This window comes from Homo sapiens, chromosome 16 (genome assembly GCF_000001405.40).
Source record: "Homo sapiens chromosome 16, GRCh38.p14 Primary Assembly".
NCBI lineage: Eukaryota > Metazoa > Chordata > Mammalia > Primates > Hominidae > Homo > Homo sapiens.
This window is the reverse complement of record NC_000016.10, coordinates 4,137,496-5,204,569: the sequence shown is the minus strand read 5'-3', so window position 1 is coordinate 5,204,569 and position 1,067,074 is coordinate 4,137,496. Positions and strand designations below refer to the sequence as shown.

General features: G+C 51.8%; 29 protein-coding genes, 11 long non-coding RNA genes, 1 other non-coding gene and 3 pseudogenes across 181 annotated transcripts, besides 174 other annotated features; 26 read left to right on the top strand and 18 right to left on the bottom strand.

Moving 5' to 3' along the window:
• Positions 27,931-28,131: a silencer, noted in NCBI's record as "peak2477 fragment used in MPRA reporter construct". NCBI's record gives its function as "represses an SCP1 promoter by STARR-seq MPRAs in K562 erythroleukemia cells {active_cell/tissue: K562}" and the evidence as "EXISTENCE:reporter gene assay evidence [ECO:0000049][PMID:32103011]".
• Positions 47,744-48,023: an enhancer, noted in NCBI's record as "active region_10351". NCBI's record gives its function as "activates an Ori minimal core promoter by ATAC-STARR-seq in GM12878 lymphoblastoid cells {active_cell/tissue: GM12878}" and the evidence as "EXISTENCE:reporter gene assay evidence [ECO:0000049][PMID:35858748]".
• On the top strand, positions 55,885-93,777 carry ENPP7P14 (ectonucleotide pyrophosphatase/phosphodiesterase 7 pseudogene 14; annotated as a pseudogene).
• Positions 68,339-69,114: an enhancer, noted in NCBI's record as "OCT4-NANOG-H3K27ac-H3K4me1 hESC enhancer chr16:5185457-5186232 (GRCh37/hg19 assembly coordinates)". NCBI's record gives its function as "activates a minimal SCP1, AML or CMV promoter by ChIP-STARR-seq in naive H9 embryonic stem cells {active_cell/tissue: H9 hESC(naive)}" and the evidence as "EXISTENCE:reporter gene assay evidence [ECO:0000049][PMID:30033119]".
• Positions 69,115-69,889: an enhancer, noted in NCBI's record as "OCT4-NANOG-H3K27ac-H3K4me1 hESC enhancer chr16:5184682-5185456 (GRCh37/hg19 assembly coordinates)". NCBI's record gives its function as "activates a minimal SCP1, AML or CMV promoter by ChIP-STARR-seq in naive and primed H9 embryonic stem cells {active_cell/tissue: H9 hESC(naive and primed)}" and the evidence as "EXISTENCE:reporter gene assay evidence [ECO:0000049][PMID:30033119]".
• Positions 80,313-80,812: an enhancer, noted in NCBI's record as "H3K4me1 hESC enhancer chr16:5173759-5174258 (GRCh37/hg19 assembly coordinates)". NCBI's record gives its function as "activates a minimal SCP1, AML or CMV promoter by ChIP-STARR-seq in primed H9 embryonic stem cells {active_cell/tissue: H9 hESC(primed)}" and the evidence as "EXISTENCE:reporter gene assay evidence [ECO:0000049][PMID:30033119]".
• Positions 80,813-81,314: an enhancer, noted in NCBI's record as "H3K4me1 hESC enhancer chr16:5173257-5173758 (GRCh37/hg19 assembly coordinates)". NCBI's record gives its function as "activates a minimal SCP1, AML or CMV promoter by ChIP-STARR-seq in primed H9 embryonic stem cells {active_cell/tissue: H9 hESC(primed)}" and the evidence as "EXISTENCE:reporter gene assay evidence [ECO:0000049][PMID:30033119]".
• LOC107984828 (uncharacterized) lies at positions 86,442-89,290 on the bottom strand. The gene is made up of 2 exons (XR_001752066.1): positions 89,167-89,290; positions 86,442-88,046 (listed from the first exon to the last, which is right to left on the bottom strand). It is a non-coding gene; the product is annotated as an uncharacterized LOC107984828 (long non-coding RNA).
• Positions 105,785-106,324: a silencer, noted in NCBI's record as "silent region_7174". NCBI's record gives its function as "represses an Ori minimal core promoter by ATAC-STARR-seq in GM12878 lymphoblastoid cells {active_cell/tissue: GM12878}" and the evidence as "EXISTENCE:reporter gene assay evidence [ECO:0000049][PMID:35858748]".
• Positions 106,531-107,156: an enhancer, noted in NCBI's record as "H3K27ac hESC enhancer chr16:5147415-5148040 (GRCh37/hg19 assembly coordinates)". NCBI's record gives its function as "activates a minimal SCP1, AML or CMV promoter by ChIP-STARR-seq in naive and primed H9 embryonic stem cells {active_cell/tissue: H9 hESC(naive and primed)}" and the evidence as "EXISTENCE:reporter gene assay evidence [ECO:0000049][PMID:30033119]".
• Positions 106,635-106,764: a silencer, noted in NCBI's record as "silent region_7173". NCBI's record gives its function as "represses an Ori minimal core promoter by ATAC-STARR-seq in GM12878 lymphoblastoid cells {active_cell/tissue: GM12878}" and the evidence as "EXISTENCE:reporter gene assay evidence [ECO:0000049][PMID:35858748]".
• EEF2KMT (eukaryotic elongation factor 2 lysine methyltransferase) lies at positions 106,775-120,286 on the top strand. 6 transcript variants are annotated; one of them, XM_005255158.5, is made up of 9 exons: positions 106,775-106,926; positions 107,217-107,290; positions 109,056-109,118; positions 111,006-111,086; positions 112,675-112,776; positions 114,005-114,138; positions 114,221-114,486; positions 115,314-115,463; positions 118,838-120,286. In XM_005255158.5, the coding sequence occupies exons 5-9, from the start codon at positions 112,735-112,737 to the stop codon at positions 118,936-118,938; spliced, it is 693 nt and encodes a 230-aa protein (XP_005255215.1). In that variant the 5' UTR covers positions 106,775-106,926; positions 107,217-107,290; positions 109,056-109,118; positions 111,006-111,086; positions 112,675-112,734; the 3' UTR covers positions 118,939-120,286. The 6 variants fall into 6 exon arrangements, with proteins under 6 accessions (XP_005255215.1, NP_958802.1, XP_011520706.1 ...); NM_201400.4 differs by lacking the exon at positions 107,217-107,290; XM_011522404.3 differs by lacking the exon at positions 111,006-111,086.
• Positions 106,935-107,094: a silencer, noted in NCBI's record as "silent region_7172". NCBI's record gives its function as "represses an Ori minimal core promoter by ATAC-STARR-seq in GM12878 lymphoblastoid cells {active_cell/tissue: GM12878}" and the evidence as "EXISTENCE:reporter gene assay evidence [ECO:0000049][PMID:35858748]".
• Positions 108,645-109,197: an enhancer, noted in NCBI's record as "H3K4me1 hESC enhancer chr16:5145374-5145926 (GRCh37/hg19 assembly coordinates)". NCBI's record gives its function as "activates a minimal SCP1, AML or CMV promoter by ChIP-STARR-seq in naive H9 embryonic stem cells {active_cell/tissue: H9 hESC(naive)}" and the evidence as "EXISTENCE:reporter gene assay evidence [ECO:0000049][PMID:30033119]".
• Positions 113,812-114,312: an enhancer, noted in NCBI's record as "H3K4me1 hESC enhancer chr16:5140259-5140759 (GRCh37/hg19 assembly coordinates)". NCBI's record gives its function as "activates a minimal SCP1, AML or CMV promoter by ChIP-STARR-seq in naive H9 embryonic stem cells {active_cell/tissue: H9 hESC(naive)}" and the evidence as "EXISTENCE:reporter gene assay evidence [ECO:0000049][PMID:30033119]".
• Positions 114,313-114,813: an enhancer, noted in NCBI's record as "H3K4me1 hESC enhancer chr16:5139758-5140258 (GRCh37/hg19 assembly coordinates)". NCBI's record gives its function as "activates a minimal SCP1, AML or CMV promoter by ChIP-STARR-seq in naive H9 embryonic stem cells {active_cell/tissue: H9 hESC(naive)}" and the evidence as "EXISTENCE:reporter gene assay evidence [ECO:0000049][PMID:30033119]".
• Positions 117,191-132,727, bottom strand: ALG1 (ALG1 chitobiosyldiphosphodolichol beta-mannosyltransferase). Of its 4 annotated transcripts, none has more exons than NM_019109.5 (13): positions 132,513-132,727; positions 131,542-131,619; positions 131,314-131,417; positions 129,034-129,182; positions 127,036-127,125; positions 126,553-126,663; positions 125,692-125,813; positions 125,468-125,506; positions 124,763-124,822; positions 123,514-123,624; positions 121,897-122,011; positions 120,813-120,888; positions 117,191-119,820 (listed from the first exon to the last, which is right to left on the bottom strand). In NM_019109.5, exons 1-13 carry the CDS (start codon positions 132,718-132,720, stop codon positions 119,689-119,691), a joined length of 1,395 nt encoding a protein of 464 aa, NP_061982.3. In that variant the 5' UTR covers positions 132,721-132,727; the 3' UTR covers positions 117,191-119,688. The 4 variants fall into 4 exon arrangements, 3 of the variants coding, with proteins under 3 accessions (NP_061982.3, NP_001317433.1, NP_001425052.1); NM_001330504.2 differs by lacking the exon at positions 132,513-132,727 and adding an exon at positions 132,267-132,322; NM_001438123.1 differs by lacking the exon at positions 125,468-125,506.
• Positions 119,430-120,342: an enhancer, noted in NCBI's record as "H3K27ac-H3K4me1 hESC enhancer chr16:5134229-5135141 (GRCh37/hg19 assembly coordinates)". NCBI's record gives its function as "activates a minimal SCP1, AML or CMV promoter by ChIP-STARR-seq in naive H9 embryonic stem cells {active_cell/tissue: H9 hESC(naive)}" and the evidence as "EXISTENCE:reporter gene assay evidence [ECO:0000049][PMID:30033119]".
• Positions 121,435-121,934: an enhancer, noted in NCBI's record as "H3K4me1 hESC enhancer chr16:5132637-5133136 (GRCh37/hg19 assembly coordinates)". NCBI's record gives its function as "activates a minimal SCP1, AML or CMV promoter by ChIP-STARR-seq in naive H9 embryonic stem cells {active_cell/tissue: H9 hESC(naive)}" and the evidence as "EXISTENCE:reporter gene assay evidence [ECO:0000049][PMID:30033119]".
• Positions 121,935-122,436: an enhancer, noted in NCBI's record as "H3K4me1 hESC enhancer chr16:5132135-5132636 (GRCh37/hg19 assembly coordinates)". NCBI's record gives its function as "activates a minimal SCP1, AML or CMV promoter by ChIP-STARR-seq in naive H9 embryonic stem cells {active_cell/tissue: H9 hESC(naive)}" and the evidence as "EXISTENCE:reporter gene assay evidence [ECO:0000049][PMID:30033119]".
• Positions 132,268-132,327: an enhancer, noted in NCBI's record as "active region_10350". NCBI's record gives its function as "activates an Ori minimal core promoter by ATAC-STARR-seq in GM12878 lymphoblastoid cells {active_cell/tissue: GM12878}" and the evidence as "EXISTENCE:reporter gene assay evidence [ECO:0000049][PMID:35858748]".
• Positions 132,498-132,607: an enhancer, noted in NCBI's record as "active region_10349". NCBI's record gives its function as "activates an Ori minimal core promoter by ATAC-STARR-seq in GM12878 lymphoblastoid cells {active_cell/tissue: GM12878}" and the evidence as "EXISTENCE:reporter gene assay evidence [ECO:0000049][PMID:35858748]".
• Positions 132,638-132,697: an enhancer, noted in NCBI's record as "active region_10348". NCBI's record gives its function as "activates an Ori minimal core promoter by ATAC-STARR-seq in GM12878 lymphoblastoid cells {active_cell/tissue: GM12878}" and the evidence as "EXISTENCE:reporter gene assay evidence [ECO:0000049][PMID:35858748]".
• C16orf89 (chromosome 16 open reading frame 89) lies at positions 138,614-161,798 on the top strand. Of its 6 annotated transcripts, none has more exons than XM_017022974.2 (9): positions 138,614-138,869; positions 141,996-142,145; positions 144,134-144,284; positions 145,960-146,077; positions 148,382-148,517; positions 149,220-149,324; positions 149,859-149,953; positions 156,606-156,692; positions 161,554-161,798. In XM_017022974.2, exons 1-8 carry the CDS (start codon positions 138,662-138,664, stop codon positions 156,666-156,668), a joined length of 1,026 nt encoding a protein of 341 aa, XP_016878463.1. In that variant the 5' UTR covers positions 138,614-138,661; the 3' UTR covers positions 156,669-156,692; positions 161,554-161,798. The 6 variants fall into 6 exon arrangements, with proteins under 6 accessions (XP_016878463.1, XP_016878461.1, XP_005255200.2 ...); XM_017022972.2 differs by lacking the exon at positions 161,554-161,798 and adding an exon at positions 160,092-160,448; XM_005255143.4 differs by lacking the exon at positions 149,859-149,953.
• Positions 144,408-144,702: a silencer, noted in NCBI's record as "tiled region #9075; K562 Repressive non-DNase unmatched - State 21:Repr". NCBI's record gives its function as "represses a minimal TATA promoter and a strong SV40 promoter by Sharpr-MPRA in K562 cells {active_cell/tissue: K562}" and the evidence as "EXISTENCE:reporter gene assay evidence [ECO:0000049][PMID:27701403]".
• NAGPA-AS1 (NAGPA antisense RNA 1) lies at positions 161,599-170,868 on the bottom strand. Its single transcript, NR_038913.1, has 2 exons — positions 170,509-170,868; positions 161,599-162,475 (listed from the first exon to the last, which is right to left on the bottom strand). It is a non-coding gene; the product is annotated as an NAGPA antisense RNA 1 (long non-coding RNA).
• Positions 170,524-170,703: an enhancer, noted in NCBI's record as "active region_10347". NCBI's record gives its function as "activates an Ori minimal core promoter by ATAC-STARR-seq in GM12878 lymphoblastoid cells {active_cell/tissue: GM12878}" and the evidence as "EXISTENCE:reporter gene assay evidence [ECO:0000049][PMID:35858748]".
• Positions 170,635-179,726, top strand: NAGPA (N-acetylglucosamine-1-phosphodiester alpha-N-acetylglucosaminidase). The gene is made up of 10 exons (NM_016256.4): positions 170,635-170,741; positions 170,842-171,297; positions 172,686-172,825; positions 174,077-174,185; positions 175,562-175,690; positions 176,385-176,590; positions 176,677-176,724; positions 177,191-177,292; positions 177,372-177,435; positions 178,885-179,726. Exons 1-10 carry the CDS (start codon positions 170,656-170,658, stop codon positions 179,090-179,092), a joined length of 1,548 nt encoding a protein of 515 aa, NP_057340.2. The 5' UTR covers positions 170,635-170,655; the 3' UTR covers positions 179,093-179,726.
• Positions 170,897-171,398: an enhancer, noted in NCBI's record as "H3K27ac hESC enhancer chr16:5083173-5083674 (GRCh37/hg19 assembly coordinates)". NCBI's record gives its function as "activates a minimal SCP1, AML or CMV promoter by ChIP-STARR-seq in naive H9 embryonic stem cells {active_cell/tissue: H9 hESC(naive)}" and the evidence as "EXISTENCE:reporter gene assay evidence [ECO:0000049][PMID:30033119]".
• Positions 174,924-176,123: an enhancer, noted in NCBI's record as "MED14-independent group 3 enhancer chr16:5078448-5079647 (GRCh37/hg19 assembly coordinates)". NCBI's record gives its function as "activates an origin of replication core promoter dependent on BRD2, BRD4, P300/CBP and CDK7 cofactors, and independent of MED14, by STARR-seq in HCT116 cells {active_cell/tissue: HCT116}" and the evidence as "EXISTENCE:reporter gene assay evidence [ECO:0000049][PMID:35650434]".
• Positions 178,868-179,162: a silencer, noted in NCBI's record as "tiled region #11332; HepG2 Repressive DNase matched - State 12:CtcfO, and K562 Repressive non-DNase unmatched - State 12:CtcfO". NCBI's record gives its function as "represses a minimal TATA promoter and a strong SV40 promoter by Sharpr-MPRA in HepG2 and K562 cells {active_cell/tissue: HepG2 | K562}" and the evidence as "EXISTENCE:reporter gene assay evidence [ECO:0000049][PMID:27701403]".
• On the bottom strand, positions 185,413-246,240 carry SEC14L5 (SEC14 like lipid binding 5). Of its 3 annotated transcripts, none has more exons than XM_024450497.2 (16): positions 246,015-246,240; positions 245,184-245,297; positions 216,864-217,013; positions 216,290-216,421; positions 213,675-213,803; positions 212,540-212,732; positions 208,110-208,222; positions 207,526-207,715; positions 203,827-203,915; positions 203,645-203,715; positions 200,997-201,168; positions 198,522-198,656; positions 197,084-197,218; positions 195,922-196,149; positions 193,297-193,475; positions 185,413-189,711 (listed from the first exon to the last, which is right to left on the bottom strand). In XM_024450497.2, exons 2-16 carry the CDS (start codon positions 245,244-245,246, stop codon positions 189,600-189,602), a joined length of 2,091 nt encoding a protein of 696 aa, XP_024306265.1. In that variant the 5' UTR covers positions 245,247-245,297; positions 246,015-246,240; the 3' UTR covers positions 185,413-189,599. The 3 variants fall into 3 exon arrangements, with proteins under 3 accessions (XP_024306265.1, XP_024306266.1, NP_055507.1); XM_024450498.2 differs by having other exon boundaries at positions 246,096-246,240; NM_014692.2 differs by having other exon boundaries at positions 246,125-246,240.
• Positions 192,887-193,410: an enhancer, noted in NCBI's record as "H3K4me1 hESC enhancer chr16:5061161-5061684 (GRCh37/hg19 assembly coordinates)". NCBI's record gives its function as "activates a minimal SCP1, AML or CMV promoter by ChIP-STARR-seq in primed H9 embryonic stem cells {active_cell/tissue: H9 hESC(primed)}" and the evidence as "EXISTENCE:reporter gene assay evidence [ECO:0000049][PMID:30033119]".
• Positions 193,411-193,934: an enhancer, noted in NCBI's record as "H3K4me1 hESC enhancer chr16:5060637-5061160 (GRCh37/hg19 assembly coordinates)". NCBI's record gives its function as "activates a minimal SCP1, AML or CMV promoter by ChIP-STARR-seq in primed H9 embryonic stem cells {active_cell/tissue: H9 hESC(primed)}" and the evidence as "EXISTENCE:reporter gene assay evidence [ECO:0000049][PMID:30033119]".
• Positions 203,152-203,343: a silencer, noted in NCBI's record as "fragment chr16:5051228-5051419 (GRCh37/hg19 assembly coordinates)". NCBI's record gives its function as "represses an EF-1alpha promoter that drives an FKBP-Casp9 reporter gene in an ReSE screen in K562 erythroleukemia cells {active_cell/tissue: K562}" and the evidence as "EXISTENCE:reporter gene assay evidence [ECO:0000049][PMID:32094911]".
• Positions 234,168-234,462: a silencer, noted in NCBI's record as "tiled region #439; HepG2 Repressive non-DNase unmatched - State 20:ReprD". NCBI's record gives its function as "represses a minimal TATA promoter and a strong SV40 promoter by Sharpr-MPRA in HepG2 cells {active_cell/tissue: HepG2}" and the evidence as "EXISTENCE:reporter gene assay evidence [ECO:0000049][PMID:27701403]".
• Positions 234,563-235,062: an enhancer, noted in NCBI's record as "H3K27ac hESC enhancer chr16:5019509-5020008 (GRCh37/hg19 assembly coordinates)". NCBI's record gives its function as "activates a minimal SCP1, AML or CMV promoter by ChIP-STARR-seq in naive H9 embryonic stem cells {active_cell/tissue: H9 hESC(naive)}" and the evidence as "EXISTENCE:reporter gene assay evidence [ECO:0000049][PMID:30033119]".
• Positions 245,713-246,248: an enhancer, noted in NCBI's record as "H3K4me1 hESC enhancer chr16:5008323-5008858 (GRCh37/hg19 assembly coordinates)". NCBI's record gives its function as "activates a minimal SCP1, AML or CMV promoter by ChIP-STARR-seq in naive H9 embryonic stem cells {active_cell/tissue: H9 hESC(naive)}" and the evidence as "EXISTENCE:reporter gene assay evidence [ECO:0000049][PMID:30033119]".
• Positions 245,713-246,355: a biological region, named in NCBI's record as "H3K4me1 hESC enhancer GRCh37_chr16:5008323-5008858".
• Positions 246,052-246,347: a silencer, noted in NCBI's record as "fragment chr16:5008224-5008519 (GRCh37/hg19 assembly coordinates)". NCBI's record gives its function as "represses an EF-1alpha promoter that drives an FKBP-Casp9 reporter gene in an ReSE screen in phorbol 12-myristate 13-acetate-treated (for megakaryocytic differentiation) K562 erythroleukemia cells {active_cell/tissue: K562(+PMA)}" and the evidence as "EXISTENCE:reporter gene assay evidence [ECO:0000049][PMID:32094911]".
• Positions 246,146-246,355: a silencer, noted in NCBI's record as "silent region_7171". NCBI's record gives its function as "represses an Ori minimal core promoter by ATAC-STARR-seq in GM12878 lymphoblastoid cells {active_cell/tissue: GM12878}" and the evidence as "EXISTENCE:reporter gene assay evidence [ECO:0000049][PMID:35858748]".
• Positions 256,001-256,758: an enhancer, noted in NCBI's record as "H3K27ac-H3K4me1 hESC enhancer chr16:4997813-4998570 (GRCh37/hg19 assembly coordinates)". NCBI's record gives its function as "activates a minimal SCP1, AML or CMV promoter by ChIP-STARR-seq in primed H9 embryonic stem cells {active_cell/tissue: H9 hESC(primed)}" and the evidence as "EXISTENCE:reporter gene assay evidence [ECO:0000049][PMID:30033119]".
• Positions 260,159-260,672: an enhancer, noted in NCBI's record as "H3K27ac-H3K4me1 hESC enhancer chr16:4993899-4994412 (GRCh37/hg19 assembly coordinates)". NCBI's record gives its function as "activates a minimal SCP1, AML or CMV promoter by ChIP-STARR-seq in primed H9 embryonic stem cells {active_cell/tissue: H9 hESC(primed)}" and the evidence as "EXISTENCE:reporter gene assay evidence [ECO:0000049][PMID:30033119]".
• Positions 260,673-261,186: an enhancer, noted in NCBI's record as "H3K27ac-H3K4me1 hESC enhancer chr16:4993385-4993898 (GRCh37/hg19 assembly coordinates)". NCBI's record gives its function as "activates a minimal SCP1, AML or CMV promoter by ChIP-STARR-seq in naive and primed H9 embryonic stem cells {active_cell/tissue: H9 hESC(naive and primed)}" and the evidence as "EXISTENCE:reporter gene assay evidence [ECO:0000049][PMID:30033119]".
• Positions 261,187-261,700: an enhancer, noted in NCBI's record as "H3K27ac-H3K4me1 hESC enhancer chr16:4992871-4993384 (GRCh37/hg19 assembly coordinates)". NCBI's record gives its function as "activates a minimal SCP1, AML or CMV promoter by ChIP-STARR-seq in naive and primed H9 embryonic stem cells {active_cell/tissue: H9 hESC(naive and primed)}" and the evidence as "EXISTENCE:reporter gene assay evidence [ECO:0000049][PMID:30033119]".
• Positions 267,080-267,479: a silencer, noted in NCBI's record as "silent region_7170". NCBI's record gives its function as "represses an Ori minimal core promoter by ATAC-STARR-seq in GM12878 lymphoblastoid cells {active_cell/tissue: GM12878}" and the evidence as "EXISTENCE:reporter gene assay evidence [ECO:0000049][PMID:35858748]".
• On the top strand, positions 267,422-322,063 carry PPL (periplakin). 4 transcript variants are annotated; one of them, NM_002705.5, is made up of 22 exons: positions 267,422-267,586; positions 293,621-293,720; positions 300,530-300,684; positions 302,044-302,164; positions 303,481-303,606; positions 303,699-303,740; positions 305,186-305,347; positions 305,450-305,557; positions 306,800-306,895; positions 308,854-308,976; positions 309,163-309,309; positions 309,952-310,103; positions 310,932-311,029; positions 311,200-311,357; positions 312,357-312,535; positions 312,621-312,759; positions 313,649-313,842; positions 314,236-314,386; positions 315,509-315,592; positions 316,352-316,468; positions 317,343-317,435; positions 318,523-322,063. In NM_002705.5, exons 1-22 carry the CDS (start codon positions 267,525-267,527, stop codon positions 321,184-321,186), a joined length of 5,271 nt encoding a protein of 1,756 aa, NP_002696.4. In that variant the 5' UTR covers positions 267,422-267,524; the 3' UTR covers positions 321,187-322,063. The 4 variants fall into 4 exon arrangements, with proteins under 4 accessions (NP_002696.4, XP_016878864.1, XP_006720965.1 ...); XM_017023375.3 differs by having other exon boundaries at positions 309,904-310,103; XM_006720902.5 differs by having other exon boundaries at positions 267,422-267,773.
• Positions 275,677-276,247: an enhancer, noted in NCBI's record as "H3K27ac-H3K4me1 hESC enhancer chr16:4978324-4978894 (GRCh37/hg19 assembly coordinates)". NCBI's record gives its function as "activates a minimal SCP1, AML or CMV promoter by ChIP-STARR-seq in naive H9 embryonic stem cells {active_cell/tissue: H9 hESC(naive)}" and the evidence as "EXISTENCE:reporter gene assay evidence [ECO:0000049][PMID:30033119]".
• On the bottom strand, positions 278,642-289,507 carry LOC105371064 (uncharacterized). Its single transcript, XR_933028.3, has 4 exons — positions 288,779-289,507; positions 286,167-286,185; positions 281,225-281,397; positions 278,642-278,894 (listed from the first exon to the last, which is right to left on the bottom strand). It is a non-coding gene; the product is annotated as an uncharacterized LOC105371064 (long non-coding RNA).
• Positions 285,573-286,128: an enhancer, noted in NCBI's record as "H3K27ac-H3K4me1 hESC enhancer chr16:4968443-4968998 (GRCh37/hg19 assembly coordinates)". NCBI's record gives its function as "activates a minimal SCP1, AML or CMV promoter by ChIP-STARR-seq in primed H9 embryonic stem cells {active_cell/tissue: H9 hESC(primed)}" and the evidence as "EXISTENCE:reporter gene assay evidence [ECO:0000049][PMID:30033119]".
• On the bottom strand, positions 290,122-309,218 carry LOC124903637 (uncharacterized). 2 transcript variants are annotated; one of them, XR_007064965.1, is made up of 3 exons: positions 307,990-308,854; positions 292,039-292,119; positions 290,122-290,209 (listed from the first exon to the last, which is right to left on the bottom strand). It is a non-coding gene; the product is annotated as an uncharacterized LOC124903637 (long non-coding RNA). The 2 variants fall into 2 exon arrangements; XR_007064966.1 differs by lacking the exon at positions 290,122-290,209 and adding an exon at positions 309,136-309,218 and having other exon boundaries at positions 291,687-292,119; positions 307,990-308,041.
• Positions 308,467-309,312: an enhancer, noted in NCBI's record as "H3K4me1 hESC enhancer chr16:4945259-4946104 (GRCh37/hg19 assembly coordinates)". NCBI's record gives its function as "activates a minimal SCP1, AML or CMV promoter by ChIP-STARR-seq in naive H9 embryonic stem cells {active_cell/tissue: H9 hESC(naive)}" and the evidence as "EXISTENCE:reporter gene assay evidence [ECO:0000049][PMID:30033119]".
• Positions 318,936-319,436: an enhancer, noted in NCBI's record as "H3K4me1 hESC enhancer chr16:4935135-4935635 (GRCh37/hg19 assembly coordinates)". NCBI's record gives its function as "activates a minimal SCP1, AML or CMV promoter by ChIP-STARR-seq in primed H9 embryonic stem cells {active_cell/tissue: H9 hESC(primed)}" and the evidence as "EXISTENCE:reporter gene assay evidence [ECO:0000049][PMID:30033119]".
• Positions 320,195-320,395: a silencer, noted in NCBI's record as "peak2474 fragment used in MPRA reporter construct". NCBI's record gives its function as "represses an SCP1 promoter by STARR-seq MPRAs in K562 erythroleukemia cells {active_cell/tissue: K562}" and the evidence as "EXISTENCE:reporter gene assay evidence [ECO:0000049][PMID:32103011]".
• Positions 322,169-357,089, bottom strand: UBN1 (ubinuclein 1). 17 transcript variants are annotated; one of them, XR_007064874.1, is made up of 19 exons: positions 356,360-357,089; positions 351,404-351,691; positions 346,494-346,580; positions 345,907-346,002; positions 345,411-345,545; positions 344,602-344,705; positions 343,468-343,906; positions 335,667-335,737; positions 334,229-334,358; positions 333,936-334,054; positions 333,598-333,726; positions 333,269-333,415; positions 331,636-331,686; positions 331,497-331,539; positions 329,136-330,359; positions 327,459-327,699; positions 327,096-327,185; positions 326,521-326,631; positions 322,169-324,487 (listed from the first exon to the last, which is right to left on the bottom strand). XR_007064874.1 is itself a non-coding variant. In NM_001079514.3 (18 exons), the coding sequence occupies exons 2-18, from the start codon at positions 351,650-351,652 to the stop codon at positions 324,438-324,440; spliced, it is 3,405 nt and encodes a 1,134-aa protein (NP_001072982.1). In that variant the 5' UTR covers positions 351,653-351,691; positions 356,360-357,089; the 3' UTR covers positions 322,169-324,437.
• Positions 333,587-333,772: a silencer, noted in NCBI's record as "fragment chr16:4920799-4920984 (GRCh37/hg19 assembly coordinates)". NCBI's record gives its function as "represses an EF-1alpha promoter that drives an FKBP-Casp9 reporter gene in an ReSE screen in HepG2 liver carcinoma cells {active_cell/tissue: HepG2}" and the evidence as "EXISTENCE:reporter gene assay evidence [ECO:0000049][PMID:32094911]".
• Positions 344,399-345,598: an enhancer, noted in NCBI's record as "MED14-independent group 3 enhancer chr16:4908973-4910172 (GRCh37/hg19 assembly coordinates)". NCBI's record gives its function as "activates an origin of replication core promoter dependent on BRD2, BRD4, P300/CBP and CDK7 cofactors, and independent of MED14, by STARR-seq in HCT116 cells {active_cell/tissue: HCT116}" and the evidence as "EXISTENCE:reporter gene assay evidence [ECO:0000049][PMID:35650434]".
• Positions 351,501-352,700: an enhancer, noted in NCBI's record as "MED14-independent group 3 enhancer chr16:4901871-4903070 (GRCh37/hg19 assembly coordinates)". NCBI's record gives its function as "activates an origin of replication core promoter dependent on BRD2, BRD4, P300/CBP and CDK7 cofactors, and independent of MED14, by STARR-seq in HCT116 cells {active_cell/tissue: HCT116}" and the evidence as "EXISTENCE:reporter gene assay evidence [ECO:0000049][PMID:35650434]".
• Positions 356,281-357,123: an enhancer, noted in NCBI's record as "H3K27ac hESC enhancer chr16:4897448-4898290 (GRCh37/hg19 assembly coordinates)". NCBI's record gives its function as "activates a minimal SCP1, AML or CMV promoter by ChIP-STARR-seq in primed H9 embryonic stem cells {active_cell/tissue: H9 hESC(primed)}" and the evidence as "EXISTENCE:reporter gene assay evidence [ECO:0000049][PMID:30033119]".
• Positions 356,281-357,228: a biological region, named in NCBI's record as "H3K27ac hESC enhancer GRCh37_chr16:4897448-4898290".
• Positions 356,409-356,498: a silencer, noted in NCBI's record as "silent region_7169". NCBI's record gives its function as "represses an Ori minimal core promoter by ATAC-STARR-seq in GM12878 lymphoblastoid cells {active_cell/tissue: GM12878}" and the evidence as "EXISTENCE:reporter gene assay evidence [ECO:0000049][PMID:35858748]".
• Positions 356,509-357,228: a silencer, noted in NCBI's record as "silent region_7168". NCBI's record gives its function as "represses an Ori minimal core promoter by ATAC-STARR-seq in GM12878 lymphoblastoid cells {active_cell/tissue: GM12878}" and the evidence as "EXISTENCE:reporter gene assay evidence [ECO:0000049][PMID:35858748]".
• GLYR1 (glyoxylate reductase 1 homolog) lies at positions 357,282-401,367 on the top strand. 11 transcript variants are annotated; one of them, NR_136695.2, is made up of 18 exons: positions 357,282-357,342; positions 358,360-358,396; positions 359,417-359,496; positions 360,968-361,166; positions 371,658-371,796; positions 372,349-372,591; positions 380,663-380,749; positions 381,639-381,695; positions 382,973-383,023; positions 383,117-383,190; positions 386,873-386,972; positions 389,923-390,033; positions 390,732-390,833; positions 392,322-392,484; positions 392,768-392,947; positions 393,276-393,400; positions 399,260-400,048; positions 400,422-401,367. NR_136695.2 is itself a non-coding variant. In NM_001308096.2 (16 exons), exons 1-16 carry the CDS (start codon positions 357,305-357,307, stop codon positions 399,332-399,334), a joined length of 1,644 nt encoding a protein of 547 aa, NP_001295025.1. In that variant the 5' UTR covers positions 357,282-357,304; the 3' UTR covers positions 399,335-401,367. The 11 variants fall into 11 exon arrangements, 5 of the variants coding, with proteins under 5 accessions (NP_001295025.1, NP_115958.2, NP_001311025.2 ...); NR_136696.2 differs by lacking the exon at positions 360,968-361,166 and having other exon boundaries at positions 389,941-390,033; NR_136697.2 differs by lacking the exon at positions 360,968-361,166.
• Positions 357,419-357,478: an enhancer, noted in NCBI's record as "active region_10346". NCBI's record gives its function as "activates an Ori minimal core promoter by ATAC-STARR-seq in GM12878 lymphoblastoid cells {active_cell/tissue: GM12878}" and the evidence as "EXISTENCE:reporter gene assay evidence [ECO:0000049][PMID:35858748]".
• Positions 357,779-357,838: an enhancer, noted in NCBI's record as "active region_10345". NCBI's record gives its function as "activates an Ori minimal core promoter by ATAC-STARR-seq in GM12878 lymphoblastoid cells {active_cell/tissue: GM12878}" and the evidence as "EXISTENCE:reporter gene assay evidence [ECO:0000049][PMID:35858748]".
• LOC124903638 (uncharacterized) lies at positions 363,180-365,327 on the top strand. Its single transcript, XR_007064967.1, has 2 exons — positions 363,180-364,318; positions 364,891-365,327. It is a non-coding gene; the product is annotated as an uncharacterized LOC124903638 (long non-coding RNA).
• Positions 399,588-399,882: an enhancer, noted in NCBI's record as "tiled region #4562; K562 Activating DNase matched - State 5:Enh". NCBI's record gives its function as "activates a minimal TATA promoter and a strong SV40 promoter by Sharpr-MPRA in K562 cells {active_cell/tissue: K562}" and the evidence as "EXISTENCE:reporter gene assay evidence [ECO:0000049][PMID:27701403]".
• Positions 401,430-401,641: a silencer, noted in NCBI's record as "fragment chr16:4852930-4853141 (GRCh37/hg19 assembly coordinates)". NCBI's record gives its function as "represses an EF-1alpha promoter that drives an FKBP-Casp9 reporter gene in an ReSE screen in K562 erythroleukemia cells {active_cell/tissue: K562}" and the evidence as "EXISTENCE:reporter gene assay evidence [ECO:0000049][PMID:32094911]".
• Positions 401,430-402,429: a biological region, named in NCBI's record as "H3K27ac hESC enhancer GRCh37_chr16:4852142-4852642".
• Positions 401,534-402,323: a silencer, noted in NCBI's record as "silent region_7167". NCBI's record gives its function as "represses an Ori minimal core promoter by ATAC-STARR-seq in GM12878 lymphoblastoid cells {active_cell/tissue: GM12878}" and the evidence as "EXISTENCE:reporter gene assay evidence [ECO:0000049][PMID:35858748]".
• Positions 401,929-402,429: an enhancer, noted in NCBI's record as "H3K27ac hESC enhancer chr16:4852142-4852642 (GRCh37/hg19 assembly coordinates)". NCBI's record gives its function as "activates a minimal SCP1, AML or CMV promoter by ChIP-STARR-seq in naive H9 embryonic stem cells {active_cell/tissue: H9 hESC(naive)}" and the evidence as "EXISTENCE:reporter gene assay evidence [ECO:0000049][PMID:30033119]".
• Positions 401,937-407,602, top strand: ROGDI (rogdi atypical leucine zipper). Of its 4 annotated transcripts, none has more exons than NM_024589.3 (11): positions 401,937-402,043; positions 402,117-402,188; positions 402,985-403,067; positions 403,249-403,303; positions 403,992-404,072; positions 404,789-404,884; positions 405,903-406,001; positions 406,386-406,499; positions 406,583-406,632; positions 406,730-406,856; positions 407,069-407,602. In NM_024589.3, the coding sequence occupies exons 1-11, from the start codon at positions 401,999-402,001 to the stop codon at positions 407,108-407,110; spliced, it is 864 nt and encodes a 287-aa protein (NP_078865.1). In that variant the 5' UTR covers positions 401,937-401,998; the 3' UTR covers positions 407,111-407,602. The 4 variants fall into 4 exon arrangements, 3 of the variants coding, with proteins under 3 accessions (NP_078865.1, XP_006721010.1, XP_047290592.1); XM_006720947.5 differs by having other exon boundaries at positions 406,709-406,856; NR_046480.2 differs by lacking the exon at positions 403,249-403,303.
• Positions 402,364-402,423: a silencer, noted in NCBI's record as "silent region_7166". NCBI's record gives its function as "represses an Ori minimal core promoter by ATAC-STARR-seq in GM12878 lymphoblastoid cells {active_cell/tissue: GM12878}" and the evidence as "EXISTENCE:reporter gene assay evidence [ECO:0000049][PMID:35858748]".
• Positions 408,079-416,173, bottom strand: SMIM22 (small integral membrane protein 22). 6 transcript variants are annotated; one of them, XM_011522500.3, is made up of 6 exons: positions 415,799-416,173; positions 414,513-414,630; positions 409,494-409,618; positions 408,712-408,855; positions 408,522-408,622; positions 408,079-408,380 (listed from the first exon to the last, which is right to left on the bottom strand). In XM_011522500.3, exons 4-6 carry the CDS (start codon positions 408,833-408,835, stop codon positions 408,339-408,341), a joined length of 267 nt encoding a protein of 88 aa, XP_011520802.1. In that variant the 5' UTR covers positions 408,836-408,855; positions 409,494-409,618; positions 414,513-414,630; positions 415,799-416,173; the 3' UTR covers positions 408,079-408,338. The 6 variants fall into 6 exon arrangements, with proteins under 6 accessions (XP_011520802.1, NP_001240720.1, NP_001240719.1 ...); NM_001253791.1 differs by lacking the exon at positions 414,513-414,630 and having other exon boundaries at positions 415,799-415,841; positions 415,991-416,114; NM_001253790.1 differs by lacking the exon at positions 414,513-414,630 and having other exon boundaries at positions 408,537-408,622.
• On the top strand, positions 412,742-426,964 carry SEPTIN12 (septin 12). Of its 6 annotated transcripts, none has more exons than NM_144605.5 (10): positions 416,225-416,290; positions 416,903-417,090; positions 418,465-418,590; positions 418,682-418,763; positions 420,502-420,639; positions 420,804-420,921; positions 421,013-421,108; positions 424,784-424,880; positions 426,433-426,484; positions 426,572-426,964. In NM_144605.5, the coding sequence occupies exons 2-10, from the start codon at positions 416,925-416,927 to the stop codon at positions 426,771-426,773; spliced, it is 1,077 nt and encodes a 358-aa protein (NP_653206.2). In that variant the 5' UTR covers positions 416,225-416,290; positions 416,903-416,924; the 3' UTR covers positions 426,774-426,964. The 6 variants fall into 6 exon arrangements, with proteins under 6 accessions (XP_016878427.1, NP_653206.2, XP_024305923.1 ...); XM_024450155.2 differs by having other exon boundaries at positions 416,225-416,649; XM_006720846.3 differs by having other exon boundaries at positions 416,225-416,653.
• Positions 436,090-436,169: an enhancer, noted in NCBI's record as "active region_10344". NCBI's record gives its function as "activates an Ori minimal core promoter by ATAC-STARR-seq in GM12878 lymphoblastoid cells {active_cell/tissue: GM12878}" and the evidence as "EXISTENCE:reporter gene assay evidence [ECO:0000049][PMID:35858748]".
• Positions 437,362-437,661: a silencer, noted in NCBI's record as "silent region_7165". NCBI's record gives its function as "represses an Ori minimal core promoter by ATAC-STARR-seq in GM12878 lymphoblastoid cells {active_cell/tissue: GM12878}" and the evidence as "EXISTENCE:reporter gene assay evidence [ECO:0000049][PMID:35858748]".
• ZNF500 (zinc finger protein 500) lies at positions 437,408-460,325 on the top strand. 4 transcript variants are annotated; one of them, XM_011522453.3, is made up of 7 exons: positions 437,408-437,553; positions 438,494-439,005; positions 441,814-441,997; positions 442,235-442,299; positions 443,982-444,078; positions 451,512-452,048; positions 458,354-460,325. In XM_011522453.3, exons 2-7 carry the CDS (start codon positions 438,592-438,594, stop codon positions 458,476-458,478), a joined length of 1,422 nt encoding a protein of 473 aa, XP_011520755.1. In that variant the 5' UTR covers positions 437,408-437,553; positions 438,494-438,591; the 3' UTR covers positions 458,479-460,325. The 4 variants fall into 4 exon arrangements, with proteins under 4 accessions (XP_011520755.1, NP_001290379.1, NP_067678.1 ...); NM_001303450.2 differs by lacking the exon at positions 458,354-460,325 and adding an exon at positions 452,912-453,755; NM_021646.4 differs by lacking the exon at positions 458,354-460,325 and having other exon boundaries at positions 451,512-456,331.
• Positions 455,174-470,033, bottom strand: DNAAF8 (dynein axonemal assembly factor 8). 3 transcript variants are annotated; one of them, NM_139170.3, is made up of 10 exons: positions 469,872-470,033; positions 467,927-468,106; positions 466,624-466,770; positions 463,911-464,417; positions 461,410-461,527; positions 459,559-459,700; positions 458,058-458,195; positions 457,545-457,643; positions 456,936-457,227; positions 455,174-455,845 (listed from the first exon to the last, which is right to left on the bottom strand). In NM_139170.3, the coding sequence occupies exons 2-9, from the start codon at positions 468,053-468,055 to the stop codon at positions 456,945-456,947; spliced, it is 1,563 nt and encodes a 520-aa protein (NP_631909.2). In that variant the 5' UTR covers positions 468,056-468,106; positions 469,872-470,033; the 3' UTR covers positions 455,174-455,845; positions 456,936-456,944. The 3 variants fall into 3 exon arrangements, with proteins under 3 accessions (NP_631909.2, XP_016878464.1, XP_005255201.1); XM_017022975.2 differs by lacking the exon at positions 469,872-470,033 and adding an exon at positions 469,406-469,612; XM_005255144.4 differs by lacking the exon at positions 467,927-468,106.
• Positions 470,174-470,403: a silencer, noted in NCBI's record as "silent region_7164". NCBI's record gives its function as "represses an Ori minimal core promoter by ATAC-STARR-seq in GM12878 lymphoblastoid cells {active_cell/tissue: GM12878}" and the evidence as "EXISTENCE:reporter gene assay evidence [ECO:0000049][PMID:35858748]".
• Positions 470,299-508,059, top strand: ANKS3 (ankyrin repeat and sterile alpha motif domain containing 3). 12 transcript variants are annotated; one of them, NM_133450.4, is made up of 18 exons: positions 470,299-470,632; positions 472,991-473,058; positions 474,419-474,590; positions 477,393-477,591; positions 477,790-477,911; positions 479,739-479,820; positions 490,384-490,519; positions 499,317-499,475; positions 502,328-502,468; positions 503,027-503,136; positions 503,436-503,600; positions 505,394-505,518; positions 505,629-505,770; positions 505,971-506,143; positions 506,508-506,593; positions 507,154-507,237; positions 507,466-507,553; positions 507,674-508,059. In NM_133450.4, the coding sequence occupies exons 3-17, from the start codon at positions 474,421-474,423 to the stop codon at positions 507,540-507,542; spliced, it is 1,971 nt and encodes a 656-aa protein (NP_597707.1). In that variant the 5' UTR covers positions 470,299-470,632; positions 472,991-473,058; positions 474,419-474,420; the 3' UTR covers positions 507,543-507,553; positions 507,674-508,059. The 12 variants fall into 12 exon arrangements, 11 of the variants coding, with proteins under 11 accessions (NP_597707.1, XP_011520675.1, NP_001295018.1 ...); NR_040252.2 differs by lacking the exon at positions 472,991-473,058 and having other exon boundaries at positions 470,299-470,414; positions 477,716-477,911; XM_011522373.2 differs by lacking the exon at positions 472,991-473,058 and having other exon boundaries at positions 470,299-470,414.
• Positions 470,454-470,513: a silencer, noted in NCBI's record as "silent region_7163". NCBI's record gives its function as "represses an Ori minimal core promoter by ATAC-STARR-seq in GM12878 lymphoblastoid cells {active_cell/tissue: GM12878}" and the evidence as "EXISTENCE:reporter gene assay evidence [ECO:0000049][PMID:35858748]".
• Positions 485,318-485,919: an enhancer, noted in NCBI's record as "H3K27ac-H3K4me1 hESC enhancer chr16:4768652-4769253 (GRCh37/hg19 assembly coordinates)". NCBI's record gives its function as "activates a minimal SCP1, AML or CMV promoter by ChIP-STARR-seq in naive and primed H9 embryonic stem cells {active_cell/tissue: H9 hESC(naive and primed)}" and the evidence as "EXISTENCE:reporter gene assay evidence [ECO:0000049][PMID:30033119]".
• Positions 485,318-486,522: a biological region, named in NCBI's record as "H3K27ac-H3K4me1 hESC enhancers GRCh37_chr16:4768049-4768651 and GRCh37_chr16:4768652-4769253".
• Positions 485,768-486,062: a silencer, noted in NCBI's record as "tiled region #8628; K562 Repressive non-DNase unmatched - State 16:ElonW". NCBI's record gives its function as "represses a minimal TATA promoter and a strong SV40 promoter by Sharpr-MPRA in K562 cells {active_cell/tissue: K562}" and the evidence as "EXISTENCE:reporter gene assay evidence [ECO:0000049][PMID:27701403]".
• Positions 485,920-486,522: an enhancer, noted in NCBI's record as "H3K27ac-H3K4me1 hESC enhancer chr16:4768049-4768651 (GRCh37/hg19 assembly coordinates)". NCBI's record gives its function as "activates a minimal SCP1, AML or CMV promoter by ChIP-STARR-seq in naive H9 embryonic stem cells {active_cell/tissue: H9 hESC(naive)}" and the evidence as "EXISTENCE:reporter gene assay evidence [ECO:0000049][PMID:30033119]".
• Positions 489,649-490,288: an enhancer, noted in NCBI's record as "OCT4-H3K4me1 hESC enhancer chr16:4764283-4764922 (GRCh37/hg19 assembly coordinates)". NCBI's record gives its function as "activates a minimal SCP1, AML or CMV promoter by ChIP-STARR-seq in naive and primed H9 embryonic stem cells {active_cell/tissue: H9 hESC(naive and primed)}" and the evidence as "EXISTENCE:reporter gene assay evidence [ECO:0000049][PMID:30033119]".
• Positions 490,289-490,930: an enhancer, noted in NCBI's record as "OCT4-H3K4me1 hESC enhancer chr16:4763641-4764282 (GRCh37/hg19 assembly coordinates)". NCBI's record gives its function as "activates a minimal SCP1, AML or CMV promoter by ChIP-STARR-seq in naive and primed H9 embryonic stem cells {active_cell/tissue: H9 hESC(naive and primed)}" and the evidence as "EXISTENCE:reporter gene assay evidence [ECO:0000049][PMID:30033119]".
• Positions 508,060-508,710: 651 nt separating the features above from the next.
• On the bottom strand, positions 508,711-511,008 carry NUDT16L1 (nudix hydrolase 16 like 1). Of its 7 annotated transcripts, none has more exons than NM_001193452.1 (3): positions 510,691-510,877; positions 510,262-510,592; positions 508,711-509,612 (listed from the first exon to the last, which is right to left on the bottom strand). In NM_001193452.1, exons 1-3 carry the CDS (start codon positions 510,841-510,843, stop codon positions 509,518-509,520), a joined length of 579 nt encoding a protein of 192 aa, NP_001180381.1. In that variant the 5' UTR covers positions 510,844-510,877; the 3' UTR covers positions 508,711-509,517. The 7 variants fall into 7 exon arrangements, with proteins under 7 accessions (NP_001180381.1, NP_115725.1, NP_001357516.1 ...); NM_032349.4 differs by having other exon boundaries at positions 508,726-509,612; positions 510,332-510,592; positions 510,691-511,008; NM_001370587.1 differs by having other exon boundaries at positions 508,726-509,492; positions 510,332-510,592; positions 510,691-510,852.
• Positions 508,978-509,478: an enhancer, noted in NCBI's record as "H3K4me1 hESC enhancer chr16:4745093-4745593 (GRCh37/hg19 assembly coordinates)". NCBI's record gives its function as "activates a minimal SCP1, AML or CMV promoter by ChIP-STARR-seq in naive and primed H9 embryonic stem cells {active_cell/tissue: H9 hESC(naive and primed)}" and the evidence as "EXISTENCE:reporter gene assay evidence [ECO:0000049][PMID:30033119]".
• Positions 510,081-510,588: an enhancer, noted in NCBI's record as "H3K27ac hESC enhancer chr16:4743983-4744490 (GRCh37/hg19 assembly coordinates)". NCBI's record gives its function as "activates a minimal SCP1, AML or CMV promoter by ChIP-STARR-seq in naive H9 embryonic stem cells {active_cell/tissue: H9 hESC(naive)}" and the evidence as "EXISTENCE:reporter gene assay evidence [ECO:0000049][PMID:30033119]".
• Positions 510,081-511,157: a biological region, named in NCBI's record as "hESC enhancers GRCh37_chr16:4743475-4743982 and GRCh37_chr16:4743983-4744490".
• Positions 510,188-510,687: a silencer, noted in NCBI's record as "silent region_7162". NCBI's record gives its function as "represses an Ori minimal core promoter by ATAC-STARR-seq in GM12878 lymphoblastoid cells {active_cell/tissue: GM12878}" and the evidence as "EXISTENCE:reporter gene assay evidence [ECO:0000049][PMID:35858748]".
• Positions 510,589-511,096: an enhancer, noted in NCBI's record as "H3K27ac-H3K4me1 hESC enhancer chr16:4743475-4743982 (GRCh37/hg19 assembly coordinates)". NCBI's record gives its function as "activates a minimal SCP1, AML or CMV promoter by ChIP-STARR-seq in naive H9 embryonic stem cells {active_cell/tissue: H9 hESC(naive)}" and the evidence as "EXISTENCE:reporter gene assay evidence [ECO:0000049][PMID:30033119]".
• Positions 510,798-511,157: a silencer, noted in NCBI's record as "silent region_7161". NCBI's record gives its function as "represses an Ori minimal core promoter by ATAC-STARR-seq in GM12878 lymphoblastoid cells {active_cell/tissue: GM12878}" and the evidence as "EXISTENCE:reporter gene assay evidence [ECO:0000049][PMID:35858748]".
• Positions 511,348-511,437: an enhancer, noted in NCBI's record as "active region_10343". NCBI's record gives its function as "activates an Ori minimal core promoter by ATAC-STARR-seq in GM12878 lymphoblastoid cells {active_cell/tissue: GM12878}" and the evidence as "EXISTENCE:reporter gene assay evidence [ECO:0000049][PMID:35858748]".
• Positions 513,598-579,744, bottom strand: MGRN1 (mahogunin ring finger 1). Of its 5 annotated transcripts, none has more exons than NM_001142290.3 (17): positions 579,522-579,744; positions 554,087-554,205; positions 552,519-552,607; positions 551,746-551,892; positions 547,207-547,324; positions 539,795-539,861; positions 539,419-539,468; positions 536,258-536,305; positions 533,111-533,179; positions 530,913-531,072; positions 526,998-527,107; positions 524,473-524,538; positions 522,794-523,020; positions 521,624-521,747; positions 521,301-521,346; positions 520,638-520,727; positions 513,598-518,311 (listed from the first exon to the last, which is right to left on the bottom strand). In NM_001142290.3, exons 1-17 carry the CDS (start codon positions 579,607-579,609, stop codon positions 518,271-518,273), a joined length of 1,659 nt encoding a protein of 552 aa, NP_001135762.1. In that variant the 5' UTR covers positions 579,610-579,744; the 3' UTR covers positions 513,598-518,270. The 5 variants fall into 5 exon arrangements, 4 of the variants coding, with proteins under 4 accessions (NP_001135762.1, NP_056061.1, NP_001135763.2 ...); NM_015246.4 differs by having other exon boundaries at positions 513,598-515,774; NM_001142291.3 differs by lacking the exon at positions 524,473-524,538.
• Positions 513,820-514,184: a silencer, noted in NCBI's record as "fragment chr16:4740387-4740751 (GRCh37/hg19 assembly coordinates)". NCBI's record gives its function as "represses an EF-1alpha promoter that drives an FKBP-Casp9 reporter gene in an ReSE screen in phorbol 12-myristate 13-acetate-treated (for megakaryocytic differentiation) K562 erythroleukemia cells {active_cell/tissue: K562(+PMA)}" and the evidence as "EXISTENCE:reporter gene assay evidence [ECO:0000049][PMID:32094911]".
• Positions 521,290-521,790: an enhancer, noted in NCBI's record as "H3K4me1 hESC enhancer chr16:4732781-4733281 (GRCh37/hg19 assembly coordinates)". NCBI's record gives its function as "activates a minimal SCP1, AML or CMV promoter by ChIP-STARR-seq in naive H9 embryonic stem cells {active_cell/tissue: H9 hESC(naive)}" and the evidence as "EXISTENCE:reporter gene assay evidence [ECO:0000049][PMID:30033119]".
• Positions 527,707-528,329: an enhancer, noted in NCBI's record as "H3K4me1 hESC enhancer chr16:4726242-4726864 (GRCh37/hg19 assembly coordinates)". NCBI's record gives its function as "activates a minimal SCP1, AML or CMV promoter by ChIP-STARR-seq in primed H9 embryonic stem cells {active_cell/tissue: H9 hESC(primed)}" and the evidence as "EXISTENCE:reporter gene assay evidence [ECO:0000049][PMID:30033119]".
• Positions 530,325-530,912: an enhancer, noted in NCBI's record as "H3K4me1 hESC enhancer chr16:4723659-4724246 (GRCh37/hg19 assembly coordinates)". NCBI's record gives its function as "activates a minimal SCP1, AML or CMV promoter by ChIP-STARR-seq in naive H9 embryonic stem cells {active_cell/tissue: H9 hESC(naive)}" and the evidence as "EXISTENCE:reporter gene assay evidence [ECO:0000049][PMID:30033119]".
• Positions 530,913-531,502: an enhancer, noted in NCBI's record as "H3K4me1 hESC enhancer chr16:4723069-4723658 (GRCh37/hg19 assembly coordinates)". NCBI's record gives its function as "activates a minimal SCP1, AML or CMV promoter by ChIP-STARR-seq in naive H9 embryonic stem cells {active_cell/tissue: H9 hESC(naive)}" and the evidence as "EXISTENCE:reporter gene assay evidence [ECO:0000049][PMID:30033119]".
• Positions 533,180-533,252, bottom strand: MIR6769A (microRNA 6769a). Its single transcript, NR_106827.1, has one exon. It is a non-coding gene; the product is annotated as a microRNA 6769a (primary transcript).
• Positions 543,668-543,962: a silencer, noted in NCBI's record as "tiled region #2432; HepG2 Repressive DNase matched - State 5:Enh, and K562 Repressive non-DNase unmatched - State 18:Pol2". NCBI's record gives its function as "represses a minimal TATA promoter and a strong SV40 promoter by Sharpr-MPRA in HepG2 and K562 cells {active_cell/tissue: HepG2 | K562}" and the evidence as "EXISTENCE:reporter gene assay evidence [ECO:0000049][PMID:27701403]".
• Positions 549,423-549,922: an enhancer, noted in NCBI's record as "H3K4me1 hESC enhancer chr16:4704649-4705148 (GRCh37/hg19 assembly coordinates)". NCBI's record gives its function as "activates a minimal SCP1, AML or CMV promoter by ChIP-STARR-seq in naive and primed H9 embryonic stem cells {active_cell/tissue: H9 hESC(naive and primed)}" and the evidence as "EXISTENCE:reporter gene assay evidence [ECO:0000049][PMID:30033119]".
• Positions 549,923-550,424: an enhancer, noted in NCBI's record as "H3K4me1 hESC enhancer chr16:4704147-4704648 (GRCh37/hg19 assembly coordinates)". NCBI's record gives its function as "activates a minimal SCP1, AML or CMV promoter by ChIP-STARR-seq in primed H9 embryonic stem cells {active_cell/tissue: H9 hESC(primed)}" and the evidence as "EXISTENCE:reporter gene assay evidence [ECO:0000049][PMID:30033119]".
• Positions 556,921-557,420: an enhancer, noted in NCBI's record as "H3K4me1 hESC enhancer chr16:4697151-4697650 (GRCh37/hg19 assembly coordinates)". NCBI's record gives its function as "activates a minimal SCP1, AML or CMV promoter by ChIP-STARR-seq in naive H9 embryonic stem cells {active_cell/tissue: H9 hESC(naive)}" and the evidence as "EXISTENCE:reporter gene assay evidence [ECO:0000049][PMID:30033119]".
• Positions 566,333-567,297: an enhancer, noted in NCBI's record as "H3K27ac-H3K4me1 hESC enhancer chr16:4687274-4688238 (GRCh37/hg19 assembly coordinates)". NCBI's record gives its function as "activates a minimal SCP1, AML or CMV promoter by ChIP-STARR-seq in primed H9 embryonic stem cells {active_cell/tissue: H9 hESC(primed)}" and the evidence as "EXISTENCE:reporter gene assay evidence [ECO:0000049][PMID:30033119]".
• On the top strand, positions 570,689-570,979 carry RN7SL850P (RNA, 7SL, cytoplasmic 850, pseudogene; annotated as a pseudogene).
• Positions 577,896-578,424: an enhancer, noted in NCBI's record as "H3K27ac-H3K4me1 hESC enhancer chr16:4676147-4676675 (GRCh37/hg19 assembly coordinates)". NCBI's record gives its function as "activates a minimal SCP1, AML or CMV promoter by ChIP-STARR-seq in naive H9 embryonic stem cells {active_cell/tissue: H9 hESC(naive)}" and the evidence as "EXISTENCE:reporter gene assay evidence [ECO:0000049][PMID:30033119]".
• Positions 578,955-579,484: an enhancer, noted in NCBI's record as "NANOG-H3K27ac hESC enhancer chr16:4675087-4675616 (GRCh37/hg19 assembly coordinates)". NCBI's record gives its function as "activates a minimal SCP1, AML or CMV promoter by ChIP-STARR-seq in naive H9 embryonic stem cells {active_cell/tissue: H9 hESC(naive)}" and the evidence as "EXISTENCE:reporter gene assay evidence [ECO:0000049][PMID:30033119]".
• Positions 579,253-579,482: a silencer, noted in NCBI's record as "silent region_7160". NCBI's record gives its function as "represses an Ori minimal core promoter by ATAC-STARR-seq in GM12878 lymphoblastoid cells {active_cell/tissue: GM12878}" and the evidence as "EXISTENCE:reporter gene assay evidence [ECO:0000049][PMID:35858748]".
• Positions 579,485-580,015: an enhancer, noted in NCBI's record as "H3K27ac hESC enhancer chr16:4674556-4675086 (GRCh37/hg19 assembly coordinates)". NCBI's record gives its function as "activates a minimal SCP1, AML or CMV promoter by ChIP-STARR-seq in naive H9 embryonic stem cells {active_cell/tissue: H9 hESC(naive)}" and the evidence as "EXISTENCE:reporter gene assay evidence [ECO:0000049][PMID:30033119]".
• Positions 579,485-580,082: a biological region, named in NCBI's record as "H3K27ac hESC enhancer GRCh37_chr16:4674556-4675086".
• Positions 579,668-579,962: an enhancer, noted in NCBI's record as "tiled region #9899; HepG2 Activating DNase matched - State 1:Tss, and K562 Activating DNase unmatched - State 1:Tss". NCBI's record gives its function as "activates a minimal TATA promoter and a strong SV40 promoter by Sharpr-MPRA in HepG2 and K562 cells {active_cell/tissue: HepG2 | K562}" and the evidence as "EXISTENCE:reporter gene assay evidence [ECO:0000049][PMID:27701403]".
• Positions 579,723-579,902: a silencer, noted in NCBI's record as "silent region_7159". NCBI's record gives its function as "represses an Ori minimal core promoter by ATAC-STARR-seq in GM12878 lymphoblastoid cells {active_cell/tissue: GM12878}" and the evidence as "EXISTENCE:reporter gene assay evidence [ECO:0000049][PMID:35858748]".
• Positions 579,973-580,082: an enhancer, noted in NCBI's record as "active region_10342". NCBI's record gives its function as "activates an Ori minimal core promoter by ATAC-STARR-seq in GM12878 lymphoblastoid cells {active_cell/tissue: GM12878}" and the evidence as "EXISTENCE:reporter gene assay evidence [ECO:0000049][PMID:35858748]".
• Positions 587,949-588,178: a silencer, noted in NCBI's record as "silent region_7158". NCBI's record gives its function as "represses an Ori minimal core promoter by ATAC-STARR-seq in GM12878 lymphoblastoid cells {active_cell/tissue: GM12878}" and the evidence as "EXISTENCE:reporter gene assay evidence [ECO:0000049][PMID:35858748]".
• Positions 588,229-588,488: an enhancer, noted in NCBI's record as "active region_10341". NCBI's record gives its function as "activates an Ori minimal core promoter by ATAC-STARR-seq in GM12878 lymphoblastoid cells {active_cell/tissue: GM12878}" and the evidence as "EXISTENCE:reporter gene assay evidence [ECO:0000049][PMID:35858748]".
• Positions 588,229-588,897: a biological region, named in NCBI's record as "NANOG-H3K27ac-H3K4me1 hESC enhancer GRCh37_chr16:4665674-4666245".
• Positions 588,326-588,897: an enhancer, noted in NCBI's record as "NANOG-H3K27ac-H3K4me1 hESC enhancer chr16:4665674-4666245 (GRCh37/hg19 assembly coordinates)". NCBI's record gives its function as "activates a minimal SCP1, AML or CMV promoter by ChIP-STARR-seq in primed H9 embryonic stem cells {active_cell/tissue: H9 hESC(primed)}" and the evidence as "EXISTENCE:reporter gene assay evidence [ECO:0000049][PMID:30033119]".
• Positions 588,898-589,470: an enhancer, noted in NCBI's record as "NANOG-H3K27ac-H3K4me1 hESC enhancer chr16:4665101-4665673 (GRCh37/hg19 assembly coordinates)". NCBI's record gives its function as "activates a minimal SCP1, AML or CMV promoter by ChIP-STARR-seq in primed H9 embryonic stem cells {active_cell/tissue: H9 hESC(primed)}" and the evidence as "EXISTENCE:reporter gene assay evidence [ECO:0000049][PMID:30033119]".
• Positions 589,422-589,661: a silencer, noted in NCBI's record as "silent region_7157". NCBI's record gives its function as "represses an Ori minimal core promoter by ATAC-STARR-seq in GM12878 lymphoblastoid cells {active_cell/tissue: GM12878}" and the evidence as "EXISTENCE:reporter gene assay evidence [ECO:0000049][PMID:35858748]".
• On the top strand, positions 589,682-595,686 carry UBALD1 (UBA like domain containing 1). 3 transcript variants are annotated; one of them, NM_001330467.2, is made up of 3 exons: positions 589,682-589,892; positions 594,015-594,077; positions 594,662-595,686. In NM_001330467.2, the coding sequence occupies exons 1-3, from the start codon at positions 589,773-589,775 to the stop codon at positions 594,935-594,937; spliced, it is 459 nt and encodes a 152-aa protein (NP_001317396.1). In that variant the 5' UTR covers positions 589,682-589,772; the 3' UTR covers positions 594,938-595,686. The 3 variants fall into 3 exon arrangements, with proteins under 3 accessions (NP_001317396.1, NP_660296.1, NP_001397961.1); NM_145253.3 differs by having other exon boundaries at positions 594,587-595,686; NM_001411032.1 differs by having other exon boundaries at positions 589,682-590,077; positions 594,587-595,686.
• Positions 590,002-590,101: a silencer, noted in NCBI's record as "silent region_7156". NCBI's record gives its function as "represses an Ori minimal core promoter by ATAC-STARR-seq in GM12878 lymphoblastoid cells {active_cell/tissue: GM12878}" and the evidence as "EXISTENCE:reporter gene assay evidence [ECO:0000049][PMID:35858748]".
• Positions 590,142-590,251: a silencer, noted in NCBI's record as "silent region_7155". NCBI's record gives its function as "represses an Ori minimal core promoter by ATAC-STARR-seq in GM12878 lymphoblastoid cells {active_cell/tissue: GM12878}" and the evidence as "EXISTENCE:reporter gene assay evidence [ECO:0000049][PMID:35858748]".
• Positions 590,332-590,501: a silencer, noted in NCBI's record as "silent region_7154". NCBI's record gives its function as "represses an Ori minimal core promoter by ATAC-STARR-seq in GM12878 lymphoblastoid cells {active_cell/tissue: GM12878}" and the evidence as "EXISTENCE:reporter gene assay evidence [ECO:0000049][PMID:35858748]".
• Positions 592,833-593,468: an enhancer, noted in NCBI's record as "H3K4me1 hESC enhancer chr16:4661103-4661738 (GRCh37/hg19 assembly coordinates)". NCBI's record gives its function as "activates a minimal SCP1, AML or CMV promoter by ChIP-STARR-seq in naive H9 embryonic stem cells {active_cell/tissue: H9 hESC(naive)}" and the evidence as "EXISTENCE:reporter gene assay evidence [ECO:0000049][PMID:30033119]".
• An 8,125-nt stretch (positions 595,687-603,811) lies between the features above and the next one.
• C16orf96 (chromosome 16 open reading frame 96) lies at positions 603,812-665,969 on the bottom strand. 5 transcript variants are annotated; one of them, NM_001387219.1, is made up of 18 exons: positions 665,782-665,969; positions 664,419-664,491; positions 647,661-648,686; positions 632,905-633,009; positions 629,781-629,861; positions 629,512-629,598; positions 627,935-629,396; positions 625,545-625,630; positions 624,445-624,555; positions 617,457-617,531; positions 616,239-616,403; positions 612,786-612,904; positions 612,203-612,265; positions 611,254-611,346; positions 610,060-610,219; positions 609,767-609,866; positions 605,206-605,286; positions 603,812-604,470 (listed from the first exon to the last, which is right to left on the bottom strand). In NM_001387219.1, the coding sequence occupies exons 3-18, from the start codon at positions 648,078-648,080 to the stop codon at positions 604,253-604,255; spliced, it is 3,426 nt and encodes a 1,141-aa protein (NP_001374148.1). In that variant the 5' UTR covers positions 648,081-648,686; positions 664,419-664,491; positions 665,782-665,969; the 3' UTR covers positions 603,812-604,252. The 5 variants fall into 5 exon arrangements, with proteins under 5 accessions (NP_001374148.1, XP_005255355.1, XP_047290009.1 ...); XM_005255298.4 differs by lacking the exons at positions 664,419-664,491; positions 665,782-665,969 and having other exon boundaries at positions 627,935-628,492; positions 628,553-629,396; positions 647,661-648,230; XM_047434053.1 differs by lacking the exons at positions 647,661-648,686; positions 665,782-665,969 and having other exon boundaries at positions 664,419-664,902.
• Positions 609,699-610,498: an enhancer, noted in NCBI's record as "H3K27ac-H3K4me1 hESC enhancer chr16:4644073-4644872 (GRCh37/hg19 assembly coordinates)". NCBI's record gives its function as "activates a minimal SCP1, AML or CMV promoter by ChIP-STARR-seq in naive H9 embryonic stem cells {active_cell/tissue: H9 hESC(naive)}" and the evidence as "EXISTENCE:reporter gene assay evidence [ECO:0000049][PMID:30033119]".
• Positions 611,301-612,101: an enhancer, noted in NCBI's record as "H3K27ac-H3K4me1 hESC enhancer chr16:4642470-4643270 (GRCh37/hg19 assembly coordinates)". NCBI's record gives its function as "activates a minimal SCP1, AML or CMV promoter by ChIP-STARR-seq in naive H9 embryonic stem cells {active_cell/tissue: H9 hESC(naive)}" and the evidence as "EXISTENCE:reporter gene assay evidence [ECO:0000049][PMID:30033119]".
• Positions 618,919-619,419: an enhancer, noted in NCBI's record as "H3K4me1 hESC enhancer chr16:4635152-4635652 (GRCh37/hg19 assembly coordinates)". NCBI's record gives its function as "activates a minimal SCP1, AML or CMV promoter by ChIP-STARR-seq in primed H9 embryonic stem cells {active_cell/tissue: H9 hESC(primed)}" and the evidence as "EXISTENCE:reporter gene assay evidence [ECO:0000049][PMID:30033119]".
• On the top strand, positions 641,321-641,954 carry SUB1P3 (SUB1 pseudogene 3; annotated as a pseudogene).
• Positions 649,758-650,368: an enhancer, noted in NCBI's record as "H3K27ac-H3K4me1 hESC enhancer chr16:4604203-4604813 (GRCh37/hg19 assembly coordinates)". NCBI's record gives its function as "activates a minimal SCP1, AML or CMV promoter by ChIP-STARR-seq in naive H9 embryonic stem cells {active_cell/tissue: H9 hESC(naive)}" and the evidence as "EXISTENCE:reporter gene assay evidence [ECO:0000049][PMID:30033119]".
• On the top strand, positions 665,797-693,901 carry CDIP1 (cell death inducing p53 target 1). 6 transcript variants are annotated; one of them, XM_047434044.1, is made up of 7 exons: positions 665,797-665,868; positions 680,518-680,670; positions 689,906-689,995; positions 690,426-690,524; positions 690,719-690,874; positions 691,506-691,779; positions 691,887-693,901. In XM_047434044.1, the coding sequence occupies exons 4-7, from the start codon at positions 690,440-690,442 to the stop codon at positions 691,996-691,998; spliced, it is 627 nt and encodes a 208-aa protein (XP_047290000.1). In that variant the 5' UTR covers positions 665,797-665,868; positions 680,518-680,670; positions 689,906-689,995; positions 690,426-690,439; the 3' UTR covers positions 691,999-693,901. The 6 variants fall into 6 exon arrangements, with proteins under 6 accessions (XP_047290000.1, NP_001185985.1, NP_001185984.1 ...); XM_047434043.1 differs by lacking the exon at positions 665,797-665,868 and adding an exon at positions 666,141-666,245; NM_001199056.2 differs by lacking the exon at positions 680,518-680,670 and having other exon boundaries at positions 690,719-690,754; positions 691,623-691,779.
• Positions 665,881-666,170: a silencer, noted in NCBI's record as "silent region_7153". NCBI's record gives its function as "represses an Ori minimal core promoter by ATAC-STARR-seq in GM12878 lymphoblastoid cells {active_cell/tissue: GM12878}" and the evidence as "EXISTENCE:reporter gene assay evidence [ECO:0000049][PMID:35858748]".
• Positions 666,181-666,400: a silencer, noted in NCBI's record as "silent region_7152". NCBI's record gives its function as "represses an Ori minimal core promoter by ATAC-STARR-seq in GM12878 lymphoblastoid cells {active_cell/tissue: GM12878}" and the evidence as "EXISTENCE:reporter gene assay evidence [ECO:0000049][PMID:35858748]".
• Positions 668,457-668,566: an enhancer, noted in NCBI's record as "active region_10340". NCBI's record gives its function as "activates an Ori minimal core promoter by ATAC-STARR-seq in GM12878 lymphoblastoid cells {active_cell/tissue: GM12878}" and the evidence as "EXISTENCE:reporter gene assay evidence [ECO:0000049][PMID:35858748]".
• Positions 674,187-674,838: an enhancer, noted in NCBI's record as "H3K27ac-H3K4me1 hESC enhancer chr16:4579733-4580384 (GRCh37/hg19 assembly coordinates)". NCBI's record gives its function as "activates a minimal SCP1, AML or CMV promoter by ChIP-STARR-seq in primed H9 embryonic stem cells {active_cell/tissue: H9 hESC(primed)}" and the evidence as "EXISTENCE:reporter gene assay evidence [ECO:0000049][PMID:30033119]".
• Positions 674,839-675,491: an enhancer, noted in NCBI's record as "NANOG-H3K27ac-H3K4me1 hESC enhancer chr16:4579080-4579732 (GRCh37/hg19 assembly coordinates)". NCBI's record gives its function as "activates a minimal SCP1, AML or CMV promoter by ChIP-STARR-seq in naive and primed H9 embryonic stem cells {active_cell/tissue: H9 hESC(naive and primed)}" and the evidence as "EXISTENCE:reporter gene assay evidence [ECO:0000049][PMID:30033119]".
• Positions 681,798-682,662: an enhancer, noted in NCBI's record as "H3K27ac-H3K4me1 hESC enhancer chr16:4571909-4572773 (GRCh37/hg19 assembly coordinates)". NCBI's record gives its function as "activates a minimal SCP1, AML or CMV promoter by ChIP-STARR-seq in naive H9 embryonic stem cells {active_cell/tissue: H9 hESC(naive)}" and the evidence as "EXISTENCE:reporter gene assay evidence [ECO:0000049][PMID:30033119]".
• Positions 689,771-690,298: an enhancer, noted in NCBI's record as "H3K4me1 hESC enhancer chr16:4564273-4564800 (GRCh37/hg19 assembly coordinates)". NCBI's record gives its function as "activates a minimal SCP1, AML or CMV promoter by ChIP-STARR-seq in naive H9 embryonic stem cells {active_cell/tissue: H9 hESC(naive)}" and the evidence as "EXISTENCE:reporter gene assay evidence [ECO:0000049][PMID:30033119]".
• Positions 690,299-690,825: an enhancer, noted in NCBI's record as "H3K4me1 hESC enhancer chr16:4563746-4564272 (GRCh37/hg19 assembly coordinates)". NCBI's record gives its function as "activates a minimal SCP1, AML or CMV promoter by ChIP-STARR-seq in naive and primed H9 embryonic stem cells {active_cell/tissue: H9 hESC(naive and primed)}" and the evidence as "EXISTENCE:reporter gene assay evidence [ECO:0000049][PMID:30033119]".
• Positions 690,826-691,353: an enhancer, noted in NCBI's record as "H3K4me1 hESC enhancer chr16:4563218-4563745 (GRCh37/hg19 assembly coordinates)". NCBI's record gives its function as "activates a minimal SCP1, AML or CMV promoter by ChIP-STARR-seq in naive H9 embryonic stem cells {active_cell/tissue: H9 hESC(naive)}" and the evidence as "EXISTENCE:reporter gene assay evidence [ECO:0000049][PMID:30033119]".
• A 321-nt stretch (positions 693,902-694,222) lies between the features above and the next one.
• HMOX2 (heme oxygenase 2) lies at positions 694,223-729,834 on the bottom strand. 11 transcript variants are annotated; one of them, NM_001286270.2, is made up of 8 exons: positions 708,543-708,712; positions 708,304-708,424; positions 701,611-701,826; positions 698,960-699,086; positions 697,558-697,675; positions 696,366-696,857; positions 695,032-695,158; positions 694,223-694,941 (listed from the first exon to the last, which is right to left on the bottom strand). In NM_001286270.2, the coding sequence occupies exons 4-8, from the start codon at positions 699,043-699,045 to the stop codon at positions 694,814-694,816; spliced, it is 951 nt and encodes a 316-aa protein (NP_001273199.1). In that variant the 5' UTR covers positions 699,046-699,086; positions 701,611-701,826; positions 708,304-708,424; positions 708,543-708,712; the 3' UTR covers positions 694,223-694,813. The 11 variants fall into 11 exon arrangements, with proteins under 11 accessions (NP_001273199.1, NP_001120676.1, XP_016878685.1 ...); NM_001127204.2 differs by lacking the exons at positions 701,611-701,826; positions 708,304-708,424; positions 708,543-708,712 and adding exons at positions 720,816-720,933; positions 728,083-728,172; XM_017023196.3 differs by lacking the exons at positions 701,611-701,826; positions 708,304-708,424; positions 708,543-708,712 and adding exons at positions 720,828-720,933; positions 728,083-728,172.
• Positions 703,968-704,262: a silencer, noted in NCBI's record as "tiled region #9698; K562 Repressive non-DNase unmatched - State 19:H4K20". NCBI's record gives its function as "represses a minimal TATA promoter and a strong SV40 promoter by Sharpr-MPRA in K562 cells {active_cell/tissue: K562}" and the evidence as "EXISTENCE:reporter gene assay evidence [ECO:0000049][PMID:27701403]".
• Positions 708,880-725,306, top strand: LOC124903636 (uncharacterized). The gene is made up of 3 exons (XR_007064964.1): positions 708,880-709,288; positions 722,691-722,806; positions 725,009-725,306. It is a non-coding gene; the product is annotated as an uncharacterized LOC124903636 (long non-coding RNA).
• Positions 710,494-710,683: a silencer, noted in NCBI's record as "fragment chr16:4543888-4544077 (GRCh37/hg19 assembly coordinates)". NCBI's record gives its function as "represses an EF-1alpha promoter that drives an FKBP-Casp9 reporter gene in an ReSE screen in K562 erythroleukemia cells {active_cell/tissue: K562}" and the evidence as "EXISTENCE:reporter gene assay evidence [ECO:0000049][PMID:32094911]".
• Positions 727,875-728,376: an enhancer, noted in NCBI's record as "H3K27ac hESC enhancer chr16:4526195-4526696 (GRCh37/hg19 assembly coordinates)". NCBI's record gives its function as "activates a minimal SCP1, AML or CMV promoter by ChIP-STARR-seq in naive H9 embryonic stem cells {active_cell/tissue: H9 hESC(naive)}" and the evidence as "EXISTENCE:reporter gene assay evidence [ECO:0000049][PMID:30033119]".
• On the top strand, positions 728,233-742,876 carry NMRAL1 (NmrA like redox sensor 1). Of its 16 annotated transcripts, none has more exons than NM_001351994.2 (7): positions 728,233-728,333; positions 729,778-730,016; positions 730,404-730,477; positions 735,105-735,343; positions 738,168-738,417; positions 740,720-740,910; positions 742,611-742,876. In NM_001351994.2, the coding sequence occupies exons 3-7, from the start codon at positions 730,438-730,440 to the stop codon at positions 742,788-742,790; spliced, it is 900 nt and encodes a 299-aa protein (NP_001338923.1). In that variant the 5' UTR covers positions 728,233-728,333; positions 729,778-730,016; positions 730,404-730,437; the 3' UTR covers positions 742,791-742,876. The 16 variants fall into 16 exon arrangements, 15 of the variants coding, with proteins under 15 accessions (NP_001338923.1, XP_047290338.1, XP_047290337.1 ...); XM_047434382.1 differs by having other exon boundaries at positions 729,778-730,147; XM_047434381.1 differs by having other exon boundaries at positions 729,778-730,160.
• Positions 738,039-738,540: an enhancer, noted in NCBI's record as "H3K4me1 hESC enhancer chr16:4516031-4516532 (GRCh37/hg19 assembly coordinates)". NCBI's record gives its function as "activates a minimal SCP1, AML or CMV promoter by ChIP-STARR-seq in naive H9 embryonic stem cells {active_cell/tissue: H9 hESC(naive)}" and the evidence as "EXISTENCE:reporter gene assay evidence [ECO:0000049][PMID:30033119]".
• Positions 744,835-745,035: a silencer, noted in NCBI's record as "peak2472 fragment used in MPRA reporter construct". NCBI's record gives its function as "represses an SCP1 promoter by STARR-seq MPRAs in K562 erythroleukemia cells {active_cell/tissue: K562}" and the evidence as "EXISTENCE:reporter gene assay evidence [ECO:0000049][PMID:32103011]".
• On the bottom strand, positions 747,795-778,702 carry DNAJA3 (DnaJ heat shock protein family (Hsp40) member A3). 4 transcript variants are annotated; one of them, NM_005147.6, is made up of 12 exons: positions 778,478-778,702; positions 770,053-770,186; positions 767,085-767,168; positions 762,995-763,195; positions 762,150-762,302; positions 761,406-761,553; positions 759,842-759,906; positions 757,556-757,684; positions 755,722-755,837; positions 754,073-754,170; positions 749,643-749,759; positions 747,795-749,024 (listed from the first exon to the last, which is right to left on the bottom strand). In NM_005147.6, exons 1-11 carry the CDS (start codon positions 778,686-778,688, stop codon positions 749,656-749,658), a joined length of 1,443 nt encoding a protein of 480 aa, NP_005138.3. In that variant the 5' UTR covers positions 778,689-778,702; the 3' UTR covers positions 747,795-749,024; positions 749,643-749,655. The 4 variants fall into 4 exon arrangements, with proteins under 4 accessions (NP_005138.3, NP_001128582.1, NP_001273445.1 ...); NM_001135110.3 differs by lacking the exon at positions 749,643-749,759; XM_047434875.1 differs by lacking the exon at positions 747,795-749,024 and having other exon boundaries at positions 749,642-749,759.
• Positions 747,882-748,852: an enhancer, noted in NCBI's record as "H3K4me1 hESC enhancer chr16:4505719-4506689 (GRCh37/hg19 assembly coordinates)". NCBI's record gives its function as "activates a minimal SCP1, AML or CMV promoter by ChIP-STARR-seq in primed H9 embryonic stem cells {active_cell/tissue: H9 hESC(primed)}" and the evidence as "EXISTENCE:reporter gene assay evidence [ECO:0000049][PMID:30033119]".
• Positions 753,799-754,594: an enhancer, noted in NCBI's record as "H3K27ac-H3K4me1 hESC enhancer chr16:4499977-4500772 (GRCh37/hg19 assembly coordinates)". NCBI's record gives its function as "activates a minimal SCP1, AML or CMV promoter by ChIP-STARR-seq in primed H9 embryonic stem cells {active_cell/tissue: H9 hESC(primed)}" and the evidence as "EXISTENCE:reporter gene assay evidence [ECO:0000049][PMID:30033119]".
• LOC124903635 (uncharacterized) lies at positions 778,781-787,845 on the top strand. 4 transcript variants are annotated; one of them, XR_007064963.1, is made up of 3 exons: positions 778,781-779,092; positions 784,017-784,211; positions 787,609-787,845. It is a non-coding gene; the product is annotated as an uncharacterized LOC124903635 (long non-coding RNA). The 4 variants fall into 4 exon arrangements; XR_007064962.1 differs by having other exon boundaries at positions 784,017-784,098; positions 787,609-787,830; XR_007064960.1 differs by having other exon boundaries at positions 778,781-779,858; positions 784,017-784,098; positions 787,609-787,830.
• Positions 787,974-850,028, top strand: CORO7 (coronin 7). 4 transcript variants are annotated; one of them, NM_001201472.2, is made up of 28 exons: positions 787,974-788,111; positions 791,166-791,262; positions 792,140-792,214; positions 796,373-796,389; positions 796,886-797,069; positions 799,003-799,079; positions 809,231-809,281; positions 815,939-816,025; positions 816,502-816,584; positions 839,025-839,079; positions 839,510-839,567; positions 839,650-839,795; positions 839,881-839,973; positions 840,157-840,294; positions 841,832-841,958; positions 842,410-842,585; positions 843,101-843,209; positions 843,322-843,408; positions 843,485-843,627; positions 844,022-844,126; positions 844,207-844,292; positions 844,949-845,090; positions 845,185-845,274; positions 846,087-846,203; positions 846,467-846,602; positions 847,311-847,402; positions 849,198-849,284; positions 849,407-850,028. In NM_001201472.2, exons 1-28 carry the CDS (start codon positions 788,052-788,054, stop codon positions 849,410-849,412), a joined length of 2,724 nt encoding a protein of 907 aa, NP_001188401.1. In that variant the 5' UTR covers positions 787,974-788,051; the 3' UTR covers positions 849,413-850,028. The 4 variants fall into 4 exon arrangements, with proteins under 4 accessions (NP_001188401.1, NP_078811.3, NP_001188402.1 ...); NM_024535.5 differs by having other exon boundaries at positions 796,319-796,389; NM_001351729.2 differs by lacking the exon at positions 787,974-788,111 and adding an exon at positions 788,673-788,855 and having other exon boundaries at positions 796,319-796,389; positions 796,886-797,008.
• Positions 787,974-864,319, top strand: CORO7-PAM16 (CORO7-PAM16 readthrough). Its single transcript, NM_001201479.2, has 31 exons — positions 787,974-788,111; positions 791,166-791,262; positions 792,140-792,214; positions 796,319-796,389; positions 796,886-797,069; positions 799,003-799,079; positions 809,231-809,281; positions 815,939-816,025; positions 816,502-816,584; positions 839,025-839,079; positions 839,510-839,567; positions 839,650-839,795; positions 839,881-839,973; positions 840,157-840,294; positions 841,832-841,958; positions 842,410-842,585; positions 843,101-843,209; positions 843,322-843,408; positions 843,485-843,627; positions 844,022-844,126; positions 844,207-844,292; positions 844,949-845,090; positions 845,185-845,274; positions 846,087-846,203; positions 846,467-846,602; positions 847,311-847,402; positions 849,198-849,284; positions 861,279-861,363; positions 863,066-863,202; positions 863,585-863,650; positions 864,165-864,319. Exons 1-31 carry the CDS (start codon positions 788,052-788,054, stop codon positions 864,249-864,251), a joined length of 3,147 nt encoding a protein of 1,048 aa, NP_001188408.1. The 5' UTR covers positions 787,974-788,051; the 3' UTR covers positions 864,252-864,319.
• Positions 801,829-802,565: an enhancer, noted in NCBI's record as "H3K4me1 hESC enhancer chr16:4452006-4452742 (GRCh37/hg19 assembly coordinates)". NCBI's record gives its function as "activates a minimal SCP1, AML or CMV promoter by ChIP-STARR-seq in naive H9 embryonic stem cells {active_cell/tissue: H9 hESC(naive)}" and the evidence as "EXISTENCE:reporter gene assay evidence [ECO:0000049][PMID:30033119]".
• Positions 812,801-813,354: an enhancer, noted in NCBI's record as "H3K27ac-H3K4me1 hESC enhancer chr16:4441217-4441770 (GRCh37/hg19 assembly coordinates)". NCBI's record gives its function as "activates a minimal SCP1, AML or CMV promoter by ChIP-STARR-seq in naive H9 embryonic stem cells {active_cell/tissue: H9 hESC(naive)}" and the evidence as "EXISTENCE:reporter gene assay evidence [ECO:0000049][PMID:30033119]".
• Positions 813,355-813,906: an enhancer, noted in NCBI's record as "H3K27ac-H3K4me1 hESC enhancer chr16:4440665-4441216 (GRCh37/hg19 assembly coordinates)". NCBI's record gives its function as "activates a minimal SCP1, AML or CMV promoter by ChIP-STARR-seq in naive H9 embryonic stem cells {active_cell/tissue: H9 hESC(naive)}" and the evidence as "EXISTENCE:reporter gene assay evidence [ECO:0000049][PMID:30033119]".
• Positions 820,302-821,143: an enhancer, noted in NCBI's record as "H3K27ac-H3K4me1 hESC enhancer chr16:4433428-4434269 (GRCh37/hg19 assembly coordinates)". NCBI's record gives its function as "activates a minimal SCP1, AML or CMV promoter by ChIP-STARR-seq in naive H9 embryonic stem cells {active_cell/tissue: H9 hESC(naive)}" and the evidence as "EXISTENCE:reporter gene assay evidence [ECO:0000049][PMID:30033119]".
• On the bottom strand, positions 821,032-832,722 carry VASN (vasorin). Its single transcript, NM_138440.3, has 2 exons — positions 832,577-832,722; positions 821,032-823,701 (listed from the first exon to the last, which is right to left on the bottom strand). Exon 2 carries the CDS (start codon positions 823,690-823,692, stop codon positions 821,671-821,673), a length of 2,022 nt encoding a protein of 673 aa, NP_612449.2. The 5' UTR covers positions 823,693-823,701; positions 832,577-832,722; the 3' UTR covers positions 821,032-821,670.
• Positions 825,131-825,912: an enhancer, noted in NCBI's record as "H3K27ac-H3K4me1 hESC enhancer chr16:4428659-4429440 (GRCh37/hg19 assembly coordinates)". NCBI's record gives its function as "activates a minimal SCP1, AML or CMV promoter by ChIP-STARR-seq in naive H9 embryonic stem cells {active_cell/tissue: H9 hESC(naive)}" and the evidence as "EXISTENCE:reporter gene assay evidence [ECO:0000049][PMID:30033119]".
• Positions 827,473-828,252: an enhancer, noted in NCBI's record as "H3K27ac-H3K4me1 hESC enhancer chr16:4426319-4427098 (GRCh37/hg19 assembly coordinates)". NCBI's record gives its function as "activates a minimal SCP1, AML or CMV promoter by ChIP-STARR-seq in primed H9 embryonic stem cells {active_cell/tissue: H9 hESC(primed)}" and the evidence as "EXISTENCE:reporter gene assay evidence [ECO:0000049][PMID:30033119]".
• Positions 828,253-829,034: an enhancer, noted in NCBI's record as "H3K27ac-H3K4me1 hESC enhancer chr16:4425537-4426318 (GRCh37/hg19 assembly coordinates)". NCBI's record gives its function as "activates a minimal SCP1, AML or CMV promoter by ChIP-STARR-seq in primed H9 embryonic stem cells {active_cell/tissue: H9 hESC(primed)}" and the evidence as "EXISTENCE:reporter gene assay evidence [ECO:0000049][PMID:30033119]".
• Positions 829,128-829,907: an enhancer, noted in NCBI's record as "H3K27ac-H3K4me1 hESC enhancer chr16:4424664-4425443 (GRCh37/hg19 assembly coordinates)". NCBI's record gives its function as "activates a minimal SCP1, AML or CMV promoter by ChIP-STARR-seq in naive H9 embryonic stem cells {active_cell/tissue: H9 hESC(naive)}" and the evidence as "EXISTENCE:reporter gene assay evidence [ECO:0000049][PMID:30033119]".
• Positions 832,515-833,340: an enhancer, noted in NCBI's record as "H3K4me1 hESC enhancer chr16:4421231-4422056 (GRCh37/hg19 assembly coordinates)". NCBI's record gives its function as "activates a minimal SCP1, AML or CMV promoter by ChIP-STARR-seq in naive H9 embryonic stem cells {active_cell/tissue: H9 hESC(naive)}" and the evidence as "EXISTENCE:reporter gene assay evidence [ECO:0000049][PMID:30033119]".
• Positions 834,917-835,416: an enhancer, noted in NCBI's record as "H3K4me1 hESC enhancer chr16:4419155-4419654 (GRCh37/hg19 assembly coordinates)". NCBI's record gives its function as "activates a minimal SCP1, AML or CMV promoter by ChIP-STARR-seq in naive H9 embryonic stem cells {active_cell/tissue: H9 hESC(naive)}" and the evidence as "EXISTENCE:reporter gene assay evidence [ECO:0000049][PMID:30033119]".
• Positions 838,743-839,243: an enhancer, noted in NCBI's record as "H3K4me1 hESC enhancer chr16:4415328-4415828 (GRCh37/hg19 assembly coordinates)". NCBI's record gives its function as "activates a minimal SCP1, AML or CMV promoter by ChIP-STARR-seq in primed H9 embryonic stem cells {active_cell/tissue: H9 hESC(primed)}" and the evidence as "EXISTENCE:reporter gene assay evidence [ECO:0000049][PMID:30033119]".
• On the top strand, positions 853,249-864,319 carry PAM16 (presequence translocase associated motor 16). Its single transcript, NM_016069.11, has 5 exons — positions 853,249-853,338; positions 861,279-861,363; positions 863,066-863,202; positions 863,585-863,650; positions 864,165-864,319. The coding sequence occupies exons 1-5, from the start codon at positions 853,336-853,338 to the stop codon at positions 864,249-864,251; spliced, it is 378 nt and encodes a 125-aa protein (NP_057153.8). The 5' UTR covers positions 853,249-853,335; the 3' UTR covers positions 864,252-864,319.
• Positions 856,721-857,221: an enhancer, noted in NCBI's record as "H3K4me1 hESC enhancer chr16:4397350-4397850 (GRCh37/hg19 assembly coordinates)". NCBI's record gives its function as "activates a minimal SCP1, AML or CMV promoter by ChIP-STARR-seq in naive H9 embryonic stem cells {active_cell/tissue: H9 hESC(naive)}" and the evidence as "EXISTENCE:reporter gene assay evidence [ECO:0000049][PMID:30033119]".
• Positions 859,436-859,636: a silencer, noted in NCBI's record as "peak2471 fragment used in MPRA reporter construct". NCBI's record gives its function as "represses an SCP1 promoter by STARR-seq MPRAs in K562 erythroleukemia cells {active_cell/tissue: K562}" and the evidence as "EXISTENCE:reporter gene assay evidence [ECO:0000049][PMID:32103011]".
• Positions 863,536-864,281: an enhancer, noted in NCBI's record as "H3K4me1 hESC enhancer chr16:4390290-4391035 (GRCh37/hg19 assembly coordinates)". NCBI's record gives its function as "activates a minimal SCP1, AML or CMV promoter by ChIP-STARR-seq in naive H9 embryonic stem cells {active_cell/tissue: H9 hESC(naive)}" and the evidence as "EXISTENCE:reporter gene assay evidence [ECO:0000049][PMID:30033119]".
• Positions 864,282-865,028: an enhancer, noted in NCBI's record as "H3K4me1 hESC enhancer chr16:4389543-4390289 (GRCh37/hg19 assembly coordinates)". NCBI's record gives its function as "activates a minimal SCP1, AML or CMV promoter by ChIP-STARR-seq in primed H9 embryonic stem cells {active_cell/tissue: H9 hESC(primed)}" and the evidence as "EXISTENCE:reporter gene assay evidence [ECO:0000049][PMID:30033119]".
• On the bottom strand, positions 864,975-889,809 carry GLIS2 (GLIS family zinc finger 2). Of its 2 annotated transcripts, NM_001318918.2 has the most exons (8): positions 889,115-889,809; positions 875,401-875,460; positions 872,118-872,355; positions 871,051-871,223; positions 869,593-869,769; positions 869,377-869,510; positions 869,177-869,295; positions 864,975-867,845 (listed from the first exon to the last, which is right to left on the bottom strand). In NM_001318918.2, the coding sequence occupies exons 3-8, from the start codon at positions 872,287-872,289 to the stop codon at positions 867,046-867,048; spliced, it is 1,575 nt and encodes a 524-aa protein (NP_001305847.1). In that variant the 5' UTR covers positions 872,290-872,355; positions 875,401-875,460; positions 889,115-889,809; the 3' UTR covers positions 864,975-867,045. The 2 variants fall into 2 exon arrangements, with proteins under 2 accessions (NP_001305847.1, NP_115964.2); NM_032575.3 differs by lacking the exons at positions 875,401-875,460; positions 889,115-889,809 and adding an exon at positions 888,316-888,503.
• Positions 875,002-876,002: an enhancer, noted in NCBI's record as "H3K27ac-H3K4me1 hESC enhancer chr16:4378569-4379569 (GRCh37/hg19 assembly coordinates)". NCBI's record gives its function as "activates a minimal SCP1, AML or CMV promoter by ChIP-STARR-seq in naive H9 embryonic stem cells {active_cell/tissue: H9 hESC(naive)}" and the evidence as "EXISTENCE:reporter gene assay evidence [ECO:0000049][PMID:30033119]".
• Positions 876,230-879,922, top strand: GLIS2-AS1 (GLIS2 antisense RNA 1). Its single transcript, NR_110901.1, has 4 exons — positions 876,230-876,310; positions 878,076-878,140; positions 879,216-879,300; positions 879,795-879,922. It is a non-coding gene; the product is annotated as a GLIS2 antisense RNA 1 (long non-coding RNA).
• Positions 879,036-879,820: an enhancer, noted in NCBI's record as "H3K4me1 hESC enhancer chr16:4374751-4375535 (GRCh37/hg19 assembly coordinates)". NCBI's record gives its function as "activates a minimal SCP1, AML or CMV promoter by ChIP-STARR-seq in primed H9 embryonic stem cells {active_cell/tissue: H9 hESC(primed)}" and the evidence as "EXISTENCE:reporter gene assay evidence [ECO:0000049][PMID:30033119]".
• Positions 881,392-882,177: an enhancer, noted in NCBI's record as "H3K27ac-H3K4me1 hESC enhancer chr16:4372394-4373179 (GRCh37/hg19 assembly coordinates)". NCBI's record gives its function as "activates a minimal SCP1, AML or CMV promoter by ChIP-STARR-seq in primed H9 embryonic stem cells {active_cell/tissue: H9 hESC(primed)}" and the evidence as "EXISTENCE:reporter gene assay evidence [ECO:0000049][PMID:30033119]".
• Positions 885,941-886,590: an enhancer, noted in NCBI's record as "H3K4me1 hESC enhancer chr16:4367981-4368630 (GRCh37/hg19 assembly coordinates)". NCBI's record gives its function as "activates a minimal SCP1, AML or CMV promoter by ChIP-STARR-seq in naive H9 embryonic stem cells {active_cell/tissue: H9 hESC(naive)}" and the evidence as "EXISTENCE:reporter gene assay evidence [ECO:0000049][PMID:30033119]".
• Positions 886,591-887,241: an enhancer, noted in NCBI's record as "H3K27ac-H3K4me1 hESC enhancer chr16:4367330-4367980 (GRCh37/hg19 assembly coordinates)". NCBI's record gives its function as "activates a minimal SCP1, AML or CMV promoter by ChIP-STARR-seq in naive H9 embryonic stem cells {active_cell/tissue: H9 hESC(naive)}" and the evidence as "EXISTENCE:reporter gene assay evidence [ECO:0000049][PMID:30033119]".
• Positions 889,363-889,875: an enhancer, noted in NCBI's record as "H3K27ac-H3K4me1 hESC enhancer chr16:4364696-4365208 (GRCh37/hg19 assembly coordinates)". NCBI's record gives its function as "activates a minimal SCP1, AML or CMV promoter by ChIP-STARR-seq in primed H9 embryonic stem cells {active_cell/tissue: H9 hESC(primed)}" and the evidence as "EXISTENCE:reporter gene assay evidence [ECO:0000049][PMID:30033119]".
• Positions 889,363-890,388: a biological region, named in NCBI's record as "H3K27ac-H3K4me1 hESC enhancers GRCh37_chr16:4364183-4364695 and GRCh37_chr16:4364696-4365208".
• Positions 889,668-889,962: a silencer, noted in NCBI's record as "tiled region #8077; HepG2 Repressive non-DNase unmatched - State 4:PromP, and K562 Repressive DNase unmatched - State 4:PromP". NCBI's record gives its function as "represses a minimal TATA promoter and a strong SV40 promoter by Sharpr-MPRA in HepG2 and K562 cells {active_cell/tissue: HepG2 | K562}" and the evidence as "EXISTENCE:reporter gene assay evidence [ECO:0000049][PMID:27701403]".
• Positions 889,876-890,388: an enhancer, noted in NCBI's record as "H3K27ac-H3K4me1 hESC enhancer chr16:4364183-4364695 (GRCh37/hg19 assembly coordinates)". NCBI's record gives its function as "activates a minimal SCP1, AML or CMV promoter by ChIP-STARR-seq in primed H9 embryonic stem cells {active_cell/tissue: H9 hESC(primed)}" and the evidence as "EXISTENCE:reporter gene assay evidence [ECO:0000049][PMID:30033119]".
• Positions 891,925-892,156: a silencer, noted in NCBI's record as "fragment chr16:4362415-4362646 (GRCh37/hg19 assembly coordinates)". NCBI's record gives its function as "represses an EF-1alpha promoter that drives an FKBP-Casp9 reporter gene in an ReSE screen in K562 erythroleukemia cells {active_cell/tissue: K562}" and the evidence as "EXISTENCE:reporter gene assay evidence [ECO:0000049][PMID:32094911]".
• Positions 898,747-899,259: an enhancer, noted in NCBI's record as "H3K4me1 hESC enhancer chr16:4355312-4355824 (GRCh37/hg19 assembly coordinates)". NCBI's record gives its function as "activates a minimal SCP1, AML or CMV promoter by ChIP-STARR-seq in primed H9 embryonic stem cells {active_cell/tissue: H9 hESC(primed)}" and the evidence as "EXISTENCE:reporter gene assay evidence [ECO:0000049][PMID:30033119]".
• Positions 905,168-905,462: a silencer, noted in NCBI's record as "tiled region #643; HepG2 Repressive DNase unmatched - State 4:PromP, and K562 Repressive DNase unmatched - State 8:EnhW". NCBI's record gives its function as "represses a minimal TATA promoter and a strong SV40 promoter by Sharpr-MPRA in HepG2 and K562 cells {active_cell/tissue: HepG2 | K562}" and the evidence as "EXISTENCE:reporter gene assay evidence [ECO:0000049][PMID:27701403]".
• Positions 906,962-907,835: an enhancer, noted in NCBI's record as "H3K4me1 hESC enhancer chr16:4346736-4347609 (GRCh37/hg19 assembly coordinates)". NCBI's record gives its function as "activates a minimal SCP1, AML or CMV promoter by ChIP-STARR-seq in primed H9 embryonic stem cells {active_cell/tissue: H9 hESC(primed)}" and the evidence as "EXISTENCE:reporter gene assay evidence [ECO:0000049][PMID:30033119]".
• Positions 909,475-910,134: an enhancer, noted in NCBI's record as "H3K27ac-H3K4me1 hESC enhancer chr16:4344437-4345096 (GRCh37/hg19 assembly coordinates)". NCBI's record gives its function as "activates a minimal SCP1, AML or CMV promoter by ChIP-STARR-seq in primed H9 embryonic stem cells {active_cell/tissue: H9 hESC(primed)}" and the evidence as "EXISTENCE:reporter gene assay evidence [ECO:0000049][PMID:30033119]".
• Positions 913,811-914,429: an enhancer, noted in NCBI's record as "H3K27ac hESC enhancer chr16:4340142-4340760 (GRCh37/hg19 assembly coordinates)". NCBI's record gives its function as "activates a minimal SCP1, AML or CMV promoter by ChIP-STARR-seq in naive H9 embryonic stem cells {active_cell/tissue: H9 hESC(naive)}" and the evidence as "EXISTENCE:reporter gene assay evidence [ECO:0000049][PMID:30033119]".
• Positions 916,029-916,138: an enhancer, noted in NCBI's record as "active region_10339". NCBI's record gives its function as "activates an Ori minimal core promoter by ATAC-STARR-seq in GM12878 lymphoblastoid cells {active_cell/tissue: GM12878}" and the evidence as "EXISTENCE:reporter gene assay evidence [ECO:0000049][PMID:35858748]".
• Positions 916,867-917,366: an enhancer, noted in NCBI's record as "H3K27ac hESC enhancer chr16:4337205-4337704 (GRCh37/hg19 assembly coordinates)". NCBI's record gives its function as "activates a minimal SCP1, AML or CMV promoter by ChIP-STARR-seq in naive H9 embryonic stem cells {active_cell/tissue: H9 hESC(naive)}" and the evidence as "EXISTENCE:reporter gene assay evidence [ECO:0000049][PMID:30033119]".
• Positions 917,367-917,868: an enhancer, noted in NCBI's record as "H3K27ac hESC enhancer chr16:4336703-4337204 (GRCh37/hg19 assembly coordinates)". NCBI's record gives its function as "activates a minimal SCP1, AML or CMV promoter by ChIP-STARR-seq in naive H9 embryonic stem cells {active_cell/tissue: H9 hESC(naive)}" and the evidence as "EXISTENCE:reporter gene assay evidence [ECO:0000049][PMID:30033119]".
• Positions 921,828-922,122: a silencer, noted in NCBI's record as "tiled region #12742; HepG2 Repressive DNase unmatched - State 8:EnhW". NCBI's record gives its function as "represses a minimal TATA promoter and a strong SV40 promoter by Sharpr-MPRA in HepG2 cells {active_cell/tissue: HepG2}" and the evidence as "EXISTENCE:reporter gene assay evidence [ECO:0000049][PMID:27701403]".
• Positions 930,401-931,376: an enhancer, noted in NCBI's record as "H3K27ac hESC enhancer chr16:4323195-4324170 (GRCh37/hg19 assembly coordinates)". NCBI's record gives its function as "activates a minimal SCP1, AML or CMV promoter by ChIP-STARR-seq in primed H9 embryonic stem cells {active_cell/tissue: H9 hESC(primed)}" and the evidence as "EXISTENCE:reporter gene assay evidence [ECO:0000049][PMID:30033119]".
• Positions 930,603-931,252: a silencer, noted in NCBI's record as "silent region_7151". NCBI's record gives its function as "represses an Ori minimal core promoter by ATAC-STARR-seq in GM12878 lymphoblastoid cells {active_cell/tissue: GM12878}" and the evidence as "EXISTENCE:reporter gene assay evidence [ECO:0000049][PMID:35858748]".
• TFAP4 (transcription factor AP-4) lies at positions 931,547-947,384 on the top strand. Of its 4 annotated transcripts, none has more exons than NM_003223.3 (7): positions 931,547-931,912; positions 941,869-942,034; positions 942,148-942,246; positions 942,621-942,791; positions 943,975-944,115; positions 944,325-944,480; positions 946,321-947,384. In NM_003223.3, exons 1-7 carry the CDS (start codon positions 931,824-931,826, stop codon positions 946,513-946,515), a joined length of 1,017 nt encoding a protein of 338 aa, NP_003214.1. In that variant the 5' UTR covers positions 931,547-931,823; the 3' UTR covers positions 946,516-947,384. The 4 variants fall into 4 exon arrangements, with proteins under 4 accessions (NP_003214.1, XP_011520937.1, XP_011520935.1 ...); XM_011522635.4 differs by lacking the exon at positions 931,547-931,912 and adding an exon at positions 936,366-936,522; XM_011522633.4 differs by lacking the exon at positions 931,547-931,912 and adding an exon at positions 937,640-938,118.
• Positions 931,673-931,722: an enhancer, noted in NCBI's record as "active region_10338". NCBI's record gives its function as "activates an Ori minimal core promoter by ATAC-STARR-seq in GM12878 lymphoblastoid cells {active_cell/tissue: GM12878}" and the evidence as "EXISTENCE:reporter gene assay evidence [ECO:0000049][PMID:35858748]".
• Positions 931,973-932,022: a silencer, noted in NCBI's record as "silent region_7150". NCBI's record gives its function as "represses an Ori minimal core promoter by ATAC-STARR-seq in GM12878 lymphoblastoid cells {active_cell/tissue: GM12878}" and the evidence as "EXISTENCE:reporter gene assay evidence [ECO:0000049][PMID:35858748]".
• Positions 932,354-933,330: an enhancer, noted in NCBI's record as "H3K27ac-H3K4me1 hESC enhancer chr16:4321241-4322217 (GRCh37/hg19 assembly coordinates)". NCBI's record gives its function as "activates a minimal SCP1, AML or CMV promoter by ChIP-STARR-seq in naive and primed H9 embryonic stem cells {active_cell/tissue: H9 hESC(naive and primed)}" and the evidence as "EXISTENCE:reporter gene assay evidence [ECO:0000049][PMID:30033119]".
• Positions 932,383-932,542: a silencer, noted in NCBI's record as "silent region_7149". NCBI's record gives its function as "represses an Ori minimal core promoter by ATAC-STARR-seq in GM12878 lymphoblastoid cells {active_cell/tissue: GM12878}" and the evidence as "EXISTENCE:reporter gene assay evidence [ECO:0000049][PMID:35858748]".
• Positions 932,623-932,812: an enhancer, noted in NCBI's record as "active region_10337". NCBI's record gives its function as "activates an Ori minimal core promoter by ATAC-STARR-seq in GM12878 lymphoblastoid cells {active_cell/tissue: GM12878}" and the evidence as "EXISTENCE:reporter gene assay evidence [ECO:0000049][PMID:35858748]".
• On the bottom strand, positions 937,864-940,694 carry LOC124903634 (uncharacterized). The gene is made up of 2 exons (XR_007064959.1): positions 939,688-940,694; positions 937,864-938,879 (listed from the first exon to the last, which is right to left on the bottom strand). It is a non-coding gene; the product is annotated as an uncharacterized LOC124903634 (long non-coding RNA).
• Positions 938,717-939,361: an enhancer, noted in NCBI's record as "H3K4me1 hESC enhancer chr16:4315210-4315854 (GRCh37/hg19 assembly coordinates)". NCBI's record gives its function as "activates a minimal SCP1, AML or CMV promoter by ChIP-STARR-seq in primed H9 embryonic stem cells {active_cell/tissue: H9 hESC(primed)}" and the evidence as "EXISTENCE:reporter gene assay evidence [ECO:0000049][PMID:30033119]".
• Positions 939,362-940,005: an enhancer, noted in NCBI's record as "H3K27ac-H3K4me1 hESC enhancer chr16:4314566-4315209 (GRCh37/hg19 assembly coordinates)". NCBI's record gives its function as "activates a minimal SCP1, AML or CMV promoter by ChIP-STARR-seq in primed H9 embryonic stem cells {active_cell/tissue: H9 hESC(primed)}" and the evidence as "EXISTENCE:reporter gene assay evidence [ECO:0000049][PMID:30033119]".
• Positions 950,513-950,772: a silencer, noted in NCBI's record as "silent region_7148". NCBI's record gives its function as "represses an Ori minimal core promoter by ATAC-STARR-seq in GM12878 lymphoblastoid cells {active_cell/tissue: GM12878}" and the evidence as "EXISTENCE:reporter gene assay evidence [ECO:0000049][PMID:35858748]".
• Positions 950,781-958,745, top strand: LINC01569 (long intergenic non-protein coding RNA 1569). The gene is made up of 3 exons (NR_039999.1): positions 950,781-950,923; positions 952,536-953,248; positions 957,509-958,745. It is a non-coding gene; the product is annotated as a long intergenic non-protein coding RNA 1569 (long non-coding RNA).
• Positions 951,003-951,212: an enhancer, noted in NCBI's record as "active region_10336". NCBI's record gives its function as "activates an Ori minimal core promoter by ATAC-STARR-seq in GM12878 lymphoblastoid cells {active_cell/tissue: GM12878}" and the evidence as "EXISTENCE:reporter gene assay evidence [ECO:0000049][PMID:35858748]".
• Positions 951,277-951,899: an enhancer, noted in NCBI's record as "H3K27ac-H3K4me1 hESC enhancer chr16:4302672-4303294 (GRCh37/hg19 assembly coordinates)". NCBI's record gives its function as "activates a minimal SCP1, AML or CMV promoter by ChIP-STARR-seq in naive H9 embryonic stem cells {active_cell/tissue: H9 hESC(naive)}" and the evidence as "EXISTENCE:reporter gene assay evidence [ECO:0000049][PMID:30033119]".
• Positions 958,746-962,489: 3,744 nt separating the features above from the next.
• SRL (sarcalumenin) lies at positions 962,490-1,015,196 on the top strand. 8 transcript variants are annotated; one of them, NM_001435440.1, is made up of 7 exons: positions 962,490-962,563; positions 996,466-997,617; positions 999,936-1,000,037; positions 1,001,309-1,001,404; positions 1,006,655-1,006,771; positions 1,008,784-1,009,017; positions 1,011,606-1,015,196. In NM_001435440.1, exons 1-7 carry the CDS (start codon positions 962,503-962,505, stop codon positions 1,012,415-1,012,417), a joined length of 2,574 nt encoding a protein of 857 aa, NP_001422369.1. In that variant the 5' UTR covers positions 962,490-962,502; the 3' UTR covers positions 1,012,418-1,015,196. The 8 variants fall into 8 exon arrangements, with proteins under 8 accessions (NP_001422369.1, NP_001310597.1, NP_001310596.1 ...); NM_001323668.1 differs by having other exon boundaries at positions 996,466-997,843; NM_001323667.1 differs by lacking the exon at positions 996,466-997,617 and adding an exon at positions 990,735-990,864.
• Positions 1,020,315-1,020,384: a silencer, noted in NCBI's record as "silent region_7147". NCBI's record gives its function as "represses an Ori minimal core promoter by ATAC-STARR-seq in GM12878 lymphoblastoid cells {active_cell/tissue: GM12878}" and the evidence as "EXISTENCE:reporter gene assay evidence [ECO:0000049][PMID:35858748]".
• Positions 1,020,395-1,021,044: a silencer, noted in NCBI's record as "silent region_7146". NCBI's record gives its function as "represses an Ori minimal core promoter by ATAC-STARR-seq in GM12878 lymphoblastoid cells {active_cell/tissue: GM12878}" and the evidence as "EXISTENCE:reporter gene assay evidence [ECO:0000049][PMID:35858748]".
• Positions 1,020,448-1,020,742: an enhancer, noted in NCBI's record as "tiled region #7928; HepG2 Activating DNase unmatched - State 1:Tss, and K562 Activating DNase unmatched - State 1:Tss". NCBI's record gives its function as "activates a minimal TATA promoter and a strong SV40 promoter by Sharpr-MPRA in HepG2 and K562 cells {active_cell/tissue: HepG2 | K562}" and the evidence as "EXISTENCE:reporter gene assay evidence [ECO:0000049][PMID:27701403]".
• On the top strand, positions 1,020,612-1,024,453 carry LOC105371062 (uncharacterized). Its single transcript, NR_188654.1, has 2 exons — positions 1,020,612-1,021,177; positions 1,024,259-1,024,453. It is a non-coding gene; the product is annotated as an uncharacterized LOC105371062 (long non-coding RNA).
• Positions 1,025,209-1,025,411: a silencer, noted in NCBI's record as "fragment chr16:4229160-4229362 (GRCh37/hg19 assembly coordinates)". NCBI's record gives its function as "represses an EF-1alpha promoter that drives an FKBP-Casp9 reporter gene in an ReSE screen in HepG2 liver carcinoma cells {active_cell/tissue: HepG2}" and the evidence as "EXISTENCE:reporter gene assay evidence [ECO:0000049][PMID:32094911]".
• Positions 1,056,885-1,057,416: an enhancer, noted in NCBI's record as "H3K27ac-H3K4me1 hESC enhancer chr16:4197155-4197686 (GRCh37/hg19 assembly coordinates)". NCBI's record gives its function as "activates a minimal SCP1, AML or CMV promoter by ChIP-STARR-seq in primed H9 embryonic stem cells {active_cell/tissue: H9 hESC(primed)}" and the evidence as "EXISTENCE:reporter gene assay evidence [ECO:0000049][PMID:30033119]".

Here is a 1,067,074-nt window from a genome sequence, read left to right as displayed (position 1 = left end):
GAATAACAGAAGAAATTTCAATGAAACAAGAGATAACCTTTTCATATATTAAATTTTAAAATATGTTTAAATGCTAATATAAAATTTCTCCCCAGGGTGAGGTGAAGCCGATATACTCATACATGGCTTATGATGACGTAAAACATTGCAGCTCTTACAGAAGGCCATCCTGGGCCACGTGCAGTGGTTCATGCCTGTAATCCCAGCACTCTGGGGGACCGAGGCAGGCAGATCACTTGAGGTCAGAAGTTTGAGACCAGCCTGGCCAACATGGTGAAACCCCATCTCTACTAAAAATACCAAAATTATCCGGGCATGGTGGTGGGTGCCTGTCATTCCAGCTACTCAGGAGGCTGAGGCACAAGAATCGCTTGAACCCAGGAAGCAGAGGTTGCAGTGAGTGGAGATCACACAACTGCACTCCAGCCTCAGTGACTGAGGGAGACTGTTTCAGTGGCTCACACCTGTAATCCCAGCACTTTGGGAGGCCGAGGCGGTGGATCACGTGGTCAGGAGATCAAGACCATCCTGGCTCACACGGTGAAACCCCATCTCTACTAAAACTACAAAAAAAATCTGGGCATGGTGGCAGGCACCTGTAGTCCCAGCTATTCGAGAGGCTGAGGCACGAGAATGGCATGAACCTGGGAGGCGGAGCTTGCACTGAGCCAAGATCACACCACTGGACTCCAGCCTGGGCAACAGAGCGAGACTCCGTCTCTAAAAAAAAAAAAAATAGCTCTCGCTCTCCTCTCCCTCTCCCTCTCCCTCTCCCTCTCCCTCTCCCTCTCCCTCTCCCCCTCCCCCTCCCCCTCCCCCTCCCTCTCCCTCTCCCTCCACGGTCTCCTTCTGATGCCGAGCCGAAGCTGGACGGTACTGCTGCCATCTCGGCTCGCTGCAACCTCCCTGCCTGATTCTCCTGCCTCAGCCTGCCGAGTGCTTGCGCACGCCGCCACGCCTGACTGGTTTTCGTTTTTTTTTTTGGTGGAGACGGGGTTTTGCTGTGTTGGCCGGGCTGGTTTCCAGCTCCTAACCGCGAGTGATCCGCCAGCCTCGCCCTCCCGAGGTGCCGGGATTGCAGACGGAGTCTCGTTCACTCACTGCTCAATGGTGCCCAGGCTGGAGTGCAGTGGCGTGATCTCGGCTCGCTACAACCTCCACCTCCCAGCCGCCTGCCTTGGCCCCCCAAAGTGCCGAGATTGCAGCCTCTGCCCAGCCGCCACCCTGTCTGGGAAGTGAGGAGCGTCTCTGCCTGGCCCCCCATCGTCTGGGATATGAGGAGCCTCTCTGCCTGGCTGCCCAGTCTGGAAAGTGAGGAGCGTCTCTGCCCGGCCGCCATCCCATCTAGGAAGGGAGGAGCGTCTCTGCCCGGCCGCCCATCGTCTGAGATGTGGGGAGCACCTCTGCCCCGCCACCCAGTCTGGGATGTGAGGAGCGCCTCTGCTGGGCCGCAACCCTGTCTGGGAGGTGAGGAGCGTCTCTGCCCGGCCGCCCCGTCTGAGAAGTGAGGAAACCCTCTGCCTGGCAACCGCCCCGTCTGAGAAGTGAGGAGCCCCTCCGTCCGGCAGCCACCCCGTCTGGGAAGTGAGGAGCGTCTCCGCCCGGCAGCCACCCCGTCCGGGAGGGAGGTGGGGGGGGCGGTCAGCACCCCGCCCGGCCAGCCGCCCCGTCCGGGAGGTGAGGGGCGCCTCTGCCCGGCCGCCCCTACTGGGAAGTGAGGACCCCTCTGCCCGGCCAGCCGCCCCGTCCGGGAGGGAGGTGGGGGGGGTCAGCCCCCCGCCCGGCCAGCCGCCCAGTCCGGGAGGGAGGTGGGGGGATCAGCCCCCCGCCCGGCCAGCCGCCCCGTCCGGGAGGGAGGTGGGGGGGTCAGCCCCCCGCCCGGCCAGCCGCCCCGTCCGGGAGGGAGGTGGGGGGGTCAGCCCCCCGCCCGGCCAGCCGCCCCGTCCGGGAGGGAGGTGGGGGGGTCAGCCCCCAGCCCGGCCAGCCGCCCCGTCCGGGAGGGAGGTGGGAGGGGTCAGCCCCCCGCCCGGCCAGCCGCCCCGTCCGGGAGGGAGGTGGGGGGATCAGCCCCCCGCCTGGCCAGCCGCCCCGTCCGGGAGGTGAGGGGCGCCTCTGCCCGGCCGCCCCTACTGGGAAGTGAGGACCCCTCTGCCCGGCCAGCCGCCCCGTCCGGGAGGGAGGTGGGGGGGTCAGCCCCCCGCCCGGCCAGCCGCCCTATCCAGGAGGTGAGGGGCGCCTCTGCCCGGCCGCCCCTACTGGGAAGTGAGGAGCCCCTCTGCCCGGCCACGACCCCGTCTGGGAGGTGTGCCCAGCGGCTCATTGGGGATGGGCCATGATGACAATGGCGGTTTTGTGGAATAGAAAGGCGGGAAGGGTGGGGAAAAAATTGAGAAATCGGATGGTTGCCGGGTCTGTGTGGATAGAAGTAGACATGGGAGACTTTTCATTTTGTTCTGTACTAAGAAAAATTCTTCTGCCTTGGGATCCTGTTGATCTGTGACCTTATCCCCAACCCTGTGCTCTCTGAAACATGTGCTGTGTCCACTCAGGGTTCAATGGATTAAGGGCGGTGCAAGATGTGCTTTGTTAAACAGATGCTTGAAGGCAGCATGCTCGTTAAGAGTCATCACCACTCCCTAATCTTAAGTACCCAGGGACACAAACACTGCGGAAGGCCGCAGGGTCCTCTGCCTAGGAAAACCAGAGACCTTTGTTCACTTGTTTATCTGCTGACCTTCCCTCCACTATTGTCCTATGACCCTGCCAAATCCCCCTCTGCGAGAAACACCCAAGAATGATCAATAAAAAAAAAAAAAAAAAAAAAGAAATAATAAATAAATAGATTAAGAAGTCAAAAAAAAAAATACTACTACTACTACTAATAATAATAATTTTGGTTAAAAAGTATTGAGAAATTTTTCATTACTAATTAATTGTTCTCACATTGATCCTTGAAAATTGTTGTGATGCCCTGAATTTTAGTTTCTTTTCTAGAATTTTTATCATTAAAATTTCTGCAAGATAATAGCAAAGAAAATCTGTAGAGTAGATTTTCTAAAAAAATTATATGTATCAGTTTTTGTAGATGACAAGTGTTTCCTCAATTTATATAATACGTCACAGCTCAGTTCTAAATTACATTTCACAGACCAAGTTTTAAACTTGGCCTCCATAAAAGTAGGCAGTTAAAAAAAATTACCTTCATGTTACTTGCTGGACCTGGTAAGTAAAGACATTTATTACTGCATTATTTAAAATAGCAAAACATGGAAGCAATTTATATGTCCAACTATAGGGGAATGGTTGAATAAATGATGGCACATTCATTAAGTTAAACCTAATGCAGTTATGAAAAGTCATAAGTATGAAAGCCAGGGAGAATATGAAAAAAAAGGATAATGCGAAGCAAAAAGAACTGAGAATTATGAGTAGACTTGGACAGTGATTACATCAGATAAACAACAACAAAATTATTTGCAGTGAGATGGAAAGTCTCAATATCTTTCAAATATCTTTAATGGTTTCACATTACTTTTATTTTGTTTTACTTTGAGGTGGAGTCTTGCTCTGTCACCCAGGCTGGAGCGCAGTGGTATGATCTCAGCTCACTGCAACCTCTGCCTCCTGGGTTCAAGCAATGCTCATGCCTCAGTCTCCCGAGTAGCTGGGACTACAGGCACGTGCCACCATGCCAGCTAATTTTTTGTATTTTTAGTACAGATGGGGTTTCACCATGTTAGCCAGGCTGGTCTCAAACTTCTGACTTCAGGTGATTCACCCACCTCAGCCTCCCAAAGTGCTGGGATTACAGGCATGAGCCACCACACTGGTGTCATATTACCTTTAAATAATTTTTTTAGGATACAAGATGACATTGTTTTAATATATAAGTAAAGGAATCACCAGGATGCACTGGGCCTGTCCCTATGAGCACCAAGTTGATATGCACACACCCAAGTGTGAGGCACCTGCTATACACACTGTGTATGTACGTGTGCGTAAAACCTTGAGGAAAATGCCATTTGCCCCATCCATTTTTCCAAAGACGGTTCAAAGACAGTATTTATCACTAAATTCCTCCAAAACCTTAAAACCACATGTGTGCATTTGCACTTGTGAGTCACTGAAATCCACTTTGAGATCATTAGCAACAATGGACAGGGTGGCCCAGCCTGTCATGGCATGGGGACAGGTAGGGATGCTACAGTTGGAAATGGACTGACTCATACTCAGGCTGTCACAGCCTGGTCTCAGCCTGTAGGGCTCATGCTGAGAATGGTACAGGCAGGGGAGCCAGGGACTAGTGTCCAGATGAGACATCAGGCTCCATCACCCATTGGCTGAGTCACCCAGGCAGCAGAGCTCACCTGTCTGCTGGGCCTGTTTCTCTGTCTGCACAGCAAGCATCACAGTCACTATAGTCAAAATGTGTCCTCTAGAATTCATGTGTCAGAAACAATCCCCAATGCAACCATGTTAGGAGGTGGGGCCGAATGGGAGGTGTTGAGGTTGTGAGGGCCTTACCCTCGTGAATGGATTAATGCCATTATAAAAAAGGGCTTGCAGAAGTCGGTTCACTCTCAGATGCTCTTGTCCTCATGTCTTCCGTCATGTGATGATGCAGCAAGAAGGCCCTTGCCAGACACTAGTGCCTCAATCTTGGGCTTCCCAGTTTCCAGAAAAATTTCTGTTTGTTGTATATCACCCAGTCTCAGGTCTTCTGTTACAGCAGCAAAAAAGGGACTAAGACAACAGTCTGCCTATGGACTCCTTGAGAATTAAAGGGAATGCAGGAGGCCCACCTATCCTTGGATCGGGTCCATATGTTCTCAACAAATGGCAATTTCTACTCTGATGGTCTGGAAGGGTGTGACGAGTGGGTTGTTTTTCTTTTTCAAGTGTTCTGTGGTGCTTGTATAGAGCTTGTCATGAAAATTTATAAGGCACAAGTCACCCATTTATCGCACTCTGTGACCTTGGTTAAATTCTGTATCCTCTCTCTGCCTCAATGTTTTCATCTGTAGAATGGGAATGCTGGTGCATGCCCGTGGTGCACAGGTTTGTTGTAAGGCTAAATGAGCTAACTCATGTAGGCATCTAGCACAGAGTCTGGCTCATTCTAAGTACAAAATAAATGCTGCTAACTGTTGGTTTTTGCTAGGGTGTGACTTACAGGATAAGAATAATCAACCTCTGTTCATTTCTATTCAGATGAATTGGCCCTCAGAAGCTGGCTTTCTACAAGGTCCAGCTGGGTCAGGAAAAACAATAACAAGAGCAGCTAAACGCATTGAGTTCCTCTGAAATGTCAGGCACTCCTATGAGTACACAGTGGTTCCCTGCTCAAAGGATGGGGGAACAGAGGATCGGCCTTTGCCCAGCTCTGGCTGAGAGCTCTTGGATGAAGAATAACTGATGCAGAGACATCTCAGCCCTTTGCCCTGACCAGTGCCAAGAGGCCCATTGCCGATGAGAGGGTGACACCTATGACCCGGTTCACAGATCCAGAGCCAGTGAGGAGCTCTTGGAGATCAGGTGAAAGCTAAGCAGAGGCAAGCAGGTCTTGGGGTGATTTTCACTGCAGGTCATAGAAACTGGCTGAAGGTAGCTCATGCCAGCTGAAAAGGATGTTTACTGGATAAACATCAGAGTGTCTCATGAAATCTAAGAATGACAGTAGGGTAACCAACCATCCCAGCTTGCCCAGGACCTTCTCTGTTTTATTCTTGCATTTTAGGAAGCCCCTCAGTCCCAGGCAGACTGAAGCTGTTGGCAGCCCTGGAATCAGGTGCCACAGAGGTGGGACCCCTGTGGGATTCTCGCCACGTCTCTCCTCCCTGCTTCCCTTTGCATGCCTCTTCCCTCTTGCCCCAAGCACCCACCCTTCCCAGCCTCCTCTCACATGCGGTGCAAGGTGGCAGCCCCAGGCTTTGAGCCTTTCCCTTTCCCGCAGGCACTGCCAAGACAGGCTGAGAATCTCTCACCCCTAACACCAGATTTCCAGAGGAGGGAAGCTGATCAGCCAAGCCAGGCCAGATATCCACCCAGATCTTCATCTGCTGTGGCCAAGAGGAGGACCCTATGGTTGGGAACTGGAGCCCCTATTACCTGCTGAACACTGCTCCAGAACATAAGAAATGCTACAAAAAAATGAAACAGAATAAATGGTGTCATAAATTGAATGTTTGTATCCCCATTCCATTTTTTTTTTTTTTGAGATGGAGTCTTGCTCTGTCCCCCAGGTTACAGTGCAGTGGCGTGATAGTGGCTCACTGCAAGCTCCACCTCCCGGGTTTGCACCATTCTCCTGCCTTCAGCCTCCCGATTAGCTAGGACTACAGGCGCCCGCCACCTTGCCTGGCTAATTTTTTGTATATTTAGTAAAGACAGGGTTTCACCGTGTTACCCAGGATGGTCTCGATCTCCTGACCACGTGATCCGCCCGCCTCGGCCTCCCAAAGTGCTAGGACTACAGGCATGAGCCACTGTGCCCGGCCCCCACTCCAATTTTATATGTTGAAATCCTAACCCCAAGGGGATGGTATCAGGAGGTGGAGCCTTTGCAAGGTGATTAGGTCATGAGGGTGGGACCCTCATGAATGGGATTAGTGCACTTGTCAAAGGGACTTGAGAAAGCTGCCTTACCCCTTTCACTACATGAGGGCATGCTGAGAAGGCACCATCTGTGAACCAGGAAGCCAGCCCTCACCAGATACCAAATCAGCTGGTGCCTCGATATTCGAATTTCCAGCCTCTAGAACCATCAGCAATAATCTGTTGTTTCAGCCAGTCAGTGTACGGCATTTTTGTCATAGCAGCCTAAACTGACTAAGACAGAGAGATACAGAAAGATGGGATGGGACAGTCAAGGACAGCCTTCCCGAGGAGGCATATGTTAGTTTCCTATGGCTGCTGTGACAGTTATCATAAACTGGGTGGCTTAAACAATGTACATTTACTTCCTTGTAGTTCTGTAGGCCAGGAATCCAAGATGGGCTAAAATCAAGGTGTTGGCAGGACTCTTTTTCTTCCAAAAGCTCTGGGGGAGAAGCCCTTTCCTTGCCTTTTCCATCTCTTAGAGACCCCCCACATTCCTTGGCTCATGGTCCCTTCCTCCACCTTCAAGCCAGCAGTCATGGGTTGAGTCTTTCTCACATTGCATTTCTCTGATTCTGACTCTTCTGTCTCCCCCTTCCATCTTTTGAAGGTCCTGTGATTACACTGGGCCCACCAGAATAACACTATTTCAAAGTCAGCGGATTAGCAACCTTAATCCATGCACAATATGAATTCTCCTTTGCCAAGCACCATAACATAGCCACGGGTTCCAGAGATTAGGATATGGACATCGTCAGGGGAGAAGGGCATTACGCCACCTACTACAAGGTAATACTTGAACAGAGGCCCTGGGACAAGCCTGCACTGTGAAGGCTGAGTTCAAATACACCTGCCACAGTCCATCTGTGCAAGGGGCAGGGAGGGGAGAGAGAGCACAGAGAACACGGATCATTCTGAGCAGGACGGGCTTCTCCAGAGGTGTCTCCATACAGCTCCATATAGCTTCTTGGCTATGACGGGAGGTGAAATTAACATCTGCCTCTACAGCAAACAGCACATGTCTTACCATATGCCAAGAGGCAAAGCATGAACTCCTTCTGGGGTCCAGTGTCCCAGATGTGGTTCCTAACTCCAGACCCTTCCTAGAAGCCACTGTCAGAGGGTTAACCCTGTGCGGCACTCATGCCCTGAGACAGAGGTGTGCAGGAAGGAGCTGTGGGCAGTGGTTCTCCAAGGGGGGAGGTAAGGAAATAGGGAGATGTGATGGAGAGCAGTGGTTTAGCTGTATCTGTGATGATGTTTCTTAAGAAACCCAAAAAGGTCTGAAGCAAATACTGCACAATTATGTTGCTAATTGGGAGGGTGGGGTCTTTTCTTATTTTCTGCTCATTTTAAAAAATTTTTTAAGAGATGGGGTCTTGCTTTGTTGCCTAGGCTGGTCCTGAACTCCAGGCCTCAGGGGATCCTCCTGCCTTCACCTCTCAAAGTGCTGGGATAATAGGCATGAGCCATCACACCCAGCCAATCCTTTTCTATATGTTTGAAATATTGCACAGTCAAAAAGAAACTAATAAATTACAAGGGAAACAAACTTACAGAAACATCTAAACCTCCTTCAAGGCAACATCCGGTCTGACTTTGACATTACTGAAAAGCTAAAAGCTCACCCCACTGGGAACGCAGCTGAAAACTAGATTCAGAACTCCTCAAAGAAGAGGCTCCCAGGGAGATACCTTATGCGGCTCCACTTATCCTGCTGCAGGTACACCCAGTCCCCAGGGCTCCCACATCTGGCCAAGAGTTAAATTCTAGAAGAGAGGTGAAGTCTGGAGTATCTGGTTTGACATGTGTTTTTAAATTCCGTGGCTGACGCTACAACCAAAGGTTCTGCTCATGTGAAGCACAAAGGGGAGATGAAATGTAGACCCAGAAGGATGACAGCAGCTTCATTGTGCCCCATTGCAGGATGCCAGGCAAACCCAGCTGCCCTGGAATAACGGCACCCTGAGGGAGGCTCTCTGCACCCCTCCACCCACCCTTGTTTCATCCTGGGTTGGAGGGAGCATGGCTGCAGCCCCTATCCCTGTATCAACCCTGGAAAATAACAGAGCCAACCTCTGATCCTTCTTGGACAGCAGAAAAGCTCAAGAACCTTCCCCTCTCACATCTGAAACTCCAAAGTTCATCACAGATTTCAATGTGAATTGGGAATCTTTCAAGGCAGGTATTATCATTCTAGCCTTAAAACTAGTCGTTAGCTTACTCAAGAAATGGTTATTAAGCACCTACCATGTGTTGGGTATGGCTTCATGCACTAAGAATACAGCAGTGAGCCAAAAAGACAAAAATCACAGGTCTCATGGAGCCTGTGGTATAGTTGGAGACAGATGACAAACAAGGAAAACAAGTCAATATATTAACACACGTCAGCCAGGCACAGTGGCCACCTAACACTTTGGGAGGCCAAGACAGGAGGATTGAGTCCCAGGAGTTTGAGACCAGCCTGGGCAACATAGTGAAAACCTATCTTTACAAAAAATTAGCCAGATGTGGTGGCACGCACCTATAATCCGAGCCACTTGGGAGACTGAGAAGGGAGGATCACCTGAGCCCAGGAGGTCAAGGTTACAGTGAGCTATGACCGCAACACTGCGCTTCAATGATAGAATAAGACCTGTCCCAAAAATATATATATACACACATATATTTTAATCTATATATTTAAATCTATTTTTAAATACATAAACATATTAACATATCATTATGTAATGTGTTACTATATAGTTACAGCTAATTAATATATAGTAATGTGTATATACACATATATAACTATACATTAACACATTACATATATATGTTAATTAGTTTGTTATTAGTTATAAGTGCTAAGCGGGGAAAGTAAAGCAAGGAAGGAGAACAGGGGGGCGAGGGGTGGTTTGCAGTCCCAGCTGGGTGGACACTGAAGAAGACCAGACTGGGTGCAGTGGCTCATGCCTGTAATCCCAGCACTTTGAGGGGCAGAAGTAGGAGGACCCCCTGAAGCCAGGCATTCCAGATCAGCCTAGGCAATATAGCAAGACTGTCTCAACAAAACAAAAGGAAAATAAAATAAATAAGTTGAGCATGGCGGCACTCGCTTATAGTCCCAGCAAGTCAGGAGACCAAGATGGGAGGATTGCTTGAGCTTAGGCGTTTGAGGCTGCAGTGAGCTATGATTGTGCCACTGCACTCCAGCCTGGGCAACAGAGTGAGACGTTATCTCAGAAAAAAAAAAAAAAAGAGTGAGACGGGAGCCACTGGTGGCGTCTGAGCACCTGAGTGACATACCCTGACTGCTGCATGAAGAGGAAGCACAGAAACAGGACGCCAGCCAGAGGTGGCTCAATAACCCCTTAGGGTGCAAACAACAGCTAGGATGGGGGCTGAAGGGGGTTAGAATTTTTAGAGTGATTTTTACGTTTTTGCTTTGTCCCTTCACATCCCTGTGCCTCCTTTTTCTCCATGTTGAAATGGAGCATAACATGAGCCACCCCTGGGTGATGGTCTGTGCACACAGCTGCCCACTTCCCTAGGATGTGTTGTTAGATTCCATGACTTACAAAGCAGGTGAGACTCTAACAGGAGGAGCTAAGTCTGGTGACCTTGAAGAGGAGGGCAGCTTATCTTTCCAGGTGATACTGTCATCAATGCTGCATCCTCAGATTCAATAACAGAGAATAAATCCTTTGTCAAGATATGAGTGGTGAAAAAACCACCACCTCCCCCAGAGAGCCCGTCTTCCAAGAAAGCCCATCCATACTCAGATCCTTTTTTATTACTCTTGGAAAGGTGGTGTGAAAATTTGATAAGGCAAGATATCAAAGTTCTGGCGTGTCACAGAGAGCGCTCTCGCTTGCTGATAACGTGCAGATACGGCAAGTCGAAAAGTACTTTTTTATTGCTTTGGGGCTCTCGATTCGTACCAGAGTTCCACAGCTGCTGGCTGAGTCAGCCGGTTCCTAACCATTCAACCTTTCAGAACATCATCTCCGCAAACCTGCAGTGCAGTGCTAATTTCTGAGATTATCCTCTGGGTAAAAAGGAACTGTCTCCTGGTGGCAGGGTGGGGTGGGTCACTACCTCCACAAAAAAGCAAAGAATGGTGGCAAATAGCAGGTGCTCAGGCTCTCCCAAGTGCAGGGTCGCTGTCCCAAGGGAACACAAGTGTTCCAAATGCAACACCCTGGAAAGGATTCTCCTCTTCATTCACTCCTGCCACAAGAATCTCATTCACAGATGCTGCTATGTTTAAAATGTTTAAGTCTCTCCCTTGGAATAAAGGATGTCTGAGTTTTCTTCCTCAAGAGCCAAGGTACTGCTACTGCAAAGAGCCCATGGAGACGTAGATGAAACCCAATACCCATGAGTTGGTTGTTGTCCTTACTGGAGCTGAATGATATGTACACAGCATGCATTGAACGAGTCTCTCTGCTTTTCATATATTCGAAATTTTCTATAATTAAAAAAATATTTAGGCTGGGCGCGGTGGCTCATGCCTGTAATCATAGCACTTTGGGAGGCCAAGGCGGGTGGATCACCTGAGGTCAGCAGTTCGAGACCAGCCTGGCCAATGTGGTGAAACCCCATCTCTACTAAAAATACAAAAATTAGCTAGGTGTGGTGGTGCATTCCTGTAGTCCCAGCTACGTGGAAGGCTGAGGCAGGAGAATCACTTGAACCCGGGAGGCGGAGGTTGCAGTGAGCCGAGATCATGCCACTGCACTCCAGCTTGGGTGACAGAGCGAGACTCCATCTCAAAAAATATATATATATATAAAAAACCACCCTCAGAGCAAGTTGGCAATAGCTAATAAAATGATAAGTGTCAGGCCTCTGAGCCCAAGCTAAACCATCATATCCTCTGTGACCTGCACATATATACATTCAGATGGCCTGAAGCAACTGAAGATCCACAAAAGAAGTGAAAATAGCCTTAACTGATGACATTCCACCACTGTGATTTGTTTCTTCCCCACCCTAACTGATCAATGTACTTTGTAATCTCCCCCACCCTTAAGAAGGTTCTTTGTAATCTCCCCTACCCTTAAGAAGGTTCTTCGTAATTCTCCCCACCCTTGAGAAAGTACTTTGTGAGATCCACCCACTGCCCGCAAAACATTGCTCCTAACTCCCCTGCCTATCCCAAAACCTATAAGAACTAATGATAATCCCCCTACCCTTCGCTGACTCTCTTTTCGGACTCAGCCCACCTGCATCCAGGTAAAATAAACAGCCTTGTTGCTCACACAAAGCCTGTTTGGTGGTCTCTTCACATGGATGTGCATGACAATAAGTGTGCATACCCTTGGACTCAGCAATTCCACTTCTTCAAATTCATCCTGCAGATACACCAGCAAAAGTACCACATGAAGCATTGTTCCTACCACACTCATAAGAGCAAAAGGCTGGAAACAAGCTAAATGTTCAACAAGAGGGGACTGGCTAAGTAAACAATAGCACAGAGGAATCGCGTGTGTGCCGCTGATAAAAGGAAAAGGACATGGCCTGACATGTGACAACCTCCAAGGCAGAGTGAAGTGGGCAGAATCGTGGTCCCCCAAGGAGCTCTGTGTTCCTGTGAATATGTCACCTTATGTGACAAAAGGGACTCTGCAGATGTGATCAAGTCAAGGGTGTTGAGATGAGGACATCACCCTGGATTATCCAGTTTAACCCAATGTAATCACAAGAGTCTCTAAACAGGGAGAAGGATCAGAATCAGAGGGAGACTTGAAGATGTCACCCTACTGGCTTCAAACAGAGAGAAGAGGCCATGAGTCAAGCAATGCAGGCAGCCTGCAGGACTGTAAAAGGCAAGGGAACATCTTGATGTCACAGTGAGACACGTTTTGGACCTCTGGCCTCCAGAACTGTGGGGAAAGAATTAATTTGCATTGTTTTAAGACATTACATTTGTAGTAATTTGTTATTGCAGGAATAAGAAACGAACACATAATTCACTTTGGGAGGCCGAGGTGGGTGGATCACGAGGTCAGGAGATCAAGACCATCCTGGCTAACACAATGAAACCCCATCTCTACTAAAAATACAAAAAATTAGTCAGGCGTGGTGGTAGGCACCTGTAGTCCCAGCTACTCAGGAGGCTGAGGCAGGAGAATGGTGTGAACCCGGGAGGCGGAGCTTGCAGTGAGCCCTGAGATCATGCCACTGCACTCCAGCCTGGGCGACAGAGTGAGAGTCCGTCTCAAAAAAAAAAAAAAGAAACTAATACATAATTTAAAGAGAAAAAGCAGTATGCAAACATCTTTATCAGCTGGGTGTGGTACCTCATGCCTGTAATCCCAGCACTTTGGGAGGCTGAGATGGGAGGACTGACTGACCTCGGGAGGTTGATGCCATGGTGAACTGTTGTATTAGTCTGTTCTCACAATGCAAATAAAGACATACCCGAGACTGGGTAATTCATAAAGGATAGAGGCTTATTGGACTCACAGTTCCACATGGCTGGGGAGGCCTCACAATTGCAGCAGAAGGCAAAAGAGAAGCAAAGACACGTCTTACATGGCAGCAGGCAAGAGAGTTTGTGCAGGGGAACTCATCAGATCTCCTGAGACATATTCACTATCATGAGAACAGTATGGAGGAAACTGCCCCCATGATTCAATCTCCACCTGGCCCCACCCTGGACATGTAGGAATTATTACAATTGAAGGTGAGACTTAGCCAAACCATATCAACTGTGATGGCCTCGCTGCACTTCAGCCTCGGTGACAGAGTGAGACTCTGTCTGAAAGTTTTTTTCTTTTTCTTTTTTTTTCTGAGACAGAGAGTCTCGCCCTGTCACCCAGGCTGGAGTACAATTGAGTGATCTCAGCTCATTGCAACCTCCGCCTCCTGGGTTCAAGCAATTCTCCTGCCTCAGTCTGCTGAATAGCTGGGATAACAGGTGCCCACCACCACGCCCGGCTATTTTTTTGTTTTTTTAGTAGAGATGGGGTTTCACCATGTTGGCCAGGCTGATGGCGAACTCCTGACCTCAGATGATCCACCCACCTTGGCCTCCCAAACTGCTGGGATTACAGGCATGAGTCGCCATGCCCGGCCAAAAGTTTTTTTAAAAAGTGTTTATCATAAGCTATCGTTTACAGAAGATGGATAGATGTAAATACAGATTCAGATGCTGCTACAGATACAGATGTAGACGTACAGATATACTTTATGGAAGGAGACAAGAAACTGGCAACATTGGTGACCTGCAGAGATGAGAGCTGGCGGAGGGAGTAAAGGAGGGTAAGAATGTCTTTTCCAATGTGTACCTCTTTGTATCTTTTGGTTTTTGCATCATGTGAATATACTGGCTAGTGAAAACAGTAAAATTTCAATGACAACATTCCTTCCTCCATTACCATGACATACATATTTTCAAGACTCTTTTATTTAAAATGTATAGGGCTTTGGCCAGACGTGGTGGCTCACGTCTGTAATCCTAGCACTTTGGGAGGTTGAGGCGGGTAGATCACTTGAGGTCAGGAGTTCAAGACCAGCCTGGCCAATATGGTTAAATCCCGTCTCTACTAAAAATACAAAAAGACAAATTAGCTGGGCATGGTGGCAAGCATCTGTAATCCCAGCTACTTGGGAGGCTGAGGCAGCAGAATCACTTGAACCAGGGAGGCGGACGTTGCAGTGAGCCGAGATCATGCCACTGCACTCTAGCCTGGGTCTCAGAGAGAGACTCTGTCTCAAAAAAACCAATGTATAGGGCTGGATGCAGTGGCTCATGCCTGTAATACCAGCACTCTGGCAGGCTGAGGCAGGAGGATCACTTGAGTCCAGGTGTTCAAGATCAGCCTGAACAACAAAGCAAGACCCTCATCTCTACAAAAATCAAAAAATTAGCCAGGTGTGGGCCAGGCACAGTGGCTCACACCTGTAATCCCAGCACTTTGGGAGGCCAAGGCGGGTGGATCACCTGAGGTCAGGAGTTCGAGACCAGCTTGGCCGATATGGTGAAACCCTGTCTCTACTAAAAATACAAAAAATTAGCCAGGCATGGTGGCACATACCTGTAATCCCAGCTAGTCAGGAGGCTGAGACAGGAGAATCACTTGAACCCAGTAGGCAGAGGTTGCAGTGAGCCAAGATCGCACCATTGCACTCCAGCCTGGGTAACAAAGAGCGAAACTCCATCTAAAAAAAAAAAAAAATAGCCAGGTGTGGTGGCATGTACCTGTGGTCCTAGCTACTCAGGACACTGAGGCAGGAGGATCGCTTGAGCCCAGGAGGCCAAGGCTAGAGAGAGCTGTGTTCACACTACTGCATTCCAGCCTGGAGGACACAGCATGACTCTGTCTCAAAAATAATTAATTAATTAATTAAAATAAAATGTCTAAACTGAAGTAGCATGGAAATAGAGTTGTCACTACGACCGCTCTCCAGTGGTTGGACTCCTGGGAAACTTGGGGCACCTGAGAAGAACACACAAAAATGTCTGGAAAACCTTCCTGGATTTCACTGGCTACATGGCATTCACCAGCCCAAAGGGAGTCAGCCAGTGCCCCCTTTCAAGGCAGACTCAGAGAGGAAGTTTCTTCCCATCAATATGGAAGCCTCTCTAGTCTTCTCTGGATTCCACACCCTCACCCAACACATCCCAAAACAGCCAGGAGGAACAGATTCCAACACAGTCTCATTCTGAAGCCTGGTCTGTCCTCTGATCCTCCAAATAGGCCATGGCTAGACTCTTCAACAGTCCTTCTTCTACCTAAAAAAACTCCCAATTATTTCATTTTATGTGTCGGCTAAGGAAGCAGAAGAGGACTAGGACAGCCCCAGGCAAAAATGCTCCCAGACCTAAAGTGATTAGCTTTATGCAAGCCATTATGCAAATTTATGGCCATTTCAAAGCTATTCAGCCTTGAGGAGACCAAGCAGAGAATGGAGAGTAGAATTCAAAAGTTTTTGATTATCCAAGTTCACTCAGATTCTAATTTGAATATTAAAACTCACAGTGATTACTATGTGGCCCATGTACCATCAGACCTTTTAAAGCTTTAGTTACACTTTGCCCAAAATCAGGGATGTAAAGAATTCAAAACACCGAGTATACGAGGAACAAAGGTTGAACTCAATGTCATCAGTCCAGGGGGGTGTTTTCTCACCTTTGGACCGAGAGCACAGCATCAGCCAGGTCTCACCACTTATCTCCAGGATAACCAGGTGAGGCAGCCCAGACCCACCTGAGCTCAAAGGGGGTGAGCCAGGGTCCACATCCAGGCAGCTGAGAACTAGTGAAACTGTTGTGGGATATGATGAGGTTTCTCTTTAAATAGCCTGATCAATCCTTTATTTTTTAATTCCTAGTACCCCCTCCACCCCTTTTTCCTTTTTCTCTTTTTTTCTTCCTTTCTGCCTTGGTTATATGCCTAGACACGCCACAGTACCAGGCGTTATCAGTACCAACTCACATTCCTTTCCTTATTTGGAAAGAAGACTAGCTTTCTAGCTCATTGCAGACACCCCTTCCCCTTTCCCTCTCTCCCTTACGTGCCCACCTTATCTAAAAAAAGTTTAAATGTTTAGCCAACGGGGATTAGTTTAGACTGTACAACCCGACTCCGGCCAATGGGGAAAGGGTACAGAGGCAGGACTTGCGTCAGGAATAAAGGCTCTAGTGCCTCTTTGTTCAGGTGTACTCTCATGGCGACTGGCCAAGGAGAAGCACCCCTTTGCGCAGAAGTAAAATCTCTTTGCTAAAAATCCTTTGAGTGTTCAATTTCCTTAGGATTTTGAACGTTATTACCAACACTATTACAAGAGTTAAGAAGAAATTATTTAGGCAGATAGCGAGGGTAACAAAGTCCTCGGTAAGGTTTCTCTTTTAATAAAAAGCCCCAAAATCATTTTCTTTTTTTTTTTTTTTTTTTTTTTTTGGTATGGAGTCTCGCCCTGTCACCCAGGCTGGAGTGCAGTGGCGCAATCTCCACTGAAAACTCCACCTCCTGGGCTCAAGTGATTCTCCTGCCTCAGCCTCCGGAGTAGCTGCGCTACAGGTGTGTCCCACCACGCCCAGCTAATTTTTGTATTGTTAGTAGAGTCAGGGTTTCACCATGTTGACCAGGCTAGTCTCGAACTCTTGAACTCAGGTGATCCGCCCACCTTGGCCTCCCAAAATGCTGGGATTACTGCCGTGAGCCACCGCCCTCGGCCCCAAAATCATTTTCTTTTCTAACAAACAGCAGCCTGTAAAATCAGGCTGCAGACATAGAAAGGCAACCCAGAAGCTTGTGCAGGTTAATACGGGCAGTTGTGCCAACAGGAAATGGGCTACCTGGGGAGTAAGCATATTCAAAATGGCGGCTCCATCTTCCCTTTTCTTTGTAAACCACGTGTACACAGTAAGGAGCAGGCAACATGGCTCTGGCCTGGCAAAGACCCTATCTACATAATGGTAGATTAGGGTGGGACAGCCAGCTTCCCAAAGTGCTATGTAAATATCACATCTGGTCCAACCAATCTTTGGGTCCTATGTAAATCAGACACCGCCTCCTCAAACCAGTCTATAAAAACCCGTGCTCGGCTGGGCACGGTGGCTCACGCCTGTAATCCCAGCACTTTGGGAGGCCGAGGCGGGTGGATCACGAGGTCAGGAGATGGAGACCATCCTGGCTAACACGGTGAAACCCTGTCTCTACTAAAAAATACAAAAAAAAATTAGCCAGGCTTAGTGGCGGGCACCTGTAGTCCCAGCTACTCAGGAGGCTGAGGCAGGAGAATGGCCTGAACCTGGGAGGCAGAATTTGCAGTGAGCCAAGATCGGGCCACTGCACTCCAGCCTGGGCCACAGAGGGAGACTCCATCTCAAAACAAAAAAACAAAAAAAAATCGTGCCCTTCACCGCAAAACCAGAAATCCCACTAGGGCGCCCCCCTCTCTCTTGCAGGAGATAAGGCTATTCTCCTTTCCTTTTTTTTTCTTTTTCTTTCTTTTTTTTTTTTTTTTTTTTTTTTTTGAGATGGAGTCTCGCTCTGTTGCCCACACCGGAGTGCAGTGGTGCAATCTCGGCCCACTGGAAGCTCCACCTCCTGGGTTCAAGCAATTCTGCCTAAGCCTCTCAAATAGCTGGTGAGAGGTGACAGCGTGCTGGCAGTCCTCACAGCCCTCGCTCGCTCTAGACGCCTCCTCTGCCTGGACTCCCACTTTGGTGGCACTTCAGGAGCCCTTCAGTCCGCCGCTGCACTGTGGGAGCCCCTTTCTGGGCTGGCCAAAGCCGCAGACGGCTCCCTCAGCTAGCCGGGAGGTGTGGAGGGAGAGGCGCAGGTGGGAACCTGGGCTGCCGGGGTGCTTGCCGGCCAGTGTGAGTTCCGGGTGGTTGTGGGCTCGGCGGACCCCGCACTCGGAGCGGCCGGCAGGCCCCACTGGCCCCGGGCAGTGAGGAGCTTAGCACCTGGGCCAGCAGGTGCTGTGCTCAATTTCTCGCCGGACCTTAGCTGCCTTCCCGCGGGGCAGGGCTCCGGACCTGCAGCCCGCCATGCCTGAGCCTCCCCGCCGCCTCCGTGCGCTCCTGTGCTGCCGGAGCCTCCCCAACGAGCGCCACTCCCTGCTCCAGGGCACCCAGTCCCATCGACCACCCAAGGGCTGAGGAGTGCGGATGCATGGCGCGGGACTGGTAGGCAGCTCCACCTGCAGCCCCGGTGCGGGATCCACTGGGTGAAGCCAGCTGGGCTCTTGAGTCTAGTGGGAACTTGGAGAACCTTTATGTCTAGCTAAGGGATTGTAAATACACCAATCAGCACTCTGTCTCTAGCTCAAGGTTTATGAAAACACCAATCAGCACCCTGTGTCTATCTCAGGGTTTGTGAACGCACCAATGGACATGCTGTATCTAGCTACTCTGGTGGGGACTTGGAGAACCTTTATGTCGACACTCTGTATCTAGCTAATCTGGTGGGGACCTGGAGAACCTTTGTGTCTAGCTCAGGGATTGTAAACGCACCAATCAGCACCCTGTCAAAACAGACCACTGGGCTCTACCAATCAGCAGGATGTGGGTGGGGCCAGTTAAGAGAATAAAAGCAGGCTGCCCCAGCTAGCAGTGGCAACTAGCTGGGGTCTCTTTTCACACTGTGGGAGCTTTGTTCTTTCGCTCTTTGCAATAAAACCTGCTGCTGCTCACTCCTTGGGTCCACACTGCCTTTATGAGCTGTAACACTCACCGGAAGGTCTGCAGCTTCGTTCCTGAAGCCAGCGAGACCACGAACCCACCGGGAGAAACGAACAACTCCAGACGCACTGCCTTAAGAGCTGTAACACTCACGGCGAAGGTCTGCAGCTTCACTCCTGAGCCAGCGAGACCACAAACCCACCAGAAGGAAGAATCTCCAAACACATCCGAACATCAGAAGGAACAAACTCCGGACACACCGCCTTTAAGAACTGTGACATTCACCGCGAGCGTTCGCGGCTTCATTCTTGAAGTCAGTGAGACCAAGAACCCACCAATTCTGGACACACTGGGACTACAGGCAAGCGCCACCTTGACCAGATAATTTTTGTATCTTTAGTAGAGACGGGATTTCACCATGTTGGCCAGGATGGTCTTGATCTCTTGACCTTGTGATCCGCCCTCCTTGGCCTCCCAAATTGCTGGGATTACAGTCATGAGGCACCACCCGGCCTCTCTTTTGCCTGTTAAACCTCTGCTCCTCTGCTGGTTGTGGTGGCTCATGCCCGTAATCCTAGCACTCTGGGAGGCTGAGGCAGATGGATCACCTGAGGTCAGAAGTTCAAGACCAGCCCAGCAAAAATGGCAAAATCCTGTCTCTACTAAAAATACAAAAATTAGCCGGGCGTGGTGACCTGCGCCTGTAATCTAGGCTACCTGGGAGGCTGAGGCAGAATCCCCTGAACCCCGGAAGCGGAAGTTTCAGTGAGCCGAAATTGTACCACTGCACTCCAGCATGGGCGACAGAGTGAGACTCAGCTCAAAAACAAAACAAAACAAAAAACCCTCCACCCTTAAACCCACTTCTCGTGTGTCAGTGTTCACAATTTCCTTGGCGTAAGACAACGAACCTTGAGTATTTACCCTGGACAACGACACCCTTCAAAACCGCCTTTGCAAAAATTGTAACAGGAAATTATGGCAGTTAAAGAGATCAGACCTAACAGACTCCATCTTGCTTCTAACCTTTAAGCTGTCTTTGTTCAGTCCTGAGTGTAGGAAGGAATTCAGTTCATAGTTTGACTCTGAAACAAAATTCATAATAGCCCTTTCCCGAAAAGACCCCCTTCTTGCCTGGGGACCAATCTGCCTTTGCAGGACTAACAAATTTGCTACAAGATTAAAAATTAGTTTAGGGGTCATGCAGCCTTTGGCTCCAAGTGTCTCAACTTCCCCAGATTGCTCCTGGCGATAATATCACTATTGTAAAACCTAAGATCAGTGCTTGAGATATTTTGCAGACCCTGCACACTGGATGGATCAGCTGACACCACTCAGACAGGTAATCTGCTTCAAACAGTTCTGCCATCGTGCCCAGGAACAGAAGACAGCACAAAAACCTCACTTCAGCCTCCTATGATTCCATCTCCAACCTGACCAATCAGCACTCCCCACTTCCCAAGCCTTTACCTGCCAAATGATCTTTAAAAACTTTGATCTTCAAATACCTGGGGAGACTGATTTGAAGAATAATAAAACCCCAGTCTCCTGCACAGCTGGCTCTGCATGAATTACTCTTTCACCATTGCAGCTCCCATCTTGATAAATCGGCTCTGTCTAAACAGCGGGCAAGGTAAACCCATTGGGAGGTTACGTTAGGACTCAGGAAAGCACTTGCTGAGCTCTTGCGATCAGCCAGACACACTTCAAAATATGTTGTGTGTGTTAACTAATTTACTCCTCAGAGCCACACTTCGAGAGACAAATTGGGAAACCAAGGCACAACTAATGAGCGGCAGATAAGGGATTCCATCCAGCAATTCGATCCCATTGTCACACCACACCCACTGTGAGATCAGTGTGTGATCCTCTGGAATCACTATGCTTTCCCCTCTAAAGCATAGAAAACTGGAAATTTCTGATTTCTCAGGAAGGACATAGACAAGGAGGTCCATGAATAAGCAAGGGCCTGGCAGGTTGGGATCCAGAGCTTGGGGTAGCAGACAGCCTGGGTTTGACCTTGGACTGGACTGTGTTCCTTGTGTCATTATGGATGATAGGCTCTAAAAATTATTTTTTGTTGTCGTTGTTGGGTTTTTTGTTTTTTTGCTTTGTTTCGTTTTTTTGTTTTTGTTTTTGAGATGGAGTCTTGCTCTGTCGCTCAGGCTGGAGTGCAGTGGTGTGATCTCAGCTCACTGCAACCTCCACCTCCTGGGTTCAAGAGATTCTCCTGCCTCAGCCTGCTGAGTAGCTGGGATTACAGACACGCAACACCACGCTGGCTAATTTTTGTATTTTTAGTAGAGACAGGGTTTCACCATGTTGCCCAGGCTGGTCTCGAACTCGTGAACTCAGGTGATCCACCCACCTTGGCCTCCCAGAGTGCTAGGATTACAGGCATGAGCCACTACACCCGGCCCCAAAATCCTTTCCTTTTCTAACAAAGAGCAGCCTGTCAAATCGAGCTGCAGACATAGAAAGGCAAGCTATGTCAAGTCACCACACCCGGCTAATTTTTGTATTTTTAGTAGAGACGGGATTTCTCTGTCTCTACTAAAATGTGCTATGTAATTAGTACAGATGGGATTTCGCCATGTTGGCCAGGCTTATCTTGAACTCCTAACCTCAAGTGATCCGACTGCCTCAGCCTCCCAAAGTGCTAGGATTACAGGCATGAGCCACCATGCCCAGCCTATATTATTGTTAAGATATTACTCAAATGCCGTACCATTTGACTTCTTAAAGTATACAGCTTGGTGGTTTTTAGTGTATTCACTAAGTTGCACAACTCTCACCGTTATCTAATTTCAGGATATTTCTTTAACCCCAAAAAAGAAATCCCCTCCCCATTAGCAGTCACTTTCTACTCCTTCCCCCAAGTCTCAGGCAACCACTGATCTACTTTCTGTCTCTACGGGTTTGCTTATCCTGAACATTTCACAATAATGGAATCATACAGTATGTCACCTTTCACACCTGCCTTCTCTCTTGAAGACCTTGTGTTTTAAAGATTCATCCATGTTGTAGCATGTGTCAGTATAGTTGTCCCTTGGTATCCCTGGGGGATTGGTTCAAGGACCCTCCTCGGATACCAAAAATCACTGCTCTCAAATCCCTGACATGAAAATGTCACAGTATTTGCATAGAACCTACAAACATCATCCTGTATACTTTAAATGTCTAGATTACTTTGAATACCCAATACAATGTAAGTATTACGTAAATAGTTGTTACACTGTATTGTTTAAGGATTAATGACAAGAAACACAAGTCTGCACATGTTCAGTACAGATGCAAACATTTTTTCCCTGAATATTTTCAGTCCCAAGTTTGGTTGAATCCACAGATGCAGAACCCATGAATATGTGGGGCTGGCTGTCCTTCATTCCTTTTTATGGCCAAATAATATTCCGTTGTATGAATAAGGCCACATTTTGTTTGTCCATTTATCAGTTGATGAACATTTTGAGGTGTCTCTACTTTGGGCTATTATGAATAATGCTGCTATAAACATGGGTACACCAGTTTTTCTGTGGATATAAATTTTCACTTCTCTTGGGTTTACACCTAGGAGTGAAATTATGGGTTATATGGTGACTCCATAGCTAACTTTTTTTTTTTTTTTTTTTTTTTTGAGATAGAGTCTTGCTCCATCACCCAGGCTGGAGTGCAATGGCGCGATCTTGGCTCACTGCAACCTCTGCCTCCCCGGTTCAAGGGATTCTCCAGCTTCATCCTCCTGAGTAGCTGGGATTACACATGCCCACCACCACACCAGCTAATTTTTGTATTTTTAGTTGAGACGGGATTTCACCATGTTGGCCAGGCTGGTCTTAAACTCCTGACCTCAAGTGATCCACCTGCCTCGACCTCCCAAAGTGCTGAGATTACAGATGTGAGCCACCACACCCGACCATGTGGCTAACTTTTTAAGGAACTGCAGGACTGTTTTCCATAGGGGCTGCACTATCTTACATTCCCACCAGTAGTGCATAAGGGTTCTAATTTCTCCATACCCTCGTCAACACTTGTTATTGTCTATATTTTGACTACAGTCATCCTCATGGGCATGAAATGGTATCTTTTTTTAGAATATTCACAAGTGAGAATCTTTTTTTAGAATATTCACAAGTTATGTAACCATTACCACTATCTAATTCCAGAATATTTACTCCCCCTACAAAGAAACCCCATGCCTATTTTAGTCACTCCCCATCCACCCTTTCTGTAGCCCCTGGAAACTGCTGATGTACTTTGGGATGGAAAAGATTCTTTTTTTTTTTTTTTTTTTTTTTTTTTTTTGAGACAAAGTTTCACTCTTGGTACCCACGCTGGAGTGTGCAATGGCGCAATCTCAGCTCATCACAATCTCTGCCTCCCAGGTTCAAGCGATTCTCCTGCCTCAGCCTCCAGAGTAGCAGGGATTACAGGCAGGTGCCACCACGTCCAGCTAATTTTTTTTGTATTTTAGTAGAGATGTGTTTTCTCCATGTTGGTCAGGCTGGTCTCGAACTTCTGACCTCAGGTGATCTGCCCGCCTCAGCCTCCCAAAGTGCTGAGATTACAGGTGTGAGCCACCGTGCCTGGCTGGGAAGGACAAGATTCTTATCTTACCTTCCTCACCTGTGGAGAGGAGCTAATAGTAGTGCCTGCCTCACTAGTCTGGGTGAGAACGAGATGAGATCATGTTTATAAACTTGCAGTGGCACACACTATGCATGTATGTATCTATATATGTTATGTGCTATGTTCGTATGACACACACTGGTACACACTATGTGCTCAGATCTAAATCTAGGCAGGGGGCTTATAGGCACCCCTCCTCTCTACTACTCATCCTCAGGGTTGTGTCAAGAGAGAGCCCAGCTCCCCAGCCATAGCTGAAATATGAGAGTGTGAACCCTGAAAGTCTGAGACAGGTCTCAGTTAATTTAGGAAGTTTATTTTGCCAAGGTCGAGGGTGTATCTGTGCCCGTGGCACAGCCTCAGGAGGTCGTGATGACATGTGCCCAAGGTGGTCAGAGGACAGCTCGGCTTTATACATTTTAGGGAGACATGAGACATCAATCAACATATGTAAAATGAACATTGGTTCATCCAGAAAGACAAGACAACTCGAAGCAAAAAAAATGGGACAACTTGAAGCAGGGTGGGGGGCTTCCAGGTCACAGGTAGGTGACAGATAAACTGTTGCATTCTTTTGAATTTCTGATTAGCCTTTCCAAAGGAGGCAATCAGGTATGCATTTATCTCAGTGAGCAGAGAGATGACTTTGAATAGAGTGGGAAGAAGGTTTGCCCTTAGCAGTTCCCAGCTTGACTTTTCCCTTTACCATAGTGATTTGAGGAGCCCAGTATATTTTCCTTTCACAGGAGATTGGTCCAAACTTTCTCTACTTTCCCAAATAAATGACGATTTTTTTTTTTTTTTGAGTTTCGCTCTGTCGCCCAGGCCGGAGTACAGTGGCACGATCTCAGCTCATGGCAACCTCCACCTCTGGGGTTCAAGCAATTCTCCTGCCTCAGCCCCCTGAGTAGCTGGGACTACAGGTGTGTGCCAATACGCCCGGCTAATTTTTGTATTTTTAGTAGAGATGGGGTTTCGCCATGTTGGCCACGCTGGCCTTGAACTCCTGACCTCAAGTGATCTGCCCGCCTCGGCCTCCCAAAGTGCTGGGATTACAGGCATGAGCTACTGCGCCCAGCCTAAATGACGATTTTTAAAAGAATTCTTTGGGTGAGTAAAAACCCCACTAGGATCCCACGTCCAGCAAAGAGGTTGGATGGGACAGCCTCCAACCAGTCTGATCATGCCACTGTCTTTCTTAAGAGCCTTTGGTGGCTCCCTGTTCTTCAAAGATCAAAATGTTTGCACGATTCTCCACTATCTGGCTTCAGCCTACTTGTACCATTGTTAGAGTAACTCCAGTTAGTCCGGAGAAGGTCCTTTCAACTCAGACATACCTGACTCCTCCTCTCACTGACTGTGTGACCTTGGCAAATCACTTCACCTCTCTGAGCCTGAAGATCCTCATCTGTAAAGTAAGGGCAATCATGGTTCCCTGCAGGGTTGCTGTGGTTATTACATGGGAATACAACTGAAGAGCACCCAGCATAGCTTCTTGAAATACACTAGACCAGCGGTCAAAACAAACTTTTGTATAAAGGCAGGTGCAATGGACTAAATATTTGTATTCCCCCAAAATTCATACATTAAAATCTTGACCTCCATTGTGATGGTATCCAAAGCTGGGGCTTTCAAAAGACAATTTGGGCATAAGGGTGGAGTTCTCATGAATGGCATCAATACCCTTATAAAAGCGACCCCAAAGAGCTTTCTCATCCTCTTCCCACCATGTGAGGGTATGATGAGAAGATGGCGGTCTTTGACCCAGAAGAGGACCATCTCCAGAAACAACCATACTGGCACTCTGATCTCAAACCTTCAGCCTCCAGAACTGTGAGAAACACATTTCTGTTGTTTGTAAGCTCCCCAGTCTACAGTACTTTATTATAGCAGCTCAAACGGACCAAGATAGCCAAATAGTAAATGTTTTGGGCTCTGTGAGCCATAGGGTCTCTGTCATAATTACTAAACATTGTCATTAAAAAGCAACCACAGGTTTGCCAGGGGCAGTGGCTCACACTTGTAATCCCAGCAGTTTGGGAGGCCAAGGTGGGCAGATCACCTGAGGACAGGAGTTTGAGACCAGCCTGGCCAACATGTCAAAACCCCGCCTCTACAATGTTGCAGGAAGTCAGGCACCCTGAAAGGAGGGACTGGCTGGAGCCGCAGCAGAAGAACATAAATTGTGACAATTTCATGGACATTTATCAGTTCCCAAATAATACTCTTATAATTTCTTATGCCTGTGTTACTTTAATCTCTTAATCCTGTTATCTTCGTAAGCTGAGAATGTGTATCACCTCAGGACCACTATTGTAAAAATTGATTGTAAAACGTGTTTGAACAATATGAAATCAGTGCACCTTGAAAAATAACAGAATAACAGTGATTTTCAAGGAAAAAGGGAAGACAAACATAAGGTCTGACTGCCTGTGGTTTCGGGCAGAATACAGCCATATTTTTCTTCTTGCAGAGAGACTATAAATGGACGTGCAAGTAGGAGAGATATCGCTGAATTCTTTCTTCAGCTAGGAATATTAACAATTAATACCCTGGGGAAGGAATGCATTCCTGGGGGAAGGTCTATAAATGGCCACCCGGGAGTGTCTGTCTTATGCAGTTGAGATAAGGACTGAAATACGTCCTCGTCTCCTGCAGTACCCTCAGGCTCACTAGGGTGGTGAAAAATCCCATCCTGGTGAATTTGAAGTCAGACCGGTTCTCTGCTCTCAAGCCCTGTTTTCTGTTGTTTAAGATGTTTGTCAAGACAATATGTGCACAGCTGAACCTAGACCCTCATCAGTAATTCTAATTTTGCCCTTTGCCTTGTGATCTTTATTGGCCTCAGAAGCATGTGATCTTTGTGACCTACTCTCTGTTCGTACATCCCCTCCCTTTTTAAAGTCCTTAATAAAAACCTGCTGGTTTTGCAGCTCAGGTGGGCATCACAGACTTACCAATATATGATGTCACCCCCAGCGGCCCAGCTGCAAAATTCCTCTCTTTGTACTCTTTATTTCTCAGACTGGCTGACACTTAGGGAAAATAGAAAGAACGTACGTTGAAATATTGGGGGCTGGTTCCCCCGATACTACTCAAAGTACCAAAACTAGCTGAGTATGGTGGCGCTTGCCTATAGTCCCAGCTACTGGGAAGGCTGAGGCAGGAGAATCACTTGAATCCAGGAGGCAGAGATTGCAGTGAGCTGAGATTGCTCCTTTGCACAACAGCCTGGGCAAAAAGAGCAAAACTTCCTCACAAAGAAAAAAAAAAAAAAGCAACCACAGGCCATATATAAAGGAATGTGCATGAAAAAAGCAACCATGGGCTGTATATAAAGGAGTGCGCATGGTTGTAGTCCAGTGAAATTTTATTTATAAAAGCAGGTGGTCAGCCAGATTTGGCCTATGGGCTTATTCCTAGGCTACGCAGACTCCTCGCGGTTCCCCTGCACACAACCTTGCACCCCCACACCTCCATGCTAGTCTATAGCTAGCATGACTTGAGTCTATAGCTAGACTCAAGCTAGTCTATCCTCCCAGAACTGCCAGCATGAATATCCTGCCTCATTTATGAAGACTGGCTTGACTTCCCCAGGCTCTGCAAGCTCCCACAGCCTGCAGCTCTATCAGATCATGTCTACACCATCTCATGGGGAGTGGTTCTGATACCAGTGAGCTGTGGAAGGTCCCAAACATGCCAGTATCCAGATTCTTAACACCATTGTGAGAAGGAATTCAAGGATGACTCAGAAAATAGTGAAAGTACAGAGATTTATTGCAAAGCAAAAAGTACACACTCCAGAAAGAGGAGAGCAGGTGCACTCAAGAGAGATGTGCCAAGAGGTTTGGGGTTTCCACCTTTAGGGGTTTCTTTGACCAAGGGGTGGGATATTCATGGAAATTCCTGGAAAAAGGTGGAGATTTCTTGAAAATGTGGTGCCACCCATTTTTATACCACATACAGGTGTTCTTGGGACTGTCATGGTGCTGGTGGGTGTGTGGTTTAAGATGTTAATGCGTGTATCATGAGGTCCTGGGTAAAATCTTGGTTGAATCCAGCACCATGTTGGATCCATTTGGTCTCAGCCAGCTTGGCCCACAACCTGGTTTTCAGGGTCTTAGCCCACAGCCTCTAGTCATGTGAAACTGCTGCCTGGAATTTTCTATTCTCCTGCAACCTCCCTATAGTATTCCTGTCTCAATTTACCATCTTCTCTTCCAAACTGGACAGGGAACCCCTAGATCCTCTGTGTTCCCAGGGCCTAACACCACACCTAGCACATCCCAGGTGATTAATCAATGTTTATGGAAAAAAATCAACAGTAATCTTGCACAGGCAACACAAGGAAGGAATCTCACATGGGATATTGATCAAAGACACCAGGCACAGAAGAGTTCCAACTGGATGATTTCAGTTATGTGGTGCTCAAGATTAGGCAAGATCCATCAGTGAAGACAGAAACCAGAACAGATGGTGACTCCAGGTGGGGAAGGAGCTGTCATCGGGGAAGGGGCCCCAGGGAGCTGTCCGGGTGCTGAAAGGTTCCACATATGGATCTCGGCACTTGTTACATGGGCCTTTTCACACAGGTAACAAAGTACTACAAGCGAGGTGGCTTAAGCCAACAGACATTTATGGTCTCACAGTTCTAGAAGCTAAAAGTCTAAAGTCAAGGAATTGGCAAATGCATGCTCACTCAGATGGCTCTAGGGGAGAAGTTCTTCCTGGCCTTTTCCAGCTTCTGGTGATGTCCAGCAACCCTTAGGTTTTCTGGACTTGCAAATGCATGACCTCTATCTCTGCCTTCATCTTCACAGGGCATTCTCCCTGTGCGTATGACTCTGTCCTACTCTCCTCTTCCTATAAGGACACCAGTTGTATTAAGCCTAGGACCCACCCTAATCCAGTATGATCTCATTTTTTTCTTTTCTTTTTTTTTTTTTTTTTTTTAAAGAGACATGGTCTTGCTCTGTCATCCAGGCTGGAGTGCAGTGGCAAGATCATAGCTCCCTGCAGCCTCAAACTCCTGGGCTCAAGTGATCCTCCTGCCTCAGCCTCTCATGTAGCTGGGACTACAGGTGTGCTTCACCACACCTGGCTAATTTTTTGTAGAGATGGGGTCTCACTTTGTTGCACAGGCTGGTCTCAGGAGATCATCCTAACTTAGCCTCCCAAAGTGCTGGGATTACAAGCATGAGCCACCAAGCTTGGATGACCTCATCTTAACTAATTGTGTCTGCAATGATCCTGTTTTAGAATAAGTCACATTCTGAAGCACTGGGTTAGGACTTCAACATGTTTTGGGGGAACAAATTCCACTCACAACCACAGGTGTATACATAGGTTAAAGAAAACGCCACAAATTGCACCTTTAAGATGAATACATTTTACTGAATAAAGGTTATACCTGAATTAGAAAATAAAACAAAATGGGAGGAAAAAAATAAATAAGCAACAACCAACAAGTTCCTCCTCTTTTCAGCTTCTGAAAGACAGAGCCAGAAATAATTCCCCCCACTTATTGAAGCAGGATAATGCATTTAAAAAAAATTATTTTTCTCTCCATTGCAGCATCAGACACACACTCCTTCCCTCACAAAATCAGCCAGGGCTCCTGGGATCTGCTCTTTCCAGGGGTTGGGGAGAGGCTGGTAGTGAAGCAGCCATGATTTTCGGAGAAAAGCCGCCTCTGAATTAGCAGGACTGGCCAGCTGCTCATTCCCCACCCCCACGTGCCGCTCTTGGCAGACAAGAAGGAATTTTTAAAGACTGATTACACATTCTTTTTTATTGGTGCCATGTTTGTAGTATTTGCTGGCCCCAGCTGGTGCCCCAGTAGGTGATATAAAAAGACATATGAATAATGTATACAACAGCCCAACAGTCATCAGAGAACCTAACTGCCAAAACAGGGACAGCACGGTGGGCTGAGATAGTGGATTACAGGGGGAAGGGATAGAAATGCATATTCCTGCCCAGTTTTGCCTGAAAACTGTGAGCTACCGTCAGCTTGAAGATGAGCAAGTGGGATCTTCACACCACCCTAGAGAAAGCTCCCAACAAGCATGTATGGGGTTTTCAAACATAGCCATCCCACATCCAGAAAGTCCAACCTACCAGAGTATAGGCGTGGATGTACAAATAGTTATGGACCAGGTTGTTCATTTCAGCATTGCTGTAATTGTGCAGTGGGGACAGCAGAGGGATAAAGGATTTAATAGTGTTTCTCTAGAAAGTCTCTCATGGGGAACAAGCCCTCCAAACACTGCCTTGAAATGAGACTGTCCCTGGCATTAGCTGATGCACCTAGGTCTTGAATGATAAACAAGATAATGAGACTTGGCAGTGCAAGGGTTTGAATGTAATGAAATGGAAGAGCATATGGATCATTTGGGATGGACAGGGAAGAGTTGCAGGGCTATTTGTCCATAGGTTATTGAAGCCCCTTCCTCCTGAGCTCTTTCATTCTCTCTCACCTGCCTGTACAGAGGCTGAACAAAAGAGATGCTTGTTTTCCCAGCCTCCCTTGCAGCTAGAGGTGGCCATGTAACCCAGTCTTGACCAATGAGACACAAAGGAAGGACTCCTGGGAAATTCTGGGAAAGATGTCTCCTTCCTCATAGGAATCTCTCTCTCTCTGTCTCTCTCTCTCTCTCTCTCTCACACACACACACACACACACACACACACACACACACACCACCACCAACAACAACAACAACAACAACAAAGACAACAAACACCTTGGCCACCCCCAGCTGCCTTTGGCTGGAGGTGGGTAATGATTCGCTGTTTAGATCTCAGCAGCCATTTTGCAACCATGAAGGAAAAACCAAGAGAATTGTAGAGTCCACAACCCAGAGCCCTGATCCCATGCAGTTAATGAACCAACCCCAGAAACACCACCCACCCTCCAGGCTTCCTGTGGATCATCCCACTCTTCACCCGCTGAGAGTTGGGTTCCCAGTCACTTACAGGTGAATGTACTATAACTTCTCCATGGCCTACAATGTGACTACGTGGCTGCCATAGCTAAACACATTCAGCATCAGAAAAAGGAGAGAAGGCCTAGCCTTTTGCCTGGGGCAACTGGAAGTACCAGGACACTCCCAGTATAGGATAAATAGTGTCCTCCAAAAATCTATGTCCACTTGGTACCTCAGAATGTGGCCTTATTAGAAAACACGGTGTTTGTAGTCCAGGCATGATGGCTCAGACCTGTAATCCCAGCACTTTGGGAGGCCGAGGTGGGCAGATCATGAGGTCAGGAGATCGAGATCATCCTGGCTAACAGGGTGAAACCCTGTCTCTATTAAAAATACAAAAAATTAGCTGGGCGTGGTGGCGGGCGCCTGTAATCCCAGCTACTCAGGAGGCTGAGGCAGGAGAATGGCATGAACCTGGGAGGCAGAGGTTGCAGTGAGCCAAGACCATGCCACTGCACTCCAGCCTGGGTGACAGAGTGAGACTCCGTCTCAAAAAAAAGGAAGAAAACAGGGTCTTTGTAAATGTAATTAGTTAAGGATGGAGATGGGATCATGCTGGATTAGGTGGGTCCTAAGTCCAATGACGAGTATCCTTGTAAGAGACAGAAAGATGACCACAGAGACACAGAGTACAAAGCCATGCCAAGATGGAGGCAGAGGTTGGCATGATGCTGCCCCAAGTCAAGGAATGCCAGTAGCTGGAAGGGGCAAGGAAGCCTCCTCCCCTAGAGCCATCAGTGGGTATATGACCCCACCAACATCTTGACTTCAGACTCCTGGTCTCCAAAACGATGAGAATATATTTCTATTGTTTTAAGCCATCAAGGTGTGGTCATTGTCACAACACCCCTAGGAAAGGAAGTCTTCATTCCAGCCTGTTCTGTGGCCCTTATGCTTGCTGAAACCCTCCTGTAAAACAACTGTACCTCCCTGACCAGACAGTCTGACTTGCCCTCCTTCTGGGGCCTTTCAGGCTGTGGAGATGACCACCCCACCCCAACCCATGGACAGCAAATCCCATCCCCTCCTGCCTGGTGCAGAGACCCATCTCTTTCTTCCCACTGGGTCTGGAAGTGGCAGACAGCAGCAATGAAGCAGGCTTTCATTTCACTCAAGTCTAGATAGTTGGTGTCCTCAGCACAAAGGTCTCCTTGAGGAATAAAAAAAAATCTTAAATTCAGTTCTGGATTTACAGCTAAGAAGTTCCATCTTTACCCATATTAAACACAGCTGGAAAATGGACCATCAGTAGGGAACAGGATAAACAAATTGTGGTCTATTTATCGTGGAACATTATACAATGATTAAAAAGGGATAAGGCACACTAAGATTTGTAAATGCAGTAAGCGATGTTTGGGATTGTCTTCAAAATAATGTAGGAAGGGGTAAACAGATGTGGGTAGGGGAATACAGATCTAGATGAATTAAGTTTGGCCAAGAGTCAACCATTGTTGAAGTTGGGGGGATTCATTATACCATTCTCTCTACTTTTGAATATATTTTTAAGTTTCCACCATAAGGAGTTTTTTTAAATGAGGCAGTTCATATATACTGTCACAGAAAGAGGCCCATAAAAGATGCTGAAGAGAAACAGCAAGTTGAGGAATAATATATTCAGTGTAATCCCATTTGTGTGTGCTGTATTTTTTTTTTTAAGACAGAGTCTTGCTCTTGTCACCTGGGCTGGAGTGCAATGGTGCGATCTCAGCTCACTGCAACCTCCTCCTCCTGGGTTCAGGCGATTCTCCTGCCTCAGCTTCCTGAGTAGCAGGGAATACAGGCACCTGCCACCATGCCCAGCTAATTTTTATATTTTTAGTAGAGACGGGGTTTCTCCATGTTGGCCAGGCTGGTCTCGAACTCCTGACCTCAACTGATCTGCCCATCTCAGCCTCCCAAAGTGCTGGGATTACAGGCATGAACCACCACGCCTGGCCTGACACATGTGTTTTAATTAATATATGAATGTAAGTACAGAGAATAATCTAGAAGACTGTACAACAAACCAAAAGCATGGTTATAAGATTTGGCCTGCTGTTCTTCTCTCCTATCACCATTTCTTATCCACAATACACTTCCCACACTTCCAATCACACATTCCCAGGCCTGTGCATATTAATCACTCAAAAAGTGTTCGCCAGGCACACGTTGGACTTCACTTCTTCCTGCCTACAGAACCCAAGAACTCTCTGCATTTACCAAATGAACAAGTGAGACACTGGACCTAACGAGGCTATGAAGTTATCACCATTCCAGAGTGGTTTATTACTTCTTCTTTTAAAATAGAAATTCTGCTCCTGGCAGAATGGCCTGTAGGCACTAGTGCAACTTTATAATATTAAGGCAATGCAAACAAGATCACAGACTTGAAATTAATCAATGTAAAAACCCTGGAAGGCTTTCCCATCAGGAAAAGTCCAAGAAAAAGGCATTTTGCTGGGACCCAGAGGTCAGCTTACATGGGGCTTTGCTTAGGTCTGGGCCAGCTGGGGATGGGCGGTGGGGCAAGGAGGCTCCATCCAAAAGCATCTCTCTTGGCTGGGGTTCACTTTGCCAAGTTTAGCTGAGATTGTTGTCAAAAGTCTTGTTCACAAGCCAGCCAGGCCTGGAGGTGTGCGCCCTGGCTTAGCATAGAAAGCAGAGGCTAAGAGCTTGGGCATTGGCACCAGCAGACCTAGGTTCTAGTCTTTTTTTTTTTTTTTGGAGACAGAGTCTTGCTCTGTCACCCAGGCTGGAGTGCAGTGTTGTGATCTCAGCTTACTGCAAGTTCCACCTCCCAGGTTCAAGCAATTCTCTGCCTCAGCCTCCTGACTAGCTAGGATTACAGGTACCCACGACCATCACTGGCTAATTTTTGTGTTTTTAGTAGAGATGGGGTTTCACCATCTTGGCCACGCTGGTCTTGAGCTCCTGACCTCATGATCCACCCGCCTCGGCCTCCCAAAGTGCTGGGATTACAGGTGTGAGCCACCACACCCAGCCCCTAGGTTCTAGTCTTTTCTTGGCTCTTAAGCTTGGCCAAGTGTCTTCTGTTCTCCAAGGCTCCCTTTGTAAATCTATACAATGGGGCTGTTGATACTTCCTACATGGCCAGGCTGATGTGAAGACTGAATGAGATGAGCTACAAGGAAGTTAAACATATTATGTCCCAGGAGACCCCTTGAGATCAGGATTTGGGTACAAGTGGACTTGGGAGGGGATCCTAAGAGGCTCCAATGGGGAGAGGAACAGTGAAATAGCAACAGAAGGAAACCAGTACCAAAGGCGGGATGGGGAGGTCTGTGCTCTGGGCGACTGGGGCTCAACCCCACAGGGAAACATTGAGAGATCACATAGAGCATATCTCAGTCCAGGGGCCCCAGATGAAAATGGGGGCTGTTGGCAGAACATGAGTACATGAGTGCACCGTTTTCACGCTGCTGATAAAAACATACCCAAGATTGGGCAATTTACAAAAGATGCGTATAATGGACTTTACAGTTCCACATGGCTGGGGAAGCCTCACAATCATGGCAAAGACAAGGAGGAGCAAGTCATGTCTTACGTGGATGGCAGCAGGCAAAGAGAGAGCTTGTGCAGGGAAACTCCCCTTTATAAAACCATCAGATCTCGTGAGACTTATTCACTATCACGAGAAGAGCACGGGAAAGATCTGGCCCCATGATTCAATTACTTCTCACCAGGTCCCTCCCACAACATGTGGGAATTCAAGATGACATTTGAAGGGGGACACAGCCAAACCATATCAATGAGGAAACATAGGTGATCAGCAAACATCACTGCACTAGGCCATGATCATCATTTAAAATGCCAGCCCGGGCCAGGTGTGTTGGCTCATACCTGTAATCCCAGCTACTTGGAAGGTGGGAGGATTGCTTGAGACCAGGGGTTCAAGAGCAGCCTAGGCAACACAGCAATACCTTTATCTCTGCAAAATGTATAAAAATTAGCCAGGTGTGGTGGGGCATACCTGTAGTCCCAGCTTCTCAGGAGGCTGAGGCAGGAGAGTTGCCTGATCCTAGGAGTTTGAGACTGCAGTGAGCTATGATTGCACCACTGCACTCCAGGCTGGGCAACAGAGCAAGACCCTGTCTCTAAAAGATAAATAAACTAAAATAAAATAAAATATCAACCAGTGGTGCCTGAGAAGCAGGAGTACTTTGTGATATAAATTCAACTAGATTCTATCAACAAGGCAACAACCCAAAGACAGGTGGGATGACCCAGCTAATGGGCAGAAAGGACCCTGTGAGCCACGTCCACAGCAATGACTCCCCACGTTCCTGTGTGTTAAGGTCACCAGGGAGAGTTAATAAAAACACAGGATCCTGGGCCCCAGCTCCAGGGAGTCTAATAAAGCAAGTGCATGGCGGGACCCAGAGAGCTGCATTTTAACATGTTCTCCAAGTGATTTGATGTAGGTGGCCAAAAGATGACATGTTGGAAAACATGGGTCTAACAAAACCCAAGACAATGGTTTTGCAGGTCTTTTGGCAATACTAGGTGGGTAAGAGACACCCTCAGGGAGAGGTTTTGGAACAAGTCAGCATTTAAAATGGGTGTACGTGAACACTCACACACTACACACACATACACACGTAACAATACCAACAAGGAGGGCTTGGAACGCCAGTATGTTTAAACATGAAATAAATGACTGTGCCCCTAAAATACTCCAGAAATCATCCAAGAATAATTCATAAGCTCTACCACCACCACAACCAGCTCCCTACCCGCCCCCCAGCCAAAAAAAGAAAAAAAAACTCTTGAGAATGAGCCAAGGTTAATGAGGCTGGTGGTTATCTGCTGAGTAAGTGCTGGCCATGCAAGTTAAACTGCCTGAAGGTAGATTAAATTTATGGGTTCAATTTTTCCAGGAGTGCAAAGAAAAATGTGCACGAGATGGGAGACCAGATGCCGCGGGCCTGGGTGAGGAGAGATGGCAGGGCTCTACCAGGTGGAGCTTATAATTTGGTGGGGAGAGAGCACCTGGTTCTTCAGAAGCCTTTGTTTCCTTTCAGTCCTTTTCCCACTCCATGCACTGAGCTGAGCCAAAGACTTCAAGAGGAACTTTTCCCAAATCCTTCTGTGCCCTGGAGTGGGGCTCTGTGTTCCCAGCTTCTAAAGGTGAAGGTCAGTGGGGCTCCCAGCTCTCCTTTTTAGCTTCCCCCATCCATCCCCATATACTGGGCAGACAGGCTAGATGCAATCAATGTCAGGACTGGGGAAATTTTCTTCTGATGTGCTTGGAGGTATCACAGATCCTTGGACACCTTGCTGCTTCAAGTGAGGTCCTCAGGCCAGCAGCATCGGCAACTCAGGAGCTTGTTGGAAATGAGGAGGCTGGCTGGGTGTGCTGGCTCACACCTGTAATCCCAGCACTTCGGGAGGTCGATCAGGGCAGATCACGTGAGGTCAGGAGTTCAAGACCAGCCTGGCCACATGGCGAAACCCTGTCTCTACTAAAAATACAAAAATTAGTTGGGCATGGTGGCTCACACCTATAATCCCAGCTAATTACAGGGGAGGCTGAGGCAGGAGAATTGCTTGAACCGGGAGGCAGAGGTTGCAGTCAGCTGAGATCACACCACTGCACTCCAGCCTGGGCGACAGAGTGAGACTCTGTTAAAAAAAAAAAAAAAAAAAAAAAAAAAAGAATGATATAATGGACTTTGGGGACTAGGTGGTGAGTAGAGGTTGGGATGGGGGTGAGGGATAAAAGACTACATACTGGGTACTGCATACACTGCTTGGGTGAAAGGTGCAATAAAATCTCAGAAATCCCCACTAAAGAACTTACCCACGTAGCCAAAAACCCCCTGTACCCCAAACTATTGCAATTTAAATTTTAAAAAATCTCCCTCTTCTTTGCCTTATAAAGGCACCAGTCATCACATTTAGGGCCATCTCAATCCATGAACTTGTTTCATATGAGTATGACCTCATCTTAACTTGAGCCCATCTGCAAAGACCCTATTCCTGAATAAGGTCACATGCATGAGTACAGGGATTAGGACCTGAACATGTGTCTCAGGCGGACATGATTTAATCCACAATATCCCCACCACTCTTACCTCCAGCCTCATTTCTTCCTCTTCTCTCTGCCCCTCGCCCACTGCCCATGCCACAGCCCTAGAAGCTCTACTCTTCCCCCCACTGCCCTCGCAGGGATACAGTTTAGCTCGTATGGGACAGTCTTCTTCCTAGCCCCGTCTGGTTGCTGCTCATCCTTCAGTCTCAGCCCAGCCATCACTTCCCCAGGGAAGCCTCCCCTCCCCCTCCCCCTCCCCCCACTAGGAGGTCCTTGTCTTTTGCCACATCTAGCTCCATACCTTGAAACTGCTTTATTTATTTATTTTTTAAGAGACTGGACCCAAACTCCTGAGCTCAAGTGATCATCCCACCTTAGCCTCCTGAGTAGCTGGGACCTCAGGCAGGCACCTCCATGCCCAGCTGAAATTACCTTTTAAAGCCTCTCTCCCAGCACTGCCGTACATAAACTCTGAGAGGAAAACAACTGTGTCTAATTATGCCCCAGTTTAACTCTGGTGCCTAGCTCTGTGTGGGTACGCAGTGGGCACTCAAACATTTGGTGAATGAATGAACAAATGAGTGAATGCAAGAACAAATGAGCAGAAGAATGAATGCGTGGAAGCGGGAGAGGAAAGAAAGGAGAAAACAGCGTATTTCACACCCGAGATTTATTAGGACGCACACTCCGGCAAGAGATACTCAAAACACAACACAGTCATGGCTTTGATTGTGAAGAACTGTTCAGCTCATTTTATTTCTGCTCATAATCAATACTGCCCAATCTCAATGCCTGCTCCTGTCTCATTAACATTTATCAAGAACACTCAGTGGCACACAGTCTTTTACAACTGTTTACTGACTCTCCATTTCAGTTCTTCTCCCCAGCAGCCCACCAAGCCTTGGGTGAGAACAAAGGGTTCCTTCTCGCCTGTATCCCATTATCTGTGGGTTGACTGACATCATTCCAAACCCAGGCTGGCCAGAGCACCCCCTCCCCTGTTGGAATAAGATTGATTCTAAGAATCCTCAGTAATCAAAACGAATACTCCAGCTTATGCTCTCACGTTAGCCTTTTTGTTGCCGGAGGAGGGCTCTTCTCTGTCCTGCCTGACAGTGATGTACAGACAGGCAGTTGCTTTCCCTTCTGCAGGGCAGATGTTGACAGGTATGGGGAGCAAAGTGTACCTGCAGAATGGAGCTTCATTGCTGAGGGTGTGACCTCCCCAGGTACTTCCTCCACCGCAGTCCCATTAAGAGAGCTGTGGGCATCTGTCACAACCCCTCTGAAAGGAACCTCACAGTGACCCTCTCAGCTCACTCCCTAGGAGGGACCCTGTTATGCTCAAGGCTTTGCTGAAAGGGACCAAGAGACCTCAGGATTAGTGGCTTTGTGTCTCTGGCCGACCTTAACTTCTATCTTGCTTGTTATCAAGTGTACCCAACAGCCCTGTAAATAAGAAGAGGCTATTTTCCCGCACAAGTGCTCGGTAATTTGACTCTTGGCACATCACGGCAACCTCCCTGGGCCTCCTTCTGCAGAGCCGAGACAGCACTCGTTTTGTTTCAAAGAGCCTCTAACAGCTGGCAGATTCTGACAAAAAACATCACCCCTTAAAATTCACTTTCTCCCTAGGGTTGATTTTACTGGAGGTTTGTTTTCCTTTGCCTGCCTGCCTGCATCTGCAGAGCCACTAGAAGAATCATCCTGGGTATTGTTCAGCTACTGTAACTCCCACCACCGACTGCTCACCTATATCTCTGACGGTGGCACCAGGTGATTCCGACTTACAGCTGGTGGGTCTCAAGCTGGCATAGCAGGGGGCCTGCAGGCACTGTATCAGGAGACAAAGAATCCAAACGTCCTGGTCTTACCCTGGTCTTGGCTGATTGCGAAGGCACAGCCCCAACAGAACCACAAAATGGACAAGGTTTGTTTTTTGTTTGTTTGTTTGTTTGTTTTTGAGACAGTCTCGCTCTGTCACCCGGGCTGGAGTGCAGTGGCACGATCTCGGCTAACTACAACCTGTGCCTCCCAGGTTCAAGCAATTCTCCTGCCTCAGCCTCCCAAAGAGCTGGGACTACAGGCGTGAGCCACCACGCCCAGCTAATTTTTGTATTTTTCGTAGAGATGGGGTTTCACCATGTTGGTTGGCCAGGATAGTCTAGATCTCTTGATTTTGTGATCCGCCCACCTCGGCCTCCCAAAGTGCTGGGATTACAGGCGTGAGCCACTGCACCCGGCCCAGAGAACGCTTTTCATACTTGCTTAGCAACCCCCTGCATCCTACCCCAGCACCAGGTGCTCACCACCTGTGGGCTGCGCTCATCCGTGATCATCGGTCCCCAGGCCTGCTGTTCCTCGAGAAAGGAAGTTGTAATGGGCAGAGTTCTAGGACAGCCCCCAAGAGACCCCCTCCCTTGTATCTGCTCCCTGTATCATCTCCTCTTCTTGAGTGTGTCCAGAGCTTGTGATATGGCCAAGGGGAAGGAATTTTGCAAATGTGATTAAGGTCACACTTGCTTTGTTAAGTACATTTGCTCAGCTGACTTTGAGTTCATCCAAAGCAGGATGATCTTAGGTGGGCCAGACCTAATCAGGTGAGCCTTTTAAAGGTGAAGTTTCAGAGATCCAACTCTTAGCCTCCAAGGAGACACAAATGGCCATGCTGTGAGCTGTCTTTGGAGGTGGCAGCTCTAGGAGCTGAGGGCCTTCGTTCAACAATTGCAAGAAATTGAATTCACTCCACAAGCTGAATAAGCTTGGAAGAGAACCCTGAGCATCCAATGAGACCCCAGCTCCAGCTGACACTCTGGTTGCAGTATTGTGACCCTGAATAGAAGACCCAGTTAAACCCCACCCAGACCCTTGGCTCATGAAAACAGATAATAACTGGGTGGTGTTTTAAGCTGCTCAGTTTGCACTGGTAAATCCACCAACAGGAAAGTAATATAGAAGTTAAACGGGCCAGGCGTGGTGGCTCATGCCTGTAATCCGAACACTTTGGGAGGCTAAGGCAGGTGGATCACAAGGTCAAGAGATCGAGACCATCCTACCCAACATAGTGAAACCCTGTCTCTATTAAAAGTACAAAAATTAGCCAGGCGTGGAGGCACACACCTGTAGTCCCAGCTACTCAGGAGGCTGAGGCAGGAGAATCACTTGAACCAAGGAGGTGGAGGTTGCAGTGAGCCAGGACCATGCCACTGCACTCCAACCTGGGCAACAGAGAGAGACTCCATCTCAAAAAAAAAGAAGTAGTTAAACAAACACTTTTGACCACTGATGGAAGTTGCTTTCATTCCCTCTTACTTAATCATCTTTATCTTACCCCTGAAAGAGGGTTGCTTTAACCCCATTTGTAACAAGTGAGCCCAAGGCCCAGGAAAGTGATAGAATTTAGCAAAGTCCATCTTGCTACCTGGTGGCCCCAGCTAGAATTCAGCCCCAGGTCCATATACCTAAACTCATTACAACATCCACTAAAATTGTGCCCCTCTCTCCAAGCCTTCCTCTTTACAAGCCTGTTCCTTCAGGGATAGTTCCCAACCCAGTGTTACAAGGTATTGAACTCTGATTTTGACAAAATATAGTAACTACCCCCAAAAATTAATAACGGTATTTTTGAGCCAGGCACAGTGGCTCATGCCTGTAATCCCAACACTTTGGGAGGCTGAGGTGGGTGGATCATGAGGTCAAGAGATTGAGAGCATCCTGGACAACATGGTGAAACCCCATCTATACTAAAAATACAAAAATTAGCTGGGAGTGGTGGTGGGCGTCTGTAATCCCAGCTACTTGGGAGGCTGAGGCAGGAGAATCACTTGAACCCAAGAGGCGGAGGTTGCAGTGAGCCAAGATCATACCACTGCAGTCCAGCCTGGCAACAGAGCAAGACTCCGTCTCAAAAAAACAAACAAACAAACAAACAAACAAAAAACTATTTTTGAGTCCTTATGTGTCAACCGCTGGGCTATCCCAACACCAATAGATGTTATGATTACGATTATTTTTTCCATTTTATTGATGAGGAAACCGACACATAGAAAGGTAAAGGAACTTGCCAAAGGTGACGGTCACACAGCGAAAGAGCTGTAGAAGCAGCACAGGAATCCCAGCAAACTCACAGCCAAGCTCTGCTTTTCACCTTCACACCATACTGTCCTCAGACTAAAACCCTAACTCTGACCTTCCGAATCAAAAATCATACTCAAGGCTGGGTGCGGCGGCTCACGACTGTCATCTCAGCACTTTGGGAGGCAGAGGCAGGTGGATCACCTGAGGTCAGGAGTTCCAGACAAGCAGGCCAACATGGTGAAACCCCATCTCTTCTAAAAATACAAAACATAGCCAGGCACGGTGGCAGGTGTCTGTAATCCCAGCACTATGGGAGGCTGAGGCATGAAAATCACTTGAACCCAGGAGGCGGAAGCTGCAGGGATCCATGATCATGCCACTGCACTCCAGCCTGGGCAAGAGAGTGAGACTCTGTCTCAAAAAAAAAAAACTGTGCTTAATAATAGCTTGGAAGTGCACATACCTTCTGTGAAGGTTGATAGACTACAATTAGCTTCAAAACACAAATAAGTAGCTGTGTTTAAATGAGGCCTTCTGTGTAATAGCTAGGGAAAATCAATGTAGCTATTCACATTTTGGTTCCCCTTCCAGAAACAGAGAAGTTGCCCGTGACTCTGTGATCCTTTTTGTCCAATGAACCATGAGCAGGAGCAACTTGAGTCACCTTCAGGTGGAAGTGTTAAGAGGCTCTGTGATCCACCACATTCCCTTTCCCCTGAAGTGGTGATCAATGACACATGCAGAGATGGGGCTTTTGTCAGCCTGGATCCCTGAGTGAACACAATGAACAGACCACCCCACAATGCCCTAACACAGCCCAGATATGCAACGTGACCAAGAATAAGCCTCACTGTGGCCAGGCACGGTGGCTCACACCTGTCATCCCAGCACTTTGGGAGGCCAAGGCAGGTGGATCATTTGAGGTCAGGAGTTCAAGACTAGCCTGGCTAACATGGTGAAATCCTTTCTCTACCAAAAGTATAAAAATTAGCCAGAAAATAGTGGCACGGGCCTGTAATCCCAGCTACTCAGGAGGCACGAGAATCACTGAGTCTGGGAGGCAGAGGTTGCAGTGAGCTGAGATTGCGCCACTGCACTGTAGTCTGGGTGACAGAGTGAGACCCTGTCTCAAAAACAAACAAACAAATACCTCACTGCATGAACCCACTGAGATTTGGGGATTGTTGTTACTGCAGCAGAACCCAAATCATCCCGACCGCTAGACTGTCCTAACTAGGGTTTCTTACCAAAAGCAAAGGCATTTTTAAAGTTCATGACATTTAAACCAAAGAGTAAATACCAATATCTGTCACTTTGTCAGGCTAACAAAGTGACAAAGTAACAAAGGCCAAACAAAGCAAATGCCAGAAGTTAAAAGAAACAGATCATTAGGTTAAAAACAGAACTGTGAAAACAGGCACAATTGACTTCATATAGTGATTGCAAAGAACATCAGGCAAGACACAGGTGTGGTCATATCATTTATCACATGCTTAATTGCACATGTTTGCCTAAGAAAAACACAAAGTATTTAAGCTCATCTGTAGTTCAAAGTGCCTATCCGTGTATTTATCCATTCATCCTTATTTATTTATTGAGCAACTCTTTTGTGCCAGGCACTGTGCTGGGTGCTGGTAATGCAATGATGAAGATGGCAGGCACGACTCTGCCCTCCAGGAGTTTCTAGGATATGGAGGGAGACAAACAAAAAATAAGTAAATCCATGAAAGAAGTATTGGTGGAACCTGCCCCCAGTATTTCAACGTATGTTCTTTCTATTTTCCATAAGTGTCAGCCACCTGAGAAATAGACAGTACAAAGAGAGGCATTATACAGCTGGGCCGCTGGGGGTGACATTACATATCGGTAGGACAGTGATGCCCCCTGAGTCTCAGACCAGCAAGTTTTTATTAAGGGTTTCAAAAGGGGAGGGGGTGTAAGAACAGGGAGTAGGTACAAAGATCACATGCTTCCAAGGGCAAAAAGCAGGACTACTAATAAGGGTCCAACAAAGATCACATGCTTCTGAGGGAACAGGACAAAGGGCAAAGGCAGAACTACTGGTAAGGGTCCAGCAAAGATCACAAGGCAAAGGGCAAAAGCAGAAGATAAGGGTCTATGATCAGCGGTGCACGTATTGTCTTGATAAACATCTTAAACAACATAAAACAGGGTTCGAGAGCAGAGAACCAGTCTGACCACAGATTTACCAGGGCGGAGTTTTTCCCCACCCTAGTAAGCCTTTGGGTACTGCAGGAGACCAGGGCGTATCTCAGTCCTTATCTCAACAGCATAAGACAGACATTCCCAGAGCAGCCATTTATAGACCTCTCCCCAGGAATGCATTCCTTTCCCAGGGTATTAACATTAATATTCCTTGCTAGGAAAAGAACTTAGCGATATCTCTCCTACTTGCACGTCTGTTTATAGACTCTCTGCAAGAAGAAACATATGGCTCTTTTTGCCCGACCCTGCAGTCAGTCAGACCTTATGGTTGTCTTCCCTTGTTCCCTAAAAATCGCTGTTATTCTCTTCTTTTTCAAGGTGCACTGATTTCATATTGTTGAAACACGTTTTACAATCAATTTTTAGAGTTAACACAATTATCACAGCCGTCCTGAGGTGATGTACATCCTCAGCTAATAAATATAACAGGATTAAGAGATTAAAGTAAAGACAGGCATAAGAAATTATAAAAGTATTATTTGGGAACTGATAAATGTTCATGAAATCTTCACAATTTATGTTGCTCTGCCGCGGCTCCAGCCAGTCCCTCCATTTGGGGTCCCTGACTTCCTGCAACAAGAAATAATAGAGGTTAAGGTGGAGAAGAGCAAGGAAGTCCACTTTACAAAGCAGTCAGGAAAGAGCTCTCTGTGGAAGCACCATTTTAGCTGAGACCTAAAGGATGGTCTAATTTGGGGAGGTGCAGAGGAAAATCATTCCAGGCTGAAGCAGCAAGTGCAAAGGCCCTGTTGTGGAGAAAGATTTGAAAGTCCAAGAAAACAAAAGAAGGCCAGAGTGGCTGAAATAGAGTAGGCCAAGGGGAGGAGATAGGAGAGGGCTGGAGATGTGGCAGGAACAGGCAGAAGACTCGGGGTCTTGATTTTATTCTATGTGCCATGGGCAGGAAAGGCAGGGATGAGAATCAATGGAAACCTTAAGATCAGTGAAGCTGCCAGGTGGGAAATGGATTGCTGAGCATGGAGGGCAGGTGCAGAGGACCAGTTAAGACCAGTTAGGAGGCTGCTGCTGTAGCCCAGCTGGGATAAGGGTGTCCTAGGCAAAGATAACGACAGTGAAGATAGAGAGAGTGGACAAGTTGGATAAAGTTTAGAATCACAGGACTTGCTGACTGGAGAAGAGGGCAAAAGCAGAGTTAGCACAACACATGAGTTATGACCACCTTGAGCAGCTGAGCAGGGGGTGGTGCCATTTACAGAACAGAGATGGCACAGACAGAGCCCATGGAGAAGGAGGAGGAAAAGGAGAGTTTGGCTTTGGGTTTTTTTAAGACAGGGTCTGGCTCTGTCACCCAGGCTGGAGTGCAGTGGTGTGATCAGAGCTCTTTGCAGCCTCAAACTCCTGGGCTCAAGTGATCCTCCTACCTTAGCCTCCCAAGTAGCAGGACTCCAGATCCTACAGATGCACATCACCATGCCTAGCTAATTTTTTTTTTTTTTTTTTTTTTTTTTTTTGTAGACAGGGAGTCTCACTGTGTTTCCCAGGCTGGCTTCAAACTCCTGGCCTCAAGTAATCCTCCCACCTCGGCCTCTCATACCACTGGGATTACAGCCATCACCTACTCCTCCAAGCCACGAGTTTGGCTTTGGATGTCACAAGGTTGAGGTGTTCATGAGATGACAAGTGGAAAAAACAAGAAAGAAGTTGAGTGTTTAAGACTGCTGCTTGAAGGAGAAGTCTAGCCTCAAGGGAAAAGTTCAGGACTCATCAGCTGAGAAATGGAACTGAAAATTATGCAAATGGATGAGCTCAGCTAGCAAACAAGTCCAGAGAGAGCAGAAAGTCCAGAGAGAGCAGCACTGGGCTATGCACCTGGCCTAATGCTACCCCGCTCCTCGCAATCCCTGTGTTATGCTGGAGAGGGTTCAGCCTCTGGTGAGTTTCACCAAACCCCCACATCTCTTTCTTCTGAGACCTTCTCTAAAATCCTCTCTTTTATACTTAGTGAAAAGGGATTCTCTTTTTCCCATCCAGCTTAAGCAAAAACTTTTGACTATGAGAGGAATGAGGATGCATTTAGTATCTGTTCTGCACGGCTAATTCCATCAAAGATTTCTCATTATTCCTGCCTGGCAGTCTCATTTTCTTCTTTCGCCTCTCAGAGCACAGTCGTAGGCTTAATTACTGACCTTTTCACCCTTCTAACACCAGCGATTTCCCCCATCTCAGTTCTCAGGAAGTTCTGTTCCCAGAATTATCTCCTGAATCCTCACCTGGGGATAGAAATTGTTCTCTGTGGCCGTGTCTTCTCCTCTAATTCTTATCAAAAAACTCAGTGATCTCTGTGCATCAAATATTAAACTCAAGCTTAACAGATCATGCTTCTGGCTTCTCTCTCTCTCTGGCCTGTGGGTTAACAGGTTTGCAACCTTTGCAGAGAAGACTCCAAATTCTCAGGAGGCCAGTTTCCAAGGGTGCTGGTCACTCTTGCTCTCTTTCTCCTGCTCAAAATTCAGCACTAGAGAGTGTTACACCATTGCATCTGCAGAGGAGTTCATCTGACTCTAGGGACTACAGAGGAGGGAGACGGACAAACTAACAGGCATTCAGAAAATGGCTACCACGATGGGGAAGAAAATGAAAGTCAAAACAAATAAGCAATCGTCAAAAAAAAAAAAATCTGGAGGCCAGCTGCAGTGGCTCACACCTGTAATCCCAGCACTTTGGGAGGCAGAGGCAGGTGGATGGCTTGAGATCAGGAGTTCGAGACCAGCCTGGGCAACATAGTGAAATCACATCTCTACTAAAAATACAAAAATTAGCCAGGTGTGGTGGCAGGCGCCTGTAATCCCAGCATTTTGAGAGGCTGAGGTGGGCGGATCACCTGATGTCAGGAGTTGGAGACCAGCCTGGCCAACATGGTGAAACCCTATTTCTATTAAAAAACACAAAAATTAGCCAGGTGTGGTGGCAGATGCCTGTAATCCCAGCTACTTGGGAGGCTGAGACAGGAGAATTGCTTGAACCCAGGGGGCAGAGGTTGCGGCGAGCAAAGATTGCACCACTGCACTCCAGTGTGGGCGACAGTGAGACTTTGTTTCAAAAAAAAAAAAAAAAAGAAAAAAAACACATAGAGATGTCCATCCAGGCTGAAGAGAATATTCCAGAGCAAGGGTTGGGACACTACGGCCCATGGGCCAAATCTGACCTGCTTGCACATGTTTTTGTCAATAAAGTTTTATTGCAACACAGCCATGCCCATTTGCTACATATTGTCTGTGGCTGCTGGATTAGGCTGTTCTCTCATGCTATAAATACCTGAGACTGGGTAATGTATAAAGAAAAGTGGTTTAATTGGCTCACAGTTTTGTAGGTTGTACAGGGAGCATGACACTGACATCGCTGAGCTTCTGTGGAGGCCTCAGGAAACTTACAATCATGGCAGAAGGTGAAGCGGGAGCAAGAGAATGAGGAGGGAGGTGCTACACACTCACAAGCAACCAGATATTGCAAGAACTCACTCACTATTGCAAGGACAGGACCAAAAGCATGATGCTAAGTCATTCATGAGAAATCCACCCCCATGATCAAGTCTCTTCCCACCAGGCCCCACCTCTAACACTGGGGGTTACATTGCAACATCAAATTTGGGCAGGGACACATATTCAAACTATATCAGCTGCTTTCATGCTATGGGTGGCAGAGTTGAGAAACTACTACAAGAGACTGTATGGCCCACGAAGTCTAAAACATTTACTATCTGATGCTTTCAAGAAAAAGTTTACAAACCCTGCTCTTGAAAAGGAAGGGAAGGAAGAGGAGAGGAGTAAGGCAGGAAGGAGCAGAGAGGGACATGGGGCCGTATTCAAACATCTGTTGTTAAGACAGAGAAATTCAATTTATTTGTCATGGCAAAAGTTATCAAACTAGGAGCACTCCATTAAAGTTTCAGGACAAACACTGTGCTGAATATAAGGATGACCCCATCCAACAGGCACATAATCCACTCTAAAAGACTGTCCCGGGGTAGTGAAGATGATGTTGCTGGAAATATCCTTAAATGACATGTGGATGAGCTCCCCCAGAGGCATACATGTTGAGCTAAATACTTTGCTGATGAAGGGTACAAGTTGAAGCGGTTTTGAAAGGCAGAGTGAGGTTCCTCAGAAGGCTGTTGCTACAGAAAGCCAGGAGGAGAAATTACATGGCCAGATAGAGTGGCATGACCATTAGATAAGGGTTTTTTGTTTTTTTGTTTGTTTTTGAGATGGAGTTTTGCTCTTGTTGCCCAGGCTGGAGTGCAATGGCACGATCTCAGCTCACCGCAACCTACACCTCCCAGGTTCAAGCGATTCTCCTGCCTCAGCCCCCCTAGTAGCTGGGATTACAGGCATGTGCCACCACACCTGGCTAATTTTGTATTTTTAGTAGAGACGGGGTTTCTCCATGTTGGTCTGGAACTCCCGACCTCAGGTGATCCGCCCACCTTAGCCTCCCAAAGTGCTGGGATTACAGGCGTGAGCCATCGTGCCCAGCCTGGATGAGGGTCTTTAGCAAAGATGGAAGTTTTGGTACCTTGCAATATAATCTCTTCATTTATGTCCTCCTGAAATCTTTACTAATAGCACATTTTGTCAATGTTTCTGGGGTCGTACTGAGAGGGACTTAAAGGAGATGTGATGTGGCAGCCTTTGACTCAAGGGAGTATCATACTAGCTGACAGAGATCTGGGTACATGCCAGTTGAACCCACCCTTCTGAGGATGTGATAGATCCTGGGAGGCCACTCTGATCCTGCCAACCTTGAGGCCAGATGAGTCTTTGAAAAACACGGTTTGGCTTAACACCAGCACTTAGTCTAATACCCACCATGAATCTTGCTGAACTGAAGCTACACAAATACCTTTTCAAAAGATGTTTTTCATTCCATATCCTTCTTACAAATTCCTAAGGCTCAATGCTGTGTGGAAGATTCTAAGAAAGAAAATAGTTTCCAATCTTTGGGATTCCCCTGAGATGGTCCAATCAGCAAAAAGTTCATTGCCATTTCCATCAAGGACACTGAGAACAAGAGTCTTATCCGGATTGGATCCTGGGAATTGAGAAGCTTCAGCAGGTGGGAAATGCACCCTCCACAGGCTCACACCCTTGTGGGCTATTTCAGTTACCTATTGCACCTAAAATTAGAAACTTTAAACCACCAAAAGTCATTATTGCTCATGACCCTGTGAGTTGCATGGGGAATTCCTGGCTGGTTTAACCTGGGCTCATTTGTGTGGCTACCTGCAGCTGGAGGGCCAGCTGGGCGGAACACCCAGGACAGCCTGACACATGTGCCTGGCAGTTGGTGCTGGCTGTCAGCCGGGGAGCCTTGTTTTCCTCCATGTGGCCCCTCGCCCTCCAGAGCCCCTTTCCAAATGGCACTTTAAGCAGGATAGTCAAGGCTTGCTTGGTGCCAGCATCCAAGAGGGCAAAAATATGGAAACTACGAGAGGGCTCTCAAGGCCTAAGACTATATGAACCTCAAAAATCTGAGGTCTCAGTTAATTCAGAAAGTTTATTTTGCCAAGGTTGAGGATGCACGCCTGTGACACAGCCTCAGGAGGTCCTGACAACATGTGCCTAAGGCGGTAGGGACACAGCTTGGTTTTACACATTTTAGAGAGACATGAGACATCAAACAATATGTGTAAGATGTACATTGGTTCAGTCTGGAAAGGCGGGACAACTCCAGGTGAAGGTGAGACAACTCGAAGCAGGGAGGGGCTTCCAGGTCATAGGTAGTTAAGAGACAAATGGTTGTGTTCTTTTTTTTTTTTTTTTAGCAAGTTTTTAATTTTTGTTATTGTACCTTTTAGTTCTATAATTTTTTTTATTATTATACTTTAAGTTTTAGGGTACACGTGCACATGGTGCAGGTTAGTCACATATATATACATGTGCCATGTTGGTGCGCTGCACCCACTAACTCATCATCTACCATTAGGTATATCTCCCAGTGCTATCCCTCCCCCCTCCCCCCACCCCAAAACAGTCCCCAGAGTGTGATATTCCCCTTCCTGTGTCCATGTGATCTCATTGTTCAATTCCCACCTATGAGTGAGAATATGCGGTGTTTGGTTTTTTGTTCTTGCGATAGTTTACTGAGAATGATGATTTCCAATTTCATCCATGTCCCTACAAAGGACATGAACTCATCATTTTTTATGGCTGCATAGTATTCCATGGTATATAGGTTGTATTCTTTTGAGTTCCTGATTAGCCTCTCCAAATGAGGCAATTAGATATACATTTATCTCAGTGAGCAAAGGGGTGACTTTGAATAGAATGGGAGGTAGGTTTGCCCTGAGCAGTTCCCAGCTTGACTTTTCTCTAGCTTAGTAACTTTTTTTGGGCGGGGAGGGGGTGGCGGGGCAGAGTCTCACTCTGTTGCCCAGGCTGGAGTGCAGTGGTGCGATCTCGGCCTCACTGCAACCTCCACCTCCAGGGTTCAAGCAATTTTCCCTGCCTCAGCCTCCCGAGTAGCTGGGATGACAGGCGCCTGCAACCACGCCTGGCTAATTTTCACATTTTTTAGTAGAGACAAGGTTTCGTCATGTTGGCCAGGCTGGTCTTGAACTCCTGACCTCAGGTGATCTGCCCTCCTCAGCTTCCCAAAGTGCTGGGATTACAGGTGTGAGCCACCAAGCCTGGCCTAGCTTAGTGATCTTGGGGCCCCAAGGTTTATTTTCCTTTCACGGCTAGAAGTTGGTCACTATCACTTTGGCAGCATTCCACTGGCCAAAGCAAGTCATAGGCAGCCCAGATTCATGTAGAGGAATATAAACTCTACCTCTTAAAGAAAAGATTGGTTCAATTACACTGCACGAGCGTTTGCAGAAAGTTGTACCCATCTTTGGAAACTACCACACACACACACACACACACACACACACACACCCCTTTACATGCAACCCTCCCTTGAGGCGCATCTACTTCCAGGCAGAACCTAAACTTGACAGTACTCGACAGAAGAAAAGTAGTGTCCTAAATGCCAGTTCTCTTCTTACTCAACTTCAGCCTCATTATAAGCAGACTCTAACACAGTTTATGTGTCTTGAGAAACATTGTAATTAATCTTTGGAATTTAAGAATTTGAATTCATAGCAGTAGCCTGTGCATAGGAAATATACATATAGTAAGTTTCTCCTTTCTGATAAATCGTGCTGAGGGAACCACAATGTAACTTTTTTTTTTGAGACGGAGTCTCACTCTGTTGCCCAGGCTGGAGTGCAGTGGTGTGATCTCAGCTCACTGCAATCTCCATCTCCTGGGTTCAAGCGATTCTCCCACCTCAGCCTCCTGAGTAACTGGGATTACAGACACGCACCACCATGCCCAGCTAATTTTTGTATTTTCTTTAGTAGAGACAGGGTTTCACCATGTTGGTCAGGTTGGTCTTGAACTCCTGACCTCTGATCTGCCCACCTCGGCCTCCTAAAGTGCTGGGATTATAGGCGTGAGCCACCGGCTCACGTATACTGTAACTGTATATTGAAAGTTTTTTTTTTAATAATTAACAGGTTTAACAGAATGTGTCTCCTAATCTATTCCTTTCACTGCGGACATCTATTGCTTTTTCAGCCTAGCAGCCCTCCCCTCTATGGAGACTCACACTTCCTACTCCAGTCACTTGGCTGTCATGGGGGCTGCCATGTTCTCACATGACTCCACCCCTCTGGCCTCAGTTGATTGGTCCAGGGATGAGCATCTGGCCTAAATTGGCCAATCAGAATTCTTCCCTTGAATATTTTTCCAAACTGGCACTAGACCAAGTTAATCATTCTCTGTGATGACAGGAACTGTGTGTAGTGAGAAATACAGGAGCTTTTGTGGCCACATTTCTTGCCTTATGGAGAAAAGGCTTGAGTAAGAAGAAATTAAGCCAGTATGCAGACAAAGCTAGAAACAGAGATGGAGAGAGAGATCTGATGGTGTCTCCATCCAGAGATGGAGAGAGAGATCTTGTGGTAAGCCCCCTGGTTTTTATCATTCTAGTACATGCTTGCTACTGCATACAACCAAGACTTTCACCTGAGGGCCTTCTCAAAGTTAGGCATGGAGTATGTCAGAAAAGCCACAGAAGCCGGGCGCAGTGGCTCACGCCTGTAATCCCAACACTGGGAGGCCGAGGCAAGTGGATCACGAGGTCAGGAGTTCGAGACCAGCCTGACCAACATGGCAAAACCCCGTCTCTACAAAAAATAAAAAAATTAGCGGGGCAGGGTGGCAGGCGCCTGTAATCCCAGCTACTCAGGAAACTGAGGCAAGAGAATCGTTTGAACCTGGGAGGCAGATGTTGCAGTGAGCCGAGATCATGCCATTGCAGTCCAGCCTGGGTGACAGAGCAAGACTATGTCTCAAAAAAAAAAAAAAAAAAGAAAAAAGAAAAGCCAGAAAGTTGATGCCCTGGGACCACTCCTCAGCCAGTGACAGATGGGAGCCAGGCTATAAATGCTTCAGTATCTTTGCCCCCTGGATGGAACAACTTTGAAATGTATTCCACATCACCTCCCCGAGGTCCCCAGTGGGGTCAAATCCTAGTTGCCTGGAATGGTAAGCTGCTCATTAAAGCCCCCTCTGTGGCCTCCTGCCTTTCCATGAATCAGTTCCTCACTCCCCTTTTGGTGTTCCCTAGAATCATCTCCTAAATAATCCACTTGCAATCCTGTCCCTCTTTCAGGATCTGCTTGGGGTTGGGGTTGGGGAGTGCAGACCAAAACATGATCCCTTTTCCACTCCACACTAGTAAGATGAGTTTCTGTCACTGGCAACCAAGAGTTCTGACTATTACCTCCCTCTGAGATAATTTCTAAAATGTATTTGGGAATTTCCCCACCTCTACCCCACTGCCTATGTCATCAATATGTAGATTTCTTAACAAAGTTTATTGGTATTCTTTGATCAACCTCAAGTTTCACAAAGCACACTGCACTTTCATAAGGGATCCCCATGACTGACAGATCAGCCATTCAAAAGAAGGGAAGTGTCAGAGATGGCTCTGCTAGACTCACGTATTCTTTGGTAGAATCTGGGTCAGGATGGTATGGTTGGGAGATGCTTCTGGAGCTCTGGGACCCACAAGCCTGTGTGTCCCATGGTGGAGTATTAGGACAACTTGAAAACATAGTGGCAGGACGAGGCTTCCTCCCTCCCCTGCAGTCCATCCTCCACCACACCGAACGTGCTCAATAGATATTGGTTAAATGAATAATGGGGCCAGGCATGGTGGCTCACGCCTGTAATCCCACCACTTTGGGAGGCTGAGGCAGGTGGATCACCTGAGGTCAGGAGTTCAAGATCAGCCCGGACAACATGGCAAAACCCCGTCTCTACTAAAAATATAAAAATTAGCCAGGTGTGGTGGTTGGCGCCTGTAATCCCAGCTACTTGGCAGGCTGAGGCAGGAGAATCACTTGAATCTGGGAGGCGGAGTTTACAGTATGCTGAGATGGCACCACTGCACTCCAGCCTGGGCAACAGAGCGAGACTCAAAAAAAAAAAAAAAAAAAAAAAAAAAAGAATAATGGATTTATTCCTTTCAAACTGCAACTCACCAAAAGAAGACCAAGACGCATCACAATGTTGTGGCCACAATCACCACAGTGACGATAATGAATATAATCAACTCTCGAGCCAGCCACGTCCACTAAACCTAGCGGATCACATCTGGTGTTTCACTTTGAGGATGTTTTAGTGGTCATGGTAGATGGTTGCCTGACTGCTGGCTGTTTCTACTGTTTCAGGAATATAGAGATGTGTACGCATGACCCCTAAAATTAATTAGTGTGCAATTCTCAAAGAGCCAAACTCTACCCCAAAAGCTACTGGAAGGAAAAAAAAAAAAAAAGAGAGTTTTAATTCTCAAAGAGACAAACTAGATAGTAAAAGCATTTATGTTCCCTTTGAGAATCTTCCCACCAAGGACTCAAAGTGGTCTCCAGACCAGGGAATGCCTGGGGCCTTGGACATTCCCAATTCTGGTATCACCTCCCATTCTCCTTTAGGTCCAGTTTTCTCAGAGGAGCATACATTGTTCATTGCCACCAAGGGTATCCAAGGACACAAACTGAAGATAATAGTGCTTTATTGTCTCTCAGTCATCTGTCTCTCCCACATGCTGGAAGGAGAGCCAAGTCCAATTTATCCAATTACAAAATAGCAACATTGGCATCATGAGATCAGCTAACAAAACTTTCAGAGGCAATCTATCTTCCTACCAAAAGTAACCAACATCTGTGGAGCACTTACCATGACTAAGGGACAACGTAAGTGGTTTGCATGCTGCATGTGTCAGGATGGACTACGTTATGCTGCAGTAACAAATTAACCCCAGAGTCTCAGCAGCTTAGCAACCAAGGTTGATTTCTTACATACCATGTCCACAATGGGTTGGCTGGGTATGGTGTCCTCCATATGGCCCCTCAAAGACCTAGAATGATGGAAATTCTACCATCTTAATGCAGGGATTCTCCCATAGTTACTGCACCAGGAGATGAGAGAATGAGATAGTTATTCCCAAGCCCTCAAAAGCTGTACACTAGAGGTGATGTCAGTGACTTCCACTTATAGAGCATTGGACCCTGGCATGGATCCATCTAACTATTGGAGATCTGGGGAATACGGGGAGCACATGGAAATCCCATGAGCAGTAACCATTCCTGCCAGCATGCATTATTTCATCTGAACCTCACAACCCCATGGAATATATAACAGAAGCTTGGAGAGTGATCGGACCTGCCCCAAGGCGTCACAGATAATGAGTTGCAGAGCTGACATATGACCCTCGGCCTGGCAGGATTCAAACCACTACGCTGCATACTCATCACAAAATTCTACGAAATTCCTCATACAGCAAAACACCACACCAAGTGAAAAGAAAGCCAAGTTGTGCAAATACACAATAGAACTCCCCTGACACTTCACCTCCTCACCCACCCCACCCCCACCGAAAGAATCTACCCACACAAATAGCTGGAAGAAATTCTCAGGCAATTTCAGCAGGGGAAATGGGGTTATCTCATCTGGGTCTCACATCCGACCTCGTCAAGACAAGACCTTCCCTAAACTTCACCTGAACACCTGGACACACCGTCATGTCTTGCCGCTTCTTGTTACTAGAAATCCAATGATGACATCTTTATACAACGTACAGGTCTTTCTATAAGTGCCAAGATAAATGTCATCCCTGTACCTGCATATCATTCAGAGGTAGGCAAGCTTCTATGTAAAGTGCTAGACAGTAAATATTATCAGCTTTGCAGGACTCATCTGATCTCCATCCTATATTCTTTTTTTGTTTTTGTTTTTGTTTTTTACAATTTTTTTCTTTTTAGTTAGGGTCTAAAAAGAAAATAAAACTTATCCATGGTGTGATATGAACGTTAAATACCTGCTCACTGAACGAAGCAGACATGAAAGGTCATATATTGTACAATTTCATTTATATGCAATGCTCAGACTAAGCCAATCAACAGAGACAGAAAGTAGATGAGAGGTTTCCAGGGGCTGCAGGAGGGGGTATGCAGAGTGACTGCTGAATCGGGTATGAGGCTTCCAATTGAGGTGTTGAAAAAGCTCTGAAACTAGGAAGTAGTGATAATTGCACAACATGATAATTGTACAGAATGTCACTGAATTGTACACTTACAGCTGTACAAAATGGTAAATGTTGCATATATTATACCACAATTTTATTCATTTATTTTAGAGACAGAGTCTCACTCCGTCACCCAGGCTGCAGTGCAATGGCACAATCATAGCTCACTGCTGCCTTTACCACCTGGGCTCAAGCAATCCTCCCACCTAGTCTTCCAAGTAGCTGGGACTACAGGTGAACGCTACCACACCCAGGGTTTTTAATTTTTTTATAGAGTTGCATTCTCAGTATATTGCCCAGACTGGCCCAAACTCCTGGCTTCAAGCGATTCTCTCATCTCAGCCTCCCAAAGTGCTGGGATAACAGATGTAAGCCATCGCGCCAGGCAATTTTTAATTCTTATGCGAAATTTTCAAGTAATAAATTCCTAGGATTAAAAAAATGTTGATCAACATGGGGATTAGAGGAAAAAATAATTTTAAACAAGAGGAAAAATTAAATGAGATGATGTACATGTGTACAGTGCCTGGCCTCATGATCACTGAGTCCACTGCAGTTTTTTTTTTTTTTTTTTTTTTTTTTTGAGACAGGGTCTCACTCTGTCACCCAGGCTGAGTACAGTGGCATAATCACGGCTTACTGCAGCCTCAATCCCCTGGGCTCAAGTGATCCCCCCACCTCAGCCTCTCAAGTAGCTGGGACTACAGGTGCACACAATCACACCTAGCTATTTTTGTTGTTGTTGTATTTTTGGTAGTGACAGGGTCTCACCATGTTGCCCAGGCTGGTCTCGAACTCCTGGGCTCAAACGATCTTCCCACCTCAGCTTCCCAAAGTGCTGGGATTACAGGTGTGAGCCACCGTGCCCATCCTGTTGTAGCCACTTTAATAGTGCTGGTGAACAATAATTTGCTCTCCCTATAAAAACAGGACATACTAAGCCAAGGAAAGCACCAATCTAGTTTGTTCTCCCCAGATCTTCAAAATGTTGGAATTAGTATAAGAGTCCAAAATATTTCACAAGGATTTTTTTTTTTTTTTTTTTTTTTTGAGACGGAGTCTCATTCCGTCGTCCAGGTTGGAGTGCAGTGGCACAATCTCGGCTCACTGCAACCTCCGCCTCCCGGGTTCAAGCAACTCTCCTGCCTCAGCCTCCAGAATAGCTGGGATTACAGATATGTACCACCACGCCCGGCTAATTTTTGCATTTTTAGTAGAGATGGGGTTTCTCCATGCTGGCCAGGCTGGTCTCGAACTCCTGACCTCAAATGATCTACCCGCCTCGGCCTCCCAAAGTGCTGGGATTACAGGTGTAAGCCACCACACCCGGCCAGTTTGATTTTTTATTGTGGTAAAATACATACAAAATCTATTATTTTAGCCATTTTCAAAGGAAAAATTCAGCGGTGTTAAGTGCATCCACCACGTTGTACAGCCATGTCCCCCATCCATCTCCAGAACGCTTTCAACCTGTCCTGCAAATATGCGGCACCTTGCTACACTCCGGGTTGTTTGTCCCACAACAGAGCTGGGCTGAATTATTAATGTGGACTTTTTTCAACAACGGACTAAAGAGGGAGAAGCCCATGAACTCTGAGGAGTGCATGACAGGTGCTCGTGGGATGACAGGGCTCGGGGCCCTCCAGCTGCTGCTGCTGCCACCGCTTGTCCTGCTGGGCGGCCACCCCGTCCCAGGGAGGAAGAGCACTCACGGCTGCTACTGATCTCCTTTGAGGGCTTCCACTGAGACTAGGATCAGGATGTGGACACCCCCAACCTGGATGGTCTGGCTGGGGAGGGCGTCAAGGCCAAGTACCTCATGCCGCCCTTTGTCACGATGACCTCCCCGTCCCACTTCACCGCCATCCCGGGTAAGCACCACTCTGCCCATTTCACCCGATGCCCATCAAAGCCCCAGCGCCCATCATTCCCCGGAATAAGAAGCAAAAGCTCAGTCAGCTCTAGAGAGGCTGAGGCGGCTCCTGCAGCCCAGCGCCATGCCCCAGGAGCAGCACCAGGTCAGAATACACTGTGAGGTGTGGGGGTGCAGGGGTGCAGGGCCGTCACTTGGGCCTCGAGACCCAGCCTGCAGACAGGACCAGGACCGGGGTTGCAGCCACCTGAGGGGTCTCCCTGCTCCCAGGCCCTTCCCCACCAGGACCAGTGGTCTTCTGTAAAAGTAAGTAATTAAAAGAATGTGGCATTTTTTTGAGATGGGGTCTCACTCTGTTGCCCAGGCTGCAGCTCAGTGGCATAATCACAGCTCAGTGGAGCCTCAAACTCCTGGTCTCAAGCAGTCCTCCCTACCTCAGCCTCCCCAGTAGCTGGGGATACACACAAGCCACCATGCCTAATTTTCTCATTTTTTTAGAGATTCGGGAAGGGGATGTCTCACTATGTTGCCTAGGCTGGTTTTGAACTCCTGGGCTCAAGTGATCATCCCACCTCAGTCTCTCAAAGTGCTGAGATTAGAGACATGAGCTACCGTGCCTGGCCTGATCTTTTTTAAAAAAGTAAATAAGGCCGGGCATGGTGGCTCACCCCTGCAATCCCAGCACTTTGGGAGGCCAAGGTGGGTGGATCACCTGAGGTCAGGAGTTCAAGACTAGCCTGGCCAACATGGTGAAACATCGTCTCTCCTAAAAATACAAAAACAAGCTGGGCGTGGTGGCAGACGCCTATAACCCCAGCTACTCAGGAGTCTGAGACAGAAGAATCACTTGAACCCAGGAGGTGGAAGTTGAAGTGAGCCGAGATCGTGCCATTACACTCCAGTTTGGGCAACAGAGCAAGATTCCATCTCAAAAAAAATAAAAATAATTAAAATAGAAAGGTAAATAATTAAAATCACTTCTAAAGAATTGTATAAAAATAATAAAACATTGACATTTACAGAGCTCAGTTAGATGAAGTGACTCATACCCTCCAATGGTGTCCTGGTTCTCTTACATGAGAATTCAAATGTCTTTCTGTGGCCCAGAAGATACCACGCAGCCTGGCCCCTGGCCCATCTTCTGCCAGCCTCTCTCATCTCTCTCCCTCTCCTTCACTTCCCTCCAGATCACAAAGGCCTTTTGCCTGTGCTTTCTGCCCTGCTCTCTCCAGCCCCAGGGCCTTGGCCTGTGCTAGTCCAGTCCCTCCAGCTCACCAGGAGCATGCAGTCCAGTCGGGGAGACAGACACCAGACACCCTAACAGGCACATACATCCCGTGACAACTCAGGAGGCACCAAGGAGGAAAACGAGTTTTCCAGGCACAGACTACAGGGGTAAGTTCGCTTCAAACTAGAGAGGGAGAAAGGGGCTCTCTGAGCATGGGGAAGTTGAGCTGAAAGAGATCTCAGGGGACCAGAGCAAGGAAAAGTGTTCCAGGCAGAGGGAACAGCATGTGTGAGGTCTCTGAAACAAAGACCTGGTCATTTCAGAATCCCAGTGGCCACTAAAATAGAGGGATTCCAACCTAAAAAGGAGGGAGAGGAGGCTGCTGGAAAGCAAAGGACTCTGTGTAAGAATCACACTAGCTTCCGTTCCTCATACACAGACTTGGTGCCAGCACTGTGTAAAGTCCTTCACTTTCATGATCTCTGATACACGGAGATAGCAAAGTCAGTGTCCCATTCTACAGATCGGAAAACTAAGGTTCAGAGATGCTGAACAGGCTGGGCACAGTGGCTCAAGCTTATAATCCCGGCACTTTGGGAGGCCGAGGTGGGCAGATCACCTGAGGTTGGGAGTTCGAGACCAGCCTGGCCAACATGGCAAAACCCTGTCTCTACAAAAAATACAAAAAGTAGCCAGTTGTGGTAGTGCATGCCTGTAATCCCAGTTACATGGGAGGCTGAGACAGGAGAATCGCTTGAACCCAGGAGGTGGAGGTTGCAGTGAGCTGAGATCATGCCAGTGCACTCCAGCCTGGGTGACACAGCGAGACTCTGTGTCAAAAACAACAAAAACAAAAACAGATTCTGAATAACTGACCAGTTGCTCTGCTAGAAGGTAGGGAAGACAGACTTGGAATTGGGGCGTCCCTGGCCACATGGAACTCTTTCTACATTGTTTTCTGAGCCTGGAAGTCCAACCACAGGCCCCCCTCATGCAGTGCACCTCAAACAGAGAAAGGCGAGGCAAGGCAGAGTGCCTGGTGGCATGAGCCTCACTCCATCCACACAGCCACTTCTTCAGGGGTCCAGGAAAGCTTCTGGAACCTTGGAGATTCCAGGCAAATTACAGCTGCGTTCTTCTGGGGAGATGGCTTATCACTTTCATCAGACCCTCAAAGGGGTCCTTGAATCAGAAACTTAAAAAATAGGCTGGGTGCAGTGGCTCACACATGTAATCTCAGCACTCTGGGAGGCCAAAGCGGGCCTATCACCTGAGGTCAGGAGTTCGAGACCAGCCTGGCCAACATGGTGAAACCCCATCTCTACTAAAAGAAATACAAAACTTAGCCAAGTATGGTGGCACACGCCTGTAGTTCCAGCTTCTCAGGAGGCTGAGGCATGACAATCGCTTGAACCCGGGAGGCGGAGACTGCAGTGAGCTGAGATTGTGCCACTGCACTGCAGCCTGGGTGACAGAGTGAGACTATCTTAAAATTAAAAAAAAAAAAAAAAAAAAAAAAAGAATAGAAATTGAAAAAACAAAGCTGAACAACCACTCAGAGGAAGATTTGCTGAGGTAGATTTTTCTACATGCAAACTCTGACAGGCAAGTCATTTGGGGGCTCTTAGTGTCAGGAAGCAGGAGCCAAATATGCCTTTTCTCGAGAAAGGGGAAGCCACTTCCCAGTAGCGTTAACTTCATTACACTTAAAAGATCTCCCGTGGGCAGATCCTGGATGGATCCCTGAAGGCTGAGAATACGATGGGCACAAACTATCATAAAGCGTGCCCACCTTTTATTTATTCCCAGATTTTGATGAGAAGATATAAACAGGGAGAGCACATTTTTAAAATTACAGAATCACCCCACGGCTCTTCTACATTCACTGCCAGGGGCATAGAAATGGGTATGGCTTCAGGCTGGGCGCGGTGGCTTATGCCCATAATCCCAGCACTTTGGGAGGCCGAGGAGGGTGGATCACCTGAGGGTCAGGAGTTCATGACAAGTCTGGCCAAGATGGTGAAACCCCATCTCTACCAAAAATAGAAAATTAGCTGGGCATGATGGCATGCACCTGTAATCCCAGCTACTTGGGAGGCTGAGGCAGGAGATTTGCTTGAACCCAGGAGGTGGAGGTTGCCATGAGCCAAGATTGTGCCATCGGAATCCGGCCTGGGCGACAAGAGCAAAACTCCGACTCAAAAAAAAAAAAGGAAAAGAAAGAAAAGACATGTGTATGGATTCAGTGACGGGTAATTTGGCAAAATCAGATAGTGCACTGGACACAGGGGCCCACACCTATAATCCCAGCACTTTGGGAGGCCAAGGGGAGAGGATCACTTCACCCCAGGAGTTTGAAACCAGCCTGGGCAATATGATGAGACCCCATCTCTACAAAAAATACAAAAATTAGCCAGGCATAGTGGTGCACATCTGTAGTCCCAGCTACCCTGGAGGCTGAGGTGGGAGAACTGTTTGAGCCTGGGAGGTTGAGGCTGCAGTGAGCTGTGATCACACCACTGCACTCTAGCCTGGGTGACAGTGCAAGATCCTGTCTCAAAAAAAAATTCTTTTTTAATGCATGAACTTTCTTATTTGGCGATTCCACTTGTAGGACTTTGTCCTGCTGACATATTTGCTTAGCGGTAAGGGAAGTACATACAAAGCCATTCATTGCCTACAAATAACAAACTGTTGCAACATAAAATCTTTTTGGTTCACTCATTGTGGAAACATGTTCGTGTGCGCCTCTTATTTATAACCAGATATACCATGTATTGAGCTGGGGAACATTTACTCTGCTTCAACATTACAACCGCTTTTTGGCCACAGGTTGTGGTTAATGCCTATAATCCCAGCACTTTGGGAGACCAAGGCAGCAGGATTGCTTGAGCCTAGGAGTTCAAGACCAGCCTGGGCAACATAGCAAGATCCCATCTCTACAAGAAATTAAAATAAAAAGTTAGCCAGGTGTGGTGGTGCACACCCATGGTTCCAGCTACTCAGGAGGCTGAGGTTGGAGAATTGCTTGAGCCCAGGAGGTCAAGGCTGCAGTGGGTTATGATTGTGCCACTGCACTCCAATCTGGGCAATGCAGTGAGACCCTGCCCCCACTTCCAAACCAAGAAATAGGTTTCTTAACCTCAGCACTACTGACATTTGGGGCAGGATCATTCTCTGTTGCATGCGGCTGTTCTGGGCACTGTGGGATGTTACCAGCTTTCCTGCCCTCTACTGACTAGATGGATGCCATTGGCACCCCCGCTCCCATTGTGACAACCAAAAATATCTCCAGACACTGCCAAGTGCCTGCTGGGGGGCAAATTCACCCTCATTTGAGAATCAGTACCTTGAGATAACTATACACCATGATGAACCCAGTACCAGGCTTCAGAAAATGTCTAGCAGGTTCCACAATCAGCTCCCCTTCAATTCTCTAAACACTGATAGCAAGTCAGGCAGGTTCCTTCCTTAAAGGTGAGAAATCACAGGCTGAGGTCACACAGGTGGGGAGAGGCAGGGCAGGATTCCAACTTAGCCCTGGATGGTTCCAGCAACTGGGTGGCCCATCCCTGCCCCTGCCACCCCCCCGCCGCCCTCCTCCAGCCTCAGCCCTCATGTGTCTTTGGTTCTAATTGAGTCATCATTACAAACCCCTATGAATTTCACCCAGCTCCAAGCTTCCAGGCAACAGATATATATCCCGAATATGTTGCTTTAATGAAACAGAGGGCACCCGGGACCCGGCAAAACCACTGGCATTTGTCTTCATGTGGCTGGGCTCAAGCCAACCTCTGGGTGACTCCAGTGTGGAAAGGAATTATCCGTAATAGAAAAAATAATGGATAAAAATTGGTACTGCCAGCACCCAAAGACCTTATCAGATTCCAGGGGGTAGGCTGCACGTAAACTATGATAAAGGGGGCTCCCTCAGCCCAGCCAGTTATTAACTGCAGTTTAAAACAAGGGGGATTGCTGGTGAGGTGGGATGATCCCTGTTTCACATCTGGGCTGCAAAACCATGCACAGGTCCAGTTAGGGTTCAGGTCCAAGAAGCCACGTAGACAGCCCTCCAAGCTGCCTAGACAGGATTCCAAGAGTCCTGGGGGTACCACGAGCTTGGTGGTCCTAAGCAGGAAACAAAGCCGGCAGAGTCCAATCCCCCTGGCACAACAGCCCTTCTGGGAGAGACTCCCTAAGACAGAGAGCTGACTTCACTGCCCAGATTCTCCCTGGGGCACATGGTATCTCTGCAAAGCCAAGCCGGTGGTACCCACCACGTGCCTGCGGAGGTGCACAGTGCAGACATCTCAGACCTCACCTGGGAGGCAGGATGATATGACCCTCATTAGCTTTCCCTGCTGCTGATGAAGGAAAGTCTTCCTGGAGAGTTCTTTGAGAGGGCCGATGCTGTATTCCTCCTTTCACTCGGGGAATACTCTTTGAGCATCTACTTTGGTCCAGGCAGTGGAAATGGTGGCAAACGATAGAACTCATGTGTCTTGGGAATGGTGCCATCTTCCCAGGGCTTGTCCCATGACATGGGGCTCAGGTCCCCTCCACTCTGTGATCCCATAGATCTTTCTGTGAGAATAGCTTCCTTTTCTCTGTAGTTCAGCCCAGGTAGAAGGATTTAAAAGTCCCTTTTGGGAGGATGCTTTCACTGCTTCATTTCCTTTCTCTGAGAGCTGAGGAAATCAGAAGACAAGGGAGATGACATTTGTTGTTGTTTTGTTGTTGTTGTTGTTTTGGAGACAAGGTCTTGCTGTATTGACCAGGCTGGAGTGCAGTGGTGCGATCACAGCTTACCACAGCCTTGACCTTCTGGGCTCAAGCAATCCACCTGCCTCAGCCTCCTGAATAGCTGAAACTACAGGTGTGCACCACCACGCGCAACTAGTTTTTTTTTTTTTTTAGAAATGGGATCTCACTATGTTGATCACGCTGGTCTCAAACCCCTGGACTCAAGTGATCCTTCCGCCTTGGCCTCCCAAAGTGTCAGGATTACAAGTATGAGCCCCCACACCTAGCCAAGACTGTGTTCTTCCTCACCTGGTATCCCCCAAGACTTTCCCAATGTCCCAACTCCTCTGTGGCTCCTGGAAGGAGCTAAGCTTGTGAAGCCCCAGGCCAGGAGGAGTCTCTGTTTTCCTCCAGCACATTCTTTCCTAGAAGCAAGGAGGCTGAGGGTGCCAGCCGTTTGAATGAGGGAAAGGCTCAGGGAGAGAGGATTTTTAAAAACATTGGCTGTTGACTCCAAATATCCTGCTTCATCATCTCTCCATTCCAGAAACTTTCTGCATGCTTCCAAAGGGTGTTCGTTTCTCCTCTAAGTATTTGCCCCCCAGCCCTACCTGCAACAAGGTGGAAGTAGGGCCTCTGCCTGGGATGGTAACTCTCCATTACAAGGCAAGACCTGTCTCTCCTCCAATATCCCCAGGACTGAAGGACTGTGCAAGTCTGCATATTGATCAAGCATCTCCCTTCCTTATCTGAAGGGACTTACTTCCTTCAAGACACTTTTCCTCTTCCCACCAGCTCCATGCCCCCATACAGTCATCTTCCAACCCATCTCTCCCCACCTCCATGCCACACAAGAGGGGCTTGACCACAGCACCTGGAAGTTCCTTAAAATTGAATGGTGTGTCACGCTGGGTGCAGTGGTTCATACCAGTAACCCCAGCACTTTGGGAGGCTGAGGCAGGCAGATCACTTGAGGTCAGGAGTTCAAGACCAGCCTGGCCAACATGGTGAAACTCCATCTCTACTAAAAATACAAAAATTAGCTGGGTGTGGTGGGTGCATGCCTGTAGTCCCAGCTACTTAGGGGGCTGAGGCAAGGGAATCATTTGAACCCGGGAGGCAAAGGTTACAGGGAGCTGAGATTGTGCCATTGCACTCCAGCCTGGGCAATAGAGTGAGACTGTCTCAAAAAAAAAAAAAAGAATGGTGTGATTAGCTTTTGATTTTAAAAAATGGAATGATGTATTCATTTTCTAAGCTGCATAACAAATCAACACAAATTTAGCAGCTTAAAACACCCATCTATTACCTCTCCTTTCCTGTGGGTCAGGAGTCTGGGGGTGCAGCTTTAGCTGCGTCCTCTGCTCAGGTTCTTACAAGGTTGTGATCAAGGAGTCGGCTGGAATTAGTGTCTCATATGAGGCTTGGGGTCTTCTCCCAACCTCACATGGTTGTTGGCAGAATTTATTTCCATGCAACTGTGGAACTCATATGGCTTCTTCAAAACCAGCTAGGCGTGGTGGCTCATGCCTCTAATCCCAGCCCTTTCGGAGGCCGAGACAGGTGGATCACCTGAGGTCAGGATTTTGAGACCAACCTGGCCAATATGGTGAAACCCCGTCTCTACTAAAAATACAAAACTTAGCTAGGCACGATGGCGCATGCCTGTAATCCCAGCTACTTGGGAGGCGGAGGCAGGAAAAACACTTAAACCCAGGAGGCAGAAGTTGAAGTAAGCTGAGATCGTGCCACTGCACTCCAGCCTGGGCAACAGAGTGAGACTCCATCTCAAAAACAAACAAACAAAAAGCAAAAACCAGGAGGAAGGAGTCTGTCTCCTCCAGACCCTCATTGAAGATCTCACCTGAAGATGTCAGGCCCACCCTGAATAATCTCCCTTTTGATTAACTCAAAGCGAACGGATTAGGGGCTTAGTTACATCTGCAAAATCCCTTCAACTTTTCCCTAGGTATAGATTAGAAGCAAGCCACGGGTCCTGCCCACACTCCAGGGGAGAGAATATTACACCTGGCATTTATCCAGGGCAAGAACCTAAGGGGTCATCTCAGAATTCTGCCTTCCAAATAGATCCTCGGTAGAGCTCACATGCCTGGGCGAGCACCAGCCTTTGTTTAAAGGCAACAGAGAATGGTGCCCTGGCTCAGATCTCCAGCAAGCCCCTAGAATGATGGTCCAGTCTCTGAGCCCAGGGCCAAGGCAGCAGGAGCTTTGGGCGCACATGGGGACTGGCTTCCCCTACTTTGAAGTGAGTCATCACATCCGTATTAGACCCTAGCTGTTGCTTAGGCAAAAATGATGATTTAGAAGAAGATGGAGAGAAGAGGAGAGTTAATTTAAAAGTACTTATATTCGGCCGGGCACAGTGGCTCACGCCTGTAATCCCAGCACTTTGGGAGGCTGAGGCAGGTGGATCACGAGGTCAGGAGATCGAGACCATCCTGGCTAACACAGTGAAACCCCATCTCTATCAAAAATACAAAAAATTAGCTGGGCGTGGTGGCAGGCGCCTGTAGTCCCACCTACCCGGGAGGCTGAGGCAGGAGAATGGCATGAACCCGGGAGGTGGAGCTTGCAGTGAGCTGAGATCATGCCACTGCACTCCAGCCTGGGCAACAGAGCGAGACTCCGTCTCAAAAAAAGAAAAAAAAAAGTACGTATATTCATTCCCTAAGGCTGCCACAACCAAGTACCACAAGCTCGGTGACTTGAAACAAGAGAAATTGATTGTCTTGTGGCTCTGGTGGCCAGCAATCTGAAATGGAGGTGCCAGCAGGGCCGCACTACCTCCTGCACTTCTCGGGGAGTCCTGCCTTGCCTCGTCCTAGCTTCCTGTGGTCTCCTGGCAGTCTTCAGTGTTCCTTGGTTTGCAGACACATCAGTCCAATCTTCCGTCCGATCCATGGCCTTCTTCCCTGTGTCTCTGTGACTCGGCATGTCCTCTCCTCTTTTATAAGGACACCAGTCATTGACTTAGGGCCCTGCCTACTCCAGGATGACTTCATCCTAATCAATAGCATCTGCAATAACCCTGTTTCTTTCTTTCTTTCTTTCTTTTTGAGACAGAGTTTCACTCTTGTTGCCCAGGATGGAGTGCAATGGTGCGATCTCGGCTCAATGCAATGTCCACCTCCTGGGTTCAAGGGATTCTCCTGCCTCAGCCTCCCGAGTAGCTGGAATTACAAGTATGCACCACCACACCCAGCTAATTTTGTATTTTTAGTAGAGATGGTGTTTCTCCATGTTGGTCAGGCTGGTTGCTCAAACTCCTGACCTCAGGTGATCCACCTGCCTTGGCCTCCCAAAGTGCTGGGATTATAGGTGTGAGCCACCATGCCCAGCCTGCAATAACTCTATTTCTAAATAAGGTCACATTCTGAGCTACTAGAATTTAGGATTTCAACATCTTTTGAGGAGGACTCAATTTAACCCATAAGAATACTATGTGGGCCATACATTGTACTTCACATCTGTTATCCCAGCACTTTGGGAGGTCGAGGCAGGAGGATCATTGCTCAGGGCCTGGGGGGACACCAGGTGCATAAGAACACAGCGTTGACTGGGTGTGGGGGCTCACACCTGTAAGTCTGGGAAGCTAAGGCAGGGCGATCACTTGAGCCCAAGAGTTTGAGGCCAGCCTGGGTGACATAGTGAGATCTCGTTTCTAAAAAAAAATTTAATTAGCTGGGCATGGTGGTACCCGCCTATAGTCCCAGCTACTCAGGAGGCTGAAGCAGGAGGGTCGCTTGAGTCCAGAAGATCAAGGCTGTGGCGAGCTGTGATTGCACCACTGCACTCCAGCCTGGGCAACAGAGCAAGCCCTGTCTCAAAAAAAAAAAAAAAAAAGTCATCTCCCTTGTCTTCTGATTCCCTGAGCTGTCATAGAAAGGTGAAGCAGTGAAAGCATCCCCCCAAAAGGGACTTTTCAAAACCAGCCTAAGCAACATAGCAAGACCTTGCCTCTAGAAAGTATTTAAATTTGAAGGAAAAAAAAAAAGCAGTACTATGGCACAGAGTTGACAGCTACAGGTGTGGCTACATCCAGGTCCTCAAACTATATCATCAGAATAACCCCTCACTCTCCCCCCACTTTCCATTTTACTTTCTTCAGCATGAACATGAAATTCCCAAGATTGTCTCTCCTTTGGCTAATCTGCTTCTCAGACCCAATCACTGTGGCCAGGGTGGTGGAAGGATATTGACATCCAGGCTGGGACCACATGCCCCAGCCCCAGGTCAGGTTGGGAAGTGGCCAGTCACACAGATGCCGTGGGGAACTAGTGACTCCTCGGTGGAAAATTGGGGACTGTCATTGGAGGAGAGCGATGGAAGAAAGGCTGACACACTGCAATGTATCTCCTGCACCAGCCTGGGCCTCGATGTCTTGAGAACGGCAGTTTGCGATCTGATGACCCAGTACTCAGTCCAGGGCAATCCCAACTCCATCTTGGGCCTGCCCACAGTACATGGACCCCCACTGGATCTGCTGACCACACATGCAAACAGCCACCTCCCAGCCCCACTCTCCGCAGTCCCCCTGAGCCCTGTCAAAATTCCCCTCAGTTCTCACCAAGATTAAAAGCAATTCTGAGGGTGAGCGGCTCATTCTGCTAGTTTAAATCTCTCGGTTCCTTCCCTTTCTAGAACTCGGTACTTAATGCTCTGTCACTGGTAATGACAATGAACATTTTCACAATCTCAGTTTTTATTGCAAAGTGATTGAGGACCAGTTAGAATAAGTTATGCTACAGAAACTAAAGAAATCCCGTCAAGCAAATGGTGTGTAATAGAAAGTCTTAGGGCAGCCGTGTATATTTTCTCCCCCAATGAATCAATTGAAAATGAGAAGCTCTCACCGCCATGTTCTGAGCAGAAGCTATCAAAAGTGTAAGCCATGATATTATAATTTGATGATTTTACATCTTTCAAATGGATATGGCCCAGGGGTGAAAAGTGGATGCTCCGTAACTAGATGATGGTCAAGAGTTATAAAAATGAGGTCCTATCTGTTCAACATTTCTCTTTTCTTGAAAGGATACTCAATGTCCTGCTCAGGGCCTCTAATGGCCAGAAATAAAGTTCCTCCCAGTTCCAGAGCACCCCAGGGCAACCCCAAAACCAGAGCAACTGCTTATAGCCATGTAGACTATATACTGTGCAATTCCTGGGGTGGCATTTTCATAAATATGTGGGTGGCACCTCCTGGAGGTGTGCAATGCACAACTTGCACAAATGGTAAGTCATCGTATCCCAAAGTCCACCAAGAAGGGGTAAACAAAATTCCCATCGATGTTGCCATCAGTCAAGGGTCTGCCTTTTCTTCATGGGACAGCAGCAAAAACAATTTGGCCAAATGTGTTTGGATGATCTCTAAGATGGAATCAGGGTCTCTCACTTTCAGCACGATTGACATTTGGGGCTGGATCATTATTCTGTCTTAGTGGGAGTTGTCGGGGCATTGTAGGATGTTCAGCAGCATCTCTGACCTCTACCCACTAGATGCCAGGAGCACCACCTCCTCCAGCCGCAACAACCAAAACTGTCTCCAGACATGGCCACATGTTCTCTGGGGGGCAAAAGCACCCCCTGGTTGAGAAGCCCTGAAGTAAAGACATAATATGCAGATCACATGTAAGTAAGAGAGCCTAAGGGCCACACAGGTGATGCTGTACCCATGACAAAGACAGAGTCATAAACAGGTTAGAGAGATGGAGAAAGAGAAAGGAAATGAAGTCGCAGCTGCCGAGAGCAACAGATGCCGACTAGATGTTGTTGACAGTCATCTTTAAACTAAGTTAAAAGATGCTGAGAAGCCATCAGCTCCCATCCTGCTCTCCAGGGACGACACTGCTGAAAAAGGCCTGGAGATCAACAAAGCCCCAAACACAAGCGCACTGAGCAAAGAAACCAGAGATTGAGACGAAAAAGACATTCCCTCAAAGACTACTCATTTCCAAGAGGGGAGAAAAAGTGGAGTCACGAAAAACCGTTCAGGCTGGGTAGAGTGACTCACACCTGTAATCCCAGCACTTTGGGATTACTCCCAGGCTGAGGCGGGAAGATTGCTTGAGCTCAGGAGTTCAAGACCAGCCTGGGCAACACAGCGAGACCTTGCCTCTCCAAAAAGTGAAAAAATTAGCCAGGTGTGGTGATACATGCCTGTGGTCTCAGCTACTCAGGAGGCTCAGGTGGGAGGATCACTTGAGCCCAGGAGGTAGAGGCTGCAGTGAGCTGGGATCGCACCACTGCACTCCAGCCTGGGCTGCAGAGTGAGATCCTGTCTCAAAAAAGAAACAAATTAAAGAAAATTAAGGCCGGGAACGGTGGCTCATGCCTGTAATCCCAGCACTTTGGGAGGGTAAGGTGGGCACATCACGAGATCAGGAGATTGAGACCATTCTGGCTAACACGGTGAAACCCCATCTGTACTAAAAATACAAACAATTAGCCGGACATGGTGGTGGGTGCCTATAGTCCCAGCTACTCTGGAGGCTGAGGCAGAAGAATGGAGTGAACTCGGGAGGTGGAGCTTGCACTGAGCCAAGATCACGCCACTGCACTCCAGCCTGGGCAAAAGAGCAAGACTCCATCTCAAAAAAAAAAAAAAAGAAAATTAAAAATTTTTTTGAGACCAAGTCTCACTCTGTCACCCAGGCTGGAGTGTAATGGTGCGATCTCGGCTCACTGCAACCTCCGCCTCCTGGGTTCAAGCGATTCTCATGCCTCAACCTCATGCCTCAACATGACTACAGGCATGTTGTCACCATGCCTGGCTAATTTTTGCATTTTTAGTAGAGATGGGGTTTCGCCATGTTGTCCAGGATGGTCTTGAACTCCTAGGTTCAAGCAATCTACCCACCTCAGCCTCCCAAAATGCTGAGATTACAGGCATGAGCCACCGTGCCCGACCTCTAACTTTTCATTATGAAAATTTCCCATATGCACAAAAAGCGGGGAGAGAATTGCACCATGAACCCCCACGCACCCATCATCCCACTGCGAAAACTTGTCAACATTTCGCCAATCTCATTCCAGTTCCCGCTTTTCTTTTCCTTCTGGCTATTTTACAATATTTTAAAGCAAATTCCAGACATTTCATTTCACCCACATCCATAACACGCCAGGGTGCATTCCTGATGTAAGGATTTTGTTTTGTTTCATAACCCCCATGCCATTGCCACAGTTAATAGAATGAAACTAAGATTCTTGCAGGTGGAGAAAAGATCTAATTACCACCTTAAAGCCTCTCCTACCAGCGCTTCTCAGATCTGAACGTGTATGCAAATCACCTGGGCATCTTGTTAAAATGCAGATTCTGGCCCAGCAGGTCCTCCCGGGTGAGCCCTGGAAGTCTTCAATTCCAAAAGCTCACAGGTGACGCAATGCTGCGAGTCCATGGATCACACAAGAGAAAGGATTGGGTCGGCCCAGCACCCACAGCAACTGGGTGCAAGGTCCTGACTGCTCCTGACTGCAGGGACTTCAGTGAAAGGGGAAGCTGGGGACCATTTGGGAAAGAAGGGACGTTTCTCATACCAGCTCCAGGCCCTGGAGAACTGCCAGGGAATAACAGACACAAGGTCAGCAAAGTCCAACCAACAGCATGAGTGCATTCATATTCCACAACCACTGCAGCCAAGAACCATGAAATGGGTGGCTTCAAACAATGTCTGGGCCGGGTGCCGTGGCTCACACCTAAATAATCTCAGCACTTTGGGAGGCTGAGGTGGGTGGATCACTTGAGGCCAGGAATTCGAGACCAGTCTGGCCAATATGGCAAAACCTTGTCTTTAGTAAAAATACAAAAATCAGTCATGCATGGTGACAGGCACCTGTAGCCCAGCTACTTGGGAGGCTGAGGCAGAGAATGGCTTGAGCCCGGGAGGTGGAGTTTGCAGTGAACCGAAATCGTGCCACTGCACTCCACACTGGGCAACAGAGAAAGGCTCTATCTTAAAAAAAAAAAAAAAAAGAAAAAAAAAAGCCTGGAGGCCAGAAGTACAAAATCAATCAAGTGTCAGCAGGACCATGCTCCTTAAGAGGTTCTAGGGAAGAATCCATTCCTTGCCTCTTCCAGCTTGTAGAAGCTACTAGAATTCCTTGACTTGTGGCTGCATGATACAATCTCTGCCTCTGTGATCACCTTGCCTCCTCCTCTTCTGTCTGGGTGGGTTTCCTCCTCTAGAGGAAGAGTGTCCTTTTTTTTTTTTTTTTTTTTTTTTTGAGATGGAGTTTCGCTCTTGTTGCCCAGGCTGGAGTGCAATAGCATGATCTCAGCTCACTGCAACCTCCTCCTCCTAGGTTCAAGCAACTCTCCTGCCTCAGCCTCCAGAGTAGCTGGGATTGAAGGCATGTGCCACCATGCCCAGCTAATTTTGTGTTTTTAGTAGAGTTGGGGTTTCTCCATGTTGGTCAGGCCGGTCTCGAACTCCTGACCTCAGGTGATCCACCCTCCTCGGCCTCCCAAAGTACTGGGATTACAGGCATGAGCCACTACACCCAGACAAAAGTGTCCTTTTATAAGGACACTTGTCTTTAGATGTACAGCCTACCTAACATACCCCAGGAGAATCTCATCTCAAGGTCCTTAACTTAATTACATCTGCAAAGACCCTTTTTCCAAATAATGCCACCTCCACAGAGTCTAGGCACAAGGATCTGGATATATCTTGTGCGAAGCCACCATTCAGCTGACTACACTAGAAAGAGGAAAAAAAAACGAACTAACAAAAGGCGCAGAAGAAAGAACAGATGCAGCTTGTGTGGCAGTGGCCATCAAGGCAGGCTGGGGTAAAACTGTGTCAACAGAACCCCCAGATGGAACTCAAGTGGGGCCGTCTCCTCCCAGCTACTCACAGAGAACTTTTCCGTTTCTGACAGCAGAGTAAGAGAAGGGGTGGGAAGAGAGATAGCCCATTTTCTGTTGGCCTAATTCCTAAGGAATCGTGCCTCTGCCTTCGGGCCATTCTCAAGTCTTGTTCAAGGATAAAATGATTTATTGATGGCCGTAATTAAAAAGCAATGCCAACAGAAGCAGCGTCAGCATTTTTCATTTGTACTTACACATGAGCGAGAGCAGTTTAGGGAAACGGCTGCCTTCAGGTTCTATTTTCTCCATCTAGAAAAGGGCTGCCTTCGTGGAATCCTGGTCCTGGGGAGAAGCCTCTTTCTATAGCAGGAATTGATACAGTTTTAAATTCTGATTGGTACACGGAGCTACCCGTCCTCATTTTAAGCACTTCTGGTTTGTTTTGGGTTCAGTGGGTGAGCAATGAGGAAAACTCTGGGGAGGAGGATTTGGGGCTAGCGTGGTTTTGATCCCCAGAGGGAGCTGTTTTTCCATCAATGTCTTGACTGTGATTCAGAATGGGCTTCTCCGCTCAAGATGGGGTACTGGGCTGATTTAAGGCAGGTGATTGAGTTGATTTGGTGGCTACTTTTATACTAGCTGGTTAACGAGCTATTTTCTTCATTAGTTTCAGGCATGTGAGCTTAATGAAGAATTGGACCTCCCAAATTACAAGGAAAGTAAAGATATAACTTATATGGCAGGTTCGAAGGAGTTAGTGAACAAACACAGTAGGGCCACAAATTATTGTTAAAGACATGAATGCATGAAAGTGTATCTGTGTCCAAATGGACTCTCTGCAACCATACTGTTCCACCTGAAAATTAGTAGATAGAAATTCAGCAAATGCTTGGACAGGGGATACTCTCAGAAGTATTCTGACTAAATAGCATGGTTTCTTTTCATATCACTAAAGTAATTTCTTCCCAAATTGACTCTGGACTAAATCTTATGATACCTACTTGTTCTGATTGTACTTAGCCACCTGCAGATAAGGTGGGGGCAGTGGTAAGAGGAGCTGTTGAGTGAAATTAAACATTTGTTGAATGCCTACTGAGGATAAACCCTGTGCTTCATGCCAGGGAGATTCCAGAATAAATGAGGCACAGACCTACTCTCAGGAAGCTTTTGCAAACTAATGGAGAAAACACATCTGCAGGCAATGACTTATGGTATAAGAGGAAATGGGGCCAGATGTGGTGACTCACACCTGTAATCCCAGCACTTTGGGAGGCCGAGGTAGGTGGATCAATTGAGGTCAGGAGTTCAAGACCAGCCTGGCCAACATGGTGAAACCCTGTCTCTACTAAAAATACAAAAAAAAAAAAAAATAGCCAGGCTTGATGGTGTGCACGTGCAATCCCAGCTACTTGGGAGGCTGAGGCACAAGAATCACTTAAACCCTGGAGGTGGAGACTGTAGTGAGCCGAGATCCCACCACTGCACTCCAGCCTAGGAGACAGAGCGAGACTCTGTCAAAAAAAACAAAGGAAATAAGATTGGTGTTGAATGGGAAATCTAAGCAGGATGGAATGGCAGGAGAGCGCCCACTTGCCCAGCTCCAATAACAATTTTGACAGCCATGACAATATTGCAGGGATGCCCATTCCTCATGGTATCTGAAGCCCCATGAAGGCATGCATCTGGAGGCTGCTTCAGTCTTGACTTTAAGATCAGGGGATACAAGGAATGATTTTCATCTATCCCAAGCCAATAGTCCAGCCAAAAATCTAGGTCTGAGATGATGAGAAAAAGCAAGTCATGAACCATGTCAGCCATTTCATCATCATCATCATCATCATCATCATCATCAAAAACAAAAGACAGACCTGTAACCATCTTGTGTGCCTGGCTCTCGTGTTAGTTCAAAATATAGAAGCAAATTCTATGGCCAGCGAACAATGACCAAAATAGCTCTCATTACCCTTGTCTGCCACCATGTAAGACGTGCCTTTTGCCTTCCACCATGATTTTGAGGCTTCTTCAGCCACATGGAACTATGAGCCCATTAAACCTCTTTTTCTTTATAATTTACCCAGTTTTGAGTAATAAAATAAACAGTGGTTTGTCCACATCATCAATGAACAATGCTGTCACTTGTTCCAAGTGCATATCATTTAAGAGGTTTGGATAAACAACAACCTAAAATAAATAAGCACTAAGCAAACTCAGGGCTACATAATCCCTGTGGTGAGGTAACTGACAATGGGTACAACGGGGATAGTTTACTGTTAAATCACCTCTATCTACATGTGCCCAAGCAGTGAGACACTTGGTTTTAACCCTAAAAAATCATGGTGCACATTTACTCCTGCCTTCCAACTGGGCTGTAATGTCACCTCCTTAGAGAAGCCCTCTTTTCTGTGCTTCCGCTCTGCTTTTTTTCAGCATTTAGTAGAGCATCAGTCACCATCTGTACCTGGGAACAATGATTGTAAGAAACAGAAACCCATTTGCATGAGCTGGAGGGAAAGGAGCACACCTTATCTCTAACAGGCAAACTCATGGGCATGGGAAACAAATGAGAGGCCATGAGAGAATGGAAACTGCAGTTACAGAAACCAAAATTCCTCTTTCTGACTCTCAGAAGCCCATGGTCTTATTTATTTATTTTTTTATTTTTTTATTTTATTTTTTTTTTTTTGAGACACAGTCTCGCTCTTTCACCCAGGCTGGAGTGCAGTGGTGCAATGATCTCGGCTCACTGCAAGCTCCACCTCCCAGGGTTCATGCCATCCTCCCACCTCAGCCTCCCAAGTAGCTGGGACTATAGGCACCCACCACCACGCCTGGCTAATTTTTTGTATTTTTAGTAGACATGGGGGTTTCACTGTGTGAGCCAGGATGGTCTCGATCTCCTGACTTCGTGATCTGCCCATCTTGGCCTCCCAAAGTGCTGGGATTACAGGCGTGAGCCACCGTGCCCAGCTGCCCCTGGTCTTTCTTAACAGCCCTGTGGACTTTCTTATCTCTGCTTCTCTCACTCACAACCAATTTTCCCTTTTTGCTGGTGGCCCATCATGGCAGCCAGCAGAGCCCACCACCAGCTGATCTGTTAGTAACTGGATGTCTTGGTAGAAGGAGAGGGAGAGAGAGAAAGAAAGAGAGAGACAGGGAGGGAGGGAGAGAGGGAAAGAGAGAGGGGGAGAGAGAGAGAGAGAATTGGGCTTCTGGCCAACCAATTGAGTACAGGGAGGGGGAGAACCATGGCACAAATATGGCGCCAAGACCTGCTTTCCAGCATGGCCAGTGAGTCGGGAAATTGAGGGAAGGTACCTGCAATCACAGCAGACATCTCAGAACACGCTCTCTGTTCTTAGTTCTCTCTCCTGCCTTCTAGATTGTAAATATCACAAGACAATTGAGGATAGTACCTGGCTCAAAATATTTGAGAAAGAGAAAAAGGAAGGGATTGCATCAAACTCTGGACTTCATGGTTTCCTAAATTCACTCTGCAAGTTTTTGGGTTTTTTGTTTGTTTTTGAGACAGAGTCTCACTCTGCTGCCCAGGCTGGAGGGCAATGGCATAATCTTGGCTCACTGCAACTTCCACCACCCAGGTTCAAGCGACTCCCCTGCCTCAGCCTCCTGAGTAGCTGGGATTACAGGCACACACCGCCAAACCAGTTAATTTTTGTATTTTTAGTAGAGATGGGGTTTCACCATATTGGCCAGGCTGGTCTCGAACTCCTGACCTCATGATTCACCCACCTCGGCCTCCCCAAGTGCTGGGATTACAGGCGTGAGCCACCATGCCTGGCCGACTCTGCAAGTATTTAAGAAATGAATGAACATCGGTTCCTGAGAATCAAAAGAAAGGCATTGAATCTCCATTAGGTTTAATCACGGTCAGCAGCTGTGGGGCGTCATGGGTTTGGGATCAGTGGGATGAGGAACAAGCAGGTTCTCCAAACCACCACGCAGGGAGGGGAGGTGTTAACTAGGCCAAAGACAACGGGCGGGATACGTGCCTGGGTTTCAAACAGCTTATGCCAGGCCTAAAAACCAACGCTGAGGCAGTAACTGTGTTAAGCAAATTGATGACACAATGGAGGGGGTCAAAAAGTTTGATATTGCTAAGAAGAATACAAATATTGATCATGCAATATGTTATGGTTATCACACCACCTCCTGCTACACGCCAGGTTTCCTTTACCATGAGATACAAGAGATTTGTGGATCTGACCTAACCCTCCAAATTGTAAGGTCCCTGAGAGTGGGCTCATGACATTCATGTTTTATAAATGTGGCATAAAGCCTCACGCTGGCTGCCATGTGGCCCGATCCCAGTTCGATGCTGCACTCAAAAAACCATCATTCCAGCATCCAAACATACTTAAAGGCAATTGAAATGTTTACCGCCGTCCCTCAAGACAAACACCAAAGAAAAATTATTTTCAAAATGCATAGCAACACTTCTTAAAATCTTATTTTCCCATCTCTTTCTCTCTCTCTACCACATACCCAGGAGTTTCCCAGGAGCAAAACTGTCATAAAGACCCAGGAGCAAAATGATTAATGACTTCACTATAACCGATTCTGATTTAGTTGGTTTAGAGTGGTGTCCGGGCATACGTATTTTTTAAAATCTTGCTGGGCACAGTGGCACACACCTGTAGTCTCAGCTACTCGGGAGGTTGAGGCAGAAGAATCACTTGAGCCCAGGAGTTTGAGTCCAGCCTGGGCAACATAGCAAGACCCTGTCTCTGAAAAAAAAAAAAAAAAAGCAAAAACAAATCTCTCTCAGCTGCAGTCAGGGTTGATAACTAGTTGATCAAATAATTGTGGTAGCCAACCTTCGCAATGGACCTTAATGTTCCCACCTCCTGGTATTATTCATTATGGAATCTGTCTTAGCTAGTCCTCAGTTGGGTCTGGTATCCAGGCCCTGCCTTGAGAGGCTAGTCCCACCTCCTCCCCCACATATGGTTTTACACTTACTTTCAAGACTGATCTAAAAACATAAAATGTCCTTGTTTTGACCTTGTTTCCAATGAAACAACTACTCTAAACACTCATTTAGAATGGTTGGGGAAATTTGAACCCTGGCTAAATATTAGAAGATATTTGCTTCAAAATAACCCAGCTTGGTAATGAGATAATGGTGGCTGAGGCTGGTGATAGGCACAGAGGGGTTCATTATCAAATAGAAACAAGTGGAAAAAACAGAATCTTTTCCATAATAAAGATGTAAGGTAAACACAAAAATGTATTGAGTGCATAAAAAGAATCTATGGTCTCACAGGCATTAGCTCCCACTGGCCATGTTAGGGATAATTTGAACATCAAAAATAAAAGTAACAGCCAGGTGCAGCTGCTGATGCCTGTAATCCCAGCACTTTGGGAGACTGAGGTGGGTGGATCACTTGAGCCCAGGAGTTTGAGACCAGCCTGAGCAACACAGTGAGACCCCATCTCTAAAATAAATAAATATAAATAAAAGTGACTGGAATTCACTGTAGAACATCAACTCTATTTGAGTCTATAAAGATTACTGGCGGAGGGGGGCGATGGGGAGGAGGAGAAAGAGAATATATTTGTGACCTGGATTATTTTCCTTAGTTTTGATAGAATCTTTGGGTCTCCTGGGTCTTCTAGCCCAGTATTTATTTTTATTTTTTATTTATTTATTTATTTATTTTTAGATGGAGTCTCACTCTGTCACCAGACTGGAGTGCAGCAGTGCGATCTCGGTCCACTGCAACTTCCGCCTCCCGGGTTAAAGTGATTGTCCTGTCTCAGCCCCCCGAGTAGCTGGGACTACAGGTACCTGCCACTGCACCTGGCTAATTTTTGTATCTTTTGTAGAGATGGTGTTTCACCATGTTGGGCCAGGCTGGTCTCGAGCTCCTGACCTCAAGTGATCCACCCACCGTGGCATCCCAAAATACAAGGATTACAGGTGTGAGCCACCACACCCTGCCTATTTTCCTTAGTTTTCAGAGAACCTTTGTGTCCCCTGGGTGTTCTAGCCCAGTATATCTCAAACTTTGCTGCACTGAGGACCTTGTTGAAATGCAGGTTCTCATCTGGCAGGCTCAGTCGGCCAGCAAATGTGCATTGCTTTAGGAAGCTCACCCTGAGTAGCAAGTTTCAGTGAGGACCAGGCAGCCCTGCCTGCCCTCTCAGCTGGGCTTAACCCTGGCTCTCGCCCGCCAGAGTTCCTCCCCTCAAAATAGGAGCTATTTTCAAAACGCCTCTTGGAAAAAAGGCCCTGTTTTAAAATTGGGGTGTTTAGGATTGGCCATCTGCTCACCATGGGGTTTTAAGACCTTTGCCCAAACCCCCGCAACCAACTTAGAACTGACATTTTCACTCTTGAAGGGCCCACTCCACACCATGTTAAATTCATTAAAATCAACCCCCATGACAGGCATCTCTCAGGCATCACGCCCTCAGAACGGAGTTGCAGCTGACCACTTGACAATGTTGCAAAGCATTAAACATGCATTCATTTCAGCCTTGCAGTTTTCACATTTAGGAGCCAATTGTCTTAGGTCTAAAGCATTCATGTCCAAGCATTGTTATGGGCCCCAGACACTATGCTTCCCAGCCCTCATGGCCTCTGCAGTGCTGGTTCCTACTGCCCCACCCCTGCGTTCTGGCCGGCCAGCCCACACCACCTCACTGCTCCCCCATTCAACTGTGCCTTAGGTGTGTGGTTTCCAAACTCATCTACATTTTAGGGTCACCTGGGATTTTTTTTAAATCTTCCAAAACCCAGACCACACCCCAGAACAATTAAACCTCAACCTCTGGAATGGGACATAGCATCTGGTTTTTGTTTTTTGTTTTTGAGACAGAGCCTTGCTCTGTTACCCAGGCTGGAGGGCACTGGCACAATCATAGCTCACTACAGCCTCCAACTCCTGGGCTCAAGCAACCCTCCCACTTCAACCTCCAGGGTAGCTGGGATCAGAGGCAGGCACCACTATGCCTGGCTAATTTTTTATTTTTTTATAGAGACAGTATCTCCCTATGTTCTCCAGGCTGGTCTCAAACTCCTGGGCTCAAGTGATCCTCCCGCCTCAGCCTCCCAAATTGCTGGGATCACAGGCGTGAGCCACCACACCTGGCCATCAGCATCTGTATTTTTTGAAGCACAGACGAGTTTGGGAACTACTGCCCTAGACTGAGCTCGGTTTCCTAGCCCTGTCTGACGGTAGGATTCTGCCGGGCTGCTTCTGAAAACAGAGCTCCCCAGGCTCCTTCCCAGGTAATTCTGATTCATTAGGTCTGGGGTGGGCCCTGGAATGTGTATTTTTTACCAGGTCCGTCTGGGTGAATCAGGCTAAAGCCAGTTTGGGATCTGAGACCTTGGAGCTCATTCCCCAGCTTCCCTCCTAACCCAGTTCCCAGCTTGGCCCACCTCACCCAGGCTGTGTCACGTCTGACTTCACAGATTACACCTGAGAGGGAAGCCCCAGCCATCATGATGTGAGAACATTTTACAGTGACGAGGAAATGCCAAATACATTTTAAAACTCATTCAGGATTAGCGTTCACCTTAAACTTGACAGACTCTGAGAACGGGCTGGCCACAGGTTGTGCTGTGCACAACCCTTAGTGCTCATCCGCGACTAATATTTGGATAATTGATTGTTGGAAGCTCAGGAAGCCTCTCTCTCTCTCTCCGAGGGATTGAAGTTAACTTCCTTATTTCTGAGGTAGGGAAGAAAATGAGGATGCCCTGCCTTTTGCTAGACTGAATACTGTCCTCCAAAAATTCACATTCACCAGAAATCCCAGAATGTGACCTTATTAGAAAATAGGGGTGGGGCATGGTGGCTTATGCCTGTAATCTTAGCACTTTGGGAGGCTGAGGCAGGAGGATCACTCGAGGTCGGGAGTTCGAGACCAGCCTGGCTAGCATGGCAAAACCCTGTCTCTACTAAAAACACAAAAATTAGGCATGGTGGTGTGCACCTGTAATCCCAGCTACTTCGGAGGCTGAGGCTGAAGAATCACTTGAACCCAGAAGGCAGAGTTGCAGTGAGCTGAGACTGTGCCACTGAACTCCAGCCTGGGCAACAGAGCAAGACTCCATCTCAAAAAAAAGAAAAGAAAATAGGGTCACTGCAGATCTAATTACAAAGAGGTCATATTGGAATAGCATGGACCTTAAATGGAGTAATAATGGCATCCTCATGGGAAGAGAAGAAGAGACAGAGACACGCAGGGGAGAAGGCCACATGAGAATGAAGGAAGAGAATGGAATGATGTGGCCACAAGCCAAGGATTGCCAGCAACCACCAGAAGCCAGAAGAGGCAAGGAAGGATTCATCCCTAGAGCCTTCAGAGGGAGCACGGCCCTGCCCGTTTCAGACATCAAGCTTCTGGAACTGGAGAGAATGACTTTCTGTTGTCCTGAGCCACCCATTTGGGGAACTTTGTTAGAACAGTCACAGCCAGCTCATGTGCTCCTGAATGCATCTCAGGCATTAATAAGCACTGTCTTGGCCAGGCAGGGTGGCTCACCCCTATAATCCCAGCACTTTGGGAGGCCGAGGTGGGTAGATCACCTGAGGTCAGGAGTTCAAGATCAGCCTGGCCAACATGGAGAAACCCCATCTCTACTAAAAAGACAAAAATTAGCTGGGCGTGGTGTTGCGTGCCTGTAATCCCACCTACTTGGGAGGCTGAGGCAAGAGAATCATTTGAACCCTGGATGCAGAGGTTGCAGTGAGCCGAGATTGCGCCATTGCACTCCAGCCTGGGCAACGAGAGCGAAACTTCATCTCAAAAAAAATAATAACTACTGTCTTGACTGTGGTCATCAAAAATATTTGATTAAGGGTTAGCTAGAAAGCCTGACCCTTTCACAGATGGACAGAAGGGCCAAAAGAAAATAGATTGTTTGAACTGGGGCAAGAAGGATAAGAATCCTATGGAAAAAAAAAAAAGAGGGATTGGTTTAGTGAGTGCTGGGGAGAGGCATTTGTTTTCTTGCTTAAAAAAGAAACACAGGTTGGGTGCGGTGGCTCAAGCCTTAATCCGAGCACTCTGGGAGGCCAAGGTGGGTGGATCACCTAAGGTCAGGAGTTCGAGACCAGCCTGGCCAACACTGTGAAACCCCCATCTCTACTAAGAAGACAAAAAAAAAAAAGAAAGAAAGAAATTATCCAGGCATGGTGGTGGGCGCCTGCAATCCCAGCTACTCGGGAGGCTGAGGCAGAGAATCACTTAAACCGGGGAGGTGGAGGTTGCAGTGAGCCAAGATGGCGTCATTGCACTCCAGCCTAGGCAACAAGAGTGAAACTCTGTCTCAAACAAAAAAAAAGAAAGAAAAAAACCATAGTTTTAAGTCCACTCAGTGGAGTGTCAAAATACATTCCCATTGTGCAGTGCTTTTGGAATCTTTTCTGAACTTCTGTTGCACATGATCTAATTTGATCTTCATAGCAACTCCCTGAGATGGATAGGGCAGGCCTTTCTGAACACCTGTTTTCTAGTTTGCATTAAAAGAACGGAATTGGCTGGGACCAGTGGCTCATGCCTATAATCCCAGCACTTTGTGATACAGAAGGGAAGTGCTTGGAAGGGAAGAATGTGGTCCCTTTAAATGATATGGAAGTGAGGAAGGGAAGTACTGGGTAGAGGAGGGTGTGGTCGCTGGCTAGTGCTCCACCCCAGGGCCTTTGCCCACGGACCTAGGTGAGGACAGGCATTTTTGTTTTCCTGCCCAAATGTTGCATTTCCCAAGACCACCCTGGCTGCCACACCCCCATTCTGCGCCTATAAAAACCCTGAGACCGTAGCAGGCAGACACACAGGCGGCTGGACTTCAAGAGGAGCACATCAGCGGAGGAACACATGTGCGCTGCACGTCAAGAGGAACGCACCAATGGGCACCGGCACACCGCAGGCCACTGACTGGCAGAACAACCCAGAGTTTGGCTGGGACAGTCAGAGAAGAGTCGGGCCACTCGCCCGACTCCAGGGGAAAACCATCTTCCTTCTGGCTCCCCCATCTGCTGAGAGCTACTTCCACTCAATAAAACCTTGCACTCTCATGCTTGTAATCCCAGCACTTTGGGAGGCCGAGGCGGGCGGATCACGAGGTCAGAAGATCGAGACCATCCTGGCTAACACGGTGAAACCCCATCTCTACTAAAAATACAAAAAAATTAGCTGGGCGTGGTGGCGGGTGCCTGTAGTCCCAGCCACTCGGGAGGCTGAGACAGGAGAATGGCGTGAACCTGAGAGGCGGAGCTTGCAGTGAGCTGAGATTGCACTACTTCCGGTACACCAAGGCAAGAACTCCGGGACAAAGAGAGCCTCTGTCCTTGCAATAAGGCGGGGGTCTAATTGAGCTTACTAACACAAGCTACCTACGGATGGTTAAACTAAAAGAGCACCCTGTAACACACGCCCACTGGGGCTTCAACTATAAACATTCACCCCTAGACACTGCCATGGGGCTCCCTGCCTGTCTGTGTGCTCCCCTAGAGGTTTGAGCAGTGGGGCACTGATGAAGTGAACCACACCCCCATCGCATTCCCTTCGAGGGGGACAAGGGAACTTTTCCCATTTTATCTGAGACGCCAAGGCAGGAGGATCACTTGAGCCCACGAGTTTGAGACCAGCCTGTGCAACATAGCAATACCCCATCTCTACAAAAACAAATAAGTAAACAAAAATAAATAAATAAACATTAAAAATTAGCCAGGTGTGGTGGCACACACCTGTAGTCCCAGCTACTCAGGAGGCTGATGTGGAAGGATTGCTTGAGCCCAGGAGGTTGAGGCTGCAGTGAGCCAAGATTGAACCACTGCACTCCAGCCTGGGCGACAGAGTGACACCCTGTTTCAACAACAACAAAAAGAATGGAACAAAATAACTTCTCAAATAGCTAGCAGAGGCAGATCTGGTACTCAAATGCAGGTTTTCCAGGTTTCAATTCTTGTTTCTAGCTGTATTATGGAGAAACATGATCACTAATATATGAAGGAGAGGAGGTTTCAAGTTCTGATGAAAAGATGGTAAAGAGAGGAGTTAGTTGATTACGAGTGACTAGGAATGGGAAGAAAACGCATGACACTACTTAGAGGAAAGAAGAAAAATAAGCATAGAGGTGACAGAGCGCACAGAAAGGACTTGGAAGAAGCGTGTTTGGCCCTGTCTCTGCATTTCTTCCCTTGCATTAGTAACTTCCCTGATGACTTGGATGAATCTTCTCTTCCAGGGCATCCAGTGTTCCCTTTCTGTCCACTTCTCCTTTCCCAGGGCCCATACAGTCTGGGAAAGCATGTTCTGCAGGCTTCTCATATCTTTCCTTCCTTAATCAGCCCCTAGCATCTCTATGTAACCCATATACACCTGGAGTTCCACATGTCCCAGTCTTTGCACTGCAGCGAATTCAAAGAAAGGTGCACTCTAGCTGGGCACAGGGACTCACACCTGTAATCCCAGCACTTTAGGAGGCCGAGGCAGACAGATCACTTGAGCCCAGGAGTTCAAGACCAGGCCTGGCCAACATGGTGAAACCCCATCTCTACTAAAAACACAAAAATTAGCTGGGCTTGATGGTACATGCTCAGTAGTCCCAGCTATTTGGGAGGCTGAGGCAGAAGAATTGCTGGAACCCAGGAGCAGAGGTTGCAGTAAGCTGAGATCACGCCACCACTCTCCAGCAGCCTACGCAACAGAGCAAGGCCCAGTCTCAAAAAAACACAAAGACAAAACTAAACCAAAAAAAAAAAAAAAAACCACACACACACACAAACAAAGGTAGACTCCAATAAGAAAAATTCAGTCAAAAGCAATTCAAATAATTACTCAGTCAACCCAGTTCTATCTCAGTTCTTTATTATATATATAAACTTACTCTGTCTAGATTCCCTAGTTTTGTTTTTCTTTTTTGTTTTCTTTTTTTTTTTTTTTTTTTTTGAGACGGAGTCTCGCTGTCGCCCAGGCTGGAGTGCAGTGGCGCAATCTCGGCTCACTGCAGGCTCTGCCCCCTGGGGTTCACGCCATTCTCCTGCCTCAGCCTCCCGAGTAGCTGGGACTACAGGCGCCCGCCACCTCGCCCGGCTAATTTTTTGTATTTTTTAGTAGAGACGGGGTTTCACCGTGTTAGCCAGGATGGTCTCGATCTCCTGACCTCGTGATCCACCCGCCTCGGCCTCCCAAAGTGCTGGGATTACAGGCGTGAGCCACCGCGCCCGGCCTTTTGTTTTCTTTTGAGACAGGGCCTCACTCTGTCACCCAGGCTGGAGTATAGTGGCATGATCATGGCTCACTGCAGCCTCAACCTCTGGGATGAAGTAGTTGTCCCACGTCAGCCTCCCAAGTAACTGGGACTACGGGTGCACGCCACCATGCTCAGCAACTTTTTGTATTTTTTGTAGAAACGGGGTCTCACTATGTCGGCCAGGCTGGTCTTGAACTCCCGGACTCAAGAAGTCCACCTGCCTCAGCTTCCCAAAGTGCCAAGATCACAAGCATGAGCCACTGCACCTGGCTGATTCCTTAGTTTTCTTTTTCTCTTTGCCCATTGCCTGGATTCCATAAGCAGAAGGAAAACCCGGGGGCTGACTTTGTAGGCAAGACTCTTTCCTCTTCAAAATGTAATTGGTTCAACTGGTACCAAAACTGAAACATGTTTATAACTTAACATCTTTTCTTCCTACCCCTTCAATCTCTTGAGCAATGAGAAAAGGCACTGGGCTCTTTCTTTGTGACACATAGTCTGTGCCCTCAAAGAACCCTGACACCCCGGCAACATCCATTCAAAGAGCTTATCCGTACCTCCCCTCCTTTATCCCCAAGGTTACTGGGTCAGAGCTCACGGAGTCATTCACAACATGATGTTTAACACTGAGACGCTCTGGAAGTGCTCCTTCAAGACTCAGAAGAAGACCCAGTGCTGAGACAGTCGTGTTCTCTCTCTCTCTGGATCACCGCCCAGAGACAAGGACTGCCGGAGACCCTGGCTTCCCCGGCTGCTGCCTCTCATTCCTGCGCCGGTGGGATGAGAGTTCGAAGCTGTGCGACCTTGACCAAGTTACTTACCCTCTCTAAGCATTTGTTTCCCTAAATGTGAAATAGGGATGATGGTGGTGTTTTTTATATATTTCACAGATTTGATAGAAGGATTAAGTGAGAGATGCATCAAAAGCAGTGGGCACAGGGTCAATGCTCAGTGAGCTTTCACTTTTCTTATCAATAGACAGGTCTCCATGAGGACAGAGACTGGCTTCATCTTGACTGCAGCCTCAGGGCTGGCCACAGTGTCCGCACCCAGCAGGACTTCAGTAAATATCTGTTTATACACTAACCACAGACTTAGGCATAAAAGCCCTTTGGAAGAAAGTTGACCATTTCATGCACCTTCAGACTATGAAGAGCAGTGACGACAACTTTAGCTTGAGAGGCTCTCAGTGCCCATTCATCACCACTGTGAAAAGGCAGAAACCAGAGCTGTGTGTTTAACTCCCAGCCCCAAAACCTGTTGGCTTTGCTTTATCACTATGAGCTTCCAATGGCTTCCCTTTAGAATGGGGCCTCTCTCTTCTTCCCCAAGGCACCAGCCTTTGCCCCAGACCTCTCCTTATTACCTGGTTCCTCCTCTCTGTACTCTGAGCCCATGCTGTGCTCGTCAGATAGCACATGGCAGAATACAGCAGCCCAGAATGCAGGCTGCAGAGTTAGATCCCCAGAACAGGATCTCAGCCGGCTCCATCCTTCCTCAGCTGGGTGACCGTGGCCAATGACTTGCTCTCTGTGCCTGAGTTGCTCCATCTGTGAAATGAAGATTGTCACAGTCCCTGCTTCAAAGAGTCACTGGGAGGATTAACTGAGAAAGTGCAGGGAAAGTGCTTGGAAGTAAATGCTCAAAAAAAGTCCATCTGGCCAGGTGCGGTGTCTCATGCCTGTAATCCCAGCACTTCAGGAGACCAAGGCAGGCGGATCACTTGAGGTCAGGAATTCAAGACCAGCCTGGTCAACATGGCAAAACCCCAACTGTACTAAAAATACAAAACTTAGCCAGGCATGGTGGCAGGCACCTGTAATTCCAGCTACTTGGGAGGCTGAGGCATGAGAATCGCTTGAACCTGGGAAGCGGAGGTTGCAGTGAGCCGAGATGGTGCCACTGCACTCCAGCCTGGGCAACAAGAGTGAAACTCTGTCTCAAAAAAAAAAAAAAAAAAAAAAAGTCCATCATTCTTACTAATGGAGGCCAAATCATCTCAGCGCTTCTTTGGCTGATCAGAATGCTCAAAGCCAGGGTTATCCAATAGACCAGAGGTCCCCAGCCCCCAGACCATGGACCAGTAGTGGTCTGTGGCCTGTTAGGAACTGGGCTGCACAGAAGGAGGTGAGCAGCAGGCTAGCGAGTGAAGCTTCATCTGTATTTACAGCTGATCCCCCTGGCTAGTGTTACCACCTAAGCTCTGTCTCCTGTCAGAGCAGCAGTGGCATTAGATTCTAATAGGAGCACCAACCCTATTGTGAACTGCATGTGGAAGGGATCTAGGTTGTGTGCTCCTTATGAGAATCTAATGCCTGATGATCTGTCACTGTCTCCCACCACCCTGAGATGGGATTATCTAGTTGCAGGAAAACAAGCTCAGGGCTCCCACTGATTCTACATTATGGTGAGTTGTATAATGATTTCATTATATATTATAATTTTCATAACAATAGAAATAAAGTACACAATAAATGTAATGTACCTGAATCATCCCGAAACTTCCCCCCAACAAATCCATGGAAACTGGTCCTTGGTGCTAAAAAAAAAAATGGGGACCACTGCAATAGACTATTCAGTCACGGTCCAATCAAACATTCTGCAATGGCGGACTTGCTCTACTCTGCACTGTCCAACAGGGGAGCTGCTAGCCACCCACATGGGCTGTTGAGCCCTTGAAATGTGGCTGGTGAGAATGAAGAGCTGAATTTTCAATTTTCTCTTATTTTAACTAATTTTTTTTTTTTTGAGACAGAGTCTCACTCTATCCCCCAGGCTGGAGTGCAGTGGCACAATCTCGTCTCACTGCAACCTCCATCTCCCAGATTCAAGCAATTCTCCTGCCTCAGCCTCCTGAGTACCTGGGATTACAAGAACCCGCCATCATGCCTGGCTAATTTTTGTATTTTTGTAGAGACGGGATTTCACCATGTTGGCCAGGCTGATCTTGAACTGCTGACCTCAGGTGTTCTGCCCACCTTAGCCTCCCAAAGTGCTGGGATTACAGGCATGAGCCACCACACCCAGCCTTAATTCATTTCTAAATCACAAAATCTAAACAACAAGTGGCTAGGAGCTACCATAGTGTACAAGGCAGCTGTAGAATCACAGGAAATTGTCAATGACCCTGTCCTGCTTCAAGTGGACTTTTCCCCCTCATGGTGACACTCTAGATTCTTTCCTCTTCTCTCACATTTTTTAGATTTTCAGGCTTAGACCATGAAAATAAGTTCTGTCCTTCCAAGAAAATAACGTTCATAACACTTACTGTATACCAGGCTGATTTCAGTGCTTTACATGTATTAATTTACAACAACTCTGAGGCGGGAGCTGTGATTATGCCCATTTAACAGATGAGAAAACTGAGGCAGAAAGCGGTGCTGGAACTTCTCAAAGTCACACAGGTTGCAGGAGGCAGAACCCGGATTTGAACTCACTTTGGGTTCAGCAACTCACAGCTCTCACCTATGACATAATATTACTTCTGTGGTCAAAACACTTAGACCTGGATTTCACAGGAATCTTGTGCTTGTCTGGCTGCTAGGGAGGTTTTCATCATCTTCCTTATCTCACAGTTCAAAACCCAGGGCCTCCATGCTCTTGCTCTGGTGGCCGTTCACTGGCAGGAGGCTTCTGGGAAGGTTCTCCTTTTCTGTCATTTTTCTTATTCGTGGTTTTTTGTCTCATTGGTGTTTATCTGCAAAACTTTGTTTCCTTCTGCTCAATTCATAATCAGAGTGCTTTTCCTCCTGGCTGAACTCATAAGTGTTTATGCAAAAAGAGGTTGGGCACAGAGCCAGGCGACTGACGACACCCGGCTCGTCTGGCAAGTGGATATCAAATTGTTGTATCTTGTTCTGCCATTCGTGGCTCCTGCGGTGGGGCTGGGCCATCTGCCAGCTCTCCAAAGAGCTGGTGGGAAACCGCTGCAATCAGAGCGAACCCACGGCCCGGGTGAGCCCGCCTCGGCACAGCACTCCAGCTGGCCCCCAGTACCTTTGGGGACACATCTGCATTGCCACCAGGGCTGTGGGAGGGCCGCCTGCCTCCTGTCCGTCACAGGGAAAACCTACCCTTGTCCCGCCTCCCTTCCAGGCAGCCTGTGTGGGGATTGCTGCATTCACCTTTAATATGGCTAAAATTTTTCCTTCAATGACAGTAATGCTGCCAGAACCCATCAAGATACCCAGGAACTGATGTGCCTTGGCAGATGATGCTGGAAAGATGGGATTCCCGGCAGCCTTTCCATCCCTTGCTCACAACCCACGAGCATCTCCACCGTCCAGCAGGGCTTCTCTCACGTTCAGGGCAGAAACAGAGAGAGTCCATCTGGAACAGGCTCGGATTTTAAATGACTGTCCCCGATAATTCAACACGATCGATGACTGAGGTATTTCACCAAGTTCAGGAGTCTCAGTTCTCAGAGAGAGGCAGCCAGCCATGACTGCCAGACCTGGGCAAACCATACAAACCAGACGGCAGGTCTCACCCCTCCCCAGAGAGCTCCAGAGAGTATCAAAGAGTGAAACAGCAGAGGGATGGTCTGGGTGGGGTCATCGTGGCTGGCAAGGGTCTGTGACAGCACCTTGTTAGGCTACTCCCAAGAGGAAATTTGGAGAGAGGGTGGGAGGGCAGCTCTCAGTGCAAGCTAAGTCTCCTGGAAAATAACTTTCAAACTTTGGAGGATTGTGAGCAAGATGGGACCAGCAACTTCTTCCTAAAAGAATGTTAATAGCAAGATAACTCATCCAATTATTGGTCCAAGCTAGGTCTTTATTATGCATCGTAAAGGCTCTGAGAATAAAAATGTAACCTCCAAAAGGGCTGCAGGCTTTGAAGAATCTCAGGCAACTCGCTTCCTTCTGCTCAGTGACTCCCCTGGAGCACAGCAAAGCAAGGAAACACTTAGAGCCAAGCTTGAGTTCTGAATTTCAAATACAGGGAGTACATCTCTTTCTACCCAATTGTTCCCTAGGTGAGTAACTAACTCCTTCCCCTTAACTGCACGTACTTCCTACCAAAGCACAAGCACGATGGGCTGTCCATGAGCCTCCCCCAAACACGTGCGCCTTGTGACATAAATTCTGTCACCCAAAGAGACCAGACAAAATGTAAAACCAAAGTGGAGCCTTTCCTTGAATTATAGGTTCTAAAGAGTTTTGGACTCTCTACAAAACCCAAGAGTTAGGAATTGCCTGTAAGAAGCACCAGCCCTTGTTTTAAAGAGGCAATTTAAGAATAATAACCATGCTGATGCCACACTACGCTAAGGGAGAATAATGAACCTAATAAAACTAGCGATTTTCCAATTGCTTTTGCTGCTGGAAACACTGATTATGCTAATTAAAGGGTAGAATAGTAAATACCCACTCTTTTGCATCCAATTAAGTGTTCAGATTATTTCTCAGAAGTGTTTGTTGAAAATAGCACTTCTGATAATCATGGGTCCCAAATAAACAGAGTCAAGTGTGGTGTGGTACATGTGTGAGTGTGTGTGTGCGCGCGCACACATGTGTCTTTCTGGAGCTCATTTTATGGAGATCCCGCATAGCTCCCCAAATTCCTATGAGACCAAATAAGAAAAATCACAGTTTCCTAAGACTACAGCTTGGGATATCTTTGGAAAAGGTGTGTATTGAGAACACAGCATACGGAAACTATTTCACGTTGGCAATATCTGTGATTTAACATTGCAAACATCAGAAATACAACTGTTTCTTCAGAGCCACCTAAGTCCCTCATAATGGCAATATTAGCTTTTTCTCAATAATAAATTAGCCAGTCAAACTATGTTCTACAGCATATTAGAAGTTTCATCCTTCTAGTCAATGTCACATTTCAAGGCAAAGACGATTTATATGTAAGTTAACAAAAGTGCTGTCACTAAAAATTGAGAATTATGTCTAATGCCAATCAGAAATGGAATAAATAAGTATTAGAGGATTTGCAAGTGAAAGCAACCATAGAAATGCTATCATCAGGAAGGAAAATGTATTACCTGCAGATGTTACAGATAAGATGCTAGAACCCAGAAGAGAAAGAATCTCTGTAAATATTTCCATCAAGTTAATCAAGAGTGGCTGGGTACGGTGGCTCATGCCTGTAATCCCAGGACTTTGGGAGGCCAAAGCAGGAAGATCACGAGGTCAGCAGTTCGAGACCAGCCTGGCCAACATGGTGAAACCCTGTCTCTATGAAAAATACAAAAAATTAGCCAGGCGTGGTGGCGTGCACCTGTAATCCCAGCTACCGGGGAGGCTGAGGCAGGAGAATTGCTTTAATCCAGAAGGCAGAGGTTGCAGCAAGCCGAGATCGCACCATTGCACTCCAGCCTGGGTGACAGATCACGGCTCCATTTTGAAAAAAGAAAGAAAGTTAATCAGGAATCACCCACAAAAGGAGATGAGATTCACGCATTCTTTCAACATGCATTCCATCAATAGTGAGCACCTGCTCTGAGCTAGGCCCGTTCTAGGTCCCAGGAAATGGGCAACCAACCAGACATGGCCCCTGATTTGGAGCTCACATTTTAGAGCAGCTAAATGGACAGTAAACAAGTAAGCAAATTAAGATCATCTTAAATTGGGGGAAGTTCTTTAGAGAAGCACTTCCACAAAGCTGAATCGCATCCTAGACTATGACTGCCAGGTGGTAGGGAAGGTAATATCTCACCTGCCTGTGGACAGCAGAGCTTCTGAGGCCTTGCAAAGTATTTACCACGAAGATATCTGTCTTAGGTCAAGTTCCCTAAAAACAGAGCCTGAGGCAGGGATTGAGTGCATGTAATTCATTCAGGAAGAACTCTCAGGAGATAGGAGTAAGGAAAACAGGATATGGCAGGGAAGGAGCTAAGTGAGATGTGGTCTGAGCTGGAGACTGGCTCCAGTCTGATCTCACAGGGAGCTCCAGAGGATGAACTGCACCACCATGTTATCCCAGCCTAAGGTCTTTTGTTCTCCTGTGTCAGCCGGTCCCTGGCCAAGGGCTGCAGACTCTCTCGGGGCCCCAGCAGACTGGAGGAGAAGGAGCATGGTCTGCGGTCTACTGTTTCGTGTACACCCACCCACCTCTTCCCCAGCTGACACTGCTGGAGGAGGAGAGGGAAGAGATGTCATCTCCTCCTATGGCAACCTGTGGGATAGCAATGGCCCTTTTCCTGTTGGGTGTAATCTGCTGCCATCTCTTGCTGTCTGCAGCCTGACACAGAAGGGTGAACGTCACCAGGTTCCACTGACGGCGGTCTTTGTCTCAAACAGCAACCCTAGGACCGCGGCTCCCTTGCAAGATTCAGCCACATCTCATGACTGTCTGCAACACACCCCATGCCTCTGATGGAAGGAACCCAATGCCCCATGCATGCTGCAGCCATTTCTGCCAGACTGGGGTCCCTGATCTCAATTTCCCTCTGTGGTCCCTAACTCTGGGTTCTGCAGACACATTTCAGATCCATCCTTAGTACCTCCCAGGAGGCAGAAGCCAGAGGAAATAATCCTTGCCCCAATGCACCTGACCATGCCACCTCACTGCATGCTCTTTCTCCCTCTCCAGGAAAAATCAAGCTTGTTGAATACTTCCCAATGTGCCCACATGCATTTAGTCTTCACAACCACTTCATGGGGCAGCATTATCATCCCCAAGTTACAGACAAGGAAACTGAGGAGAGCATTTATATAACATGCATCTAACTGGTGGACAAAGGATCTAACCAGGCAGTGCGGCACCAGAGCACACTTTTTTGTTCTTTAGGGAGGTGGGGTCTCTCTCTGTCCCTCAAACTGGAGTGCAGTGGCCTGATCATAGCTCACTGCAGCCTTGAACTCCCGGGCTCCAGCAATCTTCCTGCCTCAGCCTCCCGAGTAGCTGGGACTACAGGCATTCACCACCAACCCAGCTAATTTTTTAAAAACATTTTTCTAGAGATAGCGTCGGATCCCAAACTCCTGACTTCAAGTGATCCTCCTGCCTCAGCCTCCCAAAGTGCTGGGATTACAGTCGTGAGCCCCCGCACCCAGCCCAGAGCACACTTTTTTTTTTTTTTTTGAGACGGAGTCTCACTCTGTCACCCAGGCTGGAGTGCAGTGGCAAGATCTCAGCCCAGAGCACACTTTTAACCACCATATCATTCTGCCTCTGGGTAGGTTAGTCAAGCTCTGTAGCTCATCAGATGTCTGTAGAGAGAAGGAGACATCAGTCTCCCCTTCTTCCAAACACCCCCAAATTTTACAAGTGATTTTCTCAGATCCCTCAGCATCAGGAATGGGGATGAGCAGGGCAGCCTGTCCCCTTCCCAACAGCCCAGCTGATATTCCAAGATTACATCTCATTGGCTCTGACTAGGACATGAGCCCAAAACTGAACCACTTGCTGTAGCCATGGCATGCAGCATCCTCGGTCCTCTGGCCAGGCCAGAGCCACACCCCACCTCTGGATCCTCAGGTTGAGTCAATACATCTTGAACCAGGCGCGGACTGAAGCTCAAGGGGGAGTCAGAGTAATGTGACCCAGCCCAGCAGGTAGTGGGTGCTGAGCAGGCAAGCATTCATCACCCACTGCACACACCAGGGAAGGCTTGTGGTGGCTTAGTCCCACCTGGGGGCAAAGAAAAGAGTGCCTGCTCCATGCCAAAATGTGATGCCCAACACTGTATCTTAAAGCTAGCTGGCTTTGTAATCCCAGCTACTTGGGAGGCTGAGGCAGGAGAATCACTTGAATCCAGGAGGCAGAGGTTGCAGTGAGCCAAGATCACACCATTGCACTCCAGCCTGGGTGAAAAGAGAGAAATTCTGTATCAAAAACAAACAAACAACAACAACAAAAAAAAAAGAACAAAAACAAAAACAAAAAGAAGCTAGCCGGCTTAATCCTCACAAAGATGCCATCTACTTTTTGGCATTCTACAGGTAGAAACACTTAGACACTGGGAAATTTTAAAACTCACCACCAGCTGGGCGCGGTGTCTCACGCCTGTAATCCCAGCACTTTGAGAGGCTGAGGCAGGAGAATTACTTGAACCCAGGAGTTCAGGACCAGCCTGGGCAACAAAGCGAGACCTCATCTCTACAAATATTTAAAAAAAAAAAAATTAGGGCTAGGCACGGTGGCTCACACATGTAATCCCAGCACTTTGGGAGGCGAAGGCAAGTGGATCACTTCATCCCAAGGGTTCGAAACCAGCCTGACCAACAAGACAAAACTCTATCTCAACTAAAAATACAAAACTTAGCTGGGCATAGTGGCACGTGTCTATAATCCCAGCTACTTGGGAGGCTGAGGCATGAGAATTGCTTGAACCCAGGAGTCAGAGGTTGCAGTGAGCTGAGAACATGCCACTGCACTCCAGCCTAGGTGAGAGAGTGACACCGTGTCTCAAAAAAAAAAAATATATATAGGTATGGTGGTACATGCCTGTGGCCCCAGCTACTCAAGAGGCTGAGGTGGGAGGATCGCTTAAGCCCAGGAGTTCAAGGGTGCAATGAGCTATGATTGAACCACTGCACTACTAGATATACACATATATATATGTACATGTATATAGGTATGTCTATATATACACATATATATATATGTATATGTGTGTATATATATGCATATATATATAAAAAACACACATGCACAGATTCACCACAAAAAACTCAGAAATTACCATCTCCCTCTATTCTAAGGAATTATTTTTCATTTTGCCATCTCTGAAGTTGGAATACACCTTACAATCACTGGAATGTCACGGTCTCATTGGCAGCATTTTTCTGCTTAGTAGCCCATAAAATAATAGCACATCTTGTAACTAACAGTGTTGTAGATGCTATGAGATCCTGGGGAAGCCCAGAATCTAACTCCACCCTGTCTGACTCCAAAGACCCCATATTTTCTATGTCTTTGGACTGGGGCACAGATGTAGACAATTGAGCTTTGCTGATTGTGAGAAAGGTATGAGAAATGGCCCTGATGGAATTTTCTTCTTGTATTTGCAGGGGAACAAAGCAGCATCATCCCACTATTCCAGGGGAGGTGCTAAATACGACGGTGAGGCTGTCAAGCGGTCCCTGGTGGAGTCCTACACTCACCCAAACAGCAACGAGACAGAGTGGAGGGAGAACATCGATACCGTCATGAACTGGTTCACCAAGGAAGACTTTGACTTTGTGACTCTGTGCTACAGAGAGCCAGATAACGTGGGACATCGATTCGGGCCAGAGGCAGAGAACAGGAAGTTGATGATTCAGCAAATCGACAGGACCATCGGGTATCTGGTAGGAGCCACAGAGAAGCACAGCCTGCAGAGCACCTCAGTGTCATCATCACATGAGGCCATGGGATGACAACCATGAAGAAGAGACCCAATGTCAACAAGATCCCCTTGTCCTACTACGTCAAGTTCAGGGACCTGGTCAAGTTTGATATTGTGGGCTACGGTGGCTTTGGGATGCCCCTACCCAAACTGGGGCAAGAGGAAGCCCTTTACCAGGCACTGAAGAATGCGCACCGTCACCTCCACGTCTATAAGGAGGAGTTTCCAGAACACTTCCGTCTCGCTAAACATGACCAAGTTCTGCCAATCGTGATGTATGCCAACTCTGGTTACAGTATCAATGGGGTAAGTTCATTCTAAAATGAATAAAGTCACCTTGGATCTAGGAGACAACCATTAGGGAAGGGTGGTTCTGCAAAAATCAAACATAAGTGCACAACCGGGCACGGTGGCTCACGCCTATAATCCCAGCACTTTGGGAGGCTGAGGCAGGTATATCACCTGAGGTCAGGAGTTTGAGACCAGCCTGGCCAACATGGTGAAACCCCATCTCTATTAAAAATACAAAACTTAGCTGGGCGTGGTGGCGTGCATCTGTAGTTCCAGCTACTCTGGAGGCTGAGGCAGGAGAATCGCTTGAACCTGGGAGGCAGAGGTGGCAGTGAGCCAAGATCATGCTACTGCACTCCAGTCTGGGCAACAGAGTGAGACCCTGTCTCAAAAAATATAATATAATAAAACAAAACAAAACAAAATAAAATAAAATAAGTGCACACACTACGAGTTGTAGCCCACAGGGTCCTAAATGTTCCCCACCCCCCGCCCAACCAATGCTGCCCCAAATTACCATTATACAAGATTAATAACCAATTCAACTTGACAAGGCTGATTTAAAAATAAAAATAAGGCTGGCCATGGTGGTTCACACCTGTAATCTCAGTGCTTTGGGAGGCCAAGACAGGAGGATTGCTTAAGGCCAGGAGTTCAAGACCAGCCCGGGCAACACAGGGAGACCCCCATCTCTACAAAAAACAAACAAATAAATAAATAGCCAGACATGGCGATGCATGCCTGTAGTCCCAGCTACTCAGGAGGCTGAGGTGGCAGGATTTCTTGAGCCCAGGAGGTCAAGGCTGCAGTAAGCTGTGATTGCACCACTGCACTCCAGCTTGAGCAACAGAGCAAGGCCCCGTCTCTAAAAAATAAATAAACAATAAAAAATAAACACCAACTTCATTATTCAAAATTGTGCATAGCGCTTCACTAAACATTGAATAGCAGTTCTTTCATTTTGCCTGCCCAACAACCCTATAAAATAGATGCTCTTAGTTCCACCATTCTAAAGAAGAAATTGAAACCTAGAGAGAAGTGACTTGAGATTAAAAATGTAAGGTTGGGCTGGGTGCAGCGGCTCCCACCTGTAATCCCAGCACTTTAGAAGGCTAAGGTAGGTAGATTGCTTGAGCCCAGGAGTTTGAGACCAGCCTAGGCAACACAGTGAAACACCATCTCTACAAAAAATGCAAAAAAAATGTAGCTGGGCGTAGTGGCACGTGCCTGTGGTCCCAGCAACTCAGGAGGCTGAAGTGAGAGAATTGCTTGAGCCCGGGGTGTTGAGGCTGCAGTGAGCCATGATCACGCCACTGTGAGATAGGAGGCAGGACTTGACTTCACAGGCAGGGCTTGGACACCAGACCAAACTGAGGACTAGGTAAAACAGGGCTGGGGCAGAAGCAGCTTTCCATCAGACATGCCCACCAGTGTGCCATGTGAGTTTACTATTGCCATGGCGACACCCGGGAGTTACTGCCCCTTTCCATGGCAATGACCCAATGACTCAAAAGTTACTACCAATTTTCTAGAAATTCCTGCATAAACTGCCCTTTAATCTGCATGCAGTTAAAAGTGGGTATAAACGTGATTGCAAACTCTCTTCCGCTACTCTCTGACTCCAGGGTAGCCCTGCCCTACAGGAGCAGTCACAGGGCTGTAACGCTGCCCCTTCAATAAAGCTGTTTTCTTCTATACCTCCAGCTTGCCCTTGAATTCTTTCCTGGGCAAAGGCAAGAACCCTCATGTGCTATTGAGAGGTGACAGCGTGCTGGCAGCCCTGGAGCTCACTATTGGCACCTCCTCTGCCTGGGCTCCCAATGTGGCAGCACTTGAGGAGCCCTTCAGCCCGCTGCTGTACTGTGGAAGTCCCTTCCTGGGCTGGCTAAGGCTGGAGCCGGCTCCCTCAGCTTGTGGGGAGGTGTAGAGGGAGAGGCGCTGGCGGGAACCGGGGCTGGGCAGGGCGCTTGCGGGCCAGCGCGAGTGCCGGCTGGGCGTGGGCTCCGTGGGCCCCACATTCGGAGCGGCCAGCCGACCCCGCCGGCCCTGGGCAGTGAGGGGCTTAGCACCAGGGCCAGCAGTTGCTGTGCTCGATTTCTCGCCAGGCCTTAGCTGCCTCTCCGCAGGGCAGGGCTGGGGACTTGCAGACCACCATGCCTGAGCCTCCCCCTCACCCACCGTGGGCTCCTGCGCGGCCTGAGCCTCCCCAGTGAGCACCGCCCCCTACTCCACAGCACCCAGTCCCATAGACCACCCAAGGGCTGAGGAGTGCCAGCGCTGGGCGCAGGACTGGCAGGTAGCTCCACCTGTGGCCCCAGGGCGGGATCCACTTGGTGAAGCCAGCTGGGCTCCTGAGTCTGGTGGGGACTTGGAGAACCTTTATGTCTGGCTAAGGGATTGTAAATACACCAATCGGCACTCTGTATCTAGCTCAAGGTTTGTAAACACACCAATCAGCACCCTGTGTCTAGCTCAGGGTTTGTGAATGCACCAATGGACACTCTGTATCTAGCTAATCTAGCAGGGACTTGGAGAACTTTTGTGTCTAGCTCAGGGATTGTAAGCGCACCAATCAGCACCCTGTCAAAACGGACTAATCAGCTCTCTGTAAAACAGACCAATCGGCTCTCTGTAAAATGGACCAATCAGCAGGATGTGGGTGGGGCCAGATAAAAGAATAAAAGCAAGCTGCCCCAGCCAGCAGTGGCAACCCACTGGGGTCCCTTTCCACACTGGAAGCTTTGTTCTTTTGCTCTTCGCAATAAATCTTGCTGCTGCTGACTCTGGGTCCACACTGCCCTTATGAACTGTAACACTCACTGCGAAGGTCTGCAGCTTCACTCCTGAAGCCAGTGAGACTACGAACCCACCAGAAGGAACAAACAACTCCAGACATGCAGCCTTAAGAGCTGTAACACTCAACTTGAAGGTCTGCAGCTTCACTCCTGAAGCCAGCGAGACCAGGAACCCACCAGAAGGAAGAAACTCTGAACACATCCGAGCATCAGAAGGAAAGAACTCCGGACACGCCGCCTTGAAGAGCTGTGACACTCACCGCGAGGGTCCACGGCTTCATTCTTGAAGTCAGTGAGACCAAGAACCCACCAGTTCCGGACACACTAGGCTCCACTTGGGGGCTCCCCTGCCCTGCATCAGCTGAACTCTGGCCTGGGTGGCAGAGAGAGATACCCTATCATTAAAAAAAAGAAAGAAATGTGAGGTTAAGTGCTGCCCCCAAGCCTGCGTGGGTGATCATTATACAGAGTACACAAAGATCACAGAAAAATTCACCACAAAGGCCTCCTGCCACTGGTTCTCATTTGCCCATATCAAAAAATATGCAAGCCTGTTCCTACAAAGACACACACAGATGCTTGTAGCAAAATTATTCATAATTGTCAAAAGGTGGCAACAACACAAATGTCTATCAACAACAGGTGAATGGGCAAACAAGTACAGTCTACCCGTGTGATGGAACATTAATCAGCCAAAATATGGAATGAAGGGCTGATTCATGCTACAACCTGGATACACTTTGAAACCATTAGGCTAAGTGAAAGAAGCCAGACAAATATTAGATGACTCTATTTATATATATATATATATACACACACACACACACATATATATACACACATATATATACACATATATACACATATATATATACACATATATAATATATGCCCAGAATATGAAAATCCAAAGAAACAAAGATTGATGGTTGCCAGGAGCCAGGGGTGGGGATAGTCAGGGGAAATAAGGGGTGACTGCTAATGGATACAGGGTCTCTTCTGGGGTAATTAAAATTTCTAAAACTGATGGTGGTGATGGCTGCACAACTCTGTGAATATATTAAAAACCACTGAATTATACACTTTATTTATTTATTTAGAGACAGGGTCTGGCTCTGTTGCCAGGCTGGAGTGCAGTGGTGCAATCTCAACTCACTGCACCCTCCACCTCCCGGGCTCAAACCATCCTCCCACTTCAGCCTCCTGAGTAGCTGGGACTACAGGCACACCCACCATGCCCAGCTAATTTTTTTGTATTTTTCGCTGAGACAGGGTTTTGCCATGTTGCTCGGGCTCATCTCAAACTCTTGGGTTCAAGCGATCCTCCCACCTCAGCCTCCCAAAGTGCCGGGATTACAAATGTGAACCACCATGCCCGGCCAAATTGTACACTTTAAATGGGTAAATTGTATGATATGTGAATTATATTTCAGTAAGGCTGTTATTAAAAAGCAGCTTTAAGGGCCAGGCATAAAGGCCATGCCTGTAATCCCAGCACTTTCAGAGGCCAAGGCAGGAGGATCACTCGAGCCCAGGAGTTCAAGACCAGCCTAGACAATATGGCAAAACCTGGTCTCTACAAAAAATTTAAAAATTAGGCTTGGCGTGGTGGCTCACGCCTGTAATCCCAGCACTTTGGGAGGCCGAGGTAGGTGGATCACTTGAGGTCAGGAGTTCAAGACCAGCCTGGCCAACATGGTGAAACCCTGTCGCTACTAAAAATATTTTTTAAAAATTAGCCAGGCATGGTGGTGGGTGCCGAGGCTGAGGCAGGAGAATCGCTCGAACCCGAGAGGTGGAGGTTGCAGTGAGCCGAGATTATGCCACTGCACTCCAACCTGTTGGGCGACAGAGCGAAACTCCATTTCAAAAAAAAAAAAAAATTAAAAATTAGCCAGCGGTGGTGGCTCGTGTTTGTAGTCCCAGCTACTCAGGAGGCTAAAGTAGGAGGATTGCTTGAGCCCAGGAGGTTGAGGCTGGAGTGAGCGAAGATTGCAGCACTGCACTCTGGCCTCAGCAACAGAACAGGACCCTGCTTCACAATTTTAAAAACAATTAAAAAACAAGCCTAAAGAAAACACAAAAACCAATGCTAACTGTGAGACATAAATGAGGTGGTCTATATTTTGTTAACTACCAACTAACAATTGATGGCAGAAACAAAGCTTAAATGATGCTATAGCTGGGCACCGTGGCTCACGCCAGTAATCCCAACACTTTGAGAAAGCTGAGGCGGGTGGATCATCTGAGGTCAGGAGTTTGAGACCAGCCCGGTCAACATGGTGAAATCCCGTCTCTACTAAAAATACAAAAATTAGCCAGACGTGGTAGCGGGTGCCTATAATCCCAGCTACTCGGGAAGCTGAGGCACGAGAATCGCTTGAACCCCGGGGGAGCGGAGGTTGCAGTGACCCAAGATCGCACCATTGCACTCCAGCCTGGGCGACACAGCGAAACTCCATCTCAAAAAATAAATAAATAATGAAATAAATGATGCTATAAACCTCATGTGAGGGAAGACTGTCCCAGGTAGAGCTTGAAAAACCCTTGCTGTGAACAGGAGCCAAATGCGATAATTGTGTTTGCAACTTGCTTCATGTTAGCTTGTTGCAACTCCAGAGTGTAACAGGTATGAGAAAACTCATGGGGTTACTGTTTAATGTTGGTGGAAATATTCACATTAAAATACAACAGTTTATCACCTAAGGCATATTTTATCCCTCAAGTGGCCCGGAACCCTGTGATTACTGCACGCCAATCCCACGCCCATAGCTAAGGCCTTGCCAAGGAGAAATTCCACAGTCACCTGGCCTGTTTGTAAACCTGGTTTATGATGTTTTGTAACAGGATATCCTGACAGTAGCATGAGGACATTTAACGAGACAAGAACATTCCCCACTGACCAACCAGATAGTTTGAGGGAACAGGATGCTGTGCTCAGTTTAATCTTCTGCTGAACCGACCATTAGGCAGAAAATCCTTTTGGTCAATGCCTCTCACTGAATCCACTTCTCAGATTCCTGTCCACCTGCCTGCTTTGTAGTGCAGAGTAAAGTGGGCCTTCCTTGACTCTCTTCAGGGACCAATGAGCTTGAGGCCATCATGAAGACATTCTTTTTTTTTTTTTTTTTTTTTTGAGAGAGTCTCGCTCTGTCACCCAGGCTGGGATGCAGTGGTGTGATCTCAGCTCCCCACTGCAACCTCTGCCTGCCAGGTTCAAGTGATTCTCCTGCCTCAGCCTCCTGAGTAGCTGGGATTACAGGCACGCATCACCAGGCCCAGCTAATTTTTCTATTTTTTGTAGAGACAGGGTTTCACCATGTTGGCCATGCTGGTGTCGAACTCCTGACTTCAAGTGATCCACCTGCCTCGGCCTCCCAAAGCGCTGGTATTACAGGTGTGAGCCAACGTGCCTGGCCGTGGGCTTTCATTCTTGATGGACTGCTCCATAGCCGCAGAGACAGTCGGACTGGTTTCTTAACCAGAGCGGAGCAGACAGGCAATTTCTTTATCCACCAGGACAAATATTAGACCAACTCTTCAATGTACAGAGAGCATCACATTTCTTATATGCTAGAATATCTGTTGGTCTAAAATATAAATAAATAGTATTGTAGCCAGCCACAGTGGCTCACACCTATAATTCCAGAGCTTTGTGGGGCTGAGGCAGGAGGTTCACCTGAGGTCAAGAGTTTGAGACCAGCCTGGGCAACATAGCAAAACCGCCCCCACCCCCCACCGCCACCTGCCATCTCTACAAAAATTAAAATAATTAGCTGGGCATAGTAGTGTGGGCCTGCAGTCCCAACTACTTGGGAAGCTGATGTGGGTGGATCGCTTGAGCCCAGGAATTTGAGGCTGCAGTGGGCTATGACTGCATCACTGTACTCCAGCTAGACCTTGTCTCAAAAAAAAAAAAAAGTGTTGCAATTGACATTACTTCATCATTTGAAAAGAGGGACAGACAAGAAAGGTATTTGGCATTTACCAAGCAATTACCCAGAATCCTCATCCCACCCTACACCCACCCTTCCCCTAAAAATGTATGTATATGTTTTTGTACCATAAAAAATACATCTATTTGGCTCTGGAACCAGATTGCTTGGGTTCAATTACCTGATCTAGCATTTGCTCCTGTTGACTCAATGCAAACAAGCTCTGTAACTCATTTTCCCCAGCTGTAAAATGGGGAACGGCAGCCTGGGATAAGCTGCGTCTGACTGTCAGTTACTAATAAGCAGGATATCCCACAAACAGATTTTCAGCGAATTGGCTTTCAGCAAATTGATCATTTGGCAAAGTGGTCATTAGGCAAATGGGTCATTTGGTGAAGAGGTCATTTAGTAAATCGGCTTTCAACGACTTGCCCTATGAGATTTCTCTAGAGTGAGCATTTTCTTGGGTTAAATGTACATTTCATTTCCATAATGAATACTCACTAGCGGCTAGATGGGAAACTTCCCAGGAAACCAGGAGCAGCCAGAAGAGCCTCTTAATAATCAGGCAATTAAAAACCCTCTGGTTTCTTAACAGGAGGGAGGTACAGACGGCATCTGCTCTGCAAGGCGCAGTGATCGGGCTCAGCATTGTCACAGGAGCTCTTGCGGTTCTGTTTGTTGCTAGTGTGACATACACAGCCATTCATCGGAAAAAGGACTGAGTGGTCTTTGGGTCTCCCATAGTTGATCATCATATGTCGTGATAACCCATGACAACTCCTTGCCACATGCCACGGGAGGTCCAGCACTCCAAGAACCCAGCAGCCAGGGCCGGCTTCATAGGCTTGCAACCTGGACAGTCCCACAGGGACACAGAAGAGTCCCCACTGTGGTTTAATAATCTGCCATCACCATCTTCAAATTCTTTATTTTTTAACAAGGGTGGCCAGGGATAGTGGCTCATGCCTGTAATCCTAGCACTTTGGGAGGCCAAGGCAGGCAGATGGCTTGAGCCCAAGAAGTTTGAGACCAGCCTGGGCAACACAGCAAGACCCCATCTCTACAGAAAATACAAAAATTAGCCAAGCGTGTAGTCCCAGCTACTTGGAGGCTGAGATGGGAGAATTACCTGAGCCCAGGGAGGTCGAGGCTGCAGGAGGTGAGATTGTACCACTGTACTCCAGCCTGGATGACACAGCGGATTCTTGTCTAAAAAAAATAACCACAAGGCCGTGCACGGTGGCTCATGCCTGTAACCCCAGCACTTTGGGAGGCTGAGGCAGGCGGATCACTTGAGGTCAGGATTTTGAGACCAGCCGGCCAACATGGTGAAACCCCATCTCTACTAAAATAGAAAAATTAGCTAGACAAGGTGGCGCATGCCTGTAATCCCAGCTACTCAGGAGGCTGAGGCAGGAGAATAGCTTGAACCTGGGAGGAGGAGGTTGCAGAGAGCCAAGGTCGCGCCATTGTACTCCGGCTTGGGGCACAAGAGTGAAACTCCATCTCCAAAAAAAAAAAAAACCACAACACAACAAGGGCCCCGCATGTGACTGAAAACAACAGAAATGTATTGTCTCGCAGGCCTGGATGCCAGAAGCCCAAAATCAAGGTGTCGGCCGGGCTTCGCTTCCTCTGAAATATGTAAGAGAGAATACTTCCTTGCCTCTTCTGGCTTCTGGTGGCCGCTGGTAATGCTTGGTGTTCCTTGTAGATGCATCGCTCCCATCTCTCCTCCCTCATCACATGGCTGCCTTCTCCCTGTGTCTCTGTCTTCACCTGACATTCTCCTCTTTTATTTTTTTGAGATGGAGTTTCCCTCTGTCACCCAGGCTGAAGTGCACTGGCACAATCTTGGCTCACTGTAACCTCCGCCTCCTAGGTTCCGGTGATTCTCCCGCCTCAGCCTCCTGAGTAGCTGGGATTACGGGCGCCCGCCACCACGCAGTGCTAATTTTGTGTTTTTAGTAGAGATGGAGTTTCACCATGTTGGCCAGGCTGGTCTCGAACTCCTGACCTCAAGTGATCCACCCACCTCACCCTCCCAAAGTGTGCTGAGATTACAGGCATGAGCCACCATGCCCGGCCCTCATTCTCTTCTTTTATCAGGACGCCGGTCATTGCATCTGCCTCCTCACCAGCAGCCCCCAATCCAGTACGATTCATCATTACTTGATTACATCTAGAAAGACCCTATTTCCAAATAAGGTCACATTCCTGGGTACGGAGGATTAAGATTTCCAATTTTTTCCCTGACTCAATTTTTTTTGAGTCAGGGCCTCACCCTGTCACCCAGGCTGGAGTACAGTTATGTGATTATAGCTCACTACAGCCTCAAACTCCTGGGCTCAAGGGATCCCTTGACCTCAGCCTTCCAAGTGGCTGAGACTACAGGCGCACACCATCATGCCCAACTAATTTTTTTGGTTTTTTGTGGTTTTTTTGTACAGGTTAGGTCTCACTCTGCTCACTCTGTTGACCAGGCTGGTCTCCTGACCTCAAGTGATCCTCTTGCCTTGGCCTCCCAAAGCACTGAGATTACAGGCGTTATCCCGTGCCTGGCCCTCTTTCTACACCTCAGTCATTGCATCATTAGCCTGAGCTGCGCATATTCCTTATTCTACCCATCCCTGACCAACCTCCTCCTTTAACATAACTTCCACCTCGATATCATGGGGCCTGCTGGGCACTGCAAACAGCCTAAGGAAAGTGGAAACTTTACTTAACCTTCAATTCTATTGCAAAGTCCACATTGAACGTAATTTATATTTGAACTATAAAATTTTCTGTAAGTTGAAACATGACCTATAAAGGTCTCTACACCCTGAAGCAACGTTTTAGAAAGAAATCAATTGGTCCTTTTCTGCAGAAACCATTAACCATAGGAGAGATAAAGGAAAAACTTCAATGGACTGATTGAACTTCCATGCCCATAGCTTAACTTCTAAAAGGCAACCATTCCATACTGTTAAACTGCCTTAGGTTGTTATTACTGTTATTAAAGAGACCCTCAAAGCCGGAAGTTGAATCTCGACTGTAGTTCTTGCACGTACACGCAAACTCTTGCAACTGAAACCAGCTTGTCCTGATGCTGCTCCCCGTAGCAACACCGCCTGGAATTTCACGTTTGTTTTTAAGCATCAGTCCTAATCTTCACTTGCACCCGAACACACCGCACCTGTGACAGCCACGTGACATTAAAAAAATCCCTTCAGTGAGGCCGGGCATGGTGGCTCACGCCTGTAATCCCAGCCCTTTGGGAGGCCAAGGCAGATGGATCATGAGGTCAAGAGATTGAGACCATCCTGACCAACATGGTGAAACCCCGTCTCTACTAAAAATACAAAAATTAGCCGGGCATGGGGACGCGTGCCTGTAGTCCCAGCTACTCCGGAGGCTAAGGCAGGAGAATCGCTTGAGCCCGGGAGGCAGAATTTGCAGAAGCCGAGATCGTGCCGCTGCACTCCAGCCTGGCGACAGAGGGAGACTCTAGACTCTCTGAAACAAAAAAAATCCCTTCAGTGCCTTGATCCTTCCAGATTCAGATCCAAGAGAGATGACATTTGTCCCTCATCTGAACCCGCACACCAAGATAAAGATTTCTTCTGGCCAGGCGCGGTGGTTCACGCCTGTAATCCCAGCACTTTGGGAGACAGAGGCGGGCGGATCACCTGCGGTCAGGAATTTGAGACCAGCCTGGCCAACGTGTTAAAACCCTGTCTCCACTAAAAATACAAAAATGGCCCGGCATGGTGGCTCACGCCTGTAATCCCAGCTACTCGGGAGGCTGAAGCAGGAGAATCGGTTGAACCCGGGAGGTAGAGGTTGCAGTGAGCCGAGATTGCGCCATTGCACTCCAGCCTGGGCAACAAGAGAACGAAACTCCGTCTCAAAAAAAAAAAAAAGAAAAAAAGATTTCTTCTGTGCTCATGGCTCAGCTCTGTGGTCTGCTAGGGTCCTTCCTCAATCTGCTTGCAATCTATGGAATCAGGAAAGACTGAACCAACCTAGATTTATTAATATTTTAGTATAACATAATACAGTGTTACTTATTACAGCATTGACCGTATATGCCCTTTTGCTCCTTGGAGGAAAGGCAATTAATAGCTATTATGTGAGTTAATAAAATAAGCCCAGGATTTATGAGTGTAACTAACTTGTTACCATTGGTTTTCCTTGTCTCCTGCAGGCAGAGAGCTGATCAAAACAGCAAAAGCAAAGCAGTGCCCCTGGCCCAGTTCTGAAGCCAACCTTCCTTAAGCACCCAGACCCATCCCTGGTTAGGACTTGCTGTGGATTATCAGGTGACTCTATCTCAGGATACAGGGACTGAGAGGGTGTATGCAATATCTCAGACCCAGAAACTGTTGATTCTGTCTAAAAACACAGCAATAACCACATCCCACCCTCTTGATTTAAATGAAAGTGTTTGGGGGAATAAAAGATGAACCTTTTTTTTTTTCTTTGTCAGATCTTGAGCTCATTTGGTTCTGGTGGGGAACAACAGCTATGCGAGAACAAGTGTATTCTATTAGAATTAATTCCCCTCTTATTCTCATAGCTGAGCAGGGCTCAAGAGCCTCTCATCTGAAAGAGGTAATAAGATTTAATCTGTCTCCTCATCTACCTTCTGCAAGTATACTTTACAAATTAGCTCTCGGGACTCTTCCAAATGGAGTTTTATGAGGGATTTGCTAAGGTAAACGTTTTAGACTTTGAACACAGTTCAGATTTCAGGGGCAGTACTGAAATCTGAACTGTGTTGCTAACTGCCCTGCCTTTCAACTCAAGACACAATAACTTTGAACTAAATTAATTATATTTTTGTTGTTTTCCACTCTGTCCCCACGTCTATATCACCACCACCCCCAATCCCACCCCGCAGGAGCTAACTCCTCCTTCCTGTCCCTGCAAGATCAAAACTCCTCCTGCAAGCCCCGCTAGCTCTGTCTGCTCGCCTTCGTGGCAGATATCGCTATTGTACTTTTATACTCATTTGTGTGATAAATACTTCAATGTCCACTTCTTCCACGAGCCCCTGAGCCCCTGGAGGGCCTGGACCACACCTAGTTTTTCTCACCGTTACATCTCCCTTGTCAGGTACCTGGTAGGCGCTTAATAAGTATTTGGTGAACGAATGGCTTGTTTGGTGACAGTCCAAAGGCTGGGGGACAGAGGGAAAGCTCCCTCCTTTCGGACCCCAGACGGGTGGCGCTGATGGAGAGGAGGCTTGGATAAGGCCTCCAGGACCGAAGCGCGCACCCGTAGGGCCCCTGCCAAAAAGACCTTCCTGAAGGCGGAGGAACTGCGAGAGTGCCTACGTTGGCCCAAGGCCTGACCCGACGATCCCAGGGACCCTCGCCCTAACCGGCCCCGCCTCCCGGTCCCCAAACCCGGACTCGGCCCCGCCCTAAGCTCCGGATCCTGGGGCCCGCCCCTGGCCCCGCGTCGGCAGACCGTGGCCTCGCTGCTGGGCCTGCCTCAAACCCTCCACAGGTAACGCCTCCCGAACTTGAGCCACATTCCGATCCCCTCCTCAAACCCCTCCCCGTTTCCCACGCCCTGGACCCCTCGCTCCGTCTCGGCCCCGCCCCAAGCCCAGCTAGGTCTCGGCCCCTGAGCCCAGCCCCGACCGGCCTCCCAGTCCCTGGGTCCCTCCCGACACCGGCCCCTCCCTAAGCTCCGCCTCCCAGGGCCCGCCTCCTGAGCGCAGCCCGCAGCCCGGACTCGGCCCCGCCTCCCGGACCCTGGGCCCCTCCCCACGTCGGCCCGTCCTAAGCTCCGCCTCCCAGAGTCCGAGCACCGCCTGGCCATGTGCTACGACATAGTCAACGCCCCGCCCCGGCCCCGCCTCCTGAGCTCTTCTCTGGGTCTGGCCTTAGCGCCGCCCTAAGACCTGTCTCCTGGGCTCTGCTCCGAGTCTCGCCTCCTGAACCCAATGGCGTTTATCCCTGCCCTAATGCCCGCCTCCAGGACTCTTATCCTGCCCCCACGCAAGGCCCCGCCTCCAGGACGCCACCAACCTGGACGCTTCTGAAGCCCAGCTTCCAGGATCGCCCTATCCTGGCCCCGCCCCAGGACCCGCCAACCTGGACTCTACCCAGGACCTGCCCCCTACCCAGGACCTGCCCCAACGACGCTTATCCTGGCCCCACCCCAGGCCCCGCCCTCATAACAATCATCCTGGCCCCGCCCTAGAGTCCGCCCCCACGACGTTCCTCCTGACCCCCGGGGGACCCCCGGGCCCCGCCCCCTCTCTGCCCCCGCTCACTGCCCTGGGCCCGCCCCCTCTTCAGTCCAGGCCGGGCTTCCGCCCGGTCTGCCGGCAACGCTGCGGCCCCGCCCACGTCATGGCGCCCGAGGAGAACGCGGGGACCGAACTCTTGCTGCAGAGTTTCGAGCGCCGCTTCCTGGCGGCACGCACACTGCGCTCCTTCCCCTGGCAGGTGGGCGGCGGGGCGAGCGGAGAGGCCCGCGGGGCTCGCGGGAGTCCAGGGGCAGACGGGACGGGTCTCCGTGCTGAAGCCCCTGGCGCTCCCGCCACGTGAGTTCCTGGGCTCCCGCCGGTCAGGGCCGCGCGACCCGGTCCCCGTCCCTGGGGCCTGGCCAGAGTCGCTCGCACCCCTCCTGCCCCGCGAGCTGGCGGGGGAAGCTGGGGGCGTCTCCACAGCCTTGGGGGGCAGACGCGCGCTCGGTGTGGGGTACAGTTCACGATCATTTTCACGACTTTTTAAAGGCAGTAATCGTTCTGGTCACTGGGACACAGCTGCCCTCGCCCATTCTAAAAAGTCAGCGCCGTCAGGACCGCAGGTAACCACGTCCTCCTGAGCGCGGTGACCGGGTCACAGGCTGTCCCTCGTGCCTCAGTATTCTCATCTGTATGTTGAGCACTGCACAGAATCGGCTCATGCTCTGAGGCTGTCACGCCTGTGATGGAAGAGACAGAGAAGGGGGTGGCCTCTCCTCGCCCTGGGGACCTGCCATTCTCAGCACAGGCCCATGGCAGGCAGCAGCCTCCCTTCTGCCAGCAGAGGGGCTTAATGCACCCGGCCTCATTTGTAATTCATGTGCGGTGAGCTCACTGGGATGAGTGAGTTTGGATATATATTCCTCCCTGGGTCTGCCCCATTTTATGGGGTGTTGCTTAATCATTTGCGTTATTCCATTGACATAAAATATTTGCACTCAGAGATCATTTCTGGTCAAGAGAAATTCGTGCATTTTTAACCCAAAATAGAAACCTTCATAAAAGCATCATAGGTCTCCATTCAGTATTGACTGTAATTGTTCACATGCCCACGCTGAATGCTAACTTGGGCTCACCCTCAACACCCACGAGGTGGGTACTATTATTACCACTCACATTTGACCAGAGGGATTGTTTGATTAGGGTGCAGTAGTTGAGAGTTCAGACCCAGGAGACAGCCTGTCTGCTTCGAATCCTGGCCCAGCCCCTGGCCCTGTGTGACCTTGGGCAAGTGACTGCATCTCTCTGTGCTGTTTTCTTATTAATAAAATGGGGGATATAATGATACCTACCTCTTAGGGTTGTTGTCAGGGTTGAGTACAAAAGCCTGTGGATCAGTGCCTGGCTCATGGTAAATACATGTTGGTGTTAGCTAGTGTTTTTATTCAGTCTCAAAATGTTTAATAAATGCCTTCTGTGAGCCAGGCACCATGGATCAGCAGTACCCATGACAGATGAGGCTCTGCTTGCATGGGAGAGCCAGAGAATAAACAAATAAATAAACAAGAAAAGACCAGATGACAGTGGCTTTAAAGCCAATAAAACAGGGAAATAGTGAATGCGGGAACTGGGAAGAAGAGTCACCAAAGTCAGGGAATCAGGGAAGCCTTCCCCAAAGAGGTGGCATTTGAACTGGGGCCTGAGTGGTGAAGCAGCCAGCCATGGGAAGGGCTTGGGGAACAGGATATGCAAAGGCCCTGTGGTGGAAACAAGCCAGCTGTGGTTGAGGAACAACACCAAGGCAGCCAGTGTGGCTGGAGTGGAGTGAGCAGGGTGGGCCAGGGGTGAGGGAGAACAGGCCAGAGAGAGGGATTAGGACCAGGTCTTGTAGGGCCTTTTATGGCATGGAGGGAGCTCTGAAGCAATGAAGTGCCTTGCCCTGTGTCACATACCAGCCGAGACAGTCTGCCTAACTCGGGAGCCAAGGCTCGCTGCTGGGCTTGAGGCCCCTGTAAGAGGATAATGTAACTCAGGCTGGTATGGGCACATTCTGCATCTCCACTTAGATGGCAAGCCCATCAAACCTTGGTGCCATGGCTGCCCTGGTAATTCCTGGCTGAGCAGTGCAACCAGGGAGCTGGCCCATGACCCGGGTGGCCGCTAAGTAGCCAGGACTAATGTGGCCAAAAGTCAGCCTTCTTCCTGTGACTCATCCAGGTGCACCCTGCGACATCTGAATGTCAGGCTTTCAGCCGCTGTGGCTTCCACTTCCAACTGGCTCCACGTCCCCAGGGAGGGATCACACAGCGCTTTGCCAACACATTCTATTGCGTGTTTAATGTTCCTGTGAATGCGCCCTTGAGATTTCTCTCTTTCCCCTCCACACAGAGCTTAGAAGCAAAGTTAAGAGACTCATCAGATTCTGAGCTGCTGCGGGATATTTTGCACAAGGTAAGAATCCCAGAGTCCCTGGGACTCATGACCCTGCCTCCTGAATCTCTCCAGAAGACCTGAGAGAAGAACTGCAGGTGTGCTTGTACCCTTTAAAAACACCCCTGTTCAAAAAACAAAACCATTGAGTCAGCACTGCAGGTGGGTGTCAGCACCTCTGACAGCTCCAGCGCTTTCGTTTTCTATTTAAGACTTAGACAAAGACTTCAGAATATACAAAAACCTGCAATGAGAGGGGGGAATCTAGGGAATGTTTTTTAAACCATCCACAGCAAAAACAGAGATGACAGGTGCAAAACAGCTTCTAGCATTTGGTTGATGTTCAGAGACTTTCTTTTTTGCTTTCATGAGGCCTGTCCTGCCCACTCCTGTCTCCTCTAGACCTAAATGGGCCCTTGCTTTGCCCAGGGTGGGGTTTGGACTCAAGTGCATCTGCCTGCAGGTGAGAGGCAGGATCACCACCCGGCCCAGCCACAGCCTGACCTTGGCCTTGAGGGCCAAGTGCAGATCACCCTGCATCCTGGGTCTTCACGTTCGAAGGGCCATGAGCCCTTCTGAAAAGACCAAGCAATAGACTCCCTCGCAGAAAGAAGTGCACCAGAAGAATACATTTTCCATACAAACTCAGGAGGCAGATATCCTCCACCCCCACCCACCCAGCCCATCCTAGGAGCCCCGGTGAAGAATTCCTGTGCTAGAGGTGAACCAAGATTATCCATGTGGAAAAGATACAGCCACAGCAGGGAAAACTTTCGGGGCAATACCAGGGCTTCGAGCATGGAGATACCTGAAGTTATCTCGCACCCTGCTCTGAGTTTCACCCTGAGCCTCACTCTCGTAGGTGGTGAAGCATGAAATGTAGGGAGAGCTGCTTTAAAACCCAGCACAAGGCTGGGTGCACTGGCTCACACCTGTAATCCCAGGACTTTGGGAGGCTGAGGTGGACAGATCACCTAAGGTCAGGAGTTCCAGACCAGCCTAGCCAACATGGCAAAAACCCATCTCTACTAAAAATACAAAAATTAGCTGGGCGTGGTGGTACATGCCTATAGTCCCAGCTACTCAGGAGGCTGAGGCAGGAGAATCGCTTGAACCCAGGAGGCAGAGGCTGCAGTGAGCCAAGATCGGGCCACTGCACTCCAGCCTGGGCAACAGGGCGAGACTCTGTGTCAGAATAAATGAAAAACCAGCACCAGCCTGAAGAGCCTGTGTATTGCGTGGGGTACTTTGCTGCCCTTGGGCAGAATCTGCATCCCTCCCAGCCAGCAGGCACTGTGGACCGTCTCCTCCCTCTCCCTCCAGGCTCCTGTTTTCCCGCCGTCCCCACTCCTGCTGCACCAGTCCCTCTGCCCTCCTTTCCAAGTGCCAGGCTGTGGCCACCTCAGAGCTTGCACCAGCTGTTCCCACTGCCTAGAACTTGCTCATCCTGCATTTGGCTTCTCTGGGCTTTAGCTGGAGTGTCACCCGGAGCGTCCCGTCCCCTCCATCCTGTCCCCAGGGACACACACTCCAAGAGAGCAGTTGCCGAGTGGGCCTTCCCGCCTCTTCCATAGAGCCAGACCGTTGGCGACTGTCCTTACTGCAAACCCTGGTTCACACTGGCTCCCCTGGGAGGGAGGCGGTTTGGGCCCACATGCCCTGTGTTCCTGCTCAGAATGGGCGTTAGAAATGCTGCCATAGCCTGTGCCACTGCAGTGGAAGCATTTTTAGGAAACAGCTTATATCTTAAGACAAACTTCAGATGCATGGGGCCAAAACGCTGTGTCCATCTACATCTTTGCTGAGGGATCGGGTAGCCTGGAGTTTGCCCTCTGCTGTGTTGGCTTGAAGCTCATAGGAGACTTAAGACGGGCTCTCGAGCAACCAACGTTCTGTCCTTTGCCGTAGACTGTGAAGCATCCTGTGTGTGTGAAGCACCCGCCGTCCGTCAAATATGCCCGGTGCTTTCTCTCAGAACTCATCAAAAAGGTCAGTTATGGGCAGTGTCCGCCCAGTAGCCGGACAGCATAGCCACCTGCGTGCTGGAGCCCCCGTCCTTCCCAGGCCCTGGGCCTGCTTTGCAAACCCCAGCATGGCAGGGGCCTCCCCAGGCAACTGGCTGCAGCCACATGTGACCCATGGGAGACAGTGCAGGGCGGGAAGAAGGGGAGGCCAGCATCTCTCCCTCACTCTGCCTCCTGGGGTTTCCACGGCAGCTGCTCCTCTGGGGCCCCAGCTCCTAGCATATGGATTCTCATTCCTACCAGGCTGGCCCAGCCCACAGCACTGGAACCCTCACCCGCACCCTCTGTCCTGCCCGCTGAAGGGTTTGGAGTTTCCTGCTCTTGTCCGTCTCTGGGTTGCCCCACAGGCCCCTGTTGGAAGATTTAGCTCTTGCCATACCTTCGGAACTAGTTCCTCTGGTGAATTCTCTGCATTAATCCTGCTGGAATGAGCTCTTTCCTGACTGATAAAGGATGAATTTTATTTTTTACTTATTTATTTATTTTTTTGAGACAGAGTCTCACTGTGTTGCCCAGGCTGGATTACCGTGACACAATCTCGGCTCCCTGAAACCTCTGCCTCCTGGGTTCAAGCAACTGTCATGCCAGCCTCCTAAGAAGCTGGGACTACAGGCACACGCCACCATGCCTGGCTAATTTTTTATTTTTAATAGAGACAGAGTTTCACCATGTTGGCCAGGCTGGTCTCGAACTCCTGACCTCAGGTGATCCGCCTGCCTCGGCCTCCCAAAGTGCTGGGATTACAGGCATGAGCCACCGCACCTGGCCTAGGATGGATTTTAAAGATGCGCCCGAACATGCAGGGTTTGACATGAGGATGTCGAGAGGCCTCCTCAGTAGGCAGTAGCAGACCTGCTGAGTGAAAGAGCCACACTTTTAGCAAATAAACAATCCCCTGCTTCTCCAATACCTGCTTTCTCCCTAGTCCTCCCCAGAAGCATGCATCTGTGGTCACCAGCAGGTCTGCCCTGTGCCACCAGGAGAGGGCAGCAGTCACCCAGTGTACTCTGCTGCTGCCCTGTGAATCATAGGACGGGGCCAGCTGTGGAGAAGCGGCCTGCTGACAGCCACAGCCTGCAGCATGGGCCGCCCTCACACTTCTGCCTGGGCTCACTTAAAAGCACCTTTTGTTTTCCTCCTCTCTGTGTTTGATCCAAACACGGCTCTCTATCATGGTCACCTGGCAACTCTCACGGAATCCTTGTCTCCTGCCCTAGACTACACCTAACCCTACCCTCCCAACACCTCTGGTTCAAGGCCCTCCCATCCAGGTTTCCCTACCAAGTGAATTTTTTTTTTTAGAGACAAGGTCTCTGTTGCCCAGGCTGTCCTCGAACTCCTGGGCTCAAGCAGTCCTCCCATGTCAGCCTCTAGAGTAGCTGGGACTATTCGGCACACACCACCAAGCCCAACGAAGTGAATATTTTATATGGCAGCTGGCCGGTATTATACCATTCCATCGCAAATCTCCCCTCCAAACTTGGTGAAAATCATCTGGCCATTTTTACAGATTAGAACGAAAGCAAACAAGCTCTCACTCTGTCTGCCCCCAGCACGAGGCTGTCCACACAGAGCCTTTGGACGAGCTGTATGAAGCGCTGGCGGAGACCCTGATGGCCAAGGAGTCCACCCAGGGCCACCGGAGCTATTTGCTGGTATGAGAAGGGCACCCTCCTCCCCCTCACAGCCCAGATACCCTTCCTGCACAGACAAAGTGAAAACGTGGGTGTGGGTTCAAATCCTGACTCACCCATTCTACAGTCTTAGACATGAGGTCCGTCAACCTTCTTTAGCCTCAGTTTCCCTGTCTGTAAATCAGGCACTTCAACAACAACAGCATGTCTCGTGGAGTTGTTGGGCACTTATCCAATAGGTGACACACACTACCTGCTTCACAAGGACCTGGTGCCCAGTCCTCAAAGAATACTTGACAGGGCTGGGCGTGGTGGCTCACGCCTGTAATCCCAGCGCTTTGGGAGGCCGAAGTGGTTGCATCTGAGGTCAGGAGTTCGAGACCAACCTGGCCAATATGGTGAAACCCTGTCTCTACTAAAAATACAAAAATCAGGCCGGGCGTGGTGGCTCATGCCTGTAATCCCAGCATTTTGGGAGGCTGAGGCGGGGGGATCACCTGAGGTCAGGAGTTTGAGACCAGCCTGGCCAACATGGTGAAACTCCATCTTTACTAAAAATACAAAAATTAGCGGGGTGTGGTAGTGGGCACCTGTAATCCCAGCTACTAGGGAGGCTGAGGCAGGAGAATCTCTTCAACCCAGGAGGTGGAGGTTGTAGTGAGCCAAGATCATGCTATTGCACTCCAGCCTGGGCAACGAGAGCAAATCTCTGTCTCAAAAAAAAGTACAAAAAGTAGCCGGACATGGTGGCACACGCCTGTATTCGCAGCTACCTGGGCGGCTGAGGCAGGAGAATTGCTTGAACCCAGGAGGCAGAGGTTGCAGTGAGCCAAGATCGTGCCACTGACTCCAGCCTGGGTGACAGAGCTCAAAAAAAAATAAGATAAAACATAGATACAGAAAACCACAAAGGAAAAACAGCATATTGAATCATCACAAGGCAGCCACCCCTTCATAGCCACACCTGTCCCCTGGCCACCACTGACATGTGTTCCATCGCCAGAATTCCGTTGTCTCAGGAAGGTTCGATGAATGGAATCCTGTGTGGCCTGAGATGAGTGTCTTTCACACCGCGTGACACCCTTGAGGCCCGTGAAAGCTGTTGGCATGCCAACAGTTAGCTGCTTCTCATTGCTGAGTGGCGATTGGTCCTGTCATGGTTTATTCAGCCATGTGGTGGGGCTACTTGTCTTCTAAGCCACTTGCCTTCTGATCGCTGGACTGACTCTCTCGCCTTCTCTTGGTGCAGCCCTCGGGAGGCTCGGTCACACTCTCCGAGAGCACGGCCATCATCTCCTACGGTACCACAGGCCTGGTCACATGGGACGCCGCCCTCTACCTTGCAGAATGGGCCATCGAGAACCCGGCAGTCTTCACTAACAGGTGACCTCGGGGCGCAGGGCAGGGCACCGAGGCAGGCTTACCCTGGTGCAGTCGCAGACACGGTCCCCTTTCCTCCCGCCAGGACTGTCCTAGAGCTTGGCAGTGGTGCTGGCCTCACAGGCCTGGCCATCTGCAAGATGTGCCGCCCCCGGGCATACATCTTCAGCGACTGTCACAGCCGGGTCCTTGAGCAGCTCCGAGGGAATGTCCTTCTCAATGGCCTCTCATTAGAGGCAGACATCACTGCCAAGTTAGACAGCCCCAGGGTGACAGTGGCCCAGCTGGACTGGGACGTCGCGACGGTCCATCAGCTCTCTGCCTTCCAGCCAGATGTTGTCATTGCAGCAGGTAATGCCCAGCCCCGGGCACCCTGTGCAGGTGGTGTCCTTGCAGCTCTACCCAGCTCTTGGCTCTGGGAAAAGGGAACAATGGACGCTGTCGGGCATGGACATGATGGGGCTTCCAGAAGAGTTACTCTGGGCCTCCAGGGTGACATCACAGGACAGGGGTGCCTCTTAAGGTGACCTTCAACCCACAGCCCTCTTTTTGGAGACAGGCATACTCCCGTTCCAGTCGTTACCACATGGCTCTGTCCCAGAGCCATGCCCTGTGTCCTTCAGAGACCACAGGAGGAAAACAACCACTTCTGGGACGAAGACAGGGCCCTTGAGAGAAGGTGGTGTTTGGCTGGGCCACCGAAAACCCCTCACCCCTGCCAGCACACTCAGTCCCCTCTCTGGTGGAACAGAGCTCTGCCTGTGGTCCTAGGTCCCAGCCCTGAAACCCACAGGTCCAGCGGTGGCCAGGGACACAAGCCCACCCCTGCAAGCCAGCAGACAAATCAGCAGATGCCTGAAACATGAAGTTCATGGCAGGGTCAGGCTTTGTGTCATTCAAAGCCCTCTAGATAGGCCAAGAACCAGAGCTGGTTTTTTAAGGAACACCAGTGAGTCTGGAGATTTTTTTCTTTTGCTTCGGTCTTTTGCAGCTTTCTCTACTAAGGGTTCTCCTTTTTCACCCAAGTAATTGCCTTTCCATCTAATGGCCCAAATGGTCAAATGGCATCTACTAGTCTCATATGACCGCTGCCTCTCTGGCCTCGCCCTGCTGCTGACGTCAGCATGACCTGGACCTGTCCACTGGTCCCTTTCAGTAACCTGAAGCTTTCACCATAGATGTGCTGTATTGCCCAGAAGCCATCATGTCGCTGGTCGGGGTCCTGCGGAGGCTGGCTGCCTGCCGGGAGCACCAGCGGGCTCCTGAGGTCTACGTGGCCTTTACCGTCCGCAACCCAGAGACGTGCCAGCTGTTCACCACCGAGCTAGGTGAGCCTCCACGCCCACCCGGGCCTGCATGGTCCCTGAGCTGTCCCTGCAGGACGCCAGTGGAAGTGAAAGAACTGGGTGCCGGGGAAAAGCTAGGTTGCCCCACACTCCCACACCATGGGGGGAACTCAGGCAGAGGCCAGTGAGCAGGGTGGGCTTGGGGCGTGGGGGGCTTGCGGCAGGAGGAGGGCAGCTCAGCACAGGGAGGGAGGGTCTGAGCCCAGCAGCCCTACTGTGTGCTTCAGAGCAGGGTTCCCTAAGCCCTTGGGCCTCGGTTTCCTCATCTATAAAATGGAGGTGGCGGGAGGGGCAGTCGGGGTCAGGGCTGGACACAGCTGTGGCCTGCAGGACGCTGGAGCACAGGATGTACAGGCGGATCCACCACGCCACTGTCCTGAGCACCCAGTCGGTGGAAGACGAGCAGGGTGACTGTAGAGAAGGGGAACTGGCCCCATAGTGGGCCAGCAACTGTCCTCAGACCTGACATTTGTCAGCCCCCAGCAACTGTGAGGGTGTGCTGTCACTGTCCCATCTCACCAACAAAGACACTAGGACACACGGAGGCCAAGAGACCCCCGAGCTCCCGCAGACTGCACCCCAGCCACCTGGCTCTCACGCCTCCACACTACACCCAAGCCCCCCAGTGCCACCAGCCTTTGCCCCAGCTCCCCCTGAGCACAGCCCCTCCTGGCAGCCATGTGCACAGATGCACATGCAGCAGCCTCTGCCTGCACACAGAGACACAGACAACCCAGTGCCTGTCCACGTGGGGCAGCCCGTTAACTACAGAGCCAACAAACAAGCCAGCACACGAAGACGTACTGGGTTCCACGACAGAGTCCCCCCACAACCTCGCACAGGAGGCTGGCCGGGCGCAGGGCTCAGGCCTGTCATCCCAGCACTTTAGGAGGCTAAGGCAAGAGGACTACTTGACCCCAGGTGTTCAAGACCAACCTGGGCCACATAGTGGGACCCCATCTTCACAAAACATACAGAAGCTAGCCAGATGTGGTTGCACACGCCTGTAGTCCCAGCTACTCAGGAGGCTGAGGTGGGAGGATGGCTTGAGCCCAGGAGATGGAGGCTGCAGTGAGCCCTGATCTCACCACTGCACTCCAGCCTGGGCAACAGAGCAAGACCCTGTCTCAAAAAAGCAAAGAAATAAAAAATAAAAAAAAAAAAAGGAAGTCTTTCTTCAGATACTTACGTGAAAAAAAACCTGCAATATATTTTAAGTGAAAAAAACAGTGCCAAGCAGCACACATAGTATAAGCCCCCACCCACCTTTTTTTTTTTTTTTTTTTTTGAGACAGAGTCTGGCTTTGTATTGCCCAGGCTGGAGTGCAGTGGTGCCATCTCGGCCCACTGCAACCTCCCACCTCCCAGGTTCAAGCTATCCTCCCATCTCAGCCTCCTGAGTAGCTGGGACTACAGGCACGTGCTACCACACCTGGCTATTTTTTGTATTGTTTGTAGAGTTGAGGTTTCGCCATGTTGGCCAGGCTGGTCTTGAACTCCTGACCTCAAGTGATCTGCCGCCTCAGCCTCCCAAAGTGTTAGGAATACGGGCGTGAGCTACTGCGCCCAACCCCATTTTTGTTTAAAAACTAATAATAATCACCCACACATGGTTATGAGTACCTATATTCCCAACTCCTCAGGAGGCTGACGCGGGAGGATGGCTTAAGCCCAGGAGTTTGTGGCCACCTTGAGCAACATAGCGAGACTTCATCTCAAAACAAAATTTATCACAATAATCATTTTCACATAAGTATACCTATAGGGGAAAACCTAGAATATACATATAGCAGTCTTGTCCAACTTGCGGCCCAACGCAAATCTGTAAACTTTCTTCAAACAGTACGAGGTTTTTTTGTGATTTTTTTTCTTTTAGCTCATCAGGTATTGCTAGTGTTAGTGTATTTTATGCGTGGCCCAAGGCGATTCTTCTTCTTCCAGTGTGGCACAGGGAGGCCAAAAGATTGGACATCCCTGATATACACATTAACAGGTGCCATCCTTGGATGGCAGGATTATAGAGATTTCTACACATTCATGTCTGTACTACTTCATTCTTATAAATACGCATTTTCCACTCGTAACAAAAAACTGTGATTGAAAATCGTCCCGGGTCACAGTGTCTCACGCCTGTAATCCCAACACTGTAAGAGGCTGAGGCTTTGGGAGGCTGAGGTGAGCAGATCACGGGAGGTCGAGTTCAAGACCAGCCTGGCCCACATGGTGAAACCCCATCTCTACTAAAAACACAAAAATTAGCCAGGCGTGGTGGTGCACGCCTATAGTCAAAGCTACTCGGGAGACTGAGGCAGGAGAATCACTTGAACCTGGGAGGCGTTGCAGTGAGCTGAGATTGTGCCACTGCACTCCAGCCTGGGGAACAGAGTAAAACTTCGTCTAAAAACAAATAATAAAAGAGGCTGAGGCAGGAGCATCACTTGAGGCCATGCGTTCAGGACCCCATCTCTACAAAATAAAAAAATTACTGGCATGGTGGCACGCACCTGTCATCCCAGCTACTCAGGAAGTGGGAGGATTGCTAGAGCCCAGGAGTCGAGGCTGTAGTGAGCAATGACTGTGCCACTGCACTCCAGCCTGGGTGACAGAACAAGATCATATCTCAAAACAAAAAAAAAGAATCATTCTGGCTAACGGCTCTTCAGACATCTGTGCTTATGAGAACAGCAGCCCCTTCTAAGCTGTGTGTGTGTGTGGGTGTGTGTGTGGTGCGTGTGGTTTTTTTTTTTTTTTTTTGAGACTTAGTCTCACCCTGTCACTCAGGCTGGAGTGCAGTGGCACAATCTCAGCTCACTGCAACCTCCACCTCCTGGGTTCAAGCAATTCTCCCACCTCAGCCTCCCAAGTAGCTGGGATTACAGGCACTCGCCATCATGCCTGGCTAATTTCTGTATTTTTGTAGAGATGGGATTTCACCATGTTGGCCAGGCTGGTCTCGAACTCCTGACCTCAAGTGATCCGCCCGCCTTGGCCTCCCAAAGTGTTGGGATTACAGGCATGAGCCACTGTGCCCGGCCGCTTTCTAAGCTTTGTGAAGAGTGGGTTGACTATTCAGATCTCTGCTTCTGTCCCGCTGTGCCAAGTGCTGGGGCAGACACAGGCAGAGAGTGGACAGCGGCACGGTGCCTGCTGCTAGCCATTTCTATGCAAAACCAGCTTTCTGGTCCCATCCTGGAGGCCAATTCTAGGCACCTGGGTGGGCCTGGGAACCTGTGAACCAAGTAAACTGACTTGGACACCCCCCTACCCCGCCAGGCCTGTCCTAGCAGCCCCACACAATACCCTCATGTCCTGTCCCCAAACACCGCCATCCTCAAACACATGTGCTCTGTTTCCAGGCCGGGCCGGGATCAGATGGGAAGTGGAACCTCGTCATGAGCAGAAACTGTTTCCCTACGAAGAGCACTTGGAGATGGCAATGCTGAATCTCACCCTGTAGGACTCACACACGACTCCAACGGGATTGTGAGAATCAAGTCACTCTCATGGGAAGAATTTTTATATGGGAAAGCGGATAAAACTTTCATTGGACTGGAATGTTTGGAGAATGTTAATTTCCAAATCAGGAACCACAAACTGCCCTCTAATAAGACATCGGCTATCTAAGCGTGTGGGTGCCCCCTTTCTGCCAGCAGTTCTGGTTCTTAAGAAAATCACCATAAATCAGACATGAAAATTCTGGCTCCAAAAATAGCATTTTCTTTGTGCAAATAAAAACGTGTGTATCAAGTATGATGTTCCCCCAACGTGGACACACTCAGTTCCTCACAAAGCCAAGCCCACTGCAGCTGCCACATCCCTGGGCTTACGGTGCAGCAGGTGCTTTTTTCAAGACAGGAATCAAAATGTTAGGAACACGGCAGAAAGGGGACACCTGGAGACCAAACGCAGGATGAGGAGTTCTGCAGAGGTCACAGGGAAGTCACAGAACAGTAATACGCTAGCAGGGGCATGGGGCGTGAAGAACAGAAGAAGAGAGGAAGCGTTTCCAAGCCTCCAGAGAAGAAATCAAGGCCAACCAAAGCTTCCCGGGTCACAGAACCAATTCTTTTACCAGGCAGTACCACTGCTGTCATTTCAGCTTCTGGCCACTGGGAGGTGCTGCTCGAAAGGGTTTGCCCTGAGACTCCAAGAAGAAGCTGCGGGAAGGACAGCAGGGGTCCTGGGGTTTTAGCCTCTGGCCCAGGAGTTATGTGTCCATAACCAAAGGGAGCACAGTCTGCACCCAGCTCTCATCCCATCGGAGCTGCTGCGACTCCCGCAGGTTCTTCCGGAACTGGTTTAGCTTGCCCGCAGGATCAGGAAAGTTTGAGAAAAGCATCTGCAAAAAAATAAAGAGCAGAGCTTACCTCATTGCCTGTCCCCACCCCATCCCAGGTCACCACCTGGCTGACCCCAGGTCCCCGACCCAACAACAACCCCTCCCAAGTCCCTAACTCCCTCACTTGGACTCGAGACCCTTCACACCCCAGCAGCACTCCGCCTCCAACTTGACATCACAGTTTCTGGAAACTTCCCCGCATGTCCCACTTTCCCACACTTGGTGCCCTGGAGCACCTCCCGGCCTCTACGTGCTGCCCATTCCCCTGTGAGCACCCTCCTCTCGGCCTCTGGCCAACGCAGTCTCACCCATCTGTGGGTAACAAGGGGGTGTCGGTGTTCTTTGCAGCCTTGCTAAACTGTCTGAATCAAGGATCACAAACTACAGCCTGCAGGCCAAATCCAGCCCACAGCCTGTGTTTGTAAATAAAGTTTTATTGGAACAAAGCCACACCCCTTAATCTACAGATGATCTGTGGCTACTTTCACACCCCAACAGAGTACCATGGTTCTGACAGAGACTGGGGAACCCAGTCTAAACGACTTCCGACCTGGACCTTTACTGAAAATCCTGCCAATCATTCTGTTGGCAAGAATGATGTATTACTTTTTGCAATAAGAAACAAGTAACCTTTGCAGAATTCCACCCATCTTTCAAGGCTGGTCCCAGAAGCTCCCTTTGCCCGCCCACCTACGTGATCCTGATCACTTCCTCAACCGCAGCCCGGCCCACCCAGCTCCAGCATCATTTGTGGAGTGTCAGCTCCATAAATCCAGAGGGCAGGTGGGGGTGTGTCTTAACTTTCCCGAGCCTACTGTACCGAAACGGGACAGCAGAGTGGGCCAGCCTCTGTGACCTCTGCTCCCTCCCTAGCTTTTCCGCCAGACCCCACATGGTCCCACCCTGGCTGTGGGAAGCAGGGATCAGGGAGCCTGGCTCGGTGCCAGTCTCCAGAACCCTCCCCACCCTGGCGTGGTGGCAGACGTGGCTACCTGCAGCTGAGCTGCCAGTTCCTCTGAGTCCTCAAAGACCAGGCCATTTTCTTCATGTTTCACCAGCTCATGTAAACTGCAGAGAGAACCAAGGGAGCCTGAGAGCTGCCTGTAGAAGACACCAGACCCCTGGGGTGCCCACCTGGGCTCCCCCACACACCCCATGCTCAAGCCAGGCTGGGGGTTGGAACAGGGGGTGTGGTTTCCGGGAGCTGGTTCTTAGATTTGGCATCTGAAGGGTATAAAGGCCTGGGGGGGTGCACATCAAAATGGCCACACCCATTTGAGGAGGGAGCCTTAAGGGGGGTTTGTACCTTCTGTGCTGGATGCTCTTCAAGGACTGAAGAATTATTTTTGCATGTTTTTCTTAATTCCATGGCCATGGAACAAGTAAAGGCAACGCCCTGGGGACTGGCTCAGCACATAAAAGATGACTTTTCTAGGGCACCAGGTTTGATCCCGACATTCCCTGAGCTCAGCTCACACGAGGGGCTCACATCCCTAAATCCCATCCAGGGGCCGGCTCCTGAGCAGGGGCCAAGGGCTCAACTTGTGCTGGGGCTACTGCTTCTAGAATCTCCTCTAACACTGCCCTTCCAAACACCCGTCTACGCTGGGTGCAGTGAGGCCACAGCATGACACTCATTTAACTGATTCAAACCGACCATGTGAGCTTGGCCAAAAGGGACATGGTGGGAGAGAAAAACAAAGAAAACCATGTAAGCCTGCAGGCAATTCCCACCAATTCTACCCTAGGAGCAAAAGCCCCGAGTGGAGTTCTGGTATTTAAGGTGCTTTTTGTTTTCATATTGGGTTGGTGCAAAAGTAGTTGCCATTTTTAATGGCAAAAACCATGATTACTTTTGTACCAACCTAAATATAACATGAGCTCTAAATGGAAGCAACTACTTCAGTGAGGCTCAGCCCAGCCACAGTAACCGCAGGGCTCCTCCTCATGGCCTCCAGTGTGTGCCGGACTGACCGAGGGGCAGGGCCTCACTGTGGGCAGCTCCCTCTGCACTGCTTCCCCCTCAGCGGTGGATCTGCAAAGCTATCCCCAGAAGGATTTGGGTTCTGCTCCTACCACTTGAAGTTCACAGCACACACAGGCAAACAGCACCCGAACATGTCCACCACCTTCATGGGCAGGTCCAGGCCACTGGAGGACGTGTGCAGACAGACACCCAGGTCCGCCGACCCTGCTAGGCAAGAGGGGTGGGTCAGAGCACTGGTCTCTGCCCTGGGAACACAAATCCTCCCAGCACAGTGAGGCAGCATCCCCCAAGGAGAGTGAAAATCAGATAAGGCCCCCAACAGCCCCAAACACAAGTGGCTTAAGCTGGCCAAGCAGCCACACAGCCTGGCTGGGACATCTGAAAATGTAAGTTGACACTTTTTATACGTAACCACAATTTGGTTTTTTTGTTGTTGTGTTGTTTTGTTTTGAGACAGAGTCTCATTCTGTCACCCAGGCTGGAGTGCAGTGGCACAATCTCAGCTCACTGCAACCTCCACCTCCCAGGTTCACCTCCTGCCTGTAATCCCAGCATTTTGGGAGGCCAAGGCGGGCAGATCACCTGAGGTCAGGAGTTCAAGACCAGCCTGGCCCACATGGTGAAACCCCATCTCTACTAAAAAAAATACAAAATTAGCCAAGCATCGTGGCAGGCGCCTGTAGTCACAGCTACTCGGGAGGCTGAGGCAGGAGAATCGCTTGAACCCGGGAAGGCGGAGGTTGCGTGAGCCAAGATCACACCATTGCACTCCAGCCTGGTCTACAAGAGCGAAACTCCATCTCAAAATGATAATAATAATAAACCACAGCACACCCACCACAAACCAGCTGTCACTGTGAAAATAAAGCCAAATAGCTTAACATTTCTAAAGACTAGCTGGGGCCAGGCGTGATGGGTCACACCTGGAATCCAAGCACTTAGGAAGGCCAAGGCAGGAGGATCACTTGAGGTCAGGAGTTCAAGACCAGCCTGGCCAACATGGTGAAACCCTGTCTCTACTAAAAATACAAAAATAAGCCAGGTGTTGTGGTGGGCTCCTGTAATCCCGTAATCTACTCGGGAGGCTGAGGTGGGAAAATCGCTTGAACCCAGGAGGCAGAGGTTGCATGAACTGAGATCATGCACTCCAGCCTAGGCAACGGAGCGAGACTGTCTAAAACAAAGACTAGGTGGAGAGTCCTGCCAGGAAAAGGCCTTCAGCCTCCAACTGCTCTGCTCACTCGAAGCTGGAAGATGCAGCTCTAGAGACGCATCAGGACCAAGGCACGACTCCCCACTTGGAGAAATCAACGGGGAAAGAGACGGAGGCAAAGGAGAACCATCTCACTGGGAGAGGCGACGCTGTTTGACACATCGTCCCCGTACCTCCCAAAGCCACTGCCCTCCCACACCTGGGCAACAGTGGCCCCAACCCCAGGCCCAGCCCTCCTGCAGGAAGGAAGAGGACTGAATGGAGGGCGTGGCAGGCTGAAAGGACGTGGCCTCCTCAAACCCCTTGGTAAACGGCCCCTGGGGCCACCTGGCAGGGAGGGGCTGGCACACCAGGAAGTAGCCTCCTCCTGGGAGTTCAGCCAGAGCCCAGGTCCCGTCCCCCAGTGGCCTCCAGAGCCACCTTTTCAGAAAAAGTACATCCCGCCCACCCTGTTCCCCCCGCCTCCTCCCTGAGCCTCCTGCTGGCCTCTCACCTAGAAGCAGGGGGTAGTCCTCGGCCTCCAGCCAGGGGGTGCAGACCTGGATGTGCTGGAAGTGCTTCTGGTGGATGAGGCGGCTATAATACTCCCTCAGAGGCCCTTTGCCTTCACAGAGAAGAGCAGACACTGCCATGGACCCATCTCTGTCCCTGCCACGTGGCCCCAGGCCCAAGACACTCCCCCCTAGGAGGGATCCCTTTCCCAGAAGCTCCACCCCTCAGCAGCTCCAGTCAGGCCCCATCCGGGCCCTTCCAGAAGCAACCCAGGAGCCCTGAGACCTGCAGGGGTGTGTGCACCCTGACCCCTGACGCATAGCCTTTCACCTGCAGCCAGCTGGCCTCGGGCTGCAAACATGGCGGGGTAAGCACTGGCCTGGCACCCGACCGCCCACTGGGTGGACCCAGCCTTTTGTCTGTGTTGTGCACAGGGGACACGAGGACTCCTCCTGCCCTGGCACAGCCCCCAGAGCATATGGCGCGGGTTCCAAACCACTCCTGGGAGCCTAGAGGCCAGAGGAGGGAGGAGAGCAGGACCAGCAGCTGGCCCAGACCCGGCCTCTTCCCACACCGCTTCCGCTTTTCTCCCTCCTCACTGAGTCACCTTGAAAGGGCTCAGCAGCAGTAACTGTGGGACAGGGGCTCTTCCGTTTGAAAAATTAAGAGGCTTGGTTAAGGCACCAATGACATGGCCGGGCACAGTGATTTGTGCCTGTAATTCCAGCATATTGGGAGGCCAAGGCGGGTGGATCACCTGAGGTCAGGAGTTCAAGACCAGCCTGGCCAACATGGTGAAACCCTGTCTCTACTAAAAATACAAAAATTAGGCAGTTGTGGTGGGCACCTGTAGTCCCAGCCACTCGGGAGGCTGGGGCATGAGAATTGCTTGAATGTGGGAGGCGGAGGTTGCAGTGAGCCGAGATCGCACCACTGCACTCCAGCCTGGGCGACAGAGACTCTGTCTCAAAAAAAAAAAAAAAAGACACCAATGACGTAACAACAACAAAAAAAAGATGCTTGGAAACTACTGAAAAAGTAGAAAGCTTGGTATCTACAGATTCAAATCTGGGCTCCCTGCCCTGCCTCTGAGCCTCAGTTTCCCCCATGTCAAGCAGTATAAGACCCTATGGCAGAGCTGCAGTGAGGATTAAGGAGACAAGATCATGGGAAGCACAGGGTAAAGGCTGCGTGCCCCTCCCCCTCCGCCATCCCCCAACCAAACAGACACCCAGGGTCCCAGGCAGTACCTGTTATCACACAGACGAGAGAAGGAAGGTTGTGTCCATCAAGAGTCAGTTGTTCAAACTCTGTGTTTAGAAAAAGAAACAATTCTACATGGAATTTCTGATAGAATTTTTTTTTTTTTCTGACAGACTCTCACTCTGTCACCCAGGCTGGAATGCAATGGCGCGATCTCAGCTCACTGCAACCTCTGCCTCCTGGGTTCAAGTAATTCTCGTGCATCAGCCTCCCAAGTAGCTGGGATGACAGGCGCCCACCACCATACCTAGCTAATTTTTGTATTTTTAGTAGAGACAGGTTTCGCCCTGTTGGCCAGGTTGGTCTCGAACTCCTGACCTCAGATGATCTGCCTGCCTCGGCCTCCCAGAGTTCTAGGATTACAGGTTTGAGCCACCATGCCCATTCAGAAAAAAATTTTTAAATAAACAATAGCCAGAGTCACCTGGTCAGGTGGAGAAAGAGCACTGCTCTGGCGGGGAGGCCACCAGCCTGTGTGAGATACTCTCCTGGAGGGGGCATTTCAGCCTGAGGGCCTGGTCACTCAATGACCCAACTGGGGATTCAGGGCGGCCCACTTCCACCACCCCCGCTGTCCCCAGGCTGCCCCACCCAGTGGCCTGGGACAGGAACATGCTGCAGGCCAGGCAAGCAGCTTACAGCTCAGTGGCCCCCGACAAGCCCAGAGCTCCTCACCGCAGCCACACACCTACTTTCTAAAGCTGCCAGCAGGATGGAGAAGTCTTCGTCCTCTATGAGAAGAGAATTGAATGTCAGGGGCCTGTTTCTAGACACCCCTCTTCCAGCTCACAGGCCCTCCCGTTCTCATTGAGACCGTGGCAGGGTGGGAGCATGCAGGACTGGCAGGGGTGAGGAGAACACAGGTTGGCCAGGTGCCCGTCACACCAACCCCAAGTGCCCCAGGGGTCCTGCAGACCTGTCCAGCTCGTGCTGCTGACCAGCAGGGCTGGCCGCTCACGGAGACGCGTCACCAGCCCGCTCCCAGCATCCCGCTCCGTGAAGGCCGACCGCTCCGTGACTGGGTCCTCAGGTTCTGAGCTGAAGGAGCAGAAAAAAAGCCTGTGAGAGGCCATAGAGCAGGCCCGGGACCCAGGAGAGGCATCTCCTGCCGTGGCGAGGCCTGCAGGCTCCCAGAGGTTGGGGTGCCCAGCCACATCAGCAGCACCAGGCCACCCCTGCCATCTGAGGCCTGGGCTTGCTTTCTCTAATATTGTTGCTGGGTGCTAAGGTTACAACAGCAAACAAGACTGACTCATTCCTTTTCTCCACGGGACTTACTGTCTTATCATCCCCTGGACTCAAGATGAGGGTGCAGGGACGCCCTCCCACACCACCCCAGCTTACCCAGGGCACACCTCAGGGTGCGTAGACCTGCACAAAGGTCCCCTCCTTAGCCCCATGAGACACCCCAGGGGACACACAGGTCCACAGATCCTGCCACAGGCCTGGGAAGCCACTGGCAGGAGAGTAAGACAGCGCAGGGGTCCACAAACATTTCTTAAAGGGCCAGAGAGTAAATACTTCAGGCTTTGCGGGCCACAGGTTCTCTGTTGCAAAACGCGATTCTGCTATTGCAGCTCAAAGGCGGCTGTAGACAACTCAGAAGGCAATGAGTGTGTTGTGTCCCAGTGAAACTTGATTTACAAAAGCAGCAGACTGGCCTGTAGCCTTAGTTTGCCAACCCCTGGATGAGTGGGTTCCCAGGTCTGCAGTGAGAAGGGGAGAGGCCAGGGCAGTGGCGAGCAGGAGAGAAGGCAGCTGAGGATGGGAGGCCTACCGGGCCCTGAACGGAGAGTGCATGCTGCCCAGCTTCATGAAGAGCCGGTGCTGCAGGTCCAGAGGTGTCTCTTTAAAGAAAGATGCGGGCTTGTCGTAGACGGTCACAGCCCTGCAATGAAATCATGACGGGGCTATTGGGAGGGCTGAAGAAAGGCCTCAGGAACAGAGGACTCAGAGGCTCCAGGAAAAGAAGGACGCTTGGGGAATCCAAGTCTCAGATGATGACAAGAAGAAGCCTTGCAATTACTTGGGAATGCACAGAGAGACGTCCTAGGACCAAAACTGCCTGGACCCCCTGGCTGGCTAAGAAAGAAACTCTGCCCCCTCCTCCCCCAGCTTCCCCAAACCAAAGACCACCTCCCAGGCCCTCAGTATTTCAAATTGCCCCTCAGCAGGACGGCAGCAGGCAAGGCAGCTCTCACTGCAGCCAATCAGGGGCCCCGCGCCTCTCCCAGGCCGCCGTCATCCCAGGCCATGGTACCTGATGTGCCAGTTATCCGCCAGGTCTTCTCGCATAGCATTGGTAACACACAGGTTCAGGTGGGACAGGCGCCCAAAGAACTTCTCGTACCTGAAAAGAGAGATCAGCAGTCAGCAGAGCCCTAGACAGGCCTCCGCTACCACCACAGCGTGACTCGACATCCCTCAACAGAGAAAAGGCCGCAGAGCTGGGAGAGTTTGAGCTCCCTGAGCCCCAGCTGTGCCAGTGTTCTTTCTTTATGCTGTATATACCCTCCTTTATGTTGTGTCACTTGTTGGCTTAAATACAATCACTTTAAAAGGAAACTGCACTCCAGCCTGGGCAACAAAGCAAGACTCCGTCTCAAATAAATAAATAAATAAATACAAATTTAAAAAAATAAATAGAAGGACACTGTGTATCACTGCCAAAGTGAACATCCTCTCTCTTGCTGTAAAAGGAAGAAATACAGGCCAGGCGCGGTGGCTCATGCCTGTAATCCCAGCACTTTGGGAGGTGGATCGTTTGAGGTCAGGAGTTCGAGACCAGCCTGGCCAACGTGGTGAAACCCTGTCTCTACTAAAAACACAAAAATTAGCCAGGCGTGGTGGTGGGTGCCTATAATCCCAGCTACTCAGGAGGCTGAGGCAGGAGAATTGCTTGAACCCAGAAGGCGGAGGCTGCAGTGAGCCGAGATGGCGCCATTGCACTCCAGTCTGGGACATAGAGTGAGACTGTCTCAAAAAAAAAAAAAAAAAAAAAAGGAAGAAATACAATGAAGGCCTCACTAGCGATCTCAGCCACCCTGTGCTACCACTGCAAAGGCTGTAAGGTCACGGCTTGCTCTCAACGTGGGGCAAAGGGATTCAGTGAGCATTGTACACATTCTCTCCTAACGGAGACTGAGCCCTGATCGCAGGGTAGAGCCGGAACACGGCATGCGCGATTCTGGGTTATTTATCACCGCCAGGGTATCATCGCCTGTTCCTCTCAAGATGCAGAGAAAGCTCGGAAATGGGCTTGCCTGGGATATTTTGGTCCTCACACTTAGCTGTGTGGCAAGAGGCATAATCGTTCTCAGCCTCAGTTTCCTGACTTGTAAAAGGTACACCCTCCTGAGGTGCATAGAGATTGAACAGGGTAAAATACAAAAAGGGCTTGGATGGAGGACTGGCATGCAGCAGGTGCTCACCATTGACCATTCTGCTCCATTTGCTCAACTAAGCTGTTTGCTGCTGCTGTCACCACTGCCAGTGAACAAACTATCAGGGCGAAGGCCACAGCCAGCCAATGGCCCAAGGCCGGAAGTACACGCAGCAGCTGGACATGCACACGGAGGCTGGATGTGCACCTGAAGGCTGGCCGTGCAGAGTATAACAGAGATGTTATAGTTGGGCTCAGAGGACAGCAGATGACCTTCCCAGCTCCACGTCCCACTGCTACCACTGGCCCTTCTTCCCTCCCTGTCACATCAGCTGCAGCAACTGTGGCCCACTTCTCCAGCTACCAACAGCAGCCCTGGGTTTTAATTTGGGGATCTGCCCTCACCCACCCTCTGTCCATGAGATATGGATGCTCCTGAGACCCAGCTCTTCTGCTGGAGCACTTGCCCCCTGGCCTCAACAGGCAGATCAGAGGAAGGCAGGTAACCTACATGAGCCAATCAGAAAGGGCTGCCCTCCCCAATGAGCCTACGTGAGGACAAGAGCTAGGAGAGTTCCGGGAACCACCACCAGAAGGGAGTGTGGAGACAGACGTGAGCTGGGTCCCAGTGACACTGCTGAGCTCGAAACCAACCATTTCCACAGACACTTCCATTTCATGGGCCAAAAAATGTGGTCCTTTGCTGAGGCCTGTTTCTATCATTTGGAACCAGCATTCGGCCTGATTCACCAGCCTCACCCCACCTCCTGCAGAGCCCACAAGGAACCGACTTCCGGAGGCCCACTATGGCCCTTCTTCTCACTCATCCTTGAGTGGTTTAGGGGACGGTATTTTACCCTCTTCCTAGACTCTCACCACTTGGCCAGCAGAACGAGGGGATGGTTGGGGCCATGCACCAGACCCATGATGGAGTAGCCATAGTTGTGCCAGTCAATGACGAGCTTGCTTCCACAAAGGCAGCCCACGAACCAGCAGACAGCAATGCTAGGCAGACCTGGGGGGTTCTAGGAAAGATAGAGACTTGAAGGGGAGGAAACCCAGACCATGCTAGGCAATAAACCCAGTAAAAATAGTCACAACACACATGGTGATGAGTCTGTTATCTTTACAGAGCTCTTGATAATAAGCAGAAGAAAGACCCTCTCCACCACCAAAATAGATGTAAAAAGTCATAAAAGAAACAGAATGGGCCAGGTGCGGTGGCTGATGCCTGTAATCCCAACACTTTGGGAGGCCAAGGCAGGAGGATCATTTGAGCCCAGGAGTTCAAGGCCGGCCTAGGAAACACAGTGAGACCTCATCTCTACAAAAAATTTAAAAATTAGCCAGGTGTGGTGGGACACACCTGCAGCCCCAGCTACTCAGGAGGCTGAGGAGGTAGGATCACTTGAGCCCAGGAGGATGAGGCTGCAGTTAAGCTATGATTGTGCCACTGCACTCCAGCCTGGGCGACAGAGCTAGACTCTGCCTCTAAAACAAACAAACAAAAACCAAACAAACAAACAGAACCAACCTGAAAAGTCCAAGATCATCAATAATCAAGGAGGCAAAAAACAGAACAAAGAGATGGCATTTTTCACCTGTTGGAATGCAAATTCTAAAAAGGTCTAACAACAGCTGGTGATGGTAAGCATGGGGGAGAAGAGGTACCCCCACTCAGCGGGGGCCAAACTGACCCAACCTTACTCTAAAGCTATCCAGTAACATACACATTTTTAAAATGCATCAACTTTGACTACACAATTCCACTGCTGGGAAGTTACCCTAAGAAAGAAACTGGACTTATACAAAAGGCATATGCTCGCTGTGCTTGGAGCCACACTATTTGTAAAAGTAAAAACAAAATCAGGAAGAATCTGAGTATCCATTAACATGAGACTAAATACATGCAGTATAGTACATCACATATTGGAATTCAAGGCTGCCTATTAAAAGAGGAAGGTGTGGGTCACGATGGTTCATGCCTGTAATCCCAGCAATCTGGGAGGCCGAGGCAGGTGGATCACCTGAGGTCAGGAGTTCAAGACCATCCTGGCCAGCATAGCGAAACCCCATCTCTACTAAAAAAAATTACAAAAATTAGCCAGGCATGGTGGCACATGCCTGTAATCCCAGCTACTCAGGAGGCTGAGGCAGGAAAATCACTTGAACACGGGAGGTAGAAGGTGCAGTGAGCCAAGATCGCACCACTGCACTCCAGCCTGAGCAACAGAGACTCCATCTCAGGAAAAATAAAAATAAATAAATAAAAGAGGAAGGTGCTTCTATATATTAAAAATTGATTTAAAAAAAAAAGTATTCTTCCTTCAGCTAGAAAAGAAAGAAAAATTTTTTAAAGAAAAAGTGATCAAGGGAAGGGATTAAAAGTATAACGATAGGCCAGGCGCGGTGGCGCACGCCTGTAATCCCAGCACTTTGGGACGCCGAGGGGGGCGGATTACCTGAGGTCAGGAGTTCGAGAACAGCCTGGCCAACATGGCGTAACCCCATTTCTACTAAAAATACAAAAATTAGCTGGGCGTGGTGGCGGGCACCTGTAATCCCAGCTACTCAGGAGGCTGAGGCAGGAGAATCACTTGAACCCGGCAGGCAGAGGTTGCAGTGAGCCGAGATCACGCCACTGCACTCCAGCCTGGGCGGCAAGAGCGAAACTCTGTCTCAAAAAAATATATGTGTGTTTGTGTGTGCGCGCGTATGCGTGCGTGTGTATACTATAGAACCACACTGACGACCTACGTTCAAATCCTGATTCCACCACTTCCTAGCTGTATGGCGATGGGCTACTTACAGAGCCTTTCTCAGTCTAGGTTTTCTCATCTAAATGAGAACAACCTTAAGAAACAGGTTCTTGTATTACCTACATGCAATATTTCTTAGGGTAACTGTGAGGACTAAATGAGTTAATACATGGAAAACACTTGATACACAGTCAGTACAATGTAAGACTATCTGTAATGACACAGAGAGCATGGATAGGTGCCATAAATAGACACATACCATAGGCTCCTACTCATGTCTTTAAACGCCCATACACACAACACACACACATATGAATATGCAATATAGTACCAATTTGTGCTGGAAAGTAAACTGCTAACATGGCTCTCACAGAGGGAGGCAGAGGCTGATACACACCTGGAGAAAGATATAGGCACCTGGCTCCCTCCACATCAACTTCCACAGCAAGTACATAGCCTGAAGTACAACTTTGACTCCGTACTGGAAAACTCGGGGCCCAACTGCAAGTCAGAAAACACCTGTGACTACCAAAGGAGCGTCTGGCAATCTGCACGGCTTTTCAAACGAACACCCCCTGCCCCCAGCCCATGGATTCAGAGGATTCTGGAGTTGACGGCATCCTACCTGCAAGACTCTGAAGTTCTGTCAACCCCACAATCTGAATTCTGTTGTTCTGCAAGAGCTCATCATGGGGTTTGGAGTCTGAAAAATGAGAATGATCCCTTTAATGTACCAGAAGCAGCAATCTAAAGTCAGATAATCTCCCAACTCAGGCTGAATCACGGACAGTGTTTTGGAAAGTAAGATATTTCAAAACCTCTCTCTGCTCCTCACTAGCCAGAACAGAGAATGCGGCCAATTCTTGTTCAGATTGCTCTAGGAGGCACACAGAGATAGGGCCTGAATCTTACCTACCTTCACTTAACATGATGCCTGGCAAACAGTAGGTGCTCAATTAAACTAATCTAGATTGTCTGGATAGTGGAATTTTCCCACCACAGAGCCATCCCTAGGAAGTCCCACTCTACCCCATCACCCTAGGATAGCAGATTCTAAACAGGGATTAAAGGCAACTAGTGCTGTTCCCACTTCTTCCTGAGATGGGGTTGAGCTACCCTCTCAAGATACCAACGTGGAGAATAATGAGGGAGCAGACACCGCTGCCCTGCACACTGTGGGGAAAAGCTGGACATGAAGAACAAATGAAAACATCTGTCTGCAGAGCTCTGCGTTGAGGGATGAGGAATGAAATATCCTGTCAGCTCAGACATAGCCTGACAAGGGTAGCTGCACAGGGACGTAGCTACCAGCACTAGCCCTGGAGTTCCACGCACCTGGGTTCCACTTACTAGGAGAATTACGTGAGACCACGCAATGGATTCACTTAACACACTTCTGACACGTGGCAAGATTAACGCCGGCTATACCTAGAGACCCACCCAGGAAAGGCTGGGGCAGAACCGCTCGTCTAATCTCGGAGAGCTGCCCAAAGGCGGCGACTAAAGGAGCACTTCCGCCTCGACTCCCCGGGGCGGTTAGAACCGAGGATCAACGGCTGAGAGAGCATCGTCCCTCCCAGACCCTTGGCCACTCACTGCAGAACCCCAGGAGGGTCACCGAGAAGCCGTGCATGGCCAACGACAGCGCGTGGTACTGCATACGGGGGCTGCGGCCCACGTCGCCCAGCACCACCGCTACTACATGCCGGGCCGCCCGCCCCCGGCGCCAGCGCTTCCATCCTCCCAGCAGCAGCAGCGGCAGCAGCAGACACAGCGCCAGCAGGACCAAGCATGAGGCCGCCATCTTGGCTGGCCCGCAGCAGTCACGTGACCGCGCTTCCTCGCGCTGTGCGCAGCCGCAGACCGAGCCTCCGAAGTGGGCCGAGAGGGCGAGAAGTGGACGCGGTTCCCTAACAGGGGCCCGGGGAACCCCCAGGAGCCCCTCGGGGCCAAGAATTAGTAGTAGTAGGACACACGCACATACACCAGATTCCCTACACACCAGTGTATTTCCCCGACTAAAGTAAAGCTGTTACTGTATTGGGATCTAAGAACTCTCTTCAGGATTCAAAGATAATTTCAAAATATAGTGACACAAGAATTTGGATAAATTTCATCCTAACATTGATAAAGGAGCCAGATGCTGACGAGTACGAATTGTAGAGTTCCGTCTATGTAAATAAAAACCAGTCCTCGCTGTTAGAAGTTAGGGGCTGGTGGGTTCTGCTTCTGGATCTGGTGCTGGTAATGTGGGTGTGCTGCATTTGGGGCGGTACCTCAAGCAGCAGATTACCTGCCCATTTTCCAGGGTGTACATCACACTTAATAAAACATTTAAAAGGTAGAGAGGGGGAAGGACAAACAAGGAAGTAAACACCATCATGATTTTGCTTAAGTATCAATGGCTAGAAAGGAAATTTCCACAGTGACCCTCCAATTTCACCTCCCAAAGTAGCCATAGTGAGAGTTTAATGTGTGTCTCTGCGATGGCCTGTATTAGTCCGTTTTCATGCTGCTGATAAAGACATACCCGAGACTGAGCACTTTACATAAGAAAGAGGTTTCATGGACTTACAGGTCCACATGGCTGGGAAGGCCTCACCATCATGGCAGAAGGCAAGGAGGAGCAAGTCACCTCTTACATAGATGGCAGCAGGCAAAAAGAGAGCTTCTGCAGGAAAACTCCTTTTTATAAAACAATCAGGTCTCGTGAGGCTTATTCACTATCACGAGAACGGCACGGGAAACACCTGACCCCATGATTCAGTTACCTCCCACTGGGTCCCTTCCACACAACACATGGGAATTCAAGATGAGATTTGGGTGGGGACACAGCCAAACCGTATCATGACCTTTTTTCTTTGAAAGCGGTCCCTTGCAGAGAAACACCAAGAGCTCACTGGTGATGCTACCCCATTGCCTCCACTTGGGAGCTGCCGCAGAACCTGGAGAGCCACCACCCAGACCGTATTCAACAAACAAACAAGACTCCTCCCCTGATGAGGACCACAGGCAGCACCCACGGGACAGGGTAGCCCACATGGATGTGGCTCCCCAGTGTCCCTGGGCTCAGCTCAGGGCTTGGCACACTTTGCATCTGCTTTTCACAATTGCCCCATCACTCCCTTTCTATGGATTCAGAAGGGACAGCTCACGCCTTAAGCCAGACCTTGAAACCCGAGCTTTCAGAAGGAAAGGAAGGACGAGTAAGTATCTGCAGACAGCAGGGATGGGCATACAAACATGCTGGCAGCGGCATTTATCCTCCAGTTCCCAGCGAGGCCCCTGCCTCCAGGTTGCGTGTGCTGGGGTGGAGGCCTGTGACACATCGCCTGCCCAACTCTGTCGACGCTCTGTAATGGGACAGGTAGGGATCTGGGACCTCAGCCTCAGGACTCCTGGCTTTCCTGCTCCACCTCGGGCGAGTCACTCCCCATCAATTTGCTTTCTTCGTCTGTGAATTAAGGGAGGGGAACTTCAAGTCTTTGAGAGCCTGTCCTGCTCTGATGAGCTAAGAGGATAAAGACTATGGTGATGACAAACCAAAAGTAGATGCCTCCCTCTGGTAGGTGAACCTCCGTCGGGGAGGGAGTTGCCGTGGTGTCTCCTGGAGAGAGGGGACGGAGCCATCCCCAGCAGGGGGGCGGTTTCATAGCTGGGCCAGCCCACCTGTCCGGCTTTCTCACTTGGCATCCATTCCACATGAGATCCAGTCTTTCCAACAATCAAGAGGATATATGGATAAGTCACTCAATCTCCCTTGGAGCCTCAGATTTTGTTCAAGTTGACTGAGCACCCACTTGAGGGGTGATCAAGGATTAACAGAAGTAATGACAATGACAAGCTTCCCCTAGAACCTCTGTTCCCAGTGGTGCTCCCAAGGGGGCAAAAATGGCTCTTGGGGAGCAAAACATCCTTACCCTTTTTATGTATAAAGCACAGATAATGATACAATACACAAGCATGCAGTATATCTGCAGTATTAAAATTTTATGAAGGCTGAAAGCAGTGGCTCATGCCTGTAATCCCAGCACTTTGGGACGCTGAGGCGGAAGGATCACTTGAGCCCAGGAGTTCAAGACCAGCCTGGGCACCATAGTGAAACCCCATCTCTACAAAGAATACCCAAAAAATGGTGGTGGCGTGTGCCTATAGTCCCAGCTACTCGGGAGACTGAGGTGGGAAGATCACCTGAGCCCAGGGAGGTCGAGGCTGCAGTGAACCATGATCATACCACTGCACTCCAGCCTAAGTGACAAAGCGAGACCCTGTCTCAAAAAAATAAACAAGTAAAATAAAATTTCATGGGGCAGTACATAAGGAACCCTCATCTTCTGCCAGTGGGCACGTAAATGGCCCAGCCACTGTGGAAAACAGTCGTATGGTCCCTCATTAGGTTCAACATAGAATTATCACGTGACACAGCAATGGCATTCCCACGTATACACCCAGGAGAATGAAAAACAGGTTTTCGAACAAAAACTTGTAAACAAACATCAGTACTGTCCACAAGAATCAAATCATGGAAACAATCCAGAGGCTCATCAGTGGATGAGTGATGAACAGAATGCGGTCTGTCCACAGCTCCCACAGCCTCCCACCCGAGGTTTCCCAGGTGTCTCCTTGTTTGCTTGTTTGTTTGTTTGTTTTGAGATGGAGTCTCACTCTGTCGTCCAGGCTGGAGTGCAGGGGTGCCGTCTCGGCTCACTGCAACCTCCACCTCCCAGGTTCAAGTGATTCTCCTGCCTCAGCCTCCCTAGTAGCTGGGATTACAGCCCTGCACCATCACGCCTGGCTAAGTTTTGTATGTTTAGTGGAGTCGGGGTTTCACCATGTTGGCCAGGATGGTCTCAAACTCATAACCTCAAGTGATCCGCCCACCTCAGCCTCCCAAAGTGCTGGGATTACAGGTGTGAGCCACCACGCCCTGCTCCAGGTGTCTTGTTTTCATTTTATTTTATTTTATTTTATTTTATTTTATTTTATTTTATTTTATATTTCATTTCATTTCATTTCATTTTATATTTTGAGACAGAGTCTCACTCTGTTACCCAGGCTGCAGTGCAGTGGCCCCATCTCGGCTCACTGCAACCTCTGCCTCCCAGGTTCAAGTGATTCTCTTGCCTCAGCCTCCCAAGTAGCTGGGATTAGAGTTGCGTGCCACCACGCCTGGCTAATTTTTGTATTTTTAGTAAAGACAGGGTTTCACCACGTTGGCCATGTTGGTCTTGAACTCCTGACCTCAAGTGATCTCCCCGCCTCAGCCTCTCAAAGTGCTGGGATTACAGGTATGAGCCACCATGCCCGGCCTAGGTGTCTACTTTTGGTTTGTCATCTCCATAGTCCTCATCCTCTTAAATCATCAGAGCAGGAGGGGCTTCCCCGGGAGATGATATTATTCATCCATAAAAAAGAATAAAGTACTGACATGTGCTACAACACAGATGAACCTTGAAAACATCACGCTGAGTGAGAGAAGCCAGACACAAAAAGCCACGCATTGTATGATTCCATTTATATGAAATATCCACCGTAGGTCAAACCATAGACACAGAAAGTTGATTCATGGTTGGTAGGGGCTGGGGAGGAGGGAATAGGGAGTTTCTGCAAATGGGTATGGGATTTCTTTTCAGGGTGGCAAAAACATTCTGGAGATAGATAGTGATGGCTGCACAACTTTGTGAATATACTAAAAACCACTGTGAAACTGTACACATTTAAAAGGTGAATTTTATGGTATGTGAATAATATCTCAATAAGCCTCTTACTAAAGATTTTTCAGGATTAAAACGTCTAAAAACACTCCGGGGGTAGAAAAAAGAACAATGACGAAATTAAAAGGTGGAGAAGCCCTAACCTAGCATCTGCACATAGGGAGCATCACATACACACTTTAGTGGTGTTCTTTTGATTATTATTACAGATCTGTAATCTGTTTGCTGAAGCCCTTGGGACCAAGTATGTTTCTGAATTCAAAATTGTTGGGATTTTAGAAAGATAATGTGGTGCACATACATACAACAGCCCCAGCAAGGTTTGGGACAGCACCCAGGAAACCAACATTAACATTTCTGCAAGGAAACAGATGCGCATTCACACTGAATGAAACCAATAAGGACGCTAGGTCCTCACTCTCTGCTGTGGTTTGAATGTGTGCCCTAAAGTTCGTATGTTGGAACCTTAATTCTCAATGCAACAGTGTTGAGAGATGGAATCTTTCATGAGGCCTCTGCCCTCATGAATGGATTCATGCTGTTATTGCAAAAGCGTGTACCTGATAAAGGAATGAGTTTAGCTTCTTTCTCTTCTCTCTCTCCAGCTCTCGTGCCCTTCTGCCCTCCACCGTGGGATGATATAGCAAGAAGACCCCCACCAGATGCAACCCCTTGAACCTGGACTTCCCAGCCTCCAGAACTATGAGCCAAATGAATTTCTTTTCTTTATAAATTACTCAGTCTCAGGTATTCTGTTGTAGTAGCACAAAACTAAGACACTGCCCAGTATACCAGCTACATGTGACTATCAAGCCCCTGAAATATGGATAGTCTGAATTGAAATGTGCTTAGCCTGGCATGGTGGCTTACATCTGGAGTGCCAGCTCCTTGGGAGGCTAAAGCGCGAGGGTCCCTTGAGCCTAGGAGCTCGAGACTGCAGTGAACTATGACCACATCACTGCACTCCAGCCTGGGCAACAGAATGAGACCCTGTCTCTTAAAAATAAAATAACAAAATAAAACAATTGTGTTGTGAACATAAACTACTCATCAATTTCAAAGACTTAGTATGACAAAAATAAAAACAAATCATTTCTATATTGATTACAGATGTAATTATAATATTTTAAATAACTGGGTCAAATAAACTAGATCGTTAAAATTAACTTCACCTGCTTATTGCTGCTTTCTTAGATGTGGCTACTAGGAAATTTCGAAATGCACACATGGCTCATCTTTGTAGCTCCAATTCTATTTCAATTGGACGGTGCCCCTTTAAGGAAGTTTGCCTCAGTTCAAGGCAGACGTGCCCTCAAATGAGTTTGTTTCAAATTTATTTAAAACAAAGCCTGGGTGTGGTGGCTCCAGCCTGTAATCCCAGCACTTTGGGAGCCCAAAGAAGGTGGCTCGCTTGAGGCCAGCGGTTCAAGACCAGCCTGATCAACATAGTGAGACCCTGTCTCTATTAAAAAAAGCTACAAAAATTAGGCAACATGGTGGCACATGCCGATTGTCCCAGCTATTCAGGAGGCTGAGGCAAGAGGATCTATTGAGCCCAGGAGGTCAAGGCTACAGTGAGCTGTGATCAAACCACTGCACTCCAGCCTAGGCAAGAGAATGAGACCCTATTTCAAAAAACAAAGAAAAAAAAATTCGTTTTGCTTTCAGAGCTTTTGGATTTCTGGGTTGAATTGCAATTGCTAGATCAAAGATCTAGCCTGTGAGCCTGGAGAATCAGGGCTGAGAAGGACAGGGCGGGCAGCCCTCTCCCCAGCATCCCGTGGACAGCAGGCTCTACGCCCAGGACTGGCCTAACCTCCGCTGCCTAACCGTCATCCCCCTGCAGCCACCCTTCCCAGAGTCCTTTGCCCAGGCCACCCCAGGCTTCTTGGCAGCCCTGCCGGGCCACTTGTCTTCATGTCTGCCAGGGGGAGGTGGGAAGGAGGTGGGAGGAGGGCGTGCAGAGGCAGTCTGGGCTTGGCCAGAGCTCAGGGTGCTGAGCGTGTGACCAGCAGTGAGCAGAGGCCGGCCATGGCCAGCCTGGGGCTGCTGCTCCTGCTCTTACTGACAGCACTGCCACCGCTGTGGTCCTCCTCACTGCCTGGGCTGGACACTGCTGAAAGTAAAGCCACCATTGCAGACCTGATCCTGTCTGCGCTGGAGAGAGCCACCGTCTTCCTAGAACAGAGGCTGCCTGAAATCAACCTGGATGGCATGGTGGGGGTCCGAGTGCTGGAAGGTGAGTGAGCCCCAATTCCTCTGGCTGGACACTGGGAAGCTAGCTCTCAGCTTTGTCCCCTGCCCTGCTCTGTACGCCTGGGACCTGGCAGACTCCTGGCCCCAGTATAGCCTGCCTCGGCTATAAGGAGAGAGGAGGCCAGGGGCTGGATCTTCCTGGCGGCTGTGGCCCAGCTAACTGTTACGCAATTTTTTAGAAGTAGGAAAGATTTAAAGGCAACATGGGAAGGGATTTGGGAATTATCTTTTTCTCAGAATGAAATGATCCATTTGACAGCCCCTCCTCACAACGCCACGAACAAGGGGAGCAGGGAGAGTGCCCCGTTAACAGATATTTGTGGGAAGACCCCTCCCCTTGAATGAGGTGGCTGTGGACAAAACTGAGGACCCTCAAGATCGGGTTCCCACCCCACTTCCTCCACTTGCAGCCAAAGTCTCCTGAAGGTTCTGCAAAAACAGTCAAGTGTTTGTTTAGCTTTGAGAGCTATAAGATCCCCAAGAAGGGGGCTGGAGACAGGCCAAGGTAAACACACACATGCGCACATCATGCACACACACACAAGCACACATGCACGCACGCACACACACATGCACATCACACACACAAGCACGCATGCACGCATGCACACAAGCATATCACACACACACACAAGCACACAGGTGGCTCCCACAGGGCTGGGTGCTTCCTGGGGCGCATGTGATAGCAAAAGCTGTAGTTCACTAAGTATCTGCTCAATGTGGGCACAACCCAGGTGCATTGCATGGGGTACTTCAGTGCCCTCTCCCCGTCATCCCTGAGGTTACACCCATTATTATTATCCTCTTTTAGCAAAGAAGGGAGGGGGTTCTCTTAATCATGACTGGGCAGCATTCACTGGGAAAGCGGCCCCACCTAACAGCCTCAGACCAGGGTCCCCACTCCTTGGCAGCTGCAGTGAGCCCGGCTTCTCCACCCACGCCACATCCCACATCCACTGCCCCTTCTCCTCTCAATAATCTTGCTCCATAACAGATTCCCTAGGAATTCAGTGCTTAATACAACCACACCCGTGAACTGTGCCCAGAAGGGAGCAAAGGCAGTGCCAGTGCCTAGAACAGAGCTTCAGAACTGGACTGCCCAGGTTCAAATCCTGGATCTCCCCCAACTGGCTGCATGGCACTGAGTTAACTGCTCTCGTGGAGTTTTGGTTTCCTCATCCTTCAGCTGCAGCTGGTGGATGGGAGTATCACACGATCATGCACATGTGTCTCATGAGATTGTGTGTATATGTCATCTTACCAGTGGGGCTCAGTACTTGTCAGCCATTACTGTTTCCATCTATCAAAGCATTGAGCATCCTTGACTAGCAGCAACGGCTTCCTCACCTGTGTCTCTCTAAACAATGAGCTCCCAGTGGGCAGGGTCTACGTCCCATTGCAGTGGTCCCCAACCTTTTTGACACCAGGGACTGGTTTTGTGGAAAGCAATTTTTCCATGGACTGAGGTGGAGGGGAGGGTTTCAGGACAATTCACGTGCATTAAATTTATTGTGCACTTTATTTTTTATTTATTATTATTATTATATTATTATTATTTTGAGACGGAGTCTCGCTCTGTCGCCCAGGCTGCAGTGCAGTGGTGCCACCTCAGCTCACTGCAACCTCCACCTCCAGGTTCAAGCGATTCTCCTGCTCAGCCTCCCAAATAGCTGGGACTACAGGTACCCACCACCACGCCCGGCTAATTTTTGTATTTTTGGTAGAGATGAGGTTTTACCATGTTGGCCATGCTGGTCTTGAACTCCTGGACTTAAGTAATCCACCTGCCTCGGCCTCGCAAAGTGCTGGGATTACAGGCGTGAGCCACCGTGCCCAGCCCACTTTCTGTTTATTGTTATTATGTTATAATATATAATTATACAACTCGCCACAATGTAGAATCAGTTGAAGCCCTGAGACTGTTTTCCTGCAAGTAGATAATCCCGTCTGGGGGTGATAGGAGACGGTCTCAGATCATCGGGCATTAGATCCTCATAAGGTGTGTGCAGCCTAGATCCCTCGTATGTGCAATTCACAACAGGGTTCACACTCCTGTGAGAATCGAATGCAGCCACTGATCTGACAGCAGGCGGAGCTCAGGCGGTAGTGACAGCGAATGATGGGGAGTGGCTGTAAATTACAGATGCAGCTTAGCTCGCTCACCCACCACTCACCTCCTGCTGTGCGGCCCCATTCCTAACAGGCCATAGACCAGTAATGGACTGGAGGTTGGGGACCCCTGTCCTATTGGACTTTGTAGACCCGGTGCAATCACAGGAGGAGACACTCTGACACACAGGGAGCCCCTCCCTGTCAGCACTCCCAAGCCTTTACTTCTTCCCTGCGGGTTTGCCCATGGAGGGGGCTGAGCAGAGGGGGCGTGCCAGAGCCGGTCGCCCTGGAGGACTACCTCAGCATCCTTCTTAACCTAGCCCATCCTCCCTAACAAGGTTCCTACCTGACTGCAGCTGCCCCACTTCATCCCTCGCCCTCTCAGCCCTGCGTGAATGCTCTCACTCGGATGTTCTCACTCATGTCTCCCCAATTTCTGGCCACCTCTGGATCTTCACCATTGTCTCCCACCTCAACAAAGCCACTGCTAGCCCACAGGGTACCTCTGTGGGAATTAGAAAAAGGCACTTCCTTCCTGAAGTCACTTGACAGCCATCTGCTGGGAAATTGTCTTACTGCATATACAAACCCATGATCCAAATGTGTGTTGCCCTTGTGCAGTGTACAACCTGCTCAACTGTACACAGTGGTTCTCTACCCTGCAACCTTTCTCTGGCCATCCAACAAGAAAGTATATGAGTCAAGGATTTGAGGATTTGAACCTCAAGTATCAAAGATTTGAACCCAGGCCCGCCTCCAGAAACCAAGCTCTCAGCCACCACCTTCTACTACTCTGACACCCATTCTCATTGCCCAGATCACCCCCATCCTGGCCTCATTTCCAGTCAGCTCAGTAAATCCTTCCCCTCTGAGTGCTGGAGAAGGCAGAGAGGCTCCCAGGAAGCATTAGACTTTGGGGCATTTTTTTTTCTTGTTCCAAGGCAAAAAAAGGTCCCGATTCCAAATAGTTGAATGAATTAACTCTGTTCCCTTCCAGAGCAGCTAAAAAGTGTCCGGGAGAAGTGGGCCCAGGAGCCCCTGCTGCAGCCGCTGAGCCTGCGCGTGGGGATGCTGGGGGAGAAGCTGGAGGCTGCCATCCAGAGATCCCTCCACTACCTCAAGCTGAGTGATCCCAAGTACCTAAGAGGTGAGCACACGCAGGGTGTCCCATTCCCTCAGGAATAGCGCCTATGGGGATATTGACTGAAATAACCCAGCGTGGGCTCTCCTGGGGCAAGGCTGGGCTGGGACAGTCCGTAACCAACTTGGACCTGTCTGCTGAGCAAGCCACAGACGAGCCCTGGGGACGTGCGGTCATCCTTGACTTCAGACTCTGACGGGCTCTCCTACCCACACAGAGGTGTGCAGAGGAAGCAGGGTGTCTTCTCTCAAGCATTCAGCGCACGCACAAGCTGGAGGTCCTGGTCCTAGACTAGAGCGGAGAGGCTGGGCTGTCCCAGAGGGGAGAGTATCCAAAAGGCAATTCAACCCTTTGCACAGCAAACAGTAGTGTCCCATGTCACCAAATTATTTTAATCCACTTCATTAAATGTCAGTAGAAATTCCCGAAGTTGTCCACACACTATTTTTCAAAACAGTGGGGTTTATCTTTCTCATGCCTTATGACCACTGAGAGTCTCTCTCTCCTCACCAGCCCCGAGTGACCCTGCAAAAGGTCCCATCTAATAAGTTTGGCTGAGTTGTTCCTGGATGGCAAGGGCGGGGCACAAATAACCAGTCCATCATGCTGCTCCAACCCTGTCCCCTCTGCTCCCCACTCCCATCAGATGCATGGGGGTGAGCGGGGAGGTAGCCAGGCCACGCTTCATGCTCACACGGCAGTCCAGCCGCAGGGACCATAGCCCATGCTGACCTTTCCAATTTTAAGGTCCCCCACCCTCTCCCAGGCCTGGTCCCTAACACTGTCCCCACCTATGTCATCTTAAAGATATCTATGACTGGGCATCTGTTTAGTTAAGAGCTCCACGTTCTCACCAAACCAAAAGGTCTACCAATATCACCTCCCCACTAATTCCACCTCCCCACTTGTTTTTTTTTTTGGGGGGGTTTTTTTTTTTTTTTTTTTTGAGACAGTGTCTCACTCTGTCTCTCTTTTTTTTTTTTTTTTTTTTTTTTTTTGAGACAGAGTCTCACCCTGTCGCCCAGGCTGGAGTGCAGTGGTGCGATCTCAGCTCACTGCAACCTCTGCAACCTGGGTTCAAGTGATTTTCCTGCTTTAGCCTCTCTCAAGTAGCTGGGACTACAGGCATGCGCCACCACGCCCGGCTTTTTTTTTTTTTTTTTTTTCTTGAGATGGAGTCTTGCTCTGTCACCCAGGCTGGAGTGCAGTGGTGCAATCTCGGCTCACTGCAAGCTCTGTCTCCCGGGTTCATGCTATTCTCCTGCCTCAGCCTCCTGAGTAGCTGGGACTACAGGCACCTGCCACCACACCCAGCTAATTTTTTGTATTTTTAGTAGAGATGGGATTTCACTGTGTTAGCCAGACTGGTCTTGAACTCCTGACCTCAAGTGATTCGCCCGCCTTGGCTTCCGAAAGTGCTGGGATTATAGGCGTGAGCCACCGCTCTTGGCCCTGCCTCTTAAAAAAAAAAAAAAAAAAAAAAAAGGCTGATCATAGCTCACTGCATTCTCCAACTTCTAGACTCAAGCAACCTTCCTGCCTCAGCTGGGACTACAGGTGCACACCACCACACCTGGCTACTTTTTTTATTTTTGTGGAGACAGAGTCTTGCTATGTTGCCTAGGCTGGTCTTGAACGTTGGGCCTCAAGCGATCTTCCTTCCTTAGCCTCCCCAAGTGCTGGGATGACAGGCGTGAGCCCTGCACCTGGGAAACTAAACCTTTTATTTATCTGGGGTTTCCATGGGATGCAGTGGGTTTAGTCAAATCCCGTCCCATCACTGTTCCTATTGATTAGGGGAAAAAATGGTTTTATAAGCAAAAGGAGCTTTCTTGAGTGTTTCAAACCCAATCTGGGACCAGGGGACAGGGCTTAGAGCCCTGAGCTGCACCTGCCAGTGGGCAGGGCTGCAGGAGGAGGTGGGGACACCAGGGTGGCCCACTGCTCCTGGGTCACCCCCACACCCCACCCCATCTATCTGTCCTCTCTGCCAGAGTTCCAGCTGACCCTCCAGCCCGGGTTTTGGAAGCTCCCACATGCCTGGATCCACACTGATGCCTCCTTGGTGTACCCCACGTTCGGGCCCCAGGACTCATTCTCAGAGGAGAGAAGTGACGTGTGCCTGGTGCAGCTGCTGGGAACCGGGTGGGCCCTGCACTTGCCCTATTTGCTGGAAACCCAAACGCACTAGTTCTCAGCTGGTCCTGTCCCGCTCCTCCTTCTCCAAGCCCTAGGGCTGAAGCCAGGGGTTTGTGCAGACACAGGTGCAGCTCCCTGTAGCTGCCGGGTACTGCCCTCTCCTACTCCAGCAGGGTCCCCCTTGCTCCAGCCGCCCGCTGGCCTCCCATGCCACAGCAGGCCTTCCAGCAGCCATGGCTGAACACACCACCTCCAGGCCCCAGGACAAATCCCCAATTCCTCTCCGCAGTTCCAAGTCTCCAGGCCCCTAGAGGCCTCTTTTCAGACTCTCCAAGGCTTCCTCCCACTTCAAAGACTTTGCTCCCCCCACCCCACCCACTCCACCCCCTGGGCCTCAGGAAGTCTGCCCATCCTCCAGGGCTGGCGCCAGCATCCTACCTCCAACCCCATCCTATCTCTGACCCCAGCACATAGCAGACCTCCTGTGAGGGCCTCTCCTGGCACCTCTTATAGCCACAGATGCAATTTACATTTGTATTATGAGCCTGTCCCCATCCCCAGTGAGGATGCAGCTCCAGGAAGACAGGACTGAGCCTAGCTGGGCTCCTCATTTTATCCTGGTGTTTGGTGGGCTTGGAACAAGGCCCCAGGGCAGCCCTAGGTGCAGGGCCCATGGGCAAAGTGGGCAGCCGGTGCCCAGGCCGCATCCTGTCAGCATCCTTCAGAGCAGTGCTTAGGCCAGGACACAGCTGGATTCACGGAGGGGCTGGGCCCCAGCCAAGGACCTCTGCTTTTTAAAAATTTTTATTTATTTTTATTTTTTTGAGACAGAGGCTCACTGTCCCCCAGGCTGGAGTGCAGTGGTGTGTTCTTTCTCGGCTCACTGCAAGCTCCTCCTACCAGGTTCAAGTGATTCTCATGCCTCAGCCTCCTGAGTAGCTGGGATTACAGATGTGCGCCACCATGCCCGGCTAATTTTTGTATTTGTGTGTGTATTTTTTATTTTTACTTTATTTTATTTTATTTTTATTTATTTATTTTGAGATGGAGTCTCGCTCTGTCTCCCAGGCTGGAGTGCAGTGATGCGATCTCAACTCACTGCAACCTCTGCCTCCCGGATTCAAGTGATTCTCAAGTGATTCTCCTGCCTCAGCCTCCCGAGTAGCTGGGATTACAGGCACGTGCCACCACACCCAGCTAATTTTTGTATTTTTTGTAGAGACAGGGTTTCACCATGTTGGCCAGGCTGGTCTCGAACTCCTGACCTCAGGTGACTTGCCTGCCTCAGCCTCCCAAAGTGCTAGAATTATAGGTGTAAGCCACCGCGCCTGGCTGGTGCAGGAGGAATAAGCATGTTGGGCCCAGATTCCAAGTGGTCTGGGTTCAAGTACCCACTGTTCGGGGCTGGAAAAGATGTGATTTGGCCCATGGAGCAATAGGAAGTTTCAGCCTTGGTGGCTTCCTCAACCCCAGAATAGCTCTAGCGTCATCTTTCCTGGGCTAGGGCAGCCAGATTTAGCAAATCAAAATGCAGGACTGCTGTATTGTCTCTGTCAACCCCCATGCCCAGCTGGGTGTCTGGAATCTACTGGGAGTTCCAACAACTACAACTAGGGGGCTGGGAAGACGCAGGGCAGAGTCAGCGCTCCATCCTTAACAGCTTGGAACCACTTTCCCCCAGGACGGACAGCAGCGAGCCCTGCGGCCTCTCAGACCTCTGCAGGAGCCTCATGACCAAGCCCGGCTGCTCAGGCTACTGCCTGTCCCACCAACTGCTCTTCTTCCTCTGGGCCAGAATGGTGAGTGCCCAGGGAGCCCCCGCCGTGCCAGGGGAAGGGGAAGGAAAAAGGAAAAGGGGCAGCCGGACGTGGTGGCTCATGCCTGTAATCCAAGCACTTTGGGAGGCCAAGGCAGGCAGATCACTTGAGGCCAGGAGTTCAAAACCAGCTGGGCCAACATGGTGAAACCCATTCTCTACTAAAAATACAAAAAAAAAATTAGCTGGACGTGGTGGCGTGCACCTGTAATCCCAGCTACAAGAGGAGGCTGAGGCAGGAGAATCACTGGAACCCGGGAGGCGGAGGTTGCAGTGAGTAAGATTGCGCCACTGCACTCCAGCCCAGGCAATGGACTAAGACTCTGCCTCAAAAAAAAAGAAAAAAGAAATAAATGAAAAAGGGCTCATGGCAGTGTAGTTCTGTCTGCTACACACCAGGAAAATAAGCAGAGCTTTGGATTTCTACTTGGGACCTCAGGAGGGAGAAGTAGGGCCCCTATCATACTCCTGCTGTGTAATTGAGCCGATTTGGGATCTGGCATTTGGGATTCTGTTAGGCCAGTGAAACAGATAGCTTTGCCTGCTGAACTGGACTGTAGGGCATCAGAAAAACACAACGAGAGAGAGAAAGAGAGAATAAAAGAGAATCATCAGAAAGAACTCTGTAAACAAAAACAAATGAATGAGGCCGGGCACGGTGGCTCACACCTGTAATCCCAGCACTTTGGGAGGCTGAGGTGGGTGGATCACTTGAGATCAGGAGTTCGAGACCAGCCTGGCCAACATGGTAAAATCCCGTCTCTACTAAAAATACAAAAATTAGTCGGGCATAGTGGCATGCACCTGTAATTCCAGCTACTCGGGAGGCTGAGGCAGGAGAATCGCTTGAACCAGAGAGGCAGAGGCTGTAGTGAGCTGAGATCATGCTACTACATTATATATGCCACTATATATATATATGCCGCTCTCTATATATATACATATAAAAAAATAGAAAAAGAAAAATATATATATGGTGGCATATATATATATATACACACACACCAGTATATATATTTCTTTTCTTTATATATATACTACCATACACACTATATATATATGCCACTATATATATACCACTATATATATACCACTATATATATATCACGATATATATAATCACTATATATACCACTATATATATACACCACTATGTATATATATACCACTATATATATATATACACATATATATATACATATATATATGTATATTTCTTTTCCTTCTTTTTTTTTTTTTGAGATGGAGTCTCACTCTGTTGCCCAGGCTGGAGTGCAGTGGCACGATCTCAGCTCACTGCAACCTCTGCCTCCCGGATTTAAGCAATTCTCTGCCTCAGCCTCCCAAGTAGCTGGGATTACAGGCACGTCCCACTATGCCCAGCTAATTTTTGTATTTTTAGTAGAGATGGGGTTTCACCATGTTGGCCAGGCTGGTCTTGAATTCCGGACCTCGTGATCCACCCGCCTCGGCCTCCCAAAGTGCTGGGGTTAGAGGCATGAGCCACTGTGCCTGGCCATATATATTTCTTCATACAGAAAGGTAGGGTTCATTATCTTCATTCAAAAAACAATGTGATTCAGTGTCCAGAAATCCTTAGCTGAGGAGACACTCTCTGTTTTTGTTCAACAGAATTTAAAAATTATTATTTCTCTGCAAGCTGTGACAGCCCAATATTTTTATAAATACAATAAAAACCATATTACAAGGGAATTATTTTGATCATTAGATTCAGCAGGTGGAAAGTAACTCTGACCACTGCTACAGAAGTGTCTAAAGCCTGCTGTCAACTCTTGTTCTTCTCTCCCAGTGTGGGGAGTCACCAGCCCGGTTCTTGGCCCACACTTTGAGTAGCACTGAAGCTGCCCGCGGGTTCAGGCTCGTTGTACATTGCATTGCCCCCGCGATCGGTCACAGAGCACCTCCTAGTGGCCCAGGCATCACATTGGGCACTTCCCAGCTGTGTCATCCCCCTACGAGAGCCCCTCTGGTGCCGTTTCTAGAGGCCTCGCCCTTTCCTGATAAAAACTCTTGAGGCTCAGAAAGGTTACTTTAGCAAACCAAGTGGTTTGCTCCTAAGTGGCAGAGCTGGATCTCGAACCCAGCAGGCTGGGGGTGTGCATGGGGAAGAAATCCTGCGAAAAGGAGAAAAAGACCTGCCCTAAACACAGCCCTAAACACAGCCCCTTGCAAGACCGTCTCAGAACTGCAAGACTTTCCCATAGCAGGGCGTGTGTCTGTCATCTGTACCACTGACTCCCTTGTCTTTGGGTGTTTGTCTCCCCAGAGGGGGTGCACACAGGGACCACTCCAACAGAGCCAGGACTATATCAACCTCTTCTGCGCCAACATGATGGACTTGAACCGCAGAGCTGAGGCCATCGGATACGCCTACCCTACCCGGGACATCTTCATGGAAAACAGTATGGCCAGCATTCTGCCCCCGGGGCAAAGGAACAGGGTGTCCCCCCACCAACACACACACACACACACACACACACACACACACACACACACACACACACACACACACACACGGAGTTGCCAGATTAAGCAAGTAAAAATACAGAGTGCTCAGTTAAATTTGAACTTCAGATAAGCAATGAATCCATTTTTAGTATAAGTTTATCCCAACTATTTCATGGGATATACTTACACTCAAAAATTATATTCATTGTTTATCGAAAACTCAAATGTAACTGGGCATCCTGTATTTTACCTGCCACTGTGTGACAGTTTCCTGCCCCCAAAGGCTGCCCCAGTGACGGAGCTCTACACAGATGGACCAGGTGACTGGCAGACAGACCCACAAAGCCTTATGGATGAGGCAGACAGGGAGCGCTTGGGAGGCTGCTAGCTGGCTGGGGTGTCCAAACTCCTCCACTGATCCTGACTTTGGAGCAGCCCTGACCAAGGCCCTCAGTGGGAGGCGGGACACAAGCATGGGAGCCCCTAGTTGGTCAGGCAAAGGCTCAAGCTGCCTCCTTCCCTCCTCTGCATTGAACGCCCACCTCCTAAGCCTAACCCAGGCAGATGAAGGCAGGTGGCACCGTGGCAGCCCTGGGGAGTGGGAGGAGGTGGGCCTGGGGGGCAGGCCTGCAGAGGGCCCCCGTCTTTACTTCCAGTCATGTTCTGTGGAATGGGCGGCTTCTCCGACTTCTACAAGCTCCGGTGGCTGGAGGCCATTCTCAGCTGGCAGAAACAGCAGGAAGGATGCTTCGGGGAGCCTGGTGAGCTGCGCTGCTGCCCTGGCTAAGAAGGGGGGCAGTGGGGGTGGGGGTGGCTCTGAGTTTCTAGGCCAGGTGTGGGAACAATGCATTGGTGTTAAGGTTGCCAAGGGATTTGTAACCTACAGGTGCACACACACAGACGTGTACACACAAGGAGAAACGGGCTCGGAGCCTTGGAAGCCAAAATGTGGCAAGACAGGAGGCCGTCTTATTGGAAGGTGTTGGCCCCTACAGCTGCATTAACAAGCCCATTTGTATTGTACTGTTTTTATGCTGATGATAAAGACAAACCCAAGACTGGGTGATTTATAAAGAAAAAGAGGTTTAATGGACTCACAGTTGCACACTGCTGGGGAGGCCTCACAATCATAGTGGAAGGCGAAAGGGACGTCTCACATAGTGGCAGACAAGAGAGAATGAGAAGCAAGCACAAAGGGAAACCCCTTATAAAACCATCAGATCTGTGAGACTTATTCATTACCGTGAGAACGGTATGGGGGAAACGGCCCCCATGATTCAATTACCTCCCACCAGGTCCCTCCCACAGCACATGGAAATTATGGGAGCTACAATTCAAGATGAGACTTGGGTGGGGACACAGCCAAACCACATCAGCATTCATTCAGCAAGTACGTATTGAGCACCCACTAATGTACCAGACACCATCTAGGCTCTAGGGAAAACTAGAGGCCTGAGGAAAAGAAACATAAATCACCTAAACAAACCAAGAAGTGAAATAATTGCACATTCTGATAAGAGCTATAAAGGAGACGACAGGGTGAGGAAGAAGAGAAGTCCAGGAAAGGCTCTCCAGGTGGGTGACTGGGAACAACTACATGGGAGGAGGTGACGTAGCAGAGGGTGGAGAGGCAGAGGACTCAGCCACTTCCCAGCCATGTGACAATGGACAGCTGGTCCCTTTGCAATAAGTCGCTTCACCCCTCTCAGCCTCAATTTCCCTGTCTGAAAATAAATGAGCATAGTAATCCCCACCTTCCTGAGCTGCAAGGAGAGTCAACGTAATACATTTGAAGCCGCATAGCCTGTGCCAGGTACACGGCAGCTCCCAGGAAATGCTAGTGTCCTCATTAGAAGCTTGGGATGCTCCACGAAGCAAAAGCTTTTGAAATAAGATGGTGCGTTTTTAAAAGAGTTTATACGATGAAGATTCTTAGGCCTCCAGATGTATAGCTTCGGCGGGTTGGGGATGGGGCTGTGGAACTTGCATTTTTGGCTTTATTATTATTCTCAATAGACATGTAATAATTGTACATATTTATAGGGTACAGTGTGATATTTCCATACATGTATACAATATGTAATGAGCAGACGCATCACCTCAAACATCTGTCATTTCTTTGTGTTGGGAACATTCCAAATTCGCTCTTCTAGCTATTTGAAAATACACAATAGGCTACGCCTTATAATCCCACCACTTTGGGAGGCCAAGGCAGGCAGATGGCTTGAGCTCAGGAATTAGAAACCGGCCTGGCCAACATGGCAAAACTCCATCTATACCAAAAATATCAAAAACATTAGCCGGGTGTGGTGGCGCACACCTATGGTCCCGGCTACTTGGGAGAATGAGGTGGGAGAATCACTTGAGCCCAGCAGGAGGCCGAGGCTGCAGTGAGCCATGACTGCACCACTGCACTTCAGCCTGGGTGACAAAGCGAGACACTGTCTTTAAAAAAAAAAAAAAAACCACAAATTGTTGTTATTTGCAATCACCCTATAGTGCTATGGAACGGTACCACTTATTCCTCCTCCTGGCTGTACTAGTGCATCCCCTAACCAACCTCTGGTTATCTCCTCTCCCCCATCCCCCTCCCCACCTCTAGTAACCACTATTCAACACTCCACTTCTTTTTTTTTAGAGATGGAGTCTCGCTCTGTCACCCAGGCAGGAGTGCAGTGGCACTATCTTGGCTCAATGCAACCTCCGCCTCCCAGGTACAAGCGATTCTCCTGCCTCAGCCTCCCGAGTAGCTGGGACTACAGGTGCATGCCACCACGCCCAGCTAATTTTTGTATTTTTAGTAGAGAGGGGGTTTCACCATGTTGGCCATGCTGGTCACGAACTCCTGACCTCAAGTGATCCACCCACCTCGGCCTCCCAAAGTGCTGGGATTACAGGCACCCTGCCTCAACACTGCACTTCTATGAGATCAACTTTTTTAGCTTCCACATACGAGGAAGGACATGCAACATTTATCTTTCCATGCCTGGCTTACTTCAATTAGTATAATGTCCTCCAAGTTCATCGATGTTGCTATGAATGAAAGAATTTGGTTATTTTTATGGTGAAATAGTACTTCATTGGGTCTGTGTACCACATTTTCTCTGTCCATTCATCTGCTGATAGAAACTCAGGTTGCTGTATCTTGGCTACTGTGAATAGCGCTGCAATAAACATGGGGGTGCAGATGTCTCTTCAACATACCAATTTCCTTTCCTTTGGATAAATATCCAGTAGTGGGATTGCTGGATCATATGATAGTCCTATTTTTAGCTTTTTGACAAATCTCCATACTGCTTTCCATAATGTCTGTACTAATTTACATTCCCATCAACTGTGTGTAAGAGTTCCCCTTTCTCTTCATCTTTGCCAGCATTTGTTATCTGTTGTCTTTTTTTTTTTTCTTTCTTTCTTTTTAGACAGGGTCTCACTCTGTCACCCAGGCTGGAGTGCAGTGGTGCGATCTCGGCTCACTGCAACCTCTGCCTCCTGGGTTCAAGAGATTCTCCAGCCTCAGCTTCCTGAGTAGCTGAGACTACAGGTGGGAGCCACCAACACCCGGCTAATTTTTGTATTTTTTGTAGAGACAGAGTTTCGCCATGTTGCCCAAGCTGATCCAGAATTCCTGAGCTCAAAGTGATCCACCAGCCACGGCCTCCTAAAGTGCTGAGATTAGAGGCGTGAGCCACTGCGCTTGGCCATTTTTTGTCTTTTTGATAGTAGCCATTTTAACAGGTGTGAGATGCTATCTCATTGTGGTTTGATTTGCGTTTCTCTGATGATTAGGGATAGTGAGCGTTTTTCATAGACCTGTTGGCCATTTGTATGCCTTCTTTTGAGAGATGTCTATGCAGCTCATTTGCCTTTTTTCTTTTCTTTTTCCTTCTTTTTTTTTTTTTTTTTTTTTGAGACAGTCTCGTTCTGTCACCCAGGATGGTGTGCCGTAGCACAGTCTTGCTCACTGCAACCTCCACCTCTCGGGTTCAAGCGATTCTCCTGCCTCAGCCTCCCGAGTAGCTGGGATTACAGCCACCCACCACCATCATGCCCGGCTAATATTTGTATTTTCAGTAGAGACAGGGTTTCTACATGTTGGCCAAGCTGGTCTTGAGCCCCTGGCCTCAAGTGATCTGCCTACCTCGACCTCCCAAAGTCCTGGGATTATAGGCGTCAGCCACCGCACCTGGCCATATTTTGTTTCCTATAGCCTTGAAGCATATTTTGAAGTCCAGTAATGTGATGCTTCCAGCTTTGTTCTTTTTCCTTAGGATTGCTTCACTATTTGGGGTCTTTGGTGGGTCTATACAAATTTTAGGATTTTTTTTTCTATTTCTGTGAAGAATGTCATTGGTATTTTGATTCAATCTGTAGATCACTTCGGTAGCATGGATATTTTTCACAATATTAATTCTTCCAATCCATAAACATGGGATGTCTTTTCATTTTTTGTGTGTTCTCTTCAATTTCTTTCATCAGTGTCTTTTACAGTTTTCCTTGTAGAGATCTTTCACCTCCTTGGTTAAATTTATTCCTGGGTATTTTGGTTTTAGCTCTTATAAATAGGATTACATTCTTGATTTCTTTTTCTGCTAGTTCATTGTAGGTGTATGAAATGCTACTGATTTTTTGTATGTTTATTCTGTATTCTGCAACTTTGTTGAATTCATTTATCAGTTCTAAGAGTTTTTTTGGTGGAGCTTTTAGGGTTTCCTGTCTATCAGATCATGTCATCTGCAAACAGGTACAATTTGACTTCCTCCTTTTTCATTTGGATGCCCTTTTTTGTTTCTCTTGCTTAATTGCTCTGGCTAAGACTTCTAGTATTATGTCAAATAAAAATGGTGAAATTAGGCACTCTTGTGTTGTTCCAGTTCTTACAGGAAAAGCTTTCAACTTTTCCTCACTCAGTGTAATGTTGGCTGTGGGTCTGTCATATATGACCTTTATTATATTGAGGCACATTCCTTCTATACCTAACGTATTGAGAGATTTATCATGAAGGGATGTTAAATTTCATCACATGCATTTTCCTGCATCTATTAAGATGATTATATGATTTTTGTCTTTCATTCTATTGGTGTAATGTATCATATTTATTGATTTGCATATGTTGAACCATCCTTGCATCCCTCCAATAAAGTCCCCTTGTTCATGATGAATGATTTTTTTTAAAATGCAAAACATTCATTACTTACTGGAAGTGGTCAAAGTAGGAAAGCCATGAATGGTTTTTAATGTGTTGCTGGGTTTGGTTTGCTAGTATTTTGTTAAGGATTTTTGCATCTAGGTTCATCAGGGAAATCGGCCTATAGTTTTTTTGTTGTTGCTTTGTCCTTGGCTGGTTTTAGTATTGGGGTAATGCTGAACTTGTAGAATGAGTTGGGAAAATTTTCCTCCTCTTCAATTTTCTGGACGAGACTGAAAAGAATTGGTATTTGTTCTTTAAATATTTGGTAAAATTCAGCAGTGAAGCTGTCAGGTCCTGGGCTTTTTGTTTTGGGGAGACTTTTTATTACACATTCAATCTCATTACTCATAATTGGTCTGTTCAGGTTTTCTATTTCTTCTTGGTTCAATTTCAGTATGTCGTATGTGTCCAGCAATTTATCCATTTCCACTAGGTTTTCTTTTTTTTTTTGGAGACAGAGTCTTGCTCTGTCACCCAAGCTGGAGTGCAGTGGCGCAATCTCAGCTCACTGCAACCTCCACCTCCCGGGTTCAAGTGATTCTCCTGCCTCAGCCTCCCAAGTAGCTGGAATTACAGGCGCCCGCCACCATGCCTGGCTAATTTTTGTATTTTTAGTAAAGACTGAGTTTCATCATATTGACCAGGCTGGTCTCGAACTCCTGACCTCAAGTGATCTGCCCACCTTGGCCTCCCAAAGTGCTGGGATTACAGGCATGAGCCACCACACCCAGCACACTCCACTAGGTTTTCTAATTTGTTGTTTATAATAGTCTCTAATGATCCTTTGTATTTCAGTGGTATCAGCTGTAAAAGTTCCTTTTTCTTTCTGATTTCATTTACTTGAGTCTTTTCTCTTTTTTTCTTAGTCTAGTTAATAATTTATCTGTTGATCTTTTTTAAAAACCAACTTTTTGTTTCATTGATCTTTCCTATTGTTTCTTTAGTCTCTTATTTATTTCTGCTCTGATCTTTACAATTTCTTTCCTTCTACTAATTTGGGGCTTGATTTGGTCTTGCTTTTCTAGTTCCTTGGGATGTATCATTAGTTCGTTATTTGAAATCTTTCTGCTTTTTTGATGTAGGTATTTATTGATGTAAATTTCCCTCTTAATACTGGTTTTGCTATATCCCATAGGTTTTGGCATATTGTGTTTCTATTTTCACTTGTGTTAAGAAATTTTTAAATGTTCATCTTAATTTCTTCATTTGCTCATTGGTCATTCAGGAACATGTTGTTTAATTTCCCTGTATTTGTACAATTTTGAAAGTTCCTCTTGTTATTGATTTCTAGTTTTATTCCATTGTGGTCAAGAAGATACTTGCTATGATTTAAATTCTTTTAAATTTGCTGAGACTTGTTTTTTGGCCTAACATATGGTCTATTTTGGAGACTGTTCCATGTGCTGATGAGAAGAATATATATTCTGCAGCAGTTAGATGAAATGTTCTGTAAATGTCTGTTAGATTCATTTGGTCTTAAGTGCAGTTTAAATTCAGTGTTTCTTTGTTGAGTTTCTGTCTAGATGATCTGTCCAATGCTGAGAGCAAGGTGTTGATGTCTTCAGCTATTATTGTATTGGAGTCTATCTCTCCCTTTATATCTAATAACATTTGCTTTAGGGTTCTCCAGTGTTTAATACATATATTTTTTGAATTGTTATGTCCTCTTGCTAAATTCCTTATCATTATATAATGACCTTCTTTGTCTCTTTTTACAGTTTTTGACTTAAAGTCTGTTTTATCTAAGTATAGCTACTCCTTCTTCCTTCTGGTTTCCATTTATGTGGAAGATCTTTTCTCACTCTTTCACTTTCATTCCATATGTGTCTTTACCAGTGAAGTGAGATTCTTGTAGGCAGCATATAGTTGGGTCGTTTTTTTTCATTCATTCAGCCACTCTATATATCTTTTAAGTGGGGGACTGAATCAATTTGCATTCAAGGTTATTATTGGCTTGTGAGGACTTACTCCTGTCATTTCATTAATTGTTTTCTGGTTATCTTCTATATCCTTTGATTTTTTTTTCTTCCTTTCTTATTGTTATCACTGCTGTTTGGGCTTTTCTCTAGTGATAGTTTTGCTTCTTTTCTCTTTCTTCTTTCTATTTCTCCTCTACCAGTAACTTTTATACTTTTTCATGTTTTCATGATAGTTATTATTGTCTTTTTCTTTTCAGATGTAGGATTCCCTTGAGCACTTCTTGTAAGGCCAGTCTAGTGGTAATGAAATCCCTCAGTTTTTTGCTTATCTTGGAGGGACTTCCATTTTTAACAGGCACCTCCAGTGGTTCTGATGGTGGGTGTTTGGGGAGCCACAGTTTGGAAAACCATCAGTAGATGACAAGTTTAGGCCATGCAAAAGGATCTGCAGACAGGTGCAGGAGGAAACTTCCGGAATAGCCTCAAGTTTCAAGAGAAGACCTAACTTCCTTGAAATGTTATGGGGGCAGGAGGTTTAGTGAGTAACATTTAAAAATTCAGCTTGAGACCAGCTGCAGGGGCTCACACATATAATCCAGTACTTTGGGAGGCCAAGGCTGGAGGGTCACTTGAGCTCAGGAGTTCAAGTCCAGCCTGGGCAACATAGCAAGACCCCATCTCTACCAAAAAAAAATTTTTTTTAAATAGCTGGACATGGTAGTCCATGCCTGTAGTCCGAGCTACTTGGTAGGCTGAGGCAGGAAGGATTCTGTGAGCTTGGGAGTTCGAGGTTGTGGTGAGCTATGATTGCGTTACTGCACCCAGCCTGGCCAATAGAATGAGACCCTGTCTCTACAATAAAAGCAGTAAAAAGAAATAAAAATGTAAAAAATAAAAATCTCTCTTGAGAAGTTCAACTTTTGCTCTTCTCCCAGATGCTGAAGATGAAGAATTATCTAAAGCTATTCAATATCAGCAGCATTTTTCGAGGAGAGTGAAGAGGCGAGAAAAACAATTTCCAGGTAATGAAAATACCCAAGGGAGTTTCTTGACATGAAACTAAGATATCCTAGCAAAACAGAGGCCTGTGTTTATTCTCTGCTATGGAAGAAAAGCACTTGGCATCACCAAAGGGGCACTAATCAGAGGGCCTTCATGTTGAGAGGTGGAAGGGAGGCTGGGGGTCCCTGATGGCCTCCTCTTAGAAAGTGGGGAGATAGCCTGGGCAACATAACAAAACCCTGTCTCTACTAAAAATACAAAACTTAGCTGGGCATGGTGGCACACGCCTGTAGTCCCAGTTACTCGGGAGTCTGAGGCATGAGATTTACTTGAACCCAGGAGGTGGAGGCTTCAGTGAGCTGAGATCGCACCACTGCACTCCAGCCCAGGTGACAGAGCAAGACCCTGTCTCAAAAAAAAAAAAAAGAAAGAAAGAAAGTGGGGAGTCCAAGAGATACTGTCTTTTGTTAAAGGAGCATAAAAGAGAAGTTTCAGTTGTTAAAAATAGCAACAGTAACCCTTCTAAGTCAAGGTCTGGTCAGGAAAATAGAACCTGCGTCAGGAACTTCAACAGAGGGAATTTACTAGAGGAAACTCATCTCAGAGGTGTTGTAAGAGCTGAAAACAGAAAAGGTGGAAAAACCCAGAGATTTTACTGTTGCAGGAAGCCACTACCCTCCCTAGAGCTGGAGAATGGCAGGAGGAGGCAGTGTTAATAGGGCCTGCAGGGGCTGAACAAGGGGGAGACAGAGAGAGGAAGGGAGAAATATTCTGGCTTCTCCCCTCATTCCACCTGCACCTCCTGTTGGTCGAAACCAGTAGGCAAGACATCCTGGGAAATGTAGTTTGGAGGGGTCTGTGTGCTGGAGTTTGGAATAAGGAAAGGCAGAGAAGGGACCCGAAAGCCAATGAATGGGCAAGTGACCAGAACAGTTTTGGTGGCCACACAGCCCAGTGCTCCCAGAGCTGCCCCAGTTTACACCTGTTGTCTTGGAGCCATTATGAATAGTGCCCTCTTTCCTCCAAAGTGTCCTGGTTGCGACAATAAACTGTATGGTCAGTTGGCCAATGTAAAGAAAGTGAGAACAGGATATAAGTATATTGGGATGGGAAGAAAGGCAAGAAATAACGTAGAAGAAAGTCAAGAAATAACGTAGAAGAAAGGGAAGGAGGGGGACACAGGAAGGGAGGAACCAAGAAGAAAGAGAGGACTTTGATTTCAATTTTTCATTAATAAAAAATAAATAGGACAGCCACAGTGGCTCATGCCTGTAATCCTAGCACTTTGGGAGGCTAAGGCGGGTGGAACACCTGAGGTCAGAAGTTTGAGACCAGCCTGGCCAACATGGTGAAACCCCATCTCTACTAAAAATGCAAAAATTAGCCAGGCGTGGTGGTGCATGCCTGTAATCCCGCTACCTGGAAGGCTGAGACAGGAGATCTGCTTGAACCCAGGAGACAGAGGTTGCAGTGAGCTGAGATTGTGCCACTGCACTCCAGCCTGGGTGACAGAGTGAGACTGTGTCTCAAAAATAATTATAATAAAATAAAATAAAATAAAATAAAAAATAAATAAGTGCAGGCAAAAACAGGAAGGGATATGGAATAGCCAGCTCACAGAGTGGATGTCCAACATATGTGGGTATATGATTCCAGTAACTAAACATCTCTCCATCAACCCCACTGTGGCCTCATCATCCACCTACAGGTGGACAGGAGAGAGTGAAAGCAGAAATCCAGTGAGTCAGTTTCGTAGCTGCCACCAAAAGTCACGCAGGAGAAGGGAGAGAAGTTCCCAGGAGACTTCCAGAGGTCCTACCCTAGCTAGGCCTTTATGACACAGAGGGGCTGGGGCTGCCTATGGCTAGGGTGGTAGGGGCCTGCTGTGTACTACCTGGTCAGCTGCCCGTCCCCAGAGCCCAACACGAGGACTGTCCTAGGGACTGGAGCGGAAGCCACAGAAATTCCAGAGCCCAAGGCCTTTCCTGGAACACCTCCAGGTTGACCAGCAGCCTAGAAAACTGCCCAGGAGGGGTGTGCTGATTCTTGCACTTATGACACAAGCCCACGGAGCAGGAGGCAGCTGGTGTAGAGATTAGGAGCACAGGGTTTGAGGTCAGGTTGTGTGGGTTCGAGTCCCGCTTCTGCCTCTAACTTGCTGCGAAAGTCACACAACCTCACTGAGCCTCATTTTCCTCATCTGTAAAATGGGCACCAAACTGTTGGGGGCTAACAACTGATCATCGTGCAAAGCCCTCCCCATTGTATTTGGCATACAGTAGGCCACTGAGAGGCATGAGCTGCCAGGGTTAGTCATTCGGCACCTTGAAATCTGCATTCTCCCTCCCTTCAACGGACCTGGCTGGGGTCCCCTCCCCTTCCCAAAGTCTCTGGGTAGGGAGGAAAGAATTCCTGGCTCCCTTCCACAAGCAGACAGATTGTGAGACTAGAGGCGTGCAGCCCACTTTGAGCTCAAAGAACTAACTACACCTAAGGGTTATTATCTCAGGCAAGTGCTCAGGCCTGAGACTCTGACTCCATGAGCCATGAGGTCACACGGGACCAGGCAGACCAGAGGCAACTAAGAGGAAGGCCACTGGGGTCAGGAAATGAGCTGTGGAGTCACCAGGGCCAGGGGCTCAGCTCGGCTACCCAAGCCTCAGTTTCCCCATCTCAGAAGGTCTTACACAGGACCTGGGACAGGACTCCGGTGCGTGGGTTTATTGAGGTACGTAAGTCAGGGAAGCAGGCTAAGCCAGGCAGGAGCTGGACAGGATGCGGCCTCAGGCCAGATCCCCCCGCAGGGGTGGGAGGGGAATGCCTTGGAGCATAAATTGCACCAGAGTCATCCCCCTGGGCCAAGGTGGCCAGGCTTTTGTATCCCTGTATTGGTAAGTTATTTGGGAGGGACATACCTCCCAGAGAAGGGAGCCCTTAGCAGCTGGCGGAAGAGCACCCGGCCCAGCAAAAGGGGCCTAAGGGAGCACCGAAGCACCCACTCAGCGTCTTGCAAGTTGCCTGGAATGACATCTGAAAAGCACTTTTTTTTTTTTTGAGACAGATTCTCGCTCTGTTGCTCAGGCTGGAGTACAGTGGCGCAATCTCGGCTCACTGCAACCTTTGCCTCCTGGGTTCAAGCAATTCTCTTGCCTCATCCTCCCGAGTAGCTGGGACTACAGGAGCGTGCCACCATACCTGGCTAATTTTTATATTTTTTTAGTAGAGACAGGGTTTCATCATGTTGCTCATGCTGGTCTCGAACTCCTGATCTCAAGAGATCCGCCCACCTCAGGCTCCCAAAGTGTGGGATTATAGGTGTGAGCCACCGCGTCTGGCTGAAAAGCACTTTCAATGAGACTGTGTTGAATAAAGGGCCAAGGTTCTTGCCACCCAGCACTCATGGGGGCTCTCTCCCCTAGATGGCTGCTCCTCCCACAACACAGCCACAGCAGTGGCAGCCCTGGGTGGCTTCCTATACATCCTGGCAGAATACCCCCCAGCAAACAGAGAGCCACACCCATCCACACCGCCACCACCAAGCAGCCGCTGAGACGGACGGTTCCATGCCAGCTGCCTGGAGGAGGAACAGACCCCTTTAGTCCTCATCCCTTAGATCCTGGAGGGCACGGATCACATCCTGGGAAGAAGGCATCTGGAGGATAAGCAAAGCCACCCCGACACCCAATCTTGGAAGCCCTGAGTAGGCAAGGCCAGGGTAGGTGGGGGCCGGGAGGGACCCAGGTGTGAACGGATGAATAAAGTTCAACTGCAACTGACCCAGGGTTGAGTCTTGTTTCTCAGCTTTGAGGACAACCTTGGACAACCTCTTGGTCTGTTTCAACTCTCCAATCCCACTCAACACAAATTCTTTTTTCTTTTTTCCTTTTTTTTTTTTTTTAATTAATAGATGAGGTCCTGCTCTGTCACCTAGGCTCACTGCAGCCTCAAACTCCTGGGCTCAAGCAATCTTCCCATCTCACCTCCTGAGTAGCTGGGACAACAGGTGTATGCCACCATGCCAAGCTAACTTTTAAATTTTTTGTAGAGATGGGATCTCACTACATGGACTTGGCTGGTCTCGAACTCCCGGCCTCAAGTGATCCTCTTGCCTTGTCCTCCCAAAGTGCTGGGATTACAGGCATGAGCCACTGCACCCAGCCACAAATTCTAAAAAGACCCATAAACTGATATCTTAAAGGCTATTTGTTCAGGTACCAAATATAGTATCTTTCCCAGTGGGAGAAGGAAGGGTCTTGGAAAAAATAGTTCAGGTCATGAGCCAGAACTCAACAGATAACCCTGAAAGGCAGCACATACTCATTTTTACATCCTGAGCACAAAACTCTGCTGTATCATTACATTGCATCACATGGCCATCATGTCATTTTACAAAACACAGTATAGCATAGCGGTTGATGGTGTGGTTCTGTGGCCAGGCTGCCTGAATTCAAGTCCTAGCTGTCTGTGTCCTTGAGCAGTCACCAACTTCTCTGGGACTCAGTTTTCTCATCAGTAAAATTGCGATAATAATAACCCCTACCTTGGAAGGGCACAGTGGCCCGCCCCTATAATCCCAGCACTTTGGGAGGCTGAGGTGGGAGGATCGCTTGGATTCAGAAGTTCGAGACCAGCCTGGGCAACATAACGAGACACCTCCCCACCAACCCTCACTGGGTGCAGTAGTGAACACCTGTAGTCCCAGCTACTCGGGAGGCTCACTTGAGGAGGGAGGATCACTTGAGCCCAGGAGTTCAAGGCTGCAGTGAGGTATGATTGCACCACTGCACTCCAGCCTGGGTAACAGAGTGGGAGTCAAAAAAAAAACAAAACCCAGCCCCTACCTCAATGTTACCTCCACTGCTGTGAGTATTGTGTTTCTAGAATACTGGAAATGGTGCCCGTAACATACTAAGTGCCAAGTAAACGTTACCTGCTGCCTCAAGTGATGACGTCCCATTAAGTGGGGGCTCCTCCGGAAGCTGCCAGAAGAGGCCGCTGCCTTGTCATCGGTTCTCTGGTTCCCAGCTTACAGCTCTTCCCTCGAGCTCTGACTCAGTGTGACTATATCTGAATGTGTTCCCTGGAGCTCTGACACTAATTTAGCAATAAAACCTTCTGGGACATTATGATGGGTTCTGGTGCTGTCTGTGGTGCTGATGACAGCCTGCACGCATTGGACTTTGGGGTAGAAAAACCAGCTGAAAACCCGGTCCCGGGGCTGCAAACCTCTTTACACGCATTGTCCTGCTTTGCCTCAAGGTGGAAAATCGCCACGGATCATCCTCATGTGGCAACTCAGTCATATGTGAGCATCCGAATGAAAATATCCTTGGCTGCTTCTGTGCCCAGCTGAGCAGCCCAGGTGGGTGGTGGGGCGCATGGTTCTTCTCGATCTTTCCTTTAGGAGGTAGGTTTCCCTTGACCTGATCCTCTGCTGCGGTCCTCTGAATGCCTTCCCATGATTGCTCTTAACTTGTCAGGCCTCGAGGAACATCCCTGGATTCTGCTGACAAGTTTGACTTGCTATCTGCAAGTTGCTGTTTTCTTGGGGGAACCAAGGGCCAGAATGTCATATCCACCCAGCAGTCTGTGAGCTTTAAGGATTTCTTTCACATTGTCTTGCAAACAAAAGTTTTCCCAAACAGGCACACCATCTTGAGAGAAGTCAGCCGCACATAAACAAATTGGGGGGATTATGCTCCACCTCTGTGCTTCCTGAATTGGGGATGGAGTCCTCACTGGAGCCTGACACTGGTTCATTTCAGAAGGCTTCAGTTACCAAACCAGGGAGAGGGTGAAATGACTGTGGAGGAAAGCGGAGCGTATGAGTCACTTTCAAGGAAAGGCAATCCTTGGCTCATGCCTATAATCCCAGCACTCCTGAACGGTGAGACCATACATTTCTGTGGTTTAAGCCTCCCAGTTGATGGCACCTTGCTACAGCAGCCCCAGAAACTAATGCAGCACCTGCCTCAAGGAGCTGTTCCTAGTCTCAGCAACAAGGTCCCTGCAGCCCAACCACACCCGTGGGGAAGCAGATGACCCGTCCTGATGACCTGGTTCACAGCCTGATCCTCTATTTAAAGGATCGATGTGAAACCGAAAATTAAAAAAAACGTTCTCAAGGTGGGCGGATCTCTTGAGGTCAGAAGTTCAAGACCAGCCTGGCTAACATGGTGAAACCCCATCTCTACTGAAAATACAAAAATTAGCCATGCGTGGTGGCTCTCGCCTGTAATCCCAGCTACTAGGGAAACTGAAGCAGGAGAATCGCTTGCACCTGGGAGGCAGAGACTGCCGTGAGGGAAGATCATGCCACTGCACTCCAGCCTGGGTGACAGAGCAAGACTCCATCTCAAAAAAGCAAAAACAAACAAACACAAAAAGAACTTTCTCAGTGGCATGCCACAGCCCAACTGTAGCCCAAAAACTCCCTGGAATTTATCCACTCAGCACACACATCCAGCCCACATGGAGTTCACGTCCCTTGCAAGGCTCTCCTATCTTTCTGAATACTTTTCCCCTGACATCCACGTGGCTCACACTCCACTTTGCCCCAGTCTCTGCTCAAATGCCCTCTCATATGACCAGGCGCAGTGGCTCATGCCTAGAATCCCAGCACTTTGGGAGACCGAGGTGGGCGGATTGCCTGAGCTCAGGATTCGGAGACCTGCCTGGGCAACATGAGAAAAATCCATCTCCACAAAAAAACACAAAAATCAGCTGGGCATGGTGACCCGTGCCTGTGGTCCCAGCTACTTGGGAGGCTGAGGCAGGAGGATCACTTGAGACTTGGGAGATTGAGGCTGCAGTGAGCTATGATCATGCCATTGCATCCCAGCCTGGGTGACAGTGCGAGAACTTGTCTCAAAAGAAAAAAAGAGGGAACCCTCCAAAGGGCTTGAAACAAAACTCGAGGTCAAGACAAGGAGCACCCACAAATGAGTCAATGGTTCTCCTCGTTGGAGCAGAACAGCTCCTGACAGCCTCCTGTTCAAGTAGCACAGAGAGCAGAAAAACCAGTCACAGGCAGATTGTTTGGAGCGGGTGGGAGGAAGACAGGGAGGAAAGGAGGCTTGGGACTTGGAGTTAAATGAGAGAGGGATGGAAAAGCAGGTTCCCCCGGCACAAACCCCACCTCAGGGCTTCATCAAGGCCTTCTTTCCCTGCCCCCCAAATACACACCCCGAGAGAGAGGCCCTCATTGGTGGAAGCACCCAGCCCACGGTGGCTCTATGTGCCCCTGCCACAATCCTTGGTCAAAAGTGCATTCCTTCCGGCTCCCGGCTCAAGGTATAAAATCCTACTGTAAACAAGTAATTCCATTAAGTCATCATGTTCTTAAAGTTTTTCCTTTTTTTTTTTGAGACAGGATCTGACTCTGTCACCCACGCTGGAGTGCAGTAGCATAATCTCAGATCACTACAACCGCCACCTCCTGGGTTCAAGCGGTTCTCCTGCCTCAGCCTCTTGAGTAGCTAGGATTACAGGCACGTGCCACCACACCCGGCTAATTTTTGTATTTTTAGTAGAGACAGTGTTTCCCCATGTTGGCCAGGCTGGTCTCGAACTCCTGACCTCAGGTGATCCACCCGCCTTGGCGTCCCAAAGAGCCGAGATTATAGGCATGAACCAGCATGCCTGGCCCTTTTTTTTTTTTTTTTTTTTTTAAAGAGACGGGGGTCTTGGTGTGTTGCCCAGGCTGGCCTGGAACTCCTGGGCTCAAGCAATCCTCCTGCCTCTGCTGGGATTACAGCCATGAGCCACCATGCCTGGTTGAAAGTGTTTCCTCTTAAGATGTAAATATACACAGGAAACGGAATGAGTTAAGACTTTCTCCATCATGTAGCTTTAGTGTGAAGGAGTTGTGAGAACAGTATCTGCAGAACTGTTGCTTGGAATGAGGTCTGAGAGAGCAAGAGAGGGCGGGGAAGGGATTGGTGAGAGCTGGGGCGAGTTCAAGCCACCCTTTCATGACTGCTTCCCCACTCCCATCTCTCAGTGGCTAAGCTTCTGCCCCCTCACCCACCAGAGCCAGGAAGACTGACTTGGGCAATGTCCCACCAGTATCCTTGCTTTTTCTGGGTCTTCACCTATTCTCTTTCTTTCTCATTTTTTATTTCCATAGATTTTTGGGGAATAGGTGGTATTTGGTTACGTGAGTGGTGATTTGAGAGATTTTGGTACACCCAGGACCTGAGCAGTATACACTGAAACCAATTTATAGTCTTTTATCCCTCACCTCCTTCCCATTCTTCCCCACCCGAGTTCCCAAATTCCACTGTAACTTTTTTTTTTTTTTTGAGGCTGGAGTGCAGTGGTGGTGCGATCTCGGCTCACCGCAACCTCCGCCTGCTGGGTTCAAGCAATTCTTGTGCCTCAGCCTCCTGAGTAGCTGGAATTACAGGCACGCGCCACCACACCCGGCTAATTTTGGGGGTTTTTTTGTTTGTTTGTTTATTTGAAACAGAGTCTTGCTCTGTCCCCCAGGCTGAAGTGCAGTGGTGCGATCTGGGCTCACTGCAACCTCCGCCTCCCGGCTTCAAGCAATTCTCCTGCCTCAGCCTCCTGAGTAGCTGTGACTACAGGTGCACACCGCCACGCCTGGCTAATTTTTTGTGCTTTAGCAGAGATGGGGTTTCACCGTGCTTCCCAGACTGGTCTCGAACTCCTGAGCTCAGTCAATCCACCCAACTGAGCCTCCCGAAGTGCTGGGATTACAGGTATGTGCCACTGCACCTGGCCTAATTTTTGTATTTTTAATAGACACGGGGTTTCACCATGTTGACCAGGCCAATCTCAAACTCCTGACTTCAGGTGATCCACCCACCTCAGCTTCCCAAAATGCTAGGATTACAAGTGGGAGCCACCGCGCCTGGCCCCATTGTATCATTCTTATGCCTTTGCATCCTCACAGTTTGGCTCCCACTTATGAGTGAGAACGTGTGATGTCTGGTCTCCCATTCCTGAGTCACTTCACTTAGAATAATAGTCTCCAATCCCATCCAGGTGGCTGCGAATGCCATTCATTCATTTCTTTTTATGGCTGAGTAGTATTCCATCATATATATATGATGTTTATCCACTCATTGATTGGCATTTGGGCTGGTTCCACATTTTTGCAATTGCGAATCTGCCCCCACCCCCAATCTGGTTAAATTGGATTTGTCCTTTAAGATTCCCCGTGATTGGCTGGGGGCAGTGGCTCACACCTGTAATCCCAGCACTTTGGGAGGCCGAGGCAGGCAGATCACGAGGTCAAGAGATTGAGACCATCCTGGCCAACCAACATGGTGAAACCCCTTCTCTACTAAAATACAAAAATTAGCCGGGCGTAGTGGCACACACCTGTAGTCCCAGCTACTTGGCAGACTGAGGCAGGAGAATGGCATGAACCTGGGAGGCGGAGCTTGCAGTGAGCTGAGATGGCGCCACTGCACTCCAACCTGGGCGGCAGAGCGAGACTCCGTCTCAAAAAAAAAAAAAGATTCCCCAAGGTTGTCCCTTGTTCTGTGAAGCCTCCTCCCCTCCTCACACCTACTTGCCCATCTCATTCCCTACACTGCTCTGTGGCAGCTCACTCTGGCTTCGTTTGTGTGCTTGTCAACTCTATTTTCAGATTGTGAATGACTTTAGGGCACAGACGATGTCTTGCTCCTCTTCAGGTGCCTGGCTCCTACTATACAGCCTGGAACATAGAAATGTTTAAAAAATATTTGCTGAATTAAATAGAAAAAATGAAGAAAAAGAAAAAAGAGGCACCTGGAGATGTTTTGTCCAGGTCTTAGCTGGTGGAAGGGACCTTGGGCTGTGAGCGTGCTTGAGTCTGGTCTGCCCAGCTGGCAGCCCCCACACCACCCTGCAAGTCCACATGGGATGAGGGGCACCCCTAATGTACCCAACTGGACGTGGGGGCCACCTACCAGACACGCAGCCTATGACAGAATCTCCTGCCCCTCAGAACCTCAACGCCAGTTTCTGGGATGCTGTTAATGCCCTCCCAGCCCTTTACACAACAGATACTATACACAGCACGGACAGAAGAAATTGATCCTTTGACGTTTCCATTTCCTAAGAGTTTTACAAAAATGACTTTCGGGCCGGGCACAGTGGCTCACGCCTATAATCCTAACACTTTGGGAGGCCAACGGGGGTGGATCACTTGAGGTCAGGAGTTCAAGACCAGCCTGGCCAATATGGTGAAACCCTGTGTCTATTAAAAATACAAAAATTAGCCGGGCGTGTTGGCACACCCCGGTAATCCCAGCTACTCAGGAGGCTGAGGCAGGAGAATCGCTTGAACCTGGGAGGCTGAGGTTGCAGTGAGCCAAGATCAGGCCATTTCAATCTACACTCGAGCTTAGGCAACAGAGTGAGACTCCATCTAAAAATAAATAAATAAACTAGCCTGGTGTGGTAGTACACACCTGTAGTCCCAGCTACTCAGGAGGCTGAGGTGGGAGGACTGCTTGAGCCCAAGAAGTCGAGGCTGCAGTGAGCGATGATTGCACCACTGTACTCCAGTCTGGGCAACAGAATGGGATCCTGTCTCTAAATAATAATAGAATTACATAACAAAACTTTTTTGGGTGATAAAAAAAATCCTAAAACTGGATAATGGTGATGCTGGAATATCGCTGTGCATTTACTACAAATCATTGCATTGTACACTTAGGAGAATTTTACAGTATGTAAATTTTATCTTAATAAAGTTTAAAAAAAAACCTTCCAATGGCTTACTATTTCACTTTGGCTGAAATCCATACTCATTTCCCTGGATCCCTGCATGTACGATCTGGCCTTGCCTTGGCCCTCCCACTTCAACCCTGCTCACCACCTCCAACCCCTCCCCCACGGCCCTCCTCTCCCACCAGGTGGCTCTTCCTGCTGCACCTCCCAAGCTGTTTCCCACTTCAGGCTCTGGCCCAGATCTGCACACAGCCGCATCTTTTCTTTCCTTCAATCACAGTCTAAAGGGGCTTGGAGAGGCTTCCCTGCCACACCTGCAACATCCTTCTCTCGCAGTCCTGCCCTTTGCTTCTTGCATTCATCACATAACTGTTTCATGTCTGTTTCCCCTTGAAAAGCTAAGCTCCATGAAGGCAGGGATCAGCTGCAACGGAGCACATACGAGGTGCTCAGCCTGTTGAACACACAAATGATGGTAGAACTCAAATGAGGATGCTAAGAGGGGACAAAAGTATTCCAGGCTGAAGAGCAAAAAAGAAAACCCTTGGCTTCTTAGCAGCTTTGGCTAGAACTGTGGATATGGGCTGCTCTGTTCAAATGCAGAATTTCTGTGGCACCCGTTATGTGCTTAGAAAAACTTGGCAAAGGAGTAGCAAACCTCAAAGTAGGGAGAAAACCAAAGTCAGAACTTGCCAAAGACTGCCTGTTCCTGCAACTCCTAACTGAGGCAGAAAAAAAGAGCGCTTCCGGAGGCAGGGAGTAGGCGTCAGGCCTGGGCTCCTCTGCTGGTTATTTTTAGCAGCCCAATGCAAAGCTCAGAAAGATATACTCCCTTCACATCAATATATTGGTCATTTAAGCCTCTAGGAGGAGCAGTCATTTTGTACATGGTTAAAGTGAACTAGGAGCGTCAGAGCTGTTCCCGGGACCCCTTTGAGGTCCCTGAATTGTATTAGTTTCCAAAAGCAAGGCATCAGCATGGCCATGTTCTCTGTCAAAGCTCAAGAGTCTCTCCCACGCCTCTCTCCTAGCTCTTGGTGGCTGCTAGCCTTCTTTGCATTCTTTGACTTATGACTGCATCAGTCCAATCTCTGCCTGTGTTCATATGAGCTTCTTTCCTCTGTGTGTATTTGTGTCTTTTACAAGAACACCAGTCAGATTGGATTCAGGGCCCACCCTACTCCAGAATGACCTCATCTTAACTAATTACATCTGCAAAGACCCAATTTCCAAACAAGTTCACATTCTGAGGTTCTGGTAAGGACATGAGTTTGGGGGGACACTCTCTAACTGAGTTCACTAACCCTCACCGTGGACTGGCTCAAAGGAGCAGTGGCTCAAAGAGGGGCCTGAGATCAAGCACCAGAAGTGCTGACTGTGGATGAAAAGGGGCTGGCCTGGCCCCTATCTGTGTCCCCCCATACCTGTGGTAGTGAGGGAGAAGGAAAAGAAAAATCCGTTGGGGAAAATTCTGACCTCAGAAGTGGCCTGCCTGAAAAGTCATAGAAACTGGCAAAAATAAAGCAACCTGGGAAAAAACTCAGGCTGGACCTGCACGGAGATAAGCAGACAGGGTCCAGCGCAGAAGCCCTTTGTTCTTTGCATAATTAGCAGGCTCCCGGGAAAAAGTTTCCTCTCCTTTTCAGGCATATACACAGTGGGCTCCATGGAAACCGGCACAGGGAGGAGGGGGCCTTATCTAAAACAAACCCACAGTTACACAAACAAGAGAAGCAGCGATTTGCACTTGCCTAGAGACATACCCACAGCTGCATAACATAAGGGGAGCTGCACAGGCAGTTTTACTGGTAAGAAGTTACTCAGTTACCAGGAGGAGAGCAGTGTCCTATAAAAGTTTTTTGCGGCCAGGCACAGTGGCTCACGCCTGTAATCCCAGCACTTTGGGAGGCGGAAGGAGGCGGATCACCTGAGGTCAGGAGTTTGAAACCAGCCTGGCCAACATGGTAAAATTTCGTCTCTACCCAAAATACAAAAATTAGCAGGGCGCAGTGACGTGTGCCTGTAATCCCAGCTACTCGGGAGGCTGAGGCAGGAGAATCATTTGAACCCAGGAGGCAGAGGTTGTTGAGGTTGCAGTGAGCCAAGATCGCACCATTGCACTCCAGCCTGGGTGACAAGAGCAAAACTCTGTCTTAAAAAAAAAAAAAAAAAAAGCTTTTTGCATTCAGCTGTAACCCGACAATCCACTCGGACTCCCGTCTCCACTTTGGAGAGCTTTCTTCTTTCCCTTATTAAACGTTCGCTCCAACCCCACCCTTGTGTCCACGCTCCTTAGTTTTCTTGGAGGTAGGACAAAGAACCCCGGGACTAGTTCAGACAAGGAGAAACTGCTATATTAAGGTGCACTGGCAAGACCGCAACAGTATCAAGCCAATTAGACTTGCCGTGGCTCCTGGAATGGCCCACGCACTGCACTGGCACCAAGACACCACCCAACCCTGGACACTGCACTGGGACAGGAGGCCTGAAGAGAAGAATCCTCTCAAAGGAAGCTTGAAGTACATGCTACAAAATAAACTGGCTTCTATACTCAGGGCCAGCTTCATGGGCTCACTCAGAAGGTCCCTGGCTTGCTGCAACCATTTGCTCTGACCATCTTGAAATTCTTAATAGTTTTCTGGGTTTTTTAGTAAGTGTCCCCACGTTTTCATTTTGCATTGAGTCACACAAATCATGTAGCTGGGCTGTCTTCAAAAATGTCAAGGTAGTAAAAGACAAAAGGCTGAGGAGCCTTCCAGATGAAGAGATCAAAGAGACATGACAACTAAAAGCAACTCCTGGGTTACAGGGTCAGGGGCGGACAAAAAGGAAAAGAAAAAAAAAGACATTAGAGGGACAATTGAAGGTTAGCTGTGGATGACATCACAGAAATGTCAATGGGAGTTGTCCTAATGATATTTGCCCTGTGGTTAAGAAAATGCCCTTGTTCTTAGGAGATTCATGGCGAGGTATGGGGTAAAGGATCATGACATCTGCAATTTGGTTGCCATTGGTTCAGGAAAAAAAAAAAACAAAGTACAAATGATTGAGTAAATCAGGCAAGCCTAAACCACTGCTAAACATGAATAACAGTTCTACGAGAGTTCTTTATGCTCTCCTTGCAACTTCCTGTAGGTTTGAGATTACCTGGAGATAAAAAGTTAACATCACCAGCACCGCCCGCCAGCCCGCCAGCCGAAAAGAGCGCAGGTAATTCAGTCCGAGCTGAAAGCGGCCACCCTGGGACTTGAGTCACGTGAGGCGAGCCCACATGACCCGAGGCCCCGGTCCAATATGGCGACCTCCACGGGTCGCTGGCTTCTCCTCCGGCTTGCACTATTCGGCTTCCTCTGGGAAGCGTCCGGCGGCCTCGACTCGGGGTGAGTGCAGCTCCCTGGGCCAGCCTGGTTCGGGGGGTCCCCCCTGTCCTCCGAGCTCACGAGGACAGCCCCCTGAGCTCACGGCCGCCCGTCCCCGCAGGGCCTCCCGCGACGACGACTTGCTACTGCCCTATCCACGCGCGCGCGCGCGCCTCCCCCGGGACTGCACACGGGTGCGCGCCGGCAACCGCGAGCACGAGAGTTGGCCTCCGCCTCCCGCGACTCCCGGCGCCGGCGGTCTGGCCGTGCGCACCTTCGTGTCGCACTTCAGGGACCGCGCGGTGGCCGGCCACCTGACGCGGGCCGTTGAGCCCCTGCGCACCTTCTCGGTGCTGGAGCCCGGTGGACCCGGCGGCTGCGCGGCGAGACGACGCGCCACCGTGGAGGAGACGGCGCGGGCGGCCGACTGCCGTGTCGCCCAGAACGGCGGCTTCTTCCGCATGAACTCGGGCGAGTGCCTGGGGAACGTGGTGAGCGACGAGCGGCGGGTGAGCAGCTCCGGGGGGCTGCAGAACGCGCAGTTCGGGATCCGCCGCGACGGGACCCTGGTCACCGGGTGAGGAGGCAGGGAGCCCCGTGCTGTCGAGGGCAGAGGGCCTGAGATTTGGGTTGTAGCCGTGCCTCCGTGTTCAAGTCACTTAACCAAGCTGAGCCCCTGTTTCCTCCTCTGCAGAATGGGGATAGGAATCGCTTCCTTGCAGAGTTTATTCATCATCCAGTATCATTGAGCACTTGCTTGTATCAGGCAATGTGCCGCGCCCCGGTGAGATAGCCGTGAACAACACAGTCTTTGCCTTAACAGCCCTCCCCCATTACTAGAAAAATCAACAAAAGCCGGGTAAATAGCTAACATACATTCTGATTGCTGTGTGTGCAGCAAAGCAACCAACGGGGTGAACCCGTTGTAAATAGTGTTGATTTTAGGGAGGGTGATCTGGAACACGCCTCTCCGAGGTGACCTTTGAGTGGGAACTTGAAGATGAATCACTAAGTGAGCCAAGGTCAGAACTGGAGGAAGAGCGTTTCAGTCCAAAGGAACCCCACGCACAAAGGCTCAGAGGCTCAGGGGGGCTTGTGTGTATGAGGGACTGAAAAAGGAGTGGGGTGTCAGAAACATCAACTCATCAAGACTGATGATTTTTTTTTTTTTGAGACAGAGTCTTGCTCTGTTGCCCAGGATGGAGGGCAGTGGCATGATACCGGCTCACTGCAACCTCTGCCTCCCGGGTTCAAGCGATTCTCCTGCCTCAGCCTCTGGAGTAGCTGGGACTACGGACGTGTGCCACCACGCCCGGCTGATTTTTGTATTTTTAGTAGAGACGGGATGGGGTGGGGAACGGGGGAGTGGGTTCACCATATTGGCCTGGCCGGTCTCGAACTCCTGACCTCAAGTGATCCACCCACCTCAGCCTCCCAAAGTGCTGGGATGACAGGTGTGAGCCACCACGCCCTGGCAAGATTGATGATTTGAATTATTTAAAATTATCTTAAAAATTATTTGAGTCTCAAAAAAAAAGTATTTGTTGATGATAAAGCTTGTTCTGATCCTGAGTGGGACCAGGTGGGAGAGAGCAGTGGAGAAACAAGGAAGCCAATGAAGGGCCGTAACAGGGATCAAGTGGTAGTTGGGCTGGGTATGGCCTGGGGATTGAGGGCCATAGATGGATTTGAGCTCTGTTGGGGGATGGTCATTTCTGTTAAATGAAACAGACTGTTTGCAAAGGCTTGTGGGGATTGTATTGTCAGAACCCTGTCCAGCTTCAGCTCTGACAACAGGGAGATTCCTAGGGCTGTTAAGTTGTCCCAGCTACACTCAGGCCCCAGGAGGTTCCTGGGGCATGAGGGGGAATCTAGCAGCCAGGTTGGGATGGCTAGGGAGAAAGAGCCTGACTATCTGCAGTTGCCCCTGCTGGTGAGTGAGCTTCCCACCTTCCCCGGATCCAGGTACCTGTCTGAGGAGGAGGTGCTGGACACTGAGAACCCATTTGTGCAGCTGCTGAGTGGGGTCGTGTGGCTGATTCGTAATGGAAGCATCTACATCAACGAGAGCCAAGCCACAGAGTGTGACGAGACACAGGAGACAGGTTGGATGGGGAGGCTGTTGGCAACAACCCTCTCGAGAACCAGGACCAGTGGGCTGGGCGGAGCTGTTCTTAAGTCTTTCAACAAGTATTGAGCAGCTACTTTGTGCCCAGCACTATTCTGGGTACTGGGGATTCATGGGGAGGAAGATAGGCTTATATTGAATATATAGGACAAAAAATAGTTATAGAATATGCTGAAAAGAATTGATAAGTGCTCAGAAACAAAAATAAAGTTAGGGGAAAGGGGAGAGATGGGGACCGGAGCTGTGGGTACAGGAAGAGAAAAGTGAAGAGAAAAAAATCTTCATGGACCTGCAACATCGGCGTGGCCCAGGAGCTTGTTTCAAAGCCCCACACCCTCAGACCTGCAGAATCAGAGGCAAGGCCCAAGAGTCTATGTTTTAACGGGCCTCCATGGTGACTCTGACCGACACTCAAGGTTGAGAACCACTGGGATGCAGAATACTGGGATGGGGACAGGATACCATGACCATTTTAGAGTGGGCAGTAAGCTAGGTGTGGTGGCTAACACCTATAATCCCAGCACTTTGGGAGGCCGAGGCGGGAGGATCGGTTGAGCCCAGGAGTTCAAGACCTGCCTGGGCAACATAGTGAGACCTATCTCTACAAAAAAAAAAAATACAAAAATTAGCCAGGCATGGTGGTGTGTGCCTGTAGTCCCAGCTACTTGGGAGGCTGAAGCATGAGAATTGCTTGAACCTGGGAGGTGGAGGTTGCAGTGAGCTGAGATCATGCCACTGCACTCCAGCCCGGGCAACACAGCGAGACTCTTTGTCTCAAAAAAAAAAAAAGAGTGGGCGGTCAAGGAAGGCCTCACTAAGGAGGTGATCTGACAAAGGAGCAAGCTAGAGAAAAGCACAGTTCCCAGCCAGAGGGAACAGGAAGTGCAAAGTGGCTGCAGGGTGGTGAGGGGACACCCAGGAGCTGAGGCAGGAGGAGGAAGAGGCTGGGGAGGGCATGCTGGCTCTTTGGATTTTGTTCTAAGAACAGGGGAAACCATTAGAGGGTCTTCACCTGGAGGCTGGCATAGCTTGGTTTACCTGTAAGAAGAGACCCCCCGGCTGCCCTGGGGAGACTGGGATGTGCAGAGGGGAGGCAGGGAGACGAGCAAGGAGGCTGCTGTGCTTCCCAGGGAGGTACCAGGTAGCTCAGACCAGTGGGAAGTGGAGTTAGGCAAGAAGCAGGAGGCCTCCCAAGGGGCGGTGATCAGCCAGGCTGCTTTTCCTTCAGGTTCCTTTAGCAAATTTGTGAATGTGATATCAGCCAGGACGGCCATTGGCCACGACCGGAAAGGGCAGCTGGTGCTCTTTCATGCAGACGGCCAAACGGAGCAGCGTGGGTGAGTCCTGGGAGCTGAGGCCCCCCGGCCGGGGCTCAGTCCTGCTAGGAGGAACGTTGACCCAATGACAGCCACCCTCTGACTCTACCTGCTTTCTGGGATGTTGACACCTATCTGTCCCCCCTCCCAGGGCCCCCTCACCTTCCCACAGGATGAGGGTTCTGAGATCTTTGCCGATTCCAAGAACTCATCATCTTCAGCTTTAGGCCTCACCTTTCCTGAACCCTAGATAGGATACAAGGAAATGGTCACAAAGTGAGCAGGGAGAAGATCTTGGTTCCAATCCCAGCTTAGCCATCGATGACTTGTCTACCCACCTATGCCGTAGACAAGTCCCTCGGCCTCCCTGAGCCTCATTTCTAGCCCCTGTAAAGAGAGTGTTTTGGTTTGCTCTGGTTGCATAACCAGCACAAATTTAGCAACACTCAGCAGGGAATGTTCTTTTGTTTGTTTGTTTCTTTGAGACAGGGTCTTACTCCGTCGCCCAGGCCAGAGTGCAGTGGTGCAATCTCAGCTCACTGCAACCTCTACCTCTCAGGTTCAGGTGATCCTCCCACCTTAGCCTCCCAGGTAACTGGGATTACGGGCACCCGCCACCACACCCAGCTAATTTTTGTATTTTTAGTAGAGATGGGGTTTCATCATGTTGGCCAGGCTGGTCTCGAACTCCTGACCTCAGGTGATCCATCTACCTCGGCCTTCCAAAGTGCTGGAATTAACAGGCGTGAGTCACCGCACCTGGCTAATTTTTGTATTTTTAGTAGACACAGGGTTTCATCATGTTGGCCAGGCTGGTCAACTTGGAATGTTCTATGTTCAGGGTGTCCCATGGACAAAACCAAGATGCTGGTTAGGCAGGGCTCTTCTCTTATCTGGAAAGAATCCTCTTGTTTAGGTTGTTGGAAGAATCCCCGTCGCCTCCTCAGTTGTGACTGAGGTCTTGGTTTCCCTGCTGGCCGCCATCTGGGGCCTCAGCTCCTTCAAGCTGCCCAGGTTCCTTCCCATGTGTGTCCTCTCCCCCAGTTGTCCGGCCACCCTCTCATCCCCCTCGTATTTCAAATCTCACTTCCTATTCTGTCACCAGCCAGAGAAGGCTCTCTGTGTTGAACACTCCTGTGATTCCAGTGGCTGCACCCAGATCCTCCGGGCCGTTTCCCCTCCCTTAAGGATTCCTATGCCATGTAACAGCACAGGCATGGGTGTGATCTCACGTGTTCACAGCTTCCGGGGGCTAGGATGAGACATGCTTGGGGGCGGGGGCCACTTAGAAATGTGCCTGCACTGTGGGCGTGATGCTCTGCACTGTGGAAGGAAAAGGAGTTAAATGAGAAATGATGGTGGGCGCTGAGCCTGAGCAGCGCCGCTTTGTGCCGCAGCATCAACCTGTGGGAAATGGCGGAGTTCCTGCTGAAACAGGACGTGGTCAACGCCATCAACCTGGATGGGGGTGGCTCTGCCACCTTTGTGCTCAACGGGACCTTGGCCAGTTACCCGTCAGATCACTGGTAAGCACGTGAGAGCCGCCTTCGTGAGGGCTGAAGTCCAGGTCTGCCCCAGCCTGTCTCATTCAGCCAATATTGAGTGCCTGCTATGTGCCAGGCCCCGGGGGTTCAAGAGAGCAGAAATTGCTGCAGTCCCTCCCCCAGGATGCCAGTACTACCCAGGCCTAGGAGCAGGGTCAGTTGGTCAGCAAAGACCTCCCTGAGGATGACAGAATAAGAACTGAGATCTGAAGGAGGTGGTAGCTGGGTGGGGGTGGGAGAGCCTTCCGGGCAGAGGGCACCACATGTGAAAGGCCCAGGGCTGGGAGGGATTGTAGGGAGCGGAGGAACCTATAAAAGACTGGAGAGGGCTGGGCACAGGGGCTCACGCCTGGAATCCCAGTGCTTTGGGAGGCCGAGGTGGGAGGTTCGCTTGGGCCCAGGAGTTTAAGACCAGTGTGGGCAACATAGACCCTGTCTTTATGAAAAAATAAAAAAAAATTAGGCAGGCGTGATGGTGCACACCTTACGGTTACAGCTGCTCAGGAGGCTCGGGTGGAAGGATCGCAATACCTCATCTCAAAAATAGATAGACGCCATCTTGTAGGTAGGTAGGTAGACAGGTGAGAATGGAGAGAGGGGTGGTTGGGGGCAGCCTGGAGGGAGTTGAGGGGCCGTCTGGGGGTGTCCTCTCCTCACACATCACATCCCTCTACAGCCAGGACAACATGTGGCGCTGTCCCCGCCAAGTGTCCACCGTGGTGTGTGTGCACGAACCCCGCTGCCAGCCGCCTGACTGCCACGGCCACGGGACCTGCGTGGACGGGCACTGCCAATGCACCGGGCACTTCTGGCGGGGTCCCGGCTGTGATGAGCTGGACTGTGGCCCCTCTAACTGCAGCCAGCACGGACTGTGCACGGAGAGTGAGTGGGGGTTCTGGGGAGGGGGCTCTGCCCAGCCCTGCCTTGCCCTAGGCCCTCACCTGGCCTCCCCGGTCTTGTCTCGGCAGCCGGCTGCCGCTGTGATGCCGGATGGACCGGGTCCAACTGCAGTGAAGGTAGGAGCTGCCACGCCACTAGCGGATGGGGAGACGGTGGCCCCCGGCAGCCCCCACTGCTCCTCTGCTGCTTCTGTCTCCACCTTCTGGTCTGGGAAATGCTTGCCTCTTGTCTTCTGCCCCGGCCTCACCTGCACATCACTGTGTGACTCCCCTGTGGCTGCTGCGGCCCGTTCCACAAAGGGCTCGGCTAAAACAAGGGTCCCCGGGCTCTGGCTCCAGGGCCCACCTCAAATCCAGCACGGTCTTATCTTGAGATCCTAACTGCAGTGCCTCTGTAGAGATTCTGCTTCCAAATAAGGTCACGTTCAGGGGCTAGTCCAGGGAGGGCAGGGGGTGCTTCACCTTTAGCCCGGCTCTGTACACATGGGCAGGGGCAGGTATCCTGTCCTGTCGAGAAAGGCTCTGACACTGGAGGCCCCAACCTTTCTCCTCCCTCCTCCCTCCTCCCATCTCCTTTCCATAGAGTGTCCCCTTGGCTGGCATGGGCCGGGCTGCCAGAGGCCTTGTAAGTGTGAGCACCATTGTCCCTGTGACCCCAAGACTGGCAACTGCAGCGTCTCCAGAGGTACCTATCCCTCCAAGGGGAGGGGTATGGGCAGACGCTCCTGCTCCGGCCCCTTCAGCCTGTCTCTGGTATGTTACAGTAAAGCAGTGTCTCCAGCCACCTGAAGCCACCCTGAGGGCGGGAGAACTCTCCTTTTTCACCAGGTAGGTGCTTCTGTGGGAGCTGGGGCCAGGGCGGGAGGAATCCCCCTTCTCTCCCGCACCCTTCCCCTGTGAGGTCCATCTCTGCCCTTGTCCCCTGCCAGCTCCCTGCCTTAGAGGAAGCGGGACCAGCTCTCCCCACTGTCTGCTTTGGGGACCCTGGAGCAGAGCCCAGGGCCTTCGAGTGCCCAGCCTCTGTTGTCAGCATCCCCCACTGGAGCTCAGAATGCAAACTGGGCTAGATGAGATCCCAGGGTGGGGGCAGGAGGTTTCCTCATTCTGTCACCCAGGCAGAAGTGCTGTAGTACAGTCAGCTCACTGCGATCCTCCCGCCTCAGCCTCCCAAGTAGCTAGGACGACAGGCACGTGCCCCCATGCCCGGCTAATTTTATTTCTTACTGTTTTTTAGAGATAGGATCTCACTATTTTGCACAGACGAGGTGCACAGTCCTGGGCTCAAGTGATCCTCCCACCTTGGCCTCCCAGCCCCCATGCCCAGCATCCAGCTGTGTTTTATTTGGCTTACATAATTTTTAAAAAGTTAAAATATATCAGCAGCATCTAAAAATCAGTAACATTCACATTTTTTTAAACTTTTTTTTTTGAGACGGGGTCTCACTCTGTTGCCTAGGCTGGAGTGCAGTGGTGCGATCTCAGCTCACCACAACCTCCGCCTCCTGGGTTCAGGCAATTCTCCTGCCTCAGTCTCCTGAGTAGCTGGGATTACAGGTGCCCGGCTAATTTTCATATTTTTAGTAGAGACAGGATTTCGCCATGTTGGCCAGGCTGGTCTTGAACTCCTGACCTCAAGTGATACGCCCGCCTAAGCCTCACAAAGTGCTGGGATTGCAGGCATGAGCACCACGCCCAGCCTTAAAAACCTTTTTAATGGCTTCTCTTAAAATATCAGGCCAGGCGTGGTGGCTCACGCCTGTAATCCTAGCACTTTGGGAGGCCGAGGCAGGTGGATCACTTGAGGTCAGGAGTTCAAGACCAGCCTGGCCAACATGGTGAAACCTGGTCTCTACTGAAAATACGAAAATTAGCCAGGCGTGGTGATTCGAGCCTGTAGTCCCAGCTACTCGGGAGTCCAAGGCAGGGGAATCGTTTGAAGCCAGGAGGCGGAGATTGCAGTGAGCTGAGATCATGCCACTGCACTCCAGCCTGGATGACAGGGCGAGACTCTGTCTCAAAAAAAAAAAAAAAAAATCAGGAGATGGGGCAGCACGGACCTGCATTGTACGTCATGACTGCCTCTGCTGTTCCCTGCACATGTCTTAAATGTTGCCCCATCCCCACCTAGTCCATTTTGCTCATAACATTCCCTGTGTGGTCCCTGGAGGCACCTGATTTAGTGCTATCTATGCCGGGTAGAGGGAAGCCCCTCCAGTGCTACCCAAGCCCTGAGCCCACCCAGCAGTCCCCCACTTGGGGCTTCTCTCCTGTCTGCAGGACCGCCTGGCTAGCCCTCACCCTGGCGCTGGCCTTCCTCCTGCTGATCAGCACTGCAGCAAACCTGTCCTTGCTCCTGTCCAGAGCAGAGAGGAACCGGCGCCTGCATGGGGACTATGCATACCACCCGCTGCAGGAGATGAACGGGGAGCCTCTGGCCGCAGAGAAGGAGCAGCCAGGGGGCGCCCACAACCCCTTCAAGGACTGAAGCCTCAAGCTGCCCGGGGTGGCACGTCGCGAAAGCTTGTTTCCCCACGGTCTGGCTTCTGCAGGGGAAATTTCAAGGCCACTGGCGTGGACCATCTGGGTGTCCTCAGCCCCTGTGGGGCAGCCAAGTTCCTGATAGCACTTGTGCCTCAGCCCCTCACCTGGCCACCTGCCAGGGCACCTGCAACCCTAGCAATACCATGCTCGCTGGAGAGGCTCAGCTGCCTGCTTCTGGCCTGCCTGTGTCTGCTGCCGAGAAGCCCGTGCCCCCGGGAGGGCTGCCGCACTGCCAAAGAGTCTCCCTCCTCCTGGGGAAGGGGCTGCCAACGAACCAGACTCAGTGACCACGTCATGACAGAACAGCACATCCTGGCCAGCACCCCTGGCTGGAGTGGGTTAAAGGGACGAGTCTGCCTTCCTGGCTGTGACACGGGACCCCTTTTCTACAGACCTCATCACTGGATTTGCCAACTAGAATTCGATTTCCTGTCATAGGAAGCTCCTTGGAAGAAGGGATGGGGGGATGAGATCATGTTTACAGACCTGTTTTGTCATCCTGCTGCCAAGAAGTTTTTTAATCACTTGAATAAATTGATATAATAAAAGGAGCCACCAGGTGGTGTGTGGATTCTGAATCATGGACTTAGGTCACTGCTAGGGCTTAGCAGGTGTGGCTTATCCTGAAACAGAAGTCACAACGGCATCCTGGAGCCAAGTCCTGTTCCCTGCTTGTTTAATCCAGTGCTTATCAAACTTTAATATGCCACAGGTCACGAGGAGATCTTGTTAAAATGCAGATTTGGGCCTGGGGTGAGGCCAGCAATTCTGCGTTTCCAACAAGCTCTCTGACGATGCTGATGCTTCAGGTCCCCAGACCACACTTCTTGTCTTTCTTAGAAACAGGGTCTCGCTCTGTTGCCCTGGCTGGAGTGCAATGGCACGATCTCGGCTCACTGCAATTTTGACCTCCTGGGCTCAAGTGATTCTCCCACCTCAGTCTCTCAAGTAGCTGGGACTATAGGCACATGCCACCATGCCCAGCTAATTTTTAAAATTTTTTTTGCAGAGAAGGGGTGTCACTGAGTTGCCCAGGCTGGTCTCAAGCTCCTGGCCTCAAGTCAACCTCCTGCCATGGCCTCCCAAAGTGCTGAGATTACAGGTTCGAGCCACTGCGCCTGGCCCCTGACCATAATTTGAATGACCAGGGCTTAGTTTTTCCTCACAGTATTTTTATAGAATTTAAATTAGTTACCCATGTTTAAAAGTCAAGAGATTTTAAAATAAATAAGGGCGGGGGTGCAGTGGCTCACGCCTGTAATCCCAGCACTTTGGGAGGCTGAGGTGGGCGGATCACCTGAGGTCAGGAGTTCGAGACTAGCCTGGCCAACATGGCAAAACCCCGTCTCTACTAAAAATACAAAACAGGCATGGTGGTGGGAGCCTGTAATCCAGTTACTCAGGAGGCTGAGGCAGGAGAATCGCTTGAACCCGGAAGGTGGAGGTTGCAGTGAACTGAGATCGCACCGCTGCACTCCAGCCTGGGCAACAGAGCAAGACTCCATCTCAAAAAGTCCAGAGATTGACAAAAATTCCAGCTTGCTGGTTTCTCTTTAAAGATCTGGCAGCCCTGGTGGGCGCCTGCACAAGTCACCAGGCCAGCTCAGATTCAGGGAGAAGGGAAACGGGCTCTGCCTCTTAAAAAGGAGCTGCAAAGTCAGGCGCCTTAGAGTCATTCAGGTGTATTCCTAAGAGCAGTTCCCAAGCCTGGCTGCAGATCCTGGAATCTACAGGGATCACTCTCAGTCTGACGCCACGGCCACGATGATGGCCATGATGACCATCCTGAAATGACCCTTGGCCTGAGAACCATGACCTCTGAGGGGACATCTCTGTTGTGCTGGCGGCTAAGTTGGAAAAGTGACAGTCCTGTGCACTGGAATCCAGGCCCAGAGGCAGCAGTACCTGAAGAGGGCCTGTCACAGCAAAGTTAGAGGGGTCCCAGGTCAGGTGACTCAAACATGCCAAGCGGTGTGAGTCCTGTGGCCCCTGGAATTTTTTTTTTTTTTTTTTTTGAGACAGTCTCATTTTGTTCCCCAGGCTGGAGTGCAATGGTGCAACCTCGGCTCACTGCAACCTCTGCCTCCCGGGTTCAAGCGTTTCTCATGCCTCAACCTCCCAAGTAGCTGGGATTTCAGGCATGCACCACCATGCCTGGCTAATTTTTGTATTTTTAGTAGAGGCGGGGTTTCACTATGTTGGCCAGGCTGGTCTCGAACCCTTGGCCTAAAGTGATCCACCCGCCTGGGCCTCCCAAAGTGCTGGGATTACAGGTATGAGCTGCCGCACCCAGCCTGTAATTTCTTTTTAATTTGTCATTGTGTTATTGATTTTCTTTGCCTGCCCGACATCCAGTCTCTCTTCTAGCAACAGCCCTGTCTTAGGCTAGGATTCCCCAGATGCAGAAACTAAGACAAGGAGGTGAGAGCAAGTACTTTATTGGGGAGGCGGCCCCAGGAAGCACTGGTAGAGGACAGGGAGGGAAGGCAGCCTGTGCAGAGTGCAGGAGTGAGCAAGTCTATACTGTAGGCAACAGGGGCTCAATCCTGCTGGGGGCCTCTGGGACAGTTGGTAGAACAGGTCTTGGTTGCACCACACAAGGGCGAGGAAGCTGGGGTATTTATCAGCCAACACCCATTCATCATTGGTTGAGGGCCGCTCCTGGGGGTTGACTCCCTGGCAGTGCCAGTCTGCCCTACCCAGAGACCGAATGTGCCCTGGCAACCACAGGGAGCTGTGGGAAAGTTGCAACATCTTGTGACCTGAAGCCTTCCATGGTAATGAGAGTGCCCGGGGAGGTGGCCACTTCTGCCTCCTGCTCCACGTCCTATCTAAGGTCTGCCGTCCAAAATCTAAATGCCTGAGCCCCAAAATGTGCCTCTCCTGTAACAGTACAAGTGTCACACGTTTTGGGTTGCCGGAGACCCCAAAACCCAGGAGCCCTGGCTGTGAGCCTCTAGCGTGTTGCTATCAGGGTAGTACCTCTCCCCCATTCTCCATCCAGGTGGTTTGGGTGGCACTGTCTTCTCACCCCAAGTTGCAGGTGGGCCTGAGAGATTGGTCCAGAGTTAGGCACCTGCCCCGGGTCAGCCCGTCAGAGCCCATCGTGGAACTTCTGCTGCAGCTGGAAGAAGAAACTCTCTCTGCTGGGACTGTCTAACTTCCAAGGTTAGACACAAGGAGGGCCACAAGGTGGGCCAAGGTGGGCCACAAGGAGGAGGAACGGAAACCAACTCTTCTCCAGTGTGGAGAAGACCTGATCAGAACCAAGAGATGGAGCGGGTGAGCCAGTGTGGAAAACGACTAGACTGAGGGTGTTGGGGTGGGGGTGGGGGGACATGATTTGAATGCCTGGATCCAGCTATACCTGAAGCCAGCCAGATCATTCTTGGACTTCCGAATTACATGAACCCATAAATTCCCATTTTTTGCTTGAGGCAATTTGTATTGGGTTTTGGGGTCTCCGGCAACCCAAACGTGTGACACTTGTATTGTTACAGGAGAGGCACATTTTGGGACTCAGGCATTTAGATTTTGGACGGCAGACCTTAGATAGGACATGGAGCAGGAGGCAGAAGTGTCTGAGATTCCAGTACCAACCTATGGTGCTGGTGGGGACACAAATATACAAGAGCTAAAGTCATCAAACTGCAGGCAAGCCGGCTGGGGATTCATGTGCTCCGATCCCAGCAGCATAAGGGTCCCCTCCCCCACCCACAGTAGTGACTCAAGACCCCCAGGCACAGGCACGGTGGTCTTGGACTGCACACTGAAGTCTCTGCAGCTCAACTGGGAACCCTGAGAGTTCCACATGCTGGGCCATCGCCATGGTGACACGTCTCAGCTTCTGGGGTGCTCTGCACAGAACTTTAGTATTCGGAAAGACCCCAGAAAGGTTCCCATCCTGGCGTCAATGGGTGGGCTTTCAAGGACTCTTTGGGGCCCCAAAACAAATGAAATTCGTGTGTGTGTCCTGAGTTCTCATGGGATTCTCCAAGCAGTCTGTGTCCGGAAAAAAAAAAAAATCCTGGCTTAGAGGTTTCAAATTGTGCTTTTTGCCAGCTTGGGCAACATGGCCCCGCCGCTACAAAAAAATACAAGAATTAGGCATGGTGGCGCACACCTGTGGTTCCAGCTACTTGGGGCTGAGGTGGGAGGGTCGCTTGAGCCCGGCAGGTTGAGGCTACAGTGAACCATGATCATGCCACCGCACTCCAGCCTGGGTGACAGAGTGAGACCCTGTCTCAAAAAAAAATGTGACTTTTGGGGATCCGCATTCCTCCAAAATGCCTTGTTGGGGGCTGGGCACTAAGGGAGGCAGGGAAGTGAGAGGGAGAAGTTGGTAGCCACAGCCTCTGACATCCCTGGAGGCCCTGGGCTCCCTTCCTCCCAGGCCCTACCCCAGCTCCCACTGCAGCTGCTTGCGTCCAACCTGGCTCCGCAGAGGTCCCAGGGGTCTGTGCCCCAAGAACTGATCCCAGAGGCAGCCTCTGGGCCACAGGGAGCCCTGGGCATGTTTTGCTCGCTCTGGGTCCAGGCCCCAGGAGGCCTCCAAGGAAAGCGCTGTGGCTGAGACAGGCATCAGCAGGGCCCCACAGCTCAGGCCTGATCCCAGCTCCCGCCCACCCTCCGGAGCTCCATCTTCCCCCACAGGGCTGTTCTTTCTCGATACCCGCCGCACCCACGAGTCAGCTGGCTGTTCCTTTGAAACCCGCCACCCACAGTTCCAGAGAAATCCACGGAAGAGTCACCGCCCATGAACACACGCAAGTGCAAGCCGCCTCCTCTCCCCTGACGAGCTGTGCTGGGCAGGGCTGGGGAGCAGAAGCTGGGTGGACAGATGGCCCTCGTGCCATCACACAAAACACCACACCTGCTCTGCTCTCACAAATGACAACCCCAGCCACCAGCTCCAAAACGACGAAGGCTTTTCAGAGTCCCAGGATCTGTGTGGCAGCCAGCTCCACTCTCCGTGCCCCAAGAGAGCTCACGGGAAGGACAGGTGGCACCCTGGACAGGGTTCATCACAACCTTCTGACGTCAGGACTGTGGCTGTTTTGGGATGCAGCTCTCCAGGACACCAGGTCTGGCACTTTGGTAAAACCCCAGGGGGAGGGCAGGGCAGCCCAGGAGAGATGGGCACCAGGGATTTTCATATCTGTTTAATGCAGATATAACTGTGTATCTGGTTAGCTATTGTATGCATACATAATAAGTTGAGTAGCATGCCCCAAAATTCATGTCCATCCGGAACCTTAAAATGTGACCTCGCTTGGAAGTAAGATCTTTGCAGGTGGAATTAGTTAAGGATCTCAAGACGTTATACTGGACTTAGGATGGGTCCTAAATCCAATGACTGGCATCCCTACAAGAAGAGGAGACACAGAGAGAGAGGAAGGCCATATGATGATGGAGGCAGAGACTGGAGTGATGCAACCACAAGCCACGAGGTGCCACTAGACACTGGAAGAGGCAAGGAAGGGTCCTCCCCTACAGCCTTCAGAAGGAGCAGGGCCCTACCTCCATGGTGATTCCGGACTTCCAGCCTCCAGAACATTCCTGTTGTTGTTGTTGCTGTTGTTGTTGTTTTGAGACGGAGTCTCACTCTGTCACCCAGGCTGGAGTGCAGTGACATAATCTTGGCTCACTGCAAGCTCCGCCTCCCGGGTTCACGGCATTCTCCTGCCTCAGCCTCCCGAGTAGCTAGGACTACAGGCGCCCGCCACCATGCCCGGCTAATTTTTTGTATTTTTTAGTAGAGACGGGGTTTCACCATGTTAGCCAGATGGTCTCAATCTCCTGACCTTGTGATCCACCCGCCTCGGCCTCCCAAAGTGCTGGGATTACAGGCGTGAGCCACTGCGCCTGGCCTATTTCTGCTTTATATATAAAAATTGTGATCCTCCCTCACACGGCCCAATAACCAATCTTGAGAACCTTAACTAATTACACCTGCAAAAACCTTATTTCCAAATGAGGTCACATTCTAAGGTTCTAGGTGGACATGAATTTGGGGACATGCTATCCAATCCATTACATATGTATACAATATATATGATACACAATTATACCTGCATTAAACAGATATGCAGCCCCTTGGGGGTGATATCACTCCGGTTGCAAATGCTCTAAAGCAAGGGTGTCCAATCTTTTGGCTTCCCTGGACCACATTGGAACAAGAAGAATTGTCTTGGGCCACACATAAAATACACTAATGATAGCTGATGAGCTGAAAAAACAAAGAAAACACACACACAAAAAACCTCAGTATTTTAAGAAAGTTTACGAACTCGTGTTGGAGCACATTCAAAGCAGTCCGGGGCCGCGTGCAGCCTGCAGGCCACAGGCTGAACAAGCTAGCTCTAAAGTCTTTTAAACAACAGCTGGAAAGTTCTTGAACGAGCCCACGGGAAACCTCCAGGGTTTTAGGAAGCTGACGATGCAAGTTTATCCAAATGGAAAACATTTAATGCTGCTGGTTGGAGCAAGTGATCAGGCAAACAAAAAAACCCATCGTGTTTCACTGGCTCAAAGAGACTTTGTTGAAAACAATTATACTATTCTCATTGGACAATAAATTTTACAGCAGGGAGGGGGAATTCCAGAGAGTGCAGGGTAGAAAAAAAGAGTCTCAAACTCTCCATACTTCAACCTCTGGGAAAAAACATTTTCTAACTGCCAAGGGAAATACCACTCAGAATACACTCCCTCAGATGGGTGGACTTACCCAGAAAACACAAGCAGCTTCTTTCTTCTTTTTTTGAGACAGGGTCTTGCTTTGTCACCCAGGATGAAGTACAGGGGTGAGATCATGGCTCACTCCAGCCTTGACCTCCAAGCAATCCTTCTGCCTCAGCCTCCCGAGCAGCTGAGACTATAGGCACGCACCACCACGCCTGGCTCATTTTTTAATTTTTTGTAGAGACAGGGTCTCACTATGTTGCCCAGGCTGGTCTTGAACTCCTGCACTCAAGCGATCAGCCGGCCTCAGCCTCCCAAAGTGTTGGGATTATAGGCATGAGCCACCACGCCCCGCCCACACAAGCAGTTTCTAAAAGAGAAAGACTGCACACCCAACTCAGAGGGCAATAATTCTTGACACCTACTTTTCTCTGGGTGCAATAACGAAAAACAGGGATAGGCGACCTCAGGAAGAAAACGAGTCTTTGGATGCGAAGCATTAAGTAATCAGAATGACCACTGACATTAATGGAGCGCTTTCTGTGTTCTGGGAGCTGTGCTGAAAGCTTTACAGCTACTCCCTCATTTCGTCCCACTACAACCTATTGAGGTAGGCACTGCTATCCTCACTTTACAGATGAGGAAACTGAGGCACAGAGAGGTTAAGTCACCTGGTCAAGGTTACACAGCTAGTGAAAGGAAGGCTGGGGTTTGAGTCCTGGCCTAAATTCAAGGCCCAGGTGCCCAAACACCAACAGTAATGCTGCTTGTGGGTTGCTTCTGTCCTGGTCACAATGGATTAATGAACTAATGATGCAAGAAGCCCAAGCCAAGGCACTTCCAGCCTTTGTGGCTCAGGGGAAATTCAAAAGCCAAAAGCTTGGCAATCCCTTCCTTGGATTATTTTTAATTCCAGTCCTCCCGAAGGCAAGAAGAATGACCTTGATAATGCTTCCACGTGGGTCCCCGAGACCTCCACATGGGAGGAGAGCCGGCCGTAGCAGATGCCACCATGGATACCTGCTGGTTCTGTGGTCCAGCTTCTCTTGTCCATTGGGGGAATGGCCCTCCCCAATCCTGCTGCGGCTTCTGCAGGGAATGTCAATCACGGGACCCTAGTTCCTTGCCAGTGTGGCCCACAGGAATAAGCATGTGACTCGAGCTGGGCCAATCAGAGCCTTCCATGAGATTTGAGATGGAAAAGCATCTCTTAGAGTGTGAATCCTGAAATTATAGGCTTGGGGCTGCTGGCAGCCATCTTTCCCGCCAGGTGGAAGAAAGAATGAGGTCAGCATGCAAAGAGATGCAGAGTCAAGAGGCCTGGGTGCAGTTGAGAGGCCTGAGGACATTAAGCTCCTGGATCCAGCCATATCTGAAGCAGCACCCACCTTCAGCCATCCCTAGTACAGGACCCAGGGAATTTGCTTTGTTGCTTAAGCCAGTTTGGGCTGGTTTTCCCTAGGGAGAGAGCACTCTCAAGAGCAGAACTGAAAGGGCCTGAGGTTCCTCACCCCCACTGTTAAGGGTGGACAGCTGATAGCAGACTCCCCTCCCCCCACCCGCCTCTGGAACAGGCAGTTCCAGCTTCCTTCCGTAAAAGGCTTCTGTGTCCTTCTCTGGGGCTAGACAATAAATGTATAAAGACTGCCAGGGCAGCTTATCCCAGCATACTTGTAGGATAACACCTAGTTTTTAAGAGAAAAGCTAGAAATTCACTTAAAGATAGTTGAAAATATTGCAAGTTGCTCTCAGCAATAAATGCCTGGTGATATGGGAGCAATTAGTTTTGAGAACGTCTCCTTCCAATCAGTCGGTCTCTTATGCACACATGTGCACACACACCTTGACGCAGAGTGCAAAGCAATCTATTTTGTTCAGATACCTGAGAAGCGGACAGAGAGCCAACAGGAAGGTGGGCAAGGCTCTCTCCCAGCAGGAAGAAGGATGTATCTGAAAAGATGACACTTTCTCTCTTCCTTGGGTTTGGGGTTGAGGCTGGCGTAGATATAAGTTTCCTGGCCCTGCATTGCTGAGCCTGCATAAAGATGATTCTTGTGGCCACAAAACCACCCCTTGGCTCAGTTACTGCAGCAGAGATGAGCCCCAACTCTAAGCAAGGCCAGGAGACAAGGGTACCAGCCACTGCTGACAGAGCCATGTCAGTGAGACTCCTGCCACGCAGGTCATGAGGATGTGTAATGTGGGCTGGGCGCAAGTCAATGGGGTAGGGACTGGCGTGGCCACATCCAGGGGTGCAGAGGTGTTGTCTTCATGCAACAATAGTGACCCCATTCTGCTGGTGCTCCCAAATGCCTAAGGGAAGCCAGAAATCCTGATTTCGATGCGAAATGCCTCAATTTTTAAACCATTCTAAAGGCAAAAAAGCAACACTAAAAGCAGGCCAGATCAGGCTTCAAGTTGGTGACCCCTGACTGGCTGCCTTTTGGGGAGTCCAGGAAAGGAAAGGAGAAATGTCCTCAGGCCCCAAGGAGACCCAAGACGCTCCTGTGTAGTAACTAGGGGAACTCATGTCAATATTGAACCTAGTTCCAGAGTCATATCTGCCCCAGGGCAAACACAGCAGCCTCCACTCGCGGGGGGAATCGAGACTCCATGTTGAGACCCTGGATCTAGCCTTACCTGAAGCAAGCCCTCCTGGACTGGCCAGTTCTATGCACCCATGAATGATCATGCTTTTGTGTTGAAGCACCTGGGCATGGGTCTCTGTGGCTTACAACCAAAAACAGTCATAATTAAACAGTTCCCTAGGAGAGAAAGGCATCTCCAGTGGGGTATACAGACAGCCTCAGTCACCCCATCACTGCCTGGAACTTAGCAGAAACCCAGGGCTCTCCCACCCTCTCCAATCAGGGATGGTCAGGCTTAGGCCATGCTGGCCAAGTGCAGGGAACATGGATTTTCACTTCAGGATGTGCTGTTCCCCACAAAGAGCAGCGCCTGTAACTCACTTAACTGCTCACCAAGCACATCTTGATACTGCATAACAGAACGTTATGCAATCAGATGCCAAGGTAAACACCCTTCATTTCTGCCTCCCCAGCATCCTTCCTCCTTCTTCTTAGGGGGGACCCCAGTACTCCTCGAGGCACCCACTAGTGCTTTTGAGAGCAGGTGGTTGGTTCCAGAGATGTGCATGTGATCCAGGCTGGCCAATCACTGCACCTCACTGCAACCCTGGATCACGGTGATTGGTCCAGATTGGGCATGACCCTGCTGGCCAATCAGCATTCTCCAGTGTGCCTGGCAACTGTGATTGGTTCAGGAATTGACCTGGCAATCGCTCCCCCTTCCAGGCTAAGACTCAGCTCTGGGAAGTGGGCTGGAGCCTTTGGGAGGAAGAGGCTCTCTTATGCAGGCAAGCTGCAGGGAGGAGAAGGGCACCTGATAGTGATGGTCCCCTGCATGGCGAAAGCAGAGCAAGAGGTGGACAGAGAGGAGATGGGCCTGGCTGACGTCGCTAAGCCCGGATGTCCCAAAGGTGTGGTATGGTAGACACCTTGGCCTTGGCTTGGTCTTCCTTACACGAAGCCGGAAGGAGATGGTTCTGTCCTTGCAATTTCAAGAGCCCTGACACCACCCACAGGCCAGTTCTGGATCCTTGCCATCCGCTCCAGACACCCCAACTTGGGCAGCATCTAGGCCTGGGGCTCCAGCCCACATGGTCCCAGGCCCTGCAGTTAGCTGGCTTCTCATTCTGGACATTTCTGGACACTGGAGGCGAGCGGGCGGCCCTGAAACACTGGGCCCGGCTATCTGGAGACCAGGGAGCTGCTATGAGACTGGCCGGAGGAGGAGGACGAGGTGGCGGCGCTGAGCTGGGAGAAGCCGCTGGTGCAGGATTCCAGGCTGGACATGGAGCCCCTGGGGAGGAAGGGCGTGGCACACGTTACCCTCTCACAGTGACAAGGCCCTTGGGCTGACACACAGCAGTGGAAAAGCTGTTGATGCTGCAAATCAGGCCCCAGGGCCCCAGGCCGATGCAAAGGGAAAAGCAAGTGACGCCATGAAGAGAAAAGCACTACCGAATTCCCCACACTCCCATCTCCCCAGATGGAGCCCAGCCTGCCACAGACCCATCAGGGGCTCCCCTGGCCTGAGGCCCTTGCATGGCCCTAAGGCCGCCACAGCCCAGGGAGTCCCCGGCCCTGTCTCCAGTCTCACTCCCTCCTTACTCTTTGCACTCAAATTCCATGGTCCTCCTCCTAGCTCTTGCAGTGGCCTTCGTGTGCGCTGAGCCTGAGGCAGAAGCCCATTCTCTCCTCCCCCAGCTGTCTGGTTAACTCCTACTCCAAACCTCAGGGCAGCGCCATCCTCGAGAACTTTCTTTTCTTGTATAGAGACGGGGCTCTCACTATGCTGCCCAGGCTGGTCTCAAACTCCTGGGATCAGGAGATCCTCGTGACTCGGCCTCCCAAAGCACTTGGATTACAGGCGTGAGGCACCATGCCCACCCTCCAAGAACTTCCTGCGATGAACGTGCTGTACACCTGCACAGTCCAACACACCAGCCACTGGCCACATGGGCTGCTCATCACTTGAAATGTGGCCCATGCGACTGAGGCACTGAATTGTTCCTTTTATTTCATTCTCCTTGCTAAGTTAAATTGCTGCAGGTGACTAGCAGCGACCAGATAGGACAGTGCAGCTTTAGGGCCTTGCTACTCAAAGCATGGTCTGGGAACTGGCAGCACCAGCAGTGCCCGGAGCTTGTTAGAGATGCAGAACCTCGCCAGGTGCCATGGCTTACGCCTGTCATCCCAACACTTTGAAAGGCTGAGGCAGGGGGATCGCTTGAGGCCAGGAGTTTGAGACCAGCCTGGGCAAAATAGTGAGACCCCATCTCTACAAAAAATTTTAAAAGTGGCCAGGCACAGTGGCTCATGCCTGTAATCCCAGCCCTTTGGGAGGCCGAAGTGGGTGGATTGCTTGAGGCCAGGAGTTCGACACCAGCCTGGCTAACATGGCGAAACCTGTCTCCACTAAAAATATAAAAATTAGCCAGGGGTGGTGGTACGCACCTGTAATCCCAGCTACTCAGGAGGCTGAGGCATGAGGATTGCTTGAACCCAGGAGGCGGAGGTTGCAGTGAGTAGATATCGTGCCACTGTACTCCAGCCTGGGTGACAGAGTGAAACCCTGTCTCCAAAAAAAAAAAAAAAAAAAAAAAAAGCCAGGCAAGCTAGCCCATGCCTATAGTCCCAGCTACTTGGGAAGCTGAGGTTGGAGGATTGCTTGAGCCCGGGAGTTCAAGGCTACAGTAAGCTAGGATTGCACCACTGCACTCCAGCCTGGGTAACAGAGCGAGACTCTGTCTCCAAAAATAAATAAATAAAAAGACCCCCTGGTGACTTGTGTGACCACCACACTACTTAGATCTCAGTCCAGTGTCACGTTCCATATTACTTCCCCCACCCTCTCTCCCAACCCTAGGCCAGGCCCGTCCTGTGCTCTGGCAAGGCTCTAGGTTACGTCCCTGAGCACCTCCTGGCTGGGTGGCTGATACGGTTTGGCTCTATGGCCCAAGTAAATCTCATCTCAAATTGTAATCCCCAAGTGTTGAGGGAGGGATCTGGTGGGAGGTGATTGGATCATGGGGGCAGTTTCCCCCATGGTCTTCTTGCGATAGTGAATGAGTTCTCATGAGGTCTGATGGTGTAAAAGTGTGTGGCTTCCTCTGCTCTCTCTCTCTCCTGACCCTTTGCCTTCCGCCATGATAGTAAGTTTCCTGAGGCTTCCCCAGTCATGCAGAACCGTGAGTCAATTAAACCTCCTTTCTTTATAAATTACCCAGTCTCAGGTAGGTTTTTTTTTTTTCCTTTTTCTTTTTGAGACAGTCTCGCTCTGTCGCCAAGGCTGAAGTGCAGTGGCGCGATCTCAGCTCACTGCAATCTCCACCTCCTGGGTTCAAGGCATTCTCCTGCTTCAGCCTCCTGAGTAGCTGGGATTATAGGCATGCCCGGCTAATTTTTGTATTTTTAGTAAAGACGGGGTTTCGCCATGTTGGCTAGGCTGGTCTCAAACTCTTGACCACAGATGATCCACCCACCTCGGCTTCCCAAAGTGCTGGGATTACAGGCGTGAGCCACCACACCCGGCCTCAGGTAGTTCTTTCTCACAGTGTGGAAACGGACTAACACAGTGGCCTTGGCCATGGCATCCATCGCTGCCCATAGTTATACTTGGGTGTGAGCCTTTGGTCTCTGCTTCATGATGGCAGACCCTATCTGTGTGGTCCCCCCACGATCCGAGCCACCACCTGCCCCCTGAGGGCGACCAGGAAACAGCCTTTGAACTGATTTTCTCATGAGGCTACAAGAGGACAGGGCAGTAAGGTCCTCTCATGGTGACCACCCTTGACAGGTTGGTGTGCAGCGTCTGGCCCAGCCCACCCCTCTGGCCTCCACATGCCCGGCCTCAGAATCAGCCCTCCCAGAGACAACCTTCCAATGCCTGTGTCTATTCCTCTGTGTCCCCCTGGGCCTCAGCCTGTCGCCTCACACTGAGGACCGATGGCCAAAACATGCAGCTTCACAAAGAGTGAATCGCCAGCCCCCTGACAAACTATGGGACCCCTCCTTGGATAAAGACTCTGCCCCAGTGTTCTTCACTCTGGGTGCCCATGCTCCTGGGATCCTTGGAGCTCCACCTGGAATTTGAGGTCTAGACTCAGCACCTTCCTTGAGCCTTAATTTTACCCCCACGGGAAAGAATTTAAAGCATCATTTTTAGATGAAAACCAGTGCAGATCCATCATGAAGCAGGGTGCAAAATCATAAGTGCTTTTACAGAATGCAAAACCTTGAAGAAACTGCCTGCTCCGCCTCCAGACCTTCTCCTTCATTTCTGCTGTGGCATGCACACCGCATGCCCAGGTGACAGGCAGCTTCCCCCAGCCATCTCATCCTCATGACAAACCCACAAGACTGGGGCTCCAGTGGTTCCCATTTAAGGGATGAAGCACCTGAGGCTCAAAGAGGAAAAGTGATTTGCCCGAGGTCACACAGCAACCAGGAAGTGCTGGAGGTCTTAACCATTACAGTTCCCTGTCTCTCTGAAAGCAACAACTTGGGGAGGGTTGTCTAAAAAGCACCCTTTTAGAATATTCTAAAATATTCCCATGGAATTCTAGGAGTGAGGGGAAGCCCACATGGAAGGGTTTAAGACTCCCCTTCTCCTCCCCTCCAACTGCTCCAAAAAGTTGAGCTTCTGCCCAAGGTTTCATTTGAAGGAAAATCCCTGCTTCGGAAGCAGAGTTAGACGCGCAGAGCTGGGCTCTCCTCACACCCTAGTGCGGGGCTGTGTCACCTGAGAACTCCAACCATACCCATGCTGGGGTCCCACCCCGGGAGAAGCTGACCCAGCTGGGAGACAGGAGGCCAGGCATCTGCATTGTCAATCAGCCCCAGGGTCCTTCCTGCCCAGGACCCCGCTCCGGAGCCCTCCTACCTGAAGTCCTCAGAGGCGAGCACCTCACAGTAGTAGAGAAGTTTGCACTTGGGCCCGGGGCTGTGCAGAGCCGTCAGGACATCGTCCACACCCGGGAGGCTGCAGGCCACGCTGCTGGGGGGGCTGTGCATTTGCCACTGGAGCAGGTAGACGCCGGGCCACCGGGTCACATGGGAGCCCTGAAACACATCAGCCCTGCCCTGAGGCCCTGCGCCCTCCAGAGGACAGGTCAAGGAGGCTGAGCCTTCATGGGCTTCTCATCACCAGGCCTGGAAATTGGGGCTCTTCTCCCTCTGTCCCTTTCTCCAGTCCACCAGCAACTCCTCCTGTCAGGGCCTCTGGAAGCCATCCTTGCTATTATCCCCATATCCCTGGGACCAGAGCCTCCCTCTTAATCTGGGGAGGAGCTGACGCCTGGGGGTGGGGGTGCAACTTCAGGACAACAGAGGTGCTTAAACACCTGGATTTTGTGGGGCTTTTGCTCTGCTGAGTGGGATTTGCAAACCAAGGGGATTAGGAAAGGGATTTGGGCCGGGAGCTCACAGGTGCTTAGAGAGAATTTGTGGAGGGATCAGGGAGAGTGAGAAAGGGAAGTGTTTGTTTTTACAAGAAGAGCCACTTTGGGTTGCTCTGGGTTGAGAAGTTCAGTGGGACCCAGCAGTGGCTGTGAGGGACATGCAGGACGGCCCTCCACCCTCTCCCCACCGGGAACTTCGGTGAGATCGACAGCAACTGCCAGTGCTCGTGGAGCTGGTGCTGCGTGTGTGCATGTGTCATTTCGGGAGTCAGAGAGTGACATTCCACCTGCAATGCCAGCCTCCTGGAGAATGTGGGGATCAACAGGGGCAGCTCATATTCCAGTTACACGTTCAAGTTCTGTTCCAAGACTACAGTTTTGTTTTTTTTTTCTGAGACGGAGTTTCACTCTTTCACTCAGACTAGAGTATAATGGCATGATCTCAGCTCACTGCAACCTCTGCCTCCTAGGTTCAAGCGATTCTCCTGCCTTAGCCTCCCGAGTAGCTGGGATTACAGGCACCCGCCACCACACCTCGCTTTTTTTTTTTTTTTTTTTTTTTTTTTTTGTATTTTTAGTAGAGACGGAGTTTCACCATGTTGGCCAGGCTGGTCTCGAACTCCTGACTTCAGATGATTCACCTGCCTCGGCCTCCCAGAGTGCTGGGATTATAGGCATGAGCCACCGCACCCGGCCCAAGACCTACAGTTTCTTTTGCATCAGTTCTGAAACCACAGTGCACATCAGAAATCTGACTACTGACCTCAGGACCTTAGCACCTCCCCTTCTATCCAAACTAACTTCCAACCCCTCCCCAGCACTCAAGCTACCCTCGTGTCCACCTGCCTTCTCCCTGCGGCTTCAATTTTGTTCTTTCTGTTCCTTCCACCTGGAACATCATCCCCTCTCACCCCCTCCCAGATCCAGCCACAACTCAAGGTCTTCGTCCATACTGAAGCCACTTGAATGTATGCAGGCAACCTGAACTTCAAATTCCAATATGCTCATCCTTCCCCCTGCTTGAGTTAATGCAGTGGGTTGAACAGTGTACCCCCAAAATTCATGTCCAGCCAGAACCTCAGAACGTGACCTTATCTGGAAATAGAGTCTTTGTGGTTAAGGATTTAGGGTGAGGCCAGCCATGGTGGCTCACGCCTCTAATCCCAGCACTTTGGGAGGCTGAAGCAGGAGGATCGCTTGAGCTCAGGCATTCAAGATCATCCTGGGCAACATAGCAAGACCCCATCTCTACAAAAAATACAAAAGTTAGTTGGACATGGTGGCGGGAACCTGTAGTCCCAGCTACTCAGAAGGCTGAGATGGGAGGATCGCTTGAGCCTAGGAGGTAGAGGCTGTAGTGAGCTGTGATCATATCACTACATTCCCAGTCCCGCAAAAGTTTCCTGATCATGGATAGAGTGAGACCCTGTCTCAAAAAAAAACAGGATTTAAGATGGGGCCTAACTGTGATGGCTAGTGTCCTTACAGGAGAGAGGGGAGGGAGATTTGAGACTCAGAAGAGAGACAGACAGAGAAGAAACCCCTTTAAAGACAGAGGCAGAGATTGGGGTGATGCATCTACCCACCAATGACACCCAGGATTGCCAGGAGTTACCTAAGGCTAGGACAGAGGCATAGAATGAACCCCTCCCTACAGCCTTCAGAGGGAGCGTGGCCCTGCCAACACCTTGGTTTTGGACTTGTGAACTCCTGAACTGTGAGACAATAAATTTTTGTTGTTTTAGGCCATGTAGTTTGTGGTAACTCATTACTGCAGCCCCAAGAAACAAATACAGTTGGATCCTGTTAGAAGTCCCATTTCCCAGATGGGGAAACTCAGGTTCCAGACCCTGTGCTCCTCCCCAAGACACCAGCCACCTCTCAGCAGAGCACCCCGTGCTTTCTCGATTTTGCACCGGCTGCCATTGGGCAGGTGAGCACTTCATTACATGAGACCCTGTGTGTCTTTCCTCTGCCCTGTCCTGCAGGGTCCCTGAGGCTGGGGACCAGCAGCCCAGTATGTCCTCCGCTGTATCCCCAGAAGCCTGGCACGCAGTGGACACTCAGTGCTGCTTGGTGAGCGAATGAGTGGTCCAGAAAATGCAAACCTGGATGCTCTCCCCCTCCCGGCAGACAAGGGGAGCCTCCACACGGCTGTAATCCCTGCCCAGGACCCAGCCTTTGTCGATCAGCTGCCCGCTGGCCCTGGTCCCCGGTTCCCGGGCGCCCAGCCTGGGCGCCTGCTTGGTGTGGTACAGGCTGAACACCACGTCCCCTCGCAGGATGTCAAAGTCCCAGGTGATGACCGACTCTCCTTCCAGGATCTCCACGGCCACCTGTGTGGAGACAGGCGAGGTCTGAGAGTCACGGCCGAGAGAGTAGAGCTGGGGTGGGGAACACAGTGGCAGGAGGGGCTGTGGGTGCCCCCTGGGGTCTCCTTTCCCAGGCACACGCTCATTCCTTACAGGAGTGCCCTCCTCTCCTCAGTTTTCTCCTGAGACCTCGCCTGCAACAGATCACTGGCATAAGAATCCTTATCTCGGCCAGGCTTGGTGGCTCATGCCTATAATCCCAACACTTTGGGAGGCCGAGGTGGGTGGATCACTTGAGGTCAGGAGTTCGAGACCAGTCTGGCCAACATGGTGAAACCCCATCTCTACTAAAAATACAAACAAAAAAAAAATAGCCAGGCATGCTGGCTGGCACCTGTAATCCCAGCTACTCGGGAGGCTGAGGCAGAAGAATCACTTGAACCTGGGAGGCAGAAGTTGCAGTGAGCCAACATTGCGCCACTGCACTCCAGCCTTGGTGACAGAGTGAGACTCGGTCTCAAAAAAAAAAAAAAAAAAGAGGCCAGGCGCCGTGGCTCCCGCCTATAATCCCAGAACTTTGGGAGGCCTAGGCGGGCGGATCACCTGACCTCAGGATTTCAAGACCAGCCTGACCAACATGACGAAAACCCGTCTCTACTAAAAATACAAAAATTAGCTGGACGCAGTGGCATATGTCTATAATCCCAGCTACTCGGGAGGCTGAGGCATGAGAATTGCTTGAACCTGGGAGGTGGAGGTTGCAGTGAGCCAAGATTGCACCACTGCACTCCAGCCTGGGCAACAGAGCGAGACTCCATCCCAAAAAAAAAAAAAAAAAGAAAGAAAGAAAGAAAGAAAAGAAAAAAGAATCCTCATCTCAAGCTGTGTTTTGGGGTCACCTGACCTAAGACGACAGACACTCCAGCTCAGCGGGCCCTCCCCGGCCAGGCCCTGGCACCTCGTGGGGGGCTCCGCGGAGCACGCTGGCTGAATGGTAGGTCTCACTCCACTGCCACAGCTGGTCCGTGTGCTCCTGCTCCTCTTCTGTCATGTAGAGGGACTTGGGGACCAGCCCTCCTTCGGGGACATTACACTGCAGGTCAGAGATAAAGGGCAGCAGGTCAGGGCCAGTTGAGGCCTGGCTGGCCTGACCCACAGAAGGGTGATGTGTGACCCCCAAAGCCACTCATAATTGCAACCCCTTACTGAATGGGCTGTGGGCTTCCATGACCCCATTTAATCCCCAGGTCCACCAATGCAGTAGAGACTATTATTCTTCCCGTTTCACAGAGGAAGGAATGGAGGCTCGGGCAAGTCAGGCCACTCGCCCACGATCACACAGCAGAAAGTGAGTGAGCCAGGGCACAAACCCACGTTCGTCACAGCCCCATGCTCATGTCCCTTTACCCCGGTGCCGGACTGACAGCCAGGCTGGGGGGCCTCTCCACACCGCACCCCATAGCAGCTGCCTCTCCCCGTCACAGGCGGGGGTGGAACAGTCACTGCACCGTGCTCATCGAGAGATTTCCCCAAACCAAAGGCACCCTAGATGGCCAGGCCTTGGCAGAACTCCCCCTGCCACCACCAAACAATGATTACCCCCACCCCGTTTCACTTGTAGAAACACTGGGATTAGCAGGACACTGTTCAGTGTCTTTCCATAAGCCACTCTCAGATCTGCAGAACCGTTTGCTAAAAATAAGTCGTGTGTGCCGCACATCACAAACGGAGAGAACAGGCAAGCCTGGAAAAATTCCTAGGAAAAGACTTTTTTAAAATCCAGAAATGACGCAAGCTCACTGTCTGGTATTTCTGTTAGAAACAAAGAGGGCCCGGGCCACTGGGGGCCATATGAGATGACAGAGTTGTGACCTAGGATCACCCCAGCCTGTCATTTCACCCCAGGGGAGGCAATAAAAGGGGCCTGGACACTGCCTCCCTTGAAGGGGGTTCCTGATCGTTTCAGGCTGTGTGGCTGTGGGTTGGAGGCTAGTCCCAGCTCCAGGGTCCAGAGCTGCAGATACATTCGAGTCACCTCCCCTGCAGTGAATGAGCAGGTTAACTCACTGCTGCTTGGCAATGTCTTTGATGGGAATATAGAATGCGTAAGCCTTTGACTGGCCTAATCTTTAGGCTTCCAGAAACTTCTATCTCACTCACTATGTTTGAAGGACCCAGAGTAAGGCCCAACCTCAGAACAGCATCACCTCTCTTTGAAGCAGCTTCTAAAGCAAGCCCTGTGGCTGCTGAGAGCCAGCAAGACCTGCCCTAGGCAGAGTGCACATGCCGCACCCAGCCCCCCTCCACCTCCCAGCCCCACTCCGGGAATCCCAGCCTCCCAGCTAGGCATGCCCCCTCCTCAAGCCCAGGTCTGTCTGTGGACATGGAAGCCTCACCACACTCTCTCCCCCAAGGAAGTCAGGGATCACTTCTCTATCCAGATAGTCCACAAGGCCTCCGGGTCCCTGGTAGTTGCTGCCACTGTAGATGAGGAACTTCCGCCTGGTGTTCTCATTGATGAAGGGGCTGATCTGAAACCAGGACATAAGGCAAGATGGATGGTTTTTTTTTTTTTTTTTTTGAGACGGAGTCTTGCTCAGTCGCCCAGGCTGGAGTGCAGTGGCATGATCTTGGCTCACTGCAAGCTCCACCTCCCGGGTTCACGCCATCCTCCTGCCTCAGCCTCCCGAGTAGCTGGGACTACAGGCACCCACCACCATGCCCGGCTAATTTTTTTTTGTATTTTTAGTACAGACGGGGTTTCACCATGTTAGCCAGGATGGTCTCGATCTCCTGACCTCGTGATCCACCTGCCTCGGCCTCCCAAAGTGCTGGGATTACAGGTGTGAGCCACCACGCCTGACCATGGATGTATTTTTTTATTGAGATATAATTTATACAACATAGAATTAATCATTATAAAGTGCACAGTTCAGTGGCTTTCAGTGCACTCACTAGCTTGTGCAGCCAGCACCTCTACCTAGACATGTTCATCACCCCAGAAGGAAACCCCATTCCCACCCCACCGTCACTTCCCATCTCCCCTCCCCCAACCCAGGGCAACCACCCATCTACACTCTGTCTCTGTGGATTTGCCTATTCTGGGCGTTTCTTTTTTGTTTTTGTTTCGGAGACAGAGTCTCGCTCTGTCTCCCAGGCTTGAGTGCAATGGCGCAATCTTGGCTCACTGCAAGCTGCACCTCCCAGGTTCAAGTGATTCTCCTGCCTCAGCCTCCCAAGTAGCTGGGATTACAGGCTCCCACCACCATGCCTGGCTAATTTTTGTATTTTAATTTTGTACTTTTGTATTTTCACCATGTTGGCCAGGCTGGTCTTGAACTCCTGACCTCAGGTGATCCACCCACCTCGGCCTCTCAAAGTACTGGGATTACAGGCGTGAGCCACCTCGCCCAGCCCTATTCTGCACATTTCATATAAAGGAGATCACACAGTACATGGACTTCCGTGTCTGGCCCCTTTCACTGAGCATCAGGTTTTCGAGGTCCCTCCGTGTTGGAGGATCAGTGCTTCCTTCCTTCTTATGGACGAATGCTATTCCATTACATGGATGGAACAGTATTCCACAGTTTGTTTATTCCAGATGGAATCCATTTTAACACTGAGCTCTAAGCCACATGTTGATAAAGAAGGAAGGAAGTGGGAGAGAGAGAAAGAAGGAAGGAGCCCTTGGCATGGCAGATAACAGGCCAGTTCTACAGGGAATGCCACAAGCCAAGAGATAGGTGAGGAAACTGCAATCCCCCCGTGCAGGGCCCTCTCCTGTCCCCAGCCCCACTGCGCTCTGTGCTGTGCTGGGCCCCAGGAGGCTGAGGCTGACCCCCAGTAGCTCCCTGCCCCCACCCCTGTCCCAGCTTTCCCCAGGATTCTGCAAGGACATTCCCTCCTCTTGGGGGTGGCCAGGCTTACTGCAGTCACTGGTGCTTGGGGTCTCTCCTTCCCCTGCCCACACCTCTGCAAGGAGCCCCTTCAGGACACCCCTCATTTGAACCATCTGGGTGAGGTCCACTTCCAGCCAGGACCCCGGCTGATGTGCTCGCACTCCCAAAACCACCCCAAACAGCAGGTGGACTTAATTTTCCCGGAGATTAGGACAATTCAGGATAAAAAGCTTCAGAAGCAGCTCCTGCCCCCTAGCCTCACCTGAACAGAGCCTTGAAGCACCCACAAAAGCTAGAGAACTTCCTGGCCCCTAAGTCTGTCCCCCACCCTCCCCTGCTACTGAACCCTCCATGGGTCCCTATTGCCCCTGTACATCTTCCAGCCTCCTCAGGTGCTGTCGTCCCTTTTGCTCTTTTTTGCTCAGCCACCCTGGACTGTTTCTTCAGTTCCTCCAAAGCATCAAGCTGGGTCCAGCCTCCAGGCTTTTGCCCACACTATGCAAGTGGCTGGCTGCACCCTTGTTTCAGAGGAGTGTGTGTGTGGGCGTGGGTGTATGTGTGCGCGCACATGGGTGCATGCACGCGTGTACCCACCGGGTTACAATATAGAGTATATTTCAGGTCAGGCGCAGTGGCTCACACCTATAACACAAACACTTTGGGAAGCCAAGGCAAGAGGACCGCTTGAGCCCAGGAATTTGAGACCCACGATAATGGGCATGGGGGTTCTTTTTGGGGCGACAGAAATGTTCTGGGATTGGCTAGTGGTGACAATTGCTTAACTCAGTGAATACAGGAAAGACCACTGGAGTCTATACTTAAAAAGTGTGAGCTTTATGCTATGTGAGTTTCATCTCCAAAAAGTTACTAAATGAAATGAAACAGGAAAAGAGAGCAGAGCTGCTTGCAGACGGAACCCCTCCCATCCCACCCACCCCCAGGGAGAGTCCTGGCCCAGGCTCCAGCTCTTACCAGTGTCCAGAGCACGGGGAAGACTCGGGGGGCTCGCACGATGAGCAGCCGACCCAGGGTCTCTGGGTAATTGTCCTCAACCACCTCAATCATCCGCAGCAGGGCCTTCACCCCCGGCCGCCACAGGTGCCGCATGTTGAGTCCCTCCAGGTCTAGCAGGCAGGTCCAGGAGCTGTGGCAGAAATAGCCCCAGCTCCACCTGGCTCTGCTGCCTCCCAAGGCCACCAACACCCTCCCCACAGGGGATGAACAGGGAGGCTCCGAGAGATAGGGCTGGGAGCAGATGGGGGCTCCTGCCACAGTAGGGAGCCCATGCGATGAAGAGGATCAGACTGTGGACTTCAGGGCTGAGCGCCCAAATTCAAGTCTCACCTGCACCCCTGAGAGCCTTAGGTCAGGGCACAGACCCACTTACTCATAGGACAGTGGCAAAGGTAGTAACAGTCCTCATCTGAAGCAACTGCTGTTAGGATCAAGTGAGATGGTATATACAAAGCTCTCTGCAAGGACGGGCACACCACATGCCCTCAATTATAGCTGGTTATCACAAGTGGCCATTTAGGCCTAGCATTCCATTATTGCAATGCTAAGCGTGTGGGAGTTATTTCTATCCTACTGCTCAAGGTCATCACCAAGGTCTGATTGCAAAAATTCAAAACATTGCAACCTCAGGCATAAATGAGTTAATTGTTGAAAAGATGCTAACTACTAAATAGAGCAGAGGTGCTGAGAGCATGCACTCCACAGTCAGATGGCCAAGGTTCAAATCCCAGTTCTGCCACTTGCTGTGTGATCTTGGTCAAGTCCTGAACCTCTCTGTGCCTCCATTTCATTAGTATTCATTCATTAGGAAAATAACTGTTTGACTGCAGCGGCTGGTGCCCGGGAGCCTCCACCTCCCAGATTTGTTCGCTTAAACCTGCACACACCTCTCCAAAGCATCCCTTCATGACACTCCCTCATTTGAGCCATCTGGGGTGAATTATGCTTCCGGCCAGGACACTAATGGATTGATTCCCACTTCCACCCCAACATACGTGTCCTTAGAAAATCTCTAGAGACCAGCCTGGCCAACATGGTGAAACCCCATCTCTACTAAAAATACAAAAATTAGCCAGGCGTGGTGGCAGGCACCTGTAATCCCAGCTACCTGGGAGGCTGAGGCACGAGAATCACTTGAACCCAGGAGGTGGAGGTTGGAGTGAGCCAAGATTGCACCACTGTACTCCAGCCTGGGCGACAGAACGAGACTCTGTCAAAAAAAAAAAAAAAAAATCTGCAAACAGCAAAGGAACTTTAATTTTCACAAAGATCGGGATATTTGGGGCTGAAAAGCTGAAGCAGCAGCTCCTGCCTGCCCGTGTCTCACAGGGCTGTTTAGGAGGAGGAAATGAATCAAGGTGCTTAGAAGGGCACCTGCTACATAGCAAGTGCAAGATCCGTGTTTGCATTATTTTTAAACCCTTATTATTTTTGAGAATCCATTTGTAAAAGCCACTTTACAGGCTGGGAACAGAGGCTGACGCCTGTAATCCCAACCCTTTGGAAGGCCAAGGTGGGAGGATCACTTCAGCCCAGGAGTTTTAGACCAGCCTGAGCAACAGGGTGAGACCTCATCTCTGCAAAAAAAAAAATTAGCTGGGCAAGGTGGTGCACATTTATAGTCCCCGCTGCTTGGGAGGCTGAGGTGGGAGGACTGCTTGAGCCCAGCAGGTCAAGGCCGCAGTGAGCTGTGATTGCACCACTGCACTCCAGCTTGGGTGACAGAGTGAGAGCCTGTCTCAAAGGAAAAAAAAAAGCCACTTTACAGAAGAGGAAGCTGCTGCTCAGAAAGGTTTGCTGCCTTTGGGGGCGATGCCACCGTAAGTACTGGCTCCGGGAAACAGTTCAGGAACAGAAATGCGGGGGAGTCAGAGGACAGTGGGTTCCTGCAGAGGACACTGGGTTCCTGGATGTGCCATGACAGAGCCAAGGGAGAACTCGTGGTGGAGAGCTGATCTCAAAAAGCAAAGTCAGGCTGTGAGTGGTGGCTCACGCCTGTAATCCCAGCACTTTGGGAGGCCGAGGCAGGCGGATCACGAGGTCAGGAGACCGAGACCATTCTGGCTAACACAGTGAAACCCTGTCTCTACTAAAAATACAAAAAAATTAGTCAGGCGTGGTGGCGGGTGCCTGTAGTCCCAGCTACTCTGGAGGCTGAGGCAGGAGAATCGCTTGAACCCGGAAGGCAGAGCTTGCAGTGAACTGAGATTGCACCGCTGCACTCCAGCCTGGGCGACAGAGCGAGACTCCGTTTCAAAAAAGAAAAAAAAAAAAAAAAAAAGCAAAGTCAAGGAGACTGTTGAGTGGAGTGGGAGGATAAAGTCTTCGAGCTAGAAGCCAGACAGGACCCCAGGTTCAAATCCAGCTCTGTCCTGACCGGCTCACAAGCTTCGATGGGGGCCACCATTCTGAATCTCAGTTTCCCCATGCATAGAAAACGGGGATGCTTACGGGCCCTGCCTCAAGGCCCAGAAGACCACTGTAGAAACTGGGGGAGAATGAAGCCCCTGGCACGCTGCCCAGCCCAGCACATATGCACAGTGGACCCCTCTCCACCCTCCGTCTTTGCTGTTTAGGGGGGATTTGTGCCCAGCCCAGGTGTTTGCCTGATGGGACGGCCCAGCTGCCTTGTGCTCCCCTCACACCGCTTCTGTCCTTCCTCGTTGACGGAGAGAACCTGGAAGGGAGAGACAGTGCTGCTCAACGTCCGCCTCGCTGCTTTACCCCACACAGTCCTTCCCAGGCCCGGCCCCAGGCACGGCGTCCAGGAACGAGGCCCCTGACTCACATGCCGCAGCAGCGCCTCCTCCCCCACGGCCTTCATCAAGCCTTTGGTGTCCATCTGGCCCAGGCGGAGGATGTAGAGGGGGCGGCCATCTTTGTGGATGGGGCCAAGCAGAAAGAAGAGCCCGTTATTTAGAGGACTGCTTCCGAGGGGCAGGTCACAGCTGCAGGTGAGAGCTTCACCTCCTCAGGCTGCAACCCACCAAGGCCCGATCCAGCCTTCACTTACTAACACCCTGCCTGCTTCCAAGAGGGGCTGACGCCCCTTATTGTGAAAGGCAGAAAAACAGAAGTGTTACAATGAGGATAAGGGCCAGCACAGTGGCTCACACCTATTACCCCAGCATTTTGGGGGGCAGAGGCAGGAGGATTGCTTGAACACAGGAGTTTTGAGACCAGCCTGGGCAACATAATGAGACCTCTTCTCTACAAAACATTTTTATTTATGTATTTATTTGAGACAGAGTCTTGCTCTGTCACCCAGGCTGGAGTGCAGTGGTGCGATCTCGGCTCACTGTAACCTCGGCCTCCCAGGTTCAAGCAATTTTCCTGCCTCAGCCTCCCGAGTAGCTGGGATTACAGGCGCCCACCACCGCACCCGGCTAATTTTCGTATTTTTAGTAGAAATGGGGTTTCACCATCTTGGCCAGGCTGGTCTCAAACTCCTGACCTCAGGTGTACACCCACCTCAGCCTCCCAAAGTGTTGGGATCACAGGCATGAGCCACCGCAGCTGGCCCCATAATACTTTTTGTCAACCAATCAATATATAACCTTGTTTTATGTGGTGTTTTTTGTCTGTTGGTTTGTTAGTTGGTTGATTTGTTGGTTTTTGAGACAGAGTCTCACTGTATCACCCAGGCTGGAGTTCAGTGGAGCAATCTCAGCTCACTGCAACCTCTGCCTCCCAGGTTCAAGCGATTCTCACACCTCGGCCTCCCAGGTAGCTGGGACTACCGGCATGCACCACCACGCTTGGCTAATTTTTGGTATTTTTAGTAGAGACAGGGTTTCACAATGTTGGCCAGGCTGGTCTCGAACCCCTGGCCTCAAGTGATCTGCCGCCTCGGCCTTCCAAAATGCTGGGATTACAGACGTGAGCCCACCATGCCTGGCCTCTTTGTTCTTTGAGGCAGGGTTTCACTCTGTCACCCAGGCTGGAGTGCAGTGGCATGATCTCGACTCACTGCAGCCTGAACCTCCCCAGCTTAAACAATCCTCCCACCTCAGCCTCCCAAGTAGCTGGGACCACAGGCATGCAGCACCATGCCCAGATAATTTTTTTGTATTTTTTGTGGAGATGTGGTGGAGGGGGGCGAGCTCACTATGTTGCCCAGGCTGGTCTCGAACTCCTGGGCTTAAGCGATCCTCCAGCTTTGGCTTCCCAGAGAGCTCTGATTACAGGTGTGAGCCACTGCGCCCGGCTTGTGTTTCTGTTTAAGGACACTTGAATGCATATTGCTGATCTGTCAGCATTGAACTCACGGCCAGCAGCCCTGTAGCTGGTGCCTGCCTGAAGCTAGTGGAGCACTTTGGGTGTTTTCTGCATGGAGCACGTGGCCACTTGCTCATCCTTAGGAAAGCTAGGCGCAATTCTGCACTACACGAAGAGGCATTTTAAACAGCAAAGTCACCAAAGAAAAGCCCAAAAATGCAACAATGTGGCATTAAATAGGCCACAAAAAGGACACTCGTTTAGGGTATGAGAACTGAAACAAAAAGGCAGGAGCCGCGTCATTCAACTTCAGCAGACAGCATGCGTGATGGGCGACTCCAATACTTCGCCACTCTGAATATGTCTCAGCATGACTGAAAAAGTTCTGTGAATACTGATTTGGGGGTTACAAGTAAATTTCAGCAATAAGGGGAGTTCATAAATTTGGATTCCATAAATTAGGAAGATTGATCGTTAAGAGAAACCATGCCAGCCGGTTCTTTAGGAGAGTCAAGCGTTTACCCTACTTGATATAGATGAACGTTTATTTTTTTTTTTTTTTTTTTTTTTTTTTTTGAGACGGAGTCTCGCTCTGTCGCCCAGGCTGGAGTGCAGTGGCGGGATCTCGGCTCACTGCAAGCTCCGCCTCCCGGGTTCACGCCATTCTCCTGCCTCAGCCTCCCAAGTAGCTGGGACTACAGGCGCCCGCCACTACGCCCGGCTAATTTTTTGTATTTTTAGTAGAGACGGGGTTTCACCGTTTTAGCCGGGATGGTCTCGATCTCCTGACCTCGTGATCCGCCCGCCTCGGCCTCCCAAAGTGCTGGGATTACAGGCGTGAGCCACCGCGCCCGGCCCTAGATGAACGTTTAGATAAAGGACATTGGAAAGTGTCGTAGGCACAGGCTTCAGTGGCAATTTAACTTAAAAATCCAGAAAAGATATTTGTAATGGGTGGAATCGTGTCCCAAAACTCATATCCATGGGGACATTAAAATGTGACCCATGCCTGGGTGCAGTGGCTCACTCCTGTAATCCCAGCACTTCAGGAGGCCAAGGCGGGCGGATCACTTGAGGTCAGGAGTTCCAAGAACAGCCTGGCCAACATGGTGAAACCCCATCTCTACTAAAAGTACAAAAATTAGCCAAGCATGGTGGTGCACGCCTGTAGTCCCAGCTACTCAGGAGGCTGACGCAGGAGAATCGCTTGAACCTGGCGGGGGGCGGAGTTGCAGTGAGCTGAGATCACACCATTGCACTCCAGCCTGGGTGACAGAGCCAGACTCTGTCTCAAAAAAAAAAAAAAAAAAGAACTAGAGTCTGTGCAGGTGTAATTAGTTAATTAGTTAAGGATCTCAAGATAAAATCACACTGGATTTGGGGTGAGCCCTAAATCCAATCTCCTGGGGTCCTTATGAGAAGAGGCGAGGACACAGAAACACAGAGGGGAAGGCCATGTGAAGAGAGAGGCAGAGACTGGAGTGAAGCTGCCACCAGCCAAGGAACACCTGGGTCCACCAGAAGCTGGAAAAAGCAGGCAAGGATTCTCCCCTAGAACTTTCAGAGGGAGCACGGCCCTGGTGACGCCTTGACTCCAGACTTCTGGCCTCGAGAACTGTGAAAGAACACATTTCTACTGTTTTAAGCCACCAAGATTGTGCCAATTTGCTACAACTGCCCTTGGAAATGCATACAAAATGTATGCACCTGTTACCTTTACGATCACAATTATTGTGAGTAATTGTGGGCTCACTCAGCCCAGTGGAGAAATGTCTCCTCCTCAAGCCCCAAAGCCTTCCAGCTCTGGTTCTTCCTAGCTAGGTTGTCACTTCAAAGCATTTCTAGATGCCTGGAAGAGTCAAAAGGAAAAATAGTAAGATGTTAGCATGAAGCATGGCATTTAAAGGGCATTTGGGCCGGGTGCGGTGGCTCATGCCTGTAATCCCAACACTTTGGGAGTCTAAGGCAGGTAGATCACTTGAGATTAGGAATTTGGGACCAGCCTGGTCAAAATGGCAAAACCTCATCTCTACTAAAAATACAAAAAATTAGCCAGCTGTGGTGGCGGGTGCCTGTAATCCCAGCTGCTGGGGAGGCTGAGGCAGGAGAATTGCTTGAACCCGGGAAGCGGAGATTATGGTGAGCCGAGATGGCACCACTGCACTCCAGCCTGGGTGACAGAGTGAGACCCCATCTCAAAATAATAAATAAAGTGCATTTGGCAGTGACCAAAGTATGCCCTATACATGATGTGGGTGGAGGCACGCACCTATGTCCTGGTAATGCCAGCCCCCTGCATAGAACTCCTCCAGCAGGGCAGGGGGTTGCCAGGTCTGAAGGAGGAGATCCACCTGGTGCTGCTTGCGCCAGCTCAAGGACTGGCGCAGCATTTCCCGGGCCTTGTCCAGGTGGAAGTCATGAGCCCGCAGGAACCGAAGGATGTGCTCATCTTTGGGAATCTGAGAGACAAAGAAGTAAAAAGCCCACAGAACGGTATCCCCTGACCCAGCAGATAAAATTACAGAACCAGCCGGGGCAACATGGTGAGACCCCATCTCTACAAAAAGTACAGAAATTAGCCAGGCGTGGTGGTGTGCGCCTGTAACCCCAGCTACTCAGGAGGCTAGGGCAGGAGAATTGCTTGAACCCAGGAGGCGAAGGTTGCAGTGAGGATCACACCACTGCCTGGGGGACAGAGTGAGACTTTGTCTCACAGAAATAAATGAATAAATAAATAAATAAGCAAGAGATAATGTGTCAGCATTATCATCTCGCCTTTCCTTCCCATGCACGGAGGCTGAGTACCAGTCATTGCCCATTCATCCACTGCTCCAGGGTACCCCCTGCACCCACCTTGCCTTTGTGGGTCTCCTGTAACCAGTGCCGAAGCTGGATCAGGCAGCTCTCCTGCATGGGCGTGAGGTGGCCCAGGCACCTCTCAATGTAGTCCGCATCCAGCTTGTCCCCTTGGAGGAGAAGGGGGAGCTTCAGGACAAGAGGGAGACGCTGCGTCTCTTTACCATGTGGTCTGTGTGCCATTCCTTACTGGCTGCCTCACTGACTCTAAAACGTGGTTCCAAACCAGGCTAAGCCCCCGCCCCAGACAGCAGCCACCGGACTCTGAATGCATTCATTTCTCCAGCCCATGTCCAAGGGGGTTCTGAAAACGCATCATCAGGCAAACCTGGATCTCACTGTGAGATGGGATTTCTCCTCTTTGACCCTGGGAATTGAAGATAATTCCCACCCTCTGGGGATGTTCTAAGGATTCTTAACAATATGGGCTTACACTCACTACCTTCTCAGAAGCCACCTGGTCTCACTGAGCTCTCTCCACACCCCTGTGAGGCAGGCGTCACTATTATCCCCACTTTAGAGAAGATAAAACTGCTGTGAGTGGTGGCTCACGACTGTAATCCCAGGACTTTGGGAGCCCACGGCAGGCAGATCACTTGAAGTCAGGATTTTGGGACCAGCCTGGCCAACATGGTGAAACCCAGTCTCTATTAAAATACAAAAATTAGCCAGGCGTGGTGGCACACACCTGTAATCCCAGCTACTCAGGAGGCTGAGTCAGGAGAATCGCTTGAACCTGGGAGATGGAGGTTGCAGTGAGCCAAGATTGCACCACTGCACTCCAGCCTGGGCAACAGAGTGAGACTCCGTCTTAAAAAAAAAAAAAAAAAAAAGAGAGAGAGAGAGAAGATAAAACTGAGGCCTAGAGAGGTGGAGTAACTCGAATGAGTAAATGCATGTTGTGCACCCAGCACAAAGGAGGTGGCTGATAAACACCAGTTCTCTTTGCTTTGCCCCATCCCCAGGCCCCATTGTGGGGTTTTGACAGACAGCAGCTTTTAACAGAGCCTGGACCTTGCAACACAGCCATGCTCTCTTTAGCAGCCTGGGAACCACAGGGAACATTCCCACTGTGCAGCCTTGTCCCCCACAACTGGGCGGTTGTAGTCGGAATGTTGCCAGTGTGCAGAGGCCAGGCCCCAAGCTTGAGTCCTGTTCCCCCACTCTTAGCCATGAGGGTGGCAGATGCTGGCGTGCAGAGGCCTCGTGGCATCTCAGCAGTGGGCGGAGACGTCACACAAAGCAGCAGCCTCCGTGGGCAGAGCCAGTTCTTTGTAGACAGATGGCTAAATAAGAAAACAGGCTGAATGAACGGCCAGCAGCACCCCCAAAACAGAAAAGCCCACAGTGGGGGGTCACGCCAACTGCTGTGCCAGGAGCCATCTAGGTAAACAGAGGTGGGAGAATGTTGGCAGAGGGCGAATTGTCCAGACCTTGTGTGGTCAGAGGCAGAGATGCTGGAATCAGGGAGGGAGTGAGGATGGGATGAGGGAGAAAAACGAGAGAGGCCGGAGCTCCCAGCATCCTTCCGGCCCCGGGCAGATGTGAAGGCTTTTTCTACTTCTGAGCACAAAGACTCAGTGATTCAGGAGAGGGCAGAAGGGGCATGAGGATGTCCTCTGCCCGCCACCCTGAGTGCCTGTGCTGCTGGCGGACAGCACAGATGGAGAAGGAAGGAGCGACCTGTGCAAAATGGGGAAGGTACAGGGGACCAGGCCACAGAGAGCGTGCACAGGAGGGGGCAGGAGCGGGCGCTGTTATAAAAAAAAAAAAAATGTGCACATACAACAACAGCCAACCAGCACACACAGTCGGTGCAGAATAAATACTTGTTGCATGTAATTTCAGCACTTTGGGAGACCAAGGCAGGAGGATAACTTGAGGTCAGGAGTTCGAGACCAGCATGGCCAACATGGTGAAACCCTGTCTCTACTAAAAATACAAAAATTAGCCGGGAATGATGGTGCACGCCTGTAGTCCCAGCTCCTTGGGAGGCTGAGGCAGGAGAATCGTTTGAACCCAGGAGGCGGAGGTTGCAGTGAGCTGAGATCACACCACTGCACTCCAGCCTGGGTGACAGATAAAAAAAAAAGAAAAAGAATAATACATGTTGTATGAATGAATTTCATTCTCCCTAAACAGAGCCCCAGATGTATTATTAGTTCCATGGCACTGCCACCCAAGTGTGTCAGAGTTAGGGAAGTCCCTGCACGGCAGTGGCCCTAAAGGAAAAACATTATCAACCTGAGTACACATCTTACACATGGCTAGAACTGGATTTGTGGTGTACATACAATTTGTATCCTAGGATTTTTCCTTTTAACATTATATTGTAAACATTTTCCATGTCCATAAAAGCTTGAACTGTGACAAAAGGCTAGTTGCCTTCATATACAAAGAGCTCTTACAAACCAATAAGAAAGCAATGGGCAAATAAGAAAATGGACAAAGGACAAGAACAAGTATGTATTATTAAAAAAAAAAAAAAAAAGGAAAACAGTCACTAAACATGAAAAATCATGCCTGATCTTGCTCATAATGAAAAAACTTGTCACTAATCAACAAGTGACTACTTTTATTCCCTTTCAGAAGTTTGAGATGTTTACTAAGACTTTTGTGGGGAGCTGGAGTGAAGTCAGGAATAGATGCAATTACACATTCAGTGGGAACAATGATTGGTACAACCTCATTGGAAGCCTAATGGTTAAATCTACCAAAATTTTACTTGCATGTAAACTTTGAACCAGCAATTCCACTTTTAAAATGTTATGCTTTGTATATACTTACAGACATTTTAAAAAAATTATTAAGTACTCACATGTACCATGTTGTTTGTATTTTTAAAAACTGAAACGACCTAAATAGGGTTGTTTCCTTCAATAGGGAACTAGCTAAATAGACTAATTCAAAATAATCAAGGCCATGGGCAGTGGCTCACATGTAATTCCAGCACTGTGGGAAGCCAAGGCAGGTGGATCACCTGAGGTCAGGAGTTCAAGACCAGCCTGGTCAACATGGTGAAACCCTGTCTCCACTAAAGATTTAAAAATTAGTCAGGTGTGGTGGCACATGCCTGTAATCCCAGCTACTCAGGAGGCTGAGGCAGGAGAATTGCTTGAAGCCGGGAGGCAGAGGTTGCATTGAGCTGAGATCGTGCCATTGCACTCCAGCCTGGGTGACACAGTGAGACTCCACTTCAAAAATAATTAATTAATTAATTAAAAATAAAATAAAAGTAAAAATAAATTATCTAGACATGGTGGCCTGTGCCTATATAGTCCCAGCTACTCAGGAAGCTGGGGCAGGAGGATCGTTTGAGCCCAGGATTTCAAGGTTACAGAGAGACACGATTGCACCACTGCATACCAAGCTGGGCAACAGAGCAAGACCCTGTCTCTAAATAAATAATTAATATTTATTAATAAATTAGTTATGGTGCAACCACACCATACTATGAAGTATGAAAAGAAGACATAGGCACTGATACAGAAAGTTTTTCAGGCAACATTAGTAAGTGAAAAAAAAGCAAAATATCAAATGGAATGTATATGTTCTCACGTATTCAACATAAGACACACATGTATGTATGCATGTACACACATATGTGTGTGGGTATATATACATTTTATGTGCATATATGCACCTAAACAGCTTCAGGACATAGAAACACAAAACTATTGTTAGCCTTTAGGGAGAGGAAAAGAATCGTACTTCTTACATCTTCCTTACAGTTTGAATTTTTTTCTACCATGATCATGCATTACTCGTATAATTTAAAATAGCAATAGCAATCGTAATAATTAGTAAATTCATAATAATTGCTAAGTTAGTAAATAGTAAAACCAGAGAAAGAGGCAATGTCAAGGCACCAGAGGTTAATTCCTGATCTAGAAATAAATGAGTTTTTGCCGGGTGCAACGGCTTACGCCTGTAATCCCAGCACTTTGGGAGGCCAAGGCAAGCAGATCACTTGAGCTCAGGAGTTTGAGACCAGCCTGACCAACATGGTGAAACCCCATCTCTGCTAAAAATAGAAAAAATTGGCCGGGTGTGGTGGCAGATGCCTGTAATCCCAGCTACTTGGGAGGCTGAGGCAGAAGAATCACTTGAACCCGGGGGGCGGAGGTTGCAGGGAGCCGAGATCGTGCTACTGCGCTCCAGCCTGGGAGACATAGGGGGACTCCGTCTCAAAAAAGAAAAGAAAAGAAAAGAGAAAAGAAAAGAAACAAATGAGTTCTGCTCTTGGACCAGGATGGAGAGAGAGAAAAGCACTCAGTGGAGGCAGGAGGCGGTGTCGTTCCAAGACCCAGACCCATTCCCAGGGGGGACGGCAGGCAATTCTCCCCAACATGCCCCAGGGCCCCCCATGGAGCAAGAGGACCTGCAGCAGCCTCCTAGGGCTGACTGGCCTGGGCTGTACCACCTACCGTCCATACTGACCGCCTCCAGAGCGGGCCCCAGGGTGCTACGGGGCCCGTGGGCCTCCAGGGAGCTGGGGTCCCTCGGTCCAGCCTGGTTGCGGGCATCCTCCTCACGGACTGGGGCAGGCGTCCAGCGCGGAATGTGCGAGGTACCCTGGGAGATGAGCTCATTCAGGTAATGCTCAATCACCTCCTTCCCCTGGAAGCCAGAGAGACCCAAGACACATGAGCACGGGGCAGGATGGAGGGGGGTCACAGGATCACCACAGGGAGTCACCCCCAGCCGGCTCAGGTCCCAGCCCCGACACGTGGCTATTGAGTGGCTGGATGTGTCTGGTCGGGATGGAGAGAAGCTGCGAGTGTCCAACACCCACCTAATTTCCAAGGCTTGGTACGAAACAAAGAATGCAAAATAGCTCAGTAATCAGTTTTTTGGGTTGGGGGTTGTTTTTGTTTTTGTTTATTTTTTTTGAGACAGTGTCTTGCTGTGTTGCCCAGGCTGGAGTGCAGTAGTGTCATCTCAGCGCACTGCAGCCCCAACCTCCCAGGATCAAGAGATCCTCCTGCCTCAGCCTCCTGAGCAGCTGGGACTATAGGCACACACCACCACACCCACCTAATTTTATTTTATTTTATTTTTTTAGAGATGGAGTCCACTATGTTGCCTAGACTGCTCTGAAATTCCTGGGCTCAACTGGGCCTCCAACCTCGGAGAATTAAGTTTTATATTGATAACACATTGTTTAAAAATTTGTTATTAAAGTTAATTTCATCTGTTTCATCACAAGAACGGGTTTTTACTCAGGGATGGATCTGAGGTCTTTAGAGCAAGCAATGATCATTTTATCTAAAAAAAAAAAAAAAAAAAAAAAAAGCACCACAGAATTATCTGTTGTCCAGATAATTCACCACATAAGCCTGGACATCTCATGGTGCCAGAGCGAGGATTAGGGTGCCCCTGTTACAGACCAGTTACTTTCCATCCATTATCTCGTGGTGATTTGGTCATTACTAGAGTACCCATTTAACAGATAACACTGAGCCCAGGAAGGGTAAGGGTCTTGCCAGGGGTCATGCAGCTGTTGATGGCAGAGCAGGTGTGTGCACCTTCCTCCAGTAACTAACGCAACCCACCGCTTACCCTCTTGACGTTGGCGGTGTACTGCTTCATGGCGATCTTCTCCAAGGCATTTTCAAAGCCAAAGAAAGACCGAATGTCCAGTGAGGCAGACTGCTCGAAGCAAGTCCAGTCTTCATTCTCAGGGTGGACCTGAAAGCCAGGCAGGGGTCATGCCAGGGACTCAATGTCGGGGGCACCCTGCCCTCCCCTAGGGCTCTCCCACTGACCTGGGCCCAGGCAGAGCCTGCAGTGGAAAGCAGATCAAGCCTGGCAACCCTGGATGGGGTAGCAGGACCAAGGGGCCCCCACCCAGAGAACGATGCAAAGTTCAAACTGTCAGGGAACAAAAAGCCTTCTCATGAGAAGCCGGGAGAATGTGGGTCTCAAATCTGCAGCCCTGCCCTTTCAATATTATACACATACATAGAAAATTAGTTAGAAATACTTATGTTTAGGTCGGGCATGGCGGCTCACGCCTGTAATCCGAGCACTTTGGGAGCCCAAGGTGGGCGAATCATTTGAGGTCAGGACTTGGAGACGAGCCTGGCCAACATGGTGAAACTCCATCTCTACTAAAAATCCAAAAATTAGCCAGAGATGGTGGTGGGTGCCTGTAATCCCAGCTACTCGGGAGGCTGAGGCAGGAGAATCGCTTGAACCTGGGAGGCGGAGGTTGCAGTGAGCCAAGATCATGCCACTGCACTCCAGCCTGGGTAATAGAGCAAGACTCCATCTCCAAAAAAAAAATAATAAAATAAATACAATTGTTCAGTGTATCATTTATATAATCTATAAATAAATTATATATCAATATTACACATAAAATTTAGATATAGATTTTTTAAATAGTTGTATATTATATGTTATCTATATAAAGATATATTACATATCCTTATATATCAATAAACATTTATAGATCTGTATGTTTGCAAAAAGAAAACTTCATTGGCAGAGCTCCTTTATGGATCCAGACCTAGTCCTCCTCAAACGTCTGTGGGCAGAAACATTACCAAGGAGTCTGTTAAAATATGCAGATTCCTGGGCCTGCCCCTAGACACTTCCAGGTTGGGGCCCAGGAATCTGCATTTCGCAAGCAGCCCCAGGTGCTGCTGACTCAGCTATTGATAGAACTCATTCTGAGAAACACCACACACACTAAGAGGGGTTTCAACAACTGTTGCTTGCCCCTCCCCAGAAGATCTGAACACCCTGAGCCCAAGCTCCTGGAGGACCCAAGAGGAGTTGGAGGCGTAGAAAGAAAAGGCAATGGAGCCGGGTACGGTGGCTCATGTCTGTAATCCCAGCACTTTGGAAGGCCAAGGTGGGTGGATCACTTGAAGCCAGGAGTTTGAGAATAGCCTGGCCAACATGGAGAAACCCTATCTCTACTAAAAATACAAAAATCAGCCGGATGTGGTGGCACATGCCTGTAATCCCACCTACACGGGAATCTGAGGCGTGAGAATCTGAGGCAAGAGAATCCTTTTAACAAGGAGGCGGAGGTTGCAGTGAGCCAAGATTATGCCAGTGCACTCCAGCCTGGGCCACAGAGCGAGACTGTCTCTCAAAAAAACAAACAAAAAAAAAAACAAAACAAACAAACAAACAAAAAAAAAAACACGTACAATGGTCTACCATTGCTATCCTGGAGTTATCATCGTGAAAACGATCCAGCAAGGCAGGATCTGCCAATGTCCCGATTTTACAGATACAGACAGTGTGGCCCAACGTCACTCAGCAAGAAAGTGGCAGAGCTGGGTCCCATCAGTGAATGCCTGCAGGTGCCTCATTCCAGCCTCTAAAGTCATCAAGATCTAGGCCCCATGGCCTCACCTTGGCAGACCTCACTCATGCTGTTCCCACCCCCAAAATGCTGTTCCCAGTCCTCCATGAGCAGCTCCTCTCATCCTTCAGCACTCAGCTTCAGTGCCCCTACCACCTTCTCTGACTCCCACACATCTCCCTGCTGGATCCAGCCTTAGCTGTGACAAATGCACACACACTGATTCCGTTTTGTTCCACTGGAATGGACCCTCCGTGAGGGCAGTGGTCAGGCAGCCTGGTCCACTGCTGGGTGCTCATCACTTGGCAGGGTGCCTGGCACATAGTAGGTGCTCAATCAGTATATACTAGAGAATAATTATGATTATTATTAATTATAGTCAAAGGTAACATTTACGTAGAACTTAATATGTGCCAGGCACTGGTCTAAAGGCGCCACATACTACCTGTGTAGTAGGCATGATTATTAAGCCCATTTCACACGTGAGGAAACTGAGGCATAATTTAATGAAAGAAGGAAGGAAAGGAGGGAGGGGAAAGAGGAGGGAGAGGATAGGGTTGTCAGATTTAACAGATAAAACACAGGATGTCCAGTCACGTTTGAATTTCAAATAAACAACAAATAACATTTGAGTATAAGTATATCCCAAGCAATATTTGAGACATACTAAAAAAATTATGGGTTGTTCATCGGAATGCAAAGGCAACCAAGCATCCTGCATCTTTCTTGACAATGCCCCAGGAGGGAGGGCTTGGCAGAGGCTCAAGGAATGTGGGGACACAGCTCTGGGCACAGGTGGGTGCCGGGCGCAGGTGGGTGCCGGGCGTGGGCGCTGAGGGTGGCCTGGGCTCACCGTGTAGCTGCAGTGCTCGTTCACCACCACGCGGTTGGCGAAGGTCTCATTGTGCGCTTCGATGAGGAGCGTCCTCTCCTTCCAGTTCAAGATGTTTGTCTGCACGAAGACCACGTGCTCAACACCTGCGATCTGCAAGGGAAGGGGCGGGGAGGCGGAGGTGGGTGGGCGGCGTGGAGCACACAGGAATGGAGAGCGAGTCCGGCGGGCCTGCCCCAGTCACCCCCTGCCCTGAGTCCCAGGTCCCTTGCGCCACCGCCCACCCAGCCCGGACCCAGGACACCAACCCCCGACTTCCGCCCTGCCGCCAACCCATCTTCACCACCCAGCTCCGGCCCTGGCCCCGCGAACCCCGCCCAGTTCCCGCTACTCCCCAGCCCAGCCTTCCAGCCCTCGCCCCTCCTGGGCCCTGGTCCCGCCACCCTCATCCTGGAACCTCCATCCAAATATCAACTCACACGCCCCTGCTCCACCTCCTGGACCCCGCCGCCCTGGTCCCCAGCTCCCGCGCCCAGCCCTCCCGCACCTCCGCAACAGGTCCCCTCCTCCGCCCCCCAGCCCCAGGGCCGCCCACCTTCCGCAGCAGCCGCGGGGCGTCCACGCGCAGCCGGCAGCTCCGCTCCACCACGTGCACAGCCCCGTCCGGGCTGCGGGACTCGCGCAAGACCTCGCTGCCCAGGAAGACTGGGATCTGTGGGCACGTGGGGAAACGCTTCTCGTAGGCCTGGGGGCAGAGCGGCAGTGAGCGGCCGTGGTGGGGGGGGCAGAGGGACCCCCCCCCCCAGCGCGACCTCCTTATCTGCTGTGTCACTTATCAGACGGGAAAGGCAGCCCTGGCCACTGGAAGGGGCAGGGATTTTGCCGTCATTACCAACAATCGTTCCACCAGCTAGCACCTGTTAGAGCCCAACACAGCAGAGCCTGGACAATGATTTGGCACATAAGTTTTGCCTCTGCATTTGAGTTTTTGCCCTCAGAAGGAAGCACAGGGACTCTGGGGACATTTTAAAATAAGGTATTTCTCAGGAAAAGCATTTGAGAAAAATCCAACACCCCTTCATGATAAAAAAAAAAAAAAAGATTCAATAAACTAGGAATAGAAGGGCACTTCCTCCGCCTGGTAAAGCCATCTGCTAAAAGCCACAGTTAACATCCCTGGTGAATGAGTGCTTTCCCCTAAAATCAGGAACAAGGTAGCAATGTGCATTCTTCGTGTCTATTCGAGCTTGTGCTAGAGGTTCTAGATAAGTAAAAGAAATAAAAGCCATCCAGTTGGAAAGGAAGAAGTAAAACTATCTGTATTTGCAGATGACATGAACATTTATATAGAAAATCCTAAAGCATCCACACACGTACACACAAAAAGATTAGAACTAATCAATGAGTTCAGCAAGGTTGCAGGATATAAAACCAATATAGAAAAATCAGTTGTATTTCTATGTACTAACAATGAGCAAACTGAAAATAAAATGAAAAAATTCTATTTACAACATCAAAAAGAATAAAATACTTAGGAATATATTCAACAAAAAGAAGTGTAAAATGTATACTCTGAACACTACAAAACATTTGCTGAAAAAAATTAAAGCCCTAAATAAATGGAAAGGCATCCCATATTCATGGAACAGAAGACTTAACATTGTTAAGATGGCAATATTCCCCAACTAGTCTACAGATTCAACACAATATCCACATCCCAGTTGACTTCTTTACAGAAATTGACAAGCTTATCCCAAAATTCATATGGAAATACAACAGACCCAAGATAACCAAAAGCAATCGAAAAAGAGCAAAATTGGAGAACTCATATTTCCTGATTTACTTTAAAAGACGTGGTAGCAGGCCAGGTGTGGTGGCTCACGCATACAATCCCAGCACTTTGGGAGGCCAAGGCAGGTGGATCACCTGAGATCAGGAGTTCAAGACCAGCCTGGCCAACATGGTGAAACCCCATCTCTACTAAAAATACAAAAAGCAGCCGGGCGTGGTGGCAGGTGCCTGTAATCCCAGCTACTTGGGAAGCTGAGGCAGAAGAATCACTTGAAACCAAGAAGCAGAGGTTTCAGTGAGCTGAAATCACACCATTGCACTCCAGTCTGGGCGACAAGAGCGAAACTCTGTCTCAAAAAAAAAAAAAAGAAGAAGAAGAAGACATAACAGCACGTGTTGGTGAGGATGTGGAGAAATTGAAACCCCCAAACCCTGTCATATGAACGTAATACGGTACAACCCCTTTGGAAAATGGCTTGGCAGTTCTTCAAACAGTTAAACATAGAATTACCTTATGATCCAGCAATTCCACTCCTAGGTATATACCCAAGATAAATGAAAACATAAGTCCACACAAAAAAATTATACACAAATATTTATACCAACATCAGGCTATTCAACAATAAAAGAAAAAATAATACAATTTATATAGACTGTGCACATATCTATCTACTCACAATGTAAATATAGGGTGTTTCTATATAATATAATTTTATAAATATAGATAGTATGTATATAAATATATATTGTATCTATAAATATATAGATATATCAGGCTACAGTAATCAAAACAGTGTGATACTGGCATAAGGGGAGACATACAGCTCAGTGGAAAAGAATTTAGCATCCAGAAATAAGCCCTTACGTTTATCACCAACTGATTTTTTACAAAGGTGTCAAGACAATCTGATGAGAAAAGAATAATCTCTTCAGCAAATGGTGCCGGGACAATTGGATATACACATGCAACAGAATGAAGTTGGAGCCGGGCGCGGTGGCTCACGCTTCTAATCCCAGAACCTTGGGGGGCTGAGGCGGGTGGATCACCGAAGGTCAGGAGCTAGAGACCAGCCTGGTCAACATGGTGAAACCCTGTCTCTCCTAAAAATAGAAAAAAATTAGCTGGGCATAGTAGCATGCACCTGTAATCCCAGCTACTCAGGAGGCTGAGGCAGGAGAATCACTTGAACCCAGGAGGCGGAGGTTGCAGTGAGGCGACATTGTGCCATTGCACTCCAGCCTGGGCGACAAGAGCAAAACTCCATCTCAAAAAAATAAACAAATAAAATAATAATAATAATTTTTTAAAAGCATTTTTTAAAAACTACAAAACTCTTAGAAGAAAACATATGAATAAATCTTTATGAACTTGGATTAAGCAATGGTTTTTTACTTATGGCATCAAAAGCACAAACAATAAAAGAAAAAATAAACTGGATATCATCAAATTTTAAAACTTTTGTGTTTCAAAGGATACAAGCAAGAAAGTGAAAAGGTAACCCAGAGAATGGGAGAAAATTTTTGCAAATTATACATACATACATATGTGTACATGTGTGTGTAGAAAATGGGGGATTTGCATCTAGAATGTATAAACGAGTGTTAGAATTCAACAATAAAGAGATGACCCAATTTTAAAATGGCAGAAGATCTCAACAGACATTTCCCCAAGGAAAATATACCAACACAAAAAAGCAAATGAAACTATGTTCAACATCATTAGTCACTAGGGAAATGCAAATCCAAACCACAATGAAATACCACTTCACATCCACTAGGATGACTATAATAACTTTTAAAAGACATAATAATAGCTAGTGCTGGTGAGGATGTGGAGAAATTGAAGCCCCCAAACCCTCCCACGTGTATGTAATATGATACAACCCCTTTGGAAAACAGTGTGGCAGTTCTTCAAACAATTAAACAAAGAGTTACCATATGATCCAGCAATTCCACTCATAGGTATGTACCCAAGAGAAATGAAAACATAAGTCCACACAAAAAAATACACAAATATTTATAGCAACATTATTCGTAATAGGCAAAGTGGAAATAACCCAAATGTCCATCAACGGATGAGGGAATAAATCAGTGGTGGTCTAGCCATAAAATGGAATATTATACAGCCTTAAAAAGGAACAAGGTACTGATTCATGCTACAACATGGATGAACTGTGAAAATATTATGCTGAGTGCAAGTAGCCAATCACAAAATACCATATATTGCATGAATCCTTTTATATGAAATGTTCAGAACGGGCAAATAGAGAGAGACAGAAAGTAGATTAGTGGTTGCCAGGGACCAGGAGTGGTGAGGAAAGAGATGGTGGGGGTGTTGAGGGATGAGGGTTAAGGCAGACAGAGCTTCTTTTCGAGGTAATGAGACTATTCTAAAGCTGATTGCGGTGAAGCTTGCACAATATTATGAATCTACTGAAAGCCACTGAATTATGTGCTGTAAATGAATGAGTTGTATGATATGTGAATTGTATCTCAATAAAACTGTTTCTTTAAAAAAGTGTCTTTCTCTCTCCAAGTGTATGTGTTTATATGTACACATACACACATATGAATCCACATGTATACATATACTATTTATTTATTTATTTATTTATTTATTTATTTATTTATTTGAGACAGAGTTTTGTTCTTGTCACCCAGGGTGGAGTACAATGGCGCGATCTCGGCTCACTGCAACCTCCACCTCCCAGGTTCAAGCGATTCTCCTGCCTTAGCCTCCCAAGTAGCTGGGATTACAGGCACACGCCACTACACCCTGCTAATTTTTGTATTTCTAGTAGAGACGGGGTTTCACCATGTTGGTCAGGTTGGTCTTGAACTCCTGACTTCGGGTGATCCGTCCACCTCGGCCTCCCAAAGTGCTGGGATTACAAGCGTGAGCCACCGCGCCTGGCCACATGTATACATATATTATTTAAGTGTATATATAAATATATATGAATATATGTTAATATAAATATACACAATTTATATAGTGTGCATATATCTTTCTATACACAATGTAAATATAAGGTGTTCTGTATAATATAATTTTATAAACATAGATAGAATATAAATAAATATAGATCATATCTATACATATCTATAAATATATAATGTATATATAAATGTACCCATGTAAATATATTATTTCATATATGGATACATAATATATTCCATATATAAATATATGGGCATGCTGTGAGCAGTGGCTCATGCCTGTAATCCCAACACTTTGGGAAGCCAAGGCAGGCAGATCATTTAAGGTCAGGAGTTTGAGACCAGCCTGGCTAACATGATGAAACCCTGTCTCTACTAAAAAATAACAACAACAACAAAAATTAGCTGGGCATGGTGGCACATGTTTGTAATCACAGCTAGTCAGGAGGCTGAGGCAGGAGAATCGCTTGAACCCAGGAAGCAGAGGTTACAGTAAGCGGAGATCGTGCCACTGAACTCCAGCCTGGGCAACAGAGCCAGGCTCCATCTCAAAATAAAAATAAATATATAAATAAATATATGAGTAGTTTAAGGAGTTTATTTTATATATGAATATATCTATTACATAATTTTTTTTGTATATGTTCATGTAAATATTCAGTAATGTGCTTCCTGTGAGCCATTAGAGGGTCTCACCCTGGCTGACAGCACAGACTCGAGCCCTGCCTGGGTACAAATCCCAGCTCTACCACTTACAAGCTGTGTGACCTTGGGTGGGTTACTTAACCTCTCAGTGCCCTGTTGCACACAGTCGTCCTGAGAACTGAGCAAACTGCTGTGGGTGCTGGAGAAGGGATGGCCAGGATTATTTCCTCCACAGTCTCTCCGTGTGTCTCACACAGGATTTGGCCACGAGCACAGGAGGTTAAGCTGGATTCCATGCCACTGTGCCCTTCACAGGGAAGGGCCCCTCACTGTCCTCGGAGCCAATTCAGGTCAGCCCCAGGCTCTGTGCTGGGGCTGCTTGCTTCTGTGCGGGCGGAGGTCCTCCCAGGCGGGGGTGTAGAGCTGGGTGAAGGTAGCTTGAGGGGCCCCCAAGCCCATGAACCTACGCTCAGGGAGGGCAAGGGTCCGTGCCCAGTTCTAGAAGGGCCAGGGTCAGGGTGGTGGGGGCGTATCCCAGCATCTGTGGCTGACCTTATTCCTTATTCCAGCGGGGTCTGCTCCTAGCGCCTGTCACAGCCCACGTGCCCCGGAATTGGGATCAAGGCAGGCTCCAAAAATAGTGCCGGCATCTGAGGACAGACACCTCCTCCCCCTTCCCTCCTGGCTCCCAGGAAGAGAGGCGGGGGGAGGGGGGGGCCGAGGAAGAAATGGATACATGCCCAGGAGCCCTTGGTGTCACCCCAGGCTGGGCAAGGCCAGCCTGCCTGTCCTCCACCAGGGCCAGGAGGACAGAGCTGCCTCCTGCCATATCTCCATGTCAGTTGCTGCGACAAACACATCAGCGTTGGAATAGGGAGGCCTCGTTCCCCCAGAGAATGCACCATGGGGATCCTGGGGTCTGGACTCAGCGAGCTGGCAAGGAGACCCCCTGAGAACTGTGTCTGCCCTGTAGATCTCAGCCACGCTGGACCCACTTTCAAAGGAAATCATCTCCCCACGGAGGACAGAGAGCAGAGTAAAGCCAGTGGAGGCTGGAGGGGTTCAGACTGCCTGGTTAGAAGTCCAGCTCCACCTCCTTCCAGCGAGGCAAGCCCCTTCCTTTCTCTGGGCCTGTTTCATCATTTGGAAAGTGCGTATATGTCTCATGTACTTGCCCAGAGAGGCTCACTAATTTACCCCAAGTCACACAGCACGGGATGGTGAACCTGGATTTGAATCCCAGTTGGGCCCAGTCCCCACTCCCTCCAAGAACCGTTTGCTCAGCAGCTGGGCTTGTTGTCATGGGCAGCTCAGAAACAGAGCCAGGCACTGTCCCCCCGGGCCAAGCGGTCACATCTTCTCCTCCCTTTTCCACCCTCTGTCCTTCAGAATCCTGCCAGGCAGCGGCCACACCACCCCTGACCTTCTCCCCTTCCTTCTACTGCTCAGTCTCCCTCCTGTTTCCCAAACGAAATGATTTCGGGGGAGGATATACACAGAACAGGCCTTGACGAGACCAGGCGCGGTGGCTCACACCTGTAATCCCAGCACTTTGGGAGGCCGAGGTGGATGGATCATTTGAGGTCAGGAGTTCAAGACCAGCCTGGCCAATATGGTGAAACCCCATCTCTTCTAAAAATACAAAAAAAAAAAAAAAAAAAAAAAAAAAACCAATTAGCTAGACGTGCTGGTGCATGCCTGTAATCCCAGCTACTAGGGAGGCAGAGATTGCAGTGAGTGGAGATCGCACCACTGCACTCCAGCGTGGGCGACAGAGCAAGACTCCATCTCAAATAAATAAATAAAGAAAGAAAGAACGGGCCTTGATGCCGAGAATAAACCTGCACTCTTTATGGTGGTCCTCGGGCCCTGTGTGATCTGCCCTGCCCACCCACCTCCCATCCCAGCCCCCTCATCTGGCTCCAGCCACGCCAGCTTTGCTGCGTTTAGAACAATACATCGACGTGTCCCTGCCATGGGGACTTTGCACTTGCTGTTCCAGATGCTTGGAACGCTGATCAATTTCTTGACAGTGAAGGGGATGGGAGGCATGAGACATGGGGCTTTCTGGAGGGGTAGGAGGCCTGGATTTGGGCCAAGGAGACGCTCAGGCTTCAGGGCCTCATCCATGCTGGTCCTTCTTCCCGGGACACCCTCCCTTCCCCCTCCTAGGCACGACTGCCTCTTCCTCAGTTCTCCTTCCTTTTACCATTTTATTTCTTTGAAAGCGTTTATCGTGCCTTGTAACAGGAGACTTGTGAAGGAGGATCGCCTGCTTTTCCAAAGCACAACCTCATACCTGTGCCGGGCTTGGTCCTCGGCACACCCTTGGCGCTAACAATGCTAACCAGCAAAGAAGAACATAACACGCACTTGGCCCAAAGAGCCTCAAGGAGGGTGTCAGGGAGGGGATAAAGCCACAGACTCAGCACACGCAGCCAGTCAAAGGCCAGAGTTCCTGACTCACTTCCCATCCTAACAAACCTCTTGTTAGAAAGGCCCGGTCTGGAGCCCCCAGATAACAGGCACGGAGGGGAGGCTGGTCTGCTGGGGCATGACTTTCTCTGACTTCGAAAGGAAAGGAAGGTACTTCTCCCAGTATCCAGTGACAGAGCCACATGTTTCGGGGGGACATTCGAGCTGAGGCTCCGTCTGGAAGGCGTCCATCCCAGAGCCAGTTGTCCAGCATCAGAGGACTTTCACGATTGTTGGACACTGTTGTTAAGGACTTTATAAAGTGTTAACTGCCTCGCTTCATCCTTACAATGCCCTGGTGAGATGGGAACTAGCATTTCCCCATTTTACAGATGAGCAAGTTGAGGCTCAGGAAGACAGAGTGACTCGCCCAGCAGCACATGGCCGGGGAGTGGTGGGATTGGCGCATGAGCCTGTCTGACCCAGACGACAACCCTGAATCACTGTGTCCTGCCTCAGAATCTCTGGCTACGTCACAAGCATCGGTGGCTTGGAAATGCTGAGTCCCACTGGCCTGTAACTCGCAAAGCAGGGGACCTGGAGAAGTGAGGATCGGGGTGGGCTGAGGATGGGGCCGGTGGGGCATGAGAAGGAGGTTCACCTCCCTGGATGGCAGAGAAGGGGATGCAGGGAAGGGGATGGAGGGACCTCGGCAGAAACCAACCTCAGGTTCTGTCTGCTGCTTTCAAACCTCATCCTCCTGCTGCAGGGAAAATGACAGGAGCAAGAAAAGCAGCTCCTCCCAGCGCAAGGGCTCTCCAGGGACAATCAATGCCTCATCTCCAGGCCCCGGGAGAACTGCCTTGCCTTCTCCTGGGGTGAATGTTTATAGCGGGTGGCTGGTCAGGCAGAAAACTTTCCTTTAATTTCAGATGACCAAAAGGTGCCGATGAGTACCAAAAGGACACATTTGGACAATTTTCAGCTGCCCAAGCCTAACCATCATTGCAGTAATGGCAATAGCCGAGGCATACACTGGGCTCACTGCATACCGTGTGCTGCTCCTGATGAAGTAGGTAGCGCTCACCCTCCGCATTTGACAGATGGAGAAGCCAAAACTCAGAGAGTTTAAGTCACTTGCCCATAGTCGCACAGCTTGTGAGGGATCAAGCTGCAATTTGACCCCCTTGCAGTCAGACCATGGGGTTGGTGCACTGTGTTGCTTCTAGAACCAAACAGTGCCTTGATCTCTGAAGGACAGCCCAACACTCAAGACACTCCCACACAGGACGGAAGCCTGGTTCATACCCTCAGCTCATACTCAACCCATTTCTGACCCTCCCTGTGCCCTTGTTCCTCAGACAGTCCCCATGCATTTGAAAATGTGTCTGTCTCCCCAGCTTGACCATGGGCACCTCTGAGGGTCCAGCCTCTTTGCCTGAAGATCCCCTTCCTGCATCTGACTTGGAGAAGATATTAAATACACTGGCTGAGGTCGGGTGAAGTGGCTCACACCTGTAATCCTGGCAGGAGGATTGTTTGAGCCCAGGACTTCGAGACCAGCCTGGGCAAAATAGTGAGACCTCATCTCTACATAAAATAAGAAAATTAACCAGGTGCAGTGGCTCACGCCTGTAATCCCAGCACTTTGGGAGGCCAAGGCGGGCAGATCACGAGGTCAAGCGATCGAGACCATCCTGGCTAACGCGGTGAAACCCGTCTCTACTAAAAATACAAAAGATTAGCCGAGCGTGGTGGCAGGCGCCTGTAGTTCCAGCTACTCGGGAGGCTGAGGCAGGAAAATGGCCTGAACCCAGGAGGCGGAGCTTGCAGTGAGCCCAGATTGCACCACTGCACTCCAGCCTGGGTGACAGAGCGAGACTCCATCTCAAAAATAAATACATAAATATTTTTAAAAAAGAAAATTACCCAAGTGTGGTGGCACGTACCTGTAATACCAGCTACTCAGGTGGCTGAGGCAGGAGAATCGCTTGAGCATAGAAGGTCAAGGCTGCAATGAGCTATGATTATGCCACTGCACTCCAGCCTGGGTGGCAGAGCAAGATCTTGTTTCTTTTTTTTCCTTTTTTTTTTGAGACGGAGTCTGACTCTGTCGCCCAGGCTGGAGTTCAGTCGCGGGATCTCGGCTCACTGCAAGCTCCGCCTCCCGGGTTCACGCCATTCTCCTGCCTCAGCCTCCCAAGTTAGCTGGGATTACAGGGGCCCGCCGTTACGCCCGGCAAATTTTTTTTGTATTTTTAATAGAGACGGGGTTTCACCGTTTTAGCCGGGATGGTTTTGATCTCGGGGCCTCGTGATCCGCCCGTCTCGCCCTCCCAAAGTGCTGGGATTACAGGCGTGAGCCACCGCGCCCGGCCAAGATCTTGTTTCTTTAAAAAATAAAATAAAGGCTGTGCACAGTGGCTCACACCTATCCTCCCAGCACTTTGGGAGGCCGAGGCAGGTGGATCACTTGAGGCCAGGAGTTCAAGACAAGCCTGGACAACATAGTGAAACCCTGTCTCTACTAAAAATGCAAAAAATTAGCCAGGCGTGGTGGTGCGCACCTGTAATCCCAGCTACTCGGGAGGCTGAGGCATGAGAATTGCTTGAACCTGAGAGGAGGAGGTGGCAGTGAGCCGAGATCATGCCACTGTACTCCAGCCTGAGCGACAGAGACTCCATCTCAAAAATAATAATAATAAATAAATAAATAAAATAAAAACACTGGCTGAATAAAATTCAAACGCCTGCCAAGTGGAGAGGGACCTTACCTAGAAGGGACCAGGGAGCCCCGGAAGGTTATAGAGCACCTCTCTTCGCAGGATGGTTGTGAGGCCTTCACAGGTCCTGGGCTCTACCCATGTCAATCACATCACACACATTAAAATGCATCCACTTTCCGTGATTTACATATACATGAGCTCATCACAGTTGAGGTCCAGATGACAGCCTGGCATGAAGTTGCCCTTGGTAGGCATTTAATTCAGCATGTGTTCATTTTAACTCTGCAGGTTTCTTTTTCTTTTCTTTTTTTTTCCTTTTTTTTTTTTTTTTTTTTTTTGAGACGGAGTCTCACTCTTTCGCCTAGGCTGGAGTGCAATGGCACGATCTCAGCTCACTGCCGCCTCCGCCTCCTGGGTTCAAACGATTCTCCTGCCTCGGCCTCCCAAGTACCTGGGATTACAGGCACCCACCACCACACCCAACTAATTTTTGTACTTTTAGTAGAGATGGGGTTTCACCATGTTGGCCAGGCTGGTCTCGAACTCCTGACCTCAAGGGATCTGCCTGCCTCAGCCTCCCAAAGTGCTGGGATTACAGGCGTGAGCCACTGCACCTGGGCCTGCAGGTTTCTTTTTGTATTCTGGAATAATTACATTTATTTTCTTTCCTTGTTAAACATTGCTGTGACCTTGAGAAACTGTGGGCCGCAGGCACCCTGCCCTGGGAGAGGCCCTGGCAGAGACCAAACAGGGCCCAGCCCCTGTGCCTTTCATACCTCCCAAGGTCCTACGGGATCAAACAGCTGACGGGACCTTTCTGTGTTGGAAACCAGCTCACACCACTAGTTTTGTCCCTGCCTAAGAGCCTCAGCTGCCGGCTCCTGTCCCTACAGTTGGCTTGACCACCCACAAATGAGACCTGAGCCTCTCCCTGCTAAACAAACACATGGTTTGGTGCTCTCAGGAACACAAGGCCACAGAAGGATTCAGTTACAGCCCTTCTGCCAGGTGGCTGGAGAGGACATCCAAGCCTGCCTGCTCAGAAAAGGAGATGGTCCAAAGCCCAGAGCCCACAGCTGCAGGGCCACAGTGGGGCAGGCAGGGACCAAGCAGGGCTGCCTCTTACGGGTCCCCATCCTGGAAAATCCATATTGACACAATTAGCATCTGGAGATGGGAGGCTGGAGCTAAATAGCCCTGAATTCCCACCCAGACTTGCCCAATTCCAGGCTGGGTAACCCCTCTTTCATTTGTAAAGTGCAATAATCATAGAACCTCCCAACTAGCACTCAGGTGGGCCTATTTTATTGCTTCATACATCACAACTACTGAAATAGGGTCATCAGCCGCTGATATCCCTGAATTTGCAGTGCTTTGCAAAATGCCTAGCACATAGTCCACACTCAATAGACATTTACAGGATGAATGAATGAACAACAGCATAGCACCGCCCTTAAGAGAGTGGGCTCTGGGGCCTGGGTTGGGATCTCTGCTCTGCCTCTCATCAGCTGTGTGAAAAAATCATCAAGCTCTCAGTTCCTTAATTCCTTTGTGTGTAAAAGGGGAAGTAAGAAAAGTAGCTACCTTGCTACTTGTCAGAAGAATAAAGGAGTCAGCTCATGCAATGTGCTTAGAGCAGTGCCTGGCACATGGTTCATTCTACATCACCATTTAAGTAAATTTAAATTTTAAAAATGAGTGAGATTCTGTAAAGTACAAAAAGCTATTTCTGCTAATCACTTGACAGATGATCCCTCCTCCCCTCCTTCCTTCCTTCCTGTTCTTCCTCATCCAAATTCAAAGGAAGCTGGAATGCCACTTACGCCAAAACGTCCAGTAAGAATGCAGAAAGAATATCCAAGCTGCACCAACATCTTCCAGCCCAATGCTCTCCCTTCCCTTTTCTATTCTGCAGGCCTGATTTGGGGGCCTGGCCACTACGCAGCCACTGAGTAAGGTGCCCCCATCGCCTGTCATACTCTTCAGGAGTCTCCCTATCAACCCCTTTCCTTCCCCCTGCAAGTCTAGGGGACCTCAGCACAGATGTGATATCAATCTACTCACCTCCTCCAACTCTTTTTTAAAAAATTGAAATATGGGTATCTACCCAAAGGAAAAGAAGTCATTATGTGAAAAAGACACATACACATGTATGTTTATAGCAGCACAATTCACAATTGCAAAAATATGGAGCCAACCCAAACGCCCATCAACCAATAAGTGGATTTTAGAAACGTGGTATATATACACCACGGAATACTACTCAGCCATAAAAAGGAACAAAATAATGTCTTTTTTTTTTTTTTTTTTTTGAGATGGAGTTTCGCTCTGTCACCCGGGCTGGAGTGCAGTGGCATGATCTCGACTCACTGCAAGCTCTGCCTCCCGGGTTCACGCCATTCTTCTGCCTCAGCCTCCCAAGTAGCTGGGACTACAGGCGCCCACCACCATGCCCAGCTAATTTTTTTGTACTTTTAGTGGAGACGGGGTTTCACCGTGTTAGCCAGGATGGTCTTGATCTCCTGACCTTGTGATCCGCCCACCTCCGCCTCCCAAAGTGCTAGGATTACAGGCGTGACAAAATAATGTCTTTTGCAGCAACTTGGATGGAGCTGGAGGTCATTATTCTAAATGAAGTAACTCAGGAATGGAAAACCAAATATCATATGTTCTCACTTATAAGTGAGAGCTAAGATATGAGGACGCAAGCTGGGCGCGGTAGCTCACACCTCTAATCCCAGGACTTTGGGAGGCTGAGGTGGGCGGATTACTTGAGGTCAGGAGTTTGAGACCAGCCTGGCCAACATGGTGAAACCCCATATTTACTAAAAATACAAAAATTAGCCAGGCATGGTGGCACACACCTGTAATCCCAGCTACTCAGGAGGCTGAGGCAGGAGAATCGCTTGAATACAGGAGGCAGAGGTTGCAGTGAGCCGAGATCACACCACTGTACTCCAGCCTGGGTGACAGAGTGAGACTCCATCTCAAAATATATATATATGAGGATGCAAAGGCATAAGAATGATATAATGGATTTTGGGGACTTGGGAGGGGAAGACTGGGAGGGAGTGAGGAATAAAAGACTACACATTGGGTACAGTGTACACTGCTTGTGTGACAGGTGCACTAAAATTTCAGAAATCACCACTAAAGACCTTATCCATGTTAAAAAAAAAAGCTGTACCCCAAAAACTGTTTAAATAAAAATAAATGTTTTTTTAAAAAATTAAAATATAATTATCATATCATATAGCCCACCCTTTTTAAGTATGCAGGTCAGGCCAGGCACGGTGGCTCACCCTGTAATCCCAGCACTTTGGGAGGTCGAGGTCGGAGAATCGCTTAAGCCCAGGCGTTCAAGACCAGCCTGGGCAACATAGCAAGACCTCATCTCTAAAAATAAAAATAAAAAACTAGGCAGGCATGATGGTGCGTGCCTGTGGTCCCAGCTACTCGGGAGGCTGGGGCGGGAGGATGGCTTGAGATTGCAGTGAGCTATGATCCTGCCACTGCACTCCAGCCTGGGTAACAGAGAGACCCTGTCTCAAAAAATAAAATATAAAGTATGCAGTCCAGTGTGTTTCATTCAGTACATTCATGAACTTAAAACCATCACCAATACCTATTCCAGAATATTTTTATCACCTTCAAAAGAAGCCCTGTATCCTTCAGAAGTCAACCCCATCTCCGCCCCCTCCCCTGCCACCCCAGTCCTAGACAACCACTCATCCGACTCATCTACTTTCTGTGTCTATGTATTCCCTTCTCCGGATAGTTCCAAGAAATGAAGTCATATAAGGCCTGGTGAGGTGGCTTACACCTGTAATCCCAGCACTTTGGGAGGCCTCAGGGGGCAGATCACCTGAGGTGAGGAGTTCAAGACCAGCCTGGTCAACATGGCGAAACCCCATCTCTACTAAAAATACAAAACATTAGCTGGGCATGGTGGCATGCACCTGGAGTCCCAGCTACTCAGGAGGCTGAGGCACAACAGTCGTTTGAACCCGGGAGGTGGAGGTTGCAGTGAGCTGAGATTGCCTCACTGCATTCCAGCCTGAACAGCAGAGCAAGGCTCTGTCTCAAAAAAAAAAAAAAAAAAAAGAGACAGAGAAAAAAGAAATCACATAAGACATGGCCTTCTGCCTCTGACCTCTCTCACTCAGCACAATGTTTTCAGCCCATCTGTGTTGCATCGTGCATCAGTGCTTCCTTCCTTTTCACTTCTGAAGACTGTGCCATGGGGTAGACCCCCCAACTTTTCGTAGGGGTGCTCAACTAGAGCTTGCTGAATGAGTCATCAGCCATCCAATGGCAGCAGTGTCACCCAGCTGATGAAGGGAAGTGGGCCTGGCAGAACCAGGCTGACACTGTTCCGGAAGCCCTGACATGACTGTTGCAGACAATCCATCATTGCAGCTGTACCCAGATGGCCCTGGAGCTGAAAAGCCACTGCTCATCCCAGCAAAGCCAGCCCGGGACACACATGAGATGGAGACACAGGGTCAGAACAGCGTCTGCAGCCAGGGCACCTGGACTCAGTGACAGGACAAGGGCGGCGCGTGGGGGAGGGGCAGAGACACAGCACAGGGTCAACATGTGACCCCAGCTCTGCCACTTGACAGCTGGATGCTCTCAAAGCAACCTCTCTGAGGCTCAGTTTTTCTCAGAAAAAAAGAGGAAAAGGATGCTGACTCATGTATGCCTGTTTTATTCCTTCACACATCACAACTGCTGAAGTAGCATCACCAGCCCCTGACATCCCTGAATTTGCAGTGCTTTGCAAAAATGCCTAGCACATAGTCAACACTCAATAGACATTTACAGGACGAATGAATGAGCAACAGCATAGCACTGCCATTAAGAGTGTGGGCTCTGGAGTTGCTGCAGCAATTAAAGGGACAATGCCAGGTACCACATTGTTGATTTTTTCTTAATGGACAAGAGCAAACCAATGGAGACTTAAAACAGATATTTGTACACAAATGTTCACAGCAGCATCATTTACACAATGATCAAAAGGGGGAAAACACCCACGTGTCCATCAACAGATGAACAGATAAATGAAAGGTGATGGAGTCATACAATGACGTATTCTTCAGCTTTAAAGAGGAGTGAGGCACCTGGCACCTGCCACGACACGGCTGAACCTGGAAGACATTGTGTCCAGTGAAACGAGCCAGAGACAAAAGGACAACTATTGTATGATTCCTTTTCTATGAGGTACCTAGAATGGTCAAATTTGCAGAGACAGCAAATAGAATAGTGGTTAATAGCAGCAGTGGGGAGCAGGGAGTGGAGAGTTAGTGTTTCATGGGTACAGAGTCCGGTTTGGGATGATGAAGGGGTTCTGGAGATGGACAGTGGAGACAGTTGCACAATAACGTGAATGTACTTATGCCACTGAACTGTACACTTAAGATGCTTAAATGGGAAGTTTTATGTTACGTGTATTTCATCACAATAAAAAACTATAGAGTGAAGCCAGGTGCAGTGGCTCACACCTATAATCCCAGCACATTGGGAGGCCAAGGCAAGAGGATCACTTGAAGCCGGGAGTTTGAGACCAGCCTGGGCAACACAGCAAAACCCCTATCTCCACAAAATATTTTAAAATTAGCCAGGTTCGGTGGCACCTATAGTCCCAGCTACTCAGGTAGCTGAGGTGGGAGAATCGCTTGAACCCAGGAGGTTGAGGCTGTAGTGAGCTATAATTGCACCACTGCACTCCAGCCCGGGCAATTAAAAAAAAAAAAAGAATAAGCCACCTCCTAGATGGTCTACAGCCCTATCAGAAGCATTTGTCATGGTTTGGAATAGGACATTATGTCTGCGTTTGTTTGTTTACAGTCTCAATGCCACCGTCTCTATGTAGGTTTCATTTACCACTGAATTCCCTGGTGCCTTGTACAACACCTGGGACATTGTAGACGTTCAGCCAATATTTCTCAAAGGAATGAAAGGAGGAAGGAATGAGTGAATGGCCAGGTGCCAGGGAAATAAAATAGGAAAATGGAACCATCTTTCTATATATCCCTGGGAGATTAAGTCACATAAGTACCGGTCTCCCTAGTCTCAGAGTGAGTGGACCTACATCTACACTCCCAGGGGACATCAGCAGGTGCGCAGCCCAAAGCTCTACCTTCAGAGAGCTAGGTTCTGGAAGATACTTATTGGGCAGGTGAATAAATGAGTAACTCCCCCTCAGTTGTCAGAACAGGGTTTATCCACAGGGATTAAACAATGAATCAGCCATGAACAACAAAGCTGGAGAGGGAGAGTTTTGCCAGTTTTTTTGGTTGTTGTTGTTATTGTTGTTTGTTTTTGAGACAAGGTCTTGCTTTATCACCCAGGCTGGAGTGCAGTGGCAAGATCACGGCTCACTGCAGCCTCGACCTCCTGGCCTCCACTGATCCTCCTGCCTCAGCCTCCCAAGTAGCTGGAATTACAGGCACACATCACCATGCCCAGTTCATATTTTAATTTTTTGTAGAGACAAGGTCTCACTGTGTTGCCGAGGCTGGTCTCTCAAACTCCTAGGCTCAAACAATCCTCTTGCCTTAGCATTCCAAAGTGCTACGATTATAGGCGTAAGCCACCGCCCCTGGCCAGTTTTGCCTGTTTTTAACAAGTTCCCTAACCCATGGCTGCAACAGGACCAAAGTCAGCTAGTTCTTTTTTTTTTTTTTTTTTGGCTCTGTCACCAGGCTGGAGTGCAGTGGTGCAATCTCGGCTCTGTATCCTCCACCTCCCGGTTCAAGCGATTCTCCTGCCTCAGCCCCCCGCGTAGCTGGGACTACAGGCACATACCGTCACGCCCAGCTAATTTTTGTATTTTTAGTAGAGACGGGGTTTCACCATGTTGGCCAGGCTGGTCTCAAAGTCCTGACCTCGTGATCCACCCGCCTCGGCCTCCCAAAGTGCTGGGATTACAGGCACGAGCCACCGCACCCAGCCAGGTCTAGTTCTTACTGGTTCCTACTTCTGCACACTTGGATGTACTTTTGGGCTGGGAAGCCGTGTCCCCTCCACATGAGGACTCACCCTCAGAATGACTGGCCTCTCCGGCACTGGGAGAACGACAGCCCGTGCCACCCATGTGTGCACAAACCCACTGCAGAGTCTCACTCACGTGTCAGGAGCGGGGCCCAGGGACTCCTAGGATCAGCTGGTTCCCCTGATGGCTCCGGGAGGGCGGATGACTTAGCGAGGCCAGCCTAGAGCAGCTTGACATTTACATGGTATGTCAGGATTTTGCGCAGAGGGGAAACACTATTTTAAATTTTCCAAGTGTCTCAGGAATGCCTCCAGACCTCCAACGTCTCTGCTTCCTGGCCCCTGATGACGCTGCCAGCCACTTTCTAACTTGCACTGGGGTCCCATTAAGCTAGTTCACTTCTTTGAGAGACAAGTTCTGCCCCATTGGCCTTTGCATAGGCTAAACCCTGCTTAACATCCCCCACCTCCCCACTCCCTGCTTCCCCGCAACTCTCAGCCTGGCTGGCTCAAATGACCCTCCTATGGCCTCCAGTGGGTCCTTCTTTGTGTTCCTACAATGCCCTGTTTTTCCCCATGATGAATGGTTCTACATGGCATTTGTCTGTCACCCCCTCCCCCAATAGACTATGCTGAGGGCTCGATAAGGGCAGGAACCACATCAAAAGAACCAGATGGGCCAGGTGCAGTGGCTCACGCCTGTGATCCCAACACTTTGAGAGGCAGTCAGTTCACTTGAGCCCAGCAGTTCAAGACCAGCCTGGGCAACATGGTAAAAACCCTTCTATACAAAAGATACAAACATTAGCCTAGCATGGTTGTGTGTGCCTGTAGTCCCAGCTACTTGGGAGGCTGAGGTGGGACAATCGCTTGAGCCTGCAAGGTTGAGGCTGCAGTGAGCTGTGATCGTGCCGCTGCACCCCAGCCTGGGTGACAACCTGAGACCAGTCTCAAAAAAAAAAAAAAAAGGAAAGAAAAAGAACCAGACAAGACAGACACAGTCTTTTCTTCCTGGAGCTTCCCTTAATGAAAAATACCCATATAAACAAGTAAACAAGGAAACAAATGAACAGAATAACAATGCATTTCAAAAAGTACCAGATCAGGCCGGTCACAGTAGCTCACACCTGTAATCTCAGCACTTTGGGAGGCCAAGGTGGGTGGATCACCTGAGGTCAGGAGTTCAAGACCAGCCTGACCAATGTGGTGAAACCCCATCTCTGCTAAAAATGCAAAACTTAGCCGAGCATGGTGGCAGGCACCTGTAATCCCGTCTACTTGGGAAGCTAAGGCAGGAAAATCGCTTGAACCTGGGAGGCGGAGGTTGCCATGCGCGAGATGGCACCATTGCATTCCAGCCTGGGCAACAGAGGAAGACTCTGTCTCAAAAAAAAAAAAGAAAGTACTAGATCAGTGCACATTTGAGCCTCTGACATTGGAGAAAAAAAGAAGTGCTAGGAATCCACCTCGCACAGCCTTCGGCACACAGCAAAAACTCAAAAAATATTTGTGGAATGCACACATGCATGAATGCATAAATAAATGCACACAGAAATGAATGCACGAGGGCCTTACACTTATTTCAGGGCCCTCGGAAATCAGAAGACAACTATGCAGGGCAGTGGATCACCTCTGTTCTCCCAGCGCAAATCAGAGCAGCATTCAAGGTAGAAAACATTGCTTGCCTTAATCTGTTAGCAACAGGATCAGATGACAGGCTCCAGGGAGCTAATTTAAACTCATTTAAATAAGGCCCCGGCCGCTTTGTTAAAACTACCTCCGTAACAGCGAATCCAACTGTAACTGCTTTTGGCCTAAGCCACAATAATTTACCTTCACAGGCTGCTTCTTATTAATAACGCATTGGCTAAATTACAAGCTGTTTAACAATACAACAAGGCCAGGTCTTTAAATATTTTAACATGTAATTGCTGAAGGACAGAACCTTACCTCCGTAACCCTTCCTCCACAGGAAAAGCCTTTTGCTTAGGAAGTTCTACTCCAAGCCATCTTCCTTATTTAGGTTTGCAAAACAGAGATGACCTGACGCTACTGGGCTTTGGAGCCCCACAGGAACACCTGGGCAGTGGCTGGACAAAAGGGGACCAGGTCATTCCTAAAGCCACAGTACTGCTGCTGGTGCACAAATGTTTATGGAAAGTCAAGGCCAGGTACAGTGGCTCACATCTGTGATCCCAGCACTTTGGGAGACCACAGGAGGATGGCTTGAGCCCAGGAATTTCGGACTAGCATGGGCAACATAGGGAGAGCTCACCTCTACAAAAATATTTTTTAAAATTAGCCAGGTGCGGCCGGGCGCCGTGGCCCACGCCTGTAACCCTAACACTTTGGGAGGCCAGGGCAGGCGGATCACCTGAGGTCGGGAGTTCGAGACCAGCCTGACCAATATGGAGAAACCCCGTCTGTGCTAAAAATACAAAATTAGCCTGGCGTGGTGGTGCATGCCTGTAATCCCAGCTACTCGGGAGGCTGAGGTAGAAGAATTGCTTGAACCCGGGAGGCAGAGGTTTCAGTGAGCCGAGATTGCGCCACTGCACTCCAGCCTGGGCAACAAGAGCGAAACTTCGTCTCAAAAAAAAAATTAGCCAGGCGTGGTGGTGAACACCTGTGGTCTCAGCTATTTAGAAGGCTGAGGTGGGAGAATCACTTGACCTCCAGGAGGTCAAGGCTGCAGTGAGCCATGATTGCACCACTGCACTCCAGCTTGAGTAACAGAGCAAGCCCCTGTCTCAAAAAAGAAATATAATAAAATAAAATAGAGAGGGAGAAAGGGAAGGGAAGGAGAGGGGAGGGGAAGGGAGGGGAAGGGGGAGGGGGGGAGGGGAGAGGTGAAGGAAGGAAAGAAGGAAAGGAAGGAAGGAAGGAGGCCAGGTGTGGTCACGCCTGTAATCACAGCACTTTGGGAGGCCGAGGTAGGTGGATCACCTGAGGTCAGGAGTTCAAGTGACCTCAGGGTCACTTGAGGTCAGGAGTTGGAGACCAGCCTGGCCAACATGGTGAAACCCCATCTCTATTAAAAATACAAAAATCAGCCAGGCATGGTGGCGGGCACCTGTAATCCCAGCTACTCAGGAGGCTGAGGTGGGAGAATCGCTTGACCCTGGGAGGTGGAAGTTTCAATGAGCCAAGATTGCACCACTGCACTCTAGTCTGGGCGACAGAGCAACACTCTGTCAAAAAAAAAAAAAAAAAAAAAAAAAAAAAACGAAAGAAAGAAAAGTCAGAGCCAGAATCCGGAAAGTCTGGCTGTGAGCTCTGGCTGTGGGGTCAGATTCCCTGAGTTCAAATCCCAGCTGTGAAATGTAACCCCTAAAATAGATATGTTGAAGTCCTAAGCCCTGGTACCTGTAAATGTGACCTCATTTGGAGAACAGGTCTTTACAAGTAATCAAGTTGAAGCGAGGCCATTGGAGTGTCCTTATAAATCCAATATGACTGGTGTCCTTATAAAAAAACGGAAATCTGGACACAGTGAGTCATTATGTGAGGACTGGAGTTCTGCTGTCCCAAGTCAAGGAACTGTCCGAGGCTGGGAGAGAGGCCAGGAGCAGATCCCCTTCTAGAGCCTCCAGAGGGAGTGTGGGCCTGCCCACACCTTGAATTCAGGCTTCTGGCCTCCAGAACAGTGAGGCAATGAACTTATGTTGTTCTAAGTCACCCGGTTTGTGGCTCTGTGGGACCATAAACACTGGTCACTGAGGGACAGTCTCCTGGACCTTGCTGAGCCTCAATTTCCTCTTCTGCTACAGATCAGGCTGCTATAATGGACCTGCCTCTGAGCTGGCCTAAAGGGCTGGCCACAGGTAGCGCTGAATAAACACTCCCGGGCTTGGCCGGTGTGCCAGGGGCCAGGGCCTGCAGGCTTGGGCTGTATTCTCCCTTGCAGGGTCCCGAAGGGGTAAAGGCATCCTGATGGTAACTGCCTCCGCTGGGACCATGCACTTGGCCCAGACGCCAGCTCAGTAACTTCAGATCCTCCATCCAGCTCTGAAAAATGGTAGAGCTCATAGTTGGGGTGTAAATTGAGGGGCCGAACTGCCTGAAGTTGAGTCCCCACCTGCTACATGTTTGCTTTGGAGCCCTGGATAAGCCTCTCCTTAGTCTCCTCCTCTGTCGAATGGGCTGCCCACAGAACTCATCTCATGGGGTGGCTATGAGGAATTAATAAGTGAATAGACTCAGAGCAGTGTCTGGGGCTGGGCACGGTGGCTCACGCCTGTAATCCCAGCATTTTGGGAGGCTAAGTCGGGTGATTACCTGAGGTCAGGAGTTCCAGACCAGCCTTGCCAACATAATGAAACCCTGTCTCTACTAAAAATACAAAAATTTAGCTGGGCATGGTGGCGGGCACTTGTACTCCCAGCTACTCAGGAGGCTGAGGCAGGAGAATCACTTGAACCCGGGAGGTGAATGTTGCAGTGAGCCGAGACCATGCCACTGCACTCCAGCCTGGGTGACAGAGCAAGACTCCATCTCAAAAAAAAAAAAAAAAAAAAAAAAGAGGCCGGGCGCGGTGGGTCACGCCTGTAATCCCAGCACTTTGGGAGGCAGAGGAGGGCGGATTATGAGGTCAGGAGATTGACACCATCCTGGCTAACACAGTGAAACCCCGTCTCTACTAAAAAATAGAAAAAATTAGCCAGGCATGGTGGCGGAACTTCAGTGCTGTGTATGAGTTTGTTAAATATTTTTAACATTTTTAACATTTTTTTTAATTTTATTTTTTGAGGCAGGGTCTCACTCTGTTGCCCAGGGTGGACTGCAGTAGCAACATCACAGCTCACTGCAGCCTCAATCTCCTGGGCTCAAGTGATCCTCCTGCCTCAGTTTCCCAAGTAGCTGGGACTGCAGGTGTAAACCATCACACCCAGCTAATTGTTTTATTTTTGGTAGAGATGGGGACTCCCTATGTTGCCCAGGCTGGTCTCAAACTCCTCAGCTCAAGCAGTCCTCCTGCTTCGGCCTCCTAAAGTGCTGGGATTACATGCGTGAGCCACCACAACTGGCCTTAAATAAAATTTAAAATAGAATCTTCAAAAACCCATTGAATAACCGGTACCATTCACAATAGAGATTTCTTTTTTTTTTTTTTTTTTTTTTTTTTTTTGAGATGGAGTCTTGCTCTTTTGCCCAGGCTGGAGTGCAGTGGTGCTATCTCGGCTCAGTGCAAGCTCCGCCTCCCGGTTTCACACCATTCTCCTGCCTCAGCCTCCCGAGTAGCTGGGACTACAGGCGCCCGCCACCACACCCGGCTAATTTTTTGTATTTTTAGTAGAGACGCGGTTTCACCGTGTTAGCCAGGATGGTCTCGATCTCCTGACCTCGTGATCCGCCCGCCTCGGCCTCCTAAAGTGCTGGGATTACAGGCGTGAGCCACCGCGCCTGGCCAACAACAGAGATTTATTTGGAAAGAATATGTTCATACAAAAACTTGTGCATAAATATTTATAGCAGCACTATTTATAATAGTCCCCCCAAACTGAAAACAACTTAAATATCCATCAACTAATGAATGATAAAGAAAATGTGGTCTATTCATACACAGTGAAGTATTTATTTAGCCATAAAAACAAGGCAGAATCTATACATGCTAAGATGTGGATGAACCTTAAAAATATTGTACCCTCAGGTGTCTTCTTATCACCAGACACATTCAAGATGTATACGTTAAAGACATATAGCTTTTTATGTGTCAATCACACCTGAATGAGGTAGTTTTAAAAATATATATTATAGTGGCTGGGCACAGTGGCTCACACCTGTAATCCTAGCACTTTGGGAGTCCAAAGTGGGCAGATCACCTGGGGCCAGGAGTTCGAGACCAGCCTGACCAACACGGTGAAACCCCATGTCTACTAAAAATACAAACATTAGCCGGGCGTGGTGGTGCCCATCTGTAATCCCAGCTACTCAGGAGGGTGAGACAGGAGAATCTCTTCAGCCTGGGAGACAAAGGTTGCAGTGAGCCAACATCAGGCCACTGCACCCCAGCTTGGGTGACAGTGAGACCCCGTATCGAAAAAAGAAGAAGAGGTGGGGCACAGTGGCTCACGCCTGTAATCCCAGCATTTTGGGAGGCCGAAGCAGGAAGATCACCTGAGGTCGGGAGTGAAGAAGAAGAATTGGGGAATGTGCTGAGGCCTCGAGCAGAGAGAGAGCCTGTGGGTCTGGTTCTTTTTTTTTTGAGATAGGGTCACACTCTGTCACCCAGGCTGGAGTGCAATGGAGCGAACTCGGCTCCCTGCAACCTGTCTCCCAGGTTCAAGCGATTCTCCTGCCTCAGCCTCCCGACTAGCTGGGATTACAAGCATGCACCACCACACTTAGGTAATTTTGTATTTTTAGGGAAGACGGGGTTTCTCCATGTTGGTCAGGATGGTCTTGATCTCCAAACCTCATGATCCACCTGCCTCGGCCTCCCAAAGTGCTGGGATTACAGGTGTGAGCCACCATGCCCGGCCCTGGTTCTTTACCACCCACTTGAGAAAAGAGACAAATAACCTAGACTCGACTCACAATGGACTGGGCAGAGCATGGCCTTCGGGACTCAGGCGACCTGAGCCACATGGCCTTTGTGTCCTCTATGCAAGGACCTCCACAAAGACACCACCACCCCACACACCTTCTGGGACCCGGGCATTCAAAGGACTGACGGACCCTCTCCAACACTGGATACTCCAGCTGCCTCCATTGTCTTAATTGTTTTTCTCTGTTTACCAAGATAATAAAAGCTCATTGTTTTGAACCCAATGATACGGAATGCTATCAAGAAAGAAAGGAAGGCTGAGCGCAGTGGCTCATGCCTATAATCCCAGCCCTTTGGGAGGCCAGGGTGGGAGGATCACTTGAGCCCAGGAGTTCAAGACCAGGCTGGGCAACATAGTGAGACCTCATTTCTATAAAAGTATTTATAAATTTTTATATAGTAGAATTTAAAAACTAGCCGGGTATGGTGGTGCATGCTTGTACTCCCAGCTAAGGCTGTACTCTGGAGACTAAGGCAGGAGGATGGCTTGAGCCCAGGAGTTCAAGGCTGCAGTGAGCCATGATTGCATCACTGCACTCCAACCTCAGCAACAGGGCGAGACTCTGTCTCAAAAAGAAAGAAAAAAGGGAGCAAAAGCCTGGGCCCAGTGGCTCGCGCCTCTAATCCCAGCACTTTGGGAGGCCAAGGCGGGCGGAACACTTGAGGTCAGGAGTTCAAGACCAGTCTGGCCAGCATGGTGAAACCCCGTCTCTACTAAAAATACAAAAATTAGTCAAGTGTGGTAGCACATGCCTGTAATCTCAGCTACTCAGGGGGCTGAAGCAAGAGAATCACTTGAACCCAGAAGGCGGAGGTTGCAGTCAGCCAAGATCATGCCACTGCACTCCAACCTAGATGACAAAGCGAGCGAGACTCCATCTTAAAAAAAAAATAGTTGGGAGGAGGAAAGATACCCTAGAATCCTTCTCTTTAGAAGCAAAATTCGTGGGAAGGGATTTGGAGAGAAATCTCTGTTTATTTGACTAGATAAATTTTTTAAGTGAGAGTATTAATTTTTAAAAATGTTTAAAGCCAGGTCTAGAAAGGTTACCTCAAAGCACAATTTTGTAATCAATTACTCAAGCCCAATTTCAGTCATTTGTGTCATTGTCAGTGGAGTTTTGAAGAAGCTAGGAGCATTTTGATTCTGAAGTCAGTTTTGTTAAACAGAAAAACTGAAAGGCCAGCTTTTCTGGTCACTCGGATGCAGTGAAAATAGCTGAGTTCATCTGAAACTTCCCCGGCATCTGACCCAATCTGAGGGCAAGTGTTTAACTGCGAAACAAAGACGAACATTAAGCATAGAAAACCCCTTTTGTGCTTCCACAGTGTGCAAGTTACGTTGAGTTATGCAGCTATTTTGGGGACAATAATGTTTTGTAAACAGTCGGCAAAGTGGCTTTGTTGGCAGTGTTGCTGTGGCTTGGGACCATTTCACAGACAAGGACTGTATGGAAGATAGAATGACAGGGTTGTGGCAGTCCCTCTGGAAAATACAAATGACTTAAATTAACGCAGGTACAGATAAGGAAGTTTTTTTTTTTTTTTTTTTTTTGAGACAGAGTTTCACTCTTCCCCCAGGCTGGAGTGCAATGGCACGATCTCGGCTCCCTGCAACCTCCGCCTCCCGGGTTTAAGCGATTCTCCTCTCTCAGCCTCCCGAATAGCTGGGATTACAGGTGCTTGCCACCATACCCAGCTAATTCTTGTATTTTTAGTAGAGACAAGGTTTTACCATGTTGGCCAAGCTCGTCTCGAACTCCTGACCTGAGGTGGTCCGCCCGCCTTAGCCTCCCAAAGTGTTGGGATTACAGGCATGATCCACCATACCTGGCCACAGATAATATAGATTTGAAAGCCTTTTTTTCACTCTACCCACAGGTGTCAGTACCTAGAGACTCAACAGCGAAGGGAGTAAATGGAGCCGTGCCTTCATTTGTGGAACCTGAAGCTTACAAAATATGTTTAACATACCCAATACAGGCAATGCGAGTACATTACTAGTGCTATTCATATAGTTTTTCTGTTGTTTTTGTTTTCTTTTCTTTTTTTCTTTTTCTTTTTTTTTTTTTTTTTGAGACAGAGTCTCGCTCTGTTGCCCAGGCTCGAGTGCAGGACTGTGTGTCCAGTCCTGTCTTATTCTATGAATAAGCACCCAGCCCCCATTTTCTTGATTTGTGAAATGGGGATGACTGTATGCCTATATGCGCCTCATAAGGTTGTCATGAAGATGAAAAGTGATTGTGTGTGTGTGTGTCTGTTTGCCTCGCACAGGGCCCAGTCCTACCAAGTGACAATAAGTGGTCGATAAACATAAATAATCACCCTTAGTTTAAGGCTCTGGCAGCTCACATGTTCTAAGACCCAAGCACTTGTTCATTCATTCATAAGAAGAGAGAAACTGTCCCCACCCTTCTCTGACAGTCCAAGGACCCATGGTTCTCTGCCATGAATCTGAGACACATTAACTATAGGATGGAAAACCATCTACTGCATGTGCTTAATAAATTCCAACTTAATTTGTCACGTTTAGGGTTCTGAAAATATTTACAATCATTGCACTTGAAAATAAGCCATGCCCATGAATATAGCACTTAAGGCTATATGAATAGGGGCCGGATGCAGTGAGTCACCCCTGTAATCCCAGCACTTTGGGAGGCCGAGGCTAGTGGATCACTTGAGGTCAGCAGTTCGAGACCAGCGTGGCCAACGTGATGAAACCCCGTCTATACTGAAAATACAAAAATTACCTGGGCATGGTGGTGTGCATCTGTAATCTCAGCTACTCAGGGGGCTGAGGCACGAGAATGGCTTGAACCTGGGAGGCAGAGGTTGCAGTGAGCCAAGATGGCACCACTGCACTCCAGTCTGGGCAACAGAGTGAGACTCAGTCTGGAAAAAGTAAAAGAAAATGGGGCTCAGAAAAGTTCAGCAACTTTGTTGTTGTTGTTGTTGCTGTTGTTGTTGTTGAGACGGAGTCTCGCTCTGTCACCCATGCTGGAGTGTTGCGGCGCAATCTCGGCTCTCTGCAACGTCTGCCTCCTGGGTTCAAGAGATTCTCCTGCTTCAGCCTCCCGAGTAGATGGGACTACAGGTGCGCGCCACCACGCCCGGCTAATTTTTCTTGTATTTTTAGTTGAGTTGGGGTTTCACCGTGTTACACGGGATTGTCTTGATCTCCTGACCTTGTGATCCACCCACCTCGGCCTCCCAAAGCGCTGGGATTACAGGTGTGAGCCACTGCACCCGGCTTAAGTTCAGCAACTTTCTAAAAACATACAACCAGAGCATGGCAGAGCACAGCAGAACCCTAAAGCATCTGAATTCACGTCCCTGGATCTCTTCACCATCCCCTGGTGTTCCACTCCCATTACGCAGAAGCAAAGTCACTCAGGCACTTGCAAAAACAGTAACGATCATAGCTGGATCTCAGTGAGCATTTGATCTGCGTCAGCCCCGTACCAGGAGCTTTATACACATTGACTCATTTAATCCACAGCATGACACCAGGATTTGGAAGCCAGGAGATTCCCATTGGTGATGGGGAGTGGAGGCTCATGGAGGTGAAGTGACTTGCCCCACAGTCACTCAGCTCGTCAATTGGGGAGCTAGAATATGACCCTAAGCCAGTTCCTGCCTCTTTGCTGTCCTAGAACCATCTGCCTGTAACAGCACAAGGTATGTGGATGATTTTGGTGATGCTTTTAAATCCTCTGTGTGACAATAAACATATACGCATGTAGATTCATAGAATAAGACAGGACTGGACACACAGGCACACACAGCCACCAAGAGATATGAAAGTCCCTGGATAGAAGGCTGGGGTTAAGCAGTCAGTGCTGGGGTGGGACAGATGGGGGTGGATGCTAATGTTTCTTACACTTTCAATACATTAATTTACAAGACTTCGGTGTAATAACAGCGACAGCATATTTTGTGAGCTCCTACTGTGTGCCCGGCACACAGCAAGGAGCACCAAGAACTATCTCATTTACTCCTCCCCGCAACCTTGTAGCATTGTCCCCATGTTACTGAGCAGGGAAGTGAAGTGCTCAGAGGCAGAGGGATGCAGCCAAGAAGGAATTCCACATCCACCTATGTCCAGCTTCTGCCCCCAGGGTGAAAAGACCAGTGATCCTGGGGGCCAAGGATCTGGCAGCCAATTCTAGGCCTCCAACTGACTTGCTGCACAACACAGAGTACATCACAAAGCAAACCTACCCACTCATTCTCTCTCTCGTCCCAGTGTCAGCTTCCTTAAAGGGGAGGGAAGGGGGTCTGTGAGCAGAAGGAGGGCTCTGTGGTCAAATGTGAGGTTCTAGAGTCTCCTTTGTGGGGATCTCAGCCCCGACTCCACCTCTGCGTAGATACAGAACTTAGTGTCATCCCTTCACCTGTCAAAGCCTCAGTTTCATGGAGGTTACATGGGAAAATAACAGCTATCGGGAATTGGAAGAAACATCATCTGTTAAGACAGTGCTGTAAACATTCAATAAACAGCTGTTGTCATTATCACCACCATTCCATTTATCACTGTGATATGCCATTATATGAAATGACAGCAGTGGCTTGGCCCCTGATACCTTTGTTTTCTATCAGGAGAGTCTAAAGTAAGGGAGCAGGTCAGCTTCAACAAGGAGAAGGAAGAAAGACTTTGTGTTTTGGTCACTGGGCCGAGGATAGGATGGTTGGACAGAGAGGTCACTGGATAGAAGTTAAACCCACCAGGTCAGCTGAGTAACTCACTAATTCCTTCTGATCTGGGAGTCTAAGGAGCTCCGTCTTCCTACCGCCATAGCTGATCTCAAGCCCCTCCAACTGTCACATGGGGGCCCAAGAATCAGGAGTCACTCACCGCCATGACCAGCTCAAACGGGTACTTGTAGACTCGGACAGGAGACTGGTATCTTTGCACCATGTTCACGCTGGAGCACCAATGGAGGTCACCAGGCAGGGGTGTGCACAGAGCCTGGGGCGAGGAGTGACTGGTGAGGTTGCAGCTCCCACCTCGGGAAGCAGGGACACCACCCACCAAGTGTAAGGGGCAGCCCCTGGCCCCACCCACACAGCTCCCCAGCCTTCAAATTGAGAAGGCTGATATTCCCCCCAAATTACTCCAGGCCAAGCCCCAACAGCTTCCCTGTCATTAGCCATGGCCCCAGACCACGCTCAGCCTTCCAAGAGCAGTCAGCACCCCCAAACTTTCCTCTACCCCCACCCCTTCACACTGAGGGCCCCCAGAAGCCTTACGGCCACCCACACAGACACACACACATTTGCAATTCTTACACTCCCACGGTTCTATTCACGCATGCACCCCGCAGCTTGCCACAGACTTGCTGGCCTACAGCCCACCCCCGAGTCTCCTTGCACCTGCCCTCCCATTTTCCTCCCAGACACCCTGACATACACACACAGCCTTCACCACATTTCACAGGCACTGTCTCTATCACACACATGTACACACGCAGGTTTCCCTCCCACACGGGACTGCTTTTGCACACGCCTCCAACTTTGCACACACACCCTGAAACACGCACCTGCCCAGCTCCACGCACGCAATTCCCCTGGTGTGCACAGACGTGCACACACGCACACACACCCGTGCGCACATGCACACACACGTACACACACGTAGAGGCAATCGCACACGCATGCACACACAGGTCCCCGCAGCTTTGCTCACCCTCGCCCTCGGGAGCCTTTGGGAATGCAGCCTAGGGGAAGTGCCCTGGAAGCCCGCCTGGCTCGGGAGCTGAGCGCTTACCCGCGCCCGCCTGGCCTGGAGCGCAGTACCTGAGGCGGGGCCCGATCGCGGATCTCTAGCCTGGTGTGTCCCGCCTTGAACACCCTGCGGCCAGGACAGCTGTGGAAGGCCGGAGGGGCGGGAGCGAAACCTGCCGGGCCGAGAGAGCTCCAGGACCCGGGACAGCGGAGATCCTGGCCTGGCCCCGCCCCTGACCTGGTCCCGCCCACGTCCCCGGCCATGGCCCCGCCCAGGTTGGCCCTGCCCCCTAACTGGTCCCGCCCCACTCTGGCCCCGCCCCAGGCGAACTCCCCCTGGTTCTAGCCCCGCCCCTTATTTTTAGATGTCGCTTGTTTGACCACGCCCTCAGCCCAGTCCTTTCTCTAGATTGGTCACACCTCAGGAAGTCCCCTCCCCCTTCACTGGCCCCGCCCTCCAAGGCCCTCAGCCTCGGGGAATGGTAGGCCACAGGACGACCCCGCCCTAATCTAGCTCTGCCTCCAAGCAGACCCTGAGTCCGGGCCGACCCGCCCCGGACCCTGCGTCTGGCCGACAGTACTGTTTACATTTGTAGATAAGCAGAATTTACGCTTTTCTTGCTCAGATTAACCTCGCCCTCGTCCCGCTGCACTTGGGTCTGACTGGCTCCTCCACCTGTCCCCGCCCCACGGCCCGCGCATGCACCTTCGCCCACTCTGCACACCTTCACAGAGCGCCTGCTGGGGGTCAGCCCTGTCCAGGCGCTGGAGAGCCGCCGGTGAGCCACACGCACGAATCCCTGCCCTCGTGGAGTTTATACTACGGTGGGGAGACAGACACTCAATAAATAAGGCAAATATATGATGTGTGAGGTAGTGAAAAACTCTAACGAGAGAAAAATAAGCAGGAAAGGGGCTCAAGGAGCCAGCGGAGAGAAAGGACAATTTAAAACAGGTAAGAGGCCGGGCGCCATGTCTCACGCCTGTAATCCAAACACTTTAGGAGGCGGAAGCGGGAGGACCGCTTGAACCCAGGAGTTGGAGACCACCCTGGGTAACATAGCAAGAACCTATCTCTACAAAAAAATTTTTTTTTAGTTTAGGCAGGGCGCGGTGGCTCACGCCTGTAATCCCAGCACACTGAGAGGCCAAGGCAGGCAGATCAGCTGAGGTCAGGAGTTCGAGAACAGCATGGCCAATATGAGGAAACCCCGTCTCTACTAAAATACAAAATTAGCCGGGCATGGTGGCGTATACCTGTAATCTCAGCTACTCGGGAGGCTGAGGCAGGAGAATCGCTTGAATCAAGGAGGCGGAGGTTGCAGTGAGCCGAGACTGCGCCACTGCACTCCAGCCTGGGCAAGAAGAACAAAGCTCCGTCGCAAAAAAAAAAAAAAAAAATTAGCCAGGCGTGTTGGCACGTGCCTGTGGTCCCAGCTACTCAAGAGGCTGAGGCAGGAGGATCCCTTGAGCCCAGAAGTTCAAAGCTGCAGTGAGCTGTTACCTGGCCACTGCACTCCAGCCTGGGCAACAAAGCAAGACTCGGTCTCAAAATAAATAAGTAAATAAATAAATAAAACAGGGAGTAAGGGGGCCTCCCTTGGGAGAGTGACATTTGTCCATCACTCTCATTTTAACTCACACTTAACCCCTTTCAGCCCTCCCAGGACTCCCAGGGGACCAACCTTGCTCCCAGAAGTCCTGCCTTGCCACTCCTCATCTGTTTAGCCTACAAGACCCAAGAAATTGGCTCTGGACAGTGCTGTCATCCATGTATTCACTCATTCAACATTTACTGAGCACCTACTACGTGCCACCGTGGGGTGAATTCACCCCTTCAAGCAGGGGAAGTCAGAGGTGGCCAGGGAGATGGACAACCCCTGATATATTTCAAGTATGTCACTGCACCCTGTGAAAATCACCTCTCTTCCCTTCCTAGCCTGCATCACATTCTAATATTGCATTTATTCGTTTTATATATCTGTGGGTTCCTGGAGGTCTCTCTCAGGAGACTGTGAGCTCCCTGAGGGCAGGGGCAGTGGCTGCCTTATTCAGCTGCCCGCATGTTGGGAAGGATCTTACTGGGGACCTGGCAGGCAGGCAGCAGGTGCCCAGCAGACTCTTGGCTTAGGTAATCAAGGGCGGAAATGGGACACAAAGTTCCCATCCCTGTCGCAAGGTGGCAGCAAATGATAGCCCATGGCTCCTGGAGTAACACAAGGGTGAGTAGGTGGGGGACATGGGATCCAGGGATGACTGTCCTAACCCGGGCTCATCCAGGAAATGCCCAGCTCTGCCCAGGCATCGCCACAGAGCAAAGTGAACGTTAACACCGTTAGCTGCTGTTACCACCACGAAAGGCGTTAAGTCCGCCTCTCCTGCTGCCCAACATTGAGGGAGGACAATGACTGCGTGGGAGACAGAGGTGTGACAGCCCTGCGGGTACAGAGAGCTCAAAGTGGAAACTGGGGCCTGGAGGGGAGTGAGAACCCCACTCCCTCCTCCTCCAGCCCCAGGGAAGGGAATTAATAACGCCACCAACACTCACTCCAGCTTTTTTTGGGTTTTGGGGTTTTTTTTTTACGTGGAGTCTTGCTCTGTTGCCCAGGCTGGAGTGCAGTGGCGCAGTCTCGGCTCACTACAACCTCCGCCTCCCAGGTTCAAGCAATTCTCCTGCCTCAGCCTCCCGAGTAGCTGGGATTACAGGCGCTTGCCACCACACCTGGCTAATTTTTGTATTTTCAGTAGAGACAGGTTTCATCATGTTGGCCAGGCTGGCCTCAAACTCCTGACCTCAGGTGATCCACCCGCCTCAGCCACCCAAAGTGCTGGGATTACAGACATGAGCCACCACACCTGGCCCAGTTGCCTATTATTACTGTTCTACTAATTATTCCTACCACTTGTTGACACTCCATTGGCGCTTACTATACCTAGCACCATTCTAAAGCTTTACAAACACGAATGCATTTAATCCTCAAAGCAACCCCAGAGCAATGAAAATGTCTTGGAATGTGATAGAGGTGGTGGTTGCACAACGTTGCAAATGCACATGCCACTGAATTGGGGCCACAATATTAAAATGATTAATTTTCTGTTACGTGGCTTTCATCTCAATTAAAAGCCCATATACAGTCAAAACTATTTTAATCCTCATCTTACACGTAGGGAAACTAAGGCACAAGGCACAGAGAGACTGAATAACTTGCCCAAGGCCACACAGCTAGTAAGGAACTCATACCCAGGACTCTCGTTCTCCAATGACTTCTTCTCCTAGAGCTGCAGCTGATGCTCCGGGAAGATGTGATTTCCAAGCCCTGAACTGCAAGATCTCCAGGCACCCTGGCTCCAGGACAAGAAGGCGCTGCAAGGATAGGCTGATTCCCCAGGGGTGCTGGGCATGAACTCAGTCCCAGGGCAGGATCTTTAGCCTCTATCTGCTGCTTCCCACCTGCCCTGCAAGAATGACCCAGCCAATGCTGCCTTTTGTGGAGGTGGGTTTTGGGAACCCCAGAAACCACCTCATGTCTCTGAATGTCTTCCCAGCAGATGGGCCACTGCCAGAGAAGATTCAACCATTAGTGATGCATTTGTTTGAGTAAAACTCTGGACCCCATCCAAAGGCAGATGTTCCTGGAAGGCATCCTGCTGGGAATGTCCTGAGTTGAATGGCTCAGTGTGACATTGAGAATGGGGGTTAAGACCCTGGAATACATAATGGGCCCTGGGATGGCTCTGAAGCTGAAGAAGATGCAGTAAGCAGGGTACGGTCCCCAGCTTAATTTTATTGTGGCAAAATGGTCCGAGCACAGTGGCTCATGCCGGTAATCCCAACAGTTTGGGAGGCCGAGGTGGGCGGATCACCTGAGGTCAGGAGTTCGAGACCAGCCTGGACAACATGGCAAAAACCTGTCTCTACTAAAAATGAAAAAATTAGCCAGGCATGGTAGCGCATGCCTGTAATCCCAGCTACTCAGGAGGCTGAGGTAGGAGAATCACTTGAACCTGGGAGGTGGAGGGTGCAGTGAGCTGAGATCACACAACTGCACTCCAGCCTGGGCAACAGAGTGAGACTCCATCTCAAAAAAAAAAAAAAAAAAGAAAAAAATCAGCTGGGCACGATGGCTCATGCCTGTAATCCCAGCACTTTGGGAGACCGAGGTGGGCAGATCACCTGAGGTTGGGAGTTCGAGGCCAGCCTGATCAACATGAACAAACCTCGTCTCTACTAAAAATACAAAATTAGCTGGGTGTGGTGATGCATGCCTGAAATCCCAGCTACTGGGGAGGCTGAGGCAGGAGGATCGCTTGAACCCGGGAGGCAGAGGTTGCGGTGAGTCAAGATCATGCCATTGCACTCCAGCCTGGGCAACAAGAGAGAAACTCCATCTCAAAAAAAAAAAAAGCACATAACACAAAAGTTACCATTTTAACCATTTCTTAGTGTGCTGCATGCCTGTAATCCCAGCTACTCAGGAGGCTGAGGCAGGAGAATTGCTTGAACCCAGCAGGTGGAGGTTGCAGTGAGCCAAGATCATGTCATTGCACTCCAGCCTGGGTGACAGAGCGAGACTCTATCTCAAAAAAAAAAAATGCACATAACACAAAAGTTACCATTTTAACCATTTCTTAGTGTACAATTCTCTGGCTTTTGGTATATTCACAAGATGCACGTACAGCCAGCACCACTTTCTAGTTTTGGAACATTTTCATCACCCCAAAAGGAAACTCATACCCATGAAGCTGTCACTCCTCCTTCCTCCCTTCCCGCAGCCCCTGGAAACCATCCATCTGTTTATCTGCTTCCTGGGGGACATCTCATTCGTCCCGGGTGGCCTCTACGTTGTGTTGCTTCTTGCCCCTTCTCGAAGCAGAGCCCTGAGGCCTCCTGGATTTGGGAATCTCCAGGGCTATCATGATGGTTGGCAGGGCTGTTACGTACAGGTGTATAGGTTGTAACCTGCACAACTCTGTGGAACAGTCCTGGTCATGGGAGCAGCTTTGACTGAGCAGAGGCTGAGTCTGAGGCAGTCTGACCCAGGGGGCTACACAGCCAGGACCCACCCACCTTGACCCCCAGCCGGGCACCCAAGTCCATTCACTTCACAAAGACTTCTGGGCTCCACCAACTGCTACATGAAGCCCAAAGGAGAGAATGGAACACAGCGGGAGGAGGGTGGCCCAGGGGATGGGAGGGGTGGCCCTGTGGGAGGGGTCAGGTGGCCGGGCACTTGGGGCGGGTACAGGAGTCAGACCAACCTTGATGTGCGTTCTGACCCTGCCACCCCCTAGCTTTGTTGCCTCAATGTCCCCTCTTTTTTTTTTTTTTTTTTTTTTGAGACAGAGTCTCACTCTATCGCCCAGGCTGGAGTGCAATGGCGTGATCTCGGCTCATTGCAAGCTTCGCCTCCCAGGTTCATGCCATTCTCCTCCCTCAGCCTCCCGAGTAGCTGGGACTACAGGCGCCCACCACCACGCCCGGCTAATTTTTTTGTATTTTTAGTAGAGACGGGGTTTCACCGTGTTAGCCACCATGGTCTCGATCTCCCGACCTTGTCATCCACCCGCCTCGGCCTCCCAAAGTGCTGGGATTACAAGCATGAGCCACTGCGCCCAGCCAATGTCCCCTCCTTTTAACATGGGGTAACATGGGCTGTGCACAGTGGCTCACGGCTGTAATCCCAGCACTTTGGGAGGCTGAGGTGGGTGGATCACCTGAGGTCGGGAGTTTGAGACCAGCCTGGCCAACATGGCAAAACCCATCTCTGCTAAAAATACAAAAATTGGCTGGCGTGGTGGCGCACCCCTGTAATCCCAGCTACTCGGGAGGCTGAGGCAGGAGAATTGCTTGAACCCGGATTGTGGAGGTTGCAGTGAGCTGAGATCATGCCACTATACTCCAGCCTGGGCAATAGAGTGAGACTCCATCTCAAAAAAAAAAAAAAATAGGGGTAACATGAAAAATTATTCAGCATTAGAGAGGAATAAAGCACCCACACGCACTACGACTTGGATGAACCTGGAGGACATTATGCTGAACGGGCAAGAACTGAGTGATTCCACATCTGAGTCACCTAGAGGAGCCCAATCCACAGGGACAGAAAGAAGAACGGTGGCGGGGCTAGGGGCTGGGGGGAGGGGCATGGGGAGTTAATTAATGGACACAGAGTTTGGGTTTTAGAAGATGAAAAGAGTTCTGGGCCGGGCACAGTGGCTCGCGCCTGTAATCCCAGCACTTTGGGAGCCCGAGGCGGGCGGATCACGAGGTCAGGAGTTTGAGACCAGGCTGGCCAACATAGTGAAACCCCATTTCTACTAAAAATACAAAAATTAGCCGGCCATGGTGGCACGCACCTGTAATCCCAGATACTCGGGAGGCTGAGGCAGGAGAATCGCTTGAACCCAGGAGGCGGAGGTTATGGTGAGCCAAGATTGCACCACTGCACTCCAGCCTGGGCAACAGAGCGAGACTCTCAAAAAAAAAAAAAAAAAAAAAGGAGTTTTGGAGATGGATGGTGTGATGGTTACACAATAATGTGAATGCCACTGAACTGCACACTGAAAAATGATTAATTAAGATGGGCAATGTTTTATATATATCTTACTGCAATAAAAAAAATAACAGGAGCTGGTCTGAGTGCAGTGGTGTTTACAACTAATTGTCTCAACCCGTTGCAGATGTGTTTGTTTTGTTTTGTTTTGTTTTGTTTTCTCCACTCCCACTGCTTCACCTGATTAGCCTTGTTTTAAAAAATCACATTGAGGCCAGGCACAGTGGCTCACTCCTATAATCTCAGCACTTTGGTAGGCCAAGGTGGGCAGATCATCTGAGGTCAGGAGTTCGAGACCAGCCTGGACAACATGGTGAGACCCTGTCTCTACAAAAAAATACAAAAATTAACCAGGCGTGGTGGCAGGCCCCTATAATCCCAGCTACTCGGATGGCTGAGGTATGAGAATCGCTTGAACCTGGAGGCAGAGGTCGCAATGAGCCGAGATTGTGCCACTGCACTTCAGCTTGGGTGACAGAGTGAAACCCCGTCTCAAAAAAAAAAAAAAATCACATTGGAAACTTTTTTTTTAATGGGGTTAACCATAGTGTTATCCTGAAGGTTGGTGGAAATTGCGTGAGGAAAAGTAATTGCACAGGGACCACCAGAGGACCCGGGTACATGTTTGTAACTGTGCGGGCTTAGAAGGAGGGGCATTTCCCACGGGAATTTAGGGTGAAGGGGAGTGAGGACTTGACGTTGGACATTTGAGGGGGTGGCCAACACAGTATAGGAAGGTGATAACTCTGCCTTTTGGAGATACAGAATTCATTTATTTAAAGTATGCAATTCAGCTGGGTCTGATGGCTCACCTCTATCATCCCCGAACTTTGGGAGGCCGAGCCAGGAGGATTGCTTGAGGCCAGAAGTTCCAGGCTGCAGTGAGCAATGATCACACCACTGCACTCCAGCCTCAGCAGTACAGCAATACCCTTGGCTGGGCACAGGGGATCACACCTGTAATCTCAGCCCTTTGAGAGGCCAAGGAGAGAGGACCAGTTTAGCCCAGGAGTTCAAAACCAGCATGGGCAAAATAGTAAGGCTCCAGTCTCTACAAAAAATTTTAAGGCCGGGTGAGGTGGTTCACGCCTATAATCCCAGCACTTTGGAAGGCCGAGGCAGGCAGATCACAAGGTCAGGAGTTCAAGACCAGCCTGACCAACATAGTGAAACCCCATCTGTACTAAAAATACAAAAAAAATTAGCCGGGCATGGTGGCAGGCACCTGTACTCCCAGCTACTTGGGAGGCTAAGGCAGGAAAATTGCTTGAACCCGGGAGGCAGAGGTTGCAGTGAGCCGAGATCGTGCCACTGCACTCCAGCCTAGGCAACACAGCAAGACTCTGTCTCAAAAAAAAAAAAGTAAAAATAAAAAACAGGGGCCGGGCGTGGTGGCTCATGCCTGTAATCCCAACAGTTTGGGAGGCCGAAGTGGGCAGATCACCTGAGGTCGGGAGTTCAAGACCAGCCTGACCAACATGGAGAAACCCTGTCTCTACTAAAAATACAAAATTAGCCGGGCGTGGTGATGCATGCCTGTAATCCCAGCTACTCAGGAAGGCTGAGGCAGGAGAATCACTTGAACCTGGGAGGCGGAGGTTGCGGTAAGCTGAGATCGCGCCACTGCACTCCAACCTGGGCAACAAGAGCAAAGCTCCATCTCAAAAAAAAAAAAAAAAAAAAAAAAAAAAGGAGAGAGAGAGAGAAAGACCCTGTCAAAAAAAAAAATAAAAAAAAAAAGAGTGCCATCCAGCCGGTTTTGGTAGTTTCAGAGTTGCACAACCATCAGCATGGTCAATTTGAGAGCACTATCATCACCTGTGCCCCTTAGCAGTCACTCGCCACTCCCCTCTCCCCAGCAGCCACAGTCTCCTTTCCATCTCTACGAATTCACCTCTGAACATTTCACAGGCAGGATCGTATAATATGTGCCGTTGTGTATCTGGCTTTTCTTACTGAGCCTAATGTGCTCACGGTCAACCATGCTGAAGCGCATGTCAGGCCTTCACTCCCCTTTTTTTTTTTTTTTTTTTTTTGAGACACAGTCCCACTCTGTCACCCAGGCTGGAGTGCAGAATCGCGATCTCAGCTCACTGCAACCTCCGCCTCCCGGGTTCAAGCGATTCTCCTGCCTCAGCCTCCTGAGTAGCTGGGATTACAGGCGCCCACCACCACACCTGGCTTATTTTTTTGTATCCGTGAGTGGCTTCTGTTGTGGGTTAGATTGCACTGAGTGCCATGATTGGTGAGCAGGGAAAGAGGGTGGGAAGTGCAGGGCAGATTACAATGTAGGGACCAGGTGGGCTGCGCTGAGAAGGTGACTTGGCACAAAGGCTTGGAAGAAGAGCAGGGGGTCCACGTAGAGAGTGGGGCCAAGGGGGCAGCCGATGCAAAGGCCCTGAGGCAGGAGCATACTTGGCGTGTTTGAGTATTGGGGAGGCGGTCAGTGTATCGGGGGTAGAGTTAGTGGGAGGGAAGTGGCGGGGAAGAGAGCAGACTCTGAGGGGAGCCTGAGGGAGGGGGTCTCATGGGTTATCTGGCTCTGATGCTGAGGTACTCAGAGTGTCTGGGAGGTATGGGACAGGGGAGTCTGCTGACTTCACTTTAGCCCTCTGGTTGCTGTGTTGGGAATAGATTGTAGTTGACCACGGTGGAGGAGGGGGAAGGGTGCAGAGAGCACGGAGGAGGAGCCAGGAGGAGGGAGGCCACCAAAGTGACCTCAGGAATCTGGAGGTGAGGGGGTGAGACCCTAGATCTCTTGCCCAGGTAGATGCTGTAGGAATGGAAAGGGAGACCCAGGAGAACCAGGAAGGGGAAGCTGTTCCTAGAGAGCGCATCCGTGGAGCGGATGCAGACAGAGGAACCTGGGGAAAACGACCTCTTGTCATTGGAGCCGGACAGTCCCACCTGAAGGTCAGCTCAGGTCTTCAGGAGCTCTCAGTGTGTGATTCTGACCACCAAGCAGGGGTCAGAACAAGGGACTGGCCGCTGGGGAGGGGCCACAGGCACCAACACCCAAAGCTCAGCCCCATCAACACAGCGACTCCAGGGACCCCCCAGCTCAGTGCCTGAGGCCTCAGCTGCCACCCAGCCCCTCTAGGCTGCCCCTGCCAAGAAGAGGACCAGGGACCCGAGCTGTCCTCTTCTCCATGCCTGGGCCCAGGTGGACCCTGCGACAGCCACCAGATGCACGCTGCTACTTACGTTTGCATTAATTAAATTCTGTAAATATGAATATGCTCTATATTTACATAAATAACAATACACATAAACAATAAAATTAACAATTCAGGCTGGGCGTGGCGGCAGGCGACTGTCATCCCAGCACTGTGGGAGGCTTAGTCCGGAGGATGGCTTGAGCTCGGGAGTTCAAGGCACCCTGGGCAACACAGTGAGAATCTCCCATCTCTACAAAAAATAAATTAATGGATTAAAATGAATTTTTAAAAATTAACAATTCAATTCCTCAGTTGCACTAGTCACATTTCACGTGCTCAGTAGCCACATGTGGCTTGCCGCCTCCATGTATACAGAATATTTCCATTGTCACAGGCAGTTTTATTGGACAAGGCTACACTGAGGTCTCCCCACCCCCAACCAGTGGAGGGGGGCCTTTTGGCTGGGGACAGGGGACAGGATGGTCTGGGTAGCGGGAGGTCAGGGACTCCAGGGCTGAAAGGAGGAGTATTTGCCCAGAGCGGAGTCCTGGGCGTGTGTGGGGATTAAGCCTGAGCTTGTGATTAGAGAATGGCCTGGGAGGCGGCTGATGGGGGCTTGGCTGCCTGGGCCCAGCAGGAATGTTTGAGCTCAGCAGAGAGCGTGAACAAAGAGTGGAGGCAGAGCCAGGCAGGCAGGCAGGTGGAGGACGAGCTCACGGAGACACAGGGCAGCTCCGTTCTGAAGCGGAAATGGCAAAACACGACACCTAATAGCAGGCAGCTTCCTTTTTTCACTTGCTACACCCTCAGCTTCCCTGTGAGGCCCACAGGCCTCCCCGAATTCCTCCCAGACTAGGGCAGTTTTGTAATTTACCACCGCTTCCCCCACTGATGGGCACTTAGGTTATTTCATTTGTAAAAAATGTGGTTATCTGTTTGCTTTTCTGTCCCTCCTCCCTTCCAAGACAGGGGGCCCCCAGGATGTGAGGGATGTATCGTGTTTGCTACTATATCCCCAGAGCCGGGTACACAGTAGGTGCTCAATAAATGGATGAGTGACTTGTGGGAGGTATTGTGGGGGCAAGAGGTCGAGATCCTCCACGGGGGTTGGGGAGGAGCCTGGCTCCTGGGAAATGTCAGTGATGCAGAAAACACGATGAGGGAACCTGACGCCCTGCAAGCTAAGGCCTCCCCTTCCTCACCGGGTCCTCAACCACCCTCAGACTGGAGTCTGGCCACTTTCCTCATAGTGTCCCTGGGCCCCCACCTGACGGTGACTCTGTGCCGACTGCAGACTTTGTCTCCTGGGGCACACAGAAGAGGCGCCATGATCCACCCAAGGGGACCTCAAACTTACATTGTTTGTCCATTCCCACTCCTGTCTCCCACAGCAAGCTCCCTGGGAGCAGGAACCTGAGTCTATTGTACTTGATCTTGAATCCTGAGTGCCTAGAACAGGACTTGTCACGTAGCAGGTGCTTAGTAAATATTTGACAAATGAAGGGATGGATGGATGGATGGATAGATGGATGGATGGATGGATGGAGGAAGGGAGGGAGAGAGGGAAGAATGGAGGGATGAAGATATGGATGGATGGATGCAGGAATGGAGGGATGAAGAGATGGATGGAGGAATGGAGGGATGAAGAGATGGATGGATGGATGGATGGATGGATGGAGGAATGGAGGGATGAAGGGATGAAGAGATGGATGAATGGATGGATGGAGGAAGGAAGGGAGGGAGGGAAGGAGAGATGGAGGGATGGAGAGATGGAGGGATAGATGGATGAATGGATGGATGGATAGATGGATGGATGGAGGGATGGATGGATGGATGGAGGGATGGATGGATGGATGAACAAACCAATGAACCTCTTCTCTTCCATCATAGTTTTAACTTAGGACCTACTAACCCTTTCCTGGTCCTCCCCTAAGGGGACCTTCTCCGGGATCACAACAGTACACTGGTCCTCCCACTCATTCATTTATTCATTCAACAATGACACTGAACACCCACTCTGTTGCCCAGGCTGGAGTGCAGCAGTACAATCTCGGCTCACTGCAACCTCCACCTCCTGGGTTCAAGTGATTCTCCTGCCTCAGCCTCCTGAGTAGCTGGGATTACAGGCACCCGCCACCACGCCTGGCTAATTTTTATATTTTTAGTAGAGACAGGGTTTCGCCATGTTGGCCAAGCTGGTCTCAAACTCCTGACCTCAGGTGATCCAACCTTTTCAGCCTCCCAAAGTGCTGGGATGACAGGCGTGAGCCACCGCGTCCAGCCTAAAATTTTTTAAAATGTGCCCTTTCTTGCATGTTCATCACATCTCAATCAAGCTGGAAGAAAAAGTGCCAGCCTCCAAGCCTGGTACTCAGCACGTGGCCTGGTTTATAGTAAATGCCCAACAAAAGTTACTATTTGCCATGATTCCATGTCTTCCTTTATTGAGACTTTTCAAGACCCTACAGAGCAGGTGTCAGAGTGTCCCCATTTTGCAGATGGGGAAACTGAGGTTAAGAGAGGTGAAGACATTTGCCCAGGGTCACACAGTTAGGAAATAGATCAGTTGAGATTTGACACCTCAGCTCACTGGCTCTTCCCCATGGTACAGAGAAGTTAAGCCACCAGCCCACAGTCCCGCAGCTGGGTGCATGGCAGAGCCAGGGTTCAAACCCAGGTTGGCTTCAAACTAAACCCTAATTTGGCTTTGTGTTCGGCCCCTTGTGGCCTAGTCTGTCCATCACTGAGTCATCCTGGCTTGGGAGGAAACGGGGCCCTGACCTCCTGACCTGGGCTGTCCTCCATCACACCTGGCACCGGCCCCAAAAATGCAGCCCCACCAGTCTGGGCAGTGTGAGGTGAGGTGGGGCAGGGAGGAAGCAGGCTTGGGCGTTGGACAGAAGATGGGAGTTTTGGGGCTGGGTTGGGCAGCCTGTCCTGCCGGGATCCTGAGCCAGCAGAGCCTGTCCGGCCCCACCCAGCCCCTCTTTCTGCCCTGACAGTGTGACTTCCTCACTTGATGTACCCACCCCTGAGAGGCCTAGGGCCAGGCTTGACAAGTGGGATCCAAGATGTGTAGCAGGTTGTGTCAGAAAGTGCCCCGGGGGCTGGGCGCAGTGACTCACTCCTATAATCCCAGCACTTTGGGTGGCAGAGGCAGGAGGATCATTTGAGCCCAGGAGTTTGAGACCAGCCTGGACAACATAGCGAGACCCCAACTCTACAAAAAAGTTTTTTAAATTAGCCAGGCGTGGTGGCGCCCCTGTGGTCCTAGCAACTCAGGAGGCTGAGATGGGAGGATTGCTTGAGCCCAGGAGTCTGAGGCTACAGTGACTTGTGATCATGCCACTGCACTTCAGCCTTGGTGACAGAGCAAGACCCTGTCTCAAAGAGAAGAAGAAAAAGGAATGTGGCCCAGGGTTCAAGATGAAGTGTCTGAAATCCCAAAAACCTGGATCTGCAAGATGGGCTGATGGGCTTTTCATAGTCACGGTGGACCCCAGCCATGGGTGGGGCAGAGTCGAAGAACCCTTTGCTGAGCCCACGGCTAACCCCTCAGTGGCTGGGGAGGGGAAAAACCAGGGTGGCCAGGGGCTCAGAGCAACCGCTATTTAACTACCGGTTGGGAGCTATTTCAATATTTTGATAACACACAGGGCTGTACAGGTGCATTCAGGAGAGAGCCAGGAGGCGGTCATCGGAGCAGCGGCTCCCTGGGCCGGCAGGAGGGCGGGGCTGCCTGGCAGGCAGGGAGAAGTGGCATTCTGCCAGGGGGCCCGGGCGGGTAGGGGCCTGAGGCACATTCTCAGGGGATGACTCAGGGGCAGGCAGAGCATGACTCACCGTAGACCCTCTCCTGCTCCAGCTGCCAGGGCCTGGCCTCCCCTCTGGCCCCAGGAGAACTGTGGGGAGCTCACAGGGCCCCCAGCCCAGAGCTGAGCGTGAGTCAGCCCATGTGGGCTGGAGGGCCAGCACAATTTTCCACTCCTTGAATTGTCCTGTAAGAAAAGTAAACACATGTTACAAAACAGGGGTGAAGCTGGGCCAGCCCCCTCCTGTCCCCTCGGAGCAGGGACAGGAGCAGGGCCTTCATGCCAGGGGCTGTGCACACATCCCTGCCCACCGGCTCTTCCCAATTTTACAGATGGGGAAACTGAGGTCTAGAGAGGTTAAGAGAGCCACCTGCCCAAGGTCACACGGCTAAGGTGTGAGGTGGAGCCAAGTTTCAAACCCAGGTTTCAGGCTGAAACCTGTAAGTGTATCCCGGCTGTGGGCAGACCAGGGCTGGAGTTACTGCAACATCTGTTTCTGTTCACAGCCGTGTTTCTCAGGGTGGCCCCAAACTCACCTGCCTCAGCATCCCACGGAGTAGGTGTTTGTTAAAATGCAGATTCCTGGCTGGGTGCGGTGGCTCACGCCTATAATCCCAGCACTTTGGGAGGCTGAGGCTGGTGGATCATTTGAGGTCAGGAGTTTGATACCAGCCTGGCCAACAGGGTGAAACCCCATCTCTACTAAAAATACAAAAATTAGCCAGGTGTGGTGGTGCATGCCTGTAATCCCAGCTACTCAGGAGGCTGAGGCAGGGGAACTGCTTGAGCTTGGGAGGCGGATGTTGCAGTGAGCCGAGATTGTACCACTGCACTCCAGTTTAGGCAAGAGAGTCAGACCCTGTCTCAAAAAAAATGCAGATTCCTTGGTGGCTCATGCCTGTAATCCCAGCACTTTGGGAGGCTGAGGCAAGAGATTGACTTGAGCCCAGGCATTCAAGACCAGCCTGGGTAACACAGCGAGACCTCATCTCTATAATTAATAAATAAATAAATGCAGATTTCTCGGCCCTGCCAAGACTCACCCAACCGTAATCTCTTCCAGGGAGGGACCCTGGAATCTGCATTTGTAAATGCACCCCAAGTTGGGGTGCATACAGCCACAGATGGGAGAATGGCTGTCTCGGAGAGGGCTCGGGATATATCCCACATGTCCCTCTGTCCCGGGCTGGGCGAATGCTGCCCCTCTTGTTTCAAACTGGTTCACAGGCGAATACCCCAAACACCTCTCCAGCTGCTAGGGCAACAGTGATGGCAAACAAGGAGGGCGGGCGTGAGGAACCCTTCCGAAGTTGGTGGCCTCCCATGAGCTGGCTGCCTGGTCTGGCTGCAGGAACACAGGTTTCAGGGTCGCTGAGGGTGGCCTGGTTGCCAGGGAACAAATGGCCCTGAAGGTGCGAGCAAACTCGAGGAAAGCAAGCACCCTCCCCCACCCCGGCAGGCTGGCCCTCCACCCACGGCAACAGAGGGGATGAGTCACTTGGCAGGAGAGGGCTTCGCGGATCCAAACAAATCCCATCTGCCCAGAGGAGGATGCATGGGGTGAGAACGGATCTCCCACCCCATCCGGCCTGCCCACAAACGTGTGGTGTGTGCACGTGTGTACACATGTGCGCACACACACAGCCATGGGAGCTCCTAGCCCAGCTCCTAGAGAATGGAGAGGGGAGGGATGGTGAAGCGCCACTCAAATTCCTCCCTAAATCTGCTAATTCTACCCGCCACTCCTGGGCCAGGCTCAGCTGAGTCAGCGGGAGACCAGCCCAGCTGCCCCAAGCCCGAGCCCAGGAATTAGAACTCTGAAGAGTGGAGGGAGGCAGAGGTTCAAGAGCTCAGTCCAGGAGCAGGCTGACCCAGGTACCAGCCCAAATGGGCCCTGTGCTTCTCAGGGCCCATTTCCTTCCCTGAAAAGTAAGACAAGAGAGGCCAGGCACCGTGGCCCATGCCTGTATTCCCAGCAGTTTGGAAGGCCAAGGTGGGAGGATCACTTGAGCCCAGGAGTTCTCAACCAGCCTGGGCAACAGCAAGACCCCGTATTTACAAAAAATTTAAAAATTACCCAGGCTTCCTGGTGTGCATCTGTAGTCCCAGCTACTCAAGAGGTCGAGGTGGGAGAATCGCTTGAGTCCAGGAGGTCGAGGCTGCAGTGAACTATGATCACACCACTGCACTGCAGCCTGGGCGACAGAACGAGACCCTGTGTCTTAAAATTAATTAAAGAAAATAAGACAAGGAAGTGGCTACCTCCCAGGCAGGGAGCACTGCCCTGCTTCACCCAGTGGGGGTGGTTGGGCACGTGCCATGGTGCCTGGCACAGAGTCAGCCCTCAATAAACAAGAGGTGACATTACTATTATCAATGCCGTCACTGTTATTCAGCAGCTGAGCTAGAATTCACTGCTGACCTAGAGGTCCCTGATCTGGTTCCCTCCCGCAAACCAACTCTTAACCTTCCTAGGAGTTGTAGGGAAAGGGGATTTGGCAGGTTGGAGAAGCCGAGAGTTTTGACACTGTTTGGAGCTCCTGTAGTCACTTGTGCCCGTCAGTCCCGCAAACACACAGTCTCTAGCTACAGAGAGAATTCCCTCCCCTTCGTTAGGGGCTACCTAACTGCCAGGGGACATACTGAATGCTTAACACACAGCCTTTCACCCTGTGAAGTTGATGCTAGGTTTGCGCCCACTTCCCAGATGAGGAAAACTGAGGCTCAGAGAGGCAAAATGATTTGCCCGTATTCACACAACTGAAAGGGACTGAGCGGGGATTCAAACCGAGATCTGGGCCGGGCGTGGTGGCTCACGCCTGTAATCCCAGCACTTTGGGAAGCCAAGGCGGGCAGATTGCTTGAGGTCAGGAGTTAGAGAGCAGCCTGACCAACATGGCGAAACCACGTCTCTATAAAAAATACAAAAATTAGCCGGGTGTGGTTTCATGCACCTGCGGTCCCAGCTACTTGGGAGGCAGAGGCAGGAGAATCACTTGACTCCAGGAGGTAGAGGTTGCAGTGAGGCGAGTTCGCGCCACTGCACTCTAGCCTGGGTGACAGAGCAAGACTCCATCCATCTCAAAAAAAAAAAAAAAAAAAATGGCCAGGCGCAGTGGCTCACGCCTGTAATCCCCACACTTTGGGAGGCCAAGGCGGTGGATCACTTGAGGTCAGGAGTTCAAAACCAGCCTGACCAACATGGTGAAACCCCATCTCTACTAAAAATACAAAATTAGCTGGGCGTGGTGGCACACACCTGTAATCCCAGCTACTTGGGGGGCTGAGGTAGGAGAATGGCTGGGAGGCGAAGGTTGCAGTGAGCCAAGATCGCGCCACTGCACTCCAGCCTGAGCAACGAGAGTGAAACTCCATCTCAAAAAGAAAAGAAATTCAAACTTCTTTCTTGTCCTTTTTGGGGAGATTCAGCAACGGTTTCTCATGTATCCTTCCAGAAGTTTTTTGTGCATAGACAAGCATGTTACACACCACACACTCTGTCTTTCCCTCTTTCTTTTGCACTTTGCATCTGGCACTCCACTCCATGTTAGTCTACATATGGTCTCCACATCTGCCCCTTTTCCAGCTGCAGGGTCTTCCTGGTGTAGGCAGCCCTGGTTACCGGACCATCCCCCTCCAAATAGGCAGCAGTTTCTTTACAGAGCTTCTCCATTAGCAACTGTGTTGCCAAAAGCATCCCAGGATGCACACTTAGTACAAGGTCAGCAACACTGCTGCAGTGACCATCCTCAAGGCATGCTGAGCCCGGAGTAAGAGCCCACCTGTGGGGAAAGGTATGGGGAACGAGAAAGGAGAGGGTGTCCAGGCATAGGCAGACCAGGGGGCGACAGCAAGGACGCACAAGTTCCCTGGGAACCCCTCTTGGGGTATGGGGAAGGGGTCTGTGTGCTGAGCCAGCTCCATGTTGAGTTCAGGCTTCTGCGGGTGCAAGGTGACTCCCCGCACACCTGTGTTCTGAAACCCCAGCTCCTCTCTAACACCTGCTCCCAATATCAGCTGGCTGGAGGAAGCATCCCTTCGGGGCCCTGAGATCTAGGCAAGGAAGTCACTTTTGGACGAGGGAGGGCATTGTCATGCCCTTACCTGCCAATGAGAAATGCCCACCTGGGGGCGGCACCCGAAACTGAGCCAGGCAGAGCCGAGTTGGGGAAGGACTGGGTTTGCTGGGGAGGTCTGTTCAGGGCTGTCTGCCTGAGCAGCTGGGAGGCTGCACACACTGAGGCCTCAGACCACCCAGGGAAGCTTGTCCAGATTTCAGATTCTTAGGCCCCTCCCTCTTCAGACCCCCCCAATCAGGATGTCAAGGGTCCCAGGGCCCCAGAATATGCCTTTTACAAACTCCTGTAGAGATTCTAAGGTGCAACAATGTTAGAACCACCGCCTCTCCCAGGGTCTTTCTCCCCCATATGTCCCCAGACCCCTTCAAGGAGTTCACAATTTGGCCGGCGCAGGGACTGACGCCTGCAATCCCAGCACTTTGGGAGGCTGACGCAGGTGGATTGCTTGAGCCTGTAGGAGTTCAAGACCACCCTGGGCAACATAGTAAGAGCCCATCTCTACAAAGAATTTTAAAAATTAGCCAGGCGGCCGGGTGCAGTGACTCACACCTGTAATCCCAGAACTTTGGGAGACCAAGGCAGGCAGGTCATCTGAGGTCAAGAGTTTGAGCCGTCTCTACTAAAAATACAAAATTTAGTTGGCCATGGTGGCACGTGCCTGTGATCTCAGCTACTCGGGAGGCTGAGGCAGGAGAATCCCTTGAACCAGGGAGTCGGAGGTTGCAGTGAGCCGAGATTGCACCACTGCACTCCAGCCCGGTGGTAGAGTGAGACTCCTTCTAAAAAAAATAAATTAAAGGCCGGGCGTGGTGGCTCACGCCTGTAATCCTAGCACTTTGGGAGGCCGAGGTGGGTGGATCACAAGTTCAGGAGATCAAGACCATCCTGGCTAACATGGTGAAACCCCGTCTCTCCTAAAAAATACAAAAAATTAGCCAGGCGTTGTGGCGGGCGCCTGTAGTCCCAGCTACTTGGGAGGCTGAGGCAGGATAATGGCATGAACCCAGGAAGCGGAGCTTGCAGTGAGCCGAGATCATGCCACTGCACTCCATCCTGGGCGACAGAGCAAGACTCTGTCTCAAAAAAAATTAAATAATTAATTAATTAATTAAAAAAATTTAAAAAGGCCAGGCACAGTGGCTCACAGCTGTAATCCCAGCACTTTGGGAGGCTGAGGCAGGCAGATCACAAGGTCAGGAGTTCAAGACCAGCTTGGCCAACATGGCAAAACTCTGTCTCTACTAAAAATACAAAAATTAGCAGGGCGTGGTGGCAGCAGGAGAGTTGCTTGAATCCAGGAGGCAGAGGTTGCAGTGAGCCGAGAGTGTGTCATTGCACTCCAGCCTGGGCGACAAGAGCCAGACTGTCAAAAAAAAAATAATAATTAATTAATTTAAAAAAAATTAGCCAGGCATGGTGGTGCACACCTGTGGTCCCAGCTACTTGAGAGGGAGGCTGAGAAGAGACAACGGCTTCCGTCTGGGAGGTCAAGGAAGGCTGCAGTGAGCCATGATCACGCCACTGCACTCCAGCCGGAGCAACACAGCAAGACCCTATCTCCAAAAAAAAAGAAAGAAAAAGAAAAGTTAACGTGTTTTTGTTTTTGTTTTTGTTTTTTGACGAAGTCTCACTCTGTCGCCCAGGCTGGAGTGCAGTGGCACGATCTCAGCTCACTGTGACCTCCCAGGCTGGAGTGCAGTGGCGTGATATGAGCTCACTGCAACCTCCCCTTCCCAGTTTCAAGAGATTCTCCTGCCTCAGCTTCCCAAGTAGCTGGGACTACAGGCAGGCGCCACCACGCCCAGCTAATTTTTTATTTTTAGGAGAGACGGGGTTTCACCATGTTGGTCAGGCTGGTCTTGAACTCCTGACCTCAGGTGATCCCCCTGCCTCGACCTCTCAAAGTACTGGGATTACAGGAGTGAGCCACCGCGCCCATCCAAGTTAACATTTTTAATATGTGTCCCCTGCCCCGGGACCTGAAAGCTCCCAAAGAGAAAGCCCCTTTTGTGTTGTTCTTTTCCCTTTTCTCATCCGTGTACAACAAGCAGAGCCAGGCACACTGAGGCTGTGAGAGTGATGGGAAACATGTGTTGAATGAGTAAATGACTCCACTGAGCAATACATCCTCCCCCAGAAAAATGCACATTTGGACACACACATTTTGAAAGCAACTTTAGGGCTGGGTGCAGTGGCTCACACCTGAAATCCCAGCACTTTGGGAGGCCAAGGTGGGAGGACTGCTTGAGCCCAGGAATTCAAGACCAGCTTGGGCAACACAGCGAGACCCCATCTCTACAAAAAACATATATAAATATAAAGGTTTTAAAAATTAGCCAGGCGTGGTGGTGGACACCTGTGGATCCAGCTACTCGGGAAGCTGAGGTGGGAGGATTGCTTGAGCCCCAAAAGTCAAGGCTGCAGTGAGCTATGATTGTGCCAATGCACTCCAGCCTGGGCAACTGAGTCTCAAAGAAGAAAGAAGAAAGAAAGCAAGAAAGCAAGAAAGGAAAGAGAGAGGAAGGAAAGAAGGAAGGCAGGCAGGCAGGCACAACTTTAGGAGGAATCACACCTCTATTTACGCCTAGTGGTCCATTATTGGAACGTGACGCCTGTGGGAGTTATCTCCTACTGCTCAAGGTCACTGCCAAGGTATGATTTATCAATTCAAAAAATTGCAACCTCAGGCATAAATGGGTTAAGCCCACCCATAGAAGCCCCATTAAGAATAAGGTTGGCTGGGCACGGTGGCTAATATCTGTAATCCCAGCACTTTGGGAGGCTGTAGGCCGGCAGATCACTTGAGCACAGGAGTTCAAGACCAGCCTGGGCAACATGGTGAAACTCTGCCTCTACAAAAATTTTTAAAAATTAGCCAGGTGTGGTGGTGTGTGCCATCCGGGCTTCAGGTCAGATTAGGTTTCTGTCTAAGGGCAGCCTCCTCCACTGGCACACAGTCTGGGCCAGGACATGCTGGCAGAATTGTGCAACGTCGTTGTTCTGAGCCGCAATCGAGCAGCTTTTATGACCAGCTATGAAGCGCTCTTCTAGTGCCAGGGCCTGGAGTTATTGAAGTTTCAAAGGAGTTTTTGTCCACCCGAGATGGCAAGCGGAGAGCAGATTCAGGCCAGGGCACTGCGCTCAGCGCTTTGCGTGCATTACCTGCAGGGACATCCCCACAGGCCTTTCGGATGGGGTGGTGGTTATCACCGTTTGACAAAGAAGTAAACTGTGGCTGGGAGCAGTAAAACACCTTGCCCAGGAGTGTCAGCCAACCTGGGGGTGGCAGGGCTTGAACTCAGGCCGGCGCCCTCGGCAGTTCAGCCCCCTTCCCTCAATTGCCACCATCTGAGTGCAATTCGCTAGCTACTAGGGCACATGAATCCGTGCGGGTCTCTGCCGCACCTGTCTTGCGGGGCCCAGCTGGGTGTCCGCCAAAGCACCAGGAGCGCCGAGTTCCGCGGTAGCGCAGAACCAGGTGAAGGCCTCGGCCAGAGGCGCGCCGGGCCCGAGGAGGGTGGGGCTGCGAGCGCTCGCCCCGGCGGCCTTTGCGCCCCAGTGCCTGCCCGGCCTCCGGAGTCCCCCGGCTGGGGGTGGGCGGCGTCCGGCCAAGACCCAGTGTCCCCACCCCCGCGTCCAAGCCCCGCCCGCGCGGTGGCCCCTCCTCGGGAAGGTAAGCACCACCTTCTCGGGGAGCGGCCCGCAGAGCCAGTGGCCGGCGGGCGCCCCGCCCCCAGCGAGTAGGGACCCGGAGCCACTGCCGCGCCGCAGTCCGGGCTCCCCGCGCCGCCGCTCGCTCACCTGCGCTCCCGCCCGCCCCTCGGTGCGCGCCCGGCCCGCCAGCCGCCGCCGCCCGCACCCCGAGCGCCACCATGAACTCGCTCTTCAGGAAGAGAAACAAAGGCAAATACAGCCCCACTGTGCAGACCCGGAGGTGAGGAGGCGCCCACAGCTCCGCTCCGGGACGCTCTTGCCCCTGTGGGCGCACAGGACCTGGAAGACCTCCCGGGCAGTGTAGGAATGGGGGGTACGGGGGTCCAGGAACCGGGAACTGAACCCGGAGTGCGGGACTCTCGGGAACGCGGGACCGAGGCCACCCTGAAGCTGGGAAGCGCCGCCAGGTGGGAAGGGACTGGCTGGGGTCCCCGAGGGGGAGCATAACACAGGGGACTCCGGGAGCCCAGGGAGCATTGCCTTGAGGGCCTAGGGCACGGGCAGCTGAGCTGGGGGTACAGGGCACCCCCGTGTCCCAGGGTCGCTCTTGCGCAGAGGGTCGCACAGGACCGGGAATAGTCACCTGGATGAGGGGGCGGAGTTTTTGGAGGACCGGGCACTCAAGGCGGGGTCGCTGCGGGCGACCCAGGAAGCTCCGTCCAGGGGGCGCCCTGAGGCAGGGAAACTGAGCTGGCGTCGGGGGGCGCTCTCCAGCGCCTCTGAGACCGCGCAAGTGTTCCTGGCGTCGGGGAGGCGAGGGATGGGTGTCCGGAGGGGGCGGGCCACCCGCCGCTGCACTTCCCGGCACCTGCCACCCTGCGCGCCAGAGCCGCGCCCGGAGGCCCTGGGGGGTGTGGGGTCGGGTCGAGGGGCACAGGGGGAGGCACCCCCTTACCTCCCCACCCTCTGGGTTCTGAGCGGAGGTTGGGCGGCTTCGGGGCCTCCTCTTCGAAGCTCGGTTTCGCAGGGGTGTGGCTCCCTGCCCCCACCCCAGCCCCGAAACTGGCGGCGTCTCTGAGCCGCGGGTTCCCAGGGCGGCCTGGGAGGGGAATGGCATGTCTTGATGTGTTTGCAGGGAGAAGCAGCCCACGTCCCTTTTGATAAGCCTAATGTGTTCACTTAATAACCGGTTTAGGGGAGCCTGGTGGAGATGCTGAGATTGACGGAGGGGGTGGGAATCCAGCCCCTGCCTTATATCCCCACTTCGGAAAATAGAGTGGGGGCTCTGGGCTAGCAAGGACCATTTTGCCAGCTTCTCGGACAAGAGGCTTCAGGCAGGTGAGGGGCCCGCACATTACATGGCTCTCCTGTCTGGGAGTTCTGCCCCCAAGCTGCTCTCACTGGGAGCCCCCACTGTGCCCTCAAGCAGCTCCTCACTTCTTCCCTAGGCAAGGAGAGGCCTCTGGGCCCAGGGCTCCCACTCAACCCCTGCAGTCCGGCCTAGGCCGACCAGTCGGACAGGTGCAGGCGGCGGGGCCCTAGCACGCTGGAGTGCGACACTCCATTCCGGGGCCTTCCAGCCCTTTCAGAAACCCCCCTGCCCTGTGATCCCACCCACCCGTATCTCCGTTTGGGCTCTTTCAAGCTCAGAGGCATTACCCGCCTTTAGAGATTTCCCCACCCCTCCCCTATCTTTCACAACCCCAGAGACTGGGCAGGGCCTGCACACCCCTCCTCCATGGCTGCGTCCAGCTGGCACTCAGACCCAACCAGAGGCCCGTCCAGTCCCTGCACTGTTCCCTGGGGCATTGCACAATTGGATGCTCCGTGCCAGCCGTGGAGAACCGTTCTGTCCTCTCCACCCCAGAGACTAGACCCATCCAGTCCTTCACACATGCAGACACCCACATACCAGTGGTGGGGCCAGGCCTCGCCCCGCCCTCTGCCTCCTCCCAGCCTCCCTCCTTCGTGCAGCTCTCCATCCTGAAGGCCCCAGCTTGGACCTAACAAAAGGTTCTAATGAACCCAGACAAGCTGGGAGGGGTGCGGGCTTTCCCAGAAGCATGAGGATGAAAGGCATCCCATCCTTTATAGCTGCAGGGACTGGGAGGGTCTGGGGTGGCAAAGATTTGGGGTCCTGCCACTCTCTGTATATCTGGCCCAAGGCAGCCACGGTCTGTCCTAGGCTGATAGCCATTGGTCCCAGATCTCCATTTAGACGTCTCTTTCTCCAGGAAGCCCTCCTGATTCTCTCCCCAGCCTGGGGTGCAAGACCATTCCTTTGAGCCTTGCCACCCCAGCACAGAATGAGCACAGCCACAGCCCTGAGCAGATGTCAGATGCCTCCCCGGGTGGTCTCCAAGCCCAGTGCATCCCTCTGCCCCCTCCCCTTAGTGGGGACTAGTTCGCAGACTGGATTGTGGGGTGGGGGTAGCCCTGTACCCCATCCTCTCAAACGCATCTCTTGAACATTGCCTGATGCCCAGCCAGCCCCATAGCAAGTGTCTTGGTGGGGGGGTGGAGGGGACAGACTTGCGGCTCTAGGCTGTGGTCGCTGGTCACAGGGAGTGGATCCCCAAGTTATTCCTTCACTCTGAGTTTTCCAGGGGCCCGCTCCATTGTCTGGGGGAGGACAAAATTGCTGGTGAGATTCAGCATGGGGGGCAGTAGGAGCTCCAGCACTGAGAGCAGAATGCCTCACTGTTGATCCTGGCATCTCCACCCTGGAGCCTCTCGAAGCCTTGTTTTCCCTTTCTGCACAGCACGGGTGGTAATACTGAGTGTCTCATGCATAGGGCTGCTGGGAGGAGCAGTGCTGTAGCACACAGGAGGTGCCCGGATGAGGGTAGCAGCCCTTTCCGAGCCCAGGGGACCCAGGAGCCCCAAGTGGTGACTTTCATACCCAAGGTAGTCAGGCCTTTGGACTACAAAGTGTGGATTAGTGAACGGAACACCCCACCGAGAAAGCCACCCCTTCCAGTTTGTCTGCCTTTTAGCAGCTGAAGCTGGGGAGGGCCGGGACAGGGTGTGAACCCCGTTGCTCCCGTTGCCCGGGTTCCTAATGACAGGTGTGGGAGTTGATGTTCACACCTGAGCTAATGACAGAGTCAGGCCAGATGGTGCAGGTGACCGAGGACAGCCTCCAGCCTAGTAGAGAGGCCCTGGAGGAGACCCGCTGCCACCCTCCTGGCTGTGCGACCTCAGAGGAGCTGCTTGGCTTCTCTGAGCCTGTTTTCTCACCTGTGGGATGGGAATAAGCACGGTGCCTGCCTGGCGATGTTGGCTCAGGATTAAATGAAATAATGCAGGGGAAAGGTTGTGAATGATAAGCGGCCGCAGGTAATAGCATCTGTGACGATTACAGTTATTAAGCAAATGCGGGCAAGCTAGCTGTGGTGTACCCAGGGTTAAACTTGATATCATGGTGGACAGGCTGTGCACTGCACAATTCCATAGGCACTGTTGCTGGGTTTTAGCACGTGGTCGTGGAGGAGACGTGGACAACCTCCCTGCACTTGAGTCGCTGGCAGTCACATCACAGAGATAAGATGGAGTTAAGCTTCAGTACATGTATGGTTACATGAGCGTCGGACTGATGGGGCCAGGCAGGAGCAATGGAGCATAGAGCCGGACAGATGAGGTCTCCACCCTGGCCACTCACATACTTTGTGACAGGCCTCAAGTGAGAGTTGTCACAGTCAGAGCACAGATGCTGGGAGGTGAGGGAGGACTTCACAGAGGAGGCATCTGACCTGTCACGGGGTGGGATGGAGTGGCCAAGACCCAGCTCTGCAGTCAGGCTCAATTCTGCCTCTGCTTGAAAAGAAACATAGCATCCCTGAGCCCCAGCGCTTCTGAATTTGTTGAATGGGATTAATCTTGCCCCTCCACCCAGACCTGGGTCCCAGTAAACACCCAGCAGCCTGGCCTTGCCTAGACGGGTCTTGCAACACTGGGGCCGCCCTGATGGAGCGCTCCTGCATGGGAGGCAGGACCCCAGGCTTTGAGGGGAGAGCTGGCAAAAGGGAAGCATGCTCTACTGGGAGGCACCTGGGGTACCCTGAGCCTCTTAGTGGTTAAGAACACAGTGTTTTATTAGCTGGGCATGGGGGTGGGTGCCTGTAGTCCCAGCTACTCAGGAGGCTGAAGCAGGAGAATCCCTTGAACCTGGGAGGCAGAGGTTGCAGTGAGCTGAGATTGTGCTACTGCACTCCAGCCTGGGTAAAAGAGTGAGACTCTGTCTCAAAAAGAAAAAAAAAAAAGCAAGAACACAGTGTTTGATGCTAGCTGGGCATGAGTTCAGGCCGCAGCTCTGGGTCTCTTAAGCTGTTTGATCTTGGGCAAGTCACTTAATGTCTCCGAGCCTCAGTTTCTTCATCTATGAGGTGGGGTGACAACAGCAACCCCCAGTTGGTGAGGCTGCTGGGTAGATCAAATGAGGGGATGCACATGATGGGTCCAGCCCATGACCTGGTTCAGAGCGAGTGCCCGGCAAATCATAGCAGCCAATACTAGGAAGCACACACTGCTATTAAGAGTCATGACGGGCTGGGCGCGGTAGCTCACGCCTGTAATCCCAGCACTCTGAGAGGGTAAGGCGGACGGATCACTTGAGGTCAGGAGTTCAAGACCAGCCTGGCCAACATGGTGAAATCCCATCTCTACAAAAATAAATATTAAAAATTAGCTGGGTGTGGTGGCGGAAACCTGTAATCCCAGCCAGATACTGGGGAGGCTGAGGCAGGAGAATCACTTGAACCTGGGAGGCAGAGATTGCAGTGAGCCGAGATCACACCACTGCACTCCAGCCTGGGAGACAGAGCGAGACTCCGTCTCAAAAAAAAAAAAAAAAGATTCATGACTGAGCCAAGCCCAGAGCTGACCAGGGAGCTGACTCAAGCAGACACGCACATGCACCCATCGATCAGTGTTGGTAGGAACGCCTGATCGATATGGGAGGGGACCCATGTGGGTAACAGCTTAGAGAGAGCCGCCCCGCCATTTCTCAGGCACATACTGTGAGCCCAGCAAGGCCATGGATGTTACATCTCATTCTGACAGCGGGCCTGCCATGCAGGTGGAAGTGTCCTGTTTCACAGAGGGCTCACATTCACCTTGAGCTCACAGCTCACAAATGGCTGATGCTGGAAGTCCAGGGGGGCCTGGGGAAGCAAATGAGGCCTCCCCACTCGTACCTGGATCTGGCAGCAACTGTGCCTGGGGACTGCTCCAGGCCAAATGGTAGAGTCATTGGTGTTTGTGCTCACTGCCTCTACCCCCAGCAACCCCCTCTACCTCTCTTCTCTCTAGCTTTGCCCCTCCATCCCTTGCCCAGTTCTCTTGGAAGAAGGAATGAGACTGGATAAATTCGATTCAGGACAGAGCTGAGCTTACCTGGAGGAACAGCTGCTAATGGTAGCATTTCAGGCACTGTCGGGCGGATCATGTTGGGAAAGGGTATTTTGGGGGAGAGACTCAGCTCCGTCCACACCCTTTAAGCAATACCCTAAGGGTGTGGTTGGGGGAGGCCCTGGAAGTAGGGGACCTGGGGGAGAAGCTGCTTTAGAGAGCTTCCAAAGCTCCTCGTCTGGGGAAGAGAACCCTGGCTTCCCAGCGTGCAGCTGCTCTCTGCTCCCGGCAGGTCTGTGCCGGTGTTACCGGCACCACCTTGCATCCTCCCAGCCTGCCTGCCCCGGCCTGTCTTGGGAGCGAATGGGGAAACGGCCTCTGGTCTTTGTTCTCCCGGCTTCTGATGGGTTGCTGTGCTGCAGCCTCTGGAGCCCGGGAGGCCACCTGGTGCCCCTTTCTGCCTCCGGGTGGGACAAAGCTCTCTTCAGGTCCCAGCCCTGCCCTTCCCTACCCCAACCTATTTTTTTTAAGTGTTCTTTCTTTATTCTTTAGAGACAGGCTGTCACTGTATCACCCAGATTGGAGTGCAGTGGTGCGATCATAGCTCACTGTAGCCTTGAACTGCTGGGCTCAAGCAATCCTCATGCCTCAGCCTCCCAAGAAGCTGGGACTACAGGTGTGCACACCACCGTGCCCCGCTAATTTTTAATATTTGTAGAGATGGGGTCTCACTATATTGCCCACTCTGGTCCTGAACTCCTGGGCTCAAGTGAGCCTCTTGCCTTAGCCTCCCAAAGCACTGAGATTACAGCCATGAGCCACTGCACGCAGGCCCTTTCCCTTTAAATGGATCCCCACTTCTCCCTGCCTGCAGAGCCAGCAGCCCAGCAGGCCTCCAGTCCCTCTTCACTGTTCCTTCTTCCACTCCAGCGCTCCAGTCCCTTCTCCCCATGGCAGCCAGGGAGCTCCTTACGACATAAATCTGACCATACCTCCAGCTGCTTAACCCCTGCCCCAGACCTCTCTTTGCTCTTAGGCCCTGGGAGCTGGTGCCCTGCACATCAACATGTGCCTGTCACCGTCTTGTTTCCACGCTGTGCCCGGCCACAAGGCCTTTCCCTCTGCCATTCCTGTTGCCCAGAATGCCCCTCCCACCCCTTTTCACTGCTTCTCTTCCACTTCCAGGTTTACCTTCTGTTCCTCAGGGAAGCCTTCCCCAACCTCTCTGCTGGGGTAGATCCACCTATTCTATGGACTCCCCTTCTCCTTGGTAGCTCTTATCTCAGCAGCTATGTGACTCCGGGGTAGCCACATGTGGCTGTGTGGCTGCCTTCCCCCAGACACTGGTGCTACACGCGTGCTGAATGAATGAATGAATGAGAGTAAGCCATGGGGGACTGCTAAGATTCTCCCCTTCCCTCAGCATTTCAAGAGAGCATACATTGCCCTGCGCTTCACACCCCAGGACCAGCAGAGCCCGGAGGTGGGGATGAATGGGGCAGGGGTTCCAGCTAGTGGAAAGGAGTGCGAGGCCTGAGCAGGCTGCCCCCTGCCCTGTCCCCATCCAGTCACCTCCTGCGTGCAGGACGGTGAGCAGAGAGTTGGCTGAGTACACAGCTGGCAGCAATGCGGAGTGATAGTGAGATAAAGGAGGGCCCTGACCCAGCCACACAGGCTTCTTCAGGAGAGGTCCTCCACGCCGAACCCGGGGATCAGTTGGAGATGAGAGGATAAAGAGAGTGCAGTTGACAGAAGGTGACGGGGATGTGTGTATCCACGACCCGAAAAGGCATGACAGTGAGCAAGCAAAGCAAGTTGATGAAGGATGCAAAGATGATGCTTGCATATATACATTTTTAGAAACATACACAGAGCAATTCCACTTACTCTTCCTGAATGCAGATGTGTCTATGTATTGGAAAGCTTAGGGAACCAGGTGCAGTGGTTCGCACTTGTCCTAGCGCTTTGGGAGGCCAAGGCGGGAGGATGACTTGAGGCCAGGAGTTGAAGACGAGCCTGGGCAACATAGTGAGACCCTATTTCTACCAAAAAAAAAAAAAAATTAGCTGGGCATGGTGGTGCATGCCTCTAGTCTTAGCTACTCAGGAGGCTGAGAGGGGAGGATCCCTGAGTCCAGGAATTCAAGGCTGCAGTGAGCTGTGATTGTGCCACTGCACTCCAGCCTGGGCAACAGAGCAAGACCCTGTCTCTAAATAAATAAAATAAAACAGGCTTAGGAAGAACCAGTAAATCTAAAATTCTGCTACTCCTAAGAAGGGGCCTGAAAGGATAATGAACAATAACATTTCTCTTCCTTTTTAGAAAAATCTGCAGCAAAGATGGTACTGTGAAAACATCAACCAAACCGTGGTGGTGGGGACATGCGTGGCTGATTCTTTTCAGTACTTTTCTGCATGTCTGAGTAGATCACGAGTTTTCCAGTTTAGGTGAAGGGTGGAGTAGAGAAGGCGAGCTGGCGTGGGGCACAGCTGGCGGGGGGCACAGCGTGGGAAGAGCCTGCAGGCAAGCCCTGAGTCCTGGGTCTCAGAGTCCAGTCCATAGCAAAATAAAAGGTCTGGGAGAGGAAGAAGAGGGACCTCAGGAAGCAAAGGGGGCCCAGTCCTGGAAGGCAAGCAGGCAGGTTCTGGATGGGGAGACAAAAATGGAGAGTCTCTGCAAGGAAGTGAGAGGGGAGGGGACCAGAACTGGGAAAGGTATGAACACAGAAAGGCCTTGAGGTTGGGTGCTAGCTTAAAACCATCACCCTAAATTATGATTATTACATTGTCTGAGATAAATTCTACCCTCAGCTCTCGTTCCAAGTGAGGCTCAGAGAGTTTGAGTGACTCGCTCCAGGACTCTCGGCAGATCTTTTTTTTTTTTTTTTTTTTTTTTTTTTTTAAGGTAGAGTTTCACTTTTGTTGCCCAGGCTGGAGTGAAGTGACACAATCTCAGCTCACTGCAACCTCTCTGCCTCCTGGGTTCAAGTGATTCTCCTGCCTCAGCCTCCCAAGTAGCTGGGATTACAGGCGCCCACCACCACGCCTGGCTATATTTTGTATTTTTAGTAGAGACGGGGTTTCACCATGTTGGCCAGGCTGGTCGCAAACACCTGACCTCAGGTGATCCACCTGCCTCGGCTTCCTAAAGTGCTGGGATTACAGGCATGAGCCACTGCTCCCAGCCAAATAGAGTTTCTTATCTGAGATTGAAGCAGGGTTGAAGCCCTGTCTCTTCTTTGTGGTACAAACTTGGAATCCTTTCCCACCCTTCGATGGGAAACAAACCATCGCCATGGCGAAGGCAGAGAATTTGAAACCCTAAAAGGTATCAGCCTGAAATCCTAGCCCAGGCAGTGGGGGCAGCAAAAAATTCTGCAAGTTCTATTTCTCCCACAGCCCTGCGGCCTTGCAGGCTCAGCCAGCAGCTCTGGTGTGTTTTATCTTACAAAGCATGACAAAAACCCTCTGCCTAGGAAAGGATGGGCGGGGCGGCCAGGACACCCTGCCAGCCCTCTCAAAGTGTCTGGGTAAGAACTGCTGAGATGGCCGGGCACAGTGGCCCATGCCTGTAATCCCAACACTCTGGGAGGCCTAAGGTCAGGTGTTGGAGACCAGCCTGGCCAACATGGTGAAACCCTGTCCCTACTAAAAATACAAAATATATTTTGTGTTTGAGCCCAAGAGTTGAAGGCTGCAGTGAGTGAAGTGCAGCAATGCACTTCAGCCTGAATAACAGAGCAAGACTCTGTCTCAAAAAATGAAAAAGGAGGCTGGTGCTCTTTCTCCAGTGGTCCTGAACCCAGAGTGACATCCTGATGCCTTGGGGCACCAAAGTTGGCTTGAGCCCTGTTTATCCCCCGAGTCTAGGAATTCAAAGCTGCAGTGAGCTATGAATCCTCCCACCTCAGCCTCCTGAGCAGCCAGGACTAGAGGCATGCACAACCATGCCCAGCTAATTTTATTTATTTATTTATTTTTGGTAGAAATAGGGTCTTGCTGTGTTGCCCTGTCTTCAAGACCTGCCTTGGTGTTACCTGAAGCAGCTTGAACTTCTGTATGTTTGTAAAAGGAGCCCAAAAGCACTCACCTGACACAGAACCCTAGGCCCCATCAGAGGCCTGGAGGCAGGGCGGCCTTCCCTGGGCAGAAACAGATTAGGCCTTAAAAACAGACCTGGAATTACTACACCAGCAACCTTCTCATCTTAGGATATATTTCCACAGGATTAATAGCTGGGTGTGAGGACATTTACTGTCTAATTAGCACAGGAGTTTCTAGTAGTGAGAGAATCAGTCAATTGACCAATCAATCTGGTATTCATTGGGCACATTCTGTGTACTGCTTTCTCACAGGGCTTCCTTCCTATAGAGATCTAGGATTCTTCGGCATCTTGCTTCTTTTAAACCTTGCTGTGGTTCAGTTCCTTGTTCTCATCCCTGGCTGTACATTAGAATCACCTGAGGAGTTTTGAACAGCATGTCAGAGCCCTTTCCAAGACCAGTTAAGTCAAAATCTCCATGGACATGGGTCCAGACATCATTCTTTTGATGTGCAGCTGTTGGGAACCACATAGTTACATGGATTGCCTCGCTCCCTCTTGTCTTTGAGATATATGGACAGTGCTTTCTCTCTTCAGTATCAGTTGCCTGGTATGTCACTCTCCATTCTTTATTCTCAACCTTCCTGTATCATTTAGTTTCAAGTGTGTGTGTCTTATAAAATGGCATATAGCTTGGGGAAGGTGTGTGTTTTGTAATCTCACCGGAGAGTCTTTTATCTTTTAATAGGCAAAATTAACTCATTTACATTTATTGTAATGACTAATGTGTTTGAACCTACTCCACCATAGTGCCCTATTTATCATGCTTTCCCTTTGTTTCCATTTTGCTCTTTTCCTGGTTTTTACTGGATTGAGTATATTTTCATCATTAAAGTTAGATTATAAGGCCTAAATGGAACACAGTGGATGAAAATACCCTGGTGTAAGTGATCTAAAATCTTTGTTTTTGGTTTTTTTTTGTTTTTTTTTTTTTTGAGACAGAGTCTTGCTCTGTTGCCCAGGCTGGAGTGCAGTGGCACAATCTCAGCTCACTGCAAGTTCTGCCTCCCAGGTTCACGCCATTCTCCCGCCTCAGCCTCCCAAGTAGCTGGGACTACAGACGCCTGCCACCACGCCCGGCTATTTTTGTTTTTGTATTTATCGTAGAGATGGGGTTTCACCATGTTAGCCAGGATGGTCTCAATCTCCTGACCTCGTGATCTGCCCGCCTCGGCCTCCCAAAGTGCTGGGATTACAGGCATGAGTCACCGCGCCAAGCCAAATCTTTGTAATTATACCCATTGGGGTGTTTTTCCTTAACCTACCTACTAGCTTACAAGCTTTTGAATAGTTGGGATTTACTCATCTTTTGGGAGAGGGCCTTCTGTTGTCCTTAATTCCAGGCCTTACATAAGCTTGGGGCTCCATAAATAGGTGTGAAATTGAGCAGGTATTTTATAGCATGTGGACAATTCATATCTCTGGGGGCTTGTTAATGGTGAAGGGCCTGTTGCCAGGGCCTGTAAGGGGCAGAGAGATGACAAAGAGTTGGTGGGGTGGGGTCGAAAATTTATTTGGCAATTACTGAATATCTAGAAAGTGCCCAGTTGGGGCTGCAGCAGTTACAAGCATAGACCTCTTACTAACCTATTGACCCTGAGCAAGTGGTCTTCCTGAGGCTCAGTTTCCTCATCTGCAATGGAGCTATGATAGCACGTACCTCAACTAGTTGTTATAAGGATCAGAGATGAAACCTGCTTCCGGTGCTAGGGTAGGGTGTGGGCCAGGAAGGTGCTCACTCAATGGCAGTTGCTTCCGCCTGAAAGGTCTGTTTGGAGGGACAGGCTGGGAGTCCCTTGTGGGGACAACTTAGGAGAATGACTCAGTCTCCGTTTACCATCACTAATCCTTACCCAACCAACCACTGGGATTAATTGTACTGATGAAAATGACAACAAACTGTAAATCACTCTGCTTCCCTGGGTGGTGAATGCCTGGTCCCATCATCCTGTCTCTCCGATGTCTCTTGTCCCTTTGTCTGTAAGGGGTGGGTGTGGATTGATACTGATGTCCCCTTTGTACTGAGAAGGTGGCTTTTTGAAGCCCGTCTTCATGGGTTCGAATCTTGGCACCACCACTTCCCAGCTGTGTAAACTCGGACCAGTTTCTTAACTTCTGTGAGCCTCAGTTATCTTCACCTAGAACACAGAGACATAAGAGTTACCGAATTGCATTAAAACATCTGCTCAGTTCAACACCTATTTATTGAGCCCAGCCCTACGCAAGGTGTGGAATTAAGGTTATAGAAGGGCCCCCAAAAAGGTGAGTAAGTTCTTTTTGTCCAAAAATTTAATAGCCTAATAGGTAGGATTAAGAGCCCCAGTAACACTAAGGGTGGCTACTTCCTAGGGCTATGAGACGTCAATGGGTGATGCACAAAAGGACTGAGCGGTCGCTGGGCACCCAGTAGGTGCCCTCAGTGTTGTTACTATTCATCAGTTATTTCCTGAGTGTCCACGGTGGTTGCCTTTGTGTCAGAGCCAGGGCAGATGTTTCAGGAGCCAGGCAGTGTTTAAAGAAGGTAGGGGCAGAGGGCTACTCGGCACCGGAGGTGCACCTCCCCCAAGCTGGCCCTCCAGGCAGGCAGGACGCCAGAAGAGGATGACCGTGGTGGCAGGAGGCCCAGCCCCTTCTCTGGGCTCTGGGACAGGTGAGGCTGGTTCCAGGGAGGGGTGTACCCTCCTGTGCGTTCCAGACATTCCAGCAGCAATGCAACCCCAATACACACCCACTGAGACAGAATTAACCCCCAGAGGAAGGAACTGCAGATGTGATCAAAGGCCAGTGGCCCTGGCCAGGCAGGGAGTGCTGAGCCTGCAGGGACCTGTGTCCACACATGGGAGGAGAGTGCAGGCTGGGCTGTGAGCCAGCAGGGGACACAGCAGTTCTGGGCGACAGGGACAGCTGGGGTGGAGGTGATGGCAGGAACGTGGCCCCTCCGATGTTGCTAAAGTATGATCTGTTACCGGGGTGGCTGCTCTCGCAGCCTGGAGAAGGGGATGGCTGTGAGCAGGCCAGGTGCCTCCAGCACAGCCCCATGGCCTATGGACAGGGTTGCAGGGGCTCTGGGGACCTGGGGAAGGGTGTCTTGCTGCGGTCTTCGTGCCAGGGTCCTCCACACCCAGGCACCAGGCTCCAGTGGGCACAGTGGGGAGCCCCAGGTTGTTTTGGAGTCAGGCAGCCAGGGAGGGACCCACAGAGGAGACCCTGTCCTGGGGCAGACATCTAATCAGTGAGTGTGGGCAGGAGGAGTCACGGGGTTCAAAGAGAATGAGCATTTATTAGGTGTCCCTGGGTACCAGGCACCGAGTGAGACTGGAAGATGCTCTGAGCGCCCATCAGCTTTCCTACAGCAGAACTGAGAGACTGTGGTCACTGCGGGCTTAGAGCAAAGCAGGTCCGGGTGCCCCAGAATCACCTAGAATCTCGCAGTCCTATTCAGTAATTACTGGCCCCGTGACATGGGCTGTGCACGTATGTCTGTGTGCCAGGGTTTGAAGACTTAGTGTGAAAAAGAGAATGTAAAATATCCGTTAATAATGTTCTGTTGACCACCTGTCAAATTGATCATATTTTGGATATATTAGGTTAAATAAAATAGAAAAAAATTCGCTCATTTCTTCTTACTCTTTTCACGTGGCTACTAGAAAAATGTAAATTCTGTGTGGCTCAGGTTCAGTTTCTGTTGAACAGTGCTGGCCTTGCATACAAAGCAACTTAATACCTGAACTCCTGTGGGAATGTTTTCCAGCTGTTGAGTGTCTTTCTGCTTGTTCCGTGACAAGCAGGCATGATAACCCCATTTATGTTGAAAGAAATTAAGGCTGAGACAGGTGGAGTAATACATGCTGTTATTCCAAAAGCCAGCATAGTTCATTCAGTCTGATGGGCGCTACGGACATGGCAGTGAACAACAGACAAAGAGCCCTGCCCTGGCAAGGCCCCCACCAGTGACACGGAGGAAGAGGATGAAACCCAGTTATCCTAATCATGGTGCGGCCACACCCAAAGCGCTTTCATTTATAAGGGTTATCTCCTTGAATTATCTCAACCCTCTGCAGTGGGATCAATTCCTATCCCTGTCTCAGAGATGAGGAAACTGAGGCACAGAGAGACTAAGGAATCTGCCCGAGCCCACACCTGGGTTAGAGCCACAACACAGGCTACGTTCCCTGCCCTGGCCAGGCTGCCTCAGTTTCCTCCCCTGCAGGCAGGGTAGAAAGAATGGGCCAGTTGGTGCCATGTGACTTGAACAGGTACAGCTGAAGACATCAAGGGTGGCTCTTGAAGCCACCCCCACCCAGGGAGCCCCCTTCCAGGTCGCTGATGGCTGGAAGGTTGCCATTCATGGTGTCCTTGGAGGGTCCACGTCTCTCCTGGGGGCAGGAGGCCGGGAAGCATATCTCCCCAACTCTTAGGTCTTTGTATGATGCAACCAGATCATCCCATCATCCAAACTAAAACTTACCTGTGCTCCCAAATGCTCTCAGAAAAGAGAGTGGGTGGCTGTTGCATTGGGCCAGGTAAGAAGTGGTGACTTTGATCAAGGTGAGGCCAGAGGGGCAGATGGAGGAGGATGCGCAGGAGACGCGTTCCCAGGTAGAACCAGTGGAGGGAGAAGCAGGGACAGGTCTCAGGGATCTGTTGGCATAACCGGGTAGACAGGTCCTCCCCACCCTCCCCTTCTGCAGTTTCCCTTATGCGGACGGAAGAACGTTCTCAGAGCAGTGGGAACACCCTGTACCCTTCAAATCCCCAAACCTACTGACTCTGATCCTTAGCCCAAACCCAAGACAGCTGAAGCGGGCTGTGCGTTTGTCCCCCAGCTAGGCCCAGGGAGTGGGCATCTGGGACGCAGGATCTCCTGTCCTCCCGACACCTCATTACCCATATATGGGCACCAGCCTCTCCTCGCAGATGTTGGAGGAGATGGTTCCAAATTCTGAGGTTAGTTGTGAATTCCACGTGCCCCGGCAAGGCAACATTCACAGGGCAGAAGCAAAGCACGTCTGGGCTTGCACCAGGATCAGCGTGAACAGTGTGGACGGCCGGGGGTCTGCTTTCATCTCCCAGGTGCTGGAGGATTCTAACTTCAGGCCTTGGCTTCTGGCTTTTTGTTTGTTTCTAGGGTTTTTTTGTTTTGTTTTGTTTTGAGATGGAGTCTTGCTCTGTCACCCAGGCTGGAGTGCAGTGGCACAGTCTCGGCTCACTACAACCTCCGCCTCCCAGGCTCAAGCGATTCTCCTGTCTCAGTCTCTCCAGTAGCTAGGATTATAGGTGCCCACCACCATTCCCGGCTAATTTTTGTATTTTTAGTAGAGACAGGGTTTCACTATGTTGGCCAGGCTGGTCTGGAACTCCTGACCTCAGGTGATCTGCCCACCTCAGCCTCCCAAAGTGCTGGGATTACAGGCATGAGCCACCACGCCCAGCTGGCTTCTGGCTTTTATCAGCTCCTTAAAAGGAGCCTAAATCCCTGGATGGTGGACCCAGGTCAAGGCAGAGCCGGGCTCCTCAGAGGCAGCACCCCATATCTGTTCTCTCAGTCACCCCCACCACAGCCCTGTGGCATGCATACTGTGATGACTCTCATTTTACAGCTGGGGAAACTGAGGCTCAGAGAGGCTAAGTAATTTACAGTTTATTAAGAGCAGAGGCAGGATTTGACCCCGGGCTGTCTGGCTTTGGTCTGGGTGCTTAACCACTGGGCCACACTGCCCTTCCAGCTGAAAGAAAGTGCCAGTGGCACCCGCACAAAATTAAAGCAGGAAGAGAGACCCAGGAGGTGGAGAGCGAGGGTCCCCCGAGACACCTGTGTTATCTTTCTCTGCCCACGTGGAGCATCGGTGGTGTGTCAAGGCCAGGGTGCTACCTCTGTCCCAGCTCCTCTCACGGGCATCCCTGCTGGCCCTCTGAGGACTGTGTGCTGTCCTGGCGGCCAGGACAGCACACAGTCCTAGGTTCGAGTCCCAGCTCTCCACTTTGCAGCTGGGCTTACTGAGCCACTGGGTCCTCAGCCTCGAGTTGCCACCTCTAATGCAGGCTGGGGCCAGGCACAGTGGTACACACCTGTAATCCCAGCATTTTGGGAGGCCGAGGCGGGCAGATCACTTGAGGCCAGGAGTTCGAGACCAGCCTGGCCAACACGGTGAAACCCCATCTCTACTAAAAATACAAACATTAGCCGGGCGTGGTGGTGCATGTCTGTAATTCCAGCTGCTCGGGAGGCTGAGGCACGAGAATTGCTTGAACCCAGGAGGCAGAGGTTGCAGTGAGCCAAGATCATGCCACTGCACTCCAGCCTGGGTGACAGAGTGAGACTCAGTCTCAATCAATCAATAAAGCAGGTCGGGCTGTGTCTACTGAGGCTCTGACTCCTGGCGACAGAGCCAGGAGACCTGATGCCATCTGAGGCCCCCAGGCCCCCTCCCTAGTGGTTCCTCTGCTCTGAGTATGTCCTGGGACACAAGAAGATGGCTGTTCAGGCTCAAGCCTGCGGGCTCAGACCCAGGAAGCCCTTGTCTGGTCCCTGGGAGTACCCTCAAACACAGCCCTGGAACTCCGAGGAGGAACCGGGCAGCCTCCTGACCTGCTGGTTCCATTTTTCCTTGCTTGCATCAAGAGCCTCATATGCAGACCAGGCCAAGAAAATGGGGCTCTGTGAGACTGCTCAGGATTGTCCCAGACTCTGGCATCCCCAGCCCAGAAGGAAAAAGCTAGGGAAAAACAGCCTCAGTCGACTCGAGGTGACTCGTAGAGGCTTGCAAAACCCATCTAGCAGGCAGCCCCTGACCCACAGCGTCAACAAGGCTGAGGGGGCTGTTTCTGCTGCCAACCAAGTTCTGGGTCCTCATTCAGGCCCACTGGTGAAACAGCCAGCAAGGCCCGAATTGTATAAACAATGTAAATGAGCCAGGCACAGTGGGCTCATGCCTGTAATCCCTGTACTTTAGGAGGCCAAGTCAGGAGCATCCCTTGAGCTCAGGAGTTTAAGACCAGCCTGGGCAACAGAGAGAGACTCCATGTCTACAAAAAAATTAAAAAATTAGTTGAGGCCGAGTATGGTGGTTGACACCTGTAATTCCAGCACTTTGGGAGGCCGAAGCAGGCAGATCACCTGATCAGGAGTTCAAGACCACCCCGGCTAACATGGCGAAACCCTGTCTCTACTAAAAATACAAAAATTAGCCAGGCATGGTGGCGTGCGCCTGTAATCCCAGCTACTCGGGAGGCTGAGGCAGTAGAATCACTTGAATCCAGAGACGGAGGTTGCAGTGAGCCAAGATTTTGCCACTGCACTGCAGCCTGGACAACAGAGCAAGACTGTTTCAAAATTTTAAAAAGAGTATAAATGATCTCAAGTCTGTTTCAGGGACGCTGCTCTGAACCTCCAGTTCAGTCCTTGAACCACAAAGGTGTCTTTGAAATTTGACCGAGGTGTCCTTTCTTTCTTTCTTTCTTTCTTTCTCTCTCTCTCTCTTTCTTTCTTTCTTTTCTTTCCTTCTTTCCTTCTTTCTTTCTTTCTTTTTTTGAGACAGAGTCTTGTTCTGTTGCCAGACTGGAGTGCAGTGACTCAATCTCAGCTCACTGCAACCTCCACCTCCCAGGTTCAAGCAATTCCCCGGCCTCGGCCTCCCAAGTAGCTGGGACTACAGGTGTGTGCCACCATGCCCAGCTAATTTTTTGTATTTTAGTAGAGACGGAGTTTCACCAGGTTGGCCAGGATGATCTCGATCTCCTGACCTCGTGATCCACCTGCCTCGGCCTCCCAAAGTGCTAGGATTACAGGCGTGAGCCACCGTGCCTGGCCTGACTGAGGTGTTTCTAAAAGTGACCCTGATTACCCCCACCCCACAAATACACTTTTTTTGGTTTTAATTTGAGACAGGGTCTTTCTCCATCTCCCAGGCTGGAATGCAGTGGTGCGATCTCACTCAGCTCACTGCAGCCTTGACCTCCTGGGCTCAAGCGATTCTCCCACCTAAGCTTCTCAAGGAACTGGGACTACAGGTGCACACTACCACATCTGGCTAATTTTTGTATTTTTTGTAGAGACAAGGTCTTCCTATTTGCCCAATTTGGTCTCGAACTCCTAGGCTCAAGAGATGCTCCTGCCTCAGCCTCCCAAAGTGGTGGGATTACAGGTGTGCACTCCTGTGCCTGGGCCCATACATGAACATAACTAGAGAGGATTTCTTGCTCACATTTCACAGATGATGAAACTGAGACTCAGAAATACAGAGTGGCTGGCCAGGCATATTGTGGCTCATACCTGTAATCCTAGCACTTTGGGAGGCCGAGATGGGAGGATCACTTGAGGCCAGGAGTTCGGGACTAGCCTGGTCAACATAGTGAGAAACCATCTCTATTTAAAAATTTGAAGAAAATATAAAAAGATTAAAAAAGAAATACAGTGTAGCTCCTCTGTCACACTGTCACAGGGTCACATTGCTGGTTGGTGCAGTCAGGATCTGAACCCTATCTGACTCCAGACCTGAAGTCTTTCTCCTACACAGGCTGCCCTCCCAAGTGATCCTGGGTAGTGACTTCACGTCCGGGACCTTGGTTTGCTCATCTGGGTAATGAGCAGGTGGGGCTGGATGGCTTCTGAGGCCCCTTCGAGGGCCAGCGGCCACTGCCCTCAGCACGTGTGTCCGTGTTACCCTCTGAGTAAGAAAAGGGAGGGCTGGGCGTGTACCCTCGGCTGTCACTCAGGCCCTTTCCCTTTTCCGGTGTGTGTGTGGGGAGGGGGGATATCTTTGTGTTCCTGGCTCAGGCAGGTGGCTGCTGTCTGTGTCTGCATGGGCAGGACAGGGCTGTGTCTCGGCCTCCATCAGTGGGGCTGATGGCCCAGGGGTGCCACGTCTGGCTGCCCCGATGCGGCTCATTACCGAGATGAAAAGCTGGACCAGCCTAGCCGGTTTCCCAGCACTCCTGGGACCTGTCCCCTTTCCTGCAGGTTCCTGCCCCACCCACATTCCTGCTGGCTTCCTAGCATGGGGCTCCATAGCTCTCCAAGGGGCACACATGGTTGATTCCTGCGGCCAGCTGGATGGTGGGGGGAACACAGGACCGCAAAGCTACAGGGCAAAAACGCTGAGACTGTGCTTCCGGAGGCCTGGATTCGAATCCCAGCTCTGCCTTGCTTGCTGGCAGTGGAACTGTGGCCAAATGATGGAATTTCTTTGTACCTCAATTTCCCCATCTGTAACTGAGTGAATTGCATGGTATATGAATTCCATGCAATTCACTCACTTAAAGTTGTAATCCTCCAACTTTTGAGAATAATGGTACTTACTTAGAGGCTGGTAGGATTGATGAGCTAATATATATGTGACTTGCTTCGCAGTGGGCAGGACAAATAGCTCTCTAGGAGTTAACTAGCATCTTCCAGGCTGCTGGGGGATTACCTGCAGCTGGCCAGCTTCCCTGGAGAATGAGACAAGAGGCAGGACCTGACTCAGGAGAGAAGAAACAAACCCCTGTCATTTCTAAATGGCACTTGCCTTTTTTTTTTTTTTGAAATGGAGTCTTGCTCTGTCGCCCAGGCTGGAGTGTAGTGGTGCAATCTCGGCTCACTGCAACCTCCACCTCCCGGGTTCAAGCAATTCTTCCACCTTAGCCTCCCAAGTAGCTGGGATTACAGGTACCTGCCATCATGCCTGGCTAATTTTTGTGTTTTTAGTAGAGACGAGGTTTCACCATGTTGGCCAGGCTGGTCTTGAACTCCTGACCTCAGGTGATCTGCCCGACTCAGCCTCCCAAAGTGCTGGGATTACAGGCCTGAACCACCATGCCCAGCTGCCTTTTTTGTGTTTTTTTTTTTTGTAGCAGCTTTACTGTGATGTAATTCATATATCATCCAGTTCACTCATTTAAAGTGTTCAGTTCAGTGTTTTTGTTTTTGTTTTGAGACAGGGTCTCACTCTCATTGCCCAGGCTGGAATGCAGTGGCGAAATCTCGGCTCACTGCAGCCTCAACCCCCTGGGCTCAAGTAATCCTCCTACCTCAGCCTCCCGAGTATCCAGGACTACAGGTGTGCATCACCATGCCCAGCTAATTTTTTGTATTTTCAGTAGACATGGGGTTTCACCATGTTGCCCGGGCTGCTCTCAAACTCCTGGTCTCAAGCGATCTGCCCACCTCGGCCTCCCAAAGTGCTGGGATTATAGGTGCGAGCCACCACGCCCAGCCCAGTGGATATTAATATAGTCACAGAGTTGTACAGCCATCCCCACGATTGATTTTAGAACATTTTTATCACCCCAAAAAGAAATCTGATACCCCTTAGCAATCACTGTCCATTTTACATCCTCCTGGGCCATGGCAACCACTCATCCACTTTCTGCTCCTGTAGATTTCTGCATTCTGGACGTTTCTTATCAATGGAATAATATGTGAGCTTTTGTGTCTGGCTTCTCTCACTGAGCATAACATTCTCGAGGTTCCTGAGGCTGTAGCAGCTGTCAGTCCTGCCTTCATTCTTTGGCCGAATAATAGAGATAGACCACGTTTGGTTTATATTTTCATCAGTTGATGAATATTTGAGTTGTTTCCACTAAAAAGTGGAGGCCAAAAGGCTATTATGAATCATGCTGCTGTGATTCATCTATGTACAAGTTTCTGTGCAGGCATAGATTTTTTTGTTTTTTTGTTTTTGTTTTTTTGTTTTTTATTTTCTGAGATGGAGTCTTGCTCCATCACCCAGGCTGGAGTGCAGTGGCGCCATCTCAGCTCATTGCAACCTCCGCCTCCCAGGTTCAAGCGATTCTCTTGTCTCAGCTTCCCGAATAGATGGGATTACAGGCACATACCACCACGCCCAGCTAATTTTTTTGTACTTTTAGTAGAGATGGGGTTTCACCATGTTGGCCAGGCTGGTCTCGAACTCCTGACCTCAGGTGATCCACCTGCCTCGGCCTCCCAAAGTGCTGGGATTGCAGGCGTGAGTCACCGCATCCAGCCCAGACATAGGTTTTCATTTCTCTTGGATAGATATGTAGGGGTGGGCTGGGTGCAGTGGCTCACGCCTGTAATCCTAATATTTTGGGAGGCCGAGGCAGATAGATTGCTTGAGCCCAGGGGTTCAAGACCAGCTGGGGCAACATGGCGAAACCTCCCTCTCTGAAAAAAAAAAAAAATTAGCTGGGCACGGTGCCAGGCGCCTGTAGTCGCAGTTACTCGGAGGCTGAGGTACAAAGATTGCTTGAGACTGGGAGGTCAAGGCTGCAGTGAGCTAAGATTGCACCACTGCAGTCCAGCCTGGGCAACAGAGTGAGACCCTGTCTCAAAAAATAATAAGGCTGGGCGCAATGGCTCACACCTGTAATCCCAGCACTTTGGGAGGCCAAGGCAAGTGCATCACCTGAGGTCAGGAGTTCGAGACCAGCCTGGCCAACATGGCAAAACCCCGTCTCTACTAAAAGTACAAAAGTTAGCCGGGTGTGGTGGCACACACCTGTAATCCTAGCTACTCGGGAGGCTGAGGTAGGAGAATCATTTGAGTCTGGGAAGCGGAGGCTGAGTGAGCCGAGATCATGCCAGTGCACTCCAGCCTGGGCAACAGGGTGAGACCCTGTCTCAAAAAAATAAATAAGTAATAAAAATAAAAAAAATACGTAGGGGTGGACTTGCTGGGTCTTATGGTGACTGCTTAACTTTTTGTGGAATTTCTAGACTGTTTTCCACAACTGTACACCATTTTGCATCCCCACTAGCAAGGCACGAGGGTTCCAATTTCTCCACATTTTTGCCAACACTTGTTATTGTCTTTTTTATTATAGCCATTGTAGTGGATGAAAAGTGGCATCCCGGTGTGGTTTTGGGCTCTTGGCATTTTAAATTAATCTGTGAAGTACCTACTGTGTGCTGGGAGCCCTGTAAGATCGTCACATGGAATTGTTAAGGGCCTAGAGTCCTGGCTCTGCCATCTAATTGCTGGGTGACTTTGGGAGAGTTATTTAACCTCTCTGATCCTCAGTTTCCACACCCATAAACGGGGATAATAATACAATTACCTACCATGCTAACACCCAGCTCTCAGGGTTGTCATGAAGATTGAGTCAGAAACAGTGAGGAGCCTGGCACGTAGAGAGTAAGTATTAGCTCATATTACGATGGTGGAGATTGTTATTGGTGTGATTTTCCTAGCATCCCCATGAGTAACTTCTAGCCCAGTCGATCACATGCCTCTGGAGTGAGATTGCTTGCGGGGAGAATCGCGGTTCACCAGCTGTGTGACCCTGAGCAAGTGCTTTGATGTCTCAGAGTCTTGGTTTCTTCATCCCCTTCTTCAAAGGGGCACACCAACCTCCCCGGGGACTTAGGGCAAGGATGATATTGAGCTGGTGCCTGTGAATATGTCTGAGGTCTGGCAAAGCCCACAGCAAGTGGCAAATGCCCAGGATGCCTTTGTGGTCATCGCCAGAGGACAGATGGAGAAGCGGAGGCTGTACGAGGGTAGGGCACTTGCCTGAGGCTGTCTAAGCAGCAAGCAGCCCAGTGGGCCTTGGGCCTGGCCTGTCTGCTCATAGCTTCCTGCTACCGCTCACAGCTTTGTCCCATCAGGAGTCCAAGGTCCCTGAGGCAGTGGTCATTGCCCCACAACTCCCATGTCCTCTGGGGGGCTTCGGCTGGAACAACAGGCCCAGCCAGGATAGAGTCCAGAAGGTGGCTTTTCTTGCATCTGCCACAATCCATGAAAGGGCTGGTTTGGGAGCTGGCCCTGTGCCTGAGGTGGGACTGGGCCCAAGAGAGACAAAGGCCCCCACTTGAGCCACAGTACAGACCCTAACGATGCACTGCAGAGTCAGGGGTTAAATATTTGGGGTGAGACTCACCGCCTCTAGGTGCAGCTGGCCTGGCAGATGGTCAGTGACTGGGGTGGGAGTGTGGGGGCCCAGAAACTCACATTCTCCATGTGGCCTGCCCAACCAGGAAGTGGGGGGTTAGGGAATGAGGGAGGAGTCGGGTGGACCCCTGACCTGGCTGTTCTAGAAGCCCACCTTATCCCTTCTTACCGAGATCCTCCATCCAAAGCCCCCCACTGCTAAGCCTTCCTGGCCACCCCGCCAAACACTGGCTTTCTCCACTGCAGGACTTGTCAGTGCCTTTGCTGGCTCATGAACATATCAAGGATGGGGTTTTCCTAAGTGCCTTGACCAAGGAAGAATAAGACTTGTAAGAGTTGGGTTCCTGGGACCCCACTTTGGGACAGGCTGCCCCCAGTTGACCTTGCAGAAGGTATGGCTTGGGTCCTGTTCCCTCAAGATCCCCCAGCTCCGGTGTATCCAGGTCTGCCACAAAGCTGGCCCTTAAGCAAGGTGTGGAACCTAGACGGATGGATCCCCAGCATGTTGGCTGCTGCCATTTCTGCCCCCAATGCCCCCAACATCAACAGCACCTGCATTGCTGGTCCATGACTCCGGTAGGTGTCCAGGTACCCTGGGGAACCTGCAAAAATAGTAATAATAATACAGCTTCCTGGGCCCAGCTCTGGAGACCTGGGTTCAGCAGGTCTGGGTTAGTGGCCGGGAATCTGAATTTTTCATGCTAGGCCCCAGAACCTTGATCTGGGGAGCATCACTCGAAAGGGCTGGTGGTCCCCTCTGCCTTGACGGTCAAGAACCCCGCCCTGGCCCACCCCACGGGACGTGCCAGGACCTGCCTCTCTCTATGGCGTGTCCTCATTGGAGCCTTCTGCACAGGAACACCAAATTCTTCCTTTTGCTTTAGCACCCAGCCGACACCACCTCCTCCAGGAAGCCTTCAGTGACCACCGCTGTCCCCACCCAGCCAGTCCAGAGGTTCCCCTGGGCATCCCCAGCCTCCAGGCCTGCCTCAGTCTCGTGACTGTTTCTATAAATACTGATTTCCTCCTGGTCTGTGGGGTGGATCAGGGAGGGAGAGGCTTGTCTTTGTGAGGTGCAGGGCCCGCACACAGCAGGTGCTTAATGAGTGTGAGTAGAAGGCAACTTCTGCGTGCCTAGCCACTCAGGCCCCACTGTGGGTCTTCAGTGGAGACAGGGGAGCTATCATCGCTGGCTAACTGGGTGACAATGGCCAAGTTGGTTTCCCTTTCTTTCTTTGTTTAAAGAAAACAACAGAAGGAGGCTGGGCATGGTGGCTCACACCTGTAATCCCAGCTACTCAAAAGGCTGAGGCAGCCGAATCACTTGACCCCAAGAAGTGGAGGTTGCAGCGAGCCAAGATGATACCACTGCACTTCCAGCCTGGGTGACAGAGTGAGACTCGGTCTCAAAACCACAGAGGCAGAGCTGGGTGATCTCTAAGGCTCCTTGACAACTAAAATCACAAACCTTTGTTCAGACTTATTCTGTGCCCGGCTCTATGCACAGTCCTTTGGTAGTGTAACCTCACTTCCATTCATAACCCCTGCCACCCTGGCCCCGGGAAAGGACTGTTACTCTAGTCCATCGGATTGGGAGACAGAGGCACAGATAGGCAAGGGAGCTGGGCCAAGTCACACAGCCACTAAGTGGCTGATGGGAGCCAAGATCTGAACCCACAGCTAACCCCAGGGCCAAAGTCTTAACTAACTCCCATTAGAGCATTTTCCAGAGTGGTCTGTCTGTGGTTCTGGGGGACGGGGGGCAGTAGACAAATGTGACAGGAGGGGACACAGAGACAGTGAGGGAGAGGGCCAGTCTGCTTTCAAGACTTTTTTTTCTTTTCTTGTTTTTTTTTTTCGAGATGGAGTCTCGCTCTGTTACCCAGGCTGGAGTGCAGTGGTGCAATCTCAGCTCACTGCCACCTCCACCTCCCAGGTTCAAGCAGTTCTCCTGCCTCAGCCTCCCGAGTAGCTGGGACTACAGGCGCATGCCACCACACCTAGCTAATTTTTGTATTTTTAGTAGAGATGGGGTTTCACCATGTTGGCCAGGCTGGTCTCAAACTCCTGATCTCAGGTGATTCGCCCGCCTTGGCCTCCCAAAGTGCTGGGATTACAGGTATGAGCCACCACACCGGGCCTCAAGTCTCTTTCAGGCGCTCTGAGAAGATCAGGAGAAAGGCTGGGCCTGACGCCACCACGGCTGTCACACCTCCTGACTTGTAACAGCGGGCAGCCCAGTGTCACCACGGAACCCAGTGCCACTGCGTTCCCATGAAATTTATTTTGGCAGCTAATTCACTCATGGTGAGGGCTTCTGATTTCTGATTAAAATGGGGAGAGAAGTTACCTTTGTAAACACATTTAACTCTAAAATAAAACGAGTAGGTTGAAAGAAAAATATCAGGTAATTAAAAATAAGACTGCTCACACAAAAGCTTGTTCCCGAACGTTCATAGCAGCGTGATTCTCACGATGGCCCAAAGGTGGAAACGGCCCAGATGGTTGTCAGCTGTTGAATGAATAAGCAAAATGTGAAGTAGCCACGTGATGGAATATTATTCAGCCATAAAAAGAATGAAGTTCTAATAGATGCTGCAATATGCACAAAGCTTGAAAACATTATGCTGAGAGAAGGCAGACGCAAAAGGCCACGTGTTGTGTGATTCTATTTATATGAAATGTCCAGAATAGGCAAATCCATAGAGAGAAAAAGTAAATTCCTGGTTGCCAGGGGCTGGAGCGGGTGGGGAATAGGGAGTGACAGCTTGTGGGTGTGGAGCTTTGGGGTGATAAAAATGTCTGGAATGAGATAGTGGTGATGGTTGCACGATTCTGAATGTGTAGTACTAAAAGCCAGTGACTGTGTATTTTAAACAGGTGAATTTTACGGTATGTGAGTTATCTCCCAATTTTTCAAATATGGTGCGTTTTGCCAACATGGCAAAATAGAAGCATTAGAAGCTGGGTGTGCTGGTGGTGCCAGTGGTCCCAGCTACTCAGGAGGTGGAGGTAGGAGGATTGCTTGAGCTCAGGAGTTCGAGGCTATAGTGAACTATGATCACGCCACTGCACTCCAGTCTGGGTGACAGAGTGAGACCCTATCTCTCACAAAAAAATATGTAGTCGGGGCCTGGTGGCTGACATCTGTAATCCCAGCACTTTGGGAGTCCAAGGTGGACGAATTGCTTGAGCTCAGGAGTTCGAGACCAGCCTGGGTGACATGGTGAAACCCCTTCTCTACCAAAAGAAATGTAAAAGTTATGCAGGAGTGGTGGCATGTGCCTGTAGTCCCAGCTACTTGGGAGGCTGGGCTAGGAGGATTGCTTGAGCCTGGGAGATAGAGGCTGCAGTGAGCCATGACTGTGCCGCTACACCCCAGCCTGGGCAAGAGTGTGAGACTCCGTCTCAATAAAATGAATGAATGAATGAATGAATGAACGAATGAATGAATAAAAATAAAAAATAGAAGCATTAGAGAGAATGATCAAAGTGGAGGCTGGGCGGGCGCGGTGGCTCACGCCTGTAATCCCAGCACTTTGGGAGGCCAAGATAGGTGGATCACTTGAGGTCAGGAGTTCAAGACCAGCCTGGCCAACATGGTGGAACCCCATCTCCACTAAAAATACAAAAATTAGCCAGGCTTGGTGGTGCATGCTTGTAATCTCAGCTACTGGGGAGGCTGAGGCATGAGAATCATTTGAACCCAGGAAGTGGAGGTTGCAGTAAGCTGAGATCACGCCACTGCACTTTAGCCTGGGTGACAGAGCAAGACTCCATCTCAAAAAAAAAAAAAAAAAAAAAAAGGAGGCTGACCGCCTGCCAGGCGCTGCCTTGTCTCTGTGGCTTTAGTGATGTTGCCCTATGGGAACAGCCCAACTACCTCAAAGGCTCTGTGGGCAGCTCCTGCTCAGAGCGTGGGGCCGGGGCCAGCCAGAGGATGGGGTGCTGGTGGGGACATAGCCCCCACCCACCAGGCACCCCGCCCATCTCCCCTCGGCTTCTGCCCGCAGCATCTCTAACAAGGAGCTCTCGGAGCTGATCGAGCAGCTGCAGAAGAATGCCGACCAGGTGGAGAAGAACATCGTGGACACAGAGGCCAAGATGCAGAGTGTGAGTGCCCCCACTCCCACTCCCACCTGGGTGCCCCGTGCTGCCAGCCCTGTTCAGGACCAGGATCTGTTTGGAATCGGTGATTCTCACCCAGGGGTGATTGTGGCCCCGAGGGAACATGCAGAGACATTTTGGTTGTCACTGCTTGGAAGGAAGGTCCTCCTGGCGTCCAGTTGGGGAGGGGAGACAGGGATGCTGCTGAACACCCTACCGTGCACTGTAGGGCAGGGGTGCCAAGGTCAGGAAGCCCTGCTCTGTGAGAGGAACCTGGCCATTGTCGTTAATACTAGTACCTCCCGGATACTAAGTTCCTCCCTCTTCCTGGGCCCTGTGGAAAGCGTCTCCTGCCTGGAGGAGTGCCATGGGGTCAGGCTCTATGGAAACAGCCCAGCCTTGTCCTTGCTGGGTGACCTTGGACAAGTGAGCCATCCCACCTCCCCATGAACGAGATTCTCTCTAAGCAGGCAGGAGTGATGGTTCCCATTTGGCGGGGTGGTTGTAAAGATTAAATGAGATTATGCAGGTATAGGACAGGGCTATTATCGTCAATATCATTCTCACTGCTCATCCTACTGCTGCCAGCACTCAGGGTGCAGGTCTTTCTCCACCTTTTTTGGAGAAGAGAGATAAAATAGCTGGGCAAATCACTTTCCCCTATCTGTGCCTCAGTTTCCCTTTCTGTAACATGGGGATAACAACTGCCCAGTGGACTCAACGGCATGAAGCCTCTGTACCCTGAGGGACTCACGAGCCGCTGGAATGGTCACCTTCTCTTTAAACCTTCCACCAGCGCCAGCCCGGTGCGATTGGGTTGATGCCTGTTTTGTACCCTGGAGCAACTGAGGTTTAGAAGGGGCTGGGATGATGAGTCAGTGACAGAGATGGTGCCAGCATCGGCCTGCAGGTGGAGTTACCAGATTTAGCAAATAAAATATGAGATGCCCAGTTACATTTGAATTTCAGAACACAAATCATGTTTTAGTAGCAGGAAAGCCCATGTGTTATTAGGGAAAGGCTTATGCTAAAACATTATTTATTGTTTATCTGAAAATCAAGTGTAAGTGGTGATCTGTATTTCATCTGGCATCCCTATGCAGGGGCGACTAAGAAGTGGGACCAGGCCAGGTGCGTAATGGCTCACACGGCCGTAATCCCAGTACTTTGGGAGGCCGAGGTGGGTAGATCACTTGAGGTCGGGAGTTTGAGACCAGACTGGCCAATGTGGTGAAACCTCATCTCTACTAAAAATACAACAATTAGCTGGGCGTGGTGGTGCACACCTATAATCCCAGCTACTCAGGAGGCTGAGGCAGGAGAATCGCTTGAACCCGGGAGGCGGAGGTTGCAGTGAGCCAAGATCGTGCCACTGCGCTCCAGCCTGGGCAACAGAGTAAGACTGTCTCAAAAAAAAAAAAAAAAAAAAAAGGTGGGACCAGAGGAGTGGGAGGCTGAGGGTGGGGAGGTCAGGAGGGAGGTCAAGGTCTACCCGGCCAAGCTGCTGTCCCCAGGCCCAGCCATAGGTATCCAACCCCCTTGGCTGCTCCTGATGGCCCAGTTGCCCACCCTCTGAAGGCCTGTCCACAGCAGCCAAGAGACCCAAGCGGGTAGGTGGGCTGGGGTGGGCACAGTCCACGGGGGTGTAGGGGGCAGATAAGTGGAGACTCTGTTCTCTGCCACCAGCTATCCCCTGCAGGGGCCCCAGGAGTGGGCCTTGCCCTGGCCTCCTGCCTGGGGCCCCCGCCTCCATGCCCCCCTGGGCCTCCACCTCCTGCCTCCCTGGCCTCTGCCTGGCCACCCCACACCTGTTCCCTCCCATCAGCTCCCCTTGTCATTTGCAGTTACATCCTCTGCCATCTGAGGCCCCCTGTGGTGGTGGATTTCTTTCCTTCTTAAATGGAAAACATCTTTTGGGGGTGTGTCTCTTTTTTCCTCATAACAAAAATAATATGTGTTCATCACACACATTTCACGATGGATAAACAAGCATAACAAAGTGAATTAAAATCATGAGCCGGGTGCGGTGGCTCGCGCCTGTAATCTCAGCACTTTGGGAGGCCTAGGCAGGCAGATCACCTGAGCCCAGGAGTTTCAGACAAGCCTGAGCAACATGGTGAAACCTCGTCTCTACAAAAAATATGAAAAATTTGCCAGGTGTGGTGGTGTGTGTGCCTGTAATCCCAGCTCCTTGGGAGGCTGAGGTGGGAGGCTCGCTTAAGCCCGGAAGGTTGAGGCTGCAGTGAGCAGAGATGACACCACTGCACTCCAGCCTGGGCAGCAGAGGGACACCCTGCCTCAATCAATCAATCAATCAATAAAGTCAGTCATGTAGAATTCCACCACCAGAGGTATCTACTGACTATTAACATATTGGTGTATATCTGTTTGACCTTTGTGTATGTGTGTGAGAGAGAGAGAGAGAGAGAGAGAAAGAAGGAAGAGGGTTTAACCTTCTCATTTTATTTCCCTGAAGTATTGACTCAAAATAGGTAATTTTGAACCATTTTTATTTTATTTTTTTGCAGAGACAGAGGTCCTTGCTATGTTGTCCAGGCTGGTCTTGAACTCCTGGCCTCAAGCCATCCTCCTGCCTCAGCTTCCCAAAGTGCTGGGATTTACAGGCATGAGCCACTGTGTGCTTGGCCTGAACAATTTTTTCTTTCTTTCTTTCTTTTTTTTTTTTTTTTTTTGGAGACAGTCTCTCACTCTGTTGTCCAGGCTGGAGTGCAGTGGTGCTATCTCGGCTCACTGCAACCTCCACCTCCCGGGTTCAAGTGATTCTTCTGCCTCAGCCTCCCAAGTAGCTGGGACCACAGGCAGGCACCACCACGCCCAGCTAATTTATTTATTTATTTATTTTCAGTAGAGATGGGGTTTCATCACATTGGCCAGGCTGGTCTCAAACTCCTGACCTTGTGATCTGCCCACCTCGGCCTCCCAAAGTGCTGGGATTACAGGTGTGAGCCACTGCACCCGGCCTATTTTTTTAACTTCAACTGAACCCACTTGAAAAAAGAAGCTAGGCTTTGAAGACTACATGGATCACACAATCTTTTTCTTATGTTCTTTTTGCTAAAGATACTACTATTTATTTCATTTCCCAGTTCTGTTGAATTTTCCATTTTTTTTAATTGAGGGGAGATTCACATAACATAAAATTAACCATGTAATGTGTACAAGTCAGTGGCATTTCATACATTCACAATGTTACACAACCATCTCCTCGATCTAGTTCCCAAACATTTCCCTTACCCCAGAGCCAAACCCCACACCCTTAACAGTTACTCCCCACCTCCCCTTTCCCCCTGGCAGCAACTAATCTGCTTTCTCTCTGTGGATTTATTTATTCTGGATATTTCACATAAACAGAATCATACACTGCATCACACATTTATTCAAATGCTAAACATGCAGAAAACCGTACAGCGAACACCCATATCCCACCACCTGATCCTACAAGGAACGTCTGCTGAATTGGCTTTATCATGTATCTGTCCGTGTGTGTGTGTGTGTGTGTGTGTGTGTGTGTGTGTGTGTGTGTGTGAGATTAGATATATCAGTCCCTATAATTTTTTATTTTTATTTTTTATTGAGACAGGGTCTTGCTCTGTCACCCAGGCTGGAGTGCAGTGGCGCAATCACGACTCACTGAAGCCTCAACCTCCTGGGCTCAAGCAATCCTCCCACCTCAACCTCCCAAGTAGCTGGGACTACAGGCGCATGCTACTATGCCTGGCTCATTTTTGTATTTTTTTTTTTTTTTTTTTTTTTTTAGAGATAGGGTCTCACTATATTGCCCGGGCTGGTCTCCAACTCCTGAGCTCAAGCAATCCTCCCGCCTGGGCCTCGCAGAGTGCTGGGATTATAGGCGTGAGCCACTGCACCTGGCCCCTGTGACTTTAAAAAACTTTTTTATCAAGGTATAACTTATATAAACTCTAGAGAAGTGTCTACATTCGCAGACTTCACCTGGGTGAATTTTTGCATCAATAGGTACCCAGATAACCACTGTCTGTGGCAAGATGGGTAACTGTCTAGAAAGCTCCCGGGCCATCTCCCTAGTTGATATCCCTCAGGGGTCAACCCTATGCTGATCTCTCTCACCATCGATCAGTTCTGCCCGACTTTGAACTTTCGAACACTAGCCTCCCTCAGCTAGATGTTCTCTTTCTCTCTCAGCCAGTGTTTTGAGAGAACTTGCATTCCCACCGGGCACCTTCACGAATTAGGCAATGATTAATGGACTTCCTCCTTTTGCAAAATTAATCTTTGATCTGCAGCTCAGGGAAGCTGGTGATAATGGAGTGAATAAAATTCTACTCCAAGCAGGCCGGGCGCGGTGGCTCACGCCTGTAATCCCAGAACTTTGGGAGGCCGAGGCGGGTGGATCACGAGGTCAGGAGATCGAGACCATCCTGGCTAACACGGTGAAACCCCGTCTCTACTAAAAATACAAAAAAATTATCCAGGCATGGTGGTGGGCGCCTGCAGTCCCAGTTACTTGGGAGGCTGAGGCAGGATAATGGTGTGAATCCGGGAGGCAGAGCTTGCAGTGAGCCGAGATCGTGCCACTGCACTCCAGCCTGGGCAACAGAGTGAGACTCCATCTCAAAAATAAAAAAACAAAAAAAATTTAAAAATTCCACTCCAAGTCAAGAAGCTGATGTTTTGTTGTAATTAACGGGCCAGCCTACCCCAGGGTTGGGGGATGCCTGGTTCCATTGGCTTTTTGGATTGGTTGGTTTGAGGTAGGGTCTCGCTCTGTCGCCAAGGCTGGAGTGCAGTGGTGCAATCTTAGCTCATTGCAGCCTTGAACTCCTGGACTCAAATGATTCTCCTGCCCCAGCGTCCTGAGTAGCTAGGACTATAGGTGCATGCCATCACACCCAGCTACCTTTTAAAAATATTTTTTAATAAATGGGGTCTCACTATATTGCCCAGGCTGGTCTTGCACTCCTGGGCTCAAGCCATCCTCCTGCCACAGCCCCCCAAAGTGTTAAGATTACAGATATGAGCCACTGTGCCTGGCCTCCAGCGGCTTTTCGGGACATCAGCCTCATCTCCAACCCCCTGGGGAGTCAGGCCTGTTCACCCTTCAGCCCTTCCAGACTTAGCCAGGCAAAGGCACTCTTGACACATTTTCTTCCTCCAAGAAGAAGCCAAGTCTTTACTTCGTACCAGGCACCACGTCACCCCTGTGTATTTCTCGTTTTTCTTCCTTTTGCTTTTTCTTTTTAAAAAACAACTGTATGGAGACATATTTCACTTAAAAAAGGCTCCCACTGCAAGTGTACAAGTCAATGATTTTGAGTAACTTTAGCAAGGGGCAGAACCACGCCCATGAATCAGTTTCAGAATATTTTCATCCCGTGCAAGATCTCTTGTGCCTATTTACTGTTAATGCCTCTTCCCAGCCCTGCCCCAGGCAACCACTTAAGAGACAGTGACTTTCCATCTCTCTGGACTTGCCTGTTCGGGACACTTCACATCAATGGATCCCACACCATGTGGGCTCTGTCTGGCTTCTTTGCCTTTGAATAACGTCTTCCAGGCTTGTTCAGATGGAGCACGGTCCGTAGTTCCTGCTCTTTGTTGCTAAGTGGTATTTCTCAGTTCACTTCATAAGCGGGTATTTTCCTTATGCCCATTATAGAGATGGGAATGCTGAGACCCAGCTAGGGGAAGGGACCGGCGGCCGGCTCTGAGTGCCCCAGCGTCAGCCAACCTGCACTCATTCCCCTCAGTGACATGTCACTGCCTCCCCTGCGGGACTGGGGATCCCTCAGGGATTCATCCCCAGGACCTAGCATGGTGTAGACTCACAGCCAGACTTCTTGAATATTGACACAGTGAATTAACCCGCTGTGATTAGAAACCTACTGTCCCGGCTGCCATTCATTGCTCTTCCCTAAACGAACAGAAGCCCTGTACTCATCAGCAACCATCGACGGCCCCTTCCAGATATCCCCCCGGCTCTGTTCCTTCTTGCTGGTGCCACCTCGCTGTCACCTGGCTGCTGCCACAGACCACTGCCTGCCCTCCCAGCCCACACCCTTGCTGTCCTCTCTGCAGAGCCCCTGGAGGCATCGCCTTTAAGCACAAATGGAGCTGTGCAGGATCCCTCCTTGCAGCCATTGTGTGTTCTAGCTGCTCACCCTCCCCGCCCCCCGCCTGCCCTGTTTCCTCCCTATCCACAGAGACCTTTTCACTATGGCCCAGTCGTAGCTCGCTCTCTCCTGCCTCAGGACCTTTGCACAGGCTGTTCCTGTGGCTGGAACACTGTCCCTTTCATCCTTTGTTCTTAGCTTGTGTCTCCACCACGAAGAGGCTTCCCTGACCACCAGAGCTGAAGTAGGTCCCCTCGTTCCACCTCTGGAGCATTTCTTTCATAAACACTGACTTGGAGGGACTTGCAGTCACCTCCATGAGGCTCATCCTTTGACTGGCCTTCCTGGTGGCCTTGCAGACTGGGTTGTGAGTGCCAGGCAGGGAGGCCATGTCTCTTCTGTTCACAGCTGTGTCCCAACTCCTTGCATACAGTAGGTACTTGAGCTCTGTTTGCTGAGTGGCTGGAGGACAGGCTGGAGGGGGCATAAGAGAAATACCTGCTTTGCAAAGTGAACTTGAGAAATACCACGTAGCAGCAAAGAGATGGAACTACCGACTGCGCTCCATATGGACAAGCCTGGAAGACGTTATTCAAAGGGAAAGAAGGGGAGCACCCTGCTGACCCCTTTCCTCCCACCCCTCCCATTGCCACCGTGCCCGCTCTCGGCTCCTGTTCATTGTCCCCTCTCTTGTGACCCTCACAGGACCTGGCTCGGCTGCAGGAGGGTCGGCAGCCTGAGCACCGGGACGTGACCCTGCAGAAGGTGTTGGACTCTGAGAAGCTGCTCTATGTGCTAGAGGCGGATGCGGCCATTGCCAAGCACATGAAGCACCCACAGGGGGACATGATCGCCGAGGAGTAGGTCCCTTCTGCTTCTTACCCCAGGGGAGCCATTGGGGGCTATGGGCCAGGGCGGGGGGTCCTGTTCAGCATTTGGGAGCCCGAGTCAGGGGTTATCAAGGGCTAATTAGGTGCCAGGCACGTGCCAAAGGCTTCACATGATCCTTTCTTTTTTTTTTTTTTGAGACGTAGTTTTGCTCTTGTTGCCCAGGCTGGAGTGCAATGGCATGATCTTGGCTCAGCGCAATCTCTGCCTCCCCAGTTCAAGCTATTCTCATGCCTCAGCCTCCCAAGTAGCTGGAATTACAGGCATGCACCACCATGCCCGGCTAATTTTTGTATTTTTAGTAGAGACAGGGTTTCTCCATGTTGGCCAGGCTGGTCTCAAACTCCAGACCTTAGGTGATCCGCCTGCCTCGACCTCCCAAAGTGCTGGGATTACACAAAGTGCTGGGATTACACATGTGAGCCACCGCGCCCAGCCTCACATGATCCTCTTGATGACCCTATTTTGCAGTTGGGGAAATGGAGGCTTAGGGAGTTGATATCCCTTGTTCTGGAGCCACCAGCCTGACCTGTGAGCTTTTGAGCGAGCTCTTCCGCTGCCTGGTGCCCTGTCCCTGGCTTCCTTGGCTCACGACTCCCAGTTCATTTTATCGTGGATGAATCAGCCCCCCTGACTCCTGCCTTGTCCCATGCCCTATCTCCACCCCGGCAAGGGCAGGGCTCTCTCGGTGCCCCACGACCCTTGGCACTTGTCCTTGGCATGGCATGCACCACACTGTGGGCCCTGCTGGATGGCAGACTCCAGAAAACAAGATCTTTCCTGCTTATTCCAGAACTTTCTATCATTCTGGCACATAGTAGGCCCTCAGGAAACTGATGGGGGAAGGAAGGTTGAGGGAAAGTGGGTGGGGCCAGGCACGGTGGCTCACGCCTGTGATCCCAGCACTTCGGGAGGCCGAAGCGGACGGATCACCTGAGGTCAGGAGTTCGAGACCAGCCTGACCAACATGGTGAAACCCCGTCTCTACTGAAAATACAAAATTACCCAGGCGAGGTGGCACATGCCTGTAATCCCAGCTACTCGGGAGGTTGAGGCAGGAGAATTGCTTGAACCTGGGAGGCGGAGGCTGCCATGAGCTGAGATGACGTCACTGTACTCCAGCCTGGGTGACAGAGCAAGACTCTGTCTCAAAAAAAAAAAAAAAGTGCATGGGAGGAGGGGTGAGAGGATGCTGTGATTGTCTGGAACCCAAGGCCATATGGTCACTGTGTCCTTCCAGGACACTGAGGCCGGGGTCTGGGTGGGGGGCCCCTCCTGGGGTGCAGGCAGTGCCAACCAGCCCCACTAAGTGGGAGCCTCTCTCCCATCAGTATCCGCCAGCTGAAGGAGCGTGTGACCAACCTGCGCGGGAAACACAAGCAGATCTACAGGCTGGCGGTGAAGGAAGTGGATCCACAGGTCAACTGGGCGGCACTGGTGGAGGAGAAGCTGGTATGGCCTGGACGGGGCCGCTGGCTCCAGGGTTTCAGCTGGGGAGGGGGCTGTGCGTGTGCAGGGAGAGCCTACCCATGTAATGGGCATCCCGGGTCTTACCAGGGAGACAGTCGTGGTCCTGATGGTTTTCCAGTGTGCCCATGAGAAGAGTGAGGCTCAGAGAAGTGCAGCACGAAGTCAGGGTCACACAGCTCAAGCGGTGGAGATTCGGACTCTGTCCCCTGTCAGCCACACCTCGCTGCTGCTCCTGGGTCCCACTTTCCAACCCTGGCATGTTGGGGTCTTGGTGACATTTTGTGGGCAGGCTGGGGCGGAAGCGGCCAGGCTTCTGGCCTGTCGCTCCCTTTCCTGGGTGCTCACCACAGAGAAGCACACAGCCACTGCAGCTAGGTGTCCCGGGTTCAAGCCTTAGCTTCCCCAGTTTTATTTATTTATTTATTTATTTATTTATTTATTTATTTTTGAGACAAGGTCTCACTCTGTCGCGCAGACTAGAGTGCAGTGGCATGATCATGGCTCACTGCAGCGTCAACTTCCCAGGCTTAGGTGATCCTCCCACCTCAGCCTCCCAAGTAGCTGGAATTACAGGTGCACGCCATCATACCTGGCTAATATTTTGTATTTTTATAGAGACGGGGCTTTGCCACATTGGCCAGGCTGGTCTCAAACTCCTGAGCTTCCCCAGTTTTATTATTTATTTATTTATTTATTTTTGACACAAGGTCTCACTCTGTCTCCCAGGCTGGAATGCAGTGGCATGATCACGGCTCACTGCAGCCTCAACTTCCCAGGCTTAGGTGATCCTCCCACCTCAGCCTCTCAAGTAGCTGGGATTACAGGTGCATGCCACCACACCTGGCTAATTTTTTGTATTTTTGTAGAGATGGGGCTTTGCTACATTGGCCAGGCTGGTCTCAAACTCCTGGGCTCAAGCGATCCGACCCCATTGGCCTCCCAAAGTGCCTGGATGACAGGCATCAGTCACCATGCCTGGCCAGCTTTCCCAATGTTACTGGCGTGACCCTGGGCAGGTGACTGGCCCTCATTCAGCCTCAGCCTCTGTGTCCTCATCTGAGAGATGGGACAGTAACCATGTGGACCCCTGAGGCTCTGTGAGATGAAAGATGATATAGGTCAGTGCTCAGCAAACAGAACCTCAGGGTTGAAGGTGTGGCCAGCATCTCCTTGTGGCTCTGCAGGGCCCCGTGAAAAAGAGAGCACCATCATGCCCACCCCCGAGGCTCCTGGGGTGGCCACACGTCCCCAGCCCTCAGCCCACCCTCTCCTTATTGCTTCTCTGCCCTCCTGGCCAGGACAAGCTGAACAACCAGAGCTTTGGGACTGACCTGCCGCTGGTGGACCACCAAGTGGAGGAGCATAACATCTTCCACAATGAGGTCAAGGCCATCGGGCCCCACCTGGCCAAGGACGGGGACAAGGTGGGGCGTGTGCTGGTGTGGTGGGGACCCAGGGATGGAGGGGGCCGCGCCTGCTTCCTGGCCCTGACCCATGCCCTCGGCTCTGTCCTCAGGAGCAGAACAGCGAACTCCGGGCCAAGTACCAGAAACTGCTGGTGAGGAGCTCCCTGGGGGAAAGGCCTCATGGGGAGAGGAGAGGATGGGAAGCTTGGAGTCGGGGGGACAAGGATGTATTGTTTTAAAAATGACATAGGCAGCTGGGCATGGTGGCTCACGCCTAGCACTTTGGGAGGCAGAGGCAGGAGGATCACTTGAGCCCACGAGTTTGAGACCAACCTGGGCAACATAGTGAGACTCCAGCTCTACAAAACATTTAAAAATTAGCTGGGCTTGGTGGCATGCCTGTGGTCCCAGCTACTTGGGAGGCTGAAGTGGGAGGATCGCTTGAGCCCAGGAGGTGGAGGCTGCAATGAGCTGTGATCGTGCCACTCCACTCCAGCCTGGGAAACAGAGCAAAACCCTGCCTTTAAAAAAAAAAAAAAAAAAAAAAGGCGTGCAGTAAACGTTTCAATCAGGAGAGGGGTTGAGGCGGGAAGAGAGGTGCCCCAGCCTTTTCCTGAGCGGCTGCAAGGTCTGCCCTGGTTGTTCAGGGAAAACCCTAACAGGCCCCAGGGGTACAGCCTGTCCTGCTCATTTCTTTATTATCTGCTGTGTGCCAAGTATGATGCCACTTGCTTTCTATACAAAAGCTTTCCATTTTCCTTCCCAAACCTTTAAAGAATGCATTCTTTTAAAAATTGCATAAGTGTTATGCAAACGCTTCCTTGTTGCCAATGTTTCAGACAGAGAATACAGAGGCAGCATTGTGTCGCTATAAGGAGCCATGCTTCCTCTGCTCCTTAGTGTTAGTGGTGACACCTTGAGCGAGTTACTTAGCCTCCGGGAGCCTCAGTTTCCTCATCTGAGAAATGGAGCTCCTACATGTTCCTGTCTCATAGGGTCGCTTTGAGGATGAAATGAGTCAATGTTGCAGAAGTTCATCAGGCGTGGAGGGCCCCACGTACCAAAATGCAAACATCCCTCCTTTCCCTTGCACACCCGCTTCTCAGACGTACAGTGGTGCTTTCCTTCCAGCCCTCTATAAGACGATCATGATACAGATAAAAGTAGAAGCTATAGTTACTGATATTTGTTGAGCACCAACTATATGCCAGTCTCTGTACGCTGTGAGGTCAGGACTGTCATCTTCCCCATTTACAGATGGGCGAACTAAGCCTTCACAAAAATGTCAGTTCCGTAAGGGTTTTGTGTGTTTCGTTTGCTGTATCCCCAGTGTCTGGAGCCATGTCCAGCATGTAGTAGATGCTCAGTAAACATTTACTGAATGAATGAATGAATGAATGAATGAGTTTCAGGGGTTCAGGTGACTTGTCTAAGGGGGACTGGCCTGGACGTGGCTAAGCTGGGCTTGTCCTCAGGCCACCCATAGCTGGGCTTGTCCTCAGGCCAGCCATAGCTGGGCCCTGCAGGAGGTAGGGAAGGAAGCGAGCAGTGGCAGCGGGCTGAGGACGCAGCCCTTTCCTTGCCCCGGCCCCTTCAGGCAGCATCACAGGCCCGGCAGCAGCACCTGAGTTCGCTGCAGGACTACATGCAGCGCTGCACCAATGAGCTGTACTGGCTGGACCAGCAGGCCAAGGGCCGCATGCAGTACGACTGGAGTGACCGCAACCTCGACTACCCCAGCCGCCGGCGCCAGTATGAGGTGGGTTCTGGGGGCCTGGGGCATCAGGGAGGAGGCAGCCCTGGAAGGAGCACGGGACCGCCAGGCTGGGCACTGAGGCCCCTCCACTGCCCCCCACTGCAGAATTTCATCAACCGGAACCTGGAGGCCAAAGAGGAGAGAATCAACAAACTGCACAGCGAGGGCGACCAGCTGCTGGCGGCCGAGCACCCCGGGAGGAACTCCATTGAGGTTCATGCACCCCGAGACCAGACACCTCCCCCAGGGTGGCTTCTGGTTGGCCGCTGCCTGTGGGCCGCCTGGAGCTCGGGCAGACCCCGGAGCTGGGGGTCCTGCAAGCTGCATCTTGTGTCTGTCTGTCTCTTTCTTGCTGTGTCTGACTCTGCCTCCTCCATTTATCCTGATCCGTTGACACTTCTGCCCTCAGCCCCTGGACTTCTGAAGCCCCTGTGGGGTCTGTATTAGTTTCCTAGAGTTGCTGCAACAAGTTAAAACAAACTTAGTGGCTTTAAACAACAGAAATTCATTCTCTCAGAGGTCTGTGGGCTGTAAGTCTGAAATCAAGGTGTCTTAGGGCCTCATTCCCTCTGGAAGCTCCAGGACATGTGCCTTCCTTGCTCTTCCGGCTTCTGGGGGTTGCCAACAGCCCTTGGCTTGTGGCTGCATCATTCCAGTCCCTTCCTCCGTCTTCACATGGCCTTCTCTCCCCATGTCTCTCTGTATCCTCTCTTCTTATAAGGATATCAGTCAGTGGATTTAGGGCTCACCCTAATTTCAGGATCCTTAACTAATGACATCTGCAAAGATCTTATTCCCAAATAAGGTCGCATTCTTCCCAACCCCCACAATGCCACCAACCCCGCCTGAGATGGAGTTTCGCTGTTGTTGCCCAGGCTGGAGTGCGATGGTGTAATCTTGGCTCACTGCAACCTCCACCTCCCGGGTTCAAGCAATTCTCCTGCCTCAGCCTCCCAAGTAGCTGGGACTACAGGCGCACACCATCATGCCCAGCTAATTTTTGTATTTTTAGTAGAGACAGGGTCTCATCATGTGGGCCAGGCTAGTCTCAAACTCCTGACCTCAGGTGATCCACCCGCCTCGGCCTCCCAAAGTGCTGCGATTACAGGTGTGAGCCACCATGCCTGGCCAGGGTCATGGATTTGGTGGGACACTGTTCGGTCCATGACAGTGCCTTTGTACAGATTTGCCGAAGGCACCACAGCCCCCACTTGCCCTTTGTGCACTGCACAGCCTGGGCATCCGTATGTGGCATCCCTGTTTGGCTCCTTGACGTGACCCCTCTCTCCTCCTCCCACTCCTGAGCAGAAGCTGGCTACCCCTGTGGTAGCCACACCCAGACAGATGCCAGATGCCTCCCTCCCCCGCCATGCCCCAGCCCAATATCCCAGCAGTCCCTCCCTTGGTGTCTGCAGTACCTGCCCAGTGGTGACCGGCCCCTTCTCTTCCTGGCAGGCGCACATGGAGGCTGTGCACGCAGACTGGAAGGAGTACCTGAACCTGCTCATCTGCGAGGAGAGCCACCTCAAGTACATGGAGGACTACCACCAGGTACTTACCTTTCCTGGGAGTCCCCCCAGCACCGGGGGTGCTACTCTCTGAGAGCGCTCAGTGCCTACCTGGCTCATGTGTGGCCTCGTGCTCCTTGGTCCAGGAGCCTTGCGGGGCAGCCATCCCAGGCCCCCAGCACCCATGCTTCTGATGGCGTGTGCAGACATGTCCCAAGCTTGCCGGCCCCTGTCCAACTTCCCTGGGGACCAGGGCCAGAGTCTGATTCCCCAGGTCACATGGGGCCCAGGGTGAGTGTGTAGGGTTTTAATTTTGGTAAAATCTATAATATACATGCAGATACATAAAACAAAATTTGCCTTTTTTTTTTTTTTTTTTTTTTTTGAGAGAGTCTTGCCCTGTCACCCAGGCTGGAGTGCAGTCGTGCCATCTCGGCTCACTACAACCTCCACCTCCTGGGTTCAAGTGATTCTCCTGCCTCAGCCTCCTGAACAGCTGGGATTACAAGTGCCCACCACCACACCCAGCTAATTTTTGTATTTTCAGTAAAGATGGGGTTTCGCCATGTTGGTCAGGCTGGTCTCGAACTCCTGACCTCAGGTGATCCTCCCGCCTCGGCCTCCTAAAGTGTTGGGATTACAGGTGTGAGCCACCACACCCGGCCAGTTTGCATTTTTAAGTGTACAATTCAGTGGCATTCATTGCATTCGCAATGTTATGCAACCATCACCACCATCTACTTGCAAAACTTTCCATCACCCCAAACAGAAACCCTATACCCTGGCTGGGCACGGTAGCTCATGTCTGTAATTCCAGCACTCTGGGAAGCCGAGGCGACTGGATCACCTGAGGTCAGGAGTTCAAGACCAGCCTGGCCAACATGATGAAACCCCATCTCTACTAAAATACAAAAGTTAGCCAGGTGTGGTGGCCCATATCTGTAGTCCCAGATGGGAGGCTGAGGCAGGAGAACTGCTTGAACCCAGGAGGCAGAGGTTGCAGTGAGCTGAGATCGCGCCATTGCACTCCAGCCTGGGCGACAGAGTGAGTCTCCGCCTCAAAAAAAAAAAAAAAAAACAACCCCGTACTCATTAGGCAGTAAGTTTTCCATTCCCACTCCCCCAGCCCCAGGTCACCTTTGGTCTTCTTGCTGTCTCTATGGACTTGCCTGTTCCAGAAGTGTCACACCTAGAACGAATATGAAGAATCAGTGGGATCATGCAATCTCTGCCCTTTTGTGTCTGGCTTCTCTCACTGAGCATCATGTTTTCCGGGTTCATCCGTGTTGTAGCATTTTCAGTGCTTCACCCCTTTTTATGGCTGAATCATATCCTATTGTATGGCTAGACCACTGTGTTTATCCACTCATCTGTGGCTGGACACTTGTCTGTTTCCAGAGGAATGAGAGTTCTTAAGAAGCTGCGGGTAATTCTTAGGATTGAGGTGTCTGGGGAAAGCTGGATGTGGGCGACGCCGTGTCACTCCTCATTCCCTGTCTGAGCCGCACAGTGGGGGCTTCAGGTCCTGTTTATGGCTGCAGCCCAGGTGCTCAGCCCAGGGGATAGCTGACAGTGAACCAAGAGTTGATAGACTGAAGAATGGGCAAGAGAATTTTCGAGAACAAAAAGGGGAGGCTATTATCAAAACCTAGAAAGAAGCTATAGTATTAAGTCTGGATGTTCCTAGTACAGAGAGAGGAACTGAATCAAAGACACCTCAAGACTTACTGATACATCCAAGAAAACATGTCACAGAGGTGGCATCTCATGGATGGGTGGGAAGGGACCTGGCTTTTCCCAGTGAGGCCCCTAAGGAGCCAGCTCAGGGAGGGTGGGGCTGTCTCCACGCAGAGGAGCCTCAGGCTCAGCACAGGGTCCCATGCTGGACTCCAGGTGAACCGGAGGCCCAGCCCCGCCTGAGGGATGAGCTTGAAGCCTCCGACAGAAGCCCAGGTGCTTCTAGTGGTTTCCTGGCTGTAACAGAGCCACCTTCTCCCCTAGTTTCACGAAGACGTGAAGGACGCTCAGGAGCTGCTGCGCAAGGTGGACTCGGACCTGAACCAGAAGTATGGCCCTGACTTCAAGGACCGGTACCAGATTGAGCTGCTGCTGCGGGAGCTGGATGTGAGCGATGGCCCAGGACCCCTGCTGGCCCGGGGGGCGGGGGACCCCTCTACACCATGCCTGCCCTCAGCCCTGTACAGGCCCCTCCACAGCACCCCACCTGCTGAATCCAGCCCCTGCTCTGCGTCCTCCCACCAGGGGGAAGGCTGTTGGTCTCACCTGGGCCCCTGACCCCGTTCTCTCCAGGACCAGGAGAAGGTGCTGGACAAGTATGAGGACGTGGTGCAGGGGCTGCAGAAGCGAGGCCAGCAGGTGGTGCCCCTCAAGTACCGCCGGGAGACTCCGCTCAAGCCCATCCCCGTGGAGGCACTCTGTGACTTTGAGGGGGAGCAGGTGCGTGGGGCCAGCTCCTCTGTTCACATCACTACAAAGTTTTTGGGGTAACATGGTTGGATCCCGGGCCTCAGGCGCCGTTCTCAGGAGCCTGTGCCTGTCTCCGTGGTTGGTGTCACTCTGCCAACCCTTCCCCTGGTGCAGGCCAACTGGCACCCCTATGCCGCCCCCACCTCGGCTGCCCTGGCCTTGTGTTCCACCAGCTTAGCAACCCCAGTCCCTCCTCAGAAGTCCCAGGCCAGGTTCTCATTGGCTCACTGTGAGTCACGTGTCCATCCTACACCAATCACTGTGGCCAGGGAATGCCAGGGTCCACCCTATACCAATGACTGTGGCTGGCGAATGCCAGTCATTGGCCAGGTCCAAGTCACATGTCCATCTGGAGCTTGGGAATGGAGAAGGAGAGACCACAGGGACTGGGAATTGGGAGGGAAGGTTCCCCAAAGGGAAATGGAGGTGGGTTGCTGGGCCGGCAGCCTCAACACATGTGCTTCTCCTGCATGCCCCTCCCCACTCTACGGGGAGGGTCCAAGTGATGAGCCGGGGCTCCCCAGGTCCAAGAGTCGGGGGCTGAGATGGCAACCGGGCTCCCAGGCCCTCAGGCCCTGCCGGGATCCTGACTGTCCAGCCTGCCCCCGCCAGGGCCTGATCTCGCGGGGCTACAGCTACACCCTGCAGAAGAACAACGGGGAGAGCTGGGAGCTCATGGACAGCGCTGGGAACAAGCTGATTGCTCCGGCCGTGTGTTTTGTGATCCCCCCCACAGACCCTGAGGCCCTGGCTCTGGCTGACAGGTACAAGGGCAAAGGCGGGAGTCTGCATGGACCAGTCCCACCCCCAGGGCTTCTCAGGCCCCATTCATAGCCCCGGGGATTTGGACTCAGCCTGTGGGGAGCGCGGGGTCGCTGACACTCTCCATCTGCACCCCCTTGGAAGTTCATGCAGGAGAGGGGCAGATTGTGGGCCAGCTGACTTGCTAAACATGAATGTCTAGCTCTGGGCTTCGTCCTGGCCCCCTCACGAGTTTCTAAGCAGTTTCTAAGGGCCCCTGACTCCCGCACGCACTGCTCCCTGTACTTGCAGACCCCAGCCCCTTGGCTGGAGGACTCAGCTGGGATAAGGGCTGCCTCCTCTTTGCTCCCAGGCACCTTCTTCCACTGCACGCACCGCTTTTTATTAAGTGACTAGCGTATGCGTCAGTCTCATTGGGCCTGGGCTCCTTGAATTTCCTCTCTCCAGGGCCTAGTTAAGTACCTGGTACAAAGTAGGTGCCCAGGAACTCCTTGCTGAATGAGTGGATCATTCAAGGAATGCCTTCATTTATTAAGTATTTATTGAGCACCTACTGTGTATGCTCCCTCAGAAGTAACATCTTGGTGGTGATTATTGGACAGACAATTTTAGGTAGTGAGACTTCCTACGAAAGAGGAGGGAAGGAGGGAGAAGAGCTCTGAGCCCAGGAGCACAGAAAGGCCAGTGCCACAGTGAGCACTTGCTGTCCGCATCTAAGGAGCTGTCAGGCTCCTCTGGGGTGTCTGCCCAGCCAGAGTCCGCAGTCCCGCCTCTGTGGGTGCAGGGGGTGGTGGGCTGCCCAGGTTCCCAGCTCATTTCTGTCCTCACAGCCTGGGCAGCCAGTACCGGAGCGTGCGGCAGAAGGCAGCTGGGAGCAAACGCACGCTGCAGCAGCGGTATGAGGTGCTGAAGACCGAGAATCCCGGAGGTGGGTGCCAGGGCCACTCGCCTGAGGCTCTGGGGGTACCGGGGAGGAGGGGCTGGACCAGGGTCTGTGCTGTGGATGAGACGGCGGGGGGCTGGCTGCCTAGGTCCATCCCTGGGCCTCACACCCCTGGCCCGTTGTCACACCTGCCTGTGTCCTCCCTCCCTCCACAGATGCCTCTGACCTACAGGGGCGGCAGCTGCTGGCTGGCTTGGACAAGGTGGCCAGCGACCTGGACCGGCAGGAGAAGGCCATCACAGGGATCCTGCGGCCACCACTGGAGCAAGGCCGGGCTGTGCAGGACAGTGCCGAGCGGGCCAAGGACCTCAAGGTACCTGCGGGTCAGGAGCACAGGTGGGGCCGGGGGAGCCCTGCACTGGCCCCCTGGGGCCCCTATTTGAGGTCTTTTCCCCATGGAGTCTTGGGATATTCACTGCAGCTGTCTGTCAGGGACAGCCTGCTGCATGTAAAAGGGTCCCAAGTCATGGAGGTGGCAGGGCTGCTGTCATTACCTCCCCAGGAGAAAGAGCTGGCAGGACTTGCATTGTTCCTGCACGGCTTGTCGATCTGACGCCTGGCATGGCACATGGGCTGTGGAATTCCGCAGGACTGGGTCACCGGCTGGCTTGACTGCAAACACGTTAGCGTTTGTATTTATAAACTCCAGGCCTCAGTGTCTTCAGTAGGATGGGTTGGCCCTGCTCACAGGGCAGTGGCGAGGACAGGGTGAGCTGATGCCAGGGGGGACGTGGAGGGGCCACCTCCCCCCACCTCCTTTCCTATACAAAGTCTCCCACATCCTCAAGGCAGCCCTCTGAGGCAGTGAGTAGCACTCCAATTTTACAGAAGAGGATCTGGGATTGGAGAAGTGCCATAGCCCCTGATGGGGCCTCAGAGTGAGAGCCAAGTCAGGGCGAGAGGATGCCGGTCTCGGGTGTAGCCTGACCCCACAAGTCCCTTCCTAAGCTGCTGGGAGTCGTCACACCCCCACCCGTGACTGGGTGGAGTCGTAGTACTCACCTCCCGGGGTTGCCGCAAAGATTAAACAGAAGCGTCCGCGTGCAGTGCTGAGGACAGCACAGGCCCGGCAGCTGCCTGGGTGCTTCTGGTGTCACTAGTCCATTCCACCTCAGCGGTTCCCTGGGATGCTCGTGAAAAATACAGCCCTCAGGCTGGGGTCCAGATGCCGGGTCAGAGCCCCAGAATGTGCCAGGCCTCTCCAGCTGCTTCCACTGTGCCTGATGTGGGAATCTGTGCTCACCCTGGGCACATCCTCAGGGGAAGGGGCTGCCTGGCTGTGTCCAAAACTGAGGGGCCCTGGTTCCCACAGAACATCACCAACGAGCTACTGCGGATTGAACCTGAGAAGACGCGGAGCACGGCTGAGGGCGAAGCCTTCATCCAGGCCCTCCCAGGCAGTGGCACCACACCCCTGCTGAGGACCCGGGTGGAGGACACCAACCGGAAATACGAGCACCTCCTGCAGCTGCTGGACTTGGCCCAGGAGAAGTGGGTGGCAGACAGGCAGCATGGAGGTTGGGGTGGGGTCAGGGGGCCAGGTGGGCATCCCCCGACGCCTGATTGGTGCTCTCAGGGTTGATGTGGCCAACCGCCTGGAGAAGAGCCTGCAGCAGAGCTGGGAGTTGCTGGCCACACACGAGAACCATCTGAATCAGGATGACACAGTGCCTGAGAGCAGCCGTGTCCTGGACAGCAAGGGGCAGGAGCTGGCGGTGAGTCTAGGGCCCAAGTCCTGGGAGTCCTTCTCTGAGCAGGTGAGAGCATCTGGCACATCCACCCGCCCGTCTGGATAGATGAGGACACCAGCATCCAGTCTCCCCAGGTTTGGAATGCCCAAATTGGGAACTGCAAATGGAGGCCCACAGCACAAATCCAAGCTATTCACGGGATCTGTGTGACTTACGGGATTTCGGGTGCCAGCATTTTAAGATCAAATATCTGCAATAGCCAGTGTAGTGGCACATGCCTGTAACACCAGCCATTCAGGAGGCTGGGGCAGGATTGCTTGAGCCTTGGAGTTTAAGTCCAGCCGCCTGGACAACGTTGCAAGACCCTATCTCTTAAAAAAAAAAAAAAAAAAAAAAAAGCATAAAGCACATAACAATCCATGTTCCCAGTATCTCTTGCTGAGCAGAGCTGGCATCCTGGGCTGCAGCTCAGAGGGCAAGTCAGTGGGCAGAGGAGCAGCTGCCTTCTCGGCCTGCTTACCTCGCAGTTGCCACGGGCCCCCTTCCCACACTGCCTGAGCACAGGAAACATTCAAGTCTGTGACCTGAGGCCCCTTATTCACACTCCCATCTCACGACTTGCTTTTGCCACAGCCTCATGACCAGACAGTGGCAGGCTGTTCTCGCGCAGGGCACGAGCTGCCTGCTGCAGGGTTTTTAGAAGTTAGCTTTTCAGGGCTTTGTTCATTGTTAAAAAACAGAAGATGGCAGAAGTGACCCAGGTTTGGGATGTACAGAGCAAGGCTCCGGTCCTTCCTACCTGTGGCCTTGCCCACCCTCCTACAGTCAGTGGCCCAGGGGCTTCAGTGGGTGTCATCGCCTGGCTCTGGGAGCTCTGGCCGTAGCACCGCCGTCTCCTCCTCTGCCCCGCCAGGCCATGGCCTGTGAGTTACAGGCCCAGAAGTCCCTCCTGGGTGAGGTGGAGCAGAACTTGCAGGCGGCCAAGCAGTGCTCGAGCACACTGGCCAGCCGCTTCCAGGAGCACTGTCCGGACCTGGAGCGCCAGGAGGCCGAGGTGCACAAGCTGGGCCAGCGTTTCAACAACCTGCGCCAGCAGGTGGAACGCAGGTGAGGGTGCGGTGGGTGGTGGCCATTTTTGTTTTCTGAGAATGCGATCTAATTCCCTCTAAGCAATGCTTTAGCCGTGTCCCACAGATTTTGCTGTTTTTCTTTTTGGTGAGTTCGTCAGATTCTCTGACGGCCCTGTGGTCTCTCTTTTGAGTCATGCTTACCTGGGTCCTGTAATCCACAATGGGCATCTCTGCAAGTCAATGTATATGGACCCACCTGGTTCTCCACAGTCCAACCTGACGTTCCCTAATGACCACCCACCCTGTGTGGGAGATACTTGGGGTATTTCTGGTTGTTACATTTGGTTGTTTCCCACTTTAAAAAAAAAAATGAGGGCTCGGTGAGGCATCTGTTTGCTGTGGCTGAGGCCTGAACGCTTTGCCTTGACAGGGCGCAGAGCCTACAGAGCGCCAAGGCAGCCTACGAGCACTTCCACCGCGGCCATGACCACGTGCTGCAGTTCCTAGTCAGCATCCCCAGTTACGAGCCCCAGGAGACAGACAGCCTCAGCCAGATGGAGACCAAGCTGAAGAACCAGAAGGTGAGATGGCCGTTTCCGCAGCCCCAGGCACACACTGGCAAGGGAGGGTCAGAGGTCAACAAGCCCCTTTCTGGGGAGCCAAGCCTTTGGGAGGTGGAGCAGGGCAGAGGCCTGCCACAGCTGTGTCCTCCCTGGGCCTCAGCTCAAGCTCCCAACACCCAACCCTCTGAGAACAAGAACCGAGTGTGTCGCTCACCTCTCCCAGCTCAGTGCCCCGCACAGGGCCTGGTGCAGAATGGACACTTGGCGTGGGTTGGCTATGTGAGTGAACAGCTACAGAATGAGGAGCCGCCTTTGTGGGGGAAATCCCATTTTCAAAGTTGGGACTCCTGCCTCCCCCATGCCCAACGCAGTGCCTTGGGGTGAGGGAGGAACACGGGAAGCCAATGGCTGAGATGCAAATCCCGGGTCCACCCCATCAGCCACATCCCCACCTCAGAAGCTTTCCTCACTCATAAGCTGGAGGTCACGATGCTTACCTCCTGGCATCGTTTGAAGATTAAATGAGATAATCTAAGTCAGACAGCAGAACAGTGTCTGGTGGTCCAAATCATCAGTAAACATTTGTTTCCTAGCAGAGATAATGATCTTGGCCCTTCTTCACAGAGCCTTAGAACTGCCTTTTGTGGCTGGGCGCGGTGGCTCACACCTGTAATCCCGGCATTTTGGGAGGCTGAGGCAGGAGGATCACAAGTTCAGGAGTTCAAGACCAGCCTGGCCAACATAATGAAACCAAATCTCTACTAAAAATACAAAAAAAAATTAGCTGGGTATGGTGGCAGGAGCCTGTAGTCCCAGCTACTTGGGAGGCTGAGGCAGGAGAATTGCTTGAACCCAGGAGGCTAAGGCTGCAGTGAGCTGAGATCGCGCCACTGTACTCCAGCCTGGGCGATGCAGTGAGACTGTCTCAAAAAAAAAAAAAAAAAAAAAAAAAAAAAAAAACAACAACAACAAAAAAACTGCCTTTTGCAATGAATAAAAATGTATACAAGGGAGCCATTCATCATACTTTGTGCTAGAGAAGAATAAATTCAGATTCTGAGATTTCCAGCTACTGCATCCATGGTTGCTTTTTTAAATTTTTTTTCTGGTTAGTTTTGATTTTTAAACTCTGTCTTACAGAACCTGCTAGATGAGATAGCAAGTAGGGAGCAGGAAGTACAGAAGATCTGTGCCAATTCCCAGCAGTACCAGCAAGCTGTAAAGGTGAGCCGGGAAACTTCCGCCCAAAGCACAAACAGCAGGGGTCTTATTCCACCGTGCCCTGGTCAGAGAAGCAGCAAGCACCGGCCCTGGCACATGGGGGTGGAGCTGGCCATCCGAGGCACTGCCGGCTGCTGTGCAAACTGGCACAGGCTTTTGGGAAAACAGCATGGTACTAGACATGGAATGCTGTAAAAGGGTTTTATACTCTGAAGCAGTAAACACTTTGGGGGAATTTATCCTTAAGGAAAAAGTACAAAAAAAAAAATGCAGGATAAACAACATTGTTGCAACAGCACTATTTACAATAGCAAAACTAGTACGCTGGAAAGGACTGGTGTCCAGTGGAAGGGGAAAGCTGCGTGAATCAGCACACATCCACCTGATGGATTATAAAGTCAGCAAGCTGGTAAACATGAGAAGAGGTGGTGGCAAGGTGAGACAGGGTTATGGTACGATGTTAAAAGCAGCAGCAGAATGTGAAAATCTCTAGGCATGTAGAAAGGCTGGGAGGGGAATTCAGGGGGCACTTCTTGTCTCATATGTTACTGAGTGATGGAGCTATGTACTGCTGAGATATCAGTAATTCTCAAAACCTCCTGGAAATCACTGCAGGGTGCAGCTGTGAGGAAGACCCACGCAGATTATAAAACCAGCACATGGCACAGGGCAGGTCTGGGTCAGCCTGAAGGGGTACAGGAACATGTCTGTCTCTTCTCAGCTGTTTTAATCTCCCCTCTGCCATGTCTCTCCCTCATGCAGGACTATGAGTTAGAAGCAGAAAAACTAAGGTCTCTTCTCGACTTGGAGAATGGAAGGAGAAGCCACGTGAGCAAGAGAGCCAGGCTCCAATCTCCTGCCACCAAAGTGAAGGAAGAGGTGAGTTCCATGGGCCAGGCGGCCTCGGGACTGAGGTGGAGGCCAAGCTGCCCTGCTCCCCAGGGAGCATGGTGTCACACGCTGGCCTCAGAGATGCACACACAACAGGGAAGCCACTGAGAGCCCTCCTGCATGCAAACAGGTTTGGTAAGAGATGAGGAACTTGTTCTAGGGCAGTGACATCAATATGCCTAGAAAGACAGCAAGGCCGGGCGCAGTGGCTCACACCTGTAATCCTAGCACTTTGGGAGGCCGAGGTGGGAGAACTGCTTGAGCCCAGGGGTTGGAGACCAGCCTGGGCAACAAAGCAGGACCCCATATCTACAAAAATATTAGCCAGGCGTGGTGGTGCAAACCTGTAGTCCCAGCTACTTGGGAGGTTGAGGAGGGAGGATCACTTGGGCCCAGGAGTTCAAGGCTGCAGTGAGCTACAATCACACCATGGCACTTCAGTCTGAGTGAAAGAGATTCTGTCTTTAAGAAATAAAAATTTTTGAAAATGCAGCTGAACAGAAGTGTCAGGGTCAGAACCATGGATCTGGGAAGTTCCTGTTTTGCTCACCTCAGTAAGTACAGTGGAGGGCTGATATTAGTCTCCTGTACACACAAGAGAGAACACTGGTGCTCTAAGAGGCAGAAAGACTTGCTCAAAGTCAGTGTGGCCAAGACCCTGGCCTGGATCTTCTGCCTCGAGATCCATTTTTCTCTCCACCGGTGAGGCTACAGTCTAACTCCAGGCAGGAGTGGGCAAGAGCTATGCCTCTACCCCCAAATTCCACACTTCTCAAGAACCACGTCCACGCTGTCTAGCTCTCTGTTGCTTACCCTGTTGACACCTGTTTGTTGACCGCTCTCCTAATCCTCTTCTCTGCAGGAAGCAGCACTTGCCGCCAAGTTCACTGAAGTTTATGCCATCAACAGACAGAGGCTGCAGAATCTGGAGTTTGCTCTGAATCTCCTCAGACAGGTAACTGATCTTAGTAAGAAATTCTACTTCAGGCTGTTCTAACAGGTGACAAATACAGACTCTGTCTTAGAGAAATGGTTTGTGAATTGATGGAAGTGTCCCCTTGCTAACGTTTCTGGGCAGGGCCAATGCAAAGACTGGCCCGAGCCAATGCTTCTACTGACATGAGAACTTATTCAACTCAGTAAACATCTGCTGAAAGTGAATGCTATTTTCAGCTGGGCATGGTGGCTCACGCTTGTAATCCCAGCACTTTGGGAGGCCGAGGCAGGCGGATCACCTGAGGTCAGGAGTTCGAGACCAGCCTGGCCAACATGGTAAAACTCCGTCTCTACTAAAAATACAAAAATTAGCTGGGCGTCGTGGCGCATGCTTGTAATCCCAGCTACTCAGGAGACTGAGGCAGGAGAATTGCTTGAACCCAGGAGGTGGAGGTTGCAGGGAGCTGAGACTGTGCCACTGCACTCCAGCCTGGGCAACAGAGCGAGACTCTGTCTCAGAAAAAAAGAAAGAAACAAAAGAAAGTGAATGTTATTTTCTGAAGTCCATGATGTTGATGACAGCATTGTTTTTTAATAGCAAGACACTGGAAGCAGTTCACTCTTCATCAGCAATGGGCTAAACTGCGGTCTGTCCAGAGAGCGGAAACAATGCTGCTGGTAAATCCTGAAGCAGCACTCTCTGTGCTGAGCTGGAATGAGCTCTGTAAGTGCAGTGAGCAGCAGGAATACCATTTGTGCAGGAGAGATAAACACATGGTACATACTACAGACAGATATTCTTGTGTGAGCACAGATAGCATCTGCAAGGCTGACAGACACGCCCTAGGACGGGGACCAGAGGTGGGAGACCGTGGTTTCATTTTAAACTCTTCCACAGCTCAAAAATGTTTTACCTGATTAAAAAAAACCCCAAACTAGTTGTTTGATCCTTTTTGAAAGTAACCCTAGAACTCTACAACTAACATGAACTGGCACTGAGGGAGTCCCTTGGGGACCACAGGACAGCCACTCTGACCAGGTGGGGACAGGCCCTACATGTGCTGCCAGAGCCTGGCTTTAACCTTGTCTTGTCTTCTCCATCACAGCAGCCGGAAGTAGAAGTGACCCATGAGACCCTGCAAAGGAATAGGCCGGACTCTGGAGTGGAGGAGGCGTGGAAGATCAGGAAGGAACTGGATGAGGAGACTGAGCGGAGGCGGCAGCTGGAGAACGAGGTCAAGAGCACCCAGGAAGAAATCTGGACCTTGAGGAATCAGGGGCCTCAGGAATCGGTGGTGAGGAAGGAGGTGCTCAAGAAGGTGCCGGATCCCGTGCTGGAGGAGAGCTTCCAGCAGCTGCAGCGGACGCTGGCAGAGGAGCAGCACAAGAACCAGCTGCTGCAGGAGGAGCTGGAGGCACTGCAGCTGCAGCTGCGTGCCCTGGAGCAGGAGACCAGAGACGGGGGGCAGGAGTACGTGGTCAAGGAGGTCCTGCGCATCGAGCCTGACAGGGCCCAGGCGGATGAGGTCTTGCAGCTGCGGGAGGAGCTGGAGGCACTGAGGCGGCAGAAGGGCGCCCGGGAGGCAGAGGTGCTCCTCCTGCAGCAGCGTGTGGCCGCCCTGGCTGAAGAGAAGAGCCGGGCGCAGGAGAAGGTCACAGAGAAAGAGGTGGTGAAACTGCAGAATGACCCCCAGCTGGAGGCAGAGTACCAGCAGCTGCAGGAGGACCACCAGCGCCAGGACCAGCTCAGGGAGAAGCAGGAGGAGGAGCTGAGCTTCCTCCAGGACAAGCTCAAGAGGCTAGAGAAGGAGCGGGCCATGGCCGAGGGCAAGATCACCGTCAAGGAGGTGCTCAAGGTGGAGAAGGACGCGGCCACCGAGAGGGAGGTCAGCGATCTCACCCGCCAATATGAGGACGAGGCTGCCAAGGCTCGCGCTAGCCAGAGGGAGAAGACGGAGCTGCTCCGAAAGATATGGGCCTTGGAGGAGGAGAACGCCAAAGTGGTGGTGCAGGAGAAGGTGCGGGAGATCGTGCGGCCAGACCCCAAGGCGGAAAGTGAAGTGGCGAACCTCCGCCTGGAGCTTGTGGAGCAGGAGCGAAAGTACCGGGGTGCCGAGGAGCAGCTCCGGAGCTACCAGAGTGAGCTGGAGGCCCTCAGGAGGCGAGGCCCCCAGGTGGAAGTCAAAGAGGTGACTAAGGAAGTCATTAAGTACAAGACTGACCCTGAGATGGAGAAGGAGCTTCAGCGGCTCAGGGAGGAGATCGTGGACAAGACCAGACTGATCGAAAGGTGTGATTTAGAGATCTACCAGCTGAAAAAGGAAATCCAGGCCCTGAAAGACACCAAACCCCAGGTCCAGACCAAAGAGGTGGTCCAGGAGATCCTCCAATTCCAAGAAGACCCTCAAACCAAGGAGGAGGTGGCGTCTCTGAGGGCAAAGCTCTCAGAGGAGCAGAAGAAACAAGTGGATCTGGAGAGGGAAAGAGCTTCCCAGGAAGAGCAGATCGCCCGGAAAGAGGAGGAGCTCTCGCGGGTGAAGGAAAGGGTGGTGCAGCAGGAGGTGGTCAGGTATGAGGAGGAGCCAGGCCTGCGGGCCGAGGCGAGCGCCTTTGCCGAGAGCATCGATGTGGAGCTGCGGCAGATTGACAAGCTGCGGGCAGAGCTGCGGCGGCTGCAGCGCCGGCGCACCGAGCTTGAGCGGCAGCTGGAGGAGCTAGAGCGCGAGCGGCAGGCCCGCAGGGAGGCCGAGCGCGAGGTACAGCGGTTGCAGCAGCGGCTGGCAGCGCTGGAGCAGGAAGAAGCTGAGGCCCGTGAGAAGGTAACCCATACGCAGAAGGTGGTGCTGCAGCAGGACCCGCAGCAGGCGCGAGAGCATGCCCTGCTCCGACTCCAGCTGGAAGAAGAGCAGCACCGGCGGCAGCTCCTGGAGGGGGAGCTCGAGACCCTCCGGAGGAAACTGGCTGCACTGGAGAAGGCGGAGGTCAAGGAGAAGGTGGTGCTCTCCGAGAGTGTCCAGGTGGAGAAGGGCGACACCGAGCAAGAGATCCAGAGGCTCAAGAGCAGCCTGGAGGAGGAGAGCCGCAGCAAGCGCGAGCTGGACGTCGAGGTGAGCCGGCTGGAAGCCAGGCTTTCGGAGCTGGAATTCCATAACTCCAAGTCATCCAAGGAACTAGACTTTCTGAGGGAAGAGAACCACAAATTACAGCTGGAGAGGCAAAACCTGCAGCTGGAGACCCGAAGGCTCCAATCGGAAATCAACATGGCAGCGACGGAAACACGAGACCTGCGGAACATGACCGTGGCGGACTCTGGGACCAACCATGACTCCAGACTGTGGTCCCTGGAGAGGGAACTGGATGACCTCAAGAGGCTCTCCAAGGACAAAGACCTCGAGATCGACGAGCTGCAGAAGCGCCTGGGCTCCGTGGCCGTCAAGCGGGAGCAGCGGGAGAACCACCTGCGGCGCTCCATCGTAGTCATCCACCCTGACACAGGCCGCGAGCTGTCCCCGGAGGAAGCCCACCGTGCCGGGCTCATTGACTGGAACATGTTCGTGAAACTCAGAAGCCAGGAGTGCGACTGGGAGGAGATCTCAGTGAAGGGTCCCAATGGGGAGTCCTCAGTGATACACGACAGGAAGTCTGGCAAGAAGTTCTCCATCGAAGAGGCCCTGCAGAGTGGCAGGCTGACCCCTGCTCAGTATGACCGCTATGTCAACAAGGATATGTCCATCCAGGAGCTGGCGGTCTTGGTATCTGGGCAGAAGTAGGCACAGCTCTTGCAACTCTTCGTAACGGCAGACGCTGGCCCTCTCCTACGACGCAGTGACCTCCTTGGTGTCGTCCTCTCCCTTGCCCTGGTGCAGGCCAAGCATTTTATACATACCCTCGCTGCCAGGCTGCTCAGAGTCCCGCCCACATATGAGACAGGCACTGGCTGAAGACAGGCAACTCTCGTCCCAACCATCATTCACCCTGAGTGACGTACTTCATCCTCCAATGACTGGACAACTGCGATGCCTTTTCCTCCCTTTTCCTGTACACTCCCAGCAACAAACTCCTCATGATAACTGCACACAATCTGAAAACCACTGAAGGACAAGCCAACCACAGCAGCCAAGCCCACTCCTTGCAGCATGGGTACTGGTGGCACACCAGACAGTGACACTGCCCCACAAAGGCCTGGGCCCGTGGGGGCTGCTGCCTGGCATGACATCTCTCCAGATTTCTGGCTTAAAACCAACTTTCCATCCGAGAAGCCTCCTCAGTAGTTACTCTGCTCATGAGACAGATCTGGGCTCCAAGCCAGGAAAGGTGAACAGAAACCACAAGTGTCCAGCCCTCGGTGCTGGAGTGGACGTTAATTGTCAGCCACCAGACTGTCCCGGCACCTACAGAGAATGTTTCACAGTTCTGGCATTTAAATCCTTTGATAGTGGATTGTGCTGCTGTTAGCCTTAGTTTCAGTGCTTTACAAGTCTCGCTTATTATCTCACTGGTATTTAGGTATACAAAACAGTTGATTATTCACCACGCCAATATCTGGGTCTCTGTATCTCATGTAGAACATAAGAAAATGGGAACTAATAGGGAAATTTATTTATAGCATGAAAATAAACCTGGTGGCTGGAGTCTGCTTGTACGGTCCACATGTTTCTTCTTTTGCATGCAAGGCTTACTCCCCCGCCCCCCCCCCTTGGCTTTCAGCCAAAATGGATATTCCATCTGTAACAGCTCCTACAGGAAGAACTACTTACTTCCACATGGTAGAAAGAAAAGAGTGAGAAAAAATGTTTTGGAAACCTTGAAACAATTTATTGAATTGCTTTATACAAGATTAACAATCTCCACACCACCCCTAACACCAACATAGTCGCTGCACAAAAGCCACAGCCCCTCTCACACCTAAGAAACGGTCACGCCCGGTAAGTGCTCAGAGACTTTCGCTGCGCCAGGGAAACCCCTGCAGCCCCCAGACCCCGAGGCTGCTCTGCCCCACCCTCTGCTGCGGCCTCGCCTGTAGGTCTGCCTTGCCATGGCTGTTCAGTCATTCGCTCTTTCATTACCACAAATAAAGCATAAACAAGGAAAAGAAATCTCAAACTCCCCATCAAAGAAACGTTTCCCTGAGGCAAGAGGCATCACTAGATTCCTAAAAATGAGGGTATTCTGCTCCAGCTGCACGCGCAATGGTACGTGGGGAGGAGGGAGCACCAAAGGGAAAGGAAGGAGGGCCTGGGACCCGGGTGTTTATGGGCAGAGAAGCCTGGAGAGTCCCTGCTCAGCCTCCACTGCCGGCCTCTGCTTGGCTTTGAGCTCAGCAATACAAATCTCTTCTTTGGCTCTTTTGCTACTACCTAAGACTACTCTGTAAACAAACTGGAAATCCAAGTTGCAAAAAATATATATAACAAAGGGATAAGGAATCCACTTAGCCCAATGTGAAACACGGATTGGTTCTTATGTAAAAAAAGGAGACAGAGCAGAGGCCGGGCCAAAGGGCGGACAGAGGTCTTGCTCCTTGGGAAACCGGGAAGGCCAGCAAACCTCTGAATGAAGGATGAGTTACTGGGCGCTGTACCCTGGGAGTCAGGAGCCAAGAGCGGTCCGTTTTCCCACAGGTGTATGTGCTGAGGACACCGTATACTCTCAACGTGCCTGATCACTTAGCTGGAGCAGTCAGTTCAGACTCACCTTGTGGCACAGACCTCACAAGACAGGCAAGTGCCCTCAAATCCTTGTGAAACAGCCACTGGTTGAGTGGTGACTTAGGAGCTCTGCAGTAACTGTCCTAGTCTCTCTGATCCACTCTCCAAGCTCTTCTGCACATCACCCTTCAGTCGACACATAACCCCACTGCCTGGAGAGCCCCAGGACTTCAAGGCCTATTTCTACCCGGCAGACACTTCACAGAGGCCTGCTTCTGCCGCACTGCCTAAGAATGATTCCTAAGAATACAAACTGGAATGTCTATCTGTGACTTGGGACCCCTGGTATCCTTGACCCTCAGAGAGATGAAGGGCTCTGGGCTCTGCAGTCCACCTCCACGAACTCTGGAAAAACAAAATGGGAGCCCTGGCTATACTGGGACTTGGAATTTGGGGGCCCAGACAACCTTCTAGTCAGGACGGCACAGATAATGATGTGCAAGTGTAAAAAACTCAAAACTGGCTTTCTCTTCAATACAGACATATCTTTAAAAAGGTCTTCGTCTCAGATCCATTCAGAGGGCTGAATGGACATGTGTTGTCGAATTCTGCTCCACCATAAAGGCACTGGAATTATGTCTTCCTATAATATGATGTGTGAAGAACAGTCCCCTTCTATCCAATGCATTTAATGGTAATGATGAAAACTGAGCCCAAAATAGGTGTCTGTAAAAATCCTATCATAATTGTTGAATCTACAAAGGTCTTTTCTCTAAAAGAGCTTCATTGTCATGTTCCGAGGAGAAACTGGCCCCCACAGTGAGCACACCCTAGGTGTTCTTAGTATTTCGCAGGGACAGTGCAGGTCTCCCAGCTGTGGCTCTGGCCTGAGTTTTGTCCGCTTTGAGCACACAGCCTGGGGATGGGGCGGCACTGTGACCATCCAGGGAGCTTACTGCAGCCAGAAGGAGCCCCTGAGCAGTGGGGTGCTCTGAGGTACTCTGACCAAATGCCAGGGGATCAGGCAGATTCACCCACAGGTGTGCCAACTGCTCTGCCACCAGAGCCTGTAAACACTGTGCCTCCCACCACGGCCCAGCGCAAGCCCCAGCCTAGAGCTGCCCCTCTAACAACCGTCTAGCGACAGAGCTGCAAGGCCCAGAGCACGGGGCAGTCTGCACCTCCTGAGCAGCAAGGGCCCGGCTCCCTCCATGGGAGGCACATCAGAAGTGCCGAGAAGCGCTCCGCTGAGAACTCACGCTCCTCCAGAAGAACACCAAGCAGCAGAAAGGGCGCAGTGAGTGTACATCCTGGGAGACCTGCACGTTCTGATTCCACCCAGACCCAAGTGGCAAGCCTTGCCTCTGAAGCGGTCACAATTTCCGTGGTACAGCAGGCCCTTTCCCGTGAAGCTGAGAAGCACCTGGAAAAGAGTAAGAAAAATTAGAACGCAAGTTTTTCATGCTCTCTGATTTCCTTAAGGCAGTAGTAACCAAACTTCAAGGGAGACACCTAAATAGCAAAAGTCCCCAAATGCTGAGTGTTCTAGAGCTCAAACAAGCCATGAGACACCAGCCAGCAGTTATTCGTGTACACTACTCCTGGCCACAGCCTGCAAGCACACTAGCACTGTGAAGGTCGGTGGTCACTCAGCACAGTGTTTCCAGAACAGCAACTCTGCTGTGCAACTTGGGCTACGTCATCTCAGGCTACAATTGCCATCCTGAGGCGAGGCCTGACGATCACACAGAACTCAAGGCAGCAATGATCATTCATTCTCTTACCATCAAAAGACCCTCAGGTCCTGTAAAGACAAATTCAAAGGCACTAGCATTCTCAGTCCACAGAAGAAAGAAAGGAAAGCAACGCAGACACAAGTCACGCAGCTGAAATGCGCAAATAGCTTCTTACTCGCATCTCGTGTCATCCTATAAGCTGAAGTCCATCTAAGGAAGTGAGAGAAGCTCACTTGGATAACCCTGTTTTGGTATAGTTGCTTTTCTGATTGATTTTCTTTTTCCTCGAACTTTTAAACTGATTAAAAAAAATTTTTTTAGAGATGAGGTCTCACTATGTTGCCCAGGCTGGAGTACAGCAGCTATTCACAAGCATGATCACAGCACACTATACCCTCTGATTCCTGGGTTCAAGCAATCCTCCTGCCTCTCAATGCCACCACATCCAGCCTCTGAGAGCCTTAAACAGTTTTAAAAACTGACTCATAATAATGACACATATTTTATGGGGTACATAGTGATGTTTCAACATCTAAAATGTGTAGTGTCACGTTAGAGTTATTAGCATATCCATCATCTCAAACGTTTTTCATCTCCTTTTGCTGGCGACGTTCAATATCCTCCTCCTAACTGAAACTACATACTACTGTTAACTACAGTCACCCTACAGTGGTATAGAACACTAGCACTTATTCTTCCTATTCTGATAGCCTTTTCATACCCAGAGGAAAAATGAAAATATAGCAGAAAGCAATCTTTTGAGACAGGGTCTCACTCTTGCCCAGGCTGGAGTGCAGTAGCATGACCACGGCTCGCTGCAGCCTCGACCTCCTCGGCTCAAGTGATCCTTCTGCCTCAGCTTCCTAAAGAGCTGGGACTACAGGCACATGCCACCACACCTGACTAATTTTTTTCTTTAAATGTAGAGATAGGGTCTTGCCATGTTGCCCAGGCTGGTCTTGAACTCCTGGACTCAGGCAATCCTCCTGCCTTGGCCTCCCAAAGTGCTGGGATTACAGGTGATAGCCACCGCGTCCGGCCTCAATTACTTTGCTTTTCTGAGAGTAACATTCCTGAGAGTAAGCAAAGGCAGGGCAGCCTGACTTTGGAAAGACCCCTGCTCTCACCAAGGTGGCTCTGCAGCCTCTAGTCTGTAGAGAAGTCACTGCACTTTACTTCTCCTCCCAAGGAAAGGAGGAGTCACTAGTGCTATAGGCTTAGCCCCTCAAAGAAGCACAGTTTCCATTGTGGAGATTTACAGATTTAGTCTTGCCCCATATGGCCTCTGGTGTTTACTATAATGCGCCATGGTGCCAGGGAGCCACAGCACATCATGAGGCAGATGTAACTTGGGAGACGTGCAGCACAGAGGGTCCTTACTTCCACCTGGCACCAGTTCGCCAGGGTTACCTCGGCTGGCTTCCATACGAGCGGCTCTCCCCTTATCCAAGTAGCACCCTGGTCATGTCTGAAGCGGGTCTACAGTAGGAACAATGCTAGGTCAAAGCTGAGACACCATGAGACTTCCCATGCCAGAATTCCAGGAGGCGTACCCAAGAATCGCAGACTCGGGATAGGGTGAGGCAGACGCACTCAATGCAAAGGTACCAACCCGGGGCACCTGAGCCCAGTTCTCAGGTGCTACCAGAGCAGCCTCAAGCCTGAGGCTTTTAGAAGTTCCCTATTTCAGAAGATGCTAAGGGGAGCACCGACCACATGCCTGCTGTGCTCCCACAAATCTGTTCTGATGGAGTTTTCACACTTGGACAGATTTAAAGCTGCTCCTCTCAAAGTCTTGCACTGTGGCCTCTGGCTGCTACCTGGATTTTCCCTTTAATGGAAACAAAGTTTAGAGAGCCTTCTGTTAAGCAATCACATCTGACAGTGGAGCAGCTTGCATTCCAAGACCTTGTTGTACCCAATTAGCCCTTGGAGAAGATGCACCATTACCTTCCCTTTTTTTTTTTTTTTAAACTGAAGAGAAAAAAACAAGCCGAGGGTTAGGAACTCCTCCACCGCACACAAAAGCGCACCACCCTGCCCCCCGCAACTTTCCCTGTGATCACACAGGCTGAGGCTGACCTGGCGGCAGCTCCAAGTGGGGACCAGAGGAAACCCCAAGAGTAGAAGTGCGTGTCACCCTGAGTACTGACAAAGCACAGCCTCAAAGGACAAACCAAAACAACAACAGCGTCAAGGCAAAGACACCAAGACCCTTGGCAGCGGCAAAGCACCTAGGGGTGGAGAGGGCAAAGGCACACGGTGCGCGTGGCACACTGACCGTCGGGTGATTACCTGGCAGACTCTGCGGGATATGGGTGGGCACCGCAGCGTGTGGGAGAGGCGCTGCATGGGGCGGGCTGGAGTGCAAGCCAGCCAGAAGACCTGAGAGAAAACAGGAGGGGAGAAAAGAACAAAACACACACATTGAAGACAGGAACAGGAAAGCAGCTCCAGCAGCCAAAAGCCCCCGATAACCTGCCAGGCCAGTCTGGGCACCACACCCAAAGGGGCAGTGGGGGCTTGGCACAGTTCCCGGAGATGTTCCCCACAGTCACACACCAGACTCAAACACAGGAACCAGAGTACACAACAGCAGGACCCCTGGCCACAATCTAGAGGTTCCTGAGTGACCAGAGGCAGCAAAGAAGCACTTACTGTGGCCAAGGCCATGGTGGAAGGACCCGGGGGCAGGGCCTGTGACGATGGCATCCTTGGAGACCCCTGCTTTGGCAGAGGAGTCAGCGCTGAAGGAGAGCACATGGACAGGAATAGGGACAGGGGTTATAATTCCCAAGGAGTTCGAGCTCATGGCCCCAGACAGCTTTGGGCTGCTGGATTTGTAGGGTGAAGCCATCAAAGAGGAGCCGGCCAGCAGCACAGTCCCACTCGCTCCTTTCTAGGGAAGAAACACAGCAAGCGGTAAGAACTCCAGTCCTGTTCGTGGCTCACTCACACCAAACCTGGCAACACAAAGGATCCTCCTTGTGTGTCCACAAAGGAGGACATACACATCCATGTCAGATGGCCCTGGGAGGCACCCTCCGACCCTGCAGCCCCAAAGACAGGATCCAGGACAGTCTTTATGAACCAACATGGAATGGATTCCAGGGAACATAATTTTTTTAAAAGCAGGATATTAAATATGTCTCCTACAGAGGTTGCAGTGAGCTGTGATCGCGCTACTGCAGTCCAGCCTAGGTGACAGAGCCAGACTCTGTCTCAAAAAAAAAAAGCCTCCTTTGTGAAGGGAAAAATGTAATATAGATATCCATAAATGTTCATGGATATTTATATGTGTATATATATTTATATACATACATACACACACATACATATATACCTTTATTTATATTTATTAATCTTTTGTTTAAAAAGAGGAAAATAAACCAGAAACTAAAGAGCTTAGTTACCTTACAGAGGTGGTGGGTGCAGGAAAGGAGGTGAGACCTCCAACAGACCTTTCTATGGTTTTGTCTTTGCAACCACTTCATTTATATATTAGAAAAAGAGGCCGGGTGCAGTGGCTCACACCTGCAATCCCAGCACTTTGGGAGGCCGAGGCGGGCAGATCACGAGGTCAGGAGATCGAGACTATCCTGGCTAACATGGTGAAACTCCATCTCTACTAAAAACACAAAAAATTAGCTGGGCGTGGTGGCGGACGCCTGTAGTCCCAGCTACTCAAGAAGCTGAGGCAGGAGAATGGCGTGAACCCGGGAGGTGGAGCTTGCGCTGAGCCGAGATAGCGCCACTGCACTCCAGCCTTGGTGAAAGAGCAAGACTTCGTCTCAAAAAAAAAAAAAAGAAAAAAAGAAAAGAAAATGCTCACTCCCTCTTCCCGAACCTGCTGTGATTACACACAAGCGAGATGCATTAATTATTGGACTCTGTCCTTCAAAAACCAACAGAATCACTCTTAGAAGGTCCTGCTATTCCTGGTCCATGAACACCTCCACATGACTCAACTGATAGAAGACAGCATTTCCAGCCCCCTTTAGAGAGATGGAGAGGCAAGGGGTCACGGAAGGCAAGGGCTGTTGCTCATTCTGTGCCACACAGACAGCCTCCGAAGAGGCATGGTGCTTGGTGCTGGCCATCCTTTAGGTCCCTCTGCCCTCCTCAGAAGAAGCTTTAGGCCATCCTGGGCTTCCTGTCACCAGAAAAGTGAATACCTGAGAACAGGGAGCCCAGTCTCCCTTCCTACGTCTGAGCCCACTGTTCCTACCTGACCTGTGGTTTTAGATCTCACTCTCCACCCGGGGCAAGGCAAGCAACCTCATCCCCAAGGCCCCTGTGAGTGGGGCAGGGCAGGCTGCTATGACAGATACTCACTGACAAGGAGGTAGACGATGTCACACTACTAACTGCAGAGGGCTTTAGGGACGGCGAGGTCAGCAACTTTGCCACTCCCTGGGTCCCACCACTGGAATCTCCGTTTGGACCGCCTGGAGGGGCTACCAGAGTCAACTTCTGGGAAACAGGCATTTTTTTCCCTGCTGAACTTGGGACGGGTCGGCTGGTGGCCTGTCCCACGGAGGGAGGCTGTATGCCAGGGACCAGGCTCCCAGAAACAGAACTCTGGACTGGTGTTCCTCCCGAGGAAGAGCTGCCAGAAGAAACCCCATGTTTGGAGATTGAGCTGGCAAAGGGATTATTCTTGTAAGATGAGCCTGCAGAGCTGACTGAATGTGGCTTTGCTGGATGGCTCAGGGCAGAAGAGGACGAGGCTGGGGTCTTGTGAGAGCTGCTGCTGGAGGCTGACAGGCCTCCTGAGGTGGCTGGTGCAGAGGGATGGAAGCCCTGGCCTTTGGCCGCTGTCTTCACTAACTGCAGGAGGGAACGATGACACTGTGTGGGAGAAGCCTTTGGGCCTTGGAGCTTATTGGCAAATGGAGATGGGGGCGTGAAGTTTTTCTGCTGCTGAGTGCCGGCATGAAAGACTTTGACCTGGGGGCCAGGCACAGGAACTGCCACTTGGGGCCCGTGAGACGTCCGTGGCAAGCTGTGGTGCTTAGCTTTGGACTGATGTACTTCTGGCAGGCCCTTATTGAGGGGAGCCTGGCAGGACAGCTCTTTGTAGCCAGAACTCTCTGGTTTTTTCTCCTGAGAGGACTGCCCCAGTGCCAGAGCCTGTTCTGCCAGAAAATTGAGGGGTGACTGCAGAGAGCTAGCTGGTGGTGGAGCAGAAGGACTAGGCTTCGCAAAGTTCCTTTTTTCTTCTGTACATAAAACGCCTCCAACTTTTTCTGCAGGTGCTTTTGAGGGTGCAGGCAGTGTGAATTCAGAGTTCCCAGCTGCTCTGCTATTCAATGCAGCCAATTCCTTGGACACGGCTTCCACCGAGGAGGCTGGATTGCGGATCAAGTCTTCATCCAATGAGTCCTCCAGGTTGACAGGAGGAGGGTTAGCAAGGCCGCCCGATGCCTGGGATGGGAGCTCCCTGCTCGAGGCCCCAATACTCAGGCCTCCTGTTTGGTGATCTGAGGGCAAAGCAATGGGGCCACCAATCTGTCCTGATGGGACAGAAACCTTTTTATCAGGCTTCGTAGACGATTCCTAAAGGAAAACAGAAATGTTGATGTTTAGAAAGGTCCAAAGATGCCAACATTGGCCTGTTGTGAGGATACAAACATGTGAACTCGAGTCAAAAAAACTGGGCCTTCCTGTATAATTACAAGACAAGTGGTGGGACAGAGCAGGAGCTGTGCCCGCCTTGACTTTAGATGCCATGACTTCATCACCCCTGGTGAGTATCTGGTTGGCCAGGGCTGGGTTTACCCCGGCATGCTTCGTTGCTAAGTACAAACAAGCCGCCAGGAGAAACTTTCTTCTGTTTTGAAAAGCGTTAAGACTCTCGTGAAGAGATACTCTGCCTACTGGCATTCCCACTGTCTCAGCGCACTCCTAGCTGCAATCAGACCAAGGCATGGCATGAGAATTGCCTTAAAGCAGCTATTTTTCCCTTCTTGATTTTTCCCAGCACCCATCTCCTCAGACTGGGTTCAAAGAAGAGTGAGCTTTTCATGGGAACAGGAATGGGGTCTAATCCTTCACTCCTGCATCCCTGGTGCTTAATACAGTGTGTCTGGGACATTGTGGGAGCTCAACAGATACTTAGGAGTAAATGATTTGCACATCTCATTCTCACGGTCTGCTTAGGGATGGCTAAGGGCACCACACTAAGAACTGGGAAAAATGTTGATAAACAGCAATTTTTACTACATTGAGAGGTTTCTGCAACATCTAAGGTAATTTTCACAGTGTCTATTCTCCAGCCACTATATTGCCCTCCATTTCTGCCTGGTAGCTCAGTAAAGTCGCCTTTTCTTTCTGCTGTGGCTCCAAGCTAAACTGCACTTGGCTAGAGTGTATTTCTTCCATACAAAGATCACAGTGTAACACGTTCACACCTTCAGGGACTACTGACTCCTCAGAGGGCTGCCAAGAAGATCCCACTTAATCCCACATGAACCCCAGGAACTGGGCCAGCTGGGTACTGTTTGTAGAACCAAGGCTAGAGGGGGGTTAAGTGGCTTGGGTCTCTGTCCTGTTATGACTTCAAGAATGTCATCCTGAGCAGCTGTCCCCAGACGAGCAAAGATCAATGAGCTTCCACAGTCACTTGACTGTTTCCAGAGCATAGTTGTAGGGAGATGGGCATAGCTGACATGTGACCCGAGCAAACTGACTCACCTTCACCTTGATTTTAGAAGGGGCCATAACTTTCTTCTTGGCCCTGTTCAAAGGAATGAGCACAGAAAAGTTTAGAGAATATCCAGAGGAGACCAAAAACAACACTTGTCCCGAGATGTGAAAATACCAAGACACTCACAGGATTGAAGTCAGGTGCCCATGGCCTCGTCTGCTCTCCTTAAACAGAGTTCTGAAAGACACAGAACACCAGGCATCTGTACATGCCCCAGAAAGCTGGGACTCTGCTTCCAGAACTTTGCTAGTGTCCCTGGTCCTCAGTAGCTATCCCTCATTAAATGTCAACTGGCCAGGCGCAGTGGCTCACGCCTGTAATCCCAGCACTTTTGGAGGCCAAGGCAGGTGGATCACCTGAGGTCAGGAGTTCGAGACCAGCCTGGCCAACATGGTGAAACCCCGTCTCTACTAAAAATACTAAAATTAGCCAGGCGTGGTGGCGCACGCCTGTAATCCCAGCTACTCGGGAGGCTGAGGCAGGAGATTCGCTCAAACCGGGGAGGCGGAGGTTGCAGTGAGCCGAGATCGTGCCATTGCACTCCAGTCTGGGCAACAGAGTGAGACTTTGTCCCCGCCCCCCCACCATGCCCACCCACCCCCCACACACACAAAAAAAAAGGTCAATGGATTGGGGAGCCAAATTCCTGGTGAGAGGATCTCAATGGGACACACTGGCTGCCCAAAGGCTGAGTCTGGCCTTTACCAAGAAAATGTATGGCTCTGCCTCAAACCTCTCATGGTGATGCTTCCCTAAAGGGCACAGCACTTTCCTTATTGCCTAGTCCCTCCATTCCAGGAATAAAATGTGGAGTGACCCAGCATGTCTTTGTCCAGAGAAACTCAACAAAAACGTTCTTCGTATGAGTCCAGCCTACGTAGAGAGGACAGCAATTTCAAAGGTTCCAAGATCTATCCGCACAACAGATGATTCGAGTCCAATCAAGAAAATCACTCCAGCTAACTTTCTCTGTCCCATGTATGACACAAATACTTCATTCGCAGGAAGTGACTTCGTACAAGGTAGCCTCTGAGATGGAAGCCTGGCACTTAGTTCCAATAAGGAGTCAGCCCTGCTACCTGCAAATGACACTTCTTCAGGAACATCAGGAAAGACCCAAGATGAACCCATCTCTCAAATGCTCATAGCAGCCTGTATGTTAAAACAGGAAGTGTGGCCGGGTGTGGTGGCTCACGCCTGTAATCCCAGCACTTAGGGAGGCCAAGGTGGGCAGATCACAAGGTCAGGAGATTGAGACCATCCTGGCTAACACGGTGAAACCCCATTTCTACTAAAAATACAAAAAATTAGCCGGGCATGGTGGCAGGCACCTGTAGTCCCAGCTACTCGGGAGGTTGAGGCAGGAGAACGGCGTGAACCTGGGAGGTGGAGCTTGCAGTGAGCTGAGATCATACCACTGCACTCCAGCCCAGGCAACAGAGCGAGACTCCATCTCAAAAAAAAAAAAAAAAAAAAAAAAAAAAGGAAAGTGCATATTGAGATGGGAGGCCAAACATCAACTGAAGTGGGACAAAAAATGACAAAAACAAAACCCTGGAGGCAACTTCCCTTCCTCCAGGGAAGATCCAGAAGACCCTTTCCCAGCTACCTGCATGTCCCCCAGTTACTCAGGTGAGATCAGAGTTGAGGCAGCTAGACAGTGACTCCCTGTGAGCAAGGATCCTGTTGGCCTGGCACAAAAGCAGCGTTCAAACGTGTCTTGACTGCACAGATGCCCATCTCAGCACACGGCCCTCACCTGGCCTGCATCCAGCCTTTGGGCCAGAGGGGCTTGACTTCCGCATCCAGAAAGCCCTTCACACAGTCCTCCCAAGCCTGGGCTTTGTTGTTCCTCTCCAGGTCCTGGCTCTCCAGTTTGATCTTCACCACCTGGCACAGTAGCTCCCTGAGAAGGAGGCAGAAATCAGAAACTCCAAACTACTTCAGATGCTGCTCCAAGGTTCCAATCATGTGCTTTCAGCAGCCCTGATGAAAGTAAATGAGCCTAACCTTTGTCAGCAATAGGGGACGTGCTCAGACACTGCCCCACCAACCCTCCAAAGAGGCCAAGTCCCAGTGTGGGCACACCTGATCTCATCATTCCATTGGAACTTCTTCCGAGGTCCCATTATCCTCCTGCCCCCTTTTTCTTCATCTTCTTCCTCATCCGAACAAATCCGGTCCCTCTGCTCCTTGTCTTTCTCCTCTTCCAGCATCCTACGGGGTGAATAGAATTACATGGGGCCCCAAGGTGCTCCTGCCCACCGCCTCTCCCCTCACTCTGCACTACTGGGACTTCACAGAGAAGGAGAAAAGGCCAAAGAAGAGCCAAGAGGCTCCTTGGGAAACGGCAGTACACACCGAGAAACGGGAGGGGAAGAGGCAAGACGGGAGGGTTGCACCTGCAAGCGCCAGGACAAACTTACTTGGCAACCTTTGCCTGCGTGTGTGCCTGGCATTCGTCCTGGTACTTGGCCATCTGCTCTGGCATCGCCCTGCCAATGGCTTCCTTGAGCTTCTGGAGAGGCTCCTTCAGACGGCCCCCCTGCGAAGAGCGGGACACAATTCAAGGCAGGTTTACACATCGCTCTTACGCTCAGGACGCATGATGGGGTGATCACAAGGAGGCAGTGGGGCAGCAGACGCATCATTGCTTAAGACTCAGTCACCCCTCCGCCAGGACCCCAAAGCCAAAGGGCTTCACTCTAGAGTCACCCACCTGTTCATAGAGGTGAAGTTTCCGAGCACGCTTGAGCAGGGCATCCTTGCTGCAGGGCAGGAATGACGCAAGATAGGCATACACCCCAGAGCGGACCTGACTGCTCAGCTCCCGAGTCTGCGCCTCTATGCTGAAGAACAAAACACAGTCACCACCGGCTGCAGCTCACTGCAACTCCTGTCTTCATCAGCTCACCGTACGTGGAGAGGAAAGCTAGGAGCCAACGGCAGTCAAACCCTGTCTTGTTGGTCACACAATGTAACTGAATGCCCAAGGAAACACATCCTCAGCAATCAACAAACAACAACAACTCCCAAGCCTGATGAACATGGCTAGGTAATGTGGGCCAAGGCTCTTAGGTCACAATACCAGGAAAACAGAGCCCAGGAGAACAAGCTCTGAAGCACTAAATTTCATAGAGAAAACATGAAAGCTTTCAAAGTGGAAAGTCATGAGTTACTTGGGGTTCAAAGGAGACACTTCCCGGCAGCATTTCTTTTTTTTCCCCCAGTCCCCACGTTTATCAACCATTATGAGGTCAGGGAAAGCCTCACCCCTCCAGTTTCTCCATCTAGATAAGCAAAAAAATATTTCTCTTCAATGCCTTGAGCTGTCCACATTTGGCACGCTCAAGCAGGTTCCTTGTTGACACAATCCTATCGTCCGCACCAATGCTCAGGTGCTCTCTGCAGCTCACACTTCCTGACCCAAGGGGCCAATCCAGGTCCCGGCCAGGCGAGGCCATGTGGTAGAACACCCACATTTTGACAACTGTTCTTACACACACAAACTCCTCAGCTGTTGAGCAACAAGCTTCCCCTGCCACAAACTGCAACCAGGAGAAAAGCGGCAACACTGCAGGCCAGGCCACAAGGATTCACTTTTCCCAGTCTGGATTTACAAATGTTTGCTCATCTGTTTTTTAACCCGATTCACACAGCGTGGTGTCTCAGAGGCTCAGGCATGTGGGAACAGCATTAGGGATGATGCACGTGGCACTAGGAACAGGAGTGCCAGCGAGCGGAACAGCCAGGGACGCCAAGCAACACCCAAGGCAGAGCAGGCCCGAGGCCACCAGGCTGTCTCTCATTCTTCAGGATTCTCAGAGACAGTCAGGCAACACCTTCTCTCTCTCCTCATCTCATACCTGCCAAGAAATCCTCTTCTAACAGGCCATGATTATCACATGTTATTAATGCCTGCTGCCTAAGATCAAGGAGGTCTATCGCTTCTGGAGACAAGTACTTGGTGTCCCTGTTGTGTTTTGATTTTTAAAAGAAAAATAACAATGAAACCATGTTAATCCAATTCTTCTTTTATCTCCTTGGTGGTCACCTTTATGCAGTTCAATTGTACTCCCACTGTCCCCTAGCTGGCTTGCCCCAAGCTCAGTAATAGCAGAAACAGACAGACAGACAGACAGACAGACGATACTCACTCTAATAGGATTCCATTAATATCCTGGGTGAAGAACTTCTGTCTGCTCTCCCCCTCAGCAGCTCTGGCAGCCTGGTGCACAGCAGACAGTAACAGCCGTTAGTGCACTTTCCCCACATGTCCCTTACGCTCACCCACAGGCACAGGAGTCATCGCTCCATAAAGAGCACCTGTCAATACAGTCACACCGCCACCTTTCCAACTCCACCCTAGTCCCAGGTTAAGTTCGCCTGCGATCAATATTCTCTTTTCAAATGCTGCTGCAGCATCTGTGGGCTGCCAGTTCTTCCTGGGACTTAAAACAGTCACAGAAAAGAAAATCAGAGTCAAAGCCATCACAATGCACTTAGCCAGAGGCCAATAAGGCCAACTAACCCCTGCACCCATACACCATCAACTACACCATTAGTTGGGATTTCCATGTATCTACAGTACAAAAATATTCAAGAACTTCAACCAGTCTATAGGATTTAAAGGCCTTTTTATCTACAAAAATAATAATAATGTGTAGCTCTAACACTTAAGGACATTAAAACTCTTTGACAATTCCTAATCTACTTATGGTATACCACGAGCTCTCTATTAGCCAGACCATGTGAATAATTAACCCACCATATTACCTATTAACACCAGATTATAGGAGTTTCAGTACAGTCTTAGTTTGCTTTCGAAAAGAACACAGTTAACACACACCCTGGATGGCAAGCTCAGAGACCCCTGAAGCAACCACGGCAGGCAGCCACGACACAGCGGGAACACAAAAAAGCAGACCCTGTGGAAGTCTGCATCAGGGTTCTCACACTTGGTTGCATATTGGAATTCCCTGGGCAGCTTGGAGCAACTCAGGCCATTCAAATCACAGTCTCTGGAAAGGAGATTCAGGAATGCACACTCTCAAAAGTGGCCCAAGTACTCTTTCAAAGCAACCCTGGGAACACTGATGTGCAAAAAGGGCTGGGAACCATTCCTCTCAACCCAAGAGCTGCTGGTCTGAAGGCTTTGGGTGAAATAAAATTTCTGAAATCAGACATGATATACAGTAACGACAGCAAACAAGGGTGATAAGGTGACTATCTAGAATGAAGGGATCAACCCCTCTGAAATTGCAGACACTGCTAACCCCTCACCATCATCTCCCCCACTCACCTTCCTCTCACTGCATCCTCTGGGGCCCCTTCCAACCACTCTAACTGCTCCATCTGCCTCCTCCACCAGCTCCTTTCCATAGGCGGACCCCAGGATTCTCACTAGAACCCACTTCTCCCAATAACTTCTTTCCCCCTCAGGGCTTCAAAATAACACAGACAATTGTACACTCAAATCTAAACTAAGCCCTAAATCCTCTCATCTAAGCTCTGGACCAGAATTTCCAGTTATCTCTGAGAAATTTCCCAATTACAGTCAACGCCTGGTATAGGCAGGGGATTGGTTACAGGACCCCCGTATATACCAAAATCCAACTGCACAGTCAGCCCTGAGGAACCTGCCTATACAAAAAGTTAGCCCTCTATACACAGATTTAGCATCCCTCAAATCAACCCACATTTGGTTAGAAAACATCTGCGTGTAAGTGGATCCACGCAGTTAAACCCTGTGTTGTTCAAGGGTCAACTGCACTTCTGTGGATGGATGACCCTCTGGTTTGCAAACTCAACTTACACCAGACCCACTGGCTTCTGCTCTTCCCCTGTGTTCCCCACTTCTAATAATTGCACTCCAACCTTAAGACCGCCACTCCCTTCTTCAGAACCCTTCAGCAGCTCTTTCCAAGCCTGGTATCAAACCCAAACTCCTTCACATGGCATTTGGGGTCCTCCACGATCTGGCCCAGCCATCCACCAACTCGCCCATCTTCAGCTCTGCTCCCTGCCTTCTCTTAGGGCATCTTCCCCAGGAGGCCGGCGAAGCCTGTTGCCTCCAGTCTGCTTCCTATATGCCCCCCAAGAGCCTCTCTTTAACCCCTTAAGTCCGGCTATCTGGCCGTCCACACATCACAAAGCTTACTTCATTCTGCTCTGTACTACAGTCCATTGTCTGCGTATCTATCGGGTCCATTTATGTAACGAGCTCATGAAAGACAAGAATGGAACCTTGGCCCGGCGCGGTGGCTCACACCTGTAATCCTAACACATTGGGAGGCCAAGGTGGGCGGAACACGCGAGCTCAGGAGTTTCAGACCAGCTTGGGCACATGATGAGACCCTGTCTCTACTAAAAATACAAAAAAAAGCTGGGCATGGTGGTGCATGCCTGTGGTCCCAACTACTCTGGAGGCTGAGGTGGCAGGATCACTTGAGCCCTGGGCGTGGAGGTTGCAGTAAGGCAAGATCGTGCCACTGCACTCCAGCCTGGGTGACAGAGCAAGACCCTGTCTTAAAAAATAATAATAAAATAAAATATAGAACTGAGTCTTATTCATCAGTATATTTCCCATGGCTGCCTGTCACATAATATTTACTAAATGTTGACTGAGTGAATGAATCAACAAATGAAGATACTACTGTAAAACGGCACGCCACAGGAAGAAAAGCTTAACACCAAACAACCAAAACTAAGTCAGAAGAAAATGCGCAAAACTCAAGCTTCTACAGATCCCTTGGCTAGGTGAAAGCCCAGAGGGGTGAAATCCACAGACGAATAATGGAAAAAAAGGGCATGACTTTTCACCCAGCCATGTGCCAATTTCTTACACTCTTGGAAACATTCAGAATTCTACCTTAGCACTTGGAAGGTACTAGAATTATATTAGTCTGGGAAAAAATAAAACTGAACTTTTTTTGCTTAAGCTTACACTGCTAGTTTTAAGATCGAGAAGCACCCTTACATTAATTCAAACTAATTAACATGTATTTCACATGCCACACTTTCAGACCCATCTACAGCTTAAACTTCCAATCAAATTTTATCTTATTATTTTTTATTTTTTTATTTTAGTTTAGTTTTTGAGACGGAGTCTTGTTCTGTTGCCCAGGCTGGAGTGCAATGGCGTGATCTCAGCTCACTGCAACCTCCACCTCCCGGGTTCAAGTGATTCTCCTGCCTCAGCCTCCTGAGTAGCTGGGATTACAGGCACCCACCCCCATGTTCGGCTAATTTTTTGTATTTTTAGTAGAGATGGGGTTTCACCATGTTGGCCAGGCTGGTCTCAAACATCTGACCCCAAGTGATCCGCCCGCCTCAGCCACCCAAAATGCTGGGATTACAGGCTGAGCCACCATGCCCAGCATCTTATTTTATTGAGATGGTCTCACTCTGTCACCCATTCTGGAGTGCAGTGACGTGATCGCAGCTCATACAGCCTTGACCTCCCAGGCTCAAATAATCCTCCCGCCTCAGCTTCCCAAGCAGCTGGGACTACAGCTGCACGCAACCACGCCTGACTAATTTTTAGATTTTTTTTTCTCACTCTGTTACCCAGGCTGGTCTGGAACTCCTGGGCTCAGGTGATCCTCCCACCTCGGCCTCCCAAAGTACTGCGATTACAGGCATGAGCCACCGCGCCCTGCCAAATTTTCTGTTTAGATAGCCACTTGTACAATATTTCAGAAGCTTTCTATGTAATCTTTACGCAATCTTTAAAAATATTTTAAATAATATTATGTAATTTTAGAAAGTACTTTTCTGTAAACCTTTTGAATTGCATAGACAATATCTCTGAGGGTCTGGCTTTATACTGAAGAGTCGACTGCGGCATTTTAAAGTAAATCTAATTAAAAGAGCAATTGGATATATATCTGATAGTCTTCCAAAAATAAATGGGGTCCCTCACCCCTAAAAAGAGACACTCTTACCCCAGAAGTTGTGTGAATTAATCAATCCTAAGTTAACTAGTAAATGAGGTTAAACATCCCAATCATGCTGATTTATAAGAGTTCCAACAGCCTTTTAATGAGCTGTTTTATTTATTCTAAGAAAAGTCACCTGTAGCCTTTTAGCACCCAGCTCAAAATCTTATATACTGTATCTGTTTTTGCTGAGTAGGAGAAAATCGGGCATGATTTTTTTTAAAAAGATCAAACAAGTTGTTTTCGTTTTTTTTCCCCCTACGTTATTCTCTTTGGATCCATCTCTCCCTGCACTTCTTGTGATGAGGGGTTCTAATTCTATAGAGGGCAGAGCAGAATGGGTGACATGGGGTCTCTTTGATTCCTGCTCTTAGTATTGTCTCTATGTTATGCTTGACTAAAGAGAACCAAAATAGATCTGGGTTATTTGTCCAGCCCAAGGCTGAGTAGCTGTCAAACTACCTCAAGACAATAACCCAAAGGAGCATCAAACCTGAGCTTTGTCAGCACCTGTACCTGCCAACAACCAAGACAAAAGACACCATCAATGCATATTAACAGAGGGCAGGGTAAGGCCATCAAATCACTGGATTCCCTGGGGCCTATACAAATGTACAATACAAATCAGTAACAAAAAACAGGCTGATGTGAGAATGTAGTGAACGTGGCAGAGGCATCACCAAGGTTCCCTCTCAGAGGACCTCTTTAACATACACAAGTTTTCAAAGACATTTTTTAAAGTTTTAAGTACCATATTTAGTTAGAAGATATATCTAATTTTGCTTCCCAGAGTTTTTTCCCCTAAGGGATCAATACACATGGGATAAGAATCTGCTATGTACTGTGGCAGAATACAAAACAGGAACACAGGCCAGGCGCAGTGGCTCACGCCTGTAATCCCAGCTACTCGGGAGGCTGAGGCACAAGAATCACTTGAACCCAGAAGGCGGAGGTGGATGTTGCAGTGAGCTGAGATTGCACCACTGCACTCCAGCCTGGGTGATGGAGTCAGACTCTGTCTCAAAAAAAAAAAAAAAAAAAAAAAGGCAACAACAACAACAAACCAGGATCACAGATTCCTCCCACAAAGAAATTCTCCTCCCAAAGAGGTGCACCCTAGCTCCCTAATCCTTGGATCTGGGCGGCTCTTGTGATTTGCTCTGACCAAAAGTGTGCTGGAAGTCATGTGATACACATAGCCTCTAAGGCTAGCTCTCAAGGGCCCTGCAGCTTCCACCTTTCCCCTCTTGAGATGTTGCCCTGAGACCACCAAGCCCTGAAGAAGGCAGGATGAAAGGCCAGGAAAGAAAAGCCCTGCCAGCACCTGGCCAACTTGCCAGCTGAATGCAGCCATGAGCGTTGGCCCAGAGTCAGGAGAAACGAACTGCTATGACAAGGCAAATTTTGGGGGGTGTTTTGCAGACAGTGATAGAAACTGATTTGTGTGTCACCTAGGGCCAAGATGTAAAGTCTACCCAATCTTATAATAGAGGGAAAAGGGGGGGAAAATTAGGGGTATAAAAAATAAAGTGAGAAACACGTAACACTGCTAATGTCCCAGTTACATACATCAGGTTTACTTTAAATTTTAAAAATGCGATGTCCATTTCAAGATCTAGGATGGACCCCTTATTAAGGATCCAAATATCAAATATCCACATGTGGCTTTTGGAATCATAAGCAATTTGAGTATACCAGTGCATTCCTTCCCTGGGAAGACTATCTTTCCCAGCAGATTCTCAGTGGGATCAGGGGTCCTGAGCATTTGCACACACATGCAGGGACTCCAAGTGCCCCAAGTGCAGGGCCCTGGTCAGAAGAGCGCACCTGAGGACCCTTCGGAGTAGCATTAAGCATCTTTTTAAAATAAGCCACCTTTTTAATGCAACCATAAAAAGTCATGAGGGCTTTATAATATTACGTAAAAAGGCAGAAAACAGTTATTCACAACTATAATTACAGCTGCATAAAAACATATACACAGAGGCTAGAAAAGAATATCCAACTAGAAATTGTTTTTATATTGGCCGGATGGATAATTTCCATACACCTTCCACCCCATTTTTCAAAGTTTCTTAATGCTGTTATAGGAGAAGGGCAATGTGAAGACTCGAATATCAACTTCACACTTGAATACTGTATTTTCCAACCAGAACATCAGCCTCTCCTGGTCACCAGCTCCCCACTGGGACCCAGGCCCACCTTGACTATGGGATCCTGAACCCTGTGTTTGTTATGCCCAAGAGCTAACTGACACTTGGCAATCACTGAGGAGGGGCAGCTTGCCTAACAAGGTGTTTACTCAGCTCCGCTTTCTTGCACCACAGCCCAACATTGTTTCCGGTTATGTCATTCTGTTGCCACTAAATCTGTCCCCATCTTTCCCAAGAAAGTGAAACAGTAAGTTTTCACACTAGAACACAACCTATGGCACGAGTGGGGACACAGCCAAGAATCTGGTTTTGACTTTTCTCTAACGACCATCTATCGTCACATAGACCTTAAATGATTTAACAAGACTTTCAGAAGCTAAGAAACAATTTGATTACGAACCAGAGGATTAAAAAGAACAAGGAGTAATGTTTGGTTAACATGAATTCTGAGAGCAAATATAGGACAGCAGGCTCAAAAACACCAAGTTCAGATTCAGCTACTTCCACCTCAATGTCATACTAAGAGATACTCCAAACCCCAACATGGTACAATTCACTTAAATCATTACATTCAAATACAATACTTGAATTTCCAATGCTGGACACAAGCTGACAAAGATGAGGTAGAGCTTTGAATAGATACTTTATTTGCTTTGTATATGGTGTTCAAATATTTTTTGGAAGTGAGAAAATCATTTTAGCAGTAGCTGACAATTTACCCTGCCCTAAAACACAAAGGATATTATAGGTAACAATGCTTCTGAAATACTGTAAGAATCACTGATTTAAAACCTACAGCTGTAGATTATGACTGCCACTAGAGCTGCATCACAAGTCCTGATGCTTAAGGTAAAATGTTATTTTAACTTAAAGGTAAATGATATTACAACCAATGATCCATGCCTAGTTTACAGTTAGAAATGTGTTACTTGAACAGACAATTCTCAGTGCTTAATTCCCAATCACTGGAGTAAAACAGCAAGAGCTGCTAGATCCTAAAGGTGGTAATGGTGGTTGGTTTGTTTTTTAATGGAATCTTGCTCTGTGGCCCAGGCTAGAGTGCACTGGCGCAATCTCCACTCACCACAACCTCCGCCTCCTGGGTTCAAGCGATTCTGCTGCCTCAGCCTCCCAAGTAGCCGGGATTACGGCGAGCGCCACCAGGCCCAGCTAATTTTTTGTATTTTTAGTAGAAACAGGGTTTCACCATGTTGGCCAGGCTGGTCTCGAACTCCTGACCTCAGGTGATCCGCCCACCTCGGCCTCCCAAAGTGCTGGGATTACAGGCGTGAGCCACTGCACCCTGCCGATGGTGGGTTTTAATGGGACATGGACAGCATTTAAAATTAAGCTGCTTTTCATTCATCACATTTGAGGCATTCCTGTAATCACTACCTAACACTGGATACACAACGCAAGGGAGCGACTGAAACCTAGTGGCAACGAAGCATCTACTCTACGTGTAACTTGTATGTTTACAAACTTTTGTGAATTTGCAAAACCTTCGTAAGAATTCTAAGATTAATCTCTGCCTCAGCTGCCTGCTGCCAACATCATCCGTCTATCACATGAAGGAAAAGATGCCGTGTGGAAAACAAACTGACAGAAAACAGAAAGAGAACAATCTCCCCAGAAGAAAGCAAATTTTCCAGAAATGAAGAAACCAAGAAAGGCCTAAAATGATGCCTGACGGGCAAGGCTTACACTGTTTTCTCCCTCAGGATGAGAATAGGGTTTGGAAAAAGCTGACACCTTAACTGCCAACTCACTAAGAGTTTCTCTGGGCAAGCTTCACGCAGTGCAGAACCAACAGCAATCTGCCCAAACTGCTTCCAGGAAAGCCCAGCCGCACTGTGCCACCATACCTGAGCCAGCTCCTTAACGCGCTTCTCCAGGGGTGCTGGCAGGCCTTCGGGGAGAGAAGAGGGCTGCCTGAATTCCTGGTCCAATCCCACCCCAAGGGAATCACTTCCATCATCCATATCTCGGAAGGGACTTCCTTCTGGAGACTCACTGAGCAGATGCTCCAAGTCCAAATCCGTCAGCGAGTCCATGGCAGTGGCCGCCTGGAGCAAGTCGTTGTCAGAAGTAGAGCCAAAGAGTGAGAGCAAGGGGTCAGAGGCACCCTCCAGTTCCCGCAGGCCCTGAGCTTCCGCTGATGGGACCGCAACAGGCTTATGCTCCTCCTCCCTTTTTTTCTGAGCCTCTTTCTCTTTCTGAAATTTCTTTAGCATCTCTTTAACGCTTAAAGCCCCAGAATATTTCTTCTTCTTCTTCTCCTTACTGGCATTGAGGGCTGTGAAGCTGCAAGCAAGAGGGAAACTGGTCACTCAGACTATAGGACACCTCCAAAGGGAACTCCAGAGGCCTTCACCCCTGCTCCCAGGGTCATGGTCTCCAGGAGAACCTGTCACAGTCCACCCTGTCATTCCTCCTCCCTCCTCTTGGCATATGGAGCTCGTTCTTGCTGAGACCAAAGCTTGAGAGTTAATACAGGTTAGCAACACAGTGTCACATATGCTAAATTTCCGACGGGTTTTTAGAAACCACTGCCAGGCTGAAATAAAAGGTTGCAAAAAGGGGCAGGGAGAGCAAGAAAAGTATTTAGAGGGAGAAAGCAGGAGCAGCAGAGAACAGCAGCAACTTGAAGAGAAGCTGGGGTGAGACCAAGTGAGGAGAAGGAAGCATGACCATAGACAACAAGGGAAAACAGCGGAGACAGAAGGAGAACTGGGGCAGAGAGGAGCACCCCAGAGGACGAGAAACATCAGCAGTCACACAGTGACAACAATAGCTGCCAACACTGACAGTGGAACTATCTGACACACTGAGAGGTGAGCGTCTATGCCCAGAATGGCACTGCGGGAGGCGTGCGGGAGGACAGGAAGGCCAGGCCCTGCTGCCTCTTCCGAAGCTGTGGGGAGGAGGTGAGTCAGCTCCCAGTCGTCCTGCCCTAACAGTTCAGGCTTTATCCTAGCAAAGAAGCTGCTGCCTCTCACCCGGCTTTGGAAAACTTGGACTTTTTCGATTTCTTCTCCTTGTCATAAGTGTCATCTTTTTTCTTCTTCTTTATCTTCTCACCACCTTCCTTCAACTTCCGCTTCTGAGAATTAAAGACAAGGCACAGTTACACGGCTCCCTAACTCAGGGAGCAAGTGCACTACACGGCACTGGCCTTGCTCCGCCCGGGGCACATCCTGAGACCTGTCTCATTTCCTTCATGAACAAAAGCTCTCAGATCAGTCCCTGGACCACAAACCCACAGCATTCCCACCGACGGTGTCTCCTGGAAACACCCAGGGCTGAGACAACAGTGACCATTCTGGAGCCTGAAACCTTTGTAGTTTGAAAGTTACAAGTGGGCCCTACCTCTCATCTTAAACACATAGGCAGTGGTAGACAGGTTTTTAAACACACTGATCCTAAGGCTGACTGGTTTTCAGTGGGATGGCAGCCCTGAAACTGAAGTCCTCTACATGTCCACAGAAGAGGGTCAGCAAGAGTGGTACACATTCCCTCATTCCACAGCCTTCCCACCCTGAGGCCACCTCCAGAAACGACCCCTGCTGAGCCTGCTGGGATGTCATGTGACATGGACATAATGACCAAGTGCTGAACAGAGCCCCCACGGGCACGTGTCCTCATTAGGGCACACGTGTAAGAGGCGAGCCATCAACCTGGCACGGCTCTGCCTTTCCACCATCCTCCTGAGCCGGCCAAGCGCCACGTATTCTGGCAAGTCACCTACTGATCTGATAGGGTCACGTCAAAAAGCATTTCTGAAATCCAAAAGCAAGCACATTCTAACCTTTGGAGATTTTTTCTTCTTTTCTTTAATGAAGTCATCTTCAGACTCTGATGCTTGTCTAAACTGCAGGGTTCCCGAGTTAATGTAAAATCCTCCATACTTCGTAGTCAAAGAAGCAGGAACAAGCTCATCATACTGAAGATGGGAAACAAACTGTCAGCTCCAAGTTCTGCTTCTGCAGTCCGAAGGTGCAAAGTGGGTCTCGAGAGAGATGTGACTGTGCTCCTCTGCCACTTCCAAGAGCATGCTAAAACATCCTCTGGTCAAACATGAATGTCTGAGCTACAAGGTGTTTTGGACAGATCTGGTCATCACTTTCTGAAGAGGGAACTAAGACCCGGATAAAGAATGTCATTTCGTCTCTCATCAGTGCTGCTACTGCCTCATGCTGGGAAGAGGGCACGACTGCTCTGACCCCACCCCCAGCTTCCTGGTCAGTATCAGGAGGAGCTACAGGTACAGTGGGTCTGACACGGCATTTTCAGTAACTACTTACCGCCTCAGAGTTATCGATGAAGGAGTCGGATTCATCATAACCATACCCCATATCGATCAAGTCCTGTATTCGGTCTTTTCTACGTTTCTTTCCACCCTAAAATGTGAAAGCAATAGATTACATGCTTTTTGAATAAACACACAGAATTAACTGTGGCCTTGAACTTCATCAGCTATGACTCAAAGAGGTAATGCACTAACTAAAACAGTCACTCTCTCACATACACACAAACCCCAAAACCTCCTTTCCTGAAAACCTTTTAACATAGAACATATTTGTACCTGTATAAAATGTCCTAGGACAGAAAAATGAACTAAATGGCTTCTTATGCTTTGTACCAAAATATTTCTTCTAAGGCGACCACAGGCCCTTCTCGGTTATTTGTCCAGTTAGCTCTTCACACTAGCTCTGCCATGCCCCTTTTCTGTACCTTAATGCGTTAGGTTTAATAACTGCTTCTCTTCTCTCCATGCTTAAGGCTTACTTCCAGATCAGTGTTTATTACATGATGATCCACTAAAGGAATACAGTGTGGAAACGTCTCCCACCCAATGAGGTTGTTTTGTTATTCAAGAGAGAAATCTTACGTATTTTTCTTCAAATTTTCGGGCAAGGGCCTCTACTTTATGCCTTTCCTTTTCTTCGTCATTGAAAGGATCTGACAGATCTTTCTTCTGTAAAGAGATCGTTCCACAAAAAATAAGTCAGAAAATATTCCCATGTTCTTATTCATAGAAACTTCACTGATTACTCAATACCTCTATAAAAACAATGTTTTCCAGAAAAGGGCAAGGTAGAAAACATGCTACCATCTCATCAATGTTTATCTTAATTAAGAAAGTAAAATTTCCCTTAATGTAGGTTAATAAAACTTGATTGAATGCCTACAATCATCCACCACAGCATGAGGGGCTGCAGGACTCAAAGACAGCAAAGGGCCTTTAGAAGGAGATGCCCAGTCGCTACACAACCACGTTCAATAAAGTGGACTTCCTTTGTAACTCTTAAAATTTTCTTCAGGCATTTAAAAACATTCTAAGAAAGAGTCCATTGACTTCCAAAATAGTCAAGGGCTCAAAAACGTGAAAATCCCACTGAATGTGGTGCAAGTTCTTGAGAGCCGTTCTGCCATACTGTTTAGAAAGGTCTGAATTTGCACTTCTCTCGGTGCTACCAAAGTTAAACTCAGGCTTCCAAGGCTTATTTCCATTTTATAAGCTTATTCTTTTCTCATCAAGCAAATTTTCCACAGATAAGCCTTAAGCTTTGTGAGCAAGGAATCCAAAAAAAAAAATTTTTTTTTTTTTTTTTTGAGATAAGAGTCTCACTCTGTCACTCAGGCTGCAGTGCAGTGGCACAATCATGACTCACTGTAGCCTCAACCTCCCCAGGCTCGGGTGATCCTCCTGCCTCAGCCTCCTGAATAGCTGGGACTATAGGCATACAACACTATGCCTAGCTAAATTTTTTTTTTTTAAGTTTTTTGTATAGATAGGGTTTCATCATGTTGCCCAGGCTGGTCTCAAGCTCCTGGGCTCAAATGATCTGCCCATCTCAGCCTCCCAAAGTGCTGGGATTACAGGCGAGAGCCACCACACCCAGCCAGGAGCCAGGAATCCTAATTTTAATAAGACTCCTGTACGAAGTATGTTTAAGACTTCAAGGTAGACAGAAAACACTAAAGACTGTATGCCTGTTTCAAACAAACTTTCTTATCTCACCCTCCCATCTCTGCCTACTGAAATACCACCTGCAAAGGATCAGTTAAATGATTTGTGGTGTACACATACAATGGGATATTATAGAGCATACATCTAACGATCATACCTCAAATGGGGAGTCTTTCAAACATGCTTATCTGGATCTTCTAATTTTTCTACAATGATCGCATATAACTTGAGTGGTTATGTAACTGTAAGAAATCCCACCAACCTTGAGCAGCACTGGATTCTATGTATACTACTGAACGCCTTGCCAACAGCAGTCTTCCAATAACTACCATTTCCTGACTGTATGACGGAAGGTCCAGCTCTGTCCCAACACTAATCAGGAAATAAGCTCTCTTCTTTCTAAGACCTCCAGGGCCTGTGTCGTACCAGACTTAAACAATGACCATATTGTAATTTCTGTTACCTGCGGTGGTACCATTCTCTCAAAACATCTATAGGATGTTTGTTTTGAGGCTGGTACAGTGTTTTCTCTAACTTTCTATAGTCCTCTGAGTCTAGCACAATGCCTTCATACTATTAAGGACTATACACTAAAAGAACTGCTGCACAAATGTGCCTGATTTTATTGTATTTTTAACACTGCAGAGTAGACCCACGACGATTTAGGAGTTCTGAACCCGAAGTCCAGGACTGAATCCTCTGAATTGGATCAAAATTCTCTGTGTATCCTCCATGCATTTTTCTGCAATGGTGAAGGGCATCTGTAGTCCCCAAAAAGGTGACATCAGAGCACTGGAGTTCTAATTTCAGTTGACCTGCTGATTTGGTTTGAACCCATGAATAAACACATTAACCAACTCCTGCTCCTGTCTCTTCCTCTAAAGGAAGAAGATACCATTTTCCTGAAACAGGAATTATAAAGGGATTTGAAATTACTTTCTGTCATTCTGCCCAGTGGTGCTCATGCAACAGGCTGACCCTTGGTACAGACTCACAGGCCTCCATTCTGGCAATCAGGCAATCAGATCTCAATCAAGGAAACACTTTTTCTTTTTTGGTTTGGTGTTTTTTGGTAGGGGGAGATGGAGTCGCCATCACCCAGGCTGGAGTACAGTGGCATGATCTCAGCTCACTGCAATCTCTGCCTCCTGGGTTCAAGCAATTATCCTGCCTCAGCCTACCGAGTAGCTGGGATTACATGCATGCACTACCACACCCGGCTAATTTTTGTATTTTTAGTAGAGATGGGTTTTTGCCATGTTGATCAGGCTGGTATCAAACTCCTGACATCAAGTGATCCGCCTGCCTCGGCCACCCAAAGTGTGGGGATTACAGGCATGAGTCACTGCGCCAGGCCTTCCAGCCTTTTTTTTTTTTTTTTTTTTTTGACACAGGGTCTTGCTTTCACCCAGTGCGGTGGTGTGATCACGGCTCACTGCAACCTTGACCTCCCAGGCTCAAGCAATCCTCCCACCTCAGCTTTCTGAGTAGCTGGAACTTCAGGCATGCACCATCATGCCCAGCTAATTTCTGTATTATTTTGCACAGATGGAGTTTCACTATGTTGCCCAGGCTAGTCTTGAACTCCTGTGGTCAAGTGATCCTCATGTCTCAGACTCCCAAAGTGCTGGGATTACAGGTGTGAGCCACTATGCCAGGCCAAGAAAACACATTTTTTTAATCTCAGGAAAAAAAGATTAATCCTTCTAACCAAAAATACCCTCCGAACAGCACACCTGTGAATAAGACCGACTGATCACTTGGCACTGAGGCATACTGCTAGAAAATTCACAACATGATTTCATTCTCGTTCCACACTCAGACAACTGTGAACCAATTACCAGCCTCATCCCCATTTCACTAAGAGACATGCTAGAGACCACAATGCTGCGAGTGTGGGGCCCACTTACCTTTTCCTCAGAGCCTAGCACAGTGCAAAGGCAGACACAGGTGCTTAAAAATGCTTTTCACGGGCCAGGCACGGTGGCTCACGCCTGTAATCCCAGCACTTTGGGAGGCAGAGACGGGCGGATCACGAGGTCAGGAGATCGAGACCATCCTGGCTAACACGGTGGAACCCTGTCTCTACTAAAAATACAAAAAATTAACCAGACGTGGTGGCGGGCGCCTGTAGTCCCAGCTACTCGAGAGGCTGAGACAGGAAAACGGCATGAACCGAGGAGGCGGAGCTTGCAGTGAGCCAAGATTGCACCACTGCATGCCAGCCTGGGCGACAGAGCGAGACTCTGTCTCAAAAAAAAAAACAGCTTTTCACCTAGGCGGTACTCAAATACCATACAATTCCATCTACATAAAATACAAAAACACGGCCAGGTGCGGTGACTCACGCCTATAATCCTAACACTTTGGGAGGCGGAGGTGGGTGGATCACTTGAGGTCAGGAGTTGGAGACCAGCATGGCCTACATGGTTAAAATGGTAAAACCCCATCTCTACTAAAAATACAAAAAAAAAAAAAAAAAATTAGCCAGGCGTGGTGGCTGGCACCCGTAATCCTAGCTACTCGGGAGGCTGAGGCAGGAGAAACATTTGAACCTGGGAGGCGGAAGTTGCAGTGAGCCAAGATTGCATCACCGCACTCCAGCCTGGGTGACAGAGTGAGACTTGGTCTCAAAAAACAACAACAACAACAAAAAAGAGAGGCCAGGTGCTGTGGCTCATGCCTGTAATCCCAGCACTTTGAGAGGCCAAGGTGGGTGGATCACAAGGTCAGGAGATCGAGACCACCCTGACTAACACATTGAAACGCTGTCTCTACTAAAAATACAAAAAATTTGCCGGGCGTGGTGGCGGACGCCTGCACTCCCAGCTACTCGGGAGGCTGAGGCAGGAGAATGGCGTGAACCCGGGAGGCAGAGGTTGCACTGAGACAAGATGGTGCCACTGCACTCCAGCCTGGGCGACAGAGTAAGACTCTGCCTCAAAAACAAAAAAACCCCACAAATCTAAGCAGATCTAAGCTGTTAGAAATCAGGGCAGTGGTTGCCCATAAGTATTGAGGTAGTCTTCTGGCAGGGCAGAAGGAGGGTTTCTGGGGTCCTGATAAATATATTTTGTGACCTACGTGCAGGTTACATGGGGGTACTGAGTTCATGAAAATCCATCAAGTTGTGGCTAGGTGCAGTGGCTCATGTTTGTAATCCCAGCACTTTGGGAAGCCAAGGCAGGCAGATCACTTGAGGCCAGGAGTTTGAGACCAGCCTGGCCAACACAGTGAAACGCCATCTCTACTAAAAACACAGAAATTAGCTGGGTGTGGTGGCGTGCACCTGTAGTCAGTCCCAGGTACTCGGGAGGTTGAGGCAGGAGAATCACTTGAACTCGGGAGGCGGAGGTTACAGTGAGCCGAGATCGCCCCATTGCATTCCAGCCTGGACGACAGGGCGAGACTCGGTCTCGAAAAAAAAAAAAAGAAAGAAAAAAAAAAAGGCAGTCTACGTGTTTTTTTGTCTGCCCCTATACTAGGTAGACAGCAAGATTCTGTTGGAAGAGGAAAATGTCCAGCATGAAATTCTAACACTGGAACTGTCAGGGACTGGTTTCATTTACACATAACGTTTATAACCTTGGCAGAGAAAAATGTATTGTTTTTAAAATTTATGTTAATTAGTCATAATTCAAATTGGCCTCTCCCTTTGCGCACAGAGGTAAGAGAAGCAAATCTTGTGCTTGCCTTGAGTGAGTGACAGGATCTTGGGGCAGCCAAAACCTCAGTTAAGTCTTGCTTCCCCGCTACGGAAGCCCCACATGCATGCACTGACCCCTGTGCGTTAAACCTGCAGCGCCTCTGGGAACAAAGGGGTGTACCTTATCTCCAGGCTGAAGGCCTTTTACCTTCCCTCGGATATTCTTCACCAGCTCTGGGTAGAAGAACTCTGGGCAGCGTTTGTGATCTGGTTCAAAGAGGGTGAGTGTAATCCGAACAGCTGCTGCAGCCGGCTCACAGTCCTGATGCTGTTCTCCTGCCCCAGCCTCCTCCTTCCGGGACTTCTTCAAAAACGCAGGATTCAGGGAACCTGGGAGAGAGGTGAACTGGACCCTGTGGGGCTCCGACATGGCTACCAACAAGTCTTAGCGGGTGTCACTGCATGGCTTCTGTTAACATTGAAAAGAAGGGCCAGGTCAAACGAAGATGATAAAATAGTTTACCTGCCTAATTAAAGAGATTTAAGTTTAAGAGAATTTCATTGTCAAGAAAACTCCATTGTTATATTTTGTCATTTATTGTTTTTTTCTGCTTATTCATCCTAAAATTTTTTCACAATCATTCAGAGATAGTCACTGCTTAGCATACTTCCAGTCTTTTTTCCTGTGCATGTGTATCCTAGATCCTTGACCTTAAAGAACCCATGCTGACAGAGCCTTAGACCTCCAAATTGTAAAGACTACTAAAATATTAATTATTTTCCATTTAATTTGTCTAACACTTATTTTTTCTGGCTGAGAATAATCTTTAAGACCCCTTTATTTTCATCACCAGCAGTTTCCTATCATTGGGAGCCAATCTTCACAATGACAAAGCTTTTATCAGCTGAACAAAAGATATTGCCTACCCCAGGATAGTAAAGAACCAGTGACTCAGGAGGGTGTGGCTAGGCTCACTTCCTAACAAAGTTACACACTCCTGCCCTGTGCACCACTCTCACACCCAAACACTGGCCTTGACAAAATAACAAATTATGACATGCCAAAGACCTTCAAAATCACTTGGGAATGGTCAAAATAGATTTTGAATACAGAATTCCAAATGTTCACAGAATATGAATATGCTAATACATGCCATACATGTTTTCTGCTTACTTCGTATACAATTTTGTGTCCTGCTTTTTAAAAGAGTTCATATTCTAGTGTGAACTTTCTACCATACCAATAAATAAAGATATTCATTGCAGCCTTGTTTATACAAGAAAAATGATGGAAGCAACCAAAATGACAATCAAATGACAATCAATCAGGGAATGGTTGAATAAATTGTGACTTTCTTATTGACTTGTAAGCGCTCTTGATATTATACATAAATTATTATACATTATAGATATACAAAATCTGTCATATCTCTTATAAGTACTTCTTCTTGTTTTGTTATTTGCTGTTTAGTGTTGCTTAGAGTGAGGTATGATGAAAGAAATGTTAACTTTTTTCTTTTTTTTTTGAGCTAGGGTCTCGCTGTTATATCCAGGCTAGAGAGCAGTGGCCCAATCACAGCCACTTCAGCCTCAACCTCCCAGGCTCAAGCAAACCTCTCACCACTTCAACCTCTCGAGGAGCTGAGACTACAGGTATATCCCACCATGCCTGGCTAATTTTTTCTATTTTTTGTAGAGATGCTGACCCACTATGTTGCCCAGGCTGGTCTTAAGCTCACAACCTCAAGCGACCCTCCTTCCAAGGAAATTATAACTTTGTATGCAGTTAAAACTAGGCTCTTTTCCTTTGAGACTCCTCCCATTTCTTTTATGCCTAGAATGTTCGTCTCCAACCAGATCTTATAGAAGAACTTGTGTATATAGGTTTTTTGTTTTTTGAGACAAGGTCTCACTCTGTTGCCCAGGCTGGAATAAAGTGACTCAATCTCAGCTCACTGAGGCCTCAACCTCCCAAGCTAAAGCGATCCTCCTACCTCAGCCTCCCTAGTAGTTGGAACTACAGGCGTGCTAATTTTTGTATTTTTTGTAGGGACGTTGTTTTGCCATGTTGCCCAGACTGGTTTTGAACTCCTGCTGGGATTACAGGTGTGAGCCACTGAGCCCAGCCTATATGGTCATTTATAGATATTTTTTCACATTTACTTCATTAACCCCAGATGAATTTGCTATGCTATAAAGTATGAGGAGAGGCTGTAACTTGGTTTCTTCCAGCATCAATCACTAAACAATCCTTCCTTCCTCTGCTGATTTGGCATATATTGCAAAGCAACATCACAGATATCTAAGGCCTGTTTCTGAAGTCCATGTGTCATATTAATACGGTATTTAGAGATTCTTTAATCAGTATTGCACTGTTTTGTAAAGTTTCATACTTTAATGTTGCAAAGTTAAAGCTCATGTTTATTATCCTTCTTTATAAATAATACTTTGCCATTCCAGCCTATGTATTATTTTGGCAGGTTTCAAAAAAACTCACTGTATTTTGGTTGTAAATCAATCACAAATGTGAGTTAATTCAGGAAAATTAGCATATATCGTATATATCCACATACATGTAGACGTATTTGTATATATCCAATATTCATTTGTCGAATTATGATCACAAAATCAACTTATAACATCACATAAGGGAACAAAATATCTACAAATGAAGAGTTAAAATAATTCTAATCAGGCGGCAAAACGATTAGCAGTGTAACAGGCTGGCGCTGCAAAAGACCATCTCCCAACACGTACTAAGATGTTAAAGGAGATTTCCCTAAAAGAAATCTCCAAGGCCCTCAGGATATTTGTGATGCGCTGGGTTGTGGAAATAAATCCCAGCTGAAGGCTTACAGATTCCCCCACTGATAGAACCGGAACAGTCTCACTATAAGAAGGGAATCAGCAAGTTAACCAATGGGATGCAGGAAGGTCATCCTTGAATTGGCAACCAGGTCCTACTCCCCCTGTCCAGGCAGTAAACACATAACCTTATCTCAGTCCAAGTCTGAGAGACTGCAGCTTCAATCCTAGATGGCAAAACTGCTCCTTTCAGTTGCTTAAGTGACTCTCCAGGCCCAAGAAGGTAAAAAATAGGACTACAGGATAAAGTGAGTCAAATCTGTACTCTATTACCACTTAGATTTGGGGTTGTTTTATAATCATTATAATGTTCTGCTGTTACTAAGCCATTTGAAACATTTAAGAGAATCCAATATATTTAACAATGGTACGTTAGACTTACAATCATAATTCAAAATGCTTAAGAAAATATAATTAAGTTCAAACATGTTTGAATGCTTAAAAAAAACTTACATTTATCTATTAGACTTACGAGAGTTGCCTAAGTCCTTGGAAAGATTTTAGCTTTTTTTGTGGTTTTTTTTTTTTTTTTTGTGAGACAGTTGCCTCACTCCTGTTGCCCAGGCTGGAGTGCAGTGGCACCATGAGAGCTCACTGCAGCCTCAACTTCCCGGACCCAGCACTTTGGGAGGCTAAGGCAGGATGATCGCTGGAGCCTAGGAGTTTAAGACCAGCCTGGACAACATGATGAGACTTCATCTGCACAAAAAAATTTTTTTTAAATTAGCCAGGTATGGTGGCACACCCCTGTAGTCTTGGCTACTAAGGAGGCTGAGGTGGGAGGATGGCTTTAGACTGGGAAGGTCCAGGCTGCAGTGAGCCGTGATCCTGCCACTGCACTCCAGCCTGGGCGACAAGAGTGAAACTCCGTCTCAAACAAAAAAAAGAAAAAAACAAAGATCCCCCTTTAAAAACCTCAGTTGGTGTTACTGAGAAAATACTAGCCTTCCTTGTCCCTTGGTTATCCTCAGCAATTTTTAATTTTTTCTTACTATATATATATATATCTCCTTCTAAACATTGTATTTTCAAACTGGTTATTGATGAAACAGAAAAACTAAATTGTGCATTCCAACTTATAATGAGTACCCTTCCTGAATTCTTATTTTAATGGGTTTTTTGGTTTTTGTTTTTGTTTTCAAAATAGGCAGACCTATCATCCACGGAAATGAGAATTCTGTCTTCCCTTTTCCAAAAATTGCATTTCTTATTTTTGTTTCCTGTCTTACTGCACTGGCTAGAACTTTCAGGTTTTAGGCAATATATTCTTATTATCTAATAGTGGTAGAAATGTACCATGTTTCTGATGTTAAGGGGAATGCCTCTAGGTTTTGGTGCAATGTTCATTTGAGATTTTTTTTTCTTTTTTCTTTTTGGCGGGGGGACGAGTCTCGCTCGCTCTGTCGCCTAGCTGGAGTGCAGTGACATAATCTCGGCTCACGGCAACCTCCGCTTCCCGGGTTAAGCGATTCTCCTGCCTCAGCCTCCCAAGTAGCTGGGACTACAGGCATGCGCCACCACGCCCGGCTAATTTTGTATTTTTAGTAGAGTACTGGGTTTGACCGTGTTGGCCAGGCTGGTCTCGAACTCCTGATCTCAGGTGGTCCACCCGCCTCGGCATCCCAAAATGCTGGGATTACAGGCTTATACCACCCTGCCCGGCCAAGATTCATGTTTTTATTTAAGTTATTAAAATCTCATTCAATTCCTCACAAATTCAGAATTTTTAAACAGGAACTTATGTTAAATTTTTATCAAATTATTCCCTGGAATCTTAAATACGCTTTAAAGATCACTTTGTCTTAAAAATACACACGCAGTAAATGACAGTCCGTGCAGCTAATTCTTGGTACTTCAGGGAAACTGATCTCCCAAGAAAAATCAGGCTGCGGGACGACCCAGTACGCTAAACACCGACTTGCAACCGAAATCTCTAACCACCACAATGCCTTGGGGAAATGCGTGTCGACTCGCCACCTTTGCCAGCTGGCAGTGACTCAACAAGAGCCCGACACCAAGTCTAAGTCAATCCTTAACACTGTGGAGTCTGTGATCGGGACTGGGATCTTTTGCAAAATTGTGATTCTACCTGGTCTGCTGAAGTTTGGGCCGACGCTGCGCTCAACTGCAGTTAACACTTCCCAGTTCATGGTTCAGTTTTAAAGTGTCCAAACTACGCCCGGCATCTGTCTTCCTGTTGTCACAACTTTTTCAAAAGTGCAAAACTAGGGCAAGGCTAACGAGAGAGCCCGGACCCGACAACGACACGCACCTTTGTCCCCAGCGCCGACGCGGGCCGCAGACGTCCCCCCGCGGCGGTCCTCATGCCGGTCCCCGGGCGGCGGCGCAGCTAGCGGTCGGCTGCTAAGCCGTGGCTCCCAGCGGGCGGGCGGCCCGCGCCTCGGCCCATGGCCGGGTCCCCGAGCCCAGGGGAGCCTGGTGTGCCGCGCCGCGCGCCGGCCCAGGAGGAAGCGAAGAAATGCCAACTCGACGTCCGCGCAGCCACTCCGGGGACACCAGGGGGTCGGGGGAGCAGCCTCCGGTCGCCCCAGGAGAACTTGCGGCGCGGGACCCCGCGCTCAGACGGCGCCTCCGAAAGCGGCCGTCGGGAGGAGCGCTCCAAAGAACACGGGCGGCGGGAGCGGACGGGCGCGGACACCGGGGCCTCCCGGCCTGCGGCCAAGCAGAGTTGCCGGGCGCGGGAGCCCAGACCCGGCGGAGGCTGAGTTCCAGGCCGCGCCGAGCTCCGTCAGGGTAGCTCACTGGCGCTGCGACGGGGCCGACCAGCGCCTCGGGCTCGGGAATGGCCCCGGGGCCCGCGCCGGACCAACGGGCGTAACGGAAGCGCCGAGAGGGGAGGGGCGCGGAGTCCAAGACCCGGGGGCGGGGCGAGCCGCGAGGCCGGCTCCCTCTCGCGCTCAGCCGGTCGCACCGTCGCCGCCGCCGCCGCCTCAGACCGCGGGCGCTTCGTTGTCACGAGCCGAAGGGAGGGGGAAGGAGCCGGGAGTCTCTGCGCTCCGGCGCGCGGAGACCGCGGCGCTCGCGTCACGTGCCCCTCGGTCGACCAATGATCCCCGGCGGGCGCGGTGACGTCAGAGTAGCGGCGTGGCCAGTGACAGCCGGCCCCCGTCACGTGGTCGGGCCCACTCCAATGGGCGGCGCCGGGGCGACTTGCTGTTCCCGGCGGCCCGTGCGTCGGCGGTGGTTGGGTGGTAAGATGGCGGCTGTGAGTCTGCGGCTCGGCGACTTGGTGTGGTGAGTCCGAGCGGCCGGGCCAACCGAGACGCGCCGGGGAGCTACCCGCCTGGGCGCGGGGTTCGCTGCCGGCCCTGGAGCTGCCTTTTTATGCGCTCCAGGTCGCGGAGAGAGGGGAAGAGAAGGTGCCGGCGCTTGCGAGCGGCGCCAGGCGGAAGGGGCAGTCCAGTCCCGGGGGACCGAGGCCGAGGGTGGCCACGTCGGGCACCGGCTTTGATCCCCGAGGCCGGCCGGGTGGGGTCTGCACTCGGGGCCCAGATACTGGCGGCCCCCGTGAAGGGAGCCGCCGGTGCCGCGAGGCTTCCCCGGACGACCGGTCCCCGGGGTCTTGTTGGGGCTTCCCAGAAAGCAGAAGCGCCGGGGACCGGACCTGCGAGATCTGGCCGGTGCCATTCGGTCAAAGCCCAGGTTGCGATGCAGCCGACCTGTGCGGCCGGCTCAGCCGGGGTTGTCTAAACCGGACTGCTGGCGTTGCCCCGCGAAGAAACGGCGGGGGGACTTCTCCTTTACAACCGATGGCTTGGCAGTGACCAGTGCACGCTTGGGTGCCTCCCGCGGTCTGCTTCTGTGTCCCAGACAACCGCCCGAACCAAGACTTTGTCGCCGCCTCCCTCGAGCTGCGTAGCTTGTTTCTCCACCCAGAGGAAGGCTTCCATTAGCATTTGTCAAAGCCAGGCAGGTCTCCTGTTGAATTAAACCAGACTTAGGGAGGGAAAGTCTGTGTTTACAGAGGAAGCTGTCCTCCCACCCCCGTCATTAAGAAGCTCTAGACAAGTGACTTTTGACAGTTGTGTTGTTCTGTATTCCTTGTCAACAGAAGAATGGATATGCGTTGTGCACATAAGTATACAATTTTGCATTTTACTTCTGAGGGTGTTGGGCCCAGCTATGAAAGCTTTTGTTTCGGCATTTGAGGATGCCAGCAGAGATTTAGGAAAATAAATTGCGTATTGAGTGGGTTGAAGGAGATGGACTGGCTTTTGCAGGGCAAGTGTTGACTCTTTGTGTTTTCTCTAGGGGGAAACTCGGCCGATATCCTCCTTGGCCAGGAAAGGTGAGTGTCTTGCTACTAAAGGAAGAGATCTGAAGTTGGGTTTGAAGAGGTGGAGAATGTAAGATGCATTCCTCTCAGTTTCTAGTATTGAGTTAAATTGGGCTCATTCAGATGGCACTTAGAATTTTTTTTCCCCTAGTATCGGTTATTTTTTAAAAGGCAATGCAGTATACACCAGATCATTAAATCTTCTCTAAACCCTTATTTCTGGATTTAGAGGAGGTTTATGAAGTTTCTTTTTTAACCCCGGAAATAATTCTAGTCTGAATTTAGCTTTATGCTTAAATGTAACAAAAGGAGAAGAAAATATAAATTATCCAGGAAGAAAGTCTAAATGTAGGTTAGTGAAAAGCCAAAGTATTTTTGTCCCAACTAAGTTTAAATCTTCTTTCCATGTTACCATATGTGCTACTCCAGTGCCTCTTTGCAGAAGTTGGCATTCCAGATTTTGCATGAGGTGATCCATCATTGCTTTCCAAATGTTGTGTTTTTATATTCTTGCTTGGAGCCCGGGAGGTGTCTTTAGATGGTCTCTTTGCAATATGGTGTTTTCTGTGCCTCGGTTGTCCTTTGTTTTCACTATGTCCTGTGTCAACCCTTCCTGCACAGGAAGTATTTCAAAGAGTGTCGTCTGCATTTTTTCAGTAATAATGGGGTCACATTGGAGCAGGGGTGGGGTGGTGGGGGGCAGGGGATGCTGTTGATCTTAGTTTTAACTGCTTGTAAAACAGGGCCACTGCAGTAAAAGGGATATTGTGTCTACTGAGCACTGTGCTACATGTTAAATATTGGGAACTTCTAGAATATCTACACATTTCCATACACCTCAATAGAAAAATGGGAGATTTAGACAAGTACTAGGCCTTGGGTTCTGTTTTGTATATAAATAAATTTATTTGTAAGTAAGTCCTTTTAATTTACTTTTTTCTTAGCAACGTAGAACTGTAGAGCAATGTGGAGCCACTAGAAAGTGGGCTGCTGTGTTGCCAGCCAACCTTTTTCCCCCCTTTTATCCTCCAGATTGTTAATCCACCAAAGGACTTGAAGAAACCTCGCGGAAAGAAATGCTTCTTTGTGAAATTTTTTGGAACAGAAGATCAGTGAGTAGTACTCACCAGGAGTCTCCCTTCGCCTTTCTTTCTGTGTTACCTGGAGTCTGAGCTGCTTTGAAAATATTCTAAGGATCCTTAGTTCAGTCTTCTTATAATGTGTAATACTGGCATCTCATTCTGCCTTCATACCTAAATAAAGGTGCAATTTCTTGCAGAAATTGCCCTAGACAACTGTCCTAGGTCTATAACTAAGTCAGGCAAGAACTAGGTTCATTTACCTTCTAACTATAACAATCACATTGAAACAGTTTCTCACATGTTTCTTTACCCAACTCCAAAGGCAGTTCCTTTTTGTTTGTTTTTGAGACAGAGACTTAGTCTGTCACCCAGCCTGGAGTGCAGAGGCAGTCTCAGTTCACCGCAACCTCTGCCTCACTGACTCAAGCGGTTCTCTCACCTCAGCCTCCCGAGTAGCTGGGACCACAGGTGTGCACCACCATGCCCAGCTAATTTTTTGTAGAGGGGGTTTTACCATGTTGCCCAGGATGTTCTTGAACTCCTGGACTCAAGCAATCCACCTGCCTTGGCCTCCCAAAGTGCTGGATTATAGGCGTGAGCCACTGCGCCCAGCTGGCAATTATTTTTATAAAAGCCATGTTCAGTTCTCTTTTAATGCCATATATCATTATGGTTCATGCTTGGGGTATACAGTGGAAACTTTTATTTATGTTAATAAAAGTAATTGTTCAATCATGTTCTCATGTGTAAAACTAAGTGATTTGCTTTGACATTGTTATAGTAAGTCTTTTTACCAGATCTGTCCTAAGTTGGGGAAACCAGGACCATTAATCTGAGACTCTGACCATATAACATGTTACAGTGACGGGAAGAACGTGAAGAACCTGTATTAACTTGAGTTGCTAGTGATTTGTTTAGCTTTTTATCACTATGTCAAGTGGCTTACCTGGGTCTAGCTAGATGGTTTGATTTTTTTTTTTTTTTTTTTTTGAGATGGAGTTTCACTCTGTCACCCAGGCTGGAGTGCAGTGGCATGATCTCAGCTCACTGCAACCTCCACCTCTCGGGTACAAGTGATTCTGGTGCCTGAGCCTCCCGAGTAGCTGGGACTACAGGCGCACACCACCACACCCGGCTAATTGTTTTATATTTTTTAGTAGAGACGGGGTTTCACCATGTTGGCCAGGCTGGTCTCAAACTCCTGACCTCAAGTCATCTGCCCCTCCCCCCCCCAACCCCCTCAGCCTCCCAAAGTGCTGGGATTACAGGCAAGAGCCACCATGCCCAGCCGGTTTGATTTCTTTAAGTAGTTGTATTTCTATTTATTATTCTTATAGGAAAATACAGCCTTAGATTTGAAAAAAATGTCTGTGGCTTCTCTGGTAAATCTAATTCTGACGGTTAAAGTATTTCTACTTAGAAAGCGATATATTATAAACAGTATTCTTCACTCATCCAGGAGTTTATATGTCAGATGCTCTTCCTGGTTTCATGTTTACAGATAGACCCAGCCCCATTTCTCTATCACAAGCCAGCTTAGCAGCCTGTGGTGGCAGTATTTCAAGGAGATCGCTGGCCTGGAGCTGTGGAGCCAGAGCTTCTGGAAGAGGGAATGTTCTTAGAACTCCATGGATTTAAAAAGAAGATTTGGCCGGGCATGGTGCCTCAGGCCTGCAATCCCAGTACTTTGGGAGGCCAAGGTGGGTGGATCACTGGAGGTCATGAGTTCGAGACCATCCTGGCCAACATGGCAAAACCCCGTCTCTACAAAAAATACAAAAATTAGCCAGGAGTGTTGGCGTCTACCTGTAATCCCAGCTACTTGGGAGGCTGAGGCTCGAGAATTGCCTGAACCCAGGAGGCAGAGATTGTTCGAGACCCTGCACTCCAGCATGGGTGACAGACTGAGACTATGTCTCAGAAAAGAAAAAGAAAAACAGGAAAGATTGTCCTCATGCATAACATCAGTGTTATGTGTCCACTTTCTGAATTGCTTGACACTGAGGGAATTTATAAGAAAGCAAGTATTATAGTTCCCACCTTCCAGATGCTCAGTCAAGTGACAAGTTGTAAACATTTCAGATAAGATGATGTGCACAATGATGGTCGGGCATGGTGGCTCATGCCTGTAACCCCAGCACTTTGGGAGGCCGGGGCAGGCAGATTGCTTAACGCCAGGAATTTGAGAACAGCCTGGCCAACATGGTGAAACCCTGTCTCTACTAAAAATACAAAAATTAGTCGGGTGTGGTGGTGCACACCTATAATCCCAGCTACTCAGGAAGCTGAGGCAGTAGAATTGGTTGAACCTGGGATGCGGAGGTTGCAGTGAGCTGAGATCGCGCCACTGCACTCCAGTCTGGGTGACAGAGCGAGACTCTGTCTCAAAAAATAAATAAAGATTATGTGCAGAATGAATGATGGCAGATAATTGTTAATTCTAGGCTGGGCACAGTGGCTCATGCCTGTAATCCCAGCACTTTGGGAGGCCAAGACAGGAGGATTGCTTGAGCCCAGGAGCCGGAGACCAGCCTGGACAACATAGCAAGACCTTGTCTCTACTTAAAAAAATAAATTTTTTTTTTCAATAGCCAGGCATGGTGGCACACAAGTGTAGTCCCAGGTATGCAGAAGGCTAAGGCAGGAGGATTGCTTGAGCCCAGGAGGTCAAAACTGCAGTGAGCCATGATCACAATATTGCACTCCAGTCTGGGTGACAGAGCTAGACCCTGTCTTAAAAAGAAAAAGAATTCTAGAAGAGGGAGAGCTCAGTGGAGAGCCATGAGAACCAAGAAGACTGACTGAAGAGATGGGATTTGTTTTTCTGTTTGTTTTTTTTTGTTGTTGTTTTTTTTTTTTTGAAACGGAGTCTCGCTCTGTCGCCCAGGCTGGAGTGCAGTGGCGCGATCTTGGCTCACTACAAGCTCCACCTCCCGGGTTCATGCCATTCTCCTGCCTCAGCCTCCCGAGTAGCTGGGACTACAGGCGCACACCACCATGCCCAGCTAATTTTTGTTGTATTTTTCAGTAGAGGCAGGGTTTCACCATGTTAGCCAAGATGGTCTTGATCTCCTGACCTCGTGATCTGCCCGCCTCGGCCTCCCAAAGTGCTGGGATTACAGGCGTGAGCCATCGCACTCAGCCAGAGATGGGATTTGAATCCAGCTCTGGAAGATACATAGAATCTGGATGGATGGGGACTATAGGGGCATTTCAGACAGTGGGGATACCATGAACAATTGGCATTAAGCTGGGTGTTATGGAAAGGAAGAGGCTCCCTGCCTGAGGTAACTTGTGCTTAGGAATAACAGAGGCAATATGGTTGGCCCAAACTTCATTAGCTAAATGAATAATTACACAAGTCTGAAACAAAAATGGGAACTCAGTCTCATAAGGAGCCTGAAAGCCATTGTTTCCTTATGTTTTTTGTTGTTGTTGTTGTTGTTGTTGTTCTTGTTTGGTTTCTTGATTTTTTTTTGAGAAAGGGTTGGAGTGCAGTATCACGGACATGGCTTACTGCATCCTTGACTTCCCAGGCTCAGGTAATCCTCCCACCTCAGCAGTCCGAGTAGCTGGGACCACAGTTGTGTGCCACCATGCCCTGCTAAATTTTTTACTTTTTTTTTTTTTTTTTTTTTTTTTTTTTGTAGAGACAAGTTCTCGCCATGTTTCCCAGGCTGGTCGCAAACTCCTGGGCTCAAGTGATCCTCCCACCTCGGCCTCCCGAAGTACTGGCATTATGGGCATGAGCCACAGCGCCGAGCCCCGATTTTTTTTTTAATGCTAAAAGACTAGATTAATAAACTGTGATCCTTGTTTATAACAAGTGCTAGAAATAGGACACAGAAAATTGGAGTTGAGTTAATTTCAGAGCTTAACCAGGCAAACAGGTGAAGCCAGTGGTGATGTGCTTGCTCAAGACAAAAATAGCCTGGATGGTGGTGGTGATGATATAATTTCTAACTGACGAAGGTTCTTTGGAGGGTTGTAAACAAGTGGGATACAAAGCAACTGCTAAATGCAATATTTTTAACTTTTTAAACTCCTTTGCTAGAGTTCTACATTTTAAACTATAAAAATGAAGTCACTGTGGTACTAATGTGTTATCTTTTTGTGGGTAGGCAGTTAACTTAGAGAAAGGAAATAAAGGGTAAAGATGTACAGTACTTCTCTAAAGAAGGAACACTTCCTTAGTGATCAGTGCTGGGGCAGATTTTATTTTGTGTTTTTCTATGAAGGTAAGATCTCCAGATTGGCTGGTGGCAGCAGATTACTTTGGGGAAAGAGCTCTGGATTGGTTACCAGCCTAATGTGCATTCAGGTACCGGTTCCACCTTGCTCCCTGATTTGGGCAAGCTATTTCACCTTTCTGAGCCTCTGTGTCCTCTACATAAGGGGATGATACCCCCTACCTCATAGTTAGGAAGGAAAAGTAGTATCTCTTGTGTAGAGTGTGGCTTGCCATACAGCAGGTATTAGCACACATTGGTCCAGGATGCCTTTAAGTATGGAAAACTGAGAGAGATGGAGACTCTCCCTATGGGAGAGAGAGAGAGTGTGTGTGTGTGTGTTTGTTTGAAAAGAAAGGAATATGAGAGTTGGAAGTTCCTAAAGGATGTCAGCCAGGTTTGCTCTTTTTACCAAAAAGGCTTTGAGTACAAAACCATGCATCATTCCACCTTTATGTAAAACTGTATGCGCCTCATCAGGAATACTCTATGGACTTCAGATCATGCTTTCAAAGGGATCTCTTAGAATTGGCCAAGATCCAGAAAAGGGAACTGAGTCAGACAAAAGAGCAGGACTCTTCAATGTGGAAAAGCAAAGACTGAAGGAATCACGGGATCAGGAGGTAGGAAACAGCGAATGGCCTAGAGGAGTTTGGCGATGGGCACTGCAAGTGGATTGTGGTATGACTGTGTTAGGACCAGGGTGAGGAGCACTGCATAAAAGGGGCGTTTAAGAGGTGGTGTAAACAGGTATTGCAAGGGGATTTTTTAGGGATGAGAACTAACTTGTGAAGACAAAGCCATAAGTGGCTCCTGTAGAAGCTGGACTGCACCTCGCCTTTAACACTTGACATCAGGGAGGGGGCATGTGGTCCAGGCACATCCTGGGTGGGGGCACCATTGGTTACTGGACCCTGGCCCAGGTGGATAGGGTCTGACCCAGTGGAGTGTCCTCCGTTCCTGAGAAATACAGGATTTGGTCAAAGATGTTCAGTTTCAAAATTGACACACTACTTAGGCAAAAAAAAGTGTAGTTATACTTTTTTAATATTTGCAAGGTCTTTTATTAAAGAGCAGAAAGAACGGCTCCTTATGACAAGATAATCAGTGATTACAATCTTTTAGAAACCTGATTTTTCTCTCTCCACATCTCTGCCAAAATATCTAACAAATTGTGTTGACATCCCACTGTTAGGAGAGGGCCAGACCTTCCTAATCAGGTGTCCTGGTGAGAGGAGGACTTCTTTATACGGATTCGGCTCCCTGAGCGAGATGGCCAAGACAAAACTGCCCACGTAATTTTTGTATTTTCATGGAAATACGAAGGGGATATAATTTCAGCAAAACCCTGCCAGCTTCACTTGGTGACTACAACCAAAGATTATGTGTCAAGTGCACGAGGGTCCCTCTCTGACAGGTCTGATTAGTGGTGACCCCCCCATCAGAGTAGAGACAGAGCTCACGGTTTAAAAGTTTCATCGGGGCCAGGCGTGATGGCTCACACCCGTAATCCCAACACTTCAAGAGGCAGAGGCAGAAGCATCACTCAAGCCTAAGAGTTCAAGGCCAGCCTGGGTAACATGGCAAGACCCATCTCTACAAAAAATTTAAAAATAAAAAATTTAAAGCTACCATGCCGGCTTGTTCTCACCTTTATACTCTATGCTTGTGTGTGTGTTTGTGTGTGTGTGTGTGCTTTTTCTCTGTCTGTCTCCCTCCCCCTGCCATCTTCTCCCCGCCCTTTCTCCTTTTCTCTTTCTCTTAGCTTCACGGCTTCAGCCCAGGTCACCTGTCTATCCGAAGGCTGAAACACAGGTGAGAGGGTTCATGCGTAGTAGCATGTACCTGTAGTCTCAGCTACTTGGGAGACTGAAGCAGAAGGATCGCTTGAGCCTGGGAGGTCAAGGCTACAGTGAACTGTGATTGAGGCACTGTATTCCAGCCTGGGTGACAGAGCAGGACCCTGTCTTTTAAAAAAGAAGAGTTTTGGCCAGGCACGGTGGCTCACATCTGTAATCCCAGAACTTTCAAAGGGCAAGTCAGGCGGATCACGAGGTCAGGAGATCAAGACCATGCTGGCTAACATGGTGAAACCCCGTCTCTCCTAAAAATACAAAAAAATTAGCTGGGCGTGGTGGCGGGCACCTGTAGTCCCAGCTACTCGGGTGGCTGAGGCAGGAGAATGGCGTGAACCCCAGAGGCAGAGCTTGCCGTAAGTCGAGATCGCGCCACTGCACTCCAGCCTGGGCAACAGAGTGAGACTCTGTCTCAAAAAAAAAAAAAGAAAAGTTTCATCAGTGGCTGTGGATGATGATGGAATGGAGGGAGTGTTCATTTAAATTACAGGTGCTTAGAAGCCACCAGAAACCAACCGGTTCAACAGATTGTGGACAAACAGTGGAGAAGCTGCAAGTGCCTACCTGCGAGTTTCCATAGCAGTCTTCCCCTCCAGTCCTCACAGCAGCCCTTTCAGGAAGTGCACAGGGTCATCTTTCTGGTTCTTATTTTTTCACAGATGAGGAAACTGAGAGACCAGTGGTCCTTTTCCACCAAGCCACATCTAAGGTGGACCGGTCTCGCTGGATGTGAGGTGTCTGAGTCAGTACTGAAAGTAGCTGCTCTAGAAGAATATGTGGTTAATAATTAGAAGCATAGCAGCTTGGAAGCATCCCTTTTTCGTTTCACCTGGCACCTGATTTGTGTGTGTTTTTTTCTGGTGCCTTTATTTCTGAAGAACTTGGCCTGTAACACCTCAGTAATCTTCAGCCCCTTTGGATGGATTTTTTTTAAAAAGGCACCCATAGAAATTGTTTACTAAGTATTCACCAAATCCAAATGGAGAAGCAAACCCACACCTTCTGGCCCCATCTTTGTTCTCACCTGTATTTTTATTCTTATCTTTATTTATTTATTTATTTATTTATTTATTTATTTATTTATTTTTTGAGATGGAGTCTCGCTCTGTCGCCAGGCTGGAATGCAGTGGCACGATCTTGGCTCACTGCAACCTCCGCCTCCTGGGTTCAAGCGATTATCCTGCCTCAGCCTCCGGAGTAGCTGGGATTACAGGCGCATGCCACCGCACCTAGCTAATTTTGTATTTTTAGTAGAGACAGGGTTTCACCGTGTTGGCCAGGGTGGTCTCAATCTCTTGACCTCGGCCTCCCAAAGTGCTAGGATTATAGGCGTGAGCTACCGTGCCGGCTTGTTCTCACCTTTATACTCTATGCTTGTGTGTGTGTGCTTTTTCTCTGTCTGTCTCCCTCCCCCTGCCATCTTCTCCCCGTCCTTTCTCCTTTTCTCTTTCTCTTAGCTTCACGGCTTCACCCCGGGTCACCTGTCTATGTGAAGGCTGAAACACATGTGACAGCGTTCAAGATTAGTCATAGGCTGACATCTTTAATATACAGTATCTACATGTATGATTTTCTTTTTTTTTTTTTAAAGACCAAGTCTTGCTCTGTCGCCCATGCTGGAGTGCAGTAGCACGATCTGCACTCACTACAACCTCCACCTCCCGGGTTCAAGCAGTTCCTGCCGCAGCCTCCTAAGTAGCTGGGATTACAGACGTGTGCTACCACAACTGGCTAATTTTTGTGTTTTCTGGTAGAGATGGGGTTTCGCCATGTTGGCCAGGCTGGTGTCGAATTCCTGGCCTCAATCCACCTGCCTCGGTCTCCCAAGGTGCTGGGATTCAGGCATGAGCCACCGCACCGGGCCCTACATGTATGATTTTCATTTAAGAGGAAAGCAAATCAGAAGTGTGCAAGTTTTTGAAAATACCAGATTTTAATTCATTTTGATTGGAGTAATCTGAGAGTGCCTTAGTGGCGGTTCTGTATTCATAGATGAAGAGACTTTTTATAGGAAGAGTGTCAGGTCACCAGGGTAAATTGGCTGTGTTACAGGTGCAGTTATGCCAGCAGCCAGGCAGCAGCAACCCACCAGAGCAAACCTGCAAACCAGGAAGTCATGGAGGAAACCCTCTGGGCAGTCGGCATAGCCTGTGTTCTAGGGCAGAGGCCTTTAGTATTGATTTGTTTTGTTTTTTTTTTTTTTTTCCAATATAATATGTGTTCACCATTCAAAAACAAAAACTTGTCAACATTGAAACAGTTGCATTCATCCCCATCCCACAGCCACCCAGTTAGACCAGTTTCTGATGATGTGTCCCTCCAGAGATATCAGTGCGTGGTCAGTCCATTTTCCTTGTCTTTGCACGAGTGGTAGCACATAACATGCATTGCTTTTTATCTTGCTCATCTCCACGTAGCCAGATATCTTACGAGACATCCGCTTTCCTTCTCTGTAATGACCTTGCCTGTTTTCAGCTATTTACTATCACAATGTGTCATTCATTCTACTGTACATAAAAAGCAAAGTCTCCTACTTTAAATACAGCTTGAATAAGCTTGATTTTTCTGACTTCCCAGCCACAATTGGGCTGAAAGATATAGCTCCATCTAAGTCTTGGGAGGATGATAGGAAAATCAAAAGTTACAGCTTCTATCAAGGAAAGAAACAGTCACTTAAAAAACCAACAGTAGCAACAACAAAAACACTAAAGCCTTACGCACTGGAGCATTGTAGCACCTTTTAACTCACTGGTGAGCAGTACATCCTCCTGAACATCTGGGAAGGAATCATTTACCCAGTGATTATTTATTGAGGACCAGTGGTGTGCCAGGCCCGGCTGATGTGCCTCCGTGAATTAGACAGTGGTGCATTGTTGAGGCGCCAACTGAAAAGCATATTCTCATTAAAAAGACAGAGGTAGGCCAGTTGCAGTGGCTCATACCTGTAATCCCAGCACTTTGGGTGGCTGAAGTGGGCAGATTACTTGAGTTCAGGAGTTCGAGACCAACCTGGGCAACATGGTGAACCCCATCTCTATAAAAAATAAATTTAAAAAAGATGAAAGAAGTGTAACCTTTAGAGAAAAAATTGTATTCAGATAGCCAAAGTGATTTAAGTTTGGTTTGCTTTCAAGAGGTAATCCCCATAGAGCTCTGGTAAGCTGGGTTTTTTTGTTGTTACTGTTTTTGAGGTGGAGTCTCACTCTGTTGCCCAGGCTGGAGTGCAGTGGCACAATACTGGCTCACTGCAACCTCCGCCTCCTGGGTTCAAGTGTTTCTCCTGTCTCAGCCTTCCGAGTAGCTGGGATTACAGCTGCGTGCCACTACACCCAGCTAATTTTTATATTTTCAGTAGAGACGAGATTTCACCATGTTGGCCAGGCTGGTCTCAAACTCCTAACCTCAGGTGATCTGCCTGCCTCGGCCTCCCAAAGTGCTAGGATTACAGGTGTGAGCCACCGTGCCCAGCCAAGCTGGTTTTTTATGGCTGTTTTTTGATGTAACAGGATGCTTCTCCAGCAATAAGTTGATTCCTTAAATAGATTAACATTTCTTGGATTTACCATCCTATTCATACTGTCAGTTCATTTAGCCATTTTAATGTTTCGAAGATGGTTGTAAAGAGGAAAATTTTAGTATCTCAAATGCTTTAAAGTGAGTGGAATTTTGACTGTACAGTTCCTTCTAGCAGAAATCAGTAAACCTTGTAAGATGCTTCAACAAAAAATGGGGTTGATTCCTTGGCACTTCACAGACATCCTCACCTTTCTGTTCCCTCAGAATCGGGTTCCTGTGAGGCTGGGTAGTGGGAGGCAGGGATGGAGGTAGCAGGATGGCGTGGGTGGGATTAGCAAGTCTCGGAGTCTGTTGTCCCATCTCAAGGGGTTCCATAAAAATCACCTTTTTGGTCCTATATTGGGAACTTGTGTGGTTCTCAGCTTCTGACCAGAAGCTCCTAGGAAGAACTGGCTGGTCACGACTCCTTAAGCTTCATCCTTGATACTGGTTGTGTCATCTCAGACCCACGGGTTAGTATGGTAGCTTCACTGGCTTTTGGGGCTGGGTCTGACTTTGCATCTGATTGCTCTGGCCTGTCATTAGCATCCCTGTAAGGAGAGGGAACGGAGTCAGTTCAGGGATATTCTTGCCAGAAAATCTGGGGTCGAAATCTCCTTCCACTTTTCCTCCCAGCAGATTGGACTCATTGGCGCTCTCATGTTGAATTTCAAACTTTAAGATGAGTTGGTCACTGGAAAGGAGTTTGCTGGCTCACACCTGTAATCCCAGCACTTTGGGAGGCCAAGGCAGGTGGATCACTGGAGGCCAGAAGTTCAAGACCAGCCTGGCCAACACAGGGAAACCCCGTCTCTACTAGAAACATAAAAATTAGCTGGGTGTGGTGGTGCATACCTGTAGTCCCAGCAACTCGGGAGATAGAGGCAGAATTGCTTGAACCTGGGAGGTGGAGGCGGAGGTCGCAGTTAGCTAAGATCGTGCCACTGCACTTCATCCTAGGTGACAAAATGAGACTCTGTCTCAAAAAGGAAAAAAAAAAGGCCAGGTGTGGTGGCTCACGCCTGTAATCCCAGCACTTGGGAGGCTGAGGCAGGAGAATCACTTGAACCTAGGAGGCGAGGTTGCCGTGAGCCAACATCGCCCCATTGCACTCCAGCCTGGGCAACAAGAGTGAAACTCCGTCTCAAAAAAAAAAAAAAAAAAAAAAGGAATTTGCCTAACTCCTCTAGTTGGAGCTGTGCCAGGGAGACCAGCTTCTGTATCTCCATTCATCATCTCACTTAGCCATGGTGGCATGCCTGATAGTGGTTCGCTGCCTGACATCTGCAGGCCGATGATCCCAGGTCTGTGTTTTTGCACAGACCCCATTATCACAACTACCAGCAGCACACTCAAAGTCCAGGTAGCTGGTGGAGGGTTAGTAACATTATTTTTATGTGCAAAGGTTAACACTTGCTGTTAGTGAATATTCTCTAGCTTTCTATGAAGAAAACAACCTGAAGCTTGTGAGATAGCTGGGTTTCTGTATCCTTAACCTGACCTACTTTTTCTGAAGGTTATGCTGTGAAACCTGTATCACAGGCTAAAACATGTAAACTAACTGATACCTTGTAAAGCCTATAAAATTATTTTGTGCTTGGATTCTATAAGCTGCATGCCATTCAGGGAAGCCATAGAAAGCCAGCTGCAGCAGATTTGTTCAGGTTAGTGTGACAGATCAGAAACCCCAGAATTGACAGCTGACTACTTTCACTTTCATGTGTTACACATTGATGGTTGAAATTAAAAATTACATATCGGAGGTGTATGTTCTTCTACCTTTAATCTCAAGCATCTTGTTTCTATTTTTTTTTTTTTTTGAGACATCATAAAACAGCATGCCATCTTGTTTTTAAATGCCTCCTTTTGTAACTGCTGCCCTTATTCCAAACCATGTGTTCCGTGTTTTGTGTGGTTTAGTAGCCATGGTTACCATCATTTATGAACAAATATAGGCTCAGTGGCTGTGAATATCCATAGGAACCACAAATTTTAGAAGATGTTGCATTTCTTCAGCTCTGTAACATCCCTGACTCTCTGTGGATCAACAGATCATAAATCTGGTTCCCATTGTTGACAGGCAGCAGGCATTTTCCTGCATAGTAATGCTGCTATCATCTATCACATTTCCAGGTACCCTGATTCCCAGGGATCTGTGTGTGGCCATTTGTGCTGCCTGGTGAGAATGGGAAAGGGTCTCCAGATTTCTTTCTGCCCTGAGCAAGTGGCAGCGTATATGTGGTTGGGCATTGGAGGCTGATAGACGATTGTGGAAATAAATAATCTGCAACACAGTGCTTTCACTGGAGGAACTTGATTTGTGGTTGCTGCAGTGGTGGTGATGGTTGTTCTGCTTGACTTGTTTCAAGAAAATATACTTTAGACATAAGACTCTGAGATGGTTGATAGCATGTTTTGAAAGAAATGGCAAGGCCTATTGCAAAGTCCAGTTAAACCAAATGGATATTTACACCGTGCCATAGTGAGGTTGTTGATACTTTAGGGCATATGCTATATGGTTCACACCCTTTTTGTGTTTGTTTTCTGCTAGTGCCTGGATCAAAGTGGAACAGCTGAAGCCATATCATGCTCATAAAGAGGAAATGATAAAAATTAACAAGGGTAAACGATTCCAGCAAGCGGTAGATGCTGTCGAAGAGTTCCTCAGGAGAGCCAAAGGGAAAGACCAGGTGAGAGACACAATGTTCACTTTCTACCAATGCCAGACTGGTGATTTTTGCATAGCAACTAACAGATTAAATGTCACCCAAACGCAAACCTTTGTTCTTCTGAAATGCTACTGGAGAAAGCTACTTCAGTTCTAAGGTGTCAGCGTTTTGCTTATCAGTTTGAAACTCCATGCAGCTAACCTTTCTGGAGTAGGTTGTTGCTTTTAGGAAAATTGCTTGGACCCAGGAGAAATATCTCAGCATTTGAGTCTAGCACAGGCCATTTCTTCCTTTCATAGCACACAGATTAGGAGCATAGCCTCTGAAATACATATACTGCCTAGATTTAAATCCTTTCTTCTAGTTTTGGGACATAGGGAAAGTGACTTTTGATATATATATTTTTTAAATCTGCTTCTCCCAATGTCTGGGACGACAGCAGAATCTATTTCTAGGGTCATTGTGAGGAGACCACACAGAGTGCCTGTAGCAGCACATGGCACCTGTAAATGATGGTGGCGATGGCGGCAGCAGCTGTGGTGGTAGTTATCATTATTATTATTAAACTTTCAGACGTCATCCCACAATTCTTCTGATGACAAGAATCGACGTAATTCCAGTGAGGAGAGAAGTAGGCCAAACTCAGGTGATGAGAAGCGCAAACTTAGCCTGTCTGAAGGGAAGGTGAAGAAGAACATGGGAGAAGGAAAGAAGAGGGTGTCTTCAGGCTCTTCAGAGAGAGGCTCCAAATCCCCTCTGAAAAGAGCCCAAGAGCAAAGTCCCCGGAAGCGGGGTCGGCCCCCAAAGGATGAGAAGGTTTGTTTTCTCTCTGCAGCTTCCGGGATTAGTGATGTCCTTTTAGTACAAGGTAGAGTTAAGCTCTACAGTATGCTTATGTAGTATGCTTATCTATACTCTGCTCATGGAGTGGGAGCAGAATTCTGTGCTCAAGAATCCTGCAGGGCAGGTGCGGTGGCTCATGCTTTATCCCAGCAACTCAGGAGGCTGAGTCAGGAAGATGGCTTGAGCCTTGGAGCTCAAAGTTGCATTGAGCCGATTGCACCACTGCATTCTAGCCTGGGTGATGGAGTGAGACCCCGAATCTTATTTAAAAAATTAAAAAATAAAGAATCCCATAGACCAGGTGAGAGACACGGCCTGGATGCAGGTGTAAAGTAGGAGCGCGAGGCAGGAGAGCAGTCCACTTGAGCCGGTGCACAAGGGCTGGCCCTGGGAGGGGCTTAGCAAGAAAGAAGGGTAGGCATTCCAAAGATGGAGGGCACAGCCCGTGTGAGGCTCGGTGCTGGTGGAGATACTCTCGAACAGGGAGAGGATAGTGAGGAAAGCCGAGAAAAAGGAAGCTTGTCCCTGGATCGTGGAGGGCCTGAAGGTCTACTGAAGCAGCGTGGTACTAAAGCGTCTTGGAGTCAGTGGGGGCCCGGGAAGGTGACTGAGCCAGTGGCAGTGTGTGCCTCCCGTGTGTGCACCAGTAGTCACCGAGTGCAGAGGGGAAAGTCTCAGAGCCAATTAGGAGGTAAGTCTAGGCGTGCATTCATAAGGGGGTAATTGCAAATGTTGCAAGCAAAGAGGTGAGAGGCACTTCAGAGGAAGAGTTCTTAAGATTCCATAATTGGTTATATAGAGGATGAATGAGAAAAAGGAAAAGAGGATTTCCATCTTCATTCCTGGGAAAGTGGTCATCACTTTCTTAAAAGTAGAGGACTGGGGATGTAGAGGTGGCTTGTGGAGAAAGAGTACCAGTTCTGTTTGGAATGTCAAGAACTTGAGGCAAGGCCTAGACAGCCTGGGAGCTTGGTGTGACCTCAGGACTAGAAATGTAGATTTGGGAGGTGAATTTGTAAAAGGGTAGTTGAGTCCGGGCAGTGGAATGGGTTTGTTTCAGGAAGAGAGGGAGAAGAGGGAAGCGCGGAGGCCTGCATTGCCACAAGAATGCCGTGCTTGGGGCAGGAAGGAGCAGGAGGAGCTAGCAAGATGAGATAAAGCAGTGAGAGTGCCTCTCTCGCCTTCTTGCTGACAAGATTTGGGGCCGGTCTTACAAGGCCACAGAGAAGAATTTCAAAGTGAAGGGGACTGTGTCAGGAACGCGGTAGGATTGTCAACAGCAGGATAAAGAGAACAGAAGCCAGATGGCTGGCAGCAACAGTTGGGTGACGAGGCCATGATGGAACATTAGACCTTGGATCAAGGCTCAAAAATTCAGACACCAGCGAGCCCAGGCAGGTAATGGAAGCAACTGTAGCTGACTGGACCTAAGAAGCAGTGGCACGGGTGCCAGGCACCCCAGCTGACCTGCCTTGGTGCTCAGAGCAGCAGGGCTGGCCATGGTCAGGGAGTCTGGGGAGGTCATGCTCTGTCCACAGGGTTCTAGCCAGCTTCTGCCAAATTGTCTGTTTTTTCTCAAGAGAAGCTGGGAAGGCCAGTTGTGGTGTCTCATACCTGCAATCATAGCACTTTGGGAGGCTGAGGCAGGAAGATCACATGAGCCCAGGAGTTCAAGACCAGGCTGAGAAGCATAGTAAGAGCCTTTCCCTTAAAAAAAAAAAAAAAAAAAAGACAAAGTTGGCCAGGTGCAGTGGCTTATGCCTGTAATCCCAGCATTTTCGGAGGCTGAGGTGAGCAGATTGCTTGAGCTTAGGAGTTGAAGACTAGCTCTACAAAAACTAAAAAATTGGCCAGGCATGGTAGCTCACACCTGTAATCCTAGCACTTTGGGAGGCCAGTGCAGGAGGATCCCCTGAGCCCAGGAGTTCTAGACCAGCCTGGGCAACATAGGGAAACCCCATCTCTATTAAAATTTTTTTTGCTGGGTGCAGTGGCTCACACCTGTAATCCCAGCACTTTGGGAGGCCGAGGCAGGTGGTTCACCTCAGGTCGGGAGTTCGAGACCAGCCTGACCAACATGGAGAAACCCCGTCTCTACTAAAAATACAAAAATTACCCGAGTGTGGTGGCACGCTCCTGTAATTCCAACTACTCGGGAGGATGAGGCAGGAGAATCACGTGAACCCAGGAGGCAGAGGTTGCAGTGAGCCGAGATTGCGCCACTGCACTCCAGCCTGGGCGACAGAGTGAGACTCCGTCTCAAAGAAAAAAAAAAATTTAATATAAATGAATTAAAAATTAGCTGGGGTTGGTGGTGTGTGCCTGTAGTCCCCCCTACTCAGAAAGCTGAGATGAGAAGATCACTTGAACCCAGGAGGTGGAGGTTACAGTGAGCCAAGATTATGCCACTGCACTTTAGTCTGGGTGACACAGCGAGACCCTGTCTCAAAAAAAACAACAAAAAAAGAAACAAAAAGTACTAGTTGGGCATAGTGGTACACACCTGTAGTCCCACCTACTTGGGAAGCTGGGGTGGGAGGATCACTTGAGCCCAGGAGGTCAAGGCTGTAGTGACCTACAATTCCACCACTGCACTCCAGCCTGGGCAACAGTGTGAGACCCTATCTCCAAAAAAAGAGAGAAGCTGGAAATACAGGTTTTTATGTGAAATATCCCAATTTTAAATGTGCTTAGTTCAAAAATATGTCTTGGGGCCATAGAAACATCTCTGTGGGCTGCCAGTGTGAGGCCTCTGGTGAGAGACAGCCCTTCTCACTGTTAGATGACCTCAGGCTGAGGGAGTGGTGAGAGCAAGGGTGGCAGTGCTGTCCCTGCATACCGTCAGCCCAAGGTTTGGAAAAGCTGCCAGCTGCAGTGCAGAGAGAACTTTATAGGGAACATGATCTAAATTGACCCACAAAAAATGTAATGTGACTTCTGAGTTTATTTCCTGGAATCCAAAAGGAATCTGGGCTGTCAGATTTTATGCTATTTCCCAAATTGATATTGTCTGGTATGTGAAGCCATGCATCTCACCGGTGCCTGTGCCACCCTGGAAAGAAATACCTTCTCGTTGGATAAAGGGAAGTACAAAGGAGAGGTTATGACGAGGGCCTGGAGTTTGAATCACGTATATAGGACCTTAGCAAAGCACCTTTGCCCCAGTTTCCTTGTCTCATCGTTAGGAATTACAACAGTACGTGCCTCCTAGGTTCACTGTGTTAGTTAAATGAGTGACATGGACACAGCACTTAGAACAGTGCCTGTGTACAAGGCATTTGATCAGTTCTTTAGGTTTGTTTCGCAGACACTGGCCGTTTGTACAGTGAGAACCCCAGAGGCCACTGCCCAGGCTTACAGGAACTCGTCTCACGAGCTCCCAATAAACTGCAGACAGCCCTTGGGTCTGAATTATTAATCTGGGGAGTAGTGTAGCATACGTTGGAGATACTGCAGGTTCGATTCCAGATCATTGCAGGTCACACAAACGTCTTGGTTTCCCATTGCATGTTAAAGTTAGGTTTATACTGTAGTCTATTAAGTGGTACAATAGCAATATGTCTTTTTAAAATGTACATACCTTTGCCGGGCGCGGTGGCTCACGCCTGTAATCCCAGCGCTTTGGGAGGCCGAGGCGGGCGGATCATGAGGTCAGGAGATGGAGACCATCCTGGCTAACACGGTGAAACCCCGTCTCTACTAAAAATACGAAAAATTAGCCGGGCATGGTGGTGGGCGCCTATAGTCCCAGCTACTCAGGAGGCTGAGGTAGGAGAATGGCGTGAACCCGGGAGGCGGAGCTTGAAGTGAGCCGAGATCACGCCACTGCACCCCAGCCTGGGTGACAGAGCGAGACTCCATCTCAAAAAAATATATATATATACATGCCTTAAGTTAAAAATACTTCATTGCTTAAAAAAAAAAATGCTGACAGAGACACAAAGTGAACACATGCTGTTGGGAAAATGTCCCCCATAGATTTGATTGATACTGGGTTGCCACAAACCTTCAATTCGTTTTTTGGTTTTTTGGTTTTTTGGTTTGTTTTTTTTGAGACGGAGTCTCGTGCTGTCGCCCAGGCTGCGGTGCAGTGGCGCAATCTCGGCTCACTGCAAGCTCCGCCTCCTGGGTTAATGCCATTCTCCTGCCTCAGCCTCTGGAGCAGCTGGGACTACAGGTGCCCGCCACCACGCCCGGCTAATTTTTTGTGTTTTTAGTAGAGACGGGGTTTCATCATGTTAGCCAGGATGGTGTCGATCTCCTGACCTCATGATCCACCTGCCTCGGCCTCCCAAAGTGCTGGGATGACAGGCGTGAGCCACCGTGCCTGGCCCGTTTTTTTTGTTTGTTTGTTTGTTTGTTTTTTTAAGTGCAACACCTACAAAGCACAATAAAACAACGCATAATAAAACGAGGTGTGTCTGTGGTCCAGGAGCTCTAGCTGCTATTGACCCTTCGAGGTGTCCTTCCTGCCTGTTCTTTGTGCTTCACCTGGCCCATAGTGAAAGGACGTATGAGCAGGAGAGGACAGAGCTGGCATGTGGTACAGGACAGATAGCCGTTTCAGTTCAGCACCTTCAGACAGGTAGGGAATCGGTGCCTGGGCTTTGGAATTTTGGTGTGTTTTAAATGCGATACATCCCGTAGTCTCAGAGGAGGGTGTTTGTGTGTGTGTTGCTATAGTAATTGTCATTTGGCTGGCGAGCTCCTCTCAGAAACACTGAGCAGTCACATAGGCTGATAACTGGGCAAAGCCCAGCTGAGTGCCATTCCGGGACATAATCTCCTGCCCCGTGAGGATTAATGGAAAAAGCTGACCTTGATGGCGGAGGCAGGCAGGGAAAGGCTGGGTTTGCGTCTGGACCTGCATGTAAGAGCTGCACCCCAGCAGCGCCCACCTACCCTCTTTCTGGGGATGAACTCTGGGCACAGCCCACCCAGATCAAAGTAGCGCTGTTAGTTCTGTGACTCTCCCAAAATCCCATACTCACACGAGGAGCAGAAGTTTAGGAGTTGGGGCCCTTCCTTAGTGCCAAACTGAGAGTTACAAGCTGCCTCCTCCTTGTTTCCATTGGGTCATTGTGGCCTTAGGTGAGTCCTAGGGCTGCACCACCCAAGACAGCTGTGCTGCCCCAGCCACAATTGGCCATTTAAATTGAAATTAAATGCACATTAAAATGCAGCTTCTCCATCACCCTATTGTGTGAGATGCTCCACAGTGACGCTTGACTGGCGCCTGCTCTATCACACAGTGCAGATGGAGTACACGCCCATCATTGCAGAATATTCTTTTGGGCAGCTCTGGGCTGGGCCTTTTCTTTTCCCCCAAAAACCTCTGCATTCAACAAATGTTTATTGAGTAATTCTCCTATAGGCCAAATGCCTGGAGAGAAAGCAGCATAAAAGTCAGACGAGGCTCCTTCAGTAAGAATTGAACCTGGACTGTATGGCAGCATGGGTTGTAGAGTAGGCCAGACTGGCAGAGTTCTTGCTTTTCTAGGATGTGCTTCTAATATGACAGACCCTGGAGCCAAATTCTGTCAGTCTGCTAGGCACAGTGGCTCACTCCCATAATCCCAGCACTTTGGAAGGCCGAGGTAGGAGGACCACTTGAGGCCAGAAGTTAGAGACCAGTCTGGCCAACATAGCAAGACCCTATAAAAACAAAAAATTAGAAATTACAGAAAACAAATAATTGCAAATAAATAATACATCTACAAAAAATAAAAATAAAAAATTAGCTGGGCGTAGTGGCACACACCTGTAGTCCCAGCTACCCAGGAGGCTGAGGTGGGAAGATCACTTGAGCTCAAGTGGTTGAGGCTGCAGTGAGCCATAATTGAGTCACTGCACTCCAGCCTGGGTGACAGCTAGACTATGCCTCCAAATAAATAAATAAGTTGTGTCTACCACACCAGTGACTGACTCGGTGACCTTAAGCAAGGTTACTTAAGCTCTGTGTGCCTTAGTTTTCTATTCTGTAAAAGAAGATTATAATAGGGCTGGGTGCAGTGGCTCACGCCTGTAATCCCAGCACTTTGGGAGGCCGAGGCGGGCGGATCACGAGGTCAGGAGATCGAGACCATCCTGGCTAACATGGTGAAACCCCGTCTCTACTAAAAATACAAAAAATTAGCTGGGCATGGTGGCCGCGCGCCTGTGGTCCCAGCTACTCAGGAGGCTGAGGCAGGAGAATCGCTGGAACCCAGGAGACAGAGGTTGCAGTGAGCCAAGATTGTGCCACTGCACTGCAGCCTGGGCTACAGAGCAAGACTCCGTCTCAAAAAAAAAAAAAGAAGATGATAATAATTCTGTTTCATGAAGGGGCAAGAATTACATGAGAATGTATGTATAAAATAGGACTTATTGTGATGTCTAGCACATAGTAAGCCCTATGAAGGCATTTGTTCTCATTATAATCCACATCAGCATCATGTTCTATGGGCAAACATAAAAAGAGGTCAGGTGAAGCCACTCTGATAAGGTGACATTTCAGCAGAGTCCCAAAGCGAGCCTGAGCCAAGGAGATAACTGTCAGAAGAACGTTCCAAGTAGCACAAGGGTGCCAGGGCAGGCACATGCTTGGTGTGTTTGGTGCGGGGGGGAAAGCCAGCAGGGTGCTAACGAGCTAGAGAGCAGTGACGGGGGAAGAAATAGGACTTGAGGTTGGAGATTGGCGTGGGATGGGTGGGAGACGGCAGAACTTGCAAGACCCTCCCTGTAGACCATGCTCATGAAGCCCGTAGCTTTACTATGTGAGACTGGAAGGCAGTTTAAGGCAAAGAAGCATCATAATCTGATTGGCCCTTTTGGTAGCTGACTCTGGCTGCTGTGTAGAGACTAGACTGTGAGTGGAAGCAGGGAGATTTATTTTTGCAATTGTCCAGGTGGCCTGAGCTTAGGTATTAGTAGCAGGGATGGTGAGAAGAAGGGGTTGGGCAGATCGCCAACTGTAAAGCCCCATTCATTGTCAGTGGATTAGAGAAGAGAGGGGTCAAGAAGGGCTCTAAAGATATCGGCCTAGTAGAATGGAGCAGGCGTTTTCTAAGACTGAGAAAACCTCAGGAGTAGTTTAGGCAGGGGGTGTCAAGAGGGCCACTGTGGCTGGAAGGGAGTGACTGGGGAAAGGGAGTGCAAGGTAACATCAGAGCAGTCGAGAGGGACCAGACCAGTGTTAAAACTGGAAAGAGGACCCTTTGCCCAGGAAGAAGGTGAGCCGGGCCATCGATGAAGAGGAGCTTCTCATCTCACCATGTCCTCCTGTGTCCGTCTCAGGAGAACTCAGGCTCTTGGGCTCTGGCCACCCTGGAGTTTAATTCTGCCTTTGTCATGATAGCTGTAAAATGTGGGCAGATCTCATCAGCCCCATGTGGTTTTATTCGTTTCTTTGAAATATGGCGGATTCCTTCTGAAGCCACTACTGTTTCTTTTTTTTCTTTTTTTTTTTTTTTTTGAGATGGAGTCTTGCTCTGTCTCCAGGCTGGAGTGCGGTGGTGCAATCTCGGCTCACTGCAACTTCCACCTCCCCGGTTCAAGCGATTCTTCTGCCTCAACCTCTGGAGTAGCTGGGAGTACAGGTGCAGCTAATTTTTGTATTTTTTAGTAGAGACGGGGTTTCACCGTGTTGGCCAGGCTGGTCTCGATCTCTTGACCTCATGATCTGCCTGCCTCGGCCTCCCAAAGTGCTGGGATTACAGACATGAGCCACCACGCCCAGCCACCACAACTGTTTCTTAATGTTTGGTATTCACCATAAGGCATTTACTCTGAAACTTTGCAGACAGTACTGCAGATCGTACTTGGGCTTTCTAATTACCTCCATCTTTGTGAAATTTAGACATAAGTACACATTTTATTATTTCCAGAATTGAGAAGAAAGACTCACTTTGTGTTAATGGGAAGAACTGGCTTGTTTCTCCCGAGGGACGGTCATCAGAACAGTGGTTGGGGATTGGCTTGAACTTTCCCTTAGACTGTGGAGCTTGCAAGGGGTTTTGTTGGGGTTTGAATGTGATTTTAAAATGCCCTGCCCCTCCCTCTATAGGATCTCACCATCCCGGAGTCTAGTACCGTGAAGGGGATGATGGCCGGACCGATGGCCGCGTTTAAATGGCAGCCAACCGCAAGCGAGGTAAGGAGCTCTCCTGCAGGCAGGACAAGCTGTGGCTTAGGGCGAGGTTCCTGTGTGATCCTTTTTTTTTTTTTTTTTGTCCCTTTCTTGTGTGTGAGGCTTAATTTATTATTACAAAACAGTACAGAAGTCTATGAAATAAAAAATTAAAAATTTCCCTCTAGGGTGAGCACTGTGAGGCTCGAGGTGACGGATTTCAGTCCTTTGGGATGCCCACTTAGCATTCATTTACATGATTATAGACCTATGTCTAGTTTTTTTTATTTTGGGCAGGGTTCTTTTTCACAAAAGTGGGATGATTCCACAAGTTTTTTTCCCCTAATATTTTATAAACACCCTCTTATTGTCCATAAATACAACTTTTATGTTTAGTTTTATTATCCTTGGTGCGGCTACACCTGTTGCTGGGCATAATTATGGAAAGCCCATGAAGGTCCACTGTCGTGGCTACTCTGTTTCTGTTAATATGCTCAGTAAGATGAGATCGCCAAGGGCTTGGTACCAGACACAAGTAGGCCAAAACCCTGAAATTCCAGAATAGATGTGACTTAGTTTGCTGGGTTATCTGCTGTGCCTGATGAGTACCGAATTTATAAAGCACAGGTATGCTTGTTAATATTTTCCCACAGGCTCATTGGAATAATTTGTGTACCAACCTAGCAGAATCATCTATTCTTTTACACTTTAAAGCCAGTTTTCCTCTAGCTGGAATGGGGCTTGTTTTTATAAAAAGGCTTAGGCCAAAATGGGAAAAGAGTTTCCAGACAATTGTGAAAAAGAGACCAGAATCCAGAGGTGTTGCAGCCAGAGGAGAGTCCAGTTACCAGGGAGAAGGAAGTGACCTTTGGTGGCAGATAACTGGTTTTATTTCACTGTTTTCTGGTTTCAGCCTGTTAAAGATGCAGATCCTCATTTCCATCATTTCCTGCTAAGCCAAACAGAGAAGGTGAGTTGCCTTTGAGGCTCTTGGCCCTTGGTCAGGGGCTGGCCAAGGAGTGCTCCTCCACTGGGTCCTGGCCTGGCCATCTGAAAAGTTAGGCTCTGCCGGTGTATTGCCCAGAGCAACTAGCCCAGAAGCCCCCATATGGGCCCGCTAATGAGCCAAGCATTGTTAAGATTAAAAGTAAATCCAGGCCGGGCGCGGTGGCTCACACCTGTCATCCCAGTACTTTGGGAGGCTGAGGCAGGTGGATCATGAGGTTAGGGATTCAAGACCAGTCTGACCAACATGGTGAAACCTCATCTCTACTAAAAATAGAAAAATTAGCTGGGCATGGTGGCGCGTGCCTGTAATCCCAGCTACTCAGGAGGCTGAGGCAGGAGAATTGCTTGAACCCGGGAGGCAGAGGTTGCAGTGAGCCAAGATTGCGTCGCTGCACTCCAGACTGGGCAACAGCGTAAGACTCTGTCTCAAAAAAGATAAATAAACCCAAAGGCCGGGCATGGTGGCTCATGCCTATAATCCCAGCACTTTGGGAGGCCAAGGCGGGTGGATCACCTGAGGTCAGGAGTTCAAGACCAGCCTGGCCAACATGGTGAAACCCCATCTCTACTGAAAATACAAAAATTAGCTGGGCATGGTGGTGCATTCCTGTAATCCCAGCTACTTGGGAGTCTGAGGCAGTAGAATCGCTTGAACCCAGGAGGTAAAGGTTGCAGCAAGCCGAGATGGTGCCACTGCACTCCAGCCTGGGCGACAGAGCGAGACTCTATCTCAGAAGAGCATTTAAAACTCAGCCAGCTGTGTAGTTGAGACTGTCACAGTGACCTTTAGAGTTTAGGGCAGAAACCAAACATCGTAAGCTGTCAGCACCCCATGAAATTGCATGGCAGACACATCTTCAAGCTCACTCCAAGAGGTAGTCTCCAAGTCCTGCGGATGCAGAGGGAGGTCCTCCCAAGGTCTGCAAGGTTATGGGGTGGCCTGAGCCGTGCTAGGATCTCATGAGAGTTTGTGGCTTTGGAGTTGGATAGATGTGGGTTCCAAGCTTATGACTCTTATTCTCAACACCATGGTCAGCAAAAAGACCTGGTAGAATTGCATGGGGACTTGAATGAGGTAATGTGTATGAACTTTCTAGTGTAAAATTTGGAGTTCACTAAAGTATAAAACAAATAGTTGATGTTAACTTCCCACTTTGGGTCTAACCTTTGAGGGGATTATTATGAAGACTGGTTAAGCCTGCAGTAGCACAAGTAGTCTCTTTCCTCCTCCTTCATTAGCCAGCTGTCTGTTACCAGGCAATCACGAAGAAGTTGAAAATATGTGAAGAGGTATGTAGGCTCCATGCCTCCCCATTTTAATTTTCACCTGGGGCCTTAAACTGCAGGCAGACTGACTTGATGATGTGTGCTTCCTGTCCGTAGGAAACTGGCTCCACCTCCATCCAGGCAGCTGACAGCACAGCCGTGAATGGCAGCATCACACCCACAGACAAAAAGTAGGACCTTTGATGAAAAGGCCTCCAGTGGCTCTGGTTCTGCTGAGGGTGGGGAGAAGGTGACCCCAGGGGGGTTCTTTAAGGGTTGTGTCCCAGCCATTGCTGGCATTGAATGGAAAAGGTGGGGGGATGTTGTAACTCTTATCGATAAAGACAGGAGTCAAAAGCTGTGTAAATCTGTGGTCGGGTCTCCCTTGGGCATAAGCTGAGGGATTTTTTTGGCTCCAGAACTCAAGAGCAAGGAGCACTTGGCTCAGTGGTTCTCAGACTTTCCTGTGCCTGACAGTCACCTGGAAGGTGGCTTCTCAGTCAATATGTCCGGGTGGGGCCCAAGAATTTGTATTTTTAACCAGTTCCCAGGTATACTGCTGCTGCTGGTCAGAGCTACGCTGTGAGAACCACTGGCTGAGTAGAATCATGATGAGGCCCCAAAATTGGCCATGGTGGGGCAGGTGGGGGAAGGGAGATGAAAGTGCTTGGGGATCCTCACTGAGCACTTGCTGGCTGTCCTGCACCCTGCCCGGTGTGGGTGGGGCGATCCTGGACATGCTCCCAGACCCAACTTGCGCCCAGCCTTGCCTCTGTGCCTGCTCTGTAGGCATGTCTCCTCCGCAGAGTCTTGTTGGCAAAAAGATACCTTTTCTAGGAAAACACGTTCTCTGGAGCAAGTTAGCTAAAGTCAGTTTCCAGTTTGTACCTTTCACATGGTCTTCCCCAGACTAAAAACAGTGCATCTTTTACATGATATTTTTGTACTGTTTAAATCACTAATGCTACCAGTTATTTTTGGTGAACTTGTCTCTGTAGAGTGGAGGAGATAAGGGCATATTAGGTGCAAACAAAGGGGAGGAGGATTGTGTTAAAAAAATAAAAATAAAAAAATGATCAGGATAGGGTGAGGACAGAGTCCTGATGTTTTTACCCAACACATTTATTGGCCCATTAGTCAAACTTTTAATAAAAGAGTATGAAGCCAGCATCAAAACCAACCAGTTTTGTTGTTGCCCAACCCACCTTAATCCACATTTCCATTTTGTCTGAGACACAGTGTGAAGGACTCTCAGTTGCCATATTAAAAATCCAGAACCTTGACCTGGGCATGGTGGCTCATGGCTGTTATCCCAGCACTTTGGGAGGCCAAGGTGGGCGGATTACCTGAGGTCAGGAGTTCAAGACCAGCCTGGCCAACATGGTGAAACCCTGTCTCTACAAAAATTAGCCAGGCATGATGGTGGGTGCCTTTAATCCCAGCTACTTGGGAGGCTGAGGTGGGAGAATCGCTTGAACCCGGGAGGTGGAGGTTGCAGTGAGCCAAGATCGCACCACTGCACTCCAGCCTGGGCAACAGAACGAGACTGTGTCTCAAAAAAATCCAGAAGCTTTATCCCAGGTCTACTGGACTTCCTAGAACACCAAGAAAGGAAAGGGAATTCGCCTGTCATGATTTAGAATCATGGGGGAATATTGTACTACCCAAATAATGAGTGACAAAAAGGTACCTCCTTGTTTTTAAGCCACAACTTGAAGCAGTTAGCAAGGAGGTCTATTTTGGTGAGAAAGTTGGTGGGTTCCATTTTCAACATGTGATTCAAATTACTTAATACAGGCTGGGACAGGGAGAATGTGAGCAGCTGATATTCCAGCTGAGATTAGGGGTCCATTTGTAGAGATGGTTCCAGAAGACCAAAACTATGGAAAGAATGACAGGGTCAAAGTGGAGGAGCTGCCGGGGACATCCAGCAGTCAGAGAATTTCTGAATTGAAAACATGGCCAAGCGCAGTAGCTCATCCTTGTAATCCCCACACTTTGGGAGACCAAAGCAGAAGGATCCCTTGAGGCCAGGAGTTCATGACCAGCCTAGGAAATACAGCAAGACCCCGTCTCTACAAAAAAATTTTAAAACTTAGCCAGACATGGTGGCATGCACCTATAGTCCTAGCTGCTCAGGTGGACTGAGGTGGAAGGATCACTTGAGCCCAGGAGTTTGAGGCTGCGGTGAGCTATGATCACCCCCCTGCACTCCAGCCTGGGAGACAGCATAATGCTGTCACTAAAAAAAGAAAAAAGGCTGGGTGCAGTGGCTCACGCCCATAATCCTAACACTTTGGGAGGCTGAGGTGAGAGGATTGCCTGATACCAAAAGTTCGAGACCAGCCTAGCCAACATAGCAAGACCCCCCCATCTCTCTTTTTAAATAAATAAATAAATAAAAATTAAAAACTATAAAAACAAGAACATGATATGATCAGAAATGAGGAAAGGCATTCTTTTGCACCATTGTCACTTGCAAAGAGAGGTGAAGAAGTACAAGAATCAAGAAAAGACACTTTGGCAAGCTAAAAGTCATCCGTAAAAGCATGTTGAAATAGCAGCAGTGGCATCCAGCCCCCAGCTCTCAGGGTTGCAGGAAGGAGCAGGCGGAGTATGTGAATGTGTGTGGAGGAGACTGGCCAATGAGTGCTTCTGTCACAAGGATTGGGAAGGACCTGTGGAAGGAAGGGCTGGGGGAACAGTGAGAGGTTTGGGGGAAGGCAGGCATGGGGAGAAGGATTTGTGGACTGGGAAAGATTGGGTTCCAAGCTCAGGTGAAGGACTTAGCTTTGGAGAGGAGAGGCAAGGCCCATTCTGTTGATAACGGGAAGACGGGAAAGGTAGGGTGTGGGTAGAGAATTGAAGTTGGGAAAGAGAGGTGAAAATTGCCGTCCTGGTTCATGCAGTCAAGGAAGTTGCCTGGCTCTAAACACAGTGCTTCAGTGACTTGTGGTGGATTCTGTTGGGCTTTAAAGTAGTATCCAGAGCCGGGTGCAGTGGTTCACACCTGCAACCCCAGCACTTTGGGAGGCTGAGGTGGGCGGATCCCTTAAGCCCAGGAGTCCAAGACCAGCCTGGGTAACATGGCAAAAGCCCATCTCCACAAAAAATTAGGTGTGCTGACAGATGCCTGTAGTCTCAGCTACCCAGGAGGCTGAGGGGGAAGGATTACTTGAGCCCAGGAGGTCGAGGCTGCAGTGAGCCATGATTGCACCACTACACTGCAGCCTGGGCAACAGAACAAGACACTATCTCAAAAAATAAGTAAAGTGTGAGGCCGGGCATGGTGGCTCACGCCTGTAATCCGAGCACTTTGGGAGGCCGAGGTGGGCAGATCACGAGGTCAGGAGTTTGAGACCAGCCTGGCCAACATGGTGAAACCCTGTCTCTACTAAAAATACAAAAATTAGCTGGGCATGGTGGCGTGCGCCTGTAATCCCAGCTACTCAGAAAGCTGAGGCAGGAGAATCGCTTGAACCCAGGATGCAGAGGTTGCAGTGAGCTGAGCTCGCGCCATTGCACTCCAGCCTGGAACAGAGCAAGACTGTCTCAAAAAAAAAAAAAAGGGCAGCAAGGGGACTTTGCCCTGGGAGACTGGCCCTGAACCATACACATCATACTTTTTTCTGTGACAGTCAGGGGTTTCAAAATGCCTGTTTACATCCTGGGACAGCTTTAGACCATGGCATAAGAGAAGACCCATGTGCATGACGCCCCTGGCTCTGCAGGTAGATTGGCCACTGCTGTTTCTGGCAGTCTGAATTCCCCTACCCCAAGCTGTATAAGGGAGCGAGCCTTGTGCTGCATGGAATCATCATCACCGTGACCCTCCCTTTCCACCCTGAACTCATCAGTCTCTCTCTGTTTCAGGATAGGATTTTTGGGCCTTGGTCTCATGGGAAGTGGAATCGTCTCCAACTTGCTAAAAATGGGTCACACAGTGACTGTCTGGAACCGCACTGCAGAGAAAGTAAGCATTCAGGGGTGGTGCCTGTTGGATCGGTGGAGTCTGGGGTAACCCTAAGAGTGGACATCTCCCCCTGTTGTCTCAGCGTTCTGCGTGCAATAGAATAGAAGCCAAGCTTTTAGTCCAGGCAGGTAGAGATGTAGATGCCTAAACTTAGGATGTTATTATAAAACCTAAACATTTGCCTGGCGCGGTGGCTCACTCCTGTAATCCCAGCACTTTGGGAGGCTGAGGCGGGCGGATCATGAGGTCAGGAGATCGAGACCATCCTGGCTAACACGGTGAAACCCCGTCTCTACTTAAAATACAAAAAATTAGCCGGGCGTGGTGGCGGGCACCTGTAGTCCCAGCTGCTCCAGAGGCTGAGGCAGGAGAATGGCATGAACCCGGGAGGCAGAGCTTGCAGTGAGCCGAGATCGCGCCACTGCACTCCAGCCTGGGCGACAGAGCAAGACTCCGTCTCAAAAAAAAAAAATAGAAAATACAAAAATTAGCTGGGTATGGTGGCGTTCACCTGTAGTCTCAGTTACTCAGGAGGCTGAGGCAGGAGAATAACTTGAATGTGGGAGGCAGAGGTTGCAGTGAGCTGAGATCGTGTCACTGCACTCCAGCCTGGCAACAGAACAAGACTCCGTCTCAAAAAAAAAAAAAAATGGCACAATCTCGGCTCACTGCAACCTCCACCTCCCAGGTTCAAGTGATTCTCCTGCCTCAGACTCCCAAGTAGCTGGGATTACAGGCGCGCGCCACCACACCTGGCTAATTTTTTGTATTTTTAGTAGAGAAGGGGTTTCACCATGTTAGCCAGGCTGGTCTCGAACTTCTGACCTCAGGTGATCCACCCGCCTTGGCCTCCCAAAATACTGGGATTACGGGTGTGAGCCACTGTGCCTGGCCCACAAGTAATTTTTTAAAAGAAAACCAGAAGAAAATAAATACTAACATAGATCTTTGTAAATCTAGAACTAATAAAAATCACACAAGAAGATCAGTTGATTTTTTTTGATAATACTCCCCAACAACAAAAAAATAAAATTCAAAGGAATACCAACTAGAAGTACTTGTAGCAAATACGTAAGAAGGGTAATATGTTGCTTTTATTAAACATAGTTTGATAATTAAGACAAAAAAATTAGTAGGGTGCTAATTAATAATTTTAGATCTAAGAATAGGCTCACACCTATAATCCTAGCACCTTGGGAGGCTGAGGGAAGAGGATTGCTTGAGTCCAGGAATTTGAGACCAGCCTGGACAACATGAGACTCCATCTCTACAAAAAATAAAATATTAGCTGAGTGAGGTGGCACCTGCCTACTATAGTCCCAGCTACTTGGGAGGCTGAGGCCAGAAGATCTCTTGGGCCCAGGAGGTAGAGGCTGCAGTGAGCTGTGATCATACCACTGCATTCCCACCTAGGCAGCAGCAAGACCCTGTCTCAGAAAAGAAAAAGGACAAAAAAATGGCTCACAAAAGAGGAAACAAAGGCATAAAAAATATTCGGTAATCAGGAGTAATTAAAATATATCAAACAAGGCCGGGTGCGGTGGCTCATGCCTATAATCCCAGCACTTTGGAAGGCAGAGACTGGGGGATAACGAGGTCAGGAGATCGAGACCTCGGTGAAACCCCGTCTCTACTAAAAATACGAAAAATTAGCCGGGCACAGTGGCGGGCGCCTGTAGTCCCAGCTACTCGGGAGGCTGAGGCAGGAGAATGGCGTGAACCTGGGAGGCAGAGCTTGCAGTGAGCTGAGATCGTGCCACTGCACTCCATCCTGGGCGACAGCGAGACTCTGTCTCAAAAAAAAAAAATGAAACAGTTGCCTTTTTTGACTGGTTAAATGATCAGGTAGGAAGAATTTTACATGTATTTATGGGCACTTATTTGTAGTTTTTAAATTACATACTTGGTACTGGCATAATAGGAGAGCTTGCTGGTGATCTTTATGAAGTGACATAGTCTCATTGGGAAGTCATCTGTCTACATTTGTTGAGAGCCTTAAAACTTTTAGAACCTGTTTTATTCTATTTGTGGAGACCTGAATTTAAAACATAGAGAAGTTTTGTACGTAAAGATGTTTGGTGATGTGATTTTACAATTGAAAGTGGGCTAAGTGTCAAACTACAGGTCAGCCATTAGGTAAATCACAGTATATCTCTCAGTGAAGTTTTCCATAGTCAACCACTATAAACCATAATTATGCCAGAATTATGAAAGACAACAATATAGATAAATGTGAATCATAAACAACATTAAAAGTCTGATAGAAAATAGTAGGCCCATCCAGCCTGGGCAACATGGTGAAACCCTGTCTCTACAGAAAAAAAAAAAAATCACACATGGGGCATGCACCTATAGTCCCAGCTATTCAGGAGGCTGAGGCAGGAGGATCACTTGAGTCCAGGAGGTTGAGGCTGCAGTGAGCCATGATTGCACCACTGTGCTCCAGCCTGGGTGACAGAGCAAAACCTTGTCTCAAAAAAAAAAAGCCAAAATGGTAGTGTTTTTAGGCACTTCCAGAAGTCTTATTAACCTGACAACAGTGTTGAGAAACAACCCAAAAACGAATGGCCACCAGGTGGAAGGCTTCCAGCGACATCCCCACATTCCCAGCAGAGTGTTGATAGCTCAGGGCCACAGCCAGGACAGCACAGCGGGGGCTGGGGAGAGGTGCTACTGTTCATACCCCATTCTTGAAACAGCATACCTTCAGCAGACACTTGTGAAGCAGTTCATCATCCTAGGCACTCGTCATGCAAAAACTGAAGATGGCCAGTAAAAGGCCCCGTGCACTTCCCCAAAAGTTGGGCTCCTATCTCCATGACCCAGGCTCCCGGCCTCAGCCTCCTGCCTTGGTAGGCCGCCAGGAGGCCTGGTCAGCAATTCTCTGGCCTGGCTGGCATGTTTGTTGTGCACTGCCTGCAGCTCACGTTAGGATCTGTGACTTTTGCAGTGTGATTTGTTCATCCAGGAGGGGGCCCGTCTGGGAAGAACCCCCGCTGAAGTCGTCTCAACCTGCGACATCACTTTCGCCTGCGTGTCGGATCCCAAGGCGGCCAAGGACGTAAGGACCCCCTCCCTCCCCTCAGCAACTCCGGGTCACAGCCAGGATTGCTGGCTGGCCTCTTCCCCTCCTCCCCTGCACACCAAGTGAGTGTCCACATGTGGGGGGCTGAATTTCCCATCAGGGGCCATCTCCCATTGTGAAGGGTGTTTGCATTAATTGAATACAGACTTCCTTTAATTCAGATCAAAGAATGAACACTACTAGGGCCCTTGAAGTCTGTGCTGAAATGTGTCTTGAACAGGCTTCATGTGTTCTTGTTGAACTAGAAGCTTTGGAACTGAATGTGCCTTTGGTCCAGGTGCCAAGCTTCTATGTTTAGCTGTCACTGTATTTGTATATTTTAGAAGTTCAAGTGTGGTAGTCATCTTATTAAACTGGTGACTAGCCTAATCCAAGTAAATCCAAAGAAGTCCCCAAAGTAAATGCTGAGGTTTATTCTTTTAAATGGGGTTTGTTTTTTTTTTTTTTTAAATAAAAAGAAATGCACACACTCACATAGATTCTTTTTAAAGATAAATGGGAGCATGCGGGAAGTACTTTTCTATCCCTTGCTTATTTCATTGTTCTTCCCTTTTCAGCTGATAGAAATCAGGAAATGAGCCAAAACAGCAGCAGGATTCTGATCTGAGGTCTGTAGGGCTCCTGAGCATCTGCCCGGGAGCCTGGGCTATTGCTTCTCCCTTGTGTCCCCACAGCTGGTGCTGGGCCCCAGTGGTGTGCTGCAAGGGATCCGCCCTGGGAAGTGCTACGTGGACATGTCAACAGTGGACGCTGACACCGTCACTGAGCTGGCCCAGGTAGCAGCCTTCCTTGGGCTGGCTCTCCAGCATCTTTTCTATCAGAGCCCAAGACCCAGGCTTACAAGAGTGGGCAGTTAAGTTACTCTAGAGCCAAAGCCAGAGAGGGAAGAGGAGAGGCGAGTAGCCTTGGGACTAGCCTATCCCGTGCTCCACCTTCAAACCGCAGCTAGTCTGAACAGCCATGGGCAGTCGCTGCATGGCTGGGATGGGCATCAAGTCCTGGAGCTGCCAGCCTTATGATGAGAAGCAACCCAGGCCGCCCGCCTGGCATTGGGGTTTGAGCAGCTGTCTGCATTTGACACTGGCAAAGCATCCCTCCTCCCCGAGCATCTGGCCCAAATAAGGGAGTGGGGACTTTGGGACCCACATATGTTCTGAGGGGAGGGCAGCATCCACAGGGGAGGTGTGTGTTCAGCCGAGCCATTGACATGGTCACATCTGGTTCTAGTTGTTGGTCTCTAAGAAATTCCAGTCCGGGCGCGGTGGCTCACGCCTGTAATCCCAGCACTTTGGGAGGCCGAGGTGGGCGGATCACGAGGTCAGGAGATCGAGACCATCCTGGCTAACACGGTGAAACCCCATCTCTACTAAAAATACAAAAAAATTAGCCGGACGCGGTGGCGGGCACCTGTAGTCCCAGCTACTTGGGAGGCTGAGGCAGGAGAGCGGCATGAACCCAGGAGGCGGAGCTTGCAGTGAGCTGTGATCGTGCCACTGCACTCCAGCCTGGGCAACAGAGCAAGACTCCGTCTCAAAAAAAAAAAAAAAAATTAGCCAGGCATGGTGGCGGTTGCCTGTAGTCCCAGCTACTGAGGAGGCTGATGCAGGAGAATGGCATGAACCCGGGAGGCAGAGTTTGCAGTGAGCTGAGATTGCGCCACTGCACTCCAGCCTGGGCAACAGAGCAAGACTCTGTCTCAAAAAAACAAAACAAAAAAATTCCGGCCAGGCGTGGTGGCTCACTCCTGTAATCCAAGCACTTTGGGAGGCCGAGGCGGGCGGATCACAAGGTCAGGAGATCAAGACAATCCTGGCTAATATGGTGAAACCTGTCTCTACTAAAAATACAAAAAATTAGCCAGGCGTGGTGGTGGACGCCTGTAGTCCCAGTTACTCGGGAGGCTGAGGCAGGAGAATGGCATGAACCCGCGAGGCGGAGCTTGCAGTGATCCGAGATCGCTCCACTGCACTCCAGCCTGGGCGACAGCGAGACTCCACCTCAAAAAAAAAAAAAAAATTCCAAGTCAGTTGGGTTCCTGTGTGGAGACCCCAGCGTCTCATCACTGCTGTGATTCGGCCTGTGTGACCTGCACATGGTTAGCTCCTGAGTTTAGGTGTCAGCTAAAGGACCTTGGTATGGGTGGCCGTCCCCTCCAGCTCTGGAAGGTGATGAGCAGCCGTGGCCACTCAGCAACACTCCTTGAGTCCTGCCCAGAGAGCGCTGGGAGAGGGGAGGCCTCCAGAAGCTGTGACTTTTCTTTCCAGGTGATTGTGTCCAGGGGGGGGCGCTTTCTGGAAGCCCCCGTCTCAGGGAATCAGCAGCTGTCTAATGACGGGATGTTGGTGATCTTAGCGGCTGGAGACAGGGGCTTATATGAGGACTGCAGCAGCTGCTTCCAGGCGATGGGGAAGACCTCCTTCTTCCTAGGTAACACGCCTGCACCTGTCAGGCCTGGAGCCTGGGGCCACATCTCCTCTGTTTCACACTGATGACAGCGTCAGTCCCACACGGCCTTTCTGCCGGGGACCCTGGGGAAGGTTTCCTTTCACCTGCATAGTCAGTGCGTGGAAGGAGGAAGAGCCAGTCTGTCGGGGGCAGGTGAAGGGGGCCTCCCCTGGAGAGAGGTGGGTCTGAGCAGAGGTGAGGGTGGACAGAGAAGCCCTGTCTGTGGCATTCTTGGGCTGTGACCGTGAGTCTTTACCCTGGGCAGGTGAAGTGGGCAATGCAGCCAAGATGATGCTGATCGTGAACATGGTCCAAGGGAGCTTCATGGCCACTATTGCCGAGGGGCTGACCCTGGCCCAGGTGACAGGCCAGTCCCAGCAGACACTCTTGGACATCCTCAATCAGGGACAGTTGGCCAGCATCTTCCTGGACCAGAAGTGCCAAAGTGAGTTGTTTTTGGCCCCTCTTCTTGCATTTGGTGTTTGATTAGAGCAGGGTACTAGGTCAGGGATTTAGTGAGCGTGAAAGATGCCCCTCCCCAGTCAGTCCCTGACCCTGGCCAGAGGAGGTTCAGAAACACAGTGGGCGGGATTTGGGGATATAGGCTGGGAGCTGCAGCCCTCAGGTGTCTAAGGGTGAGTGAGGAGCCAAGAGGCCTAGGCTATGTGGAACTGAGCCCTGAGTATGTTTTAGGTACTGACACCTGGTGGACCGTAAGTAGTTTTTAGTTTCAGGTCCTTGGCTTTTGTCTGATACTGGCTTTTTCTCCTCAGATATCCTGCAAGGAAACTTTAAGCCTGATTTCTACCTGAAATACATTCAGAAGGATCTCCGCTTAGCCATTGCGCTGGGTGATGCGGTCAACCATCCGACTCCCATGGCAGCTGCAGCAAATGAGGTAGGGTAGATGTGGCCCAAGCCCCAAGGCCCTTCAGTTTCTTTTTCTTTCTTTTTTTTTTTTTTTTAACGGAGTCTCACTCTGTCACCCAGGCTAGAGTGCACTGGTGCGATCTCAGCTCAATGCAACCTCCGCCTCCTGGTTTCAAGCAATTCTCCTGCCTCAGCCTCCTGAGTAGTTGGGATTATAGGTGCCCACCACCATGCCTAGCTAATTTTTGTATTTTTAGCAGAGATGGGGTTTCTCCTTGTTGTTCAGGCTGGTCTCGAACTCCTGACCTCAGGTGATCCACCCGCCTCTGCCTCCCAGAGTGCTGGGATTACAGGCATGAGCTACCACGCCCAGCCATTCAGTTTCTTTTTCTTTTTCTTTTTCTTTTATTTTGAGACAGAGTCTTGCTCTGTCGCCTCAGGCTCTTGCCACCACGCCCGGCTAATTTTTTTTTTTTTTTTTTTTTTTTTTTTTTTTTTAGTAGAGACAGGGTTTCACCATGTTAGCCAGGATGGTCTCGATCTCCTGACCTCGTGATCTGCCCGCCTCGGCCTCCCAAAGTGCTGGGATTACAGGTGTGAGCCACTACACCTGGCCAAGTTTCTTTTTCTTTTATCGTTTCCTTCCCTCTACTTAGTTTAGCTTTTCTTTGTTCTTTTTCTTTTTTTTGAGACAGAGTCTCACTCTGTCGCCCAGGCTGGAGTGCAGTGGTGTGATCTCAGCTCACTGCAGCCTCTGCCTCCTGGGTTCAATAGATTTTTGTGCCTCTGCCTCCCAAGTAGCCTCCCAAGTAGCCTGGGATTACAGGCGTGCCCCAACCCGCCCTGCTAATTTTTGTATTTTTAGTAGAGATGGGGTTTTGCCATGTTGGCTAGGCTGTTCTCCAACTCCTGACCTCAGGAGAGCCACCTGCCTCAGCCTCTCAAAGTGCTGGGATTACAGGTGTGAGCCACTGTGTCTGGCCTCTTTGTTCTTTTTCAAACCCTTTAAAGTGGAATCTTAAATCATTTATTTTAATCCTGCTTTCTTTATAACATGAGTATATAAATCTTTAAATGTCCACTAATCCGTGTTAATTTGTTTTCTGATTTCTTCTTTGATCCATGAATTACTTAAAAGTTTATCTAGTGTTTGGGTTTTCCTAGATATCTAATGATTATTGATTTTTAACTTACTGCTCTATGATCAAAGAACATGCCCTGCCCTGTATTGGGTTTTTTTTGTTTTTTTGTTTTTTGTTTTTTTGTTTTTTTTGGAGACAGAGTTTTGCTCTTTCGCCCAGGCTGGAGTGCAGTGTCGCGATCTCGGCTCACCGCAACCTCTGCCTCCCAAGTTCAAGCGATTCTCATGCCTCAGCCTCTTGAGTAGCTGGGATTACAGGCACACACCACCATACACAACTGATTTTTGTATTTTTAGTAGAGATGAGGTTTCACCATGTTGGCCAGGCTGGGCTTGAACTGCTGACCTCAGGTGATCCGTCCACCTCAGCCTCCCAAAGTGCTGGGATGACAGGCATGAACCACCACAACCAGCTGCCTGTATGATTTTTTTTTTTTTTTTTTTTGAGACGGAGTTTCGCTCTGTCACCCAAGCTGGAGTACAGTGGCACGATCTCGGCTCACTGCAAGCTTCGTCTCCCGGGTTCACTCCATTCTCCTGCCTCACCCTCCTGAGTAGCTGGGACTGCAGGCGCCTGCCACCATGCCTGGCTAATTTTTTGTATTTTTAGTAAAGACGGGGTTCCACTGTGTTAGCCAGGATGGTCTCATTCTCCTGACCAAGATGTTGAAACCCCTATCTCTACTAAAAATACAAAAAATTAGCTGGGCATGGTGGCAGGCACCTTTAATCTCAGCTACTCAGGAGGCTGAGGCAGAGAATTGCTTGAACCTGGGAGGCGGGAGGTTGCAGTGAGCCTAGATCGCACCACTGCACTCCAGCCTGGGCAACAGAGTGAGACTCCATCGCAAAAAAAAAAAAAAAAAAACGAAAGCTGCTACAGCCTTCTCAGGCTTATTGTTTTCATGGTATGTATATTTTTCCATCCATTTCCTCTCTTATTTATGTCTAAATTATGGCTTTGATAGACAGTATGTAATTGGGGTTTGGATTTTTATCCATTTTGACAGTATCTGCCTTTTAATTAGCATGTCTATTAGCATTTTTCAAATGATGTTTTAAGCACTTAACACGTGCACTTTTTTTATATTTGAGACACAGTCTCACTCTCTTGCCCAGGTAAAGTGCAGTGGCACAATTATAGCTCACTGCAGCCTTGACTTCCTAGGCTCAAGCAATCCTCCCACCTCAGCCTCCCGAGTAGCTGGGACTATAGGCGTGCACAACTGTATCCAACTTCACATACACTTTCGAAAAGCTTTTTAGGGTAGAAGTTCCGCTTTCTTAGCTCATCTTCATAGAATTTGAATCTAAAAAAAAAACAACTGAAAAACATTTGTCTTTACCATATTATTATAATAAAAATGACACTTTGTGAAACAGCAGCTGTATTTTTAAAGTACTATCAGCTGATACACTTTTATTTTATGTTATTTTATTTTATTTTATTTTATTTTAGAGACCGAGTTTCACCCTTGTTGCCCAAGCTGGAGTGCAATGGTGTAATCTCGGCTCACTGCAACCTCTGCCTCCTGGGTTCAAGTGATTCTCCTGCCTCAGCCTCCACAGTAGCTGGGATTACAGGTGCCTGCCAGTACTCCTGGCTAACTTTTTGTATTTTTAGTAGAGATACGGTTTCACCATGTTGGCCAGGTTGGTCTCAAACTCCTGACCTCAGGTGATCCACCCACCTCAGCCTACCTAAGTGCTGGGATTACAGGCGTGAGCCATGGCACCCAGCCAGTACTGTTCTTTTGACACCTGGCTTTTCATAGTATAATTCTCTGTTCCTGAATTGTATTTTTTTTTTTTTTTTTTTTTGAGACAGAGTCTCACTCTGTTGCCCAGGCTGGAGTGCAGTGACATGATCTCAGTTCACTGCAGCCCCCACCTCTTGGGTTAAAGTGATTCTCCTGCCTCAGCCTCCCAAGTAGCTGGAACCGCAGGCATGCACCGCCACACTTGGCTAATTTTTGTATTTGTAGTAGAGACAGGGTTTTACCATTTTGACCAGGCTGGACTCGAACTCCTGGCCTCAAGTAATCCGCCTGCCTTGGCCTCCCAAAGTGCTGGGATTACAGGCATGAGCCACCGCATGCAGCCTTGTTCCTAAATTCTGTCTTCTGTCTCTTGTCTGTTTCAACATTTCAGAGTACTTATTTCATGACTCTTTCAGATTACATTACTATTTCAAGTCCCCCCTGTTCATTCTACCAGTGGATTCTCTCTGGATAGTAGAATTCGTTGTGTATTTTATAAGTCTTTTTTGATGAAAGCTCATTTCTGACTATAGTTATTTCCCAAGGGTTTCATGTGGCTTGGGCTGGGAAAGCTTCTCTTTGAAGTGACTTCCAAGTTGCCTCCACCCTGACTACAGGATTCATTGGCTTGGAAGCAGAGTTTTTAGGTTAATTTCTCAATGCAGCTCGCTGCTTTCAGGTCGTTTGGATGGTATGAGCTTAGACTCTATACTGTTAGGAGTTCAGAGGTTAGGTTCTGAAGGTTAACTGGTGCATTGACCTTTAGTAGTTGTATTGATATGTGGTTCAATTTGGGGCTGCCATTTTATCATTTGATTTCTGTTCGTTGTCTTTGTCTTTTGTTTGTTCCTCCTTTCTTACTTTCTTTTTAGAATTCCAGTTTCAGCTGGGCACGGTGGCTGACACCTATAATCTCAACACTTTGGGAGGCTGAGGCGGGCAGATCACCTGAGGTCAGGAGTTCGAGATCAGCCTGGCCAATATAGTGAAGCCCAGTCTCTACTAAAAATACCAAAAATTAGCCGGGCATAGTGGCGGGCACTATTAATGCCAGCTACTCCGGAGGCTGGGACAGGAGAATCACTTGAACCCAGGAGGCGGAGGTTGCAGTGAGCCGAGATCGTGCCATTGCACTCCAGCCTGGGCGACAGACCAAGACTCCGTCTCAAAAAAAAAAAAAAAAAAAAAAGGGGCCAGGCGCAGTGGCTCACGCCTGTAATCCCAGCACTTTGGGAGGCCGAGGCGGGTGGATCACGAGGTCAGGAGATCAAGACCATCCTGGCTAACAGGGTGAAACCCTGTCTCTACTAAAAATACAAAAAATTAGCCAGGCGTGGTGGCGGGCGCCTGTAGTCCCAGCTACTCGGGAGGCTGAAGCAGGAGAATGGCGTGAACCCGGGAGGCAGAGCAGAGCTGGCAGTGAGCCGAGATCACACCACTGCACTCCAGTCTGGGCGACAGAGCAAGACTCCATCTCAAAAAAAAAAAAAAGAAAAAAGAATTCCAGTTTCATTTATCTATTTTCTTTTTTACTTTGCCTCTGCATTCTTTTTTTAGTGGTTACTCTACAGATTGCGGTATAAATCCTTAAGATAGAGTTAATCTTGCCAGGCACAGTGGCTTATACTTGTGATCCTTGTAATCCTAGCACTTTGGGAGGTCGAGGCAGGGTCGAGGCAGGGTCGAGGCTTAAGCAAGCCCAGGAGTTTGAGACCAGCCTGGGCAACATAGCAAGACCCCCATCTGTACAAAAAAAAATAAAAAACTAGCTGGGCGTGGTGGCGAGCACCCTATTCCTAGCTACTTGGGAGGCTGAGGCAGGTGAGGCAGGAGGATTGCTTGAGCCCAGGAGTTCGAGGCTGCAATGAGCCATGATCCTACCACTGCACTCCAGCCTGGGCAACAGAGCAAGACCCTGTCTCAAGAAAAAAAAAAAAGACAGTTAATCTTGTACCATTTCCCATTAAATGTAAAAACTTTGCAACCACACAGAAGCATTTCTTTCCCCCTTCCTCTCCCTCATCCTTTAAGGCAGGGTTTCTCAACCTCGGCACTGCTGCCATTCTGTGTGGGGGGGCTATCCAAGCACTGCAGGATGTTGGGTAGCCCACCCACCAGACGCCAGTGACATAGCTCCTCCTCAGGTGACAGAAAATGTCTCCAGATATTACCAGATGTCCCCTGGGGGCAGAAGCACCACAGGTGTGAGAACTCTCACTCTGAGGTATAGGTGTCCTGGGTGTTTCATCTGCCCTTGTTTTATTTTTTATTCATTTATTTATTTATTTGAGACAGTTTTGCTCTTTTTTTGTTTTTGAGACAGAGTCTCGCTCTGTCACCCAGACTGGAGTGCAGTGGTGTGATCTCAGCTCACTGCAACCTCCGCCTCCCAGGTTCAAGCTATTCTCCTGCCTCAACCTCCTGAGTAGCTGGGATTACAGGCACCTGCCACCATGCCCGGCTAATTTTTTGTATTTTTTTTTTTTAAAGAAGGGGTTTCACGACGGTCACCAGGCTGGTCTTGATCTCCTGACCTCGTGATTCACCCACCTTGGCCTCCTAAAGTGCTGGGATTACAGGCATGAGCCACTGCGCCTGGCCCTAATTTTTGTATTTTTAGTAGAGATGAGGTTTCACCTTTTTGGCCTGGCTGGTCTCGAACTCCTGACTTCAGGTGATCCACCCACCTCGGCCTTACAGGCATGAGCCGCAGTGCCCGGCCAATGCTGAATGTTTTATATCCCATAGTGTATTTCATTCTCACAAGATCCCCCGGGTACTGTTCCTTCTCCCAGAGCAAGAAGCACAGTGGCTGAGGTCCAGAGAAACGGAGGTGCTTCATGCAAGGTCAACACAGGATTCCTAACCGGACAGCCTGGGCTCCAGCACTGCCTGCTGGCCACATCCACCACTGCCTCCAGGAATCAGGTCTAGGTCTTGAAGGCAGCTCTGGGGCCAGAGACTGAGCCATCTCTTTTTTTTCCAGGTGTACAAAAGAGCCAAGGCGCTGGACCAGTCTGACAACGATATGTCCGCCGTGTACCGAGCCTACATACACTAAGCTGTCGACACCCCGCCCTCACCCCTCCAATCCCCCCTCTGACCCCCTCTTCCTCACATGGGGTCGGGGGCCTGGGAGTTCATTCTGGACCAGCCCACCTATCTCCATTTCCTTTTATACAGACTTTGAGACTTGCCATCAGCACAGCACACAGCAGCACCCTTCCCCTGAGGCCGGTGGGGAGGGGACAAGTGTCAGCAGGATTGGCGTGTGGGAAAGCTCTTGAGCTGGGCACTGGCCCCCCGGACGAGGTGGCTGTGTGTTCACACACACACACACACACACACACACACACACACACAGGCTCTCGCCCCAGGATAGAAGCTGCCCAGAAACTGCTGCCTGGCTTTTTTTCTTCCGAGCTTGTCTTATCTCAAACCCCTTCCAGTCAAGGAACTAGAATCAGCAACGAGAGTTGGAAGCCTTCCCACAGCTTCCCCCAGAGCGAAGAGGCTGTAGTCATGTCCCCATCCCCCACTGGATTCCCTACAAGGAGAGGCCTTGGGCCCAGATGAGCCAGTACAGACTCCAGACAGAGGGGCCCTTGGGGCCCTCCAACCTCAGGTGATGAGCTGAGAAAGATGTTCACGTCTAAGCGTCCAGTGTGCACCCAGCGCTCCATAGACGCCTTTGTGAACTGAAAAGAGACTGGCAGAGTCCCGAGAAGATGGGGCCCTGGCTTTCCAGGGAGTGCAGCAAGCAGCCGGCCTGCAGGTGAGCATGGAGGCCCGGCCCTCACCGCCTCGAAGCCATGCCCCAGATGCCACTGCCACAGCGGGCGCTCGCTCCTCCCTAGGCTGTTTTAGTATTTGGATTTGCATTCCATCCCTTGGGAGGGAGTCCTCAGGGCCACTAGTGATGAGCCAAGAGGAGTGGGGGTTGGGGGCGCTCCTTTCTGTTTCCGTTAGGCCACAGACTCTTCACCTGGCTCTGAAGAGCCACTCTTACCTCGGTCCCCTCCCAGTGGTCCCACCTTCTCCACCCTGCCCTGCCAAGTCCCCTGCATGCCCACCGCTCTCCATCCTCCCTCCTCTCCCTCTTCCTCCCGTGGAGACAGTATTTCTTTCTGTCTGTCCCTTTGGCCCAGACCCAGCCTGACCAACGATGAGCATTTCTTAGGCTCAGCTCTTGATACGGAAACGAGTGTCTTCACTCCAGCCAGCATCATGGTCTTCGGTGCTTCCCGGGCCCGGGGTCTGTCGGGAGGGAAGAGAACTGGGCCTGACCTACCTGAACTGACTGGCCCTCCGAGGTGGGTCTGGGACATCCTAGAGGCCCTACATTTGTCCTTGGATAGGGGACCGGGGGGGGCTTGGAATGTTGCAAAAAAAAAAGTTACCCAAGGGATGTCAGTTTTTTATCCCTCTGCATGGGTTGGATTTTCCAAAATCATAATTTGCAGAAGGAAGGCCAGCATTTACGATGCAATATGTAATTATATATAGGGTGGCCACACTAGGGCGGGGTCCTTCCCCCCTCACAGCTTTGGCCCCTTTCAGAGATTAGAAACTGGGTTAGAGGATTGCAGAAGACGAGTGGGGGGAGGGCAGGGAAGATGCCTGTCGGGTTTTTAGCACAGTTCATTTCACTGGGATTTTGAAGCATTTCTGTCTGAACACAAAGCCTGTTCTAGTCCTGGCGGAACACACTGGGGGTGGGGGCGGGGGAAGATGCGGTAATGAAACCGGTTAGTCAATTTTGTCTTAATATTGTTGACAATTCTGTAAAGTTCCTTTTTATGAATATTTCTGTTTAAGCTATTTCACCTTTCTTTTGAAATCCTTCCCTTTTAAGGAGAAAATGTGACACTTGTGAAAAAGCTTGTAAGAAAGCCCCTCCCTTTTTTCTTTAAACCTTTAAATGACAAATCTAGGTAATTAAGGTTGTGAATTTTTATTTTTGCTTTGTTTTTAATGAACATTTGTCTTTCAGAATAGGATTGTGTGATAATGTTTAAATGGCAAAAACAAAACATGATTTTGTGCAATTAACAAAGCTACTGCAAGAAAAATAAAACACTTCTTGGTAACACAGCTGTGCCGCAGGAGTCCTGCTTCCCTCGTCCTCGGCGAGATGGGTGGGAGGAGAAGGCAGCGGCGGGGCCGGGGTGGGTTTTCGGGACCTCCGCGTCCGGGGTGAGACGGACTTGGGAGTGGCGGCGAGGTCCGCGGCAGGGTTGGAACCACGACCAATGGAGCCAAGCGGGCCAATAGGGAGGAGGAGCGGGGACAGACTGTCCTGCCGGCCAATGAGTGAGCGCGAGTGGAGCAGAGCGCCCTATCATATCCTGGGGGCGCCCCGGGAGCTCCGCCCCCAAGCGGGCGCCCCAGGCTGGTGCCGGCCGCGTCCCTGGCCAGCCGGAGCAAGCCTGACTCGTGCAGCCGCCGGCCGCGTCCCTGGCCAGGCGGAGCGAGCCTCACTCCCGCAGCCGCCAGTCTGGTTCCAGGGCTCCCGCAGGTTTCGGGGGCCGAGGCGGACCGACAGGCGCCAGCCAATCGCGAGCACGGAGCCGGCCTGGGGGCGGGGTGGTACCCGCTCCGCCAATCGGGTGGGGGCGGAGCCAGACGCCGGGGGCGGACGGGAGGACCGGAGGACCGAGGACAGAAAGATTGGTGGACAGGAGCAGCGGCCGGTGGGGAGGGCGCTCGGCGGCGGCCTGCGGCCATGGCCACCGTGATGGCAGCGACGGCGGCGGAGCGGGCGGTGCTGGTAAGGCGCGCGGGCCAGCGGGCGGGCCGGCGGGGCGGCGGGGCCGGGCGCGACCGCCGGGTCTGTCCCGCAGGAGGAGGAGTTCCGCTGGCTGCTGCACGACGAGGTGCACGCTGTGTTGAAGCAGCTGCAGGACATCCTCAAGGTAACGACCCGCGCCCTGCCCCGCCGGGCGTGGCGGCCCTCCCTCCTCATTTCCCTGGCTCCACCTGGGGCCGCGCGGCTGCGTCCTGAGCGCCTACAGTGTGCGGCTGCCGCGGCTTTCAGGCAGGGCCCCGCCTCCGCGAACTCGAGCCGACCTCATTATATAAGTACCTGTGTGCGGGCAGGGGCGGGTCCCGACGAGGGTGCTAGCAAGGGCCTGAGTCCCGCCCGGCCTCGGGTCGGGGAAGGCCGCCTTGGGAGCAGCGGCATCCAATCTGGGAGCCGAAGAATTCTGCCTCTGCCTGGCAGTGTGACTTCAGCCAAGTCACTGAACCTCCCTGGGCCTCCCTTTTCTCATTGGCAAAAGGGAGATAACAGTACCCGCTTCGCGAGGCTGGGGTGTAGATAAATGAGCCAGGCAGCTCACAGAAGTAACCGGCGTAGTGCTTGCTGTGGCCCAGGACCGCGGGTTACCATAACTACTGCCTTGTTCCCTGACTCTGCCCCTTGCCCCTTTCCCCCTCAACCAAGCTGGGAGGCTGCCCCTGTCTGTTTTGTATTCCCCGAGGCGGGCACACAGGAGGTGTTCAGGGAATGTGGTATAAGCAGAGATCGGGCTCACGGTTAGGTGCCCTGGGGGCTTGGGCAGGGTCTTCCCACCCCAGCTGAACCCAGGTGAGGCCAGGCCACGTTGTTCCTTCCCCCCGCTGACTTGGAGGGAGGGGGGCTTCTGGAAGGAGCACTGGGCCGGGCCTGAGTGGGCGCTACCAGCTCCCCTCCTTCCCTCTGTTCCACAGGAGGCCTCTCTGCGCTTCACTCTGCCGGGCTCCGGCACTGAGGGGCCCGCCAAGCAAGAGAACTTCATCCTAGGCAGCTGTGGGTGAGCCTGGGCTAGGCGGAAACCGGGGAAATGGGTACCTTGGGGGGTAGGAGGCATGGCCATAGCCCTGTCCTGCAGACCAGCTGGTTGTGCGATGGGACAGGAGGGGCAGCCCGCCGGGAGGGAGGGCTGGGTGGTGGGGGGGTGACCACAGGCACCGCTCTGACGCCACATGTTACAGCACAGACCAGGTGAAGGGTGTGCTGACTCTGCAGGGGGATGCCCTCAGCCAGGCGGTGAGTCCCCCGGCCCTGTCCCCTCCCATCCTGCCAATGGGGAAGAGCATGGGAGCTCCCACTTTCTCTCTGTACAAGCCCTGCGACTCTGGGCGGGACCCTTGATCTCTCTGGCCTCAGTTTTCTCCTTTGGAAAATGACAGCAACCCTCACACCTTCTCCCGGGATCGGTGTGCAGATTCAGTAAGAGGTGCAGGAGAGGGGTTCTTTGCACACGGCCTGGCCTGGCGTCCGGACCAGTGAAACATGGGCATTGGTGGATTAGGCTGGCCACACATCACAGTTGAATCAGCCAATGCCTGAACTCCAGTCTGCACCCGACTCTGTGCCAGGCACCAAGGCGTGGGGGGAGGCCCCCCTCCTGGGCTCCATCTGTTGCCCTTTGTAGACACTAGATGCACCCCGTTCGCACAGAGCCTCACAGAGGCTGCCTTTCCTCTTCCCCTTCCCCTTTCTTCACCTCTTTCCATTTCACTTCTTTGTGGCTCTTCTTGGGCCTGGTTTCCTGTTTCCTGACCTCCCTGTTCAACCCCCAAACGGCCAAGGCATTGGGAGACCCTCTGCCCTATACAGCGGCCAAGGCCTGAACCACCACACACCCCATTTCTGCCCTGGGCTTAAGGGCTCAGAGTGGCTGTGGCAGGAGGTGCCCCCCCACTGCCCAGCTCACCCCACTCTTGCCTGTCAGGATGTGAACCTGAAGATGCCCCGGAACAACCAGCTGCTGCACTTCGCCTTCCGGGAGGACAAGCAGTGGAAGCTGCAGCAGGTGACCCCGCCCCTCCTGGCTAGTGCTCAGCCACAAGGACAGGCGGCAGCAGGCCTGCCGCGGGGCCTCCCTGGAGAGGGACTAGCCCTGGGGATCTGTGGCCACAGCAAGCCTGGGAGGGTGTTTCCTAACAGCAAAGCTGGGGGCAGGCGTTTCCTGAAGCCCTGGAGGCTGCGCCATGTGGGGAGGTAGAGAACCTGGCCTGAGAGCCCCGAGGGCCACATCGGGACTGTGGAGTCCCCACAGCAGCTGGCTGGATGAGATGGTTCAGAAGCCCTCTGAAAAGTCACTCCCTTGCCCAGAGCCTCCAGGGACTTGCCATGGCTCTGGGGATGAGGCCCATGCTCCCTGGCAGCTCCTGTACCAATGGGCCCCAGCCTCCTCCCCTGCCCCCTCCACCCCGACTGTCTCCATCTCAGCACCCTTGCCCCTGCCTTGTCGCCCTGTTTGCTTCCCTCCGCAACTCGCACAGACTCTTGTCTTGGGCATTACTGTGTGTCCATCCCTTAGAAAGGAGGGGGCAGTCAGCTTGGGCAGAGACCAGGCCTGCCCCAGGTGATGCCAGATGCCCATCACCTGGCGTGGACCTGGCCCTCTGGGGCACAGGGATGACAGTGTGGAGAGTGGAATGACGTGGGGCAGGCAGGCAGCACCCACTCTCCCCTCCTGGCCGCATGGAAGCTGGCGTGACCCCTCTGGATGACCCCTGCTTCCAGATCCAGGATGCCAGAAACCATGTGAGCCAAGCCATTTACCTGCTTACCAGCCGGGACCAGAGCTACCAGTTCAAGACGGGCGCTGAGGTCCTCAAGGTGAGCTGCCCCCGGGCCTGACTCCTGGGCCTAGTCCCACGTTCTTGATCCGGAATCACACCTGGGTTCCAATCCCAGGGCCTCCACGTTGAGCTGTGCAACCTGTAAGCACTTACCTGCCGACTCTGTGTCTCCATTTCTACCTGTGGGGTCAGGGGCAAGCTGGAGTGACTGTTCACCATAATAATTCAGGTCACGGGGCCCCCAGTAAGCACTCGGCACACACCACTGCCGGTAGCAGCAGTGAAAGCCTTCACATTAACCGCGTGGCACATGTGAAGAGCTGACCTGGGCACCTGACCTCATGCTTGAGTTCTGCCCCTGACTTGCTGTGTGTCCTCCGGTGGTTCACCTGCCCTCTCTGGACCTCTGTTTCCTCACACTTAGAACCAGATAGACTAAGATCCCTTCGAGAACTGTAACCACCCTAGGGTGCTACAGGCCCTATACCCCCAGTCAGCTCTTACGTGTTTCCTGGGAGCCACATCACCCTGGTACTCATGGCCACGGCTGAATGGCACGAAAGCTGGGGCTCTGAGGAGTCTGCCAGGGCTCTGCTCCACGGCAAAGGGAAGGAATGGGCTCCAGGTGGTCCCACCATCCATCAGCCGTGACCCTGGCTTACCCCCCTGAAAACCTCAACCCAGTCATCCATCGCCTCTTCCAGGAAGCCCTCTCTGGCCCTTTACAACCAACCTTTGTTGCCTGTACCCCTGTCCACAAAGCCTGTGCCCCTGGGACTGACCTCCCAGGACCTTCCATTCCCCATTGATCCAGCACCCAGGATCCCCGTGCAGTGAATCAGCCCCATCCCGACTGACATTAGTGCAGACATCCTGCCCTCCTCCATACCCAGCTGGAGCCCAACTACCTGTCTTTAACAGGTCCCTGCTGCCGGGTTTCGGGACCTGGGAACAGTAGCCACTGGGCTGGGTGGGAGTGGGAGCTACCATGTCTGTTGTTCCTTAATGCATGGGGACACGGGAGGACGCAGAGCCAACCCCGCCTCTCCCTGCAGCTGATGGACGCAGTGATGCTGCAGCTGACCAGAGCCCGAAACCGGCTCACCACCCCCGCCACCCTCACCCTCCCCGAGATCGCCGCCAGCGGCCTCACGGTCAGTGCCCCTGCCAGCCCCTGCTGCAGGAGAGGGGTCCCACAGTGGGTCCCAGCTTGCCCTCAGGATGGACGCGGAGGGGTGCCACTCCCAGATTATAGGTGGAATATTCTGTCTAGGCAGGTTTCTGGGATGGGGTCCTTGGCTTCCGTCCTGTGCCCCTAAAATACGTTAACCCTGTTTCGGGTTAGTGGTTCCCAAACCTGACAGCACAGGAGATACTTGGGGCACCTGGGAAAAGTCTGGAAGCCCCCATTGATGAGAAGAGCATCTCTGGGGTGGGGACTGGGATCCCCTGCAGACTCCATGAGTGACTGCAGAGCCCCGCTCCATCCAGCCTGGGCTGGGGGCTTGCGAGGGCCTCATCCCACCTGCCTCCCGCAGCGGATGTTCGCCCCTGCCCTGCCGTCCGACCTGCTGGTCAACGTCTACATCAACCTCAACAAGCTCTGCCTCACGGTGTACCAGCTGCATGCCCTGCAGCCCAACTCCACCAAGGTGAGGAGGGACCCCTGCCCGGCCCACTGCCCGCCATGCACACGCCCTGCAAGGCCTGACGGGTCTGGTGCTGTTCTCCCTAGAACTTCCGCCCAGCTGGGGGCGCGGTGCTGCATAGCCCTGGGGCCATGTTGTAAGTAGGCAGGGGCGGGGGGTCCAGGCACGCCCACCCCATCCCTCCACACCTGGAGGGCCGGGACCCTCCTCAGGGACCCTCTCACTGCCCACAGCGAGTGGGGCTCTCAGCGCCTGGAGGTGAGCCACGTGCACAAAGTGGAGTGCGTGATCCCCTGGCTCAACGACGCCCTGGTCTACTTCACCGTCTCCCTGCAGCTCTGCCAGCAGCTCAAGGACAAGGTGGGCCCGGGCCGAGCGCCTTCATTAGGGGAAGGACTTCTAAGGGTCCTTGCCACACCCTCAGAGCGCCCCAACCTTGGGGTCTGGTGTACCCCACAGCACTGCGAGGCAGCAATGCCCTGTCCTGACATATTGTCCTTGGGTGACCTTGACATCTCCCCTGGGCTACCCCATCCCCCTTCAGCAACCTACAGCACCCTCTCCCCTTGCAGATCTCCGTGTTCTCCAGCTACTGGAGCTACAGACCCTTCTGATCACAGCACCCAGGAGCTTGTCTCCAGGAAGGCGGCCCCGTCCCCTACTCATACCCACCACAGAGCACCAGCCAGTGCCAACGCCAGGCTGCTATTTATCTCCCTATCCCACCCCCTACCCCACCTAACACATTTGCACTGCCGGGAATGGACACTGGAAGTGCCAGGAGGAAGGAAGGCTGGTTTGGTGGGGTAGTGGGGAGGTCAGGGAGGCGGGGCCAAGGGTGTCCCACATTCCCAACACCGCCCTCTGATCACCATGGGAATCTTTGGACTCAGGACAGGGCCAGGCGCAGGGCTCTCCCTCCTCTCCCCTTCGCTGTCCCCTCCCCCTGGAGGGCATGGTGTCGGGGGGTGGCACTGAGCTATGAGTCCCGGGGATGGTGAGGAACGCCACAGACAGAGCCACCCTAGGAGTGAGTATAGTGCTGGTGACTGTGTTTCATAGCCCCAGTCCAGGGCTGTCTAAGAAATAAAGATCATCAGACTCCACCTGGAGCCCCTGTCTGTCTGTCTGAGTGGGAACCCAGGCAGGGGGTCTCTGGTAGTCAGTGGCCATGAGCTTCAGGAGCCAGCCGTCTCCCCTATTCCCGGAGCCTGGCTTCCGCGTTCCCTGTGCCATGCCAGGGCAGGGCACAGAACCTACTGTCGAGAGGGGACCCTCGGGCTGCCAAGAAGCCCATGGGGTGGCGACAAGAGCTCTACCTGGGACTTTGGGCCACCGAGTCTTTTTTTTTTTTTTTGAGACGGAGTCTCGCTCTATCGCCCAAGCTGGAGTGCAGTGGCGCGATCTCGGCTCACTGCAGGCTCCGCCTCCCGGGTTCAAGTGATTCTCCTGCCTCAGCCTCCCGAGTAGCTGGGACTACAGGTGCCCGCCACCACGCCCGGCTAATTTTTTGTATTTTTAGTAGAGACGGGGATTCACCACGTTAACCAGGATGTTCTCGATCTCCTGACCTCGTGATCCGCCCACCTCGGCCTCCCAAAGTGCTGGGATTATAGGTGTGAGCCACCGCGCCCGGCCTGAGACCAGCTCCCCTCCCAGCTAGGTGACTGAGGATGACCTGGCACAGTCGTGCTGACTGAAGGCTTGGAGAGGCCAGGTGGCCACCTGAGTGGGGCGGCGAGTCCCGCGTCACCCACCCAGACGGGGACTGGAAGACACTGCAGACTCAGGCTCTGGGCAGACAGAAGGCTTTGTTACTGCCACCGGGCAGGAGACACAGGGTCAGGGTTCCAGGGCCAAGTTATCCACTCCCTTGGGTCTTTCCTGCACGAGAAGCACAGCGGGACCAAGCAGGTTCGCTCGTTGTTCCCTAGGGGGATGAGCACCCTTCCCGCCACTCCCCTCACCTTCCGCCTCCACCCCCAGTACAGTTCCGTGCAGGTCCCAGAGGCCGGCAGGGCTCACCTTCCAGGGGCTCACCTTCCTGGGGCTTTCCCTGCGGGGCCCGGGGGAGCTGCAGCAGCAGCAGTGGGCGACGACCAGCAGCAGCAGGAGCAGCACGGTGCCTGGGGACAGGACAGGCGTCCAGGTGTGGCCCCAACCTGGAGCCCAGGGCAGGGGGCTGGGAGGACCCAGAGGCCACAGCCACACTTACCCATGAAGGTGAGGAAAACAATGAAGGCAACAGTGTCCCATGTGGACTGGAAAAACTGGTGGCTCTTCAGTCTCCCCAGGACTTCCTGAACCGTGGCCTCCAGCTCCTCTGTGGACACAGCCATCTTGGCGTGCACCGTGCCACCTGCCCCGGTCCCCCAGAGGCTGCATCAGGATCCTGGGCTCAGCTCAGCGGGGACCACATCCAGGCTTCCCACAGCCCAGCCACTGCCCGCTCCTGGCCCAGCGCCAGCTTCCCCACCCCCTCCCACTCCACTTCTCCCTCGGCCCCAGGCCCAGCTTCTCTCCTTGCCCAGCCCTGTGGTCCTTACCCTGACAACCTTCTCCCCAGCCACTGTCATCTCCCCTCTCTCTCCCCCTGGCAGCCCAGCCCCCAGGCCCCCACCTACCTCCTAGAAGCCTCCAATTCCCCCAACCAGGCAGGTCCTGGGGAGCACAGGCTGCTTCCTGCTTCCGGCTCCACACCACCTGAGGCCTTGGCAACCAGCCCCGCCCTCCCCAGGGCCAGCAGAGGCCGCCCAGCCCAGGGGAGAGGGCCCAGGCCCAGCAGGTGCGCTCCCTGGCTCCCCACTGCTGGAGGCCCAGGGAGGAAGACGCCGGCCTGTGGCTTCTTCACTCCTGAGACTTCTTACCTTTCCTCAGTATCCCAGATATGCAGCTGGGAACACCTGTGTGCTTGGCCACTGCTGACTTCGTGAATGAAAGAGAGAGAGATGGGAGAGAAGGTGGGTGGGAGGGAGGGGGAAGGGGGAGAAAACCTACCTGCATCCCACGACCCTTGAGCAGCTAGGACAGGTGTGCCTGCATCATAGAGTTGTCCTTGGAATCCTCAACGATTGGTTCCAGCACCTCCGTGGGTACCAAAATCCACAGATGCTATAAACTCCCTGATATAAAATGAGGCAGTATTTGCATATAACCTGTGCATATACTCTATACTTTAAATCATCTCTGGATTACTTATAATACTTAATATATTTGGCCTGGCCTGGTGGCTCACACCTGTAATCCCACCACTTTGGAAGGCCAAGTTGGGCAGATCACTTACTTAGATCAGGAGCTTGAGACCGTCCTGGCCAACATGGCGAAACCCCACCTCTACTAAAAATACAAAAATTGGGCCGGGCGCAGTGGCTCACGCCTGTAATCCCAGCACTTTGGGAGGCAGAGGCGGGTCAGCTGAGGCCAGAAGTTTGAGACCAGCCTGACTGACCAACGTGGAGAAACCATGTCTCTACTAAAAATACAAAATTAGCCAGGCGTGGTGGCACATTCCTGTAATCCCAGCTACTAGGGAGGCTGAGGCAGGAGAATCACTTGAACCCGGGAGGCAGAGGTTGTGGTGAGCCGAGATCACGCCATTGCACTCCAGCCTGGGCAACAAGAGCAAAACTCCATCTCAAAAAAAAAAAAAGATAAAAATACAAAAATTGGTCGGGTGTGGTGGCTCATGCCTGTAATCCCAGCACTTTGGGAGGCCGAGGCAGGCGGATCACAAGGTCAGGAGATCAAGACCATCCTGGGTAACACGGTAAAACCCCATCTCTACTAAAAATACAAAAAATTAGCCGGCCATGGTGGCACGCGCCTATAGTCCCAACTACTCAGGAGGCTGAGGCAGGAGAATTGCTTGAACCCTGGAGGCAGAGATTGCAGTGAGCCGAGATCTCGCCACTGCACTCCAGCCTGGGTGACAGAGCAAGACTCCATCTCAAAAAATAATAATAATACAAAAATTACCCCGCTGTGGTGGCGGGCACCTGTAATCCCAGCTACTTGGGAGGCTGAGGCAGGAGAATCGCTTGAACCCAGGAGGCGGAGCCTGTAGTGAGCCAAGATCATGTCACCGCACACCCGCCTGGGTGACAGAGCAAGACTATCTCAAAAAAAATAAATTGGCTGGGTGCGGTGGCATACTCCTGTAATCCCAGCTAATCGGGAGGCCAAGGCAGGAGAATCGCTTGAACCCAGGAGGCAGAGGCTGCAGTGAGCCAAGATGGCACCACTGCACTCTAGCGTGGGTGACAGAGCAAGACTCCATCTCAAGAAAAAATTGTATACATATATTTATTTAATATAATGTATGCTAGGTAAATAATTGTTACATTGTATAGGGAACAGTAAGCAAAAAAGTCTGTACATGTCCAATAGAGATGTGATTTGTTTCCAAATATTTTCTGTCTGTGGTTGGCTGAAGCCACAGATGTGGAACCTGTGGATACGGAAGGCCAGCTGTACTAGGACTCTTCACTGTCCTTATTTTCTCTATTTTACTACTTGAAAATATCAGCTAATGTGGGGCTCTGCATCGAGCACTGTGCTGTGTCACCTGGTTTATTCCTCATAGCAATCCTAAAGTGGGTATTATTGCTTTTTCCATTTTACAGATGAGGAAACGGAGGCCTAGAGAAGTTTAGCCATTAGCCCGTCACACACCTAATGTATCCATGTCCCAATGCTGCCGTAACACTACCACAAACTCTGTGGCTTCAAACAACACAAATGTATTGCCCTATGGTTCTGAAGGTCAGAGTCTAAAATGGGTCGACCAGGCTGTGTTCATCCTGAAGGTTCTAGGGCAGAGTCCATCTTTTGCCTTGTCCAGCTTCTAGAGGGTGGTGGCATTCCTGGGCTTGTGGTCTCCCATCCCTCCACCCTCTGCTTCCAGGCTCACGTCTCCTCCTCTGACTCTAATCCTCCTCCCTCCCTTTTTTTTTTTTTTTTTTTTTGAGACAGAGTTTCGCTCTTTTTGCTGAGGCTAGAGTGCAGTGGCGCCATCTCGGCTCACTGCAATCTCCGCCTCCCGGGTTCGAGCGATTCTCCTGCCTCAGCCTCCTGAGTAGCTGGGATTACAGGCACCTGCCACCACGCCCAGCTAACTTTTGTATTTTAGTAGAGACTGGGTTTCACCATGTTGGCCAGGCTGGTCTCAAACTCCTGACCTCAGGTGATTCACCCACCTTGGCCTCCCAAAGTGCTAGGATTACAGGTGTGAGCCACGATGCTTGGCCTTTTTTTTTTTTTTTTTTTTGAGACGGAGTCTTGCTGTCACCCAGGCTGGCAGGCTGGAGTGCAATGGCACGATGTCGGCTCACTGCAACCTCCGCTTCCTGGGTTCAAGAGATTCTCCTGCCTCGGCCTCCCGAATCACTGGGATTTCAAGCGTGCACCACCACACCCAGCTGATTTTTGTGTTTTCAGTAGAGACGGGGTTTCACCATGTTGGTCAGGCTGGTCTTGAACTCCTGAGCTCTAGCAATCCGCCCCCCTCAGCCTCCCAAAGTGCTGGGATTACAGGCATGATCCACCGCGCCCAGCAGACATACTTCTATTTAAAAAGTGCAGGGGAGGCTAGGCGCGGTGGCTCATGCCTGTAATCCCAGCACTTTGGGAGGCCGAGGGGGGCAGATCACGAGGTCAGGAGATCGAGACCATCCTGGCTAACACGGTGAAACCCCGTCTCTACTAAAAATACAAAAAATTAGCCGGGCGTGGTGGCGGGCACCTGTAGTCCCAGCTACTCGGGAGGCTGAGGCAGGAGAATGGCATGAACCCGGGAGGCGGAGCTTGCAGTGAGCCGAGATCACGCCACTGCACTCCAGCCTGGGCGACAGAGCGAGACTCTGTCTCAAAAAAAAAGAAAAGTGCAGGGGAACAACTGTGGCCCCTGCTCCAGCTCTTGGCCTGGCTGGGTGGGCAGGAGGCCCACTGTCCCCTCCTCTCCCCTCTGGCCCTCAGTCTTCCTGTCTCTCTGGGTACCTTGTTTCTAATGTTTGTTGTTACTATTATGAAAGTCGTATCTATCTCTTAAAGAAGATCTGGAAACCACCAAGTTGTTAAAAGACAAAGTCAGGCCAGGCGCGGTGGCTCACACCAGTAATCCAAGCACTTTGGGAGGCCGAGGTGGGCAGATCACCTGAGGTTAGAAATTCGAGACCATCCTGGCCAACATGGCGAAACCCGTCTCTACTAAAAATACAAAAATTAGCCGGGCGTGGTGGTTGGTGCCAGTAATCCCAGCTACTCGGGAAGCTGAGGCAGGAGAATCACTTGAACCCGGGAGGCAGAGGTTGCAGGGAGCCAAGATCTCGCCACTGCACTCCAGCCTGGGTGACAGAGTGAGACTGTGTCTCAGAAAACAAAAAAGACAAAAGTCACAGAGCCCCGCCCAGTCCCAGGCAGGACAGTAACAGGAGGAGGAGGCTGTGGCAGGGAGTGGTTCCGGTGAGTCAGACTTCTGGACCCAGGTTCGATTGCATGCCATAAGACCCACCAATGTGTGAGCTTGAGTAACGTTCCCTGAGCCCTTCTGCCTCAGTATACTCATCTGTAAAATGGGTATGTTAATAGTATCCACCTCCTCCCAGTGTCGTGAGGATGAAATGAACTGATCATCGATGTCAGAGCCGTCGAAGCATGATGGAAGGCTCACAGAAACGTGCACTGAATGCCCTGTGCTATTATCGCCGTGTTGACGTGTGATTCCATCCAGGCTTTTGTCCTCTTCCACCATAGTCACGCTGCATAGATCGTTTTTTCCCTGGCTTTTGCCAGTCAACACCACCGGGAGCACCTTCCAGATGACAGCATGCTTTCTGCAAACTACTCCTTTGACGGCACTTACATGGTGCAGTCCCTACTGGCACCCAGTGAGGCTCCTCCCCTCACCGCCACGATTTTCAGAATTAGACCATCGCTCACATGGGAGGATTTTCCTGGAGAAAGTGTTTTCTCTGCACAGAGGCGCATTTCCTTAGGGGACATCCCCAGAGGTACGTCTACTGCTCAAACGCAGTCCACACGTCACCATCACCAGAGCCATTTGTTCATCCACTAACCACATCCTCAGCTGCTTATGGGAGAGGCCCCCGTGCTGAATCCCTCAAGGGCTGTGGAATTGTGGTTTTCAAGATTTCACCTTGGACAACAAACTGTGGTCCAGGACAGGCTGTGCCCCATCGTCCCTGCCACCCTGGGCCCTGCCTGGCCCACCCTTAACCTCTAAGCCTTTATTTATTTACTTACTTATTTATTTATTTATTTATTTACTGAGCTAGGGTCTTACTCTGTCGCCCAGGCTGGAGTGCAATGGCACGATCTCGGCTCACTGCAACCTCCACCTCCTCGGTTCAAGCTATTCTCCCTGCCTCAGCCTCCCAAGTAGCTGCGACTACAGGTGCCCGCCACCAAGCCCAGCTAATTCTTGTATTTTTAGTAGAGATGGGGTTTCGCCATGTTGGCCAGGCTGGTCTCAAACCGGACCTCAAGTGATCTGCCCACCTTGGCCTCCTGAAGTGCTGGGATTACAAGCATGAGTCAACGCACCTGGCTGACCCCTAGCCTCTAAGCCTTTAAGGTTAAGCCTCCAGGAAGGAGCGGGAGTTCCCCAGAAGGAAGAACTGGCAGAAGGTAGTGGACAGCAAAGGGCAGAAGTCGGCCTGGGGCTCAGGAAAGCTGGAACCACGGCCACCTTTCTTCTGTGAATACGGTTTTACTTAGACACAGCCACGCCCATCTGTTTACCTATTGTCTGTGGCGACTTTCTCACTGCAATGAAAAGTTGCATAGTAGTTGCAACAGAGAACTTAGGACCAGCAAAGCCTAAAATAGGGACCATCTGGCCCTTTACAGAAAACACTTGCCAGCCTGAGTGTGGTGGCGCTTTGGGAGGCTGAGGCAGCTGGACCCCTTGACCCCAGGAGTTCAAGACAATCTTGGGCAACATAGGGAGACCTCATCTCTACAAAAAGTAAAAAAATTAGCCCAGCATGGTCTACGTACCTGAAGTCCCAGCTACTAGGGAGGCTGGGGCAGGAGGATCACTTGAACCCAGGAAGTCGAGGCTGCAGTGAGCTGTCATTGTGCCTCTGCACTCCAACTTGGGTGACAAAGTGAGACCCTGTCCCAAAAAAGAAAAAAAAAAAAGAAAGAAAAGAAAGGAGAAAAGAAAGAAAAAAGAAAGAGAAAACATTTGCCAATAGCAAGGACACAGGAATGCCTAAGCCTTGTGAAGTCAAGTACCAGGAAACAAGAAAGAATTAACTGTGTGAGATGGACTTGGTATAAGAAACAGCTTATCAGGCTGGGCATGGTGGTTCACGTCTGTAATCTCAGCATTTAGGGAGGCTGAGGTGAGAGGATCACTAGAACCCAGGAGTTTGAGACCAGCATGGGCAACATAGTGAGACCGTGTCTCAAAAAAATTTTAAAAAGGGCTGGGCGCAGGGGCTAACGCCTGTAATCCCAGCACTTTGGGAGGCCGAGGAGGGCAGATCACGAGATCAGGAGATCGAGACCATCCTGGCTAACACAGGGAAAACCAGTCTCTACTAAAAATAGGAAAAAATTAGCCGGGCGTGGTGGCAGGCGCCTGTAGTCCCAGCTACTCGGGAGGCTGAGGCAGGAGAGCGGCGTGAACCCGGGAGGCAGAGCTTACAGTGAGCCGAGATCATGCCACTAAACTCCAGCCTGGGTGACAGAGCGAGACTCCGTCTCAAAAAAAAAAAGAAAAAAAGGAAAAAAGAAAAAAAAAGGCCAGGCATGGTGGCTCACTAATCCCAACACTTTGGGAGACCAGGGTTGGTGGATCACTTGAGGTCAGAAGCTTGTGACTAGCCTGACCAATGTGGTGAAACCCCTTCTCTACTAAAAATACAAAATTAGCGTGGTGGTGCACACCGGTAATCCAGCTACTTGGGAGGCTGAGGCAAGAGAATTGCTTGAACCCAGGAGGCGGAGGTTGCAGTGAGCCGAGATCGCGCCACTGCATTCCAGCAAGGGCAACAGAGCGAGGCTGTCTCAAAAACAAACAACAAAAAAAGAAACAGCTTATCAGAGAGACAGTAAGGCAGGGGTGAGGACCACAGTCTGGAAAGCACATGGCCTATTTAAAGAGGGCATCTCAAGTCAGGGTGATAACCTCTAAGATACACCGGAAATCTAGATGTTTCTGTAAACCAGAAAAAGGCAGTAGAGGGTGAGCACACAGACTCAGAGCGGCAGAGACTCTGCCACCTCCTCACCTGACCCTCTCTTATCTATCAGCTTGGGGTAGTAACAGCACTTACTTCACAGGGCTTGATTATTAAACAAGTTAACATCTTTGGGCTCCTAGAACGATGCCATGTGCAGAGTCAGGACTGGGTAAATATTTGCTAAAGCAATCTCTTCATGTTTTTGACGCTGCAACTTAAAACACATGGCGCCAATCGTGGACACGGATATCCCGCTAGCCAGCTGTGGGGCCTGGGTTTGCTCACCCCAGCAGAGTGGTTGAGGGCGTCAGCTTGGAGGTGGGAGCCCAGCTGACGAGGGGGCCTTGGGCCCCTGGTTCTACTTGGGGATTATTGTATTATTAGGCTGGGGTCATTGTGGGGATTAGAAGGGTAACAGCTCCTGCTCCTGCTGCAGAGAAGCCTCCAGGTGGGGGTCACAGCAAGTGCAGATGGAGCTCAGATTCTTCGGTTAACTGTCACCCTCTCCCCTCCCCCATCACACACACCAGGCCCTGCCAGGACAAGGCAGCTCCTGGAAGCTCCACCAGGACCCACGTCCACCAGGTGTCACAGCAGGCTGCTTCTCTCTCTCTCTGCCCCCCGTGGGCTCTTCGCACCGCTCCCTCCCAGCCATCTTCCCTGCCTGACCTTGGTCTCTCTCTCTCTGTCTCCGTCACCTTCATGCCTGTGCCGTCTTTCTCGCTCTCTATCAACTCTGCTGTGTGTCCCCCTGGGGAAAGTGGGGGCACCTCCTCCTGAGCCCCCTGCCCAAGTTTCCTGCTGGGACGGGAGCCACTTCACCCCATACACACTCCCTGAAGCCCCTCCAGGACTCCAGCCTGGCTGCAAACACCCATCCTGGACTTTGCCTGGCCCTCCAGGCTCTGCTGGGGGAAGCGACCTGAGAGGCCCCTGCCTGGGCTGTAGGTGGGGACAGGGCAGACCCTTGGGCAGCGGAGCCTCTCTGGATGGGTGTTGAGGCACCCTGCAGAAACAGCTCCCCACAGGCACCCTTGCCACACCCCTGGGACTACAGGCACTTAGGGTACACCAGAGGCATGAAGTGTGGAGGGGGTTGGCCAACGGCCAAGCTCAAATAGGGGTTCAGATAGGAGAGGTCAATGTGGGCTCCTCTGAGCCCCAGTGACCCCCTTCTCCCCACCCACCTGGTGACAGGCATCTCGAACCCTTGGCCCCCATGGACCCCCTGAGGCGCTCCCCCTCTCCCTGCCTGTCCTCGCAGCCCTCCAGCCCCAGCACCCCACCCTGCGAGATGCTTGGTCCTGTGGGCATTGAGGCTGTGCTGGACCAGCTGAAGATCAAGGCTATGAAGATGGGGTTTGAGTTCAACATCATGGTGGTGGGTGAGTGAGAGGTAGGGCCCACGGCAGGACAGACCCACAGTGCTACGCGTGCCTGGGCGTGTGGCCTCACCTTTGGCAGCCTGTCGCCCCTCCCCATCTCTTAGGTGGGCCTGATAATAGCACCTCACAGGGATGTTGTCATTGAAAATTTGAGAAATGCTGAGTCATTAAAAGACAAAAATGTGCCTGGAGCGGTGGCTCACACCTATAATCCAGGGTTTTGGGAGACTGAGGTGGGTGGATCACTTGAGCTCAGGAGTTTGAGACTAGCAAAACCTAATGTCTACAAAAAGTACAAAAATGAGGCCGGGCATGGTGGCTCAAGCCTGTAATTCCAGCACTTTGAAAGGCCAAGGCAGGAGGGTCACTTGAGGTCAGGAGTTCGAAAACAGCCTGGCCAACATGGGGAAACTCCGTCTCTACTAAAAATACAAAAATTTGCCAGGCGTGGTGGTGGGCGCCTGTACTTAGGAGCTACTTAGGAGGCTAAGGCAGGAGAATTGCTTGAACCTGGGAGGCAGATGTTGTAGTGAGCCGAGATTGCGCCACTGTACTCCAGCCTGGGTGACAGAGCAAGACTGAAGCAGAAGGATCCCTGGAGGCCAGGAGTTCATGACCAGCCTAGGCAACACAGCAAGACCCCATCTCTACAAAAAAAATTTAAAAATTAGCCAGGCATGGTGACATGCACCTGAATCCCAGCTACTTGGGGGGCTGAGGTGGGAGGATCGTTTGAACCTGAGGGTGGAGGTTGCAGTGAGCTGCGATCACTTGAGTCTGGGTGACAGATTGAGACCCTGTCTTAAAAATTAAAAAACAGTGCAAGGCCGGGTGTGGTGGCTCACGCCTGTAATCCCAGCACTTTGGGAGGCTGAGGCAGGCGGATCATGAGGTCAGGAAATCAAGACCATCCTGGCTAACATGGTGAAACCCCGTCTCTACTAAAAATACAAAAAAATTAGCCAGGCGTGGTGGCGGGCGCCTGTAGTCCCAGCTACTTGGGAGGCTGAGACAGGGGAATGGCGTGAATCTGGGAGGCGGAGCTTGCAGTGAACCGAGATCCCACCATCGCGCTCCAGCCTGGGTGACAGAGCGAGACTGCGTCTCAAAAAAAAAAAAAAAAAAAGCAGTGCAAAAATCAGCTGGGTATGGTGGCGTGTGCCTACAGTCCCAGCTACTAGGGAGGCCGAGGTGCGAGAATCACTAGAGTCTGGGAAGGTCGAGGCTGCAGTGAACGGGGATTGCATCATTGCACTCCAGCCTGGGTGACAGAGTGAGAACCTGTCTCCAAAAATAAAATAGAAAAGTAAAGAGTTAGAGAAAAACTGCCTAAAACGCCCACCCTAACTGCTGTCATCCGGTTGCCACTCCCAGGGCAAAGCGGGCTGGGCAAGTCCACGATGGTGAACACGCTGTTCAAGTCCAAAGTGTGGAAGTCAAACCCACCGGGCTTGGGGGTGCCCACACCCCAGACGCTGCAGCTGCATTCACTGACCCATGGTGAGTGAGCCCCTGCCCACACCTCACCCCACCCTGCCCCACCCCATCCCACCTGGGTCCAGTCTCTCCCGACTCTGCTCTCCCTCCACAGTCATAGAGGAGAAGGGTGTGAAGCTGAAGCTGACGGTGACGGACACGCCCGGCTTCGGGGACCAGATCAACAATGACAACTGGTAGGTTCTCTCTCTTTTTTTTTTTTTTTAGGCAGAGTTTCACTCTTGTCACCCAGGCTGGAGTGCAATGGCATGATCTCGGCTCACTGCAACCTCCACCTCCCAGGTTCAAGTGATTCTCCTGCCTCAGCCTCCCGAAGTAGCTGGGATTACAGGCGCCCGCCACCACGCCCAGCTAATTTTTTTTGTATTTTTAGTTGAGATGGGGTTTCACCATGTTGGCCAGGCTGGTCTTGAACTCCTGACCTCAGATGATCCACCCGCCTCGGCCTCCCAAAGTGCTGGGATTACAGGCATGAGCCACTGTGCCCGCAACAAGTGGTGGGTTCTCAAAGGTGGGGGCCAAGCCATGGCTGTCCCCTCCTGTCCGTGCCCCTCCCCCTTCAACCTTTGGGAAACACCCCAGACCTGGAACAGCCAGGCTGTGTGATCTTTTTTTTTTTTGAGACAGAATCTAGCTCTTGTCGCCCAGGCCAGAGTGCAGTGACACAATCTCGGCTCACTGCAACCTCTGCCTCCTGGGTTCAAGCAATTTCCGGCTAATTTTTTTTTTTTTTAAGACAGACTCGCTCTTGTCACCCAGGCCAGAGTGCAGTGGCACAATCTCTGCTCACTGCAACCTCCGCCTCCCGGGGTTCAAGCAATTCTCCTGCCTCAGCCTCCCAAGTAGCTGGGATTACAGACATCCGCCAACACGCTCGGCTACTTTTTTGAATTTATTTAGTAGAGACGGGGTTTCACCACGTTGGCCAGGCTGGTCTCAAACTCCTGACCTCGGGTGGTCCGCCCACCTCAGTCTCCCAAAGTGCTGGGATTACAGGTGTGAGCCACTGCACCCGGCCCAATTTTTGTATTTTTAGTAGAGACGGGGATTTCCCCATGTTGGCCAGGCTGGTCTCGAACTACTGACCTCAGGTGATCCACTTGCTTCAGCCTCCCAAAGCACTGGGATTACACGCATAAGCCACCGCACCTGGCCCTGGTTTCATTTTATTTATTTATTTATTTATTTATTTATTTATTTATTTATTTATTTAGAGACAGTGTCTCAGTCTGTTTCCCAGGCTGGAGTGCAGTGGCGAGATCATGGCTCACTGCAGCCTTGACCTCCCCAAGCTCAAGGACCCTCCTGCCTCAGCCTCCTGAGTAGCTGTGACCACAGGCACGTGCCACCCCACCGAGCTAATTTGTGTATTTTTTGTAGAGTTGGCGTTTCCCCATGTTGCCCAGGCTAGCCTCGAATTCCTGGGCTCGAGCGATCCTCCTGCCTCCGCCTCCCAAAGTGCTGGGATTACAGGCATGAGCCATCGGGCCTGGCCTGACACCTGTTTTTAAAAGGATCTGTTTGGCTACTTACAGTGTTGACAATACCCAAGAGGGGAAGGGACTCGAAGAGGAGGAGGGAGACCCCTGCAACCATCAGGCGCGATTCCTTGGTGGTTTGGGCCCAGCTGTGGCCCTTTAATACAGTTAATGCTCACCCCTCCCTTACTTGCAACGTAGGTGCTACTATTGTCTCCATTTTACAGACAGTGAAGCCGAGAATGGCAGGAGGTCTCCCTGTGTGTCTCTGATGATGCAGGGAAGTGGGGGAAAGTACCGGGGTGACCCACAGGTCCCGGGCCAACCGGGACGATTCGTCGTCCCAAGGGAGGACCGCCCAGAGGACACAGAGGAGAGGGGTGGGGCTCTCTGGGCACAGCACAGTTCTGAGGGGAGGGTCCACCTCCCGCCTCAGCTGGGACCCCATCCTGGGCTACATCAACGAGCAATACGAGCAGTACCTGCAGGAGGAGATCCTCATCACCCGCCAGCGCCACATCCCAGACACCCGGGTGCACTGCTGCGTGTACTTTGTACCACCCACTGGGCACTGGTGAGGGGGCTGCACCTGCAAGGCGAGGACCACCTGCACGGGGCAGGGAGGAGGAGAAGGGGTCCCCACCATGGGCTGCCGGCTGCCCCCACCCCCGTGCCCTGCTGCTGTCGTTTATACACTCACCACCACCGCCACCCCCATCACTGCCCTGCCTCCGGCAGCCTGCGGCCCCTGGACATTGAGTTCCTGCAGCGGCTGTGCCGGACTGTGAATGTGGTGCCCGTGATTGCCAGGGCCGACAGCCTGACCATGGAGGAGCGAGAGGCCTTCAGGCGCAGGGTGATCTGGATGCCCGGGCAGGGCTGGGGTCAGCGGGGGCAGAGGGCAGAGTGGGCAGGGTGGGCTGAGGTCACCTGTGTGGGATCTCCAGATCCAGCAGAACCTGAGGACCCACTGCATCGACGTCTACCCCCAGATGTGCTTTGACGAGGACATCAATGACAAAATCCTCAACAGCAAGTTACGGGTGAGAGGCTGTGGGGCGGGAGGCGGGCGAGGTGATTTCCTTCCCACACATCCTTTCCATCCAAAGACTCATCTTTCTCTACATCTCAGGGAAATGTGCACATATTCCTAGCAGATATGATTCTCTACTCATCCACAAGCTCAAGGTGAGCAAGAAATAACAGCTCACACTAACAACCCACAGAATCGGAGAAAATGTCTGCGAATCACATACCCAATAAGGGGCTTGTATCCTGAATATATAGAGAACATTGGGCCGGGCACAGTGGCTCACGCCTGTAATCCCAGCAGTTTGGGAGGCCGAGGCAGGCAGATCGCTTGAGGTCAGGAGTTGGAGACCAGCCTGGCCAACATGGTGAAACCTTGTCTCTGCCAAAAATGCAAAAAATTGGCTGGGTGTGGTGGTGCACGCCTTTAGTCCCAGCTACTCAGGAGGCTGAAGCGGGAGAATTTTGAAACTGGGAGGCAGAGGTTGCAGTGAGTGAGCTGAGATGGCGCCATTGCACTCCAGCCTGGGCAAGAAGAGTGAAACTCCATCTCAGAAAAAAAAAATGTGTTGGCCGGGCGCAGTGGCTCAGCCCTGTAATCCCTGCACTTTGGGAGGCCGAGGTGGGTGGATCACCTGAGGTCAGGAGTTCGAGACCAGCCTGGCCAACATGACGAAACCCCGTCTCTACTAAAAATACAAGAAATCAGCTGGGCGTGGTGGTGGGTGCCTGTAAGCCCAGCTACTCAGGAGGCTGAGGCAGGAGAATCGGTTGAATCTTGGAGGTGGAGGTTACGGTGAGCCGAGATTGCGCCACTGCACCCCAGCCTGGGCAACAAGAGCAAAACTCCAGCTTAAAAAAAAAAGTGCTGTGGAAGATGTGGAGGAACTGAAACCCTCACCTACTGCTGGAGGGAAAGTAAAATGGCTCAGCCACTTTGGAAAACAGTCTGGTGGTTCCTCAAATGCTTAAACATGCAGTTACTCTATGACCCAGCAACTGAACTCCTACGTGTATACCCAAAAGAAACAAAAATGTACATTCACAGAAAAATGTGTACGTGAATGTTCACAGCAGCATTATTTATTTTAGCCCCGAAAGTGGAAGCAACCCAAATATGCATCAACAGATGAGTGGGGAAACACAGTGCGGCCTATTCCCTACCATGGACTATCCCTTAACCATGAAAAGCAATGAAGTTCACCCTTTAAAAGTGTACAGTTCAAGGCTGGGCTCAGTGGCTCATGCCTGTAATCCCAGCACTTTGGGAAGCTGAGGTGGGCAGATCACTTGCGGCCAGGGGTTCGAGACCAGCCTGGCTAACATGGTGAAACTCTGTCTCTACTAAAAATACAAAATTAGCTGCGTGTGGTGGCACGCACCTGTAATCCCAGCTACTGGGGAGACTGAGGCAGGAGAATTGCTTGAACCTGGAAGGTGAAGGTTGCAGTGAGCAGAGATTGTGACACTGCACTCCAGCCTGGGCAAGGGAGTGAGACCCTGTCTCAAAAAAAAAAAAAAAAAAAAAAAAAGGCCGGGCACGGTGGCTCACACCTGTAATCCCAGCACTTTGGGCGGCTGAGGTGGGCAGATTACCTGAGGTCGGGAGTTCGAGACCAGCCTGACCGACATGGAGAAATCCCGTCTCTCCTAAAAATACAAAATTAGCCGGGTGTGGTGGTGCATGCCTGTAATCCCAGCTACTTAGGAGGCTGAGGCAGGAGAATCACTTGAACCCAGGAGATGGAGATTGCAGTGAGCTGAGATCACACCGTTGCACCCCAGCCTGGGCAAGGGAGTGAGACCCTGTCTCAAAAAAAAAAAAAAAAATGAAGCACTGTCACCCTGTCACCTGCCTGCTACAGCGTGGGGGAACCTTGTAAACATGTTTCTCAGACAAAAATCAGTCAGACACAAAAGGTCACGTATTATGGGATTCCATTTATATGAAATGTCCCAAATAGGCATAGGCAAATCTATAGAGACAGAAAGTAGATTGGTGGTAGTCAGGGGCTGTGGGGAAGGGAGAAATGGGGAGTGATTGCTAAAAGGTATGGGGTTTTTTTGGGGGGACGTGATGAAAACGTTGTGAAATTAGATTGCGATGATGGTTGCATAACCCTGGTCAAATACTAAAAACCCCCGTACCGTACAATGTTTTGTTTGTTTTGTTTTTAATGTTGTTTTTTTTATGAGATAGGGTCTTTTTTTTTTTTTTAGATGGAGTCTCCCTCTGTCACCCAAGCTGGAGTATAGTGGCGTGATCTCCGCTCACTGCAACCCCTGCCTCCTGGGTTCAAGCGATTCTCCTGCCTCAGCCTCCTGAGTAGCTGGGACTATAGGTGCACAATACCACGCCTGGCTAATTATTGTCTTTTTGGTAGAGATGGGGTTTCACTATTTCAGCCAGGGTGATCTCGATCTCCTGACCTTGTGATCCACCCATCTCAGCCTCCCAAAGTGCTGGGATTATAGGCGTGAGCCACCGTGCCCAGCAGAGACAGGGTCTTGTTCTGTGGCCCAGGCTGGGGTGCAGTGGCAGGATCTCCGTTCACAGCAACCTCCAACCTCCTGGGTTCAGGTGATTCTCCCACCTCAGCCTCCTGAGTAGCTGGGATTACAGGCATGCGCCACCACACCCAGCTAATTTTTTATTTTTCCTAGAGACAGGGTTTCACCATGTTGACCAGGCTGGTCTTGAAGTCCTGACCTCAGGTGATCTGCCTGCCTTCACCTCCCAAAATGCTAGGATTACAGGTGTGAGCCACCACGCCCAATATTATCAACATCCACATTACTCCCCATCACAGATGAATTCAGAAGTAAAAACCCATATATGTCACTTCGGAGTTTGCAAGTTTGAATTTCTGCTTCTGGCCATGAGCAAGTAAACAACTGGAGTTTACGGTAGGGTTCAACAACCTTTTCTGCAAAGGGCCAGGTAGTAAATGTTTTAGACTTTCTGGGCCGTAGGGTCTCTGTTGTGATGATTCAACTCTGATGTCATGGTTCAAGAGCAGCCATAGACAAAAATGACTCATAGGCTCAACTATGTGCCAATAAAACTTTATATATAGGAAGACAGGCAGGCTGGGTGTGGTAGCTCACTCCTATAATCCCACCACTTTGGAAGGCAGAGGCGGGAGGATCACTTGAGCCCAGGAGTTAGAGACCAGCCTGGGCAACACAGAGAACTCATCTCTACTAAAAATGTTTAAAAAGTAGCCAGGCATGGTGGTGCACACCTATGGTCCTCACTCCTCAGGGGACTGAGGCGGGGATATCACTTGAGCCCAGGAGGTCAAGGCTGCAGTGAGCTATGGGATTATAGGTGTGAGCTATATAATACGCTATATAATATAATGGGATTATAAGCTCAGCTAATTTTTTAGTTTTTGCAGAGATGGCCTTTCACCATGTTGCCCAGGCTGGTCTCAAACTCCTAGGGCTCAAGTGATCCTCCCACCTCGGCCTCCTAAAGTGCTGAAATTACAGGCAAGAGCTACCTCACTCAGCCAGAGGCACCAATTAGACTTTATGTCTTTGAACTTGGGAATTCTGTGCACTTTCTACCATGTTCCCTCCTCGAAAAGGATAGGACTCCCCTCTCCTGCCTGGGTGCCTTGACTTTTCTTCTCTTCTCCCCAGCGAAGTCAATCCTCCCATCTCTGTGTCTTCTCCTTTCCCAGGACCGAATCCCTTTTGCCGTGGTAGGGGCTGACCAAGAGCACCTGGTGAACGGGAGGTGTGTCCTGGGCCGGAAGACCAAGTGGGGCATCATTGAAGGTCAGTGCGGGGCCCCTGGGTAGGATGCAGGTGGGGTCAGTTTGGAAACCAGAGCAGCCTTGGGCAACCTTCGCACCCATCACAGGGCACAGAAAGGTGAAGCCCACTAGACAAAGAGCCCTGGGGAATGGTCCCTCTTTCCAGCTGGGAGGCTGTGGCAAGTTTCCGGACCCTCTGGGCCTCAGTTTCCTCACAGTAAAGTGGGCATCACAGTGCATCAACTTCCTAGGGTGTTGGAGCGGGGAGAACCACCATTTTGCACAATGCCCAATACCCAAGGCTGCCCTAGTGGCTGGCCGGAAATTACGATGGGCCTACTGTGTATCAGGCACCGCTATGTGCAGTTACTGCAGTGCACGGTAAAGGGAGGACTGACAGGGTCCCTGTCCCCATAGAGCTGACAGGACAAGGACAGGTCGGGGAGGCACAGTGAAGGCGATTGTGGCGGGAGGGAGAGGAGACTGCCTTAGGGAGCTAGGGAAAGTGACACAGGAGGGGCAGCGAGGATGTAGCCCCTGATGTATTATTATTATTTTTTATTTTTATTTTTTTGAGATGGAGTCTCGCAGTGTCACCCGAGCTGGAGTGCGGTGGCGTGATCTCGGCTCACTGCAACCTCCGCCTCCTGGGTTCAAGTGATTCTCCTGTCTCAGCCTCCCAAAGAGCTGGGATTACAGGCACCTGCCACCACGCCCAGCTAATTTTTTGTATGTTTATGAGAGACGGGGTTTCACTATGTTGCCAGGCTGGTCTCAAACTCCTGACCTCGTGATCTGCCCGCCTCGGCCTCCCAAAGTGCTGGGATTACAGGCGTGTGCCACCGCGCCCGGTCAGGTGATGTATTATTATAATTATTAGAAATATTCTATACTATATATATATATTTTTTTGAGACAGAGTCTTGCTTTGTCACTCAGGCTGGAGTGCAGTGGAGCGATCTTGGCTCACTGCAACTTCCGCCTCTCAGGTTCAAGCGATTCTCCTGCCTCAGCCTCCCAAATAGCTGGGACTACAGATTATACCACCACACCCGGCTAATTTTTGTATTTTTAGTAGAGACGGGGCTTCACTATGTCGTCCAGGCTGGTCTCAAACTCCTGACCTCAGGTGATCCACCCAACTCAGCCTCCCAAACTGCTGGGATTATAGGCGTGAGCCACCGCGCCCAGCCAGAAATATACTATACTATTGCCTATGATATAGCACCCATGCTATCCGCAGAGGGTGGTTCCAGGACCCCCAGGGATACCAAAATCGGCAGATGCTCAAGTCCTACAGTGGGCACCCATGGATACAGAGGCCGAGTGTACATATAATACAATAATGATTGGTGGATTCATTCATTCTACAGCTATTTGTAGGAGCCGCCTGTACCAGGCACTGGGAACACAACAGTGGGTGAATGAATGAATGAACCAACAAAGGGAAGGCAGGATAGGGTAAAGAGAAATGTGGGAAAAGGGCTAAGGGAAATGGTGTCAGGTGGTGCATACAGTAGGCACTTACTCAGTGCTCACTAAGCAGCGCCCATACTGAGTCCCATGTCTTGCAGTGGAGAACATGGCGCACTGTGAATTTCCTCTCCTGAGAGACCTGCTTATCCGGTGAGGGTGTGGGGAGCCTGGGGCTAGGGGGCTGGCGAGGGGCCCTGGGGACACCACCATCGGGGCTGACCGTCTCCGGTCCCCCAGCTCCCACCTCCAAGACCTGAAGGACATAACCCACAACATCCACTATGAGAACTACCGCGTCATCAGACTCAATGAAAGCCACCTGCTGCCCCGCGGGCCCGGCTGGGTGAACCTGGCCCCGGCCTCCCCAGGACAGCTGACCACCCCCCGGACCTTCAAGGTCTGCAGGGGGGCCCATGACGATTCTGATGATGAGTTCTGACCACCGGCGGATCCCGGGGCTGCTGGGCTTCCTGAGTCCCCAGCGGCTCTCAACACACACCTATGTACCAGAGCATCTATTAAATGTGAGCCTTGCTTTTTATGAAAAGCTGTGCTTTGAAAACAAAAGGCATTTTGTAAATGACTTCTTTGAGCTATCCACAAATAAAAAGGCTGGGTGTCACTCTGTTACCCAGGCTGGAGTACAGTGGCGCAATCATGACTCACTGCAGCCTCAAATTTCTGGGCTCAAGTGATCCTCCTGCCTCAGCCTCTCAAGTAGCCAAGACTATGGGCATGACACCACCTTGATGGGCTGATTTTTACCATTTTTTTTTGTAGAGATAAGGCCTCACTAGGTTGCTCAGGCTGGTCTTTAGCTGACCTCAGGTGATCCTTCCGCCTCAGCCTTCCAAAACACTGGGATTACCACTGCTGCCAACCAAGTATGTTTTTGTGGTGGTTGTTGGTTGTTGTTTCTGAGATGGAGTTTTCTGGGGTTTTTTTTTTTTTGTTTTGTCTTGTTTTTTGAGATGGAGTTTCGCTCTTGTTGCCCAGGCTGGAGTGCGATGGCGTGATCTCGGCTCGCTACAACCTCTGCCTCCCGGGTTCAAGTCATTCTCCTGCCTCAGCATCCCAGGTAGCTGGGGACTACAGGCATACACCATCATGCCTGGCTAATTTTTGTATTTTTAGTAGAGATGGGGTTTCACCATGCTGGCCAGGCTGGTCTTGAACTGACCTCAAGTGATCCACCGGCCTCGGCCTCCCAAAGTGCTGGGATTACAGGCATGAGCCACTGCACTCAGCCTCTGAGATGGAGTTTCACTCTGTCGCACTGGCTGAAATGCAGTGGCATGATCTGGGCTCATTGCAACCTCTGCTTCCCGGGTTTAAGAAATTCTCCTGCCTCAGCCTCCCGCGTAGCTGGGATTACAGGTGCCCACCACCACGCCCAGCTAATTTTGTGTTTTTAGTGGAGACGGGGTTTCACCACGTTGGCCAGGCTAGTCTCAAATTCCTGACCTCAAGTGATCCATCTGCCTCAGCCTCCCAAAGTGCTGGGATTACAGGCATGAGCCACAGCACCCAGGTTTCTTTTTGAATAATGTGAGACCCAAGGCCCTAGGAATCTTGAAGGCCTGGGAAGGCATGCCTTGGACAACCAGCCCCCTCTGCCCCAGAGCCAGACCCAAGTGACAAAATCAGCTCTCCCATCTGTCCCAGCCCCTTACTCCTGGCCCGGGGCTAGGCCCACAGGCCAAGAACACTTTCAAAATCCCCATCTTTGTGGCCTGATCTCTGGCTGTCTTACCTGATCTCTGTGTTCCACCATCCCCCACCTTCCTCATTCCCCTGCCCCAGGGGCCAGCATGGCCAGCAAACAGCTCCCACTGTGGAGCCTGGCAATGCCAGTGTGAAAATCCCAGCAGGCAAGTCAGTTACTTATGCTCCCCTTGCCTCACTTTCCTCATCTGTAAAATGGGGATCATGGTACCAAGCACATAGCACTGTTGTTCAGACAAAATAAAATACTCCCTAGGATGTGCCGACCACAACCTGGAGAAATGGCATGAAGACAGAGGCTACATGATCAAGATGGAGCAGCAGTCCAGGGTGGAGGACCTGCTGCAGAATGTGTGAGCTCCACAGCCCAGGGACTCTCCAGAAAGCTAGAAAATAGGCCGGGCACGGTGCTCACGCCTGAAATCCCAGCACTTTGGGAGGCCGAGGCGGGCAGATCACCTGAGGTTAGGAGTTCGAGACCATCCCGGCTAAAACGGTGAAACCCCATCTCTACTAAAAATACAAAAAATTAGCCGGGCGTAGTGGCGGGCGCCTGTAGTCCCAGCTACTTGGGAGGCTGAGGCAGGAGAATGGCATGAACCCGGGAGGCGGAGCTTGCAGTGAGCCGAGATCCCGCCACTGCATTCCAGCCTGGGCGACAGAGCGAGACTCCATCTCAAAAAAAAAAAAAAAAAAAAAAAAAAATTAGCCGGGCATGGTGGTACGCACCTGTAATCCCAGCTACTCAGGAGGCCGAGGCAGAAGAATCACTTGAACCCAGCAGGTAGAGGTTGCAGTGAGCCGAGATCACACCGTTGCACTTCAGCCTGGGCAACAGAGCGAGACTCCATCTCAAAAACAAAACAAAACAAAACAAAAAAGCTAGAAAATAAATGGATTTCACAGAATCCCACACCATGGGGGCCAAAGCTACATTAGTCATTAGTTTGGTAATAAAAGAAAGGGCTACCCCTCTAATCTAGGAAGCTGGGTGCAAGGTGAGCCTTCAACAAATGACAACAATGAGTAGCAGTTTTGTTCCAACTAAAAGTCACCTTCTCCCTGAAGCCCTCCTTGCCTTCCCCAGGCAACCCACTCACTGCCCCCTCTGAGTGTGTGTCACCTAGTTTGTTTCCTGGTCAGTCTCCCCCATTAGGCTGGAAACATAGTGAGGGCAGAGATATGTCAGTTTCATCCCTGCATCCAGTGCATGGCAGGTGGTAAGAACAGGGCTGCTGACTGAACAGAACGGACCCTGCATTGCCTGCCCTACAGCGATCTGCTGGTTGAATTCACAAACCAGCTTCTCCACCCACACCGCAGGCTGACTCCAGGACTGGGGAGCTTCCAGAGCCCGTGGGCACTCAAACCACCCACGACCAACATCTGAGTTGGCTGAGACACTGGCCCACGTCACAGCACATCCCAAGGTTTAAGATTAGCCCTGGGCCCGTCCGGGAGGGAGGTGGGGGTGTCAGCCCCCCGCCCGGCCAGCCGCCCCGTCCGGGAGGGAGGTGGGGGGGTCAGCCCCCCGCCCGGCCAGCCGCCCCGTCCGGGAGGTGAGGGGCGCCTCTGCCCGGCCGCCCCTACTGGGAAGTGAGGAGCCCCTCTGCCTGGCCACCACCCCGTCTGGGAGGTGTACCCAACAGCTCATTGAGAATGGGCCATGATGACAATGGCGGTTTTGTGGAATAGAAAGGGGGGGAAGGTGGGGAAAAGATTGAGAAATCGGATGGTTGCCGTGTCTGTGTAGAAAGGGGTAGACATGGGAGACTTTTCATTTTGTTCTGTACTAAGAAAAATTCTTCTGCCTTGGGATCCTGTTGATCTGTGACCTTACCCCCAACCCTGTGCTCTCTGAAACATGTGCTGTGTCCACTCAGGGTTAAATGGATTAAGGGCGGTGCAAGATGTGCTTTGTTAAACAGATGCTTGAAGGCAGCATGCTCGTTAAGAGTCATCACCAATCCCTAATCTCAAGTAATCAGGGACACAAACACTGCGGAAGGCCGCAGGGTCCTCTGCCTAGGAAAACCAGAGACCTTTGTTCACTTGTTTATCTGCTGACCTTCCCTCCACTATTGTCCCATGACCCTGCCAAATCCCCCTCTGCGAGAAACACCCAAGAATGATCAATAAAAAAATAAAATAAAATAATAAAAATAAATAAAAAAAAAAGATTAGCCCTGGGCAATATGGAAACATCTACAGCATTTCAAAAGCACACACCCTTTGGCTCAGCCGTTGCATTTCTAGGAATACATCTCACAGACCAGGTTTCTCAACCTCTGCACCACCAGCACTTGTGCTAGATCATTCTATTTCTTCTCCTTCTTCTTCCTCTTCTTCCTCTTCTTCTTCTTCTTTTTGAGACAGGGTCTTGCTCTACTGCCCAGGTTGGAATGCGGTGGCTCAATCATAGTTCACTGCAGCCTCAACGTCTCAGGCCCAAGTGATCCTCCCACCTCAGCCTCCTGAGTAGCTGGGACTACAGGCACATGCCACCACACCCAGCTAATTTTTTTTTTTTTTTTAAGATGGAGTTTCGCTCTTGTCACCCAGGCTGGAATGCAATGGCACAATATTGGCTCACTGCAACTCTGCCTCCCGGGTTCAAGAGATTCTCCCGCCTCAGCCTCCCTACTAGCTGGGATCATGGGTGCGTACCACCATGCCCGGCTAATTTTTGTATTTTTAGTAGAGACAGGGTTTCACCATGTTGGCCAGGCTGGTCTTGAACTCCCGGCTTCAGGTGATCTGCCCACCTCAGCCTCCCGAATAGCTGGGATTACAGGCTCCCGCCACCACACCCGGCTAATTTTTGTATTTTTAGTAGAGACGGGGTTTCACCATGTTGAGTAGGCTGGTCTCAAACTCCTGACCTCATGATCCGCCCGTCCCGGCCTCCCAAAGTGCTGGGATTACAGGCATGAGCCACAGTGCCAGGCTTTTTTTTTTTTTTTTTTTGAAAGTTAATCAAGAAGGCTGGGTCATGCCTGTGTAATCCCAGTACTTTGGGAGGCTGAGGTGGGCAGATCACCTGAAGCCGGGAGTTCAAGACCAGCCTGGCCAACAAGGTGAAACCCTGTCTCTACTAAAAATACAAAAATTAGCCGGGCATGGTGGCACGCACCCATGATCCTAGCTACTAGGGAGGCTGAGGCGGGAGAATCGCTTGAACCTGGGAGATGGAGGTTACAGTGAGCCAAGATCGCACCACTGCACTCCAGCCTGGCCAATAGAGTGAGACTCTGCCTCAAAAAAAGTTTATTAAGAAAGCAAAGGGGCCGGGTGCTGTGGCTTATGCCTGTCATCCTAGCACTTTGGGAGGCCAAGGTGGGTGGATCACGAGGTCAGGAGATCGAGACCATCCTGGCTAACATGGTGAAACCCCGTCTCTACTAAAAATACAAAAAATTAGCCAGGCATGGTGGCGGGCGCCTGTAGTCCCAGCTACTCAGGAGGCTGAGGCAGGAGAATGGCGTGAACCTGGGAGGCGGAGCTTGCAGTGAGTGGAGATCACGCCACTGCGCTCCAGCCTGGGCGAGAGAACGAAACTCTGTCTCAAAAAAAAAAAAACAAAAAAAAAAACGAAAGCAAAGGAATAAAAGAATGACTACTCCACAGGCAAAGCAGCCAAAGATTTTTTTTTCTTCTTTTGAGATGGGTTCTAGCTGTCACTGAACCTGGAATTCCGTGGGCATGATCTCAGCTCACTGCAACCTCTGCCTCCTGGGCTCAAGCGATCCTCCCACCTCAGCCTCCCAAGTAGCTAGGACCACAGGTGCATGCCACCATGCCCAGCTAATTTTTTTTTTTTGGATTTTTGGTAGAAACAGGGTTTTACAATGTTGCCCAGGCTGGTCTCGACCTCCTGAGCTCAAGCCATCTGCCCGCCTCAGCCTCTGAAAGTGCTGGGATTACAGGCTTGAGCCACCGCACTGGGCCCCTCAGCTAATTTTTATCTAGTGTTGTAGAGATAGAATCTCACTATGATGCCGATGCTGGTCATGAACTCCTGGGCTCAAGAGATCCTCCTGCTGCAGCTTCCCAAAGTGCTGGGATTACAGGCACGAGCCACCTCACCCAGTCTAGATCATTCTTTGTGGTGGGGACTGTCCTGTACACTGTAGGATGTTTAGTAGCATCCCTGGCCTCCACCCACCAGACACCAGTAGCAACTCTCACTTTGTTGCTAATTAAAAATTATCCTGGGGCCAGGCACAGTGGCTCAAGTCTGTAATCCTGGCACTTTGGGAGGCCGAGGCAGGTGGATCACCTGAGGTCAGGAATTTGAGACTGGCCTGGCCAAAACGGTGAAACCCCGTCTCTACTAAAAATACAAAAATTAGCCAGACGTGGTGGCAGGCGCCTGTAATCCCAGCTACTCGGGAGGCTGAGGCAGGAGAATTGCTTGAACCCGGGAGGCAGAGGTGGCAGTGAGCCAAGATCGTGCCATTGCACTCCAGCCTGGGTGACAGAACAAGACTCTGTCTCAAAAAAAAAAAAAAAAAAAAATTATCCAGGACAAGTCACGTGTCCCCTGGGGGAAGCATAGCACCCCCACATTGTGCACCACTAACTGTTATGCGCATGTGTTAGGGGATCCCCCAAGGCTGTCCAGTGTTGTAAAGGAGGGGAAACAGCCTCCCTGGCCACCCAGAGCACTACATTCCATATGTTTTCACTTCTTGTGGCTGCTGTAACAAATTAGCACAAATGCAGAGGCTTAAAACAACACACGTGTATCCTCCTATAGCTCCAGAGGTCAGGAGTATGAGATCAATATCACTGGGCCAGAATCAAGGTGTCTACAGAGCCCTGCAGCCTCTGGAGGCTCTTTTTGAAGATTTAATTATTTTATTTTTGAGACAGGGTCTCTCTTTGTCACCCAGGCTGGAGTGCAGTGGCACAATCTCAGCTCATCACAACCTCCGCCTCCCAGGCTCAAGAAATCCTCCTGCCTCAGCCCCCCGAGTAGCTGGGATTAGAGGCGTGTACTACCCTGCCTGTCTAATTTTCGCATTTTTAGTAGAGATGGGGTTTCGCCCAGCCCCAGGCTGGTCTTGAACTCCTGGACTCAAGCAATCTGCCCTCCTCGGCCTCCTAAAGTGGTAGGATTACAAGTGTGAGCCACCATACCTGGCCTTCTAATTTTTCTTTTTTCTTTTTTCTTTTTTTTGAGACGGAGTCTCGCTTTGTCACCCAGGCTGGAGTGCAGTGGCGCGATCTTGGCTCGCTGCAACCTCCGTCTCCCGGGTTCACACCATTCTCCTGTCTCAGCCTCCCGAGTAGCTGGGACTACAGGCGCCTGCCACCACGCCCGGCTAATTTTTTGTATTTTTAGTAGAGACGGGGTTTCACCGTGTTAGCCACGATGGCCTCGATCTCCTGACCTCATGACCCACCTGCTTCAGCCTCCCAAAGTGCTGGGATTACAGGTGTGAGCCACCGTGCCCGGCTTTTTTTTTTTTTTTTTTTTTAAGACGGAATCTGGCTCTGTCGCCCAGGCTGGAGTGCAGTGGTGCAATCTTGGCTCACTGCAACCTCCGCCTCCCTGGTTCAAGCTGTTCTTCTACCTCAGCCTCCCTAGTAGCTGGGATTACAGGTGTGTGCCACTATGCCTGGCTAATTTTTTGTATTTTTAATAGAGACGGGGTTTTGCCATGTTGGCCAGGCTGGTCTTGAACTCCTGACCTCAAGTGATCTGCCTGCTTCGGCCTCCCAAAGTGCTGTGATTACAGGCGTGAGCCACCGCACCTGGCCTATTTAAGATTATTTATTAAAACATTTGGTAGGTTTTAATACTTCATGAATACAAATTCAAAATAATGGCTTTTGTTGTTGTTTTTAAAAAGCACATTAATGGCCAGGCGCGGTGGCTCACACCTGATAATTCCAGCACTTTGGGAGGCCAAGGAGGGTGGATCACCTGAGATCAGGAGTTCAAGACCAGCCTGGCCAACATGGTGAAGACCCGTCTCTACTGAAAATACGAAAATTAGCTGGGTGTGGTGGTGCATGCCTGTAATCCCAGGTACTTGGGAGGCTGAGGCAGGAGAATCGCTTGAACTCAGGAGGCGGAGGTCTCAGTGAGCCCAGATTGCGCCACTGCACTCCAGCCTGGGCAACAGTGAGAGTCTGTCTCAAAAAAAAATAAAATAAGTAAAAATAAATAAAAAAATATAAATAAATATAAAAATATAAATATATAAATTAAAAATAAATAAAAAGCACATTAAAACTTGCAGTTTTTGCCCCCTGAACCTTCCCCCCATCACATCCCTCTTCAACGTTTGCCCCATCACCATCCTGAATTTGGTGTTCATCCAAGTCCCAAACATTTCTTTGAACCGCATACATGTCTCTAAATCATATGTAGAATTGTTTTGCATTTTCAAAATTTATGAAAATTGTATCATATTGCCACTTGCCTTTTTTTGTTTGGCATAGCCTCCGTGAGATTTATCCATCATTCTCCTGTTGACTAACATTTAGACTGTTTTCGGTTTTGCCATTACAAACAACACTGCCCTGAACACAGAGGTAGTCTTTATTACTAACAGAATTAGGACATATTAAGCCTATATGTGTCTGACGTTCTGTTCTGTCTCTTTACCATAATGGTGCCTACTGCAGGTGATGTTACCATCCCCATTGTACAAAGGAGTTATCCTTGTCTCCCTCCTCCACCCCAAGCTAATCAACCACCAAGCACTGTTGAATGTGCTCCAGGAATCTTGGCCAGATCCTTGTCAGTGACTACCACCATCACTAGTTACCCCAACTCTGGACCACTCCAGGAGCTTCCAGCTAGTCTCACTGCTCCTCTCCAGTCTTTCTGAGATCTGTACTCCACAAAGCTTCTTATCTGATCACGATGCTATCCTACTTAAAACCCCAAACTCTATTGACTCCAAGGATAAAATCCTTAATCCTCACCAGAGTCTCCAAGTATGGTCAGGCCTTGCCCATCCCTCCAGCCACATCTCCCAATCTCTGGTCTCCATTCTGTTCCTCAAACGCACCGTGTTCTCTCCGGCCCCAGGACCTTTGCACTTTTCACTCCTGCTGTCTGGAATCCTCCCCACCGGTTCCCCAGGTTAACCCTAGGCTGCTCAACTGTCACTTCCACCCTGAAGGTATCAGGTTCCCTCTTTTACGCCGCTTGCTAACATTTGCCAAAGAAGTGATTAAACAATTCTTCGTGCAATTTTGTCCACTGTATGCCTCTCATGGTAATTTTGTCCACTGTATGCCTCTCATGGCAAGCTCCATGAAAGCAGGCACCTGCCACCACTCCATCACCCGAGCGCCTAGTTAAGGGGGCAGTTGGGAGGACTCAACGTGCAGCGTTTATGCATTTATTATGCCTGGATGAATGGTCTTGAATGAGTTACAACCTTGAGGGTTAATGTCCCCCATTAACAGATATGGAAACTGAGGTTCAGGGCGCGCAAGGGAACCGCCCGCAGTCTCGACGACAAGGACGCTGCCACCGGGAGACTGCAGCCCCTTCCTCCGAGCCCCTGGCAGTGCCGCCACTTGAGGAGACCCTCCAGGCCGCCAACCCACCCCCTCTAGAGCGCCCAGGAATCTGCCTCCGGGGAGGGCGCGGGGCGCTCTGGGAAATGTAGTCCTGCCAGCTTCCTGAATCCGGCGTCCCCAAATTTGTTTCCGGCGGGCTGAGTCCTAGCCGATGCTTTGGGAAAGACGCGCGAGATTCCGGGGGTAGATCCGGGATGCGAGGCGGGGCGCGCATGCGGGGCGGAGCTTGTGCGGGGCGGGGCGTACGTTGAGTGTACGCCTGCTGTGTATGCTGCGTTGCTGCTCACCCGAACTCGGTGCTGGGACTCTTTCCTGGGCACCCCAGGCAGAGGGAAACTCCGGATCATGTTCAACCAAAGAGGAAAAGCAGCGAGAATCCAGCATAGGAGACGGGCCTTAGGATGCCCAAGTTAGGATTAGGGGCAAACTACGTTAACCTGGTAGTTAGGAGCTGAAGTTCTGGAATCAAAGATTTGGGTTCCAATCCCATTTCTGTACTTCCTGTTTGACCTTCTCTGGGGGGTTCAATACTTAAAACTCTCAGAGCTTCAGGGTTTTGTTTTGTTTTGTTGAACCGGTAGGTCTAGTTATAGTACCTCTATTACTAAATGAGGAAGAAACGAAGTACAAATGTGTTTTGCTTGCTTGATGCTCAAGAATTGATGCGACCGGGAGCGGTGGCTTACTCCTGTAATCTCAGCACTTTGGGAGGCTGACGTGGGTGGATTGCTTGAGGCCGTTGGAGACCAGCCTGGGCAACATGGGGAAACCCCATCTCTACTAAAAATACAAAAATTAGCCGGACCTGGTGGTTCGTGCCTGTAATCCCAACTATTCGGGAGGTTAGGTAGGAGAATTGCTTAAAACCGGGCGGCGGAGGTTGCTGTGAGCCAAGGTCGAGCCACTGCACTCTAGCCTGGGCGACAGAGTGAGACCCTGTCTCTAAATAAATAAATACATACATACAAGAATTGATACCTGGCTGGGCACACCTGTAATCCTGACACTTTGGGAAGCTGAGGCGGGAAGATTGCTTGGGCCCAGGAGTTTGAGACCAGCCTAGGCACCATGGTGGGACTTCATCTCTAACAACAACAACAAAGATTGATGCCCATTATTATGTTGTCAGAAAGAAGCAGGCAGGACAAGGGATATTTGGGGTTGGACGTTGTTGGGGGCCCTCTTGGGGGAGGGTGGGCGCAAGCACTTGGCATCTCTTCCAGTTTTATCTTGAACAACTTCTGCCTTTATTTATTTTATTTATTTATTATTTATTTATTTATTTTTTGAGATGGAGTTTCGCTCTTGTTGCCCAGGCTGGAGGACAATGGCAGGATGTCGGCTCACTGCAACCTGCGCCTTAGCCTCCTGAGTAGCTAGGATTACAGGCATGAACCACCACGCCCAGGTTTCTCCACGTTAGTCAGGCTGGTCTCGAACTCCCGACCTCAGGTGATCCGCCCGCGTCGGCCTCCCAAAGTGCTAGGATTACAGGTGTGAGCCACCGTGCCCGGACGACTTTGCTGGCTTTAAAGATGGAGGAGGCGGCCAGAGGAGAGCGGAGCGGGTGTGGAACAGTGACTGGGAAAGTAGCCCAGAGGCTGCAGAGTCGCCGCACGCTCGCGCGGTCACCGAGGTGCTGGACTACGTTACCCACAATGCGTGCCTTTGAGGACCACATTAACCACAGTGCACGTCGCGGACCCGCCCACTCGGCCGTGTTGCCACGCCCCCAACGGCCGGCTTAGCCAATGGTGCCACGGCTACGTTACCCACAATGCCGCCTGCGGGCCCACCCGCACGGCCTGGTTTGCACCCCTGGTTTAGGGTCTTCGGCCCCGGCTCTGGCGTCCCTGGCTGCCAAGCCTGAGGCCCGCAGTCCTACTCCCGCCGAGACCCGCCGCTCCGGTCCTGCCCCGAACTGCCCACGGCCGGCAGCGCTTCCAGTGAGTGCGGGGGGCGCGGGGACGCGGGTCCCGGCCGAAGCTTCGATTTCGCGGCCCGCGCCAGCACCCGGGTCTGTGCCGCGGCCTCGGGTACCGCTCACCCTCCACCTGAGGGATGAGACGGGAAAGCAGCCCGGCCTGGGGGTCCCAGCTCTCCCAGGACCCTGGAATTGGGGGGCTGTCGTGACCACCCACGCGGGGGTGCCTGACGGGGCCGCGTAGGGGCTTCAGGGTTCGCCAGACCTGGACACCGGGGATCAAGTTGAGGCAGAGTCTGCAGAAAGGCCCTACTTTTCATCAGATTTCCAAAGGAACCCCTTCCATATAGGACCCACTCTAATCATGGAAAATAACGATTCTCGAGCTCTGACCGCAAACATCCCTTTTAGATTGTTTTTGTTTGAGTCTCTCTCTGTCGCCCAGGCTGGAGTGCAGTGGCGCTATCTCAGTTCACTGCAACCTCCATCTCCCGGGTTCAAGCGATTCTCCTGTCTCAGCCTCCCGAGTTGCTGGGATTACAGATGTGCTACCACCATGTCGGGCTAATTTTTGTATTTTTTGTAGAGACAGGGTTCCACCACGTTGACCAGGTGGTCAACTCCTGAACTCACGTGATCTGCCCTCCTCTGCCTCCCAAAGTGCGGGGATTACAGGCGTCAGCTACTGCCCCCAGCCATCCCTTTTAGTTCTGTCAGCAACCTGTGTGTGTAGGTCCTGTTATCATCTCTGTTTGCCCAGTGAGGAAGCAAAGCCCAGAGCCCTTCAGTAAATTACCCGGGAATTAACAGGGGGTTAATAACAAAGATGACATTCATCCACTTCCTTTTCCTTTTCCATGGTGGGGTGAGCTGGCCTTGGAACCAGGGCAGGGGCTTCCCAGGCCAAAGGGCTTATCCAGCCCCAGGGCTGCCCTTCAGATGGTTTTATCGTCTCTCCACAGGGCCCTGAAAAAAACTCTCTTCCTGTGTCTGGCCAGAGGTATAGAGAGAGACAGGTTCAACTCTAAGGCCTGAAAAGGAACAAGGCCCACCGGAAGCAATGGCCACTGTCCCTGGCCTCCAGCCCCTGCCAACCTTGGAGCAGGACCTGGAACAGGAAGAGATCCTGATTGTGAAGGTGGAGGAGGACTTCTGCTTGGAAGAGGAGCCCTCCGTGGAGACGGAGGACCCCAGCCCTGAGACTTTCCGCCAGCTCTTCCGGCTCTTCTGCTACCAGGAGGTGGCTGGGCCCCGGGAGGCCCTGAGCCGCCTCTGGGAGCTGTGCTGCCGCTGGCTGCGGCCGGAGCTGCGCACCAAGGAGCAGATCCTGGAGCTGCTGGTGCTGGAGCAGTTCCTGACTGTGCTGCCGGGGGAGATCCAGGCTCGGGTACGCGAGCAGCAGCCGGAGAGCGGTGAGGAGGCCGTGGTCCTTGTGGAAGGGCTGCAGCGGAAGCCCAGGAAACACAGGCAGCGGGTGAGTGGGGGCATTTTGACCCTCAGGTGAGGAAATGGGGCCCTGCTGCTGGGGTCTGCAGCTGCAGATTCCTTGGTCATTGGGTGACCAAGTGTGGCTGCCTGGCCCCTGAGCCCTTTTGAGGAAAGCAACTGCAAAAGATTTCTCAGCCTTGGCTAATGGGTGTCCACCCTTTGATTAACCTCATCCTACCCCAATAGCCCTTTATTAGCTAGTGCAGATGGTTTGTGAACACTGTCCTAGGGTAGGCCAAACATGTTTTTTTTTTTGAGACATAGTCTCGCTCTGTTGCCCAGGCTATGGTGGTGTGATCACCGCTCATTGCAGCCTCTACCTCCAGGCTTCAAGCAATCCTCCCACCTCAGCCTATTGAGTAGCTGGGACTACAGGCATGCACCACTACACCTGCTAATTTTGTGTATTTTTTGTAGAGACAGGGTTTCGTTATGTTGCCCAGACTGGTCTTGAACTCCTGGCCTCAAGTGATCCTCCCATCTTGGCCTCCCGAAGTGCTGGGATTACAGGCATGAGCCACTACGCCAGCCCCAAACATAGGTTTTGGTGGGAGAGAGGTCCGGCACCTTCCAAGGCAGGGAGTTGAAACTACCCCCAAAGTGGGAGAACACTGGGAAGAAAGACCAGGGGCATGGGGGGCACTTTGGTTAGAGCCCCCAGAGGTTCTAGAGCTGTGCCATGCAAAACAGTAGCTGCCAGCCACATGTAGCTTTTTAAATTATAGCTATGTACATTTATTTTACTTTTTTTTTTTTTTTCTTTTTTTTTGAGATGGAGTCTCGCCCTGTCGCCCAGGCTGGAGAGCAGTGGCGCAATCTCGGCTCACTGCAAGCTCCGCCTCCCGGATTCACGCCATTCTCCTGCCTCAGCCTCCTCAGCAGCTGGGACTACAGGCGCCCACCACCACGCCCGGCTAATTTTTTTGTATTTTTAGTAGAGACAGGGTTTCACCGTGTTAGCCAGGGTGGTCTGGATCTCCTGACCTCGTGATTCACCTGCCTTGGCCTCCCAAAGTGCTGGGATTACAGGCGTGAGCCACCGCACCTAGCCCATTTATTTTACTTTTATTTTTGTGAGACAGAGTCTCTCTCTGTCGCCCAGGCTGGAGTGATTCTCGTGCCTCAGCCTCCCAAGTAGCTGGCATTACAGGGATCTGCCACCACGCCAGGCTGATTTTTGTATTTTTAGTAGAGACAGGGTTTTGCAATGTTGGCTAGGCTGGTCTCAAACTCCTGGCCTCAAGTGATCTGCCTGCCTTGGCCTCCCAAAGTGCTGGGATTACAGGCATGAGCCACTGTGCCCGGCCACTGTGTAGAATGTTAAATTAGTTCCTCAGTCACACTGACCACCTCTCAAGGGCTCAGTCGTCACACATGGCCAGTGGCTACTGTACTGGATGGCACAGACAGGACCCTTCTGACACACCGAAATCTCTATAGACAGTGCCTCTCCACCTCCTTCCAGCCCCATTTGAAGGAGTAGAGGAAGCCTCTTACTCATTCCTGCTGCTTCAGTTTCAGTTGTGGAACTCCTTGAGATTAGAAAGAAGTCCTGCCACCTGCTGTTTCAGTTCATTTTTCAGGGCCTTGCGTGGATGGGGCACATGGGCAGTGCTGACCAGCTGCCTTTCTTCCTGTGGCAGTGCTGCTGGCTGCACACTGCTGGCCTTTTGCAGCCAACAGAGGAGGCACATCCCCTAATGCTTGACCACGGCGTGAGCTGACCGCAGTCAGAAAATCCTGCCATCGGGGTGGCCAAGAAATCGGGGTTTCTTCCCAGCCGGCCAGCCTCTTTCCTGGCCACCACAGCTTCAGTGTTTGGGGTTCCCGGCATGGCTTCCTTCTGTCACTGCACCGACACCTCTGCACACATGCCTCATGGCCATCACTGAGCTGAGAGGGGCAGGCTGTGCTCCCCAAGGGGACTACGCTCCCTTAGAGGTGTGGAATGTTGAATAAGAGGAAGCCTGAGATGGGTCCCTGACGCTGGGTTTGTAGTTGCCTAGGGATGTCTCTTGTCCAAGTGCTATTGCAGAGCTCAATTCTAAGACCCAATTTCATTCAACTCACCTTTCCTGGAATTAGGAAATAGATCATCTCAGAGCACCTGTTGATAATTTCTTTTTTTTTTCTTTTTTTTTTTTTCTTCCCTGAGATGGAGTCTCGCTCTTTTGCCCAGGCTGGAGTGCAGTGGCACGATCTCGGCTCACTGCAACCTGTACTTCCCGAGTTCAAGCGATTCTCCTGCCTCAGCCTCCCAAGTACCTGGGATTACAAGCGTGCTGCCACCATGCCTGGCTAATTTTTGTATTTTTAGTAGAGATGGGGTTTCACCATGTTGGTTAGGCTGGTCTCGAACTCCTGGCCTCAGGTGATCCACCCACCTCGGCCTCCCAAAGTGCTGGAATTACAGGTGTGAGCCATTGCAGCTGGCCAGATAATTTCAAAAAATCTAGCAAATGCAGTTCTGTGAACTTCTGAAATTAGTCCAGCGCTGACTCAGGGCTCTTCTGGCCCAGGGTCTATCCCAGGGTCTATCAGGAGGACCAAGGAATAGAGGGTAAGAATGTGATGGGGAAACGATTGTGGTGACAGGGAGAGACCATGGAGTAGAGCAGGCTGGGAGCTGGCTGCAGGGAACACTGCCACACGGCTGGGCAGAGGGAGGGAGGCTGCAGACAGCCCGGGGGTGGGCAGCCGGCTGGGGTGCCTGAGATGAGGGGTGTGGGGCCCTGCGGGGATTTTTCCTTCTGGCCTTCTGGGAGCTGGTGGGGAGATCACTGTCTGTGTGCAGGGCTCAGAGCTGCTTTCTGATGACGAGGTGCCCCTCGGGATAGGGGGACAGTTCTTAAAACACCAGGCAGAGGCTCAGCCAGAGGATCTGTCCCTGGAGGAAGAGGCTCGATTCTCCAGCCAGCAGCCCCCAGCCCAGCTGAGCCACAGGCCACAGAGGGGCCCGCTGTTGTGGCCAGAGAGAGGTGAGTAGCACCCCTTTGGAGGAATGAGAAGTGGTGCAGGGGAGGGAGGTGAAGGTGACTGGGGTGTGGACTGTGGCCAGGGCAGAGGCCTGCCTGGATGCAGGGTGCACAGGCTCTCCAGCAAGGAGTGGATCTTGGGTGGGCAGCCGCCGGGCTGTTGGGGCCTTGGTGTGCAGGGGACGGCAGGGGCAGTACTGGGTGAGCTGTGTGACTGGTGGTGACTCTGCTCCTTCCCAGGCCCTCCAGCTCCCCGGCATCAGGAGATGGCGTCAGCCTCGCCCTTCCTTTCGGCCTGGTCCCAGGTGAGTGGGATGCTCCTGGTCTGCAGCATCCTGGGGTCTGGCCCGACCTCCTGTGTGTCACACTTCCTTGTTAAGGGGACACCTCTCCTGGGGGCCAAGGTTTTGGATGTCAGAGGAGCTCTTCCCTGGAGTTTTCTCCCTTTGCCCCAACCCTGGAGTCACTTCCCCTGGCCTCCTGGGAAGTCTTTTCTTCTCTCCAGAGGCCATTTAAGTACTCGGCTGTGCCCGGAAGATTCTGCGGTCCACCAGTGAGACAGGGTGGTGACTCCTACTCTGCTGGGCACAGGAATCTCTTGGGACTCTGGGGGAAAACACAGCTTCCTCCCACACCGCTGGGCTGGAATGGGAGTCTCCTTTGTTTGCTTGCTGGTTTTTTTGGGGTTTTTGTTTGTTTGTTTGTTTGTTTGTTTGTTTTGAGCCAAAGTCTGGCTCTGTGCTCACGCTGGAGTGCAGTAGTGTGATTACAGCTCACTGCAGCCTTGACCTCCCAGGCTCAAGGGATCCTCCTGCCTCAGCCTCCTCAGTTAGTTGGGACTACAGGCATGCACCACCACACCCGGCTAGTTGTTTTTTTTTTGTTTTTTTTTTAATGGGACACAGTCTCGCTGTGCTGCCTAGGCTGGTCTTGAACTCCTGGGCTCAAGTGATCCTCTTGCCTAAGTCTCCCAAAGCACTGGGATTACAGGCATAAGCCACCATGCCTGGCCTGTTTTATTTTTATTTATTTATTTATAATTTTTATATGTGTGTGTGTGTGTGTGTGTGTGTGTGTGTGTGTGTGTGTGTGTGTGTATGTATGTGTATTTGTTTTGTTTTGTTTTTGTTTTTTTGAGACAGAGTTTTGCTCTTGTTGCCCAGGCTGGAGTGCAATGGTGCGATCTCGGCTCACTGCAACCTCCGGCTCCCGGGTTCAAGCGATTTTCCTGCGTCAGCCTCCTGAGTAGCTGGGATTACAGGCACCCACCACCATGCCTGGCTAATTTTTTTTGTATTTTTAGTACAGATGGGGTTTCACCATGTTGGCCAGGCTGGTCTGGAGCTCCTGACCTCAGATGATCCACCTGCCTTGGCCTCCCAATGTGCTGGGATTACGGGTGTGAGCCACCGCGCCCGGCCGAACATTTCCTTTAGACCCTCCCCGAAAACCCCCTAGACTCATTACCAGAGTCTCTACCTGTTTTTCCCTCAGCCTCTGGCAACCACAAAGCTCCTTCTTGTCTCTGTGAATTTGCCTGTTCTGGAAAGAGTTTGCTTGTTTTTTTAATCATGCTTCCGGGTCAATCTGGTGCTACATCTGGGAGCCACTGGCCCAGAGGCATCCTGAAGTCCCCCGTCTGCCGCAATGGGGTCCTGGGGCTGGCTAGCCACGGAGCCAGGGGATGCTCTTGTCTCCCTGTGGAGCATGGGCCTCGGTGGCTGAGTGTGCAGTGGGTCCACCACTCCTCGTGGCGAATCTGTCCCTTCTCCGGTGGTGTCCCAGCTCTGCAGCAGTGGCACATGGGAGCAGTGGGCGGAGACACCAGGACTCACCACTGCAACGAGAGTGGAGAAGACCAGCTGCACCACCAGGCTTGGCGCCAGCCTCGAGGGGCAGTGGCGGTGCAGCTCCCTGGGCCAGTGGCCTTAGTTGGGGAGGAGGCAGCTTGCTTGGGGCCAGGACTGAGTGGGGTGCGTTCTGGCAGGTGCCCGTGAACTTGGAGGACGTGGCTGTATACCTTTCTGGGGAGGAGCCAAGATGCATGGACCCAGCTCAGCGGGACGCGCCGCTGGAGAATGAAGGTAACTTGCAAGTGATTGTGTCCTCTAGGGGGCTTGCCAAAAATAGGAACTGTCAGGCACCAGCTCCGGGGCTTGGTTCTGTTGGTCCAGTTGGCCTGGGGCGATCCTCCGTGGACAGGGCTACCCGTATCCCTGCAGAGTCCCACCTGCAGGGCCTGCACAGCCACTCGGCCGTGACTCAGGCAGATGCCCAGCACTGCCTTGCCATCCTGTTCTTCTGCCTCTGCCCCCTACATGCTGGTCCTACTTCACTTCAGCTTCCCTGTGCCCTCCTCTCAAGGGCAGAGCTGCTCCCACAGGACCTGGTTCTCCAGCCTCTCCCCATCACACTGAGCACTGCCCTGCCTGTTACCCAGCACCGTCCCCTAAGCTCTTTCTCTGTCCGTTTGTCTCTTCCTGCCTTTCCTGATGCTGCTGAAGCCTTTTCTGGTTTTTTGTTTGCTTGTTTGTTTTGAGATGGATTTTTGCTCTGTTGCCCAGGCTGGAGTGCAGTGGCACAACCTTGGCTCACTGCAACCTCCACCTCCTGGGTTCAAGCGATGCTCCCACCTCAGCCTCCCAAGTAGCTGGGATTACAGGTACTCGCCATCATGCCTGGCTAATTTTTGTTTTATTAGTAGAGATGGGTTTCATCACCATGTTGGCCAGGCTGGTCTCGAAGTCCTGACTTCAGGTGATCCGCTGGCCTAGGCCTCCCAAAGTGCTGGGATGACAGGTGTGAGCCACCGTGCGTGGCCATGCTGAAGCCTTTTCTAATGACAGTGAGATATCGCTTTGTATTAGGGTTCTTCTCCAGAGAAACAGAACCAACAGAAGATACACACACACACAGATTTATTTTAAGGAATGGGTACTTAGACAGCTCCCTTGGTTGCTTACAGAAGTTGACAAGTCTGAAATCTGCAGGCCAGGCCAGCAGACTGGAAGCTTAGGATTTCTGTGCCACGGTCTTGAGGCAGACTTCCTTCTTTGGGAAACCTCCAGAATTTTTTTCCTTTTTAAGGCTGAAGAATATTCCATTGTAAATAATGCTGCAGTGAACGTGGGTGTACAAGTGTATCTCTGATCAACTCTGCTTTCCGTTCCTGGGTGGATGTATCCAGCAGTGGGATGGCTGGAGCATATGTGGTCATTCTGTGTTGAATTTTTTGAGGAGCCGCCATGCTGTTTTCCACAGCATCTGCACCATCTCATGCACCCAGCAAGAGTGCACAAGGGTTCCAGTTTCTCCACATCCATACCAATGGTTGTTATTTTCAGGGTTTTTTTTTTTTTTTGAGATGAAGTCTTGCTCTGTTGCCCAGGCTGGAGTGGAGTGGCACGATCTCAGCTCAGCTCACTGCAACCTCCGCCTTCCAGGTTCAAGCGATTCTCCTGCCTCAGCCTCCCAAAGTAGCTGGGATTACAGGTGTGTGCCACCATACCCGGCTAATTTTTCTATTTTTAGTAGAGCTGGGTTTTGCCATGTTGGCCAAGCTGGTCTCGAATTCCTGATCTCAAGTGATCTGCCTGCCTCAGCCTCCCTAAGTGCTGGGATTACAGGCGTGAGCTACCGCACCTGGCCTGATTTGGAAATATTTTCTCCTATTTTGTGTGTTGCATTTTCATTTTGTTGGTAGCGTCCTTTCATGCACAAAAGTTTTTGGTTCTAGTGTCCAGTTGATCGTTTTTTTCTTTTGTTGCCTATGAAGAGTTTTAGATGATGTTGTATGGGGCTCTGGTTGGTCATCAGTAGCTTTAGTGACAGGCATCCAGAGCAGGGGTTCTCCACCTGGGGCAATCTTGTCCCCCAGAGGACATCTGTCCATGAGTTGGAGACATTTTTGGTTGTCACGACCCTGGGGTTGTCACTGATGAAAGTGATTATTTGTTGAGCAGAAGGTGGGGATGCTGCCCAACCTCCTGCGGTGCACAGGGCGGCCGCATCAGAGACAGCCCGGGCCAGGTCCCATGGACACCACCTGCACCGTGATTGAGGAACCCTGATCTGAAGATCTCTGAGCGCACATTACCTGTGGTCCAGTTCATTCCCTGTGCAAAAGGCAGAAGTCAAAAGGGAAAGAATTTGCCAGCCCTCCCGGCTCCCAAGTGGTTACGTGGAATCCTCAGAAGGGAAGGAATGAGATTCTGCCCAGCTCTGTCCACCAGCTCCTGGAGCCCAGACACAGCTTCCCTCTCAGGGTCACAGGCATGTGTTTGGGTTTTACTTACCCGGCGCCAGAGCCTATGGTAAAAAAGGTCTGTGGGGCCGAGGAAAATTGGATCTATTTGATCTTGCTTAAAAAAAAAAATGGCCAGGCACGGTGACTCACACCTGTGATCCCAGCACTTTGGGAAGCCGAGGCGAGTGTTTATCACCTGAGGTCAGGAGTTCGAGTCCAGCCTGGCCAACATGGTGAAACCCTGTCTCTATTAAAAATACAAAAATTAGGCGTGATGGCGGGTGCCTATAATCCCAGCTACTTGGGAGGCTGAGGCAGGAGAATAGCTTGAACCCAGGAGGCGGAGATTGCAGTAAGCCAAGATCACGCCATTGCACTCCAGCCTGGGCAACAAGAGCGAAACTCTGTGTCAAAAAAAAAAAAAAAATTGGCTGGCGCGGTGGCTCACACCTGTAATCCCAGCACTTCCAGAGGCTGAGGCGGGTGGATCATGAGGTCAGGAGATCGAGTCCATCCTGGCCAACATGATGAAACCCTGTCTCTCCTAAAAAATACAAAAATTAGCTGGGTGTGGTGGTACTCATCTGTAGTCCCAGGTACTCGGGAGGCTGAGGCAGGAGAATCGCTTGAACCCGGGAGGCGGAGGTTGCAGTGAGCCGAGATCACACCACTGCACTCCAGTCTGGGCAACAGAGCAAGACTCCGTTTCCAAAAAACAAAAACAAAAACGGGCCGGGCATGGTGGCTCATGCCTGTAATCCCAGCACCTTGAGAGGTCAAGGCGGGTGGATTGCTCGAGTCCAGGAGTTCAAGACCAGCCTGAGCAATATGGAGAAGCCTTGTCTCTACAAAAAAATACAAAAGTGGTGCATGCCTGTAGTCCCAGCTGCTTGAGAGGCTGAGGTGGGAGGAACACTTGAGCTTGGGGGGTCAAGGCTGCAGTAAGCTGTGATCATACCACTGCACTCCAGCCTGGGCAACAGAGTGAGACTCTGTCTCAAAAAAACAAATTAGGTTGGTACCTGGCCTCAAAGTTTTTACATTTTTTAATGAGATGAAATTCACGGGCAACCCGTTCGGGTCCCCTTCCACACTGTGGAAACTTGTTCTTTCACTCTTCGTAATAAATCTTGCTGCTGCTCAAAGAAAAAGAAATTCACATAACATAAAATTAGCCATATTTCAGTAAACGGTTCAGTGGCGTTTCGTATCTTCACAGTGTTGTACAATCATCACCTTCATCTAGTTCCAAAACTTTTTTCTTCCCTTTTTTGAGACAGGGTCTCACTCTGTCACCCAGGTTGGGTGCAGTAACACATAGTTCCAAAACTTTTTTTTTCTTTTTTTGAGACAGGATCTCACTCTGTCACCCAGGTTGGAGTGCAGTAGCACAATTTTGACTCACTGCAGCTTCAACCTCCCCAGGCTCAGGTGATTCTACCACCTCAGCCTCCCGAGTAGCTGGTACCACAGGTCAATGCCACCATGCCCAGCTAATTTTGAAAAAATTTTTGGGCCGGGCACGGTGTCTCACGTCTGTAATCCCAGCACTTTGGGAGGCCAAGGCGGGTGGATCACGAGGTCAAGAGATCGAGACCATCCTGGCCGGCATGGTGAAACCCCATCTCTACTAAAAATACAAAAAAATTAGCCGGGTGTGGTGGCATGCACCTATAGTCCCAGCTACTCAGAGGCTGAGGCAGGAGAATCGCTTGAACCCAGGAGGCAGAGGTTGCAGTGAGCTGAGATCGCGCCATTACACACCAGCCTGGGCGACAAAAATTTTTTGATAGAGATGGAGTCTCACTGTGTTACCCGGGCTCAAAAACATTTTTTTTTCTTAATTGAGATGGAGTTTCACTCTGTCACCCAGGTTGGATTGCAGTGGCATGATCTCGGCTCACTGCAACCTCCATCTCCTGGGTTCAAGCAATTCTCGTGCCTTAGCCTCCCAAGCAGCTGGGATTACAGGTGTGCATCACCACACCTGGCTAATTTTTGTATTTTTAGTAGAGACAGCATTTTACCATGTTGGTCAGGCTGGTCTTGAACTCCTGATCTTGTGATCTGCCCGCCTCGGCCTCCCAATATTTTTTCTATTTTTAGTAGAGACAGTGTTTTGCCATGTTGGCGAGAACTCCTGACGTCAAATGATCAGCCCGCATCGGCATTTCAGAGTGCTGGTATTACAGGCGTGAGCTATCAGGCCTGGCCCTCAAAAACATTCTTTATCATGCTAAATGGAAACCTCGTACCCAACAAGCAGTTTCTCCCCATTTCCCCTCCCCTAGCCTCTGGCAGCCACCTGTCTGCTCTGTCTCTGGGTGTGCCTATTCTGGTTGTCTTCTGTAAAGGGAATCGTGCAGGGACTGTCCCTTGGTGACTGGCTTCTTTTGCTCAGTGTCATGTGTTCCTGGGTCATCCGTGGTATAGCATGTGTCAGTGCTTCCTTTTCATGGCTGAATAGTATTCCACTGTATGGATAGACCACGTTTTGTTGATCCATTTTCGTTGATGGACATTTGGGTGATTTCCATTTTTTGGCTACTGTGAAGAGTGCTGTCGTGAACATTTATGTACACATTTCTGTTTGAGGACATGTTTTCAGTTTTCTTGGGTGTGTACCTAGGAGTAAAGTCATTGGCTCATATAATGACTCTTGTTTACCTTTTGATGAGCTGCCAGACTCAGTCTCTTTTAAAAATATTTGTACGGCCAGGCATGGTGGCTCACCCCTGTGATCTCAGCACTTTGGGAGGCCAAGGCGGTTGGGTCACCTGAGGTCAGGAGTTCGAGACCAGCCTGGCCAACATGGTGAAACTCTTTCTCTACTAAAAATACAAAAATTGGCTGGGTGTGGTGGCTCACTCCTGTAATCCCAGCTACTCGGGAGCCTGAGGTAGGAGAATCGCTTGAACCTGGGAGGCAGAGGTTACAGTGAGCGGAGATCACACCACTGCACTCCAGCCTGGAAGACAGAGCGAGACTCCATCTCAAAAATAAATAAATAAATAAGTAAAAATATTTTTACAACAAGGCTGGGTGCTGTGGCTCACGCCTATATCTCAGCACTTTGGGAGGCTGAGGTGGGAGGATCACTTGAGGTCAGGAGTTTGAGGCCAGCCTGGGCAATATAGTGAGGCCCTGTGTATTAGGTCATTCTCGCATTGCTGTAAAGAAATACCTGAGACCTGGTAATTTATAAAGAAAAAAGGTTTAATTGGCTGTACAGAAAGCATGATGCTGGTGTCTGCTCAGCTTTTGGGGAGGCCTCAGGAAGCTTCCAGTCATGGTGGAAAGCAGAGAGGGAGCAGGCATGTCTCACATGGCTGGAGCAGGAGCAAAGGAGCGAGGGGAGGTGCCGCTCACTTTTAATCGACCACATCTCATGGGAACTCACTCACCATTGTCAGGACAGTACCAAGAGGATGGTGCCAAACCATTCATGAGAAATCTGCCTCCATGACCCACTCACCTCCCACCAGGCCCCACCTCCACATTGGGGATTACAGTCTGACATGAGATTTGGGTGAGGACATAGATCGAAACCATATCACCCTGTCTTTAAAATAAATAAATAAAATATTATTATAGCAGGCCAATGAGGTGGTTCCAATCCTCCTCTCAGTTTTATTTATTTTCTATTTTTTTTTTTTTTATTTTTTTGAGACAGAGTCTCGCTCTGTCGCCCAGGCTGGAGTGCAGTGGCACGATCTTGGCTCATTGCAACTTCTGCCTCCCGAGTTCAAGCGATTCTCCTGCCTCAGCCTCCCAAGTAGCTGGGATTACAGGCACCCACCACTACCCCCAACTAATTTTTTTATTTTTAATAAAATAAAATGGGGTTTCACCATGTTGGCCAGGCTGGTCTCAAACTCCTGACCTCAAGTGATCCGCCTTCCTCGGCCTCCCAAAGTGCTTGGATTACAGGCATGAGCCACCATGCCCGGCCTCCTCTCAGTTTTTTAGATGTGGAATTTGAGGCTCAGTACGTGCCAAACCCACCTTCGGCTATCTGGAAGTTGGTCCTGGAGATGGGAGGGGAGGGCAAGAAGGATTCGCCCAGGAGGTCTGGGGCTGGGAGTGTCTTAAAGTGGACATTTCCAAGGGCAGTGGGTGGTTCTGTCCCTCCCCTGTGAGGTCAGCATGGCGTGTGCCTACCATGCGCAGAGCCTCTTGCGGGACTGCTATGAAGACGGCTGCTCCCCCAGCCCCCCAGGCACCCCAGTGCACTTTGTGCTACCAGGTCCCCAGCTGCAGTCACCCTCATGCTGCAAAGGAAGAGCAGAGAAGTCAAGGGCTTTTTCCTGAAAGGGGCAAAGCCTGGATCATTCCAGGCCCCTCTCCCTGTTCTCCTGTCCTGTTGGTGGTGGCTCTAGAACCTGGATCTGCAGAGGGGCCTCAGGGGCCACACCAAGTACGACAAGGGAGGTCCAGTGGCTGGGAGCCACGACTGCTCTGCTCAGCCAGAACAGCCCAGAGCAGGGCTTCTCCACCTTGGTGCTGCTGGCATTTGGGCCAGATGGCTCTCCACGTGGGGCTGCCTGTGCTGGGTGGGAGGTTTTCCAGCAGCCCTGGCCCCTGCCCACTAGAGGCCATTTACAACCCCCTCCCCAGACACAACAAAAATGTCTCCAGACCTTGCCACTGGGTGGGAACCCCTGGCTTAGAGGATACAGCAGAGTGCAGAGCTTGATGGCCCTCACTCTGTAACTTAGCAGCCCGGTGATTCTGGGTAAGTTTCTTAACACTTGTGTGCCTCGGTTTCCCCATCTGCAGGATGGAGATGGTAACAGCACTGACCCACTGGGTTATTGTGATGGTCAAGTGCGTTCCTCTTTGTTTGTTTTATTGATTGTTTAGTTTTTGAAACAGGGTCTCATGCCGTCACCCGGGCTGGAATGTAGTGGCGCGATCACAGCTCACTGCAGCCTTGACCTCCTAGACTCAAGTGATCCTCCGACCTCAGCCTCCTGAGTAGCTAGGACTACAGGCACACGCCACCATGCCCAGCTAGTTTTGTTTATTTTCTGTAGAGACGAGATCTCACTGCGTTGCCCAAGCTGGTCTTGAACTCCTGGGCTCAAGCAATCCTCCCACTTCAGCCTTCCAAAGTGCTGGGATTATAGGCGTGAGCCACAGTGCCCAGCCCCTGCTAAATGTTTTGTAGGGGAACCTTAGGAGCCCTGTGAGGCCTTCATTTTCCTATTAGAAGGATTTCCCTTGCCCTCTTGCTGTGAGTTCCTAGAGATCGTGCTTTCTCTGTCTCAGGACCTGGGATCCAGTTGGAGGACGGCGGTGATGGCAGGGAGGATGCCCCGTTGAGAATGGAGTGGTACCGAGTGCTCTCGGCACGATGCCAGGGGCCTGGCCACCCGCTCCCAGGTCAGAGGCCAGCCCCAGTCAGGGGCTTGGTCAGGCCTGATCAGCCAAGAGGCGGCCCCCCACCAGGAAGACGGGCTTCCCATGGGGCTGACAAGCCGTACACCTGCCCCGAATGTGGCAAAGGCTTCAGCAAGACGTCCCACTTGACCAAGCACCAGCGCACACACACGGGCGAGCGGCCTTACAAGTGCCTAGTCTGTGGGAAGGGCTTTAGCGACCGCTCCAACTTCAGCACGCACCAGAGGGTGCACACAGGCGAGAAGCCCTACCCGTGCCCCGAGTGTGGGAAGCGCTTCAGCCAGAGCTCCAGCCTGGTCATCCACCGCAGGACACACAGCGGGGAGCGGCCCTATGCCTGCACCCAGTGCGGGAAGCGCTTCAACAACAGCTCGCACTTCAGCGCCCACCGCCGGACGCACACAGGTGAGAAGCCCTACACCTGCCCGGCCTGTGGCCGGGGCTTCCGCCGGGGCACCGACCTGCACAAGCACCAGCGGACCCACATGGGGGCAGGCTCCTTGCCGACGCTCCAGCCGGTGGCTCCTGGAGGCCCCGGTGCCAAAGCCTGATCACCAGGCCTGAAACTCCCTTTCCAGGACTCTCATCCCTGGGCACAGAATTCAGGAAACTGCTAGACAGCCTGGTCCGAAAGCATTGCCAGCTGCCCGTTTCCTCCCATGGCCCAGTATGAGGCCAGCAGGGGACATTTGGGATGCCCAGGCCGCAGAGGAAGCTGGGCACTGGGTGCAGAACAAGGGCAAGGACAGGCTCTGAGTGTCCAGTGGCAGCCAGAACAGGTGACACAGAGCAGGGGCTTCAGCCACAGAGACACACTCAGGAGGCCAGAAGCCGACACTCAAGGTGTTCGTGGGGCTGGCTCCTGAAGGGCCTGGGAGGGTCCATCAGCTGCCTCCAGCATCCAGTGGCTGCTGGCATACAGCCTCATCCCCACGTCCCAACCCCTCTCCTGTGTGTCTGTGACCCTGTGCGCTGTCTCTGTGTGTACCCCCCACCTGCTCCCCCCCCCTTTTTTTTTTGAGACGGGGCCTTGCTGTGTCCCCCAGGCGGGAATACAGTGCCATGATCATAGCTCACTGCAGCCTCGAATCCCTGGGCTCAAGTGTTCCTCCTGCCTCATCCTCCTGAGTAGCTGGGGTTACAGGTGTGTGCCGCCATGCCCAGTCTCTTTTTTGGTAGGGCCACCACTCACTGGGTTTAGGGTCCCCCAATACACTGTGACCTCATCTTAACTAATTATATCATCAAAACCCGTGTTTCCAAATAAGGTCACATTCTGAGGTCTGGGTGCACATGAATTTGAGGGACCCCTCGTCTGCTGCAGGGAGCCCTGCTGTACCCCAGCCTTCCCAGGACGTGGTCTCCAGCTTCTTCATCCTGCCAGAGTTTCCAAATGGAGCCCGGGGCTCTGCAGCATTCCAGTCCCCTTTGCAGATCCATAGCTGCTCTGCAGGGCGGAAGACACCTGGGGCGGGAAAGCACCCCTGAGTTCCATCTTCCTGACATGTTGCCTGGGATGTGACGGGCCTGACATCTCCCCAGGGCCGGGGCCCAGGGCTGCGTTTGCTCCTGGCCCCTTAGTGTCTGGAATGTGGCCTTCCACGGTTGCCCCACTTTGTCTTTCTAAGGTAAGAAGCCTTCACCTTCCAGCTTTTGTCTGGCCTGTGCTGCGTGGGAGCCACTGGTCTGTGCACATCCACGGTGGGTGAGTGGCCAAGACAAGCAGTGTGATAGAGTCCTTGGTGGGTTTAGTCATCTCGGAAGTCGTAGGGCAGCTATGGAAACCACTGGGTTCTGGAACGTTCCAGCCAGGCAGTGGTTGTTCCTCATAGGTAGGTGGCCTTGGCCTTCATCCCAGCCTGGGATGCTCCATTGCATTTGTCACCTAGTCACTGTATATACGTGCACATTTGACCTTTTGGCACAGCCCAGGTTCCAGGTGCGTGACCTGCCCTTTTTCTCATTCCCTTAACTGACATTATTTAGTGTCAGAGGCCGAGCACAGTGGCTCCCACCTATAATCCTAGCACTTTGGGAGGCCAACGCGGGTGGATTGCTTGAGCCCAGGAGTTCAAGAGCAGCCTGGGCAATATAGAAAGACCTCTTCCCTACCAAAAAAAAAAAAAAAAAAAAAAAGCCAGGTGCAGTGGCTCACGCTTGTAATCCCAGCACTTTGGGAGGCCGAGGCAGGTGGATCACAAGGTCAGGAGATCGAGACCATCCTGGCCAACATGGTGAAACCCCATCTCTACTAAAAACACAAAAATTAGCTAGGCATGGTGGCGTGGCACGTGCCTGTAGTCCCAGCTACTCGGGAAGCTGAGGCAAGAGAATCACTTGAACCAGGGAGGCGGAGGTTGCAGTGAGCCGAGGTCGCACCGTTGTACTCCAGCCTGGTGATAGAACGAGACTCCACACAAAAAAAAAAAAAATTAGCCAGGCATGATGGGGTGTGCCTGTAGTCCCAGCTACTTGAGAGGCTGAGGCTGGAGGATCACTTGAGCCCAGGAAGTTGAGGCTGCAGTGAGCTGTGATTGTGCCACTGCACTCATCCTGGAAGACAGAGTGAGATCCTGTCTCAGATAAAATAAACAATTTTTTTTTTAAGTCATTGCTTCTGGCCCCTGTGTGCTCTGTCCTGTGTCTGCAGAATGGGGCTGCCTGGTTGAGGGACGGCTTTTACCTTCTAGACTAGCTCTGGGATCTCTCATGGGGCATGAGGTACCCAGCTAGATGTGGCCAGGCCACACTCCAGGAGCTAGCAAAGCACCCAGCGTTGCTGACACCCATCTCCCCAGCGCAGCCTGAGCCCCCAGGCCCCTCTCTCATATCCAGGCCTGTGCTGGAGGTGGCGGCCTCTGGGGGAGTGTGGTTGGGGTCTGCCCACTTCCCTCCCCCTGCCGAGGCTGTGGCCTCCCACTGGCTGCTGCTTGGCCCCATCTCATGGTCGCTGCCTGCTGCTTGGCCCCATCTCATGGGCGTCATCCTCAGCACTCACGTGATGGGAGAGTTTTGTAGGAGCTGTGAGTCCCAGGTGCCTGCGTGTGCTGTGATGTTATCTCATGCAGTCCAGTGAGGGGGGACTCCCATTAGTCTCCTTTTTTTGTTTTGTTTTGAGACACAGTCTCACTTCATTACCCAGGCTGGAGTGCAAGGCACGATCTTGGCTCACCACAACCTCCACCTCCCAGGTTCAAGTGATTCTCCTGCCTCAGCCTCCTGAGTAGCTGGGATTACAGGTGCGCACCACTACGCCTGGCTAATTTTTGTATTTTTAGTAGAGATGGGGTTTCTCCATGTTGGTCAGGCTGGTCTTGAACTCCCGACCTTGTGATCCACCCACCTCGGCCTCCCAAAGTGCTGGGATTACAGGCGTGAGCCACCGCGCCCGGCCATGATTCTCCTTCTGTGGGTGGAGGAACTGGGCACTGGGAGCGTGAAAACCTTGCCCAGGTGGCAGAGCCAGCTTTGGACGCAGGTCTGACTTCCTACCTCACTCCCCTTGCCTTGACAGACACAGTAATTCAGAGTTGAACTTGGAACAGAGTTTATTTTCCATCACTGTAAAACATTCTCAGTGAGGTTACTGGCATTAAAAAGGTGGGAGAAATGGAAGAAAATGGGGTTGAAGAAAAAAAAAGCCTTTGCTCTTGACAGCTAGGCAGCCACAGCGGAGGCCGCCAGGCTGCGAGGGCAGCGTATGGGGGCAGAGCCCGGTTCTGGCGGCACAGGCCCCGGAGTGGAGGGGGCAGGGGAGGGTCTCTGTAGGTGGGAGAGGGCCTGGGGGCTGGGAGGCAGCCTGGCCTTGTGCCCTACAGGAGGGACCTCCTGGGACTTTATGGAAGCCTGTCTTGCCTTTGACTTGCAATGAAAATGCCCCTCATCATTGGGAGTGGGGTCGGGTGGGGGTCCCCAGTGGCCAGATCACGTGGGGTCCAGAGAGCAGACATCTGTAGCCCTGATCTTGGCGGCCAGTGACCACGGCCAAGCAGGGCCTGTCTTTTGCCTGGTACAAGGCTTGATGAGAAGAGACCCCTGCCCATCCTCAGTGGCCTGGCAGCCAGGGGTGAACCCCAGGGGAAGCTGGGACACTGTCCCAAAGGCCCGGCGCCCTACTGTGCTGCCTGAGCCCGTGGCACCGTGGGGCCCAAGGTGGTGATGATTTCTCTGCTCTTCCCACGGGGCAGACAGCAGGACACATCCTGGAGACAAGGTTGGGGAGACAAACAGGTGCCCAGGTCAGGGCTGATCACAGCAGTTACAAAAGCATCCCGTGAAGACGGGGCTGCAAGACGGTGCTGGCAAAGGAACAGGACCCAGGAAGACCAGGCTTGTCCTGTGGAGGGGCCGGGTCTTGGCAGGGGGCAAGCAGATGTCCCCAGTTTTTGCTGGTGATCAACAAGTGAGGCCGCTGCTCCATTCTACACAGGACAGCATTTCCAGGGGTTTCCAGTATTCTGTCTAGATTCATAAAGGTCAAAGGCCTTGAGAATCTATGTGTGCCTTTCTATCTTAGGTAAAGAAGAGAAAGAGAAAGCAAATTCTCGTTACTCCTCTTTCAAAAAGTTCATTAAAAGCCAGGCTGGCAGCTCACAGTGCTATAATCCCAGCACTGTGGAAGGCCTAGGCAGGAGGATTGAGAGGAGTTCCAGACCAACCTGGGCAACACCGTGAGACCCCATCTCTACAAAAAAAAAAAAAAAAAAAATTAGCTGGACATGGTGGTGTGCACCTGTAGTCCCAGCTGCTGCGTCTCGAAAAGAGAAAAAACCACGTGTATTAGATCTGTGTGGGTAGGCATGTGTGTGTCGTGTGTTAATTTAGGTGCCCAAAATAGCAAGTATGCAGGAAGCCAGAAAATAAGGCTTAGGTCTCTTTCAACCCTAAAATCCTCTAAATACGTTTTACTTGGTTTTTAAAAAGACCTTATTGATGGAAATAATAGATGCCTGTTTAAAAAAATGCAGAACTGGAGAAAGATGAAGAGCCTCAGAGTCCCGCAGAGAGCAGCACCCCGTCCTCCTGCTGTCCCTGCCCATCTCCCTCAGAGGACCAGGCCCCTTTATCCCAAAGCTGTTGTCACAGGTTACATACAGATTTGTATCTGCATCCTTCCTCTAAGTTCATGCACCTGTGACTGAGCTCTAACAGGGTGGGCAACAGTCCAAAGTCTGAGGGTCCCTGCCTCTGGAATGCCCCTGCTAGTGGAAATGCAGGAACAACAAGGGGACACCGGGGCCCAGGGTCCATGGCAAGTCAGCCCGCCCCTGCCCACTCCTGGGATCCCACTACCTGAGGCAGCTATAGTTGCTCCAGAGGAGGCATCAGGGCCTCCCTGGCTGCCCCTGGCTCAGGAACATCCCCCAGGGCTCTGGGCCTGCCTCTTGGGAGTCGAGCCTGGGCGCTCTGCCCCTTGGCACAGAGCTTCATGTGTTGCTTCCTCCCAGTTCGTGATCCAGCTGTGTCTTCAGGGGCCTGAGCCCTCCCACCCGCGGGCCCCTTGCTGGCAGGCAGCTCGGGCTGGGCTGTCCCCTTCTGAAAGGCCCTGAGCTGCTGGAGAAGCTGGCTTTTCCCGGTACAGGTCCTGTGACACAATGAGACCAAATTCACTCAACCCCGTGGGGGCCGCCCCTCCCAGCCCTCCTTACTGAAACAGGAGAAAAGCAGATGAGCCCAGCTCCCATTTCAGAGCAAGAATGCAATTCAGGCAGCCCATCACTGCTGCCACTGCTGGGACCCAGTGGACGTGGGCAGGATGATGAAAGCTGTGCCGTCCCCCTCACCCTGTGCGGTGGGTGCAGCAAGACCTCACCACAGGCGGTAAATGTGCCAGGTGGAGGGCTTGCTGCAGAAAGCAGAGGTGGGACATCTGCAGGTGGCGAGAGGCCCCTGGGTGGTTACCGTAGCCCCAGGGAGGAAGGAGATGCCCCCTCTGCGTCTCCCAGAGCTGCCATCTCTTCCTCCTCCTCCTCCTCACTGTCAGAGGAGCTGTGGCTGGAGCTGCAGGGAGAGAAATGGGTTTCTGGATGTGCCCACTCCACCTGGTGTTCCAACTCTTGTTGGGGCTTGAAGCACTCGGGCTTTGCTGGTGACCCAATGCAAGAGGTCAGCAGCCACACTGGAGGCCGGTGGACGTCCTGCCAGGAGGTGAGGACAGGTGTGGGTGATGCCCTCCAGCCTAGACGTGTTGGGCTCTATTGCATAGAGCCCAGCCCGAGGAGGTGTGCCTCATGCCCCTCTTCCCTCCCTGCAGGGACCCAGGGGGACTGTAGGCCAGCACTTTTCAATTGAGAATTGATCCAAGCCTTTTGAAGTCCCTGTTCCTCCCCATCAGGATCCACCAGAGGCTCTGTGCGGTCAACAGGCAACTCTGCAAAGTAGAGGCTGGTATGGGGTAGTCACTGCCCTCCGGACCTTTCTGGGGACAGGTGGTCTGGTAGCTCCATCTGCCGCAGGTCAATAAAGATGGTGGGGGACTCTGCGTTAAGCCTCATGCCCTGGGCCAGCTGCGGGCCTGGCCCAGCCTGGGAGCCCTGCTTCCTTGAGGCACATCTGAAATGAGAAAAGCAGGTGTTGTGGAGTCAGTTCTCTGTGATAACTCTGTGACCTGCGCTGGGTTTGTCCAGTCACAGTGCTCGTGGCTGCCACCCAGTGAGTGCCCACTCTCTACAGACGGGCACATTAAACACATTTGCTCTTTTACTCTTCAGAACAGCATGCGAGATTTAGGCCACCACTGGCCAACAGAACGTCCCTCATGATGGACATGCTCTCTATCTGTGGTAAGTGTAGCCACTTGGCACAAGTGGCTAAGTTTACATTTAAGCCAGTTTAAATCCAATGCATAAAACATTCAGTTCCTCAGTCACATTCACCACGTTAGGTGTTTAGTAGCCACACACGGCTAATGGCTGCCATGGTTAACACTGCAGTTCTCTCCATTTCTTTTTCTTTTTCTTTTTTTTTTTTTTTTTGAGACAGAGTCTTGCTCTGTCGCCCAGGCTGGACTGCAGTGGCATGATCTTGGTCACTGCAACCTCCGCCTCCTGGGTTCAAGAGATTTCTCCTGCCTCAGCCTCCCAAGTAGCTGGGATTACAGGCATGCACCAACATGCCTGGAAAATTTTTTTGTGTTTTTAGTAGAGATGGGGTTTCACCATGTTGGCCAGGCTGGTCTCGAACTCCTGACATCAGGTGATCTGCCTGCCTCGGCCTTCCAAAGTGCCGGGATTATAGGCATGAGCCACCGCGCCCAGCCAGGTGTAGCCACTTCTGTTAGGTACTTTTGGTTTCCAGACACAGAAACCCACTGCTGGTCAGGTGAAAAGGGATTCACTGGTTCTCAGATTCCTCAAGTGCGGAGCAACCAAAGTGTGGGGAGGGCAGGCATATAGAGGGGCCTTACGGGACCCTGGGGCCCTGCCTCCACCTCTGCCTCTCCCAGCTTCACTGCAGCTTGCCTTTCTCCCTGTGGCAGGACAGGTGGCTGTTGCCCTTCCACCCCTACACAGAGACACAGAGATTGAAAAATCCCGCAGCTGGGGTCACATGCCCAGAGCTGGACCAATCAGCTGTGGCCAGAGGGGCAGGGTCACATGATAACCTTCCTACTCTCAGGGAGGCCTCATGGCCTCCCATTGAAAGGAGGGTTCCCGTTGGGTTTGGGGAAAGAGCAGGTACTTGAGGGCTTGAGTCCCAGCCCTGCCATTTATGGCCAGAGAGAGTCAACCTCTCTGAGCCTTGGTTTCCCCATCTCTAAAATGGGGATGACTGGAGCGACTGCCTGATCAGATGCTTGAGAGTGACTGAGAAAATGCACATGGAGTGCCCCGCCCTTGGTAGGCCCAGTCAGTGCTACAAAACCATGGGGCCATTCTAAAGGACCACAGGAGCCGGGCCTGGCTACAAGTCCCACCTGCTTCCTGAATCTGCCTCTTTGGTGTCCTGGGGAGTGTCGGCAGGCACCTTCCGGGCACAAGCAGAGGCCTTGGACTGCGTGGTGCACAGGAGGGCCAGCTGTTCCATGAGCCTGTTGTGGGCGCTCGGCACCATGCGGTCTGAGGATGGCCAAAGGAGAGGCTGATTAGTGGGGACTTGGCCCACTTGTGACTTACAGCAGCTGGAGCCTCAGGACCCCTGGGGTCTCCACATGTGAATGGACCTCAGGCTCCTCCACTGCCCCCGCCCAGCCCTCTCCCTACTCAGCCCTCTGAGGACTCCACCTCTAGCTCAGCAGGGCTGAGGGGGGCAGAATCTTTATGAGCAGGGCCTGTGGCACAAGGGCTTGGTGAAGTAGGAGTGACGTATTTTTAAGTTTATCCCACTTCCTCACACCCCGGTCCCACTTGTCACAGGTGATCATAATGAACAGTTCTGTGTGTTGACTTAAAAAAAAAATAGGGTCATCCTCTATAGGTTTTTTTTCAACTTCACTTTTTTCACTTTGTATATTACATGCTTCCACGTTAACCTACGGAGATCCCCTCATCGAGCCGCAGTGTATTCTGTGCTAAAACGATCTAGCTGGACTCCTCCTGAATATGGGTTGTTTCCAGCTTTTCAGATTTTTAAACAACACTGCAGCAAACAGCTCTGAACACACATCTTTACCTACTAGAGTCAGAGTGTAAGACAGATTTTCTAATTGCAATAGCTTGATTAAAGGGTTATGTGCCTTTAAAACAGAGAATACATTCGGCCAAGCGCGGTGGCTCACGCCTGTAATCCCAGCACTTTGGGAGGCTGAGGCAGGCGGATCCTGAGGTCAGGAGTTCGAGACCAGCCTGGCTAACATGGTGAAATCCCGTTTCTACTAAAAATACAAAAAAAATTAGCCAGGCGTGGTGGCACGTGCCTGTAATCCCAGCAACTCAGGAGGCTGAGGCAGGAGAATCGCTTGAACCCGGGAGGTGGAGGTTGCAGTGAACCGAGATCGTGCCATTGCACTCCAGTTTGGGCAACAAGAGTGAAACTCTGTCTCAAAAAAAAAAAAAAAAAAAAAAAAGAATACATTCTGCCCTACTCCCCTCCACAAAGGGAGTGCCAGTTACACACACACATACACATGCACACACATGTCCTCCAGAATGGTTGGCTCTCTACCTCCTGCTTTATGGGATTTGAATTACAAACCAACAAAATGTATTTAACATAACACGGGCTGTCAGTCACAGGGGAGTCTTTGCTTTGGGACCAGAGGCGGAAGCGCCGCACCTGCCCTGGCTCCTCTGCCTCAGACCTGCCTCCCCTCGCCTTTGTGGCCCGAGTGGATAGGGAGGGGTTGGAGAACTTTCATTTTATTTGCAGGACTTCCCAGAGCAAAGCCATGAGTGTAGTGACAGTGGTGACATCCTTTGCCTCCCTTTTTAAATGGGGAGGCCAGGGGAAGCGGGAGCGTGCTTAGGAGCTGACTGCGCACAGAAGGTGGGGCTTCCTTCCCCCAGGAAGGAGGAGGAGGGAGAAGGAAGGCAGGCTGGCCCAGGGAGGTGGGGAAGAGGAGGTATGGGTCATGGGGTGGGGTGCGGAGGCCTCTCCTTTGTCCCTAGGACCTGGCCCACGCCTGGCACGTAGCAGGCGGTCACATATATGTTGAATGAATGAAGTCTTTTGGGGACTGGCAGCATGAGTGTTTAGGGCGGGGCCAGCAGGGAAGACTTGTGTGGGCTGCAGGACTGTCTGTGACCAGCCTGCAGCCCTCTGTGTCTGAGGGGCCCAGGAAGGTGCTGCTTGTGGGGATTCACGTGGGCTCCAGTGTTCAAGGTCAGACCTTGAACTTGGCGGTGGTCAGCTGCCCACCACACAGTTCCAGGTGCACGATTTCCCTGGTTGTCTTCTTGTCCCGCCAGACTCTGAAGGATGTCATCCAAATCCCACGCTTCAAGTTGCTGAAATCATTAAAACCAGTGATTATGAGGATGCTGAGGGGTCCCAGAGGCACAAGTACCTGCTTCACAGCTGCTGTGACCCATGGAGATGGTCACAGGATGTTGGGGGTAGAAATCAGGAATTCAGTGCATGACAGAGTTTGCAAATAGGCTGACCCCGCCTTTCCATTACAGATTGAACGCCTCCGTTAAGGTGGGCCTGCACTTTGCCACCTCCTTCCTATGCTTTCTTGGGGATCAGTACTTCACTTTTGTTTTTGGCACAAAGACGTTGTCTGACCCGAAGGAAACCCTGTATTGTTGTTTCATTTTGTTTTGTTTTTGAGACCGAGTCTCACTCTGTCGCTCAGGCTGGAGTGTAGTGGTGCGAGCTCAGCTCACTGCAACCTCCACCTCCCAGGTTCAAGTGATTCTCCTGCCTCAGCCTCCCAAGTAGCTGGAATTACAGGCATGCGCCACCACACCCTTCATTTTTTTTTTTTTTTTTTTTGTATTTTTAGTAGAGATGGGGTTTCACCATGTTGGCCAGGCTGGTCTCGAACAAACACCTGACCTCAGGTGATCCACCTGCCTCCACCTCCGCCTTCACCTCCCAAAGTGCTGAGACTACAGGTGTGAGCCACCACGCCCAGCCTAATTTTTGTGTTTTTAGTAGAGATGGGGTTTCACCATGTTGGCGAGGCTGGTCTTGAATGCCTGACCTCAAGCAATCCATCTGCCTGGGTCTCCCAAAATGTTGTGATTACAGGCATAAGCCACCGAGCCCAGCCAAACCCTGTGTTGTTTTCAGAAACACTATTTAGGTTCATACAGGTTCACAATGTTTGGAGGTTAAAAAATTTTGTTCTTTTAAGAATCAAGCTGTTCCAGGCAGGAGCTAAAACTGGAAGGCTTGGCAGTGAGTGCTTAGGGGCAGAGTGAGTCTGAGGAGGAGGGAGGAAATTAATCAAGAATTCATGTTTATCATATGACCTTTCAACTCTTTGCAGCCCTCTAAGTGGAGAAAAATAAGTTTTTAGGTGAGCAGAAAGAACGGTTGATTTAAACAGTAGTAAAGATGACTTCTGTGTATACCTGGTGCCAGTTTTCTCTAACCTGTTAAGAAAAATTATCCAAAATGTGTAAAACCGAGACGGTGTGATGGTTACTTTTCTGTCCAGTAGACAAGATAACTCCTCTAGGACATGAATGTGACAAGCGTATCTCTGCATTCCTCTCTTTTTCCCCAGTGTTTTACAAAATCCCAATTTCTTTTTTTTTGAGATGGAGTCTCGCTCTGTCACCCAAACTGGAGTGCAGGGGCGTGATCCCCATCTCCTGGGTTCAAGCGATTCTCCTGCCTCAGCCTCCCAAATAGTGGGACTACAGGCGCGCACCACCACACTTGGCTAATTTTTGTATTGTTAATAGAGTCACGGTTTCACCATGTTGGCCAGGCTGCTCTCGAACTCCTGACCTCAGATTTTCCTCCTGCCTTGGCTTCCCAAAGTGCTGGGATTACAAGCGTGAGCCATCACACCTGGCCAAAATCCCAGTTTCTTATGATCTCATTAAACCGGCACTGTCATCCTGCTGGTTCCCTCATTAATGCACTAAATACAACTTTTTAACAGGTGCTCACTAGTTTATGAGAATGAGGGCTTTCATATTTTGAGATCAGGCTTTGACAGAACCAGGTTCTATATTTTAGATATGGCTATATGTATTTATGAACATCCTCGGGAGTGGAATTCCTTTTTTCTCTCTCTTTTTAAATTTATACATTCTTTCTTTCTTTGTTTCTTTCTTTCTTTCTTTTTTTTTTTTTTTGAGATGGAGTCTCGCTCTGTCACCCAGGCTGGAGTGTAGTGGTGCGATATCGGCTCACTGCAAGCTCCGCCTCCCAGGTTCACGCCATTCTCCTGCCTCAGCCTCCTGAGTAGCTGGGACTACAGGCGCCCGCCACCACACCCAGCTAATTATTTTTTTTTTTTTTGTATTTTTAGTAGAGATGGGGTTTCACCGTGTTAGCCAGGATGATTTCTTTTTTTTTTAGAGATGAGGGTCTCACTGTGTTGACCAGGATGGTCTTGAACTCCGGGGCTCCCGCCTCGGCCTCCCAAAGTGCTGGGATTACAGGTGCGAGCCGCTGTGCCTGGCCTCCTTTTCTCTCTTTAAGGAAGGCAGGCCCTGCTTGTTCTTTGTTCTTGTTAACCCTCCCCCAGGATGTGCTCTGCTGGGACCCTCCACCCCTCTACTGAGACAGGTACACAGAATGGTGGATAATGGGCCTAAGGTCCTAGTGGGCCAGCCCTCAAGCTGCTTCTAGCTCCAGTGCATGGGAACAGCAGCCATGCCACAGGTAACAGGCCTGAGAAACAGCCAGGCACGGGGAGGCGCCTACCTGGAGCGAGAGCACTGGTGGTCCCTCCGGAGGCTCCACGAGGGGCATTTTGGATCTGGGAGCTGACTCCGCAGCGTGGCAGGGCGCCTCCTTCACCCCACCTTTGTCACTGCTGGTCGGGCCGCAGGCATCCCGGGTGACTTTCTGGAGGATGTCCGTCTCTATCATCTTCCTTCTCTCCTGTCGGAGGGCCCGGCGGTTCACAGATTCTTGTGAGGCAGTGCTGAGGGGCTCTGCCTTTGGGTCTCCTTCATGGCAGGAGAGAGTGGCTTCGGCCTGTGGGTCCCAGGGAGGACCCTGGGATCCTTTGGTGTTGAAAGACAGGCTTCCAAGGTCGCCTTCCAGCCACCTGGGGGGCTCCTCGGCCATCCCAAGAAGAGCGCTGACCTCACCAGAGCTTTCAAAAGGCCTGCCAGGGTCTCTTCCTTCCTGAGAGGATGCATCCTTTGTCCTTGTGTTCTGTCTGCACCCAGGTTCTGTGGCCAATTCTGCAGGCACCAGAACTGGCTGTCAAGAAAACAGGTATGTTCAGTTAGCATCCTCAAAAACATGCTTCAGGGAATGTTTTTCATAGAAAAATATGTACTTTTTTTTTTTTTTTGAGGTGAAGTCTCGCTTTGTTGCCCAGGCTGCAGTGCAGTGGTGCGATCATAGCTCACTGCAGCCTCGACTTCCCTGGCCCAGGCGATCCTCCCACTTCAGCCTCCCAAGTAGCTAGGATGACAGGCACATACTACTAGGCCCAGTTAATTTTTTTTAATATTATTTTGTAGTGACAGAGTCTCTACAACATAGTTGGTCTTCCAGGCTTGTCTCAAGTTCCTGGCCTCAAGCTATCTTTCCTGCCTCAGCCTCCCAAAGTGGTGGGATTACAGGCACAAGCCACTGTGCCTGACCTCTTTTAACCATTTTTAACTGCACACTTCATTCTACTAAAAATACAAAAATGAGCCAGCACAGTGGCGTGCGTGTAATCCCAGCTACTTGGGAGGCTGAAGTGGGAGGATCGCTTCAGCCCGGGAGGTGGAGGCTGCAGTGAGCAGTGAGGGCACCATTGTATTCCAGCCTGGGTGACACAGCAAGATCCTGTCCCAAAAAAAAAAAAAAAAAAGTTGGAAAGCTACTGTTGAATATGGGCTGGCTAAAGACAGCACCACTGAGGCATCCTGCTATTTAAATACAAGGCTAGAGTGGAATGCACTGTTACAGCAATGAAACAATATTTAAATTATCAATCATGATAATGTTGGGGCTCAGAAATTCATACCCCAAGCTAGAGTACAAGTCATCCTTCCACCTCAGCATCCTGAGTAGCTGGGACCACAGGCACACCATCACACCCAGCTAATTTTTTAGTAGAGATCCCACATTACAAAAAAAAAAAAAAAAAAAAACAAGAAAAAATCATCCAGAAGAGTTTCTGAAGTAATTGATTGTAAAAATGAAGCAGCAAAATAAAATCACATGCAAATTGTTCCACCTGAACCCACCAGAGTTCTTAGCTGCCCTGGGGATCTCTCTTGTGTGGGGTTATTTCAAACCTAGGTCTAGGAATGGCTGGGCTGATGGGAGATTTCCTTCAAGGTGATGGGTGGGTGCATGTCCTGGTTCTGGGAGATGATCTGGTTCGGTGCCCATGCCCTCCCATTCAGTAGGTTAATTGTTCTCAGCAGAACACCTGAGAGAAGTTACGCTGGAGCTAGGCCCCGTCTCCATTTTGGAAGTGGGTTAGTGCCTCTACACTGTTTTCTTTTCTTTATTATTATTTTTTTTTTAGATGGAGTCTCACTCTGTTGCCCAGGCTGGAGTGTGCAGTGGTGTGATCTTGGCTCACTGCCATCTCTGCTCCCCCGGGTCCAAGCGATTCTCCTGTCTCAGCCTCTGGAGTAGCTGCGATTACAGGCACCTGCCACCATGCCCAGCTAATTTTTTTATTTTTAGTAGAGATAGGGTTTCACCATGTTGGCCAGGCTGGTCTCAAACTCCTGACTTCAAGTGATCCACCCATACTGGCCTCCTAAAATGCTGGGATTACAGGCGTGAGCCACTGTGCTCAGCCAGAAATGGGGTCTTGCTGTATTGCCCAGGCTGGTCTCAAACTCCTGGCCTCATGGGAACCTCTGTCTCAGCCTCCAGCACTGGCAACACAGGCCTGCGTTGGCACGCTTAGTCCACATTTGCTCATTGTCTCCTGGGTTGTCCCTCCCACGAGGTCCAGCTTGTGTGCTTGCTCAGGCACTGATGGGCCATCTTCCTCCCTCCCACTCCCCACTGTAGCCTGTAGCAGTGTAGTTTAGCAGTTTAGTAAACCAGAGTTCCTGTGTACTCGCCAGGTGCTGGGATGAGCCAGGTAGCCATGAAGCCAGCTGGGTTAAGGGAGAGACAATTAGGACAAGCAGTTGTGACAATGGCCAGAAGCTATTCAGGATGCCATGGTAGAGAACAGGATAGGAGCGATCAAGAAGAAGAGAAGGGTCAAAATCGGATGGAAAATCAAGCGTGCATGCCAGCCCTAAGGTGCCGGGCTCCCCAGGAGAGGGAGGTGCGTGGAGGTTAGATGTTGGGCATCTGAATACCTTGGGTTGTACATGGGGGAAAAAAAAAAGGACCATGTTCTAGCATATCGTGGAAATGCTAGAACAGTGGTTTAGACCAGTCAGTTTAGACTAACATCGCACACACACAGGCGTATACTCTTCTGTGTCCCACAGACCTCGGGAAGGGACTCTTCAGCTGCAGCGACCCAGGCCCTGGACTTGTCGCCATCGGCAGGATCTTCAGCCAGCTCCTCCGACAGGTCTGGAATCAGGGAGGTTTGGTTTCGCTGGAAGATGAACAGCTCCTCTTCCCCATAGTCCGACTGTGGACAAATGAGAGGGCTTTTGGAGGACAAGGCAGCAGGCAGAGCCCTGAGGGCCTAGCCACCCCCGCTCTCCACTCTCCACTCTCACTTCCAGCCCAGCCCGCCCAGCCCATCCAGCCCGTCCAGCCCTGCTGCTCAGGAGCCTGGGGGAGATCCGGTTCTCTCCCAGTCAGCCTTGCTGTGCGCGGCTTCTTGCCACCGTTTAGAAATGGGCTTGGCAGCACAACCTCGTGGAGGTGAGACTGGGGCTCCTGGTTCTGCAAGTACCTCGCATACAGCAGGTGCTTCATTAATGCCTCGTGACATGAACAGGGCAGTGAGGTGGTAGCTGAAAGAGCAGGGTCCAGCCCTCCCCATCCCCTGTGACCCTGAGCCATCACTTACACAGCTTAGTTTGTCTTCTTGAAGGGGTTGGGGCTCATACTCTCAAATGAGACTGAAGGTGTGAAAACACCCTGAGCACTGAGGCGTGGGGTCCCCTTAGGTTCTCCTTAGCCTCGTCATGCACTGGATGACGTCTGAGGTCCCTGAAGCTCTGTTGCTGGTGCCCAGGTAGGACCCAAACCCTGCCCGTTCCTTTTAAAACCCTCATACTGTCTCTTAACGCCCAGTGCCAACCTGTGCACTGAGCAGCCCCCGCCAGGAGCATCTTTAGCAGGGTCTTATGCCTGCACCTAGGGCTATTGGTCTGAGCGTCTTTGAGAGCCATTTCAGGGACCCCAAACCACAAATGCAGAATCCCTCGAAGGCTTATCACAATGCACTGGAATTGTGCATTCTCAGTGGGTGTTCTGGCCCTGTCCTGGCACGAGAGAGTGGAGAATAGCAGAATGGAAAGGACAGAGCTTCTGCATCAAATTGACCTGGGTTCCAAGTCAGCACCAAAAACTCCACTGAAAGGGTCTCCCAAGATGCTGAGCACCAATACCCATGCTCAGAGATGACAATCAAGGCAGAAGAAAGAGTAAAGAAGGAAATAGGCACCCAGAAAACACAACTTTGAGTCTGGCCATGCGATTTAAAGTAAAATGACAACAAACTGCACAGGTCAGCAGGAAAAGTCTTCAGAGAAGTGCTCCAAAGCTGTCCTGGCCAGCGTCATGCCTGCTCTGGTAGGAAGGACAAGGCATCCAGGGAGAGAGTTCTTGCTTACCAAAGGGGAGTCTGAGTCCAGAGACGGGAGCTGGTCTTTGACAGCCTTGAGGATGGCATCCCAGGGCCCCATCTGGGAGGCCCAGGGAGAGCCCAGCGAGGGTGCCATGCCTTTATCGTTGGATGCCATGAGGGCCCAGGCTTCCAGATGCCTTCTCAGTGCACCATAATCCGGGGAGCTCTGTGGGGTACACAGGGTGATGGAAGAGGGTCCGGGCCACTGAAGGTCAGGAGAGCAGGGGCTGCTCTACCAGCTGTAGGAGACCAAACAGGCTGGCAGGCCTCACCACCTGCCTCAGTTTCCTTCTAGTTATGCAAGCTCCTGTTAGTGCCAGGCACTGTGTGTGTACGTGTGTGTGTGTGTTCCCACTCATGCACACATGTGGAGCCTGCAGGTATATAATGTATATAGTGATATATACATAATAATATACAAATATATGTATTGATATAAATATACCTATGTAGATATATGTACATGTTATATAGAATGCCATATGTACGATATATAATGATATATAGGTATATTTTATATATACCCCATATAGCATAACTATTCTCTTCATTTCATAGGCTCAGGGTGTTTAGTAAATAGCAACAGTGGACTCTGAATCAGGGGGAATTTCAAGTCCTACTACCCTTTACTGCCCTTTACCAAGGAACAGAAGACACCTTGCTTTTTTGTTTTGGAGACAGGGTCTGGCTTTGTCGCCCAGGCTAGAGTGCAGTGGTACAATGATAGCTCACTGAAGCCTCGGCCTCCTGAGCTCAAGTGATCCTCCCACCTCAGCCTCCTGAATAACTGGGACTACAGGTGTGTACCACCACATCTGGCTAACATTTTTATTTTTTGTAGAGATGGAGTCTCCCTGTTGCCCAGGCTGGTCTCAAACTCCTGGCCTCAAGTGATCCTCTTGCCTCAGCCTCCCAAAGTGCTGGGATTACAGGCATGTGCCATCGCGCCTGGCTGACAGTTTGGAGTCACTAAGTGATTTTTTTTTTTTTTTGGAGTCACTACTCTGACCAGCCCCTGCATTTATATCTTAGAGTCTTAAAGGAGATGGTCCTGTTATTCAGGGGGCTGGGGAGCTTGAGCTTGAGAGCTGGGGGGTGAGGGTCCTCTAGAGCCAGTGTCAGGAGAACTCTGCAGCTCGAGAGGCCGCTGTGGCTTTGGCCCTGCAGTCAGTGCCCGTTCATCCCCAATCAGGGCAGCGGCAGGAGATGTGAATTGGGGGCTGCTTGCTTCCTCTGTACTTCTGGGAATAGGGCAGGTGCTTGGTGCACTCTGAACTGGGAGCAGCGGGTTGGGGACGCATCTGGTGCACACAGCCAGCGGGTGTTTTTTGTAACTAGAGCTCTGTTCCGCAATTCAGGGCACAGTATTTCTTAGGGCAACAGAATCGTCGGGATGAAGAGGGCCTCCAGAGACTCTGATAAACCCTTCAGGCGGACAAGACAATAGGGGAGGGAACGGCATTACCGGCAGAAGGAAGAGCATGTACAGTAGCTCAAAGGAATGAACCGCCCAACAGGTTTAAGGGAAGAAAGTGTCAGTTGCTGGACTCTCCGGTGAAAACGGACCAGACAATGCAGGGCCCTGAACGCCAAGTTGAGGAGCTCAGAGCATCCAGAAGGCGAAGGGGAGGCTCGGAGCCGCCTCTGAATAACGGCCTTCCGGCTCCGTCTCGGGGTGGGTTTCTCAGCTGCAGCCTGTTAGCCCCGCCACAGCCCCGCCCCGGTTCTCAGAGCCCCGCCCCCAGCCGGCCTGCCACGAGGCTGCCGGTTGTTATGGCAACCAGACGCCAACAGCCTCCCGGGTCGAGCTTTTAAATTTTAAAGCTGTGGAAGTGGAAAGCCCATCGCTCCTCCTCTCACCCACCCCCAGCCCGTATTTCCCCGCGTTTTGTTCAACTCCCTGCAGGCGCAGCAGGCCCGAGGCCCCTCACCTCAGGCCTCTGCCTCCACTCCCCGCGCTGTCCTGACAGCGCTATAAACAGCCTCCAGCGCGTCACTCCGCTCGCGTCCGCCCCTCGGGCCGCGCCGCAGGTACAGAGGCTGTCCCCTTCTTCAGCACTCTCCCTCTCAGCGGAGCTTTACATTACTAGACTGCCTCCGCCTTCCCCCCACCCCGCCCAGCTCCTCTTTCGGGCCTTTGCGCGTCCTGCCTCTCCTGCAATGGGATTGGTTCCCCTGGAGGGCGGGGACGGAGCAGGACAAACACCACTAGCTCATTGGCTACCGCGGGCATCAGACAGCGAGCCGGGAAGCTGACCGGAAGGTCCGGGTGCGGGACGTGTGCATTCCACGGCGCCCGGGAGCTGTCCCGGTGCCGACCCGCGAGCTTCCCGGCGTGCTCCGCGCCCTCCCGCAACTACTTCCGGGGCGGGTGCCGGGGGCGGTGCCCCGGCGAGGGAGCGTGGCGGCGAGCTGTTTGGGGGGGGTTGGCGACGGCAGCCCGAGGGCGGCGCAAGGCCTGAGGCCCAGCACAGGTGGGTTCCGCGGCGGCCCGGCCCCAGCACTTGCCGGCACCTGCAGCCCGCCTAGACCCGGCGCTCGGGCGTCCCGCGCTGCACTTGCTCGCCGCGTGACTGGAGGACCGAGCCCCCACATTTTCTTTATGTGGTTGTGGTGGGGGCACAGTAATGCCCTGTGCGCCGTAGCGTTCCTGTGGGGATGTGGCCGGGGGGCGTCGGGAAGCGTCACTGCTGTGAGTTACGGGTTTGTCGGCCAGGGACCCGCCCCGGGGCCAGTGAGCTACCTTTGCGATGCGGTTCCACGGGGCGAGAGGGGGTGCCTGGGTGCTTTCACAGACCTCCTCTGTGGGCGTGACAGTTACCACCAGCATCACATTTGTTAAGATTTTTAAAAATTTTTTAATTTTTGTGGGTACGTAGTAGGTGTATATATTTATGGCGTATATGAGAGATTTTGATACAGGCATGCAGTTCGTAATAATCACATGTAAAATGGGGGTCTCCATCCCTTCAAGCATTTATCCTTTGTGTTACAAACAATATGATTATACTCTTTGAATTATTTTTAAATGTGCAGCCGGGCGCGGTGGCTCACTCACGCCTGTAATCCTAGCACTTTGGGAGGCAAAGGCGGGCGGATCACCTGAAGTCAAGGATTTGAGACCAGCCTGGCCAACATGGGGACACTTCGTCTCTACTAAACATACGAAAACTAGGCTGGCATGGTGGCTCATACCTGTAATCTCAGCTACTCGGGAAGCTGAGGCAGGAGAATCGCTTGAACCCAGGAGGCGGAGGTTGCATTGAGCCGAGATCACGCCGCTGCACTCTAGCCTGGGTAACAGAGTGAGATTATGTCTCAAAAAAAATAATAATAAATAAATAAAATGTGCAATTAGATTATATTGACTATAGTCACCCTGTTGTGCGGTCAAATACTAGATCTTTTTTTTTTTTTTTTTTTTTTTGAGACGGAGTCTCGCTTTGTCGCCCAGGCTGGAGTGCAGTGGCTTGATCAAATACTAGATCTTATTCATTCTGTTTTTTTTGTATCCATTAAGCATCCCCACCCTCCACTACCCTTCCCAGCCTTGGTTACACTAGAAGTAACCATCCTTCTACTTTCTATGTCCATGAGTTCAGTTGTTTTGATTTTTAGATAACCACAAATAATTGAGAACATGCAATATTTATCTTTCTGTGCCTGGCTTATTTCACTAAACATAACGATCTCCGCTTCCATCCATGTTTTTGCAAATGATAGGATCTCATTCTTTTTTTATGGCTGAATAGTACTCCATTGTGTCTAAGTACCACATTTTCTTTAGGATTCACTGTAAAGGTAACAGATACTTAGCATTTTCAGAATGGACAGAACCAAAAAGTTGAATGAAAACTAAAACGTCTTATCTCTAATGCTACTTTACACCACACCACTCGGGATGGGACATTTTAGTTTTCACTTTAGTGTTTTTTTTTTGTTTTTTTTTTTGAGACAGAATTTCGCTCTGTTGCCCAGGCTGGAGTGCAGTGGCTTGAGCTCGGCTCACTGCAATCGCCTCCCAGGCTCAAGCGATTCTCTTGCCTCAGCCTCCTGAGTACTGAGACTACAGGCGCCCACCACCACACCCAGCTAATTTTTGTAATTTTAGTAAAGATGGGAGTTCACCATTTTGGCCAGGGTGGTCTCGAACTCCTGGCCTCAAGTGGTCCGTCACGCTTGGTCTGGTTCTCATTGTCCTTCAGACCTCTGGGGATGTCAGATATGCAAGTCTCCAGTAAATAGAGAACACGGCCTCACCCTGCAGGAGGCCTTTGGCGTGGAAGAGACATGCCCAGTGAAGGCTTGAGGGAGGTATGGAAGGGACTCTGAACTGACCCTCAGCTCGTTTGGTTTCTTATCCAGGCTTCGTTGGCCAGGGCTGTTAGGGTGGGATTCTCACCTGCAAAGTGAGGGAAGGGCACTGCACGATCTTGGGCTCTGCTAGCTGAAGAGGTGGTGGCTCCAGGAAGGAGGGCTTTGCTTGCCCCACCGCACCTACACACACTCTTCACCAAGGGTCTGTGAAGTGTTCGTCTCCCACATTGGTGGCTTGTTTCTTTAGCCATCTTGGCTGTCACCTGGGGCTTGGAAGCATTCTTTAATAGAAACTGAGGTCCTCATCGCATCTATTAACTACCATAGCACCTGTAGGTCATCACAACCTGACAAGGCCTTTGTTTTCGCCTTTGCTCCCTTTCCTACCCTTGTTTCCTGGCACTCTTGTACCTAAGGATTCTACTAGGAAGCTGATGACCTTGCCTTGATTTGGGGATTCCTGGTGTGCCGTTACCCATGTAGGCCCATCTCGGGGAAAGTGTTACCTCACCAGTTCACCGGCCTGTTATATTTCCCCCCATAGCTCTCTCTTCAAAGGATGCCTAAGTGGATTCCTATTCAGTTGACGGTTGCTGCGTGCCACCAGTCACATCCTGGTTTGTCTGTTGGGGAATTGCTTTCTATTTTTTTCAGAAAAATTTATTTTTACTTTTTTGAAATTTTCAATTTCATAACCATTCCAGAAAAATTAATTTATATTTAAAATTTACAGGCCAGGTGCAGTGGCTCACGCCTATATTTCCAGGACTTTGAGAGGCTGAGGCGGGCGGATCACCTGAGGTGAGGAGTTCGAGACCAGCCTGGCCAACATGGTGAAACCCCCGTCTCTACTAAAAATACAAAAATTAGCCTAACATGATGGCGCACACCTGTAATCTCAGCTATTCAGGTGGCTGAGGCTCAAGAAGCCCTTAAACCCAGGAGGCAGAGGTTCCAGTGAGCTGAAATCATGCCACTGCACTCCAGCCTGGGCAACAGAGCGAGACTGTCTCAAAAAAATAAATAAAATTTACATACAGTAAAATTCATTTTGGTGTTCAGTTCTGTGGTTTCATAAAGGCATGGAGTCACAGATCCACCGTCACAGTCATACAGGTCTATCGTCCCCCAAATTCCCTCTCTGCCCCAACCTCCAACCCTTTAATTTTGCCTTTTCCAGAATGTCATGTAAGTGAAATTATACTGTAGGCAGGCTTCTTCCATTTAGCGTAAATCATTTGAAATTCATTCACGTGTTGCATGTCAACTGTTGGATCCTTGTGTTTAATGCTGAGTAGCATCCATTATATGGATGTGCCACCGTTTGTTTATCCATTCTTTTATGTATCATAATAGCAGCCTTTTTAGATATGTCCCCGTTAGACAGTGAGGCACTAGGGATTGGAGTTGCTAAGTAGCAGAGCTGCTTTTTTGTTGTTTTTTTTTTTTGTTTTGTTTTTGGAGACAAAGTCTTGCTCTGTTTCCCAGGCTGGAGTGCAATGGCGTGATCTTGGCTCACCGCAACCTCCGCCTCCTCAGTTCAAGTGATGCTCCTACCTCAGCCTCCCGAGTAGCTGGCCTTCATGCCCAGCTAATTTTTGTATTTTTAGTAGAGACAGGATTTCACCATGTTGGCCAGGCTGGTCTTGAACTCTTGACCTCAAGTGATCTGCCCACCTTGGCCTCCCAAAGTGCTGGGATTACAGGTGTGAGCCACCGCACCGGGTCCAAGCTGAATTTTGATCAAACCCCAAATCCAGGGTTCTTCCCCACCACATCAAGGAACTGATTGGGTTAAACAACCCAATTAGCATTTCTTCACTGCCCATCCAAGAGGTTGTCAGGTTCCTAGAGTTGGTGGAGAATTCTCTTTTACCTGGTGCCTGCGGTTGGAAGGAGGAGCAGGTACTCCACAGTTAATGCCTCACCATATGTGCTCCTCTTTACTGGTGTGATAGCAGGCTCACCAGATTTAGCATGGTTGGGACTGCCCAAAGCATACATTATTTCAGCAAATAAATTTGTCTGAGTTACTCCCGGGGTTGACTGCACTGGGTTATCAGTCTGCTAGTGCAGTGGTGTAGCAGGGGCAGGACCAGCCTGTTTCATGCCCTGGAACAACCAGCCAGGAAAGATCTAACCCTTGGGCCTTCCTCCTCAGTGATGTCCGAGCTCAGCGATGAAGCCAGCGAGCCGGAACTCCTGAACCGCAGCTTGTCCATGTGGCACGGGCTCGGGACACAGGTCAGCGGGGAGGAGCTGGATGTCCCCCTGGATCTTCACACAGCTGCTTCCATTGGCCAGTATGAAGTGGTGAAGGAGTGTGTGCAGCGGTAAGAGATCTCGGGGAACTTCCTCTCACATTTTGAGCAGCGCAGTGATGGCTTCGATCCCACGTGATGGGGCTTTGCACACAGTTGTGGATGTTTAATGCGTGTAGAATAGGTTAACCTGCTTATCTCAGGCAGCTGTCAGTAAGTATTGATGCTGAGCCCTGACAAAGAGGCCGTTTTTATTCCTAGGAAGAAAAAGAGGGAGTAAACTTTGATCAGAAGCTTATAAACAGTCATTCTTTAACCAGACTAATTTTATTCACTAATTGCAGAAATGCCCAAACAAACAAGCAAAATAAAAATAAAGACAGAAAGTGATGGCCTGGTGCGGTGGCTCACACTTGTAATTCCAGCACTTTGGGAGGCTGAGATGGGCGGGTCACTTGAGGTCAGGAGTTTGAGACCATTCTGGATAACATGATGAAACCCCATCTCTACTAAAAATATAAAAGTTAGCTGGGTGTGGTGGCATGTACCTGTAATCCCAGCTACTCAGGAGGCTGAGGCAGGAGAATCGCTTGAACCCGGGAGGTGGAGGTTACAGTGAGCTGAGATTGCGCCACTGCACTCTAGCCTGGGCAACAGAGTGAGACTCTGTCTCAAAAACAAAAAAAAGAAAAAAGAAAGTGATCCCTGGCCTTCTTTTCCCGGAGGGTTCATTCGATCCCTGTGATCCCTGTTCCCCTCTAGCTTCTGCCATGGAGGAGGAGAGAGGCTGGGCTTTCAGTGCCTCTGGGGAATGACCTCCCGACGTCACTGCCCACCTGCCCTTTGCTAATCTGTGTACAATAGTTAGAGACAATATAAAGCCCCTGGCAGGGTCCATGGCTGCGTCTTGCCCATAGTAGGATGTGATCATCTTGTTTTTGGAAAAGGGTCGTCTCCTCACTTCCACCCCCTTATGTTCCACACACAGCCTAACTCTGTCTCCTGGTTCTCATTTGATATTGTGGTGCAGCGACCTCTCTTCCTCTCTCTGCGTGCCTCTTCCAGTTCCCAGTGAGCCAAAGCAAAGCATTGCTGAAGCCCCAGGTCTCCGGTTCCCAAGTTGTGGCCCTCACTTAGACATACCCAGCCCATGGAGTGCTGGTGCACCTTGGTACAGGGTGGTCTGTTGCGCTCCCTCCACAGGAGGCTCTAGGCATAGGCAGCTGGGTATGCAGTCAGTACGGCCCCTCAAAGGGTCACGTTTGGAATTCTCAGGCTCTTAAGTCTTTGGGTGTCCTGTTAAGATGCAGAGTCCATAACCGCTCCATAGAGGAGCAGGGGGAGGCGTTTGTGTTGTGATGGGATTTTGACACTAGCTGAGGTGGAGGCTTGCTGATAGTAAGCACAGGATGGGGCCTGAGGGGAGCTGGGGGCATCAGAAGGAAGGGGTGGGGCTGAACGAGGAGTGGTAAGAGAGCCCCAGGGAGATGCTCTGCTGTTGTGTAAAGGAAGATAGTGTTAGGACGAGCTGGGTGCATTCGAGCCCTGCTGCAGAGGCATCTCCATGCAGCCCCCCTGGCCAGGGGCTGCCACTGAACCCTGGTATCAGGACCTTCTGGAATGGCTGCCCAGGTGTGCATCCCAGAGTCACTGAGGGCTGCCAGGCAATGGAAGGTAGTTGCCTGCTGTGGTCTAATATGTGAATCCCGGCTGGGCGCGGTGGCTCACGCCTGTAATCCAGCACTTTGGGAGGCTAAGGCGGGTGGATCACGAGGTCAGGAGATCGAGACCATCCTGGCTAACACGGTGAAACCCCATCTCTACTAAAAATACAAAAAACTAGCTGGGCGTAGTGGCGGGCGCCTGTAGTCCCAGCTACTTGGGAGGCTGAGGCAGGAGAATGGCGTGAACTTGGGAGGCGGAGCTTGCAGTGAGCCGAGATCGCGCCACTGCACTCCAGCCTGGGCGACAGAGCGAGACTCTGTCTCAAAAAAACAACAAAAAAGTGAATCCCGTAAAAGGGACAGATCCTGGGGTTCAGTCACCAGTTGTTATCCCCTCTGCAGGCAAGAACTGGGGAAGGGAAAGAAGGCCTGTGGGCGTTAACCATGTAGGATCCCAGGTAACCATGCAAGTGGGTATTATTTTAAATGTGACTCCCTTGTCCCAACCCCAGAGTCGCAGCTAGGAAGCCCACAGTTTTTTCCCATGGGAAAATGCATTGCCAGAATTTTAACAGCAATCAGTGAGAAAGATGGGATTCTTTGGTCACAGATTTTTCAAGAATGTTTCTTTAAGGTGAGGTGACAAAGGATGAATCAGTGGCGGTGGGACTTGTCCACGGTGGAGTCCCTTCTTTCCTCACTGCTCCTCTCCACCCAGCAGTGGGCTAGTAGATGCCAGGCCTGTGGTGGTCAGGGTTTTTCAACTGTGGCTGTGTTGACAATCCAGGCTGGATCATTCTTTGCTGTGGGGGCTGTCCTGGACACTGTGGGATGTTTAGCGGCAGCCTTGGCCTCCAGCAGCCCTTCCCTGCCCAGTTGTGAGAACCAAAAATGCCTTCACACATTGCCACATATTCCCTGGTTGAGTGCCATCTGCCTATCTGGTGGTGTGAAAGAGCATAGCTGGCCTTGGGCTAGGAGGATGCGAAATCAGAGCAAGGAGACGAAGGCTCAGGGCCTCACAAGGCAGTGTACGAGCAACTGTCAGCATTTTTCTGCCTGCCTGCCTCCAATCCCCACAACGTCCAGGGTGGCAGATAACTTCTGCTTCCTGTCAACTCATCCCGCCTGGCCTAGCCTCGCCACCAGCTTTGGTGAACCCCACATGCGAGGCGGCTGGCCATGTCTAGCATATCTTGCGTTTGTTTAGGAGAGAGTTAGATTTGAATAAGAAGAATGGTGGTGGCTGGACCCCGCTGATGTATGCCTCCTACATTGGCCACGACACAATCGTGCACCTGCTGCTTGAGGCGGGGGTGAGTGTGAATGTGCCGACCCCAGAAGGGCAGACTCCACTGATGCTGGCCTCCAGCTGTGGCAACGAGAGCATCGCCTACTTTCTTCTCCAGGTGAGCTACGAGGGAACTCAGGCCCAGAAACCTGAGGGGCTCCGTGGCCACCCTGACAGAGATGCGAACCACTGCAGGCCACGGTGTTCGTGTGTGCTCGTGTAATCACTTCTGATTCTTGCAGCATGGCCGCCTGGAGGGCGCCCGCCCCACGCAGAGGAGATGAGGCCGTAACGCACGTTCTGTGTTCTCTTGAAGCAAGGTGCAGAGCTAGAAATGAAAGACATCCAGGGCTGGACAGCCCTCTTCCACTGTACCAGCGCCGGGCACCAGCACATGGTCAGGTTCCTCTTGGACAGTGGAGCCAATGCCAACGTGAGGTGATTGCCACATCTTTAGTGGCCACAGGAGTGGCCTAGGTGTCATCTGACTCTAAGGAGGGTGGCTCTGGAGGCAGCTAACCAGAGTTTAGGGCCACCCTGCTTCGGCACGAGAGGCTCAAGATGAGGGGTAGGACCAGAGTCCTTCCAGGCACAGGCCTTTTCGTACATCTGTGAGATGCATCTCTTCAAGCCCTCTCAGCTTCCTTTTCTTTATCTGAAACCCACCTGGGTCATACAGTTGTAAGAATTACATGTTTTATTGTATGCCAGGGGCCTAACATACTGAATGGCATTTAAATGTCATACATTACATGCAAATTCCTTCCATTTTCTTGCTTTTTGTATGGATGAGGTGAGGTGATGCTTTGAAACAGTCATGAGGCCGGGCGTGGTGGCTCACGCCTGTGATCCCAGCTCTTTGGGAGGCCGAGGTAGGCAGATCACGAGGTCAGGAGATCGAGACCATCCTGGCTAACATGGTGAAACCCCATCTCTACTAAAAATACGAAAAAATTAGCTGGGCATGGTGACGGGCGCCTGTAGTCCCAGCTACTCGGGAGGCTGAGGCAAGAGAATGGTGTGAACCCGGGAGGTGGAGCTTGCAGTGAGCCGAGATTGCACCACTGCACTCCAGCCTGGGTGACAGAGCAAGACTCCATCTCAAAAAAAAAAAAACAAAAACAACAGTCATGAGTTTTGGCCGGGCTCAGTGGCTCACACCTGTAATCCTAGCACTCTGGGAGGCCAAGGCGGGCAGATCATGAGGTCAGGAGTTCGAGACCAGTCTGGCCAACATGGTGAAACCCCGTCTCTACTAAAAATACAAAAATTAGCTGGGCGTGGTGGCAGGTGCCTGTAATCCCAGCTACTCGGGAGTCTGAGGCGGGAGAATCACTTGAAACCAGAAGGCAGAGGTTGCAGTGAACTGAGAGATCGTGCCACTGCACTCCAGCCTGAGCAACAAGAGCAAAACTCTGTCTCAAAAACAAACAAAAAACCAGTCATGAGTTTTATAAGTTGGAAGTGGGATTGTTGTCTAAAGCTTGTCATGATAATAATCACCTTTGAACAAACGCAGCGGGTACCAATGCAGCACCCACCCTGGCTGTCATTCATTCTAAGACACCTGATAATTTTGTATGCCACTAAGAAAGAAAAAATATGCTACTAATTAACATTCAACTCGCCTGTTGATTTAAAGATGTTTTCTGACTTGAGAGATGTTAAAATATGAACACTGTGTGTCTTAAGATGGATGAAAACCAGCATTTCCCATGCATGGTTCCTGACTTCCAAACCAGCATGAGACAAGGAGGGATTTGGAAGCCCTCTGAAGACAGTGCCGAGTTAGCATAACCAAGCATGAAAAGCAAGCTTCAGGAGCTAAGCGTGGCAAAGATAGCTTAGATCATTAGTACTTGAACTTTTCAGAGTGGGTTCATGGAGGACGTTGAACTTGAAGCCAGGATTTGGATGAATGGATGGGAGATGCTGGCTTTCTGTGAGGAATTAGAACAGCTTTTTGAATATGATTGAGGTGGAGATTTCAGAGGTAGCCAGTGGGAATAGCCAACAGGTGGGACGACAGGCAGACATCTGTCTTTAGGACAAAGACCAGCCCTGGGGACAGACACCAGAAGAGTAAATGGAGCTGATGTGTTATATTCACTGTTCTCATGTCACCTGTTAATTCTGGAAAGGGACAGTGTTCTACGCTTAGGGATCGGTGACTCGTGCACTGCTCAGGGTTTATCTTCAGCAGGGAGTTTTTGCCTGGCGGAACTTGTCTCTTCCAATCATCTGACTGTGGCCCACATCTTGCAGGGAGCCGATATGTGGATTTACTCCCTTGATGGAAGCAGCTGCTGCTGGCCATGAGATAATCGTGCAGTATTTTCTGAATCACGTAAGTGACCCTGATTATTAGCATGTAATGTAGTCACGGCAAATGAGGAATCATATTACTGAAGTATAAGCTATTACAGAATTTTCCTTTGCACAGAAATAACTTTCATTCATTTATTCAACACATTTTCATTATCTATTGACGCCCGGTGTTGAGTGGTGCTTAGGCATTAAGGATACAGTGGTGAGTAGAAATAGACACCTATTCCTGTAATAATTTTGAAAATACTATCTGAAAATTATGGAAAAATATTTTAAAAGTAAATAGCACTCATAATCCTGTCACTTAGAAAAATTATATAGAATAAGAAGGCAGAGATCCTCCTCTCTTTTTCAACCTCCCTGATGCCCACTTGGTTTGAGAAAGAGCTGCCCTAGGACTTTTCCTCTGCTGTGGAAAGATGTGTCTGTAGGCAAGTGTGTGCACATTGCTTTGTGTTTTGAACAAAGTGGGATTCTACGTATAGTCTGTAACTTAGAGACATCTTATAGACATCTTATCTTTGTACAGTATTCCGTGTACAATCTGCCTCAGTTAATTTAATGAGTTTCTTATTAGTAGAAACTTAGTTTTTAACATTTTGCAATTATAAACAGTGTTCCGGGAATATCCTTTTACACATAGCTTTAATACATTTGCAGTTATTTCTGTATGTTGTATTTCTGTTTTATTTTATTAATTTATTTTTTTGAGACATGGTGTTGCCCTGTATCCCAGGCTGGAGTTCAGTGGCGAGATCGTGGCTCACTGCAGCTTCAGCCTCCTGGGCTCAAGCGATCCTCCTGCCTCAGCCCCCAAGTAGCTGGGACTACAGGTGCATGCTACCATGCCCCGGCTAATTATTTAATTTTTTTTTTTTGGTAGAGTTGGGGGTCTCAGTATGTTGTGCAGGCTAGTCTTGAATTCCTGAGCTCAAGCGATCACCTCAGCCTCCCAAAGTGCTGGGATCACAGGTGCAAGCCTGTCCACACAGAACCTTGTACATAAATATTCATAGCAGTATTATTCATAATTGCCAAAAAGTAGAAAAACCCACAAGTCCATCTACTGAGGAATTGATAAACAAAATATATATCTGTATAGCAGGATATTATTCGGCCCTACAAAGTAATGCAGTACTGCTGCATGCTGCGGCAGGGGTGAACCCTGATGCGTTAGGCTGGGCTGGGTGCGGTGGCGCACGCCGGTAATCCCAACACTTTGGGAGGCTGAGGCCAGAGGGTCGCTTCAGCCCTGGAGTTGGAGGTTGCAGTGAGCTATGATTGCGCCGCCACACTCCATTCTGGGTCACAGAGTGGATCCTGCCTCAAAAAGAAAAAGAAAAGGAAAACATTCGGCTCAGTGAAAGAAGCCAGACACAACAGGCCACACACTAGGTGATTTCACTCATAGGAAATGTCCAGAATAAGCAAATACATAGACAGAAAATAGATGAGTGGTTTCCTGGGTCTTGGGGAATGGGAAGATTGGGGTGATAAAAATGTGCTAAAATTGTTTGTGGTGATGGTTGAACAACTGTGAATATACGAGAAGCCGTTGAATTGTACATTGTAAGTGGGTGACTTGTTGGTATGTGGATTATATCTTTATAAGGCTGTTAAACCCAATGGGGGGAAGTGCAGGCGGTCCTGATGAATTCCCACTACCAAGGTTGTCTGTTGTCCTGCCCACCAGTCATAGACAAAGGTGTCCATTTTCTCTTGTCCTCACCAGTCCTGATGTCAGTCAACCTTTTGTCAATCTGGCGGGTGAATTGTAGCGTCTCATTTTAGTTTGTCCTTGTTAGAGTAGTTGAAATTTTTTTCTTTTTTTTTTTTTTTGGAGACAGAAGTCTTGTGCTGTGTCGCCCAGGCTGGAAGGCTGGAGTGCAGTGGCGTGATCTCGGCTCACTGCAACCTCTACCTCCCAAGTTCAAGCAGTTCTTCTGCCTCAGCCTCCCGAGTAGCTGGGACTGCAGGCACCCGCCCGCACACCTGGCTAATTTTTTGTATTTTAGTAGAGATGAGGTTTCACCATGTTGCCCAGGCTGCTCTTGAACTCCTGAACTCAGGCAATCCACCCACCTTAGCCTCCCAAAGTGCTAGGATTACAGGCATAAGCCACTGCGCCCAGCCAGTTGAACATTTTTAAATTGATTTCTTAGCCATTTGTATTTCTTTTTTTTTTTTTTTTTTGAGACTGAGTCTCACTCAGTCGCCCAGGCTGGAGTACAGTGGCATGATCTCAGCTCACTGCAACCTCCACCTCCCAGGTTTAAGAGATTGTCCTGCCTCAGCCTCCCGAGTAGCTGGGACTAAAAATACAAAAAATCCCGGCTAATTTTTTGTATTTTTAGTAGAGACAAGGTTTCACCGTGTTAGCCAGGATGGTCTCGATCTCCTGACCTCATGATCTGCCCGCCCTGGCCTCCCAAAGTGCTGGGATTACAGGTGTGAGCCACTGTGCCCGGCTGGCCATTTGTATTTCTCTTACGAGCTGTCTATGTTTATTGCCCAATTTTCTATTGGATAGTTTGTTTTTTTCTCACTTATTGGTGGGAATTTCTTAAATAGTGAAAAATTCACATGGTATCTCTTTTTAACAAAGAATTTTGGGACACAACATGCACATGGTACACATGCAGACCAGAAGGTGGGTGCACCGCAGGCCTGTCCCCCACCCTGCCTGCGTCTCCTTGGCACCCTCCCCACGGGCGACTCTGGGAATACACCCACACATGCTCATGGTCCTGCCCCATGTGCAGCTGCTCCCATCTTGCATTTTTTAAAAAACTTAATCATGAAGATTTTTCTATATTGGTGTATAAAGAGACGGGGCCAGGTGCATTGTCTCGCTCCTGTAATCCCAGCACTTTGAGAGGCCAAGGCAGACAGATCACTTGAGGTCAGGAGTTTGAGACCAGCTTGGCCAAGGTGGTGAAACCCGCCTCTACCAAAAATACAAAAATACAAAATACAGGTGGCTGACGCTGTAATCCCAGCTACTTGGGAGGCTGAGACAGGAGAATCACTTGAACCTGGGAGGCAGAGGTTGCGATGAGCCAAGATGTTGCCACTGCACTCCAGCCTGGGTGACAGAGTGAGACTATCTCTAAATAAATAAATAAATAAATAAATAAATAAATCAATAAATCAATAAAGAGATGGGGTCTTGCTCTGTCCCTCAGGCTGGAGTGGAGTGGTGCAGTCTCAGCTCACTGCAGCCTTGACCTCCTGGTCTCAAGTGATCCTCCTGCCTCAGCCTCCCAAGTAGCTGGGATTACAGGTGCGTGCCACCACGCCCAGCCAATTTTTGTATTTTTTTTGTAGAGATGGGGTTTTGCCACGTTGCCCAGGCTGGTCTTGAACTCCTGAGCTCAGGCAGTTCGCCTGCCTCGGTCTCCCAAAGTGCTGGGATTACAGGCACGAGCCAACGCACCCAGCCCCTCTCTTTTTTTTTTTTTTTTGAGATGGCGTCTTGCTCTGTTGCCCAGGCTAGAGTGCAGTGGCACGATCTCGGCTCACTGCAACCTCAGACTTCCGGGTTCACACCATTCTCCTGCCTCAGCCTCCCGAGTAGCTGGGACCACAGGCGCCCGCCACCATGCCCAGCTAATTTTTCATATTTTTAGTAGAGACGGGGTTTCACCGCGTTAGCCAGGATGGTCTCGATCTCCTGACCTCGTGATCCGCCCACCTTGGCCTCCCAAAGTGCTGGGATTACAGGCGTGAGCCACCGTGCCTGGCCTCTCTTTTTTTTTTTTTTTTTTATGGTGGCATGGTATTCCCTGTAGGGATGAATCAGAGTTTTTTTGTTTGTTTGTTTGTTTGTTTTGAGATGGAGTCTCGCTCTGTAGCCCTGGCTGGAGTGCAGTGGCGCAATCTCGGCTCATTGCAACCTCTGCCTCCCAGGTTCAAGCGATTCTCCTGCCTCAGCCTCCTGAGTAGCTGGGATTACAGGCGTGTGCCACCACGCCCAGCTAATTTTGTATTTTTAGTAGACAGGGTTTCGGCATGTTGGTCAGGATGGTCTTGAACTCCTGACCTCAAGTGATCTACCACTTTGGCCTCCCAAAGTGCTGAGATTACAGGCATGAGCCACTGCGCCTGGCCTACCGTTGACATTTCTTACACGTCTTTTTAAGCACATATGGGAATTTCTTCAGGAGCTTAGGATGTGTTCTTCAAAGTAGAGTCTTTGTTGTGTGAGGTGGGTTCAGTCGGTAGTGGGTAGTGTAAACTTGCTTTGTTCCATAGTGGTCCTGGTTCACACCCCTCCCCTTAGGGTGTTAGACTTCTTTTTTTTTTTTGAGATGGAGTCTCTCTCTGTCACCCAGGCTGGAGTGCAGTGGCGCGATCTCGGCTCACTGCAACCTCTGCCTCCCAGGTTCAAGCGATTTTCCTGCCTCAGCCTCCCGAGTAGCTGGGACTGTAGGCACTCGCCACCATGCCCAGCTAATTTTTGTATTTTTAGTAGAGACAGGGTTTCACCATGTTGGCCAGGATGGTCTCAATCTCTTGACCTTGTGACCCGCCCGCCTTGGTCTTCCAAAGTGCTGGGATTACAGGCGTGAGCCACCGTGCCTGGCCTTTTTTTTTTTTTTTTTTTTGGGGTGGGGTCTTGCTCTGTCCCCAAGGCTGGAGTACAGTGGTGTGATCTCAGCTCAGTGCAACTTCTGACTCCCAGGCTCAAGCAATTCGCCTGGCTCAGCCTCCCGAGTAGCTGGGATTCCAGGTGTGTGCCACCATATCCAGCTAATTTTTGTATTTTTAGTGGAGACAGGGTTTCACCATGTTGGCCAGGCTGGTCTCGAACTCCTGACCTCATGATCTGTCTGCCTCAGCCTCCCAAAGTGCTGGGATTACAGGCGTGAGCCACTGTGCCTGGCCAGGATGTTAGACTTTTTGGCTCCCTGGCCATTTGGGTTTCTTTTTCTGCAAATAATTATTTTTGTATTTTTTATTTATTTTTTTTATATAGGGTCTTGCTTTGTCACCACACTAGAGTGCAGTGGCCTGATCATGGGTCATTGTAGTCTCAACCTCCTGGGCTGAAGTAATCCTTCTGCCTCAGCCTCCTCAGTAGCTGGGACTACAGGCACGCACTACCACGCCTGGCTGTTTTTTTTTTGTAGAGACAAAAATCTCACTATGTTGCCCAGGCTGGTCTTGAACTCCTGGCCTCAAGCAATCTTCCCACCTTGGCCTCCCAAAGTGCTGGAGTTACAGACCTGAGCCACCATGCCCGGCCAGATAATTCTTTGACAGATAATCCTGCTGACATGAACTAGACTTCCTTAAGACACATCATAGAATCAATAGCCCAGAACCATAAAGAGCCTCTACTTGTAAGTTTAGAGTCATTTTAAGTAAGGTAGAACTGGAGATCATAAGAGATATGTACTCTTATAATTTTTGATTGTATGTTTGTTTCTTTTTGAGACAGAGTCTCACTCTGTTTGCCCATGCTGGAGCACAGTGGCGCGATCATAGTTTGTTGCAGCCTCAACCTCCCAGGTTCAAGGGATCCTTGCAACTCAGCCTCCTGAGTAGCTGAGACCACAAGCGCATGCTATCACACTAGCTGATTTGATTTTTTTGTAGAGTTGGGGTCTCACTAAGTTGCTTAGGCTGGTCTCAAACTCCTGGCTGCAAGTGGTCCTCCCACCTTGGCCTCCCAAAGCGCTGGGATTACAGGCAGGAACCACGGTGCTTGGCCAACAATTTGCATGCCTTTACCACATTCCCCAAATGTTAACATTTCACCTCATTTTCTTATCAGTCTCTTTATGTATAACATGCATATGTTTTCTGAATCATTTAAATGTAAATTGTGACATAATGCCCCTTTTCCCCTAAATATGTATTTCCTGAGAGTAAGAATTTCATTATGTATTTCCTAAAAGCAAAAATGTTCTCTTTCCCAGTCACACAAAATTATCAGACTCAGGAACTCAACACTGAGTTCTTCCTCCAGCACTTGACAAGAATCAAAGTGTTGGTTAGTGACTGCTTTGGGGGATGGGGCAGGACTGGCAGCAGGTGGCCCGATGGCCTGGGTGGTTTGCCTGCCAGCGATGCTGGTGGGCAAGCCCTGCCTGGAAGCTCCTCTCTCCCACGTTTTTCCTGCCGCCCAGTAGTTAGACCACCTGGAGCCAGAGGAGGGGGCCCACCCGGTTTCCCAGCCTGTCCCTCCAGAGCTGGGCTCCATTTCTGGAGGTAGAGAATGGGGCAAGTCTGGGCATCTTGTGCTCTTTGCTAGGGGAGGAAAGGGCTGTGGCTGCTTTCCTTGTCCCCCATTTCCCTTCTGCCAGTGGGGCCAAGCCCCAGCAGCTCAGTCAGGAGAAGAGGATATGGATCTGTCTGGGCCTCTCTCTTTAAGAGAAAGTTGATTCGTGCCTTCCGGATAGTCTTGTTCCAGGGTTTCTAAACTTTCTGATCCCACCTTCATGTTAAAATGAGTTTTGATCATGTGTCTCTTTAGTAATATGGACATTATAAAATAGGAAAAAAAAGTCTCTTAAAGCCTAAGTAGTTAAAAATTTATTTTCACATCAGGCATAGTGGCTCATGCCAGTAATCCCAGCACTTTTAGAGGCCAAAGTGGGAAGATCGCTTGAGGCTGGAGTTGGAGACCAGTCTGGGCAATACAGTGAGACCTTGTCTCTAAATTAAAAAAAAAAAAAAAAAAAAAATTGGCCAGGCATGGTGGCTCATGCCTGTAATCCCAGCACTTTGGGATGCCAAGGCAGGTGGATCACCTGAGGTCAGGAGTTCAAGACCAGCCTGGCCAACATGGTGAAACCCCATTAGCGGGGCGTGGTGGCGTGCCCCTGTAGTCCCAGCTACTTGGGAGGCTGAGGCGGGAGAATCACTTGAACCCGGAAGGCAGAGGTTGCAGTGAGCCGAGATTGCGCCATTGCACTCCAGCCTGGGTGACAGAGTGAGACTCCGTCTCAAAAAAAAAAAGCCAGTTGTGGTGTGTGTTTGTAATCCCAGGGAGGCTGAGAAGGGAGGATCACTTGAGCTGGGGAGGTCAGGGTTGCAATGAGCCAGTGTAATCCAGCGTGGGCCACAGAGTGAGATTCTGCCTCAAAAACAAAACCAAAAATATATAACGAGTTAAAATCCTACAGTAAAGAGGCTACTGTTTTATTCTGGTTAAACCTTAGGGTTCCTTCTATCAAACTTAAACTAGAATTTTTTTTTTTTCTTGAGATGGAGTCGCCCTCTGTCGCCCAGGCTGGAGTGCAGCAGCTTACTGCAATCTCTGCCTCCCGTGTTGAAGCGATTCTCCTGCCTCAGCCTCCCGAGTAGCTGGGATTACAGGTGTGTGCCACCACTCCCAGCTAACTTTTGTGTTTTTAGTAGATACAGGCTGGTCTCAAACTCCTGACCAGGCTGGTTGTTGGCCAGGCTGGTCTCAAACTCCTGACCTCAAGTGATCCGCCCACCTCAGCCTCCAAAAGTGCTGGGATTACAGGTGTGAGCCTCTGTGCCCAGCCAAGAAATTATTTTTTATTTTTGAGATAGAGTCTTGCTTCGTCTGTTGCCCAGGCTGGTGTGCAGTGGCGTGATCTTGGCTCATTGCAACTTCCACCTCCTGGACTCAGGCAATTCTCCTTCCTCAGCTTCCTGAGTAGCTGGGAGTACAGACGTGTGCCACCACGCCCGGCTAATTTTTGTATTTTTAGTAGAGATGGGGTTTTACCACGTTTTCCCACATTGGCCAGGCTGGTCTTGAACTCCTGACCTCAGGTGATCCACCCGTCTCGGCCTACCAAAGTGCTGGGATTACAGGCTTGAGCCACCGTGCCCAGCTTATAAATTATTGTTATTATTTATTATTATTTTTTTGAGATGGAATCTCAGTCTGTCGTCGAGGCTGTAGTGCAGTGGCGCGATCTCAGCTCACTGCAACCTCCGCCTCCTGGATTCAAGGATTTCTCCTCCCTCAGCCTCCTGAGTAGCTGGGATACAGGCACGCACCACCACACCTGGCTAATTTTTGTATTTTTTAGTAGAGACGGGGTTTCACCACATTGCCCAGGCTGGTCTCGAACTCATGACCTATGATCCACCCACCTTGGTCCCCCAAAGTGCTGGGATTACAGGCGTGAGCCACTGTGCCCGGCCTATAAATTATTTTTTAAGGCACAAAGTCTCATAGGTAATTTTTAATCAGAGTCAAAAGTAGGATGGGGGGCACTCTAGAAAGTAAAACTCCTTATACTTTGTGAAAACACAGTTTTTTGTCCTGTATCCCTGCCCAGAGACCACCTCTGCCTCCCCCACCAACTACATATGGGGGTCAAGGTTGAGGCCCCCTGGTCTAACGGGAGAGACAGTTGCCGTATGGGTGGTAGCAAAACTCCTTAAGGGTTGTGATTTTTTTTTTTTTTTTTTTTTTTGAGTTGGAGTCTCCGTGTGTCGCCCAGGCTGGAGTCCAGTGGTGCGATCTTGGCTCACTGCAACCTCCACCTCCTGGGTTCAAGCGATTCTCCTGCCTCAGCCCCCCGGAGTAGCTGGGACTGCAGGTGCCCACCACCACGCCCGGCTAATTTCTTTTTGTATTTGTAGTAGAGATGAGGATTCACCCTGTTGGCCAGGCTGGTATGGAACTCCTGACCTTGTGCTCCGTCCACCTCGGCCTCCCAAAGTGCTGGGATTACAGGCATGAGCCACGGCGCCTGGCTGTGCCTTTTTTCTCTTAATGATGTTTTGTGCACCCTAGTCCGTGTCACCGCAGGTACTCCCACCCACCACGTAAATGGGCGGGAGGCGCTCTGTTTTCTGGATATGCTCTCACGTAGCTCATTAATCTCTTATTTTAAGTTCCTTCTGATTCTCACTATGCTGAATGCCACAGTGAAAATTCTAAATTGTAGTGTATGTCCTGCATTATTTCCTTAGGCGCCGCTGCACTTCAGCCTGGGTAACAGAGCAAGATCCTATTAAAAAAAAAAAAGCAAACATGCTTATGGTAGTACATTTTAAAAACATAGAAGATTGGAAAATTGGAAAAATCCCCATCAAAAATAGTAAATAACTTAAAAATAGCAACATTTTGGGTATGTTACCTTCCAATATTGTTTTCTGTGTAATTTTTTTGGTCTCATTTTGCCGGAGTTGTAATGTATATGTAGTTTTGTATCATGATCCTTTTTTATTTTTTTGAGACAAGGTCTCGCTCTATTGCCCAGGCTGGAGTACAGTGGTGCGATCTCAGCTCGCTGCAGCGTCAAGCTCTGGGACTTAAGTGATCCTCCTGCCTCAGCCTCCTGAGTAGCTGGGACTACAGGCATGTGCCGCCACACCCTGCTAATTTTTTATTAAAGATGCTCCCCCTTTCCGGGGTCCCGCCTCCTCCTCTGAGCTTTGGCTCTGGCTTCCCTGCCTCCCCCAGCTGCCTGGTCTGACAGGAGAGAAGGACAGTTACAGTGTACAGTGACACCAAAAACATGCTGTATTGATTATAGTTTATTTTTTTTTCTTGTAGAGGTGGGTTCATGCTGTGTTGCCCAGGTTGTTGTCCAACTCCTGAGCCGAGCGATCCACCTGCCTTGGCCTGTCAAATGCTGGGATTACAGGCATGAGCCACCTCACTTGGCCATGATCCTTTTTCAACTTGATCATACAGCTGTTTGTAAATATCACCATCTATGGCAATAACAGAACTGACTGCTTATCCCCCTGAGCATTCAAGTTTTCTCTAGGTAGGTTTTCATTATTGTGAATATGCTGTGCCAAACATCCTTTTTTTTTTTTTTTTTTTTTTTTTGAGACAGAGTCTCACTCTGTCTTCAGGCTGGAGTGCAGTGGCATGATCTCAGCTCACTGCAGCCTCCGCTTCCCGGGTTCAAGCAATTCTCCTGCCTCAGCCTCCCGAGTAGCTGAGACTATAGGCGTTCACCACCACGCCCGGCTAATTTTTGTATTTTTAGTAGAGACGGGGTTTCACCATGTTGGCCAGGATGGTCTCAATCTCCTGACCTCGTGATCTGCCCACCTCGGCCTCCCAAAGTGCTGGGATTACAGGCATGAGCCACCGCACCCGGCCTGTGCCAAACATCTTTGTGCACTAAAGCCTTTTCTGTATTTAGGGTTATTTCCTTAGGGTCATGGAAGTGGAATTGTTGCGCTGCAAGACCTGTAAATACATTATAGAGCTTTGGATCAAAGTTACGAATTCTGCTTCAGAGGATGGTGCTTTCATTCTGACTGGTTTAAAAGGCTGCTTTCTTTGAAGACAAGCGAAGTGAGTGGGACACAGCCCAGGCGCAGAAGGTGAAGGCTGGGATCTCCGCATGGTGGCTGCCAGCCCCCTGCAAGGGAGGTCATGAGCGTGGGAGATGACTCCCCAGCCCCCAGCCCTCCTCATCCTTGTCCCTAAGAAGAGAGTGAGAGCAAAACTTGTGGCTGCGGTGCAGACAAGCCTGCCTCTTTCTCATGCAGATGTGATGTTTCCCACACAGGGAGGCAGTCAGAAACCAGCATATGCCCTTCTGTCTTCCCAGCCAGCAGCCCAGGAAGGGCAGGTGCTTTGAAGGAGAGGCCCCTAACCCCCTTTCACGGACATTCACAGGGAGTCAAGGTGGACGCGAGAGACCACAGTGGAGCCACAGCCCGGATGCTGGCCAAGCAGTACGGACACATGAAGATCGTGGCCTTGATGGACACTTACTCGCCCTCTCTGCCCAAGAGCCTCTATCGGAGCCCAGGTACCCACACCTGCCAGCCGCGCCCTGCTGGGGTCTCTGGTTGCCTTGAGCTTTAGGTGACCTGGCAGAGAAAGATGTCCCCCGCTTCCCCGGCTCCCACCTTCTCTGAGATTTGGCTCTGCCTCCCCCAGCTGCTTACATGTCAAGGTTGAGGCCCCTGCTCTAACAGGAGATAAGGATGGTTACGATGGAGAGTGGTACAAAACCAGGCTGTTGTGAATGTAGAGGCTTTCTGTAGTATGCTTGACTACCGAGTAGGGGCAGGCCCCTCTTAGTTTTCTGTTTTCACTGTTTCCTGAGCTATGGCTTGTTCATTCTTCTATATGAACTTGAATATCAACTTGTCTAGCTCCTTAAAAACAGTATTGATATTTTTACTGAGATTGTGACAATGTATAAATTAACTATATCTTTGTGTTGTTGTCTTATCCAAGAACAAGGGATGACTTCTTGTTCCAATGTACTTTTGGGTCTTGCAGGAGGGTTTTAAATTTTTCTTCATCTACATTTTGCATGTGACTTAAGTTTATTCCTAAGTGTTTGATCATCTTTGTCGCTATTGTAAATGGGGTTTTCCCTATCATTATATCCTTTTTTTCCCCCCAACTCTCAGGGTATTAATTATTCAGTGCTATTTATTTTTTATTTCAGTAGGTTTTTGGAGAACAGGTGGTGGTTGGATACGTGAATAAGTCCTTTAGTGGTGTCATTATATCGTTTCACTGCATATTGTCAGTGCATTTGAAGGCAGTGGATTTCTGCAAACTTTTGTTTTTTTTTTGATACGGGAGTTTCGCTCTTGTTGCTCAGGCTGGAGTGCAATGAAGCGATCTTGCCTCACCGCAACCTCTTCCTCCCAGGTTCAAGCAATTTTGCCTCAGCCTCCCAGGTAGCTGGGATTACAGGCGTGCACCACCATGCCCGGCTAATTTTTTGTATTTTCAGTAGAGATGGGGTTTCTCCATGTTGGTCAGGCTGGTCTAGAACTCGCAACCTCAGGTGATCCACCCATCTCAGCCTCCCAAAGTGCTGGGATTACAGGTGTGAGCCACTGCACTCAGCCCTGCAAACTAATTTTATATTCTGCTACCTTACAGAATTCTTACATTGTTCAGGTTAGTTTTGTTATTGATTCTTTAGGGCTTTACAGGTGTACTAACATATAATCTTTAAGTATCGATGGATACACTGCTTCCTGCTGATTCTCATGACTCTGACTTTGTTGAATTGCACCGTTCTTTTGTTTAGTTGCTAACACCTCTAGCTCATTGTTCAACATAGTGGAGATAGTGAGCCTCCTTACCTTGGTCCTGATCTTAGTGGAAATGCCACGTTACATGAGAGGCTGACTGTAAAAGGGAAGGCATATGTTATTTTAGCTTATTAACAAAGTATTCCTCAGTTCTTCTATTCCTGAGTGGTGTTTTACAGGAGTAACTATTGAATTGTGTTCCCATATCTTTGGAGACGATGGTGAATTTTCATATGGTAGATTGTCTTCATGAACCTCCTAATAATGAATCAACCTTACATTCTTGGCATAAATCCCACATGTTGTACTATTTTAATGTGTTTTTGAATTCTGTTTATTAATATTTAGTATTTTTCTATGGATATTCAGTCATAAGTGATACTGGTCTATAGTTTTCTTTCTTCTTTTTTTTTGTTTTTGAAATGGAGTCTTGCTCTGTTGCCCAGGCTGGACTGGAGTGGCGAGATCTCAGCTCACTGCAACCTCCGCAACCTCCGCCTCCTGAGTTCAAGCAATTCTTCTGCCTCAGCCTCCCGAGTAGCTGGGATCACAGGCGTGCACCACTACACCCAGCTAATTTTTGTATTTTTAGTAGAGACGGGGTTTCACCATGTTGGCCAGGCTGGTCTCGAACTCCTGATCTCCAGTGATCCGCCTGCCTCAGCCTCCCAAAGTGCTGGGATTACAGGCGTGAGCCACCGCTCCCGGCGTGGTCTATACTTTTCTATTTTTGTTCTGTCTATCAGGTATGGGTATCAGTGTTTACTTCATAAAAATAATTTGGAAGTTTTCCTTCCTTTTTTGTGTTCTAGGACAATACACGTAGCATTAGTGCTACCTGGTCTTAGAAGTTTTGATAGAATCCTCCCATGAAACCATCTGGTCTCTTTCTGTGAGGTGGTTCCTCGATAACAGTTTTTCTATTTCTTCTATAGAGATTGGCCTCCTCATACTTTCTTTTCTTATGGGGTCAGTTTTGGTAAATTATATTTTCCTGAGAGATCACTTCATCTAGGATTTCAGACTTATCTGCAGAGGTCTACAAGATAATATTTTCTCCCTTTTTTTTTTTTTTTTTTTGAGACAGAGTTTCACTCTTGTTCCCCAGGCTGGAGTGCAGTGGCTCGATCTTGACTCACCGCAACCTCTGCCTCCCGGGTTCAAGTGATTCTCCTGCCTCAGCGTCCCAAGTAGATGGGATTACAGGCATGCGCTACCATGCCTGGATAATTTTATGTTTTTAGTAGAGACAGGGTTTCTCCATGTTGGCCGGGCTGGTCTCAAACTCCCGACCTCAGGTGGTCTGCCCACCTGGGCCTCCCAAAGTACTGGGATTATAGGTGTGAGCCACCGCACCCGGCCAATTTTTTTCTCCTTTTAAAATATTCTGTTTCAGGGCCAGGCGCGGTGGCTTATGCCTATAATCTCAGCACTTTGGAAGGCCGAGTTGGGCGGATCACCTGAGGTCGGGAGTTCGAGACCAGCCTGATCAGTATGGAGAAACCCCATCTCTACTAAAAATATAAAATTAGCTGGGCGTAGTGGTGCATGCCTGTAATCCCAGCTACTCGGGAGGCTGAGGTGGGAGAATCCCTTGAACCCGGGAGGCAGAGGTTGAGGTGAGCCGAGATCGTGCCATTGCAGTCCAGCCTAGGCAACAAGAGCGAAACTCTGTCTCAAAAAAAAAAAAAAAAAAAAAATTCTGTTTCAGGCTGGGTGCAGTGGCTCATGCCTGTAATCTCAGCACTTTGGGAGGCTGAGGCGTGTGGATCACTTGAGGTCAGGAGTTCAAGACCAGCCTGGCCAACATGGTGAAACCCCGTCTCCACTAAAAATACAAAAATAAGCCAATGTGGTGGTGTGCGCCAGCTACTCTGGAGGCTGAGGCAGGAGAATCACTTGAACCCGGGAGGGGGAGATTGCAGTAAGCCAAAATCACGCCACTGCACTCCAGCTTGGCGACAGAGCGAGACTCCATCTCAAAGAAAAGTAAATAGATAAAATAAAACAAAATAAAATACTCTGTTTCAGTGGTTATTTTCTCCTGTTATTATCTTTTTTTGGCATGGAAAATATTGATTTATTTTTTGTGACAGGGTCTTGCTTTGTCACCCAGGCTGGAGTCCAGTGACCCAATCTCGACTCAATGCAACCTCCGCCTCCCAGGCTCAAAACGATCCTTCTACCTCAGCTCTACGAGTAGCTAGGACTGTAGGTGCACCCTACCACGCCCAGCTTACGTTTGTATTTTTTGTAGAGAGGTGGTTTTGCCATGTTGACCAGGCTGGTCTCAAGAGTCCTGAGCTCAAGCAATCCACCCGCCTCAGCCTCCCAAAGTGCTGGGACTACAGGCATGAGCTACTGCACCTGACCTGGAAAATATTTATCTCATTTTTAATTGACACAAAATAACTACATATTTATGGGGTACAGTGTGTGATGTTTTGATACATGTATACACTGTGTAATGATCAAATTAAGGTGATTAGCTTATCCATCACCTCAAACATTTATCATTTCGAGGTGAGAACATTTAAAATCATGTCTTCTAGTAGCTATTTTGAGGTATAAGCTGTTGTTCCGTATAGTCACTCTACTGTGAACACCAGAACTTCTTTCTTCGATCTGTAATTTTACACCTATTGACCAATCTCTCCCACTACCTCCCCACCCCCAACCTCTGATAATCACTATTCTACTCTACATGTTTGACATGAGCTTTTAAAAATCCTGTAAATGGGTGACATCATGTAGTCATGTAGTCTTTTTTGTTGTTTGTTTGGTTTTTGAGACAGGTTCTCGCTTTGTCACCCAGGCTGGAGTGTGGTGGCATAATCTTGGCTCACTGCAGCCTCCAATTCCTGGGCTCAAGTGATCCTCCTATCTCAGCCTCCCGAGTAGCTGGCACTACAGGCACCTACCACCACACCTGGCTAATGTTTTATTTTTTTGTAGAGACGGGGTCTTGCTATACTGACCAGGTTGGTTTTGAACTCCTGGGCTCAAGTGATCCTCTCGCCTTGGCCTCCCAGAGTGTTGGGATTACAAGTGTGAGTCACCACAACAGCTGGCATTTGTCTTTCTTTTCTATGTCTGGCTTATTTTACTGAACATAGTCTCTTCCAGGCTTATTCATGTTGCCACAAATGATCAGATTTCATTCTTTATGTCTGAATAATATTCAATTGTGTATATAAACTCATTTTCTGTCTTCGTTCATCCACTGATGGACACAGGTTGATTCTCTATCTAGGCTACTGTGAATACTGCGGCAGTAAACATGAGGGTGTAGACATCTCTTTGGTATACTGATTTCCTTTCTTTTGGATAAATACCCAGTAGTGGAATTGCTGGATCTCATTTCTTATATTTTTTAATTTTTTTTTTTTTTTGAGATGGAGTTTCGCTCTTGTTTCCTAGGCTGGAGTGCAATGGCACGATCTTGGCTCACTGCAACCTCCACCTCCCGGGTTCAAGCGATTCTCCTGCCTCAGCCTCCCTAGTAGCTGGGATTACAGGCATGTGCCACCACGTCTGGCTAATTTTGCATTTTTGGGAGAGACAGGGTTTCTCCATGTTGGTCAGGGTGGTCTCGAACTCCCGACATAAGGTGGTCCACCCGACTCGGCCTCCCAAAGTGCTGGGATTACAGGCATGAACCGCTGCACCCGGCAAAAATTTCTTCTATTAAAAAAAATAGAGACAGTGTCTCAGTATGTTGCCCAGGCTGGTCTCAAACTCCTGGGCCCAAGCGATCCTCCCACCTCAGTCTCCCACAGTGCTGAGATTATAGGCATGAGCCACTGCGCCCGGCCTCACTTCTTATTTTGAATATTTGTGTTTGTTCTTTTTTTTTTTTTGAGACAGAGTCTCGCTCTGTTGCCCAGGCTGGAGTGCAGTGGCGCGATCTCGGCTCACTGCAACCCCCGCCTCCCAGGTTCAAGCGATTCTCCTGCCTCAGCCTTTTGAGTAGCTGGGACTACAGGGTGCCCACCACCACACCTGGCTAATTTTTTTTTTGTATTTTTAGTAGAGACAGGGTTTCACTGTGTTAGCCAGGATGGTCTCGATCTCCTCACCTCGTGATCTGCCCACCTCGGCCTCCCAAACTGCTAGAATTACAGGTGTGAGCCACCGTGCGCAGCCTCTTCCTTTTTTTCTTAAGTTAAATACTAGTACTTTGTCTGTTTAGTGGAAAAACAAGAAAAACCCATCGGATTTTGATTTATTAATGAGACCTACTGATTGTCTGTTTAATTTCTGCTTTTATTTTTATTTGGCTTACTTTGTTGTTCTAGTTTTTTGAGTTGGAAACTTCTTTCATTTTCATTGTTGCCCTTTTGTTGCTAAATGTTAGAGGCTGTGAATTTTTGCTGATTGCTGCTTTAAGTGTATTCTGGGGGTTCTGTATTTAATACTTTCCTTGTTATTTTTAGAAATTCTGTAATTTTTATTTATATTTTCTCCTTCACCCAGGAGTTGTCTAATAGAAGTATTATGATTGTTTTTGTTTGTTAATTTCTAGATGGAAGGGCCTTTTTGATCTTGCAATTAATTTCTCATGTTATTCTGATTAACTTTAATGTGTCTGATCAGAGAGTGTTTATAATTCTTACATTTACATAACTTCCTTGTCATCTTATTTATCATCTACTGATCTATCTATATATATATATATTTTTTTCAGATGTAGTCTCACTCTGTCACCCAGGCTGGAGTGCCCAAGTGCGATCTTGACTCACTGCAACCTCTGCCTCCCAGGTTCAAGCGACTCTCCTGCCTCAGCCTCCCGAGTAGTTGGGATTCCAGGCATCTGCCACCACGCCTGGCTCATTTTTTTTTGTATTTTTAGTAGGGACAGGGTTTCACCATGTTGGCCAGGTTGGTCTTGAAGTCCTGACCTCAAGTGATCCGCCCACCTCGGCCTCCCAAAGTGCTGGGATTACAGGCGTGAGCCACCGCGCCCGGCCCTGATCAATATTTTTTAGTGTTCCGTGTTTTGCTTGAGAAGTTGTATTCTCTATTATCTGTATACAGTTTAGCATATCTGTGAGTCTATCTTATTTAGGATTATGTACTCTTAGTTCATTTTCTACAAAATTACCTATTAGCGTGTTTCTGATTTATGAAGGAAGTTGGTGCATTTTTTGGTGACAGATTTTCATAACTTGTTATAGATTCACTGTGAATTATGGCTTTTAGTATTAGAAGTGTCCTTCTGGCTGGGCATGGCCCATACCTGTAATCCGAGCACTTTGGGAGGCCAAGGCGGGCAGATCCCCTGAGGTCAGGAGTTCGAGACCAGTCCAGCCTACATGGTGAAACCTTGTCTCTACTCAAAATACACAAATTAGCCAGGCATGGTGGCACATACTTACAATCCCAGCTACTCGGGAGGCTGAGGCAGGAGAATCACTTGAACCCGGGAGGCGGAGGTTACAATGAGCCGAGATTGTGCCACTGCACTCCAGCCTAGGTGACGGAGTGAAACTCTGTTTCAAAAAAAAAAAAAAAAAAGTGTCCTTCCGTGTCATATTTAATGTGTTTTGCCCTGAATTCCACGTTGATAGCAGGATTGCAGCCCTGGCTCTTTTGTGGTTTCCATCTGCCTGTTCTTTTTAAGCTGCTCTGAGGGTGTGTTGGGTGCTGAGATTCACGCAGCTGCCGTTCCCTTGCTTATTGCTGCCTCTTTGCATTTGTCTTACAGCTCCCTCCCCTTCAGCTTGGATGGAAGCACAGTCTCCCTGGAGTGCTATAGATCTTTGAGTGTGAGGAGGTGTGTGTCCATATGGCTAGCTCAGTCGCCAGAGCTTGAGCCTCGTCATGGGGAAGGACAGAGTGGCCCACGTTCAGGGCCTGAGCTCTCCCTCTTTGCTGGCCTGCCCTGAGTTGTCCTGTCAGTTTGCACCTGAGCGAGCAGCTCCTTTCTCAGTGTCAGGCTCAGCCCAGCCTCTTCCCTGGCATTGGGATTGTTTCATAATAAACACAGCTCAGGTGGTAATGCAAAGGACCTTTCCCTTCATTTCTGCCCCAGCTTACCCACTCCACAAGGAGATCTCATCATTTCCTCCTGTATACAACTCACGTATCTCTTAAAAGTAGAATCAGATCAGAGCCTTATACAAATCAAATATGAAAAACTGAAAAGCTACAAAATAATAAAAGCTCTGGTTTGAGCTCTGAAAGCTCAGACTGGGAAGTGATTTGAAACAGTTTATAATCATAGCAAACACATGCCATGCTTTAGAAAATACAAAATTGTGGCTGGGCGCTGTGGCTCACTCCTGTGATGCCAGCACTTTGTGGGAGGCCAAGGTGGGCGGATCACAAGGTCAGGAGATCGAGACCAGCCTGGCCAACATGGTGAAACCCCGTCTCTACTAAAAATACAAAAACAAGATTAGCTGGGCATGGTGGCCGGGTGCCTGTAGTCCCAGCTACTTGGGAGCCTGAGGCAGGAGAGTGGCGTGAACCCAGGAGGTGGAGCTTGCAGTGAGCCGTGATCGCACCATTGCACTCCTGCCTGGGTGACAGAGCAAGACTCCGTCTCAAAAAAATAAAGAAAAAAAAAAGAAAATACAGAATTGCTTAATAAGTTGTTTCCAGCCGGGCACAGTGGTAACGTGCCTATAATCCCAGCACTTTGCGAGGCTGAGGTGGGTGGATCACCTGAGGTCAGGAGTTCAAGACCAGCCTAATATGATGAAACCCCATCTCTACTAAAATATAAAAATTAGCTGGGTATGGTGGCATCTGCCTATAATTCCCAACTACTCGGGAGGCTGAGATAGGAGAATTGCTTGAACCCAGGAGGCGGAAGTTCCAGCCTGGGCAGCAAGAGCAAAACTCCTTCTCAAAAGAAAAAAAAAAAAGTTGTTTCCAAAGGAAGGGATTAGGAAAAAGTAGTTGTGACTTATATTACCATATATTTTAATGAAGAGATGGGTTTTACTTATTCAAATTAGAACAGAATTTCTGATTATGAACAATACAGACTTATGAACAATTTGGCAAACCCCAACAGAGATAATAAACTCCTGGCTGGGCATGGTGGCTCATGCCTGTAATCCCAGCACTTTGGGAGGCCAAGGCAGGCAGATCAGGAGTTTGAGACCAGCCTGGCCAACATGGCAAAAGCCTGTGTCTACTGAAAAAGAAAAGAAAAAAAACACTGGGCATGGTGGCACGCATCTGTAACCGCAGCTACTTGGAAGGGTGAGGCGTGAGAATCGCTAGAACCCAGGAGGCGGAGGTTGCAGTGAGTGAGCCAAGATCATGCCATTACACTTCAGCTCGGGGGACAGAGTGAGACTCTGTCTCAAGAAAAATGAAACTTCCCATCCTCACTAACTTTGCAGCTCCCTGTGGCCCATTGGAGCAGCGCCCCGGCCTGTTAGGGCATTTCTCAGAAGTGATGCCCTGGCAGATACCCTTCTCCTTAATTTAACAAAACCGGCGACAGTCACTTTCTTTCAGTTTGCCGTAAGGATTAGTAAATGAGTCCATTACTGAACACACTATCTTAATCTTGGTGTTTGATCACAGAAAAGTACGAAGATCTGAGCTCTTCTGACGAGTCCTGCCCTGCTCCTCAGAGACAGAGGCCTTGCCGGAAGAAGGGTGTCAGCATCCACGAGGGACCGCGAGCCCTGGCCAGGATCACAGGCATTGGCCTGGGCGGCAGAGCCCCACGGCCTCGCTATGGTGAGTGGCCCGCGTTTCCCGAGGGCTCTTTCTCATTGCATACCAGGATTTTGTGTTGGCAAGAATGGAATAGCTCTTAGGCTCCTGAAATGTGGGTCGCTGGACCTCAGGTGGCAGCGGGACAGGTGGCCCAGCTTTCATGCTCAGGGAGACTCAGGATTGAGTCCTGTGATGGAAATGCATTGGTCACGGACTAGCTCTTGTTTTTTGCTTTATCTCCTGGAGTTTCCTTTTCGTTGGTTAAATTTAGGAATAGAACTTTCTCTCCTGCAGCAGAAATGTAGCTAAGGTCAGATTTCATTCATCACATAGGTGGGTTGGCTCATACAGGGAGGAGGCAAAGCGTGAAGTTCACTTCCCTGCCCTGCCCATACCAGCTGGGTCGGGTGCGCTGCTGGGGGCAGGAGGCCAAGAAAACAGGCCCTGCTGTTTTCTCAGGGCGATGAAGTTGTACTCAGACCCTCCTGAGAGAGGGCCCGCTTGTTGACTTGCTGGTGAAGAATCCTAGCCTTTGGGTTTTCCAGTCTCGTTCATTCTCAGATTCCCAGCCCCAGGGTGTTGAGCGTTTTGCTCTTGGGGAGTGCTGGGGTTTCTTTTTAGGGGAGTTGGGTTTGGTGCCTACTCTCTATTGCTGTGGTCTGTCCCAGAGCTCAGCTGGAGGTGTGAGTTATGTCTTCCTTTGATGGCTGTCACCCACTCATAGCCAGGCCAAGGCTGCTGGTCTCACAGGCCTGGTGGCTGGTCCTTCTCGGGAGCAAGGCCTCTTTGAGGCCAGGACTTGGAAGAGTGAGAGTAGACAGTGTTTCAGCCAGGGGTCCACCAGTAATTGAATTCCCTTCTAGACCCCAGGAACAAGCAGATGTGCAGACTTCTGTCTTCCCAAGCCTGGGTGCTGGGTTGGGAACTGGAGACCCACCTTCTCCCATCATCCTGGGAAGGGTGAGCTGACTGGGCCACTGGGAAGGCCTCTCTCGAGCTGCTGGCCAGCCCCACCACAGCATGAGGGCCCGCCCGTGTCCCGTCCGCTGAGCTGTGAGCACTGGCTCTGGGACACCGGGCTGGTCGTTCTGAGTGGCAGAGTCTCTTCCTTCCAAAAGGTCCCTGCCACCTGCTACAGCCTGAGGTGTGGTGGGGACAGGAAGGAAGCTGTCATCCTGGGGCTGAGTTGGTAATTAATCTATATAGCTGTACAACAAATGCTTTAACAAAATCATACATGTCTGAAGCCGCTTGTGTGCGGTTCTTTGTATGTATCCACAGAGAAGTAATCATGGTGGTGGTCTCAGGTGTGGTATTTCAGGGGATTTTTGTTTTCTCATACCTTGTGAAATTTAAATTTTCTATAAGTGCATATATTTTATTTGCCAGTAATTAAGAAATTTGGGGCCGGGCGCAGTGGCTCACGCCTGTAATCCCAGCACTTTGGGAGGCCGAGGCAGGTGGATCAAGAGATCCAGACCATCCTGGCCAACATGGTGAAATCCCATCTTTACTAAAAATGCAAAAATTAGCTGGGCATGGTAGTACGTGCCTATAATCCCAGCTACTCGGGAGGCTGAGGCAGGAGAATCGGTTGAACCCGGGAGGCGGAGGTTGCAGTGAGCCGAGATTGTGCCACTGCACTCCAGTCTGGTGACAGAGCAAGACTCCGTCTCAAAAAAAAAAAAAAAAAATTGGGGGGGCCAGGTGCAGTGGCTTATACCTGTAATCCCAGCACTTTGGAAGGCTGAGGTAGGAAGATTGCTTGGGCTCAGGAGTTGTGAGACCAGCCTGGGCAATGTAGCAAGACCCTATCTCTACAAAAAATTTTGAAAATTAGCCAGATATGGTGGCCCATGCCTGTAGCCCCAGTTACATGAGAGGCTGAGGTGGAAGGATTGCTTGAGCCCAGGAGGTCAAGGCTGTAGTGACCCATGATGGTGCCATTGCATTCCAGTCTGGATAACACAGCAAGACCCTGTCTCAAAAACAGTTTAGGGGGCAATGATAAATAGCATGTGCTGATTAGAAAAACTTCTCCATAACTAGGAAAATACGTAAAGAGGAAAGTAAGTTCCCCATGGTCCCATCAACCAGTCCTTTGGGTTCTTTTTTGAGACAGGGTTTCACTGTAGCCCAGGCTGGAGTGCAGTGGCACGATCATAGCTCACTGAAGGCTCCAGTTCCTGAGCTCAAGCGATCCTCCTGTCTCAGCCTCCCAAGTAGCTGAGATTACAGACATGTGCCACCGTGACTGGTCAAGTCAGTCTTTTTATGTAAAGGGGCAAAACTGGAGTGAAATTGCCTGGTATACATGCCCCTTTTTCTGCTTGGTTTTAGAGGCAGGTAGAGTTAGGTAATTTCATATTATTGTTGTTAATTTTTACCTCAAGGCCTTTTTCCTTCCTGCTCAGCCAGGTCTCTTTTTCGCCGGGGTTGACTGACCAGAGGAGGCCCGCTAAGCGCCTGTGGTTAAAGGTCACAGGGACATAAAGACACGTGGTCGATGGGTGTCTGTGTGAGGTCATTAGCTACCTCCTGCTAAAAGGAACACTCATGGTATAGTTTTCTCTGGTCAGGCATCTGTAAATACAGCTGACCATTTGCTACGTTTTCCCCTTGGAAAAGAAATGGAGAGGGCCCAGGCTTGACCTGGCTGCCAGCCCTCGCCCCACCAGGCACTTGCTTGGGCCACTGACTGACCCTCAGAGCATCTTTTCCACCCACACACCACAGATAGAGCCATGCCAGGTCGCAGGGGCAAGTAGGTGAGGTCATGACTGGGAAGTCACCTGCCTCCATCCTGGGCCTCGGCCTCTGAGGAGGTTTCACTTTGGAGTTCCCTGGGCTTATGGGCCCCATTCTGTACACAGAGCAGGCTCCTCCCCGTGGCTATGTCACCTTCAACAGCAGTGGCGAGAACCCCCTGGAAGAAGAGGGCCTCTGCTGCCGGGATGTCACCTCCCCCATCAATGAGCGGGATGTGGAGAGCAGCAGCAGCAGCAGCAGTCGGGGTACGTGCACCCCCACCCATCCGGCCCGTGGCTCAGGCAGGTCCTGGAGCTCCTGTGTGCCCATCCCCACTTATCCCCTGGGCCTGGCGCTGGACACAGCCATCCAGCAGAGGACAGGAAAGGGGTAGGTGTGGACGGCCCTGGTTCTTGTGAGGAATGGGAGAAGCTTCTGGTCCAGCATCCCCGTGCGGCTTAAGGGAGCCGTTCCACAGCAACAGGTTTAGCTCCTTGCTTGGGAGCCCCTGAGGCTTTCAGGGCAGGCCCCAGTAGGAATGTCTGTTATAACTGCACCTCCGTGCAGCAGCTGTTTCCATAGTGCCCACCGTGTGCCAAGCACTGCTCCGGGTGCTTGGGATTTATCAGTGAACAAAAAAGACAGAAGCCCTGCCCGTCTGTATAGAGGGGAGGGTTTAGGACAGGCAGGAAGTTTGAAATATAAGGAAGCAACCGCTGCAGGCCCCAAGGAGTGCCCTGGTGGAGGCGGCTCAGCCCGGGGCACGCCCATGCGCAGCACCTCGGTGAGGGCTGCAGGCGGACGCCCTGTCTTCCCGCCCTCAGAGGAACATGCTTTCTGTGCCAACCTGGGGCCCGTCCAGAGCAGCAGCAGCAGCGAGGGCCTGGCCAGAGCCCAGGGGCTCAGCAGCGAAGCTTCTGTGGAGAGCAACGAGGTACGGATTCTTTCTTTCTTGGTCTCCCATAGCCGGTCCCTGGCTGGGATGCCTGACATCCCCCAGTTACTTTAAGATGAGCATGTATGTAAGAAGCAGCTGCTGCACGTGTGTGCTGCACTGGGACGTGCTGTGTCCAGGGTCTGGCTTCTCAGACGACAGCGAACGCACCGGAAGCCCCTGTGTGGCGGGTGGGGGGTTTCACGAAGCCTCTCAAGCCCCTGTGTGGCGGGTGGGGGTTTCACCAAGGCTCTCAAGTTAGCCCGCGCACTCTTTCAGATGCACGCCTCTCACTGCAGGACTCGGATCATGCCTGTAAAAGCTCAGCTCGCAAACAAGCTAAAAGTTACATGAAGACCAAGAATCCTGACAGCCAGTGGCCTCCCCGCGCTGCAACTGACAGGGAAGGCTTTCTCGCTGAGTCCAGCCCCCAGACTCAGAGGGCCCCCTACTCAGGACCCCAGGTAAGACCGCTTGTGAAACTGGAGGTTACACTCAGAGACGGCACTTTTTGTGACTTAGGAGGCATGTGTTGTGTATATGACGTGCCAGGCGCTGCTAGGAGAACAGAATGGCGGTGGCATCCCCATGGCCTGTTAGGCTCCACAGGCTCACAGCCGGCTCCATGGCTGGCAGCCCCGCTGCAGCGCTTCTACTCTGTTCCTCTCCACGGAAAGGACCTGTCTCCCTGCTTTCCATACTGGAGTTGGCCTCCCTGAGCCTGGGGAGAAGAAAAGCACACTTGACCTCAGAGCTGCCTGCAGGAGTCTGACAAGATGTGGTTGAAGCAGAGACAGGAACTACACACAGTGTGTGCTTGGTGATGGTTACAGCTGCCACCATCCTCCTCCTTTCTGTGGTCCCTCTGACCACACATTACCTTAGGGATCAGAGGTGTGACTCACAGCTCAGCTGTCTCACCTGTGTCTGCTGAGTTCTCCTACCCTGTGTGGGCAGAAGAGGCACGGAGAGGAGAGGCAGAGGGAAGCTCTGGTTGGTTATTTGGTTTGTTTGTTCGAGACGGAGTCTCGCACTGTCATCTGGGCTGGAGTGCAGTGGCGCGATCTCGGCTCACTGCAACCTCCTCCTCCTGGGTTCAAGCGATTCTCCTGCCTCAGCCTCCCAAGTAGCTGGGATTACAGGCACCCGCCACCATGCCCATCTAATTTTTTGTATTTTTAGTAGAGACGGGATTTCACTATGTTGGCCAGGCTGGTCTCAAATTCCTGACATCGTGATCCGCCCGCCTCGACCTCCCAAAGTGCTGGGATTACAGGCGTGAGCCACCACACCTGGCCTGGTGCCATGCCCGGCCTGGCTGGTTATTTGTTAAAGCACTGGCTTTGCTGTTCAGTAGAGCCTTGGATTTGCCGGCTTCTCCCTGCAGCCCCTGGCTCAGTGAGCAGGCACACGTCTCGGTCCCTTCAACATACGTTGAGTGGAGTCTGGTCAGGGTAGTGTCCTAAGTATGTTTCTTTCAGAAAATAGCTTGAAGAAAATGTCAGAGTAACATTTGTTTGTCCATTAAAAGCAATAAACTCTCAAAAGTAGGATTTCTGGAGTTGAAAAGTAAATGAAATGAAAATATCACTAGACGAGCTCACAGCAGAATTGAGCAGGCAGAAGAGTCAGACAACTTGTGAACACAGGTCACCTGAGATCATCTCGCTTGAGGAACAGAAAGAATGAGTAAAAAAAATTAACAGAAATCTGTGATCCCCTCAAGCACACCGACACCACCCCATACAGTGGCATTCCAGAAGGAGAGCAGAAACGATGGGTGAGAAACAGCCTGACCATCTCAGTGGATCAGAAACACGGATCTTACATCCAGGGAGCTCGGTGAACTCCAGACAGGTGAACTCGGAGAAGAGCTGCGCTTAGACAAGTGGAAATCAGAACATCCGACACTGAGACTCTAGAATTAGAGGGCAGCGCTCTCCGCCTACAAAGCATTGTCGAGATCAGCAGCTCCATGGTCCCTTCACAGAACTGAGCATGTGTGGGAGGAGGAGGCCAGTTTCTGGTGATGAACATACATTGTCCCCACGTGGCCGACCATAGTGTGAGGACTCACCTGCCTGCAACATCCTGCCCTGCCTGAGCCACCAGAGTAGGAGGGGACAGCCTGGGCGCCACACACAAGGCACTGTCTTGGTTCTGAGCCTGGGGAAGTGGTGGGGCTCCGAGTGGAGGAAAACGTCTCTGCTTCGTCGTCAGCCACTACCTCCCCCAACCTGTCCCCTGTGCCTGCCAGGACCTTGCCGCACTGCTGGAGCAGATCGGGTGTCTGAAGTACCTGCAGGTGTTTGAGGAGCAGGACGTGGACCTCCGCATCTTTCTGACCCTCACTGAGAGCGACCTGAAGGAAATTGGCATCACGTGCGTCCAGAAGGGCCGCTCTGGCCCTCAGCCCGGGGTTGGGGCAAACTCCCACTCATGTAAGCGCTCTTGGGACGCTGAGGCATATCCTGGTCACATTCCCCCCGCAGGCTGTTTGGGCCCAAGAGGAAGATGACGTCCGCCATTGCCCGCTGGCACAGCAGTGCCCGCCCACCCGGGGATGCCCTGGAGCTGGCCTACGCCGACCGGCTGGAGGCTGAGATGCAGGAGCTCGCCATCCAGCTGCACAAGGTGAGTGGCTGGGTGGGGGATGGGGGGGCAGGGTGACACCCGTGAGTTGGCTCCATCTCTGACAGAAAAGGTGGGTGCTGTGTGGAGGGGTCAGGTGGATGCAGTGGGGAGAGGGCCCCACACACAGGACAGGGCCGTGGCCAAGGGTCTGGCTTGACCGGCCACCTCCCAGCCTCCCCGCGCCCCCCACCCCCCTGCAGCGCTGCGAGGAGGTAGAGGCCACGCGGGGCCAGGTGTGTCAGGAGCAGGAGCTGCGCGCCGTGGTGGAGAGCTGCCTGCTGGAGCAGGACCGCGCCCGCGAGGACCTCCAGGCCCGGCTGCGGGAGACGTGGGCCCTGGCCCGGGATGCTGCCCTCGTCCTGGACCAGCTGCGGTGAGTGGCTCTGAGCTGCCCTGGGCTGGGTCTCCAGTGGTCAGCCACCTGGCCCCTGGGCCCCCACACATCCTTTCCTCCTGATTTTGTAACTGAGGGGTGGATTTCAGGGTCTGGAGCCACCCCACCCCCATTTCATCAGGCCCTTCCTTCCTGCAGGCAGACCCAGGCAGGAGTTGGGTCCGGGAATCTGCACCGGTCGCCCTCCTGCTCTTTAGTGCAGCCTCATGGGGCACTGGCCCAGCCCATGAGGGCCAGCTGCAAGGACAGGGCTGAGCCCCTCCCTCCCCTAGAAGGTCTGAGGTGGGGGCTCTGCAGCGGCCAGGCCTCTGCTCTCACCAATATTTGTTTCTGTGTCTGGCAGAGCCTGTCAAGCTGAGCTGTCATCTCGAGTGAGGCAGGACCAGCCCCCTGGTGCAGCCACTCTGGGCCTAGCCGTCCCCCCAGCTGGTAAGAGCAGTGGCCTGACTCCGCACTGGGCAGAGGGGAAGGTGGGGGAGCCCTGAAGCCAGGTTTGACCCAGTGGGCTTGGCCTGGTTCTCCGGCCGGCAGCCACTCTCCCAGGTCCCTGTGTGCACATGATCCCAGAGTCCAAGGAAAAGAGGGGGCCCTGGGGACCCAAGCCCACTTCCTCACCTGTGACAGGAAAACTGCCTATCCCCCAGGGGTAGGAGGTACTCGAGAAAGGCCCTGTGCCTTGGCTGGCTGTGCTGTGCTGAGACCGCCAGTGACTTCTGTAGCCTCCAGCCAGGGCCCAGACCCGGGTCCCCACCGGCAGAGCTTTGCCTTCTCTCGGGCTGACCCGGGCCTCGTAGTGTTTGCTCAGCCTGTGGGAGGAAGGGCACAACAGGGCTTCCCTGCCTCGGCCTTGGGAGGTTGCTTAGACACTGTCAGGCGGGTAGGGAGGTTCTGATCCAAGCAGGTTCTCCTGGTTGCATGGGCTCAGAATAAAGCAGGGCCTGTGGGGACGCAGACCCCCAGCTAACTCGGTCCCTGCACCTGCACCACAGACTCCAAGGGCTGGCAAGCGTCCCTGCAGGCCATGAGCCTCCCCGAGCTCTCGGGAGCCCTGGAGGACCGTGTCCGTGAGATGGGTGAGTCTCCGGGGACCAGACGACTGAGCGCTCCTTTTGTTTCCGAGGGAGGCAAAGGGACCCCTTTCCAGGGAAAGCGGGTTTGTGTCTCTCTACCCCAAGGCTGACCTCGGGGCTGGGGCCATAACGGGTGAGGGGCAGGTCACATCCTGCAGCTGAGACCCCGGGGCAGCACCACCCAGCCCTCCTGAGCCTGGCCGGGAGAGGCTCAAGGTCATCATTCCTCAGGGCAAGCACTGTGCTTAGTGACCCAGAGCCTGGAGAAGCTGCAGGTGCTGAACGGGAAGAAGTGGCGGGAGACCTAGCCTGCGGGCCGGTGAGTGTCTGCCAGCCTGGATCCCGCGTGGTGGGAGCAGCAGGGCCTGTCTGGGCGGCTGCAGGTGTGGGTATGCACCCACCTGTCCCCCTCCCTTCTCACCGGGGCTTTTTCTTTCAGAATCTGACGTTGGGTGATTGGTCCACCCTGAAGCTGTGTGCCAGGGAGTGAGGAGGACAGTGAGCAGGTAGCTGCCATGTGCAGCCCAGGCCCAGTGGGGGCCAGAGGATCAGGCCCCGGGAGCAGCCGGCAGACAGAGGCAAGACGGGGGCTGCGGCCCTGGCTCGGCAGCTCGGGCCAGCACTGAGGCGGGACGAGGGCCTCACCCAGAACCTCGTGGTGAGGCCCAGAGTTCATGGGCTGCCCTGGCCCATACCAGGCAGGGCCCTGGGGGGAAAGTGTATCCATATACACGCACAGGTGCCAACTGAGGTGGGACCTTAGGAATGAGGACTGGGGCACCTGGAAAATGCCATTTTTTGGAAAATAAAATTTAAGAACAGCTAGTGAAGGGCTCAGTTCTGGTCACATGACATGAGGCACTGGCCAATGCAGCAACCCTGACTGCCCTGTCCTCTGCTGTTCAGGGGTGTGTCTTTTGCTCCTGGAGCCCAGACAACTCAAGATAAGGCTTTGAGAGCCAAGAACATCCCCAGCCCGCCGTAGCACAGGGCCTCCCCCGGGACATGCTGCTCTCACACCGAGCTCTGAGATGGAGCTGGGCACACTGCCTCCCTCACCGGGCCAGGCATGGGCTGTGCAAATTTTCTGACGATGCCGCTGGAGTCTTTCCAGATGTGGGGCTGTAGGAGACCACGAGGGATGGCTCTGCTGCTGTCCTTCTGCACAGTAAGCCTGCACTTCTACACCATCCCCTGGAGCTGCTTGCAGACAGTGGGGAATGGTGGGTTTGCAAAGCAAAGCAGGTCAGCCCAGGTGCAGCCAGGGCCACCAGGATCAGGAAGGGGAGCCTGCCCTGAAGGTCTCGGCCCAGACGCCCCAACCTGGCTGATGGGCACAGCATTCATGCTGGGAGTGCCCCCAGTAAACACTGGGGAACAAACGTGCCCCTGGCTGGGGCAGCTCCTCCCTCCCCCACCTAGGGCAGGGGGCCTGAGCTGGTTCCATCCAGAACCAAAACAAACACACAGGGCAGCTGAGAAACACACAGAGCAGCTGCGGAGCGACTTTATTGTCTTCTCCTTCGACAGCTTCGTTGTACATAGCTGGGCCCCCGAGGCCCTGACTGTCCCTGGGAACCAAGCCACGTGGGGTGAAGCTACTTTGAAACCTCACCCACAGTTCACACGTGGTGAAAGAGAAAATCTAGCAAAGTAAATCCAACAACAACCCAAATTAACAGTATTATTAACTTCCTACCCCAAGCTGGCTCTCCCCCAGGCCCTGAACTGGCTCAGGAAGGAGGCAGGAATGAGCTGACCGAGACAAGGCATCCTCCACCCACACATCCCATCTTCTGAGTGGTCCCAGAGCTGTGCGCCACCCCTGTGGGACAATCAGGCACTCCTGGGTCTCTACCAGCTGTGATGAGACGTACAAGAGGAGGGTCTGAGCCCAGAATAAACAAGAGCATCCTGAGGCTGGAGAGGCAGGCCCAGTGTGCCCGGACCACCCTGCTCTGCCTGAGAGGATGGGCTGGGTTCCAGCTGGCCCGGCCGCCACCTAGTGACTGCTTGGGACAGTGGAGATGATGACAGGATGCCCACTCGCCCTAGGCAGTCAGAAGCGGGGTACACACAAACACTCTAGAAGCCACACTTAGCAGGAATTCCCAGTCTTCCGGCCCAGGGGAGGGTGCCACCAGCTCAGGCAGCCCTCAAGAGGAGGCCGGGAGCAACTTCTCCAGGGCCTTCTTCTGCTTCTCGGTGGCTGCAGCCAGGGCCTCAACCAGCTTCTCCTCGGGCATCATGTTGAGCACCTTGAGGGCAAAGAGGAGCTGGCACTTAGCCGTGCTCACGAAGGCGTTGCTCAGGAAGTTGGGGAAGCCTCCGACTCGGTCCTTCTGGGTGTACAGCGGGACCCGCACGAGGCCCAGCACCTGCGCAGACAGGAGGTAGGGGTTGGGGCCAGGCCTGCCACACAATGGCACCTCCAGCAGGAGGGGCCTGGAAGCTATGAGGCCAGGGTATGAGCAGCCAGCTTTGCCAAGGACTTAATGGGAGACCCACGCAGGGCCTGGCAGAAGCCAGCCAGCTCCCTCGGAGCAGTGCAGCCCCCTCCTCCCCAAGCAAGTGTGGAGGCTGACCCCATGCACTCCCCCCCCTCGTACCCAGGCCACCCCACCCCGGGGTCCGCACCCCATGCTCCCCCCGTCCACCCAACGAAGCCTGAACACCCGCAGTCCAGCCCTTCCAGACCACAAAGTACAAATCCCAAGAGCCTTCACGCCCAACATGAGGTTCCCAAGTTTTACAACCCCCGCTGTGCTCAAGTTTCCCAACTCCCCAAGCAATCCCCGCTCCTCCCCCATCCCTTCCTCCCCACCGATCCCACTCCCCCACTCCCAGGATTGGCAATGGCAGGCAGCAAGGCGGATGTAACACAGCCCTGAGGGAGCCCCAGCGCCGGCCCCCACCCCCGCCCCTCCTTTCCCGGCCTCCCAGCCCCAGACCCCTCTCCCCACCCCATTGCTGGAGACAGCGACACCCGACCCAGCCCGGCCAGGGGACCCTCAGGAGACGTGTTACCCATCGGTGCCTTCCACGGGGCCAGAGCCAAACCCCGGGGCGGGGGGCGGGGCCCGGGCGGCGGCCCCACCTCCAGGCCGTGGTCGCGCGAGTGCACCGCGCTGATCTCCACGGCGTGCAGCTGCTCCAGCGTCAGCTGCCGCGCGTACAGGTGCGCCACGACGCGGTGTGGGCCCTCGGTCAGGTGCGAGCTCAGGTAGTCGGCCTCGGTGAGGCGCAGGCAGCCCAGGCCCAGGCCCAGCACCCGGTTCAGGCCGTCCTCCAGCGACCAGAAGCGCCGGTCCACGAAGCCCCCGGGGAAGCCCAGCAGCCCGTCGAAACGCATCTGCATCTGCAAGGGAGCGCGGGTCACAGCCGCGGGGTCGACGGACGCCCCCGCCCGGGCCCGCCCGCGCCGGCACCCTCGCCCGCGCCCTCGCCCGTCCTCACCAGCACCGAGAAGCGCATGGGGATGCGGCCGAAGAGCTGCCCAGGGTTGGCGGCGTACAGCATGGCGTGGCACGAGTGGCTCCAGCCCGGCCCTAGGCGCATCGCCTCCACCCGGCTGATCTGCTTCAGCTCCGGAACCGCCGCCGTCGACATCTTGGCACTGACCCCGTCCCCGCCGCTGCCACTTAAGAGCATGCGCGAGCCCGCCCCCGCCGTGCCTCGCCAATCCGCGGGCGGCCGCGCCCCCGGGTCCGGTTCCCCCGCCAATCGCCGGCGCGCCCCGGGACCGAGCCCCTCGCAGCGCCGCGGTGCGTCGTCGAGAGGTGCTGCGGGCGGTGTGCAAAGGAGGGCGGTGCGCGTCAGCCGTCACCCAATAGTCGCACACCCTGGGCGGCGGCCCCGCCTCCGACGGGAGAGCCTAGACGACTGGTCGGTGCCGTGGTGGCTCAAGGTTGACATTGTGGGCGACGAACATCTTCCTTGGCGCCCCAAAGCGGACAGCCGAAATTCCCTGCGGTTTCTCCACCCTCGATGGCGCCGATCCCCTTGCGCCCACCCGTTTCTCCCCAGGAGGCCGACCCGGCCCGCATGGCCCCGTCCATCCGCAATGGCACCCTTGGCACGACCACACGAGCCAGAGATGCCCCGGAGCCTTGCTCCGCCAGCGCCACCGGACCCAAGCCCGGAGGGAGATGGCCTTCGCCTGCCATGCACGACAGCTGTCCCGACCTAGCCACCCTGCTGGCAGGCTCGATCCAGGACAGCACGGGGAGCAGGGCTTGGCAGGGCTTGAGTGCCCCAGTCCCCGAGTCCACGCTGGGTCAGGGCGGACGACCGGGAGCTCTGGGGCTCTGTGGACCCAGCTTGCTGGGCAGAAAGTGACTTAAATTCCGGGGCTGGACCTTTCCAGCATCCTCCAAGCCGGGCACCCTGTGCCAGGTACTGTGGGGGGAAGAGGGGTTTCCCCAATTTACGATGAGGAACTTGGAGCTCAGAGAGGGACATAACTTGCCTAAGTACAACTGGCAGTTGATGACAGAGGCAGAATCCCGATTCCACAAGGGCCTGAGGTACTTACCACTTACCTTGTGTTTGTACTGGAGATGTCTCTGGGGCTCAGAAGCATCCGAAACAGCCCAAGGCAGAGCGAGGTGCCCTGAACTCCATGATGGCAAGGCTCACCTCACCAGCAGCAGGGCCCAGGGCCACTTTCCTCCCCACCAGGGGAATGGATTTGCTGAGCACATGAACCCCCCTGCCTGCACTCACAGCATGGGTGCCCAGGGCTGGGGCACAGCCTCGGGAGAGCCGTGCAGTGAGGCCGAGCTCGCTGGCACAGAGAAGGCTGCCTTCAGTGGAGGCAGGCAGGAGAAGAGAGAGGGAGAGGGTGGGCATTGGAAACTCACCTGTTAGGTCCGTGGTGGCCTCAGATGTGGAGAATAAGGACCCAGAGAGGGCACCTCTCTCTCCTCCTGTGGCCACCAGTGGGTCAGGGGTCACATGGGACAGCTGCAAGCAGCAGGGGAAGTCCAGATTCCAGAGTGAGCGACCATGTGAGAAGGCGAGAGGGCAGCGAGGGGAAGGGTCCTCTCACCCAAAGAGGGCCCCACCCCTAGGCAGCCAAGCCCAGCCAGCGCCCAGGGCCCGTGGGACGCAGGGGCAGAGGAGGAGAGGCTCCCCTTGCTGCAGCCCCTCCCCGAGACCAGACATCAATACAAGCGCTGGCTCTTCTGGGAGGTACAGAGGGGGAGCCCATCTGGCCCATGCAAGCACCCGTCTGACACCCTGGGCACCCCTCTACCCACACTGGGATGGGGCCAGACCCAGGCAGGTCAGAGCAGCTGCAGGGCCCATGGGTGGCAGCCTTCTCGGGGCAGGGACTGATGGGCTAGAACACGGGCTTTCCCTCCACCCTCACAGTCTTCAAAGAAGGGCCATGGTGGCAGCTTGACCTGCACGCAAAGGAGCTGGGGCCCTGAGTGGTAGGCAGTGGTGTGGTGGGTGCCCTGGGGCACTGGCCACTCCCTGGGCAGGGGAGCGGGGGCTGTGCAGAGGCCTGGGGCCGGGCTCCAGCCTGCGAGCCCACAACCATGGGCAGCTAGACCTGCTCCCACCGTCCGGCCTCCACACGCCAGCCGCAGGGTGCTAGCACTGCTTCTCCGCTTGGAAGCCTGTTTTTAAAACTGACTCCCCCTTATAAAAACACTCCAGCAGCCCCTACAAGCTCTTCAGTATCTATCCAGCACCCTTCACTCCAGCCAGGGGCTCCGTCCCCAGGGGACACATCAGGCTCACTCCTGCCACCTGGAACACTCTTCCAGGGCCAGCTCCTCCTCAGCCCTCAGGGCTGTTTAAGTCTCCTCAGAGAGGCCCTCCCTGCCACCCGGTTAAATGAGACCTTGTACGGGTTCATCTCACCACCATGCTGACTTTCTTCCTAATAGTAACCAAACCTGGCAGGATTCTGATTAGCTGCTGGGCATCTCACTGCCTGGAAGGCAGGCGCCCGGGGCCAGGGCCGGGGCCTCAGCTCTTCTGCCTCCACTGACGCACAGCAGGTGCTCAGCAAATGCCTTGAGATGATCAGGACTAGAGATGGGGACCGGAGCGACTACTCACAAACCTGGAGGCCCTGGGCTCCCCAACCACCTGTTCACGAGAGAGCCCAATCTGGAGGGTGTGGCTTCCCTCCAACCAGACAACTAGCCCTGACAGGGATGGCTGGGAGCTGCCCGTTCTCGTTAGCCCTCACCTTGCTCACTGCCCTGACCCCAGAGGGAAGCCAGGCAGAGGCCGTGGAGCTGCCACGGTGCGGGAGCCACCGCCAACCACCCAGCGGCAAAACTCCGGGTCAGGAAACAGCCACAATCCTGAGGGCTGCACCCGGAGGAAGGAGCAGACAGGATATTGCTGCATGATTTTATTACTATAAATATACAGTAAAAACGAACCAACGATGAGCCCATCTGAGCACATCAGACGGCAGCACATGGGAGTCCCAGCGGGCCACTCTGCGGCCCGAACTTCACGCAAAGCTCTGGCACCAGGACTGATGGCCAGAGGCTGGGGCCTTGGTGGGGGCGGGGGGCGGGCGGTGCAGGGGGCTGTGTGTGTTGTTGGGGAGAGGTGCATGGGGGGAGAGAGGTGCTTGGGGTGGGGTAGAGGTGCGTGGGAGATGCTCGGTCCGAGTGCACACACATGCATGGGAACATGTGCAGGAGTATGTGCGTGTGTGTATGCGTGACAGCATGTGTGAGCGTGAGTGTGCATGTGTGAACATGTGCGTGAGCATGTGCAAGTGGGCGTGCATTTGTGTGTGTGTACGTGTGAGCGCATCTGCGTGCCTGTGCACGAGCGGGAGGGGTGGCTGGCCTGGGTGTGCAGGGAGCTGGGTGTGAGGACCATGCTGTCCACTGCTGGGTCTCGCCCAGGAGGCGGACCTCATGCTCGGAGCCACCGTGAGCCTCAGGGAGGGTACTGAGCTGCCCCACAGCCGACCTGTCCCCAGGCCCAGCTGCAGGGCAGCCCTCCAGAGCCAGGTGAGCAGCAGACACCTGCCTGGCCCAGGGCTCCGCAGGGGTGGATCCAGCCCTGGGTCACCAGGCCCAGGCACTCCCTTTGCCATCTGCGGCCCAGGAGGTTTACCTTTAAAAAAACAAACAAACAAACAAAAAAAACAGGACGAGGTCGCCCAGAGGCCAAGCCTCCCGGCCGGGACCCCATTCCCCAGGTGTGCTGCTGGCTTCCTCCTCCCTGGGCCAGTCCTGCCACAGAAGCCTGAGACAGAACAAACCAAATCAGAGAGAACTGCAAGGGGGCCGGGCGCGGAGGCTCACGCCTGTAATCTCAGCACTCTGGGAGGCCGAGGCAGGTGGATGACCTTAGGAGTTTGAGACCAGCCCGGCCAACATGGTGAAATCCCTTCTCTACTAAAAATACAAAAAAATTAGCCGAGCATGCTGGTAGGCACCTGTAATCCCCAGCTACTCAGGAGCCTAAGGCAGGACGATCACTTGAACCCGGGAGGCGGAGGTTGCAGTGACCCGAGATTGAGCCACTGCACTCCAGCCTGGGCAGCAAGAGTGAAACTCCATCTCAAAAAAAAAAAAAAAGAGAAGAGAACTGCAAGGGGACATTCCAATGGCAAAAGAGAATGAGGAGGCCACCAGGTCCTCCCTGGCAGGGGCCTGCCAAACAGAAGCCCCTGCACCTGGAGGGGCCTTGTGATGTCACCAAAGCCAGCACCAGGAGGAGGTGTGGAGCTTGGTGACAAGGCCACTGAATGCTGGCTGCTGGAAGCAGCTGTGCCTCCGCCCCTCGGCCAGGCCCAGCACCGGGCTGAGACACTCTAGCTGCCCAGGGCGGCACCCATGCACCCCAAGGCCCCGAGCACTGAGGGCCCCAGCGCAGACGCACCAGGGAGGGCACTGAGGCCGCGCAAACACGGCAGAGGACAAAAAGCAGCGACAGCCAGGCCGCCACAGTGACACGCAGGGTGGGTGGACAGGCACTGTTTCCTTCATTGACCGTGCCTGGAGCCCCCCACTGCCCCTGAACATCTGTGAAGATGGTGCTTCGACCACCAATCAGTTCTCTTCTGCAGGCCTCCTGAGTTCTCCGGGCAGGGACCGCACTGTTGCAGGAGCAGGCAGAGCCAGCGGAGGCCACACGTGGGCAGCCCCAGCCCCAGCCGCTCAGCCCACAGGACCCTGGGGAACGGGGGCTCTGAACTAGGGATGGAAAGCTGCTGTCCTTCATCTTGTACCAGTTACAAATATATCAACTGTAGAAAAGGGAGACTCAGAAGGGACAGTTCACTGTGCTCTTTGATCAAGAGTCACCACGGCCCCTCGGAGCCTGGTGGCCACAGGGGGCATGCAGACAGGAGGCCGGCTCACAACGGGGTCCGGAGCAGCCCCTCGGCAAAGTCTGGGGAGCCGAGGGCTCCATGCTGCCAGCTCGGCCAGGCTCTCAGAGTGGGGTCAGCTCGGCGGCGCTGGGATCGGGGCTGGGGCCACCAAGTGGAGGCCAGGTGGGGCTGGTGGTGGCGAGGCCGTGGGCCGTCTCCATGGAGGTGGGCCGTCCTGCAGGTGGGAGCAGAGGGAGGAGGGTCACACTCGGATGCCTGGTGCCACGCCACCCGCTCCTACCGATCTGGAGCCCCAGAGGGGCTGGGCCATCCAGCACCCCCACTCCCGCCGCCTGTGGCCACAACAGCATTCACTCAGATGTGAGCACACCAAGGGCCCGGGGACTCCCTAACTGTGCCAAATACGCTGTGTCCCTCTTGGGACAGACGATCCCAGATCCCCGGACACCCACAGCAGATCTGCAGCCCCGAGTCAGAGCGCGACACGGCACCGCGGTGGATGCCCTCTGGGCCTCCTGCCCTTGCCCTGGTTCCGGTTTCCTGGGATGTGGCCAGCCACTGTCCTGCCAAGGTTCTTACGGCTGGGTTAGGGTGGAACTCGGTCAACCCAGGGTGCAGGGGTGGGGAGCGGCCCTGGGTGAGAACAAGCCCGTGCTCAGAGTAGCCCCCGGATGGCTACTGCAAGGCAAAGAGAGGAGCCTCCCACAGAGCCCCAATGCCCAGACTGTGGCCTGCACGACGCCGCCGGGCGCTGTCCCCAGATGGGTCTGGCGTCCCTGGGGCTTGGGCAATGGTGCTGGTGCAGAGCCTGGGACGGGGCCAGCATGGCCTCAGGGCTGCCTGACACCCAGCCACCAGCCCTGACACATGGCTCCCAGCAGACACGGCCCAGGCCCCACTCTCCGGTGAAGGGCGTCTATTTTCTTCGGGGGCCGCGGCGAGAGCAGGTTTCCGAGGCTGTGAGCCCTGTTCTAGATCACACCTGCACTCCCCAGCTCCGGAAGCTTGACCTGAATCGTGACATTCGCACGGCACCTTCCACCGATGCGCAGGCCGGGGCCGTCTGAAAGGTGCTGACTGTTTCAATCTAGGGGTATAATGGCTCAGGACAGGGGTCAACAGAGGGACTCGCTGGGCTCAAGAAGACAGAGGTTCATGGGAATGCAGAGCGCAGTCAAAAGAAGCGAAGTTCTCCCTGACCCGGCTCAAGTCCACCCAAGGGGAAAGGGCCTCTTAGAGCCTGCACCCCCGGCCAGGCACCTCCCAGCAGGCTGCATGGGCCTCGGCAGACCAGAGCTGCACGCAGCTTGTGTGCCAAGACCCTCTGGGAAGGCAGAGGGTCCCCAATCCGTCTGCCTACATTTTGGTGGCACTCCTGGAGCTGCCTTCTCTCTCTCCCCCGTGTGTGTGTGTGTGTGTGTGTGTGTGTGTATTTTTTTTTTCTTGAGACAGGGTCTCAGGCTGGAGTGGGTGGGTGGGTGTGTGTGTATTTTTTTTTATTGAGACAGCGTCTCAGGCTGGAGTGGGCCTTGACCTCCCCAGCTCCGGCAATCCTCCCACCTCAGCACCCCTGAGTAGCTGGGACCACAGGCACAAGCTACCACGCCCAAGCCAATTTTTTATTTTTCATAGAGAGGGGGTCTATGTTTTCTACACTGATCTTGAATTCCTGGGCTCAAGTGATCTATCCCCTCGGTCTCCCAAAGTACCGGGCTTATAGGTGCGAACCACTGCCTGGACAGAGCCGCCTTCTGTAAAACACTCACCTGGGCCACCCTGGTAGAGGGCGCCTCTTGGGGGGGATGGGGGATGCCAACCTCACAGGGCCTCCTATCTTTTAGTGCTGGTGTTCCAGAAGGTTCCAGTACTGGGAGGGACAGGTGAGTCGGCAGCAGTGGGCTCATGGCACAAAGGCAGCCCACGAGGGACTGTGTGCCAGGCCCATGGTGATGCCAGGCCCACGGTGGCCATGCTGACAAGGGAAGGAGGGAGCGGGGGAGCAGGTGGCTGTGTGAGCGGACGCCCTCAGGACAGGACGCAAGATACTCTCCCCTGGGCACCAGAGGGCCCCTCGAGGACGGACTCCCTCCAAGAGACAGGGACTGAGCTTGGGAAGACGTGATCCAGGGGCTCTCCCAATCGGGGCGCATTCTTTCCCCATGAATTGTTAAAGCCACGACCGGAACACGGGAGTGGACCTGCTGAGCGTCCTAACGTGTCTGCTGCAGGACCGATGCGAACTCATGGTGGGACCATCCGGAACAAGGCCAGGCCCAGGCCTCTCCCCTTGGGACGCTCACCCCATGTCTCCCTGGGGTTCCCTCCACGGTGCTGCCCTCATCCCTCAAGCTCCTGCCTCCCGCAGTGGACAGTGGCTCTGGCGCACCTGGGCTGTGTCTGTCTCCCTGCCTGGGCTGGGACTGTTCCAGGGCCCCTCAAGGCTGGAAGAAGAGCCTGACCGGCCGCCTAGTCCAGATGGAGAGACCTCTGGCCCCGAAAGTCAGGACCCCCCAGGAGGCCACTTTCTGGGGGAAGGTGCAGCAGCCACTGGAGAGCTCTGGATTCGGAATCCAGGGCCCCTGGGAAGATGCGGATGCGGACGAAGACCCAAAAACCAGAAGGAACCCCCGCCAGAGAGCAGGGGAGGGCTCCTCTCTCCAAGGACGCGCGTCAGAGCCCCCGAAGCGCGTCTGGGAGGTCACGTACCGGCTTACTCGTCTATACCAACAGAGCAGGAGTCGGGCCCCAGGGCTGCGCGGAGAGGGGGAGAGACAGACGGAAGCTCGGTTAGCAAGCGCGCAGCAGCCAGCACAGCCACAGCAAGGGCACCAGCTTGGGGACACGGTCGAGGCCGTCTAGAAACAAACACTCTGCTGCAACCACAGAGAACCACAAGGAGAACCACAGCTGGGAGGCAGAGCGCAGCCAGAATTCAACGCGGAGGAGCGCACTGGCCCTGCCCCTCCCTCCCATACCTCCCGCTGCCGCAGCCTAGGGAAGGGCGCATGAAGGACCTAACGGGCGCAGTCCACCTCTGGTTTCAGGAGTGAAGGCCCTGGGTGGGGGGCTGAGGCTAGACAGGACCGAGCTCAGGGCCAAGTCCAAGACACCAGGGCCCCCAGTGTTCACCATCTCATGGGCCCTCCCATCTACAGGGACAGCAGGGTTCAGTGATGCCGCCCACCCCGCCAGGCAGCGGCTGCACCCCTATGAGAAACCAAAGGCTCTGGCGTGTGTTCATGCCTTACGCACAGACACGGATAGACAGTCAAGGGCTCTGTGATGTGAAAAAGTCAGTGGAACAGAGGGGCCACCACATGGATTTAAAAACACACAGAAACCTGTGCTGACAAGGCTGACAGCCACGGAGATGGCGCCAAACAGCCCCCAAAGGCACATGTGCTCTCCGTGGCTCAGAACTGAGGCCGTGCAGGCTGACCTGCTGGCATTCAGCAGCAGCCAACTCCAAGAGCGGGGCCCAGGGCCCAGGAGTTCACCTCAGGCTGCCCCGATGTAGACTCGGCCTCTCCTCTACCGCCTCCACAGATGACGACTGCCTGCCCCCGTCTGTGGGCCTGAAGAAGGCCCGAGACCCTCCCCTGTGGGTGGGGCATGAGACTCGGAGTCCTGGCCTCCTCTGTGTGGGCCTCCTCTGTAGCTGTCCCAATCCTTCCCAGGCCTGGCCACAGAGGGGAGGCGCAGCCTCTGAGATGCTCCCCCACAGGGCCACCCTGCAGGATCAGATATCATGTTCGTGGCTCCCAGAAGCTGAGGTCCTTCTGGCCTCTTCCCCGATCACCCCCCAAGTTTTTAATCAGAATGAAATATTTGAGATCCTCTGAAAGACCTTACTCGAATTCTGTGTCACTTTAAGGTAAGCTGGTCCTAAACACACCTTCTGCTGTGAGTTGTTCGGGGCAGGCCGCTGTGGTCATCAGGGCACCAGAGGCAGTGCCTGCTCCTGCACCTGCGACCTGTCACGCCCAGCCCATGAGCACAGGCCACTGCTCAGCCAGAGTCCGGGGGCACAAGAGCCCCTTTCCAACTAAAGCACGTCACAACCACCCAATGTCAGGCCCAGGTCACCAGGTGACTCAGGAGGATTGAGCAATGGTGGGCCCTGGGGCCAGGAAGCGGGTGAAGCCTGGCAGCCGCGAGGGAAGAGCCACACTCCCTAAGCAGTGGCTCTGGGGTCATGTCTGAAAGCACCGTGGCTGTTTATCGCAGTTCCAGAGCCGCAGACAGCCTCGTGGCAGGTGCTGAGACACTAGTCTGAGAGCCCCCATTCCCTCCCGGTCTTTAGAGCTTAGGATTCGAAACTGAGGATCTTATCCCAGCAGAGCAGAGCACGAAGGTGCTTGGCTGATGGGGTCTGGGGCCCGAGCCTCCGGGAAAGGTGAGAAGAGCAACCCTCTGTCCCAGCCTTGCTGCCTTGCTGTTCCCCGCTGGCGCCTGGCGCCCCCGCCGTCCTCTGTGCCTGGCCTGGGATGTGCTGCTGCATCAGGTGGCCTCTGTCAGGCCCGGGGCAGGGTGACCCAGAAGACACTGCCCCTGCGCTCTGTGGCCCAGGGCCCCCGCTACCCAGCACAGCGTGTGGTACCTGCTCCTGCTCTGTCTGCAGCTCTCAGGCACTGCCAGGAGCGCACGTGGCACCCAGCATGGGGCCTGTGGGCCCACGATAGGACCAGGAGTGGGGGAACATGTGGTGATCCCAGTGGGGCCGGATCTGCCCTCCTGGCGTGAGCAGCAGGCAGAGGGAAAAGGACCCCATCCTCTCACAGGCAGCCTCTCTCGCGTCTCTCACCTCCTGTGGCCAATGTGGCCCCAGGGAGGGAAGGGGCTTTGGTGCAGGTTCCGCTCCCAAGAGCCAGGCCCTGCCTGAGGCTGCTTTGTGGCCATGGCCCTGGCCCGCATCCTGCTTCACGGTCAATAGCAGGGGCATGGCTGAGAGCCAGGGAGAGAACCAGGCTCCAATGGACAGCCTCTGCTGCTATGCACCGACCATCAGAGCAGGGCCCCCTCCCTGGGGACTAAGACAGGCACCCAGCCCCTCACCCCCAGACCCCCAGCCCCTTACCTGGCAGGTAGATGTCAGCAGGTGGGCCTCGGCCACAGTGCTCGGGGCTGCTGTCCTGCAGGACATTCTCAATGGAAGCTGCTCGGGTCCCTGCAGGCAGAGGGTGAGGTTAGGGACCTACAGGCAGGGGCCAGGTCCCGGCAGGTCCCTCTGGGCAGGAGGCCGTCTCTCTTACCCAAGGGCTCTGTAGCCACTGTGGGGACCCCAGGCTTGTGCTCCAGCAGGACTCCACCGTGACCCCACCTGCTCTCCAGGGACCCCAAAGCTGGGTGTTTCCCTTCTATTTCCCTCCTTCCCATCCCCCAGCATGGGGCTTTTTTTTCCCCTTTTTTACACTGTGTCCTGGATGTTCAGAGCATAGGGCTTTTTTTTTTTTGGTCATAGAAACATTACACGCTCATGTTTCAAAACCAGGACTGAATGCTGGCAGGTGTTCCCCATCCCAGGCAGACAGCCCTGCAGGGTCAACAGCGCAGCCTGACCCAGTCACCCGTTCAGTCCCTCCCAGCCGGGATCCCAGTGCCGCCGAGGGGGGCCTCTTGGCCGAGGGTTCCTGGGGCAGAAGAGGTGCTGGCCCAACACCACCTGGAGCCCTAAGGCCCCAGTAAGCCAGGGCTGCCTGGTCCCTGCATGCGGTTTGTGCCCATGGAAGGAGGCGCTCACCTTGCTGTGGTGACGACGACTCATCAACCTCTTCTGTTATGAAACTCTAGGAAACAAAGGGGAAAGTAGCCTAGAGCTCAGAGAGCCGCGGCCACCGCTCCAGGACAAGCCGCCATCAGGCACGGCCCTCCCGGGACCGCACAGCCGCTCCACCAGGGGGTGCTGCCTCCACAGACCGAGGCTAAGGAGCCGCGCAGCTCAGCAAGAGCCAACAAGCACGGGGGCGCCCAGGCGGGCAGTGGGATGGGGTCTGATTCCAGCGACAGAAGCTGGAGGAGGGCTGGCCCGGGCGGGTGCGCAAAGCTTCCCCGGGGGGGCCTCACCTCAGGGGAGCTGCTTTCCCGCAGGGCCAGCTCTGCGCCACCCAGTGGGGGAGGGGCGTCCACGTCCTCGGAGAGCTTCTCCTCATCCTCTTCGTGGATGGGGGAAGACGGGGACCGTAGGGTGCTGGGGACAGAGGAGAGGGTGGGCAGGGGTGAGAGGATAACGACAAGGAAGGCTAACCCTGCCAAAGCCATGCAGGGCACCTGGGGGCCCCTGCACACGCCTGCCAGGACCCACGCAAGGACACTCCCTGGAGAAGGGCATCACCAGCCACCGGGACCAACCCAAACGGCCAACAGGCAACAGCGGCCACCACAGACCCGCCCGACAGAGGGGCTCCCGACACACTGGCACGGGCCTAGCCTTCCTTTTCTTTCTAGAAGGAGAAGAGAAACCGCTGGTGGTTCCTGGGGAGGAGAAGCAGCAGGAGACAGAGGCCCCCGTTTCTCTGAGCTTTGGCGCTGCCTCCTCGTGGGCATGGAGGGTGCCCAGGGCGGGCCTGCAGAACCCGCGCCTTCCTGACACTCTTCTACGAGAACCGACAGGCCTGAGGCACAGAGTCCCCCTGGCAGCCGCCGCTCTATACACCGCAAGGCTCCAGGGGAACCACGAATGACCCGTGGCCAACCCCAGGAGCCAGGCCCTCCGAAGGCTGTCGTATGAGTGATGGATGATGCACTCATCGCCTGGAGAGGGACCGTGCCCCGTGGCTCGTCACGGGCGAACGGCAAGAGCAGTGAGTGTGCCTGGGTCACTGTCAGGTCCTGAGTTTCGGCTGCCCTGGCTGGTCACCGGCAGAGTGGGCCTACGTGGCCAGCCCCCCAATGAAGTCTGGGAACCCAGAGGCTCAAAGGGGCTCCCCTCAGCAGAGACACAGCACCGACCCCTGCAGTTTCCTGCTCGAGAGCACGTATGCGCCTGCACGCCGGTGTGGCCCTGGTCGGGGGATCAAAGCCTCCAGCTGCCCGGACGCTCTTCCTGCCTCGTCTGCTGCGTTCTTTGCCGTAATAAACTTTACCCATGAGTCTAACCTGATACGGGGTCTCCGAGTCCTTCTGGGGAATCGCCACACAGAACACATCACAAACTGATTTGAAACCACAAAGACACCCGCTCCGCACGCGCGCCACCACACACCCTGCCATGCACCTGGCCTGGCTGCTGCTCACCTGTCGGGGGCCTTGCTCTGCGGCCTGCCCTTCTGGCGGCTGCTGTCCAGGATGTGGTCGATAGCCGCGAGGGGACAGCTGGCCTGGGACAGGCCGTCCGAGATGCCTGAATAGGTGATTTCTTCATAAAGAGGGGCCGAGGGGATGGCCGGGGAGACAGCCCGGAGGCCGTTGAGCGCCTCGAGCAGCGAGATGGGCTCGTAGCCAGGTGGGACGCTGTCAGAGTTCTGTAGGGACAGGGTGCGTGAGGGGGCTCATGCCCAGGGACCACCTGCTCCCCAGACGCTCCTCCTGATGACCTCCTGTCCACTCTGTTCTTTGGGGGATTGAGACTCCCCCACCCTCAGAGGGTGGCCAAGAGCTCCCTGGCAGCACCGATGCCCTCCCTGCCTCAGCCATCAGCTCCAGCACGGGGCTGGATGCCCAAATGCCCACGCTGGTGCCTGGGATGACGGGCACGAGGGCATCTGCCAAGAACCGCCCCAGCCCTGGCCTCAACCAGCCCCTCCCTGGCTTTCAGTCCCGCCTGGCCCCAGGTGGAGAGTGAAGGGTTAGTGACAGACAGGAGCTGGGAGCGGGGGCAGAGCAAAGCCATGCCAGAGGCGAGAGACACGGTCAGGGGCGTCCTGGACCAGGGAGAGCTGAGCTGTTGGGAGCTGTGCCCTGCCCGGGCCTCTGGGGGCTGACCTGCTCCAGGTGGTTCTAACGGGCACCCTGGCTAAGAGCCACTGTTCTTCCCTCACTGGGAGCAGACAGAATCAACAAGGCTGAGGAAGAAGGAAAATGCCCAGGTTCTGGGGAACGGAAGTCAGACTGCGGGGGCCCCTGCTCTGTCCCCACAAAACCAGGTTGAGGGGCACAACGCTCGTCAGTGCTCCTTTCGGGAGACCCCGGCCTGCCTGACCGAGCTCCTGGAAGGAAGGGGAAAGTGAGATGGGTGCGGGATGCCTGGAGACCACGGGGAGGTGGGGGAGAAATGGGGGAGCGGGCACGGCCCGGGCAATGAGCCCGGGATGCTTTTCTGGACCTCTGTGTACCCCACATTTGCTCCCATACCTGCCTCCAAGTTAAGGGTAAATAACCACACAGAATCCCCTCACCCCTCTAGAAAGGAAAACACGGTCCGGGTGGCTCCGGAGTGGCCTCCACCTTCTACACCAACGCACACAGGGTTTCGGCTGGGTCTGCCTGGGCCACGGAGGCTCCAGGTGGTTGTGTGCTGGTCCCCCTGCCTGCTCCCTGGGGCACAAGGGAAGCCCAAGGAAACCAAAAAGCTCAGCCCAAGGAGCTCGAACCCGCAGGGTAAAGGAGCGGGACACGGGGCCAAGAAGCATGCGCGGGGCGCGATTGCAAAACGCAGCAGCGACGTTAGTTCCGCCTGCAACGTCCATTCCACTGCCAGCAAGAAAAAAAAGGGAAACGGCACGGGGGCCACGCGGGGCGGAGGCAAAGCTGAGGGGAGGGCGGCGGGGCCAGCGCACCTGGCGTTTCGCCCACGGACCGAGAGCTTTTCCGGTTCCACAAACTCCCTGGGCAGGGAGGCCGGGACTGGGCAAGTGGAGCTGACGGGTTATATGAATCAGACACTAGCCTGGGGCGGAAACGATCTCCCCTACTTGTCGTGGGTTTAAAAATGAGGGCGGGGGCAAAAAAACGTAGCCGGAGGACCAGACACTTACTGTTTCCCTTTTAGGTTTCTTGCTGGCCAGGGAGGCGGGGTGCGGCTTTGATTTTTTAAAGGGACACTGTCAAGATAAAAATCATATGTTTTACAACTACCACCCCCACGCGGCCCTGGAGTGGGCTGGACAGGTCTGACTGGCTGTCCTCTTGCCACACCGTGGCGCAGAACTTCACAAGCTTCCGGGGGACGTGAATCTCGGGACTGTCCTAAGTGAGGGTTGACTCGGGTCTGGGTGGGCCATGTGTGCGTCTCGGCAGCTCCCGGGAGCTGTGCTGCTGCAGTGGGGAGGCTGTGGAGCCCAATCTCATCCCCATTGCCTGTCCCCCCGCAGTCTGGGTCACCTGGGGCAACAGATTTGGCCAAGGTGGACGTGAGGGCAGCTGAACGCTGCCTAATGCAGGCTGGGTGCAGGGTGGAGATCCTGAAGCCACACTGGTCAAAGTCCCCCAGCCAGCCGGTGCCCAGGCACCGCCGCTCACTTATCACCAACCATGAACCCCTCAAGAGGGCTGGGGAGAAGAGTCAGCCCCAGACCCACCCACCCCACCATCATCTTTAGGCACTCGCTGGAGAGAACACCCACGGTGGCTCTTTCTGTCACTACGTGGAAGGGGCTCCAACAGGAACCTGGCAGGTGAGGAGGAGCGTTTGCTTTTGCTCCATGCAGAGAGGACGGCGGCTCCCTGGCTGGGTGCCAGCCCTTCTGGGGCATGTGGAGGTCAGAGCTGCCTGGTCACACCTCGGACCCCGGCCGCCCAGCTCACTCAGCATAAGAGGGACAAACATGGAGGGACCTACTGGATCCTCAGCCACCAGAACACAAACAGGGAGGGGCAAAAACAAGGGACAATAAACCTAGCCACGCCTGAGCATCGATCACTCCCTAGGTGAAACCCTCTCAGAGGCAAATCCCTCAGGGGCTGCTTCTCTCTCCACCAAAAACCTGAGCACACGCAGCGTTTCCGAATCAAAGCCAACATCAAAAGTGCTGGAGAGCGTGGTGCCAGGAGCCCCACGATGGTAGGGGCCTAGAGGGCCTGGGTTGACAGGGACCCCCAAGCCATGTTTCTCCTCTAGCATCAAGACCATGTCAGATTTTAAAAGACAAACCCAAAATCTGGGTTTTAAGGGAAATTCCAGACTTTTAAACATTGACCCCATTTCAGAAACATTGCACCTGCTGCCAGGGAGGCCCATAGGGCCCAGGTCAAGGCCCTGATCAAGGGGGCTTGGGAGGAGCCTTCTAGAGCAAAGGCGCTGTCTGTGAACGCCAGTCCTCAGGGCTCTGCTCCTCTTTTCTGTTTAGAGAGGCAGCAGAGCCTGGAAGAACCAACGGCTCATAACAGCCACAGCTAAGAGCCAAGAAAGGCACTCAATCTGACAATGCGCGTGGCCAGTGGGGAGCAGGGGGCCTAAGACCCGGGCCCAACCAGTCACTGTCCAACTCCCCCATTCTGCTCCCTGCCCACCACAGCCCCTGCCACCCATCCCCATCTCTGTCTCTCCCTGTGTCTCTCCACATCTCTCTCACCCTGTCTCTCCACATCTGTCTCTCCGTCTCTCCACATCTGTCTGTCTCTTCCTATCTCTCCATCAGTCTCTCCCTATGTCTCTCCACATCTTTCTCTGTCTCTCCCTTTGTCTCTCCACATCTCTCTCATCCTGTCTCTGTGTCTCTCCACATTTGTCTCTGCCTCTCCCTGTGTCTCTCCACCTCTCTCTCGCCCTGTCTCTGTGTTTCTCTGTGCATCTCTCTCCATGTCTCTGTCTGTCTTTGGGTCCTTGAAGCCAGGGTTCCACCTCCCTTGTGTTGCTGAAGCAGGGCCTGCCCTTAAGGTCCCCACTGAGGGCGCCTGGTGGGCCTGGAGCGTGGGAGGAGGGTCACCAGTGCCCCTTGCACAGCAGCGCATGGGGGAAACAGCATGGCTCATTCACTAAGAACCACGGGGTGGAGGCGGTGGCTCAGGCCTGTAATCCCAGCACTGTGGGAGGCTGAGGCAGGACTAGCACTTGAGCCCAAGAGTTCGAGACCAGCCTGGGCAACATGGGAAACCCCACCTTACTAAAAATACAAAACATTAGCTCGGCGTGGTGGTACACGCCCGTGGTCACAGCGTCTTGGGAGGCTGAAATGGGGGAATTGCTTGAGGCGGGAGGTCGAGGCTGCAGTGAGCTGACATTGCACCACTTTGGGTGCACACCAGCCTCGGTGACAGACCGAGACCCTGCCTCAAAAAGAAAAAAAAAAAAAAAAAAGCACCTGGCTCCACCGAGACCTCGACCGCGCTCAGCCTTGTCGCAGGCTCTGGTACTGATGGCAGCAGCGCTGTTCCCAGCAGCGGCACCCCAGGGCCCAGCCTGGCCACCCCCTTCATGCCTCACAGCCATCCATGGGGGCCATGCCTGCCCACTGGACAGAAGAGAACACGGGGCTGCTGGCTGGACCGTCTGGGCCTTGCGCCTGGCCCAGGCACTCATGCCCCTCTCCCGCCCATCCCGCAGGCAGGAGGCGGCACTTACAGAGTGCTCATCATGCTCCAGGCTCTGGGCCAGGACGGGGCTGAAGGACACGGGGGACAGGGCTCCTGGCTTCTTCCGCACCGCCCGGATCTGCAGGAGGGCCCGGAAAGCTGCGGCAGAAGGAGGGCTCAGATCAGGCCCAGGCGACACACCCAGCCCCGAGGGGACCCTCCCAGCCCCAGGGATCAACACCCCCCCCACACCATAGGGGTCCTGGGGTGACCCCGCTTCCAGATCACAACGGTCTTTTTTTTTTCTTTTAGTTTTAAGGAGCAGGAATTTAATAGGCAGGAAAGATGGGGGAAGAAAGAAAGAAGCAGCTCCCCTGTACAGAAATAGAGGGAGGGGGCGCTCCAAAGACGAGAGACAGAACTCCCGCAAACACAGTATTAATGAAATGGCCCCGGGCAGGAAACACAGCAAGGCCATGCAGTGCTGCCCAAGGCGGGGCTCCAGAGGGTGTTTCCAAGAGGCTGGTGGCCATGACCCCCAAAGCGTCACACCCCTGAAGCTCCAGGCTGCACCCGAGACAGGACGTGACTGCAAATCAGCAGTCCTGGCTGAGCCCAGAGGAGCTCTTGGCTGCAGGACAGGATGGCAGGCGGGGACATCACACTGGGGAAGCTGAGGTGGGGATGTCATGCTGTGGAAACTGAGACAAGGACATCATGCTGAGGAAGCTGAAGTGGGGAGTCACGCTGGGGAAACTGAGGCAAAAACATCACGCTGGGGAAGCTGAGGGGCACAGACAGCAGCCACTGGGAGCAGAGAAGATAAACCAGGACCTAGGATGCCCTGTCATCCCACAGTGCCAGTCCTGCTCACACAAGGGCCCCACAGGCTGCTGTAGAATGTTCCTGAGACACCTTTAGTGACGTGTGCAGGCCAGGAAACCGAACCACCAAACCACCAAACCAGCCACCTCCAACAAACCAATGCATCTGCCGTCAGCCCAGGGACAGGGCCTCAGGCCTCCTCTGTGTCAATTTCTACTGAGAACAGCAGTCTCTGCCCTCGGGCGCCTGTGAGGGGCCCCTCTACCGCCACGTCCTTGAGGCTCAAAGCCACACGGGAGCTCTGAACTCCAGTCTGATGGCCCCGACCCACTGACCCCACACACCTGAAGATTCCAGAATTGGACTCGGTTCAGGGCACCCTCCCTGGAAAGCAGCCCTGCTGTATCTCCAGCCACACAGCCACCCTGAGGCTCAGTCCTCAACACTGCCTGCCTCCTGGGCAGGCACAGAGAACCTTCCTAGACAGCCCACCCCTGCCCCCACTTCCTGGTCCCTGCCCCCGCAACTCTGTGGCTTTCAGACAGGAGAGGCCGACAGACAGCCTGGGCCGGCCCTCCCTGCTACAGGATCTGCCACAGGCTGGGCGGCCGGCCTCTCCCTCCAGGCCCCAGCAGCCTCTTCACTTACTCCTGGGATCTGGACACATCCAGTGACCCCATGGCCTGACTGCACAGACCAGCATCCTCGCACAGCCCCACGCCCGGCTTGGAGGTCTGCTGGCCTACTAAGCGCATGTGTCCTGCAGCTGCGCAGGCAAATCCCCAACTATGCTCCGGCCCCACCGCCAGGACCCAGGCCAGGGATCCCAGGATCCAGGGCAAGGGCCTACCAGTGGGATGTGCACTTTGACCTGGTCGTTTTTTCACCCTGAGAACATTCAGGTTGTTCCCTCTACTGGAAGACACTCAGAACGGGGCCCTACGAGCGGCTTTTCACTGAGGAAATGTCTGGAATGCTCTAGAAAACCCAATTTAATTCCTTGGTCAATTTTCTACCCAGCATACTTTGTTTTCACTTCGCTATAATTTTTTTTTTTTTTTTTGAAACAGGGTCTTCCCCTGTCTCTCAGGCGGGGGTGCAGTGGTGGCACAATCACAGCTCACTGCACCCTCAACCTCCCAGGCTCAGCCGATCCTCCCGCCTCAGCCTTCCAAGTCACTGGTACTATAGCCAACACATCTGGCTAACTTTTAACTTTTTGTACAGATGGGGTTTCGCCATGTTGCCCAGGCTAGTCTCGAACTCTTGGGCTCAAGCGATCCTCCTGCCTTGACCTCCCAAAGTGCTGGGATTATAGGTGTGATCTGCAACCAGCGTTATGCTAAAAATTTATTGAAATATTTTCTATTTTACCTTTAAAATAAAGATCTGAGCTGGCCATGGTGGCTCATGCCCATAATCCCAACACTTTAGGAGGCACGAGGACCACTTAACCCCAAGAGTTCGAGACCAGGCTGGGCAACATAGCAAGACCCTGTCTCTACAAAAAAAATTTTAAAAACAAGGCAGGGCCCTGTGGCTCTGCCTGTAATCCCAGCACTTTGGGAGGCCAAGGCAGGCAGATCACTTGAGGTCAGGAGCTTCAGACCAGACTGGGCAACAATGTAAAACCCCATCTCTACTAAAAATACACAAAATAGCCGGGCATGGTGGCACATGCCTGTAATCCCAGCAACTCAGGAGGCTGAGTCACAAGAATCATTTGAACCTGGGAGGCAGAGGTTACAGTGAGCCAAGATCCTGCCACTGTACTCCAGCCTAGGCAACAGAGTTAAGACTCTGTCTCAAAATAAATAAATAAATAAAAGTAAGTAATTAATTAAAAAGCGGTGGCTCGGCCAGGCGCGGTGGCTCACGCCTGTAATCCCAGCACTTTGGGAGGCCGAGGCGGGTGGATCATGAGGTCAGGAGATCGAGACCATCCTGGCTAACAAGGTGAAACCCCGTCTCTACTAAAAATACAAAAAATTAGCCGGGCGCGGTGGCGGGCGCCTGTAATCCCAGCTACTCGGGAGGCTGAGGCAGGAGAATGGCGTGAACCCGGGAAGCGGAGCTTGCAGTGAGCCGAGATTGCGCCACTGCAGTCCGCAGTCCAGCCTGGGCGACAGAGCGAGACTCCGTCTCAAAAAAAAAAAAAAAAAAAAAAAAAGAAAAGAAAAGAAAAGAAAAAAAAAGAAAAGAAAAGAAAAAAAAAAAAGCGGTGGCTCACGCTTGTAATTCCAGCACTTTGGGAGGCCCAGGAGGGCAGATCACGAGGTCAGGAGTTCCAGACCAGCCTGACCAACATGGTGAAACCCCATCTCCACTTAAAACACAAAAATTAGCCAGGCATGGTGGTGCAGGGCTGTAATCCCATCTACTCAGGAGGCTGAGGCAGGAGAATCACTTAAACCCGGGAGGCGGAGTTTGCAGTGAGCCGAGACTGCAACACTGCACTCCAGCCTGGGTGACAGAGCGAGACTCTATCTCAAAAAAATAAAATAAAATAAAATAGCCAGGCATGGTGGCTCATGCCTGTAACACCAGCACTTTGAGAGGCTGAGGCAGGCAGATTACTTGAGGCCAGGAGTTCAAGACCAGCCTGGCCAACATGGCAAAACCCCATCTCTAATAAAAGTAAAATATTAGCTGGCCATGGTGGCAGTTGCCTGCAATCCCAGCTACTAGGGAGGCTGAGACAGGAGAATTGCTTGAACTCAGGAGGCAGAGGTTACAGTAAGCTGAGAACTCGCTACTGAACTCCAGCCTGGGCGACAGCACGAAACTGTCTCAAACAAAAAATAATAAAAATAAAATAAGAATAAAGATTTCATTCACTCATCAATTTTCGTTCAGTTCATCTGCCCTGGAGCGCCTCTGTAGCCCTTTGTTCTGCAAGCCTTGCCTGGCTGGAGGCAGACGTGAAGATCTGAATGCCCCGTGCTAGCGTCCCTGCCAGCTCTCTCACGGTGACTGACTCCGACAGCCAACACGCCCACGTTCAGCACAGACTAGATGAATGACAACTCTTCTTTCTTAGCCATCAACGGACCTGTGGCCCCCTATCCCAGGACCACCGTGGTGTGGCCAGTCCCTAATTTCCAGAACCTTCCACAGAACAGCCGGCCGGGGAACTCACGCAGCCGGCAGATGGGGCAGTTGTTGGCCTGGTAGCGCAGCGTGTCGGCGCAGGAGGTACAGAGGCACAGGTGGCGGCAGGGCAGGATCAGCGTGTCCCGCAGGTCGGACAGGCACACCACACACTCGTTGCTGTTGTCGCTGTTCTCGTCGTCCGAGGGCTGCCGGGACAAGGGCTTGTGGGTCAGCAGCCTCCCAAAGGCCAGAGTACGGCTCCTGCTTCCTGTCCCCAGCTGTCCCACCCCACTCCACCCTACCCTGGGGGCTGTCATGACAAAGAGAAGTCCAGAGGGGAGGGGGAGGTTGCCCCAGAGCAGAATCACCAGGCTCAAATCCAGTGCAAACTCAGCACCTGGCAGAGGGGGAGGGTCTGTGCCCCTCACCCACCCAAATCATGAGAACATGGTCTCTTTCTGTTCTTCAGACCTAAAGAAAAAATGAGGAACAGATGCACCTAAGAAACACATCTTCCTGAGGGTCAGGGTACCCGTTATCTTTGGTTTAAAAAAAACCAAGTTAATGGTCAGGCGCGGTGGCTCACGCCTGTAATCCCAGCACTTTGGGAGGCTGAGGCGGGCAGATCACGAGGTCAGGAGATCGAGACCATCCTGGCTAACATAGTGAAACCCCGTCTCTACTAAAAATACAAAAAATTAGCCGGGCATGGTGGCACGTGCTTGTAGTTCCAGCTACTCAGGAGGCTGAGGCAGGAGAATGGCGTGAACCCAGGAGGCGGAGCTTGCAGTGGGCCAAGATGGCTGCCACTGCACTCCAGCCTGGGCAACAGAGCAAGACTCCATCTCAAAACAAACAAACAAAAAAAACAAAAAACAAGTTAATATGTTAGAAGTATTTTCATTAATGGCAGCTACCAGAAACCACATTAGCAACTGGACAAAAAGAAAGCCAAAAATCTAAAACAGGTGTCCACAAACTAGGCCTGTGGCCTGTTTCTATAAATAAAATCTTACTGGAACACCGCCACACCCACTCATTTTTATACAGTCCCCGCTGCTCCTGTTGTAATGGCAGCGTGGAGTCAGTGCAACAGAGACCATATGCCCGGGCGGCTGAAAACATTCCCTCTCTGAACCTTTTCTCAAAGTGGGCCGCCCCCTGGTATGAAACATGAATGCACTGACTTCCCTGGGTTGAGGCGAGGCCCGGCCAGGTGCTCCGCTCCCGCCACGTGGAGCTGCTCCAGTTGTCCTGGGCCCAGATGCCATAATGAAGCGGGCCTGTGAGACTTTCCAAGAGATCTTAAGAGGCAGGAGTTTCACTCATGTCAGTGTGCCTTTTAACAAGTTCATCGACCAGGCGTGGTGGTCTCAGGCCTGAAATCCCAGCACTTTGGGAGGCTGAGGCAGGCAGATCACTTGAGATCAGAAGTTTGAGACCAGCCTGGCCAACATAGTGAAACCCCATCTCTACTAAAAATACAAAAATTAAAAATTAGGCTGGGCGCGGTGGTTCACGCCTGTAATCCCAGCACTTTGGGAGGCCGAGGAGGGTGGATCACAAGGTCAGGAGATCAAGACCATCCTGGCCAACATGGTGAAACCCCGTCGCTACTAAAATACAAAAAATTAGCCGGGTGTGGTGGCGCGTGCCTGTGGTCCCAGCTACTCAGGAGGCTGAGGCAGGAGAATCGCTTGAACCCGGGAGGCGGAGGCCACAGTGAGCCAAGATCTCCCTGCTGCATTACAGCCTGAGCAGCAGAGTGAGACTGACTCAAAAAACAAAAACAAAAAAAACTAATTTCATCCCCTGCTACATTCCCTGACTGGGGTACACCACGGCTTATTTGTCAGGCACCAGGACTGGTTCTATGGACATACAGAATAAGCATCCCTCCCCCAGGAGCTGCAGGGACGTGCTGTCTCTGGGGAGGCGGGCAGGAGCCGGGCAGCAGGGTGCCACACACCTGAGCCTAGAGGGTGAGACACTGGCCCCCATTCCTGGGCTGCCCTGGGGAACCTGGATGGCAATTTACATCAGAAGCTAGTGAATTTGCTGGAGAAAGGATAAAATGTTCCCTAAACTGTTAGCTTTAAAAAAAATTAAGGAAAAATGATGTTGTCTAGCGGGTCTAGGACTCCAGGGGAAGGCATGGAAGGGAACCGGCAAGCATTGCTGTCCGCGGCTGCTCCTGGTGTGGGCTTCTGTAATGGCAGAGGGAAACCTCACCCAGATACACACCTTGGTCTCCTGGTTGTTCTTGTTCTCAATGCCATAGATCTCCTGCAGGAGGTAGCTGACCCGGTCCACCTGGAGAGCAGAGAGGGGCTCACTGGGCCCTCGCCAACTGCCATATGAGGGCTCCTCCATACCCACCTGGCCTAGCCCTGCCTCCAACTTACCAGGCTTCCATACCAGGGGTCAGTCCAGCTCAACCCCTGGGGGCCAGGAGAAGGGCAGGGAAAACCTGCTGCTTGCCCCCACCCAACCAGCAGCACCTGGAACAGGGCTGGAGCCGGTGGCTCTCCCCACTACTGGGGGCCTGAAGCCAACCCACAGGCCCAACCACCACCCCCTGACCGCCTCACCACCCCCAACACCACTTGGCTCCACCACCACCAGCCCCACGAGGAAAGCAGGAGCTGACGCCTGAAGGCACCAGACAGCAGCCTAAGTTCCCACTGCTTTCCAGATCCTCCTTCCAAAAGGCATGAAGCCTCTCTGGTTTCAAAGACGCCAAAGCAATGTCTCCAAGCTGATTCTGTCCTGCCACCCACTTGCAACCAAAAAGCCTCACGCTGACCACATTGCAAAGCGGTTTGTGCTGCTGGGTTTCCCAGAGACCATGGGCCAGGAGCACCACTCCAGGGAGCCCAGGGCCTGCTGGTCAGCTCTCTCAACACAAGGCCCTGACCATCACTGGGGTCTCCTGTTCCCCTGGTACCTGCAGGGACCTGGACCTGCTAGAGTTTGCTGCACCTCTCTTTTGTTTATTGTGATTTACATTTTAAATAGACAGGATCTCGCTACATTGCCCAGGCTGGTCTGGAATCCCCAGGCTCAAGCAATCCTCCTGCCTCCACCTCCCATAGTGCTGGGATCATAGGCATAAGCCACTGCACCTGGACAAACTCTCTTCTAAAAAGCTAACAGATGGCCGGGTGCAGTGGCTTACACCTATCATCCCAGCACTTTAGTAGGAGGCCGAGGCTGGTGGATCACTTGAGCCCAAAAGTTTGAGACCAGCTTGGCCAACATGGCAAAACCTCATCTCTACAAAAAATACAAAAATTAGCCAGGCATGGTGGCGCGTGCCTGTAGTCCCAGCTACTCGGGATGCTGAGGCAGAAGAATCACTTGAACCCAGGAGGTGGAGGCTACAGTAAGCTGGGATCATGCCACTGCACTCCAGCCTCGGCGACAGAGTGAGACTCCATCTCAAAAATACAAAACAAAATAAAACAAAACAAATTAACCAACTGTGGTGGCGCACACCTGCAGTCCCAGCTACTTGGGAGCCTGAACGAGAAATCACTTGAACCTGGGAGACAGAGGTTGAAGTGAGCTGAGATCGCGCCACTGCATTCCAGCCTGGGCAACAGAGCGAGACTCTGTCTTGTCTCAATAAAATAAAATTAAAATTAAAATTAAATTAAATATTTAAAAAATTAAAAACTAACAAAAATCATTCCCAAGTGGTGGCTTGAAACAGGTCTTATGCGCCCCAACAGTACACACGGAGTAACTGTTAGCTGTGGCCTAGGACATCTCATTAGCAAGATCTAACACTGCTGTTTAGGGCACCCCATCCTCTAAATTCTCGGTGCCTACTTGTGAGGCCACCAGGAATAACACTTCCCAATGCAGCATCCCAGGATCGCTGACCCCAGAGAACAGATGTACTGCTCTATAGCTCCATTTATTCTCAACTATTTAATCCTTCTTTTCAAGTATTGATGAAGTCAAGCTAAGTCTCTGTCCAATACTGACATATTGGACAATTTGTAAGGAAGAGGAGAAGGAGTTGCAGACTTTGTTTCTGGTCTCTTTCCTTCCTTTTCCATCCATCCATTCGGCAAATATTTACTTAACACTATGTTCCAGACACAATGGCTCAAACTGGACAGAACTCAGGGCCTGCAGGCGTCCCTGTACATGGCGGGCACGCAAAACATATATGCTCACCCAAGACAGGGACCCGTCGTCCCAGAGCTTAGAGCTCTACAGGGAAGTCAACAGGCTGTTGCACAGCTTTTTTTTTTTTTTTTTGACACAGTCTTCCTCTGTCACCCAGGCTGGAGTGCAGTGGCATGATCTCGGCTCACTGCAACCTCCACCTCCTGGGTTCAAGCCATTCTCCTACCTCATCCTCCTGAGTTGCTGAGATTACAGGCATGTGTTATTATACCCGGTTAATTTTTTTATTTTTAGTAGAGACGGGGTCTCACCATGTTGGCCAAGCTGATATCAAACTCCTGGGCTCAAGTGATCTGCCCACCTCGGCCTCCCGAAGTGCTGGGATTACAGGCGTTAGCCACTGCGCCCAGCCCCTGCACAGTTATTTCAAAGGCAGCAGCAAGGGTAGCCTAGGAAGACCAGTGCATGAAGACTACTGAAGAGTGTGTGTGTGTGTCTATATATAAGTGTGTGTGAGTATATGTGTGTCTGTACATATGTGTATGTGTGTGTGTCTATGTGAGTGTATGCGTCTTTGTATATGTGCGTGAGTGATTGTATGAGTGTGTCTATGTATATGTGTGCAAGTGATTGTGTGTATGTATGTCTGTATATGTGTGCGAGTGAATGTGTGTCTATGTATATGTGTATGAGTATACATGTGAGTTTATGTGTGTGAGTATATGTGTGGGTATGTGTATGAGTGTGTGTCTGTATACGTGTGTGTATGTGTATATGTGTATGAATGTCTATGTGTGTGTGAATGGGTATATGTGTGTGTATCAGTATGTGTCTATGTATATGTGAGTGAGTGTGAGTGTATGTGTGTATGTGTACGAGTGTGTCTATGTATATGTGTGTGACTGAGTATATGAGTGTGTCTGAGTGTGTGCATCTGAATGACTGCATGTGAGTGTGAGTGTATGTGTGTATGAGTGTCGTGTCTGTATGAGTGTGTGCGAGTAGGAGTGTGTTTATGTGTGTATGTGTGTGTCTGTGTGTTTATGTGTCTATATATGTGTGAATGTGAGTGTCTGATGGTATGTATGTGTGTCCGTATATATGTGCAAGTGAATGTGTATGAGTGTGTATGAGCGTGTATGAGTATATGTGCGTGTGTATGAGTGTGTGTCTATGTATGAGTATGCGTGTGAGTGATTGTATATGTGTGTCTTTTAATTCAAGCACGTCATATTTCCTCTGATGACTTACAATTTGCTTCTGCTTTAAAGGCTTCACAGAGAAGCTGCCGTCCATGTGCTGCAGGGGAGAAAGACAAAGAGGTTAAGGTGGTCAAGCTGGCGCCTCTGAGCACCCCTGCGTGGCCGCCTGGGTTGGCCACCCTGCCCCAGCCAATCCATGCCCACAGCTGGAAAAAGAAAAAAGAAAAAAAAAAAAAAGGGTGGGGCCACTTGACAGCGAAAGAGCCGGGATTTCTGAAAACACGGCCTCAGGCCTGGCTGTGCAACTATCTGAGGCCTCCAGAACACACAGCCCGGGGACCCTCTGCTGACCCACAGAACCCAACTCTCCTCGGTTGGTCTCAAGCACACTCAAGCTGAATGCCAATCAGCCAAGTTCAGATGATGGACAAGGGCCTCCTGCACACCGAGAAGTATCACCTGGCAGCAAGAATCAAGACAGACAAAACAGCTTCCTGCTCTCCCAGGCCCGGCTGAGTTAGAAAGACAGAGCGGGAGCACGCACAGTGGTGCACACACAGGGAACCGCAAAGCTCTAAAAACGCAGGAACGAAATAGAACAAGCACACCCGGCGGTATCCAGGGAAACACACCACCGCTCAGAGTTCAACAAGGTTAATTACGGCTTGAGATCGGAGACCTCGCAACAACACTCATTATCCCTTCTCAGTCAACCACCATCAGCACTCAGAATTTTCCAGTGAGGCTGGTGGGTTCTAACAGAAATTTCCAGAATGTTGGACTCCAAAAATAAAGCAGTTTCCCACTGGGTTCTGTACTTCAAGCACAGAATAGACCATTTTGCCAGAGATGTCCCATCTGCCTCTGCCAGAGGATGCAGATGTGTCAATAGTCACCGTGGCTTCTGACGAGTCCGGGCCGGGGAGAGCAGCTGGGGAGCCCAGTACTAAAAAGGCAGAAGGCTGCCCTCTGCCCAGGGCACTTGTGTCACCACAGTCTGTGGTCCTGGACCCGGGAGAGAACAGACCCAGCCTCGCCACAGGACACACAGAGGAGAGGGTCCTCTACCCAGCTAACAGAACCCCCGACCCTGGGGTGCTCTAGAAAGACCCAGATCACAGGTAAGAGCTGGACTCTGCACTTAGAGCTCTCAGGGGCTGCGGCTGCACATGGGGCTGGAGGTGGGTGGAGAGCCTGGGCTAGGCAGGACCCAGAGGCAGCGTGAAGCCCGCAGCAGGCAGGCTGGGCCTTGTCACACGGGATCCTTTCCCCCTCCGACTCCTAGGCAGCAGGATGGTGCCACGCAGACCTGCAACGGCAGGGTGCTGATGAACGTCAGTGCACACTGGGGGCGGGGCCACCGAGGCACCAAGGCACTATCAAACAAGCGTGCGTCCCACCACCTCCGCCAGGTTCTCAGCAGAAACCCATGCCAGGTGGGCAGCAACCCCTCGTCCATCCTGCCAGTGTTCTGAGTGTCTGCTCTGTGCCAGACATCAAACTCAGCTCTGGGGATGCCAAGACACCCAAGAGGACAGTGCTGCCCTCGTGAACATCAAGTGGGAACAACAGATGTTTGTCCTGAGTGGTGTCAGGAAAAGGCTCCTGTAGGAAGCAGGGCCTGCCCAGCCTGCAGGGTCAGAGTGCCGCAGGCAGGTGGCGGAAGGAGCAGCAGGACTGGGGGTCTGTGACATGTGCCAGGTGACACCCAAGGACACTGAGCCTGGTAGGAAAAAGCTACAGCCCGAGGAGGTAACAACATTGCTGATCTCTGCACACCCCAGGGCGAAGGCAGTCTACCGCAGACAGCCCTCCTTGTGGGAGCCCCAGCCCGTGGCATGGCAGCAGGCTCTACAGAATTCTACAGGGCTGGCCTCAGTCTACAATGTTCTCCCTCAACACACTCCAAGTACCCTTTGAAAAGCCTCTTGGCCAGGTACGGTGGCTCACGCTTGTAATCCCAGCACTTTGGAAGGCCAAGGTGGGAGGATCACTTGAGGCCAGGAGTTTGAGACCAGCCTGGGCAACATAGCGAGACCTCTTCTCTACAAAAAAATTTTTTTAAGTTAGACAGACGTGGTGGTGCATGCCTATAGTCCCAGCTACTCGGGAGGCTGAAGTGGGAGGATCTCCTTAAGCCCAGGAGGTCAAGGCTGCAGCGAGCTGAGATCACACCACAGCCCTCTAGCCTGGGCAACAGAGCGAGACCCTGTTTAAAAAAAAGAAAAGAGATGGCCAGGTGTGGTGGCTCACACCTGTAATCCAAGCACTTTGGGAGGCCGAGGCAGGTGGATCAAGAGGCAGGAGATCGAGACCATCCTGGCTAGCACAGTGAAACCCTGTCTCTACTGAAAATACAAAAAAATTAGCTGGGCATGGTGGCGGGCATCTGTAGTACCAGCTGCTTGGGAGGCTGAGGGAGGAGAATGGCATGAACCCGGGAGGCGTAGGCTGCAGTGAGACAAGATCATGCCACTGCACTCCAGCCTGGGCAAAAGAGCGAGACTCTGTCTCAAAAAAAAAAAATTGGCCAGGCATGGTGGCATGGGCCTGTAATCCCAGGTACTTGGAGGCTGAGGCAGGAGAATCGCTTGAACCTGGGAGGCAGAGGTTGCAGTGAACACAGATCCCACCACTGCACTCCAGCCTGGATGACAGGGTGAGACTCCGCCTCAAAAAAAAAAAAAAAAAAAAGGCCGGGCACGTGGCTCACGCCTGTACTCCCAACACTCTGGGAGGCCGTGGCAGGTGGATCACTTGAGGTCAGGAGTTTGAGACCAGTCTGGCCAACATGATGAAACGCTGTTTCTACTAAACATACAAAAATTAGCCAGGCGTGGTAGTGCACACCTGTACTCCCAGGTACTCGGGAGGTTGAGGTGGGAGAATCGCTTGAACCCAGGAGGCAGAGGTTGCAGTGAGCCGAGAGAGATCACGCCACTGAACTCCAGCCTGGGTGACAGAGTGAGCCCGGCTCAGGAAAGAAAAAAAAAAAAAAAGGAAATGCTAAGCCTCCTGACAGCGGCACTCGGCCTCAGGACCAGAATGCTAGAAAGCAGGAAGCCACAGACACGCCCCAACCTGCCCCGGGGCCCTTGACACTCAGCCACCCCACCAAGCCCCAGCCCCTGCTCAGGCTTCTCGTCTCAAAAGGCCACCCCCTGCCCAGCTCCCAGGTCCCCGGGAAAGTGATGGCCAGATGGCACTTACCTTTTCAAAGGCAGCCAAGAGCACGTGGGCGTGGCCAGTCACTTCCACCACTGCTGGGGAGAGAGGGGCAGAGTAGTCAGAGTCGGGGCCTGCCCCACCCAGGCATCTCACCTCCCCGACCCTGGTAGGCCTGCGGCACCGAGGGCTCAGCCTGCACAGAGTCCATAGAGTCCTGAGCCTGTTCTGGGACCTGCCCTCCTGCACTTTCCACCTCCTCACCTGCCCGGGACTCCAAGCTGCTCACACCCTGCCCTGTGGGAAGCCCAAGGCCCTATGCCTGGCCTGCTTCATCACTGCTGCAAGCACTCCTCCCTCAAGACGTGCTTCCTCCCTGCACGGCCTGCACGCCCAGGAGGACGGAAGAGGACGCACTCACCATCTCCTTCGTCCACCACAGCCTGGATGACTACTGGAAACACGCCCCGGTCCAGGTCAAAGTTCAGCTGAGGAGAGAGTTGCCAAGAATGGTCAGGACCCACACAGCCAAGCCTGGAAGCCTGGAGTCGGTCAACAAATGAGCTGGACAAAGCAGGCAGGAGCAGGAGGCAGCAGCAGAGCTCAGAGGACACGCCTCGAGATGGCAGGGAAGGCGGATGCCAGGCTTGGCACCTTTTTTATGTGTGTGTTAAAACAGATACAACACAAAATCTGCCATTTTAACTACGTTTCAACAGCGTTGAGTAAAGTACATCTATAATGTCATGCAACCGCCACCATCCATTTCCAGAACTTTTCATCACCCCAAACGGAAACCCCACACGTAGCCATCAGCACCCACACACTCCCCATCCCCTCCTCCAGCCCCCGGCAGCCACCATGTGCTTCCTGTCTCCAGGGATTTGCCATTTTTGGACCTGTCATTTACATGGAATTGCACAACAGGTGACCTTCTGTGTCTAGGTATGTTTCCAAAGTTCACCCACGGTGCAGCACGCATCGGTGCTGCTTTCCTTTTTCTGGCCAAATAACAGGCACTGTGTGGATATCCACACGCTGTGCACGCGTTCCTTTGCGACGGACACCGGGCTGGGCCTGTGTCCTGGCTACGGTGAGCAGCGCTGCACTGGACACCGGTGCGCAAGTGTCTGCCTGAACCGCGTTTTCAGTTCTCCCGGGTGCGTGCCTCTGAGGGGAAGTGCTGGTCACTGGGCAACTCCCTGTAACTTTCTGAAGAAGGCACCGGACTTGGCCCCAGCAAACACAAAAGGCAAGCAAGGGAGACCACGAGGCTGGCTTGAGTCCAAAGAGAAGCTTCCTCTTGCGTTCATCCCACCCCCTGCTGTGCACAGGCTGAAGGCCACCCTCTTCCCCACGGCCCCCAGGGCCCCAGCAGTCAGCCCAGCACAGTGCCATCCTCTCAGACCCCTGCTCCCCAGCACTGCTCTGTGGGTCTCGCCCTACTCTCTACAGGCCACGTCCTTCTCTGGGCCTCAGGAAGCACTTCGCCCCTGGGCTTCTATTGCTCATACCCTGGCAACCAGGAAAGCCACCGGCCACCATCAGGCTCCCTGACTCCCTCCATAGAGGGCAGGGACCCTGCCTCTCCAGTCACCATGACATCCTCGGTGTCTGGCACAGAACAGCAATGGACACATGCATCTGTTTATTCTGGGAAGAAAAAGAATCATTTATTTCTCAATGAAGATTTACTGAAAGAACAGATGCTGGCTGTGCCACTGTGAGCATTCTAAAAGCCAGCGAATCATTCGCTTAACACGAGTGAGCTGCAGGAGATGGTAATTATAACACAATAAAGGTGTAAAAAAAAAAAAAAAAAAAAAAAAAACAAGGCCAGGTGCCGTGGCTCCCGCCTGTAATCCCAGCACTTTGGGAGGCCTAGGTGGCGGATCACCTGAGGTCAGCAGTTTGAGACCAGCCTGGCCAATATGGTGAAACCCTGTCTCTACTAAAAATACAAAAATTAGCCAAGCATGGTGACGCATGCCTGTAATCCCAGCTACTCGGGAGGCTGAGGTAGGAGAATCACTTGAAATCGGGAGGCGGAGATTGCAGTGAGCCGAGATCACACCACTGCACTCCAGCCTGGGCGACACAGTGAGACTCCGTCTCAAAAACAAAAACAAAATATGGATGAAACATCAAATAGGAAAGGCCTGGCAGGCCCAGCCCAGGCAAGGGCAGTTGGGTGAGGGGAGAGCCTCCTGCCTCCCAAGACCGACCACAGGCCTCACTGACTAAGACCCATGAGGAAGGGACAAGCCCCTCCATGTCTGCAGCAACCACCCCCACGGATGTCCAGGTGGGACTACTCCTGGCCCAGCACAAGGGAACCCTGAGCCCGCAGCCAAGCACCCGCCCCTGAACAGCAATGCTCAGAACCAACAGACACATAGGATGTCTCCTCTCCCCTGCTGTCCCCCCGTGAAGTGGGCAGCGGAAGCAGGGCAGGGGCACACGTCCCCACCCCAGTGACCAGGGTGGCTTTCATCTCAGGCCCTCCTCCCTCCGAGCCTCGGCTTCTTTCCTTGTAAAATGGGGTCAATACCACGCTACCGCATGGGTTTCAAGGATAAAGCGCAAATGAAGTCCTCTCGACAGACCCAGCACAGAGACACTGCCTGTGGTGGCTGCTACAGTTGTTGTGAGTATTACTATTATGATTTTTTTTTTTTTTTGAGACAGAGTCTTGATCTGTTACCCAGGATGGAGTGCAGTGGCAGGATGTCGGCTCGCTGCAACCTCCACCCCCTGGGTTCAAGCAATTCTCCTGCCTCAGCCTCCCAAGTAACTGGGATTATAGGCGCCCGCCACCACGCCCAGCTAAATTTTTGTATTTTTAGTAGAGACGGGGTTTCACCATGTTGGCCAAGCTGGTCTCGAACTCCTGACCGCCAGTGATCCGACTAACTCAGCCTCCAAAAATGCTGGGATTACAGGTGTCAGCCACCGCGCCCGGCCAAATATTACTATTATTTAAGGAACCGAGGGAAATGTTTCTTCCTAACATTTGTCAACACAGCGAATTTCCTACCAAAAATACAGACGAGAAGAAAGGAGTTACAGCGGACCACAGACAGCAGTCAGGAGAAGGGGACGGGGACAAACATCAGTGTCAAGAAAGTACCCGACTGCGAACCAGGGAGGCTATGTGGACATGGACACACGGCAAAGGCTGGCAGCACCCTGGCGTTCCCAGGCATGTCCCCACCCAGCAGGGACTCCATACCCACAGGCACCTGGCACACGGCTACCGCAGCTTCCTGCCATCTGGAGCTAAGAGTTCCATTCAGACCAGAATGAATGGCACACGTAACCCATCCACACAAGAAGCCCTGGGCAGGCAGCCATCTGCTGAACAAACCACAAGCCTGGAGACCAAGTCCACACGGACCTAGGCCCCGCATCTCACGAGGAAGGGTCAGGGGTTCCAGCCACAAGTCCCATGGGATGGACAACAACGCACACATGGACAGAGGTGGACAGAGACACTGATGCTGGGGGCTATGCTGTGAAGGCTGAGAAGTGCCGTGGTCTCTGTTAGTGAGGAAGGGTGGAGCCAGGAGCTGGCAGGGCACTGGCCCAGGGCCAGAGTCAAGGCTGCCGGCATCAAGTCTAGCTCCTCACCCATTCACTACAATTAGAACCCCACCTGAGCCTCAGTTTCCCCATTTGGCAAAATGGAACGGAAGCCGTGCCTAACACAAAGCTCCAAGTGCTGTGGCTGGCAGAACACACAGTCAACACCAGCACCCTGAAGCCCTGTGTGTCCAGGCAACAGGAGCCGACCCAGCCTCCTCCGGGAGAGGGCTGGAGGGTGCAGGAGAAAAGGGTGCGAAAGGTGGCCAAGGCGGCCAATCCTGGGCCACGGCTTTGTGAAAACGTCCACACACATCAGAAAGCTGCAGACTGGTGGGCCTGACGTGGTGGCTCACGCCTATAATCCCAACACTCTGGGAGGCCGAGGTACGAGGATTGCTGGAGCCCGGGAGTTTGAGACCAGCCTACGCAACATAGAGAAACTCTGTCTCTACCAAAAAAAAAAAAAAATCAGCCAGTAGTTGTGGCACCTGTAGTCCCAGCTACTGTGAAAGTTGAGGTGAGAGGATCGCTTAACCCAGGAGTTCGAGGCTGCGGCAAGCTGTGATTGTGCCACTGCACTCCAGCCTGGGAGACAGAGTGAGCCCCTGTCTCAAAAAAAGGGGGAAAAATAAAAGGCTGCAGGGACGTGGGGCACATGTTCACACCCACTGGGACCCAGCTAGGCCTCCAGCTCCCAGCCGTCTGAGGGATACCACAGACACCTGGGCTTGCCAGAGTGAGGGACACTCCCTTCCCCGGTCTGGGGGGCCTGTCAGGGCTGATCATGCTGGGACTGTAGGCCCCTTGTGAGCCTGTTTCCTGCCCACTCCACTGAGTCCACACAGGAGTCATCGTCCCAGGGTTGCCTGGCAACGCTCCCACACTGCTGCCACAAGGGCTGTCATGAAGCCCGGAAATGGGGAGTTCGCGCACCGGCAGCCACTCCTTTAGGTGATGGAGCCAAACGGGGGAGGCAGAGCTTTCTGGAGCGCATCCACCCCCGCGCCCCTGCCCACCCCTTCGCTTCTGCCCAGGCCTGGAATGCATCCGCGCAGCCAGCACCTCAGCACTGGCGTGGGCCGCTCTGTGCTCTGAGGAGCCTCTGAGTGAGCTGTGATTTTTTTTCTCATCACACTGCAGAAACTAGGTGCTGACAGTGCTTTACTGGTGTGGAATAAAAACCAACGGTCTGGGGAGGCGTGCAAGATGGTGGCTATAGCCTTCTCTCCCACTCCCCGGCTGGCAGACGGGTTTACAGTGGGCGGCTCCAGGTAAAGCCCTTTGCATGCTGATCACGGACCCCTCGTGGCCACCCTGCGAGGGACTGCTTCCAGCCCCAGTCTACAGAGGGGCAAACCCAGGCTCACAGAGCTGCAGAACTGGCCTAACACTCTAGAGAGAAAAAGCGGCAGAACGAAAGTGGGCCCCCAGCCCCTCCACACATGTCCTCTCTGCTCCTGGGCAAGGCCAGTGCAGCCATGCTGGGCACCCCTGTGGCCTGTCCTTGCAGCTGCGCTCTTGATGCTAAGCCATGCCTGGCCCAGCATCTGAGCCCCTCAGGTTCTCTTCGGGGAAGCGTCTCCCTCCTACTCCAGGTCTCTGCGGCCTGGCTGCAGGACGGGAGGCCCCCGCCCCAAATGGGGCCACAAAGAGAAGACACACGGCCTCCAAGCATCTCCGGACCCAGCCGGATGGCCACGCGCTGGAGCAGGGCCAGCTGAGGGAGATGGGAGGCTAAGCCACAGAGATCCCCACCCTGATGACACAGGCCCTGGAAGAAATCTCAGGCCACCCAGCCTTCTCTGAATCTACACCAGTAAGTCTCTGGTTTTCTTTTCTTAAACCAGACCAAATGTTTTTCTGTCACTTGCATCCACAAAAGTCCTGACAAGGATAGCACCTTGAAGGCCCCGCAGCAGCAGCTGCCCCTTATGTGCGCCAACTCAGCGTGGCCATCCACAGACGAGCCAGCACTATGCTGCACGCGGGCCCTCCTTCAGCTTCCTCAGCAAACCCTCACCAAAGGCCCCCTGGCGGGTCCAGTGCCAAGTCCGGGACAGAGGTAAGGACAACTGGGGGCATCGTGATTCCAACCCTCTCTGGGCCCTAAACACCGTACCCCTCAGGAAGCTGGCCACAATGACCACTCCCCTACCCCGGCCACCTCACCTGCAAACCCATGGCTCACAGGGCTCGGAGACTGGGGCTCCCCAGAGGGGCTGGGGAGGGACCCCAGGAAACATGAAACAAACAGGAAACACAGACACCTCCCAAACTCCCACTCCCCAGAGCTCAGCACACACGCCACACAGCACCCACAGTCACACGTGAGAGCAGGGTGCAGGGTCCACGCCAGTGATGCCGGGAGAGGACAGAGACTCCACCCACCCGAGGGAGTCTGGGGAGACGTTTATTTTACTTTTATTTTATTTTTATTTTTATTTTTTTTTTACCTTCCTAAGAAATGGAGTCTCGCTATGTGGCTCAGACTGGACTGCAGTGGCTATTCCAAGGTACAATCCCACTACTGATCAGCATGGGAGTTTTGATCTGTTCGGTTTTCACCCCTCCTTAGACAACCTGGTGGTCCCCCACTCCCAGGTAGTCTTACTTTTGAGACAGGGTCTCGCTCTGTCACCCAGGCTGAAGTGCGCTGGCACGATCATGGCTCACTGCAGCCTCCATCTCCCAGGCTCAGGCGATCTTCCCACCTCAGCCTCCTCAGTAGCTGGGACTACAGGCAAATACCACCACATCCAGCTAATTTTTGTATTTTTCATAGAGACAAGGTTTTACTCAGGCTTGTCTCAGACTCCTGGCCTCAAATGATCCTTCCACCTCAGCCTCCCGAAGTGCTGGGATTACAGGCGAGAGCCACCACACCTGGCTTGTTTTATTTTTAATGCAAGGACAAGGGAGGCTTTTTACAGAGAGTGGCTAAACGTCAGGAACACAGCCACAGGACTGGCCCCAGCGTAAGTCAGCTCATGAGGCCTGCTAGCAGGGCATGTGGTCAGTGTCTCCTCCTGGCCTCAGACCTGGGACCCACAAGGTCTACATTGTTTTTTTTTTTTCTGAGACGGAATCTCACTCTGTCGCCCAGGCTGGAGTGCAGTGGCGTGATCTCGGCTCACTGCAAGCTCCACCTCCTGGATTCATGATATTCTCCTGCCTCAGCCTCCCCAGTAGGTGGGACTACAGGCGCCCGCCACCACACCCGGGTAATTTTTTTGTATTTTTAGTAGAGACGGGGTTTCACCGTGTTAGCCAGGATGGTCTTGATCTCCTGACCTCGTGATCCGCCTGCCTCGGCCTCCCAAAGTGCTGGGATTACAGGCATGAGCCACCGCGCCCGGCCACACAAGGTCTGTACTGTTACACAGGAACCCCCTGGACCAGGGTCTTTGCAAGCTGCAGACCAGATGGACGCTGGAAAACAAGGCAAAGGGGGAAGGAGGGAGGACACAGCTTTGACTAAAAGCTGGAGAGGGGCCTAGGAGGAGCAACTAGCAAAGCAGCCACTCAAGCCGCAACCTACAAAAGACCTGGTTAAAAGAGGTCTGCAGCAATGGCCGGGCACGGTGGCTCACACCTGTAATCCCAGCACTTTGGGAGGCCGAGGCCGGCGGATCACAAGGTCAGGAGATCAAGACCATCCTGGCTAACACGGTGAAACCCCGTCTCTACTAAAAATACAAAAAATTAGCCGGGCGTGGTGGCAGGCGCCTGTAGTCCCAGCCACTCGGGAGGCTGAGGCAGAATGCTGTGAACCCAGGAGGCAGAGGTTGTAGTGATCCGAGATCGCGCCACTGCACTGCAGCCTGGGCGACAGAGCGAGACTGTCTCAAAAAAAAAAAAAAAAAAAAAAAAAAAGGATGTCTGCACCAAGATTTTAAACAAAAGTAAGGTTAAAAAGCTTGAAGGAATGCCACCTGGTGTGAACAGACCCTGCATTGCTGCAGCCTGGCAGGGGGTGCCCCATTCTTCACATCTCCCCAAACCCCAGTGTCTGAGCCTCCGAGTGCGGCTGCCTGGTCGGCCTCTGGTCCCCTGGCCCCATCAGCACATGGCCCAGGCCTTGCTCCCGCCCATCCACACGTCCACCTGAGCACAGACTGGGGCGGCCGTTCCCAGGTCTTATGAACCCTGGAGGAAGCCAAACACACAGACCCCACTGTGCTGGCCCCACCCCCAAGGGGAGAGAATTCAGGAGGAGCGAAGGGCAAGGAGCCGCCCAGCCAGCATTACCTCGTCATCCTTCCATTCCGAGAAGTCAATCTTGAAGGAGGGCAGGGAGAACTGCTGGCTCACCCCTCTCTTGTAGTGGACGGTCTCGGACTGTAGCGAGGGGCTCTTGGGGCTGTATCTGCAGGGAGCCAGGAGCAAGCAGTGAGGCTGCGGCAGGAAGAGGGCCCTCCGTGCCCGTCCCTCCCACTCCGACAGCTGGAAGGGCCGCAGACACCTGTCTTTTGGGGACCCTCTCTCATGGGGAACAGCAAACAGCCTACATGGCCACGTGGCCCTCACCCTTCCAGGGCCTTCCACGGCCTCTCTGCTCACCATGCAGCTCTCCCCAGGTCAGGCCTGGCTACAATTCTCCCAGAGCCCACACCTGCCCAATCCCTTTGATACCTCCCCAGTGTAGCTGTGCTTTTCCTTTCCATCGGTGCTAAGTTGGTTTGTTTATTTATTTATTTATTTATTTATTTATTTATTTATTTATTTATTTTTGAGATAAGAGTCTCGCTCTGTCGCCTGGGCTGGAGTGCAGTGTTGTGATCTCAGCTCACTGCAACCTCTGCCTTCTGAGTTCAAGTGATCCTCCTGCCTCAGCTTCCCAAGTAGCTAGGATTACAGGTGTGCGCCACCATGCTAGGCTAATATTTTATTTTTAGTACAGATGGGGTTTCACCATGTTGGCCAAGCTGGTCTCGAACTCCTGACCTCAAGTGATGCACCTGCCTCAGCCTCCCAAAGTGCTGGGATTACAGGCCTGAGTCACTGCACCCAGCTTGAGTTTACTTTTTAAATGAACACAGTACTTAAGTATACACAGTGCAAAATGCATCTTCCCCAACCCTCACGCCTGCTCCCAGAGGCCTGCTGTCCGCCCCAGCAGAGACCCACAGATCACTCCCGGAAGGCGGAGGCACAATGGTGCCCACATGCAGCGCGGGTCTCTCTTCCTCAACGTTCAGACGGGGTAGGCGTCAACACTGCTCTTTCATGCGTCTGCACACATCAGGGGCTGTGTCCTGTGAACCACCACACAGGTCCCGCTTTGGTTTTACTGATTCAGTCAGGGCCCCTGGGGGACACCAGCAGATGGTCACCAACATCTCACTTTTCCCAACACTGCTTCAAGGACCGCCCTTCTGCATGTCTTAGCCACAGGCACGAGTGCATCCCTAAGACAGGTGCCTCAAGCAGTTTCATTTCTGATAAAACTCCATGCAGGAACCCAATTCACAATCCACAGCCCCTCCCCTCCACCCCACCGCCCTGCTTGCCTGTGGCCAGGGCTCCACAGGCTCTCCTGGACAAAGGCACACCAAGCTCAGAAATGGGATGGGGCGTGGGGGGGCCACCACTGTACACACAAAGGCAGAAGAGGCCTGCCATGGCCGCCAGAGCCCAGCATGGTTGGAGGCACTACAGGGGAGGCCCGGGCTCAGCCTCAGTAAAAGGCACAGTTAAGACGCCACCCTCAGGTGGACCCCAGCCTTCTCCTGTGAGATGCGGAGGCCTGGACACACCCCTCTGTCTGAGCCTCAGTTTCCTTGTCAGGAGGCAGGGAGGGTGGCTTGCCCTGCAGCTCAAATGGATGGAGCACTGGCAGGCTGGATGGTGTCCGGGTGCCTGGGCACAGCCTCCAGGTCCTGGAGCCTCCAGGTCCTTTTCTGTGATCCCTGCTGGGAGGGGAAGCTGGCCTTGCACCGCGTCCTGAGAGAGGGGGACAGTGGCACTGGAGCTGTTCCTGCTCTGTGATGCCTGCTGGGAGGGGAAGCAGGCCTCGTACCAGGTCCTGAGAGAGGGGGACAGTGGCACTGGAGCTGTTCCTGCTCTGTGATCCCCGCTGGGAGGGGAAGCAGGCCTCGTACCAGGTCCTGACAGAGGGGGACAGTGGCACTGGAGCTGTTCCTGCTCTGTGATTCCTGCTGGGAGGGGAAGCTGGCCTTGTGCCAGGTCCTGAGAGGGGGGGACTGTGGCATTTCTCTCATCACTAGCCCGCAGGGGTCTAGGAGAGGGTGACACCAGCCAGGGCTGGCAGGGCACCCTCTCTGCTCTCTCTAGCCTTTCTGGTAGCAGCGGGACCCTCTCTTCAAGTGCACTTGAGATGGTCACCCAGCCCCTGACAGCTGGAGCACTGGGGGGCAGCGGATAGACAACTTACACTGGCCTGTGTCCTCAGCCCACACCCTCTCTGTGGCAGCCCCTGGACACCTCGCCACAACCCAGCTCCTCCACCATGTCGGCCAGGCCCGAGGAGGGCACCAGGCCCCGTGGGTGTCAAACACTCAACCCCAAGCAGTGGGGTGCAAGGAGGGGACAGAGGGGCCTGCCCTGGTCACTCCAAATGCTCCTACGCCCAAGAATTCGACGCCTGTCATAGCACACAGGCATGCATTACTAGTGTCATTAAAGAAATATAATCAAGTGCCGGGGCAAGGTAGAGCCTCAAAGAACAAAGTCTAGAAAAAGGAACCTGTTCCTCCCCAAAGTGCTGCTCCACAGGAGGAGCCCTGGCTGCCGGGGAGCCCAAGGCCAGAGCCCAAGGGCGGCCTCACCTGGTGGCAGGTCCCTAAGAACCTCCCCACATAAGTCGTCTCCACCAGCCCCTCAACTCGAGCACTCAGGCTCCTTTCAAGAGCACCTGTCACGCGAGGGGCTGTGCACAGGACACATGGTCCCCTCCTCACACCACCCACCCGAACTTCCAGCTGAGGACACAGAGGCACAAGCAGTCATGTGCCCCCAAGCCACTCAGCGGGGACAGCATTCAAAGCCTAGGCTCTCAACCACACCCTATCCCCAGATGCAAAGCTGACCACTGAGCGGTGTGCTCCAGTGCAGGAAGGCAGGGGGCACGCTCTTGCCTGTCTCTAAAGCCACTTGGGGCACATGTGCCCTTGTAGCCTGGAGGCAGTCCTGCCAGCTCCTGCTGAAGTTGCAGTTTTCAAACTTTCAGGGCCAGAAGGACCCTTATCTCAAATAAAACCTCTGAAAGTACAAATATCTAATTATGACACAATAAAAAATAAATATTTGGTCCCAGCCCCAGTTCCTGACACAGAGTCCTCTAAAACCCTTGTCATTTCCTCAGCAACAGGGGTGCTAGGAGCCTCTTTTGTTCTAATATTTGTTCCTTGACCTTTGCTCCCAACACAGAACTCCAAACCCTTGGAATTTCCCGGGTGGTAGGAGTGTCTTATGTGCCAGTGAGGTGACTCTTGGCTCCTGGAGGTGGCTGGCTGCCAGAAAGACCAAGCCATGATTAGAGACTTGGAAGTGTCGTCTAAGAGCTCCCGAGGAAAAACAAACAAAAACCTGGGCCAGGTGGGCCGGGCATGGGGGCTCACGGCTGTAATCTCAGCACTTTGGGAGGCCGAGGCAGGTGGATCACCTGAGGTCGAGCGATTGAGACCAGCCTGACCAACATGATGAAACCCCGTCTCTACTAAAAATACAAAATTAGCCAGGCATGGTAGCATATGCCTGTAATCCCAGCTACTCGGGAGGCTGAGGCAGGAGAAGCACTTGAACCTAGGAGGCGGAGGTTGCAGTGAGCCAAGATCACACCATTGCACTCCAGCCTGGGCAACAAGAGCGAAACTCTGTCTCAAAAACAAACAAAAACCACTTTGGGAGGCTGAGATGGACAGATCATGAGGTCAAGAGATTGAGACCATCCTGGCCAACATGGCGAAACCCCCATCTCTACTAAAAATACAAAAATTAGCCAAGCGTGGTGGCACGTGCCTGTAGTCCCAGCTACTCAGGAGGCTGAGGCAGGAGAATTGCTTCAACTCGGGAGGCGGAGGTTGCAGTGAGCCAAGATTGTGCCACTGCACGCCAGCCTGGGCAGCAGAGTGAGGCTTCGTCTCAAAACAAAACAAAACAAAAACAAAACAAAAACCTGGAACTGAATTTCAGCCCAGCCCCATCCTCCAGGGAGGGGACAGGGGCTGGAGATGGAGTTAATCATCAATCCTGCCTACGTGATGAAGCCTCCAGAAAAGGCCCTGAAATGGGGTTTTCAGGAGAGCTTCTGGTTTGCTGAATACGAGGAAGGTGGTGCGCCCCACCCCTTCCCCCACACCTCACCCTGTGAACCTCTTCATCTGAATCCTTTACAATAAACCAACAAACACCAGCCAAGTGTTTCCCTGGGTTCTGTGAGCCACACTAGCAACTCATCAAGCCTGAGGAGGGGACTGTGGGAGCCTGATTTATGGCTGGTTGCTGAGAAGTTCAGGTGACAGCGGGGGCTTATGAGTGGCATCTGAAGTGGGGCAGTCTTGTGGGACTGGGCCCTCAAAGTGCAGGGGTTGCATGACCTCCAGGCAGCGTTGGAACTGAAACCAGTCAAAGGACCCCAGCTGGTTCCCGCAGAAAAGTGGGGAGTCCCTGGGGTGGGAGAAACCCCTCACATCGTGGTAAAGTCCTGGGAGTATGGTCAAAGAGCACGGTTTGGTTTTCTCCCTCTGGTTAGTAAGGTGGACAGAAGCCTCCCCCAGGAGTCTGGGGCCCCCAGCCAGGCCGGTGCCAGCCGCCCGCGGGACTCACACTGCCCTGCCGTTCAGGAACTCCTCCGATGCCTGGCAGTAGATGGTGATGGCCACGCGGGCATCGGCGTCGAAGGTGAACTCCAGGCTGTAGAGCACCCGGGGCTTGTCGCCGTCCTCGGTGGGGCTGTCGGCATCGTCTTTGTACCTACCCCAGGCGGTGGAGAGAAAGGCAGCGGGTCAGCGGCCCCATCTGCGGAGGCTGCCTCCTCCCCTGCCAGGCTGAGGGGCCGTGGAGGTGGCTATGTGGACACAGCCCGCTTCTCCAGTAGACATAGGGGCTGTTTCCTATTTGTACATGAAAGCCCAGTGGTCCAGGGCTTGCCTCTCCTTCTTCCTGCCCACAGAAGACGGGGTACGTGCTTTTGGTTCAGAGACAGCCCCAGATGCCTCAAGTCTAGTCGGTTTAAGCAGTTTCTGAACCTGCTGAAATCTGGTGCTGGGTCATTCCTGTCTGTGGGGGGGCCGTCCTGTGCATGGCAGGAAGTCTGCAGCACCCCTGGCACCCACCTGAGATGCCAAGCACCCCACCTGGCTGCCTCCAGACACTGCCCAGGGTCCCTGTGCGGCACAGCTGAGAAGCCCTGGCTAAACGGCTCTTGTTCCACATGCCCTTTCCCTCGCTCAGCCCAGGACAGCCTCTCATTCCACACGGGAGGGCGCAGAAACTGGGGCCCCTCCCGCCTGCCCTTTTCCTCAAGCATCAAGCCAGAACCTCCACCACAGGCTGCGCCCCACAGAGCCACAGGGTCCCCAGGGGCAGGGTGAAGTTACCTCACCAGCCGCAGGGAGTCTTTGCGGATGTTCACCAGGCTCCGCAGCGTCTTCACGGGCTCGTGGGGGGCAGGAGTGACGTAGGGAAACTAGGAGAAAAACCACAGGGCCCCAGGTGACTCCCTCAGGAGCAGCCAACAACAGAAAACGGGTCAGGGTGCAGCAGCCACAGCCCCAGAGGGTATCCCTGGGATCTAGTCCCATGGGAGGGGCTATACTGGGTGCACTGTTCTCATTTACAGGTAGAAGCTGCAGGCCACGCAGCCAGCACACGCAACGGCCAGGACCAAATCACCCTGAGCAAATCCAGCCAGGCAGCCTCAACGCCAGACCCCTGCACGCTGGGGCTGCCCATCCCCAACCTGCTCTCCCAGGCTTCCCATATCCATCACTGCCCCGAGCACCCTCAGCCCCTTCCTCAGTCCCCACCCTTTCCATCCCCAAAGCTTCCTACGAGCACAGCTCAGCAACCCGCCCCAGGGCCCCCAAAGTTTACTGGCTCTTCCGGCCTCCTGTCCCCTGAGGCCTGCACCCTCTCACCTCTTCCTCTGTTCCCAGGCCCCCTGCCTTCTAGCTTCTTCTGGAGGGGCCCCCTTCCCACCTATCATGGCTTGGTTCAGCCATGGCCTCTCCAGTAGAGCCTCCCTTTCTGCCCCTTCTCTCTTCTACCCATTTGTCCCGTATTAATTGTCTACGCCCCCACCAGGTAGCAGAGGCAGGGTCTGCTTTCACCCCAAGCCCTGGAAGAGCACTAGGCACGCAGCAGGTGCCACATGTGTGCTGAACAGACAGCTCACAGTACTCGAGTACTATGACAGTACTCGAATGTGCCCTTCTCTGGCAACGAGGGGAAGATGTTAGCCAGCTGTCTGCATCTCTCCTTTGGACCATGTCTCTTGCCCACTGTTCTAGGGAAAGTAAATATTCTTTTTTTTTTTTTTCTTTGAGACAGTCTCCCTTTGTTGCCCAGTCTGGAGTGTAGTGGTGCAATCTCGGCTCACTGCCACCTCCGCCTCTCAGATTCAAGTGATTCTCCTGCCTCAGCCTCCCGAGTAGTTGGGATTACAGGCACGTGCCACCACACCCGGCTAATTTTTCTTTTTTTTCAGTAGAGACGGGGTTTCACCATTTTGGCCAGGCTTGTCTCAAACTCCTGACCTCAGGTGATCTGCCCGCCTCAGCCTCCCCAAGTGCTGGGATTACAGGCGTGAGCCACAATGCCCAGTCTGTAAATACTATTTTTGCCTTGTAAAGAAAGTCATCCAAGAAGGCTGGAATCAAATCCACCATGTTCCGCAGCCGTTGCAGCCCAGACGCACCCATTCAGTATGGCTGCTCTGTTTCTCAGTGACCTGCCCCTGGCCATCTGGCCTCTAGGGGGCAGCACCAGGACACAACCCATTCCAGGGCACGTGCCCACACCCAAGCTCAACTGGAATCCTGCCAGGAGCTCTGCCCCCTTTAGGGGTGATTTGGTGCCTGCTTGCCCTCATGGCTGGGATGCGGACTGCTGGGGACAGGGGCCTCCCACCCCCACAGCCCCATGAGACAGCCCTGTCCAGACCCACCTGGACCGGGCGGCTGCCCAGGAAGTTCAGATCCATGTTCTCTCCAAAGAGGTAACCTTCAGGGTGGGGGGTGTCGAATTTCTCTCCTCCCATGAAAAAGTGCGAAGCAAAGTAGTTTCCTGTTTAAAAAAGGAAACACGATTATAGATTTTTTTTTTTTTTTTTTGAGACAGAGTCTCAGGCTAGAGTGCAGTGGCGCTCCACCCAGGCTGGAGTGCAGTGGCGCTATCTCAGCTCACTGCAAGCTCCGCCCACCGGGTTCAAGCGATTCTTCTGCCTCAGCCTCCCGAGTAGCTGGGATTACCGGCACCCACCACCACGCCCAGCTGATTTTTGTATTCTTAGTGGAGACGGGGTTTCACCATATTGGCCAGGATGGTCTCCAATGCCCGGCCTCAGGTAATCCGCCCGCCTCAGCCTCCCAAGGTTCTGGGATTACAGGTATGAGCCACGGCGCCCAGCCTGGAAACAGTTATCGACTCTGAGGCTGAACACAGCCTGGTGGGAACATCTGACGGCCAAGAAGCTCGGCCCTGAGAAAGGCTCCACCTGAGGGGAGCTGATGCAGACAGGCCAGCGGGTGCCCCTCATACCCTCTGCCTCGGCCACCTGGCCTCGGGCCTTCCAAGGTGGCCTCCTGGCCTCTCCACACTGCCAGCCTCAACACCCTTCCCTGGACGGCTCCTCGCTGCTCCCAGCCCATCAGCCAGCATCCAGCTCCAACACCACTTTCTTCTGTAGTGGCCTGAGCTGTGTTTCCGATGAAGTTCGGGTCCTACTCCACACCCAGCCCCTACCTGTGCATGTGACCTTATTTGGATCTAGGGTCTTTGCAGATGTAATCAAGTTAAGAGGAGGTCATACTGGATTGAGGGGCTCTAAATCCAGTGACTGGTTCTTAACAGAAGAAAGGAGAGGGAGGTTTGGACGCAGACTTGAAGGGAAGGCCAAGGGAAGAGATGGAGGCAAGAGATTGCAGTGATGCGGCCACAAGCCCAGGGATGACAATGAGTGCCTGGGGCCCCAGGAGTGGGGAGAGGTAAGGAAGAGTCCTCCCCCAGCGCCTTCGGGGACCGTGGCCCTGCTGGCACCTCGGTTTCTGACGTGTGCCTCTGTGATGGTGAGAGAATACATTTCTGCTGTTTCAAGCCACGGTTAGAGGTCATTTGTCACAGCCACCCCAAGAAATCCTTACACATTTCGTGACCCCAGGCTAAGTCACCTTACCCCCAAATCTGAGCCCTGTGTACTTTCCATGGCAGCACCCAGCCGGGTTTAGAAGTCTCTGTGGATCTGGGCTAGTTCGTTCAGTCTGACTCCCGCGTGAGGGCGGGAGGCTGTAGGTGGCGCCCATCAGGACCCTGGCACACTTAGGCATGAGATCTGCGCTTCTCCTATGAGGAGGGGATGGACAGCTGGGCATCCTCAGAGACCTGCGCTCACAGCCCTGCCAAGGAACACTGAGAGCATGGCCTCTCCCCTGGATTCCTGACCTGACGCCCAGATCCAGCCCCATTTCTCCTGGCACACAGCCCCGGAGAGGAGGACCCGGGTGACCACGGGAAGAGTCCCCGAGAGGAGGAGCCGGGTGACCACGGGAAGAGTCCCCGAGAGGAGGAGCCGGGTGACCACGGGAAGAGCCCCGGGAGGAGGACCCGGGTGACCACGGGAAGAGCCCCGGGAGGAGGACCCGGGTGACCACGGGAAGAGCCCCGGGAGGAGGAGCCGGGTGACCACGGGAAGAGTCCCCGAGAGGAGGAGCCGGGTGACCACGGGAAGAGCCCCCGGGAGGAGGACCCGGGTGACCACGGGAAGAGTCCCCGGGAGGAGGAGCCGGGTGACCACGGGAAGAGTCCCGGGAGGAGGACCCGGGTGACCACGGGAAGAGCCCCGGGAGGAGGACCCGGGTGACCACGGGAAGAGCCCCCGGGAGGAGGACCCGGGTGACCACGGGAAGAGCCCCGGGAGGAGCCCCCGGGTGACCACGGGAAGAGCCCCCGGGAGGAGGAGCCAGGTGACCACGGGAAGAGTCCCCGAGAGGAGGAGCCGGGTGACCACGGGAAGAGCCCCCGGGAGGAGGACCCGGGTGACCACGGGAAGAGTCCCCGGGAGGAGGAGCCGGGTGACCACGGGAAGAGTCCCCGAGAGGAGGAGCCGGGTGACCACGGGAAGAGCCCGCGGGAGGAGGAGCCGGGTGACCACGGGAAGAGTCCCCGGGAGGAGGAGCCGGGTGACCACGGGAAGAGTCTCCGAGGGGAGGACCCGGGTAGCTGCAGGGACCTGTGGATTTCAAGGATGCTCAGAATACATGGTCCTCAACCTCACGTATTGCAGGGACTTCTGGGAATTCTCAGAATTCCCACTGGGGGCCCCAGAATCCCTATTCCTTCTCAGAATTCCCACCTGAGGCCAGGTGGGCCCTTCCCGGGGCCTTCAGCGGGAATTCTGAGACCTTCAGGCGCTGCATGGTCTGTGTCCTTCCCGAGAACCACGGCCCCAGTTACAGTTGGCACAGCCACGGCCACCAAGACCAGCCGGGCCCCAACAGTGATTCCAGGGTGCTCCTCCTGAGGGAGGTGGCCCAGAGCCAGGTGCCCAGCATGGCTGCTGACTGCCAGGAACAGTGGTTGGGAGCCGCAGCCCCACCTAACCCAGCATGCAGAACAGGGACCACTGAGAGCTGATGACGACCAAAAACAAAGAAGAAAGCGGCAACTGCTTCAGCAAGTGGGACGCCCTGATTTTATGGCCCACCACACAGCTGCTGGAACCAAGCTGATCCAGACATACCGATGTGGAGCGAGTCACAGAGTATTTGCAGGTTAAAGAAAACAAGTTAACACACTGCAAGATCATTTTCTGAGGGGTCACCGCACGCACTGAGATGTGCGCAACACAAATTGTGAATACACAGAGAATGTTCTGGAAGGACACGCCCACAAGGCTGCCAGGGAAATTGGTGCAGAGCAGACGAGGGGTGGAGCAAAGCCTATGTGGTGGTTTTAAATCAAAAGAAAGAAAGAACACCTGCAGTACAGTGAGCCCAGGATGCCTTCCCTGATTACCTGGGCCTTGAACATAGCCCCACCACATTGAAATACACAAAGTCTTTAAAGGTGAATTTTCCACACAGCCTACGGGGCGGGGCCAGGGGCCACAAGGCACCCCGTGCCTCAGGGCACGGTGGTCTCCGGATGCTGGCCTCAGACCAACCTCAAGCCCCAGTCATGGAGCAGGGCTGAGACAGGGCCCGGCCCAGAGCCACCTGCCTGCTCCTCCAAGATGTGCACCATGTTCATGAAAACCACATGAAGGACTCGGCTGCTGGGAACCCCCGCACTAGCTGCTGGCAGACAAGGGCCACAGCAGCACGGCAAGAGGGTGTGGGAAGCCCAGTGACCCTGCTGACCAGCCCAGGACCCATCGTCGGGGGCACCCTTAGCAGTGATCAGCCCCCACCCTTCCAGGCTCTCCCCAGCGCTGACGTACTGAGGTGGGGTCCAGAAGGCCGGGCAGCCTTGGTCTGGAGGGACACTCAGGAGCGGGCTTGTCCCTGCCAGGCCTTCCAGGCCGAGGCACTGGGCACTCCATGGCCCCAGGCAGGAGACAGGTCCCTGGTCCAGAAGCCTCCTGCTCCAACCTCCTCCCAGGGCACCTTCAAGGCACAACCACTTTGTGTCCAAGAAGCCCCCGCTGTAGGCAGAAGATGAGCGAGGTGGCCAGCCTCCACGAGGGCCCCCAGCGCATCTCACCTCCCGGCCGACATGTCTCTGGGCAGACTGCACCCACACTGAACAGGGCTGACCAGGTGACCGCATGAAATGATGACCACAGAGACTGCATGAAAATGATGGTGTGTGGCTTCTAAGGCTCTGGGGGAAGCTGCCACCATGCTGTGAGGACACCCAAGCAGCCCCATGGAGAGGTCCCGAGGGGAGGACCTGAGGCCTCCCGCTAAACCCAGCACCGGCATGCCGGGCCTGTGAGCCAGGGAGGCAGCCCCTCCATGCCCAGGCAAGCCCTCAGAGGACCACAGCCCACCCACAGCTTTTTTTTTTTTTGAGACAGGGTCTTGCTCTGTCGCCGAGGTTGGAGTGCAGGGGCACGATCACTGCAGCCTTGGACCTCCTGAGCTCAAACAATCCTCCTGCCTCAGCCTCCCAAGTAGCTGGGATCACAGTGTGCACAATGTCTGGCTCATTTTTGTTTATTTTTTGTAGACATGGGGTCTCACTATGCTACCCAGGCTGGTCTCAAACTGCTGGGCACAAGCAATCCTCCCACCTTTGCCTCCCAAAGTGCTGGGATTACAGGCGTGAGCCACCGTGACACAGCCTGAGTGAGGACTCACGAGTGATGGTGAGCCAGAGCCCCCCGACGGAGCCGCTCCCAATCCCGACCCTCACCGTAAGGTAGGAAGTGCTCACTGTGCTAAGCCACTACACTCTGAAGGAGTCACCCAGAAAGAGACGTCGAGTCTTTCTGAGACGTGGTCTACGTGACTGTCATTTCTCCTCTCCTGACTCCCAATTCGATTTCATTTCTACAACCACAGCACTGGTTAGAGCCTCTGGCACCATCTGCCCTGTGACTGTGCCCATTCACCAGCCTCCCCACATCCCCTGGGTCCCCAGGTCTGTTGTTTCTGGACCCACTGCCCTCAAAACTCTGCTGGCGTCCCAGCCACACTGGGGCAGGTCCCAGTAGCCTCCGAGGCCCCAGACAAGGCCACTCTGCCAGCCCCGGCCCACTCACACCTCGGGGCCCTGGAGTCCTCAGCTCATCCAGCTCTTCCCTGGAGCTCCAGCTCTACCTCAGGCTGCTCTCTCCACGAGGCCTCTTCTGACACCCCTTTTACAACTTGCCAAGCCTCCCACACCCCAGCTTGCCAACCAATCTTTCCACTCCCCTTTCCAGCCTTATTCTTCTCCACAGCACTTTTCAGCCTGGTGTTCTAGGCTGGAGGCTCTAAGATCTTACTGTATGTAGTTTTAAGCTTCAATAACTTCAGAGAAAGTAATTAAGCTGGGCCAGTGGTTCATGCCTGGGCGCTTTGGAAGATCAAGGCAGGAGGATCGCTCGAGCCCCAGAGTTCAAGACCAGCCTGGGCAACATAGGGAGACGCTGTCTCTACAAAAAATTCTTAAAAATTAGCTGGGCATGGCAGCGCATGCCTGTAGTCCTAGCTACTCAGGACACTCACTGAGGCAGGAAGATCGCTTGAGTCCAAGAGTTCGAGGCTGCAGTAAGCCATGATCACACCACACTGCACTCCAGCCTGGGCAACAGAGCAAGACCCTGTCTCTCTTCCCGTCCCCCCACCACCACCCCCACCCCCGCCAACTCTCACTCTATATATATATGCACACGCATATATACATATAAATAACTTCAGAGAAACAAATGCTACAAACTAAAACACCTGCATAGGTAATAAGTGATTATTAATTTTTTCCTTTATCTTTTTAAAATTAAGTTTTCTACAATTAACATATATCATTTGTAAAACAAGAAAAATTATTTTTAAAAGATTAGAGACAAGGAAGAAGAGTGTTTGTTAAAGCAATGGTTGTAATATCACAAAACTGGGACCATGTTCTAGAATTAGATCAAGGTAATGGTTGCATGACTGAATATACCAAAAATCACTGACTTGTACACTTTAAAAAGGTGTCCCCATGGTAAGTGAATTTTACCTCAAAAAAACTTAACTGGAAGGACGTAAGTTGTGAGGTGATGAATCATTAATTTTTGTACTAGGTTTTTATGTCAATTTTTGTGAAGTAACTTGGAAATAGATGCTATTGTTACATAAAAATCTTGCTAATTCCTATCTAATTGATGTTATCAAGGTTTCTCAACTTAAAAAACAGAACCCAGGTGCAGTGGCTCACACCTGTAATTCCAGCACTTTGGGAGGCCAAGGTGGGTGGATCACCTGAGGTCAGGAGTTGGAGACCAGCCTGACCATAATGGAGAAACCCTGTCTCTACTAAAAATACAAAATTACCCAGGCGTGGTGGTGTGTGCCTGTAATCCCAGCTACTTGGGAGGCTGAGGCAGGAAAATCGCTTGAACCTGGGAGGCAGAGGTTGCCGTGAGCTGAGATTGGGCCAGCTGTCCACTCCAGCCTGGACAACAAGAGTGAAACTCCATCAAAAAAAAAAAAAAAAAAAAACTGGTAATTGAGGGGTCCAAGCACGGTGGCTAACACCTGTAAACCCAGCACTTTGGGAGGCTGAGGGGGGTGGATCACTTGAGGTAAGGAGTTCTAGACCAGCCTGGCCAACATGGTAAAACCCCATCTCTACTAAAAATACAAAACAAAACAAAAAAAAATTAGCCGGGAGTGGTAGTACATGCCTGTAATCCCAACTACTCAGGAGGCCAAGACAGCAGAATTGCTTGCATCTGGGAGGCAGAGGTTGCAGGGAGCCGAGATTGCACCACCTCACTCCACTCCAGCCTGGGCAACAGAGCGAGACTCCATCTCAAAAAAAACAAACAAACAAAAAAAACTAGCATTGAGGCTGAAATCATTTTAGCAACAGCTTGTATCCAACTGTGAATGCATGAATTAACCAGGAGAAAAAGGAACCCATCTACTCAAGAGACATATTTCCAATGTTTTTTCGTATTTCTTCTTGTTATTGATAAAAACTGGAATATTTGTTTGATCAATTGGGTATTAGTAATGGCCATTCAAAACACGAAAAACTCACAGCTTATGATGTAAAATTATTTAAAATTCTAATTTCAATTGGTGCGCATATTTTGGTTGCAGACACACAATATGATCAATACAAGATTTTTGCCAGGCGCGGTGACTCACGCGTGTAATCCCAGCACTTTGGGAGGCCAAGGCAGGTGGATCACGAGGTCAGGAGATGGAGACCATCCTGGCTAACACGGTGAAACCCCGTCTCTACTAAAAAATACAAAAAATTAGCCAGGTGTGGTGGCACGCGCCTGTAGTCCCAGGTACTTGGGAGGGGCTGAGGCAGGAGAATTCCTTGAACCCAGGAAGCGGAGGTTGCAGTGAGGGAGACTCTGTCTCAGAAAAAAAAAAAAAAAAAAAAATCAAGCAAGGCCGGGTACAGTAGCTCACGCCTGTAATCCTACCACTTTGGGAGGCCAAGGTGGGAGGTTCACTTGAGCCCAGCAGTTCGAGACCTGCCTGGACAACATGGCAAAACCCCATCTCTGCCAAAAATACAAAAATTAGTCCAGGCTCAGTGGCTCGTGCCTATAATCCCAGTGCTCTGGGAGGCCGAGAGGAGTGGATCACAAGGTCAGGAGATCGAGATTGAGACCAGCCTGGCCAACATGGCGAAATCCCATCTCTACTAAAAATACAAAAATTAGCCAGGCATGGTGGTGTGTGCCTATAGTCCCAGCTACTTAGGAGGCTGAGGCACGAGAATCGCTTGAACTTGGGAGGCAGAGGCTGCAGTGAGCTGAGATTGTGCCACTTCACTCTAGCCTGGGTGACAGAGTGGGACTGTCTCAAAACAAAACAAAACAAAAAAAATTAGCTAGCACGGTGATGCGTACTTGCAGTCCAAGGTACTCGGGAGGCTGAGGTGGAAGGATCACTTGAGCCTGGGAGGTCAAGGCTGCAGTGAACCCTGATCAAGCCACTGCATTATAGCCTAGGCAACAGAGCCAGACCCTTTAACAAAAAAAAAAAAAAAATTCAAGCGTTAAAAATTATAACCCACCAGGCACGGTGCTCACCCCTGTAATCCCAGCACTTTGGGAGGCCAGGGCAGGCAAATCACTTGAGGTCTGCCGTCAGGAGTTGAAGACCAGCCTGGCCAACATGGGAAAGTCTGTTTCTACTAAAAATACAAAAATTAGGGCCGGGTGCGGTGGCTCACGCCTGTAATCCCAGCACTTTGGGAGGCCGAGGCGGGCGGATCACAAGGTCAGGAGTTTAAGACCAGTCTGGCAACAAGGTGAAACCCCCATCTCTACTAAAAACACACACACACACACACACACACACACACACACAAATTAGCTGGCCGTGGTGGTGCATGCCTGTAATCCCAGCTACTCAGAAGGCTGAGGCAGGAGAATCGCTTGAACTCAGGAGACGAAGGTTACCGTGAGCGGAGATCACACCATTGAACTCCAGCCTGGGTGACAGAAGACGACTCCGTTTCAAAAATAAATAAATAAATAAAAATACAAAAATTAGCTCATGCCTGTAATCCCCACTACTCGGGAGGCTGAGACAGGAGAATCTCTCGAACCCAAGAGGCAGAGGTTGCAGCGAGCTGAAATCGCGCCACTGCACTCCAGCCTGGGCGAAAGAGCAAGACGGTCTTTTTTAAAAAAAAAAAAAAAAAAGGAACCAAGTCATATGCTGACAGGGAAATGCATGACAGTGCAGGGTTACCGGATGGACCCTCAGCACTCAAGAACAGGGTCTACGTGATCAACACGGCGCAGACAATCAACAACTCACACCTGCAGGAGACGAGACCAACTGGGAAGAACTGGAAACACCTCACAGAGAATCCAGGCCAGCCGAGGGGGCTCACGCCTATAATCCCAGCACTTTAGGAGGCCAAGGTGGGCAAGATGGCTTGAAGCCACGAATTTCAGACCAGCCTGGGCGACATGGCGAGACCCTGTCTCTACAAAAAATACAAAAAGTGGCCAGGCGCAGTGGCTCACATCTGTAATCCCAGCACTTTGGGAGGCCGAGGCAGGCGAATCACCTGAGGTTGGGAGTTCGAGACCAGCCTGACCAACATGGAGAAACTCCCGTCTCTACTAAAAATGCAAAATTAGCTGGGCATGGTGGTGGGTGCCTGTAATCCCATCTACTCAGGAGGCTAAGGCAGGAGAATCACTTGAACCTGGGAGGCAGAGGTTGCGGTCAGCCGAGACTGCACCACTGCACTCCAGCCTGGGGCAACAAGAGCAAAACGCTGTCTTAAAAAAAAAAAAAAAAAAAGTAGCCAGGCACAGTGGTATGTGCCTGTAGTACCAGCCACTCAAGAGGCTGAGGCAGAAGGACCATGCGAGCCCAGCAATTTGAGGTTGCAGTGAGCTATGATTGGGCCCCTGGGCCACTGCACTCCAGCCCAAGCAACAGCGTGACTCTGTCTCCAAAAAACAAAAAAAAAATCCTATTGCTCACACATGGGTATCCACACATGGAGAAGAAACACGGGAAGGAGACCCTAGGTCCCTGATGGGGCAGGAGGAAGGGACCAGGCCTGGGGAAGTGTTAGGGGCGGGGCCGCCCTTTCCTTTGCCTCAAGAAGAATGACACACATGTGGTGTGTGCGTGCATGAGCTGTGTACATTTGTATGTGCACCAGCTCAGGACCAAGAGGAGCAGGCAGCGCTGCCAAGGGGGTGGAGGAAAAAGAAAAGGAGACTGTGAGTGGGAAGTGGGAAGGCAGCTGTGGAGGTGAAAGAACGCAGGTGGAACCACACCCACCAGGCTCTCCCTCCACACCTGCTGAGGTCAGCGCCTTCACCCCCTTTCCCGCTGGCCCCAAGGAAAGAGGGGCAGACAAGGCCCACACTTTCAAACATACAGGAAACGAAGCTTGGCTAAGGCCCCCAAGCTCATCAGCGGTGGAGCTGGGGCGCACACCCCGACTCCAGAGCCCACTTGTTTCTCAGTCTCTGTGCTGGGCACCTCCCCTCCTGCAGCCGGGGGACCACGGGGACAGGAGTCAGTGGTGTCATCGCCAGTGACAATGGGCACTGTTCACACACAAAAAACCACACCCAAGGGGCTTCCCCAGCAGAATGGCTGAAAATCCTCCTGTGGGCTCACAGAGCCCGACAGACGCCACAGGGTCCCAAGGTTGTCCTGGAAATCCCGGCTATGTGGAACCAACACACTCAAGGACCCAGGGCCTCAGGGCAGTCCTCGAACACCACTAAAACAAAGGCATCCTTCTCCCCTGGTTTACTGTCACCCCCAGGGGGACTGGAGCCCAGCAGTTCACTGCCTCCCTGCCCGAGGGATTCGGACTCTGGGTGGCTTGCAGGTGTCCGGGCAACCTGCACAGGGAGACAACAGCCACAGAAATGAAAACTGCAAAATCCCTTCCGTGGGAGGCCTCGAGGCATTCCCCGAACAGCCTCAATGCTCTCCACACATGCCTCCAGGCAGGAGGATACATACGTTTGTCATCTCTACAGCTGAGAAAAACCAAAACCACAAGGCCACAGGTCAGAGGCTGTCTTGGGGATGGCCAGGGGAGGGGGACAGCCCTGTCCCTTCCATACAGGCCACAGAGTGAGCCAAGAAGCCTTCTGGGCCCGTCTTGTGTCTCTTGCACCTTGTCAATATCTTGTGGTACACAGTGTGCAATGAACGCCACCAGACATCTGCGAGAGGAAAACAGGGACATTCCGAATCACTGAAACAAGCCAACCTTGGAAGGGCGGGAGGCCCGGGACGCGGCAAGGCCTCCCAAGAACGCGGGCGAAAGGCGAAGCACAGGCCATCTGAGTGCACAGACGGACTCAACGCAGCAGAGGAGCCGCAGCAAACACCGTCGGAGCCGCGGAGCGTGGAGGGCAGATGAGTAAAGTAGGGTCTTGCTATCAAGCCTGAAAGCACCTGCCCCGCCTGCCTGTGCCTGAACTCCACGCTCACAGTTTTCAGGGAGAAGTCTGACCCATGTTTATCAGACCAGAGTTCAGGGCCCACCGGGTCAGAGGTTCGTGATCTGGACCCTTGAAATGCATTTGCCTCCAAACCCACCAACCCTGGTACACCCCTAAGAGAAAGAGGCCGGGCTCAGATCATGTCAGAAAGGCCTTTCCTCCACACCCCCAATACGGGGACCATGTGTGGATCCACAGGCAGGCGTTCCTCATCCTCCCGCACCGAGGGGGCAGACGCTGTGCATCTGGGGACAGGATGCCCAAGTCATAGGCAGGCCTTGGAGACAACTGTCCTGCCTGTTCCATCCTAGGTAGCCCAGGCTTCCTCCTGACCTTCCAGATGCCCCCAGCCTAATGATGCCCAATGGTGAAGGTTGCTGCACCCTGACCTGAAGGCCATGGCCAAGCTCCCCGCTCTGCAGACCAGTGATTCCACATGCCCTGCCCACCCCGCCCCACCTTCCCGGCCTGGGCTATTCCCTCCTTGGGATGCCGCGGTGAGGCCAGCCTGGACCACCACGCAGGCCAACTGCCAGCTCGTGGTCAACGCTCCCGCCGCCATTCTCCTCATAGTGTCACTGCTGCTTTATCTCGTGTACCTGTTGGTTCCCTCTGTCCTCCCCAGCCCAAAAGTAGGCATCATCCTCAACTGTCCACGGCCCCGCATCCTCATGACCTCCCCGCTCCATGCCTAAGAGCTGGATGAACACTCACCTAATGAATGAAAGCAGATGCTGTTGTTACTGGTGTTTGACAGTCAGGGAAACTGGCCCGGTGAGGCTGAGTGACCTGCTCAGGTCACACAACCAGTGAGAGACATTCTCACTGGGACCCCTGGGCAGACTCCAGAGCCTGCACTGTCAGCCATGGGAAGTAAGCCAGGATGTGAATGAAGACACCCAGCATGTCTGCCTCCTAAGAAACACAGCGGCCCAGGGACCCGGGACACCAGGGGTGGACTTCACTGGGCTGCCTCAGCCATCGTTCCCACCCGAGGAAGGGGGAGTGGGAAGGCCACGAGGTGTCTGCAGGGGCTCCGAACAGCTCACTGATTCCACCTGCTGAAAATTCTCCTCGTGTTCTAACAGGACAGGTGTTCCTGCTTACCAGTCTCACAAAATCAGCTGCTGCATTGCCAATAAACCCCAGGTGGGCCAGACCTGCACAAGATCAGGTCCCAGGATGCCCCCACCAGGTGGGAGGCCAGAGGGGGTGGCAGCCCCACAGCCTTCGAGTGCTCTGGGGGTCCCACCCAGCTGTATCACCCACGCATTGATCCCCCTGGGCCTACCATGCTTCCCTGCCTACTACCAGTCCCCCACCCAGCTGGGGAAGTCAACATGGGCTGAGATATTTATTTATTTTTTTTTTTGAGACGGACTCTCGCTCTGTCACCCAGGCTGGAGTGCAGTGGTACGATCACGGCTCACTGCAACCTCTGCCTCCCGGGTTCAGGTGATTCTCCTGCCTCAGCCTTCCAAATAGCTGAGATTACAGGCACCCGCCACCACGCCCAGCAATTTTCTGTATTTTTAGTAGAGACGGAGTTTCACCATGTTGGTCAGGCTGGTCTCAAACTCCTGACCTCGTAATCCACCCGCCTCGGCCTCCCAAAGTGCTGGGATTACAGGGAGCCACCACACCCAACCTTGATTTCTTTAACTGCAAACTTGAGATGAGAGGGCCACCCTAAACTCAGGACGTCCTGAGGATAAAAAATGCCAATTAACACAAAGGAGCCTCCGGCAGGTGTGAACACACTGGCTAGAAGTCCCTTTCGGACCTCCCATATGTAAACGTGATACCATATTAAATACAGGGCTCTGGCTTCCAGTGCGGAACACAAAGCTGAGAACAACTCTGACTAAGCAAAGACGCTGGGGCACGGAGGGGGCATAAGCTGTAGTCACCTTTTTTGTTGGGGGTGTGTCCTCCCCTTTTCTGGAAACAGCCTCCACCACCCTCAGGGTGGCCCCCACCCCCTAGACAGGGCTGGTTGGCCCTAAGGTGGACACTGGCACACTGGGCCATCCGAATTCTCCCTCCTGTGGAATGGGACCAGGGACGACGGCAGCACTTGGCCCTTGACCAGCCTGGTGGGTGGCGATGGCCTCACACACGCCGGAGCAGCTGGGGCGCTCTGCAGGACTGCAGGATGGCGCTGAGGCTGGAGCCGAACAGAGGCTCTGGGTTCCCGCAGCTTCCACTTGTCCGTTTCCCCTGAGGTTACTGGGACTTCCCTCGGAGCCTTCAATACACTCCATTTCTTGCCTGGGCTAGCTTCCATAAACGGCACTAAGGCGGCCAATTTCCAAAGAATTAAAACCATAATAAAAAGCACTTAGGAAAGAGCTCCTATAAACCAGTAAGAAAAAAAGATAACTCAATTTTTTTTTTGTTTTTTTCTTTGAGACAGTCTCACTCTGTCGCTCAGGCTGGAGTGCAATGGCGCGATCTTGGCTCACTGTAACCTCCATCTCCCAGGTTCAAGCGATTCTCCTGCCTCAGCCTCCCCAGGAGCTAGGATTACAGGCACCCAACACCATGCCCAGCTAATTTTTGAATTTTTAGTAGAGACGGGGTTTCACCATGTTGGCCGGGCTGGTCTTCAACTCCTGACCTGAGGTGATCTGCCCGCCTCAGCCTCCCAAAGTGCTAGAATTACAGGTGTGAGCCACTGAACCTGGCCACTCAATTTTTTTTTTTTTTTTTTTTTTTGAGATGGAGTCTTGCTCTGTCGCCCGGGCTGGCGTGCAGTGGCGCAATCTTGACTCACTGCAAGCTCCACCTCCCAGGTTCACGCCATTCTCCTGCCTCAGCCTCCCAAGTAGCTGGGACTACAGGCGCACGCCACCGTGCCCTGCTAATTGTTTGTATTTTTAGTAGAGACGGGGTTTTACCATGTTAGCCAGGATGGTCTCGATCTCCTGACCTTGTGATCTGCCCGTCTCGGCCTCCCAAAGTGCTGGGATTACAGGTGTGAGCCACTGAGCCTGGCCACTCAATTGTTTTAATGTGTAAAAGACTTCACAAGGCACTTCAACAGCAGGACAAGAAACAGATGGCCAATTCGCATAGAGAAAGGCGCTCAACCTCACTGGTCATCAGGGAAAAGTACAATGAGAAATTCAAGGTGGAATTGAAAAAAAATTAAAAATAGCACACACCCCTCACCCTACCTAGTGCCAGTATGAATGCAGAGCGACCAACACCCTTGTTCTTGCCTGCAGACATGCAAATTCGTTCACTCCTAAAAGTTTAAAATCTACGAAGGCTGAATGCACCCAACAGCCCCAACAAGTCCACTCCAGGCATAAAAACGCACCCAAAGAGATCAGGCTCAAGGGCACCACCGCCAGACACAAGGATGTCCCCAGCTCCCCCGGAGCCCGTCCACGGGCAGCACTGGGACGCTGGAAGGTCCCACAGCAGACGCCAGATCACTCACTGCTCACAAACCCCGCCCGGCCATTGCATCCCATCTCATCCTGAGGTGGAGCAAGAAGAGCGCCTCCTTCCAGTTCTTTCAAGCTCAAACCCAAGCAGAAGTCACCCAGGGAGGAAGTCAGGGGGGTGGTTCCCAGGGAAGAAGGGGGAGGCAGGTTGTTCAGAAGGGGACAATAGGGGGCCTCTGGGGGCCGGTACTGCTCTATTTTTCTCAACATGTTCATTTTGTGATCATTTATCAAACTGCACATTAATGAGCTGTACATTTCCTAAATGTATGCTAGCCTTGGCCAGGCCCAGTGGCTCATGCCTGTAATCCCAGCACTTGCAGAGGCCGAGGCAGGTGGATCACCTGAGGTCAAGAGTTCAAGACCAGCCTGACCAACATGGTGAAACCCTGTCTCTACTTAAAAAAAAAAAACAGAAAATACAAAAGTTAGCTGAGGCCGGGCACGGTAGTCACATCTGTAATCCCAGCACTTCTGGAGGCTGAGGCAGGCAGATCACAAGGTCAGGAGTTCAAGACCAGCCTGGCCAACATGGTGAAACCACATCTCCACTAAATATACAAAAAAAAAAAAAAAAAAATTAGCTGGGCGTGGTAGTGGGCACCTGTAATCCCAGCTACTCGGGAGGCTTTGGCGGGAGAGTCGCTTAAACCTGGGAGGTGGAGGTTGCAGTGAGCCAATATTGCGCCACTGCACACCAGCCTGGATGACAGTGCGAGACTCTGTCTCAAAAAAAAAGAAAAAAAAGTTAGCTGGGTGTGGTGGCCCACACCTGTAATCCCAGCTACTCCAGAGGCTGAAGGAGGATTGCTCGAACCCAGGAGGCAGAGGTTGCAGTGAGCTAAGATCATGCCACTACACTCCAGCCTGGGCGACAGAGCAAGACTCTGTCTCGAAAAAAAGAAAAAAAAAAGAATATGTTAGCCTCAATTTATTATTTTTTATTTGACTTATTAATTTATTTAGAGACAGGGTCTCACTCTGTCACCCAGGGTGGAGTGCAGTGGCGCAATCTTGGCTCACTGTGAACTCCACCTCCTGGTTTCAAGAGATTCTCCCACCTCAGCCACCTGAGCAGCTGGGATTACAGGTGTGCACCACCACACTTGGCTATTTTTTTTTTTGGATTTTTAGTAGAGATAGGGTTTTGCCATGTTGGCCAGGCTGGCCTCAAACTCCTGACCTCAAGTGATCCGCCTGCCTCAGCCTCCCAAAGTGCTGGGATTACAGGCGTGAGCCCCTGCAGCCAGCCCCCAGCCTCTGATTTTTAATGTCTATGTGCAGTATATGTACACACACACTTTTTCCCCAAAGCACTGAAGCAATCTTTTCTTTCTTTCGATTCCCCAGAAGGCTCCCTGGGAGTCTGGGCTCTCAGAGACATCACAGAGAGCATCTGTTCCGCGGGGCGAGAGCCCTGTTAGAAGAAAGCTTCAGTTATGTGAGCAGTGGCGCCAGTGCTGAGCCCTGGGGAGCCAATGCAACCTTCTGCCCACCTCAGGGATGCCAGGCCCCGCTGAGGCCACATACCCAAGACCACGTGAGAGGACCCAAGTCCCCCGCGAGCTGGATGAAAGGACTGAGCAAACGGTGTTTCTTCTAACGGCCTCAGGTCTTGATTTCAGTCACTCCTCAAACCTCTCGCTTCTTCGCCCAGGTCTATGGAAAGGCAAATGACCGAACACTCGCTCAGGATCCAGGGACCCCTCCAACACTGCTCCAGGTCAGCTTCTCCACAAACAAGCAGAGGGACACAGGCCGCTCCTCTTCCAGCCCCTCCTAGGGCGCAGCAAAGGGCTGAGCTCCGGGTAATTCTACAGCTGTTCAGCGAGCACAAGTCAGGCACTGCAGGGATGGTGCAGACGACACCACGCCGTCGTCCACTGGACAAGATGACCCCAAAGCGCAAAGCTAGAGAGCCTCACGGGACACAGCGGAAGGGCGCGGGGAAAGCCAGGCAATGTCGGACCCAGGCGGCACCGGGTCTGGGAGGTGGGCAGGCAGGAGTGGTCACCACTTCAGGGTCATCCAGGAAATACAGAACATTTTCCAGAAAACTTCTGGGCATCATGAAAAACAAAAGCTGGGCTGGGCTGGGCGAGGGCCAGGGCCTGTCCCTCCCTGCTGGCTCACATGGACTGGCAGCCAGACCTGAAAGGGGCCCAGGGAATCAGAGGTGACCCCCAGGGCTCAGCCAGGGAAACCTGGGGCCCCATTGAGCAAAACACTGGCCAAGGCCACTGAGGAAGTCACTGGCACAGGAGGGGCTACCATCAGCCCAGGACTCTGAAGCTAGTGCTCCTCCCACCACACGCCTACAGGGTTGCCCCCAATGGCAGCTGCAATTTTCACAGCCTGTTAGGATTGCTTTTACCTTCAAATGCATCCTACTATGAAACCCAAGCCCTTTTTAAAAAAATTTTTATCACGAGGTCAGGAGATGGAGACCATCCTGGCTAACACGGTGAAACCCCGTCTCTACTAATAATACAAAAAATTGGCCGGGCGCGGTGGCGGGCGCCTGCAGTCCCAGCTACTCGGGAGGCTGAGGCAGGAGAATGGCGTGAACCCGGGAGGCAGAGCTTGCAGTGAGCCGAGATAGCACCACTGCAGTCCGGCCTGGGAGAAAGAGTGAGACTCCGTCTCAATAATAATAATAATAATTTTTTTTATTGATAGATATATTTTTTGAGACAGAGTTTTGCTCTAGTTGCCCAGGCTGGAGTGCAATGGCACGACCTCGGCTCACTGCAACCTCTGCCTCCTGGGTTCAAGTGATTCTCCTGCCTCAGCCTCCCGAGTAGCTGGGATTACAGGCACGTACCACCACGCCCAGCTCATTTTGTATTTTTAGTAGAGATGGGGCTTCTCCATCTTGGTCAGTCTGGTCTCAAACCTCCGACCTCAGGTGATCCACCCGCCTTGGCCTCCCAAAGTGCTGAGATTACAGGTGTGAGCCACGGCACCCAGCCAATTTTTATTAATTTTTCAATAAATAAAGCCTGGGCACTGTTGCCCAGGCTGGAATGCAGTGGCGTGATCTCAGCTCACTGCAAGCTCTGCTTCCTGGTTTAAAGCAGTTCTCCTGCCTCAGCCTCCTGAGTAGCTGGGATTATGGGCACCCACCACCACGTCCAGCTAATTTTTTGGATTTTTAATAGAGGTGGGGTTTTACCATGCTGGCCAGGCTGCTCTCAAACTCCTAACCTCAAATGGTCCACCCGCCTCAGCCTCCCAAAGTACTAGGATTACAGGTGTGAGCCACTGCACCCGGCCAAATTTTATTAATTTATTCTTTAGAGACAGAGTCTCACTCTGCTGCCCAGGCTGGAGTACAGTGGGGCAATCATAGCTCACTGCAGCCTCGACCTCCTGAGCTCAAGCAATCCTCCCACCTCAGCCCACCAGGTAGCTAGGACTAAAGGTGGACGCCACCACACCCAGATAATTTTTTTATTTTTTGTAGAGACAAGGTTTTGCCGTGTTGCCCAGGGTGGTCTCAAACTTCTGAGCTCAAGTAATCTGCCTGCCCTGGCCTCCCAAAGTGCTGGGATTACAAATGTGAGCCACCACGCCTGGCCGTGAGTGACTGTTTCATGGCCACTGGGTTTCTTTTTGGTGTGATGAAGATGTTCTGGAATTAGACAGTGGTGATGGCTGCACAACACAAGTATACCAAAAACCACTGGTCCCGGCACGGTGGCTCATGCCTGTAATCCCCGCATTTTGGGAGGCCGAGACGGGCGGATCAAGAGGTCAGGAGATCGAGACCATCCTGGCTAACACGGTGAAACCACATCTCCACTAAAAATACAAAAAAATTAGCCAGACGTAGTGGCGGGTGCCTGTAGTCCCAGCTACTCAGGAGGCTGAGACAGGAGAATGGCGTGAACCCGGGAGGCAGAGCTTGCAGTGAGCAGAGATTGCGCCACTGCACTCCAGCCTGGGCGACAGAGCAAGACTCCGTCTCAAAAACAAACAAACAAACAAAAAAAACCACTGGACTAGATGTTCTCAGTGTGACTCGTATGCTGTGAATTAGATCTCAACAAAACTGTTATTAAGAATAGCCGGGCGCAGTGGCTCATGCCTGTAATACCAGCTCTTCCGGAGGCTGAGGTAGGCGGGTCAAAAGGTCAATAGATCAAGACCATCCCTGCCAACATGGTGAAACCCATCTCTACTAAAAATACAAAAATTAGCTGGGCGTGGTGGCATGCACCTGTAGTCCCAGCAACACAGGAGGCTGAGGCAGGAGAGAATCACTTGAACCTGCGAGGCAGAGGTTGGAGTGAGTCAAGATTGCGCCATTGCCCTCCAGCCTGGGTGACAAGAGCAAGACTCCATCTCAAAAAAAAAAAAAAAAAAAAAAAAGGAAATTTTTTATCACTACTAGATTGGGAAGGCAATATATCAGTAATAGATTGGCAAATATCACTTGCCTTAAATAGGTAAAGTTATCTGAAAAAAAAAAACAACTGAGAAGCTAAATATCAAAATTAATGTAGAGATATACCATGTTCATGGATTCCCAGAGTCAGCACTGTAAAGACAGCAATTCTCACCACATAGATTTATATATCCAATGTAATACTTATCAAAATTGCAGGCTGCTTTTGTAGAAATAATTGACAGGCTAATTATAAAATGTATATGGAAATGCAAAGAACTTAGCATAACCAAAACAATTTTGAAAGAGAACAAAGTTGGAGAACTTATGCTACCTGATTTCACAACTTACTATCAAACTACTGTAAACAAGCCAGTGTGCTGCTGGTCTAAGAACAGACCAGGATTTCTCAGTCTAAGCACTATGGATATTCTGGGCCGATTTATTCTTAATTGTGGGGGACTGTCCTGTGGCCTCTACCCAACAGATGCCCCCAGCTGTGACAATCACAAATGTCTCCAGACATGGCCAAATGTCCCTTGAGAGGGCAAAAATGCCCCAGTTGAGAACTTCTGGGACACACATAAATCAATGGAACAGAATGGAGAGTCCCAAAATAAACCCTCACATTCATGGTTAACTGGTGGGGTTCTTGTCGCTGTTGTTTTGATTTTTAAGAGACATGGTCTTGCTTTGTTATCCAGCCACAATGCCTGGCTTAGGTCAACTAATTTTTGACAAAGGTGCAAAGGCAATTTGATGGGAAGATGATAGTCTCTACAACAAATGATACTAAAATAATTGAATTCCATCCACAAAAAAGGGGGGTTTAGATCTTTATCTCAAGCCATAAGTGAAACAAATTAATTTGGTCAGCTACAGCGGCTCACACCTGTAATCCCAGCACTCTGGAAGGCCAAGGTGGGCAGATTGCTTGAGTCCAGGACTTTGAGGCCAGCCTGGACAACACGGTGAAACCCTGTCTCTACAAAAAAAATACAAAAACTTTGCTGGGCATAGTGGTACACATACATAGCTGGGAAAACCCAGCTACTTGGGAGGCTGAGGTGGGAGAATCACCTGAGCCAGGAAGTCAAGGCTAGAGTGACATCATGCCGCTATACTCTAGCCTGAATGACAGAGTAAGACCCTATCTCAAAATTAAAAAAAAAAAAAAAAAAAAGAATTAACTCTAAATGGATCAAAGACCTAAATGTAAGAGCTAAAACTATAAAACTTCTAGAAAAGGCCGGGCACAGCGGCTCACGCCTGTAATCCCAGCAATCTGGGAGGCCAAGGCAGGCAGATCACAAGGTCAGTTTGAGATCAGCCTGGCCAATATGGTGAAAACCCCGTCTCTACTAAAAAATCCAAAAATTAGCCGGGCGTGGTGGCTCGCACCTGTAATCTCAGCTACTCAGTAGGCTGAGGTAGAAGAATCGCTGGAACCCGGGCAGAGGCTGCAGTGAGCTAAGATCATGCCACTACACTCCAGCCTGGGTGACAGAGGGAGACTCCATCTCAAAAAAAACCAACAACAACAACAACAACAAAATGCTAGAAAAAAATAGGAGAAAATCTTTGTGACCTTGACCTAGGCAAAGATTTCTTTTCTTTCTATTTGTTTTTTTTTTTTTGAGACGGCGTCTCACTCTGTCGCTCAGGCTGGAGTGCAGTGGCATAATCTCGGCTCACTGCAACCTCTGCCGCGCTCCGGGTTCCAGCGATTCTTCTGCCTCGGCCTCCCAATTAGCTGGGACTACAGGCACATGCTGCCACACCCAACTAATTTTTTGTATTTTAGGAGACATGGAGTTTCACCATGTTGCCCAGGCTGGTCTCAAACTCCTGAGCTCAGGCAATCCACCCATCTCAGTCTCCCAAAGTGCTAGGATTACAGGCGCGAGCCACTGCACCTGCGCTTTTTTTTTTTTTTTTTTTTTGAGATGGTGTCTCACTGTTTGCCCAGGCTGCAGTGCAGTGGCATGATCTTGGCTCACTGCAACCCAACTCCACCTCCCAGGTTCAAGCAATTCTCCTGACTCAGCCTCCTGAGTAGCTGGGATTACGGGCGTGCGCCATTGCGTCCAGCTCATTTTTGTATTTTTAGTAGAGACGAGGTTTCACCTTGTTGGCCAGGCTGGTCTCGAACTCCTGACCTCAGGTGATCCGCCCACCTCAGCCTCCCAAAATGCTGAGATGACAGGCATGAACCACCACACCCAGCCGCCTGTATGATTTTTTTTTTTTTTTTGAGACGGTGTCTCGCTCTTTCACCAGGCTGGAGTGCAGTGGCGCGATCTAGGCTCACTGCAACCCCCGCCTCCCGGGTTCAAACAATTCTCCTGCCTCAGCCTCCTGAGCAGCTGGGACTACAGGTGTGTGCCACCACGCCCAGCTAATTTTTGTATTTTTAGTAGAGATGGGGTTTCACCATGTTGGCCAGGATGGTCTCAATCTCTTTACCTCATGATCCGCCCACCTTGGCCTCCCAAAGTGCTGGGATTACAGGCGTGAGCCACCATGCCTGGGCCCAAGATTTCTTAAACATAACTCCAAAAGCAGTATCCACTTAAAAAGCAGTAAATGAGACTTCGTCAAAATTCAAAACTTTTGCTCTTCAAAAGAAACACCATTAAGAAAATTAAAAGACAAGCCAGACTGGGAGAAAATATTTGCAAATCACATGGCTGACAGGAGAATCCTATCCAGAACACATAAAGAACTCTTTGTTACAACTCCGTAAGATAAACAATCCAGTTTTTGAAAATTGGACAAAAGACTCAAATAGACACTTTTCACACACACACACACACACACACACACACACACACACACACATACGAACAGAAAGCAGGCCAGGTGCAGTGGCTCACCCCTGTAATCCCAGCACTTTGGAGGCTGAGGTGGGCAGATCACCTGAGGTCGGGAGTTCGAAACCAGCCTTCCCAACATAGTGAAACCCCGTGTCTACTAAAAATACAAAAATTAGCCTGGCATAGTGGCCAGTGCCTATAATCCCAGCTACTTGGGAGGCTGAGGCAGGAGAATCACTTGAAACCAGGAGGCAGAGGTTGCAGTAAGCCAAGATTGCACCACTGCACTCCAGGGCAACAGAGCGAGACTGTCTCAAAAAAAAACAGAAAAGGCTGGGCATAGTGGCTCACACCTGTAATCCTAGCACTTTGGGAGGCCAAGGCAGGCAGATCACCTGAGGTCAGGAGCTCGAGACCAGACTGGCCAATATGGTGAAACCTCATCTGTACCAAAAATTTAAAAATTAGCCGGGCGTGGTGGTGCGCACCTGTAATCCAAGCTACTCAGGAGGCTGAAACAGGAGAATTGCTTGAACCCAGGAGGCGGACGTTGCACTGAGCCGAGATCATGCCACTGCATTGCAACCTGGGCGACAGAGCAACACTCCATCTCAAAGAAAAAAGAAAGCAGATCGCTGATGGGCTGAGGGTGGGGGTTGGGGTAGGGACTCTGCAAACAGATGGAAGGAAACTTTTACAAGGGAAATGTCTGCAATTGTGGTGATGACTGCACAATTCTTTTTTTTGTTGTTGTTGCTTCAATGTCCCCTCCTTTTTTTTTTTTTTTTTTGGAGACAGAGTCACACTCTATCGCCCAGCTGGAGTGCAATGGCGTGATCTCGGCTCACTGCAAGCTTCACCTCCCGGGTTCATGCCATTCTCCTGCCTCAGCCTCCCGAGTGGCTGGGACTACAAGCGCCTGCCACCACACCTGGCTAATTTTTTGTATTTTTAGTAGACATGGGGTTTCACCGTGTTAGCCAGGATGGTCTCGATCTCCTGACCTCGTGATCCGCCTGCCTCGGCCTCCCAAAGTGCTGGGATTACAGGCGTGAGCCACCGCACCCACCCACAATTCTTTTTTTTTTTTTTTTTTGAGACGGAGTCTCACTCTGACACCTAGGCTGGAGTGCAGTGGCGCAGTCTCGGCTCACTGCAACCTCCGCCTCCTGGGTTCACACCATTCTCCTGCCTCAGCTTCCTGAGTAGCTGGGACTACAGGTGCCCGCCACCACACCCAGCTAATTTTTTGTATTTTTGGTAGAGATGGGGTTTCACGGTGTTAGCCAGGATGGTCTTGATCTCCTGACCTTGTGATCCACCTGCCTCAGCCTCCCAAAGTGCTGGGATTACAGGCGTGAACCACCGCGCCCAGCCTTTTTTTTTGAGACGGAGTCTCGCTCTGTCACCCAGGCTGGAGTGCAGTGGCGCAATCTCGGCTCACTGCAGCCTCCACCTCTCAGCTTCAAGCAATTCAGCCTGCCTCAGCCTCCCGCGTAGCTGGGACTATAGACGCCTGCCATCACGCCCGGCTAAATTTTTTTGTATTTTTAGTAGAGACGGGGTTTCCCCGTGTTAGCCAGGATGGTCTCCATCTCCTGACCTTGTGATCCGCCCGCCTTGGCCTCCCAAAGTGATGGGATTATAGGCGTGAGCCACCGCGCCTGGCCAGACGACTGCACAATTCTATAATTTAACTAAAAATCATCAAATCATGTTTACAATGGATGAGTTGTGTGGTACATGAACTACATCTCAATAAAGCTATGAAGAGTAAAACAGATATAGTGAAAACAAAGCAAATATTAAATTCAAGCTGAGCGCTGCTGCAGAACATGCTGAAAGTTCCCTTAAGAAAAATGGACAGTGTTAGGTGTTAAAAATGCATATATTACCACCCAGTGACTCTTTCTCCTTGACATAATCAACAAAATTGACAGAGATGTGAAAAGAAAGCTTTCTCATCGGGTGATTGAATGGTCCATGGGGGCAACCCCTAAAATCATCTCAAATGTCTCCACGGTCCCCGGTCTGCCCTTGGGGAAACACACCAAAATGCTGCTGAGGCCCGGCCTGCCTCCCACCCTTGACCTGACGGAGTTCTCATTAAGGAGACAGGAGAGGCGGGGAGTCTAGGAAACCAGTGCGGCACAAAGGCAAGGACCAGAAGAGATGAACAAAGAGAAGAACAAGTATCTGCAAGGCCCCAGGGAAGGATGGAGAAGAGAAAGGGAAAAAGCACAGCTGGAGAGGACCTGTGGACTGGATGGGCGCAGAACACTGCTGGCACTGGCAACATGACCCAGGCAGCTAGCTGATGGGTTGCACCTGGGTGCCAGTGCCAACCAATAGTGGCTGACGCGAGTGTTCTGCGATGGATGCTCAGTGGGAGGGAGGGCCACGAGTGATTAGCAATGACATTTCAGCCACAGTGGGATCCCGAAGCGGGCTGTAAATGACATGTATGTTATTCTGTTCAGCCCAAGTGAAGAACGGACATCAAGTGAGCTCAGGTCCCAGGTGACAGGAAGTGCCACTCAACTTTTTGATATCTGTGTCATGCCACTGCTTACTATGATTATGGTCATTAGCTAGTCACTTATCTTCCTTTATGAGCAATTGTAGCAGCTACCATTTGGGGACTTCTGAGCCAGGTGTGGTTCTGAGGGCTGTATAAGCATCAGCCCGTTTTACAGATGAGGAAACTGGGACCCAGGGGGTTAAGCAACCTCGACCAAGGTCACTCAGCCAGAGGCAGGCTGGAAGAATATCAGAGATGAAAGAGGACAACAGCAAACTGCTCCATCTGATGTAGGGCCATCAGCCCTCGGAACCTCTAGGGAAACCCCAGGGTGGAACCACCCAAAGGCCAGGCTGACCCGCTGCTGGGCCTGGGATACAGCTGTGCTCTCCCCAGCAGGCAGGCAACAGTGCGTTCTGCCTAGCTCTGAGTCCATCCCCTTCAGAGTGCCCCCAAACTGTGCTGGTTCCCCTCACTTCATCCCAGTGGCCCCAGGCCCTCACCTAGTCACACCTTACAAAACCTGGGCAGAGCAGTTTTTCAAACCTGAGTGGACGTAAAACTCACATGGGGAATGGGTTGAAAATGCAGGTTCCCAGGCCCCAAGGGGTCCCAGGCAGGCCCTGGCATGTCTAGCAGTCCTCCCCCACTTGTGGACCTGGCCCACACTCAGAGAAATCTGGCCTGTGGGTGTCCGGAGACACCCAGGAGACTGAGACATCAGATCAGATGAGACGCCAGGATCTGAGGACCCAATCTAGATGTCCCCATGATGCCCAAGTTCTCTCTCCTCTTCCTTCTCTCCTTTCCACCACAAAGAACCCCACGAGGAGATGGAGGGTGAGACTTGGAGCTAGATGCTCCCAGTCAACACATAACTCATCAATAGAGGCAGAAAGAGAGCTGGGAACAAAGCTACGTGGGAGCCCCACAGCTGGTCCCGGTCCCAACTATGCTTCCATCCAGCTGAGATCTTGGCAGTCACTTCCTCCTTGGTGTCTTACGTCCCTCAGCCATAACACAGAGGCCCGAGTATCGGCTGGGTCCTCTCAGCAAGGACCCTGGCCCCTCCCGATCAACTATAATCGTCTCCTTGGGCCCAGCCCCACTCCTCCAACCCACACACCAAGAGCCTCCGTCCTGATGGGAGGGAAATTGCCCAAACCACTGGCTCGGCCTTCACACCAAGCCACTAAAGAAAGCGAAAGCCGGCCCCCGCGGTGAGGTCAATCTGATGACAATGAGAGTTTTCTAGGCAGAAGCGATGCGCCGGGACCCGCGCTCAGCACCCCGCCCCGCCCTCGGGGTTTCCCCCAGGAGCTCCCCCCTGTTGCAAGGACGGAGCTGAGGTGCCCGGGGCGAAGGGACTGCCCCAAGGTCACCCAAGCCGGGCAGTAGCAGCGCCAGGTACGGCTCGGGCAGGTTCCTCCGGGGCCCCCAGCCACGCCTAGGGATCGGGGCCGTGGGGCCGCGCGAAGGCTCGGGGTAGCAACGAGGCCCGGAGGGGGCCGAGCAGGGCGCCCCGCCCCGAGTCCCCGCCCCCGCGCCCGCCGGGTCCGCGTTCCAGCGCGTGCCTAGCAGTCCGCGCCTGGGGCCGGGCGCTCACCGGACTTCGGAGGGTAGCGATAGGCCGAGTTCGCCTGGATGTCGATGTCCTCCACCCCCGCGATGCGGCGGCTGAGAATGGAGCCCATGGTGCGCGGCGCTGCCGGGCAGAGGGGCCAGGGCCGGAACGGGAGCGGCGACAGCGGCGGGGTCCTCACGCGGACATGGCCCGGACCAGGCCGCACGGACGCTCGTCCACGGCCGCGGAGGCGCCTCGAGCCCCCACCCCCGGCTCGGCCCGGGGACCGACGCCACGGCGGCCCTCCGCCTCCCGGTCCCGGGGCACGTCGGGAAATGGAGTCCTCTCGCCGCCGAAGGCGCCGGGAAGCAGCGCGGGAAGCCCGTCTGGGAACTATCTTTCCCAGGATGCTCCGTTCCCAGGCCCTCTGACGGGTTGACAAGCACTCCGGGACAAACCAAATGGACCTAAATTCAGAGGGAAGGAACCAACCAACCACAGGGCAAATGGTCCTTCCCTCTGCGTTCCAAGCGCTGCACTAACATATTAACTCTTTGGTCATTTCCTCATCTGTTCGCTTACAGACTCTCCTGGAGCCCCAGCGCCTTCCACTTGCCCCCTCTGAAATAGCTCCCTGAGTCGCTGTGGTTCTCCCCACTCCCCTGAGTTTGTCTCCCGCCCCGACCGGCAGAGGGCGTAGCTGCACCTGCCACCCGGAGCCCACTTGCAGGGTGTGCACGGAAGAAGTGAAGCACCTGCTTTGGCCTTGGCCAGAATTTGAGGACTACCATTTGGGGACTTCTGAACCAGGTGTGGTTCTGAGAGCTGTATAGGCATCAGCCCGTTTTACAGATGAGGAAGCTGGGATCCAGGGGGTTAAGCAACCTCCGGCCCCCTGACAAGGCTGAGGCCCGGTGCAGTGGCTCACCTGTAATCCCGATACTTTGGCCCCACGTCTGGACCAATTAGTTTAAAGACATAATTTCACAGCCTCCACGGAAGGCAGTAGACTCTCCCACATTTTACACACAGGGAAACTGAGGCACAGAGGAGAGAGAGCCGCATGAAATGGCGCTGCGGGCAAGATTGCAAGAATCGCTTTCAGAATGAAAACCTCGCAGTGTGCAAGGTGTTCCCTGGCTTTTGAGTCACACACAGCTCTGCAAATAGATCGCTTTTTACCTACTTTTCAGTTGAGGAACTTGGATTCTGAGCAGAGTGATTTCCCAAGTCAAGCCTGCTGTACCAAGAAAGCAGCTAGGGAGGGCAAGGCAGACTGAGTCTCCAATGGTCAATTCACCACAGTCCATGTGGAAATGCTTCTTATACCCTTCCAGAGACCACAGTCCAGGATCCAGTCTTCCTCTTTTTTTTTAAATTGTTCTGTCGCGCAGTCTGGAGAGAAGTGGCACAATCTCAGCTCACTACAGCCTTTGCCTCCCGTGTTCAAGCGATTCTCGTGCCTCAGCCTCCCCAGTAGCTGGGATTACAGGCATGCACCATCACACCCAGCCAATTTTTGCATTTTTAGTAGAGACAGGGTTTCACCATGTTAGCCAGGCTGGTCTTGAACTCCCGTCCTCAAGTGATCCGCCTGCCTTGGCCTCCCAAAGTGTTGGGATTAGAGATGAGCCACTGCACCTGGCCTCAGACTTCCTCTTGTCAGGGGAACTTGGGAAGCCAAATGAGTACGGCAGCCAAGAGACTTGTGTGATTATGATGCAGGTCCAGGTCTTGGAGGAGCCTGATTAAATCTCCCTGCCCCACAACCAAGATCCACACTTACTGAGCATTATGTGCCAGGCATCATGCTGAGGGCTCTGCACATATCCTCTCATATAATTCTTTGATGTTGGCCGGGCGCAGTGGCTCACACCTGTAATCCTAACACTTTGGGAGGCCGAGGCAGGCAGATAGCCTGCACCCAGGAGTTCCAGAACAGACTGGGCAACATGTCATGACCCTGTCTCTACCAAAAATGTAAAAATTAGCCAGGTGTGATGGCACGCCCCTGTAGTCACAGCTACTCTGGAGGTGGAGGCAGGAGCATAGCTTGAGCCTGGGAGGTCGAGGTTGCAGTGAGCCATGATCATGCCACTGCACTCCAGCCTGGGTGATAGAGTGAGACCCTATCTCTAAAAAGGATAAAAATTTTAAAAAATAAAATATTAAAAAAACAGGCCAGGCACTGTGGCTCACGCCTGTAATCCCAGCACTTTGGGAGGCCGAGGCAGGCATATCACTTGAGGTCAAGGGTTTAAGACTAGCCTTGCCAATATGGTGAAACCCTGTCTCTACCAAAAATACAAAAAATTAGTTGAGCGTGGTGGTGCGCGCCTGTAATCCCAGCTACTGGGGAGGCTGAGGCAGGAGAATCGCTTGAACCTGGGAGGTGGAGGTTACAGTGAGCCCAGATTGCGCCACTGCACTCCAGTGGGAGTGAGAGAGCGAGACTCTGTTTCCAAAAATAATAATAATTAAAAAACAATTATCTGGCCAGGCACAATGGTTCACGCCTGGAATCCCAGGACTTTGTGAGGCCGAGGTGGGCGGATCACCCAAGGTCAGTTCAAGACCAGCCTGGCCAACATGGCAAAACCCCCATCTCTACTAAAAACATAAAAATTAGCTGGGTGTGGTGGCATGTGCCTGTAATCCCAGCTACTCGGGAAGCTGAGGCAGGAGAATCGCTTGAACCTGGGAGGTGGAGGTTACAGTGAGCCAAGATTGCCCCACTGCACTCCAGTGTGGGTGACAGAGCGAGACTCTGTTTCCAAAAATAATAATAATTAAAAAACAATTATCTGGCCGGGTGCAATGGTTCACACCTGGAATCCCAGCACTTTGGGAGGCCGAGGTGGGCGGATCATTCAAGGTCAGGAGTTGGAGACTAGCCTGGCCAACATGGCAAAAACCCGTCTCTACTAAAAACAAAAATTAGCTGGGTGTGGTGGCACGTGCCTGTAATCCCAGCTACTCGGGAGGCTGAGATGGGAGAATTGCTCGAACCTGGGAGGCGGAGGTTGCAGTGAGCGGAGATCGCGCCACTGCACTCCAGCCTAGGCGACAGAGCAAGACTCTGTCACAGAAAAACAATCTGATGTAGATTCTATTTCTATTACCAATTTACAAAACAGTAAAGTGAGGCTCAGAAAAATGAAGTACCCTAATGAGGTTGCACAGTAGGTGGGTGGCACAGCTGGAATTGAGCCAGGCCACTGCTCTTACCTGGGCACGTCCCTGCCTCCACAGAGGCATGCTCCAGAGTGCCAGATTGCCAGGCTCTTGCCCCCAGATGGATGGGCCTGAAGCCCCCCACCCATTGTGATCTCTCTTCATTTTATATTTCTTTCCATTGAATCACGTAACTCACGTACATGTACATGTATTTGTGTATCAACGCTGCATTCAACTGACTGCCCTCCTCATTTGCGGGGAGGAAGGGAGAGTCCTGAGCATCAGCTGTTCCCACTGAAAAACAACACTAAGAGCATATCCTCCCTATGGAGCCTGTGCCAGAGCAGTCATTTCCACCAGGTGGATGTTTCATTAACTCTTCTTCTCAACAGAGCTTTGGACTCAAGGTGTCCTCAAAGCCCTTTCAGCAGTATTTTTCTGTGCTTACCCACACCCAGATGGAAGACAGGCCCTTCCCGATTTGGTCCAAGTTCCATTATCAACATCTGAGTGGATTCATTTATTTTTATTTATTTATTTATTTATTTTATTTTTTTTGAGATGGAGTTTCGCTCTGTCGCCCAGGCTGGAGGACAATGGTGCAATCTCGGCTCACTGCAACCTCCGCCTCCCGGGTTCAAGCGATTCTCCTGCCTCAGCCTCCGTAGTAGCTGGGATTACAGGCATGTGCTACCACGCCCGGCTAATTTTGTATTTTTAGTAGAGACGGGGTTTCTCCATGTTGGTCAGGCTGGTCTCGAACTCCTGACCTCAGGTGATCTGTCCGCCTCGGCCTCCCAAAGTGCTGGGATTACAGGCGTGAGCCACCGTGCCCGGCCTGGATTCATTTATTTATTTACGTTTGGAGACACAGTCTCACTCTGTCACCCAGCCTGGAGTGCAGTGGCATGATCATGTGGGATCTCGGCTCGCTTTAACTTCCGCCTCCCAGGTTCAAGCGGTTCTCCTTCCTCAGCCTCCCGAGTAGCTGGGATTACAGGCACCCACAACTAATTTTTGTATTTTCAGTAGAGACAGGGTTTCACCACGTTGGCCAGGCTGGTCTTTAACTCCTGACCTCAGGCAATCCCCCCACCTTGGCCTCCCAAAGTGCTGGGATTACAGGCGTGTGCCGTCATGCCTGGCCAATTCATTGATTTATTCAACAAATATTTATCCTGCAGCTACTATGTGACAGGTGATGAACCAGGCAACAGGCATCAAATGGTAGGACAAGCTAGACATGGAGGCTGCAGGCAGGTGAGGAAATAGACGCTAGAAAGGTTAACAAGTATATAATTCCAGAATGTGGTGGGTGCTCTGCAGAAAACGTTGAGATGCAATTAATTGACACTATTGGCAGGGGAGTCAGGGAAGGGGTTTTTTTGAGGAGGTGACAGCTAAGCCAGGACTTGATTTATTTTTTGTTGCTGTTGTTGTTGCTGTTGTTTGAGACGCAGCCTCACTCTGTTGCCCGAGGTGGAGTGCAGTGGAGCGATCTCAGCTCACTGCAACCTCCGCCCCCTGGGTTCAAGCAATTCTCCTGCCTCAGCCTCCCGAGTAGCTGGGACTACAGGCGCGTGCCAGCACACCCAGCGAATTTTTGTATTTTTAGTAGAGATGGGGTTTCACCATGTTGGCCAGGCTGGTCTTGAACTCCTGACCTCAGGTAATCTACCCACCTCGGCCTCCCAAAGTGCTGGGATTATAGGCGTGAGCCACCGCGGCCGGTTGCTAAACCAGGACTTGAAATACAATTAATAGCCAGCCAGGCAAAGTGTGAGGGATTAGGCTGCTCCAGGTTCTAGGTAGGGGTAATGGCATATACAAAACCTCTATAGTGGGAAAGAACTGAGTACGGCACAGGACTAGAATCAAGTGAGGGAGATGGCAAGGCAAGGGCCAGATCTTGCCTCACATTCAGCCAGCATTGGGCTCTCTGAAACGTAAAGACAGGGCCAGGTGCGGTGTCTCACGCCTGTAATCTCAGCATTTTGGGAGGCCAAGGCAGGTGGATCGCTTGAGCCTAGGAGTTCGAGGCCAGCCTGGGCACCATGGCAAAGCCCTGTCTCTACAGAAAATATAAACATTAACCAGGCGTGGTGGTGCACATGTGTAGTCCCAGCTACTTGGGAGGCTGAGGTGGAAGGATCCTTTGAGGCTGGGAGGTCGAGACTGTAGCGAGCCATGATTGTGCCACTGCACTGCAGCCTGGGTGACAGAGTGAGACCCTGTCTCAAAAATAAAATAAAATGAAAAAAAAAAAAAAAGAAACATAAAGACAGACGCTGGAGACGACTGGTGGCTTCCTGGTCTGAGTGCCTGAGTCTCAAGTCTAGACTTCTCAACCCCCTGAGTGGGCAGGATCCTGGCGTATTCTGGTGCTCCCAGAGCCAGGCACCCGGTGGGTGTCTGATAAGCACATCTGTGGAATAAATCAAAGAATGGGGTGAGGAGGAGGCGGCCAGGGCCCTGGGCCCCCCATGGACTGGCCATGTGAAGTCTGGCAAAGCCTTGAACCTCTTGGGCCCTCAGGTGACATAAGGGCACTGCTGGAAATGCCTTCTCCTCTCCCTCCCACTAGGTGCTGGCCCCAGCTGTCAGGTTCCATCCCAGCCTGCTAAGGAATCCAAAGTTCATTCTCCAACCAGGCTAATCCTGGCTAAAAACAAGGTTGTTTTTTAATTCCCTGTTGCCCGTGGAAAAACAAGCTGGCTTAGGGGATGGGGGTGAGGGGGTTGCATGGAGACCAGTAGGGTGACCTTTGACTCTGCCAGCCCCACCTGCCCAACTCTTGCCAGCCTGCTGGCCTGAGAGAGATCCTCCTGAGCTGGGCAAGCCTGGGCAGGCAGCTGAGTGGTACCTGGACGATGGTGGAAGGAGGGGTGAAGGCACTTCCTGCCTCCCTATGCAAGGCAAGCCCTTAGTGGGCCCTGCCGGGACAGTGTCCCTCCTCCCTTGCCAGAAATGCACCATGGGTGCCCGCTCTTCTCCACAGGTTCTGAATGTCAGAGGGTAAGGCTGGATTCCAGCCTCAGTTTTATCTGTAAAATAGGGCTAGGGCTTCCCAGAGTGGTCCAGATGGAGGCAAACAGGTGAGAGCACTAGAACCGTGCAAATAGCACCAGGCCCTGCACTCTGCATTTTACAGGCATTAATCTTCCACAGCAGTGAGGCCAGAACTCAGCCCCGCCAGTGAGAAAGTGAAGCCCAGAGCTCTGGTAACTCGCTCAACATTAAGCATTAAGTCATTAAGCAGCGGAGTCAAGCCTGACACCCAGGTCTGTCTAGCTCCCGAACCTGCCCACCTTCTACCACACTGTGTTGTCGTCCTAGTGGTAATTATTATAGCGGGAATCATATTCAGAGCTGGTTTTTACTGTGGGCCTACCCTGTGGAGCACTTTGCCCATATTAATTCATGCATATGAGCTTTGCAAAGGTTAAGGAGCAACTCTTAGCAAGAGCAAACATCTCTTGGAACCATCAGGGTTTACAAAATACTGTGGCCCCTAAGTGATCCGCAAACAGCAGGAAAGAATTTTAAACTGTATTTCCCGTGGTCAGATGGCTTCTGCCGAGGCTAAGTGCCTGCCTGGGAAAAGCCAAGACTCAGTGTCCGCCCCTTGCCTATAGGCCAGGCTCCCAGCCCCAGCCCTCAGAGACCAACTCCACTGCACCCTGACTCCCTTCCCTCCCCAGCCCTCTCCGCTATCTCAGTGCCCCAAGCCTTCCCCACCACCCTACCCTCCCACCCCAGGACATTTCAGGTCCAGTCCACTAGTTCCCCTACTGTCCTCCTCCCACCACCCAATGGGAGAGTCCTTGGTCAGGCTTGAGGGGCCCGGGTAGGAGCCGCAGCTTGAGGCAATTCCCTCCATTCCATCCAATTCCGAAGGCAGGGCAGACTCCCCTGGAACCAGACACATCAAGAACGTCGCCTAGTTCAGACCGGAGCTCTCCACCACCATCTGATCCCAGCACAGCCACAGCCACAGTGATCCCAACGTGTCCAAGGGATCAGATCTGTTTACACATTTCAGTATCCCCTAACTCACCCCCAGGGCCAGTGCCGGCCTCCCTAGGGCATTTTTTATTTTTTGGAGACAGGATCTTGCGCTGTTCCCCAGGCACAATCACGGCTCACTGCAGCCTCTGACTTCCCAGGCTCAAGCAATCCTCCTACCTCAATCTGTAGCTGGGACTCCAGAATTTTTTTTTTTTTCTTGAGACAGTCTTGCTCTGTCGTCTAGGCTGGAATGCAATGGCGCGATCTCAGCTCACTGCAGCCTCCGCCTCCTGAGTTCAAGCAATTCTCCTGCCTCAGCTTCCCCAGTAGCTGGCACTACAGGCGTGTGCCACCATGTCCGGCTAATTTTTGTATTTTTAGTAGAGACGGTTTGACCAGGCTGGTCTGGAACTCCTAACCTCAAGGGATCTGCCCGCCTCGGCCTCCCAAAGCGCTAGGATTACAAGCGTGAGCCACGGCGCCCGGCCAATTTTTTTTATTTTTTATTTTTTGTAGAGACGAGGGTCTCACTATGTTGCCCAGACTGGTCGCAAACTCCTGGACTCTAGTGATCCGCGCCCATCTCGGCCTCCTAAAGTGTTGAGATTACTTACAGGTGTGAGCCATGGAACCCAGCTAATTCTCTGTTTTTTTGTTGTTGCTTTGTTTTTTGGTTTTTTTTTTTGAGACAGAGTCTTGCTCTGTGGCCCAGGCTGCAGGGCAGTGGCGCGATCGCGGCTCACTGCAACCTCCGCCTCCTGGGTTCAAGCGATTCTCCTGCCTCAGCTTCTGGAGTAGCTGGGATTACAGGCGACTGCCACCACGCCCGGCTAGTGTTTGTATTTTTAGTAGAGAACGGGTTTCGCCGTTTTGGTCAGGCTGGTCTCGAATTCCTGACCTCAGGTGATCCGCCAGCCTCGGCCTCCCAAAGTGCTGGGATTACAGGCGTGAGCCACTGCGCCCGACCCGAACTCAGCTAATTTTCTTAAAATGTAAATCTCTGTAGAGGCGTGTTCTCAAAGTCCTGGGCCTAGGCAATCCTCCCTCCTCGGACCCCGAGTAGGTGGGATTACAGGCCACCGCGCCAGCCCGGGAGGGCATTTTCCATCTTGCAAGGCTATACTCGTCCTCCGGGTTTCCGAAATTCGCTCCCAACCCCAGCCGTTCTCACAGCCCCCACCCGGCTATTGCTCTTCTGTCGCCCCACGCTAGGTCAGGGCCAGGAAAAGAGGAAAGACTCAACAAATAGTGTCTCAACGAAGGAGGCTGGGGCCAGGGGGCGCAAGGAGCCGGACCAAGGTCACCTAGAGCTGCTATGATCGCGCCTTACCGCCCCCGGGCGCTCGAAGCGGGCTAAAGCCTCACTAGCTGTCAGCAACGTCAACCGGAAGCGCCATGTGCCGGTCTGTAAACACCGCCCGGTCGCCCCGCCCCCGGCTCCGCCCCCGGCCTCCCCGGCCCAGCGCCCGCCCCCGCCGCCTCTTCATTGGGCGACCAGCTTTGTTTACCTTATATGGCCAGGTCCTAACACCCCGAGGCTGTCCATTGGTCGAGGCACGACCTCACTCAGCTGACGTCACCGGGACCAAACGATGCAAATAAACCGAGGCATTCTGGGAAAGGGAGTTTGGGGCCGCTCCGGAACTGGCTCTGCCGGGCCTTGGCGCCCGCCCGCTAAGGGCCGAGATTTCCGGCAAAGAGCACGAGATTTTGCGTGGGAAAGCGGGAGAACTGCTGGGAGGGGGACCCCGAAGCACCAGAGGCTGCTGGCCCCGCCAGCCTGTCCCAGGCGCCGTCCAGAGGGTCATGGGGCTACAGTGGGGCAGGCCCAGAGCCAGGCTAGGAAGGACCCATGCCACGAGTGGGCGATGAGAGATTGAGTGAGGAGAGCTAGGAGGCTAGCTATAGGCGGTGACGTGCGGCGGAGCTTTTAAGTGGCTCATTCATTCATTCACTGAACGAGTATTTGTCGGCGCCTACAGTGTGCCGGGCCTTTCAGCCTAGACCAGCCGATTTGGGCCAAAATTCCTAGAGACCCCTCTCTTAAGGGCGTGCCTACTATTTAACACAGAGCGATGCCAATCACAGAGGGGTTCAGGGTCCCTAGGTCTTAGCAAAGACGCCTGTGGCCCGGCGTTTGCGCCCATGCACAGATCTGTATGCCCCACCTTGGGACCCCAATTCGTGCCAGAGCAGGGGCACGGGTGCCACCGAGAGCAATGAGGGCGACATGGACGTGCCTGGCTCTGGTCACGGTCTGGACAGCTGCGCACAGTAGGCACTTAGCGTTCAGTCACAGTCCCCGGGGCATGGCAAAGACGTCTGTGGCCTGGCGTTTGCGCCCATGCACAGATCTGTGGCCCCGGCCTCTGGGCTCCTAATTCCCGCCAGAGCAGGGGCGTGGGTGCCACCGAGAGCAACGAGGGCGACGTGGACGTGACTGGCTCTGGTCCCAGCTCAGGCGCCTGCACACATTAGGCACTCAGTTTTCAGACACCGTTCCTGGGCCTTGGCAAAAACGCCTATGCACGAACCTGAGGCCCCCGCCTGCGGACCTCCATCCGTGCCAGAGCAGGGGCCGGGTGCCACCCAGAGCAACGAGGGCGACGTGGACTCCCCCAACCCTGGTCACGGCCCGGGCATCCACACACAGTAGGCGCTCACAGTTCAGACACGGTCCCCAGGCCTTGGCCAAGATCCTGTGGTCAGGCATTTGCGCCCATGCACAGACGTGGCCCCCGCCAGCGGACCCCCATCCGTGCCAGAGCAGGGGCACGGGTGCCACCGAGAGCAACGAGGACGACGTGGACGCGCCCGGCTCGGGTTACGGCCCGGACATCCGCACAGCGGGCGCTCGGTGCTCAGACACGCCCCTTCCCGGGCTTCGCGTCCCCTAGGGTGCCGGCCCCGCTCCCCCGGGGCGCCCGGCGCACCGTGGGGACTACATATCCCAGCATGCCGCGGCGCCGGCGGAGCGAGGCGAGGCGCGGTGAGTCAGAGCCGCACAGTAAATATTTGTATTAGCCGGAGCCGGCTCGCTAATGGTGGACGCGTGAGGCGGAGGCGCGGGCGGAGGAGGGAGGCCGGAGCGGGCAGCGCGGCGGCGCCATGTCCGTGAACATGGACGAGCTCAAGCACCAGGTCATGATCAACCAGTTCGTGCTGACGGCGGGCTGCGCGGCCGACCAGGCGAAGCAACTGCTGCAGGCGGCCCACTGGCAGTTCGAGGTGCGCGGCGCCGGAGCCGGGCGAGGGCCGGGGCCACGGGCGGAGTGTGTCCCGCGTGGCCGCCGGGCGGGGGCGGACGGCGTGGACGCGTGCCGGCTGTGCGCCCCCTCCGGGCCGCAGACCCGACCCGCTTTCCCGACGGCGGTGCCCGGCGTCCGGATCCCAAGGGCTCGCGGCGGGCGGAGGTGGGAACCGGGCCACCGGTCGGGGATACGCCGCCCCCGCGGGGCCGCGAGTCCCCCGGGATCGAGACGGGGACCCCCCCCACCCCTTTTGTCCGGGTAACGGCCGAGGGCCGGGCGGCCCCGCGGTGCAGACGGACAGTCGGGCGGGCGGCCGGAAGGAGGACGCCCCAGGCCTCGGCAGAGCTGGGCCGGAGGGCGGAGCCGCTCCGGGCGAGTGGTCCGAGGGTCCGCGTGCCTGGTGGGCGGTCGGCGGCGTGCGCACACGTCCATGTGCATTTGTGTTTACGCACGCACCGCGCCACGGCGTCGGCCGGGCACCGGGGAGGTGGCGGACCTGCGGGCACGTTGGCGCGCGTGTGAACGCGCAGCCCCCTGGTGCGTTTGGTGTGTGATCAACGCGTACACATGTGGCGGGTGTGCAGATGCCGCCCGTGCCCGGCACGGTGTGATGTGTGTACACGGCCTGGAGTGTAGGGGTGGCGTGTCGGAGCCCCACACTACACCACAGGGATGAGCGTGTATCCCCTTCAGAGGTGTGCCTGGGGACTCCGTGTGCGCGACTAGGTGCTCTCCTGGGGCTGGCAGGGGCATCTGTCCCTTTACCGGTGCAATGGGGAGGGTGCACACGGTTCACCAGCTTTCGGGCTAGCTGGGTAGGAGGTGATGCTGCCCCGGTCTGGCACCCACTCCCCCGGGCCTCTCCTAACCCATAGGACAGTAGTGCTCCTGGCTTGTGCTGCCCAGAGGCTACCTGGCTTTCCCTAATTCACCGACCCCAGGATTAACCCCATGGTGGTTGGTATCAGGGGATGAGGCCAGAGCCCTTTGAGCTGTGCCCCTCACAGGGGTAGGGTCATGGCCTCAGCCATCCCGGTACCATCTGTGCCCAGCCGGGGACTGGGAACCTGGTTTCTCCATGAGGAGCCATCCCAGGGCCTGCAGGAGGGACTAGAAGCCAGAGGACTCTGAGGCTCCGCTTCCTGGGGACTGCAGGGGGATCAGAATGTCCCAAGCTTGGGACAGTCTGGGAAGGCAGTGGCCATCCCATCCAGATGAGTACATCCCTCTCTCCTTGCCTACTTCCCTCCTACCAGCCGTCGCGGAGGCCACTGATCCTGTGTGGTGTTCACCCCAGGACGTGGGAGGCTGCTCTGTCCCTCTGGCCTTAGTTTCCACATCTGTATGGTGGGGTTGGGGGGCATGAGTCAGCTTCTGTTGGCCAGCTTACTGCCCCCTGTGCCCCAAGGCAGCCCCACCCGGAGGAAGCTCCCTGCTTCCCTCCTGGTCTCCACAGCCCTCATCAGCCCTGTTTGTGTCAGGGGCTGGATGTGGCAAAACTTGCAAAACCGCATTCATGGCAGTTACACATCTGCACGCAGGGTTCCCTCGCTGCCTGGGGCTGGGCAGGTAGGTGTCCGGTGGGAAGCGGGCCCTGCCTGCAGGACTCAGCCCAGCCCTCAAAACCTGGCACCCAGCTGGCACCCAGGCCACATCCCTCAGCGGCACAGTTAATTGAAAATGCAGCTTTGAGGAGTGCAATGTCTGGGGAAAGACTGTTCCCAGAGGGGCAGGAGCATCTGGGGCCTCTGGTGGCTCCCAGGGTCCCCATGGGAGGAGCCCTGTGCCCTCCACTCCCAAGTCTCAGTTGTGCCATCTGTAAAGTGGGGGCCGCCAGGGAGGCTGGAGGAAGGTGACGGGACTTCAGGCCTTGGAATGGGGCTGAGTGAGGGGTTCACATGGCCACCCCATCCCTCTCCACGCTCCACCCGCTGGCTGCATCCACCAGGCGGTGTTTCTGGGTCACATTTGCTGCAATTCAGGTGCTAATGGGGGCAGGAGGCTGCAGGGGGAGGGGCCGGTGTCTAGTGGGGCAGATGTTTCTCAATGGAGAATGCTCACAGCGGCCTGCAGAGGGGGTCTGGTGTGGCCTGGGGCTCCTGGGGTTGGGATTTACACAGTGAGCCTGGGCTTTGGGGCACAGCTGCTGCTGACAGAGGGTCTTGGGGTCTGGGAAGGTGCTTAAAGCCCGGCCCCCATGCCTGAGCTCCCACACCCCTGTTTAGGGACACCCAGATAGGGTGTCTCCTGCAGGAAATTCCCCACATAATTCATTTATTTAAAAAATATTTTTTGCCGGGCACGGTGGTTCATGCCTGTAATCCCAGCACTTTGGGAGGCCAAGGTGGGCGGATCATGAGGTCAAGAGATCAAGACCATCCTGGCCAACATGGTGAAACCCCATCTCTACTAAAAATACAAAAGTTAGCCAGGTGTGGTGGCACGTGCCTGTAGTCCCAGCTACTCGGGAGGCTGAGGCAGGAGAATCACTTGAACTAGAAGGCAAAGGTTGCAGTGAGCCCAGATAACGCCACTGCACTCCAGCCTGGTGACAGAGCGAGACTCCGTCTCAAAAAAAAAAAAAAAAAAAATCTAAATAGCCTCCCACCCATACCCCCTGATCGAGGGCAGGCCCCAGGAGCCAGGCTGGATTTCTGGGTGTGCTGGGCCTGGGAGGGCCAGGAAGTCAAGCTGGCATTAGGGGAGTGGGCCTGAGGGGTGGCGGTAGGGGCACCTCGGCGGCTTGAAGCTCCAAGTCTGGGCCTGGGACTTGGCAGGGCCCCGAGAACCCCTCAAATACTTGTGGGGCTCCCTCACTGGCCCTTGCGCAAGAGCAGCCTCCGTTTCCTGGGACAGGCCTCCCCACCCCTGCAGGGCCTCAGCCAGGACATAGCAAATCCCAGCGCCTCCCTCTGGGGCTCCTCAGTTCCCAGTCACCAAGGACCTCTGGAGCCTGCTGAGCTGACACACACAGGAAAGGGCTCCAGGCTCGCTCTGTCTCCCCCACCTGTCCTGGCCTTTCTGAGCGCCCCCATCTCTGTCTTCTGCCGACCAGCTGACCCTGAGCAAGTCACTTCCTACCTTCATTTCCCTGCCTGTAAGACAGCAGTCCCTGCCTGTGGGGTTAATGATGACAGTCCACGGCCCCGCTGGGATGGAGCCCTGCTGGGTGCCCGCACCGTGCTCAGTGTGGCATGCGGCCCGGGTGTGGAGGGAGACGGTGGAGCATCCCGTGCCTAGCGTGGTGCCAGCCAAGGGCGGGTGGCTGGGGAGCTGTGCTGGGAGCTGTCGTAAACCCGTGGTGGCTTTGATCCTAGGGCCGTCTTTCTGCTCCACTTCCCGGGCACTGTTCCGAGGGAGGCTCAGGTGGGGAAGCGAGTGAGCCTAAAGCCCAGGCTTGTCTCCTTGGTGCCAGGCCCTGCTTGCTGGAATCTGGTGATCTTAGGAGGTCACTGTTGCAAGGGAGGGGACCCAGGAGCCACCTAGTCGAACCTCTTTGTGGTACAGATGGAGAAACCAAGGCCCAAACAGTGGCCCCCTTGATCAGCCAGAAGCAGAGCTGGGTGGGGCAGCAGGGGATCCCCACCACCAGGCTCAGACTCCTTCAGGATGCTTTTGCTTCGCAGATGAGGAGACCGAGGCTTAGAGAAGAGTAGAGACTTGCTACCCGTTGAGGTGGTAACAGCCAGGCTAGAATCTCCTGAAACGGGGCAGGGTGGGGAGGTCTGGTTGGGCTACCTGGGGCCGGGCGCCTTTCCCCCAGGATGGGGTGTACTGCCCGCCCTCCCCCAGTCATGGTGCTGGTGCCAGCTGGTGCAGGGGGAGGGCTCTGCAGGCCTTAGGCACTGAGGCAGGTGGCGAGCAGCAGGGGAAGGGTCTTCTCCACCCACCCCAACTGCCCAAGGTTCCGTGGCTCCTCCTTAGACAGCAGTGAGGGTTGGGGGTGACAGGCAAGCCACTGAGCCTCAGCACCGCGACTCACCCCTCCCACTCAGCAGTCCAGCCAGGGTCATCCCCAGCCTCAGAGGAGCCTGGGAACAAGGGCAGCGGCAGGGCCGGCGGGGGCCTGGAGGGTGAGCAGGGGCCTTTCTTCCTGCAGACAGCCCTCAGCGCCTTTTTCCAGGAGACCAACATCCCCTACAGCCACCATCACCACCAGATGGTAAGTGTCCCCGGAGTCCCCAGTTCTGGATTGGGCGGAAGGAGGCCGAGCTAGTTCTGTGTATAAGCAGCCCCTGGCCCCGGTGTACGAGGGCGCTGGTGCAGGCGGGGCTCGACCTCTTTGGAGATGGGTCAGCAGGAGTCCCGGCTCCGTGGGTCCTGCACTTAATCTTGCCTGTGCCAGCTCCCCCTGAGACCTGGGGGGCGCTGGCCTCTGGGGCAATGAAGCTCCTTACCCTACAGCCCCCGGGGATGCTGTGGCTGATGGAAAGGGGTGGGCTGGGAAAGCCTCGTGGCCCCAGGCACCGTGGGCTCCTGAGAGTGAGGCTGGGTCGGTTCATCTCAAGGCTTCTCCTCTGGGAACCCCTGGGCGGCGGACAGGCTTGGGGATCTGGGGAAGGAACACAGAGCCTTCCGAGAATGGGCCAGCCACGCATCTCCCCTTGGGAGGCAGTGGGGGCCCCTCCAGGAAGGGGTGCTCACCCCATCTCTCCTCTCTTCCCCTCACAGATGTGCACCCCCGCCAATACCCCTGCTACACCCCCCAACTTCCCTGACGCTCTCACCATGTTCTCCCGTCTCAAGGCCTCCGAGAGCTTCCACAGCGGTGGCAGCGGCAGCCCGATGGCCGCGACAGCCACGTCACCCCCGCCACACTTCCCCCATGCCGCCACCAGCAGCTCTGCGGCCTCCAGCTGGCCCACGGCGGCCTCGCCCCCGGGGGGCCCACAGCACCACCAGCCACAGCCGCCCCTGTGGACTCCAACACCCCCTTCTCCGGCTTCAGACTGGCCACCCCTGGCCCCCCAACAGGCCACCTCAGAACCCAGGGCCCACCCTGCCATGGAGGCAGAGAGATAAGGGAGGCCCCTCCCCCCTCCCGGAGGCCAGGACCCCGTGGGGCGGGGGAGAGGACGTCTCTGCGGGCCCCCTTCACCCCTTTTCTGTCTGCACCCCTTGTTCCCCGGAGCCCTGGAGGGGAGAGCGCGGACTCTAGCCAGGCAGGGACACGTCTGGTGCCAGAACACGCAGCTGCCCACACGCAAGGTCATGGCCCCAGCGGCCCCGGCACATGGAGTGGTTCAGCGCGGCCTGGGTGCCTGGCGGACAGAACTTCAGAGACCACGCAGCCTTCCTTCGAAGACGCACCTGCCCAGCCCAGCCCAGGGGTGCCGTGGAGGACCACCCTGGCAGAGACATTGCTGATCCCTGGCTTGGAGCTCCTTGGGGGCCGGCAGGCCTCGACCCCCACCCTAGGGAATGCAGAGCCTCTCCGCATGTGTGCGCGTGGCCGTGTCTGTGTATTTCTACGTGTGTCGCTCTTCAGAAGCAACCTAGTTCCTGGGGCAGCTGGACTTTGCATGTTAGTGTGAGCCCCCAGCCCCCTGCCCGCCGCCCCCTCCCCAGGGCCCTGCCTCCTCCCCACCCCCTCGTCAGCCAGCGTTGCTGTTCCTTGCAGAGAAAAGGATTGTGGGAAACTCCAGGACTCTTCCCACCGCCTCCCAGCGCCTGCCTGCTGGGGCTGCCTGCATGCCTCCCCTGCACCTGGGGGTACCCGCATCCACTTCCTTTCCCCCTTTTAACAAAAGAGAAGAACGAATTCCAAACCACTGCCAGGCTCTGTGGTCTTACCTTGTATACGAGGCTTGCTGCCAGCTGGTTCTGGGGGCCGCCGCCCAGAAGACAGGGCCACCCCGAGCCTCCCCGGCTCCACACTGCTGCCTGTAGCCCTTGTCAGCCACAGCGTGCTCTGGAATCTTCCTGCCCACCCAGGGCTTTTCCTGTGAAGTTAGTTCCTGGCCTGGGTCCCCATCCTGTCGGCCCACCCCTGCCCCTGCTTGGCTGGACAGATCCCGGCGCCCAGTTAGGAGTTCGCAGGGCTCACACCTGCCTTCTGTTGTCCTGGGTTTCATCTCAGGACTTTTCTCGGTCTCGGCTCCAGTGGCTGGGCACAGGCTGGACCCTCTGAGCCCGGCCTCCAGCACACACTGGGTAGGGCAGGGCCTCTGGGCAGAGGGCAGACAGAGCCAGGGAAGCTTGCAAGGGGCAGAGGACGAGGCAGGGGACAAGGATGGGGCGGAGTGCTGCCAGCAAAGGGGGCACAGATGTTGGGTCACTTAGGAGACTGGCAACCCGAGGCTGCCTGGGATGAGCTGGAGCAGCTTTGGGAGAATGCACCCTCAGCCTCACAGCTCCCCAAGAGTGGGCTTGGACTTGGGGCAGAAGGGAGACTGGGGCCTCTGCAACACCCCCACGGGACTCAGCTCACAGCTCCTCAAGGGCAACACCCACTCTGTCTAAGATAGCACCAGCCCCTGGCGGAGGCCCTGCCGGCTGGGTGGAAGAGCATCTTCTCTTTCTGAAAGTCCCGTGCTCCCCTGGCGTCCGACACTCCCCACTGACCCTTCCTGGCTCCCAGGGATGTGACTGTGCCTCTCAGGAAGCGTGCCTCGGTGCTCTTGCCACACCAGTGCCTGGCTTCATCTCCTGGTTGGAACCTGCAGAGGCTGTGTTGACAGAGCCCACCTGGGACAGCTGCTCACTGGCTGCTTGGCACTGGCGACTGGCTGCTGTGACCTCCGCTCAAGCCGCACTTGCTTCCCAGGAATGGGCCCTCCCAGGAATCTGCCTTTGTAATAGCCTTTCGGAGCCCACAGGACGGGTGATCCTGGCCAGCCAGCTAGCCCCCTGCATCCGCCTGGGGTGCCTGGGTAGCAGGGGAGGGAGAGAACGTGGCAGGAGGAGACGGGGGGACATATCTGGCCTCCTGAGTCTTTACTTTGCAGCTCCTCGATTCTTTGATATGGAAAAAAAATTCTCAGGAAACTGCCATAGCCGCCTTCCAGTGGTGGGAAAAATGCTTTGCAGAGAGAAGTGTTTTGGGGTAATCTGCAAAGTGGGGTGAGTGCCCCTGGACTCTCCCACCTCACATGCTGAGGTAGCTGCACGTGCCCGCCATGCATGAGGCAGCGCTGTCCAGGACTCTGCACAGTGTGAGGCTCGTGAGTGCTGTGTTTTTGTTTTTGTTTTTTGAGACGGAGTCTTACTCAGTCACCCAGGCTGGAGTGAAGTGGTGCCATCTCAGCTCACTGCAACCTCTGCCCCCCAGGTTCAAGTGATTCTCTTGGCTCAGCCTCCCTGGTAGGTGGGACTGCAGGCACCCTCCACCACGCCTGGCTAGTTTTTGTATTTTTAGTAGACACGGGGTTTCACCATGTTGGCCAGGCTGGTCTTGAACTGCTGACCTCAAGTGATCCACCTGCCTTGGCCTCCCAAAGTGCTGAGATTACAGGAGTGAGCCACCGCGCCCCGCGGGGAGTTCCATTTATTAAACACCATGAGCCCTGGGGTGGCCTGTAGTGAACCACACCCTCACTATTCAAGGCATGGTTCGGACCCCAGCATCAGCCAGGAGCTTGTTAGAGTGAGGCTGCAGCCCAGACTCCCCGAATCAGAAACTGATTGAACAGGAGCCCCTGGTTCCAGATAGACATCAAAGTTTAGGAATTGTCCCTACACTTCATCCCTACATCGTCACTAATACCGGGGAAACTGTCCCACCACCCTCATTTCTGTTTCTGGGGGCCACTGTGGGCTGGGCCTGGGGGTCTCAAGTGGTCACATTAAGGACGGGAGAGACTTGAGGTTCCTGCAGGGCTGGCTTTTTCAGCGTGGTCACTGTTGACATTGAGGGCTGTGTTATTGTCCTGCAGTGGTGCTGAGCAGTATCCCTGAGCCCTCCCCACTGAATCCAAGGGCAGCCCCCTTATTAGGACAATCGGAAGTGTTTGCAGCCAGTGCTCATGTCTCCTACAGGCCACCATGGTCCCAGTGGAGTGCCTCTGTGCTAGTTCTGTGGCTCTCATACCTGGCTGCACAGCAGGTAAAATAAAACTGGCAAACCACAGGTTCGTTGGCCTCATGCCATCAGACTCTCTGGGCCGAGGCCGAGGCCGAGGCCCTGACGTACAATCGTGGAAGCTCCCTGGGTAGATGATGGTGATTGATCTGTGACTGTACCAAAAGCCACTCAATGGCATGCTTTAGAAATGTGGACGTTCTGGTGTGTCAATTATACCTCAAGGCTGTTATTGAAAATAAAACAGGCTGGGCAGGTGGCTCACGCCTGTAATCCTAGCACTTTGGGAGGGTGCAGCGGGGGGATCATGAGGTCAAGAGATCGAGACCATCCTGGCCAACATGGTGAAACAGCCGTCTCTACTAAAATACAAAAAATTAGCTAGGCGTGGTGGCGGGCGCCTGTAGTCCCAGCTACTCGGGAGGCTGAGGCAGGAGAATCGCTTGAACCCAGGAGGTGGACGTTGCAGTGAGCAGAGATCGCTCCACTGCACTCCAGCCTGGAGACAAAGCAAGACTCCACCTCAAAAGAAAAAAAAAAAAAAACAGAAAAAAATGAAAATAGCTCCTTTCACATATATTTTTACGTGCCATCTAGTCATGCCCCCCACATCGTGAGTGGGAGCCTGCAGACTCGATCCCCGGACTTCCAGAGCACAAGCGTCCCCTGGGTGCTTGCTGAACACCCACGTTCCCGGCCTCTCCCTTGAGGCAGTTGTTCTGGAGGAGGGTCAAAGAATCTGATTTGTGTTTTAGAGATAGGGTCTTGCTCTGTTCCCCAGACTAGAGTGCAGTGATGCAATCATAGCTCACTACAGCCTTGAAATCCTGGGCTCAGGTGATCCTCCCACCTCAGGCTCCCAAGTAGCTGGGACTACAGGTGCACGCCACCACACCTGGCTAATTTTTTTTAAATTTTCTTGTAGAGATGAGGTCTTGCTATGTTGCCCAGGCTGCCCTTGAACTCCTGGCCTCAAGTGATCCTCTTGGCTTGGCCTCCAAAAGTGCTGGGATTACAGGCGTGAACCACCTCACCCAGCCCCAGATCTGATTTTTAATAAGTGCCCCAGGCCAGGTGGGAACCACTCCCAGTGGGAGCAGTCTGGGAGCCTTGGGGAGGGCAGGGCTGGGGCTGGGGCTGGCAGTGCAGGTGTTTTCCGGCAGATGCAGAGGCCCTACCAGGTGTGCTTGGAGCCCTTGGTCGCAGGGGCATCTTACAAAAAGAAGGGGGCTGTGCACGTGGGCTAGGACTAACTCTAGGGGAGCCAGAGGTGGGCCTACGAAATCACCACATGCCCCAGACCTTGAATGTGACACAAAGAACCTGGAGCCTCCCATGACTTCTCTAAGCCTGGAAAATCGAAAGCAAAACCAACCGGAGGCCAGACACGGTGGCTCACACCTGTAATCCCAGCCCTTTGGGAGGCCGAGGTGGGTGGATCACCTGAGGTCAGGGGATCAAGAGCAGCCCTACCAACATGGTGAAACTCCATCTCTGCTAAATACAAAAACTTAGCTGGGTGTGGTGGTGCATGCCTGTAATCCCAGCTACTCAGGAGGCTGAGGCAGGAGAATCGCTTGAACCCAGGAGGCAGAGGTTGCGGTGAACCGAGATGGCACCACTACACTCCAGCCTGGGCAACGAGCGAAACTCCGTCTCAAGAAAAAAAATCAGGAGAGTTTATGGGAAAAGCCTCACTTCCGACTTATCTTGGAAACTGGAAGATTTGGTGCAAATTCCCTTAAGGCCATAACTGGCTGAAACTGACCATGGCACTGGGGACACGGCGTGGCCTGCCCCTGCCAGCCTGCTCTACGCCACCACAGCCATGCACGAGTCCAACTCCTGCGTGGGAATCGGCTGGAATCCCTGGAGGGGGTCTGTCTTTTCACCACGGGGAGCTTCAGAAGTAAATGCCCTGTCCAGTGGGGTAGGATGAACGGCGGTGGGCAGGGCTCCCCCTGGAAACGGCCGTGAAAACAGACGGCTTGTTCTGCAAGATGCTCTCGGTCGAGAGGGACTCACCAGGGGCTGCTGAGTGTCCCCAGGGTCTTTGCAGCGGTCCAGCCAGGGTTCTCTGAGAACACCCTGCGGTCAGCCACAGGGAACCAGGCTGTCTCCGAGGCTGACTGCGGGGCTGGGTGGGGCTGCTGTGGCCCTGGAGGTCTCTGAGGGGCTTTCACAGCAGTCCCTGGCACAGGACAGATGAGTCCTTTGACTCCGGTCTTCTTCCCCGAATACGGGAGACCTCCTAGGTTGGCCGGAATGGAGTTCTTTTGACACAAGGCTACTTCTAATTCCTGCGTTTGGAAAGTTCTCTGGGTTTTTGAGCACTGCTCATATTTGGACAACGGATGTATTTCAACAGAGCCTTAAAAGAACACGGCTGTTTTGGAGGTGAGGGGCTACCGAGTCCTTTTAGGGAGGGCAGAAATTGGGGGCCCCTTCCAGGATGACCAAGGACTTGTCAGTGGCACAGCACTAGGCACCGAGGAGCCTGCTGGTGAAATTCTGCTCTGCTTCCCGGGGTCATCTCTCATCTCCTGGGGAATTGCAAAGCCACGATCTTGATGGAGTCATTTTGTCCTCATCCCAGTGGAGCCACGAGCAAGGTGAGGGAGGCAGAGGAGAGAAACCCTTGTCTGCCGGTTGTGTGTGTGGAAGGTCTCTGCTTAGAGCTCGCACATCCATGGAGAGTCAGAAGTCAAGCCAGCCAGGACAGTGGGTGTGGGGGGTTGGAGGGAGCATGTGTTGGTTCCTGCGTCCCTAAGAAGTCGCTGCATGCCACGCCCTTCTGTCTGGTGCCTGAACTTCCACCCTGGGCAGTCCACTTTCGGGTACTCACAGTGCCCTTTTCCAACACACGTGCTGGCGTCTGTTGTTTATCCCTTAGTGTTAATGAGTTCATGGTCCTTGAAAGGGAGAACACGTTGAATGACCTTTCACTTGCAGGGGTGGGCTGGGATGGGCCTGGCAGTGTGAGGTGGTCACCACACAGCATCTCCTCTATTCCAGCAGCACCTCAAGGTGGGACCTTCCTTTCCCTTCCTGCCCACCCCATTCACAGAGCCCCGCGCCCCTCCCTCCTCTCCCCACATGACCAATTCATCTGTCTTCTTTTTTTTTGTTTGAGACGGAGTTTCACTCTTGTCCCCGGGGCTGGAGTGCAATGGCGCGATCTTGGCTCACTGCAACCTCTGCTTTCTGGGTTCAGGCGATTCTCCTGCCTCAGCCTCCTGAGTAGCTGGGATTACAGGCGCGTGCCACCATGCCCAGCTAATGTTTTGTATTTTTAATAGAGACGGGGTTTCATCATACTGGCCAGGCTGGTCTCGAACTCCTGACCTCAGGTGATTTGCCCACCTCGGCCTCCCAAAGTGCTGGGATTACAGGCGTGAGCCACCACGCCCGGCCATGTTGTTGTTTTCTGTCACCCAGGCTGGAGTGCAGTGGTGCAATCATAGCTCACTGCAGCCTTGATGTCCTGGGCTAAATTGATCCTCCCGCCTCAGCCTCCCAACTAGCTGGGACCACACACATGCACTACCACGCATAGCTATTTATTTTTTTGTAGAGACGGGTCTCACTGTTGCCCTGGCTGGTCTGGAAATCCTGGATTCAAGCAGTCCTCTAGCCTCTCCCTCCAAAAGTGCTGGGCTTACAGGTATGAGCCGCTATGCCCAACCAAGCCACAGCTGCTGCCTAGGGAGTAGCGCAGCTCCCCCTCCCAGCTTCCAAGGCCTGCAGGCGCCACCCCTCTGCACTAGTGTGGGTTAGGGGAGATTCTGCCTGCAGCTCCCACCTGGGACCCAGGCCAAGGCCAGCCTCCCCACACCCTCCCTTGGGCACTGCCTTCTTCCGGGACTGCTCCTCACGGGCCTGCTGTGGGGCCGGAGTCCCCACCTTCCCAAGCCCCCAGGTGGCCCGTGAGGATGCAGAGGAGATGCCCCCAGGCCTCGCTCCTCACCTGCTGGGCTGCAGAAACTCACTCCAGCCCTGGCTTGTACACCCAAGAAAGGGGCTGGGATGGTGCTCTGGAGGGGCCCAGTGGGGACAGGCAGTGAGGGGCACTAGGGAGAGGGGGGCCCAGCTGTGCGGGACCGGGGGATGCCCTGGGTGTCACGTGTCAAGATGGCCTGGCCTGGTGTCCCCCAGGAGCCCTCCCCTCCCAGCTCAGCAGAGCGGGGGCCACGCCTCACTGCAGTGGGAGGGGGTGGAAGTCACAGGACCCAGCAGGTTCAGCCTCCTGGTGGGGGCCGGCAAGTTGGGGCCTCTCTCTCTGTGACCCTGGGTGCCTTCTCTCCTGCCCACGGGCTGAGCCTCGGGTGGTGGCTGGAGGAGGGACCAGCAAGTCCCACCTCCCCACACAGAAGGCACTCCGCCAGTCCCCTCATCCACGGTCAGAAATGTGGAAGATTTTGTTCTGGGCAGAAATTGCCCAAAATACTCATCTGTGGTATAGGGGTCGGGGTGGGGGCCAGGGCTACACCAGACAGCACCCCCAAGGCAGCTTGGATAGGTGTCACCCAGGTCAAGAGGGGCTTGGCCTCATTTGGACACAGTCTTTGGAGAAAGAAAAGAGCAGCCAGGGTGGGGGGCGTGGGTCGCAGTGAGCTGGGCCAGGGACCTTGAGGACAATAGGAACAGAGTAGGCATGCAGTGTCCCCAGACTCCGATGGCCACCGGGGCCGGGGGAGAGACTGGAGCCCAAAGTCCCCCCCTAGGCAGCCAAAGGGAAGTGAAAGGGGAGCCCCCCTCCAGCTCCCTCCTGGCAGCTCCCCACCAGCCCCTCAACTCCCCAGCACCACCCCAGGGATCCAGTGGACACTGGGGACTATGGCGGCGGGTCAGGCTTCACCCCTGCACAGGGACATTGTTTTAGTCTCCGAGATGGGATAGAACCGTCAATAGTACAGAAGGAGAGAGCAAAACGAGACAGCGTTAGGGGCGAGAAAGGAAAGAGGGAGGAGGATTGAAAGGGAGGAAATTGAAGGGAGAGACAGGCAAACTGTCAGAAGGGGAAGAAATGAGGCCAGGAGCATTGTTGGGAGGGGGGCCTGGGGGAGCCCTCTGCTCTGCGTGCCAAGGCCAATCCCTGAATTGCCGCAGCAAGACCGTGTGACCTCACAGTTGGCTCTTTTTCCACCAAACGCATCGGTGGTGAGCACAGGAACCAGAAAGGCTTGAAACAGGCAAGTGGCACCTGGCCCTGGAAGGGATGGCCATCCCAGAATATCCCACGGGCGCCGCACCAGCCTCCTCATGGATCAGCCAAGAGGCAAATATAAACAATCAGATTTTGTTTAAAAAAATTAATAACTAGTTACTGGTAGAAAGAACATGAAATAAAAAGGATGCACACAGCCCAGTCTGGTTCCCGTGGGGAACTGGTCTTGGAAATAATGGCCCCCAAATGAAAGGCACAGTGCCAGGAACTGTAATTGGAAGTGATTCTAATGAAATCATTTCAGCAAATAAAAAGGAAAAGTGTTTTTTGTTTTGTTTTGTTTTTTGTTTTTGAGAGTGAGTTTCGCTCTTTGTTGCCCAGGCTGGAATGCAGTGGTGCCATCTCGGCTCACTGAAACCTCCACCTCCTGGATTCAAGTGATTCTCCTGTCTCAGCCTCCAAAGTGGCTGAAATTACAGGTGCCCACCACCACGCCCGGCTAATTTTTGTATTTTTAATAGAGATGGGGTTTCACCATGTTGGCCAGGCTGGTCTCAAACTCCTGACCTCAGGTGATCCGCCCACCTCGGCCTCCCAGAGTGTTGAGATTATAGGCGTGAGCCACTGTGCCCGGCTGGAAAAGTGTTTTTCAAACCACTTGGTGTTGTATTGAAAATGGATCAAGGAATTAAATTGGCTTGTTGGAAAATTCACTCTAGAAAGCTGTGTTTATATGACAATGTAGAATGAGAATGTGCACTGTGCTGTTTGTATTTATATGCACAGGATAAAACAGCCACTGGGTCAGCATGGGGGTCCCCTACACAGACCCCTCCCCTCTATCCAGGGCCCCAGCACCCTTTCTGGGCCAGGCTCAGGGCCCTGGGTCTCAGCCGGGGACGGGACTTGGTGGGGGTGGGGGGGGCATATGGGTCTCAGCCTCGGACGTGGAGGGGACTTGGTAGGGATGGGGGGGGGCGCATGAGCCTCAGCCTCGGACATGGAGGGGACTTGGTGGGGGTGGGGGTGGGGGGCCACATAGGCCTCAGCCTCCGATGTGGAGGGGACTTGGTGGGAGTGGGAGGGCCACATGGGCCTCAGCCTCGGACGTGGAGGGGACTTGGCGATGGGGGGCGCAGCGGGGTGGGGCTCACGGGTTGGCGGGCTCCTCGGGGGGCTTCCTGCCGACTCGGGACTCAATGTGTGGAGCTCTTGAGAGCCTGGTGGACCCTGGGGCCTGCTGGGGGTCCCTTAGGGATGGAATCAGCGGTGGCAGCAGCAGCAGAGGTGGCAGGGAAGGTGGTCGAGCTGGCATCGTCAGGTGAGGGCCCGAGGCAGCTGAGCAGGCACTGGAGCGGGGGCACAGGGCTGGGGAGGGGCAGGAGAAACCCTAGATGTGTGCCAAGAACCTTCTTGGGAGACACTAGCCTGATGGGGCCATCCCCACTAAAGAGAAGAGAAGCCCAGGACTAGAAGTGCTGTACAGGCCATGGCCGGCTGGGCACCATACCTCACCTGGGCCCTGGGCACCCTAAATGTCCTGGGTGGGTGACCCAAGATAAATGACACCAGGAATGTTTGCTTAAATGGAGCAGAGCCCCCGGGAGAGAACATGAAGCTTGGAGTCCACGGATCTGGGCTCAGCTCCCAGCTCACTAGCTCTGTGATCTTGGGCCACAGCTCAAAGTGACCGAGCCTCTGCTCCCTCCTCTGTGAAATGGGCAAACAGTGCCTGCCTCACAGGAGTCGGGATGAGGTTCTGATGAGATAAGGGAGAAACTGCCTTGTAAACTGTAAAGTACCCTCAGGTGCCTGCTACGTGGTGATCCGAACCAGAGAAGCTCAGTTCCTTCCAACCTCAGTTCCCTTGTTGCCGCCCCTGCAGCTGGGTGGACGCTGGGGACAGATGCTTGGCCTGGGCACCGGGGATGGCACCGGGGCCAGGAATCATCTCTGAAGTGCCATAGGCAGGCAAAGCAGGCAGGAGGTGGAGGAGGTGGACAGGAGAGCCCAGGCGGGGTGTGGGGGATGGGATGAGACGAGGAGGGACTGGAGACCCTTCCAGAATCACAGCTGGGCTGGGGCTGGGAACCAGGTACTCACGGGGGCAGATGGCGCCAAATAGGGCACTGGAGTGCACACGGTCATACAGGCTTTGTGACGGGGGAGATGGAGCCTTCACAGCTTAGCAGAAAAGAAAAGAGACAGGTGTGGGTGGCATCCACCCCTGGGCCTGTGTCAGGCCGATCCCAGCACTGGGCAGTCTCCCTCTGGTGGGACCAACCCCATTTCCCAGGCTCCCCGGTCCATTCCTTTATGGGATAATCAATGTTCTTCCCTCCTTGGCTTCTTTTTTTTTTTTTTTCTTGAGGCAGGGTCTCCGCTCTGTCACCTAGGCTGGAGCGCACGCAGCCTTGAACTCCTGGGCTCAAGCAATCCTCCTAACTCAGCCTCCCGAGTAGCTGGGACTACAGGTGTGCCCCACTACTCCCGGTTAATTGTTTAAATGTTTCCTAGGGAGGAGGTCTCGCTATGTTGCTCAGGCTAGTCTTGAACTCCTGGGCTCAAGCTATCCTCCCACCTTGACCTCCCAAAGTGGTGAAATTACAGGCGTGAACCATTACGCCCAGCCTTCCTTGCCTTCTTGAGTGGAGAGTGTCTCAAGGCTAAGAAAGAAAAGAAGGCTCTTTGAAAGTAACTCTAGGCCAGAGAGGAGTGTGACGTGATTTCAGCACAGTAAGACACAGGTGAAATGCTGGCAGGGCTATTTATGGTTTAGCTGTCCCGCTGGGGGCCAGAGCACCTAAATGCCCCCATCTTCCTGTCCTTCACCTTTGTTTTTTTTTCATTATTCGAAGTAAAATCCACATAACGTAAAATTAACCAGTTTAAAGTGCACAATTCAGAGGCATTTAGGACGCACACAGCGTTGCACACCACCACCACTATCTTGTTCTGAAACTTTCCCATTACCCCAAAAGGGGCCCTGTCCCCATTAAGCAGTCACTCTCCCTTTCCCCGCCCCAAACCCCAGCCCCTGGAAATCACCAATTTTCCTTCTGTCTATAGATTTTTCTATTCTGGACATTTCTTTTCTTTTTTCTTTCTTTTTTGTTTGAGACCAAGTCTCATTCTTTTGCCCAGGCTGCAGTGCAGTGGCGCAATCATGGCTCACTGCAGCTGGAACCTCCTGGGCTCAAGTGATCCTCCCGCCTCAGCCCCCCAAGTAGCTGGGACTGCAGGGAGCCTCACTATGCCCTGCTAATTTTTGTATTTTTTATAAAGGCGGGGTTTCACGATGTTGCCCAGGTTGGTCTCGAACTTCTGGGCTCAAGTGATCCTCAGGCTTCAGCTTCCCAAAGTGCTGGGATTACAGGTGTAAGCCACTATACCTGGCTTTGAGTCTGTTTTGAGTTAGAAAGTTCTTTTGGGGAAATAAATGAGTGACAACAGCAAACTGATCAAGATCTGGCCACAGACAGGTTTCCAATTGATTTCTAATACAGAAGGTCCCTGATTTATGATGGTTTGACTTACCACTTTTCAGCTTTAAGATGCTATAAATCCGTCACAATTTCAATGTAATATATAGTAGTCAATAAGTTACATGAGGCCGGGCGCAGTGGCTCACACCTGTAATCCCAGCACTTTGGGAGGCTGAGACAGGTGGGTCACTTGAGGCCAGATGTTTGAGACCAGCCTGGCCAACATGGCAAAACCCCATCTGTACTAAAAATACAAAAATTATCCAGGCGTGGTGGCGCACGCCTGTAGTTCCAGTCACTTGGAAGGCTGAAGAGGGAGGATTTCTTGAGCCCAGGAGGTTGAGATGGCAGTGAGCTGAGATCGCCCCACTGCACTCCAGCCTTGGCAACAAGAGCGAAACTCCGTCTCAAAAAAAAAAAAAAGATGAAGCAGTTGACGCCATCATGATTCAAGTCCTGGCTTGCTGTGTGGGTCTTGGGAATGAATGAGCCAAGGGGGAAAGCCCCTCCCTCTAGATGACAGCCCTTGGGGAGGCCAGTGAATGAGTGGGGACAGGACTGGGTGCATCAGATGTGGACTCCATCTGCCCTGGCCGCCCGGCAAGCAGCCCTCACTCAGCTGGTCATTTGTGAAACTCCTTGGCAGGTTGTTGGAGGGTGAAGGAGGTGGGGCAGGGCCTGGCACGAAGTCGGGGTTCATTAAATATTAGCCACCGTTGTGATCCTGCCTGGTGATCCCTGACGCCCAGCCTGAGCCCTCCCAGCAGATACCAGGCAGGGGGCAGGGGCTGGAACGGCCAGTCCTCTCGAGGAGAAGCCACATCCCGCCCAGGAGAATGCAGGGTTTGAGACGGTGTCTGGCCCGCCTGGAAACAGGGTGTGTTGAATGTGCTCCCCAAAAAGATACATCTCCTAGAAGCTGTGAATGTGACCTTATTTGGAGAAAGGGTCTTTGCAGGTATAATTAGCTTAAGGATCTTGAGATGAGATCATCCTGGGTTAGGTCGGGCACAAATCCAAAGACAAATGTCCTTATGGGGGACAGAGGAGAGGACACACAGAAGAGAAGCTCACATGGGGACAGAGAAGTGCCAGGGAGTGCCATCGGCCCCAGAAGCTGAAGAGACAGGGAGGGACCCTCCTCAAGCCTTTGGAGGGAGTGCAGCCCTGCTGACTCCTTGATTTAGGATTTCCAGCCTCCAGGACAGCGGGAGGATCAACTCTGGCTGTATTTTGTTTTTGTTGTTGTTGTTGTTTGGTTTTGTTCTGTTCTGTTTTTGTTTGTTTGTTTGTTTGTTTTTGAGACAGGGCCTGGCTCTGTCGCCCAGGCTGGAGTGCAGTGGTGAGATCATGGCTCACTACAGCCTCAAATTCCCGGGCTCAAGCGATCCTCCTGCCTCAGCCTCCTGAGAAGCTGGGACTACAGGCGCACGCCACCATGCCCAGCTAATTTGTTGTTGCCCAGCTGGAACTTCAGCTGTTTTTTTTTTTTTTTTTTGAGACGAAGTCTCGCTCTGTTGTCCAGGCTAGAGTGCAGTGGCGTGATCTTGTTTCACTGCAACCTCTGCCTCCTGGGTTCAAGTGATTCTCCCGCCCCAGCCTCCTGAGTAGCTGGGATTAACGGCGTGTGTCACCATGGCTGGCTAATTTTTGTATTTTCAGTACAGACGAGGTTTCACCATGTTGTTCAGGCTAGTCTTGAACTCCTGACCTTGTGATCCGCCCGCCTCGGTCTCCCAAAGTGCTGGGATTACAGGCGTGAGCCACCGTGCCCGGCCAATGGGACGGCGTGCTACATGGGCCGGGGAATGAAGGAACTTCAGCTGCTTTAAGCCACCCTGCTTGTGGTAATTTGTCTCGGCAACCCCAGGAGACGAATCAGGGTGCCTCCTCCTTTGCCCAGCACATTGATGAAACAGTCCCCCTTCCCTTCTTCCATGTCTGGTCTTCGAGTCAATGGAGGCACAGCGTTGGCAAGAAAGAATTTCTGCCGGTGGGCCAGGCGCAGAGGCTCATGCCTGTAATCCTTGCACTTTGGGAGGCTGAGGCAGGTGGATCACTTGAGGCCAAACATGGTGAAACCCCGTCTCTACTAAAAAATACAAAAATTTAGCCGGGCGTGGTGGTGCGTGCCTGTTATCCCAGCTACTCGGGAGGCTGAGGCAGGAGAATCGCTTGAACCCGGGAGTTGGAGGTTGCAGTGAACCGAGATCGCACCACTGCACTCCAGCCTGGGCGACAGAGCAAGACTCCGCCTCAAAAACAAACAAACAACAACAACAACAACAACAAAAAACCAGAATTTCTGCAGGTGGAGTTCAGGCCCCGGCCATCTTGTGGCTCCGGGACTGCTCCTTATGGGGCGGCGTGTAGCTCCCACCCAGGGGCAAAATTTAGAACTCCCCATCCCCAAGGGGGAAGAGCCTTCAAGGGGTGTGCAGAGAAGGCTCCTCTTTTTGTCCTTCGAACCCAGTGATGGACTCCAGAGTCTTGGGGTCCCAGCAGGAGCCGGCCAGAGCCGGGCCTCAGCACTGCAGCAACCACATTGACTGATTCCAGATGTGCACAATTCTGGGTCTCCCGCTGGCCCAACCCTTGCCTGTGATATTAACACACAGCTTCTGGGGTCTGGCCCAAGTCTCCTCCTTGTCACCCCACTGCCCCACCCCAGTCTCCACCCTTCAGGGAGACTCGGCGTCCTGAGCTCCTGCCTGTGAGTGGCTTCCACCCACCACAGGGCCTTTGCACCCACCGTTCCTGCCACACGACCACTCTCCTCTCACCCGACCCCTTCATCCAGCTAAGTCCTAGTCCCTCTTCAAGGGCTTCAGGGCAGCTGTCCAGTCCGTCCTCCGTGGACTGGCGTCCCTTGGCACCAGCCCAGCACCTTTCCTAGCTCATCGTCCTTCGTCACAGGCCATGGTCCTGTGGCCACGGCCCTCTCTCTGGTCAGCTGTTGATCTCGGGAACAGCAGATCCTCGCTCCCGCGGTCTCCCTCCCCCATTGCAAAGACTGAGTCTCCTGGGGGCCTGCTGTGACCCAATTTTTGTGACTGACTGTGTGAGGACTCCCCGGTCAGGGATAGTGCTGGCTCTGGGCCCCACCTGCACCCTCTCACCCTGCCCAGCAGAACCAGGGCCCCAGGCAAGGGTGCCCCAGGGAGCCCTACGCCCCTCACCTGCCAGCTCCTTTGCGACGGCCAAGGGCTGAGCCCCACGCTGGCTGTTCACGCGGCCTTTGTACAGGATCCCATCCACGCCCAGGATGTCCACCTCGGCCTGTTGGATGGCCCAGGTCCCGGGTTAGGGAGCCCCCGACCCGATCTGCCCCCGAACTTTGGTACACGCAGAAGCCCAGGAGACAGAGTGCAGCCTCTGCTGGGGTTGCCCACTGCTCAGTGCCTGGTCCCACACCTGGGGCTGGGGTGCGCTGACGTCCACCCTCTGAGAAGGAGGCCCCGGCCAGACTCACGCTGTCATAGTCGATCACGTGGGGATCCCCGTAGGGATAGAGCGTCAACAGGTTGCAGGACTTGCACTTGAGGCTGGTGGCGTTTTGGGGGCCATCACCCCAGTCCTGCTGACAATCCTCCTGGATACCGAGGTCCTGGAGCTGCAGCCACTGCTGTTCCCTGCAGCAGGGCAGTGGGTCAGCAGCGACCTGGAGACCCTGTACCCCAGAGCCCAGGACGGGCCCCAAGGGCCTGGCCAGCATCGAGGGAAGACCAGCATTTCTTTCAGCTTGTGTTTAGCTGGCACAGCCAGGCAGGCCTGGGGCCTGGCGGATGGATACAGACACACACAGTGGGGCAGAGGAATCAAATTGAGACCTGCATTTCCCCAGACCCAGCCATTTCCCTTTGGACCCCTGGCCTGAAGAGCGTGTCCTTCTAATCTCTTGATCTCAAGGAGCCAGGGAGGGAGGGTGGCAGAGTCAGCACAGGCCCCCACGTCCCTCCCCTTCCCACGGCTGTGGTGACGATTCACCGGTTCTTCCCCCACCTGGCCAGACGTCCCCACAGCAGGGTTGGAGGCTGGGGAGATCCATAGAGCTGTGGGATGTCAGGAGGTTGAGGGGTGGGGCTGGCACCCAGGGAGCCAGCTGGGTGCGGTGGAAACCTGAGGGTTTGGACATCAGCCCTGGACTTGCTAGCAGTGACCTTGGGCAGGTCACTGCAGTTCTCTGAGCCTCAGTTTCTTCAACTGTGACATGGGATGGTACCAGGATACATCTTAGAGGGCAGCTGTGAGGACTCAACAAGGCCAGGTGAGCCCCAGCGCTTGGCACAGTGCCTGCCGGGCACAGCAGCGGCTCCCTGAGGGTTCCCCATCATCACCGATTCCCTCCGCCAAGAAACAGGGACATGGGCATAGGAACCCTAGCTCACAGGGGGTTGTGAGATTTAAATAAGAAACCGTCTAACAGTTCCTGGCCCACAATAGATGTGCAGTAAATATGTCAGTTCCTCCCTCCGCCATCATCTCGTGGGCCTGTCTGCCGCCCCAGCCACCTCTCGGAGTGCCTGTCTTGCGAAGGGCTGGCCATGTCCAGGACAATCTTAGGTCCCTGGGCCTGGAGGATGTGTCTCTGCAGGAACAGGGTTCCCAGGCTCCAGAGTGGCCTCCATGCGGGGCGGCCTCCCTGCGGGGCGCCCATCCTGCTCACCTCATCTGTTGCCGCTGCAAGTACTCGCAGCTGTTGGCGCTGGCTGGCCGCAGCCGGGACAGCAGGTGGGCTTTGCGGATGGTGATCAGCTGTCTGTTGGAGGACAAGGGCACAGCAGGGGCTGTGGGAGGCGTGCTAGGCCAGCAGAGGGCTCGTCTCCCACCCCTCCAGGAAGCCTTCCCAGCAGGAGGAAGGAGGTGCAGACTCAGGTCACCACCCTCGAATGCCAGAAGCGTCCACAGCATAGAAGTAGAAGGGGCCCCCCCGAAAGGCATCTCAGGACCTCTGATCATCACAGTAAGACACAAAAAACAATTGTTCTATTTCCAAAAGTAAAAACCAGGCTAGGCGCGGTGGCATACACCTATGATCCCAGCACTTTGGGAGGCTGAGGTGGGCGGATCACCTGAGGTCAGGAGTTTGAGACCAGCCTTGCCAACATGGCCTTTTTTTTTGATATGAGGTCTCACTGTCACCCAGGCTGGAGAGCAGTGGCACAATCCTAGCTCACTACAGCCTCGAACTCCTGGGCTCAAGCCATCCTCCCATCTCAGCCTCCTGAGTAGCTGGGACTATAGGCAGGCGCTATCATACAAGGCCGCATATTTGTATATTTTTGATGGCTGTAGAACAGTGTATGTGGACATGTGTATCTTGAAGGCTGGGGAACCCTGTATATGAATGTGGATACACATGGCACATACAGAACAGTGTACATGGATGTGTATGGACTTGACGGTACAGAACAGTGGATGTGGATGTGTAGATACCTGGTGCATAGAGAATGGTGCATGTGGGCGTGTATGGACTTGATGGCTGGAGAGAATGCTGTATATGGATGTGTAGACACACAGCGTGCATGGAACGGTGCACATGGAGGTGCACGGAGATGACCTCCATGGGCCCCACAAGCCCTTAGGGCCGGGGCACCCTGGGCGGTGGTACTCACGGGCCAGTCATCATCTCCACAGGCCGGTCACAGGAGATGCACTTCACGCGCTTGAACAGCTTCCTGAAAGGCACATGATCATCAGCCGCTGCCCCTGCTGGGCCCAGGCCATGTGTGGGAGGCTGCAGCCAGCCAGAGCCCCAGGGCTGCATCCCTCCTGCCAGTGCCCGGCCCAGCTCAGCCCCACAGGCCCTGCAGTCTCCAACCACTCTTGTGGTTTCTCTGCCGCCCCAAACACAACGGATGGTTTTTAAAGCTGTGTGAGGGGTGGTCTGAGGACAGGAGCCCCATAAATATTGGGTCCCTCTGCCTGGGGCACTGTCTGGGTGGGGGTCAGGGGTCCTGGATCTGCCCAGTCCCCTTCCCTCTCTGAGCCTTGGTTTCCCCATTGGCAGGAATAGGGCTGGATCACCTCTGCCAGCTCAGGCCAGAGCTTCCCTCCTCCTCAGTGCTTTCAGCCACAGCCAAGCCCCCATCCCCTCATCCAAAGGTCTGGAATCTTTCCTCCCAGAGCTTCCAGGGTGTGTTCCCCACAGCCTGGGCAGCAGGACCCCTACCAGGAGGGGCTCGGGCGGGCACTCACCTCCTAAAGCCAGCAGCACTGTCAGGATCCAGTCTTAAGCCCTCAATCAGCAGCTTCCGGACGATTTTCCAGACCTCTTCCATTTCTTTCTTCAAGGGATCCAGATCACTGTGGACTAACTGCCAACAGCCAAGGGGAAGATAAGAAAGAATACTCTATGAATTCACACCCTGCCTCCTTCCAGAAGAGGGTTGCAGCAACCTGGGAAGTTACACGGTGTAACAAAATTCAACTAAAATAGTGAGGGAGTCCAGGAAAGGGAAAATGACACAGCTTCGATGAGGCTCAACCCCTACTAGATGCTATTGGTAGAGGGGAGCTGCAAGGTGAGCTTCCTAGCAGCAGAAGCAAAAAACACCATCAGCTACTGTCTGCAAAAGACCAAATCAAACCAAGCTCAGCTGCAGGCTGGGCGGTCTGAGACACCTTTCTGGCAATGGTCCCACTGCACCTGACATTCACACACTCAACACATGTTTATTGACGGTCTGTATGTAAAGTGGGCAGGTTTATGGCGTTTAGTATATTTACAGAGTTGTGTGACCATCATAATCAATCGTATTTATTTATTTATTTTTAATTTTATTTATTTATTTTTGAGACAGAGTCTCGCTCTGTTGCCCAGGCTGGAGCGCAGTGGTGCAATCTCTGCTCACTGCAACCTCCGCCTCCCGGGTTCAAGCAATTCTTCTGCCTCAGCCTCCCAAGTAGCTGGGACTACAGGTGCGTGTTACCACACCTGGCTTTTTTTTGAGAGGGAGTTTCGCTCTTGTTGCCCTGGCTGGAGTACAGTGGTGTGATCTCAGCTCACTGCAACCTCCGCCTCCCAGGTTCAAGCAATTCTCCTGCCTCAGCCTCCCAAGTAGCTGGGATTACAGGCGTGTGCCCCCAAACCCGACTAATTTTTTTTTTTTTTTTTTTTACTTTTAGTAGACATGGGGTTTCACCATGTTAGCCAGGCTGGTCTCAAACTCCTGACCTCAGGTGATCCGCCCACCTCAGCCTCCCAAAGTGCTGGGATTACAGACGTGAGCCACCACGCCCAGCCTAATCTTTGTATTTTTAGTACAGACGGGGTTTCACCATATTGGCCAGGCTGGTCTCAAACTCCTGACTTCATGATCTGCCCGCCTCAGCCTCCCAAAGTGCTGGGATTACAGGTGTGAGCCACCGCACCTGGCCTTATTTATTTACTTTTATTTTATTTATTTATTTATTTATTTTTGAGACAGAGTTTCACTTCTGTTGCCCAGGCTGGAGTGCAATGGTGCGATCTTGGCTCACTGCAACCTCCACCTCCCGGGTTCAAGCGATTCTCCTTGCCTCAGTCTCCCGAGTAGCTGGGATTACAGGCCCCCACTACCACATCCGGCTAGTTTTGTATTTTTAGTAGAGACAGTGTTTCACCATGTTGGTCAGGCTGGTCTCGAACTCCTCATCTCAAGTGATCCACCCATCTCTGCCTCTCAAAGTGCTGGGATTACAGGTGTGAGCCACCGCGCCTGGCCAAAAATAGTTTTTTAAAGTAGAGATGGAGTCTCTCTATGTTGCCAGGATTGGTCTCAAACCCCTGGGCTCAAGTGATCCTCCCATCTCAACCTCCCAAAGTGCTGGGATTATAGGTGTGAGCCACTGTGCCACCCGAGGGAGTATTTTTTTGAGACGGAGTCTTGCTCTGTCGCCCAGGCTGGAGTGCAGTGGCGCTATCTCGGCTTACTACAAGCTCTGCCTCCCGGGTTCAGGCCATTCTCCTGCCTCAGCCTCCCAAGTAGCTGGGACTACAGGCGCCCGCCACCAGGCCTGGCTAATTTTTGTTGTATTTTTTAGTAGAGATGGGGTTTCACCGTGTTGGTCAGGATGGTCTCAATCTTCTGACCTCGTGATCTGCCCGCCTCAGCCTCCCGAAGTGCTGGGATTACAGGCGTGAGCCACCGTGCCTAGCCGATGGAGTATTTTTTTTAAGTTACAGAAATGGTGACATTTCACTAATAAATATTTGAGTGTGATAACATTTTATTATATAACCACAACACTATTATCATGTTTAATACAATTAGCAACTATTCCTGAATTGGATGTCATCTCCAGCCCATTTGTAGATGTGGTTCAATTAAACCAGGAAACAAGTAAAATCTCTTCATGTGTTGCTTTTGGTTGTTCTGCGCCCATTTTTTTTTTTTTTTGTGAGATAGGGTTTCACTCTGAGTGCCTGCCAGGGTGCTCCTGCTGCCCAGGCTGGAGTGCAGTGGCACGATTTTGGTTCACTGCAGTCTCAACCTCCCAGGCTCAGGTATTCTCTCACCTCAGCCTCCTGAGTAGTTGGAAATGCAGGTATGTGCCACCACACCTGGCTTTTTTTTTTTTTTGGTAGGGGGACAGAGTTTCACCATGTTGCCCAGGCTGGTCTTGAACTCCTGGGCTCAAGTGATCTGCCTGCTTTGGCCTCCCAAAGTACTGGGATAACAGGCGTGAGCCACCACAACTGGCTGCAATGTCTTTTATGATGGAAGGTGGTCACCCTCCATCATCTCTCTAATATCCTGTAGGTTACACAAGCTGGTCCCATTCAATGTGGGAGGGGGCTAAACAACTGTGTGAATACCAAGAGGTATGGTTGGCGACCGCCCTGGAGGCTAACTATGCCACTCTCCTGGCTGCGTAAGTGCAGGGATGTGGGGTGGAGGAGGAGAGTCTCTGAGGGACTGTGACAGTCATTCATTTATTCATTCATCGTTTACTGACTGCCAGTGATGTGTCAGACCCCGGGGAAGTGTCTAGAGGAGTCACAGCCCCTTCCTCATAGTAGACTGGAACAGTTGGTCCAACAACAGTGCTACATGGTTCTTGCAACTGAGGTGGCTGGACTGGCCCAAAGAGGTTAAATTAGGTTTAGAATCAGGCAGCTCTGGGTTTGAGTCTCAAGCTCCACCATGAGCAGCAGCGTTTCCTGAGGGAAGTATAATAACCTCTCTGAGGCTCAGTGTTCTCCTCTGTGAAATGGGGATCAATTCATTTATTGACTATGTATGGGGCAGGTGCCCAGAGTGAGGCCCTGTATGAAAAAAAAAAAAAAAAAAAAAAAAGACATTGCTGCTTCTTCCTTCCCCTCTTGGATCATTTGATCTGGGAGATGTCAGCTGCAATGTCATGAGGACTCTCAAGTGGCCCAAAGGCAGAGTCCATGGGATGAGGAACTGAAGAGTGTTACCAACAGCCATGTGAGGGAATCTCTTTGAATTGGCTCATCCAGCCTCATTCGAGCCTTCAGATGAGACCAGCCCTGGATGACATCTTGACTGCAATTTCACAGGAAACCCTGAGCCACCCAGCTAAGTTGCTGGGTCACTCCCAAATTCTTGCTCCTCCTAAACTGAAAACGTTTGTTGTTTGCAGTTGCTAAGTTCTGGGTTAATTTGTTAGGAATAAAGTGAAAATCAACATGGGGGCATTCACCTTGGTGTTCACGTCCTTGCTGAGCTCCTCCATAGCCTTCTTCCAGCTGTCCTCATGGATCGTGACCTTGAAGAGTATGCCCTGAATCATCTCGTTCAGCTCCAAGGCCACAGTCTCCAGGTCAACGCGGCTTGCCTTGCCTGCCAGGGCACTCCTGTCAGCTTTCTAGGGAGACAGGGAGTTCAGGGAGGCATGGCTGCTGGGATGGAGGAAGGCAAAGCTGGGAGACATCACACCCCTTGGGTCTGATGCTTCTAGTTTGGGACTCTGGACTTTTAGCCTTGGCTTAAATGCAACCCTGGGGTCTACGTGGATTCAAACACGATCTCGAGATCAAAGCCAAGGTTTTCCTATAACAGGGAAGTTGATGTATTTTATTATTATGTGTTTTTTTGAGACAGGATCTTGTTCAAGGTTGCCCAGGCTGGATTGCAGTGGCACAATCATAGCTCACTGCAGCCTCCACCTCTTGGGCTCAAGGGATCCTTCCACCTCAGCCTCCTGAGTGGCTGGGACTACAGGCATGTTCCATCATGCCCAGTTCATTTTTTTATTTTTTTGTAGAGATGTGATCTTCCTATGTTTCCCAGGCTGTTCTCAAACTCTTGGCCTCAAGTGATCCTATCTTCTCGGCCTCCCAAAGTGCTGGGATTACAGGTATGAGCCACCCTGTGCACAGCTGATGTGTGATTTTCAAGTAGAGTGTTAATAATCCTCAATTGCTGAAAATGGGAGTTGATGTGCCTCCTGTTTTCCTTTCTTTTCTTTCTTTTTCTTTCTTTCTTTTTTTTTTTTTTTTTTTGAGACAGAGTTTTTGCTCTTGTTGCCCAGGCTGGAGTGCAATGGCATGATCTTGGTTCACTGCAACCTCTGCCTCCCAGGTTCAAGTGATTCTCCTGCCTCAGCCTCTCAAATAGCTGAGATTACAGTTACCTGCCACCACGCCTGGCTACTTTTTGTATTTTGACTAGAGACGGAGTTTCATCATGTAGGCCAGGCAGGCTGGTCTCGAATTCCTGACCTCAGGTGATCCACCCGCCTTGGCCTCCCAAAGTGCTGGGATTACAGGCATGAGCCACTGCGCCCAGCCAACTCCTGGTTTCAATATGAACAAAGGGGGAGGGAAATTCTGGAAGACTCTTTGGTGGGCTTTGCCTGGATGGTGCCGTTTCCCTGGGTAGGGGAGCAGGGAAGGCAGAGGAACCTCTGCTCACTCACCTCTCTCAGCTCCTCCTCCATCGTGCTCTTATTCACCTTGTTCATTTCCAGTCTTTTGATTTGAGCCTGGAGAGTCTAAGAACAGAAGCACAGGCATGTCTGCCATCCTGGAGAGCCTTGAGGATAAAATGTCAACCTCCCACCTCTACCATTACCATATGCTGGGGAGGGATAGCAGGCCGTGTGGACAGCAGGCAGGTGGGCATGGGCGTTACAAGACTCAGGCTCAAGGGCTCCAGGTGCCCAGATGAAAAGGGAAGGAACGTGCGACTTGGGACAAGCTGTCCCCTCAGAGATGGTATCATAGGAACTTTCCTCCACGGGGAGTTAGACCCAAGGAAGGAAAGCACAAACCAATGTGGACGATTTCGCTCCCTGGATGTTTAAGGCATGTTTACTACTTCTGATCTGTCCTGGGGTCCCAGCAGGAACTCCAGTCTACTATGAACTGAGCACTTATCACAGCCACACACACTGTGCTCAAGCGTTAGGGAAAAACCTCACGTCCTATCCCCACAACTCCACAAAGAACCAACTGCCCCCATGAATTCCACCCTCTCTCCAATTACTACATCCCCATTGTAATAGGAGCAGCAGCTGGTCAGCTTGGGAAGAGCCTCCATTTCCCCAGAGGGTCGGGCCATAGTTCCTGCAAAGCTGCAAACAGGCTTCTACTTCTCTCTTCCTGTCGGGTGTCCCGCTCACGCTTACGAACAGAACTCTGGACTTTTAGCTGGAACCCAGCTGCCCAGAATCAAGACTCCATTTCACAGCCTCTCTTATAGCTTAGTGTGGCCACTGGGGTGTCAACAGAAGTGAATGGGTATCTTTAACATGTTTTGTTTTGTTTTGTTTTTTACAGAATCTGCTCTGTCGCCCAGGCTGGAGTGCAGTGGCGCCATTTCGGCTCACTGCAACCTCCGCCTCCCGGGTTCAAGAGATTCTCCCACCTCAGCCTCCCGAGTAGTTGGGGTCACTGACACCCAACACCACGCCTGGCTAAGTTTTGTATTTTTAGTAGATATGGGGTTTCACCATGTTGGTTACGATGGTCTCGAACTCCTGACCTCAAATGATTCGCCTGCCTCAGCCTCCCAAAGTGCTGGGATTACAGGTGTGAGCCACCGCGCCTGGCTCCAATATGTAGTTTTCTATCCTTCCCTCTCTCTATTATCCTGAGTCTCCTGTGTCCATTATCCTGCTCGGTCTGTCTTTTCACACCTATGGCTTAGCTCATTTACAAGTGAGAACATGCAGTCTTTGCTTTCCACTCCTGAGTTGCTTCACTTAGAATAATGACCCCGGCCTCCATCCAAGTTGCTCCAAAGCCAAGGGACACCTTGAACCACCAGAAGCTGGGAGAGGCGAGGAGGCCCCTCTGAGCTTTCAGGTGGAACACAGCCTATGACACCTTGATTTCAGAATTCCCGCCTCCAGAACCCCAAGAGTGATTTGCCGCAGCAACCGCAGGGAACTGATCCAACCAGCAGGTGGCAGAATCAGGATTCAAACCTAGGCACGTCTGTTCCAAAGCCTGGGCTCTGAACCACAGCCACTCCAGGCCCCCTCCCAGCCCAGCAGGCTTGGGCTCGTTTCTTTGCTGAGTCTCTGTTACCTCCTCTTTATTTTAATTTTAATTTTTTTATTTTAATTTTTTGAGGCAGGCTCTTGCTCTGTCACTCAGGCTGGAGTAAAGTGGCTTGATCACAGCTCACTGCAGTCTCAGCCTTCCAGGCTCAAGCAAGCCTCCTGCCTCAGCTTCCAGAGGAGCTGGGACTGCAGGTGACACCACCTACCTGGATTTTTTTTTTTTTTTTTTTTTGTAGAGACAGGGGTCTCACTATGTTGCCTCAGGCTGATCTGGAACTCCTAGGCTCAAAGGATCCTCCCCCATCAGCCTCCCAAAGTGCTGGGATTACAAGAGCCATCAAACCTGGCCTTATTTATGCTTTTTATTTTTATTTTTTGAGACAGGGTCTCAGTCTGTCACCCAGGCTGGAATGCAGTGGTGCGAGCTCAGCTCACTGCAACCTCCACCTCCCAGACTCCAGTGATCCTCCCACCTCTGCTTCCCCAGTAGCTGGGACTATAGGTGCAAGCCACCATGCCAGGCTATATTCATGTTTTATAATCTTATTATTTTGGCTGGGCGCAGTGGCTAATGCCTGTAATCCCAGCACTTTGGGAGGCTGAGGTGGGTGGATCACTTGGGGTCAGGAGTTCGAGACCAGCCTAGCCAACATGGTGAAACCCCATCTCTACTAAAAATACAAAAAAATTGGCTGGGCACGGTGGCTCACGCCTGTAATCCCAGCACTTTGGGAGGCCGAGGCAGGCAAATCACCTGAGGTCAGGAGTTCAAGACCAGCCTGGCCAATGTGGTGAAACCCTGTCTCTACTCAAAATAAAAAATTAGCCGAGTGTGGTGGCAAACGCCTGTTACCCCAGCTACTCGGGAGGCTGAGGAAGGAGAATCACTTGAACCCGGGAGGCAGATGTTGCAGTAAGCCAAGATTGCGCCATTGCACTCCAGCCTGGGCAACAGAGTGAAATTCTGCCTCGAACAAAAACAAAAAACAAACCAAAAAAACCACAAAAATTAACTAGGCATGGTGGCACACGCCTGTAGTCCCAACTGCTCAGGAGGCTGAGGCAGAAGAATTGCTTGAACCCGGGAGGCGGAGGTTACAATGAGCCAAGATTGCGCCACTGCACTCCAGGCTGGGCGACAGAGCGAGACTGTATCTCAAAAAAAAAAATTAGCCAGGCATGGTGGCACACGCCTGTAGTCCCAGCTACTCAGGAGGCCGAGGTGGGAGGATCACTTGAGCCTGGGAGTTCAAGGCTGCACTGAGCCATGATTAGGCCACTACACTCCAGCCTGGGGGACAGAGCAAGACCCAAAACGACACTGGGAAACCTAAGTCTTACATGTAAGTCACATGGTGGAGAGCAAGACAGAGACACAGTCATGAGATCTTGCTCCCATCCTGCATTTGTCACCGTGCTACTGCCTTGTGTCATCTAGAGGATTGCTATCGGACTTAAGACTTACTGTTATTCCTTGAAATGGTTTTCCTAACACTGGTTGTGGAGTAATCCATCCTTCCTGTAGTGGTCATATGCTAAATTCTTGTAAATCTTAGATCTGGTCTTCTTGGCCTATTTTTTTTTTTTTTTTTTTTTTTTGAGATACAGTCTTGCTCTCTCGCCCAGGCTGGAGTGCAGTGGTGCGATCTTGGCTCACTGCAGCCTCCGCCTCCTGAGCTGAAGCAATTCTCCTGCCTCAGCCTCCCAAGTAACTAGGATTACAGGCATGCGCCACCACGCCTGGCTAATTTTTTTGTATTTTTAGTAGAGACACGGTTTCACCATGTTGGCCAGACTGGTTTCAAACTCCTGACCTCAAGTGATCCGCCCATGTCGGCCTCCCAAAGTGCTGGAATTACAAGTGTGAGCCACCATGCCCAGTCTTCTTGGCCTATTGATTTGCCTATTCCCACACTTGTTCTACATTATTTTTTATTTTTCTTCTTTAACTATTGGTAATACAAACCATTTGTGTGGTTCAAAATCCTAAGACTGTATTTTAGTTTACTTTAGTTTTTGAGACAGAGTCTCACTCTGTCACCCAGGCTGGAGTGCAGTGGCATGACCTCAGCTCACTGCAACCTCCACCTCCTGGGTTCAAGTGATTCTCCTGCCTCAGCCTCCCTGGTAGCTGGGACTATAGGCGTACGCTGCCACATCTGGCTAATATTTTTATTTTTATTTTTTTAGCGATGGGGCCTTGCCGTATTGTCCAGGCTCGTCCTGAAGTCCTGGCCTCAAGGGATCCTCCTGCCTTGGCCTCCCAAAGTGCTGAGATTTTTCCCAAGATGGAGTTTTGCTCTTGTTGCCCAGGCTGGAGTGCAATGACACAATCTCGGCTCACTGCAACCTCTGCCTCCCGGGTTCAAGCGATTCTCCTGCCTCAGCCTCCCGAGTAGCTGGGATTACAGGCACCCGCAACCACGCCCAGCTGATTTTTTTGTGTTTTTAGTAGCGATCGGCTTTCATCATGTTGGTCAGGTTGGTCTTGAACTCCTGACCTCAGGTGATCCGCCTGCCTCAGCCTCCCAAAGTGCTGGGATTACAGGCGTGAGCCACCGAGCCTGGCCAGCAATGAAATCTTCATAGCACAAGAGCCAGGAAGCTGGGACAACGGTCCTGGGACAAGGGATGTGCTCTGTTTTGGCACACGTGGCAGGGCTTCATCAGCTTCAGAGTCTTTCTAATAAGTGACAACTACGGACACGCAGGCAGACACTGCAGCCCCTGCTCACCCCCATGCAGGGTCTGGCGTAGTGCTGGGTGCACGATGGACATGCTGAATGGAACTGGCTCCAGCTCCATGGAGAAAGGGCACCAAGATGACCCCAGGACATGGTGGCCTGGGTCTCTCTGAAGAGGAGTGTTGGCAGGAGACCTGGTTCCTGGCCAGTGGTGCACAGTCTGAGCACGTACCCCTGCATGCAGTCCACCCACACTCGGCCCAGCATCTCCAGAGACAGCCAACCCTCCTGTCCACCCCCACTTCATAGGCTGTGAATTGGTTCCCCTTTAATGAGTTATTTTCCATTCAAAGTTGCCTCAAATGGGTCCCAGCCTGATTACAGTGTGCCAGCCTTGGGGTCAGCCATACGCCATGGGTTTCCTTGGTCCCTTTTCCCCCAACACACCCCAGTGCATCCCAGCAACAGCCCCCCGACTTGGAAGCCTTCACGGAAACAACCTTGGTGGGTTATTATTTATTTATTTATTTATTTATTTATTTATTTATTTATTTTTTGAGACTGAGTCTTGCTCTTGTCGCCCAGGCTGGAGTGCAATGGCGCAATCTTCGCTCACTGCAACCTCCGCCTCCCGGGTTTAAGTGATTCTCCTGCCTCAGCCACCCGAGTAGCTGGGATTACAGGCATCCGCCACCATGCCCGGCTAATTTTTGTATTTTTAGTAGAGACGGGGTTTCACTATGTTGGCCAGGCTGGTCTCGAACTCCTGACCTCAGGTGATCCGCCTGCCTCAGCCTCCCAAAGTGCTGGGATTACAGGTGTGAACCACCGCGCCTGGCCGTTAGTGAGTTTTTTGCTTTTTGCTTGTTTCTTTGCTTTCTTTTTTTGAGATGGTCTTTCTGTGTCACCCAGGCTGGAGTCAGTGATGCAGTCACAGCTCACTGCAGCCTCAACCTCCCATGCTGAAGCAATCCTCCCACCTCAGCCTCCCAGGTAGCTGGGACTACAGGCATGTGCTACCACGCTTGGCTAATTTTATAATTTTTTTTTTGTAGAGACAGTTTTCTTCTGTTGGCCAAGTCTTGAACTCCTGGCCTCAAGCAATCCTCCCTCATTACAGGTTTAAGCCTCTGCACCCAAAGTACTAGGATCACAGGTATGAGCCACCACATCCAGCTAGGTTTTTTTGTTTTTGTTTTTGTTTTTTGAGACGGAGTCTTGCTCTGTCGCCCAGGCTGGAGTGCAGTGGTGGGATCTCGGCTTACTGCAAGCTCTGCCTCCCAGGTTCATGCCATTCTCCTGCCTCAGCCTCCTGAGTAGCTGGGACTACAGGCGCCAGCCACCACGCCCGGCTAATTTTTTGTATTTTTAGTAGAGATGGGGTTTCACCACGTTAGCTAGGATGGTCTCAATCTCCTGAACTCGTGATCCACTCGCCTCAGCCTCCCAAAGTGCTGGGATTACAGGCGTGAGCCACCGCGCCTGGCCCTTTTTATTTTTTTTTGAGACAGAGTTTCGCTCTTGTTGCCCAGGCTGGAATGCAATGGCGCAATCTCAGCTCAGTGCAACCTCCACCTCCCGGGTTCAAGCGATTCTCCTGCCTCATCCTCCCAGGTAGCTGGGATTACAGGTGTGTGCCACTACGCCTGGCTAATTATATATATATATATATATATATATATATATATATATATATATGTATACATATATATTTTTAGACAGAGTTTTGCTCTTGTTACCCAAGCTGGAGTGCAATGGCACGATCGGGGCTCACCGCAACCACTGCCTCCCCGGTTCAAGGGATTCTCCTGCCTCAGCCTCCTGAGTAGCTGGGATTACAGGCATGCGCCACCACGCCCAGCTAATTTTGTATTTTTAGTAGAGACAGGGTTTCTCCATGTTGGTCAGGCTGGTCTCGAACTCCCGATCTCAGATGATCCGCCCACCTCAGCCTCCTAAAGTGCTGGGATTACAGGCGTGAGCCTCTGCACCCAGCCTAATTTTGTATTTTTCTAGAAGAGACGGGGTTTCACCATGTTGGCCAGGCTGGTCTCAAACTCCTGACCTCAAGTGATCCACCACACCTCGGCCTCCCAAAGTGCTGGGATTATAGGCGTGAACCACCGCGCCCAGTCCCAGCTAAATTTTTTATTTGTGTAGAGATGGGGTCTCCCTGTGTTACCCTGGCTTGTCTCAAACTCTTTGTCTTAAGTGATCCTCCCACCTCAGATTCCCAAAGCGCTGGGATTACATATGTGAGCCACCGCACCCAGCCTAAATATTTCTTTTTATTATTATTTTTTTATTTTTATCACCCAGCCCAAAATGTCAGTAAATATTTCTACCTCTTGGCTCAGGGAAATGTTAAGAATGTAACAGTTGGCACAAGAAGTTCTCTTAATCATTCACTGAGTCATTCAGCAAATGTGATGGAGCCTTCACTACCCCTGCCCTTCCAGGGGCAGGTGACGCAGTGGTCAAAAAGACGAACATTGTCCCGGCCCTTCTGTTTATATGGGTGGGGGGGGGTGGTGGGATTCGTTTGCTTTTCATTGAAGTGTAATTTACACACAGTAAAATGCCAGTAAAGCCCCACTGGTTCCCAGCCTCAAGTGCATCCCCACCTCATGCAGAACCTTCGGGAAGGGCCAGAAGGTCTAGGTGAGGAATTCTCCCTTTGCCAGCCCTTCTCCAGCCTACCCAGTCCTCCTAACCTTGAACTCATCCATGCGAATCTGCAGGTTCTCCACCGCCTTGTCCAAAGTGATGTAGCGATCCTTCATCATCTCTATTTGGTTGCCCCAAATTCTCTCAAGTTCTTCCTCCTAAAAGGGGGAGACACAGACACCCCAGGCCTCTGCTTCTGAAGTTACCATGGCCGGGAAGGGGCCTGAGGGAGGGTTGAGGCCAAGAAGAATGTACCAGACCAGGCTGGGCGTGGTGGCTCATGCCTGTAATCCCAGCACTTTGGGAGGCCAAGATGGGTAGATCAACTGAGGTCAGGAGCTCGAGACCAGCCTGCCCAACACGGCGAAACCAGTCTCTACAAAAAATACAAAAATTAGCCAGGTGTGGTGGCGGGCCCCTGTAATCCCAGCTACTAGGGAGGCTGAGGCAGGAGAATTGCTTGAACCCAGGAGGCAGAGGTTGCAGCGAGCTGAGGTCACGCCACTGCACTCCAGCCTGGATGACAGAGCAAGATTCCGTCTCAAAAAAAAAAAAAAATAAGGTATCAGACCAGGGTGCCTTCCACCTGCCATTTTTTTTTTTTTTTTTTTTTTTTTTTGAGACAGGGCCTTGCTCTGTCACCCAGGCTAGAGTGCAGCGGCGTGATCTTGGCTCATTGCAGCCTCCACCTCCCAGGCTCAAGTGATCCTCCCACCTCAGCCTCCCGAGTAGTTGGGACTGTAGGGACAAACCACCACACCTGGATAATTTTTGTATTTTTTTGCAGAGAAGGGATCTCACTATGTTGCCCAGGCTGGTCTTGAACTCCTGAGCTCAAGTGATCTGCCTGCCTCAGCCTTGTAAAGCGTTGGGATTACAGGTATGAGCCACCGCACCGGCTTCACCTGCCCTCTGAACAGCCACCTGAGACACAGAACCGTGTAGCCCCACACCTGCTGGGCCCCCCCACCGCACCAGTGAATCAGCTTTGAGAGGCAGCAGCTGCCTTCGCAGCCAGCTCGCTTTCCCCCAGCCTGTTTTGCTGCAGAACACAGCTGCACCTGGGAGGGGGGCAGAGTCAAGGAGTCTTCAGCCAGCTCACCTCAAGCCATCACTGCCTCAAAAGCCCTTCGCCGGAGACACTAACCTTGAGCCTAGATTTCTGGAGGCTGCCAATCTTTTTCTGCAATATGTCCACTGTTGTCCCGAGGCTGGAAGGACCTCCCATATTGGCTGAAAGCAGAGGACAGGGTGGCTGCTGAGGGCTCGGATGGAGGAAGATGTTTCTGTTGGGCTCTAGCTGCTTCTCTTATGGAGCATCTCAGGCAGCACTGCCCAGTGGAAATGCACTGGGCCTCGCAGCTTGTGGTACCTTTTTATTTATTTCTTCATTATTTTTTAATTAATTTATTTTTTGAGATGGAATCTCGCTCTGTCACCAGGCTGGAGTGCAGTGGCGCGATCTCGGCTCACTACAACTTCCGCCTCCTGGGTTTAAGCAATTCTCCTGCCTCAGCCTCCCGAGTACCTGGGATTACAGGCACACGCCACCACGCCCAGCTAATTTTTGTATTTTTAGTAGAGACAGGGTTTCACCATGTTGGCCAGGTTGGTCTCGATCTCTTGACCTCGTGATCCGCCTTCCTCAGCCTCCCAAAGTGCTGGGAGTACAGGCATGAGCTACCGCACCCGGCCTATTAGTTTTTAAATTAATTAAAAAAAATTTTTTTTATCAGGTGCAGTGGCTCACGCCTGTACTCCCAACACTGTGGGAGGCCGAGGCAGGTGGATCACCTGGGATCAGGAGTTTGAGACCAGCCTGGCCAAAATGGAAAAACCCCATCTCTACTAAAAATACGAAAATCAGCCAGGCTTGGTGGCACATGCCTCTAGTCCCAGCTACTTGGAAGGCTGAGGCAGGAGAATCTCTCGAACCCAGGAGGCGGAGGCTGCAGTGAGCTGTGATCACGCCATTGCACTCCAACCGGCGACAAAAGTGAAACTCCATCTCAAAAAATAATAACAATAATTAAAAAAATTTTTTTTTAAATTTTGTTTGTATGGAGACAAGGTCTCACTCTGTTGCCCAGGCTGGAGTGCAGTGGCACGATCATAACCCAGTGCAGTCTTGAACTGCTAGGCTCAAGCAATCTTCCCACCTCAGCCTCCTGAGTAGTTGGGACTACAGGCCTGCGCCACCACTCAGGCTTTTTTTTTTGTTTTGAGGAGGAGTCTCGCTATCGCCCAGGCGGGAGTGGCACAATCTCTGCTCACTGCAACCTCTGCCTCCCGGGTTCAAAGTGTTTCTCCTGTCTCAGCCTCCGAGGTAGCTGGGATTACAGGCGCGCACTATCAAGCCTGGCTAACTTTTGTATTTTTAGTCGAGACGGAGTTTCGCTATGTTGGCCAGGCTGGTCTCGAACTCCTGACTTCAAGTGATCCACCTGCCTCATCCTCCCAAGGGACTGGGATTACAGGCGTGAGCCACCGCACACGGCCAATGTTTAAAATTTTTTTTTTTTGAGACGGAGTCTAGCTCTGTCGCCCAGGCTGGAATGCAGTGGCACGATCTCGGCTCACTGCAAGCTTCGCCTCCTGGGTTCACGCCATTCTCCTGCCTCAGCCTCCTGAGTAGCTGGGACTACAGGCGCCCGCCACCATGCCCAGCTAATTTTTTTGTATTTTTAGTAGAGACGGGGTTTCACCGTGTCAGCCAGGATGGTCTCCGTATCTGCCTGCCTTGGCCTCCCAAAGTGCTAGGATTATAGGCGTGAGCCACCGCACACAGCTAGTGTTTAAAAATTTTTTTAGAGATGAGGTCTTGATGTTACCCAGGGTGGTCTCGAACTTCCAGTTCAAGCAGTCTTCCTGCCTTGGCCTCCCAAAGTGCTAAGATTACAGGCATGAGTCACCATGCTTAGCCAATACAATACTGTTTTATGGGCTATCACAAAGGAGTTTTTTTTGTTGTTGTTGTTTTTGAGACAGAGTTTCGTTCTTGTTGCCCAGGCTGGAGCGCAATGGCATGATCTTGGCTCACCGCAACCTCTGCCTCCTGGGTTCAAGCGATTCTCCTGCCACAGCCTCCCGAGTAGCTGGGATTACAGGCATACACCACCACGCCCAGCAAATTTTGTATTTTTAGTAGAGACGGGGTTTCTCCATGTTGGTCAGGCTCATCTTGAACTTGCGGTCTCAGGTGATCCGCCCACCTCAGCCTCCCAAAGTGCTGGGATTACAGGTGGGAGCCACCACGCCTGGCCACAAGAGTTTTTGAGAGTAATTTTGGCATGCCATTTTCCTCGTGCCAACTTTAGACCCTAACAGCCTCCCTGCCCTAAGATAAGACCTCATTGTACATTCAACAGAAAAGAATAGACTCGTTAAGAGCCAAATGCTTAAGCCAAAGGAAAGAATGGCTAATGGTGGAATGCAGATTTTGTTGGTGGAGCCCAGTGAAGGACAGGACACACTTCTCAAAGGCTGCAGGGAGAGCCCCACTCCCTTGTGCCCTTCCCAGGGCCAGACCAGGCCTACCTAGATAACTCAAGCGCTGGTTCAGGTTACAGGACAGCTGGGCAAATTCTTCCTTCAGAGAGTCGTGTTTGACAGGTATCTGGGCTATGTGGCTCATGGAATACTTGACAGCCCTCTTCTTGTCTTCAGGGCTCATGGCCTGCTTGGTAGCCACCATGGCCTGGGACAGGGCTGGATCGGGACCGATGCTGGCAGCAGAGTAGGAGGGAGAGAGGATTTCGTAGATTTCGGAATCATCGCCCAAGATCTGGGATTCTGTGGCTCCCCGGGAAGGCCCTGCACCCAGGACATCTGCAAAGACCCCTAGGGGCCCAGCTGCAGCCGTGTCTGTTGCAATGGCGGCCATTTTGGTGGCTGGGGCATCCTTGACAAACTTGGCAGCAACTTTGGCTGCCTGGGCAGCGGAGGATGTGGCAGCGGCGTAGGCTGCGGCGGCAGCGGCGGCGATGGCAGCGGTGGTTTTCAGCCGGTGAAGGGCAGACTGGGGAGCCTTAGGCTGTGCTTCCTTGGGGGCCCCATCCTTGCCAACTCTATCCTTGGGGTCCCCATCTTTGCCACCTCTATCTTTGGGGACATCATCCTTGTGAGCTCTATCCTTGGGGTCCACATCCTTGCCACCTCTATCTTTGGGGACATCATCCTTGTGAGCTCTATCCTTGGGGTCCACATCCTTGCCACCTCTATCTTTGGGGACCCCATCCTTGCGAGTTCTATCCTTGGGGGCCCCATCCTTGCGGGCCCTCTCCCGAAGGCCCCTTAGGCTGGGGACATCATTTTCCTCCCCCTTTACTTGGACAGCTGCGAGCTGGAGGGCTTCTCCCTGGCGAGACTGATATGGCTGGAGTGGTCGAGGCCACAATGAGCCAAACTCAGTGGCTGGTGGTGGGGCCCTGGAGGGTTGGGGCTGAGTTGGCCGCAGGACACCTAAGTCCCACAGAGGCCAAGAGCCCACCCTGGGCCAGCCTTGGGGAAGAGGCCAGCGTCTTGGGAGTGCAGGCCAGTCTCCCAGTGGTGGAGGCTGGGCACCTGGGGCAGGCACAGGTCCAAGCACAGGCCAAGGTGCTGGCAAGGACCCAGGTGTCACACTGGGCCCTGGGACAGGCCCCAGGGCAGGCACAGGCTCCAGCTCCAGCCCCAGCTCCAGTCCTGGCACAGGTTCAGTCCCAGGTGCAGGCCCAGGTGCAAATTCAGTTGTGCACCCAGGTGCAGACTCAGGCGTGAGGGCCGGAGGCTGCGCTGGCTCCTGGGCTCTGCTGAGTGAAACTGCTTGGGCAGATGAGCCCTCCGGGAGGAGCTCTGGGACCTCATAATGCCAGACAGTCTGCAGTAGCTGGGGGTTTTGGACGGGCTCGGAGACCTGGATGGCACGAGTAGCTTCAAGGTACTTGGTGGTCTGGGCCAGGGCAGCCTCTGGGAGCTGCTCTACAGACTGCCACAGGTCCAGTGGTGATGAACCAATTTCCTGCAGAAGAGGGGGCAGAGGGGCTCTGCTGGCTTCCAGCCCCGCCTCCCACTCTCAGTCAGCCACCCGCCTGCTCCCCAGCTTCCTGCTAACCTCCCCTTCCTTCCTCACTCACTGAGGTGAACATGGCATCATGAAGGCCACTCCAGAGCACCATGTCCTCGGTTTTGGGGATGGTTTTAAACTTATTCTGGAGAGAAGCCTGCAAGGTGGGGGTAGAAAATGAGGGCTGTGAGCCTGGAGGGGGCAGTGTCCCCCACACCTGCAAAGAAACCTTTCCAGGCTGTGTTCTCCTCCTTGCACCTCCCTACCCTCAGCACCCAGGACCCGGGAGGTTGGGGGGTCCCAGGGGGAGTGGGGGAAGACAGGGATGGTGGCCCTCACCACTTCCCGCTGCAGTGCAACCATCTTCCAGTTCTGTATTTTGAAGTCTTCAGCAAAGATGTCCATTCTTTCTGGGTGTACCTGTCAAAGGAACTGAGTCTGTGGACTGGGGGTCCAGGTTCTGTCCCACCCCTGCCTTTTCCCGTGGCTCTAGGTGACTAAGAGCTTGAGAAGGAAGAACGGGTTCCAAATCCAGTGTTTCCCAAGGAGTGGGAAAGGGTTCCATGGGCAAACAAGTTTGGGAAATGCTGGGCTTGAAAGCATGTCAGGCCGGGCACAGTGTCTCATGCCTGTAACCCCAGCACTTTGAGAGGTCAAGGTGGGTGGATAACTTGAGGTCAGGAGTTCGACAGCAGCCTGGCCAACATGGTGAAACACCGTCTCTACTAAAAATACAAAAATTAGCTGGGCCTGATGGCATGCGCCTGTAATCCCAGCTATCAGGAAGCTGAGGCAGGAGAATCACTTGAATCCAGGAGGCAGAGGTTGCAGTGAGCTGAGATGGCGCCACTGCACTCCAGCCTGGGCAACAGAGTGAGACTTTGTCTCAAAAATAAGTAAATAAATAAATAAATAAAAAACATTTCAACAGGTTTCTGTACGGCAGGACTTCCCAGAGCCTTGAATGAGCAAAAGCACATTAAGAATCTCCAAGAGGGCCGGGCACAGTGGCTCATGCCTGTAATCCCAGCACTTTGGGATGCTGAGGCGGGTGGATCATGAGTTCAGGAGTTCGGGACCAGCCTGACCAATGTGGTGAAGCCCCCACCTCCACTAAAAACACAAAAATTAGCTAGGCGTGGTGGCTTGCACCTGTAATCCCAGCTACTCAGGAGGCTGAGGCAGGAAAATCACTTGAACCCGGGAGGCAGAGGTTGCAGTGAGCTGAGATCGTGCCACTGCACTCCAGCCTGGGTGACAGAGAGAGACTCCGTCTCAAAAAGAATACAAAACAAAACAACAACAACAAAAACACCTCCAAGAGACAGGCCAATAAGGCATTGTTTTTCTTTTCTTTTTTCTTTTTTTTTTTTTTTTGAGACAGAGTCTCACTCTGTTGCCCAGGCTGGAGTGCAGTGGTGTGATCTCGGCTCACTGCAAGCTCCACTTCCCAGGTTCACACCATTCTCCTGCCTCAGCCTCCTGAGTAACTGGGACTACAGGTACCTGCCACCACATCCAGCTAATTTTTTGTATTTTTAGTAGAGATGGGGTTTCACCGTGTTAGCGAGGATGGTCTCGATCTCCTGACCTTGTGATCTGCCCACCTCAGCCTCCCAAAATGCTGAGATTACAGGCGTGAACCACCATGCCGCCCCACCGACCCCACCTTTTTTTTTTTTTTTTTTTTGAGACGGAGTCTTGCTCTGTCACCCAGGCTGGAGTGCAGTGGCGCAATCTTGGCTCACTACAATCTCCACCTCCTGGGTTCAAGTGATTCTCGTGCCTCAGCCTCCTGAGTAGCTGGGGTTACGGGTGCCTGCAACCACACCCAGCTAATTTTTGTATTTTTAGTGGAGACGGGGGTTTTACCATGTTGGCCAGGCTGGTCTCGAACTCCTGACCTCAGGTGATCCGCCTGCTTTGGCTTCCCAAAGTGCTGGGATTACAGGCGTGAGACACCAGGCCCCGCCGAGAAGGCATGGTTTCTCCAACAGCTTTGTCTAAGGGGCCCTTTTGAGTAGCTCATGATGCAGCTTTTAACAGCGTTCTTTCTGCTTAGATGGGAGCCATCCAGCCCATGCCTAAAGCTCCCACAGTTGCCATGATGATCAAATACAGGCCCTGATCTGTGAAGCCGGGATGATACAGAAAATTACACTATTTGGGGGAAGTTGTTAAACCTGGGGGTGTGGAGAGCTGGCTTCAGACCCCAGCTGTGACTCATCAGTTGTGACGGGGACAGCTGCCTCATGTCTCGGGGACTCCATGTCCTTCCATGCATGGTAGGGTGTTAGAAAATACTTGGCTGATGGTTTTTGGCTACAGAAGTACAGAAGGAGCTTGTATGTATGCCTGCACTATTATGATTATTCCACTTTCCATGTGGACAGAGCTTTCCAGAAGGGGAAGAGGTTTTCTTTTTGCTAGGTTGGTGGAATATAAGTCTGCTGTTGCCAAGACTTGAGGAGCACCTGCCTGAGAATGAAGCCAACTGGGAGGAAAGTTTCACTGAGAAACGTCAGTATTGCCGGATGTGGTGGCTCACGCCTGTAATCCTGGCACTTTGGGAGGCTGAGGCGGGCGGATCAAGAGGTCAGGAGATTGAGACCATCCTGGCTAACATGGTGAAACCCCATCTCTACTAAAAATACAAAAAAAATTAGCCGGGCATGGGGGCGGGCGCCTGTAGTCCCAGCTACTCGGGAGGCTGAGACAGGAGAATGGCGTGAACCCGGGAGGTGGAGGTTGCAGTGAGTCAAGATCGAGCCACTACACTCCAGCCTGGGCAACAGAGCGAGACTCCATCTCAAAAAAAAAAAGAAATATAAGTATTGCATGAGTACCTAGATCTGGCCGTCCCTGGACCTTTTAGTAAATGAGACAATAAATCCCTTATTTTGCCTAATCCAGGATGAACGTGATTTCTGTCACTTACAACTAACGTTTTAACACACTGGGGTAGAAAGCATGGAGGGGTCGGCCAGGTATGGTGGCTTACACCTGTAATCCCAGCACTTTGGGAGGCTGAGGTGGGTGGATCACGAGGTCAGAAGTTCGAGACCAGCCTGGCCAACAAGATGAACCCCTGTCTCTACTAAAAATACAAAAATTACCCAGATGTGGTGGTGCGTGCCTGTAATCCCAGCTACTCGGGAAGCTCAGGCAGGAGAATCACTTGAACCCGGGAGGCAGAGGTTGCCGTGAGCCAAGATCATGCCATTGCACTCCATCCTGGGCAACAGAGTGAGACTCTGTCTTAAAAAAAAAAAAGAAAAGAAAAGAAAGCATGGAGGGGTCACAGAGAAGTCGGTGGCACTGGCCAATTGGAGGGTCCACATGACCACACCCTCACAGCTGCACTCTTGGCCTAACAGTAAGCTTCCTAGATTTTCCTCATTGCTCCAACCCCCAGAGGCCTGAGCAACGCAGCTGGCATGGAGGATGCTGGGGGAGGGCCTACCTTGTCAAGCATGTTCTTCAGCATGTCCACTTCTTTTCTGAGGGCTGTGATGGTGACCTGGAGTGCATGAAGATCAGTGAGCAAGTCCTGCAGGGTCTGCATTGACTGCAAAAGAGGAGGAGAAAATGTGAAGCCGGGTATGGCTGGGGGAGAAGGTAAGTGAAGTGCAGAAGCTTTCTGATGATAGCCGTTGTTCAAGAGGTCCTCTTGGCTCTCCCAAGGCCTAGACTGGAACCTACAAGGGGACCAGGAGATGCTACTAAAGTCAACAGTGCTCTCATCTCCAAGTGGCCTGGATGAGAAGGAGGCAACTCTGTATTTGAATATATCCAGAAACCAGGAGTTACTCGTCATGAAGCATCTCACGCCCTTTCTTCTATGATAGATGTCAGCCAGGGAGGAAGCACAGCCCATCCCTGGGTAGGAGCCACTGGAGGATCAGGAGCAGGAGAGACAGGGTTGCATTTACTTTTTGTTTCTAAGATGGAGTCTCACTCTGTGGCTCAGGCTGGAGTGCAGTGGCGCGATCTCAACTCACTGTAACCTCCACCTCCTGGGCTCAAGTGATTCTCCTGCCTCAACCTCCCAAGTAGCTGAGACCGCAGGTGTGCATCACCACGCCCAGCTAATTTTTTTTGTTTTTGTTTTTGTTTTTGTTTGGTAGAGATGGGGTTTCACCACGTTGCTCAGGCTGGTCTCGAATTCCTGAGCTCAAGCAATCTGCCCGCGTCATCCTCCCAAAGTGCCACAGCACCCGGTCTGTATTTACATTTTAAAGGATCTCTCGGGCTCCTGTGGAGCCTGGCTCTGGAGGGCAAAAGGGGAAGCAGGCTGCCTGCAGAAATTATTGCTTGCTGTAGGGAGAAATCCTCACACATCTGGTGTCAGAAGTGTGTTGCGAGCTTGGCGCGGTGGCTCATGCCTATAATCCCAGCACTTTGGGAGACCAAGTCAGGCAGAACATGAGGCCAGGAGTTCGATAACAGTCTGGCCAACACGGTGAAACCCTGTTTCTACTAAAAATACAAAAAAACTTAGCAGTTCCTGATGTTGCGTGCCTGTAATCCCAGCTACTCAGGAGGATGGGGCAGGAGAATCACTTGAACCTGGGAGGCAGAGGCTGCAGTGAGCCAAGATCGCACCACTGCACTCCAGACTGGACAACGAAGTGAGTCTCTATCTAAAAAAAAAAAAAAAAAAAAGCGTGTTGTGAGAACAGTGTGAAAGAAACTGAGTTTTTTTCCACTCAGAGGGCCAAACTATCTGGAAGATATAATAATTATAAACATACATGCACTTAACAGAGCCCTTTATAAAATACATGAAGGAAACACTGACAGAACTGAAAGTGTAACTGAAAAGCACGTTGGTTGCTCGCTGCATTGCAGGGTTCAGTTACCATGAGCAAGGTCTGGTACCAAAAAGAAAGTGAATTTATTCCGAATTATCAGCACTTTGGGAGCTTGAGGCAGGAGTATCATTTGAGCTCAGGAGTTCCAGACCAGCCTGGGCAACATAGTGAGATCCCGTCTCCGTAATTCAAAAATAAAATAAAAAAGTTCTAGCTTGGGGAAGGGGCACAAAGCGCCCTGGCTTTAAACGTGCCGCTTCACTTCTGGAGAAAAAGTGGGCACTTTTAAGACGTAGGGGATACAGCCAGCAAGGGCAGGGGTCTCCTTTTGAGCGTGATGTCTTATCTACTGGGCAGCTGAGTTGGCACCTTCCTGGGAAGAAGTAAGTTGTAAAAGTGGCCATGGGCACGCTTTCAACATGTCCTCCTGGTGAGACTGAGCTCTCAGGCAATCCCTGGAGAGTGGAAGTTCCCAGGTGAAAGTCCTATAAGGGGCGTGCTTTGGTCTCTAAGTCTGTTTCTTAACTCTCCAGGAGTTACATGAACTTGCCCTGTAGGGAGTGACTGGTGAAGGAGGGGTCAAAGACTATCTTTGCCTTCTTTTTTTTTTTTTTTGAGACAGAGTCTCACTCTGTCACCTAGGCAACCTTCACCTCCCGGGTTCAAGTGATTCTCCCACCTCAGCCTCCCAAGTAGCTGAGACTACAGGGGCACACCACCACGCCCTGCTAATGGGGTTTCACCATGTTGGCCAGGCTGATCTCAAACTCCTGACCTCAAGTGATCCACCCACCTCGGCCTCCCAGAGTGCTGGGATTACAGGCATGAGCCAACTCACCAGGCCTCTCTTTGCATTTCTAAAGGGCTAAGTAGGAAGTGGGGAGCAGTGGGGAAGGAGAAAGGAAGAGAAAATAATTTTTAAAATAAACTATCTTTTAGAAAAATGGGGGTACTCAGTTACAAAAGGAGAAATAGTTAATTAACAAGAATAGTTTGAGACTTCAATTTCCTATTTTCAGTAATGAATAGAATAACTAAGATAAGGAAGGTCCAGCATGGTGGCTCACACCTGTAATCCCAGCACTTTGGGAGGCTGAGGCCAGTGGATCTGAAGTTCAGGAGTTTGAGACCAGCCTGGCCAACATGGTGAAACCCCATCTCTACCAAAAATATAAAAATTAGCCAGGCGTGGTAGTGTTTGCCTGTAATCCCAGCTACTTGGGAGGCAGAGGTGAGAGGATCACTTGAACCCCGGAGGCAGAGGTTGCAGCAAGCCAAGATTATGCCACTGCTCTCCAGCCTGTGTGACTCCATCTGAGTAAGTCACACAAGATGGAGTAAGACTCCATCTCGAAAAAACAAAACCCGAGATAAAAAGAACAGTATCCTGGGTGCAGTGGCTCACATCTGTAATCCCAGCATTTTGGGGGGCTGAAGCAGGTGGATCACTTGAGCCCAGGAGTTCGAAACCAGCCTGGGCAACATAGCGGTCTCCCATCTCTACAAAAAAATACCAAAATTAGACAGGCGTGGTGGTGCATGCCTGTAGTCCCAGGTCCCTGGGAGGATGAGATGGGAGGATCTTCCTAGCCCAGGAGGTTGAGGCTGAAGTGAGCTGTGATTGCACTACTGCCCTCCAGCTTGGGTGACAGAGTGAGACTCTGTCTCAAAAAAAAAAAAAAAAATTAAAAAGAAAAGAAAAAGAAAAAAAGAAGAGCAAGAGGCTGGGTTCAGTGGCTTACACCTGTAATCCCAGCATTTTGGGTAGCTGCAGTGGAAGGATGGCTTGAGCCCAGGGGTTCCAGAGCAGCCTGGGCAACCAAGGGAGACCCTGTCACTATAAAATAAATAAAATTAACAAAACAAAAGGCCAGCAAGAAAAGAGAAGATTTGAACAATAGTATAAACCAACTAGACATAACAGATATCTACGGAATACCCCACTCAACAATGGTAGAATACATATTATTCTCAAATGCACATAGAATACTCTCCAGGGTAGACCATATGGTAAAGCCATAAAACAAGCCTTAACAAATTTCAAAAGGACTGAAATTATGCAAAATACATACTCTGACCACAATGGAATTAAATTAGAAAGCAACAGAAGAGGCCAGGTATGGTGGCTCATGCCTGTAATTCAGCACTTTGGGAGCTTGAGGCAGGAGTATCATTTGAGCTCAGGAGTTCCAGACCAGCCTGGGCAACATAGTGAGCTCCCGTCTCTATAATTCAAAAATAAAATAAAAAAGTTCTTGGATTGCCAATGGCTCCCATAGACAGGGCTTAAAACAAACAAACAAACAAAAAACAAAAACAGGCCGGACGTGGTGGCTCACATCTGTAATCCCAGCACTTTGAGAGGCTACAGCAGGCAGATCATGAAGTCAGGAGATCGAGACCATCCTGGCCAACATGGTGAAACCCCATCTCTACTAAAAATACAAAAATTAGCTGGGTGTGGTGGTGCGTGCCTGTAGTCCCAGCTACTCGGGAGGCTGAGGCAGGAGAACTGCTTGAACCCAGGAGCAGAGGTTGTAGTGAGCCAAGGTCATGCCATTGCACTCCATCCTGGTGACAGAGGAAGACTTCATCTCAAAAAAAAAAAAAAAAAAAAAAAAAGGCAACAGAAGAAACTATTGAAAATTCACAAACATGTAAAAATTTAAAAAACATTCTACTAAATGACAAATATGTCAAAGAAGAAATCACAAAAGGAATATGTCAAAGAAGGCCGGGCGCGGTGGCTCACACCTGTAATCCCAGCACTTTGGGAGGCCGAGGTGGGCGGATGATGAGGTCAGATCAAAACCATCCTGGCTAACACGGTGAAACCCCGTCTCTACTAAACATACAAAAAAAAATTAGCCGGGCGTGGTGGCGGGCACGTGTAGTCCCAGCTACTTGGGAGGCTGAGGCAGGAGAATGGCGTGAACCCAGGAGTCTGAGCTTGCAGTGAGCCAAGATCGCGCCATTGCACTCCAGCCTGGGTGACAGAGCGAGACTCCATCTCAAAAAAAAAAAAAAAAAAAAAGAAAAGAAATATGTCAAAGAAGAAATCACAATAGAAATAGAAATTAGAAACTAATTTGAAATGAGTTAAAATGAAAGCACAACACACCAGAACTTACGGGATGCAGCTAAAGTGGTGATTAGACACTTAGAACACTTATTGTTGTAAGTGACTATATTAACAAAGAAAGATCTTGAATCAATAACTTAACCTTCCACCTTAAGACACTGGAACAAAGAAAAGCAAACTGAACCTAAAACAAATAGAAATAAGAAAATAACAAAGAATATGGTGAAATTAATGAAATAGAGGATAAAAAAATAGTACAGAAAAATCAATGAAACTAAACACTGGTTAATTGAAAAGGTCAACAAAATTGACAAACTTTTAGCTAGATTGGCCAAGAATCAGACTCAAATTATTAGAATCAGAAATGAAAGAGAGGGCATTCTATCAACTCTACAGAAATAAAAAGGATTATAAAGAAATACTATGAATAATTGCCTGTGGACAAATTATATAATTTAGGTGAAATGGACAAATTCCTAGAAAATCATTAAAACTGACTCAAGCAGAAATAGACAATCCGAGTAAACCTAAAACAAGTGAAGAGATTAAAGTCATAATAAAAAGTACCTTTTGTGCTTCAAAAGACACCAGCAAGAAAATGAAAATACAACCCACAAAATGGGAGAAAACCTCATTTTGCAAATCATATATCTGACCCAGTATATGCAGAATATATACAGAACTCTTACAACTCAATGATACAAATAACCCAATTAAAAATGGGCAAAGATCTGAATAGACATTTCTCCAAAGATGATGTGTAAATGGCCAATAAGCACATAAAAAGAAAAGATGCTCAACATCATTCGTCATCAGGGAAATGAAAATCAAAACTACAATGAGATACCACTTCAAACTCTGTAGGATGGTCAGAAGCGAAAGTCAGATACTAAGTGCTGTTAACCATAAGGAGAAATCGTAATTCTCATACACTGCTGCTGGGAATGTAAATTGTGCAGCCATTTTAGAAGTCAGTGTGGCAGTTCCTCACAAGATTATAGAGATACCAGATGATCTCTGATTCTAATCCTAGGTATATTCCCAAAAGAAATGAAAACATAGGTCCATATAAAAACTTGCACACATGGGCCAGGCATGGTAGCTCACGTCTGTAATCCGACTGCTTTCGGAGGCCAAGGTGGAAGAGTGCTTGAGGTCAGGAGTTCAAGACCAGCGTGGGCTGTTAACACAGCAAGACCACATCTCTACATAAAACTTAAAAATTAGCCAGGCATGGTGGCAAGCGCCTGTAGTCCCAGAAACTTGGGAGGCAGAGATGGGAGGATCGCTTGAGACCAGGAGTTTGAGGCTGCAGTGAGCTATGGTGGCACCACTGAACTTCAGCCAGGGCAACAGAGCAAGACCTTGTCCCTAAAAACAAAACAGAAGTTTGTACATGAATGCTTATAGCAGCATATTCATAACAGTCAAAAGGTAGAAACGAGGCTGGGTGTGGTGGCTGATGTCTGTAATCCCAGCACCTCGGGAGGACAAAGTGGGCAGATCACCTGAGGTCAGGAGTTCGAGATCAGCCTGGCCAACATGGTAAAACCCCGTCTCTACGAAAAATACAAAAATTAGCCGGGTGTGGTGGTGGGCAGCTGTAATCCCAGCTACTCGGGAGGCTGAGGCACAAGAATCACTTGAACCCAGGAGGTGGAGGTTGCAGTGAGCTGAGACTGTGCCACTGCACTCCAGCCTGGGCGCCAGAGCCAGACTCCCTGCATCTTGCGTGGAGATTGCAGTGGTGCCATCTCAGCTTACTACAACCTCCCCCTCTGTGTGATATGCAGTGAGAGGTTTCTCACCCAAGACCCACCTGCTGTCTCACATGTAGGGGACATGCTCTGGACTCCTGTCCTGGGGAAGAAGGGGCAGGAGAGAGAGCTGTGGGGAAAGTGGCTGAGGTCTTTTTTCTGCCCAGGGTGACTGGGCCACATTCAGGGCTTGGATGGTGCTGAGTTCAAGGGAAAGTGCGTCCCCGACAGTTGCCCTTCCAGAAGCTGACCCATGCCATAGTCCTCGAGGCAGGGCTTGTCCAAACCTGCTCTCTCTCTCTCTCAAGAGGGCTTTAAGGATGCTGGGGTTCAGCTAGGGCCCAGTACTTACAAAGGCCTTAAGAGGCCTGAAAAAGGGGCTAAGGCAAACACCCCCTCAGACAAGCAGCTAGACTTGTCCACACGGTCACATGTGGGACTTTGGAAAACAGGAATGCTAACATTTCCCTCCACGGAAACGAGGAATGTAAGAGCACTTCACGACACTGTGAAGGTGACACCAATGACATCTGAGTGTTCGTTACCATTACTGCAATCATGGCAACCTTGGTCCTCTAACACCCCAAAGTGTCTTCCACACCTTTAAGCAATGTTACAAAATAGTTAAAAACCCAATTTTTATTTGTATTTTATTTATTGTTTTTGAGATGGAGTTTTGCTCTGTCGCTCAGGCTGGAGTGCAGCGGCGCGATCTCGGTTCACTGAAATCTCCACCTCTCGGGTTCAAGCGATTCTCGTGCCTCAGCCTCTCGAGTGGCTGGGACTACAGGCACGCACCACCATGCCCAGCTAATTTTTGTATTTTTAGTAAAGACAAGGTTTTGCCACATCGGCCAGGCTGGCCTGGAACTCCTGAGCTCAGGTGATCCTTCTGCCTCAGCCTCCCAAAGTGCTGGGATCATAGGCGTAAACCACCACGCCCAGCCTTAAAAATCCAATTTAAATGTGACATCATTTTAACCTGTACAATATACAGCAGGTGCTTTGTAGTTTCTGAGGGAGTAAAATGGGGAGGGTGTTTAGAAATAAAGAAAGCAACAATAGGTTGTTAGCATCCCCTTAGACTGGATCCCTCTCCCGGGGACTTCCTGGACCCAGTGCATGCAGATGGCATCACCTGAGCTGCAGAAGCTGCGTGCACATATCCAACCAAGTCTGACAATGGCCAAGAACAAATTAGGAGGGCAGAAGTCCACGAATGGACTTCACAAAGCCAGCCAAAAACACTTTAAGGCTAAAAACAAAGCAAAACCAGTTACCACTAATCTTTTCTTCTTCTTTTTTTTAAGATGGAGTTTCATTTTGTCTCCCAGGCTGGAGTGCAGTGGCGCAATCTCGGCTCACTGCAACCTCTGCCTCCCAGGTTCAAGCAATTCTCTTGTCTCAGCCTCCCGACTAGCAGCTAATTTTTGTATTTTTAGTAGAGACGGGATTTCACCATGTTGGCCAGGCTGGTCTTGAACTCCTGAGCTCAGGTGATCCGCCCACTTCGGCCTCCGAAAGTGCTGGGATTACAGGTGGGAGCCACCACACCTGGCAGTTACCACTAGTCTTAAGACAAATGTTATGATTTAAAAGTCAACAGAGGCCGGGCACAGTGGCTCATGCCTGTAATCCCAGCACATTGGGAGGCCCAGGCGGGTGGATCACCTGAGCTCGGGAGTTCAAGACCAGCCTGGCCAACATGGTGAAACCCCGTCTCTACTAAAAATACGAAAATTAGCTGGGCATGGTGGTGCACGCTTGTAATCCCAGTTACTCAGGAAGCTGAAGCAGGAGAATCGCTTGAACCCAGGAGGCAGAGGCTGCAGTAAGCCAAGATCATGCTGCTGCCCACCAGCCTGGGCAACAGAGCGAGACTCCGTCTCAAAACAAACAAACAAACAAAAAAAAGGTTAACAGAGGGTGGGCGCAGTGGCTCAAGCCTGTAATCCCAGCACTTTGGGCTGAAGTGGGAGGATTACTTGAGCTCAAGAGTTCGAGACCAGCCTGGGGAACATGGCAACACCCTGTCTCTACAAAAAATACAAATTAGCCAGTGTGGTGGCACAGGCCTGTAGTCCTACCTACTCAGGAGGTTGAGGTGGGAGGATTGCCTCCAGGGTTGAGCCCGGGAGGTTGAGGCTGCAGTGAGCTGAGATCGAGCCACTGCACCCCAGCCTGGGCGACAGAGTGAGACCCTGCCTTAAAAATAAAAACAAACGAGTCAGTCATGAGCGAACGAGCAAGAGGGTGTTCCACTGCTAGAGCCGAGCGAAGCGATGCCTAAAGCAAAGGAACTTGTTTCTTCAAACTCTTCTGGCAGTGATTCTGACAGTGAGGTTGACAAAAACTTAAAGAGGAAAAAGCAAGTTGCTCCAGAAAAACCTGTAAAGAAGCAAAAGACAGGCGAAACTTGGAGAGCTCTGTCATCTTCTGACAGAGGAGCAGCAGCAGAGATGGTAACATGTTTCAGATTGGGAAAATGAGGTACGTTGGCGTTCAAGATTTTAAAGGCAAAGTGCTAATTGATATTGGAGAATATTGGATGGATCCTGAAGGTGAAATGAAACCAGGAAGAAAAGGTATTTCTTTAAATCCAGAACAATGGAGCCAGCTGACAGAACAGATTTCTGACACTGATGATACAGTAAGAAACCTGTAAAATTCGAGCCATATAAATAAAACCTGTACTGTTCTAGTTGTTTTAATCTGTCTTTTTACATTGGCTTTTGTTTTCTAAATGTTCTCCAAGCTATTATATGTTTGGATTGCAGAAGAATTTGTAAGATGAATACTTTTTTTATATGTGCATTATTAAAAATGTTGAATGAAGCTAATTGTCAACTTTATTAAGGATTGCTTTGTGTGCCCACCACCTAGTGTAAAATAAAATCAAGTAATACAATCTTAAAAAATAAAGACAAACAAAAAAATTGAGTGAATAAAGGTTTTGTAAATATATAAAAGAACTTGCACTCTTCTCAAAAGGCTTTTCTCTTTTTTTTTTTTTTGACACAGTCTTGCTCCATTGTCCAGGCTGTAATATTAATAATAGCTCACTGCAGCCTCGACCTCCCAGGCTCAAGCAATCCTGCCTCAGCCTCCTGAGTACCTGGGACTACAGGTGCACCACCATGCCCAGCCAATTTCAAAATTTTTTGGTAGAAAGGGAGTCTCGCCATGTTGCTCAGGCTGGTCTTGAACTCCTGGGCTCAAGCGATCCTCCCACCTCAGCCTCTCAAAGTGCGGGGATTACAGGCATGAGCCACCACACCTGGCAATCTTTTCTCTTGAACATCTGTAGAAAGAACTGATTCCCCATTGGCATCATGAAAGTGAACCAGTTAATGTTGATGAAGCTACAGGATTAATGGCTTAGTTGTAATGCAGTGGCGATGCATCTCATTCCCTCAAAAAGACCAATAAGTTAAAGGTTTTCTACAATTTAAAAAAATACCCTAAGCCTTGGACCCACAATGTTATGGAAACAGGGTTAGACGAAACAGTTTCAACAACAAACAGCTGACATCATCCCTTGTTTTCGCCTGTGAGGCCAGCTGCAAGAGGTTATTATTACAGGGGAGAAAAACCGAGGCCTGAAGGAGGCAGACTGGGACTCGCGAAAGGAACATTGTAAAACACGTTTGTTTGCCAGGCGACCCCCCGGCAGCCTCACTAGTTGGTGGGTGCAGACAGTTAGCTGTGCAGTTTGCATCATTCTAGAACCAGCTGCCATGGCAACCCCCTTCAATGGGTCATTGTGGGAACCTCGGGCAACTTCAATCAGGCTGGGACAAGGCAAGATTCTCTAATGATGGGGACATTCCTTAGCTGCACAAACAGTCCTGAAGGCTGTACAGCTAGGTCTGAACCTGTCCACGAGCCCCTTTTGTGAGCTGGGTGGGTTGCCCTGTTGAGCTGCTTTTTAGAAGCCTTCATCCATCAAGGCAGGCCAGGGGGCAAGCTGCCTCTGGAGTGCCGGCACCTTGGATCCTGGTATCTGCCCATCCTGCCTGCAAGGCCCTCATAACTTGCCCTCAGCCACCCCAGGCAGCCCTGTCTCTAGTAACAATTTTTGTCTTGAAGTCTATCTTGTCTGAGAAGATCCCACTCTCCTCTGGTCACTGCTTGCAAGGAATATCTTTTGTTATTTTTTAATTTTTTTGAGATGGAGTTTCGCTTTTGTCACCCAGGCTGGAGTGTGGTGGCGCGATCTTGGCTCACTGCAAATTCTGCCTCCTGGGTTCAAGTGACTCTCCTGCCTCAGCCTCCCCAGTAGCTGGGATTAACAGGCTCCCGCCACCACGCCAGGCTAATTTTTTTTTTTTGACGGAGTTTCAGCTCTTGTTGCCCAGGCTGGAGTGCAATGGCGCAATCTCGGCTCACCACAACCTCCACCTCCCAGGTTCAAGCCGTTCTCAGCCTCCCAAGTAGCTGGGATTACAGGCATGTGCCATCACATCCGACTAATTTTGTATTTTTAGTAGAGACGGGTTTCTCCATGTTGGTCAGGCTGGTCTTGAATTCCTGACCTCAGGTGATCCACCCACCTCAGCCTCCCAAAGTGTTGGGATTATAGGGGTGAGCCACTGTGCCCCGCTGGAATATCTTTTTATATCATTTTACTTTTAACGTATTTGTGTCTTGTCTTTTTTTCGTAGAGACAGGATCTCACTCTGTCACCCAGGCTGGAGTGCAGTGGGGCCATCAGAGCTCACTGCAATCACCAACTCCTGGGCTCAAGTGATCCTCTTGCCTCAGCCTCCCAAAGAGCTGAGATTACAGGTGCATGCCACTGTGCCTGGCCCTATTTGTGTCTTTGAATCTTAAATGTGTCTCTTGCAAACCTCATATAGTAGTTAGGTCATGTTTTTTTTTTGTGTGTTTGTTTGTTTTTTATCTATTCTGCCAATCTCTGCTTTTTTTTGTGGTAAAATACCCATAATATTAAAGTATAAAAATATTTTAGTATTGGCCGGGCTTAGTGGCTCATGCCTGTAATCTCAGCACTTTGGGAGGCCAAGGCGGGTGGATCACGAGGTCAGGAGATCAAGATCATCCTGGCCAACATGGTGAAACCGCGTCTCTACTAAAAATACAAAAATTAGCTGGGTGTGGTGGCGGGCACCTACAGTCCCAGCTACTTGGGAGGCTGAGGCAGAAGAACTGCTTGAACCTGGGAGGCAGAGGTTGCAGTGAGCTGAGACCACACCACTGCACTCCAGCCTGGGCAACAGAGTGAGACTCCATCTCAAAAACAAACATATATATAAAAATGCAAAGAAAAATTAGCCAGGCATGGTGGCGCGCACCTGTATTTCCAGCTACTCAGGAGGCTGAAGCACGAGAGTCACTTGAACCTTGGAGGCAGAGGTTGCAGTGAGCAGAGATTGCACCAGTCCACTCCAGCCTGGATGACAGAGTGAGACTCTGTCTCAAAAAAATAAAAATAAAATAAAAATGAAGTGTGCAATTTGAGGGCATTTGGTATGTACACCACTATCTACTTCCAAGACACTTCATTCTCCTAAAAGGAAATCCCGTCCCTGTTACAGTCTCTCTCTGTTCCCCCCTTCCTGAGCCTCTGGAAACCACTAATCTACTTTCTGTCTCTATGAAATACACAGATTATGCCTTTAGATGAAATGTCCAGAATAGGCAAATCCGTAAGACAGAAAGCAGATTAGTGGTTGTCAGGGGTTGCAGGGAGGAGAAGTAAAGGGGAAATAGGGTTTTTTCCTTTCAGGGTGATGGAAATGGCTTAGAACTAGATAGAGGTGGCTGGCTGCACAACAATGTCAATATATCGTGTGCCACCGAATTTTCATTAATTCAGTGTTTAATGTCCACTTTTAAATGGTTGATTTTATGTTAGGTCAATTTCCCCTCAATTTATTTATTTATTTTTAATTTTTTTTTTTTGAGATGGAGTCTTGCTCTGTTGCCCAGGCTGGAGTGCAGTGGCGCAATCTCCGCCCACTAGAACCTCCACCTCCAGGGTTCAAGCGATTCTCGTGCCTCAGCCTCCTGAGTAGCTGGGATTCCAGGCATGCGCCACCATGCCTGGCTAATTTTTTTTTATTTTTATTTTTAGTAGAGACGGGTTTTCATGATGTTGGCCAGGCTGGTCACGAACTCCTGACCTCAAGTGACCCACCTGCCTCGGCCTCCCAAAGTGCTGGGATTACAGGTGTGAGCCACCACATCCAGCCAGTTTCCCCTCAATTTGAAAGAGAAGAGTGGTAACTTGGGAACGCTCTGAAAATGGCCCTGACTCCCAGGGAGATCCAGCTGGACACACCAACGGGCACAGTTCTGGCTCAGAGAGGACTAGGACATGCTGCCTCCAGGGATAGGAAGGCAGTCATCGCTGGATGGTCTCCTTTTTGGAGACAAGACTTTCTCCGTCACCCAGGCTGAAGGGCAGTGGTGCGATCTCAACTCACTGCAACACCTGCCTTCCAGGCTCAAGTGATTCTCCTGCCTCAGCCTCCCGAGTAGCTGGGATTACAGGTGCCTGCTACCACACCTGGCTAATTTTTTTTTTTTTTTTTTTTTTGAGACAGAGTCTCGCTCTGTCACCAGGCTGGAATGCAGTGGTGCGATCTCGGCTCACTGCAAGTTCCGCCTCCTGGGTTCAAGCGATTCTCCTGCCTCAGCCTCCCGAGTAGCTGGGACTACAGGCGCACGCAAGCATGCCCAGCTAATTTTTGTATTTTTAGTAGAGACAGGGTTTCACCATGTTGGCCAGGATTGTCTCGAACTCCTCACCTCAGGTGATCCACCCACCTTGGCCTCCCGAAATGCTGGGATTACAGGTGTGCGCCACTGTGCCTGGCCAAATTATTATTACTATTTTTAGACACAGGGGCTTGCTCTGTCCCCCAGGCTGGAGTTCAGGAGAGTGACTACAACTCACTGCAGCTTCCAACTCCTGGGGTTAAGTGATTCTCCCACCTCAGCCTCCTGAGGTAAGACTACAGGTGGACGCCACCACACCCGGCTAATTTATTCATTTTTTTATAGAGATGAGGTCTCACTACGCTGCCAAGGCTGGTCTTGAACTCCTGGGCTCAAGTGATCATCCCGCCTTGGCCTCCCAGTGTTGGGATTATAGGTGTGAGCCACTGTGCTCGGCTTATTTTCCCTTTCTTATTTCTTCTTGGGCTGCCAGTAACTGAACACTGTCCACGTGCTGGTCGGGGTTAGCAGGGGTCAGCAGTCAAAGGTGAGCCAGGGTCAGAGGCCACGCCTCAGCGCGCAGCTCCCTTGCCCACCAGCTGCTGGGCCTTCAGCCAATCACTGAGCTCCTCTGAGCGTCAGTTTCCTCTTCTGTAAGGCAGAAGGAATGCCTCTTTGCTGCTCCTCACAGGGCTGGTTCTTGGAGATTCTCACTCACTTGTGTCTATCTCCCCTGCTAGGCCGGGCGTGCCTGTTCACCGTGACTACTCTGGTACTTCTCCCATGGTAGCTCCTCCAGGCATTTTTTAGAAATTGGGGTAAGGCTGAGCACAGTAGCTCACGCTTCTAATCCCAGCACTTTGGGAGGCCAAAGCAGGAGGATCACTTGAGCCTAGGAGTTTGAGTCCAGCCTGGGCAACATAAGGAGACCCTATCTCTACAAACAATACAAAAATTAGCCAGGTGCAGTGGTGCACACCTGTGGTCCCAGTTACTCGGGAGGTTGAGGTGGGAGGATTGCTTGAGTCTGGGAGGTCGAGGCTACAGTGAGCCATGACTGAGTCACTGCACTCCAGCCTGGATGACAGAGTGACACCCTGTCTCAAAAAAAAATTGGGGTGAAATTCACATAATGTACAATTAGCCATTTTTAAGTGAACAATTCAGTGTCATTTAGTACATCAGTGAGGTTGTATAACTACCACCTCCATCTAGTTCCAAAACATTTTCATCACCCCAAAAGGAAACCCTATATCCACAAAGCAATTACTCCCCATTCTCTCCTCCTCCAAGCCCCTGGCAACCACTGCTTTCTGTCTCCATGGATTTACCTATTCTGGACATTTCGTATAAATGGAATCATACACTGGGTAGCCTTTTGTGTCTGGCTTCTTTGCAATACTTGATGGAGGCTGCAAGCTTGGCGTTTTGGTTGTGCCTGACTCTAAAGCACCCTTCTTCCCACTCTGCATAAGGAGATGGCCCATCGTAGGTGAGTAAGCAACAAGATGTCCCAGGAGAAGGCTGGGCGCAGTGGCTCACGCTTGTCATCCCAGCACTTTAGGAAGCCGAGGCAGGTGGATCAGTTGAGATCAGGGGTTTGAGACCAGCCTGGCCAACATAGTGAAACCCCATCTCTACTAAAAATACAAAAATTAGCCGGGTGTGGTGGCATGTGCCTGAAATCCTAGCTACTAGGGAGGCTGAGGCAGGAGAATCACTTGAACCCGGGAGGCGGAGGTTGCAGTGAGCCAAGATCACACCACTGCACTCCAGCCTGGGTGACAGAGCGAGACGGAGTCTCAAAAACAAAAAAAAGACGTCCCAGGAGAGAGCCAGTGGTGAAGGGAGGAAAAGAAGTGTCTGGAGGCTGGGGGCGTACCTTGGCCATGACTTCATCATGACCCTCCACCATCTTCCGGAGCTTGATCAGATGCCACAGGTCCTGGACGGGCCGGGCAGTGCCCTGGCTGGCTTCCAGCAGCTGGGCAGTGGAGGGCAGGTCCTGCAGCAGGGCCAGCTGGTTCTCCAACTTGTCGAGGCGGCTCACCACGTGGTCGAAGACATTGCTGAGCCTCTTCATGGGGTTGAGGATAGGCTGGGCGTCTCCTTCCCTGGGCATGATGACCACCTGCGAGGTCTGCAGGAAGTCCTCATCGCCTGAGAGGACTTTCTTGAGCTCGGCCATGTGGATGTGCTCCAAGATGCCGTGCAGCAGGAGGTGCAGGGCCTTGAAGTTCAGCACCCCGCACTGTGGGATGGCGATGTTGGCCAGCTCGGTGAACGTGAGTGAGAAGCTCATCCTGCCAGGGTGGGTCAGTGGGGCTGGGGTTCCAGGTGTCCTCAAGGACAAGGGGTAGCTTTCAGTGGTTCCGAGAGCTACATGGACTGGTCCTCAGAGGCCTGGGGTGGTGGTGAGTCACAGCAGTCAGGGAGGAATGGCCTCTGTTCTGGCTGGAGCTCAGATCAGAGTCTCTGGTTGCCAGGACACCAAAGAATGTGATGAAACGGGCGCAATTCAAAGTCTGGAGTGGGGCAGGTGCTCCCTGGTAAGCCTCACCCAGAGTAGGTGCTCAGTTAATATTGGATGAATGTTTGAATAGCTGATGGCAGCCTCTTCATTCAAGCCCTCTGGTGATGTGAGACTGGTAACTTTTTCCTAGAAGCACATATGGAAGGGATGGAGAGGCAGCTCCCTCCTTGGAATTTTCTCGAATCCGGGCAGAAGACAGGTTTCTTGGAGTTAGGAAGACCCAGGTTTTACAAAGAGATAAGAATCTGAAGTACTGGCTGGGTGGGTGTGGGGGTTCAGGCCTGTAATCCCAGCACTTTGGGGAGGCAAAGGCGGGAGGACTGCTTGAAGCCAGGAGTTCGAGAGCAGCCTGGGCAACATAGTGAGACCCTGTTTCTACAAAAAAAAATTTGTAATTAGCTGGATGTGCTGGCGCACATCTGTAGTCCCAGCTACTCAGGAGGATGGGGTGGGAGGATTGCTTGAAGCCAGGAGTTTGAGGCTACAGTGAGCTATGATTGTGCCACTGCACTTAGCCTGGGCAACAGAGTGAGACCTTGCCTCAAAAAAAAAAAAAAAAAGAAAAGAAAAGAAAAAGAAAAGAGAAAAGGCCGGGCACAGTGGCTGACATATGTAATCCCAGCACTCTGGGAGGCCAAGGCGGGTGGACCACGGGGTCAGGAATTCAAGACTAGCCTGGCCAAGACGGTGAAACTCCGCCTCTACTAAAAATACAAAAATCAGCCAGGCGTGGTGGCACGTGCCTGTAATCCCAGCTACTCTGGAGGCTGAGGCAGAGAATTGCTTAAATCCGGGAGGTGGAGGTTTCAGTGAGCCAAGATCGTGCCACTGCACTCCAGCCTGGGCGACAGAGCGAGACTCCGTCTCAAAAGAAAAAAAAAAGAATCTGAAGAACTACATTCATTTCTGGACGCATCCAAAGGCCCCCCACAGTGTTCCATTTTCTCGTGTGTGTGTGTGTGTGTGTGTGTGTGTGTGTGTGTGTGTGTAGTGTGTGTGACAAAGTCTTTCTCTGTTACCCAGGCAGGAGTGCAGTGGCGCGATCTCCGCTCACTGCAACCTCCGCCTCCTGGGTTCAAGCGATTCTCCTGCCTCAGCCTCCTGAGTAGCTGGGATCACAGGCGCCTGCCACCACGCCCAGCTAATTTTTATATTTTTAGTGGAGATGGGGTTTCACCATGTTGGCCAGGCTGGTCTCAAACTCCCGACCTCAGGTGATCTGCTTGCCTCAGCCTCCCAAAGCGCTGGGATTACAGGTGTGAGCCACCACACCTGGCCAAGTGTTCCATTTTCTGGGAAGGAGAGCCCAGGTGGTAAGAAGGGCATTGTCGGCTGGGCGCGGTGGCTCACGCCTGTAATCCCAGCACTTTGGGAGGCTGAGGTGGGCAGATCATGAGGTTAAGAGATGGAGACCATCCTGGCCAACATGATGAAACAAAAATTAGCTGGGCATGGTGGTGCGTGCCTGTAGTCAGCTACTCGGGAGGCTGAGGCAGGAGAATCACTTGAACCCGGGAGGCAGAGGTTGCAGTGAGCCAAGATTGTGCCATTGCACTCCAGCCTGGTGACAGAGCAAGACTCCGTCTCAAACAAAGAAGGGCGATAGGCTGGGTGCGGTGGCTCACGCCTGTAATTCCACACTTTGGGAGGCCGAGGCGGGCAGATCACGAGGTCAGAAGATTGAGACCATCTTGGCTAACAGTGTGAAACCCCGTCTCTACTTCAAAAAATATACAAAAAATTAGCCAGGCATGGTGGCGGGTGCCTGTAATCCCAACTACTCGGGAGGCTGAGGCAGAAGAATCGTTTGAATCTGGGAGGCGGAGCTTGCAGTGAACCGAGACCGCACCACTGCACTCCAGCCTGGGCGACAGAGCAAGACTCTGTCTCAAAAAAAAAAAGAAAAAGAAAAAGAAAAAAAGGGCGTTGTCCTTTCTAGGCCCTGCATGTCCCTGCCCACCCAAGTGACGGTGCCCTCACCAGACCCTGCTCTGCTCCCCGCTTGAGCTGGGCTCTTCACAACCCCTGTGCTCTCAAACAGGGTCTCAGCCCTGCTCTGACATCATAAGGACATGGCCAAGAGCCAGCTGCCACAGGACCAGGAGGCTGCGTGGAGATATGAGGTATGGTCAGGCTCTGCTTGGTCAGTTCTGGGACAAGAGAATCCCAGCCTGCTTGTCTCCTGGGAAAGTCTGCAGGGACACTCTCGGCTTAACACCGGGAGCCCTGACTCCCAACCCAGCCAGCACTGTGATCCCACATTCCTGGTCCCGCGCCACACAGCAGGAGCCCTGCTGAGGGATTCCACATTGAGTTCATGCAGGTGGGGAGGCAAATCCTTGCACCAGCTGTGGAATCTTGAGCAAGTGACTTAACCTCTCTGAGCCTCAGCTTCCCTCTCTGCTAAATGGGGAAATAAAACATGGCGGCTAGAAATAACATATGTAACATGCCAGGCCAGTGCTGATGGAAAACGTTTCTTGCAGTCAGGCGCTGTGGCTCATGCCTGTAATCCCAGCACTTTGGGAGGCCAAAGTGGGCGGGTTGCTTGAATCCAGGAGTTGGAGAGCAGCCTGAGCAACATAGCAAGACACCATCTCTACAAAATAAAAAATTAGCTGAGCGTAGTGGCTCACACCTGTAATCCCAGCTACTCAAGAGGCTGAGGCAGGCAGATCGCTTGAGCCCAGGAGTAGAGCGTGAGACCAGCCTGCACAACACGGTGAAACCCCATCTCTAAAAAATATACCAAAATTAGCTGGGCATGGTGGTGTGTGCCTGTAATCCCAGCTACTCGAGGCTGCAGTGAGCCAGAATCACACCCCTGCACTCCAGCCTGGGCAAGAGAGTGAGACCCCATCTCAAATAAAACAAAATACAAATCGCTCCTTGACCAGAACTGATCTGGCAGCCACTCTTGCCAATGGTTAGAACTGTGGGAGCAAGAGTCCAGGAAAACGCCTTCTGAATTGAACAGTGGGATATTTTCAGGGATGCTGCTTGTGAATCAATCCCATGTTCCTACTTCACAACAGATGCTTCTGCAGAGGTCATTACCAGTCCATCCACAAAACCTGGCTCTTCAGCCAGGCGTGGAGGCAGACAATGAGATAACAGCTGGGCAAAGGTAACCCAAGGAGGCTCCTCTGGGGAGGTGACATCTGAGCTGAGACCTGAAGAGAGGGCATTCCTGAAGCTCTTTCAGAATAGAGACCTTCTCTTTCTTCTCTGTCTTTCTAGTATCAGAACACAGATCCCTGCACACAGTAGGTGCTCAGTAAGTGTTTGCTAAATGGATGATAGCTCCGAAGGAGCTGTCAACTCTCATGGGGCCATATTAATGATAGAAATATTATAAAATAAATGTTAACACTGTAACCATTCATGTTTCTTTTAGAATAATTTAGCATTTAAATGTGAAGTTCTGGCAACACCAAGCATTGGCAAGCATATGAACAACAGATCTCTCATCTGCTCTGACAGAGCAGAAATTAGCAGACTTTGGAAAACTGTTTGGCAGGGTCTGCAATGCTGAAAAATTGCACACACTGTGACCCAGCCAGTCCAGCCCTCGACCGGAACCCACCAGGAATTGACATACACCATGCACAAGGATGTTTGTGACAGCACTACTCATAGTAGCTAAAAATTCCCATCCAACTATCGCATATTCAAACAGTAGACTATAACACAGCAGTGAGAATGAACAAAGACAACTACATGTAATAGTGGGATGAATTTCTTTTCTTTTCGTTTCTTTTTTTTTTTTTTTTTTTTGAGACAGAGTCTAACACTGTCGCCCAGGCTGGAGTGCAATGGCGCGATCTCGGCTCACCGCAACCTCCATCTCCTGGGTTCAAGCGACTCTCCTGCCTCAGCCTCCCAAGTAGCTGGCATGACAGGCACATGCTACCATGCCAGGCTAATTTTTGTATTTTTAGTAGAGATGGGGTTTCACCACGTTGCCCAGGCTGGTCTCGAGCTCCTGACCTCAGGTGATCTGCCTGCCTTGGCCTCCCAAAGTGCTGGGATTACAGGCGTGAGCCACCGCGCCCGGCCAACTTTCATTGATATAAAATTGAGCGGAATTACATACATAAAAGGGTTCATGCTGTATGAAACCATTGCTATAAAAAGTCCCCAAACTGCAGCCATAAAAAAGGATGAGTTCATGTCCTTTGCAAGGACGTGGATGAAGCTGTAAACTATCATCCTCAGCAAACTAACACAGGAAAAGAAAACCAAACACCGCATATTCTCACTCATAAGTGGGAGGTGAACAATGAGAACACATGGACACAGGGAGGGGAATGTCACACACCGGGGCCTGTCGTGGGGTGGGGGAAGCAAGGGGAGGGAGAGCATCAGGACAAATACCAAATGCAGGCAGGGCTTAAAACCTAGATGATGGGTTGATAGGTGCAGCAAACCACCATGGCACATGGACACCTATGTAACAAACCTGCACATTCAGCACATGTATCCCAGAATTTAAAAAGAAACAAATGGCCAGGCGCGGTGGCTCAAGCCTATAATCTGAGCACTTTGGGAGGCCGAGGTGGGCAGATCACGAGGTCAGGAGATGGAGACATCCTGGCTAACATGGTGAAACCCCATCTCTACTAAAAAAATACAAAAAATCAGCCAGGCATGGTGGCGGGTGCCTGTAGTCCCAGCTACTGGGGAGGCTGAGGCAAGAGAATGGCGTGAACCTGGGAGGCGGAGCGTGCAGTGAGCCAAGATCAAGCCACTGCACTCCAGCCTGGGCGACAGAGCAAGACTCCGTCTCAAAAACAAACAAACAAACAAAAGTCCCGAAATGGAGTAAACAAATCTTAGGTGTTGGAGGTGAGGCGAGTGGTTATCCTTGGGTGACCTCATGCTTGGAAGGAAGCATGAAGCTGAGCTGTAGGGGAGTGGGCACGCTGGTGTGGCCAGTTTGGGAAAATTCATCAAGCCATTCGCTTCTAATATGGGCACTTCTTTTTTTTGAGATAGGGTCTCACTGTCACCCAGGCTGGAGTGCAGTGGTGCGATCGCAGCTCACGCAGCCTCAAACACCTGGGTTCCAGCAATCCTTCTGCCTCACCCTCCGAGTAGCTAAAACCATAGGTGTGCAACACCTCTCCTGGCTGATTATTTTTATTATTGCGGAGATGGGTCTCACCATGTTGGCCAGGCTGGCCTCAAACTCCTGGCCTCAAGCGGTCCTCTGGCCTCAGCCTCCCAAAGTCCTGGGATTATAGGCGTGAGCCACCGCGCCCGACCCTGAGCACTTTTCTGTATCAAAGTTCTGGGAATCTGCAATGATTCAAACAAATTAAGAGGCCAACAACGTGGATTCCATTTGGGTTTTGCTGGCTCAGCTCCAGTGGGCTCCTTCCCAGTTCTTGCTGCGTGTAAAGAAAGATTTTTGCAAAAAAAAATCTGGCCTGAATATAACAGCTTCTTCTCTCACCTCAGTGTGTGCTGACTCACACCCATGCCAGGAGAGCAGCTTGGGCAGTGAGCAGCACCATGAGGCTAGAACCACAAGACCTGGGGTCTGCTGGGCATGCGTTGTGTGGCCCTGAGCCTGTGCCTTAAACCCTCCACGTAGGTTTAGGAGCTGGAGGTAAACATTTGCAGGTTCCTTGTTGAGATGAAGGGAGGTGAGGAGAGTGGCATGGTACCCAGCACAAAGTGCTCACTGACGTTAGCTGCATCTCCCAAAATGAGTACATGATTTTGTTTGAGGCTTTCAAGGCAACAATGCATTAGCTTGATGCTGGAGAGGGGGCCAAGGAGGAAGGAGAGAACATGGGAGGAGAGAGGTACCTCCTTGGACCAGTCAGTGTTTGCTCTGATGTGCAGAACTGCATTCAAAATGCTCTGGGGTTTTGTATTACAAAAATTACTGTAATCTCAGCACTGTGGGAGGCTGAGATGGGCGGATCACGTGAGGTCACTACTTAGAGACCAACCTGTCCAACATGATGAAACCCTGTCTCTACTAAAATTATAAAAATTAGCTGGGCATGGTGGCGGGTGCCTGTAATCCTAGCTACTTGGGAGGCTGAGGCAGGAGAATCGCTTGAGCCCGAGAGGCAGAGGTTGCAGTGAGCTGAGATCATGCCATTGCACTCCAGCGGGGGCAACAAGAGTGAAACTGTCTCAAAAAAAAAAAAAAAAATTACCCACTGTGTGCTCTAACCAGCTCAATAACAGAAGATACAGAAACAGGCAAAGTGAGTACATGAGTTCATTTGCATTGCTATAAAAGAATACCTGAGACTGGGTAATTGATAAAGAAAAGAGGTTTTGGCTCACGGTTCTGCAGGCTGTACACAAAGCACAGCGCCAACATCTGCTCCTGGTGAGGCCTCAGGAAGCTTCAAATTGTGGAAGGCGAAGGGGAGTCGGCATGTTGCATGGTGAGAGAAGAGCAAGAGAGTGGGGAGATGCCAGGCTCCTTTTTATTTTATTTTGTTTTATTTTTTTGAGACAGGGTCTCTCTGTGTTGCCCAGGTCTTGGCTCACTGCAACCTCTGCCTCCCAGATTCAAGCGATTCTCCTGCCTCAGCCTCCCAAGTAGTTGGGATTGCAGGCGCCCGCAACCCTGCCCGGCTAATTTTTGTATTTGTAGTAGAGATGGGGTTTCCCTATGTTGGCCAGGCTGGTTTTGAATTCCTAACCTCAGATGATCCACCTGCCTCGGCCTCCCAACGTGCTGAGATTACAGGATTACGGGTGTGAGCCACTGTGCCCAGCTGGTATTCTGGTTGGTTGTTTTTTTTTTTTTTTTTTTAGACAGAGTCTTGCTCTGTCGCCCAGGCTGGAGTGCAGTGGCGCGATCTTGGCTCACTGCGAGCTCCGCCTCCCAGGTTCACGCCATTCTCCTGCCTCAGCCTCCCGAGCAGCTGGGACTACAGGCACCCGCCACCACGCCTGGCTAATTTTTCTATTTTTAGTAGAGACGGGGTTTCAACGTGTTAGCCTGGATGGTCTTGATCTCCTGACCTTGTGATCCACCCACCTTGGCCTCCCAAAGTGCTGGGATTACAGGCGTGAGCCACCGCGCCCGGCCTGGTGTTCTGTTTTGATGTGGTGCTGGTTGCAATAGTGAGTGAGGTTTGTGAAAATTCTTCAACCTTAACACTCATATGCACTTTTTTTAATAGGGTCTCCATATAAGACTCGGGTCTTATTTTAACTCTGGCCTAAAAGAACTAAACTAAGAGAGATAAACATCACCCCTCGGTCTCTGTAATGCAAACTGCAAGACAGGAAAGGAAAGGCAAGGAAGGGACTCCACCACATCCCCAGTGCCACTGTGTTGCCAGCAGATGGCACTGGTTATAGAGAAAGTGGAAGAGCTCCCACTTTTCTTTTTTTTTTTTTTTGAGAGTCTCACTTTGTCACCCAGGCTGGAGTGCAATGGCGTGACATTGCAACCTTGGCTCACTGCAACCTCCGCCTCCCGGGTTCAAGCGATTCTCCTGCCTCAGCCTCCCGAGTAGCTGGGATTATAGGCATGCACCACCACGCCTGACTAATTTTTGTATCTTTAGTAGTGATGGGGTTTCACCATGTTGGCCAGGCTGGTCTCAAACTCCTGACCTCAGGTGATCCACCTGCCTTGGCCTCCCAGAGGGCTGGGATTACAGGAATGAGCCACCACGCCCAGCTGAGCTCCTGCTTTTCATACTTTTAGGCGCAAAAGTTCTTGGGAGCCCCATGGGCTGGCTCTGCTGAAGGTCAGCAGGTGTTCCCCCACTGGTGGGAGAATGGTCTTCTGGTAGCAGGTGCCACGAGGTAGAAAGACACCTGTCACTGAAGATGTCCCGGGCCTACAGCACTCCTGCTGCCCCAATTATGGTGAAATCTGGACTAAAAATAAGAGGTGGTGGCTTTGCAGTACCGATGTGAGTCTCAGAGGCGCGCCTTGGGTGCCAGGGAGGAGGAGCTGCGTTCTGCAGAAAGTGAACGTTGCCCAGGAAAAGGTGACACAAGCAGCTCCTCTGCAAGCCTGAAAATAATGCCATTCAGGACAGCCGTGGGCTCCTGATCTGACAGCGAGTGAGGCAGGAACATGAGGAACATCGTCCTGTCTCCGGGCCTGCGTTTACTTTGTTATTTCATCACATGTCCGAATTCTCCCGGAGCGGCTTTTTGTGTAGCCCTGCCCCTCCTTTTCTGATAACAGCTTTATTAAGATATAATTCATCTAACATACAATCCATCCATGTATAATTCAATGGCTTTTAGTATATTTGCAGATAGTTGCAAACACCATGACAATCAATTTTAGAACATTTCATTACCCTAAAAAGAAAACTCAGCCGGGTGCAGTGGCTCACCCCTGTAATCTCAGCTACCCAGGAAGCTGAGGAAGGAGGACTGAAGACAGCTTGAGCTCAGGAGTTTGGACTAACCTGGGCAATACTGGGAGACCTTATCTCAAGGAAGGAAGGAAGGGAGGGAGGGAGGGAAAGAGAGAATGAGAGAGAGAGAGAGGGAGGGAGGAAGGAAGCAAGGAAGGAGAAAGAAAGAAAGAAAGAAAGAAAGAAAGAAAGAAAGAAAGAAAGAAGGAAGGAAGGAAGGAAGCAAGGAAGGAAGGAAGGAAGGAAAGAAAGAAAGACAGAAAGAAAGAGAAAGAAAGAAAGAAAGGAAGGAAAGAGGAGAGGAGAGGAGAGGAGAAAACCTGTACCCATTAGCACTCACCTCCCATTTCGCCTGAACTCCCCACGCCCTAGGTAACCACTAATCTATTTTCTGACTTTCTGTCTCTATGGGTTTGCCTATTCTGGACATTTAATGTAAACTGAATCACACAATAAGTGGGCCGTGCGCAGTGGCTCACATCTGTAATCCCAGCACTTTGGGAGGCCAAGGTGGGTGGATTACTTGAGGTCAGGAGTTCAAGATCAGCCTAGCCAACAAGGTGAAACCCCATCTCTACCATAAATACAAAAATTAGCTGGGTGTGGTGGTGGGCACACCTGTAATTCCAGCTACTTGGGAGGCTGAGGCAGGAGAATCGCTTGAACCTGGGATGTCGAGGTTCCAGTGAGCCAAGATCATACCACTGCACTCCAGCCTGGGCGACAGAGCGAGACGCTGTCTCAGAAGAGAAAAACAATAAGTGGTCTTCTGTGACTGGCTTCTTTCACTTAGGAAGGGCTTCTTTCACCGGGGGCGGTGGCTCATGCCTATAATCCCAGCTCTTAGGAAGGCAGCGGCAGGAGGATAGCTTGAGCCCAGGAGTTACAGACCTGCCAGGCAATATATCGAGACCCTATTCTCCACAAAAAGGAAAAAAGACAAAAAAAGAGAGAAATGGATGGCTTCTTTCACTCAGAGTGTTCTCAAGGTTCATCCACGTTGTAGCACGGATCAGTGCTTCATTCCTTTTTATGGAATGAATAATATTCCATTATATGGAGATCACACGTTGTTTATCCATTCATCAGTTGATGAACATTTGGTTGTGTCAAAGAAAACCAGAGCTGTTGGGTGTGGTGGCTTATGCCTGTAATCTCAGCACTTTAGGAGGCTAACTAAGATGGGAGGACTGCTTGAGCCCAGGAGTTTGAGGCCAGCCTGGGCAACGCGGTGAGACCCTGTCTCTACAAAAATAACAAATAAATAGCTGGGCATAATGGCACATGCCTGTAGTCCTAGCTCCTCAGGAGGCTGAGGCAAGAGGATCGCTTGAGCTTGGAAGGTCGAGGCTGCAGTGAGCCATGATTGCCGCCACTGCACTCCAGCCTGTGCAACACAGTGAGACCCTGTGTCTTAAAAAAAAAAAAAAAAAAAAAAGTCCGGGCGCGGTGGCTCCCGCCTGTAATCGCAGCACTCTGGGAGGCCGAGGCAGGCAGATCACGAGGTCAGGAGATCAAGACCATCCTGGCTAACACGGTGAAACCCCATCTCTACTAAAAACACAAAAAATTAGCTGGGCGCGGTAGCGGGCGCCTGTAGTCCCAGCTACTCGGGAGGCTGAGGCAGGAGAATGGCGTGAACCTGGGAGGTGGAGCTTGCAGTGAGCCGAGATTACACCACTGCACTCCAGCCTGGGTGACAGAGCCAGACTCCGTCTCAAAAAAAAAAAAAAAGAAAGAAGGAAAGAGGCTAGGCATGGTGGCTCATTCCTGTAATCCCCGTACTTTGGGAGGCCAGGGTGGGCGGATCATGAGGTCAGGAGTTCGAGATCAGCCTGGCCAACATGCTGAAACCCCATCTCTACTGAAAATACAAAAATTAGCCGGGCATGGTGGTGTGCACCTGTAGTCCCAGCTACTCGGGAGGCTGAGGCGGGAGAATCGCTTGAACCTGGGAGGCGGAAGTTGTGGTGAGCTGAGATCGCGCCATTGCACTCCAGCCTGGGCAACAGAGCGAGATTCTGTCTCAAAAAAATGAAAGAAAAAGAGAAAAAGAAAACCAGAGCTGGACAGTAATTAAAGCTGTAAAAACAAATTTTATTCAGGACTATTGCAATAGGGGAAAAGAGACCTCAGTACAGAAATAGGCTCAACTCCGAATACAACAAGGGAAAATAGAGATTGATAGCCAAGGAGTGGGAGGTGGGTGCTGTTGGTGGATGGAAAGTTACTAGGAGAGGAGGGTAATTCTTTGCTAAATTGAGTCTAACAAGAGTCTTGCTGAAGGCAGGTCAGGGTGATCAAATATCACCTGGAGGATGATGGGGGTTGTGAAATTTGGACAGATATGCAGGGGCGATTCTGGCTAAATCAATTTAACAGAATTCTTGCTGAAACCCGGCTTGGCTAGGTGCAGCGGCTCACGCCTGTAATCCCAGCACTTTGGGAGGCCAGGCCACAAGGATCGCTTGAGCTCAGGAAGTTGACACCAGCTTGGGCAACAAGCAAATTAAAAAATATATATAGCTGGTTGTGGTTGCATGCACCTGTAGTCCCAGCTACTTGGGAGGCTGAGACAGGAGGATCACTTGAGCTCAGGAGCTTGAGGCTGCAGTGAGCTATCATCGCGCCACTGCACTCCAGCCTGGGTGACAGAACAGACCCTGTCCCTAAACAAACAACTGAGTGACGCAAAGACAGATACAGAAGTCCAAAAATTGAGGTCTGGCGGGGGAGAGGATTCAGAAGAGCACCCAACTAACGTCTGGTCATTAGAGAGGAGCACCCAACTAATGTCTGGTCATGGAGAACCTGTTAGTTGTTTTGACTTTTTGGCTATTATGAATATAAACATCCATGCTATGATATGAATACCTGCTATGCATATTCGTGTACTATAGGTTTTTATGCGGCTGTGTGTTTTATCTTGGGTGCAATCCTAGGAGTGGGACTGCTGGGTCACATAGTGGCTCTACGTTCAATCTTTCGAGGAATACCGCCTTTACGTTTGCATATACACTTCAATCGTCTCATCTAGTCCCCAGTTCCCGTCAACAGCAAGTGGGAGATGACAATTTCATTTTTGGAGGTGAGGGAGCTGAGGCCCAGAGCACTCAGAGGCTAACAAATAATACCAGCTGCCATTGGTCTGAGGGCTGGCTGTGTGCCAGGCACTATGAGCAGTGACCTAAATGCATTAAGCCATCCCATCCTCGCAACAGCCCCGTGAAATTGCTATTAGGTTTACCCTCATTTGGTAGTCAGAAAAATTAAATATACCTATTTTTCAGACAGGGTCAGGCTCTGTCACCCAGGCTGGAGTGCAGCAGCGTGATCACCAGGCTCACTGCAACTCCAGCCTCCCGGTCTTAAGCGATCCTCCCACCTCAGTCTCTGGAGTAGCTGGGACCACAGGCACGTGCACCACACCCAGCTAATATTTTTGTATTTTTTGTAGATACCGGGTTTTGCCATGTTGCCCAGGTTGGTCTCAAATTCCTGTGCTCAAGTGAACTGCCTGCCTTGGCCTCCCAAAGTTCTTGGATTACATGAGTGAGCCATTGCGTCCAGCCAGAAAAATGAAATATTTTGGAGAGGGCCGTGAAGTGGTGTGTCCTAAGACTTGAACCCAGTTCCAGCTCACTACATTTCTGGTTCTCACTGGCTCTCAAACCCTCCGCTACTCAGTGGGCTCCAGAGATCAGCAAGTTTTCACCCAGTACATAGCATGGTAATGTTCACGTTGACTGTTCTATTTGACTTTTACTGCATGGGACACTTGGGACCAACCCTTTGCCTACCCTAGGCCCTACCCCCTCTATGACCCCTCCTTAGTTTCCACAGGTCCTTCCTCTGGATCCATCCTAGAGCCCCTTCCCTTCCCAGTGGGTCCTCCTGCCTCAAATTTGCACCCCCTCCACACTGTCAGAATGATTTGTCTAAAACATGAATCCTGGCGGGGTGCGGTGGCTCACACCTGTAATCCCAGCACTTTGGGAGGCCTAGGTGGGAGGATCACTTGAAGTCAGGAGTTTGAGACCAGCCTGGCCAACATGGTGAAACCCTGTCTCTACTAAAAATACAAAAATTAGCCAGTTGTGATGGTATGTGCCTGTAATTCCAGCTACTTGGATGGCTGAGGCAGAAGAATCGCTTGCCAAGAGGCAGAGGCTGCAGGGAGCCAAGATCGCGCCACTGCAATCTCTGTCCCAAAATAAAATAAAATTTAAATAAAAATAAAAACAAAGATAAATAAATAAAATACGGATCATGGCTAGGTATGGTGACTCATGCCTGTAATCGCAGCACTTTGGGTGGCCAAGGTGAGAGGATCACTTGAGCCTAGGAGTTCAAGACCAGCCTGGCAACCTAGTGAGACCCTGTTTCTATTTTAATATAAATTAATTAATTAATTAAAATAAAACAAGAATCTAGTCATATTACTCAGCCCAAAATTCTCAACATTACATCACCCACTACCTACCCAATAGGATACAGTCTAAATTCCACAGATTGGTCTATAAGGCCCTCATGTTTCCTCACCCTCTGCCCTCCTCTTTCATATCCTACCACCCAACCATACAGAACTGCTTGCATTTCCCCACACACTCTGTGTTTCATTTCTCTGCAACTTTGCATTAGCAGCTCTAACTACTTGGAGTACCCTACCCCACTTCTTTCACCTGGGGAATCCTACACATCCTTCAAGCCCCAACTTAAACGTCCTCCTCTCTGAAGCCTTCCTTGTTCGGGCACTCCCTCTCCTGAACTCTCAAAGCACTCTGTTTTGACATCTTGAACATAAGCTATTATATTAGTCTCCCGTGCTGGACTGTGTGCGCTTTGAGGACAGAGATGGGGCTTTATTCCATTTTGTGTATTTCCAGGCCTAGAACAGGACCTTGCTTGGTCAAATGAGTAAATGAATAAATATTCTAGATCTGTGCTGTCCAATACAGTAGCCACAAGCCATATGTGGCTACTGAGCCCCTGAAATGTGACTGCTCCAAATTGAGATGTCCTGTAAATATAAAGTACACACTGCATTTCAAAAACAGTGTGAAAAAAGAGTAAAATATATCATTGATAATTTTTTTTTTTGAGACAAAGTTTTGCTTGTCGCCCAGGCTGGAGTGCAATGGTGTGATCTTGCCTCACTGCAACCTCCGCCTCCCAGTTGAAGCTATTCTCCTGCCTCAGCCTCCCGAGTAGCTGGGATTACAGGCGCCTGCCACCATGTCAAGCTAATTTTTTGTATTTTTAGTAGAGACGGGGTTTCACTATATTGGCCAGGCTGGTCTTGAACTCCTGACCTCAGGTGATCTGCCCACCTTGGCCTCCCAAAGTGCTGGGATTACAGGCATGAGCCACTGCGCCTGGCTGATAATTTTTTATGTTGATTACTGAAACAATATTTTGCATATATTGAGTTAAATGTATTATTAAAATTAATTTCACCTGTGTCTTTTTATACTTTTAATGTGGTTACTGGGAAATTTTTATTTTCAAATTTTTATTTATTTATTTTTTTAGAGACTGAGTCTAACTCTGTTGCTCAAGCTGGACTGCAATGGCGCAATTCTTGCTCACTGCAGTCTCAAACTCCTGGGCTCAAGTGATCCTCCTGCCTCAGCCTCCTGAGTAGGTGGGACTATGGGCATGAGCCACCACAGCTGGCTAATTTTTTAATTTTATAAATTTTTTTGTAGAGATGGGAGACTCACTATGTTGCTCAGGCTAGTCTCAAACTCTTGAACTCAATCTCCCAAAATGTTGGTATTACAGGTGTGAGCCACAGGGACCAGCCTGGAAATTTCTGGATTACATATGTGCTGGTCGCCCAGCCTTCTATTTGCCTCTCTTGGTCTAAACCATTCTCCACACTGTAGTCAGATGATCCTGTGAAATGTCAATCGAATCATATAAGTGGCCACAAACACTGAATTAAGCAAACACTGAACCACTGCTTCTGGGGGAACAACCTAGGTTCCTGTGAGCCTGTGGACACAACATTTTTGTCAACCAATCAATAACCTTGTTTATAGGTGTTTCTGTTTAAAGGCAACTTAGTTAATATACACTGTTGATTCAGTGCAATTGAACTCAATTGCCTGCACCAAGCTAACTGAGCACAGCTGTTTTCTCTATAAGGCAAATCACCACCTTCTTGCACTGAGGAATGCTAGACAGCACTTCTGCACAACACTAAGGGCCATTTTAAACACCAGAATCACCAATAAAAAGCGTAAAAATAAATGAGAAAAAGATGACACTAAATAGACCAAAAAGGAGACTTGTAGGCAGCGCTGCCCTATTATTTTTAGAGACAGGGTCTCACTCTGTTGCCCAGGCTGGAGTGCAGTGGCACAATCCCAGCTCACAGCAGCCTCGACCTGCTGGGCTGAAGGGATCCTCCCACCTCAGCCTCCCGAGTGGCTGGGATAGAAGGCGAGTGCCACCATGACAGCCCAGTGTTGCCTTATTTGACCTCAGTGGAGAATGTGCAGGATCGTTATGTCCATGAATGAATGAGAAAGCACCACAAGTATTGATTTTGGGATTAGAAATAAATGTTAGTGAGTAGGCAAATTTGCAAACACAAAATCCATAAATAATGAAGATTGACTGTAACTCTACTGCTTAAAACTCTTCAAGGGCTTTAAATTCCACTTGAAATAAAATCCAGGCCGGGCGCGGTGGCTCACGCCTGTAATCCCAGCACTTTGGGAGGCAGAGGCGGGCGGATCACGAGGTGAGGAGATCGACACCAGCCTGACCAACATAGTGAAACTCAGTCTCTACTAAAAATACAAAAATTAGCCAGGCGTGGTAGCAGGTACCTATAGTCCTAGCTCCTCAGGAGGCTGAGGCAGGAGAATTGCTTGAACCTGGGAGACGGAGGTTGCAGTGAGCCGAGATCGAGCCACTGCACTCCAGCCTGGTGACAGAGCGAGACTCCATCTAAAAAAAAAAAAAAATCCAAACTGCAGACAGGTATGGTGGCTTATGCCTGTAATCCCAGCTACTTGGGAGGCTGAGGCAGGAGGACTGCTTGAGCCTAGGAGTTGTCACAGTGAGCTATGATCATGCCACTGTACTCCAGCCTGGGTGCCTGATCAAGATCCTATCTCAAAAAAAAAAGAAAGAAGAATCCAGAGTTTTATTTTATTTTGAGAGAGTTTTGCTCTGTCTCCCAGGCTGGAGAGCAGTGGTGTGATCTTGGCTCACTGCAACCTCTGCCTCCTAGGTTCAAGCAATTCTCCTGCCTCAGCCTCCCGAATAGCTGGGATTACAGGCGTGTATGCCGGGCTAATTTTTGTATTTTTAGTAGAGACGGGGTTTCACTGTGTTGGCCAGGCTGGTCTCAAACTCCTGACCTCAAGTGATCTGCCTGCCTCGGCCTCCCAAAGTGCTGGGGTTACAGGCATGAGCCACCACGCCTGGCCAGAGTTCTTAAAATGACCTACAAATCTCAACATGACTTGGATCCAGCCTGCCCCACTGACATCCTCACCTTTCTGACTCTCTCACCCAAGGCAATCCCTCCCTCTGGAATGCCCTTCCAGAATAGAATGTCTTTTCAATTTCATGCCCCTGCCTCAGCATCGCCTCCTCTGAGAGGCCTTTTCTAACCAACCTGTCTAGTGGCACCACCCCGTAACTCTGTTAGGGCGTCCCTTCCTCTCCTTCACAGTCCTGGGCATTTTGTGGTTTCCTTGTATACTGTCTGTAACAAAGGAAGTACCTGAGCAAGTAGCCACCCAGTGGGTTCTTCTTCCTGGCTGCCCAGATAGAGCCAATGTATCAAGACAGGGGAACTGCAATAGAGAAAGAGTTTAATCCACACAGAGCTGGCTGAATGGGAGACCAAAGTTTCATTACTCAAATCAGTCTCCCTGGAAATTCAGAGCCTAGAGTTTTTAAAGGGTAATTTGGTAGATAAGCTGCCAAGGAGTAGGGAGTGCTGATTGGTGGGGTGGGAGATGAAATCACAGGGTGTTGAAGGATGCAAGAACTGGTTGAGTCAGATTACAGCTCTAGGTGGCCTTGGCTGGTGCATCAGACTGCAGGGTCAGAAAAACACCTAAGAGTACCAATCTTAGGTTTTACAATAGTGATATTATACCTAGGATCAACTGGGGAGGTTTAGAATCTTGTGGCCTCTGGGTGCATGACTCCTAAACCGTAATTTCTTTCTTTCTTTCTTTTTTTGAGATGGAGTCTCAGTCTCTTGCTCAGGCTGGAGTGCAGAGGCATAATCTCAGCTCACTGCAACCTCCATCTCTCGGGTTCAAGCAATTTTTGGGCTTCAGCCTCCCTAGTAGTTGGGATTACAGGTGCGTGCCACCATACCCGGCTAATTTTTGTATTTTTAAATAGAGACATGGTTTCACCATGTTGGCCAGGCTGGTCTCAAACTCCTGACCTCAAGTGATCCACCTGCGTCAGCCTTCCAAAGTGCTGGGATTACAGGCGTTAGCCACTGAGCTGGGCCCTAAACTATAATGTCTAATCTTGTAGCTAACGTGTTACTCTTACAAAGGAAGCCTGGTTCTCAGGCAACAAGGGGGTTTGTTTTGGGAAAGGGCTGTTAACTATCTTTGTTTCAATATTAAACTATAAACTAAGTTGCTCCCAAAGTTAGTTCTGCCTATGCCTAGGAATGAACAAGGACAACCTGGAGGTTAGAAGCAAGATGGAGTGGGTTAGGTCAGCTCTCTTTCACTGTCATAATTTTCTGTTGTAATTTTTGCAAAGGCAGTTTCAAGCGCAGGGACAGTGACCGTGTGGTTCAAGGTTTTATGTAATGCACCTCCCAAACTCAATAAATATTAGTCGCATAAAAGAAAAAATGCAGCCCTGGAGGAAGATGCCCTGCCCTGTTGCTGGCATGAGTGAAGAGGAGGCGCTCACAGGGACGGTTCTTTCCCTATTCTCCAGCCTCGTGTACATTGGGCAAACAGGCCCCGACCATCCCACGTGCTCAGCCCCAGCTCTAGGCCAAATCGCCTCCGCTCCCACTGACGTCATCACGGCGCATCACGTGCCTCCCGAGACCCCACCCCCCACCGTGACGTCCCGGGCCTCGGCCCTGGTCCAAAGTCTACCCGCCTCCTTGTGACAGAAGTGCGACTGCCAGCTGCCGAGGCGTTCGGTCCTGCTGTTGCGGCCGCTGCCCCAGGGCTGCGGGGACGGTGAGTCGACTGGACGCATTCGGAGACGGCTTCGCGCGGGAGCCCTCCTCCCCGGGGGAAGGGTCTGGGCGCCAGCTCTCCTCAGGTCGGGGCGTGACCTCGGACCGTGGCGCCCCCTCCCCGCCCCCGCCCGCGGCGCCTGGGCGGTGCATGCCGGGCACCGTAGTCCCCAGCCTCTCAGAGCGGGTTGTGGTGGGGGGGGTGACCGGGCGGACTACAAGTCCTAGAAGCCTCTGGGCGGTGGGGTGGGCGGTGGGTTGGGGGGTTTCGTTGTGCGCGCAAAGCCGCGCGGGGCTGAGGGTCTTGTTCTGCCGGCGCCTGTCCGGACCCGGGCCCCTCTCCGCTTTCGGCCGGCCTCGGGCACCGGGCTTCTGGAGGTAAAGCGGGGCCGGCGGTTGGGGCGCGGCATGGCGGGGCCCGTCCTCCCCTCAGGGCGCTGCCGAGACCTAGCGCGGCCCTGGGGATGTCGAAGCCGCTGCGGTGGCGGGGCCCGGGCGGGCGCCCCGCTGTGTGCCGCGGGGTTGTGCGCCCGGAATGGCAGCCTGCTCGCCCGCACGTTTTTCCGTCAGGGAAGGTTGTGGAAATTGCCATCTCCGTCTTGCAGGGCGAGACGGGGAGGGGAGGGGTGGGAGTTGTTTTCTCAAGGAAAGGGGGTCGAGGAGGAGCCCCGTGGCCGAGCCAGCCCCTGCCGAGCCCCGCGGGTGACCTTGGCCGTCCCGGAGCCCAGCAGTGTCCTGCACCCGCGCCCGGCTCGCCGACGTGTGGAGTCGGGATGTGGCGCTCGGCCGCGCATCCCCGGCGGAGATGGCGACGGCCTGGCCTAGCTTGGGGCTAGGAGTCGCGCCTTCGAGGACCTTGGCTTAGCGAGTTCCTTGGGGGGCTTCTCAACAGGTGTTAGATGAGGTGGGGCGAGTGGCTGTGAGTTCCTCCAAAGGTGGGCTCAAGATCCTCTGCGTCAGAACCACCTGGGGCTCTTGGGAAACGGGCAGATTCCTGGGGCCCACCCCAGGTGTTGGGATGCTGTAGTTCCGTCGCGCTGCCCAGGAATCTGCATTTAGTAGGCTCCCCAGATCATTCCCGGGCGCAGCTGGGGCTGAGAACCTGTCCCAGTGAGGGGGTTGGCGGGCCCGGGGGCAGGGACGTTCCATAGTGTTTCTGCCAGTTTCTTCTGTATTCTGGGGCCTGATGCTGGGCGGGGCGGTGCCCGGGCAAGTTACTGCTCTCCTGGGTTCTTTGCTGCTTCCCTTGGGGCCGATCTAGGTAGAACTGGGTGGAGGGAGGCGTGCCAGCTCTGCCTTGCCCTCTGCCCTTAATCGGAAAGGTTATGCCCAGTCACTTGCCAGTCTCAGAAGACTCCCCCTCTACACATTCAGTTACGAAAAACGTGAAACATACAAAAGTTGAAGGAATTTTACAGTGAACACCCACAGACCACCACCTAGAATGTAGAGTTAACACTTTATTGTATTTCATCACATATTTGTCCAACCAGCAGTCCCTCTTGTTTTTTGTGTCAAAGTAAGTTGCAGATATCAGTGCCTTTCCCTCCCAAATAAGCATGCATGTCATTAATTAGAGTCTTAGAATTGTTGTTTATTGGGTTTGACTTTTTTATCTTCTTAATGGTTTTTACCTTAATGGAAGCCCTGGGTATTTAGAAATCCGTCTCTCACCCTTGAGAATTTGAAGGAGTTCGGAGGTTTTCCACAGGATGGGAGAACCAGGGAAGAGCTTTACAGGTTCTCTTACAAAGGTTCATTTATTTATTTAGAGCCAGGGTCTTGCTCTGTGGCCCAGGCTGGAGTGCAGCGGTGCCGTCACGACGTTCACTGCAGCCTTGAACTCCTTGTCTCCAGCGATCCTCCTGAGTACCTGGAACTACAGGCATGCCCCACCATGCCCGGCTAATTTTTTTTTTTTTTTTTTTTTGTAGAGATGGCATGTCATTATTTTGCCCAGCTGGTCTCTAACTCCTGGGCTCAAGTGATCCTCTTGCCTCACCCTCCCAAAGTGCTGGGATTACAGGCAGGAGCTACCGTGCCCAAGTTCTTACAAGGATTTAAGAGCAGCCAGCCGTGGTTCTAGAATCACCATAAGAGCAGAACATTGACTGTATGATGTAAAGTAATACTTCAGGGAACAAAATTGTTTTGAGAAGGAGCTAACGGAATGCGTCCCGAAGGCCAGCTTGCCCCAGCAGATCACGTTGGCAATAATTGAAGCTAGTCATCAGCTTGCAACTCCCTGTCGGCTCTTTACACTGTAAGCTTGTCCAGGTTGAACCTACCAGTTCAGTGTGTGTTTTCTAAGGTCTAGGGGAACTGGGGTGTGTAGTGCAATTTAGCTCATGGTGTTGATGGACTAGAGGCCGTGGCTTTGAGACCCTTGGGCCCAGGTACTTTGTTCCTTAGCCACAAACACCAGCCCTTCACCCTACTCAGTTGCCTGAGTGGGAGAGAAAAGATAGGCCCTGTGAAAATTTGTCTCCACTTTGAGGAACATGGTTCCAAGGGTAAGGACATGTTTTTACTCATAGAAGACACAGGGAAATATGGTAGTTAAAGTTGTGGCATTTTATAGCATGTCACTGTCCTGTAGGTGGAGGAAGTGCTGGTGAGAAGGTGGCAGGCAGGGAGAGCTCTGCAGAGGACCTTGGCGCTCCATGGGGAGGATGGAGAGAGAGAGCCAGGCCGGCAGTGGTGACAGGAGGTTCCCTTTCCCCCACGAGGGGACTTGGAAATAGATTACTCAAAATGGAAATGTGCCCCTTTCTAGGATCCCACAAAAAGTTTCTGTTTCTGTCTCTGCCTAGTCAGGAGTCTCCAAGCCACAGTCTCTGTGGGAGGTGGTAAAGGCTACCTTGCAATACAGTGCAGCAGAGGTGGAGGCGCCTAGGGCCTGGGCCAGAACCTCCCCATGCCCAGAGGGCTGTCCACTCTTGGAGACACTGGTCTGGTGGCTCCTGAACCCGTGGGCCTGATGGCCCCGGTCACCACTTCTCCTACTCTGTGAGTCATCAGGCAGTGGTCCATGACATTGGTGGTGTCCTGGGACCAGGGCTGCCTAGACGTGGAGACCTCTCTGTCATGTTGAAGCTGTGTGACAGACAGGCCTTGCTGGCCGCGTCTGTGATAGGTGAAGAGCATCACCCAGGCCACAGGAAGGCCTGCATCTGCTGTTAGCGCTGAAGAGATGAAGGGTCCCTGACGGCAGACAAAGCAAAACCAATACAGAGCCTGCAGTGCAGGGTGAGGGGGTCCAGGAGCATTCTGATTCTTTCCTTGAAAGCAGTTGTGATGCATTTTTGGTAATACTGGACCATTTTTCCAGGAAACATTTCTTGTCACCTTTTCAGTGCTCCTGATTTGTGGGTGAGACCTGGCTTGGTCTGTACATTGAGTGATTCAGTACCATCGATTCTTACTGCAAGGAGGTGTAATGGGGGTTCAGTAAACACTGAGGGTCTTCCTGAGATGTAATTGTTCAATCAATGCTAATTAAGTCTGAATTCAGATCTAGTCCCAGTGTCTGGGTTTTTCCCCCAAGAAGGAAAAGAGGCCAAGAAAGGTGGAAGTAGGTAGAGAAGAGTGCGAGAGCTGCCTTGGGAGGGTTTAGGGAGAATTTCAACCCGTATTACTTCAGGAAGAAAGCGAGCTTGGTTGTCACAATTCTGATTAACATGCAGGCCGGGTGCTGTGGCTCATGCCTGTAATCCCAGCACTTTAGGAGGCCAACGGGGGCGGATCACCTGAGGTTGGGAATTTGAGACCAGCCTGACCAACATGGAGAAACCCCGTCTCTACTAAAAATACAAAATTAGCCGGGTGTGGTGGTGCATGCCTGTAATCCCAGCTACTCCGGAGGCTGAGACAGGAGAATCAGTTGAACCTGGCAGGTGGAGGTTGCAGTGAGTCGAGATTGTACCACTGCACTCCAGCCTGGGTGACAGAGCAAGACTCTATCTCAAAAAATCAAACAAACAAAAACCAAAAAAAAAAAAAAAAAAAAAAACCATGCAAACAGCGGCCTCACAGGCTGGGGAAGCAGGAGGAAATGGGGTTCTTTGCAGTGTACCGCCCTATGAACATGCGTTGTTCTCACCTGTCAGCCAGGGAGGTAGCAGCACAGTGGGACTTGGCCAGCTGAGGCAGCAGCCAGAGTGTCTAAGTGACTTGCCCATGGTTGCCAAGTAATGGCAGAGAAGGGCCCATGGCTGGCCCTGAAACAGCAGGGGTGGCGGAAGAGCAGCTGAGGGAGACGTGGGCTCTCCCAGCCCCATTGTGATCACTGCATCACGGAGTTGACTGGAATTCAAGAAATGGTGTTTTTTCCTGTCTGGATATTTGGCTGTGAACGTAAGTACTTTCCTGAGGACGCAGTGGAGTCTCTCTCGGCTGCGGCTGTGTTCTCACCCTGGGCAGTGGCCTTTGGGTTAAGAATGGCACAGAAGGGGCTGGGTGCGGTGGCTCATGGCTGTATTCCCAGCACTTTGGGAGGCTGAGGTGGGTGGATCATTTGAGGTCAGGAGTTCGAGACCAGCCTGGCCAACATGGTGAAACCCCGCCTCTACTAAAAATACAAAAATTAACCAGGTGTGGGGGCAGGTGCCTGTAATTCCAGCTACTCAGGAGGCTGAGGCAGGAGAATTGCTTGAACTCGGGAGTTGGGGGTTGCAGCTAGCCGAGATCGCACCAATGGACTCCAGCCTGGGTGACAGAGTGAGACTGTTTCAAAACAAACAAAAAAGAATGGCACAGGAGGTCCACTTAGGTCAACCCCAAACCTGTGCACTCATTTCTTCAACACACATGGACTAGGCACCAAGCAGGGCCCAACAATACAAGTGGGAGAGTCCCAGGATTCTTGAGGGGAGATAAGACAAGGGACAGAGAATCCCCTGGCAGCAGAATCCTCAGGAAGGCCCAGGTTTGCAGGGAAGTGGGGTGTGGGCGTGTTTGGAGGCCAGGGAAAGAGTACGGGGGTGGGCTTGGGAAGGGTGGGGGGATGAGATAGTTTGGAGGAGTGTGAGTTACGATCCGGTGGTAGATCTGGGATATGGTCCAAGTCCAGACTCTTCCCTGTCACCCTTGACTGTTAGATGAGATAGTGGATCTGAGGGCCTTTGAACCATGGAGTTAGTAGGACTTGCTGACTGGTCATGGTTTAAGGAGACGAGAAAGGTCTGGAGCGCCTCTCAGCCATCCAGTTTGGCAATGGGAGTGAAGTGAACAGAAGGGTCCTCTGGCTGGAGAGCAGAGTTCCTGCCTAGAGCAGCAGCCAAGCTGCAGCCCATCCACCCACTAACCCATGTTTCACAGGCTGCCCGGTGCCCTGGAGAAACTGGCCCCAAGGTCTGACCCTGCCCTGCAGGAGCTATGGGTCTGACTGGGAGATGGCCTTGATCACAACTTTCTAATTCTGCATGTTATGAGTGACTCCATTGCCCTAGACCCAGAATTCCCTGGCCACCTCCCTGCAGGGCTGTGAAGCCCATGACAGGCCTCACCTTTTCTCTGCTGGAGCACCTGCTGTCACAGAGGCGACAGCTCCTGCTGGGCTTGCCTGTGTATTTTTTATAAGTTCTTCTCAAGTGTCACTTGTCTTGCCAGGTAGATCTGCAGCTCCCTGAGGGCAGGGACCATGAGGTGAGTGACCTCCATGGAGGGTCTGATGAGTCTTTTCAAACAGGTAGTCACTTAAACAAAAAAGAGAGGAACTTGGATGGTGATGGCTCTGCTGAGTGAAACGGCCTCATCCTTGAACCTGAAGAGTCCTGCCCTGTTCAGGGGAGAAGGCCTCAAGTGAGCACTTCTCAGATCTCAGATTCCCCAGGCATTTTGTGTCACCTGACCTCAGGCCTTAGTTTCTGTCCCCAGCATGGTCAAGCTCAGGTTCTGTGGTGTGTGTTTAGCTGCTTTGCAGGGACAGTGGCCACACCATGACGCATTTCTCTGTGGCCCCAGTAAAATTGGCCAAAAAGGAACTATACCTGCTGGAGGTGGTAGCCGAGTGCTCTCAGGCTCCCCAGCTCTAGGAGCCACCTACTTGATGTCAGAACTTTGGAGAACTGGATTAGCATGGCAGGTGAGTGCGGAAAATGGAGAGTCGTGGGGCGAAATGATTTCCCAAGCTCTCTGCAAGCCTCTCGGCTTATCAGGGTAAAAGTGGGCATCCTGCTGTGGCCAGAGGACCCGGCTCACCCATCCTCCAACACGGAGTGTTCCCTGCTCAGTGGAGCTATCCCTGGTGACAACTGCAGCCCTGTGGCAACCACTTCCTTGTTCTTCCTTCTTCCATGCCACGCTTTGTTCTGTGCCAGGCCCGATGTTTTATTTCTGTATTTTATGCCCTCTACTCAGCCCCCCACTGAAGCTGCCTGCCATTAAGACAGACGTTGATCTGCCATCTTCAGTGCCTAGGAAATGCCTCACGCATAGTGTGTGGTCCATACTTATTGGTTGAATAAAATGATACACCATGCCTGCATTTCAGCCGTCTCATCTTCCTAAGAGCCAAGACGCAGGGACCGTGGTCTTCATGTGCTCCGTCATTGCCTGAGTGTTGGGGGTGCTGATTTGCATGCTGTGTTGAATTCTTCAGTACACATTCAGTGGGTTAGGTTCTAAAGTCAACTAGCAGAGCAAAGACCTCATAAGTCAAACTGTCCTCTAAAGTCCTTGAATTGCCTATTAGCTCAGAGGCACTCCCCCTGCTAGAGGCCCAGCGGGGCCTGAGGAAACAGCACGTTCTGTGTCCCATTTCCCTCCCCAGGGAAAGCAGGGGACCGGGCACTGCCACTTCAGCTTTTTGTCCTGGGTACCATGAAATCTATGTAAATGGAACGCATGTGAAGGAACTGCACTGTGTGAGCTACACTGTGTGAAGCACTTTATTGGGAGTGTGAGATCCCACTCAAGTGTATTTTGAAAACCATTTCTGGAGAATGTGTGAGAAAAGAAACAGGGCTGACAGTGATGTGGAAGGAGAGAGTCAGGACAGCTGAGGTCCTGTCTTGGCTCTGTCATCTCCAGGCAGCTGGGGTGCCCGGGGCAGCCACTTCTCTCCTCGGAGACTGCTCCCCACTCTGTGCCACTGCTTGCTCGCCCACCGTCATCTCCAGCACTTCACAGGGCACCTGTCTTCCATGGGTGCTTAGTAAACATTTAAGACAGAAATGAATGGCAGCTTAGACTTGGACCCAGTCATCTCTGATGGCCTTGCAACCTCCAAAAGGTGTTCTCTGGCCAGGAGCAGACACTCACACCTATAATCTTAGCACTTTGGGAGGCTGAGGCAGAAGGATCACTTGAGGTCAGGAGTTTGAGACCATGGCAAACATGGCGAAACCCCGTCTCTAAAAATACAAAAAAAAAAGGCCGGGCACAGTGCCTCACACCTGTAATCCCAGCACTTTGGGAGGCCGAGGTAGGCGGATCACGAGGTCGGGAGATCGAGACCATCCTGGCTAACACGGTGAAACCCCATCTGTACTAAAAATACAAAAAACTAGCTGGGTGTGGTGGCAGGCGCCTGTAGTCCCAGCTACTTGGGAGGCTGAGGCATGAGAATTGCGTGAACCTGGGAGGTGGAGGTTGCAATGAGCCGAGATCACGCCACTGCACTCCAGCCTGGTCTCTGATGTCTGAGTCATAGAGAAATATATACATGGCCAAGCAGATGGCAGTCCCAATCATGACGTGAGCTCCTGTTTTCCCAAGCTTCCAGAATAAGTCTTCTGTCCCAGCCAGCATGAGTGAACTCAGGGCCAGATGTTGACTTAGAGTTACAGGAACTTAGGCAAAAACTGCAATTACTTTTGTACCAACCTAATAAACTTCTATATACTATTTCTTTCTTTTTTTTTGAGGCAGAGTCTTGCTTTGTTGCCCAGGTGGAGTTCAGTGGCGCACTCAGTTCACTGCAGCTTTGAACTCCTGGTCTCAAGTGATCCTCCTGCCTTGACTTCCCAAAGTGCTGAGATTACAGTCCTGAGCCACAGTGCCTGGCCTACTGTATACTATTTCTGTTTTTTTTGTTTTTGTTTTTTTTTTTTGAGATGGAGTCTCACTCTGTCGCCCAGGCTGGAGTGTACTGGCGCAATCTCGGCTCACTGCAAGCTCCACCTCGTGGGTTCAAGTGATTCTCCTGCCTCAGCCTCCCGAGTAGCTGGGATTACAGGCATGTGCCACCACGCCCGGCTAATTTTGTATTTCTAGTAGAGATGGGGTTTCTCCATGTTGGTCGGGCTGGTTTCGAACTCCCGACCTCAAGTGATCCGACTGCCTCAGCCTCCCAAAGTGCTGGGATTACAGGCGTGAGCCACTGCACCCAGTCTATATACTGTTTCATATAATGCAGTGTAAACTACTAATTCAGTTTGTTTCACACCCAACCAATGTAAGTGAATTCTTAGGGTCAGATGCCAACTAAGAGTGATAGAAACTCAGTTAACTAATTTCCATATGCTATATACTGTTGCATCTAATGTAGTGTAAAATACAAATTAGATTCCCACTCTCAGTTCCTAGAGCGCTTTCTTCACCCATCAGAAATGTCTTCAAAATAATTGAAAGAATGCCCTGTAACATGAGAGATCTAAATGTCGCAGGGATGAGCCACTGTCCTCACTGTTCTGAGGGAAAATTGCTGGAGGGGGAGCTTCTGTGTACAGGTATGTATGGTGACTGACACATTTGGAGGAAGAAAGCCTAGAGGTTTGCTTTTCCACATCCCACCCCGACCCACGGAATAGGGGGACTCAGGCAAGACCTGGCCGCGGGCAGAGCCCAGCTCCCTGGCTAAGGACGGCCAGGAGACATTTGTGTCTGAATTAAGACTCTTCCACCTGGGTGGCCGTGAGTGGCCACGTGTCTTGACTGCACTTAACGGCCTGGTGCTTTTTTGTAGGTTGCAGTGGTGTGTCTTGATCTCATCCAACAGACAGCTGGTTGAATAGAGTCAACCCAAGACTGTCCATTTTGTGTCTGCTCAGTACAGGCAGACAGAAGGATTTTTTTTAAGGGCTCCATTTTGAGCACTTAAATGATGGTTCTTTAGGTTCATGCTGTTTCTAAAATTAGTCAGCCTTGTAGTTACCAAGGCCTGCCTGTGGGACAGGTGCAGATGACTTGTTTATTCACTTGTGGTTGAGCTGTGTCTGATTTTTTCCTTTTGCTCTGCATTTCCCCTCCTGTCTGTGCTTCCTTCATTTTCTCTGCTAGCAGGAGAGCATGCAGGAACAAGCTCTTGAGCAGCGTTCTGCCTGGGAGGTAGTTCAGAGTCCTGGCGAGATCACTGGGCGAGTTGGGAGGCCGGGGCTGTGTCCTCAGCATGGGCTCTATCACTCGTTTTTATTATGCATCCAACGGGGACTTTCTTACCAGCCCTCTTTGGTCAGGTGACCTCCTGCTGGGTCTCCTGGCGGGGTCTCCTAGGCTAGCAGGACTGTGAGGTCATTACATTCCAACTTTACAGATCTAAACTTTCCATTTGCCTGGAGTACCGGGAGGTGATCTGGCAGAACTGACTCATTTGACCAAACTCATGGGAGACCTATGGCCATAAGGGGCTGGCTTTGGAGAGGAGGCCACTAACCAGTCCAGGCCTCTGGCTTGCTCTGCAGAGCATTTTCTCCTGTAGGTGAAATTAGATTATAGTCTGAGGTGTGTTTCTGGATTGAGGAGTATGAGGAGTAGTATATATATATTTTTTTGAGATGGAGTTTCGCTCTTGTTGCCCGGCCTGGAGTACAATGATGCGACCTCAGCTTACTGCAACCTCTGCCTCCTGGGTTCAAGTAATTCTTTTGCCTCAGCCTCCCAAGTAGCTGGAATTACAGGCATGCGCCACCACGCCTGGCTAATTTTTGTATTTTTAGTAGAGATGGGGTTTCACCATGTTGGCCAGGCTGGTCTCGAACTCCTGACCTCAGGTGATCTGCGTGCCTCAGCCTCCCAAAGTGCTGGGATTATAGGTGTGAGCCACCGCGGCCAGCCTTTTTTTTTTTTTTTTTTTTTTTGAGACAGGGTTCTTCCCCACTGTTGTCCATGCTAGAGTGCAGCGGTGCAATCATGGCTTACTGCAGCCTCCACCTCCTGGGTTGAGTGTTCCTCCCTCTTCAGCCCCCCAAGTAACTGGGATTATAGGCGTGAGCCACTGTGTCTGACTTATAATGAGCATTTTGAGGAAGGAGTCATGTAAAGGTGCTGCCTACCATTAAAAAACTAGAAACTCCACATCAGTAGAACGTTTCTGTATGTGTACTTACATATAAACAAATCCCCTAAACTCCTACTGCCCAGAAAAACTGTTAATATGTGTTATGGAAGAGTGCAGTGGCTCACGCCTGTAATCCCAGCTCTTAGCGAGGCAGAGGCTGGAGGATAGCTTGAGCTCAGGAGTTCGAGACCTGCCTGGGCAATATATCAGGACGCTGTTCTCCACAAAAAGGAAAAAACAAAGACAAAAAATGTGTTACGTATGTAAATACATCTAAAGAAGAATCACACTGTGCTACTGCTTTTTTATTCTTCACTCACTGCTATATTAAAACCATTTTTCTATGTCAATAAAAATCTATATCATTGGCCAGGCATGGTGGCTCATGCTTGTAATTCCAGCACTTTGAGAGGCCAAGGTGGGCAAAATCACCTGAGGTCAAGAGTTCGACACCAGCCTGGCCAACATGGTGAAACCCCATCTCTACTAAAATACAAAAATTAGCCAGGCTTAGTGGCGGGTGCGTGTAATCCTTGTTATTCAGGAGGCTGAGGCAGAAGAATTACTTGAACCCGGGAGGCGGAGGTCGCAGTGAGCCTAGACTGCACCATTGCATTCCAGCCTGGGCAACAAGAGCGAGACTCCATCTCAAAAAACAAAAACAAAACTATATCATTTTTTAGGGGCTGAATACAGTTACATTATATAGCTAATCACATGCATGTAACCAGTTCCATTTTCTTGAACATCAAGACAGTGGTGCATATAAACATCTTTGCCTGTGAATCTGTGTTCACATGTCCATTTACCTCTAGAACGAATACATTGAAGTGGAATTGAGTCCATAAGAGTGTACAGGTAGCAAGGCTGTCCAGGAAAGTTGTACTGATCCACTATGCTGTGGCCCCGTGCTGTGGACGGAGTGTCACCAAGTGAGAGTGGTTTGCCAGGAGGTTTTACTAAAATTCAGCATGATATAAATTGCACAGTAATTGTCATCATCATAGTTCCTAGAGGCCTTAGTACTTTTAGGTTTAGAACCATTCTTTGAGTCCTGTCTGCCTTTTGATTTTGCTTCTGCTTAAGAGCAACAGTGTCACCGGGTGCGGTGGCACTTGCCTGTAATCGCAGCACTTTGGGAGGCCGAGGCAGGTGGATCACGAGATCATGAGATCAAGACCACCCTGGCTAACACGGTGAAACCCCGTCTCTACTAAAAATACAAAAAATTACCCAGGCGTGTTGGCGGGCGCCTGTAGTCCCAGCTACTCGGGAGGCTGAGGCAGGAGAATGGTGTGAACCCAGGAGGCGGAGCTTGCAGTGAGCCAAGATCCCGCCACTGCACTCCAGCCTGGGCGACAGTGCGAGACTCCGTCTAAAAAAAAAAAAAAAAGTAACAGTGTCTTCTTTTTTCTCGTGTACTTCCTCTCTCAGGCTCCTGTGGCAGGCCTTCAGTGGTGTGCTCTTCACCCATGGCCTCTCCCGTGACTCATCACAATTCTTGATAAGGGGCTGCTCCTACCGCCATATCACAGATGAAAAAAAATCTGAGACTGGAGAGTCAGGTGGCAGGGCAGGGTGGTGGGCGTGGGGCCTGATGCCTGTGCCCCACTCGGTGCAAGATTCTGCCCCTGCAGCTCTGCCTGCGACACAGGGCTCATGCTTCTGTTGGAGGGCGCAGTGGTGTTTGGGGCCATGGGGTTGGGCTGATGTCTTTTTTATTTTATTTTTAATTTTATTTTTATTTTATTTTTTATTTTATTTTTATTTATCTTTTTTTTTTTGAGATGGAGTCTCACTCTGTTGCCCAGGCTGGAGTGTAGTGGCGCGATCTCAGCTCACTGCAAGCTCCGCCTCCCGGGTTTGCACCATTCTCCTGCCTCAGCCTCCTGAGTAGATGGGACTGCAGGCGCCCGCCATCATGCCTGGCTAATTTTTTTGTATTTTTAGTAGAGACAGGTTTTCACCATGTTAGCCAGGATGGCCTCAATCTCCTGATCTGTGATCCGCCTGCCTTGGCCTCCCAAAGTGCTGGGATTACAGGTGTGAGCCACCGTGACCAGCTATTTTTTATATTTTGAGACAGATTCTCAGACTATTGCCCGGGCTGGAGTGCGACGGTGTGATCTCGGCTCACTGCAACCTCCGCCTCCTGGGTTCAAGTAATTCTCCTGCCTCAGCCTCCCGAGTAGCTGGGATTACAGGCGGATGCCATCATGCCCAGCTAATTTTTGTATTTTTTGTACAAACAGAGTTTCACCATGTTGGCCAGCCTGGTCTTGAACTTCTGCCCTCGTGATCCGCCCACCTCTGCCTCCCAAAGTGCCGTAATTACAGGCATGAGCCACCGTGCCTGGCTAGGCTGGTGTCTTATTTCCGCTGAGACTCATCATGGTCGAGGAGGAGCATGTAGGGTTGGGTGGGAGGAGAGCTGGCAGATGGGAAAACCAGATCTGTTTTCTGGTCCTTTCTGTGACTTAAGTTGAGCTTGTTTTGAAGTGTTTAGAATTCCCAAGGCATCAGATACACCCATCTTCAAGTGTAAAAATAAATAAATGGTTCAGAGCCACCCGCGATGTTATCTGAGGGAGGGACTGTCTCGTCCTGCCTCCATCAGGACAATGGGAAATGGGCCATGTTCAGGATTTTCCAGGCCTGCCTGTGCTAGAACTTGGCAGCCGAGGACAACGGTCCCAGAGAAGGGGACACATTGGCAACCTCCCTGAGTCTTGGGAGGGCTCAGCCTCACTAGAGGCTGCTCTGCAACTGAGTGGACCTTTGTGGAGGGCCTCCTCTTTCCTGCTCATCACCCAGCGTTGGGAATAGGGTCCCTCTGGTCAGCTGCGAAAGGCCACAGGGAATCCTGGCCTGGTCCCACATGGACTTGGGTGGCTGGATTAGCCCCAGGTTTGGATAGGGCATGGTGGAGAGGGGAGTGGAGAGGGTTTGGGGCCCAGGAGCAGTCTCACAGCAGGGGCTCCCTTTTGAGCACCTCCTCACTTGGAGCACTTCCTTCATGTCCCTGTGCTGGGCACCTGCATCCAAACAGTGCATGCTCTATTAACGTTCACTGCACGCCATCGTCCTCCTCAGCTCCTCCTTGAGCCAGTGCTCATGCTGAAATGAGCACTGGAGTTGCAGAAGAATGTGTCCTCGCTCCAAGGCAACCAGCTGCACTTCTCTCGGGGCCTGTTTTAACTACGGAAGCATCTGCTCCAGCCTTCCCGCCAGGGAGTATTCCCCATGCCTTGGCCTCTGTACTGGCTGAGGCTGTGTCATGTGACCTAAAGAAAGCCATGATCCTTTTGATCATGGATCACTTGAAGAGAACTTGTGTTCCTTCAGACCTAAGGAACTGTAGAGATATATTTTTGTGGTGGAGGGGGGATAGAGTCTCACTCTGTTGCCCAGGCTAGAGTGCATTGGCGTGACATAGCTCTTTGTAGCCTAGAATCCCTGGGCTAGAACAATCCTCCCGCCTCAGCCTCCCAAGTAGCTGGGACCACAGGTGTCTATCACCATACCTGGCTAATTTTATTTTTTTGTAGAGATGGGATCTTGTTATGTTGCCCAGGCTGGTCTTGAACTCCTAGCTTTAAGCAGTCCTCCCACCTTGGCATCCAAAGTGCTGGAATTACAGGTGTGAGCCACTGCACCTGTCTGTGCTGTATATTTGTAATGACACTTGTTAATACTTAACCTGAAAATAATTTACCAATAATTAACCAGTAAACCAAGTTTTATTACTCATGTGGAAGATGTGGGAGGTGGTCAGTTAGTTGCTGGTGTGGTGTCCCATGGCTGTCCTAGGCACTGGCCTCCATCCCAAGGCCCTCATGGTGAAGCACAGCTACTGGAGCCATGGCATCTATCTTCCAGGTGGTAGATGGGAGGAAGGCAGGAAAGATGAAGGGCCTGGCTCCGGGCTGAGTCGGCTTGCCCTGAATGCCTTCTTATGGTCTGGACACTTCTGCTTACAGCTCATTAGCCAAAGCTTTGTCACTCTAAGAAAGCTCGGGGACCCTCTTGGTTGATGGACTTGCCCTGAGTGAAAGTGGAGTTCTGTATTCAAGAATGGGGGAGAGAGTGGATTTGGGTGCAGCTGGCAATCTCCAGTCTGTACTTCATTAGGCGGAACATTGCTGTTTGAGATCTTGTTATTCTGCCTTCTTCCTTTGCAGTGTGATGTGGAGGAGCACAGCACAGCTCTGTATGGGTGGTGGTATCTGCGTAGTAATTCATGGAAGGCGTCTCCAGCAATACAGCCTGGACATCTACATGTGGGATTTTGTTCAGCCTTCCAAGAACCTCATTTTGCACGTGGGGAAACTGAGGCTCAGAGAGGTTGAGGAATTTGTCTAGGGCTGCAGGCCATCAGCGGCGAGGCAGGGTCCCAGGGAGACCTGTGCTCTCCCAATATTCTATTGACAGTCAAGCAAAGAAGACCGCTGTCTTTGTTTCCAAGTGCCACAATGCAACAAGGCTGAATGGTGCCGGAGGTCTCCTGGGGAAGCCTAAAGCCTGAGGAGAAGGGCCTGGGACACTGTCCAGCTGGCCTTGTCATCCTTGTCCTGGAGATCTGAGGTATTTGAGCTCTGGAACAAACCCTGTGGCTGGGTCGCTGTGAGGGCCCCAGGCTGCCATCTGGCCACCCTCAGGGGCACATCCCTCCTTCCTTAGGCCTTGTGTACTCACTGTTCCCTCTGCTGTCCCCATCCCTCCCTTTGCCTGCTGGTCTCATTAACTCTTCCGCCACCTCCTCCCAGGTTTGCTTGAAGAGATGGTGTTAGAGCTCCAGAACGGCGATCTTGCTGTCCTTCTACTGTGCCCTGGACTTTCTCGATACCACTGGTCACAGATGTAATTGTGTTTGTGGTTTTTTGGCGAGGGGGGTGATTATTTAACGCTCATCCTCTTCACTTGACCGTAAGCTTCTGGAAGGCAGGGACATGTCTTTTTTTTTCTTTCTTTGAGATGGAGTCCCGCTCTGTCGCCAGGTTAGAGTGCAGTGGCGCGATCTTGGCTCACTACAACCTCCGCCTCCTGGGTTCAAGTGATTCTCCTACCTCAGCCTCCTAAGTAGCTGGGATTACAGGCACGTGCCACCACGCCCAGCTAATCTTTGTATTTTTAGTAGAGACGGGGTTTCACCGTGTTGGCCAGGATGGTCTCGATCTCTGGACCTCGTAATCCGCCCTCCTCAGCCTCCCAAAGTGCTGGGATTACAGGCGTGAGCCACTGCGCCCAGCCAGGGACGTGTCTTTAATCCCCAGCCTGTATCTGGCACGGAGGATGTGCTGAGTAACTATCAGAAGGAAGCACCATCCCCCGCCCTCCCCTTAGAGGGCCTCTGTTACGTGGTCACCTCACAGACTGTGCTTCAGCCCAGCCCTGGGGTGCTTGGGAGAATAGGCGGAACAGCTACGTGGTCAGCGGCCATCCCTTGCAAGTAACAGTCCCCCTCCTAATGACCCTCACGCTGCATGGCCCGTTACAGTGGTTCAGTAAGTTTTTATATCCATGCCTTACTTAATTCTCACACCGCCCTCCAAGGTGGGTTTGAACTAATCCGTCTGTGTGTTGGATGGAGATGTCACAGGATGGAAAGGCCTAGTGTGGGCCAAGCCTCCCTGGAAGGGTCCCCTTCAGGCCTGCACCCTTGGTGGGGATTCTGTGCTCTCCTTTTCCCGCTGCCCTGTCCCTGCAGGGTGCTGCTATCTGGACTGAGAGCATCTTCCCTGAGGCCCACGTGAGCTCCTGCTTGCTTCTGGCTCACTTCTTGCTTTGGCCTTTTCCTCCAGACCTGGTTTGGGCCTTGCCATTCTCTTTTCAGACCCAAGAAGCACAGAGAGTGTTTGTCTTTTACCTCGGCTCTGCCCCTCATGGAGCAGTGGGCACCTCCTTTATTCAGCACATGGAAGCTGCAGGCAAGGCAGAAATCGGCCTTTCAGTTTTCCCAGCAAAGCAGAAAGCCCTGTTCCTGGCTGGATGCCTGGGACCTGCCTCCTGGGGACAGAGGAGCCCCTCTGAGGCCAGCTGGCGTCCTGACGCCATGGCTGCCACGTGGGTAAGCACCTCCTGGGGATGCAGCACCAAGCCAGCCCAGCTCTGAGAAATGTGTCTGGGCAGCAGCTGCTGCAGAGCCCCTGCCACCAGGGTGTATTGGTGGAGCATCCTTCCAGGGGCATTGCCAACCTTGGGCACTCCCAGGCAGGCCCCTGGCATTTCCACAGCCCACCAGGAGAGATGGCCCTTGGAGGACTGCTAGTGTCTCTGCCTTCTCAAAGAGTTGTCTCGGGTTACCGTGGAGCAGGTGGCCCAGCTGAGCTGTGCTGTGAGGGAACGCTGCTGAGCTGAGTTCTTAGGGAGGGTTTTGATTGCAAGTCCCTCCAGAATCCGGTAGAGGCATCCCCTTGTAGTCATATTAGTGAACATGCACCAGGACCCCTCGTTGGGAATCAGAAGGCACTCCATGGCAGAGGCGTCAATACCTGTTGTTTTCCTCCCTGTTGGAAGTTGCCTAATAAAGCATAATAATAGCAGTTTCCATTTATTTAGCGTCATTGTGTGCTAGGCCCAGCGTTTCTGCTGCAGGCGTTTCACACACAGTCTCTCTTCAACCTCACTCCCACCCTGAGAGGTAGGCATGATCATCTCTGTTTACAGAGGAAGAAACCGAGGCTCAGCTCGCTCAGCTGGAAAGTGGTGGGTCTTGGGGGTCTGGGTTTGAATTAAGCTGATGCAGAGCGGGCCCCCCCGCCTTTTTTTTTTTTTTTTTTTTTTAATATTGATGACGTCTTGCCATGTTGTCCAGGCTGGTTTCGAACTCCTGGGCTCAAGTAATCCTCCCGTCTCGGCCTCCCCGAGTGCTGGAATTACAGGCCTGAGCCACCACACCTGGCCCAGAGCCCATGTTCTTGACTGCTTGTTTCATTTAAAGCCTTCCACCGGGTGGCAAGCACATCCCTGGGGTGGGGCCTTGCCAGAACAACAAACTCAGGGCCTCCCCAGGAGCGACTCCAAGACTTGCAGGCCACTCTTGATCCTTCTGGTTGTGAAGTCCTGTCCCAGCCCTGCACTTGGCTGATACGCACCCCTTAACTTCTAGTGGGGGTTCCTCTAGCACAGCAGTTCTTGAAATGTGATCTGCAGTCTCCTGGGGGCTTCCTGAGACCACTCGGGGGGCTAGGATCAGAACTGTTTTAATAATAACACGGCCATGATTTGTTACCATGCCTCTTTGTTTGTGATGGCTTTCACATTGATGGTGTAGGAGCAGTGCGGAAACAAGCTGTGGGGCCTGCACTGACTCAAGACTGGCACCACACTGTGCTGGTCTTGTTGTAATTGAGTCTTCACCACCACACACACAGTACACACACACACACACACACACCAGTGTTGCATCAGAAAAAGCAGTAAAAATCAACTTTATTAAGTCCTGACCCATGAGTCCACAGCTTTTTAAGATCCTTTGTGACGAAATGAGGCACACATGAAGTATGTCAAATGGAGTTTGATGCTGTCGTGAGGAAAAGCACACGTGCATTCATTTGAAGTGTGGGCCGAACTAGCTGCCTTTTTCATGGACTCCATCTTCACTTAAAGAACAACTGGCACACACCGTGGTTATTCAGATTTGGATATTTAGCATACACTTTCTTGAAAATGAGCAAAGTGAACTTGCTACTTCAAGGGAAACAACTGACCTTTTATTTTTGTATATGTTGCTGTTTCTATATTTGTTAGTGCTTTGTTGCCAGTGATGAAATTCAAGCTTTCAAATGATGATTAGCGTTAACAATATTTAGTGACTTTAATGACATTGGTAGTGATACCAGCAATGTGATTTAAAAAAATATATATTGTTCAATGAGATGTGTCAACATTGGTAGATCTGCATTACAGGAACCCGTATTTTCAGGTGACCCACACATGATGTTAAGAAATCATGTCTATGTAAAAGACCCATTCCAAATGCAAGGTACACCAATGACTTCTAATGTAACACATTAGAAAAAAACCATTGTTAAGGCTTCCAATTCCTGTGGCAACTAACCCTTAAGAAACTACCACTTGTCGGTCAAGTGCGGTGGCTCACACCTGTAATCCCAGCACTTTGGGAGGCCGAGGCGGGCAGATGACGAGGTCAAGAGATTGAGACCATCCTGGTCAACATGGTGAAACCCCATCTCTACTAAAAATACAAAAATTAGATGGGTGGCATGCCTGTAGTCCCAGCTCCTCAGGAGGCTGAGGCAGGAGAATCGCTTGAACCCGGGAGGCGGAGGCTGCAGTGAGCCAAGATTGCGCCACTGCACTCCAGCCTGGTGATAGAGCGAGACTCTGTCTAAAAAAAAAAAAAACCTACCACTTGTCAAGTCTTGATGTAGTATTAGTCCATTGTGCTTCTCTAACAGAATACCTGAGACTGGGTCATTCATAAAGAAGAGGAATTTATCTCCTTACAGTTCTGGAGGCTGGTGTCTTAGTCTATTTGTGTTGCTATAAATTACCTGAGGCTGAGTAATTTATAAAGAAAAGAGAGTATTTGGTTCCTGGTTCTGCAGGCTTTATAGGATGGCACGGTGCCAACATCTGCTTCTGTTGAGGGCCTCAGGCTGCTTCCATTCATGGTGGAAGGCACGGGGGGTCTCTGTGCAGAGATCACATGGCGAGAGAGGGGGTGAGAAGGGGAGGGGAAGCGCTGGGCTCTTTCTGACAACCAGCAAGGATGCGGGGACTAACAGAGTGAGAAGTCACTCGCTTCTCCTCCACCCCAGGGAGGGCATTTATCTATTCATGAGGAATCCACCTCCCATGTCCCAAACAACTCCCATTAAGCCTCACCATCAGTCATCAAAACTGTGGTGCTTGGGAAGTCCAGGATCAAGGCACTGCCAGCATCTGGCAAGGGCCTTCTTGCTGTGTCATCCCATGGTGGAAGGGCCGCGGGGAGAGGCACCCACAAAAGACTAGCTAATCCTCTTACAAGGAATCCGCTCCCAAGATAGTGATTTGTAGCCAGTCTGTCAGAAGCGCAGGTCGCAAGCTAGGAATTGCGATGATCAGAAGTGGGGGGCAGTCATGGAACTGAGCCCTCAACCTGTGGGATCTGACACGGTAGCATCAGACTTGAATGCCACTAGAAGACGTCCACCTGGTGTCCGCTGCAGAACTGACTGCTTGCTTGTTATTGGGGAGAAACCCCCACATGTTTTGCCACAGAAGTCTTTTCTGTTGATTGTTATGGTGTGAAAGCAGAGGAGAAACAGGTTTTTTCTCCACACCTTCACATGCCACAGAACCCAGAGGGTGTGGAGGGGTAGACTTTGCAGAGGCCTCTGGTCTTCCATAGGAGTGACTTACTATTAAGTTTGTGATTGACTTGTAAAGATTTTCAAACAGGCACCTATTTTGTTTGCAATTAATAAATCCAAGATTTAAAGCAAGAAGGCCAAGAAGCCTCTCTTGGATTTGTCAGGGCTGCAAGTTGACTTCAGTGGGCTCCCCAGACCCCGCAAGTCTCCCCTTCCTCCTCTGTTGGGAACTGGGCAGATCCCCAGGTCTCCTAGCCCCCTCCCTCACCAGCACCTTCCCACAGCAGAGGTGCTGGGGCTGCATTTTCAGATCAGACATTTTCCATTTTGTAGCTTAATTTGAACAGTACTCGTTTTATTGGAAAACTATTTTGCTTCTGATCGTGTGATTGAAAGATTATTCTTGTAGTTTTTATTACACCCTACACAACATGGTTTTGTGGGAATGCATGTTTGATTTTGTATTGGAAGGCACTGGGAGAATGGGTGTTTGAATTCGGGAAATCTTCATGAGCTGTTTTCCAGATCCTCTCCTTGGTAGAGAAGGACCTGCCCTGCAGTCTCTGCTGGGGTTCAGGAAGGCAGCAGGAGGACGCATGTGGATATGGAGGGGTGAGGGGGAGCAGTGAGTAGCAGGCATGGCCCTAGGTGGGGAAGACACGGAGGAGCAACAGGGCCCTGCGGCCCCCGGTGAGGGGCAAAGAGAAGGTGGGCTCTGGTGTGGCCATCGAGCTGGAGGGGAAGCCAGCCCTGTGCAGGTCCAGACCCTTCCCTGTGGCCTGCATTTTCTGTACCCAGGTTGGGTGAACACCAAAGGAGGGCTATGCCCTGTGGGCTTACACCCTATCATCATGGGCAAGGCTGTATGTGGAATTCCAGAAATAGAATTTTTGAGCTCTAGGAGATCATAGGATTATATCTGTTGACTTTGATGAAAAGATGGGCCAGAGAAAGGCAACACCTGCATTCTCAGAGATGGGGTGTGTGTGCACACGTGTGTGTGTGTGTGCTCCCTGCAAGGGACCCAGGCTGGGATCTGCAGGTGCTTCAGTGACTCACCAAGCACAGTGCAGCTTATTTTCCTGGTCTGCTCAGAGCATCCCAGGGCCTGGACCATTCCCCGATGAGCAAGACCACTGCAGACCACAGTGTTGGGCCACTTGGTGGACGGTGGTGCCACCCAGAGGCGCCAGAGAGCATTTTCTGGGAGTCTGGGAGTTTGTAGCAGGGGCTGGCACTTATTCCAACTCAACGTATTGGAGCAGTTTTCCAGACGCAGGTAAAGCCCCATGAAAGGCTGCCCTCTTCTCCCCTGCAGGAGGGCACCTGGCAGGCTAGGAGCAGCCTGGGCAAGGGACCCCAGGACCAGCCCCAAGAGGCACTGCTGCTACTCCCTGTTCTGTTTTTTTTTTTTTTGTTTTTTGAGACAGGGTCTCGCACTGTTGCCCAGGCTAGAGTGCAGTGGCCTGATCATGGCTCACTGTATCCTCTGAGTCTTGGGCTCAGGTGATCCTCCTGCCTCAGCCTCCCCAGTAGCTGGGACTACAGGCATACATTATCATGCCTAATTTAAAAATTTTTCTTTTGTAGAGACAAGAGTCTTGCCATGTTGACCATGCTGGTTTCGAACCCCTGGCCTCAGTTCATCTGCCAGCTTCAGTCTCCCAAAGTGCTGAGATTAGATTACAGGAATAAGTCCCTGCACCTGGCCACTGCTCCCTTTTCTTAACCCTGTGCCATTGGAATTCACTGTGCAGGCAGGAGGGTGGGAGAGTCATGCTGGGGTCCTAGACTTATGCCCCGCCCCATCCTTTTCTAGGCCTCCATGTCTTCTGTGGATAATAAGGCAACTCAGAAGAGGTGTAATTTCTGAACACTTGGAAAGATGTTCTGTCTCCTGATTGCCAAAGAAATGCATATAAAAATAAGTGACATTTTAATATGAAAATTAATAACTGGCACTATAAATTGGCATCCTTTCAAAAAGGCATAAAATGCTCATGTCCTTTGACCTAGTCATCTCACTCTGACAAGCTTAGCCTGAGGAGATAATCTAACAAAAGGGAAAGAGCGGTGGACAGAGGTGTTCTCTTGTATTTCATGAAAGCAGCAAGTAGGGCCTTGCCTAAATGTCTTAATAGGGTTTGGTCAAGTATGCCCATTTTGTGGAATATTAATATCAACGGTCACGGAGTCTTGTAAGATGGAATATGTGTGACACAGCATTAAAAGGATTTACCAGCCTGGTCAATGTGGTGAAATCCCTTCTCTACTAAAAAAATACAAAAATCAGCCAGTCGTGGTGCCGTGTGCCTGTAGTCTCAGCTACTTGGGAGGCTGAGGCAGGAGAATCGCTGGGACCCGGGAGGCAGACGTTGCAGTGAGCCAGGATCGCGCCACTGCACTCCAGCCTGGGCAACAGAGCAAGACTCTGTCTCACAAAAAAAAAAAAAAAAAAAAAAAAAGGATTTAAAACTGTCAGGACAGCAACTATATTTTTATATGGTATGGGCTGGGCGCAGTTGCTCCTGCCTGTAATCCCAACACTTTAGGAGGCCGAGGCAGGAGGATTGTTTGAGGCCAGGAGTTCGAGACCAGCCTGGGCAACATAGTGAGACCCCCGTCTCTACAAAACAAAACCAAAAGGTACAGGTGCCTGTGCATACAGACCAGCAGGGACATGTGGAGATGGGCTGCAGTAGGACTAATTTTCTTTTCCCTCATTTTTTTTAAAAATAAGTTTTATTGACATAATTTACGTACCATTCAATTCACCCATTTAAAGTGTACAATTCAGTGGTTTTTAGTTATTCACAGAATCGTTCAACTGTTGCTACAATCGGTTTCAGAGCATCTTCGTTACCCCAGAAGGAGATTCCATGTTCCCCATTTCCCCTCTCCCCCAGACCTAAACAGCTACTAATGTACTTTCCGTTTCTATGGGTTTGCCTATTGGGGACATTTCATATAAGTGAAATCATACAGTATGTGGCCTTTTGTGTCTGGCTTCTCTCACCAAGCATGTTTTCAGAGTTCATGCTGTAGGGTGTCAGTGCTTCCTTCCTTTTTATAGCCGAATCGTCTTCCATTGTCTGGGCAGCCTACGGTTTTGTTTATCCACTTTGTTGATGGACATTTGGGTTGTTTCCACTTTTTGGCTATTATGATTCATGCTGCTGTGAACATTTGTGTACAAATTTCTGTGTAGACAGGTTTTCATTTCTTTTGGGCAGATAACTAGGGGTGGAATTGCTGGGTCATCTGGTAACTCTAGGTTTAACCTTTTGAGGAACTGCCAGACTGTTCCTCAAAAGGGGAACAGGGGCTGGCAGTTCTTCAAAAGGTTTGCAGGGGCTGTCCCCTACCAGCAGTGTATGAGGGTTCCAGTTTTTCTACATAATGCCTATTACTGTCTTTTTAAATTTTAGCCATCCTAGTAGATAGGAAATGGTCTCCTTGTGGTTTTGGTTTTCATTTCCCTTATGAAAAGACGCTCAGTAGTTTTTCATGTGCTTTTGGCCATTTGTCTTTTGAGAAGTCTTTGTTCAAATCCTTTTAAAAATTGGGTTGTCTTTCTGTTATTGAGTTGAGTTCTTTGTATTTCTTAATACAAGTCCTTTATCAGATCTATGAATTATAAAATGTGATGGTATCCTTTGAAGCACAAGAGTTTTTCATTCTGATGACATCCACTTTAAGTTTTCTTTCTTTTGTTGCTTTGCTTTTGGTGTCATATCTAAGAAACCACTGCCTAATCGAAGGTCATAAAGATTGATGCCTGCATTTTCTTCTAACAGCTTTTTGATCTCTTTCAGTTTTCAAACTTCCATGGTACTTTATAGTTGAACCCAAGAGCTTGGACTTGGTTCCTCTGGCCCTGCCCCTGATTTGTTAAACTTTATATTCAAACTTATGTGCCCTCCATCCCCTGCAGGTGCTGGGCTGTCTGGGAAACACTCCTTTCCCTGTATTTTTTGTTCCACTGAAACTGATTTTTGTCTCATTTTATTACTTTTAGCTAAGGTAACTGAACCCCACTTCCCAAGTCCTTTATGATGCTAAGTAAGAGCAAAAGCTTCCCACCTTTCTGAGCTGTGCTCAGAGAGTTTGGTGACAGAAATGAGGGAAAAGATTTCACTTGACTCTTCTTCCCCCTGACCCCCACCTCAACAAACAAACCAGAAGGGCACAGGCCAGAGCACAGCTTGCCTGGCAGTCCAGTCCTCATGCATGGGAGCTCAGGCCTGGTGGGAGGGGAGGCAGAGGGCCCAGCCGTGGCCCTTGGGTGCCAGCAGTCCTGGGGGAGGGAGGAAGCAGACCTGCGACGGGACCGAGGAATGGAGGGGTGGTCGGGTGTGTGGATGGCAGAGTGACAGCTAGGGAGAAGCCGGATGTGGAAGGGGAGGAACTGTGTGGTATGCCCAGGCCCCTGGGCCCAGCCCTGGCTTGGCAGCCCTTGCTCCCTGCTGAGGGCCCTGCCTTTCCTTCCCCTGAAACAGCTCCCGGAGCCCTGCCTGTTCCCTGTCCATCCAGGCCAGCAGCTGAAGGAGCCTCACCTGCCTCCCTTCTCTGAGTAGCACGGATTTGAGGTAAGAAATCCCCCAGAACCCCCATTCCCAGTGCAGCCTGTGGCAGAGATCGGTCCAGTGTCTCCTCCGACTGCCTTAGTGCCCGCTAAACGTTTGGGGAGGGGAGAGCTCGGTGCCAAACTGCTCTCGTGTGGGGCAAGTGCTGAGTTAGGCTCCTTGGGGGACTTTACCTCACTGGGCCCTGCTTCCTGGGTTCTGTCCTTGCCCTTCAGCTTCCAAACAGGGAAGAGCAGGTGACTACTGAGAGGTGAGGATGGTGGCTCTGGGCTAGGTGGCCCTGGGAAAGGTGGGGGATCCCCAGTGCCTGGAGGCAGACCCTTCTGAGGATGGTCACACGCCTTGTGCAGCATCTTGGCCACCCCACAGGGCTGAAGGAGAAGGAACCTGGCTGGGAGCTTAGTTCATGTCTGGGTTTTCCCTCCATGTCCAGGAGAAGCAGCGAAGATGTCCAGCGAGCCTCCCCCTCCTTATCCTGGGGGCCCCACAGCCCCACTTCTGGAAGAGAAAAGTGGAGCCCCGCCCACCCCAGGTAGGGGGTCACTGTTCCTGAGGCTCCATATTGCAGCCCCCTGCCGCCATGGCATGGTTGGGACTCTCTAAGTGGTGATGCCCACTCCAGGGTTACCCCTGGGCCCCATCTGTGTCCCAAAACAGTGGCCTCTGGTCGAGCTCATCGTGCAGAGGCTCCAGCTCAGTCTCCTCTTTCTGCCTCTCTCTGTCCAGGCCGTTCCTCCCCAGCTGTGATGCAGCCCCCTCCAGGCATGCCACTGCCCCCTGCGGACATTGGCCCCCCACCCTATGAGCCGCCGGGTCACCCAATGCCCCAGCCTGGCTTCATCCCACCACACATGAGTGCAGATGGCACCTACATGCCTCCGGGTGAGTGGGGAAGGGATCTGAGGGGAGCATGGGGAACTCCTGGCTGCTGTCTGGCCTGCGCTGGCTGTCCTCAGTACAGGTGGGCATCTGCTGTAGGGCAGGGACTCCAACACGCCCAACCAGCCCTTGCCTAGGGCTCAGGCTGTGTGTGGACAGGGACTGTGGACGTGGGAAGGTGGGACTGCTCTTATTCAGGCTGGTCAGGAAGGGCTGGTCCTTGGCACACCAGGACCTGACATGGGTGGGGAGGGGCGCCTTGTGTGCAGGAGAGGGGTGGGTGACCCGCAAGGCTTTCCCTCTCTTGGTCATGGGCTTGAGGCTGAGTGCCCTGTCCTTGCATGCTGGAGACAGACAGAGGAGCAGAGGGACCGGGCCATGTGCCTGGCTCTCTGCCACATCTGTCATGGGCCCCAAGGGGTGGGGACCAGGAAGGGCTGGGAGAATGTGGCCCCACTTGACTTAGGGCCCCAGCTGTAAGGCCTCCCACTGGCCCGTTAGGAGGGCGGTAGGAGGTCTGAGGCGTAGCCTTGCACGCTGGGCGCTGTGGACCGTGGGGCTTTGCGCCAATCTCTTTGTCTGGTGCAGGTGGCAGGCCAGTGACCTCTCGCCTCCATCTTCTGTGCCATTCCAGGTTTCTACCCTCCTCCAGGCCCCCACCCACCCATGGGCTACTACCCCCCAGGGCCCTACACGCCAGGGCCCTACCCTGGCCCTGGGGGCCACACAGCCACAGTCCTGGTCCCTTCAGGAGCTGCCACCACGGTGACAGTGCTGCAGGGAGAGATCTTTGAGGGAGCGCCTGTGCAGACGGTGTGTCCCCACTGCCAGCAGGCCATCACCACCAAGATCTCCTACGAGATTGGCTTGATGAATTTCGTGCTGGGTTTCTTCTGTTGCTTCATGGGGTAGGTGGTGTGGGCACTGGTAGGGTGGGGGCTGCACCAGGGTCAACTGGCTGCCTCTGCCTCCTCCGCAGCAGGCCTCAGCCTGTTCTTCCCTGTCTCTGATTCAGATGTGATCTGGGCTGCTGCCTGATCCCCTGCCTCATCAATGACTTCAAGGATGTGACGCACACATGCCCCAGCTGCAAAGCCTACATCTACACGTACAAGCGCCTGTGCTAACGGAGCTGGGACTCGGGACTCCCCCGCCTGTCAGTCTGGCCCCCTGTGCTTTGCTCCCTGTGCTCAGTGGTCACTTTCCCGCTCCCACTTGGGGCTGGGAGCCGTGCCACCATCCCCTAGAAGTCCTGTCCTCTTCACCCTGCCCTACCTGAGCCGCTGACTCTTCTGGCAAAAATTCTGTTGGGATTTAAGGCCAAGGGTCAGTGGGTGGCAGGGGGCTGACAATGAGCTTGTGTGTTGTTGGTCTGCTTGGTGTGTGTGATCGGGAAGATAAGCTGGGAGGGGTCTCCTGCTGGGGTCCTGATGCCTCTGTTTCCAAACAAGGTACAGGTTCAGTCCAGACTCTTTCCCCCTGGGACCAACAGCAGCCAGAGCAGTTAGCCAGTTAGTCCCCAGGCCTGTGGCCACAGGCGTTTCTGACCTGCTGGGCCGAGAATGGGTAAGTTGTCTGGAGTCAGGTGGGCCCACGTAGGACAGGGTCACAAAGCCTGGGTTTGTTTCTGGGTACTTTGCGCCTCTGGGGTGCTAGAGGTGGGGCATGGTGGCTGGAAGTAAAACTGCCAACTCTGGCCCTCAGAACTCTCAGGTATAGAAGCCCAGGATGTCTAATACCCTGTCCCAGTGCCCGAGAGCTGCCTGGTGTCAGGTAGAGAGGACACTGTACCTGGGTGAATGATCAGACCCTGGTAGCTAAGAAGGAACTTGTCCCTTTGAGTCAGTGTGCAGACCCCCTTTCAGGCCATGCCTCTGTGAACCCTGTATTGCTGGGGCCGGAAGGAGCCCCTGAGCCTAGCCCCTTCCCGTCTGCCCTGTGTCCTCACTGCGTGTGGGTATGACCTCTGCCTGGTGGCTGGTGTATCCCAACTGGGCAAGAGATGGCAGAGGGTCCCCCTTGTGGGTGCGCTTGGATGTGCAGAGCCTTCTCCATGGATTTTCTTCCCTGTAAGTGCCGGGCCCCTCACCCCAGCTGACAGGCTGTTGCTGTGCCTGCTCACACCTGCTCCTGCAGGCACACTGGGCTAGGGACGAGGAAGGAGCAGCCACAAGTGGTAGAACTGCCTTGGTGGACACCAGCCTCGCCCTGTCTTTATTTCCTGAATGGTTTGTGAACTTGCTCACCTGGACCACTGTATCCTGCCACTGTCCTTCCTGGTCTCGCACTGCCACTGCATGGCCTCCTGTCACTGTGAATCGTGGCCCAGTCTCAGTTTGTAGTTTCTCATTAAATTGGCCCTTTCACTCCCCCGCCCTGGGCCTCTGCTCTCTTGCCTGGCTTCCTTCTTTTTTGAGGGAAAGAGGGTGGGGCTGCAGGCAGTCTACTGGCAGGACGGGAGGCTGAGTCCTCAGGGTCTCACACCCTCAGTGCTGATGCCATGCCAACTGCCTGGGACAACACCAACACGTAAGGACCTAATTAAACCAAACCAGAGTCGGGTGTAGACCAGCCCTGGGATTTCCAGCTGTGACTGGGCCAGGGCACACGTTGGTCTCGGCAGTGGCTGTAAGGTCACCTTCCTTCCTCTGATGCTGGTTTCAACCATCTATATATGGCATCCACGCATGGGATCTGCAAGCTGGAGCCCTCCTACCCGCAGGCTTGAGCACAGCATCATCCAGCCCTGGGGAGGCGCACCCTTAAGCAACACAGACTGGGCTGAGGCTGACAGGCAGAAGACTAACAGAGCGCAGTCTGCACACGCAGGTTCTGGGCGACCTCTGGCCCTGGCCATCTCTGCACTAACTCATCTGAATTATGAAGGTGGCAGTCTTGGTCAGTAGTTTAAAGAGTTTCCCTACTTTTTAACCCTTTTTGAAATAAAACTTTTACAGGTAGTAGATTCCTATTAATAAAATTATTTAAGTTCATGTTTCTCTTTTAGAGAATGAATTGTTTAAATACAAATATGTGCTTTTTTAAAACCCTTATTTTTAAATATATATATATATTTTAAAAAAACCTTTTAAGTAGGAAACCTCTAAGGTATTTCTGAGCTAAAAAATAGCAGTGCTGGATACACTTTAAAGATCTTTGCAAGACGGTTAGAGTGACTTTGCTTTGGAGACTAGAGGTGCTGGAGAGTAGACCCAGAGCAGGAGGTGGCTGCTGGGAGCCATGATGGACGATGTCCACTCCCCACACAGACATAACATGCCCTTGCTTCTGAGGGACTCTCCTATGGGGAGGTGGCTTGACCCACCCGGTGCCAGGAGGCAGGGAAGGAGGTAGCTTGCAAAGCCCACTTTATTGAGTGCTGGAGCATTTACACAGCGCGGAGGAGGAGATAAGCTGGGGCTGAGCAAACCGCACCCAAGGGGTTAGAGGGATTCTGGGTGAGAGGGATGAGCTCCCAAGGCCTCTGAGGCTTCCACCCACACCCACCCTCACTCCCAGGGTCCAAGAGAGGCCCAGAAGTTGTACAGCAGCATCCAGCAAGGCCCCCTCGCACAGCTTGGACTTACAGGCCACTCACCTCCAACAGGGGAGATAGTCACCCATGTACTGCAAAAACAGGGACTACCGGAAGCAGCCTAGGGCCCAGAAGTGTGGAAGCCTGGAGTAGAGCTGGGTCGGGGGCCAGGCTTGCTGCACTGTGCCGACTGCTCCCAGGGTGACGGCCTGTGCCCAGTGCGGAATATGGCCCATAGAGAGGATGCTGTCAGGCAGAGGCTCTAGCATCTGGCTTTTATTGGTTGCCTTTCTTAAACCCAGCATTTTTTAAAAAGTCACCTGAGGTGGTAGTTTAGTCAGGGCTGGAGAAAGGGGTAGGCCAGTGGTCAGTCGGGAGGAGGGTACCGGTGTGGCATGATGGGTGCTTCACATGTAGTACCAGGCCAAGAGTCCAGCAGCTAGGGCCACACCAGCGGCCAGGATGAACTGGAGGCTGGGCTTCCTCAGCACAGCCATAGCTGTTCGGAAGGGACAGCTGCTGCCCTCCAGGGCACCTGTGTGGCAGCACCAATAGGAGACATGGCATCAGTGGAGTCTCCTGCTACACCTGCCCCAGGAGGGGAGCTCAGGACACACAGACCTACCTTTGTCTTGTTCAGCAGCGTAGAAAGGGCATTTACGCATGTCTCCTTTCCCATCGTGTACAGGGAACCCATCCTCCAAGGTCTCTCTGGCCAGTGTGGAGCCGGCCTGGTCCAGTTCATTGAATATCTGCAGGAGCAGAGGATCGACTGAGCCATCTTTGGGCTGCCCATACTTTTTTTTTTTTTTTAAATGTCTTTTGAGATGAGGTCTCTGTTGCCCAGGCTAGAGTGCAGTGTTATGAACATGGCTAACTCACTGCAGCCTCAAACTCCTAGGCTCAAGTGGTCCTCCCACCTTATCCTCCTACGTGTGTGTACCACCATACCTGGCTAATTTTTAAATTTTGTGGGGAGATGGTGTCTCACCTTGGTTGCCCAGGCTGGTCTTCAACTCCTGGGGTCAAGTAATGCCCCTGCCTCAGCCTCCCAAAGTGCTGGGATTACAGGCATGAGCTACTGCGCCTGGCTACACTCTCCTTTTAGAGGACGCCCTCCAGAGAGAGTGAGCTGGAGCAGGTGAGCTTGCTCAGGTGTGCCAACTACACAGCAAGCAGCACTGGTGGGCGGCAGCTGCACTGCCTGATGGTCTTCCCTCCCTAGCAAGAGCTCTGGGGAGGTGTGGATATTGGTACCCCAAGAAGGCTGCCAAATGCTGGGTCTCCCCTGGGAACTGACCAGAGATGTAGCCTTCTCTGAGGTGGCTCAAGCCACTGAAACTACCACAGCACAGACAGGAGGGCATGAGTACATCCCCATTTCTAGGTGCTGGTTATTTTTTTATCAAGAAGCAACAGAAAACCTGGAACATGGGAGAATGAGACTGTGGCAGGGCATACTCATCCTGAGTGCCCTGGGAGGCCTCAGTGGAAGCTGACAGGACCTGGGGACAGAGTAAGCTTCCCCAGGTTCAGCCTCATCTAAAGGCTACTTGTAAACAGAGCTTATTTACTCTCCTTGGTGGCACTGGCTCTCTATTAACTTATAAAGCAGGGCTTCTCAGAGCAAAACTTGAAAAGAAAATTAACCATTCTTCAAGACCAGCATCCTGCAATGAGGGAGGAAGCCAGCTCCATTCTTCCAGACCCCTCTATGTGCGAGAGGACTCACCCTTCCCAAAACACTACCCACTGGCATCTATCACACCAGGCCTCCATGCTGGGAACCACCCACTGGGCCCACAAGCTCTGGTGGCCAATCTGGTGGCCACCTTCCTCTCGGCACCCTGCAGCTCATCTGTCCTAATGCCATGTGTGCCTTCATGGGCCACTATGGATCTGCTACCACTGTCAAAGTTTCCCTCTTCAGCCCTAGCAGCTGGCAGCCCCCAATAGTACCTGCATGTTATACTCAAAAGCCTTGTTGGCCTCCTCCACGATCCTCTCTTTGGTCTTCATGTTCAGGTCCAGGGCGTTCATCCTGGCCCGGTAGAGCTGCTTGAACTGCTGGGCATTGTCCACATTCTCAAACAGGTAGAACTGGGTCCCTTCCCCTGTGCTGGGGAGTTTCAGTGCTCGCTGGGCCACCTTCTTCAGCACCTGGCCCCCCGAGAGATCCCCCATGTAGCGGGTGTATGCATGGGCCACCAGTAGCTCCGGCTCGTTCTGCCCTATGTAGTGGATCCGCTCCACGTACTTCTGGGCAGCCTTGGGGCACTGCACCTGCTCCTCCCAGTTTTCACCAAAGAAATACTCCATGTCCTTGGTCAGCGCCTCCTTCCGGTGCAGCTCCATGGGGAAGTACAAAGGGGCAAAGGCTGGATGGTCCTTGTTGCGCTCCATTTCCTCCTCGAGGGCTGAGTATGTGAAGTAAAGTGCCGTGGTGGCCAGCTGTGGAGGTGACAGGAGGAGGCCAGCTATGCCTGAGCACACCACATCCGAGCAGCTGGATGCAGAGGCTCAAGTGACAACCCCCAACCCCAAAGACCCAATCCTATGGTCCATTTTTATGTAGTGAATTATTTAACACACAAGGAAGCTTTTGTTTCTTAAAGGAATGGCATGGTGAAGTCTTTGGAACACGCATACTTTTGCTTCCTTCACACCACTATGTTATTCTATCTAAGCCATGAGAACCAATTTTTTTTTTTTTTGGCGGGGTAAAGAGTCTCGCTCTGTCACCCAGGCTGGAGTACAGTGGGACGATCTCGGCTCACTGTAACCTCCGCCTCCCAGGTTCAAGTGACTCTCCCACCTCAGCCTCCCAAGTAGCTGGGAGTACAGGCACGCGCCACCACACCCGGCTAATTTTTGTATTCTTAGTAGAGACAGGGTTTCACCATGTTGGCCAGGCTGGTCTCAAACTCCTGGCCTCAAGTGATCCACCTGCCTCGGCCTCCCAAAGTGCTGGGATTACAGACATGAGCCACTGTACCCAGCCGAGAGCCAGAGCTTAACGTCAAGAAGGAATGGAGTGTGGAGAAAAGCCCAGCTTTTCCCTCAGAGTGGCTCCAGGGGCACTTTTCTCATGGGACCAAGGCCCCCACCCCAACCCCATATGACAGTCTGGAACCCAATGCGGGGCACAAACCTTAAACAGCTCCTTCTTAATGTTGCCTTTCAAGAAGTCCTTGACAAACTGGGTGTTTTCTGCCCGGTCGTGTGCTTCCTTGGTCCCTTCCTTCAGGAGCTCCGAGAGGTCAGCCATTCTGTGGAGAGATGGGAGGTGTTTGTGTGTCAATTAGCCCTTCCCAGCTTTCCAGAAAGGACCATAGAGAGAAGATTGAGTCCACACCCCAAGGTGACCACCTGTTGTACTGGAGGCTGGGGCTTCTCAGACACTTCACTCCAACACAAATAGCAGCAACTTGTCAGGGAACACAGGACAAGCAGACATGACATTCTGCTCCAAGGACTCAGGACACAAGGGATAACTGTGGCCTGCTCCTTGAGAGTAGTACCCACGTCCATGTGTCTGTGTTGGGAACCACCCAAATGAGCAATGCTTTGCTTCTGTGGCCACCTAGTGGTCGAAGAGACACACATCTGTATTCCCTTCAGTATTTGCTGGCTTCTCTAAGAACAGCCTGCCTTGGAACGTGTCTTCTGGAATTCACACACCTCAGTAAGGCTGTGACCATGGGTCTCCTCAGATGGCCCTACTGCCTTCCTCCCACCTTGGACCCACAGCTTCTTTGAGACTATATGTGACTAGGACCAAGCACGGAAGGATGCAAAGGAGACAACCGAGAGGCTAGGGCCAGGACGCTGGGTTTGTGCTGCTTAACGAAATTACACAGTTGTAAAGGTGTGTGGATGGATGGACAAGGTAGAAAACATGTGATCCTAAAGATGGTGGTACTTGGGCAGGGGCTTACATGTGTCCACACAATCCATCTACAAGAGTGAGAAAAATTTGGCCTTATCATGGTCTGGCTTCTGCTGTCTTCTTTAGGAGATTAGCTCGTTATCATCCATGTGCTGAGAATCAATTTATTATTAGCAATTATTTCAAGGGATAAAAAAAAAACTTGGCCAATGACAGGGCTATGAGAGGCTAATGATGCAGAACAGGGCCTGGAAGCTCAGGTTTAGCATGAGCTGTCCCTATACAGAGTAAGGAAAGGCTGCCCTGCAGTCTTTTATGTGGTAAAAGACTGAACAGAGCCAGCTTTGCCTGCGTTTACCCTTTCTCAGCCCAGATGAGGAAACGCACAAGTTTTTAAAAAGAAAAAAGGATAACTACCATCAAATCCTATCAGCACTCCCAGGAGCACCTGCCCTGCCTCCTTGGATGAGACAATGGACCAGTGGGGAGAGTTCTAAGCAGCCGAAGCTGTATGCGGTCCCTGCAGGGCCAAGCAGGCACCCAGGGGTCCAGAGCTCATGGCCCATGGCCACTCCCCAGTGCTGCCAACAGACAAAACCAGGTGTGCTGAGCACGACAGGTGCTGGGCCCACCTGATTCAGTGCAGCCAGCCCCCATCGCTCACCTCATTTGGTTCTCCTTTTCTAGGGCCCCAGAGTTCTTTTTTTCTGACTCGTCTACCCCCTCTGAGGTTTCCACTTCCGCTGACATTGCTGCTGGGTGTGGTTCTTGCTGCTCTCGCTCCTCTGGTCCTGCAGAGACACAAGGAGCTGGTGATGTGGCACCCACGGCAGTCACTTCCCCAAATACCTGTCGGTTCTGCTTTCCTCAGAGCGAATGTAACCAAGGTGACACCCACACACCCCAGGATTGTTTTCTTTAAAATAAAGCTCTGCCATTACTGGGACCATAGTGGAATATGGAAAAAATCTGAATATGAACAATGTATTAGGTAATAGCATTGTATTGACATTAAGCTTGCTGGTTTTTAAAAATAATTGTACTGCGATTATATAAGAGAATGTCTTTGTTCCTAAGAAATACACACTGGGGTATTCAGAAGTAAAGGTACACTGCCTGCAACTCCCTGTCAGATGGTTCAGAAGACAGTGTGTGTGCATGTGCATATGCTGCAGGGTGGGGGACACTGGCAAGTCAGAAAAGCAAACAAGGCAAAATCCTAGCAGTGAATCTGGGGAAGAGGTATGAGAGTTCTTTGTACTATTCTTACCATTTTTCTGTATGCTTAAAACTGTATCAAGGCAGGGCACAGTGGCTCATGCCTGTAATCCCAGCACTTTGGGAGGCCGAGGCAGACTGGAGTTTGAGACTAGCCTGGTTAACATGGTGAAACCCTGTCTCTACTAAAAATACAAAAAATAGCCGGGCATGGTGGTGCACACTTGTAATCCCAGCTACTCGGGAGGCTCAGGCAGGAGAATCTCTTGAGCCCAGGAGGCAGAGGTTGCAGTGAGCCGAGATCACGCCGTTGCACTCCAGCCTGGGCAACAAGAGCGAAACTGTCTTAAAAAAAAAAAAAAAAAAAAAAAAAAGACCGTATCAAAATTAAAAGTTAGGCCAGACACGGTGGCTCATGCCTGTAATCCCACCACTTTGGGAGGCCAAGGTGGGTGGATCACCTGAGGTTAGGAGTTTAAGACCAGCCTGACCAACATGGAGAAACCCTGTTTCTACTAAAAATGCAAAATTAGCCGGATGTGGTGGCGCGTGCCTGTAATCCCAGCTACTCAGGAGGCTGAGGCAGGAGAATCACTTGAACCTACGAAGCAGAAGTTGCAGTGAGCCAAGATCGCGCCACTGCACTCCAGCCTGGGCAATAAGAGTGAAACTCTGTCCAAAAAAAAAAAAAAAAAAAAAAAATTGAAAGTTACCAAAAACAAAGAAAACCTCAAAAACCTTAGGGAAACAAAAAGCTTGGCAAGCAACGCACAGTTCCACCCCTCTGCAAGCGTGCTGAGGCCAGTTCATCCTACCTGTGAGAGGCTGGGTGCCTTGTGCAGAAGGCAGCCTACAGGAGTTACCAAAAAAGCAGACTGTCCCTAGCCTACTCAGGACTTTGCTAGGCTGAAGGAAATATTAAGTTGGCCAATCAATTCCCATTGCCTGCTGCAAATGCTGAGCCTTTGTCAGCCAGGGAAACACAGTCCCATAACAAGGCAAGCTCATCCTCCATCCCTCGGGGCTTCTGCTCAGGCAATGTAAGGCGCAGCCCATTTGGGGAATCTTCCACATGAATAGCAGCACAGTAGCACCGACAACTAATAAAGTAACTCACAAAGACAGAACTGGGGCCAAATCAGGCCAAACTGGGCCAAGGAAAAAGAACTTATTTACTGAGCATTTTCTATGTGCTCTACCCAGAAACAGGTGTCAAGAAGAACACAGAAGTGTTAAGAAATGGTCCTTAAAAGGCCCAAGGCACATATCCTTCCTGAGTTTTCTCTAGATACCTAGTTACATTTTTGTTATCTTTTAGGATATTATAGTACATGGTTTGCTCACTGAGGTCTTTTTGAACCATCTCTCTCACCTTTAGATTTAGCATCTCTACTGGGATTATTTTAGGAAGTCAAGCAATAACTCATATAGCACAATGCCTACCATGTGATAAGCACTCAATGAATGTTACATCATGATCATACTTTATTTTGACTGAGGCTTAGTGATGTCTGAGAACACTCAGAAAATAAACATCGGGATGTACAGAAAAATGGAACCTTCTCTTGACTCCAAATCAGAGACACTCTACTCTGCAATAATGCTGATGAACTGTACGATGCACAGCACAGTCTAGAAGAATGTGAAAGCAGGCAGGTATTACATGCAGGGAAGAGTATGCAGAGGGCTTCCTGGGGCAGGACCCTCAACACAGACAGGATTTGGGGCAGGGCTGGGGGAGGGCCTCCAGATCAAGGGAATATTATGAACAAAGCCAGAAATGGGTAGTTCACAGAGATAGCATAAGGCTGCCCAGCTGTGCGTCCACTTACCAAGGGGCAAAAACAGGCATTGCAAGCTGTAGAATAAGCCTCACATGGGCCTTCAGACCTTGATTTATAAATGTTTTCTTTTTTTTTTTTGGTAAAAGTACAGCTTTGCTAGCCGGGCGCGGTGGCTCACGCCTGTAATCCCAACACTTTGGGAGGCCGAGGTGGGCAGATCAGGAGGTCAGGAGTCCGAGACCGGCCTGGCCAACATGGTAAAACCCTGTCTCTACTAAAAATACAAAAATTAGCCAGGCATGGTGGCACACACCTGTAATCCCAGCTACTCAGGAGGCTGAGGCAGGAGAATCGCTTGAACCTGGGAGGCGGAGGTTGCAGTGAGCCGAGATGGAGCCACTGCACTCCAGCCTGTAATCCCAGCTACTTGGGAGGCTGATGTAGGAGGATTTCTTGAGCCTGGGAGACAGAGGTTGCAGTGAGTCGAGATCATGCCACTGCACTCCAGCCTGGCCGACAAAGTAAGACTCTGTCTCAAAAATAAATAAATAAAATACTTTAAATAATAAGAACAGCTTTGCTGTACACCCTTGAGGACCCTGAGAGCCAAAATTTGTCTCTGGCTGCTCAGTTCTCAGGCAGCAGAGAAAAAGGTGCTGGGATGAAAACACTGAGCTATCTAGAGGAGGGAGGGGTGCAGTAAAGGGTCCTGGAGCCTCTAGATGGGTGATGGAAGTAAAGGACCAGGCTGAGGGCACACACACACCAGGCTGAGGGTCCAGGTACCCCAGGACCACAGGCCCCATGCTTCTTACAGGCAAAATGAGGCAAAGACAAGTGCCATCCATGGCCCAGGTTACCAACTGCAGTAACTTCAGCGTGCTTCTTGCCATTTGCACCTACTTATCATGCTGCACAACAGTGATAGGGAACGTGATTAAATCTCATTAACTGTGTTTTACTCAATAATAACTGCATGCTCTGGGAGAGTATAGTCTTGCTTAATTAAACAACAAGTCCTTGTGCTTCTCCGAAAAATACAAAAAGGAGCCAGGCACAGTGGTTCGCACCTATAATCCCAGCATTTAGGGAGGCCGAGGTGGGCAGATCACCTGAGGTCAGCAGTTCGAGACCAGCCTGGCCAACATGGTGAAAGCCCATCTCTACTAGAAATACAAAAATGAGCCAGGCATGGTGGTGGGCAATTTTTTGTAATCTGCTGTCCACGACTTCAAATTTTCTACACTCAAAATAGGTTCTACCGATTTTACTTTGAAGGAAAGCTAACAGGAAGAATACTGAGTTCTCAAGGCGGGCTGAAAGTACCAACTACCATCTGTACAGACCTGGGGGCTGGGGGCAGAGGAGGCTCCTGGGAAGGCTCGGTTAGCATATTCAACCCACAGACTGGGGCCAGGGGAGGCGACCCTGTGGCCTAGCCACTGTCCAAGGGAGTGGCCACACAGTGTGGCATTCAGAGGCCACCTTGCAACTGCAGAAACATAATTTTTTTTCACTTTCTGAAAAGCTACATGTCCAGACTTAGTCTGGCTGGTTTCTATACTTGAATGCTCTTTTCTTTGCAGGAACCATTGGAATCTCTAGAAAATTGAGGGCCAAATCATAAATATAGAACCTTTTTAGACTTCAATGTCTAATATCCACAAGAAGCTACATGTTCCCCACCCCCACAAAAGAGAAAAAAAGATCCTAAAATATTCCACTCTGGGAAATACACTTCAAGAAATAGTAATAGTAATTGTAATCTGTATCAAAATAATACCCAGCCATACTATGATGTTAGGAAAAAAACAACACACAGCCTAAGAACAAAGGGCATGACTGCTCAAACAACAGTCAACAATGGAATCCTGGCACAGCCGGGGCAAGTTGATAAGCTGTGTTCATGCATGGAAAAGCCTACAGAAACTTTTTATTTTTTTAAAAAGGATCCCAAACACCGACTATAACTGTGTGCAAAAGTATACTGATAATGACAAGTGGGAAATTTGGAGAGCTATAAATACTTGTTTTTTGTTGGACTTTTTAGCCAACTGGCTGCTTCTTTTATATGGAGTGACTCAATTCTCTTGGAAAGAAAAAGGGAAGAGGGAGGGGAAGGCAGCGAAGGGAAGGGAAAAAAGAAACCGAGAGACAGGAATTGGACCAAGCAAACCAGCTAAGATCCCGCACTGCATTAACTAACTAGTCAATGGAAGCTCCTGGGTCCTCTTTTCTGTTACAAATTCTAGAAAGGCCAGTCTACCCTCTCTCTTTCCCATTTCCAAAAAACTGGGACCCTCTGTTTATAAAATCTACCTCCACTACTCCATAATTCCAGTACTCCTAGCTGTTCACCTCATCAGCTGCTGATTCTCATTCCAACACCTGAGCTAACAGAAGCAGTAACAAAGTTCCTATCACAGTTACTTCAAGCAAAAGAGGTTCCTTTAGACCAGCTCAGCAGATCCAGAACACTGTCTCAAAGCTTTTGCTCCTGCTAAATTGCTGGCATGAGGCACTACCAGGACTTCTGAGACAACGAAGATGGTAAATCCTCCTCCATGGAGACTAAGTCCAACAAATTTCAGGTCAGGTAACTCAGTGCATTGCTACCAGGTGGGAATATAATCTAAGGACTATATTATAATTCATTTCCCATCTGGTCATACAGAAAGGAACAATAAAGACTTCTTTGCCCTGGAGAAACCTGAACTGAAGGAAGAGAGCAGGTTGCTGAGCTCAGCCAGCACCGAGAGTAAGCAACAGCAGACTGACTCACTCCCTGGAATGAGAACAATTCTGCAGGCTTCTGACTCAATGAAATAGTGACACTTGACAGTGACCAGCTACTACACTGCATGAGATGCCCACAACATGAACTCGGGTTGTTACCCCACAAACACAGGGAGGCTAAGTGGCTGCTCAGAGACTTCTGCACTGGGACTCCACGAGTGCTCCCTCCCTGCTGAACACCTTGCAGTTGGGCATCAGGATTCTTACCATCACCCTGGATGGGGGTCCCCTGCCTGCTTCCTAGAAGGCTGTTTGCAGCTCAGAGCTCACTCCGATATAAAATTGCCACCATATTAATATGAGGTGATTACGCTTCAGCTTCCACAACTGACTGTCATCCTGTCTTCCCAGTTAAACCAAAAGCTTCCTACAAGAGAGATCCAGATTCCCTCAGATTCAGATCAGGGTCCAATATGACTTATAGGCCAGCACCCTGGGGAGCATCCAACCTGAGTTACAGCTGTTGCAAATACACAGATGGAGTTCCTACTGAGAAAGCCAGTTAAATAGAGGATTTGTGTGCCTGTGCCTGTGTGTGTAACAAGAAAATAACAGCTAAATTCTAAAATACCAAGTAAAGTAATACAAATTTTTAATTGGGTCCCATGTCTCTAAATTAACTGTATGAAATCTGTTTTGACTTCTCTTCAGATCTGACTTGACTCCTAAGTTTTTAACTGACAATTATATTTATGGGGTACAGTGTGATGTTTGGACACATGTATACATTGGGGAATAATTAAATCAGGGTTATTAACATATCCATCAGCTCACATGCTTATCATTTCTTTGTGGTGACAACTTTTAAAATCCACTCTTTTACCAATTTTGAAGTATACAATACTATTATAATATTAACCATATTAACTATAGTCACCATGCTGTAAGGCAGATCATCAGACCTTATTTCTCCTAACTGAAATTTTGTACCCTTTGATCAACATCTCCCCTTTCCACACCCACCCTTCCCTTCCCCCAGCCGCTGGTAACCAACATGTTACACTCTCCTTCTATAACTGACTTTTTCAGATTTCACATATAAGTGATATCATGCACCATTTGTCTTTCTTTCTTTGGCTTACTTCACTTAGCATAATGTCCTCTAGATGCATCCATGTAGTCACAAATGACAGAATTTCCTTCTTGTTTATGGTTGAGTAGTATTCCATCGTGCATAAATACCAGCTTTTAAAAATCCATTAATCCACTGTGTGCTGCGAAGACTAAGTGGGCTAACACGCATGAATGTTTGACAAAATGCAGCACCACCTCAAATATTGAGCTCTTACTGAGGAAGTCGCTGGTGAGAATGAGCAATTGGGTGATTGTTAAACACTGAGGAAGAACAAGAAATCCAGCAATTTCAGATAGTTCTGGGCAGGTCACACCTGAGGACTTCTGACTCAGACCTCATTCTCCAGCAGCGTCAGGAAATAGGAATATCTGCCCTTTCTAAGGTGAGCCACGTGAGCACTGGAGGCTAGAATACCCACATTGCAGATGCCACTGGAGATTGGCTGAGCCACATGTTTGGGGCAGCAGACAGAGCTCAATCAGTTCTAATCCAACAAGGCACGAGATAACAGAGACTTCTCAACACCCTGAAGAAGCCACATCATCTAGAACTACAGCTTCTGAGTTTATAGAATAAATGGCCTGAGGTCTCCTCTGAACTCTGGTACTACCATTCCTCAGGAAATGTTATACATAAGCCCTTTCATTTCAATCGCTGGGGGAATTCAATCCCACGGTTCACTGAACGGAAGAATAAATATTAACCTCTTGATAAAAGAGCAAATCCAGGCTGGGTGCAGTGGCTCACACCTATAATCCTGACACTTTGGGAGGCCAAGGTGGGAGGATCACCTAAGCCTAGGAGCTCAAGACTAGCCTGGGCAACACAGTCAGACCTTGTCTCTACGAAAAATAAAATAATTAGCCAGGCGTGGTGACACACACCTGTAGTCCCAACCACTCGGGAAACTGGGGCAAGAGGATCTTTTGACCCCAGGAGTTCAAGGATGCAGTGAACTATGATCACACCGTTGCACTCCAGCCTGGCAAGGGAGTGAGATGCAAAAAAAAAAAAAGAGCAAGTTAAGACTGAATCCAGCCGGGTGTGGTGGCTCATGTCTGTAATCCCAGCACTTTGGGAGGCCGAGCGGGTAGATCACCTGAGGTCAGGCATTCAAGACCAGCCTGGCCAACATGGCAAAACCCCATCTCTACTAAAAATATAAAAAAATTAGCCAGGTGTGGTGGTGTGTGACTCTAATCCCAAATACTTGGGAGGCTGAGGCACGAGAATTTCTGGAACCTAGGAGGTGGAGGTTGCAGTGAGCCGACAGTGCCACTGCGCTCCAGCCTGCACAACAGAGCAAGACTGTGTCTCAAAAAAAAAAAAAAAAAAAAAAAGACAATGAATCCTGGAAAAGTGGGGACTCTGGGGACACAAAGCACTTGAGTCAGATTACTAAATAAGCACTTGCGCATTTGGGCAAGAAGGCAGGCAAAAGCAAAACAACTGCAAACTAATTTAAAGGCATTAACCTCTTAAGTAACCTCAAAAACTGACAAGAGACCGGTTGTGGTAGCTCAAGCCTGTAATCTCTGCACTTTGGAACTCTGAGGCAGAAGGATCACTTGTGGCCAGGAGTTCAACACCATCCTGGGCAACAAAGTGAGACCCCCTCCATCTCAAAAAATACATTGAATAAAAAAGACAACTGAATAGCAGTTCAAGAAGTCCAAGACTTTTCTTGCAGGCTTTTTTACTGGAGAAGAGAAGTGTGCTCATCTCTAGCCATGTTCAAATACAACTGAGCAAGCAGTGAAGACAGACACCAAGGACAGAACCTGAGACACTGAAATGAGTTCAAAGAAGGGGCCTGGAATCGACTATTGTTGGGACAATGATGAGTCCTGGTAGAGCCTTCCTATTATAACTGAAATAAGCACAAGACTCGCCCCTGTTCCCTGATTGCCACCTCGCTTTATATGAGGACAATGTGTCCCAGGGCTGAGAAGATGAGGATTCTTTAGTTCCATAAGCAGCACCAGGAGCGGGAGGGGTGAAGTCCTGAGTGAATTCTAAAATGGTTCTGGTGGGATTTTTACAGGGACAGAGGCTAGACTTCATGCATCCCACAGGGCTGGCTTTAACTAATGAAACCTTGGGTCATCCCTAGGTTACCATCAAGCAAAAATTATTCCAACACTGAACAACCTTGAAAGCAGGTGTCGTGTGGATAAGTGGAGTCAGTCATGTTTCCTTTCATACAGGCACAAAAATTGTCACCTGTAAGCTTCAGCTTCTATCATAAACAAGGACTGTGAATAGCATTTGGGGGTGGAGGGAAAAAAAGTAGGTGATTAAGATGCATATGCAGAACTGTCATTTTGGGAAACCTGAGAGTGCCATCAGCTCCCAGGTGCTTTCCTCTCTATAAACAGCCTGAAGCCTTAGAAGCCATTCCTGGAGGCTGGTACTGGTAGCTCACACCTATAATCTCTGTACTTTGGGAGGCCGAGGCTGAAGGATCACTTGAGTCCAGGAGTTTGAGACCAGCCTAGGAAACATAGTGAGACCCCCCGTCTCTACAAAAAAAAAAATAATAATAAAATAATTTTTTTTTAAAAGAAGCCATTCCTGCCTTGGCAGAAGGCCCTCAAGTTCACCCAAGAGAGCACCAGACTATAAGTCTGACAGACCTGGGTATACCAGGCTAAGTCACTTTCAAGCAATGTCTCACTGGCTCTGAAGAAACTAAGATCAAGAGAATTAACATGGGCAAGATCACTCAGAGAGCTAATGGTCAAGTTGAGACTAAACTTGAGTCATTCTGAATGCAAGGTGACTCCTCCTGTGTCCCTGGCTAATCCTCATTGGTTCCTGCATGTGAGATTAGTATAGTGTCACCACAGACTGCTAGCAACAAGGAAACTGAAGTTATGGGCTACAGAGGCACTCGTACCACACTGCATTTATGCATGCAGTAGAGAGGTTAAACTACAGCCTGTAATTTGTTGTTTTAGTATGAAAAGTGAGCAAGAGGCCAGGCATGGTGACTCACACCTATAATCCCAGCTCTTTGGGAGGCCGAGGCGGGCAGATCACTTGAGGTCAGGAGTTCGAGAGCAGCCTGGCCAACATGGTGAGACCCCAACTCTACTAAAAATAGAATTATTAGCCAGGCGTGGTGGCGCACACCTGTAATCCCAGCTACACAGGAGGCTGAGGCAGGAGAATCTCTTGAACCCAGGAGGTGGAGGCTGCAATGAGCTAGACTGATCCACTGCACTCCAGCCTGGGCAACAGAGCGAGACTCCATCTAAAAAAAAAAAAAAAAAGAAAGAAAAGTGAGCAAGATTCTATTATTTCTGAGAAATAAGTGCTCAGGCCCAGTTGAAGATTCCGAAGTTGATGCTGCTTGTCCCTAAAACACTCACCTTGGCTCACTCAAATTACACAACAACCTGAGAAGATTGTTCCCTGGTGAGATCTATTTTTGATGACTAACAGGGCAGGCCAAGGCTGGTTCCAGCAGGGGAGGATGGCATACCCCACCACTCAGTGCCTGAAAAGAGGCAATCAGACCTGCCAGACCTTAGTGGACAATGAAGCCAGGGGCTCCAGAGCATCCCTATACCAAAGGGAGGTCACAATAGGGTCTGCACATCTCTATAGCACCCACTGCCATAGTAACTGAAGAGAAATAGACTAAACTGTGTCAAGCATGTATTGAGTATTTAAAATCTAAGCAGTTCTATCTTTCTGCCTACTGAAATATATTGTGCCTCAGAAATGGTAGTGCAATGGATAGAAAGTATGTTAACATAAACTTCCTGTAAAATTAGTAACTCCATAGGACAAGCCTTTGGTCAATCGAACAAGGTGGCTCCAATTTCTCACTCTGGGCCTGCAAGGTATCTTTACACGTTTCCACAGGCCTATAGAGTAAGGTATTATTCCTAGGCTTCTTCACAATGACTGCCCAGATTCTGGTGGGGACTGAAATTGGGGAAAGGAACAAGCCCAGACCAAGAACCAGTAACTCCACATATGGTTGGCTCATCCTACATAGACTGTGCCTATGGTGGGACAGAACTAGCAGCAGCAGCTATTGGACTTGCTCAAAGAAGGATGGTCGGCTTTCCCAGCACTACCAGCAGGCCCTGCCTACACCCAAAGAGTGGTAAGGGGAATGGAATCTGCTTCCTTCTTATCCTCTGACTCACTATCTTAATGCACAAGGCACCAAGAGTGCCTAAAAAAAGGAGGTCCTCAACTGTTTTCCTCCCTTAGTATATAGGGCCTGATTTGCACATGAATGACAACGTCCCATAGGACTAGTCGGGCAGAGTGTCCAGAAAATATATTGCAGATGATGTGAAATTACTAGCAATTAGCTGTAAATGCAGCCCTCTCTTCTACTCTAAACAACTTCTCAGAATGAGAGCCAACTTACAGGGATAATGTTTAACCCAATCAAACCGAGACTGGTCTTGACCTCCTAGCCTCAACAATCCTCCCACTTTGGCCTCCCAAAGTGCTGTGATTACAGGTATGAACCACCATGCCTGGCCAAACTTTTTTTTTTTAGACAGTCTCACTTTTTCACGCAGGCTGGAGTGCAGTGGTGTGATCATAGCTCACTGCAGCCTGGATTTCCCAGGCTCAAGTGATCCTCCTGCTTCAGCCCCCAAAGCAGCTGGGACTACAGGCACACGCCACCACACCTGGCTAATTTTTGTATTTTTAGTAAAGACAGGGTTTCACCATGTTGTCCAGGCTGGTCTCAAACTCCTGGACTCAAGCGATCTGCCTGCCTCAGCCTCCCAAAATGCTGGGAATACAAGCATGAGCCACTGCACCCCACCCAAACTTATTTTTTTAAAGGCAAAGCATTCATCAACTTCATGGTTAGTAACAAATTGTTTGGAACACATCTCATAACCACACTTAAAGAGCAGAAAATCTAAGTGACACAGTGATTACTTAGCAAAATGTACACTAGCTTTCTAGGAAAGCTTTCTAGACACTCCAGCTCTTCAAAGAAACCTTTCAGGATTGGAGCGAAGAGAAAACAGATCACCATGCATTACCCTGCCCAGTCAATGTGTTAAATTTTCATAGCCTTGTTTTCTTTTTTTTTTTTTTTGTGGCAGAGTCTCACTCTGTCGCCCAGACTGGAGTGCAGTGGTGCTATCTCGGCTCACTGCAAGCTCCACCTCCCGGGTTCATGCCATTCTCCTGCCTCAGCCTCCTGAGTAGCTGAGACTACAGGCGCCCACCACCACGCCCCGCTAATTTTTTGTATTTTTAGTAGATACGGGGTTTCACCGTGTTAGCCAGGATGGTCTCGATCTCCTGACCTCGTGATCCACCCGCCTCGGCCTCCCAAAGTGCTGGGATTACAGGCGTGAGCCACAGTGCCGGCCCGACAGCCATGTTTTCTAGTTTCCTCACCAGTATGTAACTCCCCAGACACAGCCTCCCATCACAACTGTCACTTGGCTGTAACTCACTAACTGTATAAATGGCATATGTGACTATTAATTTAGATAAATATTTAAATATTTGTATTTCTGTATGTATTATATGATAAGAAGACTGAATCCCTCCATCTGAATGAAAGTTTGTAGAAATTGGGTTCAACAAGTGTAATAGCAGGCATATGCACAGAAGTCCTTTCTGCACAGCACAATACTAATGTGTTCAAAAGACACACGAGGAGCTGGGGCAGTGGACTGGATTTTACAATGATCTCTAGAGCCTGAGCCATAGTAGGCACCCAACAAATGTTAATTAAGATGAGCCTAGCCATGAGAGAATCTACTGGCCACACAGAGGCCAAGAGGCAGCACATAGATGTGGTTAAGGCACAGGCTGTAGAAAGGCACAACCAAGAGCAAACCCTGGTTCTGCCCATCCCAGTTGGGTGGACTTGGGCCAGCTACTTAATTTCTTGGAGTTTCTTTCTTCATCTGTAAAGGACAGTGATAACAATTCCACAAGGTGGGTATGAGAATTAAATGAGATAAATGAGTTATAAAACTGTGACATCATATGGTGCTGATTAATAAACTAAAGAATATGTCACTTGCAATTTAAAATTAATGGCTGAGCCCAGTGGCTCATGTCTGTAATCCCAGCACTTTGAGAAGCCAAGGCAGGAGGATTGCTTGAGCCTAGGAGTTTGAGACTGACCTGGGCAACACAGGGAGACCCCATCTCTACAAAAAAAAATTTTTTTGAATTAGCTGGTAGGCAGACGGGGGTGGAGGGAGTGGCATGCAGTTGTGGTCACATCCACTTAGGAGGCTTAGGTGGGAAGATCACTTGAGCCTAGGAGGTAAAGGCGGCAGTGAGCTATGACTGAACTACTGAATTCCAGCTTCCAGCCTGGGCCACAGAGCGAGACTCTGTCTCAAAAAAAGAGGAAAAAGAAGAGAAAAGAAAAAAATATAAACTTAACAAATGTCCCCTAATATTTCCTTTTTCTCCCCACTCCTGGGTTCAAGCAATTCCTGTGCCTCAGCCTTCTGAGTAGCTGGGGCTACAGGCATGTGCCAACACACCCAATTAATTTTTGTATTTTTAGTAGAGCCAGGGTATTCCCATGTTGCCCAGGCTGGTCTCAAACTGCTGACCTCAAGTGATCCGCCCGCCTCGGCCTCCCAAAGTGTTGGAATTACAAGGTGAGCCACTGTGCCCAGCCTTTTTTGTGTTTTTTGTTGTTGTTGTTGTTTTGTTTTTGAGACAGAGTCTCACTCTGTCGCCAGGCTGGAGTGCAGTGGCGTGATCTTGGATCACCGCAATCTCTGCCTCCTGGGTTCAAGGGATTTTCCTGCCTCAGACTCCCGAGTAGTAGGGATTACAGGCACGTGCCACCACATCCAGCTAATTTTTTGTATTTTTAGTAGAGATGGGGTTTCAGCATGTTCGCCAGGATGGTCTCGATCTCTTGACCTCGTGATCTGCCCACCTCGGCCTCCCAAAGTGCTGGGATTATAGCTGTGAGCCACCACACCCAGCCTGTATCTAGTGCTATTAGAATGAAAATGGAGATTCTTCATGACGAACCTCAACTCAAAGTCTGTGACCCTCAGTGTAAACCATTTATTTATTTATTTAATTTTTTTTTTTTAGAGACAGGGTTTTACTGTGTCTGGAGTGCAGTGGTGAGATATTAGCTCACTGCAGTCTCTACCTCCTGGGATCAGGCGATCCTCCCAATTCATCCTTCCAAGTAGCTAGGACTACATGTGCGCACCACTATGCTAATTTTAAAAAGTATTTTGTAGACATAGGGTCTCACTATATTGCCCAGGCTGGTCTCGAACTCCTAGCCTCAAGGAATCCTATCACCCTCCCATTGTTGGGATTACAGTCAGGAGGCACCACACCTGGCCCCTAGTGTAGTTTTGATGCTGCCTGTATGGCTTTTCATGGAGACAGTGATATTTCCATTTTTTGTTTGAAAGTATATGGGGGTTAGGCACAGTGGCTCACACCTGTAATCTCAGTACTTTGGGAGGCCAAGGCAGGTGAATCACAAGGTCAGGAGCTCGAGACCAGCCTGGCAAATATGGTAAAACCCTGCGTCTACTAAAAATACAAAAACTAGCCAGATGTGATGGCATGCGCCTATAGTCCTAGCTTCTCAGAACCTGGGAGGTGGAGGTTGCAGTGAGCCGAGATCATGCCACAGCACTCCAGCCTGAGTGACAGAGTGAGATTCCATCTCAAAAAAAGAAAGAAAATAAACAAAAAGAAAAGAGAGAAAAATCTTGGGATTTCTAGCAAAATATATATATTTTTTGAGACAGAGTCTCACTTTGTCACCCAGGCTGGAGCGCAGTGGCATAATCTCGGCCCACTGCAGCCTTGACCTCCTGAGCTCAAGTGATCCTCCCACCTCAGCCCCCCAAGTACCTGGGACTACAGGCATGCAACACCATGCCCAGCTAATTTTTTGGTATTTTTTGTAGAGATGGGGTTTCACCATGTTGCCCAGGCGAGTGTTGAACTCCTGAACTCAAGTGATCCAGCCGCCTTGGCCTCCCAAAGTGCCAGGATTACAGGAGTGGGCCATAGTGCCCGGCCTAGCAAAATAAATTCTGCAAAAGACCTAAGGGAAGATATTGTATTGTTTTAGTTTAACTCCTTCAAGGAGATCCTGAACATGACTTAGGTGAAGGGCCCTCCAGTAACCGAGAATCAGGATGGAAGACAGGACACACTTTTGTTTCTTTAGAGCGACTTATAAAAAGTAAAGGTTTAATTAGGTAACTGAAAATTTACTTTGTCCTGTGACAAATCTGATTTGCATTTTTATCACATGACAACCAATCTCCAATCCAGTGTTTCTCCACTGGGGGCCAACTTGTCCCCCAAGGAACATGTTTGGAGACGTGGAAATGTTTGCAGACATATTTAGTTGTCACAACTGAAAGACGGGAGTGTGCTACTGACAATAGTGGGTAGAGGTCAGGGATACTACTCAATGTCCTATAGCGCACAAATGTGCTTGCACGCACGCACACACACACACACATACCCCACCACCACAAACAATCTAGCCCAAAATGTCAACAGCACTAACGCTGAGAAACCCTGCCGGACCACAAAAGCAGTGTGCATTCAAAAGAGGACATGAGTCTAATACCCCTCTCATCCCTTCATCAATTTACAGAGACGAGATTGTTAGTCACCTTTATCAAATATCCCTTATATAGATTTCTGAGGAAACTGAATTTCCACCAAAAAAACAGAAGAAGCTATTAGAGGCAGCTTGGCACTGCCCACAAATGACAATGAAAAGGGTTACAGTATGTTCCTGGGAATAGACCTTTTTTGTATGTATTTGGATGCCTGGAAGCTAAACATTTAAAACAAACCCAGTAACAAATCCAGGCAGGCTGAAGCCCCTGACAGAAATGTGTTTATTACTTCTTTGTGGGATGGAACATATAACTGGGAGAAATTTGATTTTCGTTTATCAGTCTGGTACCTGACTGCTAAGAAAGCTAAGAATCAGAAGAACTAACTTCTACTACCAGGTCTGCTACTAGCTAGCTGTAGGACTTCCTTGGAGCTCCAAGGAGTCATTTCTCAGTGAACTGCAGGGAGGATGGCTTTGAACAGGAGGCAAAGCAGGAAAGGCTGTGGGCCTCCCATACCCTGCTTCAGTCAGAACAGCTCCCCTCTTCCTTGCTATATTTCCTCCAAGAAAAAGCTTGTGCTGTTTCTAAAAATAAGATCCAAAAAACAACATAAGTGATAATATTGTAGGCCTGATATTATATTCAGAGCTACCTAAGTAAGCCTTTTGTGATCCATCCTAGCACTCATATCTCGTTATGGTATGTGTATGTTTATATGTTTGTTTTCCAGATTACAGGTCATTTATCTTGGCCTCCTACTGCCCAATTACACACCAGTCAGGGTTTGTTGACTGAATGAATGATTTCCAGAATACAAGGTATTCTCAAAATTGAGGCATTCTCAAAGTGCTGATGACAGAGGGCAATTAAAGGTGAATCTCAGATATAAGAATAATGGGCTGGGCGCGGTGGCTCACGCCTGTAATCCCAACACTTTGGGAGGCTGAGGCAGGAGGATCACTGAGGCCAGGAGTTTCAGACCAGCCTGGGTAACATATGGAGATCTCTGTTGCTACCTCCCCCCAAAAATTATAAAATTAGCTGGATGAGGCTCGGCGCAATGGCTCACACCTGTAATCCCAGCGCCTTGGGAGGCCAAGGCAGGTGGATAGCTTGAGTACAGGAGTTCCAGACCAGCCTGGGCAACATGGTGAAACCCCATCTCTACAAAAAATACAAAACTTAGCCAAGCATGGTGGCACATGCCTGTAGTCCCAGCTACCTGGGAGGCTGAGGTAGGAGTATCACTTGACCCTGGGGGTGGCGGCTGCAGTGAGCCAAGACCGTGCCACTGCACTCCAGCCTATGTGACACAGCAGGACTCTGTTTCAAAAAATTTTTAAAAATAAAATAAAACTAGCTGGATGTGGTGGTGAGTGCTTGTGGTCCCAGCTACTCGCGAGGCTGAGGCGGATCACTTGAGCCCATGACTGTGCCACTGCAAAAGGAAGAAAGGAAGAAAGTAAGGGAGGAAGGGAGAGAGGGAGGGAGGATGATGGCTGCCTAGTGACTAAACACTTGGTGAAAGATAAGAATGGCCTTGTGGGGGGAATAAGCATTTGATGCTTTGTGCTCGAGTAACTCACTGTTTCATGTGTGAAGGGAAAATGCTGCATTACATTGGTCTTAAACTGGCTTCCTTACATTCCACAGATATGACTACTAAGAGCGTACCTTTTAGATTTTGTTTTATGGTCTCTGAAAGCCTGATTGGTAGCATAACACTGTGTTACTTGCCCCCTCCTTATATAAAGAAATGTATACCAGCCTGGGCAACAAGGCAAAAACCCTGTCTCTACAAAAAAACTACAAAAATTAGCTGGGCGTGGTGGCACATGCCTGTCATCCCAGCTACTCAGGAGTCCTAGGCAGGAGGATTGCTTGAGCCCACAATGGTGGAGGTTGTACTGAGCCAAAAACACACCACTGCACTCCAGCCTGGGTGACAGAGTGAGATCCTGTCTCAAAAAAAAAAAAAAAAAGAAATGTACAGGCACATTTTTAACAGTCATGGTAGCAAATGCTTGCCAGCCTTCTCCACTCAACGCATACACAAACCACTGACTCCTTGATGTCTACATCTGTGAAAAAATATCCAATGTCCCCCAAGTTGTCCTTAGAGTCTGGGTTTCATAGCAGCAGCAAGGTCTCTTCATGTTGTTCTCTAGGGAAGGGGTCAGCCACAAAAAGGCAATAGTTATACAACTTTGTAACAAACCCACATCCTGTATCTATGTACATTTTAGAGGAAACACCAAGGCCTTAGGTTATCATTATTGCAAAGGAAAATGCTACAGTTATCATAATTTACTGAAAAAAAAATAAAAAATCCCAGCAGTTTGCTGTAAAACTGTGTAACTTCCTGTCACAATCTTCTCCAATGGGGCAGCACCCACAACTATACACATTAAAGTGAAGTTTAATGTCCAAGAGTTTAATTCCTTTAATTCCCAAGAGTTCCCAGAACTGGTCAAACATCATTATCTCCATTAATCATTATTCAGAGGAAATTCAAATAGCCCAGAACATCAACTACTGACTGAGGACATGATTAGGCAACAATGAATGAATAGCTTTAGAAAAAAGCAGACATAATGGAAAAGGCAACTGTCCAACAGCTCAGGCATTCTCCAGGGCTGTGAGAGGTATACTCAAGCCTGTTTTTTTTTTTTTTTTTTTTGAGATGGAGTTTCCCTCTCGTTGCAGCGAAACAATGGAGTGCAATGGCACGGTCTGAGCTCACTGCAACCTCTGCCTCCCGGGTTCAAGTGATTCTCCTGCCTCAGCCTCCTGAGTAGCTAGGATTACAGGCATGCAAAACCACACCCGGCTACATTTTTTTTTTTTTTTTTTTTTGAGACAGAGTTTCGCTCTTGTTGCCAAGGCTGGCATGCAATGGCGTGATCTCCCCTCGCCGCAACCTCCGCCTCCCGGGTTCAAGCAGTTCTCCTGCCTCTGCCTCCCGAGTAGCTGGGATTACAGGCATATGCCACCGCGCCCGGCTAATTTTTTTTTTTTTTGAGACGGAGTCTCGCTCTGTCTCCCAGGCTGGTGTTCTCAGCTCACTGCAACCTCCGCCTCCCGGGTTCACGCCATTCTCCCACCTCAGCCTCCCAAGGAGCTGGGACTACAGGCGCCAGCCACCACGCCCAGCTAATTTTTTGTATTTTTAGTGGAGACGGGGTTTCGCCATTCACAGGATGGTCTCGATCTCCTGACCTTGTGATCCACCCGCCTCGGCCTCCCAACGTGCTGGGATTACAGGTGTGAGCCACTGCGCCCAGCAATTTTATATTTTTAGTAGACATGGGGTTTCTCCATGTTGGTCAGGCTGGTCTCAAACTCCCAACCTCAGGTGATCCGCCCGCCTCGGCCTCCCAAAGTGCCGGGATTACAGGTATGAGCCGCTGGGCTACGCCTGGCTAATTTTGTAGTTTTAGAGGTCAGGCTGGTCTCAAACTCCTGATCTCAGGTGATCCGCCCACCTAGGCTTCCCAAAGTGCTGGGATTACAGGCCTGAGCCACTGTGCCCAACTTCTTTTTTTTTTTTGAGACAGGGTCTTGCTGTGTTGCTCAAGCTGAAGTGCACTGGGTCAATCAGAGCTCACTGCAGCCTCAACTCCTGGGCTCAGGTGATACTTCCAACTTAGCCTCTCGAGCAGCTGAGACTACAGGCATTCACTACCATGTCTAGCTAATTTTAAAAATTTTTTTGTAGAGACAGGGTCTCACTATGTTGCCCAGGTTGGTCTCGAACTCCTGGGCTCAAGCAATCTTTCTTTGGCCTCCCAAAGTACTGGGATTACAGGCGTGGGCCACCACGCCCAGCCTCAAGCCCTTTTTCAAACAAAACCCTACACAAATGGCCAATACAAAAAGGAAATAAGTGAGCTTCCATACTTAAAATGAGGAGGGAAAGAGAAAGGGGGCCAAAAGGGACTGAGCTCAGCTCCTCATTCCCCTCAGGACCTTGAGCTTGGCCTAGTTTGCTCAGCTGTGGTCTAGGAGACATAAGATATTCAATTAAACATTTGCTGGCTACCATTTCCCACTACCTGTGCTAAGTGACCAGTGGCTCTGGGCACGGTCTCTTATCTTAGGCCTGTATGTCCAAATCAACAGTGGGAAGCTGGGCCTGGATTAGCCACTGTTCCCAGACCTGACCTGCCCAGAGTTTTCTGGCAGCTAGGCCAGAGCTCCCTCTACTCTTTCACATATCATTTCCAGTTGCCCACTAGTTCCTTGAAAAGTTCGTGACCTTCCAAAAAACCATGTAGTTTCTGTGTCTTCAACTCACCTCATCCCCAGCATTGGTACTGAGCTCTAACCCTGTATTAGGGACAGACATACTCTAATCAGCTGTCCTTGACAGACCTTGAGCTTCAAACACTTCTGCCTCACCCACACTAGCCAGTTAAGTTGCTGTGGCCTCAGCAGTCCTCTCCTAGGAACCAGATTAGACCACTGCCTACACATGGGGACACGCTGTCCTTTGGACAAGTACTCAGGCAAGTCCCTTGACAGTTGGTGTTTGGTAAAAGGCTGTTTGTTTACAAAGGAATGTCCTAGGGTTTCTGTCTTTAATCTACTCAAATACTTCCTTTTTTGAACACAATTTGTGTTTGAAGACACAAATTAAGAGATGTGTACTTTTGAAGATGGGAAGAAAGGGTACTTGTCAGAACAATCCTTATCCTTTTTTGGTTGCAAATCCCTTTCAGAATCAGAGCAAGGCTTCAGATTCTCTCTCCAGGACAATCGTATGGTTTAAAAATGTTGCCTGTGGCCAGGCATGGTGGCTCAAGCCTGTAATCCCAGCACTTTGGGAGGCTGAGGTGGGTGGATCACCTGAGGTCAGGAGTTCGAGACCAGCCTGGCCAACATGGTGAAACCTTGTCTCTACTAAAAATGCAAAAATTAGCCGGGCGTGGTGGCAGGTGCCTTAATCCCAGCTACCTGGGAGGCAGAGGTAGGAGAATTGTTTGAACCCGGGAGGCAGAGGTTGCAGTGAGCCGAGATCAAGCCATTGCACTCAAGCCTGGGGGACAAGAGCGAGACTTCTCTCAAAAACAAAAACAAAAATAAAAACAAAAACAAAAACAAAAAAATCAATCCCTGTTCTAAAAGGAGTCTATCAGTGACATTCTCTTTTTATGGGTAAAGTTTTCAGTAAGACCCTGAGTGCTCTAAGAAGGGTTTCTTCTTTCTTTGGCCTCCTTCCTTCTCTTCCCTTCCTCCTCTGTCCTAATGGGTTCAGTACAAGTTCTCCCATTTTCTCCATTTCTCCACTCTTTAACTTCCCTGGCCTCTCAAAACTCTCATAAACCTTACAAAGTGATTTTACTGTTTTGTGTCTTCCCACAGTTACTACCAGCTCCTAGTAAACAAAGACTATGCTTGGTTTGTTGTTGTATTTGCACATCCCCTCAGTGCCAATACTCTGCATACCTTAGAAGCTCAATACAGTACAGTCAGCCCTCCATATCCATGGGCTCTGCATCAGTGGATTCAACCAACCTCAGATTAAAAATATTCAGAAAAAGGCCTGACATGGTGGCTCACCCCTGTAATCATAGCACTTTGGGACGTGGAGGTGGGTGAATCACTTAAGGTCAGGAGTTCGAGATCAGCCTGGCCAACATGGTGAAACCCGGAATCTGCTAAAAATATAAAAATTAGCCGGGGGTTGTGGCAGGCACCTGTAATCCCAGCTACTCGGGAGGCTAAGGCAAGAGAATCGCTTGAACCCAGGAGGTGGAGGTTGCAGTGAGCCAAGACTGCGCCACTGCACTCCAGCCTCGGTGACAGAGTGAGATGCCGTCTCAATCAACCAATCAATCTTCAGGGAAAAAAAAAACAACAGATGGCTACATATGTACTACACATGTACAGATTTTTTTTCTTGTCATGATTACCTAAACGATACAGTATAACAACTATTTACATAGCACTGTATTGGGTATTATAAATACAGATGATTTAAAGAATACAGAAGATATGCATAGGTTATATGCAAATTCTATACACCATTTTATATAAGAAACTTAAGCTGGGCACAGTGGCTCATGCCTGTAATACCAGCACTTTGGGAGCCCGCGGCAGGCGGCTCACCTGAAGTCAGGAGTTCGAGACCAGCCTGGCCAATATGGTGAAACCTCACCTCTACTAAAAATACAAAAATCAGCCAGGCGTGGTGGTGCACACCTGTAATCCCAGCTACTCGGGAGGCTGAGGCAGGAGAATCATTTGAACCCGGGAGGTGGAGATTGCAGTGAGCCGAAATCGTACCACTGCACTCCAGCCTGGGTGACAGTGCAAGACTCCGTCTCAAAAAAAAAAAAAAAAAAGAAAAGAAAAGAAACTTGAGCATCCTGGATCTTGGTACCCTTGAGGGGTCCTGGAACTAATCTCCACAGATACTGAGGGATAACTATATATACTTCTCAAATGGCCTCATACTACTGTTTCTTGATCCTTCTACCTTTAGGCATTTGGACTTGAATGTGGTGCCTCCTTTAAAATTTGGGCATATGAGGCCGGGTGCAGTGGCTCACGCCTGTAATCCCAGCACTTTGGGAGGCCAAGGTGGGTGGATCATGAGGTCAGGAGATTGAGACCATCTTGGCTAACACGGTGAAACCCCGTCTCTACTAAAAATACAAAAAATTAGCCGGGCATGGTGGCGGGAGCCTGTAGTCCCAGCTACTCGGGAGGCTGAGGCAGGAGAATGGCGTGAACCTGGGAGGCGGAGCCTGCAGTGAGCCGAGATCGCACCACTGCACTCCAGCCTGGGCGACAGAGCAAGACTCCGTCTCAAAAAAAAAAAAAAAAAAATTTTTGGGCATATGCACGGGTGTGATACTGTAATTTAGAAGAAGATACAGAGATAAATTTGAGGCTGGATGCAGCGGCTCATGCCTGTAATCCCAGCACTTCAGGAGGCTGAGGTGGGCAGATCACTTGAGGTCAGGAGTTCAAGACCAGCCTGGTTAATATGGTGAAACCCCGTCTCTACTAAAAATACAAAAATTAACCAGGTATAGTGGCGCACACCTGTAGTCCCACCTACTCGGGAGGCTGAGGCAGGAGAATCGCTTGAATCCGGGAAGCGGAGGTTGCAGTGAGCCGAGATAGCGCCATTGCACTCCAGCCTGGGTGTCGCAGCAAGACTCTGTCTCAAAACACAAACAAACAAAAAGATTTATAGATATATTTGATCTGCACCCTAGGTTCCTGGCACAGAGCTCCTAAAACCTTTGTAGATGGGGGCACTAGGAGAATCCTTCATTCTGATATTGGTCTTTAACCTCAGTTCCTGACACAGAGCTCCTAAAACTTTTGTAATTTCCTAAATCCCTTGGAATTTCCTGGGTAATAGGAGCATCTTTTGTTGTAAGTAAGTAACTCTTGGTGGGCTCCTAGATGGGGGCTGATTGCCTGGGGAACCAACCATGTGATTAGAGGGTGGGAACTTTCAGCCCTACCCCCTTAACCTCAGGGGACGGGAGAAGGTCTAAAGGTTGAGTTGATCACCAGTGGCCAATAACGTATTCAATTATGCCTTTGTAATGAAGCCTCCATAAACACACACACACACACACACACACACACACACACACACACACACACACACACACACACACACACCAGGGTTTGCATTAGCTTCAGGATAGCTGAATACACGAAAGTTCCAGAGAGGGCGTAGAAGCTTCATGCCTCTTCCTACATGCCTCACCCTATACATCTCTTCCATCTGGCTATTCATCTGTATCCTTTTTTTTTCTTCCAGTCTGTCGCCCAGGCTGGATGGAGTGCGGTGGCGTGATCTCATTTCACTGCAACATCTGCCCCCAGGGTCCAAGCGATTTTCCTGCCTCAGCCTCCCTAGTGGCTGGGACTACAGGCATGCACGACCACACCCGGCTAATTTTTTTGTATTTTTACTAGAAATGGGGTTTCACCACATTGGTCAGGCTGGTCTCAAACTCCTGACCTCAGGTGATCTGCCCTCCTTGGCCTCCCAAAGTGCTGGGATTACAGGCATGAACCAGCACGCCCAGCCATCTGTATCCTTCTTAATATCCTTTAGAGTAAATTGGTAAATGTAAGTAAAGTGTTTTCCTGAGTTCTGTGACCCACTCTAGCAGATTAATCAAACTCGAGGAGGGATTGTCAGAACTTTCGATTTATAGCTAGTAGGTCAGAAGTATAGGTGACAATTTACTACTTGTGACTAGTGCCTCAAGTTGGGACAGTTTTGTGGGACTGAGCCCTCAATTGGTGGGATCTGACGCTATCTCCAGATAGAGTATCAGAATTTAACTGACTTAGAGGACACCGCACCGGTGTGTCTACTAGAGAATTGCTTGGTGTATGGGGAAACAACTCCCATATATCTGGTATCAGAAGTGTTGTGTTGAGTGACTGTGGGAACAGAGTAGAAAAAAGACTTTGGGTTTTTTTGCCTTTCTCAAATAACCAGAAGAGCCACAAGCAAAGACAGAAAAGCATAACCTACAGCAGCTAGTTTCTCAGAACAGCATATTTTTCCCCTTCTGGGTCCACTTGCCTTTTTATAAACACAAAAAGTCTTACAGAGCAGGACAAATATGACACTGAACACAGACATTTGAAAATTTTGCTGAGATTGACAAATTCTCAAGTATATGGTAGAGGAATGGAGTTTTTTAAGTTATTTTCTAATTACTGGGATACCTGCTATTACCAAGCCAACCGAAGGCCTGACTTTCCCTCTGCCTTCCTACATAAAAAGAAGAGAGTAAAGGTTTAATGTCTTCTAGGTAGAAGTTAGATGACCACCCAGGCCACACTTCACCAAGTTTGCTTTTTCATCTGCCGTCAAACACTACTATCCACACTCAGCTTTGCTCATTTATTCCTTCCCTTCTCCCTCCTGCCCTCCTCCAGACTGCCACAGAGATAGTTCAAGGTGACAATGGCTCCTCTGCAGCAGCACATAGCAGTCTTGCCAGACACAACAGCAGATCAAGTAACTACTGAAGATGATGGCTACACTTGGACAGGTGACATTACATTATCATCAACAAACATTTATCACCCTCTTGAGTACTGTGACTACAAAGAAAGATAAGATCTTGCTCTGCACGTCAAGTACCTTTCAATCTAGAGAGAGAGTTAGGTGGAAAAATAAAAAGATAACATAAGGTGTACCATTCTATAAATATTAATTGTGCAATACAGACAACTGTGCTAAAGATAGAGCTTTATGTACCCGACTTTCCAGAACAATTCTGATTTCAAATACCCTGTTCCACCCAATTCTTTCAGTACACCTGTATGCTCAATGACAGGTGTTTCGCATAAAAATTATGATCATCACAGCTACTTATGAGGCCAGCCAGTCAACTAGATTAACTAAAATCAGGATGGCATTATAATGCCAGATTGTTTTATTTTTTTCTTTTTTTTTTTTTTTTTGAGACGGAGTCTCGCTCTGTCTCCCAGGCTGGAGCGCAGTGGCGCGATCTCTGCTTACTGCAAGCTCCGCCTCCCGGGTTCCCGCCATTCTCCTGCCTCAGCCTCCCGAGTAGCCGGGACTACAGGCGCCCGCCACCATGCCCGGCTAATTTTTTTTGTATTTTTTAGTAGAGACGGGGTTTCACCGTGTTAGCCAGCATGGTCTCGATCTCCTGACCTCGTGATCCGCCCGCCTCCGCCTCCCAAAGTGCTGGGATTACAGGTGCGAGCCACCGCGCCCGGACCAGATTGTTTTAATCACACTAGTACCTTCTTGCAGCCTCAGCACAGTGCTTTAATAGTAGGCCCTCTATCTCAGACATGAAAACATGAGCAAAAGCAAAAATACGAGGCCTGGCCGGGCGCGGTGGCTCACGCCTGTAATCCCAATGCTTTGGGAGGCCGAGGTAGGTGGATCACCTGACATCAGAAGTTTGAGACCAGCCTGACTAACATGGTGAAACCCCGTCTCTACTAAAAATACAAAAAATTAGCCAGGCGTGGTGGCAGACGCCTATAATCCCAGCTTCTCCAGAGGCTGAGGCAGGAGAATCGCTTAAACCTGGGAGGTGGAAGTTGCAGTGAACCAAGGTCACACCACTGCACTCCAGCCTGGGTGACAAGAGTGAAACTCTGTCTCAAAAAAAAAAAAAAAAAATAGTAGGCCCTTAGCCGGGCACGGTCGCTCCACCTCTAATTCTAATTGGGAGGCCAAAGTGGGTGGACCACTTGAGGTCAGGAGTTTGAGACCAGCCTGGCCAGCATGGTGAAACCCCGTCTCTACTAAAAATACAAAAATTAACTGGGTGTGGTGGCACACACCTGTAATCCCAGCTACTAGGGAGGCTGAGGAAGGAGAATCACTTGAACCCAGGAGGCAGAGGTTGCAGTGAGCCGAGACGGCGCCACTGCACTCCAGCCCTGGTGACAGAGCAAGACTCTAAGGAAAAAAAAAAAAAAAAGGCCGGGTGCTGTGGCTCACGCCTGTAATACTAGCACTTTGGGAGGCCAAGGAGGGTGGTTCGCTTGAGGTCAGGAGCTGGAGACCAGCGTGGCCAACATGGCGAAACCCCATCTCTACCAAAAGTACAAAAATTAGCCAGGCATGGTGGTGCATGCCTGTAGTCCCAGTTACTTGGAAGGCTGAGGCAGGAGAACTGCTTGAACCCCAGAGGCAGAGATTGCAGTGAGCTCAGATCAGATCACTGTACTCCAGCCTGGGTGAAAGAGCCAGACTCTGTTTCAAAAAAATAAAAAATAAAAAATAAAAAAGCCGGGCGCAGCGACTCATGCCTATAACCCCAGCACTTTGGGAGGCCAAGGTGGACGGATCACCTGAGGTCAGGAGTAGGAGACCAGCCCGGCCAACATAGTGAAACCTCATCTCTACTAAAAATACAAAAATTAGCCAGGCATGGTGGCATACGCCTGTAATCCCAGCTACTCAGGAGACTGAGGCTGGAGAATCGCTTGAACCCAGGAGGCGGAGGTTGCAGTGAGCTGAGATTGTGCCACCACACTCCAGCCTGGGTGACAGAGCAAGACTGTCTCAAAAAAAAAAAAAAAAAAAAAAAAAAAAAAAATAGAATAAGAAAAAGGCAGGCTGGGTACAAGATACTAGTCTGTTATGCCATTCTTCCCCACAGCCTTTTTAAAGTTACTGAGAACTATGACAGTAATTAGGCCTATAATACTCCTGGGAAGGAAACGAATCTATCTGTGAAACAAAAATTAATTTTTTCCCTAAGCTGAGTGAAGAGAATATCCACTTTGTTGGCTTCTGACATACACACTGACAGCACAGTTCACCAGACAACAATCACTCTTCTGGCGTCCCTTTCCCCAGGTATTCTATTCGCTTACTGCTCTATCTTCCCTGCCAGTCCACTCCCTCCTCTTTCCAGCCTGTGCCTTAGACAAGGACCCCAAACAAGGATCACCTGGGAAACTCCAAAAAACAGATTCCTAGTCATAATCCCAATTTTACCAAAAAAGAAGCGTTTGGAAACCCCTTAGATCGACAAGCAGCATCCAAAGACACCAAAAACTTAGGCTCATCAAGTATTAACTTCCTGCCTCAGCCTCCCAAGTAGCTGAGATTACAGGTATGTGCTAGCATCCTACTTATTGTTCACTCTGATAGAATTTTTTTTTCTTTGAGATGAAGTTTTGCTCTTGTCGCCCAGGCTGGAGTGCAATGGCATGATCTTGGCTCACTGAAACCTCTGCCTCCCAGGTTCAAGCAATTCTCCTTGCTCAGCCTCCCGAGTAGCTGGGATTACAGGCTACTTTTTGCAAGGCTAATTTTTGTATTTTTAGTAGAGACGGGGTTTCACAATGTTAGCCAGGCTGGTCTCGAACTCCTGACCTCAGGTGATCCACCCGCCTTGGTCTCCCAAAGTGCTGGGATTACAGGCGTGAGCCACCGCACCCAGTCTAGGTCAAGTTTTTCATCTCTTTCCTTTCCAAGGAGTTAAAGCTGAATTTCAAATTTTACAGTGAAATACACAATTCTAATTTTCTTTCTTTCTTTTTTTTTTTTTTGAGATGCAGTTTTGCTCCTGTTGCCCAGGCTGGAATGCAGTGGCACAATCTTGGCTCATCGCAACCTCTGCCTCCCAGGTTCAAGTGATTCTCCTGCCTCGGCCTCCCAAGTAGCTCGGATTACAGGCACACACCACCATGCCCAGCTAATTTTTGTATTATTATTATTTTTTTCTTAGTAGAGATGGGGTTTTTCCATGTTGGTCAGGCTGGTCTCTATCTCCCGACCTCAGGTGATCCGCCCATCTCGGCCTCCCAAAGTGCTGGGATCACAAGCATGAGCCACTGCACCGGGCCCACAATTCTAATTTTCAAATATATCTTCCTCCTGGAGGAGTGATATTCCAGTTTTGGGTGCAATCCTGATGTAGAGCCCAACTGTCCTGTGAAGAGAGTCAGCTGTTAAAAGGAAACCAAAAAATCAAGGTAGCTCTAGCTGTCCAATTTTACAAGTTTTCAACAGACTTGATGAGGGGTGAGCTAAAGGCGGTCAATGCTTTATTGTCTGTAACTCACTGGCACTGGCATTTCTAGAGTTGCTCACGTTCCCCCTTTTGGTGACTCACAGCACTTCAACATGTTGCCACAGCCAAGGAAAAAAGGAAATCAAGTCAGACAATGGAGGAATCACAGGATTTCCCTCTTCACATCCCCAGGTAGATGAGGTCATTCAATGAGTGTGTTTCCAAGGCTCCACAAATTCCCACACCCTCACCAGTGTTTAAACCTGAATGTTTTATCTGATAACTTTTTCTAATTTCACCAAGTAAGCTTATATATGTCTTAACTGTGAACTCCTGATAAGCACAAATTTTGTCTTGTGATAATTTATTTTTTTCTTTTTTGAGACAGGGTCTCACTCTGTCACCCAGGCTGGAGTGCAGTGATGCGATCTCAGCTCACTGCAATCTCCACTTCGTGGGCTCAAGTGATCCTCCAACCTCAAACTCCCCAGTAGCTGGGATTACAGACACGCGCCACCCCGCCCGTTTAACTTTTTTGTATTTTTAGTAGAGACGGGGTTTCACCATGTTGGCCAGGCTGATCTCGAACTCCTGACCTCAGGTGATCCGCCTGCCTCGGCCTCCCAAAGTGCTGGGATTACAGGAGTGAGCCACTGCACCGGCCAGCGTTTCTTTCTTCAATCACACTCCACCTTGTCTGGTTTGTAGCGCCATCAACAAAACACAGTACGTAAGGATGGACAGCCACAGGCCACGACAACCGGCTCATCAGAAGCGATTTTTTTTTTTTTTTTTTTTTTTTTTAGATGGAGTCTTGCTCTGTCGCCCAGGCTGGAGTGCAATGGCGTGATCTCGGCTCACTGCAACCTCTGCCTCCCGGGTTCAAGCGATTCTCCTGCCTCAGCCTCCTAAGTAGCTGGAGCTACAGGCTCACGTTACCATGCCCGGCTGATTTTTGTATTTTTAGTAGAGACGGGGTTTCACTATGTTGGCCAGGCTGGTCTCGGACTCCTGACCTCAAGCAATCCGCCCGCCCTGGCCTCCCAAAGTGCTGGAATTACAGGCGTGAGCCACCGACCCGGCCCAGACGCGATTTAAATGGCATGACACAGGCAGGCCTCGTGCAAAGACTGCAAGGAGGTCCCGGCAGCTTTTGCAGGGCAATTAATCCACCCAGAGCACTGCGCTCAGAAAGTAATAGGTAAACCCGCGTCCGGACTAACCGGCTGCCCCCACACTTGATCCCTCCCAGTCCGACTCTGCTCCAGGGCGTACCAGGGTTCACTCGTGAAGTCACGACACCCACTCAAGGGGCACTTCCTATAGAGATAAGGGCATTAGAGGAAGGGCAGAGCCCCGGTCAATGCCAACAGCCCGGGAAACAGCCAAGCCGGGCTCCAATCTCTGCCGGCATCCCCTGTCTGCACCGCCGACGCCCCCAGCTACGACCCCGGGGGTCACCTCGCCCAGCATAGCCGTGACGCTGGGAGAGGGTGGGCCCAACGGGGACGCCAAAGAGAGCCATTCAGGCCTCCCCGCGCCCCCGGGGAGACGACTTCTGGAGAGCGGCGTCCGCGGTTTCGCCCTCCCCTGACAGCCCCTCCACGCCCTTCTTCGTCCTTCTGCCCGGCCTCACCCAGCTTCCGGCCGCCCCCGGCCGGGTCTCCCCTCAGACCGGCGCAGGGGACCCAAAGGGCTGTGGCCCGGCCAAGCCCAGGTCCGAAGGCCTGGACCGAGGCAGGGCCCGCGAAGGACGCAGCGCGGTCCGAGAAGCCGGGCGGAAGGAAGGCCCCGGGAGGGCGCGGACAGCTCACCTGCCGCAGGTCGCTGTCGCCTGTCCGCCAGCCTCCAGTCAGCGTGCCCGTCAGCGACTCCCTCAGGCGCCGCAGTCCCTGCAGCCCAGCGGACTGGCGCGAGGCCGGCGCAACGTGGGCACGCAGCGCGGGGCGGGGCCTAGAGATGACACGCCCCTTGTAGCTGACACGCCCTTGCCGGGGGCGGGAAGCGGAGTATGTGGCTTTCCCCAGGTCTCTGGAGGTTGCAGGCTCAGGCTCTGCTCAGCGGGGTAAGTAGGCGTGCTTCGGCAGGAACACTAGTGTTCACAAGAGCCGAGGTGTGTGAGGGTGCCTCAGGGTTGAGCACTTTTCTTCCCCAGTGTGGTTTAATCCTTGTACATCCACTCAGTGATGTAAGAAATAGGGTTGTCAACCGTGGCACCACCCACTTGGTCACTTGCCAATGCAATCTGCGAAACTGAGTCTCAACTCTGACACCTCGGTTACCAGTCTTGTATCTGATCTCCCTGTTGCATTATTCGCATTCTTCAAACAGCGGCCAGAATGACAGAATGATTTTTCTTTTTTTGAGACCGAGTTTTGCTCGTCGCCCAGGCTGGAGTGCAATGACGTGATCTCGGCTCACTGCAACCCCCTTCTCCCGGGTTCAAGCGATTCTCCTGCCTTAACCTCCCGAATAGCTGGGATTACAAGCGCCTGCCACCACGCCCGGCTAATTTTTGTATTTTTAGTAGAGACGGGGGTTTCACCATGTTGGCCAGGCTGGTCTCGAACTCCTGAGCTCAGGTGATCCACCCGCCTCGGCCTCCCAAATCACTGCAATTACAGGCCACCGCACCCAGCCCAGAGTCATTTTTTAGTTTTACTGAACACAAAGAAATTACTGAAATCGTGGGCCGGGTGTGGTGGCTCATGTCTGTAATCCCAGCACTTTGGGAGCCTGAGGCGGGAAGATCACTTGAGGTCAGCAGTTCGAGACCAGCCTGGCCAGCATGTTGAAACCCCGTCTCTACCAAAAATACAAAAAAATTTTAGCCGGGCATGGTGGCTCCTGCCTGTAATCCCAGCTACTCAGGAAACTGAGGCAGGAGAATCACTTGAACCCAAGAGGCGGAAGTTGCAGTGAGCCAAGATCGCACCACCACTGCACTCCAGCCTGGGCCACAGAGCAAGACTCCACCTTGAAAACAAAAAACAAAAACAAAAAAAAACTGAAATCAGTGCAAGTAGCAGCAACTTCAGAAGTGAGTTAGGGCTGGGCACGGTGGCTCCCACCTGTACTCCCAGCACTTTGGGAGGCTGAGGTGGGTGGATCACTTTAAGTCAGGAGTTCGAGACCTGCCTGGTCAACCTGGTGAAACCCCGTCTCTACTAAAAAATACAAAAATTAGCCGGGCTTGGTGGCACATGCTTGTAATCCCAGCTACTCGGGAGGCTGAGGCAGGAGAATCTCTTGAACCCGGGGGGCGGAGGTTGCAGTAAGCCGAGATCGCGCCACTGCACACCAGCCTGGGCGACGGACCAAGACACTGTCTCAAAAAAATAAAAATAATAAAATTTTAAAAGTGAGTTAGGCAAAGAAAATATCAAGCGGACAAGGCCTCAAGGGATAAGACTCATGGACATAGCTTTAATTATCTTTGCCTGACGCCCAATACCTGAAAATTAAGATGTTCATGCAAGATAAAGAGGTAATTTTTCTCCTCCTCCCAGTCATCACCCGTAGCATCCGGTTAAGAGGCTCTCCACCTCGCTCATTTTGGTCTAACTGGATTTACACAAACTCACTGTGCACGTGCCTGGGGCGGGCAAACCCGGAAACGACGCCGAGTCCCGCGGGATCCAGGAGGAGCCAACTGCGCCGGAGGAGGGGTTTCGGCCGACACGTCGGGATTGGCGGCTGCAGCCAGGGGTCCTCCGACGCTGGGCTTCCGTGAGCGGCGCTCTGCCAGGTGGGGCCGGAGCTGCGGGGAGGGAGTTGGCGCCTAGCGCGCAGCTCCATCCCCGCCTCTGCAGTGGACTCGGCCGCAGAATCGGGGTCCCGGGCTCCTGGAACTTGTCCCGCCCAGGCCGCGGCGAGGAGGTCACTCCAGCCGGTGGGACCCGGGCCGGGGGGCGGGTGACTGGAACCGGGGGAGGCGGGAAGGAGGAGGGGATCGGGCCCAAGGGACACGAGGTGGGTCGCGGGACCCCGATATCTCGGGACAGGCGTCTTGCCGCTCCGGGCCCAGCCGCCCCCTTCGACACATACTCGATGCATAGACAATGGGGGTGTCCTTTGTCGCTCCTGGCGGGAACCCCGGCCCCACCCCCAACTCCACGCCTCCCATTACCCCCAGATCTCTGGACCGGATTCGTCCCATTCTCGTCCTCATGGTGGACAAGAAACTGGTGGTGGTTTTCGGAGGCACAGGTGAGCCAAACCCCAGACTGGGGCCCTTGCAGAGCCAGGGCGCCTAGCCCTGAAGACCGCCCGTCCTGGGGTCTGCAGGGAGGGGTAAGGTCACTGGGACCCCCGACCCAGGTTGGGGCTGTGGTCGCAGGAACGAGGCCCAAATTGCTTTCCAATTTTTTTTTTTTTGGACGGAGTTTTGCTCTGTCACCCAGGCTGCAGTGCGATGGCACGATCTCGGCTCATTGCAACCTTTGCCTCCCGGGTTGAAGCGATTCTCCTGTCTCAGCCTCCCGAGTAGCTGGGATTACAAGGGCATGCCACCACGCCCGGCTAATTTTTGTATTTTTAGTAGAGACGGGGTTTCATCATATTGGTCAGGCTGGTCTCAAACTCCTGACCTCAGGTGATGACCCGCCTCGGCCTCCCAAAGTGCAGGTATTACAGGCATGAACCACCACGCCAGACCTGCTTTCCAAATTAAAAAAAAATGAGTTACTTAACTTATTTGAATAGGAGTACTTGAACATGATACCAAAATTAAATCTTCTTCCTAGCCTCCTCTTCCACCTCATCTATTGCTGTTACCAAGTTTCTTGAATATCCTGCCAGAGTAGATAACATGTTATCATTTTTTCAAATGATAGCATATTATTTCATTCCTATTTTTTCTTATTTATACATATTTAATATCTCTAACAGCTTTATTGAGATATAATTCACGTACTATACAATCTACCTGTTTAAAGTGTGCAACTCACTGGTTTCTAGTGTATTCATAGAATTGTACAACCATCACCACAATCAATTTTAGAAAATTTCCATCACTCCAAAAAGAAACTCTGGCCCAGGTGCAGTGGCTCAACCCTGTAATCCCAGCACTTTAGTTGGACCAAATGGGCAGATCGCTTGAGCTGAGGTGTTTGAGACCAGCCTGAACAACAGGGCAAAATCTCGTCTCTACAAAAAAATACAAAAATTAGTGGGGCGTGGTGTCATGCACCTATAGCTACCTAGGAGGTTGAGGTGGGAGGATCACCTGAGTCCAGCAGGTCAAGGCTGCAGTGACCTGATTGTGCCACTGCACTCCAGCCTGGGCAACAGAGTGAGACCTGATCTCAAAAAAAAAAAAAAAAAAAAGAACTCCATGAACCCGTGAACAGTTACTCCCCATTCTTACTCCTCCCAGCCAACCCCTAGAAAGCTCCAATCTACTTTTGGTTTCTATGGATTTGTCTATTCGGGACATTTCATATGAATAAAATCATAATATGTAGCCTTTTCTCTCTGGCTTCTTCAGTTAGCATGTTTTCAAGGTTTGTTCATGTTGTAGTGTGTGTCCGGGCTTTACTCTTTTTTTTTTTTTTTTTGAGACAGAGTCCCGCTCTGTTGCCCAGGCAGCAGTGCAGTGGCGTGATCTCTGCTCACTGCAACTTCTGCCACTCGGGTTCAAGCGATTCTCCTGTCTCACCCTCCTGAGTAGCAGGGACTACAGGCGTGAGCCACCATGCCTGGCTAATTTTTGTATTTTTAATAGAGATGGGGTTTTGCCATGTGGCCAGGCTGGTCTCAAACTCCTGACCTCAGGTGATCTGCCCACTTCAGCTTCCTAAAGTGCTGGGATTAGAGGCTTGAGCCACCGCGCCCGGCCAACTTTACTTTTTTATTTTTAAGACAGAGTTTCTCTCTTGTTGCCCAGGCTGGAGTGCAATGGTGTGATCTCTGCTCGCTGCAACCTCTGCCTCCCGGGTTCAAGCAATTCTCCTGCCTCAGCCTCCCAAGTAGCTGGGATTACAGGTGTGCACCACCACACCCAGCTAATTTTGTATTTTTTAGTAGAGACGGGGTTTCACCATGTTGGTCAGGCTGGTCTCGAACTCCTGACAGCTTTACTTATTTTTATGGCTGAGTAATATTCCACCGTATGGATAGACTATATTCTGTTTGTCCATTCGTCAGTGGATGGATACTTGATTTATTTCCACTTTTTGGCTATTATGAATAATGCTGCCATGGAACATTGGTGTACACTTTTTTCTGAGTCAGGGTCTTGCTCTGTTGCCCAGGCTGGAGTGCAGTGGCTCAATCATCACTCACTACAGCTTTGACTTCCAAGCCTCAAGCAATCCTCCTGACTCATTCGCCTGAGTAGCTGGGACTTCAGATGAGCGCTAACAGGCCCAGCTGATTTTTTAATTTTTTGTAGAGACTGGGTCTCACCCTGCTGCCTAGGCTGGTCTCAAACTCCTGGCCTCAAGCAAAACCCATCCCCCTTACCCTCCCAAAGTGCTTAGATTACAGCTATGAGCTACTGTGCCCGGCCTCAGTCCTTATTTTTGATGCATTTCTGTGTAAATTGCAGATATGTGTACACCGCCCTTCCATACTAAAGCATGCATAACATTAGCTAGAATTCAGTATTTGTTTATAGATTATTTTTAATTATGAGGTAAAATATACATATAATAAAGAATTTTTTTTTTTTTTTTTTTTTGGAGACAGGGCCTTACTCTGTTACCCAGGCTGGCGTGCAGTGGTGTGATCACGGCTCACTGCAGCCTCAACCTCCTGGGTTCAGGCTTTCCTCCAGCCTCAGCCTCCCTGGTAGCTGGGACTACAGGCACATGCCACCACGCCCAGCTAATTTTTGGTTTTTTTTTGTAGAGATATGGTTTCACCATGTTGCCCAGGCTGGTCTCAAACTCCTGAGCTCAAGAGATCTGCGTGCCTCAGCCTCCCAAAGTGTCTGGATTACAGGCATGAGCCCCTGGGCCCAGCTGCAACGCGCAAAATCTTAAGGGTACATCTGACCGATGCGCATGCCTGTGTGACTCAAGCTCCATCGAGATCTGAATAAGTTTTTGTATTCCTTTCTGTTAACTATTTTTCTTTGTCTCGTTTTTGAGCAGATCTGAATATGGTTGTGTATCTGAATATGGCTTTATATTCTACTTCAGGAAGAATTCAAATCCCATCAAGATCTGAATATGGTTTTTTCTTTTGTTTTGAGACAGAGTCTCACTGTGTCACCCAGGCTGGAGTGCAGTGGCCCAATCTCGGCTCACTGCAACCTCTGCCACCCTGGTTCAAGCGATTCTCCTGCCTCAGCCTCCCAAGTAGCTGGGATTACAGGCTCCACCATGCCCAGCTAATTTTTTTTTTTTTTTGAGACGGAGTCTTGCTCTGTCGTCCAGGCTGGAGTGCAGTGGCGCGATCTCGGCTCACTGCAAGCTCCACCTCCTGGGTTCATGCCATTCTCCTGCCTCAGTCTCCCGAGTAGCTGGGACTACAGGCGCCCGCCACCACGCCCGGCTAAGTTTTTGTATTTTTAGTAGAGACAGGGTTTCACCGTGTTAGCCAGGATGGTCTCGATCTCCTGACCTCATGATCCGCCCGCCTCGGCCTCCCAAAGTGCTGGGATTACAGTTGTGAGCTACTGCACCCGGCCTCATTTTTTTATTTTTAGTAGAGACGGGGTTTCACCATCTTGGCTAGGCTGGTCTTGAGCTCCTGACCTCGTGATCCACCTGTCTCAGCCTCCCAAAGTGCTAGGATTACAGCCACTGCACCCAGCCTGAATATGGTTTTGTATTCTACTTTTTTTACTTTATTACATCACAAATATTTTTACCTTTATTTTTTTGAGACCAAGTTTCGCTCTTGTTGCCCAGGCTGGAGTGCAATGGCGCGATCTCGGCTCACCGCAACCTCTGCCTCCTGGGTTCAAGCGATTCTCCTGCCTCAGCCTCTCGAGTAGCTGGGATTACAGGCATGTGCCACCACGCCTAGCTAATTTTGTATTTTTAGTAGAGACAGTGGTTTCTCCATGTTGGTCGGGCTGTTCTCAAACTCCCAACTTCAGGTGATCTACCCCCCTCGGCCTCTCAAAGTGCTAGGATTACAGGTGTGAGCCACTGCACCAGGCCCTTTTTTTTTTTTTTTTTTTTTTTTTGAGAGGGAATCTCACTTTGTCACCCAGGCTGGAGTGCAGTGGCGTGATCTGGGCTCACTGCAACCTCCGCCTCCTGTGTTCAAGCGATTCTCCTGCCTTAGCCTCCTGAGTAGCTGTGACTACAGGCGGGTGCCACCACGCCCGGCTAAGTTTGTATTTTTAGCAGAGACAGGGTTTCACTGTGTTAGCCAGGATGGTCTCGGTCTCCTTACCTGGTGATCCACTCGGCCTGGCCTCCCAAAGTGCTGTGATTACAGGCGTGAGCCACCATGCCTGGCCTTTTTTTTTTTTTTTTAATACAGATTCTCGCTGTGTCACCCAGGCTGTGGTGCAGTGGCGCAATCTCAGCTCACTGCAACCTCCGCCTCCTGGGTTCCAGCAATTCTCGTGCCTCAGCCTCCTGAGTAGCTGGGAGTACAGGCATGTGCCTTCACACCCAGCTAATTTTTGTATTTTTTGATAGAGGCGGGGTTTCACCAAGCCAAGATCGTGCCACTGCACTTCAGCCTGGGTGATAGAGTGAGACTCCATCTCAAAAAAATAAAATAAAGAAAATAAAAATACCTGAATGAGAATCGTCGTTGAGAAGGTTTCCTGGATGCTCCTTGCTGTGGTGGAGCACTCCCTTCGGGGTTTCGCCCTTCAGTGGGACTTTCAGGTAGGTCTGACCTGAGAGGTCTTTTTGATTCTTTGTAGGTGCCCAGGGTGGCTCCGTGGCCCGCACACTCCTGGAAGATGGGACATTCAAGGTTCGAGTGGTGACCCGAAACCCTAGGAAGAAGGCAGCAAAGGAGCTGAGGCTGCAAGGTGCAGAAGTAGTGCAGGGAGACCAAGATGACCAGGTCATCATGGAGCTGGCCCTGAATGGGGCTTACGCCACCTTCATCGTGACCAATTACTGGGAGAGCTGCAGCCAGGAGCAGGAGGTCAAGCAGGTGAGGGCAGGCAGGAGCTGCAGGGAGGCCCGGCCAGGCTAGGAGCAGAGCGCCTGGGAGGAGCTCCGACTCTGCAGGGAGGTTGGAGCACTGCAGGCCTTTCCCTCTTCTTCATGCCTCTGCCTGCTCTAGGCTGTGAAGCAGGTGGACGCTGTTGCTTTCTCATCCAATTACTTTTTTTTTGTTTGTTTGAGGCCGTCTCAGTCTCCGTGAGCAACCACGCCTGGCCTGTTCGTTTGTTTTTTTTTTTTTTAATCAAAAATGTTAGAAGTTTTTTTTAAAAAGTAATTTCCACTTTTATTTTAGATTCAGGGGTACATGCACAGGTTTGTTACATTGGTATATTGAGTGATGCTGAGGTCTGGGGTGTGACTGGACCTGTCACCCAGGTAGTGGGCACAGTACCCAGTAGGTAGGTTTTCAACCCTTGCCTCCCTCCCTCCCGTGGTTCCCAGTGTCTGTTGTTGCCTTCATGTCCACGTGTACCCATCCAAACTTGTTATTAGCCTTGACCCTTTCTTCAATTATGGTCTTACCTAGAAGCCCATTATATAGAGCAGACAAAGACAACTTCTCTGATTAACGCAGATCTTTTTTTTTTTTTTTTTTTTGAGACTGAGTCTTGCTCTGTCGCCCAGGCCGGAGTGCAGTGGGGTGATCTCGGCTCACTGCAACCTCTGCCTCCCAGATTCAAGCAATTCTTCTGCCTCAGCCTCCCGAGTAGCTGGGATTATAGGTGTGTACCAGCACACCCAACTAATTTTTGTATTTTTAGTAGAGGCGGGGTTTCACCATGTTGGCCAGGCTGGTCTTGAACTCCTGACCTCAGGTGATCCGCCCACCTCGGCCTCCCAAAGTGCTGGGATTACAGGCGTAAGCCACATGCCCGGCCCTGAGCTGATCTTATTTCTTTCTTTATTTTTTGAGGCCGAGTTTCGCTTTTGTTGCCCAGGCTGGCATGCAATGGCGCAATCTTGGCTCACCGCAACCTCCGCCTCCTGGGTTCAAGTTATTCTCCTGCCCCAGCCTCCCGAATAGCTGAGATTACATGCATGCGTCACCATGCCCTGGTAATTTTTTTGTATTTTTAGTACAGACGGGGTTTCTCCATGTTGGTCAAGCTGGTCTCTAACTCCCGGCCTCAGGCGATCCGCCTGCCTCGGCCTCCCAAAGTGCTGGGACTGCGGGCATGAGCCACTGCGCCCAGCCCAGCAGATCTTATTTCTAATCCTGATGATTCCCTGTGGGCTTCCTGGTACTGTCACGAAAAAGGACCACAATCCACGTGGCTTAAAACCATAGAAATCAGCTGGGCACAGTGGCTCATGCTTGTAATCCCCACACTTTGGGAGGCCGAGGCGGGCAGATCACTTGAAGTCAGGAGTTTGAGACCATCCTGGCCAACACAGTGAAACCCTGTCTCTACTAAAAATACAAAAATTAGCTGGGCATGGTGGTGGGCGCCTGTAATCCCAGCTACTCAGGAGGCTGAGGCAGGAGAATTGCTTGAACCCAAGAGGCGGAGGTTGCAGTGAGCCAAGATTGTGCCACTGCACTCCGGCCTGAGCGACAGAGCTAGACTCTGTCTCAAAAACAAAAACAAAAACCACAGAAATCGATTCTCTGATATTCTAGAAGCTAGAAGTTCAAAATCAAGGTGTCAGCAATGTCACCCTCTCTCCAGAGTCTTGGAGGCCAGGCGTGGTAGTTTATGCTTGTAATCCCAGCACTTTGGGAGGCTGAGGTGGGCAGATCACTTAAGGTCAGGAGTTCAAGACCAGCCTGGCCAACACAGCAAAACCCTGTCTCTACAAAAAATACAAAAATTAGCCAGGCATGGTGGCGGGCACCTGTAGTCCCAGCGACTCAGGAGGGTGAGGCAGGAGAATTGCTTGAATCCAGGAAGCGGAGGCTGCAGTGAGCAGAGATCACGCCACTGCACTCCTGCCTGGGTGACAGAGTGAGAGTCCATCTTAAAAAACAAAACAAAACAAGGGGTTTGAGGGAAATCCTTCTTCACTGTTTCTGGCTTCTCATGGCTCCAGGTGTTCCTGGGCTTGTGGCCACAAAGCTCCAATCTCCGCTTCCCTCTTCGCATGGCCTTCTCCAGGTGTTGTCTCTTCTCCCGTCTCTTATAAGTACCCTGGTTACTGGATTTAGCGCCTATCTAGTTAGTGCAGGATGTTCCCATCTCAAGATCCTTCACGTAATTACATCTGCCAAGACCCTTTTTCCGAATAAGGTCACATTCACAGTTTTCAGGAATGAGGATGCGGCATATCTTTTTGGAGGCCACCGTCCGAATCTCTGCGTCACCTCATGCAGTAGGTAGTGTTGTCATCTGCATTTTACCAGCGAGGTCAGGATGGTGCCATCACTTCTCTGGGGTCACACTGCTCGTACATGGCAGAGCCTGATTTGAACCTAGGCAGCTGTGGTGCCTCTGTATAGCCTCCCAGGGCTCTCCAAGGAAGATGGCTGAGCTCCATGGGCAGGGTGTTCTCACACCAGCAGAGATGGGACGTGTGCATTCTCCTTTAGACCTCCATGCAGGCCGTCCCCCTGCAGCCGACCTGCCCCCCCGTCCTATGTTGCACATGGTGGGCCAGAGTCAGTGGCTGGTAGAAGGCTTCCGGGGCTGTGTTTACGGGCGTGGTGTCATGTGTGAACATCATTCCAGGAGAGGGGGCCTCCTCAAGGGTAAGTGGGGTCTAGATGTTAACCTCGCAGATGGTGGCCGCTCCGGGATTAGAATGCTGGGGCTGTGACCAGGGACAGACATCCTTCTTCTGAGCCTTGTGATCTCTCCTTCCCTGCCCTCCAGGGGAAGCTGCTCGCTGATCTGGCCAGGCGCCTGGGCCTCCACTATGTGGTCTACAGCGGCCTGGAGAACATCAAGAAGCTGACGGCAGGGAGATTGGCCGCCGCGCACTTTGACGGCAAAGGGGAGGTGGAGGAATATTTCCGGGACATTGGCGTTCCCATGACCAGTGTGCGGCTGCCCTGCTATTTTGAGAACCTCCTCTCCCACTTCTTGCCCCAGAAAGCCCCAGACGGAAAGAGCTACTTGCTGAGTAAGTGCCCTTTCTCGCACACGGTGAGGCAGAGCTCTCACCCTGTAAAGCCGTTGGTGTAACAGACCGCGGGCCGCTGTCACGTGGTGCCAGGTTCAAGCCGTGGCTCCCTCACGTTAGGCCCAGGACTGAGCACATCCTGTCAGCTTGCGGGGCCTCAGCTTCCTGTTCTGTGAGATGGGCTCTATACCAATGTTTGCAGGGGTGGCAAGATCTGCTGAGATGGTGGTGACACGATATTCGCTTGGTCCATTGGAAGGCTTTACAGAGAGGACCTAGTGATTGTCAGTTCTCCTTCAAAGATGAGGAGGGCCGGGCGCTGTGGCTTATGCCTGTAGTCCCAGCACTTTGGGAGGCTGAGGCGGGGAGACCAGCCTGGCCAACATGGTGAAACCCCATCTCTACTAAAAATACAAAAATTAGCTGGGCGTGGTGCCACCCACCTGTACTGGCAGCTACTAGGGAGGCTGAGGCAGGGGAATCGCTTGAACCCAGGAGGTGGAGGTTGCAGTGAGCTGAGATTGTGCCACTGCACTCTAGCCTAGGCGACAAGAGCAACACTCCGTCTCAAAACAAACAAAACAAAACAAAACAAAACAAAAAAACCAAAGACGAGGAGAGGATTTGGAAAATGAAGTTCAGTTGCAGATTTCACAAACTAGGAAAGCTCTTTCTTCTCAGTGCCCATTGGGGCTATAAACAGGTTAGGTGCACTGGCCCTGGCTGGGAACAAGGCTCACCCAACCTGTGTCCTGCTGGTCACTCAGTGATCAGGGCAGGAGGGGTTGGTGCCTCTGGCTGGCCACTCCTTACCCTCTGGTTGAATGCCAGGTCACCCTCGCATAAGGGCCCAGCCCATGGGAGTCCTGCTCACCTGGCGGGCCAAGTCTGGTGGTAACAGTAGCCCTTTGGTACCACCATTTATTATAGTTTGCAAAGCTGGCCAGGCGCAGTGGCTTACGCCTGTAATCCCAGCACTTTGGGAAGCCGAGGTGGGCAGACCACCAGTTCAGGAGTTTGAGACCAGCCTGGCCAGCATGGTGTGAAACCCCATCTCTACTAAAAATACAAAAATTAGCCAGCCTGGCGTGGTGGTGCACGCCTGTAATCCCAGCTACTCGGGAGGCTGAGGCAGAAGAATCGCTTGAACCCAGGAGGCAGAGGTTGCAGTGAGCCGAGATCGTGGCACTGCACTCCAGCCTGGGTGACAGAGCAAGACCCCGTCTCAAAAAAAAAAGGCCGGGCACGGTGGCTTACGCCTGTAATCCCAGCACTTTGGGAGGCCGAGGAGGGCGGATCACGAGGTTCAGGAGATCGAGACCATCATGGCTAACTTGGTGAAACCCCTGTCTCTACTAAAAATACAAAAACTTAGCCGGGTGTGGCGGCAGGCGCCTGTAGTCCCAGCTACTCGGGAGGCTGAGGCAGGAGAATGGTGTGAACCCGGGAGGTGGAGCTTGTGGTGAGCCAAGATTGCGCCACTGCACTCCAGCCTGGGCGACAGAGCGAGACTCCATCTCAAAAAAAAAAAAAAAAAAAAACCTGCAGTCAGGGATATCTCCTGCTCCGGTCTGTGCGCTCTGTGCCCTCGAGCTCCCAGGTGATCTGAACAGGAAGCTGCACTGGCCCCTGTCTCTAGGTAAGGAGGATAGGACCCAAGCATTCCACAGGCCACACCCAGACAGTTGCCAGCCTCCCCATCTACAAAACCTCAGCCTGGAAGTTTGCGAGTCATTCATTCATTCAGGATTTATGAAGCATTTATCATGGACGTGCTGCTCTAGGCCAGCCGTTGGTGTCTGGTTAATCAGGATTCCTGGTAAGTGAGTTGGTATTTGGAGTATCTACTCAGAGGTGGACGTTCCAGCTTCCAGGAATCTAGGATATGACAGAGTACTTCAGGCTGGTGCCTCCAGATTAGCGGAGACCCTGGGCTCCAGCCACACTCTCTGTAGCAGCTTTCAGAGTCCTTTTCCTTTGTCCCTTCTCTGTCATCCTAGCGCTGAGAGAGCTGGGCAGGCCCAGGTTCTTAGCCCCATTCTAGGAATGCAGCAACCCAGGCTCAGAGAGCCTCAACAGCCTGCCCTAGGTGGCAGTACCCGGATTCCATCCCGTTTCCTGACTCAATTCCACTGCTGCCTCTGTGCTACCACAAATAGCAAGACTTGTCTTAGCTATGCCCGAGTGCTGGAGTGTGCAGCTGACTGCTGGGAAGAACCAGCTTGGACCCTTTGGAGAGGGGCTCTGTCCCTGCCCCTGTCTGCCCTCGGGACATATACCAGCTCACGTCTCTGCCCCACAGGCTTGCCCACAGGTGACGTTCCCATGGATGGCATGTCCGTGTCTGACCTGGGTCCTGTGGTGCTCAGCCTTTTGAAGATGCCAGAAAAATACGTCGGCCAGAACATCGGGCTGAGCACTTGCAGGCACACGGCCGAGGAGTACGCTGCCCTGCTCACCAAGCACACCCGCAAGGTCGTGCACGATGCCAAGGTGGGCCTCCCGCCCCAGGTGACTCAGGCATCCTTGTCAGGGCTTTCTAGCTCCCGTAGGGAGGGTGTGTCCAGGGCTGCCCACACCTCTGGGCAGTACATCTAAATTCATTCGTTCATCGTCAACGTTTATTTTCTGCTGTTCCAGGAGCTAACTGGCCACAGAGTGAAATTTCTGGCTTAGATGTTTTGACCAAATAGAGAGAAAAGCTTCCAGGAGGAGAGGGCCATAGGAGCCAAGGCAAGGAGGGGTGAAAATGCAGGCCCTGCCGGGCTCCTCTGTGGGAGGGAATTTGAAGAGAAAAGAGTCTGGAAAGATAGACCCGACCCCTCCCCTGTGGGAGGGGATTTAAAGGGAAAGAGGCTAGAAAGATAGGGCCGACCCCTGCCCCCATTGGCCTGGCTGGGTGGGCAGGAGGCCTACTGGACAGACTCTTGGGTACCTGGTTTCTAATGTTTGTCATTACCATTAGGAAAGTAAGACATACTCATTAAAGAATCTGGGAGGCTGGGTGCAGTAGCTCACGCCTGTAATCCCAGCACTTTGGGAGGCCGAGGCAGGTGGATCACCTGAGGTCAGGAGTTTGAGACCAGCCTGGCCAACAGGGTGAAACCCCATCTCTACTAAAAATAAACAAATTAGCCGGGTGTGGTGGCAGGCGCCTGTAATCCCAGCTACTTGGGAGGCTGAGGCAAGAGAATCGCTTGAACTCAGGAGGCAGAGTTTGCAGCGAGCCGAGATGCCACTGCACTCCAGACTGGGCGACAGAGCGAGACTCCAACTCCAAAAAAAAAAAAGAATCTGGGAAACACTGGAGTCCTTAAAAGACGAAAGTTGGGTCAGGCGCGGTAGCTCACACCTGTAATCCTAGCACTTTGGGAGGCTGAGGCGGGCAATTACAAGGTCAGGAAATCGAGACCATCCTGACTAACACGGTGAAACCCCGTCTCTACTAAAAATACAAAAAATTAGCCCGGCGTGGTGGGCCTAACTCCTGGGCTCAAGCGATCCTCCCACCTCCACCTCCCAAAGTGCTGGGATGACAGGTGTGAGCCACTGTGTCTGGTCAAGCTTTGGTTTTTGAGAAAGAAAGTGATGCAGGCAGGTCTCTGATTTGGAAGGGACTGAGATATTTTCGTCTCATGATCTGAAAATAATAGTCTTTTTATTTATTCATTTTTGAGACAGGGTCTCACTCTTGTTGCCCAGGCTGGAGTACAGTGGGGTGATCTCAGCTCACTGCAACCTCCACCTCCTGGTTTCAAGCGATTCTCCTGTCTCAGCCTCCTAAGTAGCTGGGATTACACGCACCTACCACCAGGCTGGCTAATTTTTGTATTTTTGAAAGAGACGGGGTTTTATCGTGTTGGCCACGCTGGTCTCGAACTCCTGGCCTCAAGAGATTTGCCTGCCTCAGCCTCCCAAAGTGCAGGGATTACGGGCATGAGCCACAGCATCTGGCCAAGAACAATCTTTAAACTGATCTACAATGTCAGGCAGCTCAGGAGAGCAGCAGTTTCTGAACTTTCGGCTCTTAGAAGTTTTCAAATGACCTTGTACGGAGGACCTGGGTCAGGGACCGAGACAATAGTGGCTCTGGGTGTAGCAGGTCGGGAGACCCCAGCCCATCCGGCCTCCCTGCCCCGCCACCTCCCGGGGCACTGGAGGACGCCGGCCACGACAGGCTCCTCTGCTTCCAGATGACTCCTGAGGACTACGAAAAGCTTGGCTTTCCCGGTGCCCGGGACCTGGCCAACATGTTCCGTTTCTATGCCCTGAGACCCGACCGTGACATCGAGCTGACCCTGAGACTCAACCCCAAGGCCCTGACGCTGGACCAGTGGCTGGAACAGCACAAAGGGGACTTCAACCTGCTGTGACCTGCCCGCCTCGCGGCCCCTTGTGGGGATCGGGGGCACCAGAGGGGCAGAGGCACCAACATCTGAATAAAGCCATTGTTCTCCCAGATGGCTTCCAGGAGAAGAGGACTCTGCTTCCAGGACTTGGGTTGGGGTGGTAGTTGTGTACCAACACAACAGTAAGTGGTTGGGGAGGGTCCGGGGCTGTACCAACACAGCAGTAAGTTGGAGCGGGGGGGGGGGGTCCAGGGCTGTACCAACACAGCAGTAAGTGAGGGGACCCGGGGTTGTACCAACACAGCAGTAAGGGGTGGCTCCAGGGCTGTACCAACACAGCAGTAAGGGAGGGTCCAAGGCTGAAGGGATCACTTGGTGACTGGGACGAGTGACCTAAACGTGTTTAGTCAGACAGGTGTGAAGTGGCCTGTTCTGACCTCAGCTAGCAGAACAGCTCTGACCAGCAGCCTCTGTTCCCACATTTGAAATTCATTCACAGACGGGGACATAGCACAGGACACAGAGGAGCCCCAGGAGCCGAGCTTCTGACACACCCCTTTCATCTCCAGAGCTAGTGAGGCCATCTGCACATGTGAACTGGAGACAGGCTCTGCAGGGAGGCGGGGGAGATATGGGCTTCTCCCTTTCTCTCCTCATCCTTGTCCTGGAAGGAGCCGGCCTTGGGGTACCATCCTGGACACAGGTGAACTTCAAACAGGTTGGAAAAAGGAAAATCGGATGTGGCAGAGCTGTGGTCCACAACGCACAGTAATTGGACACTGCTGGGAAGCAAAACTGAAGGAGAAACAACCCACCTTGCTTGCTGGGGTGGGTCACAGAGAAGAGGGTCAGAGGCCGAGAGACCAGTTATTTGCCTGAGAGTTTGTGGTCCATGGCAGCTCCGATTTTTTTTTTTTTTTTTTTTTTTGAGACGGAGTCTCCCTCTGTCACCCAGGCTGGGGTGCAGTGGCACGATCCCAGCTCACTGCAGCCTCCACCTCCTGGGTTCAAGTGATTCTCCTGCCTCAGCCTCCCGAGTAGCTGGGATTACAAGCATGCACCATCACGTCCAGCTAATTTTTGTATTTTTAGTAGAGACGGGGTTTCACCATATTGTCCAGGATGGTCTCGATCTCTTGACCTCGTGATCCGCCCGCCTCGGCCTTCCAAAGTGTTGGGATTACAGGCATAAGCCACCGCGCCTGGCCAATTTTTTTTTTTTTTTTTTTTTTTTTTAAAGAGTCAAGGTCTCGCTCTGTTGCCCAGGCTGGAGTGCAGTGGCACAGTCATAGCTCACTGCAGCCTTCACCTCCCAGGCTTAAGTGATCCTTCCACCTCAACCTCCTGAGTAGCTGGGATTATCGTACAGGTATGAGCCACTGAGCCCAGCAGTTCTGTGAATTTCAATTCAACACATTTAGGTTTGTGTGACTACCATCACAGTTTTTATTTTTTTACTTCCCCACCCTGGCTCTGGCACCCCCAGGCACAAAAATTCATTCTATCCATTGACTGAAGCATTTCTTTGACAATTTACCAGTATGCTGGGCCCTAAATACAATGTAGCAAAAAAAGTTATGCTGCCTGCCTTGAGGAGCTTATATTTAGTGGGAGAGCCTGATAGAAACACACAATAAATAGTTATGTATCTACGCCTGTAATTCCGGCACTTTGGGACGCTGAGGTGGAGGATGGCTTGAGTTCAGGAGTTCGAGACCAGCCTGGGCAACATAGCAAGACCCCATCTCTACCTAAAAAAAAGAAATACAAAAGAAACTAGGGCCAGGCGTGGTGGCTCATGCCTGTAATCCCAGCACTTTGGGAGGCCAAGGCAGGTGGATCAGTTGAGGTTGGGAGTTCGAAACCAACTTGGTCAACATGGCAAAACCCTGTCTCTACCAAAAAATACAAAAATTAGCTGGGCGTGGTGGCGTGTGCCGGCAGCTACTCAGGAGGCTGAGGCAGGAGAATCAGCTGAACCCAGGAGGTGGAGGTTGTGGTGAGCCGAGATTGTACCACTGCACTCCAGCCTGGGCGACAGAGGGAGACTCTGCCTCAAAAACAAAAAAACAGAAGAAATGGTGGCAGGCGTGGTGGCATGTGCCTGTACTCCCAGCTACTCAGGAAGCTGTGGTAGGAGGATCACTTGAGCCCAGGAGGTCAAGGCTGTGGTGAGCTGTGATTGCACCACCACAAGCCAGCCAGGGCAACAGAGTGAAAGCCTGTCTCAAAAACAAAACAAAACCCAAAAAACAAATTGACATAAGGGCTGCAAAAAACAAAACAGGAAGGATAAATAAATGGGGACAGGAGCAGCATCGGGGGAGGTGACCAGTAAGCTAAGGTCTGTGGATCATGCCCTTGGCCATATAACTATGGACCCACTTCGCCTTTTATGTTCCCCCCTGGCCCATTTGTGACCCTTGAAGAGTCATGAGAAATAAGCAGAACTTCTAGTTAAAAGATAAGACCTGCACAGTATTTATTAACAAGCAAGAGTGTGAAACAAGCCTCTTCCAGGAGCCGTGCAGCTGCCGTCCTCCACATCAGAGCCGGCTCTGCAGTGCTACAAACACAGAGGGGCAGGGGCAGCTGGAGGCCTGTGGGCCTGGAGAGAATTCTTGCACACTGTTTGGTTGACAGGGAAGGAAACAAAGGCCAGGCCACCAGAACCCAAAGGACTATGAGTGAGGAGGGGGCTCAGGTTGGAAACAACCCAGTCCCAGGCCTGAGGTGGGAATGGGGCTGAGGACCAATGCCTGAGAGCTGGCCTTGTCCACCCTCCTAATGTTTTTTTTGAGATGGAGTCTCACCCTGTCACCCAGGCTGGAATCCAGTGGCGCAATCCTGGCTCACTGCAACCTCCACCTCCAGGGTTCAAGCGGATCTCCTGCCTCAGCCTGCCGAGTAGCTCGGATTACAGGCGCCCACCACCAAGTCTGGCTAATTTTTGTATTTTTAGTAGAGACAGGGTTTCACCATGTTGGCTAGGCTGGTCTTGAACTCGTGACCTCATGATCCGCCCACCTTGGCCTCCCAAAGTGCTGGGATTACAGGTGTGAGCCACCACGCCCGGCCCACCCTCCTAATGTTTAAGCAAGTGCCAAACATGTACCTCCCACAGGCTCACAGGCCTAGAAATACTTTATTTTCTTGAGACATGGTCTGGCTCTGTCACCTAGACTGGAGTGGAGTTGCATGATCACAGCTCACTGGAGCCTTGAACTCCTCAGCTCAAGCAATCCTGCCACCTCAAGATTTCTAAGTAGCTGGGACTACAGGTGCCAAGCCACCACTCCCAGCTAATTTTTTAGAATTTTTTTGTAGAGATGGGGGTCTCACTCTCTCGCTCCTGGGCTCACACATTCCTCCCTCCTTGGCCTCCTAAAGTGTTCAGATTACAGGCGTGAGCCACCATGCCTGGCCCTTTTCTTATATTTTTAAATACATACTACTACTCAGAAGCTATAAAGAAGTCTGGTAACAAATACATCAGGAGCACAAGTGGAAATAAACCAAACCCAGGCCCAGAAAGAGCACTGAATTCTACAGCTGTTGCACGGCCACCTTTTTTTTTTTGAGATGAAGTCTCGCACTGTCGCCCAGGCCGGAGTGCAATGGCATGATCTCCAATCACTGCAACCTCCACCTCCTGAGTTCAAGTGATTCTCCTGTCTCAGCCTCCTGAGAAGCTTGGATAACATGCATGTGCCACCACGCCTGGCTAATTTTTTTGTATTTTTATAGAGACGGGGTTTCACCATGTTGGCCAGGCTGGTCTTGAACTCCTAACCTCAGGTGATCCACCCGCCTCAGCCTCCCAAAGTGCTGGGATTATAGGTGTGAGCCACCTCGCCTGGTCATGCACAGCCACCTCTAATCCCTTGAGGGAAGGATGCTTCAACACAACAATGGTTTCTGTTTAGCAAGAAAATCCACCTTTCTCTTCCAAAGTCTTTCTCTAGACTTCTGCTTTGAAGCAATAGGACATGAATGAGACTCAGGGTGACTGTTCCAGGAATAAGCCCAAGCTTTCACAAGAGACACGGTCTAGCTCCCCACTGCTGTATCCCCAGGAACTAGAATAGGGCCTGGTCCATACTGAGTGTCCACAGTAGGCAGGCAATCAGTATTTCATTGATGAAAATACTGGGAAGTATCTGAGATGAGCAGAATGTCACTGCTGAGCCTCTCCTGTCCGTCAGCTCTTTCCCGAGTCTCTTCTCCACCTGACCCAGCAAACAGACTCTCATCTCACCCTGCTCAGCCCAGAGTGCCAGAGTGGACTGAGCTGTGTATCAGGGCCCCTCTAGCCACGCCAGGCATAGAGCGTGGCTGGGAACCCAGAGTAGCCAAACTATAATACATAAAAATTTTGGTCAGGCATGGTGGCTCACACCTGTAATCCCAGCACTTTGGGAGGCCGAGGTGGGCGGATCACCTGAGGTCAGAAGTTCAAGACCAGCCTGGCCAACATGGTGAAACCCCCCATCTCTACTAAAAATACAAAAATTAGCCAAGCGTGGTGGCATGCACCTGTAGTCCCAGCTACTCAGAAGCCTGAGACAGGAGAATCGCTTGAACCCAGGAGGCAGAGGTTGCAGTGAGCAGAGATGGTATCACTTCACTCCAGTATGGGCGACACAGCGAGACTCCATTTAAAAAAAAAATAAAATAAAATTGAATGTAAAAGATGCAAAGACTGGAAAGAATGAAGGGAAACAATCCAGTGAGGGAGACTGAAATGCAGGGACCCAGGGACATTGGCCAGCTCTCACAGCATGGGCTCCCAAGAAAAAAGTCACATCCAGATTCTAGAACATTCACTCACAGGGGACTGTTGTGTCATGGCAAGCACCCTGCTCTGGAATCCAAGTGAGGGTCAGCACTGTCGGCACCCCAGACCCATCTGCCTCTATGTGCTCTGGGTGGCTGTGAGCACAGGATGAGGCCAGCCAAGTCTCCTGTAACCCCCATAAGCCACCTGCAGAGGCTGTCTGAATTCTTTCAAAGAAGAAATGACCACAATTTAGGTTTGAAATATCTTTTTGCAATAGATAATCTTATTTACATTAATACAGAATCATTTTACATTCCTAAATCAGACACTAATAGATGCTTTATTTTAGTGAATTATAAAGGAAAACAAAAAGGAAACTGTTGAGAAGTGTTCTTCATTAACCTGTCTAACGACAGCCCGAAGATCCTGAAACACATGGAAACTGCGACATGCTACCAGCAGAGGCTGGGGAATGGGGGTTCTGCTCTCACTGAATGGTGGGGAACCTTCAACTGCTTAGCCTGTGCTTTCCTTTTCTGAATCAACATTTACAAAGGAAAAAACAATGATTAGCACTGAATAATTTAAACACACTTCAGAAAATAGATGTCAACAGTGTAAGTGGGAGAACCAAGCCCCTGACTAGCAACAGTGGCAGGGCTTCAGTTCCCAAGGCAGCTGAAGTCTGGCCAGCACAGTGCTGCAATGGGCTGTGGCTCAGCAGAAGGGCAGGAGCCCTCCATGCCTGGCTTACAACAACAGGACTCAATAGTCAGGGACAGGCGGCCATCCCGGATGGGGTGGGAGCAAGGACTGTACATCCTGACAAGGATCACCACCCACACGGTCAGAGCAGAACCCCCAGGGACTCTCTGGGCCTCTACGTGCCTCCCAGGCACCGACTGTGCAGCTGCTTGGTACCCCGGGAATAAAAACTAACTGAGCAGAGCAGCTGATGCCTCGGCAGGGCCCCTCATTAGGGGAGGACGGTGCTGGTGGGGCCTGGGGGCCCCACGCTCCCAGTGAAGACAACCTGTCAGGAAGAACTCATTCTGGAACCTCCCGGAGGTTTGCTGAGAAGGAAATTAATCACTTCGTAACTTGATGCAGCTTAAGGCTTCATTTCTAAGCTGTAAGCATGGCCTTTAACTAAGATATCCACAATATTCAATTCCAAATTAGAGTTTTAGCCCTGCAAGAGTCTAACCATCTCCCTCTGCCTGAGCCAGGGGCCGTCACCTACCAATGGACAGGAAACTGCCACCAGCCTCTGGGGCTGCATCCTACTGCCCGGGCTGTCCACTGTGACCTTTCCGTGGAGAGAGGTGTTGTCCCATGATTTTGCTGTTGCCAAGGCCGTCCAGAGGCTCTGCGGGTGGGAGCTCAGTGCTGCTGTTCTGGAATCCTCCCGTCTCCCAGGTGCCCTGGCCCTTGGAGGGGCTGCTGCTTCCCGGCCTAGTTTCCAGTGGATCTTTTTCCTGAGCCAAAGAGATAGGCTGTTACCTTATACTCAACATTTCAAGGGAACACACCCCTGTGGGGAGCGTCTGTTAATCCCTGGAAAGCAGCTGTGCCAAGAGAGGGGCGAGAACCCCACTTGCTGAGATGAGCATAATAAACCAAAGTGGGTCCCAAGATGACACGGCGAGCAAGCGCTACCCCTGGAGCAGCCCCCAGGCTTGCACAGCCCTGCGCTGTCCACGCAGGAGGGCAGCTTCCAAGCAGGCAGGACGTGAGGAGATCTGAGTTCTAGGCCTGGCTCTGCCTGACTCGCCCTCTGTGACCATGGGCAAGCCGGACCCACCACTGCAGGGGGGCTGTACAACAGCCCCAGCATCGCCACCTCCCCAGGAAGAAGACACAGCCAGAGGCTGGCCGCGGCAGCCCAGCCAGTCCTGCACTACAGGCTGATTGCCACGTCATCTATTCCCTAGGCTGAGAGGCCAGCTCCTAGTGGAGCTAGGTTTACCACACCTTGGACTGGCACCTGTTCCAACTCCTGGGGGTGGGGGCACAATATTGGTTAAAGTGGGAGAAAACCAGGATTAGTTCACAGAGGAAAACAAAGGGAAAAAAAACCTCCAGGGTTTTCCTACCTCGGCTGGGATATCATGAGGTAAACATTTTCTTAAGTTTGGAAAGGAATCCCTCCTCGTCCTCCCCAGCCTCACGCCTAGCCTTGCTTCCTGCGGAGCTATCCATGGTGCTGCCACCTGGGCACAAACAGCAGAAAGAACTGGCGTCATGGGCCTGCACTTCCACAGTCACATCCCAGGGCCCACCTACCCCCGCCTGGCCACCCAGGGGCCCACGTTCAAGAAGCGGCCAAGTGCCACCTCAAGAAGAGTGGGGGCCACTCCTAAGATGGCACAGGATGCCTCACCTTGCAGACGACTGAGGTGAACAGGCCACTCAGAGCCTGAGGGTCTCCCAACTGCTCTTTCAATCAAGGACCCACAGCAGGGAAACAAGAAATAGAGACGGACTATGACAGCTGTCTCTATCTGAGCAACAGTGACAAAAACACAGTCAAGTGCCAGGCACCTCCCAGGCCAGGCCATACACTTCCTTACAGGCAAATTTCACAGATGAAAAAACAAAAAAAGGAGGCACAGAGAGGTTACAGGGTTTACCCAAGGCCACAGAGCCAACAAGCGGGAGGGAGGACTGAGTGCGAGCCCATGCAGTCTGACTCCAAAGCTGAGACTCAACCACCATGCTGTTGGCTATAAGAAGGTAAATAATGACTGCCAAGAAAAACCCTACTCTAGACCAACTGGCCAGATTCCATGCTGCTGTGTGCGCAAAGACCCTGCAGAACAGCCCATGTGGGAGTCACGGCCACGCACAATCCTTTGTCACAGGCACTCCATCTCATCCCTCACATCAGCAGTCTATCTCCCTGAGCAAGTTGTCCCCATTTGGGGCACCTAACCTAAATGCTCTCAACCTAGGGAAGCTGTGCTGCAATTTCTTTAGGGCCCAGGCTGACACCATCTAGAGGTACTTTCTCACACAAACGTGTTACAGATTTGCCAACTACTAGACAAGGAGTGCACACTTTTGTTGTGAGTTAGAATATAGACCTGAACTTGGCATGTTAATTGTAGAGCTCATTTTTAATGTGCTCAGAGACCTAGGCCACGCACAGTGCATAAAAGAGTAAAGGCCTCAGTCTAAGTAAGAAGGTGCCTTCGCTAGTGAAAGGTCCAAAGTTTGGGGCCACAGGTCCCCGGGAAGGGGTGAGGGAGGCTACATAAAACAGAGTGAGACCCAGTCTCAAAAAAGAAAAGGCCGGGCACAGTGGCTCACGCCTGTAATCCCCGCACTTTGGGAGGCCAAGGCAGGCGGATTGCCTGAGCTCAGGAGTTCGAGACCGGCCTCGAACATGGTGAAACCCATCTCTACTAAAATACAAAAAATTAGCCAGGGGCGGCATGCACCTGTAGTCCCAGCTACTCGGGAGGCTGAGGCAGAATTGGTTGAACCCAAGAGGCAGAGTGCGTTGCAGTGAGCCGAGATCACGCCACTGCACTCCGGCCCGGGTGACAGAGTGAGACTCCGTCTCCAAAAAAAGAAAAAAAAAAAAAGAACAACAAGGAGCCATACTGTGTCTCTCACTCAAAAAGTCACATAGTAATTGCAAGCCCCCCCAGTTCCCTCTCTGTTCGCCAGAAGATGGACCTGTTTATCCCTGCAAGTGCTGAGTCTCTAAGCACACCATGGTCTTTCTGGGAGACCGGGGTCAGCTCTTAAGGTTTTCAGCAGCTACATTAAGATACTAAACGCATCAAAAACTATGCTGGTCAGGCACAGTGGCTCATGTCTGTAATTCCAACACTCTGGGAGGCCAAGGTGGGAGGATCACTTGAGTCCAGGAGTTTGAGGCTGCCGTGAGCTATGACTGCACCACTGCACTCCAGGCTGGGCCACAGAGCAAGACTCTGCCTCAAATAAATAAATAAATCCCACTGTTGCTTAAGTTCTTAGGACATGAGAATTATATGTCCTGTAATACTGTCATATGTGGATGCAAAACTAACTGTCTTCACAGTATAATGAGAGACTTAACCACCCACAGGCAGCAGACTGACATGTGACGGTGTATGCTTAGGGACAGAGTCTTGCCCTGGCACCCAGGCTGGAGTACAGTGTCGCTGTCATGACTCACCGCAGCCTTGAGTACTAAGGCTCAAGTGATCTTCTCATCTCAGCTTCCCAAGTAGCTGGTGATAGAGGTGCATACTACTTTGCACCTGGCTAGTTTTGAAATTTTTTGTAGAGACAGAGTCTCGCTATATTGCCCAGGCTGGTCTCGAACTCCTGGGTTCAAGTGATCTTCCTGCATTAGCCGCCCAAAGTGCTGGGATTATAGGTGTGAGCCGCTGCATCCGGCCTCACCAAGATCTTTAAAAGGAAGAGCTGACAGTGTCTTGCACACAGGAGAAGACATCCTGGCTGAGTGAGGGAACAGCTGAGTGAGGCTGAGTGATCAGGACAAGTAACCATGGAAGTGACAAAGGATCTCAGTGGGTGGCGGAATCAACTTTCAACTTACAGTATCAGAGAGAGGGTCAAAACATCAACTGGTGACCAGTAATACCCAACCTCCAACAGAGTAAGCAACACCCACGAACCCACCCAGGGCCCGGCCGTAGCACACCTCAAGCTACCCTGATGGGCGGGAGGAGGGAAGGACAGCTGTCTATGGAACCAATCTCGCATGTTATGTGATTGTAGGGTTTGAGGAAGGAGAAGCCACAGGTGCACTGATTAGAGTTCCGGGGAATAGCTACTCTATTACCACTTCTATTTTAGTTCAAGAGATACAACAAGAACAAAAGATAGTATACATATACACAGTATATGTACCAAACCATTAAAATAAGTGACATTTGGAACCTGGTTGGGCTACAGAGTTTTGTGGCAGCTGCTTTTTTGTTGTTGTTTTTTTGAGACAGAGTCTCGCTATGTCACCCAGGCTGTAGTGCAGTGGTGCAATCTTGGCTCACTGCACCCTCTGCCTCCTGGATTCAAGCAATTATCCTGCCTCAGCCTCCAGAGTAGCTGGGATTATGGATGCCCACCACCATGCCCCGCTAGTTTTTGTATTTTTTTTTTTTTTTTAGTAGAGACAGGGTTTCACCATGTTGGTCAGGCTGGTCTCAAACTCCTGACCTCGTGATCCACCCTCCTCGGCGTCCCAAAGTGCTAGGATTACAGGCGTGAGCCACCGCGCCAGGCCCTTTTTTTTTTTTTTTTTTTTTTTTTCAGAGAGTCTCACTGTCACCCAAGCTGGAGTGCAGTGGTGTGGTCTTGGCTCACTGCATCCTCTGCCTCCTGGGTTCAAGCGATTCTCCTGCCTCAGCGTCCTGAGTAGCTGAGATTACAGGCATGCACCACCATACCCAGCTAATTTTTGTATTTTTAGTAGGGATGGGGTTTCGCCATGCTGTCCAGGCTGGTCTCAAACTCCTGACTTCAAGTGATCCACCTGCCCCTGCCTCCCAAAGTGCTGGGATTACAGGCAAGAGCCACTGCGCCCGGCCGGCAGCTGCTTTTTAACAGAGGAATTCCAGTCCCCTGGGAGCAACAGGAGCTCAGTGAAATTCCAGGGACTTCCATCCCAGCCCCTGCCCCTGCCCCTGGAGCTCCAAATCCTCCACTTTATTGGAAAATCGGCCCCCAGCTCCAAACACCTGCTACGAATTACCATGCACTAATCTAAGGCTGCTCAAGTTCTGAGAACTCCACCCAGGATCCAAACAAAAACAAAATGATGCAATGAGGAGGAAATACATGCCGCCTGAACCAAGGACCCCTGGGCACAGCCTGCCCTGCCCTGAGCCAGGAGTCCCAGGAAAGAGGCCCCAGACCCCATGGGAAGAGGGGCTGCAGCTGGGGTGCCATTGTCTCAGCGCCCACAGCAGGTGTTCTGGTGACAGATCCCTAACACAGCCACTCGCTAGCACGATGTCTGAGCTCAGGGTAAATGGTGCATCTGTTCACGGCTAGATAACTTGGAGGGAGTCCTGCTCTAAAGCGGCGGACGGAGTCTGCTGACTGCGGCTCCACTGCTGTGGCTGCTGTTGTTTTAAGACACTCTGAAATCCTGGCGGAGTGTCCCAGGTGGGAAGTGCACAAATCCTTCCAATCCATGCTCTCTCCTTACGCTTTTGCCAGGAGCTCTCAGGGAAGGATTTGTCCGAGGTCACAGGGCAAGTGGCAGAACCAAGAATAGAACTCAGAACACTGGGTCTGAGACACGCAGAGCTGCCTGCAGGAAGTGCCCTGGTGCTCTCACCTCAGCACAGAAACACACACAGAGAGAGGAGGCGAAGCTTGGACTGGGGGCTGCGGCTCCCTGCCCGCTGTCCCCGCCCACAGCCCCCCTCTTTCAACTGCACATTTTAAAGGCTTCATGAAGAACCCGAAGTGGAAACCCCAACATGCTGCCCTGAATTGTCCATACCCTGGGGGGCTCTGAGGCCCCCACGTGTCACCATGTAGTCTTCAGACTCCTTACCAGAGCTGGTGAGGGTGACGCCGTTCACCGTCCCCTCCACATCTGTCTCGTCCTCGGCGTAGCTCAGGATCAGGCTCTGCTGCCGGCTCGTTAGCCTCCTGTGGACCGAGCAGAGTCAGCAGCCAAGGCTTCCGCCGGGAAGCTTTGGAAAGAACTCACAGGCAGCCAGCACCCTCGCAGCACATGGGAAGAGAGGGACCCAACCTTGGCAGGGGCGGACACCCTGAGCCAGTGCAGCGGTGAGAACCTAAGGACCATGCCCTCAAAGCTTCTGTACAGAAAAGCTCCTAAAACACCCTACACTAAGTCATTTAAACAAGTGTCACTGTGGCTATGCTAAATACAGTTTACAGGAGGGGAAACAGATTTTACCAGTGTGTATGTGAAGCAAGTAAGAAATTATCTAATTAGGCCAGGCGCAGTGGCTCATGCCTGTAATCCCAGCATTTTGGGAGGCCAAGGTGGGCGGATCACAAGGTCAGGAGATAGAGACCATCCTGGCCAACAAGGTGAAACCCCGTCTCTACTGAAAATACAAAAATTAGCTGGGCGTGGCGGCACATGCCTATAGTCCCAGCTACTTGGGAGGCTGAGGCAGGAGAATTGCTTAAATCTGGGAGGTGGAGATTGCACCACTGAACTCCACCTAGAGACAGAGCTAGACACCATCTCAAAAAAAAAAAAAGAAATTATCTAATTAACAAAAAGCATGAGTGCTCCCGAGGGGAGTCAGGCATGTCCCGCCCTAGGTACCCACAGCACTCTGCCCAGGCCACCTCTCCAGCTCCTAACAGTGCTAGTAACATCAACAAGAAAAGCAACGGGCCAGGCGTGCTGGCTCACACCTGTAATCCCACCACTTTGGGAAGTCAAGGTGGGCAGATCACCTGAGGTCAGGAGTTCGAGATTAGCCTGGCCAGTGAAACTCCGTCTCTACTAAAAATACAAAAATTAGCTGGGCGTGGTGGTAAGCGCCTGTAGTCCCAGCTACTCGGGAGGCTGAGGCAGGAGAATCATTTGAACTGGGGAGGAGGAGGTTGCAGTGAGCTGAAATGGCACCACCACATTCCAGCCTGGGCAACACAGTGACAGATTCCTTCTCAAAAAAAAAAGAAGAAAATCAACAATAGCAGCAGCAGCAAAGCAATTCCTATGTGTTGTTCATTTAATTCTCCCAACAACTCCAAGAAGTCGACCATTCTGGCCGGGCATGGTGGCTCACGCCTGTAATCCCAACACTTTGGGAGGCCAAGGTGGGTGGATCACTAGGTCAGGAGATTGAGGCCACTCTGGCTAACACGGTGAAACCCCATCTCTACTAAAAATACAAAAAATTAGCCGGGCATGGTGGCAGGCACCTGTAATCCCAGCTACTCGGGAGGCTGAGGCAGGAGAATCGCTTGAACCTGGGAAGCGGAGGTTGCAGTGAGCCGAGATGGCGCCACTGCACTCCAGCCTGGGGGACACAGCGAGACTCCATCTCAAAAAAAAAGAAGTTGACCATTCTACTATGTCCACTTTACAGACAGATAACTCGGGCAGGAACCACCTGACTTACAGGGAGCAGTAACCTGCCCAAGCCACAGAGCTCCAAGGGCAGTGCCACCGCAGGACCAGGCGGGCTTGGCCACAGCCTAGGGGGCACTTACTTTGGAACTCGTATCTTGATGTGGATGTAGTGGTCTCCGTAGCCGTAGCTGTTAATCCGGGGGATGCCTTTCCCACCCATCCGAATCTTCTGGTCTGTCTGAGTCCCAGGGGGGATCTATAAAGAAAGAAAATCTGTGGTTTCCCCTGGTCCCCAGTTGCTCAAATAAAAAGTTTTCACTACATGAAGACAATCTTGATAGGAATTCCTTGAAAAGAACTACCACTGGCTCACGCTCCCATCACTTTGGGAGGTCGAGGCAGGCTGATCACGAGGTCAGGAGTTCAAGACCTGCCTGGCCAACATGATGAAACCCCGTCTCTACTAAAAATACAAAAATCAGCAGGGCATGGTAACGTGCACCTGTAATCTCAGCTACTCAGGAGGCTGAGGTAGGAGAATTGCTTGAACCCGGGAGGCGGAGGTTGCAGTGAGCCAAGATTGTGCCATTGCACTCCAGCTCTGGCTGACAGAGCAAGACTCTGTCTCGGCAGAGCGGTGGTGGAGGGGGTGGGTAAAAAAAAAGGCCGGGCGCAGTGGCTCATGCCTGTAATCCCAGCACTTTGGGGGGCTGAGGCAGGCAGATCACGAGGTCAGGTGATTGAGACCTTCCTGGCCAACATGGTGAAACCCCATCGCTACTAAAATACAAAAAATTAGCCAGGCATGGTGGCGCGTGCTTGTAGGCCCAGGTACTCAGGAGGCTGAGGTGGGAATCGCTTGAACCTGGGAGGCGGAGATTGCCACGAGCCAAGATCGCGCTACTGCACTCCAGCCTGGCGACAGAGCAAGACTCTGTCTCAAAAAAAAAAAAAAAAAAAAAAAAGAACTGCCACTGGGCTGGGCGCAGTGGCTCACGCCTTTTAATCCCAGCACTTTGGGAGGCCGAGGCGGGTGAACTGCCTGAGATCAGGAGTTGAAGACCAGCCTGGGAAATACGGTGAAACCCTGTCTCTACTAAAATACAAAAAATTAGCCAGGTGTGGTGGCGTGCACCTGACGACAAAGCGAGACTCCATCTCAAAAAAAAAAAAAGAACCACCACTTGGGTTTCTGGGCCAAGCCCGCCCACAAGCACATGGAAATGAGCTAAGTTGGGTCTGCCCAGAGCAGAGCCTGTGACTAGGATGAGGGGGCAAGAGTTTGGGCAAGTGAGCCCAGGAAGCAGGAGTGAGGGAGCAAAGCAGGAAAAGCCAATACAGGGTGCGTGGCTGAGGTCGCTCCCTGGCCCTTGGAACCACAGGACCCTGGAGAAGCCAGGGAATAGCCCCCAGATGGAGGAGAAAGCCTTGGCCCAAAATGCCCACCTCCTTCATGGAGGTTACCCCAAGGTTCCCCACAAAGAAGCTGGAGAAGGTTCTGAGGCGAATACAGAGAATGATGTGGCCTGGAGGTGGGAAGAGCTGGAGGGGCAGGTCAAGAGAGAGGTGGGGGACAGGTGCTGGCAGCACACAGGCAGCCATCACTGTGGCAAAAGGGATATGCACCGCCCGAGTCTTCTGCTCTTGGAGCCAGACACTGGACAGAAGCAAGTGCAGAGAGCACAACCCAGGGTGAACCCTTCTGTGTCCTGAATGCGCCCAGTTCCCAGGCCCCGCTAACCAGTGTGGGAGTGATGCCAGCCAGGAACTGCTTCCCATGCGATTATAGACTCAAGGCCTGTGGCTTGTGGTCCACACTCAAGGAGCAGCCTAAAATTCCTCATGTCCTCCCCTGTGAGTGCCCCCCCACATGCTGGTCACTCATGGGTTCCAGGCCACTGGTCAGTTCTTTTCCATTTCAGAAAAAGAGCAATAAAGTACAGGGGTGACAAAGGTGTTCTCACACCCTCTTACCGTCACGTTGATCGTCTCGTACAGGCCCTGGGCTCTGGCTGTACCCCCAAGAAGAGCCTGAGCTATAGAAATAAAGAGGTCGGAGTGGATGTCTGCGCCGTCCCTCCGGAACACAGGGCTTTTCTGCACCTAAGGCCAAACATGACAGATGCATGTGAAGATAAGTCCACTGCAGACTAAACACCAGCTGCATGCCTGGCCAGGCCCAAGCTCAGACCTGACAAACTACACACCCCTTCCATACATAAAGTGCAGTGTTGAGGGAAAGAACTGTCCTTCCAACAAGGAGACACCATCCCAGGCCCAGGAATGACATGTTCTACATATTTCAACACTGCAATGTTCTACACACTTGAAATGCCGAAATGGAAGCGTGCCTGGATTTCCTCAGTCTCAGATCAAGCCATTCAATCGTGAAGGGAAACAAAAATGTAAAACTGGCTTTTGATTTTTTTTTTTTAATCTTACTTTAGCCAGGCACAGTGGCACACACCTGTAATCCCAGCACTTTGGGAGGCCAAGGTGAGTGGATCACCTGAGGTCAGGAGTTTGAGACCAGACTGACCAACATGGTGAAACCTTGTCTCTACTAAAAATACAAAAATTAACCAGGTGTGGTGGCGGGCCCCTGTAATCCCAGCTACTCAGGAGGCTGAGGCAGAAGATCCACTTGAACCTGGGAGATGAAGTTTGCACTGAACAGAGATCACACCACTGCACTCCAGCCTGAGCAACAGAGCGAGACTCCACCTCAAAAAAAAAAAAAAAAAAATCTTACTTTATTAGAAAGTATAGGCCAGCCGTGGTGGCTCACGCTTGTAATCCCAGCACTTTGGAAGGCTAAGGTGGGTGGATCACCTGAGGTCAGGAATTCGAGACCAGCCTGCCAACATGGTGAAACCCCATCTCTACTAAAAATACAAAAATTACCTGGGTGTAGTGGCGCATGCCTGTAGTCCCAGCTACTCAGGAGGCTGAGGCAAGAGAATCGCTTGAACCTGGGAGGTGGAGGTTGCAGTGAGCTGAGATCATGCCACTGCACTCCAGACTGGGCAACAGAGCAAGACTCTCTTTCCAGAAAAAAAAAAGAAAAAAAAGGGAAGAGTAAATAATATAACAAGCATGTCATACCCACAACCCAGTGGAGGTAACAAAATATCACAGGCCGGGCGCAGTGGCTCATACCTGTAATCCCAGCACTTTGGGAGGCCAAGGTGGGTGGATCATTTGAGCCCTGGGGTTTGAGACCACCCTGGGCAACATGGTGAAACCTCATCTTTACTAAAGATACAAAAGTCAGCCGGGCCTGGTGGCGTGTGCCTGTAGTCCCAGCTACTCAGGAGGCTGAGGTGGGAGGATCACCTGAGCCCAGGGAGTCTGAGGCTACAGTGAGCCAAGACTGCCCCACTGCATTTCATCCTAGGCAACAAAGCAATACCCCACCTCAAAAAATAAAGTAAAATAAAATAAAACATCATAAACACCGGTGAGTCTTGCCCTCCTCAGCTAACCACAACCCTGACTTTAACATTTATCATTCCTACAAGCTTCTACTTACTATGTATTTCCGTGTCCCTAAATAATACATAATGCCATCTCACAGGTTTTAAAACTTTACACAGATGGTCTCTGAGGCCCTACAGCCACTGGCAAGCTGCCTTCCATCCCTGCTGTCTGTACCTGCAACGCCTGGAGCATCCCTTGAGTTCAGCTCTCATTCTTTCCTTCCGACTGCCCTGCAGCAGCCTCTGACCACCACGGCTCACTGAGCCATTCTCTTGTTGGAGGAAGGCAGTGTCTTGCTACCATGGACAGGACTCTTGTGCACCCCTTTGTACCTATCGCCTGCTAGGCTTGTGTGGGTTTTTCTCAGGTGTACACATAGGAGGGCAATTGCCAGTAGAAGGCATTGTCTTCATTAATGTTTCCACCATCTCAGAAAACCAAGGTTTGCCCCTGTATACAGTATGTAAAATTGTAACTTTCACACTCACTGCCTCATCAACAATCTTATCATAAAAACACAAGATGTTTCCTGTATTTTTATGTGACCTGTATTTCTAACTTGTTAGCATGTTGAAGAAGTTGTCTTCTCTCCACACAAGGCACAGAATCTTGAAGGTAACAAACAGCTAAAAACCACATCTAGGTGGCCACTGTGCCCCTCAGAAACATGAATGGCGAGACATGTTCCTGTGAAGCTTTGATTACATGGGAGCAGCCTCAGCCACACCCACCCGAAGAGAGGAAAGGCCCAACAGAAGCTGTGCGGGGCAGGGCACCTACCCTGAACGTAATGAAAATTTCCCTTTTTCCCACAGGCATCCTCACGGTCTGGCCATCCTCGACTCCTACAAGGGACATTAGAAAGGGAGAAGTTAGGCAGGACGCGGTGGCTCACGCCTGTAATCCCAGCACTTTGGGAGGCCGAGGCGGGCAGATCATGACGTCAAGAGATCGAGACCATCCTGGCCAACATGGTGAAACCTGGTCTCTACTAAAAATTAACTGGGCGTGGTGGCACACGCCTGTAGTCCCAGCTACTCAGGAGGCTGAGGAAAGAGAATCGCTTGAACCCAGGAGGCGGAGGTTGCAGTGAGCCGAGATCACTCCACTACACGCCAGCCTGGCAACAGAGCGAGACTCCGTCTTAAAAAAAAAAAAAAAAAGAAAAGAAAAAGAAAAAAAAGAAAGGGAGCAGTTATTGTGAGACCTCCCACAGCACTTTCCACCCAAGATCCACTTGTAACCCACAGCTTCTTCCCCACTCCTGTTTCTTATTAACGAGGAACAATGTCATTATCTAAGAGGCACATGGGTAACCTTCCAGAGATGCAACACAGACACCTGATGACTGAGCACCTGCCTCAGGCTTGGTCTAGGCAGTACCTCAGGGAGTTCATGGTCTCACTGGGGTGATGGGTGTTAACCAAACGATAGCACTAATGCATAACTACAAACAGAGACATGCTCTTCAATGGAAATGCTCACAACTCTAGAGAAACAGACATCTAAACAACAGTAAAGCAGGCCACGCGCGGTGGCTCATGACTATAATCTCAGCACTTTGGGAAGCCGAGGCGGGTGGATCACGAGGTCAGGAGATCGAGACCATCCTGGCTAACACGATGAAACCCCGTCTCTACTAAAAATACAAAAAATTAGCTGGGTGTGGTGGCAGGTGCCTGTAGTCCCAGCTCCTTGGGAGGCTGAGGCAGGAGAATGGCATGAGCCTGGGAGGCAGAGCTTGCAGTGGGCCGAGATCGGGCCACTGCGCTCCAGCCTGGGTGACAGAGCGAGACTCCGTCTCAAAAAAGAAAAAAAAAAGAACAGGGAGGAGGGTGTGAGGCTAGCTAGGGAAGGGATACTCAAGCTGGGATCTCCAAGATGAATAAAGTTAACCGAAAAAAGAAAGCAGAAAGTGAGTTTTGGGCAAGGGAACAGTAGACATGGAGTGAGGGGTGGGATCCGTGGGGCTGATGTAGATAGGGTGGCAGCAGGGACAATGATGGCTTCGGTGACTAAGACAGGGGAGAGAGGAGAGGAGCCCGGGGGTTGGAAGCTGCTCCCTCACCAGGAAGAAGCAGAGTAGGCACGTCAGGTCTCTTCTCCCCATTGTGACATGCAAAGTGTAAATTTTAAGGATAACTGGCAGAAACAGAAAGATTCAAGGAGACTCCAGTTCCTCCTCCAGCCTGGGGCTCCAGGGCCTCAACCATAACTTCTACCAAGAGCCCACTCACACTCAGTGCAGTGGCCTCGGCCCTGTCCACCCTCTCCACACGGTGTGGTAGCCTCAACCCTGTCTGCCCTCTCCAAGCTCCTGGACATGGCGGGCCCAAGCACCCACCTGCAGGCACAGGGATCATCACTCGCTTTTTCTGCTTGGCTTGTCCTGCTCCCCTGCAGACCACACAGGGCGATATGATGATGGAGCCGCGGCCACCACATCTCCTACACGTGGAACGCATCACAAAAGGGCCTGTGTTGATGGTTTCCTGATAAAAACAAGAAAAATGGTAACCTAAGTACGCAGGTAAACTGATGGGTGGTTCTGGGACCACAATGTGCGTAAGAAAAATGTCTCTTTAAGGCTTGTTTTTTATGTGCATGTGCACTCAAACACACTGCCTAGGAACCCAGGTGCAGGGCCTCAATCTGTTCATCTGATTTTCTAGAACACACAAACTTCTGCACTCCAGATCATCAACTTGACCACACGACACTGAAAAATATGATACCGCCTGTCTACAGAAGTACCTGAAGACTCCTGGGAGCTGAACAGTACATTTAAAAAAGATTATTTCCCCTTGAATTACCAAAGCAATTGTTAGAAAAATAAAGAAGAAAGTGACAACTGGATGCAATCCCCCGCCCCGCCCCCGGAGCTGCTGTGCTCTGGTTGCTGAGCCTGTGGTATCAGGGAAAGAGGAGCACAGGCTCGTCTCCTCAGGGTCACGGGGGAAAGACAGCCAGGCTGAGTTCACCAACTCCCCCAATTCCCAGCATACGTTCTCTGGGAGCAGTGCCACAACCAGCTCTTCTCAGTCAGTGGTGCAAGCCGTGGGAGGTGGAGTCTCGGGCAGAGCCTTACCATGCCGGAGCCGCCACAGTAGTGGCAATGCTGCACCTTGGTGCCGGGCTCGTTCCCCTTGCCGTTGCAGCGCTCACACGTGTCCATGATGTTCACGGTGAACTCCTTGTTGACCCCCTTTGCAGCTTGATTGAATGTCAACTCCATGAAGTACTAAAGAAACCAAGGGACAGCCTGTCAACTTTTGTTTGCAACGACCAAAACTGACGCTCGGCTCTAAAGGGAAAGGAGGGTACTGGCCCACATTTTCAGTCACTCTTTCACCACTGTACTTACTTGCACTCTGCCAAGTAAGCATAGGTAGGACTCACTGAACGAATTCTGCCCTACTCTTTGGGATTTTTAAGAGATAATGTATGACTTAAATGAAAACGTACTTTCAACAGACTGAAAATGTTCACAGATAAATACTCGTACATGGCACTTAAAAACAGCCTGAATGATCCACAATCATAATTTAGATCATAAATATATCCCCTCTCTCTTCCACTCTGACAGTGTCTTATAAGGACATAAATGAGAGAGGATCAGCAGTGCCTTCCCACCGGACAGAACTCTCCTGGAATACTGTAGCAGATGAGAGACAACACTCACACCCTCATGGGCTCTGAAAGCCTTAGGTGCTACCTCATTATGCAACTGTTAAGAATACCATCAGAATGGACATACTCATTACTACCTATGCGATTTTTCAAATACTGAAATTATTTTCTACTAAAATGGCTGCCTCCAGATCACTCCATTTAAGCTGCCTTGCCTTTCTGAGAAACAGAAACTGATAAAAAAATTTGTTTGACCCATACTTAGTCTAAAATTTGAATAATTCTTCCAAGTGAGGAACTTACTTCCTGAGGCTGATCAAACACGGTCTGGAAATCTCCAAATGAAGAGGATGAGAACTCGCCAAAGATCTTCCTGAACAGCTCCTCGGGGTCCACAGTGGGGCCTCCCTTCCAGTAGCTATGCTGGGAGCCGCTGGCCCCAGGATCGAAGCCTGCAGAGCCGTAGGCATCGTACTGCTTCCTCTTCACCTCATCACTCAAAACCTACAGTGAAAGGCAGAGCCACTGGGCATCCCAGGTCTACCAAGGCCCAGGAATACAGACAAGAGTTCACAGCAAATAAGGCAGCCATAACATTTATTAAGTGGCCCTGTGTGCAAACACATCCTATGAGGTTGGGGTGGGCCTGTGACTAGCACCTAGAAGAGGGATGAGATGACCAAACTGAATGCTAAGTGTAGGGCGTGAAGTGCTTCCAAAAGTCTCACGAACTCTCCCGCCGTCGCGCATGCTGGGAAAATGTTTGTGTTGATCCTCGCTTGACCTCACAGGCACCCTGGATTCTTCACAGATTCACACTTCACCTCTCTCCTCAGGGGACATTACCTCGTAGAGAATTTATGCTTCCTACCCTTACCTTCATCGAAAGGTTTTCTGCAAGCCAGAACAACCGGAGTAACAGAAGTAACAGCAACGACAATAGCAGTGGTGCAATCCTAGCTCACTGCAGCCTCAACCTCCCAGGTTGAAGCAATCCTCCTGCCTCAGCCTCCACAGTAGCTGGGTCTACAGGTGCACACCACCAGTCCTGGCAAATTGTTTTAAGTTTTTGTAGAGACAGGGTCTTGCTATGTTGCCCAGGCTGCTTTCAAACTCCTGGCCTCAAGCGATCCTCCCACTTCGACCTCCCAAAATACTGGGATTACAGGCATGAGCCACTGGGCCTGGCCCACAAAACTGTTAATAAGGACTAACTACCTCAAAAAGGGGGATTAGGGAGGGACAAGGAAAAATGTAGTATTCACTTTGTATCTTTTTTTTTTTTTTTGAGACGGGAGTCTTGCTCTGTCGCCAGGCTGGAGTGCAGTGGCGCGATCTCGGCTCACTGCAACCTCTGCCTCTCGGGTTCAAGTGATTCTCCTGCCTCAGCCTCCCGAGTAGTTGGGACTAAAGACATGCACCACCACGCCCAGCTAATTTTTTTGTATTTTTAGTAGAGACAGGGTTTCACCACGTTTGCCAGGATGGTCTCGATCTCTTGACCTCGTGATCCGTCTGCCTCAGCCTCCCAAAGTGCTGGGATTACAAGCGTGAGCCACCGTGCCTGGCCCTCACTTTGTATCTTTTTTTTATGTGTTTGTCTTACTTTTTTTTTCTTTAATTAAAAAGACACTGCCCTAGGCTGAGTATGGTGGCTCACACCTGTAATCCCAGGACTTTGGGAGGCCAAGGCAGGTGGACTGCTTGAGTTCATGAGTTCAAGACCAGCCTGGGCAACATGGTGAAACCCCATCACAAGAAAAATACAAAAAAATTAACCAAGAATGGTGGTGCACGCCTATAGTTCCAGCTACTTGGGAGGCTGAGGTGGGAGGATTGCTTGAGCACGGAGGTTGAGGTTGAGGCTGCAGTGAACCGTGATTGCACCATTGCACTCCAGCCTGGGCAACAAAGTGAGACACTATCTCAAAAAAATAGGCACTATCCTTAAGGCCAAACAGAAAAGAGTACGCTTCCTCCAAAGGAAAAGACACTTCCACCTAGAATGGAGGGGGACTAAGAAAGCAGGTGGAGGACAGCTTGGTGCCTAGGGTAACTTTTAGGGCACCCAGTTAAGATGCAAAGGAGGAAGGCTGGCAGAGGAGGAGTCAGGTGGGAGTTCATGACTTCCTGGTGGGTTTTATCTCCTGGTTCCAGCCCTTCCCAAGGAATTGCTGCTCTTAGGTTCTGAGGCTCGGTCCGTTTAATAACATCCCCCTTGAAGACAGAAGTCAGCAACACGGTGGATTAGGACTCTCCAAAACTCATGCCCCTGGCAGAAACATCAGATCAACTAACCATGTGGAAAAACACATTCACAAGAATAACACCCCCCCGCCCCATTAAAAATTGAATCTTCTGGGTGCAGTGGGGAACCTGTAGTCCCAGCTACTCAGGAAGTTGAGGTTGAGGCAGGAAAACTGCTTGAGCCCAAGAGTTTGAGACTGCAGTGAGCTGTGATCTCGCCACTACACTCCAGCCTAGGTAACAGAGTGAGACCTCAACTCTTTTTTTTTTTTTTTTGATTGGGAGTCTCGCTCTGTTGCCCAGGCTGGAGTACAATGGCGCAATCTTCGGCTCACTGATGCCTCCCGGGTTCAAGCAATTCTCCTGCCTCAGCCTCCTGAATAGCTGGGATTACAGGCACCCACCACCACACCTGGCTAATTTTTGTATTTTTAGTAGAGATGGGGTTTCACCATATTGCTCAGGCTGGTCTCTTGGCCAGGCTGGTCTCAAACTCCTGACCTCCTGATCTGCCTGTCTTGGCCTCCCAAAGTGCTGGGATTATAGGGATTATAGACGTAAGCCACTGCACCTGGCTGAGACCTCAACTCTTGAAAAAAAAAAAAAAATTAATCTTATCTTCCATAGAAGCAGGTTCCAAGACTGTTTAGTTATGTTATCAATTAGTTTGAGTTACCTAATAAGAACATATTATTTTAAAATTACACTAGTAAATAAACTTTTCATTAGATCTAGTTGACAGATATTTACTCAAAAAAGATTTACTGAGTTGAGCCTGTTCTTCTACGTGGCTGTCTACTCTTATAGATATATGAGCTCCTATATATACTGAACCCCTTTAGGATGGCCAAAGTCGGGCAGGTCTGGTGCCTTGCACCTATAATCCTAGCAATTTGAGAGGCTGAGGCAGGAGGATCTCTTCAGCTCAGGAGTTCAAGACCAGCCTGGGCAACATAGAGGGACCCTGTCTCTTAAGCAAAAAAAAAAAAAAAAAAAGAAAAGATTGTCAAAAAATCTGGGAAAAAGGTCTACTTTCAGAAAACTATGGAAGTGGGGTCAATAGCTGTTTTCAGAGATGTATGCTTTGTCCTCTGATTACATTGACATTCTTATAGGACAATAATGGGCTTCTACTTTTACAATAACCTCTATCCCCAAAAAGCAGTGATGCCCTGAGGTGGAGGAAGGGGATGTCATTGAATAAGGGCTGAATTAATTAATCCAACTGTGAATTCCCAAATCCAGCTACAAGTGTAAATTACCTGGGGAACTTTATTAGTACAGATTATTGGATCCTGTTCTTTTTTTTTTTTTTGAGACGGGGTCTTGCTCTGTCGCCCAGGCTGGAGTGCAGTGGCGCAATCTCAGCTCACTGCAAGCTCCGCCTCCCGGGTTCACGCCATTCTCCTGCCTCAGCCTCCCCAGCACCTGGGACTACAGGCGCATGCCGCCATGCCCGGCTAATTTTTTTTTATTTTTAGTAGAGACGGGGTTTCACCGTGTTAGCCGGGATGGTCTCGATCTCCTGACCTGGTGATCCACCTGCCTCGGCCTCCCAAAGTGTTGGGATTACAGGCATGAGCCACCACGCCTGGCCTGGATCCTGTTCTTCATTGAGATTCCAAGTTAGTCTTAGAATGTTGTTGTTTTGTTTTTTTTTTAATTTTTTATTTTTTGAGAGAAGGTCTTTTTCTGTTGCCCAGACCATAGTTCTATGGCACAATCATGGCATCATGGGTCACTGCAGCTTTGAGCCCCTCAAGTGATGAACCTGACTCAGCCTCCCAAGTAGCTGGGTTTACAGGTGCGCCACCACCACGCCTGGTGATTTTTTTTTTTTTTTTTGTAGAGACGTGGTCTTACTACATTGCCCAAGCTGGTCTCAAACTCCTAGGGTCAAGCCAACTCCTGAGGTCAAGTGATCCTCCTGCCTCAGCTTCCCAAAGTGCTAGGACTACAGGAGTGAGCCACCATGCTTGGCCTGGAATCTCTTTTTTTTTATTTTTCTTAACAAGATTACTTGGCGCAGGGACATGGCCTTCACACTGGACTGTATGACACACCAGGCTGTCCCAGGTAGCAATGCAACCTTTGATTCATACACATAGCTGAACAGCAGTGACCGCATGCACCGAAGTCATATTACCTCATAGGCTTCTGCCAGCTGGGAGAACTTCTCCTTGGCTTTGGGATCATCCTTATTTGTGTCAGGGTGATACTTCTTGGCAAGCTAAGGGAAAAACATGATAAATTACTCCAGATACAATGTGAACCCCAAATACCAGAAACAACAAAACCCCCGATACAACAGAACCCCAAATACCAGTCATAATTATGTTCCCTTTATAAAAGTTGTCTCTCGGCTGGGTGCAGTGGCTCACGCCTGTAATCCCAACACTTTGGGAAGTGAAGGCAGGCAGATCACTTAAGCTCAGGAGTTCAACACCAGCCTGGGCAACACAGCGAAACCCCTCTCCACCAAAAATAGAAAAAATTAGTCAGGCGTGGTGGCACATGCCTGTGGTCCCAGCTACTCAGGAGGCTGAAGCACGAGAATCACTTGAACCTGGGAGGTGGAGGTTGCAGTGAGCAGAGATCGAGGCACTGCACTCCAGCCTAGGTGACGGAGTGAGATTCTGTCCGCCCCACAAAATAATAATAATAATGATCTGTTTTAATGTATCCATCTCTTAACTTGAGGGCAGGAACTGATTCTGATGTATCTTTGCCCTTAGCACCCAGCATGGCTTAGAATAGGTAAATGAACAAAAAAGAAAAACAAATTTTTAAAAAGGGGGCCGGGCGCAGTGGCTCATGCCTGTTATCCCAGCACTTTGAGATGCTGAGCTGGGTGGATCACCAGAGGTCAGGAGTTTGAGAACAGCCTGGCCAACATGGCGAAACCCCATCTCTACTAAAAATACAAAAATTAGCCAGGTATGGTCACACGCGCCTATAAACACAGGTACTCGGGAGGCTGAGGCAGGAGAATTGCTTGAGCCCAGGAGACAGAGGTTGCAGTGAGCCAAGACTGCACCACTGCACTCCAGCCTGAGCCACACGGCGAGACTCTGTCTGAAAAAAGAAAAAATTTTTAAAAAGGGAAGAAAATGACTGAATAAATAGACGTCTCTGCTGTTTCAATTATTTTTGTAGGTAAATAAAATACAGTAATTGCTACAGCTTTACCTGATCTTTTTACTTCCGTGCCTAAAAATCTGAATGGTTCTCTAAATTAAGTCTTTCTCTTAAATTATGTCTCTGGGACTTACTAAGGGCCTCAAATCAACTGTCATGTGAGTCCAACCCAGCCTCCATCTTTTCAATCTTTTCCCACTCTTGGATCAGGCACCTGACTCTTGAGCTCAGGAAGAGACAGGCCATTCGCTCTTCACAGGCCAGGATCTCTGCTTCCTGTCCCCATGCCTCTGTTCATTCCATTACAACCCAATTAAAAAAAAAAGACAACCCAGTTAAAAGTGGGCAATGGATCCAAACACACGTTTCTCCAAAGACATACTAATAGCCAACATGCACAAGAAAGATGCTCACCATCATTAGTCATCAGGGAAAAAGCAAATCGAAACTCTAACGAGATAGCATTTCTTATTCACTAGGGTCGTAATTAAAAAGACAGACGATAATAGTTAAGTGTTCACTGGGATGTGGAGAAATCATGGCCCTCATATGCTGCTGGTGGGAATGTAAAATGGTGCAGCTGCTTTGAAAAAGGCTGGCAGCTTCTCAAAAGGTTAAACATCCAGTTACCATATGACTCAGCAACTATACTCCTAAATATCCAAGAGAACTGAAAACATGTCTACACAAAAACTTACATATGAATGTCTATATAGCAGCACTGTTCATGATAGCAAAAAGTGGAAAATATCCAAATGTCCATCAAACGATGAATAAACAAAATGTGATTAATCCATGCAACAGATTATTTGACCATAAAAAGGGATGAAGTATTGACACAAACTATAACACAGATGAACCCTGAAAACATTATGTGAATGAAAGAAGCCAAGACACACAAAAGGATACATATTGTATGATTCCCTGTATATGAATATTGAGAATAGGCAAATCCAAAGAGGCAGGACGCAGATTAGCAGCTGCTAGGGACCGGGGAGAGAGGACAATGGAAGGGGAGTGCTAATGAATACAGAGTTTCTTTTCGAGGTAATGAAAATGTCCTAAAGTTGACTGTGGTGACAGGTGCACAACTCCAGTGAACTGTGCACTTATAAAAAGCTGTCAATCCTACAATGGTGCCTCCAATATTGATTTTATTTTGTTGGTCAGAGCAAACCAAGGGTCTAGGAACCAGTGGTGTAGACATCTCGTATACAACTTTACTCAGCTACCCTAACTACCCTAATAGACCCTGGGATACAATGGGAATTTCACATTTTCCAGGTTAAGAAAGGGCCAGGCGCGGTGGCTCACGCCTGTAATCCCAGCACTTTGGGAGGCTGAGGCAGGTGGATCACCTGAGGTCAGGAGTTTAAGACCAGCCTGACCAACAAAGTGAAACCGCGTCTCTACTAAAAATACAAAAAAAATTAGCCGGGTGTGGTGGCAGGTGCCTATAGTCCCAGCTACTTGGGAGGCGGACACAGGAGAACTGCTTGAACCCAGGAGGCAGAGGTTGCAGTGAGCCAAGATTGCGCCACTGCACTCCAGCCTCAGCAATGGAGTGAGACTCCATCTCAAAAAAAAAAAAAAAAAAAAAAAAAAAAGAAAGGAAAGGAAGTAATTCTAAACCTCTAAACTTTTATCTGGATGCAAAAAATAACTACCTAAAACTTAGACTAGCATATCTACTGATTCAGAAAATACAGATTAAATTTAATTATGAAAACAGCTCTAGAAAAAAAAACTTCTTAAAATCTCTGGTTTGGACTCACCTCTTTTTTCTGAAGCACCAACCTCTACAGCATTGTGCATCGAAAAACAGTCTAGCAAAGTCCAGCTTTATCACACCCTTCTATACTATCAGCTCATGAGACCTATTCATATGGGCACATACGCTGTACTGATCAGGATCACATGGGATCAACAACATTCCTACTACAATTTGGTCACCAAAACCTGACTTCCATACAGACCTGATAATAGGCTTTCTTGATCTCTTTCTGGCTGGCATTTCGAGGCACTCCTAATATCTGATAATAATCTTCTTTGGCCAAAGGGGCACTCGTGTGGAAGGAGGCAGTACAAATGAAAGGGTTATGTTTTGTTCCTAAAAAGGAAAAAACAAAGAAAATCACTCTGGGAATGTTCTCAACAAAAGAAAACTGTGAGTACATGACCCACCAGGCTATATCTGTGAAGGAACAAACAAACTGATAAGGTTTGGCTGTGTCCCCACCCAGATCTCAACTAGAATTTTAGTTCCCATAATCCCCACGTGTCATGGGAGGGACCTGATGGGAGGTAACTGAATCACAGGAGCGGTTACCTCCATGCTGGTCTCGCGATAGTAAGTTCTCATGAGATCTGATAGTTTTATGAGGGGCTCACCCTTTTGCTCATTCTTCCTGCTGCCATGTTAAGAAGGATGTGTTTGCTTCCCCTTCCGCCACGATCGCTGAGGCCTCCCCAGCCGTGCTGAACTGTGAGTTAAATAAACCTCTTTCCTTTAAAATTTACCCAGTCTTAGGTATGTCTTTATTAGCTGCATGAGAACAGACTAATACACAGGCTACAGCTTTAGGGCTGTTCCCTAATGCACTTCAATAATGGCTAAGGAAGCCACAGTATTCAATTAATATTAAACTATGTCAGAGTATTGGATGAGGCTGATTCTCCTCGCTTATACTACTGGAGTGGTCTCAGTAAACCACTAAAGGAATAATACTCCTGACTGGGAGATGATTAAAAAGGGATTCAGCTCCCCCCTCTTATGCCACATGAGCACTTACCATTTGCTAGGTATTTTCATATTTTCATATTTTTCTGTCACATTTAATGCTTAACAACTCCCCACATTCTTTTCCCTCTATCTTGCAGCCTTGGGTATCTACTTAAGGAGCAGTTCTCAAGACTGCGCTCCCTGGACCAACAGCATCATTAGACTGATGAAAACACAGATGTTCAAGCCCTACTCCAGACATTCACCAGAAACTCAGGAGGTCTCCACCCACTAGATGCCAGTAGAGAACTCCCCGTCTCCAGGCATTGCCAAATGTCCCCTGGGAAGTAAAAGTGTCCCCTGCTGAGAACCAATGACAAATCAATCTAAGAAGGTCGGGGAAGAACTTCTAGGCATCAGCTGTTAAGCTGCAGAAACTGGCTAAGCTGCCCAGGAAAGCATTTGCCACTTTCAGTGGAAAACAAATGGCGGTTACTAACTAGGATGACTTTGTACTTTGGATCTGGATTCACAGCACCTTTTTTAATAGCAAGACACCAACTGCTTAAGAAACAAGGATGTTTTAGTTCATCCACTTAACAGATAGGAAGAGCAGGTTTTTTGTTTTTTGAGATGGAGTCTCGCTCTGTCGCCCAGGCTGGAGTGCAGTGGCGCCATCCTGGCTCACTGCAAGCTCCACTTCCCGGGTTCACGCCATTCTCCTGCCTCAGCCTCCCAAGTAGCTGGGACTACGGGCGCCTGCCACCACACTCGGCTAATTTTTTCATATTTTTAGTAGAGACGGGGTTTCGCCGTGTTAGCCAGGATGGTCTCGATCTCCTGACCTCATGATCCGCCTGCCTCGACCTCCCAAAGTGCTGGGATTACCGGCGTGAGCCACCGTGCCCGGCAGGCTTTTTGTTTCTTTGTTTTTTGAGACGGAGTTTCGCTCTTCTTGCCCAGACTGGCGTGCAGTGGTGCGATTTTGGCTCACTGCAACCTCCGCCTGCTGGGTTCAAGCGACTCTCCTGCCTCAGCCTCCCAAGTAACTGGGACTACAGGCGTGTGCCACCACGCCCAGACTGGAGGTGTTTTAATAGATGAAATCTGTTTAAAAAGTGAATAAGCCGGGCCGGGTATGGTGGCTCCTGCCTGTAATCCCAGCACTTTGGGAGGCCAAGGCGGGCGGATCACCTGAGGTCAGGAGTTAGAGACCAGCCTGACCAACATGGAGAAACCCCATCTCTACTAAAAATACAAAATTAGCCGGATGTGGTGGTACATGCCTGTAATCCCAGCTAGTAAGGAGGCTGAAGCAAGAGAATCGCTTGAACCTGGGGGGCAGAGGTTGCAGTGAGCCAAGATCGCGCCATTGCACTCCAGCCTGGGCAACAGGAGTGAAACTCCATCACAGAAAAAAAAAAGAAAAAAAAAAAGAAAGAAAAATAAGCCTGGGCACAGTGGCTCTCGCCTGTAATCCCAGCACTTTGGGAACCTGAGGCGTGAGGATCGCTTGAGCCCAGGAGTTCGAAACCAGCCTGGGCAACACAGAGACCCTGTCTCTATTAAAAATAAATAAATAAATGGATCAAAGACTTGAACTTATATGACATACTAGATGTTTGTAAATAAACTTATGACATGGAAAAAAAAGAGAGAGAGACAGAAATAGGCTAAAGAGGACTTTGAATCCATACAGATTTATACCTATAACTAAACTAGATGGCAGTGGTGGTAGTGGTGGTTAGAGATGATAACGATTAATGGGGCCTAGGAATAGGAAGGGCCTTAGAGCTATGCTAAGGAGTCTGGATTTTATCCTAAGAGCAATAGGGAGCCACTGCAAATGTTAAACAAAGAACCCATTAGGTTTGCATGAGAAACAACTCTAGGCCAGGCAAGGTGGCTCACGCCTATTGTAATCCCAGCACTTTGGGAGGCCGAGGCGGGTGGATCACTTGAGGTCAGGAGTTCGAGACCAAGCTGGCCAACATGGTGAAATCTTGTCTCTACTAAAAATACAAAAATTAGCCGGTCATGGTGGTGCACGCCTGTAATCCCAGCTACTTGGGAGGCTGAGGCATGAGAATTGTTTGAACCTGGGAGGCTGAGGTTGCAGTGAGCCAAGATCGCGCCATTGCACTCCAGCCTGGGCGACAGAGCAAGACTCCACCTGAAAAAAAAAAAAGAGAAACAACTCTAGGAAGCCTGGGAGACTACTCGAAGTTAATCAGCACAAAACACAACCAGAGGTTGGTTGAGCACATCCAAGTAGGAGGCCAGGTAAAGGATGATCAGACAGGAGAATGGATAGGAATGGTCAGGATACTTAAAATTAGAAATAGGAAATAAATCCGTGTGTTTGGCACACCCAATATCCTCGGGATACAAAAAGCACACTGGAAGTAGTAGGGGTCAGGAGACCACTTTGTGTTTCTTCAGTCAGACTTGAGAAAACACTAGACCTGACTTATTATTGAACTTGTACTCAACCCTCTTTTTATTTCGGAGTAAGGGGTTGCCCGGCCCAGTCCAGCCTCTCTCTCACCACTCATTCCAATGCCACAAGGCGGAGGCTGGTAGTGACCTGTGGCAGCTGTGGCTTCAACATTACGGGCAGAGAACACGGACAGGAGTTAGTACAGAGATAGTAACGCACAAAACTGCATGTGGATAAAGACAAATCACGTTTAATTACAAGACTGATGGCTTTGTTTTTTCTTTTTTTGAGACAGAGTCTCACTCTGTCACCCAGGCTGGAGTGCAGTGGTGTGATCTCGGTTCACTGCAACCTCCATCTCCCAGGTTCGAGCGATTCTTCTGCTTTAGCCTCTCAAGTAGCCAGGACTATAGGCGCACACCACCACACCTGGCTAATTTTTGTATTTTTAGTAGGTAAGAAGTTTCACCATGTTGGCCAGGCTGGTCTCGAACTCCTGACCTCAAGTGATCCGCCGGCCTCATCCTACCAAAGTGCTGGGGTTACAGGCATGAGCCACCATCCCCAGTCTGATGACTTTTGACATTATCCATAGGGCATCAATGATTAACAATAATTAGATTTCATTTAATAGACTATTTATTTTATCACATATGACCAGTAAATGTCCTGTCCTTTTTAGAACAACCCAGAATAAAATAAGCCTCCAAGTCGTTCTAAGAATGGCCAACCCACTGTCCAACAACTGCTTTCTTTTTTTTTTTTTTTGACAGGGAGTTTGGCTCTTGTTGCCCAGGCTGGAGGGCAGTGGCGCGATCTCGGCTCACTGCAACCTCTGCCTCCTGGGTTCAAGCGATTCTCCTGTCTCAGCCTCCCGAGTAGCTGGGATTACAGGAACCCGCCACCACGCCTGACCAACTTTTTCTATTTTTAGTAGAGACAAGCTTTGGCCATCTTGGCCAGGCTGGTCTCAAACTCCTGACCTCAGGCGATCAACCCACCTCCCAAAGTAATGGGATTGCAGGCATGAGCCACCATACCTGGCCACCAACAACTGCTTTCTTTCTGCTTGGAAGAAAAGTCACATCTAAAATGTTGTTATGTCATCTTACTACTAGATTTGAGACAAGATCACAGACTAGTGTTTGGACGCTGAGTTAATGACCTTTTCAAAATTTTTTTTTTTAAGAGACAGGGGTCTCATTATGTTGCCTAGGCCAAATTCAAATTCCTGGACTCCAGCAATCCTCCCACCTCAACCTCCTGAGTAGCTAGGACTATAGAGGCTCGCCACCACATGGCTTCTCAGTTGATGACTTTATTAATTTTTTGGTAGAGAAAGAGTCATACTCTGTTGCCCAGGCTGGAGTGCAGTGGCATCATCATGGCTCACTGCAGCCTCAACCTTCTGGGCTCAAGTGAAACTCCCACCTCAGCCTCCCAAGCAGCTGGGAGTACAGGCAGTTGCCACCATAGTTGGCTAATTTTTTTTTTTTTGAGACACAGTTTCGCTCTTGTTGATCAGGCTGGAGTGCAATGGCGCTAACTCGGCTCACGGCAACCTCCGACTTTCACGTTCAAGCAATTCTCCTGCCCCAGCCTCCCGAGTACCCGGGTTTACAGGCATGCGCCACCAGGCCTGGCTAATTTTGTATTTTTTGTAGAGACGGGGTTTCTCCATGTTGATCAGGCTGGTCTCAAACTCCTGACTTCAGGTGATCCGCCCGCATAGGCCTCCCAAAGTGCTGGGATTACAGGCGTGAGCCACCATGTCCGGCCACAGTCAGCTAATTTTTAAAAATCTTTTTGTAGGCCGGGCGCGGTGACTCACACCTGTAATCCCAGCACTTTAGGAGGCTGAGGTGGACAGATCATGGGTAAAGAGATCGAGACCATCCTGGCCAATATGGTGAAATCCAGTATCTGCTAAAAATACAAAAATTAACTGGGAGTGGTGGCACGTGCCTGTAGTCCCAGCTACTCAGGAGACTGAGGCAAGAGGATCACTTGAACCCAGGAAGCGGAGGATGCGGTGAGCCGAGATCACGGTGAGTCAAGATCATGGTGAGCCGAGATCGCACCACTGCACTCCAGCCTGGCTACAGAGCAAGACTCCGTCTCAAACAAACAAACAAAAAAAATCTTGGCCGGGCGCGGTGGCTCACACCTGTAATCCCAGCACTTTGGGAGGCGGAGGCGGGTGGATCACGAGGTCAGGAGATCGAGACGTCCTGGCTAACACAGTGAAACTCCATCTCTACTAAAAATACAAAAAATTAGCTGGGCGCGGTTGCAGGTGCCTGTAGTCCCAGCTACTCGGGAGGCTGAGGCAGGAGAATGGCCTGAACCCGGGAGGCGGAGTTTGCAGTGAGCCGAGATCGTGCCACTGCACTCCAGCCTGGGCGACAGAGTGAGACTCCGTCTCAAAAAAAAAAAAAAAAAAAAAAAATCTTTTTGTAGAGATGGGATCTGCCTATGTTGCCCAGGCTGGTCCCAAACTGCTAGGCTCATGTGATCCTCCTGCCTCAGCGCCAGCATAGCGCTGGAATTACAGTCGTGAGCCACCCCGCCCAACCAGTTGATGACTCTATCTGTGAAAACAGCACGTACCCTGAAGGATGCCACCTCTCACCTGTGTACACTACCTGATATAAAACTTGCCCATGGCAGGTTATGAGCTCACTTGGGGAACAAGACAGCTAACCGCAGTTCCTTAGTCACAGCTTCACACAAAGCTTAGTGTTTAGTGCCTGTTTCTCTCTTTCACATACACAATAATAACGAGTGCTCCCAAATTTGTACAGCTGGAACATGAACAAATTTGGCTTAATAAAACAAGTCACCTAAGGATTAATATTTGAATGAAAAGATGCAGCCAGATTCTATTTAAAACAACCTTGACATTAGAAAATGTTAGCAAGCTCTAAAAATGGCCACTTTTGCTCATGTTGAAAAATCTAGCCTGGCATGGTGGCACACACCTATAAGCCCAGCATCTTGGGAGGCTGAAGTGAGCCAGGATCACATCACTGCAATTTGGCCTGGGCAACAGAGCAAGAGTCCATCTCAAAATAAAAATAAGGCCGGTCGCGGTGGCTCAAGCCTGTAATTCCAGCACTTTGGGAGGCTGAGGCGGGTGGATCACAAGTTCAGGAGATCGAGACCATCTTGGCTAACACGGTGAAACCCTGTCTCTACTAAAAATACAAAAAATTAGCTGGGCGTGGTGGCGGGCGCCTGTAGTCCCAGCTACTCAGAAGGCTGAGGCAGGAGAATGGCGTGAACCCGGGAGGCGGAGCTTGCAGTGAGCTGAGATAGCGCCACTGCACTCCAGCCTGGGCAACACAGCGAGACTCCGTCTCAAAAAAAAAAAAAATTCATTCTGTTGGCCAGGTGCAGTGGCTGATGCCTGTAACCCCAGCACTTTGGGAAGCTGAAGCAAGGGAATCACTTTAGCCCAGCCTGGGTAACATGGTGAAACCCCATCTACAGAAAACTAGCTGGGTGTGGTGGTGCATGCCTGTAGTCCCAGCTACTCAGGAGGCTGAGGATGGAGGATCGATTGAACCTGGGAGGTCAAGGTTGCACTGAGTTGTAATTGTGCCTCTGCACCAGTCTGGGCAACAGGAGGCCCTGTCTTAAAAAATAATTAAATACATAAATAATCATTCTCTTAACCAAACACACATCCAATCTCTTTGTTCTCTGCCATCTCCTCAGTGCCCAGAACAGTGGCTGGCATACAATTGGCCTCAATTAACACCTGTGAATGAATGAATTTTCAGACAGGTGCTCGAAGGGGTTAAATAATACACCCCGCTCACAGACGCTGGGGAAGTTCACCCCTGAAGCCCAGGCTCTTTTCTTTACATTGCATGAAGTAACCACAATTACTGATACTTTAATGATTGTCTACTATGTAACTATTACAAACTGGATTGCAACAGGAAGTTAGTTGGTATAAATTATCTTGTCAGGGCCCTTTAATTAATCTTTATAAATTTATAGATAGCTTAAATACCATTTGCACAAATTCTAGAGGACACAAAACTAGCACAATTCAGGTACGTACAACACACAGCACAAAACACACGGCATAAGAAAAGAAGGCTAAGCAGGGCACGGTGGTTCACGCCTGTAATCCCAGCACTTTGGGAAGCCAAGGGGAGGCGGATCACCTGAGGTCTGGAGTTTGAGACCAGCCTGGCCAACATGGCGAAATCCCGTCTCTATTAAAGATACAAAAATTGGCCAGGCGTGGTGGCGCATGCCTCTAGTTCCAGCTACTGGGGAGGCTGAGGCAGGATAATCTCTTGAACCCAGGAGTCGGAGGTTGCAGTGAGTCGAGATTGAGCCACTGCACTCCGGCCTGGGCAACAGAGCAAGATTCAGTTTCAAAAAAAAAAAGAAAAGAAAAGAAAAGAAAACATGACTAAGCACTTCAAGGCTTAATGTATAATTCAGTGTCATCTCAGGCAATGATATCAAGCCTCCACCTCCTTGTGACATTTATAAGTGGTTTAACATCTAAGCCTCAGTATCTTTATAAAATGGAATAACAGTGCCTATCATGTGGAAATGTGATGTAAGGGGAAAACCATGCCTGGCCAACAGTAAGTGCTCAATAAATGTCTGACTGTGTTATTATTACAATCACCAACTAAAGACTTCTAAAAAGATTGTTAACTGTGCCCTTCAATTAGCACCACGTGGTAGAAAGAGCGTAAACTATGACATGACTGCTTTGGGTTTGAGACAACTCTTCTAGTCTAACTCCATGACCTTGGGCTGGTCGATTCCTCCGTTGAATCTCAGTTTCTCATTCTTTAAAATGGTGATGACGGCAGGCATCTTGCAGGGTTGTTGTAACAAAGTACCTAGGCCTCTCCGAATGGCAGTTAGCTCTTCCCTTCCGCTACGGGCTAGAAGGTGGAGAGATGGGAAAGGAAGAGGACGAGGGAGCAGCGGCCTCCAGAAATGTTGACAGAGAGGTGAAGGTTCACGATCTACGGGGCGTTTCATCACCGCCGCCGGGGGCTCCACGCTTCTCTCCCTTCCTTGACGGCTGAGCAGCCACTGGGGCCTCCCCGCCTCCTGCCTGTCTGTGTCTCCGGCAATTGTGCATCCGCGTCGGAAGACACCCTCCACCCCACTACCCCTGCAGCCGTAGTCACAGCGAGGAGACTCACTCTTTTCTAGGCCCTGAAACCGCCACTCGGAAGTTGGAACCTGCCCTCACCTGTAAGGCTGACACCAGGTCTCAATGTCAGCAGCGCTCGGGGGCCGCAAGAGGTCAGGGAAGACGCAAAGGCGGGGACGCTCAGCTTGCGGCTCAGCCATGCCCCCACCACGCCCTCCCTGGGCGGCCGGGCCCCTCTACCCGATATAGCCGGCAGCCGCGGGGTCCCCACAACCACCAGCAACCAGCGTGTGGAGCACCGCGCAGCCATCTTGGCCCGGGGACTCTGCGCCTGCGCCGCCCGGCTCTAGGTGGGCCTCGCGGGAACGGCGGGCGCGCGTAGAGGCGCATGCGTCGCGCACGCGCAGGCGCACCGTACGCGTAGCCGCAGCCAACGCGCCTTCCGGGTAGCCATCGCCGAAACGGGGTTTGCTCTGAAGAGTGTTGTTAGGTAGACTCGCCGTGCAGAACCTCGCTATTCTGTGCTAGACAACCAATGGGTGTACGTTATCGGTGTAAGGACGTGGTTGAATGTAGCCGAACTTAAGTGGTCCGAGGGGTCTGGCTAAGGGCGAGACTACAAGTCCCAGCATACAACGCGGTCCTCCGTCGCGCCGCTCCCAGCATGTAGTGCGTGGTTTCCTCCTGCTGACCCTGAGACTTACGACGAATTGCGTGAGTTTTACTCATGCCGTCTCCGCGCGCTTCTAGTAAATCTTCGTCGCCACCCTCAGAATCCTGGCCGCAGTCTCACTGTCTCTTAGGCTGATTCCCCACCCGCCTCCTCTAACAAGACTCAGTTCTCCTTTTTTTCTTTTTTTTTTTTTTGACAGAGAGTCTCGCTCTGTCGCCAGGCTGGAGTGCAGTGGCGCGATCTCAACTCACTGCAACCTCCTCCTCCCGGGTTCAAGCAATTCTCTGCCTCAGTCTCCCGAGTAGCAGGGATTACAGGCGCGCGCCACCGCGCCCGGCTAATTTTTTTGTATTTTTAGTAGAGACGGGGTTTCACCATCTTGGCCAGGCTGGGTCTTGAACTCCTGACCTCGTGATCCACCCGTCTCGGCCTCCCAGAGTGCTGGGATTACAGGCGAGAGCCACCGCGCCGACCTCAGCTCTCTCCTTAAGCGTGTTAGCCTTCTCCAAACCTGCAGTGAACTTGCTGGTTCCGAATGGGAGCCGTGCTGCCCAAAAACTAAATTAGTAAAACTTGTGAGCGCCTACTGTGTGTCATGCATGTTCTAGAATATCGGGGATACAGTGATGCCTGATACACCATCCCTGTTCGGGAGGAGCAAACAATGACTCGAGAGAGGCTCCTTAGCAACTAACAATGTTAAATGCTATCACAGGAATAAGCACTGTTACAGTCATACAAGGTGAAGGAGTCATTCCATTTCTAAAATGGGAGAGAGGAAGTTTGGGATGTCAGGGCTTCTAAGAGGTAAGATTCAAACTGAACATCGATGAAAAGTGTGTCAGGTAGGGATGGAGTATTCCAAGTAGCCTGAACTTAAGAAACAAATGTCTAAGATATGAAAGTGTTTGCCTTCTTTGCTTAAACCCTAAATTTAAGAGTATGTGATGAGGCCGGTCGCGGTGACTCACGCCTGTAATTCCAGCATTTTGGGAGGCCGAGGTGCCGGCGGATCACGAGGTCAGGAGTGCCAGACCAGCCTGGCCAACATGGTGAAACCCCGTCTCTACGAAAAATACAAAAATTAGCCAGTCATGGTAGCACGCACCTGTAATCCCAGCTCCTCGGGAGGCTGAGGCAGGAGACTCGCTTGAACCCAGGAGGCGGAGGTTGCAGTGAGCCAAGATCGCGCCACTGCACTCCAGCCTGGGCAAGAGAAACTCCATCTCAAAAAAAAAAAAAAAAAGAAAAGAAGTGGTGGCCGGGCGCAGTGGCTCACGCCTGTAATCCCAGCACTTTGGGAGGCCGAGGCGGGCGGATCACCTGAGGTCCGGAGTTCGAGACCAGCCTGACCAACATGGAGAAACCCCGTCTCTACTAAAAATACAAAATTAGCCGGGCGTGGTGGCGCATGCCTGTAATCCCAGCTACTCCGGAGGCTGAGGCAGGAGAATGGCTTGAACCCGGAAGGTGGAGGTTGCAGTGAGCCGAGATCACGCCATTGCACTCCAGCCTGGGCAAAAAGAGCGAAACTCTGTCTCAAAAAAAAAAAGTATGTGATGAGATGAGGCTAGGAAGGGAGACCTGACCTGGTTAGTCTTGCAAAGGACTTTCAATTTTCACACTCCCACCATCATAACCACCTCAAGCAATGGGGAAAAAACCTGAGGATTCTTGTTTGGATTTAAAACAAACTGTGCTCATAAATCTTCACCCCCATCCCCAAAGCCTGGGAATCTGTGCTACTCCCCCTCCCCGCTACTCCCAGCATTGTACACCAAATTTTTGTGTACGTGGATGTTAATTTGGGTAGATACCCATAGCTTTCGTCAAATTCTCCACAGGCATTGAGACTCGAAGATTAAAAACCACCGGTCCTGCCAGGCACGGTGGCTCACGCCTGTAATCCCAGCACTCTGGGAGGCTGAGGCAGGCGGATCACCTAAGGTCAGCAGTTCGAGACTAGCCTGACCAACATGGAGAAACCCTGTCTCTACTAAAAATACAAAATTAGCTGGATGTGGTGGCGCATGCCTGTAATCCCAGCTACTCGGGAAGCTGAGGCAGGAGAATTGCTTGAACCCAGGAGGCGGAGGTTGCGGTGAGCCGAGATCGCGCCATTGCACTCCAGCCTGGGCAACAAGAGTGAAACTCCCTCTCAAAAAAAAATAATAATAATAAATAAATAAATAAAACCACCAGTCCTTTGAAGAACAGTGACCAAGCTATTGTAAATTGCAAGTAATAGTTGGAGAGAGTTTGGGCTACGGAATGGGGAGGACTGAGATGAACAAGGGTGTTGGGAGGTGAGCAAGAGTTCCTTTAATACATTCAGCAAATACTTAAATGACCAGCATAGTGATGAAGAGTATGGGTTCTGGGCCAGGCACAATGGCTCACGCCTGTAATCCCAGCACTCTGGGAGGCTGAGGCGGGCGGATCACCTGAGGTCAGGAGTTCAAGACCAGCCTGGCCAACACGATGAAACCCTGTCTCTACTAAAAATACAAAAATTAGCCGGGAATGGTGGCAGGCGCCTGTAATCCCAGCTACTCGGGAGGCTGAGGCAGGAGAATTGCTTGAACCCGGGAGGCGGAGGTTGCAGTGAGCTGAGATAGTGCCACTGTACTCCAGCCTGGGTGACAGAGTGAGACTTTGTCTCAAAAAAAAAAGATACGGGTTCTGACTGGGCGCGGTGGCTCATGCCTGTAATCCCAGCGCTCTGGGAGGCCGAGGAGGGCAGATCACAGCGTCAGGAGTTCAAGACCAGTCTGGCCAACATAGTTAAACCCCGTCTCTACTAAAAATACAAAAATTAGCCAGGTATGGTGGCACATGCCTGTATTTCCAGCTACTGGGGAGGCTGAGGCAGGAAAATCGCTTGAACCCAGAAGGCAGAGGTTGCAGTGAACCAAGATCGCGCCACTGCACTCCAGCCTGGGCAACAAGATCAAAACTCCGTCTCAAACAAAAAAAGAGTATGGGTTCTGTGGCCAGGCGCGGTGGCTCACACCTGTAATCCTAGCATTTTGGGAGGCTGAGGCGGGCGGATCACCTGAGGTCAGGTGTTGGAGACTAGCCTGGCCAACATGGAGAAACCTCGTCTCTACTGAAAATACAAAAGTTAGCCGGGCGTGATGGTAGGCGCCTATAATCCCAGCTACTCGGGAGGCTGAGGCAGGAGAATTGCTTGAATCAAGGAGATGGAGGTTGCAGTGAGCCAAGATTGCGGCACTGCACTCCAGCCTGGGCGACAGAGTGAGGCTCTGTCTCAAAAATAAAGAGAAAAAGAGTATGGGTTCTGTGCTAGGCATGGTGGCTCATGCCTGTCAATCCCTGCACCTTGGGAGGCCAAGGCAGGAGAATCACTTGGGCCCAGAAGTTCAAGACCAGCCTTGGCAACATAGCAAGACCTCATCTTTACAAAAAAAAATTTTTTAATTGGCCGGGCATGGTGGCGCATGCTTGTGGTCCCAGTTATTTGGGAGGCCAAGGTGGGAGGACCACTTCAGTCCAGGAGTTCAAGTCTACAGTGAGCTATGATAGTGCCACTGCATTGCAGCCTGAGCAACAGAGCAAGACACTTTCTCAAAAAAAAAAAAAAAAAAAAAAAAAAAAAGAGTATAGCTCTGGAGTCAGACAGCCTGGGATTGAATTCTAGCTGTGCCACTTACCAGCTGTGTGTCCTTGGGCAACTTACTTCACTCTGTTCTTCTGTTTCCTTTTCTCTAGAATGGGGACATAGGCCAGGCACGGTGGCTCACACCTGTAATCCCAGCATTTTGAGAGGCTGAGGTGGGAGGATTGCTTGAGTCTGGGAGGCTGAGGCTGCAATGGGCCATGATTGTGCCACCGCACTCCAGCCTGGGTGACAAATGGAGACCATATGTCAAATAAATAAATGAGGACTTAATAGTAACGACGTCGGCCAGGCGTGGTGGCTCACGCCTGTAATCTCAGCACTTTGGGAGGCCGAGGTGGGGGGATCACCTGAGGTTCAAGAGCAGCCTGGCCAACATGGTGAAACCCCATCTGTACTAAAGAGTACAAAAATTGCCGGGTGTGGTGGCTCACGCCTGTAATCCTAGCACTTTGGGAGGCCGAGGCAGGTGGATCACCTGAGGTCAGGAGTTCAAGACCAGCCTGGGCCACTTGGTGAAACCCTGTCACTACAAAAATACAAAAATGAGCCGGGCACAGCGGCACGTGCCTATAATCCCAGCTACTTTGGAGGCTGAGGCATGGGAATCACTTGAACCCAGGGGGTGGAGGCTGCAGTGAGCTGAGATTGCACCACTGCACTCCAGCCTGGGCAACAGTGAGACTCTTCCTCAAAAAAAAAAAAAAAAAAAATTTCACCAGGCGTGGTGGCGCGCACCTGTAGTCCCAGTTACTGGGGAGACTGAGGCAGGAGAATCACTTGAACCTGGGAGGCGGAGGTTGCAGTGAGCCGAGATCACGCCACTGCATTCCAGCCTGCACAACACAGCAAGACTCTGTCTCAAAATAAAGCAAAACAAAAAATAGTAATGTCCTCAAAGGGTCATCTGAGTGACATAATCATGTAAAGGCTTCCTATAGTACTTGATGCGTAGCCATTGCTCAATCTGTGTTGGCCCCATGTGCCAGGCTGTACTAAGCACTGAGGATACTAAGAACTCAGACAGAGTTACTTACTCACGGGGAGCCCAAAACTTAGGAGAAATGGGGGTTGGGGGGATGCTGCTGGTTGAGAAGAACAACTTTCAAGTATAGAAGCTGAAAACAAGAGCCAAAAGGACTTCCATTTACTACCTCAGAGTGAGTTAGGAACTAGAGGAGAGCTCAGTAATATGAAAACTGTCACCGTTGTAACTTCCCCCCCTTTTTTTCTTTGTATTTTCGTTTATCCCCCATCTAGTTCCCCATAGTGATGAACAGTAAAAATCCTCCACGTTGAAATGGTGTGTGTGTTCTTGTTTTCAGGGATAGCAGGAAGGCTGATTGTTGGGGAGCCAGTATTTTCTATTATGAAGCAGAGAACTCTTAAGGAGTGGAGTGGATGATGGTAATTACCAAAAGAGAGGACAAAGTCCTTGGGATCTGCCACACAGAAGAAAGAAAAACATGGGAAAGACTCCCAGCTGAGAGCAGCCTGGGCCTATGCCTGGTCTCTTTTTGGTTAGACTTTATTATTATTTATTTTTGAGACAGTGTTTTGCTCTTGTTGTCCAGGCTGGAGTGCAATGGCACGATCTTGACTCACTGCAACCTCCACCTCCTGGGTTCAAGCGATTCTCCTGCCTCAGCCTCCTGAGTAGCTGGGATTACAGGCATGCACCACTGCACCCAGCTAATTTTGTATTTTTGGTACAGACGGGGTTTCGCCATGTTGGCCAGGCTGGTCTCGAACTCCTGACCTTAAGTGATCTGCCCGCCTCAGTCTCCCAAACTGCTGAGATTACAGGCATGAGCCACTGTTCCCTGGCTTTGTTTTCTATTTTGATATGAGCCCAACCCTATGAGGTAGGTAGCGGGAGGACTATTCCCATTTTTACAAACGGACACCACCCCGCCCACAAAGAAAAAAAACAACAATAAAATAAGCTCTGAAAGATGAAAAGACTTGTCCAAGGCCACACAGCTAGTAAGTGAGTGAATGAAGACCCAAGCCCAGGTCTTCTCACAACAAAACTGTGTGTTTTTCCTTTAAACCACGTGCCTATCAATCGTCATTGCGATCAGTATCTCCCAAGCATATGGCTCTTGGGAGTTTCTGAAGTACTTTCTCATGCTTATTTTCATTTGCTTTTCACAACAAAAGAGAGGCAGGGCAAGCATTTATTACTACCATGGGTACAAACTGCTGCCCTGCCTTTCAAGGACTTCTGCTGCAACTGGACACAAATGGATCCATCCCAGGCTTGTTGCCAAAGACTGCAGAAGCCACAAGCTACACCTATCCTCAGTGCCAGTCAGAATATGATCCCGTGTTCTCCAGGCAGAAGCTCAAAAATGTGAGCTTTAAGGAGAAACAGGCCGGGCACAGTGGCTCACGCTTGTAATCCTAGCACTTTGGGAGGCCGAGGTGGGCAGACAGCCTGAGCTCAGGAGTTTGAGACCAGCCTGGGCAACATGGCGAAATCCCATATCTACTAAAAATTCAAAAATTAGCCAGGCATGGTGGTATGCACCTGTAATCCCAGCTACTCGGGAGGCTGAGGTAGGAAAATCACTTTAATCCAGGAGACAGGTTATGGTGAGCTGAGATCACACCATTGCACTGCCTTGGCAACAGAGACTTTATCTCAAAAAAAAAAAAAAAAAAAAGGAGAAACAAATGTTACTTGCAAAGGGAACACAAAGTCGTAAGCGTTTCCCCCTCCACACTTTCATTTCACTAGACCAGCAATTCCACAGAGCACTTTCCCCATCTCCTGAGCTGTGGATATCTGTGAGAGCTGCGAAGGGGTTTAATGGTGCTCCCCGACAGTGCTGGGCTGAAGGCAATGGGAGACAAGACGGTCTCTGTGATTTCTTGCTGAAACCACTGATCATTTGAAGTATAATGGGACTGGCCAAGTTCATGGCTGCCAATGGCTGCAACTCTCCCATGTGAGCTCAGAGATCTTTTACAGAGGGCAGAAGAGCCTGAGCCCAGCTCTTCAGGGGCATGATTTGTCTTAAGTATAGCATTTTCTTTACTTCACACAGAGTATAGGACAATTCCAAGTGGGTGAGGAATGTGTGGTCCAGATGTTCTGGTCTGTGATGTCTGTAGCAGGTGCAGTTCCCTATGAAAGGGGATGATGAGCTGTGCCTCGGTCGCCTAGGATCCAGTGGGACCACTGTCCTGATGATTTTCTTTCTTTCTTTTTTTTTTTGAGACAAAATCTCGCTTTTGTCTCCCATACTGGAGTGCAATGGCATGATCTCGGCTCATTGCAACCTCCACCTCCCGGGTTCAAGTGATTCTCCTGCCACAGCCTCCCGAGTAGCTGGGATTACAGGCACCTGCCACCACGCCTTGTATTTTTAGTAGAGACGGGGTTTCACCATGGTGGCCAGGCTGGTCTTGAACTCCTGACCTCAGGTGATCCACCCACCTCGGCCTCCCAAAGTGCTGGGATTATAGGCGTGAGCCACCATGCCCAGCCACTTGATGATTTTCTTTTTTTTTCTTTTTTTTTTTTTTTTTGAGACAGAGTCTCGCCCTGTCACCCAAGCTGGAGTTCAATGGCACGATCTCGACTCACTGCAACCTCCGCCTCCCGGGTTCAAGCAGTTCTCTGCCTCAGCCTCCCAAGTAGCTGGGATTACAAGCACCCACCACCACGCCCAGCTAATTTTTATATTTTTAGGACAGACAGGGTTTCACCATCTTGGCCAGGCTGGTCTTGAACTCCTGACCTGGTGATCCACCCACCTTGGCCTCCCAAAGTGCTGGGATTACAGGCGTGAGCTACCGCGCCCGGCCAACCTGATGATTTTCTAAAAACCTTTTTGGACTGGGCGCAGTGGCTTATGCCTCTAATCCCAGCACTTTGGGAGGCTGAGGCAGGTGGATCACTTGAGGTCAGGAGTTTGAGACCAGCCTGGCCAACATGGCAAAATCCCATCTCTACTAAAAATACAAAAATTAGGAGTAGTGGCGCACACCTGTAATCCCAGCTGCTTGGGAGGCTGAAGCAGGAGAATCGCTTGAACTCAGGAGGTGGAGGTTGCAGTGAGCTGAGATGACACCACTGCACTCCAGCCTGGGCAACAGAGTGAGACTCTGTCTCAAAACAAACAAACAAAAAGCCTTTTCAATAAACCACAAGTGACTTTGGTTCACAGTAAATACACTTCTGCCCGAACTAAGATAAAATGTAAGCATTGCTTTTCAAACCTTAGAAATGCAAGAATCAGCTGGGTGCGTTGGCTCATTCCTATAATCCCCACACTTTGGCAGGCCAAGTTGGGAGGACTGCTTGAGTCTCGTTCGAGACCAGCCTGACCATCATGGTGAAACCCCGTCTCTTACTAAAAATAAAAAATTAGTTGGGCGCGGTGGCAGGCGCCTGTAATCCCAGCTATTCGGGAGGCTGAGGCAAGAGAATTGCTTGAACCCGCGAGGCAGAGGGTGCAGTGAGCTGAGATCGCGCCACTGCACTCCAGCCTGGGTGACAGGGACTCCGTGTCAAATAAATGAATAAATACTAAAGAAAAATTAAAAGCTATTATTATTATTATTTTTAGAGGCAGGGTCTCTTTCTGTCTCCCAGGCTGGAGTGCAGTGGCACGGTCACAGATAACTGCAGCCTCGACCTCTTGGGCTCAAGGGATACTCCTGCCTCAGTCTCCCAAAGTTCGGGATTACAGACCTGAGCCACCGCGCCTGGCCGGATGCAGAGCGCCTGGCCGGATGCAGAGGCTTTTGAGTAGGCCCGGTGGACAGGGATTTGCTTTAGACCTGGGCCCCTGTTCCCCCTCTGCCTCTTACCACTGGTGTGACCTGGGGACCGACAGTTTACACTCTCCTTTAGCCGGGGGTTTCCTGTCTCTGAAATGGAGCTAATTTCTCCCCTCTCTACAGGAAGAGGTAGATAGTGCTGGAAGGCGTGCTAGGTACACCGCAAAGACTCCACAGCAAATCCTGCACACAAAATCGCGAATGCTGCAGCCGAGACCCCACGCAAGCAAGCACCGCAGGAGACGTGGGCTGACAGCTGCGCCCCACGTGACCTCCCACCCGCGCCAGTCCGTCCCCTCGGTATCAGGGCGTGGCCTCGCGGGGCGGCCGTACCTGGATTGGCCGGGAGGCGGGACCGGTGGTGCGCGCGCGAAAGGAGAGGGGCTTGGGGGCGTGGCCCAGGGGGCCGGAGACGGCTGCGATTGGCAGTGGGGCGCGCCGGGGGCGTGACCGCGGCATTGGGTCCCGGGTGGGGCCGAGGCAGCGGGAGTCGCGGTTGCTCAGCGTGCACCTGAGACCCGACGCCCGGGGTCCTCGAAGACGCGTCCGCCGCCGTGCCCGTCGCCATGAACCGCTTCAGGGTGTCCAAGTTCCGGCACACCGAGGCTCGGCCGCCCCGCCGCGAGGTGAGTCCGGCCCGAGGACCGGGCGCTGTCGCCTCGGGCCCCGTCCGGCTGCCCCTCCCCCTGCCCGGACCCCACAGGGGTGCCCTCCAGGGCCGTCTGGAACCCCGAGACCTCCATCCCCGGGGAACCCCCCTTCAGGCCAGGGCCCCGGCGTCCGGGCCGTTTCGTCGCCGCCGGAGGGCAGAGTCCGGCACTCCCGTGACTCGCTCTGGCGCTCGGTGACCCTGGCGGTCTGCCCGCCTCGCCCACCTCGCCCCGGGACCCCCGAGGCGGCGCAGCCCTCCTAGCCGGGGCCCAGGCCTGCGAGGCCGCCTGCCTTCCCAGCTTCCGGTCGGCCTCGCCGGGAGCCGGGGCTCGGGGCGCTGCCGGCGCCTGGCTCCTCCTCCCTGCCGCCCCGGGTCGCCCCTGCCCCTGGCTGGGCTGTGGGGAGACGCCCCTCTCTCCTCTGGCCCCGGCGAGCCCAAGTGTGTCAGTGGTGGGGAGGGAGCCCCTCGGCCGCACGCGCCCCTCCCTCGGGTTTCCGCCGGTGCTTCCTCCTCTCGCCGCTGGCGCAAGCTCTTTCTTTATCTCGGTGATGCTGCCACGGCTGGGTGGGGCCTGGGGAAGCCTGAGCAGGTGGAGCCCCAAAGAATTGCTGAGCCAGGTGCCGGGAGACCCTTCGGACCCCCGAAACGGCAGGAGGACTGATGAGGGGTGCGCCTTGGAAACGATGTCAGCTCTGCTCTTCCGCTTTCCGTGTTATTTGTAAGGCCTGGGAGTGTCCTCCGATAACTGGGCCTAGGAGTTGACCTCAAGTGACCCCATCAGGGTCCCAGAGCAAGTCAGGGCAGTCTGGGTAGAGGTTCCGTTTTTGTAGTGTGGACTATATTTCCTCTGCTTCCACTTTATGCTGTGCTAAGCTGCTGGAGACATCCCGGTGAACACAACGGCATTTTCCTTCCCCTGTGGCACTTGTAGCCTCATGAGGGAGACAGCAAGCAGACAAACAAGAGCATTGGAGGTTTTCATAACGACATTGAAGAACACACATGAGGGACTGGGATGGAGAATGGAGGGGGCCAGTCTCAGTAGCGTGGTCAGGAAAGGCTGCCTGGAGTAGATGGCATTTTAGCTGAGGCCAGAAGGGTGAGAATTGAGAAAGAGCCTGGTGGAGAAATGGAAAGTGAGCATGAGTGGATGGAGGGGATGGCCGGAGCAGTATGGTGACAGATGAGTCCAGAGTGGTCCTGCAGAACCCAAGGGCCACCGGAAGAAGTTGGGTTTTATTCTGATTGCAGTGCAGAGCCATTGAAAAGTTAGGGGGAGGGGCTGGATACCATGACTCACGGTAATCCCAGTACTTTGGGTGGACTGCTTTGAGCTCAGGAGTTCGAGACCAGCCTGGGCAACATTGCGAAACCCCTCTGAACAACAAGTTAAAGAAAAAAAAATTAGCCAGGTGTGGTGACTCACTCCCGTGGTCCCAGCTACTTGGGAGGCTGAGGTTGGAGGATCTCTTGAGCCGAGGAAGTGGAGGTTGCAGTGAGCCGAGATTGTGCCACTACACACCAGCCTGGGCAATAGAGTGAGACACTGTCTCAAAAAAAGAAAAAAACAAACAAGAAAAGTTAGGAGGAGGTACCTAGGTTTGCATCAAGACAGCCGGTGGCTCTGAGTGCAGTTAAGTACTGCTTGGAGGGGTCTGGAGAATACTTGAGGGGCCCTAATTCTTGCTCCTGGGTGGGCCTTAGTCCAGCAACATAAACAGATAGGCATGGAACTACAGACTGTAGGGAGAGCTTAAAACAGTTTATGTTAGGGAGGCGGGAGAACAGGTGATCTGTTCTTTTCAGAGATATTTGCAGTCACTGTGTTTATACAGTAAACATGAATCAGGAGGGAGAAATAATAGGGTGGGACTGATGCTGTAACCATGGCAGGTGAACACTGATATAGAAACTTCAGGTGGTGGAGGTGGTTTCCGGGGTGCTATGGGTGGGTGGAGTGGGAAACATGGGTGTCCTGTCATCGAGGGCAGGAAGGAGTGCTGAGCGGTGCTTTGACAACAGAGAAAATGTGTGGACCTTGCAGATCTTAGTTTCAGAAACGTGCTCCTCTGCCTCCCCTTGGGTGGGGGTGTTTCTTTTACTGACTTATGAGACTTTGTGGAAAGGTGTGTCCTGATGAGGCCAGGCCTTGGTGGTTCCCCTCTCTGAGCTTGGGTGTTTTTCTCCGGGTACTTGGAGGAGGCCTGGCCACATTTTGCATTTTCTTTTTTTTTTTTTTTTTGAGATGGAGTCTCGCTCTGTTGCCCAGGCAGGAGTGCAGTGGCATGATCTCGGCTCACTGCAACTTCCGCCTCCCAGGTTCAAGTGATTCTCCTCCCTCAGCCTCCTGAGTAGCTGGAATTGTATGTAGGTGCCCGCCACCATGCCTGGATAATTTTTGTATTTTTAGTAGAGATAAGGTTTCACCATGTTGGCCAGGCTGGTTTCGAACTTCTGACCTCAGGATGATCTGTCTGCCTCAGCCTCCCAAAGTGCTGGGATTACAGGCATGAACCACCGCACCTGGCCCACATTTTACATTTCCTAAGGGACTTCGTGAGTGGGGACAGAGTTTGATTTGAAGTAACACAACACGGCTGGGGGCGGAGGCTCATGCCTGTAATCCCAGCACTTTGGGAGACCAAGGCAGGCAGATCACTTGAGGCCAGGAGTTCGAGACCAGCCTGGCCAACATGGTGAAACCCCATCTCTACTAACAATACAAAAATTAGCTGGGCTTGGTGTTGGGCGCCTGTAATCCCAGCTACTCAGGAGGCTGAGGCAGGAGGATCACTTGAACCCAAGAGGCAGAGATTGCAGTGATCCAAGATCGCGCCACTGCACTCTAGCCTGGGTGACAGAGTGAGACCCTGTCTCAAAAAGAAAAAAAAAGTAAATAAAAGAATGCATCTCGAATGGTGCAGCTGTGAGCTAGAGTTCCCCAGATTATGCCCCACCTCTTGCTTTAGGCATGCATGGAGGTGGAACCCTGGCTCTCACCACATACTTCTTTACTCTTGATTTTCAGTCCTGGATCAGTGACATTCGAGCAGGAACCGCCCCTTCATGCAGGAACCACATCAAATCAAGCTGCAGCTTGATCGCCTTCAACTCCGACCGTCCTGGTAGGGAATGGCCATGAGTGTGGATATTTGCTCACATATTCGGTCATCGTCACCATAGATGGGGTGGGGAGCAGGGGCAGGCTTGGTGTATTTGGAGACTTGGAACGGAACTGCTTTGGGGGGCTCAGAGGTGAGCCCCATGCCAGACCTTAGACCCCCACAAACTGGTCCAGGCGCAGTAATCTGATTGCTTTTGATTAGGACATATGTGTGTACAAACCACAGGCAAGAGCATGGCCAGGAGGGCTGGGAGGGGACTGACGCTTGTATTTCCAGCTGTCCCTCTGTGCTCCCTGCTCCTCATCTTTGGGCCCTGGATGGCTGGGGACAGTAGGAACAGAAAGGCTTGAAAAGCCCGTGTGTTGGTTGGCACTCTCTTGATTGCTAGTGGTAACTCAGACCCTCAAGCTGGCTTAAGCAAAAAATGGATAATGTTTCAGCCTAACTAAGAGATCAGGGGCTTCAGGCAGATCGGTGCCCAAAGGCTCACATGTACTGTCGGCCCTGACCTCTCTGGGTCTCTCAGCTCTGCCACCTTGGGTGTTGGCTTCTTTCTCAAGTAAAAGTGCGAAAAGTGGCTGACGGTAGCTGCAAGCCCCATACGAAAGCCCCACGCCCCTTTCGTATGACCCGTGTTAAAAAGAGAGGACCTCTCGCCTAATGTCTTCTGTATCCATCTGAGGCATGGATGGCTCATGCATGGGGCCAGAACCTACCCACAGGCCATTGCTACGTGCAGAGGATATGATCTTGTGATTGGTAGAGGCTCTGGGAAGGTCCGAGGCTGAGCTGCTGGATTTCATCTCTGGGATCCCTGGGCAAGGAGGTGGGTGGCCCTGTGGGGCCTGAAGTCAGAGTCCCCGTGTTTGTTTAACAGGTGTACTGGGCATTGTGCCTCTGCAAGGCCAAGGAGAGGACAAGCGACGCGTGGCCCACCTGGGCTGCCATTCAGGTGAGTGGGTGTCTGACTAGTGGGTGAAGCCTGAAACTTGCACCTCCCTCTCCAGGGCCAGAAATTCATCCTCACCTGGTCCCACTGCCGCATGGCTTGCCAGGTCCCTCCTGTCGCCCTGTCTGTGCACTCTCTGAGAGACAGTGGGGCTCAGAAGGCTTCCTCCTGGTGTAGAATTCCGGCCTGGGCAGTGAGGAGGGAAGCTGTGTGCTCCGGTTGTGAGCTGGATGGAGCGGGGTGTGCAGTGGCCGCCCCAGGCTCCAGGCTGATGCTGGCTCCCTGTCCCTGCCGAGGACTCCACGTTGGATGGCTCTGAGCCCTCCGTCTTCTGCTGGAGTCCCCTCTCCACCAGGCATCCTCCCCAGCCCAGCCGCTCGGGGCCCTCCAAGGAGGTCGCTGTGTTGGGCTGCAGGGGTGGAGATGGGCCCTCACAAAGAGACCTTTTGTGTGCCGCAGCTGCTTCTGGGGGCGTCCAGCAGCCTGCCTGGCAGGCTGTCCGCCTCGAGGGAACAGTTTGCTCGCCTCAGATGGAGGCAGAGCAGCCCAGCTGGCCTCGCCTCTCACTGTCCAGCTGCAGCGGCCGCGGGCCCAGTCTCTCTGGCCTGCATTTCTGGCTGCTTGTTTGGAGGCCTTCGGGTGAGGGAAGGCAGTTGATGCCTGGTCCTCAGGCTGGGTGTGCAGGGTCGTGGAGGGGTTCTGATATGATAATGATGGTGGTTAATAACAATAGTAAAGATTTATGGAGATTGCTCTCTGTACTAAGTACGTTAGCTGAGTTTTCTCATCTAAACTTTTTTAAAAAATTTTTAAAAAGTATATAGAGACGAGGTCTTGCTATATTGCCCGGGCTGGTCTCAAACTTCTGGGCTCAAGCAATCCTCCCAAGTCAACCTCCCAAAGTACTGGCATTACAGGTGTGATCCACCAGGCCCAGCCAACGTTACCTGTTTTTTGTTTGTTTTTGTGACAGGGTCTTGCTCTGTCACTCAGGCTGGAGTGCAGTGGCATAATCATGGCTCACTGTAGCCTTGACCTCCTGGGCTCAAGCAATTCTTCCACCTCAGCCTCCCAAGTTGTCAGGACCACAGGTTTATGCCACCACCCCTCCAGCTAATTTTTAAAAATTTTTTGTAAAATGGGGTCTTGTTATGTTGCCCAGCCTGGTCTTGAACTCCTGGCCTCGAGCTATCCTCCCGCCTTGGCCTCCCAAAGTTTTGGGGCCCCGTCAGATTACCTGTTTTAAGTAAAGAGCCTGATGATTCTTATTAAAGTGACCGAGTCATGTGCACTGCCATCCAGTTTTGGAACGTTTCCATCATCCCCAAAAGATCCCGCATGCCCCTTTGCAGTTAATCCATTTCCACCTCCAATACCACAGCCTCAGGCAACAGCTGATCTGCTTCCTGCCTCTGTGGCAGAGGTCTGCAAACTACTGTCACGGCCAGATCCAGCTGGCTGCCTGTTTTTGTAAATAGTTTTATTGGAACGCTGCCACGCCCATTCATTGATGTATAGTCTGTGGTTGCTTTCTTGCAACAACTGCAGAGTTGAGTTGTGACCGAGACTGTTGAGCCCTGAAATCCTAGAATATTTACCGCCTTGCCCTTCGCAGGAGACGTTTACTGGCCTCTCCTCTATAGAGGGGCCTCTTTTGCGCATCTCACGCAAATGGAATCGCACAATACACGGTCTTTGGAATCTGGCATCTTTCACGTAGCATGTTGTTTTAGAGATACATGTGTGTGGCAGCTTGTATAACAAGTCTGTTCTCATCTAATCTCAGATCTCTTTGAAGTAGGTTTTAAAACAACCCATTTTATAGCTATGAAAACTGAGACTCCTGCAAGGTTAGGAACTTACCCATTGTTATGGCAGGGCCAGAATCAGAACCCAGGTCTATAGGAGCCTGTGTTTGGGTTTGTCTTTTTAGAGACAGGGTCTCTGTCTCTGTCATCCAGGCTGGAGTGTGGTGGTGCAATCATAGTTCACTGCAGTCTTGAACTCCTGGGCTCAAGGGATCGTCTATCCTCAGCCTCCCTAGTAGCTGGGACTATAGGCACACACCACCATGCCCAGCTGATTTTTTTATGTTTTGTGGAGATGGGGTTTTGCTGTGTTGCCCAGGCTGGTCCTGAACTCCTAGCCTCAAGTGATCTTCCCACCTTGGCCTCCCAAAGTGCTGAGATTATAGGCATGAGCCAATGTACCTGGCTTCATGTTTGACTTTTTGATGCTTTTTATCTATGAGGGAGCTAGCCCAAGTTGGTGATGCTTGCAAGGTGGTGAGCCCTCTGCTACTAGGGCTCTTCAAGTAGAAGCTGGACCAGGGTCCTGTAGGCAAGTCCATAGCCTCACTGTGGCTGCAACTGTTCAGAGCCTTGCCTGCATGAGCAGCCCTGCCGGGAAACTGCTCATGGGAAGGTGAGCTCCAGCACCCCTGGAACCTGCCCTAGAGGCACCAGGTGCCCTTCTGCCTCAGAGGTGCCGGTGTCGGGAGAAATGGCCAGGTGGGGCTCTGGCTGTTGCCCTGCCTTCAGAGGCCCCTTCAGCCTCTCAGCTCAGGGCCACTCTTGCCCTTCCGCCCAGCAGCCAGGGGAGCAGAGGGTGAGCAACTTCTGGGTGCGTTTCTGATGTCCAGGCTGTGGGGCGGCAGCTGGGGCCCGCTCCAGTGGGAAAAGGCAGCAGCATGTCATGCTGAGCAGCACAGGTTCTGAAGCTGGCCCTGTCTCTTAGCCGCGTGACTTGGGGCAGTTACTCACCCTCTCTGGGTTTTGGCGTCCTCATCCTCCAGTAGGGGATGCTGCTGCAGTGCCACCTGCTGCATCCTTATGAGGATTCAGTGAGGTCCCTGCGTGTCAACCCCTGGGCATCTGTGGTGCCAGCACATGCTGAGCACTCAGATTGCTTATGTCATCACATCTCATTCACGCCTGAGATGCCAGCCCGCCTGTGCCAGCTGCTACACCTGCCCAGGGACCTGCTTTGCCCTGCAGGGCCCAGCAAGCACACCCCAGAGTGAGGGCAGCAGGGGTTCTGTGGCTTTAGGCCCAGGAATGTTGTGGTCCTGCCAGCTGGGATTCCAGGCCAGGGCTATCCCAAGATGTGCCTGTGCACGTCCGTCCTATCTTTTCCCTGTCTCCTGAGGCCGGGAGGAAGACAGTCCTGCTCAGCCCTGTTGGGAGGCAGACAGCAGCAGGTGGTCGCTGTGCTCCCAGCTCTGGTGATACCTCTCGTCCTGTTCACACCCCGAAACCCCGCCACCCTCCATGCCTAGTCTCTACCTCCCCAACCACCCACCGCATTTCCCTCTGGGGTCTGGCTCACTCTGTGCACCCCACCTACCCCTCCCCACCTCTGGAGCTGAGCCGTTCAAGTTCTTAGTATTTAATTTTTGAGACAAGGTCTGGCTCTGCTGCCCAGGCTGGAATGCAGTGGTGTGATCTCTGCTCACTCCAACTTCTGCCTCCTGAGTTCAAGCAATTCTCCTGCCTCAGCCTCCTGAGTAGCTGGGACTATAGGCGCCCGCCACCACACCCAACTAATTTTTATATTTTTTGTAGAGACGGGGTTTCACCGTGTTGCCCAGGCTGGTCTTGAACTCTTGAGCCCAAGTGATCTGCCCACCTTGGCTTCCCAAAGTATTGGTATTACAGGCATGAGCCACCATGCCCGGCCACCATTCAGGTTCTTTGGTTGCAAAGAACTAAAGCCAACTCCGGCTTGCTTAACCAAAAAGCAATTTCTTAGTTGAGTCCTGGGGACCTTCCACGACTGAAGGAGCAGTGGGCTGTGCTGCCCTAGGAGGGGTCGGGCTGGGCAGCTGCGTTCCTGCAGGTGCCTGGTGACTCAAGCGGCTTCCTGCCCATTTCCTGCCAACCTCCTGATGCCAGAGCCCTTGGCCACCCTGGGTCAGCAGGGCCCTCGGGGACGTATGTCGCAGGAGGGGCCTGTGGCATTTGCCCCCATGGTGTCCAGAGGGCCCTTGTAGACTTGTAGCCTGTTTCTGTGTGCACACAAAAGTGTCACCTCGGAAGCCCTGGGCTTTGCTTCATACTGGGTTGGAAACAGGACATTCCGGTGGGTTCAGCCATTCCTCTCCCACAGACCTAGTCACCGACTTGGACTTCTCGCCCTTTGATGACTTCCTCCTGGCCACAGGCTCGGCTGACAGGACGGTGAGTGGAGCCAGTTGGAAGAGCTGCTCTATGTCCCAGCCCGTAGTCCAGGGCCTTCTGAGCCCCAGCGCCATCCCCACAGGGCTCTGCTGCCTCCCAGTCCAGCCCCACCCCACTCCCCAGGGCTGCGGGGCTGGTCTGAATTCCTGGTCCCACACTGGCTCCCAAGGGCTTGCTTGGAGCCGTGGCTCTGACCTGACCTGGAGCCCGAGGACAGCAGGTGGGGATGCTGCCAGAAACAGTAGAGCCACTTCCCCAACTCTGGGACCACACCGTGTGGTCTAGGAGCTGAGATTCCCTCCCTCCTTTCTCGGATGTGGGGTATGCAGCCCCTGGCCCAAGCAAGCTGAGGCGGGTGGGCGCTCCTCCCAAGGCCAAGGTGTGTGGTCTCCTGGAGCAGCCTAGTTCCAACACGGGACCTCACTGGGGTCACGGCAGCTGACTCAAGGCAGTGAGGCCCTCAGCCCTGTGCTCACGGACTTGGTCTTTCTTGCAGGTAAAACTCTGGCGACTGCCAGGGCCTGGCCAGGCCCTGCCCTCAGCACCCGGGGTGGTGCTGGGCCCCGAGGACCTCCCAGTGGAGGTACTGCAGTTCCACCCCACCTCTGACGGCATTCTGGTGAGCGCAGCAGGCACCACTGTGAAGGTCTGGGACGCAGCCAAGCAGCAGCCCCTGACAGGTACAGGCCACCCTGGCCTGCCCTTCCCAGGGCAGCCCCACTCTGGACAGCACTCCGTTTCTTTGTTGGCATGTTTAGTCACATAAATTTAAAAACAGATATCAAAGTTTTACACTTACATAGTATAAAAGTCTTAAGATTCTATGAGGCTGTAATAAACACCCCATCTCTCTTTGCTCTCCGTAGCCATCAGTTTCATCCTCTTACCTGTTTTTTTTTTTTTCTGTTGTTTTTCTCCATTTAAAAAAATAATGGCCGGGCGCGGTGGCTCATGCCTGTAATCCCAACACTCTGGGAGGCCGAGGTAGGTGGATCACCTGAGGTCAGGAGTTCAAGACCAGCCTGGCCAACATGGCAAAACCCCGTCTCTACTAAATATACAAAAATTAGCCGGGCGTGGTGGCACACACCTGTAATCCCAGCTACTCAGAAGGCTGCGGCAAGAGTATTGCTCCAACCCAGGAGGCAGAGGTTGCAGTGAGCCGAGATTGCACCACTGCGCTCCAGCCTGGGTGACAGAGTGAGATGCCGTCTCAAAAAAATAAAAATAAAAAATAACTTTGGCCGGGCGCGGTGGCTCACGCCTGTAATCCCAGCACTTTGGGAGGCCAAGGCGGGTGGATCACGAGGTCAGGAGTTCGAGACTAGCCTGGCCAACATAGTGAAACCGCGTCTCTACTAAAAATACAAAAACTTAGCTGGGTGTGGTGGCGGGTGCCTGTAATCCCAGCTACTCAGGAGGCTGAGGCAGGAGAATTGCCTGAACCCAGGAGGCAGAGGTTGCAGTGGCTATGGAGAGCGAAGAGAGATCGTGCCATTGCACTCCACCCTGGGGGACAAGAGCAAGACTCCATCTCAAAACAAAAAACAAAAAACAAAAAAACCAAAAAAAAACCTTCTTGGATGGGCGTCGTGGCGCACACCTGTAATCCCAGCACTTTGGGATGCCAAAATGGGAGGATCGCTTGAGCCCAATATTTTGAGAATTAGTCTGAGCAACATAGTGAGACACAATCTCTACAAAAAATTAAAAAATCAGCCAGGCGTGGTGGCGTGTGCCTGTCTGTGTCCCAGGTACTCAAGAGGCTGAGGTGGGAGGATTACTTGAACCCAGGAGGTGAAAGCTGCAGTTAGCTATGATCACACCACTGCATTCCAGCCTGGGCAACAGAGTGAGATGCTGTCTCAAAAAATAATAATAGGCCGGGCACGGTGGCTCATGCCTGTGATCCCAGCACTTTGGGAGGCCGAGGTGGGCGGATCACTTGAGGTTAGGAGTTCGAGACCAGCCTGGCCAACATGGTGAAATTCCGTCCCTGCTAAAAATACAAAAATTAGCTGGGCATGGTGGCAGGTGCCTATAATCCCAGCTACCTGGGAAGCCGAGGCAGGAGAATTGCTGGAACCCAGGAGGCGGAGATTGCAGTGAGCTGAGATTGCACCACTGCACTCCAGCCTGGGTGACAGAGCAAGCCTCCGAAAAGTAGTGGGGGTTAGGACTTCACCATCTTTTTAGGGGAGCACAATTTAACCTGGAACAGGAGTTGCAGAGAATGTAGAGAAGTATTTTAAGACCTCACACTAGCGAGGGAGAGTATAGATGGCAGGAATAGAGGCTTAGGGCAGGAGTGACCCTGTTGGTGGGGAGCTATGTTGGAAGTGAGCCTGGGAGGGATGAGAGAGCCAGGCCAGGAGCGGGAAGCCTCGGAAGGTAGTTGAGTGATGTACGGCTGCACAAAGGTGGGGTGAAGGAAGCAGCCTGTGGTGCAGGGGAAGCCTGTCTGGGAGAAGCTGCTGCCCTTGCCCCCTTGGCTGAAAAGGACCCTCGTAGCTGCTGCCTTTGCTCTGGGAGTTCCCCCCAGCAAGGCCCGCCCCCACCCACTTCCCTGGTGCCCTCACTGCCCGGGACCTGACTGTGACTGCTTCTCTGCAGAGCTGGCAGCCCATGGGGACCTGGTGCAGAGCGCCGTCTGGAGCCGAGATGGAGCCCTGGTGGGCACGGCGTGCAAGGTGAGCAGGCAGGTGGGGATGCCCTGTGGGGCTCTGTGCAGGCCTCCTGGGCTGGGACCCCCTGGGCTGGGCCTTCCAGGCTTGTTGTTTAGGAGGCAGTGGAGCACTGAGGTCAGGATGGTCATCTGTGTGCCCTGCCCCCTAGCTGCTCCTCACACCCCCGCTCACCTACATCTGGAAGCCCCTACCTTGCCTAGGCCCCTGTCAGATGAGAGCCCACGCTGGTCCCTGGTTTGCGCCCTAATGTCGCCACCCTCAGGCAGCCTCCTCTGGCCGCCTGTCTGGTCTGTCTGAACCGCCAGCCTTTCTGCAAGACTCTTGTTAAGCAGCATTCGGCCGCAGGTGCTGGGCCAGGCCCCAGTTGCTGGGGAGGTGACTTCCGTCGAGGACAGTACAGACAAGAGGACCCGTGACCTGGGCTCTGCAAGAGGGACATGGTGCTTTGAGCTGGTTGGACAGGCCAGGGACGCGTGGCCTCAGGCAGGGATCGGGGCCAGGACAGGCAGGTGCGGGGCAGGCGGGTGCTGGGTGGTGAGTAAGGGTTGTGCCTGTTGCCGTAGGGGTAATGGGAAGGCAATGAAGTGTTAAAGGCCAGAGTAGGGCAGGTGGTGCAGTGAGGGGAGCGGATTCGCATTTGGAACCACATGGACAGTGTGTGGCAGGAGGGGCAGTGTCTACAGGGGGATGCGTGGCAGCCTGCGGGGAGGTGAGAGCTGTTCTCTGCCGGGAGTGGCGGAGACCTTTGGGAGGAGGAAGCCAAGTGTTGGAGAAGGATTGGGTGGGAGGCGTGGCGGTCCTGAGGCAGTAGGAGAGGCCTGTCACTGGGACGGGGATGTGCTGTGGCAGAGAGGGGGCGCTAGAGGAGCACCTGGTGTGAATGTTCTAGGCAGAGCCGCTCCAGGGTGGCTGCAGCCTTGCTGAGCTGCCGGCGGTACCTGGAGGTGTCAGTGGAGTCTGGGCCCAGAGGGGCTCTGAGCAGAATCCGGCTGCAGGTGAAAAGGTCCCGTTTGTTTGATTTGCTGACCACATAGTGCTGCCCCCAGGAGGGGATGAGAAGAGCCTGCAGGGGAGGAGGTGGGAGGAGGAAAGCCAGGACCAGGCTGGAGCCTGAAACCAGGGCCAAAGGGCTTCCCCAGGGAGGCGGCCGTGGGTACCACCAAGGGTCTCTGAAGACCTGTCGGGGTTGCTGGGAATGAGGGCACCCATCAGGGCCCTTCTGGAGGTGTGCCGAGCCTGAAGACACATGAAGAATGGCTGAGAGGCCTGGGAATGGAGCCGAACAGGAGCTAGCAGGGCAGGGAGGCCTACCAGACCTGAGCATTCCGCCCCAGGGCTCTGCATACTTGGAGGGACCCTAGTCTAACTTTCTTTTCTGTACTCTGCTTTTGTGGAAGCCGCATCTCCCAGTCTTGATCAGTTTTTCCTCTGTGGTGTGCGTTGAGCAGAGAGTCCTGAGAGACTGGCCTAAGCTCTGGGGGCCAATAAGGCCCCCAGGGAGCCCCTTCTGGGGAGACCTGGTATGCGTGCTTTGACCTAACCCTGCTGGGGACGGCTTCCCAGGCAGAGTGAGCTCGAGGCCGGTCCTTGAGGGATGAGCCCTGGCTGAGAAGGAGGGGACGGGCGTCCCAGGCAGAGGGGATGGCCTGGGTAGTCTCAGCAGGACTCAGGGATGGCTGCCTTGGGACCGTGACATCTTTCTTTGAGAAACTGTCTCTGCCCCTCTGTCACAGGTGTGGTGGTCCAGGCCCTCCTCCTGGGGGTCCGAGCCCTATTTACTATCACAGTTGTGTAGGGAAGGACAGTGAGCAGCCCCATGGGCCACCGGCTTGGCCACTCTTCTCCTTGCTTACTGGTGTCTTGCAGGAAGAGTCATAGGAGTCACAGACGGAGGAGCTCCTGCTGCTTCCCCAGTGGATGTGTTTTCCCCCGCTAAACCCAGAGCTTAAAGTTGCAGGGACGAGAAGCACACATTTCCTAAGTGGGTCGTGGGAGTGATGCTTAGTGGAACGACTCCCCCTCCTTCCCTGGTTCCTGGACCTAGGAATTCCGCCTGCGGGGACGCAGCATTGCCTCCAAGCCGCACCTGTCAGCACAGTCTAGGGCCAATGGGTACCTCAGCCCTGGGTCGGCTGCCACCTTCTTTTGCTGTAAAGGGAGTACATCGGGGTCCTGGTGGGGGCATCCTACACTGGAAACCCTGGCAGTATGGAGCCGGGAGTGGGGGGCGGCCTGACTGTGGTAGGGCAGCCAGTGATGCCCATGAGTGTGCAGAGAGCGAGGGCTTGTCCTGAGCTGTGGCTGGAGCTGCTGGATGGGCCCACCCCACACCAGGAGCGAGCGTGAGCCCCTCTTTGCAGCCGCACCTGGCTCTGGGTTTATGCACTGGAGCTGCTCATGCCACGGGCTGCCTGATGGGGATGGGGGTGGGGGGTCATGGGACTTTCCACCAGAGTGTGCCCCCACCCCCGCCCCATCTCCTTCCTGGCGGGGAAGCCTCCGTGCCCCTGGCTTCCACTCCTGTCCTGCCTCTGTGTGAGCAGGTCTGCCTCCCAGGACCACCAAAGCCCCCTCCTGCTCCCTCTCAGCTACTCCCACTGGGTGAAGGGGCCTCCCGAGCTGGGAGAGAAGGGGCAGGAGGCCGCTAGGGGGCGCGCTCTCCTCACGGATGGCCCATTCCGGCCTGCTGCGCTCCTGACTCCCGGCATGGTTGAGCCTGATGAGCCGGGGAGGACGCGGCCTCTGCAGCCCAGTTCCTCTCCGCTGAGCCAGAGCAGCCTCAGTGCCCACTCTGAACCCTGGTTTGGACCCCGCGTTAAGCTCCTCCATGAGGGTGGCCCAGCTGCCCTCATGGAGTGTGTGCTGTGAGTTCCGCCCTTAGCCCCAGCGCCCAGCCCTGCCCAGGGGTGGCGCTGTCCGCATCCTCACAGTTCACAGGGCTGGGCGGGTGGCCGGTCGCTGGCTCACGCCTGTCATCCCAGCACTTTGGGAGGACGAGGTGGGAGGATCACTTGAGCCCAGGAGTTCAAGATCAGCCCGGGCAACATGGTGAAACCCCATGTCTACAAAAAAAATGCAAACATTAGACAGGCATGGTGGCACGCGCCTGTGGTCCCAGGCTGAGGCAGGAAGATTGCTTGAGCCCAGGAGTTCGAGGCTGAAGTGAGCTCGGATTGAGCCACTTCACTCCAGCCTGGGCGATGGAGCAAGACCCTCTCTCTTAAAAAACAACAACAACAACAACAACAACAAAACTGGCCGGGTGCAGTGGCTCACGCCTGTAATCCCAGCACTTTGGGAGGCCAAGCAGGCGGATCACCTGAGGTAAGGAGCTCAAGACCAGCCTGGCCAACATAGTGAAACCCCTCCTCTACTAAAAATACAAAAATTAGCCAGGCATGTTGGCATGCACCTGTAATCCCAGCTACTTGGGAGGCTGTGGCAAGAGAATAACTTGAACCTGGGAGGTGGAGGTTGCGGTGAGCCGAGATCACACCATTGCACTCCAGCCTGGGCGACAGAGCAAGACTCTGTCTCAAAACAAACAAACAAACAAACTAAAACCTCAAAAAAAAAAAAAAAGGAAAAAAAGAAACCATAGGGGGCTCGGGGGCTTGCCCACGTCATAGCTGGTCAGTGGTGGTGTTGGCATCTGGACTCGGGCTGTCGGTCTCTGCACCTCTGTGGGGCAGGAGCAGCCCTGACTGCTGGATGTCGTGTCCTGCCCTTCATCTCCTGAGAGCCTCTGTCGCTTGCTGTCGCTCGTGTCCTGCCTGTCTCCTGCTGTCCCCTGTATCTGTCCTTGATCTCTACTTGCTCTCTCTGGCCCGCTCTGTCATTGTGCTCTGTTTCTGTCCCACTCTGTCCTCTCTCATCCCTTGCTGTCCCTCGCTGTTCTCTCTCTGGTCTCTGTCTTCTGTCTCTCATCCTCCTCTCTCTGTCCCTCGCCATCCCTCTGAATCCGAGGTGTGGAGTAGTGGAGTTTTAAGAGCCAGTCCCTGGACTGTACCTGGTGCCCGCCTGGCACGCAGCAGGTGCTTGGTAAACTGCAGCTGGCAGGGCTTTGCCAGGAGCGGCATAAAACCAGGGCCCTGCTGAGGCAGACCAGGGAGACCTGGCTTTTGAGGCCCTCTCCAGACAGGCCCCCGCCTCTGCCAGCCATGCGTGTGCCCACGGCCCCCTTGGTTCCCACCATCTGCCTCCTCACGTGGCCTCTCCTCCCCCAACGCCACACACCAGCAAGTTCCTTTCTCCACCTCTTTGCTCATGCTATTTTACCTTCCTCGAATGCCTTTGCCTTCCCAGCACAAGCTCTGTTTGTCCTTCCATGACCAGGTCTAAGTTCTTCCCCGCGGTTTCCCGTGACAACCTCCAGGCCCCAGAGTCCAGCACTTAGCCTGGAACTTGGTAGTAGCAGGGAGGCTACTCATCTCTCAGGGAGGGGCTGCACATGGAGCGGGAATTCACTTGGTTTTCCCCTGCATTTCTTTTTGGGTTGTTTTAGTTGATGGACTATTTTCGAGAACAGTTTTAAGTTTACAGAAAAAGTGAGCAAGTTGTATAAGGATTTTCCATATTCCTTACCTCCTCCCCCAGTGTCTGTGATGAATATCCTGCGTGAGTGTGGTACGTTGTTTCAATTGAGGAACCAATGGTAAACATTATTATTATTATTATTATTATTATTATTATTATTGCACTGCTGGAGTGCATTGGCACGATCTCAGCTCACTGCAATCTCCGCCTTCTGGGTTCAAGTGATTCTCATGCCTCAGCCTCCTGTGTAGTTAGGACTACAGGCACGTGCCACCACACCCGGCTACTTTTTGTTTTTTTGTTTTTGTTTTTGTTTTTGTTTTTGAGACAGAGTCTCACTCTTGTTGCCCAGGCTGGAGCGCAATGGCACGATCTCAGCTCACCGCAACCTCTGCCTCCCAGATTCAAGTGATTCTCCTGCCTCCCCGTCCCGAGTAGCTGGGATTACAGGCATGTGCCACCACACCCAGCTAATTTTGTATTTTTAGTAGAGACGGGGTTTCTCCATGTTGGTCAGGCTGATCTCGAACTCCTGACATCAGGTGATCCACCCACCTCGGCCTCCCAAAGTGCTGGGATTACAGGTGTGAGCCACCATGCCTGGCCTAATTTTTTTGTATTTTTAGAGATGGGGTTTCACCTTGTTGACCAGGCTGGTCTCAAACTTCTGACCTCAAGTGATCCACCCACCTCAGCCTCCCGAAGTGCTGGGATTATAGGCCTGAGCCACCATACCCAGCCTGATACATTATTATTAACTAAAGCTCACAGTTTACATGAGGGGTCAGTCTGTGTTGTATGTTCTATGGGTTGTGATAAATGCATGACATAATGTAACCACTATACGGAGTAGTTTCACTGCTCTTAACATCCCCTGGGTTCCACCTGTTCATCCCTTCCGCCCTCCTCCCAGATCACTGCCAAGCACTGATCTTTTCATTGTCTGTATGTTGGACTTTTCCAGAATGTCATATAGTTGGAATTATATGGTATGTAGTATGTAGCTTTTCAGATTGGCTTCTTTAACTTAGCAATGTATTTTTGTGGGCTAATAGCTATTTTTTTAAATTGTGGTAAGAAAACACATATCATAAAATTTACCTTCTTCTTTTTTTTTTAGCTTGCTGCAGCCTCAAACTCTAAGGCTCAAGCAGTCCTCCCACCTCAGACTCCTGAGTAGCTGGGACTACTAGCACGTGCCACCACGCCCAGCTACTTTTTAAATTTTCTGTAGCGACAGGGATCTCACTGTGTTGCCTAGGCTGGTCTCAAACTCCTGGGCTCAAATGATCCTCCCGCCTTGACCTCCCAAAGTGCCAAAATTCACCATCTTAACCATTTTTAAGTGTACAGTTCAGTAGTGTTAAGTATATTTACACTGTTGTGAAACAGATTTGAGAATTTTCTCATCTTGCAGAACTGAAACTCTATACCCATTAAACAGCAGTTCCCCTTTGCCCTACCTCCCGGCCCCTAGGAATTGGCATTCCACTTTCTGTGTCTATAATTTTCTGTGTCTATAATTTGACTACTTTAGATGCCCCACATAAGTGGAATCATATACTATTTGCTCTTTTGGGGCTGACTTATTTCTCTGAGCATAATGAAATGCTGCATCGTCAAGGGTTACTCGTGGCGTGCAGTAGGATTTCCTTGCCTTTGAAGACTGCATAGTATGCGCAGACCACATTTTGTTTATCCATTTATCCATCAGTAGATCTTGGGTTGTTTCCACTTCTTGGCTATTGCGAGTAGTGCTGCTATGAACATGGGTGTGCAAATATCTCTTCATGGCCTGCTTTCAGTTCTTTTGGATATGTACCCAGAAGTGGGGTTGCTGGAAGACATGCTAGGTCTATTTTTAATTTTTTGAGGAACTGCCATACTGTTTTCCATAGCAGTTGCACCATTTTACAATCCCATCAACAGTGTGCAAGGGTTCTAACTTCACGTACCCACCAACAGTTGGTTTTGTTTTTTTTTTTTTTTTGAGACGGAGTCTCGCACTGTCACCTGGGCTGGAGTGCAATGGTGCCATCTCAGCTCACTGCAACCCCCGCCTCCTGGGTTCATGCGATTCTCCTGCCTCAGCCTCCCCAGTAGCTGGGAACACAGTCTCACACCACCAAACCCAGCTAATTTTTGTATTTTTAGTAGAGACGGAGTTTCACTATGTTGGCCACACTGGTCTTGAACTCCTGACCTTGTGATCCGCCCGCCTTGGCCTCCCCAAGTGCTGGGATTACAGGTGTGAGCCACCACGCCCAGCCTTGCAATTTTTTTTTTTTTTTTCAGATGGAGTCTTGCTCTGTTGCCCAGGCTGGAGTGCAATGGCATGATCTCGGTTCACTGCAACCTCCACCTCCTGAGTTCAAGCAATTCTCCTTCCTCAGCCTCCCGAGTAGCTGGTATTACAGGTGCACGCCACCACGCCCGGCTAATTTTTGTATTTTTAGTAGAGACGGGGTTTCACCATGTTGGCCAGGCTCGTCTCGAGCTCCTTACCGCAAGTGATTCCCCCCAGCCTTGGCTTCGCAAAGTGCTGGGATTACAGGCGTGAGCCACCGCGCCCGGCCTGATACTTGCTATTTTTAAAAATGTAATAGGCATCCTAATGGGTGTCAGGGGATATCTTACTGTGGTTTGGATTTGTGTTTCTCTAATGGTTAGTGATATTGAACATATTTTCATACGCTTTTTGGCCATTTCTATATATATATTTTTAAAATGTATATTCAAACCAGGCCTGGTGGCTCACACCTGTAATCCCAGCACTTTGGGAGGCTGAGGCAGAAGGATTACTCGAGGCCAGGAGTTCAAAACCAGCCTGCTCAAGATAGTGAGACCTCATCTCTACGAAAGAAATATTAAAACATTAGCAGGGCCTGGTGGCTTGTGCCTGTGGTCCCACATACTTGGGAAGCTGAGGTGGGAGGATTGCTTTAGTCCAGGAGGTTGATTTGCAGTGAGCTGTGATTGCACTGCTGCGCTTGGGCCTGGGCAACAGAGCGAGACTCTGTCTCAAAAACAAACAAACAAAAAAGGCTAGGCACAGTGACTCACACCTGTAATCCCAGCACTTTGGGAGGCCAAGGCAGGCAGATTACCTGAGGTCAGGAATTCGACACCAGCCTGTCCAACATGGCAAAACCCCGACTCTAGTAAAAATACAAAAAATTAGCCTGGCGTGGTGGCGTGCACCTGTAATCCCAGCTACTCGGGAGGCTGAGGCAGGAGAATCGCTTGAACCCGGGAGGCAGAGGTTGCAGTGAGCCGAGATCGCGCCACTGCACTCCAGCCTGGGTGACAAGAATGAAACTCCATCTCAAAAACAAAAACAAATACAAAAAGAGAGAAATGTCCATTGATGGACTTTGCCGTATTGCTCAGGCTGGTCTCAAATTCCGGGGCTCAAGTGATTCTTCCACTTTGGCCTCCCAAAGTGTTGGGATTACAGGCAGGACCCACTGTGCCTGGCCTACGGCAGCTTTTTTGTTTTTTTTTTAGACGGAGTCTCAGTCTGTTTCCCAGGCTGGAGTGTAGTGGCACGATCTCGGTTCACTGCAAGCTCATTGCAACCTCCGTCTCCCAGGTTCAAGTGATTCTCCTGACTCAGCCTCCCGAGTAGCTGGGATTACAGGTGCGTGCCACCATGCCCGGTTAATTTTTGTATTTTTGGTAGAGACGAGGTTTCACCTTATTGGCCAGACTGGTCTCGAACTCCTGACCTCAAGTGATCTGCCGCTTCAGCCTCCCTGAGTGCTGGGATTACCAGCATGAACCACCTCTCCTGGCCATACTTACTATATTTTCAATTTAAGACGGGTTTATTGGGATGTAACTCCATTGTATGTTGAGGAGCATGAGTATTTCAAGTTTTTTTTATCTGTACTGGTGCAAATGATGTTGTTTTTCTTTCTTTCTTTCTTTTTTTTTTTTTTTGAGATTGAGTCTCACTCTGTTGCCCAGGCTGGAGTGCAGTGGTGCAATCTCAGCTCACTGCAACCACTGTCTCCCAGGTTCAAACGATTCTCCTGCCTCCGCCCCCTGAGTAGCTGGGATTACAGGTGCCTGCCACCATGCCCGGCTAATTTTTTTATTTTCAGTAGAAACGGGGTTTCACCATGTTGACCAGACTAGTCTCAAACTCCTGACCTCAGGTGATCCACCCACCTCAGCCTCGCAAAGTGCTGGGATTACAGGCGTGAGCCACCATGCCTGGCTGGTGGTGTTTTTCATTTCAAATTCCAGTTGTTTACTGTTTTTCAAAATATGAAAACAGGAATCTGTGCTGAATGAAACAAAATAGACCTGTGCTAAGACGTAAAAAGGAAAAGTTAACCAGCCCCCATCTTCCCCACCCTTGATACCTAGCATTAGCACACAGGCCTGTGTTAGTCCAGACCTTTCTCCTTGCTCAGCAAACTTGTAAAATGTATGGGCTGTATGATAGTTGGGTATCAATAAAAACAAACAGGATCGTGGTCACACAAATGGAGATTTTTGTTGATTTTTACCACAGTAGAATCACACTATGCCATGTTATTCTACAACTTCCTTTTTGCACTTAATTTATTATGGCCAAACATGGTGGCTTACGCCTGTAATCCCAGCATTTTGGGAGGCCGAGGCGGGCGGATCACCTGAGGTCAGGAGTTTGAGACCGGCCTGCCAACATGGTGAAACCCCGTCTCTACCAAAAATACAAAAATTAGCCAGATGTGGTGGTGGGCGCCTGTAATCCCAGCTACTCGGGAGGCTAAGGCAGGAGAATCGCTTGAACCAGGGAGGCAGAGGTTGCAGTGAGCCAAGATTGCACCATTGCACTCCAGCATGGGTGACAGAGCAAAACTCTGTCTCAAAAAAGAAAAAAAAAATTATTATGGCCCAGCCTGTAGTAGTGGATACAGATTGTGCCCTGGTTCTTTATGCATGAATGTTTGTGTACACACACACACACAACGTGTGCATGCACACACACATTGTTCCACAGAAAGAAGGTCTATACAAAGCATGAGTGCTTTATTTCAGTACATTTTTTTCTGCTTTTTGTCTGTTTCCATCCTCCCTTTGGATAATCTGAATCAATAACTGCCGAATGGATGGTTCGGAAGTGTAAGCTCGTCTTCCTGGTTAGTGCTAAATTCTGTAAGTGCAGAAATGAGGTCGTCATATGAGCCTCTCCAGGCTGGGCCTAGTACAGGGCTGAGCATGTGTGGGGCGCTGACAGCCTAGAGTTTGGTTCTGGACCTCCGTTTGTCTGTCTGTGAGGGATCATGGTGATAGTACCACTTCATAGGGTAGTTGGAAGAGTAGGAGGGGTCGAGTGTCTGGGATGCCTGACGTGGAGCAGGTCTCAGGAAGCTGAACACTCCTCACTGAGTAGGTCTCAGGCAGCTGAACACTCCTCACAGAAACCTGGGGGACTGGGTGGTGGTTGCTGCTGTGCTGAGGAGGAGGAACAGGGCTGAGGAGGGATGCCCTGGTGTGTGATGGCAGCCCTGCGTGCTGGGGATGGGCTGCTCAGAGCTGGGGGTTGGGAGGTGAGGGGAGCAGGCTGGCTTCCAGGGACCCTCCAGCCCTAATCGCAAGTTGTTTCCTCCTCTCTGCTTTTCCAGGACAAGCAGCTGCGGATCTTTGACCCCAGAACAAAGCCGCGGGCCTCTCAGGTGAGTTGTGTGGGCAAGCTGGGGTGGGTTGAAGCCTCCACTGAGGCTGAGGACCCAGTGGTTCTAGCAGGTGGAGGTAGGGGCAGGCCTGGGGTCCTGGCAGACATGTTCTGCAGCACCAGGGGTCCCCAGGAGGTGGACCACCACTGCTGGGAGCTCTTCCTGTGAAGTGTGTTGTGGGTCCTGGGAGGGCCTGGCTTTGATCACCGGGTGGCAGAAGCTAAGCTTCCCCCAGGCTCTCCACGGAGGCCATCGTGTGGCTTCAGGCAGCGATCTGGGATTCCCACTTCCTTCCTTTGAGACCTTCACCCTGGCACGGTCAGCAGAGACCAGCTGCAGAGGAGCCAAAAAGAAACAACCCCTGTCCTCTGCAGGAAGACCCTGGGTGGGACCTGTCAAAACGTACAGGGTCCAGGGACTGAGCGTGTTCTGGTTTGTGTCTGTGCATGGAGTGTGCGTGGCCATTTCAGTTCCAAGCGGGGAAGCTGGGACCTGGCTCATGCTGCAGGCATCCAGCCACTGGGACACCGTTCATTTGCCCTACAGAGACCTTGTAGGCAGGAGCAACAACCCTGGGACAGGGCCCTGTGTCTGGCTCCGTAAACATTGCCTGTGCTAGGCAGGTAGTTGCTGGGGGCTTCTCTTGCTGGGCTGGTTTAGTGCTTCCCTGAGTAACTGGCCCGGGAGCAGAGGCCTGAGTAATGCCAAGGGGGCAGACATAGATGGCCTGAAGGAGGACGGGCTTGTCTGAGGGGTCTGCGCGAGGGGCGCTGGGGGATACGGGCCCATGGTTACCTGGGCTGTGGGAAGCCATTAGAGAGTTTTTTTTTTTTTTTTTTTGAGACGGAGTCTCGCTCTGTCGCCCAGGCTGGAGTGTAGCGTTGTGATCTCGGCTCACTGCAAGTTCCGCCTCCTGGGTTCACACCATTCTCTCACCTCAGCCTCCCGAGTAGCTGGGACTACAGGCGACCGCCACCACGCCCGGCTATTTTTGTTTTTGTATTTTTAGTAGAGACTGGGTTTCACCATGTTAGCCAGGATGGTCTCGATCTCCTGACCTCGTGATCCTCCCGCCTTGGCCTCCTAAAGTGCTGGGATTACAGGCCTGAGCCACCGTGTCCGGCCACCATTAGGGAGTTTTAAGCAGGAAGTGCGATGAGTAGATTTACATTTCTTTTTTTGGGTGGGGAGATGGAGTCTTGCTCTTTCACCCAGGCTGGAGGGCAGTGGCGCAATCTCGGCTCGCTGGAAACTCCGCCTCCTAGGCTCAAGTGATTTTACTGCCTCAGCCTCCTGTGTAGCTGGAACTACAGGTGCCCGCCACCATGCCCGGCTAATTTTTTTGTATTTTTAGTGGAGACGGGGTTTCACCATGTTGGTCAGGCTGGTCTCGAACTCCTGACCTTGTGATCCACCCTCCTCGGCCTGCCAAAGTGCTGGGATTACAGACGTGAGCTACCGCTCCTGGCCATGGATTTACATTTCTAAAAAGAACTTTCTAGAAGCTGAGGAGGCTTATTCCCTGAGGAAGGTGAAGTTTAGGGTCCTACTGTTAGCTCAGGAGAGGAGCTCCCCAGCAAAGACCTAGGCCCATCATAGATACCCCCTCCCCATTTCTAGGACGTTTTCCCCACCCGGGGTCAAGGGCAAACCACCAGCCCAAACCAAACTAGTGGTAGCCCGGAGCCCCAGAGCCCCCTACACACACAAGACTCAGGAGAGAAACCCAGTCACATGGAAGATTGCAGCTTTTTAGTCCAAACGGTACAGTCAGTTCCACTTTTGTCCAGCTGAAGACCGAGAGGACTCCCATTTAAGCAGTGAAACTAGCCAGGCAGGGTGGTTTTGGCCACACCCTGGTCGTACTTGCTGGTGAGGCTGGCTGACCTCTTCGTCATGTGGGACCTGGGCCTGGTAGATGGTGGCTGTCTGCATCTCAAGGCAGTGTGGGTGTGTACGGTATCCTCACTAGGTAGCTTTCTTTGACCTCCAAGCCTTTGCCCAGAAAGCGGGGCCCAGGCTCAGCTTGAAGGTGCCACAGAGGCTTCCCCCGGCCCCCTTCACTTTCTCAGGTTGCACTCTCCTCTCCAGAGCCCAGGGCACTGCTGGGGCACCTATGCTTCTGCCCCCGACCTACCGGGCATGGCTCTGAGCCAGCTCACTGGGCCCACGTGATTCTTCCTATTCTCCCCTCCTCCGCCCCCTCTTTCCAGCCTTCCTCCTCCTCTCCCCTCCTCTTCCAGCAGGGCTGGGGCGGTGACTGATGCCGAGGTGGGGATAGAGTGGCTGCTATCCAAGGGGCTCCCAGCTCCTCGAAGAGAGAGGGAGAGGATCTGGTTCTGGAGGGAGCCCCCCTGCGGGGCTTTGGGGCGAGGAGACCTGGGAAGAGCGTGGGTGGCTCCCACCCCTTCCAGCTGCTGGCTGGGGCCTGTGCTCGGGCCCTGGTGCGGGGGCAGCAGGCCTGGAATGCCGCTCTCCGTGTGGCCCTGCCCCCCACTTCCGCCCAGGGCATCTGGCCCACACCTGGCTTCTATTAGGAAAACCGCTGCTGGCAGCCAGGGCCGGTGTGAGCCGAGGGGCCGGCTCGAGGGAGAGGCCTTCTGGGAGCTCCTTCTCTGGCAATCCTCCTTCCTGCCTAGTGGGGTGTGGCTGGGGGTCAGGGAGCGGGGCCGCCTGCCCTCCATCCAACCTCTGTCCTCTGTGGGTCCCACCCCACCTGAGCCCTGGTGCTATCCCGGAGCCCAGAGTGGGCCAGGGAGTCCGCCCTCCACTGTCTTGTTGGAGCCCTGCCTCAGGCGTGAGCTTTGAGCAGGGGACCCTGGGGAGGCTCCTCCTCACACCCATGCTTGGTTCTTATACTGCATGTATGACCCTTTGTTATGCGCCAGGCACTTGGCATATTCCACTTCCTCGGAGGTGCAGACCCCGAGAGTCGGATGGTTCTGTGGCTTCTCCATGGTCCCACCTCAGGGTGACAGAGGCAGGCTCGCCCCTCTGGATGCAGAACCCCCAGGACCCCCACTGCCGCCCCTTCCCTTTACAACCGGCCCAGCTGGGGCTGGGTGAGGCCCTGGAGCCCAGGCTGTTCTGGGAAAGTGGCAGCCCCAAATGAGTGTCGAGGCCTCAGAACCCTTGTCTGGGCGGGAGGGGGCCCCGGATTGAGCCCTCTAGGAATCTCAGTGCATCAGACAGGCCAGTGGGGGGTGGTGAACCTCAGAGGAGGGAAGGGGGTAAGTGGGGGGTCTTACTATTGAAGCAGGTCCCCTCACCCCAGCAAGGAGCCAGGGCTGCTCCTGGAACCATCCTGCCCTGCACAGGAAGTGTCGCCATGGTGATGAAGGGGCGGGCACGCGCCTCCCCTCCTGCACCCCCTGCGGGGCTGACACTGCTCCTGCCCTGCCACAGCCCCTCCTATTCTCAGAGCTAGGTGGTGGGGGCCCTCTTGGGGCTGCAGGGTAGCAGGATGCCTGGGTCCCAGCTGCAGCCCCTGTTCTTGCCCCCTATGCAGGAGAATGAGGAGCTGGGGAGACGGCTCTTCTCTGAGGCTTGCTGAGGCTGGCAAACGGGTCTCGCTCTGTCGCCCAGGCGGGAGTGCAGTGGCGCCAACACGGCTCACTGTAGCTTTGACCTCCTGGGCTCAAGCAATCCTCCTGCGTCAGCCTCCCTGGTAGCTGGGACTACAGGCACGCACCACCACGTCAAGCTAGTTGGGTTGTTTGTTTGTTTGTTTTTTGAGATAGAGTCTTGCTCTGTCACCCAGGCTGGAGCACAGGGGCACAGTCTCGGCTCACTGCGAGCTCCACCTCCCAGGTTCAAGCGATTCTCCCGCCTCAGCCTCCCGAGTAGCTGGGATTACAGGCGCCTGCCACCATGCCCAGCTAATTTTTGTATTTTTGGTAGAGATGGGGTTTCACCATGTTGGCCAGGCTGGTCTTGAACTCCTGACCTCAGGTGATCCACCCGCCTCGGCCTCCCAAAATGCCAAGATTACAGGTGTGAGCCACTGTGCCGGCCTAGTGTTTGTTTTTTTAAGAGAGAAGTTTTCAGTTTGTGGCCCAGGCTGCTCTGGAACTCCTGGGCTCAAGCCGTCCTCCCACCACAGCCTCCCAAAGTGTTGGGATTACGGCAGGTACCATTGCGCCCAGCCCACCTCTCATTTTTGATACTGGTGATCACTCCATTGATGAGGAGTTACAGGGTAAGGGGTGGGCCACTGACCCCCTCCCTCACCTGGGGGCTTCCTGTGGTCTCTGGGCAAACTGAGCTGGGTGTACCCACATTGGGGAGTGGCTGGGCACGGACAAAGCTCTTACCTGGACCTCTGAAGGCTGGGCTGAATGCTCCAGGGAGCAAGAGCTGGCCCAGGATGTTTGCTGGAAGCAGAGCGTTTCTGGGGCAGCTGTGGTCCTGGGCGGCTCCTCCTCCCTTCCCTGCTGCCTCCTAGCTGCGACTTTGTGCAAGCCTCATCACCACTCTGAGCCTCACGTCCATCTTGTGCAGGTGGAGGAGACAGCTGGGGCCAAGCCACTTTGCACCATGGCTTCGTCTCTCTGTGCCTTTAGGCTTCCCACATGTGAATTAGGAAGGTGGGAGCTACAGGCCAAGGGCGTCCCACCCCTAGCCTTAGCCTGTGCCCCTAGGTGAAAAGTGCTCAGTGGCAGCCCCTGGGGGACCCTGCAGGCTTGGCCCAGCCTCCGCCTCCCTCGTCCCCACCTGCTGGCTGAGCGGGTCTCTCTGCTTCCAGTTTCCAACTCTTTGCAGATGCCAGTTCCCATACCTGGCTCACGCCTATCAACCCTCCCAGCCTAGCAGGAATGACGCTAGGTCTTCCCTCACTTACAGTCTGGCGGTACCCTGCTATCAGCTGTGAGACATGCACACTTGACACGTGTCAGACACAATCCTGAGCCTTCTACAAGTGTTCCCTCTTACTCCTTGTGGCCGTCTTCAAAAGTAGGTCCTTCAGCACCATAGGAAAGGTTAAAAAAAAAAAGTAAATTCTGTTACAGTGCTTTTTACAGACATGGAAACTGAGGCACAGAGCTAGTGACTGACCCACCAAGGGAGGTGGCCAGGCTGGGGCTCTCCTGGGTCCACCTCCAGAGCTTCCTCCCCTAACACCGTGCGGCTCCCCCATGGCATGCATAGTCACAGGGAATGACACACTGATTTCTCTTTGGCCTACATCTACCTCCCCGATGTGTTTATTCCACGGGCACAGGGACTTTCCCCATTTTATTCACCATGTCATCTCGAATAGTGTGTGGCTCAAATACCCATATGACGAGAGAACAGATGAGTGAGGGGCACTGCTTCCCCCCAGCACCTGCCCTCTATCTGAGAACCATCCGGCCCCACTGCCAGCTCCTAGCACAGTTCTGGCCCCTGGGAGGCCTTGTGTGTTTCTTGAATGAATGAGTGACTTTTGGACAAGCTAAGAGCCACCTGGTGGGCTGCACACACGCAGATATTTGCACAACAAACACCAACGAGAGGGCAGGAGCCTGAATGACACTGTGACCCTCTCCGGGTGTTGAGGGCAGGGCTGGCCAATGGCTCGACCCTTGTCCTGACCCGATATCCCCTCTTACGTGGAGAGAGGGCAGTGGGGCCTTGGTTCTCAGGCTCCAGCCCCAACTTCCTGTGCCGGCCACAGCCTGGTGGGAAGGGAACAGTGAGAAAAGCCCCTCGAAGGACGGGACCTGGAGCCGTTTCCGATGGTCTCCCACGCTGGAGTCAGCCTCCACGGGCTGGGGAGGGGGCCCCAGGCCAGCTCCTCGCAGGCTGCTTCCCTCCCTCATTCATTCCCAAGGAGATCGTGGGAAGTTCGGAGGAAGCTGGCCATGGTTTGGGGTGAGCTATTTTTGGTAACAGGGTCCTTCGTCTCAGGCTCCAGGGGCCAGGGTGACTGGGAGGAGCTGTTTGCATTTCCTCTGGCCCCCTCAGCTCCCCACTGCCAGGGCCCAGGAGGACAGGGCCCCACCCACCATGTGAGCTTCCCTCTCCTCCCAGGGGCCGGGAGCCTTCCTGCTGGCAGCTCCAGCACCTCGGGAGGGCCAGGAGAGGCACTACTTGGCGCTCTCTGGACGTTGCCCAGAGGTGGGTCCCAGGCCCTGCCTCTTGCCTGGGGCAGCCACAGTGATCCTCGAAATCCCCCAGTTTACACGGTGCTTTGCCACAAGCCCTGCCCTTCCACATGGTGACAGCCCTGGGAAGCGGGTGGCACCGCATCGTGAGCCCCTTACACAAGCGAGAGAAATGAGGCATTGACAGAGTGTGACATCCCCAGGATCACACAGCTCTTAGGGGCAAGAAAGTGCCAGTGCCTTTAGCCCCTGGCGCAGCAGGGAAGGGGCCTGGAGCTGGGGAGTGAGGCAGCCCTCTCCTTGGTAGGAGGGACACTCGGGAGGAGCAGCCAGGTTGGCCTCTGGGTGCAGAGCTGCCCTCAACTGGGGCGGAGGCGGGGCTGATCCCCGGGGTGCTTCGGAGACCACCCTTGGTCCCAGTGGGGACGTGGAGAAGGACCCAGCCCTTCCCACCCTCTGTGAGGCTTTCAGGCAGGTGGGCAGCAGAAGTTCCCCAGCTCAGGCCCATTCCAGGGGGCCCCGCCCACCAGCAGGGCCCTGGGGGCTCAGGTCCACCTCTTGCCTCCTGCAGAGCACGCAGGCCCATGAGAACAGCAGGGATAGCCGGCTGGCATGGATGGGCACCTGGGAGCACCTTGTGTCTACTGGATTCAACCAGGTAGGGGGTTCCTCCTGGAGGAGCAGGGCACGGCCAGGTGGGGACATGTCCAGCCCTTTGGGCGGGGACGAAACCAATGGGAGGCGGGGGACTGAGGGCCAGTTCCAGGCCTGTCCATATACGGCCTGGCTGTGCTGCCGGGTCTCAGAGCCTCAGGGGACTGACGGCTGCTGAAAACTGGCAGATTCCATTTGTAATAGCTCAGCCTGACCCCAGGAGCCATAGTGGCCCTACAGGGACCCGAGAACACAGAGGGAACCGCCCCTCATCCTTTGTCACCTAAGGGTTCTTAAAGGGGCAGAACATGAAAACCCAGATTCTCTTTCCCTGGGGTGACTCCCACCCCCACTCCAAGCCCTGCTCTGGGGCAGGTGCCCCGTGTCAGGCTGCACCCTCAGGCGCTGGTTTCCCTGGGAGCCCCCCGGGTGGGGCTGAGGGACAGGCCCCTCTGAGCCCCTCTCTCGCCCTCCCTGCAGATGCGTGAGCGCGAAGTGAAGCTGTGGGACACGCGGTTCTTCTCCAGCGCCCTGGCCTCCCTCACCTTGGACACCTCGCTTGGGTAGGAGCTGCGGCACGCAGGTGGGCTGGGGGGCTGATGACCCAAGGCGCCGCAGGTGAGGGCACCTGATCCGGCCTGTCAGTGAGGCGGGCTGATCTCCGGGGTGTTCTGGGGTACCTGATCTGGGCTGCAAGGCCTTGCAACAGACACCTGGCCCTGTACCCCCGGAGCTTCCAGATGTCACGAGCAGCAGGTGCTCAGGTGCCCCTCTGGCCCCTGGTAGCAGAGTGGGCCCTTGGTCACCAGAGGTTTCATGGCTGGGGGTTGACACAGGTATGCTTGGCATTCAGGGAGAGGGTGTGATCCAGAAGTGCAAGAATACGCTTCATTTTTCTGTGGATGTTCTGGCAGGGCTGAGGCCCAGGGAGGCTCCAGGCTATGATAGGAGGGTGGACGTGGGCATTGTTGGACAGCCTGGCAGGGTGGGGGTGGGGGTGGAGGTGGAGGTGGAGGTGGAGGTGGGCCTTGGCTTATGCGGCCCACTGAGGTTTATGCGGCCTACTCCACACCAGCCACATGGCTGTCCTGTTCTATCCTGAGGTATGTCCCCAGGTGGGGCTGGTGCCCAGGCAGCCTGGGGGGCTCCAGGTGCACCTCATCCTTCCATCTGCCCCCAGAAGTGTGTGGAGAGGGCTTTTGGCAGTGCCTGGCGGGGTCCTGGCCAGGCACAGTCAGCTGTGTGCCGAGATGGCCTTGGCCCACTGCGGCTCAGGAGCCAGACACCAGGAGGCCCAGGGCAAGCATTTATGAGTGACTCATCTGTTCAGACCACCCACAACACAGCTGGGGAGACTGAGGCTGGGGGGGGTGTTCAGAGACGTAGCCAGGCAGGGCCGGGGTGGAGAGACAGGGACTCCATCCGCCTTCTGAAACTTCAACCGTGACTTATAAGGGCCTTGCTGGAATCTTCACAGGCAGGGGGATCCGAGAATGTCAGAGCCAGGAAAGGGGTGGTACTTGGCAAGCTTATTCATTCTTCCATTGCATAACTGAGGAAACTGAGTCACAGGCAACAGTGACCTGTCCAGGCTCTGGGAGCAGCAAGGGTATGTGTCTGGGGGTAAGGAAGGCTGCGGGATCTTCCGGGGAGTCCCCAGAAGAGCTCCCACCTGAGTACCAGCGAGAGCTCCTGCCAAGGGCTTCCCCGGGCTGAGAGCCGCCCAGAGGAGGGGTAGGGGTCAGGGTGACAGTGACGCCCTTTCCCACCCTGTCACACCCAGGGAGGGGCTGAGAAGCTGGCAAGGCCCATTTTACAGATGAGGGAGGCAAAGGTGAGCAAGATTCGGCACCTTCCCTGAAGCCATATGGAGGGTAAGAGGCAGAGTCAGGGCTGCCCTCAGCCTCCTGCCTGCTCTGGGCATTGGAGATTCAGGGAGGAGTCAGTGGGACCCGCCCCGCCTTGAGGAGTCGGAGCTCCCGGGCCTTCAGACTCCACGTCTAGGATCTGGCCCCATGTCCCCCATCCCAGGCCCGGAGCTGCCTGGCATCTTGTCTTCTAGACCTTTCTAGGTCAGACAGCCCCTTCCCTGCAGGGCCCCCAGTGGAGGCATTTGTGTGAAGGGACCTGGCACCAGTCACTTCCACCCACCACTTCCTGCCTTCCAGGCTCTGCCCCCAGTGACAGGGTCCCCATCCCCTGAAAGCGTCTCCTGCCCGGCCCCAGTGTGGCCTCTGGAGGAGTTAATGATGCCCAGACCTCACGGTGCCACTGGCCAAGGCTGACCCTGTAATTACCACAGTTAAGAATAGCCTCGAAGGACCAGTGAGGACTGGAATTTCTCAAATCACTCCCAGATGGGTGGCCAGGCTAGGGTCCTCTCCCCTCTGCCCCCGAGCCCTGGCCCCTGCTCTGCCAGCCCCCATGAAGCTGGTGGATGCCAAGGATGTGTGCCAGCCCCCCAGCTGTTCTGAGAGGTGGCAGGTCCCCTGCACCCCCAGGCGTCCTGGAAGCTGGAGCCCCCCACTAACTCCCTGGGGTGCCGGGGCCTCTGAGCAAATCTAGGCTGAGCATGGAAAGTCTGGAGTGTCATCTGTGGGCACGGCTAATGGGGAGGTTGGCAACTGCATCCACTCCACCACCCTCGAGTTCTTCTGTTTTACAGATTTTCCATCTTGGCTTGGGCAGAACAGTGTGTGCCCTTATGAGAGCTAGAGGAGGCCAGGGTTCGTGCACACACCCCGTCCCCTCCTCATCCTCACCCAGGGGCCTCCGCTGTGGTCCCACCTATGCCCTTCCCCTGACATTTGTGGAGTATCTAAGGGGAAGCCAGCCACAGTGAGAGGAGCAGGGGCTGGGAGCCAGGCCAGCCTCGAACACCAAGGTCCTGTCTGTGCTCAGGCAGCCTCCACGGAGGGCTGCCCAGCACTTTGTGTGCTTGGTACCATGCTTGGCGCAGGGTGGAGGTGGGGGGATAACGAGAGGGACTGGCAGCCTGCACTGAAGGAACAGCTCATGCTTTGGTCTTGGAGATGCAGAGATACACCTGTCTTGGGTGCCACGCTTCTGGGTGTGAATTGAGCGGGGATGAGTGTGTGAATGCCTGTGAGGGGGCTGGGTGAACTGTATCACCCCCTACCCCCATAGAAGTAGGGTGTATTGCTTCTGTAGCTCACAGTGGCCCTAAGCCCTCCCGCGTGGCCGGCAGCCCCACCCGTGGCTGGGGAGCAGGTGCTGGGGTCCTGTCTCCACTTACTGTGAGCATGTTGTCTTCCCTCCCTGTGGCCACTCCTTTTCAATAGACGAGGTCGCCGGGCATGAAACAAGAGCATGTGTCACCCACATGGCCCAGGGCCTGCTGCAGTCAGCACCTGGTGATGGGGGCTCGCACACCCCCACGTCTGCCCCTGGTCCCTGGCCTAGAGTCGGGGGGCTTGTCCCGGGTCGAGGCTGCATCTCAGCTTGGTCGCCCCCTGGCTGGGTTCTCCCCTTCCCCGAAGCCCTGATCTGATGGCACACTCCAGACACTGTTCCAGGGAAGGCTTCCTTTTTTTGGGCCCTGCCACCCCCCCGCCACTGCCCCCTGCCACCATCCCACTCGGCCAGGTTTGCTTTGCAGTGAAAACATTTCTTCAGCAGCCGCCGTGTTCAGCAGCAGCCTCAGGCCCACAAAGGCCCCTTTGACGATGCAGCCACGGGCCGGGGGAGGCAGGCCTGGCCGCAGCCACTCCCCTAATGGGACCCAGGCCTACAGGAAATCCACCTGGGCTGCCGCCGCTGCCTCAGGAAGAAGGGGCCCCACCCAGGCCCACTGCCACCACCCACTGCCCGCCATGACCCACGGCCCGCCTCCTCCCTCCTCGTGCCAGAGCCCTCAGCAGCCGCTAATTGAATCCAGAGCCTCGCGTGGCTGGGCCTGACTCGGCACTGACATCAACACCCGCGCCACGGGGCCTGCTCCCTGGGTCTGGCTGGGCTGACTCTGTCCCACCAGGGGTGAGCCTGAGTGCTGGGGGCCGGGGCCATGACCTGTGGGACAGTGGCATGGGGTCTGCAGGAGGCTCACTCCAGCATGTTCTGGGTGCCCCTGCAGCGGCAGCCCAGTGGGTCCCCTCCCCTCCATCCCACTGAGGGTAACAGGAAAAGGTGCTGTGTGTCCATCACTGTCCCCAAGCCCCCTGCACCCAGTCCAGGCCACAGCTGCACTCAGCATCACTGCCCCCACCTCAGCATGCAGCCTTCCTGGAAAATGCTCCCACTTCTAGGGTTTCCAGAAAGCCTGGGCACATCCCTAATGCAGGGGCTGAGGGGGCATCCCAAGGCCACCAATCCTGGCACCGTCTGCAAGCCAACCTGGGCCCTTTGTTCCTGTCCCCCAGCTTGTCCTGCTCACTGGGGCTCGGCCCCTTTCTCCCCACCCATGGGGTCCCTGCCTTTGATGATTCACACTTCCCCTCCCACCAGAGCCCTCGCTGTAGCCAGGGGCAGGAGGCAGGGAGCAGGATTTCCTGCTGCGCCCATGGTGGGCAGTGGAGTGGCATGGGGCTGGGGCCATGCAAACCGCTTGGCTCTCCCGGGACGCTGTAGAGAAGGTCCCGGAGGCCACTTGCTCCCGGGACCATCCATGAGGCCTGGAATGAGAGAGCCCAGGGCCCTGTCCCTGGAGGAAAGCAGGCAGTGAACTGCCCATCAGACCAACCCACAAGGGACTCACCTGGCCCCACATGTGCCACAAGCCTCTCCCAGCCGCACATGGGCCAGAGCCCCTGCTGGCAGAAGACAGGGCCTGGGGAAGGTGAGGCTCCCTGACCCGTTCTTGTCCGAGGCCAGAGGCAGCCCTGCTCCCACCTGGGCCCAGCCTCACCTCATTCAAGCCTAGGGTGGATGGCACCCAGGTCAGGACACCTGGGAGGGCTGCCCAAGCCCAGGGGCTGCTGAGGGGCCCTGGCTCCCCAGAGCGAGGGCCACTCCTTCTTCATCTCCCTCCACCCAGCCCTTCTACCCTGGGGCTGAGCCCAAGAAACACACTTCATCTTTTATTTTTTCTTACAAAAGGCCTTCATATCATCGTTTGTCTTACAAAAACCAAAGTCCTTGTCTCTGAGTTTGAAAAACATCTTCCCAGAATAAATGGGAAAGGATCTCTTATAAATATATATATATTTTAAAAAAGCAAAACATGTTCCTAAAGCATCTTCCTTTCCAGTTTCTTTTGTTCCTTCGCTTCCTGGGGCCAAGACTAGAGTCACACAGCCGCCTACCCGCTCTCCCTCTGCTCTTTCCGGGAGCTTCCTTCACTGGCCCCCAGGGTCCGCCTGGAGTGGGAGAGCCCAGCAGGGCCCAGGCATGCGTTACCAGCACATGGCAGGGCCCGCCGTGCCCAGGGACTGCACGTTGCGGAGGGCAGGGCGGACACTGTCCTCATAGGCACTCGGTTCTGGGGACGTTAGGGCTCGTCAGCTGGGCCACAGCATCTCACAGATGAGGAGACCGAGGTCCAGAGGGAACAGGGCCCAGCTGTGGTCACACAGCCCTGTCTGCACACATCCCCGAGGTTGGGACTGAGAACTTACGTGGTGTGGCAGCAGGAGGGGGCTGGCCATCTCACTGGCTGAGAGCCCGGCCCCAGCTGCCCTGTCTCTCTCTGGCTTAGATGTAGGGCTTTGCGTGGAGGGGTGACTGGAGGCCAGGCCCTGGGAAGCCCATGAGTGGCACCTCACACTCAGACCCGCTGGGCAGGGCCTCTCCACCGCCCTCTGTTGCCTTCGGGCCTGGCTCCAAGGGGACCTTCACTCCCTCCAGTTCCAGGGGCCCAGCCCCTGGCCCCACCTGCCCTTTGTCCTGAGCCGCTGCTGCCATGGCCCGCCCCCGCCGCACACAGTAGGCTGCCCCCACCGCAGCCAGCGCGGCCAGGAGCACCGCGGCCAGGGCGGGCGCAATGAGGAGCGGCAGGTTGCCCTCGCGGGCCTGGGTGACTGGGGCGTGGTTGGAGTGGACGGCTGGGGGTGTATGGGCCTCCCCGCAGGCCTCCTCGCCCTCCGGCACCCGCCCGGGCCCCAAAGGCATGACACAGACGGAGTAAGTGGCGTTGGGCCGCAGCTGGGTGACCGTGTACTCAGCGAGCGAGGCAGGCAGTCGCAGCGTCACCAGCCGCTTATCAGGGCCCGATAGGTTGCGATAGGTGAGACGGAGGCTCCTGAGCTGCACGGAGCTCCCCTGGAGGTAGCGCTGCAGCCCCACGCGCAGGGAGGTGGGGCTCACCGGCTCGATGCCCAGGGTCAGGGACCGTGGTGGCCTCGGCGTGACTGGTGTAGGGCTGGGCCGTGTCCCCTGCCCCATCTGGCTCTCACAGTACAGGCCCGTGAAGCCTTCGGGGCACAAGCACGCCAGGTGGTGCCGTGTCCCCAGGTGGCATGTGCCCCCATTGAGGCAGGTGGACGGTGGGCAGTCCTGGGGCTGGGGGACAGGCCCTACAGTCGGTGGGGCAGTGGAGGGCGGGCTGGGGGCCTCAGTGGCCGGCTCTGTGGGGCTAAGCCAGGTAGGAGCCAAGCTAGAAGACAAGGCTGTGGGCTCCCGCACCACGGGCCTCGTGGTGGGCACTGTGGCTGTGGTGGTGGTGGCTGGGCAGCCAAAGTCGGCGTAGTCAAGCTCCAGGAGCAGCCGGCCAGCGTTCTTGGGCGGGAAGTGGCAGCGCGTCTCCTCAGGGCTGGCCAGTGTGACGTGGCTCTCGCGCACCCAGGGGCCAAACCAGCTCAGGGGGCACACGCAGTTGAAGGGGTTGCGGGCAGCTGCCAGCAGCCGCAGGCGGGGGAAGAGGCCCGAGAGGTCGCCAGGCAGGGCCTGCAGGCTTAGGTTGCTCACATCCAGCTCCTGCAGGGCAGCCAGGCCGGCCAGGTCCTCGGGCCGCAGCTGGGCAATGCGGGTGTTGCCGGCCAGCCGCAGGCGCGTCAGGCCCCGGAGGCCTCGGATCACAGGTGGCACTCGCTCCAGCTGGTTGTCGGACACATCCAGGTCGTGGAGGTTGCGCAAGCGGCTGAAGAGCCCCTCGTCCAGCTGCTGCAGCCCCAGACCAGCCAGCCGCAGCGCCTCCACGTTGGCAGTGTCCAGGATGCCGGGCTCCAGGGCCAGGAGGCTGTTGTGGCTGAGGTCCAGCAGCAGCAGGCGGGGCAGGCGCAGCGGGGGCAGTGCCCGCAGCTCGTTGTCCTGCAGCTTGAGCTCCAGGAGGCGGTCGAGCGTGTCGAAGGCACCAGGCTGGATGTGGCGGATGCGGTTCTTGCCCAGGTAGAGGCGCTCGAGGCGCCGCAGGCCACGGAAGGTCTCATTGGTGATTTCATGCAGCCTGTTGGCTGTCAGGTCCAGGTTGCTGAGGTTGGCGAGTGGCTGGAAGACCCCGCTGGGCAGGCTGGCGATCTGGTTCTGTGACAGGTCCAGGAGCTGCAGGCCCGGCAGGCCGGCAAAGCTGCCTGCGTCGAGCATGGTGATGCCGTTCTCAAAGACGTACAGCCCCACCGTGTCGGGTGGCACGTCTCGGGGCACCGTGGTCCCCTGGCGGGCAGTGCAGAAGACTGTCTGTGGCTGGCTGCACTGGCAGCCGGATGGGCAGCCCTGCACCCCAGGCCCCAGGGCCAGTAGCAGGAGCAGCGGCAGCAGCAGAGGGACCCTGGAGCACATCTTCTGTCCCTGGGAGCAGAGAGGAGGCAGAGACAGAAGACTGTGAGTCAGGGGCCTAGAAGGCAGACACGCCAGGAAGAGCCAGAGGGAATTCACTGCTTCTGCCCCCAAATGCAAGAGAACCCAATGGTTATGAGTCAGGTCGCCAGTGCCCCGACCCAGGTTCTGTCCCAGCCCCGTCACTCCCTCACTGTGTGACCTTGTCAATGCACACAGAGGTCATCATGGGGCATGACATCCACTGAACGTGCAGTGACCATGCACTGCTTCCTCCTGAACCCCAGGCCCTCCTGCCTCTGCCTAGGTAGGTTCCCCCATCCCCTGCCTCAGAGATGGACCAGGAAGGAGAGAATGGTGGGACTTGGAGCGGCAGCTCCTCCCTACAGGGTCTGGAAGAGGGGGCAGGCAGGCAGCTGGGTGGGTGTGTAAGCAGAGAAGCTGGCTGCCTTGGCCGCCGGCTCCTGCTGCCACGCTCCGTGTCCCGCCCTCCTTGGAGGAGGGAATGCAGCGGGAAGACTTCACATGGAAACTATGGGATCCATGTTTTTCCACTTGGGCAGTCAGACCTGCTTAGGCTGGGGGCTGCGGGCCGCCAGGAAGTGGCCGGCGGGAAGGTTCCTGGAGGAGGGGCAGAGGCCACAGGCATTGGCAGGTGTCCCCTGTGAGGGAGGGAGGCGGGGAGCTGAGGCTGGTGACAGAGCTGGAGCTGGGGGGCCACAGGGCTCAGGTGGGGACACTGGCTACATGGCAGCCCCAGGGGCAGTGCCAGGCCTGGGAAAACTCTGCAGAGTCATTCATCTACTTTTTTTTTTTTTTTTTTGAGACGGAGTCTTGCTCTGTCACCCAAGCTGGAGTGCAGTGGCGAGATCTCGGCTCACTGCAACCTCTGCCTCCCAGGTTCAAGCAATTCTCCTGCCTCAGCCTCCCATGTAGCTGGGACTACAGGTGCCAGCCACCATGCATGGCTAATTTTTGTATTTTTTTTTTTTTTTTTTTTAGTAGAGACAGGGTTTCACCATGTTGGTCAGGTTGGTCTGGAACTCCTGACCTCAGGTGATCTGCCCGCCTCAGCCTCCAAAAGTGCTGGGATTACAGGCATGAGCCACCGTGCCCGGCTTCGTCTACTGTTTCTTGGGGTCTGCCCTGAGCTGGGCACCAAGAAAGATGAGCAGCAGCCATCCCCTTGGCAGTGATGGTGCAAGTCCTTCCCATGTGCCAGCGAAGTGGGAAGGACGAAGGAACACTAAGTGTTTACCGTCACCTCAGGTAGCCCCCCAGCAGCCACGTCAGGGCAGACAGAAGAAAGCAGGGCTCATGGAGGTGCAGGGACTCGCTGCCATTGCGGTGCCAGCAAGTCCGAGCTAGAGCCCAGGTGTGCAGCAGCCACCTGTGAAGGGTGCGTGCCCTCCAGATGGCCCTGGGGGCGGGGGCTCCCACCAGCCGCTCCAGGCTCCAGATCTTAGCTGCACTGCCCAAGTCAGGCAGGTCTGTGGCTGGCCCCCATCACCTAGACTCCTGGGGAGACCGCTGGGGCCGTCCCCAGGAAGAGCCCTCCCCACTTTGGCACCCCTAGAAGTCCCTGAGCCTCATACGGGGTGCCAGCCCATCCCCAGGAAGCATCCTGCCCAGTGGCGCCTGCAGCTCACACAAGAGCCCTTTGTGCTGGAGTCCGGGCTTCCCCTTCCCCCACACAGGCTGTGCAGGTAGTCCAGGGAACACGACCCCGACCCAGCCTGCACTCCGCCCCAGGCTGGGGGGACCCGTCCATAGGGCTCCCTCTCCCCCAGGTACGTGGGTTCCTGGAATGTGAGGAGGAGCAGGTGGTCCCAGGACAGATTAGACAAGTCACTGGTGAGGTGACCACTGGGGTCTGCGGGTAGCTCGAGGTGAAGGAAGAAGCCCTTGTCCCCGGGGTTGGGCCCACGCAGGCCCTGCCCACGTGTAGTATCGCACTGCCAGAGTCGTCTCCCCTAGGAGCTACCGACCCTGAGCCCCTAGCCAGTTAGCGACAACAAGCACCCTTCAGAGGCCAGCAGGCTAAGCCTCCCCAACCTAGCGGTGTCCCCCTTGCTGTCGTGTGCCCCCTCACCTCCCTAAGGTGAGACCCAGCCTGCCTTTGCCATAGGTGTCTCCAGGCCCACTTAGCTCAGGTCTGCTGAGTGAACAGCCCAGGAGGGCCTGGCACTGAGCACTGGAAGAAGTTAGCACCCCAAACCCCAGGCACGCGTCCCTGGCCCGGCCAGCCCACCCCAGGGGGGCTCGTGTCTGATGACCTAAGGCCCTGGGGCCACACCCCTAGCCTTCTCTTCCCCCATGGGACCCGCTCCACCCTCACTGACTCAGAGGACGGCGGGTGCGGCCTGGCCTCCAGATGTGGGCTGTGAGTGACCCCCACCCACCCCATGTCCATATGGGGGGTGAGGCCACCTCTGCCTGAATTAGCCCTCCCAGCAGGGCCAGACCAGGGTCAGGAAGGATGCAGCCAGGTTCCAGAGTGGGAGGGGATCCTCCACGTGGCCAGCCTGGCCAGCCTGGCCACCACTGTGGCCGCAGCTCCCCTTGGGCCTCGTTTAAGGTCACAGTTAAGAGCGCTCACTCCAGGCAGGCGGCCCTGTGCTCAGAGGTGTCCAAGCTGTGAGGCCGCAGACAGTGACTTTGCTCTCACACCTCGGTTTCTTCATCTGAGTATCTGGGACACTTCAGGGCTGCAGTGGGGGATGCATGTGGAGTCCTCAGCCCTGCAAGGCCAGGTGTGCAGGCCAGCTCTTAGGGGCACGTGCTGGGGGGTGCTCTTCACCCTGCACTGGGGAGGGGGACCAGCCATAGCTCTGGGCTCCGTAATCTGTTGGGTCTTTAATCAGCAAGGTTGTGAAGGGAGAGGGGATGCTGTGGGTCCATCTGGCCACAGGGTGGCTTTCCGGCTGACAGGTAGTGAGCTGTGGAATGTGCGTTCCTGTTAGCAGGACAGGGGTCTAGGTCAGGACTGTGGGCTGGGGTCCTGGGCTGACCATCCAGCAGGCGGCAGCCAGCCTGCTTCCCAGCCCCGTAAAATGTGCGGTGAGCTCTTTTGCCTGAGCCCCAATTCTACCCCCACATCAAAGGGAGGAGGGAGGAGGCAGCGCTGGAGCTTTGGAAAACCCCAGAGTTTGTAAGCTACAGGCTGGCAGCTCTGAGGGCACCGCCAGGGACTCCTGGCACTGAGAACCCATCAGCCAGCCCCGAGAGGAACCCAGCGAGGGAAGGCTGACTGTGGAGGGGACGGTGGCAGGGGACAGAGGCCAGAGTTCCTTTCTCAACTGTGGGCCTCAGTTTCTCACCTCTGGAGTTGGTGCAAGCAGCCCTGCCCCCTCACCCTCTGGAGTTGTAGTTTTCTGTTGTTCTGTTTGTTTTCAAATGGGGAAGTTCTTTTAACAAGTTCTGGGAGCTGTCCCGCCCGCCTGGGGTCTGGGCGTGTGCTTGGTGTGTGCGTGGGGCTGGGGGCTGTCTACAGGTCACACGGTGGTTGCCGCCGCCCACCCACCCTCCCACCCGGTGATCCCAGGACCTGGGCTTTGATATTTGATCACTAGTCAGGCAGGGAGGTGAGACCTTTTCCTCTGCCTGGTGCAGGAGGTGTTCCGGAGGCAGCCCTGGGATTCCTGGGATTCGGGGACGTCGGGGGGTGGGAAGATGACGCAAGGGTCTGGGGCCTCCGTCCTCCACCCAAGTTCCTCAGCCTTGCTGAGTGCTGCTGCCGGCCTTGCTCCCTCCCTGGCACAGTAACTGGCATAGGGCGACAGGGTCCACAGCCCGGCCACGACCCCTACCTCAGCCCCCATTGTGCAGTGGGCGCTGCTCGTGGTGCTCGTGGTGCCTGTGTCTGGGGTGACTTGGTCTGTGCTCGGAGCACTTGCCAAGTGGTCGGTAAACATTCACTGCGGAGGGCGTCACTCATAAACGCAGAACTCTGCCTGCCCCCTGGGCGTGGGTACTACTAAGGGAGAGGGTTTCAGGCCAGCTTTACACAGATCAGACATCCCCACACCAAGGCTGCCCTTCACCCTGGGGGCTGGGGAGCGGGGGTGGGGTATCTCTGGTTCTGGAAGGGGGCACGTGGTGGGTGAGCTGTCCCTTGGCGGCCCCTTCAGCACAGGACTTCAGGGAGGGGCCCTATGAGTAAGGAGGACAAGGCACTCGTCATCTCAACTCCCAGGGGGACGCCCACCCACCTCTGGGGTACACCACACACGCCCAGGGTCAGGCGGGGACGGGCCAGGGGATAGCATGGCTGGGGTGGGACCCAGGCATCTGGTGACCACATCAGCCCCTGGCGAGAACATCTCACTGATTCTGGGGCAGGCGGTGTGCCTGCTGAGTAGGGGACAGGCTTGGACAGACAGATAGACAGTCTGAGGCCAGTACGCCCCTCCTGTGCCGTATGCTTCAGCGTGGGTGCAGGACAGGCGCTGCAGGTCTGACCCTGAGACTCCGGGCCCCCGCTCCTCATGCTGGCCCGCCAAGGCTCTGTGTGGCCGGTCAGGCCTGGCAGCAGCCCAGCCCCGGGAGTCTGCCAACCCCTCCAGGCAGGCGGGACTGTGCCGGCGGCCAGGACGGCTGGCTCCAGTTTCGCTGACGTGTCCGAGGAGGCTCAGGGCCCGGCTGGGTCCGCCCCGTCTCCCCTTCCTTGGGACACAGCAGTCCCAAGGGCAGGGCAGAGAGGTCAGGGGTCGTGGGCCCTCACAGAAGGGGCAGAGAGGGCTGGGCCTCGAGTTCCTCAGGGACTGCGGCAGGTAGACCCTCCCTATAGGCGCGGGGACCCCTGGCTGGTGATTGAGCGGGGGTCCCCATGGGTGTCAGCCTCTTTCTTACTCCATCCACCACCCCAAGCTGGCGCTCTTCATTCCACAGATAATGCCACAGCCAGGAGCTCAGTCAGGCACTCACACGCTTTGTGACCTCATCCAAGCAAGCTCCCCTCTCTGGGCTTCCGTCTCCCACCTGTGACGCCAGGGCTTTGCCCGCCGGGCTGCACATCAGAATCATCCAGGAAGCTTTCTAAAAAAAACCTCCATGCTGGGGCCCCACCCCCAGGCCAATTAAACAAGAAATTCTGCCGGGCATGGTGGCTCACGCCTGTAATCCCAGTACTTTGGGAGGCCGAGGTAGGACGATCACGAGGTCAGGAGATCGAGACCATCCTGGCTAACATGGTGAAACCCCGTCTCTACTAAAAATACAAAAAAATTAGCCAGGCCTGGTGGCAGGCGCCTGTAGTCCCAGCTACTTGGGAGGCTGAGGCAGGAGAATGGTGTGAACCTGGGAGGCGGAGCTTGCAGTGAGCCAATATTGCGCCACTGCACTCCAGCCTGGGTGACAGAGCAATACTCCATCTCAAAAACAAAAAGAATGTCTAGGAGTGAGACCCAGGCAGAGCTGTATTTTGGAGAAGCTCCTTGAGCGAGTCCTCCGCACAGCCAGGGTTCAGAACACCAGGACAGAGGGTTGCAAAGGGGACAGTCAGGATGTCAGCTCGTCTTCCTGTGCAGGGAGGAGGCTCTGTATCCTGGAGCAGGTGTGGACCAGCTGGCAGGGCTGGGAGAGGGGCAGGCACAGGGTCTTCCCTCCTCCCTCCACCCAGGAGGCTGGCCCGGCCCCAGGTGGGTGCCTTCAGTAGCACCGTGGGTGACTTGGCAGCTGCCAGACCTGTTAGCCCAGGGCAGGGAGACCAGTGACTAAGGCCAGGCCCCAGCTCAAGTGAGCCCCTGGGGCGGTGGGACGTGCCATCGTAGTCACAAGAGGTGCAACCTGTCAGGGAGGACACCTGTGGCCCTGGGAGCTGTGCAGTGGCTGCAGCCCAACTAGAAATGGGCCAGTCCAGATGCCACTTTCGGCACGCGGCAGGTGTGATGCCACCAGGGCTGGGCCCTCACACGGGGCCTCCTCACTGCCCTGTCCCCACCCAGGGGCAAGCACCCATCTAGTAAGGCCCTAACCTGCAATTAACCCTGAACTTGCCAGAAGAACACCTTAGTCACCAAGGAAGGCCGCCAGCCCTAAGCTTCCTGGGCCTGGGGGTCTGAGAAGGAAGTGGCCCTGGAAGGGGTCTTGCCCTTCTCAAGCTCCCCATGCCGAACCCCCCACAATCACCCAGGGTTCTTGGCCAACCCGTGGCAGAAATGGCGCCCCTGGGGTCTGTGAGCTGATCAATGGGCAGGCGGGATGGATTCAGGGAGGCAGAACAGGACCTGGCCACTGAACCACAACCCTGCCCCCGCACTGCTCTCAATGCCCAGCCGGGCTCGGGGCCCAGGGCCAGCAGGGGCCCCAGCGGCCGCCCCAGCCCCTTCCCGGTGTAGGCCGGCTCCCTCCTCCCTCCTTAATTAAATCTCTCAGGCAGCCCCTGAGGAATGTCAGAACCTTATTGCATTCCCCACGAAGAGTCTGGTGGGGGCCGTCCCGAACCCTGAAGAATAACTGGCCCCTCGCCTGCCCCCACCCCCTGCCCAAAACCGAGGTGGCCTGAGGGAGCCTCCTCCAGCCTCCTCACACCCAGGGAGGCTGGAATGAGGAAAAGCGGGGGAGGCCGGCGGCCCAGCGCGGAGGGAAAGCGATCCGGCTGACTCTGGAATGTGGAAACCGATAAAAGGAAGGAGGCTGAGGCCCTGCCCCTCCTGGTGCAAGCAGGCTCCCCCAAACACCCCCACCCACCCCCAAATACACAGCCCTGCTCCAGTCACGCGCACACAGACACGCCCACGCCAGACACACGCCCACTGGGCAGTGCTCCTGCAGACACACACACACACACACACGTGCACCCTCCCCCTTCTCCAAGAACTCACGCAAATTCCACAGCAGTGAGGGGAGCTGGTTTTCTTGGCAGCACAGAGCCTTGGGCTCCCCAGCCCAGGGAGGGGACTCTAAGGGCAGCTGATGGGGGGTCCAGGAGAGGTCACTAACAGAGTTAGGTGGCCTTGCTGCCCTCCCATGAGCTCAGGGCTGGCCAGTGGTCAGGGATAGCCATCCCTGTGGGCAGCCTCCCCTCTACACACCTCTGCTCACTGGCAGGACTGGCTGTCTGGCCTGCTGAGGTGGGAGCTCCCTCCTGGGCTCAGCAGGGCCCTGCTTTCTTGTTCCCAGAGGCTGCCCAGTGTTGTGTTGGGACCCACTTATAAGCCCAGGCAAGGACTTAATTTTCTGTACTTGGGACTTGTCCCAGCTCCCCCGGGGCTGTCAGTGGGGGTGACAGTAATGGGAGCTAGGAGCCGCGGACCCATCTCCTGCCCGGGGCATCTCCCTTGCCATCTCCCTGGCCCCTGGGCTGCGTGCCAGAGGGGCCTTCCTCGGGTAAGCACAGGTCTGGGCAGTGTCTGAGAGGCTCCTTATGCTGAATCCCATTCTCCCATTCCCAGAATATGGAGAGAGAGGTGCCATCTGGACAAATGCCCTGGGACCCCAGCCCCCAGCCCCATCCCCATCTGACCCTCCGGACCCACAGGTAGCAGGACAGCTGTTCCAACGTGCAGGAGACAGGGGCGGGGTGGGGACAGGCAGTGCCCGGCCCCCAGGCTGGCATGTGTGTGCGCATCCTCCCTCCCCAGGCCCAGGGGAGGCTAGATAATGGTCTGGAGGGGATCCAGCTGGGCTGCTCATCACCAGAGCCTCTTCCTGCCTCTGACACTCTGTTTACAGAAGCTCCAGGCCAACTCCCCTGGGAGAAGAGAGTAAACTCAGGGGACTGCTCCCCATCCCCCACCCGCCTGCCCCAGCTCTGTTGGGTTTTTGTCAATAGCTGGGCCCATCCTGGACTTTGCTGCCCCCTGGACTGGCCCTAATGGACCCTGCTTGGAAGGTCCCAGCCCGGCCACCCCTCTATGCCCTCAACACCCAAAGTACAGTCTAGTGTGAAGGGACCTTGGAGATTTTATCCAATCCCCAGCCCTGGAGGCTCTCAGCCTGGGGAAGGGGGCTCTAGGTCCCGCTGCCTCTCTCCAGAGCCTCACCTGTCCTTGGTGCAAAAGGCAGGCATGGGGACACCTAGACCCCCAGGACCTCTTCCTTCCACCCTGCACACTCCACCCCTGGGCCACAGCAGGGGAGGCGGTCAGTGACCCTGGTGTGGCAATCGTTAACGAATGGGGGAGAGGCAGAATGGTTGGCACCAATCGGCTGGCCTGCCAGTGACCACAGGGGACCTCAGCAGTCCTCAGGCCCCAGCACTGCCAGCCCAGGGACACAAAGGACTAGGCTGGCTCCAGGCCACTGGGTTTGCAGCCCAAGCAAAGCCCCTTCCCTGGCAGAGGCAGAGACCCGGCACCCTGCCTGATACCCGAAGCTCTAAGGGCCCTGGCCAGTACAGGTCCATCCCCCACCTGGAGGGATGGGCATCGGACGCCCACCAGCCACTCCCCGCCCCTCCCTAGGGCTGCATATCTGTAGCCCCCAGCTGTGCTTTGAGTGACAAGGGTCCAGAGGACCCCGGGCAGCCCTTCTGCACAGCAGCACCTACTGCCGGACCCCAGGAGGGAAAAGTGACCCAAGCCTGTGGCTTGGCTATCCCCCTCAAAGGGGTTTGATTCATAAAACTGGTCATGCCGGAGGCCCAGCCGTGGGAGGAGGAAGCATGGGACGGGGTGTTTATTTTGTCTGCTTGCAGCCTCGCGGGCTCACCGCACACTCAGGCGCGCACCCTGGCCGGCCGCGGGGCTGTCGGCGCCCCAGGACGGCGGGGGAGGGAGCGTACAGGGCCTGCCCGCCGGGCGGCCCAGGTGACCGTGTGGGGCTGGGGCCGCGGTCCCGCCCGAGAGTGCGTGTGTGCGCGCGGCGGCGGTCCCCGCGCGTGTGCACAGCCTGGCCGTGGCGCCCCCTTCCCCGCCCGCAGCCCCCCAGCCCCACAGAAACTCACCGGGAGGCGGCGGCGGCGCAGGGAGCCGGGCGGGGCAGGCCGCGGCCTCAGTCTTTCCTGGCGGGTCGGGCCCGAGGGGGTCCTGGGTCCCGAAGCAACTGCGTTCGAGTCCGCGTCCACCCGCCCCGGGCTCGGGCTCCGGAGTCGGCTCGCTGGAGGCAGGTCGCGCCTTAAGAGTCCCGGGGGGCGGGCCCGCCGCGGCAGGGGCGGGGCCTCTCCCCATTGGCCGGGGCGGAGCCGCGTGGAGACACGCCCCTTCCCCACCGAGGGGCTCGTGGGCCGGGTTGCCCTGGCCCTCACCCTGCGGCCACCTGACCTGCGCGGGGAGACCTTGCCCGTCGTGGGTTTGCCGGATGACACTGGGCAGGTTTCTGCTTTTTGTGTAAAAAGCGAGAGACTATTTAGGAATCCTAAGCGTCACAGCCCAGATGCCTATGAGGCACCAGGCAGGTGACAAATGCCAGAAGTCCACCCCAGGGCCTCTGCGGCCCTGGAGAGGCAGGATGGCGGGAGTGGGGCTGGTAAGGGCTGAGTCCTCATGACCAGCCCGGGCCAGCTAGAGCTTTGGATTTTTGAAGAGAAACTGGAAATCCAGATTTTTAGGTGAAATCTCTCAATGTGTTATTGTTGGTAGCTAATCCCAATTTCAAAAAACTCCTGGCAGCCCACACAAAGCCCTTTCAAGAGCCTCCTAAGTATAAACTCCAATGCCAAATCTGAGCTCAGGGTCCTCTTAGCCACGACAGCCTTAAGAGTTGTGAGCAGCCCTGGACTCTCTTCCCCACCATATTATGAGATGAAGGGGCTGTGTCAGGGAGGGCAGTGGTGGTCTGCCCACGGCCCCACAGTTACTGGCAGCTTCAAGCCTGAGCTGTGGAGGCATAGGGGTGGTCACCGTCGGTGGGTGGGGCCTGGGCTGCAGTTGACAGTGGCCCTTGATTGGGCAGGAGGGGCGGGTGCCAGGGGCCGGACTAGTCCAGAAAAATCCCCTGCCTTGGAGGATTCCAGGAAAACACTCTGCCCTCCTCCCCCTCCGCGTTTGTGGTCAGTCATGCCTCAGAGCCTTTGGGGGCCCAGCTCAGCTCCTGACTTCCGGAGAGCCTTGGGACACCCACACCCCCTCCAGCCCGGCCTGTAGCCAAGGCCCTTGGCTGGGCTAGCTCTAGTCTTTGGGGGGCCTGAAGGCTTATCCCTGGGAGGCTGGGCCACACCAGCTGGAGGGTTTCCTAGTCTCTGGAGGACTCAGTTATCTCCAGAAGGCAGGATGGCCTCTGTGTCTAGCCGTCAAGGGCTAAGCAGGGCCTGGCTGGGACAGTCACCTTCTGGACCTCCCGTCCACAGGGCCCTCTCCCCACAGGGCCCCTTTCCAGGGCTGGCAGGGCTCCACAACCCATACGTTTCTCGGTCTACATGGATTAGGGCATGGCTTGCGGACCTCTGTTCCTGGGTTGGGGCTGGCCTTTGGGTGCATTTAGTGCAGGCTTTATGGGAGTTTTTACAACTTTGAAGGCACTGCTAACATTGAAAAATCAGGTGGTTTCATATTAAAATGGGGCTTCCCAGCTTGCATTGAACAGGAACTCTCAGCTGGGGCTGAGTGGCGGTTGCTCCCTCTGCCAAAATGTGGGCTCATGGGTCACCCCAGTCCCCACCACTCCCTGCTGCCTCCTGCCAAGCTGTCCACTCACTTGAGTTTCCTGCCCGGCCCCAGAACCATCTGAGTTTCCAATCAGTGCTGTGCAGCCTCTTGTCGGACTGTTTCCCTGCCTCTTCCCTTGGCCCTGTGTCCTCTGAAGCCCTCAGAAGCATCCACAGATGCCCAGGGTCAGGGGTAAAGAGGGCTCCAAGAGCCTCCAGCCTGGCTTTCCTCAAGGAACAGGACCTCCTGATGTCCTTGAAGCTTCTCACCTCTGTGGCAGGTTCTTGTAGACGGAGAGACCCCATCTGCCTGGTGTTCACCCCCTGCCCCAATCCTGTGCCCTGGCCTTACACAGGTCCCCACTTACCCAGAGGCTCAAGGGAAGCTTTTAGGAGACCCCTCTCAGTTTATCCAACATTGCCTTGTATGGTTTCAAGGTGCCACCCGCCTTTAGAACCTGGTTACCAGCAGTCTGCACACAGCGGGGGAGCTAGGGGCTGTGGGGGTGGAGGGGGGTCAAAGGATCCTAACTAACTCTCCAGCCTGGGTGATAGGGACAGATCCAAGGGACCCAGCCTGCTTTGAACTGGCGCAATGGCAGAATGTCTGGGTTGGTGGGAAGGGGCCTGAGCGGGAGGGATGGGCTGGAGGGGAGGACAGAGGAGGAGCCTTGCAGCTGCTCCTTGTAGCAAGCACACCCTTGGTGCTTCCCCTCGGTGCTAATCACAGGAGTCCTGGGAGAGCTGGCGGGGCTTATCCGGAGGCTGAAACTGCTCGTGCCTCCCAGTTGGTACTGAGGTTGTCTTCTAGCTCCTGGGACCTGGCTGAGGGGCGGGGGCAGATCTGGGCTTTAGACCTTCTATAACTTTATGCCTGGGACAGACCCCTGGACCTGGGTCAGGGTCAGAGCCCTTCCCAGTGGCAGGCCCAGATTCCAGCAGGAGAGGTGCCGGCAATACCTCTTACCACCTCTGGCCCTCTGCCTGGCTGGGGCTCATGTACCATGTTCCAGACCCAGACCCAGCTTGGCTCTCTTCACACAGCCTGGGGTCAGGCCCATGCCAACACTTGGCCAACCTTTGGGGCTGGGTGCCATGACCCCATTTCTTGGCCCGTGCCACGGCAGACAGGATGCCCCTGCCTGGCAGAGTTGTCCAGATGGCTCTGCCTGAGGCAAGGAAGACTGGCCTGACCTGTCAGAGGAGCCAGCCCTGCCCTCCCTGACTTCCTGCCCACTCGGCCTCAGCTCCTGAGTCAGTGGCTGGCTGGCTGGGACGATGGAACGGGGGTGAGGGAGGCTGAGCACCAGGCCTCCTCAGGCAGTTGGCTCAGCGCACAGGTGAGCCTCTGATGCCATGAGGTGGCCCCAGGCCTGTTTCCCACCTCTCATAAGGGCAGCAGAGGGGCCACAGGAGACCTGCCTATCCTACTTGCCCTCAGCTTCTGTCCTGGCACCTGTTTCCACTCCTCCCAGCCTGTGCCCCCAGCAGCCAGTGTGATCCCTACTCTGTGCCAGTCTGGTCCTATCCTCTTTCTATTTTTATTTTTTTGAGATAGGGTCTTGCTGTGTTACCCAGGCTGATGTGATTTTTTTTTTTTTTTTTTTTGAGATGGAGTCTCACTCTGTTGCCAAGGCTGGAATGCAGTGGTGCAATCTTGGCCCACTGCAACCTCCGCCTCCCGGGTTCAAGTGATTCTCCTGCCTCAGCCTCCTGAGTAGCTGGGATTCCAGGTGCACGCCACCATGCTCAGCTCATTTTTGCATTTTTAGTAGAGACGAGTTTTCACCATGTTGGCCAGGCTGGTCTCAAACTCCTGACCCAAAGTGATCGGCCTCCCAAAGTGCTGGGATTACAGATGTGAGCCACCATGCCCAGCTGGCGATGCGATCTTGACTCACTGCAGCCTCAAACTCCTGGGCTCAAGTGACCCTCCTGCCTCAGCCAGCCGAGTAGCTGGACCACAGGTGTGCACTACCACAGCAGGCTAATTTTTAATTTTATTTTTTGAGATGGAGTCTCACTCTGTCACCCAGGCTGGAATGCATTGGTGCCATCTCGGCTCACTGCAAACTCCACCTGCCGGGTTCAAGTGGTTCTCCTGCCTCAGCCTCCCAATTAGCTGGGATTACAGATGCACACCACCACACTTGGCCAATTTTTGTATTTTTAGTAGAGACAGGGTTTCATCATGTTGGCCTGGCTGGTCTCAAACTGCTGACCTCCAGTGATCCACCCACCTCGGCCTCCCAAAGTGCTGGGATTACAGGCGTGAGCCAGCATACCTCGCTAATTTTTTAATTTTTAATTTTTTGAAGAGCCATGGTCTCATGATGTTGCCCAGGCTGGTCACAGTGTTGACCTACTGGGCTCAAGTGATTCTCCCACCTCAGCCTCCCAAAGTGCTGGCTGGGATCACAGACATGAGTCACTAGGCCTGGCCTAGCCTCTTTTGCTTGAAACGCACCGTCACCTTTTCATTGCTCGTCCACTGGAGGCAGAACTCCCCCTCCCCACATGCACCAGGCCCCTTCCCGTCTAGCCTCCACCTGCCCATCCTGAGCCTCAGCCCTCACCCACACTGTCCAGGCTGTCAGGCACATTGTCCATCTTGTTCCTCAAACAGGCCATGAACCCACCTGCCACAGGACCTTTGCACAGGTTGTGTTCTCTCTGAAACTCTCTTCCTGTGAGGTGTTTGATTTCTGCATGACCTTGGGATCGCAGGGATCACCCCTTCCCCCACTGCTGAGGCCCAGTCCCCCTGCTCTGTCACTGTGTGTCCTCGGTGAACCTTCCCTTCACATGTTTGTCTATGGGATTGTGTCTGTCTGCCTCTTGTGCTAGGCTGTGAGCACCTTGAGGACAGAGGCAGGGTCTGTTGCACTCATCTCTGGGCATACCTACATGCAGGTCGAGCCGAGGACCAGGCACAGACCAGCTCATCAAAGGAGTGAATGATTGTGAACGAATGAATGAGTGAAAGCCCTGTCAAAGCTGCTGAAGGGACTTGCTTCCAGCCCCAGTGGAGCCAGTGTCAGTGTGGAGGGCACTCCAGGTCACGCACCACCTTGGTCCCCTACCCTCCGCCTCCGCCTCCACCTCTACAAGCAGTGGTCAGGCCGGGATGCAAAGGGCATTGCTGAGCCCGGCTCACCCTGCTGGGCCCTCAGTAAGTAGGGGCCTGTGTTACTCACAGGTGACCAGCCCAAGGCACTCCAGGAAGTCATGGAGACACCCAGGGCCCCACCCAGCTTCCCAGCCACTCTGTGGCTCCTGGAAGTGTGGGGAGGGGAGGTGGGCAGGACTGCTTAGTGGTCGGCTGGCAGGAGGGGATGGGTGGACAGTGGAGGGCGGCTGGGCCCTTTGTCACCGCAGTGAGGGATAGAGGCAGCTGCCACAGCTGGGTGACCTCTGACCCTGGCAACACAGTGGGGACGGGGTCCTGTTTAAGGGTGTCAGTGTCTGGGTTGGGAGGGTCCAGGCCTGCAGGTCCCAGAAACAAGAAACCAAGACCAAGTGCAGTGGCTCATGCCTATAATCCTAGCACTTTGGGAGGCTAAGGTGGGAGTATCACTTGAGGCCAGGAGTTTGAGACCGGCCTCGGAAGCATAGTGAGACCTTGTTTCTACAAAAATAGAAGTAAAAATAGCCAGCCATGGTGGTGCACACCTGTAGTCCCAGCTACTCTGGAGGCTGAGTGGGAAGATTGCTTGAGCCCAGGAGGTTGAGGCTGCAGTGAGCAATGATTGTGCCACTGCACTCCAGCCTGGGTGACAGAGGGAGACCGTGTCTCTTAAAAAAAAAAAAAAAAAAAAAAGCAAAGATCAGGAGCAAGAAACACAGGAAGGCAACTGGGCATCTGGGCATCTGTCAGAGTCCTTCCAGGTCCCCATTCCCCTCAAAAGGCCCTGGAGTGGGAAGGCAGCTCTCACAGGGCTGAGGGGCTGTGCAGGGGTCTCTGAGGGGCCCCGGGAGGGAGGCATAAAGCCCGGCCAGTGACAGGCAGTTGGCCAAGGCTGAGCTGGACATAGAGTGGCAGGGGCTCTGGGGGCTTCCGGCCCGCCCACTCTATTCCCAGCTGCCACCCCGCCCTGCTCCTGCCTCGAGACCAGAGAAGGCCTGGGAGCATGCTGCTGGCAGGCTCGGCCGGGGCAGCAGGCCTGGGGTGTGCAGGGAAGCCCAGCGGCCGGAGGAGCCCCTTCTCCCGGGCACGTGGCTCAGATTTGGACACAGGAACTTTAACTCAGCATGGGGGGGTCTCTGAGCTTCCAAGATATCACTGAGGCACAGGAAACGTGGGGTAACTGAGTAGAGGGCCCCAAACCTTAGTGCAGATTCGGAACGGCAGGGCTGCCTGCACTGCTCCCGGATGCTGCCTGTCCACAGGCAGTGCCGAGTGGGGACGGGAGGCTCCTCGCCTCCGGCCTCACCTCTCCACCTTCCCTGGCAATGCTGGCCTGATGTCTAGGCTGTCGAAGGTGGGAGGGGCACAGAATGCATGTGGGGTCTTCTTGGAGGAAGAGCTGTGGCTGAGATCGGGCCCGAGTTCCCCTGTGCCCACTCCAGTCCTGGAGTGACGCAGGTGTGCAGGTGGAGGCCCTGGGGAGGAGCAGCTGGGGTGTGGGCGTGTGTTGGGCATGTGGGAAGCTCAGGAAGAGGAGGGGGTTCCTGGGGACCAGGCTGAACATGGCTGGATGGCCAAGCGGCTCCCAGTCACTGTGGTGCCTGTCCTGGGCTCCTACATGGGGTTACGAGTCTGGCAGCCCTCCCACTGCCCTGACCCGCCATCTTGCCCTCTCTTCCCCAGGTGTCTCGTGCCTCTGCTGGACCCTGACTCTGGGCTCCTGGTCCTGGCAGGAAAGGTGAGTGAGAAGCTGGGGCTCCCACCCACATCCACAGCCTGGAGTCCAGCCCCTGGCCTTCCCCAAGAGAGAGGAGGAACTCGAACAGGGCCTCTGTGTCTTCCCCTGTGCAGCCAAGGTGACTGTAGCTCTCCTAGAACACTGGCCTTCCTGAGAACAAGGCCGAGAATAGAGCAGTGTCAGCACACAGTCAGCACTCCATAAATACTGACGTACACCCCCGGTGCTCACCCCATGTGCAACGAGGCTGAGCAAGTGAGGTAGTCAGCCTAGGGCTCAGCTCAGCGCCCAGCATGTTGGGGAGCCCCATCTCCAGCCACTGTGGTTCTGTGGCTCAGGTCCTTGGGGACCTGTGGGGGAGCTGATGCCAGTCCTGGGCCCTCCCCAGGGGTTCAGTCAGCAAACGGGGCTCAGTTCAGACTCATTTCAGGGCGAGAGGCAGCTGTACTGTTACGAGGTGGTCCCGCAGCAGCCGGCGCTGAGCCCAGGTAAGCCTTGCTTCCTCGCCCCCATCCCCTACCCTCCCCTCCCCTGCCCATCCTGCCTGTTCCCCTATGGTGTCCTCAACAGTGACCCAGTGTGTCCTGGAGAGCGTGCTGCGTGGGGCTGCCCTTGTGCCCCGGCAGGCGCTGGCCGTCATGAGCTGCGAGGTACTCCGCGTCCTACAGCTGAGCGACACAGCCATCGTGCCCATCGGCTACCATGTGCCCCGCAAGGTGAGGGGGACTTGGGCGAGGGACTGCGGGGGCTGGGGAGTCGGGGGGCCTGGGCCTCACTAGCTGCCTGCTTGTCTGCGGCCAGGCTGTGGAGTTCCACGAGGACCTGTTCCCGGACACTGCCGGCTGTGTGCCTGCCACCGACCCCCATAGCTGGTGGGCTGGGGACAACCAGCAGGTAGGACCAGGGCTGGCTCACCTCTCCCAGCCTCCCCGAGTCCCTGGTAGCCCCGTGTGGCTGTGTGCCAACTCAGTCTGGCCTGCTGGGTGCCCCCCATCCCTACCCAGTTGACCCTCCCATGGGGGCCCTCCTGACCGGGCAGCCCATGCCCCCATCTCCCCACTGCCGGCCTCCATGCAGGTGCAGAAGGTCAGCCTCAACCCCGCCTGCCGGCCCCACCCGAGCTTCACTTCCTGTCTGGTGCCCCCTGCGGAGCCCCTCCCTGACACAGCCCAGCCTGCGGTGATGGAGACACCCGTGGGTGATGCAGACGCAAGCGTAAGTACCAGGGCCGCCCCCATCCTCCCTCAGCGACACTGCAGTGGCTGCCCTGAGTGTTCACCGGCTGAACGGCCTTTTTTTTTTTTTGAGACAGTGTCTCACTCTGTCACCCAAGCTAGAGTGCAGTGGCGCAACCTCGGCTCACTGCAACCTCCTCTTCCTAGGTTCAAGCGATTCTCCTGCCTCAGCCTCCCGAGTAGCTGGGATTACAGGCATGTGCCACCATGGCCGACTATATTTTAATTTATTTTTTGAGACAGAGTTTCGCTCTTATTGCCCAGGCTAGAGTACAATGGTGTGATCTCGGCTCACTGCAATCTCCGCCTCTTGGGTTCAAGTGATTCTCCTGCCTCAGCCTCCCGAGTAGGTGAGATTACAGGCACCCGCCACCATGCCTGGCTAATTTTTGTATTTTTAGTAGACATGGGGTTTCACCATGTTGGTCAGGCTGGTCTCGAACTCCTGACCTCAGGTGATCCACCCGCCTCGGCCTCCCAAAGTGCTGGGATTACAATCATGAGCCACTGCACCTGGCCTAATTTTTGTTTTTGTTTTTGTTTTTGAGATGAGTCTCGCCCTGTCGTCTAGGCTGGAGTGCAATGGTGCGATCTCGGCTCACTGCAACCTCCGCCTCCCAGTTTCAAGCAATTCTCCTGCCTGAGCCTCCTGAGTAGCTGGGATTACAGGCGTGCGCCACCACGCCTGGCTAATTTGTATCTTTAGTATCTTTAGTAGAGATGGGTTTTCACCATGTTGGCCAGGCTGGTCTTAAACTCCTAACCTCATGATCCACCTGCCTGGGCCTCCCAAAGTGCTGGGATTACAGGCGCGCACCACCACGCCTGGCTAATTGGTATCTTTAGTATCTTTAGTAGAGACGGGTTTTCACCATGTTGGCCAGGCTGGTCTTGAACTCCTAACCTCATGATCCACCCGCCTGGGCCTCCCAAAGTGCTGGGATTACAGGCGTGAGCCACCGCGCCTGGCCAATTTTTATATTTTTTTTAGTAGAGTCAGGCTTCACCATGTTGGCCATGCTGGCCTTGAACTCCTGACCTCGTGATCTGCCCTCCTCGGCCTCCCAAACTGCTGGGATTACAGCCTTGAGCCACCACGCCTGGCCCCAACCTTCTTTGTCAAGTGTAACAGAGACAGAGAAACACGTGGAGCATAAAGAAGGAACTTGCACAGTGCTTTCTAAATTGGGCAAACACTTAAAAAGCAAGAATTTTCATACAGATCTAGATTTCTGGCTTCTCTTAAAATACTGGCAGATCTAACCCACTGGGCACACCCTCCTGCAGGGCTGGGAGCCAGCAGCTGCCACTTGCTGTCCCCGCGGTCTGAAGCTCGGCTGCTTCCCTGTGTGTCTGCGTTTATGCCCGTGCCCCCCGCCGCTCCTGTCGCATGCCCACAGTGGGGGCTCCTCCAGTCCGCAGGGGGCCCAGAGTGGTGACCCTGGAGTCCGCTGGCACCCCCTCCTTTTGGCCAGTACACCTAGGAGCAGGCTGGCTGACCCCATGCCCCTCCCCAGGAGGGTTTCTCTTCCCCTCCCAGTTCGCTGACCTCGCCCTCCACGCCCTCCAGCCTGGGGCCCTCACTCTCCAGCACCAGTGGCATCGGGACCAGCCCCAGTTTGAGGTCGCTGCAGAGCCTGCTGGGTAAGGAGGCAGGACGGGGAGCTCACCCCTACCGCAGGAGCCCTGTCTGCCCCACTCCCCGTCATCCTCCTGTGTACCCTACTGCTGAGCACAGGCCTCATGCAGGGCACCCCCCTCACCCAGACTCACTGGCAGGGTCATTTGTCCTGGGGGCTGGGGTGTGGTGGCTGAGTCTCACCTGCAAAATAGGAGGGCGGCTGGGGCCACCAGCTTCTGAGCAGCCAAAGCCCTGGGCTCCACCAAGATTCCCCGAGCCACCATGGAACAGGGTATATCATTCCAGACATTATTCCTGGGCGAGTTGCATCCACTGGATTAGCAAAGGCCTGGGCCTAGGTCCATGCTGTACATCCACCTGGGGTGAGGGGAGTGGGCAGCCGGGACTCAAAGAGTGCAGGGCGGGCGGGGACGGCATCCTCACACGTGGTTCCATGTCCCTGCCACCTGCCAGGCCCCAGTTCCAAGTTCCGCCATGCTCAGGGCACTGTCCTGCACCGAGACAGCCACATCACCAACCTCAAGGGGCTCAACCTCACCACACCTGGTGAGAGTGACGGCTTCTGTGCCAACAAGCTGCGTGTGGCCGTGCCGCTGCTCAGCAGCGGGGGACAGGTGGCTGTGCTTGAGGTGAGGGCCCCACCCCACCAGGGCTGCCCCTCAGTTCCCTGCCTGTGGCAAAGACGCGGAGGGCCTTAGCTACCCACACAACACAGGGAGCACAAACCTTGTGTCAGGCTCCTGCCCGCCTGTCCTGTGATCCTCCCAGCCACCTGCCATGGGGCCTGCCACTTTTATCCCCATTTTACAGATGAGGGAGAAGAGGCACAGAGAGGTTTAGTGACCTGCCCGGGTCACACAGCTGTGTAAGTGGTGGAGCTGGGATCCGAAGCCCGGCCACCTGAGCCCTAAGCCGGAGCTTTTCCCGCCAGTTCACGCTGCTGCCCCCTCACTCTCTGGGGCCTTGTGGTTGGCACTTGGGGCTCAGAGCGCAAGGTGGTCAGGGCAGAGAGCTTGGGTCACCCAGCGGTGGGAGCCTCTGCTGCAGAGGGTGGGCTCCCAGACATGCTGCTTGCCCGCAGCCCCTGGGGACTGGCTTTTCTGCCTGGTACTGATGGGCCTCGGGGTGGGGGCACCTCCCACAGCTACGGAAGCCTGGCCGCCTGCCCGACACGGCACTGCCCACGCTGCAGAATGGGGCAGCTGTGACTGATCTGGCCTGGGACCCCTTTGACCCCCATCGCCTCGCTGTGGGTAAGGAGGCTGGGTGCCTGGGCTTGAGGGAGGGTCCTGGGTCCCGGATAGGGGCTGGGGAGCCCAGAGGTCTTGGGCTCAGCAATGATGAGCCCCTGTCTGTCCTCTGCAGCTGGTGAGGACGCCAGGATCCGACTGTGGCGGGTACCCGCAGAGGGCCTGGAAGAGGTGCTCACCACGCCAGAGACTGTGCTCACAGGTCAGGCAGGCTCAGGAATGGGGCTGGGGTGGCCAGTGTCTCCCAAGGGCTCCTGATCACCCCTGCCTTCCTCCAGGCCACACGGAGAAGATCTGCTCCCTGCGCTTCCACCCACTGGCAGCCAATGTGCTGGCCTCGTCCTCCTATGACCTCACTGTTCGCATCTGGGACCTTCAGGCTGGAGCTGATCGGCTGAAGCTGCAGGGCCACCAAGACCAGGTAGGACGGCTGCAGAGGTGGGGCCAGCAGTGTGGAGAGGCGGGGCCAGCAGTGTGGAGAGGTGGGGCCAGCAGTGAGGAGTGGCGGGGCCAGCAGTGAGGAGAGGCAGGACCAGCAGCGAGGAGGGGTGGGGCCAGCAGTGAGGAGAGGGGGGCCAGTGGTGAGGAGGGGCAGGGCCAGCGGTGAGGAGGGGCCGGGCTAGCATTGAGGAGAAGGGGGGCCAGCAGTGAGGAGAGGGGGGCCAGCAGTGAGGAGAGGCAAGACCAGCAGTGAGGAGAGGCGGGAACAGCAGTGAGGAGGGGCGGCGCCAGCAGTGAGGAGGGGCAGGAGCAGTGGGGAGAGGTGGGGCCAGCAGTGAAGCAAGGCTGTCTCTCATATCCCTTCCTGCCCCCAGATCTTCAGCCTGGCCTGGAGTCCTGATGGGCAGCAGCTGGCCACTGTCTGCAAGGATGGGCGTGTGCGGGTCTACAGGCCCCGGAGTGGCCCTGAGCCCCTGCAGGTGAGCACACAGGGGCTGGGGAGTGGCCTCAGACCTGGTTCAGGGGTGCTGGCTGGGTGTCACGCGATGTATCTCAACAGGAAGGCCCAGGGCCCAAGGGAGGACGCGGAGCTCGCATTGTCTGGGTATGTGATGGTCGCTGTCTGCTGGTGTCTGGCTTTGACAGGTGAGGACTCAGGCATCCCCATCCCCAGGCTTCAGAAGCCACCTGTGTCCCCCTTCTCCACAGTCACATACATTTGTCAGGCTTTCAGAAACCATTCCTGCCCCTCACTGGATGGTTGGGTGGGTGGGTAGATGATTGGATGAGTGGGTAGATGGGTGGATGGATAGGTGGGTGAATGGATGGATGGGTGGATGAATGAATGTGGGGATAGATGGGCGGATGGCTGGATGGATGAATGAGGGGGTAGGGAGAGATCGATGGATGAGTTGGGGGTAAGGGGGAGATGGATGCAGGGGAGGGTGAGGGGGGTAGGGGAGATGGAGGGATGTTTTGGGGGTAGTGGGGAGATGGATAGAGGGGTGGGTGAGGGGTTGGGGGGAGATAGATGCAGGGGTGCACAAGGGGCTCTGGGGGAGATGGAAGCAGGGGCGGTGAGGCAGTCAGGGGTAGATGGATGGGTGAGTGATTAGTGGAGGAGAAAGAGTCAATGGGGAACCCAGAGGTGGAGGGGCAGGTTAGGATGTGGCTGCGGTGCCGGGCCACACTAGGCCTCGCCTACAACCCAGAACAGAGCAGGGGCTACGTGGGCGCCTTCTCCCTGCCCCAGGCCCCTTCAGCTCTGAAACACCTGCTTCAGCCCCCAAACCCCCTTGCAGCCAAAGTGAGCGCCAGCTGCTCCTATATGAAGCTGAGGCCCTGGCCGGCGGACCCTTGGCAGTGTTGGGCCTGGACGTGGCTCCCTCAACCCTGCTGCCCAGCTACGACCCAGACACTGGCCTGGTGCTCCTGACCGGCAAGGTGGGCTGGGCTGGAGGGCGGGATGGCAGGTGAGAGGTGGTGGGGGGAAGGCCAGTGTTGCCGGAGGGTTCCCAGCCTGCCTTCTTCCCCGCAGGGCGACACCCGTGTATTCCTGTACGAGCTGCTCCCCGAGTCCCCTTTCTTCCTGGAGTGCAACAGCTTCACGTCGCCTGACCCCCACAAGGTGAGGCCACCCTGGCGCCTCGTCCCCGATGGGACCACAAGGCTGCCCTGCCCCCTGGTGGCCATGTGGGCAAGTACAGGAGCCTGTGGGTCGGGGGTCAGAGTCCTGGGCTGGGGCTGGGCCTGGGGCTGTGCCCAGTGACTGGCAAGAAGAGTTGCTGCTGGAATTATTTAGGAATTTTGAGAGCCATTGTCATACTCAACCATTATTAAAAATCATACTGTAGGCCGGGTACGGTGGCCTGGAATCCCAACACTTCGGAAGGCTGAGGCAGGAGAATTGCTTGAGCCCAGGAGTTCAAGACCAGCCTGGGCAACATAGCAAGACCCCATCTCTACAAAACAAACAAAAAATTGCACTAGATAAGGTTAAACTATATGAACCTACAATATGAACCTAAAAATAATATTAAAAACCAAAGTAATAAACACTCAGTTTATCACTTCTAATTAATTTATCCAATTTTACTATTATTTGTGCTGAGGTCACATGTTTCTGTGTTGGAGTGCATGGAGGAAATGCAGGATGATGTGCTATTTACATCTCTTCCCAACACCACATTCAGGGAGTGGAGGTGGCACGTAGAAGCTGCCCATGGTGGGAGTTTGTAAACTGTGGAAATAGGAAAACACCACAAATCAGGGCTTTCCCTCCAGAGAGCAGGTTGTTCAACATGATCAACACGTTACTGTCCAGGGACAGGCCCTAGGCATGGTGGTCCTAAGTGAGGGGTGCCGGCACCCTGGGGAGACTACGTGCCCAGCCATGAGCTCTAGGTCCCAGCGGCAGCTCCGACTCCCTTGCTCCCCCAGGGCCTCGTCCTCCTGCCTAAGACGGAGTGCGACGTGCGGGAAGTGGAGCTGATGCGGTGCCTGCGGCTGCGTCAGTCCTCCCTGGAGCCTGTGGCCTTCCGGCTGCCCCGAGTCCGGGTGAGGGTGGGGACCTGGGACTCCCATGCCCACCGCCTTCTCGGTGCCTAGAGGGGAGTTTGGGTCCCGTCTGACCCAGCTTCCAAACTTCCCTACCCATTGTTCATGGGGACACCTACCCCCTTCTGCTGAGATGCTGAAACTCATGGAAGCCCCAGGCTGGTGGGAGGGTCCCAGGTCTTGCCCTGTCCCTCCCCAACAGATGCCCGTGTGCCCTGGGCACCTGGTCAATGTCTCAGGACAGCCCGTTTCTCCCTCTGCAGAAAGAGTTCTTCCAGGATGACGTGTTCCCAGACACGGCTGTGATCTGGGAGCCTGTGCTCAGTGCCGAGGCCTGGCTGCAAGGCGCTAATGGGCAGCCCTGGCTTCTCAGCCTGCAGCCTCCTGACATGAGCCCAGGTGCACCGAGGGACTGGGTGTGGGGAGGAAGCGGGATGGGGGTTGGAGAAAGGGACAGAAGGCCCAGGTTGAAGTTCCATTCCTGTTGGCACGCAGAATCCTCTGGCCTTTGGGAGGGTGGAGTGGCTGTGTCAATCAGTCTCTGAGCCAGTGGAGGGCAGGGCTCGTGGTCTGTGTTTTCATCACAGGTCCCCACCCCTAACACACACACACACGCACACACTGTGGTGTCTAGGGCAGGGCTTATACAGTGAGGCTCCATTGACTGTTAATACCACCTCTTAGATCTGCGCCATAGAAATCCCCTAGGTCGGCCAGGCGCGGTGGCTCATGCCTGTAATCCCAGCACTTTAGGAGGCTGAGGCGAGTGGATCACCTGAGGTCGGGGGTTTGAGACCAGCCTGGCCAACATGGTGAAACCCCATCTCTACTAAAAATACAAAATTAGCCTGGCGTGGTGGGCGCCTGCAATCCCAACTACTCCAGAGGCTGAAGCAGGAGAATCGCTTGAACCCAGAGGAGGCGGAGGTTGCAGTCAGCCTAGGTCACATCATTGCACTCCAGCCTGGGCAACAAGAGCAAAACTCCATCTCAAAAAAAAAAAAAAAAAAAGAAAGAAAGAAAAGAAAGAAAGAAATCCCCGAGGGCTTGGCACCAAAGAGCCCTAACGAAGGGGACTCTCTGACACGTGTCCTTGCTCTGTCCCAGTGAGCCAAGCCCCCCGAGAGGCCCCTGCTCGTCGGGCCCCATCCTCAGCGCAGTACCTGGAAGAAAAGTCTGACCAGCAAAAGAAGGAGGAGGTAGGCATGGGAGAGAGCAGCTGTGCGGAGGTGACAGAGTCCTGGCTGCACCTGGCCACGGCCCCTTAGTTCTCCATCCCCAACCCAGACTGGGACAGCAGCCACATGTCACGTCCCCTTCACACCAGAGCCTGGTGGGGAGACCTTCCAGAGCCCTACCACTGACCATGGGGCCCGGGAAGTGGGGGAGGGCAGTGGGAGCCCTGCCCTGGCCAGGCCAAACCCAGCCTAAGCCGGCAGTTCTGGGCCCAAGTGCTTTTGGGACCTTGGAGTATATTTTGAGCACTTGAGGCCATGTGCAGAGATAGTAGCCCTTGTATCTGGTGCCACATGCCGCAGCCTCTCAGTCTCTTACTCCCCCTGTCTCTTCTTTGTGTCTTTTTCAATAGAAACCCATCGATTTTGTCAGGGCTGTAATTAAAATGGCTCTTTTGAGGCCGGGCACGGTGGTTCATGTCTGTAATCCTAACACTTTGGGAGCCCAAGGCAGGCGGATTGCTTGAGCTCAGGAGTTTGAGACCACCCTGGGCAACACGGTGAAACCCCGTCTGTACTAAAATACAAAAATTTAGCCGGGCATGGTGGCGGGCGCCTGTGATCCCAGCTACTCGGGAGACTGAGGCAGGAGAATCACTTGAACCCAGGAGGTGGAGATTGCAGTGAGCCGAAATCGTGCCACTGTACTCCAGCCTGGGTGACAGAGCGAGACTCCGTCTCAATAAATAAATAAATAAATAAAAATAAAAATAAAAATAAAATATAGTGGCTCTTTTGGCCAGGCATGGTGGTTCACACCTGTAATCCCAGCACTTTGGGAGACCAAAGCAAGAGGATATAAGTGATGGAGTTTGAGACCCAGCCTGAGACCAGTGAAACCCCATCTCTACAAAAAAATTTTTTAAATTAACCAGGTGTGGCCAGGCATGGTGGCTCACGCCTGTAATCCCAGCACTTTGGGAGGCCGAGGAGGGCGGATCACCTGAGGTTGGGAGTTCGACACCAGCCTGACCAACATGATGAAACCTCGTCTCTACTAAAAACACAAAATTAGCCGGGCATGGTGGCGCATACCTGTAATCCCAGCTACTTGGGAGGCTGAGGCAGGAGAATCGCTTGAACCCAGGAGGCAGAGGTTGTGGTGAGCCGAGATTGTGCCATTGCACTCCAGCCTAGGCAACAAGAACAAAACTCTGTCTCAAAAAAATAAATAAATAAAATAAAAATTAACCAGGTGTGGTGTTACACACTTGTAGTCCCAGCTACTTGGGAGGCTGAGGCAGGAGAATTGCTTGCACCCAGAAAGTCAAGGCTGCAGTGAGCCATGATTGCACCACTGCACTCCAGCCTTGGTGACAGAGCAAGACCTTGTCTCTCTCTAAAACAAACAAACAAACAAAAAGGCCGGGCGCTGTGGCTCACGCCTGTAATCCCAGCACCGTGGGAGGCCGAGGCGGGCGGATCACGAGGTCAGGAGATCGAGACCATCCTGGCTAACACGGTGAAACCCCCGTCTCTACTAAAAATACAAAAAATTAGCCGGGCATGGTGGTGGGCGCCTGTAATCCCAGCTCCTTGGGAGGCTGAGGCAGGACAGTGGTGTAAACCCGGGAGGCAGAGCTTGCAGTGAGCCGAGATCGCGCCACTGCACTCCATCCAGCCTGGGCGACAGAGCAAGACTCCGTCTAAAAAAAAAAAAAAAGTTCTTTTCACAGCCTTGTCAGGGTTGTTCTTGGAGTGGGAGAGGGAACAGGGAGTCCTATTCCCTTACCTACCCTTCTTCTGCCCTCTCTCCCAGCTGCTGAATGCCATGGTGGCAAAACTGGGGAACCGGGAGGACCCACTCCCCCAGGACTCCTTTGAAGGCGTGGACGAGGACGAGTGGGTGAGTAGTGAGTGGCCTCACTTCCCGGCAGGCAGCGCGGTCCCTCGCACATGCCACGGTGCATGCCTCCTCCCTTCCCAGGCCCTCCTGACTCCCTCCCACCTCTTGGTGTTTCGCCCCAGGACTAGCCTGCGCCCCCGTCACCTCCACCTCACCTGTGCTGCCACTTCCTAGTGCACACCTCACGGCTCATCCTCAAGCTGGAAGATACCTCTCTGGCCCCGGCACATGTCACCCCTGCACTCCTGCCTTCCCGTGGGCACTTCCACATCCTCTGGGCCTCTGGCAGTTCCCAGGGACTGTTTTCACCTCTGCTGTCTCTGGGGTCAGCTGCTGCTCATCAGCTGCCCGCTAGCATGTGGCCAGGGGTGCAGGGTGGCGGGGGGTCAGCAGCATGTCCCTGGGCAGGCCCTGGGCACCCTGTCTCCCCTGGTCTCACTGCTGACCTGGGCTGGTCCCAGCCTGGATTGGCCTCATCCAGGATCTTTGGTCACCCCACGCTGCCCCATCTTGCCTGCTGTTCCAGTTCTGGTCAAGGGCCTTGGGGGCTGGCCCCCCACCAGGCCTTCTAGAGCAGCACCAGTCTCAGGGCCCTGGGACCAGCTGCCCTACTTCCCAGGTTTGTAGCCAGGAGAAGGGGGCATCACAGAGCTGATGGTCCAATAAGGGGGGTGTGAGCCCCGCAGGGACTGGCCCGCACCTGCCTTGGATGTTTTCAGCAATTAAACTTTTTTAAGCTGGCCACCTCTTGTGCTGCTGTGGTCTCTGGGCTGGCTGGAAAGGGAAGGGGACAGGAATGTGGGTGACAGGGGTCTGGCCCTGGGCTCCCCTTTATCTCAGCCTCACTCTGGTCCCAAGGCCCAATCACCTGCGCACTGCTGGGAGTCATTCGCTCACCATGCAGGTTCCTGGCAGTGCTCTGGATGGCGGGATGCTATAAAGGACAGGAGAGATAAGGTCTTGCAAGGACCTTCAGCTTCTTACAGCCTCCTTATGCAGGGGAACCAGACTGCACACGAGCATATAGAGTGTGAAGACAGCAGTAAAGAAGAGAAACTGGCTGGGCACGGTGGCTCATGCCTATAATACTAGCACTTTGGGAGGCCAAGGTGGGAGGATCGTTTGAGGCCAGGAGTTCAAGACCAGCCTGGCCCACATGGTAAAACGCTGTCTCTACTAAAAATACAAAAAGTAGCCAGGTGTAGTGGTAAGCGCCTGTAATCCAAGCTACTTGGGAAGCTGAGGGAGGAGAATTGCTTGAACCCAGGAGTCAGAGGTTGCAGTGAGTCAAGATCCTGCCATTGCACTCCAGCCTGGGTGACAGAGCAAGACTCAGTCTCAAAAAACAAACAAACAAACAAAAAAACCTGTGGGACAGGAAGCAACTGGGATGCAGCGAGGCAGGGAATTCAGGGCCTGAGAAGGTGACTTTCAGCTAAGAGCCAAGACTTGAAGGCTGATGAGGAGCCAGCCAGGGAGAGAGCCACTTCCGAGGCAAGGAAGTACAATGTGGGCACAGAGAGAGGAATGTGGAGGCCAGGAGGAAGAGGAAGAAGGGCAGCGGTGTAGAGTAGGATTCCAGGTGGCCCAACTTTCATCCCACCATTTGCCGAATGCTGTGCGCCAGATGCTCTTCCAGGCGCTTGACATCTAACAGCAGAGAAGAGAGAGGAAATGCTTGCCCAAAAGGAACTCCCATTCTAGTGGAAGGAAACAGATTCTCAACAATAAACATAAAAATAAAGGGAGGCCAAGGTGGGAGGATTGCTTGAACCCAGGAGTTTGAGGTCAGACTGGGCAACATAGGGGAACCCTTGTCTCTACAAAGAATACAAACATTAGCTGGGCGCGGTGGCTCACGCCTGTAATCCGAGCACTTCGGGAGGCCAAGGCAGGCGGATCACGAGGTCAGGAGCACGAGACCATCCTGGCTAACACGGTGAAACCCCGTCTTTACTAAAAATACAAAAAATTAGCCGGACATGGTGGCCCATGCCTGTAGTCCCAGCTACTCAGGAGGCTGAGGCAAGAGAATCTCTTGAACCCAGGAAGCAGAGGTTGCAGTGAGCCGAGGTCATGCCACTGCACTCCAGGCTGGGCAACAGGGAGACGCTCTCAAAAAGACAAAAAACAAACATTAACCACATGTGTTGGCACATGCCTGTGGTCCCAGCTACTCAGAAAGCTGAGGTGAAAGTATCACTCAAGGCTGGAAGGTCAAGACTGCAGTGAGCCATGATCATGCTACTGTACTGCAGCCTGGGCAACAGAGTGAGACCCTATCTTGAAAAAAAAAAATTTTTTTTTGGCTGGGCACGGTGGCTTACACCTGTAATCCCAGCACTTTCGGAGGCTGAAGTGGGAGGATCACTTGAACCCAGGAGGTGGAGATCGCAGTGAGCCAAGATTGGGCCACTGCTCTCCAGCCTGGGTGACAGAGCAAGACTTCATCTCAAAAAAAAAAAAAAAAGGAAAAATAATTTAAAAATAAAAAACCGGTTGGGCACAGTGTCACATGCCTATAATCCCAGCACTTTGGGAGGCTGTGGCGGGTGGATCATTTGAGACCAGTAGTTCAAGACCAGCCTGGCCAACATGGTGAAACCCTGTCTCTACTAAAAATTCAAAAATTAATGGGGCATGGTGGTCCATGCCTGTAATCCCAGCTACTCAGGAGGCTAAAGCATGAGCATCGCCTGAACCTGGGAGGTGGAGGTTGCAGTGAGGCAGGATTGTGCCACTGGACTCCAGCCTGGGCGACAGGGTGAGACCCTGTCTCAAAATGATAAATAAAATAAATAAGTAAATTATGTGGTATGGTAGAGGGTGATCAGAGTCTTGGAAGAAAAATAGAGACAAGAAGGGAGGATAAGCCAGTCACAAAAGGCTGCACATTGTATGATTCAATTTCTTCTTTTTTTTCATTTTTCATTTTTACCTTTTTTTTTTTTTTTTTTTTTTTTGAGGCAGGGCCTGACTCTGTCACCCAGGCTGGAGTGCAGTGATCACAGCTCACTGCAGCCTGTACCTCCCGGGCTCAAGAGATCCACCACTCAGCCTCCCAAGTAGCTGGGATTACAGGCACCTGCCACCACACCCGGCTAATTTTTGTATTTGTAGAGATGGGGTTTCACCATGTTGCCCAGCCTGGCCTTGAGTTCCTGACCTCAAGCGATCCACCTCGGCCTCCCAAAGTTTTGAGATTGCAGGCATGAGCCACCACGCCTGGCTTGTATGATTCCATTTCTATGAAATGTCCGGAACCTGTGAATCCATAGAGAGAAAAATGAGTGGTTGACAGGGGCTGGGGGAGGGGGCTGGGGAGTGACTAATGGGTGATGAAAACGTTCTGGAACTAATAGTGGTGACAGTGGCACAGCTCTGTGAATAAAAGGCATTGGACTGTGCACTTGAAAATCATGAAATCTACAGTGTATGGATTATATCTCAATAAAGCTGTTACTTTTTTCATTCATGGAGGGCAAGTCACGGCGTTTTAAGGGGTCCAGGTGGGCCTCATTGAGGTGACATTTGAGCAAAGATTTGAAGAAGGGAACGAGCTTCTCAGGCAGGAGGAATGTGGATGAAACCTATTTTGAAGTTTTCTATTTTCTAAAGTATTTTTGAGAATTTAGCATCCTACTCCATATTATGTTCATTGATTTCATATAATGTTGCATTCCCAAATATTTTGGCAAAATCAAGGGCAGAAATCGCCCCACGTCTGACCGATGTGCTTAGCTGCTCCAGCGCACTGGGGTAAGCACGCGGGCAATTGAGACTCCCGGTAACGCCCCTTGCCCTCCCAAGCCCGCCCCCAGTTATCCAGAGCCCGACGCAGGCTCAGTCAAACCCCGCCTCCGACCCCGCCCCGAGCCGCTAAGACGCTCCCGGTGGCCCGCCCTTAGACTGAGGCAATGCGCATGCCCAGCGCCGTATCGCGCACGCGCTCTCTGCGGCTTTCCTTGACCTCTGACCCGCCGACCACGCTTGATCCCCGGCCGCGGGGCCAGGAAGTCGGAGTTTGAGCCCCGGAGGCAGAGCGGCTGCCATGGTGAGCCCCGAGTCGGGCGCTACCGGGGAGGGGAAGCCGAGTCGGGCCGGGGGCCGGGGGCCGGGCGGCGAGCTCCGGGCTGGGCGGCGGGCGCCGTGCGCCCCCTGCGTGCCCGGCGGGAAGCATGGTCTGGGGGCGTTGCACCCGGGGGAATCGAGGCCGGCAGCGGCGGCACCGGCGGCCTCAGGGCCAGGGAAAACCGTCTGCCTGGAAGAGGCCGGGCAAACGTGGTCGCGCTGTGCCTAGCCCGCGTGTGAGCGAGCAGCCGTGGGCAGCGGTGGAGCATGAGTCTGGCTGGTGAGCGCCTCCCCTGCCCTGGAACCTTACAGCGCTGCAGAGTCGATGTTGCTGCCCTGTTGTTATCCCCAGTGGAAAGCTGGCCTTTCCAGGGAAGTGGCTGACCTGGGACTTGAACTAGGCCCCGAGACACCGAGCACGGAGCGTTTGTGTGATATCGTTGGCACGTAGAGCCAGTCAACAGACCTGCGCCACACTGTCAGGTCACCTAGGGTAGCTTTAAAAGTGCAGGTTTGGCTGGGCGCGGTGGCTCACGCCTGTAATCCCAGCACTCTGGGAGGCCGAGGCGGCGGATCACGAGGTCAGGAGTTCGAGACCAGCCTGGCCAACATGATGAAACCCGGTCTCCACCAAAAAATTTAAAAAATTAGCCGGGTGGGGTGGTGCGCGCCTGTAGTCCAAGCTACCCGGGAGGCTGAGGCAGGACAGACGCTTGAACCCGCGAGACAGAGGTTGCAATGAGCCGAGATCCGCCAGTGCACTCTAGCCTGGGCGACAGGGTGAGACTGCGTCTCAAAAAAAAAATTATATATATGTATTATATATACCGTATACATTTATGTATACTACATATTATTATGTTATATATATTTTTATATATCATGTATTTTATATATATATATACACACACACACACATAATATATACATATGTTAGCCAGGCATGGTGGCACACACCTGTAATCCCAGCTGCTTGGGAAGTTGAGGCGCCAGTATCGCTTGAACCCAGGAGGCAGAGGCTGCAGTGAACCAAGATTGTGCCACTGCACTCCAGTCTGGGCGACAGGGCAAAACTCTCTCAAAAAGAAAAAGAGGGGGAAAAAAAAAGTTCAGGTTCTTGAGCTCTATCCCTGGAGGTTCTGCACACGTAAGTTCCCCAAGTGACTCTGTTGCAGCTGGTTCGGGGAGCCACTTCTTAACTAACATAGTAATAAGGATAATGTAACAGCTAACGGCGTACAAGTGCCAGCCCCTGAGCTAAGGCTTTATGTAGAGTCTCTCATTTAGTGTTTATGAAGTCCTGCTGTCATTGTCCTTATTTTACAGATAAGGAACCTGAGCCCCAGACAGTTTTGACTCCACCATAGTCATGCATCCCATGGTGTCAGAGACCTCTTTTGAGCCCAGCTCTGTCCCAAAACTCATGGGGTTTTTTTGGTTTGTTTTTTGAGATAGGATGTCTGTCTGTCGCCCCGGCTAGGATGCAGTGGAGCGATCCTAGCTCACTGCAGCCTTGAACTCCTAGGCTCAAGCCATCCTCCTACCTTAGACCCCCAAGTAGTTGGGCCTACAGGTGAGTGCCAGCACACCTGGCTAATTTTTAAATTTTATGTAGAGGTGGGGTCTTGCTGTGTTGCCCCAGATGGGTCTCCTAGGCTGGAGTACAGTGGTACGATCACAGCTCACTGCAGCCTCAACCTCCTGGGGCTTAGGTGATCCTCCCATTTCATCCTCCCCAGTAGCCTCAGCCTCCCGGGTAGTTGGGACAACAGGCATGCTCCACTATGCCCAGCTAATTTTTTGTATTTTTTGTAGAGATGCAGTTTCGCCATGTTGCCAGGCTGGTCTCAAACTTCTGGGCCCAAGCAGTCCTCCTGCCTCGGACTCCCAAAGTGCTGGGATTATAGGCGTGAGCCACCGCACCCAGCATGACAGTATATTAACAGGAAAAGAAAGTGCTGGCCGGGCACGGTGGCTCACACCTGTAATCCCAGCACTTTGGGGGTCTCAGGCGGGTGGATCACGAGGTCAGGAGATCAAGACCATCCTGGCTAACATGGTGAAACCCCGTCTCTACTAAAAATACAAAAAATTAGCCGGGTGTGGTGGCAGGCACCTGTAGTCCCAGCTACTCAGGAGGCTGAGGCAGGAGAATGGCTTGAACCCGGGAGGCCGAGCTTGCAGTGAGCCGAAGGTCGCGCTACTGCACTCCGGCCTGGGTGACAGAGCAAGACTCCGTCTCAAAAAAAAAAAAAAAAAAAGAAAGTGCTAGGCCGGGTACGGTGGCTCACGCCTGTAATCCCAGCACTTTGGGTGGATTACCTGAGCTCAGGGGTTCGAGACCAGCCTGGGCAACACGGTGAAACCCTCTCTGTACTAAAAATACAAAAAATTAGCCGGGCATGGCAGCGTGTGCCTGTAGTCCCAGCTACTCAGGAGGCTGAGGCAGAAGAATTTCTTGAACCCGGGAGGCAGAGGCTGCAGTGAGCCGAGATCGCACTACTGCACTCCGGCCTGGGCGACAGAGCAAGACTCCATCTCCAAAAAAAAAAGAAAGTGCTGTCGGAAGGTATACATGGGAGAGCCTGGAAAGGGTTTCACCCGGGGGATGGGGAATGATATTAGGTCCTGAGGGATGTTGGGTTTTGACAGGATCAGGGTAGAAGGGAGGATGTTCAAGGTGGAGGAACTCAGAACAGCAAAGGCCCTGAGGAGTACAGAAGTATGAGAGCGGCTCTAGGAGCAGAGGGTGTGGCTGCAGCGTGGAGAGAGGTGAGGTTGAGAAGTTGAGGCCAGACCAGGCGCTGTGAATGCCAAGCTGGGGAGTGGACCAAATCTGCAGGCGGCGGTGGAGAATTGTGTGTTTACTGGGAGATGGCCAGAACCCTCCCGCAGAAGGGTTAGGAGGCGCTTGGAAACCCTGCCTGGGGACATGGAGTTCATGAGACAGCAGATTGGGCAAAGCTGCAACAGCCATATTCATTCAGATGCACCAGGGGCACTTACTGCGCCAGCCACTGGCCAGGTCCCTGATGTTGTGGCACGTGCTACAGTTGTGGTCCTGACCTTTCTCCTGTCTAGTTGTGATGCCCGTATCTATTCTCAGGGGCCCTGGGTGACCAGAGTGTCCTTGAGAGTGAGTCTCAGGCTGTCTGCTTATCTACCCAGAGCCTGGGGCTTGGCCTCAAAGGCGCATTGCACGCGAATCTCAAAGACACAAGTCAGTGTAAGCCCCATTGCTGAGTGCCTCCCACAGCACTGTCTGTGGTCCCAGCTGCTGGGATCTGGTCCTGCCTTGGGCCAGGTTGCTGCCCAACAACGAAGTGCACATGCTGCCCCCACGCATGCCAGGATTGGATCCTGTGCTTCTGACTGCTGCTCTCTGACAGCCGCGTGGCCTGAAGTTGGATGCCAAGTCAGCTGGGTCCTCTCACCTGGGACCCTCAGGCCCAAGTGTCAGTCGGTGGACTATGGGATGTTTGGAGCCTCTGGGAGGGGCCTCAGGCAGTGGTTGTTTTGGTCACCCATGGTAGCCACAGCTGGCAGAGCTCTGCTCCCTGTGAATGAGCTCTGAACTCAGCCTGACCCATGGCAGAAGCTCAGGGGATGTTGGGGTACTGGATAGGTGGATGAGGGGCTTGCCTGCACCGCCTAGTTCTGGACCTGCCGCTGTTTGTCCATGTGGTGTTAATGGGCATTGCCTCCTGAGGGCCTTACTGTCCTCTTGTGAGGAGGGTGTTATTCTCTCCATCTTGCAGTTAAGAAAACTGAGGTAGGCTGGGCACAGTAGCTCACACCTGTAATCCTAGCACTTTGGGAAGCCGAGGAGGGCAGTTCATGCGAACCTAGGAGTTCAAGACCAGCCTGGGCAACATGGCGAAACCCCATCTCTCCAGAAAAGTACATTTAGCCAAATGTGGTGGCGTGTGCTCAGCCTCCAGAAGTTATGAAATTTCCACCTACTTGTGAAATCCTAACCCACTTGTGTTTGTTCATTCCCCTAATGGCCCATATCACATCCCGCCTGTTAAGGAAAGAGCAGGTCCTCGGAGGCTGAGTACAAGTAGCTCCAGCTACTCGGGAGGCTTAAGCAGGAGAATCTCTTGAGGCTGGGAGGCTGAGGCTGCAAGTGAGCCATGATTGCACCACTGCACTCCAGCCTGGACGACAGAGTTAGACTCTGCTTCCAAAAAAAAGGCCAGGTGTGGTGTCTCATGCCTGTAATCCCAGCACTTTGGGAGGCCGAGGCGGGTGGATCACCTGAGGTCAGGAGTTTGAGACCAGCCTGACCAACATGGTGAAACCTCGTCTCTATTAAAAATACAAAATTAGCTAGGCTTGGTTGTGTTCACCTGTAATCCCAGTTACTTGGGAGGGTGAGGCAGGAGGATCGTTTGAACTGGTGAGGTGGAGGTTGCAATGAGCCGAGATTGAACCACTGCACTCTAGCCTGGGTGACAGAGCGAGAGTCAGTCTCAAAAAAATAAATAAAAAATAAAAGACCCAAACCAAAACAAAAAAAGATTCAGAGAGGTTGAGTAATTTGTCCAGGGTCACACAGCTATTGAGAAAGAAAGCTAGGGTTCTGGTCCCAGGTCAACGTGGTTCTCGTTCTGCTTCCTTGCTGCTTCCCAGCTCCCTGAGGGAATGTAGTATGGTGTTTTGCAGCCTTCACCCCTGAGGAAGCAAAGGGCCTGTATCAAATGAGCTGCTATTTTGAAAGAAGCTTTGTTACTTCATAGTGCCTGGTCATTGTCAGATTTTGTGAAACAGTAGTAATGAATGAAAACCAATGTTTATTGAGCACCTGCTGTACCATTAGGCTGTGTGCCAGGCATTTGACAGGCATTATCTCAGCTTTATTGGTGGCCACATTTTACAGGTAAGCAAACTGGGTTGCTCAAAGGAGTTGAGAACGTGTCTATGTCAGATAGCTGGGATTTTTGCACACAGGTGATCCCAAAGCCTGCAGGTGTAACCATTACACTACACTGCGTCTTCTCAGAGATGCCTCCTATAGGAACCTTGCTGGCCTCAATGGGCCGTCCAGTCTGCTGAAACTTTGCAGGCCAGCCCCCCTCTGCCCTGCAGCTCTAGGCAGCTGAAGCCACAGGCCACCACGCCGCTTTGGTTTGAAGTGTGCAGGGGATGGTCGGGGAAGCTCCCCAGTTATGACCTCAGCTCTTACCGTTCATTATTTTGCAACAGTCATTGGCCTTGGCAGAAAAGTAAACAAGTGATTGCAAGGCTGTACGATGGCAGCAGAGGGACCGAAGGCTGTTGGTGTGAGGGGTAGTCTGAGACCTGAGCCGTGTTTCAAGCCGAGGGGACCCTCTGACTTTCACCTCTGTCCTTCAGACAGCACCAGCATCCCATCCCTGAGCCTCCTGTTCCACTCGGGAGGGGCTTTAGGAAGGAGGCGAAGTCAGGTGAGACCGCAGGTGTCATCAGGTGCATCCCTGACCCTCCCTCATCTGCAGTACAGCCACAGCCCTGCCCCTCGCTGTGATCACAGGAGGGTCTTCTCTGGGCTCTTTCTGCTGTGAAATCCAGAAGTTATGAAGTTTCCACCTACTTTTGAAATCTTAACCCACTTGTTTGTTCATTCCCCTAATGGCCCATAATGACATCCCACCTGTTAAGGAAAGAGCAGGTCCTCGGAGGCTGAACAAGGCCAGCTCTGGAGTCGAATCCACTGGAATCTGGAGCAAGCCCCTCTGGCCTCGGGGTTGGGTTCTTGATACTTGTCGGCTTGCCCAGGTGCCCTACCTTCAGACCCCGGGACCCTGCGTAGTGACTGCTGTGACAGATAGCACCAGCCTTGGGTTTCCGATCTGCCTCCGAGGCACCTGCTGTTACGTCCTCGGGCCAGTCAGCAGTCCCCCACCCCTGAGTTGTCAGAATTAAACGGCACAATGAATTGAACGTGTTTGGCACCGTGCCTGGTGTGTGGACTCAGTTGATACTTGTTGACTGAAGGCAAATCTACAGAAAAGCACTAGGAAGAAAGGGAAAGTCACTCGGCTGTGCCACATGAGCTTTCAACCTATGCCGAGCTGCCTCCAGCCCGCGCCACCCCCCTGCGTCTACGGCTTTGCAGTCACAAGATCCTTTGTATGTGCTGTCTATATATAATCGCTTTGTTTCACAAAGATCTGTGCATCTTTCCATGTCATCCGCCAGATTCCCAGTCTTTCCCAGGCCAGCCTAGGCTATTGGCTGCTCGCAGGAACTCCCTTCTGCCTTCTCTCCTGCCAGTTTTGGCTCAACCCAGTCCCTCTGCCTAGAAAGCCCTAGTATTTCCATCATGATTCTTCCTACCCTGCAAAGCCCAGCCCAGGAGGAACCCCCTCCTCTCACGGAACCCCCTCCTCTCACAGAACCCCCTCCTCTCACACAATCCCCTCCTCTCACACAATCCCCTCCTCTCACAGAACCCCCTCCTCTCACGGAACCCCCTCCTCTCACAGAACCCCCTCCTCTCACGGAACCCCCTCCTCTCACGGAACCCCCTTCTCTCACGGAACCCCCTCCTCTCACAGAACCCCCTCCTCTCACGGAACCCCCTCCTCTCACGGAACCCCCTCCTCTCACAGAACCCCCCCTCACACAATCCCCTCCTCTCACGGAACCCCCTCCTCTCACAGAACCCCCTCCTCTCACGGAACCCCCTCCTCTCACACAGTCCCCTTCTCTCACAGAACCCCCTCCTCTCACAGAACCCCCTCCTCTCACAGAACCCCCTCCTCTCACACAGTCCCCTCCTCTCAGAGAACCCCCTCCTGTCACACAGTCCCCTCCTCTCACAGAACCCCCTCCTCTCACACAGAACCCCCTCCTCTCACACAGAACCCCCTCTTCTCACACAGAACCCCCTCCTCTCACGGAACCCCCTCCTCTCACAGAACCCCCTCCTCTCACACAGAACCCCCTCCTCTCACAGAACCCCCTCCTCTCACGGAACCCCCTCCTCTCACGGAACCCCCTCCTCTCACGGAACGCCCTCCTCTCACACAGAACCCCCTCCTCTCACCGAATCCCATCTCAGTCTTGAGTTTTCCCTCGACTCTGTTGCTTCCGCTCACATCTTAGTGAGTCCCCAGGGCCTCTGCGGGGCATGGAATCACACGTGCAGTGTTCCGGCATGTTCAGCCTGGTGTGTGACAGTGGGGTTCCCTGCCAGGCCAGCAGTGTGCTCTGACTCGGGGCAGGGACCAGGTTCTGTGTAGCTTTGTGCTCAAGTGCTGAGCAGAGTAGACTCTCAGCAGATGTTTGAATGAATGGGTGAACCAATGGCTGCACAAATGAACGAGCCTGACTCTCCCTCATGATTTGGTCCATAGTGTGTTTAAATACCCTCCTAGTGGGCTTTTAGCTCCTTGAAGATGGAAACAGGTTTGCATAGTAAGTTTGTTTTATTGAATGGAATGGACTTAAAGTCTTCGGACTTGGGAGAATTAGGACAGATCTGTTTCCCCGTTGGTAAAGTAAAGGTTGGGCCTGATGATCTCAGAAACTCAGGAAGAGTGATGGTCGGCCCCAGGGTCGAGAGTGAGTTACTGCCAGGTCCAGGGCTGTCCCTGTGTTCTGGCTCCCAGACCACAGTGTTTCTTCCTGAAGCCGGTGGTTGCAGCCACTTTGCCTTGCTCCTCTACGCCTTTCCTGAAGGATGAGGTGGGGCCAGTCTGCCTCTGGGAGCTCGGTCAAGTTCACCCGCCTGCCTGCCTGTCCAGTGAGTAACTAAGCCACCCACCATGGAAGCTTTCATTCAGGGTGCTTTGGAGGGGTTGGCCTGGGGCTGCAGCTCTGTGCTTCATGACCTCGGGTCTCCGGGAGCCTTGCCCCTCGGCAGCCGTTTCCAGGGCCCATCTCTGTGGGCCCACAGGGAGTGGCCTGCTAACCGGGTGCCTGCTTTGCCCACAGGCCAAGTACCTGGCCCAGATCATTGTGATGGGCGTGCAGGTGGTGGGCAGGGCCTTTGCACGGGCCTTGCGGCAGGAGTTTGCAGGTAAGCATGGGTCCGTCTCCCCTGTGGGCTGGGAGTTCCTCTCCAGGTCAGATTTTCCCCGTAGCCATGGGCACCTCAGGCCTGGCGGTTCTGAAGTGTGCGTGGCCTGAGGCACTTCCCATGGTGGGGGGTGATGCCAGACCGGGGCATTCTTCAGTGGTACCTGGTTAGCAAGAGCATCCAGGGCAGGAGCTGGCACACTGGCCCATCTGGATACCTGATTTTGTAAACTTGTTTTTTCTTTTTTTGGAGATGGAGTCTCACTCTGTCGCCCAGGCTGGAATGCAGTGGGGCAATCTTGGCTCACTGCAACCTCTGCCTCCTGGTTCAAGTGATTCTCCTCCCTCAGCCTCCTGAGTAGCTGGGAATACAAGCACCCGACACCATACCAGGCTAATTTTTGTATTTTTAGTAGAGACGGGGTTTCACTATGTTGGCCATGCTGGTCTGGAACGCCTGACTTCAGGTGATCCGCCTGCCTCAAAGTGCTGGGATTACAGGTGTGAGCCACAGCGCCCGGCCCTGGTTTTGTAAATAAATCTTTTTTTTTTGAGACGGAGTTTTCGCTCTTGTTGCCCAGGCTGGAGTGCAATAGTGCGATCTTGGCTCACTGCAACCTCTGCCTCCCGGGTTCAAGCAATTCTTCTGCCTCAGCCTCCTGAGTAGCTGGGACTACAGGCATGCGCCACCATGCCCGGCTAATTTTGTATTTTTAGTAGAGACGGGGTTTCTCCGTGTTGGTCAGGCTGGTCTTGAACTCCCAACCTCACGTGATATGCCCACCTCGGCCTCCTGAAGTACTGGGATTACAGGCGTGAGCCACCGCACCCAGCCCTTTTGTTTTCTTTTGAGACGGAGTCTCACTGTGTTGCCCAGGCTGGAGTGCAATGGTGCGATCTTGGCTCACTGCAACCTCTGCCTCCCGGGTTCAAGCAATGCTCCTGCCTCAGCCTCTCCAGTAGCTGGGACTACAGGCATGTGCCACCACACCCAGCTGATTTTTGTATTTTTAGTAATTTTGTATTTTACAGGTTTTCATCATTTTGGCCAGGATGGTCTCGATCTCTTGACCTCGTGATCTGCCCTCCTTGGCCTCCCAAAGTGCTGGGATTACAGGCGTGAGCCACTGTGCCCGGCCGACAGGCTGCTTTCAAGGCAGAGTTGAATGGTTCCAGTGTAGGCTCATTAGCCCGCAAAGCCTAAAATAGCTACTCTCTGAGCCTTTAGGAAAAGTTTAGCAGCTCCTGATTCTAGGTTCTGGGGTCACTGAAAGGGGAGAGGTCACCCAAGGCAGTGGCTTTGGTGGTCTAGGTGACAGGTGGGCAGCTGGGCCCCTGCAGAGCCCTCTCATGCCCGCAGCCCCACTATACAGTCTCCATCGTAGCCTAAAGCTCCCCAATTTGCTGTTCCCCTGGGATATGGGGGTTGGGGGACAGGGTCATCTCATGGTCTAGGTTGGGGACCAGGAGCCAGGATTAGCGGTCAGATCCTGCCCTTACCCTCCAGTGAGGCACGTCTGTCCTCACTTTCCCAGCCTCTACCCCCTAAAAAGGAAACCACTCCTGGAGAAGAGGCAGCTCCTAGCCACCTGTCCCTGTGTCTCTCATCCTGTGCTGGTGGCAGGGGTGAGCCACCAACTCGGAAGGCCCAGGGTGAAGTGTGGGCTGCTGAGGACTGAGCGATCACCCACATGTCCACACAGCCAGCCGGGCCGCAGCTGATGCCCGAGGACGCGCTGGACACCGGTCTGCAGCCGCTTCCAACCTCTCCGGCCTCAGCCTCCAGGAGGCACAGCAGATTCTCAACGTGTCCAAGCTGAGCCCTGAGGAGGTCCAGAAGGTGAGGCCACTGGGCCACCCCAAAGTTTGAGAGGGAGAGGCTGCCAGGGTGGGAAGAGTGAAGGGAGGCCTGGCCAGGGAGGTCCGATGTGGAGGCTGCAGCTGCACCCAGCTCGGACTCCAACTTTCGGGAGCCACTGTTGCTCGTGAAGTTTTAGGCCTGAGGCAGGACAGTCTAGAGACAAAGAGTGCCTTCCAGTAGCAGCTCAGTTGCCCTCCAGGGTACCCGTCCCCATCTCTGCCTCTCAGTGGCCACAACAGCTGGGTGTGGCACACAGGGTGGAGAGGAGTCCTGTTGCCTCTCTCACGTGGCCCCACATAGCCTGCCCAACATCTCTTGCCTGCAGTCTGCAGCCCTCTCACCCGTCCCCTCTCCTCTGCAGAACTATGAACACTTATTTAAGGTGAATGATAAATCCGTGGGTGGCTCCTTCTACCTGCAGTCAAAGGTGAGTGGTCTTTGATTCTGGGAGGAATGAAGTCATGGGACCCCTTCTTCTCACCTGGGGCTCAATTCCTAGTTGGGGGAGCTGGCCAGCTAAGGGCTTGGCACACAGAAAACTGTGCCAGGCTTTCCCATGGTGCCCCAGCCTCAGGGAGGCCCCCTGAACTGCCACCCCTCTGACTGCTTCAGCTTTGCGGGGTCCAGCCACTCAGGCTGTGTCACCCCAGATAGAGCCCTCCCTCCCAGCAGCTGGGACTTCGAAGGAGCAGGAGCCCCCGTGGGTGGGGTGCTAGAAACAGCTCTCAGCTCACAGAGGTCACAGCATGCGCTGGGCCCTGCAGCCCAGCTCTGTCTCCCCAGGCCACCCCGACCCTGGGGTGCCACTGAAGGAAGCATTGGTATCCACCCACTGCCCTTCAAAAAATGGACCTGGGCTGATGGGAATAGGCCATCCCATGTGGGCAAGGGGTATGGGGCGGAGGCTTGGCCTCCCGGCCTGATTATCCGTGACCCACTAGGTGGTCCGCGCAAAGGAGCGCCTGGATGAGGAACTCAAAATCCAGGCCCAGGAGGACAGAGAAAAAGGGCAGATGCCCCATACGTGACTGCTCGGCTCCCCCCGCCCACCCCGCCGCCTCTAATTTATAGCTTGGTAATAAATTTCTTTTCTGCATTTCTCGTTTGCATGTGTCCAGATTCCAGAAGGCAGGTTGCTCCTCCTGCCGGTTGCAGGGCTGTGGGTGCTGGAGATGGGGAGGCAGCAGCCTTTAACAGCCCAGAAGGGCCGGGCTGGGTAAGGTTGGCGGGCAGCCAGCCAGTGGGCTCCAGCTGAGTCCTGTCACGTACAGGATGCAGCCGCTCCTGCTTCCACAGCACCCGTGCCAGGGTGAGGCTCCCTCCCATAGCGCCCCTGCCCCTCCCACGGGGTGGCGGTCTCCTGGCCCCAGAGCTCTTGTCGGCAGCCACCCTGTCCCTGGGGCAGGTTTGAACCTAGCACCTCAGTAATCTGGGCACAGTACCCCAGAATGTGGCTGGGGGGAGAAGGGCCTTTGCCCACCACTCTCCAAAGCCGCAGCGGGCAGTAGTGGGCTGAGGACTTGGACCTTGGGATGCTCCGCCTGGAATCTTCTGTCTCAGTTCCTGTCACCTGTGCGCCCTCAGCACCTACCTCCTTCCCAACCTTCCAGTTCCTGCTCTAAGCGGCAGATTGAGAGGGAGGGGCACCTGCAGGGTCGGGGAGAAAGCCCGGATCAGGCCTGCAGGGGCTCAGGGCAGTGGTGGCCTCATGTCAGGGCCGGGTTCCTGGCACATCCACGACATACAAGCCATCTTTGCAACTCACTTTTATTGTTTCTTTATAAACTTCCTCTCCCATGGAGGAATATATTGTTATAGTCATTAGCTTATCTCTTTTTTTAAAACTCTATGCTAACAGCAATGGAGCCAAGAGGAGGAAAACATAAGCTACGATAGAAAGGCACTTAGAACCTGTTAAAATACTGACGTCCTGGAATGTGCAACAACACACCAATGACAACCACAAAAAGTACACCGGCCCTGCCGAGCCTGGTCCGTCACCGAGTCGCATGCTGAGCTCGTCGGCCTTCCAGTGCCCTGTTCCTCCGCTCTGCTCAAGTCGCAAACCCATGACCCCGCCAGGGACTTAAGGCCTGGGGCCCTCACAGGGGTGGGGGGTGCTCAGGGCCTGGGTGGGGCCCGAAGAAAGGAGACCAGCTCCCTCCTACCTTGCTCATAGCCCCTTCGAGGGGCAGAGCCAGTGTGGCTGGGCCCTGTCAGGGCTGGAGTCCAAAGCCCAGTGGCAAGGTGGGCCGGGTCAGGGTGACCCCTCTGGGACAGAAGGGCAGTCCGGGAGAGGGTGGGGTCAGCAGAGCTGCCAGAGGACCTGCAGGGCCACTAAGGACCCCAAGGCTGTCCGGGCAGCTGCCTCGTTTTACAGATGGGGAGGTGGAAGGGCCTGGCCACTCAGAGGCCTGGTGACAGGGCAGGCCTAGAAGCCAGAACTCCCAGCTGCCAGGTGGGAGAGGGAGCAGGGAGAGGCCCCAGATGGGGGGTGCATGGCTGCGTCCATCCCTCAGGGCGTCCTGGGATGGGACTGGGGCACAAGGCCCTCCAGCACCACCCTTAAGTGGTTCTGGCCCCTGCCAGGGTCCCTCTGAGTGGCACAGAACCTGGGGGGGCCCACTGGGTGTTAGGGGTGGGGAAGTGCCTCTGAGAAAGCGGCCCAGCAGGGAAAAGCCAGAGGAAGCAACGTGTCATGGGTCCAGCACCCTCCTCCAGCCACTGCTTCCCTCAAGGCCTTCAGTCCACAGCCTCCAGAAAGCTCCCAACACAGCACTGACTGGGAGCCCCCTCCCCTGCATGCTGTCACTTGGAGCCCCCAGACCAGGAGCTGTGTCCCAGCCTGTGGTCGGTCGTCCCCAGCCAGCCTCCCCCTTCCTGTTACAGGACCAAGGACCCAAAGGCCTCTGCAGGGGGCGCTGCCCAGGCCAGGCCCAGCGGGGGTAGAAGGAGGAAGACGGGGCGCTGGGCCTGGCCCCACATGCTCCCTGAGCCAGGGCCCAGGTCACTCAGTATCTTGGCACCACAGCTGGCCTGGCACCTCCCCTTGCCAGCTCAGGGGCCCTCGGACCTGCTTCCCACGCTCCCAGGGTGCCCCAAAAGGTAGAGGGAGGAGACCCTGGGGTGCAGGGGTGGAGTGGCCAGCTATCCCGTCTGGTACTGCAGGCCTGGCCTGGGGTGAGGACGGCGGCTGCAGAGCGGGCCTCCTCCTAACTAGTGGGAGGCGCCTTGTCCTGGGGGGCATGCTTCTACCTGGGGCTTTGCAGGGGCCTGCATCTGTCTTGCTTTCCCTCTGGAGGCAGGGTCAGAGGGAAAGGGGTCCAAGGAGCCCCCAGGGCAGGGGCTGGGTAAGCCTAGGAGGGAAGGGCAGGCCTCTGGTCCCTGGGGGCTCCTCTCAGGAAGGGGGAGCCTGGTGCTAGCAGGGAGGGCAGATGCCACCCCACCCACCCCCTCTGCTGGGAGAGGGCAACTTGCCATGGGTGGTCACTAGGTGAGGGAGGTGCCAGGGTGGGAGAGGGAAACGGGAGGAGGTCGGGCAGGGGAAAGCCTCTCAGAAGCTGAGGGCCAGGTGGTGGGGGACAGACAGGAGCGAGGCTTCAGCACCCAGGAGCACAGCTCTCCCTGCATGACAGGCCAGGTCCCCACCCGGGGGCTGGGAGGCCAGCCATGAATGACCTAGCACCATCCTTGCTCCCGGCGGGCTGGGCTGGGGCTGCCCGGGCAGTAGGACATTATTGCTATTTCACAGAAGAGTTTCCGTTCGTCGGGGGCAGTGCCGGGAGCTGCCGGGGGGGCACCACAACTGTCCGCAGGATGGGCTCAGTTCACCACAGCCGGTTTGAGCAGCACCGAGCCCGGCGGGATGACCACCCAGCCAGGGGCCAACGCCTCTGGGCTGCTGGCAGCTGAGTTGACGCCCGTGGACAGGTCCAGCACGGTGCCTGGCAGCAGGGGGAGTCCATCGGGGCTTGGCCGGGAGCAGCTGCTCTCCGTCCTTTCAAGGGGCGTCTTGTGGCCCTCCATGCCCAGGGCCCTGGTGGGCACCGACCCACGCCCCTTCTCCCCCTCGGCCTTGCCACCAGCTGCGCCAGCAAGGAGGGAGACCACAGGCAAGCCCAGTCCGCCAGCCCCAAAGGGCGAGGGCAGCAGCGGGTTCTTGGCCAGATTGAGAGGCAGGACGGGGCCTGGCAGCCCAGGGCCCATGCCCCCCCCACCCCCACTGCCCCCACCGTTGCCACAGGCCAGGGCACTGAGGTCAAGGGGGCCGGGGGCCAGGGGTAGGGGTAAGCCGGGCAGGCCAGGGCCTCCAAAGAGGGCAGCTGGGTTGGGGATGATGATCTGGGCCCCACTGACATAGGGGCCGCCGTCGGGGGCGGGCAGTGGCGGCTTGGGGGGTGGGCGCAGCTGCAGGAGCTCTTGCTGCTCGTGGGACACAAAGTGGCCATGGGCCTTGATGTGCTTGCGCAGTGAGCTGGGGTCCGTGTAGCGCTTGTGGCAGCCGGGCATCTTGCAGTAGTAGGGCTTGTCCACATAGTGGGTGCGCGTGTGCTTAAAGCGGTCACTGGAGTTGGAATAGCGCTTGTTGCAGCCCTCGTAGGGGCAGACGTAGGGCTTCTCACCTGCAGGGTGGTGCAGTGCAGTGCCGCCATGAGGGGTCTCTCCCCTTCCTGGGTCTCACCCCATGCACTCAACATTTCCCCGGGCCAAGCACTCCCTGGGAACATAGATGCCCCAATTCTGGGGGCAGGGGGCATCCCCAGCACATGGCATGAGATCTGCCCCCAGGCAGGGCACAGAGGCTGAAAACTCAGCCTGGTTGACTCCAGCTCTGCCTAGCCTCGCCCTGCACCCTCTGCTACAGAGGATGTGCCTTTCAGCAGCAGAACATGGCCTTGGAGGCCGGGCCCGGTGGCTCACGCCTGTAATTTCAGCACTTTGGGAGGCCAAGGCAGGCAGATCACTTGAGGCCAGGAGTTCCAGACCAGCAGGGCCAACATGGTGAGACCCCGTCTCTACTAAAACTACGAAAACTAGCTGGGTGTGGTGGCAGGTGCCTGTAATCCCAGCTACCTCAGAGGCTGAGGCAGGAGAATCACTTGAACCTGGGAGGCAGAGGTTGCAGTGGGCCAAGATCATGCCACTGCACTCCAGCCTGGGTGACAGAGTGAGTCTGTCTCAAGAAAAAAAAGACACCATGGCCTTGGAGATCACATCCTGGCACGAGGCGCCCAGCGTGGGCCTGGCCACAGGGAGTGCTGCCTGGGCGCTACTGCCCTCACTCAACAAATGGCTGAAGGTTCACCAGGCATCTTCTGCTGCCCTGGCCAGAGCAGGGGGCCACATGTAGTGACTGACCTCCTGATACATGGCTCTCCACCTGGAGATGTGCTGCCAGGGTGAAATAAACACCAGGAAAAAACATACACATCAGCTCCTTGAGGCTTTGTCATGAAATGAAGAACTTCAATATCTCACTGATTTGTCTTTAATAATGAATTGATAACACGTTGGATGTACCGGGGTCAACGAACCATATTACAATTAATTTCACCCATTTATTTTTGCTGTGTTTTATGCAGCGATTAGGAAATGTAAAATTATGTCTGTGGCTCTGACAACCAGAGCTGTCCTGGTATGGGCCTGGGCTGTAGTGAGGAGTGAAGCCGACCTGGCCTCTGCGATCACAGAGGTGGCATTAGTCAGAAGATACCCACGGGAACCAGGAAATGGCATTGGTGCTCCAAGAGCAGGTGCTGGGTGGGGGTCTGACCCCCAGGGGATGCTTCCCCTAGCAAACTGCATTGGAAAAGGGACCCCTGGGCGATGACATCAACCCTTATCTCTGAGGCCCGGGATTTACTTAACAGTCCCCTCCCCCTGGGGACCTGCCCAGCCGGTCTCAGCTGAGCGCCCCCTTCATGGGCCAAGCCGCCCGGCCCCGGCCTCTTACCTGTGTGCGACCGGTTGTGGATCTTCAGGTTCTCCAGGCGGGAGAAGCTCTTGCTGCAGGTCGGACAGCGGTGTGGCTTCTCGTTGGTGTGTGTGCGGATGTGGATGAGCATCTTGTACCTGCTCCAGGGAGGGCGGGGGGCACGGCTCAGCTCACTGGAGACCCCAGTCCTCCCTCTACCCCTCTCTCCCCCACCTCACCTGGCGTTGAAACCTCGGCCATGGCGGGCGCAGCCCTCCCAGTGGCAGCAGTACCCCGCATCCTTCTCGGGCTTGACATGGTAATCGTTGACATGGTCCACCAGGTCTTGCAGGAGCTCAAAGAGCTGGTTACACTGCGGAGGATGGGAAGTGTTCTGAGCCCATGCGGGGTGACCTGCCCCAGACTCCACACTACTCTTGCTGGCCCCCACTCACCTTGGCCCAGCGACACACCAGCTGCTTGGGCAGGGGCAGGTCTGGCGAGAGGCACTTGTCCTTGGGAGGGGTAAGGAAGGAGGAGGCAGGCAGGTGCAGGGCCCCCCCGGAGCCGAGGGGCAGGAAGAACTGGAAGGAGCTGGGGACACCATCCAAATAGCGCAGTGGCTGGAAGTCCTGGGGTGCGAGGGGAGGGCTAGTCAAGGTCCTGCTGGCCCAGAGCCCCCCGTCCCATCGGTAGTGGACTGAATGGTGTCCCCAAACAGAGACATTCAGGTCCTCTTCTCCCCAGCCCCTACCTGTGCATGTGGCCTTATTTGGAACTAGGATCTTTGCAGATGTAATCAAGTTAACATGAGGTCACACTAGATTAGGGTGGGCCCAACACCCAGTGACTGGTGTGTTTTAAATTTTTATTTTCTTAATTAAAAAAAATATATAGCCAGGTGCGGTGGCTCACGCCTGTAATCTCAGCACTTTGGGAGGCTGAGGTGGGCGGATCACTTGACGTCAGGAGTTCAAGATCAGCCTGGCCAATATGGTGAAACCCCATGTCTGCTAAAAATACAAAAATTAGCCAGGCGTGATGGCACATGCCTGTAATCTCAGCTATTTGGGAGGCTGAGGCAGGAGAATTGCTTGAACCTGGGAGGCAGAGGTTGCAGTGAGCCGAGATCATGCCACTGCACTCCAGCCTGGGTGACAGAGCTAGACCCTGTTTAAAAAAAAAAAAAAAAAAGGCCGGGCACAGTGGCTCACGCCTGTAATCCCAGCACTTTGGGAGGCCGAGATGGGCGGATCAGTTGAGGTCAGGAGTTCAAGACCAGCCTGACCAACATGGAGAAACCCTGTCTCTACTAAAAATACAAAAGTAGCCAGGTGTGATGGTGTGTACCTGTAGTCCCAGCTTGGGAGGCTGAGGCAGGAGAATCGCTTGAACCCGGGAGGCGGAGGTTGCAGTGAGCTGAGATCCGGGCCACTGGCCTCCAGCCTGGGCAATGAAGCAAGACTCTGTCTCAAAAAAATAAATAGAGATGGGGTCTTGCTATGTTGCCCAGGCTAGTTTTGAACTCCTGGGCTCAAGCGATCTTCCCACTTTAGCCTCCTAAAGTGCTGGGGTTACAGGTGTGAGCCACCGTGCCCGGCCATGACTGGTGTCTTTATAAGAGAAACCAGAGAGAGATTCGGACACAGAGGGACAAAGACCGTGTGAAGACAGGGCAGAGCCTGGAGTGAAGCAGCTACCAGGCTAGAGTGCCAGGCATTTCCAGAAGCTGCCAGAAGGCAGGAGAGAGGCAGGGAAGGTTCTCCCCTAGAGCCTTCCAGGTAGACTCCAGCCTCCAGAATTATGAGGGGTAACACATCTGTTTTTTAAACCACTCAGTGTTGGGGTACTTTGTCATGGCAACCCCAGGAAACCAGTCCACCCCTCTCTCCGGAACTCTCACCCCTCCTTACCGAGGCACTGGGCACTGGAGGCAGGTCCCCGTTGCCCTGGCGCTCGGGGGACAGCGAGCTGCTGCCATTGGGGGAGTCCAGCCCAGATGGTGGTGACAGGCTGAGGTCCACGAGAGGGGCTGCTGAAAAGCGTCCCTCCACCTTCTCGGGGAACTTGGAGTTCAGCAGGAAGCCTGAGGGAGAGGCACAGTTCAGGGTGTGCTGGAGTGTAGAGTCCCAGTGGGCCAGGTACTCCTGCCTCCGAACCCCCACTGTGACCTTGGGAGCAGACACCAGCCATGCCCCCAGACCACACGAATGTGAGGAGCAGCCTGTGGAGCTGACAGGTGTGTGACACCACCCACCACCTCTGAGCTTTACCAGCCGCCAGAGCTTGGCCCCCGTGAGCCGGGGAGGGGGGAAGTGCCCGCTTTGCAGACGGGAATGGTCTGGCACGCAGGGTTAATAACAGAACAGGACTCGAACCCAGGGCCCCTGGGTCCCTGTCAGACGGGCAGGTAGGAACCTTTCTAGCTTTTCCCAGGCCCCTTCCTGCCTCAGTGTTCCCTTCTGTAAAGTGGCAGGTTCGGGCTGGGCTGCTCCCATAGCCTTCCCCTTCAGACAAGCGGTGAATCTGGTTTTCGGGTGACTCTGCTCTTGGAGGCAGGGCAGAAGTGGTGCCCACCACCCTGGGCCCAAGCACCGGGAATCCCTGAGAGGCACCTCCTGGGCTCAGACCCAGCCTCTACTGCCCAGGTTGGCCAGCGGCACCACCCCACAGCCTAGGGTGCAGGTCCTGGGACTACTGCCGCTCCTTCTGAATGCCTGGTTGCCCGACCAGCTCTGTTCCAGATCTGCCTAGAGGCCTCAGTTTGCATCGTGTGCCAGCCACGTGAGCTGGGCACTGCAGCTCCCACCTCCCTGCAGACATACGATGCTGGGCGGATGGAAGGACAAGCGTGCGGGCTTCCCATGAACCGGAAGCCGAGAGGGGCTGCAGCTACATGCTGGTGGACACACTTGGCCATTCTCCCTGTCACCATGACTGGATCAGGGCTAAGTCCCCCTGCCCTGCCCAGGGCCAGTACCTGAGGGCGGGGAGCCTGGAGAGCCAGGTGTGGGGCTGTCATCCACCAGGCCCAGCTCCCTGTGCAGAGCACGGGGCCGGACCACACCCAGCGTCCTCTCCCGCTTCTCTCTTGCCGCCCGGAGCTTGGTGATACTCAGCTTCAGGTCGAGCGGCTCGTCCAGGGAGTGCATGGTGAGGGGGCCGGAGTTGGAGGTGGCAGCAGGCAGTGGGCTCCCAGCTGGTCTTCACGCAGGAACCTGGGGAAGGACAGGAGCTGTGCTGTGGCACTGAGACCCCAGGCTTCTCCTCGGGCTGTACTCATGACAGTCTAACAGGAGCAGGAGCAGGGGGCAGTGTGAGGTTGTCTCCTGGGTAGGGAGACCCTCCGAGCGACCTGGCCGGCAGCTATCATGGGGGGAGAGCCAACAGCCTCCTCAGAGATTCCGCATCTGCTTCCCATGAGTCTCTTGGGGAAGACAAAGCTCACATTCTTCATTTTGCCATGAAACTGAATTTTATTTGCTGACAGAGTCTCGCTCTGTCACTCAGGCTGGAGTGCAAGTGGCACAATCATAGCTCACTGCAGCCTCGACCTCCTAGGCTCAAGCGATCCTCCCACCTCAGCCTCCCTGGTAGCTGGGACTACAGGCAGGCACCGCTCCTGGCTAATTAAAAAAAAAAATTTTCTTTTTTGTAGAGATCGGGTCTCTCCATGTTGCCCAAACTGATCTCGAACTCCTGGCCTCAAGCGATCCTCCTGCCTTGGCCTCCCAAAACGCTGGGACTACATGCCTGAGCCACCACGCTTGGCGAAACTGCGTCTTTTACAGGCATCGCCTCAGATCGCAGAGCTCAGAAGTGGAAAAACTATCAGATTTGCCAAGACCAGCTCGGTCGGGAGACTAATCCGGCGGCGCTAGAGGAATTAAAGACACATACGCAGAAATATAGCGGTGTGGGGTGGGAAATCAGGGGTCTCACAGCCTTCAGAGCTGAGAGCCTTGAACAGAGATTTACCCACGTATTTATTGACAGCAAGCCAGTCATTAGCATAGTTTCTATAGATTATAGACTAACTGAAAGTATTCCTTATGGGAAATAAAGGGATGGGTCTGGCTAGTTATCTGCAGCAGGAGCGTGTCCTTAAGGCACAGATCACTCATGCCATTGTTTGTGGTTCAAGAACGCCTGTGGCCGGGCGCAGTAACTCACACCTGTAATCCCAGCACTTTGGGAGGCCAAGGCGGGGAGATCACGAGGTCAGGAGATAGAGACCATCCTGGCTAACACGCTGAAACCCCAACTCTATTAAATAACAAAAAAAAAAATTAGCCAGGTGTGGTGGCGGGCGCCTGTAGTCCCAGCTACTCGGGAGGCTGAGGCAGGAGAATGGTGTGAACCCGGGACGCAGAGCTTGCAGTGAGCCGAGATCGCACCACTGCACTCCAGCCTGGGCGACAGAGCAAGACTCCGTCTCAAAAACAAACAAACAAACAAAAAGCCAAACGCTTTTAAGCAGTTTTTCCGCCCTGGGTGGGCCAGGTGTTCCTTGCCCTCATTCTGGTAAACCTACAACCTTCCAGCGTGGGCGTCATGGCCATCATGAACATGTCACAGCGCTGCAGAGATTTTATTTATGGCCAGTTTTGGGGCTAGTTTACAGCCAGATTTTGGGGGGCCTGTTCCCAACAAGATTCAAGGCCTGAAGCCAGATCTCCCGGGAACTGGCTAGCCGTGTCCTAACAGCCTTTTCTGACAGAGCAGGAGCCATGCTCCGGACTCCCGCCCTGTTTGACCCCAAAGATCTAGAACCAGGCCAGGGGGCAAGGAGCATCCTCTGAAATGGCCGGCAGGTAGCCACGCTCACCACCAAGGAACTCGCACCAGGCAAACCGAGAAAGTGGGCACAGCCAGGGGCCCCACCGCCCTCCCTGCAGAGGCCTAGAGGAGAGGCATCGCAAGCCAGGGAGCCCCAGGGCGCTGGGTCGCCACCAGGGGGCAGCTGGGGATTGTGGCCTGGCCTGGCCAGCTGGGGCAGGGTTGGTGGAGTTGACCAGCTGTATCTGGCGGTTAATATATAAATATGTAGAAATTATTTTTTACTGGAGATGGTATTCTTTTAGTATCACTTCCCATGCTGTAATTTTCATCATTTTTCTTAGAATTTCTCACTGGTTTAATTTTCATTTTCTTTTTGGAAATGGAGTCTCTCAGTCACCCAGGCTGGAGTGCAGTGGTGTGATCTGGGCTCACTGCAACCTCTGCCTCCCGAGTTCAAGCGATTGTCCTGCCTCAGCCTCCCAAGTAGCTGGGATTACAGGTGTACACCATCACACCCAGCTAATTTTTCTATTTTTAGTAGCGACAGCGTTTCACCATGTTGGCCAGGCTGGTCTCAAACTCCTGACCTCAGGTGATCTGCCCACCTCGGCCTCCCAAAGTGCTGTGATTACAGGTGTGAGCCACCTCGCCCCACCTGGTGTAATTTTCCTCACATGCAAATGATCTAACAGTATCCACCGACCCAAGAACAAGGTCAACACTTCATTCTAAACCCAAACTTCACATTCAGAGCAGCAATCTTTTCCTACGCGGTTAAACACGACATTTCCTTGCGTTTGTTCATTGGGATTATTACAACTTGAAAATCTAACTGCCGCACAATCACGCTGTGAGATCCCGTCTTTCGCGGTATTGGGGTCTTTACTCAATACCAAAGGGCGGCCATGGTGGACATAACTACTACATGGTGAAATACTTTGGATATGCCCCCGTGTGTTTCCCTGGGGGCTAGCATAGCCTGTGAGTGGGGAGAGATGCTGTCCACAGGGCAGGACAGGAAGGCAGCTCCCACGTCCTCCCCTTCTGCCCTGACTCTCCAAGCAAGTAGGGCATAAAATGGTCCCCCCTTCACTGGAGATCCTCTGCTTCTAGGGACACATCCCCAGACCCCACCCCAACATGGCTGACACGGGGGTCTCAGCACAGGGGGGCTGCCCACCTCTCCCAAGGCTGCATCATCAGAGCCAGGGCAGCTGCACTAGGCCGTGGGACCTAGGTCTGCGATTCGCCCCTGTTGGAGCTGTCAGATTGTTTGAATTTGCCTCCCAGGCCATGCATGGGCCAGGGGCTCCCAGAGATGCGGTGGGGTAGGGACCACACCCCCGCTAGCAGGTGGGTGGGTGACAGTGATGGATGGACCAGGGTCCCCTCCACTGTTTCTCTGGCTGGACAGGGAGTTGCCCTCTGCCTGAACCCCTGCCAGTTCCATCTGTCTATCTGTGTGTCTATCGTCCTGCTACCTGTTTATTTTTAGACACAGGCGCAATCCAGCCTCCCCGAAGCTCCTCTGTGCTGGAAGCCTGGACGGGGAGGAAGGAAGTAAATATTTATGCTGATGAAGAATTCAGGAGCCAGGAAGGGCTGGTGGCCTGGTCCCTTGGCTGGCCTGGGGCCACAGGCCTCCCCACAGCCTCTGTCCTCACCCCCACCCCCACCCTTCCGGAGAAGGGGACCACAAGGGCAGGATGGTTTGGGAACTGGGAATTCCAGCTGACGGGGACACTCACTGGCAGCGCTGCCCAAGCAACATCCTTTGGCACCTGCCCCACTGCCTTCCCAGGACAGATGGGGACTCGGGGAGCCAGGGGCCCTGAGTCACCTTGTTCTTAGGGCCTGCAGGGGACACTTCCCCAGGAGGAGCCTGTCTCCCCAGGTGGGGCCAGCCACACGGCCCAAAGCCAGAGGGAGGACTCCAATGCACCCCCTTCATCAGCAGGTCCAGTCCCCAGGGGCACCCCCACACACTTCCTGCCACTGGGTCCTGCCAGGGAGGCAGGGGTTCATTCCAATGCAGGCCAGAGCCCGGCACACGGCCTGCGTCCCTGCCCCCGGGAAAGGAAGGAGCTGCCCCCAGCCCTACACCTCCCAGCATCCCTGTTCCAGGCCCTCCCCACCCAGAGTTTTTCCTCCAATGGAGGCCCCACCCCAGAGGGGAGACGGTCAGTGACCCTGCTTCAGTTCTGACCTTGGCCAGGCTTAAAGCCTCCCCTTCCACCCCCGCCCCGACCGGCAGCAGCCAGTTCTGGGCTCTGCTCTGTGCTTTTGTTCCCGGCTGGGTGAAGGGGGCAGGCGAGAGCTAGGTTCCTGCTCTCCTGAAAGCCTCGGAGGCCCAGAGCGGGGAGCAGCGGGCCTGCAACCAGGGAACCCTGAGTGAGTGCCCATGAGCGGGTGGCCGTGGCTCTCCCCAGCGTAAGGCCGACAGCCTGGCTCTGGACAAGCTCAGCCAGAGGCCTGGGTGCTAATTACTGCGGGGTCCCGAGGGCAGGAGCCGGCTCTCGGTCAGGTGGGGGCACCCCGTGGATGCTCCCCGGGCGCAGCGCAAGGCCCGCCGGCCCCACGCCCCTCTGCGCCTCCTGGTGGAGCCTTCCGTTCCTCAGTTTCCCCCCGGTGGGACAGCGCAGCGTGGAGGGTGCACAGAGCCCAGGGCCGCGTCTCTCGAGCACTCAGCCTGGGATGCGCCCAGGGCAGCGCCCCCACACGCAAGGGCCCAGGGGTTGGGGCGAGGGCTGGGGTTGTCGGTGGGGGGTGGGGGTGGCCGCGGAACCGGCCGCTGCGCGGCTCCTCCAGCTGCAAAAGGAACTAATTAGAGCGGGGCGAGCGGGAGGAAGCGGCTGCGGCGAGGGAGGAAGCGCGCGGGGGCGGCCGCGGGGACCACCGGGACGGCGGGGGCTTCGGGGGACCGGGCCCTGCCCTTCCCACCCACCGCAGGGCGGGGGTCACCCGGAGGGTGGGCTGGGCGGGCCCCCCGCCACCCTGGCCGAGACAATGGCTGCTATTGTGTGCCCGACCGCAGCCCGAGCAGACGGCCCCCAGCTGCAGCGCTGGCGGAGCCACCCGGCCCCCCGCCCGCAGTCCCCGGCCAGGCCAGGTAGCCAAGGATCCCGCCCTGGCAGGCGGGGCCGGCCACTGTCCCCACCCTCCCTACTGGAAGGCACGGGGCGACCCAGCACACTCAGGGAAACTAAGGCCCGGAAAAGACAGTCTCTTCCAGGGCCCCTTGGCCTGGGGTGGGTCATACACCAGAGGGGGTAAAGGACCATTAGGTACTGACCACGTGTCAGGCCCATCTGTCCATGGATTCAATGACCCCTCTACAACCCTGCCTGGCAGTAGCTGCTGTCATTTTCCCGATCTCACAGATGGGGAAACTGAGGCTTGAGATCACTAGGCTAATAGGGAGCTGGTTGGAGTCCTGCTCTGAATAAAGCTCCTTCTAGGCCAGGCGCGGTGGCTGACGCCTGTAAGCCCAGCACATTGGGAGGCCGAGGCAGGAGAATCCCTTGAGTGCAGGAGTTCTACACCAGCCTGGGCAACATGGAAAAATCCCGTTTGAAGTAAAAAAATCAGCCGGTGGCCGGGCACGGTGGCTCATGCCTGTAATCCCAGCACTTTGGGAGGCCGAGGGCGGACCACCTGAGGTCAGGAGTTCCAGACCAGCCTGGCCAACATGGCGAAACGCTCTCTCTACTAAAAATACGAAAATTAGCCGGGCGTGGTGGCAGGTGTCTGTAATTCCAGCTACCCGGGAGGCTGAGGCAGGAGAATCGCTTGAACCAGGGAGGCAGAAGTTGCAGTGAGCTGAGATCGCGCCACTGCACTCCAGCCTGGGCGACGGAGTGAGACTCCATCTCGGAAAAAAAAAAAAAAAAAAAAATAGCTGGGCGTGGAAGCAGGGACCTGTGGTCCCAGCTACTCGGGAGGCTGAGGTGGGAGGATCGCCTGAGCCTGGGGAGTTTGAGGCTGCAGTAAGCCGAGATCACACCACTGCACTCCGGCCTGTCTCAAAAAACAACAAAAAAAGCTCCTCCTTTCCTGCTTGGGGGAGGGTGGCTGGCAGGCCCTAAGCCTGTGGAGGTGCAGGGTGCACTGGGGGGCTGTGTGCACCCACCCTGAGAACCACTTGGTCTCTTTGCAGAAGGAAGCGGGTCCTCTGTAAGATGGGGCTGCATCCCTGCCCCGCTCCCAGCAGCATGGGGTCAGGTGAGTGACCAGCGTGGCAGTGTTGTCAAGGGCAATGTGAGGAACACCCCTTGCCTTGGAGTGTCCTGCGAGTGCGCTTTTGGTCAGCAGTGGCCATTTAGCTGAGAACTTGGAGACAAGGCCTCAAGATGCATCTCTCAGAAGTCTATGTGGTCACCTTTGTTTTTTTTGTTTGTTTCTTTTTTGAGATGGAGTCTCACTCTGTCACCCAGGCTGGAGTGCAGTGGCACGATCTCAGCTCACTGCAAGCTCCGCCTCCCAGGTTCACAGCATTCTCCTGCCTCAGCCTCCTGAGTTGCTGGGACTACAGGCGCCCACCACCACACCCGGCTAATTTTTTTGTGTGTATTTTTTTAGTAGAGATAGGGTTTCACCGTGTTAGCCAGGATGGTCTCGATATCCTGACCTCGTGATCCGCCCACCTCGGCCTCCCAAAGTGCTGGGATTACAGGCGTGAGCCACCAAGTCTGGCCTTTTTTTTTTTTTTTTTTTTTTTTTTTAAGACACAGAGTCTTGCTCTGTCTCCCAGGCTGGACTGCAGTGGCGTGGTCATGGCTAACTGCCGCCGAGGCTCAAGAGATCCTCCTGCCTCAGCCTGCAGAGCAGCTAGGACCACAGGTGCACCACCACCACACCCAGCTCATTTTTAAATTTTTTATTTTGCAGAGATGGGGGGGTCTCCCTGTGTCATCCAGGCTGGTCTCGATCTCCTGGACTCAAGCCATCCTCCTGTCTCTGCCTCCCAAAGTGCTAGGATTACAGGCAGGAGCCACCACGCCCAGCCCGTCATCTTCTAATTTAACAGAAAGAGGAAGTGAGTCCCTGGTCACTCCTGAACCAGTCAGAGAAACCCTGGTCTGTGGGTGTCCCTGAGTCTATTACTGGAACCATCACTTCAGCAGTATGGTCTTACAGATGGGGAAACTGAGGGCTGAAGGGGGAGGCATCCAGCCCAGGCTGCACAAGTAGGTGGCAAACCCACAACCAGAAGCCACGGGCAAGCAGCATGAGGACAGTACCCATAGCCAGGTGCGGGTACTGTGAAGGCAGGTGCTGTTTCATCCCCATTTTACAGATGCAAAAACTGAGGCTCAGGGGAGTGAAGTGACCCATCCAAGGTCCCACAGCTTGTCCGTGGCAGAGCTGGGTTTCAACCCCAGGTAAGTCCAGAAGCCATGTTCACTATTGGCCCTTCCTATGTCAGGGGCTCAGGCTTGGTACCCCCTCCCCGCCCAGGGACTTGTGGGGCTAGGAGGGATAGCAGAGCAGGCAGTGGGTGGGCGCTGGAGGGGCTGGCTGGGGTGGGGGGCCCACCAGGAGGCTTGGAGAGCCGAGGGCAGATCTGCTGCCAAAGCAAACGGCCCCACAGCCCCAGATTCCTGGGAACCAGCTGCGGCTCCCTGCTCTGGCCAAGAGCTCCACCCTCCTTGGCCGCCCAGCAGCAGGGGCTGGCGGGCAGGGGCAGGGCCTGCTGGGGGCCCCAGGCAGGAGGGCTCGTCCTCTCAGGGCCCCCCTTCCTGACCAGGCAACAGAACCGGACTCGAAATCTGGGGCCCCACCCGGCTCTGCTACTCCCTTTGCGTGTCTCTTCAGTCTGCGCCTCATCCCCCTCATCCCAAATGGGATTATATAGGACCCCCATGTTGGGTTTCAGGGAGAAACCAATGCAGTGCTGCACATCCAATCACTATTGAGTGCTTCTCCTTCGTCCGTAACGTTCAGCACGGAGAACAGTGCCTGGCACATAGTAGGTGCTTAATAAAACGTGCTGAATGAATCGTCGCCAGTGTGCATGAGTCCATAGCCTTTGGCCCATCTACCGCTGTGAGGGCAGCTGAGTGGGGACTGGCCATCCCCTCTATGCCACTGCAGTCTCACCCTGAACCAGGAGAACCTGGGCTCTGCCACCTGCCAGCCAGCGTGCACCCTAAACAAGCCTATGCCCCTCAAAGAACCTCAGGCCTCTTCAATCCTGGGGAGTGACCACAGCTGGCCCTAACCACCTTCCAGAGCCCAACTGCATCAAAGAAAGAGCACTACAAGGCCCCGGGAAGGCCTGATCAACCCTGGAAGGAGCTGGCCGCAGACAGGCCTCCTCCCAGGACTGGAGGGGGAGGAGCTTATCCTGAGGCCTGGCCCAGCAGATCCCAGGAGAGGGGCCAGGGCAGGCGGCACTTCCTGGAAGAGTGGGGGATTCACCGTCCCTGGGAACCTTTGGCTCAGTAGGCAGCCCCTCCCCCTCCCAAGACGGGGCACTCAGCCAGCACCCCCGGACCTTTTGGGAGGGCAGACCCCCTCCCGGGGTGGGAACACAAGGGGTCCGAGGTGACCCAGCCAGGGCTGACCTCTGCCCTCTGCCGTGGGGTCCTCGGGAAAGCACCTGAAGATGGGATGTGCCAGGGATCTTTTTTCTGCGTGTTCACAGAGTGTGCCCCAGGGCCAGGCTGCCTGGTTACAGCCCCCTGTGCCACCCCTGGCTGTGGGAACTCAGAAAGGCCCTGCTGTCTCTGAGCCTTGGTTTCCTTGTAGGTAACAGACACCACGGCAATGGTCCCTGGGACTCAGGGCATCTTGCAAGGGAGGGCCTTGTCCTCATGCCTGCCATAAAGAAGCTGCCAGCTACTGGTAACCTAAAGGATTCTTGTTTCCGGCCCCAGGCTGGGGGTTCCCTGCACAGCAACTTGGGCCTGCCAAGGTCACCCAGATAATTCAGGCAGAGCTGAAGCTGGAAGACGGGCCGGAGGGCTTCCCTGGCCTGCACCAGCCCGGGCTTCCTAGGAGATGCCCCACCAGAGGCACTTCCTTCTCCAACGCCAGCAGGGAGGGTGACACCGGGCTCCGGGAGCCCCGGCACACACACGCACACTCACACAGATGGCCATGGCAGTCCAGCTGCAGGGCCGGCCTGGCACAGAGGCCTCCCCATCCTGGTGGCTCCGGGCCCCTGCTGCAGTGGCCTCCACCCCCCCGCTGCCTGCCCGCTGCTGCACCTTTGCACAACTATGTCTGGTATTTTCCTGTCTGCCCAGCTTTGGGGGGGTGCTTGGAGCTATGATCACCGCCTGCACCTGGGCCCCAGCCAGAGGAAAGCCCGCCCCGCAGCCCCCACACCTGCCCACCCACCCGGGCTGGGAGGGGAGGGGACCAGAGCACTGGGCCCTGCCACCCAAATCCCTGGGAGGGGCTGGCACCAGGGAGCGAGACAGGGATGCACGCCCAGCAAGGCTGGGGCACAGACAGCCCAGGCCCTGCCAGGCGGCACTGCCATTCTCAGCAGACCCAGCCAGAGCTATCTGAGGCCAGCAAAGGGATGGGCCAGTGTAGCACAGGACATGAGCAGGCACCCACAGCACCCCCGGATGTACAGACACCTGTGCACAAATGTGGCACACACAGGACATCACAGTAACCCCTTGCCCCAGTGTCGGGGCCAGGACTCAGGAGCCTTGGCTTCTGGGGGAGAGCAGGGATGAGGCCGGGTCCCCAGAGCGAAGGAAACACCGCGCCTCCCAAGCCACGCCTGGCTGCAGGCAGATCCCACAAGGAGCTCCTAAGTCCTGGGGGGTCGGGGCAGGCCCGTGGCCCACGCCTCCCCTGCCTGGGGCCAGGTACCAGGTCCACTGGGAACGGCACCCGCCAACTCCGAGAGCAGGAGTGGGTAAGGCGGGCGGTGGACCTTGGCCTGCCCTCCTGCCTCGGTTCTCCAACCACGCATTCATGCATTCCAACGCCAGGCCCTGCTAGATCGAACCGGACCTTGAGGGTGCCCCGACCAAGGTGGGGTGGGAGAAACAGTGTAGGGGGGGGGCTGCTCCTGCAGGGGGTTGGGCACAGATCCGGGTCAGCCTCATGGATATGGGGTGAAGAGCCTTGGGGAGGTGGGAGCCCTGCGGGTCGGCGCCCGGTCAGCATGCCTGCTGCACACAGTCCATCACCCTGATGACCCCGCGAATGGATGCCATTTTCCCCATTTTCCATGTGGGGAAACCTGCCACTGTCACAGCCAGCAAGGGGCACAGCTGGGTTCGCCAGCAGACCCCAAAGCCCAGTGCCACAGAGGACCAGAGGCTATGGCCCGGCTGATCTGCAGTGACCCTACCAGTCATGGAGTAGACGAGGAGGCAGGAGAGAAAGAGGCCCCTCAGAGAGGCTGGGACAGAACCTAGAGGGCACTGGGGAGCCACAGAGGGCTCTACACAGAAGAGTGCCACCTGCTCTCTCAGCCCAGAGCCTCCTGCCCCAGGCCCTCTCCTTTGGCACCCCCCTTCCTCAGGATCCCCTGCCCCCTGGGAACCTGATGCTCCCAGGTGCCAGCTCCTCCCTCACCACCATCCATGCCCCCCTGTTCTCTTTCCTCCAGCCACCATCCCCTTCTGCCCCCTCCTCCACCAAGTGCTCCCTGGTTCACCCTCCCCAGCCTCGGTTTCTGGAGCTGCACACAGGCTGTGGGTCCAGGTACCTGAGGGCCTGCTGGGCAAAGACTTGCCTCTGTCCACCCCCGCTGGAGGCAGGCTGTCCCGGGTCCAAGTCCTTGCCAATGCATCACTGAAGCCAGTGTCACCTGTGCACAGCGTGGTGTACACAGCGCCGACCTTCAGCCCCAGGCCTCCCACTGGCCCTGGTATCCAGAGCCTCCTTCCAAGAAGGGAGCCTGGGAGTGGGCCGGGACATGTCTGGGACGCCGGGCAGCTCCAAACCCGCTGTGGCTACTGAAGAGAAGGCCTCACCAGCAGACCCCTGCCCCAGTTCCCACGGCCCCTGGCACGGAGCCCACCCCATCCACCAGAGTGAACTGGGCAGTGAGGCAGGGAACCCAGAATGAGAAAACTAGGCCTGGGTTTCCCCATCCACAGGAGGGGGCCTGCTGAGAGGACAGCCGAAGCTCCAACAACCCCAACCACTCATCTTAGGTGGCACAGTGGTACCTGCCCTTCACATATCCCAACACCTGGCACTCCGCGAATGAGTCCGTCTCATTCATGTATTCATTCACTCGACAGACATTCCCGCCTTTACCCCCAAGTGAGGAGGGGAGGGGTAGGTATGGAGGGGTTCGTGCCCAAAGAGGAATGTGACTTGCCCAAGGTCAAGGCTAGAAGCAGGGGCTGGTCTCCTGACATAGATGCCTCTTTCTCCCTGTCCCAGGCAAGGGACCCAGGAACAGAGCTGGACAAGGGTGTGGTGGCCCCTAGGAACCACCCTGGCCAGCTGGGATGGTGGGAAGGGCCCAGATCCCCCCCAGCTCCATCTCCTGCCACGCCCTCCCAGCCCTGGCCCCCAGCCCCAGATAGCTGGGCAAGAGCAGGCCCAGCAGGGCACCGCACACACAGGACTCCAGCCCATGCCCTCCTCCTCAGCCACCCGCCCCTCTCTGCTCGCCTACTCTGGAAGAAAGCAAGTCCAGAAGCCGGGGACAGCCTCCAAAGCCATCGAGGTCCTTTTCCTTCCAAAGGGGAACACCCACTGGCAGGATCTGCCAGGCCTGGTGGCTCCAGGCCCTCGGGGCCCAGTGGCCCTAGAACCAAGCAGGGTGACCACTAGGTGCTCCGGGGGGTGCTGGGGGAGGCCGGGGCTGGCAGGGAGACGAGCACCAGCACAGGGTTGGGGGGACTTCAGAATAGGGAGGACAATGGAGGCCCCTACAGCCTTGCGGGGAGGGGACATCCCAGCTCAGAGTCGGTCTGCCTGGAAGTTGGGGTGGGGAATGGGGGCTCTGGATGAAGGTGGGAGTGGCCCAGGGGAGAACTGGCCCAGGCAGGCCGGGACTTGCTAGACAGCCCCAGGCAGACGATGCAGGGAAGGGGAGAGGCTTCTTCCAGACACGTTGGCCCCCGTCATGCCCTTGCAGTGGACGTGGGGGGCAGGAGTGGAGCTGGGGGGATTCCCAGGCTAAACCGACATTTCAGGGGTCAGGGCCAGACAGCCCCAGACTCCAGTTCCCCTCTGTTCTTCCCCGATTGGGAGTGACCTCGGGCCAAACCCTCAAATGTCTCAGAGCCTCAGTTTCCCCCCACCGGCCTCCGACGACCTCTTGACTACCAGGGTCCAAGCGAGGCTGCCCTGGGAGCGTGCTGTGCCAGCGGTGGGGACCCTCCATGTGACGGGCAGGACTGTTTTCCGGAGGCTCCCGGCCGGGGGCTGACTCAGTCCACTCAGCGGTCTCCTGGGGCCTCTGCTGGCTTCCCACCCGCCCTTGGCCATGACTGGAGGAAGGGGCCAGGGCTGGGTCTCCGTCCCTTCCCCGGCAGCCATCTGCCAAGGCTGGAGTCCGTGTGCACGCACATGTGACACTCACAGGCCGGCCCCTCCCTGCGGTGGGCACTACCTGGCCTCTCAAGCACCGAAGACAAAGGGCACGAGGAGCCCAAGTCACCCGCCCCCCAGCCATCGAACTGGAAGAGTCTCAGCCCCCACCCATCCCCCAGCAGGGGCTGCTGGGGCAGATGGGAAGCCCCCACCCCTCAGCTGGAATCACTTCCCATCTCCATGCCCCCCAGGCCCACTTAGCCTGGCCACCAGCTAACCAGAATCCTCCAGCCCATCTGGGGGAGTGGGGGAGTGGAAGGCGAGTACCCGGCCTCCGTGCCTGCCCAGCCTCACCCAGGGGCTAAGCCGGAGCCAGGAGAGAAACCTGGGTCTCCTCCAGGCTGTGCCCTGCAGACCCTGCCACCATCATCACCATGATCCCTCTCCAGTCCCTGGGATCAAAGCAGTGCCCCCACGCTGGCCCCCCAGCAGAGTACTAGAGGTGCTTGTTGGAAGCGCGGAGTCCCCGCCCCCAGCCACGCCTGACTTAGAATTCACCAGGGTGGGGCGGAGGCGGCCACCTCAGAAACCACTGAGAGGCAGATGTGGCCCGGGAGACTCGCTAGGGCTGTGGTCCCCACACCCAGGGCTGGCAGCAGGCTGGGGCAGGGCGCAAGTTCCCAGAGACGTGAACCCCCAGATACACATCAGGGCCTCAACCCATCTCTGTGGACCCTTTCATAGCCCCTGGGAAGGGAGGCAACTTAGGCAGAGGGTGGAGAGCATCTTTCAGCTGGTCCCACAGATCCCCTAGCCAGCAGGGAGAGGGTCTCTTACTGCTCAATACACAGCCCCGCCAAGCTGGGGATGCCCCCTACCCCTGAGAAGGGCATTTATCTGGGTGAGGGGAAGACCACCCAGGACCTTCCGGGGTTCCCCTGTGGTCTCAGTCACCTGCTGTGAAATAAAGTAACAATTATAGCCATGAGGAGAGGAAGGGATTCAGGGGACACTTTTCTCTGCAGCCACCCCCGCCCCAATTCCACCCAGCACAGGGCCTCTCCCATGGAATCAATTTCCTCCTTAGGTGCCAGAGACCCCTGGGCCTCCCCTTAGAGGCAGGAACCTTCGGAGGCAGCCTCTGGGGCTGGGGGTCAGGCCAGGCGACCCACAAAAGTGCCTCCCCAGGAGCCCCCCCAAGATGCCCCACAAGAGCTCCACATCTGGTCCCCCAGTCACAGCTGTCGCCACCCTCCCTCATCCAGAGATTGCCCCAAACCCTGGCCGGCACTGGCCCTCACCCCCTGGTCCAAGTGGGGAATTCAGATTCCAGGCGAGTGGAGCGGGTGGCTAGAAATACACATGGGAAATTGTTGCCGGGAAAACACATTCTTCCTCCTATATGGCTGCCCAGACCCTGAGAGGATTAGGTGGTGAGAGGACACTCCCACCGCCCGGGGCCAAGGCCAGGCCGGGAAGGAGGGTGGAGGGGAGAGTGGGGGCCTTGGAAATGGGGTCCAGGCCTCCCTCCAGGCCCCAAGAAGGGGCCCTGGGAGACCTTTGTTTTCCCTCCGGCCTGTTCACTCTCAGCCCTCTACTTGTCCTCCCTGCAAGGGGAGTTCAGGCGGGGGAAGAAATCGCTGTGGCTACCCAGTTGCAGCTGGGTTTCTCAGAAACAAAAGCTTTGGGGGGACGCGGTTCACACGATTGTTTGCAATGAGGTTTTGGGATGTCTGTGGCATCCAGTTATTCATCCGGGCTCCACCCTCGGATAATTGAGAGTTGGCTTTTGCTGGATTTACACCCTCTTTCCTCCCCCTGACCCCCCTCCACCCAGGCTTCTCATGGACTCTGGGAGCTCACCTGGTCTGACCCCTTGGTTTCATAGACAAGGCCGGGAGAGGGGAGGAGTCTGACCCAAGGACCACTGGAAGTTGGTGGTGGAGCCAAGACTTGAACCCAGGGCAGGAGACTCCCAGGCCAGGGGCTTTCCCCGGTCACCCTCCAAGCTGTGACTGGGCTCCAGCCAATCCCCAGAAGCCACTGACCCCAAAAGCAGCGGTGCCTGGAAGTGGGGTGACTCACTGTCTGGCTTCCCAGGGCACCCCCTCCCCATTGGTGAGGGAGGGACTGGCAGGTGTCCCTGTGTAGAGAGCCAGGAGCAAGGAGAGAACTCCCCAGGGGGCCTGGGCCAGGGTCACTCAGGGGCCGAAGAGCCCCAGCTGGAGGGATTTAACACCAAAGGTCAAAGGTCACAGACAGGGAAGGGCGGGCAGGCACAGGGGGTCAGCGCTAATGGCAGCTCCGGAAAGGAGGGGGAGGAGGAAAGGCTAAGAAAAACAGGGTTGCTTCCAAGGGGTCCGCACACCCCCCAAAACACCATCCCAAGTCCCTGGCACTGTCTCCTGCTTGGCTGGCTGCAGACAGGGCCAAGTTGAGCTGGAGGTGGGCAGTGAAATGGGCCAGGCTGGAGCTTGGCAAAGGGTGTCCTGGGAGGGGCCTCCCAGGTGCAGCCCCTCCCCCTGTGCAGGCCAGGCCAGCTAGGAGGCCCAGCCTGGGCTCTGGGGAGAAGGAGAAGCAGAGGGGGAGGTCCGAGGTCACCCGGGATGGGTGTGTGGGCTGGGCCTGGACAGCTGTGGCACTGTGGCACCAGAATGGGGCTTGGGGAGGGGTGACCCAAGGGGCCAGTTTCCCCTCCCCTGAGCCCGGGGGCTGGAAGGCCCTCCGAAGCGCAGTGTCTCTGGGCTTCCTCCCCAGCCGCAGGCTGGCCCCACCTTCCCTCCAGGATGCCAGGACACGCAGGATGGCGGCCTACTACCCAGGGTGCCAGCCTCCAAGAACCATGGCCCAGGCCCTTTCCATGGCCCAGACCAAGCCCAGGCCTTGGCCAGGTCCCCAGCCGGCCTGGCTGCCCCCTCAGTGTCAAGCGTTCCCTCCAGAGCCAAGATCCTGGGCTGTGATGGCTGGGGGCCCAGGGCCCCTCCCAGCATCCCTTCCAGCTTCCCAGGCCCCAGGGCAGGGCTGGGCAACTCCTTGAAACCATTGCTTCCCGGCCACCCTCTGGCCAGGCTGGGCGGGCCCTCCTGGACAGGCAGACAGGCTGCACGCTGCCCTGCTGTGGCCCGAGTACCCTGCTGGGCAGGGCAGCATGCCAAGGCCTCCAGGTGCCAGCCTGGATTCCAGCCCCATCCCAGGGGGCCAGCGGGGAAGCTGTGCGTGCTTCTCCTCCCTCGGGATGCACCTGCCTCGCCCCCTCCTCCACCCGCTCCAGACCCGCCCTCCGGCGAGTATGGACCCCTTGCCATCTCCTCCCTGCCAGGCCGGTCGCCTGCGTCCACCCGGACCGCAGGGGAGTAACAAGTGCCTGACTTGTCCCAAACTCCCAGTCCTGACCCCCCAGGGACGCCCCTTCCCGAGGTCCAAGGAAGGACCCGGGCTTGCGAGGGGCAGCAGGAGGGAGACTCTCCCGGCCAAGGGAGGAGGCACCTTCCAAAGCCCTTCCTAGCAGCAGCCCCGGCGCGGCCGAGAGGAGGGGCGGCTGCCCCGGACAACTTCATGCCCAGGCTCCGGGTACCCCCCTCTCACCTCGCCGCACGCCCCCCACCGCGGCCGCCCAACTTCCCAGCTGAAGTTTGCGCCCGCCCCGGGCCCGGGCGCTGCTCGGCCCGGCCTCCAGACGGAGGGAAGGAAGGAGGGAGAAGAAAGACCGAGAGCTCGAGGGACCCGGCCGGGGAGCCGGCGAGGGAGGGAGCGCGCGAGCCAGCGAGCGAGCGAACGCGGGGGCCTCGGCGAGGGCTCACAATGGCCCGGGGCGCGGACGCGAGCGGGGGAGGAGACCCTCGGGCCCCGCAGCCCCGGCGCGACAGGCGGGCCCCCCCCCCCCCGCCCCGGCCCGGTCCCCACGGCGCGACGCCCGGGGGGCTTCCTACCTCAGCGGCGGGGGCGGTCGGGATCCGGGCTGCGGGCTCCGGCGGTCGGGGGGCGCGGGGAGCCGAGCGGGGGAGGGGCCGGGACGGGCGGGGGCCGGGGCGCGAGGCCTCACGGGGCGCGGGCTCCCCTGGCACGGCCGCCCGGCGCCCGGCCGCTCCGCCACATCTGCAGCTCGGGCAGGGAAGGTGGCCGCGGCGGCCGGGCCGTGCGGGGATGTCTTAGAGGGAGGGCGGGCGGGCGGGAGGAGGGAGGAGGGAGGCGGCGGGAGGAGGGCCCGCCGGCCGCGGAGGAGGGCGAGGAGGAGGGGCGCGGGGGGCGGCCTCCACCCCTCCCCTCGCTCGCTCGCTCCCTCCCTCCCAGCAAAACCCCTCTCACCGCTGCGGCCCCAGGCCCGGGGCGCCAGCTGCCAGGCGGGGCGTGCGCGTCGGGGGAGGGGGCGGCGGGAGCCGGCGCTGGGCCGAGGGAGGGGGAAGGGAGGGCGGCGCGGCCGCGGGGAGCGGGCACCGGGAGGGAGGGGTGAGGGAGGGAAGTGGGGCGCCGAGCCGCGCGCGTCCTCCTCGGCCCCATCCTCACGCCACCCCCCCCCCGCGGCCCCGCCCCCGGCCCGAGGGCAGCGCTAGGACACGGCCGGGAGGTGGCCTGGGGGGGCGGGGGAGCCCGAGACGTCCCGCCCTCGGGGAAGCCCGAGGAGGGGGCCGGGCGCGCGGGCCCAGAGGAAAAGCCCCGCAGACCGGGAAGATGGAGGAGGTCGCGGCGGCGGAGCGGGCGGGGACCCCTCGCCTCCTCCCGCGGGGTCACCTTGGCCAGGCCCCCCTGCGGCCCCGGGCGGCGGGGAAGGCGGCAGGAATGCCTCTCTGCGGGCCCTGATTTCTCCGCCCAGCCCAGTTCCAGGAACGCGCAGGCAGCGCCCGGCGGGCAGAGGTCCCGGATCCCGATGCCGGGCGGCGCAAACCAGTTTTCGGGGCCCGGCGCAACCCCTCACGCTGGTGAGACGGCGGGCGACTCCCTGCCGTGCCCTCGGTCTCAGTTTCCCTCACGGTAGAATAACGACGAGGCCCGATGCCGAGCAATCCGAGCTTCCGCTTGGTTCCTAGCTTGGTCCCAGCATTTGGGACCACCTGCGTCCACTAGCCCGAGCGCCGCGGGAGGTCTAGATCCCTCCTGGACATCAGCACCCTGCGCGGCGCCCGCGGCCAGGGCAGCGAGTGCAGTGAGCGGATACACGCGAGGGAGAAGCCCCGCACCCGGCCCAGCTGTTTTCTGCCTCGTGTTGAACCACAGACTCGCGTTCTTGAGTGTGTTTTGTTTGGGCTAATCCCGTGCCCCCCGCCCTGTTATCTTCTTGCTGCTCTGCTGTATGCTGGCAAATTGTAGTTCAAAAAAACAGCCCTCCTGCTGTTGGACACCCCCTCTTCCCAGCGCAGTTGGCCTTGAGGAGCCTAGGAGACGAAAAAGGCATCCCAGAATCAGCATCCCCTAGAGGTGAGGCATCTGACGCTGGTTTTAAGTCCGTCTTCATTCGTGCATTTGATGCTGCGGTCCCCGCCAGAGCCCGAAGCACGTGGCTCTTGATCACAAGGCATCCATGGCAGGCACAAGGCTTGGCACATAGTAGGTGCTCCTGGGCTGGTGCCCAGATGGACACATAGCAGGTGCTCATGGGTTATGTGGACACACAATCGATGCTCATTGCATTTTAAGAGAATGCACACATAGTAGGTGCTCATGGGCTGGTGCCCAGATGGACACATAGCAGGTGCTCATGGGTTATGTGGACACACAATCGATGCTCATTGCATTTTAAGAGAATGCACACATAGTAGGTGCTCAGGACGTTGTGGGTGAATGCACACATAGTAGGTGTGGACTCGTAATGGATGCTCATGTTTTGGTCTAATGAACACATATTAGGTGCTCATGACCTGTTGTGGAAATGGGCACATAGTAGGTGCGCAGGAGCTGTAGGTTGATACCTGGAAGGGATGTAGGAAGGCCGTTTGCCTGGAGCAAAGGCTCGGAAGTTGGCGATTTGGAGGTGACCTCCCCCAGCCTCCACCCTCACCTCACCCCGGTCTCCTGAGTGTGGATAATGTGGAGTGTGGCCGGGTTAAACATTAGCCGGGAGATGGGCCCCGGGGGAAGGCCAGTTTCGGGACCTAGCGCTTCCAGGAGGGGGCTATTAAGGGCCGACTCTCTGGGTCCGGCGACCTGTGCGGGCGTCCGGAAGGGCCGAGGCCGAGGCCCGCAGAGCGCCCCCTCACGGCGGCGGGAATCGCTGCGCTTCAGCCCGGAGCCCTGCCCTGCAGCCGACCGCATCCGACCTCAGGCAGGCAGAACTGCAGCCCTGGGGTCGAGGTGTGTAGAAAAAAGGTACAGGAGACGCTAGTTTAAATCTGTTAGCAAAAATGTTTATCGGTCGGGCGCGGTGGCTCATACCTGTAAGCCCAGCACTTTGGGAGGCCGAAGTGGGAGGATCCCTGGAGGCCAGGAGTTGGAGACCAGCCTGGGCAACATAGCAAGACCCCCACCTCCCACCTAGTCTCTATTATATTTTTTAAAAATTGGCTGGGCGTGGTGGCTCACGCCCGTAATCCCAACGTTTTGGGAGACTGAGGCAGGCAGATCACTTGAGGTCAGGAGTTTGAAACCAGCCTGGCCAACATGGTGAAACCCCATCCCTGCTAAAAATACAAAAATTAGCCGGGCATGGTGGTGCGTGCTTGTAATCCCAACTACTCAGGAGGCTTAGGCAGGAGAATCGCTTGAGCCTGGAAGGCATAGGTTGCAGTGAGCTGAGATCATGCCATTGCACTCCAGCCTGGGTGACAAAGCAGGACTCCATCTCAAAAAAAAAAAAAAGAAACTTCCAGTTCTTGGCAAGACCAGTCTTTCTTTTTTTATTTTTCTTTGAATTTTTTTAGAGACAGGGTCTCCTTCTCTTGTCCAGGTTGGACTGCAATGGCTCTATCCTACCTCACTGTAGCCTCCCTCCAACTGCAGGGTTCAAGCAAGCCTCCCACCTCAGCCTCCCAACGTGCTGGGATTACAGGTGTGAGCCACTTCCAGACCAGTTCTTTTTCTCTACCAGACATTTTATTTTTTTACTTTTATTTTTATTTGTATAAATAGAGACAGGGCGGGCACAGTGGCTCACGCCTGTAATCCCAACACTCTTATGAGGCCAAGGTGGGAGGATCACTTGAGCCCAAGAGTTTGAGACCAGCCTGGGCAATATAATGACACCCCAGACCTTTTTTTTTTTTTTTTTTTTTGAGACAGAGTTTTGCTCTTGTCTCCCAGGCTGGAGTCCAATGGTGCGAGATCTCGGCTCACTACAACCTCTGCCTCCTGGGTTCAAGTGATTCTCCTGCCTCAGCCTCCCAAGTAGCTGGGATTACAGGCGCTCGCCACCATGCCGGCTAATTTTTTGTATTTTTGCTAGAGATGAGATTTCACCATGTTGCTCAGGCTGGTCTTGAACTCTTGACCTCAGGTGATCCACCCGCTCCGGCCTCCCAAGAGACCACATCTCTTTACAAAAAATAAAAAGTTAGCTGGGCCTGGTGGCACACATCTGTAATCCCAGCTACTTGGGAGGCTGTGGTGGAAGGATCACCGGAGCCCTGGAGATCAAGGCTGCAGTGAGCTATATGATCATGCCACCGCACTCCAGCCCAGGTGACAGAGCAAGACCCTATCTAAAAAAAATAATAATAGCTGGGCGCGGTGGCTCACACCTGTAATCCCAGCACTTTGGGAGGCTGAGGCGGGCAGATCACCTGAGGTCAGGGTTTGAGATCAGCCTGGCTAACATGGTGAAGCCCCCCGTCTCTACTAAAAATACAAAAAGTAGCTGGGCGTGGTTGTGTGCGCCTGTAATCCCAGCTACTGGAGAGGCTGAGACAGGAGAATCGCTTGGACCCAGGAGGTGGAGGTTGCAGTGAGCCAAGATAGCGCCACTCTACTCCAGCCTGAGCAACAGAGCAAGACTCTGTCTCAAATAATAATAATAATAAGCTGGGTGTGTTGGCCTGTAGTCCCAGTTACTTGGGAGGTTGAGGCAGAAGGATCACTTGAACCCGAGAAGTGGAAGCTGCAGTGAGCTGAGACTGTGCCGCTCCAGCCTGGGTGACAGAGTGAGAATATGTCTCAAAATAATAATAATATTTAGAGATAGGTCTTGCCATCTTGCCCAGGCTGGTCATGAACTCCTGGTCTCAAGTGATCCTCCTGCCTCAGCCTCCCAAAGTGCTGGGATTCCAGGTGTGAGCCATCCCCAGCTCTTTCTCTCTACTGGACATTTTCATTATATGGATGACAACAGCACAAAGAAGTTCACTAACTTGTCCAGGGTTGTATAAGCTAGTAGGAGGCATAGTCCAGATTGCAGTCTCCATGTGTCTGCAGTCTGAATCCAAAGCTTGTGCTCTCTAACCCACTACTTCCCTGGAGCATCAGGTAGCTGTCGAGGTGGGGGACAGGCAGTGGAGACAGCCAACAAGGCCAGGCTCTGAGCTGTTTTCTCTAGGTTCTGCTTTTCCAGGAGGCAGCAGCTGCCATTGCAGGAGAGCCAGGCCCCATTTCTCCTTCTAGGTGAACAACAGGCATGGAGGCATGTCCCCCCTCCCTGCCATTGTGCTGGGCGTCCTCCTCTCAGAGTAGGCCCCTCTTGGAGGGAGGATGGTCTCTCCTATTAGACGGTAAGATCCCCAAGGAGAGGGACATTGTCTGCTTTGTCCCTCCCCCTGCAAGGTCCTGCCCAGGGCCTGGCATGTTGTCAGTGCTTCCTGAGTATCGCTGATAGATACACTTTGGGGGCTGAACTTGGTCCCCTAATCCTTTACCAGTAAACATTTATTGAACATCACCTAGGTTCACATTCATTTTTTTTTTTTTTCGAGACAGAGTCTTGCTCTGTCGACTAGGCTGGAGTGCAGTGGCATGATCTCGGCTCACTGCAATCTCCACCTCCCAGGTTCTCCTGCCTCAGCCTCCTGAGTAGCTGGGATTACAGTCCTACGCCACCACACCGAGCAAATTTTTGTATTTTTAGTAGAAATGGGGTTTCACCATGTTGGCCAGGCTGGTCTCGAACTCCTGACCTCATGACCCACCCACCTTGGCCTCCCAAAGTGCTGGGATTACAGGCGTGAGCCACCGCGCCCAGCTCCAACAGATTATTAAGCTCTCTTTTTTTTGAGATAGGGTCTCACTCTATTGCCCGAGCTGGAGTGCAGTGGTGCGATCACGGCTCACTGCTGCCTTGACATCCCAGACTCAGGTGATCCTCCTACCTCAGCCTCCCAAGGAGCTGGGACTACAGGCATGTGCCACCACACTCAGCTAATTTTCATATTTTCTGTAGAGACAGGGGTCTCACTATGTTACCCAAGCTAGTTTCGAACTTCTGGGATCAAGCAATCCTCCTGTCTTAGCCTCATAACAGGCGTGAGCCACCATATGCAGCTGAGACCCTGTCTCTTTTTTTTTTCTGAGACGGAGTCTTGCTTGTCACCCAGGCTGGAGTGCAGTGGTACAACCTCTGTCTCCCAGGTTGAAGCTATTCTCCTCCCTCAGCCTCCTGAGTAGCTGGGATTACAGGCGTGTGCCACCACATCCGCCTAATTTTTGTATTTTTAATACGGATGGGGTTTTGCCATGTTGGCCATGCTGGTCTCTAACTCCCGACCTCAGGTGATCCACCCACCTCAGCCTCCCAAAGTGCTGGGATTACAGGCATGAGGCACCGCGCCTGGCCCTTAGACCCTATCTCTAAAAAACCAAAAAAAACAAAAAAACAAAAGAAGTAACCCTTGAGACCTACATTGTAGATGTAGGAGAGATGACAGGAATCAGAATGGATGAATGGTGGCAGATCCAGACCTCTGGCCCTTGACCTTGGCCAAGCCCTCTAACCTCTCTGAGCCTCGGTTTCCCCATCTATGAAATCGCAGTCCTCAGGGTACCTATTACCACTGGCCTCTGTGAGGCTCAGTGGGAAGTGCACAGAAAGGGCTTCCAGCAGCACGTGGCTGGGAGAAAGAGCCCGCAAATGGTAGCTATTATGAATGAAGCAGCCCACAGCGGGCAGAGCCCAGTCACAAGGCAGGAGTGATGGAGGGAGTGAGATCAGGATGACTTATCAACCCTGAGCCGGTGGCCTGGCGAGCCTCTCTCTCCATTGGCGCTGGCTGGCTGAGCCTACAGAGCTGGGGCTGTCTGCGGGTGGGGTGTTTATTCTAGGAAGCGGCCCTGGCTGCTTCTCATTCCCTGCCCCAGGGAGAAAGGAGGGCTTCAAGTCAGAACCGAAGCCATGCTGGGCCTGGCATGTACAACACAGCGCCACCTGCCCGCAGGGCCCAGAGCTGAAAATGCCCAGGAGGTGCAGCCCCAGGGGCCTGGCTGGGACTTGCAGATGTGAGACACTCCCAGGGTGACCCACCTGACTCCCCAAGAACCTGTCCTGCAAAGCCTAAAATGCTCAGCTTTTGGAAGTCTAGAGACTGGGTCCTGCATTCCAGGGCGGGGACGGGATGGGGCGCCTGGGCTAGGGGGGAGAGTTCTATCAGAGGTGGGGATGTCCCTGGTGGCAGCGCTGTCACCCTTGGGCTCCTTCATCAGAGGCTTGCTTCATGGAAGCCATGTGAGCTATGCAGTTGCACAGGGCTGGCCCTTAGAAGGGCCTGAGTGTGGCTGAATGTTCTGCTGTCACCGTCTTGAAATTCTTAATCATTTTAGAACATGGCCCGCGAATTTTCATTTTACATTACGCAGCCTGTCCTGCCTTCATGGTTTCGTTTCTCCTAGCATGTAGCTTCTCCCTCCCATCAGTGTGGCGCACAGACCCAACCTTCAGCCACATCCAGCAAGACAGGAGTGCCTTAGGTAAGCCTCATTTCCTGAAAGGCCGTGGGAGACATGCACCTGCCACCCCAACCCAGCAGGACCAACCTTTCTGGAAAACCTGAGGCCGGCTGTGTGACGTGGGTGAGTCACTCAACTGCTCTGAACTTCTCGGTATCATAATATTGCACAGATCCTTGGGAAGTTTAAAAGAGGTAGTTTTGGGCTGGGCCTGGTGGCTCATCCCTGTAATCACAGCACTTTGGGAGGCCAAGGCAGGTGGATCTCTTGGGGTCAGGAGTTCAAGACCAGCCTGGTCAACATAGTGAGACACGGTGTCTACTGAAAATACAAAAATTAGCTGGACATGGTGGCACACGCCTGTAATCCCAGCTACTCAGGAGGCTGAGGCACGAGAATCGCTTGAAACCAGGAGGCAGAGGTTGCAGTGAGCTGAGATTGCACCACTGCACTCCAGCCTGGGTGACAGAGCGAGACGCCATCGCAAAATAAATAAATAAAAAGTAAAAAAGGTAGTTTTGGTTGGGCACAGTAGCTCACGCCTGTAGTTCCAGCACTTTGGGAGGCCGAGGCAGGAGGATTGCTTGAGCCCAGGAGTTCGAGAACAGCCTGGGCAACATACTAAGACCCTGCCCCATCTCTACAAAAAATTAAAAAATTAGCTAGTTGTGGTGGTGCATGACTGTAGTCACAGCTACTTGGACAGCTGAGGCGGGAAGATTGCTTGAACCCAGGAGGTGGAGGCTGCAGTGAGCCGATTGTGCCACTGAACTCCAGCCTGGGGGACGGAGTGAGACCCAGTCTCAAAAAAAAAAAAAAAAAAAAAAAGGCCGGTCACAGTGGCTCAGGCCTGTAATCCCAGCACTTTGGGAGGCTGAGGTGGGCGAATCGCTTGAACCCGGGAGGCAGAGGTTGCGATGAGCCCAGATCACGCCATTGCACTCCAGCCTGGGCAACAGAGCGAGATTCCAACTCAAAAAAAAAAAAAAATTTAAGATTATTGCAGGGCTGGGTGCGCCGTCTGACGCCTGTAATCCCAGCACTTTGGGAGGCCGAGGCGGGCAGATCACGAAGTCAGGAGTTCAAAACCAGCCTGGCCACCATGGTGAAACCACATCTCTACTAAAAATACAAAAATTAGCCAGGCGTGTTGGCGCGCACCTGCAATCCCAGCTACTCGGGAGGCTGAAGGAGGAGAATCGCTTGAACCTGAGAGGCGGAGCTTGCAGTGAGCCGAGATCGCGCCATTGCACTCCAGCTCTGGGCGACAGAAGACTGTCTGACGGGGTAGGGGAAAGATTGTTGAAGGCGCTAACTTGGAGGGAGAGGAGTCCGCCCGGGATCCCTAAGGACCTGCCCCGGGGAGGAGGAGCCGTCCCTCCCTTGGCCCCTCCCCTCCTGCCTTCCGAGGGAGGAGACCCCCCCAGGGCAGGAACGAGGGGGCGGAGAAGCGCGAGCGACACATTTTTGAGTCGTGACCAAGTGGAAACTCCCTCCCCGAGGCGGAAGCTGGGGGCGCCCCACTGGGGCCCAAGCCTCCGCCGGGGCGGGATTCCAAGCCAGGGGCGGGGCGCCGCCGGTGACCCGGGCCCCGCCTCTCGCCCGCCTCATGAATATGAACAAGCCGGCTGGTGAGCGGAAGTGCGAGGCGGCCCCAGGCTGGCTGGCTCTGCCGCTGAGAGGGGGGCGCGAGTCCGGGGGGCGTGGCCTGGCTCGGACGCCCCGCCCCTACCCCCACGCGGGGCCTCCTTCCGGCCGGCGCGCCCCGGACGTGACCTCGCGGGCGCGCGCCGGGAGCCGCCAGACTGGGCGCCGACAGCATCCTCCGGGGGTAGGCGCCCACAGTCATTCTTTCCATCGCTGCGGACACGGGAGTCAGAAGTGAAACAGTCCTGTCCTCGTGGGGCTTACGTTCCAGGCGCAAGAGCCACAGGTAGTCGAATTGGGAAACCGCCTCGGATGTCACATAAGCGCCCAGGGAGGACAGGGCAGGACAGGGCCTCCCTGGGGAGGTGACTTGAGTCAAGACTCAAAAGAGGGAAGCGAGGGAACAAGCCATGCGAGGAACTAACGAAGGAACATTCCAGAAAGATTTCACATCCCAAGCCTAAGGTCCAGGGGCAGCAGGCATTGAGGCGGATGTGGCTGGAGTGGAGAGAAAGAGGAATTAAAAGGATGGAGTAATGACAATAATGGCTCACATTTTTTAGCAAGAGGTGGGTTCACTACCTATCTGTCGTTATCTGGGGGGAAATTAGGCTCTGGGAGGTCAAATAACTTGCCCAAGGTCACACAGCTTGTAAGTGGCCAGACCAGCATTGGAACCCAAGGGGACGGATGTCTGAAACACACCCAGGAGTCCCAAGGTGGGATGACCTTGACCAAGACAGGCCCTTTACCCCTTGCCTCAGTTTCATCCCAAAGAGCTGCCCAAACACAGCTTAAAATCAGGGCACAGAGCAAGGGTGTAGCTGAGTGTGCGTAACATCTGTTCTCCTGGGAGATGCTTTTGTTGTCTGGGAAGCACTTGTCACCTCTCCAGGCTCTGGAGCAGGTACAAGTGGCTTCGGGGAGAAAGGGTGGGAGCCGGGAAGAGGCTGCTTCTGGTGGCAGGAGGAGAGAGGGAGTGGGTGAGGGGCCCCGGGCTGGCTGAGTGCTCTGGAGCATGACAAAGGCAGTGTCAGCCAGGCAGCTGTGTCCGCCACTAGCAACCGCGCAGGCAGCATCCCCCGCCATCCCTCTGAGCCTGGAGAGATTGAAACACACACAGTCAGCGTGCCTGCTGCCCAGGTGAGGTGCAGAAGGCCTGGGGGTTGCCAGTCTGGGCTCTGCCGCGAGAAAGTGGCTTTTCTGCAGCCGGAAGCGGGGAGGAAGTGTTTTCACCCTTCTACAAAGCTCTGTCTCTGCCTCTGGATCCACGGTGCTGCAGGCCTGAGGGCTCTCATGGGTACGGGCCTGGTGAGTAATCTAGAATTTGCCCCTTCCCCAGCCTGGTGCAGCCTCTAGTCTCGGCCTTCACGCTCTGCTGTAAAATGAGGCTGGGTCAGGAGTGGGACCCATCCTCCGTGTTTGAGGAGCTGGGCTATTACATGAGCCCCTACCTGAGGTCGCCAGCGAGTCAGAGGTCCTGGTGGGACCAGACCAAAATGGAACCTACTATCGGGCCCATTTTGAGAGGGAGACAGAGAGAAGTTAAAAGTACATGCACACACAGCTCTAAAGTAGCAGAGATGGCATTCAAGTCCAAAGCCTTTGACTCCAGGACGGGCACAGTGGCTCACACTTGTAATTTCAGCACTTTGGGAGGCCGAGGTGGGAGGATCTCCTAAGCCCAGGAGTTCAAGACCAGCATGGGCAACATGGTAAGACCCTATCTCTATTAGCGGGGCGTGATGGCACATGGCTGTAGTCCCAGCTACTCTGGAGGCTGAAGCAAGAGAATCGCTTGAACTTGGAAGGCAGATGTTGCAGTGAGCTGACAGAGCAAGATTCCATCTCAAAACGAACAATCAAACACTAGTCTTGCCCGGCGAGGTGGCTCAGGCCTGTAATGACCAGCCTGGCCAACATGGTGAAACCCCTTCTCTACTAAAAATACAAAAATTTGCTGGGCATGATGGCAGGCGCCTGTAATTCCAGCTACTTGGGAGGCTGAGGCAGGAGAATCCCTTGAACCTGGTAGGTAGAAGTTGCAGTGAGCCGAGACCGTGCTATTGCACTCCAGCCTGGGCAACAAGAGTGAAACTCCGTCCCCAAAAAGAAAAAAACACTAGCCTCAAGCCACAGCCATGTCTCCAACCTTCCCGGCCAGGTTTCTCAAAAGAGGGGGCTACCTGAGGTCACCCACTCCTGCCGAACTCCAGGTGGGCTTCCTCATCCCTTGCTCTATCCTAAACTGTTCCTTAAGTGACAGTTCACACCCTGACGTCTTCCAAGCTGAGACCCCACCAGCAGCTAGCTTTTCCTTTGTGGTTCCACCCACCTCCTAAATCCCTTTAGCAGCCGGGTGCGGTGGCTCGCGCCTGTAATCCCAGCACTTTGGGAGGCCGAGGCGGGTGGATCACGAGGTCAGGAGATCGAGACCACGGTGAAACCCTGTCTCTACTAAAAATACAAAAAAATTAGCTGAACGTGGTGGCGGGCGCCTGTAGCCCCAGCTACTCGGGAGGCTGAGGCAGGAGAATGGCATGAACCCGGGAGGCAGAACTTGCAGTGAGCTGAGATCGCACCACTGCACTCCAGCCTTGGCGACAGAGTGAGACTCCAGCTAAAAAAAAAATCCCTCTAGGGTCCTGCGCCTCTGCCTGTAGCCCCTAAAACCGAATACTCCTGAAAGTTTTATCCTGGGAACCCCTTTCCTTGACACTTTAACTCCGTGGAAGAGGCAAAAGTGAGGGGAACCCCCATCTCTACTTAAGAGTTCCCCACATATTTTTTATTATTATTTTTTTCGTGACGGAATTTCACTCTTTGTTTGCCCAGTCTGGAATGCAATGGCACAATCTCAGCTCACTGCAACCTCTGCCTCCCGGGTTCAAGTGATTCTTCCACCCTAGCCTCCCGAGAAGCTGGGATCACAAGCGCCCACCACCACACCAAACTAATTTTGTATTTTTAGTTGAGACGATTTCACCACGTTGCCCAGGCTGGTCTCGAACTCCTCAGATGATCGGCCCTCTGCCTCCCAAAGTGCTGGGATTACAGGTGTGAGCTCCTGCGCCCGGCTCAGAGTTCCCCATATTTATACTTGCCCTCCAGGGCACACTGGCCTCCATTTTTAGGGACTTGCTTGGTATCTGCCCTTGGGTAACCCACTGGAGCTTTCCAGTTGGACTCCTTGATTGGAGGGGAATCTGGCTACACCTGTCGCCCCAGGATGGACCAGCAGGGCCCGTCTTGAGGCTGCACTCGAGGATAGAGGAAAAAGTGTCATCTTTAAGAGTCCCACCGAGTAGCCAGGTTTCCCTGCCGGAAATTCCTGCCTTGTTTTCCTTTCCCTGGTAAAACTAGGAGAGCCACCTCATTTTCCTGAGCCCTGAGCCCTGAGCGCCCGCCCCCACCCCCGTTGGTTCTAGCTACACAGGCTTTCGGCCTCAGGGTTGCTTTGCACCATCCCCTTCCCCCGACCCAGGCAAGTTCGCTTCTGCTTCTCTCTTGCCCAGCCCTCATTAGCAGGCTCTGACACTTCTCAGCCGCCTGTCCGCTTTGCAGAGAACTGACATGTGAGCTGTGCCCAGGGACATCTGCTGAATGGGCGGGTCCCCTGCCGGACCAGTCCATCTGTCCCTCACTCAGTGTTCCTTCTGAGCTGAAGCTGCCCAGCATCCCCCATCTGTGTGAGTATTCACACAGCGCTGGCCAAAGCCCTGTCGGGAATCACGTGATTCAGATCCTGGTTTTGCCCCTGTCAGCCTTAGGACAAGACAGATTTCTTTTTCTTTGTTTCTCCTGAGATAGGGTCTCACTCTGTCGCCCAGGCTGGAGTGCAGTGGTGTGATCTCAGCTCATTGCAGCCTCAGCCTTTGGGGTTATAGCAAGCCTCCCACCTCAGCTTCCCAAGTAGCTAGGATTATAGGTGCACACCACCATGCTCAGCTATTTTTTTTTACATTTATATTTAGTAAAGACAGGGTCTCACTGTGTTTCCCAGGCTGGTCTCAAACTCCTGGCCCCAAGTGATCCTCCCGCCTTGGCCTCCCAAAGTGCTGGGATTACAGGCATGAGCCACCATGCCCTGGCTACCCAACAGATTTCTTTTCTTTTTTCCCCCCCAAGACGGAGTCTCACTCTGTCATCCAGGCTGGAGTACATTAGCGCAATCTTGGGTCATGGCAACCCCTGCCTCCTGGGTTAAAGCAGTTCTTCTGCCTCAACCTCCCGAGTAGGTGGGATTACAGGCGCATGCCACCACGCCCGGCTGGCTAATTTTTTTGTATTTTTAGTAGAGACGGGGGTTTCGCCATGTTGGCCAGGCTGGTCTCAAACTCCTGACCTCGTGATCCACCTGCCTCGGCCTCCCAAAGTGATGGGATTACAGGAATAAGCCACCATGCCCGTCCCACCCAACAGATTTCTTGAGGTGAGTTTTGGTTTCCTGGCATGGTATTGGCTACATGACCTCATCTGTAATGTCTTTGGCAAACAGAATAACTTGTTTTGTATTACTATGTTTAATCTTCAAAATCACCCTATTGAGTAGATTGTCACAATCAGGCCTGTTTTGTGGATGAAGAGAGGGAGGCTTGGAGAAGCCGCGTGGTTCATGCAAAAATGCAAAGCTGCAAAGTAGTGGCGGTGGGGTTCAAGTCCTGACGCTTTCACCACTGAGCGCCTTGCCATCCCCTGCTGCCATCCTCTCTTGGTTCTGATACTTCTTTTTTTTTTTTTTTTGAGATGGAGTCTCACTCTGTCGCCCAGGCTGGAGTGCAATGGTGTGATCTCGGTTCACTGCAACCTCCACCTCCCACGTTCAAGCGATTCTCCTGCCTCAGCCTCCGGAGTAGCTGGACTACAGGTGCCTGCCACCACGCCCGGCTAATTTTTTTGTATTTTTTTAGTAGAGACAGGGTTTCACCGTGTTAGCCAGGATGGTCTCACTCTCCTGACCTCATGATCCACCTGCCTCGGCCTCCCAAACTGCTGGGATTACAGGCATGAGCCATCACGCCTGGCCTTTAGGCCAGCTAATTTTAAGGTGCTTCTCTGAGTAGTGTGAACTGGGGGTCATGCGAAGGGGTCTCAGTGAATCTGGGCAGAGTGTGGTGCTGCTGGGAGTCTGCAGCCCCTTTCAAACAGTCTGGTTCCTTGAAAGGTTAAACATGGAGGCCGGGTACAGTGGCTCAGGCCTGTAATCCCAGCACTTTAGGAAGCTGAGGCAGGCAGATCACTTGAGGTCAGGAGTTGGAGACCAGCCTGGACAACATGGCGAAACCCTGTCTTGATGTAAAAAAAAAAAAAAAAAAAATTAGCTGGGTGTGGTAGCAGGCACCTGTAGTCCCAGCTACTCAGGAGACTAAGGCAGGAGAATCCTTTGAATCTGGGAGGTGGAGGTTGCAGTGAGCTGAAATCAGGCCACTGCACTCCAGCCAGGGTGACAGAGTGAGACTCCATCTCAAAAAAAAAAAAAAAATGTTAAACATGGAGTGACCATATGACGCAGCAGTGCCCCTCCTAGGTATATATCGTGTATATCTAAGAGGAATGGGAACATATCTGCACAAAAATTTGCATGGGAATGTTCAGAGCAGTGTTATTCATAAGAGCCAAAAAGTGAAAGCAACCATGTGTCCCTCACCTGATGAATGGATAAATCAACTGTGGTCTCTCCAAACAGTGGAATATGATTCAGCCATAAAAAGGAACGAAGCAGCTGGGCGCAGTGGCTCACGCCTGTAGTCCCAGCACTTTGGGAGGCCGAGGCCAGTGGATCACGAGGTCAGAAGATCGAGACCATCCTGGCTAACACGGTGAAACCCTGTCTCTAAAAAAATTAGCCAGGCATGTTGGCACATGCCTGCAGACCCAGCTACTTGGGAGGCTAAGGCAGGAGAATTGCTTGAACCTGGGATGCGGAGGTTGCAATGAGCCGAGATCGTTCCACTGCACTCCAGCCTGGGAGATAGAGTGAGACTCCGTCTCAAAACAAAACAAAACAAAACAAAAAAACGAAGCACCAATACATACTACAACATGGATGACCCTTGAAAGCATTATGCCCAGTGACAAGCCAGACACACAGGACGCATGTTGTGTGTTTCTGTTCATATGAAATTTCCAGAATAGGCAAATCCATAGAGACTGGAAGTAGATTAAGGGCCAGGGGCAGTGGCTTACGTCTACAGGCATGAGCAGTTTGGAAAGCTGGGGCAGGAGGATCACTTGAGACCAGGAGTTCAAGACCAGCAGTTCAAGACCAGCCTGGGCAACAGAGTGAGACCCCTATCTCTAAAAAAAAATAAAGTTAGCTGAGTGTGGTGGCGCCCACCTGTAGTCCCAGCTCCACGGGAGACTGAGAGGAGAGGACTGCTTGACCCTGAGAGGTAGAGGCTACAGTGAGCTATGATCAAACCACTGAACTCCAGCCTGGGCAACACAGTGAGACTCTGTCTCTAAAAATAAATAAATAAAAAGATAGGGTAGCTTAGGGGTTGCCTGGGGCCTGGGGTGGTGGTGAGCATCGGGGAGTGACTGCTAAGTGGAGTTTCTTTTTGGGTTAATGAAAATATTCCAAAATTGGTCAGTTGCAGTGGCTCATGCCTGTAATCCAAGCACTTTTAGGAGGCCAAGGCACGTGGATCACTTGAGGTTAGGGGTTCGAGACCAGCCTGGCCAACGTGATGAAACTCCGTCTCTACTAAAAATACAAAAAAATCTAGCTGGGCCCGGTGGTGCTCACCTATAGTCCCAGCTACTTGGGAGGCTGAGGCGGGAGAATCGCTTGAACCCGGGAGACAGAGGTTGCAGTGAGCCGAGATCATGCCACTGCACTCCAGCCTGGGTGACAGAGTGAGACTCCGTCTTGAAAAAAAAAGAAAAAGAAAATATTCCAAAATTGCAGTTATAGATGCACAGATCTGTGGATATTTAAAAACAACTGAATCATCTACTGTGGTGTAATTGTAAAGTGGTGAATTATATGGATTATATCTCAATAAAGGTCTTTTTTTTTCTTTTTTTTTTTTTTTTTTTGAGACGGTATCTTGCTCTGTCGCCCAGGCTGGAGTGCAGTGGCACAATCTCGGCTCACTACAAGCTCCACCTCCCAGGTTGGTGGACATTCTCCTGCCTCAGCCTCAGCCTCCCGAGTCGCTGGGACTACAGGTGCCTGCCACAATGTCTGGCTAATTTTTTGTATTTTTAGTAGAGACGGGGTTTCACCGTGTTAGCCAGGATGGTCTCGATCTCCTGACCTCGTGATGCGCCCACCTCGGCCTCCCAAAGTGCTGGGATTACAGGTGTGAGCCACTGCACCCGGCCTCACCAAAGGTCTTATTAAAAAAATTAGCCAGATTCCCTGCTTCAGTGATAAAAAAAAAAAAAAAAAAGAGGGGCAGGAGAAGAGGACCCAATAACTTCCTGAGTGACTGGGGAAAATATTTTTGGGTTATATTTCTGTAATTCTCGTGAAGTGATTACAGAAGTGACGGGATAGAAGAGGTTTCTTTAAAAAAAATTTTTTTTTTAATTTAGTAGAGATGGGATCTTGCTATATTGCCCAGGCTGGTCTTGAACTCCTGGACTCAAGCAGTCCTCCTGCCTGGGCCTCCCGGAGCTCCCGGGTTACAGGTGTGCAATCCCATGACCAGCCGATAGAGGACGTTTCTATTCATCCTTCAGACCTCAGCTTACAAGTTACCCCAAGATAAGCCTCCCCCACCCCATAACCCTCCCTCTGTCACTTTGTCACGTGTCTGAGCCCTTGTTTCTTCCTTTTTTTTTTTTGAAATGAAGTCTTGTTCTGTCGCCAGGCTGGAGTGCAATGGCGTGATCTCGGCTCACTGCAATCTCTGCCTCTTGGGTTCAAGCGATTCTCCTGCCTCAGCCTCCCGAGTTGCTGGGATTACAGGCACATACCACCACACCCAGCTAATTTTTGTATTTTTAATAGAGACGGGGTTTCACCATGTTGGCCAGGGTGGTCTCCATCTCCTGACCTCATGATCTGCCAGCCTTAGCCTCCCAAAGTGCTGGGATTACAGGCGTGAGCCACCGCGCCAGGCCTGTTTCTTCCTTTTATAGCTCTTCCCACACTTGGAATTCTTTTCTGCCTCTGGACCTGATTTTGTTGGGCTCTTGCCCAGCTGAGTTCCGTGAGGTTCGGGGCTTGTCTGTATCTTGTCTGCCACATCATAGGTGCTCAGTGCACACCTGTTGAGTGGATGCACCATAGATATATTGATAACAGCTGTGAGCGGTTGGGAGCGAGTGAGCAGAGCAGGGCTGCTCAGGGTGTCTCCAGCCCTAGTGGCTTTCTCTCTGTTCCAGTTCCAGGAGAAAGTCTCTGGAAAGGAAGCCCGAAGTCGGGTCTGGCTGGGAAGAGGTGGGGGCTGGGGCGGGTGCCGGGTGCTGGGGCTGGGAGGAAGTCTGCAGCCAGGCTGCTGAGGGTGTGGCGTCTGTGTGTGCACCTTTGGAATGTGGCTGATTCACTCTGAGGGGAGCCATATGCTGCCGCCACCGCCTCGGATCTGACATCTGGAGGCTGAATTCCAGGAGGAGAGAGACAGATTCCTGCAAGCAGATGCCAACTTTGAAGGTCAAAGGGAGCAATGGAACTGCTTTGAGGGGGGTGAGAGGGTCCAACACTCCCTCCAGGGGCTGGGAGGGAGGTGAGGCCCCCTCCCCAGACTTGCCTGAGCCCCTGATCTATCAGAGCCTCTATGCGGACAGCTGGGGCGCAAGGAAGAGAGCATGAGCTTCAGCGTTCAGACCTGGATTCAAAGACCAGTTTCTGGGCCAGGCACAACGGCTCATGCCTGTAATCCCAGCACTTTTGGAAGCTGAGGTGGGAGGATCACTTGAACCTAGAAGTTTGAGACCAGCCTGGGCAACATAGTGAGACCCCATCTCTACAAAAAAATAGAAAAATTAGCCAGGTGTGGTGGTGCGGGCCTGTAGTCCCAGCTACTCCTGAGGCAGGATTGCTTGAGCCCAGGAGGTGGAGGCTATAGTGAGCCAAGATTGCACCACTGCACTCCAGCCTGGGTGACAGAGCAAGACCCCCCCATCTCAAAAACAAATTAAAAAATAAATAAATAAGTAAATAAATGAAATAAAGACCAGTTCCTTGACAGCTCGTGTAACTGCAGAGGCCGAGGGTCTAGCTGGGTCCAGTGCTCACAGGAACACTGGCTTGCATCTCCCAGCCAGGTTTCCTCCGTTTTCGCTTTGCTCTTGGGCCAGCGCTTCCTGAGAGGAGGCCCTGATGTCACAGACCTGTGAACCTCCAGCTTGTGTCTACCACGGGTTCCAGCAGAATCCTAGGTTTGCCTCTCTTTGGCTGGAGCTGGGTCCCAACCCAGCCCTGTAGCGATCACCGTACTCCTGATGGGACAGGCCTGGGTCAGGAGCCTGCCCAGCACAGGGCAATACCCCTGTAGCCCCATGGAGCAAATGGAAATGAGGGGGGCTGTCCCTTAAAAGAACCACACCGGCCAGGCGTGGTGGCTCACGCCTGGAATCCCAGCACTTTGGGAGGCTGAGGTGGAAGGATCGATTGATCCTGGGAGTTGGAGACCAGCGTGGGCAACATAGCAAGACCCTGTCTCTACAAAAAAAAATTTTTTTTGAGATGGGAGTCTTGCTGTGTCGCCCAGGCTGGAGCACAGTGGCGTGATCTCGGCTCACTGCAAGCTCTGCCTCCCAGGTTCATGCCATTCTCCTGCCTCAGCCTCCCAAGTAGCTGGGACTACAGGTGCCTGCCACACGCCCGGCTAATTTTTTTGTATTTTCAAAAATTTTTTTTTAAATTAGATGAGCATAGTGGTGTGTACCTGTGGTCCCAGCTACTTGGGAAACTGAGACGGGAAGATGGCTTGAGCCCAGGAGGTTAAGGCTGCGGTGAGCCTTGATCGCACCACTGCATTCCAGCCTGGTCAACAGAGCAAGGCCCTATCTCAAAAACAAAACAAAAAAACATAAATACAAGAGCGACCCCCCAGCTCTGCTAAGCTGCCTCCACCATGCTGGCTGCCAGGCCCTGTGCTCAGCTTCATGGGCTTTAGCGTCCCCAGGTGTCCCTTTGGTTGAGTCTCTCCCTTAAGCTCTCAGATGCTCATTTTCTTCATCTCTGAAATCTCCAAGCTTCTTTTCAGGATTGGATGAGACAATCCTGGCAAATCCCTTGGCACAGGCCTTGCCCCAAGGAGGCAGATGATAGCTCACGTCTAGTTCCTTTCTCATCCTGACATCTAGGTTCTCTGTGATCTGCCTGTGGGCTCGAAGGATGGTGTGCATGTGTGTGTTTGCATGTGTGTGCGTGGGTGTGCATGAGTGTGTCTGCACGCAGCAGCAGCAGCCCCCTTTCTGTTCTCCTAGGAGTTTTGTATTTGATTTCTCCTCCAGAGTCTTGGGGGCTCCACAGGAGAGATGGTGGAGGCGGGAGGAGCAAGAAAGGGGTGAGGTTAGAAGCCTGGTCCCAGCTGGGGCTGCAGCTGGGGGCCTGCAGGCTCTGGCCTGCCCTGGGAGGCCCTCCCTGTACCTGCAGCTGCATCTGGGGCCGGAGGAGGGGCCAGGCGTCCTTCCGCTCCAGGAGCTGCTGCCTGTCCCCCTCCCATGACACATGAGGACTGTGTCTGGTCGATTCACATTGGAGGGTCCCTGAATGAGCTTTGTCCATTAGAGGACCTGTATTCTTGTTCCTGGAACCTGGGAGTGGGTCAGAAGGGTGACTCACACCTGTAATCCCAGCACTTTGGGAGGCCAAGGTGGGTGGATTACCTGAGGTCAGGAGTTTGAGACCAGCCTGGCCAACATGACGAAACCCCATCTCTACTAAAAATATAAAAATTAGCTTGGCATGGTGGTGCGTGCCTGTAATCCCAACCACTCGGGAGGCTGAGACAGGAGAACTGCTTAAACCTGGGAGGCAGAGGTTGCAGTGAGCCGAAATTGCGCCATTGCACTCCAGCCTGGGTGACAAGAGTGAGACTCTGTCTCAAAAAATAAAAATAGGCCGGGCGCAGTCGCTCACGCCTGTAATCCCAGCACTTTGGGAGGCCGAGGCAGGCAAATCACAAGGTTAGGAGATCGAGAGCATCCTGGCTAACACAGTGAAACCCCATCTCTACTAAAAATACAAAAAATTAGCCAGGTGTGGTGGCGGGCGCCTGTAGTCCCAGCTACTCCAGAGGCTGAGGCAGGAGAATGGCGTGAACCCAGGAGGCAGAGCTTGCAGTGAGCCAAGTTCGCGCCACTGCACTCCAGCCTGGGTGACAGAGAGAGACTCTGTCTAAAATAAATAAATTAGTTAATAATAATAAAAATAAAAAATAAAATCAAGCTGGGAGCAGTGGCTCATGCTTGTAATCCCGGCACTTTGGGAGGCTGAGACCGGCAGATCACCTGAGGTCAGGAGTTCGAGACCAACCTGGCCAACATGGTGAACCCCGTCTCTACTAAAAATACAAAAATTTGGCCGGGCACAGTGGCTCACGCCTGTAATCCTAGCACTTTGGGAGGCCAAGGCGGGCGGATCATGAGTTGAGGAGATCGAGACCATCCTGGCTAACACGGTGAAACCCCAGACCCCATCTCTACTAAAAAAATTAGCCGGGTGTGGTGGTGGGTGCCTGTAGTTTCAGCTACTCGGGAGGCTGAGCCAGGAGAATCGCTTGAACCAGGGAGGTGGAGGTTGCAGTGAGCTGAGATCGCACCACTGTACTCCAGCCTGGGTGACAGAGTGAGACTCCATCTCAAAAAAAGATTAAAAAATAAAAATAAGATATAATTCACATACCGTAAAATTCACCTCTTTGAAGTGTACAATCAGTGGTTTTTAGTGTATTCAGAGTCGTGCAACCATCATCAACATCTAATTTCAGAACATTTTCACCATCCCAAAAAGAAACCCTATACTCAAGAAGCAGCCACTCCCCATTCCTCTTTCCTCCCAGGCCCTGGCAACGCACCAGCCTGTTTTCTGCCTCTATGGATTTCCCTATTCTGGGCATTTCAAATAAAGTGGTGGTCTCTTGTGATTGGCTTTTCACTTAATGTTTCAAGGTTCGTCTATATTGTAGCATAGATCAGCACCTTGTTCCTTTTTATTTTTGAGACACAGTCTCGCTCTGTCGCTCAGGCTGGAGTGCAATGGTGAAATCTCTGCTCATTGCAAGCTCTGCCTCCCAAGTTCAAGCGATACTTGTGCCTCAGCCTCTGGAGTAGCTGGGATTACAGGCGTGGACCACCACGCCCGGCTATTTTTGCTCGTTTTTAGTAGAGATGGAGTTTCGTCATGTTGGCCAGGCTGGTCTTAAACTCCTGACTTCAAGTGATCGGCCCGCCTCAGCCTCCCAAAATGCTGGGATTACAGGGCGGCATGAGCCACCACACCCGGCCTTTATCTGTCTGTCTGTCTGTCTGTCTATCTATCTATCTAATCTATCTATTTTTGAGACAGAGTCTCCCTCTGTCCCCCAGGCTGAAGTGCAATGGCACAATCTCATCTCACTGCAACCTCTGCCTCCTGGGTTCAAGTGATTCTCCTGCCTCAGTCTCCCAACTAGCTAGGATTACGGGCGCCCACCACCACCCCCAGCTGATTTTTGTATTTTGAGTAGAGATGGGGTTTCACCATATTGCCCAGGCTGCTCTCCAACTCCTGGCCTCAAGCAACCCGCCTGCCTTGGCCTCCCAAAGTGCTGTGATTACAGGCATGAGCCACCGTGCCCAGCTTTTTTTTTTTTTTTTTTTTTTGAGACAGAGTCCTGCTCTGTCACCCATTTTGGAGTGCAGTGGCATGATCTCAGCTCACTGCAACCTCCACCTCCCAGGTTCAAACGATTCTTCTGCCTCAGCCTCCCGCGTAGCTGGGACTACAGGCGTGCATCACCACGCCCAGCTAATTTTTGTATTTTTAGTAGAGACAGGGTTTCACCGTATTGGCCGGGCTGGTGTCCGACTCCTGACCTCAGGTGATCCGCTTGCCTTGGCCTCCCAAAGTGCTGGGATTACAGGTGTGAGCCACTGCGCCCGGCCTATTTTTTTTATTAAAAAAAAAAAAAGAGTATGGATAAGGCACTCGCGCTGTGCCTGGTACCTCTCACCTCTCTGGTTGGTGCTTATGCATCCCTGAGGTGCCTGTGCAAAGGCAGGCGGACACCCAGGCCCGTGGAGGGGGCAGCAGCCCTGCGACATTCCCTGCCCCCAAGCAGCAGGAGGCTCATTTATCCATTTATCAGGGAAGCTTCCTGTGCCTCAGCTTTCCCAAGGTGGGGAAGGGTGAAGTCGAGGCCAGGCCTCTGCGGTTGGGACACCCCGAGGGATCTCCCTGTCCTCCTCCTCGGTTCTCCAGGCCCCACTCTGCCACTGCCCCATCTCCCCACCTAGAGCTTCCTGCAGAGCCGGGCAGAGCCGGGTGCCTTCTCTGCTGGTTGCCTGGGCGCCTGTGCCCCTTCCCTAGATCTGCAGTAGGGAACTGCTTCCCGGTGGCCTAAGGGCTTGGACGCTGGCCATGACCATGGACACCCCCACCACCCTGAGAGGGTGCCATACCCCAGCCCGAGGCTGGAGGGCCAGCTGTACGGCAGGGCCATGGAAGGGAGGACCAGGCAGCCTCCTGTGGCTCCTGCCAGGGAAACCCTCTCTGCTCGCTGCTGCTCAGCCTTTCCCAGCCCTGCCCCTCTCGTCTTGCTTCTCACATTTCAGCCTCTGAGTTACTGGCACCACTGTCTGTTGCTGCTGTTGCTGCTGCTGCTGCTGAAGCCGGCACCAGCCAGACATTAACCCCTGATGCGCTGGCGGCCGCAGCTGCACAGCAGGAAAGGGGCACCAGGGGCTCAAGCTCTGGCGGGCTTGAGGGAGGAGAGAGCAATCCCAGAGCCGGTCCCTTTGCTGCCCCCGGTCCCCACTCCACAGTGCTTACTGCGCTTGCTTCTTCCTTGTCTGCACAGACTTGAAGCCAAAACCCTTTCTGACCCCTACGAGTTGCTCCTTCCTCTGACAGTCTGGCTCTGACCATCAGCCCACAGGAAGGGGCTACATTTCACCTGGTAGCTGACCTTGTCGTTTCATGCATGGCCATGTTTTCTCCCTCCGTATGCCTTGTCATGCCCAGCGGGACCCTCCTCTTGTACCCGGATTTACCTGGCCACGGTTGAGCCACCAGGACCAGGTAAGCTCTTGAGTTTTGAGGCCAACAGGAAGCCATTCTCCAGGGCAGCCACGGGGGGATCTGGAGGAGCCTGAAAGAAGTGCAGGCCCTGGTAGTGGCTGGCTGTGATGGGCTTGGCCAAGCCCCTTGGGCGTGATCATAGGACTCAGGGCACCATGGTGAGGATGAAACTAGGAGTGCAGGTGGGGCGCGGCGGCTCACGCCTGTAATCCCAGCACTTAGGGAGGCCGAGGCGGGCAGATCACCTGAGGTCAGGACTTCAAGACCAGCCTGGCCAACATAGTTAAACTCTGTCTCTACAAAAATACAAAAATTAGCAGGGCATGATGGCTGGTGCCTATAATCCCAGCTACTCGGGAAGCTGAGGTGGGAGAATTGCTTGAGCCTGGAAGGCTGCGGTTGCAGTGAGCCAAGATCGCACCATTACACTCTAGCCTGGGTGACAGAGTGAGACTCCCTCTCAAAAAAGAAAAGAAGGAAGGAAGGAAAGAAAATAACTAGGAGGCTGGGCGCGGTGGCTCACGCCTGTAATCCCAGCACTTTGGGAGGCCGAGGCAGGTGGATCACGAGGTCAGGAGATCGAGACCATCCTGGCCAACACGGTGAAGCCCCGTCTCTACTAAAAATACAAAAAAAAAATTAGCCGGGCGTGGTGGCAGGTGCCTGTAGTCCCAGCTACTCGGGAGGCTGAGGCAGGAGAATGTCGTGAACCCAGGAGGCAGAGCTTGCAGTGAGCCGACAGAGCGAGACTCCGTCTCAAAAAAAAAAAAAAAAAAAAAAAAAGAAACTAGGAGTGCGAAGAAAGCCCCCACAGCAGCACTGGCCTGCGCTGGTGATGATCTATGGCTCCCGCCCCCGGACCCACACTGGGGCTTGGAGCCTGCCCCTCCCCAGGGAGAGCTGGCCCTGTTTCCTGGCTGCCTCTCCCAGCTGGAAACTCACCCAGCTTTGGTTTTCATGAGCGCAGGCCTCCAGCCCTCCTCTGGCCTGGTCAGCCCCAGCCTTCCCTTTTCCAGTCTCAAGTGGAACATGACATTCCACCTTCCGTTCCCAACCTCTGTCTACTCCATGTGAAGAGATCCAGTCACCCAGAGGGACACTGGAGATGGCACCTCCCAGGTGTCCTCATCCCACATGCCTCTGCTTCCTGCCTTTCTTCTGATCCCCAAATGCAACTTTCTGGTTTCTTTCATTCTTTTTTTTTTTTTTTTGAGATTGAGTCTCGCTCTGTCAGAGGCTGGAGTGCAGTGGCGCAGTCCTGGCTCACTGCAACCTCCACCCCCTGGGTTCAAGGGACACTCCTGCCTCAGCCTCCTGAGTAATTGGGACTACAGGAGTGTGCCACCTCGCCTGGCTAATTTTTGTATTTTTAGTAGAGATGGGGTTTCACCATGTTGGTCAGGCTGGTCTCAAACTCCTGCACTCAAGTGATCTGCCCACCTCAGCCTCCCAAAGTGCTGAGATTACAGGCGTGAGCCACCATACCCGGCTCTTTGTTTTTTTCAAGAGTCTCACTTGCTTGCCCTGGCTGGAGTGCAGTGACATGATCATGGCTCACTGCAGCCTCAACCTTTTGGCCTCAAGTGATCCTACCTCCTCAGCCTCCCAAGTATCTGGGCCAGGTGCACCACCAACACACCCAGTTAATTTTTAAATTTTTGTAGAGAAGGAGTCTTGCTATGTTGTCCAGGCTGGTCTCAAACTCCTGGGCTCAAGTGATCCTCCTACCTCAGTCTCCCGAAGTGCTGGGGTTACAAGTGTGAGCCACGGCCCCTAGCTCCCCTTGATTTCTTGTGGGCCTCCTTTGACCCTCCACTCTCTCTGGCCACACTGCCTTGGTTCCTTGGCTGGCTCTTTTCTCTTTCTCTCTCTCTCTCTCCTTTCTTTTTTCTTTTTTTGAGATGGAGTCTCGCCCTGTTGCCCAGGCTGGAGTGCAGTGGCGCAATTTCGGCTCACTGCAAGCTCCACCTCCTGGGTTCACGCCATTCTCCTGCCTCAACCTTCTGAGTAGCTGGGACTACAGGTGCCCGCCACCACGCCCGGCTAATTTTTTGTATTTTTAGTAGAGATGGGGTTTCACCATGTAGCCAGGATGGTGTCGATCTCCTGACCTCATGATCTGCCTGCCTCAGCCTCCCAAAGTGCTGGGATTACAGGCGTGAGCCACCGTGTCTGGCCTCTTTCTTTCTTTCTTTCATCTTTCTTTCTTTTTTTTAATTTTTGACGTAGTCTCACTCTGTCGCCCAGGCTGCAGTGCAGTGGCACGATCTCGACTCACTGCAATCTCTGCCTCCTGGGTTCAAGCGACTCTCCTGCCTCAGCCTTCTGAGTAGCTAGGATTACAGGGGTACGCCACCAAGCCCAGCTAATGTTTGTATTTTTAGCAAAGACAGGGTTTCACTATGTTGGCCAGGCTGATCTCGAACTCCTGACCTCAGTTGATCCACCTGCCTCGGCCTCCCAAATGCTGGGATTACAGGTGTCAGCCACAACGCCTGGCCTGATTTACTCTCATTTTCTATTAACCAGAGGCCTCCTGGTGAGAAGGCCCCAGGCTGGGTGTCAGGGGTCTTAGATCTGGTCTCATGGTTACAGCTAATTCTTTGAGGGTCTTCAGAAATGTCCATCCTCCATGTCAACAGGCTCTGCTCTGCTTGATGAAATTATTGTAACTGCCCCATGGCCTCATAATCAATTGATAAAGCAGTTTGATGGCCATTTCTGTGTAAAGCAGAAACAGTCCAGCCAGCATGGCTGTGAATTGAGTGTTTCTAGAGGGAGTGCACTCGGTTGAAGGCCTGGGCACCTGGTTCCTCCTTGTGGACACTGAGAAGCAGAGAGGCACTTCCCTAGGGGAAAAGTCCCTAAAGGGAGCTGAAATCCTCTTCGAGTGTGGGAGGAGGAAGAGAAATTGAGTGCTGAAAAGGACAGGGCGGGTGAGCTGATGGAGGGGAGACGGAGAGGCAGAGGGAGAAGGAGAGGGAGAGGGCTGGCAGGCGCCCATAGCTGGGGCCAGAGAGAGAGGGTGCAGGGGACTCCAGCCACCTCAAATAGGGTTGCAGCCAGCCCCATTTTTGTGTGTTTGTTTGTGTGTCTGTTTGTTTGTTTTTGAGACAAGGTCTCCCTGGGTCACCAAGGCTGGAATGCAGTGGTGCAATCATGACTCACTCCAACCTCAACATCCTGGGATCAAGTGATCCTCTCACCTCAGCTCCCTAAGTAGCTGGGACCACAGCATGTGCCACCAGGCCCAGCTGATTTTTTTTTTTTTTTTTGAGATGGAGTTTCGCTCTTGTTGCCCAAGCTGGAGTGCAATGGCGCGATCTCAGCTCACTGCAACCTCCACCTCCTAGGTTCAAGCAATTCTCCTGCCTCAGCCTCTCGAGTAGCTGAGATTACAGGCGCGCGCCACCGTGCCTGGTAAATTTTTTGTAGTAGAAACGGGATTTTACCATGTTTGCCAGGCTGGTCTCGAACTCCTGACCTCAGGTGATCCACCTGCCTTGCCCTCCCAAAATGTTAGGATTAGAGGCGTGAGCCACCATGCTGGCCCTTTTTTTTTTTTTTTTTTTTTTTTTTAAGATGGAGTTTCTCTCTGTCCCCCATGCTGGAGTGCAGTGGCATGATCTCAGCTCACTGCAGGCTCTGTCTCCCGGGCGCAAGCAATTCTCATGCCTCAGCCTCCTGAGGAGCTGGAAATACAGGTGCCCACCACCATGCCCAACTAATTTTTGTATTTTTAGTAAAGATGGGGTTTCGCCATGTTGGCCAGGCTGGTCTCAAACTCCTGACCTCAGGTGATCCGCCTACCTCGGCCTCCCAAAGTGCTGGGATTGCAGGAGTGAGCCACTGTGCCCAGCCAATTAAAAAAAAAAAATTTTTTTTGAGACGAAATTTCGCTCTTGTTGCCCAGGCTGGAGTGCAATGGCATGATCTGGACTCACCGCAACCTCCGCCTCGTGGGTTCAAGTCATTCTTCTGCCTCAGTCTCCCAAATAGCTGGGATTACAGGCATGCGCCACCATGCCTGGCTAATTTTGTGTTTTTAGTAGAGATGGGGTTTCACCATGTTGGTCAGGCTGGTGTCAAACTCCCGACCTCAGGTGATCCGCCCACCTTGGCCTCCCAAAGTGCTGCGATTACAGGCATGAGCCACCACACCTGGCCTTAAAACATTTTTTGTAGAGATGGGGGCTTGCTATGTTGCCCAGGCTGGTCTTGAACTCGTAGGCTCAAGTGATCCTCCTGCCTCAGCCTCATGAGTAGCTGGGACTACAAGTGCACACCATCACGCCTAGCTAATTTTTTTTTTTTTTTTTTTTTTTTTTTTTTTTTTTTTGTTTTGAGACTGAGTCTCATTCTGTTGCCCAGGCTGGAGTACAGTGGCACGATCTCGGCTCACTGCAACCTCCACCTCCCGGGTTCAAGTGATTCTCCTGCCTCAGCCTCCTGAGTAGCTGGGATTACAGCTGCCCACCACCACGCCCGGCAAATTTTTGTATTTTTAGTAGAAGTGGGGTTTCACCATGTTGTCCCGGCTGGCCTCGAATTTCTGACCTCAAATGATCCTTCTGCCTCGGCGTCCCAAAGTGCTGGGATTACAGGCATGAGCCACCGCGCACTGCTAATTTTTTTTAAAGATGAAATCTTGCTATGTTGCCCAGGCTGGTTTGGAACTCCTGAGCTCAAATGATCCTCTCATCTGGCCTCCCAGAGGGCTGGGATCCCAGGTGTGAGCCATCGGGAACCAGCTGCATTTTCAGTGCTTACTCATGGCCAAAGTGAATCAGATCCAACTGAGGAGGAGGAGGCGCGCATCACAGGTCTCCCTAGACAAGCCAGGCACTGTAGGGATCTGCAGGGCCTCGGGATTGTGGGGGGCTGCGGTCAGCCCCTTCACCCCAACACCTACCTGCCTGGGGCTCCCCCACCGTGTTCCTGCTCGGCATCCACAAAGCAGCGCGTGTGCCGGACGCCCCCTACTGGTCGGGGGAGCCCCAGCCCTGTGAGCCCAGAGATGTCCCCCTGACTTGGGGAGAGGAGGGCCAGAGGACCGGAAGTGGCTTTGCTCCGAACCCCAGTAGGAGCATCTGACCCCCGTTCCGCCTTCCTGGGAGCATCCAGGATCCTTTCCCAGGCAGGGACTTTTTGCTTCTCAACCTGGCTCCAACGACTGGTGTCCCTGCCCCCGCCACCACCCCAAAGAGGCTATGGTTCCCCATATGCACGGGAGTATAGCAGGGCCGGAAAGGTCAGGTGCTGCATCCCCCTGCTCCCAGCAAATTTCTATAGCGGAACAAGCCTCGTTAAGACTGAGGACATAGATTCCTGCCTGGGTTCCATCTCCAATTCTCTGTATGTTCTCAGGAAATTCTCCTCCCTTACTCTATCCTACCTTCAAACCCCCCATCTGGGGCAGGAGAATTTTCCTGTGACCCCCAATGCCCTTTACCCTGGTGTAACCCCCTTTTGATGAGTGTGGGCAAAACCTACAAATATATCACTTCTGTGGTTAGGATGCATGACATGCTATGGTTGACCTTGAGGCAGAGAGATTATCAATGATTCTGACCTAATCACATGCACTCTTAAAAAGCAGAGTTGGCCAGGCGCAGTGGCTCACACCTGTAATCCCAGCACCTTGGGAAGCTGAGGCTGGAAGATCGCTTGAGTCCATGAGTTTGAGACAAGCCTGGGCAACATAGGAAGACCCTATCTCTACAAAAAAATTAAGAAAATTAACACATATAGGCCGGGTGCGGTGGCTCACGCCTGTAATCCTAGCACTTTGGGAGGCCGAGGCAGGTGGATCACCTGAGGTTGGGAGTTCAAGACCAGCCTGACTAATATGGAGAAACCCTGTCTCTACTAAAAATACAAAATTAGCCGGGTGTAGGCTGGGCTCTGTGGCTCATGCCTGTCATCTCAGCACTTTGGGAGGCTGAGGTGCGCGGATCACCTGAGGTCAGGAGTTCAAGACCAGCCTGGCCAACATGGTGAAACCCGTGTCTACTAAAATGTACAAAAAACTAGCCGGCCGTGGTGGTGCATGCGTGTAATCCCAGCTTTTCAGGAGGCTGAGGCAGGAGAATCACTTGAACCAGGGAGGTGGAGATTGCAGTGAGCCGAGATTGCACCATTGCATTCCAGACTGGGCGACAAGAGCAAAGTTCTGTCTCAAAAAAAAAAAAAAATGCTGAATAATATTAGGCCGGGCGCAGTAGCTCACGACTGTAATCCCATCACTTTGGGAGGCTGAGGCAGGTGGATCACGAGGTCAGGAGATTGAGACCATTCCTGGCTAACACAGTGAAACGCTGTCTCTAGCCAGGCGCGGTGGCTCACACCTGTAATCCCAGCACTTTGGGAGGCCGAGGCGGGGAGATCAAGAGGTCAGGAGATTGAGACCATTCTGGCTAACATGGTGAAACCCCATCTCTACTAAAAAATACAAAAAATTAGTCGGGCATGGGGGCAGGCGCCTGTAGTCCCAGATACTCGCGAGGCTGAGGCAGGAGAATGGCGTGAGCCCGGGAGGCAGAGCTTGCAGTGAGCTGAGATCACACCACTGCACTCCAGCCTGGGCGACAGAGCGAGACTCTGTCTCAAAAAAAAAAAAGAAAAGAAAATTCTAGAAACACCGTGTCTACTAAAAATACAAAAAAGCCAGGTGTGGTGGCAGAGGCTGAGGCGGGAGGATCGCTTGAGCCCAGGAAGTTTTGTTTGTTTTGTTTTGTTTTTAGAAGGAGTCTCGTTCTGGAATGTAGTGGCAGGATCTCGGCTCACTGCAACCTCCGCCTCCTGGATTCAAGTGATTCTTCTACCTCAGCCTCCTGAGTAGCTGAGACTACAGCCGTGTGCTACCTCCCCTGGCGAATTTTTGTAATTTTTTAGTAGAGATGGGGTTTCATCATGTTGCCCAGGCTGATCTCGAACTCTTGACCTCAAGTGATCCGCCCGCCCCTACCTACCAAAGTGTTGAGATTACAGGTGTGAACCACTGTGCCCGGCCTGAGCCCAGGAAGTTGACACTGCAGTGAGCCATGATTGCACCACTGCGATCAAACCCCACCCCCCGAAAAAAAAGACCCAAAAACCTAAGTGTAAAAATGAGAACAACCTATCCTCACCTCTGCAGCAGCCACCTTTGCCGACAGCTCTTCCTCCTGGCTGCAGTTCTTATGATTTCCCATCTCCAACCAGCAGCTCCCAACCAGCCTGGGAAGGGGTTGGGGGTAGCCTTTGTCCTGAAAACTGCTGTGCTGATGGCATGGTCAGAGCAGCTGACACCTCCGAGCCAGTGAGGAAAGAGCCAAGGGAAGGAGTCCTGAATCCTCTGCTCTAAGGAATCCCCCATGCTTGCTTTCTGGGGCTTCCTGGACTTGTGGCCATCTTTAGGGTCAGTCAATAAAGTTGCTTTTTTTTTTTTTTGAGATGGAGTCTCGCTTTGTCACTCAGGCTGGAATGCAGTGGCACAATCTCGGCTCACTGCAACCTCCACCTCCCGGGTTCAAACGATTCTCCTGCCTCAGCCTCCCAAGTAGCTGGGACTACAGGCGTGCGCCACCATGCCCGACTAATTTTTGTATTTTTAGTAAAGATGAAGTTTCACCAGTTGGCCAGGCCGGTCTCGAACTCCTGACCTCAGGTGATCCACCTGCCTCAGCCTCCCACAGTGCTGGGATTACAAGCGTGAGCCACTGCCCCTGGCCTTCCCTTTTTTTTTTTTTAATTATTTTATTTTATTTTGTTTTGAAGTATTTCACTCTGTTGCCCAGGCTGCCTTTGCAATCCTGGACTTGGGGGATTTTTCTGTCTCAGCCTCTGGAGTAGCTGAAATTACAGATGTGTGCCACCACACTCTGCTGATTACTTTCTTTTTTTACAGAGACCCACCTTTTATTTGTATTTATTTATTTATTTATTTATTTGAGACATGGTCTTGCTCTGTTGCTCAGGTTGAAGTGCAGTGGCATGATCACGACTCACTGCAGCCTTAACTCCTAGGCTCAAGCAATCCTCCCGCCTCAGCCTCCTGAGTAGCCAGGACTTCAGACATAAGCCACTGTGACCGGCCAAGAGACCCACCTTTTACAGGGCAAGTGGTTTGTTTGCCAATTTTCACTGCCCCACCACATGAGGGTGTTTCGAGTGGGAAGCAGGTGCACCCTGTGTGAACAGCAAAGCCCAGCGCATGCCTGCTGCCTCCCACCTGCTGCCACGTAGAGCTGGGAAGGGGAAAGGCTGAGCCCCACCTCCGACCTTCCCTACATATCAGGAAATCTTGTCGTTCTCCAAGGTCAGCTCAGACGCCTCTGGCCACTGCCGCCCATGGCAACTTGGTGCCAGGGATGACAGCAACCAACACTCATTGATGCCGTGACATGCCAGGCTGTCACCAGCTTTTCACAACAGCCCTGCCAGGGAGATGCTGTGTGGCTTTCATTTTGCAGATGAGAGAGCAGAGTCAGGTTAGTAGGGTTGGGGTTCAGGCAGGACCTGGATTCTGTACCACACTTCGTGGCTGCTAGTGGTTTCTGGAAGTCTGTTGTCTGAAGAGCAGGGAGTGTGTGTAGACAGAGACAGGTCTGAGGGCTGTGCCGTGGGCATGTCCTAGACGCAAAGCAAAAAAAGAATTTCAAGAAGGTCAGATGCAGTGAAGGCAGAAAACAGAGACCCAGATGTAGCATCCTGGAGGTCCTCGTGACTTTGAAAAGAGAAGGGTTTGTGTGTGTGTGTGTGTGTGTGTGTGTGTGTGTGTGTGTGTGTGTTTTATTATTTATTTATTTATTTTTGAGACAGTCTCACAGTTGCCCAGGCTGGAGTGCAGTGGTGCGATCTCGGCTCAGGTGCGATCTGTTGCCCAGGTTCAAGCGATTCTCCTGCCTCAGCCTCCTGAGTAGCTGGGATTACAGGTGCCTGCCCTTGCGCCTGGCTAATTTTTGTAGTTTTAGCAGAGATGGGGGTTTCACCATCTTGGCCAGGCTGGTTTTGAACTCCTGACCTCGTGATCCACCTGCCTTGGCCTCCCAAAGTGCTGGGACTACAGGCATGAGCCACCGCGCCCAGCCATATGTGTTTTATTTTGGAGACAGGGTCTCACTCTGCGGTCTAGGCTGGAGTGCAGTGGTGCACTCTTGGCTCAAAGCAGCCTCAACCTCTTAGAATCAAGTGATCCTCCCTCCTCAGCCTCCAGAGTAGTAGCTGGGACCAAAGATGTGCATCACCACACCTGGCTAATATTTTAATTATTTATAAAGATGAAGTCTTGCTATGTTGCCCGGCTGGTCTGGAACTCCTGGGCTCAAGCCATCCTCCTGCCTCCTGCTTTGACCTCCCAAAGTGCTAGGATTACAGAAGTGAGTCACTGCCCCCATGCAGTCATGGGGGTGTGATGGAGTGAGCAGGAGGGAAGGGGAGAGAGTGAGTGTGAACATCCATTTCAAGGAGTTTTGCTGTTAGATTCCAGAGCTGGGCTGGGCGTGGTGGCACATACCTGTAGTCCCAGCTACAAAGGAGGCTGAGGCAAGAGAATGGCTTGAACCTGGGAGGTGGAGGTTGAAGTGAGTGGAGATCATGCCACTGCACTCCAGCTTGGGTGACAGAGTGAGACTGTCTCAAAACCAAGAAAAGAGAGCAGAGCTAAGGGGATCTAGGGTCAGTCCGTTGGTTTGAAAGGAGAATAGTAACAGCTTGTTAGTAATGGGTATGATCCAAAAGACGGTGTGCACTGAAGACAAAGGAGAGAGGACAGTTTCTGGAGTGACGGCTCTGAGTTGTGCAAGTAGAAGGGTCTTCTGTGCATGAACAGCATGGATGCTCATCCAGAGACACTGGCCGATGGCAGTTCCCAGGCACAGAGAGGGAGGCAGTGGCGGGCATGGCAGCCTGTGGAAGGTCTCTTCTAATTGCTTCCATTTCCCTCAGAGGAACGGGAAGTGAGCTACAAGCAAGGAGGAGGTGCTAGAGGGCTTGAGGGGAGAGGAGAAGGAAGGGTAGGAAGAAGGGGCCAGGGCAACAGGATGCAGTCACAGCAACCCCCAGACCCACTTGAGGGTATGGATCAGGCACTTAAAAATAAGAGCAGTGGCAGGCTGGGCGCGATGGCTCATGCGTGTAATCCCAGCACTTTGGGAGGCCAAGGCGGGCGGATCACCTGAGGTCTGGAGTTCGAGGCCAGGCTGACCAACATGAAGATACCCCATCTCTACTAAAAATACAAAATTAGCTGGGCATGGTGGTGGGCACCTGTAATCCCAGCTACTTGGGAGGCTGAGGTAGGAGAATCACTTGAACCCAGGAGGCAGAGGTTGCGGTGAGCTGAGATTGTGCCGTTGCACTCCAGCCTGGGCAATAAGAGCAGAGCTCTGTCTCAAAAAAAGGACCTGGTGGAGGCCGGGCACGGTGGCTCATGCCTGTAATCCCAGCACTTTGGGAGGCTGAGATGGGTGGATCACAAGGTCAGGAGATTGAGACCATCCTGGCTAACATGGTGAAACCCTGTCTATACTAAAAATACAAAAAATTAGCCGGGCACGGTGGCTGGCACCTGTAGTCCCCAGCTACTCTGGAGGCTGAGGCAGGAGAATGGCGTGAACCCGGGAGGCGGAGCTTGCAGTGAGCAGAGAGAGCGCCACTGCCGTCTGGCCTGGGCGAAAGAGAGAGACTCCGTCTCAAAAAAAAAAAAAAAAAAAAAAAAGAGGGTCTGGTGCAGTGGCTCACGCCTGTAATCCCAGTGCTTTGGGAGGCTGAGGCGTGAGGATTGCTTGAGCCCAGGAGGCTACAATAAGCCGTGCACCACTGCATTCCAGCCTGAGTGAGAGTGAGACCCTGTCTCAAAAAAAAAAAAAACAAAAATCCAAAAACCCGTCACCTAGCGGGTGACTTTGACTTTGACAACATCCCTAATACAACTGTTGCTGACTGGAGGGAAAAAATAAAAACAAACCAATCAGCAAGGTTGTGGGATTTCCTCTTTCTAGCCATATTTGGCTGTTTCTTTCAGGTAGGGAGAGGGGAAGAGCAGGCAGTGTGAGATGAACTGGGTCACAGCTGCAGGAGTTAGCAGGATCAATGGGGTCAGCCGACTATGGCCCACTGCATTTTTTGTTTGTTTGTTTTGAGAGGGAGTTTTGCTCTTGTCACCCAGGCTGGAGTGCAATGGTGTGATCTCAGCTCACCACAACTTCTGCCTCCCAGGTTGAAGCCATTCTCCTGCCTCAGCCCCCTCAGTAGTTGGGATTACAGGCGCCCACCACCACAACCAGCTAGTTTTTGTATTTTGAATACAGACAGGGTTTCACCATTTGGCCAGGCTGGTCTCGAACTTCTGACCTCAGGTGATCTGACCTCCTCAAGCCTCCCAAAGTGCTGGGATTACAGGCATGAGCCACTGAGCCTGGCCCAGCCCACTGCTTTTATAACAAACCTTTTTCTATTGTGGTAAAATATACATAACAAAGACTTACTGTTTAACCAGTTATTTATTTGTTTGTTTATTTGTTTTTGTAGAGACGGGGTCTCACCATGTTGCCCGGGACAGTCTTGAACTCTTTTTTTTTTTTTTTTTAAGTAGTCTCGCTCTCTTGCCCAGGCTGGAGTGCAATGGTGTGATCTCTGCTCACTGCAACCTCTGCCTCCCAGGTTCAAATGATTCTCCCTCCTCAGCCTCCTGAATAGCTGGGATTACAGGCACAGGCCACCACACCTGGCTAATTTTTGTAGTTTTGTAGAGATAGGGTTTCACCATATTGGCCAGGCTGATCTTGAACTCCTAACCTCAGGTGATCTGCCTGCCTTGGCCTCCCAAAGTGCTGGGATTACAGGCATGAGCCACCTCTCCCAGCTGGTGTTGAACTCTTGGTGGGTGAACAAGTGAGCCAGCCAGCCAAGCTTCATCTGTATCTACAGCCACTCCACATGGCTAGCGGTACTGCCTGAGTTCCGCCTCCTGCCAGATCAGCGGTGGCATTAGATTCTCATAGGAGTGCAACCTTATTGTGAATGAACTGTGGGTGTGCGGGATCTAGATTGAGTGCTTCTTATGAGAATCTAATGCCTGATGATCTGTCACTATCTCCCATCACCCCCAGATGGGACTGTCTAGTTGCAGGAAAACAAACTCAGGGCTCCCATTGAGTCTACATTATGGTGAGTTGCATAGTTATTTTATTATATATTATAGTGTAATAATAGAAATAAGGTATGCAATAAATGTAATGCTGTAGTAGGTGTCAGTGCTTCATTCTGTCTTATGGCTGAATAATATTCCACTGTATGGACAGACCACATTTAGTTTATCCATTCATCAGTTGATAGATACTAGGTTGCTTCCATGTTTTGGCTCGTATGAATAATGCTGCTGTGGACATGGGTGTACCATGATCTGTTTGAGTCCCTGTTTTCATTCTCTTGGATGTTTACCTAGGAGTGGAATTGCTGGGGCCTATGATAACTACTGCCTGTTGCATGGCTCACAAACCAAGAATGGTGTGGTAGACAGAATAATGGCCCCCCCAATGAAGATCATGCCCCATCCCCAGAACCTATCAATAGTTACCTTATGTGGCAAAAGGGACTCTGCAGTTGTGATTACGTTAAGGATTTTGAGATGGGGAGATTATTCTGCATTATCTGGGTGGGCCCAAGGTCATCAAGAGAGGGAGATGAAAGGGTGAGAGAGATGGGATGGCAGAAGCAGAGACTGAGAAGTGCACTTTGAAGATGGAGGAAGGGGCCACAAGCCAAGGAATGTGAGTGGCATCTACAAGTTGGAAAAGGGAAGGAAACGGATTCTTCCCTAGAACTTTAGGAGAAATACAACCCTGCTTACACCCTGAATTTAGCCAAACATAACCCATCTGGACTTCTGACCTTCAGAGAATAAATTTGTGTTGTTTTTTAAAATTATACACACACACACACACACACACACACACACACACACACACACACAGACATATATTTGTGGAGATGGAATTTCCCTATGTTGTTGCCCAGGCTGGTCTCCAACTGCTGGCCTCAAGTGATCCTCCTGCATCAGCCTCCCAAAGTGCTGAGATTACAGGCATGAGCCATGATTCCTGGTCAAATTTATGTTGTTTTATGCCACTAAGCTTGTAGTAACTTGTTACGGAGGCCATAGAACTTTTACATTTTCAAATGGTTGGAAAGCGATCAAATGATATTTTGTGGCACATGAAATTATACGACATTCCATTTGTGTCCATAAGCAAAGTGTTATTGGCACCCAGAGATGCCCATTCATTCATATACCATCTAGGACTGCTTTCCAGCCGGAGGGACAATAGAGTGCTTGCAGGAGGCCGTGTGGTCTGCAAAGCCTAAAATATTTACTATCTGGTACTTTAGGGAAAAAACCTTGCTGACTCCTAATATATTTATTCATTTTGTTGTTGTTGTTTGTTTTTTGAGACGGAGTCTTGCTCTGTCGCTAGGCTGGAGTGCAGTGGCATGATCTCGGCTCACTGCAACCTCTGCTTCCCAGGTTCAAGCGATTCTCCTGCCTCGGCTTCCTGGGTAGCTGGGACTACAGGCACACAGCACCATGCCCAGCTAATTTTTTGTATTTTAGTAGAGATGGGGTTTCACCATGTTGGCCAGGATGGTTTCAATCTCCTGAACTCATGATCCACCTGCCTCAGCCTCCCAAAGTGCTGGGATTACAGGCATGAGCCACGGCACCCGGCCTGTTTGTTTGTTTTTGAGATGCTTCGTCACCCAGGCTGGAGTGCAGTGGCGCAATCTCGGCTCACAGCAGCCTCTGCCTCCCAGGTTCAAGGGATTCTCATACCTCACTCTCCCGAGTAGCTGGGATTACAGGTGCCTGCCATCATGCCTGGCTAATTTTTGTATTTCTAGTAGAGGTAGGGTTTCCCCATGTTGGCCAGGCTGGTCTCAAACTCCTGACTTCAAGTGATCCATCTGCCTTGGCCTCCCAAAGTGCTGAGATTACAGGCATGCGCCACTGCTACCGGCCTGATTTTTTTTTTTTTTTTTTTGAGGCGGAGTCTGGCTCTCCCAGGCTGGAGTGCAGTGGCACAATCTCGGCTCACTACAATCTCCACCTCCCGGGTTCAAGCGATTCTCCTGCCTCAGCCTCCTAAGTAGCTGGGACTACAGGCATGTGCCACCATGCCTAGATTTTTTTTTTTTTGTCCTTTTAGTAGAGATTGGGTTTCACTATGTTGGTCAGGCTGGTCTTGAACTGCTGACCTCAAATGATCCGCCCACCTCGGCCTTCCAAAGTGCTGGGATTACAGGCATGAGCCACGGCACCTGGCCTGATTGATTATTTTTATTTTTTATTGTATTTATTTATTTTTTGAGACAGAGTCTTACTCTGTCGCCCAGGCTGGAGGGCAGTGGCGCGATCTTGGCTTACTGCAACCTCCGCCTCCTGGGTTCAAGAGATTCTCCTGCCTCAGCCTCCTGCGTAGCTGGGATTATAGGCACCCGCCACCACGCCCGGCTATTTTTTTATTTTAGTAGAGATAGGGTTTCGTCATGTTGGCCATGGTGGTCTTGAACTCCTGACCTCAGGTGATCCACTCACCTCAGCCTTCCAAAGTGCTGGGATCACAGGCGTGAGCCACCACGCCCGGCCTAGTCAAGGCAATTCTGTAAGGGAGGAGCAGGAGGTAGACACGCTTGCTCCAGTTGCCATTCATTCATTCACTCATTTTTTCAGGCACCGGAGAGGTCATTCAGTGCATTTGGTTTTGTGGCCCTATGGCATATATTGATTGTCTCCAAATGTCATCATTTCCTGAGCACAGCTCCTGTCACTGCAGTGTGGTCGGCAGCTTCTCGAGGGCAGCATTTCTGGTTTGATTTCCGTGTGGCCAAGTAGGATATGTGAACACAGAAAGAAGTAGCCAGGACTGATTGGACAGTCCCTCTCCAGGGCTGTGCAAATGATGCCCATGTTCCTTGGGGACACAGAGTGGGTCCCGGAAGGCTGACGGGCAGCCCTGATTCTGCTGCCTTCTGCCTGGGCTAGAGTGAGACCTCAGTAGCTGCGGGAATCACAAGCAGCAGGGTGGGGCTAGGGTAATACAAGGGAGGCCCTTGCTTGGGGAACAAAAGTTAATGGGAGCACCAAACCCCTCAGTAATCAAGTTTCACAAAACTTTAATGCAATACTTTAGAGAAATCAAAACTGGCCAGGAACAGTGGCTCACACCTATAATCCCGGCACTTTGGGAGGCCGAAGCAGGAGGATGGCTTGAGTCCAAGAGTTTAAGACCAGCCTGGACAACATAGTGAGACCCTGTCTCTACAAAAAATTTTAAAAATTGCCAGGCATGGTGGTGGCATGCCTGTAGTCCCAGGTACTTGAGAGGCTGAGTTGGGAGGATCACATGGGCCTAGGAGTTCAAGGCCTGCAAAGAGCTATTGTATCACCACTGTACTCCTCCTGCCTGGGCAACAGAGTGAGACCCTGTCTCAAGAAAAAATTGAAATTAATGCCAAAAATTTACAATGACCAAAATATCTGAATTACAAATTAAAAACACATTTATTGATTTATAATAAATCAGTATTAGAAATCAATGTTGAACCAGCTTTTGAATGTTTATTTTTTTAATTTTTGAGACAGTCTCAATTTGTCGCCCAGGCTGGAGCACAGTGGTGCGATCTCCACTACTGCAACCTCTGCCTCCCGGGTTCAAGTGAGTCTCCTGCCTCAGCCTCCTGAGTAGCTGGGACTACAGGCACTTGCCACCATGCCCGGCTAATTTTTGTGTTTTCAGTAGAGACAGTTTCACCATGTTGGCCAGGCTGGTCTCGAACTTCTGATCTCAAGTGATCTGTCTGCCTCTGCCTCCCAAAGTGCTGGGATTACAGGCATGAACCACCACGCCTGGCCCAGTCTTTGAATTTTTAAAATTTTATTATTATTATTATTATTATTATTATTTTATGGATGGAGTCTCGCTCTGTCACCAAGGCTGGAGTGCAGTGGTGCGATCTCGGCTCACTGCAACCTCCACCTCCCGGGTTCAAGCGATTCCCCTGCCTTAGCCTCCCAAGTAGCTGTGACTACAGGTGCCCACCACCATGCCTGGCTAATTTTTTTTGTATTTTTAGTAGAGATGGGGTTTCATCATGTTAGCCAGGGTGGTCTCAATCTCCTGACCTTGTGATCTACCTACTTTGGACTCCCAGTTAAAATGTATTATTAAGACAGGGTCTTACACTGTTGCCCAGTCTGAAGGGCCATGGCGTGATCATAGCTCACTGTAGTCTTGAACTCCTGGGCTCAATCAACCCTCCTGCCTCAGCCTCCCAAGTAGCTGGGACTTTAGGCATGCACCACCGTGCCAGTCTAATTTTTTTTTATTTTTTTGTAAAGACAGCATCTGGTTATGTTGTCCAGGCTGGTCTCCAACTCCTGGCCTCAAGGGATCCTCCTGCCTCGGTCTTCCAAAGTGCTGAGATTACAAGTGTGAGACACTGTGCCTGGCCATTATTTGAATTTAAAGCTAAGGATCAGCAACAGTGTCTTGGAGAGCTATACTGAAGCCTGAGGGAAAGGGAAAAATCAGTAATACTGAGATAGTCATTAAAATGTGGAGAGTGTGTTTAGTATGGATTTTTGGCAGTAATTTATTTTATTTTATTTTATTATTTTATTTATGTATTATTTTATTGAGACAGGGTCTTGCTGTGTCACCCAGGCTGGAGTGCAGCGGCACGATCACAGCTCACTGCAGCCTCAACCTCCCTGGGCTCAAGCAATCCTCCCACCTCACCCTCCCGAACAGCTGGGACTACATCACCACGACAAGTTAATTCTTTTATATTTTTTATAGAGATGGTGTCTCACCACGTTGCCCAGGCTGGTCTTGAACTCCTGAGCTAAAGCAATCCACTCACTTGGGCCTCCCGAAGTGCTGGGATTACAGGCATGAGCCACTGTGCCCAGCCAATTTTGATGTTTTAAAATGTTAAATTAAGACGTAATTTGAGGCTGGGCGCGGTGGCTCATGCCTGTAATCCCAGCACTTTGGGAGACCAAGGCTGGTGGATCACTTGAGGTCAGGAGTTCAAGACCAGCCTGGGCAACATGGTGAGATCCTATCTCTACAAAAATTGCAAAAAATACCTGGGCATGGTGGCGCACTCCTGTAGTCCCAGCAACTCAGGAGGCTGAGGGACGAGAATCACTTGAACCCGGGAGGCGGAGGTTGCCGTGAGCCGAGATTGCGCCATTGGACTCCAGCGTGGGTGACAGAGCGAGACTCTGTCTCAAAAAAAAACAACAATAACAACAAAGAAAACCCAACATAATTTATCTTGGGTGTTGAAATTTTTGTCACTCTCTTACATTTTGCGATGTCAACTCTTGCCCCAGGAACCAGATTCTGTGTGGGCCTAGAAATGACTTCCAAGACAAATGAAAAAGCAGGTCTCTGCCATCCCCTGGCCGGACTCCAAATGCCGCTGCTTTGCGGGGGCTTCCTTGATTTATTAGGAGAGGGGATGAGTGCCTACTACCCAGTTCAGTGTGGGCAGCCAGCTCCCGGGTCTGCCTGGGCCACCCACTTGTGCCTAGGGTCTCCCTCTCATCCTTTCTGCCAAGGCTGTCTCCAGGGATATCAGCTTTGCAGATCACTCTCTGCAGTTCACACATGTGCCCAGCCCTGTACCATCCCCCGTGAAGAGAGAAAAGAGTAAAAGCACAGTCCCTCGTCTCTGGGAGACAAAATTGGACCAAGGAGGCCAGGTGCAGTAGCTCATGCCTGTAATCCCAGCACTTTGGGAGGCGGAGGCAGGTGGATTACGAGGTCAGGAGTTCGAGACCAGCCTGGCCAACATAGTGAAACCTCGTCTCTACTAAAAATACACAAAAATTAGCCAGGCCTGGTGGCAGGCGCCTGTAATCTCAGCTACTTGGGAGGCTGAGGCAGGAGAACAGGAGAATCGCTTAAACCTGGGAGGTAGAGGTTCCAGTGAGCCGAGATCGCGCCACTGCACTCCAGCCTGGGCGACAGTGTGAGACTCCGTCTCAAAAAAAAAAAAAAAAATTGAACCAGGGAGACAGCCAGAGAACACTCTGAAGGCCACATATAACTAAGTATGACAGAATGCTTTGCTCTGGAAAATAACAAAAGCAAGTACAAAATAAGGCCCTGATCAGAGGTGAGGTGTGGCAGGTGGGAGGATGAGTGTGATATAAAGAACCAGGGCTTTTTGCAGCCAGCACTCCTGAGTGCATTCTTGTCTGCAGCTGTGAGCTTCTGTCTTCCCATGTGCAAAATGAGAGGATAAGGAGACAGTAATGCACCAGAATAGCTTGCTCACTGCTGGGTGAGGTGGCTGATGCCTGTAATCCTGGCACTTTGGGGGACCGGGGTGGGCAGATCGCCTGAGGTCAGGAGTTTGAGACCAGCCTGGCCAACAGGGCAAAATCCCATCTGTACTAAAAATACAAAAATTAGCCGGGCTTGGTGGTGTGTGCCTGTAACCACAGCTACTTGGGAGGCTGAGGCAGAAGAATCACTTGAACCCAGGAGGCGGAGGTTGCAGTGAGCCGAGATCGTGCCACTGCACTCTAGCCTGGGTGACAAAGCAAGACTCCGTCTTAAAAAACAAAACAAAACAAAACAAAAAAAAGAATAGCTTGCTCACTAAGGGCAGTTAAAAATAGGCTTCCCACCAGGGCCATCCATGGCTCATGCTTGTAATCCCAGCAATTTGGGAGGTAGAGGTAGGATTCCTTGAGTCCCAGGAGTTCAAGACCAGGCTGGGCAACACAGTGAGACTCCTATCTCTATTTGTTGAAAAACAGTAAAAAGGTTTTTTTTTTTTTTTTTTTTTGAGACGGAGTTTCACTCTTGTTGCCCAGGCTGGAGTGCAATGACATGATCTTGGCTCACTGCAACCTCCACCTCCCGGGTTCAAGCGATTCTCCTGCTTCAGCCTCCCGAGTAGCTGAGATTACAGGCATGTGCCACCAGGCCCCCGGCTAATTTTGCATTTTTAGTAGAGACGGGGTTTCTCCATGTTGGTCAGGCTGGTCTCGAACTCCCGACCTCAGGTGATCCACCCGCCTCAGCCTCCCAAAGTGCTGAGATTACAGGCGTGAGCCAACGCGCCCAGCCGAAAGTTTTTTTTTTTTTTTTTTTTTTTTAAGTAGAAACATAGTAAGCCTTCCAGAGACTTTTTTTTGGTCAAGTGGTCTGGGATCTCTCCTTAGAGAAACTGCCTAACAGGTTGCTTCAAGGATTGGAGAGCGTGTAAGCAAAACTGCTCGGCATCCACCGGGTGCTGGCAACATCTAATAACAATATTTCCCAATAATAACAGTAACTATTGTTACTAGTAGGAATAAGTCAAATTAGGAGGCGCGATTTAGGCGGAACCTGGAAGGCGGTGGGCAGGATCCAGGACATTCCAAGGCAGGCGTGGGCTTCCTGAGCCAGGAGCCAACCCTCCAGGAGCCAGGGGAGGGCCTGGGGCCGGAAGGTGCGGCGTGCGAGCGGAGGACGGAAGCTCGCCGCCAGGGTCCCCGTCCCTGCCCCAAGTCGTCACCCCCTCTTGGGGAGCGCATCCTGGCGGAGGGGCAAGTCCCACACGGGCTTTGTTATGAATGGGAAGCTGCAGCCTTCAGCCCGCGGAGGGAACAGTGCGGGTCTGGGGGAATAGCAGGGGACCCGGCAGCAACCAGCAGACCTCCCCGCAGCGCTGGCAGCCTGCGCCCGGGGGCCGCTGCCGTTCAGGCCCGCCTCCACCCTCCCCTCCCTGCCGGGGCCCCCGGCTTCCTAGGGCGGCCCCAGCATCCGAGGCGCCCTTTGCCGTCCCGTCGCCGGGTCCAAGATTCCCAGGATCCGGAGTCCCGGCCGTGCGGCCAGCTAAGCAAGGCGGGAGGGAGGAAGCTGGCCGGCCTCCGAAGTCAGCCCCGAGTTACATGTGGGAAGCGGTGGCTGTGACGCAAGTTTCCAGGGGGCCCTGGGCTCGGCTCGAAGGGAGCACACCGGAGAGGCTCCGCTCCGTGCAGCTGCAATGGTGAAAAAGCAGAAGCCCCAAGCGCGAACCCCAGGCCGCCTTCCTTGCTGCCGCTGCACGCCCGACCCAGCCGCGCCCCCTCCTCCCTGCGGGCCGGCCGAGCGCGCGGACCCTGCTCTGGGCCAGTCGCTGCTGGACTCCGGGCTGCACGGGCTGGGCTCCCTGCGCGGTGGCTGGCCTTTTTTTTTTTTTTTTTGCAACGCTTGCCAACCTGTCAGCTGATGGACCTCATCACCCATAGTGGCGCATGTAGCTCGGCCGCAGCTCGCTCCATTCACGCCGCGCCCCGCAAGCCCGCCCGCGGCCCCCGGCCCCCTGCGCCCCGCGAGAGGCCTGCAGACCCCGGTTGCAGCCGGTCCCCGGGGGCCCGCGCCCCTCTCGCCCCGGCCTCGCGCCGCCCGGGGGGCGCTGCAAATAGTCCTTTGTTTACATGCAATTCCTTACTCCGCGGAAGGAGGCCGGGGGAGTGCTGAGTTTTCACCAGCTGTTTCCCGCCTTGAAACAGACATCTGATCAGCTGCAAACACACACACACACACACACACACACACACACACACACACACACACACATACACACGCCCGGGGAGGCAGGCCGGAGAGACCTCCCTCCCGCCCCTCCCGCCCGCCTCCCTCCCCTCGCCGCCGCCGCCGCCGCCAGCATCTGGGACCGGCCGATTCTGCACCTCCGTCCGGCGCTGCCCTTTGATTCGGATTTCCATCTTGCATTCTCCGGCTGATCGCGGGACCTGGCTCGTGCAGAGGAGGGGGGCCGATCGCTATGGAGTATTTCATGGTGCCCACTCAGAAGGTGCCCTCTTTGCAACATTTCAGGAAAACAGAGAAAGAAGTGATAGGAGGGCTCTGTAGGTGTGTACTCCTCCTCCCCCCACCCCCTTCCTACCACTGCAGCCCCCGGCCAGCCCGCCCGGGCGGGCGCGCGTGTGCGCACGCATGGCCCGCGCCGCCGACCCCGCTAGCCTTTCTTAGCTGCCGGGACGGCTGCAGCCCCACACGCCGGGTCCGCGCCGCCCCGGGACCCTCCTTCCTTGGAGCATGGGGGCCCCAAGCGGCCCCGGCCACTTTTGTCCGCTGCAGGCGGGCGAGTCGCGACGTTTGTAAATTGCAAACAGACCCACGTGGTTCTGCAGCAGTCCCGGCCATGCTTGGTGCTGGTGGCCTTCCCCCCCGCGCTTCCTCTTTCCCCCTCCTGCGGCGGCTTCCTTCCTCTCCTTCCTTCCTCGGGATCTGAGGTCGTCCCCATCCAAGGGGGTCTGGGGGCCCGGGGCGCGCGTGGGGGTGTAGCTAGGGCGGCTACAATGCAGCCATGCCGCGGCTCCCGGCGCGGGGTGGGGGCGGGGAGCCGGGCACTGTGCGTGTTTGCAGAGCGGGGCTGCAGCGGGGTCGGGGGCGTGCTCGCGTGTGGGTGTTGGGGGTGGGCGGACCCCGAGGGGCCCGCGCGGCCGGTAGGGGCGCCGCGGCCCGGGGCACGTTGGCTGCCGCTCGCTCGCCCGCCCGCGCCCGGGCGCTGTTTACTAGCGAGGCCTGGACGTGACTCTGCAGCCCTCTTGGAGTAGGCGGACCTCTGCGCGCGGCCTCGCGGGAGCTGTAGTTCTCCGTGTCCTGCTGGTGCAGCATTGTGGGATTTGTAGGCGCTCCTGGGCCACGCTTTCCCTGCACAAAGCTCGGCCCCCGCGGGCACGATGGGCAAGGCAGGCCAGGTGGGCAGGCCATTTGGGGAAGGGACACCTGAGGCCGCCCCTAGCCTCGCAGGGCAGCTTCCCGCCGCACGTGGGTTTCCTCTGCAAACTTTCCCATCCAACGCCCCTCCCCCCTGCCGTAAACCGAAAGCGTCGGGTCCCCCAGCCGGGTGGGTGGCCCGAGGTCCGCAGGCCTCCCCAGAAGCCACTTTGCAAGCTTTGGTCCTAGGTTGCTCTAAACCCAAAGGGTGATGGACTCAAGGACCACACACAGCCAAACCACCCCGCACACTTCTTAAAATGCACATGCCTGGAACTCTGATCGCTGGGGCCCGGACATCTGCATTTTGAACGACCCCCTGGGCGTGGTGTGGGGGAGGTGGGCGTTCTACGGCGTGCGCAAGTTTGGGACCTGTGGCCCCTTTCCTGCCGCGCTGCTCCAGGAGCGAAATGGCTCCCCAGGGCTGGAGCCACGTGCTCTGCCGCCCGAGGCAGTCTGGGCGGGGATTGAGGGAGGAGGAGCCCGCCGGTGTGGCACAGGCTGGTGGACGCTAGCGCCTGCAGAATCCGGCCTGGAGGGAAGGTTGCTGCACACGTGTAGACACTCCTGCCCAACCCTCTGCCCCGGGGGTCCCCACCTTAAGGCTACTCTGAAGTTCCCAGTCAATACCTAGACTTGGGCCAGTTGATGGGTTTGGCAGCTGGCAGGGATGCCCCGAGGGCTGGCCCTTGCACGAGGCCCACCTGGAGGGCCCAGTAATAATAAGTAAAAAAAATTCTTGAGCTCTTTTTATGTTCTGGGGACTCACTTTGCTAGAATTTTCTCACTGAGTTGTCATAATCTTTCTATGAGTCAAAAGTGTCTTTTGATTCCGCTTAAAGAGGCGGACACAGAGACTGGAGAAGGGACCACTACAGCAGGTGGTGGAACTGGAACTTGAACCCTTGTCCTGGGGTTGCTGCTGCTGCAGGGCTGGGCTGGGCAGCGCGGAGGTGCAGTTGAGCCGCTGTGCCTACTGGAGAAGACATTCTGGGCCTGATCCTGGGCAGGGTTGGGGGGCCCTCTGGCTGCCATGCCTGGGCCTTGGGTGAGTCCTCTCAGGGCCCCCTGAGATTCTGGCTTCAATTTATCCCTGCCCCAAGCGTTCCTTTGGAGCATACCAGCAGTCCCCCAGGGTAGCTGGATCTTGGTAGGCCAAGGACTTGAAGGTGTAGGGCCTTCGTCCAGGGTTGGACATGGCAACGTCCATTGCAAGACAGTTGTCAGCTGTGCATTAGGCATGGAGTTGGGGGTCCCTGGATTTGTTTACCTTCAGTAGGGGTTGCAGGGTGAGGTGGGAAGCCAGTCTGGGATCAAATGTGTTCATTAGGCAGGACCTTCTGGCCAGATGCATTTGCTTCTCAGGGTCATCTCAGGCTGGTGGGCTTTGCTCCATCCCTCAGTGACCAGCAGGGATCTCCCTGTCTTTCTGTCTCCCAGGCCTGCCAGAGGGGATTGTAGGGCACGGTGCTGCACACACAAGCTGCAGGTTTTGGACCTGTCGCCTAATGGTTCTCAGTCTCTGGGAAACAGAGCACCTGTGAGAAAATTAGCTATGGGTATGGCAAGTGCCTGGTAGCTGTAAAAATGACACTCAGTCTTTTTTTTTTTGAGACGGAGTCTCACTCTGTCACCCAGAATGGAGTGCAATCTTGGCTCACTGCAACCTCCGCCTCCTAGATTCAACCGACTTTCCTGCCTCAGCCTCCCAAGTAGCTGGGATTACAGGCATGTGTCAGCATGCCTGGCTAATTTTTTTATTTTTAGTAGAGATGGGGTTTCACCATAGTGGTTGGCCAGGCTGGTCTCGAACCCCTGACCTCAGGTGATCTGCCCACCTTGGCCTCCCAAAGTACTAGGATTACAGGCATGAGCAACTGCGCCCAGCCACTGAGTCTTAAAAGCAGGTATATGGGCAGGTATATGGTAGTCTCCATCCATATCTTGTGTTTTGTTTGTTTGTTTGTTTGTTTGTTTTGAGATGGACTCTCACTCTGTCGCACAGGCTGGAGTGCAGTGGCGCAATCTCGGCTCACTGCAACTTCTGCCTCCGGGGTTCAAGCAATTTTCCTGCCTCAGCCTCCTAAGTAACTGGGACTACAGGCCCGCTCCACCATGGCCGGCTAATTTTTGTATTTTTAGTACAGACGGGGTTTCACCATTTTGGCCAGGATGGTCTCGATCTCCTGATCTTATGATCTGCCCGCCTCGTCCTCCCAAAGTGCTGTGATTTCAGACGTGAGCCACCGTGCCCGGACTCTCCATCTGTATCTTTTTTTTTTTTTTTTTTTTTTTGAGGCAGAGTCTCGCTCTGTCGCCCAGGCTGGAGTGCAGTGGTGCAATCTCGGCTCACTGCAAGCTCGGCCTCCCGGGTTCACGCCATTCTCCTGCCTCAGCCTCCCGAGTAGCTGGGACTACAGGCGCCCACCACCACGCCCGGCTAATTTTTTGTATTTTAATTAGAGACAGGCTTTCACTGTGTTAGCCAGGATGGTCTCGATCTCCTGACCTCGTGATCTGCCCACCTCGGCCTCCCAAAGTGTTGGGATTACAGGCGTGAGCCACCGCGCCTGGCCTCTGTCTGTATCATAAAGCTCCTAGGCCTGGCTCGGTGGCTCAAGCCTGTAATCCCAGTGCTTTGGAAGGCCAAGGGGAAAAAATCATTTGAGCCCAGGAGTTCGAGACCAGCCTGGGCAACATAGCAAGACCCCACCTCTACAAAAAATAAAAAAATTAGCCCGGCATGGTGGCATGTGCCTGTAGTCTCAGCTCCTTGGGAGGCTGAGGCAGGAGGATGGCTTGAGCCTGGGAATTGGAGATTGCAGTGAGCTATGATCATAGCACTGCACTCTAGCCTGGGTAACAGAGACCCTGTCTCTTAAAAAAAACAGTAAGACTGGGTGCAGTGGCTCACTCTTGTAACCCTAGCACTTTGGGAGACCAAGGCGGGAGGATCACTTGAGCCCAGGAGTTCGAGACCAGCCTCAGCAACATGACGAAACCCTGTTTCTACTAAAAATACAAAAAACTAGCCGGGTGTGAATGGTGTGCACTTATACTCCCAGTTGCTTGGGAGGCTGAGGAAGGAGGACGACCTGGGCCCAAGAAGTTGAGGCTACAGTAAGCCGAGATCATGCCATTGCACTCCAGCTTGGGTGACGGGAGTGAGACCCTGCCTCTAAATAAATAAATAAAAATAAATTAAAAAAATAATAAAACTTAAAAAGCTCCCATAAGAAGGAGTTCAAGAAAATTGAAGGCTTTGGAGTGTTTATTGGGTCCCTGATTTATTTATGAAGCAACAACATTCTGCCGGGACTGAGGATACAGCCATGAACAGGATGTGACTCCTGTCCTCAGCAGCTCACAGCCTTGTGGTCTTAAAAGGTCTTGTAGACCCCCTAAGAGTTTCATGGGTTGTCCTGGACACCTGGGTGCAAACTAACTCTTGGGCCTCGACCTCCCGAGTAGCTGGGATTACAGGCACGTCCCACGACACCCGGCTAATTTTTGTATTTTTAGTAGAGAGGGGGTTTCACCATCTTGGCCTGGCTGGTCTGAAACTTCTGACCTCAGGTGATCTGCCCACCTTAGCCTCCCAAAGTGCTGGGATTACAGGCATGAGCCACCGTGCCTGGCCTTTCTTGATCTCTTTTAAACTTCACCATGACCCTGTGAAGTGAAGCAGTGTTTCCATATTTTACAGACGGAGGAAACCGAGGCTTGGTGTTGCACAGCTAGTAAGTGGCAAGGCTGGACTTTTTCACTTGAGCCCAGTGCAGGGTTCCCACTGATGGGCTGGAGGAGCTTTGGGGAAGGGAGGGAGGCAGGGATGTTTCTGATGGCAACAGCCTGGGCATGGTGTGTTCTGGGACCGAGGGGAAGGGCAGCAGACTGGCCAGGTCAGAGTACAGAGTATGGGTGAGTAGTGTAGAAGCAGCGGGGATGGAGCATGGATGAGAACCTCGGGCTGATTAGGTTAGAGAAGGATGAGTGCCTTAGTGCTTTTTTGGGTTTGGGAGAATCCCGTGTGGACTTTCCCACGTTGACTGTGTAGATGTTAAGTGACCCTGAGGTATGTGAGTGACTTCAGGGCAGTGTGAAATGAAAGTTCTCAGTGGCCGGTTTGAGGCTGGAGCTGGGCAGGCAGGTGTAGAGGGATTGGGGGTACTTGACTTTGGCCTGGGCAGGAGGGATAGGTACCTGGCAGGGTTCTAGACTTGAAGGGCATGCCCCATGCCTCCAAGTGTCTGGTTGGGACGCCAGCGTCAGTCTCAGCAGATTCTGTGGGTGCTGTGGTGGTAGGTGTGGCGGCTCTTGCCTTAGCATCCAAGGCTGGTGCCCAAATTTTGTTCCTTGGCCATTGGCTGCTCAGTGACCTTATTCCTAAATCTAGGGCAGCCCCTGTTTGGACCCAGGAGGCTGGCTTGCAAGAAGCAAGAGAGCCTTGGTGTGGCTGGGCATGGTGGCTCATGCCTATAATCCCAGCACTTTGGGAGGCCGAGGCGGATGGATCATTTGAGGTCAACAGTTCGAGACCAGCCTGACCAACATGGTGAAACCCCATCTCTACTAAAAATACAAAAATTAGCCGGGCGTGGTGGTGGGTCCCTGTAATCCCAGCTACTCGGGAGGCTGAGGCATGAGAATTGCTTGAACTCGGGAGGTAGAAATTGCAGTGAGCTGAGATTGTGCTACTGCACTCTAGCCTGGGCAACAGAGCGAGACTCCATCTCAACCCCCCCTCCGCCCCCCATAATTAGCCAGGCTTGGTGGATCACGCCTGTAATCCCAGTTATTTGGGAGGCTGAGGCATGAAAATCGCTTGAACCCGGGAGGTAGAGATTGCAGTGAGCCAAGATTGTGCCACTGCACTCCAGCCTGGGCAATAGAGCGAGACTCAGTCAAAAGAAAAAAGAGAACCTCGGTGTTGGTGGACTTGGGTCACCTTTGATTTTCACCTGGAGGAGTCTGAAGTGGCCAGAGAGAGGATAGTGGACCTTTACTGTGTGTGTAGGACGTTTACAGACCTTAACCGTAAATGCAAAACCCCAGAAAGAGCTATCAGAAACTTTCAGGCATTTGCAGAAAAATCCACTTTATTCAGTGCAGTATCACCTGGAAATTTCAATCAACCATCCTTCATCAACAGGAACCCCTGGTTGGTCAGCCATCAGAAGCCCTGGTTGGTCAGCATTCCACCAATAAGAATTCCTGGTTAGCGGCACTCCACCAATCACAACCCCTGGTTAGCTCCTATTCCACCAATCAGAAGCCTTGGTTAGAATGCATTCTATTAAAGGACTCTGTCGGCGGGTACTTCCAGGGCAATTTAGGTGAGTTATATTTGAGGGTCTTGGTGGCAGATTCAGGTCCCACGAGGAACTGTACCTTTTGGGGGGAAATTTGCTTTCTTGGATTTAAGAAAGTGCTTAACCTAAGTTAAGCACTAGGTTAGCCAGCAGCTGGTTTCTGAGCCAGGAGACTGGGCTGATGGCTTTGGAGAGGAAGGAGGCAGGATGGAGCATTGGAGAAGCTGGGCCGGCAGATTCTGATGCAGAGGAGGAGGCGACACAGGCCCCTGATCCCAGCCCCAGCTCCTCTTCCTTGTGAGAACTTCCGGCTGGGGTTTTCGGGACTGGGGTCTGGTGGTCTCCTTTGGTCTCCCAGTTAGTGGGCTGCCTTGCGGGGAAGGGACGGAAGAGGCTGAGGGTCAGCTCCCAAGAGCAGAGGAGTTGGTGGGACTTGGGCCGGGAGGTGCAGAAGGGTGCATCTGGCTGCACCCTGCCCTGCCCAGCTGCTGGGTGTGACCTTGGGCAAGTCACCTCACTTGTGGGCTTGTGTTCAGAGGGGCAGGGGTGATGGCTGAGCTTGCAGTCACACACCCGCTTCTGATAAGTGGCGGGCTGTGTGAACTAGCAGTCAGTAGAGGCGCTTCAGTGGGTTGGCATCTGCAGGTTGCTGTTGTGCCAGGTCTGGCTACTTGACCTTGGGATCATCACCTTCCTTCCCACGACCCTGCATTGCTTGCTCACTGTAATCTCGGCCACCCCACTGGGTTTTGTGAGAATCAGGCAGGGAAAAATGTCAACGAGGTCTGTGAATAATAAAAAGAGTTACACGATTACAGCGATTTCCGAATGCCTGGTCCTTTTTTTTTTTTTTTTTTTTTTTTTTTGAGACAAGGTCTCACTCTGTTGCCCAGGCTGGAGTACAGTGACATGATCACAGCTCACTGCAGCCTCAACCTCCTGGGCTTATTACATCCTCCCACCTTAGCCTCCTCAGTTGCTGGAACAATAGGGACACTCCACCATGCCTGGCTGATTAATTTTTTCTAGTGATGGGGTCTCACTATGTTGCCCAGGCTGGTCTTGAACTCTGGGGCTCAAGCGATCCTCCTACTTTGGCCTCCCAAAGTGCTAGGATTATAGGTGTGAGCCACTGTGCCCGGCCTAGTCTTCTCTTTTACAGGGATAACTGTCACCTGCCAGTTGGGGCATCTGGCTCTGTGGGCCGGTCAGAGCTCATTCTGCCCTATGGCCTGACACCTGCTCTGGGGTCAGGGTTCACGCCCAGCGCTTGCTGCAGCTGGACCCTACCCAAACCTCTGTGCCCCCCTCTTTACATGGGAGTCTTCAGGCCACCTGACTCAGGAACATTGTGACAATTCAGTGAGAAAATTCTCGCCAAAAACTTAAAAAAAAAAATGTATCCCTCTGTTGTGGACCCTCCAGGAGGGCCAGCTCTCAGGTGGCCCAAGGCTGGACTTGGTGCTCCCTTTTCACCCCCTAGTCAGCTCTGGCTTTTGGGCATTGCCAGGAGGGACCCAGGGGCTGGGTGGGCAGGGGTCTCTCCCCACATCTCTCCTGAGGGGGATGGTGATGCCTCAAGATTGCACTTACCTTGTGTTGTGGCTTCCTATGGACATCTCTTCCCACCTCTTACCTCCAAAGAGCCCCAGCTTTAAGCCACCCACTGCAGAGCAGTCCTGGTCCCCTTGGCCTGCTGGCCTCTCAGACATGGTATGGTCTGAGTTTGTGCCAGGCCTGGGAGCCTGGACTCCGCCCTAAGGCTGGGCCACACACAGCCGTGCAGCAGGCCTGCTCCAGTCCCCCTATCACCTCCACTTCAGGGCAGGGGAACCGGGAGAAGTGAGAGCACTGACATCCAGCTGACCGACCCTAAAACCATCCCCTCTCTGCCCTGCACCCTAAAGTCTCATGGAAAGTGGGGGGCCCGGGCCCCTTTTGCAGTGCGGACATTTCAAGACCCTGTAAGAGACTTGTACCCTGGGTGCAGGCCCTGGGCCTTTGGGTCCTGATGGAGGAGGGGGCTTGGCTTGATGAGGACGGAAGGAGGCTGATTTGCATCCAGACTTCCGGCGTTGGACACCTCTCTATTGGGAGAGGAAGCCGAGGCCGGGGAAGGGGCAGCGATGCGTCCAGGGTCCCACAGGGAGCCAAGGCTGGACAGATGGGCAGGCTGGGTGGGGCCAGGAAGGCCACGGCTGTTTCCAGCTGTTGCAGATGTGCTGCCTCCGGGGTCCGTGCAAACTCCTTTCCGCCTGCAGGCTGGCGAAGGGGCCAGGGCACACAGCAGGGGAGTTAGACTTGGCAGCCCCTTGACCCCAGACTGCCTTCATCAATGGAGCAGGAGCTGCCCAGAACCCTTTTCCTGTTCTCCCACATTCAGGGGCATGAGCCCCCTTGGCCCAGTCCTGGAACAGGGCACCCCGGGAGGGCCCCTCAGGAAGAGGCCGGGGCTGCGGCTTCGGGTGGGGCCGGCAGCCTCTGCTGAGAGCCCAGCATCTGGAAGCCATCAGGCCAGGGGCGGGGGGAGTTGCAGGGGAGGTCCAGGGAGGGGGACATGCCTCCTCCAGGCCACACACAAGCCCAACCCTCGGGAGCGTGGCCTTGGGCCCACAACCGCTGCCTCTGCACCCTGGCCCGCAGCCCCGCCCCCTGGCGCACACGCCCCGCCCTCGTCCGAAGCCACGCCCCCAGCCAGCAGCCACGCCCTCTTCCCCCAGGCTGCCTTCTCACCGCACTGGCCACTGCTCCTGCAAGGGTCAGCAGCGCTCCCCACAGCATGGTGGGAGCCTCGCTTCTCCGGCGCAGGGTGGGTCTATCTCTTGGAGTGGGTGGGCTGTGGGGAGCCGTGTCCCCAGGGGTTGTTGGCTTGGTGTCTTTTTGGGGAGTGAGTGGTACTTGTCTTCTGTGAAGTCTTAGCCTAGCGGGGCTGGGGCTTGTGGTGGGAGGCGTGGCCGTGAGGGTAGGAAGGGAGTGGGGACGTCTTCCTCAGTCCTGGGGTGGCAAAGCCTGAGACGCTGAAGAGGCGCTCCAGGTGCCTAGCAAATCACTCAGAAGTGTTCCAGGAGCGGGGACAGCGTCCCTGAATGTCGTCTGCATCCCGCGTGCATCAGAATCACACCACGCACGTTTCTGGGCCCCACCGGGCCTGCTAGTCAGACGCTGGGGCCAGCACCCGTCGTCTGCATAGTTTCTAAGCTCTTGGATGTTTTGATGCTCAGACACACTGGGAATTCTGTTCCGGAGGAGAGACTGCTCCCTGTGAGGAAAGCCAGGGAGGGGATGGGTTTTTGTTGTTGTTGTTGAGACAAGGTCTTGCTCTGTTGCCCAGACTGAAGTGCAGTGGCGTGATCATAGCTCACTGCAGCCTCCAACTCCTGGGCTCAAGCGATCCTCCCACTTCAGCCTCCTGAGTAGCTGGGACTACAGGCATGCACCACCACACCTGGCTAATTTTATTTTTTTGTAGAGACAGGGTCTCACTACGTTGCCTAGGCTGATCTCAAACTCTTAGGCTCAATGATCCTTGGCCTTGACCTCCCAAAGAACTGGGATTACTGTGCCTGGCCCGGGGTGGGTTCTGAGCGGACTATCTTACCCGCAGCCAGCTGATTCAGTCCGCCCCGGTGTCCCAGAGAGCACCCCTCCATCACTCTCTGGGGGTGGCCTGGCATCTTTTGCAGCAGGGGAGGGATGCAGTTTCCACTGGGGCCCTCTGGAGATGAATGATGAAGAGGGCGCCTTGGCCGAGCCTGTCCCTGTCCTCTCTGGCAGCCTTGCCAACATTCCACTAACCCCCGAGACTCAGCGGGACCAGGAGCGGCGGATTCGGCGGGAGATCGCCAACAGCAACGAGCGGAGACGCATGCAGAGCATCAACGCGGGATTCCAGTCCCTCAAGACCCTCATCCCCCACACAGACGGAGAGAAGCTCAGCAAGGTGGGTGAGAGCAGGGAGGGCTTCCTGGAGGAGCCGGCAGGTTCCCGCTGGGAGAGGAAAGTGAGCTCTGGTAAACACTGCCAGCCTGACTCTCGGCTTTTCCACGCCCTCAGGCAGCCATTCTCCAGCAGACAGCCGAGTACATCTTCTCCCTGGAGCAGGAGAAGACCAGGCTCTTGCAGCAGAACACACAGCTCAAGCGCTTCATCCAGGTGCGCCCTGTCCTTCATGGCTCCCTCTCCCTGGCATGGGCATGCCTTGGACCCAGCCATGGGCCTGGGACTCAGGTGTGGCTGCAGGCCCCTTCTTGCCCACTGACAAGTACTTCCAGGCACTTTTTTTCCTGCCCCGGCCTCAGTTTCCCCATCGGTCAAGTGCGGTGGAGTGGGCTCTGGAAGGAGCCAGGTGACTGTTATGTAAAGCAGCCCATTCTCCTGGCATTTGGCTGGTTTGTTGGACTTGCAGAAGGGGCTCCCTAATGAAGATTCACCTGTGTTGGGCAGCTTTGGGGGGCTGCGATGGAACCCCAATCTCCGTGGTGGTACCGAGGTGTCAGGCACACTGACCGACTCCTTGGGGTCCCCAGGAGCTGAGCGGCTCGTCCCCCAAGCGACGGCGGGCAGAGGACAAGGACGAAGGCATAGGCTCCCCGGACATCTGGGAGGACGAGAAGGCGGAGGACCTGCGGCGGGAGATGATTGAGCTGCGGCAGCAGCTGGACAAGGAGCGCTCGGTGCGCATGATGCTGGAGGAGCAGGTGAGGCAGCGCCCTCTGCTGGGCACGGCGCGCGGTGCAGAGGGCGTGGAGCCTGGGGTCGCGCCTCTTGCTCTGCGGCCCTCGGTGGAGCCCTATTTACAGGAGCACCTACTGCGGTGCCAGGCCTAGGAGTGGGGAGCAAGCCAGACACGTCTCTGCCCTTGGGGGCCACCGTCTGCGTTGGGGTGGGGGAGATTAGCCAAAGGATCTCAAAAATGTAACCATGCTGTGGGAGGCCGAGGCGGGTGGATCACCTGAGGTCAGCAGATCGATACCATCCTGGCTAACACGGTGAAACCCCGTCTCTACTAAAAATACAAAAAAAAAAAAAATTAGCCGGGCGTGGTGGTGGGTGCCTGTAGTCCCCGCTGTTTGGGAGGCTGAGGCAGGAGAATGGCGTGAACCTGGGAGGCAGAGCTTGCAGTGAGCCGAGATCGTGCCACTGCACTCCAGTCTGGGAGACAGAGCGAGACTCCATCTCAAAAAAAAAAAAATGTAACCGTGATGGGCTGGGTATGGTGGCTCACACCTATAATCCCAGCACTTTGCGGGGCTGAGGTGGGAGGATCGCTTGAGCCCAGGAGTTTGAGATCAGCCTGGGAAGCATAGTGAGACTCTGTCTCTACCAAAAAAGATACAAAAATTAGCCAGGTGTGGTGGGGTGTGCCTGTAGTCCCGGTTACTCAGGAGGCTGAGCTGGGAGGATTGCTTGAGCCCAGGAGGTGGAGGCTGCAGTGAGCCATGATTGTGCCACTACACTGCAGCCTGAGTGACAGAAGGAGACCATGGCTCAAAAAAACCAAAAAACAAAAACAAAAAACCATATTGAAGGCCAGGCTGGAGCTGTGGCATCAGGAGGGGTTTTTCAAGGGACGCCCCACGGCATCTCCATGGAAGTGGGAAGTTGAGTCTCATAGTTAACCAAAGGACAGAGAAAGGTGTTCCCGGCAGAGGGAATAGCATAGGCAAAGACTCGGGCAGGAGGGAGCATGGTCCAGTGGAGGCCGAGGTGGGAGGCGAGAGGAGCCGGGGGCTGAAGGGCTCTGGAAAGGCTTCTGGCCTCTGTTGAGAGGGGCCCGCCCTGTGCTAGGGTTTTCAGCAGGAGTGAATGAGCTGCTGTGAGACTGACAGGGCAGGGTGTGCTCCCGGCCTTGGCCCTGAGCCCAGGTTGTCCTGCCTCCAGGTGCGCTCGCTGGAGGCCCACATGTACCCGGAAAAGCTCAAGGTGATTGCGCAGCAGGTGCAGCTGCAGCAGCAGCAGGAACAGGTGAGGCTGCTGCACCAGGAGAAGCTGGAGCGGGAACAGCAGCAGCTGCGGACCCAGGTGAGCAGGAGGCGCCCGGGAGTGGGCTCTGGGGACCGGGAAGGGGACAGGTGATCTTGAATGGCGGAAGCCTCTCCCTAGGCCACGTCCTCTCTGCTTCTTAATATAAAGGGGCAGAGGCAGTTATACATTGGCCAGCTCTGCATGAAAGGGAGGTGGATGGGCCAAGAGAAGCCTTGAGAGAAAGGCTGAGGGCCTCTGTCTTGCAGCTTCTGCCCCCTCCGGCCCCCACCCACCACCCCACGGTGATCGTGCCAGCACCGCCTCCTCCTCCCTCCCACCACATCAATGTCGTCACCATGGGCCCCTCCTCGGTCATCAACTCTGTTTCCACATCCCGGCAAAATCTGGACACCATCGTGCAGGTACCTGAGCTTGAGAAAGGGGCAGCTTGTGGGGGTCATACTCCGGGAACAGGCTCTTTAGGGGAGACTGGAAAAGAGGGGCAGAAGCGGAGGAAGATGGTGCTTGTGTGGGAAGGGGTGGAGGGCTGGAAGCCTTGGGGGGCCCCGTCCCTGGATCTGCAAGTGGAGAATGTGAGGGCCAGAGATCGGGGCAGGGCCTACCACGCCAGTAGGAGGAGTTGGCCAGGAAGACTGTCCCTTCCCTCAATATGGGGTTTCCGGAGAGGGTCCTTTGCTCCCAGAGCCCCCTGGTTACAGAGTTCCTGCATCCAGCTCTTGGGTTGGTCCGGAACATTGTCTCAGCTCCATCTCCTAGGACCTGGATGGAGATACAGGTGGCAGGGCTGGTGATAGTTGGGCCTCCTACAGAGGAGGAAGCTTTGTGGGTCAAGCCTGAAGTTACAGTTGCATTCACCCTTGAACAGGGCCCCTTGAGGAGCCCAAGATCAGAAATCAGTAAATAATAAATAAATAACCAAAAAAGCCAAAACAGGAAAAAAAATCCATCAATCTCCTCGAATTTTAATTGCTCATAAACTTTGCAAATTGTGTAATACAATTAATAACAAACGCCTTTAATAAGTTAATAGGCAAGCTTTAAAATACATAAACATATGGCCGGGTGTGGTGGCTCACACCTGCAATCCCAGCACTTTGGGAGGCCAAAGTGGGTGGATCACTTGAGGTCAGGAGTTCGAGACCAGCCTGGCCAACATGGTGAAAACCCCATCTCTATTAAAAATACAAAAATTAGCCTGACGTGGTGGTGCACGCCTGTAATCCCAGCTATTCGGGAGGCTGAGGCAGGAGAATCGCTTGAACATGGGAGGTGGAAGTTGCAGTGAGCTGAGATTGCACCACTGAACTCCAGCCTGGGTGACACGGTGAGACTCTTTCTCAAAAAACAAACAAACAAAAACATATGAAAGGTCCATATTATTTCTTTTTTTTTCTTTTTTTTTGAGATAGAGTTTCGCTCTTATTGCCCAGGCTGGAGTGCAATGGTGCTATCTCAGCTCATCGCAACCTCCTCCTCCCAGGTTCAAGTGATTCTCCTGCCTCAGCCTCCCAAGTAGCTGGGATTATAGGCATGTGCCACCACGCCTGGCAAATTTTGTATTTTTAGTAGGCTTCTGGCCTCTGTTGAGGGGCTGGTCTCGAACTCCTGACGTCAGGTGATCCTCCCGTCTTGGCCTCCCAAAGTGTTGGGATTACAGGCGTGAGCCACTGCGCCTGGCTGATACATATAATATAATTTCTAAGCAGCACTGGGACTGTCATCTTCCCAGAATGGATTTTTCAACTTAACAGAGGGGTTTTGAAAGTTTGTTCCTGGGTCAGGCGTGGTGGCTTATGCCTGTAATCCCGGGACTTTTGGAGGTTGAGGCAGGAAGATTGCCTGAGGTCAGGAGTTCGAGATCAGCTTGGGCAACATAGCAAGAACCCCCTCGTCTCTACCAAAAATACAGAAGTTAGCTGGGGATGGTGGCGCACCCCTGTGGTTCCAGCTACTAGGGAGGGAGCAGTAGGAGGATCGCTGGAGCCCAGGAGTCTGACTGCAGTAAGCTATGATCATGCCACTGCACTCTAGCCTGGGTGATATAGCGAGAGCTTGTCTCCAAAAAAAAAGTAAAAGGAGTTTGTTTTTCCTGTACTCTAGCGGGCCTCCCCTGCTGCTTTGCCAGGCTTTTTTCTGGGCTATGTGTTTTGGGGGTGACAGTGGCTGGCTGAGAGCCCCCACTGTCTCCTGGCTGGCCATGTATCCCCGGCCGAGCCTTCTCAGTGGTTCGTCCCTGTCCAGGCAATCCAGCACATCGAGGGCACCCAGGAAAAGCAGGAGCTGGAGGAGGAGCAGCGGCGAGCTGTCATCGTGAAGCCTGTCCGCAGCTGCCCGGAGGCCCCCACCTCTGACACCGCCTCCGACTCCGAGGCCTCAGACAGTGACGCCATGGACCAGAGCCGGGAGGAGCCGTCGGGGGACGGGGAGCTTCCCTGACTACCCCCCCAGCCCTCCTCTCCCTTCTGGGGGCTGGAGGGAGCCGGGGCAGCCACAGGGAGAGACATGGGCGAATGAGTGAGAAATTTTTACAAAATTACGATGTCATTTGGGTCTCTTTTATGACCTCTTTTTCAATACTGTAAATCGACCTTTGAACGAAGCCACTCAACCCGAGGTCCCGGGGCTGGGGTGTCGCAGAGCGTGTGGGAGCATCGGCACCCCAGGGCGGGGCCTCGGCCCCGGGGGCTGGAGGAAGCTGACACGGAGATGCCTGGCCTCTCTCTGCCAAAAAGCATTTTTTCCTTTAAATATGTTTTTTAAGAACAGGGAAAATTAAACAAAACCCCAGGTTATTTCTTCCCTGCCCAGAGCCAGCCTGGGATTGTCAGCCTTCAATCCCCTTTCCTTCCTCTTTTTGGGTTTTCTTCTTTCTCCTTTAAGCACTTACATGGTTGGGGGTAAGACTAGGCTGGGGCATTCTGGGGGCCCGGAGGTCTCCGTTGCTTCTTGGTTGGGGTTTGCTGCTGCTGTGCCCCCCTCCCCCTTCCCCATCTCGGCACTAGAATTCGCCACTCTCCCACCCCCCAGCCCCCACCTCTGCCTCCAGGTCTCATCTTCCACCCCAAAAATGTCTGTCTCTCTCTTTTTGTTTTGTTTGTTGTTGGTTTTTTATTTCTTTTTGGTTTGCTTTCTGTTTTTGTTTTGTTTTTCTTTTTTTTCTTTCTTTTTTTTTTTTTTTTACAATTTTGAGGTCTTCGTGTTCAAGGAGAAGCTATTATATTTTGTTAAGAAAGTGGGGAGAAAAAAACCAAGAGGCCACCGTGCCTTTGTAAAGAAACAAAATAAAGTTTGTACTTTGTTTTTTAGATTCTGAGTCTCCTGGGTGTGGGCTGGCCTGAAGACCAGGGCAGGGCTACCCCATCTAGAGTAGGGGGGCTCCTTGGGCCCCCCAAAGCGGACTGGGTGTGTGTGAGCACAGTTACTCCCTCAGCTTGTGTGTGGTGTTGCGATGAAAAATTGGGGTCCTCAGTTTCCCTGGGATGACCCTGGGTATTCTGTAAAGATGGAAGATGGTGTTGAGGCTGGGGAGTGGCTCTTTGGTGGGCGGCAAGGAGAGAAGGACAACCAAGCCACCGATTCCGAAAACCTGGGAAAGGACACAGGTGTTCAGGGGCCCTGCTTGGTCCCTACGCTTTGGTTAATCCCTAGGTTTTGCCACTTCCTGGGCTTCTGTAACTTCTCTGAGCCTCATCCTCTCCTCCCCTAGGAGGGGAACCCCACCCCCTCCAACCGCACCCCCCCAGCACCCCCCTGCCCCCCCGTGGTGTGGTGTTTAAGTGCTAAGATCCTGGAATTGGTCTGCCAGAGGTCAGTTCCCCCTCTGACAAACCGCTTCCTCTGAGCCTCAATTTCTTCTTCTAAAAATTGGCGATAATAACGGCACAAGGACATTGCATCCTATTGGGGATTGGCATGGTCCTTTATTTCGAGACAGAGTCTCTGTCTCCCAGTCTGGAGTGCAGTGGCGTGATCTCGGCTCACTGCATCCTCTATCTCCTGGGTTCAAGCAATCTTCTTGCCTCAGCCTCTCAAGTAGCTGGGACTACGGGAGTGCACCACCATGCCCAGCTAATTTTTGTATTTTTAGTAGAGACAGGGTTTCACCATGTTGACCAGGCTGGTCTTGAACTCCTGACCTCAAGTGATCCGCCTACCTCGGCCTCCCAAAGTTCTGGGATTAAAGGGATGAGCCACCATGCCTGGCTATTTTTAAATTTTTATTATTATTTTTTGGTGTGAGATGGGGTCCTGCTCTGTCGCCCAGGCTGCAGTGCAGTGTTTTGATCACAGTTCACTGCATCCTTGACCTCCTGGTCTCAAGTGATCCTCCCACCTCAGCCTCCCTAGTAGCTAGGACTACAGGCCTGTACCACAAAGCCTGGCTAATTTTTTTTTTTTTTTTTTTTTTTGAGATGGAGTCTTGCTGTGTCACCCAGGCTGGAATGCAATGGCACGATCTTGGCTCACTGGAACCTCTGCCTCACAGGTTCAAGCGATTCTCCTGCCTCAACCTCCTGAGTAGCTGGGACTACAGGCACCCACCATCATGCCCAGCTAATTTTTGTATTGTTAGTAGAGATGGGGTTTCACCATGTTGGCCAGGCTGGTCTTGAACTCCTGACCTCAGGTGATCCACCCACCTTGGCCTCCCAAAGTCCTGGGATTACAGGTGTGAGCCACCGTGCCTGGCCTGGGCCCGGCTGACTTTTTTATATTTTATTGTAGAGGCAGGGTTTTGCCATGTTGCCCAGGCTAGGCCATGGTCCTTTAAATCCTTCACTCTTCCGTGACCAGAGATCGATTTACACCGTGGTCCCCTCCTATGCCTCATGCTCACAGTGCTGGGTGCTTGGGGACTGAGGCCAGAGCAGAAGGCAGAATCACAGCTCACCCCACGATGACAGTGGACACGAACTCTTCACAGAAAGGCAGGAGTCTGCAGGTTTTCTTGGAATTTTACAGTGAACAATTCAATGGCACTTCATACATTCACAGTGTTACACAGCCTACCTGGTTCCAAAACATGTCCGTCACTCCAAAATGACTCCATGAAGCAGTCACTCCTTCCCCCTCCTCCCAGTCTCCAGCAACCACCTGCTTTCTGGTTTTAATATCTTTTTTAAAAAATTAAAGTAGTTGGCTGGGCGTGGTGGCTCACACCTGTAATCCCAGCACTTTGGGAGGCCGAGGCGGGTGGATCACATGAGGTCAGGAGTTCAAGACCAGCCTGGCCAACATGGTGAAACCCCAACTCTACTAAAATACAAAAATTAGGCTGGGCACAGTAGTGGTTCACGCCTGTAATCCCAGCAGTTTGAGAGGCCGAGGTGGGCGGATCACTTGAGGTCAGGAGTTTGAGACCAGCCTGGCCAACATGGTGGAACCCCGTCTCTACTAAAAATACAAAAATTAGCCTGGCATGGTGGCGAATGCCAGTAACTGTGGTCCCAGCTACTGGTGAGGCTGAGGCAGGAGAATCACTTGCACCGGGGAGGTGGAGGTTGCAGTGAGCTGAGATTGTGCCACTGCACTCCAGCCTGGGTGACAGGGCGACACTCCATCTTAAAAAATAAATAAATAAATAAATAATTTTTAAAAATGAAAGTAGTTACATTTAGTAGAAGTCACACTTTCTGATTTTTGGTTTTGCGTGTTTCCTACACGCAAATGCATAGTTTCCTACCCACCACTATGATCAAGATATGATTTAAAGAAAAAATAAAACAGGCCGGGTACGGTGGCTCACGCCTGTAATTCCAGCACTTTGGGAGGCCAAGGTGGGCGGATCACCTGAAGTCGGGAGTTCGACAGCAGCCTGACCAACATGGAGAAACCTTGTCTCTACTAAAAATACAAAATTAACCGGGCGTGGTGGCGCATGCCTGTAATCCCAGCTACTCGGGAGGCTAAGACACGAGAATCGCTTGAACCCAGGCGGCGGAGGTTGCGGTGGGCCGAGATCGCGCCATTGCACTCCAGCCTGGGCAACAAGAGCGAAACTGTCTCAAAAATAAATAAATAGATAAATAATAAATAAAACCAAAGCAAAATAAAAAAGATATGAATTAGTTCCTTCATTTCCAATGCCCCCCATGCCTCTTGGTGGTCAACCCAGCCCCTAGGAGCCACTGATCTATGTTGCCATAGTCTTACCTGTGACATGTCATAGAAATGGGATAACCCTGCCTTTTGAGCCTGGCTTCTTTGCACTGCAGCCAATTTTCTCTTGCTGAGATTATCCAGCTAAATTTACATAGGATCTGGCCCGGCACAGCGACCCCTTTCGGCCAGGTGCGAAACGGCAGGCCCGACGGTCCCCACGCAGCTCCTAAGAGGATCAACAGAGGGCGCAGTGCGCCCGGAACGCCCAGCCCCTGCGAAAGCGGAGGCTCCTCTCTCGGTCCCTGCGGGACAGCTCAGTTCTCATAGGCCAGAGGCGTGGCTTGGGGGCGGGCCAGGGGAATCCCACCTCCCCTTGCATGCTCAAGCGCGCCGGGCGATGGTAGGCGGTCTCACCCGCAGGCGGTGGAAGTCAGGGGCGCGGCTGCGGCCCCGCCCCTTCCCGGACTCGCCCCGCCCGTCCCCTCGCCGCGCATGTTCCCAGACGCCTCAGGCCATGGCGCGCGCGCTCCCGCCAGCACGCACGTCTGGCCCCGCCCCCGCGCCTGGCGCCCGCGCGCTCTCTCGCACGATCTGCTCCCGGACTCCTTCAGCGCGCTGCCTGCCTGCCCAGGGCCTTCCCGGAGAGCAGGTGACGGCGGCCTCCGGGCATGGAGCTCGCGCTGACGAAAGGTTCTGGAAGCCGCCGTAAAAAGTAATCAAGAAACGGGTGACAGGACTTTTCGTAAGACATTTAATTTTTACCCAGAGTATCCGAAACATTGCCGTGTCAATCTCAGTGCGATGGGAGACTGCCGGCCCCAAGGAGCTGCTCGTCCTTCTGCCGAGTTCCGGCCCGGACCCGCGGAGGAGGAGACCGCCGCGCCGGAGCTCGGACCTGACGTTTTTGTGAAGCACAGGGGGCGTGGGAGGGACCGGATCAATGCGGCACTCAACAAAACCTGTTTTTAAAAGAGTCGTGCTGTGTCGCCCAGGCTGGAGTGCAGTGACGCGATCTCGGCTCACTGCAGCCTCCACCTTCCGGGCTCAAGCGAGCCTCCCGCCTCAGCCTCCTGAGTAGCTGGGATTACAGGCACACACCTCCAGCTCGGCTGTTTTATTTATTTATTTTTTTTTTGAGACGTAATTTAGCTCATGTTGACCAGGCTGGAGTGCAGTGGCGCGATCTGGGCTCACCGCAACCCCCGCCTCCCGGGTTCAAGCGATTTTCCGCCTCAGCCTCCTGAGTAGCTGGGGTTGCAGGCATGCGCCACCACGCCCGGCTAATTTTGTACTTATAGTAGAGACGGGGTTTCTCCATGTTGGTCAGGCTGGTCTCGAACTCCCGACCTCAGGTGCTCCGCCCGCCTTGGCCTCCCAAAGTGCTGGGATTACAGGCGTGAGCCACCTCTCCAGGGCCAAAAGCCTTTTATTGGAGTACTGGGTAACACATTCAGAAGAGGGTGCATAGCTTAGGCGCTCCGTGAATTTTCACAAACTGAACATACACCCAGGTAGCCAACACCCCCAGCAAGCCCCAGAATCCCCTCATGCTTGCTTTCTGCCACTATCAAGCAGTTTGCTTTCTTTCAGATTTTTAAGTTTTGAAATAATTATTGAAATGTACAGGGAGAAGTCTGGGTTGGTGGTTCTAACCTGTAGTCTCAGCTACTAGAGAGGCTGAAGGGGGAAGATGGCTTTAGCCCTGGATTTCTAGACTAGCCTGGACAACATAGCAAGACCTCATCTCTATTTGTTTTTGAGACAGAGCCTCGGTCTGTCACCCATGCTGGAGCGCAGTGGACCTCCGCCTCCCGGGTTCAAGTGATTCTTCTTTCTCAGCCTCCCGAGTTATTTGGGATTACAGGTGTGCGCCACCACGCCCAGCTAATTTTTTTGTATTTTTAGTAGAGACGGGTTTCACCATGTTGGCCAGGCTGGTCTTAAACTTCTGACTTAAGGTGATCTGCCCGTCTCGGCCTCCCAAAGTGCTGGGATTACGACGTCAGCCACTGCTCTTGGCCTATCTTTTTTTTTTTTTTTTTTTTTAAAAGAAAGAGATGTATAGGGAGATCACCCAGTATCCCTCAGTGTTAACATCTTGCATAGCTACAGTTAGCATAGAAGCCAGGTAATTGACATTGGTACTGTACATGGGACTTACTCAGATTTACACGTTTTTTAATGTTTTATGTGTATGTAGTTCTCTATTCTCTACCATTTTTATGAGAGTTCCAGTTGCCTTGCATTCCCACCAGCACTTAGTATTGTCAGATTTATCATTATTTAGGTATTCTGGTAGGTGTATGGTGGAATCTCACCATAGTTTTAATTTCTTCTCTTTTTTTAAAAAATAGGAACAAGGTCTCACCATGCTGCCCAAGCTGGTCTGAAAACTCTTGTCCTCAGGCAGTCCTCCCACCTCGGCCTCCCAAAGATCTGAGATTACAGGCATGAGCCACCACACCTGGCCTTGGTTTTAATTCCTGTCACAGTATATTAGTTTTCGCTGTTGTGTATTGATTGATTGAGACAGGGTCTCGCTCTGTTGCCCAGGCTGGAGTGCAGGGGCATGATCCCAGCTCACTGCAACCTCCACCTCTTGGATTCAAGTGATTCTCCCGTCTCAGCCTCCCGAGTAACAGGAACCACAGGTGTGTGCCAGCACGCCTGGCTAATTTTTTTTTTTTTTTTCTTGAGGTGGAGTTTCACTGTTGTTGCCCAGGTTGGAGTGCAGTGGCACAATCTCAGCTCACTGCAACCTCTGCCTCCTGGGTTCAAGTGATTCTCCTGCTTCAGCCTCACGAGTTGTTGGGATTACAGGCGCCCGCCACCACGCCCAGGTAATTTTTGTTTAGTAGAGACGGGGTTTCACCATGTTGGCCTGGCTGGTCTCGAACTCCTGACCTCAGGTGATCCACCCACCTCGGCCTCCCAAAGTTGTGGGATTGCAGGCGTGAGCCACTGCGCCTGGCCTAATTTTTCAATTTTTTGGTGGAGATAGGGTTTCACCATGTTGGCCAGGCTGGAGTTTTGCCTGTTCTAGAAGCTTGTATCAGTCATACAACACGTAAGTTCTTTTTGTCTAGCTTCTTTTGCTCAACACAATATCTCTGAGATTTATTTATGTTTTTATGTAAACATAAATGTTCATTTTTCTTGCTAAGTACTATTTCATTGTATGAATAGACCACAGTTTGTTTATCCATTCACCTAGTGGTGGACATTTTATTTATTTTTATTTATTTATTTATTTATTTATTTTTGAGACAGAGTCTTGCTCTGTCGCCCAGGCTGGAGTGCAATAGCTCAATCTCAGCTCACTGCAGCCTCTGCCTCCCAGGTTCAAGCCATTCTCCTGTCTCAGCCTCCCGAGTAGCTGGGATTACAGGCACACACCACGACACCCTGCTACTTTTTGTATTTTTAGTAGAGACAGGGTTTCACCATGTTGGTCAGGCTGGTCTTGAACTCCTGGCCTCGTGATCCATCCACCTCGGCCTCCCAAAGTGCTGGGATTACAGGCATGAGCCACCGCACCTGGCCATGGTGGACATTTATGTTGTTTCCAACTTAGGGCTATTATAACTAGATTTTAGTAGCTACCATCCCCCAAATGCATGGTACCAATTTTCTCTCCTACCAACAGCATGTAAGGTGACAGTTCAGGAGAAGTGTCCTAAGCATGTGTCATGGACCCTGTTTGGGGGGTGATTTCTTTGAGGCGGGGCCAGGCATTCTTGGTTCTCTGTGGCCTCCCCTGCCCTATTTTTTTTTTTTTAGATGAAGTTTCACTTTTGTCACCCAGGCTGGAGTGCAGTGGTGCTATCCCGGCTCACTGCAACCTCCGCCTCCTGGGTTCAAGCGATTCTCCTGCCTCAGCCTCCCGAGTAACTGGGATTACAGGCATGCACCACCGTGCTCAGCTAATTTTTGTATTGTTAGTACAGACAGGATTTTGCCATGTTGGCCAGGCTGGTCTCCAACCCCTGGCCTCAACTGATCCACCTGCCTTGGCCTCCCGAAGTGCTGGTATTATAGGCATAAGCCACCGCGCCTGGCTGGTCCCCTGCCCTATTTTAAGAGTCTCTATTAGGGATAAACTTCATGGAAAATGTATGTCTGTTCTAAGAATGTTCTCAAGTGTCATTACCTTGTGCTGTATCTGTTTCCTCTTTACGAGGATTCTCAGAAGAAATTCTTGCCGAGTCTCAATAGTTGAAATAATTTCACTCCTTCCAAGCATTTGGTTTGCTCTTATTTTAAGGACACTGAATTGGGCAGGTGGTCAAGTTACACACATGTGAGGGACTGAAATATATGGTGTCATTTTTTCCCGTTAGTCTTACGAATGGTTCCATACTGTGTGCCTTCCTGTTTTTCTTCCACTAGTACTTCCAGTTCGTGCTTTCTTGCTATATTTTATAGAGAAAGGCCATTTCTATGTCTTTCTGGTACTGGGTGGGTTATAATAAAAACGTGCCTTTGGTGCCATGATTTGGGGGTGTCTTTGGCCGTGCAGCAGAGCGATGCCCCAGCTCTGCTAGATGTTTGAAGGGCTATTGAGTGGAAGAGGGGTCCCTTCCTGTGACCTTGGCCCCCTTATCAGTTGACTAACTGGCCCCAGACCAGTATGTAAAGCACATGCAAATCCTCAAACAGCCTCTTGGAGCCAGCTGGCCATGCTGTCCTCAGCTTCAGATTTTTTTGTGTTTCTGGCTCCACGGTGTTCCCCCGCATCCTAGTCCATCCTCCTGTCCTTTCTTGAACCAGCTGTCTGTCTGTGCTTTCCTCGATGCTGTGTGGCCTTGTAGCATTTGTCATTTTCACTCTGTTGAGTTGGCCGGCTTGGCCTCCCTTGTCCTGCAGGTCCTGGGCAGGGATGGCGTTATATCATCCTCTGCCTTTGTCTCCTTTCTCCTCTTGCCCTGCTGAGTCGCAAGTTTATTCTGTTGGTTGACAAGAACCTGTGCTGACAGAGGAGGGGATAGGACTGGGGGCTGCGGCAGGACCAGCTCTAAATCTGGCAGCTGAAGAAAGGAATGAGTTCCCCAAAGCAGCTTCTCCCACCACACCCCCGATTGAGAAAACAAGGAGCTGGCCGGGCATGGTGGCTCGCGCCTGTAATCCCAGCACTTTGGGAGGCCAAGGCAGGTGCATCACCCAAGGGCAGGAGTTCAAGACCAGCGTGGCCAACATGGCGAAACTCCGTCTCTATTAAAAATACAAAAATTAGCTGGGCATGGTGGTGCCTGCCTGTAATCCCAGCTACTAGTGGGGCTGAGGCAGGAGGATCGCTTGAACCTGGGAGGTGGAGGTTGCAGTGAGCTGAGATCGTGCCACTGCACTCCAGCCTGGGCAACAGAGCAAGACTGCATCTCAAAACAACAACAACAAAGGCTGGTCGTGGTGGCTCACTCCTGTAATCCTAGTACTTTGGGAGGCCAAGGCGGGCGGATTGCCTGAGCTCAGGAGTTCGAGACCAGCCTGGGCTACACGGTGAAACCCGTCTCTACCAAAATACAAAAAATCTGTAGTCGCAGCTACTCAGGGGGCTGAGGCAGGAGAATTGCCTGAACCCTGGAGGTGGAGCTTGCAGTGAGCCGATATCGTGCCACTGCACTCCAGCTTGAGTGACAGAGCAAGACTCCGTCTCCAAAAAAATAAATAAATAAAAATAAATTAAAAAAAATTAGGAGCTAAGAATGACAGCTGCAAAGTTGCCTGAATTAGGGGGCCCAAGTCAAGTTTTCCCCAGGGTGCCGGCTATCTTGGTGGATGGCCTCAATAAATAGGCAGGTGATTTGTGAAGGTTGAAGGGGTTGCAGGTGCCACACACATCAGCGGTTAGTCTGTTGATACACATTTATTATCTCTCCTATTGTCTCCTGCCCTATGGGAGATGTAGACAGTGCTCTGAACGTTCTGGTTGCAAAGAGAATTGACAAACTGCTGTTCTCCAGCCTGACCAACATGATGAAACCCCATCTAAAAATACAAAACAATTAGCCGGACTGTAGTGGTGCACGCCTGTAATCGCAGCTACTCAGAAGGCTGAGGCAGGAGAATTGCTTGCATCCAGGAGGTGGAGGTTGCAGTGAGCTGAGATCACGCCATTGCACTCCAGCCTAGGCGACAGAGTGAGTCTCTGTATCTGCTGTTCTGTTGTAGGAGAAGGAGATGTCAGGTATAAGGGTTAGCAGGGGGTGGCTTGGTTGCGATCAGGAGAGAGGTAGTGCTCATTCTCCATGGGATCCTTGTGGTGCATGTCCCTGGCTTTTTTTTTTTTTTTGAGATGGAGTCTCACTCTGTCACCCAGGCTGGAGTGCAGAGGCACAATACTCGGCTTACTCGGCTCTGCCTCCTGGGTTCATGCATTTCTCCTGCCTCAGCCTCCTGAGTAGCTGGGATTACAGGTGTGCACCACCACGCCTGGTATTTTTAGTAGAGATGGGGTTTCTCCACGTTGGCCAGGCTGGTCTCAAACTCCTGACCTCAAGTGCCGCGGTTTGCCACAGTTACCACGGGACTAAACGAAGGGGTACGAACGTAGAAATGAAAACTTAAAACAAAAGAAACTGTTTTAAAGGAAGGGGCCAGGGGAAGAAGAAGAGGGCTCCCTGCTTCTAGTGAGCAAGGGCAGCCGCCTTGAACCTCTACCGCCCTTCATACTCATTCGGTAGAAAGAGCAGGGTGGAGGAGGTAACAATTGGTCAGCTGCTTGATTGATCACAGGTTCACCTTATCTCATTACAAGAAACACTTGTGCTGGGTCGTGACTGCCCTCAGCATTCCTTCTGGGTGGCAGACGCAGTTTGTCAGTTTGCCAACACCCTGCTTTCATGAAAACAGTTTGCTGTTTACTCATATAGCCTCCAGTGGTGCACTGAGTTGATCACGACCCTCACTCTTTCGGCCTGCAACACTCAAGTGATCCACCTGCCTCGGCTGCCCAAAGTGTTGGGATTACAGGCATGAGCCACCACGCCCGGCCTGCTCCTGGCTTTTGGCTGAAAGTTGAGACTTAGAAGTTGGGAGGAGACCTGGAGCACCGTGGCTAGTTCTAGGCCCTACACTCTTCAGAACAGCAGAGCTGTAGCTGTCTGGTAGTGAGCTCTCTGTTGCTGGGAGTATTCAGAGGCTGGATGGCTGGCTGTTAAGGGATTTCTGCTTGGGTGGGAATTTGGGTCCCTCTAAGACAGATAACCTATGATTTCTGAGATAAATGGGACAATACTTTCAATGAGGGTTACATGTTAACGCTGGGTCAGTCTTGAGTACAAAATGGATTCAGAGACCTGAGTTGTCATGTTCAATCTGATTTTCCTAGCCCTTTGAGGAACCGTTTGAGGTGTGGCACGATACAGCAAGTCAGCTGCCAAAGAGGGGCTTAGCCACAGGAAGTGCGTGCCCAGAACGGTAAAGGGGCTGTGGCCTTTCTTATCATCTCCACTCCCTGTCCCCCCCATCACCTGCTCTTCGTGCTTTGTGATAATTCAGTGAGCTCATACTCATGACCTGTGTCCTCCAGCATCTCCCGTGTCCCTCACAGCAGTTCTATGAGGCTGGCTGCCCTGTTTGACAACTGAGGCCCGCATCTTCCCCGGAATCACCGACGTGTGGCTCTGAGCCCTGTCCCAGGGATTTTCTCCATCAGAGAAGAGGAGCACTTTGAGCTTTGAGAGGAGCAGCCCTCTGCAAGTGAAGTGGAAAAAAAGGAAGCAGGCGAGGAGGCCCATCCAGACCCTCCCCCAAGACCCTTGCTGAAATGGCTGGGATGCGGCGTGCAGAAGCTCTCCTTTCCTTCACAGCCCCTGGCTTTCCAAGAGTCCCTGCCCACCCAGATGCCCGCTGGCAGATGCAGCCTCATCTCAAGGACACTGCTTGCTGGATAAATCCCTCACCACCCTAGAGACAGCCCACGGTCCTGAGACAAGGATGCGGGCCAGGCTTGTTGCACGTAAGCGCCTCCCGCAGAAACCAGTGAGGCCGGAGTTCCAGAGGAAATGATGTAGGGACAGAGGCAGAGGGCCTCCAGGAGGCACCAGCCCCAGAGTCTTCCCTAGAATCAGACTTTAAGCACAAGCAGGGAGGGAAAGCACTTGAGCAGTGCCCGTCCCTGCATACCTGGCCTCTGCTGGAACCCATGCAGGGACAGGACACTTCTTTATCAGCAATCCTGTTCCTCTCCTGGGCAGCTTCAACCTGAACATCCTCCTTCACCTTGAGCTAAAATGGGTTTCTTGTCACCCTTGCCCATCAAACCTGGCCTTGCCCTCAGGAACCACACAGGACAAGCCTAATACTTCCTTCTTGTGGCAACACTTTAGCAATTGAGACCTGGCTGTCAGGTCCTCCAAATAAACATTTGTGACTGTGATGTTGACTTGCCGCTTCTGGGGACCTCTTCTCATTTGATCGGAGAAAGTTTTTCAGGGTTAAACCTACTTCTTTCCCCCAAGAAACTCTTCTTGTCAGGCTCACGCCTATAATCCTGGCACTTTGGGAGGCCAAGGCAGGAGGATTGTTTGAGACCAGCCTGGGCAACGTAGGTAGACTATGTTGCTACAAAAAGAAAAAGAAAAAATGGCCAGGTGTAGTAGTCCCAGCTGCTTGGAGGCTGAGGTAGGAGGTTTGCTTGAGCCCAGGAGGTCGAGGCTGCAGTGAGCTATGATTGTGCCACTGCACTCTAGCCTGGGAGACAGAATGAGGCCCTGTCTCAAAAAAAAAAAAAAAAAAAAAAAGATGATGAAACTCCTCACGTATTTCTCCCCGGAGCATGTGCTCCCAGGCTCAAATCCACAGCAGCCTCGTTACACACACGTCATCCCCTGGCCCCGAGATATTGCACCGCCTTCCCCTTTCTAGCTCTGAACCCCCACATGAAGCAGCCAGACGTAGGAAAACCCAGATTCATAAAGCGCTGATATGGGTGGTCCTTTACCAAAGGATTTTCTGCTTTACAAAGTAATTCACCAAATGATTTCCCTAGAGTATGGGCAGAGATTTGCAAACTACAGCTTGGAACCAAGCTGCCTTTTTTTTATAATAAAGTTTTATCAGGATGCATCCACATCCATTCATCTCTGTGGTGCCAGCTGCTCTAGCTACACAGGCAGAGTGGAAGAGTTGCAGATGGCCAACAAAACCTAAACTGTTTACCGCCTGGCCCCTTATAGAAGCAGCTGGCTGACGCTGGCTCCAGGGCATCAGAAATGGGACCATTGGAAAGGAGTAGCCGGGCTACATGGTTTTTCTTCTGCCCCACGTCTTGTTCTCAAACATGCTTCCTCCCCAGTCATCTGAGGAATGTCAGTCTGAGACAGTCAGGAGCAGGTGTGCCTAGGGATGCATGGTTTCTGAAAATGGGGTGGGGTCTTTTAGGCTGAGGGCTCTGGCAGCTTCTGTCTGAAGGCTGAGCTGAGCTGAGCAGAGCTGGGCATGGTGGCTCACGCCTGTAGTCCCGGCTACTCAGGAGGCCAAGGTGGGAGAATCACTTGAGCCTGGGAAGTTCAGAGGAGCCTGGGCAACACAGTGAGACCTCATCTTTATTTTTTGAAATTTTTTGTTTTTATTATTTTTTTAATTTTTAGGAGCAGAGGGTTAATAGGCAAAAGAAAGAGAGAGAGGAAAACAGCTCTCTCCAGTGAGAGAGAGGGTACTTCTGAAAGGAAAACGCCACCGGCAGCAGATGCACTGGATTTTATAGTCAGGCTTGAGGAGGTGGTGTCTGATTTACATAGGGCTCACAGATTGGTTCAGTCAGGTATGATGTTTACATAGCGCTGGGGTGTGGGGAAGGCTGACCTCCCCACTCTAATCTTATTATGCAAATGAACTTTCCCCTTGGCCAGCACCATCTTGTCTGCTCCTTACTGTGCACGTGGCTGGCAGAGAAGGGAAGATGGAGCCGCCATTTTGAACATGATTGGCACAACTGCCTGCATCTATGTCTGCAGCTCGATTTTACACGCTGCTCTTTGTTAGAAAGGAAAATGATTTGGGGCTGCTTTTCAGTAAAAGGAAAACCTTACTGAGGACTTCTGTATCCTCACTATCTAAGTAATTTCCTCTTAACTCCTGTATCATTCCCCACTCTGGAGTGGTAACCCTAACTGCTCTTCGGGGTTGTTTGATGATGACTCTTTCTGGCTACTTCATACTTAAAAGGGGTGTTGTGTGGGGAACAGAAGCTAAGGGCTCCTCCTGGGGTCGAGCTAAGGGTCCTCGGAAAAAAGGCATGTCCGTGCATGGTTCTGTCTGCAGCACCATTTAGAGTTTGATTACTGTCAGCCATTCTGATGGGTTGTAACACTGGTTTGCCTCCACCAGATGTTGAGATAGTTTCCAGATTCCAGAGAAACCAGGCAGAGAGAAACAAACATGCTCCAAATTTTCTTCACAGGAGTATACCTTATTCAATTATTAAAGGCCATAAATAGTTCACAATAAGTTTTCTTGACTCGTTTTGATGAGTGTTGTACCTTGGGATCCCGGATGAGGTCCCCAACATGAAGCAGCTACATTGTTTGGGGTAAATACCTGGGGTTCATTGTCTCACGCCAAGAAAATTTAGGACACAGACACACATGAGGAGTTTAGGAGCAGAGGTTTAACAGGCAAAAGAAAGAGAAAGAAAAACAGCTCCTTAGTGAGAGAGAGGGGACTTCCAAGAGGAAAAGTCCCAAGACCTTGTCTTTGAAAAAGCAGTAGCTCATGCCTGTAATCGTAGTGCTTTGGGAGGTCGAGACAGGAAGATTGCTTGAGCCCAGGAGTTGGAGACCAGCCCGAGTGACATAGGAAGACCATGTTTGCAAAAAACAAAAAAATTAGCCAGATGTGGTGCACACCTGTATTCCCAGCCCCTCGGAGGTTGAGGTGAGAGGGTGGCTTGAGCCCAGGAGTTCAAGGCTGCAGTGAGCTATGATCGTGTCACTACTCCAGCCAGGGTGACAGAGACCCTGTCTCTTAAAAAAGATTAAAAAAAAAAAAAAAGTCAAGTGCCTACCAGATGCCTAATTCTTTTTTTTTTTTTTTTTTTTTTTGAGACAGAGTCTCGCTCTGTTGCCCAGGCTAGAGTCAGTGGTGCAATCTTGGCTCATGGCAACCTTCGCCTCCTGGGATCAAGTGATTCTCCTGCCTCAGCCTCCTGAGGAGCTGGGATTATAGGCACCCGCCACCACACCCAGTAATTTTTGTATTTTTAGTGGAGATGGGGTTTCACCATGTTGGCCAGGCTGGTCTCAATCTCCTGACCTCAGGTGATCCACCCGCCTCGGCCTCCCAAAGTGCTGGGATTACAGGTGTGAGCCACTGTGCCTGGCCCTGATTTAGTTCCTTTCCTCCAAGGCTGGCTTCTACCTCTTCCCCACACAGTGACACTGTACCCCGACCAGACAAGCAAGTGTCTGCTTTCCCTTGGCTTCTTACAACTGGCTCTCTGGGCCATCTACAAAAAATTTTAAAAAATTAGTACAGCATGGTGGCACTACTGTCCTAGCTACTTGGGAGGCTGAGTTGGGAGGATTGATTGAGCCTGGGAGGTCGAGTGCAGTGAGTGATGATTGTGCCACTGCAGTCCAGCCTGGGTGACAGAGCGAGATCCTCTATCAAAAACAAATAAACAAAAAAGCACTTTGCAGAGGTGACTGAATGTTCTGGAACCCCTGGGCCATTGGAAATGGATATCTGTTGCTCCATCCTCCAGTTTACACCGTAGCCTCAGCTTGTGTCTCAGTGTGCCCCTCTCCCTCTGGTCTGTGCTCTCTCTCTTCCAGAGGCTGGGAAGGTTGTTCCAGGGCTGCAGCCTTGGACCTCAGAGGTCACATGTTGCGGGTTTGCCGTAGCTGACCACTCTCTAGCATGTGGATCAGTGGCTGTTAAATAGGATTTCTTTTGCGTGGCCTTACAACTTCCTCCTTCCAGTGCAGGCGTGTCAAGGTCCTTAACCTGCCGAGACTTCAGGTCAAGTTATTGCAAGTTCTGGGAAGACTCAGCTTCCCAGCTCCACCGCCTGAGCCCAAGGGATGCTCCATTTTATGCCTGTCACCCACGCCCTGTGACCCATGTCATGTGATCCCAGGGCTGCAGGGGTTCGGGGGAAGAGAATCCAGCCACGGCCCTGCCTTCTGGGGCCTGGCAGCTGGGACAGCAGTGGCGCAGCCTGAGCCTCTGCACAGCCTTCTGGGGTCCGGGCTTCTTCCCCATCACACCCTCCTAGTTGCCCTGGTGACTGTGTGACCCCTCTCCCCCCTCCACCGCCTGCTGCCACGGCCGGCCGTATAAATAGAGGCGAGGAGCAGCTGGGCTCTCTTGGCAGTCACCATGAGGGCGCTGGTCCTGCTCGGCTGCCTCCTGGCCTCGCTCCTGTTCTCAGGACAAGCAGGTAGGGCCCCTCCCAGCATGACCCAGCCCAGACTGGTCCCCCACGCTTCCTCCAAGGTTTTCTGTCTACCATGGGTTGGGTAGGGGGTCGGGGCTGATGGCAAACCCTGGCTCTTGGCTGGTGTCTTCTTACCCTTCTCTTTTCCCCGGGCCTGGGGCCTCAGAGAAAGAGCTGGGTGCTGGAGAATAGCAGCACAGTTGCGGGGCCCTCAGGAAGGCCAGAGGAAGTGGGAACGGCAAACAGAGCTGAGCTGTGAGCCAGGGTCAGAGAGGAGTCTGGCCAGTAGATGTGGGAAAGAGGGCCCTCAAAGTCGAGACGGGGGAGCCTCTGAGACGGACAAAATAGCACAGTCTGGGAGCTGGAGGTCGTTGAGGTGACCCTCCCACCTGGTGGGATATAAGGCGGAGGCCCCACTCGGGTAAGAGAACTGGGTTTGCGTGGACAGAAGGGGATACAGTGGGCAAAGGTGGGGACCGTTTTGGGAGCAGTGAGATAGAATTGGAATTGGTTTGGGATAAGATCGGAAATAGAGTTGGCGGTTGGGCTGGAAACAGCATTGGATGCAATTCAGAAGAGGAACGGGGCCCGTTCTGGAGTAGAGCCTCTGCTCGGGGTGGGGGCTTCCATCAGAAAAGGGGCTTGGCTCTGTGTGCTGAGGCTTCCCTTTGACATCTCAGCACTTTGGGTAGCAGAGGTGGTGGCTTGGGTTGCAGCATGGGGGTTATCTATAGGCTATGGAGGAGATGCCAGATTGTTTTGCCACCTCTCTTGTTCCTAAGGTTCCTGAGGCCAGGTTCCCCGAGGGAATGCTTTTAGGGAGGTGCTCCGGGGATCCCCCTAGGATCCGGACTGCCCACCGAGTCTTTTCATGACTCGGCAGTCTTCCCCCAAGCTGGGCTCTGAGCCTAGGTCCGTACCTGGGACTGGAGAGGCCCAGAGTCCAGCCTCTCAGGTCTTTGAGGTTGAATAGGGGGTTGCAGGGGCACAGTCCCTGCAGGGAGAGCAGGCAGTGGGTGGGAACAAAAGCTATTTCTCGGGGACTCAAGATGTAAGGTGGGGGGCTCCAGCCACTGCATGTGCTGCTGGGCCCTGCCCTTGTCTGTCCTTGAGTTAATTTGGGCTCTGCAGGGCTGCAGCGGCTTGAGTGCTGAGTATTCCAGGCGGCTGTCAGGCGGCTAAGTATGGAAACAGCCGCGTAATTGGATCCGGAGCCCCAAGCCGCTGCCACCCTCTCCCTTCGTGGCCGCTCCTGTGCTGCCCCCCAGCCCCAGCTGCTGGGCTGCTACACACTGGGCCCCAGGAATTTTTGGCCTTTTAGGGACATCCTTTATCTTTCCTCCCACCGAGGGAACTGGTCATCTGGAATGTTCTGCAGGCCTCGCTGGGGGCTCTTGTCGTGGGGAAAGGACGCAGGCAGGTGCTTGTGCAAAGGTCCCTTCTCTCTGCTGTCTTTCCTTCCTGGGTCCCACAGCGTGCGTCTGCCCCTGGCCCAACCTCCGGCGTAAAGCTTCCCTCTGTCCCTGCTCCTGCTCAGCACTTGGGCTGTGGGTTTCATCCACTGTGGTGGATTTTATCAGGACTCTGCCCCACTGTGGACTGTATACCCCAGAATAGGCCTCCTCCTGCATCCACCGGCAGGTTCTAACCCACAAGGTGGCTTCCTCACGCCCCCATCATGACAGTCCTTCCTACTGGGTGATTTCCCCTTCAGAATTGTGCCACCCCGGTAAATACCACCCCACCCAAAGGTCACATCTTGGCTCCTGACCTCTTTCCCTCATCTCTCCGCTGTGTGCTAACTTCCCTCCCTATCATGCTTGCTCCTTGGCTGGGTGGCGGCAGATATTCTCGCTCACCACTCCCATCTGCTTCCTAGGCCAGGGACCCCACAGAGCTTCTCCTCCGGCTTCTCCTCCTTGTTGCTCGTGTGCAGCTCTGGCTGGGGTGGTGGGCTCTGCAGCCCTCCTTCTCGCCTCCCTGTGAGGAGACAAGCGCCCCTCTGTTACCAACCACCCGTCGCCCGTGCCCATGCCAGGACGGGGAAGGAGCAGCCAGGTGGGGCCTTACCCGGTTTCCACCTCCCGACCTGCTGCTGCACTCAGGCCTTTGTACCACCCACTGGGCCCTCCTCTTTGGGAGTCCTGGCTTGGGGCTGTTCCTCCTTAAAGCAGTGGGAAACGCCCCTAGCAATGATTTGATCGGTCTCCCCACCATCCAGGGAAGGGAAGGAAACCCAGAGAAACAGGAAAACTTTTCCGAGGTCAGACAGCGCGTCAGTGACAGGCACACCCGGGCCAGGGTCCTCTCCTTTCCTCAGCCCGTCTCTCTGTGACAGACCCTGCCTGCACTCCCAAGCCCCTCTCTCCCTGTACGGTGAGTGTGAAAGGAGGAGAAAGGGTGCAGTGGATAAGACCGTCCTGGGGGAGTTTCCCTAGTTTGCAGGGCGAAGAGCTATGCTTTTGGTTTCCCTGGAGAGCGAAGTCTGCTGAGAAAGCATTTCATTTCTTCGGGTTTAAGCCATTGGTGTTTACTGCTAAAGGCAGAATTTGGGACCTCTTTGCTTCCTGTTGTCCCTCTTGTTGCTTGATACGGAGATTGGGGATCTGGGGATTCCTGTCCATCTCATCCTTCCTCCACCTCCAGCCCTAGCTTCAGACTTGCCCATCTGCCCTGGCCCCACCCGGCCACCCCAATGGCAAGGGGCTGGTGCATGCTGGGGCTGCCCCTCTGTGAGTGCCCACAGCTCAGTGCCCGCCATGTGAGACAAGGGTGCAGTGACGGTCAGGAAGCTGTTTCCCCGCCCCTTTCTCTCCCACCCCTGGCTGGTTATTTCTGGAAAGAGGCCAGCACTCCAGTTTCCTCATCAGGGCAGCCTAGCTGTGGCAGGGCTGCTGAGAAAATGTAGCAAGCTCAGGGGTCTTGGGGAGAGAACAGACCCCAGAAGCCTTTTCCCCACAGCTGGTTCCCTGACTCCTCATTTGGTGCAGCCGGGCAAGCCTGTAGGGGACATCTGGTCCCACAGTGAGCCTGGAATGCACTAGACTGGGTCTTGCTAATGAACACATCCCTCAAGAAGGTAACACGGTGGTCGGACACAGTGGCTCACACCTGTAATCCCAGCGCTTTGGGAACCCAAGGTGGGAGGATCGCTTGAAGCTAAGAATTTGAGACCAGTCTGGACAACATAGTGAGACCCTGTCTCTAAAAAAAAAAAAAAATAGCTCGGTGTAGGGGTGCATGCCTGTGGTCCCAGCTACTTGAGAGGCCGAGGGGGGAGGATCACATGAACCTGGGTGGTCAGGCTGCAGTGAGTTGTGATTGCATCACTGACTCCAGCCTGGGTGACAGAGCGAGACCTTGTCTCAAGGAAAAAAAAAAAAAAAGTGGCACCGGGCATGGTGGCCTGTGGAACTGCTGTTTAGGAACTGCTGGTTTTTTCCTACATCCAGGTATTACAGTGAAGGTCAAACAGTGAGTTCATGGCAGGCCAGAGCTGGAATTCAGTCCTTTCCACTCCTTGGCCAGTGCTTTTACCCGCTTATCCCCCAGAGGGAGGTCCAGATGAGGCCGGTAGCATCTAGCTGGCCGTTTGATGCCTGCTTGGGTGTAGTGGGCTGGGGAGAGTCAGCCTATGGACTCAGGAGGGGGACAGCTGTTTCCGTTCTCTGACCTGGCCTGCAGGCTAAGGACAGAGCTAGGCCCTGTGCATCCTGGCTGGAATGAGGCAGGTGGCTGGGGGAGTGGGGAGCAGGGAGGGCCATGGCTGTGGGATGGAGCGCCTGGGCTTACTTAGCTCTCTCTCCTGGGCACATGCCCTGCTCCAAACCCAAATCCAGGCCTCATCGCAGCATAAGTCCTTACCTGTAAACATCGCTCGTATGTGCAACCCTGTCATTCAAACACCTCAACGTGTTCCATCATTCGTGAACCCATCCCTCGTTTGCTGCATCCCTGCTGTTTTTGAAGTATGGTACTAGGGGAATTGAGACAGGCATTTTGTCCTCAGTGCTTATAGTCCAGTAGGGGAGAGGAGGCGTCTTCTCCCTTGCACGTAGCTGAATCTAGTCAAATGGGACACACATCAGTGTCACTGGGGAGGCACAGGAAAAGCAAGGTGGGGCTGAAGGCAGGGAGGAGACCATCCTGAGCTGAGTGGATCGGATCAGAAAAGGTTTTACGGATGAGGGAATATTTGAGCTGGGCCTTGAAGAAAGCAGGATTCAGAACAGAAAGATGGCAGGAAGGGAATTCTGAGTTGAGGGAACAAGATGAGCAAACTCACGGTGCCAGAGCAACGGGGCTCTGGTGAGACCCAGGGAAGGGGAGCATTGTTCTGTCTTGCATGAAGGCGGGCAGATGGAAGTGGGGTGGCGGGACGTGTTCGGAAGGCAGGGGTGGGGCTGAAGTGTGAAGGGCCTTGTTAGGCTAAGCAGGGCTTTGCTCTGTGGGCAGCGGGTCACTACCAAGGGCTCAGGGAAGATCCGTCTGGCAGTTGTTTGTAGGAAGAGTAGGGAGGGGGAGACTGATTAGTCAGCCATGCCAGAGAGGTAGGTGAGGGAGTGTGGACCTGGGCGAGGGGTTGGGAGTGGAGAGAAGGGGTGGACCCAGCTGACAGCTGGTGTAGAATCCCTGGCCTTCCCAGCTTGGGAGCCAGGCCAGGGGAGGGGGCCCTTACAGGTTCCATTGAGGTCACTGGGAGAATGATCTTGCCAGAAAAATAGACTGGGAACATAAGAGAGAGGAACAGATTTTGAGTCCAGTTTGGGCTTGGATGAAGTGGCTCACACCTGTAATCCCAGCACTTTGGGAGGCGGAGGCAGAGGCAGGAGGATGGCCTGAGCCTAGGAGTTTGAGACCAGCCTGGACAACATAGAAAATAAAACAAAAAATAGAAAAAATGAACTGGGCATGATGGCGGGTACCTGTAGTCCCAGCTACTTGGGAGGTTGAGGCAGGAGGATCGCTTGAGCTTGGTAGGCTGAGGCTGCAGTGAGCTGTGATGGCACTATTGTACCCCAACCTCGGCAACTGAGTGAGACCTTGTCTCAAAAAAAAAAAAAAGTTCACGGCTGGGTGCAGTGGCTTACACCTGTAATTCCAGCACTTTGGGAGGCTGAGGGCAGATCACGAGGTCAGGAGTTCGAGACCAGCCTGACTAATAGGGTGAAACCCCATCTCTACTAAAAATACAAAAAATTAGCCGGGCGTAGTGGCATGCGCCTGTAATCCCAGCTACTCGGGAGGCTGAGGCAGGAGAATTGCTTGTACCCGGGAGGCAGAGGTTGCAGTGAGCTGAGATCATGCCACTGCACTCCAGTCTGGGCACCAGAGCAAGACTCTGTCTCAAAAAAAAAAAGTTCAGTTTGGGTCATTATGAAGATTGGTTACTCGTGGGGCATCTGGAAGGAGGTGGCAGGGGTTAGGCAGGACTGGAGCTTAGGAGGGAAGTCAGGTCAGGGCATTTAGGAGTGAGATTCATTTACGTAAAGATGAGAGGGAGGCTCTGAGGTCACCCATGGAGCTGTACCAGGGAGAGACAAAGATTCAAGGACCAGTCCTTGATCAACGCTAAGTTTGAGGAGTAGGAAGAGGAAGAAGATAAATGAATTTCAGAAAGATAGGAAGGGACCCAAGAAGAGACAGTGACCTGCAAGCCCAGGTCTTCTAGAAGAAGGGCGAGTGGCCAGCAGGATTAAATATCACAGAGATGCTGAGGGAGAGGAGCTGTTCCTTCTGACAACCAGGAGGTCACTGACCAATGAGGAGGGTTTGAGGGTATTTAGTGAGGATGAGGAGGCAACATCTTTAGACATAGAAACCTTTAAAAATTAAGTTTGGGATAAATAAAGGCCAGCAACAGTAACTTAAAAGCAGATGGGTTTACTGAGGTAGAGAAAATATTTTTCTTTACGTTTTCTTTTTATTTATTTTTTTAGACAGGGACTCACTCTGTTGCGCAGGCTGGAGTGCAGTGGTTGATCAAGGCTCACTGCAGTCTCCACCTCCTGGGCTCAAGCAATCCTCCCACCTCAGCCTCCCGAGTAGCCAGGACTACACTATGCCCGGCTAATTTTGCATTTTTAGTAGAGGCGGAGTTTCTCCATGTTGGTCAGGCTGGTTTCGATCTCCTGACCTCGAGATCCGCTCACCTCGGCCTCCCAAGTGCTGGGATTACAGGCGTGAGCCACCGTGCCCGGCCCAGGGCTAGCTTTTTTAAGTGGAAATTGGCGCGGTGGATATGTGGCCTGAGTTACTCAGATGATGACTGTAGTCCTCTCTCTTTTTTTAATTTTTATTTATTTTTTTGAGATAAGGTCTCACTTAGTCTCCCAGACTGGAGTGCAGTGGTGCAATCATAGCTCACTGCAGCCTCAACTTCCTGGGTTCAAGTGATCTTCCCATTTCAGCCTTCAGAGTAGCTGGGACTACAGGCATGTGTCACCACACCCAGCTAATTTTATTTTTTGTAGATACATGGTCTCACTATGTCACTATGTTGCTCAGGCTGGTCTCAAACTCCTGGGCTCAAGTGATTCTCCTGCCTTGGTCTCCCAAAGTGATGGGGCTACAAGTGTGAGCCACTGCACGCAGCTGACTTTGGTTTTCATTCTTCTTTGTGGACTGGGGATGGGAGTCCAGCCTCAGGTCCCCTTCATGATGTGTTCCTGGCTGTGAGGCCTGTGCCCTCTCGTGTCCCATTGGTGGGACTCACTTTGGCATGAGGACTCACTTTGGCTCAAGGTGGTGGGCTGGCTTCTGTTCTCTCCCGAGTTTGCTCTGGGAGTCCTGTCTTCTCAGGGACCTCGCCCCTGGCCTCACCTGTCTTCTTAGAGCTAAAAGTTGATCTTCAGAGTCTGCCTCCGCCCTATTTGGCTCCTTCATTCCCTCTTGGGTCTCCCTTCCCTACTCAGGCTGGGCCCCTGCTCCGACCCCTGTCCCTGCTACCAAGACACTGGTCATGGGGGGAGCTGCAGCTCATTGCAGTGGAGGCTGGTGACTCGCAGCACAGATGGGCACTTTGCTCAAGTCTGTCTGTGTTTCAGAGGATTCAGAAGATTTCAGCTCAAGGAAGATATCTCTAAGATGGAATTTCCCATTTGGCAGGCAAGGTCTCACCCAAAGTTCCTAAATCTCAACACGGAGGTGGTAAATAGTTCACCGGTTCTGAGCGCAGAGGGACTGAGCTACATAGCAGGGGTTTCTCTTCTGGGTCCTGAATGGGTGAAATAATGAATGAATGAATTGGAGCCATGGCGAGCACGGCTGCTAAGCATGATCTGCCCAGTGCTCGAGAGGTCCCAGTCCCCTGTGCTCATCCCTAGCTGGGTATCCTCAGTAGGACGTGACAGGGGTGGGTGCAGTTTAGCAAATGGGACGGATTTAACTGAGTTTCTAGAGACTGATTCATTTCCTCGATGGCGGCAGCCTGTGCTGTCATCCTTCTCTAATATCAGAGAAGTCCTGTTCCATCTATTTTCAGCCTCCCTCATCCCTCTGCAGCCCTGAAGGTGGTTTTACTCGGAGTCAAGGTCCCAGCTGCCCCCCTACCTTGGGGACATGCCTGTTGCCTGTGACTTCCTCATTGTCTGTCACAGAGGGACTCCCAGAGCAGCAATTGCTGAGCCACCCCATCTCAGGGAAGGTGGCAGAATCAGAATGAAAGCACCAAATTAAATCAGAATTAAAGCAATAATTTATTAAATTTAATTAATAGGCTAGGCACAGTGGCTCACACCTGTAATCCCGGCACTTTGGGAGGCTAAGGCGGCAGGATTGCTTGAGCCCAGGAGTTCCAGACCAGCCTGGGCAACACAGTGAGATCTTGTCTCTACAAAAAAACTTTAAAAATAGCTGGATGTAGTGGGTACACTGTGGTCTCAGCTACTCAGGGGGCTGAGGTGGAAGGATGGCTTGAGCCTAGGAGGTCGAAGTTGCAGTGAGCCAAGATTGTACCACTATACTCTAGCCTGGGCAACAGAGCGAGACCCCATATTTAAAAAAAAGAGAGAGAGAACACAGAATGAATGCAGGCCATGGCCAGCCCTGGCAGGAGAGGAGAGATTGGGTGCCAAATCCTGAAGAAATGAGAGATGCTCCCTAAAGGGAGTCCCCCTTTAGGCTGGAAAAGCAGGATGGACTCGGGTTAGGGATGAAGGCACAAAAGGATCAAATAGAAGCATGAGGGTATGGCACAATCTCAGACTCAGATGCCTCAGAGACTGCAGGGAGCAGAGAGAGTGGGGCATTTGATGAGAGCAGGGAGAGGTGTAAGGCAGCTGTGGGTCCCTCCCTGTGAGGCCCATCTCTCAGCCCCTTGTCAGCCCTGTGAGGTCCTGGCCAGCTGCACTGTGCAGGCGGGAATGAGTTGTGTCTCTGCCCTCAGGAGCTGACCTTCTATTTGGGGAGATGACACGCACTGAAAAAAAAATGTAACTAACACCCCCCCACCAGCAGTCTATGCTCACTCTGGTTGAAGTTCAGAAGATGGTTGGGAAGGTTGGCTGTGCAGAGGGACAGGGTTTCAGCCCAACGTGCAGGGAGGGGACAATTGCTGGACGGTCAGCTTGGGGAGGGTGGAAGCTGTGCCTTTGTTTAATTTGCCCGTATTTCATCACGAACAGTGTAGCATGACGCTTGGCTCATTCAAGGCAGTCAACAAGGTCTAATGAATGACAGATGATTTGTGCAGGCAGAGACACCTGAAGATGGTGACAAAAGCCAGGAGGTGAGGAAGCTCAGAGCACGGCACTGCCAGGGACAGGATGAGACTAGCTCTGGCTAGAGTGTGGGGCTCGTGTTCGGGGGAGATTAGGCCACCCTGATGAGTTGGGGCCAGTTGGGAAGAACCTTGAATGCTGAGCCAAGTGGCTCTTTCTCTCAGCCCTCTGAAGACTCTAGCCTGTTTTCTTCCAGATAGCCCCTCCCTATTCCCCGCTCTCTCAGATATTTTTGGATGCTTCTAGAGCAGGGACTGTACTCTGAGCTCAAACAGGTGCAGACAAAGTCTGGCCTGGAGTTCTGGGCTTGTAGGAAGTGGCTTGTGCTGGGAGCTCAGGGGAGAGTCCCGGGGTTTGGGAGCCCCCGCCTCCCCCCACCACTGGATTGCTGCCAAAACTGCAGCCCCCGGTCCTCCTTCAGGTAGTCATTTGGCTAGGACCTAGGCCAGCTCAGTTTTCTCCCATAGAATTTCCCCTAGGCTGGGCACGGTGGCTCTTGCCTGCAATCCCAGCACTTTGGGAGGTTGAAGCGGGTAGATCCCTTGACCGCAGGAGTTCAAGAGTACCTTGGGCAACATGGAGAAACCCCATCTCTACAAAAAAATACAACAATTAGCCAGGCATAATGGCCTATGCGTGTGGTCCCAGCTGCTTGGGAGGCTGGAGCAGGTGGATCTCTTGAGCCCGGGAGGTCATGGCTGCGGTGAACTGTAATTGTGCCAGTGCACTCCAGTCTGGGTGCCAGAGCAAGACTCTGTTGAAAAAAAAAAAAATTCGTCTAGATGGCAATAGGTAAAGGCTTGACCAAGCCATTCCTTTGGAAGCCATGCCACTGATGGGCCTCCAACTTACACAGCATTTAGGGCCTGATGTGACCACCTGTGTCCCTGTGTCCACCAGAGAGGCCTCTAGCCAATTTGTTGATTACTTAGTGTCAAGTAGTAGATGATTACTTATTTTTCTTGCACTTACCCAAGGAGATCAAGAGACCGGGAGTGCTCTCTAGGACTTGGGAAGAATCTGGAAAAGAACTGGAGAAGTGTCAAGTACTCACCCTGTCCTGGGGAGACCATCCTGGCCTCGGGCTCCCAAGACACCAGCCCACCTCCTTTCCTGCCTTTGTTTCCTTTCCGAATTGGTAGTTAAGCTGGTGAGCACTCCACCAAGTCCCTCCTTGCTTGGCGCTGTCTACACAGAGGCAGAGCGGCTGGCCTGGGGTGGGGCCCAGCGGGAGCACCGGAACCCGGGGGCAGAGCAAATGCTGGTTTTGTCACAAATCAGCCGCCAAGTCCCTGACTATCTCTGCGTTTGTTTCTTCACCCATAAAATGGGGATAATGATACTTGCTCTATTTCCAGCATGGGGCTGTTTCGTGACTATAATAAGAAAATGGCTATCGGATGCTTAAAATATTTTTTGATAATAGATACTTTCTAAGCTTAAAAGGACTATGACAAGAATGACAGGTTATCACTCTTGTGAGTATGCGGCAACTTGATATTTGCCTCCAGTTTCCTGAAATATCATGAAACTTGACCAACCAGGGGAATCCATCAACACGCCTCCCCTGCTCAGGACTGTTAATATCCTTGGGATTCTCTGTCCTCAAAGAGCTTACAGACTAGGAGGGGAGACAGCCCCTGCTCATGACATGAATAGAGAACCATATAAGGTAGACGTAATCAGCAGCTAAAAATAAGCAGCCTGAGAGTGCAGAGAAAGGGGGAGCGGTTGTCGGGGCATGCTTCCTGGAAGGGGGGCTCGAGCTGGGTTTCAGAGCATGTGGGCCCCAGGATGGTGACGACAGGGTCTGCGGCCATGGGGATGGTGAAAACGATTGGCTCAGTGTTAAATGGTGTCAGGAAGCTCTCACAGCGCCAGGCTTAGGTGTTGGTTCCTATTTGATCTTCCTGGGACCACGGTAACAACTTGCCACAAAGTCAGTAGCTTAAAGCCACAGCAATTGTTTTTTTTGAGACAGGGTCTCACTCTGTTGCCCAGGCTGGAGTGCAGTGGTGCAATCTCTGCTCACTGCAATCTCTGCCTCCCGGGCTCAAGTGATCCTCCCACCACAGCCTCCCAAGTAGCTGAGACTATAGGCATGCACCACCATGCTCAGCTAATTTTTGTATTTTTTGTAGAGACAGGGCTCTCGCCATGTTGCCTGGGCTGGTCTTGAGCTTCTGGGCTCAAGTGATCCTACCTTGGCCTCCCAAAGTGCTGGGATTACAGGTGTGAGCCACAGTGCCTGGCCAAAACCACAGAAATTTATTCTCTGACAATTCTGGAGCCCAAAAGTCTGAAATCAAGGTGTTGGCAGGGCCACATTCCCTTTGAAAGGTCTAAGGGGGATCCTTCCTTGCCTCTTCCAGCATCCAGTGGTTGCCAGCAATTCCTGGCATTCTTTGAGTGGTAGCTTCATCACTGCACTCTCTGCCTCTGTCATCATGTGGCCTTCTCCCTTGTCTGTGTGTCCCTGTGTCCTCTCCTCATCACCTAAGGACATTGAAGATGTTGGGTTTAGGGCCCACCTAATCCAGTATGATCTCATCTTAACTAATTACATTTGCAAAGACCCTGTTTCCATAGAAGGTCACATTCTTCCTGGGTGTGGTGGCTCACACCTGTAATCCCAGCACTTTGGGAGGCCAAGGGGGTGCGGATCACGAGGTCGGGAGTTCAAGACCAGCCTGGCCAACATGGTGAAACCCCGTCTCTACTAAAGATACAAAAAAAAAAAAATTAGCCAGTCATAGTGGTGCCCGCCTGTAATCCCAGCTACTTGGGGGGCTGAGGCAGGAGAATCGCTTGAACCCGGGAGGTGGAGGTTGCAGTGAGCCGAGATCGCACCACCATACTCCAGCCTGGGCGACAGGGCAAGACTCTGTCTCAAAAAAAAAAAAAAAAATCACATTCTGAGGTTCTAGGTGGATATGAATTTTAGAGATACACTAATTTTGGGGGGCTTTCTCCTAGGGGATGGTCTTCCACTGGGTGGAGGGGGTACCTGTTTCCTTGGTCCACTTTGTTCCACAGCTCATGGGTTGCCCCCCCTGGCTGATCTGGAGCTCTGCAGACACACCCGGGCAAGTGTGTTGAATGAACAGATGGAGGACTGGCTCAGGCAGAGAATCTCAGGAGGTAGCCCGGCCTAGTAGTGGTGGTAGGTAGGAGGGTGGCTGCCCGGGTGGGGAGAATTGACCAGAATTGCCCAGTTCCTAGGGGGTGTGTCTCTGACGCAGGGTGAGGTAGAGAGGGGAAAGGGATGGAGGTCTGGGTCCTGGCTGCCTGTGTGATGAAAAGAGTAAGGGAGCAAGAAGCTGGAAGCCCAGGACCAGCTTACTCTGTGACCTGAGGCCCAGCTCTTCTTCTGCACGAGGCCCCAGCACGCAGTCCCCTCAAAGTCTTGGCCTTGGGCACAGCAGCCAAGCAGGAGATGGTGCAGGATGTGGAAGCACCTCCTCATCTGCAGAAGCTCCTCAGAGGAAGAACTTCTGAGTGAACTTTATTTTAGATTCAGGGGGGACGTGTGCAGGTTTTTTACATGGATGTAGTGCATGATGCTGAGGTTTGGGCTTTTGTTGATCTTATCAGCCAGATAGTGAACATAGTACCCAATAGGTAGTTTGTCAACACTTGTCCTCTTTCTCACTCCCCCATCTAGTAGTCCACAGTGTCTATTGTTCCCCTCTTTATGTCCATGTGTCTCCAATGCTTAGCTCCCACTTATAAGTGAGAATATGCAGTCTCTGGTTTTTTGTTTCTGCCTTAATTCGCTTGGGATAATGACCTCCAGCTGCATCCATGTTTCTGCAAACAACATGTTTTTTGTTTTTTTTTGAGACGGTGTCTTGCTCTGTCGCCCAGGCTGGAGTGCAGTGGCGTGATCTTGGCTCACTGCAAGCTCCGCCTCCTGGGTTCATGTTCACGCCATTCTCCTGCCTCAGCCTCCCAAGTAGCTGGGACTACAGGTCCCCACCACCACGCTTGGCTAATTTTTTTGTATTTTCAGTAGAGATGGGGTTTCACTGTGTTAGCCAGGATGGTCTCGATCTCCTGTCCTTGTGATCCACCCGCCTCGGCTTCCCAAAGTGCTGGGATTACAGTTGCGAGCCACTGCGCCCAGCCATGATTTTTTTTAATGGCTGGTTGGTATTCCATGGTGTAGATGTACCACATCTTCTTGATTCAGGCCACCGTTGGTGGGCATCTGGGTTGATTCTGTGTCTTTGCTGTTGTGAGTAACGCTGCAGTGAACACATAAGTGTGTGTGTGGAACCTTCTTGAATGTTGCTGAGAAGTTCACTTTCTCATGACCTCTCCCTCTCTAGAAGGAGGGGTCCCCCACTAGAAGGCTGTGTCTTCTCGCTGTGGGTGGTAGGGGTCCCAAACCCAGAGTCTGGGGTGTTTGGGCAGCCCTTGAAGCTTGTGGCTGTGGCTCAGTCCAGTTCTGGAGGGGAACAAGAGTGAGGAGACTGGTCCCCACCTTTCCCCAGCCCCGGGGTCTTCAGGCCTTTTCTTTTTCACTTTTTCTTTCTTTTTTTCTTTTTTTTTTGAGACGGAGTCTTGCTCTGTCACCCAGGCTGGAGTGCAGTGGCATGATCTTGGCTCACTGCAAGCTCCGCCTCCTGGGTTCACTCCATTCTCCTGCCTCAACCTCCCGAGTAGCTGGGACTACAGGTGCCCGCCACCACGCCTGACTAATTTTTTGTATTTTTAGTAGAGACGGGGTTTCACCGTGTTAGCCAGGATGGTCTCGATCTCCTGACCTAGTGATCCGCCCGCCTCGGCCTCCCAAAGTGCTGGGATTGTAGGTGTGAGCCACTGCGTCCAGCCTTTTTGTTTGTTTGTTTCAAGGTGGAGTCTCGCTCTGTCGCCCGGGTTGGAGTGCAGTGGTGCAATCTCGGCTCACTGCAACCTCCACCTCCCGGGTTCAAGCAGTTCTCTGCCTCAGCCTCCCGAGTAGCTGGGATTACAGGCATGCGCCGCCATATCCAGCTAATTTTTGTATTTTTAGTAGAGAGGGGGTTTCACCATCTTGGCCAGGCTGATCTTGAACTCCTGACCTCGTGATCCACCTGCCTCAGTCTTCCAAAGTGCTGGGATTACAGGCGTGAGCCACTGCTCCCGGCCTTCAGGCCTTTTCAGAAGTGGCCACCAATGGTCAGGGAGGCCCGGTCCAGGAATCCCAGGCTGCCCTCCTTAGACCAGCATCCCAGGCTCTCCTTTGGCTGTGTCCCACTGTCCTAACCACAGCCACTGTCCCCACACACCTGGCTGGGCTCCTGCAGTGTCCCACCCCAAATGACTTCACTTCCTCATGGGCTCCTTCGCTCAGCCCTTTGGGTTCACATTCCTGCTCAGGAGCTGCCCTGAAGTTAGTTCCATCTTTCTGCCTGCTTGCCTTTCCCTCCAATAAGATCTTAAGGTCTTTAAGAGGAGGCCCTGCAACTCAGCAGTTCAGTTCATGTAGCTGTCACATGATGAAAGGTGTGGAAAGCAGCTCCTCTGGGGCCTTTTAATAATGAGAAGCGGGCCTGGACAGGTTAGGTGACATGGCCTGAGGACACAGCCTACTCTTAGGCAAGCACTTCCCTGGTTCTGAATCTGGGTCCTCTCCTGTCTCTTGGAACGCAAGTGGGGTTGACGGAAGGTCTTCCATTTTGCCACCACCACCATCGATCCATCCATTCATCCATCCTTCCATTCACCCATCTGTCCACCAATCCATCCATCCACCCATCCATCATCTACCCATCATCCATCTACTCATCTACCCACCCATTCATCCCATCCACTCATCTATCCATTCATCCACCCATCATCCATTCACTTATCCACGCACCCACACATCCATCCTTCCATCCATCAGTCTACCCATCCATCAATCTCTCCATTCATCTATCCATCCACCCATCCTTCCACCCAGCCATTCACCCATCTGTCTGTCCATCCACCCATCTATCCATGCATCCACCCATCCATCCGTCATCCATCCATTTATCTGTCCACCTACCCATCCATCCATCCACCCATCCCTTCATCCATCCATCCACCCACCCATCCACTCATCCACCCATCCACCCATCTATCTGTCCGTCTGTCCATTCATCTATCCACCCTTCCATTCATCCACCATCCATCCTTGCTTTCATCCATCCTTCCATTCATCAATCCACCCATTTATCCATCCATCCATCTGTTCATCCATCCATCATCCATCCATCCATCCATCCATTCATCCATCCATCCATCAGTCCATTCTTCCATCTATTCATCCATCCATCCACCCACTCATCCACCCACACACCTATTCATCCACCCGTCCATGCATCTACTCATCCATCCACCCATCCATTCATCCTTCCATCCATCCATTCATCCATTCATCCATCCTTCCATTCATCTTCTTCCTATCCATCCTTCCATTCATCCATCTACCCCTCCATCCATCCATCCATCCGTCCATTCTTCCATCCATCCATCCATTCAGCCATCCATCCACCCATTCATCTATCATTCATCCATCCACCCATTCTTCCATCCTTCCATCCATCTGTTCATCCATATTTCCTTCCATTCATCCTTCCATTCCTTCATCCACACATTCAACCATCCATCATCCTTCCATTCACCCTTCCTTCCTTCCATCCATCTACCCATTTATTTATCTATTCATGTATTTATCCATCCATCTGTCCATTCACCCATTCATCTGCCCATCCATCCATCTTTCCATCTATGTGTCCATCCATCTGTCCCTCCATTTATCCATCCATCCATCCTTCCACTCACCCACCCACCTACCCATTCATCCGTCTATCCTTCCTTCCATCCTTCCATTCATCCATCCACCCATCCATCCATTCATCCATCCATCCCATCCATCCATTCATCTGTTCATCCATCCATCCTTCCATTCATCCATCTACCCATCCATCCATTCGTCTGTTCATCCATCCATCCTTCCATTCATTCATCCATCCAGCTGTCCATTCGTTCATCCACCCATCCATCCAATGGCTGCCCTAGGTGCAGGGGCTACACAATCCCTGACAGACAGGAAACTGAGTAAGTTATGTAGATTATTAGAAGGTGGTAGATGCGATGGAGAAAAACCAGGGATGGAAGATGGGGAAGACTGACTGGGAGACAATATTCAATAATTCAGTAGGTGGCCAGGGAAGGCCTTATGGAGCTGGTGACATTGGAGCAGACTTAGAAGAGGAAGGAGTGAGTCAGACAGACGGTTGTCTGGGAAGCATGAACATTCTCAGCAAAAAGCAAAGCAAGCACAGAGGGCAGGAGGGGCCCTGAAGAGCAAATCCAGAGTGGCTGGACACAGTGGACGAGGGGGCACATGGGAGAGATGGGGTTACAGGTGAAGCAGGGCTAGAGGGTGTGGGCCTCCAGGTCACCGTAGGATGTTGGCCTCTTCTTTGCATGAGGTGGGAGCCACCGGAGGGAGTGTGTGGAGTGGGGGTCTCCTGTTGCTCTGCTGCTGTGTGGGAAACACACAGGGGATGGGGGACAGAAGCAGGCAGCTCGGGAAAGGGTGACATCAACAATCCAGGTGGGAGATGACAGTGGCTGGGCCAGGGAGCCGGTGGGGGCAGGGGTGTTAAGAAATGGTTGGATTGAGGGTATATTTTAAAGGTAAACAACTTAATTAAGGTTTTGGAGAAAGAAAAGAATCAGCCACTTTAGAGACAGGGTCTCACTCTGTCACCCCGGCTGGAGTGCACTGGTACAATCAGGGCTCACTGAAGCCTCAAACTCCCGGGCTCAGGCGATCCTCCCACCTCAGCCTCCTGAGTAGCTGGCACTATAGGTGCACACCACCACACCCAGCTCATTTTTTGTATTTTTGGTAGAGATGAGGTCTCCCTATGTTTCCCAGGCTGATCTTGAACTCCTGGCCTCAAGAGATCCTCTCACCTCAGCCTCACCGAGTGCTGGGATTACAGGGGTGAGCCACCACACCCGGCTCTTTATTATTTTTGAAAACAGGTTTATTGAGATATAATTCATATGTCATTTAATTTTCTCATTTAAAGCATACAATTCAGTAGTTTTTAGTATATTCACAGATATATGCAGCCATCAACACAGTCAATTTTAGAACATTTTTTATCACCTCAAAAAGAAGCTCTGGGCCCTTTAGCACACACTCCCCAGTTCTCCTCCACCATCCATTCCTCCCTGCTCCCCCAGCAACCACTAATCTGCTTTCTGTGTCTATGGATTTGCTTATTCTGGACTTTCGTATAAATGGAATCACACAAGATGTGGTCTCTTGTGTCCAGCTTCTTTCACTTACCACCGTGTCTTCCAGGTTCAGCCGTGTTGTAGCAGGTGGAAGCGCTCCACCCCTTTCCATGGCTGGGAAATATTGCATTGTGTGGATAGACCATGTTCTGTTTATCCATTGATCTACTGATGGACAGTCGGGCTGTTTCCACCTTTTGGCTATTGTGAATCACACTGCTCATAAACATCAGTGTACAGTTTTTTGTGTGGATATACATTCTGGGGACACTTTATCCTTTTTTTTTCTTTTTTTTTTTCTCGAGATAGGGTCTTGCTCTGTTGCCCAGGCGAGAGTGCAGTGAGTGCAGTGGCGCAATCTCCGCTCACTGCAAACTCCGTCTCCTGGGCTCAAGCCATCCTCCCGCCTCAGCCTCCTGAGTAGGTAGGACCACAGGTGTGAGCCATCACACTAATTTTTTTAATTTTTAAAAATTTTTATAGAGCTGAGGTTTCACCCTGTTGCCCAGGTTGGTCTCGAACTGCTGAGCTCAAGCAATCCTCCCGTCTCGGCCTCCCAAAGTGCTGGGATTACAGGCATGAACCACCGTGCCTGGCCTCACTTTATCTTATAATTAGAAATATCTTGTACGTTCTAGTACTCTCCAGCTTTCAGAATTCCTCCCACTGTGTGACAGTATATAGGCACTCCATCAATAGTAGTGGGGTGAAGGCACTGCAAGTCTGAGGGGTGGGCAGGGTTGGTGTTTTTCTCTTCTGTTTTATTACTAATGAAACATGCCCAGAAATGTTTAAATACTTGCTTGAGGTCCCACTGCTGATTAGGGGAGAACACTTGGGCTCCTAACACTGATCTTTCTACTCCTCTCTCTCTCCCTCCTCCTCTCCTCTCCCTCCTCCAGATGCCCGGGGTCCCAGGGCTGTTCCATCACTGTGCTCCCTGGGCAGCTCTGGCTACTAGAGTTCCATCCATGGTAGTTGCTGTGAGGGCCCCCGACCACCAGCTGCTCCTCTCTCTTCTTTCTCCTCCCAGGAATATTATCGGGCAGGGAGCAGGGCCAGCTATGCCCCCACCCATGATGGGCCTAGGGCTGATGGACATCAGCTTTTGTTGGCCGCCTGTGGCCCTGGAAGTGGATCGTAGCTAGGAAGGGGGTCCCAGGGGCAGGACTGGTGCAGCCTCACACAAGCAGGTTCCTCCACCCTTTGCAACCCGTAGGTCTCTGGGAAGATGGGCTTAGATTGGCTCCCATAATCAAGGTCCAAGGATGGTGGTTCTCGGATGTTAGTGTGTGTGAGAATCTTCTGGGAGCTTGTTTAAAAGGCAGATTCCTTGCCGGATGTGGTGGCTCATCTTTCTGTAATCTCAGCCCTATGGGAGGCCCAGGTGGGAGGATCACTTGAGCCCAGGAGTTTGACACCAGCCTGGATAACAGAGTAAGACCCTGTCTCTACAAAAAAAAAAAAAATTTAAAAACCTAGCCAGATATGATGGCATGCACCTGTAGTCCCACTACTCGGGAGGCTGAGGTGGGAGGATCGTTTGAGCCCTGGAGTTTGAGGCTGCAGTGAGCCATGATTGCACCACTGCACTCCAGCTGGAGTGACAGAGCAAGATTCTGTATCTTAAAATAAAAAAAAGGTGGATTCCTGAGGCCTCCTGCCCACTCCTTTGTTCTGGAGGCCTGAGAATAGGCCTAGGAATGGTACTTTTCTTTTTCTTTCTTTTTTTTCAATCATCGAGCCCCAAACGTTAGGAATTGCTTTTTTGCTTTTTTTTTTTTTTTTTTGAGACAGAGTTTTGCTCTTTTGCCCAGGCTGGAGTGCAGTGGCATGATCTCTGCTCACTGCAAACTCCACCTCCTAGGTTCATGCCATTCTCCTGCCTCAGCCTCCCGAGTAGCTGGGACTACAGGCGCCCGTCACCATGCCCGGCTAATTTTTTTGTATTTTTAGTAGAGATGGGGTTTTACCATGCTGGCCAGGCTAGTCTGGAACTCTTGACCTCAAGTGATCTTCCCGCCTCAGCCTCCCAAAGTGCTGGGATTACAGGCATGAGCCACCGCACTCAGCCTAATTTTTGTGTTTTTAGTAGAGACGGGGCTTCACCATGTTGGCCAGGCTGGTCTCAAACTCCTGACCTCAGGTGATCCATCTGCCTCAGCTTCCCAAAGTGCTGGGATTCTAGGCGTGAGCCACCGCATCTCGCCAGGAATTGTACTTTTAATCAAGCTCCTCTGTGGTCCTTTTGCAGATAGCCCTCGAGCCACACCTTGAGAAGTGCTGGCCAGGAGCAAGGCTCCTTACTGTCAGGTGCTCTCAATGCAGCCAGCAGGTTACTTATGGTGAGGGGATATCTGCAGCCTCCAGTGGGGACAAGTCACAGGCACCAGCCTCTAGCAGCTGCTCATCTATGGAGGGACACAGGTTAAAAGAAAAAAACAAAAAAGCCGGGTGCAGTGGCTCATGCCTGTAATCTAAGCACTTTGGGAGGCCGAGGCGGGTGGATCACCTGAGTCAGGAGTTCAAGACCAGCCTGGGCAACATGGCAAAACCCCGTATCTACCAAAAATACAAATATTAGCTGAGCATGGTGGTGCACACCTGTATTCCAAGCTACTCAGGAGGCTGAGGCAGGAGAATCACTTGAACCCAGGAGGTGGAGGTTGCAGTGAGCTGAGATCGTGCCACTGCACTCTATCCTGGGTTACAAGAGTGAGACCCTGTTTTTAAAAAAAGCCGTCACATAGGGTGATGTCACATAGGTGACAGGTGCTGCAGGGACACAGACCAGAGGAGGGGTCGGGGACGACTCCCAAGGGATGGGACTCAAAGCTGAGATCTGAAATGTGAGCTGGGATTAGCGAGGGGCCAGGCTGGGGGAAGGGAGTGGCAGTGGGTTAGGCAGGTGGTGGTGTGGGCTATTGGGGGACCTGTTATGGGTTGGATTGCATCCCCCAAAAGGATGTGTTGAAGTCCTAACCCCAGAACCTCAGAATGTGACCTTATTTGGAAGTAGGGTGGTTGCAGATGTAGTTAGTTAAGATGAGGTCATGCTGGAGTGGGGCTGGCCATAAATCCAATATGAAGGTGTCCTTATGGGAAGAGAAAAGACACAGACACACAGAGAAGGCCTTGTGTCAGTGGAGGCAGAGACTGGAGTGACGCAGCCACAAGCCAAGAGTTGCTGGCAAACACCAGAAGCTAGAGAGGCAACGAAGGAGTCTCTCCTGTGGGTTTCAGAGGAGGTGGCCCTCTTGGCACCTTGATTTGAGACGTCTGGCCTCTAGGACTGTGAGTGAACACATTTCCATTGTTTTACACCACTAAGTTTATAGTGCTTTGTCACAGCAGCCCCATAGAACAAATACAAAACCACATTCAGGCATCAGTGCAGGGATCTGGGCCTTTTTTGACCAGGGCTGAGTGGGACCCTTTGGCCAGGCCGGCCCACTAAGCTCCTCAGACATGGGCTGGAGGTGGCCCCATGTGGCTCTCAGTGTTGACCGGGGAGGGTCAGCCTGGGGACAGCGAGTGTGGAATGTACACTTGCTCTAGCCCTGCTGTGGCTTCAGCCTTCCTCTCTTCAGGGGAGTCCTTTGGGAACTAGGGAGTAGGCAGCCTGGCCTGCTGTGTGGCCATGAGGCTGCCAAGGGAAAAGAAAAGAACGGAATAGGCCAGGTGCAGTGGCTCACGTCTGTAATCCTAGCACTTTGGGAGGCTGAGGCAGGCAGATCACGAGGTCAGGAGATCGAGACCATCCTGGCTAACATGGTGAAACCCATCTCTACTAAAAATACAAAAAATTAGCTGGACATGGTGGCATGCACCTGTAGTCCCATCTACTCAGGAGGCTGAGGCAGGAGAATCACTTGAACCCAGGAGGCAGAGGTTGCAGTGACCTGAGATAGTGCCACTGCACTCCAGCCTGAGCGACAAAGTGAGACTCCGTATCGAAAAAAAAAAAATAATGGAATAGCCCATGGTCCCAGGCGATGAGGGCCTCATCTGGTTTCAGTATTTGTGGGGTTTTTTTTGAGACAGGATCTCGCTCTGTTGCCAGGCTGGAGCGCAGTGGCACAATCATAGCTCACTGCAGCCTAGAACTCCTGGGCTCAAGCGATCCACCTGCCTCAGTCTCCTGAGTAGCTGGGACTATAGGAGCATACCGCGAGGCCCAGCTAATTTTTTTTTAAGTATATTCGGGGTCCCACTATGTTGCCTAGGCTGGTCTTGAACTCCTGGGCTCAAGCGATCCCCCTGCCTCAGCCACCCAGAGTTATTTCAGTGTTTGACTAGATGAGACAGATGCAGAGAGCCCAGGCTCTCAGTGACACAAAGTTCACCAGAGAAAGCTGCTGTTGGGTTGAATGATGATTTCTCCCTGGGGTGGGATATCCAGAGAGGGAGCCAGGCAACTTGGAGGCCCGGCCTGAGGGGCGGGATGGAGCCTGCAGCTCACCCAGGAAAGTGCATCCCCATGTGTCTGGGGTTAAGGGGTCTGGGGATGTAAATCAGAGGCTCTAGCAAGGCTGCTCCCAGGGAAGACATGAGATGTGTGTGTGTTTTTTTTTTCTAGGACAGTGTCTCCTGTCACTGAGGCTGGAGTGCAATGGCGTGATCTCGGCTCACTGCAGCCTCCACCTCCCGGGTTCAAGCAATTCTCGTGCCTCAGCCTCCTGAGTAGCTGTGTGCCACCACACCCGGTTATTTGTGTGTGTGTGTGTGTGTGTGTGTGTGTGTTTTAGTAGAGACAGATTTTCGCTATGTTGGCCAGGCTGGTCTCAAACTCCTGGCCTCAAGTGATCTGGCCTCCCAGAGTACTGGGATTATAGGCATGAGCCTCCACACCTGGCCTAGACGTGAGATTTCTAGGATGGTTCCCCTTAGGGTGGCTGGGTGTTCTGGACACCTGTACTCTGGAGTGAAAATTCAGGGTAATGGTCAGATTTGCTCTGGAGGCATCCAGAGTTTGTACTGTTCACGGAGCGGCAAGGTGGGCTGGGAGGGTCTTCCCTTCTCTAATGACCCAGACGCTGGAATGCTCTTCTGGTCCCATCTTCTTTTGGCCTCTGCCACCTTGAACTCAGATAGCTAAGAGCTGATCTCACACAGCCCTCATGGAACCAACTGTCCTTTGTCTCTTGGTGGTGATGACAACCATTCCTGCATGCCTCTGCTGACGCCAGGAATACCACAGACTTAATGCTGAATGCAGGGAGCTAACCCTCACCCTGGGTCCTTCCTAAAATCTCCATACAGGCCAGGCGTGGTGGCTCACACCTGTAACCTCAGCACTTTGGGAGGCCAAGGCGGGAGGATCACTTGAGTGCAGGAGTTTGAGACCAGCCTGGGCAACATGGTGAAACCCCATCTCTACTAAAAATATAAAAAATATTACCTAGGCATGGTGGCATGCACCTGTAGTCCCAGCTACTCAACAGGCTGAGGCAGGAGAATCAGTGGCTTGAAACTGGGAGGTGGACGTTGCAGTGAGCCGATATCGCGCTACTGCACTCCAGCCTGGGTGATAGAGCGAGACTGTCTCAAAAAAAAAGCTGTGCTCAGGGCGCCAGCCTGACACTACTGTGGCTGCCCCGACACAGCCCTCTGAGACTCACCAAGGGGCTGTCCTTTGTAGGAACAATAGGGGGACAGATGAGCAATCCAGGGGCCCCAGCTCCCAGGGACAGGGCAGGATGTGAGCATCCAAAGCTTAGAAACGTCTGGGAGAAGGGGAAGTTGTATTTGTCTGGGCCCCCTATGGGAAGACTACGGCTGCGGGGTCAGGAGACCTTGTCTCTAGTTCTAGCTTTGTCCCAGTGCACTGGCGACTTCTGGCAAGCTCCTTTTTCCTCTCTGGGCATTGGTTTCCTCCTCTGTGAAAAGAAAGAGTTGGGCTAAAGAGTTGGGCTAGTTACTTTCTAAGTTTCTTTCTGATTCTAGAGCCTTGAATGCAAAAATAACCATAAGGATAAATAAGATGAGACCTGGGGCCATGAATGCCAGGACCTGGCGGTGGGGCCCATCTGTCATGGATTCGGTGACACCCTCTGGGAAAGAAGGTTGAAAAATCTGGCCTTTTGGTGTCTAGGCAGAAGTTTTTCCAGAGAGGTCTATGAGCTGGGGCACATGGGCAGGACATTTGTGTATTCTTGCTGCCCTAGCTCTGCCAGAGGCCTGGCCTTCCTCCTTAACTAACTCTGCGTAGACTTGGGAACCGCCGGCTTCTGTGGTCTTCCTGGCAGTTGTAGGAGAGATGGCTGAGGACACCTCCCCGGCTGAGCAGGTTGGGGGCTGTGCGCCCTGTTGTCTGGCACTCTGGGTGTGGCATTTCCTCTCACCTGCTCTGCTAATGGGGACAGAGCTGCTGGTGATGGAGGAGCAGGGCCCACGTGGTCCAGCGGGCCTGTGTGTGAGGCTCTTCAAAGCCATGGAGACATCAGCTGTGATTTCACTTGTGCGAGAGGAGCAAAGCGCCGCTGTATATTGGAGGCCAGAACTGCTCCTGCCCCATCTCTGTGGCTCAGCCCTGGCTGCGTTCTCCAGGCCCGAGTGGTTTCTGAAGGGCTGATTGTCTTACTCCCAGTGCTCACTTACCATGAGGATGAGGAAGCCACACAGCACTGCTAATGACCTCCCTCCGACCGTGTTGCTGTTTCAGAGAGCTTTGAAGGGCCCTTACCGGTCCTCTGCCTTCGGAAAGGGCTTCCCTCCCATTCTCAGAAAGACGTGGCCCTTAGAATGGGTCTGTTTAAACTTCCTGAGTGCGCGTTTGCGTTGGGGTGAAGTGCGGGGTCACCTCACTTCAGTGACTGGACAGAAGGGATGGGACGTGGTGGGGAAAGGGGAGGCCACATGTGGCCTCAGATGTTGCTGGTGAATCAGGGCTGACTGAGGCTGGAGTCAGGGACTGCAGGGGTTAACTTTGGGATCAGCAGAACGAGCTCCTGGCCCCTGGGAGTGTTGACAGCTCAGCCTGCTCCGTTCCCAGACCAGCCAGAACTTCACCAAGAGCGCAGGGCTCACCCCCAGGCACCCTGCAGCTCCTCGCCTGAGCTGCCTCTGGCTGGCAGCCAGGGAGGAGGAGTCCCTGGCAGAAGGATGGATGGCTCCGGGCCCCCTGACTGAGCCCCCAGACCCGGAGGGCTAAAGGAACAGCGTGAAGGGCCAGCTGGCTCGGCTCCTGTCCGAAGCTGGCTCTGCTGTGGCCCACTCAGCAAATTTGGGATTTGGCCTGGTGTCTTTGCTCTTCTAGGAAAGAATGATGCTCATAGCTGACATTTATTGAAATGCTTCTGAGCACCACCTGATGTTTAAAACGCTCTGATGGGGCTGGCAAAGCAGGTATTGTTATCTACATTTTATGGGCGAATAAAGTTGTGTGCAGAGGGAGTAAGGAGCAACCCAAGGTTACTTCGCTGGGTAGTAAGACAGCGGGGGGTGGGGGCGCCAGTGGTAAGACAGCAGGGGAGGGGCCAGTGGCTCACGCCTGTAATCCCAGCACTTTGAGACGCTAAGGCTGGAGGATCGCTTGAGCCCAGAAGTTTGAGACCAGCCTGGGCAACATAGTGAGACCCTGTCTTTACAAAAAATAAAACAATTAGCCAGGCATGGTGGCGCGTGCCTGTAGTCCCAGCTACTCTGGAGGCTGAAGTGTGACAAGTAGGAAGGCTGCAGTGAGCTTTCGTCACACTGCTGCACTCCAGTCCAGGTGACAGAGCAAGACCCTGTCTCTAAGGGACAGGGTCTGTAAAAAAAGAAAAAGAGTAAGGGGCAGAACCCAGCTTTCCTGACTTCCAGGTGCATTCAGAGAGACCAGCCACTATCTAGGAGGCTGGAGCCTCAGCCCCAGGAAGAAAGAAAAGGCATAGCCGTGGGCCTGGCTCAGGCTAGGGAAGGTGTCACACCCATTTCCCAAGCTCCCACGTTTCTCAAGAAGATTCCCTCCAGCTTCCCTGGATTGGGGATGGGGTGGGCCCAGATTCCTTGACCCCTTCACCTGCCAAGCTGGAGATGGCTCTGACTTTAACCCAGGATAGCTGTTAGACTGAGACCTGCGGGAGCCACGCTCCCTTGGCTTCCAGTAAGTCTTTTCCTGTCTGGGGCCCAAAAGTTAGACCAGCACCTCATCCCCACAGATCCCAGGGAGATTGGATTTCTTCGGACTGGGATGTGGGGGGAAGCCAGCCACCTGCCTTGGTCTGTCTCAGAACCCAGCCTGCATCCCTTTCCCCTTCCTTTCCCTTTCCTCCCCAGCTCGGCCCCTCTGAAGGGAGGCAGCAGGCCCAAGGCCTTCTGCAAGGATTTCTGTTCACTGCAGGCACGGCTGATCTCTGGAAAAACTGAGTGCTCTATAGAGTATCCCTGCTAGTGATTGACTCATACTGAGGGGTTAGGATATAATGTTTTGCTCTTTCTGAGGTATTTGTCTTTTTAAAGTGAATAGTGGCTGGGCATCGTGGCTCATGCCTATAATCCCAGCACTTTGGGAACTTGAGGCGGGTGGATCACTTGAGGTCCAGAGTTTGAGACCAGCCTGGCAAACGTGGTGAAACCCCATCTCTACAAAAAATACAAAAATTAGCCGAGTGTGGTTGCGTGCACTTGTGGTCCCGGCTACTCAGGAGGCTGAGGCAGGAGAATCGCTTGAATCTAGGAGGCAGAGGTTGCAGTGAGCTGAGATTGTACCACTGTACTCCAGCCTGAGTGACAGAGATGCTGTCTCAAAAAATAAATAAATACATAAAATAAAAATAAAATAAAATAAAAGTGAATAGTCATTTATACTGATGACTCCTCCAGGCATCAGTGACAAGCATGTATATATATGATGGTTGTGGGATTTCTGGTAATTTCTTTCTACCTCCCAAACCAAGAATTCCCAGGAATTGGAGGTGGGGTGAGGAGTGAAGTTATTCTGTCAATTCTCAGGACTCTATGGGTTAAAAACAATTGTGCTGAAGTCTTAATCCTTTTTTTTTTTGAGACAGGGTCTCCCTCTGTTGCCTAGGCTGGAGTATAGTGGTGTTATCAAAGCTTATTGCAACTTCAAACTCCTAGGCTCAAGAGGTCCGTCAACCACAGCCTCCCCAGTAGCTGGGACCACAGGCGCACGCTACCATGCCAAGCTAATTTTAAAATTTTTTGGAAAGATGGGCCAGTAGTAAGACAAAGCAAGTAGTAAGCAAGACAGAGGTCTTGCTTTGTTACCCAGGCTGGTTTCAAACTCCTGGGCTCTAGGGATCCTCTCACCTCGGCCTCCCAAAGTGCTGGGATTACAGGTGTGAGCCATGGGCTCTCAGAGCCACTGCGTCCAGCCTAAAACAGTTGTTATTGAAGAGTAGAAGAGGGTGGGCTAAGAAATCACTGTCCTAGGGTAGACTTAGACCCTCTTATTGGCTGGCCCACTGCTGGGAGAGCGTCCATAGAGAGCTGAGTTCTAGAAGCAGACTGCTGCCTACTACCTTAACTAGCCCCATGGCCTTGGGACAAGCACTTACCAGGGTTTTGGGGTTTTGTTCATGAGTGAAATCAAGCCAGTTGGTCTATCAGAAGATCTCTCTGGACCCCCAAATCCCAAGGTTCTTTCTGATTGCTACCTTTGTCATTGTACCCTGTCATACTTTTGTCATTGTATCTGATTCCCTGGATGAATCATTTTAAGGGCTAGAGTCCAGCCAGGGACAAGCTGTCCCAGTGGGATTAGCCTTGACTTTAGGAGCATGGCCAGGAAGCCAAAGAAGCCTTCCAAGAATGGCTGCCTCAGCCCCTGCACTCTGGTCGCCCATGTTGGGAGAAGAGGGAAAGGCTGAGAGAATGGCAGAAGAGGACCTCAGGGGTCCTGGGAGAATGCAGACAAGCCTTCCTCCAGCCAGAATTTCTCTTCTCGGGTCCTTATGGGCAACAGCCTTCTGCAAAGTTGTCCTAAGACTTCATCTAAGAAGTGGAAGAGGCCGGGTGCAGTGGCTCATGCCTGTAATCCCAGCACTTTGGGAGGCTGAGGCGGGTGGATCACCTGAGGTCAAGAGTTTGAGACCAGCCTGGCCAACATGGTGAAACCCTGTCTCTACTAAAAATACAAAAATTAGCCAGGAGTGGTGGCAGGCACCTGTAATCCCAGCTACTCGGGAGGCTGAGGCAGGAGAATCGCTTGAACCCAGGAGGCAGAGGTTGCAGTGAGCCAAGATCGCACCACTGTACTCCACCCTGGGCGACAGAATGAGACTTCGTCTAAAAAAAAAAAAAAAAGTGGAAGAGCAAGGGGTCCTGAGCAGTGAATGTTTACCCAGTAGGATAAAGTCAAGGAAAAACAGGACACCAGAAGAGGCTGCTGGCCCACGTTTGCCCGGTCCACGAGTGTTCAGAGACAAGATCTAGAACAAGGAAGGGGGCAGGCTGCCTGCTCTGCGGCATGAACTCTGTTTTCTGAATTGCTCCCTGCTGCACTTAATATACAGCCAATGAGAGCCAAAACGTGGGGCGGGGGGTGGATGGGGGCAAGACATGGGGCTCACATGTATGCCATGGCTGGTGCTCCTCACTCTCTGGGACAGATGAACCAGGCAGAGATTTGGAGAGTGATTCCTGCCCCCGCTGGGGATTCTGTTACTAATGACTGATTTGCATAACTGTGTATGAGTAATGGTCAGAGGTATTTTACTTACGCATGACTTTGGACTTGCTAGCTCTAGTTCAAATGGATGAGAAGTCATGTGGAAGAATAACCTTGGCAGGTACTTGTTATAAACATGTGCTAAGGAGACTTGGACGGGCTGGAATAGAATCTACATTTGATTGCACGAAGGCACTGAATACATTCAACACCCAGAGGTGGGCTGAAAACAGGTCCTGACCTCTATTCTCTCCATCTCTAGTTTCAACTTCAAGACAGAGCTTCCTGGCCCTTGGTACTGAGGATGGCTAGTGCAGAGGGTCCGAAATGCTGGTGTTCTGTAGAATCCCCTTGTGAAACACACAGGTACACGTTGACCCAGCCCCAGAAGCTGGGTATCTGGGCTTGAACAGCTCAGCAGGTCATGGTCGCTCCCAGGGAGCTTTGTTCTGTCTCTTGGCCTGAGTTCCAGCCCATCCCTGGAATGACTTGTGAGGCAAACGACTTGACTTCCGTGTGTTTGTTTCCTCATTTCAAGAGAGGTTAACAACCCTTGCTTTTTCTGCCTCAGAGGGCTGCTAGGAGCATCAGAGAAGAATAAGCACAGGAAACTACCTTGGAAAGATGGAGTCCTACGTGAGGGCAGGAGATGACCCAGCTGAGAGCCTGGCACGTGTGGACTGGCAAAGTGAAAATATGCTGTAAGCGTGGTTCACACCTGTAATCCCAGCACTTTGGGAGGCTGAGGTGGGAGGATCGCTTGAGGCCAGGAGTTTGAGACCAGCCTGGGCAACATAGCGAGACCTCATCTCTACAAAAATGAAAAAAATCAGCTGGATGTGGTGGCACACACATGGAGTTCCAGCTGTTTGGGGGAGCTGAGGTGGGAGGATCCCTTGAGCCCAGGAGGTGGAGGCTGCAGTGAGGTGTCATTGTGCCATTGAACCCCAACCTGGGCGACAGCAAGACCTGTCTCAAAAAAAAAAAAAAAAAAAAAAAAAAGAAAAAGAAAAAGAAAAAAAAAGATGCTGTAAGCAGGATGTCTTGGGACGTTGGAGAAAATAATGGATAGGAGGCTCAAGGCAGATACTAATATTTTGAAGGAAGAAGCGAGGAGAGTAAAGGAGCAGGGCTTGCCAATCTCCCTGCAGTCTTTCTCTGTGGACACTGGGGCAGACAAATTCAAGGAGAGCAGGAAGTACAAAGTGGGTGGCTGTCTCTGCTGTTTGATCTTTCCTCACCCCATGAGTCACTTCTATGGAACCCTAGCACTTCATGGGACATGGTTTGTGAACTCCATGGGGGCAAAAAGAACTCCAGACTAAGGTTCATATATTTGGACTCTGTCCCACCCCTGCCCCAATCTTGGGCAAGTCTCTGAAGGTATCTGGCCAGAGCGTCCTCCTTTACAGTTGGACTCACGAGGGCCCTTGGCAACTCCATAGTCCTCTGAGTCCATGTAGAAGTGCTTTGGAAAGAGACAGGGCTGAAGAAACAAAATCAGGGCATTTGGTTGGTGATGGAGAGAGGAGAGAGGGACTGAGCCTGGGCCTGCCCTGAGGCTGTGGGGCTGGTGGGACCTGCTGGAAAGCTGGCCCCCCGAGAAAGGCTGGTGGCAGAGGGGCTGGTGGGAGAAGCAGGATTGTTGTGTGTTGTGCTTGGACTGGGTGTGAGTGGGGTGGGGCCTTCCCATGGTCTCTGGGCAGAGTTGGGGCCTGCTATTCCTGTGCCCTGACGTCAGTCCCGGGCCTGGCCTGGCCGGAGTCGGGGGGGCCACCCTGGCAGCAGCACATACAGTGCGGTACTTCATGTCCCAGGATAGACCAAGACTCATCTTACTGGGGATTCACCTCTCCAGGGTGTCCTGGGTCCTCTGCGGCCTCCCTGCTCCAGGGCCAATAGGGTGCTTCGGCAAGAAGCAAGGGAGGTGGGAAAGACACCAGCCTTGATTTCCCAGGATTGAAGTGAGATGTCATGCGATGGAAGTGAGTGTAATCGGAGGCTCCCACACCTCTGTCTGCGCCTCCAAGAGGAGAACTGGGTCCAGTGGCACAGCTGCTTCCTGGGGAGTGAGCTCTGGGGCCCAATGGGACAGCTTGTTTCATTGAGAGACTTTCTGTTGGAGCAGTTATTTTTAGCCTGGGAGAAAGGTCACAGTGTAAGAAGCCATTATCCTCAGTCCTTTTTACTCCAAATTGTTTAGCAGAAGTTCAGGGGAAGCTCAGCCCTAAGTTGTGAAAACCAGGGAAGAGCTTGAATATAAATGTGCATACACATATGCACACACCTTGCTTCCTGCCCAGGGCGCAGGAGTGGAAACACACAGCAGTGTGAAGGTCATGGTCACGGTGAACCTCCAACATTTGGAACTTTCATCCCCCTTGGGACTGTGTGGCCCTCTCACCTTTACCAGGGAAAACGGCTTTTGAGACTGTCAGAAATGTTATAGGACATCAGACCTAGAGTTCATTCAACTCAGTATCATTATCACCACTATCATTCTCATCATCATTGTCATCATCACTCTCACCATCATCACCATCGTCGTCATCGTCGTCATCACCATCATCATCATCACCACCATTGCTGCCATCATCATCATCATCACGATCCTCATCATCAGCATAGTCACCACCATCATCATCACCATCATCATCATCATCACGATCCTCATCATCGGCACGGTCATCACCATCACCATCATCACCATCATCATCATCATCACGATCCTCATCATCGGCACGGTCATCACCATCATCATCACCATCATCATCATCATCACGACCCTCATCATCGGCACGGTCATCACCATCACCATCATCACCATCATCATCATCATCACGATCCTCATCATCGGCACGGTCATCACCATCATCATCACCATCATCATCATCACGATCCTCATCATTAGCATGGTCATCACCATCACCATCATCACCATCATCATCATCATCACGATCCTCATCATCGGCACGGTCATCACCATCATCATTGAAGGACAACAGGAGCCCATGGAAAGGGCTGGATTCCCAGAGGAGAAGCCTTAACTACTGCTGTTCCAAAGGCAAATGCCAGGCCCTAGGAGACCCCCCCCAACGTGGGAGCCCACAATGGGGATCCTTAGTGGGGTGGGCCTGCGAGTAGGGAGGGCCTGGGAGCTGAAGCCTGGGGGTCAAGATTATTTGATTTGGTAGTTGCAGTGGTTTGCAACTTTGTGTGTTACCTAAGAACTTTTTTTTTTTTTAATCATGATGCTGGTGCTATACCCTGGATTATTTAAATCAAAACTGCAGAGAAAGGGAAGCATGGGACCAAGAAGCAGGTGATTTCAATATGCAGCCAATGCTGAGAGTCGCTGGCTGAGGGGCAGTTTGTGAGGCAGTGTAGCCCAGCGCTTCTCAGACTGTAATGTGCACAGGAATCACCTGGCCATTTTGTTAAAATGCAGATTCTGATTCAATGGGTCCAGGCTGGGGCTTAAAAGTCTGCGTCTCTAACAGGCTCCCGGGGGATACTGTGGCTCTGAAGTCACATGGCCCAAGCCAGTTATTAGCTGTGTGACATTCAACAAGGGCCTCAATGTCTCTGGTTCCAGACTTCTCATCTGTAAAAATAGAGATATGAGGCTGGGTGTGGTGGCTCATGCCTGTAATCCCAGCACTTTGAGAGGCTGAGGTGGGTGGATCCCTTGAGATCAGGAGTTCAAGACCAGCCTAGCCAACATGGTGAAACCCTGTCTCTATTAAAAATACAAAAATTAACTTAGCATGCGCCTGTAATTCCAGCTACTCGGGAGGCTGAGGCAGAAGAATCGCTTGAACCCGGGAGGTGGAGATTACAGTGAACCGAGATCGCGTTCACTGCACTCCAGCCTGGGTGACAGAGTGAGACCTTGTCTCAAAAAAAAAAAAAAAAAAAAAGATATGAGTAATACTCATTTTACCAAAACAAGTAAGATTAAGAAAATTCAGTATGATGAAGATACTGTTTTATATATAAAGTGCTTAAGCATTGCCTGGCAGGCTGTATCTCAGATATGTACATACAGATGTATGTCATATACATTATACGTATCCTGCTGTTCAGAGGACATTCAGTCTCTTCTGATTAAACCAAATTCCCACCATAGATTTTTCTGCAGGGGTGGAAGGTGGAGAGATAGAGATGTAGGTGAAGGAGTCAGGACTTACAGGTATGTAGGTGGTGATGAAAGGAGATTAAACTGAGCAACAGTCAGCTCCCTGTCCTGTCCCCCACTAAGGGACCAGGAATTCGTTTTGGTACCCCAATCTGACCGCGGACCTCTTCCAGCACTTTCTGTGGGTCAGGCAGGGTGCCAGGCCCTGGGAACACAGAATTAAATTGGATTCCTGCAAATCAGGAGCCAGGACCAGTACGGAGCTTGAGCCTGAAGAGAAGGCACGTGCAGGCAGGAGCTGAGATTCCAGCAGGAAGGGGTCCCCTGTGCCCTGCTAAGCACAGCATGGCATGGAAGCCTGGACAGGGACTGGGCAGTTCTGGGTTCCGGTCACCCATTAACTACCTAGTGGTGATGTATCTAGGGCAGGGCAAAGATCTCTGGACTTTCACTTATTCAGCTCTGAAATCTCTCTGACAGTCGTAAAGAAGGTTAAATGGCCATGCATATGAAAGTGCTGGGGGAAAAGTTGTATATTTCAATCCACGGGGCTCCTCTATAATAAAAGGCACCAAGCTTCACATCTTTCTGAGTTCGACAACAGGCTAGCTGTCTATGGGAACTAATGAGAAAATATTTGCTCCTGATCCCTGGAGGCCACCCAGCTTTTGGGGAACAAGGGTGGGTACCCTGAGGGAGAAGGGGTACTCCAAGAAGTGGCTTTTCTTTGTGGGAGGGAGAGATGGGAGTAGCAAGTGGTGGCCTGAGAGAGGGGGGTTGTCTGCATCCAGCAGATAGGTGGGGTACTCTTCCTCGGAGAGGGGCCTTGAGAGTCAAGGAAGAACAGAGGCTGCCTCAGCTGCTCCAAGGCAGGACACCTGTGGTCCCCTCATCTCCATGAGCCTGCAATGTCCCCCATAAACAGACCCTAGCCTGGGGGCAGGGGGCAGAGGGGTGGGCCTAATGGGCCCCATTTTCTTTTTTCTTTTTTTTTTTGAGATGGAGTCTCACTCTGTCGCCCAGCCTGGAGTGCAGTGGCGCGATCTCGGCTCACTGCAACCTCCACCTCCCGGTTCAAGTCATTCTCCAGCCTCAGCCTCCTGAGTAGCCGGGATTACAGGTGTGTGTCACCACACCCAGCTAATTTTTCATATTTTTAGTAGAGATGGGGTTTCACCATGTTGGCCAGGCTGGTCTCAAACTCCCAACCTCAGGTGATCTGCCTATCTCGACCTCCCAAAGTGCTGGGATTACAGGCATGAGCCACCACACTTAGCCTTTTCTGACCCCATTTTCCAAACATATTAAACTTGATCCTTGACAGAGGTCTCTGGCACAGATGAGGCCCCTACTCTTCTCTCTTCCTGGGCCCTCTGCTCTCTGGGTTAAGCTGCAGTCCCTTACAAGGGGATCCCCTTGGAAGGGGTTGGCCAGAGCCTTTGGGAAGCCAGGCCCGGCCTGTTTTAGATATCTCCTCCTCAGGCCATGTACCCTCTAATCTAAGGTAGGGGGGCCAGCAAATGCCTGCCCTTACTGGGACAGGGTTAGATGTGTGACTTAATAAGGTTGAGAGCCACAAGTAATCCCTTAAGCACCGTGCTGTGTAACCTAAGATTATCCGGCCTGCAAACACCTGTTTTCACTCCTTCGCTGAGAGCAGTATTAAAAGCCTGCTGGTTAATGACAGTAGGAACTGCCATGAGGTGGGATGCACAAGCATTTGTCCCTTCTTGGAAGCATCTCCAAGGTTGAGCCCAGCTGCACACGCCCGTGAGCAAGGTTGAGGGACTGGAAGGGCTCGCCCAACTTTCCCTCCATATACAGTCATCAGGACCAAGCCCGGAAGCTTGAAGGTCAGGGCCAGGGTCGCGGTGCGGGGGCGGTTCTCGGGTTAGCACAGCTGCTCACTTCGTTAGTGATGGACAACGGGTCAGTCCTTTAACTCCCTGATCCACAGCTTCTACATCTTGGGAGGGAGGCAGAATAACACCTATTCTGCTCGCTACGCACGAGGTAGTCCTGAAGACCCAGGTTGGTGGGCGTAACACTGCACACCAGGCCAACACCACATCCCAGAAGACGGGAGCTAGGTTATTATAGACTCTTGAGAAACAGAGCCGGTGCCAACCCTGTGAAACTGACCAATCATGTTCTAATCATTTAGAACTGCAAGTCTCCGCGTCGGGTGGCACAGAAGATGTTGGCAATTTGTTGGAGAATCATTTCTCTGCTGGAGACGCAAGTCTAGAGGAGAAAGAAAGGGCGCTTTATGCAGACACAGCCCCTCAAGACAAGAAACTGCTCCTTCACTACCCAGATGGCAGGGAGGCCGAGAGCCCCAAGAAGACCCCCGCGTCTGCCGCCAGCGCGGGCCCCGATCCTGAAGCCAGCCTCTCCAATGCCTCAGCCACAGAGTCACCTCCACCTGGGGAAAGGGACGACAGGGACGCTGCGGGGCCTGGGGAGGAAAAGAATGGCCCACCAGTGGCAAGCGCCCTCCCTCCAGGAGGGGCCAAGGGGCCTGTGGAAGAGGAGTGGCCGGAGCCCAGTTCTGGAGAGGGACAAGGAGAGGAGGAGACTGGGTTTGGGCTCCCCACGGAGGGAACTGCCAGTGGAGAGGCAGGAGGACAGGCTGGGGGCCATGAACTCCCCGAGGAAGTCCAGGAGGTCCAAGGGGACAGCCTGGTGCAGGGAGCAGTAGCAGGGACAGCAGAGCCAAAGGCAGAGGGGGCCTCTCCTCACTCAGAGGGTGATGGGGTCGGCCCACTGAACGCAGAGGCCGAGGGCAGCCCTGGGCCTGGCGAGGAGCCTGCAGTGCCAGAGGGAGCCCCTGACGTCGCGGCTGTTGGGGGAGAGTCGGAGCCAGATATTGACACACAAGCCAGTGAGGGCACCGAGGACCAGGGGGAGCCCGGCCCAGCTGCAGAGGCCAGTGCAGAGCCTGGGGGCGCCCAAAGCGTTAAGGCAGGGGACACTGAGGAGAACCAGTCCCCAGAGATGACTGAGGAGGACGCAGATGAAGCCTCCTCTGAAGAGGAAAGTGGTGATGGAAGTGGAAGCGAGGAAGAAGGAGGAGTTCCCTCCGAAGAGGAGTCCGAAGAGGACAGCGGCGATGGGGCTAGCTCAGAAGAAGCAGAGGGCGCCTCCGAGGAGGCCACGGAGCCCCAGGAGGCTGGGGAGCCCCAGGAAGCCAGGGAGCCCCAGGAAGGCGGGGATCTGCAGGAAGCCGAGGAGTCCCAGGAAGGCGGGGATCCCCAGGAAGCCGAGGAGCCCCAGGAAGGTGGAGCGCCACAGGAAGGCGGGGAGCCCCAGGAAGGTGGGGATCCCCAGGAAGCCAGGGAGCCCCAGGAAGCCAGGGAACCCCAGGAAGGTGCAGAGCTTCCGGAAGCCACAGGAACCACAAGTCACAGGGACAGAGGGGCCCAGCCTGGCCCGGAGGAATTGAATACAGAGTCCATGGGCAGTGAGACCCTGGATATGAAGGCAGAGGAGCCCGAGGAGGGACATCAGGGGGAGGGAGAGTCCCATCATTGTTGCCCAGGGTAGGAATTAATTCCCTAACAGCAACCCCGTCCCTTGGGCAGCTGCATTCTCCCTGGAAGTCTTGTGTGTAGGGGACAGGCAGGGACAGAAGGTGGCAGAGGGTGGCAGGCCCTTTTCACAGTCCCGGCCCGGGGAGGTGGCTTCAGGCTGTGCATTGGCCACTGGCCTCCAGCTTGGAGGGGCCAGTGAGAGGGGTCAGAGGGGCCCTGGTACTTCCGAGTCAGGGGCCCCAGAACCTCCCCTTAGGGTCCCTGATGCGCCGTAGCCCATGCCAGTGCCTCAGCCTAAAGGAGCAGCGAGCTAATGGAATGATTGGTGCCCCGGGGCCAGCGGGTGGAGGGACGTGCAGGGAATGGATGGGGGTGGGTTGGGAACTTCCCTGGTGATTCCCTTAGTGGGCTAGGACTGGGGTCTCCCCTTGAAGACTAGGCTGTAGGAAGCATTGCAGAACCAGGACTGAGGGGTCAGGATCATGAGATGAGAACTCAGGCTGTGACCGCTGTTGACTCTCAAGTGCCCACCTAAAGCAGCCAAAGCTGCCCTCAAAGGGCTCGGGGCCAGGAGCAGAGGGGGAAGGGCCGGGCTAAGCTCTCGGGCAGTGTGAGAATTGCAGCCAATACGAGGGTCGGTCAGGCACCTTCATGGCTGCATCTGCTTAGTACATGGACTTAGACCAGGAGTGGGGCTTTCAGGGTAGAGGTCGAGGTCAAGTCTTCACTCTCCAAGATGGCTTCCCCACAGGCTTCGTTGAAGAATTAATTTACATACTTTTTTTTTTTTGAGACAAGGTCTCACTCTGTCACCCAGGCTGGGCTGCAGTCGTGCAGTCATAGCTCACTGCAGCTTCTAACTCCTGAGCTCAAGTGCTCAAGCGATCCTCCCACCTCAGCCTCCTGAGTAGCTGGGACTACAGGCATGCACTATCACGCTAGGCTGCCTGCCTAGAGCCCCTCACTGGCTCCCATTGCTCTTGGGATGAAACCCAAAGCCCTGTGGAAGGTCCTGCCCGGTCAGCCCTGAGGACCTCAGCAGCTCCCCAGCACCCAGGCCTCCCCAGCTGCAGCCAGACACCCCTTCTCCTGCTTCTTGCTAAATAAGGCTCGTCTGGGGCTTTTGCAGAACGCTTCTCTCCACTGGTCACCTAACTCACTCCCCCCAGCAGAGACCTGGGGAGGCCTTCTCTGACCGTGCTGCTGAGACCACTGGTGCAGGCACACTCCTGAGCCGCACTTAGCTTTCAGAATGTTTCCTTCTGTGGCCACCTCATCATCTGTAATGATTACATTTTATTAATTATTTTTATTGTTTTTGAGACAGGGTCTCCCTCTTTTGCCCAGGCTGGGGTTCAAGCCAAAAGGCATTCTCCTACCTAGCCCTAAAGCCTCCTGAGATGTTTGATGTTTTAATTTTTTAAGATAGGGTCTTGCTGTGTGACCTAGGCTGGAGTGCAGTGGGGTGGTCATGGCTCACTGCAGCCTTGACCTCCTGAGCTGAGAGAATCCTCCTGTCTCAGCTTCCTGAGCTGAGACTATGGGTGTGCACCACTCCTTGGAAAGTTTTTTTTTGGTAGAGATGGGGTCTTGCTATGTTGCCTAGGCTGGTCTCCAACTTTTGGGCTCCAGTGATCCTCCCATCTGGACCTCCTAAAGTGCTAGGATTACAGGTGTGAGCCACTGCACTCGGCCCTAGCGTTACTTTAAAGACTATCATCTCTGACTCCACTGGACTAAGAGCAGCTGCCTAAGGAGTTGTGCCTGTTTTGGGCACCACTGTATTCCCAGCATGATGCTCAGTGCCTGGCGTGGCGAAGGTGTTCAATGCATATTTGTTGAATATATGAAATAAATAGATAAGAAGGTTTCTGCAGGTTGAGCTGTGGACCAGCTCCCCGAATGCGAATACACTACACATGGAACTTCATAGAGTCTGGATGATCAAATTCCTTCCTAAAGGCAGAGCTCAGTCCAGTGTAACTTGGCAAGACCCTGTTGAGCCCCTGCTTGAGGCCCAGCCCTCGTCTGCTGTGCCGGGGCCCAGAGCTCAGCTGGCTGTTAGCTTTGCTCTCACTTGGCTGTCTGCTTCTCTCCACAGAAGAGACGGAGGATGCAAATGAAGAAGCCCCATTGAGGGACCGCTCCCACATCGAGAAGACCCTCATGCTGAATGAGGACAAGCCATCCGATGACTACTCTGGTAACCAGGGGAGGGAGATATGCCCAGGGCTGGGAGAGCCCGGCCACCAGGGCCCGGGCAGACTCCTGGAGGCTCCTGAGAGCCAGGGCGTGCCGGGGCTGTATCTTGGAGGCCGGGGCTGTATCTATCTTGGAGGCTGGAGGGGACGTTGGGGAAGAGGAGAGCCCTGAAGGTGGGAGGCTTCGTGGAGGAGGCTCTGTGAGCAAGGTCCAAGCCTTGGGGTTCCAGGTGGGCACAGAGGAGGAAGGGCCATCCAAGTAGACGGCCTGGTGTGGGCGAAGCCAGTGCAGCCCCATGCTGTGCTGATGCCATCTCCCTCGCTGTGATTTTTAGTTTATAAAGCCGTTTCATGTGTGCTGTTTCATTTTATCTTTGAAACCCAAGGATTGCAGCAGGGCTTGTCTCCTCTTAATCAATGAGCCACCTAACTGGAGCTCAGGCTAGCAGCGATTTGCTCCTGGCCCACGGCTAGAGGGTGGCGGATCGAGGGGTAGAGTCTCGCTAGCCTGACTCGTCACCCCATAGGCCTTCCCACTGTGGGCTCCCAGCAGGGAGCTAACTCTTAGAAAGAGGCCACCTGGGTTATCTGACCCCACCCCTCCGGGGAGTGTCTGGGAGTACACTGACAGGCCAACGCCAGGGCCAGGGTGCTGTTCTGCGCGCCTGCTGGGTGCTGGGCCTCTTTGCCTTCTAAGCCTCAGGGAGCACACACAGAGGTGGGCAACAGAGATGGAATTCTCATCCACCAAAGAAAGGGCTTGCAGTGAGGCAGCAGGCCGAGACAAGGTTTCAGACACACTACTGAGGTGAGGAAGGAGGAGAGAGGTTTTAAAAAAAAACAGCTCAGGCCGGGCACAGTGGCTTATGTCTGTAATTCCAGCACTTTGGGAGGCTGAGGTGGGTGGATCACTTGAGCCCAGGAGTTAGAGGCTGCAGTGAGCTATGATTGCACCACTGCACTCCAGCCTGGGTGACAGAGCAAGATCCTTTCTCTAAATAAATAAATAAATAATAAAATAAAATAACCAAACAGTTCAGGAAGCTTTGGGGGTGGGTAGGAGAATGCCTTTTCATTTGGAGGTTTCTGCGAGTTGAGATGTGGGCCAGCTCCCCATATGCAAATACATTGCACAGTCGCTGGGCTGCAAACAGCACTTGCTGCCCACCAGGCAGGGGTGGAGCTGCCCTGGGTGGTGAGGCCCCTCCACAATGGAGGAGCTGCCTGGATCGCACCTGCGTGATGCTCTTCCCCCGGCCCTCTCTGTCTCCAGCGGTGCTGCAGCGGCTTCGGAAGATCTACCACTCATCCATCAAGCCTCTGGAGCAGTCCTACAAGTACAATGAGCTCCGGCAGCATGAGATCACAGGTAGGGCTTGAGATAACAGGTAGGGCTTGAGATTACGGGTACGGCGCAGGCCTGTCGGCGGGGCCACACTGCTGACCGGCCTGGACTCTCCCGGTACCCACACAGGTTCAGGAGCTCATTCATGATGTGTGCAAGGACTTGTGGGTCTGGGTCTGGGCTCCCCCTGGGAGTTGGAAAGGACGACACCTCCATCACGGAACTACCCTTTCACCAGCACAGCGCGATGCTTTACCAGGGTGTTACAGATGCATTTTGGTTTTAAGCCTTTATGCTTCAGTCATGCACATTTGAGTTTTCAAAGGCGATGATGCCTATTTCAATCCCTCCTGTGCTCCAGAGGCCACAGGTGCCCCCTGTCTACTCATGGGTGGTGCCTGAGTCCTCTGATCACTCCGTTCCTTCCCCTCCTGCTATTGCCCTTCCACTCTGCTTCCCTTGGGCCTGGATTCTTTACAAAATTGATTTTCAAAATAATAAAAATAAGACACACTTGTTGCAAAAATTCAAATAGTGCAGAATGGTATACGTTGAAAAATAAAAATTATATTCTTGACCTCCAGCTTTTTTTTTTTTGAGATGGAGTCTCGCTCTGTCACTCATACTGGAGTGCAGTGGCGCAATCTCGGCTCACTGCAAGCTCTGCCTCCCAGGTTCACGCCATTCTTCTGCCTCAGCCTCCCGAATAGCTGGGACTACAGGCACCTGCCACCACGCCTGGCCAATTTTTTGTATTTTTAGTAGAGATGGGGTTTCACCATGTTAGCCAGGATGGTCTCTGTCTGCGGACCTCGTGATCTGCCCGCTTCGGCCTCCCAAAGTGCTGGGATTACAAGCGTGAGCCACCGCTCCCAGCCGACCTCCAACTTCTTTAATTCGACTCCCAGAGAAACACATCGTTATAGTGAAGCCTTCCAAGCATTTCCTCTTCATGTGTGAGCACATAGATGGATGTTGTTTTTTGTTTTTACAAACATGGGATCCTGTTAGGTGAGCTGTGTGTGTGGAAACCTCCCTCCTTCCCTCTGACAGCTGTGTGCTCCTCCCCTGCGTGACCACGCCATGCTCTGGAAAACCAGCACCCTCCTGGTGGCTCACGCCTGTAATCTCAGTACTTTGGGAGGCAGAGGTGGGAGGATGGCTTGAGCCCAGGAGTTTGAGACCAGCCTGGGAAACATAGTCAGACCCCATCTCTACAAAAAATACAAAAATTAGGGGCGGGCGTGGTGGCTCACACCTGTAATACCAGCACTTTAGGAGGCCAAGGCGGGCAGATCATGAGGTCAGGAGTTCGAGACCAGCCCAGCCAACATGGTGAAACCCCGTTTCTATTAAAAATACAAAAATTAGCCCTGCCTAGTGGCTGGCGGCTGTAATCCTAGCTACTCAGGAGGGTGAGGCAACAGAATTGCTTGAACCCGGGAGGCAGAGGTTGCAGTGAGCTGAGATTGTGCCACTGCACTCCAGCCTGGGTAACAGAGCAAGACTCCATCTCAAAACAAACAAACAAACAAACAAACAAACAAACAAAACACACACACAAAAATTGGGCCCAGCGTGATGGCTCATAGCACTTTTAAAAACAATCCGATGGCCGGGCACAGTGGCTCACACCTATAGTCCCAGCAGTTTGGGAGGCTGAGGCGAGCAGATCCCTTGAGGCCAGGAGTTTGAGACCAGCCTGGCCAACATGGCAGAACCCTGCCTCTACTAAAAATCCAAAAATTGGCTGGGTGTGGTGGTGGGTGCCTATAATCCCAGCTACTGGGGAAGCTGAGGTACGAGAATCACTTGAACTGGGGAGGCAGAGGTTGCAGTGAGCCGAGATTGTGCCACTGCACTCCAGCCTGGGTGACAGAGTGAGACTCCATCTCAAAAAAAGAAAAAAATAGCTGGACATGGTGGCATGCGCCTGTGGTCCCAGCTACTCGGGAGGCTGAGGCAGGAGGATCATTTGAGCCTGGGAGGCAGAGATTGCAGTAAACTGAGATTGCACCACTGCACTCCAGCCTGGGCGACAGAGTGAGACCCTGTCTCAAAAAAAAAAAAAAATTGGAACCCTGGAATTAAACATTTTGCTAGTTGTTGCCATATTGTCTCCCATGATACCAATTTGTACTCACAATAACAGTAGATGAGAGTCCTTGTTTCCCAACAGCAATGCAATTTAAAAATGTTACTCATCTTTAAAAAATTTAGCAGTGGTATCTTATTGTTTTTTGAATGAGATTAGAAATCTTTCCCTGTGTTAATTGGGCTGTTTCTATATGATCTCATTTGATGCTCTGGATGGCTGTAAGTGGCCAGGGTGTAATAGGGTTTGTATTCTTCCTGCTCTACAGAGGGGAGCCTGAGGCCCAGAGACGTGCTGGGTTACCCAGGATCACACAGCTGGAAGCAGGGAATACCCTGTTCCACAGCTACCTGTACTATTTTTTGTAGCCTAGCAGCCAATTATCGCCCCCCTTTGTAGTGGATGCACAGCTATTGGTATGAGCTTGCAGAGCCTCCCGAAGGGTTTTTCTTTCTCTCTTGGCCCTAAGACCCGGAGTCTTGGCCCTCCTAGGAAACTTGTGTGTACAGCAGCAGGGCCAGGAGCTCCAGAGTCCCCAGGGCATGGCGCTCTGCAGGGAGGTCCCGCTTCCTTGCCCCTGCACTCACCTTTTGGGCTTGGTTCTTAACTCCTAGTCTCTGGCCAGCTTCCTTGTAACCTCTCCCAGGCTCACCTCCCACCTCCTGTATAGGCCAGCGGTGCCCCCTGCTGTGAGGAGCCGAAACCACAGCACCAGGAAAGGGCCCTGTTTGTGGTTTGTCTCGGAGAACCGGAACATCTAGGGCTCTCCTTGGTGTCGCCTGGGCCGGTGTTAAGATACTGTGACATCTCTGTGGCTGTAACTGGGGATTCCTGCCACCCTCTCAGCCTCCTTATCCCTTCCTGGCCCCCAGCCAGGGCTTGACTTCCACAGAGATGTGAGTGTCTCCTGTGTATTCACAGACAGGGAGGGATGGGGCAGGGCCATGGTGTTGCTTTCAGGCAACGTACATGTGCCTGCCATGTATAAGACACCACCTGGTTAGGACTGAGCTTTAGCCTCGGAGAAGGAAGACCAGAGCATCCGAAGGCAAGATACAGAAGAGGAAGCATATGGCAACGCTCTCTGTAAAAAGATGGGGCCGGGTGTGGGGGCTCACGCCTGTAATCCCAGCACTTTGGGAAGCCGAGGCAGGTGGATCACTTGAGGTCAAGAGTTCGAGACCAGCCTGGGCAACATGGTAAAACCCCATCTCTACTAAAAATACAAAAATTAGCCAGGCGTGGTGGCACGCACCTGTAGTCCCAGCTGCTTGGGAGGCTGAGGCAGGAGAATGGCTTGAACCCAGGAGGCAGAGGCTGCAGTGAGCTGAGATTGTGCCACTGCACTCTAGCCTGGGGAACAGAGCAAGACTCTGTCTCAAAAAAAAAAAAAAAAAAAAAGGAAAAGAAAAGAAGATGGGGAGGGGCTGGGTGCCGGGCTCATGCCTGCAATAGAAGCACTTTGGGAGGCCAAGGTGGGTGGATCTCTTGAGCCCAGGAGTTGGAGACCAGCCTAGGCAACATGGCAAGACCCCATCTCTACTCTAAATACAAAAATGAGCTGGGCTTGGTGGTACATGCCTGTGGTCTCAGCTACTCAGGAGGCTGAGGTGGGAGGATCGCTTGAGCCTGGGAGGTTGAGGCTATATGAGCTATGATCACACCACTGCACTGTGGTTTGGGCGACAGAGTGAGACACTGTCTCAAAAAAAAAAAAAAAAAAAAAAAAAGATGGGGAATATGTTAGCTACAAATATTGCTTATATATGCATTAAAATGTCTAAAATAACATGTAAGAAGTCAGCAGTGGTTACCTATTCCAGGGGGTGTCAGGGCTGAGGCAGACTGGGATGGAGATGGGAGACTTTTCACTGTTTACCTTTTTATATTCCTGATCTTTGAACCAAGAAATTAAATAAATTAAAATCATGATAAATAAATGAAACAAAAGGGGAGTGCCTAGTGTTTTTAGGGTGGCCTGCTGGCCTCAGGGAGACGAGTCTGGAGAACTTCAGTGCTGAGTTATGCAGGACTGGCCCTCTGTGCTGTAGTCCAGAGAAGAGCTGGAAGAGCTGAGGCCTGAAAATCTGCAATAAGACTGACCACACCCCACGTTGAAAGCCTCTCCCCTTCCCTCCCTGTCCACTGGATTTGAAAGCACGAGAGCATTCTATTTTTCCTCTTAGGGACCCACCTGGAGTGGCCCTTGCAGGGTCATCTCCCCAACATGGCCTTCGGAAGGACATTGGATGCAGGACCCAAGAATTGCCAGTTCATTGTTTGGTTTTGGGCACTGGCAAATTTGTCATGGACTTTAGAGGCTAGTGTTTGAGAGTGGCCCTAGAAGAGGGTAAGTGCAATGGTTCATAGCTGTAATCCCAGCATTTTGGGGAGCCAAGTGAGAAGATTGCTTGAGCCCAGAAGTTTGAGACCAGCCTGAGCAACGTTGCAAGACCCCATCTCTACAAAAAAAAATTTTTAAATTTGCTGGGCATAGTGGTGCATGCCTGTAGTCCTAGCTACTACTTGGGAGGCTGAAGTGGGAGGATTGCTTGAGCCCAGTAATTGTAGTGGGGCACAATTGCACCACTGCATTTCAGCCTGGGCAACGGAGACCCTGATTCTAAACAAAAGAGGGCAGAAAGAGAGAGAGAGACACTGGCCTCAGAGTCCAGGATTAGGCTGTATTGGGAATTTGGGGAGCCCCAGGCTGGAGGAGAGGAGAGCTGCAGAGGCTGGAGACAGGAAGGGTCTGAGTCCAGACCACCCAAGATTATACAAGCTGCTCCACATCCATCCTCCATTCTCAACCCAGATTCTCTCCATGTGGAAGCTCCGTCCTCCTTTCTCTATGGGCTTTTCTCCTCCAGATTTAACCAGGAGACCTCACCCAGAGTGAGTTCGGAGTCAGGGTTTGTTGAATTCACTGAGATCCTTCTTGTGGTGGGGGCAGACGTGCCAAGGATCTGGGCAAGGCCCAAAAGTGACTTCTGTGTCTTTTTACTGGGTGATCACACTTACGTAGCAAGAGAAGCGCCACTGGGGGCTACACACGTCTGATTCATGGAGAATTCCACAACTCAGTTGGATGGACGGTGAGATGCTTTGGAGTACGGTGCCATACCCCTTGTGTGAACTTTTGTTAGTTTTATTCCATTTCTACTTCCTGTTGCCCACAGATGGAGAGATTACCTCCAAGCCCATGGTACTGTTCCTGGGACCGTGGAGTGTTGGTAAATCTACCATGATAAACTACCTCCTTGGGCTGGAAAATACTCGCTATCAGCTCTATACAGGTAATCAATATTCTTGTGTGATTGTTGGGATTTGAATGTTGTATGTAAAAGCACCATGAAAATTTAAATCACTGGCCGGACATTATGACTCATGCCTGTAATCCCAGCACATTGGGAGGCCAAGGCAGTGGATCACTTGAGGCCGTCAGTTTGAGACCAGCCTGGCCAACATGGCAAAAACCCATCTCTACTAAAAAAAAAATACAAAAATTAGCTAAGCATGGTGACACGTTCCTGTAATCCCAGCTACTCAGGAACTTGAGACATGAGAATTGCTTGAACCTAGAAGGCAGAGATTGTAGTGAGCTGAGATTGTGCCACTGCACTCCAGCCTGGGTGACAGAGCGAGACTCCGTCTCAAAAAAAAAAAAAAAAAAGGAAAGAAAAGTTATGCCACATGCACGTGTTAAAATACAAAATTTGAAAAAGGCTGTGCATGGTGGCTTTATGCCTGTAATCCCAGCACTTTGGGAGGCTGAGGCAGGAGGATGACCTGAGGTCAGGAGTTCGAGACCAGCCTGGCCAACATGGTGAAACCCCGTCTCTACTAAAAATACAAAAAATTAGCTGGGTGTGATGGCGGGTGCCTGTAGTCCCAGCTACTTGGGAGGCTGAGGCAGCGGAATTGCTTGAACCCAGGAGGCAGAGGTTGCAGTGAGCCAAAATCGCGCCACTGCACTCCAGCCTGGGCGACAGAGTGAGACTCTGTCTCACAAAAAAAAAAAAAAAAAAAAAAAAGAAAATTTGGAAAAAACAGAAAACAAAAAAAGACATCTGCACCAATGTCCATAGCAGCATTATTCACAATAGCCAAAACATGGAAACCAGTCAAATGTTCATCAATGGATGAAAGGATCAAGAAAATGTGGTCTGTTCATACATAAATTATTATTCAGCCTTAAAAAGGAATGAAATTCTGATATCTGCTACATGGATGAACCATGAAGACATTATGCTAAAAGAAAGAAGACAGACACAAGAGGACAAATACTGTCTGATTTCACTTATATGACAGTAGGCGGCTGGGCGCGGTGGCTCACGCCTGTAATCCCAGCACTTTGGGAGGCCGAGGTGGGTTGATCACAAGGTCAGGACTTCAAGACCAGCCTGGCCAAGATGGTGAAACCTTGTCTCTACTAAAAATACAAAAATTAGCTGGGCATGGTGCTGGGCACCTGTAATCCCAGCTACTTGGGAGGCTGAGGCAGGAGAATCGCTTGAACCCGGGGGCGGAGGTTGCAGTGAGCTGAGATCATGCCACTGCACTCCAGCCTGGGCGATAGAGTGAGACTCTGCTCCAAAAAGGAAAAAAAAAAAAAAAAAAAAAGAAGGCAAAATCAGAGAGAGAGACGCCAGAGTGCTTGTAACCAGGGACTGGGGGAAGAGGAAATGGGGAATGACTGTTTAATGGATACAGAGTTTTCAGTTGGGAAGATAAAAACATTCTGGACCTGGATGGTGGCGATGGTTGCACAACAGGGTGAATGTGCTTAATGCCACTGAACTGCATGCTTTAAAATGATTAAAATGGTAAATTTAGGCCAGGAGCAATGGCCCACACCTGTAATCCCAGCACTTCGGGAGGCCAAGGTGGGCAGATCATTAAGGTCAGAAGTTCGAGACCAGCCTGGCCAACACGGTGAAACTCTGTCTCTACTAAAAATACAAAAATTAGCCAGGCATGGTGGCGAGTGCCTGTAATCTCAGCTACTCGGGAGGCTGAGGTGGGAGAATCGCTTGAACCTGGGAGATGGAGGCTGCAGTGAGCTGAGATTGCACCACTGCTTTCCAGCCTGGGTGACAGAGCAAGACTCCATCTCAAAAAGAAAAAAAAGGTAAATTTTATGTTATGTATGTTTTACCACAATTAAAAGAAAGCCCCAATAGCTTGGCAAACATATCCAATTCTGTTGCAAAAGTCTCCCTGTGACACCAGGCATATACACATGCTTCTCAGTAGATCTGTTTCACAGAGATCATGTATTCCTTCACCTCTCACCCCGTGTGCCCAGGCGCTGAACCCACCACCTCTGAGTTCACGGTCCTCATGCATGGGCCTAAGCTGAAAACCATCGAGGGCATCGTCATGGCTGCTGACAGCGCCCGTTCCTTCTCACCCCTTGAGAAGTTTGGCCAGAATTTCCTAGAGAAGCTGATTGGCATTGAGGTTCCCCACAAACTTCTGGAGAGGGTCACTTTTGTGGATACACCAGGCATCATCGAGAACCGCAAGCAGCAAGAAAGAGGTAATTTAGCCCTCATTTCTGAACAGTGTAAGCTCTGTTTCAAAAAATTATTTTTGGCCAGGCATGATGGCTCATGCCTGTGATCCCAACTCTTTGGGAGACCAAGACAGGAGGATCCCTTGAGGCCGGAGGTTCAAGACCAGCCTGAGCAACATAGTGAAACCTCATCTCTACAAAAAAATTTAAACAATAGCCAGGCATGTTCGCATGTGCCTATGGTCCTAGCTACCCAGGAGGCTGAGGTGGGAAGATTGCTTGAGCTGAGGAAGTTGAGGCTGCAATGAGCCGTAATCGTGCCACTCTACTCCAGCCTGGGCAAGAGTGAGACCCTAACTTATATAAATAAATGAATAAATAAGGCTGGGCACAGTGGCTCACACCTGTAATCCCAGCACTCTGGGAGGCCAAGGCAGGTGGATCACTTAAGCCCAGGTGTTCTAGACCAGCTTGGACAACATGGCAAAACCCCGCCTCTACAAAAAATATAAAAATTAGGTTGGCATGGTGGCACATGACTGTAGTCCCAGCTACTCGGGAGGCTGAGTTGGGAGGATTGCTTGAGCCCAGGAGGTCAAGGCTGCAGTGAGCTGTGGTCATGCTACTGCACTCCAGCCTTAGTGACACAGCAAGACTCTGTCTCAGAAAAAAAAAAAGGAAGAAAAGAAAACTACTTTTGACAGTGGGTGGTAGGCAGGCAGGGAGAGGAAGTGTGCCCAGTGTTGCCTAAGACCAGGAGAGGCATTCTTAACTTCCACCCTTCTTGTCGTTACTGCGATGCCATCTGGGTTTTGGAGTGCCTGGTGCTCCTACCTCCCCAAGGACTGATTTGGTTTGGAGACGGCAATATTTTCCAAAGTGGGGGCCTAGTCCTCTCTGCAAGCAGCTCTGAGAGGTTCAAGCTGGGGCTCAGTTGTCTTTGGGAGGCCCTGTGTGTCCTGTGTAGCCAAGGGCCTGGACTAATTGGATCCCAGTACCAGTATGTTTGACTTCTGGCTAAATTGGGTTTGGTGCTCCTGGGCCTGCTGTAGGTTGAACCTGACCTTCAACTCCTCCTATTCCCGGTTTCTGCTTTTCCAGGGTTGCTTCCCCATAAGCCTTTAGCAGGCTTCTTCAAAGCCCTACTTGCCCTCAGGTAGCAGGGGAATGCTAATGTCTGACTTCACTTACATGAGAGTAGGCAAAATGAGAAAGACAGAAACCAGAGTGGTTTTAACCAGGGGCTGGGGGGAAGGGGAGATGGGCAGTTACTGTTAATGGGTACAGAATTTTCAATTTGGGAAGATGAATAAGTTCCAGAGAGGGATGGCCATGATGGTTGTGCAACAGTGTGAATGTATTTAATGAACAAGGCTGACAACCAGGCCACAAGACTAGAAGCCAGATCCACCAGGCATGTGGCTATGGAGTAGGCCACTGAGTCCTGCCATGAGGCAAGGCTGTCTGCAGTGAGTCCTGAACAGGGCAGTGCAGGAATGTGTGAGCAGACGGTGGATCTCAGTTTATGGTTACAACTCCAATTGTGGTTATAAATAGATCTTGTAGTAATGATATTAGCAGTAATATTAGAAGCAATTAATAATATTAGTAGTAATATTAGTAATAATATTATAGTATATTTAATTATATTATTATGGTATAATGACATTAGTAGTATTATTAGTAATGTTAATAATGTTAATAATTATAATAGTAAATTGTACCCCTACTACACGTTGGATAATTTTATACATTATTGTAAAAAAAAAAAGATTTCAATGTTTTTAAGACAGGTAGTCCTCATCTCCTCAGTTTTCTTATTTGCAAAGAAAACTAGGAAATAAGAAGCTAATGGAATTAAAATGTATTCTGCACCAGCTGTATGACTGGAATTTTAGGTGCTGTCCTATATTTACAGCAACATGGTAATCTTTATATCAGTTCAGATGTTGATATTGTTCTTCTTGTCATTTTGGAGCTAAAAAGGTAGAGCTTAGAGGCATTTAATATACAGCTCGCCAGGGGCAAAGCTCAAATTCTAGTCCAGGTCTCAATGCTAAGCCCACATTCCTTCCCCGTAAATAATGCATTCATTCTTTCATGTTCTTCTAATTCCTCATTTCTCTCCCTCAGCATCTTTGCCATTGCCCCAGATCCTTTTAGACAATAGGACAATCTCCATTTTGAACAGGTATTTAGCTTTCTTGGAAACTTGGATTTCACAGTAGATTAAAACAATGATCAGGTGGGGCATGGTGGCTCACGCCTATTACCCCAGCACTTTGGGAGGCTGAGGTGGGAGGATTCTTAAACCCGGGAGGTTGAGGCTGCAGTGAGCTATAATCATGCCACTGCACTCCAGCCTGGGTGACAGAGTGAGACCCTGTCTCAAAAAACAAACCAACAAGAAAAACAAGGATCAGGCTGTTCTTGGTTGAAGATTGGCAAGGGACAGGAGATATGCAATTGATTTTTTAATAGTCTGTAGAAACCCAGAAAATCCGTAGCGCTGTTCCTTCTTTCAACCCCCAGAATGGTTTAGTTCTGAAAGGAGGTGCGCGGGCTTTGAGGGAGGCCTACTCAGTTTGACTTCTCACTTCTGTCTCCCAAAGGCTACCCCTTCAACGACGTGTGCCAGTGGTTCATCGACAGAGCTGACCTCATCTTTGTCGTCTTTGACCCAACAAAGCTGGATGTGGGTCTAGAGCTGGAGATGCTCTTCCGCCAGTTGAAGGGGCGTGAATCCCAGATAAGGATCATCCTGAACAAGGCTGACAATCTGGCCACCCAAATGCTCATGCGGGTTTACGGGGCCCTCTTCTGGAGCTTGGCCCCTCTCATCAATGTCACAGAGCCCCCAAGGGTTTACGTCAGCTCCTTCTGGCCACAAGAGTATAAGCCGGACACCCATCAGGAACTGTTCCTCCAAGAAGAGATCTCCCTCCTAGAAGACCTGAATCAGGTGATCGAGAACAGACTGGAGAACAAGATTGCCTTCATCCGCCAGCACGCCATCCGGGTCCGCATCCACGCCCTCCTGGTTGACCGCTACCTGCAGACTTACAAGGACAAAATGACCTTCTTCAGTGATGGAGAACTGGTCTTTAAGGACATTGTGGAAGATCCCGATAAATTCTACATCTTCAAGACCATCCTGGCAAAGACCAATGTCAGCAAATTTGACCTTCCCAACCGCGAGGCCTATAAGGACTTCTTCGGCATCAATCCCATTTCCAGTTTCAAACTGCTCTCCCAGCAGTGCTCCTACATGGGAGGTTGCTTTCTGGAGAAGATTGAGCGGGCCATCACTCAGGAGCTTCCGGGCCTCCTGGGTAGCCTCGGGCTCGGGAAGAATCCAGGTGCTCTCAACTGTGACAAAACAGGGTGTAGCGAAACACCAAAAAATCGCTACAGGAAGCACTAGGTGGTGGAGCGGTCCTTGGGTTCCTGTTGGTGAATCAGCTTGTGTCCTAACTGTCTGAGAGGTCCTGGTTTATTAACCCTTTGAGCCACACTGGCAGGAATTATTACACAGTGGAGAGTTGGGAGTTCATTGAGGCCAGGGGTCGGGGCAGGTGTGTGGGTCTAGGGAGGAGAGTGGAAACTGTGAATTCCTGTGTGCTTGTCTTGTTGCTTCAATGAGGAGGCCTGATTGAGGCAAGTCAGCCTCCACCTGCTTTTCCTGGGTCCTGTCTTGGAAGGACAGAGAGCAGCTAAATTCTAGTGTATCTTAAATCAGTGAGGGTCAAATAAGCTAAAAGCAGCTGAAATTCCTTTGTTCCCTGTGAGCTGGGAAAACAGCGAAGGCCTGAGTCGTAGAGATTGTCAGGTCCATTTTGGCTTCTTTCCACACCCACAGTCTCGCGTTTGTTCCCCAGCCCTCGGCTGCCTCTTAACTTTGGGTTGACTTTCAACAGTGAATAGTCTCTTGGGTCTGAATATACCTGGGTTTGTTTTTGTGTTTTTGAGACGGAGTCTCGCTCTGTCGGCCAGGTTGGAGTGCAGTGGTGCAATCTCAGCTCACTGCAACCTCCCCCTCCTGGGTTCAAGCGATTCTCCTGCCTCAGCCTCCTGAGTAGCTGAGATTATAGGCCTACCACCATGCCCAGCCAATTTTTGTATTTTTAGTAGAAACGGGACTTCACCATGTTGCCCAGGCTGGCCTCGAACTCCTGACCTCAAGTGATCCACCCGCCTCGGCCTCCCAAAGTGCTGGGATTACAGGCATGAGCTGCCGCACCCGGCCTCCACCTGGGTTTTGAGCCAATCCCCCGGACTTGCTCCTGGTTTCCTCAAGGGGTGGGGCAGTGGTTTAGGACACTCGACAACTAAGAACAGGAGTTCCCAGGAAGGACAAGGATCTGCCTCCCCCACTGCCACTTCTCTGATGTGTTCCTCAAAGCTGGCTCGAGGGCTCGATCCCTTCATCGGACCCAGGAGGGGACTGGTTGGTGTATCCAGGTAATTTACTCTTGGAAGTGACTGTAGTGAAGGTCGTGGAAGGGCTCAGAGGGTTAATTGGTTTGCAGTGCGTCTTTGTCTATTGCATGTCTTGGAAAACTCAGATCCCAAAGGCGCTGGGTTTCAGAGAGGACAGTGGAGACCTTGCTCCTTTTCCTTAGGCCGCCAGTCTCTCAAATTTCAGAGGAGGCTGTTTCCACAACTCCCCTGTGGAAACACTTGGCAGCGGAGTTGCTCCTTTGCAGTTTCCACACCATGGCTTTTCCTTTCCTTTCTTCTCCATTCCCTGATGCATCAACACTTACTTGGAGCAATTTCCTAGGAGTCAGAACCAGCACCAGCCACTCGGTGTCGGTGGCCACCAAGGCTTAACATTGACCTTCCCGCCTGACCTTGATGCAGATGTCCACTGAACACACCGCAGGAAAGCCAGGGCCTTCAATACCAATAAGTGTGAATATGTGTGTATGTTGTCCAAGAGAGATTAGGGAGATCACATAGACTCTAGGGAGTAGAGAACTTGTAACAGTCTTGCAAGGCTAGCATGCACGGCTCCACAGCAGGTGGTGGGGAGCAGAGGGGCAGGACCTGCAGGGAAGAAGCAGCCTTTGGATGGTGAAATGTGCATGGTGCACAGTCTGTGCATGCCCAGGAGACCCAGCCCGGGCTGCCTCGAGGGGCTCCTTTGTACACAGCCAGCCGCTTCTCTTGGGAACAAGCTGTCCTGGGGGCCTTACCCACGAGGCAGGAGTCAGGATGCACCAGCTCAGCACCAGGAAGTCATCCTGGACCCAGGACAGTGGAAAGGCAGGCAGAGGGAGAGGCACTCTGAGGTCAGGCAGGGTAAGCCAGTTGGCAGTCAGGTTAGGTCTATGAGGAGAACCTCGAGTTAGGAATTCCCGGTTCTCAGAATTGTTATCACTCTGGTGCATGCTGTCACAGGGGCCGTTGCGTTTGGCTTTGTGGAGGGCCTGGACCCTTCCACAAGAACACCCGAGGTTCCAGGGCACTCAGGACAATGTTTCCAAGGAACGAGTCGACCAGGAAAGAACAGTGAGTTCTGCAAGGGGCATCCACGGAGCCTGTGATAGGGGCTGATGAGATGGAATCTGTCCTGGACTTTTCTTCTCATTAACCACCCTCCGCAAACCCCAGAACCCCTCGCCTCATCTCTGTACTGTCTGCCCTCTTGGGGGATGGGCCCTCCCACTTTCCCCTGCCTGCTCCTCCATGCTGTGAGCTGCTTTGGCAGATCTGTTTTTCTGTGTAGTCAGGGGAAAAACAAAAAAAGATGCACAACTGTGTGGGCATTGTCATAGCTGTTGGTGTCACCACTGCTTTGGGGGAAATGGCTGGGATGAGGCTAATACATTCATGCAATATTTATATTTTCAGGGGGCTGCGTTATCAGCATGCTCTCCCTGCCTTGGGCTTTTCTTTCCGTCATGTTTTCCTTTTCGTGTTCCTTCTCTGATTTCTCTTGTCTCTGCTGCTCACAGGCCTGCCCATCAGTCAGTACAGATACTCAGTGTCTGGTTTCTGGCCAGCTCCGTGGAGGGGGCTTTAAGCAGAATTCTGACTCTTTGGGGTGGGGGATTAGGAACTGGGGGAAACTTAATGATCCAGAGATTCCCCCAAGAGGAGTGTCTGGAAGGATCTGTGCCTGGACAGTGGCAGAACCTTTCCAGTGTTCTTTTGGTTCTGATTTCATCAGTCTCAATAAAGTTCCGATCTCTCTTTAACACCGCGTGCTTTCTCATGGTCTCCAGCTAGGTTACTCTCTTCATCCTCCTTTTATCTGGTAGAGTTAACTCATGTGTAAGTTCCTTGGGGAGAGACTGGAAATTAAGAAATTGCCCACCCTTGTGTTAGCTGGATGCCCCAGGACCTTTTTTGGGACTGAGGCTGAGTTGCTCTCTCAGCCGCCCAGGAAGGCGTGGTGTCCTCTGAAACTTAAAGAACTGCTCTCTCCTCAGCACCTCAATGCCTCATTCCCCTGGGCATCCACGCAGCTGCCTTAGATAACTGAGGGCTCCAGTGGAGGAGGGCACAAAGGTTTCCTGAATGGTAAGGCTGCCACCTCCCCTTGGCTTCACCAGAAAGTGTTCTCCTCCTCCACGAAGTGTGGACGTGAGCCTCCCGCTTGGACCTGTCTTTAGAGAAACCTGAACGCGTCCTTGACTCCCTGAGCCCTTTCTATCACATTTTCCTGTTTCTAGTATCCTCTTCAGAGCAGAGGTCGTTTAATTTTTATGTTTTACTTCTGGGGTCTTCGAAGGAGTTTCACATCTTGCTTGAGAACAGGTTTTTTGTTGTTTTCTTTTCTTTTTCTTTTTTTTTTTTTTTGAGACGGAGTCTCGCTCTGTCGCCCAGGCTGGAGTGCAGTGGCGCAATCTCGGCTCACTACAAGCTCCGCCCCCTAGGTTCACGCCACTCTCCTGCCTTAGCCTTTCGAGTAGCTGGGACTACAGGCGCCCGCCACCACGCCCGGCTAATTTTTTGTATTTTTAGTAGAGACGGGGTTTCACTGCGTTAGCCAGGATGGTCTCGATCTCCTGACCTCGTGATCTGCCCATCTTGGCCTCCCAAAGTGCTGGGATTACAGGCATGAGTCACTGCACCCGGCTGGTTTTCTGTTGTTTTCGATTTTTTTTTTTTTTTTTTTCTGAGATGGAGTCTCGCATTGTTGCCCAGGCTAGAGTGCAGTGGCGCCATCTCAGCTCACTGCAACCTCCGCCTCCCGGGTTCAAGCGATTCTCCTGCCTCAGCCTCCTGAGTAGCTGGGACTACAGGCACATAACACCATGCTTGGCTCATTTTTGTATTTTTGGTAGAGATAGGGTTTCACCATGTTGGCCAGGCTGATCTTGTACTCCTCACCTCAAGTGATCCGCCTGCCTCGGCCTCCCAAAGTGCTGGGATTACAGGCTTGAGCCACCACATCTACCCATTTTTTTTTTTTGAGACGGAGTCTCGCTCTGGCACCCAGGCTGGAGTGTAGTAGCGCGATCATAGTTCATTGCAGCCTTAACCTCCTGGGCTCAAGCAATCCTCCTGCTTCAGCCTTCTGAGTAGCTGGGACTACAAGCACATGCCACCATGTCTGACTAATTGAAAAAAACATTTTTTTTTTTTTGTAGGGATGAGGTTTCATTATGTTGCCCAGGCTGGTCTCAAACTCCTGGCCTTATTCCATCCTCCTGCCTCAGCCTCCCAAAGTGTTGGGATTAGAGATGTGAGCCATCTTGCAGGTAGACAGCGGGTTTTGAAAGGGAAAAAACTGGGCCCTGGGGAGAAAGGGAGAGTCTGCAGTCCTTGGTCTTTGAGCAACTGAGCAACATGACCCAACTAAGGCCACTCCTGTTCACCCACCCAACCCTGCGTCCCTCTTCCACCCTTTCCCGGGAGAAATCCAGAGCTCTTGCCTGGAAGAAGGAGGACTGTTTTAAAGATAAATGTTAAGTAATATGCCAGAATCTGCCTCAAAATTGTACTGTTTCACAAGCCTCACCATCTTCACATTGTCTGCCATTAAGATGATAGAGAAACAGAAACAGAAAACGGAGAAAGCACAATCCGGGACCAGGATAAACATAGATAAAGTGAGGGGCATGAATGGAGTATTTTTAAGGGTAAGTGGATGTATCATCTGAATCCATGGGGGTTACACATGGTTATATGCAAAAGGTGTGTGCAAATACATATGTAAAGTCCATGAGTGTGGGGAAACAGGTGGCCAGGTACTTAGCACAGTGCCTGACACACAGGAGCTCATCACCCGTGTGCCATCAGAGTGAATAAGTGGGTTTGGGGGAGTAAAGAAGGTGTCTGTGCGGTTTTTTGAGACAGGGTCTCACTCTGTCACCCAGGCTGCACCCAGGCTGGGTGACGTGATGCAACCACAGCTCACTGCAGCCTTGAATTACTGGCCTCTAACGATCCTCCTTCCTCAGCTCAGCTTCCCAAGTAGCTGGAACTATAGGTGCACATCACCACACCCAGCTAATTAAAAAAGGTTTTTTTTTTGGCTGGGTGCGGTGGCTCATGCCTGCAATCCTAGCACTTTGGGAGGCCGAGGTGGGCAGATCACTTGAGATCATGAGTTCAAGACCAGCCTGGTCAACATGGTGAAACCCAGTCTCTACTAAAAATACAGAAATTAGCCAGGCATTGCGGAGGGTGCCTGTCATCCCAGCTACTTGGGAGGCCGAGGTAGGAGAATTGCTTGAACCCAGGAGGCAGAGGTTGCAGTGAGCTGAGATGGCACCACTACACTCCAGGCTGAGTGTTTTTTTTTTTAGAGAGATGGGATCTTGTCATCTTGCCCCGGCTAGTCTCAAACCCCTGGGCTCAAGTGATCCTCTCACCTCAGATCATTTTTCTTTAGAAGAAAGTAAAGGCAATAAAAAAGCATTAGAAAAACAAACTGGCTGGGCTAGGTGGCTCACACCTGTAATCCTAACACTTTAGGAAGCCAAGGTGGGAAGGTCATTTGAGGACAGGAGTTCAAGACTGGCCTGGGAAACATAGTGAGACCTCCTCTCTACAACAACAACAACAAAATTAGCTGGGTGTGGTGGCATGTGCCTGTAGTCCCAGCTACTCAGGTGGCTGAGGTTGGAGGATCGCTTGAGCCCAGGAGGTAGAGGCTGCAGTGAGCCATGATCCCACCACTGCACTCCAGCCTGGGAAACAGAGCAAGAACCTGTCTCCGTTAAAAAACAAAACAAATAGAAACTGAGAGTAGTGTGATGTGACATGAGGTTGTCTGTAGAATGCTGACCAGCCTGGCCAACATGACGAAACCCCGTCTCTACCAAAAATACAAAAATTAGCTGGGCGTGGTGGTGCATGCCGGTGGTCCCAGCTACTTGTAGGCTGAAGCATGAGAATCGCTTAAGCCTGGGAGGTGGAGATTGCAGTGAGCTGAGATCGCGCCACTGCATTACAGCCTGGGCGACAGAGCGAAACTCTGTCTCAAAAAAAAATATATATATATTATATATCTCTATATATATCTATATATATTTTATATTTTTTATATATAAAATATATAAAAAATTTGCTGGGCGCAGTGGCTCACGCCTGTAATCCCAGCACTTTGGGAGGCCGAGGCGGGTGGATCATGAGGTCAGGAGATTGAGACCACCCTGGCTAACACGGTGAAACCCCGTCTCTACTAAATATATATAAAAAAAAAAATTAGCCGGGTGTGGTGGCGGGTGCCTGTAGTCCCAGCTGCTTGGGAGGCTGAGGCAGGAGAATGGCGTGAACCTGGGAGGCGGAGCTTGCAGTGAGCCGAGATGGCGCCACTGCACTCCAGCCTGGGTGACAGAGTGAGACTCCGTCTCAAAAAAAAAAAAAATTATATATATACATATATATACACACACACATATATATATATATAAAGTAATTTTCATTAGAAAATTTACTGAGGATTATTTCCTGAACAAAAAAATACTTTAAAAAAATCTTAACTCCATCTCCATTTCATATTTGATCTTTACCATGATCTTGTAAAGTAGATGGGGGCAGGGATATTTCTTATTCCTAAATCCAAATCTAATGTGGGGAAACTGCATCTACAGAGGTGCAGTTTTGCCTGAGTTCGGCCTGAGTTCACTCTGCTAATGCAAGACAAACCACACCAAAAGGCCAATTTCGTACCCATCCCAATATCCTTTCTACTCTATTCCATCACATTGATTTGCGGTAATCTAGAGCTGACAGCATATTGTGCACTGTATATTTTTCAGACCCACTAAAAGATGAGATTTTGTATTGTGAAGAGTGCAAAAAGATGTTATATTTCCATTTTTTCCAAACTTCTTAATTTTTTCCCACCACGATTCCAAAAAAATTTAGATATTCTGCATATTAAGGCATAGTCTCTCCCCTGGGGGATGTAGCCATCTAGTAAGGGATACAGCGCACAATTGCAAATCAGGATACAGGGGTCTGGCAAAGGACTGTCTTTCTCATTTGCAAATGTAATTATTTGCAAAGCCTGATCAATGCATATAAGTTGATAAATTATGTAATGGATTACTTCTGTTGAGAAGAATCAATTGACACAACCTCAGGGCTCTTCAGAGAATACTGAGACACACTGTGGGGCTATGGAGTTTGGTTGGGGAAGGAGTGGAGTTTTAGCTACACTTTGAGGGATGGGCAGGTTTGGTGGGTCACAGATTAGGGGGGTGGAGCACGGGAAGATCGAGGGCGCCCAGACGCAGACAAGGGAAGACCGCTGTGTGTGGCGGGGATAAGGGAATGGAAGAGCAGCCAAGGTGAGAGGAGGTGAATTAGGGAATACTGGGCCTTCAGGGGAAGCCCAGGGAGTCTAGGCCTGAGGCCACTGCAGGTTTCTGAGAAGGGAAGACCAGCGGGCAGCGGTGCTAGGGCGATATGGGGAGGCCGGAGCGTGGCATGCAGGAGCCAAGGGCCTGCCCCTGGGTCTGCTGCGTTGGGGGGAGCGTGGGGTCTCTGTCCTCCCCCGATGCTGCCCCACTCCAATCCGATGCCAGCGCCCCACAAGGCGGCCGCGAGCAGAAGCCCATCCACCCCATCGGCCTGGCCGCCCGGGGGACCCCGCCCGCCCTGGGCGGGCGCCAATGTGTCCCTTTTCTGGATCCTTTGGGAATCAATTAAGATCGCGGTGACAGGGCCCCCAGGTCGTAGGAGCACCCGGGCCACCACTCCCCGCGCGGCGTGGACGGGCTTCCAGCATCCGTGCGGGGACAGGGCTGGAGGCTTCGGTGATCGCGGCCGGGTACGACCACTCTTCCTTCGTCTGAGGGAAAAGGTCGCGGCTGGGGAGGGCCTCAGATTTCCCCGGCACGCCTCCTCTCCTTAGTGGGGAAACTGAGGCCCGGGGCAGGGCAGTTCTGGACCAGGGTCGTGACCGTGGGGAAAGTGGGCACCTGGCTGAATCTGACCCCGTCCTTCGCGCCCGAATCCTCACACGCTGTCCCCGAGGGGGCCACTACCCGACCCTGCGGACAGGGACCGATCTCGCGGCCGCTCAGCTGTGACAGTGCCGGCCGGCTCGCCCCGCGCATGCGCACTGCCTTCCCTTCGGGCTCGGCCCCGCCCCCTCCGGGCTGCGCGCCTCGGACCGAGTCCGGGACTGGGGTCAGCGCAGGCGCAGACGCAGACGCTTAGCGGCGGCGCTTCCAGAACGCTGCGCTCGGGAGAGCCTCGGGGCCGGAGTCGCGTGGGCGCTGGGGGCGGGGCGGGCGCCCACTGCCTGAGCCGGATGGCAGAGCCGTCTCTCCGCCAGCTCCCAGCGCTGGCTCGCGTCCCTGGGTTCCGAGCCCAGCGACGCGCAAGCTCCGTGGCCGCCAGCGCCGGCCCTGCCCCCTCGCTGCTGACCTCCGCCGCTTCACGCCGCGGACTCAGCTCCCGGGCTTTGCGGTCGCTGCCGGTGGGATGGGGAGGGCCGCGAACCTCTGTCCTCTCAGGCATTCACCGCGTGGCTGGGAGGGCGCCAGGAGGCCGAGGCCGGGGCTGCCATGCGCTCCCGGTGCCTCACCCCGCAGGTCGGTCCGCCTCGTGGGCTGTGGGGCAGACGACCGGGAAGCCCCGAGATCTCCAGATCCTCGATCGGGACCGAAAAGGCCCTGAACTTGTGCAGTGACTTGCCATTGAGTCCGGGAGGTTCTGGAGACCTGGGTGACGGAAGAACGCCCAAGGCCGACTGCTGCCCTCAGTTATCGGGGTGAGGTTTCCACCTGAGGCCGGCGCCCAGGGCAAACAGGAAATGCGAGTTTTAGGAGATTCTCCTACCGGAATGTCACCTCCCTTCCCCGCCAGAAACGAACCGCCCTCTCCGCCAGTAATTGAAAACCGAAGGGCAGCCCTTAGCGAATGAAAACTCCAGAAACCAGGAGGGTCAGGGAGGGTCATCATCTGAATAGAATGACTCTTGTGGCTCTTGGGGTTTCCTGAATCAGTCATTTTAGGAACTGAAAAGGCCTTACGAGGATCAAGTGGTCATTAGCTTCTCTTTCTTCCCTCCCTCCCTCCCTCCCTTCCTTCCTCCTTCCTTCCTTCCTTCCTTCCTTCCTTCCTTCCTTCCTTCCTACCTTCTTCCTCTCTTTTCTACTCTTTTTTCTTTTTGAGACTGCAACCTCGAACTCCCTGGGCTTGGGTGATCCTCCCGCCTCAGCCTCCCGAGTACTTGGAATTACAGGCGCGCGCCACCATGCCCGGCTAATTTAGGTTTTTACTTTTTTATCTTTTTTGAGACGGAGCCTCGCTCTGTCGCCCGGGCTGGAGTGCAGTAGCCTGATCTCAGCTCACTGCAATCTCAAAACTCCCAGGCTCGAGCGATCCTCCTGCCGCAGCCTTCCCAGTAGCTGGGACTACAGGTGTGCATCATTACACCTGGCTAATTTTTTATTTGAAAGAATTTTTGCTAACGCCGTGCGCGGTGGCTCAAGCCTGTAATCTCAGCGCTTTGAGACGCTGAGGCGGGCGGATCACAAAGTCAGGAGTTCCAGACCAGCCTGGGCAATATGGTGAAACCCTCTACTAAAAATACAAAAATTAGCCGGCGTGGTGGCGGGCGCCTGTAGTCCCAGCTACTCGGGAGGCTGAGGCAGGAGGATTGCTTGAAGCTGGGAGGCAGAGGTTGCAGTGAGCCGAGATCAAGCCACTGCACTCCAGCCTGCCTGACAAGGCCAGACTCTGTCTTAAACACAAAAACGAACAAAAAAAAGTTTACCGGGCGCTGTGGCTTACGCCTGTAATCCCAGTACTTAGGGAGGCGAAGGCAGGTGGATCACTTGAGATTGGGAGTTCGAGACCAGTCTGACCAACATGGTAAAACCCGTCTACTAAAAATACAAAATTAGCCGGGTGTGGAGGCACAGGCCTGTGATTCCAGCTACTCAGGAGGCTGAGGCAGGAGGATCGCTTGAACCCAGGAGGTGGAGGTTGCAGTGAGCCCAGATCGTGCTACTACACTCCAGCTTGGGCAACAAGAGTGAAACTCCGTCTCAAAAATAAAATAAAATAAATTGGGCTTCTCGCTCTGTCGCCAGGCTGGTCTCAAACGTCTTATCTCAAGCGATTCTCCCGCTGCAGCCTCTGTGCTGGGATTACAGGTAGGAGCAACCGCACCCTGCCTGGCCTCTCTTTGAAACCTGCCCAGTGACAGGGATCTCAATGCAGGGCATTGCATGTCTTCTGACAGGATGCTGGTTTAGGTCACTCCCTCTGCCCTGCAAGCCAGCTGTGTCCCCAGCATTTCCCAGGGCAGAGATAGATCACTCCCTGTGAGAGTGTTTTGGTGTCAGTGTGGAACGGCTTCCCTGTTTGGCCCCCTGGGTATACTGGAACCTGGGAAGGGACCTCTCCAGCTAACCCAGGGCTGGGCAGGGAGTTACTGAAAGGAAAAAGGAATTTATTTTTAATTTCCTGGGTTTTCTTGGCTGTTGCTTTGGAGTGGAGATCATTTAGACATCTGGTACCCTGATGGCCTGAGAAGAGAAGGAAAGTCCTTGGAAAGGAGTTAGGTGACTTCTGGGTAAGAATGAGCTGATACAATGGTGGAGAGTGGGGAGAGCTGCTTAGTGGCCAACCTGGCCATCATTGCCGTATTCACTAGGGAGCTTTTATTCTCATCTGTGTCCTCCTCCTGTAACTTAACACCTAGAAGTGGCAGGGAATTGGATCATGAAAGAGCCATATAGTCCAGCCTACTCATTTGTGTGTGTGTATGTGTGTCTATATATATGTCTATATATATATAGGTCTATATATATAGGTCTATATATATATAGGTCTATATTGGTCTATATATATAGGTCTATATTGGTCTATATATAGGTATATATATGTCTATATGCATATAGGTCTATATATATGTCTATATATATAGGTCTATATATGTCTATATATATAGGTCTTATATATGTCTATATATAGGTCTTATATATGTCTATATATAGGTCTTATATATGTCTATATATAGTCTGTATGTCTATATATAGGTCTATATATATAGTCTGTGTCTATATGTATAGGTCTATATATATAGTCTATGTATAGGCCTATATATATGTCTATATATATAGTCTATATATATAGGTCTATATATATGTCTATATATAGTCTATATAGGTCTATATATATGTCTATATATGTCTATATATATCTATATATGTCTATATATCTTTATATACACTATATATGTGTCTATATATCTATATAGATACTATATATGTCTATTATATATCTATATATATAGATATATATATTTTTTTTTAGAGACAGGGTCTCACGATGTTGTCCAGACTTAAACTCCTGGCCTCAAGCAATACCCCTGTCTCCGCCTCCCAAAGGGCTGGGATTACAAGCATGAGGCCCTGTGTCCGGACCCAACCCACTCATTTTAAAATTGAGGAAGTTTGAGGCCTGGAAATGGAAAAATGTGGCCCAGGGTCACGGAGGGAGCTGGTGGCAAAGATGAGACTTAAATTCAGGTCTCCCGATTCCCAGGCCTGCCCTTGTTCTCTACACTCTTTGTATTAGTCAGGATCCAGCAGAAAACAGATTAAATTGGGGACATTTAAAGTGGGGGCTTTGAGGCAGGATATAGGGAAACTGCTATGGAATGTGGAATATTCTGGGGCTGGTGACAGTGGGATCTTACCACCTCTGCACCTGGAGGCAGGTTGTGTGGAGGGCGATCTCACTAGAGCTGGGACTTTAAGTCAAGGAGCTCAAAAAGGGACTTGGAGGAATAAAAACCATAAACCCTGTCCCCACCTTCTCCCTCTGGTTTTGATTCCAGGCTCCACATGGACCAAACCCAGCTGGCAGTCAGAGGGCAAGAGCATCTCGATGCAGCGCATACAGGCCAATTCCAGGGTGCAGTGCAGCATGGAAAAGGAGAAATGTACCTGAAGAGGCAAATGAAAGATATACAGCGTCACAGGCAATCTTGCTTCTACTACCATAAAAATAGTTTACGTTTCTTAGACACTTAGTCTGTGTCAGGCATGTCCATTATCTCATTGCATCTTCCCATAAACCCGGTTTCCTCCATTGGACAGATAAAGAAACTGACTAGTGAAACAGCTTGAGGGACGGAGGTATGAACAGCTAAGCTGTCATTTTCCCGTCCAGAGTCTTATCTGGTGTATAGTAGTTCCCCTGTGAATGTTTGTGGAATGAATGAATGAATGAGGAGCAGACATAAATAGGGTTAGATAGTAAACCTCCCTGAGGAGCCTTAGCGGGGCCTCTTCTCCTTGGGACTCGGAGGGTCTCTGCAGAGATGAGCCCTGTGCCTTTTGCTGTGTCTCCTGTTGGCCTGTAATAGGCCAGCTTCTTCAGGTGAAAAGGGCAGGCATGAAAGTCTGAAAAAAGCCTTGGACTTGTGCTTGGCTTTCCTAGTGGAGGTTAGCTTTTGGAATTTAAAAAAGAGTATGGGCTGGGCACAGTGGCTCACACCTGTAATCCCGAGGTGGGCGGATCACTTAAGGTCGGGAGTTTGAGACCAGCCTGGCCAACATGGCAAAACCCCGTCTCTACTAAAAATACAAAAATTAGGGCATGGTAGCGGGCGCCTGTAATCCCAGCTACTTGGGAGGCTGAGGCAGGAGAATTGCTTGAGCCCGGGAGGCACAGGTTGCAGTGTGCCAAGATTGTGCCACTGCACTCCTGCCTGGACAACAGAGTGAGACTCTGTCTCAAAACAAACAAACAAACAAACAAACAAAAGTCTCTCTGAAGCCCTCTTTACCCACACCTTTATTCCTAATACCCCACAGTCTGGGCAGGGGCCCAGGGTGCTACCTCTCTCCCTGCTCAACTCCTCCCCACGGCTCCACCCACGAGCTCAGTTCTGCTGATTGCATCACTGGTGCTGCTGTTGGAACACAGCATTCAGGGATGAGCCAACAACCAGTTTGGTGGGTGAGTTTCACCAGCACCCTGCAAGTGGCCTGCTGTGGAGCAGAAACCTCTGCTGGAAAGCGCCGAGCCATTTCTTCCATGCCTTCCTCTTGCTTTACTGCCGTGTCCCCTTTTTACTGGCCTCTTCTTTCCTGGAGGGTCCCATGAAGTCTTTCAGTTGTTGTTCATAATCTAAGCCCCTCAAGCATGGAAAAGGAACCTGATATGTATTGATCACATGCTATGTGCCTGACATGCTGTGCCAGATGCTTCATATCTAGATTTCATTTAATTTCATAGCAATTTATTAGGTAAAAAAGTCAGAGAGCTCACAGCTGAGAAAACTAAGGCTGGTTAGGGAACATGTGGAATATTACACAGCTGTTAAGAGGAGAGCTGGCATTTGAACTCTGGTCTAATCCCAAAGTCCATTCTAACACCCTTCACACTCAGAATAAACCCTGTGCCTGGGCAACAGTGAGACCCCCATCTCTACAAAAAATTAAAAACAGATTAGCAGGGCGTGGCCGGGTGCAGTGGTTGAGGCTGCAGTGAGCCGTGATCAGGCCACTGCGCTCCAGCCTGGGCGACATAGCAAGACCCCGTCTTGAAAAAAAAAAAAGAAAGAATAAACCCTGCTGCTGCAGTATTTGGGTTTATCTTATACCTTTGCAAGTCAGAGCCTTTTCCTTGTGCCGTTACTTGTATCCCCGGGGCTCGAGTGTGTGGAAGGTGCTGTTTCAGCTCACCCTTGTGGGTTTCCACGTGGAGTGCCTAACATTTCATTCCATCCATCGTCTGTCATTCCATCCATCTATTCCTTTGCTGCTGATGGCTCCTCCATCTGGGAGGCCGTTTCACCGGTTTCTGAATGGCAACATCCAAGCCCAGTTCCAGTGCCACCTCCCCCATTGTGTCCCTTGGATCTCATTTGCCTCCAGATTCCCAAACTTACCTTTGTTACCCTTCCCTGAAGGATTTCTTACGTTACTCCTTGTGTTACAGTAATTTGGGCATGTGATTTATTTTCTTTGTTGTGGGGGACAGGGATTATTCTGCAATAGTACTTGAATCTTTCCAGGACCTTAAACTAGCAAGCCGCCAGTGAATGCACGCATCAGGGGAGCCCTTTATGGGGAAAAGGGTTTGTATAGTGAAGATATCTTCCTCTACTTTACATGTTAACTTTGCTTAAAAACAATATTCAGCTGTATGATAAATGTCCTGGTTGAGTCTAGCGTGATGGTAGGGCACTCCTAGGGAGAAATTCCTTGTGTTTTCCTTGAGAGTTTCAAATTTGTGTTTTTGGGTTTTTTTTTGTTTTGTTTTTTTTTTTTTGAGACAGGGTCTCACTCTGTCACCCAGGCTGGAGTGCAGTGGCATGATCTTGGCTCACTGCAACTTCCACCTCCCAGGCTCAAGCGATTCTCCTGCCTCAGCCTCCTGAGTAGCTGGGACTACAGGCACACGCCACCATGCCCAGCTACTTTTTGTATTTTTAGTGGAAACAGGGTTTCACCATGTTGGCCAGGCTGCTCTCGAACTCCTGACCTCAGGTAATCCACCCGTCTTGGCCTCCCAGACTGCTGGGATTGGAGGCATAAGCCACTGTGTCTGGCAAGAGAGCTTTGAATTTGGGGAAGTGAAGAGACACTAATGAGGGCAGGCAGTGGGGAACAGGCTGCTTAGGTAAAAGGCCCCCCAGACCCTACATATTCGACTCTCCAGATGGGGCCCAGCAGAGTGGTGAGCTGTGTCCCTAGACTTTTATCACATGCTGCAGCTTTTCTGAGGCCATCACTTGTGCTCCCAAGTCCCTTTATGTTTGTTCTGATAGACGAAGGCCATCACTCCTCCTGCTTTCACCACTGGGGATGAGGGAAACCTTGGCCATAGTGGCAGTCCTCCCTCCCTGGGACCCCAGTCAGTTCAGAGCACCTATTTCCCATAACACCCAACACAGACAGATGCTAGGGCCCTTCCGCAGAGAACGGGTGTGGGCTGGGATGACTCACCTGCTCTGTGGCCGCCTACAGTGCAGCTCAAAGCCCTTGGGAATCAAAACACTTCCCTAGGACAAGCACAGAGGCTCTCCTTAGAGACAGCAGTTTGGGTTCCTGCTTCTGCAAATGCCTGTCACCGTACTGATGTTTCAAAGTCCAGGTCAGTGAGGAGCCATCCAGCTGAATGGCCATGGAGAACAGGCAGAATCAGCAGCTTCAGAAAGCAGTGCCCTGATCTGGGTATCAGATGACCCAGGTCTCACCTGGGCTCTTCCAGGAGCTCACTGTGTGTTTATAAAGGAAGAGTATTCAATTTTTTTTTTTTTTGAGATGGAGTTTCGTTCTTGTTGCCCAGGCTGGAATGCAATTGCACGATCTTGGCTCACTGCAACATGCACCCTCCGGGTTCAAGCAATTGTCTTGCCTCAGCCACCTGAGTAGCTGGGATTACAGGTGCATGCCACCACGCCTAGCTAATTTTTATATTTTTAGTAGACGGGGTTTCACCATGTTGGCCAGGCTGGTCTCAAACTCCTGACCTCAGGTGATCCACCTGCCTCGACCTCCCAAAGTGCTGGGATTACAGGTGTGAGCTACCACGCCTAGTCTAAGAGCATTCATTCTTTAAGTAAACTTTTTTTTTTTTTTTTTTTTTTTTTGAGACAGAGTCTTGTTTTGTTACCCAGGCTAGAGTGAAGTGATGCCATCATGGGCTCAAGCGATCCTCCCACCTCAGCCTCTTCAAGAAGCTGGGACTACAGTCCCATTACACCTGGCTAATTAAAAAAAAAAAAAAATTTTTTTTTAGAGGTGGGGTCTCACCATCTTGCCCAGGCTGGTCTCCAACTCCTGGGCTCAAGCGATCCTCCTGCCTCGGCCAACCAAAGTGCTTGGATTACAGGAATGAGCCACCGCACAAGGCTTAAACTTTTTTTTTTTTGGACCGCTGACTTCTGCTGTGCTAACTAAGGACAGAAAGGGTTATGAGAAGTCAAAATCTGTCCCTCACCATGATGGTCTCTCAGTCTCTGCAAATGAATACAAGTCAGGGTAATGAATGCAATACTGCACTAAGGTGGTTTGAAGTATGGAAGAGAAACTAATATCCTAGGGGAAGTGAGTGAGTCAGGTTAGATTTAATTGAAAAGATGACATTTGAGCTAGCCCTTGAAACTGGAATTCCTTTGGCAGACTGGAGTAAGTCTGTTGCATCTTTGGGGAATATTGTCAGAGGAATGTAGAGAAGGGTGAGGGTGAAGAGAGACAAGATTTGAAGGTCCGTGTGGTCTCAGGAGTCAAGGGCCTTGGTAGAACATGTGAACTTCGGACCTTATCCTGAGGGCAGCAAGACATGATCAGCTCTGTGTTGTAGAAAGATCACTGTGGCTGCAACGTGGAGGATGAATTAAAAGGGTCAAAGAGGAAGAGAGAGACACCGGTTAGAAGAAGATTAGACTATTACAGGAAGGAAAGTTTGAGGACCTCCACTACGGTATTACAGAAGAGAGCTGGACTGGATAATACCTAAAATCAAAGTTTTATGCTCCTGAACCCACCAGTGCTTGGCGCTTTTCTTTTTTTTTTTTTTCTTTCTTTCTTTCTTTCTTTTTTTTTTTTTTTTGTGATGGGGTCTCGCGCTGTTGCCCAGGGCTGAGTGCAATGGCGCCATCTTGGCTCACTGCAACCTCTGGCCTCCTGGGTTCAAGCGGTTCTCCTGCCTCAGCCTCCCAGGTAGCTGGGATTACAGGCACACGCCACCATGCCCAGCTCATTTTTTTTGTATCTTTTTTTTTTTTGAGACAGAGTCTCCCTGTTAGCCAGGCTGGAGTGCAGCAGCGTGATCTCGGCTCACTGCAACCTCCGCCTCTCGGGTTCAAGCGATTCTCCTGCCTCAGCCTCCCGAGTAGTTGGGACTACAGGCATGTGCCAACATGCCTGGCTAATTTTTTGTATCTTTAGTAGAGACAGGGTTTCACCACGTTGGCTAGGCTGGTCTCAAACTCCTGACCTCGTGATCCACCCATCTCGGCCTCCCAAAGTGCTGGGAGTACAGGCATGAGCCACCAGGCCAGGCTGCTTTGGCGCTTTTTATACCTGCCTCCTCCCCACCCTACTCCTAGCTGATTGTCCTAATTGGTTGTTCATGACCCATCCTTGGGGGATGGTGACCTGTTTGGGTTTTGAACCAATCCGATTTCCCTGTTTATCTGTTCTGTTCATCCCTGAAGTCTTACTTCAGATGAGTCTCAGCTCACTGGAGACCAACTAGGAGGAAGCTGTTATCTGTCTCAGAGTCCTTCCCACCCCCACCTCCAGCCCCCTCTCTCCTCTGGCATTGGATTTGAGGTCTCCAGATTGGCACTGGCATCTATGCCATCCTTCCCGTTACTCTTTTTAGGAGGAAAGATGAGACACCATGTCTCAATGGGAGATATTGACAAGCAGGAAGTCGGAAAATGGATTAAAGACTGAGCTTGTGACCTTGGTCTAAGAGCAGAAGGTGAGATACAGGGCAGTGCCACATAGTCATCGAGCAAGTCTGAGCACCTTAAATTTAGACCATTTCTATGAAATGTAATCCAAAAACCAGAAGTATATCCCTTCTCCTAATTCCTTCACTGTTTCTATTCCTGGCCAGGGTTACACATCCTGCCTTTTCTTGCTCTACTTGCTTGTAAGACAGTCATCTTGTGATTCTTTTTTTTTTTTTTTTTTCTGAGACAGAGTCTCGCTCTGTCACCCAGGCTGGAATGCAATGGCATGATTTCGGCTCACTGCAACCTCCGCCTCTCGGGTTCAAGCGATTCTCCTGCCTCAGTCTCCAGAGTAGCTGGGATTACAGGCTCCCACCACCACGCCTGGCTAATTTTTGTATTTTTAGTAGGGACAGGGTTTCACCATGTTGGCCAGGCTAGTCTTGAACTCTTGACCTCAGGTGATCCACACCCCCCCCCCCACCCTCGGCCTCTCAAAGTGCAGGGATTACAGGCGTGAGCCACTGTGCCCTGTCCATCTTGTGATTCTTAGGCCTGTAGACTTTAGCTGTCAACAAATAGGTTGGGAGTGTCTGTGGTGTGCCTAGCCTGATAGTAGCTGTGACAGGATATATACGCCCCCTGGCTATGTTCTCAAGGAATAAGGAGACTGGTACTTTAGAGTAGTTGGGAAAGCAAAACACAAAAGCTAACTATAGAAGAGAAAATGAAAGTAGTTAAGAGGGCGGTTAGAATTTGGTGGTACACGGTGGGCACAGTGGCTCATGCCTGTAATCCTAGTACTTTCGGAGGCCAAGGTGGGTGGTTGGCTTGAGCTCAGGAGTCTGAGACCAACCTGGGCAGTACGGTGAAACCCTAGCTACAAAAAATACAAAAATTGGCTGGGCGCAGTGGCTCACGCCTGTAATCTCAGCAGTTTGGGAGGCTGAGGCAGGTGGATCACCTGAAGTCAAGAGGTCGAGACCAACCTGGCCAACATGGTGAAACCTTGTCTCTACTAAAAATACAAAAAAAAAAATTAGCTGGGCGTAATGGCATGCGCCTGTAGTCCCAGCTACTCAGGGAGGCTGAGGCAGGAGAATCACTTGAACCCAGGAGACTGAGGTTGCAGTGAACCAAGATCACGCCACTGCACTCCAGCCTGGGTGATAGAGGGAGACTCCATCTCAAAAAAAAAAAAAAAAAAATTAGCCGGGCATGGTGGCATATGCCTGTAGTCCCAGCTACCCGGGAGGTTGAGGCTACAGTGAGCCATGATCGCGCCACTGGCACTGCAGTCTGGGTGATGGAGCAAGACCCTGTTTCAAAAAAAAAAAAAAAAAAAAAAAAAAATTTGAGGCCGGGCGCGGTGGCTCATGCCTGTAATCTCAGCACTTTGGGAGGCCGAAGTGGACAGATCATGGGGTCAGGAGTTCAAGACCAGATAATGAAAACCCTGTCTCTACTAAAAATACAAAAATTAGCTGAGTATGGTGGCAAGTGCCTGTAGTCCTAGCTACTTGGGAAGCTGAGGCGGGAGAATTGCTTGAACCCGGGAGGCGGAGGTTGCATTGAGCCGAGACCACACCATTGCACTCCAGCCTGGGTGACAGAGTGAGACTCAGTTTCAGAAAAAAAAAAAGAAGAATTTGATGGTATAGGCTGTAGATACTGCAGAGCCCTAAAAAAGGGAGCAAGTGGCCAGTCGCAGTGGTTCATGCCTGTAATCCCAGCACTTTGGGAGGCCAAGGCAGGCAGATCACTTGAGGTCAGGAGTTTGAGACCAGCCTGGCCAACATGGTGAAACCCCATCCCTACTAAAAATACAAAAATTAGCCAGGTGTGGTGGTGCATACCTGTAATCTTAGCTACTCGGGAGGCTGAGGGAGGAGAATCTCTTGAACCCAGGAGGAGGAGATTGTAGTGAGCCGAGATTGTGCCACTGCACTCCAGCCTGGGCAACAGAGTGAGACTCTGTCTCAACAAAAGAGAAAAGAGAAAGGAGCAAGTGGTGTCTAGTTGTCTCTAGGTGTCTTGGGTTTCCTCAAGTTGGGGGTTGGATCCACCTAGATCTAGCCTGAGGGTCTGAGCTGGATCCCAGCTAGTGTTACTGTGAGGTTGAGGGCCAAGCAGCACTTTGTGTGGCCTTCCTGGGGAGACATCCCTGTTATCCAAATATTTATGCTCTTTTCTCAGCCTGCATCTTCCTACTCGTCAGGAGTCCCCATTCATCCTTCAAGGCCCAGCCCAAATGCCTCTTTTTTCATGAAGACACTTTCTTCTCATCAGTTAGGATTATTGCTGTCTTCTCTGTTCCTCTGCAGTCCTTTGTTTACAACTTTATTGTGACATTTATTTTATCTCATCATGTGTTTAAGAGTGTTTTCATCAGTTCCACGAGATTGTGAGCTTCTTGTTAGCAGGGACTATATCTGATTCATTTCTTAAACTCCTGATGACTAGCCTAGTGTGTTATTCTGCTCAGAAAATGGTTGCTAAATGAGTGAACAGATTCTATTCTCTCTGGTATTTGAGTTCTAAAGAATCAGTTCTAGGCCTGGCGCCATGGCTCATGCCTGTAATCTCAGTGATTTGGGAGGCTGAGGCAGGAGGTTCCCTTGAGGCCAGAAATTCGAGACCAGCCTGGGCAACAAATATAAACAATACAAAGAATAAAATAATAAAAATACAAGAAATAAAAATAAAAAATTAGCAGGGTGTTGGTCAGGCGTGGTGGCTCACGCCTGTAATCCCAGCACTTTGGGAAGCTGAGGCAGGTGGATCACGAGGTCAGGAGTTTGAGACCAGCCTGACCAACATGGTGAAACCCCATCTCTACTAAAAATACACAAATTAGCTGGGTGTGGTGGCACGTGCCTGTAATTCCAGCTACTCAGGAGGCTGAGGCAGGAGAATCGCTGGAACCCAGGAGGCGGAGATTGCAGTAAGCCAAGATCACACCACTGCACTCCAGCCTGGGCGACAGAGTGAGACTCTTGTCTCAAAAACAAAACAAAACAAAACAAACCTGGATGTGGTGGTACGTGCCTGTAGTTCTAGCTACTTAGGAGGCTGAGGTGGGAGGATCCCTTTACCCAGGAGGTTGAGGCTGCATTGAGCTATGATGGCCCCACTGCACTCCCGCTTGGGTGGGTGACAGTAAAGTAATCCTAAAACCAGAAGGGAGAAGGGCTGTTTGTAGGGCCAGTTTTTGGCAGGGGAGCACATAGTGATATTAAAAGTCATTTTAAGTAGGACTTGTGTGGACACACAAAAGAAGGGTGTCGATCTTCTTTTGGTTTTGACCCTTTAAGACTAAAGGAGCAGCAGTAGAGTATGAGTGGTGGGAAGGCCTCCCCTAGTGTATGGAAAGAGCATTGGAATCAGAATTGGGGACTAATTCTGATCCAATCTCTGGTGACATTATATTTGCTTTGTTAATCCTATGAGATTGTTCTGAGAACCAAGTGAGATAAGAAAGATGTGAGTTCTTTGAAAGCTCTCAGATCATCAGCTACTAAGGTCGGCTTGAGCTTGGCCAATCTCCATTTGAATTCCCATCTAGTCCCAAGACTAGATCCAAATGGTAAAAAGAGAAGAACACTGTGTGACTTGGGTAAATCGCTTCTAGTCTCTGAGCCTCAGTTTTCTTATTTGTAAAATGGAGATAATAATCTCTACGCCACCTAACTTGTTAGGCTACTTAGGAGGGTTAACTGAGAATTAATATGACACTGCCTTGTAAATTATAAGGGTCTGTGCAAATGCTATGGATTTATTTTTAATTAATTTATTTATTTTTAAGAAAGAGTCTTGTGCTGTTGCCCAGGCTGTAGTGCAGTGGCGTAATCTTGGCTCACTGCAACTTCCACCTCCCAGGTTCAAGAGATTCTTGTGCCTCAGCCTCTTGAGTAACTGGGATTACAGGCACCTGCCACCCCACCTGGCTAATTTTTGTATTTTTAGTAGAAACAGAGTTTCACCATGTTGCCCAGGCTGGTCTCAAAATCTCGGCCTGAAGTGATCCACCTGCCTTGGCCTCCCAAAGTGCTGGGATTACAGGCATGAGCCACTGTGCCTGGCCTAGATTTGTTTTTTAATCTGTGTTTGAGGGCTCTGGATGAAATTTGCCAAGGCTGTTGCACATCTAGACAGTGACATCATATACATGTTATTGAGGTCCAGGGTGGGGCACAGAAGACAGGCCCAGAGTCATGGGGGCAGGGAAGAACACAGAAGGGAACCCCACCCACTGTCTGCCTGGAGAAGACCTGATTCTGTTGTCACTCATTTGTCTGACTTGAGGAAATTTGGTCTCCTCGTTTCCAAACTGCCACAGACTGCAGTGACCTCTGTGATCAGGGGGTACTTTGATTAAAGCTCTACAGTAAGGGTCACTCTAGTTTTTTTCTCTGTCTCCAGGGTTGAGCTTGGTGCATGGACACAACAGATATTCAGGATAAGTTTGTTGTTGAACAAATACAAGTAATGCATTTGTGAGACCTCATTCTCACTTCCTTTGTTTTACAAAGTCAGTTGCACATCAGCCTAAAAACCCAGGACATAATTCACAGAAATGGAGCTTGAAAGCATGACTAGCCAGTATTAATCAAAGGCCAAGCGGCTGAGCGGGCGTGGTGGACAAGCCTGTAATCCCAGCACTTTGGAAGGTCGAGGCGGGTGGATTGCCTGAGCTCAGGAGTTCACGAGCAGCCTGGGCAACAAGGTGAAACCCCGTCCCTACTAAAATACAAAAAAGTAGCCGGACAAGGCGGCATGCACCTGTAGTCCCAGCTACTCGGGAGACTGAGACGGGAGAATTCCTTGAACCCGGGAGGCAGAGGTTGCAGTGAGCCAAGATCACGCCACTGTACTCCAGCCTGGGCGACAGAGTGAGACTCTGCCTCAAAAAAAAAAAGAAAAAGAAAATGAAAAAAAAAAAAGGCCAAGCTTCGGAAATGGCATGTTACCATCCAGGCGCTTTGTGAATCCTGGGAAGCCATGAAGCCAGAGTCTGAGGGGAAAGGCTCTCTGTCTGCCTGTGGCCAGGCAGTTTTTGAACCCCTTCATTGGTCCTGCTGGTCATAGGAGCTGAAAGAAAATGGCTGAATCAGCAAATATTTATTGTGTGCTTGCTCTGTGTTGAATGCTTTGGAGAAGAAGAAGAAGGTGAAGTCATAGAGGAGCAGGGAATTCCCGCCGACAGGCAGTGTTTGCCCAGGGCCAAGGGAGTGGGAGATACCCAGCAACAGAGGACGGTACCCACTGGGGCTAGGAAGGCTTTCTAGACGGGGAGGAGATGTGTGAAGAAGACAAAGTTAGTCATGGAGACTCCCCTCTGCCGCCGAAATGTCTTCTTTTGGTAACTGGCCCCAGTTAGGAGACTGTATTAGTTTTCTGTTGCTGCGTAACAAATGACCACACAATGTGGCAGCATAAACCAGCATCCATTTATCATCTCACAGTTCCATAGGTCAGAAGTCCAGGCAGGCTCTACCAGGCCCCCCGCTCAGGACCTGGAAAGGCTGAAATCAAGGTGTGAGGGGGCCAGGCACTCATCCAGAAGTTCCAGGAAAGAACCCACTTCCAAGCTCATGGAGGTGGGGGCGATTCCATCCTTTCAGCTGTAGGTTGAGGCCCCCGTTTCCCTGCTGGCTGTCTGCTGGGTGCTGCTCTCCACTCCTAGAGGCCACTCTCTGGTCCTTTCCTTGTGGCCCCTCCATTTCCAATCTAGCAACAGTGCATCAAATCCCCCTCCTATTTTAAGTACCTGACTTGCTCTTCTGTTACCACCTGGAGAAAACAGTCTGTTTTTTGAAAAGAAAATTTCGGCTGGGCATGGTAGCTCACGCCTGTAATCCCAGCACTTTGGGAGGCTGAGGTGGGTGGATCACCTGAGGTCAGGAGTTTGAGACCAGTCTTGTCAACATGGCGAAACCCCGTCTCTACTAAAAATACAAAAATTAGCCAGGCGTGGTGGTGTGCAACTGTAGTCCCACCTACTCGGGAGGCTGAGGCAGGAGAATTGCTTGAACCCGGGAGGTGACGGTTGCAGTGAGTCGAGATCTCACTACTACACTCCAGCCTGAGCGAGAGTGAGACTCCGTCTCAAAAAAAAAAAAAAAAAAAAAAGTGGAATCCAAGATGATCAGCAAGTCTAGAGGATGGGGAAGAAGATGGCAGGATCATTAATAGAAATATAGTCATGCATCGCTTAATGATGGGAATACGTATGTTCTAAGAAATGCATCCTTAGGTGATTTAATCATTGTACAAGCATCACAAAGTGTTCTTACACAAACCTAGATGGCACAGCCTACTACACACCGATGCTATATGGCAAGCAATACAAACCTGTACAGCAGGCTACGGTGCTGAGTACTGTAGGCAATTGTAATGTAATGGTATGTATTTGTGTATCTGAACACATCTAAACATAGAAAAGGTACGGTAAAGATACTGTATTATAAGCTTATAGAGCCACTGTTGCAGGCTGGGCGTGGTGGCTTATGCCTGTAATCCCAGCACTTTGGGAGGCTGGGATGGGCAGATTGCTTGAGTCCAGGAGTTTGAGACCAGCCTGGGCAACATAGTGAGACCCCTGTCTCTACAAAAATACACAAATTAGCTGGGCATGGTGATGCATGCCTATAGTCTTAGCTACTCGGGAGATCGAGGTGGGAGGATTGCTTGAGCCTTGGGAGGTCGAGGCTGCATTGAACTGAGAGTGTGCCACACTGCATTCCCACTCCAGCCTGGGTGACAGAGTGAGACCCTGTCTCAGGAAAAAAAAAACACCGTTGCATACGCAGTTCATCATTGACTAAAACATCAGTATGCAGTGCATGACTGTAAATCCCAGGGCTAATTCCGTGGTGACAGGAAGGGCACCAAGTTTCTGTGTGGATTTCAAATATTCTGTATCCTCAGGCTTTGTTAATCCATGTCTTTTGTCTTCAGAGAAGTCAGTTCCATCAGCAAGGAGCCGTCAGGGCCACCCAGCTTTATGCCTTGACTCCTGGTTACTGTTTTGAGGCCTAAGAACAGCTGAGACCCTGCACGTGTTAAAATCCAAATGGGGTGAGGGTGAGGGGGTCAGAATCACCACCAGCCAATGTCAGCATCTGGAGCTGAATACAGAGACCCCTCTTGGCCAAATGTTCCGGGCAGCATCCATGTGCAGGTCGGGTTGACTTTTTGGACGCTGCCTAGGAGCTCACGCAGACGGTCACACTGCAATGTCGGTGGGGCTGTGAGCAGTCATGGCACCTCCGCAGCTGTTCCTGGGCCTATCTGCTGCAAATTAGATCATTGGTCATTCATATTTTTCCTTCCCTATCTCTCTTTACCCATTCTGTTTCCAACAGGTGATGATAATAAAGGTGGTTTCATGGAAAATATGGGATCTCTGTAAAGACAAGACCCCGATCTGCGAGTGTGGCTTGCTAAGTTGGGTAATTTATCTGTTGACACGCTTCTCAGTCACTTTTTCACCTTGGTTTCTCCAGATGGCTGGGGCTTGATCACTCAGAGGAGGAGGGAACTTCTTTGTGGTTCTGTTCTTGCCCATCTCAACACAACAGTCGACATCAGACACATAATCAAGAGCTTCAGCAGGAGGGATGGCCAAGTTGGATGCTTTCCATCAGGGCCATTCCAGCTGTGATTCTCTGTGCTGTGGGAATCTGGTTGAGAGGGACATCAGAGAGATGACAGCGAGGAAGGAACCTTTTATACTAGGTGTTAAGGGATGGCTGGGACTGGATTAAGTAGACAGGAGAAGGGAAGATCTTCCAGGCTTGGTGAGAGCTGAGCAAAGCCATTTGGGTTTGAATCAGCATGGTTTATTTACGGAGTGTGAGGCGGCTGGCTTGGACCATGGGAGGTGTTGCTTCTTAATCTAAGAAAATGGGCCAGGCGCGGTGGCTCAGGCCTGTAATCCCAGCACTTTGGGAGGCCGAAGCGGGTAGATCAGTTGAGGTCAGGAGTTCCAGACCAGCCTGACCAACATGGTGAAACCCCATATCTACTAAGAATACAAAAATTAGCTGGGTGTGGTGGTGCATGCCTGCATTCCCAGCTACTTGGGAGGCTGAGGCAGGAGAATTGCTTGAACCCGGGAGGCAGAGGTTGTGGTGCACTGATATCACGCCACTGCGCTCCAGCCTTGGCAGCAGAGCGAGACTGTGTCTCAAAAAAAAATAATAATTTTAAAAAAAAGAAAAAAAAGAAAATGACTCCCTGCCCTCCACTCTTCCTTCTCCCTTATATTAAAGCTTAGGATTTCTGAACTTTTGCCCCTTCCTAGGGGTCCAGATGAATTGTAGGGAACCACCCTTTCTGGCTTGGCGTCAACCTCAAGGGCACATCTGTGGGATGCTGTTTTCCCTTTAAGTTTACTCCTTGCCTCCCAGTCAATGTCCTTTCCCTTGCCCTTACCTGTTTGCTTTAAAAAGCACTATTTTTTTTTGTTGTTGTTCAAGCGATTCTCCTGCCTCCTGAGTAGATGAGGATTACAGGCGTGTGCCACCACACCTGGCTAATTTTAATATTTTAGTAGAGACGGGGTTTCACCATGTTGGCCAGGCTGGTCTCGAACTCCTGACCTCAGGTGATCCGCTTGCCTTGCCCTCCCAAAGTGCTGGGATTACAAATGTGAGCCACTGGGCCCAGCCAATTAAAAAGCACTATTTTTAACCAAGGAGCTTTACTTGCTTTGTTTTCGTTTTTGTAGACAGATGCAGCATTAAAGATGAATGCATTTGAATGCCATCACTGTCATAGTTCAACATTTGACCTCTCTTTGGCAACCAAACTATATTTTATATATTTTGTTGTTGCACATTTTCTAGAGGAGCATAGGAGGATGGGGCTCATTTTTGGTCCTCATGGCTTGGAGAGCTTTCCTCTTCATGCTGGTGGGCCACACTTGTCTGGAGATTCTTTCCTCTTCTTTGAATCTGGACTACAATAGGACAAATTAACTTCAGTGGTCATACAAGTCATGAAGAAATGAATTTAATAGTGTATCAGTTAGGATTCTCTTATGACATGTACCCCAATGATCTGGAAGTAGTTTAAGCCAAAGAGAATAATTTATTTAAAAGATTCAGGGACATATGAGATCTAAGGCCGGGAATACAACTGTGTCTCAGGAAGGGACTTTAAGTAGGAAGAGGAAAGCCATCAAGAAGCCAGGCATCCCCTCAGTGTGCTTGCTGCGACGTGCACTCTGTGCAGAGTGGCTGTCCCTGCTTCCAGACCACCCAGAAGGCAAGAAAGGGCCAGCCTGAGACCCCCAGTTTGTAATCCCCTTCATTCAAGAGAACAGCCAAGGCCGGGTGTGGTGGCTCATGGCTCATCCAAGCACTTTGGGAGGCCGTGGTGGGAGGATCATTTGAGCCCAGGAATTTGAGACCAGCCTGGGCAACATAGTGAGACCCCACCTCTACAAAAAATACAAAAAATTTAGCTAAGCATGGTGGCACATGCCTGTAGTTCCAGCTACTCGAGAGGCTGAGGTGGGAGGATTGCTTGAGCCTGGGAAGTCAGAGGCTGCAGTGAGCAGTGATTGTGCCAATGCACTCCAGCCTGGGTGATGGAGCAAGACCATCTCAAAAAAAAAAAAAAAAAAAAAATAGATCAGGAGACCAGCGAAGACTCAGTGAGGATCTGTTTGTCTCATTTCCAAATGTGTCCTGGAGAACCAACGTTAGTACAGTCAACGGTGATCAGTTTGGAGTCGCAAAACACAAACTCCGGCTGTTGAAAGCTTGGCTTGTAGGAGGGGCCCACTTCCTCCAAAGGGACCTGCTTCAAATATCCCCCCTGCTAAACCAGAATCATTGCTGTTGGGATGACCTTTCTATCTCAGAAGGAACTAGACGACTCTGTAGAGATGGTGGCGGAGGCGGGATCTATGTCTGGAAGGGCCATGTAAAAAACATGGACCTGGCGTGTTTCTGGTCCTTATCACTTCTGAGTTGTCCGATTTTATAGAAGAGGCCTTAAAAGATGTAAGATTTGGCCAAGAACTCATCGTCTGCTTCTGCTCCAAAACCACATTCTACTAAAAAAAGGTCCTTACACTGAATTGTTTGAAGGTTTTTTGTTGTTGTTGTTGTAAAGGATGCAGACTTAAAAATTATTTTTGGAAGACAGTTTGCAAGCTATTAGTAGAGAATGCTAAGAAAAAGCTTTTTGGGGTGGATTTGTTTAAACAGGCCCCTAACTGATGAGAGAATGGCTGTTTTCATGTTCCTTGAGAACCGTCGTCTTTTAATAAGACAGCATCGATTCTGGAGTCAGAAGACTAGATTGGGTCTCAACTCTGACACCGGGTTTGTGGCTTTGGGCAAGTTCTTTAATATCTCTAACTCTCAGTTCTAATTCTGAGAAATGGGATAAGTATCATATTAAAATCTACTTCCTGGTGTCAGGAAGAGTAGATGAATTAATGCACATTTATGTACTTGGCATTCTTCTTTGCGCTTAAGCATTCAGAAAATAGTCTTACAAAAATGATTACGCCTGTTTGATATTAGTGAAGAGTTAATGAGAAAAGATCAAATTGTGCTTGAATGTTAATTTTTTTAAAGCATATTCTGTGAATAATATTTCTTTAAAAAGCATTTTGCTAATGTTGTCTATGTTTAGCTGTTTAATAAAAAGTTATATTTGTATTTTTAAAAGGAAAAAAAGTGGGCGTTTTATGTGTCATAAGAAAGGCACCCCTTGCCTACACCTTTTGATGTGGGTCATGAGATTTTTTGTTTTATTTTATTTTATTTTTGAAACAGAGTTTCGTTCTGTTGCCCAGGCTGGAGTGCAGTGGTGCAATCTCGGCTACCTGCAACCTCTGCCTCCCGGGTTCAGGCAATTCTCCTGCTTCAGCCTCCTGAGTAGCTAGGATTACAGGCATGAACCACCATGCCCAGCTAATTTTGTATTTTTAGTAGAGACGGGGTTTTGTCATATTGGCCAGGCTGGTCTCGAACTCCTGACCTCAGGTGATCCACCCACCTCAGCCTCCCAAAGTGCTGAGATTACAGGTGTGAGCCACCACACCCAGCCAGGTTTTTTGTTTTAAATTATAATAAAGTACACATGACATAAAACTTACTAACTCGGCTGGGTGTGGTGGTGCACGCCTGTAGGCCCAGCTACTCAGGAGGCTAAGGCAGAGGAATCGCTTGAACCTGGGAGGCAGAGGTTGCAGTGAGCCGAGATTGTGCCACTGTACTCCAGCCTGGGTGACAGAGTAAGACTCTGTCTCACAAAAACAAAAAAGAAAAACCAAAAAAACAAAAAAATTTACTAACTCAAGCATTTTAAAGTGTATAGCTAAATGGTAGTAACAACATTCACATTGATGTGTAACCATCACCAATCTGTCTTCAGAACTCTTTTCATCTTGTAAAACTGAAACTCTCTACCCATTAAACCATAACTCAGCCGCGTGCTGCACAGCTGGGAGGTTGAGGCAGGAGGATCCCTTGAGCTCAGGAGTTCAAGATCAGCTTGGGTAACATAGTGAGACCTCGTCTCTACAAAAAGTCTATAATTAGCCAAGTGTGGTGGCACATGCCTATAGTCTGAGCTACTTGGGAGGCTGAGGTGGGAGGATCGCTTGGACCCAGGAGGCTGAGGCTGCAATGAGATGTGATTGTACCACTTCACTCCAGCCTGGGTGATAAAGTGAGACCCTGTCTCAAAAATAAAATAAAATTAACAATAACTCCCCATCCTCCTCTTTGGCAATCACCATCCTACTTTCAGTCTCTAGGAATCTGACTCTTCTAGGTAACTAGAGTCATACAAATGGAATCATACAGCATTGTCTTATTTCATTTAAGATAATGTCCTCAAGGTTCATGCACGTTGTAGCATGTGTTGTGTTGCCCAGGCTGGCCTTGAACTCCTGGCCTTAAGCTATTCTCCTACCTCAGCCATCCCAGTAGCTGGGACTACAGGTGTGCACCACCATACCCAGCTAGAATTTCCTTGCTTTTTGTTTGTTTGTTTGTTTTGAGACGGAGTTTTGCTCTTAGTGTCCTGGCTGGAGTGCAATGGCGCAATCTCGGCTCACTGCAACCTCTGCCCCCTGGGTTCAAGCGATTCTTCTGCCTCAGCCTCCCGAATAGCTGGGACTACCGGCATGCGCCACCACGCCCGGCTAATTTTTGTATTTTTAGGAGAGACAGGGTTTCACCATGTTGATCAGGCTGGTCTCAAACTCCTGACCTCGGGTAATCCACCCGCCTCGGCCTCCCAAAGTGCTGGGATTACAGGCGTGAGCTACGGTGCCCAGCCTGTTTGTTTCTTTTTTGGTTATTTTTTGAGACAGGGTCTGGCTCTTTCGCCCAGGATGGAGTGCAGTGGTGTGATCTTGGCTCACTGGAACCTCTGTCCCTCAGGCTCAAGCCATCCTCCTACCTCAGCCTCTTGAGTAGCTGGGACTACAGGTGTGCACCACCGTGCCCAGTTAATTTTTGTATTTTTTCTAGAGACAAGGTCTCACTTTGTTGCCCAGGATGCTGGTCTTGAACTCCTAAGCTCAAGTGATCCGCCTGCCTTGGCCTCCCAAAGTGCTGGGATTGCAGGCATGAGCCCCCACGCCTGGCCACAGAATTTCTTTACTTTTTGGCCAGGCGTGGTGGCTCACGCCTGTAATCCCAGCAGTTTAGGAGGCTGAGGTGGGCGGATCACTTGAGTTCAGGAGTTTGAGACCAGCTTGGCCAACATGGTGAAACCCCGTCTCTACTAAAAGTATAAAAATTAGCCAGGCGTGGTGGCAGATGCCTGTGATCCAGCTACTCAGGAGGCCGAGGTGGGAGAATTCCTTGAACCTGGGAGGTAGAGGTTGCAGTGAGCCGAGATCGTGCCACTGCACTCTAGCCAGGGCGACAGAGCGAGACTCTGCCTCAAAAAAAAAAAAAAAAAAAAAATTCTTTACTTTTTAGTAGAGATGGGGTTTTACCATGTTGGCCAAAAAAATAAAAAATAAAAGAATTTTTTTTGTATGTATAGACCACATTTTGTTTATTCATTCATCTGTGGATGGACAGTTGGGTTGATGGACAGTTGGCTATTGAGAATAATGCTAGGGACAGGGTATACAGATACCTCCTAGAGGCCCTGCTTTCCATTCTTTTGGGTATATACCCGGAAGTGGAATCGCTGATAAATAGTTCCATTATTAGTTTTTCGAGGAACCACCATGCTTTTTTTCACAGCAGCTGCACTATTTTACATTTCCACCAACAATGTACAAGGGTTCCGATTTCTCCACATCCTGGCCAACACTCGTTATTTTCTGTTTTTTTTGACAGTAGCCACCCGGATGGATGCAAGATGGTATCTCATTGTAGTTTTCGATTTGCATTTCCCTAATGATCGGTGATGTTGAGCACATTTTCATGTTTTTGTTGGCTATTTATATATGGGTCATGAGTTCTTGATTAGTCAGTGCTATATGATGATGCTATACGTAGTTGTAGGAAATGTCCCTAACGGGGCAAAATGCTATGTTTTACATCTCTAGAGAGAGGAAGTAGATTGGTGGTTGCCTAGGGCTGGGGCAAAATGAGAGTGACTAGTAATGGGCAGGGCCTCTTTCTGGAAATAGTAAAATGTAGTGAATTAGATGGTGATGGTGATGGCTATACAATTCTAGGAACATACTAAAAACCATTGAATTGTACACTTTAAATGGGTGAATTTTATGTTCTGTAATGTCTCAATAAAACTGGTTTAATATGCTTTTTCTTGGAAAATAGACCTAAAACAGTAGCAGTGATGGTAGCAAAGGTTGCCACTTCATTGGCCAACTTTACCCAGTAGGAGGGGATGTTCCACATTTTTGGTGAATTTACAACCGAGAGGTACTCTCCTTGGGAAATCTGGAGGAGTGCCCCCTTGCAAGCTTATTTCCTGGCCCAGTGAGAAAGATCAGTGACTAATAAAGCTAGAGGAAAGATCACAAATGATTTAAGTTTAGAGTTGCTAGAAGCACATTTTAGTAGAGTTTGGGGTGGAGGGTGTCAAGGCCCCTTTCCAACAGTGATACCACCAGAGACCTCAGGTGTTACCGAAGAGAACATCGCCCCTTCACACCTCCTCTCTGTCCTTTTCAAAATGAGGAAATGGCTGGGTGCCATGGCTCATGCCTGTAATCCCAGCAGTTTGAGAGGCTGAGGCCAGTGGATCACCTGAGGTCAGGAGTTCAAGACCAGCCTGGCCAACGTGGAGAAACCCTGTCTCTACTAAAAATACAAAAATTAGGCCGGGCACAGTAGATCACACCTGTAATCCCAGCACTTTGGGAAGCCAAGGTGGGCAGATCACGAGGTCAAGAGATCAAGACCATCCTGGTCAACATGGTGAAACCCCATTTGTACTACAAATACAAAAATCAGCTGGGTGTGGTGGCACATGCCCGTAGTCCCAGCTACTCGGGAGGCTGAGGCATGAGAATCACTTGAAGCCAGGAGGCAGAGGTTGCAGTGAGCCAAGATCACGCCACTGAACTCCAGCCTGGGCAACAGAGTGAGAGTCCATCTCAAAACCAACAAACACCCCAAAAAACAAAATGAGGAAATGAATCCAGAGACAAGAAATAACTGGCCCTAGGTTCATGGCCAATTAGCAGCAGAGCCAGAGCTTCTAGCTCCCTTGCCTGGGCAGCTTCATTTAAGCTCCACGCGTCCAATCTAGCCCAGCCAACAGCCTCTGTCGCCAGAGCATCAGCTGCTGATGAGGAGCGGGGATGACGGATACCAACCGCAGCCCTCTCCAGAGGGCCTCCGTCCACGTGCACCGCAAATGTCTGACTTTCCCCACATGTGGCTCCGGCGGTTTTTGTTGGAGCAGCTTTCTCCCCTGTTTGTGCTCAGCTGCAACACCCTTCCTGCACCATCTGGAACGTGGCTAGGGCTCTCCATCACTTTGCCCACCCGCTCCGCCATGTTCTGCTGCGTGTCGGCCCACACCAACGCAGATCTCCTAAGTACAGAGAGTTCTGCTTTTATTGATTTCTGATTGCTCAGGGAGGAAACAATGCTGCTTGTCAAGCTTCAGAATCCTTGCACATAAGTAGTGACAGTTAAGAACAAGTTTGCAAAATCTTCCCCTTGGTCTGAACTACGGGCCTCCTCTGCCTACACACAGTCCTTGGCCCAGATCTGCATAGGGACAAGGTCAGTGGTTTAAAGGGGTTCGATCCCTGGGCTACAAGGTGGGCGATTCTGTCCCCTCGGCCTCTTAGACTGTTCCTCTGCCACAGCCCTGATCTTATTCTCTGAAGTCAGGAGTCCTAGAGAGCTCTACATAGTCTTGGAAAGTCTGGCCTGTAACTCAGTCCTTGTGCAAAGGGGAGATACTCCATCCCCTCTCCTCTCCAACTTCTTCTTCTCCTTCTCCTTCTCCTCCTCCTCCTCCTCCTCCTCCTTCTTCTTCTTCTTCTGTTTTTTTTGAGATGCTGTCTCGCTCTGTCGCCCTGGCTGGAGTGCAGTGGTGCTACCTCTGCCTCCCGGGTTCAAGCGATTCTCCTGCCTCAGCCTCCTGAGTAGCTGGGACTACAGGCCCATGCCATGACGCCTGGCTAATTTTTGTATTTTTAGTAGAGGTGGGGTTTAACCACCTTGGCCAGGCTGGTCTTGAACTCCGGACCTCAAGTGATCCACCCACCTCGGCCTCCCAGAGTGCTGGGATTACAGATGTGAGCCACTGCGCCTGGCCCAACTCCACCTTCTTTTTCTCTCCTTTTCTTTTTCTTTCTTTCTTTCTTTCCTCTTTCTTTCTTTCTTTTCTTTCACTTTCTTTCTTTCTCTTTCTTTCCTTTTCTTTCTTTTTCTTTCTCCTTCCTTCCTTCCTTCCTTCCTCTTTCTTCTCCTCCTTCTTCTCCTTCTCCTTCTTCTTTTTTTGAGACAGGGTATTTATTGCTCTGTCACCCAGGCTGGAGTGCAGTGGTGCAGTCATAGCTCACTGCAACATTGACCTCCTGGGCTCAAGTAATCCTCCAACCTCCGCCTCCTGAGTAGCTGGGACTACAGGCGTGCACTACAACGCCTGACTAATGTTTTGTTTATTTTTATGGAGATGGGGTCTCACTATGTTGCCCAGGCTGGCATCTTCTTTTCATCTCCAGATTTTCTCACCCTTGTGACCAAACATCATCCAGTTAGTATCCATGGGTAATGCTGTCTCAAAGATGTGGCTATTTTCTGCATGCCACTATGATAATACAGTTGGCTCGTTCATTTCATTTGGAATACAAACCATCTGACAATGTCTCAGACCAGAAACCAGCTGGAGAAATTAGGCTGTTCCCAGGGCGGGAATCTCTTTCTCTTTATTTTACTCATGAGGGTGGCAATGAAAGGGTTTTGTTGCCTCTTGGCGCAGGGTGTGACGGGAGCAATGCACACGGAGGTGTCCCCGGTAGTGGCACTGACATTCAAAGGGAGAGAAATTCCAGGCAAGTTGTCACCCAGGAGAAACAGGGGCAGAGGTGCTCAGCCCAGTGTTTTTTTTTTCCACCTGGAGCTTCTTTTCATGACGATGAACATAGATTCAGGTTATGTAGGAAAGATGTCCCCAGAGCCTTCCCTGTCTTTGCCATGAACCTCCCTGCATTGGCCCCTTTATTTGCCTTTTTTTTTTTCTTTGAGATGAAGTCTCACTTTGTCACCCAGGCTGGAGTGCAGTGGTGCGATCTAGGCTCACTGCAGTCTCCACCTCCTGGGTTTAAGCGATTCTCCTGCCTCAGGCTCCTGAGTAGCTGGGATTACAGGCGCACGCCACCATGCCCAGCTAATTTTTGTATTTTTAGTAGAGATGGGGTTTCACCATGTTGGCCAGGCTGGTCTCAAACTCCTGACCTCAGGTGATCCGCCCACTTCGGCCTCCCAAAGTGCTGGGATGACAGGCGTGAGCCACCGTGCCTGGGCTGGCCCTTTTATTTGACCAAGAAAGAGTCCAAGAAGCAGCTATGCAGCAATTGTCTCCACTTTGTAATCAGAAACAACTTATCCCAGCCTCTGACCTCTGTTCTGGTCATACCCAATTAGTCCATAGTTCCCCATATCTCCTCTAGCCTCCATTTGGTAAACATGGTTCCAAGGTCCAAGACCTTGTCTCTACAAAAAAATAAAAACTAAAAAAAAATTATCCAGGCACATGCGTCTGTAGTCCTAGCTACCCAGGAGGCTGAGGTGGGAGGATTGCTTGAGTCCAGAAGTTCAAGGTTGCTGTGAGCTATGATCATTGCACTGCACTCCAGCCTGGGCGACAGAGTGAGACTGTCTCAAAAAAAGAAAAAAATATATGGTTCCATCTGATTGGATTCCCTTTGCTCTCTCAGCTCTTTGCCTAGCTGAGTAAGACCTGTTGTACTGCAACACTCTGTCATCTGGGAAGCTGGATTCGTTGGCTCTTTTCTGTGCTGCATTTTCCTCTGCCTACCTTCTTCAAAGTTTTTATCTCTTAGCTGGGTGTGGTAGCGTGCACCTGTAGTCCCAGATACTCAGGAGGCTGAGACAGGAGAATTGCTTGAACCTGGGAGGCAGAGTTTGCAGTGAGCCGAGATCGTGCCACTGCACTACAGCCTTGGTGAAAGAGAGAGAATCTGTCTCAAAAAAAAAAAAAAGGCTTTTTTTAAAAAAAAGTTATTATACTTTAAGTTCTGGGATACATGTGCAGAACGTGCAGGTTTGTTACATAGGTATACATGTGCCATGGTGGTTTGCTGCACCCATCAACCTGTCATCTACATTAGGTATTTCTCCTAATGCTATCCCTCCCTTAGCCCCCCACCCCCCAACAGGCCCTGGTATGTGATGTTTCCCTCACTGTGTCTATGTGTTCTCATTGTTCAACTCCCATTTATGAGTGAGAACACGTGGTGTGCAGTTTTCTGTTCCTGTGTTAGTTTGCTGAGAATGATGGTTTCCAGCTTCATCTGTGTCCCTGCAAAGGACATGAACTCATCCTTTTTTATGGCTGCATAGTATTCCATGGTGTATATGTGCCACATTTTCTTTATCCAGTCTATCATTGATGGGCATTTGTGTTGGTTCCAAGTCTTTGCTATTGTAATTAGTGCTGCAATAAACATACGTGTGCATGTGTCTTTATAGTAGAATGATTTATAATCCTTTGGGTATATACCCAGTAATGGGATTGCTGGGTCAAATGGTATTTCTGGTTCTAGATCCTTGAGGATTCGCCACACCGTCTTCCACAATGGTTGAACTAATTTACACTCCCACCAACAATGTAAAAGCATTCCTATTTCTCCACATCCTCTCCAGCATCTGTTATTTCCTGACTTTTTAATGATCGTCATTCTAACTGGTGTGAGATGGTATCTCATTGTGGTTTCAATTTGCATTTCTCTAATGACCAGTGATGATGAGCTTTAAAAAAAAAAGCTTTTATCTCCTTGTATTGCAACTACCTGTTGACCTGTCTGTGTCCCCGACTAGATTCTGGGCTCTCTGAGGGCAGGGGTATTGATATGAACCATGGTCTTAGCTCCATTCCTGTCATTTGCTGGGTGAATGAATGAATGGAATGGCGAATGCACCCACATTTGCCAAACATGCATGTGCATTCCAGCCCTTTCTGATCTAATGAAATCTCCAGAAGGAAATGTATGTACCTGAGGTATGGAGATGTGTAGGGGAGATGTGTGAATTGAATTTCCACTGATTCTGCGGGGTACTAGTTTTCCACTGGCACTGTAACAAATTATACAAATGGAGTGGCTCAAAACAAAACATGAGGCCGGGCACAGTGGCCCACGCCTGTAATTCCAGCACTTTGGGAGGCCCAGGCAGGTGGATTATCTGAGGTCAGAAGTTCCAGACCAGGCTGGCCAACATGGTAAATCCCCATCTCTACTAAAAATGCAAAAATTTGCTGGGTGTGCTGGAGGGTGCTTGTAATCCCAGCTACTTGGAAGGCTGAGGCAGGAGAATCGCTTGAACCTGGGAGGCAGAGGTTGAAGTGAACTGAGATCATGCCACTGCACTCCAACCTGGGCAACAGAGTGAGACTCCATCTCAAACAACAACAACAACAATAACAAAAAACCACACACTCGTTTGTTGTCCTGCAGTTTTGAAGCTCAGAAGTCTGAAGTGAGTCTTATGGAGCTAAAATCAAGGTGTCTGCAGGTCTGTTCTCCTTCTGGAGGCTTCAGAGAGAATCAAGCTCCTTGCCTTTGCAGCTTGTAGAGTCTGCCTGCATTTCTTGGCTCATGGACCCTTCCTCACAGGGCTCCAGTCTCTTGCTAGTACTCACTCTGCTCTCTTGCCTCCCACTTGTAGGGGTCCTTGTGATTAAATTGGGCCCAGCTGAATAATGAAGGCTGATCTCTCAAGATCCTTAACTTGATCACATCTGTAAAGTCCCTTTGACCATATAAGGTGACATCTTCACAGGTTTTGGGGATTGGAAGTTGCACATCTCTGAGAAGGCCGTTGTCCAGTTTACCACATTCAGAAAGCTCCTGGCATGCCTTCTTATTTTATTTTATTTTTTTAGACAGAGTCTCGCTCTGTCACCCAGGCTGGAGTGCAGTGGCGTGATCTCAGCTCACTGCAACCTCCACCTCCTGGCTTCAAGTGATTCTCCTGCCTCATCCTCCTGAGTAGCTGGGATTACAGGTGCCTGCCACCACACCCAGCTAATAGTTTGTATTTTTTTTAGTAGAGATGGGATTTCACCATGTTGGCCAGGCTGGTCTCGAACTCCTGACCTTAGGTTATCTGCCCACCTTGGCCTCCCAAAGTGCTAAGTGTAATCCCAAAGTGTAATCCCAAAGTGCTGGGATTGCAGGCATGTGCTATGGTCCCTGGCCCTGCCATGCCTGCTTATCTGTACATGTCTAAAGTCTTCCCATCATTCAAGACCTCGACTGCCTCCTCCAGGAAGTCTTCCTTGAGTCCCTCCATCTGGATGCTCCTCAGCCTTGGTTCCTGCTGCTGCCCTCCACCGTGAGCAGGTCTGTGGTCAAACAGAGGCCCCTCTTTGGTCTGGGCACATTTCCACCTTTACTCTTTTACTCTGAGAGCCCTCTTTTTCCCTGGAAATTTCCCAGTTTGACCCCAGCCTGTCTTCTTCTACGAAACTCCTCTTGCCCACCTCAGTCTTGCACAGGTGTCTTAGATTGGCAGAGCTGTGACATTCTTTCTTCTTGTTCTTTTTTTTTTTTTTTTTTTTTTTTGAGATAGAGTCTCATTTTGCAGTCCAGGCTGGAGCGCAGTGGTGTGATCTTGGCTCACTGCAACCTCCACCTCCTGGGTTCAAGCAATTCTCCTGCGTCAGCCTCCTGTGTAGCTGGGATTACAGGCGCACGCCACCATGTCTGGCTAATTTTTGTATTTTTAGTAGAGATGGGGTTTCACCATGTTTTGGCCAGGCTGGTTTTGAATTCCTGACCTGAAGTGGTCCACCCACCTTGGTCTCCCGAAGTGCTGGGATTACAGGTGTGAGCCACAGCGCCCAGCGCATCCCTCCATTTGAATGACCACCTCCGTGCAGTCCAGTTCTTTATTTGCAGGTTAGCCTACGGCCATAGACAACAAGCGAGCATCGGGCCGTGAAGCATGAGGCTGCCTCTGTTGAATCATTGTGTGCCAAGCGTTGGCACAGGCCTGGGCACTTGGCACGGGTTGACAGAATGGTGTGAGGTGGTCTCTCTGCTGTTTGAATCTCCAGTGTTCACGATCCGCAGCCCTTGCCGGTGTGGTGCTCGGCATCTGGCGGCTCATTGATCAGTTCTTTTTTTTTTTTTTTTTTTGAGACGGAGTCTCGCTCTGTCGCCCAGGCTGGAGTGCAGTGACGGGATCTCGGCTCACTGCAAGCTCCGCCTCCTGCCAGGTTCACGCCATTCTCCTGCCTCAGCCTCAGCTGGGAATACAGGTGCCCGCCACCATGCCTGGCTAATTTTTTTTTTTTTTTTTTTGGAGAGTTGGGTTTCACTGTGTTAGCCAGGATGGTCTCGATCTCCTGACCTCATGATCCGTCTGCCTTGGCCTCCCAAAGTGCTGGGATTGCAGGCATGAGCCACCGCGCCCGGCCTGATCAGTTTTTGTTTTCGGCATTTGCCCTGCTGCCCTGCCCCACCTTCACACACAACAGGACTCAGGTCTCCAGCGCTGCACACAGGCGCTTGCAGCCACTAGATGTCTACTAGGTCGAGCTGCATGAAAATGCCACGATTTGGCTGTTTTTTGTTTTTTTTCCCCAAGACACAGTGTCGCCCTGTCACCTAGGCTGGAGTACAGTGGCACGATCTCGGCTCACTGCAACCTCCACCTCCCAGGTTCAAGTGATTCTCCTGCCTCAGCCTCCCAATAGCTGGGATTAGACACATGCCACCACACCCGGCTAATTTTTGTATTTTCAGTAGAGATGGGGTTTCAGTATGTTGGCTAGGCTGGTCTTGAACTCTTGAGGTGATCCACCTGCCTCAGCCTCCCAAAGTGCTGGGATTACAGGCACGAGCCACCACACCTGGCCTTTTTTTTTTTTTTTTGAGAGAGTCTAGCTCCACCCAGGCTGGAGTGCAATGGCATGATCTCGGCTCACTGCAACCTCCAGGTTTAAGCGATTCTTCTGCCTCAGCCTCCAAGTAGCTGGGATTACAGTGTTTGCCACCACGTCCTGCTAATTTTTGTATTTTTAGTAGAGACTGCGTTTCACCATGTTAGCCAGGCTGGTCTCAATCTGACTTCGTGATCTGCCCGCCTCAGCCTCCCAAAGTGCTGGGATTACAGGCGTGAGCCACCGAACCTGGCCGATTTGGCTGTTTTTATTTTTATTTTTATTTTTTAATTATTATTATACTTTAAGTTTTAGGGTACATGTGCACAATGTGCAGGTTAGTTACATATGTATACATGTGAATTTGGCTGTTTTTAACCTCCATAATGCTAAATGTCTTTGGACAAGGAGACAGAGTATTCATTGCTCAGGTGTCCTGACCAGGGGCCTTGGCCTCAGGCCTCCTTCCCAGTGCTGGAGGTCCTGTGCGCTGCTGCACTTCACATCCCTCACCACTCCCAGACACTGCCTCCATTCTGGCTGAACACAAATTGTTTTTGAAATGTTAAATCAGATGTCAATTTCCTGATTCACATTGAGAAATAGAACCGCCAGGCTAACCAGATATCATCTCTCTCTTGCAGCAGGAAAATCTACCCTGGAGGTCAACTTGACATGACAAAGTTGCTCTGTAAGCAACTCCCAGGGTACATGCTCAGACTCAGCGGCCTGTGCAGGGATGGGCCAGCCTGAGGCAGATGAGCTGCAGCCCCGCAGGGTCCCTTCTTCAGCAAGGAGGATAGGGTGACAGCTGGGTCGTCTCTGCAGGACCGAATGTGCCCTGCTGCAGATCATGAGAACTGATTGGTGAGCATGCCAGATAATCTCAGGGTTGTGGGGTGATCCTGGGCACAGCTTGGTCCCTACAGAGAGCAGTTTGCTGCAACCTACTGGGGATACCTGTGGTGTTTGACTTGGGTGATTTTCCACCCCTGAAATAACTCATGCTGGCCCTCCTTCCCTCCCTGTCTCTCCTCCTTTCTTCCTGTGTTCTGTCTTTATTCCTTTCCTTTGGGGGCTCTTTTTTTTTTTCTAATTGTAATTTACTTACAATAGAATGGATATTATATATTTTTAATTTTTATTTGTTTTTATTATTTTGTTTTATTTTATTTTTGAGACGGAGTCTCCCTCTGTAGCCCAGGCTGGAGTGCAGTGGACTTGGCTCACTGAAACCTCTGTCTCCCGGGTTCAAGTGATTCTCCTGCCTCAGTCTCCCGAGTAGCTGGGATTGCAGGCACCCACCACCATGCCCAGCTAATTTTTGTATTTTTAGTAGAGACTAAGTTTCACCATGTTGGCCAGGCTGGCCTTGAACTCCTGACCTCAGGTTATCTGCCGGCCTCGGCCTCCCAAAGTGCTGGGATTACAGGTGTGAGCCACTGTGCCCGGCCTTATTTTATTTTATTTTTTGAGATGACGTCTCACTCTGTTGCCCAGGCTGGAGTGCAGTGGCGTGATCTCAGCCCACTGCAACTTCTGCCTCCCAGATTCAAGTGCCACCATGTCATGCTTATTTTTGTATTTTTAGCAGAGAAGGGGTTTCTCCATGTTGGCCAGGGTGGTCTTGAACACCTGACCTCAGATGATCCACCTGCCTTGGCCTCCCACAATGTTGGGATTACAAGTGTGAACCACCTCGCCCAGCCGAGATTTGTATTTTTGTAGAGACATGGGGTTTCGCCATTTTGCCCAAGCTGGTCTTGAACTCCTGGGCTTAAGCGATCCTTCTGCCTCGGCCTCCCAATGTGCTGCGATTAAGGCATGAGCCACCGTGCCTGGCCAAAAGCTGTGATTTTTTTAGAAAATATTGAACATCATTGTCATCCCTGAAATTGCCTTCACAGTGTGTCCCAGTCAGTTCCCACGCCCCAAAGCCTGCCATTGTTCTGTTGTTTTTTTTTCCAACATTGATTCATTGTACCTGTTCCCAAACTTCGTATAGTTGGAAATATACATTAGGTACTCATTTATTCTGTCACCCAGGCTGGAGTATAGTGGCGTGTTCTTGGCTCACTGCAACCTCTGCCTCCCGGGTTCAAGCAACTCTTGTGCCTCAGCCTGCCTAGTAGCTGGGACTACAGGTGTGTGCCACCATGCCCAGCTAATTTTGTATTTTTTAGTAGAGATGGGGTTTCACCACGTTGGCCAAGGTGGTCTCTAACTCCTGACCTCAGGCAATCTGCCCATCTTGGCCTCCCAAAGTGCTGGGATTACAGGTGTGAGCCACTGTGCCCCGCCAAGCATTATGTCTTTGAGATTTGTCTGTGTCATTGTGACGTACCTTTTGCCTTTCCCACCACCCGAATATGTGACTTTACCACAGTTTATCCATTTTCTTATAGACAGACACCAGGGGCCACTTCCATTTTTTGACTATTACAGATAATTTTGCACAAGGCTTTTCATGGACATTTGAAATGGAATTGCTGGAAAAAAAAAACCGAATTGCTGGGTCATAAGATTTTACTTTCTAGTTTAGTAAAGAAACCAGGTTGGGCACAGTGGTTCACATGCCTCCTTTGGGAGGTTGAGGCAGGAGGATTACTTGAGCCCAGGAGTTCAAGACCAGCCTGGGCAACATAGTGGGATGCCATCTCTACAAAACACAAAAAGAAAGGCCGGGCGCGGTGGCTCATGCCTGTAATCCCAGCACTTTGGGAGGCCGAGACAGACTGATCACCTGAGGTCAGGAGTTCGAGACCAGCCTGGCCAACGTGGTGAAACCCCATCTCTACTAAAAATACAAAAATTAGCTGGGTGTGGTGGTGCATGCCTCTAGTTCCAGCTACTTGGGAGGCTGAGGCAGGAGAATAGCTTGAACCCAGGAGGTGGAGGTTGCTGTGAGCCAAGATCATGCCCCTGCACTGCAGCCTGGGCAACAGAGCGAGACTCGGTCTCAAAAAAAAAAAAAAAAAAAGGAAAAGAAAAGAAAAAGAAAAATTTAGCTGGGCCTGGTGGTGCATGCCTGTAGTCCCAGCTGCTTGGGAAGCTTAGGCAGGAGGATGGCTTGAGGCCAGGAGGTTGAGGCTGCAGTGAGCAGTGATTGTACCATCTCACTCCAGCCTGGGCAACAGAAAGAGACCCGGTCTCAAAAAAAAAAAAAAAAAAAAAAAAAAAAAAGGAAACCATTAGACAGTATTCCAAAGCAGTTTTTTTTTGTTTTGTTTTTGAGACGGAGTCTCGCTCTGTCGCCAGGCTGGAGTGCAGTGGCACCATCTTGGCTCACTGCAAGCTCCGCCTCCCGGGTTCAAGCAATTCTCCTGCCTCAGCCTCCCGAGTAGGTGGGACTACAGGCGCACACTGCCAAGCCTGGCTAATTTTTGGTTGCCAGGATGGTCTTATCTCCTGACCTCATGATCCGCCCGCCTTGGCCTCCCAGAGTGCTGGGATTACAGGCGTCAGCCACCGTGCTTGGCCCAAAGCGGTTTTGTTATTTTACACTCCCATCAACAACATACGACGGTTCTAGTTACTCCATATTTTTGCCAACATTTGGTGTTGTCAGTCTGCTTAATTGTAGCCATTCTGGTGACTGTACTCAAAATTTAAAATTTTGATGAATTTGTTTATTAATTTTTTATGGAATGCTTTTTGTGTTTTGCCTTAGAAATATTTGCCCATCTCAAAGTCATGAAGTTATTTTCCTATGTTTTAGATGCTTTATGAATTTAATTTTTTATTTAGGTCTTGGATCTATTTCAATTTAATTTTTTGGTGTGATGTAAGAAGTTGAGGGGCCGGGTGCGGTGGCTCACGCCTGTAATCCCAGCACTTTGGGAGGCCAAGGCGGGCAGATCACGAGGTCAGGAGATCGAGACCATCCTGGCCAACACGGTGAAACCCTGTCTCTACTAAAAAAAAAAAAATACAAAAAATTAGCCAGGCGTGGTGGCGGGTGCCTGTAGTCCCAGCTACTAGGGAGGCTTAGGCAGGAGAATGGCGTGAACCTGGGAGGTGGAGCTTGCAGTGAACCGAGATGGCACCACTGCACTCCAGCCTGGGCGACAGAGTGAGACTCTGTCTTAAAAAAAAAAAAAAAGGAGTTGAGGTTCATTTGTTTTCCTTACAAATAGGCAATTTGTTTTTCCTTACAAATAGACAATTATTCTAGCCCATTTGTTGAAAGGTTTTTCTTTCTCCATTGAATTACCTTGGTACATTTGTTGGGAATCAGTTGGCCATATTTATGTAGGTCTATTTTTGGACTCTGTTTTCTGCTCCATTGATTCTATTTTGTGTATCCTAACGCCACTACCAAATGGTCTTAGCTACTGCTGTTTATAGCAGTTCTTAAAATCAGCCAGTGTAAGTCCTCTGAATTTTTTCCTTATTAGGATTATTTTGGCTATTCTAGGTCCTTCTCATTTCCACTTACATTTTAGAATCTGCTTGCCAATTTCTAAAAAAAGCTTTCTGGTTTTTTTTAATTTTTTTTTTTTTTTTTTTTGAGAGAGGGTCTTTTTCTGTCACCCAGGCTGGAGTGCAGTGGCATGATCATAGTCACTGTAGCTTCACCCTCCTGGGCTCAAGCAGTCCTCCCACCTCAGTCTCCTGAGTAGCTGGGACTACAGACACATTCCACCATGACTGGCTAACACTTCTATTTTTTTGTAGAGATGAGGTTTTGTCATGTTGCCTAGGCTGGTCTCAAACTCCTGAGCTCAAGTGATCCTTCTGCTTTGGCCATGCCAGTCTGCATTCTGGAATTTTACTTGGGATTACATTGAGTCTATAGATTAATTTGAGACAATTGACATTTTAACAATATTGAATTTTCTAATCCATGAACATGGTACATTTCTTCATTTATTTAGATTTTCTGTAATTTCTTTCAATAATGTGTTACAGCTTTCAGTGGAAAAGATTTGCATATCTTTTGTTAAATTTATTCCCAAATAGCATTTTTTATTTTAATGAAGGAACCTGGAAGCCCCAGAAAGGTGAAGGTGAAATGGTTGATGGGCAATTATGGGGCTGATGTTTGGGGTTGGAGCTCGATTCAGCACCCAAAATGATCACCGTCAAGAAGCAGCTGGTCACATGGGGTGATTCTCACTTTGTCCTCTCCAACTGGTTATTGCAATCAAGCCAATTTGCTGTCTGGGGGACATGACAGCTAGTAAGGCTGTGTTCCATTGCAGTGAACACCTTGGTCCTCCCTTCTCGACCCTGGGTGTCCCACACAGATCAGCCACAGGCTGCCTGTGCTTACGGTCCCCTCCTGAGAGAAGCTGCAGTGTCTCCAGCTTCTGATGCACAGTGTGAGGCTTCCCCCTGAGCAACAGTGGCCAGTGGCCTTGGTGAGGCCCAGGCTTGGACAGCCCTGCCCTACGGGACTAGAAAATGTAGTACCAACCACGGATTTGGTAGGACAGGAGAAGCCAAGAAATGGATGAGAAGAGGCAGAGAAGGAAGCTGAGTGGCTTTAATGGCAGAGCACTGTGGAAGGGGCCCATGAATGGCAGTTGCCTGAGGGTCTACCAGACAGGCTGCTGTCGGAGCAGCCTTGGGTTTCCAGTGGACTTCCACTTCCGGTGCCTGGGGGGCCTCGCTCTCCTGGGACTCTTGCTTTCCCCAGAAGGCTTAGGTGTTTTGACTTTCCCAAGGCTCCTTTGAGGGCTGGCGCCGTGGCTAAGCTTCCTCTCTTCCTTATTCCACAAGCCTCCCCACCGTAATGCCTACCCACTGTGAGAACTGACTCGGAATCGCTGCCGCTGGTATCCAGGGGTGCCACCCTCACACAACTGTGACTGCCCTTGGAGCTCTTGTGCTCCCTCAGTTGGAAGCCTTTTGTTTTCTCTAGGTTACTAGGCTACGTCAATGTGTGGGTGCATACACAAAAATAATTGGGACACCATACTTTGTCTTTGCAGTTTTGTCTCACATAGGCAGAGGTCTTACTGATAATTTGGAGGGGCCAATCAGAGGCATCCTGGATAGCGGGGAGTCTGAAAGGCAGGCCAGGCCCGGCATGGCAGCTCACACCCGTCATCCCAGCACTTCAGGAGGCTGAGGTGGGAGGATCTTTGAGCCCAGGAGTTTGAGACGAGCCTGGGCAACATAGGGAGACCCCATCTCTATAACAATTTTAAGAATTAGCTGGGGCTGGGTGTGGTGGCTCATGCCTGTAATCCCAGCTGAGGGACTTTGGGAGGCTGAGGCAAATGGATAATCTGAGCTAAGGAGTTCGAGACCAGCCTGGCCAACAAAGTGAAACCCCATCTCTACTAAAAATACAAAAATTAGCCAAGTGTGGTGGCGCGTGCCTGTAACCCCAGCTACTCAGGAGGCTGAGGCAGGAGAATCACTTGAACCCAGGAGGCGGAGGTTGCAGTGAGCAGAGATTGCACCACTGCCCTCCAGCCTGGGTGACAGGAGCGAAACTCCACCCACACCCCCACCAAAAAAAAATTAGCTGGATGTGATGGTGCACACCAGTGGTCCCAGCTACTTAGGAGGCTGAGGCAGGAGAATATCTCCTTGAGCCCAGTAGGTTGAGACTGCAGTGAGCCACATTCATGCTACTGCACTTCAGCCTGGGTGACAGAGTGAGACCCTGATTCAAAAAAAAAAAAAAGAGAGAAAGGCTGCAAGGAAGACCTGGGAAAGCTGGGGTTCGCAGGAGAGGTGCTTGGGGAGCTTTCAATACTGCCTTGAAGTAGGAGAATATTTGCTCCCAATGCCATATTGGGAGGGGAGGAGCTTTCAAGGAGCTGTACAGCCACGGGACAGGCTTCCTGGGACTCTGATTTCTGTATCCCTGGAATAAACAAGCAGATGCTACAGAGACGCCTGCATTGGGCAGGGTCATGAGCTCTTCAAGATCCATTTGACACTGTTTCTAACACTTTACCATGAGTCAATTCATGATCTCTCAAGAAAAGCTCTTCAGGGGAGGAACCCCCCAGAATTAATTTTTTGTTTTTGGAGGCAGAGTCTGTCTCTGTCACCCAGACGGAAGTGAATGCAGTGGTGGGGTCATGGTTCACTGCAGCCTCGACACCCTAGGCTCGAGAGATCCTCCCTCTTCAGCCTCCCTGAGTAGCTGGGACTGCAGGCCTGTGGTCTGGTTAATTATTATTTATTTATTTTTGAGACAGAGTCTCTCTGTTCCCCAGGCTGGAGTGCAGTTGCTAGATCTTGGCTCACTGCAACCTCTGCCTCCTGGGTTCAAGCAATTCTCCTGCCTCAGCCTCCCGAGTAGCTGGGATTACAAGTGCCTGCCACCATGCCTGACTAATTTTTGTGTTTTTAGTAGAGGCAGGGTTTCACCATGTTGGACAGGCTGGTCTCGAACTCCTGAGCTCAAGTGATTCTCCCACCTCAGCCTCCCAAAGTGTTGGGATTACAGGTGTGAGTCACCATGCCTGGTCTAGTTAAGTTTTAAAAAATTTGTATAGAAACAGAGTCTTGCTATGTTGCCCAGGCTGATGTTGAACTCCTGGCCTCGATACTCATACTTTGGCCTGCCAAAGTTCTGGGATTATAGGTGTCAGCCACCATGCTGCTGAAAGACATTTTGTGTTTGTTTGTTGGTTTTTTATACGGAGTCTCATTCTGTCACCCAGGCTTGAGTGCAGTGGCGTGATCTCGGCTCACTGTAACCTCTGCCTCCCAGGTTCAAGAGATTCTCCTTTCTCAGTCTCCTGAGCAGCTGGGACCACAGGCACATGCCACCACGTCTGGCTAATTTTTTTTGAGATGGAGTCTCGCTCTGTCACCCAGGCTGGAGTGCAGTGGCGTGATCTCAGCTCACTGCAAGCTCTGCCTCCCAGGTTCATGCCATTCTCCTGCCTCAGCCTCCCAAGTAGCTGGGACTACAGGCGCCCGCCACCACGCCTGGCTAATTTTTTGTATTTTTAGTAGAGATGGGGTTTCACCGTGTTAGCCAGGATGGTCTGGATCTCCTGACCTCGTGATCTGCCCGCCTTGGGCTCCTAAAGTGCTAGGATTACAGGTGTGAGCCACCGCGCCTGGCCCGCGCCTGGCTGATTTTTGTGTGTACATATATATATATATATATATATATATATATATATATATATATATATATATATATATATATTTAGAGATGGGGCCTCACTATGTTGCCCAAACTGGTCTTGAACTCCTGGGCTCAAGCAATTCTCCTGCCTTGGCCTCCTGAAGTGCTGGAATTACAAGCATGAGCCACTGCACCCGGCCAATTTCACTTTTAAGGGGTCCCATGCTACTATATGAGAGGCAGCCAACATACCTGGCCTACCTGGCCTTCCTCTTCACCTTTGAAAATGGCTTTCCACACTAGCCTGTAGACTACAGACTATTTCTCCAGGTGAACCTATTAATTGCAGAAGACAGATTCCAGAAATCTCAACAACAACAAAAAAATTAAAAGTGAAATTGGTTGTCTGACACCTTGGAGCAGAGACTCTGTCATTTACCTCTTTTTAGTTGGACTGGAGAGTACAGGCCCTGCCTACAGCAGAAGCTCATCAATGTTTTTTGATGATCCAGTAAGCATCTTTTAAAAATGACAGGATTCTGAGACAGGCTATAAGATGAATGAACTTGAGGACACTGTGGTAAGTGAAATAAGCGAGGCACAAAAGGACAATATTGTATAATTCCACTTACAGGAGGGACCTAGAATAGTCCAACTCATGGAGACAGAAAATGGAATGTTTGTCAGGGAATGGGGAGGAGGGGTGAGGAGTTAGTGTTTAATGAGGACAAGGGCTCAGTTTAGGATGATGAAAAAATTTGAAGATAGATGGTGGTGATGGTTGCACAACAATGTGAATATACTTTTTCTTTTTTTTTTTTTTTGATATGGAGTCTCTCTCTGTCACCCAGGCTGGAGCGCAGTGGTGCGATCTCGGGTCACTGCGACCTCTGCCTCCCAGGTTCAAGTGATTCTCCTGCCTCAGCCTCCGGAGTAGCTGGGATTACAGGCGAGTGCCACCACACCTGGCTAATTTTTGTATTTTAGTAGAGATGGGGTTTCACCATGTTGGCCAGGCTGGTCTCTAACTCCTGGCCTCAAGAGATCCACCAGCTTCGGCCTACCAAAGTGCTGGATTACAGGCGTGAGCCACCACGCGCGGCCAACAATGTGAATATACTTAATGTCACTGAATTGCACATTTTAAAAATGGTTACAATGGTAAATTTTAGGTTACATATATTTTATCAAAATCGTGTGTTTGTAATCTAGTTGGTGACCTAAATTTTTGCAATTATGATATAATCAATGATTTTTCAAAGGTGATACTGTCCACCAGTGTTTGTGGGGTGCAAAAACATTGCTGAGTTTGTTCATTTATTCAACCAGCATGCCTTGGCTGCCTGCTCTGTCGGAGCCTCCTGAGCTAAACTTGAAGATATAAAGTCAATGATCCCACCACTTGGGAGGCCGTGGAGGAACACTTGAGGTCAGGAGTTTGAGACCAGCCTGGGCAACATAGCAAGATCCCGTCTGTAAAAAAAAAAAAATAGAATCACTCACATGCCTACTCTTTCAGAACTAGGTTCTGAGGGTGAGGATCAAGAGCCAGCCCATGAACCTCTGACTCGGTGAGTGAAGCTTCCGGCAGAACATCCGGCCTGGCATCCGAGGCGGCACTTATCTGAAGCCTCTTATATGAGGAGGATCTCAAAAGAAGCAGGGAGAGAGCCTTGGGAGAGGAACCTGGTGCCAGCCCTGGATACAGAGATGGAGTCGTGACGGTGTCGGGCCAGCCTGAGAAATAGCAGGAGACCTGACATGGCCTAGGGTGGGGCTCTAGGTGCTTGATGAAAGTGAGATGGAAGGAGTGCACCGTGGTGACTGCGGAGTCCTCAAAGCCACTGCGACCCTCACCTTTACCTCCTGTCAGCTGGTGAGCTTGGTAAGGTTGAAGAAAAAAATCTCTTGGGGCCGAGCACGGTGGCTTATGCCTGTAATCCCAACACTTTGGGAGGCCAAGGCAGGTGGATTGCTTGGGGCCAGGAGTTTGAGTCCAGCCTGGGCAACATAGCAAGACCCCATCTCTACAAAACAAAATAAAAAAAAAATAGCCAGGCATGGTGGCATATGCCTGTGGTCCCAGGTACTTGGGAAGCTGAGACAGGAGGATCTCTTGAGTCCAGTAGTTTGAGGCTGCAGTGAGCCGTGATCACACCACTGCACACCAGCCTGGGCAACAGAGCAAGACACTGTCCACCCACCAAAAAAATGAACAAACGAAACTCTGTAAATCTGTTTTTCTCATCAATAAAACAGATAATACTTCTCACATTGATAGGATTAAATCAGAAAATCTGTGTAAAGTGTCTAGCTGAGATACATCTTTTTTTTTTTTTCGAGACGGAGTCTCACTCTGTTGCCCAGGCTGGAGTGCGGTGGTGCAATCTTGGCTCACTGTAACCTCTGCCTCCTAGGTTCAAGCGATTGTCATGCCTCGGCCTCCCGAGTAATAGCTGAGCTATGTCTATATTTACATCTCTACCTACAGATGATATCTTGTCTATATCTGTATCTACACACACACAAGACAGGGCAGGGTGTGAGAACTCTGAAGGTCTGGAAACAAGCCTTGATTATTTCTAGGTTTCGCTTCTCTGTTTTGCAGCCAGGGCATTTGGCTCTGGGAAGTGGTGAGAGCATCCTGGGTGTGTCTGGCGAGCTGGGTGTCTCTAGCCCAGCATCTTTGTCAGCGTGTAGCTGGGGGTGTGGAACCAAGGGCAGAGGGGATGGGTGGGGCTTGGAGGTGGCAGCAAGCATGAGTGTTGACGTCGTGGAAGCCTAAGGCTGGTTCTTTCATGGGTTACCATATTGGGGCCCAGGTGAGAAGTCTAATCCTTTGGGTGTCACAGTTTGACTTGTTGCCACAGAAACCACACCATCTCAACATGATCCATCCAACTGCTTCCTGGAAAAGCAGTTTGGAAGGCAATTGGATCATTTTATTATTATTTCTTTTAAATAAATATATTTTTAAAAAACAGAGATGGGGTTTTGCCATGTTGTCCAGGCTGGTCTCGAACTCCTGGGCTCAAGCAATCTGCCTGCTTCAGCCTCCCAAGGTGCTGGGATTACAGGCGTGAGCCACCGCGCCTGGCCAATTGGATCATTTTCATCAATGAAAGATGGTGCATTCTCGCACCTGCTTGGGTATCATGTATGAACGACGTAAATGTGATAGAGCCCAAAGAAATGATTTGCTCAGGAACGGACCGTTGAGGGAGGAAAATGGAGACAACTCACGAACCTCTATTAGCCATTTTTGGATGGAAAAAAATTGCATCTTCATTTTTATGAATTCCAAATAGGGACATTTTTATGTCCTTCCATTATGAGTATGGCAACAGACCACAGTATTATTCATGGGGCCATAGCTTCATTGAAGTGGATAGCGCGGATACTTAATCAAAGAGGATTGACGCAGAAAATCGGTGAAAAGATCTAGGCTATTTTCTCTACTTTGGCTTCCGCAAGATATGGGGACACAAATCGCATTTGTTCCATTGCTTTATGAGCCAGGTTGACTTAACTACTGAGGGAAGACGCCTGGCGTGCTGCCCACGAGGCGGCAGGAGCAAACTCTTCAGGTTATCATTGGTGGAAATTTCCACAGATGCGTCTTCAGGCTGAGAGGTCAATTTATTGGGCTCATGTGGAAGGCTGGAAAGGCTTGATTAACTAGTCAGTCTCATTCACTTTTTCTTTCTTTTTTTTTTTTTTTTGGCTGTGGTGGAGTCTCACTCTGCCGCCCAGGCTGGAGTGCAGTGGTGAGATCTCAGCTCACTGCAACCTCCGACTCCCAGATTCAAGCGATTCTCCCACCTCAGCCTCCCAAGTAGCTGGGACTACAGGTGTGCGCCACAACTCCTGACTAATTTTTGTATTTTTTAGTAGAGATGGGGTTTTGCCATGTTGGCCAGGCTGGTCTCCAATTCCTGACCTCAGGTGATCCGCCCACCTCAGCCTCCCAAAGTGCTGGGATTACAGGCGTGAGCCCTGTGCCTGGCCTGTTATATTCATTTACTTTAAAGGAAAGTATTTGCCAAAGGACCTTTTCTCGTGAGGAATGTTTTGACTGATCACCTTCTTTGTATTAATGTTAATACTGTCATTTTCCTCACCTATGAGATGTCTGAGTATTCTCAAATTATTCAGCCTTCCCATGATTTTAACATCTTTCATCCAATCTTCAAATTTTACTTTCACTTCCACAATCTTGTCCAGCTCAGTAGGTAAAAGCCGCATGCCTGGGCATGTTCCCTAGCTGTGCTCTCAGCATAAATTAGATAGCGTGTCAGTTTGGAGTTCATACAGAGGCAAGTAACAGAAAGCCCTGTTTTAGAGGCTGATGATAATAAAGAATTCCTTTTTCCTGGGTAGGAAAAAGTTCACGGTAGGCACTTTGGTGCTGGTATCTGTATTGGTTCATTCTCACATTGCTATAAAGAAATGCCTGAGGCTGGGTAATTTATAAAGAAAAGAGATTGAATTTGTTCACAGTTCCATAGACTGTACAGGAAGCGTGGTGCTGCCATCTGCTCAGCTTCCAGGGAGGCCTTAGGAAACCTCCAATCATGGTGGAAGGTGAAGCGAAGCAGGCTTGTCCTACATGGTTGAAGCAGAAGCAGGAGAAAGAGAGAGGGGAGGTGCTGTCTCTCTTGTTCCTGCTCCACCGATCACTGTCACTATCATAACAACAGCACCAAAGCGAGATGGTGTTAAACTATGAGAAACCGCCCCATGATCTAATCACCTCCCACCAGACCCTACCTCCAGCACTGGGGATTACATTTCAACATGAGATTTGGGTGGGGACACAGATCCAAACCATATCAGTATTAATGACTATTGATGCCATCAAGAACCCAGGCTCTTCTCATTTTTCTGTTCCTCTGTCCTTAGCATAGACCTCATTCTCAAGCCTCTTGTCTCATGGTTGCAAGATGGCTGCTGTACCTCCACACCTCACACTGATGTTCCAGGCAGAAAGAAGAGGAAGGGTGAAGGAATGAAGGGCTTTCCCTTAGCAAGTCCTTACCATCTTATTCAGGAGGGGGAAATCCTCCCCAGAGTTTACCTCCCCAGAGAGGTAAACCAGGCTTTGCCTGAGGTATCTAGGTGGCAACTTTCAGAGCTGGGATTCAATCTCAGGTCCAGTGTCCTGTCTTCTGGACCCCACTGGCTGGGTGTGATCAACGGGCAATCAACTCATTGAGAGAGACAGACACACAGAAGCAAAAGGGACAGATGGACTTCATGTGCTTCAGTTTTGCACAAGCCTACCTTTTTATTTATTTATTTTTTTTGAGACAGGGTCTTACTCTGTTGCTCAGGCTGGAGTGCAGTGGTGCAATCATGGCTCGCTGCAGCCTCTAACTCCCCAGGCTCTGGTGATCCTCCCACCTCGGCCTCCCTAGCACCTGGAACTACAGGCACACGCCATCACGCTCAGCTAATTTTTGTATTTTTTGTAGAGATGGGGTTTCATCATGTTTCCCAGGCTGGTCTTGAACTCCTGGCCTCAAGCAATCCACCTCCCTCAGCCTCCCAAAGTGCTGGGATTACAGGCGTGAGCCACCACACCTGGCCTGATACAGCCTTTTGTGGTGTTTCTGTCATTGCCCTGGCGGGGATGGCAGGTGTATCTGGGACCACAGGGTGAGGAGCCAACACTTGGTCTTGGACTCAGCCTTGCACACAGACGTGGTCTGCATTGCCTTTTTCTACCAACTGATCTCACACCTTTTGTGTGTGTGTTTTCCAGCCTTGCTTCCTGACTAGCATTTGCTGCCAGAAGGGGAATTTTCTAGATTGAAAAGTCAGACTTTATCTCAGTTGTTATCTTCCTTTCCTTGAACACAGGTAGCACAGAGGAATGGATGTTTCTTGACAACCCAGTCTAGTCATATGGCAAAATAAACGAAAAAACAGCACCCATGTCCAAGTGAGTTTTCTGCTTGTCTTGATAGAATTAATTATGGTTGGAAGCCAGGCATGGTGGTGCATGCCTGTAGGCCTGGGCAAGATGGCAAGACCCCATCTCTACAAAAATAAAGAATAAAAAACATCAGCTGGGTGCAGCAGTGCATTTCTGTGGTCCCTGCTACTGGGGAGGCTGAGGTGGTAGGATCTGTTGAGTCCAGGAGCTTGAGGCGGCAGTGAGCCACAATGATTGCATCACTGCATTCCAGCCTGGGGGACAAAGCCGGAACCTATCTCTTAAATTTTTTTTTCTCGAGGTTCTGGAGGCTGGGAAGTCCAAGATTAAGTGCTGGCAGATTCAGTGTCTGGTGAGGGCTGCTTCCTGGTTCATAGAGGTGACTTCTTGCTGAGATCTCGGATGGTGGGCGGGGCTTGGCAGCTCTGGAGCCTCTTATAAGGGCACTAATCCTGTTCATAAGGGCGTCAACCTCATGACCTGATCACCTCCCAAAAATCCCACCTCCTAACACTATCACCTCTGAGGCTATAGATTTTGTTGGAGACAGAAACATTCAGACCATAGTGGTACTCAACAAAATATTTATTAATATGTATTAATTCTGGGAGTCAAGCAAACCTAATGAATTGATCACTGGGATTTTGACACCACGATCAGATAAACAATTTAAAAATATGTTGCATATTCTGCAGTTATTCCATGACTCAAAGTTACGTATTAAAATAAACTACTGTCAACTTTGGGAGGCCAAGGCGGGCGGATCACCTGAGGTCAGGAGTTTGAGACCAGCTTGGCCAACATGGTGAAACCCCATCTCTACTAAAAATACAAAATTAGCCGGGTGTGGTGGCGGGCGCCTGTAATCGTAGCTACTTGGGAGGCTGAGGCAGGAGAATCACTTGAAACTGGGAGACGGAGGTTGCAGCGAGCCAAGATCGCGCCATTGCACTCCAGCCTGGGCAACAAGAGTGAAACTCTGTCTCAAAAAAATAAAAAATAAAATGGAATAGATAAACCACTGTCAAAGTAGTGTTGAAAATTTGGGGATGAAGGCTGAATTTAAATCTGCTTTCATCAAGGAAACTTCATATGGTAATAATTTCTTTTCCACTTTCACTAGTGGTCTGAAATGTGGACAGCATTTGCTGCCGACAGAAGCAAACCGGCTGCCTGCCGGGTGCCCATCAGCTTTTGATTGACACAAAGGAAGGGGCTGCCTGTGGGAGAAATGACACGAATGACGTGGTGTGGCAGGCAGGGCACTGCTGGATGTGACTTGGGAGGAGGGCGTTTAGGCAGTCACAGCCACTTGCTGTCCTGTGGACAGTGGAAGCAACTGGGGAAGAATCCCCTTTCTGTTTGTCAACCAAGAGAGTCCGTATATTTTGCAAACTCCAAGTGTTGTCAAACTAGGTGCTGTTTAATAACAAGTTTAATAATAATCTGGTTTTTTTTGTTCCAACCTGCATCATCTTGAAGTGCCCTTTCTTTTTCTTTCTCTTTCTTTTTCTTTCTTTCTTCTTTCTTCTTTTTCTCTTCTTTCTCTTTTTCTTTCTTTTCTTTCTTCTCTCTTTCTTTCTTCCTTCTTTCTTTCTCTTTTTCTTTCTTTTCTTTCTTCTCTCTCTCTTTGATGAGGTCTTTGTGTGTTGCCCAGGCTGATCTCAAACTCCTAGGCTCAAGTGATCCTTCCACC

Bases quoted from the DNA above. Each gene is read 5' to 3' on its own strand.
- EEF2KMT (NM_201400.4), top strand. From the start codon at position 106,831: ATGGCGCCCGAGGAGAACGCGGGGACCGAACTCTTGCTGCAGAGTTTC. The intron at 112,777-114,004 runs GTATGAGAAGGG...CTCTTGGTGCAG, and splicing joins GCCACCGGAGCTATTTGCTG to CCCTCGGGAGGCTCGGTCAC. The intron at 114,487-115,313 runs GTAATGCCCAGC...CTTTCACCATAG, and splicing joins AGATGTTGTCATTGCAGCAG to ATGTGCTGTATTGCCCAGAA.
- ALG1 (NM_019109.5), bottom strand. From the start codon at position 132,720: ATGGCGGCCTCATGCTTGGTCCTGCTGGCGCTGTGTCTGCTGCTGCCG. The intron at 125,814-126,552 runs GTAGGCCTCCCA...CTGCTCCTTCAG, and splicing joins CACTCTCCGTTCAGGGCCCG to CTCAGAACCTGAGGACCCAG. The intron at 122,012-123,513 runs GTGAGAGGCCAG...CTTGCCTAGCAG, and splicing joins GGACTACCCCCTGCTTCTAG to GGTCGGCGGACCTGGGTGTC.
- C16orf89 (NM_152459.5), top strand. From the start codon at position 138,662: ATGGCCAGCCTGGGGCTGCTGCTCCTGCTCTTACTGACAGCACTGCCA. The intron at 138,870-141,995 runs GTGAGTGAGCCC...GTTCCCTTCCAG, and splicing joins GGGGGTCCGAGTGCTGGAAG to AGCAGCTAAAAAGTGTCCGG. The intron at 156,693-159,733 runs GTAATGAAAATA...TTTTTGAGACAG, and splicing joins GCGAGAAAAACAATTTCCAG to ATTCTCGCTCTGTTGCTCAG.
- NAGPA (NM_016256.4), top strand. From the start codon at position 170,656: ATGGCGACCTCCACGGGTCGCTGGCTTCTCCTCCGGCTTGCACTATTC. The intron at 175,691-176,384 runs GTAAGCACGTGA...ATCCCTCTACAG, and splicing joins AGTTACCCGTCAGATCACTG to CCAGGACAACATGTGGCGCT. The intron at 177,436-178,884 runs GTAGGTGCTTCT...TCCTGTCTGCAG, and splicing joins GAACTCTCCTTTTTCACCAG to GACCGCCTGGCTAGCCCTCA.
- SEC14L5 (XM_024450497.2), bottom strand. From the start codon at position 245,246: ATGGTGCAAAGATACCAGTCTCCTGTCCGAGTCTACAAGTACCCGTTT. The intron at 217,014-245,183 runs GTGAGTGACTCC...CTCTGCCCCCAG, and splicing joins CGTTTGAGCTGGTCATGGCG to GCCTACGAGAAGCGTTTCCC. The intron at 193,476-195,921 runs GTTTGCATTTTC...GATGTGTTTCAG, and splicing joins GGGAGGGGGAGAGCATCCAG to GGCTCCCATGTGACCCGGTG.
- PPL (XM_017023374.3), top strand. From the start codon at position 267,673: ATGGGGGGTACGGGGGTCCAGGAACCGGGAACTGAACCCGGAGTGCGG. The intron at 305,348-305,449 runs GTGGGTTCTGGG...CCCCCACTGCAG, and splicing joins GCCGCCGGCGCCAGTATGAG to AATTTCATCAACCGGAACCT. The intron at 313,843-314,235 runs GTGAGGGTGCGG...TTGCCTTGACAG, and splicing joins CGCCAGCAGGTGGAACGCAG to GGCGCAGAGCCTACAGAGCG.
- UBN1 (XM_005255277.5), bottom strand. From the start codon at position 351,652: ATGTCGGAGCCCCACAGGGTCCAGTTCACCTCTCTCCCAGGTTCCCTG. The intron at 346,003-346,493 runs GTAAGATTTCTC...TTCACATTTTAG, and splicing joins GAAAATTTGAAGAAAAATAC to GGTGGAAAGAAACGTAGAAA. The intron at 330,360-331,496 runs GTGAGTCAGTTT...GTTTTCCTTTAG, and splicing joins CTTCTAAAATCAAGGTGAAG to GAATCGTCTACGAAGCCTGA.
- GLYR1 (NM_032569.4), top strand. From the start codon at position 357,305: ATGGCGGCTGTGAGTCTGCGGCTCGGCGACTTGGTGTG. The intron at 359,497-371,657 runs GTGAGTAGTACT...GTTTTCTGCTAG, and splicing joins TTTTTTGGAACAGAAGATCA to TGCCTGGATCAAAGTGGAAC. The intron at 390,034-390,731 runs GTAAGGACCCCC...GTGTCCCCACAG, and splicing joins ATCCCAAGGCGGCCAAGGAC to CTGGTGCTGGGCCCCAGTGG.
- ROGDI (XM_006720947.5), top strand. From the start codon at position 401,999: ATGGCCACCGTGATGGCAGCGACGGCGGCGGAGCGGGCGGTGCTG. The intron at 403,068-403,248 runs GTGAGCCTGGGC...CACATGTTACAG, and splicing joins TTCATCCTAGGCAGCTGTGG to CACAGACCAGGTGAAGGGTG. The intron at 406,002-406,385 runs GTCAGTGCCCCT...TGCCTCCCGCAG, and splicing joins TCGCCGCCAGCGGCCTCACG to CGGATGTTCGCCCCTGCCCT.
- SMIM22 (XM_011522500.3), bottom strand. From the start codon at position 408,835: ATGGCTGTGTCCACAGAGGAGCTGGAGGCCACGGTTCAGGAAGTCCTG. The intron at 408,623-408,711 runs GTAAGTGTGGCT...TCCTGTCCCCAG, and splicing joins TGTTTTCCTCACCTTCATGG to GCACCGTGCTGCTCCTGCTG. The intron at 408,381-408,521 runs GTGAGCCCTGCC...CTTCTCGTGCAG, and splicing joins GGAAGGTGAGCCCCTGGAAG to GAAAGACCCAAGGGAGTGGA.
- SEPTIN12 (XM_017022938.2), top strand. From the start codon at position 413,320: ATGCTTTCTGCAAACTACTCCTTTGACGGCACTTACATGGTGCAGTCC. The intron at 413,504-418,464 runs GTACGTCTACTG...TGCCACTCCCAG, and splicing joins CTTAGGGGACATCCCCAGAG to GGCAAAGCGGGCTGGGCAAG. The intron at 420,640-420,803 runs GTGAGGGGGCTG...TGCCTCCGGCAG, and splicing joins GTACCACCCACTGGGCACTG to CCTGCGGCCCCTGGACATTG.
- ZNF500 (NM_021646.4), top strand. From the start codon at position 438,592: ATGGCCACTGTCCCTGGCCTCCAGCCCCTGCCAACCTTGGAGCAGGAC. The intron at 439,006-441,813 runs GTGAGTGGGGGC...GTCTGTGTGCAG, and splicing joins CCAGGAAACACAGGCAGCGG to GGCTCAGAGCTGCTTTCTGA. The intron at 442,300-443,981 runs GTGAGTGGGATG...GCGTTCTGGCAG, and splicing joins TCCTTTCGGCCTGGTCCCAG to GTGCCCGTGAACTTGGAGGA.
- DNAAF8 (XM_017022975.2), bottom strand. The intron at 459,701-461,409 runs GTCTGACCTTGA...GGCCATCCTCAG, and splicing joins TGACCACCGCCAAGTTCAAG to ACCGCATGGTGCCGAGCGCC. The intron at 458,196-459,558 runs GTGGGACTTGTA...TTCTCATTTCAG, and splicing joins GAGGCAGATTCAGGAAGCAG to ATGTGCCTCAAGGAAGCAGG.
- ANKS3 (XM_011522372.2), top strand. From the start codon at position 470,599: ATGTGGCCGGGGGGCGTCGGGAAGCGTCACTGCT. The intron at 474,591-477,392 runs GTAAGAGATCTC...GCGTTTGTTTAG, and splicing joins GTGAAGGAGTGTGTGCAGCG to GAGAGAGTTAGATTTGAATA. The intron at 490,520-499,316 runs GTACCCACACCT...GTTTGATCACAG, and splicing joins GAGCCTCTATCGGAGCCCAG to AAAAGTACGAAGATCTGAGC.
- NUDT16L1 (XM_005255633.6), bottom strand. From the start codon at position 510,885: ATGCTCTTAAGTGGCAGCGGCGGGGACGGGGTCAGTGCCAAGATGTCG. The intron at 510,593-510,690 runs GTGAGGACGGGC...GCTCCCTTGCAG, and splicing joins CCATGCGCTTCTCGGTGCTG to ATGCAGATGCGTTTCGACGG.
- MGRN1 (NM_015246.4), bottom strand. From the start codon at position 579,609: ATGGGCTCCATTCTCAGCCGCCGCATCGCGGGGGTGGAGGACATCGAC. The intron at 533,180-536,257 runs GTAAGTCATCAG...TCTGCTCTCCAG, and splicing joins CTTTAAAGCAGAAGCAAATT to GTGGACCGGGTCAGCTACCT. The intron at 531,073-533,110 runs GTGTGTATCTGG...TTGTCCCGGCAG, and splicing joins AGAACAACCAGGAGACCAAG to CCCTCGGACGACGAGAACAG.
- UBALD1 (NM_145253.3), top strand. From the start codon at position 589,773: ATGTCCGTGAACATGGACGAGCTCAAGCACCAGGTCATGATCAACCAG. The intron at 589,893-594,014 runs GTGCGCGGCGCC...TTCTTCCTGCAG, and splicing joins CGGCCCACTGGCAGTTCGAG to ACAGCCCTCAGCGCCTTTTT. The intron at 594,078-594,586 runs GTAAGTGTCCCC...TTCCCCTCACAG, and splicing joins GCCACCATCACCACCAGATG to ATGTGCACCCCCGCCAATAC.
- C16orf96 (NM_001387219.1), bottom strand. From the start codon at position 648,080: ATGAGCTTCTCACTCACGTTCACCGAGCTGGCCAACATCGCCATCCCA. The intron at 629,862-632,904 runs GTAGGCCCTCCC...TTCCTTTGACAG, and splicing joins TGAAGAACATGCTTGACAAG to GTACACCCAGAAAGAATGGA. The intron at 629,599-629,780 runs GTGAGGGCCACC...CCCACCTTGCAG, and splicing joins TTGCACTGCAGCGGGAAGTG to GCTTCTCTCCAGAATAAGTT.
- CDIP1 (NM_013399.3), top strand. From the start codon at position 690,440: ATGTCCAGCGAGCCTCCCCCTCCTTATCCTGGGGGCCCCACAGCCCCA. The intron at 690,875-691,505 runs GTGAGTGGGGAA...GTGCCATTCCAG, and splicing joins TGGCACCTACATGCCTCCGG to GTTTCTACCCTCCTCCAGGC. The intron at 691,780-691,886 runs GTAGGTGGTGTG...TCTCTGATTCAG, and splicing joins TTCTTCTGTTGCTTCATGGG to ATGTGATCTGGGCTGCTGCC.
- HMOX2 (NM_001286267.2), bottom strand. From the start codon at position 708,424: ATGGAGTCTCGCTCTGTTGCCCAGGCTGGAGTGCAGTGGATCAGTCTA. The intron at 697,676-698,959 runs GTGAGCGATGGG...ATCTCTCCACAG, and splicing joins GAAAAGGAGAACCAAATGAG to AATGGCTGACCTCTCGGAGC. The intron at 695,159-696,365 runs GTACTATTGGGG...CTGCTCCTGCAG, and splicing joins CTTTTGAGTATAACATGCAG to ATATTCAATGAACTGGACCA.
- NMRAL1 (NM_001351994.2), top strand. From the start codon at position 730,438: ATGGTGGACAAGAAACTGGTGGTGGTTTTCGGAGGCACAG. The intron at 735,344-738,167 runs GTGAGGGCAGGC...CCTGCCCTCCAG, and splicing joins AGGAGCAGGAGGTCAAGCAG to GGGAAGCTGCTCGCTGATCT. The intron at 740,911-742,610 runs GTGGGCCTCCCG...CTCTGCTTCCAG, and splicing joins AGGTCGTGCACGATGCCAAG to ATGACTCCTGAGGACTACGA.
- DNAJA3 (NM_005147.6), bottom strand. From the start codon at position 778,688: ATGGCTGCGCGGTGCTCCACACGCTGGTTGCTGGTGGTTGTGGGGACC. The intron at 763,196-767,084 runs GTAATATGACTT...CTTTCACTGTAG, and splicing joins AGCTGGCAGAAGCCTATGAG to GTTTTGAGTGATGAGGTGAA. The intron at 761,554-762,149 runs GTAAGGCTCTGC...TGTTTTTATCAG, and splicing joins ACTGTGGCGGCTCCGGCATG to GAAACCATCAACACAGGCCC.
- CORO7 (NM_024535.5), top strand. From the start codon at position 788,052: ATGAACCGCTTCAGGGTGTCCAAGTTCCGGCACACCGAGGCTCGGCCG. The intron at 839,568-839,649 runs GTAAGCCTTGCT...TGTCCTCAACAG, and splicing joins GCAGCCGGCGCTGAGCCCAG to TGACCCAGTGTGTCCTGGAG. The intron at 844,293-844,948 runs GTGAGGACTCAG...ACCCCCTTGCAG, and splicing joins CTGGTGTCTGGCTTTGACAG to CCAAAGTGAGCGCCAGCTGC.
- CORO7-PAM16 (NM_001201479.2), top strand. From the start codon at position 788,052: ATGAACCGCTTCAGGGTGTCCAAGTTCCGGCACACCGAGGCTCGGCCG. The intron at 844,127-844,206 runs GTGAGCACACAG...GTATCTCAACAG, and splicing joins GTGGCCCTGAGCCCCTGCAG to GAAGGCCCAGGGCCCAAGGG. The intron at 846,603-847,310 runs GTGCACCGAGGG...GCTCTGTCCCAG, and splicing joins GCCTCCTGACATGAGCCCAG to TGAGCCAAGCCCCCCGAGAG.
- VASN (NM_138440.3), bottom strand. From the start codon at position 823,692: ATGTGCTCCAGGGTCCCTCTGCTGCTGCCGCTGCTCCTGCTACTGGCC.
- PAM16 (NM_016069.11), top strand. The intron at 861,364-863,065 runs GTAAGCATGGGT...ATGTCCACACAG, and splicing joins CTTGCGGCAGGAGTTTGCAG to CCAGCCGGGCCGCAGCTGAT. The intron at 863,651-864,164 runs GTGAGTGGTCTT...GTGACCCACTAG, and splicing joins CCTTCTACCTGCAGTCAAAG to GTGGTCCGCGCAAAGGAGCG.
- GLIS2 (NM_001318918.2), bottom strand. From the start codon at position 872,289: ATGCACTCCCTGGACGAGCCGCTCGACCTGAAGCTGAGTATCACCAAG. The intron at 869,770-871,050 runs GTAAGGAGGGGT...CTCGCACCCCAG, and splicing joins CTCCAGTGCCCAGTGCCTCG to GACTTCCAGCCACTGCGCTA. The intron at 867,846-869,176 runs GTAAGAGGCCGG...ACCACCCTGCAG, and splicing joins CCACAACCGGTCGCACACAG to GTGAGAAGCCCTACGTCTGC.
- TFAP4 (XM_047434553.1), top strand. From the start codon at position 940,221: ATGCGTCCAGGGTCCCACAGGGAGCCAAGGCTGGACAGATGGGCAGGC. The intron at 940,904-941,868 runs GTGGGTCTATCT...CCTCTCTGGCAG, and splicing joins CCTCGCTTCTCCGGCGCAGG to CCTTGCCAACATTCCACTAA. The intron at 944,116-944,324 runs GTGAGCAGGAGG...TCTGTCTTGCAG, and splicing joins AGCAGCAGCTGCGGACCCAG to CTTCTGCCCCCTCCGGCCCC.
- SRL (NM_001435440.1), top strand. From the start codon at position 962,503: ATGAGGGCGCTGGTCCTGCTCGGCTGCCTCCTGGCCTCGCTCCTGTTC. The intron at 997,618-999,935 runs GTGGGGATCCCC...TTCTCTCCACAG, and splicing joins AGGCGGGGAGCCCCAGGAAG to AAGAGACGGAGGATGCAAAT. The intron at 1,000,038-1,001,308 runs GTAACCAGGGGA...CTCTGTCTCCAG, and splicing joins GCCATCCGATGACTACTCTG to CGGTGCTGCAGCGGCTTCGG.